Here is a 1,103,024-nt window from a genome sequence, read left to right as displayed (position 1 = left end):
GTGTGTGTGTGTGTCTTCTCTTCTTCTTTCTTCTCAGGGGGAAAGGAGGTTATTTGAGGACCTTTTGCATATAGGGGAAGACTTGGCGGCAAGGTCCGTGTTTTGGACTAGAAAAAAAAAAAAAAAAAAACCCTGGGGAAGCGTGGGGTGGAGCCCAGGGAAAACGATGAGTCATGGAAATGTGGTCAGGAACAGTGCACTGTCATCCAGTCCATCTCAGCTCCCCCTTGGGAATCTAGTCCTGATTCCCCTCCTGTTGGATTTGGGCCAGGACTGTTTTCTCTGGATCTCATTTTCTTCACTGGTCCAATAAGGAATTGAATGGCATGACCCTACAGACCTCTTCCCAATTTGAGGATTCTATTATTAATTTACGTGATAAAGTCTAACTTCTCTGCAGTTCTTATTGTTTGAAATAAATCTCTGCTTATGTAGACAAATTTCCTCTATTTTAAAGCACAAGCAGAAAAATGTTTAGTAACCACTAACCTTTTTAATATAAAGCTCTGTTATTGAACTTCAAACTTGTTTCAGTGAATCAGTGTGAGTTTAGGACCTCTCTTGGGCTCGGTCCTCTGGCGAGGGCTGCTGAAGATATGAGATGTATGAAGTAACTCCTGCCCCCAAAGAGTTTGCAGGTCAGTGCAGAGCACACACAAATACGCATGAAGCAATGAGTAAATGGGACAGCACGGGAGATGGTGGCAAATTGTGAGGGGTCCTTGAGGGGAGGAATCTTAGACAGATCTTGGAGGAGACAGAATGATACTGAGCTTTGAAAAATATCTACAGAAGGGTACAGGCAGGGAATAGACTAAACAAAGAAAAGGAAGTTATTTATAATTCACAGGATGTATCCAAGCAGGGAAAAGGGCAGAGGGGATGGAGCAATAGCAAGGGCATGGCTTAGACCATGGAGAAGCAGTCACGGAACAAGGCAGTGGAAAATGTGAGAACAATGCAGAATCAAAAGAAGGGCCTTAAAGGCCAGAAAAATTTAAAATGTATACTGTATCTATCTATCCATTAGAGCTATGCTAGCTTTTGAACATAGTCTTTAATCATACTGTACTCTTACATTGAGTTAGGCATTTTAATGTAATATTTTCATTCATTTCATAACGCTTCATAAACTTATTAAATACCTAAAGTATCTCAACAGCCTAGGACTACCTAAATTTGAATCTCTGCCTTACTATGTGCTACTTGGGGCGGATCTTGGACAAGTTTTTATCCTCTCTATGACTCAGTTTCCTCATCTGTAAAATTAGAATAGTAATAAAATTTTCATTAAAATTATATGCATTAAGGTACCAGTAGTGTCTAGAACAATATCTGGCAAAGGGTTAGCACTCAATAAATGTTACTACATAAGTAGATTTACCATAATTTATTGAATCATTATCCAGTTTTAGGAACTTACATTATTTCCAGTCTTTCACTATCAAAAGAGACATCACTGCACACATCTTTGTGCAAAAAGCTTTTTTGTTAGAGTTAGGTACTTCTTTAGAAGAAAAATTCCCAGAATTGGAATTAACAGAGTCAAAGGGTGTGAATATTTGAAGATGCTTGTTACATATTGCCAAAGTAGCTCCCCAATGGACTGTACATCCTTGCCTGCCTGAGATAGTGTCTTCCTTAAAAAGAAACAGAAAAGTCCCCAATTTGATAGAGGGAATTAGTATATCAGTGACATCAGTTTTATTTGTAGTCCCTTAATTATTAGTGAAAACCAACATCCTCCTATCTTTATAAACAAACAACATTTTCACTTTTGTGAATTATCTTTCAGGATTTTTGGTTATGTATCTGTTGAGGTCTTGATCACTTTAACACTGCTTCCTCTTGGCATTATGTATTCAGTTTGTAGTTTGTACTTGGATGATATTTAACAGGCACTGATACATTCCTCCATAGTTGTCCTCATGTCATTTAATCCATATGTGTTTCCTTTTCGGTATAACAAGAACAGTATCTCATAATTCCTTAGCATCCATTTCTGACAATTCTTAGTACCTGAAGCAATGCTCTGTACACAGTAGGTATTAAATAAATACCTGATGAGCCACCAGAAGAATGCCATTTTTCTTCACCACTTTAATCAACAGTTTTCTAGAATTTTCAATTCAGATTTATATAATACATATATTTGCAATGTTCAGCACATGACTCTCAACTATACTCACATACTCTTATTAGTGAAAATTTCAAACTTAGACTTCATTATTGAAGATTGGTCAAGGAAGAATAGTGTTGATTGATAAATCTCAACAGTATAATCAGACAGTCTTTACCCAGGGATCCACTTCCTCAATCCAAAATCTGAACTCCATTTTTCAACAAGATCTCAGGCCTGAAAAAGGGGAGAAAAGGGAATGCACTCTTTTCCCTTCATACTTTTTGGCCATGGAAGGTATGATGGATAGCAGAGGAGTAATGAAGTGTATATTCGCCTGGATAGTCTGACGTCAGCAAGGAAAGCAGAGTGGCCTATATTTCATGAAGCAAAACGGTTGACAAGGGCCAAACTGCAAGCTCTCAGCACTCAGGTCATTTAATTAGCATTTGTTATTTTTATACATTGGTAGTTATGGATGTCAATGGTGTTTTAATATCCCAGAATGGTCATAGCACCAGTATACTCACTCCCACTAATATTTCATGGCTCATGGATCATTTCTAAATCAAGAGCCTGGCTGGTAATATATTTTAACACTTTCCATAACAGAGCTAGAAGGAAGCAAAAAAATGATACTCTCTCCTGAGTACACAACATACTCTCTCCCACTTAGTTTATGATAACCAACATTATTTTTCATTTATTTTTATGAGATTTATAGGGCGTATTTTCTCCAGAGAATTCTGTTCAGAATTACAAGTAGTTAGGTGATTTGCTTGCATGCTGTTAATTTTTACTTACTGTGTTAAAGTTTTAACATACTTTAGACTCAGGGACTGATGCATCATACTCCTCTGAAAGACCCAAACCAAATATTAAGCCTCTCTGTGAATTCTTTATTTTATAACCAACACCTTCTTAAAAGCAGAATTAATATAAATCCAGCTCTCTTCCCCCACCCTATCATATTGTTACTTGATATGTAACAACAAAATATAATAAAGGGAGCTTAGTTTATATTAATTCTCCCTGTTGTGTTGAAGACACCTCTTTAGTGGTCTGCTCAACTCCCTTACTGCAGTAACCCACATTTTAGAGAGCATCAGATCACAGAGTAAGATGGCAAAGCCACTTTTTACATTGTATCCCACCCCTATCTACTGCTAATTGGCTCAAAGGTAGCTACCTGACATGTTAGAGCAAGCAGAATCTTTCCTAAAACCTTGAAATTAAGACCAGGGGCATGGAGGTTCCTTTTTGGCTCTTAGCTAGGATCAAGTGGACAGATAGAAGAGAAGAGGGAAAAGGCTATGAAAGATGAGGAGGTAGAAGACTGAAGAATGGAAAGGAGAGATTCAGAAATCCAGTAAGAAATTCAACTGTGATTGATACAGAGTAAAAAAGTGGCATGAGATGGCTCCCTCTCTGTACCCACAGGTATCAGAGGGACACAGGTGCTGTGTGTCTAGGAAGCAGCAGCAGGCAGGTAGGGAGGAGCAGAATCCAAGGTGAAGAGCGGTATAATGGCTCTCCAGATCTTGTCTCCAGTCTCCTCTCTAGTCCCAGTTATGTTCTTTTCTGCTTGTAATAAATGCCCTGTTTTAAACTTAGATCAGATTATTGAATTGCTTTCCAACACTTTTGACTACAGCATCCCAATATTATAATTATAAATGTCTCCCTAGTTGGACTATGAGTTTCTTAAGGGAAGGGACTCTACTTTATCCATCTTTATTATATCCTAAAATATTCAAAGGAGTGCCTGGCAATAGTATGTGCTCAACTAATATTGGTTAAAAATGTTGAATCACTGAATCATTCAACACACACCCAGGAATAACACACGAAAAAGACCCATTGTGAATATTTTGAGATAAATTTAGCAAGTATTTTAACAATTGCCACTTCAGCTTGGGAGTTAGTATATGCCACCCACCTTTGAATGAGATAGAGACTAGATAATTTCAGATTATTTCAAAGTTTCTTTCTGGCAAAAACGGAAATAATGAGCCACAGCATCACAGTTTTTACTTTTCTCAAAATGTTCCAGTCTAGTGTAAAATATTTTGAACCTAAATATAATTTTTTTAAAGTAAGACCTTAAAATTTTCCAATTCATAATAGGTAGATAGCTATTCATTTATTCTACAAACATATGCTGAGCCCCTTATTCTAGGTACTATGTCAGGTGCCAAACTGGAAAGGAAAGAGTCTAAGAAAGAGTCTCTCATCTTGAATATGTCTAGGGGGAAATATAGTTATCAAAATACATAATTGTAATATTTGACAAGGTTCTAGAGTGAAGGTCTCTATAAAACACAATGTAAAGTAGGACCCACTTGGGGGAAGAATAGAGAAGCCCTCCCAAAGGAAGTAATTTCTGAACAAGATACTAGATGATAAATAGTAATTAGCACATTACAACCAAAATGATTTATATTAAGTTGTACAATGTAGAATATAAAATAGAAAGTGTTGGGAGGTTGTTTGGGTCACATTGTGAAGGTCCTTTTAGAAGCTATACCTAGGAGTTCAGATGTTGTCAATGAAAAAATATATTGAGGGTATAACACTATCACACATGTATTTAAGTAATTATTTAATAGATACCATTACTGAGAATTTAATAAGTGCCACATACTGTAGTAAATATTTTATAGATGTAATACTATGAATCTACAGGGAGGAATATAACTTTTGTAGTACTCTAAATGGTGTTATGTGAAATTATATGTATAACAAGAATATATTAGCTATTCCGCAAATGTTACTTCCCTTTTCCTTGATATTAGCCTTAGAACCAATCCACTAAATAGCACGCTCCTTGAGAGTGAGCGCTATGTTTTAGCTTTCTTGGAACTGAAAGTACACAGTAGGAGAGTAATAAAAGTTGTGATGAATAAATTGATTAACAAAATACACAATCGCTAGTGAGTGTGGGAGGCACATTGGAGGATGATCTTTAGAGTCAGAAAATTATCACATCTGACTTAAAGCCCTCTCTTGTATCTTCTGCAATAATCCTTTATTCCTCTCCAAAAGACACTGCCATCTGCCATCATGATAACAGCAATAAAGAATAAAAGAAGGGCAACTTTTATGTGTCATCAGTGACCTTAGCCATGACAGTGACCACTCTAGCAGTATTCCCTCATTCATAGGAGTCTACTTACCAGGGTGGTGGGAAAATTTGATAGTGTGAAATGTAAGGTATGGTATCAATGAAAACAACAATACGAAATGGTAAAGACTGAGTTAAAATAGACAGAATCATAATTAACCCAGGGCCTTGAGTGATACAAAAATAGGAGAAGGAAATGATCAGGAGAAAACAACATTATAGGCATTTCCCAAAACCTCCACTACCCGTCTCTTTTCCTTCCTCCCCAACCACAGGATTTTAGCAGTTCAGACTCCATCTTCAGGGATGAGATTTAACTAATATAAATATTTCTACAAAATGCATAGAGTAGTGCCTTTTGGGGGAAAAGTCAAGATTAAAATAGCACAGCTGTTGCACCTCTTCAACCCAACCATCCTCAATCAATACATAGGACTTACAGATGACCACTGGCTGTGGGCAGAAAGTATTCTCTCCCCATAGGTCTGGCATATTGGGCCAGGTGTACCAGAGGAGGAAAGAGTCATCTTCTTTAGAAACAGCTAAAATAGGTACTTGCCAGAGACAGGGCACCAGGTTGCAAGGCCCGTTGGCCTCTGAAATATTTTAAGAATGGATAGAAAAATGTGTTTATAAATGTGACACTGGCATAACTTTCAAAAGAATCTAGAAGACCACACTGAGGTTAAACAGAAGACTGAGGAACTGTTTGATAAAGGCAACAGTACTCTCTGCTCATCCTTGAAACCAGAAGATTTAGATTCCAGGTCCAGAGCCACCACTTACTTACCAGGTGTCCCTAGGCAAGTCACTTAGGGTTTCCAGGGCTCTGTTATCTCTTATGTAAAATAAAGGTGTTGGAGTGGAAGTTAGGTGTTGGAATAAGGGACAGGAGTGGACTCTGGCTAAATTAAGTTTAAAATAAATGTATTAGGAGGATTTGGGTTGCTTACAGAATTGAATTGAAGGAAGGCCCAGATAACAAGGCCAGGAAAGAACAGAGACTAGAGATGCTCTGGGGACCTCAGGAGCAGGAAATCCTGCAAAGCCTAACCAAGATGACCATGCCAGAGAGAATGAGTGTCAACTTTTCTCTTCTTTTTTTTTTTCAGTCTTTTTATCACTTTATACAAAGTCTAGAGGGAGAGAGCCCACTGACCTGGTTTCTGACTCTGCCTGTCTATTGGCAAAAGAAGTGCCCAGTAAATCCAATTTACATGTGATGCGGGAAGGATTATTCCCCAAAATGAAGTATGGCTGAAGCCGAAGGACGATAGGATGGTCTCCAAGTTGCTGAAAATCCATGTGTCTGGTTCAGTGGGCATTAGATACCTATAGAGCAGTAATATCCTGGGATTTCATTTAAATTTTGTTAGACTATAAAAGAATATTGATACATAAATGGAAGTAATTGACAACAAAAGGGAGATACATACTTAAAGGAAAATGGTGGCTTTTCCAAAGAGTCTGATTTAGAAAGTCTTGGATGGGCCTATGAATGCGTACTTTCAGAATGTTCCCAAGGGAGTTCTGACACCAGGTTAGATTTGAGAGTTACCACTCTCCTTCCAATGTATTTAGCTGGAAACTACACACATACACACACACACACACACACACACACACACACACACACAAACACACACACACACACACACACACACACACACACACACACACATTTTCCCTTCCAAGGGTGCTTTCACATATTATCTAATGACAGCCAGATGTAAGAGCCATATAGCCTAACATCACGGTTCCCTAACCTCCTTTACCTTGTACTCTAGCCTGGAGGGCAAGAGAGCACGATATTACACAGTACAGTTTAGCCCAAGCAAAAGCAGCAAATACTCTCCCACTCTCCTTTATTAGAAACACTCAATTTAGCAATCCTCCTCCCTCCTGCTGTGCTCACTGCTCCTTCTCCCCACCTCATACGCCATATGCTTTTAATCATGCCCCCACGGTTTCTCTTCCTGCAATGTCCCGGGCAAATTAAACTTGAAAAACAGAAATCTGAGAACTTGGAGCAAACATGGAAACTCGTGACAATGGTGGGAATCAGCAACCAGGCTGAATTCTCTAGCCTACAGGCAAGGAGATTGTTTTGGCCCTTAACATAACTAAACCCATAGTATACAGACTTCCCATGAGAGGGTTTAATTGTACTTTTTGTGACTTTCCTTAAAGATTTTCTTCATGGGCTTCCGAAAGTTCATTCTAAAAGGTCCTCTTAGAACCTTACTCAAAATTTCACAATTTTATTTTTATATTTTTTTCCCTGAAGTTCCATTTAACTTTATTTTAGTGCGGGGGGCGGGGGGGTCTATGAAATCTCTGACACTGCCCCCAGAATATTGAGTGATATAATCATGTGTATTTTTCTAGTGAGAACACACTGTAACTTGCATGAGATTTTCACAAAGATGTATGCACTTCAAAAAAACACAAAATCCACTCATCTTAAAAGCTATATATGCATTAATGACTAAAGTGTTTAAATCTGTAGGTCAGAGAAATCTGCTGCAATTCCTTTCTTTATCACTTCCGAGATGAGACCCCAGTCAAGTTACTTCTAAATCAATGTGCACAGTCATTCGGCAATAAGAACATCTGCTGCATCACATTGTCTTACAAATTAGATGAATTAAAAATACAAGTGATCACACAGCACCTGCTACTCCATAAATATTGGATTTTAATATTATTAATATTATACATTATTATTATTACTGGCAGATGCAGAATCTGAAAGCCACATTTGTCCAATACCATCAGGTGTTCACAAAGAAGAACATAAAGGCAGGTTTTTCTATTTCCAGGAAAATTCACCAATGGGAACAGACTCCTAATTATTTTAGATTTATCTGGATCCTCTGGCCCAAGAAGGGGAAAACCTTAATATATTAGAATCATGTTTGCAACATGGCAATTATCAAATCTGACAGGCTTTGCTTCTGTTAAGGATGAATTCAACTAAAAATCTAACGAATGAAATTCACAGCTTCACAGCTTCACAAAGATTCATGGGACCTTGGGAGTCATTAATACCAAGCATTTCATTCCTGGGTAGAAAACTGAGGTTGAAATTGGTCAGACAACTAAGACACAACAGAAGTCAATTTGAAAGTAAGCCAAGCGGCCAGTTTATTGTGGGCTAAATGTTAATTCTATGTCCTGATAACATTGCCTAAAATTATACCTGAGAATCATAAGAATTGGATCTTAATTTTGGGCTATAATATACATACTAAATGTTTATTCTCAGAGTTTTTAGCAAGCACCAATTAGGTGTAAAGCATTGTAAGCATCAGGGAATTTAGCAGTGAGTAAAACAGATCAGATCTTTGACCTTAAAGAGCTTACATTCTAGAAAAGAAGATATTACAAATTGATGGCTTAATTACAATTGTGCTTAACAACTGCATGGGTCTAAACACACCTGCCTCACACACAGGGCTAGCATGATCACAGAGTGAACAAGTGCCTGTTGGGCACATAATAGAGTGAGCGATTCACATTGTATCATCATATCAGCTTCCCCATTCCCTACATTGTCTGCCAGTTACCACTTTGTGTGTGAAATACAAGTCAAGAAATTTCATCTCACAAAGTGCATTGGGTTTTGACTCCAGTTTGGTGGAGGTCACCATGATTTTTATTTTTTTCATGGACACCACTGAAACACTTTCACGTTTTAGAATACTTTAGTGGTCTTCTCCAGGTTTTACTCATTTTTTTCCCCCAGTTCTGAGAAAACCTTTGACAGGTAAAATCATGAGCAACTTAAAATGAAATAGCTTTTCAAAAAATTTAAACACAAAAAGGTGTTTCTTTTTCTTCAACATTTAAAGAGGTGGGGCATAGAGCGATGTTCTGGGGGGTTCTTTTCTTCATGCTGACCTAAAAGGCCAGGATTCTGTGAAGTCAAATTGTATCCTCACTGTATCTCTAGCAGCCAGGTTGAAGCCCAGCCATCCCTGGATCTACTCACCTTTCACCATCTCCCAGCCTCTCCTTTTTTCTCTCTGCTCCACACTGACACCACATATTCTTCCAATTCTTCTTTTGTGAAATTCCTGCCCCATGCAAGCCCCCGAGTTATCTCCCTATTATTGAAGAATCAAGTTGAACTTCTACTGACTTTCTAATCCCAGATCTGCCTTGGACTCACTGTGTGGCCTTGGGCAAGCTCCTAATTATTCTAAGCTTATTTTTTATGCATGTAAAAGGGGCAAATACCAACAGAGGGTGATGGCAGGATTAAGTGAAATGCCATGGATTAGCACCCAAGGCCACATTCGATAAGTTTTCAAAAATGTTCTGTCCCTTTTCTTAATCTAACAGGAAACCTAGCCTATGACTGGGGTTTTCTGAAGGTGTTTTGTGGAGCCCTAGCTTTCTGCAGAGGGGCCTCAGGATTATCATGGCCAGTGAGAAGAGAGACAGCCAGCCAGCCAGTCAGATACTGAACCTGCAGCCCTGCTCTATCTACAGCAACTTCTTTTACATCTGCTCTGTGTACTGGGATTCTGAAAGCATTTTGTTTCAAAAAATTATTTTAGATCAGAATGAGTTGAAAAGTGGGAATGTTAGCCAACTGTAAATTTAGAAGGAAGAGTCCACAAAAGACTTCCCTCACTTCTGACACCAACTGCAAGTTCATTGGGTTTTCAAAATCACCCTCAGGTACAATAATTCACTAGGACTCAGAACACACTGAAAGAAATTATATTCACAGTTATACTTTGTTACCGATAGAGGACAAACATTGACATCAGCCAAGGCAATAGGCACATAGCAGATAGGGCAGAGTCCAGAAGGGTGTCGAACATGTAGCCTAAGGTTTTCCTCTTCCTGTGGAGTCAGAGATGTGTTATTCTTTTGGTCTCACTGTGTGACAGTACTCCCAGAGAACTGCCATCTAGAGTAGCTTACTCGAGCCTTGGTGTTCAGAGTTTTCACTGGGACTTCACCATACAGTCATGATTGACTATGCACATGGACCTGATCTGAGTCTCCAGGCCTTGTGAAAGTGGACTAATATTGTGTGACCTAAAACCCATGCCCTAAATATATTATTACCATCTGGTATGGACAACTACCCCCCGTAAATCACTTTGTTAGATTATCTAGTATGATCTAAGGCCCTCAGGCAAAGACACTTCTATCAGGCATGACAGTTCATATGCCTAGAGCAAGCCCCCCCAAACTACGGCCTGCGGGCCGCATGCGGCCTCCTGAGGCCATTTATCTGGCCCCCCCGCCGCACTTCAGGAAGGGGCACCTCTTTCATTGGTGGTCAGTGAGAGGAGCACAGTATGTGGCGGCCCTCCAATGGTCTGAGGGACAGTGAACTGGCCCCCTGTGTAGAAAGTTTGGGGATGCCTGGCCTAGAGATTACCTTCCAGAAGCCAAGGACAAACATCAGAACTATCTTTGAGTCAGGTTAAATTCTTTACTATACAAAGAGCTACTCTCCATGCACCCTATCTACTCTAGCTGTCTGTCAAGAGCTGCCCCACCTTGATTTTTTTATTCATTCCCCACCCAGAATTCTCTATCACCTTCATTCTGTTTACCCCCAGATCAAGGCCTATCTCAAGTCATACCACTGCCATCAGAGCCCTCCTTGACTGCACTGGTCCATATTGACCCTTCACTTTTTTTATTTCCAGTGATGTATTTTATCTGTGTACTTTCTAACACTTCAGTTACATAAACATTTATTATTTGTGCAGTGTTCTGAAAAAAAGGGAGAGACATAAATGACCAACATATTGATGTCTGATTTAAGAAAGGTTCACATCTAGTAGGACAGGAAGGTTATTTTCATTCAGTTATTTAATAAATATTTATTGAATAACTATTCTGCACCAGGACCTAAACTAGTTTAACTAGTTTAGGAGACTGAGATCAGCTCCATGTGTATAGTCAATTATGACTGTGTGAAGAAGCCCCAGTAAAAACTCTGGACACCAAGGCTTGAGGACGTTACTCTAGATGGCAGTACTATGTGAGTATTGTCACAGTGAAACCAAAAGAATAACACATCTCTGACTCCACAGGAAGGGGAAAACTTCAAACTTCAAACTAGCTTAACTAGTATAGGTCCTGGCGCAGAGTTGATATTCAATAAATATTTATTAAACAAGTGAATGAAACCTAAACACAAGAATATATAGTTATCTATAATTACAAACAGAAAAAAATATAAGAACCAATGAGAGAAGATGAAAATGACAAAATCTGATTCTTGTGGGTCTTGGTATCCCATTATTACTCAAATGGTGAAACATTTACCCTAAGATGATTTTTAAAGTTAGTAGTTTTGTATTTATTTTAATGAAACTCTTATAACAACATTATGTGACCAGTATAATAAAACCTGTGATTTCAGTTATTATTGCTTAAAACAAGGCAAATTATAAAAAAATAAGTAATTTTTGAGTATTTAACAATGACTATGACCATATTGCAGCTGAATCATAGATAACCTGCAGCTATGGCTAAAGCCATGTAATCAGGAATAGGATAGTTGAACTTTAGGAATTACTACATTGGTAAAGGGAATGACATGCTTGGATGTGGTTTTTAGGGAACTCTCCAAGGAACTGCCATGAAAAAACAGATCAGGTTGGGATAAGCCAGCAGCTACGGAGACCAGTAAAGATGCTATTGGAACAGCTCTGGTCAGAAATGAGTAAGATAGAAATAGAGCAGAGGAGTGGGATTGGAGAGGAGGAGGTTGATTTTTAACAGTCTTTAGGACTTTGAAGATAGACCAGAAGTAGGGATTAAGAAAGGGAAAAATCTAGGATGACACCTGGGTTTCTAGCTTGTGTAACTCAAAAGATTATGGTGGTGATGAAGACAGGAAACATGAAAAGAGAAACAGGTTTGGAGGGGGAATCAACTGAGTTTTTTAACAAGGTAACAGGAGTCTTCACTATATTTAAATGCATGAACCTATCTCATTGTTTCATATATATAAATTATATCTCTTCAAATAAAATGTAATCAAAAAAATAATTGTATTGTGGTATCCTTTTTTCATCAAAAATAAGAAATGATATTCATTTTTTGCATTTCCCAGGACATGTTTGGTGGAAGAGCATCATATTTTATAGAAAGGCTTTTAGAGTCTCATTCCCAATTAGCTGTATGATCTAGACAAAGTTGCTTAACCTCTCTAAATTTCAGTTTCCACATCTCCAAAATGGGATAAGAACATTAATACCTGCTGCCACATTTTAAAGAGCTGCACAGGTTTTAGTTGGGGATGGGAGGTGGTCTTGTGTCAAGGATTTTTTCTTGCATTGGTTTGAATCTCATCAAAATATCAGTAGTGAGAAACTATCTGTGAAGAGGCCTTGTTCAGTAATCACATGTATAATATTTTTCTTCCAATATAACTTTCGAAGAACAAAGCTTTCTGAAGACTGTGTCTAGACATCAAAAGGAAATAGGTATTTTCCTATCTAACCCCACGTTTTCTTCATCCTTGAGAAAAATAAGACTCCACACCTGAAATTCACTTTCATGGTCAAGAGATCTTTTTTCCTTTCTTCTCCCTCACCCATTTGCCTGTTTTCTCAGGCTATACCCAAGCCTGGTTGTGATGTGTATTGCATATTTTAATGCATAACTTCTGGGTAGTTCTCTAATGTACAAAAAGGTTAGGCTCTTCAAGTGCAAAATGAAATCCACCAGGCTACAACTTAAACAGTGTGTTTCCAATGTGGGGAAAATGTCAATAACAGGCTTCCCAGAGCTTCCACAAGAAAACAAGGGAAAGCTGTGACGACACAGAGAAAAGAGCTAGAAGGTTTCAAATACCTCAGTGCCAAAGAACACAAGTGATTTCTAGTTTCCAGGTAAGTTGCACTGGAATTCTTCCACCTGACCCTCCAGATCTATGACCCATCCTCCTCCATCTGACCTTGGTAGATGATATTAACAGGCTCACTCACCCTCTGGCTTCCTTTTGGGTCCAGCCAATGGGAACCTGAGCAGGAGATTGGAGGGAAAGAGAAGATTACTATGTTTTTTTATTCTTTTAGCTTTCTTTCTGGGGAGTCAGGGAGCATGGAGAGAGCAGTCAAAGGGGCTGAATATCCTATCAGCTGCTTTTTCTAAAACATTCTTCACTACCAATTTCTATTAATCATTCTCTCCCCTTTCCTCTTCAGGTGTAGGGTGGTAATTGTGCTTTCTGTGTCCTGCTATTAAGTAGTAAGTAGTATTTCCTGGGGCAAAGCCCTCATTCCTCATCTTTCTTTGCTGTATCCTTTGGTCACTTACCCACTTCAGCTACCTTTCCTCTGTAGGTAACTCCCAAATCTTTGTCTCTAGCCAGAAATTATCTTTCTTAATGTATTCACCATTCCTTTATTACTCAACAAACAATTTTGAGTATCTACTGTGTATTAGGTTTTCTTTAACACACGGGTAAATAACAACGCCAACCTGAATCATGGCTCACATTTATGTAGTGTTTTTATATGGCAGACACTGTTCACAGGCTTCACATATGTAACTCATTTAATTCTCATATAACACTGTAAGTTAGGGTTATTGTACTTCCTATTTAAAGGTAAATAAACAAGCACAGAAAAATTCAGCAATCGCTAGAAGCCACACAGCTAGTAGGCAGTAGGGCTAGCATTTGAACACAGATATCCTGGCTCTAGAATGCAAGCTCCTGAACCATTATGTTATATGGCCAGTGTCACACTGCTGAGGTAGTCCCCATCTATCTCATGCCAGAAACCATGGTTTTAAACCTTGTATGAGGTATATTCACAGTGTATCAGAATCTAGAAACTCTTACTTCCTTTTACAGCTGACTAGAGGCAAAAATATCTGAATTAAGCTTAAACGTAAGCGTTTGTATGAATGGCTTTTTTTCTAAAGTCACTGGTAATAAGTATTACTAATCTGGATCAAACCTAGTCTCTAAATCTCAGAAAATAGTATCTGGTCTGAGAAATCAGACGTCAAGACAGAGAGGTATGACATAATGAATTCACCTCTCTACACCCTGGAAGGCAATTTGCACAATGTCTAAAAGGCTGTAAATATGTGCACATTGTCTGATGTGGCAATTCAATTCTAGAAATATAGTCTGAAGAAATAATCTGAGAAATGTACAAATATCATTAAAAAAACATTTTCATCTGGAACATGAATTATAAGAATGTCAAACTTGAAATAACTGAAATGTGTAGCAAGAGGAAACTTCATATTCATAGAATGTATATTAAACAGTGACGAAAAATGAATATGTGTATATGTTCACAGAGAAAATGCTCACAAATTATTTTTTTAAGTAGCTTAAAAAGAGTACATAGAGTGTAATAACATTTTTTGTTTAAAGAATTACACATACGTGTAAGATAATTTTAAGAATCTGGAAGCATATATACCATGTTGTTCTCTCCACATTGTAGAGTTGTGGATGGGTAATTTTTATACTCTTTATTTTTATTGCTACTTCCAACGTTACCTCAATTAACAATTCTTTTGTTAAAAAGTCACTAGTTTCTTTAATAAAAGGCATATTAAATTTTCTTCCACAGAAGCCAAATCAGAAGTGGGTACTTTAGTATTTACTTGCTAGAATACAATTTTTTTCTAAGAGTCATGATTCTGCAGTCAAATACAAATCTATTTATTGTAAATTTACAGCCACCAATTTCATGATAGATCTCTTTTCTATTTAAATTGTCCGAGTCTAATTTACAGGTAACTCTCCTTGCCTTTTTCCTTGAATAAATGAAAACAATGGGAATACAGATCTGTCCTGCTATTTGCTGGATAGATGATCTCAGAAGGAGTTACTTCATCTTTCTCATCTCAAGTTAGTTTCCTTATATGTGGGGATAAAAAATAATAAATAATTCAAATAAATTTAATGAGAGTTTAATAAGCTGAATGGAAGAGGTAGTCTGTAAATTTAAAGTGTTACGTAAATGTTAATCAGGGACAGGTGATAGTATTTTGTCTGTTTTTCTCTGTCACTAACTAATTGTGAGACCTTGAGCAAGTCACTTAACCTCAATGTTTGTCAAGTTCTTCATCTTTAAAACGAAGAAATGAATGGCTCTGGAGACTTCTTGTTTTTGACTCTGTCATTCTATTATTTTGTGACTCTACTGGGCTGTTTGTGGGTCATGACAGATGCTTGCAGAGCCCTGGAAAATGATATAAAAATTTAAATCATTGAGTTTGGCAGAAAACATAGGGCTGCCTTCAGTGCTGATGTAGTGATGGGTAGGATGGCTTTAAAAGAAATGCTCAGTCCTGGTTCCTCTGAATCATTTTCTCCCCAAGTGAGGACAAAGATGAAGAGTGAAGAGATGCTGCAGCAACTGTATACGTGGATACTGACCCAGAGTAGACTCCCAAGGAGCCTATTGGAGAAAGTCACGCCCAGAGGACAAACCCTGTCCCCCTGGAGGCCTATTGCTGCCTTCCCAAAATGCTCTGGCTGACTCTCCTGCACTGCCTGTCTTGGAAAGCCCTGTGATAAAACTGAGTGGTAATGACTCTTTAAATGTATTTATGGTAGCAAAAAAAAGTGCGTGTGAACACTGAGCAGAAGAATGCTCCTGACCAGAGAAATGTGTTACTTATAGAAAATAACTTCTGGAAAAAACATGTCATTTTTCTCTCAGTGAAAGGTACAAAAATCTTCAGAAAAACAGAATATCAGAAGCACAAAGGTACTTAATGATCAGTTGATTCAGCTCAGTCTTCTATAAAGGTGGAAACTGAGTCCAAGTAGGAAGAGAAGGGAAGAATAGGGAGATGAGTTACTCAATACCTACTGTTTTCCATTGTGGGGAACGGTCTAATTTTTATTCTCTCTCTCTCTCTCTTTCTCTCTCTCTCTCTCTCTCTCACACACACACACACACACACACACACACCTGACATATATGCACTCATACACACACATACACATACATACATATATACACATATATAATAGACACATATTATATATAGTATACTTGTGGGTATAATGCTGAGATATATAAATAGAGCTCATACCAACTCATAAAATGAATATAATACATTCTCCATTTCTTTAATAAGAAAGCAGAGTTTAAGCTAGACTGAATGACTTCTCAAGGTCACAAATATAATTAGTAGAAGAGCTTGGGTCTTTTGTCCTTGACAATCAGAATCAGAGGAAAGAAAAACTTTTTTCCTTTTTTTTTTTTTTTTCCAACTTAGAACATCCGGCCCAGGGATGAGTAAGCAGACACTAAGGTACTTTTTTAACTTCCTAAAGATATAACAACTTGGATGCCTCTAAGTATCAAGCCAGTTATTCCTTTATAGTCTTGCTTTCTATCCTGGCCACTGGCAAAGTGGCATTATTATCCTATGAGTCATCATGCTAATAAATATCTAATTTGAAGATAACCCCTTCTTCACTTTGCAGCATGATTTAACCCTCCCTCCTCTTCATCTTTTTCCATTCCCAGCACCAGTCTCTCGTGTCTAAAAACAAAATGTCACTGAAGCCAGTTTCATGAAATGAGGAGAGGATGATAAGATCCTAAAATATTTCAAAACCATGACTTTAGAGAGGAACTTTTGGAGCTGTTTGAAATGACTTACAGAGTGAGTGCCTTTGATAACAGAAGGGATACAGGAAAGAGTATGTTCAAGTACATACTAGAGTTTGCAAAGAGACTGTCTTCTGAAAATTACTGGTAGTGGTCAAGGAGTGATATGGAAGGGAAGTGGTCAGGTAAGAAGTCTACATTTTTTCAGTTCTTCTTCCAAGCTCCTGAAGCAATTTATGCCTTGGTTTGTGATTGCATTTATTTCCCTGCCTTTTGGCTGTTTCTTTCATAACTGTATCTTCAGGGGCAAAGATTATTGATTAAAAAGATAATACTCAGGGACTAGCCCAGAGCTTGGCACAGAGAATATTTTTGCAAATATTTGCTTACTGGAAGCATAAGGTTCACAGAAGTAGAAGTTCAGTGAGGTTGTTGAATGCTTTTTATCTGCATAGCATTTTGTCCTTCTCTCTCCAACTCTACAATAATTCTTCCCACTTTGAAAACTTCAAGTGGATATAACCCTCATGCACAATGACTCCAGTGATGAGCTTCTGAACGAGGCCTAACCTGCAAGAGCTTGCTCCTACTAGGCTTCCCAGGTCAGGTAAATGTGTGATTCACATCAGACCAATCAGGGCTTTCCCCTAACATTCTGCCAGCATACTTGGGAAAGTTTTTTTTTTTTTTTTTTTTCTTTTTCTGATTGCATATGCTGTAAAGACCAAGTAACTTGGAACCATCATGGGGCCTTTTGCTAATGAGAGAGGGACAGACAGAGAAAGAGGAATATGTTACATGAACATTCAAAGGCTAACAGAGTTGAGAGGGAAAACCTTAGTGCCACTATAAACACCTGAATCCAGCTTTTACATGGATCTTACTTTTTTGTCTTTCCAGATACAATAACCAATAAATTATCTTACCATTTTAATTGGTGTTCTTTCACAATCAATCAAAAGAGACATTGCCAAGACAATAAAGCGTGTGACTTCTCACAGTCCCTTTCCAAAGTTTAGATTCTTTCATCCCATTAATGGAAAGGATGAGCTACTGGCTGATAAAAATGCAACCTAAAGTACCAACCAGGGGTTTCATGGGTCATCTATATTAAAGAAAAGTTTATACTAATAAGAGGTGTTTTTTTTTTCTGTTTTTTCTGTTTTTTTTTCTTTTTTTAAACACAGTCTGGCCCTCTTGTCCAGGCTGGAGTGCAGTAGAGCAATCATAACTCACTGTAACCTCCATCTCCCAGGCTCAAGTGATCCTCCTACCTCAGTCTCCCAGGTAGCTGAAACTACAGGTGCATGCCAACATACCCAGTTAATTTTTGTGCTTTTTGTCAATGTTGCCCAGGCTGGTCTTGAACTCCTGGTTTCAAGCAATCTACCTGCCTCAGCCTCCCAAAGTGTAGGGAGCCATTATGCTCAACTTTAATGAGAATTTTCTAGGCAGGCCTGTGAAGACAGTCTCAACAAAAGCACTATTTTCTTCCAAAATTTTGAGTTCTGGCACATCTATTCAATCTCTCACCTGTTTGCCTTGTTACTGTTTCCTAGAACAGTCCATGTATAATTGAATGATTATTAGGAGTGGACTGAGAAACCCTGGGCTTTATCATCTACTGTGCAGTACCTCACTGCAACCTTGAATAAAGTCACTTTAATCTTTCCATGTCTCATATTCCTTGTTGCTAACAAAGAAATAATAATAGCTATTTCATGGACGGTCATAGGCGTTAAATGAAATTAATTACCTACAAATACGGAGGCCTGAGGTCAGACATAAAATATCATTTGTGTTTTTTCACTCTAGCAACTGAATTATGCAAAAAATATTTACTGAATGCATACTGTGAGCCTACTATGCTATTTTAGTTTATTAAAAAATATTCAATGCACATTGACATCTTCAGGTGGACAAAAAAGGGAGGTTCAATGACATTTTCTGGTAAAACTTCATCAAACAGTCTTCATTAGTTAATCTTGACTCACTTTTCATATAATTACAAGACAGATGGGCATCAGCTCCTGCCTTTCTAAGTAACGTAATTCCCTCCAAATCTCTTCCCACTCTGGAGCCGTTTACCTTTGTGAAATTCTGATGGCTGAATCCTCACACTTATTATTCTGATCAGCCCATCAAAGGTTTTCATTTATATCTCTACTCTTTAGAATATAGAGGAAATTTATATATTTTTTTCTCTGTCACAGTGATTTTTCTCACATCCTTCTCAAATATTCCTACCATAGGTCTTTGAACCTAAGGTCCATAGTATGTCTTTTCCACAGCTCAGCTGGGATTTTGTTAATCATTATTGTTGGCTTATTAGAAAACAATGACAATATTCTTGCTGTCATAATTAAGTTATCAATATGATTGTTATTCTTTTTTCAGGGTCTACTTTAGATACTAAAGTCATGATCAAACCAAGGCTGCTCCTGCCCTTGTGATATTTACTTACCAATGGGGAAGAAATAAAACAAATAAATATATAGTAATATAATGTATAACAATATATCAGGCATTAGTAAGCTTCAGGAAGGAAAATAAAGCAGGATTAAAAAGTTAACACTGGCCGGGCGCGGTGGCTCATGCCTGTAATCCCAGCACTTTGGGAGGCCGAGGCGGGTGGATCACGAGGTTAAGAGATCAAGACCATCCTGGTCAACATGGTGAAACCCCGTCTCTACTAAAAATACAAAAAATTAGCTGGGCATGGTGGCGTGTGCCTGTAGTCCCAGCTACTCAGGAGGCTGAGGCAGGAGAATTGCCTGAACCCAGGAGGTGGAGGTTGCGGTGAGCCAAGATTGCGCCATTGCACTCCAGCCTGGGTAACAAGAGTGAAACTCCGTCTCAAAAAAAAAAAAAAAAGTTAACACTTTACATAGAGTGGTCATGGAAGGCATCATTAAAGAGGTGGTTTATGCAGAGACCTAAATGAAGTGAAGTGAGAAGCCACATGATTATCTGGAGAGGAACATTCCAGGTGAAGAAAATAGCCACTGACATGATTGAGGACCAGCAAGAAGGTCATTAAGATTGAAGTGGAGCAAACAAGGGAAGAGTGATAAGAAACAGCATATATGTCTGGTTTTAATGTAATTGTCCATTTATATATCTGTTTGCCACACACAACTCTAAACTCATACTAAGCAGGGCAGCACCTTCTGCATCTACATTTCCAGTGTCCAGCATAATACCAACAAAGAGTGGAGATGCTAAAATGCTCATTAAATATTTATAATAAATGATACAGGCATGATTTAATTATTGGGAACTCTGTAAGTGATTGTCAGATTTGGAACCAAATAATACATTCTAGTTAGGCCAGATGTGACATGTTTTAAACACAGAAACAATGTTGCATGGATAATAAATAGCGAGTCTTGTGTTTTGGTGTCTTTTCGTCAAATTTCATCACTCGTGAAAAGCATTGAGGTGTTACAGAACTGCTAGTGAGCATATTTTTGTTTGTGATTCCTAATTAATTTAATGTGCTAAATGTGCTAAGAATGTTATCTTATGACCTCTGTGACTGAGAAATGTCAAATACAAAAGAAAACAGCGATGAAGGGTTAGGAAGTGAGTGAAGCTAATCCATTGTTGAAAAACAAACATGGTAATTACACCAGTGACATCTTTGGCACTGAAATGACCAAATAAATTATTACTTGCCTAATTATCTTGTTTTAACCAGATATTGCACAAAGATATTTTTCTAGACATCCTAAGGAATAATCTTTTATATTTTTAGACATTTTGAAGTTTTCAGCAATATTATAGTTAAATCTCAAAGTATCCTTCATGTTAAACACTCAGAAAGGTGATATCACAGGACTAAAGTCACAGGTGTCAGGGAAGAACTTCAACTCGTCTTATAATTCCCAATCTAGCATTCTTTCCACTTAAGAAGGATTCGCCCACTGATAAGAATTGAAGAATCATTTAGACTACAGCAAATAGGGAATTAAAACTTCTAAAAGTGGCTAAGTATAGTTTTTAAAAAAATGTCTGGGACAGGCAATTTTAAGTAGGAAACAGTCTTAATTTTATAATCACATTGAACTAGCCATGAAATATATAAACATATATTGCATGCAAAATATAACAATTTACCTTTATTCAGGATCTCAACAAAACAGAATAAAGGCCATTTATTTATTTTAGTTCATTTTGAGGACATTTTAATTTTTTTATCTAGGCTAGACTTTTATGAATTTGCATGATTCCTAAAAAAGAAGTTGTTGAAGGCTCTCTTTATGTAATATACATAATTTAAACCCCTATAATTATCAGACTATAGGAAAGAAATCATCATACAATGGAAATATACTCTTAGGACCACAGGTAAAATTTTTCTTCAATCTAACATCCCTTCTTTTTACTAAGAATGTCTTTTCTACTCTTGATATTATTTATGTTGATCACTTGTTATTGTTTGTTAGATATTAAATGTCCAAAAATACAATGTAAACACAATGCAAATTAACTACATATAAAGATACACATCTTGTGAGAGATTTACAGCTCTATGAAGTATGTTAAATTTTCATTGCAGAACTTCTCAGATCTTCCCACAGTCATTCACTGACTCAGGAGAATATGGTAAAATTAGTTCAGCTAATTAATACAGAAGAAAAATCAGCAAGGATGATGAGATATGCATTTCAAAGTAGAAAATGTTTAATACCAAGGGATAAGAGCAGTCTTATAGAAAATTAGTGCCAATACAGAATAGTTTTGCAAAAGTGGCCCTCTTCATTATCATGTTATAAAAGTCAAATGTAAACTAAAGTTTCTAACATTGTATTGTCATACGATTATGCTGAAAAAAGTTGCAAAATGAAATCAATCCTCAATATGCCCTTTGTCCTAATACTGAGCACATAGTTACAGTAATAATTTAAGCATTATTAAATGTGAGATAAATTGTTTTCAAGCTTTAAAATTGTAGAAAACATACAGTGGCTACTTCATGATTCCTTTATAAATCACCTCCAAAGCAAAAAAGGAACAAAAAACAAGAACACAAAATCCTTCTTCACCAAAACTACAGCAACTAGAATGTAAATAGTCTATATATGTAAACTACACATGCAGAATTCTACATACGTAGAATGTAAACACAGGAAAGAATGATAATTGAAAATTACAGGGTATGGAAATACAATGAATGAGGATATCCATAGTTTTAGATCTCAAACAAACCCAGAAAAGGTTATTTATCCAAAGTATGTGTCACATCTAGGGAAACAAAACTCATCAGGACAAAAGGTAAGTGGTAAGGAAAGTATACAGGTTGTAGTATGAGCTTCCATAAATCAGTTTACGCATGAAATCTAGATTCTTGGACAGCATGACAAAATGTAAAATATATGGAAAACAATCTGTCAGTGAGGCACAGAAAAGAGATACATTCTATATTATCAACAGTACTAGAGTACAAATTTAAGGCTAAGAAAATTCATTCATTCTTGTCATCCAGACTAGAACTTTTGTTGCTCCGTCACATTAATCACCTGAAAAACTCTCCTATTTAAAGACTGTATACTATAGAGCTATCGTCTATATGCTACATGAGAAAAGGAGACAAAGAATAGGATTTTTGTAGCAGAAGAAAATTGTAACAATATGTATCACTATGAATTTTTTTTTTCTTTTTTTTTTGATGGAGTCTCGCTCTGTTACCAGGTTGGAGTGCAGTGACACAATCTCAGCTCACTGCAACCCCAGCCTCCTGGGTTCAAACACTTCCTCCTGCTTCAGCCTCCCAACTAGCAGAGACTACAGGCATGCACCACCATGCCCAGTTAATTTCTGTACTTTCAGTAGAGACGAGGTTTCACCATGTTGGCCAGGATGGTCTCGATCTCCTGACCTCGTGATCCACCCACCTCAGCCTCCCAAAGTGCTGGGATTACAGGCGTGAGCCACTGTGCTCCACCCACTATAAATTTTTACAACATAATATAGCAACAACTTTTATAAAACAGGAGCACAAAGGAGATCTAAAAGAGCTCAGGAATCTATAAAATGTAAACAGAAGATAAAGCGTTAGTATAAATAGCGCAGAAAAGAAGTGAAAGAAAAATTAAAGTCAAACTGGGCCAACAGGAAGTTTCTATGAATTCCAAAAAACAGAAAAATGTAAAGATAATATTTCCTAATCAAAGTATCAAAAAAGAAAGGAAGCAAAGGATGTAAGGAGGGAAAAAGAGAAGGAGGCAAGGAAGGAGGGAGGAAAGGAGAGAAGGAAGGAGGGAAGGAGAGAAGGAGGGAGGGAAACTATAAATGACAAAAAGAAAATAACAAAATCTACCTCCAGGAAATTCTAAACTTCTCTCGAATAAGTATTAGGTGAAAGAAGAAATTAAAAGTAAAGCTGAAAATCATTTTTTAAATAACCATAATTTATAGTCTACATTTATGAAATATACCTAAAAAATGCTCAAAGAAAAAATCAGTCTTAAAAACTTATGTCAATAAAAAGAAAGAATAAATAAATCATCAGAAAATAATCATTATTTAATAATAATGAGTAATATACAATAAAGTACAATAAAATAAAATACAATAAAATAAAACTAATAAGAGTAAAAACATAATTATTTTCATAAATGTGGAAAAGATGGGTTCATATAATTTAACAGCCACTCTTGAATATAACTCTTAATACAATAGGAATAGGACTTAGAGCCAGCATCATAATTAAGGGGGTAACAATGGGACTAGTTCCATAAAGTGAAAAGCTAATTGAGAATGTCTTTATCATCATTAGTCTTTAACACTCTGTGGAATAATTAACAAATGCAATTAGGAAAAAGAGTATATAAACATTTAAAATATGGAGTAAAATTATTATTTGTACACATAAAAAATGATTTTATAGGAAATCCAGAGCATAGATAAGAAACTATTACAAATTTAAAATGACTTAGTATGTCATCTATATATAAAATTTATATACAGAAAATAATGAGCTTAATATATGCCAATGAAACCATTAGATGAAAATATATCCATTAGTCAACAACACAAATTTCAAACTTAAGAAAACTCATGTTGATCAACATGAATACAACTTAAAAATGCTAATCATTGGCTCAGAAGTAGTAGACAAAAACATGAAAAGGTTTGTCATGATCTTGGATGAAAAATTCAAAATCACATACTTCAGTTGTGCTTTAATCAACAAATGTAGTCTATTTTTAATTTTTAAAAAAGCAGCAGATGTATTTGGGAAATAGAAAGTAGAAAAATATTATTATTTTATAGATAATAAACAATAATCCAGTATTTTTTAAATAAATGAAGAATGCTAAAAAGAATAATTGTGTCAGATATAAGACATGTTATAGAGCTGCAATAATTATAAAATGTGCTATATTCAGTGAAAAGATCATTTCTGGCTCTTGTCTTAAAGTCAGCAGAGCCAATGATTATTGAGGAACTGGGTCACTTTCTTCCAACAATTATTTACTAAGCAGTAGTAAGCCCTATATCAGGCCATGTCAAGCACTAAGAGATAAGAGTTTTATGATATATTCTTAGGTCACCTGTCCTCACAAAGCCTATTACCTATCTGTCTCTTTCAAACCTTTTGTCGCTGCTGTTTTGTTATTTGTTTGTTTTTAAGAGACAGGGTCTCACCCTGTCACCCAGGCTGGAGTGTAGTGGAGGTTGAGTGCACTGCAGCCTCAATCTCTTAGGCTCAGGCAATCCTCCTGGCTCAGCCTCCCAAGTAGCTAGAACTCTGGGCATGCTTCATCATGCCTGACTAATTTATTTTGATTTTTTATAAAGACAACGTCTCATTATATTGCCCAGGTTGGTCACAAGATCCTGGCCTCAAGCAATCCTCCCACTTTGGGCTCCCCAAATGCTTCAGTTTTAGGAATAAGCCGCTGTGCCTAGCCCTTTTATGGGTTTTATAAAGCTGAAAAAGTCAATTACCGATTTTCTTAGCCTCTCATTGTAGGGGTAGCCATGAGTCATCATTAGGGGAAGTACAATGGGATGTTCATGATAAGACATTTCTTTCCCAAATAAGAAAATGGTGAATGAGGAGAAAGGCTATCACCGCCATTGCAGTCCTCTTGCTTTCTGATTTTGAATGCAGTCATGACTTCTGGATTTGTTGCAGCCATCTTGAGAGCATGAGTGATAACACTATGGTAGAAAAGCTCAAGAAAGGTAGACCAGAAGGATAAAGAATTGTCCATATCCTTGTTAATATTGTCAAATAATTGAACCAAACCAGCAGCTAGCTACCTCCAAACTCATGTTAAAAGAGAAAAATACTCCTATTTAGTTAAGCTACTGCTAGTAGGGAATCCTGTTATTTGAAGTGAAATGCATTGCTAATTGAAAAGATGAATGTAAAAAGCATTAAAAACTGGGCAGATATGGTTCCAGCTTTTACAGAGTTTAGCATAGTATAAGGAACATTAAAATACAACATTAAAAATTGATTCCAATTTTGTTACTAACCCTTGTTTAGGCTTTGTCTCTCACTGTCCATTGTTTAGAAATCATTTTTTCTACCAGTTTGTTTTGACTCATACAAACTCCATGAGTTAGCCTGAATGATATGTGTGTGTGTGTGTGTGTGTGTGTGTGTGTGTGTGTGTATTTATGTGTATGTCTACATATGTACATATATATATGCACTACTGTCATGGAACATTAAATTGAAAGAATAAGCAGGGAGTAAAGTGGATGTCTGTGTCCCTGGTGAAAATGGCATGGAGAAGATTGTGTGTCTTAGGTTCTAATGGATGAATTTCAGTTCAGTAGTTAGTGGATAGCTAGAGAATTCGCCACTGAATTTTCTGGAGGAAAAGACAGGGGCCGCCTTACATTTCATGTCTTCATTAAAATGGCATGAGTGAGTAGTTCTAACTTCAAGCTGGTTTTCCTTCACACAGGACCTGAGGCTCTGACTAAGAAGCTATGGTTTCTTGACTCTCACTGGACAAAAGGTTTTGCCCCCAGGAACACAAGTACACTCACACATATGGGCAAAGCCAACCAGAATTCTCCATTGAAAAGTTTCCTCGCCATTCTTTGTCATGTTTATTAATTATCCTTTCATCAGTTGGAAGACAGTGGGCCCCCTGGATCGCCAAGCTGGCTGAGGTAGGCACCACATTCATCACCGGACAACTGGTGGAGGCTGACATAATGTATACAGATCCAATTCCAGACAGAGATAACCTTCCGTGGCAAATGCTCACAGCCGTATGGTTTCCCAGACACCTAGTGCCTAAAAGACAGGTTGACCTTTTCAAGTTTAGCTTATCAAGATACACGTTCACCTCACCAGGAAAAAAAAAAAAAGGAACTTTCTGCCTATGAGTTCAACACAAGAGGTTTCTGCCTTACCTGTGGATACACCACCCATCTTCAGATTTTTAGTATGAAGTAGAGCCAACAAGATACTACCTTGTATATATAGCTCAAAATTTAATTCACTCACTTGCTAAAGCACATATAAAATGTGATCATATATTTGAAAAACCATTGATAAACACTAAAATAATATATCTATATATGATATGAATATTAGGAGTCCTAATAGAAAACAGTGATGGTGTTATGTCCTTGTTCAAAAAACATAAAAGCCCCCTATTTCCTACACAATTAAGTTTTTAACTTCTAATCATTAAGAGAGAATGGTTATTCCCTTTCTCATGGCCTCTATAAAAAATATGGGGGTTCTTCAAGTCTACTTTCCAAAGGACAGCCATACTGAAGGCACATTTGCTGTCCTTCTCTAGTAAAGTGATTAATATAATTGGTGAAAACCATAACCAGAAAGCAAAGCCACCCCACTGATCAGCTGGCAACAGATCCCGGAACCCAAGGGGAGATTTCTGCTTTTCTGCTCCAGCTTCATCTCCTACAAACAGATGGAGGGAAATCTGGGTCATGTGGCCTCAAGATATAGGCTTCACTCTTTTCTATCTGTTTTCAGAAAGTCCTATCTAAAAGTGGTCCCTTGCCCCATCTGGCTCTTCAACCCAGAAACTTGAAAGTAAAAAGGGTGAGTAGGTGGAAATCAAGCACCAACCTACACTAAGGCCCCAACATCCTCAGGGCCCTCCGAAGTCCCTGCCCATGTTTCTAGCCCCATCTGTCCCACATCTCCATGGGTTTTCAATGCTGTGATCATGCTGCATTAGTCAACATCCCCAAGTCGTGCCTCTTCTTTCCTTCCCAGTGCCGTCATTTATGACGTTTCTTCGACTTAGAATTCTCCTCCTTCTATTTCTGCTTTTTGAGACTATGCGATTCACAATCCTGGTTGCACATTAGACTCACCTGTCAAATTTTGAAAAATGCAGTTTCAGAGCCTGTCCCCAGAGATTATGATTCAATAGGATCAGAGTGGGACCCAGGCATGGGAAAGGGGTGTGTGTGTGTGTGTGTGTGTGTGTGTGTGTGTGTGTGTTTTAGTAAAGCTCTCCAGATTGTTTTAAGGTGGAGCTATACTTGAAAACCACTGATCTGTCTTCCCTCAAGTCCTACTTCCTCTAGAAGGCCTTTCCAAAAATGTTTTTAGCCAAAAAAAAGTAACATCACTTATTACAGGTATTAAATGTTGACATTTATTGACATATTCCATGCGACAGGCACTGTGTTCAGGGTTATTCACATAGGCAAGCTCTTTTAAAGGCAGGTATTAGTGTAGTCAATGAGAGCTGGGATCCAGATATCATGGTTTGTTTCTTAGATCTTCCACTTACTAGTCATATGACATTGGGTAAGTTATTTAACCTCTCTGTGCCTCAGTTTCTTCACTTGTAAGTGAGAAAAATAATAGTTTCCATCTCATAGGGATGTTATGAAGATTAAATGAGTTAGTATTTACACAGGGCTTAGAAAAGAACATGGCATGAAGTAAACTACCATATAAGGGTCTGTTGAAGAAATATATTTCATTATTTAAAGTTCACAAGAATTCTATAATACTGAGGTTATTATATCAATTTTATAGCTAGAGAAATTGAGGCAGTCTTATTTAGAATCTGTGCTTCTTAACCACAGTTAGGCTACTCCACACATAATGAATAGGAAGAGTTTCAGGCCAGGGACTGAAAAAGAAAAAAAAAAAAAGCATAGGGAAAGGAACAGAGAAATAAAAGCAGAAAGCACAAATGGGAGAGAAGAAGCAGAAAACCTAAGATAAAAATTAGGGGAATGCATTATCAGTTTACTGGTTAAAGTCTCAAGAAATGAAAGGGAAGAGTGGGAATGCCCAGGTTTCCACCAAAAGTGATGCATGGGTTACAATGGTATGATGAACTGACTTGGATCTTTCGTTCTCCAAAAGTTCTGTAACAGTGCAGGGTTACAATTACTAGGGGACTCTGTTGTTTTCAATAACAATTTGGGGAGAATACAAATATTCACCCCATAGCAGAAGGGAAAGGTTGTGCTTTACATAGTCTTTCCCAGAGCCACTTGAGGGAAAGAGCCCTGAAAGCATTGTGCAGGAGTGTGTCAGAAAGGAGCCTGAAATCCCATGTCTGATTAGGACATCCAGTCAGTGTCTAGTTTTGCTAATTAGTTCCTGAGCTATTGAGATAAAGTAAAGAGCACAGGGAGATGGTATAGTGATCTAATCTGGAAGATAGTCCCAAGATTCCAGGAGGCACAAAAAGTATGTCTCATCTTTGCACCAGGGTCTCTCAAAGGGTAGATGTTAGGCTGGAGATGCAAGCTTGCTTGAGGCTATTACCTTGTGGAGTAAAGAGAACATTCATCAAAGGACTGTGCCCTGAGGCCACCAGCTGGAGGTTACCAGAAGACCAAGTGGAACTTCCCAAGTGGCCATTAGATTTCCATAGAAAGATGGTCATGCACAGTGGCTCACATGGGTCACTCCTATAATCCCAGCACTTTGGGAGGCCGATGCAGGCAGATCACTTGAGGTCTGGATTTTGAGACCAGCCTGACTAACACGCTGAAACCCTGTCTCTACTAAAAATACACAAATTAGCCAGGTGTGGTGGTATGTGCCTACAATCCCAGATACTTGAGAGGCTGAGGCAGGAGAATCGGTTGAACTGGGGGAGGTGGAGGTTTCAGTGAGCCAAGATTGCATCAGTCAGCCAAGACTGAGCCATGCTAGCCTGGACAACAGAGCAAGAATCCATCTCAAAAGAAAATAAAGAGCATTTAGTACTCAATAAACAGAGACTATAAAGCCTATAAAGTAGACACTATTCATATTTTTAACCAATACCCAGATAGTTCAATAACTTCAGCCAGCTCATGCAGTCACCCAGAGACAGTCAGTGCTAAACACGTCTTCTGATTCCTCATTTAGTGCTAACTTGTTTCATTCCTACTCTTCAAGTTGCTTTGTCTCCAGTTTGGAGCTACAGAAAGAATTTGGTAATTCACATTATTGCAGCAGAGTTCTAGAGCAGGTAGTTGGACAAGCAGAGCTGCGTCCGCTATCTAGAAACACTCTCCTCAAAGCTAATTATAGGCTGTTGAGTATCTGGTCATAGCTACACCTCTCCATCACGCTGCATTACAAAATACAGCAGTGTGGCTTACTTTCCTTTCAACACCAGCCACCATGAGCTAAGTGGCAGTAAAGAATAGGCTCCCCTCATGGCCACTGCTGTGAAAATGCCAGCAGCAGGTGCAGCTGGGATGGAGCTTATCAGGAAAAGGCAATGTGACCAGAAGTTGAACTTCAGTTCCAGACTGATTATGTATAATATAATTTCTGTGTTGAAAAATAAGGGAAACCTTTATCATATTACATTACGCCCAAAACCATGGCTGCCTTCTGAGCCAGAGACCCATAGAGAAAGCAGAAGCAGGATTTCCTCAGGCACCTAAGTATACCATTAGCCATGCATTGTTAAAATACCTGCAAGTCATCTTCTAGACTTCAGGAGGGTAGGAAAAAGGGGCCAAAGATGAGGGTGTGAGCCATCTGAGTATTTCCATTTCTATCACTTATATTATCTTTGAGAAAACTTTGTAAACCAAAGCTATGTGGGAGGCTTAAGTAATCTGAAGTTGGAGGAAGATGCTGTTCCTGCTGCCACTGCTACCACTGTACACCAGGCCCACAAATTTTACTGAATAGTGGACACCGTCACTGGCACCACTACTGCCGTGACTGGATATTGAATATCACTTCTACCATTGCCACTGCGGAATAAATTCTAAACTGCTGCTGCTTCGCTGTAGAATCTGGTTGGTCAAGGTTTAGTCACATATCCTGGTCCCCAGGTGATTACCAGATTTAGGATATACAAATACAAAATGCACAGTTAAAAATTTCAGATAACAATAAAATTTTTTCAGTGTATTTCCCATGTAATATTTGAAATATACTGAAAAACTGTTGTTTATTTGAAATTCACATGTAACTGAGTGTCCTTAATGTATCTGACAATCCTACCCCGAGGGACCAGCAGAAAGGAAAAGTGAGTGTCTGGCTTTTGATGTCTGGCACATAGGATGGTAACCCCAGACTTCCACAAAGATGCACACGATGATGAATATTCCAAATATAGAAAAGAGTTTATTATGTTCTGCTGCCAATGATAGGTATATCTACTCTTTAAAGTCAAATTAATGTCATCCCTTGTCATAAGCAATATAAAAGAAGACAGTTATTCTAACTTCTCGGGGACACATTTTTAAGCCAAACACCTAGAGGATAGGATGAAGCAGGCAGAAAGCCACGTTCACGTTTGCTTCTCATGAAAACCTGCTGTTTTGCAGATGGGTAAGTACAAGGCATTGGATATTTTACATATTTTTTAATGTCCAAGCCTGGGCTTCATCCAGGGATAAAAACGTGCAGAGGGCACAGATGTAACTGGCTACAACTGCATCTGTGAACTCGACTGGGCTGTAGGGTTTTCTCAGCCATAGACCTTTTAAGGAATTTCATAGACAGAGAGCATGGATGCCTTGAGTAGAGGCTGTACCTCAGGCTTTGATGAGACAGTTTCAGTAAGCACCACATATCCATAGTGCTTCAGCAGGCCCAGAAGAAGCATGGCCCTAAGGAACCCTGTTCCAGTTTTGTGAGACAGGTGCTTCCACTAGACCCCAGGACTGTTGTCTGTGCCTGTGCTGCTGGATAGGAGCTATGCCTGGGAAGGGCCACGAGCCCCTCTGATATATAGCCCAAATAAAGGGGAGGCATTATTGTCCTTGAAAGGCACCGTCTTCCAGATAACCAGAACTATGTGTCCCACACCTGTGGGGCTTTGTTCTCAGCAGAGCGTTAGATGCTGTCCAGCCTTGGAATGCAGTTGCTCCATGCAACCAGTACCAGGTGGGAAAAGGAATCCTCACTGGGCCTCTCTCCCAGGTCACCACAGACTTCAAAGTCTCCCCAGGGCAATCGAATCATTCATCTCTGTCTTTTACACATCCCCTCCATCAATCTTTTCCAAACAGAAAAAAGAAAAATGACGTTTTCAAAGTGTTGCCCCTTCCTACCTGACACTTTGTCTAGACAGTTTCCAAAAGAGCCTCTTTTTAGAGCCTTCTTTTTTGTGCTAGATAGGGAAAGGAAAAATGTTTTCTAAAAGCCTCACTGTGATTTTATAAAAATGTTGAAGATCATTCTATTTAATAATATCCTCCCTACCCCATCCCCAACACACACACTCAGACACTCATAGATAGTAAATCATTTGTTAGTTTACTTGTATTCACAAATATTTGTTAGGTATGTTTATCAAGAAGTGCCAAGTACTATGCTAAGCATGAGTGACATAAAGATGAAAAAGATGAAGTGATCTTGGCCTGCACAGAGTTTTCTTCTTTATATACCCCACAGAAATAAGTATAAAGCTTTACATATAGTTCTTTTCAATTAAACTAGTATTTAATGAGTAATTTGAATTCATCAAGAGAATAAAGTCACCATGATAATTAAGTCTTACTAAGAAGATAGATGCCTCTCTCTCCTTCCTTCCTTCTTCCCTCCCTCTCTTCCTTCCTTCCTCCCTCTCTCTTCCTTCCTTCCTTCCTTCATTCCCTCCTCCATCCTTCCCTTCCTCCTTCCCTCCCTTCCTTCCAATACATATTTGTGAAATGTTCACATTGTGTCAGGTGCTGTGCTGGAGGCTGGGTATCCAAGAAAGAACAAACTCTCAGAGGAGTTGCTCCTGTAATCATAATTACAACCTAGTGGGGTAATACACATTAAAAGATCATCTCCAAAATGAAATTATAACTGCAAACTGTGGTAAATTATGATCATCTCTGTTGACTGAATGAATAAAGGCTACTATGAAAATATTCAACAGAGGAGACTGGTAAAGCCCACAGGGCTGGAGAGCTTAGATTTAATTTGGCATATGGCAGTATTATGGCCAAGTAAGGACGAAGAGGGAAGTGGGGAGAGCCTATCATACACCAGGCACTGTGCTACAGATCGACAAATATTGTTTCAGCTTTTTAAGGTATTCATTATTATCTGCATTTCATGAGCAAAGAAACTAAGAGTCAGATATTTGAAGTAATTTGTTCACCGTCAAAAGTAGTGGTAGAGCTTAGATCTGAAATCAGAACTGCTTGACTTCAGAATCTACATTATTTTCATCACACCACATTCCCTCTCCCTATAATTACTAGGATGCCACTTTCCAGCAAATAGGCAAAACAGTAAACATGACAGTCTCACGTCCTAGCAGCCTATGCTTTGCTCACTTGGCTCCACTTTGGCCTTTGTGTTCTTTAAACATGTTCCCATCTCAGGGCCTTGTACTTGTCTGTATGTTTTTGTAGCTCTGTCCCTCGCTTACTCAGCTGTTTGCTCAGCAGTGACCTCCTTAGAGAGGCCTTATCTGACCATATTCATGAAAATAGTGCCTGTCACTCTGTTTCCTCTCCTTTATTTTCCTTTATACCACTTATCACTATAGGACAATGTATTTGATATTCGTTTGTTGGTTGTCACTTCCCCGTAAAATGTAAGCTCTAAGTAAGTTAGGGAATATATAAAGCAGGGTCTTGGCAAAAGATGAACTCTACTACGACGGTTTAACGGAAAGTATTTAAAAAGAAAGGTGGACACTTTACAGTGGTATTCAGGCAGATTTAAAGAAAACAAAGAAAAATGTTGAGACATCTATAAGTGTGGGGGGAAAAATGGAAACTATTACCATCCCTAGGCTTAGTGGAGGGATAAGGGGAGGAAATGCTGTTCCTGAAATCAGTTATTTCTGGAGCATAAAGGAGAGGCTGGCCAACAGCAGCTGTGGTCATAGAGGAGATAGCCAATGCTGGGGCATCTCTGAGCAGAGAGAAACCCCAGGCAAAATCTCCCATCTCTCGCCACTCCACCCTTGTCTCTTTTGCATTTTCTATATCATTGGCTAAACCCAACTGGAATCCAGTCAGTGAGGTTACACATGTGCCCTCTACAGTCATCCGACTCCCAAGCACACAGTGGGAAGAGAAGGTAGAGAATAAATCTGAGACTAGAAGCAAATAGGGAATAATCATATATAAAGACTTCATTTGTTTCATTTGCTTCATTTTCCCAACATCTAGAACATTGCCTCCCATACTTTGAATGATCAATAATGTATGAATTTTTTAAAAAATGCCCTGTGAATGAGAAAGATGGACATCAGAACACCCAGGAGCAACACAGGTTTGGTTCAATGAGCATTTCTAACCAGGTGATGGTTGTGAGCATGGAATGGAAAACCATACCTGAAAGCTGCTTCTAAAAAGTGACTAGATTTCAGTTTGTTCAGTGTAAAACACTTCTGTAAAGTCTAAAGGTCATATAAATTGTGAAACACAGATCACACCCACAAATGTGAGAGAACGCCTTCTGCATGCAATATAAACCAACATCCACCCATTCAGTTGGTCTGAGCTGGTGTCCAGGTAGAAAGGAGAAGAAAGGGGGGAATGCTGGGAAGATGGCCGCCTAAGAACAGCTCAGGACTTCAGCTCCCAGTGAAAGTGCAGAGGGTGAGTGAACGCCGCATTTACAGACGAACTCTTATTGCCCACAGACCAGGAGATACCCAGGCAGAGGGGTCGCCAGTGTCGCAGTCCCAGCCGGTGTGGCTGTTTTGGCCCCTGTGGGGCTGATTCCGCCCGCGCGGCGGCTGTGACCACTCCCTGTTGCTGCAGTTCTCCGTACAAAAACCACTGGTCTGGGAGCCCTCTTAGCTGACAAGCAGAGCCCTGAGACGGCAGAGTGGGCCATTCATCTGAAATAGCGAGTCAGGCCAGGAGATTCCTAGGCAGAAAATCCACCAGGAGCCGGCGCCGCAGTCCGAGCCGACTCCGTGAGTCGCAGTACGGGAGATCCCGGCGCCTTTTCAACAAGCGACCGGAACTCGGGGTCGTTCAACTTAAAAGAAAAGACTCGGAGTCAGGGAGCCAGGTGATCAGGCTCGGTTGGTCCCAGCCTTCCACCCCCAACAACAACGAAAACAAAAACAGTAATTGGAAACCCTCTGGGTTGAGCCCTTCAAACCAAGCACAGCTGAACCTGGATGGCCCGGCTCGGTGGGGGAGGGGCTTCCGCCATTACTGAGACTCTCCACCGCTACGGAGGCAGGCTGCCGTTGCCGAGGCAACCTCCCACAACAGAGAGAGTCCCTCATAACAGAGGCGGGGCCACCGTTGCCGAGACAGTTCTAACTACGCCCATATAAAAAGGACTACAGGGAAGAGCTCAGGGCAGCTGGGCGGAGCCCACAGCAGCTCAGCAAAGCCCCTGCGGGCAGGCAGTGGCTAGGCGTGCTGCTAGCTGGGCGGGTCAGACCTGAAAGAAAAATCAAAAAAAGGCAGTAGTGCAACGGAAACTCATAAAGCTCCAACTCCCTGGGACAGAGACAGACAACAGGTGGATAAACCCACAAAAATGGGAAGAAACCAGCGTAAAAAGGATGAAAACTCCCGAAACCAGAACACCTCTCCTCCTAAAAGGGATCACAACTCCTCACCAGCAAGGGAACCAGACTGGATGGAGAAGGAGAGTGATGAAATGACAGAATCAGACTTCAGAAGGTGGGTAGTAAGAAACTACAGCGAGCTAAAAGAACATGTTCTAACCGCACGCAAAGAAAATAGGAACCTTGAAAAAAGATTGGACGAACTGCTGACGAGAATGGACAGCATAGAGAGGAGTATAAGTGAATTGATGGAGCTGAAAAACGCAACGCGAGAACTTCGTAAAGCATGCACAAGCTTCAACAGCCGAATTGACCAAGCAGAAGAAAGGATATCAGAGGTCGAAGATCAACTCAATGAAATAAAAAGAGAAGGCAAGAACAGAGAAAAAAGCGCAAAAAGGAATGAACAAAATCTTCAAGAAATGTGGGACTATGTGAAAAGACCTAATCTACGTCTGATAGGTGTACCTGAATTTGATGAAGAGAATGAATCCAAGCTGGAAAATACTCTTCAGGATATTATCCAGGAAAACTTCCCCAACCTAGAAAGGCAGACCAATATTCAAATCCAGGAAATACAGAGAACACCACAAAGATATTCCGCAAGAAGAGCAACCCCAAGACACATAATCGTCAGATTCACCAAGGTTGAAATGAAAGAGAAAATGCTAAGGGCAGCCAGAGAGAAAGGTCGGGTTACCCACAAAGGGAAGCCCATTAGACTCACAGCAGATCTCTCAGCAGAAACCCTACAAGCCAGAAGAGATTGGGGGCCAATATTCAACATCCTTAAAGAAAAGAACTTTCAACCCAGAATCTCCTATCCAGCCAAACTAAGCTTCATAAGCGAAGGAAAAATAAAATCCTTTGTGAACAAGCAAGCACTCAGAGATTTCATCACCACCAAACCTGCTCTACAAGAACTCCTGAAAGAGGCTCTACACTTATAAAGGAACAACCAGTACCAGGCACTCCAAAAACACACCAAATGGTAAAAGAGCATCGACACAATCAAGAATCTGCATCAACTAACCAAAAAAACAGGCAGGTAGCATCAAAATGACAGTATCAAAATCACACATAACAATACTATCCCTAAATGTCAATGGACTAAATGCCCCAATCAAAAGACACAGACTGGCAAACTGGATAAAAATTCAAAACCCATCAGTGTGCTGTATCCAGGAAACCCATCTTACATGCAAGGATACACAAAGGCTCAAAATAAAGGGATGGAGGAAGATCTACCAAGCAAATGGAGAGCAAAAAAAGGCAGGAGTTGCAACTCTCATCTCTGATAAAATAGACTTTAAAGCAACAAAGATCAAAAGAGACAAAGACGGACATTACATAATGGTAAAAGGATCACTGCAACAAGAAGAGCTAACGATCCTAAATATATACGCACCCAATACAGGAGCACCCAGATACATAAGGCAAGTTCTCAATGACCTACAAAGAGACTTAGACTCCCACACAATAATAGTGGGAGACTTTAACACCCCACTGTCAATATTAGACAGATCATCCAGACAGAAAATCAACAAGGATATCCAGGACCTGAACTCAGACCTGGAACAAGCAAACCTAATAGACATTTACAGAACTCTCCACCCCAAATCCACAGAATATACATCCTTCTCAGCACCACATCACACCTACTCTAAAATTGACCACATAATTGGCAGTAAATCACTCCTGAGCAAATGAAAAAGAACAGAAATCATAACAAACAGTCTCTCAGACCACAGTGCAATCGAGTTAGAACTCAGAATGCAGAAACGAACTCAGAATCACACAGCTTCATGGAAACTGAACAACTTGCTCTTGAATGTTGACTGGATAAACAATGAAATGAAGGCAGAAATAAAGATGTTCTTAGAAACCAATGAGAACGAAGACACAACATACCAGAATCTCTGGGACACATTTAAAGCAGTCTCTAGAGGAAAATATATAGCAATGAGTGCCCACATGAGAAGAAAGGAGAGGTCGAAAATTGACACCCTATCATCAAAATTGAAAGAGCTAGAGGAGCAAGATCAAAAAAACTCAAAACCTAGCAGAAGACAGGAAATATCTAAGATCAGAGCAGAACTGAAGGAAATAGAGACACAAAAAACTCTTCAAAAAATCAATAAATCCAGGAGCTGGTTTTTTGAAAAGATCAACAAAATAGACAGACCACTAGCCAGATTAATAAAAAAGAGAGAATAACCAAATTGATGCAATAAAAAACGATAAAGGGGATATCACCACAGATTCCACAGAAATCCAAACCATCATCAGAGATTATTACAAACAACTCTATGCACATAAATTAGTAAACCTGGAAGAAATTGATAAATTCCTGGACACCTGCACCCTCCCAAGCCTAAACCTGGAAGAAGCCGAAACCCTGAATAGACCAATAACATGGTCTGAAGTCGAGGCAGCAATAAAGAGCCTACCACCCAAAAAAAGCCCAGGTCCAGATGGGTTCACAGCTGAATTCTACCAGACATACAAAGAGGAGCTGATACCATTCCTTCTGAAACTATTCCAGACAATCCAAAAAGAGGGAATCCTTCCCAAATCATTTTACGAGACAAACATCATCCTGATACCAAAACCCGGCAGAGACTCAACAAGAAAAGAAAATTTCAGGCCAATATCCATGATGAACATAGATGCAAAAATCTTCAATAAAATACTGACAAACCGATTGCAACAGCATATCAAAAAGCTCATCCACCATGATCAAGTAGGATTCATCCCGGGGATGCAAAGCTGGTTCAACATACGCAAGTCCATAAACGTAATTCACCACATAAACAGAACCAAAGACAAAAACCACATGATTATCTCAATTGACGCAGAGAAGGCTTTTGACAAAATTCAACAACCCTTTATGCTAAAAACCCTCAATAAACTAGGTATTGACGGAACGTATCTCAAAACAATAAAAGCTATTTACGACAAACCAACAGCCAATATCATACTGAATGGGCAAAAAATGGAAGCATTCCCTTTGAAATCTGGCACTAGACAAGGATGCCCTCTCTCACCACTCCTATTCAATGTAGTACTGGAAGTTCTAGCCAGAGCAATCAGGCAAGAAAAAGAAATAAAGGGTATCCAAATTGGAAAGGAGGAAATCAAATTGTCTCTATTTGCAGATGACATGATTGTATATCTGGAAGACCCCATCATCTCAGCCCAAAATCTCCTGAAACTGATAAACAACTTCAGCAAAGTCTCAGGATACAAAATCAACGTGCAAAAATCACAAGCATTCCTGTACACCAGTAATAGACTTCAAGAGAGCCAAATCAAGAACGAACTGCCATTCACAATTGCTACAAAGAGAATAAAGTACCTAGGAATACAACTAACAAGGAACGTAAAGGACCTCTTCAAGGAGAACTACAAGCCATTGCTCAATGAAATAAGAGAGGATACAAACAGATGGAGAAACATTCCATGTTCATGGTTAGGAAGAATCAACATTGTGAAAATGGCCATACTGCCCAAAGTAATTTACAGATTCAACGCTATTCCCATCAAGCTACCAATGACCTTCTTCACAGAACTGGAAAAAAACACCTTAAACTTCATATGGAACCAAAAGAGAGCCCGCATAGCCAAGTCAACGCTAAGCAAAAAGAACAAAGCAGGAGGCATCACACTACCGGACTTCAAACTATACTACAAGGCTACAGTAATCAAAACAGCATGGTACTGGTACCGAAACAGAGATATAGACCAATGGAACAGAACAGAGGCCTCACAGGAAAAACAACATACCCACAACCATCTGATCTTCGACAAACCTGACAAAAACAAGCAATGGGGAAAGGACTCCCTGTTTAATAAATGGTGTTGGGAAAACTGGCTAGCCATGTGCAGAAAGCAGAAACAGGACCCCTTCCTGACACCTTACACCAAAATTAACTCCAGATGGATTAAAGACTTAAACATCAGACCTAACACCATAAAAACCTTAGAGGAAAATCTAGGCAAAACCATTCAGGACATAGGTGTAGGCAAGGACTTCATGACCAAAACGCCAAAAGCAATGGCAATGAAAGCCAAAATAGACAAATGGGACCTAATCAAACTCCACAGCTTCTGCACGGCAAAAGAAACAGTCAGTAGAGTGAATCGGCAACCAACAGAATGGGAAAAAATTTTTGCAGCCTACCCATCTGACAAGGGGCTGATATCCAGAATTTACAAAGAACTAAAGCAGATCTACAAGAAAAAAACAAACAAGCCCATTCAAAAATGGGCAAAGGACATGAACAGGTACTTTACAAAAGAAGACATACAGGAGGCCAATAAACATATGAAAAAATGCTCATCATCACTGGTCATCAGAGAAATGCAAATCAAAACCACATTAAGATACCATCTCACACCAGTTAGAATGGCGATCATTAAAAAATCGGGAAACAACAGATGCTGGAGAGGATGTAGAGAAATAGGAACACTTCTACACTGTTGCTGGGAATGTAAATTAGTTCAACCATTGTGGAAGACAGTGTGGCGATTCCTCAAGGACCTAAAAATAGAAATCCCATTTGACCCAGCAATCCCATTACTGGGTATATATCCAAAGGATTATAAATCATTCTACTACAAGGACACGTGCACACGAATGTTCATTGCAGCACTGTTTACAATAGCAAAGACCTGGAACCAACCCAAATGCCCAACGATGATAGACTGGATAGGGAAAATGTGGTACATATACACCATGGAATATTACGCAGCCATCAAAAAGGATGAGTTCACGTCCTTTGTAGGGACATGGATGAACCTGGAAACCATCATTCTCAGCAAACTGACACAAGAGCAGAAAATCAAACACCGTATATTCTCACTCATAGGCGGGTGCTGAACAATGAGAACACAAGGACACAGGGAGGGGAGCACTACACACTGGGGTCCGTTGGGGGGAAATGGGGGAGGGGCGGGGGGTAGGGAAGTGGGAAGAGATAGCATGGGGAGAAATGACAGATACAGGTGAGGGGACGGAAGGCAGCAAACCACACTGCCATGTGTGTACCTATGCAACAATCTTGCATGTTCATCACATGTACCCCGAAACCTAAAATGCAATAAAATAAAATTAAATTAAAAAAAAAAAAAAAAAAAGAAAGGAGAAGACAGGAGTTGAGGTTAAGTGATCACGCTGGCTGGTATCTAAGCTGTGGATCATCAAGATGCAAGCAATAGAAATGCACTTAAATGTGCTAAATAACAAAAACAAGAATATATCGTGAGGACACAGGGCTATCTAAAGGGACCTAAAGAAGGGAGATATAGGCGGGACTACTGTAATTACTCTTTTCACCTGTATAAGACTAGTTGGTCTGTCAGTCTTTCAGCAAATATTCTGAACTCTTACTGTGTGCCAGGCACTGGGTTAGATTCTGAGGTAAATACAACAAAGAGTCTCATCTCTGCTTGCCTGGTCATATTTAAATATTCTCATATTCTCTTATTCTCTCTCTCTCTCTCTCTGTTTCTCTTTCTCTCTCTATTTCCCTCTCTCTTCCTGTCTCACTCCCCCACTCACTCTCTCATTGGCTTTACTTGGTTTTGTGCACAGCCTAAACTAGCAACTCTCATCCCTGACATGTCTTTACTGACTTTTGAAGACTAGTGCCTGCATAAATATGAAGTTTCTGTGTTTCGATTTTAAGTTCCAAACAGAGAAAATCTAAGGAGCTAACTGGGGGTTCCTATGATCCATTCAAACCATCAAGCAGACCAGTGGTGATTCTCACCCATTCAGCACAGATAACAGAAGCCTACTCAGTGAAGGGAACATGAGCAGCCTCTCCAAGAGAGAACTGAAGAGAGGAGACATTATTGGTACAATGGGACATTTCTTCTTCATCTCCACCCATTCAGTCTTCCCATAATTTCTTCATTTGTACACACCATGGAAAATGTGTAAGGACAGGATTTGAAAGAGGATATGGGAGGGTGCGTAGGTGAATAATATATTCTGGCTCTGGTTATGGATGCCCTGTGAGTGGAATGCACACCCTCTGAGGATTTACTCTTCCAGCTTGTTTGTAGAATGTCCAAGCATAACTCATCAGATGACCTATCTACCCATAGACTCTGCCCTCGGGGTCTGTCACCGACAATAAACAGCATGATCCGTGACAAAATATGAAAAAAGAGAAGGCATTTGTGCCTCTGATTTAGTTCTGACTAAATGAGCAACTACAGTGAAGACATGCAGATCAAGTGGAAATTCCTGACATTAGTCCATACTAATGAAAACGTCTATGGTATAATGAAAGATAAAAAAAAAAAATTCTTGTAAAATGTAAAGCCCATAGAAAGAGGAGGTGATTCACACTAACCCAAGCATAAAGCAGTTTGGAATCTGAGTCATGTGATACTCAATGAATTATCAATTCTTGCCAGTGGCAATAGTGGTAATGTTCAGAACATTTAAAATATTAACTTTAATTCATTTATGCCTTGCCTTGAAAAAGCTGGAGAGAGACAGAAATTCAGAGACCATCAGAATCACATGTTACTGTGTCCATTTTACTGTTTTAGTCCATTCAGGCTGCTACAACAAAGTACCAAAAACTAGGTAGTTTATAAACAACAGAAATTTACTTCTCTGTTCTGGAGTGTAGGAAGTACAAGATCAAGATGCCAGCAAATTCAGTGTCTGGTGAGGGCTGTTCTCTTGTTCATATATGGTACCATTTCACTGTGTCCTCACCTGGTAAAGCATGTGAACAAGCCCCATTGGGCCTCTTTCATAAGGGGATTGACCCCATTCTCGTGGGATGAAAAGAGCCCTCATAACCTAATCACCTCCCAAAGGCCTTAGCTCCTAATATCATCTCCTTGGTGATTAGGTTTCAACATATGAATTTTGTAAGGACATAAATACTCAGGCCATAGTATCCACATAAAAAATTGCTCCCAAGATGCCCCTAAGTGTGATAGTGTCACTATGATAGGTGTTGTCAAGATTAGAGGAGTTAGAGCCATGGATAAACAGAATGGTCCATATGTTTCTTCATCTCTGAAAAGACGCTTAACACAAACAAGAAGTGTACGATGCCACTAGAATCAAAGGGCTCCATGTGGTACTGAAAGGGCAAGAGTGGCCCACCTGTTCCACCCCCAATCAGCCTGACCAGGAGAACCTTCAAGAGCTTCCAGAAGGCAGTGGACACAAATATGTTTTATATGAGTTCCGAAGACTCACAGAACCAGTAGCAACCTTAGCCTTATCACCAACAGCTCCTTCATTTTATAGGTGAGAGAAATCTGGACTAAGAGTGGTAAAAGCATATCACCCAAGGTTATAGGTAGTCACAGGTCTGCCATGAGAACTGAACTGAGCATATGTCTTCTGCTATGCAGAATTCTGGGATGACCTTCAATGATTCTCATCTTTGTATAATCTGCTTCCCTTTTGGTGTGGGTGGCACCTGTAAAAATGATGAGATATCACTCTCATGATTATGTTATATTTTGTGGCAAAGAGATATTATCCTGGGTGATCCTGATCTAATTAAAAGCTGGCTTCTGGCTAGTGGCAGAAAATAAAGTCAGAGAGATGAGCTGTAGCTGGCCTGGAAGAAAGCATCTACTTTGTGAACTCCCTGTGGGGACCATGTGGCAAGGAGCTGCCAGTGGCCTCCAGTAGTTGAGGGAAGTCCTTGGGTGACAGCTAATAGGAAAATAGGAACCTCAGTCCTACAGCTGTAAGCAAATGAATATTTCTAGCCAAACAAGTTAGATTGGAAGAGGACTCAAGCTCCAGATGAGAACTAAAGCCCCAGCCAACACTTTGATATCAGACTGCTGAGATATTAAGCAGAAAATCCAGCCATGTTGTGTTTGAACTTCTGATCTGCAGGAATTCAAAGATAATAAATGGGTTATGTTTTAAACTGCTAAGTTTGTGCCAATTTGTTATCCAGCAAAAGTAAACTAATATACTCCCAAATGAATTTATCTAGGCAGGACTCTTTTGATTTCAAAGAACTGAAGCTTTATCAAACCAGCTTGAGTAGAATAGAAAATGGGAGGAGAGATAATTATTGTAAAGGCAGAAACTGCATGAAATCCAAGGACAAAAACAGAATAAAAAACTGAATACTAAAAAATAAAAATAAAAATAAAAAACAACTTAAAAAAAAGTAAGCCTGAATTCTTGCAAAACTCTTAAAACTGAGTTAGTCACCTCATCTACCCACCTCACTGTGAACCCCATGTTCCAGACACATGAACTATTCAGTATTTAAACTACTTCCCTGCCACTATGCCAGGGTAACAAATACATTTTCTCTTGATGCCTAGTTCATTTGACTGGCCATAGCTGTCTGTAGTGCTGCTCTGAGGAAGATTATGAGATTGATGTTTGGGATCAGCAAGAATGATGAATTAGGATAGCAGGTAGTGTCTGTGTAAGCAAGGGAGTGGCTAATAGCCTGTGCCCATCTATTTGCCAACCCAGTGGTCTGTCACTTTTTATTCTGTCTCTTCGGCTTGAAATTTCTCTTCCCTGCTAGCCCAAATTCTACTAATCATTCAAGGCTTCTCCAAGAAGCCAATCCTGATCACTCCTCACTCTGCTCATCCACAGTTAGAATTATTTTCTCCCTCTTCCTGGTCCCAGAGTACTTATAGAAAGTATTTAAAGAAAGTACTTGAAGGAAAGTGTTTTAAATAAAAATACCTCAATTTTCAAATGTAATACTGAGTCCTAACTCCCAGTACCCCAGGATGTGATCTTATTTGGGAAATTGGGTCATTGCAGATATCATTAGTTAAGACAAAGTAACACTGGAATAGGGTAGATCATTCATCCAATATGACTGTTGTCCTTACTAGTAAAGAAGGGACAGAGACAAGGCAACCTTAAGGACTGATGACCAAGGAAAGACAGGGACAGAGATTGCAGTCGTGCTGTTGCAAGCCAACCAGAAGCTGGAAGAGGCAAGGAGGGATCCTCCTCTGGAAGCTCCAGAGGAAGCTTAATGCTGCTAACACCTTAATTTGAGACTTCTATCCTTGAACTCTGATAAAATAAATGTCTCTCATTTTAAGCCACCCAGTGTGTGGTACTCTGTTATCGCAAGCCTTAAAAGCTGACACAGATACCCTATTAGGTTTTTTGTAAATTTCTATATCTTTTATTAGAGTCTAAGCTCCCTGAACACAAAGTCTGTATTGTATTCACCTTATTTTCTTACATGATAGATATTTTCAGTAAATTTGAGACACGTGGAAGGATTTATTAACACATATGTTGATTCAGAAATATATATTGAGCATCTATTATGTGTCAGATACAACTCTAGGCCCTTGGACATACAGCAGGGTATAAAATCAATTTTTAAGATCCTGAATTCAAGAAGCTTTTCAATGAATGAATTAAAGACCAAGTGATGGATAATGAACAACTATTACATCTTCCAATCTGGCCAGGCTTGGTTCGGGTATCTGAAGTAAGCTAAATTTGCAGAATGAGTTTAATAGTCTAATGCATTCAGCTTCTAAGGTTAATGCAATGGCTCTTAACAGGGGCAATTTTCATCCCCAGGGAATTTTTAACATTGTCTGGAGACATTTTTGATTATTACAACCAGGAGAGAGGGCTACTGGCATCTAGCAAGTAGAGACCAGGGTTGCTGCTAAACATCCTATAATGCACAGGACAGACCGCACAGCAAACACACACACACAAAAATTGCTGAAGTTGAGAAACATTGAATTAGAGTATACAGGTAAACCTGGGAATAGGTAGGAAAGTGAATGAATCTGTATCATCTCCCATCAGCTAAGCACTGTGCTGAGATAGTTAAATATATCAATGTACTTCATCTCATTTTATAGATGAAGAAACCAAGCCTCAAAGTTAAATAACTTTCCCAAGACTGAACATTTAGTAAGTGTTAATGCCAACATTAACCCAGGTCTGACTCCCAATGTTCCTCCACATCACAGCTCCTTTGTTCAGTACAACTTCCCTGACTTGAAATTGAATTGAAGTTGAACCCCAGGCGTGAGGACATTGAATTCCAATCAATAGACATAAAGGAGACTCCTGGGGCCATTGTTATACCGCCAGGCCTTCAGGAGTGCTCTGCAGGGACTATGGGTATCATGGAGTAGACAGCCCCATCTGGGGATCAGCCCAAAGCGGGGGTGGGGAGATTGAAGAGCTGACCCAACCCTTAATTCCTGAGCCAGATAGAAACATAGGTAATGAAAGGTTATTCTCTAGTAATACAGGAGTTCCATAAACTAATGAGGACAATTGGGAAGTGGGAACAGGAGAGAAACATCTCAAATGAAATAACGAGAATATAAAAACTACAGCAAATAGAAAAAGATAGAGATGAGAAATATCTGAAAAGGGGGGGCTAAAACAGTTTCTTTATTTGCCATTCAGCTGATATTTATGAAGTGCCTACTTTTTGCTAAGTAATACCCAAACACTGGATTGTACACTGGTGAACAAGTAGATGTGGCTACCCGTTACCATGAATTACAGTCTGATGGAACACATCAAAACAATCCCATTAAAGGGGTGTATGTGTGTGTATATGCACATAGATTTAGTCTCAATTACATTTAGTGGCAGTTTGGAGAATCAAGTGGCTAATTATGTAACCTTGAGTTTCCATGTTTTCTCAAATTATGCATCCTCTGTCAGCCTCTTTACATGCTTTCTTCAAGGCTAACAGCATAATGATGATAATGATCTTCTTTCTTGTGTTCAAAAAGATTGCTCGGCAGCCTCTGATGAGACTTAAGCAGTAGGAGACAAAAGGAAAAAGATGACTGGGTTTGGAGAGGCACATTAGAGGAAATTAGCTGGGAGGATTAAAGCTCTTCAGAAACAGAAAGGCTCTTTCTAGAGTGACCTAGTTGAAATGATTTAAATATATATCATATTTGGCACTCTAATAACTTAAAATCCTATTTTTCTTGTTGTTGTTACCATCTTCATATTCCCCTCCCACAGAGAGCTTCACAACAGTCAGTTCTAAAACAAGGGGCTACAGTAAATTACAGATTTTTCTGGGGAGGTCTCTGATAAATCTTTGAAGCAGGTAAATTCTATCTCCAGGGTTCATTCATGCCCAATGCCTAGAAGAGTTCTAGCCCATAGCAATTACTCAATAAATATTTGCTGAATAAAGGAATGCTCTTTTCTTTCAAGACAACCTCCCATCCTTGCAAGGTACTCAGTACTTTCTCTTTCTTTGATGACTGTGGGGGTCACTCTTGTAGTTCCTGATACCAATCATCCATTTACATATTTGATGAGTACTTACTGTGTATCAGACATTGTGCTACCAGACACTTTGAGACAGAAGTACGATTATAGTTACTGCTGTTATTGGGTTATTTATCATTATCACTATCACCTAGGAAATGATATGCACTCCTCAATGGAAAACATGCATTTTTTAAAAGTTAATATATTTTAGCAAGAGATTGTTTCTCTATTATTCTATCAACCCCTTTACCTCTGCTTCTTACTAGAAAGTTCCAAGGAAGCAAGAAACTTGCCTCTTTCATTTACAGCTGTGTCATCACTGTGTGAACACAGTCTGGCATATAGCAGCTGTTCAATAATTACATATTGACAGAAAAAACAAATGAGTAAATTTGTAAATGCATAGAAAGGATTTTGGAAGAATATGGTGAGCAGGGAGCTTGGTAGATAGAAGGAAGAGAATATATCTCTTTACTTAATACACTTTTATATTTTTAAATATTCCATAAAAAGCCTATGTTATTTGTATTTTTAATAAATAATAAGGTTTTGTAAAGATTTTAATAGCAAAATTAGATCAGTTTATACAAAATTATAACTCAACTTTCTGCAGTTGAATTAAAGTCCTACTATATGAAGCAAACTGCCCTCAACAAAAATCATAGGATAAAAATATTGGGTACACAAATAAGAAATAACAGAAAATGAGCAAGAAAGAACTCAGATTGGATTTAGTCATTGCTATGGTCTGAGTGTTTGTGTGTCCCCCAGATTTATATGTTGATATCTGAACTCCCAAACTGAAGGTATTAGAAGGTGGGCCTTTTCTGAAATGATTAGTTCATAAGAGTGAAGTCCTCATGAATACAATTAGTGCCCTTTATAAAAGAGGCCTCAAAGACTTGCCTTGTCCCTTGCACCATGTGACAACAAAGTGAGAAGACGCAATCTATGAGCCAGAGGTTAAGCCCTCCCCAGGGACTGGTGGCACCTTGATCTTGGACTTTCCAGCCTTCCAAACTGTGAGCAATAAATTTCTGTTGTTCATAAGCCACCCAGTCTAAGATATCTTCTTAACCCAAACATACTAAGATAGTCATCATCAACTAACAATTTTGTCATTTTTAGAAATTCTTGTTTAAACCTTCTAGATGAGTGGTTCCTCCTGAACTGCTATACAGAAGCTTCTAGAACAAGAAGATGGTTAAAATATGACTGTCTTTTAAAGGCTTAATTTCATCTGAGTGACATATTACACACATACATACATGTAGACATTATACATATACATTACATTAGATTCATAAGTTATAAAGGTATGTAAGGCATATCTTTCCTGTTCCCAAGAAGGAGCTGCCCCCAAGAAAGAGCTTAAGGTTTGATGGATAAGACAGATAAGATGGATAAGAACTGTGATACAATGTGCCAACATCTGAACAAATTGTTCTTGATAGGAGTTTGCTCATTAAAGAAGTTAGGAGAGAACTAGGGGAGAAATACATGTCTGGTAGTTCTTGATGAATAATCAATCTTTCTTGTAGCAGCAACCAATGCTCTTGAACTTTTGATAGAAAAAATTCACTGCAAACCTAATATATGTTTAGCAGGGATGAGAGAGTATTATAAAGTGATAGTTGAAACAGTATTTCACTTCCACAAGCCCTGCTTGTTTGAATCATACGTAATTATCTAATGAGAAGAAATACATAACAAAGGCTAATAACTACCTTGATGACTACTTGTTTCAAGATGGTATGTTAATTTTTGCCCCAAACCCTAGCCCTTTACCTATAAAATAAATACTATAAGATATTGAATAGGTAGAGTGTGGAAGAATAAAATGTTTGTTTTTCCCAAATTATATCACATGGATAAGTGGTCATGCTGCTGCTTAGAATAATAATTATCAATGAGAAAAGCATCTTGCCAACACCTCTGACATTTTGTGTCTCATTATATAGAACTACTTGCAATTCTGCAAACACATACGTATGACTTAAGATTTCCACTCCCTTCCCACTCACATTAAAACTCTACTTAGAAATCACCTTCTCTCTGACTTCCCCAACTTGCCAAAAGTCTATCTCTCATTCTTTTCTTTGAATTAATTCTTTTCCTGTTATGTTCTTCTCTTATAATACCTATCTCACAATAGTGTAGTTTCTGGTTGACATGGTTCTCCTTTCCTACCACCCTACAGCTCCTTGAGAACAGACAGTATCACGGCTCATTCAACCTTACCTTTTCAGTATCTAGCACAGGTGTCCCCAAACTATGGCCCGCAGGCCACATGTGGCCCCCCTGAGGCCATTTATCCAACCCCCTGCCGCACTTCAGGAAGGGGCACCTCTTTCATTGGTGGTCAGTGAGAGGAGCACAGTATGTGGTGGCCCTCCAATGGTCTGAGGGACAGTGAATTGGCTCCCTGTGTAAAAAGTTTGGGGATGCCTGATCTAGCACCTTGTCTGGGACAATGGTGGTATGAAGTCTGGAAAACAGAAATTCTTGAGCCAGAATAATCAGGCAATGTTTGTTTAAACAAAAGGGGCAGAATTCATCTTTTCTCCAACCATCCTAAATATCAAATTCTTATACATAAAATTCAAATGTACTAAGCCATTGTGTTTTAAACCTAATTATCAACCTCTCTGCTATGGTTTGAATGTATCCTCCTAAAAGCATTTGTTGAAAACATAATTCCCCATTTAACAGTGCTAGAAGGTGGGGCCTGGTAGGAGATATTTAGGTCATGAAGTTCTCCACTCTCATGAATAGATTAATGCTGATTATAAGAGCGCTTGAGGCTGACAGTTCAAGACCCTTTACGCTTATCTATGTGTTCTTGCCCTCTTTTGCCCTTTCTTTGACCTTCTTCCATGGGACAACACAACAAGAAGACCCTCATCAGATGCTGGTGTCTCAGTCTTGGACTTCTCATTCTCCAGAACTACAATCGAGTGAATTTCTGTTAATCATAAATTATCCAGTCTCAGGCATTCTGTTACAGTAGCACAAATGGACTAAGTCATGCTCATACACTCAAAACTGACAAATATATTTTTATTTCTGCAGTTCTGATCTCAATGAATGATACCACCACCCACAGTTACCAAATCAGAAAATAAGACATCATATGAAGTAGACATCTATTGTTTTATCTATCCACTAGCTCTTCACTTTCATTCTGATGAACCATGCCATGAACTCTGTTTGAAGGAGCTGTCCCTGGCCAACTCTTAGCCCAAGTGCTTTGGAATAACACAGTCTCTAGGGGAGGTGCACAAACCTTATCAAAATCAGGCATATTCATTTCACTAGTCACAGTGATTGGCTCCAAGAAGGACAGTGATCTAACTTAGACATGTCCATAAGGCTCAGTTCTATGACTGTTACTTGACCCATTGGAGAAGTAGAATCTCTCTTTCCTGAGGCTGAGTGCTGAGATAATGTCAGGCTGAGACTACTAGAGGCATCACACTGAGCCTGAGAATAAAGCCTGGAGAAAAAAGTGGACAGATGGTCCCTGAGAACAACACTTGACACCTTAATGAAGTTACACCTGAAGATTGTTTAGTTCCTTGACTCTAAACATTTCCTATTTGCTTAAGCAGGCTTGGGCTGGGTTTTCTGTTATTTGTAATAGAAATTTACATCATTATGGCCTCTCCCTCTCCTATCCAATCAATCACTAAATGGAGTCCATTGTACCCATTTAATATCTCCTGAATCTGTCTCTTTTACAAGTATATAGTGCCACATCCACTGGCAAGAGATGCTTGCTATCGACATTGCTTGCTGAATTTTAGCCTCAACTTTCTGCTCTTGTTTTTCACTCTCTCCAAGCCAATCTCTATGCTACAACCAACATGATTTTTCTAAAATGCATGACATGATCATATGACTATGCTGAAACCACCATCTACATTAGACTTTCTCTTACTCTTTCAGTCTATGGGGGTCTTTCTTTCTGTCCTGTCAACCGCCATCCTTTGCTATTGTGTGCAGGCCACTTTTCTACAAACAACTCCAGCAGCTGCGTGACTTTTGCCTCAACCTTCTGCCCTGGTCTTGCCCTTCTCTAATCCAGTCTCTACATTGCACCCTGTATTAATTTTCTAAAATATGTAATAGGGTAATATTATTGTCTTTCCTAAAAATTCTTCTGTATCTCCCCATTGCCTATAGTATAATATCTGAAACTTATACTACATGGAAGGTCTATGCTTACTTCCCTAGCTTTATTGCTAAATACTCCCCTCACCTGTACCCTTCTCTTCAGCCATACTAAACTACAATCAATTCCCTTAATGCATTGACCGGTCTTACCTCCTGACTTTTGTTCATTCAGTTTCCTTGTTTTGTAAATATTTCTCTACTGCTTCCCTTTTCCCCAGCCAACTCCACCTAGCATTTCCTACTTGTTATTAAAACAAGTGGTCAGACACTGATCTCAAGACAATGCTTAGACATTAGTGTATCTGGAAGCCTTTCCTATTGCACTTTACCCAAGTCTTGGTGAGACATACTCCTCCTGGGTAGTACACAATAATCTTGTGCATACTTCTCTTGCAGCACTGAATTACAATTGCCTGGCTTAATTTGTCTGTTTTCTGCCTATATAAAAATCCCAAGAAAGTAGGAATCGTGTCCTATTCAGTGTCATATTCTCAGCATCTGACACAGAGCTTGGCACAAAATCAATGCCTAATAAATATCTGTTGACTGCATGGTTAAGTGTACAGTAACTTGAAAAAAATATTCTACCCTAAAGTTGATAAATATTGTCTCCTAAAGATGGGAGTCAACCTTAACTGCTGCCTCCCTCAGAGCTGAGAACAGGTCTCATTGCAGCAGAGGGAAAAAATAAGCAGGAACAGATGATGCGGCATATGCAGCTCCTTGCTCTTTTCCTGCAGCAAGAATCCACTTTCGCTTTCAGGTAGGCCCAGGCTGCTGTGCAGTCTATTCCAATGGCCTCCTCGGGGAGCCTAGAGGAAAGACGACTTGGCACTGAGTGAATGAACTGCGTTCTGATGAGAAAGGGGGGGATTTTCCACCATAGTATCAGTCCAGCAGACTGCTAAGCGGCTGCATTTGTTGGGTGATGGGGAGGAGGAAGGAAGACTAATAGACCAACCACGGCCAGTGGTGCAATGCAGCTTCCAGGAAAGAGAAAACAGTGAATTTTCCTTGGCCACATACCACACTACAAGAAGAGAAGGGAGGTGGAGAGAAGGGGCCTTTTGGACACTGATCTCGTCCCAGATCTGGGTAACTCCATCCTTTCCTTGAAAGTCTGTCTGAAGAGTGCCCTTTGCTGCATGCCTTCCCTAAACCCATCACCTCAATTAAACCTTCCCTAACTCTCCAACTTACAGCAGTCTCTCTGACTCTCCTACCAACCACCATACCACTTACTGACCAAACATCCATTGGAACTAGGTACTGACCACTTTGCCACAAACTGCTATGGCTGAGTTGCCATGCATTTTCTTATTTAACAATAGAAGCCAGCCTTCGCTTTCCTCCCCAACCAGATTGGAAGGTCAGGGACTACATTGTGTACTTCTGTATATGTCCTTTATCATTTTGTGGCATTAAGCACAGCGCTGTTTGTGATTAAGATATCAAGAATCAGGGCCAGGCATGGTGGCTCCTGCCTGTAAACTCAGTGCTTTGGGAGGCTGTGGTGGATGAATTGCTTAAGGTAAGGCATTAGAGACCAGCCTGGGCAACATAGTGAGACCCAAAAAAACCTTTTTAAATCACTGGGTGTGGGGCCACACACCTGTATTCCTATTTACTCAGGAGCCTCACGTAGGAGGCCCTCTGGAGTCCAGAAGTTCAAGGCTACAGGGAACTGTGATCATGCCACTGCATTCCAGAAGGGGTCACGGAGAGAGATCTTGTCTCAAAAAAAAAAAAAAAAAAAATTGAGAATCAATCAACAGATGACTAAGTAGATTAAGTCTGGTTTACTCATTCATGGAAAGGCTCACTGTAAAGGAATCTACTAAATAGACACAGACAAGGCTTTCTACAGGAATCAACTTCTCCTGACCCGAAAACCCCAGAGTATCAGTGGCAGATCTTCATTTTACCCTCAACCAAATGACATTTGATAGACAGGATCAGGTGCTGGAAAATATGAGCTTCCATGGATCCTGTATCATATGCTATCTATCTACAGTTAGTTCATAATCTGCAATGCTATCCCCAGAGCTCCTAGGGTTATGTTAGTACTGCCACTAGTCCCTATTTGGTTTAAATGGGATCGAGATGTATGCTACTTAAGTAGTAGTGAAATGTCTGTTGTTTCAGAGAAAGAATTTGTCCTCTGCGCATTTGACAAGTACAAGTGCAACCCCTTTCCTGTGATATGGGAATCAATGTAGAATATTCACAGCTACTATCACATTCGAGGAAACATACTGTTAAGTCCTTAGGGCTTCAAGGACAATCAAGATATGTCTCCACTCTCAAAAGAGATTGCAGTCTAGAACTTGTGTTCAGCAAAGGGTCAGTTCACCAAACAATAGGAGTTCAGCAAAGGGAATGAACATATGAAAGGAAAAGGAACATGGGTTGAGCACGAGTGTAACCATGGGATTTAGTCAGTGAAAGAGGTCAGTTAGTGTGAGGTCATTCTAGCCTAAGGAAACTGAGAAAGCCAAGTATAAAGGCAGGAATGTGCCACACTGTTCAAGAAACAGTATGAAAATCAATCATTTGCAAAACAGATAAGCAAATTGATGGTTATCACATAACAAGACTCACAATAGCAGTCTCTTTAACAAAATGTGAAACCTATTACAACAGTTGTTTTAGAGGGTTGTTGGAAATCTAAAGTTGTTTTAGAGAATTATTGGAAATCTGCACTGTATCTTTAAGGTTTTGCAGTATGAAGCTGCTTGTGAGACTGCATTCATTGCTGAGACCTGGAACAGTGCTTCTCGAATCTTAATACAAATATGAGTCATCCGGGGATTGCATTAACATGCAAATTCTGATTCAATAGATAAGGGGGGTAGGCCCTGAAATTCTGTATTTCTACCTAGTTCCTAACTAACATGAATGCTACAGGCCCATGAACCACAATTTTAGCAGCAAAGTGCTAGAACATCTTTCACTTTGTTGAAGTAACTCCTATCTATCATTAAACATCTTAGATGATAGAATCCTTGGAAGAAAAGATCATATGTTGTAAAACGTATAAAAGAATAACTGTAATCAACTTTATTCCCTATACATGTTCAAACAGGGGCTGCTCCCCATCAAATGTGTATTTCAATAGAACAACAATGTAGGACAGGCATCCCCAAACTACAGCCCGTGGGCCGCATGCGACCCCCTGAGGCCATTTATCAGCCCCCCAACTCCCCGCCGCACTTCAGGAAGGGGCACCTCTTTCACTGGTGGTCAGTGAGAGGAGCACAGTATGTGGCGGCCCTCCAACGGTCTGAGGGACAGTGAACTGGCCCCCTGTGTAAAAAATTTGGGGACGCCTGATGTAGGACTTTTAAGGCCTATCACAAGGGTCAGCAATGTACTGCCTATGAGCTAAATCCAGGCTTCCATCTGCTTTTTAAATAAAGCTTTATTGGAATATAGTTACATGCATTCATTTACAAATTGTCTATGGTTACCTTTATGCTACAATGTCAGAGTTAATTCATTGCCACAGAGACCATATGGTCATCAAAATCTAAATTAGCTGCTCTGTGGCCCTTTTCCTGTAAAGTTTGCTGACTCCCGGTCCCGTAAGATTGAGGACATGATTTCTGAATGTCTTACTAGCTATGAACTTACACACTCAGCTACCCTTTAAGCTTTCTGACCTCAAATCCAAATGTCTAGGATGGTGCTTACAAAAAATGCAAAGTCCCCCCAAATTATCTTGTTCAGAAAATCCCCACATCATCTGGCTGGTCAGAGAGATGGTAGGAGATATGAACCAAGAGGGTTCATATAAAACTCTTGGCAATTGCAAAACACTTTCAGCACATTTATATCCTTGGGTATGACCTGTGAAAGAATGGTGTGCTGGTTCAGGAGTAAATTCAAGCAAAGACAATGTTAAGCTGCAGGTATATGGTTGTTTTCACCCATCCTGGAACCCAGATCAGATGTTGTGGTCTGATCCATCTTGCTTGATAAAAAGCCAATCCTTTTGAGAATCCTTGTTTCAGTTTCTATTCTAATCTTGCCATAGAATTATGAGAGCTTCAAAAACACAGGAAGTAAATCTCTGCTAACTTCCTGGGGAATTTAAACCATCCCAGAAAAGAGGCATTTTTCCTGGATACTCTTCCCACCTGTTCCATTCGCCTGGATTCATCAATCATGAAGCTCAAAAGGAAATTAGGAAGGATGCATGTGAAGGAGGGGCAGGGACAATAGTAGGTGTCCTTAAGAGTTTGGCATAAGGAAAGTGAGGCCTTCTGAGAATTAAACTATAATATCAACAGAAATGAATCATACTAATAATATGAGAAGTCATGTTAAAGATTGCACTTCTAGGCCTGTAAGACTTGATGTTCATCCAAATGAGATTATTAGCACATTTAAAAGAAGACAGGGGGATATGCCTGGCAACAGAAAAACTGCTCAGCAAGAGAATCCTGGAGTGGAGAGGAGGATGTGAGGAGTTAACATTTGTGGTACTTTTCTTCACCCAAACCAGAAGAGAGGATGCTCAGGACTTATCTCTTTTGAGGATTTCTTCCTTCCTTTCTCCCTAATCTCTCACTTCTCTCCCCTCTTCAAACCTTCTCTTTCCCTTTCACCCATCCCCCTTTCTCCAGCACCCCCCTTCTCTCTCTCATCTTCCCTTTTTCCTTTCCACAAATATGCATATGCTATACATTCAGCATTAGGCCCTGTGCTGTAGAGTCTGGGGATGTAATGTGGAAAAAAAGTGGGCATGATCTTCACTCTCAGCAAGCTCAGAAATCTAGTGGAGGGGGCAGGCATTAGGCAAATAATGGCACATAGAAATGTGCAATTTCTTTAAGTAATGCCCGTGGTAAATGCTATAAAGCAGTAGCACAATGCAACCTTGGGGTCTTTGCACCTGCTATGTCTTCTATCTAGAACCTGCTTTTCCTAGATACTAGTAAGGCTATCTGCCTACTTTCTTTAGGTCTCGGTTCAAACATCGTTTATCAGTGGAACCTTCCCTGAGAACCCTGAATGTAAAACAGCAACTTCCTCCTTCCTCACCTCTTGTGTGCCATTTACATTTTCTCTATCATATTTACTATTTTCAGATATTACATATATGTATGTCTCACATTTTCTTTTAGTGGTGGTTCTTTTTTGTATGGCTCTGTTCATGAAAGGAGGGAAAGTTAGCTTCATGAGAACATGGGCTTTGCTCTGTTATATTCCTGGGATCCATAGCAGACACAGATACATGTTTATTAAAAATATGAATAAAAAATATATATCATCTGAAAGTGTTACTACAGTTTGTTAAAAGAGTAATAGGAGTTTACTAGGATCAGGAAGAGGAAAGCCATAGTAGGAAGAGAGGAGCAGGTAAGACCTTGAAGACTAAACAATGGAGCTAGAGGGACGATGAGGCAAAATCATGTCAGACTTTATGACATGAGTTTAATAACAAGTTATTTTTTCCACTTTTATTTTAAGAGCAGTTCAAAGCCATGGAAGGTCTTAAACAGAGATGACATGTTCAGATTTTCATTTTTAAAATGTCACCCTGGCTACTGATTGGATGGTAGATCAGAGTGATCAGAAAAATGCCATAAAGCATTTGAATTCCGCAGCAAACTCCCCTTCTCTGATTCCATGCTCACTAAACTCATCTCTGATTCAAATTTGGCTTTCTGGAATTTGACAGAGAGAGATCATGACATGTGCTTTCGAATGTACATGAGGGGATACGTGAGTCAATATAAAGCAGTAAATGCATATTCTGTGTTTCCTGTCAGTCTCTTCAAACTCAGGTTCTCTGAGACCCTCCTGTGAGATAGATCCTGCCTAAAGCAGTAAAGCTGAGGGTCAGTCCTTAGGTGTGATCCATAAGCCTAAATGAAATGTCCATTCTGCACGCCTCAGCAGCACCACAGCTGACCTGCCCTGACAAATCCCCAAACTCAAACCTTGCTGTCCACTTAAGTCTTTGGGCTACTAAGCAGAAAATCACTGTTTAATTCTGAAGGGGCCTTTGTAGACTTACATGAAGTTACAAGCCAGTGCAAAACCCAGCTTAACTGGTGGCTGATCTCAAAGAAGGAGCAGTTATGCACAAGGAAATGCCATGGTTCGACAACTCTGATTTTTGGGGGAGCAACTCCAAATGAACATCCATAAAGATCATTATTTAAAGTGATGACAAGGTAATAAATAAGGTATTTGGTTGAAAGCAAATAAAACTAATTACTGAGGTTCTTCACAAATCATTTGGAAAGAAATTTGCCTGCTGAAAATGTGAAATGCAGCCAGTGAATCAACCACACCCATGAAAGGACTTAAAGGGACTTGCAAACAATGAAGTGCAAATGAAACTTCTAAAAAGCCAACAGCTTGTTCCCTTAATGCAACCCCACTCCACAGGGTTTTTTCTACCCAGACATCTGAAGAGCCTAGCCATCACACAGCTTCCAAGATGCCCCCATATCCATTCCAAATATCACTCTAAAACCAAATTTTTCCAGGTTGGCAGTATAACCACATGGTATTCTACACACACAAAAAAATAAAACAACATTATTTCCACATGTCATCCTTTACATTTACTTTTGTAGGCTTTTTGTTTGTTTGTTTGTGTTTTGGCACCTAGTTTCTAAAGAAAAAAGTCACTTCCTCCAGGATTCGCTGTTAAAAGACATTAATTCTAATCCCAGCTTTGCTACTAACTAGCTATGAGACCTTGGACAGGATCTGAGCTATAGTACATGACATTTATTTGTTTTTTCATTCAATAGCCTTTTATACTTTACATAATGCCAGGCCCCATACTATGTTCTTAAGAAATAAAGGTGCACAAGAGAAATCCTCTTCTAAGACATTCCAAGTTCCTTGGGGACAAGAACAGCATTGCAACAACAGCAACATGCTGTTGCAGAAATATGCAGAGAGTATTAAGTGGGCTTAGGGGACAATGCAGCTCTGCCCAAGGGAAGCTGGAAATGCATCCAAGAGGAAGTGGCAGCTGAATTAAGATTTGAAAGAAGAGTTGGAGTTCACCAGGGAAATGGGGCAGGCCTCCTCCTCCGGAGATGGAGGATATTCCAAAGACACAGCAAGAGCAATGGCTTTGAGGTAAGAAAACAAATGTTTTGTTGAAGGAAATTGCAAATCTTCAGGAGAACCAAGGCTGTTATGAGTTGTGCAGAGTGAGAATGAACATAAGATATGAGATAGGACATTGTGCCTTATACTGCCAGGCCTCTGACCCTATCCACTTAGTACTCGCTATTCCCATTCATGCTGACTACTCTTTCTGCCTGCACCAGTGAATCTTTTCCAGAGCACTTTTGATGATCTCAGCAGCATGTTCTTCCTATTCACAGGGTGGACTGAAGTACTGAAGTGTTAAAACCATACACCAATGATGGATGGTAGTTGGTTGATAAATACACAACAAGCTCAGCCTCTGAGACAGTGTCCTGTAATTCCCAGTGTGCTCATAAGTACACATAATTAGCTTTCTTCCCTTCCCTGTTTCACTTCTCCACTTGCTTAACATTGTTTCCTGGGATAACTCCCTGATACGGTTTGGCTGTGTCCGCACCCACATCTCATCTTGAATTGTAGTTCCCATTATCCCCATGTGTCATGGGAGGGACCCAGTGGGAGGTAATGGAATCATGGCAGGGGTTACCCTCATGCTGTTATCATGATAGCAAGGGAGTTCTCACAAGATCTGATGGTTTTACAAGGGGCTTTTTCCCTTGTGCTTGGCAATTCTCCTTCCTGCCACCATGTGAAGGATGTGTTTGCTTCCACTTTCACCGTGATTGTAAGTTTCCTGAGGCCTCCCTAGCCATGCTAAAGCATGAGTCAGTTAAACCTTTCTCCTTTATAAATTATCCAGTCGTGGGTATGCCTTCAATAGCAGTGTGAAAATGCACTAATAATACACTCTCCAAATAAATAAATAACTTGCACTGAAATATTTGTCTTACTTTGGGTTTCCCTTAAAGATTTCAGTGCAAGTAACTTATTTGGCATGCGTACAGCACGTGCTGCATCACAATTACTAAGATGTTCCTCTCCTGAGGGTTGGGATGAAATGCATGTAGAAAGCTTAGGCATTAGCTCTAGGGTTTTAAAGACATGAATGCAATATTAAGCATGAAAATGGTGAAGTTGTTTGTCTTGTTTTAAGGGCAATAGAAAACTTGAAAGTACAATGACAGATCAGGCAACTATCAACTCAGGGCATAACGTGAAAGGTGGAGAGGCTCCATGGCAGAATGAAAAGAGACTTAATTTCCTGCAGCTTGAAGGCAGACTATGGATGATGATAACACCCAAAATCTGACTGTAAAAATGACAGAGTTTAAAAGGAGCTAAATTCACAGCTCTGGCAAGATGCTTATAAGAGAGTTCAGGTCCTAAAGGGAATGAGTGAGTTCCTGAGAACAGGAGTAAGAATATTTGGTGAATCTGCTTGAGAACATTCAAACCTCAAATTACCCTCACCCGTCTGGGCTAACAGAAGAGGCTGCTTCCACATGGATAAAGAACATCCCTCCACGGCCTAGAAAGCATGCAAAGCTCTTCGTCTGAGATAGACTGATTGTAAGATAATTTTGACTTCTTCAAAGTCTTCTCTTATCTTCCCCCATCACTTTGAGAACAGTGAAAAATACATTTGACATAATTAGAAGATTTATTATTAATTAACTTTTATCATATGTATGCCTCTCATTGTCTACAGTTAAAAACTCATACTTTTAAGCATTTTATGTGAACTGACTAAATCTTAAAATAGATTTCATTATAAAGATTTATGCCCCTGTGTTTTATTTATTTAGTAAAGGTAGAAAAAGGAAAAAAATACACACAGTCTTAGTAAGTATATTTTTCAAATAAGATAGTACAATTATGTCAAATACATAGAATCTGCAATCACTACAGAAAATACTTTTGGATAGCAGTAACTCTAGACATATAGGATATCTACAACCAAGTCACAGCATCACAGCATCGCCCAAGCAGAGAATTACTGAAATGGGAAGGGAACAAAATGGCAACTATGATCCTTGAGCCACAGGGATCTAAGGTGACTGCTAATACACCATGCATGTGCCAAAGGCAAGGCAGATGGGCAGTTAACAAGAATAAAGCTTAACTCATATAGCAAAAATATAAAAACAAAAATATGACTCTCAAAACTCAACAATAACTTTCAAAACAAACCAATAAAACAATGTACAAAACATTTGAACAGATGCTTTGCCAAAGAAGATACCCAGATGGCAAATAAGCACCTGAAAAGATGATCAACATCATTAGTTATTAGGAAATGCAAATTAAAACCACACAGAGATACCACTGTACACTTACGAAAATAGCTAAAATTAAAAAGACTGACCATACAAAATGCTGGAGAGAATGTGATGGAACTGGAACAGCCATAGAACAACCATTTTAGGAAAAACACTGGTAATTTTTTAAAAAGTGAAGATGCACCTTTATGTCATGCATCCATATACTCCTAGGTGCATATAAAGAGGAAAGAAAGTATACTTCCATACAAAGACTTGTATATGCATTTTTAAAGCAGCTTTATTCATGAAAGCCAAAAACTGGAAACAATCTATATGTTCATCAACAGGCAAATGGATAAACAAGCATGGTATATCCTTATAGTGAAATACACTTAGCAATGAAAAGGAATACATTATAAGTACACACAACATTGATGACTTCCGAAACTATTACATTGGGTAAAAGAAATGAGGCTATGTCTACCCTCACACAAACAGCAGAATTGCTATTGCTTACTACAAAAGCAGTAACTCCCCAAACTCAGTGTTCCTCAACCATGTTGCAAACCCACTGTGTGTGCAGCATCTACTCAGGCCTCTCTACATCATTTCCACATGACTTTGAAAAGTGGTAATGCCAAGGATAGAGGCTATACATGGACCCAACAGCATCATGCCCCACTCACCAAGGCTAATGTAGTAATCCCCACTGTCAAATATTTAACTTGTTGGCTAACACCAACCAGCCATTTGTTGGTAAGTCAATGATATCAGTTTCCCCTCTAAAAGGGTAGTGATTCATCCTGAAATTGATAACATATTCTGGTTAGGAATTTTCCTTCTCTGTCTGTAATATCTTAGCATCACTATTTGATGGTACAGAGAATGTCTATTTACTAAGATCCCATATAATATCACCTCAGACAAATGGCTCACTTTAAGACAAAGGAGATGTGAAATGGGCATGTGATAATGATATTAACTTTTTCTACCAATACTGCTTTATCTAGAAGCTGCTGGCCTGATAGAATGTTGGAACAGCCTCTAGAGATGTAGTTAATATACCAGCTTAGGGATTAACCTTGCAAATTTGATGTACTGCTCTTCAAGATATGGCATATGGTTCTAAACAATGGTCATTGTGTGGTGCTTTGTTTCCACCAGAATACCAGAATCTTGAACTCATGGGTGAAACCTCTACTTCCAGTGATCTACAAAGGGAATTTGTGCCTCTCATTTCCACAACTTCAGGGTCTACTGGTCTTCATGGGGAAGCACTTTTGCCAGCAGACAGTAAAGGTCCTTCTAACCCTAAAGGTATACCTCCTGCCTGATCATTTGGGGCTTTCCATTGACAGGAACAACTGGAAGCTTCCATATTGTCAGCAGTAACTAACCCTAGGAAGTATGAGAAGATTACTGCTACAGAGTTGGAGTAGTAGAGATAATGTATGGAACTTAGGGGATTCATTGGGGCACTTCTTGGTATTTCCAGACAGTTGATGAACATGAAGCATTAATTCCAGAAGCCAGAGAATGACTAGGGCCAGTAATAAGAAAGTTGACCCTCTGAGGGATGAAGATCTGGACTATTGAATAGGGCAAGCAACCTAGAGAAGCAGAAGTTTTGACTGAGAATGAGGGAAATCTAGATGGATGGTAGAGGAAGGCAATGGTAAGTATCAATAGTAGCTTCAGGACCATCCACAGCAGTGGGTACTGTAGCTTATGCCACTAAACTTCTTTTTATTTTTTCTTCCAATAAATTGTAATCATCCACTATAATGAAGAACCGGTAAGGGAACAGAATAAACTTAATATGTGGCACTAGTAGATATCAAAGCGGAAAGGAAGAGTCCACCTGGTGGGCTAGCAGATATCAGAAGAAAAAGGAAGCAATTCTAACTGGCCTCCTGGGAGCCCCCTCAGCATTGAGCACAATTGCCTGGCAGCCGGAAGCTTCTCATTGATCAAATTTATGTTGTCTTCCTTCCCCTCCTTCTCTCACTTTCCCACTAGAGGAATGCAAAAGGCTATATGAGGAAAGTCGAGCTGGATGACTTCCACATTCACTTTTATTCTAAAGTTCTATACATTGAAGACCAAATCTGAGACTCAACTCCATTGAGATTCTCCCCCTCATGAGCCCCATATCAAATTGAGCATATCTCAGTTCTTCTGCTTCTTAGTACTGGCAGTCTGGATGACAATTTTATTTCAGATTTACTTTACTTTCCAGTTGCTTAGAAGTCCCAGGGTGGTCTCCCCAACTAGATGCCTCCTCAATCCATATCATCTAAATTAGTAAGTTCCCAAGTATTTTATCCTCAAAGTAATAATAATAACTTCACCCAAGTACTCACAATAATCTTGTGAAGTAGGTTGTATTATTATTGTTCCTATTCTGTAGAAGCATGAACTAAGACTTGGGGATATTACATTATTTCCCCAAGGGCACTCGGCTCATAAGTGGAAGCATCAGGCTTTGAACTCGGACACTCTGTCTTCTTAACTATTATCCTCTAACACTTCTCAAGAACTATTTTTAATCATGTTTTTCCTTAATGAAAACCTTTTTGTTGAAACATTTGTCTATATAAACTAATTAGATGTGAATTACCAAATTTTATTAGATAATAATGAGGCCGGACGCGGTGGCTCAAGCCTGTAATCCCAGCACTTTGGGAGGCTGAGGCAGGTGGATCACGAGGTCAAGAGATCGAGACCATCCTGGTCAACATGGTGAAACCCTGTTTCTACTAAAAATACAAAACATTAGCTGGGCATGGTGGTGCGTGCCTGTAATCCCAGCTACTCAGGAGGCTGAGGCAGGAGAATTGCCTGAACCCAGGAGGCGGAGGTTGCGGTAAGCCGAGATCACGCCATTGCACTCCAGCCTGGGTAACAAGAACAAAACTCCATCTCAAAAAAAAAAAAAAAGAATTTATTTTCTTTTTTAATTAGCCAAAGACGTATGGAATTTCCAACCATGAACTTGAACAAGCTAGTATAATAACTAGAATATAATCGCTATAAAAGCTATTTGTTGAATGAATGAATGAATGAATGAGCTTAGCTTATATAAATTCAGCAAAAGTTAAATACATTTGACATTTAAGTTAGCCTCTGCAGTTTGGAAGGGGGTCTTTTTGTGTTAAATTATCCCAGATATAATATAAAAAACAAATTCAACAAACGTCATTGTCACCTGCTGGACTCTAAGTGGTCTAAGGATTCCAAATGATTCCTCATCTGCTGAACTCTTTCTAGAAGGGTTTGGAGAATAAGTGTTTGTTGTTTTGTTTTGTTTTTCAATCTTTTTTTCTATTGGAAAGCCTGAAGACTCTTTCTTTGCCTCCCAAAAAAATGCTTATTCTTCAGGAATCAGTTTTGAGCTATAGTGGTAAGGAATAGAGCACTCAATCTCATTTGGACTACTCCTGACATACTGATTTCTCTGTTTTCACAGTTGTCCCCATATGTCACAGTTATAATTATCACTGAAAAATACAAATCAGATCCTAGCACTCTCCTACACAAAACCCTCATTGGGCTGCCAATGTTTATGTTAAATTAAATCTCAACTCCTTACGATGGCCTATAAGACTCTATAAGACCTATTTTCCAAGAAAAATACTATATGTTTCTTTTTTCCCCCCTTGGAAAACTGAACAATCCCCAGAAAATCCATGAAATTTGGTGGATCTTCCTACAGAAATGCATTGTTCACCATTCAATCATCTGATAGTAGTTCACCAATCCATTCTTAGACACGGAACTTTCAATTGGTCTCTTGGTGCCTCAACCTTGAGTGTGAACTGACAGCTAAGGACAAGTGGGTATTTTGGGAAACTTCTAACCTGAAAGAAAAAGACTCAAACAGGCAAACAAACAAAAACAAATTCATACTTAATAGTCTCACAATTAAGAAAGCATAAAGAAAATTTTTTGCATCCAAATAAGAAGAGGATGCCATGAAAATAACAAAACAAGTAGTGAAGAAGAAATCACTCCTGGTAATTTAAAGTAGCCAAATAAAACACTCAATAAGAGGTTTAGAAGATGGCATCAAGGAAGTCTCTAGGAAAGTACACAAAGGACAAACAGAACATAGGAAAGAGGAAAGAAAAACAGGAAAGGAGAAACAGAGGGTCAAACAGAAAGTTTAATATCTCTCTAGTGTGGGTAGCAGGGAGACTCAAAAAATAGAGAAGTAATAAATTTATCAGGAAGGGATACAGCAAAATTTCCCAGAACTGAAAAGGAAATCTCCAGAAAGAAATGGAATGAGAACCATAAAAGAGGTAAATCTTGATTTAATTCAACACGGGCAATTAATAACTAATGTCTAAAGTTAACAAGCCAAGAAATAGCTGTCTAAGCATGTTGTTTAGAAACTTGGAGGTAAATACCCAAATCAATAGGTATGAGGGTTGAAATGAATCCCTCTGAGAAGAGAATCTGGAGGATAAGATAGAATAGGAAAGAGTAAGGGAGTGCTATTTATATACACATATAAAAAATTATATGTACTCTTTGGTATCTTAAAATATGCACATGTATTACTTTGACTAAAATATAAAAATAAAGCTACAGTATATAAACTATGTAATAAATGTTTTTATTCCAAGGCATGATTTTTGTCCTGGGAATTTTGGCCTTTTGCTAGCACCTTTCAGGAATACTTTCCTTATGGTATTGTTTTCGAACTGATGTGCTTAATGTAATTTGTGATATCATGCTGATGTGAGTTTTATGGAAGTGATCTGAGGCCCATGCTTTGGGATACTGGTCTATTCCAAAGGATTCCCTGTAATTGTATGCATTACGGCTCAGCTAGGGGTACTGCAGGGCAATTTGAGGAAAAAACAAAACCAAAAACAAAATAGTTAAGTGTGATTTTGGTCTTTTTCTTTGTCCTGTATCTTCCCTGTCAGTTGTGGAATTCATTGTGATATCAGAAGTGCTGGCTGAGTATTCAGACCCCTGGATACTCTCATTTCTCCTATCTATTCCCTATAGATATGGCTCACAGAATCCAACACCGTGATTTGCCCAGTATTAATAACTCAGAAGGTACCTAATAAATAGGAAAAGAAAGAAGAGACCAGGAGAATGGGTTGTTAAAAAGTCATATGCAGGACACAACCAAGTTTTTTTATACCTGAAATGCTGCACAATGAACAATAATTCATTAGTTGGTGGTTGGCTCTACACATGAAAAATAATTTGTTTTGACTTTTATAATAAAAGACCTTCAATCTATAGTGATTGTGCATCTAAGCCAATGGCCAGCACAAGATGTAGAAAGAAAAAAAAATCATAAGCATTGACTAATGCTCATAAGTACTTTAAAGTCTCTTCTGGGATACAAAATTGACACACATGAAACAAGTATGTGCGTAGCTACTACGTGATGTCATTTGGGCAGGAGTACAGAAGAACTCATTGCCTCTCAAACAGACCAGAAATTCTTACTTGAGTAATAAAACATGTATGCTACCTATATTGAAGCACTTTTCATGTATCCTTTTATATACTATGCATTACTGCTTTGTAAGTAATTGTTATTACTGTCTCCAATATTAAGATAGACTTGGAGGAATTAACTACGTCTGATTCACACAGCCAGGGTGGCGATGGAATTTTAACTGATTTCAGACTTAGGTCGGTTTGCCTATTGTTCTATAAAGAGCAGATAACACAGAGAGAGAGATGCAGAAGAGAGGGGAAGCCATAGTAAGTGAGAAAAAAGAATTGGAGCTGAAATGGGTGCAGGAGGATACACTGCCCCGTCAGTACTGAAAAAGAGCTGACTGGGAGGAAGCCGGTACTCAGACATTTGCAAGCTTTGGAGCCAGACAGAGTGAGATATACATTACAGCTCTATATGTTACTAACAGTACTAAAGAGCAGAAAAGGTCCCCAGCCTTTGTTTCCTCTCCTCTTCTATAAAATGGGATAACTGCTCCTAAAGTTTGTTGTGAGATTTCAATGATACAACTTCTGCTTTTTTTTTATTGCATTTTAGGTTTTGGGGTACATGTGAAGAACATGCAAGATTGTTGCATAGGTACACACATGGCAGTGTGATTTGCTGTCTTCCGTCCCCTTGCCTGTATCTGTCATTTCTCCCCATGCTATCTCTTCCCACCTCCCCACCCCACCGTCTCTCCCCCATTTCCCCCCAATGGACCCCAGTGTGTAGTGCTCCCCTCCCTGTGTCCATGTGTTCTCATTGTTCAACACCCGCCTATGAGTGAGAATATGTGGTGTTTGATTTTCTGCTCTTGTGTCAGTTTGCTGAGAATGATGGTTTCCAGGTTCATCCATGTCCCTACCAACTTCTGCTTTTAAAGAGAATCTCTCATAAATTCTTGTTTCTCTCTCTCTTTTTTTTTTTTTTTCTGATTGGAGCAGAGCATGACTGATGATGGAAAATAGTGGTTGATTGTTGGTCACAAACACCTGGCCTAATCTTATCAGTCAAAACAATCACCTGTACAAAAGCAGGGCTGTACATTCTTCACTGGATTTTGACAGGTTCGTCGGTTGTTTTATTTTGACCAGCTCAAGTCAGTCCAAACAGTTTGTGCAGTTCTAGGAAACAAGCTGAGTTTGGCCTGTGCATTTTGGCATCCTGAACCACAGGATCATGGGGGGGAGGGGGAGAGGAGGGAGGATGGAAAAGTACCCAGCAGTGCCTCCTGAATCCAACTTCCTGCTGGCGAAATCCACCTCTCGCTGACTCTGAGTCACCAACAGCATGCCTTCCCTCCCCTGCGGCCCATCCGCCCATTAGGCCCGGCAGCTCCCCTCCTATGCTGACTTCCCTCGCTCGCTCCCACACGTGTGCTCAAGGTGGAGGCAACCCTAATGAGGAATCACGAGGCAGCTGCTGTGGCAGGCGTTTCTTCCTCAGCCAGCTAAAGGAGGCCTGCAGCAGCCTTGCCTGCAGGGCCTGCTGGCCCACTGCCTTGCAGGTCACCCCTCAAACCCAGGCTCCCCTCACTCCTGTATCCTGGAGCCCTCCCCTAGGATGGGGAACCATAGGAATATTAGGTTGGGCTCATAAACCCCAAGGGCACCAATACAGTCTCAGTGATGAGGGGAAACCCTTAGACACTTGCTCTTGGGACTCTTCTCATGTATTAACGCAGTGGGAGACCTGAATGCAGTGTGATATGATGAGCATCAGGAAGATGTTCACTGCAAACTCTTCTTGAAGCTACTGTCCCTCAGCCTGATATCAACGTTCTCTATAATCTTTCTTTTCAGTCTATTTTCCAAAATGGCTCTCTGCTCTAGCACAGGGTTTGTTATGAACTTGACTAATCTATCCTAAGGCTGCCCTGCAGCACTTGATAGAAACACAAGACTACAAGATTCTGATTCAGTAGACTGGGGTGGGGCTCAGGGATTCTGTGTATAAGACAGACCTCAGATGATTCTCCTGATTCAGCAATATGGGGAGACGGCACTGGCCTGGTGGTTTCCAGTGTTCTGGATGGGCAGTCCTAAGGCTCGGCTGAGGTGCCCCAATGATCACTTTAGAAGACAGTAGTAGTTGAAGCAAGGGGAGCTCAGAATCTCAAAAACCCTCCCTGTCATGGGTTAAACTGACAGGTTGAATCAAAATATATGTTGAGTTTTAACCCCAGGTTGCTGTGAATGCAATGTTATTTGGAAACAGGGTTATTGCAGATGTTACTTGTCAAGATTAGGTCATTCAGAATTAGAGTGTACCCTAAATTCAATATGACTGGTGTCCTAATAACAGGAGGAAGTAGGAAGTTTGGATGCAGATATACACACAGACACAACAAAGAAGGCCATGTGAAGACGGAGCAGAGATTGAAATCATGTTGCCACAAGCTGAGGAGCACCAAGAATTATTGGCAGCCACCAGAGACTGGGATAAGTGAGGAAAGGTTCTCTCTAGAGCCTTCAGAGGGAACATGGACCAATTAACACCTTGATTTCATACTATGAGAGGGTAAATTTCTGTTGTCTGAAGCCACCAAGTTTGCGGTAATTTCTTATGATGGCCCTAGGACATTAATACATTCCTTCTGGTTGTCTTCTATCACACACACACACACACACACACACACACACACACATACACACAAACACACACACACACACACAAACACACACACACAGATGCACATTTACCCCTCACACATGCCCTTTAATTAGAGCAGTTTGTTATTTTTATTTATGTTTTATTTTGGAGTTCAGCATAACCTTTCACTTGGCAATGGAAAAAAAAGGAGTTTTATTACTAACCAAAATTTGAAATCTATCACTTTGGCCAAACTGAACCATGATCTATCCCCCAGGCATAGTCTGAAGTTTTCTGATGCTATATTTGTACTCACAACATTCTGTACATCTGGGCACTTATACCTACTTTTTTCCTGTTAAAGTATCATCTAACCATGAAGCTCAGCTTCAACATGATCTCCTTCATTAAGTCATTCCTAGTATCCCTTCAATTACGTGTGACTTCTTTGGCTTTTGAATTCCAACTAAATTTTGGATCTTCTCTCAGAGTATTTATCTTTTTCAACATTGTACTCTAGCCACATGGGAAATGTCTTGGTCTCCATCTTGACTGCATCTTGGATTCCGTGTTTTATCCATTTTGTATCCCGTTTCACACTCTAACCCAGTGCTTTCTAGAGTATCTTTCACAGTGCAACTGTTATTCAGTGATCATTTAATCAATACAAGCTGATGGGAAAATTTCACAAAAGGCCTTATTCATTTGGATTATTTATGCTGTGTAGATTATAATCACGATAAAATAAAATTTTATCAATGTTGCTTAACAAGACACTAATTTCAAATTCCCAAACACCTACTTTCTTCAAAATATCCCTAGCCCTCAAAGTTTCCCTAGGCCATATTCTTTGCTAAGAGATCACTCGTTTTATATTACTTTAAAAATGGCATAAATATTTGATTTCATCCTAATAATCCAGGACAATGGGTTCTTACCACAGAAATCATGTAAGTAATAAAAAATATTAATCCAAAAAATGATAAGATTGAATTTGATATCTTCATTATGGTTTGATATACACTAAACTCAGCTTTCTTAGTCCATTTTCATACTGCTATAAAAAATACTTGAAACTGAGTACTTTATAAAGGAAAGAGGTTTGACTGACTCAGTTCTACATGGCTGGGAAGACCTCAGGAAACTTACAATCATGCCAGAAGGTGAAGGGGAAGCAAGGCAAGTCTTACATGGTGGCAGGAGAGAGAGAGAGGGTACAGGGGAAATGCCACTTTACAACCATCAGATCTTGTGAGAACTCCCTCAGAAGATCTGAGAACTCCCTCATTATCATGAGAGGATCATGGGGGAAACTCCCATGATCCAATCACCTCCCAACAGGTCCCTCCTTCAACACATGGGGATTGCAATTCTAGATGAGATTTGGGTGGGGACTCAGAGCCAAACCATTTCATCAGCCAACCAAAATACAGCTTACTAGAGTTTTCAATCTGATATATTTGCTTCTCATGTTTAGGAGATAAGAGTCTGATGATCATAAAAGATACTCTCTTAGGGTTCTTAGGTTAGTTTAGAAACAGAATATGTTTCTATCTGCAGTCATCTCAATCTGTTTCAGGTTTAATGGCCACCTTTAATGTTCCTGGAATGTTACAAAGCAGGGCCCTTATCTTAATCATCTTTAAGATATCCACACTCATCGTGAAACCTGCTATACTCCAATTGCTCAATAAAAATCTATTGAATGGATAAAGGAGCCTTATTAATCCAAAGAAATCTTGCAGCATAGCAAGATTTTCAAGCATCCATTAGAAAGGCAGAAAATGAAATTTGGACATTTGTGAAACAAGATAAACAATTAAACAAATAATCAGAAAATATAACTTTCCAGAATTCCCCAAGCTTCAGACATCTGATTATTTCAGATTTTCTGTTACCTGAAGATAAAGAAGGAAACTCCAAAAGGCCTCCCTATGTGGAGAACACTGTTTTACACCAGCATGCTACATAAAGAAAAAGAGGTCTATTCTGGTCAGTTGGCTGACAGCACTATTTTTCAGGTATCAACAATATTCTCTATTTAGTCATCAAATGATCCCCATCAGGTTACCACGTCCTGGTGCTATTCTATTTTCATGAGTGTTCTTTCGTCACCAACACATTTTCATCCTTCTTAATATTTCCAATGGCATCACTTCACTCCACTAACGTAAAAAAACAAGCAATCTAAAAATTACCCTCTGCTGTTTCCCACTCATCCACAGAGAGTGAAGTTGCCATTTATGGACACTTGCTGTTGCCATGTTTTTCAGAAAGTTTGCCATTCCACAAGCTGTTTTTAGCCCCCATACCCACGACACTTCTACAGGCATTTAGTATTTCTTTATCTGATGCCTTTCCAAGGCAATACCTCCGCCTCCTCATTGAATCATGCGGGCTGTCTCTTAATCAAATGATATTTTTTGAAGTGTTTCCTCACTGGAACCCACAAGGTTGTTTCTCATATTTTCCCCCACACCTGCTTTGTATACTAACCTAGGGAGAACTACTTACGTGGTTTATTGTCCTTTTTGGAACAGAAATACGATATTTGTCATTTTCCTGTTCTCCACAATCTGGCCCAACAGTTGAGAGTGTCTAAAAATATCAACTAATACTTCGTTATTTTCTTGCTCTCCAGAAAATAATATATTTTCTCTGTTTGTATCTGGTGTTCTATAAAAGCTTGGCCAGATTCAAAACTCTGTGGTGCAGTAAAAACAGCTTGAACATTAGCAGCAGAAAGATGAATTTAAATTCTGTTGATCAGAGATGTGACGCTGAATACAAACACATATAAACCTCAATTTTCTTGTCCACAAAATGGGGATACAAAGATTTAAATTGCAAAGTTGGGTGAGTTAAATGAGATCATTGGTCTGTAGTTCACATAACTAACACACTGCTTGACACAAATGAAGGAACCAACAGTGTCTCCAAATATAGCAATGTCGTAACTGTGACAAGATGGTGGAGCAGGTAACTGTGCAGAGGATGGCTGTTCACCACCTATCATATCTTAGTGTTAAGATAAAAAGGAATTGTTAGCTTAAGGTTAGAAATGGAATTCTTAAGAGGAAGTAATTTTTGTTTAAGAAAAAAAATCTTGATAAATCTCTTAAAAAGTAGCAGTTGAAACCTAACATACAATGGCAGAAAGCAATAAAAACATAGCTTAACTACTGAGCAAGATGAAGGAACTGAAATTTAGGGATGCGAGAAAGCAGAGAACTTAAAAGAAAAAAAGAGAAAAATGAAAAGAGCAGAGCATCATGGTGAGAGATTAGAGTCTAAGTTAGCCAATGTGGTCAGGGGAATTTTTAAAGGAGGAAAATGGGAACTGTCCAATAATCAACTTTAAGCTACTGACTGTTTTAATGATAAATAATCCCCCTCCACATCCTCAAAGTCTAATTCTTATACAAAGTTCTGGAAGAACGTTTCATCACTTGGGTTTTGTCCTATAGTGGTTACGGATATCAAGCAGTGAAGATAGAATTCTCCTTCTGAAGTAACACTACAGGGAGAACATGTGTGAGGTGCTGAAATAATCCATTTTTATGTACAATAACTTGGATTTGGAGAGAACCATGAGAGTATGAGCTCCTGGAAGATTGCAGAAAACTTAGAGGAAGTAAGAGTCTTTCCATAGAACAGAAGGGGGCTCCGGCACTGTTATCTAGACCAGAGCTGACTAACTTTTCTCCCAAAGTGCTGGAATTACAGGCATGAGCCACTAGGCCTGGCTGGCAAACTTTTCTTCTAAAGGGCTAGCTGTTAAATCACACAGATTTGTGGGACATATAATCTCTGTTGCAACTACTCAACTCTGCATTGTAGCAGGAAAGCAGCCATAGACAATGTGTAAACAATGGAGTGTGACTGTGTATCAATAAAATTTTATTTACAAAGACAAGTGCTTGGCTGGATTTGGTCCATGGACAGTAGTTTGTCATCTGCTGATCTTGACCAGGGTTCAGCAAACTGCCTTCCAAAGACCAAGTGTGGTCCTCTGCCTATTTATGGCCGTGAGCTACAAAATGTATTTTATTTTAAAAATGATTACATTAAAATGGTTACATAAATACCTATATAATATCTACTATTTTTCTTCTTGTACTGAAAAGCAAAAAATATTTACCATCTGGCCCTTTAAGAAAAAGGTTATGCTATGGATTGAATGATTGTATCACCCCAAAATTAATACATTGAAATCCTAACTCCCAATGTCATTGTATTAGGAGGTGGGGCCTTTGAGAGGTAATTAGCTCATAATAGCAAACCCTCATCATGAGATTAATGCCATTGCTGAGGAAGAGACCCTAGATCTTGCTTCCTCTCTCTGTTCTTCACCATATAAGGATGTGAGAAGATAGCCATTTGCAAACCAGAAGGAGTGTCCTCACTAGACACTGGATTCACCATTGCCTTGATCTAGAGACTTATGAGCTTCTAGAACTATGAGAAATATATTTATGTTGTTTTTATCTGTGGTATGGGTATAGTTTGGGCATAGTGTCATCAACTAAGGCAATTTGCCAATCCCTGTTCTTAACCAAAAGGGCTAGTTCATACGTGTATTAGTCTGTTTTCAAACTGCTATAAAGAACCTCCTGAGACTGGGTAATTTATAAACGAAAGAGGTTTAATTGACTCACAGTTCAGCATGACTGAGGGAGCCTCAGGAAACTCATAATCTTGGCTGAAAGCGAAGGGGAAGCAAGGTACCTTCTTCACAAGGCAGCGGGAAGAAGTGCCAAGGGAAGGGGGAAGAGCCTCTTATAAAACCATCAGATCTCTTGAGAACTACTCACTATCACAAGAACACCATAGGTGATACAACCCCCATGATTCAATTACCTCCACCTGGTCTCTCCCATGACACATGGGAATTATAGAGACTATGGGGATTACAATTAAGATAAGATTTTGGGTGGAGACACAGCCAAACCATATCAACACTTGAGTTCCATGTACCTTAGACAAGAATTTCTGTCCCTTTCGTTAAGATCTAAAGTTGACATCTGAAGGAAAACATGAAGAAAAATTTCTTGTTAACTCTTAAATATTCCCCCAAAAGCCATCTCTGCATATCAATCAAAGAGGCCAGTACATACACAGTTACAAAAGCACATAACCTGGAAGTCTTCATTTACTGTCTCTAGGGCCCTCACTTAAGGATCCACAAAGACATGTCAGTTCTCTTTTGAAAATATCTACCCTGATCCGAGTTACTAAAATTATCATTGATGTTATCCTAGTCCATGCTATCATCCACCTTTCACCCAGGTAATTACCATAGCCTCCTTCCTAACTATTATCTTCCTACATTTCCTCCCACTCCTCCCACCATCTAGTCCATAGTAGAAGTTGGAGAGATTTTTTTATTATTTAAGTTCCTTGTTACCCCTTTATATAACATCCTCCAATAGTTCCCCTATTTCATTTAGAATGAAAATCTAAACTCTTGACCATGGCCTGCAATGTACTGGAAGATCTGTCCCCTACGTGCCTCCCAAATATCAAATGATGTGATTTGAGGCCACTTCACTTGGTTCTTGTCTCCTTTACCTTCTCTCAATCTCTAAGACTTGGCCAAGCATTTTTTCAAAACAAGATCTTTGGCCTTTGCTTTTGCTTCTGCCTGAAATAATTTTCTTCTGGCTTTCCACATGGATGACATATTTTCATCATTCAGTTCTCAAATATCAACTTACCAGAGAAGACTGTCATCTCTCTCTGAGGTTGATCCCCTACCCCATTATTCTGCATCCCACACCTTGCTTAATCTCATACAATGAATTTACATCATTAGTAAGCTCCATGTATACGACGCATTGCACAGTGCTCAGCACTCATTAGTAAGCACTCATAAATATGTGCCGAGAAAATGACAGAATGCAACAAAGTTCATATTAATAATCACAAAACAACCCAACATTTTATTGCAATTTGGCTATCCATGAAACCTTTTCAGATCCATTAACTCACTTAATCTTCATGGAACTCCGTGAGGTAATTATTTTATGATTACTTTATAGATAAGGATAATGAAGCTCTCAGAGGTTGAGTAAATTTTATGAGATCACACAACAATTGAGGGAAGAATCCAGGCATGAGAAACATATTTCTCTTACTGTAAATTTGCTGCTCTTTCCAAGACAACCATGTAAATATCTACTAAGAGTCAAGTACACTAACATGTTGTGGCTTCAGATGTGGTTCTTTGCAGTTACCATTTTGCAAAGCCTAAGGGGTGAGACTCCTCAGGGACCCTCAGGGATGCAAATCCTAGTAGGAGAGTGTGAAAGTAACTAAATGCAGTATATTTTGTCAAGAGAGAAAGAACTTCTGGGTTTAGGATTATTAGGAAAAGTATGTTTGTTAAGGTTGCCATACCACAAACTAGGTGGCATGAAAAGCCAAAAACTTATTCTCTCACAGCTCTGGAAGCCAAATGTTTGAAGTCAGGTGTCAGTAGGGCCATTTTCCTTTTAAGACTCTGGGTGGAGTCCTTCTTTGTCTCTTCCTAGCTTCTGGTAGTGCCCATGAATCCCTGGCCTTCCGTGGCTTGCAACTGTATTACACTGATCTCTGCTTCTGTTTCGTGCAGTGTTCTATATTTCTATGTTTCTCTTTTTCCTTCTTATAAAGACACCAATCATATTCAATTAGAGACCATTCTAATCAAATATGACCTCATTTTAACCTGATTACATCTGTAAAGGTCCTATTTCCAAATAAGATCACATTCAAGGTACCAGAGATTAGGACTGTATCTTATATTTTTTGGGAACACAATTTAACCTGTAACAGAAAGCCTTACAGGGGAAAGAATAAAGACAACATTTTGAAGTCAATCATTCTTAAAGTAGCATAAAAGATAATTTTATTAGTTAGATTTCTGCTAGGATAAAGCTGCATAGTAAACAACCCTAAAATCTCAGTGACATACAAGAAACGTTTTCTTGCTAATGAGGCTGAAGGCTGGCCAGGGTAGCTTTTCCCCAAGTGTCAGGTCAGGTTCCAGCCTTTTTTAAGTATCTCATTATAGGACCAGGGGTCCTGTCCTCACAGTGGATGGCCAAAGTGCAAGAAAACAAGCAATCCAGGCAAGCACACCTAAAGCCTTTACCTGCAACACCTCTGCTAATGTTCCACTGACCAAAGAAATTCACCTGACTTAGCCCAACATCCAATGGAGCCAGGAAGGATATTCTATCCACGCTAATGAGAGGCATAAAAAGGAATGAAGAATTGAGAAAGATTATCCAATATTTTACAAGGTTTATTACCGAATATTTATTCAGTGGGGCTCTGATACTTTTCAAGGAGCTCAGACATAGAGACTGGGACTGGGACTTTCTTCTCCAAGACCTCATGAAGGTCATACATATGGAGATGTTTATTTATACTGTGTAACAATTGCATGTATCAGATATTAATAAAAAAAATCTCCTAGGAATTTAGGTATCATGAAGAACTCTGTAGAATTAATGGGAAACTAGTTTTTCCAGGTATTCATGATATGTGTTTTTTGTTTTCACAAATGAAAAACATGGGCTCTGCTTGTGTAATATACAAGGAGGTTATTATAGTGACAATGATCCAAGAAGTTAAAATGAAGAGAAAGATATCTTATGTGAGGCCATTGGGAAGAGAACCAGCCAAAGAAATAAGAGCCAGTCAAAGCACTTATAGGAGTATCAAGAGTCAGAGCTGAGTGAAAATTATAAAAGAACCAAGTTTAAAACAGGGCATGAGGTCAAGTGGAGACCAGTCAGGAAGAGTAAGGGGAGTCCTGGAAGTTCCAAAAATATCTATCTCTCTAGCATCTTTGGCTTCCCTCAGTGACTGGCATGTGTGTGGCCTATTGGCACATCAAATAAGGTGAAATATAGATGCAGGGTACATGTGTTCCATCTGAATACCCAAACTGCAGAGTGACATGCAAAATTATTTTTGTTTTGCTACAATAACCTACTCCACTCAGGGAAAAAATATACTATTGAAAGATATTGACAGCATAGAGCTGAAGTGAGGGAAATGCCCTATCAGTACGAAGTGAGGCAAAGGAGCCTGAAATGGTTTACTGAAGGCTTTGTATTTAAATAAATAGAAAGTTGTTATGTCCTTATATTGACAGAGGTGCTTCCTAGAGCCAAATGAGTGGAAACCTCTAGGTTTTCTAGGAATATTTTCAGATGAATCAGGAGAATAAACGTTCTTGAAATTGTGGCATCTTAGAAATGCTGAAGGTCCTGAAGATTTTTTAGTCGTGGGGACCCACAAATATTTAAAGTGTTTTCTGATAGACTGTTCCATATGCTGCCAATGAGATATGAGAACTAGGAAGCTTCCTGTAAAGCTTAAAATGTGGAGGGGCAGGCAAGGTGGGGCTCAGGAAGATAACCTAGTCTGGGTTTCATGTTCAAAACTTTTGGCATTATGTCTATATGAAGTTTTGTGTTTAATTGTTGTATTATCTTCTTAGTGTTTTCTCTGTATATGTCGAAAAATTAACACAAACATTACAAATGTAAGATAATCCTGGCTTGGCATTAAAAAAAATACTTTATGAACCTAAAACAGAGAAATTACTCAGATCGCTCTCAACCTGTAAGACGTTTTGGTTCCCTGCCACTTACATCATTTGAAAGGGAAAGGGCATCTATCTAAGGATGTGGGAATTTATGTACTGGACATAGTATTGTACTAGATGTCTAAGACTCCATTCAACATTGGCATTCTTTAATTCTAACGTATCTCGCCCGTACTATTCTTGTCTGTAAAGGTGGTTGAGAAATTCTTAGCATTTCTTAATGTGGAGTCTGAAACAACATTATCTATCCCTGGAATGCTCCTTGTTCTCTCCCCATCTCCAACCCCACAACCTCCACTCCCCAACACCCCAGTAAAGCTCAGTAAGGCATACTCCTTCTGGTTTTAATTGGAATGTTAGTTCCTCACAGTAAACTAATTTATCAGTTTAGGTTAAGATTTCTATTGACACACAGCTACCTCAATTAAACTCCTTGAGGGGCTGGAATCATTTATCATTTTGCCAATATCTAGCACAAAGCATGGTGCCCTGTGAACAGCAGAGGCTCAACAAATAGTTATTATGTACATAAATGAATTATTTGGAATATTAATTGATGTCAAATGAGAAATGCTGAATTAACTATTTTTAACAGGTTTCTTTATTACGATTTTCAGATTCTTTAATATGTGAAAGACTATAAAAAGGTAATTCAAAGGAGATATATTATATTTGCTTAATTCTAAGATATGCTTTTTAAAATATTTTTTACGGTTTTCAAATTCTATGCTTTTTATAATATAGTGCTTTATAAGTTTATTTATCTACAGCTCCACTAAAACCTGTTATTAACTCTTAATAATTACTTCCTACAATTAGTGGTATCATAAAATGAAGGAAATCCATTAATGTACAGTGCTTCTCAAATGTGGTTGATTGTGGAAATTTTCTTAGGTGGCGTCTCGCTCTGTCACCAGGCTGAAGTGCAGTGGTGTGATCTCGGCTCACTGCAATCTCTGCCTCCTGGGTTTGAGTGATTCTCCTGCCTAAGCCTCCCAAGTAGCTGGGATTTCAGGCGCATGCCACCACACCCAGCTAATTTTTTTGTATATATAGTAGAGATGGGTTCACCATGTTGATTGTGGAATATTTTTTAAAGAGCTTCTGGGACTAGTGTTCTCTGCTATACATTTTAGGAAACACTGGAATAGAACACCACTTCCAAATTTACTAACCTTTGAGTCTATTGGCCAGAATCGGGAAGCAATATGCTATACATGGAAAGAACAACAAATTATAGCTGCTGAGACTTGAATATTTCTCAGCCTGTTTAGTAACTCCAAACAAGTCATTAAAGCTCTCTGAATTATGAGTATTTTACCAATAATAGAGGGACAATGATATCTTCCCTGCTTACCTCATAGGACTATTATTAGAGGCTAACAGGAAAGTAAAATGTAGAGAGGTCAGATTCTGGTTAAAGATATTAGAATGAACAAAGAGTTTATATTCCCCTCTTCCCAAAAATACACTGAAATGACAGTAAAGTGATCTTTTTAAAAGGGCTAAGCTCACAAATATAAGAAAAGGAAGAGGAGAATACAGCAACATTTTGGAAGCTGGAAGGCAGATGGATGAGTGATAACTGATTCAACAGATCCTAAAATACTGAAACCTAAAGAGGAAAACAGATAAGTAACTTAATTTGCACTCCTCAGCCCCAGAATATAATCATAGGAATGAAAGTCTTTGAGAAGGCAAGAAAGAGAAATCCAGAGCAAAAACAGGATGTAAAGGTCTTCCCACTTGAGGAGAAACATAGAGGAGGACATCACCCCTCCCAAAAGAAGAGAGAGAAAGTATGAAGAACAAACGTTCCAGAACTGACATATGTTTCCTCATTGAAAGTTCCTACTGGGTGTCCAATGCAATGAATAAAAGAGAGCTACCACCATGATACATCATCATAAAAATTCAGAATTCAGAAGATGAAGATAACTGAAAAGCTTTCTGGGGTGGAGATGAGGAGACAGAATCAGAATGGAATTAAACTTCTCAATAGCAACAACTAAGCTGAGAGTTTGCCTCATATGTTTTACCATACTGATAACAGATTTACATTTATACAAACAAAGGGTTTGGTAATAAATTAGTGGTTGGTATATAGAAAGCAAATCAAAGAAAACCAATAGAATTATTTATCCTGGAAAAGAAAAAAATTTTGAAAGAAATGAAATGTAACTATAGAACACCACATCATTCACCTGCAAAAATGTGTTCACAAAATTGATAGCATAAGCACTGAACATAAATATAACCATGCATTTTTACATAACTATATTCAAATAAGGTTTTCTTATTTTTCCCTTGATTATGAAGTTCAGGCAGAGCTTAGTTGAGTCCTCTGCTCGGCATCTTACAAGTTGCCATCAAAGTGCCAGCTGGGCTGCATTCTCATCTGGTGGCTTAACTGGGGAAGAAGCCACTTTCAAGCTCATTCATATGTTGACACAATGTATTTGTGTTGACTACAGGACTCAGAGTAGCTTTTTCTTCAAAGCTAGGAAGAGACTTTGAAGATGAAGAGATGAATTTACTATTAAGATGAAATCTTATGCAATGTAACATAACCAAGGGAATAACATCTCCTCACCTTTGTCATAGTCTATTGATTAGAAGCAAGCCCAAACTCAAAGGGAAGGGATTAAACAAGAAGTTAAGTGCCAAGAGATGGAGATCATTGGGGCTGCCTTAAAGGATAAAATGCCAAACACTATATAAAGGGCAAACTTTTCTTTTTCTGATACCCCATAGTCACAGGGTCTGGTAGAATTAGAGATTTGAATAGAATCTTAGCTGTTCCATTAAAAAAAAATCTTCAGTAAATTTACAGAGTTGTGTAACCATTCTCAAAACCCAATTTTAGAACATTTTGATCATATCAAAGAGACCCCTCATGCCCATTTACAGTTAATTTCTGTTCTCATCCTCAGCCTCAGTCAACTAATGTGTTTTCTGTCTCTATAGGTTTTTCCAAGCTCTTACATTTTTTGACACCAAAATGAGCCAGTCCTTCTCCACCCATTTCCTTTTTCTGCTCTAAGTTGCAAGAGGCTAACTCCTGCTGCCTGTATTCTTGAGGTTCCTATATCAACAGCTTCTCAAGCAGCTCTTGAGGTTCTTCCATAAGTCTCCAACTGGCAATTGACAAGCCCACTGGAGTTTCACCTTTCCTCAAAGAGCCTTGATTCCTAGCCTCCAAGAACATAGCCTCCTCCCTTTCTGGCCCTGGGGGTAATGGTATGCTGGAGTTGGCTCTTGCTGACTCATGAAAATCAATTGTGAAGTATTTGGGAATTTTGCAAGCCTGTTGTTAAACCATTGGTAGCTTAAAATTGCATACAGTAAGAGCCTTTATATCATGAAAAACACTACAATCAGGATATTTTTGTTTTAGTTTTCAAAAAGCCGGTTTATTAGTACACCACTACTTGGCTTCCACCATTAGCTGATTTCTGGATTATCATGAAAAACACTACAATCAGGATATTTTTGTTTTAGTTTTCAAAAAGCCGGTTTATTAGTACACCACTACTTGGCTTCCACCATTAGCTGATTTCTGGATTATCTCCTGTTGTATTCAGCCTTCAAGATGTCTCCCAAATATCTTTGTATCATAATATTCACACCCTTATGTAGTCCCTCCCTCCCATAATAATTAGGGCTGAGCTGTGTAACCTTTAGATTATTGCAGAAATAATTATATCTGACTACCAAGGCTAGGTCACAAACAGCATAATGGCTTTTGCCTTACTCTCACTTGAGTCACTCTTTTGGAGAAGTTAGCTGCTATGTTATGAGTAGACTCAAGCAGCCCTGTGGAGAGGTCCACGTAGGAAGAAAATGGGGCCTCCAGCAACAAGTCATTTAATTGAACCAGCTTGAAAGTAGATCCTTCAGTCATGTTCAGCTTTCAAATAACCACAGTTCAGATTGGCATCTTGACTGTAATCTAATGACAGACTCTGAGATAGCAGCAAACAGCAAAGCTGTCCTTGGACCTGACCCACAAAAACTCTATGAGACAATGATTATTATCGCTAAAGCCATAAAGTTTTAGTGTAAATCATTATGCAACAACAGATACCTAATGCAGATTTCCATACAAAGAATGATGTGCTACCATAACATAAGCCTAAATTACGAAAGTGGCTTTGAAAATGGACAGTAGATGGCAGCTGGAGAGAATCTGAGAAAAACGTCAGTGAAATCCTGAAGCATCTTTAAGGGTCTACTAGTAGAATACTCTGTGAAGGCTACAGGTGAGGGCTTAATAGCAGAGTAAAGAAACTATTACTGGAATCTGGCGAAGGAGATCCTTGTTATGTAATGTCAGGAAGTTTAGAAGCACTGACCCGTTTGATTGTATAAGAAATGGAAAATACATCTAAAGACGAAGTCAAAGATGTGACTTCAGAAAGAGTCAAGCCAGTGCCTCAAAGAACCTTCCGTCAACTAACAGTTTCTAAGCAGCTGAAGGTTGTTGACCCTTAGCAGTCTCAGCAGCAGCCCAAGGAAGAGAAAGCCTCATCTTAAAGACATTCATGGATATACCTTGTGTCTTCTAATACCTTAGACATAATTAACAAAAGGAGATCTTTGCTTCTTGGTCCTTTAACAGTGCTTACATCAATCCTGACTCAGTGCATTGGCCTAGAGGCTTTGCAATCTCTGAGAGATCTTCATCTCAAAGATAACTGAACATTGTATGCCCTAAGTGACTTCAGTGGGCATCTGGCCCAGAACAAGTCACTGTACCATAAACGGAAAATTTCTTCTCAAATATGCTTTTGGAAATGTGTTTTTAGCTTGTTATATAATCTAAATTCACTTGCAGACGAGCTTCACTTCAACCATTGGCCATTCTTCCCTCAATGGTCCCATTTCCACATTAAAGGGGATGGACCCAGCTAGTATGGCAAAAGGGTTCATTCCTGACTACCGTATTTTTTTATGCACAAGCACAAACTGACATCCACAATGTTCCCAGAAATGACAAGAATAATGAGATAAAGAGGGAGTGTCAGAGAGACTGCAGATTAGGGGTTCTTGAAAATTTAAAAATAAACTGCTTTCACCCACATCCCCAATGTCCCTCCCATACACTAGGAGTCCTTGAAAGAATAAATCAGCTTTGATCTAAGAAGAATAAAGCAATTCAGGGCAGTATGAATTTTAGTGGATTGAGGGAGACATTTTCAGCAAATGTACAGCGAGAGTAGGGAGGCATTGTTTTGTCACAGCAAATCATTACAAAGAATAGAAAGTGTGCCTCAAACACCAAGATAGAAGGCTACTGCATGCAGGGTCAGTAAATTACCTAAACTGAGTATCTACGTAGAACAGATGTCCAAACCTATTACTTCATTAAAATAGCAGCTTGACCGCCAGGTCTCTCTTTTAGAGAGTTAAATAAAAATGTTCCGTGTGACTAACATAGCTTCTCTGAAAAGAGGATATCTTGTCCACAGGATACAGAGTTTCATAGACAAGAAATAATTTATAATTTTATAAATAAATTATGCAGAGATTTAAGTTGCCCAAAGATAGGCTAAAATAAGTGTAGAGGTCCACAGGTAGCTCATAGAACAAAGGCCATAGTGTAAGACCATGAAAGTGGACACCCCTGGGCTGCTCAGATCATTTTCACAGTCATAAATAACGAATAATAGACATTTGGGAAAGCTTCTTTATGATACAAGCTTGTAAATTTTCTACAGACAGTGATAAGAGTCATAGTTAAGACTTAACTGAATGCTTCAATGAACTAAGATCAGGTACAAATCCATTAATTTTCACAACCACACAGTGAACTAAATGTTATAAGGATTCCCAGTTTATATATAGGAAGAAACTTAGATGTTAAATAGCCAAACATCACATGGCTAGTATTATAAATGGCTAAGCCAAGTAAAGAACTTAAGCGCATGCTCTTAACCACACCAGACAGGAACTTAAACAAAAGTAAACATTGAGTCATTAAAAATAAAAATATGAAGCCATTTCTATAAATAATAATTAGGGCTGTGGTTTGAGAAGGCAGAAACCAGTATGAAGTACAAGGAAGATAAGCACTCTATAGCTTTTGTAACTGTTGGAGGCAAGTTTTAGTTAAGTTCACTGTGTAACTATAAACATTCATTTATTTATACACTGTTTGTTTGCCCTCATAAATCCTGTGTTCAAAACTATGCCAGGCATAAGCATCTTTATATCCAAAACGGATAAAGTAAGTACTGCTTAACTATTACAGTAAAGATTATGCTGCCCCGAGAGGGCAAAACCAAGAAGGCAGCTACTCCTTGCAGGATGCTGTTTCCACAAAGTTTAGTTTTGTCTCAGAATGTGAAAAGCAGCGCAATCTAATCTGGTGTGACTGAAACAAAGTACTTAGTGCTCTAAGTTCATTTAACTGAATGTGCTTGGACCACTTACATGAAGCATCCTATTCTATTTTTACTGATTATTTCCACTAGTGGCACTTGCTAAAGTTAAGCAGGAAATCTAAAAAAGTCTAAGTAAATTCCAAAATGATCTGGTTTTTGAGCTAACTTCAAAATTCATGACTCTATGATTCTAAGTTGTTGCTTCTCTAAAGAAACCTTCCAAACAAGTGAGACTGTACTTTTAAATGTACCTGTCACAGTCTTCAAAATGTACTTCTGTTTATACCTTCCCTGACCTTGAAGATCACACCATTTCCTCTTACAATTGAATGGACAGGAGAGCAATACACGTTCTCAAAGAATCACTCTCAAGAGTTCCTTTTACTTCCCAGATCTAACTGCGAGTGACTGGACAATTTGGAAAGTACCTGAAATAACAGTTGAGCATTTTGGAGAAAATTCTGCCATGTGGAAAAGAATCAAACTGCGAAAATGATTTCTATCCTATCCATTCTGTTTAAGAAAAAAACAAAACAAAAAGGATTTGGGGGTGACCTTGATCTGATAGAATGGTGTGAATATTTATTCTTTGGGGGGAGTAATATTGAATGCAGATTCTAGTGAACTATTAAACTTTCAAATGGGACACCCAGAGACTTAATAGACACAGGAATGAAGGTTTCAATTCATTTTCTGTAACATACTACAGACATGCTAATGCAAAACTTACACAAAACCAAACATCTAATTCTTTTATTCTTTTTTCATAATATGCAACCATTGTTTGGTTGCATATTATGTCTCAAGTATTAAGCTAGGTACTAATAGCAATGACAGCCATGAGCTAGTGAACTCTTTAAAGGTAAAAACTATAACTGACATTATTTTGTATTCCAGGTGTCTAATACATTGCTCTGAAATGTTTAATGAAATAAATGAAATAGATAAAAACTTTTCTAAGTTTTAAAACATCTGGTTATAATATTTTTATTATACACCAGATGGTATGTAATAAACACAAGATGGATGTAGCTTCTTTTACAGATAGGTCTTAATTGGACCTTGAATCCTTTGACACAAGAAAGGAGAATCTAAAAACGACAAGATTGGCCTCAGCAAGGTGCAAACCTCAAGACATATTAAGATGGATCAAATTCTCTTTTATCTTACTTAAAACATAAATGCTTAAAAGAATGTGGCCTTAGGAGATTGACAGTAAGATATGAAAGTCTAGCTTAAGCAGTTGACTCTTGGCAATTCGAGATGCCAAGGCAGGGATATTGCCTGAGCTCAGAAGTTCAAGGCCAGTCTGGGCATCATGGTGAAACCCTGTCTCTACTAAAATACAAAAAATTATCTGGGCATGTGGTTCACATTTGTAGTCCCAGCTACTTGGGAGGCTGAGGCACAAGAATTGCTTGAACCTGGAAGGTGGAGGCTGCAGTAAGCCAAGATCATACCATTGCACTCCAGGCCTTGTGTCAGAGTGAGACTGTCTAAAAAAAAAAAAAAAAAAAAGACAAAGAATTTGACTCTTGGGAGGACAGGTAGGATAAGCCCAGTCCTGTATTGCCTCCTTTTTATGCTCGGGCTCCCATAGGGGGCCCAGATATCAGAGAAACCACTAAAGGAGCCAGAGTACAGCCAAGGAAACCCTGCCCAGATATAAGGAGATATGGTAGCTATTATGTGTGAATATTCTATGGACATAGAGAAGAAAAATCAAACGTTTGTAATTTTTTAAAGTGGGGAGGGGTAAGGGTGAGCAATTGAAAGAGGTAAAAGGTCTCAACCACAACATTTCTCTGAAATGTGGATTTTTCTTGTGGTGGGGGGGGGTGTTGTAAAGCTTTATTGCAAAACTACTCATTATTGTAAACTACAATGCAATTTTCTCTTTATCAGGTTGAGTCCTAAAGGGATACAGAATTGAATATACACTGTGGGATTACTCATTAAGACATAGGAAATCTGAATTATATGGCATCTTTGCCTTGACTGTATTTATTTCTATATTTAAGATTTACACTCCATTGAACCCAAAATGACTGAAAGCAGTGTACTGGTTAATATACAATGCAACTTAACGAAAAACAGGATCCCATTCACCAAGAGCAATTTCAAGGCAAAGATGTTCCTATGTACTTAAGTGAATAGATTGGGCAGACATTCCATTACATTTCACAAAATTAGTTCTAAACAGTCTAATACATTTAATAAAAATGGGGAAAAAAACATGAAGTCATAGAAGTCTTATTTCCTATCATAAAGAACTTAAATCTAGGTGCAGTCAAAACTTACCTTAGATTTATAATCAAGAAAGAACTTATTTATCCTAGCAAAAAGGATGCTGTTTAACAACAGCATTATGGGTGCTATCTTTAGCCCACGTTCTGCAAAAAAATAGAGAAAGGCTATTTTAAGCAGATAATTTTAATATCAAATCTTTACAAAATCATAGAGTATCATAAACTAAAAGTCACCTAGGAAACTTCTACAGAATAATCTAAATAATATAGTTCAAATAATTTGCTTGACTTAATACAGGAATAGAATATAAAGTCTCCAGTTCCACAGATAAATGACATGTTTATTTAAATGTCAGCTGTCTTTGGAGAGCATTTGGCTGACGCTAAATTTATGATCAGATGCCCTAGTAATTGCCAATAGCATAAACAGTCTATGTTGCTAATTAATGACAATGGTAATTAACAAGTGTAGAGCTTTTTTCAGTTTATCAAGCATTTTTTATATCCATTATCAGGCTGTATTTTTATTGTAACCCTGAAAGACAGGTCTTAGCATTGGTTTTCTTTTAGGGACAAAACAAATAAAGGCTCAGAATTGCTAAGGAGCAGACCAAGATGGTGCATGCAGTAAGGAATATTTAGAACTCAAACTCATGTTTCCTGACATAAAATTTTATGTCCCTTCTACTAAATATTTTTTTGTCGCTTCTAGTTAAATATCAACCCAAAGTAAAATTCTCTCATGGAAGGGGCAGCTTTGGTTTGGGGACCAATAAAAGTTTTATTTCGGCAATCTTTAGTCAACAACGTGAAGGAAGATGGGAAGAGGAAGGAAGGGTGACCTGAATATATGATTTTCTTATGAATATACAGGCTGGATCCTGGCTTCGGTGGCTATTATAAGAAAGAAAATTGGCCACTTCGTGACCATTTATACTAATCATTAAGAAGCCAGGGTTTGACATCATAGAATACATACCAAAATATTTTCTCAAAATGCCTAAAGGAGACTTAGAAACTATTCTTTTTTCCTTAAAAAATTTCATCATGACTTTCATACTTCTCTAATGTTTTTTATTGCCATCAAAATATCCCTTCCCGGCACAATTACTAGAAAGTCCTCTTGGGATAGACATAATTTCCTAACTCTCTTCCATTGGGTGGGGACAAGAAGGTTCTGCCAGGTGAGGAAGTCTCCACTCAGGGTCACTAATCTAATTCTGCCCAGGAAACTGTTGGTATTTATTCAACAGACTTTCAGAGCTAGAAGGGCAATTAGGGATTCCATAACTTGGCTACAGAAAACAATATACTGATTGCCTTCTAATTTGCCTTTTTGGCCTAAATTTACACATTCCTCATTTTATTCATTCACTCATGTATGCTGCTATTGTTGATAGGATGAGTTAACTACAAAAGGCAGCAAAAAATATGTGATTATTGAAGAAACAGCAGCTACTGTTAAACTGCTCTTTAAAGCCTATCCTTATGTAAATAACAAAACCATTTTACAAGTGTCAAAGAACTTAGTCTTTTGAGGAGAGAAGCTTCATGCTGGACATATTAAGCCTATATATTCCAATATTATAAGTGCCAGGGACTTTGGATTGATTTATCCCTGGGCACAGTGGCTCACACTTGTAATCCCAGTCCTCTAGGAGGCTGAGGTGAAAGGATCACTTATTAAGGCCAGGTGTTCAAGACCTGCCTGAGCAACACAGTGAGCTCTTATCTCTAGAAAAAAAAATCAGTAAGTTTAAAATATGTATTTTATATATATTTAAGTATGTATAAATTTATGAATATATGTTTTATATAAATAACAATTTTAATAAATAATTTATATAAATACATATAAAGAAATTTTACATAGATAGATATAGGTATACCCCTAAAAGAAAGAAGGAAATAAATTCTGCTGAGCAGTCCAGGGAATAAATAGCAAAATATATAAATAGGTAAATAAATAAATGGATGATTTATGCATGTTAAATAATGTTGTAATTTCTGAATTAAAGGCCATTCTATAGACAAACTAAATTTTTTTTGATGAGGCAAATAGTAGAATGAGAAAGTCAAATGACCTAAGAAAATTTATTAAAATTTTCCCCAATAGAATGCCATAGTCCTTGTGTATTTCTGAGGAACTTTAAATAAAGTCATTTAGGATGACTGAGGTTTTCTAGGTGCAAGCCAGTGATGTTAATATTATTTTCCCACAGGTTGATGGTAGTGTGCAACCTGAGGCATATGACTTAGGTATTTACCTGAAAGAGAAAGCACTTGATTATCTTGATATCAGACAGTGCCTTAACAATAGGTTAGAAAGAGACTGCATTAGAAGACACCACTGTAATATTTACAGAACAATCATTTGTCAATCCAATAAATAACCTATTGAATGGATGGCCATAATGGAGGAGGACCAATGTTAAGTGCTAGGGATACAGCAGTAAATCAGAGGAGCTATTTGACTTCACTGAGCCTATGGTCTAGAAAGAAAGAGAGATATAAATGAATCAAAGAGAAATTATATATTTAGAATTGCTCTGGGTATTTTAATCAAAAATCAGAAAGGGGGTATTAGGAGATAGGACTCGGAAGCATAAGGCAGGTGGTCTGGGGAATTGAGCGGTCAAAACAGGCTTCCTAAGTTCCTTTTAAGGAAAGGCCTAAAACAGTGAGTAGGCATTAACTCAGTAAAGACTACAGGGACATGTGTGTGCGTGCCCATGTATGTCAGGGCATGCCTCATCGAGAGGAGGAGTTGAGTGTTCTAGAAAGAGGGGATAGAAATCTTTAATGGCACAATGGAAAAAAGAGAGAAGATTTATGGGGCTGGAGTAGTAATTTGGTATCTGAGGGGAGAGAAGGTGGAGAACAGAATATAGACAGGTTCTTGCCAGCCTTACAGACTGTTGTAAGAGTAATGAGTATCAACCTAAAAGCAGGAATAAACTTTTGAAGTAGGAAAGTGGCTGGGAATGCTCTGAACCCCTCTGTGGTGACTGAGCAACCCCAAGCTTCTGGAAGAATTGGCAAAACCCAAGCTACCTGGAATAAGAAGAAATTGTTGTTGATTTTTAACCTGTAAATTCTCTTAGAATTTGGTTTCCCTGAAATGAGTTATTTGCTTTGTGATGTTTGTTTCTTACTGTATCAATTATATTTGAGAAAATGAAGGATAATGTGAAATGTTGAGATGTAACTTGTCTTTGGCTCTGCTGAGCTGCAACTTGTAAGTTTGGCCCTATTGAACTGTTCTGGTAAAAACAGGAACTCTGTGAAAGGGACTAACCACATAACTTGACTGCCGGAGAGAGATGACAGTGCCTAATGGGCTTCTCGTTGCAGAGGGCCTATAAATGGACGTGTAATGGAGAGGCTTATTACCTAGATTCCTTTCCCAGGAAAGGCATATTGATTAGGGTCCTGGAAAGGGAATACAACCCTTATGGAGAGCCTATAAACGGATGCGTGAGGGGCGTCTGTCTCTGTGGTTGATAAGGATGTAAAAGTCTTTCTTCATCCACTGCTCCTCCAGGCCTGCATGGAGGCCCCTCCTCTTGAAGATTTTGTGGTCAGGCTGGTTGTCCTGTTTCAGATCTTGTTCCCCCTGTAGCTGTGAGCCCAATATGTTCTTGCTGATAATCATAAGTTTATGTTTAACCTACAATCTTGCTAAGGTGTATGATTTGTATGCTGACACACAGAAAGTTATTTTTACATTGTTCTGCTTTTATAATACCACGTTGTGATTTCTGTGCACCAGTTTTTGCAAATGTGTATTCTTTTTGTATGATTATCACAGAAACTTTGCGTAACTTCGCTCCTCCTCCACTATTGAAGGAGCATAATAAAAAAACTGAGGTTTTCAGGGGAATGTCAGACAACCACGGAGCAGCATTATGTGGTGTCTCCCCTGGGCCCAGCTTTAAGGAAAACTTTTTCCTTGTCTCTCTTTCTTTTTCACCAAGCACTCCATCACTTTGAGAGATCTTAAACCAACGTCGATGTATTGGGAGCTGGTCTCGCCAATAGAAAGTCATGTCATCCAATTTGTATTTTTTTTAATTACTCTAGCTGCAGACTGGATTGAGGAAAGCAACAGTGAATGCAGGGAGACTAGTTGGAGGCTATTGCTGGAACCTATAAAAGATTACAGTTTGGACTGAAGATGTGGTAGTGTAGATGGAGAAAAGTGGATGGACTGTACAGCACGTGGAAACGGATCGTATATGAAGGTGGAAGACTTGTAGGTTTTACACTAGTGGCTCTTTGGAGGCAGATGCCATTACTCAGTTGGGAAACCCACCAAGAGATATTCAGGGCCTACAACAAGTCTTGAAACTAAATTACACACACACACACACACACACACACACACACACACACACACGTAAATTATAACTCTGTCAAAGTTATAGGAGGATTGTATATAAAAACAAGCTATACTGAAATATAAAAGTATATCAATACATCGAATTTAAGAGTACTTCAACTAATATTTATGAGCAATTTGCTTTCTAAAGTGCTGTTCTAATATGAATATTGGTTAAATTTTCCTAGCACACTTTAGAATACTCTCATAATAAAAAAAAAAGAAAAAAGAAGAAGAAGAAAGAGCTTTTAAACCTATATCTCAGATATTGGCTTTTCAGATAAAAGAGACTTGATCTTGCCCATATTCAACAGGAACGGGAGATATAATGTGAGAAAGTTCAAGCGGGTTTGTCCCAGTGAATATTTTTAACTATCTCATTCCTCTCAGGAATATAGATCCTAAAGACCTTCCACCATTGAATGTAGCATTTAAATTTTAAAACAATGTCACATTAGTAGGTAGTTATTTGACAAAATAACTAGGATCTGGTAAATGGATGTGAGTTGGGGAAGGCTTCTAGGTTTTGATCATGAGTAAAACAACAGTAAAAATTGTAAAAATGACAGCAACTTTATAGAAATTTTACAGTTTCCAGAACACATCTTCATAATCTCATTTGATTACAGTTGGTATATTTCTCACAGGGAAAACATGATGATAAGCTAAAATCCTACAAAATGCACTGAATTTTAGAGCTAAATAACTTGTGTGCCCCCTTAAAGCTTGAGAAAAAAAAAAGTAAGATGAAGATAATTTAAAGACGTTCTGCTTGACGCAGTGGAAAGCAAACTTTGCCAAACCAAGAAACACTTTTTTCCCCAAGAAATAGCCCAAGCCAACATTTATTTAAAAGATTGAAATAGATTAAAAGATGACACATCTACAGTGACTTATTAAGGGAAACCCAGGATTTCGAGGGCACAGTCCCTAACATTTATGGTGGATACCAAGGAAGATTAAAAACCTACTCTCCCACAACACAGCTGTTTATGCCTCTGTCATCAATAGTTTAGGCTGGATGGACAAAAGGTCTGCTCTAAATTGGCAAGCCTTATGTTCTTATGATGTGTGTTTCATCACTGTGTTCTAGAAGAAGAAAGACCATCACCACCAACCAACATCCTCTCATTCTGGTGTCATCTAAAAATACCTGCAGACAGTATTACCCTGCGATTACCTCACACGCCTGCCCATCAGCCATAGCCACCTCCTACCTCCCGCTCACTAATAGCACAGTCCTGTATCACCTCCTACTCAGCCAAGCAACACTACTGTAGCTGCTTTAGATACACTCATATCTATATATATAGTCTCATATATAAATATATATTCAGACATATACTCATGTGCACACAAAAATGCTTTTACAAAAGAAAAAGGGAAAGCTAGTTATGTGAAAGTAGCTGCACTTTGGAAAGTTAGTGTGATATGCCATTTGGAAAATAGTTCCTGTTCCGTCTGGGTGTTCACCCAAATGCCTACAGAAAAGCATTTAATCATCTCAGACATGAGCAGTATTTGGTTTATTAGCTCCCGACTCTTGAGCAACTGGAGCCCCCATTTTCTAAGTCTATCAGCCCTTCTATTTCCCTCTTTTAATATTATAACATTATAAACGTAATATATATAATATTGTAGTAGAAGTTTTGAACCAGTCTGGAGCATTTTCTATTTTAAGAATGTATTTATGGATATTGTACTCATCATTTGAGAAATATAGATTCGACTGCTACCTGTTTGTACTGTTTTTTCTTTATTATTATTATTTAGTAAATTACTGAGGTAATGCTGTATCATTTTGGGACAGAAATTAGTGAGATGGGAAGGAATCAAGAGCAGGTACAGGGGAAGGGAAGCAGAAACAGGACTGGGAGAGATTTGTCTCTGATAGCAACAGCAAGCAAAACCTCTATTAGCATAATGAGAGCAACCATGGCTTACTGCAGGGAGCAGGGAGCCTGTGACTCTCAGCTCAGCTGCACCTAGCAACAAGCCCAAATGTGCACCACGGAGTAGCACCTAGGGCTATGAGCAGGAACTGAGATCACAGCCAGGGAAGCACTTTGAGGGTGAAAATGGCATCAGCCTGCAGGGGAACGTCTCCATGATGGTCCCATCATATAATTGATAGTGATCATTTGTATAATGGTGATTGAGCAGACAATAGAATGGGCACTGTGCAGACAGGACTAGGCTAGTTGCCAGAAAACCCAGGACTCAAATCCTGACTCGGAAGCTAACTTTCTCCGTGACTTTGAGCAAATCTCTTCAAATAGCTGAGCCTTAGTTTTTCCCATCTGAGCAATAGCTACCTCTCCCACTTGCCCAACAAAGTTATTGTAAATATTTAATTAGAATTGTACCCGAAATGCTCTAAAAAGTATAGCACAGGATATGGCTGTACATTTATGACTGAAAGACTCTCTGTGAATCCTAAAAGACTCTGTATTAGTCCATTCTCATGCTGCCTGGGACTAGATAATTTACAAAGGAAAGAGATTTAATTTACTCATAGTTCAGCATGACTCGGGAAGCCTCAGGAAACGTACAATCACGGCAGAAGGGGAAGTAAAGACATCCTTCACCTGGTGGCAGGAAGAAGCACTGAGTGAAGAGGGGCGGGGAGGGAAAGCCCTTATAAAAGCATCAGATCTTGCGAGAACTTACTCATTCTACCGAGAACAGCGTGGGGGAACTGCCCCCATAATCTAATCACCTCCTACAAGGTTCCTTCCATTACACGTGAGGATTATGGGAACTACAATTCTAGAGGAGACTTGGGTGGGGGCACAGCCAAACCATATCCAACTCCATCTAGATACCATCCACATCCCAGACTAAAATAAGTATCTTCCACTGCCTGCAGCTTTTCTCAGTTAGTGACACCATGTTACTACAATGTAAGCTCCACAGGGACAGGTATTTGGAACAATGCCAGGCATACAGGGGGTCCTCAATCAATATGCATTGTATGAATAAATGACTCAACTAAATTGCCCAAATAAGGGCATGTTATTGGTGATGTTTTCTTGGTTTTCATTCTGACACATCTAATAAACACCTCCAGGTGGCTATAACACCTGGCTTCCTCAGTGACACACAGTGTTGTGCTAATAAATGCTTAACAATTGGCTCTCAGGGAAATATTTCTGGCATTTGCCACTTTTCTTGGTGTATATTCCCACTGTGGCTGATTTCAAGCTACCACCATGATTACATTTGGAGTTGGGAAGAGACGCCCCCCATCGACGCGCGTGGGCTGGTGTGAGTCAGCTCCAGCTCACCACAGCCTCCGCTGCTCTCATCCTAGTTAAGACGCTCACCTCTATCAGCTTGGCTTGACTCCTGGATGTTCCTCATTATACCCACCATCCACACAGCCATCAGCATGGTCTTTCAAACACAAGCACTTGATTATGTTTTTTTCCTATTTAAAAATCCTCTGGCTAACATAATAAATCTCAATACATAGTATGACAGACAAGGCGCTTCCCAGTCTGAAGGTAGTTTACTGAGCCTCTTCACTCCCAACCTGGGTGCTAGCCACGCTGAGCACAGTTCCCACATTTTTATATCTCTCTGATTTTCATCATGCTGTTCTCACTTCTAGGAAAGGTACCTCCCTTTCCTCTCCACCTGATAGACCACCTACCTATTCTACAGGCCCAAACGAAGGAGGGCTTCCACATCAAACTTTCTCTAATCATTGCAAGTACTTCCTCTTTACCCCTCACTTACCAGCCCCAGGTAGAATGAACTTCTCCCTTGCTTGCATCTCCACATCTTTGTATTCCTACTTCAATGATAATAAGTATCAACTTGTATTATAGTTACTTGCTTATTTCTCTCTCCCTTCTGCTGTTCTATAGCAGGACCTGGTCCTTTATGAACACTCAGCAGGTATTGAAGCACTTGGTTGAGGTCCTTCAACACTTGGTGACTCTAAGTTCTCTATAGTTCAGCATCATCAAGTCCACCTGGGAACTTTTTCGAATGCAGTGTCTCAGGCCTCACCCAGACCTACTAAGGCAGAATTTGCATTTTTAAAAGATGACTTTACATACAAAGTTCTAGCTCAAAGAAAAATAACTAGGGCCAATTATTGATGAACTTGACAACTAGGCAAAGATATTAGTGTCTTTGGGAAATAGAAATCAATTAACAGTCCTTGAAGTGAAGAAATATAGCAAGAATAATACCAATTGACAATCAATCTCTCAGCTTGGTGAAATGATTTAAAACGATAATGTTAGAGCAGTGGTTCTCAACTGAGGGCAATTTAATTCCTCCTCCACCCACCAGAAACTATTTGGCGATGTCCGGAGACATTGGTGGTTGTTACAACTGAGGAAATGCCCCTGGAATCTAGTAGCCAGAGGCCATGGATGTTGCTAAACATCCTAAGATGCGCTGAACAGCCCTTCACAATGAAGACTCATCCAGCCCAAAATGTTAATAGTGCAGAGGTTGAAAAATGTGGCACAGAAGAAGGAAAAACAGGAAGCTGACGAAATAATGCAGACATATAATTATGAACCAAGGCCAGTGTCAGGGAAGTGCTCGGTCAGCTCAAAGGAGGTAAAAGAATTAGAGTTGCTTCAAATAAATTGGCAGAATTTAATGACAAAGGGTGAAAGAGAGGAATCAGAAAATGGCTCCTAGTTTTTTTCCTTTGGATAAAAGCAAGAATGGCAGCCACACTGGCAATAATAGGAACAGCTGTCATTTCTCTTTTGGACAGAAAGAGAGGTATTGAAGCAAGATGCAGGAAGAACTAGGCAAATCAGAAGGATCCTTATTTTACTACACTTATTTACTGAGCACCTACTATATTACCGAGCTGTGCGCTTTAATTCACGTGACCATATTTAATCCTCCTACAACAACCCTTAAAGTCAATATTGATAGCATGTTCCTACTGAAGCAACTGAGGCTCAGAGAAGTTACTTAACTTGCTACGTAAAGAATTAGGCCTCAAATCCACAACTTCTGACTCAATATACTCTCCTCTCTGACAGACATAGCAATAGAATTCTATCAATTGCTCCTGATTAATTATGGTACGGCTGCCTATATGAATAGGCATTCAGAGGAATGTCTGCACTCATCAGCAATGACCATAATCATTAATTAGACATGCCTGTCACGGAGCAGGAAGGAGGCACAGTGGCACGTCTACTACATGTTTTGGGTACTCATTCTGTACTATGAGCATTCAGAGTCAGAGATGGTAGACTCACTTTTTCACTCATTTGAAGGACCAGTCAGAAGTGTTTTGAATTAAAATTATTACAATTCTAACAAGAAGTGAAACTTTTCCCTTTCATGTAAGATCACTGAATCTATATCCTATTTCTTCTTAGAAACCAATAAAAATGTACTAAAAAATGGTGGCATTGAATCCATATTATTAATGTCAATTAATATTAACATTACTAATATTAAAAAATTATTGTCATTGAGCATCCTCAAGGTTCGAGTTGTCTTTTTTGTAAAAATAAAATAAAAATTATTCTCAGCTTATTTCAAAACTGTAGTGATAAAGTGATATTAAGCTGGTGCAGAATTGATTGCGGTTTTCCCAATGAAAGTAATGGCAAAATGGCAATCACTTTTGCACTGAGGTAGTATTACTTTATGGGAACATAAATACAGTTGAAAGGAACAAAAAATTCAGCAAAAAAATACAACCTAAAACGCTCATTTTTCTGGGACTGACTTTATACTAATTAAATTTAACAAGCATTTATTGAGTACTACCGGGAGTCACTATTCTATGTGCTAATGCTATAAACTGAATTAAAAACAGCCCTGATTTCAACAATTGTGAAACCCATCTAAATCAGTATAAAGGAAGGAGAAGGTTAAAGTCATTTTCCTTGCCCTAACACACTTAAACCTCAGTTCCCTGCCTGACAGTCCCTACTGAAAGTTCAGGACCAAACAAAAATGATACCTCCTTTCTGTATCTTTCGTTGATTTTTCCAGACAGAATTAGTTTTTCCCTCATCTGGGTCTCACAACACAGAATACATTGCTCTGTATAATACACTCTGCATGTTAAATATGTTAATTTTTTATTGACATGTTTATATCTTTCCTAGGACATCATTTTGTTGAAATCAGGGCTGTTTTTCATTGAGTTTATAGCATTAGCACATAGAATAGTGACTCCCAGTGGTACTCAATAAATGCTTGTTACATTTAATTAGCATAAAGTCAGTCCCAGAAAATGAGTGTTTTAGGTTGTATTTTTTTGCTGAATCTTTCACTCCTTTCAACTGTATTTCATCTTTCTAAGCTGTTTGTGTTGATGAACACTGTTAAAATGGTTTGACAAAGTATAAAAGAGATGAATATCTGTGTTTTTAAACTTAGAATAATGTTCTCTAGGTTCATCCACATAGTAGAATGTACCAGTATTTCATTCTTTTTTATAGCTGAGCAATATACCATTGCATGGCTATATCAAACTTTGTTTATTCAATTATCTGTTTATGGACATTTAGGTCATTTCCAGCTTTTCCCTATTGTGAATAGAGGTGCTATGAATATGTACACTTTTTTTTGTTTGAACACGTGATTCCACTTGTGTGAAATAGTCAGTATAGGCAAATCACAGAGACATAAAGCAGGTCAGTGGTCCAGGGCCTGGGGATAGGGGAAGGGAGAAATGGGGAGTGACTATTTGATGGGTATGGAGGTTCTATTTGGGATGACAAATAAGTTCTGGAATAGACAGCGATGTTACTTGTACCACATCATTAATGCCACTGATGTGACCCTTTAAACTTACTAAAATGGTAAGTTTAATGTTATATATATTTTACCACAATAAAAATATTTTTAAATGATTGATAGGTAGAAAGATAACATAATTGGGCCAGGAGTGAGATTCTTTTGTACATAAGAAACATTCCATCTGCTGCTCTGCAATTCGTCCAAGTTTGCATTCAGAAACTGAGATGCTGTTGCCAATGCGGATCAAACCCTCATCTATTGCTGCAAGTGGTGTCAATGCAACCATCTTTTATAGTAATTTTATAATATATGTCAGCACACATAACAATGTTCATGCCATTTAAACTTGGAATACTTCTAGGGATTTATTTTAAGGAAATATTTCACAAGAACTACATAGCTATGTGCATAAAAACATTTGTTACAAATATGTCTATATTAATTAAATGTTGAGAGGAAATCTTTGCCAACAATATAGAGAACTGTTATTTAACACATGCAATATTAACATAATAAAATACATATGGAAACTATTTAAAGATTTAATGTTAGGTGAAAAGAAGGGAATACTAAGTTTTAACTCAGTATGAATATGACTTATTTAAAATGTATGCAGGTATTGATTGACATTAGAGAGTTGTATATTGAAATGAAAAGTGTAATAGGTGTAATAGGACTTTTTTTCTTTTAAAAATTTCTTTCCTATTCACTCATTCAAAAGTTACTCATTCATTCCAAAAAGCAGTTTTGAGCAGCTAAAGTATGCCAGACACCGTGCTAGGAGTTTTGGCCACCAAGATCTGCTCTCATCATGTTTCCATTCTAACACGGAAGACTGAAGCAAATAATTACAAAAGTAATTATTTAATTGCAATTGTGACAAGTGGTGAGACGGAGATGTACAATGAGTCTTAAGAATATGGACATGTTTTATTTGAAGTCTCTGTTGGGTATTCAGTGGAAATGTCTAGTAATGGTTGAATGTAAATATCTAGAGGTGAGAAGAGAGATTAGGATTATCAACATAATTGTGGGAGTTATTAGCCTTTTGATGGTAATTTAAGCCACAGCAATTGCCACAACTGCCTAGAGAGGAATCACAGACTAAGAAGATAAGAAGGTTTAGGAATAAGAGTAGGAGGAGTTCCAATAAACAGAAGCAGTTTCACGTAGTTGTCAAAACAGGGACGCTGTAATTATATTTCCTAAGTTCAGATCCCCAACTCTGAGAGTTATATAACTCTCTTGGGTCTCCATTTGCTTATCTGTAAAGCTTGGATGACTTCTCATGGGCTGTTAGGAGGATTTGCTGAGACAGTGTCTATAGGGTGCTTCTACAGGTACCTAATACATATCAAATGCTACATAAGTGTTGGCTAGGTGAAAGTCAGATATCAGATGAGAATAACACAAAGGACCCTAGAAGAGAACAGGCAAGGTAGCAGGAGGAAAATAAGAGGAGAGTAACGCAAAAAGGAAGTGGATAAGAGTGCCAAATGTTGTTGAGCTTTTACATAGAATGAGGGCTGAAACATCTAACTTTCATTATGTTACAGAGATGCTGGTGGAGCAGAGGACATGAGACCAAGACTTGTGTGGGATAAGAAAGGGACAAAAGTAATAATATTGTCATGATGTTATAATTTTTTAGAGGAGAGAGCAAGGAAAACCCCACAGGCAGCATCTTAGAGTGCCACTGTGGCCTCCACCCCAACCCCACAGAGGCTCCCATAGCATGGGAGAAATTACTCTTCAGCATGTTCTATGAGATCACAACCTTTTTTTCCCTGCCACCAGACCCAAATGTAAAGCCTTAAATATTTCCAATATTGTCTTTAAAGGCCAGCCCCTTAATTGCTGTCCTGACTCTTCCCTGAAGCCCTTACCAATTCCCTTTATTAGTGTCCAACTGATTGAGTTACAGAGGAGCTGGCCAGATTTATCATCACAATTGCTCTCGCTGTAATCACATTTGGACCCAAATCTGACTAGAGTGAAAGTGTGAGTCTTGAGACCCTTTTGCTAATATTGAGGAGTGCTTTGGGCATTTCAAGTTTGAAAAAGAAATGCTAACTGTTGACTGCCAAAAAGTACAAGAGGCTCCAAACTGGACAGTGACTGTAATGGTTTCAGCAATGGGAAGCATCCAGGACAATGACACTTGGGCCAAAAAGGCTGCTCAAGTGCCCTAGGATGGGCGGCTATATAGGGAGAGTCAGAAACTAGGAACAGGCAATTCTGGGTCTATGGGTAGGACCTGAGGGTCTAGCATCACCATCAACAGGGCAGGGGATGACAGGGAATGAAACACTCCCAGATCTGATTAATTAGAAGACTGTAGCAAAGATGGAGTCCAACAAGACCCTGAGAAACAAAGTCTGATTCAAAGTCTTTTAAAAAATGCAATGAAATGGAATGAAAAGGAAAGGCAGGGAAAAGAAGAAAAGGAGGAAAAGGAGAGAAGGGGAAGGAAAGGGAAGAAAGAAGAGAAAGAGAAAAGAAGAGAGATGGGGAAGGAAGAGCTGAAGCTAAAAAGGGCTTAGACTGATTGGTAGCTTGAGCAGCAGAGTTCTGTTTGTTTATTACTTAACCCATTTCCTCCTCTGTAAAATAGGGGTGATGTTAATCACTACTTCAGAGGATTGCCATGGAAGAATTAATTAACGTAGGAAAAGTACATGGCCCATAGCAGTTGCTCATCAGATGTTGGTTTTCTGCCTTCCTCAATGACAAGTATAGCTCCAGAAGCTGCCTGGGGATTCTAATGTTGCTATTTTTATTGAGGCAAAAATACCTGTTGGGTCTACCCAAAAAGCCAAAATTTTAGTCTCAGAAAATCATTAACCCAGATAAACAATTGGCTCTCCTGGCTTCAAAAAGACTAATGATCTTGACTCTTTACCCCGACAGCACTTTAGTCTTCTCAGCTAAGACTCCTCACCTCCACTCTCAGTTCCATTGTACCAAAGGCTGGGGACTGGGGACAATTCTACCCCTACTTAAAGCCATCTTAATCTCTGGATAAGTAGCTTAGAAGTTCAATGTTGAGTCATCCTACTGATGACCACGCTTTAATCCTGCATCCAGTGCTCATCAACTGTATCCTGATTTTGCTCCTCTTAGCTTTTGTTTTAGATGGTCTTCAATGAGCCAGAAGTTGTATTAATTTTCTCAACACCCATACTTTCTTCTTAGAGAAACATAGAGCCCACAGCCATGGACTCCTGATGTTCATACCATGTCACCTCTCTTGATCATGGTTACTTGGACCAGAGGTAAACACTTGCCCAAGACCGACTACTCATATTTCCTCTTCTATGCTTTTGGTATCTGGACACCAAAGGGTTATGACACTTTGAAGAAACCCAAGCAGAAAGGTCATGGAGAGCAGAGACTGCCAACTGTAAAAGGTATGAACCACTTGCTATAAGTGAGTGAATAAGAACAATAAGTTTAAGAAAAAGGGATAAAAACAGTCTCAAGAGAAGAAAAGGTGAGTTCCCATGTGCGTCCAGAAACAAAGCAAGGATAGAAGAGAGATGGCTGTTGGTTTTCTGGGTGTCTCACTGAGGCTTGGCTATAATTCCAGCATTTTATTTATGGGCAATTTTCCTATAACTATGCAATGCACTTCCTTATTCTTAAGTTATGTGTGTTTATTTCTTTTTTCTGCTTTCCAGCAAACATGCCCAAGACACAAGGGGAAGAGTTCTACATTTGAATTAGTGTCTTGAGGTAGAGTGTCTCCTATCAGACTATCTTAACTCACCCTCCATCTACCTGTAACAGTGTCTGTCCGAAGACAGCCTCTGCCCTCCAGCTGAGATACTTGCATTTTTCCCCAGACCTTTTTGACAGAAACTGCATACTTTCTAGATTTACTACTATTGTTTGCTGTTTCAGTCTGTCTCCAACAAGGCTATGGATGACATTGGATCATATTTTTAAATAAAATGGAAACTTCTGAGAGTTTTCAGGATATGGAAATAAATGATATACAAACACACACACACACATGAACATACACACACATACTGTGGTTTTTCTGTTAAGGGAGAAATTTTGAGAATTGGAAGAGTGACTTTTTTTCTCATTCTAGCTCTGCTGCATCCAAAATAATGTGATCTTGGACAATCACAACCTAGCAAAAATAACAGCCTCTTAATCCTAAAAATCAGGGATAATATCACCCATCCCATAACATTACTCTAAGGATTAAATGAAAAAATGAATATAAAAGTATTTCTATAAACTATTCAGTGCTACACAAAAATGAAGAACCATGATTTCCTTTACAGAAAATAAACTTTAAAGGCCTGTACTAAAAGAAGCATCTCAATTTGTAATGCTAGTGAACTTAGAAGCTTACATTTGAGAATCCTTTTGTAGATACTTTAAGGGTACCACATTTACTTTGCAAACAGCAGAGACAACCTTCCCTCCCCTCCCAAAAAAATGGATATATTCTATGAACATACCATCCACTATTCTGCTGTGTAGGCAGAGATGAAGAAGGAGGGAAACTGCTTTTGTGCTGGTATACCATATTCCTGCACTATACAGATTATATAAAATATGTATAAAGCATCATTAGATAGTGATTTCTATGATCTGTTTATTCATTCACACATTCATTCAATGAGGATATTTTTAGGGGCTTAATGTGAGCTCAGTACCATCATAGGCATAACAAGAGTAAAGAAGGAAATTATCCAGTTCTAGCCCTCAGTGAGCTTTTGCTCAAATTCAGAAAACAAGACAAATTGGCTTTAATTCAGTACTCATTCATGTACTAGTCACTAGTTCATTCAATCATTCAATCAAATGACGTTCGTTAAGATTACAGTGTGTGCTAAGCTAGGAACAAACTGATTCAGCTAAAGTGATTTTTGAAGAGGGTCCCAGTCCCTATTCTTAAGCAGCCAATAATCCTTCCAGGGACACAGGTAAAGAAATCTTTTTTTTTTTTTTTCTTTTCTCCTCTGCTTCTTCCTTTCTTCTTTCCTTCCTTCTCTCTCTCTCCTTCCCCTACCCCGCCTCCTTCTTTATCTTTCTTCCTTTATCTTTTGGCTCCAGTCACTATTTATAGAGCTTCTACTATTCAACAAGCACCAGGCTCTGTGTTAGTAATCAGCAAGACAGACAAAGGCAAGTATAGGCTGTGGTGGCCAGCCTCCAAAACGGCCTCCTGGTAGTCACACCCTTGTGTAGTCCCTCCCAGACTGAGTAGGAATAATCTGTGGAGCAAATAGTATATTGTGGAGACAATGATTTGCATCACTTCTATCTTGCTATCTTGAATCACTCATTCCAGGGGAAACCAGCTGCTGCTTCATGAGAACACTCAAGTAGCCCTAAGGATGCAGCCATGTAGCTAAGATGGATGAACTTAGGCCTTCATCCAACAACCAGCAGTAATTGTCTGTGTATGTGAGTAAGATCTACTGGAAGCAGATCTTTCAGACCCAGTGAAACCTTTAGAAAAATGCAGCCCCAGCTGATACCTTCACTGCAATCTCATGCAAGACTCTGAGCCAGATACACAGAAAGGCAGGCATGACATACAAACTTGTATACAAGTACAAATAAGTAGACACATTATGAGAAATGTCATTGAAGATAGCAAGGTAGTGTACATACACAAGTGGGTCACCCAACCTGGTGTTGCCAAATTGGAGACTGTTTCTTGGAGTTAAAAAAAAAAGTTAGTCAAGGAGTCTGACTAGTCCACGTAAAGGCAAAGAGTTGTGAGGAAACTTGGAGGAATCCAGTTTATGCAAGTGATCAACATTGTTGAAAGCAAAGAAAATGTGACTGTCCTCCAGTCATTAGCCAATAAAATCCACACCTTATGATTTGGAGTTGAGATATTCAAAACAAACTTTAAGAATGGCTCCTGTACCTGTAACCAGATTAAGAGTAGGAACATAGATCGAGAAATACTCATAGGATATTCCCACAGGATGAGTAAGGCAGTAGTAGTAACAGGTCAGTGTCCATCCACGCCTTGTCTCTCAGAGTGGTGAGGGGAGGAGGCTGTCAGGCAAATGCAAGTACCCTGTCCACCTCAAAGATGTATCCTAGTAGTTCACATGGATGAAGTTGGCTATCTGAGCTTGAAGTATAAAGCATATGAGAATTATATACTTATTTCCCCTCCTCTGATACTGCACTTACAAAAGGACGATGTGTTTCTATGGTCTATCTAGATTCAGTTGAGAGTTGTAGAGCTCATTGTAACTTAGTAAATTGGCATTCTGGCTTCATAAATCAGGTCATTGTGAGTGTGGGCAGGAATAGCATTGAGATCAGATTTCTGGACCTGCAAGGATGTAGACCAAACTATGCCCTCCTTAGGCACCTGATTGGGTAGAGAGCTGGTCTTTCTTTAAATACATTCTCACTTCATCAGCATACCCTACTTGCTTTTCCAAGCATGTTGGCAAAGAGCATATACTCTGGAGCCAAGACTACTTGGATTTAAATCTAAGTTGTGTAAAATTGGGCAAGTTACTTAATCCTCTTTGCCTCAGTTTGTAAGCCACTTTGTGCCTTGTGTGTAAAATGGTAATTACAGTAGTATAGGCCTCAGAGGGTTGTTCCAAAGATTGAATAAGTTCATAACATCTGTAAAGAGCTAATACACTACCTGATTCCTTCATTATTATTATTTTTCTATCCACACTGCCTACAGTGGAAATTCCGGTAACTGCAAATAATTCAGTTCACTTATACAGTAACAAATAGGGAAAGTAGGAGACAAAAAATGAGAGGCCACATGATGGAGGGCTCAAAACTCGGACTTAGATTCTAAGAGAAATTAGGACCATTGAAAGATGATACACTAAGAATTAATAATAACTGCACCCCCTAGAAAGGTCAATGTTGTAGCAGGTAGAGGATAATTTAGAAGGGGTGAAAAATTAGAGGCAGGGAAACCAATCAGAGATTGTAGCAAAGTCCTAAGAAATGACAATGGGAATCGAAAAAAAAAATGGTACAGGTTAGAAAACCATCTATAAAGTAGTATAAATAGGACATGGTAATCAATTAGAAATGGGGCTGAGGATAGCACTATGGCCAAGCTGAGACCATCTGCCAGTTACTTATTCACTTTGTGCCTCAGTTTACTCATCTCTAAAATAAGTACATAGCTCACAGCATTGTGTATTAAAGTTTAATTAAAATGTAGAGTGTGAATTATAAGGATGCAGATCCCATGAGGTTTTTATGATAAAGGCCTTAGAACAGTGTCTGGCACATGGTATGTGCTACAGGAACAAGTTGTACTTAGGATGCTTCTTCATTTACTGGTTTACTTGGGTGAGTGGATGGGTGGTAATGTGAATAACTGAAATAGGGAAAGAAAGAATAGGAGCAGGAGTTTCAAGATGAGTTTGGGGTGTTTGAGCTTCCCAGGTACATAGTTTGAACGTGTGTGTGTGTGTGTGTGTGTGTGTGTCTATGTGTGTGTCTGTGTCTGTGTATCTGTGTATGCACACAGGCTCACACATGCTTAATCACTCATGTAACACACTGTGACAAATTTTCGCATATATCATCTTATTTACAGAAGAGATAGCTATTACTGAAATTGCAATTACTCTCTTCATTTCATAGACAAATAAGTTAAGACTTTGACAAAGCAATACAGCATCAACCTCATAAGGTTGTTATAATGAGAGTATACATAAGATACTTGCACAATGGCCTGGCATGTCATAAGAACTCAAAAATGTTCATTATTAACACTGTTAGTGCAGTTGTGCTGTTGCTATTGTGATTTCTCAGGGTTAGAGATCTGTCAAATCACACAGCTGGGATTCAAACCCAGGACGGACCAACCGCAAAGCAAATGCTCCTAATCACTATTAGTAAGACTGTGACCATGCAGATGTCTAGGGACTAGGTAGTATAAAGAATACCCACAGACTCTGCCCTCAAAGACCTTACAGTCTTACAGTTCAGCTGGATGACCTGATTGAAAAGAAAAGAACGTAGTGTGGGATGAAGACTGCCCAGACTAGAACAATGAACTATTTTAAAATTCAACTGGGTGAGGAGAGTTGGGAGAGTACCCCAGGCAGGAGAATCCGAGTGAGCAGAGTCTCAGAAGTGTGGACAAATGGAAGGAAAAACACAGATAATATGGAAAAGCCATACTAGAAAGTGTCAGTTTCCCAAACACAGATTTGCAGAAAGGTTGAGTGCGAATCTAACCATTCCAACTCTGAAATGCTTACAATTAAGCCCAGGCATTGCCTCTAGGTTTGATTTGGAATGCAACCTTAGTTGTCAAAAGGAAAGCAGCCAGAGCTGTGTTTGCTTGATGCTGCCTGCAGGAGTTACACTCGTAAGAAATCGTGGGAGGTGCACATGGGACTCCCCACCCACTGGGGTTGATAATCTGCGCTAATTGTACACATCTCCAAAGCCTCCCGTGTGAGAAGGAAAAAATAAAAATGTTCTCTTAACATTTTTGAAGTTCATAAATGTGGCAAATGTTCAATAACTATATTTAACTCCTGTTGCATATTCCTTCGCTCTTAAAATATGTTAAACCAACAATTTCATGCACTTGACAGTAAAAGCATACTTTCCTGCTCTTTCCTCTTACCTATCCAGATGACCACACATGTCCACCACAGCTGTGGAGGGTTAGCTCAAGATTTGTTCTTACCAAAGTTGTCCCTTCCTTTGCTTAGCATTTTACATTTGTGTTTGGTGTTGGACTCCAGTGAGGTCCTGGGCAGCTAGCAGGGAGATGGAAGAACTGGATGAAAGGGTGCAGAGTGTCTAGCATCCACAAGGCAGAAACCCAAAGGTAAACAGAGCAGAATCTGCTGCCCGTTTGTTTGCTCTCCATGTACCTATATATCTATCGCTCTAGGTTCTTGCTTCTCAGAGTACTATCCTTGGACTAGATTCCCTCATCAACACGTAGGTGCTTGATAGAAATGCAGATTCTCAGCCTTCCCCTGCCAGACCTACTGAATCAAAATCTTCTCCTTTCCTTTCTTTTAATAGTTTTAACCTTTATTTTAGATTCAGGGGGTACATGTGCAGATGTGTCTGGGTATATTGCAGAATGCTCAGGTTTAGATTATAATTGATCCCATCACTCAGAGACTGAGCATAGTACCCAAAAGTGAATTTTTCAGTGCTTGCCCCCATTTCTGCCTCCTCCCTTCTAGCAGCCCGTGTGTATTGTTCTTATCTTTATATCATGAGTAATCAGTGTTCAGCTCCCACCTATGAGTAAGAAGATGCAGTATTTGGTTTTCTGTTCCTGCATTAATTCACTTAGGATAATGGCCTCCTGCTGTGTCCATGTTATTGCAAAGGACATAATTTTGTTCTTTTTTATGGCTGCATAGTATTCCATGTTGTACATGTACCATATTTTTTTTTATCCAATCCACCATTGATGGGCACTTAGGTTGATTCTATGTGTTTGCTATTGTAAATAGTGCTGAGATGAGCATATGAGTGCACGTGTCTTTTTAGTAGAATGATTTATTTTCTTTTGGAATATATACTCAATAATGGGATTTCTGGGTCAAAATGGTAGTTCTGTTTTAAGTCTTTGAGAAATCTCTAGACTGCTTTTCACAGTGGATGAACTAATTTACATTCCCACCAACGGGGTATAGACTCTCCCTTTTCTTCGCAGCCTCAGCATCTGCTGTTTTTTTAACTTCGTAGTAATAGCCATTCTGACTGGTGTGAGATAGTATCTCATTGTAGCTTTGATTTGCATTTCCCTGATGATTAGTAATGTGGAACATTTTTTCACATATTTTTTGGCTGCTTGTATGTCTTCTTTTGAGTCGTGTCTGTTCATGTCTTTTGCTTACTCTTTAATAGGTGTCTTTCTTTCTTTCTCTCTCTTTTTGCATGTTTAATTAAGTTCCTCATAAAATCTTCACTTTAAAAAGATGTCCAGATCATCCTAACGCATATTAAAATTTTAGAACCACTATGTTAATATAGACTTATCACCCCACATTACAATGGTTTGTTTCCTTGTTTGCCTCTCCTTGCTCTGTGAGTTCCTTCAAGGAGGAACTGTGTCCCGTGTGCCCAGTAGCCCAGCACCTAGCTCAGTGCTCAGTAAATAGAAATCAAATAGCTGCCACTTACATGCTTATTATCTGCCAAGTGCTATATATACACTGTTATCATTTAACCTTTGCAACTATCCTTTGAGAAGATCACTGTTGAATTCATTTTGCAGATAACAAGGCTCCGAGACAGTAACTCACCTGAAGTCATACAAATAGCAACAGAATTGTTGTTCAAATTCAGCTATATCAGATGCCACAAGATGTGCTCTTTCTTGATCACTATTGTATATTACACTACTTCCATAGTAGACGTTCAATAGATGTTTATGGAATTAAGCAGACTTTGCACAGTAATGACTGAGCCTTTCCTTTGCTTCTTTCTGTCATGAAGTAAAAGGGCAAGGGCTACAGTTTTAATCTGCCATGCAATTTCCACCGTGCAGAGGCATAATGTCTGCGTTCACGGAAATGGCCTGTAACTATACTAGGAATTCCGCATCCCCCACCCCTCTTCTCTTGGAAGATCTGCAAGTGTTAGTAAGCCCTGCAGACAAGCAATCCTGTCAGGCAGAAGGCAGCCCAGAGCCCTTAAATAAAACATTCTCGCAGCCTTCCGCGGAGAGCATGGAGACAAATACCGCGGATGTGAAAGGTGTCGCTGGGATTACCAATGACGTGCTAATGGCTGCTCAGGCAATCTCCGAGCCTCCTGCGCTCTGAGTCACCCGCTCCCTTTGGAGCCTGCGCTCACGTCATTAAGGGACTGAGAGCTATTCACAGATCACTGACTAATGGCAAGCTTGAGCCCGGCCTGCACTCCCCCGACCAGCCTTCTCCAAAGGACTAAGGTCATGGACAGGAGGCCCTGGAGCTTTTTATCACGGCCGCAATGAAGACAGAGGGAAAAGACAAAGTCTTCTGCCTTCCTTCTCTCCATTCTGCTAGCTGTACTTTTGCAAATGAGGAACTTTCCTCTTGTTCCAGAATGTGTTGGAAACTCTTTGCAGGGAACAAGCAGAATCCTGCGCAGGGCGGTTTACTTTTGGCAGTTTATTATTATTCTAAAAAAAACTTTCTGATGTTATTTTAATTCCACAGGCATTTCATTACTAATCGGCCCCGGGGCTTTCAGTTTCTAGAGTACATACACATATTGTCTTCTTTGGATTATTTGTGTGACTGCTTGCTTGAATTTATTGTAATCTTATTTGTCTGTTTGGAACTGCCATAATGGGAGCATCTAAAAGACTAGAAAATAATAAATGTAAAAATTTCTTTCAGACACTGTGTCTTTTTTTTTTCCCTAGCCTGCCTAAATCCTTTGAAATAAAACATCACTTGGTTTTCCTGCCAGGCATTTCTCCCTGAAATAAAGTCACAGGTCTGCTTTGGTCACTCTGTCAATATCTTTGACAAATATTTCCAAATTAACTTTTAGGGAGTCACAACTTGGCAAGTCTAAAAAGCACTATATTTAGCTGCAATTTTGGAATGATCTGGGAAAGAAAACCGAATCTGAAAAAGCACGATGTGGTTGAGCATTTTGTGGAACAGGTAACAACCACAGAATTATTTTTTTCCTAAATAAACCATGGTCTGCTTGGTGGCCACATCTATTCTTTTCCAAAAACAATCCAATTACTTACACAAGTTTGAATTTTTCAAGATTAACCCCAGGCTTTATCCTGGAAGATAATTTTCTTGATTGGTAGAAAATAAAGCTATTCATAGCAAACTGGTTGGAGATACATCTTAGCTCATTTTGCTTTCCATGCTAATATCAAAACATGAAGTTTAAGCATTTGGTGAGTGAAGAAAATACTGCACACTGGAATCATTAAGATCAGTCATCAAAACGATAAAGGAACAATTTTTTTCCAGAATGCTAGAGCTCTGATACCGAGTTTGAAAGTACATTTCTCAGCATGAATTGCATTGTTCAGTCAAAGAATGACCACAGAGCAAAAAAATGCAACATGTTTCTCATTTCTGTGAAAAGTCAGGTTTAATATAGACACATTTCCCTTAGATGTGGTCCACAGAATATCTTCTTTGGGAGATACCATTTGGAGAAAGCATGACTTATCTTTTTGAACAAATAAAATTTTGATTTATAAAGGAGATTTTACAAAGGCGTACTGGGATCAACATTAGCTGTGATCATGAAAATAATCAGACTATTTAAGGCATTGGGCAAATCTGGTGTACTGAAGAGGCACAGGACATTTCTTATTGCTTATATGCATCTCATACTTTGGTTTTTGATTTTGTTTGAAAAATGCAAACATGTATACATCTAAATTGTAAATTTTAATTGCTTCTGAGTTACATATGACTATTACAGAAGGTGACCACAATTTATCTTCCATTTTGTTTTCCCAGGAATTGATGAATCCTGCTAATAAAGCCTTGTTAATAGGCAGATTCGGACACCTGAATAGGTGTCACCTTGAGGACTATATGCAAGTGATTGAAGGGAAGATGAGAAAGCAATATTGCACAATTCATTGACTGACAATAACCAATGAATTTCAAGAGGTTCCTTGAAAATCCACTAAGATGGTGGGAAAATGAAATATCAACAAAGTTATCTTAACATGTGACACCAAGGCACTGCTAGCAGGACCCCAGGGTGCTTGTCCTCTGTAAAAATCTGAGAGAGAAATCACTACGGAACACTTGCAATAGGCAGACACTGTTCTAAACGTTTGTTTGTTTGTTTGTTTGTTTGTTTGTTTGTTTGTTTGTTTGTTTTGAGATGGAGTTTTGCTCTTGTTGCCCAAGCTGGAATGCAGTGGCATGATCTCAGCTCACTGCAACCTCCGCCTCCCAGGTTCAAGCAATTCTCCTGCCTCAGCCTCCCAAGTAGCTGAGATTACAGGCATGTGCCACGACGCCCAGCTAATTTTTTGTATTTTTAATAGAGACAGGGTTTTTCCATGTTGGTCAGGCTGATCTCCAACTCCCAACCTTAGGTGATCCACCTGTCTCGGCCTCCCAAAGTGCCAGAATTACAGGCGTGAGCCACCACATCCAGCCCACTGGTCTAAACTCTTATCCACATCACCTTATCCAGTCCTTACAATAACTTTGTGAGGCAGGAATTATTATTCCCACGTTACTTATTAACCTACTTTGAGTAATGTGTGCATGTATGTATGTGTGTGTATCTAAATGGATAATGGGAGGTTGTTTATAGAACTTTTTGGAAAGACCTTGTCCTGCAACCCAGCCTTTTGCAAGTGCTTGTCTTAAAAAAAAGAAATGTTTTACAGTAGTTGCCTAATTTTTAACAGATTTAAATACATTAGCTCAGGAGAGGAATTTTCTTGCTGCTTAACAGAAAAAAAAAAAAAAAAAAAAAAAAAAACCTGAAACTTACCTTCAGTCTATTTTATTGTTTATTATTGTTTACAATACTTTCTATATTTTTATATATATTCTTTTAAATATGGAAGAGGAAGTATCTGGGTAAAGGAACATGCTTGTAGCTAGCCAGAGGCCTAAATAAATAAATACTAGATGGGGAAAAAAACTGAGGCCTCAATTGGTAAGAAAGACCTGGGTTCTATGTAAACTCTGCCACTTATATCTGAGTAATCCTGGTGGAGGTTATTAACCTCTCTGAGTAACAGTCTCCTCATCCATAAAACACACAAAGACATCATACATATTCATGGATTAGTTATGAGGATTGAGAAAAAGGTGTATTTTTAAAACCTGGCATCATGCTGCTGCTTGACAAATGTCAATTCTCTTTCCTCCTGCATGAGTTTTTTTTTTTTTTTTAACTTTGTTTTTACCCAGTGACTGACAGAAGTCACAGGATCAGACCTAAGAGATAGCTTTCAAAGAAACTCTGACAGATTCATGTCCAACTATGCCCATGCTGAGTTTTAAGACAAAATTCATCCCTAACAGAGCAGAGTCTTAGAAATACAGAGATTCATAGTATACATTCTAATTCCTAAAGACCTTATGACAGTATCTTGAACTTTACATACCCAAGTTGTTTTAGCTGTCTTGACAACATTTTGGATAATAAATAATTGGAAATAAGCTTGTCAAAGACTCAACTCCACCACATGGGCTGGGAAGATTGACTATCTTTTTTATGATATTGTTGTCACTATTGTTAATATAGCTAAAGTTAACTTGGCAATAAAAGAGAAAAATATGCCTTAAAATTAATTTATCCTCACAACCAAAAATTTATGAGAAACCATACATGGCCTAAAGAGAAAGTCTTACATTTCCAATGATAGAGATACTGTCATAGGTCTTTCAGCCATTGGTTCTTCATTGTTTAATTCCACAATGAAGATTGATACTTTTGGCCAAAGCAAGAGTATTTATTTGCCTCTTTAATATACTGGGAACTCCATCATTATTGGCTTTTAGGGTGTTCATGCTCATTGGTTAAACAAAAAGGCTGTGAAGATAAAGTATGAATCACTCCATTTCCCAAGCAATATCATGAGCTGCTAAAATGGAATTGTTCACCCATTCTTCCATTCAATAATTTAAGAAATAATAAGTACTTAATATGTTCCAGGCATTCTGCTATGGACTCTAAGAAAATCAGAAAGACCCTCAGTGAGCTCACATTCTAGAGCAATTCTCTAAATTAGAATTTCTCAAAAGTTTTGCTATAGACATTTGGGGCTGAATGACTGTACTGTCGGTGTGTCCTGTACACTGCCAATGCCAGAAGCATCCCTGGTCTCTACCCACTAGTGCTAGTGGCACCTCCCTTCCCAGTTTTGACAACAAAAAATTTCTCCAGATATCAACAATATCCCTTAGGAGAGATTTGGGAACAAAATGGCCTCGGTTGAGAACCAGTGGTCCAGACCTACATAACAATGAGTAAAATAAGTAACTGCAGTCAGTGGAAGCTCCCTGTACTATTCTTGGTCTAGGCCACCAAAATTCAAAAATGGATCCTAGGCTATTTTTGGTTTCCAGAAAAGTTGATGACACTAACTCCGTAACAGAACTCAGATGAAGTGCTCTCTCTCTCTCTCTCTCTCTCTCTCTCTCACACACACACACACACACACACACACAGAGAGAGAGAGAGAGAGAAATTTGAGCCTTTCCCATGCAACCTATTATTTTTCAAAAAAAAAATTAGTATTACATAGTCAATTGCCTAGGAGGCTTTAATATCTACCAGATCCAATAATGAATACAGTTTAGGCATCATTGTTGCCTACAGCATGGCTTTTGTAGGAGGCATCACAGAACAGCAGGTATACTGTGATCACTGGAGAAACTGTTTTATTCACTCGTACAATTCTATAATGATCTAATACATATCTCTTACTGGATTCAAGAAGTTTTACACGACGTAAAATATGTTATTAGTCACCGGAAACAAAAACAAACTAAAACAAAACAAAAGATAAACGGCCTTGAGAAAATTCCTTCATCATTTAGAATCATTTAAATTTGAGATATACCATGTATAACAACTGGTAGTTGTATTTGGAGTGCTGAGTTAGGAAAAATTCTAAGATCCCACGTGTTGGTGGGAAAGAGTGTCAAGTTTGGTGAGTGATGTCTACTCTATCCACTGAATGCAGAAATAGAAGTGCATGTGTCTGGTATTTGCCATCCTTGATCCAGATACCGTTTTCAGTCGTGGTTCCTGTATTGGTCTGTTTACATGCTGCTGATAAAGAAATAACAGAGTCTGGGCAATTGATAAAGAAAAAGAGGTATAATGAACTCACACTTCCATGTGGCTGGGGAGGCCTCACAATCATGGTAGAAAGCAAAAGGCACCATCTTACAAGAGAGAATGAGAGATCCAAGTGAAAAGGGAAACTTACAAAATCTTCAGATCTCTTGAGACTTATTCACTACCATGAGAAGAGTATTGGGGAAATTGCCCTCACGATTCAATTATCACACACCAGGTCCCTCCCACAACACGTGGGAATTATGGGAAGCTACAATTCAGAGATTTGGGTGGGAATACAGCCAAACCGTATCAGTGCCCATTATTTACATGGACTGGATAACTCCATGAAAGAAGTCTATGAATGGACTTGTTATATTCATTTCTGTCCAGCTCTTCAGTACTATAAATGTGATCTGACTTGTTTCTATTCAACAATTTGTAGGACTATGTTTTTTCTAATATGTTATATGAGGAACAAATAAAAACTAAAGTTCAAATGTATACACAAAACCATTTTGAATCCTGATTAATTTTATATCTCAAGAAAATGATTAGGAGTAACATAAGGCTTCTCTCAGGATATATTGATTGCTTTTTCATTTTTTGTTTTATAAACAGGTTTAATCTGGGGTCATGGATACATTCCATCAATATGAATTCTAGGTTCTTCTAGGTTAACAGTATTTTATTAAAGTCTGTATATTACCTTTTAATTTATTCATTTAGCAAATGTTTATCTAAGGCCATCAATATACAGGTAAGATGCCAGATAATAATTGAGTCAGACATAAACCCTTCCCTTAAGGATCTTAAAATTTAGCAGAAGATGTAACAAATCTGCATAACCAATTATAAAGTTACAAAAGGTGAAATTACAAATGCCATTGCAGAAAATTAAAAAAAAAAAAAAAAAAGACAATTGCAGGAAGACCCAAGAGATAGAGATTTCTTTCCAAGTTGGAAGTCAATAAGGAGATTGCCTTGAGTGGGCCTTGAAGTATTGGTGGAATAACAGGCATGCTAGGAAACAAAGAAGGCACTAGTGAAAGCACAGAATGAGAAACTTTTGGGATGTAGATAGAAAATAGCAAGCAGTTCTGTATGAATAGAAAGCAGTAAAAAAACGAAGTAGCCAGAAATAAATTTGGAAAGACAGTCTAAAATCAAAGTAGAGATGATCTATTAACAGATGAAATTCCAATTATATTTAATAAAGATTTGGGTCATAACCTCCTTTTTAATTTATGGTTCATGAATATGATTCAATTGTTAGAATGGGCTGCTTGCCCACTTACCAAAGGAAACAAGCAGCATCCCTTATGCTAATGATAGTTTTATTTTAATTTTTTTTTTTATTTTTGAGACTGAGTTTTGCTCTTGTTTCCCAGGCTAGAGTGCAATGGCGCAGTCTCAGTTCACTGCAAACTCTGCCTCCAGGGTTCAAGTGATTCTCCTGCCTCAGCCTCCTGAGTAGCTGGGATTACAGGCATGTGCCAAGTTTTATTTTTTATAAACTGGGAGGGGCCTTTAAAAAAGAAGAGATTCTTTGGCTAGTTACTGGAAACTCCTTTTAAACAACAGTAGAAATCATTTTATTTGGCATTCATTATTTCATATTTAAGTGCAGAGTTAAATGTTAAGTTGAAGAGTTGTATACACAGGAAGGTTTTTCAACTATTGGGGGGACATTTGCAGTCTGTTCTTGAAAAATGTTGGAGCCTTTAAGACAAAAGTGTACTCTAACTGGTATTCTTCAGGGAATAAACAGGTGATTCTATGACTCAGACAACTAAAAGATAATAGTGGAAATAACTAGTATGATTGAGAGCCTACTATGTGGAGATGTTCTATAAAGTCCTATTTGATTATTCATTCTGCAAATGTTAATGAAGCATCTATGATGTAGAGGATGTGGTGCTATGCACTGGAGATAGAGTCAGCAAAGGCAGACAGGTTTCTACTTCCACAGAGCGCAGAGTCCCCTAGAAGAATTAATGAAATGACCACTGTAATAATATATACACTTGTCCCCTCTTTTCCAAGGAGGATAAGTTCCAAAAACCCCGGCAGAGACCTGAAATAATAGATAGAAGCAAATCATACACACACACACATATTTATATATAGAGATATTATTTTTTTCCTGTTTTCCTATTTCCTATTTTTTCCCTGGATACATACATATCTGTGTCAAAGTTTAATTTAAAGATTAGGCACCATAAGAGACTAATAACTGTAACCAATAATGAAATTATTATTGCTAAAGCATTATTAAGTAAAATAAGAGTAACTTGAACAAGAAGGTCTGCAGTATTACAACCAGCTGATCTGATAACCCAGATGCCTATGAGGAGACTCCTGTGCAGGGAGCATAGATAGCATGGGTATGCTGGACGAAAAGAGGGCTCTCATCCTGAGCAGGGTGAAGTGGGATGGTGTGAGATTTCATCATGCTGTGAAGAACAGCGGGCAATTTAAAGCTTATGAATTGTTTATTTCTGGCAATTTTTTATTTAATATTTTCAAAATGTGGTTCGCCGTGGATAACTGAGACCGCAGAAAGTGAAACCGCAGATAAGCAGGGGAGTACCTTAATTACAAATGGATAACAGAGTTCTAAAGGGGTAACAAGGTACTGAGAAAACACATTAAAAATGAAACTGACACAGGCTGTGAGATAAAGGTTGAATCATGCAGGTCCCTAAATGAAAATGGGGTGGGCGGAGGCAAAAGCATTCGATCAAAGGGAACACAAAAGCTCTGAGGCAGTAGGGAGCATGGTGTGTTTGAAGAATGCAAAGAAAGCCAATGAGTTGGAAAGCAGAAAGAGAGGGGTGGGGAGAGAATGAATGATGAGACAAGTGCATTAGCTAAGGTGGGACAAGGTATACATTTGCGTACATACCTATGATCAAAGAGAAAATATTGAAAGGTTTGAAGTTGTGAGTTTAGAAGGAAATGTGATCATATTTTCACTGTGAGAATGTTATTTTCGCTGCAATATGAAAATGAAGAGAAAGAAGGCCAAGGTACAGGAATGAATCCTTTTGTGAAGGCTATTACAATATTCTAGGCAAGAGCTGAGAATCTGTACTAACAAGGGTATAGGAGACCCAAAGAGAAAAGACAGAAAGAGGTAGGTGGCTCTGACAGATATGTAGGTGGCAGCACCGGCAGAATCTAGGGATGGGGAAGACAGAGAAGGTGAGAGAAGTGTTCAGATGTGGTATAGGTTCTAGAATACAAAATTGGATTGATGGTAGTTCCAGTCATTGCCTAAGACACAAGAAACAGTGGAATGGATCTAATTTCACAGGAAAAGAACAATTATCTCCTCAGAGTCCCCTCTGATATAATGCAGTTGTTAAGGCCATTTTACAGGTGAAGGAACTGAGAATTAAATGAGGGAAATCTCCTTAGTCATTTATAAATGACAAAGTGAGAATTGGAGCATAGGTCTATATGACTTTAAAGCCTGTATCCTTGAGGTTTTATTTTCTTTTCCTTTTATTTCTTTTCTTTTTCTTCTTAGATTAAAATAGTGAGTTCTGGTTTAAGGTGCAGAACTCTGGGAACTCAACCAATTACTTGTCTAAATTCTTGAGCAGACAAAAACTCCCTTTAGAAAAAAACGTGTGTATGTATGTGTGGGCAGTTGGGGTGGGGGGTGTCTTTCCCATCCCTGGATTTACTTCTATGTGAAAGAAGAATAACTTGCCACTGTTTTTTACTCATATATAATGTTGCAATAACTGCCATTTTGCATAACTGTTTATTCCTATTTAGGATTTTATATAGGTGCCATATCACAGTCGACTTCTGATTGAATATTCTGGTGTGTTCTCGAAAGACTGGCAATCTTTATTATATCACTGCCGCTTGTCAAGGGGAAGGCTGTCTTTTTACATTAAACATGCAGTCAATAGGATAAACCAACATTAGTAGTAAAATTGTAACGCCAACTACCTATTAGCATTATTATAAGAACTAAATGACTCAAAAAGTGAAGCAGTACCTGACACATAGTAAGTACTCAATAAACACTAGATATTATTCATAGTTATTTACAGGATCTGTGTCCTGCTCACTTCTAGCTTGTGTCTTTGTTGAAATTATCTCCCCTCCCAGAATTGCTTCATTTTTCTCCATCAATCCAAGCTCATCTCTACATTTAAAGCTTAGTGTAGGGCTCACTACTTCAGAATGAAAGCCCTGCCAAAAAAATTTTTTTTTGATGGGGAGAGGAAATTATTAATCCATTTGATAAATACATTTCTATCCCTGTTCTAGGTACTGAGTGCGTCAGTCAACAAAACAAAGTTCTTGATGTCGCAGATTTTACTTACATTTTAGTGAGGAAAGACAGTCACTAGACCAATAAACATGTAAATACATAACATGCCATTTGCCATGCACGGTAAATGCTAGTTAAAAATTAAACAAAGTAAGATCTCACTGTTATTTAACATTTAAGTAGACAACCAAATGAAGCAACAGAGTAAGAATAGAAGAGAAAAGGATGATGGAGTGCACTTTGTCTGTTCAAGGAAGATCAAGGTAGTTGATGTGATTAAAGTAATATGAAAGAGAAGAAAAGACTGGAAATGAGGTCAAGGATTCAGGGAGAGCCAGATGGTATGCCAGGGAAGGACATTAAAAGTTATTCTGGGTAAGATGGGAAGCTGCTGGAGTATATAAAGAAAGAAGTGATATGATGTGACTTGGGTTCCGCATTTAAAACAAAATCACTCTGGCTGCTGTGTGGATAATAGACGGTAGCTCAAGGTAAGAGTTAGACAAGGGGTCCATTCCAGGGAAGACATGGTTTTGCATTATTCCAGGGTGATGGCACTGGGAGGAGTGAGAAATGACCAGATCCTGGAATATCTATCCAGCGGATGTGACTTGTTAATAGGTGAGATGTAGGGTGTGAAAGAAAAATATCATGCATGACACCAAGGTTTTGGATCTGAGAAGCTGAAAAAATGGAGCAGCCATTTACTGAGGCGAAAAAGATTGAGAGAGCTGCAAGTTTGGGAAGAAAAAAGACAAATCCAGTCTGGACACATTTGGATGGAGTTGGCTATTAGAAATGGATGTGGAGATGATGGCAGCTGGATAGACATGACAAGAGTTCAGGGGAGAAGTCAGGGCTAAAAGTATAAATTGGAGCATCATCCTTTCAGACATGGCATTTATAGCCAAGGGACTGAATGAGATCACCTAAAATGAACATGGGTCAGGAAGGAATTCCAAGGGCTGGGTCCTGGGGCACATCAGCATGCAGAACTGGGAAGAGAAGGGGCAAAGGAGACTGAAGTAGGAACAGAACTGAGAGAGTGGTGTCCCAGAGAACATGTTTCAAGGAGGAGGGAGCAATTATTTAGCAAATGCTGGTGATGATTAAAAAAAAAATGAAAAGTTTTAGCAAAGTGTCTCAAATTTTGTCATTTTTCTATCTTATTTTTTCACCAGTTTTTAAAGAACCTGTCTCAAATTTTACATCCAGCAGGCAATGGGCCAGATTTTACCCACAAGTATATTTTGTTTGGCCACCACAGACTTTGTTTTTAAAAATTGAATTTGACCTGAAGTTTCCTTTTTCAGTTGTGTCTCTGCCAGGTTTTGATATCAGGATGCTGTTGGTTTCATAAAATGAGTTAGGGAGGATTCCCTCTTTTTGTATTGTGTGGAACAGTTTCAGAAGGAATGATACCAGCTCCTCTTTGTATGTCTGGTAGAATTTGGCTGTCTAGACCTGGACTTTTTATGTTTGGTAGGTTATTAATTGCTGCCTCAACTTCAGACCTTGTTATTGGTTTATTCAGAGATTCAACTTCTTCCTGGTTTAGTCTTGGGAGGGTGTAACTGTCCAGGAATTTGTTCATTTCTTCTAGATTTACTGGTTTATGTGCATAGAGGTGTTTGTAGTCTTCTCTGATGGTAGTTCATATGTCTGTGGAATTGGTGGTGATATCCCCTTTATCATTTTTTATTGCATCTATTCGATTCTTCTCTCTTTTCTTTTTATTAGTCTGGCTAGTGGTCTGTCTATTTTGTTGATCTTTTCAAAAAAACAAGCTCCTGGATTTATTGATTTTTTGAAGAGTTTTTTGGGTCCCTATCTCCTTCAGTTCTGCTCTGATCTTAGTTGTTTCTTGCCTTCTGCTAGCTTTTGAATTTGTTTGATCTTGCTCCTCTAGCTCTTTCAATTTTTTCAATAGGGTGTCGATTTTAGATCTTTCCTCACTTCTCATATGGGCATTTAGTGCTATAAGTTTCCCTCTAGACACTGCTCTAAATGTGTCCCAGAGATTCTGGTACATTGTGTCTTCATTCTCATTGTTTTTGAAGAACATCTTTATTTCTGCCTGCATTTCATTGTTTATCCAGTCGTCATTCAGGAAGAAAACTTCAGGCCAATTTCCATAATGAACATTGATGCAAAAATCTTTAATAAAATACTGGCAAACCAAATGCAACAGCACATTAAAAAGCTTATCCACCATGATCAAGTGGGCTTCATCCTGGGCATGCAAGGCTGGTTCAACATACACAAATCTATAAATGTAATTCATCACATAAACAGAACCAAAGACAAATATCACATGTTCATCTCAATAGATGCAGAGAAGGCCTTCAACAAAATTCAACAACATTTATGCTAAAAACTCTTAACAAACTAGGTATCGATAGAACTTATATCAAAATAATAAAAGCTATTTACAACAAACCCACAGCCGATATCATAATGAATGTGCAAAAACTGGAAGCATTCCCTTTGAAAACTGGCACCAGACAAGGGTGCCCTCTCTCACAATTCCTATTCAACATAGTATTGGAAGTTCTAGCCAGAACAATCAGGAAAGAAACAGAAATAAACGGCATTCAATTAGAAAAAGAGGAAGTCAAATTGTCTCTATTTGCAGATGACATGATTATATATTTAGAAGACCCCATCATCTCAGCCCCAAATCTCCTTCAGATGATAAGCAATTTCAGCATTCTCAGGATACAAAATCAGTGTGCAAAAATCACAAGCATTACTATACACCAATAACAGACTTAAAGAGAGCCAAATCATGAGCAAACTCCCATTCACAATTGCTATAAAGAGAGTAAAATACCTAGGAATACAACTAACAAGGGACGTTAAGGACCTCTTCCAGAAGAACTACAAACCACTGCTCAAGGAAATAAGGGAGGACACAATCAGACATAAAAACATTCCATGCTTATGGTTAAAACAATCAATATCATGGAACTGGCCATACTGCCCAAAGTAATTTATAGATTCAATGCTATCCCCATAAAGCTACCATGGACCTTCTTCACAGAACTGGAAAAAAACACCTTAAACGTCATATAAAAAAAAAATGCCTGGATAGCCAAGACAACCCTGAGCAAAAAGAACAAAGCTGGAGGCATCATGCTTCCTGACTTTATACCACAAAACTACAGTAATCAAAACAGCATGATACTTGTACCAAAACAGAGATAGAGACCAATGGAACAGAACAGAGGTCTCGGAATTAACACCACACATCTACAACCATCTGATCTTTGATGAACCTGACAAAAATAAGCAGTGGGGAAAGGATTCCCTGTTTAATAAATGATATTGGGAAAACTGGCTAGCCATGTGCAGAAAGCAGGAACTGCACCCCTTTCTTACACCTTACACAGAAATTAACTCCAGACGGATTAAATATTTAAACATAAGACCTAACACCATAAAACCCTAGAAGAAAACCTAGGCAACACCATTCAGGACATAGGCATAGGCAAGGACTTCATGGCTAAAACATCAAAAGCAATGGAAACAAAAGCCAAAATAGACAAATGGGATCTAATTAAACTTAAGAGCTTCCGCACAGCAAAAGAAACAATCAATAGAGTGAACCAGCCACCAGCAGAATGGGAAAAAATTTTTGCCTTCTAACCATCTGACAAAGGGCTGATATCCAGAATCTACAGAGAACTAAAGCAATTTACAAGAAAAGCAAACAACCTCATCAAAAAGTGGGTGAAGGATATGAACAGAAACTTTTCAAAAGAAGACATTTATGCAGCCAACAAACATATGAAAAAATGCTTATCATCACTGGTCATTAGAGAAATGCAAATCAAAACCATATTGAGATACCATCTCATGCCAGTTAGAATGGCGATCATTAACAAATCTGAAGACAACAGATGCTGGAGAGGATGTGGAGAAATAGGAATGCTTTTATACTGTTGGTAGGAGTGTAAATTAGTTCAACTTTTGTGGAAGACAGTGTGGAGATTCCTCAAGGATCTAGAAATAGAAATGCCATTTGACCCAGCAATCCCATTACTGGGTATATATCCAAAGGATTATAAATTGTTCTATTATAAAGACACATGCACACATATGTTCATTGCAACACTGTTTCCAATAGCAAAGACCTGGAACCAACCCAAATGCCCATCAGTGATAGACTGGATAGAGAAAATGTGGCACATATATGCCTTGGAATACTATGGAGCCACAAAAAACAATGAGTTCATGTCCTTTGCAGGGACATGGATGGGGCTGGAAACCATCATTCTCAGCAAACTGACACAAGAACAGAAAACCAAACACCACATGTTCTTGGAGGCAGCAAACCACCAAGGCATGTGTTTACCTATGCAGCAAGCCTGCAAGTTCTGCACATGTACCCCAGAACTTAGAGTATAATTTAAAAAAATTGAATTTGAAAGACTATATGTTGGTCATGTGCTCTGCAGCTGACCAAAGGCCTCTTTGTTTTGTTTAAAATATGTATATATTCTTGAGTCTAGTGGGCATTTATGATCATAATATCAAACACACACATGCAACAACAATGCAGTTATTATTGTACTTAAACTTCTCTCCTCAGTCATAATGTAAGAAATTCAAAGGCAGATCCTTTGGAATTTCCCATTATATCTGATTCTGTGTGTATGTCAGGGAGTATTATAACCCCCACATCCACCTGCCCCTGCACTCCCCAAGGATATCCCATGCCTTAATCTCAGAATATGTCATCACCTTACTTGGCAAAAGCAACTTTGCAGATGTGATGAAGGTTAATCACTTGAACTTAAAATAGGGATTTATCCTGGATTATCTGGGTAGACCCGATATAACCCCATGAGCACCTAAAAGCAGAAGAGAGACATTAGAGAGATTCAGAGAATGAGAAGAATTTGCTCTTGCTGGCTTGAAGATAGAGAAGGCCACATGTCAAGGAAATGGGGAGCTGAGACCAACAACCACAATGAACTGAATTCTGCCAACAACCTGAATGAACTTGGCAGCAGATTCTTCCCTCAGAGCTTCAGAAAGGAAAGCAGCTCTGCTAACACTTTGATTTTAGCCTTTGAGACCCTGAGCAGAGAACCCAGACATAGTACACTGGACTTCTGACCTATATATCTGTGGAATAATAAATGAACATTATTTACGCCACTAAATGTAAGGTATAGTAATTTGCTACCTAGCAAAAGATAACTAATGTAGTTAGTGTCCTTAATAAAGTATCAATATTGAATTATATCTGTGGTTATCACAAGTCTATCTTTTCCCAGAAAAACTCCTTAGATTACAAATTTGCATCATTTAAATTCAGAGCTCTTATCTGTACCGTCTTATTGTCTGTCTTACCTATTTAGTTTTTGTTATTTAATTTTTCATGTGCATGTTTTATGACTTCTATTGAACACTAAGAGCTGCTTGAAGGCAAGGACTGGGTCTTCCATCCTCAAAATTAACTTCTGAAAATCTGATTTCATCAGATCAATGCAGTATTCAAACTATTGTATGGCTTTCAAATGCCATTAGCACAAATAGCATTTTCTGGGCATGGTCAACACAGGTACAGAGCATGATTTGGCCCCTCCCACCTCCATATTATAGTTTCATAAGACATCATGGCACCCTCTTGCTGGAGTTCCAGCCGCAGAGGCGTCATCGCAGTCTCTGAATGGCCATGCTCACTCATGTCAACTAAATGGTCACCACTTCCTGAGAGAAGCATTTCCTGGCCTCTTTTACTAGGTCAAAAAAATCTTTTTATAGTGTATTAATTCATTTTGTGTTGCTATAAAGAAATGTCAGAGGCTGAGAAATTTAGAAAGGAAAGAGGTTTATTTGGCCCATGGTTCTGCAGACTGTACAAGCATGGCACTAGTATCAGCTTGGTTTCTGGTCAGAACCGCAGGAAAGTTTTACCATGGCAGAAAGCAAAGGGAAGCAGGTGTGTAACATGATGAGAGAGGAGGCAAAAGAGAAAGGGGGAGGTCGCACACTCAATTTAACTATTAGCTATCATGTGAACTCATGGAGGAGAACTCATTCATTGCTGAGAGGACAGCACCAAGCTATTCAAGAGGGTTCTGCCCCCATGTCCCAAACACCTAGCACTAGGCCTACCTTCAACATTGGGAGTCACATTTCAATATAAAGTTTGGAAGAGACACACTTCTAAACCATATGATATAGTGATCACTCCTTCCTTATTATGGTTGCAATTTAATGCTCATCTATGGCAATCTAACCCATATTGTATTACTTCTTTATAAACTTCAAGGTGTCAGAGACCATTTCCATTTTTTCTTTCTAGTCCATTCTCAATACGTAACAGGGTGCCTGGCATATAATAGTTTAAAACAAAAACAAAAACAAAAACAAAAAAACAGATAAACGCTTATGTAACTGTCATAGGCAGAATAATATCTTCCCTCAGGATATCCACATCCTTATTCCTGGAACCAGTGAATATGTCAGATTACATGGCAAAGTGGAATTACGTTTGCAAATGCAATTAAGGTTGCTTATCAGTCAATCTTTAAGAAGATTATCCTGGATTATCTGGATGGCTTCATATAATCACAAGGGTCTTCACATGTGAAAGAGCCGGGTAGAAGAGAAGAGTCAGTCAGGAAAATATGAGGAGGAAGAGTCATGAACAGAGATGCAATGTTGCTGGCTTTGAAGATGAAAGAAAGGGGACATGAGCCAAGGAATGAAGCAGCTTCCAGAAGCTGGAAAGACAAGGAGATGGATTCTCCCCTAGAGCCTCCAGAACCAACACAGCCCTGCAAATGCCTTGACTTTATTCCAGTAAAATCTGTAAAGAATTTCTAACCTACATAACTATAAGATAATTAATTTGTGTTATTTAAGCTTCCAAGTTTGTGGTAACTTGTTATAGCAGCAAGAGGAAACTAATGGAGTAACCTACACCAGTGCTTTAGCTTCTTGATTAACTTCAGCTCAAACAACGTTCCCGGAGCAAAACCGAATTGTAACAGTGTCATGCATTGTGACAAAATATACATAATTTAGAGCTAGAAAGAAACTTTAAAAAATAGCAAGCACCTCTAACTTCTCTCCCCCATTACAGATAAAAGCAAAGTGAAGCTCAAAGATGTAAAATAACTAGCAAAAATGTACATATCTAGCTAGTGAGAAAGCTTCAGAGAGACCACCTGTGTCGTAAGACAGTGAGAGAAAAAAAATAGTGAGAAGAGTTAGGGAAACAGCTTTGGATAATCTGTTCTACGTATGGTGATCATGAGGAGTAACAAGTAGTACAGCATTTTTCTGCCTTGCAGATTAAAAAGCTAGGAGGTCTCTACCCAATTTTTAAAAAGAATACTAAATAAAAAATACAATAACAAATAACAGATTGGCTGCAAGAGGAGAGAAAGTACTCTTTGAGTAGGATTTGTCACATGGGATTAGTAACTGTCTCATTATCTGTCGCTTGAGTTTTAAAAAATTGCTCACATTGTATAAATAGATTCCTTTACTCTTTGGAACAAAAATTATGTGTATTTAGGTTGTAAAATGAAATACTGGCAAGCCAGAGAGCTAGCTACTACATTAACAAATATCAGTGGTTTCTTTTGTGTCATAATATAGTAGGTCATTGGTTCATGTCACTAGTGTGACTTGCTTTTTACAACAGAATTTGTTTTAAATTGTACTGTTTGAAGCCTAAATACATGTCTCCTGGTATCTACTAAATCTGGAGCATTTTAAGTAGAAATGAGTGCAAAGCATCATCCTGCTCTGTGAATGAGGTAAAAGAATAATGAACACAGAAATAATTTGCACATCAGTGGCCTTTGATGTCAGCAATGGACTTTAGTTGGAAATAGTCATGAGAAAGAAAAAGCACTGAGTCTTCCAAACAGTACCCCTTCTAAATGAAGACAACCAGTCATTATGTGTGGAATATGAATATTGTAGTCTTGGTTTTTCTGTTAAATTATTAGCTTTTTTTAAATCTGTGATAAACTTTGATGAAAAGTTTCTCAGGTTAATAATAATCCTGTCATAACACAGGTATTTTGCAAGTCTCATTAATGTTAGTAAAACCAGTTCTGGTTAATAGAAAGTGCTAGGCAAGTGCAAATGGTTATTAAAGAGACTGTGTACAAATTAGAGAAAAATGACTAATAGTAACATATTGTTCTGGGATGTCCTCCCCCAAGCAATGCAAAAAAAAAAAATCAGTCAACTAGTCAGCCAGCCTTTATTTAGTACCTAATCTGTTCTCAAAAGTATCCAAGCCTAGGGATGCAAAAGAAGCAGGTGGCCACCACATTAACAAGAACAACAAATTCTGATGGCTAATGTTTATTGAGAACTCACTATCTGCCAGAAAATTTTACCTGGATTAGTCACAATCTTCATACCAACTCTGCAACATGTAAATTTCCATTCCCATTTACAAATGAAGAGTCATGGGGAAGTTGTAAAGAAGTTAAGAGTCTTACCAAAGGCTACATAACCAGTATATATAGAGTCCAGATTCCAAAGCAGATCTTTTTTCCACTCTGTCATCTTTCTTTGGAAACAGTACAGCATACTGCCAAGAGTCATAGAAGTGGGAAAATTATCAGAAGGCAAGCTGTACGCAAATACTTTCACTGTTGGTCCCATCAGCAAACATATATGCTATCTTTAGAAACCAGAGCATAGTGGTAAAATGCTCAGACTTTGGACAAAGATTGCCCAGGTTCAATCCCAGTTCTTCCACTTAGGAAAGTTGATTGATGTGACTCAGATTTTTATCTCTACTACCACCCTCATAAGGTTGTTAGGAGTAATCTCATATATGGCACCAGCTTCCTTAGAGGGTTTCAATGTGGAAACACATACACAGCACTTAGAACAGAACCTGGCCCGAAACTGACACCACGTGAATATTAGATATTCATGAATATCTAATATTCGTGTGAATCAAAGCATGAGAGGGCACAACTGGCAAGGGTTTTGATAGGCAGCATTGGATGAATAAAGCAGAAAAAGAATGAAAAGATTGATAAATCTGTTCTTCTGCTGGGCATTCATTGAGTGTGAGTCTAGAAACCAATGGGATAAATTATTAGATCTACCCTCAAGAAGCTTCTCAAATCTTCAGGCATTTATCATGCAAGCTAGACTAGGACAAGAGAATTTGGGGTTTGGTCTCAGTTGAATCAGTCACACCCAAAAATCAATGCTATGCTTATTCTTTACCTTCAGCCTACAGCCTGATTACCCCCTCCACTCTTCCTCACCTCTTTCTAGAACATCCAGCTCTCTTCATCTATTCATATCTTCTAGTCAATCAAAATTGCCACCTTGAAAATTATAAAATACTTTCCAGTTCATGTACAGAAGTGTTTTCTGGTTGTCTCCCAACCCAACTTTCTCACACACAACAGGTTTAAAGGATCTAGTTTTCTAAATACATACTACTGTTTTCTCTCACATGCCTTCTGTTATCGGGGCTCTTATTTTTCCATATTGTTCTTTTGTCATATAATAACTACTCCTTTCAGACCCAGCTCAAACAGAACTCCTATGCAAAGCCATCTATTATCTGTTCAAGGCAATCTCTCATTCTGCTGTACTACTTCTAGCTTATATTTATATCTATGATTCCCTTATCAAGGTATAGAGAAGCTGATGTTGATTTCATCTTACTTCTAACACCTTAAACATGAAGACTATCCCTGGTATCTGGCATTATCATAGCTCTTCAGGCCATTCAATTAATTTCAACTGCACTCATATTCTATGCCATAAAATTTAGCCCTTGGCTTTGCATAAACCCCTTGATGGTATTATTGCAGGGCCAAGACTCATTGCTTGAGCAAAATGATAATCAGTAAATCAACAAATAATTGATGGAGTCATTTCCATCTTTCTGACTCTGTTCTCTAAAGCATAAAAGATTCTCCTAAAACTTAGTATCTAATTGGAGGAGAAGAATACTGATTTAGATGTAGGTGACTAAATTCTTAATCATAAATCTCTTTTATATGTTTTTTTCATCTCCTGATACATCATCCATAGTGATAGTGCTTGGGAGATAAGCCCTAAGAAGCTGATTTATGTTTTATGTCCTCCAGTTGGCATCATTGGAAATAAAATTTTTCCATGCTTAGAAACCAGTATTACAGGATGGCATGCATATGCACAGATGGGTGAGCAACTATCAGCAAAGGAAGACTTTAGGGAGCCATTAACAAAACAGGATTAATTCTGAATAGAAAAAGGAAATTACCCTAAAGGGTAAGTATAAAAAAGCAGCATGAGTGTTCCTTATATGAAATGAGAACATTTTATAAAAGGATTTAGGGAGTATAAAATCCAATCTTATATTTTGCAATCATCCTTTCTCTTTGATAATGATAGGAATATTATCTACAACCATTATTTAGCTCGTTCATACAGAATTTCCTGGAAAACAGGGACAGAAGACACCTGAGCAAAAGTATACAAGTTTATGACTTATTCAGCCTTGAAGAAATTTTGAAGTATTTTCTGCCACATGGGAGTCTAGAAAATCTTTCTCTGATTTCTTCTCTGGCTCTCAAGAGAGCAAGACAGTTTGCTAATGGAAAGCTATGTTCTGCTCTTTGAAAACTATATGATCCATGGCAAACTACAGGGTAGAACTTCTAGAGGATCAATAGTGGCCTTCATCCTCAACTCAAGATTAAATTAAAATGTGATGGATATCAACAGGCAATTTTTTAATTCATTGGTTTATTCAACAATTATTGAGCATTTCCTAAATGCAAGGCAGTCTGCCTTCAATTTCTTCAAGGCCGAATAAGGAATAGACTTGTATGCTATGAATAAGAGGTGGAAAACTTACACGATAAATAATACTAGTTAACTACTGAGGGCTAAGAGCTTCACATGAATTATGTTAAATCTTGTGACACTCCTTAAGGTGTTAGTATTCGCCTCATTTTACAGGTAAAGGAACTAAATCTTAGAAAGACTGAATACATTTTCCAGTGTCTTGTTACTCACAAAGGGGCAAATTTAGGGTTCAAATCCAGGGATATCATATTACAGAAATAAGAAGTTTTATAGAAAAATGACATTGAATTGGGCTTTGAAGTATAAACAAGTGCATTAGTCAAATTATGCTATCATGTGCTATGGTAATAAACAATCCCCAAATCTCAGCAACAGTTTCTTTTTCCCTCCTGTATTACATGTCCTTTGTGGTTCAGCTGCACATCTCTTTTATTCTGCAACTAACTTGACAGAATATGACCTATGTGGAACACACATGTCTGATGGCAGAGGAAAAAGAATAATGACAGAACCATGTAATACTTCATAAACCTGCTGCTTGGAAGTGACTTAAGTAACTTTTGTTCACATTTCATCAGTCAAAGCAATTTACAGGTCAGGTTTGCTGTCACTGGAGTATGGAAGTAAAATTCTCTTATGGGGAGAGATAGCAGTCCTTGGGAAATCTATTACAGCAAGGCTTAGACAAATGGAAATGAGGAAGAACATTCTAAATAGGGGAAATAACTTGACTCCAATCACCATAAAAATTAACCATTTATGCATTTATGGGAAATGGAATTTCAAGTCAACATGTAACATTATTTAAGAGGTTCAGAAAATGGTTTGGAAATATTTGTAGGCTGATCTGGCACAGTTTCTTTAAGAGGGAGGCAGCTGAATGAAAGGGGAATAGGAAAGAGGGACTGACTCTGGCTTGCAGAAGAATAGAAAATTTCTCTTCTCCTACTGTGTGCCTAAATGTCTGGCAATAATATCTATACAATTTAGACAGTGACACCAAACACCACCATCTAGTTTCTGATCTACTCTCATGACTTTGAGCTGGGCTGGGCATTGAAGGCCACCTATCTATGCTCACAGCCCTCAGGTCTGAGTAAATTGGCCACTCACTGTCCACAGCATTGAAGTAAGAAAGGCAATTCTTCTATTAACACCCTTTTTTCTCTAAAGCAACCTACACAGCTGAAGTGATTTTTCCTTGGAGAGCAACTGAGCCCCTGAAGGGCTGAGATTGCCATAAGGTTACTTTCTGAGTTTGATCCTGGGATCAAGAATAAAACACGGCTGTTTTCTCTAATTTTACAGTGAGCTTTCATTTCCAAGGAGACTTAATCTAAGCTGTCTACACAATGCCAAAATATCCTGTGAATATAGTGGAAATGCTAGGGATATAGATGGTTGGTTTTGACATCAGGTAAATCTGTGTTATCTACCTGGTGACTGATGACCTGGAATGAACTTCAACTCATCTTACCATGTTAACAACTCCTTTAACAAAATCAAGACCATCTCGCTTAGAGCTTTTCAAATCTCCTACGGTAGCTTAGGGATATTTGAACACATTAGAAACCAAAAAAGCATAGAGTTTGTCATTAGAAATCACCTGGCCTCTTGGAGTGTTCACAGTCTTATTTGAAAGCAGCAAAATTAAGGCTTAAGGCTAGGTAACCTGGGTACCATTTTTATCCCTTTTGGTTATGTGAGAGAGAAGACCCCAAAATGTATGCTGCTTTGAGAAAGGTTAGCTAAAAATAAGCTCTCCAGAATCTCTGAGTGATCAGGCAAAAGCAGAAACCATTTCATATAAACATCTAAAAAGAAGAAAGCAATATTAGGGAGAAAACCGAGTGCTTAGGACATTGGAATGTCCATACCCTCTTCTTTGATCTGAGAGGAATTGTTTTGGATAAATGACAATTATTAAAGACCACTGGGGGAAACTTTTTCCAAATCTAAGACTTCCTTCTAGCTTACCAAACAAGCAAAGTGTTTGCCAAAAAAAAAAAAAAAAAAAAAAAAAAAAAAAAGAAAAAAATGGCCTTTTCGTCTGATGAGGCCCTTTGAGCCTTACTCACAGAACACTGTTCAAATCACAGAATTTTTAGAAGTGTAGTTGAACTAGAAATTCTATACCCTTAGCTTGAAGCAACCTTGTAAATACGATTTCAAAGCATCTTCAAGGTAGGTTTCTCAGTGAGTTCCAAGTCAGTGGATTTCAAACATCATTCCCTGTGTCCCTGGATGGGGAGAGAAGGAAAAGCAGGATTATCAGAATCTGTTGTGTCTCTCCATCTCTCCCATCAGAGTGTACTGCTTTTATATGCAGTATTATATATTGAACTTCCACGAACTATTTCTCTTGAATAATGAACTCTTGTGCTTTGGGGAAAACAAAACAAAACAAAAAACTTTGAGAACCACTGCACCCAGCAGGAGAGATTAAAGAGAAATCTTAGCATGGCAACAGGGTCCATTGCCCCTGAGCTCCACCAGGCCTTTCAGGAGCTGGGAGGGTAGGAGAGTGGTAAAATAATCCTCAGGAACAAAGGCAGCAGAGAGAAGGAAAGAAAGCAAATTCACCACCATGTTACTCTTGCTGCATTCAAGCAGCCTCTGGCAGCAGCTTAGAAGGGTCCTGTTCTTTGCTAAACATTGCAGGTACCCAGCTGGGCTTGTCGTACCCACTTAATAGCAGCACTTTAAGAAAGTGTTGTCATTTTCTTGTCGTACTCATTTCTCTACCCTCTATTATCTTTTCAAAATCATATTACAAAATATTATGAGCTTCCTGTATCAGACACTCTGGGTCTTAGTCACTCAATTATTAAAATTGTATGATTTTTTAAATTGCCATTATGTGTGGGCTGTCTATACCAAAGCGACAAAGCAATTGAGTTAACCCAAATGGTGCTATGATTGCAGGATCAGAACATAGAAAATTATAGCGTTGGAGAGAAAAAAAAACACAGCTATTTCACATCAGTGCCAATAAAATCCTGGGAAACTCACCATGACACCATTATGTTAGACAGAGCAGAGCAAATGCTCCCAATGTATTACCATGCGGAGTCATAGAAAAACAAAAGTATTTATGGTTGTTAGTTTTATACCAAGTTCCTCTATAGTAAACGAGGCCCTCTGGTAATGTGATGTGCTCCATGTGACATAACAAGGGCAATTCTGACCTGCTGTCAGCCGTTTCTCATTTTACCTGTGCCTGTCACCACAGTCTGCATATGCCTGCTGACAGAGCTGCCTCTCTCAATGGAGAACTGAGGGCAGAGCTCCACACAGCCTAGGCTGTGCAAGAGTCTTCCACGGGCCATGCCCTATGACATCCGTTCTCTGGGCCTGATGAGCTACTGACAAAGCCAACTTGAAAAGGAGGTGGACTTTACAGGTGTTGCCCCAGGCTGACTGTTTTTCAAGAAGCCAAGCAACAACTCCATTACCTATCATTCTGCAGATAATGGTTAGTATATGATCTGAAGAATGAGAGCAAGGGTCCCGGCTCCCTTGCTCCTCCAATATAGACATTCGTGCTGGGCTCATCTAACTTCAACTTGCACATTTAGCCTAAACCCAAACTACGGAGCCAGTCATGTTGCTTGTCAGAGAGGATGATCTACAACAGGTCAGTCTAGGAACTTAACCACCAAAAGGGGTACATGGGATATAAAATTGGAGAAAGTCTAGGCACAGCGGCTCATGCCTGTAATCCCAACACTTCAGGAGGTCAAGGAGGGTGGATTGCTTGAGCTCAAGAGTTTGAGACCAGTCTGAAAAACACGGTGAAATCCTGTCTCTACAAAAATACAGAAAATAGCTGGGCAGGCTGGCATGTGCCTGCAGTCTTAGCTACTCAAGAGGCTAAGGGAGGATTACTTGAGCTCAAAAGATGGCAGCTGCAGTGAATGAAATCATGCCATTGTACTTCAGTCTGGGCAACACAGCAAGATGCTGACTCAAAAAATAAATGAATACATACATACATATGGAGAGAGATGTCACAATAACCACAACAATAAGATCTGATAAAAACTCTGGTGATATGGTTTAGATTTGTGTCCCCACCCAAATCTCATGTCAAATTGTAATACCAAATGTTGGAGGAGGGGCCTGGTAGGAGGTGATTAGATCACAGGGGTGGACTTTCTCCTTGTTATTATTGTGATAGTGAGTTCTCACAAGATCTGGTTGTTTAAAAGTATGTAGCACCTCCCTCTTCTCTCTCTTCCTTTTCAGGCCATATAATCTGTGCCTGCTTCCTCTTCACCTTCTACCATGATTGTAAATTTCCTGAGACCTCCCCAGCCATGCTTCCTGTACAGCCTGTGGAACCATGAGCCAGTTAAACCTCTTCTCTTTATAAATTACCCAGCCCCAGGTAGTTCTTTATAGCAATGCAAGAATGGACTAATACATCTGAAGTCCATGCTCATCCAAAGGACACAGCATAATGCAACCCAAGTTACCCTTTCTAAGACAAACATAATACTAGCTTTGTCAGATATTTTTAAAAAGTCAGACACAGAGATTCTTAAGTGAAATGAGATTTAAGTTGCCAATGCTTTCTGTTTTCAAAAGCAAAACATGTTTGTTCATGACATTAATTTCCTACTGCTGCTGTAACAAATGATCACAAAATTAGTAGTTTAAAACAACAGAAATACGTTGTCTTAAAAGTCTATAGGTCAGAAATCCAAATTTTACTCCTGGGACTAAATCAAACTGTTGGCAGGGCTGTGATCCTTCTAGAGGCTCTAGGAAACAATTGGGTTTTTGTTTGTTTGTTTTGTTTTGTTTTGTTTTGTTTGTTTGTTTGTTTTCCAATTTCTAGGGGCTATGTTCCTTGGCTAATGGCCAATTCTCTCATCTTCAAATCTAGCAGCAAAGCATCTTCTAATCTCTGACTCTGACACTCTGGCTTCTGTCTTACAAGGACCCTTGTGATAATAATGGGTCCAACTGGATAATCTAAAATAATCTTCACATCTCAAAATCTTCAACTTAATCACATATGCAAAGTTCCTTTTGCCATGTAAGGTAACAAATTCACCAGTTTGGGGATTAGGGTGTGGACATCTTGGGAAGCCATTGTTCTGCCTGCCACACCACCATTTTGCAATGTTCTAGAAACTTTAAATAGCTCAGAGGCTTGCCCTCAAGTCAGCCTTGAGCTGGTTCTCTTGCCTTTCTCATTCAATAACTAGATTCTAGTACCCCCAATCATGTCTTTATTCTCTGCTCCCAACCTCCTTAACAACATTGCCTGGCTTTAAAAGTTCTACAGTGATCATCTTAATCCATAGTGAAGGGTTGAGCTCACATTGGTTAACTGGTTCTCAGACTTCAAACTCTTAGTACTAAACTTGTCCACACTCCCTGGATTATCTCCAGAACCTGTCTTCTCCTCCCTCTAGTAAATAAATCCCTGTCCTAGGAATTGTAGCTTTGTGTTTTTGCATTCTGAAGTCAGTTATTCTCATCTTCAAAGCTTTGAAATTACAAATATTTTGTGAAGGAGTATACCTTTTTATTTTGCAGACACTCATTCAATATCATTTGAGAGCTAGAATAGAACCTAATATGGATGCCTGGGCTTCAGAAGGTGCCATGAAGATGGAAAAATGGGGTACTCAGAGAGCTGCTCCAAAGATACAGATTTTACTGCCTTTATCATATTGACTGGTTGGGCCGAGATTTTTGACTCCACTTTTCAGAAAGTGTTGAAACAATAGATTCCTAGGCACATATATATCTCTTCAAAACTAATGCGGAATCTTACTTGACCTCCCTGCTAATAGCAAAATCCTAGTTTACTCTCAGGAAAATGGAGAAATGCAGAAGCTAAGCAAAGACCTGCTTCCTGCAAGGGCAGAGAAAAGAGAGTAAACATTGCTCATGTGAAGTTTGATTTTCCCTTCCTAGTGGTAAAGAGTTTACTAAAAATTGAAGCCCAAGGCCATGGTGTTTAATTTAAGAGTTCTGGATTTCCAGAGTGATTGAGGCCACAGCAGAACTTAACTTCGCCTAGGGATGGACAGCATCCTGCCTTCCCAGTCAGAGCAGGAGACTGGATCCTAAGCAGAAGCAGGTGCCATACCATGCTCTCACTCCCTCTGCGATCCTTCCTTTCCTCTCTTTCCTAAATTTTTTCCTTGGGAACTTCCTCCTGTCCACCTGTGGTGTAGGAGAGCCTAACTGACAGGGGACATTTGTATTTTTATCATCTCCATTTGAACATTGGTTTTGTTAGGTGGCCTTTGACCTGCAGCCTGTCCCTCAAAACATAGCTGTGCTTTCTTGGAAGAACCTGTGGGACCCCATGAATAACCTTTATCTCATTCAGCCTATGTTTACAAATAGCAAAGACTATACACAGACATCATAGAATGCTGGGCTCTGTGCTGCATGGGCCCCAAAGACCTGTTTGGCTGCATTGCTTTACTTAACTGTCAATTTTTTCAAAATCAAGGCATTCCACAATAAAATTCAGACAACCAGGCTCTCTTAAAGCCATCAAAATATCTGGCTTATCTGTGCAGTTTCACAGAGCACATCTACTCTTTAAACAGGTGTACCTCCTCTAGTTTAGCCCAGCAACCTGACTACCCCAGTAGACATCTGAGTTTGTAACCCATGTGGTATCATGTAATAAATAAATGTATGGAATCTGGTAGGCCTACAACTGATTCTTGATTCTGTACGTAACAGCTTAGGCTATTCTTGACTCTGCATGTAACAGCTTAGGCTTCTGAAGGCACTACTAAAGCCACTGGTAAGGGATCAAAGTCCATTTCCACACAATAGGAGACTCTAAATTCTTTTACTGCATCTGAATATTCTTGCAATGAGGATTTCTAAAGACAAGCCGGCCATCAATTGGTTCTTTGAGATCATTTTGTTGTCCTCAGATTGGTGATCTGAAATGACTTCTATTTCCAATTATACTTATTATATCTGGCCCCCATCCAGTGCTCCATGCTGTGGCACCGTGAATGGGCTGTTGCTTTTTCTGTTTAATACTTGCAAACTCATAGCACGGCCAAGATGATCATTTAGTGGTGAAGGATACAATAACAGGGCCAGGTCACCTCACCCACACCACTCCTGGTGTCAGCTTCCTAGGGTATGGATTCCATTTCAGACACGGCATCTGCTCAATATCACTTTCAATACCGTCCTAAGATTCAGGAGAAACATTTCAGTGCCAGATAGATATTTAAAATTTGAAAAATAAATGTTCTAAAGAGACTGTTCATTGGGCCATTTTATTTTCAGGATGCACAGGAAACGTTTGTCTTACCAATTTGAAATAAATGTAATTGACCTTTTAAACACAGAATCTGAGAGATTTAGAGAAAAGAGAGAGAAACAGTTCAGCCTAATCTTATTAGAATGAATAACAATGGTGACTCTTCCATAAGACCTTCAGCTAATAAAAGCAGAATGTCCTTTCTAATGGTTGTTAAAAGACTGGATATATAGATATATGAAGATAGAAGAATTAGTAGCAGGACTCCAGTTACCATATCCCAGAGAGAGACCATGAGAGGAGCATGACATTGCTAGGCAACGCTGTGCAGTTAAACAAGTTCTCACTGGCTCAGTGTGGTGTAGTAGATAGGAAGCAGGATTCAAGAAAAGCCCAGGGAAAAAAGAATGACATTGCTTATTTTAACAGGATAGGAATGGAAGGAACAAAGGCAGATATACAAGTTAGTCACAGCCAAATTTTCCAGGATATGAATGTGATTTCTAGAAAAAAAAAGAATTCTAGAAAATTTTAAATATTTATTTCATTAAATTAAAGATGAGTTTTTAAAAATAGGATTAGAGGTACTATCCAGGCATTATGCTTTATATATATTACATTATGGTAAAAGTAGTCATACTATTTTAAAGATAAGGAATGAAGTTCAGAGAGGTAGGTTCAAGTACCCAGCATTCTATACTAGAAACTGAAGAAGCCAGGATTTGAATACACTCCTGTGTGATGCTGGAGCTCATGCTATTTCCATTATTCCATCCTGGGGTTTGTTTTTTTTTTATTGAAAAATAACTCCTTAACTTTCCTGAGTCTTCAGTTGAGGTTTCCAACAAAGCCACATCTTTTTTTCAGGAAAATACATTGGTGCAAATAGCCAGTTATTTATTTATTCAATCATTCAACAAATGCTACCTCTTTTCTCCGAGCACTGTTCTAAACAAGGAGCTACAGTGGTTTTTTTAAAAAAAAGAGTTCTCTTCTCTCTTGGGTTCAAGTGGGATTTGGAGAGACTAGTAATAAATGAGTGAAAAATAGACTATAATATTTTAGGTGGAGATGAGTGCCATAAAGAAAAATACAGCATGGTAGGGGAATAGGGTGGAGTAGGTTAGACAGATATACACAGACTGCCTCTCTAAGACATTATCAACCTACATGCTTGTCTAAGGAAGACTGTTTGTCTTACAAGTTTGTTTGTTTGCTTATTTTTGCTATTACTCTGTAGTATTTATGTATGTATTTATTTATTCATTTGCTTGATTTTTACTTCTACTTCAAGGAATTATAGCAATGTGCTTCTTTTCTAATTTCTTGACTTTGTTCTGCAAATGCATTACCCTTCCCAAATGAGTATGCTGAAAGTAGGACTTTAAGTTCTTTGAGAGGACCTGCCTCACTTTAATCACTGCCTCCTAACTGGTGCTCAGCTTCCATTCTTACCAATGCACTTTTGTTCTGCACACAGTAATCGTGGTATTTAAGACATACAAATCAAATCACCACATTCACAGCATTCTTCCACATGAAGCCCTCCAATATACCCCACAGAACTTAGAAAATCTGCTCTCCTAAATTTGGTGCCATGATCTAGCTTCCACTACCTCTCTAGGCTCATCTTGTACTTTTCTCCAGGTCTTCTATCCTATTATTAGGCACTGTTAGATTAGGAGTCTTATTGTAACAAAATATAAATGAGTTCATGTCTAAATTGGTTATCTTAAACATCTTTCTAAGCTATTTTTCTTACTCTTCTAGCAAAAAAAAAAAAAATCCTAGGGAATAAAATTGGAATTAAGCATTCTACTTCTCTACCCTTACTTCTTACCTCCCTCCTATCACATAACATTCTTGCCACCCAAACTAACATGTAATATATGAACTATTCACACCTCCCAATTCCCCCTTCATTCTTTTATTTCTGCCTCTTAAACGGTTACCAACTTTCTGCCTCTCCCATTTCTAATTACCTGTGTCTTATGTAATTTAGAAATATATCTGGCTCAGCTATTACTTCCTCCAATAAAATCTTCTTTGATTATCTCAAAGGAACAGAAGCTCTCCCCATCTCTCACATGTTACATCTCACTTTCCAATCTGTATTGTAATTTTCTATATTTGTCTTGGTAGCTACTGTGCTAAGTAACCCATAATTTCAGTGTCTTAATGAGATAAAGATTTATCTGTGGCTCATATCATAATTCGGTGTGACTCAGTGGGGATCAGGCTGTGGGAAGGAGACTCAGGTTTCCCTCTTATTTAGGGAAGGTTGCCCTATCCAGGTTGCCCCTCAATCAAGTGGCTGTGCCATCTCCTTGGACTCCTCCAAAGGACCCTCTGAATCTGATTAGTAGCAAGAACCAAGGGCATAGAGAGGACTACCCACTCAGCAACCTTGGCCTAAGAGTGACACACATTTCTTCCTTCTTTCTGTTCATGAGAAGTGGACACATGTCCTTACCTCAGGAAGAGTGAGCTAGGAGGATAAACCAGCAGTACACTCAGAAGAAGACAAAATGTGTTTGGTGAGTACCTATCCAGTCTCTGCCACTGTCCTAACTATAGACTTCACCAAAATAACCCCAAATCCATCATATTGTCTTGAATATAAAAGGAAATATATTTTATATTTACCCCCAAAATGAAAGGATTACTATGGTGAGAGGACCCTTGTGGTGAACTTTTCATTTTCTGTTCTCTAGTCCTGCTTCTCTTAGCCTCAGATTTCCTATCCTTCCATGTGGAGAAAGTTTGATTTTTAGTTTTTTATTTAAGTATGACCTTCTAGTATGAGCAATAGAGTCAGCACCATATGCAGATATTCCCTGAGATCTCTTTCTCCTTGTCCTCTGCTATGGTGCCTGAAATGTATATATTAAAGTCAGTCACTTAGTTATGGTAGCTAGAACCAACATCACACAGATCATATTTATGTGAGTTACTAGGAACATAATAAAATTGAAAATTAATAACAAATGATTTTCATATAAAAGATAAAATATCACTAACTTCTTCTTTGGTAAAGGAAAAAATCATGAAGGATATTTTAAAACCATTGGAGCAGAACTCAATAAAATTACTATATGCAAAAACTTATGAAATGTAGCTAGAGCAGTACATAGAAGAAAATGTATTTCTGAATACATTAATCAGGAAACAAGAAATATAACAGAAAGAAAACCAGGATATTGAAAGAGACAATCCATGATAATGATGAGGGTAACAGTAAGTGAAAAAGGTTACATAATCAACATGTGTGAATGTCCCATAAATCAAGTGAACAGCATAGAAAGTAGCTGGGTGGGAACCATCTTACTCAGAAGGTCTACCTGCCAAGTTAAAGTGTCCTCCAGCAAGAGACTGTGGGTGTATTTTGAAAAGCACAGCTGGGGAGAACCGGATTATATCATAGCATAACAAATATCCCCAACTAAGAACTAGTGCAGTGAGAAGAACCTTGTACAGCTTCTGAAGACCATAAATAAGCAATTGAGAAAGAAGAAATAAGTATAAAAATAACAGATTTTTTTAGCATCATAAAAAACTATAAACCATTCAACAACCATAATGAATTGTGTTTTTAAAAATCTAGATGAAATTAATACATTTTTTGAAAAACATACAAAAAGTCAAAATAAGCATAAAAAGAAATAGAACCCATAAATACACCAAATCATTCAAAAAATATGATAATAATTTTAAAACTTTCTTCTCTGCCAACCCTCTCACTACTACCTAAGACATTTTAGACCTGGATAGTTGCATGGGGTGGGTGTAGCAAACATTACAAAAACAGATAACCACCATCTATTCAAGTTGCTCAGAAAATGTAAAAGCAATAAAAGTTAGCTAACTCATTTTAAAAGCCAGTATCATCTCGATATTAAAACTAGATAAGTTCATGGTAAGGACAAAAATTTAAGCCAATTTTGCTTATAAAATAGATACCAAAAAATCCTGGGAAAACTAACCAAATTTAATAGCACGCTTAAAAAAATTATGACAAGATTTATTTTAGAAAGTCCAGGATGGCTCAGCAGTGAACAATGTAATTTACTACATTAGCACTACAGAAAACAGTTCATATGGTCACTTCAAGAGATGCAGAAAAAGTGCTTGATAAAATTAATACATTTTACTTTTTAAAAAATTCTTAGAAACAAGAAATAAAGAAACCGTTCATTTGATTTAAACAATAATAAGGATAATAATAGCCTACCAAAAGCCTAGGGCTAAACCATATTGGTAAATTTTTCCATTTATATTTTTTGAGGTTAGAAAGAAGAAAAGAATGTGTGCTATCATTTCAGTTGTCTGACATGATACCAGAGGTCCTGACCAGCACAATAAGATGACAGGAAGAGAGAGAGAGAGAACAGAGAAACCAAGATAGAGATGTAAGGAGAAAGAGAGAGAAAGAGAAACATATTGGAAAGGAAGACACAATGTTGTTACTATTTTTTATTTATTTTCATTTTTATGTATTCATTTTTTAGAGACAGGACTTTACTCTGTCACCTAGGCTGGAGTGCAGTGCCGTGATCTCGGCTCACTGCAACCTCCACCTCCCCGGTTTAAATGATTCTCCTGCCTCGGCCTCCTGAATAGCTGGGATTACAGACATGTACCACCATGCTCGGTGGCTAATTTTTGTATTTTTAGTAGACACAGGGTTTCATCATGTTGGCCAGGCTGGTCTGGAATTCCTGATTTGCCCACTTTTGCCTCCCAAGGTGCTGGGATTATAGGCTTAAGCCACCTCACCTGACCTTGTGAGTCACCACACCTGGGCTGCTTTATAAAAACATAACAAATGGTACATTTCCATGAGAGGCGGAGAGACAAAATCCATAGCAAACTATTAGAATTCATAAGATTTGACCAAAGGAGCCAAAGACAAGATCAATTCCCCAAATATCAGTAACATGTGTCTTATCAGTCATAACTAGCAAATAACATGGCAATGAAAAAACAAACACGTATAGGAATTAATCTAATAAAAGTGACCAAGACCTTTATAGAGAAAAAATTTAAAATGTTTTAAAATGACTCATCTCTTTCCCCATAAAACTTGAATAAACAAAGAAATATACTTCTCTCTTGGAGGAGATAACAGTACTTTAACGTTGTTAACTTTAAACCACATGACTATATAATTTCAATATAGTTCCAATGTAAACAACACTAAGAACTTCAACAAGTTTATCCTAAAAATTTTTAATAAAAAGTAAACATTCATTAATAAACCAATATTTAATGTCATAGTAATCAATAGTGTGGTTGTGATACAGAATCAACAAGTAGATCAATGGAGCATGGTAAAAAACTTAGAAACAGATTCATTTGTATGAGACCCTATCCTATGGTAGAGATGGCATCAAAGATCACTGGTTGATACATGAATTGTTTAAATAATGATGTTAATAAAAAATGTTATATTTTCAACTTCAACTTCAAATGTTATATTTTCAACTTTCAACTATAAATGGATTAAATACCTAAATGGGCAAGGTAAAATTATAAAATGATAAAAATTGAGGTAGAAAATTATTTTTGGTCCTTTGAGGATAAGAAAAACTTTCTTTAAAAGACTCAAAAATCAAAGGTTGTTAGAAGAAAAATTAATGAATTCACATAAAAATGGAAGATACCAGTTTAATGAACATCAGTGTTGAAGTTAACAGATGAGTGGCAGACTAGGACAAGGTATTTGCAATATCAAAATCTGATAAGAATTTAACATCTAAAACATACAAAGAATTCCATAGTTATTTGTATATTTCCAAAAAATTGACCAAAAACACAATGCTTAAATGGTCATAATTTAAACTTGTACAGTTCGTATGTGATTCAGAGTTAAGTGGTCACTCAATCTCTATAGCACTCAGAAGAATCCTAAATAAAGCAATAATTATATACCAATTTATACCCACAAGATTGAAAACATTTGGAGAGATGGATATGTAAAGTGTTGTTGAGAATGTTGCAAATCGGAAAAATTACTGATCTGCTAATGGAAGGCTAAACTGGTATATCCACTATGAAGAATAATGTGTACAGTCTAGCATTCCAGTTCCTGAGTACATAAGCCAAAGAAAACTGCACAATGGTTCACAAAAGATCATGTCCAAATGGGATAGCAAATATGATCCTATTCTACATCTAGAGTGAGGAAACAATTTTTTTTTTTTTTTTGATAGAGTTTTGCTCTTGTTACCCAGGCTGGAGTGCAATGGCGCAATCTCGGCTCACCACAACCTCCTCCTCCTGGGTTCAGGCAATTCTCCTGCCTCAGCCTCCTGAAACTGACATTTTTTAATGGTCCTAATGACCATCATTATTTACCTTTGTGAACTACAGCCACAAATACTGGGTTCATTCTTCTTTCTACAAACTAAATACTTTCAAATCTTCTTCAGAGGGAGGAACTTAAAAGTCTTGTCTCATCATGACATCAGTTCTTTTCACAATAGGACAGGGTTTGCCGCAGTAACAAGCATTTCCCAAATCTTATTGACTTCTATTAGCAAAGGTTTATTTATTGTGTATACTACTTGCACAACACTGTGTGGCAGGGTGATTTTGATCATAGGAATCACCTTGACCTCAGGACTCAGGATAACAGAGCAGGAATTATCTGGAACATTGTTGGTTCCAGATGAAAAGCCATCTGCAGATGCAAAGACAAAGTACATGCTACACATGCCTCCACCTGGAAGTGACATATGTCTCTTCTGCTGATTTTTCATCAACCAAATAACTCATGTGACCAAGTCTAAGTCCAACATAGCAGAAAAATATTGACCTCCTTAAGAAGGGTCAATTAATACTGATGAACAGTGATAGTCTACCTTAGTGGATAATCACTGTGGCATTGTTTGTAGTAGTAAAGAGTTAAAGTTATCCCATGTGTCTACCAAGAAGAGGAACAAATAGGTCGGGCGCGGTGGCTCAAGCCTGTAATCCCAGCACTTCGGGAGGCAGAGGTGGGTGGATCACGAGGTCAAGAGATTGAGACCATCCTGGTCAACATGGTGAAACCCCGTCTCTACTAAAAATACTAAAAATTAGCTGGGCATGGTGGTGCGTGCCTGTAATCCCAGCTACTCAGGAGGTTGAGGCAGGAGAATTGCCTGAACCCAGGAGGCGGAGGTTGCGGTGAGCCGAGATCGCGCCATTGCACTCCAGCCTGGGTAACGAGCGAAACTCCGTCTCAAAAAAAAAAAAAAAAAAAAAAAAAAGAGGAGGAACAAATAAACAACATGTGATGTATACACCTGTTGTTTTATATAGGCCATAGAAGTAATGATGCATTTTCATATGTCAGCAAAAAAATACCTAAATTCAAATATAAGGAAGAAATAATCAGAAATTAAATTTATAACAATACATGTCTTGTGTTTAAAGAATTCACTAAGACATATCTTTCAAAGACAAAAACACAGTAGTTCCCTTTATTCATTGTTTTATTTCCTGCAGTCTGTTACCCACGGTCTACCTGGAACTGAAAATATTAAATGGAAAATTCCGGAAATAATAAGTTTTAAATTGTGTGCCATTCTGAGTAGCATGTTGAAATCTTGCCTTGTCTCACCTGGATGTGAATCATCCCTTTGCCCAGCATGTCCACATTGTATGGGCTACCCACTCATTGGTCACTGAGTAGTCATCTTGGTTATTACAACAGAAAAACACTATAGATATATATGGCTTGGTACTATCCATGGTTTCGAGCATACACTGGGGGGTCTTGGAAGTTATCCCCTTCAGATAATGGGGCATTACTGTATATCCAAATAAATACATGGAACATTCTGTCTCAAAAAAAACCCATGCCTTTCCAATGATTGATTATAGTGTTCTATGTACTGAATATAATCAACTTAATTTTGTTCAACAGGTGTTTATATACAAAGACTTCTAGGTCTCCTTTTAAGTAAAAATATATTATTTGAGAGAGATGGTTTAAGATATTTTAGTATTTAATATCTCACACATATACCACATATGTGTATCCTCCACAATAAATTATTAGATACGTCCTTGGCTTCATCAGATTGAGGAAATGAGACATTGGGCAATGTATGTTTTTTATAGGGGAGAGGAATGTCATGAAAATGTCTGGCACAGGACAGGTGTTTAATAAAGTAGTGTTCGTTTTTGTACAAATAGTGTTTTGCTGTGTATACGTTATCTTATTTAATCATCATAGTAAACTAGAGGATTTTAATTGCAATCTCGTATATGAAGAATGAATAAAGAGAGGGAGATGGTGAGTTGTTCCAGGTGTGCACTGACAGTATGAAGTCAAGTGGTAATAGAAATTCTTACCTTGTGAATTCTTGTTTAGTTTTCATTTGCCTCTTAACACTCAATCTGACACAAGAAAAAAGAATTCTTTGCATTGAAGGAGAATGTGGTTTGAGTCTAGTATCACAAGAGCTTCTAAATAGCCCTCAATCCTCTTTCCAAACTAATGTAGTTAGAAAGGCATACATACAACTTCCAGAACTTTTCTTTTCTATGCTCTGTTAAATATTGCCTGGAAGTACAATTTATCCCACACAAACAGACAGTAAAGGCAACATGTGTAAGTAGCTCACATAGTTCAAATACGGCCACACCCTAATAGGGGGAAAAAAGGCATATACTGCAGACTGTTCAAAGTCATGCTACCAAACTTTTTCAATACACAAAAAGGTTTTTTAAAAAACAGAAAATAAATACTTTTAAGGCAACGACAACAAAATGCTAAGCTAATCAGCTCACACAATGTACTATATAGGATGGCATATAATTTGCAAGGAGTAAAAGACAAAAGATACATATTGTCAAGCTGGGACCAAAGAAAAATGTGGTGTTTATTGGAGCATGAGAAAGCCTTGAAATATAAATATGTAAGAGAGTAAGGTCAGGGCAGTAAACAAATTCAGCTGAAAAGAAACAAAAAAAAAAAAACTATAGGTTCACTTTCATCCCTTGAAATGTGCTGCCCAAATCTCTAGTATTTAACATTAAAAAAGTTTTGAAACCACTCTTCTAGATCAGAGGTTACAGAACTATGGATCATGGCTTGTCTTATAAGGTCTGAAAGCTGAGAAAGTACTTTGTATTTTTTAAGAGTTGTAAGGAAGAAGATGGAGGAGAAGGAAAAGAAAAAGTGACAGACACAATAGGAGGCTCACAGTGATAAAACATTTAGCACCTGACCCTCTACTGAAAAAGGATGCTGACCTCTGTTCAAAAATCAATGAACGAGTTGGCATGCTCCTTCGTTGGCAAGGAAAAGATAAGAACCCTCTCCCCAACAAGAAGACTAACACAGTTGTATAGTATCATTTACCTAAAAAGCAGGACTCAACAACCTATAGCAAACTAATTAGGGTCTACGGGGGCACAGTTACACCCACCTGTTTACATGGTGTCAGTGGCTGCCTGTGAGGTGTAACAGCAGAGTTGAGTAGGCTAAAGTATTTACAATTTGTCCATTTAATATAAAGTTTTCTTGTTCTACTATAAAGGACAAGTGGAAAACTTGCAGCTTATTATGTGATGGCCCTTTTAATACTAGTAGATGGTTACAGCTCAGAACTGAGAGACCTTTAAGCTTTTCCTAAAAGTGTTTTTGTCCATGATGGCTATACTTCTTTTAATGGTTTTGTGCTTCTAACTAATCCTGTTCCTTGCTCCATTATGTTACTCTATTCTTTGATATTAGAAATACAATTAAGTGTGAAGCCACAATCTTTGTTGACAGACACCAGGCTTGTTGATCACATGATTGGTAAAATTCAGTCAGACTTAGATATGTCTACAAGGCAATAATCAATTAAGATTCTTTAGCTGAAGCATCATGTGAATAAGACTTGCATTGAATAATTTCACTGCGGATAGACTGGCATGAGCACATTGAGAAAGGTACTATAAGAAATATATGTATATATATATATATATACATACATACATACATACATATATATATACAAACACACACATACACACATATACATAAATACAATACAGTCATGTTTTCTGCATGGATTTTGTTGAAGACAGTGTTATTTATATCACAATATCACATCACTGAATGTCTCCTTAAAGGGGTTTTAATCAAGACACTTGAGAAAAAATGTATTAGAATTTTGTACTTGCAATGCTTTTTTTGTGTGCCCAGTTGTATACACGGCAACTGATTGTTCTAGGTATCTATGTATCACCTCAGCTCTAAATTAATCATTGACTGTTCTGCAAAAGATGTACCTAGGCTTTTAAATGTTGCCTTTGCTTACCATTGTTAAGCTTTGTCTGTAGTAGGCATTGGAGGGGCATTGTGGGAAGAACGATTTTGCTTTGTAGCTCCTGGTTTGGGTTTTCTATTCCTGGTAGGGCTGCCTTGACTATGCCCTTCTCATCCATGTGAGCAGGTTTGCTTCCTGCAGGGGACCCCATCACTAAGAAAGGAAAAGAAGTGGATTTCTTCAAGGACGCTGACAGGAAAATAATTAGCAAGGAATAAAGTAAACCCTATTTTGTGGTATTGTTCTTCCCTGTAAGATACACTCTGGTTACAACAAAGGAGCCAGCTCTCAAAGCAACGCTTATTCTTTTACCTTTCTTGCTGTTGGCTCTTGGGGAAAGGACGTGCCAAGCAACCTTTTAAGTCGCCAAATTCAACAGCAGCATAGTTGTAAGATCTGAACCCTGTGCCTGAGAGAAGACATCAGGAGATTGGGGCAGCTCTGCATACTTCTACCTCTAAGTCATAAATTTAAAACCAAGCACAAACTCATAATCAAGAACAAGGATATAAATCTCATCATTTTTAAATAGTAAAAACGGGAAATACTTTAAATGTTTAACTCAAGTTAGCCAAATAAATCATGGTATCTCCCCACTAGACACTGGCATACCATCACTAAGAAGGAAATCACGAAGGAATATTGAAAGACATGAAGAAATGAACTTTACATATTATTAGGTTAAAACAAAAGCTTTTATATACATGTTTATACCCATAGACATACACATGTACTCACACCATGCATACACACATAAATAGAAAATATGTGGATGATTCTTTTCTCTGGATTATGAGTGATTTATAATCACTTGTGCTTTTCTGGAGAAGTTTTCAAGTTCTATATAGTAAATTTGAATTACTTCCATAATAAGAAAAATAAAAACAGATGCTGGAGAGGATGTGGAGAAATAGGAACACTATTACACTGTTAGTGGGAATGTAAATTAATTCAACCATTGTGGAAGACAGTGTGGCGATTCCTCAAGGACCTAAAAATAGAAATCCCATTTGACCCAGCAATCCCATTACTGGGTATATAGCCAAAGGATTATAAATCATTCTACTACAAGGACACGTGCACATGAATGTTCATTGCAGCACTGTTTACGATAGCAAAGACCTGGAACCAACCCAAATGCCCAACGATGATAGACTGGATAGGGAAAATGTGGTACATATACACCATGGAATATTACGCAGCCATCAAAAACGTTGAGTTCACGTCCTTTGTAGGGACGTGGATGAACCTGGAAACCATCATTCTCAGCAAACTGACACAAGAGCAGAAAATCAAACACCGCATATTCTCACTCATAGGCGGGTGTTGAACAATGAGAACACATGGACACAGGGAGGGGAGCACTACACACTGGGGTCCGTTGCGGGGAAAAGGGGGAGGGACGGGGGTGGGGAGGTGGGAAGAGATAGCATAGGGAGAAATGACAGATACAGGTGAGGGGACGGAAGGCAGCAAACCACACTGCCATGTGTGTACCTATGCAACAATCTTGCATGTTCTTCACATGTACCCCAAAACCTAAAATGCAATAAAAAAAAAGAAAAAAAAAAGAAAAATTATCATCATTTTTAAGGCACAGAAATAATTGAATTCTAACAAAATTTTCAAATTCAGGGACAAACACAATCCCTGATATAGCTATGGAATAAAAATGGTCCCTTGCTTTGCTTTCTTGGTATTCACTTCTTAAAATATACACCTTGATCAAGATTGGTTGCTGATCTCATTAACATAAGGAACAGAAAGTAATCCGCCAAAAGCCAACGGTTTAATCAATTAGGTGGAGTTAACTGGGAGAAAGACATGCAATAATATATTTGACATGGGCTACAGGAGCAAAATAAATAACGTTTTCTAAAAGAGCTTCATCTCCATGGAGGCAGTGCTCCATTTACCTAATGTGGTATTTTCATCTATAAAAGAATGAAAATAGCCATAGAAATGGGTAAATGAATGCTAATATACATAGAGAGCATATGAAAATACTTAGATTGTTCATAATATAAATTGGTTTATTGGTGTTAAAAAGATACGCAGGATTCTCTGTCTCTATTTGTTATTTGATTATCTGTTTACCTAGAAACTAATATTGTGCAATACTGGAACAAAGCTAACCATTTCAATTATTACTAAATTTTGATTTAATAAAAACTAATTTAATTGTGAAATAGTATTACTAGTACTACTATCATTTTCAAGTGTTCACAATATGTCAGTTATTTTAATAAGCATTTAATCAATACCATCTAACTTAGTGTACTCAACTTTACTGTGAGGTAAGCATTATTATTTACAGAAGAGGAAACAAGATCAGAGAGATTCAGTGACTTGCAGAAAGTCACCCAGTAAGTATCTGAAGCAATATTCTAATAAAGATATTCTTGATTCACAAATATGTTCTCCTTCATTGTTCTAAACTTCTGGTTTTCACATGGTTCATTGGTTTGGGGTGGTCTTGAAGATACTCGAACTAGGCACATGAGTTTCTTAAGTTCAAGGATATGAGGATGATTGGCAGAAATGAGTTATCAAGGATTTTATCACAATTAGTTGAAACAATAAAAGCATGACAAAAAGGAAAAGATAGTGTAGAAAATATAATCAGATTCTCATCTTGTTTTCTAGGTCCATGAGACCTGGGATGGATGGTGGGTTCTGTCATCCTTTTGGAGTCTAGCAGTGATGGCACAGGATTATATAATAATCCATTGCTTTATAATATCACAAGTTTCCTGAAGAGATAGCTTCAGATAATCCTTTTCTATTTAAAGAAGAGTGAATACCACAGTTGAATGAAAACTACAAATGTGGTTTAGAAACCAGCAATTTCAGTTTTGAATTTGCCATTTAGTATGTAAAACAGGGAAATAAATAAACAGCTTTAAAAAACTACAATTATAGAACTAGTTCTATAAGTTGCTTAAACCCCCTTAGATTTCATATTCCTTCCCTGTCAAGAAGCAGTATGTATATCTATTTTATCTACGTTACAGAGTTTTTATGAGAGACATAATAAGTTTTAAAACATCGTAGAGTATATTAAACAATTTTTGTTAGAAATAATTTCTTCAGTTGGGGTCAATTTTTAAAATAACTTTTATTTGAGTTTTTTGTTGATTATTACAAAAATAATATATCTTCATGGTCCAAACTATGAAAGTTACAGGAAAAAAAAAGTCTCTTATTTAGTGGTATTCTAGAACTGCCTTGTAGTGGTTTCTGAGAGTCAATTGTGTGCATGTCTTTTGAACGATGTGGTCAGTGATTTTACATTGGTAGCTTTAAATCAACCATGATGATATTATTTACACCATGGAAATTGGCAAGTATCACCAAGCAGGGCTTTCTTTTTTGGAAACAGTTGTTATACATTTGTCAGCACACACCTGCCCATAATTTCAGAGCTTTGTCAATTTGGTAATTTAAATCAGATTGCTAACCTTTTAATAAGTCAAAAATTGAAGAAAAATTAAAATAACTAGACAGTCTGCATTCGTCATTCTCCAACAGAGAAGATAGAATCTGAATAAATGAGAAAACATGTTTTATAAGTCTTTACCACAAAGGCCTGCATTGTTTTATGTCTTTTGCATTATTTGGGCATGTAATAGGTTATACGACACTTACGGTTCCCATCCCTTCTTTTTCCTAAAGAATTTTAACCACCAAATGCCAACAGTCATAAATGTTTAGAGGCTTTGCCTGTGCTTATGTTGTTTCATTAATGTCTCCTTCTTAATGAGAGCATTTCTGATCTTTGCATAGATGGCCAAAAAGTAGAGTTATTGGCCTTCCTCCTAGACATTCGAGTTCCTCTTCAGCTTCCAAATTATGTACAGTTCCAAGACACTACTTTGGTGGCAAATAGGACCAGGAGTAGCTGCCCCAGCTTGCCTTATATCCCATTTTATGGAACTATTTTCTGCTGTCATCACCCTTGAACATCAGAAACTAATTTTTTATGGATTTCAGAAGTTCAAAGAGGACATTTGAAACAGAAGACTTATTTTCTCCATACTTACCATGTTCAGTCAATACACACAAAAATTTTAAATGACATTTTGTCCACCAGAGGGCGCTCATATTGTTCCAAGTATAGAGCTAAGGATATGGCAATTTGAGGAGCTGGAGAAGTGAAAGAACCCCCAGGACTTAATCAAGTCTTCACTAAATGCCAAACAGAGCAATACAAATCAATTTTTTATTTCATTTTATTTCCTCTCCTCCCACACTCTTACCTTCCCACCCACCGCTAAACACACCAATAAAATCTGGACAAGTATATTCATCAATTCACGAAAGAAGCAGGGGAAAAGGGGAGAGATCAGGGTGAATTTCTGTGTTCCACATTTTCAAAGTACTGGCTTCACAAAAGGGCACATTTTTCTGTAAAACGTGGGAGTATGGAGAGTATGGAAGAATAACAAGAAATCGATTTTCATAAAGTTACATCCTTTGTGTTTTAAGATGATACATCTCAAGTTGTTTTCCAGTATGAAGCTGATGAACTGCGTGCTTCAGATGACAGAGCTTCTGCCCTTCTCCTGGAACCTGACACTTCTTAAGCACTAGAAAAACCAGAGGCTGCCACAAGGCTGCGGTCTAGTGTGTTGACAGCCTCAGCCACAAGTTATTCCGACTTCTCACAAAAGCAAAATAAACTTGTGATTTCTGAGACATGTTGTATACCTCATTAGTGGTTTCAACTAAGTGCTGTTTATTGATCTTAATGTCTTTCTCTTCACAACACAAGCAGATTTCCACCTATGTCTTCATCTTTCCTTAATATTTTAGGATTACAAACCCACTCCATTCATGGATCCTAGTAATTGCTAAATTTAAGCCATTAGATCTGAGGTAAGGATTCTACCTCATTCCAGTTATATTACTATTATATGTCAAACATTTGCCTCATGCCATTTTGTTTCTTTACAGGGGCGTTTTTGTTCATACATTTCAAAATTAGATTAAAAGATGCATTACAGTGTTTCTGCTTCAGAATGGCTCACCAATTAAGTCTCAATATTTTCTCTATTTTAAAGAGGGTTCAGTTAAGCCAACATAAAGTGATCTGAAATCTAGCTTTCAATATTTAGTATCTATGTAATACAAACACATGTACCACAAGTACTACACTAAAGGAAGGAAAAAATACAATTTAAGGTTTTTGTCCATTTGGAAAATCATGGCAAAGTAGTGATCAGAGAATGACTAATAAACATTCATAAGCCTGATCTTTACAGCATGGCCCAAAGTGCCAAGTACTGCAAAGCTTTGAAAAAATTGGACCGTTGGCACTGCCAAGACCAAAAGCAAAATTGGCCTGCCTTCCCCAATTCACATCTGGGTTCAGTTTGTTCTCAGTAAGAAGAGCTTAACCAATCATGCTGACTTAGTCTTGGTTCAGATGGGAAAGCAGCAATGTTATATGAAATAGGTGACTGTTCCTTTAAGTCCTTCCCTGAGGGAGAAATGCTGTTTTATTATGTTTGGACAGTCCTTACATAATTGCTTAGTATTAGGGAGTCGGCTGGTTTGTTGCTGAATGGTGCCTATTGGGCTTAGATGGTCCCTTTTTGAAGTATGCAGATTACTGGTTGGAAGCCTTCAAAAATAAAATACATTATTACAAGAGCTTTGAACTGGGTAAGATTAAGCTGAAAAGAATTAACTTTCTTTTCAAGACATTAGATAAGATACAGAAAGATTTCATAATTCAGGTTTAACATGGGAAATACAGTTGATATAAAAGTTATTTAATATCGGTAGAGATTGAGAAATAGGTACAAAATTAAGAAAAATGTAAAATAATCATCTTCCCATGGGTGCTACAGTTGGCAATTACTTTGACAGTCAGAATTTTGGGGTATATCAACTTCAAGTTTGAAAAGATTTATTCCAGACAAGGAATTACAAAATAATGCCAGACCTGGAATTATCATAAGACACAGTGTCACTTCACCAATGAGATGAAAATGCTAAGTCAGTCTCTATTAAACAATAGTAATGATAGTAAGAAAATAGTAGCTTATTTCATATCTGTTGCCTTGTTTTTAATCCTCCCAGTCCTAGTTAGCACCTACTCCTTTTGTCAGATCTCCATTCAATTATCATTTCCCTGGGGAAACCTTCAAATATCTCCTTGATTAGGTCAAACCCCTCTATGATATGCTTTCAAAGCACCATGTCTCCTTCCTCTAGGAGACAGTCAAGTTGCAATTTTGCACTTATTTTTATAGTTCTTTGATAAATACCTGTCTTCTCACTGTATTAATGCTCCACAAGGATACTGACTGTGGTTGGTTTTGAAATCCACTGAGTCACCAGCATCTAGTACAGTGCCTGGCATGCAGGGGGTACTCAATGCCTATTTGTTTATTAAATTATGAATGAATAATTAAGTGAGGCAATGATAAAATTAATGTCACATTACAAAGTAGCTAACAAACTCAGAAAAGCCAGTTAGCTAACTCAAGATAACAGAGCCACTTAGTAATAAGGTGGGTGGATTCAACTCTGTGCTACTTTCTTTACCCAAAGTGTCTTAAAAGAAAAACTATGAGCCAAAACATAATGTATTATGTAATCAAAGTATTTCTTGATACTTCCACAGACCATCAGCCATATTCTGGGTGAATAGCTATTTGCAAAGCTGGATTAAACATCATTCAACCAAGTGAAAATGTCTCCTCAGAAAATAGGTAGGTATATTTTAAAAGAGCTGAGAAAATTTTATTTTATTTTTTAAAAATCTGCATCTGCTTAAACATTTCCTAAAAATAGTAAATTCATTAAACAAAAAACAAGGGAATGTCTTTCAAATGAATAGATGATATCTTGAGACCAGTGATATCTTAGACTTGGGTGGGAAGGCCACACACCTTTAACCTAATCTGCATTTCCAGAGCTCTGTCTAAATGAGTCACTGTTACTCAAAACCTCTTTAGATTTCATCTATTATGGTTCACAGTCTTGAAGTGGGACTTTTTAAAGGATCAAAAATTTTCAGTATTCTCTTACTGTTTGCCAACTGTCCAGTTATTTCTGGATTTAGCTTTATTTTTCCAGTAACTTCTTGGTAAAAGGTGGAAATGAAAACCAATTTATAATTATTCTGAATCTTCCCAGCTGTATCCCCCAGAAAATAATTTATCAACCCCAAGACCACTGACATGTTAGATAGGATAATTAAGTGTTTTAGGGGTGTATCCTGTGCCTTGTGGGATGTTTATCAGCCTCCCTGGCCTCTACCCACTCTGTGCTTATAGCACCACCCCACCTTAGTCATGACTAACAAAAATGTCTCCATACATTGTCATATGTGTTCTGGGATACAAAATCACCCTTCAATTAATAAGTGAAACCACAGGCTCAGTAAGCCCATTTCCTGCCTTCAAGTTATCATAGCCAATAACTTTACCAAATATTTGGTCAAATTCATAGCATGGGCCTCCATTTATCCAACCGTTAATAGTTTTCTGGACGCCTAACATATTACCAATAGGTCAGTGTCACCTATTTTAAATGTTTGTTATATGTAGATAGTACCTCGCTTTGAGTTTATGTTGAATCATAACTTCAGAATTAGTTTCTACATAAGTTATAGCAATTCTAGCTTCACAATGAGCAAGTATCAGCATCAGAGTGGCTACCAACATAAATTTATTTTCCACATGTAATAGTCCAATGCTGGTGTTTGGTAGGTGATTTCTGTGTGGTGTTTCAGAGAACCAATCTGTTTCCAATGTGTGGTTTTGCCATTTTTAACACATAGATTCAAGGGCCATCATGTTCATATGTTTCAAGTCAAAGCAAAAAGAACACAGAATATTGTGTAAGGGAGAATTTTATAGGCTAGACTGTGAAATGGCATATATTATTTTTGCTCACATTTTATTGACTATAATTCAATTATATTGCCATATGCAACTGAAAATGTATTTGCATTTGGGATGGAAATACAGATTACTTATGTGCCCAAGAGCACAAGGGAATAGCTCTCAGTGCTTGCTATTTTAACAGTTATATCCTCTCATTGTACCCTATCCTTTTTTTCATGCCACTTATTGCAATTACAATAAAGTAATTATTTAAACAACTATTGGTTTATTATCCTTCTGGCCTCTAAATCAGTATACTCCATAAATGCAAGAACCACATCCATTGTATTCAAAGTTGTATCCCTAGCAAAGTTGCTAATTTTCTGAACCTAGCAAAGATCTTGATATTATTATTTTTGCAAATGTGTTGAATAAATAAATAAAAAATGTAAAAGTGGATGAATAAATAATAATTTGGTTCTTGATCTAGACCTAGTCTAGCAAACCCTTACAATAGCAAGTTATTCTTTGACAGACACATATCTAAGGATTATTCAACAAGAGATAATGACCAACTACCATTACAGAAGAGTGTGGACTATCCTAGTGAGAAAGGGTGAGGATGGTGGAAAGCAAGCAAAAAATAAAATTCAATGTGGTAGCCTAGGACTTTCCTCCTGATCTCATGACTCATGTTTACTCTGCTGAATTGGAGGACTGGCAACTGGTTCTGTCTTTCTAACCAATTATGAAGAAATGAGAGGGTCATGTAGTCTCCACAGCTCAGTTTTACCTAATTGTGTTGGTTCCTGAGGCTCCTTCTGCCTTCTTGTGATGGTGGATTTTATGTGTCAACTTGATTGGGCCATAGTGTCAGATATGTGGCACCCAGATACATTATTCTGGGATTTTTCTGTGAGGGTGTTTTTGGATGAGACTAGTATTTACATTGGTGGACTTTGAATAAAGTAAGTTACCCTCTGTGATGCTGGTGGGTTTCCTCCAATCAGCTGAAGGCATGGAGAGAACAAAAGACTAACCTCCCCCAGGCAAGAGGAAATGCTGCAGAAAGCAGCCTTTGGACTTGAACTATAGAGTCAGCTCTTTTTTTGGGTCTCCACCCAGCTGAGCCATTTTGCAGATTTTGCACTTGCCAGCATCCACAATTATGCCAGCCAATTCCTTCAAATAAATCTATTTCTATATACTGTGTACACACATCCTATCAGTTTGGTCTTTCTGGATTATCCTGACTAATAACGCTGCTCATATACACATATCAGTTTTAGACTTCACTCTAAATAGATATATTGACCTTATATTTTACACGAATACCTATTTTCAGTCTTCATAGAGCTGCATTCTTGACTAAGATGAAAAGAAGTCTTTAAATCTGTAAGAATTAAATTATATTTATGTATTCCCATACTTATTTATTTCACTAGGTTTTCAGCCTTACAAAGGCAAATACTGTATTATACCTTTTTCTGCAATTCTAGCATCTAGCCCATACTAGAAGATTTTAAAAATATGTATTGAATTAAATAAACGAATGAATGACTTAATACTTCCATGCAAAAATATAGGACTTCATCCCAAACCATTCCTCTCATAGCACAAAACAAGGGAAGTCCTGGTACAATCTCCAAATCATCACCTTTATCCACTTTTCCATGTTATTAATGGCATTCAGTATATTGCAGTTGTATAGAAGTCTTTCACTGTGTCCTCCCAGGGACAAGCTCAGCCAGTCACATACACAGGATCTGGGTTTATTTTACTGCAGCAATGCTGTGAAGAGCCAAATGGCAAAGCACAGTTTACCCACATAGGATGACCTGAGTTTAAGGTCTAGCTTTACCACTTACTAATCATGCAAGCTTCCTCAGCTGTAAAATAGGGATAATAATAATACCTACATCGTGATGTTGTAGTGTGAATGAAATAAAATTATGAATTTAAAACATCTACTAAAATGCCTGGCCATAGCAAGAATAAAACATGCATTAAGCCGGGCGCGGTGGCTCAAGCCTGTAATCCTAGCACTTTGGGAGGCCGAGGCGGGTGGATCACGAGGTCGAGAGATCGAGACCATCCTGGTCAACATGGTGAAACCCCGTCTCTACTAAAAGTGCAAAAAGTTAGCTGGGCATGGTGGCACGTGCCTGTAATCCCAGCTACTCAGGAGGCTGAGGCAGGAGCATTGCCTGAACCCAGGAGGCGGAGGTTGCGGTGAGCCGAGATCGCGCCATTGCACTCCAGCCTGGGTAACAAGGGCGAAACTCTGTCTCAAAAAAAAAAAAAAAAAAAAAAAAAAAAAAAAAAAAAAAAAAAAAAAAAAACATGCATTAACTATAAATAGTGATTATTCTATCCTAAAGAGGTCCCAAGGTTAAAGTCAACACTCCAAACTGACTTTAATTAAAGAGAAGTTAAGAATAAACACCGCATTGTAATGGCATGTCAGAAGAAGGCTGAGGAACTTCAAAAATTAGAAACCAAGTAAAATAGGCAAATAGAACATGGTCTAAAAGAGATCCAGAAATAGGGCATTATTGTCTGAGGGTCCTGATGCTTATATCTAGGGTACCCTTATTTGAGCAAGTCTATCTAAAAAGACCACAGTTAGATAGCCTGCCACAGTGCTCTAATCACTTCTAATAGGTAATTGGGAAGGCAGCACCCAGAGTCTAACATCCCCCAGATCCTCCTGTTCATATTAAGGCCCCGAGCTTTTCTATTTTGTGTGCTTTCAGTTTCAGATCGAATTTTTAATGACACAACGTTCATTTTACTGCCTCATTACTACACACCTGTATTAGTCAGAGTCCCAACAGAAAACAGATGGTACACTCAAATTGGAAAAATTAAGGCAAGTTTAATAAAAGGATTCCTGCCAGAGTTGTGGACAACATATAAGAAAACTACAAGGAACAGTGCACTACCCCAAGGTGAGTAACAGAGTATCAGTTCCAGGCCTGAAGAGGCAAGGTAAGGGAATGAGGGGGAACCTGGAGAGACAGCAAGAGTGGGGCAAAGAAGGATACTGACAAGCTATGACCTATATTTGAGAGAAACTCCCAGACTAGAACACGGAAGGAACCAGGATAATACCCTAACCCCACTCTGCTTTCTCCTACCTGTCTTCTAGCAAAGGCTTAAGCAAAGACAACAAGAAGCGGAGAGCACGAGGGAGCCCGAGATCAGCTCTGGAGTTTACAGCAGGAAGGGGAAAAACAGAAAGTGAATCTGGAGATGCCACAAACATCAAACATCCAGCATATGGCCTCACCTTCCTAAACCTCTGGCACTGCCCCAGGAGGGAATAACTTTGTGAGATTTCTCCAAGATAAAGCCTACAGTCTCTCTTCTCTAATAGCCTCATCTACCTCTCAAATATATACACCCAATTCTTTCCCATCAAGGAGAGATCCTTCTGCAGCTGGTATAGTGCTCTTTCGGCTTTTCTTTTCCAAATTGCCTTGTTTACTCACAGAAATAGTGCATCAGACACTATTTCTATAGAGGGCCCATCCCTTCGGGCCTTCGGACAGGCCCTGACATACCAGAACTGGCTGCATATATCCATGCCTGGACCTCCATGACACAATAAAACACAGTAAGATCTACTTGGCACTAAATAGGAGCTGATTAGAATGGAATCCTCCATTGATGACTTAGCCACATCAGGATTATACAGGACCTTAGGTTGTAATTCTGAATGTCAATAGTCATTATACAAAACTGTATAAAATATGGTTCTGGGTTTTTTAAAGGAGTTGATTTCTTGCATCCCGGAACATGCATCACTGCATATTCCATGTTAATAGTTCCTGAAGTTTTTGTTTGTTTGTTTGTTTGTTTTGTTTTATTTATTTATTTTTTTTTTTTGTTAAAGGAAGTTTGATAGTTTTGTAAACCAGCCTTGAAATTCTTAGTTCTTAAAACTGGCCAAGGCCCAAAATTGAAAAAGAAAACTGTTTTAATAAATCAGAATCCAGCAGCATCAGAAATCTTGAAAGAGGTTGGAAAACATTTTCAGACTGGTTTTACAACTTCTGTTATCCTAGTTAATTGATATAACCAACCAAATTTACTTTAACTTGGCTTTGAAAACTTTTGAAATTCATCTTCCTAAATGAATACAGTTCTAAACTCAATGGAGAATGGTGTATTTTCCTGCCCACTATTAAACTCACCTGAAATTTTATAGCATGCTAGAAATTCTAGTCAAATCTGAAGAATCACTTTGAAGCCATTAATTACCAGATAATCCTTAAACCAGAGAAAAGACTCATACTTACAGATGAATAAAAGAACTCACAGGGTGGCCTAACAGTAAGTTATTTTCTTGGGGCCTTCTTGAAGGTAATATCTCTTGGGTGGCAAGGCTGGCACCAGACAAAGCGATGAAGCTGTTTTCATTGCATGGGTTCCAGATGCTTTTGTTGTTTCTGTTAGGCTCCCAAGGCAGCCTCATCCAAGTCTTCTTGATTACCCAGTTCCCTTCCAGTTTAAATATTCCTAGGCCCCTGATTCTTTTTTGTTTGTTTATTTTTTAATGAGCTCTCGCTCTGTGGCCCAGGCTGGAATGCAGTGGTCTGATTACTTGATCACAGCTCAGTGCAGCCTCGACCTCCCCAGGCTCAGGTGATCCTCCCACTTCAGCCTCCTGAGTAGTGGGAATACAGGTACGCACCACTACTCCAGGCTCATTTCTCTTATTTGTGGAGATGAGGTCTCACCATGTTGCCCAGGCTGGTCATTAATACCTGGGCTCAAGCAATCTACCCACCTCAGCTTCCCAAATCCTGCTAGGATTACAGGCGTGACCTACCGCATCGGGCCAGGAAGACTTCTTTATGTTGCTGAGTAAAAACGTTTAAATACTTCCTATATTCCTTCCCCAATGACATGCTAAAAACTACTGCTTTTACTACAGTGTGTAGCTTTAAGGAGAATCAGTCGTGTTGGAAAAGGCCTGGAAAAACAATCAGGGGGCTTGGGTTCTTGTTCGTCCCCTATCACTAAAACCTACTATGACCTTGACAGTGTCACTTTACTTCTTTGGCCTCAGTTTCCTCTTCTATAACAAGAAGGTGGTTGAATTATGTCAGTAATTCTATGCTATTTTTTTTAGCCTTTGTGCAAATAGAATCTTACATGGAAGCTCAATATGTGAAGCAGGAAAAAGCAGAGCTGTCCTAGCTTGAAAGTGATTTCTACCAACCCTGTGCACTTGACCATCACACTTCTCAGTATCTTTTTTTTTTTTTTTTTTTTTTTTTGAGATGGAGTCTTGCTCCGTCACCAAGCTGGAGTGCAGTGGAACAATCTTGGCTCACTGCAACCTCCTCCTTACAGGTTCAGGTGATTTTCCTGAACTACTTGCCTTCCGAGTAGCTGGGACCACAGGTGCACACCACCATGCCCAGCTAATTTTTGTATTTTTAGTAGAGACAGAGTTTCACCATGTTGCCCAGGATGGTCTCAATCTCCTGACCTGGTGATCTGCTTGCCTTGGCCTCCCAAAGTGCTGGGATTACAGGTATGAGCCATGGTGCCCAGCCCCAGTATCTCTTAAGTTTATTCCCCTTTCACAGTAGGACTTTTGATCCATGCATGTGGCTCATGATCTCTGAGGTTCTTCTTTAAAAAGCAGAACTCTGGATCCAACTCCAAAATCTGCTAAATCAGCCTGTCTAGAGGTAGGGCTCAGGAACGTGCAGCTAAACAAGCATCTCAGGTGAATCTCATCCACATGAAAGTTTGAGCACAGCAAAGCAATTTGAAAAAGAACTGGGTCAGATATTTCTGAAGTCCATCTCTACTCTAAAATTCAACAGTGGTTTTCAATATTTAAGATTTAGAAAAATCCTTTAATATCTGATAAAAGCAATGACTCTCCTCTCTGAGAAATATGCAAACAAATATGCATACACATTCACAGATACCTATATGAAATTGTTCTAGGATTTCAGCAAGTTGATGTACCCAGTTGTGTATCTGTCTGATGTCCATCCATGGACACCCCGTGGCCTCATAGTTAAAACCCTTAAAATATTCAAGACTTAAGAGTGATATTTCAGGGTGAGTGTGGTGATTCACAGGAGCCATTCTGGGGGGCTTCTGATTTTGCAATAAGCCAAAGGTTGCCTCTAACTTAGGACCTCTAACTCAATTTTTTAATTGTTCAGAATAATTGGTATGTCCTTTTTGTTTGTTTTTCTTAATTACCAGGATAGTGTTACCCTGAATTTTTCTTAAATATTTACCTCACCATGGGTATGAGGATGACATGGCTAACCCCTAGGCAAATAGCTGACACTTTCTGAAGACCCTGGCTATAAAGGCTGGTCAGTTCCCAAACTTTTTCAGTTCTCAAGTTATGCTGATAGACATTCCTGCCCATGGAACAAGAGGGTCATGTCTTTTAACAGGAATGATGCAGCCACCTCACTGCTGGAAATCCAGACATTCTCTTCAGAGGATCCAGGAGTGAGCTTGGAGCTGGTTTTCAACATGCTAAACAATAAAACTGTGTGGTGGCACCAGGCACCCCTATTAAGGGCTGCTCCATAAATATTCATGAACCATGATAACAACCAGGATAGTTCCTTTCCAAAAGTCTTTCTTTTTCACAGTGCCACCCAGATGTGTCATGTGGAGGGGGAACTCCAGCATCCAATGGAAGTGAAGTCCTGTACTGCCTGGATAATTTCCGTATGCTTTTTTTAAACCTTTCTCCTGCAATCTGAGTGATTTTGGCTTTCATTTTGCTATTGCCCCCTGCCAGCAGTAGCTCCTCTCCAAGTCAGCTCCCCACCTCTATCCTCCCCATCAATGGGGAACCACTTAACTACATGAACATTAATTTGAAGTTCGCTTTTCATACCAGCACTAATAGGAGAAGAGGAATGTGTTTCTGTTTGTAAGTTTTCCATGTGGGTTAAGTAAAGACTGTTTGCTCTAGTTTGAATCTTGGAAGAAAAAGGAAAAACAAGGCCCATGCCTCATCTTGTCCTTTGAAGGTGGGCAGAAGAGCCATTGTTCCCAGTGCAGCTGAAATTTGCGAGCTGAGAAACCACTGGAGCCTCCTCTGAGGTTTCTGAAAAATTCCCCACACATATCATTGTCAGTAACCGTGGCGGGCTGTTTTGTTTTGCCTTTCATTACTTATTTATTGCCAAAGTAAATGGCAGTAACAGTTGAGAATAGAAAGAGTGGCAAGGAGGAGTGAAATACAGGAATAAGGCATTGATATAAAGAAGAGAAGTTGCTGAAAAGGGAAAGGGGTCCCTTCTCCCAGAGCTCAAAATGTGTTTCATCATCCAGCAAGGCTGGACAGAAAGCAGTTATTTTTAAAGGTAAACAGGTAAGAAGTGAATCAGTGAGTCATCTAGAGTTTCAGGGTGGATGCCCACCCGCCTCACAAAGAAAAGATTGCCTTTTAATTCGGTATAGGTGAAACAGCGCCCAGAACAATGGAAAGAAATATATTTGAAAGTAACAATTAGGACCTATGATATTGAAGACAAAGCTACATAGCTTTAAAAAAAAGGCCTACCTTGGAATCCTCGTGGAAGATGGCCACCTAAGAACAGCTCAGGACTTCAGCTCCCAGTGAAAGTGCAGAGGGTGAGTGGACGCTGCATTTCCAGACGAATTTTTATTGCCCACAGACCAGGAGATACCCAGGCAGAGGGGTCGCCAGCACCGCAGTCCCGGCTGGTGTGGCTGTTTTGGCCCCCGCGGGGCTGATTCGGCCAGCGCGGCTGCTGTGACCACGCCCTGTTGCGGCGGTTCTCTGTACAAAAGCCACAGGTCTGGGAGCCCTCTTAGCTGGCGAGCAGAGCCCTGAGATAACAGAGTTGCCCATTCATCTGAAATAGCGAGTCAGGCCAGGAGATTCCTAGGCAAAAAATCCGCCGGGAGCCGGCGCCCCTGTTTGAGCCGACTCAGTGAGTCTCAGCTCTGGAGATCTCAGCACCTTTTCAACAAGCAACTGGAACGCGGGGTCGTTCAACTTAAAAGACTCTGAGTCAGGGAGCCAGGTGATCAGGCTCGGTTGGTCCCAGCCCCCCACCCCCAACAACAACGAAAACAAAAACAGTAATTGGAAACCCTCTGGGTTGAGCCCTTCAAACCAAGCACAGCTGAACCCGGGAGGTCCGGCTCGGTGGGGGAGGGCCGTCCGCCATTACTGAGACTCTCCACCACTACGGAGGCATGCCGCCGTCGCCGAGGCAACCTGACACAACAGCGAGAGTCCGCCATAACAGAGGCGGGGCCACCGTTGCCAAGACAGTTCTAACTAGGCCCATATAAACAGGACTGCAGGGAAGAGCACAGGGCACCTGGGCGGAGCCCACAGCAGCTCAGCAAAGCCTCTGCAGGCAGGCAGTGGCTAGGCTTGCTGCTAGCTGGGCGGGTCAGACCTGAAAGAAAAATCAAAAAAGGCAGTAGCGCAACGGAAACTCATAAAGTGCCAACTCCCCGAGACAGAGCACCTGGGAACAAAAAGTACTTTATGAGTTCAGCTGCAGCAGACCTAAACGTACTTGCCCAGCAGCTCTGAATGAACAACTGAGCCCACAGCTCAGGACTTAAGCCCCAATAAAAGATAGACTGTATCCTCAAGTAGCTCCCTGACCCCCATAGATCCAAAGAATCGCCTCATAAAGGAGAGAACGGACTGACAGTAGGCGAGCATCCTTCTGGGACAAAGATAGCGGAAGAGGAAACTGGCAGCAACCCTTACTGTTCTGCAGCTGCTGCAGGTGATCTCCAGGCAAGCAGGGCCCGGAGAGGACCTCAGTAGTCCTACAGCAGAGGGGCCAGACTGTTAGAAGGAAAGCTTAAAAAAAAAAAAAAAGAAGTAACTTCAGCATCCATGAACTAGAAGCTCACTCAGAGACCCAATCTGAAAGACAGTAACTACAAAGACAACAGGTGGATAAACCCACAAAAATGGGAAGAAACCAGCGCAAAAAGGATGAAAACTCCTGAAACCAGAACACCTCTCCTTCTAAAACGGATCACAACAACTCACCAGCAAGGGAACCAGACCGGACGGAGAAGGAGGGTGATGAAATGACAGAATCAGACTTCAGAAGGTAGTAAGAAACTACAGTGAGCTAAAAGAACATGTTCTAACCCAATGCAAAGAAACTAGGAACCTTGAAAAAAGATTGGATGAAATGCTAATAAGAATGGATAGCATAGAGAGGAATATAAGTGAATTGATGGAGCTGAAAAACACAACACGAGAACTTCGTGAAGCATGCACAAGCTTCAACAGCCGAATTGACCAAGCAGAAGAAAGGATATCAGAGGTCGAAGATCAACTCAATGAAATAAAAAGAGAAGGCAAGAACAGAGAAAAAAGCACAAAAAGGAATGAACAAAATCTTCAAGAAATGTGGGACTATGTGGAAAGACCTAATCTATGTTTGATAGGTGTACCCGAATGTGATGAAGAGAATGAATCCAAGCTTGAAAATACTCTTCAGGATATTATCCAGGAAAACTTCCCCAACCTAGCAAGGCAGGCCAATATTCAAATGCAGGAAATACAGAGAACACCACAAAGATATTCCTCCAGAAGAGCAACGCCAAGGCACATAATCGTCAGATTCACCAGGGTTGAAATGAAAGAGAAAATGCTAAGGGCAGCCAGAGAGAAAGGTCGGGTTACCCACAAAAGGAAGCCCATTAGACTCACAGCAGATCTCTCAGCAGAAACCCTAGAAGCCAGAAGAGATTGGGGGCCAATAGTGAACATCCTTAAATGAAAGAACTTTCAACCCAGAATCTCCTATCCAGCCAAACTAAGCTTCATAAGTGAAGGAAAAATAAAATCCTTTGTGAAAGAGCAAGCACTCAGAGATTTCATCACCACCAAACCTGCTCTACAAGAACTCCTGAAAGAGGCTCTACACATAGAAAGGAACAACCAGTACCAGCCACTCCAAAAACACAGCAAATGGTAAAAGAGCATCAACACAATCAAGAAGCTGCATCAACTAACCAACAAAACAGCCAGGTAGCATCAAAATGACAGCATCAAATTCACACATAACAATACTATCCCTAAATTTAAATGGACTAAATGCCCCAATCAAAAGACACAGACTGGCAAATTGGATAAAAAGCCAAAACCCATCAGTGTGCTGTATCCAGGAAACCCATCTTACATGCAAGGATACACAAAGGCTCAAAATAAAGGGATGGAGGAAGATCTACCAAGCAAACGGAGAGCAAAAAAAAGCAGGAGTTGCAATTCTCATCTCTGATAAAATAGACTTTAAAGCAACAAAGATCAAAAGAGACAAAGAAGGACATTACGTAATGGTAAAAGGATCACTGCAACAAGAAGAGCTAACGATCCTAAATTTATATACACCCAATACAGGAGCACCCAGATACATAAGGCAAATTCTTAATGACTTACAAAGAGACTTAGACTCCCACATAATAATAGTGGGAGACTTTAACACCCCATTGTCAATATTAGACAGATCAACCAGACAGAAAATCAACAAGGATATCCAGGACCTGAACTCAGACCTGGAACAAGCAAACCTAATAGACATTTACAGAACTCTCCACGCCAAATCCACAGAATATACATTCTTCTCAGCACCACATCACACCTACTCTAAAATTGACCAAATAATTGGCAATAAATCACTCCTCAGCAAATGCAAAAGAACGGAAATCATAACAAACAGTCTCTCAGACCACAGTGCAATCGAGTTAGAACTCAGAATGCAGAAACTAACTCAGAACCGCACAGCTTCATGGAAACTGAACAACTTGCTCTTGAATGTTGACTGGATAAACAATGAAATGAAGGCAGAAATAAAGATGTTCTTCGAAACCAATGAGAATGAAGACACAACATATCAGAATCTCTGGGACACATTTAAAGCAGTCTCTAGAGGAAAATATATAGCAATGAGTGCCCACATGAGAAGAAAGGAGAGATCTAAAATTGACACCCTATCATCAAAATTGAAAGAGCTAGAGGAGCAAGATCAAAAAAACTCAAAACCTAGCAGAAGACAGGAAATAACTAAGATCAGAGCAGAACTGAAGGAAATAGAGACACAAAAAAACTCTTCAAAAAATCAATAAATCCAGGAGCTGGTTTTTTGAAAAGATCAACAAAATAGACAGACCACTAGTCAGATTAATAAAAAAAGAAAAGAGAGAATAACCAAATTGATGCAATAAAAAATGATAAAGGGGATATCACCACAGATTCCACAGAAATCCAAAGCATCATCAGAGATTATTACAAACAACTCTATGCACATAAACTAGTAAACCTGGAAGAAATGGATAAATTCCTGGACACCTGCATCCTCCCAAGCCTAAACTTGGAAGAAGCCGAAACCCTGAATAGACCAATAACATGGTCTGAAGTCGAGGCAGCAATAAAGAGCCTACCACCCAAAAAACGCCCAGGTCCAGATGGGTTCACAGCTGAATTCTACCAGACATACAAAGAGGAGCTGATACCATTCCTTCTGAAACTATTCCAGACAATCCAAAAAGAGGGAATCCTTCCCAAATCATTTTATGAGACAAACATCATCCTGATACCAAAACCCGGCAGAGACTCAACAAGAAAAGAAAATTCCAGGCTAATATCCATGATGAATATAGATGCAAAAATCTTCAATAAAATACTGGCAAACCGATTGCAACAGCATATCAAAAAGCTCATCCACCATGATCAAGTAGGATTCATCCTGGGAATGCAAGGCTGGTTCAACATACGCAAGTCCATAAACGTAATTCACCACATAAACAGAACCAAAGACAAAAACCACATGATTATCTCAATTGATGCAGAGAAGGCCTTTGACAAAATTCAACAGCCCTTTATGCTAAAAACCCTCAATAAACTAGGTATTGATGGAACGTATCTCAAAACAATAAAAGCTATTTACGACAAACCAACAGCCAATATCATACTGAATGGGCAAAAAATGGAAGCATTCCCTTTGAAATCTGGCACTAGACAAGGATGCCCTCTCTCACCACTCCTATTCAATATAGTACTGGAAGTTCTAGCCAGAGCAATCAGGCAAGAAAAAGAAATAAAGGGTATCCAAATTGGAAAGGAGGAAATCAAATTGTCTCTATTTGCAGATGATGTGATTGTATATCTAGAAGACCCCATCATCTCAGCCCAAATTCTCGTGAAACTGATAAGCAACTTCAGCAAAGTCTCAGGATATAAAATCAACGTGCAAAAATCACAAGCATTCCTATACACCAGTAATAGACTTAAAGAGAGCCAAATCAAGAACGAACTGCCATTCACAATTGCTACAAAGAGAATAAAGTACCTAGGAATACAACTAACAAGGAACATAAAGGACCTCTTCAAGGAGAACTACAAGCCATTGCTCAATGAAATAAGAGAAGACACAAACAGATGGAGAAACATTCCATGTTCATGGTTAGGAAGAATCAACATCATGAAAATGGCCATACTGCCCAAAGTAATTTACAGATTCAACGCTATTCCCATCAAGCTACCAATGACCTTCTTCACAGAACTGGAAAAAAACACCTTAAAATTCATATGGAACCAAAAGAGAGCTCGCATAGCCAAGTCAATTCTAAGCAAAAAGAACAAAGCAGGAGGCATCACACTACCGGACTTCAAACTATACTACAAGGCTACAGTAATCAAAACAGCATGGTACTGGTATCAAAACAGAGATATAGACCAATGGAACAGAACAGAGGCCTCAGGGGAAATATAACATACCCACAACCATCTGATCTTCGACAAACCTGACAAAAACAAGCAATGGGGAAAGGATTCCCTGTTTAATAAATAGTGTTGTGAAAACTGGCTAGCCATGTGCAGAAAGCAGAAACAGGACCCCTTCCTGACACCTTACACCAAAATTAACTCCAGATGGATTAAAGACTTAAACATCAGACCTTAACACCATAAAAACCCTAGAAGAAAATCTAGGCAAAAGCATTCAGGACATAGGTGTAGGCAAGGACTTCAAGACCAAAACGCCAAAAGCAATGGCAACAAAAGCCAAAATAGACAAATGGGACCTAATCAAACTTCATAGCTTCTGCACGGCAAAAGAACCAGTCAGTAGAGTGAATCAGCAACCAACAGAATGGGAAAAAAATTTTGCAGTCTACCCATCTGACAAGGGGCTGATATCCAGAATCTACAAAGAACTAAAACAGATCTACAAGAAAAAAACAAACAAGCCCATTCAAAAATGGGTGAAGGATATGAACAGATACTTTACAAAAGAAGACATACAGGAGGCCAAAAAACATATGAAAAAATGCTCATCATCACTGGTCATTAGAGAAATGCAAATCAAAACCACATTGAGATACCATCTCACACCAGTTAGAATGGCGATCATTAAAAAATCGGGAAACAACAGATGCTGGAGAGGATGTGGACAAATAGGAACACTTTTACACTGTTGGTGGGAATGTAAATTAATTCAACCATTGTGGAAGACAGTGTGGTGATTCCTCAAGGACCTAAAAATAGAAATCCCATTTGACCCAGCAATCCCATTACTGGGTATATATCCAAAGGATTATAAATCATTCTACTATAAGGACACGTGCACACGAATGTTCATTGCAGCACTGTTTACAATAGCAAAGACCTGGAACCAAACCAAATGCCCAACGATGATAGACTGGATAGGGAAAATGTGGTACATACACACCATGGAATATTACGCAGCCATCAAAAACGATGAGTTCACGTCTTTTGTAGGGACATGGATGAACCTGGAAACCATCATTCTCAGCAAACTTACACAAAAGCAAAAAATCAAACACCACATCTTCTCACTCATAGGCGGGTGTTGAACAATGAGAACACATGAACACAGGGAGGGGAGCACTACACACTGGGTGGGGTCGATTGGAGGGAAACAGGGGAGGAACGGAGGGGTGGGGAGGTAGGAAGAGATAGTATGGGGAGAAATGACAGATACAGGCGAGGGGACAGAAGGCAGAAAACCACACTGCCATGTGTGAACCTATGCAACAATCTTGCATGTTCTTCACATGTACCCCAAAACCTAAAATGCAATAAAAAAATAATATATATATATACATATATATATATACATATATATATATACATATATATATACATATACATATATATATATATATATATATATATATATATATATATATAAATGATTAAGGAAAAAAAAAGCCTACCTTTCAAAGTCCCAAGAAATAAAACACCCTTGGAATGATTCCCTTTCAGCTGTTCAACTGCCAAACTAAGGATGCCGCCATTGATTGGGGGGGTTTTGGAGATTCTAATTTCAAGCTTGGCTTATTTTTTTAGCAATATGCAGCATTTTTCATGCCTCTCGTTACAATGTAGTTTTCATAACAAGTCAGCAGAACATTCTATTCTGAATGCCCTGAGTATGTCCCATTTGCAAAGAAAGGGCAACAGGGAGATGAAATGTTTCAATGTCCCCATCACTGAAAGGATAGAATCTGAGGTCTTCAACATGGTCTAATGGATCTCTGTCATCTGAATCCTTGCTTATTGTTCCAGCTTCAAGTTCTAATATTTTTCCCCTTGAACTTTATGGTCCAGCAATTTCAGAAACTTTAACTTCCTCCAAATCACTGCACTGCTTTAGACGTCTGTAGGCATTCCTATGACATCCTATCTCCCTGGGCAACCCTCCCTGATGCCTACTCTTCTCTCCACCTAATCCTACTTAGCTATCAAGACATAACTCAGGTGTCATCACATCTAGGAAGTTATTCTTAACAACCTAAACCAGTCCCTCACAGAGGATTAGGCACCTGGGCATGGCATCTCACAAAAGAATTACCATATTTATTGAAACTATTTCTGTGCTTAGCTCCTCCACTAAATCATATGTTTCTCAAAGGCATCTTATTTTCTCAGTATCCCCACTGCCAAGGAAAAAGTAGGCACTTAATTGAATTTAATCGAATAAAGAAAGGATAGTATGGAGTAGAGGGAAAAGCACTGAATTTAAATTACAAAGACCTGATAGGCAAGTATACCATGACGCCACAGCTCACCAGGTGAGGCTAGTTTTATTGCTGACAACTTCAATCTTCTTTCATTGCCAGCACATTCTTTGGTGAGCTTCATGGCATGCCCCGTGTAACCTGGATCTCCATGCCCACTGATCTCCAATTCTGACAGTCTCTGTCCCAAGTCTTGTAAGTGGAAGAAAATCATTCTCCAATCCTCCCCCCTACCACTACTTACCTGGTAATAGCCAAAAGCTAACATCTAGGGCAGCACTGAACCAAGAACCAGACCCGCTTTCACAACCAGCCCATCATTCACTCCATAGTCATTCTAGATGACTGTCTTGAATTTGAATTTTCTATAACAAGCATGAAATAAATGTACATATGCAGTTTCACTTACATGATCGAGTCTTTACCTCTTTGTAATAACCCAATATGTCATTCAAAACATAGGCTACACTTGATAAATATGAACTAATTAAGTATAACTTCTGTGATTCCTTTGAGATATGAGTAGATGTTTTGTGACAGAAACACATAGTTATCTATCAAGATATATGTCTCACCCTTTCTGATGTTGAGATATTTCTGAGAAGAGGCTTAGCTACAGACTGACTTAGCTAGAGACTTTCCAGCATTTTCCATCTATTGTGGCTATGTGTTCTTATTAATGAAATGAAAACAGAGGAAATGTTTGTCTTGCCTGATCCAAGGCTCTGAAGAAGTAGTTGTAACTTCTTGATGCACTTTGATTCCTGCTGCTTCCACGCAGATGAAAAATGGGCCCTATAGCAAGCATTTACAAACTTTTTCTAGGTAATAAATATTTCATGCTTTATTCCCATATGCTTTCTGTCATAACTGCTCAACAATGCCTTTATGGCATGAAGTAGGCATGGCAATACATAAACAAGCATTTGGAACTGTGTTTTAATAAAGTTTTATTTACAAAAAAGAGGTGAAGGGCCATATGTAGCCCATAGGCTATAAGTTACCAACTCGTGCCTTAGGGGATAGCAGACCATGAGATAGAAGAAGGCTGAGTTCTTGAATCCTTCTTGGAGTAAAATCAACAACACAGACCAGGATCACCTGTCTTTTTTTTTTTTCCATGTATATAATAAGAAAATTCTACTCTATTAGGCCACTGAAATTTTGGTACTTATTTACTAACACATAATACTAGTATAAGGTTTATAAATTGAGAAGTAAATATGTAAAGTTAAAAGAGCCACCAAGATAAGCTTAAAGCAGACTCACATGATTTAGTTATCCCACTTAACAGCTCCCTGACCTATGCTGGCTCCTAGAATCATTTATTCTTTCTCATGCTTTTCCTCCTTAGCTACTTTCCTGTCCCCTCTCATAGTTTATTAGGCTGTCAAATTAAAAAGTGGTAAAGGTGATATATTTTATTCCATAGGCCTGTTTTGAAACTGTACTAGCCATAGTTAATGTATATAGATATCATTATTTCTTTAAATTTAGGAGTAAGATGCCATAGATAACCTGGTAAAGAAAAATAGTCACCACATGCTATTCACAAATGCATTGCTATCCTTTATGTCCAAAGCTGTGTGGAGATCTGTGGGCACAGTAAAAGATCTAGCCCCATCTTTTGCATTAATGTCCATCAGATGTTCTTAAAGCAATGCAGCTTGAACCCAGTGTGCCTCAGAGTGTAGTAAAATTCTCATTCAACTTCTAATTACAACGTTATCTCAGCCTAGGCATCAAACAGGTGTCCACAGTTTGGTGGTGGCAAAGTGGGTGGGGCTGGGATATAGAGGGTGGCCAACACTTCAGCAAGGAACAAGTTTAAGGGGCAGGCACACTCTGAACTCATAAGCATTCCTGTCACCTGACAACTAAAGAATTGCAGGTGCAGGAGTGGATTTCTTAGCATGCTTTTAGATGCAAGTAACAGCAAATCAAAAAAGCTAGTTTGTGTGAAAAAAGCTATTTGTGTGAAAAAAGCTAGTATGAAATGTAGAAATAGTTCATTCAGGAATCTGGCACCATTTCCTTATCATTCTCTTTTCTCTATCCTCCTATATGTGACATTTATATCTTCAAGTGACTTTTCTTGTGACTGCAGCAGCCTTCGATCTTATAAACAGCATATCGTATCAATCAAGGTAAGGGATAGGTTCTAACCTTTCTCCAATCATAGATAAAATAGTCCCAGGTTCTGATTAGACTAACTTGGTCAGGTAGATGGCATATATTGATTGGCTTATACCTATGGTTTCTGCCCATCCCTGACATAATTACTATGCCAAAGGGGATGAAAGAATGCTGATTGGCTTTTGCTAATTAGGGTTCATCCAATCTGCATACTATTCTTGTAATGAGGGAGGGGTGGAATGGATCTGGGAAGATAATTACAATGTCTGCCACACTAAGTGAAGGTCAAAACATTGTGTGCCTTCCCTCAAGTTTCTCCAAGATCCTCATGCTACTCTACCAAATCACCAGCATCCCTGCTTTGCTGCTTTGTAAGAAATCATCCCCATTTTGCTGCTGAGGGAACTGAGAATCAGAGTTAACTCAGCCTTCTAAGATGCTGCAGCTGGTGAGTGGTATAGCAAGGGCATAAGCACAGCTCCACCAGACTCAGACTCATGTTCTTATGCCTTACCCTATGGCTCCCTCATAAAAATTAAACCAAAGTTAGAGGATGGCCTGCACATTACGAGAAGTCCCAGTCATATGCAAGCCCTATCTGAACAGTGGGTTCTTTTTTGCTCTCTGACATGCAATGTTTACTGCAAGTATAGAATCTACAGTTTGAGTCTGGAAGAAAATGCCCAGTAAGTCTTTGTTATCATTTCAGTGTCTAAGTACAATTGACCCTTGAAAAACAATAGTTTGAACTGTACAAGTCCACTTACATGCAAATTTTCTTCCTCCTCTGCCACCCCTGAGAAAGCAGGACCAATCCCTCCTCTTTCTTTTCCTCCTCAGCCTACTCAACATGAAGACAAGAACAAAGACCTTATGATGATCCACTTCTACTTAATACATAATAAACACATTTGCTCTTCCTTATAATTCTGTTATTCATGTATTATTTTATCTAGTTTACATTATTGTAAAAATACAGTATATATAGTACATGTAACATAAAACATGTTAATAAACTATTTATGTTATCAGTAATAATTCAGGTCAACAGTGGACTATTAGTAGTTAAGTTCTGGGGAGTCAAAGTTAAACATGGATTTTCTACTACACAGTGGGTCAGCACCCCCAACCTTGTGTTGCTCAAGGGTCAATGATACCATTCTTGCGTTTAATAGAGAATGTGTGTATAGGAGTGTGTGCACGTGTGTATAGTTTATTTCCCAGTACTTTTAAAATATTAATAACAGGTGGACTTCCTGGATTCTTTGTAATTGTAAGGAAAAAAAAAATCTTCAGAAGCCTATCATACATCACTAGCCTTTCTTCAGAAGCCCTCTGGTGTGTCTCATAAAATCATCCCAAGGTTGTAACATGCACTGGCCTCAGCCTCTCCAACTTGTCATTTCCAAATTAGTGCCCAGAAAGACCCACATCTAACACAGGCTTAGTACTTGAGGGAGGCTGAGATTATGTACCTGAAACCTTCTCCGGTTTTTAATTGTATCATCCGCAATGATCTGGGCAGGAGTATGGTATGTTTAGAGTATGCAAGTACAGATTAAGGCTAAATATAAGATGTGAGAGTGAGATAATCCCAAATTGGCTACTCAGTTTGCATACTTAACATGATTTTGGGCAGGTCATCAACCTCTCTAAACCTCCATTTCTCTTACCTGTAAAACCGGATTAATAATAATAAAATACACTTCATGTGATAATCATAATGTCTGACACATAGCATTCAAAACTGTTCACCAATACTACCATTATCATAAATATTAATATTTATTTTATTACTTTAATGAGTATTAATCAGAACTGGCATTTTACTCAAATGACCAAATTCACTCCATTTTCTCACTGTTGGACATTAGCTACATATAATTTCCATCTGCTTAATATACTGCCTTTGGGAATCTAATCTTTAATTTAGATAAAGGTCTATTTTCCTTTTTTATATAAAAGGAAAATAAACAAACAGATGCAAAACATATTTTTTAATATCTTGGCTATTTACTTTCTGATTTATGGTATCTGGTGCTATGCTTAAAGTTTTTATTCCATTTCTTTTTTTGTTAGCTAAAGTAGCAGATCTTCTTATAATTTCCTTTAGTAATTTCTTCCGATACTTATCAAGTCCAAGCAACTAAGACACAGGCCCTGTAAGCAAAATGTCATCTCTACACAGTCAATACACCCAGGTTTCAATGGGCTTAACCTGAAGCTCTGGCCTGCACAGCACCTCGGTGTTATATCCCAAGGGCCTCGGAGCTAATGAAACATGTTGCAATCCTAATATCTACTTAAGCAAATTGAATGTGGCCATCCAGGAAAATTACTCCGTTGTCATAGTAACTCTTTTACTACTTAGTTCAAGAAGAATAGAAAAAAAATAAAACATGGCAGCCAACTGTACAACCTAAAATAAAGTTGTGGGAGGTACAAAGCAGAGACAAGTAAGGGATTTAATTCAATATGGAGGAAAACACCTGAAATGCAATGAGCTCCCCATAACACACTCTCTCTTAGCATGCATAGACATAAGGTTGGGCGTGTCTAAGCAAGAAACTCACAGAATGTGAAACATGGACGAGCTCTTAGGAGATCTCATTTGAGCCTTTCATTTTACAAATAAAGAAACAGAATCTCAGAGAGGTAAAACAACTTAAACAAGTTCACACACCCAGTTTTCAGCCCATACCGAAGCAGAAACAAGGTCTCCTGCTTTTCTGCCCAGGAATCTTCCATCTTATCATTCGATGTCTGGGATGTAAAAGCAAAAAGCTGCATCCAAAGGACAATTTGGAGTCTGCTTTTTAAAATTATTATTATAATAGGATTGACTCAGTGTGGCAAGAGGAAAGTAGGTTAATCTTAAACCTATTCCAAGACTGGGCAGTTATTTAAAAAGTTAGAAAGACCTCCCTCATCGTACATTAATTACACATTGACTTTGTGCTATGCACTATGCTGGCTTCCTGAGATCAAAGATGATTTGGTCAGAATAGTTAGGACACTCACAGTTCTTTCAAAAATAGAATACCTTATGTTTACACTGAAAGCCAAGAGTTTGAAAATCTCCAGCTCCAAGGGATTTATTCTCTATTTCACAAACCTTAGAACATATGGCAAAGTTATGGTACTAACAAGCAGCAGCTGCAGCCTGATTTTAACTCTATGATGCTTTCAATATCAAGAAAGCGTAGAAATTGCAAACCTGTGCCAGAGAGGCCTTTTAACATTATCATCGATGAAAAGAGGAACACTAGTAAAAAAAGGAGGCCCAGGAAATTTAGACAGTAAAAATCATGGTCTAGAAACATGAAAACTGGATCTCGTATGCACAATATTTATAAGTCTGTAGTTTAACATTAGTATGCCATGCCTAATGCCAACCCATTTGGTTTTCCAAACCAGGATCAGGTACTTCGGTCTTATCCCAAAATGCGTTGCAAGAATTAAGAGAGAGCCTGTTAGTTTGTGGCTATGAAGAGAAGTGACTAAGGGACAAAAAAAATCCCATAGAGACGTGGAAACATCAGTTTATGTAAAGTGAAAATATGCTCCTGCCTGGTACTTGGGTATAGATTTTGTTTCTCTAATTAGACTATCAATGGGCACAAAATTGGTGCCAATAAATCTTCTTTGGGTGGATGGATAAGTAGGCAGTTGGATAAGAACAGAATTATAGTTAAAAGTGATGGTGTCTCATAAATTCTAAAAGAGGATGACAGATGAATACATTCATGCAGTCATTCATTCACCTACTGAAAAGTATTTGTTGGGCAGCTATTATGTAACAGATTCTGCTCTAGATGTTAGTTACAACAATAAAATTGACATAGTCCTGTCCCTCATATAAATTCCAGTAGACTGTACGTTCTACTGAGGAAGGAGAAAAAAAACTGACCAAAAAAAAATCTGTGTGGTAATAAATGCTATGGAAAAAAATAAGGAAAGAGGAGGGACTGGATGATGAGGTTAGAGGCAGGTCCCTGGGCAGAAAATAAGTTTGAAGTGTTTTAAAAGGAGAAGAACAAGCATTTCACAACTGTAGTAGAGGACAGGGGGGAAATGATGTTAGGACTTAGGCAGATACAAGAGTATGTGTCCCTTTAGGGGACATCATGAAGATTTGAGATATTTTATAATGGGCTGGGAAATCACTGGGAGGTTTCGAGATGGTAAGTTGGGTGACCGGATTTACCTTGTAAAGTATCACTCCAATTTCTTTATGAAGAATAGAATGAGAAGAACTGGAATGGGGTGAAGGGGAAAGGTGGTGAAGAGTTTATGATAATCCAGGAAAGGTGTGATGGTCTAAGGGACTTGAGAAGTAGCAGTTTATGGGACAAGAAGTGGTCAGAGAAGACAATAACAGGACCAACTGATTAGATATGAAGAAAAAAATAATTTTAGGATTGCTTCTAGGATTGGGAACTCAGCATATCTGAAAAAATTATTGTCCCATTTCTGCGATGAGAAAGAGTAAGAGAGATTTTTTGAAAATGAAAATCTAGATTCTGTACTAGAAGCATTAAGTTTAAGAAGTCTGTTAAATCGAAGAAGAGAAGTTATGGAGATGGTTAGATATATGTCTGGAGCTCAGGGAAGTGTTAAGGTCTAAAGTGATAATATACTTTGGATTTTTGTCACTGCCCAAACCTCAGGTTGAATTATAATCCCCTGCATTGGAGGAGGGGCCTGGTGGGAGGTGACTGGATTACAGGGGTGGATTTTTCCCTTGCTGTTCTTGTGATAGTGAGTAAGTTTTCAGGATATCTGGTTGTTTAAAAGTGTGTAGCATCAACCCTTCCCTCTCTCTTTCTCCTTCTCCAGCCATGTAAAATGTGCCTGCTTCCCCTTAGCCTTCCATCATGATTCTAAGTTTCCTGAGACCTCCCAGTCATGCTTCCTATACCATCTGCAGAACTTTGAATCAATTAGGCCTCAGGTAGCTCTTTATAGTAATGTGAGAATGGACTAATTCAAGTGGTAGGGTCTAATTAAAGTAGAAATTTAGAAGTCAGCAATGACTGTGCTGACTGATTGGTAATGGCTGCTGAAACATTGTATTAAGAAGACTGAGGGTTAAGCACAGTGGTTCAGGCCTGTAATCCCAGCACTTTGGGAGGCTGAGGTGGGCGGATCACTTGAGGTCAGGAGTTTGAGACCAGCCTGGCCAACATAGTGAAACCTTGTCTCTACTAAAAATACAAAAATTAGCCAGGTGTGGTAGTGCATGCCTGTAGTCTCAGCCGCTTGGGAGGCTGGGGTGGGATGGGAGAATCACTTGAGCCCAGGAGGCAGGGATTGCAGTGAGCCAGGATTGCACTACTGTACTCCATCCTGGGCAACAGAGTGAGACTCTATCTCAAAAAAAAAAAAGAGAGAGAGAGATTGAGATTAGTTAGCAATTCAGGTACCAATAAACCCCATGATTTTGGCACTTTGAGCACAGCATAAAGGATACAGGTCACAGTTACAACTAGGAAGTCATACAGAATACATAACCTCAAGTAAGGTGTTTTATATGATAAGCTATATCCTAAGACTAAAGTTTGGGTGAGGCATAAATATTGAAAGAGAAATCTTTTATAGAATAGAATATATATAATAATAGCTGCCACTCTTTGAGTGCTTATTTTGTGCCATTTACATTATGATTTCATTTAATCTTTTTAATCAGTTTGAAAAATAGGTATTATTTTAAAAGTTTGTTTTCCAAGAAATAAAATGAAGATTTCAGCAACCAAGTTCATAAGGTTGACACTGAAATGACACTGAAATTCAAAATCAGGTTTGTCTAACTTCAAGTCCATGATAATTCTGTTACATCATAGGAAATATCAAAATAGAGAGTAAATCATAATAAAGACTGGGCTGATATGGTGAGTAGAAACAACTTCAAATCAAAAGCAATGAGGCCTCCCAGGGAGAAAGACCTATGTCATTTGGATAACAGAGGCAAGGGGAGAGTACATGCTGATTACTCATTTTCATTTGTTTATTCCATTAATATAATAAGCTCCAAAAGGCAGTGAGGAAGGAAGCTAGACCAAGACTGAGTTTATTATTTAGACGGGCTTGGGTATGAGGAAGCAAGGTGAGGGCTGTCACAAACTTACAGAGCGAGAAGGTTCTACCAGAGTGAAAGAAAATCATTTCCTTAACTATACCTTTCCTTTACAGCTGGGAACTTGCAAAGGGTTAGGCAAAAAAATGTCTCTCCAAGGAAACCCTAAGAGCATACAAACACTCAATTCACTGTCATTACAGTCAGTCAACTTTTCATAGGCCAGGAACCTACAATAGTTTACAGATCATCCCAGCTGAGTTACAGATCCAACCAACCAGTGAAATTCAGGACGAAAGATACTAAACTGATTGTCCAACATGTACCAGCAACTACCAGTGATTTCCAGATGAATAAGACATTCCTGCTACCCTAATAGAGTTTATTATTCTGCAAAGAAATGATGTAATACACATGCACACACACATACACATACAATTACCAAGAGGCAGAATATAAATGTCTTCAGAGAGCTATGAAAAAATGTTCTCAGAAAAACTAAAAACATCCTGTTGAGGATTGGAAAATGGTTTATGGATTCAATTATTTGTTTATTTTAGTTGGAGGGGGGGATAACTAGCTAGATAGAGCTGACCAGAAAGAACATTTCAGGTAAAGAAAAGCAGTGGGAAACTATGGCCCATGTTTACACATCAGTAAATCTTCCTGCTTTAAATGCTTAGAAGATGGTCTAGAAGTACTTCCACCTGCTACTTGATGAGTTTCCAGCCTCAAAAGTTTGATGGTGAGTACTTTGGAGGTGGCAAACCTATTTGAGAATTTGATGAAAGTAATAGATCTTCACTCATGAAAAATATACCCAAATCTCTAGGTTAAAAAACACATACACATACACACTCTGAGTTACACTCTTTCCTAGTTTCTTCAGAAGTTCTAGTTATCACCTTTCCAGGAAAAGCCATGTCCAGCCAGCTTCCCACCAGGCCCAGTCCTGGCTCTTTATACCAGAAGCCAGTGCAACCAGCTTTAACTGAGACTGGGAATGGCCCTACCATTTGTTCAGTTGTAATTAATGCATGTCAAACCACAGGGCTGCTTAGTCTGGTGTTGAAGCACGAACTGAACTAAAGGGCACTGAGCCACTGCCTCCTCAGCAAGGCTCCCCAGTGAATAATGACAGCTCGATACTAGCCAGAGAAATAAAGAATTAGTGCATGTTACGTGGCAGCAGCTTGCAAAGGAAAATTGCTCTGTGGTTATTTAAACATTCGAATGAGTTCAAAATCAAAATATGTGCACACAACCATGTCCCTAACATATATGCATCACGATGGTAATTGTTTGAATTCAGTAATTCAGCTTTTGCCCCACTGGCTCTGCTGCTGTAGCCATGGGTTTTACCTAATAATCTGAGTAGTTTTTTTTCAGTTTACTTGTTTCCCAGCAAGCCAGTCAAACTCTAGCAGAAGACTTAGTTAAGAGATTGCAAACCATTGGCCTTGTTTGACCCATAGGTTTATTTTATTTAGCCCATATATATATATTTAAAAAAACTTGGATATTCTTTAACATTTTGAAATGAGGAGATTATGCATGAAAATCCAGATTTCTAATGGATTTTTAAAACTTCTGGAGATCTGGCAATAATGGGCTCATTGAACATGTTTCTTCATGGCAACAATTATCTTAAAATAAATTACAACTGCTCCTTTTAGGAATAGCATGGGCTTTGTAGTTTGCCACAGCCCTACCAGCTCAAGTTGTATTATATTCAACATGTTTGATGCATTTATATTACATGCCTGGCCCGCAAACCATTCAAGTGTGCTTTTTTCTTTCTTTTTCCCCTTCCTTCCTTCCTTCTTTCCTTCCCTCCTTCCTTCCTCCCTCCCTCTTCCTTCCTTCTTTCCCTCCCTCCCTCCTTCCTTTCTTCCTTCCTTCCTTTCCTTCCCTCCCTCCCTCCCTCTTTCTTGCTCTCTCTCTCTCTTTCTCTCTCTCTCTCTCTCTCTCTCTCTCTCTCTCTCTCTCTCTCTCTTTCCTTCCTTCTTTCCAGAGTTTCACTCTTGTCACCCAGACTGGAGTGCAATGGCACAGTCTTGGCTCACTGCAACCTCTGCATCCTGGATTCAAACAATTCTCTTACCTCAGCCTCCTGAATAGCTGGGATTACAGGCACCCAGCACCATGCCTGGCTAATTGTTTGTATTTTTTAATAGAGATGGTGGTGTTTTACCATGTTGGCCAGGCTGTTCTCAAACTTCTGACCTCAGGTGATCCACCGTCCTTGGACTCCCAAAGTGCTGGGATTACAGGCGTGAGCCACTGCACCCAGCCTAAGTTTGCAATTTTTAATCTAGTTAATATATCATAAATTATCGGGGCACTATAATGTGATATTTAGGAATATGAGCTACAGAATCTGGCCTACCTAGGTTTGAATCTTTATCATCAGCTAGCTAGGTAAAATGAGTTACTTAATTTCCATAATCCTCAATTTTCTCACCAGTAAAATGCTGATAATAGTATCTATCTTACATGGTTTCTGAGTAAGAATAAAGTTAGCTTTGTTTAGTACAACATTCATTACGTCCTTACCTGGATATAGTGGTCAAAGTATATTGATTTACCTTTCACTAATAATTAGCATTTCTCCCTGGGGAAGAATCATACTTTTACACCCTACTGAAGTCAGGCTTAGTCATATGACTAGTATGGGCAAATAAAACGTGATCAGAAGTGAGGTGTGTCACTTCCACGGGAGTCATTAAAGGCAGTTTGTACTTCACTAATGCTCGACACTACTGCAGCTGATACTGCTTCAGTGATCCATCTAATGCCTGGGTCCTGGGAGAAGTTCATGGACAATGTGGACGAGGGCCCCTAGCTAACTCCTGGCAGACATGGAGAGCGAGTGAGAAATAAACCATTTTTACTTGAACCCATTGAAATTTCACAGTTACCATTGCAGCATAACCTGACCTGTTTTGACTGATATTATAGTGGTAGTTATTATTTCATCAGCATTATTATAATTATGACTACTGTTCAAAGTAATTGTCCTTGCCAAATCCTACTTTCTTTTATTTCCAGAGATCCTAGCAAAGAGAACAGAAGACCCATAAGTTCTGTTCTTTCTCTCGTCCCCTAATACCATCATGTAACTTGAACCTACCTTGTAGGTATCCATTTTCTCACAGCCCTCAACATCCCAGTGGATACAAGCCTTCAGATAAAGGGAAAAAAAATATTTCTTTTTACACTAAGACTGCTTCTCCCTTATCAATGTGCAGTGAACCAAAATTGTATTCATATCTTATAAAAACATGCAAAGAAAATGCCATTTTTTTCCACTTTTTGTCTCATCTTTCTCCAACGCTGCCACCTTTTTGAATAGTAGGAGAAAATTATCTTTAGTTGAATCCAGGAAATTTAGCCTGATTCAGTAATGTAAACCTGAAGGTGGCAAACTAGGACCTAAAAACCAACCATGGGTTTGTGTGTGTAAAGTTTCATTAAACCATAGTCACCTGCTCATTTACATATTATTTATGGCTTCTTCCATGCTACAAGGGTAGAATTGAATAGTTGCAGTAGAGTCTATACAGCTCACAAAGCCAAAAATATTTGCTCTCTAGCTCTTTGTAGCAAAGGTTTGCTGGTCCCTGATTAAAAACCTTTTCTTTAGTAAATCACCAGTCTCTTTTGGATAAAATTCTTAGTCTTTAAAAATTCTCCCTCCTCATTTAACACCTCTCCAAGGAGATAGCTGGATATAAGAAGGTGTATGGTTTCTACGCCCTTTTAGTAAAAGAAGAGACCAGATTCTTGAGTGCACATGGTGTCCTCTGGATTCTTGCTCATATCTACTGTACAGTGGTTGATATGGATTGCTCCCTGGACTAATGACCACTGACATGAGACTGGTCTTATTCCTGAGAGTTCTGCTGACATTCCAGGCTGCAGTTGGCAGCTGGCAAAACTCATGGCTCTTCTCGATCTTGCCTGTCATAATCTGGTATCTTCCCTGGTGATGTGACTGCAGATGATGCTGAAAGCTTCACCGAAAGCCAGGTGTAACTTCCTTGCAGGCCTCAACTGCAGAACCAATTTTATTTAATGCCAGGAGTCTTTTCTGGCAAACTCCCCAGATAAAATCTCAAGTAACCTCTGCACCTGTCCCAAGGGCATATGATAAATTCTTCATGGGAGATAAGGGTGGTTCCAAAGGGCTACACTCAGGCTTTCCTTCCACTTAGCCATACTGGAATGCCACATTTCGCATTGGGTAGGTTACCTATAAGGAAATTATCTTCTAGAGTCCTAAGCAGAAAAGAGGGAGCTGAAATCTCTCCTTAGTGTTTTCTTTAAACCAAACATTCTTCCTCTTAGTGTTTTCTTTAAACCAAACATTCTTCCTCTCTCTGATATTCAATTCTAACAGTGGGAGAGTAAGGCACATAGCTGACCATCTACTGTTTCCACCCCAAATGTCTCTAGCTGGTATGAGTATTACCACTCTGCTCTTTCTATTTAGGATATCTATTACTAAAATTGCATAATCAAACCTGCTAGTCAAGGCTCTTAATATATTAAAAGGCAGATAGTGGGAATATGCGAATAAAAGGTATTTAGTATATTATATTTAGTATATTGGTTCCTCTTAACAAACTTGAGCTTGAAGAACATAATATTGTTGCAGCTTTGAAAAATCCTAATTGGGGTGTCAGGACCTAAATGTTATCTTTCTTTTCATTCTGACTGAAACATGATAGATACAGCAGTTGGGCTTACTGAGGAAAAAAGTCATATACACTGAAAAGCAAAAGAGAAGAACACATTAAAAGTATTCAAGGCCAGGTGCAGTAGCTCATGCCTATAATCCCAACACTTGAGGGGCCAAGGCAAGTGAATCACTTGAGGTCAGGAGTTCAAGACCAGCCTAGCCAACATGGTGAAACCCCCTCTCTATTAAAACTATAAAAATTAGCCAGGCTTTTTGGTGCATGACTGTAGTCCCAGCAACTTGGGAGGCTGAGGCAGGAGAATTGCTTGAACCAGAGTTGCAGTGAGCCAAGATCATGCCACTGCATTCCAGCCTGGGTGGCAGAGCAAGATTCTGTCTCAAAAAAAAATGTATTCAAAAAATATTGCTCACATTGCATATGCACAGGATCAAACTCATTGGAAGAGACTAGAATACATGAGAAGTTTATTATGAAAACCCTACTGCCAATGCAGAGGGACCACCTTCAAGCCTGTTCTTAATCAAGGTTGTTGGATCCACCTCAATAGATATGGAACAGGCATTTCACAAAGTGAGATTTTCATTCATGTAAATGGGTATTTTTTGTCTAGGGTCTCCTCCCACTTTGAAATGAAGTGGTTGGATTGGAAGCTGATTGAGGTCACTCTCATGTCTGAAACCAACATCAGAATGAGGCAATGCAACACAGTAGTAAGAGGACAGTCCCCAGGTTGCACAGCCCTGGATTTGAATCCTGAGCCTGCCATTTAGTCATTGTGTGTATCCATTCATGGCCACTACAGGAGTTTCTATATCACGGACCTCTGTTCAGAATCAAGACCTCATCTCAGTATTTGATTAGTTCCTCCCATCCAGACCACATTGGTTTACATTATGGTAAAAAATAGCCATTCCAACTACCCTCCCTTTAAACAAACAACAAAAAATTATTACTTTTAACTAAAAGGACAATTGCTCTACTCAGAATACCACATGCATCAGCAAAGTTAGATTCCAGTTTGGCAGGCTGTCAGAATCTCATTGAACACACCTCTCTTCTTATTTTTTCTTATATGACTATTGGAAGTCTAGCCCATCCCTGGGTTTGAGCTACATGAGAAACTTGGATACTGAAATTTCTGAGAGTCCCCTGTACTTATAGTTCCTGACCTCTGAAATGCCCAACAGTGTCTTTCTTTGTGATCATTTTATGATTTCTCCAGACTGAGAGGCCATAACTCAAAATGATATCTGGTCACTTACTCAGCAGTCACTCTAAGAAATATTTTTTTTAAGTACTGACAAGTTGGGAAGAGATGATTAAGTCACACAACTTCAAGCCATGGAAAGAATCTCAGATTGGCTACAATTTTGATTGGTATTAGTTCTTGGCACAAAAATTGAAATGACCAGTATCATCTAGGAATAAAGAGAACTAATGGAACAAAATGTTTGTTTTGTAGCTTTTGCTCAAGCACTCCTAATATATTTCTTTAGGTTAGAAACCATGTCATTAGCATAGTTACAAAGGACTTCTTATTCTTAGAGAAAAAGCAGGATGGAAGTGTCATACCTAGAGGTTATGACAATTATTGTATGAGTATGAGTGCATGTATGTACACACACACTAAATGTTTGAAACACCCCTCAAGCACTATTACCATTTGTGATCTTGGGCACACTCTACCTAAAGAACAGGTTGAGGAGAACATCAGTTACAGTAGGCAAAGGTCCAAGGGACAGGTCCGCTTGAGACTAGCAGACCCCTGAGATAGGTATGAACCTGAGGCAAGGCAAAAAAAGCCAGAGGTAGACAATGAAAGACCTGTCATAACTAGATCTCATTTACTCCTCACACCAAACCTATAAGACAGGAATAGACGAGTTCAATAACTTTCCCGTAATCATATAGCAGAGTTAAGATGTATAATAGAACCAAGTAGTCAAACTCTAGACCCTGCTTTTCTACTACTCTGAATATTCTCTTTCCCCTCCTAGAATCTGGGATACAAAATTATAACAGAAGGAATAAGAAGTAGGAAAGACCAGAAAAAAGTTGAGAAATATACCAAAAACTTTAAGGCAAGACAGACCATGAACAGGTATTAATGAGCATCCTTTGCTTGTAGGGACCTTACCATACCATGAAGAATCTGAAATGCACTAATAATTGGATGATAGATATTTCATAGATCATTAATCTAGGAACTATTACCTTTAATCAAAGGACATTGGGAAGTAGGCAGTGCTTACATAAAGGGATGAATCTCTAAATGGACAAATAAATAATTCAGAAAATGCTATTGAGCTTCTCCATTAGATCCCTGAGTATAATAATTTAGGGTAAAAAATTAGTAAGTAGTTTTCTCTTGCTACAGTCTGAATGTGCCCCAAAATTCATGTGTTGACATGTACTCCCCATTGTGGTGGTGTTAAGAGATGGGGACTTTGGGGGAGTGATTAAGTCATGACAGCTATGCTTTCCTGAATGAGTTAATATCTACCCCTCTTTTTTTGAAACAGAGTCTCACTCTATTGTCCAGGCTGGAGTTCAGTGGCAACCTCCGCCTCCCAGGTTCAAGTGATTCTCATGCCTCAGCCTCCCAAGTAGCTGGAATTAAAGTCATGCACCACTAGACCTGGCTAATTTTTATATTTTTAGTAGAGAAAGGGTTTTTCCATGTTGGCCAGGCTGGTCTTGAACTCCTGACCTCAAGTGATCCTCCTGCCTCAGCCTCCCAAAGTGCTGGGATTACAGGTGTGAGCCACTGCATCTAACCTTAATACCCTTATAAAAGGTTTCAGAGAGAGTTTGCCTCTCTTGCTCTTCTGCCATGTGAGGACATGTTGTCTGTCCCCTTTGGAGGATACAACAATAAGATGCCATCTTGGAAGCAGACACCAGGCCCTCTTTAGACACAAAGCCTGCCAGTGACTTGGTCATGGACTTCCCAGCCTCTAGAAATGTGAGAAATAAATTTCTGTGGTTTATTAGTTATGCAGTCTGTGGTATTTTGTTACAGCAGCACAGAGTAAGATACCCCTGCATTCAGAAGACTTATAAGCCACAAGACACATATAACCACAGACAAAGCATCTGAATTTATTTTTTTCTTTGAAAAGGAAAATATAGAAGATTATTTAAAGTGTGTAGAATGTCTTTATTCCCCATTTTAGAGTACCGATGGAAATTAAGCTCCTTTTGCCTCAACACATAATCTTATATTACAGTTTCCATGTAGATTGAGAATTTATGTTGTGGTACCATGTCATTAGATATAAGAATCTTTGTGCATGAAACAAACACTAATATTTGCAAGCATTGGAGCCAACAGGAGAATATTTCTTGCAGATACAAAGCTAAAGAAAAAGTGAGCATCATTTCACTCTATTCCATGACAATTTGTCCTTTCTCTAAACTCTGAAACATGATTTAGCCCCTTGTCATAGTGCCTGCTGACTATTCCCCAGTTGTTAAGTTAGTCTCCTTTATCCTAAACCAGGTTACAAGATCCTGAAGGGCATATTGGGTCTTCAGCTTCCTTTGTACTAGTCTCAATGTCCAGCTCCATGCCAAACCTGAATGTGGTGCCTGGCACTGGCTCCCTCGAGTTGACATAAAGAAAAAGAATCTGTCAAGAAAGAGAAGGGGAAGGTTCAAAAGTATTTGGCTAGGAAAGGTTGGGATAGGTTTTGCAGTTTTAATGATACAGCCTGATATCTTGCAAAGACCTGAATTTTCTGAGAATACCATACAGATTGCATACATCACAGACAAAGTTAAAGGCTGCCTAGAGTTAGGGGACTGGCTGAGCTTCAAGTTTATACTTATGTAGTTATTTACTGGCACACACAGAGTCTACTGGCTTTCCCTTAGTGCTGTTTTTCTGTAGAAACTATTAACCTAGAAAGGAAACAAACCAAGAAATTGAAATATTCACTAAGTCCCACAGATCCCCAGCAGGGTAGTGATCATGTGTCTATAAAACTCTCTGGTGGCCCCAAATGGCAGCAGCAGCCACAACCTCTGTCCTTGCAAAACCTGTAAACTTTATGGAGGTTGAAATAGCCTTTAAGATGTTCACCTGTGCTTCCCTCTGTCTTTCACTCACTCATTGACATGGTTTGGCTGTATCCCCACCCAAATCTCATCTGGAATTGTAATTAATCCCCAGGTGTCAAGGGCGGGCCACATGGAGGTAATTGAATCATGGGGATGGTTCCCACATACTGTTCTCATGGTATTGAGTAAGTCTTATGAAATCTGATGGTTTTAAAAAGGGGAGTTCCCCTGTACAATCTTTCTTGCCTGCCACTATGTAAGACATGACTTTGCTTTTCATTTGCCTTCTGCCATGATTGTGAGGCCTCCCCAGCTACGTGGAACTGTGAGTCCATTAAACCTCTTTCTTCTATAAATTACCCAGTCTCAGGCACATCTTTATTAGCAGTGTGAGAACATATTTGATTATGCCACATGACTAGATAATGCTAACAAAAAGTTTGAAACTGACCCCAAAACATTGAGGATATCTGAGGAATTCGGTTAGCCATAAAGAAAGACAAGCAGAGTCCAAAGGAAAGAATGTGCTGCTGTATTTGGGTTCAATTCTCAACATGGATCTTTTCATCCCTAAATGTATTTTTCCTTTTCTCTGAACTTTCCAGCATAGTCTCTTCTTTAGGCCTGGATTTTTCCTGAGTTTTTTTCTAACTAAAACAGCTGAGATTCTGGTTTGAGGTCCTCACTTGGCTTTCAGAAAGATGGCTTATCTGGGTTTAAATGTTATTAGAAAAGACTATGGGTCTTTTAGCTTTTCTTCCCGCCTCACTTTTTTCCCATGGATTTGTTTGGAACATGTCTGAAATTTCAAAGTTATAAGAATAACTGAAACATATAAGCAAACATAAACTTTCAAGCCCTGACTTGGCAAGAGGAAGTACATTATAATTCCTCACAACTGGATAGGAAAGTCCAGCATGATGTGAAGGAGGGGCCGAGGTGGTAGTGGCCACCCCCGCTTACAAGCATGCTCAGAAATTTTAATAGGGGAGAGCTTGCCCTTTTCTTTCTCTTTCCCTTTTTGTCACCCTCTGGCCCATCCTCCAGCCCTTCTAAGCTGCCAAAAGATTCTCAAAGACCTTTCATGAGTTGTTGCCTCCTTTGCATCAGCTCATCCCTCTGCCTGTATGTTCACCTCCCTCAGAGCCTAAGCACAAGTTACCACATGGCTTTACAACAACTGATACTTGGCTATCTCTATGGTTTATCTTTCCTACAAGCCTCTGATGTTCATGAGGTTGGACAATGTCATTTCACTTTGAATCTCTGAAATTTAACACAATAACTGATGTAAGAGATGCACAATAGAGATCTGATGAATAAACTTAAAATAATAACCCATATTAGTTCAGCACTGACTCTGTGCCAAGTACTGCATGAAGTGTTTTATACGTACGAATTTGTTTAGTTATCACAAAACCTTGTGAAGCAAGAACTATTATTTTCTCTGTGTTGGTCTTTCCCCATGCTGCTAATAAAGATATACCTGATACTGGGTAATTTATAAAGGAAAGAGGCTTAATTGACTCACAGTTCCACATGGCTGGGGAGGCCTCACAATCACTGAAGGTGAATGAGGAGCAAAGTCACATCTTACACGGTGCCAGGAAAGAGGGTATGTGCAGGGGAACTGCCCTTATAAAACCATCAGATCTCACGAGACTTACTACCAGGAGAACAGAATGGGAAAGACCCACTGCCATGATTCAATTACCTCCCACTGGGTCCCTCGCATGAAACATGGGGATTATGGGAGCTACAACTGAAGATGAGATTTGGGTGGGGACATGGCAAAACCGTATCATTCTCCATCTCAATACCATTTCTATGTTTCAGTTTCCTCATTTGTAAAATGGGAATGACAATAGAACCAATGGAGAAGATAACTCTGAAGGAGTTATCTTCTGAGATAAGAAGATAAAGCACATAGAGGTAAAGAGACTTGCTCAAGACACACAGTAAGGGCTTGAGGCAGGATTTCAACTTAGGTCATCTGACCTCAGAGCCTACACTCCTACTCACCACCCTACAATGAATGGGAGTAGAGTCGTAGAACCAAAAGAAAGATTGAAAAGTATATTGTCCAGTGATTTTGAAACTTTCTTAGCAGTCAGATCTTTCTTTCCTGGGAAAAGTCTTTAACAGCTCTAGAGGTAATACAAATGACAGTGGATAATTAAACTGGGTTGGTGGTGGAGAGATCGACCCCTGTTGCATGGCCTTCTCCCCCTGCTCCATGGGTACCTCTGATGCATCTCAATGAATGTGGAGAACTGAGTTTGAACATTACTGCTCTAGCCCAGGTCCTTTCAATTAAAAAATGAGACCTGTTTTATCCTAATTTGCTTGCTAAATGTTATGTATTTGCTAAATATACTAAATCATTCATCCAAGGACACTGTGTAGTAGGTGGCAGAAACCGGGTCTTCTGACTCCAAGGCCAGTGTTCTTTCCACTGTATTATGCCAATGTAATTGATTCCCGATCCTAGTTTCACGCCAATGAGGCTGTTCTAGTTCTCTCATATTCCAAAACATGTAGCAAAATTCTCAAAGCAAAAGCAGTCATTTATTTTAGAACATTTATTGCCATATTTTTGTTGTTGATGAGCAGAGAATGGGACAAACTTATAAAATCAAATTATAACAAGATAATGTCACTGCTAAGATATTGCAAATCTAAAAATGTTGAAGTCCAGAGTAATATTCAACCATGCAAACTAAACCCATACATTCAGATTCTGACCTTGAACAACTAATCCTTAGAAAATCCACAATCTATTAGTTTTATGCAGTTGTATTTGGAGGGAACAGCAAGTGAATTGATGTTTTTCAAAACAAGGTAATGAAAGCCCAGTGTTTACTGTACTAACACAGGCTCCTCTCTGCCCAGAATTTTCAGAATTTTAATAATAACCAGCGTCAATGTTTAATTTAAAGCTAGAGCACACTGGTTAAGAAACTGCTAAAAATAGCCTGCTTCATATTGATGGCTTTGGCTTTGTTGACTCATAAAATGTCAGGGTTGGAGAAAAATAACTAACGGAAGCTTCAGCTATGATTGTACCTTTAATTATTGATGCTCCATTCTTAGTCTTCAGGCCCAACAGCTATGATGAGACATGACAGAACAGAGGGCATATGATGAACTAAGCATGGGGAGGCTCACTCCTGATTCTGTCCGCAAGACTCCCAAACTCAACAATAAAAACCCTGGGGTCCAAGACCAGCTGATTTCCTGGCCTTCCTTCACATTGGATAAGAAAAAGGAGAGCAATGGGTATGATTTGTCAGATCTGGAAAGTAGAGGAGAAGGAAGAGATGCCTTTGTCCTGAGCACTGCCACACATGAAGGTCTGTGCTTGAGAATTTACAACATTTATTTTCAAACAAATTCCTCTTGTTTATAACAAAGACTCCAGAATCACCCAGATACTAAAGATCTACCACTGCTGACATGGGACCCTGATGGGATTAAAAATCAGGATAACTGAGTTCTATTCTTGGTTTTGCTTTACACAAACTATGTACATCTGAGCTACTCAACCTTATAGTATGCCTACTTCATTATGTACCTGAAAAATGCTTACTGACCTTCGACTATCATTTCCTGAGGCTAGACACAATGCTAGGTGCTTTACATACGTTAAATTATTTCAATCTGTACTTACATAAGGTACTGGCATTTTGTGATCTTTTTCTCCAGATAATGCTAGTCAACTCTACAAATGCTGTACTTGCACTCATAAAGTGAGAAGTTGGAATTGATTTCTGAAAATTACAAATAGCGACATGACATAGGCTTTCCAGGAGGTATCAACATGCAGGCGAATCACGAATTGCTCATGACAATAGGAATAAGTCAGCATTCAAGGTTGTATATATGTGTGTGTGTGCCTCCAGTTGCCTTTTCTAAAATTTACCAATGTCTGAAATTTCCACACAGCAAGAATATGAAGTCAAAGGAAACCTATGCACTCACCACCCCCTACGGGATCTGATTCAATGGTTTTCAGCTTTGAGGTACAGCAGGCAGATAGAAACTTTGGACATTCCAACAGCAGTAAAAGAAGCACTTGCCCACAAGATGTGCCTGTCAGCTCTGCTAGTCTAACAGCCCAAACCCAGACCCTCCATGGGGCAGGAAGACACCATAAACTGCTTCACTGTGCTTCTAAAAAGCTAGAATGGAGAGGGTGGTTCTCAACTACAGATCTTAGACCAGCCCCAGAAATGTTTTCATGTAATACCAGTGTCAGCTGCACATAGAATTGCTTCTCTGAGAGCAAAAACTCTTGTTTTAAACTAGCCAAGCTTTCGTGCTCTGATATATTTGTTGCCGTCATCATCCCACTCAATTAACTTGACAGCTTATTTGTCCCAGGCTCCTAAAGGCCTGTACCGTATACAATGAAAAGGGGGTATGGGAAGTTTTAATAGCTAATAATGATATGAGGTGCTAAGTGCCATGTGAACACAGAAGAAAGGAAACTAAGGTAGATTCTAGGGGAAAGGGAGTTCAGGAAGTTTCCCACATAGGGTTGCCAAATTTAAAAAATTAAAATAGAAGACATCCAGTTAAATTTGAATTTCAATAACATAATAAATACTTTTCTTTAGTATAACTTTGAGGCCAAAATGGGACATATTTATACTTTAAAAGATATTTGTTGTCTATCTGAAATTCACACTTAACTGATGTTCTGTATTATATCTGGTAATCTTTCTAGAGGAGGTTACTTGGCTATGTCTTACTTTGAGAAAAGGTTGGAGATGTTTTACCCATGGATTTGATTTCATTAAGGATGAGTCAGAAGTATTCTGACTATACACAGGAGTGACCTGCCATGTTCTGCCCCTCTATTGTTGCAACTGCTGGTGCTGAATCCCATCCCTTTTTATCAGCAGAGTCAATAGCCCAGGTAACTTAGCATCACCAGTTTTGATATTGGCTCTACCTAGAACATGCACTTGGCATGACCAGTAAAAGCTTTGTGGGATATAGGAAAGAGTGATGGTCCTAGTTACTACCTGGATTCTTTTTCTCTAATTTTTGTGCTCAAGCTCCTACCCTGACCCTCAGTTTCAATAAGAGGGCTCCTTCTAGAATCAAGAATGAAATGGGCATTCAATAAGCATTAAATATTTAATTTAGCAATATGAATAATGGACTAGTGGGTCAAAGCTAGACTCCAGCTTTGTATTCTTATGTAACTTCTTCCATCCATGTCCTGATAAAATTAGAGGGTCCAAATAGATAGCTAATCTGTTTTCCCAGTCCCTTTTAAGGTAAGTCTCAGCTGTCTTCCCTATGTGCATATCCAGGGCCAGTCCTATATATTAAAAAGTACAAAAAGCTCTTCAATTTCCCTTTTAGGGATGCCAAGATTTAATGTGTAAAGATAATATTGAGCAATAACTCATTGGGAAATTACTTTTGCTAAACTTAGACAGTGTTTTTATTTCATAATTCAACATAAAATCCTTCCAAATTTCTAATCCTGGGACCAGTTTCAAATCCTTGGAGTGTCTCTATCTTTGTACAGTGCCCCAAATAATCAGCCAAACCTTTTGACAAAAATTGTCTATTTATGCATAGGCTTGTCATGAATGGTGCCTTTTTAGCCTAGCTATTTTAAAAGGCTGACATTTTTCTCCAACAGATAAGGGCTATCTTTTCTCCTTTATTTTTCTTCAATGTTTCTCTTCTATATATATATATATATATATATATATATATATATTGCAGTTAATAGGCAAATTAAGACTGAGGTTTTCCTCTCAAAATGTATTCAATTAAATTAGTGGTGCTCGACCCTAACTGCACATTAAGAATCACCTGGGGAGCTTTAAAAATGAGAGGCCAGAATCTCACCCTAGATAAATTAAATCAAAATCCCAGGGGGAGAGGAGACCCTGCTTTGCCAGTGATTTTAATTTGCAGCCAAAATTATGATCTACTGAATTAAGCCACCAAATGTGTTTCCATGGCATTGGAGCTTTATATTATTCTTGCAAAATATGTAAGGCCAACAGTGGGTCATCCAGTCTGCAAGCATTATTAAGAGATGTATTTGGGGGAAAAATCAAAGTAGAAATGAATCTGAGGGTCTACAGCCACAGGGAACATTTAGCAATCATGATTACTGGGTGCCAATGAAAGTTCAACTGAGCGGCCTCTTGGAGTTTAGGATGGGGACAATTCTACCACCACCCTGGCAATGCCAGGTGAGAATTTAAGAGACGTTAACATCTCTTCCCATGGACCAGATTGCAGAAGCCCTTTCAAAAATCTTTCTCAGCCATGACACCTCAACTACTGAAAAGATAAGTAAAGTTATTCAAGGAAACTGATCTTTCTTGCTCCTTATCCATTGCAACTTCCTTCTGCTTCCTCCCCTTCCTCCCCCTCCTTCTATTCCTCTTCTACCCCTACCACTAGCGCCACTGCAAATGCTTCTGAAGGGAGACCATGCAATGATGCAGGAAGAGGCAGGAACAGGGTCAGCTGCACAGGGTGACCAGTAAAAAGAAGTTTACTTTTCTTTCTTCACATGGTCTAACTCTGGGGACACTTACAGAATTAGCATTTACTGAACACTTACAGTGTGCCAGCTTGAATTTCTCTTTATTTTCTTCATCTAATTCTTGCTGCAGTTCTTTGCAGAGTGACCAATATTATTCTCACTTTATAATTGATGAACCTGAGGCTTAGAGAAGTAAAATAACATATCTAAGGTAACATACTTAGTAGAAGAGCCAAGGTGCACCTCAATTGTTGCCTTTGCCTTTCCCATGATCAGCTTCTCCAAAAAATGAGTGGAAAATGATCTCTCTCTCTCTCTCTCTCTCTCTCTCTCTCTCTCTCTCTCTCGGCTTCCACAGCACTCAGTCTCAGTCTGCCTAAGGCACATGGCTTGTTTGGTTTCATATTGTGATAGGTTTTAGACTCTCTCCTATGGATTTATACTCTTTGAAGGTAGTAACTACATCCTGTTTTTATGTGTCCCCCATTATGCCAGCACTGTATTTGGTTGACATGTCCAGTCGATAACAGGTGAATGCTGAGTGGATTTGGGTGTGAAGGAGTGCATCCTTCAAAGGCTGACAATTTTATTTAACAAATCATGCTCTGAGGTACCAAGGAAGCTTTTGAATAAAGAATCGGAGATCTGGAAGTTCTTATTTCAGAATCACAAGTTCAATTAATCAAAGATATCCACTGGGTGTGAGAGGGCTGGGGCACCAAACATGTGACCTGTGCTGGACTGAGTTCAAAGGCTTTCGAGAGGATATTATACCAGCAGCTGTCCAAAGCAAGAAGAGGTAGGAGCATCAGTCCAGAAATGGTGATTAGGTTTTATCTCACACATCTCATCCATTGAATTGACAGTGATTGCTTGAAGAGCTCTACTGAGAGACTGCACTAAGGCTCAGGATGGGTAAGGTAAAAGAAGAGAGGGTTGTAGCTATGACACATAGTTGCTACTTCTAAGCTTATTCACATTAACATCTCTTAGTGAAGGTCTGCTTGGCATTTGATTCACCACCAAGATCTAAGATCCAGAGGATTAGAGCTGGGATTCAGAAGCAAGAGATGGAATAAAGAGGAAGTAGGAACAGCAGGTCTAGGAATATTCACCAAAAAAAAAGTATTGGGGGGTCAGAATTATTTAGAATTAGTTGAAGTATCTGACTGATTTAAAGGACCAGAAACAGAAGAGACAGGAACTATTTGATATGAATTACAGTTACGTCATAATACAAAATCCAGCCAAGCTGGGCAGAGCACAGCTACATCTTGAATTTGCACATTCCAGAGACCATCTCAGAACTGAGAATTCAACTCTTCACTAGGATAAGCAATGTAGTGTCAATGATGACATAATGAAATTAGTCCAGTTAACTTTAGTGGCTGGTAAATAGATTAGATCCTGTGGAGCACTAAGCTGATATTCATTTAAATTAATTCCAGATGAGAAAGTAGAAGTGACAGGAAACAGCACACAAGACTCTTATTACAAAACTGAGTTGTGTTATTCTTTAGAAACACAGAAATAGTTTTAAATACATATAAGAATAGAAAAAGTCAGAAACATTATTGAAAGAATTTGTTACTTCTTGGTTTGAGATCACAATACCGTAAGTTAGCTCACAATGTGTGCTTAATTTTAAATTTCTATTCTCAAAGCCAAAATTTTAAAATAGAGTAATTTTGCTTTAATTAGTCTTGTTACCACAAAATGTTTTCAGCTTGTTCCAGCAGGGAAATACAATTCATTTCAAAAATATGAATGAATGAAATAAGCATATTTTCATTGCTGAGTTGGAAACCGTTGTGTAAATACACAATAAGTATGAATCTACTAGTCAAAGTAGAAACCTAATTTATAAAATTTCTTATTGTCCTGTCCTCAGTGTAGACACTAGCTAGAGTTCTGATGCTAGCTACGATTCTCTACTGTATCCAAAGAAGTAACAAAATTTGACTTTTTGTGATACAAATAAAAATGTTTTGGCCTGGCACAGTGGCTCATGTCTGTAATGCCTGCACTTTGGGAGGCCAAGGTGAGTGGATCATGAGACCAGGAGTTCAAGGCCAGCCTGACCAACATGGTGAAACCCCATTTCTATTAAAAATACAAAAATTAGCCAAGGATGGTGATGTGCACCTGTAATCCGAACTACCCAGGAGGCTGAGGCAGGAGAATGACTTAAACCCAGGAGGCAGAGGTTACAGTGAGCCGAGACTGCACCATTGCACTCCAGCCTGGGTGACAGAGTGAGACTCTCTCAGACAAAAAAAAAAAAAAAAAAAAAAAAAGTTTTTCTGTTTTGTGGTTCCATGCATTTAGTAAATACTTGCTCCTTCTTACTTTTAAACCATGGATTCATGAAAGCATTTCCAGTACTTCATGCAATTCAACTTTGCAGTGCCACAGATGGCCAAGGAAAGGACCTAATGTCTGAGAGAAGGAGTAGAAGACAAGACGGAGAGAGGAAAAATGGGTGGATGGTGATGAGGCAGTAGATTGGACTAGATTCTGTATCTACATCTGTGGTCCTGTCTACCTTCTGAGCAATTGTTTGTTTGTACAGTTTAAAATAAAACTTTTAAAAAGTTTAAAATAACCTTTTATATAGAAAAATGAGACTGTTTATTGTAGGAGAAATGTAATAGAAATATAGGAAGGCAATGAAAAACTGTGATCATATACCTATATACCATTATTGAACAACTTAAGTATATTACTTTCTGGACTTTGAATATCTAATACATATAGTATGTACAATAAATCATAGTACATATCCTAACTTGTAACCTGTTTTTTTATTTAAAATATACCATAAGTATCTTTCTATGTAAACAATTACTTAATATGTCAGGTTCTTTATGTCTAGATATTATTTCATTGTATTACTGAACCATAAATAACTGTGATATTACTAGCTTTTAGTTATTTCAATTTTCACTAATATAAAAAGTGGGATAGATGTCCTCATAGCAAAATACTTGTACAGATGCATGATTCTCTTAGAATGCATTTCTGAAAATAGTTGTGCTTGTTTCAGAAGGCATGTGCCTTTTGAAGATTTTTGAAACATGATACCAAATTGCCCCCAAAAAAGTCTGTGCAAATAAATGTAATGAGATTTCACTGCAATCTCACCAAAACTGAATATTTTAATGTCTTTAAAAAAAATTTTGCCAATCTAATGAAGAGAAAATGGCCCTGTATTTTTTTTTCTTTATTTGCATTTTATGTGTACCTTTTTAAAGGTCGGTTTGCAGATCTATTCTTAGTTTTCATGCCTGCCTGTCCACACCCAGCACTGAAAACAACGTGGTCATGGCTGACCTCACCTGGTGCTTTCTTTTTTGCCTTTTCTAATGGAAGAACTGATTCTTCCTGACAAGGTGAACAGTGCCCACATGCATTTTTCCAGGCTGAATAGATAAAGAAAGATATCTTATCAGCTACAATGTCCTGGCATGGCAAAATGACACTCTGAAGACACATTAGGAAGAAGACAGTCAAGAAGGTAAAAGTCCTTTCTGTCAGACAGACTCCCAGCTTGAATTTATTGCCACAGACAATGAGAGGTTACTTCAGGGCAACCACATAGATGGCCTAAAGGGCAGATGGCCACCACTGCCACTAGAGAGGTACGGGCTTCATTAACAATCCTGGCAGTGTCAGCCTAAAAAGAAACATTGAAAGGCTCATTCTCATTGGCACAGACAGGAGAAAATCATAGAAGTCCACTCAGAATCCCCAGGGCCTGCCAGTTTCTAGAAATGGACAGAACATTTGCCGTAACCAAACATCTAAGAGAGGCAGAGGGGAAAAAAAAAAAAGAAAGAAAGAAAAAAATAATTCTTTTTTTCTGTGTCCAGCTGGGAAAGATTAACACAGGACCCTGATGCAAGAGGTCTCACTTGGTCCCCAGGACTAATAAGGGCTCCCACAGACTTTCCCGTCCCATCCTCCATGAGTGAAGTGGCCTTCACAGCTTCTGAATTTGAACGTGGCTTCCCCATCTATATTCTAGATTTGCAGTCAGGGACAAGTTTATTACCACCTCTAAGTGTTAACTTTGTCATCTAGCAACTAAAATTGATAGTCCCCTTCTCATAGTGCTAGCTATGGACTAAACTGTATCTCCCCAAAATTCATGTGTTGAAGCCCTACTCCCAGAGTGTCTACATTTGGAGGCAGGGCTTTTAGGGGACATTTAAGGTTAAATGAATTCATAAGGTTAAATGAATTCATTGGTAGGATTAAGTGTGGCCTTATGAAAAGAAGAGGAAGAGCAATCTCTCTCTACATGCACATACATGGAAGAAAGGCCATCTGAGGACATAGCAAGAAAGCAGCCATGTCCAAGCCAGAAAGAGAGCCTTCCCTGGGAACTGAATCAGCCTGCACTGTGATCTTGGACTTTCCAGCCTCCAGAACTATGAGAAATAAGTATCTGTGGTTTAAGCCACCCAGTATGTATTTTGTTACGGCAACCTGAGATGATTAAGACAGTGTCGTGAGAGGCAAATTCAATGAACTTTCATATAGGAAATACCTATCACATGCGACGTTCTCAATAATGTTTAGTTTATCTTTTCTACTTTCTATTCTCTCTCCGTAACCTGCTCACCCAGATATTTGCCCAGCATGTAGCTGAGTTTCCAGCAATATGATTTATTCTGTCCCTGCCTCTTCTCTCTCTGCCCCCGACTTTAATAATGTTTCCATCCTCATCCTGGTAACTAGTGTGAATTTCTGAATGTTCCCTCTTCTTGGCTATTTGGTCTTTATGTCCTTAATGCTGAGTCGCACTTGATCTTGACTAATGAATTTGTCATTAGTAAGAAAAGACTTTCAGTACCTTAGAACTGTGACTTAGAACAGTGCTTGGTACGTAGTGAACCTTGTAAATGTTGTTGTTGTCATTATTATTATCCAGCATCCTGACATTATAATTAAACTATTTTTCTTTTTCTTTCTTGCATTCAATAAGGTTAGACACAGTTAGTCATACTTTCCTTCAAATGAAAGCTGAAACAAGAATGCCCATGCCAGCTATGGCTCTGTGGTGTGTGTGTGTGTGTGTGTGTGTGTGTGTGTGTGTGTGTGTCTGTGTGTGTGTGTGTGTTGTAGGGGAGGGCAGAGGAAAACTTCATTTTGGATTGTGGGATACCACAGATGAGGAAAAACTTGATTACCAGGAATCCAGCATCATAGTGAGGAAGAATCTGTAAATAATTCAAGAATAATTTCTCTCCAGGACTCAGTTTAGGCCTGTACCTGTCTGGAGGAGATAGAGAAGCCATCAAATACACCTGACTCATGAGCAAGCACAGCTGTAAGCTGAGGCATGTGACCAACAGCAATGGAAGGTAGCCCCTTAAACTCTGGTGTGGGACAGACAGTCTGTTTAGAAACCCTTTGCCAATTATCTTCAGGAAATCCCAGTTGATGTCCTGGAGTCAGGCCTCACCTTCTGTGTCTCTCAAAGCTCGACTCAAAATGATTGCATTTCCAATAAGGACAGGTGAAAAAAAAGGGAATGAGTTGGCAGGAGCCAGCCTAGAGGTTGTCAAGATTATTATAAGAGGACCTAGGATGTTTTGAAACCAAGGGAGATAGATTGATGATGCTGGGGAGATAGAGCTAGGATGCAGAGCCAAAAGGAGATCCCCCAAAGGAATGTTAGATTAGACGGCCTATATAGTCAATGAAGAAAAGAAGGGGCAAGGCAACAAAGGAAACGGAAATCCCAAGCAATAGCATACCACAGGCAGTCCAGGCTTCAAAGCCATGTAGGCTGGGCACCCAATGGAGCATTTCTTCTCCACAGTACTCATCGGGTATCATCAGAGCAGTGTGGCCCAATGGTTGGGAGAGTTGGCTCTGAAATTGGACTGCCTGCGTTCATATTCTGGTCCTCTAATTTAGAGCTGTGCCATTTTGGACAAATTACTCAACTTCTGTGCCTTGATTTCTGTGTAATAAAAGTAAGCTAAAAATAGTAAAGACCTAACAGGATTGCCTGTGAGAACTGAACAAGGAATAAAAGTAAAGAACTCAGAATAATTCCAGATTTAGAGCAAGTACTTAATATGTGCTTTGGTGTTATTACTAATATCATCACCATCACTGTTATTATATGATTATTGCTTTGTTCCATATGCATATGCATCCTTTAGCTCCTAATATGGAGGAATAATTCATTAAAAACAAGATGTAGAATCTTGTTCTTACTCAAGTTGTCAGCCCTATTATCTCACTATTTCTAAATATATATCAACATGCCATTTTGATACAGCTTATAAAAATAATAAATACCAATTGTTTAATAACTACTTTCCACTAGTTACTAGGTGTATACATTATTTTACCATATTAATCTTCATAATAAACCTAAAAAGAAACACTATTAGCACTTCCTCTAGAGCATGGTTTCAGCACCCTAGAACTGTGAAAACTATCTTAGAAAACTACCAGTTGCAGTCCAAATCCAGCCCACTGCCTGTTTTTATAAGTAACATTTTATTAGCACACAGCCATACAATTTATTGACATATTGCCTATGGCTATGCCCATGCTACAATGGCAGAGTTGATTAGCTGGGACATAGACTACATGGTCCACAAAGCCAAAAATATTTACTATCTGGAATTTCACAGAAAAAGTTTGCAGATCCCTCCTCTAAAGAGATGAAGACATTGAGACTCAAAAATAAACCCAGTGTCCAGGATCATGCAGTTAGCTGCAGAGAAAGCAAAGATTCAAATCCAAGTCTCCCTGACTTCCAGCTCAGGCTCTCAATCAGTATTATAAGCCTCCAAAGTTATTGGTCTTAATGTCGAGGCCAAAGGAAGTCTCTGAGGTTCAATGAAACAAGCAGATGGAGCCATGAACATCAATTAGTCGTCTAAATATCCGACATCAGGCCCATGAGTCACCAGTTTTTCCCACCATTGCCACCCACCCGATATGCTGGCTGTCTCCTGCCGTCTTGTCAAATGCCAGGCAACATGTAGTGAGCTCAAAGTGCATACTTCCCATTATGCCCAATGTATTGCTGCAGCACATCTCTCTTTTTTGTGTTAAACCAGGAAAAGAAATTCCTATTAGTGCTTTGTTTCTATATTTAAAAAATATAGTTCCTGGTTTGGGACTGGTTAGCAGTATTTTTTCACGCTCACTTGAGTATGGCTATGTGGGGGTAGGAAGAAGGGAAGAAGGAGGAGAGAGGCTTACCTGGATTGTGTCCCAGAGCGGGCCCTCTTATCCAATTGTCTGGGAGAATGTCTTAGTTTGGAGTTGGGGCTGAGACAGCAGCATGCTATATTGATGAGAGCTCTGAATCATAGTTCAAACAGTGTTACTTGAAGTTTGGTGTGCCCACAAATTACCTGGAGAACTTGTTACTGCAGATTCCTGGGTTTCATCCTGAGAGATGCTGACTCTGCAGGTAGGGCCCCAAAATTTGCATTTCTAGCAAGCTCCCAGGTGATGTTGAGCCACACTCTCCATGTAGCCCTGAGCCAGACAAACTGGCTCTGGTCAGTGGCACATTATCTATTAACCAAGTCACTAGAACATCTGGGCTTTACCATCCTCATCTGATAAGTGGAGCTAATAAGCTAATACACAATGGAAGAGGAAACTGTAAATAAAGAATTTGTTTTAAGATTTACTAATAATGAAAATTAGGATTTCCTGAGCAACTACTCAGGAAGTGCCAAGTACTGTGCTAGGCACTTGACATCACACACCACCTGTGACCTTCAGAAGAACCCTACCAGGAAGATACAACCCCCATTCAACAGACAAGGACTCAGAGGCTCCTAAGAGGTATCTTGCCTAAGATCTACAGCTAGGAAGTAAAAGAACTACAATTCCAGATTTGAATGTTACCAAAGTATGCTGTTCAATCCCAAATAGGCATAATGAGTTGGCTAGAAATTGCTTAAGTGGTAACTCCTATCCAATATGCAGGAAAAGGCTGGGGCTCCTGATTAGGAGTAGTAGTCACAGCCTCCAGCCATTAGAGAAGTGAAGACAGCTTCCCCACTTGCCCTTTGCTGATGATGCTATTTGATAGAGTGCTTGAGACAGTGATTATCCACTCTTGAAAGCAATCATTTTATTCTTCATCCTTTAATGGCCTGCAGCAGGGGTGCCTAGGGCTGAGAGAGCTTGCGGCCAAGGGTTGAAAAAAAAAAGTTCAAAATCCAAGGAGCTCAAATGAACACCTCTTGAGAAAACATATCTCAGAATTAAACATTTAATGCAGGGTTTTCATTTTGTAACAGCAATGGACTGTGGAAACAAGTGCCAAAAATCAGGAGGAAACTTGCAGCGACCCTTGTCAATAACAGAAAATTATTTGTTGCTTCCCGAAGTGGTATTTGAGCTCAGCGGGCTGCACTTAAGATGTGACTGGATAATAGCTGTGTGACACACCCCTCTACTGGAGCTGTCACACAGGCAGTGCTGAGCAGCCTGAGCTGCGGCTTTGAAGAAGCTCCCTCCACTGCCAGCCTTTTGCTCATGTTCCTCTGGACCAGGAAGGGAAGTGATCCTGTTGCCCGCTTCAGTGGCTTGGGGGAATATTAGGCCTAGGTGCCAAGGAAAGCTACCTCTCCCATTGAATGTGTGGGAAATCAGAGAGCAAAAGTCAGCTGAAGTCACCGAACCCAGAGATGGAGAGTGAATCTCTTTGCAGGGACCTTGAGTGTGCCCCAACAACTGAAACAATTGGGAAATGACTCCCTCGACAGTCTCCTACTGCCTTTTTTTGTATTCATGGAAAACTTACACATAAAGTCCCTGCAGAGGGACAAGAAGGTGTATTTGTAACAAATTACCCCAGTTCAGTGGCTTAAAACACTTCTATCATCCTGTAGTTCTGGAGTCGGAGGTCCAAAATGGGTTTCACTGGATTAACATCAAAGTGTCAGTAAGACTGCATTCCTTCTGGAGCAATTTTCCACATGGATATGAGTAATGAGATTAAATCAATTTTTCTAAAGTTCAAAGGGGGAGGCAACTTCAGTGATATCAGGGTTACAATGATATCGATAATGTGACATTTCCTCCCCAGAACCATCTGTTTATTAGTGCATTTCTTAGTCACCTGTTTTCAAGTAGATTGAAATCATGAAAACAAAGTATTTCTAGTACTAGAAAATAATACCTTATTCCTTCTCTCTCTTCTTCCTGCCTACACGTTATCTTCTTGCTCTGGTAAACACTGCCCTCCCCATATGCTACAACTCCTTATTTGTCCCATTACAGGGACAAGGCTTCAAAGATCTCCTCAGGAGTGAAGATCTACGCAGCAGGGAACTAGGAGTGTGCAAATTGAATCCAGTGTCATTTCCTTCTTTCTGTAACTGTTGCAAGGTGAAAAGCCTTACTACCAAGAAAGCATATCCAAAGTCTCTCTACATAGCCTTCAAATTAGAATTACGAATAGGTTACAGATTGGAATTCTAAAACCTTAATATCTCAAAAGAGGAATGAAGTTGTGAAACAATAATACATGATTGCAAAGCCTTACCCCTGACTGTAGTTCTCTTATTCATTCTGCTTGCCAAGATTAAGAGCCAGGAGCAGTGCTAAAACCAAAGGACTACCTGAAGTAGTGAGCTGGAGCCAGCTTGCACTGCTTATAAGAGCTGTCACTACATTTCCAGGTATTAGCTGATTGTTAAACACAGACATTAATAAAAAATTTTATTATATAGATTTATAGTTTGACAAGAAAAATTAAAAACAATATCAATAAGTACTCATCAATAAATACATGCTCTTAAGGTTATTTATATCTATTGTATCTGTCAGATGAAAATACCACATAATGCTACATACAAAGCACATCCCTTTCCAATTTTGCATTCAGTCACATTGTGTTGCTAGCTTAAAATCAGTCACAGTGGGAGTATTTACAACATGGAAATTAGCAAATCCTACAAACCGGTGTTTGCTGTATTGCTTTGTTGAGTATATAGACTTAAGAATAAGACTGAGAAAATGTTAACAATGCAGATTATACTCTAAAAATATGCCACATCTATAACTGTATGAGGAAATAATCTTCCAGTATTTTGAAATTTTTGTCCAATTCAGCAAATAAGCTACGCACAGCACTGACAAATGAGTAAAATTCTAGCATGTTTTCATTTTTTCACTTTCATCTAAAAAGTTAATATAGATGAAAATACCAAGCAATGTTCATGTTGGAACTACACTCGTTCATCAATAGCAATAGGTCGGGTAAGGATAAAAGTGTTCAGCAAAAATCAACAAAAGCACTTCGTCAGATTTAGTCAACTTAGTGTCACTTACAATAAAGAGTATTGCATATTCTATTATGTGTAGTGCACATACTTTATGTTAGTAAAATGTTTAATAAACTTATAATCACGTATATGTTTATATCCAAATATATACACACTTTTTTGGCAGAGCTGATCATTAAACACTTATTACCACATCACTGGTTATGTTCTTCAGAAAGAGGAACTTGCCAAGTAAGACTAGTTACAAATAAGAGAGAGAATACTCTAAAGCCATATCATTTATCACTACTTGAAGCTGATGAAGATGGACCTCAAGATAGGAAATAGATTAGAGGCAAACTGGATGGAATCTATATCAGGATTACTACAAAACCTTTTGTATGCAAAGTAGGCAAAGTTCAAGAATATAAGAGTATCACTTTGATTAAAATCTTCTCAGGGCCCAAATAAGAGGGCTCTTCAAAGAGACAACTGTTATTTAAAAAAAAAAAAAAAAAAGCCACTGGAAACCATAGAAAGATCTCTTAGTTTTTAGCCCTCAAATTGTCACTTCCCAGTTTGGATTCAGTGACTTTTACATTACTCTTTTGGGTATCTGTCCTTCTTCTTCAACTTGTCCTACAGAACATTTGGAGACTGAAAGTTTCACAAGGGCAGGGATTTTATCTATCTTATTTATTATGTTAACACTAGCATCCGACATAATCATGACATATAGTAGGCACTCAATAAATATTTAAAGAATCAATAGACAAAACAAAATAGCAACAACCCTTTCCTTTATTCTTAGTTCAACTGATCATTGTTAGAATTTTGTAACAACATTACAAAAACACACACACACAAAGAGAAATAAGTAAAAAATCTAGAGTTTTCAAAGTACAAGTTTACATTCTTATAGTAGTAGTAAGAATGCCTGCTAAGCACAGCTCTCTGTTCTGTTTTCATATTCAGTCTGCACCTTAACCATGTGGCCTCCCTCCCTTGGCAGGTGCCATGTTGTTTTCTGCTTCCCAGGAGCTAATGGAATTTAAGCCTTTTACAAGTCAAAAAAAATCAAATCCAAAACTCATTTCTGTTCCAAGTCACCTATGGCTCCTTGAACCTTCCCATTTGTAAAATAGCAATGATAGCATATTGATCTTTCTTCAAGTTGCCACTGTTGCTTACTGCTTCATGTTTTTTTGTGTTTCTGGAGAAAGGGGAGAGGAATTAATGCCAAGTGGTTACCCTGAGCATCCAGAAGCAAAGCAAGCCAAATAATGCAAGAGATGTTCCCAGGCATCCCAAGCATCAAAAGGGAATACCAAACCTGCTGGCACATTTGAGATATAAAACAATTGGAGATAAAGAGGCTCTGAAGGAAGGTAGGCACTGCAATTTAGTGGATACAAAAAATACAAACAGGAACCACACAAGAGAGGTGAGAATCACCATGATTGAGGCCACAGACTCACCTAGTATTTGTCTTCTTTTGACTATTATCTGAGTGATACAGTGATAAATTGTTTAATTTAAAGGCATGAGGTCATGGTCAACACAGACTCTCAATCACCATCTCTGGGAGTGGTCTTTAGATTGATAGCTTTAGGATATAAACAGAGATTGAATTCATAAAAACAATATTGTCAATATTTTTACTAAGATAAGAGGATATCTACTCCTTCACATGATATCTCCTTAGGATTTACAGCTTATTTAATGACTAGAGGGTCCAGATTCTTCCAGATAGGTCTAGTCTTTATCTGACTGAAGTTTCAAGATCATTGGTTTAGGCCTAAAATAACAAAATAAAATGTAAAATAAAGTTTTATAGCTGGGATGTAAGAGAATTTGGCCATGCTAATAGATAGGTAAAGGATAAAACAACTTTATAAAGAGAACTTAGGACCTGGTAGTAGTATGTGGCCAGCAGAGACCACCAACATGTAAGAACCACACCTCTTAGAATCAATTCCCAGGAGATGCGTTCTAAAATGGAAAGTAAAATTAAAGGCTAGCAGCAGCTTGAGGTTAATCCTCAAAAAATTCCATACAGAAAAATTTTCAATTAAAAAACAAACAAATATTGAAGAAGAATTCAAGGATAATAAATGGCTCAAGATGAACACTAAAAACAATGGAGGGGCTGGGCAAGTTGATAACGGCCTCAAGATTGACACTACACAATTATTTTAAATGAAATGAGTATTCTTATAAAATAAAGTACCCAATCTTTGGGTCTTTAAATAGAGAGTGTGTAGATTTTTTCCAGGGATGATATAAGGGAAATCCTTATATTGGATGTGGTAGGAAATGAGGAATGCTATTTTATGTTAGTTGCAAGACAGAGTCACATTCAGGCTAATTCATGTTTGCTGTAAGGATAATTGTGGCAATGCAGAAAAAAATTGCCATATATTCAAGAATAGAAATTGCAATATACCAGCACTTTGGGAGGTAAGGCAGGTGGATCACCCGAGGTCAGAAGTTTAAGACTAGCCTGGCCAACATGGCAAAACCCTGTCTCTATTAATATATATATATATATATATATATACACACACACACACACACACACACACACACACACATGCACACACACACACACACACACACAATTAGCCAGGCATGGTAGTGCACACCTGTAGTCCCAGCTACTTGGGAGATTGAGGCAGGAGAATTGTTGGAATGCAAGAGGCAGAGATTGCAGTGAGCCAAGATCATGCCATTGCACTCCATCCTGGGAGAGATGCCATCTCAAAAAAAAAAAAAAGAAAGAAAAGAAAAGAAATTGCAATATGACCATACCTAAAGAAACTGGAACAAAAAGTTACTCTGTATTTCTTGACGCTCTAGACCTCAACAGCACAAGTCTCAGGATTTCAGTCACAGGCAGACTCCCAATAACGAGGTTAAGCACTACGCTACCCTCTCTTCCTGTTTCTCTTTCTGTCTCTTGCTTCTCCTGTTACTACTTGACTTCTTTTTCAACCCCATTCTCAGTTTATTGGTCATTTCTGCTGTTTCATAGTTTTAAATTACTCATAACTTTGCTCACTCATGTCTGTTATAGCCCTTCTCTGTGATCCCACTGCTCACAATATGATTTGTTCTACAATGCCAGGAAGTGCAGTACAGAAAGGTAACTGATTACCCCATAAGAATCATTAGTTGAGCTTTTAGCACTAAACTACATCATAGATCACTGGTTAGCTTAAGGTGTGCCTGAAGTCAGATCCTCACATCTGATGCCAACATGTGACCAGGGTAGGAACCTGGGTCCTGTGGTAAACAACACAGCATTCCAGGGCTTGCCCTTCTATTTGCTCTGTAGGCAATATAGTTTCTCTTAGGAAAGAACAGGGACATTTTGGTTAGCCTGTTTAGAACAGTAAGGAGTAAAATGGAATAAATAAGCCTCTAAGGTCTGTCTCATCGCTCAGTATATAATTCAGACAAATGGAGATTGGCATGCAAGGAAGACGAATACAAATAACCTCACAGCCAAGCTCAGAAAGGAAACTCATCAACAATATAAAATAAGAATTCTGGTGGTCTTGTTAGAGTCACCAATGTTGCCTTATCTACCATCTGGGTCATTTCAACAACAACTCAACACTCAGAAAAATGAGGTTTTACCCATGAGTGATAGAAAGCATTCCCTCTTCCCAGGGACCAAAATAAAGAGGCAATAATCAAACCCAGCAGCCTGATATTTCTGTCTGGTTAATATCTCAGACAGTGTTAAGAGGGGGACAATGGGCTGGGCTTGGCACATGCTCTCATGCTGAGACTGCAAGCCAGGAATATTTTTCCTAGAAAGCACCCAGTGGGGAGCCTCTGTGAGAGAGTGAAATATAAATTATTCATTTTCTGCTCTTTGTCTACTACCCCCAGCAAGCCTGGTTCTGCAGAGGCAAACAGAGGTCAGATGAAGGTATTATGACAGGGTGCTGTGCACTAAGCTCAGCTGAAGATCACTGTTTTCCAAAAAGTCTGCATGCCACAGAGGACTACAGGCAGCCTAGGTAGTAGCAGGAGGAGAGGACAGTCACTGCTGTGATTGAGAGGCAGGACCCCAAATTTGCCATGGCTTAGCCACTTGTTGGATAGGCAAATTCTTCAATTCTGTGGAATTCGGTTTTATTAAATGTAAAAAGAGGGTAACTGCAGGTGAGCTGGAAGATTGGTTTTGGAAAAGCACATGATTAAGGCTGCAATTCCCTTCTGACCAGTCAGGTTCCCTAGCTCAGGGGAATGCTGTAAGTAGAAGAAAATCTTAACTAGAGAACTGCAACCTTGGGAGCCCAGAAAGGTAACACTCTTAACAGAACATAACACTAGAGGCAGTAAAGAAATTTACTCTTGAAGTGTGACCACAGCCTGTAGAAGATCTGGACCACCAATGGCAAGACTGCACTAGGGTATCAGGATGTGTCAAAGCACGGAAACCATTTTCAGCAGTCACACCATGAGGCCATGACGAGACAAATCATTTTTCTAGTTTTCTATTTTCCTGAAGTTTAGAAATAGGACTGGAATCTTTGGATTAGGTAAGTAGAAATACTGGATAATATATGGAGGAATATCTCAGAATAATCCAGTGATACCTGAATATTAAAAAAGAAAAAGAAGTGACTTCACACTACCAAGTTTGTTAAGAGGATCAGGCAAGTTTCATTTGATCATTTAGAGCAGGTGTCCTCAAACTTTTTACACAGGGGGCCAGTTCACTGTCCCTCAGACCGTTGGAGGGCTGCCACATACTGCGCTCCTCTCACTGACCACCAATGAAAGAGGTATCCCTTCCTGAAGTGCATCAGGGGGACGGATAAGTGGCCTCAGGGGGCCACATGTGGCCCGCGGACTGTAGTTTGGGGATGCCTGATTTAGAGAATCAATATGAATTACCAACATGAACCCTGGCTGTGAGCTTAGCTTCATGGCTTCTGCCCATTGTGAGAACCTCAGTCCCTAATAAGGCCTCTAGCCTTCTAGAGCTTCTTTCTAGCTGGTTTACCTTTCCTCTACACCTTCCAAGGCCTTTGTTCAAATCAACTCTTGCCTAGGTGAATAGAACTGCTTAAATGACCCGTAGTGTTTTGCTAACCCAGATCCAGTTCAAATAATCATCTCTGGCTATCAAAACAATCTGATTAAATAAGAGAGAAAGAAGATAGAGGACCTCTGCTTCTTAGTCACCTTTATCACCAGCAAGTCAGGTTGCCTTTATGGCCTCCATGTATTAAGTACAGGGCATTTATCCTGACACCCTGGAAGGTCAATGATCGAGTGCCACCTGAGCATGAGAGTTTAAAATACTATCAATAAGACAACAACTCACCCTCACTTGGTTTATGTAGAGTCCACCCTTCTTATCTGATCAAATCCCACATATAGGGAATTTTTGTGTTAACAGCATTTTCAAACCCAATATGGACTTTTGTCACAAAAACATGATGTTTGTCTAAACTTTTGCACCATCCGCTCTTCTCTGGGTGCAGGGCCTTATCAGACTACATCATCCTTGAATACCTACAGATTAGACCAGGAGTCTTTTCATAGTTTCACTTCTTAGTAACCTGCAATCTACTTTAAGACTGTCAGGCTGTTTGTGAATATTCTTCCAAAAAAGCTGGATTTTGCTGCTTGGGTCACCTTCAGCTATTTTTAGGAGCTTACTTTCCCTTCAACGCATATGTATCCAAATTCATGAATATCTACTTATTTCTATAGCATTTTGAGGGAGCTCGCTCATATTTTTGAACAATAGTCTTGGTGACCTGTTTTACAGAGAGATTAAGTTATCATTAATTCTTGGATTAAAGAAAGGAGAATGATCATTAGACACCTTAAATTAGTGTATATTTATTACAAGGGGGAGGATGGCATGAGAAAAATGGGATAAATATTTATAATATTTTCTGTTATATAAATATATTGATTATTTATTAAATATTTATAATAAATACTATTATTAAGGATATACTTGTAAATATTTGTTTATTATAAATATTTGTATTTATACTTGCATATACTTACACATCTGTAAGTATGCATATACATGTGTATTTGCCTGCATCTCTCCATGTGCAAGATGAGGCAATATCTGCCTTGGTGCTCACTGCTACTGGGAGAGTAGATAGAGAAACAACTGACATACTCTGGAGTCTTTCATAGAAGTAGAGTAGAAGCACTGAAGAGGAAATACCAATTCTGCCCTGGGGTATGGGAACAGGGAAAAGGAAACGGTGTGACATAAAAACTTCAGGTGAGGTGGTGCAAAGAAATTGAGCCCTGAAGAAAACATAGGTTCTCACTAAGCAGACAGAGATGAAAGGCAAACACCCTGCAAGTTAGGGTCTGCAGGTGGTCTTCAGCATTAGATGAGTGTGGGGGTCAGGCCAAATAGAAAGATAAGGTTGGTGAAGCAAATGCAAAATTGTGGAGAAGCTTGAACAGCATTCTTTATCTCCCATGGAGAAGTTTGGATTCTATGCTTGGGACATCCTGAGTCCCAATTCTGATTCCGCAGTTACTGCTCCAAAAATTGCACAGTGAGAGAGCTCTTCTGAGCTCTCAAGAGAAAAGAGTCATGACTTCTCGTAACACGAATGTGTCCACATCCAGCAAGAATGTGGGAGCCAAGCATGGCCACACATCTGCGATTATTGATCTCTGCAGCTCAGACAGCTTAGATATGTAATAAATATGCCTTGATTGGGGGACAAAAAAGATGTCATTAGATATGCTCATTCTAGAAACATGAAGCTGTAATTAGCCAGGATTCGTTTTATGTGTAAGACCTATGACCCTGCAATTTAAACTGTATTCTCTCAAGTGATTAATTTTATCACACTTGTTGGTGGCATACCACCATTTTCCAGTCACTCCTGGGAATACTGAAATTCAGCACCAATATTCTCTCCAGAAAAGTCTATTAAAATATTAAATGAAATAAAATTCCCAGGTAATCCATACTTTAAACAATACTGTCTGTGCTACACATAGCCATGAGTATTGAAGAACCACCTCAGCTACTGAATGTCAATCACATCACTCATCCACTAGCACTACATGCTTTCCAGCAGGAATTTTAGACTAAGTGCTCTTTCCTAATTTAGTCTCAGGAGATCCTTGGTAGCTGGCCTGACTCCTTTATCCATTTATTCCTATAAAGTACCAGTCTCTGTGATCTTCCAAATAAACAGACCTAGACCTAGTCCTCTTGGAACTCCAATTCTAAAGGGAAAAGCAAACATTCAAACAAGAAATTACATTTTCTATTGAGTGCTCAGTCTCCAGAATTCTCTGAGATTCATGTCAGGAACAGCTTCACAAAGAATTTCTTGTTTATTGTTTTTCTTTCAACCACATGAGAACTTACTTCATTTTGTTGGCGGTTGCCATGATTTTTGTTTTCTCTCCTATTTAATATCTGCAATACCCTCTTGGCTTTTTAACCTTGGAAGTGACATCCAATCTCTCCTTGAGATTATTTCCCCAGCTAGTCTTCCAAAAGCCTTTCTCTGTGTAATTTTTATTATTATCATTACAGGGCTGATATAGATTGATATCAAGTCCAATCCACATATTCTTTTCTTCTTGTTCTTAGCCCTGTTGGACTAGATGTTTGTCTCCTATGCCTCTGGGATTCTGTCTTTTGAATTTCCTCATGGAATCCACTTTAGAAGTACCCCCAGATAACTTCTCTAGCCATGTACTACCTCAGCTGTAGTGGTAGCTGACCCTGGAATAGCTGACCCAGCATGCTCCTTGAAATCCAACACCAAGGTGGCCTTCCTGAACCCCTAAAAGATAGGGATTCAGATTGGGTAAAGTACAGCTTTATTCAGAGATTGTTGACTACTTTATTAAGTGCTTTGGAAGCAAATAAGCCCCCAAACTAGTTTCTATCAGTGGTGAACTTCCAGGCATATTTGGCTCTAGTTTCAAATATTCAAAGTAAATAGGAGAGCAAAGATGTATAACAATTCTGTTATCAAGTTCTAGTTAACAACTCCATGTGTTAATTATGGCGACTATTTCTTTTATTCACTGTCTCAATTTAAATGGCTTTACTTTCCCTGGAGAACTTGTACTTCAAAAAGACCATATTTTCTCAAAGTTTCTATTGCAAACCTGTGACTAGCAGGAATCCCAGCTGGACGTTTTAGTCTTTTTCAACATCTTAGACTCTTTCACCAGATTTGATCTGCCTCTCCTGAGCTCAACCTTGCGTCATTCAGAAAAATCATTCAAATAGCTTTCACCTCAAAGTGGTTCATTGAGAGAGTTTTTTCCCCCACAGAGAATGATGTCTGCTCTGATTAGCATAGAATCCAGCCAGTTCTTTTTCTATGATCAAGGACATTTTTTTTTCAACTGTACCAGGAGATTTATAATCTACCAGCTGGAAACATTTTTTTTCTAAAAACAACAATGTTAAAATCTACAGAGGTGGGGTTGTAAAGAAATATCTAGCACACCCTCAGAGAAGCTTGCATTATATCTAGACCTTGATTCAGAATGTGTTATGTTCTGTTCCAGAGATGACAAAAGATTAAGCAGAAAAGCAACCTTGCATGATGGGGGAGCTGGAAGGCCATAACCCCCACATAAAGAGAGGGCTACAATTGGAAGCATACAAATCACAGAAGTTCTTTCAACCACTTGTGTCTAAATCTTGCCTCGCAACTCAGAGTAATGATCAGTTATTCTATTGATTCAGATCACAAAAAGGAACTGGACTTTTCCTGAGAAGAAAAATGGAAAAAAGAAAATTTGTAGCAGCCTGTGTTTAAAGATGTCCCACAATAAACCACACCTTTCAATATCCATGCATTCCAAGGTCTTTTCCCCTTGAATCAAGGTTGGGATTTTGATTTGCTTGAAACCAGTAAAATACAGTGCAAAGAATGCTGTATGTCTTAAGAGGCTGGGTCAGAAGTCTTACAGTTTCCACTGTGGTCATTGGTGTGCTTACTCTGGAGGAAATCAGCCTCATTTAACAAGTCTGACTTAGGAGAAAACAAGTCACCAACCTGTGAGAAAAGACCCAACTAGGATGCCAAGCCTAGTTGGGTCTTCTGATGGCTCTAGCCCCAGGTGACTCTGTAACACATGAAAAGAATCAAGTGAGAACAATTCAGTTGAGCTGACGGAATCCACAGAAATATCAGAGATAAGAAGGAGTTGTTTTAAGCCACTAAAATTAGCATGGGGAGAATGAGGTGATGGGGCAGGGGGATTGTGGTTACACCAAAGTAGAGAATAAGAAGAAATTATCTTAAAATGAAGGATGCTGACTCCCAATGTTATATCACATCAGCCCCGCATTATACAGGAATTTTTCATGGAAAATGTCAAAAACAAACATGTATGGTCTTAAGTAACAAAAAGGAAATTTACTGGTTCAAGTAGCTGGAGTTGTGCTGGAGTTAAACAAAAGTGCTTATATTAGCTAGGATACCACTTCAGTTTCCAAAAATTAAAAGTGGCTTAAATAATGAGCCCATTTCTCTTTCACATATAAGTTCAAGGAAGAGAACACTGCTCTTCCTTGAAGACATCAGGAATCCAGAATTCATTTATCTTATTGCTTTGCCATTATTAATGTAATACAAAGGTTCTATCTCTAAGGTTAAGATGGCTGCCACAGCTCTGTTCATCACAGTCACATCCCTTTAAGTAGGAGGGGGTGAGAGGAAAAAGAAGGATGAGTTTCTTCTCTTTAAGGGCAGGACATAAAAGTCACACATATAACTTCTGCTCATATTCAGTTCACTATAACTCAGTCACTTTGCCACACCTAGCTGCAAGAGGGTCAGGTGAACATAGCCTTTACTGATGGTCTTGGGCCCAACTAAAACTCCTATTCCTATGCAAAAAGATTTCTGGGAAACAACTAGCAATCTCCAATACATGCAGTCACCAGTATAAGGGGGTAAGAGGACTGCAAATGTATTGATGAAATTCTTATGATTCTAAAATTTTTAACAATACAAAGATTATTTTTCCCCTGATCATTATTACCAATGGCATTGCTAGCACTAACTACCCTCCATTTCTCTAATAAGAGAATCTACGTTGTGATTCTGAGTTTTTTTCTTTTCTTGCTTTTGTTGTTTTTTTTTCTTTTTAGACATTTTAATTAAAAAGTAGAGTTTAACAGGTAAGTTAGAATATAATCATGAATATATTCATGAGCCTGACATTTAAAATTAGTAATTGCTCATATGTTTTAATAAAGGCTACAGACCTTTTCTCTTTTTTTAGAAAGCAAAATGTTATGTATAAATTGAAAACCCCTACATTACATCCTCCTGTCCTATTTCCCTCTTACTCTCTAATTGAATTTCATTTCATGAACTTTGTGTGTATCAATGCACATCATCATACTTCCCTAATAATAATAGGAATAATAGCAAACATAGTGTTTATTATGTGCAGACATTCTTGTAACAGTGCTGCAAATATTAACTCAATAAATCTTTATAATAGTAAAGAGTTAGTTATCATTATTATACCAATTGTACAGATGAAGAATCTGAAACACAGAGAGGTTAAATAACTTTCTCAAGGGCACACACCAGTAGTGGTGGAGTCAACATTCAAATCCATGCCTCCTGACTCCAGATCAAGTGCATGGTGACTACAGTTAATAATAATATATTGTATACTTGAAATTTACTAAGAGAAATGTGAAGTGTTCTTACCACATGACCAAAAAAAAAGACTACTCTGTGTGGAGATGGAATTGATACGTTAAATAACTTTATTGTGATAATGACTTCACAGTCTACACATATATAAAAGCATTATATTGTATACCTTACATATATATAATTCTTGTCCATCATAACTGGGGAAAAAAGGGTCAATCAATAGTGACACAAATTTGGTGTAAGTATTAAGTTAAAAGCTAGAGACTCCAAGATGGAAGCCAGTTACTTATTAGAAACTGACCCAACCAAATAACTTCTAAAATATTGTTGCCCAAAAGTTGTGTCACGTGACACTAAAAGTGCAAGATCATGTGTGCATGCACACACACACACACACACACACACACACACAACTAAATAAATCATTAAACCCATGAATAAATTTGGAAAAAGATGTTTACTACATCATTCTTTTAAAATCTTTTAAGAGGCCCTGGAGCTTTTGAAAAGGTTACATTATGTGTACAAACTGGAAAAAATTAAAATCAATTCTTAGTCCAATTTTCAGTCTATGGCCCCCAAATTGGTCTTGTCTCTATGATGTAAAATAGAGCTCCAGCTGTGACTGCCGGCTGGGATTCAATCTTTCACTCAACCATGAAGCATTTATTGATCAAAAGACATTAAGATACAAAGATAAATAGGTGAGGTGGAGCCTTGGAATTATATATAAATTGTGTGCTAAGACCATGGCCTGTATGAATGCCCCTGTCATAAAGCTCCCTTTGCTAACTTTGGGACTCAAGGAGTTATTTGCAAAGGTTCATAATAATCCTCTCTCACACTCCAAGAAACCTATACTATGGACACTTAGAGAAATTCAAGTGCTTTGGCAATTTACGACTGTATATATTGTTAGATAATACTATTTTGCATAGAACTGTCAGTTCTTCACAGATTTATGAACAATCCCTGGTGTCTTAAAAAGACATACACTAAACTAAAACAATATTATATCAAAATGTAGTTGATAAACTAGTTAAATTAGGTGGCCTGGCATGTTTTGCTGTCCCAAATTTGCATGCTTGTAACTTCTCTGGGGGCTGAAGCTGTTTTTTCATGAATGCACTGCCATCTCTTCATTTCTCCTCAACGTGTTTTTATCCCTCGTGCTCTTTCCTGGGAGTTACCCTCAACCTCTGAGGGAAATATCTCAATTATAAAATTTGTGACTAGAAAAAAATCCTAATAAAACACATAGTTTAATATGCTTTTTTTGCAGACTAAGAAATTAAGATGAAAGAAGGCCAGGGGCTTATCTGAACTTCCCAGAGCCAATCAGAGTCAGGGGCAGGACTGGAAAAGAAGGCACTTGGGGTGTGTCACCATTAAGATGCACAAGGGTGTCAGCAGCATTGGAATGACATGGCTGAGATGTGGTTTAAGCTTTATGCTTAGATTGTCATCTTCAAGTATTTGAGGGGTGGTTCATGTACAATCTCCAAGCTAGACAGTCCAGCAGCAAAATAACCATTTCCTAGATCTTGATGTATTTAGAATGGTGAAGTATACTAAATAAACATATTTTGGAAGGGGAGTTAATATCTCTGGTTTCTTCTCCTCCTTGGCCATGCTGCTAAAATATCCCCTATGGCTCTATATCTTATTATCCTCTTTGTTTCCTTCATTGTGCATATTGCACTCAAAAAAAATTAATTTATTTACTTGTTTATTGTCTTTCTTCTTCATCACTCTCCGTTGGAACAGTTCTAATTTATCTTCTTCAAAATTGTGTGTCTGGTGCCTACATTTGGTATAGAGAAGACACTCAGTACCTGAGTGGGTGAAGCCAAATCCAAGTGGCAAACGGGAGGGAAGAGGACCAGATCGCTACAGAGCCCTCTGTGGTTTCTGTAGGAGAGAATGGCGAGCACTGTCTTGAGGAGGACTTCCTGACAATGCGCAAATACCTAAGGGAGTGTGAGCAGTTGATGATAAGTTAGACAGCAGTAGCTGCACTGGAGGGAGACTAGATACACAGAGTGGAGTAGGAGGCAGTTTGGAGCCTCTTGTTGAAGGCCTGGGAGCTGAACTCTTCCTGAGTTAGCTGGGTGGGTGTTGCCTATGGAGGTGTTATGCAGCTTGATCTTTGTTTAGTCTGAGAATAAAAAAGTTACTGAAACACTAAAATCCTTTTCTCAAATCTTTCTGTTATGACTACCCGGGTCCCCTCATTCCCTACCTGCTCTATCCCTGCCATTATAAGAAGCCACCATGAATAGAGGGAGAAGTCTAGATCGTTAATATGAGTCCAGTCACATTTCAGCAATTCTGCAGGGCCTCCTCCAGCAGATGCCCTCTGCAGCAACTGAAATAACCAATGATAATGTGCTAATGATCATTTAGAAACTGTATCTAGGGAGATCCCTAAAGGCAGCATATCAGAATCTGGGAAACAGATATTGTAGGCCAGGCCACCAGAATTCATGTGCTCTTTTCCCTAAAAGGACTTCAGGTTTAAAACAAACAAACAAAAGAAACCTCCCTAAAGCAGAAAGTATGTGTGCTGTGGTAGTTTTCTGAACTCCCTCCTCCCCAGCAGACTAAAGGCTCCACATGTGTTGCCCAGACAAAAGCTCATTACGTTAGTATCCAAACCATGGAGCCTAGATGCTTCTGTTTTGACCACCTCCAGTGGCATGCATTCCCACACCAGCCCTCCTAAAAGGATAAACTAGCTTGCGGCAGATTAGAGGAGCAACAATTTGCAAATAGCTGAGGGTAAATGAGACCCTGGGGTTGCTGCAAATATGCAGACAATGAGGCGCCACATGATGTACCATAGAGGCAGCCGCAGCACCTTAGCTGGATGGAAGGAGTGAGGCTGGGGTTGACACTGGCTTTGGATCACAGAATTACATAGTTACTGGAGACAAGGCTTTCTTGCCTGTGAGAACTGTGCTAACGCTTCCCATGCATCTTGTGGAATGGCCTAGCTGTGTTGTGGCCATGGTCTCTTGTTAACCGATGCCTGATGGGCTGGGCCCTAATATTCAACTTAATAGATCAATTTTCTCCACTCAAGGAACCCATCCTGCTTTCAAACTCTTTATTAAATGAATTTCTTTTTTTGCACGTTTATCTTATGAAACGTTCTGGTGGAAACCTATTATATATCTGCCAGGTTACCTTCTTTTAAAAGCAGTCTTCCAATTTGACCATTTGTCAATGACCATTTGTCACCTGATTCTTGGAGAAACTCCCATGTCCAATCTTGCCTTCTGACACTACTCACAGTTAATTGATTCAGGTGTAGATATCTAACCCCAACTGGTGTTTGGTCAACAACGTTGTTGGCCCGGCTGTTCCTGAGACCCTGCCAAATTCATATTCTTCAGTTACTTAAGATCCCCATCCCCTTCAATTAAAGATAGGTCAAGCTCAGTTTCTGTCCCATGCAATAAAAAGTTTTAATTAATACAGGAGAGAAGGGGAAGAAAGAATTAACATATACCTACCATATAGATATAATCAATGAGTAAAGATGTTTGAAAACAGTGATTCTCAACTGGGAGCTATTTTGCCCTCTTAGAAGACATTTGGCAATGCCTGGAAATATTTATTTTTGGTTACAAGCATGGAGAGTGGGTGATACTGGCTTGTAGTTGCTGCCAAACATCCTACAATGCACAGGAGAGCCTCCACAACAAAGAATTATCCAGCCCAAAATGTCAATAGGAGAATCTTGCTGTAGTACAGGATAAATCAGGAAAGAAACAGATGAGTAGTGAGTCAAGAAAGGCAGAAAAATGATCTGAGGCATCTGGGGCTGGGGGATAGAGGCAAAACCCCTCCTTGCTAGGTTTCTGATTTGGCAACCATTAGATAGTGGCTCCATTAACTAAAAAGAAAAGCTAGGATGCAAAGCAGGTTTGGGTTTTAGACTTAGAGATATTGAGTATGAGAGGCTTCTAAGTTATGCAAGTGGAGATGTCTCAGAAGCACTTAGTTTACAGGTGTGGAAGTCAGAAGGGAGCCTAGGCAAGAAAAATTGATTTGGAGGTCATCAGGATATGGAAGTTGATTGAAGATATAAAGGTAATAATATTGTTCAGGAAAAATGTGCAAAATAAAAGGTGAAGACATAGGACCCCGTAAAGAGCAGCAACATTGAAAGGACAAGAAGGATAACAGGAGCAAGGAGACTGAGAAATAATGAATGAAAAAAGAAAAAAAACCCAAGAGAGTGTGGTAGCAAGAAAGTAAAAGAAAGTACTTTTCAAAGGGATGTGGTTATTACCATTGAAAGATTCAGATAAGGAAAGAGCAAATGGGTGACTTCTCGTAAGAAAATGCCAATGGGAAATTGGCAAGCATGAGCTCCTTGTGTCAAGAGGAGGCTTAGGGTAATGGTGAAGGTAGGAGCCAGATCATATTAAAAAGATGAGTAGGCAGAAGAGAAGGAACTAGAAAGAGTGAGTGTGACCAGATCTTCCAAGAAGCTTGTATGTGATTAGAAGGAAGAATAAGGGGCATCTCTTTTATGTTAGATCATGAAATTAAATCCAAGACATTTTTCTTGAGCTTCAAATCCAGCAGGAAACAGCACCTGTCTACAGAGGCATAAAACAAAGAGACATCTGAGCCAGGTAGACTGGGGTTTAGAGGAAATAGTTCTCGATGATCAGAGCCTTTAGGGGAAGGCTAAAAGAGGTAGTAGAACTTCATCTGTTCCCCAAAGAAGGAGTAGAACTTAGAAGCATGGACTTCCTCCTAAGAGGAAGAATGCAGATAAAAGCACAGGCATACAACAGCATTTGAGGAACAGAAAATAGTCTATTTTGGCTGGAGCAAAAAGGTAGACTTAGAAAGGATTCATGTATCTGTTTCACAGTTTTCAAAAGGTTCCCTGGAGAGCTTTAGGGTTTCTACAGAGACAACCACAAGTGAATTTTCTAGATTAGAGATGGTAAACTATGACTCTTGGGTCAAATTCAGCCTGCCAGACATTTTTGCAAATCACATTTTACTGGAACACCACCACACTCATTTATTTACATACTCTCTGTGACTACTTTCCACACTGCTCTGGGCAAGTTGAATAGTTGAAACAGAGACTGTATAGCCCACAAAGCCAAAAATATTTACTATCTGGCATTTTTCAGAAAAAGTTTTCCAGCCCCTGTACTAGGTAATGGAAGCCTTCCCATTCATATGATATTATCTTTGTTAGCTATTTTCACCATTATTGGTAGAAACTTTTGTAGAATGCATTAGAAGGCCTTATGTAGACACATGATGATAGTGCTACACGAACTAAGGCTTTCTGCATCTTACCACAAATGAAGTGAAATAAACACTTTATATTCTTTCCTTTCTTCTAAGGTAAAATGTAATCTAACATGATTTAACTTTGCTGAGATGATGCCAGCATTGTTGTAAAGTTAAATCATCACCCTAGGTCATAGCGTAGGAATGACTGCAGGAAAGCTCCCTATGCCCACTCATCGCTAGCTTTACTTTGTTTCCGACAAGAAGAAGGATTACACTTGCCTTCAGTCTGACAGGGTTGTGTTTAGTTCTACCCAGTGGTAGAAGTACACGTTACTTTTCCCTTGCCATGACATTCACTGATAAACATGTTGAGAATCAGGTGTCACATATGCAGTAGTGTAAATTAATGAGCTTCTTTGTGGGGTTTAGCAACCCACAGGACCCACTGAGACCAGAAGTAGTCTTTGCATAAGAAGCCATCTTTTGTGGTACTAAGTCCCCGGGATTTTGGTATTGCTTGTTACTGCAGTATAACTTATCCTATCCTGATACATACGATGTCCTTGTGGAGTCTTCATCTCCCTAAGAATGCTTTACTCATGCTATGCATTTTTGAAACCATGTATCTTAGAGCCCTTCAATCTTTGAAACTTTGTATTTTCTCTTTCTTTAATATTGGGTTATCATTTTAAGCAGTTACCAGCATGTCCCCAATTCAAATTCATTTATAATTTGCTGCCCCTAGTCTTCTATAAGCTAAGTAAGCAGTTACTTATATTATAGTCATTTCTAAAGTAAAATTGTTTTCTCTGAGAGAAGATCGTGAGGGGATTTCTTGTGACTAAAATGTTTAGTAGTATAGGTTCTGTGGTATCCATTTTGACATGCAGAGGCCCTTTTGACTTTATTTCTTGTTTTAGGTGGTATTTTAAATAAGAGAAGCTCTTGACCAGTACTTTTTGGATAATACATATATTGATTACCATATGTTCGAAAAAACTACATGGAATTTTTCTGGAAATTTTCAGACTTATTTGCAGGTAGATGTGATTTATATGTTTTTTTAAACTATGTTTACATATCTGTGATACAGCTTCACCCTATATATATGTCTAGCTTTTCATAATAGACTTGTCACCCTCCTCTAACACCTATCTCAGTTACAGGTTTTATTATCCATGTATTCATCTAGGGCAGAATTCTGTCATTTTCTTGGACTCTCCCCTGGTCATTCCCCCAGCAGACAATGGGCCATGAAGCCTTGTTGATTCTGCCTCTACAATATGTTTCAAAAGTCTCAGCTTACATACATGACCCTTCATAAATTGGCACTTTCTTACTTATAATGGACATTTGTCATTTTCCTTGCCAATAACTGTTCCTAACTATTTGGGTAATAGCAACCAAGTTTAATTTGGGAACCCTAACTTTCTCCCATTGTAACAGCTTGATAGGACTCTCTATGAAGGGACTTTGTTTGCTGTAAGCCAAGAGGTGTCCAAGTTGGACACCTCTTCAGATACTGTCCCACTGGTGTTTAAAGGAACTCATTGAACAAGATTCATCCCATTAGGCTGCCTAAAGAGACCACAATCAGTTTCTCAGGCCCCACTTTCTGTCTTTATTGAATCCTGGCTCTTCAGTGTTTCCTGTAATTCTGAGTAGCACCAAGTGCTTACAATAAATATGTATGTGTGTGCGCGTGTGTGTACTTGCAGATGTGTGTGTATTTTATCAGTTTCTGTTGCTTGTAACCAGAGAATTCTGATACACTACCTTCCAGTCTCCTCACAGTCCGCTTTTTCTCACACCTCCTAGATTCTAGGACCATAAGAAGCTGAACAGTTTCCATAGCATGCCATATACTTCTATTCTTCTTGCATTTGCTCATACTGTTCCTTATTTCCATACACCCTTTCTTCATTTCTGGAAAATTCGAATTCATTATCAAGGTGTTAGCTCAGATATGGAAGTATTTCTATGTTAAACCCTTCTCTGGCCCTAACAAGTAAAATTAAGCATCCTTGGCTTTATGTACTCATAGCACTGTATACATCTTTCTGACTTAACAACATGGTATCATGACTAGTGAGTCACATGTTCAATGCTTCCAGGAAATGCTGAAATCCTCAAGGGCACCCAGGAAAAGTTCAACAAATACTTGTTGAATTGAATGAACTGAATCACATCTATAGAGAATAAAGATTTTTTTCTCAAAAGATGGATCTCATTTTATTTATTTATTTATGTTTTAAAATTTCCAATCCTGTATAGCTTTAAAAAATTGTTTCTATTATACTTAACAAAAATGTATTGTACTTGGATGATGGACACCTTGAATACCCTGACTTGATAACTACATAATATATACATGTAACAAATCTTCTCTTGTACTCCATAAACTTACACAAAAAAGGAAAATTGCATATCATTAATGCTTTATAGAGTTTAGAATTAATACTTGATGAGAAGTAGAAATCAAAAATAGTAGCCCCCATCTCTTTTTTCTGTAATTCTCTGCCTCTTCTTTTTCCACTGACACATCATATTTCAGTACCATTTTTTGTTTCCTTCCAAACTCCCTTGGCCTCTATCTTTTCAGAAATATGCAATGACCCATTATGCAATGAGCTACATTGTATAACAGACAGGATTTCCCTCCTTTCTTGAGACCATGCAGAAGAAGAAAAAACCTGAAATCCTTAATAAAGTTGCTAATGTGAATAAAAGACAAGGATGCAATTTCTTAGGAAGTTCTGGAGATGGATACAGTTTGGTTCCTCCTGATAAATCACTGGTGGGTTATTCAATAAAAACAAAATGTAAATAAGAAAATGCAGAGAGGTTCTATCTACTTTCCTGAGAAAATTGATACAAAATCCCACTTGTCAATTGCTCAAAGGAATCAACTGTAATCAGGGAAGAAAAATGCTAATCAAAGCAAGGGAGAAAAAAAATGGTATTGGATTTATCTTTGTCTTATGTAATGATGCCAATCCTATCTCACCTGATGCCCTTGATCAGAGGTTTAATAAATATTTCTTTGGTATTATCTGTCACCATTCTTGAAAACAAAAGGAAACTAGTCTTCCTCACTTTACTTGAATCTCTACATCTTAGCCCCTCTGCCTATGAAACAAATTCTAAATTCCTCACCTTGGTGCACAAAGTACATAATGATTTTATCTTGTCCCAACCTACCGCCTCTTTCTCCACCATTCTTCTCCGTAAGATTATTACTGCGAAATTTTCCAAGTTATCCAAACACTTTTTTGTTCCTCCTACTTTAGAGGACCCTCTTACTTTAGAGGAACCTGCCGTACCTCTTAACTAGGAAACCTACTCCTCTTTGTCTACCAGGAAAATCCTCTCCAGCCTTGTTTACTCATTTCAAATATTTAGCCCCTCACTCTTCTGAGCCCCCACAGTGTTGTAAACACATCTCCATGTCATGTGTAATTTATCTTTGTTCTACTTCTCTCTACTATACTCTAAGCTCCTTGAGAGCAGGGAATGTATACCAGTCACAGTTCCCAACATATAGTAGATATTCCAGTATTTATTAGATAGTGATTACTCACTTCCAAAATAAAGCCACAGAAGGTTGTTGCTGAGGGCGAAGTAAATGTCTGGTTAGTTATAACATATATATTTTTCCTTTCTTTTCATAGTGTTAAAGGAAGCCAAAAGTTAAGTCTTGTAATACAGATCATCCAGTTCTGTGCTAGGCCCAATTTGGATACCTCCTGGCTTGGGGAGAACACAGTCCCTTGATAGAATCCTATCAAGCTGTAACAATAGAGGAAAGTTAGATTTTTCAAATCAAGTTTGCTTGCAATTACCCAAATAGGTAGAAACAGATATTAGTAAGAAAACTGACCAATGTCCATCACAAGTAAGATGGTCCCAATTTATAAAGAATTGTGGATATAGAGATACAGTTTCACATTTGAAAACTCACAGTCTAGTAAGGGAGAAGCCTCCAATTGGTAAATGCTACAAAATAATAATAAAATATGGTTTTAGTAATAAACAATGTAACCTATTTAAATAAAATAATAAAAACGTGTTTATTTAAACCTTTCTTATTATGGGAAAATAAATTTGCTATCTCCAAAGTCCACTAAAAACACTTCAAAGACAAATAAATAAGTGGGCCTCACAGTACTAGAGAGAATTGCATTTGTCTTCACCATGCCAGTAAGCAATCATGGTATCTAGAAATTAACACCAATAGAAGCCACAGGAAATTTTTCTGCATACACATAAGAGCGTATAAATCGCTGATGCATAAAACTATTGTGGACACCAACAATAAATGACAAGGGACAAACATACACTTATCTCCAACTGGTTCTGTTTAAGGGGAAAAGAAGAAAAATGAGGTCAATGATTTCACTCAAAAAGCTATTCTAGGTTAAGCCTTTCTAGCATGAGCATAGATAGAAATTGGTTTTTTCAGCCCAGATTCCAACAGCTTTAAAGAGCTTTTCTCTTTAGGGTAACATTCATTTAAGGGATCTTTCAACCTATACAATTTCCCAACTCCTAAAATTGATCATAGGAGTAACTTGATTCCAAAAGAAGAAAGCATTTCAGCAATGATGGTGGGATAATAAATAAGGAATTGCTACACATTATTTTACTGGACCTGAAATTAAAAGGTACAATGGCACTATGAAAAAGGTATAGGTTTTAGAAAGACACAGTTTCAGCTCCTGATACTGTTTCTTCCTGGCTGTCATATTTTTGCCTGTGGGACTTTGTATAATATTTAAATCCATTGGGCATCAGTTTATCTTCATCTATGGAATTTTGATAGGCAAATCCCACTCCAGAGAGGTTTATGAAGACTGAAAACGATATTATAAGAGATGTAGCCGAGTAAACAGCATGTAGTTACAAATCAAGTAATATATATACATATATATACACATACATATATATATACATATATATGTATGTGTATATATGTATATATATATATATGTATGTGTATATATATGTGTATATATATATATGCACTTTATAAAAGTGTACTAATTACTCAAATAATTTGCTTACTGAATTACCATTTTGGACAGGAAATACCAAAATATATGGAAGACATTTCCATTGCTCCTGATATTAGGATATAAGGACACAGTGGAAGAAAAAGTCAAACATGAAGACCCAAGGTAGAGACCAAGGCAGAAAAGGACAGACTGAGGATAAAGACAGGAGCATTTCAATAGTGCTGGATCATTGGGAGGAGGTACATAAACATATCAGGTTGATTAAAAATATCACAGTCTTAGGGAGAACAAAAAGTTACTGCATAAAAGAATAAATTTCTGAACATTTCAGTTGAACTTTCATTCTACCAGTGGACATTCTTCCTTTCTTCAACAATAACCTCCAAATGTCCTGCAACTACAGTGGTTTAAGAAAAAGAGAAATATTTTTATCTAGCCATGGATGATCACACAAATGGATGGAAATACCCTCTGGATAGATGAAGGTTATGTGTTGTTCTGAATAGCATCAAATACAGGTAGTATAGGCAACCACCTTGCGGACCCAAGTGGAAGAGTAGTCCAAGATTTCCACAGGTTGACACGTGTTTCTGCTGTTAAGATCCTGGACAGGTGAAAAACAGCAGTTTCATGAAGTCAGCACATCACATGATGAACTCCTCTATAATTTTGACTTGAAAGAGATTCAGAATTCTCTCTCTGAGCAGTGGTGTTAAGAGCGCCAGGCTTCGGAGGAAGAAAAGACTAGGTTCAAATCTTTCCTAAGCTACTTAGAAGCTGTAAAATATTGGGCAAGTTATGCATATCTAAGTCCCAGTTAAATGAGGAGAATAACTACCTAACAGAGTTATGATAGAGGTTAATAACATAATTATATAAAGTATATATCACAACCCCCTAGTACTTAGAAAATAACAAATGGTAACTGTGATTTTACGTGGAGGAAAAAAGAATAGAGAAACATGGGCATTTGTCCATTTCTGCATTCTGTACTAAATCCTACAGAATCCTATAGAAAACTGAAGACGAGGCTCCACGAAAATGCACCAGTCACAGTATATACCAACAAAGCCCAAAGATATATTTTCTGCAGAGGCTACCAGAGAATATTGGACTGGTGAACTTTTTCTGGGCACATCCTTGAAAATCACCCCATCTTCTCATGAAAGATAAGATACACTCAGGGGTGGTGATGTCCTTCTGCCTCTAGAGGGTGAGGTCTTGCCAGCTGTGGGATGCCCTGAGGGGAAGCTTTGCAACATTTCTATATTCCCAACTACAACACGCTAGAACTCTGGCATAATTGACATACATAGTCACAAAAATTGTCAGTTAAAAATGACATTAGGTCAGAGTATGAATCCATATCCTGCTACCAGCTCACCTCACTTCATTGTCATCAGATTATGTTATGATGATTGGGCATATTTCTTCCCTATCTCTTGGCAATTACACAACAAGGTCCAGTCTGTAAGTGTGTACAGTGAGTGATGTCCTCCTTATAGCACCTAAGAAGGGCAGAGTACCCTGATTACCCTGATGATGTCCCGATGACCTCAGCTCTGCAGGTGGCTGTGGCAGTTGATTCCTACAGGAAATCCAGAAAATAAGAACGCTAGACATGGGGGAATCAGAGCTCTTTTGAGCCATGTGAGTTTTGAATGAAGTCATGTAGCATCTAAAAGCCTAAGTTAATTCAATTAAAGGGGGGTAGAAATTTTTGCCCTATCAACCTTTCAGACTGCTTGAGTGGGTCAAAATATAAATAGTTAAATTTTATGCTAGTTCTGTATGAATTATAAAGTGTTTAAGGATTATAACAATATAAATAGGCCCGGCACGGTGGCTCACACCTGTAATCCCAACACTTTGGAAGGCCAAGGCAGGTGGATCATGAGGTCGGGAGATCAAGACCATCCTGGACAACATGGTGAAACACCATCTCTACTAAAATAAAAAAGTTAGCCGGTAGTGGTGGTATGCGCCTGTAATCCCATCTAATCAGGAGGCTGAGGCAGAGGAATCACTTGAACCTGGAAGGCAGTGGTTGCAGTGAGCCAAGATCCGCCACTACGCTCCAGCCTGGAGACAGAGTAAGACTTTGTCTCAAATAATAATAATAATATAACAATATTGTCACAATCTTCTCATAGGTGCTTAAAGATGTCTTAAAGGATTTTTTTAAAAACAACAACAAGAACATACCATGCTGCATTCAAGTAGGAGGATTAGACAAACATAAGGATGAAATCTATTTATTTAAGTCTTCTCTAAACACTGTATCAAACCTGTTGGCATGTTGGGCTTACATGGGAGGCATTTATTTCTGAAGGGGTAATATTTTGTCCCTAGAAAGTTTCTATCAGAATGATACATTGTTTTATTCAAAGAAACTCAGGAGTTGAGGCCATATATATGATTTCATGACTTCTAAATCTCCCACTGATCTTAGTTGGACATCACATGCTATTTGCATTTTATTAGATTGTATTATATTAGGTTACATTAAAAGTAATGGCAAAATACACAATTACTTTTGCATCAACCTAATTATCAATACTTATGTAAAATTCAGGAGGCAACATAGCATCAGAGATACTTATCATATTTTCAGTTGCCCAGCATCTGAAGTCACTTTCTATGCTGGAGCTACTGTTATGATAACTGCAATTTATTTAAAAATCTTTCAGCCCATATTATATAACATATCTGTGTCTCACTAAGAATAAGCAAATATGTAATAATTTAGTTTGACTAGCATATTATCAAGAACACAGCCTAGTAGTGGTCAGTTCATATTAGGAATAACTCTGTGTTTCTGTTACTTGTGTCTTGATCAACAATAGGTGTACCATTCATTATTACACAGAATGTCAGAAATGGTGAAATTAATGACATTAATTGTTTGGGGAAATTAAAGGTGGCTCAAAAAGATAGTTAAAATCATTTAGAGACAATCTCCACTGTTGCATGTACACAGTCTAAAGAAATAGAATCCTATGGGGGTCCCAGCCAACTCCCTTAGAAATAGACTCTTAGGGCCGGCGGTGGTGGCTCATGCCTGTAATCCCAGCACTTTGGGAAGCCAAGTGGGAGGCTCCTGAGGTCAGGAGTTTAAGACCAGCCTGACTAACATGGTGAAACCCCCATCTCTACTAAAAATACAAAAATTAGCTGAGCATGGTGGTACACACCTATAATCCCAGCTACTCAGGAGACTAAGACAGGAGAATCACTTGAACCCAGGAGGTGGAGGTTGCAGTGAGCCAAGATCATGCCATTACACTCCAGACTATGCAACACAGAGAGATTCCATCTCAAAAAAAAAATAAATAATAAATAAATAAAATAAAATAAAAAATAGACTCTTAGGATTAATTCCTGAACAACTGTTTTCCAACCATTAGCTTGGGAACTTCTAGTCATCTGAGGCCAACTGAGGCACAGAATCCTGCCTCTGTTAACTATCTGCCTATCTGCCTATCTGAACTACTCTGTCCTATCTGCCTCAAGTGAACTTTTTCATATGGGATGTAGTCAGAGCACGAAAAAAGGTAAGAGAACTGGATTTCATCGAGCTTACAGAGCAGGTTGTGGGAACTATCTTGCGCCTTTTTGATAATGAAACTTTGTCTAATAAGTATTAGTATGCATTGCAGAATTTGGTCAGAGGTTTAGTCTCCTTATAACCTAGTTGTCATATTGTGGGGATTAGCTAAACCTCAGCCACTTCAAAGCATATCTACCAAAACGACCCATGAGCTAGGTAAGTCCGAATTAGGTTACATCCATTTTTAATACCCACCTTCTCAGCTCCCTTCCCACAAGTAAAGTTGGAAATACCTTGGTTGCTTTTGAGCTAGAATTAGCTGGTCAAAAGCACATGACTTTGAGCCATGGCAAGTGAAACAAAATGAACAAACAAACAAAAACAAGACGGGTTTTGAGAGAATTCTTACAGGTTTTGGCAGTGGCAGCAGTGGTAGCAACAACCAGTTTCTGAGACAATGGTGATATCTCTTGCAGCCCAATTTCGGTTTCTTAGGAGATGGAACTGTAAATTGAAGCATCTAGTGCTAAGGGGTTGTGTCATTTTTACTTTCAAATGAGTGCAGATGAGTAATTTTGCCTCTGGTTCTGGCAACAAAATGCCTGAACGTGGCTTACCAATCTTACCAGATAGTCTCATACGTGCAATATCCTTTCAATGAATTCCTTCCATACTTAAATCATCCAGAGCCAGTCATTTTTCTTCCTGCAACTTAGAACCCAAAAATGTTGACTGATACAAAAAAAAAATTAGTACCAAAAATAGTTGCAGTAACATTATCTAGTGTTCCAAGTATTTATTGCTGTGCAATAAATCAACTCAAATTCAATGGCATAAAACAACCACCATTTCATTATGCTCACAGATTCTGTGGGTCAGGAATTCAGATAGGGCACAGCAAAGATGGTTTGTCTCTGCTCCAGAGTATCTGGGGCTTCATTTGGGAAAAATCACATGGCTCAGACTTAATCAGATCTTGAAGGTGAGAATCATCTGGAGGCTTCTTCACCCACAAATCTGGTGCTTAGGTTGGGATAACTCAAAGGCTAAGATTAGTTGGGACTGCCTACCAGATTACATATATGTAGTCTTTTTATGTGGCTTGAGCTTCTTAAAATATGAGGGCTGTGGTCAAGTGCAGTGGCTCATGCCTATAATCCCAGCAGTTTGGGAGCCAAGGCAGGCAGATCACGAGGTCAGGAGTTCGAGACCAGTCTGGCCAATACAGTGAAAACTCCATCTCTACCAAAAAATACAAAAATTAGCCAGGTTTGGTGACATGCATCTGTAGTCCCAGCTACTTGGGAGTCTGAGGCAGGAGAATCACTGGAACCTGGGAGTCAGAGGCTGCAATGAGCAGAGATTGTGCCACTGCACTCCAGCCTGGGCAACAGAGCAAGACTCCATCTAAACAAAAACAAAAAACATGGGAGCTGTGATACAAGAATTAGCATCCTGATCAAAACTTCTGTCAAGAGACCAAAAGAGAAATTAAAGTGCTGCTTCTCACCAAGCAGGAGAAATCATGCAGTAGCAGCGATACATGGCGCCCCCTGCCTGCAATCTCAGTGCTTTGGGAGTCGGAAATGGAAGGATCACTTGAAATCGGGAGTTTGAAACTAGCCTGGGCAACATAGTGAGATCTTATCTCTACAAAAAAAAATTTCTTAAAATATTAGCCAGGCATTATGACATGCAGCTGTAGTCCCAGCTCCTCAGGAGGCTGAGATTGGAGGAAAACTTGAGCCCAGAAGTTTGGGGCTATAGTGAGCTATGACCACATCACTGCACTCCAGCCTGCATGATAGAGTGAGACTTTGTCTTTAAAAAAATAAATAAATAAACATGCACTAACACCATGGCTAATTCACCTAGTTTCACAGGGAGAGGGGCAGACTAACAGCCGGTCACACTGCAAAAGGGATGTGTTAGAATATTAGATATTTTTACAACTGTCTCTGGAAAATACGTGCCACACTGGAAGTGGGTAAAATCTATTATTGGTTCTCTGGCCTGAATAGGGCTGAATAAAATTTTTAATTTTATTCAGGTTTTCACAGACACAATACACAGGGATAAAATGAACTTAATGCATTGTCTATGGTTCTGTGGAATTAATTTTCCATTGAAAGGAAGATTTCGCAGAGCAAATTGCTATAGTCATGGAACAACACAAAAGGCAAAAAACACTTAAGGATGTTGAGATGAAATGGCTACTTCTTAAAGACTGATAAATTGATACCATGGGCTAAAATAATCTCTATCTTGCTGCTTCACTGAAAAAAAAAGAAAAAAGCTGATCCCATTTGTTATTGAATGATGTATATAGTCAGTTGAGTCCATTACCCTGCCAGTACTCTTGCATGAATTAGAACACTGACCAGGAAGTGATGCATGATGAAAATGTGAATGGATACACATGGGAGGATTCAGGGGACTCAAGAGTACCTCGGATCTCCAATTCCCACCAAACCACTATTTCCTGAACAAATGCCACCTCTTATGTTTCTTAAGCCAGTCTCTGCCTCATTTTAAGGCATTTTAATGACACCACCTGAGTTACTTTGCAAGGGATAGGCAATCTTCCTCATCCTCTACTCCAACCCCCTATTCATCCCTTGTGCTTTCCAAACATTTAGAGTCATATCTCAATGTGCTCCAGTGAAGGAAATTACAAAATCAAACTCAAGAGAAGAAAGTTTATACAACAAGATGATTTCCATATATGGCGAGTTTATGCGAGTGAAAATATGAGAATATATGGAAGAAGAAGGATAAATGATAATTCTTGTTCAGTTGGAATATGTTGATATAAGTACATTTACCAAATACTATAGGGTAAGTATGTTAACTCCAATAACCAAGAGAGGTTCTAAGTATTGGTTTGGTGAGTAGTCTAAAACCTGGAACTTCATCAGTGGCCCATGCTAAATGATTTAGGATGGCTTAAATTTCTGGTATAATATAGAGAAAGTAATCCTAAAATATAGGAGACTGAAACATTGAAATGGATATTTTCTATGTGACTCATACACGAAACCCTAAATATGTCTCCCAAGAGGCCTCAGAAGAACTTTTATTAACAAGACCATTAAGAAACACACTGATGAGAAGCACACCAGTGCAGCTAAAAAATCCTTTTGCAGCTGTTTTCTATAAGCCAGAGATGTTGTTGGGAGATACTTCAGTGGAAATGGACTCCTAATTCCAAGATCCTGAGGGTTGCAGATGTCAAGGGGCCATTAAAAGTTAGAGTCAGTTTTTATGTGGTCACCATATCACAAAAGCTGGAGGATTAACTGGAATGACTTACAGAAATATTTGGTATTGACTAATTGATCAGGGGTCCCTGGCTCTGAAATAGAAATAAACAACTTCTACTTAAGTGATATAACAAAACAATTCCAAGTCCATCAATCAGAAGATTTACTTGGGGCATCACAATAGAGTAAGATCCCTTCATCAAATTCTCAATTTACTACTCCAGAAACACTGAATGAAGAAAATGCCAGATAGTCTCAATAAAGGACCCTATAGTATGATTTAAATTATGTACTGAAGTGTGACTCTTCTTCCTATACCTTCCCATGGGATCTGTACCCATTAAAGTTGCAATGCAGAAAGTAAAACAAACAAGCTACAGACAGATCTTCAGGAGTGGTCTGACATTGGATCTGTGTTAACACTAATCCTTGAATCCCAGAGTTGACTGTAGTACTTATACATAGTGGAAGTTAATGATGGTGAAGTTATTAATGGAATTTTGATCAAAAAATCATCCTCATGAATAAGCATAGAGAGAGATCCAAAAGTCATCTTGTGGTTATTTTCCTAGTTCTTGATTATGTAGTTAGAATTGATGTCTGCTATCAGAATCCTCACAGAAATATATGGTAGAAAGGCCCAGTAGAAACACATGCTCTACTGAAAAAAAAAGTAAATGTAAAGTAACACCACATCCCTGAAGGAATCTTACAGATTAGTGCTATCATCAAATATGGAGGAATAAAGATTTTTTTTAACACATTCTCATCTAACTCAAGTGTCTGGAAAAGCAGAAAAGAAGTGAAACTTAAAGACTGATAGGAGATTAAGAAAAAGGTATCAGCTATTACTTCTATTTGCTATTTCTTTCTGAAGTGTAGCCCTCTTTATTAAAGCAAATGTATTTGGCTTTTGGAACCTGGTAACTACAGTCCAGCTGGATGTCATTTATGGAAGGTGGCAGGCAGAGCCAGAGGACACTATTCTCTATAAGTTTACCGACTGAGTAGGAAAAAAGTTAGACCTGGTTTACAGAAGTTGCTGCACACACAATATTCTGGCAGCAGTTGTAGTGCTTTGCCATGGCACTGTAAAGGAGTAGAGTAGGGAAATTTTGGTATTAAAAAGAAAGAAACATCTCATTGTTCACTCTGAGGAGGTGTGGCATGATGTAGGGATCCATACTGTATCATGGGCAGGGGTCAGTAGGTAGGCCAGGCGGAAAATGGCTTCTAAGGAGCAAGATTAGAGAATCTGTGACAATGTGATTTAGTGAAGAGTTGATGAATGGACTTTTCAGAGTGGGCCACAAGTATAATATTTGTGTTTCACATGAACTTTTGTCAAAAAGCTGCACTACAGAATCAGCTCTTGATAAACAAATGGGTAACACAAACAGCTTTGTGGATGTCATTTGTTCTTCTCTCCCAAAAACTCCAGAGGTTACTCAAAGTGCTCAGCAATAAAGTACTCATGGGACAGTGATAGAAGCAATGCATAGGCTCAACAATATGGACTATCCCTTGCTGTTTGGCCTGGATCCTGTAGCAGGGACAAAATCTGAATCTCTAACATGGTGTCATAACCCTAGATCCCAGTGAGTGCCTGGGTTACATAAAGATAACGTGATTTTCTTTTTCCTTTCTAAAATAAGCATGTCTTCCAGATTTGCTTTTCCTTTCTACCTTATGTCTGCAAACATCACAACCATGTGATCTTACTTAATGTTCTATACCCTATTATGTATCACATATGACATTGTTTCTCACAAAGTAAGCTGCTTTATGTATATAAATTAAGATACTGTTGCCCTTGAATTTTATTGTTCTCATCAAAATCACCCAAAAGCAATTGATTTTACAAAATCAAAGAATGGAAAACTGCAGACCACTTATAACATCAGCTGGAAGAAAAACACCTTGTGAGTTTGGGGTGCTATGCTAAAAAATGTAGTAATTGATATGGGGCAGTAACCAGAATATAAAGTTTCAGGCTGAAGACGGGTGCTGGAACTAAGGTGTGAAAGTAGAAAGGCGCCTCTCCCTGTTATTTCAAACAGATCTCTCACAAAATGTTTGCTTTCTCTCCCCTTGACTTTGGACACTACTTGCTTAAAGTTTTCTGTTTTCAAAGGTGGAATATGTCTACCAGGGTCCCCCAAAATGCTTCCACTCAGCCAGAAGTTAAGACAGCTAAGTAGTTATTCCAGGCTCTTCATTATACCAACTAACCACTAACAGGCTCATAGGCTTACAGGACTGGCTGAAGCCACTGATCTATTACCTACATTATGGGGATAGATGGGAGTTTGGAAGAACAAACAAATCAACCAAAACCAAGAGCTCTCCTGGGCTACATACTATCACTGTAATATAAGCCAATAACTTGCTGGAAGGCTGTCACAACCCATCACCATCAGGGAGTTCAGTCCCTCCAGAATGAAGTGATCTTGGCTAACCTCATTAGCAAAAGCTGCATAATAGGGTTAGCCGTAGAGGATAGCCATCAGAAACACCAACTAACGTGCATGTTCTAAGGCAGAAATAAGAAATATAAGCTAGCCATATTTCCTTATTTACCATGCCAAATCCATTCACTAATATACATACACACTGTAGTTTCTTTTTCAAATTAATTTTCCTTTCCTTTTCTCTCCTGTTAATCTCCAATTGATGCTGGCAATGTAAGTGAAAATACCCATTCCTTAGACACGGTGGTAGTCTGGGACATGATTTTGGTTCTCCATTCTTCCCATAAGTTTTTTGAGCTGAAGTATAATCCCAGTGCATTTCCTTTTGGCTTGAATGAGCATAAATGAGTACTATAGCTTACAACTAAGAACACTGCCTGATACCTATGGTGCAGTAGAAAGACATTTGGAGTCAAACATAGCTGAACTGGAATCCCAAGCCATTCATTTACTAAACTTGGATAAGTCACTTAACCTCTTTGAGTCTTGGTTTTTAATCTGTACAATGGTAATGAGAGTCCTCACCTCACAAAGATTGTATAGATTAAATTAGTGCAATAAAACTACTGAATAGGTAGTTGGCTTCTAGAAGGTGTTTAATACATTACAGTTGCCTTTATCTATAGAACAACAGTTCTTTACCTTTCAGGATTACTAACACCTTTGAAAATCTAATGAAAATATTGAGTTTCTGATAAAAAAATATAATGTGCATATACATATCCACACAACTTCTGGCTTATCATTTCAAAAGTTTACTAGATCCACTAATGTCCAATAAGGAGCCCAAAACCAAAACCCGATTAATAACGCTTGCTACAGGTGATCACTTATGACTTATACATACTGTATTTTCACTTTGAGTGTTAAATACCTACTTTAATTCAACTCTTCTGCTACTACTGTCAACACTCAATAGCTTTTACTTTTATAAAGAATACTTACAAAAGGTTTTCACATTCATTATATCACAAAAGTCCTGTGAGATCAGTATTATTATCACGTTGTACAGATTAGAAGAAGATTTATTTTATATTTCCTCATTGTAAACAAGCATCATGAGGATATAGACCACACTGTTTTAGTCACCATTGTTTCTTCAACACTTTATACCTTGCCTGGAACATGGTAGGTCCTCAATATGTTTGAAATAAATGGAAACAAATATGTTAAAGGGAGTCTTATTTCTTGAATAAGACTCCATAATTTCATGTTAAATCAGGGTAAAGCTAAAATTCTATTAGACTTTCTCTAGCCAAACAATTTGGTAAGTTGTTTGGTGGATGGATAGGTTGATAGATGGATGAATAAATAAATACCTTATTTCTAAAAAGTTGAACCCTAAATTCAAACAAAAATTTCCATTTCTTTTATTGATTACTGCCCAAAATATAGCAACTTAAAACAACCATTTTATTTTGCTCTCCATATCATGGGTCAAAGCCTTGGGAAAGGCTCAACTAGGTGGTTTATTGCTAAACCATGTGACATCAGTGGAGGGAAACGGGACTGGAAGATCATTTTCATGCTGCATTTTTCATTCACTTCCCTGTGCCTTGGCAGAAACAGCTGGAAAGCTGGTCTAGGCTGAGTTCCTCTCCCTCTTCATTCTGTGTCAGAGTCTTTCCACATTGCCCCTCTAGAAAGGTAGTCAGACTTCTTACACAGCAGCTCACGGCTCCAAAATGAGAAGCAAAACCTTCAGTTCACTTAAGAGCTATGTCTAGAACTGAAGTATCATTTCCACTGTATTTAATAGGTCAAAGTAGTCACAGGCTAACCTGTGACTCGAGGAGTGGAAAAACAGATCCCATTTCTTTATGAGAAGAGTATTAAAGAATGTGCAGTGCAGCCATTGTTAATCTGCTATGGTTTCCTTAACCAAGACAGAAGGTTCATAAACATTGAACTGTGGAGCTGCTCTTGTTGCCATCCTCAGTCAGACTTTCCTCATGGAATAACTTTCATTTCCCAAATATCAGTAAATAATTCTATAAAACCTTAGATTAAAATTAAATGAAGCTTGAATGCATATCTGAATTAATTTCCATGCTTCAGTGAGCATGTCTCAGGGGTAGCATAGGAGTGTCTGTGTTCTAGTTATTTAAGGTAATTCAAACTTCTCCAAATCTGGTGGGATCAAACAACCCAAAAAATTTACTCTACAGTAAAGTGTCATTACAAATCAACCCTGCACTATCCACCTCCTGGGCATGCAAAAAATTTAGCACTGCCACTTTCAGGATATTTTAGCATCTCAACAAGGAGTATGGCTAAGTAAGAGCTAAAATAGCGCAATGATCCCAGAAACCACATAGAAGAAAGAAAATACAAATAGCACAAACAAGCACAGGGCATCTCAGACAATCCCAAAGAGAAATGAAGTTTATTATCAACACTAGTTTCTGGAGGCTGCATATTTTAAGGCATTTTACTTCAGAAGGTTTTGGTCACCCCAACCCTCCCAAATGCAAATCATTTCCGTGGGCACAAAAACTATTTTCTCATTGTGTCATGACCTTAACCTCTACCTGTAACAAGCATAATAAATATTATACATTTATTTTCAATAACCCTGGGCTTTTGCCATCTATTAACTGATCCAGAAAAAAAGTGGTACTGGGAACTGGCTGGTTTTGTCAACTGCAAGTATGCACTTGGATCATTTTGGGCCACAGGGACTTTCAGAAGAAGGGATGCACATACTGAGGAAGAAAATATTCTATAAAAGCAATATCTGCCATAATGTAGGTAGATTTAGAGACAAAGCAGAGAAAAGAAAAAGCAAGATGAGATTGGTGGAAACTATCAGTGTTAATCCCAGAGCAGACAGCTGGGAGAACTGCTTGGTGTGTGATGGGGCATGATGGTCCCGGCCCATACATGGCAATCTCTCATTCCTGAAACATCGACTAGAATGCAAGACCTATAAGAAGTAAGATCTTGATCCTTTGTTCACTCGTGTATCCTAGAAACTTAGAATAATGCCTGGCACATAATGAGCACTCAATAAATATTTGTTAATTCTTACAAACAAAGCTTACGAAGATTGGCTGAAAAGAATTCAAGAGGCTAACTGAAGGCGGCTGTAGTCACCAGAGATCAATTCCTGCAGCAGGATCCCTGCCCGAGGCATAGAGAACAGAACAAAGATACCAAAAAATACTGGGAAAATCTCAGCGTCTATACCCAACAGGTACAGTATAAGAGGGTCTTTATCATGTTAAATGGAGTGACTAGCCAGAGATGAGAAGAGAGAACTCATGCAGAAACCCTATTCTGTGATGAAAGTGGGGATGAGAAAAGAGAGTAGTTAGGAGGCTGCTACAACCCTGTTATCACTTGAACACTCAGATCCCAAACCTGATGAGCAGAAAGGGGCATGGGAACAGAGTGGAGGGGGGCTATGATCCCAGGTGTGATCTGTGACACAAATTCCAAGGTTTACTATACTTAAAGGATAGGAGCTATGTGATGAACGTTACTATTTGCCTCCTTTTTCTCTGGGTTGTCTCAGAATACTGGGCACTATGCCCCAGTCCACTTCAAGAGGTGGGCTTGAATAGAGAAACTGATGTGGCCATCCTAAAGTAAGGCATTCACAGTCTCCCTTCTCCAGAGATATTCTGAATCTGAACAATTTTTCAGCACTACAGTACATAATAGCCATTCTCTAAAGTTTTGAATGCATCAAGAAGAACTGATTTGAAAAATTACCCATGGTAAGTTTTGCATCTGAAGACTCATGATGTAAAACAAGAGAAAAAACAAAATCTCAAAACCAAGGTAGACCAGAAAATAATGAGTTTCAGCCATGGGTTTCTGTGGCACACAAAAAAGAAAAATCCATTAAACTGTGCAAAAAAATGAGGTCAAGGTTCCTGTTTCGTTATTCAGTGTTTTATTACCAGGAGTGCCCGCAGTGATGAATTAGTAACAAATGAAGAAATCTGGTCTTACACATAGAAGATACATCTTAATGCTATCAGAAGCCCTGTTCATTGAGTGGTTTATGGGTAATGGATGTTGTGCTCCCTTTAGGACATCTATTGCTTCCTGGAAATATGTCTGCATGCCTGGTCTCCTGACTCTTTGCCAATCTGTTGTTTCTCTGCTGCCTATCATAACCTCATCTCATGAGAGAATTACATTCAATTGGGCCCCAAATTAAGAAGAGAAACATTAAACAGCCTAGGATGCTTACTTAATCAAGGAAGACAACAACATTAAAGAGAACATATGGTAATACACATACATTAAAAAGAAGTCTAAGAAAATATTCAAACATTAAAGAGGTGAGTGGTGGAATTATGGGTGTTTTTTAAATAATCTCTTTTGTGCTCTTTTTATATTTTCCACAAATAATGTATATTATTTTTATACTCAGAAAACATCATCAAATTTTAATATATATGATCCTATTTTAATTTTTATGGATTGTGTATGTATATGTGTGTAAGTATTCTTGTATTTATATAGAAAATATCTGGAATTGCATACACAAAAATTATAAATAGTGATTCAGTTTGGGGAATGTGATTCAGGGTATGGAAGAAGAAAGGAGATGAAATTTTCCTTTTCTTTAAGTCACCTATGTTTGAATTTGTACTTTACAATAAACATTCATTATTTTATAATAGAAAAGAAAAAATAAATGACTATAAAAATGTTCTAATGTGTCCCATTGTAGTCAGGTCCATGGAAAATTAATCCATTGCTAAAATGAAATGAGTTATTGCTATGACGATGTGTAGTTATTCATATAATGATACATTGTTGTTAGTACACAGGTAACAATACTTTACCTTTGTATGTGTAAGGTTCTTTTTTTCTTTAGCCTAACCTAAAGAAAAGAAACCTGAGGGAGAGTGATAAAATACAATTCTCTATACAAAATGAAGGGCTCATGCCTCACAGACAGCCCTTCCAGAAAACAGGATGAGAAAAACGTGTAAGATCTGCTCCTTGAGGAAGTTAGGGAGCAGCAGAGAAAACTTCACACAGCAGAGGCGAGAGCACCAGTGTGGAAGCTACACACAGAATAACTTTCCCTGGAGGGCTTTAAAAATAGACTGGCACATCTATAAGAGTAGAAATGTGCATTTCTGCTGAAGTCCAAGCATATAGCCTTGGTGACCCCTCAAGGTCCCTGCCAGTCCACTGATGTGAGCTTACACCCGTGACTCAGGCACAAGGGCTCCACCCCACGCTACAGCCTTCGCTCCCCACATTCACTAGCTGCTTTATGTCCAGTGGTTATAGATGCTCCACGCATCCTGCTCTATCTAGAATTCTTGAGTCCAGCTCAATCTGGACAGAGAGTCTAAATGCAATGTCTTGCAAGAGACATGTTATTCAAAAGCACGTTTAAAACATAAGCTCTGCAAAGCCCAAATTAAGGGACATAATATAAAATAACAGGCCAGGCCAGGCATGGTGGCTCAAGCCTATAATCCCAGCACTTTGGGAGCCAAGGCGGGAAGATTGCTTGAGCCCAGGAATTTGAGATCAGCCTGGGCAACATGGCAAAACCTCATCTCTACAAAAAATATAAAATATTAACCAGGTATGGTGGCACATGCCAGTAGTTCTAGCTACTTGAGAGGCTGAAGTGGGAGGATCGCTTGAGCCCAGGAGGTTGAGGCTGCAGTGAGTCACGATCATGCCTCTGCACTTCAGCCTGGGTGGCAGAGCAAGACTCTGTCTCAAAAAAATAGTAAAATATAAATAACTGGTTTATAATCTTCAAAAATGTCAATATGTGAAATCAAGAAAAGACGAGACATATTCCTGTTTAAAGGATACTAAAGGGACACGGAAACTAAATACATTGCACAATCCTAGACTGGATTAAAAAATGTAATAGAAGGCATTATTGAGACAATTAATAAAATTAGAATGTGGCCTGTAGATTAAAGTGTATCAATGTCCAGTTTCCTGAATTTGATGATTATATTGTGTTTACATAGGAGAAAATCTTTCTTCTTAAAAAAGACACGAAAGCATTAAGTAGTAAATACACACACATACACACACAGAGTTGAGACAACTATGACAAAATGTTTAAAATTGGTTAATCTGAAAAAGGGTCTACAGAAGTTCTTTGTACTATTCTTACAAGTTTTCTGTACATTAGAAATTATTTCAAAGTAAAGAGCTTTTAAAAGTAGACATTAATGTTGGTATGCTGATTTATGTGTGTTGCTCCAGGATTCTTGCCTTCTCATCTGTTCCTCATCACTAGGAATAGCATTCATCTTAGCCAGCCTCGGACTCCTGCTTTCCACTTCATCCTCATCTCTGGAGGCATCATAGTTCTGCCCCTCAGCTTGTCTCCCCTGTTTGCCTCTTCCCCTCTTTAACCCCATCCCCACTCAGCATCAGGACTCCAGCCACCTCTTCAGTCCCAGTCCTCATACAGGAAGCCCCACTGAGGCTGTTCACATCTTGACATGACACTGTCTACCTTGCACTGAACAAAGCAAAATAAACAACTCTCTTATATTCACAGGAGTTCAGAAAGCCACCGGAGAAACGGCTTTCTTGCAGTTTATTTCCATGTAAGCTAGGGTGAGAATCTAAACCTAGGACAGGAGATTACTTTGCAAGGGAGAATAGAAACTAATATTTATGAGAGCCACCCTCATGCTAAGTGATTTATGAACATTATCTCACTTAATCTTTGCAACATTTCTTTTTTTTTTTTTTTTTTTTTTTTTTTTTTTTGAGACAGAGTTTCGCTCTTGTTACCCAGGCTGGAGTGCAATGGCGCGATCTTGGCTCACCGCAACCTCCGCCTCCTGGCCTCCTGGGTTCAAGCAGTTCTCCTGCCTCAGCCTCCTGAGTAGCTGGCATTACAGGCACGCGCCGCCATGCCCAGCTAATTTTTTTTTTTGTATTTTTAGTAGAGACGGGGTTTCACCATGTTGACCAGGATGGTCTCGATCTCTTGACCTCGTGATCCACCCGCCTCGGCCTCCCAAAGTGCTGGGATTACAGGCTTGAGTCACCGCGCCCGGCCATCTTTGCAACATTTCTGCAAGGCAGTTTTTATTAACCTTACTGCATAGATGAAAACATGGAGGCTCAAAAATCGTAATTGGCTTGCTCAAATTCATGGCTACTAAAGTGATTAAGCCATTAATCAAACCCATGTCTTTCTGTTTCCAAACCTCAGCAACTTTACTATGTGGCATCCCAATTCTGTGAGCATACAGTTGAATAGTACTATCTGCACTGGCATATAATTAATAATGGCAAATGGATTCTAAACTAATTTATGTAATATATTTTATTAAATTCCAATAAATATAAGCCATGTTGGATTAATCGTTAATACTTTCTATAAAGTTGTAAATAAAATTAAATTTATTTAGAAAAAAATACATGATTTTTGTTGTTAGTACTACTAGTGGGAGTATACAATGATCAATTCCATTTTTAAAGCAACTTGACGTGTGTAGCTATAGCCTCCAAATGTCTATATATTTTAACTCAGAAATACCTGTCTATGACATGAAAAATTGAAATGACATGAAATTGAGTGAAAAAAAGCAAAATGTAAAATTAAATATAAAGAATAACTGTAGCTTTGGAGAAACCTTTAACATTTTAAAAGATTGTGTCTACCTCCTGCATGGAGAATAAATCACAGGGTGGTAGGCCAACCACTTGTAAAACTACTACATTAGTCCAGAGGAACAATGATGAAGGTGGATTGGACTCAAACGTTAGTGTGGGAATCACTAAGAATCTGTCAGATTCTCTACATACTCTGAAGTGGAGAGGACAGGATTTCCTAAAGGATTTGTCACACGTTATAAAAGAAAGAGTGGAGTCAAGGATGCCAGCGTATCTTTTGGCCTAAGCAACTAGAGAGGCCATTTTCTGAGATGAGAACCCTAAGGAGGAGCAGGTTTATGGTGAGAACATCAAAGCTTAGATTTGGAACGTGTTGCATTAGAGGTTCTGGTCAGTTAGACAATCATGCGAGAATGGGAGGAAGCTCTTGGATATAGTACTCAAGTTCAAGGGAGAGATGAGAGTTACGAGTGTAAACTTAGGTACTGTCTACTAGGAGACGGCACTGAAAGCTATCTGACTTGATGATATCACTATGAAGTGTATACAGATAGGGAACAAAAGAGGACCAAATGCTGAACCTGTTCAATTAGTAGTAGGAAGATAGGGAGAACTCAGCAAAGGACACAGAGAAGTAGCAGCTAGGAGGGTGGAATCATGAGAAAAGGCTGTGCCAAGCCAAGGTATGGGATTACAAAGGAAATGATCAGTGACCTCAAAAGATGGCTGCTAGGTTAAGCAGTGATTGATTGTCAAGTGGTGGGACTTGAGTATTTTTTGTTAATTCCACTTTCCTAATAAAAATAAAAACAGCAATTCCCTGGAGTAAGAAAGGCAGGATAGAGAAAGAAAAATGGTGTCAGGGTGGTGGCAATGTTCTATATCTTGAATAGGGTATGGTTTACACAGGTGTGAACACTTTTCAAAATTCATCAAACTTTACACTCACTTATAATCAGTGCATTTCACTGTATGCAAATTATAGCTGAATAAAAATAAAAATAAATTCTATTTTTCACATTTCTGCATTTTCCAATATTACTATAATGAACATTCATTACTTTTATAATAAAAAAACAAACATTTAGGAATGGAGGTTGGATTACTGCATATGTCAAACTTCTTTGAATTGTAAAGGTAAGAATTAGCAGGATATTATGTTTTCCCTCAACCAAAAACCAATGTAAATAATATTTGAATAGTGTATATAATGAAAACTTTGCCATGGATTTCCCAGGAGAAACTCACCTCTGCAAGTGAAAAGCCAATTCTTACAGATAAACCAGGAAACATCCACTTCACAGGTCAAGGTTGGACAGTTCAGGCAATGAGTGATTTTTGCATTTTGCAATACAAAGCAATATAAAGAACACTGAAATCAGCACTGGAAGATAATATCAGAATGTAGCTTTGTGTTCTTGAAAAAGTCAGCTAAATTCTGTGTATAGGTTTCTCCAAAATGGCAATAATATTGTTTATCATATGTCACTCGCAGTCTTGATATAATTCCATGAGCTAATTATCAGGAAAAAAAAAACTATTTAGAAACCATAAAGAGTTTCACAAGTGCAAGGCCTCAGAAATAATTCAATATGAGGGCATAGGCAGTTCCATTTATCTCCTTCACCCTTTAGGAAATGTGCCCTTTGAAGGTAGACATCAAAACCTCCTTCCTTCCTGGAAAAATAGCCCAGAGCAAATTCCCAAATAACTCTAAATCTGAAATATCATCTTGCTATAGTCAGTGCATTTTGGAGTGCAATCAGAAATTTGTAACTTGAGGAACTGTCCAATGACTCTCCAGTCTTCTTTTTCTATACCTCTTCCCCTTTCTCAAACCCATGAGAACAAGAGCCTCATATCTTTCTCAGTTAAGTTAGTTGAAAAGAAAATTTTAATTTATCTAAAAGGCATATCAACTTCCATATGTCCAAAATTGAAATCTCTTCTTCCTACTCCCAACCTGTAAAACCTACTTCTTTTCCTATGTAAAGAGCAATGTGAAACATTTCTATCATCTCCATATGTGATGTTTAAAAGCTAGATGGTAATTCGTATTTTGTAGAATGAAAAACTGGACCAAGAAATCAGAGAAAAGACCAGAATGATCATCTGGGTTGACTGGAAGGGTCCCAATAGCAAGCTAAAATGGCATGAAATTTATCTTAGAAAAATAAATGCCACTGAAGGTTTTCCTTTTTTTTTTTTTTTATAGTAAGTGGTATTTTAGCACGATTAGGTTGGATTTGGCAGGCAAAATGAATACAAATGGAATCAAGTGATAGGAGAGACCCCAAATGAAAATCTAGTGATATGGTTTAGGAAACTGAAGTAAGGTCATAAGGACAGTGAGAACAGAACTGAAATAAGAAAATCAGAAATAGGAAACAGTTGTGAAGAAAATAAAAATACAATTTAGGATGTGATGAGTTTAAGGTGACAGTAGGATCCCAACAGAAACCTCAGGCAGGTACAACTGAAAATTCAAGAGTAGGAAACAGAAGAGAAGTACTAGCGTGGCTTCAAATATAATCACTTTGAAAAGAATATTCCATTCGATGTTGTCATAGAGGGTTTGTGTCTTTGCCTTTCTCAAAAAAGTATGATTATTATTTAATAACATACTTAACCTAATATATCAGAAATACACTCTGGTATGTGAACAATGTTGTTAAAAATTTAGAGATTTTGTATGTTTTTCATACTGTTCAAAAAAAATTTTGGTAATGTACCACATTATCATATAAACCCTGTAATTACAAAAAAAGTAGTATCATCATTAAAAGCCAACCAGAAACACCCCCCGCCAGCTTGTTTCTACAGTCTTCAAAATCCAATGTGAGTTTTATACTTAATAGCACATCTCAGTTTGGGCTAGCCATATTTCAAGTGCTCAATGGCCACCTATAGGTAGTGGCTATGGACTGGACAGTGAAATTCTTGATGGAACATTTCCTCCCCTCACTGTTTAGCATTAATGGCAGAGGGCTGGAAGGAAAAGAAAAATTGATTATCAAGACAGAAGATTTTTCAACAAGGCATGTAAAAGTATGTTTGTATGTGTACCTATGTGTGTGTTTGCATTTACGTGTGCATGTATAATGACATTTATCAACCTTTCATTGTGTTCCAGGCAATGAATTGAGTACTTTAGACAGATAAGCATCTGAAATAGTTGAAATAAGTCTATAGAGTAAGTGCTATAAATATTATTCCCATTTTATAAATTTAAAAATAGTCTCAATAAGGTTAATCAGCTTTTTCTAATTATGCAGCAATTAGGTGACTTTGAGAAACATACCCAGACTTTTTAAACAAAGCAAGTCTGAATCCAGAATCTTTGCATTTAATTTATATAAAGATGTATGAGATTTATTTTACATTTTTTTCTGACAAAAATTCCACTCAGTATTTTTTTCTTTTGTGGCAAAAAGTTAAATGCTATCGATATGACTAATTAATAATTCATGGTAAGCAATTTTTATATTATTAAATAACATTCAAAGTAATAATTGTAATTATTGTGCATTTGATATCATATAGATGTACAACCATTTACTTAACCATTTCTCCTCGAGGTCTTAGTTCCCTCCATATTTAGTAACACAAATATCTTTTTCACTGGTTTAATTGGGCATGCAAAAAGATACAATAAAATATAGTTGAAAACAACATTGATTATTTCCCCAGTCATGGCTTTCTCTGGGGACCACCAATACAGCCATACTCCCTCCTGCCTGACACCAATTGCCACAGTCAGGGTCTTAGCCCAGGTAGCTAAGAGACTTGGCAAAAGCCTCTGTGTCTACCCAACACAGGCACAGCTAACAAATAAAAAGCCCTAGGAGCAGCCCTGAAGACAGTTAAGCCAACTAAATGCCAAAATTGATGCCAAATCAGAACATTCTCTTGTATCTGTCAACTCCACAGGTGAGCAATGAACCTACATGCTCTGCTAACATGTGGCAAGTTTCCAGACCCAAGGCATCTCCTCCAATTGAGAACCAATTAGGCTGAAAGTACTTAACAATTAAAAGCCTCCTCTCAGTATGTCCACAGTCCTATAAAATTCCAACAGATAATTGCAGTAGGAGTAAAAGACATCAAACTTAACAAGGCTTATAAAACACATCTCCAGTGACTCAAAGCTATGTGATGTTAGTAGGATTATTTAGAACTCACAGAGTACCTTTTTTTCTCCACCCTCCATTGATCCCACCCACAGGGATAATGAGGGAAGACAAATATAGAACTCTAAGTGAAACTGCACCATCAAGTCCAAGTTTAGGTACATGATAAGACATAATACTCAATAGATGAAATTTGGTTATTCTAAATTTCATGGACTGCTTGATTTGGAAACAGAATTTTCTTGAGATCTCATGGACCACATTGTTCCATGGTAACCCCTTCTTTTCTGCTGTCTTCATCCTGGGTACATGCTCAGCATAGTGAGCATTTATTATTCTTTTGCTAGCAGGAAGGTTAGTGGAAAGATTCTCAGAAATATATAACACACAATGGGCACCCTCCTGGGATTTTTCTAGGAAAGAAGTAGCCTTAACAAAATTGTCAACCTCTACACGTATCCTAGTCCCTTTAGGGCTTCAATTGTTCCCTCTATGGATTCTAAAATTGTTACAAGTTATGGCAAAAGAGAAAATGCTCATCTAAGACTGAACAAAAATCCAGAGATCTTTAGCAAAAGGTAACAACTACTTTTCTTACTCCGCTGGGTCTTATGAGACATCCATCACAGCACTTACAGCACTCTTTTTTTTTTTTTTGCAATCTTCAAACACACACACACACAGACACACACACACACACACACACAGACACACACACACACACACACACACACACACACACACACAATTAATGTTTTTTAAAGTGTGGTCTGGCCAGGAATGGTGGCTCATACCTATAATCCCAGTACTTTGGGAAGCTGAGGTGGGCAGATCACCCGATATCAGGAGTTTGAGACTAGCCTGGCCAACATGGTGAAACACCGTCTCTACTAAAATACAAAAATTAGCCGGGCATGGCGGCATGTGCCTGTAATCCCTCAGAAAGCTGAGGCAGGAGAATGCTTGAACCTGGGAGGCAGAGGTTACAGTGAGCTGAGTTCGTGCCACTGCACTCCAGCCTGGGTGACAGAGCAAGACTCCTTCTCCAAAAATAAAAATTTAAAAATTTTAGAAGTGTGATCTATGGACCACCAATATCAGAATCTTGGGACTGAGGTGGCTGATAAAATTCAGTTGCCTGGGACTCAGCCCCAGGTCAAGTGAACTTGAATGTTCAGAGGATGGGAAGTGGGATTCAGTCAGATGATTAAAGTCTGACAACCACTTCAATGAACCCTAAATCTCTCAAGCACAGGGAATATGTCCCAGCAAGAAATAAAATATTTGGGACCAAAGTAAGGCTTTTATGATCTACCAGATAACCCCATGTAGGACACAGACACTGGTCGTTTCTGCCTAGAAGGACAAGCCCAGTCCTACGTGGCCTGAAAAGACTCCAACAGCCCATATCCCTTGTTATAAACTCTGAAATAGTTCACTTTATAAACGAAGCTCCTGGAGAGAATAGTGCACAATTTCTCTTTCTCACTACCTGGGAAAAGGTCTTTGAGCAAGAATGAAAACAAGGATAATAATAGAATTGAGTTCCTGGGCTGTTCTAAGGAATTACCATTAAAATCAATCATGAAATAATTTTCTAACATAAAGTGTAACTTCTTAAAATAGGAATAAGTCTGGATTTGTTTTTCCCCTACTTTGTTTATTAATTCATTTAGTTATTTGGTGATTCAATTTTTATTCAGTAAGTATTTATTGAGCACCTACCATGTACCAGGCACTGAACTAACAGCTAAGGATAAACAGAATAGATAAAGTCCCTGCCTTTGTTTGGTAGAAATTCAGTTCATTTATTTATGCATTCATTCATTTATTCATTCAAGAAATGTAACTAAACACACCATTTGGAAGAAACTGGGCTGGGCATTGTGAAGAATGTTTAGACAAATGACATGTAAACCGTATCCTTAAGCAGTTTTCACTCTAACTGGGGTGTCAGAGACCCAGCTGGAAATGATTTATTCTAGTATTAGGCAAAAAAAAAAAAAAATGACTAAGTACAAGATGAGATTGCTTCTGACTCAGGTTGACTGAAAAGGAAAGATTTAAGCAAAGCTATAAATTGAGGCAAATGTTGACATTCAGGTATGAAAAGAGCATTCATCTGCTGAAATCACAAGGGCAAAAGCAAGTATGCCCATGTAGTATTTGAGAAAGTAAAACAAGATGAGTGCTGTATATGGTGTGTTTAAAAACTGGGGAGAAAAACATCTGACCAATTGAAGGATACCTGGCTAAAAATTTGGTCTATGTTGCATCCTGATATGTGCATCTTCCTTTTCCATTTATTTATTCAATTATTTATGCAAAATATATATTAAGCACCTAATATTTGTCAGGCATAATACTAAGTGAGTGTATTAGGGTTCTCTAGAGGGACAGAACTAATAGGATATATGTATATATGAAAGAGAGTTTATTAAGGAGAATCAACTCCCACGATCACAAGGTGAACTCCCAGGATAGGCCATCTGCAAGATGAGGCAAGGAAACCAGCAGTGGCTCAGTCTGAGTCCCCAAAACTGAAAAGTAGGGAAGCTGATAGTGTAGCCCTCAGTCTGTGCTAAAGCCCTGAAAGCCCCTGGCAAACCACTGGTTTAAGTCTAGGAGTCCAAAAGCTGAAGAATTTGGAGTCTGATGTTAAAGGGCAGGAAGCATCCAGCATGGGAGAAAGATGGACTAGAAGACGCTGTAAGTCAGCTTCACCCCATTTCTTCCGCCTGCTTTATTCTAACCATGCTGGCAGCTGATTAGATGGTGCCCACCCACATTGAGGGTGGGTCGGCCTCTCTCAGTTCACTGACACAAATGTTAATCTTTTTGGCAGTACCCCCACAGATACACCCAGGAACAATACTTTCTATCATTCAATCCAATCAAGTTGACACTCAGTATTAACCATCTCACTGAGCACGTATAAAAGAGATCTCTGATCTCTATCCTTGAAAACCTAGGAAACAAGAGAGAAATAGTGAGCGCATGGCATATGTGCTACCTTTGCTATCTCCCTTGCCCATGGCCAAAATCACGAATTAACAGAGGAGCCTTTTCAGCTGAGCCTATATACAGCCTTGCAACATTTAAAAGCAGTATTCTGTGCAAGTATTTCCAAAAAAAAAAAAAAAAAAGAATTCAATGTTAGACATATAGGGAGGAGGGTTGAAATTTTCCAACCAAGGAGACCCTGGATTAGCCAGGTGCCAGTGGATCTGCCAGCTGACCACAGAAACATGAACACTGATGCATTTAGCTTAGCTCAGATCTGCAAAATCTTCTATAAATCCATAGACTTTTAAGAAATAATATACAGTTGTTATTTTAAGCCACTAAGTTTTGGAGTGGTTTATGATGCACAATAGCAAATTGATAAAGAACTTGGTATTGCACTTCTGTTCTAACTAAAACTTAAAAGATGTGACATTGGCTTTGGGTCAGAGTAGCTGGCAGAAGCTAGAATAATGGTGAGGAAGCTGTTAAAGGAGACTGGAGAAATGGTGAACCTGACCTTCTTCACAAAACTGGAAAAAAACACCTTAAACTTCATATGGAACCAAAAAATAGCCCACAAAGCCAAGACAATCCTAACAAAAAGAACAAAGCTGGAGGCATCATGCTACCTGACTTCAAACTATACTACAGGGCTACAGTAATCAAAACAGCATGGTACTGGTACCAAAACAGAGATATAGACCAATGGAACAGAACAGAGACCTTGAAAGTAACGTCACACATCTATAACCATCTGATCTTTGACAAACCTGGCAAAAAAAAGTAATAGGGAAAGGATTCCCTGTTTAACAAATGATGTTGAGAACACTGGCAGTCAGGTGCAGACAGCTGAAACTGACCCCTTCCTTAGACCTTACACTAAAATTAACTCAAGATGGATTAAAGACTTAAACATAAGACCTATCCCATAAAAACCCTAGAAGAAAACGTAGGCAATACCATTCAGGACATAGGCATAGGAAAGGAATTCACGACTAAAACATCAAAAGCAATGGCAACAAAAGCCAAAATAGACAAATGGGATCTAATTAAACTTAAGAGCTTCTGTACAGCAAAAGAAACTATTGTTAGAGTGAACTGGCAACCAACAGAATGGGAAAAAATTTTGCAAGCTACCCATCTGAAAAGGGCTAATATCCAGAATCTACAAATAACTAAAACAGATTTACAAGAAAAAAACAAACAACCCCATTCAAAAGTGGGCAAAGGATATGAACAGGCACTTTTCAAAAGAAGACATATATGAGGCCAACAAATATATGAAAAAACGCTCATCATCACTGGTCATTAGAGCAAAAAAAAAAAAAAAACACATTGAGATGCCATCTTATGCCAGATCACCATTCTTAGAATGGTGATCATTAAAAAATCTGGAGACAGATGCTGGAAAGGTTGTGGAGAAAAAGAAATGCTTTTACACTGTTGGTGGGAGTGTAAATTAGTTAAACCATTGTGGAAGACAGTGTGGTGATTCCTCAAGGACCTAGAAATAGAAATTCCATTTGACCCAGCAATTCCATTACTGGGTATATACCTAAAGGATTATAAATTTTTCTGTTATAAAGACACATGTACACATATGTTCATTGTGGCACTGTTTACAATAGCAAAGACAGGGAACCAACACAAATGCCCATCAATGACAGACTGGACAAGGAAAATGTGGCACATATACACAATGGAATATTAAGCAGTCATAAAAAACGATGAGTTCATGTCCTTTATAGGGACATGGATGAATCTGGAAACCATCATTCTTAGCAAACTGACACAAGAACAGAACATCAAACATCACATGTTCTCACTCATAGCCAGGTGTTGAACAATGAGAACACATGGACACAGGGAGGGGAGCTTCACACACTGGGGTCTGTTGTGGGGGTGAGGGGAGGGACAGCAGAGAGTGGGGGATTGGAGAGGGATTACATGGGGAGAAATGCCACATATAGCTGAAGTGGGTATGGAGCAGCAAATCACATTGCCATGTATGTCTATGCAACAATCCTGCATGATCTGCACATGTACCCCAGAACCTAAAGTACAAAAAAAAAAAAAAAAATTCAGGAAAAGCCTAATAGAACTTCTCTACTATTCAAAAGAGCTTAGAAGAATATTAAGTTGTGAGTTTTTAATTTTTTTTTTTTTTTTGAGATGGAGTTTCGCTCTTGTTACCCAGGCTGGAGTGCAATGGCGTGATCTAGGCTCACCCCAACCTCCGCCTCCTGGGTTCAGGCAATTCTCCTGCCTCAGCCTCCTCAGGTCTCCTGAGTAGCTGGGATTACAGGCACGGGCCACCATGCCCAGCTAATTTTTTGTATTTTTAGTAGAGACGGGGTTTCACCATGTTGACCAGGATGGTCTCGATCTCTAGACCTCGTGATCCACCCGCCTTGGCCTCCCAAAGTGCTGGGATTACAGGCGTGAGCCATCGTGCCCGGCAAGTTGTGAGATTTATCTCATGGAGTAGAATCCAACCATATTCATGGGAATTCACAATGTTTTAATTCAGCTAGATTGGCAAATTTTGCCAGCCCAGAGGAAGAAAGAATTGTGACTCTATAGAGGTGTCTCACACTTGTAGAAAGACATCTTTGCCCCTAATTTTCTATATGCTGGAAGCAGGAATATTTCCAACATTCTCTTCTGAAGTGGGAAAGAAAAATGGAAGAGATGTTCCAAGAACCATAGAGAACAATAAACTGAGGAGTCTTCCCAGAGAGCAGAACAAATCAAAGAACATTTCCCATCTCCAGAGTAGGGTAAATGGGAAACATCTGCCCGGAAAGAGTTCAGAGTTTCCATGAACCAGTTACTGCTGTGTATTTTCTATTCCTTCCCTTTCTAAATAAGAATACTTACATAGGTTATTCTACCCTCATTTCATCACTCTATGTTGAGTATGTTTAGAGCAAATGCTTTTTTTCTACTACGTAACTTTTTGAATCAAGAGGAGCATGTAATGAACTTGATATAGATTACAATGTCCTGGACTTCAAGCAGGATGCTGCAACTTGAGATTTTGGAGGGTCCTGGGATGTGAGGAGTATATTTCACATGGGGCAGCATGTTATAATGGTGCCCAGAAGGCAGACTATGGTAGATTGAGTGGATTAGGGGACCCAGGTTTTCATAACTGCTATATCTTTCCCTTTTGGTACCACTGTCACACTCTACCTGTAAGCTTAACCAGGGGACTTGTTTTGATGAGTGAGAAAAACTTGACAACAGCAGAGGCTTGAAAATTTGCTCGTGATTTCTGCCTTCCCTCTTTGATTCCTGCCCCTGCCTGCTGAAGAGACACATAGAAGAGAGACAAGTTGTTCTAGCTGAACCTATACTAGATTCAACCATCCCCCGTCAACTTGCCAGCTGACTGCAGATGCCCAAGCTGGAAAAATGAGCTGAGTCCATCCTAGATTATAAGAATCTTTCAGCCAGCCAGTACCTACAAGAAATAATGACCACTAAGGTTATGTTACACAGCAAGAGCAAACTGATACAGACAGCATGTGTGATGAAATCCATTTACTATGTCAGTAGTAAAGTTCCTTTTAAAGAAGTTTGAGGCAAATTTGAAAGATACTCCCTCATTAATAGATTCATCTTTTTAGTGCTAGTCATAAAATCTCAGCTAGATAGACATCTCTATATTTACAAACAGATAAAAAGAATAGCAGAGAGGCAATTACCAATATGAGAATTCAAGTCAATGTCTGAATCATTGAAAACAGCCTTAGTCAGAAATGTGATTATGCCATCTGCCTTAGTCCATTCTCACACTGATAATAAAGACATAACTGGGGCCAGGTGTGGTGGTTCACACCTGTAATCCCAGCACTTTGTGGGGGCTGAGGCAGGTGGATCATGAGGTCAAGAGGTCAAGACCATCCTGGCCAACATGGTGAAATCCTGTCTCTACTAGAAATACAAAAATTAACTAGGCATGTTGGTGCACACCTGTAGTCCCAGCTACTCGAGAGTTTGAGGCAGAAGAATTGCATGAACCTAGACTCAGAGGTTGCACTGAGCCGAGATCGTGCCACTGCACTCCAGCCTAGTGACAGAGCAAGACTCCATCTCAAAGAAAAAGAAAAAAAAAGCATAACTAAGACTAGTAATTTATAAAGGAAGGAAGTTTAATTGACTCACAGTTCAGCATGTCTGGGCAGGCCTCAGGAAACTTACAGTCATGGTGGAAGAGGAAGCAAGCATGTCCTTCTTCATGTGATGGCAGGAAGGAGAAGAATGAAAGCCAAGCAAAGGGGGAAACCCCTTATAAAACCATCAGCTCTTGTGAGAATTTATTCACTGTCACAAGAACAGGATGGGAAAAACTGCTCCCATGACTCAATTATCTCTACCTAGCCCCTCCCCATGATGTGGAGATTATGGAAACTATAATTCAAGATGAGATTTGGTGGGGACACAACCAAAGTATATCACCATCATAGACCAGTTCAGCCTCTTGAATGCAGAATGATGCCAAGGAGACCATCCTTTACTTAGGAAGGAGTCTACTTTAATTACATTTAGTCATTTGATAATGTCTCAGTTAAAAAACTATACTTTAGATGAATGGAGGGTTTCTCAGTGGTATGGAAAAAGAGAGGATTGATCTATGAGATGTATCAAGGACAATCCAACTAGTTATAGGGACTAGTTGCAGAAGGATAAATGCAAAAAAGGAGGCATCAAAGGTCATCACAACTTAGTCATTAATCTACTTAAAAACCTTCAATAGCTCCATGGATATTTATGTGATGTCTTTACTAAAATCTAAACTCCATGAAGAACCAAATAATTAAAAATCATCATCATCACTATAATGAAAGCTAACATTTATTGACTATGTATGCATGTTACATGTCAGGCAGTGCACTAAGAAATTTGCCTTCCTTGTCTTGTTTACTTTTTACTATATCCTTGGAAAATAGGAATTGATATTATTCCCATTTGACACATGAGAAACTAGAGTCTAGGGAACTTGAAGTGGCTTGCCCATGGTCAGCCAGCTAAAACACAATGGAGTCGAGTCAGGGTTCAGAGGACTTCCTCTGTCTTGAAAGCATTTATTCCTAAACATTATCCTATTCTTCCTCTCTTAATGGTATACCTGCTAGCTCCCCAATGCCAGCTCGGGTTTGTCATGGTGTATACAATACATATTTGTTGAGTTAATGAATGAAGAAGTGAGAAGAAAGAAAACAAATAAAAGGGTAAAATGACAACAAATGAGTAAGAGAATAATAGTACCAAAAAACCCTGAAAGAAGTACAGCAAAGAGAAGGCAAGAAAACTTTGAATTTTATTATGCCAATAACAGAATGACAATTCCTCCATGTGTTCAGGAAGAAATTAGGAAGATGACATTTACGAAAGAAATTAAGTGAACATAGGTTTTTGGCACATTTGATGTAAAAGAAAATGTGTTACCTATACAGATAAGAATGACCTTTGTATATCTGGAGGCAAAAGGCAAAAGACAAAAAAAAATTGCAGAAAGAAAGAGGTCACCAAAATGAACCAGTGCTTTGGGAGTTTGCTGCTAAGAAAAAATGCTTCACTAGGTTATGGTCAAGCAAGTCCATGCTGTAAAGCATTCTTTCCAGGGCACAACTGCTTCCATATTACCGCCCCTAATTAACAAGAACAGCTGAGAATTCATTGATTATGTCCCTACATGTACTATTAACTCTGCCAGACCCTTGAAAATGGAATTCATAATTTAAGCTTCATGGAAACACTCTGAGTTCAATATTATTATTTCCATTTTACAGGTGAAGTTGAGTGAGAGAAAGATCCTTCTGCTAGAAATGGTGGAGAGGTACAAACTTAGATCTGTCTAACATTAAAACTCTTGCTCATTTTTCTATATCAGGCAAACAGAACTGCCAGACCACTGACTGTGAAAGAGAGAATTCACCCCTCTTGCATTCAGTGGACAATACTGAAGAAGAAACTTCTCTTTCTTCTAATACATTTTTTCAAGAAGAGAAAAAAATAATAAACATGAATGCTCATTTTCAATCATGTGTATGTAAATAGACTCAGTTGAATGATTACAGCAATAATTATTGATTCCTTTACTTAATCTCTTAAAAAGAAAGATATATACCCAACTTTCATTGAGCTACCATAATATCATGAAGACAATATAAAACAGTTAAAACAGCAGCAAGTTGCCCTTTCTTTTCCATCTTGGTATCTTTATTCTTTTCCATCCTCAATAACTATCTATAACATTTTTGTCCATGTCAGAATATAGGTTTGACTAAGAATTTGATCAGCCCCATTATAATGACTTGCATGGCACACAAGGTATTCTCCATGAGATAGAGTCCATGTCACAGAAGATTTTGCAGTGGAAAGTTAGAGTCTTTTCATCACCTTAGTTACATACTCTGGTGTTACTGGAAGGATTCGTCCATTCCTAATAGGGTCTGGGAGAGTTAAGAATCCTATGATGGGTACCAGGTGGAGACACAGTTTGCTTGTTGTCCAATTAGCTGTTAGTCTGCCTCTTTCCTGGAGTGTCAGTATAGATTCCACCAAACAAAAGCATTATCTTTCCCCTGTCTAATTCCTGTTTACTCTTTAAAGTTTTAGAAGCAGGTACTTTTTTTTTTTAACCAATATTTCAAGGTACTTCTGACTTTCAATCTTTAATTGTCATCTAAGGACATGTGTTATCTCCCCCAAGACATTGTCATTTCTTGTAAGCAGAGAAGCCCTAAACAGGAGTTTGGGTGATGGTAAAATAAAACTGAGAAGAGAGACCCAGACTGAGAAACTTATTACACAAAATAGGGTAGGATAAGTAACAGGAGGCTGACCCAGCTATACTCTAGATGAGTCATCAGAGCTTGGTAACCATACAGGAGAGAGATAGCAGTCCAGTCAGAGAGGCAGTATAATAGGGGGTTAAGTCAGGCAGGGAGACCACGGAGATGAACCTTCCAGATAAAGGTAATATGAATATGTGGTCAGCACCAGAGAACTAGCATGGCTCCAGCAGGGTCTGGGCTTTTGGAATAAGACTCCAGTCTTCAGATTGTAGGAAGGGGATCTGCTGGCAACAGATGCAGGCTCCAGGAGTATGAGAGTCCTGGAAAAGAAATAAAGACAGGAGAGAACAAGACAGAAATGCTAGAAGTGATTTAAGCTTAGGAGTTTGGACAAGTTGGACTAGGTCATGGAAAATATGCCATATCAGTAGTCAGAATGATGGTTTTTAGCCCCTATGCCAGATTTAGAGCAAAGTGTCTCCCAGAGTACATGTTAGTGTTAGTTCTCAGCTTGTCTCAGGGAGCCATTTATGAGGTTTAGAGAAATTAAGCCAGTCCCTGAAATGACTTGTAGATTACATATTTTTCAATTCCACCATGGGTTTACATCTAGAGCTCTATATGAAGAAGACAATTATCACATAGAACTAAGTGTATTATATGTGCTAAACACTAGTCTACGTGCTTGACATGAGTTATCTCATTTAACGACATCCTAAGATTGTACATACAATCATCCACCAAGTAACATTTTGGTCGACAATAGACCACAGATGACAGTGGTCCCAAAATACCATAATATTGTATGTGTACTGTACCTTTTCTATTTCTAGCTATGTGTAGATACAAGGATACTTACAATTGTGTTATAATTGCTTACAGTATTCAGTACAGTAACCTGCTATATAGGTTTATGGCTTAGGAGCAACAGGCTATAGTATATAGCCTGAGTGTGTAGTAGGCTATACCACCTAGGTTTGTGTTAGTACACTCTATAATGTTTATACAAAGATGAGATTACCTAATGACACATTTCTAGAAATGTATCCCTGTTATTAAACAATTAATAATAGTACTATTATTACTACTTAATAGAAAGAAAGCCAAGGCCCAAACAGATGAAATAAATTGCCCAAAAGCTGAAAACACTCCCTCTGAAAACCAGCACAAGACAAGGATGCCCTCTCTTACCAATCCTATTCAATGTCATATTGAAAGTTTAGCCAGGGCAATCAGACAAGAGAAAGAAATAAATGTATTGGAATAGGAAGAGAGGAAGTCAAACTATCTTTGTTTGCAGATGACATGATCATATATCTAGAAAATCCCATCATCTCAACCCAAAAGCTTCTTAAGCCAGTAAACAACTTCACTAAAGTCTCAGGATATAAAAAATCTGGAGGCAACAGATGTTGGAGAGGATGTGGAGAAATAGGAACACTTTTACACTGTTGGTGGGAGTGTAAATTAGTTCAACCATTGTGGAAGATGGTGTGGTGATTCCTCAAGGACCTCAAAATAGAAATTCCATTTGACACAGCAATCCCATTACTGGGTATATATGCAAAGGATTGTAAATCCTTCTATTATAAGGACATATGCACACATATGTTCACTGTGGCACTGTTTACAACAGCAAAGACTTAGAACCAACACAAATGCCCATCAATAATAGACTGGACAAGGAAAATGTGGCACATATACACCATGGAATACTATGCAGCCATAAAAAACGATGAGTTCATGTGCTTTGCAGGGACATGAATGAATCTGGAAACCATCATTCTCAGTAAACTGATACAAGAACAGAAAACCAAACACCACATGTTCCAGGACATGAATGAATCTGGAAACCATCATTCTCAGCAAACTGATACAAAAACAGAAAACCAAACACCACATGTTCTCATTCACAGCAGGGTGTTGAACAATGAGAACACATAGACACAGGGAGGGGAGCATATACACTGAGGTCTGTTGGTGGGGGCTAAGGGAGGAACAGCATGGGGTGGGGATGTTGGGGAGGGATACCATGGGGAAAAATGCTAGATATAAGTGAAGGGGGGGATGGAGACAGCAAACCACATTGCCATGTGTGTACCTATGCGACAATCCTGCATGATCTGCACATGTACCCCAGAACCTAAAGTACAATAAAAAAAAAATTCTAAAAAACAAAAGAAAAGAAAATCAGTGTGCAAAAATCGCTAGCATTCCTATATGCAAACCGAAAGCCAAATCATAAATGAACTCCCATTCACAATTGCTACAAAAAAGAATAAAATATCTAGGAATATAGCTAACAAGGGAAGGGAAGTACCTCTCAAGAAGAACTACAAACCACTGCTCAGAGAAATCAGAGAGGATAGGAACAAATGGAAAAACATTCCATGCTCATGGATAAGAAGAATCAATATTGTTACAATGCTTATAGTGCCCAAAGTGATTTATAGATTCAATGCTGTTCCCATGAAACAGCCATTGAAATTCTTCAGAGAATTAGAAAAAAACCTATTTAAAAATTCTTATGGAACCAAGAAAGAGCCCAGATAGCCAAGACAATCCTAAGCAAAAAGTACCAAGCTGGAGGCATCACACTACCTGATTTCAAACTACAAGGCTACAGTAACCAGACAGCATGGTATTGGTTCAAGAACAAACACATAGACCAATGGAACAGAATAGAGAATCCAGAAATAACACCACACACCTATAACCATCTGATTTTTGACAATCTGACAAAGCAAACAATGGGAAAATAATTCCCTATTAAATAAATGGTGCTGGAAGAACTGGCTGGCCACATGAAGAAAACTGAAATTGGACTACTTCCTTATACCATATACAAATGTCAACTCAAGATGGATTAAAGACTTAAATGTGAAACTGAAAACTATAAAAGCCCTGGAAGAAAATCTAGGCAATACCATCCAGGACATAGGCATTGGTCAAAGACTTCATGACGAGAACGTCTAAAGCAATTGCAACAAAAGCAAAAACTGAAAAATGGGATCTAATTAAAGAGCTTCTGCTCAGTTAAAAAAAAAAAAAAGAAAAAAAAAGTATCGTCAGAGTGGACAGAATGGAAAAAAAAAATTTGCAATGTATCCATCTGACACAGGTCCAATATCCAGCATCTACAAGGAACTTAAACACATTTACAAGAAAAAAAAAAATAAACAATGCCATTAAAAAGTGGGGAAAGGACATGAACAGACACTTCTCAACAGAGGACATACATGTGGCCAATCAGCATATGAATAAAAGCTCAATATTGATCATTAGAGAAATGCAAATCAAAACCACAATGAGATACCATCTTATGCCAATCAGACTGGCTATTACTAAAAAGTCACAAAAACAGATGCTGGCAAAGTTATAGAGAAAAAAGAATGCTTTTACACTGTCAATAGAAATATAAATTAGTTCAACCATTATGGAAGACAGTGTGGCGATTCTTCAAAGACATAGAGGCAGAAATACCATTCAACCCAGCAATCACATTACTGGATATATACTGAAAGGAATATGAATCATTCTATTATAAAGATACATGCAGCATTATTCACAATAGCAAAGACATAGAATCAAACTAAACACCCATCAATGATAGACTGAATAAAGAAAATGTGGTACATATATACCATGGAATACTAGGCAACCATAAGAAGGAACAAGATCATGTTCTTTGCAGGGATATGGATGGAGCTGGAAGCCATTATCCTCAGCAAACTAACACAGAGACAGAAAACCAAATACCTCGTGTTCTCACTTATAAGTGGGAGCTGAACTATGAGAACACATGGAAATGTTAGGGGGAATAACACACACTGGGGCCTGTCAGAGGGCAGGTGGGGAGGAGGGAGAACATCCGGAAGAATAGCGAGTGCTGGGCTGGATACCTAGGTGATGGGGTGATCTGTGCAGTAAACCACCATGGCACACATTTACCTGTGTAACAAAGCTGCACATCCTGCACATGCACCCCTGAACTTAAAATTTAAAAAAACAAATAAATTGCCCAAAGTCATGCATTGAGCAGATAGTGAAGCTGGAATACAGATTAAAATCGCTACTCAACAAAAGCCAATCTTTAAGATATATTGCCAATGTTAGTCATACAATTTTACACAACAAATATCTGCTGAAGTCTTATGTGGCAGACTCTGTGCTAGCCATTAGTGTCTCGACAACAAAAAATATATATAGGTACTGTCTATGCTTTTAAGGAGTTTAAAGTATAAGGCACATACAGATGCATTAAAGGTAGAAATACTTACTACAGAGCTGTGATGGGAGGCTAGAGGGTGCTAGGCACAGGAACTAATACTCCACGAAGGTGAGGCCTCTTAGGTGAAGTGATGAATGATTAGAGGTCAAGGGATGGAGAGGAAGGGGAAAGAACAACTTGCTCAAAGCTCCAAAGGCAAAAAGAAGCATAATTCTTTCAAGCTAGTGAAAGATACTCTGCATGACAGGATTGTACAGTATATAAAAGGATGAGAGAAATCAAACAAGAGATGTCACTAGAGAAGTGGACAGAGGCCTGATTCTGATTATGCGGGCCAAGGGAGGTGACATTCAGGAGTCTGGATTCACCTTGAGGGAAAAACTAGGAAAGTATTTAAAGAGGACAGTAACAGGATCAGATGTGTATTTTGGAAAAATTACTTTGACTTCTGTGTGGAAAGAATAAATAAAAGAATGGGTGAATAGATGGAGGGATGGATTGATGGACAGAAAACCAATTCTTGCTCTTACTACTTTGTGAAACAGATTTAAGTAGGTTTGATTGTTCCTACAGCCCATCTGCCTCTCAGTATTCTGATAGGAACTAGAGCACAGAAGATATCACCAGGGAGGCCTTAAGTCTACCAGCAGGAAAATGATCTTATTAAAAACAATGAGTGGTTTTCACTTAACAGTGGGTTATTTCCATGCTCTATATGGACTCTTATGCTCCCATCCCAGCAAGAAACTTGCTACAGTTCCAACAAGTCATCGGCAACCAATCACTGCTATTACAGTAACTGTAAAATATGTTTTCTGCATTTCCCACATCCCTGTAGTGGTACTACAGGTTGTAGCTCAATGCAGAGAAAAAGGAGCACAGAGAAGGTCTGGAATGTCTGATGTCATACCAGCCATGCACAAAGTTTTGGCCTTATGTGATGAATCATACCTTCCACATTTGTCATTGGAAAAACTGAAAGAGGGCACATCTCTTCTGTGTGTAGCCTAATGGTTTTCTCCCAACACTAAACAAGCCCATTTAAAGCACAGGTTGGCAGGGGTCACCTTCCTCACCATCACACATGTTCTAACAATCCAGGTGCTCCTAGAATATAAAAGTTCTGTGACAAGAACCAAACAGCTTTGAAGAGCCTATGCTAATGCTTTTCCAAAGGGATTATGTGTAGACAACTCTAATTGTTGCATTGAATCTGTGCCCTTCTTTGCTTCCCTCCTCCCTGCCTTTGTCTTTTTTATGAACTTGCCTTCTCTACCCTTTTACCTCAGGTTATTCTCCATGCAGAAAACTCAGTGGGAGAGAGGGGCCTGTAATAGTGACTCACCTTAAGCACCAGCAGACAAAGCAAAAGGTGGTGATTTTAGATCTGTTTTGCAAGAACATGTGCAGCCTAGAAACAGAAAGGGCAAATGTTCAGAAAAAAGAAAACAAGCAATACGCTAGACAGTTTTTCTGTAAGATCAAGACACTTTCCTGTAAGATCAAGTTGAGACATTTTTACTTATTAGCAAGACTAGTTTAAGAAAATTTTTAAGTCATTACGTCTACAAAAATGACCCAATATTAACATCATACCAAAATGACAGATGGAGGTGTCAGTAGGGAGAACATATTGAACAGTATAAAGGGCTCTAAAAATGCAACACATGGTGGCTAGGTTTTGCTTTCTTGGATTTTTTTTTTTTTTAATTTCATGAGTATATAGTAGGTGTATATGTTTATGGAGTATACGGTACATTTTGATACAGGCATGCAATGTGTAATAATCACATCAGGGTAAATGAGGTATGCATCACCTCACACATTTATCTTTTGTGTTACAAACCATTCAATTATACTTTTAGTTATATTAAAATGTACAGTTAAATTATTATTGACTATAGTCACTCTGTTGTGCTATCAAAGACTAGATCTTACTTATTCTTTCTATTTTTTGGCCACTTTAACTATCCCCACTAACCCCCATTCCCCTGCTACCTTTCCCAGCCTTTGGTAACCACCCTCTACTCTCTATCCATGGGTTCAATTGTTTTAATTCTTAGCCCCCCAAAATAGGTGAGAACATGTGAAGTTTGTCTTTCTGTTCTTGGATTATTTCACTTAACATAATGACCTTCAGTTCCATCCATATTGTGGCAAATGACAGGATCTCATTATTTTCTAAGGTTGAATAGTACTCCATTGTGGAAACGTACTGTAATTTTTTTATTCATTCATCTGTTGATGGTTGCTTACAAATCTTGGCTATTGTGAGTAGTGCTGCAATAAACATGGGAGTTCATGTATCTCTTCATTGAGTATATTGATTTTCTTTTTTTGGGGGGCATCTGCCTAGCATTGGGTTGATGGATCCAATGATAGCTCTGGTTTTTGAGGACCCTCCAAACTGTTCTTCATAGTGGTTGTACTAATTTACATTTCATCAACTGTGTATAAGGGTTCTCTTTCCTCTACATTCTTGAAAGCATGTGTTACTGACTGTCTTTTGGATAAAAGTTATTTTAACTAAGATGAATTGAGATGTCATTATCACTTTTATTTGCATTTCTCTGATAATAAGTGAGGTTGAACATTTTTATATACCTGTTTGTCATTTGTATGTCTTCTTTTCAGAAATGTGTATTCATATGTTCTGCCTATTTTAAACATTGGATTATTGAGCTTTTTTTCTTATAGAGTTTGTCTGAGCTCCTTATATGCTTCATTTATTAACCCATTGTCAGATGGGTAGTTGCAAATATTTTCTCCCAATCTATGGACTGTTTTCTTCACTTTGTTGATTGTTTCCTTTGCTATGAAGAAATGTTTTAGCTTGATATAATCCCATTTGTCCATTTTTGCTTTGGTTGCCTGCCTGTGCTTGTGGGGTATTACTCAAGAAATCTTCGCCTAGTCCAATGTCTCAAAGAGTTTCTCCAATGTTTTCTATTAGCAGTTTCATAATTTGTGGTCTTAGATTTAAGTTTTTAATCCATTTTGATTTTATTTTGCATATGGCAAGGGATAGAGGTTTAATTTGATTCTTCTGCATATAAATATCCTGTTTTCATAGCATCATGTATTGAACAGACTATCCTTTTCCCAATGTATGTTCTTGGCACCTCTGTGGAAAATGAGTTTATTGTAGATGTATGTATGGATTTGTCTCTGAGTTCTCTATTTTCCCAACATATGTTCTTGGCACCTTTGTGGAAAATGAGTTTACTTTAGATGTATGTATGGATTTGTCTCTGAGTTCTCTGTATTCTGTTCCTTTCATTGGTCTATGTATCTGTGTTTATACCAGTAACATGGTGTTTTTCATAATATAGCTCTGTAGTGTAATTTGAAGTGATACAACATAACTCCTCCAGTTTTGTTCTTTTTGCTCAAGATGGTTTTGGATATTTGGGTCTTTTGTAGTTTCACATAAATTTTAGAATTCATTTTTCTATTTCTGTGAAGAGCATCATTGGTTTTGGATATCTGGGTCTTTTGTACTTCCACATAAATTTTAGAATTCATTTTTCTTTTTCTGTGAAGAATGTCATTGGTTTTTTGATAGAGATTGCATTGAGTCTATATATTGCTTTGGGTGGTATTGACATTTTAACAATATTGATTCTTTGAATCCATGAACATGTAATAGCTTCCACTTTTTGTTTCCTCTTCCATTTCTTTTATCAATGTTTTACAGTTTTCGTTGTAGAAATATTTCATTTCTTTTGTTAAATGAATTCTTAGTTATTTAAATTTTTTAAATTTATTTATTTTACTTTAGGTGCATACTATATCTGGCATTTCTCCCCATGTTATCTCTCCCCATACTCCCTTCCCTCCCCACCCCCTGCTGTCTCTCCCCTACCCCCCACCCCAACTGCTACCAGTGTATGATGCTCTTCTCCTTGAGTCCATGTGTTCTCGTTGTTCAACACCCACCTATGAATGAGAACATACAGTGTTTGGCTTTCTGTTCTTGTGTCAGCTTGCTGAGAATGATGGTTTCCAGATTCATTCATGTCCCTGCAAAGGACACGAACTCATCATTTTTTGTGGCTGCATAGTATTCCATGGTGTATATGTGCTACATTTTCCTTGTCCAGTCTACCAACAATGAGCATTTGGGTTGGTTCCAGGTCTTTGCTATTGTACACAGTGCTGAAATGAACATATATGTTCACATGTCTTTATAGTAGAATGATTTATCATTCTTTGGGTATATACCCAGTAATGGGATTGCTGGGTCAAATGAAATTTCTATTTCTAGGTCCTTGAGAAATTGTCACACTGTCTTCCACATTGGTTGAACTAATTTACACTCCCACCAACTGTGTAAGAGTGTTGTCTCCAGATTTTTTCATGATGGCCATTCTAACTGGTGTGAGATAATAATCTCATACAAGAAATAACTAAATTTTAATTTTATATATAGCTATTGTAAATGAAATTACTTTATTGATTTCTTTTTCAGATTGTTTGCTGTTGGCATATAAAAATGCTACTGATTTTTGTATGTTGCTTTTGTATCCTGCAACTTTACTGAATGTGTTTATTAGTAATAGTAGTTTTTTGGTTGCATCTATGGGGTATTCAAAATATAAGATCATATCATCTGCAAACAAGGATAACTGGATTTCTTCCTTTCCAATTTGGATGCCCTTTATTTATTTCTCTTGTCTGATTGTTCTAGCTAGGGTTTCCAGTACTACATTGAATAATAGTAGTAAAAGTGAGCATCCTTGTCATAGTCAAGATCTTAGGGGAGTTTCTGTTTTTTCCCATTTGTTATGATACTAGTTGTGGGTGTGTTATATATGGTTTATATTATGACTATACCTTTTTTAGGGGTTTTATCATGCAGGGATGTTGAATTTTTTCAAATGCTTTTTCAGCATCAATTGAAATGATCATACGGTTTTTGTCCTCCATTCTGTTGATATGCCATATGACATTGATACATTTGCATATGTTGAATGATCTTTGCATCCCTAAGATAAATCCCACTTGGTCATGATGAATGATCTTTTGGATGTGTTGTTGAATTCAGTTTGCTTGTATTTTGTTGATGATTTTTGCATTAATGTTCATCAGAGATATTGACCGGTACTTTTTTTTTTTTTTTTTTTTTTTTTTGATGTGTCTTTGGTTTTGGTAGCACGGTAATACTGGCCTCATAGAATGAGTTTGGAAGTATTGCTTTCACCTCTATTTTTCATAATAGTTTGAGTAGGATTGATATTAGTTCTTCTTTAAATGTTCGGTAAAATTCATCAGTGAAGCTATCAAGACCTAGGCATTTTTTTGCTGGGAGATTTTCTATTATGGTCTTGATCTTATTACTTGCTGTTGCTCTGTTCTGGTGTTGTATTTCTTCATGGTTCAATCTTGGTAGGCTGTGTGTATCCAGGAATTTATTCATTTCTTCTGGTTTTCCAATTTATTCACATGTAATTACTCAAGTAGTCTCTAACTTGGCTACTAATTTGAATTTCTGCAGTATAGGCTGAATGTCTCCTTTTTCATCTTTGATTTTTTGGGGGTCTTCTCTCTTGTTTTCTTAGCTAATCTGGCTAAAAGAGTGTCCATTTTATCTTTTTCAGAAAAAAAAACAACTTTTAGTTTTGTTTATCTTTTCTATTGTTTTCTTCACTTCAATTTCATTTATTTCTGCTCTGATCATTGTTATTTCTTCTACTAACTTTAGATGTAGTTTGCTCTTGCTTTTCTGGTTCTTTAGGGTGTATTTCTGGGTTATTTATTTGAAGTTTTCTTCTTTTTTGATGGAGGCAATTATAAACTTCACTGTTAGTCCTGCTTTTGCTGTATCCCACAGGTTTTGGTATGTTTTGTTTCCATAATGATTTGTTTTGAAAAAGTTTTAAATTTTCTTATTAATCTCTTCATTGACCTACTGGGTTATTCAGGAACATATCATTTAATGTCCATGTATTTGTATAGTGTCCAAAATTCCTCATTATTGATTTCTAGTTTTATTCCATTGTGGTCAGAGAAGATACTTGATATTATTTCAGTATTTTTGAATGTTTTAAGACTTGTTTTGTGGAATAACATATGGTCCATCCTTGAGAATTATCCATGTGCTAAGGAAAGAAATGTGTATTCTGCAGTCATTGGATAAAATGTTCTATAAATAACTATTAGATCATTTGGTCTATAGTGTATATTAAGTCCAATGTTTCTTTGTTGATTTTCTGTCTGGAAGATCTGTCCAATGCTGAAAGTAGGGTGATGAAGTGTCTAGTTATTACTGTATTGGGGATATATCTCTCTCATTAGCTATAATGGTATTTGTTTTATATATCTGGGTGTTCCAGTGTTGGGTGCATATATATTTTAAATTGTTATATCCACTTTGTGTTCTATCACTTTATTGTACTTGAATATTAATATGTGTCTCTAGGTTTGGAATGTTCTCGGTTATTATCTCTTTAAATAAACTTTCTACCTTTCTCTTTCTCTACCTCCTCTTTAAGGCCAATAACTCTTAGATTTGCCCTTTTTAGGGTATATTTTCTAGATCTTGTAGATGGGCTTCATTCCCTTTTATTCTTTTTTCCTTGTCTCCTCTGACTGTGTATTTTCAAAGAGCCTGTCTTCATGCTAATTCTCTCCTCTGTTCGATCAATTCTGCTATTAAGAGACTTTGATGCAGCATGTCAATTGCATTTTCAAATTCCAGAATTTTTGCTTGATTTCTTTGAATTATTTCAATTTTTTGTTAGAGTTATCTGGTAATATTCTGAATTTCTTCTCTGTGGGGTTTCTTTGAGTTTCCTCAATATAGCTATTTTGAATTATCTGTCTGAAAGTTCACATATCTCTGTCTCTCCAGGATTGGCCTCTCACACCTTAGTTAGTTTGTTTGGTGAGGTCATGTTTTCCTGGTTGATCTTGATGCTTGTGGATGTTTGTTGGTGTCTGGGCATTGAAGAGTTATGTATTTATGGTAGTCTTCACAGTCTGGACTTGGGTGTTGTGATCTATGTTTTTGGTCACTGCAGCCATATCTGCATTAGGGGGCACCCTAAACTCAGTAGCACTGTGGTTCTTGCAGACTTGTAGAGGAAAATCTTTGGTGGTCTTGGACAAAATCTGGAAGAATTTTATAGATTACCAGGCAGAGACCCTTGTCTCTTTTCTTAATTTTTCCCAAACAGTCTCTCTCTTCTCTCTCTCTCTCTCTCTCTCTCTCTCTCTCTCTCTCTCCTTCTCTTTCTGTCTCTCTTCTTCCCTCTCTGTGCTGAGCTGTGTGGAGCTGTTGGAGAGATGACATAGGTACTCCTGTGGTCACCACCATTCTCAGACCTGAAGCTGGTATAGCACTGGGTCTTGCCAAAGCTTGGTGTAATCACCACCTGGCTACTGCCTATGTTCACTCAAGACTCTAGGGCTCCTACAGTCAGCAGGTGGTAAAGCCAGCCAGTCTTGTGTCCTACCCTTCAGGGCAGTGGTCTCTCCTCTGGCCCAGGCCATGTCCAGAAATGTCCCCCAAGAGCCAAGGCCTGGAATTGGTAACCTGAAGAGCCCACTTGGTACTCTACCCCACTGTGACCAAGCTGGTAGCTAAGCTGCAACACAGAGTCTTCCTTAGTCTCCTCTCTTCTTCTGTCAAGCAGAAGCAGTCTCTTCTTGTAGCCACCACAGCTGTGACTATGCTAGGTCACACCTGAAGCCAGCACATCTCAGTCTCACCCAAGGCCCATGGTATGTACTCCCTAGTAACCACTGCTGATTATTCAGGGCCCAAGGGCTCTTTAGTCAACAAGTGATGAATCCTGCCAGAACTAGGTTCTTCCCTTCATGGCAGCATATCCCCTTCTGGCCCAGGGTATATCTAGAAATGTTGTCCTGGACCACGAGCCTGGAAAGGGGGCCTCATGACTCTGCGTGGTCCCCTGTCCTACTGTGACTGAGTGAGTATCCAAGTTGTAAGACAAGGTCCTCTTTACTCTTCCCTCTCTTCTTCTCACATGGAAGGAAGGGGTATCTTTTGAAGCTGTGAGCTATACTGCCTTAGGTTCAGAGAGGTGTGATACAAGCAATTCTTTAGCTGCCTTGACTGGTGTCTCACTAGGTCACATGTCCCCACAAGTCCATTGACTCTAAGCAAAGCAGAGCATTAGGATTTGCCTAGGAGTTGCAGGCTTTTGGGCCTAAAATGCCTTTCAGTTTATTTAGAACCCCAAAGCACTTTAGCCCATAGTGGCAAGGCTCGCTGAAACTTAAGTTCTGACCACTGGGATGGGCGATTTCCCTCTGACTAGGGCTGGTCTGAGTGTTCTTTCCATAGTCTTGGCTCAGATCTGCAGCACTGAGTTCCAATGCAAAGTTCCACATTTACTGCACTTTCCCTGCCCTAATTGCCACAGATTCTTTCTCTGCACCATGTAGCCACTGCAAAAAGATGGGGGAGGGGTGGTGTTGATAATTCAAGACTGTCTTTTCTACCCTTTTCAAATGCCTCTTTCAGCAATATAAAATGAAAACCAAGTACTGTGATTGCTCACCTGATTTTCCATGCTTATGAAGGTGCTACTTTGTATAGACAGTTGTTAAATTTGGTGTTCCTGCAGAGAGGACAATTCAGCCATCTTGCTCTGCCTCTTATGCCCCATCTAACTATGGCATCCACCTCTAGTCAATATTCTATCATCCATCTTCAAAATAGACCCACTGAAAAGAACCACTTCACCTGCATGAAACTAAGTAATCCAGCAATCCAATTTTACTGAGACATAAAGAAAGAAAGTAAAATGGGCCACTGATCAGGCAAAGGTGCTATAATAAAGCTAGTGCACTTTTCTCACAGGAACGCTCTTGGAGGTAACAGTTGGAGTCAATTTGCTTGTATTTTAGGCACAAGTTTAACGAGCGTGATTGTCTGGTTTCCCAGTTCAAGGAATCCCAGAGGCAGCAGGTCATCAGAGAGACACACACTGGCAGTATCAAAGAGTGACAGCTGGCAGTATCAAAGACTGACAGCTGGCAGCCTGAGAGTTGATGAAGAGGACAGAAAAACTCTGAAAAGTTGATACCAGAACTCCAAACCGGATCCCCCACAGGTTCAAACACAGAGCCCTGCACTCAATAGGCTCTATTAAAGCCCGTTAGAATAATTTATGATTGAGTCATCAAGACAAGATCAAATTAGAATGTTCTATTTAATAAACCAGAGAAGTATATATATATATTTTCAAAGATGTTCACCAAAAATAGTTTAGATGAACCTATTTTTATACATATGAACTTTGTTACCAGAACAACTCATTTCCTTAATGTTCCAGATAGAGAGTTGACATTTGACTGTACACTGGTCATGTTCCAATTTTAATCCTAAGCCACCTGCCCCTCAATGGCCAGGGAGCCACATGCAGGAAACACAAAGGCATTATGCTAATACTAGCCTAAGTTTAACGAAGTTAGGTAGGTAAATCTGCCACCCCCTTCAAGAAAAATTACACACTGCCAATCCAACCTCAAATATAAACTCCAGAGTTATCTATGCTACCACCTGCTGCTAATCATATGTAACATATGTTAGCATGTGTGCTGACCAATTTTAAATGAGTTTCAGCAGACTGCTTAAGAAGACATTCTTCTAATCTAACAATCTGAACTGTTCGTGATTCGATTTATCTTTGAATCCTTTGAAGCAGCTCCTCAAGAAATCAAATAATTTTCATCCAATATTACTGAACTCTTGAACCTGGAAGACAAAGACAATAGATGGGAACCTAGAATATGGAGCAAAGACTACCATAAGTGATATTTTATTTTGCATAATTCTGCAAATACTAACAATGGAAAAATTAGTGTCACCAACATCAGAGCAAACTTGAGATAAGAATTCTGCTGAAAAGAACGCTTTTTATGCCTTTTACATATGTCTAAGACATAGTCCTGCCTCCAGAGATGGTATGTGAAACACCCCTGTTCTCTCTCATAACCACGGAAGATATTAAAAGTCAAGAAAAGTGTTTTTTCTGAGTCCAGACATAGTCTCATAATCCTTTACAACAGAGGGCTCCAAATAGCTGTGATTAATAAACTCGTAGTGGTGGTTTTATTACAGATGGCCTGGATGGGGGAAGTAAAGCAATAGTATCCAAGTGGTTTATCTTTTTATCTCAATAAATGATTCTTTCCAAAGATGTTACAGAGGTTTGGGTTTCCTGTGATCACACATTTCCATCTACATCTAATGTATCTTCCTAAGTAATAGAAGCTGTAAAGACCAAACTGCATTTGCAGCTAACTTTCCACCCTGTTTCAGGTTCCACCAAAAGACAATGTCCTTGCAGGAAGGTATTGGAACTCCTGGTAAACACAGGGTTGGAGGAGTTTGTTTCTCCTGAGGCAGCTGGTGGCAAAGTTCTACAGTCCAGTCCCTGGTATCAAAGTTACAAAAGAGCAAAATAGCTGTGGCAGCCAGATTTATTTTTAACAAGTTCCTTATGGTGCTTGGGCAATTCACTGGACTGCATTATTTCTGATTGAGGCAATTCACAGTATATCTGGTTTTACTCTTAGATACAGGCAAGAGGGGCTAAATTTCTGAACCCAAAATGGTAGAGGTTCCTCACAGATTTTACCTTTTACATGGAGTGAGGAGTATATGAGACTAAGGAGACATACTTAATTAGAGCTCTAGCCCCAGAGGATGCCCTGGGAAACATGGACCCATATTCTTTACCCAAATGGCCCTAAGCTTGCTTCCAGGGTCTGTATGAATCTCCCTCCTGAGACCATTCTTTTGAGATGTCCCAGTCCACCAGTGTGGGCACCTTTGGGTCTGACAGTGACCACAGGGCAACTTGTTGCCAAGGGTATGACAGAGCTTGGACATGTGGGCTATAGTGTTCACATACATGCACACAAGGGGCTTATAGGACAGAATGAGCCAGAGGTGGACAGAGAAGGGCTGGGAACCTGGGTTGGGAGCTGAGGCTATACTTTCTCCAAGGCACTGTGCTTTGGTGAGAAACCCAGAGAAGTCTATTGTAAAGTCAATCTTAACTTTCCACATCATTTCAGAGGTACATTTCTTAAAGGAGAATAGTAAGTATTTTATTTAACAGTTTGAAGATTAGATTTAACTTTTAAGTATTTAGACATATGTTATGTGGGTTTCTACTTGTACTTTTATCCCAGGCCCCACAAATGTTAGAAATAAGACTGCTTCGTTCTTTCTTCCCCCTATAAATTCTGTGAGCTACCTTGTACCCAATAATAAAAGCCCTTTCTGCCTAAGCTACCTAAGATGGATTCTGTTTTCTTACACCAAGAATCCTGGCCGTTACAGCTGCCTAGAAGTTTAGAAGGAGATGCTATTGTCCTTTTCTTATACTTAAGTCTATATCAGCTCAAGGAACTGACATAGACTTCATCAGATCAACTCTTCCAGTATCAGCTATAGCTTCTATTTGTTGTGAGTGACTCTTGTCATTCCCTATGCTCTGTACTGTAGTAGAAAGAGTACTGAAGGTTAAATGAGTGTGTGGGTTGGAGACCTAGCGATGCACTCACCAGCTGTGCCACTTTGAACAAGTCATTTTTAAACTCTCTGCAACTATTTTCTCACCTGAGGATTGAATAAGATAATGTGTATACATATTCTTCGTTGAAAAGCAATGAGCAAATGTAACATTTCCATTTCTAATGTTGGAACTAAGAAAATAGCTAATAATAGCTGGATTCATAGGTATATTCCCTGCAGTGTGTTCTCAGATACCTTTTCTTTTATTTCCTTCAGAAACCTCTGCTCCAGCTACTTCTGCCTAAATAACCAATTCTGCTGTCCTAACTATGACTCCATTAGAAAATATTTCTAGAAAGTCATTCAGATGTTTCCATTCGCCAATTCCATTTTAGCACTGCAAGTTCTAACTCTGTATACTACAGAAAACCATTTCTTCCTTGCTCACTATTTAAAGTCTTCAAGAAGTTGTTAAGTATTATTATGTCATATTCACCCTACTCTGAGATTTAATCATATACTTCATCCACTTCAAAACATATTCATTTTCTGGAGTGCCCAGTGACGTGATCCACAATAGCAGAGATAAAGATTCAAGCATTTAAGTTCCTCTTGGATTTTCTTGATTTTCTGAATCTTAAGGAATCTTCTGTAGTTAGTCCTACAGCAATGTAAGCTTCAAATAGCTTTCACAACATAATGTATTTTCTTCTCATTATGTTTTTCAGATTGAGAATCTACTACAACAGTAGTCTATGCAAGCAGGAAAATGAGCTTTCTGTGGCTTATAATCTTGGAAATTTTGATGGCATCCTTCGATTAAATGCCTAAGCATCTATGATGATATCAACAAAACTGCATTAGATAATTTTTATCTTCAAAAGATTTGTCTAGTTTCCAGTTTTCTTCACCAGATAGTTCTGTGAAGTTCTCATAAACAAAAAGTAAATGATTGAACAAAAAATTGAAACTGTAGAACCATTTGAAAAACATGGCATCAAATAGATGAAACTACATAGATCCTGTAAGAAAATGCATTAAACTTTGAAACAATGTTGCCATAGGTGCTGCATTATTGAAACAATAATGCCAAGAGTGCCATTGGGTGTGCTGGCTCTATTCCTTGCCCCTCTTCAGATCAGCTCTTTATCATAGTGGGGGTCAGAGCCCTGTGCTCTATATTTCCCAGAATCCCAGATAAGCTGTCTTCTAATTGAGTTTTTAAAAGGGAGGCACTGGCAGGAGACTAAACAGGTTGAGAGAGAGAAGTTAGGGTATATCCCTTTCTGCTGGCTTGCATTAAGTACATTCTCAGAAGTTGCTTTCCCTGTATGTTTCCCGCTCCTTGCTTTTATTGCTTGGTGAGTTTGTCTGAGCTCCAGGTTCCATCAGATAACCCCTGCTCCTGAACAGTAACACTGCTTACATCTTTTAACTTTCTAGCACAGAATTGTGGATTCTGATGTTTAATTTTGGTTTTCCTTAACACTCCCTCTTTGACCCTTACCAACTTCATCACATGTATAATAATTTCTCTGAATTAAATTCACTCTGTTGAAAAGTCTTAAAGTGATTTCCACTTTCTTGGTTAGACTGATTGATAATATAATGCCTTGAACTTTGAAACAATGCATATAACCATTAGTGCACAAATAGAAATGTTAAGAAACTCTGAACTACATATATGGAACATAAATTGTAGAAAATCTGCCACAGCAAGAAGACTAGAGGGACCACAGAAAATAATAAGAATCTAGAGATTTGAGTGTCTTTTTTTTTTCTTTCTTTCTTCTTTCCAGGTGAAACAATATCTAAGTGAGTATTGAGTGCACCGACAGTCACTAGCCTATTTTAAATTCTGATCTTAGGCCACTAAGTTTATTGTCTAGTATGAGCCACATTGAGATGTTCATTAGAACAGCTCAGAAACATTGCTTCCTATTCCTTCAAATCCATCTGACCAACCATTTCTCTTCCATAAAAATGACTACTTCTATAGTCAGGAGAAAAGGGGCAGTACGAATGCTCAGCAATTCAGAAATCATGAGTATTAGAATATAAGACCCATTTCATCCTTTTACTTCAATAAGAGTGTTTTCTATGTGGAGAAACCACTGTGTAGATTTGCATATACATTATTTTGTTTTACCCATAAAAATTATGTCCTGCAGGAAATGAATATAAATCTTTTTTTTAAGTGGAAATGTGTCTTTCCAAAATCAGTTTATAAAACATCTTAGTCTAAAAGCTTAGTTTGTAAAGAGGAATTTTAAACAATTTTGGGGAAAGACTACTATCACTTTCAGGGAGGCTAAAATTAAATGAGGAAGAATGGTAATTAGGAGGCAAAAGAAGAAAAACTACTAAATATCTGTTTTGATGAAATAGATATAATGGCTAATTGAGCCCATATACAAATAAGTTTCCTATTCCAGTTTGAGACAAAGATGGAAAACCACTTATTTAGTAGTATTTTTTGTCTTAAAAGGAAAACATATTTCTTACAAAAAAAAACTTTTAATCATATTGTGCATTGAAGTTTACAAATGATATTAGGGGATATATTATATCTTATGCATATAGATACATAGATACTTATAGATAGTATAATGGTTACTATAGTGAAGCCTATTAACATATCTAACATTTCACATAGTTATAAGAGCCATTGTATATGTGACAAGAGCCGTTAAAATTTATTCATTTAATAAGATATCTAAAGCAAGACAATGTTTAACTTTAGTCCTCATGTTGTACTTTAGCTCTCCAGACTTGTTCATTCTATGTATCTGCTATTGCATATTCTTTAACCTAAATCTCCCCTTTTCTTCTCCCCTGACCTCCATCCCTGGTACCAATGTTTCATTCTCTGTCTCTGTGCTTCTAAGCTCTCTTTTTAATATATTTTACATATGAGTAAAATCGTGCAATATTTTTCTTTCTGAGTTTGGTTTATTTCACTTAGTGCAACGCCTTCCACATCCAGCCATACTGTGGCAAATGTCAGAATCTCCTTTTTTAAGGCTGAATAACCTTCCATTATTCCATATATATCCCACTAATATGGAAAGTGATATATGTATCACCTTAATTATATATCACCATAACAGAAAATGTGAGCTCTTGCTATATAAATAAAATATAGAAAACATTTTATTTTCTTTATCTATTCATTTATCCTAGGCATTCATTTCCATATTTTGACCATTGTAAATAATGCTGCAATAATCATGGGCATGCAGACATCCTTATGATGTGGTAATTTCATCTCCTTTGGGTATATACCCAGAAGAGAGACTGCTGGGTCATAAGGTAGTTTTACTTTTAATTTCTTCGGAAAACTCTACAGTTTTCCAAAATGACTATACCAATCTACATTACTACCAGCAATATACTACAGGTCCCCTTTCTCCATACCTTCACTAACATTTCTTACCCCTAATCTTTTTGAAAATAGACACCCTTACAGGCGTGAGATGATATCTCATAATTGTTTCAATCTGCATCTTCCTCGTTATTAATGCTATAGAGTACCTTTTCATATACCTGCTGGTCATCTTTATGTCTTCTTTAGGGAAATGTCTGTTCAAGTCCTTTGGCCATTTTAAAATCAGGTTATTTCTTTTCCTGCAATTCAGTTGTAAGAGTTCTTTATAAATTTCAGATATTAACCCCTCATCAGATAAGTGGTTTGCAATTATTATTTCCCAGTTCAGAAAGTTGCCTTTTCATCTTGTTGAGTGTTGTGTCTGCTGTGCAGATTTTTAGTTTAATGTAGTCCCATTATTTATTTACATATTTATTTGGTAGCCTGAGCTTTTGGTGTGATATTTTAAAAGAATCATTGTCAAGGCCAAAGTCAAGGAGCTTTCCTCCTATGTTCTCTTCTATTATTTTTCTATTTTCTATTTATTTCTGTTCTGATTTTTGTTATTTCCTTCCCTCTGCTAACTTTGGGTTAAGTTTGCTTTTATTTTTCTAGCTCCTCTATAATGAGGTATAACATAAGGCTATTTATTTGAGACCTTTCTTCTTTTATAATGTAGGAATATATGGCTATAAACTTCCCTCTTAGAACTGCTTTTGCTGCATCCCATAGATTTGGGTATGTTGTGTTTCTATTGTCATCTGTCTTAACATATTTTAAAATTTGCCTTTTGGTTCTTGCTTTGATTCATTGGTTGTTGAGGAACATGTTGCTTTATTTCCACATATTTGTGAATTTTCCAATATTTCTGCTGTTATTAATTTCTAGTTCATAACATTGTAATCAGAAGCCATATTAGATATGATTTAAATCTTCTTAAAATCAAAATAGTTTCATGGCCTAACATATGATATATCCTGGAGAATGTTTCATAGGTAATAAAAGAGAATATATATTCTGCTGCTGTTGGATGAAATATTCTATAGGTTTGTTAGGTCCATTTGGTTTTAAGTGTAATTCAAGTCCAGTATTTCCTTGTTAATTTTGTGTCATTGTTGAAAGTGGTGTGGTAAAGTTTTCTTAAAAAATACTTACAAATATAAAGAAAAAATTAGCTTGTTCAGATATACATACCTTAACATTTTAAGGTATTTACTTCAAGATTTGCTATATATGTATACATGTGTGTTGTTTGTGCATGTGTTTGACAACCATATATTTATTACAAAATTGAAATGATACTCTCAATATAATGTTGTATATTACATATGCCACTAAAATATTACATGGGCTTTTCCACATCATTAAGTAGTCTTTGTGGCTACTTAATGTGATTTTGATAGCTCTATGACACTTTACTGTATTATCATTTATTTATCCATTTCCCTATTATTAAATACTATGTTTTTCCCAATTTTTATTAATTATTGTTTTATAATTAATACATTTAAAAATTGCTCTTATACATGATTATTTCCTTATACTAACTTATGAAGTGGAAATGGTGGAGTGAAGGTTGTGAATAAAGTTAAGCTGACATGATATTAACTCCATATAATAGAGAAAAGCTTGAAACAGAAATAGACGTGGTTTTAGCTAGCATGATTTTCTTCTTGTTGTTTTTAATTTAATGTAAATATAGTTTACATTCTGGAATTAATGTGCAGGACATGCAGGTTTGTTACTTAGGTAAACGTGTGCCATGGTGGTGTACTGTACCTATCAACCCATCACTGAAGTGTTAAGCCCTGCATGCATTGGCTACTTATCATGATATTTCGTCCTCAGCCCCCTGCACTGACAGGCCCCAGTGTGTATTGTTGCCCTACCTGTCCGTATGTTCTCATCGTTTAGCTCCCACTTATAAGTGAGAATATGTGGTGTTTGGTTTTCTGTTCCTGCATTAGTTTGCTGAAAATAATGGCTTCTAGCTCCATCCATGTCCCTGCAAAGAACACAATCTCATTCCTTCTTCTGGCTGCATAGTATTCCATGGTATGTAAATGCCCCATTTTCTTTTTCTAGCCAATCATTGATGGGCATTTGGGTGATTCAACATCTTTGCTATTATAAATAGTGCTGCAATGAACATATCCATGCATTTATCTTTATAAGAGAATGATTTATATTCCTTTGGGTATATATCCAGTAATGGGATTGCTGGATCAAATGATTATTTCTGGTTCTAGGTCTTTAAGAAATCACCACACTGTCTTCCACAGTGGTAGAACTAATTTACATTCTCACCAACAGTGTAAAAGCATTCCTATTTCTGCACAGCCTCACCAGCATCTGTTGTTTCTTTACTTTTTAATAATTGCCATTCTGACTGGTGTGGGTATCTCATTGTGGTTTTTATTTTCATTTCTCTATTGATTAGTGATGCTGTGCTTTTATTCATATTCTTGTTGGCCACATAAATGTCTCCTTTTGATAAGTTTCTGTTCATGTCCTTTGCCTGCTTTTTAGAGGGGTTGCTTTTTTTTTCTTTAAAATTAGTTTAATTTCCTTATAGATGCTGGCTATTAGACCTTTTTCAGAAGGATACATTTCAACAGTTTTCTCCCATTCCACAGGCTATCCATCTATTCTGATGATAGTTTCTTTTGCTCTGCAATTAGATCCTATTTGTCCATTTTTGCTTTTGTTGCAAATGCTTTTGACATTTTCATCATGAAATCTGCCCATCCCTATGTCTTGAATACTATTGCCTAGATTTTCTTCCAGGGTTTTTATAGTTTTGGGTTCTACATTTAAGTATTTAATCCATCTTGAGTTAAATTTTGTAACAGTTGTAAGGAATGAGTTCAGTTTCCCTGATGAACACTGATGCAAAAATCCTCAATAAAATATTGGCAAACTTAATCCAGAAGCACATCAAAAGCTTATCCACCACAATCAAGGTGGCTTCATCCCCAGGATGCAAGGCTGGTTCAACATATGCAAATTAATAAATATAATTCATCATATAAACAGAATTAAAGACAAAAAACACCTGATTATTTCAATAGATACAGAAAATGACTTTGATAAAATTCAACATTCCTTCATGTTAAAAACTCTCATAAATTAGGTATGGATGGGACATATCTCAAAATAATAAGAGCCATTTATGACAAACCCGCAGCCAATATCATACTGAATGCGCAAAAACTGGAACCATTCTCCTTGAAAACTAGCACAAGACAAGGATATCCTCTCTCACCACTCCTATTCAACATAGTATTGGAAGTTCTGGCCAGGGCAATGTGGCAAGAGAAAGAAATAAAGAGTATTCAAATAGGAAGAGAGGAAATCAGACTGTTTCTGTTTGCAGATGGCATGATCCTCTATCTATTACATCTCAGCCCAAAAGCTTCTTAAGCTGAAAAGCAACTTCAGCAAAGTCGCAGGTTACAAAATCAATGTGCAAAAATCACAAGCATTCCTTCATATCAACAATAGGCAAGCAGAGAGCCAAATCATGAATGAAACATCCATTTACAAATGCTACAAAGACAATAAAATATCTAGAAATACCGCTAACAAGGAAAATGAAGAATCTCTTCAAAAAGAACTACAAACCACTGCTCAAGGAAATGAGAGGACACAAACAAATGGAAAACACTGTGAAAAATGGCCATTCCACCCAAAGTAATTTATAGATTCAATGCTATTCCTATTAAACTACCATTGACATTCTTCACAGAATTAGAAAAAAAAAAACTATTTTAAAATTCATATGGACCAAAATAGAGCCTGGATAGCCAAGACAATCCTAAGCAAAAAGACAAAGCAGGACGTACTGTGCTACCTGACTCTAAACTATACTACAAGGCTACATTAATTAAAACAGCATGGTTCTGGTACAAAAACAGACACATTAACCAATATAACAGAATAAAGATCTCAAAAATAAAACTGCACACTTACAATCACCTGAACTTTCTTCAAAAACCCTGACAAAAGCTAGCATAGTTTTCATAATTGAATTTGAGAGGTAGGTGTGCCAAAGCATTAATTAAAATAGTGGTTATATATTTCCAACAATCATTTGAAATGGGAGTTTAAACTAAAGACTAGTAAAACTACAGCAGTTCTTCATAACATGTGCTGCAAAATACTCATCATGTGAGATTTTCATAGGTGTTAACACTTCAAATGTGCTCTAAGGTATAGTGATTTTGGGAAATACAAATTTAGAGTCAAACAGAATTTTTGCTATTGCATTTTACTGCAGGTCTTACCAGAGCCCTTAATGTTCTTATATGCTTTTAAACACACCAAAAGGAGAATATTACGTGGAACACTTTCCATATTTATTTGGCCACAAAAACATCTGTACACTAAGCACTTTGAGAAAAAAGTGTTCTGTGGAACAGCAGATTGAGCAAAATTACTCTGAATGGAATTGAGAAAAAGTAAATTGTAGTTAAGACCAAATGGGAAAACCATGTCAAAATAAGTTAGATCAACTTTAATGGTCACACAGGCAAGCATTGCCTGTCTTGAAATCTTGCTTTTAATTTCAATTCCCTATTTATCTCTTTAAAAACAGTGATTGAGCTATACTCTTGTTAGTGCATGGCTCTAAATAAAAGTAATATTTGGCAGATTGTGAACTTAATCTCATCATGGCATGCTTTTGCGGAGAGCACATAATACAGTGAAAAAGTCCTGAAATAGGAGTTAGAACAAAGTGGCCAGCTTTGCCACCAGGTAGTTTTGTGAGCTTAGAACATTAACCCAAGCTCTATGAGCTTTTGTTGGTACACCACAGATGTACAACCAATGTTTGTTCAATGAATGATTTAAACTAGATGTTCAGAAACTTTTAAATCATTCTTATTTTGTATCATTTATGGACTTGAAGAAGATCTAACCAGTTTTTCTATGATTGGTCTTACAAATACTAAGCTCTGATGTAATCATAATCTCTAACATTCACAGTACTTTTAATAATGATGCTATTAAGAGGAAGACAGATCATTATTCAACTTCTTATTAACAATACAAAAATAAATGTGTCTCTTTCCTGTCTTTTGCCTGGGCAGACATTTGTGCTCCAAGGATCAGGGGTCTTGCTCATCTACATTTTCTACATTATCTCTGCAGTGCTAAATTGGCCTATGATTTCTTTGTCTTCTACAATACAGGTGTTTAAGCTGGGGTTACTAAGCCTCAAAGGGTCTATTATGGTCTGAATGTTTGTGTTCCCTCAAAATGTGTATGTCGAAACCTAATCACCAATGTGATGGTGCTGGGGGTGGGGGCCACTGGGAGATGACCAGGCCATGAGAGCTCCACCCTAACAAATGGGATGAATGCCCTTATAAAATCGTCCCCAGAGAGCTGTCTTGCTCCTCCCACCATATGAGGATACAGTAAGAAGGTGCCATCTATAAACCAGGAAGTAAGCCCTAACCCGACACCAAATCTGCTGGATCCTTGATCTTGGATTTCCCAGCCTCTAGAACTGTGAGTAATACATATATGTTATTTATAAATGATCCAATTTATGGTATATTTTGTTATAGTAGTAACAACTATTTACGGTAATTTTTTGTTACAGTAGACAAAATGAAGTATGGCAGGATTCTTGGACCCCATGGAATTGTGTGTAACAATTACTTTTTAGGTGGGCACATTTACTTTTTTGGAGAGAGACTCCATAGCTTTAAATAAATTTCCAAAAGATATCTTCAATCCCTCAAAAAGTTAAAAAAATTATTGTGTATAGGTTTTATTTTCAGGTTTTTTTTTTTCCTGTAGACATTCTCTGTGGTCATGTTTTCTAAAATTTTTGAACAGTACATGAAGAACAAAACAAGTTGTAAACTAAAGCTTATGTTTAACCCAGTGGTCTAAGTTATTGCTACAGTAATTTACCCATCATCAGAATGTATAGGAGCAGAAAGCATAGGATATAAAAACAGCATGGTTTAAAAAAATGAAGCTATTTAGAGGCATTTTTTACTCCTCTTTGCTTCCCCAAGCTTCTGCCCCTGTATAAGGAAAAATAAAATTGCAAGAAAAAATGTCCTAATGATATGTTATAAAAACAGCTATGCCATTATTGGCAAAAAATAAGATAACAACATTACCCCATTTCTTAGTCATGTTCCTGAAGTCCTTAAAAAGAAGCATTTCTACGAAATGGTCCTGTGTCATCAGAGTATCTATGACGTCGTTCATTGTGTGTGGTTTTTATGAGATTTCTGGGAAAACCTATTCATGGGATAATTGGGCAATCGTTTGCCTAATTCTGATTAATTTTGGTCGTATATTATTTCCTATATGCTCCTGAGTTCCAAGACCCAAGTTATTAACCCCTATTCTAGATTCAAATCCCACATATACATACACCTCTGAACATCGTGTGACACTGATGATAAAATGTGGATGACAATGATAGCTAACACTGATTTAGTATTGAGTATGTGCCTCACAGAAAGCTTTTGTGGTCATTACTATTATTAACAAGTTTACAGACAAGGAAACTAAATTGTAGAAAAGTTAGGTAACTTATCCTGCAGCATAGAGCTAGCAAGTGTCCAAAGCAGGACTCAAACTCAGTCATATTCCAGCACTGATCATGCTATTTGGCCCAAATGGGTAGTGTCAGACTTGAATTGAATTAAAGAACACCCAAGCTGGTGTCTACTGGAGGATCCACCAGAGAATTGCTTGGCATGTCTGGAAAACCCCCCACACATCTGCTGTCAGAAATGTCAAATGAATGAAAGTAGAGATCTTACAGTAACATTTAAATTGACTCCTGAACAATGAATAGAAGATGGATAAACAATAAGCAAGAATGTTCCAGACAGACACAATGATTTCTTTTCCTTTGGGTGGATGGTACTGGAAGCTACTCTGTTTCTGGTGAAATAATTGAGAAACAGAAAGTCAAATATTACATCTTTCACTTATAAGTGGGAGCTAAATAATGTGTACCTAAAGGCATAGGGAATGGAATTACAGACATTGGAGACTCAGGAGGCTGAGAAAGTGGGAGTGGGTGAGGGATAAGAAATTGCTTATAGGGTACAATGTGCACAATTAGGCTATGGCTACACTAAAAGCCTAGACATCACTATGCAATATATCCATGCAACAAAACTGCATTTGTATCCCCTAAGTCTAAAGATTAGACTACAAATTAAAATTTTAAAAAGTTAAAAATGTTAAAATTTAAAAAAGAAGTTAAGCATTTAAATACAGCTCTTGCTTCTGGACCCTTGCATCTGGCCACTGCCTCTGGAAGTGACAGATGCAAGGGTCCAGAAGCAAGAGCCAAAGTTGGGAAATTCCAAGTGATGAGTGTAAGGCCTGCTGCCTCACAGAGGGTTAAAACGGACACATCCATCTCTCTCCATGTCTAGTAACTGCATCATCACCCAAGCCCGTTATCTGGCCTTGCCTCACGGCTTTCCCACACCCGCCACTGCATACCAGACCCAAGCCCACATTCAGCACTAAACTATGCATTCAACACCCAGCCCACTGTTGATAAACCCTGCAAGAAAATTTTTTTTAGAAGCCCCATCAAACCCTGCCCAGTAGCAGTCTGCTCTGTATGCCCGGGGAAAGCCTGCCTACCCATAACCACTAGCTCCAAGCATTTCCTGCTTCTTAATAGCCAATAAAATTACCTTCCCTTTGTTTCCCCAACAGTCAATCAAGGCCCAAAGTCCCACCTGCCTACCCTTACCCATTAGCTCCAAGCACTTCCTGCTTCCTAACAGCCAAAAAAATTGCCTTTGCTTTGTTTCCCCAATAGCCAATTAATCGCCTTCCACCCCAATAAAACCTCATGACCTAAGCAGCTGGGCGCAACTTCTATGGCCCCTTTCTGGACCACAGAACCTCGCCCAGGATCTGAATAAATTGGCTTCTCATTTTCTCATACTTGCCTCAGTTTCCATCGGCAATAAACCTTAGTCCCACATATTGTCCTGTAGCCTATTGGCCAAACAGTTTAACCCCACAGTCAAGGGGTGGAAGCCTTGCCTACAAGCCCTAAAAGCAACAACACAATTAACCAAAAAACCCTAAAACTTACCTTAGGCTAGTCCATTTCAGTGTTCTCACTTCATCGGCTAACTGACCTTCTCTCACACAAATCTCTCACTCACCTAGGATCCTCTTGTCTACAAAAGTTTCATCTACTCTTTATTAAAAATCCTTCCGTCAGCCTCCATCCTACGTCTTCACTCAGCCCGGCTACTCTGCTTCCTCTTCTGCTTCACTCTCCCTCCCCAGCCTATTCCTGTCCTAAACCCCTAAATACACTTACTAAACCTCAGGAGGGCTTAACTAATCTTCCTCCCAATAATGGTCAGCCTCTCCCTAGCTTCCTCTCTACCAGCCGTAAGAGTAAAACGTAGCACGCGAAGTTACAGCGTCACTTCAGCCCCTCAACTGGAAGACAAACTCTGAGTAGCCATTAAAACATCAGCCACCTCTCTAGCATTCCTCCAACAACAAATCACGTCACTGGCTCAGGTAACTCTCCAAAACTGGCGGGCCCCAAACCTGTTAACAGCAAATAAAAGGAGGTACCTACAGGAACAATGTTGTTATTACATTAATAAAAACCAGTCTAGGGGAGGAGAATGTCAACACTATCTATCGTCTTCAAGAAGACCTCCAAAGACAAAGCGTACCAGCCTCTTCTCTTAACTGGTGACAGTCCCCCATACTTACCTGGCTAACTCTTATCATCACTCCCAATATCGTAATTTGTCTTTTGCTAATGCTAGCCCCTTTCTTTCTCAGGTTTTTACAAGCTCACATAAGAGAAATTTCCAGAGTAGCTGTAAATCAAATGCTGCTTCACCCCTAAAACTGACTCACAACCGAGGCACCAGCCAACAGACCCCCCCTCCCACTCCGCCCCTGTTCAGCAGGAAGTAACCAGAAAGAAGTGGCGTCCTATATCATGAAAAAGGTCAGAATGTAAGGCCAGCTGCCTCACAATGAGTGTCACTAGAGTAGAGTTCAAGGTAGGAGTGGTAGTGAGAAATGACAATACACAAGTAGTAAGCAGGGTGTAGATCCAGAAGGACACTGGGTGACATTTAAAGATTTAAACTTTATCCTGAAGTCAGAGAAGCAATGGCGACTATAAATTGGATAGGAAGTAGTGATTAGACTTACTTTGGCTACAGAGCAGAGAAGAAATGAGAGAGAGCCAAGGCTGAATGATAGCAAGGGATCAGGTGGGAGGCTGTTTCAGCAATCCAGGCTATGGAAAGGAAATGCACTGGAAAGATATTTAGGAGGCAGAATCCACAGGTTGGATTGACTTGTTGCCACTGATGAGGGAAAGGAAGGAAACAGAATGACATTTCAGGTTCTGGCTTAGTTGGCTATTGTTTAATGGTGACATTCCCTAACACGGAGACCTGAGTAATAGAAACAAATCTGTTCACAACTTTTTCGACCTATCTAGAATATTTCATAAAAGTTCTAGAAACTACCAAAACACTCTTGAGTAAGTTTTAGAAGGCTTTATGCACATGAACAGAATGCTTGCTTCAGGTGAGAGTTTTTATATGTCTTTTACATTTGCTGACAAGAAAAAAAAATAAGTCACTAAGTATATTTCTAAAAGTATGTTTTTATAGCTTAAAATTATTTTTTCAGAGATCATGAATTACCATGAAAGTAAAATAAAGTTGTTGCAGCGTGACTTATCTGAGCTATCTTTGAAGTATCTTGCTATCGAAGTAATTTGGCCTGAAGAGCTTACGAATTACAAAGAAATAGTGGTTCTTTTTAGTCACTCTGAACTAGCCAAATGAGGGTTGAGTGTTTATCAAAGCCAAATAAGTGCTTCCCTCTAAGTTCAGCAAGGGCCAGGTGTAGGTCTGCTGTGCACTCTGAAGGCATTCAGTTATTTATCCCTGTGTGTGGACTTGTATAGGCTTCACTGGTATTGCTGCTTACAATCCTCATTGAAAAGAAGAAAGATTGGAAAAGTTAAATACATGAGATAGAAATCATTAAAACAATTACTCACTAAAAGTGCAGAGATAAAAACAGTATGGTCAGTAAAAGGGAAAAACATAAATCACACAAATATGAGGACCAGAAAGTTCTCTAAATTTGAAAAAATTAAAATGATGAAACAAATTCTGAGTAATAATTACTAAAAAATAGATTAAGGGATTATTTCTTAATGGAAGTCTATGGGTAAAGTCCCCTCCAGATGATTGATTACCCCAGGCAGGTATTTGTGGACAGTAGCCATAGGCAGCTGATTCTTCTTTCAGGCAAGTCATAATGATTCCAGTAAAGATAATCAATTCCCTAACTTAGGCATTTTATTAAATTGAAGCCGCAAACATGGCAGTCTCACATCCACTGAAATCAGTAGATTTTAGTCAAAATTAAAATGATAACATTTGCCACTGGCATGTCATTTATTTTAGGGAGAATTATGTCAAGTACAAATCTATCTTTTGCTCTAATGAAAACTTGCTGGCTATTTTTAAAACAGAGATTGGTAATGACTTCTTCTTGACAGCTGTTCACATGCACTAATTTTTGTTCACCACATAGACTTAATGTCCTTGTTCAATGGAAATCTTGTGATTAACAAGACAAGTAAGTCACTGCTCTTCAGTGTTTTCAGTTCCCTTCAATGCAATGGTGTTTGAGGCTGGTTACAGGAGAAACGCTTGTTTTTCCAGTTGCAGTCTTCTGAAAACACATTGTTGTGGTTAAGACGCATTACAAGACCCATCTAAATTTAGCAAACATTTTCATTCCTTGACCAAGCCCACCCACAATAGTGGATGGAACTTTGTTTTTAGCCACATTCATCTGGGTAATGTAAACCCTTCAGGTTCTGCATAGCCCACTGAGCAAGAAAGCTGAATGCAGAAATGTCAGGAAAATATGTAACCTTTGGACCTAAAGAGGGGTGAGAGATAGGGGTTAACTCAGACTCCACTGACAAATTAAAGTTGGTTTTAAACTGTTTCTCAACTTATCCACATCAGATCTCCTTTGTTTGCTCAGAAAGCAGCTGGAAGAATGACTAATTAGGGGAAACCAGCTTGATGTTTATCTTGAGGTGCTGGACTCAGCAATCCCTATGGTTCCCATCTGAGTGGGAGGTCAGTCCAAGGTGTCATATCTCCCCTCTCTGTTAATAACTTTCAGTGCAGTCATGCTTTCTTAAAGGTTTAAAAAATGTGAAAGCTTAAAGTGGAGCTTGAGTGACTGAAGTTGAATGGAAGCTGCCTTGTTTGGTATATGGCTGCCACAGAGAGAAAAAAAGAGAAAATACGCTTTAAAAATGCTACACATAGTAGATGATCAGTAAATGATGGCTGAATAAATAAACTGTAACCATCGAAATAAAAGGCCAAATCTGTCATTCCAAATCCAATCTGTATGGTGAGATTTCTCTTTCTTTACTGCTTAAATGCAGGGAAGAATGTAAGGAGGGGGAGAAAAAAGGGTGATCTAAGATTAGACAAATCCAGCCAATTGCAATAATTTCTGTAAAAGTTCATAAAAGTATTACATATTATGTTGTGGTATATAGACATTTATTTTATGGCTTCAGGTATTCCCTTGCTAAATAGTTCGAGGAACATAACAATCTGTAATTCTGATCATGTTAACCCAAGAAAAGTTTAGAAAAAGACTCTGGGGTTGTTTTTTTTTCCTCGTATATTTGTTTGAGTTCTTTGTAGATTCTGGATATTAGCCCTTTGCCAGATGGGTAGCTTGCAAAGTAATTTTCCCATTCTGTTGGTTGCTGGTTCACCCTAATGATTGTTTCTTTTGCTATGCAGAAGCTCTAAAGTTTAATTAGATCCCATTTGTCTATTTTGGCTTATGTTGCCATTGCTTTTGGTGTTTCAGCCGTGAAGTCCTTGCCTATGCCTATGACCTGAATGGTAAATTAGTTCAACCATTGTGGAAGACAGTGTGGCCATTCCTCAAGGATCTAGAAATAGAAATACTATTTGACCCAGCAATCCCATTACTGGGTATATACCCAAAGGATTATAAATCATTCTATTATAAAGACACATGCACATGTATGTTCACTGTGGCACTGTTTATAATACTAACCTAAATTCCCATCAAGGATAGACTGAATAAAGAAAATGTGGCACATATAGACCATGGAATACTATACAGCCATAAAAAAGGATGAGGTCATGTCCTTTGCAGGGACATAGATGAAGCTGGAAACCATCATTCTCAGCAAACTGACACAAGAACAGAAAACCAAACACCACATGTTCTCACTCGTAAGTGGGTGTTGAACAATGAAAACACATGGACAAAGGGAGGAGAACATCACACACTGGGGTCTGTCAGAGAGTGGGTGGCTAGGGGAGGGATAGCAGGGAGTGGGAAGATTGGGGAAGGATAACATTAGGAGAAATACCTAATGTAGGTGACGGGAGGATGGATGCAGCAAACCACCATGGCATGTGTGTACCTATGTAACAATCTTGCAAGATCTACACATGTATCCCAGAATTTAAAGTAAAATAAAAAAAGAAAATTAAGAAGACTTTGTGAATGAATTATACCTAACTTGAATTTATGTATCCAAATATTTGTGCAAATTATACATAAAAATTTTTTAAATTTTATTTTTGGCATTTCATTATCAATAAGGAGATGCATTTTGATGGTAGATTAGAAAGCTTTTATACCTTAACATGGAATTTATGTTAAGAAAGAAAGGTATGTAACAAAGTAAATGTGTATTAACCACTTGTGTGTGTATAAGGTGTTTATATGTCTCTACTGTACTGTAGAATTAGAGGTTATAACAATTAGCTAATATTCTAATATATGTACTATAAAGATAAATGATTGTTTAAAACCCCTATTGAAAATTAGACACATTGATTGTTCTGTCTTGTCTGTCCCAGGAGCTCCTAGGTGACTCTAACACAGTCCCCAGTATCCTGTGACCTGCTGGCACTGGGAAATCCCTAGGGAGGACGTTGGAACATCTGGAGACTGGAAAATGGCAACATAAAGGGAGACTCTACCCAGCTTTGAATCTAGGCAATCCTGTTGGAAACAAAAGCAAGTGCTGCCCTCTCCCAGAGAAGTTGATTGTAATCCAGACATTATGCTTAATTTGAACGACCCTTTGCAGCACAAGAATATTCAAGTGTTGGGTGCATATTGATTTCCACTGGAAATTTATTGTATGACTCTTATTATAAGCAGATATGGGACTTGGCAGACCCAGAAGGTAGAGGTCAATATTAGACAGATCAACAAGACAGAAAATCAAGAAGGAAATCCAAGATTTCAATGCAGATCTGGACCAAGCGAACTTAATAGACATTTACAGAACTCTCAACCCCAAATCCACAGAATATACATTCTTCTCAGCACCACATCGTACTTACTCTAAAGTCATCCATATAATTGGAAGTAAATCACTCCTCAGCAAATGCAAAAGAACAGAAATCATAATGAATGGTCTCTCAGACCACAGAGCAATCAAATTAGACCTCAGGATTAAGAAACTAACACGCAGTATTATTTTGCCATCCCTATTCCTTAACACAGTGCTTGACTCCAAGGAAGTGCTCAAGAAAAGTTTGCTGACTGGCACTCGCCTGAAAATCCGAATCTAGTCTCTTGTGCTTTACCTAACACCAAACACAAAAGATAAAAAACCCTGAGTCCCCAAATTCTGAAAGCAGAATCAGGTCCCTTCTGAAGCAGAAGGGAATTGTGGGCAACGGATAAATGTCAGGTGATGGCAGAGAATTCTGCATATACAATAAACTTGAGGAAGAAACTGTCCAAAAATTGATTTTATTAAATTTTATTGTAATTATGACTGATTAGTAAGGATTCACTCATCATTACTGCAGATTTCAAAAACTGTTGTGTACAGTAGGGAGAAATCATTCACTGTGGAATCTTAAATATGATTGTTTTGAATGAATGGTTTAATTAATTAAGCTTATACTTAATAAGTGTATATTATGTATCAGACATCATGGTGTGTATACAAAGATAAGTGACACATGACTGTTTCATAGCCCAGGAGAGAGACCAGCACAAACTACCAATTACAGAAAAGGAATTAAAGAATGGTAAGGATTTTGTTGAAAAAGCCATAGGAGCCACTTTCAGTAGAGAGCAGCAATAATGTCTTTAAAAAGATGAAGAATCATTAGTATCTTTATGTGCACAACTCTTTTTCAGTGGAGAATCTTGTCATGAGATGAATCTAGTATCTTCAGTGCATGAGGACCTGAAAGTAGAGGAAGATTTGAACTGAAAGTATCCGTGAAACAATTTAAGAAATTTTTAGTATTGAGAACTTTCATTCTCTGCCATCTCCAAGACCACATACCTTTTTTATAAATTGCATACCCCCATCTTGTGAGCCAGAGCATGTGAGTGAAATAACAAGAAGAGGACAGAAAAGAAAATCAGGCCAAATACGACTGAATATGACTGTTAGAGCTGTGCAAATTGAATGATGCCGAAGTTCACACACATTCCTCAGCATTTGTATTGTGAATGAAAGCTTTTCTAACTCTTCCTGCTCCTTCTTAATGTCCTTTATGGAGATATTTTTCTTTGTTAACCATCTGTTAATTAACAGAAATGAATTCTTATGTCATAGAGCCTGTGACAACGAAACATAATTGCTCAAGATTGTTCCTTCCTTCCCTTACTGTCTTCTCTTCTCCCCCTCTGTCTGCCCTGTCACTTCTTTCATTAATCTTTGGGTATAACATTACACACAAAAATTATAAGGCATAAACCCTACTCACAGGATGCTCAGCCTAATGGAAAAGTCAGATACATTTAAAACTACACACATACACAGACACACACATACACACACATACATACATATTTAAAAAGCAAGATAGGATAATGGATGGAGGAGAAGCGGTTGCACTGTTTGGGAGATAATTTCAAGGAAGGCTTCCCAGAGGAATCACACCTAAGAAATAAAGAATAATGTGGCTGTAGACAACCTTCAGGATGACTTCCTTCTGGTGTTCACATCCTTGTATAGTCTCTTCCTATGGTGAACCAAGCCATCTAAGTGACCAAAAGAGTACTGCAGAAGTAATGGTATGTGATTTCCAAGGGTAGATCATAAAAGGCATTATAGCTTCTGCCTTGGTGTTGGCAAGATCACTTGTTCTGAGAAAAGGCAGCCTCCATGCTGTGAAAACTGTCAAGTAACCCTATGGATAGGCCCAGGTGGAGAGGCTGCCTGCCAACAGCCAGCCTCAGTTTGCCAGCCAAGGGTCATGTTATCATTTTGGAGATAGATCCTCCAGCCAGCTAAGCCTTCAGATAGCTCCAGCTGGCATCTAACATCAACTCCAAGCCAGAAATGCCTAACTGAGCCACTTTCAAATTCTTGACCTATAGACACCTGAACGATAATAAATGATTATCATTTCTTTAAACTACTAAGTTTGGGAGTAATTTGCTATTCAGTATTTTCATTTTTAAAGGCTAAACAATAATTCATTGTATGTATATACCACATTTTCTTTATCCATTTATTCATAAATGGACATTTAAGTTACTTCCACCTCTTGTAACTTTTTTGAATAATGCTGCAATGAGCAAGAGTATGTAAATACTTCTACAAGATACTGTTTTGAATTCCTTTAAATATATATTCAAAAGTAAGATTGAAGGATCATATCGCAATTTTATTTTTAATTTTTTGAGAAACTTCCAGGCTGTTTTCCATAATGGCTGCACCACTTTACATTCCCACAAAAAGTGCACAGGCATTCCAATTTCTCGACATCTTTGCTAACAATGCTGGGTTTTTTCTGTTTTGTTTTTTGTTTTGTTTTGTTTTTTCAGTTGTCATTCTAATGATTGTGAAGTGATATCTTATCATGATTTTGATTTGTATCTCCCTAATGAATAGTGATGTTGAACATATTTTCATAAGCCTGTTAGCCATTTGTTTATCTTCTTTAGAGAAATATCTATTCAGGTACTTGCCCAGTTTATAATTGGTTATTTGTTTTTTTGTTGTTGTTGAGTTGTAGATCTTTATATATTCTGGATATTAATCCCTTTTCAAATAATGTGATTTGCAAATATTTTCTTCCATTACATAGTTTGCCTTTTCCCTCTGTTGTTTCCTTTGATGCACAAAAGTTTTTAAGTTTCATGTAGTACCATTTGTCTGCTTTTGCTTTTGTTGCTTTTACTTGTGGTGTCATATCCAGTAAGTCACTGCCAAATCAAATATCATGAAGCTTTCCCCTATATTTTCTTCTGGCACAGTTTCACATCTTATGTCAAATCTTTACTCTCATTTCCCATGTCATTTGTTGAAGAGACTGTCCTTTCTGCATTATATAGCCTTGGCACCCTTGTTGAAGATCATTTGACCACATACCAGAGGGTCTATTTCTGGGCTTTCTGTTCTGTTCCATGAGTCTATATGTCTGTCTTTATGCCAATTCTACACTGTTTTAATTACTTGAGCCTTATAACTTGTTTTGAGATCAGGAGTGTGAGGCCTCCAGCTTTTTCTTTCTCAAAATTGCTTTGGCTTTTCAGGGTATTTGTGATTCCATATGAATTTTAGAATATTTTTATTTCTTCGAAAAGTGTCATTGTGATTTTGATAGAGATTGCATTGAATCCGTAGAATACTTTGGGTAGTAATGACATTTTTAACAATATTTTCTTGTAATCCATGAACACAGAATATCTTTACATTTGTTTCTTTTGTTATTTCTTTCAGCAATGTTTTATAGTTTTTAGTGTAAAATATTTTACTTCCTTGGTTAAATTTATTCCTAAGTGTTTTATTCTTTTAATGGTATTATAAGTGGGATTATTTTCTTATTTTTTTTTTTTGCCTTGTTCCATGTATAGAAATGCACTTGATTTTGTGTGTTGATTCTGTATCATGCAACTTTCTTGAATTCATTGATTAATTCTAACAGGTTTTTCTTGTGTGGAATCTTTAGTATTTTCTACCTACAAGATTACACCATTTGTAAATAGAGATAATTTCACTTCTTCCTTTTCAACTCTGATATATTTTATTTATTTTTCTTGGTTAATTGCTCTGACTAAGACTTCCAGTACTATACTGAATAAAAGTGGTGAGAGTGAGCATCTTTGCCTTATTCCTGATTGTAGAGAAAAAGATCATTAGAGAAAAAGATGTTAGTTTTTCACCACTATTATGTTAGCTATGAGAAGTTTATATACGGCACTTACTATGTTGAAGTAATTTTCTTCTATTCCTAGTTTGTCAAGTATTGTTTATCACAAAAGAGTGTTGAGTTTCCTCAAATGCTTTTTCTGTGTCAATTGAAATGATCACATAAGTTTTGTCCTCCATTCTGTTGCTGCAATATATTGCACTGACTGACTTTCATTTGTTGAACCATACCTGCATGGCAGGACTAAATCCCAGTTGGTTATAGTGTAGAATACTTTTAAAGTATTTGCTAGTATTTTGTTGAGGAAATTTGTCCCAATATTCCTCAGGGTTATTGATATGTAGTTTTCTTTTCTTGTAGCATCTATGTCTGATTTTGGTATCAGAGTAACCAAAAAATGAGTTTGGAAGCATTCCCTCCTCTTCAGTTTTTTGAAAGAATTTCAGAAGGACTGGTGTTAATTTTTCTTTAAATGTTTTCTAGAATTCTCCAGTAAAGTCATCTTGTCCTGGGCTTTTCTTTGTTGGGAGATTTTTGAATTACTGATTCAATCTCCCTACTAGTTATAGGTCTGTTCAGGATTTTTACTTTTTTATAATTCTCTTTTGGTAGTTTGTATGGTTCCATAAATATATCCATTTCTTCCAGGTCATCCAATTTTTTGATGTATAATTATTCATAGTATTATATCAGGATCATTTTTAAAAAATTTCAGTGGCATTAGTTGTGATATCTCCTCTTTCATTTCTGATGTTTGTTATTTGATCTTTTGACTAGCAAAGGGTATGTCAATTTTGTTGCTCTTTTCAAAAAACCACACTTAGTTTCTTTGATTTTTATCTCTTGTTTTTATATTATCTATTTTATTTATTTCTACTCTAATATTTATTAGTTCATTTCTTCTGCTAACTTTGGGTTTATTTTGTTCTTTTTCTATTTCTCTGAGGAATATAGTTAAGTTGTTGATTTAAGATCTTTCTCTTTTTTAACATAGGTTTTTATTACTATAGCCTTCCAAAGCTCTTAGTACTGCATTTGCTGCATCCTATAAATTTGGGTATGCTGTGTTTTACTTTTTATTTTTATCAAGATATTTTTGAATTCCCTTGTTATGCCTTCTTTGACCCATTGATTCTTCAACAGTGTTCTTAATTTTCCTGTACTTGTAAATTTCATGACTTACTTCTGCTCTTCATTTTTAGTATTATTTCACTATAGTTGGAAAAGGTATTTGGCATTAATTCAATCTTCTTAAATTTGTTAGGACTGATTTTGTGATCTAACATGTAATCTATTTTGGAGAATGTTCTGTGTGTATTAGGGAAGAATGTATATTGTGTTGCTATTGGGTGCAGTGTTACATATGTGTCTATTAGGTACAATTGGTCTATAATGTTATCCAGATCTTGTCTCCTTCTTAAGCATCTGTCTGGTTGTTCTATCCACAATTGACAATAGAGTATCCTAATATTAATGCATTACCATTTATTTCTCCCTTCAATTCTGTCAATATTTGCTTATATGTTTGGGTGCTCTGATGTTAGATATGTCTGTATTTATCATTGTTATATCTTCTTGGTGAATTGATTTTATATCATTATATAATGTTTTGTCTCATGCAACAATTTTAAACTTAAAGTCTATTTTTTTCTGATGTAAATATGATCACCTTGTTCTCTTAATTACCATTGTCATGGAATATCATTTTTCATCCTTTTGCCAATGTTTATAATGAGTCTCTTGTATACAGTTCATAGTTGCATTTTGTTTCTGTTTTTATCCATTCAGTTTGGGGTATTTAATTTATTTATATTTAAAGTAATTACTGATAGGGAAAGATTTTAAACTGCCATCTTAAACTGCTTTTTGTATAACTTGTTATTTTGTCATTCTTTACCCCCTTACTGCCTTCCTTTGTTTTGCTGATTTTTTGCAGAGACATGCTTGATTTCTTTCTCCTTTTCTGTGTATATCTTCTATAGGTATTTACTTTGTGGTTACCATGGAGATCATATAAAATATTTTATAGTTATAATAATCTATTTAAAACTGGTAACAAATTCAATCAAATACAAAACTCTAGTCATTTATTTCCCCCATAATTTAAAAAATTGTTTTGTATCCATTAACATAATTTTACAGTTATGGGTATTTGTTATGCTTTTATCTTTTAAATTCTATGCCAAAATCAAAAGTGATTTATGAGACTTCTGGTTCCAAAAGGGCACCGTAGAAGTACTGACCTTATTTTGTATTCCCTCACACACACAGAGAAAATTAAAAACAAAAATGTATTGTCAAGATTATCATCACCTAGAAAAAAATGAATATATTAAAATGACCATACTGCCCAAAAAAATATACAGATGCTATTTCTATCAAACTACCAATAACATTCTTTGCAGAATTAGAAATAATTATTTTAAAATTCATATAGAACTTCATACAGAACAAAAAGATCCAAAGAGCTAAGACAATTCTAAGCAAAAAGAAAAAAGATGGAGGCACCATGTTACTCAACTTAAAACTATACTACAAGGCTACAGTAATGAAAACAGCATGGTAGTAGTACAAAAACAAACACATAGACTAATGGAATAAAATAAAGAGCTCGGAAATAAGGCTGCATACCTACAATCATTTAATCTTTGACAAAGCTGAAAAAAACAAGCATGAATAAAAGACTCCTTAGTCAACAAATGGTGCTAGGATAACTAGCTAGCCAAATACAGAAGGTTGAAACTGGATCCCTTCTTACACCATATAGAAAACCATCTCAAGATGCATTAAAACCTTAAATGTAAAACCCAAAACAATACAACTCTGAAAGACAATCTAGGCATACCATTAAGGACATAGGAATGGGCAAAGATTTCATGACCAAAATGTCAAAAGCAATTGCAACAAAAGCAAAAATTGACAAATTGGCTCTAATTAAACTAAAGAGCTTCTCCACAGCAGAAGAAACTATCAACAAATAGTTTGTTCTTCAAATAATATATAATACCTCTAAATTAATTTAATCAAAGAAGTGAAAGTTCTATACAAGGTTAACTATAATGACTCATGAAAGAAATTGAGGAAGACACAATGAAATGGAAAGATATTCCATGTTAATGAATTACAAAAATTAATACAGAATCAATGCAATATCTTTCAAAATATCAATGTCATTCACAGAAATAGAAGAAAACTTTCCTAAAAAGTATATGGAACCACAAAAGAGCACATATAGCCAAAGCAATATACTGATCAAAAAATAACAAAGCTGGAGACATCATGTTACTTGACTTCCACATATGCTACAAAGCTATGGTAAACAAATAAGCATGGTACTAGAATAAATACAGACACATAGACCAATGGAATGGAATAGGTAATCCAGATATAAATTCATAAATTTACGCCAACTTATTTTTCACAGAGCTTCTATAAAAAAGTCAGAAAATAATGCTGATGAAGATGTGGAGAAAGGGGAACACTAGTACATCATTGATGGATATGTAAATTAACATAGTCACTATGGAAAACTGAAGTTTTCTCAAAAAAAAAAATAGAACTACTGTATGATACAGCAATTCTACTACTGGATATATATCTCAAAGAAAAGAAATCAACGTATCAAAGAGATATCTGTACTCCCACATTTATTGCAGCACTATTCATAGTAGCCAAAATATAAAATCAAACTAAGTGTCCATCACTAGATTAATAAAGTAAACATGATATATAGATGTCATAGAATATTATTTAGCCATAAAAAATGAAATACTGTCATTTGCAGCAGTGTAAATGGGATCGGCAGGAATTATGCTAGATAAAATAAGCCAAGCAGAGAAAGACATATATTGCATGTTTTCACTCATATGTGAGAGTTAAGTGGATCGCCTGAAAGCTTTAGTATAGATTGGCGGATACCAAAGGCCAGGAAAGATAGGGGAGATGGGGGAAATGAAGTGTGGTTGATTAATGGGTAGAAACATACAGTTTTATAAACAAGACCTAGTGTTTGATAGATCAGTACAGTAACTACAGTTTATAATAACTTATTCTACATTTTAAAATAGCTAGAAGAAAATAATTCAGATGTTTCTAGCATGCAGACAAATATTTAAGGCAACAAATATCCCAATTTCACTGATTTGATCTTTATAAATTAGATGAACCTATTAAATTGTTAACATGTACCTCTAACGTATACATACCTATTATGAATTAATAAGGGAATAAAATTTTCAAAAGTGATTTATGCACTACCATTATTGTATTACAGGATTCTGTATTTTTTTTTATATATTTACCTTTTCCAGAGATTTTTATTTTTCTCTTATATCTTGATGTTGCTGTCTCACATCTTTCTTTTAACTTTAAGGACTCTAACACTTCTTGCAAGACAGGTCTAGTTTTCATGAACTTCATCAGCTTTTGTTTATCTAGGAAGATAACAAAAGACGGTATTTCTCCTTCATTTTTGAAGAATACTTTTGCCAGTTATAGTATTCTTGTTTGGCAGTTTGGTTTTTTTCAGCACCTTGATTATATAACCCCATTCCCTAATGTTTCGGCTGAGAAATCTAATAATAATTTATGGAGTTTCCTTTTATATGAAAGTCAGTTTTCTCTTTCTGTTTTCAAAATTCTCATTGTCTTTGCCTTTGGACAGTTTGATTATAATGTATCTTGTGGACCTCTTTAGACTGCATATTTGGGAAGCTTACAACCACTATTTCCTCATATAAGCTCACTATTCTCTCTTTTCTCAATGTATAAGTTTTGTTTGTTTATTTGTTTGAGACGGAGTTTCACTTTTGTTACCCAGGCTGGAGTGCAATGGCGCAATCTCCGCTCACCGCAACCTCCACCTCTTGAGTTCAGAAAATTCTCCTGCCTCAGCCTACTGAGTAGCTGGGATTACAGGCACGCGCCACCACGCCCAGCTAATTTTCTGTATTTTTAGTAGAGACGGGGTTTCACCATGTTGACCAGGATGGTCTCGATCTCTTCACCTCGTGATCCACCCGCCTCGGCCTCCCAAAGTGCTGGGATTACAGGCATGAGCCACCGTGCCCGGCCCTCAATGTATAAGTTTTATATTGCAATACTGGACCACTTGATAGTGTCCCACAAGTCCCTTTGCTTTTTCTCCTTTCTGCTTTTTTTTTTTTTTTTTTTTTTTTTTTTTTTTTTTTTTTTTTTTTTTTGTGTGTGTGTGTGTGTGTGTGTGTGTGCTTTTGGCTTAATAATTTCAAAGTAACTGTCTTTGAGTTTGCTGATTCTTTCTTCTACTTGATTAAGTTTTCTGTTGGACCTCACGAGTGAATTTTTAAATTCCGTTATTGTATCCTTTAGCTTCAGAATTTCTGTTTGCTTCTATAGTTTCTATCTCTTGATTAATATTCTCATTTTGTTAATGCATCATTTTCATGATTTTGTTTGGCTGCCTATATGCATTCTTATACAGCTCATAGAGGTTCCTTAAGATATTATTTTACATTGCTTTTAAAGAATTCATATACCTTTGTTTCTTTTTGAGCAGTTTCTAGAGATTCATTTTGTTCCTTTGATTGAGCCATGTTTTCCCGTTTCTTCATATGCTTTGTTGTGGTTGTTGTTGTTGTTGTTGTTGTTGTTGCTGCTGCTGCTGCTGCTGCTGGGATTTGGGCATTCGAAAACAGACACCTCTCTCATTCTTTATAGACTGTTTTTGTACAGAGGAAGATACCAATCAGCCTGGCTAGAGATGCTAGATTCCTCTCAACCATTTTCAGGAATGTATTTTCTCTGAGCTTGTGCATTTACTTTCCTAATTAGAGAGGTTTTCTGGTTTCTTTTTTAGACGCCCATATCTTTTTTTCCCATGGTATCTGTCTGTGTACTGCAGGTTTGTGAAATGTAGCAAAAAGCTGCCTAGCTCTCCTTTATTTTTTCCTCAGTGGCTCTCAGACATCTAAAGTATGCCAGTTCCCTGTCAACACTCTTGAGTCAGATGAGACAGAAACCAGTCCCTCAGGCAGCCCCTAAAAAGCTGAAACATTGGACTACATTTCAGTCTTCTCTTTCCTGAGACAGAAGCCACAATTTGGACATTCTTTTTTTCCTGATTACACTAAGCACTTAGCTGTGCTCGCTTGGAAGAAAGGGTTATCATGGGTGAAATGCAATGGCTTTTATTATCCATTTAAATGCAGCTATTCTTGGCTTTATGCTTGCTTGGGGTACTGTGACTTCTTAACTGATTTCTGGAGTTCTCATAAAGAACTTTTGGACTATATATTGTTGTCAGGGTCTGTGGGGAGAAATGAGGGCTGGGGCATTTTATTCTGCCATCTTGCTCTGACATAGAGCTTTTAGATAAACTCTATTTAAATATGGGTTGGCAGAGCATGCTGTGCCAATTTAGCCCCACCTTCATTCCTCCTCTTGTCTTATATATATAGCCTCAAATGATATAGAATTTTCTTACAGGCTCTTACAGACATATTATAGCCATGTTTTTTAGTCTTTTAAAATGCAATATCAACTATTTGCAGGAAGCCCTACTAGGTGGGCTCCTCTCTTTTTATGGGTGAAGGGACTCACTGCTTCATGAATGAGCTATTCTATTGATGGCAGTTATAGTCTTCAGAAAATAAATTTTTATTTTTTCTTCTTTATTGAGCTGTAATCTACTTTCTTTATAGTTTCTACTCATTGCTCCTAGTTCTACCCTTAGTAGAAATGAGAATCAAGCTTATTTGAGATTTTATTTTTATTTTTAATTACACAAGGCAGTCTTCTATGGATGGCTATAATACCTCACCATACCCTGGTCTGCTTCTGTATTAATATCCATAAACTCTTCTGCCATATGGATTCAAGGCCTTCTCTCCATTCTTTTGCCCTCCACTGAGTCAAATTTGTTCCTGTTCTTAAAAAAATATATATTTTTTTACAAAGGAATCCCTGAACTAAACCCAAGATTCCAGATGATGTGTGACTAGTGCAAAGTGGAAAGGAACAATTACTGCCTGAAATTAACTCATTGTACTCCTGATGATGGGATCTTTACTTATTTTTTATTATTTTTAAGCAGTTTGTTCAAGTTAAGCTTCTGCTTTTTAAAAAAAAATCCCTAATATATTTTTTCACACACAATTATGCCAGTTCAAGTCTTCCTCATCCTATACTTATAAAAGAAGTACCACAATTTTCAAATCCAGAGTCCTAAATGAGGAATGTAATTAACATAGAAAGCAGGAGGTTTAAAGAAAAAAAGAGAAGATTCAAAAAAGTATAATTGGGTATGACAAAGATGACATTTCAGCCAATCCCACAGAAATACAAAGGATCTTCATAGACTATTATAAACACCTCTAGGCACAAAAATTAGAAAATCTAGAGGAAATGGATGCATTTCTAGAAACACAACCTCCTAAGATTGAATCAGGAAGAAACTGAAAACCTGAACAGGCCTATAGGAAGTTTGGAAATTGAATCAGTAATTTAAAAACCTACCAATCAGAAAGAGCCCTGAACCAGATGGATTTACAGCTGAATTCTACCAGATGTACAAAAAACTGATACTAATCCTATTGAAACTGTTCCAAAAAATCAAGGAAGAGGAGTTCCTCTCTAACTCGTTTTATGAAACCAGCATCTTCTTGATACCACCAGTTGGCAGAGACACAATGAAAAAAGAAAATGTAAGGCCAATATTCCTGATGAAAATAGATGTAAAAATCCTCAACAAAATACTAGCAAGCTAAATCCAGTAGCACATCAAAAAGCTAATTCACCATGATCAAATAGGCTTTATTTCTGGGACACAAACTTGGTTCAATAGATACAAATCCATAAATGTGATTCAGCACAAAAAGCTCATTAAAAACAGAAACCATAAGATCATCTCAATAGATACAGGAAAAGCCTTTTTAAAAATCTAACTTTCCTTCATGATCAAAACCTTCAACAGATTAGGCACTGAAGGAACATACTTCAAAATAATAAGAGCCATCTATGACAAAGTCCAACATCACACTGACTGAGCAAAATCTGGAAACATTCTCCTTGAGAAGTGGAACAAGACAAAGATGCCTACTCTTACCACTCCTATTCAACATAGTACTGGAAGTCCTAGCCAGGGGAATCAGGCAAAGGAAAGAAATAAAAGGCATCTGAGGAGGAATAGATGAAGCCAAAATATCCCTCTTTGCTGATGGTATGATTCTATACCTAGAAAACCCTAAAGACTCTGCTAAAAGCCTCCTGGACCTGATAAATGAATTGAGTAAACTTTCAGGATACAAAATCAATGTACCAAAATCAGTAGCATTTTTATACACCAATAGTGTTCTGAGACCCAAATCAAGAAAACAATCCCCTTTATAATAGCTAAGAGGAAAATGGAATCCATCAAGGAATCCATCTAACGAAGGAAGTAAAAACCTCTACAAGGAGAACTGCAAAACACTTCTGAAAGAAAGAAGTGACAAATATAAACAGAAAAATATTTCATGCTCATGGATTGAAAGAATCAATATAATTAAAATGGCCACACTGTCTAAAGCAATTTACAGATTCAGCACTATTTCTATCAAAATACCAATGTCATTTTTCACAGATTAGAAAAATCAACTATAAGTTTATTTATAACCAAAATGGAGCCCAAATAGCCAAAACAATTGTAAGCAAAAAGAACAAAGCTGGAGACATCACATTGTCCGACTGCAAGCTATATTAGAAGCCTAGGGTAATCAAAACAGTATGGTCCAGACACAAAAACAGGCACATAGACCAGTGGAGAGAATAGAGAACCCAGAAGTAAACTCACAGACCTACAACCATCTGATCTTTGACAAAATCAACAAAAATAAGCAATGGGGAAAGGACTTACTATTCAATAAATGGTACTGGGATAACTTGCTAGACATATGCAGAAGAAGAAAACTGGACTTCTACCTCTGACTATATGAAAATTAATTCAAAATGGATTCAAGCATTAAATCTAAACCCTCACACTATGAAAGTCATAGAAGAAAACCTAGGAAATATAGTTCTCGACATTGGCTTTGGCAAAGAATTTATGTCTAAGTTTCCAAAAGCAATTGCAACAAAAACAAAAGTTGACAAATGGAACCAAATTAAACTACAGAGCTTCTGTACAGCAATAGAAATTACCAACAGAGTAAACAGACAACCTAGAGAATAGGAGAAAATATTTGCAAACTATGGATCTGGCAAAGATCTAATATCCACAATCTACAAAAAACTTAAAGCGACAAGGTAAAAACAAACAATCAAATTACAAACTGGGCAAAGAACATGAACAGACATTTCTCAAAAGAAGACATACAAGTAAAGGCCAGGCATGGTGACTCATACCTGCAATCCCAGCACTTTGAGAAGCTGAGGCACACAGATCATGAGGTCAAGAGTTTGAGACCAACCTGGCCAACATGGTGAAGTCCCGTCTCTACTAACGATACAAAAAATTAGCCAGCACGGTGGCACACACCCAGCTACTCAGGAAGCTGAGGCAGGAGGATCACTTGAACCTAGGAGATGGAGGTTGCAGTGAGCCAAGATTGTGCCATTGCACCCCAGCCTGGGAGACAGGGCAAGACTCTGTCTCAAAAAAAAAAAAAAAAAAAAAAAAAAAAAGAAAAGAAAACACATACAAGTGGCCAACAAATATATGAAAAAATGCTCAATGTCACTAGTCATCAGAGAGATGCAAATAAGATTACAATTAGATACTATCTCACATTGGTTAGAATGGCAATTATTAAAAAGTGAAACAACAATAGATGTTGGTGAGGCTGCAAAGAAAAGGGAAAGTTTATATTCCATTGGTGAGTATGCAAACTAGTTCAGCCACTGCAGAAAGCAGTTGGAAAATCTCTCAAAAAGAACTTAAAAATAAAACCTTTGTTCATGTGTGAGTATATATATCCAAAGGAACATAATTCATTCTATCATAAAGACACATGCACCCCTATGTTTGTTGCAGCACTATACACAATAGCAAGGACATGGAGTCAACCTACGTGACTATCAACAGTGGACTGGATAAAGCAAATGTGGTATATATACATCATGGAATACTATGCAGCCATAAAAAAGAACAAAATCATGCCCCTTGTGCAATATAGATAAAGCTAGAGATCATTATAAAATATGCATAAAGCTGGAGACCATTCATTATTCTAAGTGATCTAAAGCAAAAATGGAGAGTCAAATACCATAATTTTTCATTTATAAATGGGAGCTAAACATTGAATACACATGATCATAAAGATGGGAACAATAGACACTGGGGTCCACCAGGCAGGGGAGAAAGGGAGTGGGGCCTGAGCTGAAGAACCACCTGTTAGGCACTATGCTTATGGCCTGGGTGATGGGATAATTAGGACTCAAAGCCTCAGTGTCACACAATTTACCCATGTAACAAACCTCCATGTGTACCTGTTAATCTATAGTAAAAGTTGACATTTTAAAGAAGAAAGTAAGTCTAATGTTTCAGTGATACCAACTGTACTATGATATGTAATCTTCCTAATATACCTTTCCTTCTACTTTTTCCTTGCGTTTTTCTTAATATCACAATCAGGACTGTTGGTTTAATTGCTATTGTGTAATTATTTGTCTAATGCTATTTCTACTTGGCTGTAACTTTCATAAGGAAAGAAATTATATTTTGTTTCCTGATAAAATTGGCGTTTAGGATAGTTCCTTACTATTACTGATGGCCAATATGTATTTAGTAAATAAATGATAATGCTCCCTCCATTTTTCTTTGAAGGCCATCCAAGGTGTTTGGGTCTTCTAGGAAGCTGACACTGAGATGAAGTTATGAGAATAAGTAGTTTATTGGGGGGATATGCATGTAAAATATAAGAAACATAAGAAAGAAGTAGAATTGCACAGGGAGAGCTTCTGATAGTAAGGCCAGTCTTTCAAAGCCTTGTCACACCCAGTGAGGAGCTCTAGAGGGAATACCACTCATTAGAGGAGTCCTGTGTTCAAAGGGAATGTCTAGGTTCCAGAACCCTAAATTCTTGAAAGCCATGAATGTGGTTTGATAGTCTTTACTGATACAAAATAATTATTAAATAAATAGCAGTTCTATAGGACTTTTATACCCTTCCCCCTACCCAGAAAGGAATTATGTGATTATAGGGAGAAATTTCAGGTAGGATATTTATTAGAACTCCTCATTTTGAGGTAACAGAAACCAAATATAGCTGGAGTAAGAATAAAAGGTAGAAGGAGATATTTTCTAAGGATAAAGAGATGCTTTACACATCCTGAAAGAAACATGAAATCAGGCTTCCTAGATTCTACAGATCCTCTGGAACCCAGAATAAATGGACCATTGGAGATGAGATAGAAATGAATGTTATAGTGCCTGTATTCCTGGAGATTTTTTTTATACTTTAAGTTCTGGGGTACATGTGCAGATCCTGCAGGATTGTTACAGAGGCATACACATGCCATGGTGGTTTGCTGCTTCCATACCCCCATCACCTACATTAGGTGTTTCTCCTAATGTTATTCCTCCCCAATCTCCCCATCCCCAAGAGCTTCTGCACAGCAAAAGAAACAATCATTAGAGTGAACTGGCAACCAACAGAATGGGAAAAAATTTTGCAAGCTACCCATCTGACAAAGGGCTAATATCCAGAATCTACAAAGAACTAAAAGAAATTTACAAGAAAAAAACAAGCCCATCAAAAAGTGGGTGAAGGATATGAACAGGCACTTTTCAAAGAAGACATTTATGCAGCCAACAAACATATGAAAAAATGCTCATCATCACTGGTCATTAGAGAAGTCCAATTCAAAACCATGATGAGCTGCTACCATCTCATGCCAGTTAGAATGGCAATCATTAAAACATCTGGACACAACAGATGCTGGAGAGGATGTGGAGAAATAGGAATACTTTTACACTGTTGGTGGGAGTGTAAATTAGTTCAACCATTGTGGAAGACAGTGTAGCCATTACTCAAGGATCTATAAATAGAAATACTATTTGACCCAGCAGTCCCATTACTGGGTATATACCCAAAGGATTATAAATCTTTCTGTTATAAAGACAAATGCATGTGTATGTTCATTGTGTCACTGTTTACAATAGCAAAGACTTGGAACCAACCCAAATGCTCATCAAGGATAGACTGGATAAAGAAAATGTGGCACATATAGACCATGGAATACTATAAAGCCATAAAAAGGATGAGTTCATGTCCTTTGCAGGGACATGGATGAAGCTGGAAACTATCATTCTCAGCAAACTGACACAAGAACAGAAAATCAAACACCACATGTTCTCACTCATAAGTGGGTGTTGAACAATGAAAACACAGGGACAAAGGGAGGAGAACATCACACACTGAGGTCTGTCAGGGGTGGGTGGCTAGGGTAGGGATAGCAGGGGGTGAGGTGATTGGGGAGGGATAACATTAGGAGAAATACCTAATGTAGGTGACAGGGGGATGGATGCAGCAAACCACCATGGCATATGTATATCTATGTAACAATCCTGGAGATTTTAAAGAAGCCTAATCATGTGGTTTAGTTACTCCCTTAAAGGCAAAACGTTCTCTTAAGGCCCCTTCCAGCTCAAAACCATAATAAGATATCATCTTGCACCAGTCTGAATGGCTATCACTAAAAAGTCAAAAAATAACAGATGTTGGCAAGGCTGTGGAGAAAAGGGAACAATTATATACTGTTGGTGGGAATTTAAATAAGTTCGGTCACCATGAAAAGCAGTTTGTAGACTTCTCAAAAAATTAAAATTACAACTACTATTCAACTTAGCAATCCCATGACTAGGTATATAACCAAAAGAAAATAAATCGTTCTACCAAAAAATATATATGCACTCATATGTTCGTTACAGCACTATTTAGACATGGCATTAACCTAGGTGTCAATCAATGGTATATTGGATGAAGAAAGTATGCTACATATACACCATGAAGTACTATGTAGCCATTTAAAAAATGATATTTTGTCATTTGCAGCAACATGGGTATGGCTGGAGACCATTATCCTAAGCTAATTAATGTAAAAACAGAGAACCAAATGCCACATGTTCTCACTTATAACTGAGAGGTAAACATTGGGTACACCTGGGCATAAAGTTGGGAACAAAGACACTAGGAACTACTAGAGTAGGGAGAGGGTGAAGAGGGCAAGGGCTGAAAAACCACCTATTGGGTACTGTGCTCACTACTTGGGTGACAGCATCATTCATAACCCAAACCTTAGCTTGCTGCAATATACCTGTCACAAACCTACACGTGTACCCTCTGAATCTAAAATAAAACTTGAAAAAAAAAGCAATAAAAAATTTTTATGCATATAGATTTAAAACTAAAATTCACTCCATGACCCTAACAAATACTTCAGCTTTGTGGGTCTTGGTGTCTATAGTTTGTTTATTCTTTCACATGTTCATTCATTGTTTCATTTAACAAACATATCTTGAATGTCTTTACTGTGTGAGATTCCATGCTAGGTTTTGGAGGGACAGAAGTAAATCACACAGTCTCTCCCCTTAAGACATTCATACATTGTGAAGATGATCACAGAAAAAATTACAATAGACTGAAAAGTACTACAATGAAACTATACGGTGGTAGTGAGGAAGTTCAGAGGACCTGGTAGCAAAGAGCAACGGGAAGGTTTCAAAATCCTAACCTCTGGGATTCTGGGTAGAAGTGTTCTGCCATCTACCTCAGATCCAAAGTACTATATTCATCAGGGGATACTTCTTCTCTGAAGTGTTAATTTTTCATGTTATATTTTCTGCTTCAGGGAAAGTTAAAAATGTGGTGTATTTGGTTTTCAATGGATTCAATAACAAATTATTGAAAACTTAATGGCTTAAAAACCACACCCTTTATTCCCTTGCAGTTTCAGTAGGTCAGAAGTCCAGCATAGCATGGCTGGATTCTCTACTTAGGGTACCACAGGAGTAAAATCAAGGTGTCAGCCAGGGCTGTGGTTCTCAGCCTCTCCAGGGCCAGAATTCTCTTTGAGGCTCATTGGCTGTTGACAGAATTTAGTTCCTGTGTTGTAGAATTGAAGTCTCTATGTCTGTGAAACATGGTTTCCTTCATCTTCAAGCTAAAAACAGCAGATAGAATGCTTCTCGTGTTTTTAATATCACAGATTTCCTGCTCTGCTGTAAAAGAATCATTCAATCTCTCTATCTTAATGTCCACTGATTAGTGACCTTATTTAAACCTGAAAAGTCTCTTTTCCCACATAATGTTAACATTTGCATGAGTGTAACATGAGATAGAGAAAAGGTCATGGGGGCCCAAATTCTGCCTATAACACTTGACATACTAACATTGTTCTTCTCTCTTTGCTCTTTCATTTTTGAATCACCACAGAAAACGATCAGGGTCCTGGAGAGAGGAGATACTAACCCCAAGGCAATGCTGAAAGAAATGAAGATTTCTCTGCATTAGACAAGAAAATTAAAGCCACTTACACCCAATTTATAGTTTGCTTTTATTAAAGTTTCCCTCCATGTATTTGGGTAGTCAGTTGAAGGTATAGGTTGGGGACTGAGATGGTTGACATTTATTGAGCACTTACCATGAGTCAGGCACCTCAAATCATGTGATTCTTAGAATACGCTTATAAAGTAGGATTATCACTGTGGTTATTTGACCATTAAAACAATGAAGATCCAAAGAGTTTACATGGCTTGTTCAAGATTGTAAGCTAGGACAGAAAACTTTGGGATATAAACTGAAGTCTACTTGGCTTGAGAGCCAAAGTTTCTGACCACTACCCAGTGCTGTCTCCTGGTAATCAGAAAGGAACATTTTTTATGTGAAAACTAGGAGAAAAAGAAAGAAGACGAAAGGGAGAGGAGAAGGAAATATTTATGTGTCAAACATATTCACGAGTACTATCTCATTGGATCTTCAGAAATGTTCTATTTGGTAATATCTTCTCCATTTATTGAGGAGAAAATTGATACTCAGTAAGGTTAAGTACTTTTGCCAAGATCTTGGAATTTGTAAGTGGTAAAGCCAAAGAACTGTGTGCAAACCCAAAGTCTACTGTCCTTCCAGTCTACTCTACCAGCTTAACAAGTGACACCCCTCTTCCAAAGTAAAAAGCAAATGTTCTGCCTACCAAGAGGAGGAAATAAAATGCAAAGAAGCATTCTGTATAATAAGCATTCTATACTGAGCCAGGATGTTAATAGCAACTGTGAGGTTCTGGATACGCCTATGGAGTCAGGCACAAGTGTGCAGCTAAATGTGCCCAGTCTCCTCAAGAAATGAGTACTGAGGCCAGCACACCTGGGCCTGTGTCAGCTAGGGCCATGCCAGGTAATGCCTCTTCTTCCCAGGAGCACATCCTGGTTCAGCCAGGATGCCATATGTGTCTCCGATTAATTTGAAGATGAAAAATTATGGCTTGAAGATGTTTTAGCTCCAAATACCAAGAAATGATGGTATTAACCTGTGAAATAATTTCAGCTTCTCCTATGAAATAACATAACTCAAATGGTGCTTTTGGTTCCAGGCCTCTGGTTTGGCATGGTTCATCTGGTCTGAAAATGTTCTGCCAAATGAGAATTCATGCCACTGCCTTGACAGGAGTCACCTTTGGGGTCAGAAAATGGCAGGCTATTGTCTGCTCCAGTTAGAGATCCTGGCTTGCCTTTCTTTCTAAACAAACCCTGGCCTTTGGAACCTTTCCTGCAGAGAGTTTTCTTTTGCCTTCACTTTGTGCCTCCATATGAATATGCTTGAACAATTTTTTCTCCCATGTCTCTTAAACTTGTTCACTATTTTGAAGTGTTCAATCTAACCTTCCCATAGACTTGTATACAGAGAAGGCTCATGTCATTCATTTGACAAATATTGAGTGTCTACTGCATGCCAGGAACTATGCTAGCTACCTTGAGTACTATGTAAACAAGATCAATGAAGTTTTTATCTCAAAGATCTTGAAATCCAGTGAGAGGAGACAGGAAATAGTGAAGCAAATACATAAATGGACAAAATAATTAGATTGTAAAAAAAATGCTTAGAGAGATATAAGCCAAGTTATGAGATACCAAATATCCAGCAAAGGCAACTTTAGGTAAAAGGCCAGGAAAGACCTCTCTGAGAGGGTAACATTTGAGCTGAGAGACAAAAGGGAACGAAGAGCTGAAGTCACAAAATTATATGTTCCCTAGTAGCCTAGTGGTTAGCATAAAAAATTACATGTAGAGATACAACACATGCAACAGCCCTGAGGTGGGAAACAACTTTGTGCATTTGAGCAAGTTCCAGGAGGATAATGAACAAAGAAACAAGATGGTATAAGATAAAGTTGGAAAGGTATGGGGACTCCAAATCATCCGAAGTCCTGTAGCAATGATATATATTATTTTAGTCAATCCTTGCACAAACTTGGTAAGTACAGTTGTCCCTTGGTACCCCTGGGAGACTGGTTCCAGGACAGCAGCCCCCTCTCCTGGCAAATACCAAAATCCAACAATGCCAAAATCTCTTATATTAAATAATGTAGTACTGTATATAACTTATGCACATCTTCCTTTATGCTTTAACTCTCTAGATTACTTATAATGCCTAGTACAATGCAAATGCTATGGTTAATCGTTAAACTATATTGTTTTTAATTTGTATATTTTATACTTTTTTCCCCAAATATTTTCAATCTGTGATTGGTAAAACACACAGATAAGGAATTCACGGATACACAGGGTCAATTGTATTAATATGTCTTTTCTTTCAATGAAGAGACAGAGGTGTAGGGAATTTAACCAATGCAATAATGAATTTTCTCCAAAGACCAAGAAGACCTGGGGTGTTGCAGAACTACTATCATCCTACAAAAATTTCCAAATTGACATTCTTTAAATAAAATTTTTCTCCAGGCTCTTGGATTGACTGGGCCTAGAAACACCCCAACATTTGTTGAAAAGTATGAAATTTTGCAGTCTTTCAAAAGAGACACCTTTAGAACAGTGACCTAAGGATAAGTTTATATGATTTCTTCTCCCTAAAGGTGGTCACTTAAAACAGTTAATACAAGTTGGGACAAAGGGAGAAGGTGCCATTGGGTCTGTCTTTGTGTAGTGGCAGGCAAGTACTTCAGGAGTGACCCAGGATCATGTGGACACTTTGTGCTTTGTGGGAGTGCTTTTGTGAATCCTTCAGAATTCTCCTGTTGGGACCTTTCTCACTCCCAGAGATGCACTCTTCACCTGCTCTCTCATTATTTCTCTGTTAAGGGAAAGGTCCTCTCAGTCACCTATGTACTGATGATTTTTAAAAACTGCTCAGCCTCAGTATCCCACCCATTTCTAGTTCCATGTCTCTTACTCCCTTCCACAGTGATTCTCTACACATTTTTGTTGGCAACATACTTTGACATAACTCTAAAGACACACGAAGGGATTAAAAGATCAATACTGATTTTAAAATAAGTTTTATAAGTTGAAAAAAGAAATTTACCCAATTAAAACACCACTCACTTATTTCCCTTAAGTTTTATGTCACTATGTGAGTAGAAGTAGTCACTGCCCTGACCTCTCTTGCTTCTGTTGTTGAATGAGCTGAACTAAGTAGGATACAATAAAGTCAGGGCTTTTTCAACTTCTGCTGGCCTCAAGCTATTCTGCCAGATCTCTATTCTCTGTCCTCTCAGACCAATTTGATAGCTTTTCTGGCCATATCTGAATAATAGCAGAATAAAATTATTTTGACATATTAAAAATAAATCTAAAACAAAATCCAATCTCTCATCCAATTTTAGGTTCCTCTCTTTCTTAGTATGCCATGACCCAATAATTTTACAGATTAGCAGTTAAAAAGTTGACAAAGCTCAATTCTTCACTGTTCCAACATGCTATTCTCCATCTTCTTCCCTCCCCTCACTGTGTTACTCTTAGTAACACCAGGTTGGGACAGTGAAAAAAGATGGAGAGGCAAAGAGGAGAAAGGTTTCATCCATGGAAAGTGCTGCGGTTATCCAGTACCAGTGTGCTCTGTGGCTATTTTCTGCTCTATGGGATTGTTTTTGTGGGTCCTTCAGAGTTCTGCTAGGACCCATCCTAGCCCCAGAGATGCACTGTTAACCTACTCTCTCAGTATTTCCCTCTCAGCTCCTGCTCCAATGGTACATTCCATAGTCTCATTTCTTTGCTGCCTTTTGGCAAGTCCTGAGATATGTCTACCTTCTCTCTCCAAATAGGAGGTTCTTCTCAGCCATTGCCTTTAACCACAACTCCAAGATAGGAAAAAGTCTCATGTGACATCTTATTGACTTAAATACTTAAGAGGATAATATTTCTTGCATCCCAGTTAAGTCCCCCATTTTTACACAAGTATTATACCTTTTACTCCATCTTTCCCTCATTCAGTGGCTACCTGCTGTCTATCATGTTGTAGGCACTCTTGTTTTGACACTTTCTCTAACAGACATAATCATGTAAGCCTCTGTTAGAGCTAAATAAATTTTACACATTAATCCAGGTCTGGTAGCATACTCTTTGAAGTTTTGATACACTCCTGCCTTCCTGTACATTTCCACTTGGATATCTCTTATCATTTCAAAATTAATATTTTCAAAGTAAAATAACATTCTTCTCTTCAAAATGGCTTCTTGTCAATAGGTAAGATATTCTTGCAGGCACTTATGATCAAAAACTTGGGGTCAACTTTGTGAGCCTTTTGCTATCTGTTGAGCCCAGTTGGTCATCACCCCCTTTCATACTTCTGGGGATTTTCTCCTTTAGGCCTCACATTACCTTACTCGGAATCTGCAGAGTCAGGTAACGTGAGGCCTAAAGGAGAGGCTAGAGTAAGGCTGCAGTAATCTTTTAATGAGCTCCGGAATATGGGATTTTCTTCCTCTAAGCCAGACTGAATATAGCTGACAAATCTTGCTTAAATCCTACTTTCGTAGTGATGTTCTAATTTTACTGCTCAAAAGCCTCTCTGTTTCCCTACTGATGCCTGAGAAAATTTGTAGACTCTTACCTATCTCTTAACACTTTAACCTTTTTTCTTGCTTTTCCATACCGTGCAACTGATATTATAAACTAGAACATTGTTCTATGAATACATATTTTGATGTGACCATTTTGATTCTGGGACATTATATTGTAAACATTAAGCCATTGAACTGTTAGTTTTTGCTGTTGCCTGTATGCTCAATTATCTATCCTCCCTCAATGAGCTTCACCTCATCTTGACCTTAATACATCCTGAATATATCCATGACCCCTGGAGCGGGGGTGAAGATTGGGGTGAGGGAAAGGAAGGGCTGAGGTACTGGGAAAAATCAGACTCTGAGAAAGAATAGAGCTCAAAGGCAGGGAAAGGAGCAGAAATAAGGTGAAACTTAGGGATGGGAAAAGGAAGGGGGATGTATATAACATTTTGTGGTTGAAAAATGTTTTACATTTGACTCAGTATGTAAAAATGTCTGCACTAAATTTTATTCATTCCCTCCTGGACACATAAAGTTTACGATACTTCTAAGCCTTTGCTGTTCCTTGAGTGCCCTCTATTTGTGTACAGGTCCACAAATATTTACTGAGTGTCTCCCCCTGTCATAGTAGTTACAGTGATAGAGGTGAGTAAAACATGAGGGAAAATCCTTTCCTGAAGGATCTCACAGGCTAGCGGGTAGACAGGTTGGTTATTAGGTTTAATATGAAAAATGGCTTCGAATTGTGGGAGCACCAAAGTGACACAGCCATGTTGGTGGCTGATTTCATCGGTTACTCATTTTTCCCTAAGCACTCCCTCCTCCCGGTAGAAAGGTCAGACAGAATTTTCTTACCTATGCTGTGAAGAGGTGCAGGTTAGGCCTTGGGACATCTCCAAAAGAGTTTAGATTCTCCAGCTCAACCTGCACAGAAAGGAAGTAGATTTAAAGTAAACAGACTAGTAAGTTATATTACATGGAATTACAATACCTATACTATATACACTTGCCTCACAATTTTATTTCTACAGTGCCAGTTTTCATCCTTGAAACTATGACACCTTATTGGGGGAAATCAAGGCAGAGAGGGTAAATGATTTGCTTCATGGTTTCAGACAAAGTAAACCTCCTAGCTAAGTTTATAAAACTTAAACAGTCTCTTGCAAGCTTTGGCTTTAGAGCCTTCCTAGCTATGAGCTTTCTTATTTAAGACCTGTCAATACTGCCTATGATTCAGTTGTAAATTTCCTGCCACACCTTATTTCATCATTACTGGTGAATGTTGTTGTTGTCGTAGTTAAACTGCCTTAAGTTTACACTTAATTTATACTCAATGCAAAGACGTATGTATCATACTACGGCACAGGAAGCAAACTGTTCGGACTCATGGAGTTGGATATTCCCTTTCACTTAGATAGTATGCCAAGGTTTATAAAGAACTTTCTTAAAGTATTGACTTCTAAATGAGGTAGATAATTGTATAGAGATGTGGGGCAGACGGCTAAAAAGAAAATTCCAGATGTTCATGCTGCTTGTTTATGTTGATAAATAATTGTTTCTAAATTCATAGCTTTGGGTCGGGTGCAGTGGCTCATGCCTATAAACCTAGTACTTTGGAAGGCCAAGAAGGGCAGATTGGACTGCTAAGTTAAGGAGTTCAAGACCAGCCTGGGCAATATGGCAAAACCGCATTTCTACTAAAAATACCAAAATTAGTCGGGCATGGTGGTACATGCCTGTAGTCCCAGCTACTCAGGAGGCTGATGCAGAATAACTTGAACCCAGGAAGTCAAGGCCGCAGTGAGCTGAGATTGCACCACTTCACTCCAGTCTGGTGACAGAGCAAGACTGTTTCAAAAAATATTTATTTTTTAATTTAAAAAAATTCATAGCTTTAAGCAGTCTATTGCAAATTCCATTTGATTTACAAGTAAAGTAGATCCTGCTGCTATTGCCCTGCTCTCTGGGAGAAAGTAATGGAGCTCATTCTACTTTCCCACTGGATAAACTTCTCAAGTCCAGATAGTATATGGGAGAGTGAGAGCCTTGTTCTGAAAAGCTGCTTGGTAACCAGTGACCTAACATAAATATATTTTAATTGTTAAGGTAAAGAATGTCTGTGTGAGAGTTTGTCATTTCTGCTCCACAAAATTCAAATGTTTAAGTGTAATTTATTTTCCCAAATATAGCATAAGCTCTTGGGGACAGATATTTTGTCTTCTAGTGCTTAGCCAATGAATACCTATTGATTGATTGATAGCATCAATTTTTGAATTATATTTATCCCTTTTCACAATGTGCTAACTGCAGTACAAAATTATTTCTCTATTTGGGGTCAGGTGTTTGACCATAAAAAGACAAGAAGTCAAAAACAAGTAGAGAAAATGAAGGAGTATATTAAAATTTAGAAAGACCAGGCTCTTATCCAAAAGTCCTCAACCCAAAGTAATTTTGTTTATAACTTGATTTTTCCATTAGAGGAAAAATTGTTTTAGTTTACTTGGATTGATTCAGTAGTTAACATGTTTAAATTGTAGAGACTGGGTGGCCTTTTTGTTTTGTTAATGCCAGATGTAATTTTGTAATAAAACAATTTTTCTTTATTTAAAAACCACATTCAAATTGTGAAATAGGAATTCTACTCTCTTTGCTCTTCTTTTTTCTTATTTCCTTCAATTCCTCTAAAATTATCCTCTTGCAAATCAATGGATTTGTGAACTCTGACCATCATCCATTAGGAAGCAACAAGAATTTGTGGCCCAGATTTGTAAATAATCCCATGGATCAGATTATGGTGGCCATCTCTTTTTTGATACAGGGACTATTTCTTATTTATCTACAGGTCCTAGAGCACATAGCACATACAAGGTATATAAATAGTGCTTAAAAGAAAAGTATATCTGGAAAGAGTAGAGAGAAAAGGCCAGAGCTTTTATGTAATAGCTTGTCTAATACTGGTGACCATTTCCACTGTAGCAACAGAAATATTTTTAACAGAAAGATAAAAAGTCTGCAAGACGTCCATGAAATAAGCTGTTGTGCCCAACTCCCATAATTTATGCAGCACCTTCTGTGAGATTCTATACTCCTTATATCAGTGTTACCATTTGTAATCTTATTTATTTTATTTTACTGTTTTTTTTGAGATGGAGTTTCGCTCTTGTTACCCAGGCTGGAGTGCAATGGCGCGATCTTGGCTCACCGCAACCTCCGCCTCCTGGGTTCAGACAATTCTCCTGCCTCAGCCTCCTGAGTAGCTGGGATTACAGGCCCGTGCCACCATGCCCAGCTAATTTTTTGTATTTTCAGTAGAGACTGGGTTTCATCATGTTGACCAGGATGGTCTCGATCTCTTGACCTCGTGATCCACCCGCCTTGGCCTCCCAAAGTGCTGGGATTACAGGCTTGAGCCACCGCGCCCGGCCTTAATTTTTTTATTAATTCTTTTTTCCTGAAAATACTTACAAAGGAAGCAAAAGCAATTCTGATACAAATCAGAAGATCAGTTGCCCACAAAAGATGGAGATTGACCAGGACTTTCTGGGGAGATGAAAATGTTCTAAATCTCCATGTGGTAAATATATTTGTTAAACTCATTGAATTACATGTCTAAGAACTGGTAAGATTAAAGAATTTATTTTTTTTCTGCAAATAAGAATATATTTAAGGTAAACAAATAGATCAAGTAACTAAATAGATCTAATAAATAGATCAAGTAACTAAATATACTCAAAATTAAAGCAAATAGTGTTATTAAATTCTAGATACTACTCCTTATAGAAGGCTATAAACCTGATATCTGCTTTCTTTTAAAACAAATTACTAAGAAATTAAAAAAGAATAAAGACATGTTAGTAATTTTATACATATGTATACATAGATATATACACACATATACATATGTGTGTGTGTCTGTGTGTATGTGTGTGTGTGTATACATATATATATATATATATATATACACATATTTTTTTTTCCCCTAGATGGAATCTTGCCCTGTCACCTAGGCTGGAGTACAGTGGCATGATCTCAGCCCACTGCAACCTCTGCCTCCCAGGTTCAAGCAATTCACCTGCCTCGGCCTCCCAAGTAACTGGGATTACAGGTGTGTAACACCATACCCAGCTAATTTTTGTATTTTCAGTAGAGATGAAGTTTCACCATGTTAGCCAGGACAGTCTTGAACTCTTGACCTCGTGATCCACCCGCCTCAGCCTCCCAAAGTGCTGGGATTACAGGTGTGAGCCACTGCATCCAGCATAGTTTTATATCTTCTTCCCTTTCCTTTATTTAGACAATATATTAGTACCCTGCCTTCTATTGTCAAACAGCCATATGTGAGGTCAGAAAACACAGGCTTCCCAGGTAAGGAAGGCAGACCTGTGCAGAGGAGGCTAATCTGAACACAGGGCAAATCCATCTGCCAGGGGTGTGGTGGCCCAGCACTACTAGAAGATTGGCCATACTCAGGGAGATTGAGCAGATAATAAATATATTGTGAATAATGAGAGCAAGGGTTTTCACTATTGGAAAGTTACAATTAAGGAAAAGATAAAGCAATAATAAACTTAGCCAATATCAGATTAAAATTGAAGGTACCAGAGTGAGCTATTAGTTTTAGTTGTATATGTAAATAGAAATACATATGTGGTTCCTAGCTATCTGCTGAAAGAGCCTAAGAGCAGAGGTATTCCAGTAGTAATAATGACCTAATGCTCATGTCTTTGTTTGAAATACAAAAATGAACAAAAGCTCCTTGAAGAAATGACTGAATCCAAGGCTGAGTCTGAGAAAGAATGTGATGAGCCTGGAACACCTTTCTTTTTTTAAAAATATATATTTTATTCCATTTTAGGTTCTGGGGTACATGTGAAGAACATGCAGGATTATTGCACAGGTACATACATGGCAATATGGTTTGCTGCCTCCATCCTCATCACCTATATCTGGCATTTCTCCCCATGTTATCACTCCCCAGTTCCCTAACCCCCACTGTCCCTCCCTAGTCCTCCTCTACAGACCTGAGTATGTGATGCTCCCTTCCCTGTGCCCATGTGTTCTCATTGTTCAACACCAGCCTATGAGTGAGAACATGCAGTGTTTTCCTGTTCTTGTGTCAATTTGCTGAGAATGATGGTTTCCAGGTTTATGCATGTCCCTACAAAAAACATGAATTCATTGTTTTTTATGGCTGCATAGTATTCCATGGTGTGTATGTGCCACATTTTCCCTGTCCAGTCTATCAATGATGGGCATTTGGGTTGGTTCCAAGTATTTGCTATTATAAACAGTGCTGCAATGAATATACATGTGCATGTGTCTTTACAATAAGTAAGGAAATACTCAAAGAATGATGACATATTAAAATAACACAGAAGTAAACTTGAAGGAACTGGCTCCCAGTGGCCAAAGTACAATTGCAGCATTAAAATAATACTAAAATAACAAATTATAACCCATTGAATAACCTAGTACCCCATTGATAAAAATAAATAAATGGCTAAATAAATGGATAGGCCAGGTGCAGTGGTGGCTCATGCCTGTAATTCCAGCACTTTAGGAGGCTGAGGAGGCAGTATTATTTGAGTCCAGAAGTTCGAGACCAGCCTGGGAAACATAGTGAGACTCTGATCTCTACAAAAAAATAAAGTAACTAGCCAGGCATGGTGACATGCACCTGTAGGCCCCGCTACTCAGGAGGCTGAGGTGAGATCACTTGACTCTAGGAGGTTTAGGCTGCAATAAGCCATGACTGTACCACTTCACTTCAGCCTTAGTGACAGGGTGAGACCCTTTCTCACAATAAGAAATTAAATAAATGGGTAAAGAGTAAGCTCTTCCTTACAGTAGAAAGCTTACAATTAAACGTGGAAGGAATATTGTCTAAAAAGTTTACCATTTGGCAATAAACGTAATAATAATTAACCCAAACAAGAAACTTCAATAGATACTAAGGCTAGTAGGTCAAAATGAGGTAAGGAAAGAGATTTTTACATAGTCCCAAAGTATCTCCATTGAAAATATTTGCTAATTACAAAGGAAAAAAAGAAGTAGAGAAACTTGGTGGATCTAATCTTAATCAAGTGATTGAAACAAACACCATCAGTAATGGGACACATAGATATCATGTGCAATCAGATAGGATGGTAATGAAAATAAAATAGTAAGAGTGACAGACCGATCAAAAATGCACAACCTAGGTCTAGTCATAAGGAACCACTGGCAAACTCAAATTGAAGGATATATTGAAAAACAACTGGTTGATCTTCAAAATTGCTGAAGTATGGGTGCAAAAAGAGGACACTGTCTAAATTCTGCTTAGAGATGTTAGGAAAGGCTTACTAAAGGAGATAACTTAGATATAGTCTTATAAAATGAAGCCGTTGTCATATAAATTAGAGAGGAAGTCATTCTAGGCATACATGACAGCATTTGCAAAGGTGTGGAATTCTGGGGATCATAGTGAGTTGGATGCCTATAAAGCACAGGAAGCTGGTAGCTGCAGCTAGGGAGATGGGCTGAGGCCAAATTATGAAGGATCACTCTGTATTTTTCCTAGTAAAATGAGTACACAAAAATTGAGTGATTAATTCTGGAGGCGTTGGAAAAGACATTAGAGTTGATGGGTTAGTCCAGGTCCTCTGAAAAGCAGATGCCAAGTCTGGGTTGAATACAGAAGGAGTTTATTAAGAGAAATGCATGCATGAAAGAAAATATGGTAGGAGGTGGAGAGGGCAGGGAGAGCCATGAGATTGTAAAGTAAGTATGACCCCAAGTGAAGCTGAGAGGTAAAGATGTTCAGCAAAACCATTCGTGAATCCTCCAGACAAAGGAAATGACAAAGTAGTCCCCTTCTCTCCCAGGATTCAGGCTGCCTTACGATTCCTACCTCACTTTGTAGTTGGTAGGAGCTAGCCTATGGTAGGCATAGCCTCAGTGGGAACACAAGACTGGGCTTCAAAGTGCAGCAGCAGGGACCCTTGGTCCATTATGCTCCCTGTAATAGAAGGACAACAATGCACATTCTCATTACCACCACGTATTTTAGAAGAAGAGGTGAAGGTAATTCTAGGGAGATGTGTGAAGGATTTTAAATGCAAGTATTTGGTATTTCACCTTTGTTCTTAAGTATCAATTTCCTCTTAGTTACAAGAGTCATGGACATTTTTTAGTTGAGCTGTGACCACATCTGTCAATCTGTGGTTAGTAAACATGGATATCTAATCTGGGAGAGTCTATCATTTTGCTTTGCCTTAATGTGGTTAGTCTTCTGTTTTTAGTCTCTGGTGTACCTGTGGAGGCTATCCTCAATATTACGTAATTGTCTTTTCCCTGGAGTCACTTGATGTGTTATGGAACACAAGTTGTTGTACAGTGAACACACGCTGGTTAGTAACTATATATGCCTCTAATAAAAATAGGAAAATAAATTCGACTTCTATTTAGTAGAAAGACACATTTCTTCTTAAATATTGTTATTGGAGAAAATTGGTAGTAAGAAACAGCAAAAGTATTTTTGATTTTGAAAAGGTTGGGAATAATTAAAATCAACTAATTTTGTTGAGATTCTGATGAGTTTGAAAGGACTATAAATCCATAACAAAATTTCAAGTTGCTTTAGCTTATTCTTAATGGAAAGTTTTCTAAACCCCATTAAAGAAAGGAAACGATCTTTCTAGATTCATTTTATTAGGTTTGGAGTATCTTCTTTCTTTATCAAGTACCTAAAAAGTCCTCCAAATTCCATAAGAAACACCTATATGACTCATTGCATTTTTGGTGAGTGATGAAATTAACAGTATTTTAAAAATATTTAAAAGTCTTTAACTATTTAAATATTGTAGCCAGTATTTTTAAAATCTTATTTACATTTATTAACTGCTAGCAGTGGGAACTTTTTTAACTCTGAGAAACAGATTCAAGATACCCAGTGTAGATTCAGAAAAACTTAACAACGTGCCCTTTCCTCAAAGGATAATGTATCTGTTCCAAATTGTGCTATTTAAAAACACAACAGAGCATTTAATTGGGTAAAAAAACTGGTGCCTAAATTTTAGAACATTTTTTCATTCAATGGTAAGAAAATTGTTATTTTAAAAATGAGATATGTACAGGAGGTAGCTTAACTGAGGAATCACGCTAAAGATACGTCTTTAAAATAGCTGCTACATGAATGATAGCTTTGACATTTGGTCTTCAAGACTATTCTGTTACATGCTCCACTATACGTGAATAGTGCAGCAATATTTTTTGTGTGATGTAGGTGGTGAAGAACTTCTATGTTTTAGAAAATAATCATTTAATGGCTTTCATTATAAATGTCATTCCTGGCCTCAAATATGCTGTGGTTACTTGTTCCTGGTCAGGAATGCATTGATTTGCTCAGAATAGACACTTACCTTTTGAAGAGCAATCCTGGTGTGGTCAGTCTGACACAATTTTTATAGGACGTTGCTATGAATTTGCTTGATTTTGGATGTGGGTACAAAGGCCTGTTTTGGTCATTTTATTTTAAAGGCTCTCTTGCAGGTACACCAAATCCATTGATCCTTCAGAGAAAAGCAATGAAAAGATGCAGCTTCGTCATGGGTCAAGGTTGCTGCATTGCATCTTATTCCACATGTGATGCAGCAAAGTATTATACTCCTTTTTCTTCAAGTTAGAATTGTATTTCCCAAAATTACATATGACAGACCTGAGTTAGAAAAGATCAACTAGGCCGGGAGCGGTGGCTCCTGCCTGTAATACCAGAACTTTGGGAGGCCAAGGTGGGTGACACCTGAGGTCAGGAGTTTGAGACCAGCCTGGCCAAAATAGTGGAACCCTGTCTCTATGACAAATACAAAAAATTAGCCAGCGTGGTGATGTGTGCCTGTAGTCTCAGCTACTTAGGAGGCTGAGACACAAGAATCGCTTGAACCCAGGAGGTGGAGATTGTAGTGAGCCAAGATTGCACCACTGCACTCCAGCCTGAGTGAGTGACAGAGTGAGACTCTGTCTCAATCAAAAAAAAAAAAAAAAAAAAAAAAATAAACTATTTATTCACTTATTGCTAGATACTTATTGTGGCAGAGAGGATTTTTTAAAAAGGTGTAAAATGGAGTATTTCTTTCAGAAAGCCATATATAACAGCAGTGATTGAGTTCTTAAAATGTAGTCCAAATTGAGATACGCTGTAAGTGTAAAATAAAAACTGCATATTAAAGCCTTAAACAAAAAAGAATATGAAACATTCCATTTTTATGTTAATTACCTGCTGAAAAAATTTTGAATATATTAGTTTCAATGGACTATACTATTAAAATTAGTTTCACCTGTTTCATTTTCCTTTTCTCAATGTGGCTCCTCCAACATATAAAATTACGATGTGGCTAAAATTTGTGGCCTGCATTGCATTTATATTGGACAGCACTAGTCTAGAATATTCACTCTATTGAAATCCTTAGACATCACTTAATCTCTTCCATTCTTTGTGCCTAGCACAAAATTTCTGTGAGGGTCCAGCTTAGCTTTGCAAGGACAATGGTCATGTTAATTGATGACAAAATTGAGATCCTCTAAGACAGTGTATAGAGCTGGAAGCACTCAGGTCTGAAACAACCAGATGAGGTTAAAAGGTAGAAACCTTAGCCTTTGCCCTTTGATATATCACTGGGACACGTGGAAAATGTAACTTGAATTGAGAGATGTTTCTGTAGTACAAAAACTACTGGACTGGAGCCTGTGAGAGACCTGAAGAATTTTCATAAACCTCTTGATATTATAAACAAAATTAGTGTGCAGGTGCTGTTTTTGTTAGTGAGCCTGTAATTTTAATTAGTTTTTTCAAAGGTTCAGGAACCATGGCTTCAAAAAGAATACTAATTCTAGGAAGGTATGGCTCATTCAGACAGGTTATTATCTCATAATTACTGGTATGTAGTCATCCATGTCTGTGAATATTAGTATTCTTAATAATGTGAACATGTGCATTCATATGTCATGGAGATCTAAATGGTGTTTGGTCATCCTACAGACAGCATTTTGAGAATGTCTCATAGAAGTCAAAGAGCATGGCGATTGGTGAACAATAACAGTAAGTGTGATGCAAGTAGACTATCAATGGCATTACAAGGAAAGGCCACCTGGCTTAATTATGTCCCAGGAAACTAAGCTATTGATGATTCAGTAAAAAAACAAAACAAAACAAAACAAAAAACAACAAAAAAAAAAACACTCTTTTAGTTCTCACCCTAAACAAATGTTATAAACCCAGTTCTCTTTGGAAGAAAACCTCATTCATTTCTTTATTTTTTTTGGGCTATCAGAGCACTTTCCTTCTATTACAGAATATTCCCTGTTTATATTCTACCTTTCAAAATTGACATATCTGTCTCACTCTGTACTAAAAAGAGTTCTTCAAGAACAAGAAGCACTTTTCTTTACTCTATTGCCCCCAACGTCTTGCAAATAGATACTCAATAGATGTTGAGTAAAACAATAAGTTAATGGTTGTTGCCTGATTTCTATACATTTCAAAATAAAAGACAACCTATGAACAAATACAACTTTAAAGATTAGAATTTTGAGGGGGCTAAATAAAAGGGTAGAGCTGTACAGAGTTTTAGTCAAACCAACTAGATTTAGCATTTGACCCTGTTCAATGTTCAAAAATCAAACTGATCTGAAGAAAGATTGCATGCAGGACTGCAGCTGTGATACACTTCTCCCAGTCCCAAACTGTGCTGAGTCATTCACCACAGTTCTTTTGTGAGAGACGGAAACAAACTTTTGAGTTAGAGAAATATAAGCAGTCGTAGATCTGGGAATCATCAGGAAATATTTGATACTTTAAAGAACTGACTGAAAGTTAAACAGGTTAATGTAACATTTCAAAGAGATTTTGAAATCCAGTATCTTTCTCCAGCAGTTGATGTTTACTCTCTGGTTGTAAGGCAAATGCTTAATTTCTTCAAAGGAAAAAAAGATAGATTCTAGAATAACTAGATAGGTTCAACATTCACAATAAAATTTTGTTTTTGTTTTTTCTCTTCTTCCTGACCCTTCCCCATCCCATGAAAAAATACTAGGTATGTATGTATACAATGGAAATGAAGAAAACATCTGGCTGGCATTTAAACATGGTTTTCTTCATCATCAAAGGGGTTTGTATGAAAACAATAATTTTACAGTCAGAAGTACATTGTCATATAAAAGACAAAAGCAGAATCATAAGGAATATACATCAATTCAGGAAGAAGACATATTCTTTTTCTTACCAAATCAGCACTGTATAAAAATGTAAGATGTTTGCCGTGATTAAGTGAAAGTTGTATGAGTCAAATCATCTCTTTCAGAAGCACATTATCAAATGTTGGTTAGTAACGCTAATAATGACAAAGATATGTCATAGAGCATATTGCATTACTTACAGACTAGGATGTACATTGTTCAATTGTGCCTACAAAACAATTTTGCAAAGTTTTATTAAGATCCTGAAAAATCCTATTTAGGTGAATCAGTTACCAAGTAAAGTTGAAGAACATACTTTAACTTAACATTCAGAAGAAAGAAGGCTTAAAATTTATCTATTCTAAACTTGTTATTGATTTGGTTATAAATAACAGAAATCCAACCTGAATGGATTCCATTTTTTTAAAAAGGGGGAGAGAGGACAGAGAAATTACATGGCTTGTAAAACCCAAGAATGGGGCCAGGTGTGGTGGCTCATGCCTGTCGTTATAGCACTTTTGGATGCCTAGGTGGGAGGATCATGTGACCCCAGGAAATTAAGACCAGCCTGGGCAACAGAGAGAAACCCTGTCCCTACAAAAAATTATTAAAAAATTTACCCCAGCCTGGTGGTACACACCTGTGGTCCCAGTTACTTGGAAGGCTGAGATGGGAGGACCACTTGAACCTGAGAGGTTAAGGCTGCAGTGAGCTATGATTATATCACTGCACTCCAGCCTGGGTGATAGTGCAAGACCCAGAAAGAGAGAAAGAAAGAAAGAGAGAGAAAGAAGAGAGAGGAGGGAAGGAAGGAAGGAAGGAAGGAAGGAAGGAAGGAAGGAAGGAAGGAAGGAAGGAAGGACGGAAAGAAACCATGAATGGGTACAAAACTAAATCATGGGCAGGGTATAGATACACCTGGACTTCTGAACAACTGGGATCAAGAATGTGAATGCTCCCAAGAAGAGCTCTCCAACTCCTGTCTTTTTATTTTCCTTCTGCAAGTTATCACTCTTTTTTACATGGTGAAAATGAGGCCCTGAGAGTTTTTAAGTTTTACATCTTTCAGACTTTGAAGTGGGCCCAATAAATCCCCTTTTCTCATTAAATTTTTTTAAAAATAGGAAAGATCTAGGTTGGTTCAGTCACCTCTAGACAGATTAGCCTAGTTTACTTCATAGACCACCCCTGGACCAATTAAATGCGGTAAGAATGGAACAAGGAATTCGGGGTGATGGTGCAGTGACAGAGGGTGGTCATGGAATGACATGGAAGATTGCAAAATGGCCACACAGAGAAGAATCAGCTCCACAAATGGTTCTGACCTGTCCAATACAAACTCCATTATTTTATAGGTAAGTAAGTAGTGATGTGTTGTTTTAGCCTATTTGACAAACAAGTACAATTGGGACTAAAACAAAAATAAAAAAGATACTACTTTGTGCATGCCCTATTTAACTCTTGCATATATAAATATTCATGTTTAATACAATCACCTTATAAAATAGGTATTAATATCCCCATTTTTCAGATGAATAAACTGAGGTTTAGAGATAAATGTATACACAAGACTGATTCCAAAATTTGTGCTCTTTCAAAATAATACTGATACATTGTTTTTGTAAAATGGATATATGTTCATTATAAACATTTTAACATAGAAAACCATTTTCAAAGAATGACTAAACATATCAAATATCTACACCTAGAATTAAACATTACAACAAAAAATCTTTTATGTATCACTAAGGATAGACGAGTAATAGAAAAACACTTTTTTTAAAGCTTATACTTTAAGTTTTAGGATACATGTGCAGAACATGAAGGTGTGTTACATAGGTATACATGTGTCATAGTGGTTTGCTGCACCCATCAACCTGTCATCTACATTAGGTATTTCTCCTAATGTGAACCCTCCCCCTAACCCCCCACCGCCCAACAGGCCCCACTGTGTGATGTTCTTCTTCCTGTGAAGATGTGTTCTCATTGTTCAACTCCCACTTATGAGTGAGAACACGTGGTGTTTGGTTTTTGGCTCCTGTGTTAGTTTGCTGAGAATGATGGTTTCCAGCTTCATCCATGTTCCTGCAAAGGACATGAACTCATCCTTTTTTATGGCTGCATAGTATTCCATGGTGTATATGTGCCACATTTTCTTTATACAGTCTATCAATGCTGGACATGTGGTTTGGTTCCAAATCTTTGCTATTGTGAACAATGCTGCAATATGTGTGCATGTTTCTTTGTAGTAGAAATGATTTATAATTCTTTGGGTATATATCTAGTAATGGGATTGCTGTGTCAAATGGTATTTCTATTTCTAGATCCTTGAGGAATTGCCATGCTGTCTTTCACAATGGTGGAACTGATTTACACTTCCACCAACAGTGTAAAAGTATTCCTATTTCTCCACATCCTCTCTAGCATCTGTTGTAGCCTGACTTTTTGGTGATTGCCATTCTAACCGGCATGAGATGGTATCTCATTGTGGTTTTGATTTGCATTTCTCTAATGACCAGTGATGATGAACTTTTTTTCATGTTTGTTGACCCCATAAATGTCTTTTTGAGATGTGTTTGTTCATATCCTTAATTCACTTTTTGATTTTTTTTTTTTGTAAATTTTTGTAAGTTCCTTGTAGATTCTGGATATTATCCCTTTGTCAGATGGATAGACTGCAAAATTTTTCTCCCATTTGTTAGTTGCCTGTTCACTCTGATGACAGTTTCTTTTAGAAAAGCAAAAAATTTTATAGAAAGGTCACATTGGACTTTGTAGCTTATTTTTAAATACAAGCATAACATTTGATTTTATTTGAATTTAACTGAAATTAGAGTAGAGGATTACTGAATCTAGATTTTTAGTACAAAAATGCCTTAATGTTACAAAAATTATACAATGTACAAAAATGTTGGAATCATTTTTAAAATAATGATTCACATTTTGACAGGACTGACTCCTTGCTTCTTGAAACTAAGTTAGTGTACTTACTTACTTCTCTATCTCCTGACCCTTCAGTTTCATAATTTCAGTGAGTTGTTAGTTTTATATTTTCAGACTTATGTTTGTATTGTTTTGGAACTGCAATTCTCATGATTGTTTACTCTTTGTCCTGTTTACATGGATTCTGATCTTGTCACAGTTCCTTTTAGCTGACAACTTCTCCCTTACTGATTTTTTGTTTTTCATATCTTGATTTGCTGGATTTTATCATCAAATAGCATCTCCCTTTCTCCTCCTCATGGCTCATGTCAGTTATATTCCTTGAGAATGCCTCTTGCCTTTCAACTCACAGGGCTTTTTTTTTCTTCCATTTTGATTTCCAGCAGGTTTTACCATGCTGTTCCTTGGAAATTTGGGAGCTCCTTGGAGCTGTAGCTTGATGTCTTTCATCAGTTTTAGGAAATTCTGCCATTTTCTCTCCAAATATGGCTTCTACTACATTGTTGCTGTTGATTTTGTTCATCTCTCTTTTTGGAATTCCAATTACACCTAAGTTATATTTCTCATCGTAACTCTTACGTCTTATGTACTTTTTTTTTGCATTATATTTCTCATTATGCTTTATTCTAGATAGTTCCTTCTGAAATATCTTTTAGTTGACAATTTTTAGTTCTGTCTAATTTGCGTTAAACCAAACCATTGCATTCTTAAAGTTGAGTACTATACTTCTAAGTTCTAGAATTTTTGTTTTATTCTTTATAGTTTTCAGTTTTTAATTTTTTCTGAACATATTTACAGTATTGTGTGTGTGAATCCCTCATGGGTATCTTTTTTATTATATGCATTCTTCCTATTTTAAAAATCACGTCTTCATGACTGGTCATTTTTTGATTTAGTGATAGACACTAAATATAGACAATTACAGAAGTGATTTTAGAACTATAACTTTTTCCCCCAAAGAAAATTTTAAGTTGCTTTTGAAAGGCACATAGGGACTCTAGCATCTAGTATCAGTTTAATCCAACTTCAAGAGTTAAAATAATTTAAAACTGAGCTCCAGTTCCTTCAAGGTCCAGTTTGGTTTCAAGTTTGCATGTACTTCCCAAAAGACTAACAAAAGTTCCTCTTCGTTTCTCAGCTGCCTTTTCTGAAACTCACAATTGGCAGCTACAAATTCTGAGCTAAACTCTGGGTTTTTTCCTACTCCAAGATCTTTTTTATTAGCTCTCTGATGCTTTCACCTAGACTTCTTATAAAAAACATTTTGTTAGCCGGGCATGGTGGTACATGCCTGTAATCCCAGCTACTTGGGAGGCTGAGGCAGCAGAATCACTTGAACCCAGGAGATGGAAGTTGCAGTAAGCTGAGATTCTGCCATTGTACTCCAGCCTAGGCAACAAGAGCAAAACTTCATCTACAAAAAAAAAAAAAAAAAAACTTCTGCACAGCAAAAGAAACAATGAACAAAGTGAAGAGACAATCCACAGACAGGGAGAAAATATTTGCAAACTACTCATTTGATAAGGGATGAATAACCCGAATAATATATAAGGAGCTCAAATAATTCAGGAAAAAATATAATAATCCAATTTTTAAATGGGCAAAAGATCAGAATAGACATTTCTCAAAAGAAAACATGCAAATGGCAAACAGGTATATGAAAAGGTGTTCAACATCAATGATCATTGGAGAAATGCAAATCAAAACTACCATGAGACATTATCTCATATTGGATAAAATAGCTTTTATCGAAAAGTTAGGCAATAACAAATGCTAGTGAGGATGTGCAGAAAAGGGAGCCCTCATACACTATTGGCAAGAATGTAAATTGTGCCACCACTATGGAGAATAGTTTGAGGTTCCTCAAAAAACTAAAACTAGAGCTACCATATGATTCAGCAATCCCACTCCTAGGTATATACCCAAAAGAAAGGCAATGAGTATATCAAAGAGATATCTGTCTCATGTTTACTGCAGCACTATTCACAATAGCCAATATTTGGAAGCAACCTAAGTGTCCATGAACAGATGAATGGATAAAGAAAATGTGGTACATATACACAGTGGAGTCCTATTCAGCCATAAAAAAAGGATGAGATCTTGTCATTTGCAACAACATGGGTGGAACTGGAGGTCATTATGTTAAGTGAAATAAACCAGGTACAGAAAGAAAAAAAAAAAACAAAAAACCAAAACCAAACCAAAACAAAAAAAAACATTTTGTCCAGGGCTTCTAGTTGTTGTAAATGGGCTGGTTAATCCAAATTATCTTGTCATTATCAAAGCTGGAGTCCTGGTTTGTAATCTGATGTCAATTTTAACATCTTAATTCTTGCTGGTTTAATAACTACACTACAATAAAAAGTTTATTTTATTTAAATCTAGGAAAATTCCAATCTCTGTTTCTTCCATTATTGTCTTGATATCTCTCATTGATAATCATGGAGGGATTTCACAGTTACCCTTACTACATGCACATTCCTAGAACTAACTACCTTGTAAACAATTTGCATGAATAATGGTCTGGCTATAGAATAGAGAGAGAATGATTCAGTGAAAAAATCAGTGTTAGAGAGATGAAATGATTTTGGAGGATGCAATGGAAAAAATATTTTTATGGAAGGATAAACACTATCAAATCTTGTAGAGAGATCAGGTAGCTAAAGATGGTGATTAGGGTGTTGGGCCTGGTAACTAAAAGCCAACACTATTAAAGAGAACATTTCTATAAAGAATACCCTAGAATAAATAATAGATGAGGAGTTGGATGCAGCATAGATTGTTTAAGAAATCAAGTTATGAAAGAAAACAGAAAATAGGTGGTATTTTGGTAAGAAAAAGTCAAGGAGAGATTTAGTAGTTAGTTTGATTTTAGCAGGGGCCTTTTTGAAAATATTTGCAGACTGAGGGAAAGACACCAGCAAAGAAAGTCTTAAAGACTGCAGGCGCAAGTAAAATTGACTGAATCAAGTCTTGGTGAAGACAGAAGAAAAAAAAAAAGGAGCAAAGATAAACTTTCTGCTGAAACACAGGAGTACAAAGTAGGGATAAAGGAAGAGATTTATAAATGCCCAGATGAAGCCTAAGGGGGTGGGAATTAGAGAAATGCAGTTCTCATAACTTTTATTTCTGTGGTCTGTAAAAGGAAAGATCAGTTTAAGTACATTCATGCATTGCTTAATGATAGGAAATAAATTCTGAGAAATGTGTTATTAGGCAATTATCATTGTGTGAAGTGTACTTATGAAAACCCAGATAGTATAGTCTTCCACATACCTAGGCTAAATGGTATATAGCCTATACAAACCTGTACAGCATGTTACTGTATTGATAATGTAGGCAACTGTAATACATGGTATTTGTGTATCTAAACATATTGAAGATATAGTAAAAATACTAAAAATACTGCATAAAAGATTTTTTTTAAAGGTACACCTGTATAGTGCACTTACGACAAATAGTGTTTGTATGACTAGAAGTTGCTCTGAGTCAGAAAGTTGTTAGTGAATGTGAAGATCTAGAACATTACTACACACTACTGTAGACTTTATAAACACTGTATACTTACTTAGATTACACTAAATATATAAAAAATATTTTTCTGGCTGGGTATGGCGACTTGTACCTGTAGTCCTAGCACTCTGGGAGGCTGAGGTGGGAACATTGCTTGATTTTTGATTAGGGTATTGGGTCTCATAACTGCTTTACATGCATGTCTCAGTCCATTTTTATTTCTACAAAATTTTTACTTCTATAAAACTCAGGAGTTCAAGACTGCAATAAGCTATGATTCCATGACTGCACACTAGCCTGGGCATCACAGCAAGACTCTGTCTCTTAAAAAAAAATAAATTAAATTAAAACATAAAAAATGTTATTTCTTCAATAATAAACTCAGCTTACTGTAAGTTTTTTTCAACTTATAAACTTTTTTTACTCTTTTGTAATAATACTGAGCTTAAAACCCAAAATAGCCTTCCTGTATAATTTTTTGTATTAATTTTTTAAATTTACTTGTAAAACTTTTTAGTTAAAAACTAAGCCACAAATGAACACATTAGCCTAGACCAGGCGTCCCCAAACTTTTTACACAGGGGGCCAGTTCACTGTCCCTCAGACCATTGGAGGGCTGCCACATACTGTGCTCCTCTCACTGACCACCAATGAAAGAGGTGCCGCTTCCTGAAGTGCGGTGGGGGGCCGGGTAAATGGCCTCAGGGGGCTGCATGCGGCCCACGGGCCATAGTTTGGGGATGCCTGGCCTAGACCTACACAGGGTCAGGTCACATGAATAATGGTCCAGAGACAGTAATCAATATTACTATCTTCTACCTCCGCATCTTATCCCACTGGAAGGTCATTAGGGGTAATAATGTTCACAGAACTGTCATCTCCTAAATGCCTTCTTCTGGATGACCTCCTGAAGGACCTGCCTGAGGCTGTTTTACAGTAACTTAAAAAAAAAAAACAAGTAAAAGGAGTACACTCTAAAATAATGATAAAATACAATAAATTCATAAAAAAGAAACATAGTTACTTGTCACCAAATATTATGTATTGTACTGACTGGGAGTGCCGGTTAGTCTTCCACAAACCTAGGCTAAATGGTACATAGCCTAAATATACCATTTATATATGGTATATAAGCTAAATGTGATGAACACAGCAGCTTCATCACAAACATGTGACTATTACATTGCCTGTGACATTACAATGATTAAGATGTCACAAGGTGATAGGAATTTTTCAGCCCATTATAATTTCATGGGGCCACCACTGTAATTTCATGGGTCTATCATTGACTGAAATGTTAAGGTGCATGAGTGGAGTCCACCTATCTTTCACCAGTTGTTTTCCCTTTACGACCTGCAACACACACTTTTATTGTACCTTTTTATTGTCCTCTTCTCACTGGCTTTAGAGTGCAGAATTAGAAAACTTTTTCATAGTCCTGAAACAATCTTCCATCTAATATCTCACAAATTTCTCATTTCCTTTTCCCCCTCAATAAGCATTTTGGAGAATCTGACTATTAAGACTCTGTAGGTTGGGCACTTACTGATATGAAGGTGTAGGAGGACAAATACTTTCTCTTACCTTAATGAATGCCAAATAACTTCAGCAATTGGTTCCTTTTATCCCATCTTTTCTTATAAATGGAAACTTCACAAGAGCAGTGGCTGTGTTTTATATACCCTGTCAAGGTGTAGCAAATATTGCGAGTGTTTAATAAATAATAAATGGGAATGAAATCCCCAAATAATAAAACAGACTATAACCCTATCAATTGCTGCTAGTGATGCAGAGGCTGCACTTAAAACTACCAAAGAAAAAGACCAAGGAAAAGAACAAAAGACAACCTTAACCATAATGCCCAGAAATGTAAGTTACATTTTGGTAAATATTTTCCAGCAAAATAGCAGCACTATGTACTCAGTATTTACAATGTGCCCAAAATTGTGCTGACTGCTTTACATGCAAGTCTCAGTCCATTTTTATTTCTGCAAAGAATATCTGAGGCTGGGTAATTTATAAAGAAAAGAGGCTTATTTTGCTTATGGTTTTGTAGGCTGTACAAGAGCATGGCACTATCAGTTGCTGGTGAGGGCTTTGGGCTGGATCCTCTTATGGCTGAAGGCAAAGGGGAGATGGTGTGTAATCACACAGCAAGAGAGGAAGTGAGAGAGAAGAGGAAGGTGCAAGGCTTTTTTAACAACCAGCTCTCTGGCACCAGGCTCTTTTTAACAACCAGCTCTCTGGGAACTGATACAGCAAAAACAATGGTTACTATGGGGATGGCACCAAGCCATTTATGTAGGATTCTCTCTCATGACTACAACATCTTTTTATTAGGTCCCACCTCTAACACTGGAGGTTAAATTTCAATATGAGATTTGCAGGGGTCAAATAAATCATCTCCAAAATATAGCAGTGCATTATCTCATTTAATTCTTACTTTCAGTTCCTAAACATTTATCTTCTATTTGATTCACAGAAACCTGAGAAAGTACCAATAATATTCACATCTTAAAATGAAATAAATGAGAATTCAATAGATTAAATAGGATGCCCAAGTTTGTACATTCAGCTATTATATGCAGACTAGAATTCAAACCCTGTTTTCAGAGTCACCAGCCAATAACGTTATTCACAATGCTATACGGTCTTCTCCTCAACTTAGCACCTATATGACTTGAATAATAATACTTTTCCTTGTAAAATTATGAGGAATCATACCATTTGATGGTTTAGTAATACAAATCCTCATTTGTGCAAGGCAGGCAAGTATTATTGGCCAAAGTATAAAGATGGGGTTTAATGAACAATAGTTATTCAAGAATCAGAAATGAAGCATGTCCTCTTGTTTGATTTCAGCTTTGTATTCAACATTTGACCAATGATATATTTAATAGGACAACTGCAAATGGTAGAAAACTTGCTCAGTATTTAAAGTAACATCACTAAAGACACAATATCCTGCTTTGCATATTAAAATATTAATTTATTTTAACTTTGTTGCCTAATAATTTGGTCCGATTATAAGAGAAGGAAGTGAAGTGGTCAAAAAGTCAGTGAAAAATTTTATGATAGACATTATGAACTATGACCATTGTATATTGCACAACTCTGCATTTTAAATTTTTTCAAAAATTCATGCTGTAACTAGACTCAAGAAAATAATTTATAGGTAAACTTTCTCTTAGCATTCACACAGATCATCCTGTGTTACCAAACATTACTTGGAGATAGCAGCTATAAACAGATAAAATTTGAGAAAATAATACAAAAATAGTTACGTTTGTTATACAACCCAGCCTCTTTAGAATACAGTGTTAATTTTTACAAACCATGCTTCAATCAACATCAAACATATGGTATTGTGGTTATGAGAAAAATATATCTTTGACCAGGATTTCAAATTTATATATATCAAGCACCTCACAAAATTCTTTGTTTAAATGCTTGTCCCTTTCTGTTACAGAATGCTGCTACACAAAAAAATATCAATTAGAATACGAAGCAATCATGAAAACCAAATAGAAAAATAGTTGCAGTAAAATTAATAGTGTGGAATTTTAACCAGAAGCAATTCTTAGTGTTTATCTGTTAAAAAGATTTAACATGAAAGGCTTAGTTTATCATGGTATGTGCCAAAATTACCTAATATTTCTTTTTCCAGAGATAATTAATGTCACCTCAAAATCACATACCAATGTGAACAGAGGAGAAGGGATGGTATATAAAAAGAGGAAGAGTAGTGAGAAAGGTATATTTTTAAAATTTCTTCCTAAATAGCTTCTAATATATCCTTGAATGAATATATACATATATTTTTCTCCTTTTTTAAGCCATTAAATCTCATTAAGAACTGTCTTATAGTTTTTGAATAAGAGATTTCAAATGAAAGTAATATTATTTTTTTAAAAGCCTGCAGTACAGACTCATTATTATCTCTGCTTATTTGAAAACAAAATTTAGAAACAAAAATTTTAAAAACCTCTGATATGTAATACTCTGCGAAGACTAAAGAAAACATAATTTTCAAATATTTGCAAGTGAATTTTAAGAAATACTAGTTCATTTCAAAAACCTAATTAGGCATACTATATTCTCTTATAAACTACTGGTTGTTGCACAACAAATAGTTCGCTATAAATGAATTTAAGCACAAATCATGTATCATACACTACATGAAATAGAAAAGACATATAGATATGATTAGTGTCTTTCAAGTACACCCCTAGATACCTGAAAGAACATAGCAACTAATACACCATTTTAAAAATAAATAAAAATAGATATTATCTAAAAATTCTAGTTACTAAATTTTATTTCTGAATAAACTAAAAACTGTAGAACTGATGTACTACACAATGACATTGATACTATGCTAAAATGATTCATAGAAGGCAGTCAAGACAGAGATTCAGAAATATTTTATTAGAAAAGTAATGCACATTCTTTGTAACATCAGCTTTTATTTCTGTGTACTATATGAACTTCCTAAAACCATTCTCCAAAGTCAATCATTTAAAACTCATTCATGTATTTTATGATGCATCCTACAACAAAGACTAAAAAGCAGACAATAATGACTATAAAACACAGCCTAATTACAGCAAAATTAATCTATTTTTACATGAAAACATTTTGAAACCGATTTTGCGTTTATCGAAGAATTTTTCTCATGCATATTACCCAAGAGTTTTTTCTGTCAGAGTATTAGTTTCTTAGGATTGCTATAACAAATTACCACAAACTGGGTTCCTTAAAACTGCAGAAATACATTTTCTCACTGTTCTGGAGGCCAGAAGTACAAAATCATGTTAGCAGGGTTGGCAACTGCTGGAACTCTGAGGGAGATTCTATTCTACGCTTTTTCCTATCTTGTGATGGCTGCCACGGTGTATCACTCCAATCTCTGCCTCCAGCTCCATGTGGCATTCTCCTGTGTCTCTATCTTCTTTCTCTCTCTCTTTTTTAAAAAAATTATTATTCATTTATTTATTTATTTTTTGTTTCTTTGGTTTGAGACAGCCTCATTCTGTTGTTCAGACTGGAGTGCAGTGGAGCGATCTTGGCTCACTGCAACCTCCACCTCCCGGGTTCCAGTCTCCTGGGTAGCTAAGATTACAGGCACACAGCCACCATGCCTGGTAATTTCTGTATTTTTAGTAGAGATGGGTTTTCAACATGCTGGTAAGGATGTTCTTGAACTCCTGGGCCTCAAGTGACTCACCCAGCTTGGCCTCCCAAAGTGCTGGGATTACAGGCGTTAGCCACCACGACTGCCCTAACTTCTCCTATGAGGAACACCAGTCATATTGGATTAAGGGTCTGCCCTGCTGCAGCATAACCTCATCTTAGCTACTTACAACCACAATCACAGTATTTCCAAATAAGGTCACATTCTGAGGCTCTAAGAAGTACATGAATTTTGGGGGAACACTGTTCAACCCAGTGCATTCAGTTTCTATTTAACATAAAAAAATAAGTCCTATACTATACAGGATGAAAAAATGCCTTATGAAATAGGCAAATGATTGTCGAATATACAAATGTGATCTTTCATTTTCCAATCACGTACAAGAATAATAGTTTTTTGGGAATATGTTTCATTAACAAATATGTGTTACATCCAAAAAAAAAAAAAATTATACATTGTTCAGGTAGGATTCAGGGACTTAACCTAGGTGCATTCTCTAGTTTCTATTTCAAGCATATTGTTCTCCAGAATTTTTTTTCTAATTCTGATTTCCTTGTAGGATTATTTAGATTTAAATAAAACCTTTACAATAGAAGCAGTAAACAAGCTTGGTTACTAAAGTTAAATATTACAAGGTAGATAAAATAAGACTGAGGTAAATTCATGTACTTAATTCTTATGTATTTTGTCCATACAGTTATGTCGATACTTCATTCACTTGGATTCACCAACTTAAAATTTGTAATCATAATGGAGAATCTTTTATCTGTATTTGAAAAAAGTTTACTGAGCAAATTAATAGTATAAATATGATTTCAAGGTTAACTAATTTAGGTAATATTTATTTATATGTACTGTTAATCAACATGTCCCCTTCTTTATTCCATGTACCCTTTGACTAATTATCTCCAACTCATCCTTCAGGTCACAATTCAAGTATCATGTTTTCATACCTGGTTTCTGACAACAGATAAAATACTTACTAAATGGTCTTACAGTACCATTTATGATTTGTTTGTAGTATTTACCACAGTGTCCATTTTATATTGACTTTTGTGATTATAACTAACATAATTTTCCTATACTAAACTCTATAGGACATGTACTGTGGGCCATGTATATTGTACTTACCTTTGCTTTTCTAAACAAGTTCAGTACTTGCTGAATAACTGAATAAATTAGAAGTACATATTACATATAAGAAGTGGACATGTGAATTATGAACCAGTTTCATCAATTTGTTAAAGAATCTTCTACCAAGTACTCTTTTCCTGAATAAACTTTTACACATATTACAGTTACCATATCTTTGTAACAACATTAAGGGAGCACCGATTTTACTATATTAAATAGTTAGTTTTCTATTGCAAATAGACTTGGTTGAATTACTTTGATTAGCTCAAATGAAAAATAAAAGATTTTAATAAGAGACTTTATTACTTACTAAAGGCATTGGGAGCTATTATTAAAATACAATTGACATGAAATACAAATTTTGTGAAATAATTCTCTGTAAGGATTTATATTTTTACTTTGGAGTATATGAACAAAATGACCCATATCATACTGAAAAATCCCTTTAAAATAATAAACTATAATTTGAAAAATAAAATTTTAGCAGTATAACATATTTAAACTAATATTAAAAAATTTTAAATTTGTAAAAAGCCTACATTTGAGAAAGCTATAATAATTATTCACAAGTAGGGACATTAAAATTCATTCCATAATCATCATTATTTGAGCCAGAGAAAGATTGTTGCAAATTGGAATATCTAAATTCAAAATTTAGGACATGCAGGTATGATTATGTATCTTTGACAGCTTGAGTTTACATATTTAGATAAACACAAAATAGTATTATTTTTTAAAAAATTTCCTGGCCAGAGGAAGGATTGCATTTCAAGTGTCCAATATGATGCAAAGATTAACACGTTTCCAGTTTTGAGATGCTGCTGCTCCCTGAGTAGAAGTTTCTCTGTCATGCTAGTATTTCCTACAGTTTCTTTTCGAGAAAAAAAAAAAAAAAGCTAAACACATCAATTTTCAGACTGTCCCACACTTAAACCTTTATCAAGATATTCAGGAACATAACAAGAGTAAAGATTAGAGAAATTGCGAAAAAAAATTGAAGAATAAGATGATGGTAACTTATAATTTGATAGCTGCTCTAAGCTTGGCTGAGCGCCCTCTGGGGTTATCTTGTATATCCTGAGATTGTGGACTAAGTACCTTCTTGTGTAGCAATTCCCACATTAAAGGAGCTCTTCTCATAGAGACTTCCATGTTTTCGTGATCTGAACCCAATTGCGATGCTTTCATCACTTGCTGTCTAACACTTAGGTTAAACCTTTCTGTCATGCTTATTCCAAGCAAAAATCTTTTGACGATGCGATCCTCTAGTGAATGGAAGGAGAGGGCAACGAGACGACCACCAGGTCTCAGAAACTTCTGAGCTGTCTTCAGTCCTGTGTGGAGTTCATTGAGCTCATTGTTTACAAATATGCGAAGAGCCTGGAAAGTCTTGGTGGCAATATGAGTAGATCGCTGTAGCAAGTCTTTTCGTGCATAAATGGCAGAGGGAGGAAATGCACCTAGGAATGGATTTTGTCAAGATAGAAAAAGAAGACCAGTAACATTAATATTTTTCACTGTAAATCTAAAGAGTTGTGTGGTTGTATGTATATTTAGTGAACTAAGTTTTCTTAGAAAATTGTGGTGGCATTTCATTCATACTTCCCCCTCTCATTTCCAAGCATTCTTCTAAGGTTTAAAACTATGTGGCAAAAAATCCTTTCATAACTCAAAAGGATAACTGAAGTTGAACAATGAACACAGAAAGAGAAATGTGGAAACATATTTACAGCAATAATAAGAAAATCCTTCTCAAATTTGGTGAAAAACATTAACTCATAGATGCTCAATGAACCACAAATACAGTAAACAAAAAAGGCAGCACATAGGCACAACATAAAACTACTATAACCAAAGATAACAACAACAACAAAAAAATCATGCCAACAGAAAAGAAAATTCATCATATAAAGAGGAACAAAAACATTATTAACAGCTAATTTTTTATGAGAACAATGGAGGCCAGAAGATAATGGAATAATATAAACAGTGATGAGAAGAGAACTCTGTTTACCAAGAAGACTAAGTATAATAAGATATTTTTCTAAAAATAAAGGTTTAAAGATATTTTAAAGAAAAAAATAGTGAGATAATCCACTGCTAACAGGTCTGCACTCAAGAAATTGAAAGAAAAATACTTCATGCCGAAATAAAATGATACCAGGTGATCATTTGGATAGACAGATGGGAATGAAGTGATAAGGTCATAGCTATAAAACATTTTTGAAATAAATTAAAGACTTATATAAATGGAAAACTACTGTATGTTCAACGATTAGAAGATGGCAATACTACCCAAAGCCCAAACTGACCTAAGATTCAATGTAATCCCTATCAGAATTCCAGCTGACTTCTTTGTACAAATTAATAAGCTGATTTTAAAATTCATACAGAATTGCAAGGCACCCAGAACAGCCCAAATAATCTTGAAAAAAAAAAATAAAGCAGCAGGACTTATATTTATGAATTTCAAAGCTTCTTACAAAGCAATGATAAGACAGTGTGGTACTGGCATAGCAAAAGACATAGAGAACAAAAGAAGGTAATTGAGAGTCAAGAAATAAAACCATACATATTCAGTCAATTAATTTTTGACAAGAGTGCCAAGATTGTTCAATTGGGAAAAGTCTTTTGAACAAATGATGCTGAGACAATTGAATAGCCACATGTAAAAGAATGTAATTAGACTCTTATATCACATACAAAAGCAAACTCAAAATGGATCAAAGACCTAACTGTAAAAATATAAACTATAAAAGTCTTAGAATAAAATATAAAGTTAAATCTTCCTGACTTTGAATTTTACAAAAGATTCTTAGATATGACATCAAAATTGTAAATAACAAAAGAAAAAAATAGATAAATTGGACTTCATCAAAATTAAAAACCTTTCTCATTCAAAGAACGCCATCAATAAATGAAAGACAACTCAGAGAATGGGAAAAAATTTGCAAATCATGTCTAGTAAGGAACATATATCTGGCATATATAAAATAAGTAAACTGCAGAATACATGTATATTATTTATATATTTTAAAACATGCATATCAAAACATATATGTCCCATCTACTTTAATAACTGAGATAAGCAAAAATTCCTAATTTTTAAATAAACCAATAAATATAATTTTCCTTAAGTTTATAACCACTGGCATACAAAGATATTAAAGTATAATGTCCAATGGATTTATACAATTATTTTTTTATTTAGAACCATGTTACTGAAGAGTATTATACCATAGAGAAATAGTGTCTCTAGTACAGATTTGTTCTTAATGAAGATCTCAGAAAATAACTGCAGTCTTGGCATTTGAATCTCCTTACTATGCTTCTTAAAGAAAAGTTAATTATACAAGGCTAGCACCTTAGTTCACATTTCAGTAATCTAAACACCTAGTAGTAAAGTTCAGACACAGCAGATTAATCTTCTTTGGGAACTAGATCAGAGAAGAGAAATAATATCTTACATATAACAGAGAACTGAGAACCTGGTGGTTTAAAGTAAACCAAATCAGTGTGATGGTTCTCTCTTTCCTCCACAAAAATTACTTTGCCAAAAGTCTAAAGAATGTTAGACGCCATGTGTTTTATCTTCTAACAACCAGGTCTCTCAGAAACATGAGGTCAACATCAAAACTGAAGACGAAGGTCAGCTTCTTACCATTTGCTATTCCATTCCTTCATTTTCCAGATAAAGAGTTTGGGTCACTGGGAAACATGTTTCAAAGTATTCTAAGAATCTGAACAAACATGCAACTATTTATATTTTGGAGCCTGGATTTAGAGGAAGCGTCAGAAAGGTTGCATTCTTGAAGACCTTGCATGATTCAAATATTGCATAATTCAAAACGAAATTTTCTCAAAGAAGAAATGTAATATAAAATACATTTTAATGTACATATATTTTCATACAAAATAGGAAGTAAACATTCATGGAGCACACAGATCAAAAAGTACTGTAAGATAGTTCTGCTTTAATAGTTTAAAAAAATTTTTTTCTTAGCATTATCTCTAATATTTTGCAGAAATTAAAAGCATGGTTCAACATTATAACTGCTTAACTTTCTTGACATTTTAATGCAGAACTTCTTAATTCATAAAATAGAAAGGCAGAAAGCTTAATAAATGTTGTATAATATTGTCAGTGAATGTGTTTTAAATTAATGAAAATGGAATATTTCATAACAAAAATAAAAAATAATGAAATAATGTCTGAAATTACAGAAGTTCTAATATAAACAACAGCACTGGCTAATTTGACATTAAAGTTTGTTAGACATTTTGACTTACTAGCTAAAATAGCACCTTCCTGTGGCAGAAGGATGGACATAATTTATAATTCATTTAGTTAGCTAGCTGTGAAACTATGAGATTCCTAATTCCTTTCATTTGACAAAATCAATTTTCATTTCAAAGCATTCGCCCAAAGTGAGATTTTATTAGTATTCTGTATTATAGAATTTCAAGTTTACATAAATCATATTCACATTAAGTATAACCCCCAGTATATATGAATCTGCAGTGACAAATTATAACCACTGCAATCAGACAAGGTTTTCTTTGTAAGATCAATTTGGCCTTGCCAATATCACAAAGTCATGGAGAACAGACATTAAGAGTTTCAGCTATATATGGGAGTAGATGGTCTTAAAGATAAAAGGGGAACTTAATCTATGAAGCTTTCCTTCTGGGTCCTTTTTACTCTTGTTTGTAGAATTCTGATGTGGATTACGTCTGATGGATTTCCTGGAAGAGATTTCTAGATGTGGTCCTGTCAACCTCATTAAGTCCCATCGTTAGGGACCAAGAGATGACAAAAGGTCTGTTTTGAGCAATATGTTTTGTGGAACTTTCTGGTACTTTTCCGGGGATCAAAGGCATATATCTTTCCTTATTTTAGATAGGTTAAACTTCCAGGACTATCTTTCCTTTATACTGGTAACTCATGTCTGTAATTTTTTCAAAGCAGATTGTGTAAAATGAAATTAAAATAAACAAAAGAATATAAAATAGCATGTGATGCTGGGCACAATGGCTCATGCTTGTAGTCCCAGCACTTGGAAGGCTGAGGCAGGCAGATCTCTTGAGCCCAGGAGTTTAAGACCAACCCAAACAACATGGGAAACCCTGTCTCTACAAAGAAAGAAAAAAAAAAAAAAAAAACTACAAAATTTAGCCAGGCACAGTAGTGCATGCTTGTAGTCCCAGCTACTCCAGAGGTTGAGGCAGAAGGATCATCTGAGTCTGGGGAGGTCAAGACTGCAGTGAGCCATGATTGCACCACTGCACTCTAGCCTGAGCGACAGAGAGACTCCATCTCAAACAACAATAATAATAATAATAAAATAGAATGGCATGAAATAATGGAAATTAAAACATCAACTGGCAATGGGATACATGGATAAGAAAAAAATCAACCACGAAGGATTAGGAAAGATCTTTGAATTATTAAGTTTAAAGACAATTAATGTCCTGTGCTTCTGAGGAAGCAAAAATAGGTTTTCTAGTGGCAGTCACTGGTCAGAGAGCAAGGAACAGAGTCATCTTAGGTATGCACAAACCAGGTAAGAAGAGCTGGCTCCTAATTTTATCAGGAAAACAGATTTAAAAAACTAACTGATTCAATGCCTACTCATATGCTGGACTCTGAATTATGCCACAGGGAGAAAAATATTAATAAGACAGAAAAACGGTCCCTGACCTTGAGGAGCTCACTGTTTTGCAATTCTTCTTCACCTCCTTTACATCTCCCATATACCGTTATTAGAAATAGAAACTGGTCCTTCTGCTTTTTCATCTCCTGAGTTTCAGCAGTCTAGTATGGCTAATTCATTTGAGTAAGGAATAGAGTAGGTAAGATGAAAAATCACAATTTGTGTCATTAGGTTTGATGATGAGAGAAAAATCTCCTTTTTGTGTGTTATAGTCCATGAAATGAACTAGTTAACATAGTACCAATGTATATAGGAAGAGGTGTGCTTACCCCTAGCATAGCACTTATATACTCTTCTGTAATTACTAGTTTACTTGTCTGTCTCACTTGACTCTGATCTCCTCGTGGACAGGAACCATTTCGTGTTCCCTCTTATATCCCTAGTACTTGACAGAGAAGCTTGTGATTCTTAACTCTGACTGTACATCACAGTCACCTGTGCTGCTTTTGACAAAAATGCCTGGTTCCACTTCAGACCTACTGAATCAGTTTCAGGGGTTTATTACTCACAAGACCTATGTCTCCCTTGGCCTACAGGGTGGAGTTTAAGGAACATGGCTGTGATTTGGTCAAAGACAGGCCGAGGTAGGATGTTTACAACCTGCGTGACTTGGTGAATTCAGAGCACAGGCATATAACGCCACTTGTTATCACAGCCAACATGTTACAGCTACATGGGAAGGCCATCACTTGGCTCTATGCTACTATTGTCTGTGAAAGGTATAATTACCCTGCTGACACTGTGCAGGCACAGGTGCCCAGAGAAAAAGAGAGAAAGTCGGAGCTGTCCATCTTTGTAGACGGACAGACGAGAGCCAGGACACAGCTCAGCTCGCTTGTGCCCAGAGAGAGAAAGAGTTAAGCTGCTGATCCTGAAACCAAGGGAGAGTCGACCACGAAACTGCAGGCATGGGGGGAGCCACAGAGCCTGAGCAAACAGCTAAAATAAAAGCAAACAGTGTAGAGAGCTATCTTAAGAAAGCTGTTGATGAGAGCTGCTGCTAAATAAAATCATCTTTCACCTGCCTATGACCCCCTGAGTGTTTTCTGCTCATCCACCCACTCCATTTGGACCTCAACATGACATTTGGTATACTCATGAACCTGACAGGGTAAGTCTATAAAAAGCATAATATTCAGTCATATCAGTAAGTGACTAAATGAGCAGCATCATAATTTTAGTCACAGCAGACATTATGAAAAGACTTTTGAAATGTCATGATATAGGTCCAGTCCTCTATGCTACTTTTTGGCTAAATGTGATTGTGGGAACCAAAGTATGATTTTGTTAGGGCAAGTGAACTATCAAATTTGCCAGCAATTTCATTGTTTCAATACAACTGATTGCATGCACTTAATGATACCTTATAATGATTGAGAACATGCTTAACTAATCAATTATTTGCACATGCAACAAAGCACCTGCAAATAATTTTAACCTCAGAAACTCCAAGATAGGAAGCCTTTATTATCTGAAGTAGGGGAAATGTTCAAGGTAAACTTTATTTTTGCATATTGCTTTTGGAGAATAAAATGAGACATGAGAATATAACTGTAAAAGGTAGCCTTTTACAGTTGTTTTTATATTGGAAAAATGAATGCTTAAAAAATTATATAAAATATATAAAATATAATTTATAAAATTATACTTTAAAAAGTCCTCAAGAACTTCAGTGATTTAAGTTCAAGTTTTCTCCCCAAGGATTAATGTACAATATTAAGATGTTATGTAAACTTTTTTTTAACTTAACATCTATAAAATCCTAAACCACAAATTTTCTCATTTCTTCAAAACAGCAGAACTTTTTTCCTCCTTATACTTTAAAATAGAAAAATTTATTAGTAAAACTGACTACAAAATGAAATTAAAGGCTAATGTACATTTAATGGCAAGACGTTGTCATGTTAAGTACACTTTCAAAAGTGAGTGTATACTAAAACCAGTATGGGAACAAGTTCTAATTTCAATACAATTTTGAAACACTATTTGGCACTTACCTCTCTAATAGTAATGCTGGGAAAATTCATGACATAAAGGACTGACTTTAGCTGTGAAAGAAAATTGTTCAAGAGTTCTGCCTTATTAGAGGCACTCCATTCTCACATTCTAGATCAGGTGTTTTGATGGTGGTGTATTTTAAGACTCTTGACAGTTTAATATCCTTTCTGTTTTCCTTGTCTCACATCAGCAAATTTTGATCCCTCGATATCTGGGATATATCCAGAACTCCACCATTTTGTACGAGCTCTACCACTAGGACCCTAGTCCAAGCCATCATCATCTTTTCCACATGCTCACCAGAGTGATCCTTTTAAATACAAAAATTAATCATGTCAGCACCTCCTACATCCCCTGACCTTGCTCTTAATTAAACCTTGGCATGGTCTTGCCTAAGTCCTTTGACCTATACTTAGAAGATCTGCCTTTGGGCTGGGCATGGTGGCTCACTTCTGTAATCCCAGCACTTCAGGAGGCTGACGTGGGTGGATCACCTGAGGTCAGGAGCTCAAGACCAGCTTGGCCAAGATGGCAAAACCCCATCTCTACTAAAAATACAAAGATTAGCTGGGGGTGGTGGTGGTGGGGGGTGCCTGTAATCCCAACTACTCAGGAGGCTGAGGCAGGAGAATCAGTTGAACCTAGGAGGCAGAGGTTGCAGTGAGCTGAGATCACATCATTGCATTCCAGCCTGGACAAGAGTGAAACTCCATCTCAAAAAAAAGATCTGCCCTCATACTTACTCTCTACTTCATTCAACTATCTTTTCAAACCTCACATAATTCAAAGGCAGTCTCTAACTATGCTTATGAAAAACAACACCATGTTACTAGTCCCCTTACCTTGGTTTAATTTTCTTCATAACACCTTATCAAAAACAAATATTTATTTGTTTACCATCTGTCTCCCTCCATTAGAATATAGACTCAGGAAAAATAGAGCCTGTACTCACTGCTGTGAAACCTTTGCACCAAGAAGAGTTGGTGGACTGAAAGACTGATTACATTTGTACTTTCAAGTTATTAACAGAGTCATTGTTAAAAAAAGAAAAAGTCAAAGGAAGTATTATCATTTGTGTATGTAGTCAATAGTTAATGTTACTACTCTTTAAATTCTGCCTCTAGGGGCAACCGAGAGGTATACTTCCTTTTTTTCTTCATACACCCGTATGAAAAAATATATATATATGTATATGTGCATATATATACACATATATTTATGAGAATCATCTGAAAAATAATCTACAACTTAGTTAACTTATCCTTAAAAAATAATTTCAGTTGTAGAAATGCATTATAATTCATTTGCTCATTTAACAAATGTTTTTAGTGTCAAGTACCAGCCAACTGGAAACACAATGGTAAATAAGATAGAAGTGGTCTCTGGGGGGAGCTCACATTGCCCTGCAGTAGGAACATTTAGGATGGTTTTTATTTTTTCCATCACAAAAAATGTTGCAGTAAACATGCAAACTGCACATTTAAAAGTTCTCCACTGCAGAAAAACTCTACAAAGTAAAATGACAGTCATAGTCTGGGAAAAATATTTCCAACTGTATGTGAATCTTGTATGTCTGTAGAATTGGAGTTGTTAGGTCAAAGGGTATTTATGCCCACTTAAATTTGGATCAATATTTCTAAATATACTCTCTAAATAGATTATACCAATTTACTTCCATCAATAGTATATGAGCGAGTTCATCTCCTTACATCCTTACCAGTACTAGAAAGTATCACTCTTTAACCCTGACTAGTTTGATAGAAGGTAAATCTTAGCTTACTGCTGTTTTAATTTTCATTTCTTCGGTAATTAGTAGGGTTGGACATCTTTTAAAATATGTTAGTTATTTGATTCCAGTCAGAAATTGCTTGAAAAAATCCTTTGTCCATTTTATTGATATGATGTTGGTCTTTGCTTTATTGATTTGGAAGAACTGTTTATAAAATAAGGGTGTTAACCCTTTGTAAACTATTTATATAGTTGAACATTTTTTTCCTGAACTGTGAATGCCTTTTAATTTTGTAGAGTTTCTGCCATACAAAAAATAAACATTTTATACAGACTTTGTTTTTTAGGTAGTTTTAGGTTTTATTAAATTTAGGAAGGCTTTTCCCACTATAAGATTACAGATATAGTCAACTCTATTTTTCGATGTATTTCTGGTTTTCTTACATTGAAATATTTAATAAACACTAAAGTTGTTTTTTAGTATATGAGGTTGGAATCTAACTATTTTTTTAAAAAATGAGACAGTCAACTATCCTATTTATTAAACAGTACATTCTCTTCCTACTCATTTGAAGTACTTTCTTGATCATATACTACATTTCTATATACAGACTAATCTGCTTCTGGGTTCTCAATTGTGTTCCATTGATGCATTTATTCTATTTTTTTTGCAAATGCCAGATTAATTTAATTATTGATTATTAAATTTTTGCCAGTAAGTTTTGCTATCATGTGGGGAAACTTTCTCCCCATTGTCTTCCCCCCAGTGCACGATTATACTTCTTTTCAAAATTATCTTGGGTATTCTAATGTATTTATTGCTCCAAATTAAATTTAGAATCATAGTATATAAAAATAAAAATTTTGATTGGAATTATAGTAAATGTGTTAATTATCATAATATTGAAGCAAGGCATCCAGGGAACATAGTATTCCCATTAATATTTTATATATCTGTTATTAAAGTTTAATAGCTGTCTTCACCTAAGTCATGGTCATGTTACCTGCAAGCACTATGTTTATGTATATACATTTTAATCACTCCTATGAAAAAGCATAAGAAATGGCAATACTTCTATTAAAAAACATTGTGTAATGAAAATGTCATTGACCTTCAGAGAAAGGGCTCTAAGTTCAATTTTCAGATCATTCATTTTTTTATGGCTATTTATGTGGGGTAAAACATTTCACTTCTGAGTTTCTCCATTATAGGATGAACTAATAACACTTCTCACAGGATTACTGGGAAAATCATGTTTAAAAATGTTCAGAGCATTTAGTGCATACTTGGCATAAAGTAGTTATTTTATGAATGGCATAACACAGCTATTTACTCTTCTCAGTTTTAATTTGCAGTAGGTAGGAAGGGGTTTTGATATGTTAATTTAAAGGTTCTGCCAAGCTTATTCTACTTTCAGCCTGGACTAATGGAAAGTGGACAAGATAAAGGCTGCTAAAAATCCCTGAAGCATCTGAGTAATGCTTATTCAAGTTAGGTATTAGACTAAAAGATTTCAGCATCCAAAATGAAGTATAAAATATTTCTAATGTATAAATTTATAGAACATTCTCAAATTTACAACGTAGTACTTAGGTTTTAAAAGTATAAAGACTTAGAACGACATAAGTATGAAAACTCTTTTTTTAAAAAAGTTAGTGTTGGCCGGGCGCGGTGGCTCAAGCCTGTAATCCCAGCACTTTGGGAGGCCGAGGCGGGTGGATCACGAGGTCAAGAGATCGAGACCATCCTGGTCAACATGGTGAAACCCCGTCTCTACTAAAAATACAAAACATTAGCTGGGCATGGTGGCGCGTGCCTGTAATCCCAGCTACTCGGGAGGCTGAGGCAGGAGAATTGCCTGAACCCAGGAGGCAGAGGTTGCGGTGAGTGAGATCGCGCCATTGCACTCCAGCCTGGGTAACAAGAGCGAAACTCCGTCTCAAAAAAAAAAAAAAAAAAAAAAAAGTTAGTGTTTACCCTATTTAGTAACTGATGCTAAGAATTTTAAGAGAGCAAATTTCATCAACTTAAACCTTCCAGGTTGTATTTAAACCACCTAGCCAGAAGAATTATTTTCTATAATTAAACTTCCAGATTTCTCTTGCCACCTAAGTTCTATACAACTTGCATTTGGGCATTTTAAGAATGGACTTTTGTTTTTTCTCTATTCTTTTCTTCTGTGCCTAGTTTTCATGGAGCACCTTTCTTTTTTTCGGCAGGGGGAGGGGAGAACACAGGGTCTCACTATCACCCAAGCTGAAATGCAATGGCATGATCATAGCTCACACTGCAGCCTTGAACCCTGGGCTCAAGTGATTCTCCCATCTTAACCCCTTGAGTAGCTGGGACTATACATGAGCATCACCACACCCAGCTAATTGTAATTGTTTTTTGTAGAGACAGGGTCTCACTATGTTGCCTAGGCTGGTCTTGAACCCCTGAGTTCAAGCGCTATTCTTTCTACCGTGGCTGCCCAAAGTGCTGTGATCATAGGCATGAGCCACCATGCCTAGCCTTACTTTTTAAGCATGGCTCTACAAGGCTAAAATATACTGGAGTCATTTTAAACCACGCCCTTTGTTTTCACAGCTCAAACAAACAAGCAAAATCCCACCGAGTTTATTTAGTCTGCCTATCAACTGAATTGAATCTGAGGTTACTAGAAATTATATGAACTAAAAAATATGTATTACCCACAATGCACTAAACACTGGGGATTAAAACATTTCTGAATACATAGTCCTTGCTCTCATGAAATTCAAACCTAATGAAAAGAATGACATGTAAATATTGTGATAAGTGCTATAAAGAAGAATTGTACATGCTATTATGAGAGTGAAGAGGAAAGGCAGAAGAACATTGACTCCATCTTGCACAGCATTTTCCAAACTTCAATGCCCAACCAAACACCAGTGTGTCTGTTGTCAAGTACGTTTGGGAAATGCAGCATGTTATACTCCTTTTTCCAGGATTCACAATGCCCATTAATACTGTAAAGCTCTTAAAATAACTATATAACTTTGTTTACCCAGAATATACCAACTTTTTGATAAGAAACTGTTTTAATTTTAATAACCATTCCAGAGTATTTATTTTCTGGATAACACACTTGGGAAAATACTGGAAGTAGACTGTTTTAATCATGTTCCATATATTTAATTCTTATAAAAATTTTGAGAGGTAAGAAATAGATATTCTAATTTTCTAATTTTCATTCAAAGGTGCCAACCTAAGGGGTTAAATGTATCTTCTCAAGTTCACAGGGATTGTAAGTAGTCTTGTTTAGATAGTTCATCTCAGATACGTTCTAGGAAGTCCAGATCAGTATGAGTTTTCTCTAAAAAAAAAAAAAAACCTTTATTTATTTTATAATATATATTTATATTTTTTTCAGTGTTCTAAAAATGATGTTGAGCTTTGTGTTTATGGGTACTCAAAACAAAGCAACAATTTTAAGATGATATGTTCACCAAGCCATCTCATCTTTTTCCTTATTAGCATTTGCGGAAGTTAAGATGAGATAACCGGGATTAGAGTGATTTCTAGAAGCTCTAATTCCATGTCTGCTGTTTTATACAAGGATCTCATTTTCTGGGAGAAAATGAGTGTGGAATCTTTAAACCTGAATAGCCTTTTACTGAGAGATGTTTTAATGGCAGCCAAATCACTTTGCATCGAGTTGCAAGAGTTTGACTTTCTCTCCACATTCCCTTGGGGAGATGTGTATTGTCAGGCCTAAAGACAGCGCATCTGGTGAAGGCGGCAACTACCCTCCTCTCTTATCCTGGGAACCGTAATGAATACCTTTGGCTTTTGTCCTTTTTGTTCTATTGAAAATAACATTGTTAGCTCAGGTTATTTACTGTACATTTGTCTCTTTTTCATCTGCTGTTTTGATAGTGGGTTTAAAAAAGAATCAGTTGCTACTGCTGCCATTGTCAAAATTTATGGGCAGGTACTGATTACACGTGTTTGATTAAGAATCTACACTCATCCAATGCAGTACATATGGGCTTTTCTTGACTCACTAGGAAGGGAGCCTTTTACAGTTGTTTTTATATTTGAAAAATTAATGCTTCTTATTCTCCAGTTAAGCAAGATGAAAAGAACAAACTTGTATACAAGTTTGTATAAAAGGCTGAGATAGCTAAAACCTTAGGAAATTAAGCCCAGCTTCTTAAATTTTGTTTTACTTAAAGCTTCTTAAGAAATGTTGATAGAGAAGACTAAATTTTAAAATACATTTGTTATATATTTCTTATAAATACAGTATTTTAGCAATGAAAGAACAGTGCTTCTTGTTCTCATTTCTGTGTTTCTGCACTTACTGTTCCATCAGCCTAGAATGTCTCCCTCTTCTTGTACTTTACATTACTTAATACTCAATAATGTGCTGTCTTCTCCAGGTAGTTTTGTACTTTTTTATACGTATATGTGTGTGTGTGTATGTATATATATATATATATAAATCAAATTATTTACCACTCTGTACTACTTGTCTACCAACTTCCACTCGGCTGTGAAAGGTCCAGAGGCCTTTTCTTATTTTCCTTTATTTCCCCAATCCTAGGTTTAAGGTCTGGTGGCAAAGAAAAAGTCCTCTCAATAAGAGATATCCTTCCAGTCCCAGACAAAGATCAACATGTATCATAAACAATATTCTGAATACAGAAATTCATGAACTCCCTAAAATCTTCTTAAGATTTTGCATGTATACGCAATTTTATGTGGAGATGCAGTACTGCTTCCATCAAATTCTTACATGAACTAGCAACACACAGTAGGTAAATTTCTGGTAAAAGCAAATGGTAGTTAGCTACTTAGCTCAGTTTTTAGCTTGCAACTTACCACTTTAAATGATATCATCCCCAAAAGCTTATGTATTTGTTTAGTTTTGTTTTTCTTTACCTCCAGGAATATTCTACCACTTAGCATCATTGGAAGCACTGATTGAGAACCCCGTTTCATGTATGCTATCAGAAGTTGGGAACTCTATCAGTGATTTCAGTTTTCTTATGACTCACAAAGGATTTCACATAAAGTAAGAGAAAATCTTGCTTAGTGACAATCTGCACTACATATAATAATAGAACACAATTTGAATGTGAAATCAGTAAGTTATATTTCATTCATAAAAAGTACCATGCTTCTGGCTAGATAAACGGTTTGAAGTCCCAGAGAGAAATTGTAATTTTTAGTTCTGGGATACCCTTACACTTTTTAAAATTTAATACATTCACGTGTTTAAATGTATTGAGATTTTTAAGCTTGTGAATGAAATTAGCAACGTGCTGTGGCTGTCAGTGTGATGCATTGCAATTCCCTGAGTGGTAGGGTTTAAAAATTAATTCAGCTCTTGCACCTGTTTGCCAGCATTCAGCTGCTGAATTTCCATCACATTTAATAAGTCTTGGTGACGCAACTCGTGTCCTTTTGCCTGGGCTCCTTTAATATAGTGTTAAATTCTCACCCATCTGAAATTCAAGTAATATTACAAATTTCAAACTGTTAATTAAAATCTGTGAACTTCCATGGTTCTGGATAAAATTGGCTTTACTCAGTGAGGTTCCTTTTAAACTTCTTCACAGTCTCATCTAATCCCCAACTCCTACCAGGTTAAGTCTGATGACAACATGATCTCACTATGGGTGGTTGAGATTTACAAATCCTCATACAATGGGAGGGAGAAAATAAAGTTATAAGCTTGAACAAAAAGGCAATGAGGAACATTAACTGCTGAAACGAAATAAGAAACATGGCCCAGAATTAAGGAAAGAACTGAAATTTTTCATACACTATTTTTCAATAAAACAAATTCTATACTACTGTATTAGTCCATTTTCACACTATTGATAAAGACATACCTGAGTCTGGGCAACTTACAAAAGAAAGGGATTTAACTGGACTTACAGTTCCACATGGCTGAGGAAGCCTCACAATTATGGCAGAAGGCAAGGAGAAGCAACTCATGTCATATGTGGATTGCAGCAGGCAACGGAGAGCTTGTTCAGGGCAACTCTCATTTTTTAAAACCATCAGATCTCATGAGATCCATTCACTATCAGAACAGCAAGGGAAAGACCTGCCCCCAAATTCAGTCATCTCACACAAGGTCCCTCCCACAACACATGGGAATTACGTGAGTTATAAGATGAAATTTGCGTGGGGACACAGGGCCAAACCATATCATTCTGCCCTGGCCCCTCCCAAATTTCCTATCTTCACATTTCAAAACCAATCATGCCTTCCCAACAGTCCCCCAAAGTCTTAACTTATTTCAGCATTAACTTAAAAGTCCACAGTCCAATGTCTCATCTGAGACAAAGCAAGTAAGTCCCTTCTGCCTATGAGTCTGTAAATCAAAAGCAAATTACTTTCCAGATACAACGGGAGTATAGGTAATGGGTAAATACAGTGATTCCAAATGGAAGAAATTGGCCAAAACAAAGGTGCTATAGGTCCTGTGAAAGTTCAAAATCCAGCAGGGCAGTCAAATATTAAAGTTCCAAAATGATCTCCTTTGAATCCACATCTCACATCTAAGTCATGCTGATGCAAAAGATGGATTCCCATGGTCTTCGGCAGCTCCACTCTTTGCAGGGTGTAGCTACCTCCTGGCTGCTTTCACAGGCTAGTGTTGAGCATCTGCTGCTGTTCCAGGTATATGGTGCAAGCTGTTGGCGGATCTACCATTCTGGGGTCTGGAGGATGGTGGCCATCTTCTCACAGCTCCACTAGGTGGTGCCTCAGCGGGAACTCTATGTGGAGGCTCCCATCCCACATTTCTCTACCACACTGCTCTAGCAGAGGTTCTCCATGAGAGCCCTGTCCCTGCAGCAAATGTCTGCCTGGGCATCCAGGTGTTTCCATACATCTTCTGAAATCATGACAGAGGTTTCCAAATCCCAATTCTTGACTTCTGTGCAACCACAGGCTCAACACAATGTGGAAGCTGCCAAGGCTTGGGGCTTCCACCTCTGAACCAACAGCCTGAGCTGTAACTTGGCCCCTTTTACCCATGGCTGGAGTGACTGGAATGCAGAGTACCAAGTCCCTAGTCTGCACAGAGCAGAGGGACCTTGGGCCTGGCCCATGAAACCATCTTTTCCTCTTAGGCCTCTGGGCCAGAGATAGAAGGGGTGCCGTGAAGACCTCTGACAAGCCCTGGAGATATTTTCCCTATTGTCTTGAGGAAAAACATTTGGCCTCTCAATAGTTATGCAAATTTGTGTAGTCAGCTTGAATTTCTCCTCAGAAAATGGGATTTCCTTTTCCATCCCATTGTCAGGATGCAAATTTTCCAAACTTTTATGCTCTTCTTCCCTTATAAAACGGAATGTCTTTAACAGCATCCAAGCTACATTTTGAATGCTTTCCTGCTTAGAAATTTCTTCCCCCAGATACCCTAAATCATCTCTCTCACATTTGAAGTTCCACATATATCTAGGGCAGGGGCAAAATGCCACCAGTCTCCTTGCTAAAACATAATAAGTGTGACCTTTGTTCCAGTTCCCAACAGGATCCTCATTTCCAGTTGAGACCATGTCAGCCTGGACTTCATTGACCATATAACTATCAGCTCTTTGGGCAATGCCAATCAACAAAGCTCTAGGAAGTTCCAAACTTTCCCACATTTTCCTGTCTTCTTCTGAGCTCTCCAAACTGTTCCAATCTCTGTCTGTTACCCAGTTCCAAAGTAACTTTCACATTTGCGGTTATCTTTTTGGCAACGCCTCATTCCCAGTACTAATTTACTGTATTAGTCTGTTTTCATGCTGCTCATAAAGACATACCCTAGACTGGGCAAATTACAGAAGAAAGAGGTTTAATTGGACTTACAGTTGCATGTGGTCAGAGAAGCCTCACAATCATGGTGGAAGGCAAGGAGAAGCAAGTCACATCTTACCGGGATTGCAGCAGGCAAAAAGAGAGTATATGCAGGGCAACTTCCATTTTTCAAAACCATCAGATCTCGTGTGACTCAAACACTAACAAGAGAGCAGCACAGGAAACAAAGGCAACCATAATTCAATCATATCCCACTGGTTTCCCTCCCACAACGCATGGGAATTATGGGAGCTACAAGATGAGATCTGAGTGGGGACACAAAGCCAAACCATAAAAACTACCCATGTCTTAATTTGCTCAGCATAGATGGAATAGCTCTAATTGAATCATGATTCCTTTTACCTATTTAGGTGGTCACCATTACATTTAATTATTGGAGCTTTAAGGAGTGATTGAAGCCTATTTGCCAGATGCTGTGAACACAAGGCGGAAGTCTAAGCAGGAGTTTCTAGCACATTTGAGACTCGATACAAGACAATTTATTTGAAACCTTTATGCATATTCTACAGGGCATGCAGTATTGCTCCCAGAGTTGGGCCATTTGCACTTCCCATTGTTGGAAGATGGTAAAACACAGGTGATTAACAGTGCTTCTCTTTTTCTTGATGTCAGCACATACTCATAATCAATCCTTGAACTCAAAAGTTGCCTGCCTTCCTGCAGCATACTTACCAGCAACAGAACACTTCTCAACTGTATTACAAATGCTCTTCAAAAACTATTTATCTCTCCTACTGACATATAAGCTTCCAGAAGGTAGAGGTCATGTGTTTTCATCATTTTTCTCCTAACAGGCTTGTTGAAAGATCAATAGACTATCGGACTGAATTGAAGATTACATATAAAATTCTCCAATGTTCAATAGCATATGAATTTTAATTAAATCATAAATTATAAATATCATTTTCACTCATATTCAAATTCAATACTGAACTTCCTCCTCCAGCTTTTATTTTCCTACCTGCTCTGTCCCACTAAATTGCTCTAGAAATAGTGACAAGTAAAGGCTTTTGGTTTCTAAAAGGACATGTATACATTTTGAAAAGCATGTTTCAAGGGCTAAAGGTATGTGTGCTATTAATCTCACTTAAAGAATTTAGCTTAGAAAATATCCTCCTTCCAAAAAATCCCTTAAATATGACCAAATTATTTATTATATGGCTTTTAATAATAACTCCCACTTTGGGGCCAACTATTTAATGATTAAGTAAATAAATAAATTATGGTATCTCTTACTGATATCTAGCATACTGGCATAACATTTAAGTAACATAATAAAATAGTAAGTAAAAATATCCAAAATTATACACTTCTAATCATTCCAACACAAGAAATGTGAGAATAAATAAGAAGATAAAAGTAACATGCAAAAGCATATTTATGTTAAAGTAGTAGAATAATATTACAGGTTTTTCAGGTTTTTAAAAAAAAATTTCCTAACAATTTTGTATGATATATAAACAAAGATACTTTTATAATAGAAAAATAAAGATCCTGTGCTTTATAATCTTGAATTTTAATTATCAAATCATGAATTCATTAATCATCAATAATAATTTATGATCTTGATGAAAGCATGATCTTTATGATTATGAATTCAGGATCCCAGTAATCAAGAGTTTTAATTATTTTGCATGTGTTTGTGATGTATCAACAATTAGATAAGGTAAATTCTTTGTATTGTTTTTCTTTTGTCAAGTACCTATCACATGCCCAGAACTAGGATAGGTAGTTTTAAAAGGTAATTTCTAATCATTACAATAATCTTATAAATTAGAAACCATTATCCTATTTTAGAGAGGTTTAGAATAGTTATGTCATTTGTTCAAGTTCACACAGCCAGTAAATGGTAGAGATGAAATCTGAACCTAGGTTTTTTTATGACTCCAAAACTAATTTATTTTTCTATTACTCAGTGATATAATAGAAAGCAGAGACATGAACTTCGACTAATAATATAAGAGTGAAGGTGCTTAAAAAAAAAAAGTCCTATGGTTGGAATGTGTTCCCCAAAGCTCATGTGTTAAAACTTAATGCCCAATGCAACAGTACTGAGAGATGAAACCTTTAAGAGATGATCAGGTCATAAGGCTCTATCCTCATGAATGCTACTATCTTGGGAGTGGGTTAGGTCTTAAAGGAGTGAACTCCTGACAAAAGGATGAGTTTCCTTATCCTTTCTGCCATGAGATTGGACATAGCAAGAAGGCATTCACTAGATGCTGCTCTTTGATTTTGGACTTCTGAGCCCCCAGAACCATGAGACAAATAAATTTCTGTTTACTATAAATTACCCAGGTATACTGCTATAGCAGCACAAAATTGACTAAGCCAACAAGAAAAAAGAACAAAGCAATAAAGCAATGCAGCACATTGGCTTGGTAGTTTGATGGAAAAGTCCATTTTTCATCAAAGGAGTACAGAGATGAAGTCAACAACTTTTAGTTCCTACATGGTAGATTATTATTACCAGCTTCAACTTTTGAGATGGATAGCTGAAGCCCACAGGGCTATACACTAATGTTTTACAGGAGACTATGCATAACTGTCAACATTTTTTTCCTTTTCTTAGGAAGCAAACATAGTAGCTTCAATATCATTATATATATGCTGTCTCTAAAACAGTTTAACGAATAATAACTTGACAACAGAAATCTCCATTCAACAATCACAACTTAAATTATAATTAATGATTAACCACCTTCTCTTGTCAAATTCCAAGCTTACAGCTTATTGTGTGAGGTCTAACATGTCACTTGTCTAATGAGCTGCTGGTGTATTTCAAATAAGTTGGCAGCCCAACCTAAGGGTTCATTAATGTGATGATAAAATAGCAGTTGGGAATAACAATTTCAGCATAAAAGGAATACTTTCCTCTGTCTTAGTTTTCTTACATTACTTCCTAAGCTTTAGGTTCCCAGCCCCTTGACTGCCACTGATATCTCTGACTGCTGACATCTTAATCATCTCTTGAAAGAGCAATGTAGCTGCTACTGGTATAGGAAGTCTTTCCTGAAGAATCCATTAACGAAATTTGTATGACACTGTCCAATTCACTCATTCAATTACCCACTAACTCACTCATTCTTATGTGTTCATTCAACAGATGTCAAAAATAAACAGATATTGGGACAGACACGATGCTGGCTCACATCTGTAATCCCAGCACTTTGGGAGGCCAAGACAGGCAGATCATGAGGACAGAAGGTTGAGACCATTCTGGCTAACATGGTAAAATTCTGTCTCTACCAAAAATACAAAAAATTAGCCAGGTGTGGTGGTGCACACCTGTAGTCCCAGATACTCAGGAGGCTGAGGCAGGAGAATTGCTTAAACCTGGGAGGTGGAGGTTGCAGTGAGTCGAAATTGCACTACTGCACTGCAGCCTGGGCAACAGAGCAAGACTCCATCTCTTATAAATAAACAAACAAACAAACAGACAGGTATCTCTAGACATCTAAAATACGTTGTCTAATTTAGTTATCTAAGAATCATTTGATGTAGCTATTATTACCCATATTTTACAGATAAAGAAATAGATTCAAAGAAGATAAATTTACAAGGCTAGTAAATTACAGAGTCAGCGCAAATCTATGTGACTCAGTAATTCTTGCTTTTTCTAGGGCAGTCTATTGATCCCTTTAACACATGATCTAAAAGATGTAAAGTATTCAACTAAATTACATATGACTGCTCTATCCTTGAAGAGCTCACACAGTTTATAAGGTAGACAAAATATAATGAAGCAAATGCTAATCAGGCATATGAAAGCATAATGAAAAAGTAAGCAAATTCAGGAGGATGGCAAGAAGGAAATGTTCAGAGCAGGATCTAAAGTAATAATGTATGAACTGAATCTTGAAAGTGAGTATGAATTTCTTTTTTGTAGTTTCGGGGTAAAGGAGGACTGTGGAGTTAAAGAAGAGGTGAGAAAGGACATATCCTGTGGAGGAAGATCATACATAAAAGGATAGAAGTGAGAAGGTAGAAAATTAGTTTTGGAACCTGAATGATGAGCAATTTGATGTTGACATAGGTTGCTGTGTAGGGAAAAGCATGGTGGAGAAATTTGGGTAAAAAGACAGGCAGAAGCCAGATCACAAAGGGTTTTACTTTCCAAGTTAAGGAGTTTATTCTACAGATTTTATTCTACAGATTATAGGAATCTGATGAAAGATATTAAGGAGACATATGATATTAGAAGATTTGTATTTTACAAATATAACTCTGAAAGAATACTTTATAGATGTAACTCTGGTATAGCTGAAAGGAATTTAGGCTGGCGGGAGTTGGGAGAGACAGAAAGGACAGAATCTATTTGGAAGACTAGGATAATTTTGGCAAAAGAAAGTAAAGACTTAAAGCAAAGGAAAGACAGTAGAAATGCAGAGAAAAAAAGAATTTAAGACATATTTAGAAGGAAGTATGGAAAAGTATTAGTGAAGAACCAAGATTGAAATCTCCAAAAAACACCAACATTTAAAGAACAACAAGAAGAAATAAGTACAATCGGAGAAGTGGGAAGGAAAGAAACAGGAGAGTATCACAGAAATAAAGGGAAGGGTGGTTAAAAAATGAGATAAAGGAAGTGGTAAACTATTTGGCATCATATTAAAATTATTTGTCTAGATGATCATATTAAAATTATTTGTCTAGATTATCCCAGTAGAGTTCAGACTCCTTATGAACATAAGAGAAAAATATATATGTGTGTATGTATATATGGTGATGGTTAAATCTTCTGTGTAAACTGGGTTAAGGAATCCCAAGATAGGTGATAAAACATTATTTCTGGGTGTGTCTGTGAAAGTGTATCCAGAAGAGATTAGCATTTGAATCAACAGACTGAGTAAAGATCTGCCCTCAGACTTGACCCATTGTAGATGGGTATCATCCAATCCCTTGAAAGCCTGGATGAAAAAAAGGCAGAGGAGGGCAAACTTGTTCTGTCTTCTGTAGTTGGGATAGTTGGGACATCCATTTTCTCTGACCCTGGGACATACATCTTCTCCTGCCCTGGGACATCAAAGTTCCTGGTTCATGGGCCCTCAAACTCCAGAACTTAAAACAGTGCCTGCTGCTCCCAACCCTCTTCTCAGGCTTTCAGCCTCAACTGAATCACACCACTGGCTTTTCTGGTTCCTAACTTGGAATTTGCATATTGTGGTACTTCTTGGCCTCCGTATTTGCATGAGCCAATTCTTGCAATAAATCCACCCTCATATATCTATTTTTATACCATTGGTTCTGTTTCTCTGGAAAACCCTGAGGAATACATATAGCATATACTTTTTTTTGAAGAAACATACACCACATATATGTGTGTGTATGTGTATATATATATTTTAATTTTGCTAAAAGGAAAGTAGAAAAAGGTAAATCATCTGAAGAAAAAAATTATAAAAATGTTAAAATAAAAAATAATGGAAATAGAACAATGAGAAACTTACACAAAACATAAAATAGTTAAAATGAATGAAGCAATGTCTAAGAGATGAGAAGAAAATATTAGTGATGGCATAAGATACAAGAAGGCAACAATGCCATTGTTTACAATAATAGTTTTTGTTGTTCTTTTTTTTTTCTTTGCCTTAAAAACTCTCCTGAATTTGTCACTTGGTTACTTATTCTTCTAGTCCTTGCCTAAAAGCCACTTCTTCAGGGAGGTCTTCCTAGGACCCTTGACTAGGCTAGGTATTCCTATTGTACTCTCTCATTTACCCTGTACTTTTTGATCATGACATTTATACAACTGATAATTAAATATTTATTTGAATGATGATTTGAATATTTATTGCCTGTTTCTCTCACTGAGAAAGAGAAAGATTAAATAACTTTCCAAAGTCACAAGACCATTAAGTAGCAAAACAAAGATTTAAATGCAGGTCTTTCTGATTAGTATAAAGCCTGCCATGCCACATTGCCAAGAGGAAGATAAAAGATAAACTGCTGTTCTAGTTTAAATCAAAGATCATGTCCAACTTGGGAAATAATGGATGGAATCTCTCTTTATCTGTCTCTCTCTCACCGTCACACACACACACAAGCAACAGCAGCACTTAAGCGAGGTCTTAAAGATGAAAATATTTGTAACTGGTGGAGATGTATAGAGATTTTTTTTTTCCAGGTGGAAGATATGTCACAATCAAAGATAGAAGAAATATAATGTAAGACATGTTTAGGGGAAAAGGAAAGAACAGTCAGGCCAGAATGTAGGAGAATAGTAAGACAAAATATGAAAAAAGAATAGCTCAGACTAAAAAATGGGCCTTCAAAAATCAAGCTCAGGAGTCTGGGATCAAATGCATCTGTAACTGGAGTCATTGGAAGTTTTCAGCAATTAAATGATGTGATTAGTAAAGCTGAAATATCTTAGGGAATTGGTTGGATATTAAGGAATGGTGTAAAGCTCACTCAAATTAAGATTCTGAACAATTATTAAAAGGAGGTATAGGAATCACAGAAATCCAACTGCAGAAAATATTACTAGGCCTTCAGGGAATTGAGAAGCAATCAGACAAGCATTCTTTCATGCCTTTGTTTTGTTATATATTCATGGGTGTGTGTGTGTGTGTGTGTGTGTGTGTGCGCGCATGTGTGTGTGTGCACACATCTCTGAACATTTCCTCCATTTTGTAGACATTCATTCTTTCCTCAAACTAATTTCTTCATACTGCTCTTGGTTCCCAGTTTTCCTAACTCTGACTTTCACCTTGCTTTGGATTGACAATTAGGCAAATCTGTCCCCAAATCTATATTTCCAATACCATCTAATTGTACTTTCTGAGTTTTCTGGCTCACATTTTAAGAGAAGTATCTAATTTACATGACTCTCCAATTAGTTGCTTCTTAAGTAAACTGGTATAAACATAGGCGCCTAGGTTTCTTTATCAGGTATCAGGAGTTGATGAGGGTCTATGAAATTCAATGGGAAGAAGATATGGGTTGGGTAGAAACTCCAAAATATGTGTAATGCAGATGGATGTGAGTGGAAAAAGCGAACGTGGGTAGGCCTCTAAGAAGTCTATTGTAATAGTCTAAATAACAGATAAACAATGGTAGTGGTGGATATGGACAAGAGATGACTTAATTAAGAGCCACAATCAGGACAGGAGTTGATCAAATAAAAAATTGTGTGTGGGGGGGCACAGAAAAAAAAATGATTCAGGAATATCTCTGAGGTTTCCATCCCAGAGACTAGGATCATGCTGTTGTAGCATCATAAAACACAGGAGATTGAATGGTCTAAAAATACACTTTCTCCTTACAAGAAAGGAAATAAATGAGAATCTGAGAAAAAGTTATTTGCCTTGAATAATAGTCAATTATTGGCAAAAGAGGAATCAGACTCAGGGAAACTGGACTTGGCCAGAGGATGGTGATAAAAATCTGGACCATGAGTTGTGGGGTGTGCTCCAAGACCCCCAAAGCAATTGAAACTCAATGGGAATAATTAAAAATGCAAAGTGAAAGGTACCTATGTTAGTAAAGCAAAGATAAAAGGTAATAGCAGTAGACAGTAAATAGTAAGAGACCAAGTAGAAGTTCGTCATGACTAGAGTGAGTCACAGTTGGGCAGGTATAGAACAAGTGAAAAACAAACAAGGACCAAGAACCAAGAACAGTTTAAAGAGGAGGTTTATCAGTCAACAGTGGTGGGGTGAGTCAAGAGTGAGATTTGTGATGAGTCAAAAACGAGATATGTATATCAGCCAGGTAGTTGGCAGCAACCAAATGGAAGCCAGATATTACTGTAAGGACAACAAAGTCAAGAAGAGAAGATGATTTTGATGGAGAATATACTGAAGATTTCAACACTGTACATTTTGAGACTGAAGTATTGACATGAAATTTTGACAGATATACAGAGCAGACCACTACAAATGAGGGAGTACAGCTTGGAAATATAAGTCTGAGCCACAGCCATCTATCTATGTATCTATCGATCTACCTATGATCAAACTATCAATTGACTGATTGATCAAATGGCTATCCATCTTGCCATTCATGTATACATGTCTATCTATCTATCTATCTATCTATCTATCTATCTATCTATCTATCTGTCAATCAGTCATCTATCTTATCTATCTTTCTATCTGATGAACCTGCTAAGGGAGACACTTTAGTGATGAAGAGGTTTCGATGCAAACGTTATTATGCTTTGGTGATATTACAGAATAACTGTCATTTAAAAAGCCCTTTCAATAAAAGATTACTAAAAAAGACATAAATTATAGGGTCCATGTGGTTAATATAAGATAGCTGAATTATTTTAAAGGAGAATAAGAAACTTATAACCAGTTATAGCTAATTTCGAGAACTCTCCCTTCTTTGAAGCACTACTTAAAAAATTACAGCTCTGGGAGGTGTCTATTCTATAAGAGGTACTGTCTTAAGTAGTGCTTAATCTTTGGTTACCATGCTATTATCATGTAAATCCATCATCCCTATGATTTTAAGGAGCCATTTTAAATGGAGCAGGTAAAAAACCTGCCAAACAAGGAAACTACAGAACAAGTTAGATTCTTTAACACAGAGTGCATGAATTCCAGGCAGGGGTTGGGGGACATGAAGGGAGGAAAAGAGGGAGGTAAACAGGAGCAGTAGACAAAATAAGCAGAAACTGAAATCCATAGTAAAAGCATATATAAGATGTCTTCTATGAGGCTGCAAAATAAGTCTAGTTGCTAAATAGAGCAGTACCCAGAACAATCTTCATGCTGCCCCACAGTCTCTCAGAGACCAGGCAGGAGCTGAGATAGCTATCTTTCTTATTAACATGTGTAGCTTTAATAATAACCTTCTCATTATTCTTCCCTTCTCATTATCATGTGTAGCTTATAATCATCCTTTATTACTTAAGTTTGCCTAAATACAACTTTGACTTCTACAACCTAAAGAAGCCTAACATGATACTTTTTGCTTGGCTAAATATGTAGCTGAATATGTAGAAAGGAAGGGAAGAAAAGCAGAAATAAGCATTAAACCCAAAGGGGGTGTTTATATGAAAACCATCTGAAGATGTGCTGACTATATTTGCATATGCATATACACAAACACACACATAAAATCAGCAGATGAAATAAGCAGAAAGTACTAGACTTAAGAGAACATAAATATGAAATAATAATGTATTTATTATGTTTTAAATGAAGTGAGATTTGAAATAATCAATAGAGACTATAACTAAAGAATAAAATGAATACTTTTAAAAATAGAAATTTTAGGCCGGGTGCGGTGGCTCACGCCTGTAATCCCAGCACTTTGTGAGGTCGAGGTGGGCAGATCATGAAGTCAAGAGATCGAGACTACCAAAAATACAAAAATTAGCTGGGTGTAGTGGCGTGGGCCTGTAGTCCCAGCTACTTGGGAGGCTGAGGCAGGAGAACTGCTTGAACCCCGGAGGCGGAGGTTGCAGTGAGCCAAGATCGCGCCACTGCACTCCAGCCTGGCACCTGGCGATGAAGCAAGACCGTGTCTCAAAAAAAAAAAAATATAGAAATTTTAGGAGTGACTGGTGAATTAAAGAATTTAACAAATGGGTTAAACAGCTGATTAGATATATCTTAAGTGTGAACAAGTAAAGTATCTTACCTAGATTATAACACAGAGTTAGAAGGATGTAGGAAATACAAGAAACGTGTTGCACAGGAGTAGGGACAATGGGAGGGGAAAAATATGGTTAGAAATAAAGTCTGACATTTTCAGGAATATAGAAATGGTAAATAAGCTCATTCTGTTTCAGGCAAGACCAATAAAAACAAAATCACAACCAAACACATCACAGTTAAATACGAATGACAGGGAAATTTTAAAGGTAACCAGAGAAACAGAATGAATAACTATAAAATAATGACAAGCAGACTTTTCATTAGTCATAATAGATGTCAAAAGATAATGAAATAATATCTTCAAAGTACCAAATGAAAATAATCACAAACCTATCAATTCTACCCAACTAAGCATCATTCAAAAGTGAGAACAAAATAAAGATACAGTTAGACAAATGTAGCAACATACTCTCATAATTTGTCTAACTCTGTCTTTATCTCCATGGGAAATATCTTAAAATATGTACTTGGATAGGATGAAAATCAATCCCAGAAATTAAAGGGATTCATGAAAACATTATAAAAGCTAAGAAATCAGTAAACATATACCTATAGCCAAATAAATACTATGAAGTCTGCTAACTAGGAAATACCATTTTTTTTTTGTTAATTCTTAGAAGGTAAAGTATTTGTCTTCATCTTTATGTGCCTTTATCAGTGCCTAGCACAAAGGAGACTCAGAATAAATACCTGATGGTTAAATGGAGACATAATGTGTATATAAAATAGGTATTTCTAGGTCAAATTTACTACTTTGCTAATGAGAAAACTGAAATTACAGAAGACTAACTGTATTTTATGACATACTGAGCCCAATTTACTGTTTAAGAGAACAGGAAAGATATTACAAGTGCAAAGACAATTTTTACATTTTCTCTTACTTTTGTAGGTGAAGTCTACCCAATAGTAAGTGCCTATATGCTGAAGAAACTTGTTGATTAAAAGGTCTTCTTTACTACTTGTCCCTAGTTGAGCCCATTGTGTAAACATCAAAACTATAAAAAAATGGCCATTCATTTATTCATTAGAGAAATATTGATCGAGCATCTATTTTAAGACAAATAGTATACCAAGTTTTGATGATGCAGTAATGAAGAAAACACATCTAATACTTTCTCTCATATAGTCTGTAGTCCAATTGATAAGGAAGTCATTAAATAGATAATTATGTATTAGGAGAGGTAGGAAGTCAGCAAATATTTCTTGTTGCTTACTGTGTGCTACGTGCTATTACACACAAAAAATGTAAAGAGAGGTGATCTATTCTACAATTTATAATACAATAGAAGTGATTCTAAGCAATATACAGTCATGAAGATTACAGTGATAAAATCAATTAAAATGTTTGGGAAATGATGAAACTGCTAATATTTTTGATAAAAGTGAAGAGTTACAAGAAAGATAAAAATATATTAAAAGTTAACATAAATTCCCATTTTAAAAATTCTAAGAAACACATTTTCTAGATATTCTGTAATTTTTCAAATTCAACCACAAAGCAAAAGATGCAATGTATAATAATTTGGAAGTATTATTCTTAATTTTTAGTAACAAAGTTTAAACATCAAAACTACTCTTTCTTCCATTATTCCCTCCTAGCCTTAAAAATGTAATCTTTCATTTCTGTCAATCCATTAAAATTAGGAATTCTCTTTGACATTCTTTTATGATAACTTAAACATTTTAAACTCTAAAAGGGAAAGCATATGCTTGTCTTCAAAGAACATTCTGAAACACACACAAAATATAATAGCTTGATGTGTGACACTACTACTTTAAGGAGTAGAGCTGCATATTGTTGATTCTCTCAATATTTTCAGGTGAAGTAAAGAGAACATGTTATTGTACCTACCACCTAGACAAGCTCTGAATCCATGTAAATATAAAAACAAGATAGTAGTACAATTAACATGTAAGAGTGCCTGACCTAAATTCTCAAATAAATATCTACCATCAAATTCTTAAGGTTTTTGAATAACTAGTTAAAGGAACAAATAATCTCCTTCTTTATTAGACAATAAAAAGGAGGAAAAGATGGCCTGGCTAGTTATATGTATATCTTCACAGAATTAATATCAATGTAAAAACTGCTAATGTGTCAAACATACAATGCCAGCAGGTTACTTTAATTTTCACTTGCAGAAGTACACAAAGTATAAAATAATAAGAAAAGGAGTAATGAGGTAACAGGATGAATTTTTCTTTCTCTTTTTCTCTAGAAGCAGTTTGAAATTCAGCCAGAATCAGGCAGATCTTCGGTACAGGGTTGTACTAAATTGCTGTCCCAAAAATCTGATCCAGCTCAAGGTCATTTAGGAAAAGGGATTCCAAGATAATGAGGAATTCCAGGAATTTGGAATTCTATTTGGTCCTAGAATCAGACTTTGAATTGCCTGCCTTCTACTCATCTCAGCCCCCTGAAATCCCACCTACTTCTTCATTTATTTGTTCATTCATCTTTTCCTGTCAGCAATTAATGAGTTTCTTTTAGTTGCCAGAAACTCTTCCATAAATAGGCATCTTTTGCCCCTAAAAGGCCTAACTCAAAGATCTCCTTGTCTATAACTTCTACTCAACCCCTCTCCTCATTAAGTTTAACTTCTCACTTCATCAAAATAAATTTCTCCTTTTTCTGGGTTCTCATACATTTTTGTTCATGACTCCATTATGTATAGTATTTATCAAATGACATAAAGTGCTGAGAGTATGTGATATCTTGAAGACTGAGATGTCAGCATTCTCCAGCAACACTGTTATACCTTAATCATAAGAAAGGGATCTAGATCTGTGTTATAATTAAGAACACAGAGTGTAAAATGAGATTACTAGCTTCTAATCCCAGCTCTAGTTGATAAGAAAGTAACCTAACCTTTTAATATTTCACTTACCTCATCTGTAACATGGGGATAAAACCAGTACCACCCTTATGGGTTGCTGTGAGGATTAAGTGAGTTAATACATGAAAACGATTTCACATAGTACCTAGCATTTGTTCAGTACGTATTAACTAGCATTATTATTTATCATTATTATTATCATTAAATTAGGGTTAGGCCACAGTCAGTTGGGATTGGAACATTCCCTGTTCCCCATTTGGTGCTACAAACTGAGAATAGCTAGATTCTTTCAGGAAAAAATATTTAGGTTTTCTTTCTTTTTTCCACATTCCATTTCCTTGTGAGTTGGAGTTCATATACCAAATGTCTTTTGAAAGGCTTACTTATTAAAATAAGAAATAAAACATAAGTTTACTTACGAAATGTCATTTGATAATTTAGTTAGCATGTCAATATATACACAGTTTGTAATAGACTGAATTCAAGAAATTTGAAACAGAGTAAGTTTAATTATTATAGCAGTGGCAATGACAACTATGACATATTGGCAAGCCATCCAAATTCAACTGTAGGTTTGACCATGCCATTTTCCATCAGAGTGACAACTGAACACTCTAATACTTTTACTTTCATTTCTTGATCATGGTGATGCTAGTATAAAAAGTACATTTTGAGAAAAATGAAGGAAGCAACATGTAGGTTATTAAACAATAAACAAATTATCTTGATCAGGAATAAGTTTATGTTTCAACTAAAATGATGGTAATGACTATTTCTTAATAAATTTTATTATTATTATTTTTTGAGACAGTTTTACTCTGTCACCCCGGCTGGAGTGCAGTGGCGTGATCTCAGCTCACTGTAATCTCTAACTCCTGGGTTCAAGTGATTCTCATTCCTCAGCCTCCTGAGTAGCTAGGATTGCAAGCATGTGTCACCACACCTGGCAAATTTTTGTATTTTTAGTAGAGTTGGGGTTTCACCATGTTACCCAGGCTGTTCTTGAACTCCTGGACTCAAGTGATCTGCTTTCTTTGGCCTCCCAAAGTGCTCGGAGTATAGAGTGAGCCACCATGCTGAGCATAAATTTTATTTTTATCATTATATTTTATTTTGAAGGTTCTCTGAATTAACAAAATGATGCTGAAAAAAAAAAAGATGATGGTTTCAGATACAAGTTGAGGCATGAGCCGTCAATGCTACTGTGGAAGGATATACATTACCTGTCCCAGTGCAGAAAAAGATGATGATTCTTCTCATTCCTAAAAGTCACCTAACTCCTAAGGGAAGAACATCTTGGAATGAAGTGATCAAACTATCACAAATCTCACTGTTTGGATATGAACAGGAAAATATAATTGGAAATGGAAGTCCATACTTAAGAGTTTCAACTACTACATTCCTTTACTCTCTGAATCACTTTAGTTATGAATACAGAGGAGAGAAAAAAATGCTTACAAGTATATTTGCACTTTAAATTTCACAGAGAACATTCCTATATACCATCTCATTTATTGGTTATAGCAAGATTAGTTATTCCTATTCTCCAGATGAGAAAATGAGGGTTAGAGAAGGTAAGTGAACTTACTGAAGTTCACAGAACAAATAAGAGGCACAACCAGACACAAAACTTGAGAATTTTTAATTCCACATCCTGGAGAGTCTCACCTATTCCTCAAGCTGCTTTAATTTATATGGAAGACTTTGATGCTCAGGTTGTCTCCTTCTTCAACGTGAAGGAAAAGTAGAGTTTATCCTCAGTAACACCTAAGAACTTATATATTTTTTCCCTTGAATTTTCAATTTTACTTTGGCTAAGAATGTATGTATCTTTTTATTGATTTATTTGTTCAACAAGCATTCATTAAGCTCTGGCCATGTACACACTTCATGAGTCAAAGTAAAGGTTACACATAAGTTTCAGGAAAGGAATACATCTATGCCTTTAACCAACAGGAATCACAAATACCTAAGAAGTTTCCCTCCCTCCTTTCTGTCATTCACATAATTATATTAGAAGCCTTCTGTCACTTTTTGATTGTTTAGAGATCAATTATCTATTTTATCAATTATTTTATTTTTATTTAATCTAAATCCCTATGATCTGAAAAGTGATGGGCATACTTCTTTGATTTTTAACATGAGCTCTGACACTACAAGTGAATTTCAACATTGGTTTAAGCAAAACATAATTAGCACAGTTTTGTTTACTAAAGAAAATAATGATTATTATAATTATTATTTGTCTCCATTTTAAGATGAGGTCTGGAATTATTCGAGTTCACACAAACAGCAAGTTGTAGAATGAGGACTTGAACAAAGATGTTTTCATTAAACTAGTTAGCATTTAAGTGGTAATTTCCTTGATGCAACCAGAGAATGAAAAAAGCACTACAGTATGAAAAAGCTCAGATATAAAATATGGGCAGCCAGCCTCATGAGGAAAATACCCAGATTTCTTTATTCAAAGGAATGTCTAGCATCCGTCTTATTTTTAAGACTATGCAAATCAAATATACATCAATTCTGCCAAATCCAGACCACAGCCATTTTTTCAAAATTAAGTGCATAAATTTTCTTTCTCCTGAAGAGCTTGAGAGTTTTCATATGTGTCATTCATCAATATGAAAGGTTTTTAATTAATAAAAATATTCTATCAAAGCATTATTCTTCTTCACAGCATTCCTAAAGAACAAGATAGGAATCTATATCATTTCAACTTACAAAGATGAATAAAGTACTAGAGGGCAATGTAGTTTCTGAACTTACCTGCATATGTTAGCGTTAATGTGGGGGATATATTAGTTGTTTTCATGCTGCTGATAAAGACATACCCAAGCCTGGGAAATTTTCAAAAGGAAGAGGTTTAACTGGACTTACAATTCTACATAGCTGTGGAGGCTTCACAATCATTGGAGAAGGCAAGGAAGAGCAAGTCACGTCTTATGTGAATGGCAGCGGGCAAGGAGAGCTTGTATAGGTCTCAGATCTCATGAGACCCATTCATTATCATGAGAACAACATGGGAAAGACCTGTCCCCATGATTCAGTCATCTCCCCGTGGGTCCCTACCACAACACATGGGAATTATGGGAGCTCCAAGAAGAAATTTGGGTGAAGATACAGAGCCAAACCATATAAGAGGACATTTGCTTCTTATGACCTACAAGACTGAACATCAATTTTTAAAATTAATTTTGAAGTTATTTTACTGAATCCAAACATTCTAAAAGCAGAACTTTTCTGTCTAAATGTGCATTTTGTTAACTATATAAATTTACATTGAAAAAGTATTGCCAGGAGCAGTTGCTTATACCTGTAACCCCAGCTACCCAGGAGGCTGAGTCAGGAGGACAGCTTGAGGCTCACAGATCACTGCAGCCTTGAACTATGACTGCAGCACTGCACTCCAGCCTAGGCCACAGAAGGAGACCCTGTCACTTAAAAACAAGTTTTTTGATTAAAAAAAATCTAAGAAATGTATTTACTAAATACCTTTCAAGGGTCAAACATAAGGCTAAACGCTGGGACACAGTAATTAGTACAAAAGTGAAGATAGTGCTTATAATCTTGGTGCTTATATTCTAGAACAATGCTGTCCAATAAAGATACAATGTGATTCATGTTATTTAAAATTTTTCTATAGCCATTATTTAAAAAGCAAAATATTAATTTAATACCATATTTGACCCAATATATCTAAAATATTACCACTTAAACATGTAATGAGGATAAAATTATTTTTGTAATATTATTTTTTTTTCAAATTAAGTCTTCAAATCTGGTGCGTATTTCAGATTCATGGCACCTCTTAATTCGAAGTAGCTACATTTCAAGTGCTTTATAGCCACATGTGGCTGTTGACAATGGTGCTGCACAATATAAATCTAAGGGAATATTTAAATAGTAGGCAGGCAATAAGATATAGCATAAGAAGTGCCAGACAAGAGAATGCAGTACGATGGCAGCACATAGGAGAGCATCTCAACTAATGTGAGTAGGGTTGGAAAAAACTTTGTGAGGAAGTGACATTTCAACTAAGCTCTAAAGGATGAGCTGAAATTAGCCAGAGAAAAGGAAAGGGGTAGGGCAGGGAGATGAGAGAATAGGAAGGTCAATATTCCAGGCAGAAGGACATCCAAGGCCTGCAGGTGAATGACTATGGTGTACTGGAAAGACTACAAGAACTTCAATATGGCTGGAACAAAGACTATTATGTGGAAAGGGGAAGATGAAAAGACAGGTAGGAGCCAATTCATGAAGGAAGTTGCAAACCATTTAAAGGAGTTTGGCCTTTACTCCATTTAAAGGAGTTTGTCCTTTATTCTAAGAAATCTTTCCTTTTTAAAGCCTCTAGAACTGTATTATATTTATGGAACTGGCAACTTCAGACTGAAATGTGTTTGTCTTCACTGGAATACAATGGGGAGTAAGAGACATGAAGATGAAGAGGCTAAAGCTGGATGACCATTTATTAGAGGTGATGAAGAATCTAGTTTGGGATTAGATGAGTCCCTTAGGCCATTTTCAACTCTTAGATTTTAGAACTCTTAACTCTTTAGCTAGAACATTAGAATAAACATTATGCTTAATAAAATGTGGATGTTATTTATAAATTGTTTTTGGAGGGAACACTGTATATAACACTGCAAATGTGTTAAATATTTATATTAAGATTCATGGCTGGTAGTTCTGAATAGTATATGTATGAACATTTGTGGTAATAAGAACAGTGAAATCCTACAGGTTGTTTTTGGAATTCTCTTGTAAGTTACTTATAAATTACTGCTTTGATAATTTGCAAAGTAATTCACAATGCTTGTAAGTGCTCTGTTCTAACTTGGAGCCTTGATCTGTCTTTTAGAACTCCCATGATGTGGAAGAGTACTGGAACTGTAGTTATCAATACTAGCAAAAGGCACTAAACTTTATATTTTACAATTTACAGCTTAATCATCTGACTTACAGGATCCCAGTGAGTGTGTGATTCCAAGTGCATTGTTTTTCCTTGTCCTACTGAATTATTAGCTTTTGGAAATCAAAGAAAGCAATTTATATTTCCATTAATATGGATTTTAATATGTGTCAAGAACTGTGCTGCATATTTCCTAGAGTGCTTGATAGTTTTGAACATATTTAGTATGAATTTATCAGAATCAGAAAACACATTTAAATATAGTCACTGCATTTTATATCTTGCCAAAATACATGTTTGTTAAACAAACATATTGCTTAGGAATTGTACTGGGTTTATAGAGTCCCCCACAATTCATGTCTACCCGGAACCTATAAATGTGATCTGACCTGGAAATAAGGTCTTTGGAGATATAATCAAGTTATGATGAGGATACACTAGATTAAGTGTGGGCCCTAAATCCAACATGACTGGTATCCTTATAAAAAGAGGGAAATCTGGGCACAAAGACAGATGCCCAGGGAGAACACCAAGTGACTATGGAGGCAGAAACAGTGATACATCTACAAGCCAAGGAACACCAAGGATTGCTGGCAACTGCCAGATGCTAGGAATAGTAAGGAAGGATTTTCCCCAAGATCCCGCTAACATCTTAATTTCAGACTTCAAGTCTCCAAAACTGTAAAAGAATAGATTTCTGCTGTTTTAAGACACCAAGTTTGTAGTACTTAGTAACAGCAGCCCTAGGAAACCTGTGCCTTACCAATTGCATCTCATATTTCCTTTATATAGCAGCTCTTGATTTATTGGACTTGACAGATTTAACCCTTTTCTCTGTTAAACAAACTGTGTGAGGGTAGGATTCTATTCTTTGGATTCTCTGGTATTTCTATACAGTTCTAGTCCCATCAAAAGAGCTGTGCACTTCCAGCCTAGAATGTTCACTGTTGGAAACTTTGGAAACCCCTGTTAAAGGTGAATCACTTAAAAAATTCAATCTGATTAGGTATGAGTGAGGCAATTATAAAAGACTAAAATGAGATCATGAAAATCTAGAAAAAATTCTCATTCAGATTGCTATGCCAAGCCTTTAAAGTCTTACTTATTTTACTAAAACTCTAACCAGAACTTGTAGGACTTATGTCATGGGTGTGGTTTATTAAGACTGACTTTGTGAAGTTGCAATTAAAACCCAAGCACGCACACACACACATATTTGTCTAGGTTCTATAATTCTCTGCTTTTATCAAATTTTCTATTGACCATATTATCATAACTCTTGATTATAATAAATAAGAAAGAGAATTTTCACTGTAAGAAGTTATTACATGATGTTTTTATTTAGTTCCCGGACTGTATAATCTATTATTCTATAAACTATATACATAGAGATTATATCTGATTCGCTCCAACTTTACCTTTAGTGTTTACGATAGTACCAAGTATAGAGCAGCTTCTCTCAAACTATTTTTTAAACAAATGAGCACAAAATGAAAACACATTTTTGATTTTCACTTTTTCAAAAAATCATATTAATAAGTTTTATTATTATAGACTGATATTTAAGACATAAAAATAGCCTCATTCCAGATAACTCGATGTTTTAATGGTATTTACTAAAATGAAGTTTTATTTACCATATATGAATATTCTCACTTTTACTGTATCATTTCTTATAGCTCAATGTGCTTTCATATCATAATCTTTCTGAAAGTACTTAAATTGATCCTATTGTACACCTTCACATAATTTCTACTTAATGCCACAGTGTTATTTCTCCAAGTTTACAAAGTAGGATGCACAGACAGAAAAAATTCATGAGCTTCCAAATTCTAGACCACTATTAACCCTGTCATTAATTAGGCTGTAACCCTGAGCAAACTATTGATCCTCCTTGAGCCTCAGTTTCCTTAGTAATCAGATGAGGTTTTCTGACTGGACAATTTCTAGGATGCTCTCTAGCCCCAGGCCCTCATTTTCAGCACCAATTTTAGATTTGTTTATGAATAAAAAATATAACTTCTCACTGCTTTTGTTTCCAATATGGGAGAGAGAAAATAACACACATAAAGAATTACAGAAAGGATACTGTGGAGATGTGTTACTGAGTACGGAGTAGGAAGAAGAAAAGGAACACCAGACAGAGGGTGACTTTAATGTCAACATGCTTGGAAAAGCTCTTTTTTGAGGAGAAAAAAATGAAATTTTTTTGTTCATATAACCACAAGAATTCTCCTCCTAAACTTGCCCAAAGAAATCTCAATGGTAAATTTGAAGGCCCCTGAGGTATGCGGCTTAAAAAATTAAAGGCTAGTCAACTCTTTATATTTTATTATAATAACTAAGTAGGATATAATCTTATTTAATTATGTAATAAAATAATTGCTATGATCTCTAAATCCTACTGATCTAAATGAATTTATAATTAAGTTTTACTCCCTAAACTATGAATAATATTAAGAGGCAGCTAATAGTTTCTTTTTATCAGTTACACAAATATTCCTTTTTAAAAAACTTCTTTACTTAAGTAATTTAATAGGAAGCATTAAAAAATGCCTAACACATTTGGTAAATAAAAATGATATAGGGCTTCAGATGGTCCAACAAGATGAAGAATTTACCATTGGAATTCTGTTAAACTGCAAGAGTTATAGTTTTACCTTGGAAAACTTTCATCATGGAACACAGCTGTGAAACAACTTTGGTTTCAAACAGAAAGGCCATAATAAAGCACCTCCTAGCTAGAGTTAGGTTCAAGAGGTTTATGGTGGTGAATAGCAGAATAGCAGAAAAGATAAAATGTTTCAATAAGCCCCTCGGGCTGATTTAGTTAGCATTCACAAAGTGGAATAACCTATACATCACATACCCTTTGTTAGCTGGTTGTTTAGAATAGAAATATGAGTCACCGGATTTTATTTTAGCATTTGGGCAATGCAATTCTCCTTTTGCCCAAAATATTAAAATGCAGAAATGTGAAACTAAGAGAAATAATGTCAGATCTTATACAGGGTGCTTATCAACCATTGTGATGGATCAAGAAATCCTTTGGCGTATCATTCCATGTTTCACCTTGGTAGGCACAAATCATACATTATCTTATGTTAAAAAAAATCTTCCATTACACAAATTATCAAACTACAGTACATTTTTAAAAACTTTTTATGTGAGGGAGAGGTTTTGAAGGGGAGAAGCTTGCAAAGGCAAAAGAAAACTGACACTAGAAAAGGATAGGTAAGATTCTAACAAGCGTGATTTCAAGTACAAATGAATCCCTCTGGGAGTTTGGGGGATTAACGCACACATACATGTGCATGCATGCACACACACAAGCACACACACCATGAAAATATACTTTTTTTCTCTTAGACACTGTTGACAATTAATGAGGCTACCTGCAACGATGCTGGCAAGCTGCTGGGTTCTGGTAATGGGGTAGATGCTGCGTGCCTGAACAATTGCTGAAGCGATTTTCTTGGCATGCTTCTCCTCCCCATACGCTCTTAGGATAGATGCAAGTGCCTGTTGATCTAAAGCATTCACAACATCAGCAGCAGTGGGCATGTCAGGGTACCTACGCACAAGAAGAGCCAATTAGTTCACTGACGTCAGTTTTCATTGACAAGAGGTGAAACTTCAGAGTACTGAGATATAAAGTCAGACATATACACATAGACGAGGTTTTAAAGTCAGAGACTGAAACCTTAAACACAAGAAATAGACTTTCCATTTCAAATACTCATCATTATGGCAATGGTGATGGTTTGTAATATTCATCAAGGTCAAGGCAGCAGGAAGTTAAAATATACTAACCTTTAACTTTCATTCAAAAAGAAATGTTTACTGTTCCTGTATATTTTTCTCAAACTAAAATAACGAAAAATGTTTAGATTTAAGTTGTTCAAAATTTAAATTGCTGCTTGAATGTTTTTTTCAGTATAGAAGATACGAGGTATGCCGATGATATTTAAACGAGTCTAAATCTGAAGAACTTGACTAAATCTGAGGCTGTAAAACAATTGATTACTTGTGTAGACACAAATTGAACTTAGAAAATCTATACAAAAAGATACTGCCAGTCAGTTTCCTTCATAAAATTCAAAACAATCTTAATGGCAATAATGCATATTATTCAAATGTTTAACAATATTTGCTCATTCCTTCATAACAAAGATCACCATATGGTAAAACCTGGTAATCAAGAAGCAGTATTGATCAAGTCTAGATAATAATTTTAGGGGGAGGAGGAATAAAAAATACAAACCTGTGGTCAAATAAAATAAATTATAGTCAGAAATGGCAGTCAGACCATTCGTGTTTACTTTAGAGAAATAGGCCAAATAATTCTAAGTGATAAGCCAACTGTGACCTTACATATCAGAAAAATAGCTTTGCTAATGGTACAGTTACTTCTCTTATAGTTAATATGTTGGATTGATTGTTGGTAACACATTGTGAGTATTTACAAGTAATAAGAATATGGTAGCTTGAAGACCTGAGGGTTCAACCAGAGTGGGGTTGCCAAGAGACACCTGAAATTCTCCTTAAAAATACTAAAATATACATTGTTAACATGCCTAGTGCCTCCAGGAGAAAATCTTTTTGCTGTCCTTGGCTTGTCCCCAGATTTGTCATCTCTTTCATCTCTCTTGATGTCTCTTTGTCTCTCTTTTTTGTCCAAACCTTGCTTTTCAGATCTTACAATAATTGTTTTTATGTAGGTCTGCCACTAAACCCACAGAACAATGAATATCTTTTAAAGTAGCCCTGTTTCTATATCAGCAGACTTTGCTTCTTCAGTTTTCAGGATGAAAATCTGGTCTTTGGAGTTCAATTGATCTGAATTAGAATCCTGGCCTGGCTACTCACATTGAGTACAATCTTTTACCTATTAGAGCCCCAATTTTTAACCTATGAAATGAAAGTAAGAATTCTTAACTCACAGAATGGTTTGGACAATTATTGGTATACATATTGTAAAACAGAAATATAATGCCTGGAACGTAAGAGATGCTCAATGCATGCCATTGCCCTTTAGATCTTCCTCATTCATAAATTTGCAAGGCATAATTTGCGGTTTAAACAGCAAAATCTCTGCTAAACCTGACCTATTTGTGAATTCAACTGCTCAAACCACTGAGCATTTGAATTCACTCTGTTAAAGATGTGAAATTTAGAAATTTATACATAGGATACAGTCCAGCTTTACCAAGAGAATTTTATGATGAGTATGGATGTACTTAGCAGTTTTTAATGATACTTTTCTATCTTTAAATAAGAAAATTTAAAAGCATTTTGTTCAACACACATAATTGTACTCTGAATGAATAATTGGACAATACACATAATTTTCTCTTACTCTTATATTAGCAGTGATTGATGGCATAGTTTCCATAGTGCTACACTGGAAAGTTACAACACTGTAAGGTTTGGCAGGCTGCTACGCAGCTTGAGAATAGGCATTCATATGGTCAAGGAGTCAAGATCCAAGAGCTGCCCTCCAACTAACAGGTTAATAGATTTGATCTTGTCAGTCCTCCAGAGTTCACTGACTTACAGTGACTAAACGAAGAAAATATAAACACAAGTGATAATTTATTACCTTCTAGTGAAAACTATAACTATTAACAGAACTAGACTCTCAAATTCCTGAAGCTGTGGACTTCTTTCCATGGCTTCCACATGAGAAGGCTTACTGTAATATGACAGCTGCTGTTGAAATTGGGATCAGCACAGAATAAATTATGTTTTAAGACTCTACTGTCAAATGGTGACTGGTTAAGGAAGTCACTTGCATTTGTCTTCATCACAGGGATACTCTCACCCTTCAGGAACTAACAGGCCATATTTTTCGACCAGGATTAGCCAAAACAAACATATACCACTTGGATAAGCATTGCACATATTTGCATCTATGACTTTTCTTTTTCAATGAATTCATGTGAATCAACTCCCCCTTTTCAAACGTCACATACTTTCGTCAGATATGTTGAAATTTTTGATTAAGTTACAGTCTATACCATCTACCTGAAAGCCATTAAACATTTTAAGATAGATTTACACAACTCATCGATTAGGTATTGATTTAAGAGTTTAATTCTTAGTGTCAATGTTATTTTCAAGTTCTTGGGAAAACCTCAGGGACCCTGATTCACAAACTATAATTTGCTGATAAGTCTTTAAATTAACAATATGGGATTTACTACTAGTAACTAGAAGTTTTGTTCACTGTATTTCAGAAACTGACTTGATGTTTTATTACCTCTGCAGAACCACCTCCATCTCCACACATGAGAATATATTTGAACTTTATTATTAGTTACTTGTTTTTAAATGCTTTTTATTATTTTCTTTTATAATTATATCCTTCATTCTGTGAATGCCAACATGTGCAAAAGAAGGTAAAACACTTGGGAATGACACGGTCCCAACAAATATAGGTCATGTGCCAAGTTAACAGGTCATATCACAACATAGGAAAAAACGCTATATGTGAATAATTACCACAAAACAAAGCAGTTTGTGATGGGGCATGATATGAGAGAGAAAAGCACAGTTAAGTTTTACAAGTACAGGCTGTCCATTCCCTAGGTCAGTATTGAGAATAGACACAGATCCTAATCTAAGCTTTTAACATTAATTTGGACAATTAATACAAAGAAATTGTTCGCTGGGCATGTCACGTCTGTTAATCCCAGCACTTTGGGAGGCCAAGGCAAGCAAATCACATGAGGTCAGAAGTTTGAGACCAGCCTGGGCAACATGACAAAACCCCATCTCTACTGAAAATACAAAAATAATTAGCCAAGCATGGTGGTGAATGTCTGTAATCCCAGCTACTCAGGAAGCTGAAGCATGCGAATTATTTAAACCCAGGAGGAGGAGGCTGCAGTGAGCCAGGATGATGCCACTGCACTCCAGCCTGGGGGAGGGAGGGAGGGAGCGAGGGAGGGAAGGGAGAGAGCGAGGGAGGGAAGGGAGGGAGGGAGGTAGGGACGGAGGGAGGGAGGGAGTGAGGGAGTGAGGGAGTGAGGAAGGAAGGAATTATTTCTATACTTTCCTAGAATATGATTGTCTTTGTGTTATTTAATATATTTGAATAATGGAAAATAAATTATAGTATTCCCAGGAAGAGGAGGTTAAAAGATATCCTATGTATACGACTATGTTTGATATAGTACCATAAATTGCAGTTTCTCTGGAGAAGGTTCAAACAAAATGATTGTACAAGACAGGACAAAACACTTGCTGACCTCTAAGATCTTGCCTTTTTTTTTTTTTTTTTTTTGGTATTCTAAAAGAGGATGCATTAAATATATATAGTTCTTTTAGCTTCTCAAAGAGACATAGTTGGGCAGGCATAAAAATGGAACCATTGTTTCAGTATCATGATATTTATTGATACCGGTTAACACTCTAAAACCTATATTGTGTAAGTAAAAAAGAAAATCAGAGTGAAAGTTATCCTCGTTATCCTCTTCACTATTTTATGTAAAGGTAGTAATTGTTTTTCTTTAAACATCCCAAATCCAGAGAAATACTGATGTGTATAATGAGTATCGAACAAACTGATTTATTATGTATTGGTAGTGTTAGGTCTAGGCATGTGATGGAAATTTTGTAGTCTTAAAAAAATTAAATTCAGAGCATTTGTGACAAATTGATTTCTTGTTAGAAGAAGTGCTTTATCAATACTCACCTGTCACCATCCATCCTCATGTCCAAGGGGCCGTCTTTCCGAAGGGAAAAACCTCTTTCAGAAGTATCAAGTTGCATGGAGGAACATCCAAGATCCATAAGAACTCCATCAAAAGTCCCTGGCTGCACTTCAGCTTTCATTAACAAGGTTTCTGCCTGGCTGAACCGGCCCAGCATAGCTCGGATTTGTTTACTGTGGGTAAACCCAGGAGATAGTGAAAACACTTCTGTTATATTAAAGTCTTTCTAAAGTCTATGATCAATGGAAGACAGCACATTCTATTATTGTATGATTTAACCAATATATATTTACCGAGTGTTTGGTGTTGTATAAAGACATGGATATGCAAAATATACATCTTGAGTTTCAAACACCTGAGCTGGTTTAATGTAATTTTATTGCTGCTGATAAACACTATTTATTGTATATCTTTGTGAAGGGATACAATATACTCATAAGTTAGAAAAATTCTTTTGTCAAACCAGGTCTTTCAAATCTTCTTTAAAAATTCTTAAATCTATGGGTAGAGAAAGAAGCATATGTCATTCTATCAAAAGAATAATGAGTATGTCAATTTAAATACAATAACTAATAAAATAGAAATCATAAAAAAGATGTCATATATGTTCAGTCCAGTCATTTTAGCTTTCTCCATGTTTTTTCTATAATTTAGAATAGGGTATGTAGCTATAAACTCAAGGAATGAAACCATGACTAAAATAAATGCCTTCTTGCAGAAGCAATGTATTATCTCTCAGCAGGGATTCTGAAGTGAATGGAGCATTCAGAACCAGCAGACAGGCAGGAGTTGGGATCACCTTGTAGCTATACTAATGCTTCTTCCTACACAAAGTAAGATGCTGCCTTCAGGGTTCTTCAGAAGCCTTAAGGCAACTAGCATGCATTTTGGAAAGTGAATGAGAAGAGAAAATTGGGCAATACTCTCAAGACATCATTCCCTCTGTTTAAAGGTGGGTAGAGTGAGTTTGGATTTCAGCAGTGTTAGAGAATTTACATTTACAATGTTTACTTATACATTACATTGTTTTAAGATGAACTTCACAGTTCATTAGTAACTTTTTAATAAAATTCCAATGGAGAAAGTAATTGAATATCTGCTATGGGTCAAGCATTGATATTGGGAGTATACATAAAAATTAATAAAGCATGACTTTCTGTGCTTTGAGCTGAGAGGAAAAGATATATAAACAGTTTACAAAATAATCTGATGGGTGCCACTAACGGAATGATGAACAAATTGCCCTGTTTTTATTTGGAGAATAAAAATACTAATACTAGCATTGGAAACACAGAAATAACAGAATCTTACTACTGAAAGGCAACTCACAAGTCATTTATTACTATTACATAACTAATATTTGTATTTTTCCCCAATCCAACATCACTGCTGGGTGAGTGGACAGAAACATGGAGACTATATAGATATAGTCACTGTTTTAACTACCTCCTGTATACACCGTTGGTGAGAGGGGGATTCCAATTCTAAGGTTGTTGAGATGGCCAAACAGGATTTCATCTGGCCCAACACTGGCCAGATGAAACAAAAGGTTTTTTAAATTTATTTTTTATTTTATTTAACTTTTAAGTTCAGGGGCACACATGCAGGTTTGTTATGTAGGTAAACTTGTGTCATGGGTGTTTGTTGTACATATTATTTCATCAACCAGTTATTAACTCTAGTATCCATTAGCTATTTTTCCTGATCCTCTCCTTCCCCCTACCCTCCCCACTCTGGTAGGCCCCAGTGTGTGTTGTTCCCCTCTATGTGTCCATGTGTGCTCATCATTTAGTTCTCACTTAAAAGCACGAGCATATGGTATTTGGTTTTCTGTTCCTGCATTAGTTTGCTAAGAATAATGGCCTGCAGCTCCATTCATATTCCTGCAAAGGACATGTTCTCATTCTTTTTTATAGCTGTGTAGTATTGCATGGCGTATATATAGCACATTTCTTTATCCAGTCTACCACTGATGGGCCTTTAGGTTGACTCCATGTTTTTGCTATTATGAATGAACATATGTGTGCATGTGTCTTTATAATACAACAACTTATACTTCTTTGGGTATATACCCAGTGATGGGATTGTCGAGTTGAATGGTATTTCTGTCTTTGGGTCTTTGAGGAATCATTACACTGTCTTCCACAATGGCTGAACTAATTTACACTTCTACCAACAGTGTATAAGCATTCCTTTTTCTCTGCAACCTCATCAGCATCTGTTATTCTTTGCCTTTTTAATAGTAGCCATTTTGAATGGTGTGAGGTAGTACCTCATTTTGGTTTTGATTTGTATTTCTCTAATGATTAGTGATACTGAGCTTTTCTTTCATATGTTTAATGGCTGCATGCAAGTCTTCTGAGTCTAAAGTTTATTAATCACCTATATTCCCCTCCCAGCCAAAGGGAAGAAGACATTACTTGCCAGGCAGGGTCACATGGGGGTTACACTCAGCAAGAGAGTAGACAACCAGGGGCTGTGAGAAGTAGATTTTAAGAGATTGGGGTACTCCTGGGTTCCTAGAAGGATGTGATTGGCTTGTTTGGATAATTCCTTGAGCTGGCAGAAACTGAAACTGCTAAGGAGGGATAAGCAGAAATTAGGCTTGATCCCTTTGATAAAAAGGGATTGTTTGGCTAGGTAACCTCATCTGCAAGAATATAGTGGGGAGAGGAATTTGTGGCTAGGCTATTTGAGAAAAAAAATAATTTATATATATATATATATGTATTATGTTAAAAATATAAATCATAGCTCCTTCCACACCACCACAATGGTGCACATGCATGTGATCTCAAAAGCTGATGCTCTCAAGAGCATCAACAATGCCGGAAAGAGAGGCAAACGCCAGGTTCTTATAAGGCCGAGCTCCAGAGTTATTGTCCGGTTTCTCACAGTGATGATGAAGCATGGTTACATTGGCGAATTTGAAATCACTGACAATCACAGAATTGGGAAAATTGTTGTGAACCTCACAGGCAGGCTAAACAAGTGTGGAGTGATCAGCCCCAGATCTGATGTGCAACTCAAAGATCTAGAAAAATGACAGAATAATCTGCTTCCATCCTGCCAGTTTGGTTTCATTGTACTGACAGTCTCAGCTGATATCATGGGCCATGAAGAAGCAAGAAGAAAACACACAGGGGGAAAATTCTGAGATTCTTTCTCTAGAGATGTAATACATATTTACAAATAAAAGGCCTCAGGAACACACACACACATACAATATATATATGTTATATATATATATCATCAAACTTGATATATATATATATCATCAAACTTGCGTGTGTGTGTGTGCATGTATATATATACAAGTTTTATATATATGTTGTGTATATATATATATATCAAACTTGATTATATATATATATATAGATATAGATATAGATATAGATATAGATATAAACATCAAATAGTACCTAAGATATTATGTCAGGATTCTCCAGAGAAACAGAACCAGTTATATGTATATACACACACACAAACACACACCATATACATATAGTGCCATATACATATATATATATATCCTCATTCTTCCTTTTACATATGTACATGTATACAGTCATATATTTTTTTTTTCCCAAGAAGTTAAGGAACTCGTAACAACTGGGCCTTAATTTGGGGTCTTAAATCATAGTCCTTAGCTCACATTTGAATGTTCTCAGTAATAGGAACTCACTACTGTTTTGTTAAACAGTTCTTTTTTAGTAGATAGCTATTTTATCACTATTTCTATAACTTTTGTCCCTAGTATTCCCCTATGTTAAGCAAGTTGAAAACCCAGTCCCCAGAGCAGCCTTTCATACATGTACTGTTAGCTACTCTAAGAGATATTTGTTGGCTACCTTAAGTTGCCAATCTGTCAATTCCAAAAGCAACTCAAAATTGCAATCACATATTTTGGGAGAGACTGATCATATCCATGATAGTTTATTGTCAACTTGGCACTACAGTGCCCAATTATTAAATCAAACACTAACTTATCATGTGTTGCTGGGAAGGTATTTTGTAGATATGTGTAATATCTACAATCACCTGACTTTAATTAAAAGCTATTATTCTTAATAATGTAGATGTGCAGCCAGACATGGTGGCTCACGCCTGTAACCCCAGCATGTTGGGAGGCTGAGGTGGGCGAATCACCTGAGGTCATGAGTTTGAGAACAGCGTGGCCAACATGGTGAAACCCTATCTCTACTAAAAATACAAAAAAAAAAATAGCCATCCGTGGTAGCAGTCACCTGTAATCCCAGCTACTCAGGAGGCTGAGGCAGAAGAAACGCTTAAACCTGGGAGGCAGAGGTTGCAGTGAGCTGAGATCGCACCATTGAACTCCAGCCTGGACAATGAGTGAAACTCCATCTCAAAATACATACATACATACATACGTACATACATATATAAATACATACATACATAATGTAGACATGCCTCATCCAATCAGTTGAAACACCTGAAGTTTCCTAGAGGAAGAAAAAATTCTGCCTCAAGTCTGCAACATCAGCTTCTACCAGATAGTTTCTAGCTTCCTGGCCTGTCCTATGGATTTCAAATATGTCAGACCCCACAATCAGATGAGTTGACTCCTTGAAATGAATTTCTTTATGTAATAAGATATCATACACACACACACACACACACACACACACACACACATACATATATATTTTATATGTAAATAAATATATGTATATAAATGTATATATACATACATGTATATAAATGTATATAAATATATATATATATATACACACACACACACATACATGTATTTATCTACTTCCTATTGGTTCTGTTTCTCCTAGTAGCCTGATAGATATATCTCTGGTCAAGAGGTAGATTTTTGATTAGCTACAGTACTTTGTGAACATTATCCCTATGGTCTATTATAATAGGTTCAGAAATTGGTACAAGTCACAACTCTGGCCAGTGAGATACAAGAGATACTTCCTGGGGTCGGCGGGGGGTTAGGTGGGGAAGAAGATTCTTCTTTTTTCCATTGAGCTACCGGGGAAAAAAAGTTTTTCTAACACTTGCTTGATATGAAAGAAGCAGCACATAGCTCTGATTACTGCTAGAAACCAGCAGCTAAATTGTCCCAAGGAAGGAGAAGGTGGCACCCAGTTTTGGCCAGCATTGCTGAAAGCAAAGTAGAGAGAAAGATTAACCAGGCCACTGAATTGTGCCTCATCTAAAATACAATGTACTCCTGAAGTTTTAAGAACCTAGAAATTATCTTTGTTATTTAAAACAGTTTGATGTGTTATCATTTTACTTGTAATTGAAAATATGCTAACTACTATACCTCGCATGTTCTTTAAGTCTTCTTTACTCCAAACAGGGTTGTACAATCTTTTGATTTCCCTAGGTCACTGGAAGAAGAATTGTCTTGAGTCATACATACAATACACTAAAACTAAGGATAACTATTGAGCTTAAAAAAAAAAAAAATCACACACACACAAAAAAATCTCATAATGTTTTAAGAAAGCTTATAAATTTGTGTTGGCCCACATTAAAGTTGTCCTGGGCAACATGTAGACCCTGGGCTACAGGTTGAACAAGCCTGCTTTAAACCATGTGTGTTAGTCCATTCTCATACTGCTATTAAGAACTGCTCGAGACTCGGTAATTTATATAGGAAAGAGAATTAGTTGACTCACAGTTCTGCACTGCTGTGGAGGTCTCGTGATTGTAAGGAAACTTATAATCATGATGGAAGGCAAAGGGAAAGCGGACACCTTCTTCACAGGATGGGAGGATGGAGAGTGTAAGCAGGGGAAATGCCAGACGCTTGTAAAACCATCAGATCTTGTGAGAGCTCACTCACTATCACGAGAACAGCATGGGGGAAACCGCCTACCAGATTGGATTCCTTAACCTGGTTCTGCCCTTGCCAAATGGAGATTATGGAGATTACAATTTGAGCTGACGTTTGGGTGGGAACACAGAGCCAAACCATATCACCATGTATATCTTGTTTAGCCATTCTCCATATAAAAAAATCTTCTCCATGCTGTCTACTCTTTTCTGAATGTGTTCCAGTCTACCTGTGTCCCTAGATCTGAATTCCATAATGATCAGCAAGAATAAAATAAATTCTTGCTTCCCTTGTTCTAGTTATATTAATAGAGCTCAAGGTGAAATTAGTTTTAGAATTCACTTCACACTGTTGACTTATACTGCCTAAATCCCTTTAGTCTTTCTCATGTACATTGCAGCTAAGCCTATTTCCTCCATATTATACTTGGGCAGTTTTGCTAATTTTTTAAAATTTAAGTACAAGTTTTGTCTTAATGCATTTTCTCCAGTCCTTTTAGGATTCAGGGATTCTCTTTAACTACAGAAATCTTCTTCATATTGCAGCAAAAGCCTATAACAAATCACTACTGTCCAGTCTTAATTCCTTAGACACTGTACTTGTTATCCTCCTTAAAGCTAATGTACTTGTAAAATAAACATAAGATCTTATAGAGGATGTTTGCACTCTTGGATGTCCTCATGCTTAACTGTTTAACAGAAATATTCATATAGTTTTATAACTCACTATAAGTAAATAATGAAGAGGTAATAATCATTGTGGTACAAAACTCAGCATTATAATGTACAAGTACGAAAGTATGAAAAAAATCATGAGGCATCACCACAAAATAAATGTGTTTAAGACAGAGTTTTCTGATGCTACATCAGTTATGTGTTTCTAGAACTGTTCTCAGAATAAAGGACACATCCATGAAGCTTGCTAACCAATTGTTGAAAACTCAGCCATAACTTCAGACTCTGCTCATTAATTCATATATGCAATCACGTTGAGGCTAATTTTCCAAGATAGGCAGATTACATGCCCACTTTTCTCTCGCTCGCTCCCCTTTCATTTCTCTCTTCTTTCCTTTACTTTTCTTCCATTCTTCCTTTCTCTTTCAAACTTTGATTTTCAGTCTTTTTGCAGGTACATTTTACAAGTGTTACAAGTAACAAAAGTATCATTCTATGTTCTCCAGGATGTAAGTAGAATGTTGCTTGTGCTGCAGAACATTTGCTAAATGAGAAAGGTTTCTCAATTCAACCGCAATAAAAGTCAAGGGATGCAGCAATAGAATGCAAACAATACCTTGGCTGTAGGCAGCCATTTCTGAGGTTGTCTGGCTGTAATAAGAATTGTTAATACTGACACTGGCAAGTCATTTGCACTTGTAGTACAAGTTATGAATCTATTTTGCTACAAATGACTAAGGTGCTCTGGCATATTTCTGAGGCTAGTGATATAAGAATAGCTACCACTTACTGGGTACTTATTAGAATTTAACATGGAACTTCATCATTCTTATAATGACATACAGTCTAATAAGAGGAACAAATTGCTCCACAAATTATAAAAGTCAATCTACTCACAAGGTTGGGCATCCTGTAGTTAATAAGTGCTCATCCATCTTGGTTACAGAAATCCAAAATTCCCATGGATTCTCTGATGTTTGATATAAAAGGATGCTTTTTGCAGTCCAGGAATAGGTAATTTTGTTTCACAGATAGAAGACTTGTTTGTGTAGAATCAGATAAAACAAAAAACAAAAACAAAACTAGGCTCCTGCATAAAGCAATTAAAAAATATATAATCTGATCACAAATTTTCAAGAAAAACTTTGAATTGGGAACTAACTTTCTGAAAGAGCACAGCAAGAAAAACATCTATTATGTTTATCCTCTATCACACTCTTCCAGCCTAACCAATAGTATTAAATAAAGGCTTTAAGTCATTGCATATCTTTAATGAATACTACCATAATATACAAACACATGTAGAATGCAGACATACACAACTGACAAAAACATAAAAATTGTCCATGAAAATGATTAATAGTGATGGTCATGATTCTTTCTGGTTAAATTTGTTGCTTAGTATTTACTTTTTTGTAGCTATTGTAAGTGGGACTGCCTTCTTGATTTCTTTTTTCAGTTAGGTCACTACTGGTGTATAAAAACACTACTGACTTTTGTATGCCAATTTTGTATTCTGAAACTCTACTGAATTCATTTATTAAATCTAAAAATTTCTGGTTGAGTCTTTAGCTTGTTCCAGATATAAGATAATATGATCAACAAAGAGGAACAATTTGAGTTCCTTTCTTTCCATTTGGATGACTTATTTCTTTCTCTTGCCTGCTTATTCTGGGTAGTACTTAGAGTACTATGTTGAATGGCAATGGTGAATGTGAGCATCTTTGTCTTGTACCAGTTCTTACAGGAAAGACTTTCAACTTCTCTTTATTCAGTATGATGTTAACTGCAGGTGTGTAATATATGGCACTTAGTATTTTAAGTTAGGTTCTTTGTATGCCTAGATTTTTGAGTTGTTTTTTTTTTTTTATCATGAAGGGATGTTGAATTTTACTAAATGTTTCTGTGTCTATTGAAATTAACACATGGCTTTTGTACGTCATTTTGTTGATGTGATATATTATGCTTATTGATTAGTGTATACTGAATCATTCTTGCATCCCGAGTATGAATCTCACTTGATTGTGGTAAATCTTTTTCATGTGTTTTGCATTATTTGCTAGTATTTTGTTAAGGATTTTTGCCCTTATGCTAATCAGGGCTACTGGTCTACAGACTTTTTTCTTGGTATCTTTGTCTGGTTTTGATATCAAGGTGATTCTGATCTTGTAGGATTAGTTAAGGAGAATTATCTCCTCTTTAATTTTTTGGAATAGTTTCAGGGAAATTCATACTAGCACTTCTTTGCATTGGCAGAATTCAGCTAGGAATCCATACAGTCCTGGGCTTTTCTTTTGTTGAGAAACATTTTATTACTGATTCAACCTTGCTACACATTACTGGTCCGTTCAGGATGTCTATTTCTTCCTTGCTCAAACTCAGTTTGTAGGTTTCCCAGAATTTATCCATTTTTTTTTCTAGGTTTTCTAGTTTGCAGGCATAAAGTTGTTCATAACAGTCTCTAATAATCTTTTTTTTATTTTTTATTTGTATTATATGTTGTAATATCTCCTTTTTCATTTGTGGTTTTGTTTATTTGGGTCTTTTTCTCTTGGTTAGTCTAGCTAGTGCTTACCAATTTTATCTTTTTGAAGAACCAACTTTTTGTTTCATTAATCCTTTTTAATTTTTTAGTCTCTTATTTAGCTTTACTCTGATCTTCATTATATATTTTCTTCTGCTATTCAGGGGTTTGGTATGTGCTTGCTTTTCTAGTTTCTTGAGGTGCATTAGTAGATTGTCAATTTGTAATCTTTCTAGTTGTTTGATGTAAGCCATGTATTGCTAGAAACTTCCCCTTTGGTATGAAGTGTTTACATTTTTATTTGCTTTAAGAAAATTTTTGATTTTCATCTTAATTTCTTTATTAATCGAATGGTCATTCAGGAGCATGTTGTTCAATTTCCATGTATTTGTATAGTTTCCAAAGTTCCTCTTCATATTGATTTCTAGATTTATTGTGGTCCAAGAAGACACATGATATAATGTTAGTTTTTCAAAAATGTGTTGAGACTTGTTTTGTGTCCTAGCATATGGTCTATCCTAAAAAAAAAAAAAAATGCTCCATTTGTTGATAATAAGAAGATATACTCTGCAGTTGTTGGACAGAATGTTCTGTAAATGTCTGTTTCGTCCATTTGGTCTAAAGCCCAGTTTAAATCTAGTGTTTCTTTGGGTTTCTATCTAGATTATATGCCTAATGTTGAAGGGGGGCTGTTGAAATCCTTCACTACAATTGTATGACAGTCTTTCTCTTTAGATCTGGTAATACTTATTTTTATTAATCTTGATGTGCCAGTGTTAGGTGCATAAATATTTAGAATTCTTACACCGTTTTGATGGACTGGTCCCTTTATTAATATACGATGACCTTTTTGATTATTTATTTTTTACTGTTATAGACTTAAAGTTTTAGTTGATGAATAGCTACTTCTCTTCATTTTTGGTTTCCATTGTTTGGAATATATTTTCATCCCTCTGCTTTTAGTTTATATATTTCTTTCTTTTTCTTTTTTAAACTTTAATTTTAGCTTCGGTGGTACATATGCAGGATTGTTATATAGGTAAACTCATGTACAGGTGTTTGTTGTATAGATTATTTTGTCACCCAGGTACTAAGATTAGTACATAACGATTATTTTTTCTGCTCCTTTTTCTGCTACCACCATCCACCCTCGAGTAGGACCAAGTGTCTTTTGTTCCTTTGGTCTTCATGAGTTTTCATCAAACACCCACTTACAAGTGAGAACATTCAGTATATTTCTTTACTGGTTTCTTGTAAGCAACATATAGTTGGTTCATTTTAAAATCATTCAGTCATTCTGTATCTTTTAAATGGAGAATTTAATCTCTCTGTGTACAAGGTTATTATTGATATATGAGGCTTTGTTCTTGTCACATTGTTAATTATGTTCTGCTTGTGTTATATGCTTTTTGATTATTTTTTATTACTATTTGTTGTTCCAGTTTGGTGGATATCTATAGTCGTATCATTTGAATCCTTCCTCTTCTGTGTCAGTGCTTTACTAGTTGAATTTTACACATTCATGTTTTCATAATGGTAGATGTTGTCTTTTCCCATCCAGGATTAGGACTCTCAAGCACTTCTTGTAGGGCTGGTCTAGTGGTAACAAATTCACTCAGCATTTGCTTATCTGAGAAAGACTATTTCTCCTTCACTTATGATGGCTCACTTTGCTGGAGTTAAGATCGTTGGCTGAGTTTTCTTTTTCTTTCAGCACTTTGATGATATATCCCATTCTTTTCTGGTCTGTAAGGTTTCTAATGAGAAATCTAGTGTCAGTCTGATGAAGCTTCCTTTATTGGTGACTAGACACTTTTACTGCTTTTAGGATTCCTTCTTTATCTTTAGACAGTCTGAATAATGTGCTGTGAAGAACTTTTTATTTTTTATCTTCCTGGGGATCACTGAGCCTCCTGTATCTAAATGTCTAAATCCCATGCTAGACTGGGTACATTTTCAGATATTATTTCATTAAATAGATTTTCTAATCCTTTCATTTTTTTTTTCTTTGCTCTATGGGATACCAGTAATTGTATTATTCAGTTGCTGTATGTTGTAACTAATGCCACAAAGCCTTGGCTCATTTATTTCTTTTTTCTTTTTTAAATCTGATTGGATTATTTCAAAAAAGCTTTCTTCATCTGCTGAGATTCTCTCTTCTGCTTGAGCTACTCTATTTTAAAGTTTTCAAATGTATTTTGTATTTACTTCAATGAAATCTTCAGTCCAAAATTTCTACTTGCTTCTTTAAAAAAAAAATAAGTATCTTTGGTAAATGTCTCATTCATATCATGAATTGTTGTTCTGATTTTTTTTTTTGTATTGTTTCTCAGAATTCTCTTGTATCCCACTGAGCTTCTTCCAAATTCATATTTTAAATTCTTTATCTGGGATTTAAAATATTTCTTTTTGATTAAGATCTACTGTTGGTGAATTATTAGTTTTCTTTGCAGTTATCAAATTTATTTGCTTTTACATATTTTCTGTGTCCTTATGTTGCTATCTGCACATCTCATGTATCAGTCACTTTTTCCTATTTTTTAATATATTAGGTTTGTGCAAAAGTTCTGTGGTTTTTATCATTGCTTTTAAATGGTAAAAACTGCAACTACTTTTGCACCAACCAAAAACTTTCATAGGGAAGGATTTTTTTCTAAAGATATATCTATGGTGTTGGTAGGGTAGGGTACTTTAGCTTTGATTCTGGTTATATGTAGTAGTATAGACTCTGATTTCCTCAGTGGGTTAGGGTGCAGTTATTAGTGGAGGCAGTGGTTAGGTTGTGCTGGGCTGGGTACTGGGGTTCCAGGTGGGCCAGTCTTCAGGCTCTAGTGGTGGCTGCAATGAGCTGGGTGTGCTTATCCTTGTGCCCCAGTGCAGTTTATACTGGCACTGGTGTTGGCTGTTACTGGTGAGCTGATTCTTGGGCCTACATGTGGCTTGCCTGGATGGGTAGCAGCAGCAAAAGACCAAGTGGGAGGGCAGGTTCTTTGGCCCTTGGACAGCAGGCATGACATGGGCCATGGCTGTAGCAGTGGTAGAACAATTCTCTGGGTCCCACATGGTGTGTGTTGATGTTGGCAATGTCTCCAATGGGCTGGGTGGGCTAATCTCCAGGCCTGCAGGTGATGCTTCCAGGTAGGTGCCAGTTGAGGTAGTAGGACCTAGCTTGCATCCCAGCCCTGGATGCAGGTGTTGCAAGCCAGACAATGACTAAGTCTCAGCAGCAACTTGTGCCCCTTTCACCTCTCAGTCTCATTTCCAATGGTGTTCACCAGTAGCTGCACCCAGCTTGCTTCTCTCTTCTTAGCCTTGGCTGCAGCAGTGCTCTCAGCTTGCTTCCCAGTTTTAGCAGCAACAGCCTGAGTTACCTTAATGCTTCACATCTAACACTTCTGGGTTCCAGGACAGCATGTAGTCTGCCAAAGGACAGGTTTAAAAATGGCACCTTTCTATAGCTACGTAGGTCTCAGAAAGACCATAGGACCCAGCATTAGCTCCCTCCTTGGAGCAATTCTGTTCCATGGTCTCTTGGCAGCTCCCTGTGTTTCAGGGACTGGGAGGTTCAAGGGGATCTCCTGTGCCCTGGATTCCATGATTCGAGGATGGAGATGTGAGTTGCAGGATGTTTCTCACTTACCCTTTCCCCATGTTGGGAAGTTATCTGGCTCCCAGTCAATCTCATACAAGCAGGCTGCATTTCTTCTCTTTCCTTGCTTTTGGTGTTTCCTGTCATTTTTCTGTTGAATTCCTGAGTTCTCCCTTGATTAACGTATTCAAAGTATGCTTGTTTATACACTATTTCAATTCTTCTAAGTGGAGGAGGCAGGTATGAAATGCTTCCAGTCAGCCATCTTGAAGACTCTCAATAGAGCTTACTGATGATCCATTTACCACTCCTTTGATGCTACTTTGTCATGCTACTTATCTTCCATGTATCCATTCTGCTGCCTCTGCAACTAGTACATAAATCTCTTAAGGGTACTGTGGACCATGTCATATACTTTTAGTATATCTTTAGCACTAAAAAGATTTTAAGTGTTCAACAAGTACTTTGTAATGATCATGACGATGATAATTTTGAGAGGCATCAAAAATTTTCTGAATTTCCAAGTTTTGGTCTTTTTCCCACCATACTTAGATGTGATCAAAGTGCTAAGGAAAAGACATAAGCAACTGGATATGCATAATAGTTGCTTTGGGGGGACAAATATAGTTATGCATTATGTATCTCATAACTGTTACAAGAATATAGTCTTAGAAATTTATCTTTCACATTTCTAAGTTATGAGAAGCTTTCTAAGATACCTTGTAACTACAATCAATCAGTTTCACAGAGTGTGTGTGTGTATTTTACTTTGAAAGATGGCATTACAATCACAATACCATTTAAACAAAATTAATCTTTTGAGTATTCTTTTTTTCCTGCTAGTATATTTTTTCCAGGAAAAAAATACATTTTATTTTATATGTAGAAAAGTTTATTTTATGTATAATCTTGTTTTCTCTGGGTAACAATTATCAGACAGTATTTGCAAAATGGCCTTTAAACTGTTTCTATGATTTGTAATATGGTTGGCTCCTATATATTGGAACCTTGCTACCTTCATACCATCTTCTTATTCAGTTTTCCAGAAACCTTACTGTGATAAGAATAAGGAGTGTCCATCTTTCTGAGGCATCACTTTCTAATGCTCATATCTTGTAAAGTGGTTTAGGTAAATTCAACCTCTAAATAATCACTATGCATACAAACTACCAAAATACTCCATTGGTTCTATCAGTTATTCAGGAAGTTCTATCACAACTTAAATACTAATAGCATTGAGTGTTTGACACTGTTGAAGCAGGGTGTTTGGGTGACAGCCTGAATCCTAGTGTGAAGGGGCTGGATGATTTCAACCAGTGGTCTCTAAATAAGAGTGAACAATACAATCATCTGGAGAATGCTTATAAATTATGGATGTTTCACTACTGATCCAAAGAGTCAACGTTAATACAGCAAGCTATATTTTGGGGATTTTCCTGTGGCATTCTCATTCATCTCCTTTTAAGGTTAGGTACACCAAAAAGAAAAAGAGGTTTTGGCATGTCTATCAGGACCATCAGGGAACAGCATACTTTTGAGGCTGATGACAGTTTTCATAAAGTATGCACAATAAACACGAAGTAAATGAGTAATAAAAAATTAAATGCTAACTATTAAGGTAAAGGATAACAGTTGTTACGTAAAGCAAGGGATAGCAGCTGCTAGAAACACTGAGCCTTAGAAAGTATGTATGTGTGTCATCCACCTTCCAGACAGAAGAGAGAAAATGCACTTATTGGCAGTAAACAATAAGGTCACTGACACAGAAGAAATGGTGTAATGGCACTAATTTGCCTTCATGCATCAGCTTGGCGCTGACTCAAGTGTACACATCTGAAATGACTAAATCGTACCCTAGTATACATTGACGGATGGTAAAATGGCACTTTAAATTCAATTTAAATAAAGAAAAAACTAAACTACATACAACCAAGTATCTAAAAATGAAAGGAAGATCTATAATGGAAGTCAGCAGTGCTATTCAAATAAGGAAACCATATATTAGGTCAAAATTATAGCTCATGTAGTCTGGGGTTTGAATTTTAAAATTAATGTACATTTTTATTCTACTCTGTATATGTATTCATTTTAATATAAAATATGTTTAATTTACTTGTTAACAAGTCAAACTGATGCGCCAAGAAGACATACCATGTCTTTCCTTAGCCTTGAATACTCATTGGCAATGCTGCTGAAAAGTGCTAGAATACTGAAATGCATTCAGAGAAGGAACAGAAACTATAACAAAACATTTCTCCTGTTGGTAGTTCCCATTAGCTTCAAAACTGTCTTGTTATTACATAATATATGGAGACATAAAATATGGAGAATATTATGGCAAATAGCTAATGGTTTTAGTCTAAGGAAAGGAAAATGTACCCTTTTACATCTCTAAAAAAAGTTAATTAAAACTTAAAATTGGTAGTATGAGTTTTATTGGATTTTCATTTCTTTTTTTAAGTTCAGTGAGAGTAAGAAAAATTCATTCCTTCTCTAAAGGAATGGGTGTGCAAATTAATTGGGTGTGCTTCAGAAGAAAATTTCCTTTAGTCACACCATATTGTAGTAACCTCTCTCTGAAAGGGTTTTCTGTGCCTTCCAGTTGCTGAGTTTTATTCCTGTGAATAATGCATATTATTTCTCATTTTAAAAGAATATGCAAGTGTATATTAGTACAAACTAATCTCCCCAACCAAGCATTAGCTTAGTTTATGTAGATCTTAACTGTTATTATTTTGCAAAAGAGTGACTGGTGTTTAGACTGAAACCTGCAAATGCAATGCAAGAATAATCCTTAGGACCCGAATTTTGGTTGAGTTAATGTTACCTAATACAGCATTACTTGGTCTGCAAGATTTCACATTCTATATTACTAGAATACACATCATGAAATATTTTTAGATGTAGTCCACTGTACTGAAATGTGTATCTTTAGCCTATTTATTAACAGTGTTCAAATAATTAGATTTTAGGTAGTTGACTACTGTGACAAGTAGGTTTTATTATTCAATTATTGTTAAGTTTAGGTACAAAATATAATTTCAGCCACTCAATATATTTATATGACACTTAATTATTCAAAAATCTGAAAATTAACTGTGGCTCTAGGTTCACAAAAATAGTACCAATTGTTGGCCATGGTAGATTTAACCAACTTTTAACAATTTCTCTTAATTCAAACCCTACATTACCTTGCAGAAAAGAGGGTCTGCTGATAATAGTGCACATATAAAAATGATTTTATCTAGGAACACATTTCCTCACAGGGAATCCCTCAGGAATATTCCACATAATTCAAACTATATATGAATACCATTAGAAAATGAAAAGAATAAATCATCTGTATTTTAAGTTTGACTTTGGAAATAATATTCTAAATAAAAATAGATGCTTTTGAGATCTTGAAGAAAATCAGTCTGCTGCAGACATTTTCTGAATACTTCTATGTGTCAGGTACTACATTAGATAATGAGGTAACAAAGTAAAACACAGTCCCTATTCTCACACAGCTCACAGCAAACATACTAGTATACAACTTTATGATTCACAGACTATTTTAAATGAGATGATCATATTTTGACCTGTATCATAATCCTATAAATTATATAATGTAAACATTTTGTTGTTATAGAAACTTTGGCTTAGAGAATATATTTCTTATCTATCTTTCTATTAGGTTACTTAGCAATAAGGGATAGAATAAGTGCTCAGTAAATATTTGATGATGATGGATTTTAAAAGTTGCTCAAGGTCACAAAGCTAGTAGTGGTAAAGCTAAGAATTAAACTCAGATCAAGTTAATTTCAAGACCATAAAGTCAAAGTATTAATATAGATAGCTTTAAGAGGTTAATTCAGGGCATGTGTTTGCATTCCCCTCTGTGATTAACCTGAGTCAAGAACTTCTTAATACAGTAATTTATTCTTATTATTATACTTTAAGTTCTGGGATACATGTGCAGAATGTGAAGGGTTTGTTACATAGGTATACATGTGCTATGGTGGTTTGCTGCACCCATCAACCTGTCATCTACATTAGGTATTTCTCCTAATCATATCCCTCCTCTAGCCCTCCAACCCCAAACAGGCCCCAGGGTGTGATGTTCCCCTCCCTGTGTTATCATTGCTCAACTCCCACTTATAAGTGAGAAAATGTGGTGTTTGGTTTTCTGTTCATATGTTAGTTTGCTGAGAATGATAGTTTCAGCTTCATCCATGTCCCTGCAAAGGACATGAACTCATCCTTTATATGGCTGCATAGTAGTCCATGATATATATATGTGCCATATTTTTTTTATCCAGTCTATTATTGATGGGCATTTGGGTTGGTTCCAAGTCTTTGCTATTGCAAATAGTGCTGCAATAAACATACGTGTGCATGTATCTTTAGAGAATAGTTTATAATCCTTTAGGTATATACCCAGTAATGAGATTGCTGGGCCAAATGGTATTTCTGGTTCTAGATCCTTGAGGAATGGCCATACTGTCTTCCACAATGGTTGAACTAATTTACACTCCTACCAACAGTGTAAAAATGTTCCTGTTTCTCCACATCCTCTCCAGCATTTATTGTTTCCTGACTTTTTAATGATGGCCATTCTAACTGGTGTGAGATGGTATCACATTGTGGTTTTGATTTGCATTTCTCTAATGGCCAGTGACAATGAGCTTTTTTTCGTGTGTTTCTTGGTCACATAAATGTCTTCTTTTGAGAAGTGTCTGTTCATATCCTTCACCCACTTTTTGATGGGGTTGTTTGTTTCTTGTAAATTTGTTTAAGCTCCTTGTAGAGTCTGGATTTTATCCCTTTGTCAGATGAATAGATTGTAAAAATTTTCTCACATTCTATAAGTTGTCTGCTCACTCTGATGACAGTTTCTTTTTTTGTATGCAGAAGCTCTTAAGTTTAATTAGATCCCGTTTTTCAATTTTGGCTTTTAATATAGTAATTCTTGACCTATGTATTTATTCTTTTAAAAGATAGAATGGCATGCCAGGAGAAAAAGTCTATTGATTGATTTAGTTTTAGCATCCAAACTTGGGAGGGTGGTAGAATAGAGTGGGAAATAAAAAGTTTAGGCCACTGGCAGGTATTATAAGACAGCAGTCACCTGTCTGATGACAAACTTTATTGTGTTCTCGAGTATATCAATATTAACCAAATGTCAATCTTAAATTAGAATTAACCAGATTAGCTTCATGTCAGCATAACTAAGTTTCCTAGAGGGACCATATATCTTAAGTTAAAAAAGAGCAACAACAAAATCGGAAATAACATGAATTACACAAGTATTTAAATGAATTCATTCACACTTGGGGTCAATTATTTGGGTTAATTTGTGTTAAAATGAACCTTACAATAAATATTTACTGTAAGGTTTTTTGCAGGATTGCTAGGTAGGGTGTCAAAATGTCCAAAAATGCTGTATGACCAGACATATCTTTCCTGCAGTTGGGCCTGTTCAATAACTACAAAATGCCAGGTCTATTCTTAAAAGATTTCTAAAATACCAGGAAGCTCACATTCAGTGATTTTTGAATAATAATAGCTAACATTTGTTGAATGCTTACAATGTGACAGGCATTGTTTTAAGCATATTCCTTGTATTAATGCATATACTTTTCAGATACATGTATGAAGTATGTAATATTATATTCCCCTATCTACAGAGGGAGAAACTGAGGCAGAAAAGTAAAGTGACTTCTTGAAAGTTACACAGCTAGTAAATAGTAGAGCTGTGATTCTAACCCAGGTAGTACTATTCTAAAGCCTGTACTATTAAGCACTGTGCCATTGCTACCTCTGTAGACAAGGAGAATTACCAAGTCAAATACTACAAATGATTGATAGCTACCATTTGAGTTATTACTATGTGCCAGTTAAGGGCTTCCTGCTCATTTCATTGAATCCTTATGAAAAGAAAACTCTTTGAGGTAGTGATAACTACACCTACTTTATACATCAGATGACAGACTCAGAATGTTGAAATAATCTGTCTATTGTCACAGGTAGTGGAAGGCGGGAATTCTAACCCTGGTTGTTCTGTTTCAATGCCTCTATTCTTGATCACTGCACAAGACTACAATGATCTGTAAGAAATATACTACTTTTGGTGTTGTTGGAACTCATTCTACATATTTTACACCTCAAAAGACATTTCACAGGTTTCGGGAGAAAAAGGTAGAGCTGGAAAAGGTTATAACATGCTGCAGGAATTGCTAATATGGAATTCTTCTATCAAATTTATGTATAATTTGAATAAGCTAATTTAGCTATTCCACAATGTATACATATTTCAAACCAATATGTTGTACATGATAAATATATGCAATTTTTATCAATTAAAAATAAATAATATGTTCCAATATAAAAAATGCAGATATGGGAAATAATTATCAGATGTCTTATTTCAAAAATTAGATCTAAATCTGAATTTTCCAAAGAAAAATAATCAATTCAACGATATGTGAGGATTACTAAGTAGATAATTCCTAACAATAACACTAGTAATAATTATTGAATTTCAGGTGTGACACAGGAATTTGAGAGAATTAACATTCTCTCATTATATACAGGCATCTCCTAAGCTGACAGAAGTTAGTTATTCCATAAACACAAGTTTAGCAATCTTTTTATACAGGGTTTGAAGAACAACTAGGTTACTAAATAAAAATCTAAAATCTTTTACACTGCCTAATTCCAAATGGTAGTCCCATCAGATCCAATTTAAAAAATACACTGGCAGAGATCAGCATGTAAGCTGGCACTAGGCTGTCTCAGGAGTCAAGGGACTTTAACTCCATGCATGGATGCACAGTGCATATTTTAATATTTTCAGGGGAAAAAAGAGTCAAAGCTAAGCAGGAGAAAAGCCTGTCTTTAACTGATTAAGTGTGTACAAAATAGTATTGCCCTTATGAATTCCAAAGAATCTACTGCTGATAGTAAACAAATGTTAAGGGGCCCTTTTAAAATAATAACAACAGCACTAACACCAAACACCCATGGTAGTACTATGTAGCTAATCAACATCCACATTCATAGCAGTAACAACTACATGCAGTTAATTCATTTCCATAAAATAATAGGTATGAAAATAAGAAAAATAAAACTATGACACTCAGCTTTTGAGAAGAAACTGTTTAAAAAGCTAGATATGTGTAATACTAAAAGAAAAATACATGTATATAAACATATATTTAAATATATTACACATTTTAAGAATATAAAGTATATGCATGTTACATATACACACATGCAGATATATTTGTGAGAGAGATATATATATATGTGTGTGTGTATATATATATATATATATATATATATATAATTGCTTAGTTCTGGAGGGAGAGAAGTGTAATTGGTCAAAATCAGTCATAAAATTTTAACCATGTTTCTGCAAAAAACAGCAGTGCCAAAGGGTAATGCATCGCTAATGGTTTCCAGTAGAATAAATAGCTACTCTGACGTCAAAACTTTGTTACACTCCAATAACTGGCTCACTTGGGGTTTCAGGTACAGCAAGTTATATGTCAGTTTTAAATAAAGTTATAAAAATAGAAAGTCTAGTGAACCATATTGTCGCTATGCAACCTGATACAATATGATTTATATCCAATAAAATGTAACAGAAGTGATAGATTATAACAAAATAGTATCTGGTGGTTAAGGGTGCCCAGCTTTCTAAATTTCAAATGAAAAATGCCATATTTTACTCACTCTTGTTCTAAAGCAGCATACAACTGAGTTATCCACTGTTAGCATGAGTGTCGAATTAGGAATATTTACATATCCCAAGACAAAGTGATTCTTACATCGCTAAATTTTCCTTGGTAGATATAATATCCCAACCTGGGACATGAGATGGTAAGAAAAGGTAAGTCTACAGAATGCAAAAGATGGTTTATGTTAGTTCATGTAAGAATATCCATCATTTTTCAGAAAGGGTATTTCTCAAATAAACATATAAATTTACAATCAAAACACAGCAATTGTACTACCTTATCCTACAACTAGACTTGAAACTGTCAAGTTGAAAAAGCCCTGAAAGATGTGCTCCAGTCATGTAGTATATATAATATTGAAAACATACTAATTGACACAGTCAATGTTATTTTAAAGACAGTACAAATTAGATCTTATCCAGCTTGAACAATTCATCAAACAGAATGTACACTCAGAATGAAAATGGATTCTCTATACCAGTGTCTTGGTATGGACTACAAAGAAGTTATATTTGTGTAGATGAACCAGGAAAAAAACTAGCATTTCATCATCAATACTTACTTAAATAATATCAAAACAAGGTTGTTTTTTAATATTTAAGTTACTGATAAAGACAGCAATTTCTATGCAAGAAAATATTTAAATTCTAGTATTATAAAGTTATTCTATACTAAAACAGAAAATATTTTATTCTCATATGTAAACATTTATATAAGTGTTTATGAAATAACATAAATTCACCCATATACAAGCATTATTCTATTCTCTTGTTTTCACATACTTTGTATAAGGAAGGCAAGGAGCAGGCTATGTATAAGTGTAAAACTTAGTTCCACTTTTACCAGATGTTGACTTCAGCCAAGTTAGGTAACCTTTATAAGTCATATTGTTTCACTGGTGTTTGTAGAGAAGACAATGAAATGAAATAATATTTGAAGTTTGTAGAAGAGAGCCCATCACAGGCAATATTCTAGGCATTGTTCCAGGCTACAAAACAGGGTTCTACCCTCATGAAGCTGACATTCTAATGAGAATAGGAGATAGTAAACACTATAAATAAGTGAATCATACAGTTTAATAAGTGATAAGTAATATCAAAAAATAAAATGTAACAAAGTGAAGAAAAGTGAGATCAGTAGTGCTGGAATTATTATTTTAATAAGGTGATAAGGTAGGCCTTATTGAGAAGGTAATATCTCAGCAAAGACTGAGAAAAAAAGAACATTTGAGGTAGAGAAAAACAGCTAGTGCACCAGCCTTAATTCAGAGGCACGCCTGGTAATTCTGAGGAGTTGAACAATGAAGCCAGAATAACCAAAGTGAAAAAGGGGCAAAGAAGTAGGAAGAGGCTAGATACTGTAGGGCCCTAGAAACCACTGTATATTCTTCTCTTTTCTTTTTTCCTCTTTCTTTCTTTTACTCCCCACCCTCATCTCTCGCTCTGTCTTTTCTCTCTCTCTTTTTGAGACAGTTTCACTCTTGTTGCCTAATCTAGAGTGCAATGGCATGATCTCAGCTCACTGCAACCTCTGCCTCCTGGGTTCAAGTGATTCTCCTGCCCCAGCCTCCTGAGTATCTGGGACTACAGGCGCATGCCACCATACCCAGCTAATTTTTCTATTTTCAGTAGAGACAAGGTTTCACCATGTTGGCCAGGATAGTCTTGATCTTCTGACCACCATGGCTAATTTTTGTATTTTTAGTAGAGATGGGATTTCACAGTGTTGGCCAGGCTGGTCTCGAACTCCTGACCTGAAGTCATCTGCCCACCTCATTCTCCCAAAGTGCTGGGTTTACAGGTGTGAGCCACTGTGCCCGGCCAATTCTTCATTCTTTGTAAAACAGTTACCACTACAGAGTTTTGAATAAAGGAGTGGCATAATCTGACATGTTTTGAAAAGATCATTAATAGCTGCCATGTTGGAAATAGTTTAAGGAGATACAATTTTCTGGATAAGAGACTGCTGCACTGATCCAGGTAAGGATGGTAGATGAGACTAGGGTGGTACCAGTAGAGATGATGCAGTCTATGTCCTAATAATATATTTTGAAGTTAGAGGAAATAAGATTTCTGATGGACTGGATTAGACTGAGAGAGAAAAAGAGAAATCAAGAATGACTATGAGGATTTTGGGTTGGGCAATGGAAAATCTGAGAAGAGTGGAAAATAAGTAAAACAGGTTTCAGTTGAAGATCAAGTGTTCAGTTTTAGTCACATTAAAATTAAGATCTCTTTAGATATTCAATATCTATCAAATATGGAGATGTTAAGAATATATTTGGGTATATAGGTGTGGAGTTCAAAAGAAAAGATTTGTATGAAGATAGTGCTTGAAGTCATTAAACTTAATGACTTCACTAAACATTAAACAGGATTTTATATTAAGACTGTGAATCTAGATAGGAAAGGAGAGAGATCCAGGAAATCCAAATATTACTGCTGAGGAAGAAATGCTGATGAAATTATGATTGACATGGTATATGTATGTTTTAATATATTAATTATAAAAATAATAATATTCACTAAGATGCTCACCCAGATACTACTGTAGTTAGAACTTTCATGCATGTGTGTCTACTAGACTCCATATAAAAGATTACCAGTTTCATTGGATAGCTGAGACCTTGTGGATTTAGGAAAAGAGACAAGGAGAAAAGGCAGAAGTGTGATGGGAATGAGGATAAAGCCTCCCTATGATACATTAAACAGGATTTGCTTCTAAACATAATTTATACATTTTAAAATATATGTGTTGTTTTATCCTTGTTTTCTGTGGTATCAGCCATCTTTGGCAATTTGCATTTATACACTCCCATCACACCACAGAATCATTTCACAAAGTCTCTGATTTGCTCATTCCATATTTTATAGTTGTCTTGGCCACTGTTGATTACATAGAATTGTATCTATGTAATGAATAAATTATAACTATTATTGATATGAAGCAATATTATAAGTTCTTAGATGAATAAGATAAATTCTTTCCTCACATATATATCATTTATGCATGATCATATCTTTATAGTCAACATTTACAACTTAAATATTATAAAAGATCTCTTTGATCATATAGTTGAAGTAACTCTTCATTATATAGATAAGGAGAGAAATTCAGACAGGAATGGTAATTTGTCCAAGCTCAAATTGTTAATTTGTGGAAGAACCAACTATATTCAGAAATGAGGTCTGCAGTACTATTACAAAGGGCTGTGAAGAAGGTGCAAAAAGGAATATAGTAAGGAAACTGCATTCTAGGGCACTATAATGTTTTACATATTTATCCTCTAATACCCAGGGGAAAATCTTGATACACAGTGATTTTTCTTGGCTTCGGTATCACAGGATTCCTGTAGCACAACTGATCCTTAACCTGATCAATAAATAGGTGATATGTAACTACAGAATCTGGGCAGACAGTGGAGTAAGGCTCTTTAACAAAAACAAAAAGAAAACAAAACAAACATTTTAAGGTAGGATTCTCATTTTACTTTGATTTTTGAGTAATGATTACTTTTTAAAAAACAGACAACTACTGATTCTATTGCTTTAATTTCCAAAGCACAGAAAATTCTCATTATAATCAACAGGGGAAATAGTAAAATATCAATAAGGATTATCGAATGTAAAGTATTAATTCAGGTAAAGAATAAAAGTGAATTGCAATATGAACGGTAACATAAATAAAAATTGGTCATGATGATTTTATCCAAAATATTATACTGGAGAATTAAGATAAACAAAATGCTTTTATATTTTTTAAAGAGTTCTCTTTCCACAATATGAATCACAAGATTTGAATGGGGATTATGGTGGTAGAGAGTCAGCAAGCTGTGTGACAGGCATGAAACTTTGTAGGTCTAAATTTTTAAGTTCTATGTGGTTAAAAGGCTGAGAATATAATTCAAGTGTACAAAGTTAAATGCCACATGTGTAGCATTGTGCTGAGTCCTATGGACGATACACAGGAGACATATTGCAATCATCTTGGAGGATAATAAGTTCTGTGAATAACATCACACACTAGGGCCTGTCGGCGGGTGTGGGAGCTAGGGGAGAGCTAGCAGGGGATGGTGAGGACTGGGTAGGGATAACATTAGGAGAAACAACTAATATAGATGATGGGGGGAAGGATACAGCAAACCACCAAGGCATGTGTATACCTATGTAACAAACCTGCAAGTTCTGTACATATACTCCAGTATAATAAATAAAAATAAACATAAGTTCTGTTCATAGAACTTATATATGACAGAAAGAACAATATATGACAGAATACAACCATATATTTAATGTGTAAAGAAAACAGAAAGAATGAAGGAAAAAGAAAGATAAAAACAAAGTCACATAACAGAGATATTCACATATACAAAAAGAGGCTATATTAAAAATTATTGTTTTCATTAAATCTGATAGAGCACCTTCAAAATTATGACTCTGAACAATTACGCAATTCAAAAAAGGTCCATGAAAAATGTTGCACATCTATTAAGGTCCAGAAACTGGGCAAGACATTATGGATGGACAGATCTTTCTTTCTAATGGAAAGAAATGCAATTACAATAGAGAATGATTAATTATATAATAATGTTTCATATAATCTGCTTTACCAGCAAGGAAATTAAAATTCCAAGGATTCAAAGTTCAAGGAATCCTCAGATGTTATATTCCGATCAAGAAACTATGTGAAATACACCATTTTGTTTATGGATTCCCGATGATAAAAGACACATGTCATATTATTACCACACCTGCTTCCCATATCTATGACAGGTCTTCCTTCGAAGCCCACAAACCTTAAAAAAGACCCAAGTACAGTAACTACCAACCAACAGATCTTAACTCAAACTATAGTCTACTTGCCATTCCTGCCCTGTGGCCTATGGTTATGGCTTAATCAAAGTAAATTATAGATTATTTTGGTAATATCTGGGTAAGAAGTGAGCCTGCCAGCACATCTGTGATTCCTCAAGGCTCCAGTTGCAAAACATGTGTTCTCATAATCCTAGAGCCCCCACAGTCTTCCCTATTTCAAAAGAAACCATGCTATTTTGCTTAGAAGAGGTTTTCTGTGTCTACAATACTTTTAGTTTCTCTTCAAATGCATTTATCTGCTCAACTGTAGAGAGACTGGGGGTAGTAGCTCTTTTCTGTCTTTAGTTTGCCCTGGGAATGAATCAGTCAACAAATAGTTGTTGACCACTTACTATATCCCAGAAAACAGGGAAGAAAAAAATAAGACAACAGACTTATTTCCCATGATGGCTGTAATTCTAGTGGGAGGAAAGAGGTAATTAAGTATTTAAAGACATAAATAAATAGGATAATTTCAGGTAATGATAACCATTATAGAGAACATAAAATATGGTAAATTGAGGAGAATGATGGTGGAGGAATTGAGAAAAGGGGCCATTTCACCTGCAGCATGAAGAAAAAGTCTTTAGCTATAGACTGAAATGTTTGAGCCTGAATGACCAGAAAGTGACATCTATGAAACAGGGAAGAATGTTCTATGCAAAAGGAATAGCAAGAGCTAAGTGCCTGATATGGAAATGAAACTGTTATGTTCTTAGTACAGAAGGGACACTATGTTTGGAACACTGTGAACAAGAAGCTGCTTAGAGAAAGATGAGGTTGAAGAGATAGGCAAAGCCCAATTGAGACAGACAGAAAAATTAGAAGACTTTTGCAGTGAGCCAGGCTATAGATGATGGTAGTTGTACTAAATTTACAGCATTAGGGATGGTGGAAAGTGGCTGTATAAGGAGCATATTTTAAAGTACTCAAGAAGCATTGGTGAGGAAGAAGAGTCAAGAAGGACTTGTTGGGGAACTGGAGCAAAATGGCAGAATAGGAGGCTCTACTGATGTTCCCCCATTGCAAGACCACCAATTTAACTATCTACACAAGAAAAACACCTTCATAAGAACCAAATGTCAGGTGAGTACTCAAAGTACCTGGTGTTAACTTCATATCACTGAAAGAGGTAGTAATAACAGTCTTGAATCATTGATACCAACCCTCCCAACTCCCCAGCAATGGAGGTGTGGTATAGCGAGTGTTTCTATGCTGAGGGGAGAAAAAATGTGTAGCATTTATGAGGCATCGAAATCAGTGCTGCCCTTTTATAGTAGAAGTGAAACTGCACCAAACTCAGCTGACATCTGCGATGGAGAGACCATTTAACCAGCTATAGTCAGATCAGAACTTGAGTACCTTTGCACAAGTCTCAGCACCGAGGACTACAGTGCTTTGGGCCCCTAAATGAACTTGAAAAGCAGTCTATACCACAAGGACTGCAACTCCCAGGCATGTCCTAGTGCTGAACTGGGCCCAGAATCACTGGACTTGGGGGTACATGATGTACTCAGACACAGGCTGGAGTGGCTAAGGGATGATGCTGGCATAGGGATGATACAGCTCATAGCTTCCTTCTGCTTGAGGAGAGGGCAGGAAGAATAGGAAAGACTCTGTCTAGCATCTTAAATACAAGTTCAACCACAGCAAAATAGGGTACTACTGGTCAGTCATGGAGGTCAGCCTCCCAGGCTCTAGCTCCTGGATGACATTTTTAGATATACTGTAAGCCAGAAGGGAACTGGCTGCTTTGAAGGTAAAAACCCAGTCATGGTGGGACTCATCACCCCTGTTAACTGGAGAGCCATTGGTCCCTGAATAACAAGCAGTGATACCCAGGTACTATGTTGAGGGCCCTGGGTAAAATTGTGCGACTTTCTGGCATGCAGCGTATTCCTAGCTGTGTTGACTATAGGGCTCGACTCCTGCTGCTTGAGGAAAATAGACATAAAAGTGGACTTTGTCTTGCACCTTAGGTACAAGCTTAGCCACAGGAGGGTAGAAAACCAAGTAGGCTCTTAAGGTCCCATATGCTAGGATTTGGCTCTTAACAGCATTCCTAGATCAGCTCTGGGCCAAAGGGGAGTCCACTGCCCTAAAGGGTGAGTCCTAAGCCAGGCAGCATTTACCACAATCTAACAAAAGAGCTTTGTGCCTTAAGGGAACATCAGCCGTAATCTGCCAGTATTCCCTATGGGCCCATGGTTGTGGTGGCCATGGAGTGAGACTCCTCTGACTTTGGAAAGGGGAGAAAAGAGTAGGAAGGACCAAGTGGTTTGAGTGCCATCTCAGCCAACAGTACACTAAAACACCAGGCAGACTTCAAAGATTTTTTACTATAGTCCCTGGCTGCTAGATAGCACCTCTAGATCAACCCAGAGGAAACTCATTGCCCTGAAGAGAACACAGGCCTGGGTAGCTTTGCCACCTGCTAACTTTAGAGCCTTGGGGCCTGGAGCAAACAGACGCAGTAGAAAGGGATTAGTTATAGTAGGCCTTAGGCAACACCCAGTACTGTGCTGGCTTAAGGTCTGACCCAGCATTGTCATACTGGTGGTGGCAACAGTGATTCTTTTATCACGCCACGCCCAGCTCCAGGTAGCTTAGAACAGAGAGAGATACCCCATTTGTTTAGAAGAAAGTAAAGGAAGAGAGTGAAAGTCTCTACCTAATAATCCAGAGAACTTTTCTGAGCCTTGCGCAGGACCATCAAGGTAATACCTCTGCAAGCCTGCAAAAACCACCGTTTTACTGGGCATGGGGTGTCTCTTTAAGCAGATATACCTTAGATGACAACTTCCGAGTCCTTTCAAATGTCTGAAAAGCCTTCCCAAGAAAGATGGTCACAAACAAGCACAGACTGTGAAAACTATAATAAACACATAACTCTTCAATGGTCAAACACGGAAGAACATCTACAAGTATCAAGATGATCCAGGAAAACATGACCTCACCAAATAAAGTAAACAAAGCACCAGGGAACAATCCTGAAAAATTAGAAATATGTGACCTTTCAGACAGAGAATTCAAAATAGCTATGTTAAGGAAACTCAAAGAAATTCAAGATAACACAGAGAAGGAATTCAGAATTCGATCAAATAAATTTAACAAACAGATTGAAATAATTAAAAAGAATCAGAAATTCTGAAGCTGAAAAATACAACTGGCATACTGAAGAATGCATCAGAGTCTTTTAATAGCAAAAGGATCAAGCAGAAGAAAGAATTAGTGGGCTTGAAGACAGGCTATTTGCAAATACACAGAGGAAACAAAATAAAAAAAATAATTAAAAACCATGAGGCATGCCTACAGAACCTAGAAAATAGCCCCAACAGACAAATCTAAGAGTTACTGGTCTGAAAGGGAACGTAGAGAGAGACAGGGATAGAAAGTTTATTTAGAGGAATAATAACAGATAACTTCCCAAATCTAGGGGAAGATATCAATTTTCAAGTATAAGAAAGTTATAGAACACCAAACAGATTTAACCCAAAAAAGACTACCTTAAGCCATTTAATCATGAGACTCTCAAAGGATAAAGATTTAAAAAACGATGCTAAAAGCCACAAAGGAAAAGAAGCAAGTAACATACAATAGAGCTCCAGTAGGACTAGCAGCAGACTTTTCAGTCAAAATCTTACAAGCCAGGCAAGAGTGGCAGGATAGATTTAAAACACTGAAGGAAAAAAAAAAAAAAAAACCTTTTATACTAGAATAGTATATTCAATAAAAATATCCTTCATACATGAAAAAAGGCTTTCTCAGAAAAAGAAAAGCCAAAGGATTTCATGAACATCAGGCATGTCCAACAAGAAAAACCCGAGGGAGTACTTCAATGACAAAGAAAAAAATAAACTAGAGAAAATTTGGAAACTATAAAATACATGAAAACTACACAACATACTCCTAAATGGCCAGTGGGCCAATGAAGAAATTAAGGAAACTGAAAAATTCTTGAAACAAATCATAATGGAAACACAACATACCAAAACCTATGGGATAAAACCAAAGAGATACTAAGAGGGAATTTTACAGCTGTAAATACCTACATCAAAAAGAGGAAAAAACTTCAAATAACCTAATGATGAATTTTAAAGAACTAGAAAAGCATCAACAAACCAAATCCAAAATTAGTGTAAGAAAATAAATAATAAAGATCATGGTAGGAATAAATGAAATTGAAATTAAGAAAACAATATAAAAGATCAATGAAACAAAAAGTTGGTTTCTTGAAAAGTTACATAAATAGAAAAATGTTCAGCCAGAGTAACTAAACAAACAGAGAAGATTCATGTAAATCAGAAATAAAAAAGGAGACAGTATAATTCATACAACAGAAGTCCAAAGTGTCATTAGTGGCTACTATGAACAACCATATGCCAAAAAATTGACAAACCTAGAAGAAATGGATAAATTCCTGGATACATATAACCTACCAGGAATAAATCCAAAACCTGAAAAGACCAATAACAAGTAATAAGATTGAAGCCATAATAAAGAAGTCTCCCAATAAAGAAAAAGCCTAAGACTCTATCAAGGGCTTCACGGCTGAATTCTACCAAACATTTAAGGAAGAACTAATGCAAATTCTACTAAAACTATTCTAAACAAGAGGATAAGGGAATACTTTCAAACTCACCATACAAGGCCAGTAGTACCCTAATACCAAAACAAGAAAAAGACACATGTAAAAACTGCAGGCCAATATGTCTGATAAATATTAATGTAAAAACCGGTAATAAAATACTAGCAAACTGAATTTAACAGTACATTAAAAAGATCATTCATTATGACCAAATGGGATTTATCCCTGAGATTTAAGAATGATTCAACATATGAAAATCAATCAATGTGACACATCATATCAACAGAATCAAGGACAAAAGCCAAATGATGATTTCAATTGATTCTGAAAAGCATTTGATAAAATTCAACATCCCTTCATATAAAAATCCTTAAAAAACTGGGTAGAAAGGAATATATCTCAACATAATAAAAGCCATATATGACAGACCCACAACTAACATCATACTGAATGGGGCAAAGCTGAAAGCCTTTTCTCTAAGAGCTAGAAAACAACAAGAATGACTACTTTAACCATAGTTATTAAACACAGTATTGGAAGTCCTAGCTAGAGCAGTGAAACAGGAGAAAGAAACAAAGAGCATCCAAATTAGAAACAAGTCAAATTATCTTTGTTTGCAGATGATATGATCTTATATTAAGAAAATCCTATTAGCTGGGCATGGTGGCGCGTGCCTGTAATCCCAGCTACTCAGGAGGCTGAGGCAGGAGAATTGCCTGAACCCAGGAGGCGGAGGTTGCGGTGAGCCGAGATCGCGCCATTGCACTCCAGCCTGGGCAACAAGAGCGAAACTCCGTCTCAAAAAATAAATAAATAAATAAAATAAAATAAAATACATTTAACAAACAAAAAAAAAAAAAAAAAAAAAAAAAGAAAATCCTAAAGGTTCCACCCAAAAAACTATTAGTACTGATAAACATATTAAGTAAAGTTGCAGGATACAAAATCAACACAAAAAAACCATTAGCATTTCTATATGTAAACAGAAAACAATCTGAACAAGAAATTAATAAAGTAATCCAGTTAACAACAGCTGTAAATAAAATTAAATAGCAATTAATTTAACTAAAGAAGTGAAAGATCTCTATAATTAAAATTGTAAAACAGTGATGAAAGAAATTGAAGAGGACACACAAAAAATGAAAAGATATACCATGTTCATGGAATGGAAGAATCAATATTGTTAAAATGTCCATAGTACCCAAAGCAATCTACAGATTCAATGCAATCCCTGCCAAAATATCAAAGACATTCTTCACAGAAATAGAAAAAAAAATTCTAAGATGTATATAGACCCACAAATGTCCTAGAAGAGCCAAAGCTATTCTGAATAAAAAGAACAAAACTGAAGGAATCACCCTTACCTCACTTCAAATTACATTACAGAGATACAGTAACCAAAACATCCTCAACACAGACACACAAGCCAATGGAAAAGAGAATCCAGAAACAAATCTATACATCAACAGTGAATTCATTTTACACAAAGTTTCCAAGAACAATATTGGGGAAAGGAGAGTCTTCAATAAATGGTGCTAGAAAACTGTATATCCATTTGTGGAATAATGAAACTAGACCCCTGTCTTTTGCTATATACAAAAATCAAATTAAAATGAATTAAACACTTAAATCTAAGAACTAAAACTATGAAGCTAATAAAAGAAAACATTTGGGAAACTCTCCAAGACACTGAACTGGACAAAGATTTCTTGAGTAATACCTAACAGGCAAAGGCAACCGAAGCAAAAAATGGACAAATGAGATCACATCAAGTTAAAAAGCTTCTGCACAGCAAAGAATACAAGCAGTAAAGTGAAGAGACACCCACAGAATGGGAGAAAATATTTCATAAACTACCCACCTGATAAGGGATTAAGAACCAGAATATATAAGGAGCTCAAACAACTTAGGGGGGGGGAAATTGAATAATCCAATATAAAAAGTGAGCATATGATTCAAATAGTCATTTCACAAATGAAGACATACAAATAGCAAAGTGATATATGAAAAGATGCTCAACATCAGTGATCATCAGAGAAACACAAATCAAAACTACAATGAAATTTCATCTCTCTCCAGTTGAAAAGCTTTATGTCCAAAAGACAGGTAATAATAAATGCTGGTGAGGATGTAAGAAAAGAAAACTCTCATACACTGTTGGTGAGAATGTAAAGTAGTACAATCACTACAGAGAACAGTTTCGAGGTTCCTCAAAAAACTAAAAATAGAGCTACCACATAATCCAGCAATCTTACTGTTGTGTATATATCCAAAAGAAAGGAAAATATTGAAGAGATTATCTGCACTCCCATGTTTGTTGCAGCACTGTTCACAATAGCCAAGATTTGGAAACAACCAAGTGTCCATCAACAAATAAATAGATTTTAAAAAAAGAAGTCATATATAATAGAGTACTATTTAGCCGTAAAAAAGAATGGATGAGTTTGTGTCATTTGCAATAGCATGAATGGAACTGGAAGTCATTCTATTAACTGAAATAAGCCAGGAACAGCACAAGTTCTCACTTATTGTGGAATCCAAAATTCAAAACAATTGAACTCATGGAGATACAGAGTAGAAGGATGGTTACCAGAGACTGAAAAGGGCAGCTGGTAGAGTGGGGAGGAAGGGTGGGAGGTGGGGGTGGCAGTTGGGGCCATGAGAAGATGGTTAAAGAAAAAAAATAGAAAGAATAGATAAGACGTATGTGACAGCAAAACAGGGTGACTATAGTCGGAGTGTAATTGGATTGATTTTAATTCAAAGAATAAATGCTTGAGGAGATAGATACCCCATTCTCCATGATGTGCTTATTTCACGTTTCACATCTCATGTACCTCAGAAATATATACACCTACTATGTATCCACAAAAATTAAAGAAACAGACAAAAGAATGACTTGTTGCTCTCTTGGTGTAAGCAATTGGGTGCCAATTACTGAAATAGGAAATAGAGGATGGAGGTAAAAAGGAAAATATCTTTTGGGTTTCAGCCTACTGAGTAGCAATTTCAACTAGCTAATTAAGACTAAAATTGAGTGGAGCTTAAAGGAAAAGTTAGGGCTAGGGATATAAATTATAAAGATATCATTTAAGAGATGACCTCAGAAGCCATGGATCATATTGCACAGAAGTGAAGACAGTGAAAAAGGGCAAGGACAAAGGCTGGAGGCACTCCAAAATTAGAAGTCTGTTAGAGGAGGAGGAGACCAAGAGGTAGAGTTAATGAGGAAAACCAGTGACTCTGAAGTTATAGAAGACCAGAGAAATCATTGTAGCTAGAAGGAAAATGTAGTTATTTCAGTAAAGTAGTGAGGATGAAAACTCAATGGAGTAATTTAAGGAGTGGAGAGAAAGTAAAAAACTGAAGGGAGTGGAGGTGGAAAACTTTATTAAGGAGTATTTTGTAAAGTGGAAGAAAAAATAAGGCCAAGCTGCAAAGGAATGTGGGATCCAGAGAGCATTTTTAGAGTTGTGATATTTAAAATGATAGTTTACTGATGAGGATGCTCCCATAAAGAGGGAGAGATTGATGATGCAGACAGGGAAATATTCTAGAAGCAAAGTTCACTAGAAAGGACAAAGACTATAGGATTTAGTGCTTAAGTGAAGATATTTTCATTAAAAAAGAGATACTTCATTACAACTAAAGGGAAGACATAGTAAACATGTACAGATACAGGTAGGATGGTGGAGCTAATGGCAGAAATATAAGACAGTTAATACTTTATTGCATCTCTTTTATCTGTGAACTAGATAGGTAGCTGAGAAAAAAAATAAGGTAAGGGAGTTAGAAACTTAAAGAAAGTCAAGTATAAAATGCTTATCTAGGAGAATGGAAATGGGAATTTAGTGGCAGTACTAAATGTTCTTTGAAATTTGTGATGCCCTACCTGTTAGCTGAAATTGCAATTCCTCCCCACTCCTCCCACCAACACTTGCTATTCCCTTTCCCTCCTTTACATTCTCCTTAGCACTTGTTGATAACTTAACATATATTTTATATTTCATTCATCGTCTGTCTCCTACTTGAGTATGTGCCCTATGGAGGCAAAGACTTTTTTGTTGTTGTTCACTAACATACCTTCACATTCAGAGCATGCCTTGCATATGGTGCCATCAGTTGAACAAATGAATTTATAGAAACAAAGTTGAAGTTAGTCCAGCCAGTATAATTACAAGGTTTTCTTTAGTAACGTTCAGCTGAATGTACACATTATGGAGTTAGTTGGGTTTAGCAAAATGTGACAGTCTGCCAAGCAATTTAACAGAGGAAGAAAAAGAAAGGAAGTTAAGGGTATTTACACAGTGTCTCACCATGGCAGAATGAAAAAAAATTATAGTCGTTGGACACTGACTAGAGGTGGGAGGTCCCAAGGGGCTGAAGGATAGCGGACATATTTTTTTAAGGGATCAAGTAGTACAGGAAATGATTATCAGAGTGTGAAATATTAGAGATCCAGATTGTAATCATGTGAGTAGATGGGTAGGGTAGAACAGAAGAATTGTAGAGTTATGGAAGCCAAGGAACCAAGAGACTAGTGTGTTGAATAGAATAGATTGCTTAGCAATATAATGCTAACGTTGATTCCTAGAGCATTTGATACTACCTAGTATATGTGACAAATAGGGCTTTGTGAGATATTATGAGAAAAGTTTTATTCATTCTGGATGGCATGGAAATCCCGGAGGCCTGTATTAACGACTCATTTGCATGAAAAAACTGATGACCTAGCCAAATTTCCTGATAGAAGCGTTTAGGAATTTGGAGTTCGTTAAAGAATTGTTCAACCTAAAGTTAGCAGCTTTCTTAATTATAAAATTTACTGCTGAGAAGTTTATTTGTAAAGTTTGAAGTAAAACTCTCACCAAAAATAGCATGTTCTTGCTTAGCAAAAAGAGGCTGGACCAAAAAAGGATTCTTCTCATTCACTCCTTTGCTTGAGAATATAAGATTTGGTGGAGTAGAAGAGTAATATGATAAGAAAAGGGAGTAATTTTGCCATCTCTTCAAATTTGCTTCAAATATTCATCTAGTTAGTAGGAATACCAGAGATCTACACTACTGAGAAACAAGAAGGTTAGAAAGTCACAGAACCTTAAAAAAGAAAACAAGATATATTTCAAAGTTGACTGAAGGAAAGCTTTGTTTAAAAGGATGAAAGAAAAATTGAGATCTGATAGTGTTGATTTAAAATTCATCCTTTCCCCAAAATATCTGCAGAAATCCCTGAAATGCTTCTCTTACACCCCCAAACCACAAATAATACAAGGAAAATAGGAAAGAAAAGAGCTGAAATTGACAAGGTGGTTGACCTGATATATTTTATTAGTGATGCAGAATGCTACCAACAATTCAAAGTTCATTAATAACAAAAGAGAAGATGCTTTTTCTGGCAGGTAAAAAACAGAACTGAAGATGACTTTCTGAACAAAGAAAACCAGCTAAAAAGATGATGCTTTGGTCTTTGAATCAATAATTAATTTTGCTGAATCAGCCAGGTATACTGCCTCTAGAATGTTACATAGGCTACTCTGTGCCTACTTTTCTGAGAAAGAAGCAAATAATGTAGGAAAAAGATCATTTAAAAAAAAAGGAGAGTAACTTCTAAAACAACTCCTACACAAACAGACATTTTTCAAAAGAAGACACACATGTTGCCAAAAGCATATGAAAAAATTCTCAACATCACTAAATTTCACTGTATTAGAGGAATACAAATCAAAACCATAATTTGATGCCATCTCACACCAGGCTATTTTTAAAAAGTACAAAAATAGCAGATTAAGGCAGTAGAGAAAAGGAAATGCTTAGGTACTGCTGCTGGGAATGTAAATTAGTTCGGCCATTATGGAAAACAGTTTGGTGATCTCTCAAAGAACTTAAAACAGAACTAGCATTCAACACAGCAATTCCATTACTGGGTATATACTCAAAGGAAAATAAATCATTCTACCATAAAGATATTTGTATATGTATGTTCATTACAGCACTATTCACAATAGCAAAGACATGAAATCAACCTAAATGCCCATCAATAGTACAATGGATAAAGAGAATGTGGTACATATAGACCATGGAATACTATGCAGTCATAAAAAAGAATGAGACAGTGTCTTTTGCAGCAACATGGATGAAGCTGGAAGTCATTATCCTAAGCAAACTAACTCAGGGAGAGAAAACCAAATACCTCACGTTCTTACTTTTAAGTGGGAGCTAAAAGCTGAGTACACATGAACACAAGGAAACAACAGACACTGGAGCCTACTTGAAGTTGGAGGGTGGGAAGAGGTTATGGAGAAAAATCTACCTATCAGGTGCTATGCTTATTACCTGGGGGATGAAATAATCTATATACCAAACCCCTATGACACTCAATTTGCCTATATAATAAATCTGCATACATACTTCTGAACTTAAAAGTTAAAAAAAAAATCTCCTTAATGTAGTAGTAAATTAGTACAAGATCACACAACATTATCTGTGTAATAGGGCAAGGGAACTAAATTATATAATATAATATACATAATAACATGTATTGACTCTTTAGTCATGTAAAGACATGACTTATCCATTAATGAATACTTAATGAACCTCCTTTAAAATACAATAAAATACAAAATTTAAGAAGCATAAACCTTCCCACACAAAAACTAAAACCCAATTTAGCAATTAATATATTTACATATTATAATAGAGTGTCAAGTGGAGTAAATGGAGTATACAGAAGGATATTTCAATTTTTAGCTAAGTACCTAATGAAATAAGGTAAAAGTAGCAATAATCATCTTCATTATCTTATCCTAATTATTTTCATTTGTTGAACGTGTACTATGTGTAAGGGGTAAAACTCTTAGCTAAGTACTTTGTAAGTGTCTCTGTCAAATCTTAGAAAATGTTTATGAAGATATATACTACTGTAATCCTCATTTTTAGATGCAAAAGCTCAAGTTTGCAAAGAGTAAATAAATTACCTAAGGTTTCCTCATACGTCCCTGTGAGGGAGTCAGTCTAACTCCCAAGTCCACGCTTAATTCTTGACTAGTACCTCATATTGTCTCACTTATCTAGTTCAATATTTCTTAAAAAGAATGGTCCCTTTTCTGGCAGAAGATAGCTTCATAGAATGGTGAGTTTAATACAGTGCAACTAAAGAAAGAAAAAAAGATAAAAGAACAAGGAAAGGGTGAAGACAGAGCAGTCTGAAAAAAAAAGATTATCAAATTATTATTTGTGTTCAAGATTAATTTAGAAGTATTGAGTTTTGTGGGAAAGGAGAACGGCATGTTGGAAGATAAATTATTTAACCTTGATACTTAATCTTAGCGACTCTTTTTTTTCCTAATAATAAAATAGGAGAAATAAAAATACTTATCATAAAAGTTTATTGTAAAGATTAATTGAAATAAACTGTAAACCCTGTTAAAAATAACTTTCATTTCATGGAATATAAAAGAAGCAAAGTAAATAGGAATTTTCCCTAATTTTTTTATATACCCATAAAATGACAAAATAAAGATATATGCACATTCTCTAAAAAAATTATAGTTTAGCATAAGTGGTTTTAAAGGTACATGGATGTTATATTTTTACTTACAAGGCTACTAAAATGTACTGAAATTACAGGAGCAGGTGGATCTTTCACTTCAGGCAAAATGGAAAAACAGAGAGCAGAGTTATCCTCTTGTCTGAATCAACTAAAAAACTATCAATCAAGGGATTTCAGATACTGGATGACAAGCACGGCAGAATGGTGATCATTGATAGAAGGGAAATCAATTAGGTAAGCCAAAAATTACCCCAACTTTCCTTGCTGGGAAGTTACAGGCAGAAATGCAAGTAAAGGAAGTTCTGATGGAGCTTCCTGGTGTCCCTGAGGTGAGTATGAAGTGGATACATGTGAAGGTCTCTTTGTCCATGGGGCAGAATATTGGATAGGAGGCAACTATGCGTAGAAAGAGGTGAGTATGAAGTGTTCTCATTGTTCATGGGGCAGATCTCATTGTTCATGGAGCAGAATACTGGATAGGAGGCAACTATGCAAAGAGAGGAAAGACAGGAACCATACCATGAATGGCTTTCAACCTATTACAAAGGATTTTGCATTTCATCCTGAAAAGTATGAGAAATCACTGAAGGTTTTTAAACAGCGGATGGTAAGATTTATAGAATAAACCAATAGTGTTTTTTCCCCCAAATACTCTTATTGCTATCTTCTACTAAATACAAATTACCAAGAATTTGAAAGAAGCCATTATCAAGCTCAATGATATATTTTGACAAGTTAAAAACTTTAAAAAATCATATTATAGCTGCTCTATTTTGATTTATTTTAAACAGCAATTGTTGGTTAAAATAAACTGCTCAACAACTTTCCCTTGATTATCTGTATGCTTGATTCTAAACCCACAGGTGACTTGTTAGTAAATAATTTGAATGTAAGACATAATGCAAAAAATCTTGTAAAGCCTTATTAATTGTTAACTCATTTTGCCTTTAAACTACCTGCTGTACCTCTAAAAGTTGATTATGGGACAAAGACATCAGCAACCCAATAAGGAGAGAATGAGTTTTTTGTTCCATATTTGTAACATGGTACTTTTTTATTTTTTATTTTTTTTGAGACAGAGTTTCGCTCTTGTTACCCAGGCTGGAGTGCAATGGCGCAATCTTGGCTCACTGCAACGTTCGCCTCCTGGGTTCAGGCAATTCTCCTGCCTCAGCCTCCTGGGTAGCTGGGATTACAGGCACGTGCCACCATGCCCAGCTAATTTTTTATATTTTTAGTAGAGACGGGGTTTCACTATGTTGACCAGGATGGTCTCGATCTCTTGACTTAGTGATCTACCCACCTCGGCTTCCCAAAGTGCTGGGATTACAGGCGTGAGCCACCGCGCCTGGTGTAACATGGTACTTTTATTCCCCACAAGATTCAAATTATCAATCAATCTTAAGTGTTCTTAGGTTTTGAACTTACATAAAGCTTGATTTTTGGGTCAAATTATGAAAGATGCAAATTGACATTTATGACATTAAAGTATGAACTCATTTCATAAACCAGTGAAAGATAGGCATAAATGCAGCCATTTTTCAGAAAGATTCCTTTTCATGAACAAAATCTGTGACCTAAGGAATTATGAAAATCAGTCACAAAACCAAAGTAAAACTATGTTATTATAAATTGTCTAACTGTGGCAGTATCTACAATTTCAAATATGTAGAACTTTTTAATTCATTAATTCAATTTTCATTAACTTTGCCTCCTGAGAAATTACAGAAATAAATTTATATGTATGAATTTTCCATCAAGGTATATCTGAATATAAAAATTAATGAGATAATATACATTCTTTATTTATACTATTTGAAATCATTGTGCATTTACAGCACATCTCAATTCAAATACCAACATTTCATCAGAAATACTTGATACAGTATTTAGAAATATTATAATATTCCAGTTAGTATACAGCATATAGAACTACAGTATTCTAATATACAGTATACTAATACAGTATTTAGAAATATTTAGTATAGCATCTAGATTTCATAAAATTTACAGTTGAAAGAGGCAATTTATATGCTCAAGTTGTTCAAAAATGCTTAAAAGCTTTCCATATACTTAAACCAAGTATTTTATATTTAAATTAAAATTTAGAATTTAGTTCCTCAGTCATATGAGCCACATGTCAGGTGCTTAACTAGCTGCCACATGTGGCTAGTTGCTACTATATTGGACAGGCAGTTCTTAAATATGGTAATCCTTACTCATAGACATTACCCATGTATATCACTAATGTATCTTAGTAGGAGATACGAGCATAAAGTACTGTTTGGTATCCCATACCAATCCCATAAAAGCCCCAAGTCAGTTTTTTCTTGTTGTCATAGTAATAGCAATATAGCAGCTAGAACTGCAATTCTATTGATCATTTACTTTGGAGATAATAGGTAACTTATATAGCACTTATTATCTGCTAGGCACTTTTCTAATTATTTAACGTTTATTGGCTTGGTTAATTCTCCTGACAATGTTATGATGTACAAAACCTGCTGGTTCACTGTACTCTTAATGTCTCAGTAATATTTTTGTATCACCCCCAAACCAAAATAAATATCTAAGAGTTCCTTGTATTATGTAGTTAGGACCTAATAAGTACATATGTCTTAACAATTTGGAGCAGTCACTTGAAATACATACTAAATAAAAGGAGAAGTACTTTTTTATTGACACATAATAGATGTACATATTTCCAAAATACATATATTTTAATACATTCATATAATGTGTAAGATGAAATTAGGATACCAATTTCCTTAAATATCTTTTCTTTATGGTAGGAACATTGAAATTATTTTCCTCTAGCTACTTTGAAATGTACAATAGATTACTGTTAACTATAGTCACTCTATTGCTTCAAACATTGTCTTATTTCTTCTATCTAGCTGTATATTTGTATCCATTAATCAACCTCTCTTCATCTCCACCTCACGAGAAATATTATTATTATATTCTTAAATAATCAAAATTCCCTACTGATGTGGTTTGGCTCTCTGTGCCCCCACCCAAATCTCATGTCAAATTGTAATCCCCATATGTCAGGGAAGGGGCCTAGAGGGAGGTGACTGAATCAGGGCTATGGATTTCCCCCTTGCTGTTCTCATGATAGTGAGTTCTCATAGAGATCTGGTTGTTTGAAACTGTGTAACACTTCCCTCTTTATTGTCTCTTCCTCCTGCTGGCCATGTGAAGACACGCTTGCTTACCCTTCACCTTCCACCATGATTGTAAACTTCCCGAGGCATCCCCAGCCATGCTACCCATATGGCCTATGGCACTGTGAGTCAATGAAACCTCTTTTCTTCATAAATTACCCAGTCTTAGGTACTTGTTATATTAATAGCAATGTGAGAATGGATGAGTATCCTTACCAAAGGTATATATATGTCTGTTAGACATTGCACAAAATTTCCGATTTTGAAAATCAGGTTGAATATTATCACCTTATATACTGTTCTACATTTATTTTCGTGTAATACACTTTTTTTCATGATCACTAAAAAATCAAGCTTTGTAAAGATATGACACCACTGAAGGAAATAATACATGATCTAACACTGAAACCACTAACCACCTTGAACTAGTAGTTTGACTATGTATAGGGGGTTTTGGGTATCACTGTTTCTCTTGAAAATTTCAAATATCCTTTTATGGCCACAGGAATTTGCTTAGCTTTCTTCGTGAACAGTTTTGGAAGTGACACGGTAGATAATTATTCTCATCATTTACAAATGAGGAAACAAGCATAGAGATTAAGCAATTTTCCCAGTCACACAGTGAGTTAGGGTAGAACTGGATTTTGAATACAAGTTGTATAGCCCCATTGTCTGTAATTTTTAACATTTACATTTTTTATTTCCAAAAAATACAGCCCAAAGTATGAGAAACAAATCAATTAAGAAGGCATATCATTCCCTGCCTCAGCAAACATCAATTCAGGTCCTAGATCTACCTGTCTTCAGATCCATCTTCTACCCTTTCCCTGCTCTGCTTTGTATTTCAGGGGATTAAACTCTGCAGGCTATATAAACAAAAATTTTTATCAGCATCAGCCAATAGAAGACATTACCAAAATATTAGAAGAAAAGAGAAAGAGAAAAGCCAGGATACCTCTACTAATTCCTCTCAGTTCATTTTCCATAGTTTCAGCCCCAGCCAGGTGATCCAGGTCCTTGAGCTGTATGTAGTCCATCCAGCCCATAAATGTAGTGGCTTCTGACTGTGCCTCCCTGTTTGACTTCTCAGCTATTCAATCGCTGCATACAATCCACTCACTGAAAGAGTATCCCTTTGTCCTAGAATATTCCTGACACTTGCTAATACTTTTCCCAACAAGTATAAGATTTGGATGATCAATGCAGTAGTTCTCAAACCTGTATACATATCAAAATAACCTGCAGGAGTTTTTTTAAAATGCAGATTCCTAAGCCATACCAAAAACAAACTGAACTGGAAAATCAGGAGTTAGAGCCTAGGAATTTATATTGACCGGAGAGACTGGGGGCAACCAACATAAATTTTAAAAACCCAAACAAGCAAACAAAAAAACAAACCAATCTTATATAGCTGAAATTGGAACTACTTAAATCCCACAGAATATACAAAATGATTGTTAAATTAACTCTTACGTGCATGGAATCATGTTAAAATTCAAGCAGAATTTTTACAGTCAGGACAAAAACTATAATAAGTGTTTCTTTTAAGATTAAAGAATAACAATTAAATGGATACTCTTGCATACAGTCACCAGGCAAAGAAAAAGAAAATGATCTCATATTCTGCAATGTGATTTCCTTGTCGAACATCAAGATGAAACCAAGATCTAGAATTCTGCACAAATAATTCCTTTACTTTTTAGCTTTATGTTCGGATTTTTTTTCAATCTATGAATAAATCTTCAAATAATATTATTAGGTTGCCTGTTTTCAAACTTAAAAAAAAAATAACATGTTTTGAACTATCTGTCCCAGTAATTTCTAGCCAATTAATTCAAATAGCTAAGGCCTCAGTCATCACAGAGCAGAAATGAAATATCCCTCATTGTGTCCTGCCCAAATTTCTGACCCACAACATCATTAATATAACAAAATAGTTGTTTTTTACCACTGTTTTGTGGTAGTTTGTTATGTAGCCAAAGATAACTAAAACAAGGTTTTATTGAAAAGTTCATACTTTTTCTTTGAATATGACATTTTCCTGGGGAATACTCATGAGGAAACACATTCCCTCAAACATATGTATTGAATTACATTAGGATCTGCATAGTTGAGTTTTCAATGATCAGTAAAATTGATGATTTGTCATGTACTTTATACAATGCTATCATATTGTATCTGGAAAGCCTGGGATGCTATTCTTAACTTAAAATTAACTTTAATACTAACATCTTGCTTAGGTATTTGAATGCTGTAACACTGGCAAAGAAAGAAAAATATAATAGTTTTCCTCTCAAAAAAGCAGCTGAAATGACAATAGTGATGATACATATCATTTTATTAAATCAGATAGAAAGATAAAAGGGTCTTCAGCCACAAGGAATACAGGGAAGTAAAAACATGTTGTTGTTTGTTCATTTTATTTTTTTTAGTATTCTATCCATTTGCCTACTTTAATTTCACCAAATATCACACTGCATAAACCTCTATTGCTAAGAGAAAAGATATGACCAAAAGAAGTCATGAGACCAATTCTAATTTTACCAATATTTCCACAGCTGACTTCATACTCTGCTTGGAATAGTGCTGCTGGGAGACTGCTACACTTACATCAATGACAGCAACAAGTTTCCATATTATTTTAAGCTCCTCTTTGGCATTTATCTTCAAAATCAGCTAAAAGTCCCTCCAGAATGCCAGTTTTTAAACATACTATTTTTACTTCCACATTATTTTTTATACTCCAATTATCAAGCAGAATTATATTTTTATCTCAATAAGGAGATTATAAAAACACATAGGGTCTGTTCTGGCTAGAAAGTTTAATCTCTATTGGCACCTTTCAAAAGAACACTCACTCAATGATGGCTACTTATGTCATCAACATTATTAAAACAGTATGATGTCTGGAAGACAATGTAAGAAATTTAGTCTCTGCCACTAACCAACTCTTGAAGAAGGTTTGGCTAGATCTGTGAGATTTAGTTATCTGCACACTTAGCACACCCTTCCCTCTTACTGCAATGAGAAAAACATTCCTCCAGGGTTCATGGAGAATGTTTTGAAAATCACTAGTCAGACCGGCTTTAAGGTCCTCTTTCCTAATTCTTCAAACTGTTGTTATCATTTAAAATTAAAATAGATATAGAAACCCAAGTAAGTAAAAACTAGAGTTGCGCCCATAAAACAAAGGAAAGACACTGATGAAAGTGAAAAGCAGTAATATGATAAACTCAGAATAAAAGAAACTACCATATGACTTTATAATCAGATACAATTATTTTCTTACTTTAAGAAAGATGAGCATTTTTATATTCTAGGAGTCATGTTCTCTAAATTATCATTAACTCAAGTTTACTATTTAGAATTTGCCCTTTAGTTCGCTGTCTCCTTCCATAATTTTTGCATATTAACCAGGCATTTGGGCTTTTCTGATTTAATTTGAGAAACAAACTTTAAGCACTGAGGATATAGTGCACTGGAAAATAAGATATTTTTGTCTTTGAGGAGCTCATCTTTCAGAGTAGAAATGGAGCATGAGAGGAAATCAATAAACCTAAATATAGTAACAGAAGAATTTTAACATGAATGCTTAATAACGATGGACAAATAAGTATATGCTAATAACATGCAAACATATGTATAGTTCTTCTATACAAATAACAAAAAGCTGATTCTGACATTCTCAAAATTTTAGTCCACATTATAATCTTAAACAGAGACTTTTATTTATAATATTTTAATGGACCCCTGTTTCTAGCTTCCCTGCTTTTGCCCTAGGCTCCTTGAGAGTGTACTCAACATAGCAGTCAGAATAATGCTTTCAAAACATGTCAGACAATGTCACTCATTCCTCTGCTCAAAACTCTGCAATGATTTCCCATTTCACTTAGAATAAAAGCCAGTGTTCATTCAATGGCCTAAAAAGCTCTTGTATGATCAGTCATCTGAGCATTACCACCCTCCCCTATTCCCATTAGCCTTCTGACATCATCTTTTTCTCTTACCACTCTTCTTGCTCATTATATGCTCCCCATATGGGCATCCTTGCTTTTCCTTGAAAACACCAGACACATGTGGTATAACTTTCAGGTCTTTATCTTACTCCGGCTTTTCCTTTGCCTGAATGCTATCTTCTCAGATTTATCCCCATTCTAACTACTTACCTCTTACAAGCCTTTGCCAATATGTCTTATTCTTGAGACTCTATTTATCCTAAGAAAAACTGTAACTAGCTTTATCCACAACCCCATCTTCCCAATAACCCTTTGCTTTCCTCTGGTTGTTTTTCATAGCAAGTATCACTTTCTTACATATTAGACAATTTACCTACTCTGCTTATTATAGGATCTGCCCTGCTAGAAGTTAACTTCCATAGCGGCAGGGTTCTTTTTATTCACTGATTTATCCCAAGCACTGAGAAAAGTGCCTGGCATATTGTAAGTGTTCAATAAATATATGCTGAATAAATGAGCAAATGACCTTTTTCCTAGAATAAAAGAGTACTTCAAGAAAATACTGAGTATATCATTATTTTGAGAAATATATAAGCTCTTTAAAAATACAGCTTTTATTTTCTGACAATCAAATCTTCTTAAATAAGTACATTTTGCTTTTTAAAAAAAGTTTGAAAGATGTCAGACAATTAAAAGGGTTGCCCATTATTCAATTTTTTTATCCATATTTCTCTAATTATTCAAAAGACTTGGCTATCCCCTATGCCTTTCCTCTATCATCTATGTTTCCTATCTTTTAAATCCTCCTAACATCTGATAAGAAGCTGATTAAGACTGAGTCAAGCTACATGTTGAGAAACCTAGGACAAGTTAAAAGACTGCCAATATATCAATGTAGATCAATCATTTAAAAGGTGATGTGTATTTTAGAGGAACAAGCACTAAGCCTGAGGGATAAATTTAAGATTTTAATCCTAGTAGAACAAGTTATTTGTTGTATGACAGGATCTCTGCTACTTCATCTCAAAAACTGTTAAAGAAATCCTAATCCACATTTAATCCTAATATTCTATACAGTCAATGTGATGAAATGAAATAAATGAATGTGAATGCACATTAGAGATTGTTAAGTTTTGGTGAAATGTTGAGCTATTGTTATTCACAGTCTAATCTATATAAAAGACACCTATATTAAAATCCTTTATTATTCAGAAATCTTTGTAGATTATATAACTTTGTTACTTAAAGTACATTCTTCTCATTTAACAAATATTTACGAACAAAGTATAGCTGATTTTTACATGATAATTAACATTGAATGAATGAATGAATGTGTTAATGCATGAATTTACTTAGTTTTAATGAAACTGAAGTAGCTCATGAAAAGTTAAGTATTACAGGGCAACTTTATTTAAAGAATATTTGCAACTGCATCATTTATAATGCAGTAGATCAGAGGCATCTCTTCTATTTTACTTGCTATGTTTGTTACTGGATTGATCCCTTTGCTCCTTCAACAAATATTTATTGATACCCTATTACGGCCAGCAACTGTTATAGGTATTAGATCTATATCAGTAAGGGAAACATGTTTCTACTGTCATGATAGTTATATAGTAGTTGGGGTAAATAGACAATAAACTAGTAGTTATTATTTATAACAAATCTGTACTATGCCAAAGGGCAATAATGTTGTAGATAAAATATAAAGCAAGGGTAAAGGAATTACAAAATACTGGTGTTAAGGCATAAATTTGATACTTTACACAGAAAAGTCTGAACAGAAGACATTTGAGCAGAGACCTGAAAGAAATGAAAGATTATGTGCCACAGAATTTCTGGGAAGTGGAGATGGCTTAGAAGTGCAAACATGCTAGGAGTACTTAAAGAACAAGAAGGCAGCTGGGAAGCTGGTGGGGCTGGAATGGAATAAAAATAACAGGGGTCCAGCCAGACCCAGTGGCTCATGCCTGTAGTCGCAGTACTTTGGGAGGCTGAGGCAGGCAGATAACAAGGTCAAGAGATCAAGACCATCCTGGCCAACATGATGAAACCCCATCTCTACTAAAAATAGAAAAATTAGTTAGGCATGGTGGTGGGCACCTGTAGTCCCAGCTACTTGGGAGGCTGAGGCAGAAGAATTGCTTGAACCTGGGAGGTGGAGGTTGCAGTGAGCTGAGACTGTGCCACTGCACTCTAGCCTGGTGACAGAGCAAGACTCTATCACAACAACAACAACAACAACAACAACAACAAAACAGGGTGTACATAGCAAAGAAAAAACATGATCTAATTTGTTTTTTAAAAAGATAACTTGCCCTGTTGTTGAGACTATAGAAGTATTTTAATGGCAGAAGCTGGGAGATAAGTCAAAAGACAAAATTCTAGTTAGGAGATGATGGTGGCCTGGACCATGGTGGTAATGCTAAAGTAATAGGTAGGGGTCAGATTTCATATACACCTTGAAGGTAGAGTTAATGAGATTTCCAACAGAAGTGTACTGGCATATAAAAAGGCTAAGTTTTTTTTTTTTTTTTTTTTTTTTTTTTTGATTAAAATAATTTTATTTGGCCTGAGCAAATAGAAAAGCTAGAATTGCCTTTAACAGATGGGTTGGACTCAGGGCAATGCAGGTTGTAAGGAGATCAAACGTTTTGTTTAAACTTATTAGATCTGAGATTTTTAATAGCCAACTAGTGGAAATGCTAACTAAGCAGTGTGATGGATAAGACCGAAGATAAAAAAACCTGGAGTCATCACTGTGTAGATAGTTACATAGATAGTGAGGCTAGGTAAAATTATGAAGGAATGGGTGTAAATAGAAAAGAGGCCTGTAGAATGAGCGTTGAAGAAGAACAAGTATTAGGAGGAAAGGAGAAAGGACACGTGAAGAGTCTGAGAAGGAACAGTACAGACGGGAGAAAAAAAGAATCCATATAAAATCATTTGAAGGAATAGGAAGTAGTCAACTATGGCACATGGCTTATGTGTTTATCTAAGTTGAGAAATGAGAACTAATCACTGAATTTGGCATTGTGGATATCACTGGGGTCTTTGACAAGAAGAGTTTTGGTAGAGTTGTGGGGTGGGCAGTTGAAAGCCTTATCTGGAGGAGTCTAACTTAAGAAAGAATAGAGGGGGAGGAATTCAAAACAGTGAATATAGACAACGGATGGCATACTACAAAGGAGAAGTATTCCTCACCACTCTAATTGTACTTGGATGTTAGCTGAGTGACTGACTCCAAATTAATAAGCAGGAGAAACAACTGCTATGGTAACAATAATTAGCATTTTATTTAAATAATTATTATTTTATCACTTATGCCTTACTCACCATAAGGAAGATGAGGTGACTGAGGCTTAGAGTAACTTGCCCAATGTCAGAGAGTTGAGGGAAGACTGAAAGTAATCCTGTATTCCAGAGAGACTTTTATCATTTAAGTTAAAAAAAAAAATAGCCACAGTATATATATGAGTATCTGGATGCCACACAAGGGAAAAAAAAAGCCTCCTGGTTTACATAAACAAAGAAATGCAGTCATGTATACAAGCAAAATTACTTTAAACATATCTTTTCCTATTCTGTCTTATAACTATCCTGATTACTTCCAAAGCAGTCTACTAGTATTACTATTCGAAGCTGTAGTCTTCTTTTAATTATTATATATGTTATTAAGCAGCACATTGTGTCTTAAAAACTGGGTAAAAAGGAGAGCTCCTGATTTATAGTGTACTCCATTTTTGACATTTACATTCACTGCATTTGAGAATATAAATGTACATTTTAAGTCACTCAAAATAAAACTGTATTCATGAAATTACATGTGATTCCTTAATGTGATGAGATTGTTAAGGGCAAAAATAAATAAATAAATAAATAAATAAATAAATAAATAAATAAAGGCTAATTTTGTTCTCCACTTCAATTCCCCACAAACAGGTAGATAATTTTTTGAAACTCCAAGCTTAGACAAGCGCTTATTCTATTTTTCCTCATGATGTGTATGCTGCTATATTAATAAGAGAAAAAAATGGGTCAAGCCCTGTTAGATATTCAGAGTGTGGGTGGAAATCCTTTGACGAGCTTTCTGGGGATGCCTATAACATGGGAGTAGCTATTGAGATTCCAGGAGAAAAAGATAAAATTCTGTCAGTAGCAGTATCTCTTACAAATAAACCCTTTCACACCCACTAAAAAGGAGGTTAGAAGGGTGCCTGAAAACTAGCAATTAACCAATATCATTGCAAAATTTTAGTGTAGAGAATCCTACGCTGAGCCTACATGCTGCCCACAATATGTTCCTTTTAATATACTTGCTGATATGAAACATGCTCCAAGACACAAAAGAAATAAAAGTGTTAATATGAAAAGTACTTTTTAAATTATTTCATGAATCTAAATATCTTTATTATATAACAACTTAATATTATATAGTATATCTTTTTTCTTTCAAAAAATGATTAATTTTATGTATGTCAAATATGAATTTTTCAGATTCAGTGAAAACAAACTAGCATTATTCAAAAATAAAGTTTACTTATAATATAGAGTATCTAAATATCTTTTTCTAGTGGTAATATATATAATTCCCATATAGATTCCTTTGGCACAGGACTGCAAGTGGAAATAGTAGTGAAAACTAGTTTCTCCATAGTAAAAGCCAGTAGTAAAGATTTTGACCTCATTGGAAGATAGATATGGCATATCTAATCAGGGTTTATCACTTAACATTCTACATATTTACTGAGAAAGTGAATCTGCAGTTTACTCCGCAATCCTCTCTAGAACTTATATCTAGACTTATAATGTATTTTAAAGAATAGTCTAGATATTTTTTAAGGTTCTATTTATAATGTACAATGCAAATTAAGATAAACTCAGCCCATTATATCTAATTTCTATTTTATACATTTGATATAGAAAATGAAAAATTATCATCCATTCATTTATTAATCTAACCGTCCATTCATTATGATATTGAGTATATCCTATGTGCCAGTAACTATAGAAAATTTTGAAAGTACAAAGTCTGTTAAGACATAGCAATACTTCAAGGAGCATATAATATATAGAAATAAACCAACAGAATGATGAAAAGCTTGGATAAAGGTGGTACAGGGTGTGCTGAGGAACAGGAGAGAAAAATTTAAATCAAATTGGAAGTATCTGGGTGATTTTACAGAGAAAATAGTGCTAAGTCTTGAAACACAAGTGGGGTGAATAACACTAGGTAAATAAACAGCACATAGACATGGAGAGTGATATGGCACAACATTGTGAGTTAATGTACAAATAGTTTAGATTTCAAGGAGGGTATGAGAAAAGACTGTTGTAAAGTCATAAGAGATGAATTTAGAGAAAACAAAGGTCATATCCTCGATGGCCTCCTGGGGTAAGCAGAAAAGTTTAACTTTATTCTGAAAGTGATGCATCATTGAAAAACTGTAAGAATTTTACCATAGGAAAAAAAGCCCGTTTTTATAAAAGTATTCTTCGAATAGCTTACTTAAATTGATCAATGATACCTTAATCCATGATATCTTATTATTTTATATTTTATTTCTCCTATGAAATGTCCATAATATATCCTATATAATAAGTACTCTTCCTTCTTGTAATTATTTGTTGAAATGGTATTTCATTTAAATAACATAGTTATTCCATGCTATAAAGGCAGGGCATATTACCTTGGTATTTATTATTTTTGGGTCCTGACACTTATTTTAAATAAATACTTGTTAATTATCTGTCTTTCCTGAGAAAGTAAGAAGGCATTATGTGGAGCTTTTATCCAGCTGTAATACCAGAATATGGTTTAATATCTGCCCCAAAACAGTATCTTAAATTGAATTAAATGAGCAACAATGCTAACACAGAAAATAAGAATATATATTCTCCAAATAATTTAAGTTTGAATTTAGAATATGTTTGGTAATTTTCCTTCCAGGATATTTACTTACTTGATCTCACAGAAGTTTACTTGTCTATCTATTAGATAATGAGCTCTGTCTTGTGGCACACAGGCCTTATTTTGAGCTTCTGAGCATTCCCCATGCCAAGTCTATTTCCCCATACACAGCAGGCACTAAAATGTACATTGAATTGTGCATTAAATTTAGACTGTATTCTCTCAGAAAAAAATAGAAAGAAAATACTAAAGTAGATAATCCAATCCAGCAGCTGTTTGTCTCAGTTTTACTTTAAATATCAAGCAAAAATGGGGGTGTAGAGAACAGGAGGATTATACATGTAATTATAGCAAACTCATTTTGATTTAATTAGTTGATGACTTAGAGAAAATACAACTATTGTTTTCATTCTTTTAATAACTCAGGAGCCCAAACATAAAGGGTTCTACTAAAATTTTCTCATATGTAATAAAATCTGTCTCTAAATATGTATTATTTACCCAAGATAAAATGAAGTCTTTCTAGGTATAGTCATTCTTGTACTGAACAAGCTGCTATTCTTATCCTGTACCATATGGATATGTTCAAATGACGTAGGCAATAAAAATGGATTATCTCAAGTTTGTGAAGAGGTAATTCATTTTCTCATAGTTATCATAATATAAATATCATTTGCATTTCAAATATTCACATTGACTTCCATGAATCAGTTTTGAAACTTTTAAGCCAAATATTCTAAGAATAAATATATAACAGTATTTAGGAATGGATGCAGAGGTGTTAATCATAATATATTGGTCTATAGTTAAATTTGTATTTGTCTAAGACAAAAAAAAGACTTTATTTAAAATAAACACAGATTCTGTCTCCTTATGTCAGTAATGAGCTAATTAATCAACAATGAATTTAAATGTACAGGTAATGAAAGTGACTCAGGAATTAGCCTTGCAGAATTTTCAGGCTTCAGAACAAGAAATGGCTAAAAATTAAACCTTGCAAAACCTTCCACCTTCTTTACTGAGAGAAAAGTAGATTCCAGAAAGCCAGCCGCATATAAATACAAAAGGAGAGAGTCAAAGAATAGAAGACACATAAGAAAAAACTTCTGATTGATTCATGACATTAGTATGATATTAGTGATTTTTATCTAAAGCCAAAAAGTGATGGAAAAATCAAAATCATAAAAAGTAAGTCTGGGGGTTAAAGTAAGATAATAATACAGCTCAATACAGCAGTGTCTGTAATTGTGACAGGCTGTCTCAGTCCATTCAGGGTGCTATAACAAAACATCTTAGACTGGGTAATTTATTGAAACAGAAATTTATTTCTCATAGTTCAAGAGGTTGGGAAGTCCAAGATCAAAATGCCAGCAGATTTAGTGTCTGGTGAAGGCATGTTCCCTGCTTAAAAGGGAGCCTCTTGCTGTATCCTCACATGGCAGAAGGACAAAGCAGCTCCCTACAATCTTTTATAAGAACATTAATTTCATTCCTGAGGATACAACGGTCATAACTTAATCACTTCCCCAAATACCTCACTTCTTAACAATATTAGGTTCCAGCACAGGAATTTGGGGGAGACACCAATATTCAAACCATTGCACAGGTACAGCATTCAGTATTTACACTGATAAGGGAAGAAAGTTTATAACAAAAGGCAGATGCCATGGTACTTTACAAGGTGAAGGAAGTTGAATGCAGTGTTCCAGGCCTCAACTGATAAAACAATTCTATCTGTGCATGTTAAGGAACTAAGCAGGTAAAGATAGAAAATAATTGCCAATCATCATCTTGGTGTATGCCAGTGAAACTTTCCAAGCTCTTAGCACAATGACAATAATAATTAGTATAACTATGTATTAACTCACATAATAACTATAATAAAGTAACTATAGCTAACATTTATTAAACAATTTTATGATAAACAATCTAATTGCATAAAATTATGTAATCTTCATAACAGCCCATGAGGTAAGTATTAATAGTACCTCATTTTAAAGGTATAAAAATACAGACTTAGAAAGATTAAGTCATTGATCTAAAAATCTCATAGCTAGAAAGAGGTAGAATGAAGACTCTAAATCAAGGCTGTTTGATTCTAAAATCTAGACTACTTTCTCACATATGTGGGGATGGACATTTGAAATAAGCCAGATCCAGATGAGTTCAAAGAGGGAGGAACCAGCTAGAAATAAAGAAGTTTCAGGTATCTTTTAAGTTTCTGGCACAAATTAAAAATTAAAAAATAGCATATCCAAGCAGGGATATGACATGTGTGAGACATAGTTTGCCTTCAATGAACATTTAATATACAACAATACTTAATTTATCTTCACGTGATGTACTATGATATTCTTATTCCATTCCATTAAATTCTGATCAGGACCCAATAAATGATTTCATGACTCATTAATAAGATACTCTACACAGTGGTCTAAGCCTAATTCTGTCATTTCTACGAAGCATGTACTATTATTATCTCCATTTTTAAAGATGAGAAAACTGAGTAGCAGAGTGGTTAAGTAACTTACGTATTTATGGAATAAACATATATGGCTCAAGCCATGGGACTATGTTTAGTAGACCAAAGTCAAGTTTTACCTCCTCAAACAAACAGCCTCAGCTTACAAGGCTAACATCTTCTAGGCAAAAGTTATATTGAATAATATTCAATGGGATAAAATACAATATCCTGTTGTAGTTATGTTTGTGTTACCAAAAACAATTAACAGGTAATAGAACATCATCAATAGTTCAAAATGGTCGAGTTAATTTTTCTAAGTTCTCTTTTTTCATACTTGTTTATATTTGTGTAAATTCTTTCACTTTGATAGTACATGACAGAACACACCTCCCATGGTTAGTAAGATTAATTAACGGTGTCTCACATCTAATCTTAGAAGTCTAAATTTTAGGTAGATAGGGCTTTTTACTCTTTTACATGATTTTACACTGGCCTTGGAGTCAAAATGCCGGGGTTTCAGTTTTGACTCTGTTCAACAATGTGACTAAATTGCTTCTTGAAGAATATTGTAGTGGGGTGGAAAGAATACAAGCAGCAAACCTGATGCTATGAGTTCTAGACTTGTCATTGCTCTGGCTTCCTGTGTAAATTTGACCAAAAATTACACATGGTGGCTTAAAAGAAAAAGAAGGAAAATTATAAACTTCAAGTGCTAGAAAACAAGACTACACAACTTAGTGAGATCATGTGGGTAGTTTAGAATAGATTATATTATATGGATAGATATTTTTGGAACTCCCTAATTATATTACTATGTTAGCTGGCTTCCCTCTTTTTGCTTCACAGTAATATAATTTGTTTGTTTAATCTTTTCTGAAAACAAATCAATGAAAGTTCAAATAGTATAAATCACTAAAAATAGTCCCCAAAAATCTGGCAGAATACAGAAAACCTACCTCTTCTTACCAAATGTAAGTCTGAACCTTGATTCAAGGCAGTGGAGCCAGTTAGGAAAAAGGTTAAGAATGTTACATTCACACCCATTGCCACAGAGACACAAGAGAGCACCAGAAGGAACCTGTTCCTTGATAAGTATACTCAGTTCACAAATAAAACATATAAATGAAATGATAAGAGAAGATATAAAAAGGATTTAGCAGAAAACAGAAAGTCAACAAACTAAATAAGATTATAACTTCTAATAACTCAGTTAAAACTTGAATAATATTAACAGTAAAAACCATAAACAATACTATAGAAAATAAAATCCTTAACCCAGAGAATAATCTCAAAGAGATTTCGCAGAATACTGCAGTAAAGTGAAAATAGCTGGAAACACTAAGAAAATAAATAAAAGACATGCAGGACAGATAAGATACATCTAACCAACAAATAATAAGGGCTTATAAGGTAGAAAATAGAAATAAGGGTAGAGAGAATATTGAAACAAGAAGTCATCTTTGCAGAGGAAAGGCCAGATCCACAGGACAAAAACTCTTCATGTAGTACATAGAAAATTAACTAAAAGTGAGCAATCAGTAATATTTCTAAGTAAAATTTATAAATATCAAAAATTTTCAAAGAACTATATCTAATAAGCATCCAGCCTGGGATTGAAAAGAACAAGTGAGAAATAGATTTTCAAGGAACAGAAAAAAAAAAAAAAAAAAAAAAAAAAAACTAGGTTGACCTCAGACCTCCACAGCACAAAAACCAGAAGAAAATGAGTGGTAGCTATAAAATTTCCCAAATTCTATACTCTATCAATTTATTGCCAGGTGAGAAGGCATGAGACACACTGTTTCCTCAGGTAAACAAAAGCTTAGATGTATCCTTTCTGCATATTTATAGAAAAACTAAATAAAGATATCATCCATTTACTGAGACATGAACCCACATAATGAACTCAAAATGAGACTGAAAATATTATAAAAAGGCTAGTAGGCTCATTGAAATAAATTATAATAACCTAAGTGTAAAGAATTATTTTAGATATACAGCCAAAAATGCAAATGCTAACCAATAGTTATCAGAAGAGTAGACATTCGTATCTAAAACCCAATATAGTATTTAAGATGCCTAGAAGTAGGGTAGCAGCAGAAGAAAAAATACAAATAAAGGAGTATTACTTTGTCAACTTACATGACGGTGGATAATCAATAAATATTATTTTATTCTGCATACTTAAGAAGTGTTTAAATACTTATCTTAAAAAGTACTAAATTAAAAAATGAGTAAATTAAAAAAATAAAAGGCATGTCACTAAATCACTAGTAAAAAGGTAAAACCAAATATATATAATGAACACAAGAAATTATAAAAGTACAATAAAACACAAAAATAAAAAATACAAAATGTGTATCCTGATATAATTGCCCTTTTATATGAAAAACACACTCAGATTTGTTTATGAAAAATACATCAGGTATTTGCTGTTAATTAAATTATCAACAATATGATTATAGATAATATATAAGAATTAGGGTTCTAATAAGTTATAACTATATGATAAAAATACTCTAAAACCAATAAAATCATGTGTTTTAAAATAATTTAATGAAACAGGAATTTACTGATAATATATACGTAGAATCCATTTAGTAAATTTAGCAAAATATATATACATATGGCATATATGAACATATCTGCATTGATAACCAAAGTAATTAGAAGGAAATATTCCAACTGTTTACACTGGTATTAGGACTATGAATTATTTTAATATTTTTATCAATATTTTCCCATATTTTATAATTTTAATTTAGAAAAAAAAATGACTATGAAACACAAAATACTAGAACAACTGGAAGAATACATCTGTCTTCTGGATTGGGATACAAAATAAAGATGTCAATTCTTTACTACAAATTATGCATTTAATACAATTAATTTAAATGAATTTGAAACTTTGCCAGGATATTTTAACATTTAGATGTACAAAAAGTGAAAGTGTCCTTAATAGTTCAAATAAGAAGTAGTACATATAATGAAATACTGACAATTAGAAAGATGAAATACATAAAACCACTAACGCTGATTACCTTAAAGTGGTAGAATCATGGGGGAGTTTATATTTTTCTATTATATATTTACCCCAGTAAGCATAGCTACTTTTATAAAATGTTGAAAAGAACAGGTCATTATATTTTTTGAATCTGCTTAAAATAATAGTAAAATGATGTAATGATTTTCATTTTCTTTATACATACATATATTCTCTAACCTTAGTATACACAGTGTGTATTATTTCTAAATTCAGAAGATAAAAAACTTTGATTTTTAAAATTGTCTTCCAACATCCATCTTCCACTACGTTAAAAAGTCAACCAACACCTCACTGCTCCAATTTAAATGTGTTTCCTCTTATACAGTCAGTCTTCAGAGGAAATAGGGAAAACTTTCAGTCTTCAAACAACAGGTGATCTGACATGTCATCTTTTCTGAAAGAGCTAAAACGGGTTAGCCTAAAACTCAGCCTTCCCATGAATTCTCAGTTTTCTGTAAAAATGTTAGTTTCTATTTCTGACTCAGTTTTGACAGAGTAAAGGACATGGGATTTTTAAAGAGAAACTTAACTCTACTTTTAGAGTAACAGCAAAATAAATAAAAGAAAAAAAAATTTATATATTTCTTCAAAAGATACATTAAAATGACAACATGCTTCATTGTGTGCTCTACTACAGGTTGTAATTACATAAATATTTTAAAGAAGATATGCAATCTATCTTATCTATTCATCCTTTCAACCAACTATCCATCTATCCATATCTATCCATTATTCCCAGAAATAATCCCAAACCCAAATTTGTGTTTTTCTTTCTCATGCATACTTTATTACTATATATGTGGATATTAATAAATTATATATATACCATTACTCTGCATTTTCTATTTTGCATATATATGCAGAGATGTAATCATACAATCTCCAGGTTTTGCTTAATCATTGTTTTCCCTTTCCCTGAACCTCCCTCCATTGTTAATCCTGTCTTTCTCAAGTTCTCCAGGATTACATACACAAGCAATGTATATGTAATTTTTTTATGCATATAAAACTCACAGGAAGTGCAAAAAAATGTTTCCATAGGTATTATTTTACTTGGATGGAATAGGTTCTAAGTAGATTATGTATTTTTTATATTAAAAGATGTCCACCCAAAATAGATGAAGATATCTTTTTCTGCATATCCTCGCTAGCAAAATTACGTTTTCCCATGTATTATACCATTATTATTTTGATTGCCCTCATTATTGCTACTGAATTGGAGCATCTTTTCATAGTTTAATCATTTATGAATCACCCTTCTATATATTTTGTCTTCTCTCTAGTTTTGTAAGAACACTTCTTACATATCAATCTTTTTCCTATCTTCTATATTGCTAACATTTATTTTACAAATTAGCTGTTAGAAATTACCAAACTCAGCCGGGCGCGGTGGCTCAAGCCTGCAATCCCAGCACTTTGGGAGGCTGAGGTGGGTGGATCACGAGGTCGAGAGATCGAGACCATCCTGGTCAACATGGTGAAACCCCGTCTCTACTGAAAATACAAAAAATTAGCTGGGCATGGTGGCGCTTGCCTGTAATCCCAGCTACTCAGGAGGCTGAGGCAGGAGAATTGCTTGAACCCAGGAGGCGGAGGTTGCGGTGAGCTGAGATCACGCCATTGCACTCCAGCCTGGGTAACAAGAGCGAAACTCCGTCTCAAAAAAAAAAAAAAAAGAAAAAGAAATTACCAAACTCTTCTTGCCATGTTTTTAAAAATTATATAATCATATTTTATAGATTTATGATTTCTAGTCTTAAGAAGTGTCCCACCCCTAGATTGTGGATGTAACCTCTCCAATTTTCTCATAGAACTTGTATTTTCAAATTTTCACATATTTCTGCACCATCTAGAAGTTATTTTTAAATCAAAATTTTTAAATGGGTTTATTTTATTTTCTTCAAGTCTTACAGGCACTGTAACAGCATCATTTATTTAATAATCCACCATTTTCTCAATGAATTAAAATAATTTATCCAACTAAATTCCTTTGTTTAGCAGACTCAATTTTTAGATTCTTTTCTCCATTAATCTACTTGCCCATTCTTGTATCAATGTTTTATCGATTCATGACAATGATTTTATAGTATAATTTGACATCTGGTAAGGCAGGTTTCCTCCATTTTTTAATTCAAAAAACATCTTGTCACTTTTTTGCCCCATATAAACTAAGGATCACATCACCCAAATTTAAAAAACAATATACACATACAATACATGCATATATGAATTTTTGGAGCATTAACTCTTTTTATTTATATTATTTCTCATCTGTCTATCCATCCTGCAACCATCCGTCCATCGATCCATCCATCCATCCAACTTGAGACAGGATCTTGCTCTGCTGCCAAGGTTGGAGTGCAATGGCTAACTACAGCTCACTGCAATTCAACTTCCCTAGTACCACCACAGCCTCCTGAGTACCTGGGACGGCAGGTGCACACCACCATTTCTCTGCAAGAAATGGTGTCTTGCTAGGTTGCCAGGACCAGTCTCTAACTCCTGGGCTCAAGAGATCCTCCTGCCTTGGCCTCACAAAGTGACGGGGTTACAGACATAAACTTCTTCACTCCACCCTCTTTTTATAATATTAATTATCTCTACCTCAAAACAAGTATGTCTTCCCTTTTGTTCAAATCTTCTTGTGTGCCTTTCAAAAAGATTATAGTTTTCTTTCATTTGGAAATGTGCTTTTTGTTAAATTTATTACTAAATATATAATTTTAGCTGCTTTTGTGTACAGCCTATTTTTCCCCATTTCCCCTTCTAGGTACTATTGGGGGCTGAGAAAACAATACCCTCAAATGAAGGACTAGGAAGCAGCCTTAGAAGCAAAGTTACCTTCTGATCACCTCTTTACCTCCTGTCTCTCATTCTCCTCAGAGGCAAGATACTAGAATCCCTCTTCCCCAAGTTGGGTCATAGAAACCAGTACCCCTTTTCTCCAAAGCCAACTTCAAAGCCTAAAATATTACTCTAACCTACCCCATTCTTTCTGTAGTAGATGGCCATAATGAAATTAAGACACTCATTCCACAGGAGTCCTACCTTCATACCCAGGAGAAAAGAATGCTGCATACAGAGCCTTATTGAGTCCCCCCAACTCAGTCAGTTGATCAAATAAATTTGCTATTCTTTTCGCTTGTCAACCTCTCTTTGTTACAGGGGTATCAACTGTGACCCTTATGTTGGAAAAGAAAGAAATTACTTCCTTTTTGTCCCTAGAGTTCTTCTGTTCTGAATAGAGTTTAAAATTTTTATCTAACCATCTTATCATCTTATTAATTTTTAAGCATTTTGAGTTTTGAACTCTTCAGTAAATCATTATAAGAAGAATATTCTAACCTTTCATTAGCCTTTATCAGACCTTGAAAAAATGTAGATAAATAATATTTATAGAAATTAAATCCTATTTACATCCTAATTTTGTCTTAAATAGTTATAGTACTTCACATTTTAGGAAAATAATTACTGCTTGTCCTTGATTGAGAATATTTTACATTTAGTTAGTTTCCTTATATTTAACAGAAATTTTAATAAGAATAGCCAGCTGATCTTGTCATGCTTATCAATCTATCATTGATTAAGGCCTGACATGGAATGGAATGTCCTGTTTTCATGAAATAAACTTCATTAGGTCATAGGTATTACTGTTTTAATTAAGTGACAGGTGAATTAGATATATCAGTATTTCCTTTTCAATTTTTGTATTTCTATACTTCAGCAAACGTAGACTTTTTTCCATTTTATACTGTCTCTACCAAGATATGGTATTAGGCCAAGCATGGTGGCTCCTATCTATAATCCCTAGTCCTTTGGGAGGTCGAGGTGGGATGATCACTTGAGCTCAGGAGTTCAAGACCAGACTGAGCAACACAGGAAAACCTTATCTCTACTAAAAATGAAAAATTAACCAGGTGCATACCTGTTGTCCGAACTTGAGAAGCTAAGGCAGAACGGTCACTTGAGCCCAGGAAATAGAGGCTGCAGTGAGCTATGATGGCATCACTGCACTCCAGCCTGGGCAATAAATAGAGTGAGAGCTTGTCTCCAAAAAAAAAAAAAAAAAAAAAAAAAAGATGGATATTAAAATTATGCTAGATTCATAATATTAACTGAAATAACTTTCCAAATTTACCATGGTCAGAATTAGTGTAATAGGCACTGCTTTTTTTTTTTTTTTTTTTTTTTCTACAATTAGATAACTGCAAATTCATCTGGTCAGGTGGCTTTTTTTCTATAGACTTCAGTTATCTTCTAATTTCCATTATGATAATGACATTCAAATTTTATAAATATTAATCAAATTTTATATTTTGTTAGGATATCAATATCAATCATTTTATCTAGGTTTTATAAGTTACCAGAGTTGCAGTTGTATAATCTTATGATGAACTTATGTGTGTCTATGGTTAGTCTTCTCTCTCAATCTTATTCACACATTTTAGATCTAGTAATCAGGCTCAAAAGTGACTTCGCTATTTTCAAAGAATGATCTCTTGGGATTTGTTTATCCTTTCTATTTTTTTTTCTTTTTTTGTTTATAGTTTCCTTGATTCTAGCTTTTATCTGTATTAATTCCTTCTTCTTTGCTTACTCTGATTTGTTTTCTTGTTCTTTTCTAATTTATTATGTTCGACAAAGAAATCATTTTGTCAACGAAGTAAAAAAGTCTCAAGATTTAAGCCAAGGCAGTAATATTTAATACAATGAGATTATGAGACTAGGGAGTAGAATGTATGTCCCAGGTCTCTTCCAATAAAGTCGCTTATGCTTTTTAGCAAATCACTTCATCTATCTGGCTAATAGTTTCCACATCTATAAACTGAAAAGAATATATAGTCTGATAGTTCCTGTTAAGTAAAAAAAAAAAAAATTACACATGATAATATTTGTAAACTTTCAGCTCCATTTGAGAAAGTGGGGTGTTTAAAGGAGTAAGAGACATTGAAACAACTGAATTAGGAATCATTGCCTTAAGAAACAACAATATCTTAGGAAAATTCTATTTTTCTATGACAGCAAAATATGACTGGCCCTCCTGATCTGTGTATTCCACGTCAATTGATTCAACAAACTGAAGATCAGAAAATATAAGCACATCTATATTGAACATGTACGAAACTTTTTTACTTGTCATTATTCCCTAAACAATAAAGTATAACAACTGTTTAAACAGCATTTGCTTTGTATTAGATAAGTAATTTAAAGAAGATTTAAAGTATATGGGAGGATGTGTGTAGGTTATGTGCAAATACTATACCATTTTATATAAGGGACTTGAGCAAACATGAATTTTGGTATCCACTTCTCCTCAGGTACAAAGGAACTGTACCTGTTGTATAAAAAAAACTGTTGTATAAAAGAGGCCTATACTTTATGAATGTTCACATCATAATCCAGTGAACTCATACAATGTTTCACAAATGTGAATGCTCTCATAAAACTTCTTCTTAAAGAAGGTGCATCTAAGTTACACTGGAGAAGACAGACTGAGTTAAAATATTAAAAATTAGTACCATGTCATTAAACTACATCTTCATATTATTCTTGGAAGAAATGAAATAATCTAGGGTCAAATGGTAGGTTTCAGGGGCTCCATAACTCCTGTGATCTTGCAAATAAAAGCATATGTGTATATATTTACAGTTTTATGGGAAGAGGTATATGGGGAGAGTCTAACATTCATTAGATTTGCAGAGAGTTTGGGACCTGAAAAAGGATGTAAGTACTATTCTAGATGATGAATTGAACTTTCTATTCTTAGTGACTGATTAAAGTTTTCCACTGCCATACTTTTTTTTTTTTTTTTTTTGAGACGGAGTTTCGCTCTTGTTACCCAGGCTGGAGTGCAATGGCGCGATCTCGGCTCACCGCAACCTCCACCTCCTGGGTTCAGGCAATTCTCCTGCCTCAGCCTCCTGAGTAGCTGGGATTACAGGCACGCGTCACCATGCCCAGCTAATTTTTTTTTTGTATTTTTAGTAGAGATGGGGTTTCACCATGTTGACCAGGTTGGTCTCGATCTATCGACCTTGTGATCCACCCGCCTTGGCCTCCCAAAGTGCTGGGATTACAGGCTTCAGCCACCGTGCCCGGCCATACTTTTGGAACTTTCACCAGAGACCATTTTGTTGTTGAACAGCTACAACTAGTGAAAACTCTAGTTCACATCAAGTTAAAATTACCTCTAAAATTCCCATCTATTTTCTTGATTTCAGTCTCTGATAAAGAACAGAATAAAACCACTTCCCATTTCTGAAAACAGTCCTTTATGTATTTGAAGAGAGCCATCTTAGCTCCAAGAAGTGGTTCTCTTATGGGATGATGCCTTTATAAAACATATCAGGTTAACTCTACTCCCTAATTCAAAATGTTTCTTTAAAGGCAGATGATTTCACTACTCATTCAGATAATATTTTATATTTTGAAAAAGTTCTTTAGTTATAGCTGACTTTTTCTGATAGAAGAAGATAGAATCACTCTAGATTTACTTGTGAATTTCAGAAAATTCAAAGGAATCAATTATATTATGTTAATGTATATGTTCCCATGAGTTCTACAGAATTCTCACATACATATTTACTTTGCTAAATTCTAAGAAATGAACTCATAAAAATATTTAAAAATTATTTTTTGGCCACGAGTTATTGTCAAAATATTATTTGTAGATGGATTCCAACCATTTTCAATCTTGTAGGTGGAAGTCATTTTTGTATTTCTTTATACGGATTCAGAAGGGATAATTGGAAAATAGCATTACTTTAAATGGTACTAAAATCATCATTTACATTAATTCTTTTTGGGGAAAAAAAGAGAAAATATTTAATGGAGTAACATATAGCCCATGCAAAGCAGAGCAAATTCCAAGGTGGTAAATCAAGCTCTGTAAAACTCAGAACCAAAATTTAATAAATATACAAGGGTATTACTTACGGATACAACTCTGAAAGATGTTCAGCTAATGCATAAGCAGTCGGGTCTCTGTCCAAGGCATACAGAACAATATCTGACTCCTTCTGTAGAATGGCTTTTGTGTGTCCTCCCGAACCAAATGTCATATCTAGAAAAATCTAGCCAACACAGAAAAAGAAAATTACAACTTAGCATAAACAAAACTTATTCTTAACAACTATCTCAATTTCTAGAAGCACACATTGATTTTCAGAGTTGACAGTAAATAGGAAAATAATTACAATCGTTTTTCCTATAATTGAATTTGTTATATATGAGATCTGGCTCAATTATGAGTGATCAGTCCAAAAGCACTGATCAGAGCATCAGTAAAATAGCCTCTGACACAGACTGGCTAATTCAAGACAAATTTATATGTCTCTCTATAAGGTGAAACTGGTCACACTGTTGTGCTCCCAGCTCTTTAACATGTCCAACACCCAGCTGGTAATAACATTTTTAATAATTTTCATTTGGAGATGGCTTACAATTGGTATGGTTCATTTTATCTCAATTTCTATTAATGCTTTAAATGAAAATTAATGATAAAAAGAGAAAGATAGAGAAATAGAACAAACATCCTTAACAATAAATATGCACAGGACAAATCAGATAAAATCTAAAAAACTAACAAACTTACAGATTATATCTGTAAAAACAAAATAACAAATACGAACTGGAAAAAAAAGCTTTTCAAGTCAAAACACCTAGGGTAAATTCTAGGTTTGACAGTAAGTAGCTATGTCTTTGGGATAGTTACTCAAAGTCACAAAATTCCAGTGTCTTTAGCACTTACAAAGAAAATGAAGAAGAAAAGAATACCATCACTACTTGCCTAATTGATAAGCTAACATGTCATTTCTCATGTAAATCAAAACACTTTTGAGAGTAAAACATTTGCCAGTAGTAATTTTTCCAGGAAACAGGATAGAGTGTACTTGAGTACATATCACTCAATACTTGGCTCATTCCAGATATAGAGTACAGTTAATTGAATCTGAATTTACTTCTTGGCTATATTATTTGGCCATACTCTAAAGAGAATAGTCAGGTCACAGTTGAGCAAGAAACCAGACCTGGACCATAAGAAACATATGTGTGTACAAGTTAGTTGATTGTGCAAGACAAGACATTCTCCATGTATTCCCTCAAAGTTATGCTCGTAGTTTAATGGGCCCTTTCAGTAAACTTCACTGGTGTTATGCAAATAAAAACAATTACTCTAATAATATTGACTACAGTGACAAATAATATAAATCTATTGCCTTGACTTAAAAAATATCTAAACATACAGTTTTCTTACAGTTCATGTGTAAGGTACATAAGAAGGAAATTTGTGTCATGGATTTGAATATGTCCTTGCTCTGAATGTTTCCACTTATTTCAGAGAGTGGTCAGAAACTGGGCATGCAATTATGCTTTGATTTTTTGGCTCCTATCTACCATGCTGAGTCCCATACTCTGATAAAGTCCTAATAAAAGCCTGCTATTGAAAGAATAACATGGAGGAAATCTGATCAAAATTGGAGGATGGACATAAAATATAAAAAGATACAAATGTGGTAAAAAGGTACAAGCATTGCTTTTTAACACAAATGTTTCAGTGTAACAACTTTGAACTTCTATCACTGTCAGCACAAAAGGTATGGCAAAATATATTTTTCACTATTTTTAAACAGTATCTTTTTATTTTTAGAAACACTTAAATCTCAAGATCATAATTTCCTTTGCTAATCACTTATTTTATAAGTCTACAAATCGTTAAAAATCTTCCAATAGGCTGGGCGCAGTGGCTCACACCTGTAATCCCAGCACTTTGGGAGACTGAGATGGGCAGATCACGAGGTCAGGAGTTCCAGACCAGCCTGACCAACATGGTGAAACCCTGTCTCTACTAAAAATACAAAAATTAGCCAGGCGTGGTGATGCACGCCTGTAATCCCAGCTACTGAGGAGACTGAGGCAGGAAAATCGCTTGAACTCAGGTGGTGGAGGTTGCAGTGAGCCAAGATCAAACCACTGAAATCCAGCTTGGGTGACAGAACAAGACTCTTGTCTCAAATTAAATAAATAAATAAATAATCTTCCACTATACATTACATCTGTTTAAAACTTTTGAGAAGTTCAACATAATTTAACCAAATAATATTTTTCCCAAGCAAAATCATAAACTACTTCCTTGTCATGGGATCAATACCAAGCCTTGCAATAACTGGACTTAAACTAAAAGTATATTAAATAAAACAAGTTAGATATGATTACCCTTATCCCAGGTCAAGAAAGTACCAATCAATATTTAAAGGAAAATCAGCATCATTAGCAATAGTCTGAAAAATGTGAGTGATTATAATTTACATATTTATTTTTTAATATATCATAATTATGCCCTTGAAGATGTACTGACAATCAAGAAAGTTTCCACAGGGTGGAAAATATATAATTACCAGTCATGCGTAACACAGAGAGCAAAAAAGTGCAGACAAATGGAATTTATGAAATTAGAAGTGAAACCCACCATAAGTCCTGAGTTAATACATGATTGGAGCCATCAACTCTCATTTTTACAATTGTAATATTCATTGTTCATCACATGTAATAGTGATACTTTGGCCTCATGAGCCACCTAGCACTACAATTGAAAAGGGAGCCAATTGGTTTTTCCCTTCCTCTAGGTCACTAATATAAGACTACAGTTTAAAATCTGTACGAGTTGCAAATAAAATAAGGCAACTGGTCAATTTTTGTGGTTAACAAAGAAATGCACAAGAACAAATAAATCTGAATGTTTCAAAGTAACTCTTCTATGGATCTCATATATATACACATATATATTTCAAATGTATACTTTGTGCTCCAAACATATATGGAATTCCTTCTTTGAAATTATCTGACACATCTTGAAAAACCCTCACATTTGATACTAAGTTTATTCTGGTTATGTCACTGACTACCTATATAACCCTAAACAAATTACTTGAATTCGTTAGGCTTCAATTGTTTCATCTAAGAAGAAATGGGAATAAAAGATACCCCTGTTTATCTCACAAAGATTTATAAAGATTACCTACGTCATCATTGCAATCACGAAGGATGTGTCATTAGATGTTACATATACATCTTACAAATTAAGATTGCACTAAACTAGTAAGTGGCAAATGCAGGAATTGAATAGAGATTAATCTGGGCCTAAAACATGTTTTCTTTCACCCACCACTCTGTGTCTTCATTAAGACATGAAGTCTATATCTGCATACTGCTTTATGGTTTACAAAGCATTGATGTTTTCCTACGTGGTCTAACAAACACTCTGTGAGGAAATTAGACAACTGGCATTATATCCATTTTCACACACACACGCGCGCACACAAAGGGAAACTCAGGTGCAGAGAGAAAATGTCATATTACTAGTAAGTGAGGGGAAACGAAGTCCAAACCAGGTCTCGCCAACACTAAATTCTCTATTCTTTCTGAAAGAAGAGAAAGAGGAAGAAAAGGCGAAAGTGAAAGAAAGAACAAAAAATGTAAGACATAATTGGGGTTCAGAATCAAAGTGAGAGTGATTTAAAGTAAACACACACACACACACACACACACACACACAAACCAGTGTTTGAGGAAAAAAGATTCCTGATTTCTACAATCCCCTGACTTTACCTCCAATTTAATAGGGCAGCATCAGTGGAAAACAGTAGGCTAAGTCAGGGGTCCCCAAACTACGGCCCACGGGCCGCATGCGGCCCCCTGAGGCCATTTATCTGGCCCCTGTGCACTTCAGGAAGGGGTACCTCTTTCATTGGTGGTCAGTGAGAGGAGCACAGTATGTGGCGGCGTCACAAAGTGTCGCTCATGTGCAGTACTACTTCCGGTGACACGGGACACACGCGTCACGGCTCCGGAAGCGCTTCATATGATGCACATCCAGTCTGCGGCTGCGGCGTCCCACATCACCGGAAGCAGTGTGAAATAACAGCAGAAGTAGGAAGAAAGGCAAAGCACTATAACCATTACTTCACAGTACAATGGCCCACAGACTCCCACAAATGTACAACAACATAATGGCCCCTATAACCTCCCTTTGCCCAAAAGTCTCCCCCCACATTACTACACACCATGTTTCCCTATTATAAGACCCTGTCTTATATTAATTTTACCCCCAAAAGATGGGGGCTGTCTGATTTTTAGGAGGTGTCTTATAATAGGGGAAACATGCAGCGGTGGGCTTCCCACAGAAGAGGCCCACCGCTGCTGCAGATGTCCAGGATGCTGTATACACAGTGTCACAGGCTGATCACCGCCATCCCTGTATACAGCACTGGAGGCGGTGCTGGGCCTGTGACACCGTATACCACTGTCCGGGATAGTGGAAGCAGCAGCGCTGGCTGTAAAGGTGTTACATCTTGCATAGTCCGGCCCTCCAACGGTCTGAGGGACAGTGAACTGGCCCCCTATGTAAAAAGTTTGGGGACCCCTGGGTTAAGTAATGTGATATAAATAAAGGAGCTCAGCCTCCCAAGGTAACTCTGTTAAAGTAATGATGTTCATTTGTGCAATTGAGTCTAGCAACATTGTTCAATATATAAGACTGATTACCATAGGACAACATAGAGTAGTTTTCATTCTTCAAAATATAAGACTCATTCATCACTAAAGGACCACATAAAGTAGAATTATAATTCAGCTCAAGAGGTCCAACTTTTTAGATAATTATTTTGTGTATGGTTTGCTATAAATGTCCACCTATTATCTGTAACAGTTACTGATAAGACTGATTTATTGACAGGTTACAGATTCCAATTTGATTCTGAAATTTAAAAAATTAAAATCATAGACTCATAGGTGGTTAAAGCAATCAGGACCCATGGAAATAGCGCACATTTAATTCATTTATTGTACATACTGTTCCACCTTTCTAAAGAATACATAGCCCTATACTTTCATACCACTCGAATTTGGTACCTTTTAAGATACTCATCTCAGACTCCTCTCTGAAAACGAAGATTGACAAAAATCAAGGCATTTACCCAGGATCATCTTGCAAAGACTAGATAATTAAATTATTATTTTTTTGATCCAATCATTCTAATCATTGAAATTTTCACACTGGAACAACACTGTTGAAATTGAACATGAAAACATCTTTAGCCATAAACAAGGGCAGATCTTGTAATTTCATTTTCCTAATGTTGATTAGTCATTTTCAATCTGTGCAAGATTTTTAGTAGTAGGTTCCCATCTTAATTTGGAAACAATATGGCCTGACTTTAATTTAAAATTTCTTCCTATGAATATTTCTGGCATTTGCTAATTTTGAATTTTTAGAATTAAAGGGTTTTTGAAAAAATTTTAGTTAAACTGCACCTATTTGCAACTAGTTGCATTTTGGACTACTGAAAGGTGCCAAGCACATGCTTAACTGTATGATTTTTTTTTCAGGAGGTCATTAAAAATGCTGGGCATTAATTAAGCATCTGTGTATTTACTGAGCATTCAGTATAAAGGAGATGTAACAGGTAGAAATTACATTATAGGCTTCCAGTCTGGTGAGGGTCTTTAGACATGCAAACAAACAGCTATAAGACTAATTTTAAAAAAAATCAGCAATATAAGAAAGATATACATAACATTCCACAAGGAGTCAAAAACCAGAAATATATTCCAGTTTGTAGCAAGATAGACTAAACTGGAGGAGGTTACAATTCAATTGATCTTTGAATGCTAGGCAGAACTCGGAGTTCACCTTATCTTCTCACTCATATTCTTCAAATCCAATTGATTACCAAATCCTGTTAATATGGTATCAGACTCTGAATATTTCCATCCCTGCTTTAATTTAGGTCCATATATTCCCATGCTTTGCTATTGAAATATGCCCCAAATTGATACCCATTCCTCTAATCTCACTTCTAATTTTTCCTTGCTACACAGTTAACAGGCTATCCTTTCTAATGCAAAATTTCAGCATGGCACGTCTGCATTTAAACGACCTCAATTGCTCTCCAAAGCTACAGGATAGAGTCTAAACTTTTAGGCATAATAGTAATATTCTTCATATTCTAGCCTTTGCATTTCTTTTGAATATCATCTCTGTCCTCAAAAATGAATTTAACAGCATATTTTCTAGACATACAGAGTATGTGGAATTGTCAAACATGCCAGTCTGTCTCATATCTTCTCCCCTTTTCACCTTGTTCCATCTTTGTCAAATTTTATTCTCAAACAATTATGACAGTCCTAATATATCCACAGCATTGTTCTAAAAACTAGAAATACATCAGTAGGCCAAAATAGATATAGTCTCTAATTTCATATAGATCTCAGTCTGCTGGTTTCTTGATATCTTTATTATACTGTCCTTGCTTTCTAGAATCCATCACTAGAAGGTGCCCTAGTCCCCAGTGCCAAATATAATACATGGCACATAGAATATAATCAACAATAACTGCTGAATAAATAAATAAAAACAAACAGTTAAATGCTAGTGAAGGTATAGATATAGAAATATAATGTGTTTTGTAAAAAGAGAGAATCTTTGACTGGAATCCAGGATTTACTGAAAAAAAGAGGGTGAAAAGGAAAAAAAGGGAGAAAAGAGAAGCAGAAACCCAGTTAACAATCTTCATGTATGAGTGAGATACTGTGTTATTTCTTGTGAGAATTAAGACGTATCCCTGTCTTATTCCTTATAGTGGCTCTATAAGACAGATAAAATAGAAAATAGTATCAAAGAAATGGTGGGAAGTCAAATTGTCACAAATCCTAATAGGCAAGATTGAGCAATTTGCATCATCCTGGCAAAATAATAAACAGCTTAAAAATATACTTTTTAAAATTTTACTTTAAGTTTCGGGATACGTGTGTAGAATGTGCAGGTTTGTTACATAGGTATACATGTGCCATGTTTGCTGCACCTACTGACACATCCTCAAAGTTCCCTCCCCTTGTCCCCCATCCCCCTACAGGCCATGGTGTGGACTGTGCCCCTCCCTGTGTCCACGTGTTCTCATTGTTCGACTCCAACGTATGAGTGAGAACACATCATGTTTCGTTTTCTGTTCCTGTGTTAGTCTTCTGAGAACAATGGTTTCTAGCTTCATCCATGTTCCTGTGAAGGACATTGTCTCATTCCTTTTTATGGCTGTGTAGTAGTCCATGGTGTATATGTGCCATATGTTCTTTATGCAGTATATCACTGATGGCCATTTGGGTTGGTTCCACAAATTTGCTATTGTAAATAGTAAGGCAATAAACATACGTTTGCATGTGTCTTTACAGTAGAATGATTTATATTGATTTTGGTATATACCCCGTAATAGGATTGCTGGGTCAGATGGTCTTTCTGGTTCGACAACATTGAGAAATCGCCTTACTATCTTCCACAATGAACTAATTTACATTCCCACCAACAGTATAAACATGTTCCTATTTCTCAATAGCCTCACAACATCCATTGTTTATTGACTTTTTAATAATTGCCATTCTGACTAGCATGAGATAGTATCTCATTGTGATTTTGATTTGAATCTCTCTAATGATGGGTGATGTCGAGCTTTTTTTTCATGTTTGTTGGCATATAAATGTCTTCATTTGAGAAGTAACTGTTAATATTCTTCACCCACATTTTGAATCTATAAGTTCCTTGTAAATTCTGGATATAAGAGCTTCTACACAGCAAGAGAAACTATTATCAGAGTGAACAGGCAACCTACAGAATGGGAGAACATTTTTGAAATCTACCCATCTGACAATGGGATAACATCCAGAATCTACAAGGAACTTAAGCAAATTTACAAGAAAAAAACAAACAACCCCATCAAAAAATGGGCAAAGGATAAGAACAGACACTTATCAAAAGAAGACATCTATGTAGACAACAAACATCTGAAAAAAGGCTCATCATCACCGGTCATTAGAGAAACACAAATAAAACCCACAAAGAGACACCATCTCATGCCAGTTAAAATGTTGATCATTAAAAAGTTAGGAAACAACAGATGATGGAGAAGATGTGGAGAAATAGGAACACTTTTATACTGTTGGTAGGAGTATAAATTAGTTCAACCATTTTGGAAGACACTATGGCGATTCCTCAAGAATCTAAAACCAGAAATACCATTTGACCCAGCAATCCCTTTACTGGGTATATAACCAAAGGATTAAAATCATTCTACTATAAAGACACATGCACACATATGTTTATTGTGGCACTATTCACAATCACAGACTTGGAAACAACCCAAATACCCATCATGATATAGTGGATAAAGAAAAGGTGGCACATATACACCATGGAATAACACCATGCAGCCATAAAAATGAATGAGTTCATGTCCTTTGCAGAAACATGGATGAAGCTGGAAACTATCATTCTCAGCAAACTAACACAGGAGCAGAAAACCAAACACCACATGTTCTCACTCATAAGTGGGAGTTGAACAATGAAAACGCATGGACAGAGGGAGGGGAACATAACACACTGGGGCCTGTCAGGGGTTGAGGGACTAGGGAAGGGATGGCGTTTGGAGAAATACCTAATGTAGATGACAGGTTGATGGGTGCAGCAAACCACCATGGCACATGTGTACCTAGGTAACAAACCTGCATGTTCTGCACATGTATCCCAGAACTTAAAAGTATAATTTGAAAAAGAAGCTCTTTAGTTCAATTAGATCTCATTAGGCAATTCCAACTTTTGTTGCAATTGCTTTTGCTATTTTTGTCATGAAGTATTTAACCATGCCTATGTCCTGAATGGTATTGCCTAAGTTTTCTTCCAGGGTTTTTACAATTTTGGGTTTTACATTTAAGTCTTGAATCCACCTTGAGTTAATTTGTGTATAAGGTGTAAGGAAGGGGTCCAGTTTCAGTTTTCTGCATATGGCTAGCCAGTTTTCCCAGTACCATTTATTGACTAGGAGATCCTTTCCCCATTGCTTGCTTTTGTCAGGTTTGTGGAAGAACAGATGGTTGTAGATGTGTGATGTTATTACTGAGGTCTCTGTTCTGTTCCATTCTCTATGCCTGTTTTGGGACAGTACCATGCTGTTTTGGTTACTGTAACCTTGTAGAACAGTTTGAAATCAGGTAGAGTGATGCCTCAAGCTTTGTTTTTTTGGCTTAGGATTATCAAGGCTATATGGGGTCTTCTTAGATTCCATATAAAATTTAAAGTAGTTTTTTTTTTCTAATTCTGTGAAGAATATCAATGGTAGTTTGGTAAGAATAGTATTCAATCCATAAATTACTTTGGGCAGTATGGCCATTTTCATGATCCTGATTCTTCCAATCCATGAGGATGGAATGTTTTTTCATTTGTTTGTATCCTCTCTTAATCCCTTGAGCAGTGGTTTGTTAATTCTTGAAGACGTGTTTCTAATAGACACAATAAAAATTTATAATGAAGATATCACAACTGACCCCACAGAAATACAAACTACCATCAGAGAATACTATAAACACCTCCATGCAAATGAACTAGAAAATCTAGAAGAAATGGACAAACTCCTGGATACACTCACCTTCCCAAGACTAACCCAGGAAGGAGTTGAATCCCTAAATAGACCAATAACAAGTTCTGAACTTGAGGAAGTAATTAATAGCCTACCAATTACAAGTAGCCCATGACCAGATGGATTCACAGCCGAACTCTACCAGAGGTATAAAGAAGAGCTAGTGTCACTCCTTCTAAAACTATTGTAAACAATTGAAAAGGTGGGACTCCTCCTAACTCATTTCATGAAGGCAGCATCATCCTGATACCAAAACTGGGCAGAGACACAACTGAAAAAGAAAACTTCAGCCAATATCCCTGATGAACATCAATGCAAAAATCCTCAATAAAATACTGACAAACCATATCCAGCAGCAGATCAAAAAAACTTGTGCTGATCAAATTGGCTTCATCCCTGGATGCAGGGCTGGTTCAACATATGGAAATTAATAAACATAATCTATCACATAAACAGAACCAAAGACAAAAACCACAGATTATCTCAACAGATGTAGAAAAGTCCTTTGATAAAATTAAATATCCCTTCATGTTAAAAACTCTCAATAAACTATGTATTGATGGAACATATCTCAAAATAATAACAGCTATTTATGACAAACCCACAGCAAACATCATATTGAATGGGCAAAAGCTATAAGCATTCCTTTTGAAAACTGGTATAAGAAAACAAAACAAGGATGCCTTCTCTCACCACTCCTATTCAACACAGTATTGGATATTCTCGCCAGGGCAATCAGGCAAGAGAAAGGAAGAGACAGTATTCAAAAAGGAAGAGACGAAGTCAATTTGTCTCTGTTTGCAGAAGAAATGATTTTATGTTTAGAAAATCCCATTATCCCAGCACCAAAACTTCTTAAACTGAAGCAACTTCAGAAAAGTCTAAGGATACAAAATCAATGTGCAAAAATCATAAGCATTCCTTTACACCAATAATAGACAAGCAGACAGCCAAATCATGAATGAATTCTATTCACAATCACTACAATAAGAATAAAATATCTAGGAATATAGCTAAAAATAATTTTTTAGGGACAAAAAAATTTAACTGCCTACAGTATTAAATGGCTGGGAGGATTTGAGAAAGAAAGTCCTAGTTATATTTTTAAAAGTTCATTCTAATCAAAAACATTGATTCATGTAAAAAAAATTAAATTACCTTCACTATACATACAATTAATGGAACTCAGCCTTACCAATACTGCACCTCCAAACAAGGTCAACCTGGCACATATTTGCAACAGAGGCATGCCTCTTTGACATAATTAGTGAGGTAAATGTTAAGTATGAGCTAATATGACAAGTTTATTTGGATATTAAAAAAATGACTAAAAAGAGTGATCTGCTTTATAAAGCCCCTGAAATGTTTGTAATTGCTAAGGCAAGCTCTTGTTCTACCACTGTGTGCTGAATCACTCAAGACTGTATCACCCGCTTTTCTTAGGATTTACAAGTTTTCTGTCTAACATGTGACAACAAGACATCTGTCATATGTGATACATTTGTAGACCTGAAATAAATTAGAACATGCTACTTGTGAACATTTAAGTGCAACCTTACACTTAGCTAATGTTTTTTAACAAACATTTGTCCTGCCAAACCCCATGATTTATTATTGTCTTGTGAAGCTCTGTAAGTATCTGTCTGCTAACACCAACTTTGTTTTATTGTTAACTATTATATAGGCTTATTCAAAAGGGAAGAAAACTCTCAGAAGCATATAAAAGTTTCACCACAAACAAAACAATTAATACATTGTAATAAATTTATATCTTCTCCCATTTTATTAGAAGTATTGGTGTTACTACGATGACTCATTCTACCAAAATTCTGCAAATGTTTCCTCTTGTAGGTTAAATCCTTTTCTATTCACAAAATCTTTACTTGTCATAAAAGTAAAACTTATTTTTCTCTTATTTTAAAGTATGTCCTTCAATTTTATTAAATAATTGGAGTATTTATCATTCTTTGTGATAAGTAGCTTTCAATCTTATGTGTAACATAAGATTAAATAAGATGTATTTAATCATAAGGCCAAGTCACATAAAATAGAACTGTCACTTAATCTGTTTGTAAATTAAAAGGTTTAATTAACACAAGTAGCTAATTTCGAAAATCAAATTTCACAGGGGTCTTTGTCCAAGAGAGTGCTAATCTGTCAGCATCCTTTTTTAAAAAGAAAAATAGTTTTTATTTATATTATCAAGAAATTCACATAACCCATATTAGACAAACACCACTGAACATAAGCAACAACTAAGAATGTTAGAGAGGTACTTTCTTTCAAGAATTGTTAAATATGTAGATTGTTTATAGTATTTGGGAAAACAGTGTGAAAAGAATGAAATACTGCGTTCTTTAATCAATGTGTTCAGCAAATGATCTTTTCAAAAAAATTTTTTTGGCACAAATCATTTACTGATGGCAGGTTCGACACGGTTCTAACATTAAGTTCTTCTCATAAGCATTAATTAAATTAAATGACAGTAAGATTTTCTGACTTGGATCAAAGTGATATTAATTTTACACAAATCAAAATAATTAATTTTATACAAATCTAAGCAGATCAATACATACAAGTATGTATGTGTACATATGTAAGCATGTACATGAACATGCAAATGCATGTATAATTACATATATGCACATATCATGCACATTACCGGGAAAAATAGAATCTTCCACATTCCTGAAAATATTTAAATATATGATTCAGGTAGCACAAATTTCAGACTTAGAACAGGGTACATTATACTACCAAGAAATCCTTGTTAGGCAAGTTACTTAACTTCTCTGTGCCTCAGTTTTCTCATGTGTTAATAGAAATAAATATACCATCCTAGTGCACATCACCAGGTAATTGAGATATGCAAGTATGACAATATACATGAAGGAAATCTGAAAAAAAGTAGTGTAATATAAACAAATAATATTATTAAATGGATTTAATCAAGAAAATAAACATTCACAAAGGCCTAAATTCCACAAAATGTTATGCATCATCCTTAAGTAATTTAGCAATACCAAAGATATCTTATGGCTTCTGAATTTGAATAAACAGTAACAGAACCTTTAGTTGGTAGATGATCTTTTAAAAAGGAGACTTCAGATAATATATTTCCAGCAAGACAAATTTCAAAGAACTTAAAATTCAATAAAAATTCCCACTGTATATCTGAAATAAAATAAAATTAGCCCAACTGCTGCATTTCTTAAAAATAAGAGAACATCCGGCCGGGCGCGGTGGCTCAAGCCTATAATCCCAGCACTTTGGGAGGCGGAGGCGGGTGGATCACAAGGTCAAGAGATCGAGACCATCCTGGTCAACATGGTGAAACCCGTCTCTACTAAAAATACAAAAAAAATAGCTGGGCATGGTGGTGCGTGCCTGTAATCCCAGCTACTCAGGAGGCTGAGGCAGGAGAATTGCCTGAACCCAGGAGGCGGAGGTTGCGGTGAGCCGAGATCGCGCCATTGCACTCCAGCCTGGGTAACAAGAGCGAAACTCCGTCAAAAAAAAAAAAAAAAAAAGAGAACATCTTTGAATCAACTTTCATTCAAGCCCAAATTGAAAAAACAGCTTAATAGATGATCTTCTAAATCCTCTTTAAAAACATATTTTAAAAATGTAAATATTATTACTTCTCTTTCTCAGACACTAATACTTCAAAAGTCTTTAGTATTGCTCTTTAAAATTTTATCACACCACTAATCATAGTTTGGAATTAGTAAACAACTGCATGGAGAGACAATGAATTGAACAATAGGGCAATTGAACTATATTAGTACTCTGACTTATTACTAGAAACAGGCATCTGAAAAATCTCAATTTTTTTTACTGACCAGTAAGACTTTATACAACTTTCAAATGGTCAGTTGACTTAAATGAAGTAATATTCATATGAAGATCAAATTACTTTGACAGTAAAATTGTTTATTCTTATGTCATAGTCTTCTCCTTTAAAAAAGTCTTTCTTAAGAGAAAGTCAAACTATTTCTGTTTGCCAATCATATGACCTTATATATATCCTTCAAAAGACCCCTAGATTTGATAAATTAATTCAGTAAAGTCACAGGTTACAAAAGCAATGTATACACATCAGTAGCACTGCTATACACCAACAAGCTAAGAATTAAATCAAGAACTCAGTCCTTTCTATAACAGCTATGAAAAAACAAAAGAAAGAAACTTAAGAATATACTTAACCAAGGAAGTGAAATACCTCTGCAAGGCAAACCACAAAACACTACTGAATGAAATCAAAGACGACACAAACAAATGGAAATACATCCTACCTTCACGGACTGATAGAATCAATATCACAAACATGACCATATTGCCAAAAGTAACCTATATATTAAATGGAATTGCTATAAAAATACTAATGTTATTCATCATAGATTGGAAAAAACAATCCTAAAATTCACATGGAACCAATAAAAAACCTGAATAGGCAAAGCAACCCTAAACGAAAAGAACATATCTGGAAGCAACACGTTACCTGAATTTCAATTAGATTATAAAGCTACAGTAACCAAAACAGCAAGATACTGGTGTAAAAGTAGAAACAACGGCCAATGGAACAGAATAGAGGACCGAGATGTCAAGCCAAGTACTTACAACCAACTGATCTTCAACTAAGCAGAAAAAATAAATAAAATGGGAAGAGGGACACTCTTTCTAGAAATGGTGTTAGGAAAATTGGATAGCCACATGTAGAAAAATAAAACTGGACCCCTATTTCATTGCAAATCAAATCAAAACAGATTAAATACTTAAATCTAAAATCTGAAACCACAAACGTTCTACAAAATACCTAAGAAAAATTGCTCTGGACATCAGCCTAGGCAAAGAGTTTAAAACAAAGAATCCAAAAGCAAATGATGAGACCTAACTAAACTAAAATGCTTCTGTACAGCAAAAGAAAATATCATCAGAGTAAACAGACAACCTACAGAATGAGAGAAAATATGTGCAAATTATGCATCCAACAAAGGACTAACATCTAGAATCTATAGAGAACTCAAACAAATCAGAAAAAAAAAAACTCATTAAAAAGCAAGCAAATATCATAGATTATTTCTGGAAAGAAGATATAAAAATGGCCAACAAACATATGAAAAAATGCTCAACATGACTAATCTTCAGGCAAATGCAAATATTATAAAGTGAAAAAACAATAGATGCTAGTGTAGATGTAGGGAAAAAGGGAAAACTTACACACTGATGGTGAGAATTTAAATTAGTACAACCTCTATGGAAAACAGTATAGAGATTTCTCAAATAGTTGAAAGTAGATCTACCATTCAATTCAGCAATCCTACTACTGGGTACCTACCTAAAGAAAAAGAAATCACTGTATCAAAAAGATATCCCAATAAAAGGATACTTACATGCATAAATTTATTGCAGTATAATTCTCAATTGCAAAGATACGGAATCAACCTAAATGCTCATCAACCACTGAGTGAATAAAGAAAATGTGGTGTATATATACCACAGAATACTACTCAACAATGAAAAATGAAGAAAATGTGTCTTTTGAAGCAACTTGGATGGAACTGGAGACCATTATTCTAAGTGAAGTAACTTCAGAATGGAAACCAAATACTCCATGTTCTCCTTTATAAAAGGAGCTAAACTATGGGTACATAAAGGCAGACAGAGTGTTATAATGAACACTGGAAACTCAGAAGAGGGAGGTTAGGAGGGGGCGAGGGTTAAAAAACAACCTATTGGGACACAAGGCACACTACCCAGGTGATGGGTACACTAAACTCTGAGACTTCACCACTATACAATTCATCCATTTTCAGCAAGTAGCTGAAAACTACTTGCACCACTAAAGCTAGTGAAATAAATTATTTAAACTTTCTTTCTGACAGTGGTCAAAAAATTAAAAAATAAAATAATCTTTTATTTTTAATTTTTCAACAAAGATATATATTTCCTTATTTAAAAATGTATTTGTCTTCTATGAAGTTGAACTCATCTACATATGTCATCATGCTTGCTCATAGTTCTGTTACCTTGATAGTTTCAACCACAGAATGAAAAAAAGTAGCCAGGGGTGGTGTCTCACACTTGTAATCCCAGCACTTTGGGAGGTTGAGCCAAGTGAATCACCTGAGGGCAGGAGTTCAAGACCAACATGACCAACATGGTGAAACCCTGTCTCTACTAAAAACACAAAAAATTAGCCAGGCATGGTGGTGGGTACCTGTAATCCAAGCTAGTTGAAAGGCTGTGGCAGGAAAATCACTTGAAACCAGGAGGTGGGAATTGCAGTCAGCAGAGATCGCACCACTGCACAACAGCTTGGGCAAAGATGAAACTCCACATTGATAAAAAAGAAAATAAAGTCAAACATAAAAGCAAGTAAAGTAATTGAAGAGGCCCTGTGTAGTAAGTTTAAGGACAGAATTATTTTGGATACTGGGAGAAAGAATCAAATAAAACACAAAAGGACTGCAAACAGGTGTTGTGGGCAGCCTTGAATGAAATACATAACTCTGACTAGTAAAAAAGATTCAGGTAGGAAACCATGTTATAACAGAAACATACAAAGAATACATTAGGGATAGCTGATGTGTAGCATTTAAATGTCAAACTAAAGAGTTTGGACTTTAATTTACAGCCAATAGCCTTTAGATATCCTGTGCCAAGGCAAGTGACATAATTTGAAATAAATGAAACACAAAATCTTGAGCATGGGATATACATTTAGAGCAATTTTTTATATTGTATTTCTTTTTTCTCAGAGCATCCTGAAAACAGCTAATGATGATTTTTAGTATGTAGAGATAAACCTTTGGAGATGCTAATCTGTTGAGATCACAGATTACATGGGCTAAATGCCACATTGAAAAGACACAGACTGGCAAATTGGATAAAGAGTCAAGACCCATTGGTGTGCTGTTTTCAGGAGACCCATCTCTTGTGCAAAAGCACAAATAGGCTCAAAATAAAGGGATGGAGGAAGATTTACCAAGCAAATGGAGAGAGAGAGAAAAAAAAAGCAGGGGTTGCAATCCTAGTGTCTGGTAAAACACACTTTAAACCAACAAAGATCAAAACAGACAAAGAAGGGCATTACATAATCATAAAGGGATCTATGCAAAAAGAAGAGCTAATTATTCTAATTATATACGCACCTAATACAGGAGCACCTAGATACACAAAACAAGTTCTTAATGACCTACAAAGAAACTTAGATTCCCACACAATAATAGTGGGAGACTAACACTTCACAGAAAATTAACAAGAATATCCAGGACTTGAACTCAAATCTAGACCAAGCAGACCTAACAGACATTTACAGAATCTCCCATCCCAAATCCACAGAATAAACATTCTTCTCAGCACCAGATTACACTTACTCTAAAATTGACCACATAATTGGAAATAAATCACTCCTCAGCAAATGCAAAAGAATGGAAATCATAAAACAAACAGTGTCTGAGACCACATTGCAATCTAATTAGAACTCAGGATTCAGAAACCCATGAAAAACTGCACAACTACATGAAAAGTGAACAACCTGCTTCTGAATAACTACTGGATACATAATGAAATGAAGGTAGAAATAAATATGTTCTATAAAACCAATGAGAATGAAAAGACAACACACCAGAATCTGTGGAACACATTTAAAGCAGTGTCCAGAGGGAAATTTATAGCACTAAATACCCATATGAGAAGCAAGAAAAGATCTAAAATCGACACCCTAACATCATGACTAAAAGAACTAGAGAAGCAAGATGAAACAAATTCAAAAGCTAACAGAAGACAAGAAATAACTAACATCAGAACAGAACTAAAGGGGATAGAGACACACAAAAAAAAATCCTCAAAAATTTAATAAATCCAGAAGCTGGTTTTTTAAAAAGATCAACAAAATAGATAGACTACTAGTCAGAATAATAAAGAAGAAAAGAGATAATTGAATGGATGCAATAAAAAATAATAAAGAGGATTTCACCACTGATTCCACAGAAATACAAACTAAAATCAGAGATTACTACTAATAACTCTATGCGTATATCAGTAAATCTAGAAGAAATGCATAAATTCCTGGACACTTACAACCTTCCAAGACTAAACCATGAAGAAGCTGAATCCCTGAATAGACCAATAAGAAGGTCTGAAGTTAAGGCAGCAATTAATAGTCTACCAACCAAAAAAGTCTAGAACCAGATGGGTTCACAGCAGAATTCTACCAGAGATACAAAGAGGAGCTGGTACCATTCCTTCTGAAATTATTCCAAACAATTCAAAAAGAGAGAATCCTCGCTAACTCATTTTATGAGACCAACACAATGCTGATTCCAAAACCTGGCAGAGATGCAACTGAAAAGGAAAAGTTCAGGCCAATATCCATGATGAACACTGATGCAAAAATCCTCAACAAAATACTGGCAAACCAAATCCAACAGTACATCAAAAAGCTTACCCATCAGGATGAAGTCAGTTTCACCCTGGGGATGCAAGCCTGGTTCAACATATGCAAATCTATAAATGTAATCCATGACATAAACAGAATCAAAGACAAAAACCACATGATTATCTCAACAGATGAGGAGAAAGCCTTCAGCAAAATTCAACAAAGCTTTATGCTAAAAACTCTCAACTAGGTATCGATGGAAAGTATCTCACAATAATAAAAGCTATTTATGACAAAATCACAGCCAATATCAAATTGAATGGGCAAAAACTGGAAACATTTCCTTTGAAAGCTGGCACAAGACAAGGAAGCCCTCTCTTACCACTCCTATTCAACACAGTATTGGCAGTTCTGGCCAGGGCAATTAGGAAAGAAAAAGAAACAAAGGATATTCAATTAGGAAAAGAGGAAGTCAAATTGTCTCTATTTGCAGATGACATGATTGTATATTTAGAAGACCCCATTGTTTCAGCCCAAAATCTCCTTAAGCTGATAAGCAACTTCAGCAAAGTCTCAGGATGCAAAATCATGTGCAAAACCCACAAACATTCCTATACACCAATAACAGACAAACAGAGAACCAAATCATAAGTGAACTTCCATTTACAATTTCTACAAAGAGAATAAAATATCTAGGAATCAATTAAGAAGGGATGTGAAGGACCTCTTCAAGGAGAACTACAAACAACTACTCAAGGAAATAATAGTGCATACATACAGATGGAAAAACATTCCATGTTCATGGTTAGAAATAATCAATACTTAGAAAATGGTCATACTGACAAAAGCAATTTCTATATTCAATGCTATCCCCATAAAGCTACCACTGACTTTCTTTAAAGAATTGGAAAAACCACCTTAAACTTCGTATGGAACCATAGGGCCCGCATAGCCAAGACAATCCTAAGAAAAAAAGAAGTTGGAGGCATCACGATACATGACTTCAAACTACACTACAAGGCTACAGTAATCAAAACAGCATGATAGTGGTACAAAAACAGATATATAAACAAATTGAGCAGAATAGAGCCCTCGGAAGTAATGTCACACATCTACAACCATCTGATCTTTGATAAACCTGACAAAAACAAGCAATGGGGAAAGGATTATCTCTTTAATAAATGGTGTTGGGAAAACTGGCTAGCCATATGCAGAAAGCTGAAACTGGACCCCTTCCTTACACATTACAGAAAAATTTACTCTAGATGGATTAAAGACTTAAATGTAAGACCTAAAACAATAAAAACCCTAGAAGAACACCTGGGCAATACAATTCAGGACATAGGTATAGGCTAGAACTTCATGACTAAGACACCAAAAGCAATGGGAACAAAAGCCAAAATACACAAATGAGATCTAATTAAACTTAAGAGGTTCTGCACAGCAAAAGAAACTATTATTAGAGCAAACCAGCAACCAACAGAATGGGAAAAAAATTTGGCAATACGCCCATCTGACAATGGGCTAATAACCAGAATCTACAAAGAACTTAAACAAATTTACAAGAAAGAAACAAAAAACCCCATCAAAAAGTGGGCAGAGGATATTAACAGACACTTTTCAAAAGAAGACATTTATGCAGCTAACAAACATATGAAAAAAAAGCTCATCGTCATTGGTCATTAGAAAAATGCAAATCAAAATCACACTGAGATACCATCTCATCCCAGTTAGAATGGTGATCATTAAAAAATCAGGAGACACAGATGCTGGAGAAGATGTGGAGAAATAGGAATGCTTTTACACTGTTGGTGGGAGTATAAATTAGTTTAATCATTGTAGAAAACAGTGTGCTAATTCCTCAAGGATCTAGAACCAAAAATACCATTTGACCCAGCAATCCCATTAGTAGGTATATAACCAAAAGATTAAAAATCATTTTAGTATAAAGGTACCTGCACACAAATGTTTACTGAGGCACTGTTCACAATAGCAAAGACTTGGAATCAACCCAAATGCCCATCAATAATAGACTGGATAAAGAAAATGTGGCACATATGCACCATGGAATACTAAGCAGCCACAGAAAAGGATGAGGTCATGTCCTTTGCAGGGACATGGATGAAGCTGGAAACCATCATTCTCAGCAAACTAACATAAGAACAGAAAACCAAACAACGCATGTTCTCACTTGCGAGAGTTAAACAATGAGAACACATTTTCACAGGAAGGGCAACATCACACACACTAGGGCCTGTTTGGGGGGTGGGTAGATAGGGGAGGTATAGCATTAGGAGAAATACCTGATGTAGATGATGGGTTGATGGATGCAGCAAACCACCATGGCACGTGTATACCTATGTAACAAACCTGCACATTCTGCACATGTATCCCAGATAAGGGATACATTAATAAGGTATACTATTAAAAAAAAAAAATTAGAAAGATGCAACCCTTAAAAGGTAGATTTCTTTCATTTATATAAAGCATAAATCTCAGATCTTTTATTTTAATCTCTTCATTTCAGAATTTTTCTAAATCTTCCAATTTTAGTTGATTATTGAATTCTCAAGATCATCCCAAGGTATAAAAAGCCATAACAACACGGAGAAAGAAAAGGTAATTTAATTACCTCGATACCCAAATCTGGTATTATAAAAAAATGTACACAAAATTCAAATTATATAGAGTTTATATTTGCTTTGAAATTGCAAACAAAATTTTAAGTAAAAGTATTGTCATCATCAATATTAAAATTCTACAGGAAAGTGCAAAATCATTCATGACACTTCTATTCTAAAAAACAATTTATAAATTCAGGGATAACTTTAAAATATAAGCCTTATAATAATCATATGAAAAATATATCACTTGCCTTCTCCCTTCTGTCAAGCAAAGTTATCAGTAGGCTTGGTGTTATAACTTCATTATACAGTATAAAAGAAACCTAGGATAACACTCATTAGTGCCAGTCTACATATATTACTTTGGTTGAACAAGTTGTAAGTAAAGCAAATGAGCTAAGTACGTAAAATATTGCCTTACTTCACTAATAAAAATGTTTTTTAAAGTTCACTTAATTTTGTTAATATTTTAATTAGTACTAATTTATAATCCTATGTACACATTGTCTCCTTCATCTATCATTATCATTTACCTATGTTTTGATACACTTCTAATTCAGTAGACAATTATTAAACACTTCACATATAAGCATCATACTAAGCTCTTTAATAATACATCTACATGACTTCAGGCAAGTCATTTTATCTTGCCTGAGGGTAAAATTTCTATCTTAATTTTCTCAATGATAATGCTAGAAGTTTCAAAAAGACAATCTCTTCACACTCAAATAATTTGTAATTCTAAATAAATTCTAAAATAAGATAAAAACATGTCTAAATATGACTTAAGAAATGTCTTCTTTGTACTTTTAATAGACTTATGTAGTCTTGAAATAACTCATTTAACTTGACACTCTGTCAAGTAAATTGGAAAGTTACAGAGAGTAGATAATGAAAAAATTAACAGATGTTTAAATTGATTCTGCTGAGAATTTCTGAAAATAATAGTTGACCTTTACTCATTATTTATGAAAATATAAATTCTCTTTGTTATTGTTAGTCACAGAAAAAACAGGTTCATATGAGGAAAGAATTTATCTATATTCTAAATGCAAAAAGACACTATACATTTCCCCTCTCTAAATAAATGGCGAGAGTCACACACAAGAGAAGAACTATTAAGAGAAATTAGAAGCCGAATATTTTTCTTTACTAGAATTGATCTTAAAACTGTTACTAATAAACAGCACTAAATCAACTTTTGAACAACTATTGATCAAGAAAAAGTTAAAGTAGTCAATCAAGTATAATCAACAGCAGATCAACAGCATTAACTCAAAATACAGAGCACAGTATGGAACTCTAGCAGGAGTGCTAAAAAAAAGAAGTTATAAATCAAAAGCATTGAAATATATATAAAATCTGTTTCAGTGAATTTTATAGTAGTGGCTTCATAACTAAGTACTGTCACAATGAAAAACACAACTGATTGTGATAAATGTGCTTCCTTCATTTTGTTGACATTACCATTACAATGTTATTTGAACAAACCATAAAATACTCTTGTATGGCATTCTAGTGGAATTTAATAAAATGTGAGATTGACTGTATTGGCTAACTAATCACCACAGGAAATCACCAAATGGACATGATTCGCTTATGAAAGCTTGCTCTTATAACTATTCACCAGTGGTACATTTCAACTGATAAAGTTATTTGCAGAGTCAAGAAGGTTTTAAACTTCTTGGGTCATTTACTATCACTTGTTCCATGGTTAACTGAGACTCTGATAAATTCAGATTTGCTTGCATTTGTCAAAGTAGGTATTCAAAGAAATGCTACGTGGAGTTTACAAACAAAACTACATTATTCCAATTAGTGCTTTAGTTAAAATCCTTGGCAGTATTTCATGATGTCTTTCTTTAAAAATATTTGATATTGACTTTAGTCATAATCCTATAATTATCTATTATGACATTCTATAGACTTTGTTTCCTTCTTTGGAAAATAAAAAATAAAACACACAGGATAGAATGTCATTACATTCTACACAAAAAACTCATTTTGTAGTTTCAGTTAGTAGTGACTTTGCAGCAATTTTTATATGCCCAAATTTCAAAATACTATGTTAAAGAAATGAATCTTGGAATTGTGAATCAACACCATTTAATATTTCTTGTGGGCTTCTGAAGGAAATGAAAATTCAGCGATATATTTATTGGCACAGTATTTCAGTCAGTTTATAATATCATGTTTTTGCTTTATTGCAAGTTCAAGTGTGTTCTAAAAAATAAAACAATAAAAAAATAAGCTACTTATGCATTGAACAAATCATGGTAAATGATGTTTTACAAATGTAAACATTAAAAATGAGTGAGGATGAATGGATTACTAAAGGCTTACGTATTTTTATACCACCATTTAAATAAACAATCACAATTTCCTTTAGGAAACAAACACTGTTAAGTTACATATAAAGGAGCTTGTAATGGCATTTTCTAGCAGAAGATGAGAACAGAAGAATTGGGATCTATACTTATACCATTTACATTGGCTTTGGGAAAATTAGAATTAAAAACTATAAAATATTTTACAAATATTGATAATACAGAGAATCCTGTGATATAGGTTGGCTATACTTGCTGTTCTTAGAACTTTCTCTCATTCCAACGAGATTTTCAAACTCAGTCACTTCCCTGAAACATCTTACAAAATCAGCAGTGACTTCTATTTAGACAAAATTCAGTTCTTATCTTACTTGACCATGGCATTTATTATAGTGGATAATTTGTTCCCTGAATTACTGTCATCCTTGGCCATAGCTTTAAACAGTTCCTAAGACCTAATCTTTCATTTGTTCCTTAGATCCCCCCAAACTCAAAGATTCCATGTTTAACATATCTCTACTATGCATCTAAAACTTAAGATGGCTAAAACAGAACTCATGATTCCACTATATATTTATACAAATAAATGCTCACATGTATTTAATATATATATTTATATATTAATTGTGTATATTTATATATTAATTATATCTCCCCAAATGGATCAGAAAATCCACGAAAACATGGACATTTTCTTGTTAATTGTTACATCCTCAGAGCTCCAAACAGTACCTGAAACATTGTTAAAGCTCTAAAAATATTTACTAAGTGAATAAATAAATCACCTACAGAATTAGAATAATACATTTTGCCTTTGCCTGGGACTTTAAAATAAAAAATAAAACTATTTTAAACCTAAAACCATCAAAGGGTAATAATTGATCCATTATGTTACTTCTAAGTGGATTAAAGAACAATCAATATATTTCTTTTGTTTCATATCAGAGTCAAGTTGATCCTGAATTATAAATAATAATAAAATTGATGATAGCTACTAATTCACAGTTATTATATACTAGTTACTTTGAAGATGATTTGTATATATTTAGTCTATTCTAAAAGATAACTTTTATTAACCACCCAAATAGTAATAATAATTCATAAGCACAGGCACAGAAACCAAGGTTCAAGATCAAGCAATTTGCCTAAGCTTTTAAGGAAGCAGGGCTGGGATCTGAACCCAAATCAGTCTAGTTGAAAACTCAATGTTGTTTTAAAAACAAAATCTGTACTCTAGCTGCCTTTCTTTTTAATTTAAAAAGATTCGAATTTAAAATGGGATTCAATTTAATCTAGAAAACAATCAGTGAGCAGCTAATTGTCTAACATACCACATTATATTAAACAAATATGGAAAAGTTATGATCCCTGTATGGAGCTTATATATAATTTAAGGGACCACTACTGTAGATTCACTTCAAAAATTAGAAAATAAGACTCTACATAAAACAGTAACTTTATACTTTCTAAAAATGCAATATCCCTTTCCTTATATACGTTGAAATTCAACACATGTAAAATGTGGATTAGGTAGGACTCATAATTAAAAATAAACTTTCAATATATTTCCTTTACTCAGGGACTGTCTATCATACCATTCTCAATGGTCTGGTATTTTCCTGGGATACATGTAATAACAAATAGCTTTCACAGAACACACATGCTCCTTGAGGCCTACTCTGTAGAGAATATAAAATATCCTGTATTTTTAATTCCTAACCTAGTATCTATTATTTAACATTTTCCTTTCCCATGAGAATATATGGTCATATCTACAAGTTATTAAGTGATATATTAACACAGTATTAACTTGAATCAATGGTAATATTTAAAACTTTAAAATATTGCAATATGTAGTAATAATATATAATGCTTTTTGAGAATTATAAGTACTGTAATAAGTATTTAAATGTGTTATCTTTAGTATTAGCAAAAAATTACTTAAAATTGATTATGACTCATTAATAACCCTGTATACATATGTATAGAGACCGTATGTTTTATACCAGATTATTCATTTCTCTGGACATAAATACTTTTCTTTATTATTTATCTTGCCTTCTGATTATTTTCTAGCTCCACAGGATAAAGAGGAAGTAGGAGAGAAAACAAATTGACACCAATCAACATTATTACCTCCCAATGGCTATTGTCAGAGTTGAGAAGTAGAAAACTAAACCAAGCAAAAACGTGAAAGATTTAATGTGAATGTAAATTTCATTTATTCATGTTTTTACCTTCTTTACCAACAATAACTTAAAAAAAAAAAAAAAAACTGAGGACACTTACTAGCAGTTGTCAGAGTTCTTTTTTCTTACTTAAGTCCTAGAGTCTACCAGTAGAAGGCTTAAAAAATTTTAAGTACCAGTACCAGAGGACTGGGGAAACTGGTATTCCAATACACTATTTTTTTCATTTGTATTTCTTATAAAAATCACCTTGTTCCCACCTGACTTTTTATCACCTCAGAAGACAAGACAATTAATAAACTGCATAGTAATTCTTTAGTAGGGAAGAGAAATACAAAGAAAGTGTTTCCACCGTTTGTTAAATATGTTTCTAATAAATATAGCATCCTTATATGACAGATGTATCAGGCCCTTCTTAGTTCTAGTCCTTATTTAAAGATAGTTCTCACTGACTAGACCAAACAAGTCAAAAGGAAAGAAAAAGCAGACAACTAATCACAGTTTTAGATTACTTTTTAAAAAGTAATAAATAAAAACAGACTTCATATTTTAGACAGTTCTAGGTTCACAACAAAATTGGCCAGATTATGTTTAATTCGTTTTTGCTGAATCCATATTTATACAAAGATTAAGGTGGCAGTAGTGAAAACAGAGAGAAAACATTTTAAAATATTTGTTATATAAAATTATAAAAACACATCTATTTGAAAAGGATGCATAGGAGTCAAGGGTTTATTTGCTCATTCATTCACTCAAAAACAAAACATAATTTGTACTCTTACAGAACATTACAGTACTATCTTCTACCATAGTACTCAGACAAGACATTACAGATTCCTAGTTTAATAACTGAGTAGGATTATAACTTTATTAACTGAAAGGTGGAAGATATGGGTGAAGAGATAATAAAGATCCCAACATTAGACCATTTAAGTTTCTCAGGGTTACTTAAGCTCATCATTCATCAAGTATATACAAATTAATACCAATGAGATATCACACATCAGAAAGGGTGACATTAAAAACACTGACAATGCTAAGTAGTATTGCATACGTGAAAGAACTGGAACTCTCATATGCTGCTGCCGATATAAATGTAAAGAGATTCAATCACTTCATAATACTGCTTGGCTGTATCTCCTAACGTGACTCAATAATTCTACTGTTAGCTATATACCCCTGGAAAATGAGTGCCTATGATCACCCAAAAATTACCCATGAGAATATTCATATTAGTTTTATTCAGAATAAACAAAACTAGAAAATATCCACAAGTCCATCAACAGGAGAATGGACAAATAAATTGCTGTATAGCCATATGATAGATCACTGCAATTTAAAAAAAAGAATGAACTACTAATCCTATCAACAATATCGATGACTATCACAAACGTGTTGAATGCAGGAAGCCAGCCATAAATTAGTTTATGATTTCATGTAAATGTAAATGAAATTCAAAAACAAGGAAAAGAAAGTGACAGAGTAAGAAAAGTAGTTGCCTTTGAGATAGTCTTTCTGAATGAGAGATGTTATCTTCATTTGGGTAGTAATTATAAGTGGGTATTCATTTGTAAAAATTCATAGAATGGTATACTTAATATGTCTGTATTTTTAAATATGCATTCTAGACTTCACTTAATAAAAATGTTATAGGAAAAATAAAGCATAATTAAAAATTAATAGAGAGTAAATACAGTATGTATTTAAGCCATACAAATGGGGGAAAAACATAAGATTACAGAATTCAACCCACATTGAACAGTGATGATATTAAATGCAACTGAAGTCAAAACTCCAATTAAAACATTTCCAGATTAGATTCAAAATACATACACAAACCAATGTGTGCATGCTGGCGTGTGCATTCTCTCCCTCTCTCTCTATTTAAATCAGAGAGGGAAAAGGTTTTCTTTTATCATAAATTAGGTAAAAATAACAGATTACAGATAGTATAAAAAAAAAAAACAAAGTATAAGAAGAAAATACAAGTGAATATCAATCATTATAGTTTTGGAGTACAGAAAGTCTACCCTAGTCTGAAAACAATTTGTACTTCTTCTGACATCATCAAATAGGTTCATAAAATGAGAATTTCTGAAACATACACAAATACAAAATCGATAAGGAAAATTTACACATGAATCTTTTTAAACTGGGTGAAATATTTGCAATGAATATGATTAGAAAGTATTCATGTTAAGATTTTGTTCAAAACAATAAAGAAATTAACACCTGATGGCCGGGTGCAGTGGCTCACATCTGTAATTCCAGCACTTTGGGAGGCCAAGGCAGGTGGATCACCTGAGGTCAAGAGTTCCAGACCAGACTGGCCAAGAGGGTGAAACCCTGTCTCTACTAAAAATAGAAAAAATTAGCTGGGCGTGGTTGCAGGCACCTGTAATCCCAGCTACTTGGAAGGCTGAGGCAGGGAGAATCGCTTGAACCCAGAAGGAGGAGGTTGCAGTGAGCTGAGATTTTGCCATTGCATTCCAGACTGGGCAACAGAGCAAGATCCATCAAAAAAAAAAAAAAAAAAAAAAAAAAAAAGATTAACACTTGAACTTTCAAAAATGGGACTATTAAAAAGTAACACATACAGACAAATGATTAAATGTTACACTTCACATATATTAAGGGAATGCAAATTAAACCATAAAAATAGTGTTCTTGACCAAAAAAAAGAGTGTTAATATGTGGTCTTGTAGGGAAAGAGTAATGATAATACTGCTAATAGAATGCCAACTGGCAGATATTTTCTGTAGGGCAATTTAGTAATATACATCAAACACTATAAAATATGCATTACCTTTGGTGCACCCAAATCATTAATCCCAGTGAAATAATTATATGAGTTAAAAATTTTCATTGCAACATTACAAATAACACCCAAAATGGAGACAAAGTAAATTTCTAACAGCAGTGAATTATTAAAATAACTGATATATTTTTATGGCAGAGTATTCTCCAGTAAATAGGCTTTATTTATTTATGTTTACTAATATAAAAATGTTAATGATATATTACCACCTAAAAGAATGCTGGTTTATAAACAGTGAATGTGTATATGTGTATGGGTATTCATAATGGCATATTCCTGAACAGACAACCATGCAGCCTGTAAACTTCTCAGTAGAATTTCTGGCCAAGCAAATGATAACTGAAGCAAATCAGGCAACCACTCATCAAATCACTTCTAACTTCTATGAAAAGTAAAAAGAAGGTAACTTGGATTAAATATTCCTGCTTTTCCTGAGATCAAAAGTACTTAAGTCCTAAATCAGCAATGTAATAATATAATAAGACAAATAGTCTTTGATTATACTTATGTCTTTAATTTCTTCCCATACCCTTCCAATAAACTCATGAAGAATTATTATCTATCCATCCACTCAGCTATCTGAAGTAACTGAACTATTAATCTCTCTTCAGGATTTCACATTAAATGCTCCTTTTCAGGACTCAAAAAAACTCTAGGCGTTCTAACTTCCAATAGATTCCAACACTTTTGTGATATCAGATGAGGAAACCAAGGCCAAGAGAATCATGATAATTAATAAATTAAATATAGAAATTATTCAACATCAAATACGTTCCTAATTTGTTTCATCATGTAAGTGAGTAATATAACTTTCCAATCCCCAGAGTTCTGTATTCTGATTTTCACAATAAAAATCACTTTTTCTTACCTAATCCATATAAATTAAAGGTTGGGCCTACATTGCCATATTTCATATTAAATACAGCTTTTTACATGCATCGAAAACATTTTAATTGGAGTCTTCACACGAGTTAAAACACTTGTCTCAAATGAAACATCTGCTTTGCCAGCAAATGTTTCAAATTTGAAGGCATTTGTTTCAATAATCTTCGAAGAAACCAGCATTTTTCTTGATTTAAGGCCAAGTACTTTTTAAAATTTAACTCTACTAAGTCTTTTCAATCAGAAGCCTTATTCACTGGTGGAAATTTGTATTCACAATAAAATGTCAGATGCTAATTCCTTCTTTACAAGACATATATTGCATTTTACTATTTTAACACAAAGTTTATGTAAAGCATTTTCACACTTCAAATATATATTCTTTCACATACTGTCAGTATTATTTATAAAATAATTTACCAAATAAATTAACAAAGTAAAAGATTAAGAAATTACTACAATGGGAATTCAGCTTTTGTTTATATAGAATTGTCCTTCTGGTATATCCATCTAAGAATTACTACATTTATAAAAGAAAGGAAAAAAAGTTTATCAACTTATGCCTTCTCAATTTTTAAAATGTTATTGAAAGGTTTCGACTTTTGATGTCTATTGTCCAACTATTTCACTCTGACAAGAGTAACAGGCAGTACTTATCGAGTGTGTATTTTGTGCCAGTTTTCTAAGTTATTTCAAATGAATGTTTTATTTTTCACAAGAACCATACACAGTAGTATCATAACTCCATTTACATGCAAGGCAACTGAATCTCACAGAGCTAAGGTCAATTGCTAAGGTCCGATGGGTAATAACTGGCAGAATTAGGCAAGTGCATTTGGCTACAAAGACCACATATAATACTGTCTCCTGAGATTGCATACCATTTGAAGCAATATTACACAATCAAAAAAATTAATAGTGTAGAAGAGTGAATGGTAATGACAGCAAATACTTATTAGGTACCAGGTGATATTCTAAACATTTCCCAATATTAACTGATTTAACCCTATTATACTCCTATACTAATTTTACAGATGAGGAAACTGGTACACAGAGGAGTAAAGTAACATGCTCAGGGGCATAGCTAGTAAAAATTGTAAGGCAAGGATTCTGACTCAGACACGTTGGTTCCAGAGTCAAGCTTTTAATAACTACATTAAAGAAAAAGACATTTAAAACTTTTGCTAGGTACAACAAAATACAAACAGTATGACTGAAATTCTGTAAGAAAAGAAAAACCATATAAACACAAAAAGCACCTTAGAAAGATACAAGCCAAGAGATTAACAGTGTTTATCCTCAACAGCAGAAATTACACAAGAAATTCTTTTGTCTTCTCTATCTATATTTTTTAAATTCTCTAATATTAATATTTTTTGAAATACCAAAATACAAATTTTAATTCTTTTTAAAAAAAATCTATGATTTCCTTCCACCACTGCCATTATTCCGGCCTTCATTACTTTATATTCATTAACTGATCTCATGTTCAGTCTTTTTCCTCTTCTTAAACTCCTAATATTAAATTGACCACCCTATAGCAAAATTTATAACTTTATTATAGTATCACCTCATCTAAAAAATTATATGCCTATAAAAATATACATATAAATATTTGTTTGCACGTTTATTTTCTATCTCTTACACCAATATATGAGATTGTTGAGGGCAAGAATTTGTCTTGTGCATCAAGAGCAGAGCAGAATTACAGTGATCTAAGAAAATGACAGTAGTGGTCAAGATTAGGGCAATAGCAGAAGAACAAGAGCTAAATATATTTTAGACAATTCTGGATATAAGTTCAACACGGATTGGTGATTTAATAGGGGAAGGCATAAGAAAGAAGTCTCAAAGTGATACTCAGATTTTTGACTTTGGCAAATTATGTGCTCATACCATTTACTGAGACCTGAGGAGATGCAGGATTGAGAAAGTTAATAAGTTGTTTTGGAAATTTTTAACTGATGCCTGTAAGAATTACAAAGAAAATCTTCAATACATAGGAAGATGTATGGTTTTATGGTTCAAAATAGAGATCTGAAAAAAATATTTGTCTGGAATTAATATTTAAGTCCCTACTTCATTCTGTATATTTCATAACAAATTTGAAATAGTGATGTATATTACAGTAAATTCCAAATAGGGTCAGTATTTAAAGGTAAAAAAAACCCAACAACAATGCAGTATTAGATAAACCTTGGTTATAATAAAATGTAGTGGAAAAACACTGCTAACTATGATTCAAAATCTAGAAGCAATAAAACAAAGCAATCCTCCTTAAGTATAAATAAGTATCCATGAGTCTACACTGATATAAATAAAAGAATGAACAAATAAATAAATGAAAAAGCAGAGACAAATTGCCTGTGTAGAAAAATTCCACATAAATTATGTAAATACTCCATCCCCCAACAAAGGCAGCATAACTCCCTACTCAAGTATGTACTGTGCTTAATGACTTCCTCCCAAAGGGTACAGCATGGTAAAAGAAAAAAATAAGTAATTTCACAAAGGAGAAATTTGTAAACACAGCCAGGTGATGAAGATCAACACCAGCAAAGATAAATCATATTTATAGTACAGACCTTTGACCTGATGTAATGAAAATGGCAATTTACCTCTGTAGTCTCCCTCCCCAAAACCCATAACTTAAGTTAACCATGAGAAAAACACCAAGCTAACTCAATAGAGAGGCATTCTACAGAATACCTAGTTGTATATATCTCAAAACTGTCAAGGTCTTCAAAAACAAAGTCTGAGAAACTGTCATAGCCAAGAGGAACTTAAAGAGACATGACAACTAAATGTAGTGTGATATCCTGAATGTGATCCTGGAACAGGAGAAGAATATTAGGTGAAACCTAAGGAAATATGAGTAAAGCACAGACTTTAATGACTGTGTGTCAATATTGGTTTATTAATTATAACAAATACTAATGTAAGATGTTAAATAATAGCAGAAAATGAGTATAGGTTATATTGTGTCTTAGTATTCTTGGGTTGCTATAACAAAATACCATAAACTGGGTGGTTTATAAGCAACAGAAATCTATTTCTCACAGTTAGGGAGGCTGTGAAATCTAAGATCAAGACATCAGCAGATTTGATGACTGGTGAAGGATCGTTTCCTGGTTCACAGATAGTTCCTTCTTGCTGTATCATCACGTGATATAAGACACAAACAAGCTCTTTACGAATTCTTTTAAAGGATACTATTTCCCTTTATGATTGCTTCACCCTCATGACCTAATTACCTCTTCAAATGTTCCAGCTCTTAATACCATCACACTGGAGATCAGAATTTCAACATATGAATTTGTTGGAAACACAAATATTCAGATCATAACATAAGGGAACTCTGTAGTATCTTTACAAGTTTTCTTTAATTCCCAAACTGTTCAAAAAAACCAAATATATATTTTTAAATGTCTCTTTTTTAAGAAAATAAATACCAAAAAATAGTTAAAATATGCTAAAAATATTTTTATGAGTTACTGTCAAACCTCTTTATAAGAGTTTCATAAGGCTTTAAGATTCTTCATATTCAAATCAACTGTCTCAGTCACTCATTAACTTCTAGTCTCCTTTGCTCATAGTTCTGTATGCTATTTTCTGTTTATTCATTTTTGAGAAATACACATAGGCCTGATATTCGAAAATCAGAACACAAAAACTCTGCTCAGCTCACTCACAGGCTACTAGTACCTAACTCAGTGTCTGAGACAATGAATAAACTGATTCAACCTTTCTTTGTATCTGTCTCTTTATCTCAAAAATAAGGATTTACTAGGCACTGGGCGACTGTGAGGACACAGTGTAAAACAGAATGTAAAGGCAGTTAGTACAGTGCTAAAACAAGGTATAATAAATGGAAGCTAGTAGGAACAGAGTAAGGTAGAATACAGGAACGAAGTAAAGAAAATTAGCAATCTCTACAGCAATAAAAAAGTAAAAAATTAATACTATGTGAGCTTTAATGATCAAATTAGTAACCTGAGCTACAGGTGCTGTGATGCTTTTGAAAGGAAGTTGCCCTATCTTAAATAAAAACATATTCACCCTATTAAGGAAATTTAATTCAGTAAACTAATCATCCCCAGAATAATACAAGCCACTAGAAAACAGGAAAAAGGGAACTGATCTATTCATCCTCTCTTTATAGTAGATCAGCTCCAGTTCATTTAAATGGACTTTATGCTAAAATTGTGCTAAAATTTGTGAAGCCATATTTTGTCTTGTTTTGAAAGAAATCACATATTCCTCAATCAGAAATATTAATTTCTCTGATTATGGTAGAAGTAAATGTAAGAAAACATGGCCAGGTATAGTGCCTAATACCTGTAATCCCAACACTTTGGAAGGCTGGGGCAGGAGAATTCCTTGAGCCCAAAAGTTTGAGGCCAGCCTAGGCAACATAGTGGAAACACATCTCTTCAAAAAAAGTGTTTTAAATAAATTAAGCTGGGTATGGTGGCATGTGCCTGTAGTCCCAGCTACTCAGGAGGCTGAAGCAGAAGTATGGCCTGAGCCCAAGGGATTGAGGTTGTGGTGAGCCACAATTGTGTCACTGCACTCAAGTCTGGGTGACAGAGAAATACCCTGTCCCTTAAAAAAAGATTAGAAAACAAATGAGAGATAGAGAGAGAGAAAAACAAAGATTTGAAAGTTTCTTAAAATGTATAAATACTCAAATTAGGAAAGTATCAAAGAAGTAAATATTCAAGAATATGAGGTTTTCTGTTACGAACCCTAAAACATCACTATATTTAGCATTGCTGAAATGATGCTAATTTGCTAATGATAAAAATGTGTTAAAACATTACGTACGGACACCAAAATGTTTAGAAAACTGTTCATTTTCATTACTGAAAACTGAGATTAAAATAAAGTCAGAATTAACCTACAATTAAGACAAATTGTTTTATCTCACTGTCCAGTTATGTTTTGTAAAAATTACCTAAGAAATTTGGCAAACCTTTTCATATATATGCTCTCTTGTGAGGCTCACTACAACCTAATGTGATGGGTAATATTGCCTCTATCATGGAAATAAGAAAACAAAGGCTCTAAAAAGCCAGGCCACTTACCTAGTGTTGCACTACAAGTCACAAAGAGTTAAGACTGATCTGAGGTTACATGATCTCAAGTTCAGTGGTCTTTGCATGACATTTCAACTACATTCATTATTTCTTTATTTGTCCTCTCACTTTAAAATTAATATGCACTCCCAAAACTCCACTTAAGCTTTATTAAGAAATTTTTAAATGGTATAAATTTCCAAGAACAAAGATGAGCGGTGTCAACAAGTGCTCAAAGATGAAACAGAACATAGTGGAAATCTACTAGTCCAAGCAAGCCAAAGTGGGGGCTAGCTTCTCCAGAAGGCAGAAGAGATGGGATAGAAAAAGCAGGAATGGTTGGAATTCTGCATGAGGAATAGTTTTGTCAGAGGTGTTTAAACTACAGCAACTCCATCTTGAATAGGGGTTGGGTAAAATAAGGCTGAGACCTAGGAGGTTAGTCTTTCTAGGTCACAAGATGAGACAGGAGGTCAGCACAAGACACAGGTCACAAAGACCTTGCTGATACAACAGTTTGCAATAAAGGAGCTAGCCAAAACTGACCAAAACCAAGATAGCAGTGAAAATGACCTCTGGTCCTACTCATTGCTCATTATAACTAATAATGCATTTGAACACTAAAAGACACTCTCACTAGCACCATGATAATTTACAAATGCCATGGCAACATCAGTTAGTTACACTATATGGTCTAAAAAGGAGAGAAACCCTCAGCTCTGGGGACTGCCCCACTCTTTACCAGAAAACTCATGAATTATCCACCCCTAGTTTAGCATGTACTCAAGAAATAACTATAAGTATTATCAGTCAAGCAGCCCAAGCTGCTGCTCTGCCTACGGAGTAGCCATTCTTTTATTCCTCTATTTCTTAATGAACTTGTTTTCACTCTATGCACTTGCCCCAAATTATTTTTGCACATGGTCCAAGAACTCTCTCTTGGGGTCTGGATTGAGACCCCTTTCCAGTAACAGTTTCACCCCAACCCCTTCCTCTCCTCATGCCTTCTAAGAGACAAGAAATTCATTTTCTGAAAAAGTCAACCAGGAAAACCTAGGTTCTAGGTTACCAGGCACAGGAGAGGTCAGAGAAAATGAAATAAAAGCAATTGAGTGCAAGTCCCCATCTTGTGCTCTGGGACCACAGGGACCTTGTTTGACTTGGTTCTGAGCAGCCTACTGCTACCTTCTGATAAGAGATTAGAGAATTCTCTGGAAAATCTGATCAGTGGAAGAGAAAAGACATACAGGCACTAAAATTTAGATTCTCAAAAACAAAGTAACCAGCTGTCAGCCTAGTTATTCAGTGGAGAAGCCCAACAGGTCCCACATACTACCCCCACACCAGAGCAGCCATACTCAACCACCCACTCAGCCAAGGTTAATCAGAGTAGAAGAAAATCATTAGTAAATAAGCAAATACAAATTCTGCTTGTGTTCAGGCTATAGGAAAAATTTTCAAAATCACTTTATTTAAAACAACAATACTCTGCTGCAAAAGTAAGATAATAGAATTATTACCTAGTAAGAGTCTGCACTGGGTTTTGAAAACCGAGTGTTTGTAAAAACAAACAAACAAAAAAAAACAAAAAATGCTTATATTAACTTTGATTTATTTATATTATTCACATAGCTATAGATTTATGATTAATGTAGTTATCTAATGTTTCAAAATGCTGATAAATAGCTTAAGAAACAGGAGTGTTTACTATGTGTTTCTTACATTAAAAACAAGTTTTAGTTAAAAACATAGTGTTCATCATTCAAAAAAATGACTAAGTAATTTCAAAACAAAACCAAAATCACCTCCTGTGATTCCACAGCCAATAATTTTGGTATAATATCTATCATCTAGATCAACATTTCAATGTTTGTATTTTTCTATATCGAATTGCCTTTAACTCCTATTTTTAAAATAATGTGTATTATAGAAACATGAAACTAGCAAAAATCTTCAAATTATAATATCAGTTTTAAATCCAAAGCTTTCAAAGATTTGAAAAACCAAGATAAAAAAAATATCTAGGGAATCTTTATTCTGTGAAGTCGTCAAAGTACTTATAAAATAACAGCCGCAACTCCTGAATTGTTTGACCACTAATATCCATATCTAGTTTCCTGAATTCAGAATTCAGATTTCTCTGTCAAATTTATTCCCCCCTCACAACAGTAATGATGATTGCTTTATCTAACTTCTTACCACCAGTTACCTATATTATTACAGAAACATTATAATCAATATTCTCTTTCAGTCTCTCTTCATTTTGGTCTACCCTCCACTTTACCTTGTGAAACATCATCTTAGCAAAACAAATACGGGCATGTGTCTCTTCTATTTCAAAAACTTCAGTGATTTCCTGTTAACAGGTTAAAGTCCAGATTCCCTACTGTGGCCAGGCCCAAAGGTCATTCCAATCTGGTCCTGACCTACCTCTAGTCCTGTGCTTCTGTCTTTTGTCTTATACTCTGGCTTCTCTGCATTGCCTCTGTTTTTGGTGTCAGCATTTTCCCACCTGCTGTTTTATCTGCTGCAATGTCTTCTCCACATAAATTTTAAAATGGTGTGATAAATGCCATTTTATGGTGTAGAATACACTAACATTCCACAAATATGTTATATAATATATAATTCAGGTACATGAGACTATGGGTATTATTTGTAATACAGTTTGTGTTTTTCTGTATTTTAAAATTTCTCCTTAACAAAAAGCATCACTTAAACTACTGATTCTGTTTGCTCTAAAAGAACAAGAGTGAACACAAGATTATGTTCATTGCTTACCCTACTGGATATGATCTATTTAACAAAGATTTCTGATCTTTATAATTTTTTTTTATTTTTCAATTGCAGCAATTGCTTACTTGCTAATGAAATTAGTTTACATATGCTTGTCTATCATTCTACACTGGACTGTGAGCTCCCTCAAGGATGAGAATGGGGATGACATTTTCTTATTTTTTCTGTTAAATATCCATGCTTAAACATGGAAGTGTTCAGTAAATATGGACAAAGAGAAAGAATGCTAAATAAAAGATGAAAGGGAAGAAAACCAGAGGAAAACAAAGAAAAAGAAAGTAAAAAACTGATGTCAGTATAGGAATCTTTCCCCAAACGTGTATTAAAAATAATGAATTCCAGGTTTTAAATAATCTTCATTTTGATCTTCTAACTTTAACTCTGAAAAAAAATGGACTGGTGCATTCCTGTCTTTTAGAATATAAAAAGGTTTTATAAAATCAATGCTGACCAATTTTTGTCCACTGTTTCAAAAACTAAATATTAAACCAAGGAAAGAACCTCAATAAAAAAGTTAACTAACGCCAAATAAAAGAAAATCTAATAGCAGATAAATTTGGTAAGGTGTTGAAATAATATCTGAGAAAGATTATAGGATTTTGTCATTACAGTATAAATTTATATATTTTTTCATATCTAGTATCAAAATACTCTCCATATACAGGTGAATCTCTTATTGCGGGATTCTGTGATAGGAAGTGTTACTCCATCTCATCTTATGTACACTGAAGAGACTAGATGATCTCTTAGGCTCTCATTCCTTAGCATCAAATGACTTATACTTACATAATTAGATGTTCCCAGCTGGAATATTGAATCCTGGAGCACTGTTAAAACTCAGGCACAGTTAAAAAATTATCCTCATGAAGATGAAAGTGCAGTGGTGATATCAGTGTTGAGAATTCAGCACCAACAAGATTGAGAATCCAGCAGAGCAGAACCAGTGACAGATGCCCAAGGTGGACTATTTGGTGGCATGACCCTGGTTGTGTGGTTCTCCCATGTTCCTGCTTCCTCTGAAAGCTACTCAACCTACTTCAATAAATTCCTTTTCTGCATATGATAGCCATAGTCAGTTTCTTGCTTGCAGCCAAGAGTTCCAACTCATAGACCCACAAAATATACCCACTTCAACTCCCACTGTAATAGCCTCATTCATTTGTTTAATAAGCAAAGATCACTCAAAGTTCCTGGAAGCTCCATTATTTAATGACTGTGTCTATCAATACTAAACTTCCTAATTCAGAAAGACAAAAGAACAAAATAATAATAAATGCAATCAAAATGTTAGGTCAGAAGTGCTGGGTACAGAAAAAAATAGATGAACTATACATTTTCAGTTTCAGGTTTTGTTTTATTTTGTTTTGTTTTTGAGACAGAGTCTCACTCTGTCACCCAGGCTGGAGTGCAGTGGCACAATCTCAGCTCACTGAAGCTACCACCTCCCAGTTTCAAGCGATTCTCTTGCCTCAGCCTCCAAAGTAGCTGGGACTACAGGTGCGCACCACTATACCTGGCTGACTTTTGCATTTTTAGTAGAGACTGGTTTCATTATGTTGGTCAGGCTGGTCTTGAATATCTAACCTCAAGTCATCCACCCTCCTCGGCCTCCTAAAGTGCTGAGAATTATAGGTGTGAGCCACCAGGCATAGCCAGTTTCAGTAATTTTTTTTATTGTGAAGTCCCAGCCCAAGATTTCAGAACCACTTAAAAGTAATTTAATAAAACATCACAAATGAATCCTGAACCAGAAACTAAGTTCTCTAGAATTGAGAATTTAAACTATACATTATAGCTCATACTATGAAAAATGAGGATGATGACCATGAAGAAGGCTACAAAGATATAAAATGTGCTAGGAAATTTGTCTTCTGTACCTCATTTTACTTTTACCAAGACATGTCTTGTGTACTTATATTGCTTTCCAAACTAACAAAATGAAACCATAAATTCACATTATCTTTGAAAACACAGAAACTAACCCTACATCATATTCAAGCACTAACTGCAGAGAATTAATCAGCATAAAGACTAGTGTTTGTACAAGGAGAAAAAAGAGGAAGAAACTGTTGAGTTTACAATACAATCTCCATCAAAATTCCAGTGTCATTTTTCACAGAAATAAAAAATACAATCCTTAAATTCTTATTTAAGTTACCAAAGACCATGAATAGCCAAAGCAATCTTGAACAAAAATAACAAAGCTGGAAGAATCACATTCCCTCATTTCAAAATATATTATAAAGCCATTGTAATAAAAACAGTATGATACTGGCAATAAAAACAGACACATCAACCAATGGAACAGAATGGAAAGCCCAGAAATAAATCCACACAGTTAAGGCCAACTGATTTTATACAAAGGTGCCAAGATCACACAAAGGGGAAAAGACAGTCTCTTTAACGAGGGGTGTTGGAAAAACTGGTTATCTTCATACAGAAGAATAAAACTGATCTTTATTTGAGACTATATGCAAAAATCAACTCAAAAACTGAAGACTTAAATGTACTATCAGAAAATACAAAATCTATTAGAAGAAAACATATGGGAAAACCTCCATGACACTGAAACAAGCAAATTTTTTAATAAAACATTTAAGCATAGGCAATAAAAGCAAAAATAGACAAATGGTATTGCCTCAAACTAAAATGTTTCTACACAGCAAAGGAAATAAATAGTTGAAAAGAAACAACCCAGAGTTACAGAAACTATTTGCAAACCATACATCTAATGAGAAATTAACATCTGGCTGGGCGCAGTGGCTCAAGCCTGTAATCCCAGCACTTTGGGAGGCTGAGGCAGGTGGATCATGAGGTCAAGAGATCAAGACCATCCTGGTCAACAAGGTGAAACCCAATCTCTACTAAAAATACAAAAAGTTAGCTAGGCATGGTGATGCGTGCCTGTAATCCCAGCTACTCAGGAGGCTGAGACAGGAGAATTGCCTGAACCTAGGAGGTGGAGGTTGCGGTGAGCCAAGATCGCGCCATTGCACTCCAGCCTGGGTAACAAGAGCGAAATTCTGTCTCAAAAAAAAAAGAGGTTAACATCTAAAATACGTAAGAAACTCAAAAGCAAGAAAATCAATTAAACAATGGACAAACAGGTATTTCTCAAATATATATACATATATTTGACTAACAGTTCCAAGAAAAAATGTTCCATATCACTAATCATTAGAGAAATGCAAATTAAAACTACAGTGAGATGTCACCTTATAACTGTTAGAATAGCTATTAAGAAAAAGATGAAAAGTAACAAGTGTTTTTGAGGATGTGGAAACAGTAATTCTTGTCCTTTGTTGGTGGGAAGGTAAATTAATAAAACCATTATGAAAAACCATATGGATTCCTTAAAAAACTAAAAGTAAACTACTGCATGGCCTAGCAATCCACTTCTAGATGAGACAAGATAATTGAAATCAATATATCAAAGAGATATCTGTTCTCCCATGTTGACTGCAGCATTAGTCACAATAGCCAAGACATGGAATCAACCTAAATGTCTACCAATGGATAAATGCATAAAGAAAATGTAGTACAGGCCGGGCGCGGTGGCTCAAGCCTGTAATCCCAGAACTTTGGGAGGCCGAGGCGGGTGGATCACAAGGTCAAGAGATCGAGACCATCCTGGTCAACATGGTGAAACCCCGTCTCTACTGAAAATAGAAACAATTAGCCAATTAGCTGGGCATGGTGGTGCATGCCTGTAGTCCCTGCTACTCAGGAGGCTGAGGCAGAAGAATTGCCTGAACCCAGGAGGTGGAGGTTGCGGTGAGCCGAGATCACGCCATTGCACTCCAGCCTGGGTAACAAGAGCGAAACTCCGTCTCAAAAAAAAAAAAAAAAAGAAAGAAAGAAAATGTAGTACATATATATAACGGAAAATTATTCAGCCTTTTAAAAACAAGAAAATTCTGTCATTTGTAACAACATGGGATGAACCTGGAGGACATCATGCTAAGTGAAATTAACCAGATACTGCATTATTCCATTTATACGTAGAATCTAAAACAGTGCAACTCACAGAGTTAGGGAGTAGAACAGTGGTTACCAGAGGCTCAGGGAGGAGGGAAGAAATGGAGAGATGTTGCTCCAAGGGCACAAAGTTTCCGTAAGACAGGAGTAATAAGTCTCTGAGAACTATTGCATAGCAGGATGACTAAGTTATTAATAATGTATATTTCAAAATAGCTAAGAGAGTTAATTTCAATTGTATCATCATAAAAAATAAGTGAGGTGACAGACATGTTAACTGGCTTGATTTAATTATTCCATATTGTACATATGCAGGAAAACATTACATTGTATTCCATAAGTATAAATTATTATAACTGGTTAATTAGAAATAACACTTTTTAAAAAATTGAGATAATTATAAACTAATTTTCGAAAGTGAAAGAAAATCATGTATGGCTCAATATGGGGGAATAACTACAAATTATGGCACAATGTCAGTTTCACCCTCTTTCAAGCAGAAACATACATATTCCTTTAAATAAATACATTCTACAGTATTAACAGTGAATTAAAACAGTGGTCATAAGGCACTCATAGACCCTGAAACTGAAGGCAATTGTGGCTCAGTATTTCTTGTTTTATGACATCCCAGAATGATCACATTATGATAACATCACTTCCTAATGTGTATTTTTGTTTAAGTAGTCATTTTGTTCACAGATAAGCAGTTGTGTGTGTGAGCTCCTGCACATGTTTGTGTTTGTGTGTGTAATAAGTTAAATATCAAAATAAAGTAACAAAAATTAGCGATTTTGTTTTGGCAATAATCAATCACCAAAGGTAATTAATGTTCATATTTAAAGAGCTATACATGTGATATTTTAATGTATACATTTTCTTCTAAATTACAATTACCTCTAAAATTCATATGTAACTTAAAAAAATAAATGTAATCCCATTAATTACAAAGTGAAAAAAAATTTTTTTGGATTGGTTCTTAAAAAATACAAACAGAATCTCTCCAAAAGAGACATAAATTATAATTTAGAAAATGTATTAAAATTATAACTTTCTAATACAAGAGGGGACATATGTTCAGTTGTGGCAAGTTTTCCAATTTAGGTTCCTACTTTAGTGAACAAGAAAAAAGCTTCCAGGCTACAGAAAGGAAAAAAAAAAAAAAAAGGACATTAAAAAATTAGCAACAATAAAAACAGCTCACTAAATTTCGGGTATAAGCTAGTTGGGGGCTATTGATTCTGGTGGAAAATTAAAAAGATAATATTTTTTTGCCTAAGTCACTGAAGATGAGGAAATACATTTAATTCTGTAATCTCCATAGAAATACACATACACACACACACACACACACACACACACACACACACACACAGAGAGAGAGAGAGAGAGAGACAGAGAGAGAGATAGAGAGAAGAGAAGAGAAGAGAAGACAGATCAGTAAGAAGAAGTATCTTATTAGAAAGATCTATACAAAATTAAATAACCAAGTAACAGCATGGGGAGACAGTGACAAGAAGAAAAATTTGGAACAGATTTTAAATGACAGCAAAAGCAGTGCTGCTGTAGAATGAAGTTCTGGCAACAGGTGCAGAAAGATGAGCACATGGGAAAAAGACCATGAAGCCTGACAGAATTCTAGGAATAAAATAATAATATTTAGAATTTATGCCATACTTTTTTCTTGAAGCATTTTACACACATCAACTAATTAATCATCAAAACACCCACATGAATATTTCTCCACTCATTATCACACCAAAGAATGAGTTGCTTCTTGACTACATATTACAAATCAAACTTTAAATTTTTTCACTTTTCATATTAAACTTTCCAGCAATATCTGTCTTTTCATCTAGAACTAATTTAATCATTGCATTTGGAATTTTCTACAGATTCTATTGCTCCAAACAAATCAAAATTAGATTGCTTATTTCTGATGGATTCCCTTTGAGAACACAGGATTCATTAAAACAACTTATACCATGTTTGCTTAAGCTAAAAATACTATCTATTTGATAAAATACAGATGGTCCGCAATTTATGATGGTTTAACTTAAATATTTTTAACTTTACTATGGTGTGAAAGTTAGATGCATTCAGTCAGAACCATACTTTACATACCCAAACCTTCTGTTTTTTACTTCCACACTGAATTCAATAAATTACATGAGATAATCAACACTTATATTATTACAAAATAATTTATTTTATTTATGTATTATAAAATAAGCTTTGTTCGATGACTCTGTCCAACTGTAGGCTAATATGAGAGTCCAGAGCACATATAAGGTAGGCTAGGTTAAACTATGATGTTCAGTAGGTTAGGTATATGCAGTACATTTTTTACTTATATCTTCAACTTATGATGGTTTTATGAGAATATAACCCTAACATCAGTCAAGGAGCATTTGTATATTAAAGTTCAGAATAGCTAATGGACAAATACAAAGCATATTGAAAATTTCTAGAAAGTCTCATGAAAACACATGCTTAGGTCTTTTTCTTGGGCTTTGCAGTATTATTGAATAACCATTTCCCAAAAAGTTACTAATCATCAAATCTAGGGGCCTTTTCTAAACTGCTCTGAAGCTTGTAATACTACCTACCATACTCTCATTCTTAGCCTTTCAAGACAATGTAAACACTAATTTACTCTTTCACCTAACAGCTATTTGCTTCTTGTTACAGTTGCCTCCAAAATTAATGAGCTCCTCAAGAGTCCTTCCTTTGGAAGAAGGCTCTAGCGGGCGTAACCAAACTACGGCCTGTGGGCCGTATGTGGCCCTCTGAGGCCATTTATCCGGCCCTCCACAGCACTTCAGGAAGGGGCACCTCTTTCCTTGGTAGTCAGTGAGAGGAGCGCAGTATGTGGCGGCCCTCCAATGGTCTGAGGGATAGTGAACTGGCCCTCTGTGTGAAAAGTTTGGGGATGCCTGTTCTAGAGCCAGGCTGTCTGAACCTGTATCCAAACTCTACAACTTGCAGCTGTCTGAACTACAGCATCCTCTCGGTGAGTCAGCTGTTTCACCTGCAAGGAGATGCTATTAATTTCAGTACTTATTTTACAGAGTAGTTGAGAGAAAAATGTGAAAAAATACATGTCAAAAAGAGGAACAGTGTCTGTTACATAATAAACATCAACAAATGTTAGTAGTTATGATGTTAAATTTTATTATCCTCTTTATTTGCAATATCATCTAATCTAATGGCTTCAATAATTCCTGCTCTGTAAGTGACTCTGAAAACTAAATCTTGTTGACATAACTTTATCTGAAATTGTAATTCTCATTTTCAACCACCTATTGAGTATTTCCATCACACTACCTTGTCAACAGCACAAATTCAAAAGATCCCAGACTCAACTCACCATCCCAAAATTATCACTCCTCTTATGTTCCTTTTTTCTACATGTAAAATTTCAAAATACAAGTCATATTTTAATTATTACAGCACCATTTGTGACAACCTGGACAATTATTATATTACAATTAAAATAAGGCCCAACTCATTTTCTCCAATTTCACAGGATATAATTTGTCTTCTCGTGTTCTTCTTTCTTTGGCTAAAATTCTTTTCCTTTTGCCTAAATCAGAAACTAATAAATGTGACCTGTTCTTACTTATTCTAACATCACTTTTTATTCTAGTGTCCATTTGGACATCAGTTCTTTCAATTTAGTAGCCTTTTTGTAAGAAATTACTTACGATCTTCCTACTTTTCTTAACTCCAAACATCCATAGATGTGAACAGGCCAAGGCAGGTGGATCACTTGAGGACAGGAGTTCGAGCCAGACTGACCAACATGGTGAAATCCAATCTCTACTAAATATATGAAAATTAGCCAAGGTGGTGGCCTACACCTGTAATCCCAGCTACTTGGGAGGCTAAGTGAGGAGAATCACCTGAACCTGGGAGGAAGAAGTTGCAGTGAGCCGAGATTGCACCCCTGCACTTCAGACTGGGCAAGAGAGTAAGACACAGTCTCAGAAAACAACAAAAAAAAAAAAAAAAAGAAAGAAAGGAAAAAAAGGAAGGTGCAAACATCTGACTATATCACTGTTGTCTTTCATTTGTGTACTATAATACTTAATGCGATTTACTTTGGTTTTATTCAATTATAGCTAATATATTGATATTTTACTGTATCTGACTATATTTTCAAGATAAGGGGGTGGCTACAAAATATTTATTATAAAAAAAGAATGTTGGGTCTGATATGATTGAGAATCAATAAACTAAACAAAGAGCTACATAAATAAGTTATATTGTCTTGCTAGGCTTATTAAAGGGAGGAAAATTTTACTATCGGTTTATTTTATTATTATGGTTGTGTAGTACATTTATGTAGAAGAATTGGAGCAATGGTAATTGTTACCATTATCTTTAAGATTTTCAAAAACCTATGCTATTATTCCAAAATCTCACTCACATACTGATATCACAGGACCAAGTTCTTTGGCAAATTCAAGTATACCAAGTCCAATGTATTACAATGTTTTTAAAAAGTAACCATGTTTTTTTTTTTTTTTCCTAAAGCAGCCAGGGTCACAAAAATAAATTAATTAATTAAGTAGATCAATATTTAACCATGAACTTGTATTTATAAAGAATATAAAGGAAATCATTCTGGAAGAAATTAAGCTCTACCAAAATACTAATTCTGAAATTTAAGCCAGGTGTTTAGTTGTGGAATCCTATTGTCTTACATAAATAATTCTGAAAGTAGTATAATAACCTAGTATTAAGAGTAGGATCATGTCATCAATTCCTTCTTGATTATTTCCCAACAATAGGCTTGTATTAGGGTTCTCTAGAGGGACAGAACTAATGGAATTCGTGTGTGTGTGTGTGTGCATGTGTGCCTGTGTGTATACACACACACACACACACACACACACACACAAGTTTATTAAGTATTAACTCACACAACCACAAGGTCCCACAATAGGCCTTGCTCCTCCTGCAGGCTGAGGAGCAAGGAGACCCAGTCCGAGTTCCAAAACTGAAGAACATGGGAGTCCAATGTTCAAGGGCAGGAAGCACCCAGCACAGGACAAAGATGTAGGCTGAGAGGCTAGGCCAATCTCTCTTTTCACATTTTTCTGCCTGCTTTTTTATTCTAGCCATGCTGGCAGCTGATGAGACTATGCCCCCTGAGATTGAGAGTGGGGTCTGCCTTTCTCAGCCCACTAACTCAAATGTTAATCTCCTTTGGCAACACCCTCACAGACACACCTAGGATCAATAATTTGTACCCTTCAATCCAATCAGGTTGACACTCAGTGTTCACCAACACAAGTCCACCCCTTGTCAACTTGAACACATACACATCTCCTGAAATCATACATAATCTTCAAATAAAGACAATAATGTCATAATTATGTCTAACATAATACAAGTATCCTCATACAACCAAAATCACACCAATCCTCAACCTAAATACTATTACATAAAGTTAACAATACTTAAATGCTGATGTGAAGTCAATAATTCTTAAGTCACATGATAAAGAAGAAGGGAAATAAAATGAAGATTTTTTTCTTAGTTCAAGTGTATCCATGCCCAAACATGTTTTTAATAAAAGGAGGAGAAAAGACTCATGACAATTACATTCCTCATTTCTGCAGCTGGTAACATGGTCATTCATAGCTGGTATTAATGACTACCTTCTTCTAATACCCATTCTGGATTCCCTTTGCCTTCAGCAAGCACCTCAGCAAGTTGTGTGTGTCTGTGTTTTTTTTTTCCTGGTGGAGTGATTCAAACATTCATTCATGAAGGGTCTGGATCATTTGTAGTCCTGCCAACTGCTGTAGTTTCCATTGACCTTTATCACAGGGTATGGCAATACTAAGAGATACCCTAATGGATCTCCTGTATTCCACACATACTCTTCCTTATTTCCATTGCAGTGTAACAGGCTAATTTCATCTTGATAGTCCAGGTCAGTCACCCCAGTAAACACTGTAACTACCTTCTTAACCTGTTCACTTAAAGGTAGGAGGAGTCCAAAGTGTCCAGGTAGCAATCTTAAGTTCCAGTTTAATTGAATCATTGTTGTGTCTCCTGGTGGCAGCATTCTTACCTCTAGAACCAAGACCTCTCTGCCAGCAGAACGTAATGTCGCAGGAACAGGAAGCAAAAATCTTGCTAGGGGATCACTAAGGGTGATGGTAAGTGGTGTCACTTCCACCCCTTGATTCCTGGACCTGTGTATCCTGGCTATGGGAGAAATAGTACCATTGCGGGTAACCCTGTGGGGCCCTACAGCCCTACATACCATATATTAGACACTGATTCAGAGCATACACGGCCTTCTGGAGAACTCTGCCCCAGCCCTGCAAAGGATTGTCACCTAGTTAGCATTGTAATTGTGATTTCAAAAGGCCATTCCCCTATTCTATCAATCCAGCTGCTTCAAGAGACCACATGAGCATGAGCCCACTACCGCACTTTTTTTTTTTTTTTTTTTGAGGCGGAGTTTCGCTCTTGTTACCCAGGCTGGAGTGCAATGGCGTGATCTCGGCTCACCGCAACCTCCGCCTCCTGGGTTCAGGCAATTCTCCTGACTCAGCCTCCCGAGTAGCTGGGATTACAGGCACGCGCCACCATGCCCAGCTAATTTTTTTGTATTTTTAGTAGAGACGGGGTTTCACCTTGTTGACCAGGATGGTCTCGATCTCTTGACCCTGTGATCCACCCGCCTCAGCCTCCCAAAGTGCTGGGATTACAGGCATGAGCCACCACACCCAGCCCACTTCTTAAGCTGTAAAGTGAGTGCCTCGGTCAGAGGCAATGCTGTATGTATCCATGACAATGGATAAGGCATTCTGTAAGTCCATGTATGGTAGTCTTGGCAGAAGCACTGCATACAGGATAGGCAAACCCATGTCCAGAATAAGTGTCTGTTCCAGTGAGGACAAACCTCTGCCTGTTCCATGATAGAAGAGGTCCAATATAATCAACCTTCTACCAGGTAGCTGGATAATCACACCAAGGAATGGTGCCATATCGAGGTCTCAGTGTTGGTCTCTGTTGCTGGCAAACTGGGCATCAGCAGTGGGTGTAGACAGGTCAGTCTTGGTGAGTAGAAGTCCATGTTGCTGAGCCCATACATAACCTCAATCCCTGCCATCATGGCCATTTTGTTCATGGGCCCATTGGGCAACGACAGGGGTGGGCTGGGGAAAGTGGCTGATGGTATCAACAGAACAGTCACCCTATCTACTTGATTATTAAAATCCTCCTCTGCTGATCACCCTTTGGTGAGCACTCACATGACACACAAATATCTTCAGTATTCGACCCCTTAGAGGGATCCATCCACATCCCTCTTCCCCAAAGTTCTTCGTCACCAATTTTCCAATCATGCTTCTTCCAAGTCCCGGACCATCCAGCCAACCACTGGCTACAGCCCGTGAATCAGTATATAATTGCACGTTTGGCTATTACTCCTTCCATTCAAACTACACAACCAGGTGCACTGTGCACAATCAGATGCAGTGCTTGAAATTCTGCCCACTGGGAAGATTTCCCTTTACCGTCGTCCTTCAGGGATGTCCTAGAAAGGTGTTGTAATGCTGCAGCTGTCCACTTTCCAATGGTGCCTGCATATCATGCAGAACTATCTGTGAACCAGGCCCTACTCTTTTCTCCTTCTGTTTACTGATCATAGGGAACTCCCCAGGAGGCCATCAGTGCAGGCTGGGGGAGAGAAGGCTGGGTGGCAAAAGTGGGGACCATAGGCATTTGAGCCATTCCCTCATGTAACTTACTTGTGCCTTCAGGACCTGCTTGAGCCTGATCACGTATATACCACTTCCATTTGATGATGGAATGCTACTGTGCACAATCCACTTTATGGCAAGATGAGTCAGAAAGCATCCAGTTCATGATAGGCAGTCCAGGTCACATAGTGACTTGATGACCCATAGTCAAATGTTCAGTTTCCACTAAAGCCCAGTAACAGGCCAAGAGCTAACTCTCAAAAGGGGAGTAGTTATCTGCAGAAGATAGGAGGGCCTTGCTCCAAAATCCTAGAGGCCTCCTCTGTGATTCACCTGCGGAGGCCTGCCAAAGGTTCCAAACAGCATCCCTATCTGCCACTGACACCTTAAGCATCATTGGATCTGCTGGGTCACTTTGCACAGCAGCCTGGACCTGTTGCAGAGCCTTCTCTTGTTCTGGACCCCACTCAAAACTGGCAGCCTTTCCCATCACTCAATAAATGGGCCAGGGTAACACACCCAAAAGAGGAATGCGTTGCCTCTGAAATGCAAATAGGCGCACAAGCCATTGTGCCTCTTTTTTGAATGTAGGAGAGGCCAAATACAGCAACTTATCCTTCACCTTAGAAGGAGTATCTCAATAGGTCCCACACCACTGGACCCATAGAAATTTTACTGAGGTAGAAGGGTCCCTGAATTTTAGTTGAATTTATTTCCCATCTTCTGGCATGCAAATGCCTCACCAGTAAGACCAGTGTGTTTGCTACTTCTTACTCACTGGATCCAATCAGCGTAATGTCATCAATATAATGGAAGAGTGTGATATCTTGTGGAAGTGAAAAGCAATCAAGGTCTCCCTGAATAAAATTATGACACAAAGCCAGAGAGTTGATAAACCCCTGAGGTAGGACAGTAAATGATATTGCTGGCCTTCCTAGCTGAAAGCAAATTGCTTCCAGTGGGCCTTATGAATAGGAATGAAAAGAGGCTGGGCGTGGTAGCTCACGCCTGTAATCCAAGCACTGTGGAGGCCAAGGCGGGTGGATCACCTGAGGTCAGGAGCTCAAGAGCAGCCTGACCAACATGGTGAATCCCCATCTTTAAAAAAAAAAAAAGAAAAGAAAAGAAAAGAAAGCATTTGCCAAGTCAGTGGTTACATCCCAGGTACCAGATGTGTTAATTTGCTCAAGCAATGAAACCACAGCTGGCACAGCAGCTGCAACTGGAGTCACCATTTGGTTAAGCTTACAATAATCCACCGTCATTAACCACAATCTAACTGTCTTCTGCACAGGCCAAATGGGAGGGCTTAATGGGGATGTCGTGAGAATTACCACTCCTGTGTCTTTCAAGATCTTGATGGTGGCACAAATCTCCGCAATCCTTCCAGGGATATAATATTGTTTTTTACCTACTATTTTTCTAGGTAGAGCAGCACTACTGTCTTCCCTTTGGCCTTTCCCATCATATTAGCCCTCACCTGACCAGTCAGGGAGCCAATGTGGGGGTTCTGCCAGCTGCTAATTATGTCTATGCCAATTATGCATTCTGGCACTGGAGAAATGATCACAGGATGAGTCCAGGGACCCAATGGACCCACTGTAAGTCAGATCTGAGCTAAAATCCCATCAATTATCTGATCTCTGTAAGTCTCTACTTATGGAGGATGACAATGACATTTTGGATCCACTGGAATCAACATCAGCTCAGAGCCCGTGTCCAACAGACCCCAAAATGACTGATCATTTCCTTTTCCCCAGTGCAGAGTTACCCTGGTAAAAGACCAGAGGTTTCCTTGGGGAAGGATGGGATAAAGATTAAAGGCATAAATTCACAGTATTGTAGTTGGGTCCTTAAGGGGACCTGGCCTCCCCTTCATTCAAGGAGTTCTGCATCTGTAAACTGGCTCAAGTCTGGAAATTGATTGAATGACCATGATTCTGTTTTTATAATTCAAATTAGTCTTTTGTCCATTTGACCTAGAAGTTTTCCACTTGTATAAATTAAGAATGCAGTAGGTTTCCTGTCAATTTCACTTCTAAGAACATCATGAATTATCAACCAATACCAAAGCTCTACACGAGTCAGACTATTCTGATTTCTACTTTGCCCCTGCTGTCCATTATGGTAGCTACATTCACCTTACCTTTGACAGGTGAGGGCCGCCACTTGGCCCCTGCCACCTCAGGATCCAATTATTCCCATTGTATTTAAATTTTGTAGTTGAGTTAATGTGGTTCCCACTGTTAGATCTCATATACAGAGAAGAGCAATTACAGGGCTCTTCAAAGATGCAGGTGCTGCCCTCACAAATCTATTTCACAAGGCATTGGTCAAGGGTATAGTTTCTGAACCTTCCCAGCTGGGATGAGTAGGTCTAAAGTGACTAATCCATTCCCCATCCCAATCTCCTAAACCTTTGGATGCTTTCCTCTACATTAAACCAAGGGAGATCAGGCATTTCCAGCTTGCTCACAGTAGGCCATCTTTCAATCTATATTTCAGCTAACCAAGCAAATTAAACTATTAGAACTTTTTTAACTCCCCAAGCTACCACATTAAATGCAGAGTCCCTATTTAGTGGGCCCAAATTAATAAATTCAGTCTGATCCAACTTTATGTTCCTTCCACCATTATCCCACATCTTTAATATCCATTCCCAGGCCTGTTCTCCTGATTTCTGTTTACATAAATTAGAAAATTCAAGCAGTTCTTTTTGTGCATCATACACCTCCTTATGGGTCACACTCTCAACCTCATCTCTAGGCGCCTGGACTTCAGTCTAGTTACAGGTCTAGAAGCTGACAGAGGTGTTAGGGGTGGCTCCTAAGAATCGACATTATCTTGCCTGGCAACAACCTCAGGGGAGGCCACCACTGTTGTCTCAGACAGCTCAGCGTTTATTTCCTGAGACAAAGTTAGAAAGGCTGATGGCAGTATGGGTTGGGGATGTTGCCACTACTGGAGATGGGGAAACTGTTTCTTCTGGCAAAAAAAATGGTTCATTAGAGTTTACAAACTCAGAGTCCCCAGCAGGACCCACACATCTCCATTCCAAGTTGCAGGGTCCCATTCTTTTCCAGTCAATGCCCTCATTTTAACAGTAGACACCTGACAAGGCTGTGCATGCACCCATCTTTCAATGCAGGTCAGCTCCCACATGATGAGCTTGTGTCCGGTTTTCTACAATTTCAGCTCTTTCTCTATGGGAGATAAGACTCTCACACAGGGCAGTCATATTGAGACTCAATATCTGCTTCTGAAGCTGGGAGACAGAATTCCTGAGTTCATCATTTTCTTTCATCACTTTGTCCACTGAACTTAGGAGCAACCAGGTTCTTTATTATTATTATTATTATTATTATTATTATTATGCTTTAAGTCCTGGGGTACATATGTAGAGACTTCAAGTTTGTTACATAGGTATATACGTGCCATGGTGGTTTGCTGCATCCATCACCCCATCATCTACATTAGGTATTTCACGTAATGCTATTCCTCCCCTAGCTCCCCTCCCCCGATATCCCTCCCCTACCCTCTGAACCCTGCAACAGGCCCTCGTGTGTGATGTTTCCCTCCCTGTGTCCATGTGTTCTCATTGTTCAACACCCCTTTATGAGTGAGAACATGCAGCAACCAACGAGTTTCATTATGTTCCTTGGTTTTCCACATATGGTCAAAGGTATCATGTATAGAGTCACTAACTCCTTGCCTCTCACGAGTGATGAATCAGGAGTATCAAATGCATTTATTTTGCATAACTCTCTAAACAGTTCATGCCAAGGACTATGAGTGTTCTCCATACTATTGAAGTAAAGTCAATAGTTCTAATCATATTAAGCAGCCAACTTCAAAAACCCCAAAAACCAATGAAAAAACTCCATCCTTAATATTCTGTTCTTCTAGAACCACTCCTGGTAGCAAAATCTATATGACTTAGCATTCTCTAGAGGGATAGAACTAATGGGAAAAATATATATATATATATATATATAAATATTATATATATAATATACATATGTTATATAAATATATAATATATATAAATATATCATATAATACATATATATAATAATATAATATATAAATATATTATATTATATATATAAATATAAATATATATATATATTTTTTCCCCCCACACAATCACAAGGTCCCACAATAGACCATCTGGAGGCTGAGGGGGAAGGAGAGCCAGACCAAGTTTCAAAACTGAAGAACTTGGAGGCTGATGTTCAAGGGCAGAAAGTATGCAGCACAGGAGAAAGATGTAGGCTTGGAGGTTAGGCCAGTCACTCTTTTCACATTTTTCTGCCTGCTTTTTTGTTCTAACCATGGTGGCAGCTGATGAGATTCTGCCCACACAGATTAAGGTTAAGTCGGCCTCCTCCAGCCCACTGACTCAAATGTTAATCTCTTTTGGCAACACCCTCACCAATACACCCAGCATCAATACTCTGTATCCTTCAATCCAGTCAGGTTGACAGTATTAGCCATCACACAGCCTGCAAGTAAGAATCAAAATACCTTTCACAAATACAAAAATAAAGAGTTTATGATATTTGGAATAAGAGTTAAATACCACTTATCTTATATCTATCACTGACTAAACAACCATGTTTTCAGAAACAATTTAAAGTGTCTGTTTTGCAATCTTTTGCTGTCAAGGATATTTTTTCTGTGCCTTTATTTGTATTTCAAGGCCATTATCTTCTGATCGGAGCCACTGGATTTGTTGGTAAAGTTACCAAAGTATAAAATAATTGCCTGTACTCTCATTTGTAAGTTTTTCAGTTAATATACATAATCTTATAACACAGAAATGAAACAAATTTGTCTACAGGCAAATTTGAAAGCTCATAAAAATTATAACTTTTTGGAGTTTGTACCACCTAAAAAATAAATCTTGTACGCGTGTTTGGTTATCTTATTCCCTTTCCTTTCTCCCTGGGAATAAAGCCACTGGTAATTTTTAACACTTCAAAAGAAAAGAATTGACTTAAAACAGCTACAAAGTAATGACATAAATGTTTATGGGCAAAGATATTTGAAAACGTCATTTTTAAAGGCTTCAGAGATTCTATTGTATTGAATATCTACAGTCAGGAACAATTATGGCATTCTGAACCAAATATATACTTTCTTAATACACTGATATCTATTAATGTTGAAGTCTCAAAAACATGAAATGCATTTATATCATGAATAGAAAGATGAATGTCTAACCATTTGAGTTGTTTTAAAAATAGAAAATGTCCCAAATTATATATGCCTCAATAGGGATTTCAGGTCCTCAATTCCTACTGTTTTCTCAACTGGGTACCCTTCAGGATCATGTCTTCTGTAAAGGAAAAGGGATGAATGAGATTTTTTATTAAGTGACTTCCAAATCTAATTTCTCATCCTAGGGTATATTTTAGGCTCTAAAGCAGGCATCCCCAAACTTTTTACACAGTGGGCCAGTTTACTGTCCCTCAGACCGTTGGAGGGCCACCACATACTGTGCTCCTCTCACTGACCACCAATGAAAGAGGTGCCCCTTCCTGAAGTGTGGCGGGGGGCTGGGTAAATGGCCTCAGGGGGCCGCATGCAGCCCGTGGGCTGTAGTTTGGGGACGCCTGCTCTAAAGTATAAAGAATAGTAACAAATTAGACACACATGGGAATATACAAAACTTTCCAAGCAAAATATTACTGTTAAAGAAGAAATTTACATTTATTCAGTCTTCAACTTCAGTTGTATTAGTTTCTGCTAAGTCACGTTTACCACACAAAGTAAGGATCATGCTACTAATTATTATATTTACTCTCAAATGGCATGTAAGTAATCTTACAGAGACAGCCTGCTTCCTAATATAATCCTTATAAGATTCTTAGTAAACAACAAAAAAAACCCTTAAAAAATAATTAATATTAGCTACCATTTATTTAATGCTTACTAAGAAGGAAACATTGTCTTAAGATCATTACCAAATACATCATCTCATTAATGCAGTCCTATGGGAGTTACTATCCTCATTATACTTAAGGAAATTGAGGCACAGAAAAAGCCAGAATTTGAACTCACACAGTCTTTATCCAAGACCTATCCTCTTGTCTTCTTCCCTGCATTGCCCTTTCTTCCTTGGCCTTCACTCAAACCTCCAGATCCTATATGCAGTGTGTTCTCCCTTCCCTCTCCCTCTCATCTCTGCTAAGAGGATCCATAGGCCGTTAATTCAAACAGAGCACTCCAGAAATCTGGCAGAGGTGGGAAGGAAAAGACAGTTAACTCTAATAAAGTTAAAAGTAAAGAGAGAAAGGATGCATTACTCAGCCTGTAAAGTAATAAGCTCCATGTTCCTGAACAGATCAAGAATCGGCTCTAAAGGCAATTTAGTTGGAATAAAGGTAGCGTTTCCTAAGGTTGATTGCACGTGTAGAGCAACATACTTAGATTAATAATAGGAATCATAACATTTTAGAGCTAGAAAACATTTAAATCATCTACTTCAATCCCATTCTCTCTGAAGATGCTGAAACTTAGAAAAGTTAGTCATTGTTTCCTCAAGGGCTAACAAAACCAGTTAAAGAACCAATGTCATATTCCTATTGGACAGCAATACAATCTAAAAATCATTATGAATGAGGATTTATTGGCTATAATACAATCCAAAACCAAAGAAAAACTTTAACAAAACAAAGGAATGAGATAAAAATAAGGAGGGACTAGTTTTCTAAAAAATGCTGCAAACATGTAGAGATCACCTTACCTTTAACCTGCTTTCTTAATTCTCTTTTCCTTGTATTCTCAATCCTGATCCTGCCAAAATTTAATCCCATTAGGAGAAACTTCTATCTTTTGTAGCTTCTCAATGGCTCTTCCTTCCACAAAGAGCTGGATAAAACTTGCCCAGTTTTATCTCACAATTACTTTAAGTCTTATGCTAAAATCATCCCATATTGAGAATGACACAAATTCAAATATATAAATTAGAGAGACATTACTTTGTGAGAGAGAACTGAGAGAAATAAAGACTCTGTGTGTAAGAGGGATTTAAGGGCAGTTGCATTATTAACTACATACTACACAGTCAGGCATTATAATTGGCATTTTGAGGGGTTATGTCTTAAAATCAGCACAATTGTTGTATGAGAGAATTCTTATTATCCTATTTTATAGGTAAAACTAATAAAACTTAAAAAGCCAACCAACTTGTTCAAAGTGACACAGTACTAAATCACAGGCCTCTGACATTAGAAATTTATTTATTCAAGTACTTTTTTGATATCAAAATTATATATTTTTCATACACTTATTCTATAAGCTGTGAAATGTCTATTTTATTCTATTAAAATAAGTTCTAGAACTAGAAGATAAACTAGAGTACATATCCTCATAACTAGAGCTTATTTATACCCTTATACAATATTAATAAACAAAGCCCAAAGATATAAAGTGACTTGCCAAAGATAACACAACCCATTAATAGCAAGGCAGAAACTACAAATTGTTAAGATTTGCCAAGAACATACTATCCTATAAGAGAGGTATACTATCCACATTGCACAAATGAGATTATGAAAGCAATGAGAAATCAAGTGGCTTCTCCAAGGTCCTAAAGCAAGTAACAAGAAAGAAAAAGAACACAGATTTGTCCTCAAGCAGTCTGGCTCCACAGCCTGTGTTGTTAACCACTATACTAGACTCTGCCCTTGAATCACAAATTGTACCTCCTAATTCTCCTTCCAGCTCCTCTGAAATTAAAATAAACTTTGCACTTAAGAGTTACACATGAATGAATTAATAACAGAAAAATTAGGTAAGCACCCACTTTAAAAATTCAAACAGCTACATTATTTCAATTGATATTTAGAAATTTACATTAAAATGTAAATGAGTCAATTTATAGAGATTAACAGAGGCTCAAATTTTAGACAGAACCTTTCCCAAAACTACTGATTTCTGCACTTAGCTCATCCTTCTAACTCTACCACATAGATATTTGTAAAATGAGCCTAACGATTAGATCCTCTATCCCGAATCTGGACAATTTAGAATGCTAAATTGGGACCTTAATTGTTTCTGTTTCATGAGTCAGTGAGTATAATATTTCATCTGTTGGATTTTCTAAATGCCAATTCCATCATGTTCTGAGCACACTCTTTGCCCACTCAGTAGACTGGGTCACTGAAACAAAACTTAAGTATAACAGTAAAATGAAATTTTCTAATTCTCTATTTTCTCTTACAAGCAACCAACAGACTAATATTTTCATGGGCTCATCTATCTATGTATCTCAATCTCTCTTTTATCTCTTCACTCTCTCTCCATTTAACTAATCCCAACCGCATGAATCACACATTAGAATATAGTCAGTCCTCTGTATTCATGGGTTCCCCAACCATGGATTCAATTAACCAAGGATCAAAAATATTCAGAAAGAAACATTTCAGAACGTTTCCAAAAGCAAAACTTGAATTTGCCAGCATGGAGAGTACTATGTTGAATCCAATGGAATAATGAGATGGAGAGGCATTGTATTAGATATTATAAGTAATCTAGAGCTGATTTGAAGCGGGGATGTGTGTAGTTATATCAGAGGTATTTGAACCAGAGTGACTCCATCTTGAATAGGAGCTGGGTAAAATAAGTCTGAGACACAGGAGATTATGCTCTATAAGTTACAGGTTGAGATAGGAGGTTGGCACAAGATAAAGTCACAAAGACCCTGGTGATAAAACAGGGTGCTAAAAGAAGCTGGCCCAAAACCCACCAAAACCAAGGTGGATGAAAGTGACCTCTGGTCCTCCTCACTGCGTAATATATGCTAATTATCATGCATTTGCATGTTAAAAGACACTCCCACCTGCACCAAGACAGTTTGTAAATGCCATGGCAACATCAGGAAGTTACCCTATATGGTCTAAAAAGGGGAGGAACCCTCAGTTCTGGGAATTGCCCACCCTTTTCCCCAAAAACTCATGAATAATTTACCCTTGTTTAGGATATAATCAAGAAATAAAAATAAAAATACCCAACCCACAGCCCTAAGGGCCACTCTGCCTATGGAATAGCCATTCTTTTATTCTGTTACTTTTCCAATAAACTTGCTTTCGAATTCTTTCCTGTGCAAGATCTATGAACTCTCTCTTGGAGTCTGGATTAGTATCCCCTTCTTGTAGCAGTTATATACAAATACAAAACCATTTTATAAAAGGGACTTGAGTATCTTTGGGTTTTGGTATCCAAGGGGGTCCTGGAACCAATCCCCCATGGACACCAAGAAATGGCTATATTTTACATTTTCAAAATAATTTTCCAATGTACAAAAAAAAAAAAAAAAAGGCCCTCAAAGACTGTGAATTAAAATAAGAAATGTTTTATATCTTTTTTCCCTTTTGCCCTGTCAAATTATATTTAAAAAACAAAATTTAGTTACCATCATATGGCTATCACTAAATATATAAACAAATTCCTTACATCAAAATTGACTGAAAAGAAAAAATTTATATCCTAAACCCTACTTCCTACTTGCCATCCATTTGGAAATGAGAAATTAATCAACATAAGAAACATTATAAGAGACCTTAGTAGATAATTTAAGAGAGTACCTTAGGTCTAGTGCTTGTGAGGTTAGCAGTGTAGCACATTTTTTTAAAAAGGCACTCATAGACTTTGAGGGCATCTAAAACTAATTATATCACTTCCTAGCTCCATGATCTTGAGCAATGCATCTCATTCCTCCAAATCTCAGTTCACCTGTCTAAAATATACATAAAGTAGCAGGTGTGGTCCAGGAGATAGAAGGAGAAGTCTAAAAGTCTTGGAAAATAAAAGTAGAAACACAAGATCCACTAACTAGTGTTACTTAGTATAAATAAACCAGACACTCATGCTAGGAATTGATCTTCTTATTTCAGAGGCAAATAAATATATCTGATTATTAAAATCTGAAGGAGGAAGGTGGGATCAATGATAGTGGGGATAAAAATTAAGGAATTTTTGAGGGGAACATTCCAGAAATCAACATATCTTAAAGAACAGCTATAAGAGCTATAAGCCTACTTAAGATTCTAAACCTTGTTGGGTGGAGACACCAGAAATTTACAAGATACAAAAGAAGGGACAGTAATGGAACAAACAGTTATTGAATGAGGCACTGTGCTAAAGGCTAGAAATATATAAAGTAGGATATTAAAGAGGAAAAGGTCAAGTTAAGAGACAATTACAATGTAATAACCCAATCCTGGAAGAAAGAGAAAACAGGGTAGTAAACAGTGCAATAAATGCCTTCACAGAAAAAAAGAAGGAACAGATGCATGTGCAAAGTCAGAGACCTGAAAAGAAAATTATGTGACTCAAATGGGTGTCAAGTAGGACATGCTGGCAGAAAGGGAGGTTGAAGAAGTAAAATGGGCCTAGTGGTAAAGGAACTTTGTACATTTTGCCAGGAATTTGCAGACCATTACACTAGAAAGTGATATGATCAGATCTAAAGTTAGACCCATATAACAGCAAATTAAAAGATATATTGAAAGTAAGTGGCCAATTAAGAGGTTCTTGCAGTCAGCATGTTAAGAGATGAACAGGTAGGGATGTGATATTTTAAAGGGAGAGGGGTGAATATTAAGCAGTCAAGTATGCTAACAGAGTTTTAAATCTAAATACCAACCAAAACAAGCAAATCAAATATCGTATAATATCTAGAGTTATAACTTTTTTTTAAATTGAGATCCAAATACTTCTTTTGAATATCAGATCCAAATATTATCATGTGAAAACAAACAATCCGTCCCAATGAAAACCTTTCATCCACAAAAAGCACATCTCAAACAGGGAAATCTTTTCTTATTATCTTTTTTTTTTTTTTTTTTTTTTTTTTGGTCACTGTTGTCTCTGAACAGACGGGAATTTCCTCCTCTTAATCTTAACTGAGCAGAAACTTCAAATTGGAAGTACTTTTTGGCATGGGTTTACAAAGGGTGCTTAAATCTATTCCAACAACATGGTGTGGGAGTATTTGAGCACAGGCTGGAACAGTTTCAGGTTCATCACTATCTCCTGAGAATACCTTTGATAAATAAAGAGTCAGAGAAAAGTAAAGCTAAAGTCTCAACTCTTGAATAGGCAGCAATGACTTTCTTGGTTTTCACATTCCAACCCTAATAAGCTAGATTTCTAAACTGATAACTAGAAGGTGATGGCAACATAGCTCTGTCCTTTAGAATCAAACTACATAAGTTTTAGGGGTTTTGGTTGTTTTTGTTGTTGTTGTTGTTGTTTTAAATCTACCACACAGGGGATATGTGTATAAAGGAGATTGATTTTTTGTTTTTTAAGATCACCCCTTTTTAAAAATTAGTACAGATATTTTTAAAGCACCTTTTCCAATTCAATATTCTCACCTTCTCTCCTTTTAATTTTCTTCTCATTGTCTCCTTCCTCTTTATATTCAAAATAATAAATAAGTTAGTGTGTTTGTTTCAGGAAGAGGTGTTAGTGAAGCAGTATCAGTCCAATTCCTTTGTTCCCTCAGTATCTCTCACACAAATCCACCTCAATTTCATGGCCTAAGTAGACAGCAACAAGAAGAAAGAATATAGAAAGCAGAAAACAGAAAACAAAAGAACCAATGAAATAAAAAGCTAAAGGAAAAAAGATTAGTACTATACTAATGCAGTATAACTAATGAATTGAAAGTTATCTTGGAAATCTTCTAGTCCCACTTTGTTGATAGGAAGACATAAAAGAGCACTGTAGGAGATTGGAGGGCTAGGGTACTGTGGAGAAGAACTGATTAAACCTTTCAAACATAATCCAACCAGGATTTTAGGACTGCCTGTCCAAGATAGTTTCTATATTTGAAATTCAAAGAAGCTACACTGGCCCTGGGTTTGCGGAGAATGTATATTAATCAAATATTACTCAATTTCTTTTTCCAAATTCCTCAGTTGTCTCAATGAGTGTGTCCAATTGCAAAGCATCTCAGAGATGTTTTCTTGCCCCAGAATTGTCTTTATTGACTCTCAGTTTGAGAAATGCAAATATATTTTAAATAAAATTTAAGTACTGTTTTGTTATAGTACTTTTTTACATAGGCCTGTTTTATAGAAAAAATAATTTTTCTATAAGAAGCAGATGAATTCTGAAGTCATTTGCCAGTTTGGTTTGGACAATCCATCAGAAACACTGCAATGAGATAAAAGATCATGATCCTACTTTCATGTTCTCTTAAGAGATCCTCAAGTACTCCTTGCCTATCCCTAAAGAATCATATATTTTAAATCTAATAATTACCTAATCCAAACTCATTATTTTCTCCATGAAGGCACCACAGCTTAGAAGTTACAGTAATCAGCAAAGTAACACAGAGTTGGGATAAGAACCGAGGTCTCTTGATTTCCAGTCTAAAAAATGTAAGTGGCAAGAATGACCCTGGTGTGGTATATCCGACACAGGTATAGTTTGGCTACATTAGAGCAGATTTGGTAGTTCAAAACCCACTATTCACCACATACTTCAGCTACAGCCATCATCCAGTATTTTTGTCATTATATTATCATCTCTATATTTGCCAAGTACTGTTTGTTAAACACTTTATGAACATCTAATGTAATCATTAGAAAAATCCTATTACATAGGTTCTTCAAAGTAGAAAGGGTTAAAAAAGAAAAAAAAAAATCAGAAAATGAATTGAAATCCAGAAGATGTGATGATAAAGTACTGAGCTTCTACTTGAAATAATTACAGTTTTTAGGGTAACTACATTGTAGAATAGGAAAAATGAAGTATATTCCCTTTCTCAAAAGCTGCCTTAGCCTAGCAGTGTCTTAGTCTGGCAATCAAACTACTACACACTGTGGTACCAATCCACATTTCTATTCTCATTTCCCATACCCTTTAATGAAGCATTAATATGCTATGAATGCAACAAGTTATGAATTAATGAGTTTTTCCTCACTGAGATCAGTGTTTAAAAATACAGAATACAGGGCCAGGTGCGGTGGCTCACGCCTGTAATTTCAGCACTTTGGGAGGCTGAGATGGGTAGATCACGAGGTCAAGAGATCGAGACCATTCTGGTCAACATGGTGAAACCTCGTCTCTACTAAAAATACAAAAAATTAGCTTGGCATGGTGGCGCGTGCCTGTAATCCCAGCTACTCAGGAGGCTGAGGCAAGAGAGTTGCCTGAACCCAGGAGGCGGAGGTTGCGGTGAGCCGAGATCGCGCCGTTACACTCCAGCCTGGGTAACAAGACCGAAATTCCGTCTAAAAAAAAAAAAAAAAAAAAAAAAAAAAAAAAAAAAAATACAGAATATATAATGTCTAAGATAGTTACCACAGTGATAGGAAGAAAACAAACTTAAGAATACTAGTTGACAGGACTGACCACCACAAGCACAGACCATGACTACAAACAACACAGGTAAGAAAGAATTTTGAAAGAGTTGAAATAAAATCAGTTTATCTCAATCCCTTGGTGACTTAAATGTGATAAATTACTTTGACAATCAGAGAGATTCTAAAACAGATGCTCATTTAGCTTAGGTATAAAAAGCCAAAAACTTAGACAAGTTCTCTTATAAAGTGTAAAATGTAGGGCTAGAGAAGCAAAATTATAAAAATGTATAATATAATTGGAAATAAGCATGACCCAATACTACAGAATTAAATAATGCTGACAGAACATAGAATTCTTATATGCTAGTATGCACTGAAAATCTCCAAGAGATTTTGCTGTGTTTTTAAAACACATTTGATGGCAGAATTTTTCAAAGATTATCTCATCAGAACTTAGGGATAATGAACAAAAAAATCAATAGATTACTTTTGTTCTTAAACTTTCCTGAGTAATAAAGATCATATACTGTATTCTATTAAAGACCAACTATATACTGTACTCTATCAAATCTAAGATCATACTGATTATGAGGTGCAGCATTAATTGTGCATACCATGAAGAAAACGTCCTGCCAATTAAATTAAAACATGTCGTCAATTATAAAATGTGTCTCAATTTCAATCAGTAACTTCAAAAGTAATATTTCAGGGGAATGACTAAAGGATGTATAATCCATTTACTGCCCTAAAGATTGTCTACTTTGTAGCTGGATCAAATGCTTTTCCTGAATTTTCCTTTAGCATGATGCCTGAATCTGGCACTAGACAGCATACTAAAATGCTGTTGTAGATTGCCTTAGGTGTTTATTACACAGATATTCTTGAGGTTTCAAGATCCACATTTGATCATAGGTAAATAATTCCCAGCTCAGACATACTGGGGAGGATTTAGAAAAATAATATAAGTAAAGTGCCTGAAACCTATTGGGTATTTAATATGTGAGTTATCTTCTCTTCTCATTGTATTCAGTAATCCATTCTAGCATTTTATCATCTTGCCAGAACATACTTGCTCTCTTCAGCCAAAATACCTTCCTGGTCTTGATTTCCTTTTATTTACCCTTCTGTAGACATGAAGAACACCTAATCAATTCCTCCTTGCAAAATTATTTATATAAATGAAATACTTTCTTTCAAATACTTTATTTTAAACAAGTATGAACCAAATGAAGAAAGAGACTTTTAAAAATGCCTTTTTTAATGAATTTATTAAGATAAAATTGATGCAATGTAAAGGAATGTAGGCAAGCCACTTAATTTGTTTTTTATTAGGTAAAATGTGATGTTTAATTGGATAGTGGGCTATTATTGAACAAATCAATATACTATTATTTATGAACTAGTTTATGTGGACCATGAAAGACTTTTCTATAGGCTGATAAATTAGCAGGATAAAAATAAAAGACTGTATTAAATATTTTTTAAGAGAAAAAAGGCACTAAGCAAGTAAGAAATTAAACACAATGGCGCAAGGTTCATAACAATATTCTATAAAACAAAATTAACATGGTAACTATAGGTCTATTCAACAGATTTTTTTAAAAATCTATAAAGCAAACCAAAAATCTAAATACCAAAGAACAATTAATCAAGTTGCCAAAAGACAAAATACTTTAGTGGGATGTCAATCAGTAACACTGAGCTGACAACTGTGCCTTAATTAATTTTGAAACTGTTTCCAATTAGTTAGTATAGAACACTAGAGGCTTCATGCTGCCTATGACTCAGTGCACTGACTCATCTACCAAAACTTTTATTACACAAGAAATATCCAAGCACTCACCAGGATGCAAGATCAAAAGGAAAGAGAGTTCACCAACCTTCTTAGTTAAAACCTTGTGATAAATTTAGATGACCGGAAGGATATGGAACAAGTTTCCAGAAAGGTTTAACAGTCAGAAACAGCTTGGAAAGTTTGATTTGTTAACAAAACAATATAATATGTTATTTTAAAATCAGTCTTAAAAACATACCTATAAAATATGCTAGTTGTTTTTTAAACCATATAGAGGATATAAATAATATAGCCAACATTGAAGTGTTCAATAAACTTCACCTAGCCATATTTAAATATCTCATATTTCCTAACTCATTAAAATTGCAGTGGAAACAAAATTCAGACTTCAAGGAAATCCTAAAATCATTATATATCTCTCCAATGGAAACTTTCTTACATTTTTAGATTGAGCTTATGGTGTGATTTTCTAGACTAAATCTAAAGCCTTAAACGATTCTTCAAAAAAATTACAAAACATAATATGAAAAAAAGAACAATAACTTTTTATATGGTTTACCTAACTCAGTTTATTAAATCACAGAGTAATAATATAAGCAATTATATAAATAGGTTTTTTTAAATTTTTAAATAGTTTCGAAATGCTATTGGATTGGGAGAATGCGTAAAGGACCACAGAAAAGAGGAACAAAAGACCACTCCTTGCAGGGAAAACAAAAAAGACCCTTTATTCAGAAAATAGAACGTATAATATGAGGTGTTCCATGGGCCACAATCCGTCCTAACATCCTGGAGAGTCTAGAAATGCAGTGAGAGAAGTCAAGGTTAGTACCAAGTCAGTTCCCAAACAAATTACCAATAAGAGATCCATTATGTTATAGATGTCTACAAGTAAGTTTTTCATGCCATATAACTTTAAAAAATTCTGAGATGACTTACAAAGGTAAATTAACACAGAAAATAAAAGAGTAAAGAAATGGAAAAAGAAAAAAGATGAAGGTAGTAATAAAGACAAGAGGAATTTTAAAAGTATAATTAGCTAGCCATTTGGGGCCACAGACTTTCACCCTAAAACCATGGTCTGATTTGTCTGGAACCTGGAGGAGGAGGCTCCAGTGCTGGTGAACATGGCTGTGACTTATCTGAAGCCTAGATTGGCCAAATTTAGATACTAAGCCAAAGTTGAGCCAGCTTCTTCAACTTCTACTGAGAACCTGACAGCTATTCAGAGCCTGAAAAAGAAATCGTCAACAGTGTTCACACTGTTAGATTCTAACAGGTTACAGTTAAGGAAGTTGTGCTGAATGGTTCAGTGGCCACTGAGATATAAATGTGGTTTTATATTGAAGCAATCATAAGTAAGCATAGCATCACTGCCTATAATGTTTGACAACCAATCTTTAACATGTGATTACATTCGATTTACTATTTGAGTGTTCTTGGATCATGTGTGATCAGAATGCTAACTGAATAAAATCTGTCCAAAAAAAAGTATAATCAGTGGTATTACTGTTACTCAAAGAAAGGATATAAAATGTTTACATCCTTTATAAGCAGGCCACAAAATTTACCAATGAGTTTCCTAAAAGCCACTGCAAAGAGAGAAACATATTCACTATATCCACCAAAAATTACACACACACAGATATATACATCTAAACCCTGGTCGTTCAAAATAAGCCTTCCTGCTACTGCACTTTGAAAAAAAAAAAAAAAATCCTATTAGTCCTTACAAACTGATAAGACAGTAAACTACCACTTCCTCCTCCATCTCTGGAGTAAATACAATAATGAGTTTCAAAGTTGCATTACTTTTAATATTCCTCTATATAAGCTATGGAATAATGGTGAAACATGAGTAAGAGTAATTCTAAGATTGTGAAAATTATATGGTTCAAGTATACTACAGTCCTTCATAAATTTTATTTCCCCCAAACTTTTTATAGGTATTAGGTGACAGGTCAAAGTCTTAACCTGATATAAGAAACTGGAGTACAGCTATTTTATGTTGTTTGTCAAAGAGCAGATCTATATATTCTGACAGTAAGTTAAGTAGAAAATACTGACAAACACATATGAAATGTAATGAGCCAAATGAGAATACCTACCTGAATCAGTTAAACAAATACTTATTGCAATCCACTACATAAAAGATAACACTTACTGGGGTTAAGATGATTAACTTGTCTCTCATCCTCCCAGAAGTTAGAATCTATTGGGGACTACACGAAATTAAATAAATAATTACAATGATAAGGACCATAATAAGCAATGAGTGACTGCTGGAGAAGAACCTAATCTGGAAATGAAATGTCAAAAAAGGCTTTTCAAAGAAACAAATGCCTAAGTTGTGGCCTAAAGCAAGAGTTAGCTCAGAAGTTCCAGTCAGATGTCAACAGAGATCCGGATCAGGCTCCTCTATGTTCATCCTCCCCCTAGTCATTAAATGATGGAACTACTCAAGGATCAAGATACCTTTTCTCAAGGAAAAATTGATCTAGGCTCATTGCTTTAGTTTTTACTTACATGCTGATCATGCAGTTACATGACAAAAATCATTAGTGCATCTCTGTTCCCATAAGTGTTCCCTGACTTTCCTCTTCCTAGGGCATCAAAGGAACATCTAGCTTTGTGCTACCAGCTTCCCTCTCTACCATCCACTACAAGGAAGGTCCTTGGTTGGCAAAATAGGAACAGTTCTATCAATGTAAATAATACAGAGCAAAGTACAATGGATGAAGAATGAATAAGAATAACTGCTAGCCTGGATGAGAGTAGAGGGGTAGCTTCTTCAGTAGCCTTTGAAAAAAGAATGGAAAACCAGCTGCATTTGATGAAAACAGAAGATGAGAAAGGAAACAAGAGCAATACTAGAGAGTACTGCTGGGAATTAAGAGTCCCTTCACGGTTTTGAGAAATTCATAAAGGACTTGCATGATTTTTAAATAACTGTTGTTTTAATAGACTGTGTTCTTTTGACTAGAAGACTCCTAAAGGACTTTATCACAAAGGTTATGACTTAATAAGAATTAAATCTGGCAAACATTTGTCTCATGCTCAGACATTTCCTCTGAGCTCCAAAACAGTATCTCTGACTCTTGAAACTCTATTCTCGCTGTCTGAAAATCATCTAAATATGTCCAAAACAAAATATATTATCTTCTATTAAAAATAATAGGGTCCTTGTTCATTCTACGCCACCTTAACAGTTCCCTCTCTCCACTTCCCAAATCTAGCTCTTCACCACATTCTGTTTATTTTATATTCAAAACCTCTTACATCTGCCCACCTCTCTCCATTTAAACTGTTAACACTCTATCTAAACTATCACCATCTCTTTCAATAAATACAATTGCTTTCTAACTGGTCTCCTTTCATCTACTCTTGCACAACCCACTCCCAGCCTACCACTTTTAATCTATTTTCCACAAGGCAATCTCAATGTTCTTTACAAAATATCTGTCTAATCTGGTTAGCTCACATCCTCTGCTCAAAATGAACTTAATGAATTTTCAATGAATTCCTACAGTTTTAAAAATAAAGACCAATATTCTTAATATGGTCTAAGGCCTAGCATTTTCTGTTCTCCCTAAATTCATCTTTTTCCATACATCTTTGCTGTCTACACTTAGCCACACTGGGCTTTTGCTTTAAATAAAAATTATAGAAGGCTACTGTTTTGGACTAAGCTCCGGCTCTAGGCTCCAAGAAACTAGCATAAAAATCAAAATCAAAGCATTAAAGTTTCCAGTCACCAAACCAAAACTAAGTTATTTGACTTTCCAATAAATCAGCAGAGAAAAATAATAGCCAAATTTCCAAAATTTGCCAGTTTCAGTCAGCATGATAATAAAGTTCCTTCTTCCTTTAACACCCAAAAATAAGTAAACTTAAGTAACCTGACATTAAGTTATTTTTTTTATTGTGCTGTTTAACTGTTCTTGCCTTACTAGAAAAGTAACTTTGAAGTGACCAATCCATTTTTTGTTAACTGTTCTTGCCTTACTAGAAAAGTAACTTTGAAGTGACCAATCCATTTTTTGTTCTTTCTCTTTTCTTTGGCCCTTTTCTATCTATGAAACCAATATCTTCTGGTCCGCTCATGGTAACACTCATTCTATTTCACAGAATGAAGTGTTGTCCAATTCTAGAATCACAAATAAAGCCAATTAACATCTTTAAATTAGTTTTCATTTTGTCTTCTGACATTTGTTTTCTCAAAAGTGTCCTGCTTTTAACCATAACAGTAAAACTCCCTTTGCAAAGATTATGACTGAGAGAAATCTAACATAGCTGACTTCATTTCACTTTCAACCTCATAAGCTGCCTGTGTTTATTCCTCTGTGTAGGCCAAGACAACTATAAGAAGAATTTAGTTTATAGTTTAAAGCAACAATATTAATAGTCCCTGCCTAAAATTAATGCTTCTCTTTGATCAGGATGGAAACTGCCATTATGAAAATAAAGGCCACGAGATTAGAATTACGGGAAAGGCCTGAATTCTGTTAAGCTATAAGCATAGTTAAGCAATAACGACCCTTTTTCCCTAGCTTGCTTACTATTCAGGAGTCATGTAGCTGGAGGTCATGAGATTTTTTTTTCCTTCTTTTTTTTTTTTTTTTTTTAATGCAGGGTTTCACTGTGTGAACTAGCCTGGAGTACAGTGATGCAATCTCAGTTAACTTTAGCCCTGACCTCCTGGGTCAAGAGATTCTCAAGCTTCAGCCTCCTGAGTAGCTGGAACTACAGGTGTATGCCACCATGCCAGAATAATTTTTTTTTTTTTAATTTTTTTGTAGAGATGAACTTCAGGCCTCCCTCTCCCTGTGCAGACTAGTTGACTAAATGACAAAAACACTGTTTGTATCCTCTGTAAAGCCTGGATTAATGAAAAAAAGGATTTCTGAGGCTAGTCTGAGGCTGTAGCCACTCTGGTATGCTTTTTGTGTCTTTCTGTTTGGTTCCATGATAAGGAGAAATATCTTGGATAGAATGCAAGCCTAGGAACCTATAAGCCTGCTGCTGTTCAAGCCAGCCAGCAAACTGGGCAGTAACAAACTTTGCTGCAGGTTTCCATATTGTTTTACATCCTTGGGAGCTTGAACTTGTAACCACATGACAGTACTTTCTTCTAGCCTCTCCCATTTTAAAATGGAAACCTGTGTTCAATCTTGGCATATGGAATGAGTACTTTCAAGTTAATATCTTGTGACTTTTATTATTTGCTGATTCTCTTCCCCTTCGTGAACAATTTCTAGCTTCCTTTCTTAAATCTTTCTCTGAGCCACCTTTAAAGATTCTAGGTTTTGTAGCAACTGGTAACTACCTCTTTGAAAATACATTGTACACTAGCAGTTAAGTCACAACCCTAATTGAGGTTTATTGGTTTCATCTGTGAGGTTATTTTTGGTAATGTTCAAGCGCTAGAAATATTGGCCACTTGGCATGGCTGAAGTAGAATACTAAGAGATTTGAAAGGATTTTCTTGCCAGGTACAGTGGCTCACACCTGTAATCTTTGCACTTTGGGAGGCCAAAGTGGCCAGATCACCTGAGGTTGGGAGTTCAAGACCAGTCTTATAAACATGGAGAAACCACATCTCTACTAAAAATACAAAATTAGCTGGGTATGGTGGCACATGCCTGTAATCCCAGCTGCTCAGGAGGCTGAGGCAGGAGAATCACTTGAACCCGAGAGGCAGAGGTTGCAGTGAGCCGAGATAGTGCCACTGCACGGCAGCCTAGGCAACAAGAGTGAAACCTCCATCTCAAAAATTTTTTTAAAAAGAAGAATTGCCTTAAAGAGCACTCAGCTTAATTAAAAGTGGATATCCAAGCTATAGGTATATTTAAAAAGCTTTTATGTTTTACTCTTCATGTATCTTGTTTTTCTGGAACAAGGGTTTTTTTCTCAGTCAAATGAATTATTTTTCTCCATTTTGTCTTCCCACTCTTAATGCATGCATGAGAGGCCCAAAGATAACTTTTGATAGCCCGAGACACCTGGGGAGAGACAGAGAAGGCACCACAATCCATCCCCACAATGGGGGGGAAAAATCTGTTTTCTACATGAAACTCCAGGAATTAATGGTTTATAGATACCTCTCAAAATCTGTTTTTGTCTTCTAGCTATACCTGTTTATTGGGCCCTAGAAACTGCATGCTTTCCTAGCCTGCTCTTAAAAGGCACCACCCAGAGGCCAATAATCTGACTAGGAGATTGGAAAATTAAAAATCTTACAATTAATGGATCTTGTTCTATCTGTAAAAATAAGTGCTTAGATCAAATATTTTATGAAGGAAAAATAAAAGCTATAATGCCTGTTAGTTCAAGTGATTTTAATCACATTAATAAAAACAGTTTTGAAGTTAACTGGTAAAATACAAATGTCTTCAAAATGTAAATATGTGATCTAAATTATGCAGGTCAGATAATATGTTTGCTAAACGTCTGAAGGTTATAAACTGCTTCTTTGGCTTTTGAGAAGTGTTCAACCTGCCTGCTTTACAATTTGATAAAGCTTGAGGACAAATGGAATTAACCATGTCCTTATGCTGGAAAGAGTCAGACTTTATCTTCACTTAGTACATAATAAAAACAACTTACCAGGCTTTACACTAAAATTAAAAATTGCTAACAGTTACTATTATAACATGTAATTGAGATTACTGAAATAGATTCACCTGCAGGGTGTGTAAGGAAAGTAAAATGTTTTTTAAGTAAAAGTTTATAAGAAGACATGGGAACATAAATTTTGACTAGGGTTAGAGGATTGTTTTGAATTAGATAAGATAAAGCTGAAGGTTTAAACAAACAATGGGAGGTTTGTAAAAATTGATCTTGCAAAAGAAAGTCTATATGAGAACATATTGATTAACTTCAAAAAGGTATTATACAGTCTTTTCATAAATTTAGCATTGAAATAAAAGCACAACAAGGTTTTCTTAAGGCACCCATAGGTTATTTAACAAAAATTTGTAAAGGGTTACAAAAGTTTACAAAAATCTCACCTCATGGTCATACTGGCTGAGATTGGACAGAATTTATCTATAAGGTTCCAGTAAAAAAAAATTAGGATTGACAATAATAGTAGACTAATGTAAGGGTGAAATTTGAAATTTGGCTTTTGCTCTCTTTTTTTTTTTTTTTTTTGAGACGGAGTTTCACTCTTGTTACCCAGGCTGGAGTGCAATGGCGCGATCTCGGCTCACCGCAACCTCCGCCTCCTGGGTTCACGTGGTTCTCCTGCCTCAGCCTCCTGAGTAGCTGGGATTACAGGCACGCACCACCATGCCCAGCTAATTTTTTGTATTTTTAGTAGAGACAGGGTTTCACCATGTTGACCAGGATGGTCTCGATCTCTTGACCTCGTGATCCACCCGCCTCTGCCTCCCAAAGTGCTGGGATTACAGGCGTGAGCCACCGCGACCGGCTCGACTTTTGCTCTCTTTGCTGAGAGCTTTCCTTTTTGCCTAATAAATTCTCTGCTCACTCTTTGATGTCCATGTGGCTATTTCTTCCTGGTCATGAGACAAAAACCTGGACCTTGCTGAGCTAAGGAGCAAAACAAAAATCTTGAATCAACAACAGGGCCAGTTCACATGTTGTGCCACAGCACTTCAGCTTAGGCAACAGAGTGAGACTCCGTCTCAAAAAAAAAAATGATTTGAAGATTTTTTTCCCCAAGTTTTATGTTTAAAAAAGTAAAAAAAATCAATGTCAAAGAATGAGTGTGCTTTTCTTCTGCAATAAATCAATAGATAAAATGTTAAGAAAATTGGGAGAAAAATCTAAATAATTTCAAATATTCAGGATAACCACTTATTCATGCACATGTTGACCTAAAGTCTACTGAGTTGCTGTGTAAATGAATAGCATATAAAAGATCCCTCAAGTGTTGGACAGAGGAATATGTTTGTAAGCTAAAATTGGGAATATGTTACTACAACATGTTTCTTTCTCCATTATGTACTATGAGAACTTTCTCCATTATGTCCTACGTGGACAAGTTGAGAAATCCAGCAATAAAAGGCCCATGTAAGTAAAAAAGTAAAAAATTGTTTTCAAAAAAAAGGATCCCCGACTTCTGAGCCATGAGAATAAATTAACATAACAAAGAGGAAAACCATCAGGCTAATTGATACAGTTTAGTCAACTTAATGTATTTGTACTCTCCTAAAACATCATTAGTACCACTTTAGATTACAGACTAAACAATTTATTTGATGGTCAGAATATCCCAAATCACCTAAGACTAATTAAATAATAAAGTCTTACCTACTAAATCTGAATGATCAGAAAACTCATTTTATATAATTTAGTTTCCCTTCTCACAATTTTACAGCAAATCCTCTATCCCTGAATTCAACAAAGGGAAAAACAGTGATTGCATAGTTTCTGCTCACTTTTCAACTTTTATGTAAAACATTGCAAAATAAAACCACAGCAAAGGATTCACATAAAATGTCCATTGTAAAAATTTAAGTTTCTATCACTAGCATTGAAATTGTTTTGAAGGAAAACTATGTAAACTACAACATGTCTAATTTTTAAGAAGCTTGAAAATAAATATATATAGTATATATACATAATTTGTCAATTTTTAGCAAATAACACATTTACAAAACTATACTCCTTGGATGTCTTTCTCATATAAATTCTACTTTCAATTTCTAGTATTATATTGATTTAAGCTAAATTATTACTTATATGATTATTTTAAACATTCTTATAGAATATGAATGTAGTATATAGTAACTAACAGCAACATGCATTCATCTAGATATTATACTGTTATTTCTGATTGTTTTTCTATACTTAATTTATTTTTCACCCAACCTATATAACATCATTAATACATAAATATGGAAGCAAAGTTTCTGTCTTGGCTAAAATGGTTGCCATAAGAAAATACCCACAGAGCATTCAATGGAAATTTACATACAAGAAAATCCTTCCTTTACAAGCATAATTCATAAACAGCTATGAAAAGATATAAGTAAGAAATCAAGTGACTATTGCCTGACACTTAATTTACCAGTCTCTGAATGGTGATAAGCAAACTAATAGGTTGAATATTAGCCCAAGGCAATGAAGCTATAAACACATGAAAAGAAACAGCAAATTTCAAATAATGTACCAAAGATGAATAATATCATAGTTAACAAGCTGGCAAACTTTTAACTGTCTGCATAATTTATTTAGTATACTTTTATGTAAATAAAAATTTACATAAGGTTTTTACACAGAAAAATTTATATAATTTTACATAGATTAGTAGTGATAATAGTATTAATTTAATTAATTGGTTCTATGTGGTAATGCTTATTCTACATAAAACAATAGCAATAAAATGCTTATTTCAAATAAATTAGGTTCATGTTACAGATACAAGTTTCTAAATTAAATAATGTGTATATAGTGGATCAGCAATTGAGTATTTTGGAACTTGAATAAAATATTATTAACAATAGCAAGGAAAGAGTTAAGAATAAATATTTAAAAAATAATCCAAGTATCAAAAGTATCATAAATAATTTACCTTTTACTCCAGCTTCATGGTGCCAGGAAACAATCTTTTTCTTCAAGTCCTAGGTCCTCACCAGATACTGGATCTGCTGGCACCTTGATCTCAGACACTCCTTCTCCAGAATTATGAGAAATAAATGGCCATTTTTTTAAGTAACCCAGTCTATAGTCATTTGTTATAGCAGCCTGAACTAACACAGTATTTAACAAATGTCAGCTTTGTCCTATGTTTTTACCTCTAAATCTCTCTCAAATCTGCCCATTCTTCTCCAACGTCTCAACTATTACCACACATTATCTTTTGTCTGGACAAAAGCCTCATAATTAATTTGGACCAATCCATCCTGCATAAGTGTGGACAGAATTATCTTTTTAAAAAGCAGACTTAATCATCTCTTACCTCCACCTGCCTCTCCAGCCTCATCTTGCACCATCTCCCTCTCTGCATTTTCAGCGCACTCACTCAGTGGCTTGCTTACATTCTTACCAAGCTCCTTCCCAGCACAGAACCTTTGTGCATGTTCTCTTTTCTCTTTGAAATGTTCTTTACCCTCCTCGTAACCTATTTAATTGTCTAGATTCTTTGGCCTTATTATTTCCCCTCAAGAAAACTTCACCAGTTTAAATTCTCCTGTTGAGAGATCTCAGAGCACTATACACTCTCATAGCAGTGGAAATTTCATATTCACTTGCATAATTACTTGATAAATGCCCATTTCAATCACAAAATTGTAAGCTCCTTACGGGCTAAGACCAGGTCTAATTTTGTTCTATATTGCATATCCAGTACTAAATGTATTGCACCTGATATATAGCAGAAACTTAATATATATTTACTGAATTGATGAGATAATGGTCTCATTTTCTAAAATGAAACTTAACAGCTAAAACTGAAACTTAACAGCTCACTGCCATTTCATTTCTCCCTATCCTTTTTCTCTTCACCCAATCATTGCCACATCTAACTTCTTAATGTCTCTTTTACTAGGACCTTTCTTTTCATTCCTCCATTCAATATTTATTTCAAAAAATATTGATGGGATATCTTCTACATGTCAAATGCTCTTAGCATGGAGGATATGATGGTAAAAATCAGGAAAAAAAAAATCCAACCTTTCATGCTAGTGTGCCATGGAGGAAGTAGGGAAGAGAGTTGGGAGAGGAAGGGACAGACAGTTAAGAAACAAAAGAGAATGGTATAAATAGCATAATATTGATAAGTGCTAAGGAAAAAAAGAAGCAAGGAAGGAGGATATCAAACATTTGAAGATGGTAGTTGAAATTTCAGACGGTGGGGCCAAGGAAGGCATCCCTGAAAAAGTATCATCTGAATAATGACCAGAGTGAGAGAATCAGCCATGAATATATCTGAGGGATGAATACTCAAGGTTTTCTTAAGTAATGTGCTACCTACTTTCACCAAGAAAACTCCATCAATTTGCTTAGATTGAATGTATTGGAAAATTTAGTTAAGAAGACTCAATTGCTCAAAGTGAGCATACTAAGATATAAGCACTAGCTGAAAAGAAATGAAGCCATCCAAAAATACATAGCCATGTGAGGATTTAGAGAAAGAAGAAATTAAGTCACTTAGAATTCCACTGTTGTATAGAATATGGAAACAACAAATATTCTAAGTAACTACCTTCAGTTGATCAAGAACAGTTTGATTAAAAGGTATATAAGGTAAGTTTACATTTTGGGAAAATAAGATATTAGAATATTTTTTATCCAAAAAAGAAGTTAAAAAAACAGATACAGCAATTTAAGTTGTATCTGGAATACACAATCATCCTAACTCAAAATCGAATGTGTTCAACACTGGTTTATAGTTACCTCATTTAACTAATAAATTATTCTAATTCCCTTTATCACAGAAGTACAGTGAAAGATGTGAGAGAACTGTAACATTGTGGTTTTGGTTTTTTTCCCACATGTAATCATAAAATCAAATGGGTAAAATCAGTTAGCTTAGTTCCAAAATTCAGAACAGAATACACTGAAATCAAAAACAAAACAAAATTTCAGAGATTTAGATGGATACTTGTTTATACAATTGCAAAAGACTCAGATATAATATCATCAGCACAATCAAACCAGAATAGCATCAATCTATACACAGATTTCAAAGGAAATGGAGAATTTGACACTATACTACTTCTTACTCCTGGCTTTTCAGAAGGCATACTTACCTTAAACAAAACTGACTATTATATCCCTGATATAAATTGCTCAAAGAAGTTTTAAAACCTACTCTGGAGAAATCTTGAAATAAAGTATTTATTTTATATGCTATCAATCATGCCTTTAATCTCCTCAGGGGAAAGCTTAATAACTTTAGAAAAATCTTGGATGGTTTCTATTACTAACATGATGTTACAAAAATAAGTATAAAAACAAGAAAACATTATAAAACATTCCTCTCTCACAGTTATCTCAATTCTCTGAAAAATCTGTCTGTATTTAAATTCTAAAACAGGCCCTCGCAAGAGAAGTTACTTACATGTTCATTCATAAAAGTAGTTCACTATTTTGGTAGTTTTAAATTGGAGAAATATCAAGTGTTTCTACTAAAAAATGTTGGTTTCATCTGTACTACCCAAAGAAGAAACTATCTTGGCAATGATATTCTATACTGGTAGAAAAATTAAAGTATTCATATAAACATCATAAAGGTTATTTAAAATAAGGGGGTGGAAAACTGAAGTCAGTTTTACTTCTTTCATATTTCTGCCACAAAGTTAAGAGTAATATTAAAGCCATAGAGAAGAGACTAATGGTAGCTCAGTGCTAGAGAAAACAGGGAAAATATATAGAGAAGACAGAAATTCATGGAGTTTGTTTTCCTTTTTAATATTAACACACTGTTCCTTCAAGTCATCCTCTTAGTCTTTTATTTCCCTCAACACCGCCATTTCTCTCCATCTTCATTTCTAAGCTTCAATCACTTAATGGCTCTAGTTGGTTTACCCCATATCTTTTCTTTGAGCAATTTGTCTTCTGATACTGTCATTATAAACATAAGGTTTCCTTGCAAGAGTCAGAGATCAATCTGGGATCAAGCTCTGAAAAATTCAGTGAGCTAGCCAACTAGATGTGTCTGGACTTCTCTGCAGAGGGTTATGAAGACAAGAACAGCATAATGTGCTCCAAATGACTGAGCACGGGCATAGTCACAAGTGCTCCTCAGGAGGCTAGTGATCTATTCTCCAGTGACATTAGGCCAAATAGCTGTCCTAAGGGATTAAGGGGCCTGATACAAGCTCTGTAGATATTTTAGGGTGTCCACTAGAACGTAAAAACACTTATGATTAAGGAAAAGAAGCATACTGTGTAACTTGATTATTAGCTAGACACATTCAAGTCCAAACACTCATTTGTTACAATATGGTTCCAGTAAAATATGTGCATTGGAGACATTTCCTATCATTTCCATATTCCAAAGCACAGTCAATAATACACAAAAGTGCTTCACAAACAGTAAAATCGTATACAACTCTATGTTGTTGTTATTAATAATATTCTTCCCAGTGTATACTGTCTTCAAGTGAAAAATTCTCCATCTTTATGAATACATTAAATATCCATAGTTTACTTCTTTTGCTTGCCAGAAAGAAAAATATATGCAACAAAAGAAAGATTTCAGTTTTATCTTGAAATTTAATTATATAGTAAACTATTACAGATGACACAGGCCAAACAAACAGAACAAAGATAAAAAATATATGCCTAAATTAGCATAGAATTTGATATAATGACTTCTCGAACACTGAAGAACAAGGCAAATAGTTTATATAGAACAAGAAAAATAAGTAGCTATAAAAAAAAAAGCACATATTTTCTAAAGCAATATAAGAAAAATAAAATATTTAAATGCATATTATCTCCTGGTAAATGGTATTTGTTTCACCCAAAGGGGACAACTATTAGTAACTGACCACAAAGAAAAAAAGAGAGCTTACAGAACATTATAAGATGAGTCACCGTAAGGCCCTGCAACTTGGTTTATTATAAAATAACATTTTAAGTATGTCACTTACACCTCAGCTCAGTAGTTTGTTATATGAGGAAAAGGTAGTGGAAGAAGAATAAAATAAAATGTGAGAAGTCACAAGGTCAAGGTATACTTCGTACTACTCTTCAGCAAACAACATGTGACTTAAGAGGAACAATGGGAAAAGACACAGTCACTATGCCTGGCCTCTTGCAGTAACTATGATTAGACTATTGATCAGGGACTAATGCTGACCTAAATAGAGAGTAACCAGTACCCAGGATGACTCATGTGTGTGTGCTTTATGAACAGAAAAACCTCACTCATTTCTTCTTTTTCTTTCTATGAGCTTCTCATATATAATAAAACCTGTTTTCTTCCTGGGTCATCTCTATTTACTGAAGCAGAAGAATGGCTCTTAAGTAAATACAAAATTCAGATTCAGTATATATGTCTGACTTTTAAACATGAGAGCATAACATTTTTATCAACTGTGAAGCCATAATTTTTTTATTCGTTTTAAAAACTGTTGGTCCAAATTGTTTTATGACCAACAGTTTTTAAAATTAATTTCTAATTACCTTGGAAGTTGATTTTTTTTAATTGTAATTTTTATATTTCAGTAGCAAAAAATTAGCTTTGGACCATGACAAAGACCAGTTAGAAGAAAGATAATTTAAAGCCATTGGATAGGAAAAAGAATTGAATAAGTTGTTGGTCTTAATTATTTGATGTCCTCTAGTAATAATTTGCTTCACAATTCAAATAAAAAGAATTATACAGTGATAAAAATGCATTAATTCAGTGGTAGAAAAATAAGCATATTTTCATGAATGCTGAATTTACTAAAAAAGATGTCATACAGTCAATATACCTGGAATTATTGAAGATTTGAATATAAAAACCTAATTATACACATTTAGTTACTTATACTTACACATTAAATGTATATATGCACACCTATATACATATACATATTAACAATATTTTAAATGGTAACCCATCACTATGGAAAAATAAGCATAAAAATGTTTTCATTTTAGTTATGAATAATGTATTTACTTCTAAAACTCTAAAAAACTGTTAAAGAGACTAAGTAATACTTCAGGCATAACTATCTCATTTACCTAAAAGACTATATCTATATCTTTATCTATATATCTATATATAGTTATAGATATATATACACACACACATATATATATAGATATAGATAGATATGTATATATATCTTGGTTATCTCTTCAAATCTTTATATATATATATATATATATATATATATATATGAAGATCCATATCCTTTAAATCTTTTTCTATAGATAATATATATACCTTTAGCTATATATATTTGTATCATATATATATATATCTAGATATATATAAAGATTTGAAAGAGGTAACCAAGAAAACTCATTTCTGCATCAGTTTTTCACATTTTTTATAACATGATTTAATAAAAATCATGTTTTAAAAAATATAATCCATAAACATTCTCATTAAAAGAAAATAAGCTAACTTTACCTATGGGATTCATCTTCCTATTCCTCATACCAAGACTTTCTAAGAGGAATTTCTAAACTTGATACTTTGAGTGAATAAGATGGAGTTAATACACATTAGAGTTTTTTAAAAAACTATACTTTTTATAACTAAAAATATTATATAAAATTATTTATTGATCAAATATAAGAATCCAACATTTAATTGTTGACTAGTCATTTTGCATTTACTTTGACTCCCTAAAAGATTTTAAATAACTTAACAACAATATTCAAAATGTTCATCACATTGCCAGGCAGTACAGGTTACCTATAAATGCTACAATTATCTCAAATAACAGATAAACTAAATATGCCACTCTTTAAATACTGCATATAATAAACATCAAGCAAATCATAAAATCTAATGCTAATGAGATTTTTAAATATATAAAGACATGCTTTAAAGTTTTCATTTAAAAAATCTTCAATATAGAACCTTCAAAGGTAAAATAGTAAAGCAACAATATTCATTTTGCTTGTTAATATATCATTACAAAACAATTGTATATTTCTAAAAACAATAAAGTGATATGAAAAATAAACTGTTTTCTTCAAGAAGGCAATTTGCTTCTAAAATGTTGTATTAAACTGTTAATAATATATTGTTACTCTCAAGTTATGTTATAAACCATTACTAGCTATATTGGAGAGCTCATGTTAAGAATATTTTGAAACCTTCTTAAGCTATATTAAAAGTGTCTTTCTAAATCTATTACACAAATGAAGAAACAAACTGTTGTATAGCACAAGGCCAAAAGACAGCACTACCCTCAGGTCCCAGTGCATAAATAAGGAAGTCAATTAAGTTAAATCAACTGATAACACTAATAAATCATCAATTCAACTACAGTTGAAATATTTCTTGCCCTCCCACTAAGAGCCAGGCACCATACTGGCCCTAGAGAAACAAAAAAGAAAAAGGCCTTGTCTTTATTCTTAGTAAGCTTCCAATCTAGCAGCAATGAAGAAATAATTATAATACAATGTAATGCACTCCACAATTTTTAAAAGGACGAGGTTCAATATAGTTAGAATGAGTAAGATTATTTGAAAGCACAACAGGGTAACAGTCAAGAATAATTTGTTGTACATTTTTAAATAACTAAAAGAATATAATTGGGATATTTGTAGCACAAAGAAATGATAAAGCTTGAGATGATAGATGACCCATTTACTGACCTGATTGTCACACACTGAATGCCTGTGTTGAGAGAGCTCATGTGCCCATAAATATATACACCTGCTATGTACTCATAAAAATTTTTTAAAAAGGAAAAAGAAGAAAAAAAAGGACAAAGTTCTGAAGACCTGAAGAGAAAAGAGAGTGAATAACTTTGCAGAGAAACTTGAAGAAGGATAAGTTGATAAACCCAGATGCTGAAATATGAATAAGATGTTCTCAGACCAACAAGTCACAGCGAAAAGATCAAGTATAAGGGCACAGATGCATCACATACTATAAAGTGTATGGAAAACTGCACTGTGATTGATATACAATCCAAGAGGAGGGAAACAGAAGTTGAAGAAATAGGCAGAAACTAAATCTACATTCAGTGACATCAGGAATATGTATACCATGGACATTTGCAAATACTAAAATCAGGGTTTTTTGTATTTTAACTACATCCTACCTCCTACCCAAGGGACTCAGGTGTTAAATCTTTACCAGCACAACACTGGCAGTGTCACACTTAAGAAGATATTTTAATACAAAGGCCACTTAATACGCTCCATGCTTTTTAAAACCATTCTCCAAACAAAGCTAGAATGCAATGGAAAATAAAATTTGCTTCAAAGAAACCTATATTTTAAAAAAATAAGAGAAGGAAAACACAACATCAACAGTACATCCCATCTGAAATTTTAAGTTATTTCTTAAAAAGTAAAAAGAAGTATCTCCCTCTAGGTGCTATGCCATTGGTACTGTCCCTTAGAAAAGTTTCTCTTTAACAATTTGGGGTCAAACAAAATAAACGCCTGTCATCAGCCGTCAATATTTAAAGACAGAAAACACATAGTTTTAGTATTTTTCTCTGATGTCTCATTTCCATTAAAGATTACAAAAATTTTTAAATAAAACAAGTAAAATACTGCTACAAATCTTCAGAAAATTCCATTGTACAGAGCATAATGCATTTAATAAAGAAAATTATCAAAGTTGGTACTGCAACAATTATAGAAAATCTAACAATTATAAAAAGTAATACTAAATGTTATAACTTAAAAATAGGTAAAATACTTACTTTGAAACATTTATAAACCAAACCCAGCAACCTTAGCCTATTCGACATCATAGTCTATTTTGCTTCAGTTTAAGAGCCAGCTTATTTTCTCAGCCTTTGTATCTGTTTTCTCACCAGTTTCTCCAGTTACTTGATCCGACCTGGCCTGCCAAACTGACACTGAAATGATATAAAAGTCTTGAGCCAGAGAAGCTACCTCACTAGAATACCCAAGGGATATTCCTTTTATTGGTGTCTCACATCTGTCTTCTAGTCTACTTTGACTTTTATTCATTCAATTAAAACATCATTACAAAGCAACCATGTGGCAGGCCTTATGCTAGGCACTAGAGATATAATGGTAAACAAGACAAACATGTCCATGGCTTCATGGATGGCAATTTACTAAGAGAGATGTCCACTGAAGAAATAATCTCATAAAAATTATAATTATGACTTATTACAGTTGCTAAGAAGAAAAGTACATGATATATAATTGGGATACTTGTCGTCTGTGGAGGCTCATGAAAAATTCCCCAAAAAAAGTAAAATCTGACTCCAGGCCTGAAGTCAGATCCCCTGATGGGGATGAGGAAAGTTCTAGAAAGAGGAAACGGTACTTTTTCAGTTTAGACATGTTGGTTCCACCTTTGCTTTCCCCTTGCATTTTTCTCTTGAATTTCTTTTTTAATCTAGCTACCAACTCTGACTCTTCCTATCCCCATAATAACAGCTAATGTTTTTTGAGCTCAAATACTTGGAAGATATCATTCTAAACAATTTATGTATATTAACTCATCTAATCCTCACAGTAACCAGAAGTGAAATAGGTTCTATTTCCTCATTTTACAGATGAGGAATCTGAGGCGCAACCATGGTAAGTTAGTTGACCAAAACTGCAGAGCTACCTGTACTAGCGGAATACTTGTACCCTTGTAACAATACTCAGAGAAGCCCCAAGGCACCAAACTAAATTAGCATTACTACTGGTGCAAGAATACCAGGTTTCCTATATTCTCCAAACTGCTACCATCTTAAACTAAGTAGGATTTAGTTATTTAGAAAATTATACTTTTTTACTCCAGTTTTCAGAAATCAAGAATAAAAAGTTGATCCATTAGCCCAGACTAAAATATTTCAAGGAAAAAAAAATGTTTTTAGAATAATACATTTTGACAAAAAGTTATTGACCTATAATATGAAATAATGCAAACTAGGCAAGGAGAAATAATTTCCTTAATTCCTTCTTAAAGATTAAAATTTTAAATATCTTCTAAGAGAAGATATTTTTCTCATAACTAAAACTAGTAAATATTTTAAGTGTATTTGAAAAACTAATTTGTAGTAAACTATATATGTAATAAACTAGCTATGATGCTGAAGAAATTCCCAAAATCACTATTTTCTTTAGGTGAGCACCTTTCATGTATTAAAGAAAAAAGAACTACAAAATGCCCTGGGCCTCACTTTAAATGCATTCAGATATTTTTTAATACTGTTATATCAAAAGTTTCATCTGTAAATTCACCATTGAAGGTGATGTGGAAAAAGGTAATAGTAAGTAAGTGATTGATACAAGTGAGTGTATGACTCATAGTTTGCAAAGGAAAATGATTTTTGGGAAAAGGCTCGGGAAGAAGAAAAGCAAATAATGGATTATGGATGAAATGAAGACCTTTCCTGTCTAAGGACTGTCACCAGTTCTTTATTCCTTGAAGATTAAGGGAATGGTGAATAAAGCTGTCTACCAGACAGCAGAAAAGGTAAGAAATAACATTGTCTCGAAGTGTACCTCACAAGAAAGTTTTCAGAAATAACATTGATAAAATTAAACTTTCTATAAAAGTTTACTAGAAAACCCAACTCAAATCAGAACAAGGAAAATATCAAAATAAACCAACATTACATTTGTCAGGTACTTGCACAGAATGAAACAGCAGTGTAGGTCAAGTTGTAGAATCATCTAATTTTATTCCACTTGGTTTGAGGAAAAAGTTGGATACTATACTGATTTGCTAAAAGATGTAGCACAGTTTGTTTCTGTTTGCTTTTCTAGTCAGTGGGTTAGTACAAAATAAGCATTTGGTTTCGTTACTAGGGTTCAATAAATTAATACAACGTACTTTGGTATTTAGTTTCAGAAGTCAAGTTCAAGCTGCTGAATTCAGTTCCAATTTTTACTAACTGCCCTACCCTTTCATACACACACACACACACACACACACACACACACACACACACGTATATATATACATGCATATATACATATTTAAGTATATATATATACACACATACATATATATACATACACACATATATGTAGGCATATGTGCATATATAGGTGTATATATGTATTTGTAGGTGTATATGTGTATACATCCATATGTACATTTATGTATGTATATATACAAACACACTAAAATATATCATACATATTTCAATATACTTTTTTTAAAATTCATAGTTATGTATGGATTTTAATTTTTATCCCCGCTTTATGGATCTTTTCAAAAACAACAAGAGAATTTCATTTTGATGAAGTCATATTGAACATGAAATTTTATCCAATTTAATATTTTAATTTACATTTTCATGCATATTTGGAGATTTGGAGTCCCACTACATGACAGCATTGAGCTAAATACTTTGTACACATAAACTTATTTAAGAATACTGGGTATAGCTGGGTGCAGAGGTTCACACCCGCAGGATCAGCTACTCAGAAGGCTGAGACAGGAAGGATCACCTAAACCCAGGAGTTTCAGACTGCAGTGAATTATGATCACACCACTGTACTTCAGCCTCAGTGAGAGAGACAGATTCTCTCTCTAGAACAACTAAAATTTTAAAAATTTTTAAAAAGAATGCTACTTTTTTTTGTTATATGTATAATGCCTGAGGAAAAGATAACAATATTTTTATGAAGCAACCCATATCATATCACCGATGGATTTTTTATGAACAGCATCCAGCCACGGTAGTACACCTTATGCATATAGCTTAAATTTAGCTCATGAAAACTGTCTAATCCAACATGAAAGTATCAGAAAAAAGAAAAGCTGGGTGTGTGCACACATGCACATGCTTCCTAGACAAGAACTTCAAACCCAAGCAATCCAGTTCCAGAATCTTTGCTCTTAACCATTACGCTATATGTTGGAAAAAAGAAGAAAGGTGTGACATAAAAGTAACTGATTTAGATAAAAACAGTAGCTTCTAGAATAAGGGATCACATTTCTGAAGTCAGTACATTAAGAAATATAAGAATGACATTATCTTTAAAAATTGAAGACAATTGGCCGGACGCAGTAGCTCAAGCCTGTAATCCCAGCACTTTGGGAGGCGGAGGCGGGTGGATCACGAGGTCAAGAGATCGAGACCATCCTGGTCAACATGGTGAAACCCCGTCTCTACTAAAAATACAAAAAATTGGCTGGGCATGGTGGCACGTGCCTGTAATCCCAGCTACTCAGGAGGTTGAGGCAGGAGAATTGCCTGAACCCAGGAGGCAGAGGTTGCGGTGAGCCAAGATCGCGCCATTGCACTCCAGCCTGGATAACAAGAGTGAAACTCCGTCTCAAAAAAAAAAAAAAAAAATTGAAGACAATTTACAATACTTTCTTCTCTTGTGAATATACATCTCAGAAAGTTTCTAGCTTTTTCTTTTTGAATATTATATCACTTTACATTTTTAAAGAGATCACACTTTATCTAATTTAATTAGATCTTATCTAATTTAATCTAAATTAAATATTTAAATTATGATCTAAGGTCATAGTCTAAGATCCTATTCAGTCCTGTAATCCTCTCTGTCAGTAAAGAGAAAAAGACTTATGTTAAGAAATTGGCTTAGGAAATTGTGGAGCACTGATATATTCAAAATCAGCAGAGTTGTGTGTGTATACATGCATATATATATAAATATCTGTGTGTGTGTGTGTGTGTGTGTGTGTGTATGTATGTATGTATGCATGCTAGGGTATATGTGTGTATATATATGTATACACACACACACACACCCCTGTATATATATATATATATATATATATATATACACATACACACACAAGATTTACCCTTGAACACCACAGGTTTGAACTCTGAAAGTCCATTTATTTGTGGATTTTCTTCAGCCTCTGCCACTCCTGCAACAGCAAGACCAATCCCTCCTCCTCTTCCTCAGTCTATTCAACAAGAAGACAAGGATGAAGACTTTCATGATGACCTACTTCCACTTAATAAATAGTAAATATATTTTATCTTATGATTGTAATACATTTTGTTTTCTCTAGCTTACTTTATTGTGAGAATACAGTATATAATATAAACAGCATATAAAATATGCTGTTTATAGCTGGACGCAGTGGCTAATGCCTGTAATCCCAGCACTTTGGGAGGCTGAGGCAGCCAGATCACTTGAGGTCAGGAGTTCAAGACCAGCCTGACCAACATAGAGAAACCCCATCTCTACTAAAAATACAAAATTAGCCAGGTGTGGTGGTGCATGCCTGTAATCCCAGATACTCCAGAGACTGATGCAGAACAATTACTTGAACCCAGGAGGTGGAGGCTGCAGTGAGCCAAGATGGCGCCACTACACTCTAGTCTGGGCAACAAGAGAGAAACTCTGTCTTAAAAAAAATATGTGTTTATATTTTCGGTGAGGTTTCTGTTCAACAGTAGGTTATTAGCAATTTTTTGGAGAGTCAAAAGTTATATATGGGTTTTCAACTGTGTAGGGGTTAACACCCCAAATTCCCACATTGTTCAAGGGTCAACTGTCTGTTGGTTTTGTTTCTCTGGAGAACTCTAGTACTTCAGGGTAGTTGAAAATTAAGGCTTAGAAAACAGGGAACAGGAATTCTTATTCATATCTTTGTCTCCAGTCATTCCTGAAAGAATTATAAAATAAAATTCTGAAGAAGCTCTGCTGAATTCAGTTTTCATACACTAACCACTCAGTCAGTATAATGTTATTTTTCTTTTAAAACTGTTATTTGACAAAACTAATCAACTCTGAGGAACAGTCACAGCCTCAAAAAGTTAAACATAGAGGAATTCCACTCCTAGATATATATACCCAAGAAAACTGAAAACATATGTCCATACCAAAACTTACAAGGCCAGGCCTGGTGGCTCATACCTGTAATTCCAGCACTTTGGGAGGCCAAGGCAGGAGGACCACCTGAGGTCAGGAGTTCAAGACCAGCCTGGCCAACATGGTGAAACCCCATCTCAACTAAAAATACAAAAATTAGCTGGGCATGGTGGCATGCGCCTGTTGTCTCAGCTACTCGGGAGGCTCGGCAGGAGAATCAGTTGAACCAGGGACGCAGAGGTTGCAGTGAGACAAGATCATGCCACTACACTCCAGCCTGGGTGACAGAGCAAGAGTCTACCTCAAAAAAAAAAAAAGGAAAAAGAAAAAGAAAAAAAGGAAAGAAAAGAAAACTTGTATAAGAATATCCATAGTAGAATTACTTACAATAGCCACAAAATAAAAACAATATAAATGCCCATTAATTAGTAAATGGATAAACAAAATGTGGCATATCCATACAATGCAATGATTTGGCAATACAAAAAAACCAAGTACATATACATGCAATACCATGGAAGAACCTTGAAAATATGCTGAGTAAAAGAAGGCAAATAAAAAAGAGGACGTATCTATGATTCAATTTAAATAAAATGTCTAGAATAAGCAAATCCACAGAGACAAAAAAACAGATGAGTGGTTGTCAGGGGTTGGGTGAAGGATGTCACTGGGGTGTGAACACTAATGGGTATGGGGTTTCCTACTAGAGTGACAAACACATTCCTCAATTAAATAGTGGTCATAAGCTTATGAATACAAATTCTCCTCAACTTACAAGGGGGTTATGTCCTGACAAACCCTTCATTAGTTGAAAATACCATGAGTCAAAAATGAATTTAGATACTTAACCTATCAAACATCATAGCTTAGCCCAACCTACCTTAAACATGCTCAGAACACTTACCCTACAGTTAGGCAAAATCATCTAACTCAAAGCCTATTTTATAATAAAGTTATTGACTATCTCATGTAATTTGTATGAATATTGTAATGAAAGTGAAAAACAGCATGGTGGTATGGTACTCAAAAGTACAATTTCTACTAAATGTGTATCACTTTCACATCAACCATCAAAATTTGGGGTTTATCTGTATACTAAAAAGGCCACTGAATTGTATATCTTGAAATAATGAATGCGAAGTTTATCTCAACAAAAAAAGTGTTAAAAAATTAAAAATCAACTCACCTGTCCTTTTTGCGGTGACAAACAATGAACAACTTCATCCACCATTACTGGAATATGTAATTTAACCATAGTTTCAAAATTTCTGTCTTGAGATTTGTATAACTCCTGGGCTTGAGTTTGATCTGTTTGCTCATGGGCTTCATATACTTTATAGTTTTCTTCTGTAGTATGTATTCTTTTTGGCCAAATAGCTAAATTAGGTATGCCAGATTCCAACCAACATGAAAGATATTCTTTATACATTCTACAAAAATATGGATACCGAAGCATTCTGTAGGTCAACAAATCTAGAAAAAAAAAAATTTTTAATGATTGGATTTTTTAAAAGAATGTTCTAATACTTGGGGAAAATCAAATTAATATGCAATATTTAGTGCATCAAAAAAATGAAAACTCATCATTTGAACATCTTAAGTAAAGATGACTAACCCTTCTTATACAATATATACAAAGCAAGGAACATAAGAGGACCCAGAGACATAATTTAAACATTAAAAAATAGATTAGGACAACATTTTTATAAAATATACTTCTTTGAATTTTAATTAAGGCTAAAAAGTAGATTCAGTGAATTAAAATTGTTTATTTGAAAAGTAATCAGAATGACTGAATGGATTATAAGTATCATATTTTAGGTTTAGAAGGTCTTTTATTTTAAGCTCCTCTACTTGTCTTTCTCATAATGCTAAATTCTCATGATCAGAGACTATCCCTGGAAAAAGACTATGCATGCACATCAAAAAAAAAAAAAAGATAATCAGTCTATGAAAATCTTGCAGAATCATCATATTCTCTGATGAGATCTTCTCACCATACCCTGCATCAGTGGAGTGTATATCAGTTTAAACTATAACTGTATAAACACTCAACTGAGCATACTTTGGTATTTCATATCAACGTTTAATTATCTGTCCCCTGCTCCAAAAAAAAACAAATAATCCATACAGTCCTTGGATTTACCATACGTGCTCCTTTTCTTCAGCAATCCATAACTCTTTAAAATGCAGAAGAAAAAATGTATTTATGTAAATATATTAACAGGAGACCTTTTGAAAACATCGTGCATTTTACACCCAGTTAGTTTCAAGCAGTTTTTGATACTACCATAGTAAATACCCAGTTAACATTATTCTTTCCTCACTGGTTATTCGTTATTTAAGAATAAGACCCACACCTTTGTGTACAGAAAATAAGATGCACATTAGTGATTAATAATTGTTTCTCTGAAGAAAACGAATGAATTAATTCCAGACTCCACAGAATTAGCATTGCTATCAATTCTCACTTTGGGAAATTTCACCTATCTGACTGACCTCAACAAAAACCGTATGTTCTCAAAATACTACAAGAAGCATATTCCCACTTAAATATATCTCTCTTTCCTTTTGCAATAAAAAAAATTAAAAACATTGAAAAGCTGATCACATGTAATAAAACAGAAAGAAAAACAAATATAACATCAACAAGATGTTACCTTGAGAATACTGTTAACTTTATCAAAGCTGTAATCTACCAAATTACATGGTCAATGTGACACCGAAAAAAATGTGTGAGAAAAAAATGAGTGATCTAAGTAGATTTTTCTATGCTTGGCAGCAACAAAATAGCCAAATTATTAATTATGCCTAAAGTTTCTGGAAACTTATAAAAGTAAGCTGAACTACCCTCTGACTTACTGTTTCTAACAGTTTACAAAATAATAGCTAACATTTATTTAGCACTTACTAAGCACCACTTACTATTATAACCACACTACATGCACTACCTCATTGAATCCTTACCACAACTCTTGAAATATTATTGTTCCCATTTGATAGATGAGAAAAACAGATTAGTAATTTGCCAAAAGCCACATAGCTAGAGAGCTGTAAAGCTAAAAGTGTAACACAGTCTATCCCCAGAGCCTGAACTAAATCTCCATGCTATAAACATAGTCCACTGGAACTATTTAATGCATTTATGTAATTTAACAATACTTCAATTACATTTACTATATATTTGCAATATCTCGTAAATTCGATCCATTTTATTAGGGAATCGACATCCTATGGCTTGGGTCTGCTCCACTTAAAAATAACAGTATGCTGCAGAGTTCCCAGTAAATGAACATATAATGCATAGGCCTAAAAAGTGAAATCTGGAATATTTAAACAACCTATGCTGTATGTCTAGATTTTGACAATTAAAAAGTAGTATCATCAATTCTAAAATAGGAATAACAACCATACAGAAAAAAGAGTAACAGAAAAAAAAAAAAAAACTATCACTTGCATTTAATTTTTTTCTACTGCATTCAGCTTCTATGTGTTTATTCAACTATGGTCAAGCCACAGAGCCTGAATATTTTATTATGAACTAATTGGCTGCCGATTTGGGTCAACCTGGAGAAAGGGTGACAAACAGTTCGTTTTCCTTTTGTTGCCTTCAATACCTCCCCCCAAAATGGAAGGGAATTATCTTCTTCTCTTTTGGAGCCCAGTTTCCTACCAGACAACTCAGAGCTCTCCTGAAGTCTTCCAGGAGTCAGCCACCCTAAATGATTTAAAATTAAGTTCCCTCTGGTTATAGGAAGGAGGCAAGGAGTCAGGAAAGCTCTCTCCGTGCTGTCCTAGCTGAGTCATTTAACTTTTCTTTACAAGCAAAGTTCACTTTTGTCTGTTGAGAGCACAAAATTGGCCAGGTTACCGTTTTAATTGTGAAAACACACAGCTGAGTAATGCCCATGAAGCCTACTCCCTCAAGGGCGCTAACAATTATAATCATCGCAGTCAGCTTTCTCTCGCAGGGAAATCTTGTTAGAAAACGTAATGTTTAAGGACAAAACCGCGACGTGGAAGCTGGCATACGAACGCTGAGAAAGTGAAAGAGGTTCTCAGGAAAGAGAAAAATACACTCTTTTGCCTAAGAATTACCCTCTTATGAGAAAAAACTACTCGGAAACTTCCAAACTCAGGTTGAAGGCGTGTTGAAGAGAGCGGACACAGGGGCTTATACATCCTTTGCTCCGGGCGAATCCAGCGACCCCTGGGAGGACTCCCAAATGTTTTGTGGTTTCCAAAAAGAGTTCCCGGGACTCGGTCACCTTCTCCTCACCTGAGGCACGAAGACTTCTTAGTTGGCCTCCAACTTGGGCCAGTGACTACCACTACGGTGCTGGCGAACCTGAATTTGTCGCACGTCTAGGTCGTAACCCTGGGGGAAACTTGCAAGGACGGACAGCTTGGGTCCACGTCCGCCCCAGCAACTGACGACCGTCCGCCTTTGGTTCCGCTGCTTCCAGCCTCCGCTGCCAAAAGTCCTGTTGGCGCTGGGATTTCCAAACGACTTCCCTGGGGGAAATAAATAAGACCTCACTATTGCCATGTTTAAACTCACTTTTACTTTTTTCATTTTTTTTATTTTCATTTTTTGGTCTGAAACAACTTTCAATCTAACTTTTAATTTATCCTTATCTCTTCGGTTTACAATGAATGTATATCAAATTTGTGTTCTCATAAAACTGCAGTTTTGTTTTTTTTTTTTTAACTAAAAGTGGGAATTTCTGTCTCATTAGCTCTGTTTAGAAATTACAAGTTGCAAGGCGGCACAGTGGTGGCATTGATTGTAATGTCAAAATCTCTCTGCTTGAACCAAATATGCAATTCCTTTAAAATACAGACCTCATCATCTGAACACTGCTAAATGGCAAGTGTGTAACACTGAATTTGAAATCTAAAGTACTTGGATTAGGTGTGAAAACATCTGTGGCACTAATAAACCTTATACAATCTGGGCATCAAAAAAGACAAAATTTAAAACACTTCTATTCTTCACCAATGATCCATGCAATTTTACAAACAACTGGCAAAATACACATGTTTTCAAACTGGATTAAGATAGTCTCTTAATGTCACTTAATCCAGAAAGTATTGCAGAGACAAATGACTCAATTCTGAATTTCCTTGCCTGTATAGTTCAAGACAAACTTTTGTGTCAGTGATTTTCTGAAAACTTCAGTTTTCTCTCAGAAAAATGAAGATAACAGTATCTACATCTCATGGGCTGTTTTGAGAATTAAATGAGAGACCGTATGTAAAGTGACTAATAAAATACCTGGGAAGTCATAAGGTAAAGTATTATGCAATGAGTGCTTATTGGAAATAAAATAAAGGCATCTTGATTTTATTACCAATCCCAGCAGCACACAAATAACCATTTCATTAGCTAAGATATACATAATACAGCCAAATATAAGTAGTAGCTTTATTGATCCTCTGCCTAGTGATCAGAAACAATCATATGGCATGCATCATATAAAATACACAATATTCCCGATTTTCCTCAACAGGAAATAGATGTCCATAATATGGCGGTTTCCATATATTGTTGCACTTATAATATTCTGCATGGGTATGAGTCATCCTATTTATAAAGTGATATTGAATCAACAGAATATAAGCTCCAAGAGGAAAGAGTTTGATTCTACTGTATACTACTGTGTGTCTAAAATCTGAATAAATATTGAATGGATACAAAAACGGAAATATATAGAACAACAATGAAATTCAGATACTATCATTAAAAATAACCTGCCAAATAACGATGTTATTTTAGCAAACATACTTCCCATTTGTTCCAGTTATTTTCTCTCTTCTCAAAGTGTATGTTCTGAAATAATACCTACAACCTGGGACTTAAAAAAAAAATCACTTCACCTAATAACAAACCAAGCCAAAATCTATAAATAAATTTATTTTGCTATGGCATCATTAGAGAATGTAAAAAGCAACCAGAAAGCATAAGTTTCACAGTCAGTACTAATGGGAGTAAGCTTGGAAGTCCTGAGAAATGAAGCCTGAGGCCTCAACCCGAAAGATCTCCAATTAATTCAGCTAAAGAGACCCCACATTTTGGCCCAGAGGAATGTGTCTGGAAGAAACAGGTCCCTACAACTTCTTGGAGGCCTCGCTACTCCGAGAAAAGAAAAGAAACACCCAGAACCCATTAATCCACACCCAAACTCCACCTCTCCCCCTAGCACAGGGCATAGGCCAACCCCTGCCCGCACCAGTCTCACTCACACCCTGAACTCTGGGACCAGGCCCTGCACCCGCCGGTCCAGAGGTGGCCTGATGATCTCAGGTGGCTGCCTCCCACCAGCAGTTCCGGCCTAGCCCCGCCCACCTTGGCCACCGCCTCCGGAAACGGCCGCGCGCGTTGCCATGGTGACAAGCAAGCGAGGCCGCTTCCCCTGCGCCGCGAAGCTGAGCTTCTCCGCGCCCAGCTGCCGCGAACCGTGACAGCGTCCGACGTGATGACATCACAAGGGCGGCAGCCAATGAAACGAGGCGCTGAGGAAGCTGGCTTGGGTTTGAATATTGTGGTTGAGTCTGAAGCGCAGGGAGGCGGACATTTAAGTGGTTGCGGGAACCTCGCCTGGGCCTGAGGTGAGTGAGGGGCACGGGACGGTAAAACCGGTCTCTGGGACACTCCTTTTCATGACCTGTTTCATTGGTAACAGAGGTCCTGCCGCTTCAGGTCTAGAAGACCAGGTGGGTTTCTTGACAGACAGGAAAGGGTTGCGGTGTGGGGGATCAGGGTCCCTGAGGACAAAGTGAAGGGAAAAAGGGATCGAGAACTGCTAAGAGCGCAGCTCTGCTTGACCGTAACCCTCGACTGCTCAGCTGGAAGGGCAGGGATCTCCTTCCTTAAATTCTGAGAGGAAGTCGTCAGTTTTAAAGGGTATCTTGGCCCCTTTCCCAGACCTTAGCAGAGAACTTTAACTGTTCAGCATCTTGCAGTGTGAACTTTTTTTCCGGGACTCCAAATTCGAAGTGTTTTGTTTCATACGCACACGTAAGCGCACCCCTGGGCTTACCTTTCAAACGAGGAGCTTTTGTTCATCATCGTATAAAACTTTTGTCTTAGGAGCTTCAACTGTTAGCTTTGCACTGGTTCGCCCGGGAACGCCTCCCGAGCCCCAGTTGTAGGTAGCATTATAAGACCCGCTCTGACTGTCTAACGGGAGTGCCGAGGATCAGATGAGATGCGGAAGAGATACTGCTTGGCAAATTGTAAACACTTGAGAATCCATCCTGTAGCCTGTTCTTGGTTTCTGCAGGACTTTTTTTTTTTCCTTAGGAGCTCATTAGTCGCTCATTTACAGAGAAACCAAGACTGCTGTTTACTATATATGAGAAGAGATGATTTGACCAGAACGGACTAATTTTGTGGTATAACATATAGTTTAACTATGGAATAATTAGAAATTTAGGCACGCTACAGATTTTAATTGTGTCATTCCACCGTATCCAGCCTCCTGTTTTGTTTTTGGAAGGTTTTTGTGAACTTTGGTACTAGAGGATGTGAGATCCAATGACTAGATAATGCTTCTTTATTAAGTTCATATTATTTTGTAAGAACTGTCTATTTCAGTAAACAAAGATCATCTACAAAGCACAATCACAAAGAAAAAAACTTTAAAGATTATCTGCCTTTAATAGTAGTAATTAATCTCTTCTATTATTATTTATTTATTCATTTATTTGAGATTAAGTCTCACTCTGTGGCCCAGGCTGGAGGGCAGTTGGCGTGATCACAACTCACTGCAACTTCCACCTCCTGGGTTCAAGCATGCCTCAGCCTCCCTAGCAGCAGGGATTACAGGTATTTTGCCACCACACTCGCCTAATTTTTTTATCTTTGGTAGAGATGGGTTTCACTGTGTTGGCCAGGCTGGTCTCGAACTCCTGACCTCAAGCCATTCACCCGCTTCACCCTCCTAAAGTGCAGGAATTTCAGGCGTGAGGCATGACACCTGGCCCTTCCTTTTCTATTATTGAAAAGTATTTACAAATGCATAACATTTTTATATTAAAAGTGCATCTTGTCTCATCATAGAAATACCCCAAATCAATTAAGGGATACAATAAAAGTGACTTTTTGCTGACAACTGTGAAAACTAAAAAAAAGAAAAAATAACTCAGCTGTCAGTGCTGGCCTTCCCTCCAGTTGAACTTTTTATTCTTCCCTGATGGTTGTAAGTTAGTGGGAGTAGTGCCTCCAAGACTGATGCTATTTCAGAGAAAGCTTTGAGATAGATGAAGACTGGATAGGTTTTAATAATAATGGATATTATTAAAATGGAAATAATACTAGAACCTACCTTACGTGACTATTATAGGATTGAATGCAATGATGAATATCAAGTGTTTACCATAATGCCTTACACATAGAGTTTACATACTCAAGTAATAATGCTGAGTATCGTCTTCAATCCCATACCGTGTTAGTTGCATCTGAATCTAATTCAGGTTCGAATTTGTATTTAATAAATCATTACTGTCACTTTCCTTATGTATCATTGTTTGAAAGCATTCTCTTCTGATTCCAGTAGAACCTAGTTGTTAAGAACATGGACTTTGGATTTGTACCCATTAAGGAATTTGTGTTTTATTCTTCTGGTGAGAAGTCATTGGAGACTTTAGAGCAGGTGAATGCCATGTGATGCATAACATGATCTGAATGCTTTTGATGAAGGTGTCAGTGAATACAATGAATTAAATAAAATTTGTTATAGTACTTTCATAAAATTAGGGGTGAATCTTTAACCTAATTGACTTATGTTTGACATCTGGTTCCCCACTTGTTAACGTCATCTTGGAAAAGTTACTTATCCTAAGGCTAAGTTTTTGTTTTTGTAAAATGGAAATAATACTAGAACCTACGTTATGTGATTATTATAGGATTGAATGCAATGATGAATGTCAAGTGTTTACCATAATGCCTTACACATAGAGTGTACATACTCAAGTGATAAGCATTGTTTTTCATTATTAATAATTATCACCATATCAACCTAATCTAAGCATTGTCATATAAAAGCATACTTACTGAGCATAGCTACTGTGTGATATCTGACAAATACAGAGAAATCATAATCAGCTTTAACATTCATTCAAGAGCTTCTGTGCCAGGCCCTGAGGTTTCTGTCAAAAGTAAGCAAATATAAGAGAGTAGTACCAGAAACTGACTTTTTGGAGAAATGGAGAGATTTTTTTTTTTTTTTTTTTTTTTTTGAGACGGAGTTTCGCTCTTGTTACCCAGGCTGGAGTGCAATGGCGCGATCTCGGCTCACTGCAACCTCCGCCTCCTGGGCTCAGGCAATTCTCCTGCCTCAGCCTCCTGAGTAGCTGGGATTACAGGCACGTGCCACCATGCCCAGCTAATTTTTTGTATCTGGGGTTTCACCATGTTGACCAGGATGGTCTCGATCTCTCGACCTCGTGATCCACCCGCCTCAGCCTCCCAAAGTGCTGGGATTACAGGCTTGAGCCACCGCGCCCGGCTGAAATGGAGAGATTTTTATCAAAGGGTATACTTTAAGTTATAAGATAAATAAGTCCTTGGCATTTAATGTACAGCATGAATGGCGATAGATGTATTAATTGCGGTAATCATTACATAGAGTATAAGAATATGAGATCATCATATTGTACATCTTGATTATATACAATCTTTGCAATTAAATATTTTTAAATTTCCAAAATAAGCAATATATATATTTTTAACTTCTATAAGAAAATTTCTGAGGGTTATATATTTGCATCAGCGAGAGTAGTGATTAAGTACTTGACCTTTAGATTCAGTCTGTCTGAGTTCATATCTTATATCATGTGCTTCCTCAGTTGTGTGACTTTAGCCAGTTAATTTCTCTGTACTATACTTTCTCTCAATAAAATAGGAGTGACAGTACAGTATTTATGTCATAGGGTTGTTATGAGGATTTAATTAGAGTATGTCAATTGTTTAGCACATTTCTATTTGTGGGATACCAGCTCAATAGAAAATATAACTTATTGTTACCAAATGAACTGCTGTGATTAAGGTTAATTCTAGTAGCAGATATTGTTGTTGTTTGTCTGTTTTGAAATAAAAATACCTAGACCTTGTTTAAAATTTAAACAGTACAAAAGAGCATGAAATAGAAAATAAGCCTGTCTCTAACTCAAACCTTCCTATTTCCCTTCCATGGGGAAAGTGGTATTATCAATTTCTTGTGTACCCTTCTGGGAATGACCACACATACACACATAAATCTTCAAAAAATACAAATGATAACATTCTATAAGTCTAGCAAATCTGTATTAGTTTATTCATTCATTTATCCAACAAGTATATTGGGTCCTAAACATTTGACGAGCAGTGTTCTGGGTGCTGGGGTGCAGATGAACTTCATGCTCTCTCAGTGCTTACATTCTAGAAGGAAAACAAGCAATAAATATGTAACCAGATAATATATACTTTCCAGTTAGTACTAAATTTAAGGAAAAAAATAAACCTGGTAAGGGATTAGAGAGGCAAAGGCAGGGTGACACTTGTATAGATTCTTTAGGGAAAGCCTCTGTAAAGTGGTATTTGAACAGAGACTGGAATAATGAAGTGAGGGATTACAATTTGCAAGCATCTGGAGGTAGAACCTGCCAATAAGCAAAAATGCAAAAGCCAGGAGGCCAAAACAAGAGTGAAGTCTTTTAGGAATGCTAAGAAAGTCATTGCAGCTAAAGCAGAATAATTAAGTGGGGAGACAACAGTAGAAGGCATTGTCAGAGAGATAGGGCCATATGTGGAATTTACAGGCTATGGTAAGGAGTTCATATTTTATTCTTAGGGTGAGAAGTCATTGGATAGTTTAGAGCAGGTAAATGACATTCAATACATGATCTGAATGCTTTTCAAGAAATATCAGTGCATACAATCAATGAATTAAATAAAAGTTATTATTGTACTTACATATAATTAGGGGTCAATCTTTAATCTGGGATGAGCACTAGCTGTATATGTTATAAGTTAAAGATTGACGGCTGGGCACAGTGACTCGCGCCTGTAATCCTACCATTTTGGGAGGCCGAGGTGGGCGGATCTCCTGGGGTCAGGAGTTCAAGACCAGCCTGACCAACATAGAAAAACCCCATCTCTACTAAAAATACCAAAACTTAGCTGGACGTGGTGGTGCATGCCTGTAATGCCAGCTACTTGGGTGGCTTAGGCAGGAGAATTGCTCGAACCCAGGCGGTGGAGGTTGCGGTTAGCCAAGATCACACCATTGCACTCCAGTCTGGGCAACATGCTTGAAACTCTGTCTTAAAAAAAAAGAAAGATTGACCTGTTCACCTTTGTTTATTACCATGCAAGTATTGAGGAGAAATAGATTTTAATACCTCATTAAACATTACAGAGGCATGAGCTGTTCTACATAAATGAATCTTCCAGAAAATTGAATATTAGCCTTGGTAAGAAAGAATTTTAACCACACTCAATGATGAAAATAAAACATGATCTTCCCATTTCTTTAATTTTCTAAAGAAGAAATTGGGAACATTATTTCTTTCTTTTTTCTTTTTGATTCCTCAGGGTTCTCATTGTGATTGCATGTTATTGTCAACTGTTGTACTCTAATATATTATTTCTCTTGGAGATATACATTTTCTGTTTCCCTCCACTCTAAATGAGTAAATTGCTTTTTGGATTCTGTGAGTACTTTTGATAGTTTATTAATTCATTCATTGGTATATTTGAAAATTTACTATATACTAGACTCTCTACGAAAGACTAGAGATATAAAGTAAAAGCCCCATTAGCTGTAATTTCTTATCATTCTCGTGTACCCTTTTCTAATCATTCATAATAATCATAAAATTTAAGAGCTGGAAAAAGACCATACGTATCATATCATCTAACCCTTGCATTTTATACATTAGCAAGTGAAGACCCTTCCTTAGCCCCTTCATTCTTCTTTCTTGGTTACCCTACTCTCCCTAGACTAGACGAATATTTTTCTTCAGGTTGAGTGTCAATTATATAAAATGCTTGGGACCAGAAGTGTTTTTGAATTTTTGAGGTTTTTTTTTTTTTTTCGAGATTTCTGCATTATTACTTACTGGTTGAGCATATCTAATCTGAAAATCCAAAATGCTCTCAGGAGCATTTCCTTTTGAGTGTCATGTTGGTGCTCAAGAAGTTTTAGATTTTGGATTTTCAGATTTGGAATGCTCAACCTGATTATAATGAACAATGATGTTAGAAGCATTTGTCTTTCATGTGGTAGTTCAACCAATGAAATTCTACCAGTTTGCTCTTTTGATTCTGTTCAACAAATACCACTTAGGAGTAGATATGGCAAAATTGATCAGAGATTGTATTACTATCTTTGGAACAGTTGTCTGAAAAGAATTTGTGAATCCACACGTTCTTGTACAGATAACAATATTTAGGCTTTTCTTTTGCTGCTTCATATTAAACATTGTTAAGGAATTTACTCACTGTGTGCCTTATTCAGAAGCAACTAAATGCTCATTTCTTTTAGTCAGCCATCCTAGAAAACAAAGAAGGCACTACGTAATAATACAGGAACAATCTTATTAATTTCTGCAAATGTAAGTACATTTGAACACAGATTAATTTTTACATTTTTGATGATTCTGTTGACCTTAGGCATTTTTATTAAGAAAATTCTATTCACTTATTTGTTTTTAAAAGGTAGATAAATACATGCTACTTTAAAAATTAACATCTATCTCTTTATTAAAATATGCAGCTAGTTGTGAAACAAAGTTATATTTGATATTATACTTAAACTCTGTTGACTGAAAGAGTCAAACTGTAAATTATATGAAGAGATTTATTCTGAACCAAATATGAGTGACCATGGTCCATGACACAGTCCTCAGGAGGTTCTGAGAGCATGTGCCCAATGTGGTTAGGGTACAGCTTGGTTTTATATATCTTAGAGATGCATGAGACATCAGTTAAATACATTTAAGAAATACATTGGTTTGGTTCAGAAAGGTGGGACAATTCAAAGTGGGGGCTTTCAGGCTATATGTAAATGTAAACATTTTCTGGTTGACAGTTGGTTGAGTTTGTCTCAAGACCTGCAATTGATAGAAAGGAATGTTCAGGTTAAAGATAAAGGATTGTGGAGACCAAGTTTTATTTTGCAGAAGAAGCTCTCAGCAAACTTCAGAGAGAGAGCAGATTGTAAAATGTTTCTCCTCAGAGGTCAATGGGTGCCTGGCTTTTAGTTGATCATCTACTGGATCTGCAAAGAAAGGAGGAAAACAAAGAGGAAAGGGGATGCTCTATAGAATGTGGATTCTTCCCACAAGATACTTTGTAGGGCAATTTCAAGGTGTGGCAAGGAAATATATTTTGTGGGTTAAATATATATATATATATATATATATATATATTTTGTCTCATAATGTTATGCCAGAGTCAGATTGAAAAGCAAACCACAATATTCAGGGTCAAATAAAATGCATCTGGTGAGAATCCATGGTTTGTAGGGCATGACTCCCCAGACCCTTTAGGCAGGAATTTAGGCAAAATAAAAAATCAGAGCTTAATCCTCTTCCTTTTAGGTAATTGTCCAAATTTCTCCCTGGAATGTTACCTAAATAATCCCCCCATTATAGTTAATCTTTTCCTTATAGTACTCGTCACAGGTATACCTTTACATGTTTGTGTCAATATTTATTAATATCTGTTTTCCTTACTGCTCTGTAAATAATATAGCAAGCACTTGTAGTTCATACTCTGTACCAAGTATTATTCTAAGTGCTGAAATCTTACCACTCTGAGTGGTAGATACTGTTGTTAGTCTTTCTTTACAGATGGGGAAACTGAGCCACAAGGAGGTTAAGTAACTTACTGTCACAGTCAGTAAGTTATAGAGCAGGGATTTTAACCCAGGCTGCCAGACTTCTGCATGTAATAGTTGTAGTGAATTAATTAACTAATTAGGGAGGGATATCCTCCAGCCTTGAGATTCAAAGGTTTATTTTGAAATAATCATTTAGTATTTCATGTTTACTTTATTAACCCTTTTATTTATGTATAATTTATCATTTAAAAATAGTATATCTGTTAAAGTTAAAATATTGTTGAATGTTTCTTAAAGTTTTTAGAAATGTATATAAGAGATAGTTTTTGGTATCACAAGGAATATAGGGCCTTTAATAGACAAGGGAGAGAAATGCTAAACATCCTCTAATAAACAAGGCAGCTCTAAACAAGGAAGAATTGTCCTACTCAAAGTGCTAGTCATGAGCCCATTGAAATAAAACTCAAAGATGAGCTCAGTCTCTTTGGGTGGAAGAAGCAGGAGTGGGCAGATAAGAAGAGAATTGATATTTATCAAATATGTTAATACTTACTTCTTTTAGCCTTTGCAACAATCCTATGAGGTAATATCTCTCTTATACAAATAGAAACCTGAGACTCATGGGGTTAAGTAATTTGTCCAAGGTCATAAAAGTGAGGTGTAGGTGCTTTGTGAGAGTTTGCTAGACCGAAGCTCAGGGATGTAGAACAGAGTAATAATTCACCTGGGACCTGACTGTTAGAATCCAAATGACCATCCCTTCCTTTTCAGTGTTCTATTTTTGGCTAAAGACAAAGTCTTAAAAAGGCAAAGATATGTCTAGCATCTGCTGCTTTTAGATTCCTTTGGCCTTATTTGAATTCTGTCCAAAATTATATGGTTAAGTGTTTTTGTGACACATTTTAGCTTTAGCATTGCTCTTATTTCTCCCATTTAAAACAAACAAACAAACAAAAAAAACATCTTTTGACCCCCCTCACCCCACCGCTTTTCCTCTCACTCACACCATTTTTTCCTTTCTTTGGAATAGCCCTTTCCATATCCCTTGTCTCTGAGTCTTCTCCCTTCAAGATTTTTTTCCCACCACTGCCCCAAAATTGCTTTTCTCAATGGCCTCTGTGTTACTAAATCCGATGGTTAATTCTCAGTGAGTACTTGCCCTATTAGCAGTATTTTTTAAGTTGGAGTCTTGCTCTGTCACTAAGACTGGAGTGCAGTAACACTGTCTCAGCTCACCGCAACCTCCACCTCTTGGGTTCAAGCAATTCTCCTGCCTCAGCCTCCCTCCAAAGTAGCTGTGACTACAGATGCATGCCACCATGCCCAGCTAATTTTTTGTATTTTTAGTAGATACAGTGTTTCACCATATTGGCTGCTCTCGAACTGATCTTGAACTCCTAACCTCGTGATCTACCCACCTCAGCCTCCCAAAGTGCTAGGATTATAGGTGTGAGCTACCACACCTGGCCAGCAGTATTTGACATAATAGATCACCGTTTCCTCCTTGATTTAGGATTTCCCACAAGTTTTTAAAGCTTAATACTGCATTAAGACTGAGAACAGTCTTTATTTTCTTATTTTCTTAGCTTCTACCTGCCCTGACATTTCCACCTGGATGTCTGTCAAAACTCTGAGACTTAAGCTATCCAAAACTGAACTCCTGATCTGACCCTGCTTCAGCCTCAGTTATTTCCATCTCAGTTGGTGACTACTTTATTCTTCTGATACTCAAGGCAGAAACCTTGGAGTTATTCTTCAATCCTGTCTCTCTCTTTCACTCCACATCTACATATCAGTAAATTCTGTCACCTTTACCCTCAGAATAAATCCAAAATCTGACCACTTATCACCTCTTTTGCCACTACCCTATTCGGAGATGACAGTCATCTCTTGTCTACATTACTTCAATGGGCTAATCTGTTACATTATATACATAACAGTGAGGGTGATCAGCTTATGTCACTCCTGTGCTCAAAACGACTTCCAATGGTTATTTGTCTTAGAGTATGAGCCAAAGTTCTTTTAATGGTCTCCATTTCTCATTTCATGTCTTAATACACTCTCCTTTGCTCACTCCATTCTAGCCAGCATATAAAGCACCACTTTAGCATCTTTCTCTCTGTGGGGAAATGCTTCCTACAACGTCTGTATGACTAACGCCCTCACCTCCTTCAAGTCCTTACTCGAATGTTGTTTTGGGTGGGTTTATTCTTTTTTGTCTTTTAATTTATAAATGACAAAAAAAAATTGTGTAAGTTTATAGGGTACAATGTAATGTTTTGATACATGTATACATAGTGGAATGAGCATATCACGCTAATTAACGTATCCATCGCCTCACCTACCATTTCTTTGTTGTGAGAACATTTAAAATGTACCCCTAGCAATTAACCATGGTCACCTTGCTATGCAATGGATCACCAAAACTATTCCTCCTGTGTAACTGAAACTTTGTGCCCTTTGACCAACATTTCCGCTTTTCCCACCTCCCCCACCCTCCACCCTCCTCAGCTTCTGGTAACCATTACTCTACTTGTCTGAGTTCAGATTTTTAGATTTTACATATAAGTGAGATCATGTGATATTTGTCTTTTTGTGCCTGCTTTATTTTACTTAGCATAACATCCTCTAGATTCATCCATGTTGTCACAACTGACGGAATTTTATTCTTTTTTAAGGCCGAATGGTATTCCATTAAGTGCATATACCACATTTTTTCAATCTATTCATCTGTTGATGGGCACTTAGATTGTTTATGTATCTTAGGCATTGTGAATAATCTTATAGTACACATGGCAGGGCAAACATGTCTTCAACATACTGATTTTAATTCCTTTGGCTATATACTCAGTCGTGGGATTGTAGTATCGTCCTAAGTCTCTCACCTCCTTTTGGTCCTTACTCAGATCTTGTTGTTTTGGGGTGTTTGTTTTGTTTTGCAATTTTTTGGTTTTGGGGGTCTTTAGATTCTAGATTATTTTCTTTATAGTTGAGACTTCCAAATTATTGATCTTTGTTACTTTCCTTTTCCTTTTCACGTATGAAGCAGTCATAAAGTCAGACCATAATTTTTAAAGCTGCTATCACTGGTTCCTTAAACTTGCATATAATTAGAAAGCAGAGACTAGAATCTATACTCAGAGACTAAGGTCTCTGAATACACCAAGGAGTCTGTGCCATCTCAGTCACCTTTAGACCTGAGCTAGCTAATTGAATGCCCACTTGGAACTATTTTTAACCCTAGAGGCCTTTGAGGTGCAGGTAGAGACCAGGCTGTATGTATCACTTTCCACTGCCAAGGGGCTTGCAGCCAAGATCACTTTTACTAAAAATAGTTCATGAGCCAAGGCTCTCCAATCATACCTTGATATGGTTCTGAGAGATCCTTTTCTATCCATTCCCAGGACCTAAGCTAAAATGGTGCTGGAGGGCTTGTGAAAATCAAATCTGGTTTTTAGCGTGGCATATCTGTGATTATATATGGTTCAGCTATAGTATTTGAGTTTAAGCCAAGTATCTTACTAATATTTCAAATAAAGAGATTTTTATCATAGTTTTGTGTATCTATATGCCATTTAATTGCTTAAGGTAGTTAAGTGCATATGTGTGTGTATTTATATATACGTGTATTTTCCCCCATTGTTTACCAAGTGAGTGAAACGGAATCATTAACGTCTTTTTTGAATGAATACTACTTGCCAGTTATTTTGCATGAAGTAAAACTGATATTAGAACTTTATTTTCTTTTTTAATTTCAGAGAAGTATTCAAGCATTTATACAAATAGGAATCAAGATAATCAACAATGTCTGTCACTGAGGAAGACCTGTGCCACCATATGAAAGTAGTAGTTCGTGTACGTCCTGAAAACACAAAAGAAAAAGCAGCTGGATTTCATAAAGTGGTTCATGTTGTGGATAAACATATCCTAGTGTTTGATCCCAAACAAGAAGAAGTCAGTTTTTTCCATGGAAAGAAAACTACAAATCAAAATGTTACGAAGAGACAAAATAAAGATCTTAAATTTGTATTTGACGCTGTTTTTGATGAAACTTCAACTCAGTCAGAAGTTTTTGAACACACTACTAAGCCAGTTCTTCATAGTTTTTTGAATGGATATAATTGCACAGGTATTTGTTTCAATTTGAGATTTAATTTCTCTATCTGCTTTCACTTTACATTAGGAGGGACATCTACTTGACCCTTCTAAATATAATCAAATTTAAGGCACTTGTATGCTAAAAATTCTTAAGAAATTCAATAGGTTTGAACTGTAAATATAGACCTTCTTTGAAAGTTAGTTATCATAAATAACTTATTTATCATTTGTGAACCTTTCTCTTCCAGGATTTTACGATAGCCCCTATAGACGGTGTGTCCTTTCAGTTTCCCATGTTATTAAACCACATGCTTATTGCAATTAACATCAGTTTTCTCATAATTTGTATTTATAACTTTTCCTACAGCTTACCTAAATAATTATCTATCCCTGGAGAGTAGTCAGACATTTCTGAACATTTGACAGTTTCTTTACAGCAGTTTTTCTTCATGGTACATTGAAATAAAAGTGTTCAAGTTGGTGAAGAATAGGAGGAAATTGAGGATCAAATTACCTGGGTGATGAAAAAAATCTGTATACAAAACCCCACAGCATGCAATTTACCCATGTAACAAACATGCACTTTACCCCCAAATGTAAAATGAAAAATGGAAAAGCGGATAAAAGTGTTAAGATCTTATGTTAACTTAGTATCTCATGCTATTTAGCCCATCATTAGCCTGAGAAGCATCTTTAGTACTTTTTTGGCCTTTCAAGAAAGCCATGTTGATTTCCAAAAGAAAAAGAAAGAAAGAAAGAGAGAAATACCCAAAATGGCCAGTTATTCAGTACTTATCAGGCACTAAACACCATTATTTATATCTAATTTTTGTAATTAATAGTATTTATGACATTTTCCCCAAGACAGCTCACAACTATAACATGTTTCACTGTCTTTCCCTGATTCATTTTAGTTTTGTCATGGAAGACATACCCTCTTGGTCAAATAAGAATGGAGTGTAGTTTATTGACTGGTACTGCTGTGATTTCCATTTTTAAGAAGATACTCTTTCTCATTCATAAAACTTCATGTCTCTAGAGATTTTGAAAATTTGTCCTAACTCAAAGAAAAAACCAGGAGTTCTATCAAACTACTATTAAATTTTTTATTTCTTTTTGTCTTTCTTTATATTCTTACCCAGCTCTCTTAAAGCTTACTTATATACCAGCTTAAATAAAATAGAACAAAGTAAAATATATAGTATGTTAATTCATTATACTGAAAAGTATTTTTGTGGTTTGTTAACATTTGGTTTAGCAGACAGATTGAATTTATAAAAATATTATCAACCAGTAATAATATAACTTACTGCCTTAACTGATTATTGTATTTGGTATTTACCGTATGTAATTCCCAGAGTGGATTTTTTTTTTTTTTTTTTTTTTTGACAGAGTCTTGCTCTGTTGCTCAGGCTTGAGTGCACTGGTGCAATCACAGCTCACTGCAGCCTCAACCTGCTGGGCTTCAGCTTAAGCGATCTTCCCATCTCTGCCTCCTAAGTAGCTGGGCTATAGGCATGAGCTACTACCCTCAGCTAATTTTTTGAAATTTTTTGTGGACACTAGGTCTCACTATGTTGCCCAGGCTGGACTCAAGCAGTACTCCCACTTTAGCTGTCCAAACTACTGGGATTGTAGGGATGAGCCATGGAGCCTGGCCCATAGAGTAGATTTTTTTTTTTTAATACGTTTGAAGAAACAAATGATTTTCTTGTACTGAACAGAATCTTAGAAACAAATTAATCTGCCTTAAACAATAATTTAAAAAGGAATTTTATAAATGGCATCTATCTGATAATATTTAAGTAACTGCTTTGTGGCAAGTGATTTGCTAGGCACCAAGGATACATGGCCTCTGCCTTTGTGGCACACAAGGTTGGAAATATGGTGTGATACATGGCCAGAAGAGAGGAATGTGGATACACAGCATATACTGAGAGCTGAAGTGAAAGAGTAGATGTGTCTGCCTAGAACAATGAGGGAAGGCAGAGAAAAATGATATTTGTGCTGAGCATTTTAGAAACAGAAGTATTTCAGCTGGATCAAGTAAAGGGACTTCTTAGAACAAAGGCAGCAGAGTAGAAAGGAGCAGAAAATGCTGAGAATATTGAATAATTAAGTATCCCTAGATCACAGCAAGGAAGAAGTAGGCTGGTGAAATAAGCAGGTACCCTCTGAATGCTTTATAATGTTCCAAAGTGAGGAATTTGAACTTTCTTATGTAAACCTGGAACAATTAAGAAGGTTTAACGTATTCAGATTTCTTTTTCGTAAAGATGACTATAAATTCCAAAGGATAAAGAAGATGGAAGATAAAGACTAATCAGTAGGGATATTTTAAGATTGCTTTCAAAGAGTCGTTGTTGGAGTGTGGGGCTGGGAGTAGTGATACTATTCATCAGAATAAAGAATATAAGAATAAGAGCAGATTTGTGGTAAAAATTCCCAGGTTTTGAGGATATGACTAAATAATTTTGGATTTATAGGGTTTAAAGATACTGTTCATGATATCCGGATGAGACTGTCCACTAGATATTAGGTAAAATAGTGTTACCTTTTATAACAAAGAGTTTTGATTCCTTTTCTTAAAAACTCAGTACTTGCTTATGGTGCCACTGGCGCTGGGAAGACCCATACCATGCTAGGATCAGCTGATGAACCTGGAGTGATGTATCTAACAATGTTACACCTTTATAAATGCATGGATGAGATTAAAGAAGAGAAAATATGTAGTACTGCAGTTTCGTATCTGGAGGTAAGTTGGCAATTTAATCAATAGTTTTGAGAAATCATTGACATGGTTCATTGAAATGATCTTATTATATGAGTTTTCCCATGAATACATAAAATTATTGAAATTCCTTGTCTTGAATATTTGTTATGCATCTTTTTCTGTTGTTTCTTTTTTTTTTAATTTTGGCAAAATTTCAGACTTACAGAGAAGTTTCAAGAATAACACAAAGAACTCCAGAAACCCTTCACATAGATAAACCACATGTTAACATGTTACTGCATTTGCTTTCTCTGTGTGTGTATACATTTCTTTCTTTCAGAGCTAAGTTGCAGACTACTAAAAACAGAATTTTTTTTTAAGTAGTTGCTAAATAGGTACCCAAATCAGGAAATTAGCAATGATACAATATAGTTATCTATAGATCTTCGTGAGTTTTTGCTAGTTATTTCATTAATATTCTTTATTGTGAAATAAAATTTCATTCGGTTTTTAAATATCTCTTTACTCCCCTTAATCTGTAATTTTTATATGTTTGTTTGCCTTTTATGACACTGCCATAAAAATCCTCATTTTGGATTTGTCATGATTAGATACAGATTATGCACTGACAGTAACACAAGCAAAGTGATGTTGACTTCTTACTTCATCCTAAAAGGCTTACATGGTTGATTAGTTCTTACACTGGAATGTTAATGTTAACTTTCATGAGTTTTATTATGCTGATATCTGTAGGGTTTCTCCACTTCGAAGATACTGTTTACCATTTATAATCAGTAAGTACTATGTATGTAGACAATGTAAGTATCCGTAACTACTCAAATTTTCATCTATCGATTATTAGCATCCACTGTTGATTGGTGACTGAATCAATTACTATTACGATGGTGGTAGGTGATGGTAATTTTTAAATTCCATCATTTCTTGTACATTTATTTATTGGCTTTCTACTATAGGAAGAGTTTTTCCCTTATTATATCAGACTCATGCATTTTTATTTTATTCAGTAGTATAATCTCTTTCTGTAATCATTTTTTGTATGTTCAAATTGTGCAAGATTTGGCCAGTTGAGGCTTCTTCATGTTTTCTCTTGTGTCCTTTTGAAATACCCCACCATTTTTCTTTGAGGCCTTCTCCTCTCTTAATATTCAACAAATGGTAAGTGGCAGACACTCTTAACTTTGCATTCAGTTAGCGTTTTAGAAATGAGTACAGAAACATAAAATTCCTGATTTCACTGCCTCTTCATTTCTGGTGCCAGAAAATTTCTCTTACTAACATCTTAGAGTTTGGTCCCTACTAAGAGTTTCTTCCAAAGATTGATTAAAATCATATATGTTATGAAAATTTCTTCATTAGAACTTATAGATAAAAGAGAAGCAAAACTCATTTTTTTAGTTAATTATGAAAATAATTGTTCTGAACTCAATTAGAAAAAGAGAGTGGCAATATTCATTATTTTTACCTTAGATCCTTTTTTTAACTGGGAGAATTTTGAAGTTTGGTTATTTTCACAATTTTTATTTTTTCTTTTAATCTGCTTTCATATAATTAATAATAAGCAGTGTATAATATGGTTTTTCACTCAAGCTGTGCACCAGAATTGCCTATAGAACTTTTTAAAAATAGATATGCCTAGGCCTTACACTTTGGATATTTTAACTTAGTAGGCCTGGGGTGTGGCTGAGGTATCTGTATTTTTTGAATGCTCCCAGGTGAGTCTCATGCATAGACCATCTTAAGGGCAATTATTCTAATTGTTGATTTGGTATGATTGAAGTGGGTAAGGGGAAGCAATAGAAAAGTGACTGCTGCTCATTGAAAATATATAATTAAAAAAAGTTTCTTCATATTATCATTGTATTACTTTTAAGGGTCTATTACATTCTAATGTCTATCATTCATTTTAGAGAATCAGCAATGAATTATCACTATGAGCTACTTACTAGAACATAGAAATAACAATTTTTTAGAGACTAAATTTTGTAATTTTTTTTCTTAAATCTTTGAGTAATAGTTATCATTTGGTTAGCAAGTAATAAACTTTGTACATTTAATAAATTGATAAAATCAGGTCACTATTACTACAGAGAAATGTGTTTTACTTATAAAAATTACTTTTTAAAAGGTGGCCAGAAATACAAAATACACGTGTGTATTCTGTATGATGAAGTAGAGTGAAACTGTCTAGACTTCCGTTCCTACTCTGCTAATACCTTTATGACCATGGAGAAATCATTTAACCTCTCAGAGCCTTAGTTCCCTCATCATTCAAATGGAGCTTCTTTTGAAATTTATTATTAATAATTATATGTCAAAATTAATATAATTGAAGGATTATTTAAACAAATACCACCTGTCCTTGAGTGTGGGTTTTCTGTACCATTTAAGCTCTAAAATTTAAAAAGTTTGGACCACTTGGACATTATGAAATAATAAATATCTCTACAGTAAAAACCGTGCCATCTCCATGCAACCTGCATTTCCGTTTCCCAGATTTTCCCCAGACTGTGTATTCCACATATTTCCTGGAAATAAGAAAATGCACTTAAGATATCTTATTTATCTCTGTTTCACCATAGTCATCAAGGCAGGAATTATGAGTGAGGATATGACTCCAACTTTTAAGTTTCAATTTCAAACCTAGGTAATCAAACTCTTCAATTTTCTGGGATGGTAGACAATTAATGGCAACATGAGATAGAAAGTATGAGGTGAATAAAAGTGAGCTGCTCCTTGTCTTTAGGATAAAAATTCTAATAACCTTAAATCAGCAATGTATGTGTGATGTAATCACTATTTTTTTTTTTTTTTTACATCAATATTAAAGCAGTTCTTTTTATTTTAAGGTATATAATGAACAGATTCGTGACCTCTTAGCAAATTCAGGACCACTTGCTGTCCGGGAAGATACTCAAAAAGGGGTAGTCGTTCATGGGCTTACTTTGCACCAGGTGTGTATATAAACATCTTTTTCCCTGTTAGAATACCGAATATGATTATTATGCCATTTTCACTAGCCATGCACTTACTTCCATCCTGTTTGAGAAAAAACAACTAATAAAGTGCAGATTTTAAATGATTAGGTTATATCTTTAGTCTAATTTTGTTTTCTTTTAAAATACTAAATGAACTTTTTAAAAACATTTCTAAAATTTTATTTTTAAATTTTAATCTACTTATGTATAGGTGTGTATTTATTAATTTTGTGACCAGGCTATGAGACCGGCTAATTTTTTTATTTTTGGTAGAGTGGAATTTCACCATGCTGTTCAGGCTGATCTCAAACTCCTGGGCTCAAGCAATTCTGCCCACCTCGGCCTCCCAATGAGTGAGATTTTCTTTCAAAAATCTGCTTGAACATTTAATGACGTATTCTGTTTAATACAGAGACTAGACTCTGTTCCTGAAAGACTAGATTTTATCTTTTAATCTTCATATAACACACACAATGCTAAGCAGATGAGACAAAATCAGTGTTTAATAGGATTGAATTTATAGAAAACATTTTTTTTTTAATTTTTAATTTTTATTGTACTTCAGGTTCTAGGGTACATGAGCAGATCATGCAGGATTGTTGCATAGGTACATATATGGCAATGTGGTTTGCTGCCTCCATCACACCATTACCTATATCTGGCATTTCTCCCCATGTTATCCCACCCATACCTCCCTATCCCCCACTGTCCCTTCCCTAGTCTCCCCGAATAGACCCTAGTGTGTGATGCTCCCCTCCCTGTGTCCATGTGTTCTCATTGTTCAACACCCACCCATGAGTGAGAACATGCTGTGTTTGAGTTCCTGTTCTTCTGTCAGTTTGCTGAGAATGATGGCTTCCAGATTCATCCCTGTTCCTACAAAGGACACAAACTCATTGTTTATGGCTACATAGTATTCCATGGTGTAGATGTGTCACATTTTCCTTGTCTAGTCTATCATCGATGGGCATTTGGGTTGGTTCCAGGTCTTTGCTATTATAAACAGTGCCACAATGAACATACCTGTGCATGTAGCTTTATGATAGAACAATTTATAATCCTTTGGATATACACCCAGTAATGGGATTGCTGAGTCAAATGGAATTTCTATTTCTAGGTCCTTGAGGACTAGAAACCACTGTCTTCCACAATGGTTGAACTAATTTACACTCCCACCAACAGTGTAAAATTGTTCCTATTTCTCCACATCCTCTCCAGCATCTGTTGTCTCCAGATTTTTTGATGATTGCCATTCTAACTGGCGTGAGGTGGTATCTCAATGTGGTTTTGATTTGCATTTCTCTAATGACCAGTGATAATGAGCATTTATTCATGTGTTTGTTGGCCTCATATGTCTTCTTTTGAAAAGTGTCCGTTTATGTTGTTTGCCCACTTTTGAATGGGTTTGTATGTTTTTTTTCTTTTAGATCTGTTTTAGTTCTTTGTAGATTCTGGATATTAGCCCTTTGTGAGATGGCGGTAGATTGCAAAAATTTTTTTCCATTCTGTTGACTGCCAGTTCAGTCTAATGATTGTTTCTTTTGCTGTACAGAAGCTCTGGAGTTTAATTAGATCCCATTTGTCTGTTTTGGCTTTTGTTGCCAGTGCTTTTGGTGTTTTAGTCATGAAGTCCTTTCCTATGCCTACGTCCTGAATGGTTTCGCTTGGTTTTCTTCTAGGGTTTTTATGGAAACATTTTCTTTTACCTTTAAATCTTTTTGTTTTTTGAAATTTTATTGAAAAATTTAAAGATAATTTGATTTTTAATTTTTTCTTCTACTTAAATATCTCCAGCCCAAATCCTCAGAAGAAATTTTACATTTATTGGATAATGGAAACAAAAACAGGACACAACATCCTACTGATATGAATGCTGCATCTTCTCGTTCTCATGCTGTTTTCCAAGTAAGAGGCCACTACACTATCTCTCTTAAAATTGAATTTAAAATAAATGAAACTAAAGTCATGAATGGTCATTTTCATACATGTGAAAAAAATCTGTCTGTATACTTCACTTGCCAGTACTTTCTTTACTTTGTATCTTTTAGAAGTTTCTGTCACCAAGAATATTTATAACTCAGATGTTTAAATCAAAAATACAAAATTTCTTCCTTTGTAAACATATAGGATGGTAAAGTTGTAGTAATAAAAATTGTCTTGTTTTTGATGAAAATATTTAATCTTTCCAATAGATAATCTTATATTCACAGTAAAATTTATTTCTATATTTCTAGACTTATATAACTAATAATTTGGGAAAATACTGATTCATCTTTAAAAGATCTCGCCATAAAGACCATGTAAATAGTTGCATTCCTTAAGGAAGTATGATTCAATTTGCACAGTACTTCTTAGTTTTACAATTGCAGAAAGAGCTAATGCATAAGTTAGTAGCTATTATTTCTTATAGGTTCTAGTCCTTTTAATATCCAAATGATAATATAAAGCTTCTTTCAGTATTAGGCTATCTGAGATTCATCTTATAAGAAAGAAATTGTTATAAAGAATTCATATTAAAGGCAATCAAACCATTCATAGTCTACAAAAATTTCATTAATCTTTTTTGTTCTTACCACTAACTCTCTGGCTATTAATAGTCTTGAGAGAAATGTTTCTCTGTGACACTGAGATGTCTCTGAAATAATCTTACATCCTGCTTTAGAAAAAAATTTAATAAATAGGTTTTATAATGAAGTAATACCTTGCCTTCCTCATCTTTTGTTTGCCACCTAATGTAGTTCAGATAATTCTTCCAGAGTAGCTCTAAATATTTGAATAAATTATGCTTTGCTACGTGGTTGAAAATAACAAGTAGACTTTACTGTATAGTCCTGTGCTGCATAATGACATTTTAGTCAACAACAGTTCACATATACAACAGTGGTCCCATAAGATTACAACGGAGGTGAAAAATTTCTATCCATCTAGTGATGTCATGCTCATCATAATGTGGTGGTGCAACTTACCACTCAAATGTTTGTGGCGATGTTGGCATAAACAAACCTTCACCACCAGTCATATGAAAATATAGTACATACTATACATACGGAATATAGTACAGAATACAGTACAGAAATTATGTACAATACATGACTTGTTAATAAATGACTGTGTTATTCATTAATGTATTTACCTTTTATTGTTATTTTAGAATGTGCTGCCTGTACTTATTACCCCAAAAGCAGTCTACTACATTCTGTTTACCAAGTCTGTTGATTTTATCATTTTCTGTTATGTTTGATTTATGATATTTTCACAATGAGGATATCAACTAACAGTGCATTTCACAGAACATAGCTTTGCTGTTAAGTGATGCAAGACTGTACTACCTTTTTTGTATATAATATTTTCTTAATTAGAAGGACATACACAAGTTTGGGGGATTAGAATAAATTTACTCTTCAATTTGGATCAAGATTCAAATTCACCTTGTCTTTAGTGGCAGTCTCCGGATACATGCAAGGCATTCTGACTAGTTCCTTTGTTTTTTTCTTAACATTATTTCTATAGAATTTGTGTCCCTAACTATCATCTCTGATAATTCCATGTTCTGGTTCAAGGGGTACCAGAATATAAATGGAACTTTTGATCTTCTGTCAGGTCAGGAGTTATTTTTCCTCTGGTACACATATAGGAAGTCTTTACATTTTTATATTTTTCTCAACTTTAGTGATTACTTCTAGTGCTCTTAAATATCGATTAGATTTTAACTTGTTCAGTTAGTTTTTAAAATGAAAATAATTTTGATTTTGTGCTCTTTTAAAAATAAAGTATATGTTTCTCTTTTAATTTTATTAAATCTTATCCTCATTTTTTTTAATTTTGTAATTTCAAAAAGATTTACTTGCGACAACAAGACAAAACAGCAGCTATCAATCAAAATGTTCGTATTGCCAAGATGTCACTCATTGACCTGGCAGGATCTGAGCGAGCAAGTACTACCGGTGCTAAGGGAACCCGATTTATAGAAGGCACAAATATTAATAGATCACTTTTAGCTCTTGGAAATGTCATCAATGCCTTAGCAGATTCAAAGGTAGGAATTATATGTTTATTTGTTAAATAGTTTGAAATATTCAAACGTATAAGAAAGGTACTATTTAATGTAATTTTGTTTTAAAGTCTGTTATATATCACATTTCAAGAGTATATCAGTAATGTTCATATATAGATCAAAGATCTCAGAAAACCTAGTGTATTAAATAAAACTGATTATTATTTCTTTTTTAATTTCCAATTTTATAATCAGAATTGGTTAAATGGAAAGTAATGAATACCAGATTGAAAGTTAATATTTTATAGTACATTCTTATCACTTATTTTGAACTTGGTTTTTAAAGTGTGATCATTTAATGATCACTACACAGCAAGCATGCTAATTAAATTGGCATGAAGACAAAATAACCATATTTTAGAAAAGCTAAATTCTCTTGTTTAGTATTTTATATACCATAAATGGGGTTAAATATTAAAGAGTGTTGATTTTTTTTTTTTTTTAAAGAAGGGTTTAAGTTACAAAATGTCATGAAATCACTTAATAAGATAATGTTTACTAGATGCTTTGGGGCATATTTAAAAATAGTTTACATGTACCACATGCCAGAAGTGCTTACCTAAACTCATCATCCTTGGTCATTAGAGAAATGCAAATCAAAACCACAATTAGATACCATCTCATGCCAGTTAGAATGGCAATCATTAAAAAGTCAGAAACAACAGATGCTGGAGAGGATGTGGAGAAATAGGAACACTTTTACACTGTTGGTGGGAGTATAAATTAGTTCAACCATTGTGGTAGACAGTGTGGTGATTCCTCAAGGATCTAGAACCAGAAATATCATTTGACTGAGCAGTCTCATTACTGGCTATATACCTAAAGGATTACAAATTATTCTACTATAAAGACACATGCACATGTAGGTTTATTGTGGCACTGTTCACAATAGCAGACTTGGGACCAACCCAAATGCCCATCGATGATAGACTAGATAAAGAATATGTGGCACATATCCATCATGGAATACATGCAACCATAAAAAAGGATGAATTCATGTCTTTTGCAGTAATGTGGATGAGGTTGGAAGCCATCATTCTCAGCAAACTAACACAGGAACAGAAAACCAAACACTGCATGTTCTGACTCATAAGTGGGAGTTGAACAGTGAGAGCACATGGGCACAGAGACAGGAATATCACACCCTGTCAGGGGGTGGGGAGATAGGGATTTCTCCTAATGCTATCCCTTCCCTAATGTAGGTGACAGTTGATGGGTGCAGCAAACCACCATGGCACATGTATACCTATGTTTCCAACCAGCACGTTCTGCACATGTATCCCAGAACTTAAAGTATAAAATAAAATAAAATAAAAAGCTTTGGCTTGTTAAACTGTTCAAAATATTACCTTTTGATTTGGAATAAAGTGTATTAAAATAATTGCAGCACTTTTTTTTTAAGGCAAATTACTAAAATCACGTGAAGATTGCAAAAGCAAGATAGATGTCTTTTATAGTCTAAGTTAAAATCTCAAACATGTAAGCAGATAGCACAGTATAGAGTCTGAGTTTATGAACTTAAGCCATTCGTAAGATTTTTGCCATGTAAACTAATCCTTAATTTTTTAATAATGACTCCCATGGAGTCATTTGTGAGTCACTGTTTCATGTATGTCTCAGACATGAAAAATCATTTAAAATAGCACCAGCAGTGCACATTTTACACTGTTTGAGAAAGACTGCTATGGTGGAAAGCATATTGCTACTGAGAATTGGGGGACCTAGTACCTATTTCTAGCTCTGTGAACTCCCAGCTGTGTGTCCTGAGGCAAATCATTTCACTTTATGCTTAGCTTCAATTTCCTCTTCTGCAATATGAAAGATACACATTGGATAACATTAGGTTGCTTTTAGCTTGAAGTTGTAAAGAATCTTTCATTATATAAAAGTTGTCATTTCTGGAAAATTTGTTACTTCAAAACCAGAAACAAAACTTAACAGAATTTGTTACTTTTGCTTTTTTTTTTTTTTTTTTTTTTTTTTTAGGTAAAAGAAAGTCTTGAACTATTAGGTTTTTTTTAGGACTCTATAGTGATTTCAGAAGAAATGTCTGTAACACTGTAATTATAATTTATTTTATATCTATATTAGATGGTTTTTTATGGAGAGAATTAACTCTTAAGCTATGTGGCATTCTTGTTATTCCTCTAGTGTATTTGTATAGGACATCTGTTTACTTCTATGTTTTAATTTTTTTCAATGAGTGGAAATATTTTTAAATTGACATTTTCAAATAGTTTCAGATTCACAGAAAAATTACTAAGATGATACAAAAAGATTCTGTTAAATATGCTTCACACCCGATTTTCCCTATTGTTAATTTTTTACGTTAATATGGTACGTGTATCACAACGAACCATTATTTATGTATAATTTTATTTTGAACTAAAGTTCATACTTATTCAGATGGAAATATTTTTAAATATGGTATTTATTTTATATATTCACTGAATAATCCTATAAGATTCATTGTCTTAGGAATCAATCACCAATTATTTTAAGCCTGGACAAAACTGGATAGTGCTTAAGTTCTTATAGTGAAGTGCTAAAGTGGTAGCTGGTTTGCATTTAAATGTGAAAAATGACATAAGAACTCTTTTTTTGTACTTTCAGAGAAAGAATCAGCATATCCCTTACAGAAATAGTAAGCTTACTCGCTTGTTAAAGGATTCTCTTGGAGGAAACTGTCAAACTATAATGATAGCTGCTGTTAGTCCTTCCTCTGTATTCTATGATGACACGTATAACACTCTTAAGTATGCTAACCGTGCAAAGGACATAAAATCTTCTGTAAGTCTGTTTACTCTGCCTTTGTTGTTGAGATATTGGCTGCATATGATTTTTATAAGTATCATGAAAATATTAATTAGGATTATGTTTCTACATAATGAGTTAGACAGCTCAGGGTTAGAATAGTCTTTGCTAACCTGGTTAATTGAACATTAATTTAGACAGTTAAATCATAAAGCATCTTGATTTATATATATATCTCTCTCTCTCAAATATAGAACCCAAACTTTCTACCTGAAAAATCTTGGATATGTTAGTTAATCTTTCCAGGCCCATTATTTCATCTGTAAAATAGGTATAAAGCATATTTTTTTAAAAAAGTCATTTTCTACATAATTTATATCCACATTCATGATGTTGATATACCAATCTCTGTATGTCTCCAGAACCATAATAATAATAATTGTTTGTGTAAGTATTTTTGCCAAAGATATGGTGTACTTAAAAGCATATGTGTCAAAACATGTATGTTTAAAATTTATAATATATCAGGCTTGAAAAAACCTAGAGTTAGAATGTTGTGATGATTCCTCCTCTTCTCCCTTTTCCCCCTCTGCCACTCTCCTTAAGTGTCTGAAGATGAACATGTTATGGTCATCTTGAGAAAAATGTTCCCAGGCTCTTTATATAATTAATTGTAAAAGGTCATACTATATGGGTATACAGAAAAGTTTGTCACACATGATTTTCATGTAGTCCTTACACTAACCTCTTGAGAAATAAATTCTTAACTCCATTTTACAGATGAGAAATCCAAATATCAAACAGTTAGAATTCTAAGTCAGGTTAAGTGAGAAGTAAGCAAAGTCTCAATATCAAGTATTTGGATTTATATGTTTAATATTCTCTCTACTACATCATAAGTGTCAAAGGGCCCATAGTATGATAAAAATGTTAAAATATAGTAAGAACTCAGTGAAAACTAAAAGTAGGGAATTTTATTATATTGTGAGTACATGCTCATAAGTACCTTTTCTCAAGATAATTTCTTTATAATTTCATTTACATTATTAATGTGCTGAGACGATCCTCTTGTCATAGATTTTAAGCATAAGCATAATTGTCACAAATTCTGAATTCATGGAACTCAATGAAAATATAATGTCATTTTATTCATATATTTATCTATGTGATTATTATCTCTCTATAAACAAACATAATTTCTATCTTTCAACAGTTGAAGAGCAATATTCTTAATGTAAATAATCATGTAACTCAATATGTAAAGATCTGTAATGAGCAGAAAGCAGAGGTATGTCTGTTTACATTTTTATGCTAGTCTTTTTCAATTCTTCATTTATAGAATTTTATAATTTAATTGTCCAAAAATTTAACATATTTTTCTATTAAAATTAAAATCTGGTTAATTCAATTAGTTTTTAACAGCTAAAATTTGACTGTGGCTATGTAAATGACTTCTTTTATCTTTTAACTGGTGTTTTCTCTCTAATAGATTTTATTGTTAAAAGAAAAACTAAAAGCCTATGAACAACAGAAAGCCTTTGCTAATGAAAATGACAAAGCACGGTTAATGATTTCAAACCCTCAGGAAAAAGAAACTGAAAGGTAAACATTATATTAAGATCTAATATTGAGGAATTTATTGTTTTAAAATTTAGTTAAGTATTTTATCTTAATTATCATTTGTTATGTCTTTTATATGTACATACATATGTATGTTTTACATATAATTATATACACACACTTACATACATACATACAGGCTTGACTCAAGAGATATTGCAGATTCCGTCCTTCAGACCACTGCAATAAAGTAAATATCGCAATAAAATGAGTCATGCAAATGTTTTGGCTTTTCCAGTGCATATAAAAATTATGTTTGCACTACACTATAGTCTGTTAAGTGTGCAGTAGCATTATGTCTGAAAAGATAATGACCATGCTTTAACTTTAAACAATGCTTTATTGCTAAAAAATGCTAACGATATCTGAAACTTCAGCAAGTCATAATCTTTTTGCTGGTGGAGGTCTTCCCTCAATGTTTATGGCTGCTGACTAGTAAGAGTAATGGTTGCTACAAGTTGGAGTGGCTGTGACAATTTCTAAAAATAAAGGCAACAATGAAGTTTGCTGCATAGATTGACTCATCCTTTCATGAAAGTTTTCTCTGCAGTATGTGATGCTCTTTGGTAGCATTTGCCCACAATAGAACTTTTAAAATTTGAGACAGTCCTCATAAACCCTGCCACTGCTCTATCAGCTACATTTATGTGATATTCTAAATCATTTGTTATCATTTTGACATTGATAGCATCTTTATAAGGAATAGGTGGTAAACTTTCTCAAGAAACCACTTTCTTTGGTTATCCATAGAAGCAACTCTTCATTTCTTCAGGTTTAGTCATGAGATGGCAGCAATTCAGTCACGTCTTCACTTTTAGTTTTAATTCTCTTGCATGCCCACCACATCTGCAGTTATTTTCTTGACTGAAATCTTGAACCTGTCATAGTTATCCATGAGGGTTGGAATTAACTTCCTCCAAATTCCTATTAATGTTGATATTTTGATCTCCTTCCACATATCACAAATGTTCTTAATGACATCTACAATGGCAAATTCTTTTTAGAAGCTTTTCAATTTATTGTGCCTAGAATCATCAGAGAAGTAATTATCTATGGCAGCTATAGCCCTACAAAATGTGTTTCCTAAGCAAGAAGACACAAAGTCAATATTGCATGATCCATGAGCTGCAGACTGGGTGTTGAGCTAGCAGACATGAAAACAACATTAATCTTCTCATACATCTCCATCAGAACTCCTGAATGACCAGATGTATTGTCAGTGAGCATTAGTGTTTTGAAAGGAATCTTTTTTTTCTGAGCAATAGGTCTCAACAGTGGGCTTAAAATATTCAGTAAACAGATGTGCTGTCCTCTAGGCTTTGTTGTTCCATTTGTAGAGCACAAACAGAGTTAGATTTAGCATATTTCTTAAAGGCCCTAGATGACAAATGAGCATTGGTTTCAACTTAAAGTCACCAGTTGCAAAAAGCCCCTGACAAGAGAGTTAAGCCATTCTTTAAAGCTTTGAAAGTAGGTATTTACTTCTCTTTAGATATGAAGGGTCCTAGATGGCGTGTTCATCCAATAAAAGGCTGTTTTGTCTACCTTGAAAATCTGTTGTTTAGTGTAGCCACCTTCATCAGTGATCTTAGCTAAATTTTCTGGATAACTTGCTGCAGCTTCTACATCAGCACTTGCTGCTTCACCTAGACTTTTATATTCTAGAGAAGGCCTTAAGCCTAGTGAGCCAACACCTGCTGGTTTCAGAATTTTCCTCTGCAACTTACTCTCTTCTCTCAGCCTTTGCAGAATTGAAGAGATTTAGAAGGCTTGCTCTGGATTAGACTTTGACTTAAAGGAAAGTTATGGCTAATTTAATCTATCCAGACCATTGAAACTTTTTCCATATCAGCAATAAGGCTGTTTCACTTTCTTATAATGTGTGTTAACTGGAATAGCACTTGCAATTTCCTTCAAGAATTTTTCCTTTGCATTCACACCGTGGCTAAATGTTTTGTGCAAGAGACCTAGCTTTTAGCCTATCTTGGCTTTCTACATGCCTTCCTTGTAGGCTTAATCGTTTCTATCTTTTGATTTAAAATGAGAGACATGTAATCTTCCTTTCCCTTGAATACTTAGAGGCCATTTTAGGGTTATTAATTTGCCCAATTTAAGTATGTTTCAGAGAATAGGGAGGGCTGAGGAGAGGGAGAGAGCGACAGAAACAACGAGTCAAATGGAGCAGTCAGAGCACACACAACACTTGATTACGTTCACGATACTATAGTCTGTACTTCAGTATACTGTATATAGTTCACTATATCAATCAATTTCTATCAACTTTTCTATCAACATTTATATCAGTCTCAATTGGTTTAATATATGTTATATATGTATATAAATCTGTAGTATTCACTATACTGTAAGTTCACTATACTATAAATCATTATATTATAGTTTATATAGACACAATTTGTGACACTCAATTACAGTAGTAATATCAAAGATCACAGGTCACAAATCACCATTATGGATATGTAATAATGAAAAAGTTTAAAATATTTCGAGAATTGCCAAAATGCAACACTGGAAGCTCATGCTGTAGGAAAAAATGATGCTTATAGACTTGCTTGCAGCAAGATTGCCACAAACCTTCAATTTATTTAAAAAATATATATAGTGTCTGCAAAGCACAGTAAAACAAGGTATGCCTGTATATATATATATATATATATATATATATATATACATTTTTTTTTTTTCTCAAATGAATTCAGGAAGTCAATGATTTCTCTATGTTACACACTTTGTAGATCAAGTAATATTAGTTTTTATTTTACAGATATTAAGGAGAACCAGAACTTAGGTAGAAGATAGTAGAGACAAAGCCGCATATGTCACCTATAGAATTACTTTTAGTGATGCTCATGTTGTTCTTTTCTGACATCATCATTATTTGTATATTTCATGTAAATCTACTCTATTCATTTTATTAACTCTCTATAGCTCTACTAGTCTACTTATGAGCCTAAACGGTTAATTATTTAAATGAACATTTTTCAGTGATATAAACTGATACAGAATTGTTTTTTTAAATATTTTATTGCACTTTAGGTTCTGGGGTACATGTGCAGATCATGCAGGATTATTGCATAAGTACATACATGGCAATGTGGTTTGCTGCCTCCATCCTCCCGCCTATATCTGGCCTTTCTCCCCAGGTTATCCCTCCCCAACCTCCCTACCTCCTGCTGTCCCTTCCCGATTCCCTCCCAACAGACCCCAGTGTGTGATACTCCCCTCCCTGTGTCCATGTGTTCTCATTGTTCAATGCCCATCTGTGAGTGAGAACGTGCTGTGTTTGATTTTCTGTTCTTCTGTCAGTTAGCTGAGAATGACGGTTTCCAGATTCATCCATATACCTACAAAGGACGTGAACTCATCATTTTTTTTTAAGGATATATATATATATTTTTTTTTATTGCATTTTTGATTGTGGGGTACATGTGCAAAACATGCAGGTTTGTTGCATAGGTACATACATGGTAATGTGGTTTGCTGCCTTCATCCCCCCCATCACCTATATCTAGCATTCCTCCTCATGCTATCACTCCCCAACCTCTCTACCCCCCAGTGTCACTCCCCATTCCCTGCCAACAGACCTCAGTGTGTGATGCTCCCCTCCCTGTAACAATGAGTTCTCATTGTTCAACACCCACCTATGAGTGAGAACATGTGGTGTTTGATTTTCTGTTACTGTGTCAGTTTGCTGAGAATGATGGTTTCCAGATTCATCTCTGTCCCTACAAAGGACACAAGCTCATTGTTTTTTTATGGCTGCATAGTATTCCATGGTGTAGATGTGCCACACTTTCTTGTCCAGTGTGTCATCAGTGGGCATTTGGGTTGGTTCCAGGTCTTTGCTATTGTAAACAGTGCCTCAATGTACATATGTGTGCATGTGTCTTTATAAAAGAATGATTTATAATCGATTGGATATATATACCCAGTAATGGGATTCCTGGGTCAAATAGAATTTCTATTTCTAGGTCCTTGATGAATTGCCGCACTGTCTTCTACAATGGTTGAATGAATTTGCACTACTACCAACAGTGTAAAAGTGTTCCTATTTCTCCACATCCTCTCCAGCATCTGTGGTTGCCTGATTTTTTGTTGATTGCCATTCTAACTGGCATGAGATGGTATCTCAATGTGGTTTTAATTTGCATTTCTCTAATGACTAGTGATGATGAGCATTTTTTCATATGTTTCTTGGCCTCATATATGTCTTCTTTTGAAAAGTGTCTGTTCATATCCTTTGCACACTTTTGAATGGGGTTGTTTTTTTCGGTTTTAGTTCCTTGTAGATTCTGGAGATTACCCTTTGTGAGATAGGGGTAGATTGCAAAAATTGTTTCTCATTCTGTTGGTTGCTGGTTCACTCTAATGACTGTACCTTTTGCTGTGCAGAAGCTCTTAAGTTTAATTAGATCCCATTTGTCTATTTTGGCTTTTGTTGCCAATGCTTTTGGTGTTTTATTTATGAAGTCCTTGCCCATGCCTATCTCCTAAATAGTTTTGCCTAGGTTTTCTTCTGGGGTTTTTATGGTATTAGGCACTATGTTTAAGTATTTAATCCATCTGGTGTTAATTTTAGTGTAAAGTGTCAGGAAGAGATCCAGTTTCTGCTTTCTGCACACTGCTAGCCAGTTTTCCCAAAACCATTTATTAAACAGGGAATCCTTTCCCCATAGCTTGTTTTTCTCAGGTTTGTCAAAGATCAAATGGTTGTAGATGTGTGGCATTGCCTTCAAGGGCTTTGTTCTGTTCAATTGGTCTATATCTCTGTTTTGGTACCAGAACCATACTGTTTTGATTACTGTAGCTTTGTAGTATAGTTTGAAGTCAGATAGCATGATGCCTCCAGCTTTGTTTTTTTTTCTTAGCATTGTCTTGGCTATGCAGACTCTCTTTTGGATCCATATGAAGTTTAAGGTGTTTTTTTTCCAGTTCTGTGAAGAAGGTCATAGGTAGCTTGATGGGGATAGCGTTGAATCTATAAATTACTTTGGGCAGTATGGCCATTTTCACAGTATTGAATCTTCCTAACCAATGAGCATGTAATGTTTTTTCATCTGTTTGTGTCCTCTCTTATTTCTTTGAGCAGTGATTTGTAGTTCTCCTTGAAGAAGTCTTTACATCCTTTGTTAGTTGTATTCCTAGGTATTTTATTCTCTTTGCAGCAATTGTGAATGGCAGTTTGTTCTTGATTTGGCTCTCTTTAAGTCTGTTATTGGTGTATAGGAAAGTTTGTAAGGTTTGCACATTGATTTTGTATCCTGAGACTTTGCTGACGTTGCTTATTAGTTTCAGGAGATTTTGGGCTGAGACAATGGGGTATTCTAAATATACAATCATGTCGTCTGCAAATAGAGACAATTTGCCTTCCTCCTTTCCTAATTAAACACCCTTTATTTCTTTTTCTTGCCTAATTGCTCTGGGTAGAACTTCCAGTACTATATTGAATAGCAGTGGTGAAAGAGGGCATCCTCGTCTAGTGCCAGATTCCAAAGGGAATGCTTCCAATTTTTGCCCATTCAATATGATATTGGCTGTGGGTTTGTCATAAGTAGCTTTTATTATTTTGAGACACGTTCCATCGATACCTAGTTTATTGAGAGTTTTTTAGCATAAAGGGCTGTGAATTTTGTCGAAGGCCTTCTCTGCATCTATTGATATAATTATGTGGTTTTGTCTTTGGTTCTGTTTATGTGGTGAGTTACGTTTATAGACTTGTGTATGTTGAACCAGCCTTGCATCCCCGGGATGAAGCCTACTTGATGGTGATGGATAAGGTTTTTGATGTGCCATTGCAGTTGGTTTGCCAGTATTTTATTGAAGATTTTTGCATAAATGATCATCCTGGATATTGGCCTAAAGTTTTCTTTTTTTGTTGAGTCTCTGCCAGGTTTTGGTATCAGGATGATGTTGGTCTCATAAAACAATTTGGGAAGGATTCCCTCTTTTTGGATTGTTTGGAATAGTTTCAGAAGGAGTGGTACCAGCTGCTCTTTCTATGTCTGGTAGAATTTGGCTGTGAACCCATCTGGACCTGGGCTTTTTTTGGTGTTTAGGCTATTAATTGCTGCCTCAACTTGAGCCCTTGTTATTGGTCTATTCAAGGTTTCAACTTCATCCTGGTTTAGGCTTGGGATAGGTGCAAATGTCCAGGAATTTATCCATTTCTTCCAGGTTTACTGGTTTATGTGCATAGAGTTGTTTATAGTAATCTCTGTTGGTTGTTTGTATTTCTGTGGAATAGGTGGTGATATCCCCTTTATCATTTTTTATTGCATCTATTTGATTCCTCTCTGTTTTCTTTTTGTTAATCTGGCTAGTGGTCTATTTTGTAGATCTTTCCAAAAATCCAGCTCTTGGATTTATTCATTTTTTTTAAAAGGGCTTTTTGTGTCTCTGTCTCCTTCAGTTCTGCTCTGATCTTAGTTGTTTCTTGTCTTCAGCTAGGTTTTGAGTTTTTTTGATCTTGCTCCTCTAGCTCTTTGAATTTTTATGATAGGGTATGGATTATAGTTTCTTGCTTCTCATGTGGGCATTTATTGCTATAAATTTTCCTCTAGACAGTGCTTTAAGTGTGTCCCAGAGATTTTGGTACATTGTATATTTGTTCTCATTGGTTTCAAAGATCTTTATTTCTGCCTTAATTTCATTGTTTATCCAGTCAATATTCAAGAGCCCGTTTTTCAGTTTCCATAAAGTTGTGCAGTTCTTTGTTAGTTTCTTAATCCTGAATTCTAATTTGATTGCACTGTCTGAGAGACTGTTATGATTTCCATTCTTTTGCATTTGCTGAGGAGTGATTTACTTCCAATTTTGTGGTCAATTTTAGAATAGGTGTGATGTGGTGCTGAGAAGAATGTATATTCTGTGGATTTGGGGTGGAGAGTTCTATAAATGTATATTAGGTTTGCTTGGTCCAAATCTGAGTTCAAGTCCTGGATATCCTTGTTAATATTTTGTCTTGTTGATCTGTTGAATATTGACAGTGGAGTGTTAAAGTATCCCACTATTATTGTATGGGAGGCTAAGTCTCTTTATAGGTTTTTATAAACTTTCTTTATGTATCTGGGTGCTCCTGCTTTGGGTGTGTATATATTTAGGATTGTTAGCTTTTCTTGTTGCATTGATCCTTTTACCATTATGTAATCCCCTTCTTTGTCTCTTTTGATCTTTGTTGGTTTAAAGTTTATTTTATCAGAGACTAGGATTGCAACTCCTGCCTTTTTTTGCTCTCCTTTTGCTTGGTAAATCTTCCTCCATCCTTTATTTTGAGCCTATGTGTATCCTTGCACATGAGGTTGGTTTCCTGATACAGCACACAGATGAATTTTGCCTTTTTGTCCAGTTTTCCAGTCTGTGTCTTTTGATTGGGACATTTACCCCATTTACATTTAAGGGTAATATTGTTATGTGTGAATTTGATCCTACCATTTTGATGCTAGCTGCTTGTTTTGCTCATTTGTTGACGCAGTTTCTTCATTGTGTCAGTGCGCCATTTGGTACTTTTTTGGAGTGGCTGGTTGTTCCTTTCTATGTTTAGTGCTTCTTTCAGGAGCTCTTGTAAGGCAGGCCTGGTGCTGATGAAATCTCTGAGCAATTGCTTGGGATTTTATTTCTCCTTCACTTCTGAAGCTTAGTTTGGCCGGATATGAAATTCTAGGTTGAAAGTTCTTTTCTTTAAGGATGTTGAATATTGGCCCCCAGTCTATTCTGGCTTGTAGGGTTTCTCCTGAGAGATCCACTGTGAGTCTGATGGACTTCCCTTTGTGTGTGACCCAACCTTTCTTTCCAGCTGTCCATAGCATTTTTTCCTTCATTTCAACCCTGGTGAATCTGATGATTATGTGTCTTGGGATTGCTCTTCTTGAGGAACATCTTTGTAGTGTTCTCCATATTTCCTGGACTTGAATGTTGGCCTGCCTTGCTAGGTTGGGAAAGTTCTGGAAAATGTCCTGAAGACTGTTTTCCAGCTTGGATTCATTCTCTCTGTTGCATTCAGGTACACTTGTCAAATGTAGATTAGGTCTTTTCACATAATCCGATATTTCTTGGAGGCTTTGTTCATTTCTTTTCTCTCTCTTTTCTCTATTCTTGCCTTCTCATTTTATTTCATTGAGTAGATCTTCAATCTCTGATATCCCTTCTTCTGCTTGGTTGTTTTGGATATTGAAACTTGAATATGCTCTGTGAAGTTCTCGTGCTGTGTTTTTCAGCTCCTTCAGGTCATTTATATTCTTCTCTAAGCTGTTCATTCTCGTTAGCATTTCATCAAACCTTTTTTCAAGGTTCTTTGTTTCTTTGTATTGGCTTAGAATATGTTCTTTCTGCTCAGAGAAGTTTGTTATTACCCACCTTCTGAAGCCTGTTTCTGTCAATTCATTAGACTGATTCTCCATCCAGCTTTGTTCTCTTGCTGGTGAGGAGTTGTGATCCCTTGGAGGATGAGAGGATTTCTTGTTTTGGGTGTTTTCATCCTTTTTGCACTGGTTTCTTTCCATCTTTGTGGATTTATCTACCTGTGATCTTTGTAGTTGGTGACTTTTGAATGGGGTCTCTGAGTGGACGTCCTTTTTGTTGATGTTGAATTTCTTTTTGTTTTTTAGTTTTCCTTCTAACAGTCAGGGCCCTCTGCTGCAGGACTGCTGCAGGTCCACTGCAGACCCTACTTGCTTGGGGATCACCTGTGGCAGCTACAGAACAGTAAGGGTTGCTGCTAGTTTCTTCTTCTGTTATCTTTGTCCCAGAAGGATACCTGCCAGATGTCAGCCTGAGCTCTCCTTTATGCGGTTTCTCTTTGGATATAAGGGAGTCAGGGAGCTGCTTGAGTAGACAGTCTGTCCCTTATAGGAGCTCAAATGCTGAGCTGGGCACTCCATTGTTCCATTCAGAGCTGCTGAGCAGGTACAGTTAATTCTGCTGCAGTGGAACTCATAACTACCTTTTTTCCCAGGTGCTCTGTCCTTGGGAAGGTGGGGCTTTATTTATAAGTTTCTGATGTGCTGCTGCCTTTTATCCGAGATGCCCTGCCCAGCAAGGAGGTAGTGTAGTCACAATCTGCCAGCAGGGGCGTTGCTGAGCTGCCATGGGCTCTGCCCAGGTGCTTTGTGAACTTTCCTGTGGTTTTGTCCACAGAGGTATAGTTAGAACTGCCTCAGTAATGGCGGTCTGCCTTGGTAATGGCGGACTGCCTCAGTAGTGATGGACTGCCGCGGTAATGGCAGACACCCTTCCCCCGACAGTGCTGGACTGTCCAGGGCGTCCAGCTGCACTTGCTGCCAAACTCTCAATCCAGACCATTTCAGATTACTGGTCTTTGTGGGGATGGGAACCACCAAGCCAGATCATCTGGCTCCCTGTTTCAGCCCCCCTTTTCTCAGATAAATGAGCGGCTCTGTATCCCAGGCATTCCAGGCACCAGTTCAAACAGCCATCCAGATTTGTGTGTTTCTTTGCAGAGGCCCACTTTGCCACCTTTAACAGCTGTGCTGGAAACTCATGGCACTTTTCAGCCTGGGAATCTCCTGGTCTGTGGGCAGTAAAAACTAATTTGGAAATGTGGTGATCACTCACCCTCTGTGTTGTTCTCGCTGGGAACTGCACTCCAGAACTGTTCCTATTTGGCCATCTTGGATCTGCCCTTCCTATACAAAATTTTGATAGGTTCTTTCTAAGCTTCTTAGTAAAGTTTTAAAAAGAAAGCAGTTAATAGTATAGAATGCAAAAGTACTTTTTCCTCAAGCATATAAGACAGTTGTCTAAATTGGCCCATTGAGACACTGGATCAAGATGTTAATCTTGAGTACTTCTAGAAAGACAATAAGGAATTGCTATATTAAACAAGTTTGGAAATTACTCCTTAAGGAATCTAGGCTTTGAGAAAACATATAGTAAAGGAATGTGTTCAAGTCTGATTAAAGTTGAGTAAAGTTAAACTTATTTGACATTCTTCAGAGCCAATTATCTGTTATCAGTATGAGAAACCAACTACACCTTAAACCAGTGGTTATTCACACTATTTGGAGCTCTAGAATTTGTAGAAAGTATCTCAGTATCTATAAGGAAAACAAGATTATAGTCAAAAGTGACTTTCACACCTGATTCAGCTGTAACTTTTTAAAATTGCATTTGTGTGTTGAAGTTTTACTTAAAATATTCCTAACTTGTAAAAAAAAAAAAAAATTTGTTCTGCCTTAATTGACCCCACATGCTAAGAAAACTACTTGTAGTTTATTTATATTTTTATATATTATGGTTCTTTTTTTTTTTTCTTTTTTTCTTTTTTTTTTTTTTCTTTTTTTTTGAGATGGAGTTTTGCTCTTGTTACCCAGGCTGGAGTGCAATGGCTCGATCTCGGCTCACCGCAACCTCCGCCTCCTGGGTTCAAGCAATTCTCCTGCCTCAGCCTCCTGACTAGCTGGGATTACAGGCAAGCACCACCATGCCCAGCTACTTTTTTGTGTTTTTAGTAGAGACAGGGTTTCACCATGTTGACCAGGATGGTCTCGATCTCTCGACCTTGTGATCCACCCGCCTCGGCCTCCCAAAGTGCTGGGATTACAGGCTTGAGCCACCGCGCCCGGCTATTATGGTTCTTAATTATTTTTAGAGCCATATTAATTTCATCTTACCAATACAACTCTTTCAAATAGTGTTAAGGCAGGTATTGTTTTCTTACCTTCAGATAAAGGCAAGAATCCGTCACATCTTTCATGTCTTAATTCTTGTTTTACCATATTATGCTACTTTGCAAACATTGTAAGAAGTACTAACAACAAATATTTCTATCAATCTCAATCAGTTTTCATATAGCTTAAGGTTGACCTCTAATTATAATGCAAGAGCTCTTTTTACATTGGAGATTTTCTAGTATGTTTAAGTTATTTTCTGTTAATAACCCTTAACAATTTATTTTAAGATAAAATTGTTATAGTGTATTAGTCTTATGATGCTTTTTTATTATTTCTTATCCGTTTTACAGTACTGTTGAAGAAATAAGTAAAAATGATTTCTGGTTTTTCATCTCATCAAAGAAAACTTTTAACTCTGATATGGTATTATTAGTTGTTATTATTTCATTTTCTTAGTTAAACATGGGAGTGGTCCTCATGTAACCGGATAACTATTAGAATTCACCAGCTTCTCAAATTTGGAGTAATTGATTCCATAGAATTCCTTAGCAGTACTTAACCAAGTCTACTACACCAATTAAAACCTTATAGATTAGTAAACATTTCTTGAGTTGATGGCTTTAAGTCATTGAACCTTTCTGGTAAGGCCCTCCTTTCAGGAGGGAAGGGCCTGAGCTATGAAATAAGCATGTATTTGGATGTTTTTTATATTTCAACCTTTTGACCAACAATAAAAACTTTGATTTTAATTCTGGCCATGTGTTAAATAACTTACTTGTCTTTATGAAGAAGGTAATGATAAAGATTATGTACTCAATAACCTTTGTCATTTTCCCTAAAAATAACTGTCTTTTGAAATAAATGTGTGAAATATCTTTTATTGTATCAATCATATTGTTACATGGTACTTTTTAATGCCATGAATTTTCATGGTGTCTTTTGTTATAAAAAACTTAAATAACATTTTTATGAAGTTTAAATAGACAAAAGGAAGAATCTACAGCATTTTCTGTCTATCAAAGCTATTTGGAAAGATAATTCTCAAATCATAAAAAATAGTGTTCTTTTATAAAGAGTAACTATACAACTTTACATATGACTATGTCAAGAAAATTGTGGAGTTTATTATGTATTACCTAAAAATATTGGTGGAGATATTGAATGTTTGCTTAGAACTCTTTCAGTTTTAAAATGATAGGGTTTTTTTTTTTTGTTAAGCAGCTTTCTAGAAACCTTCAGTACCAATTCCCTTCCTTCCATCCTAATCAGTGAACACCAACAACTAAAATAAGTCTAGACCACAAAATTGACAAATATTTAACTTTGTCCTTGAATAAAAAGTTATAGAAAAACTAAGAGATTATCTTTAGATATAACCTAAAGATAACTTATCAATTCATTTACTGGCATTACTGTTGGTGTAATATAATACAATGAAATAACAATGTCTGTATATATTTCTTATGAAATATTTATCAGCTTGATAAAACTGCAGTAAAGTCAGTGTTTTGTGGCTTATATTCATTCCCAATAGGGTTTCATTAAGAACTACTGACGTAAATTGGCATTACCACCAATCCTTATAAGTATATCTAAAATTCTGGCCAGTTTGGAACATTTATTTTTAATTGTATATACTTTCTTTTGCTTTATTTTAAATTCTTCACAGTTAATTTTTTTGAAGTTTTTGCTTGATATGAATGTTTATACTGTTACTGTAGCTTCGAGTTGATCTATGACTTAAAAGCACGAATATGTTTTTAAAAAATTGAAATACTGCTGTGACCAGTGTTCTACTGACCCAAAAGGATGCAGGATTGCAGTATCCAGCTAGAGGTTTCATGAAATTTAGTCAGCTTGAAGTGTGTGGGCATTTGGAACTCTGAATCAAAATCATCTTTGATATTCTAGACGTATATTGCCCTTAAGAGGAAACAAACTGCAGCAGCTTTTCTAGGTTTACCACATTATAAACTTGGATGTTTTGAGTCCTCGCAGTGTTAGCTGATTCTTAGCCAGGCTGTAGGGGGTACCTAACCGTATGGTCTGTTTTCACTATAACAAATTCTGAAGCTAAAAACTGGCTCTGTCACTTTCCCTAGGGGGCCATGGAGGCACCATATGATTATGCTTCCTACTGCTTATTCCTTCACAGTGAGCCAACACCAAAACATAATGCTGTGTTGCTAATAGGGCCTTTTGAATTCGGATTGTGCATGCCTGGGTTATCATCCCTTTCCGTCAAACAAAAATTATTTTGTTTTTGCTAAGCAGTTGGATTATGTATGGATGTAAGCATAGACAAAACACAATATGTTAGCAATACTGACACCTTATGATACCCATATCTTTCAGTAACCTGATCTTCCTTGGGTGAAAAAGAGAGAAACCTAATGTAGTAGAAGTAAAGTTAATAACTTTTTCTAAACATTTTTTGGAATAGGATACAGTCATTTTTACCTATTTGCTATTTATCACTGAGTGTAGTTCTGTGAATTACATATATTCCTTTGTTTATGCATTTCCTTTAAATAATCTTTGCACGACTTATTATAATTTTAGTGAGACTCTATAATGTTTTAATTTTGGTAGGTTTCAAGAAATCCTCAACTGCTTGTTCCAGAATCGAGAAGAAATTAGACAAGAATATCTGAAGTTGGAAATGTTACTTAAAGAAAATGAACTTAAATCATTCTACCAACAACAGTGCCATAAACAAATAGAAATGATGTGTTCTGAAGACAAAGTAGAAAAGGTAATTAGCAATTATAAATTTTAAAACATGCAAAAACATAGGGGCTTTTTTTTTTTCAGACGGAGTCTCTCGCTCTGTTACCCAGGCTGTAGTGCAACCTCAGCTCACTGCAACCTCTGCCTCCCAGATTCAGGCAATTCTTCTGCCTCAGCATCCCAAGTAGCTGGAATTACAGGCGTGCAATTTAGTAGAGGGGTTTCACCATCTCTACTAAGTGTTTTGTATTTTTAGTACAGATGAGGTTTTGCCATGTTGGCCAGGCTGGTCTCAAACTCTTGACCTCAGGTAATCCACACTCCGCCTTCCAAAGTGCTGGGATTACAGGCATGAGCTACTGTGCCAGTCCTGGTGGTGGTGGAGGGTGAGTGGAGGTGTGTCTAACTCTAGAAATTTGATAGTCAAGGCTACTTACCCATTCTCCACAAACATCAGGAAATGCTGGAGGAAATATAGCAAGCATTTTTTTAAATGCATAGTTAAGTGTTCAAGAAAGGTTTTTTTTTTTTTTTTTTTTTTTTTTTTTTTTTTTTTCTGAAAGAGAGTTTTGCTCTCTCTCATTCTGGGGTGCAGTGGCACCATCTTGGCTCACTGCAACCTCCACCCCCAGGGTTCAAGCAATTCCCCTGCCTCAGCCTCTGGAGAGTAGCTGAGAGTACAGGCATGCACCACCACCCCGGCTAGTTTAAATTTTTAGTAAAGACGAGGTTTCTGGGCCGGGCGCAGTGGCTGACGCCTATAACCCCAGCACTTTGGGAGGCCGAGCTGGGTGGATCACTAGGTCAAGAGATCGAGACCATCCTAGTCAACATGGCGAAACCCCATCTCTACTAAAAATACAAAAGTTAACTGGGCATGGTTGCGCAGCCTGTAGTCCCAGCTACTCGGGAGGCTGAGGTAGGAGAATTGCTTGAACCCAGGAGGCAGAAGTTGTGGTGAGCCGAGATCGCGTCACCGCACTCCAGTTTGGGTAATAGGAGCGAAACTCCGTCTCAAAAAAAAAAGAAAAAAGAAAGAAAGAAAAGAAAAAAAGACGAGGTTTTTCCATGTTGGTCAGGTTTGTCTCAAACTCCTGACCTCAAGTGATCCGCCCGCCTCAGCTTCCCAAAGTCCTGGGATTACAGGCGTGAGCCACCACGCCCCGCCTTCAAGAAAGAAATTTTAATTCCCAAATGTCAGTAACAAAAAGGAAACAAACAAAAACTACAGAATCTCATGTACAACTGGTTTTTTTTCTGGGCATTTTATGGAACTTTAACATGAAGTTTACCCACTCAGGGACAGCCAGTTACTAAAGGCAGAGCAATAGAAGCAGTTTATCCACATGCAGGCAGTAGCTTACGACTTAGACCAACAGATTGTTGTTGTCAGAAAAGAATTGTTATCACTGAAATTGTTAGATGTGTGAGTGCAGGGGCCTAATTAAAAGCACACCAAACAATCAGTTTACTATTTTTTTTTTAATATGATAGTATACTGCCCTCTCCCCTCCATACACAGACTACTCCCACTATTCTACCTTTGATGTACATCACTACTTAGGGAAGAGACTCAAAGGAGACAGTGAGTTAGAAATGAGAGCTTCTATATAAAGCCTGAAATTTCAGAGGTCTGTATCTTTTATACTAGGGGTACACCAGGAAAAAAAATATCTTGCCAACCATCACAGTTGGCAAGGATGGTTGCTTTTCTTATCCCAAGTGACCATGCTTGGGCTAAGAAAAAGAAAGTCATTTGAACACTACCATTACAGGCGTGCTTTTTACAATGATTGAGGTTTAAATTATTATAACTCATATATTTTGTCTAGAAAAGCCCTTAAGTTGGTAAATTAATATGCACAATGTTATCAAACTAATGATACCACTAGAAAACCTGGCCGAAGCAATGGAAAAATTAGCCTCTTAAGAGAAATAGATTCTCAACTCTAGCCACTAATGAACTCACCATCCAAAATTACAGTACACTACAAAAAAAGACATCCAAGTATGAGGTAAAAACCTGAAAGTTCCGGAAATTAAAGATTTATTCATTAAAATTAAAAACTCACTTTATTGATACAATATTAGAAAATGTTAAAGCACTTTACATTTATTAACTTTTTTAATTCTCAGAAAACCCCATGAAATATTTAGTAATATCATCCTAATCGTCATAATGAAGAAACCAAAAGACAAGTCATTTTGTCCAAGATGACACAGCTCATAGGTGCTGAGTTCTGATTTGTTCAGTAACATACTGATTCTAGAGCCTGTCCTCTTATGTTTGTGCTTTTTTACGTGAACTGGGAGACAGATTTGAGAAAATTATACCAAATGCAGGATAAAGAGAACACATGTGGACAAGATGGTGTTATATGAAGGATTACGACATGTAAGAAGAAGAAAAGTCATACATTCATCTAATAGGCATCTCAGAAGGAAATATTTAGTGATAAATATGCAAAAATTTATGGTTGAGAATTATCTAGAACTAATAAGATGTAAATTCAAAAAGCATGAGTTCTAAGCAGTATGAAATGTATACCTAAACGTATGAAACTACAGAGCACCAAAGATCAGAAAAATAAATATTTTGAAAATAGTGACAATTATTCTCCCCAGTTTTGATATTCATTGATGATTAATTTGTATTTTTATGTAATTACATAGACATATGATATTTATATACTACTTATTAAAAAGCTTTATCTTATAAATAACTACCCAGTCCTCTCAAACTACCACCCCAAACATGTTTTCTTCTTTTTCTACTTTCACAGAAGTAATAATTACATAGAAAAATTTTGAATTTCTTAATGTCCAGAAGCTGTCAAATTTTGAAGAATGCTTTTCAAACTAGCACTTCAGTATATCATTGGATTAATTTATCAGTTTGTTGTCATGAACTCCTTTCATATGGTTGCTAAATAGATTTCTGAAATAGTGTCATGTTATGTATTTTGTATCAAATTTTTACGATAATTTTCTTTTCTTTATTTTTTATGTTTATTTTATTTTAGTTTTGGAGATGAAGTCTCACTCCACAGCTCACACAATCCCCCTACTACTTAAGACTCCCAAGTAGCTGAGACTACAGGTGTACACCAGCATGCCCAGTTTATTTCAGTTATTAGTACTTCTTGTATTACATAGTAATCTTCAGTGTGTAATAATTCTTCTCAGTTTTATGTAGATGTCCATTAAATAAGTGTCAATTATTTGAATGTGCAATTATCTGATTTACTTTTTGACAAAAGGCAAGAGATATAGTCATAGGAAATTGATACTGACTTCACATCTCAACTTTTAACGAAACTCTTATTGAACACTTGTTTATCTGTAAAACCTTGTGCTTGACACAATGAAGGTAAAGAAAAGTGTTTGCCCTTTAATTATTTACATGCTAGTTGAAGCAATAAAAATAATAAAAATGACAAGGTACTATATGATTGTCATGTAAATACTAATAATAAAAATAGCTGATATTATTGAACACTATTTGCCAGACATTTTTCAAAGTTCTTTGCATGGATTAATTCATTTAATATTTATAACAAACCTATGAGATAGATCTAATATTGTCATCATTTGGGAGGAATGGAGGCACTGAGAACTCAAGTAGGTTGTCTGGAGTTACTTACTCATTAAAGTGGCTGAACAAATATTAAACCACAGCTTTGTGGTTTCAGAGCCTGCACTCTTAATCACTCTGCTATACTCTAAGTACTATAAATGCTATAGCTATTAAGAAAAGAAAACAGTGACTTCTTACTGTTTTTAAGAAAAGCTTTCTGGTGGAAAGATGAGATTTGTACTGGGCCTTGCATATGAATACCAATGGGAGAAAAACAAATAGGACCAGTATATTGTAGATTAGATATCAGTTTGACCAGAGCAGGTCACATTTGTTGGACAGTATGTATAGAAGTGCATAACTGTACTCAAAACTTCCTGCCAATTTCTACTTCGTTATCCACTGCAAATTTCACTGATCCGTGACCATACCTTCTCTTGAAATCTGAAAATAGTCAGAACCACAATGAATAGACTGGAGTTGGCACATGATGTTAGACATATTTGCCATATTAGGAATTATTAACAATAGACTGGAAAGATAGGTTATTGGTACTACAGATTGTGGAACTGTTGGTTGCTAGGAATGTAAAATCTATTTTTTTGGCCAAAATGCTGTCTTTCAAGCAAAGGAGTGGCATTATCAGAACTTAGAGTTCTATTTTTTAAATATTTGAATATTATTATTTAGTATAATTAATGAGCTTGGACTATGTATACAAACTAATTTAGATAATTGCTCTTTTACTCTCTTAATTCCTTCGTTGAATTTTGAATGTGGTTATTTAGAAAGATTAAGACATAGAGTAACGGGATGAGTTTGACTGGTTTTATTTTTGGTTTTTGTTGTTGCTGTTGTTTTCATCTTTATTCTTCTCCATAGCAGCCTAGACTTTTTTCAACCAAAGTGCCTTTTCTGATCTCTTACTTGTGGTCATTTTGATCCTCAGGTTTCCAATTATTATAGCTATTCTTATGAGACTAGTTAAGTAGCGGAGTTATAAACTCTTAAGTTATTGTTTATAGTTAAGCCACTGGAAAACATAGGAAGACATCTAGAGGTTGATTTGTTTTTACACAGAAGTGTCAAACTGTAGTCTGAGTCAACTGCTTTTCTAAGGCAACAAATTTTATGTTTTGGATTCTCTCCAAAAGAGGTTTGTTTCCAGAAGTGCTGAAAGAATCTCATAACATTGATTCAGCTATAAATAGTTCTGGAGTATAGACTTTGAAATTACTAATAAAAGGAAGCTCCTGGGTAATTTTATGGCCCCATAAAAATAATCTGTAAAATTATTTTTAATGTAAAAATACAAGTTTACCATATTAGCAATTATTATACACAAAGGAGTAGTAACACCTAAAATTGTAGATATGTTTGTTTTCTTGTAAGACTTTTGTAGTGTGCTGGGGATTTTGTTAATGAAATATGTAAAGCTCTTTTAAAATTAATGGGAAACATTTCACTCTAATGTCAGGGTTTAACATGCATATTTTAGAATGTATTCCCAAACACTTACTTGCCGTTTTAGAGCAGTGGTTCAGTAGGAGTACCCTGATGGAAAATGTCCCCTGAGAACCATCATAGAGGATACATTTGATGGACATTAGAAGTAAAAAGTCATAGACAGACTTTTTGAGGTTTCTGCTTAGGATTTTCTGATATTAGATGTTGCTGCTATCAGACCCATATGCCCTGGTTTCTAAGGTCCCTACCATTGTAAATACTAAAGCAAAATAAAGATGATTTAATTAGCTGCCTACCTTCAGATAGGTGTAATATTTTTGTCTTCAGTTTTCAGATAAAGTGATTAAAGACCCACTAAGATCAGTTCGCCTAAATTTTTACACCTGCTGAATAGCAGAAAAACATCAGTAGGTCACATCTCCCACCTTCTGTTATAGCAGTAGCTCTGAATGTCAAGTTTCAGGACCCCTTTCCATTTTTAAAAATTATTTAGGACTTCAAAGAGCTTTTGTTTATATGTCTTTCCTCTACCAAGATTGCTATATTAGAAATTAAAAGTGAGATTTACAAAAATATATTTATGTATTCATTTTAAAATAATTGACAAATAATATTAAATAACAATAATTAAAATAATTTTTAAAAATTATGTGTGATTACATAAATAATTTTATTTTCTCAAACAAAAATAGTGAAAATAGAAGAGTGGCATTGTTTTACATGTTTGCAAATTTCTTTAATGCCTGGGTTTTCATATCAGTTGTATTCTCACAACTGCTGGTTTGTTATTCTGTTGTAATGTTACACATCATTTAGCTTCTAGAAAACCATTAAAAATGATTTTAATGGCTTTAACCTTGTGAACTCTCTGAAAGGATCTCAGGAATCCTTAGGAGTCCCTGTACCACACTAGGGTAACCTTTGCATAATAACATTCTTTTTTTAGTTTTTGTTGACAGAGTCTCACTTTGTTGCCCAGGCTAGAGTGCAGTGGCACAATCATGCAATCATGGTTCGCTACACTGCAGCCTCTACCTCCTGGACTCAAGTGATGTTCCCACATCAGCCCCTCCACCCCACCAAGTGGCACATGCCACCACACCTGCCTAAATTGATTTTTAAATTTTTGTGTGGAGACGGTCTCTCTATGTTGTCCAGGGTGGTCTTGCAATTCTGGGCTCAAGCAATCCTCTCACCTCAGCTAGAATTACTGCCATGAGCCACCATGCCCAGCCTGCATTATAGCATTCTGTCACAATTCTCTCCGTAGTGCTGTGGCCAATTTGATGGGTTACATTTTGTTTTGTTTTCTCCTCTTGACTATCCAGGTTTTTGTTTCTTTGAGACGCTTATTTAGTTTTCGTTATTGTCTTACCTTGACAAAGAGGGATTGTGATATTATAATTAACCAGAGAAGCCTTAAAAAAGAGTTAGGAACCTTGGTGAGAATGACCGTGCCTATCAACTATTTTTCCCTGATCTATGACTCTAGCCTGAAATGGAATCTGCTTCTGTCTGACTCTTGCATTTTCCTTGAAGGGAAGGGAAGTAAAATTTTATGAATATCTAGGGTTTGGTTGTGACTTCGAGGTAGCCACCTTTGCCTGATCTTAAATCATTTATAAGCTCATATCCTCTATCCAAATGAAGATAATCATATTTTTCTGTTATATGCCCAAGTCTCAATAGTATAGCTTTTGTAAAAGTTAAGAAATGTTTATCTCCCAAAGAGGGTGAGTTCTTTGACCAAATTCAAATCTAGTTTCTGTTCCTTTTTTTCATTTCCTTCTCCCAGAACCAGCTGCAAGTGCTTATTCTAACTTTTTGGGATCCATCAGTTCAGATCTACCCATCCTATCTGATAATTATTGACTTTAGTGTCTATGGGCAAATACCCCCAGAGAGGTCAAGATGTTCTGGTTCATGATTTTCATAAGAGTGTGTAAGACCCTTAGGGTAAGAAATCAAAGATTAGTTTTAATCACACTTTATGCCTAGGTAAAACACCAAAAATATCTAGAATATTCATTATGGGTCCTGAACAACCTACGGACAAGATCAGATACTGATAAGCACTCTGATGTAAGCTCTTTTTTCTCTCATTTATATTAGCCAATTTGAGGCCTTATAGGCAAGCACAGAGCAATATAACACTTTATTTCTTCACATCAAAGACAAGAGCAGGATATGTATCTGCTTTGATTTTGAGTAGGGAAATCATGGAATGTATCTGACCTTGTATGAACTTTCCAGATGCAACATAGTGAAGGGACTGTACTTTAATGCCAAAAAAAAACTAATAGCCTTTGATTTGGTCAGTGTATGTCTTAAAGCCACAAACTCTCAACCTGTAATTTTATAAAAATGACTCACAACTCAATTTCCTATTTTCCTGCAAGTAGTAGTATTCTCAGATTTCAACAGGGAAATAGAAATAGCTTTAAATACAAAATATAGCCAACTTAATTTACCACAATAGTATACATAAGAAAATACCAGTTTACCAATATCAGATATATCAAATATTATAAAAATTAGGTTAACTCTTAAATGAATCATGTTTCAGGCCACCGGAAAACGAGATCATAGACTTGCAATGTTGAAAACTCGTCGCTGCTACCTGGAGAAAAGGAGGGAGGAGGAATTGAAGCAATTTAATGAGAATACTAATTGGCTCCATCGTGTCGAAAAAGAAATGGGACACTTAGGTCCAAATGGTCATATTTCAAAGGTACAGATATCTCTGTGTGTTCAGATTTAAGTCATAAGAACCGAGCTCCTAAAATGCGTTCTTTCTTATTGAGTAAATATCTTTCATAAGACTATTATTGCCTATCTCTGAGATTTTTTTTTTTTTTTTTTTTTTTTTTTTTTTTTAGGTGGAGTTTCGCTCTTGTTACCCAGGCTGGAGTGCAATGGCGCGATCTCAGCTCAACACAACCTCCGCCTCCTGGGTTCAAGCAATTCTCCTGCCTCAGCCTCCTGAGTAGCTGGGATTACAGGCACGCGCCACCATGCCCAGCTAATTTTTGTATTTTTAGTAGAGACGGGGTTTCACCATGTTGACCAGGATGGTCTCGATCTCTTAACCTCGTGATCCACCCGCCTCGGCCTCCCAAAGTGCTGGGATTACAGGCTTGAGCCACCGCGCCTGACCGAGATTTGTTTTTAAACATTGTTATTTCTAAGTGATTACATCCTTTTATAAGGTAGCTTTTAAGTTAAACTAAATAATTCTATTTTAAACTGTACTTGAGGATTCATTAGATACGTAATTTGTTTGAAATCTTGATATGTAACGCAAAAATAGTTTAAATGAGGTCAACCTTTGGTGTATTATGGCTAAAGAAAGTTGATTTGAAAGGATTTGTGTGTGTGTATGTGTGTGTATAACTGATGATATTGCACCTTAGAATGGCAAAAAGTTTTATTTTTAAAGTGTAGTGATGGATAATGACAGTATCACATTAGAATTGTGTTCTGCTACAAGGTTACAGCAGTCTAACTTTAGTGCCTTAACTAGTTTGGGCTGTCTTTTGTTCTCTTAACAATAAGTTTGGAAGTATGCAGTTCATTCCTAATGCAGATCTTTAAATGTCATTATTGTGCTTGTCATTTCATGATTGTAGTGTTACTATTTCATATCTCATCTTAAGTTTACACACCTAAGCCAGAAGAGGGAAGAAAGGAGGAGAGATGTCTATATCAGGAGAGCAAAGATATTTCAAAAATTCCTAACAGACTAATGTGTTGGCCAGAAATATGTCACAGGGCTATCTGTAGATACTGCAGAAGAGACTCTTAAAAGATTACTTCCCTTTTCTTTGCATAATTACTCTGAACAATATTGGAGTGCTATCTCTTTTTTTTCTTTTTTTTTTTTTTTAACTTTAAGTTCTGGGATGCATATGCAGAACGTGCAGGTATGTTACATAGGTATACATGTGCCATTGGTGGTTTGCTGCACCTGTCAACCCATTATCTAGGTTTTAAGCCCCACATGCATTAGGTATTTGTCCTAATGCTGTCCCTCCCCTTGCCTCCGACCCCTGACAGGCCCCAGTGTATGATGTTCCTCTCCCTGTGTCCATGTGTTCTCACTGTTCAACTCCCACTTATGAGCGAGAACATTCAGTGTTTGGTTTTCTATTCCTGTGTTAGTTTGCTGAGAATGATGACTTTCAAACTTCATCCATGTCCCTGCAAAGGACATGAACTCTTCTTTTTTATGGCTGCATAGTATTGCAAGGTATATATGTGCCACTTTTTCTTTATCCAATCTATCACTGATGGGCATTTGGGTTGGTTCCAAGTCTTTGCTATTGTAAATAGTGCTGCTGTAAACATGTGTGTGCATTTGTCTTTATAGTAGAATGATTTATAATCCTTTAGGTATATACCCAGTAATGGGATTGGAGCTCCTAATAAAAAAGAAGAAGAAAGTGAATATAGGCTAAGCAACTAGGAGCAAGTGCTATGAAGTAACTAATTTTCACCCAAATACTTAATACTTTAAAAGGAAACTTCTTTTCAGTCTTTTTCTAAAAGGTAGAATAGCTAAAGTCTCTACTTTGGTGATGCTCTTCTGAAATTCTGCAACTATGTATCAGATAATTGATATGGAAACTTCTAAAATCTCTGAATTCTTAGAAAGGCACCAGACAGAAAATACAGGTGAAAATAAATATTAAATATAAAATATTTAGCAACAAATGCCAGAGATCTTTAGTATTCAAATTTACTAATTGTTTTTATAATTCAGAGACATTAGTTAATGCCTTATGACTAGGGAATGGATTCTCTGATGGGCCAGCAGTGGCTGTAAATGATTATTCTTTTAATATGAAAGCTCAGGCATGACTGGATAGGAAAGACTAGCAGTAGTAGTTAATGATGACACTTCAATGTAGTGAAAAGAGCAAGCAGCAGATATCCTGTTTCCTAAGAAGGAAGCCAAAGACAATAGTTCCTTAGTATGGAACCTTATTGAGCCAACAATTTATTCTATACCTCAGAATATTTTGATAATATTTTGATAAAAGCATACCAGCCAGTTAGTTAAGTAGATTAGGACATTAAATATAGTATATAGCACATTCTAGTCTATACTATAGTACTAGTATATACTATATATATATTAGTAGTATATATATGTATATATAGTGACATATGCTAGTATATATATATACTATACATAAATATATACTAGTATATACTACATATACTTTATATATACTAGTACATACATGATAGTATATATATGTGTATATATATACATACATATATATACACATCCATATATACACACATATATATACATATATACACACACATATATACACACATATATACATATATACACATATTTATATGCACATATACACTATACTATATATAGTATATATATATATATATATATACAGTATATACTAGTATATTTTTTGTAGGGATATACTACTGCTACTATGCATATATACTATATATGCATACTAGTATATAGCCCATTTTGCAATAATATAACTTATACAGACTGTATAACTTAGTCTGTAAGGCACTTTAAAATATTCCCTGCAAAAGAATGTAAACATTGGAAAGAGGACAGACTTTGGAGTTGGAGTGTTTGGTAATTTTGGTATTTAGTAGTTGTTCTGAATATCAGCCAACTCTAACACTAATTATATGACTTTAGACAGTTCATTTAACATTAATGTCTTAATTTGTCATCTATAAATATATTTAAGACATTAGGAACTTAAGTGGAGTGCTATATTCAAAGCCAAGCAACACTTAACAAAAAAAAAATGGATTATAAATAATAGTTTAATAATTTTCTAAGCAACAATAACAGAGACATCAATAGCCAAGCAAGTTGTACAAAGAATTAGAGTACACAGTTAACAACAGAGTTAACCCCATCATATAATGCATTTTGAATTTCTCTTCCAGAATAGTGATACTGACCTTTTTGGGGGTCAGAGATGCTTTTGAGAATCTGATCAAAGCTATGTAGATTTTCTCCCAGATGGGAGATTGGGGAGGTCACATTCATACAATTTTCTGTATTTTCTAAGTCATTGGGTTTTCTGAAGCCCTTCCATTGACACAAGATTAAGAATATCTACTTGAGAAGGAAAATATAGCACACTTTTTAAAAAATGTTGTATACATCTTAAGATGATATATAATGACTCAAAACCAATAAGCAAAAAAGACAAGATTTATTAATAAACTATAATATGAGTTGGCTAGGATCAGAGGAGGTAACTTCTGAAATTCCATATAAAGCCATAGGGGCTTATCGTAGAATGCAGCAGTCTCTATTAGAGTACCTGTAGGAATACTGAAATGTAGTTATGTTGTTGGTAAAATCATTTCAAAGAGAACATCTGATAACCTTGACCAAATGAATGTTTCTCATTTAAAGCACAAGAGTTGATTCTCTTGGATTGGTAACAGGTGTGGAATGTTGACAGTACTTTTGGTTTATTCCACTTATTATTTAATTGTTTATTTGGAGACTGTTTTATCTAAAGCAGTCATATTCTCAAGATTATCATTTTCTAAACTACATAAAACTCTTAAGTCTTTTGGTTAGTGTTAAACTTTGACCTTATTTAAAAATAACTACTGAAGCTTCTTCCATTTTTTTTGTTGTTGTTGTTACCTACAGCTATGATAGTCTCAGATTATTTAGCCCTTCTAGTGAGAAAAAATTTTCTCATCAAGAGTCTGAAACAATTTTTTGTTTGTAATAAAAATATAAAATTTACCATCTTAACCATGTTTAGATATACATTTCAGTGGCATTAAGTATATTCATTAAACATTTTAAAGATGTATGTATATATAGTTTTAAATGGTACTACTAGAGTATTTTCACCTCTCAAGGTCCTAACTTAATTTATATTATGCTTTTATTATATGTTTTTTTCATGTAATCAACATTCTAACTACAGAAGTACTTAAGAACTTATGAAGTATTGAGGTAAAAAAGTCAACTATAGAAATTTACCGATTTACCTTTTCTATCCCACATTACCGTAAGCTTCCAATTTTGAAAATAGTATATTGTTTCTGATATCATTATTATTGCTATATTGTGTTTGCTTTTTTGTCTACTTAGTAGTGTTTATTAAGTTAATATTATTTGCATTATTTTCAATAAATGTAAACTTTTTCAGTATGGCCAAATCTAATTTTTTTTAGCAGTCTGTCTTCTAGAATTCTCTTATGAAGAACTTTTGTATACCTGAATGTGAATCTAGTTATAAGCCATTATTTTTTTTACATCAGCAAATTGAGACATAACTAGGTAAGGGGGCTTATCCAAGGTCACACAACTCTGGACAAAAACTCAGAACTTCTGACTTACAAATTGGTGCTGTTTTCTCTATAGTCTCCTTCATTACTTACTCATTGATATTCTGAATTTATCCACCTCTCATTATGCCCCTCTACTACTATCCTAATTCAGACTCCTCTGCCTCATTGTGGGATTGCTTCAGTTGGTCTTTCTGCTTTCATTCATGTTCTACTGCAATTCATTCTCTCCACTGAAACCAAAGCAAGTTTTTAAAAGGTAAAACTGATCGTATTGTTCTTTACTGCCTTCTTTCTAGAATGAATTCTCCGTTGTGATTTAGTAGGCCTAGCATGGTCTGGCACCTGAATACTTCTTAAGGTTTATATATCACCTTTTATTATACTCTGTACTTCAGCCATTACTAGCCTACTTACAGTTCTCAAAATAAACCACGTTCTTCCAATCTGATTTAGTCATTAGTATGTCAAGAAAAGATTCAAATTGTAAACGTGGTTTTTCAAAGTTAAAAGGCTGGCCAAAGACCCATTATTGACTAATATAATTATATAATCAAGTCTTGTCTCTTTAAAAGAATGACTCAAGAAGATAAAGGAATAAGGTTATCAGAGGATGTATATAAAGGAGGGATTTTTTTTTCAAGGACAAAAGATACAATATGTGGCAAACTTGTTCACACTATTATCATCATTCAGTTTTCTTACTATTAATAGAAAGAACTGAAGGGATCATCTGATCAAGCTCTTAAATTTTTTTCTAGTAAACCGATCTCCATAAAGGGCATGTATTTGGCTTACAGTGACATTTGTTTCAAGGCTAAGGCCGTCTCTAAAATCACATGACTCTAACCATACCATCTTGATTATCTCTGTAAAGATAATTTTTTTCTGAAACATTTACTATATTTCTTGAAGTATATTAAATTATATAAATAACTCCTAATTTTAATATATCCAGACAAATAGGATGGGTGACATGTTTCTGTCATGGTCTCAATAACTAGCTTTGGAAGTATTTTTTTAAAAGGGAAAAAACTTTAACATTTTAGAAAATCATTGGTCAACTGCAGATTGGAAAGAAGTTTTATTAAAATTGATTTAATCTTAATATTCTTTAAAAGAATCTGAAGAGTATTTTGCATTGTTTTCACTAGCTAAAGCTAAGATGGATTATAAGAATTGTCCCTACGAGAAAGTTTCCAGACATAGCTCCCCTGCATGTAGAGTTCCTGTCTTAGCCATTCAGAATATCCAAAGAATTTTTTTTCATTATATTTACTGAAATTTTTTCAATAAAGTTTCTGAGAATGTTACTAAGTTATCACCATTCATACTTTGTTGTAATCCCTTTGCTGATATTTTCTGTAGATAAGATTAGTAGGTTTAGGGAAAGACAAGTAACTTCAGGTGGTAGATTAGAGGACACCTGGCCCTAGGCAGATGAGGTTTAGGAAAATGGAGCCTACAAAACACATTTTCACACTTTTGCCTAAGATGAAGCTTATATCAAGAGTGGGCATCAAGTGTTGTCTCTTTAAAAGAAGAAAGATTCAAGAAGATAAAGAAGATTATCAGGGGATGTATATAAAGGATTTTTTTCTTTTTTTCTTTTTTTTGGAAACAGAGTCTTACTCTATCACCCAGGCTAGAGTGCAGTGGCATGATCTTGGCTCATTGCAACCTCTGCTGCCCAGGTTCAAGCAGTTCTCCTTCCTCAGCCTCCTGAGTAGCTGGGATTACAGGTGCCTGCCACCGTGTCCGGCTAATTTTCGTATTTTTAGTAGAGACAGGGCTTCACCATCTTGGCCAGGCTGGTCCTGAATTTCGGACCTCATGATCTACCCACCTTGGCTTCCTAAAGTGCTGGGATTACAGATGTGAGCCACCGCTCCCAGCCAGCATATTTTTCTTTTAAAGGAAAACAGATGGAATATTTGGCAAACATGTTTACACTATTGTGATGATTTAATTTTCCAACTGGAAAGGACTGAAGAGATAATCTGATCCAGCTCTTAAATTTTAGTCAAGTAAACTGATCTCCATAAAGGCTGTATATTCATCTTATGGTAACATTTGTTTCAAGGCCTTAAAAGCCCATCTCTAAAATCACATGACTCATAGACCAGTGCTCTAACCATTATCATCTTTTTTACCTGCAAAAAAAGAAATTTTTATTGCACACAACTTCAGACTCTGTACACTGGCACTTTAACACTGAACTAACCTGACTCAATCCCTGTCCTGGTGGTAAGCTATATGTTCTGGTATGAACAGAGAAACTATAAATAAATAAATATATCAATGAAATTGTTACTGATCAATGCAATCAATGCTATAACAATATTGAGGGGTGAAGAGTGTCCATCTAAATATAATGCTCAAGGAAAACCTTTCTAAGGGAGTGACATTTAAGCAAAAACTGGTCATTTTTATGTATTTTCGCAACATTGTGAACAAGTTGTATAGACCAAGAAGCTGTCACAACACTAAAATTTCTTCTGAATTCCTAACATTCAGTTTCTGAGGAAACATGAAAACTTAACTTGCTTGTAAATTATAGACCACCTACCCAGAACTCATTTTCAAATTGTTTCTAAACATATTATTTAATATCTAAAAAGAATTAAAACTATTGGCAACAATATAAAATGAGTTTTATTAAATCTGATTTAATTTTAATATTCTTAGAGCAATCTGAAGTACATTTTGTATTGTTTACCCTAGGAACTCAAGAAAGATCTTCATTGTCACCATTTGCATCTCCAGAACAAAGATTTGAAAGCACAAATTAGACATATGATAGATCTAGCTTCTCTTCAGGAACAGCAACACAGGCAGACTGAGGCGTGAGTATATAGATTTACCTATTTTCGAGTTTTAACACTATATCTGAAGCACAGAACTTTAATTTTCCATTGCCAGAAAGTTGATTTTATGTGTTACAGGATACATTATTTTTGTGTCGGCCTGAATCAGAAAACGTTAAGAGAGTTCTTTTCTTTCAATAAACTTTGTATAGTGCTTTATAAATTTGTTTTTCTTTAAAAGTATGCTGTGTTGTTTTTACCTAATATATGCAATATAATACAAAATTGCCTTTTATTTCTTTCTTTATTTATTTGAGACAGAGTTTCGCTCTTGTTGCCCAGGCTGGAATGCAATGGCTCGATCTTGGCTCACTGCAACCTCTGCCTTGCTGGTTCAAGCAATTCTCCTGCCTCAGCCTCCTGAGTAGCTGGGATTACAGGAATGTGCCACCATACCCACCTAATTTAGTATTTTTAGTAGAGATGGGATTTCTCCATGTTGGTCAGGCTCGTCTCAAACTCCCGACCTCAGTTGATCTGCCCACCTCAGCCTCCCAAAGTGCTGGGATTACAGGCATAAGCCACCGCGCCTGGCCACAAAATTTCATAAATACCTATACATTGAAAAAAAATCTGCCTTCTACATCATCGACTCCTTAAGCATCACTTTGATGCTCCATACAAATGGGAAATTTACTTCTCTAAGGGCTTTCTGCTGCTCTAAGAATCTTTTAGGGTTCTACTAATATGCTCAAATAACTGAAAATTAATTATCTTGATTTAGAGGAAATCATATTAGAATAGCTTTTTTAAAAAAAGAAAAATGAAAAACTTTGAGAGATAATCTTATGTGGATAGAAGCTCAAACTAATCTCCTTAAACTCTCTGTGTCTGTACCTAGAGTAGATACTAAATATTCATTTAGTAACACTCAAACCACTTAAAAGAGCTGAAGTCACCAAGAACGTTAATTTATTTTAACCATACTACATTTGCTATATCAGACTCTAGATGAATACACTATCTTAAGGTAAACATTTACCTTTAAATGGGGGAAATAAGACTAACTCAGTGATTGAGAAAATTGGTGAACCAGAGCATCACAGAGGCAATGTGGCATAGAAGAAAGAGGATGACTTTTGGAATCAATCTTGAATTCTATGTTATATGAGCAATATAACCTTACATTGATTATTTAGCTTTGCTAAGACGTAGTTTTCTTATATAAAAACAGATTATAAGTCCGGGTGCGGTGGCTCACGCCTGTAATCCCAGCACTTTGGGAGGCCAAGGCAGGTAGATCATGAGGTCAAGAGATGGAAGCCATCCTGGTCAACATGGTGAAACCCCATCTCTACTAAAAATACAAAAAATTAGCTGGGCATGGTGGCACGTGCCTTAATCCCAGCTACTCAGGAGGCTGAGGCAGGAGAATTGCCTGAACCCAGGAGGCGGAGGTTGCGGTGAGCTGAGATCACGCCATTGCACTCCAGCCTGGGCAACAAGAGCGAAACTCCGTCTCAAAAAAAAAAAAAAGATTATAATACATTTCATATAAAAATTTTGAATAGATTATAATATATTTCATATAAAGGTTTTGAAACGATTAAATAAACATAAAAATAAGTAACATGATATAATTCCTGTGTTGTAGGTCTCTAGGACCACTTTCAGTTTCAGTGATTCATTAGGAGGACTCACAAGATTTATCATATAGTTGTATGGTTAGCTGTGCTTTATTTCAGCAAGAGGATGCAAAACAAAAATTGGCAAAGAGAAAAGACACAGGACAAAGTTTACAGAAACCCAGACACAAGGTTTCAAGAGTATTCTTCCAGTGGAATCACACAGAATGTGCACAATCCCTCCAGCAAAAAGCTGTGGCAGTGCATGTGAAATGTTGTCTGCTTTGGAAGCTCTTTGGAGATCCATGTCCCAGGTTTTTATTAGGAGCCAGTTGCATAGGCACTTTCTGCCGAGGATGTACCAAAATTCCAGACTTTTCAAAAGGAAAGAAAATGTTTTGGCATAAACCACATTGTTTGTGCAGTTTAAGCACAGTAAGCCACTCTTGTCGTATGAGTACTGGAAATGATGGGAACCCTCGTCAAATCCGTATTTTAAAACACCAGCCAGGTGTCAACCTTACAACCAAGCCTTTCTTAGCAATGTCAGACCTACTGTGATAACTTTTCTGCATAGTACCTGATAGTGTAAATGCTAAATAAGTAATTGTTTTATTGACTTTGATTAATAACTTTTTCTTGTACTTGTTACCTACTTGACTTAAATGCAGTGCTCTCCAGCAACCCCCACCAAAAGGAAAGAGGTCACAATTTGTTGTGCTGCTATTGAAATATTTAAGACTTGTAGGTGATAAGGTGGTATTTCCTTGTGTATAAAAATTAATGCCTGATTAGTCTTTTTCCACTGCTATATCCATACTTCTAATGGTTTTCTTCTCCTCGATGTTATGAGTCAACTGGAACATCATCTATTGATAGCCTCAGGATTCCAGGACTGAATCATTTCAAGATCATTGATGTTGTTAGGCGTCTTCCTTCACAGAAAAGTTAGGAACCACTGATTGAGTATATAAATTTAAAACTGTTTAGCTGTGACATTTCCTCAGTGAACATTTACACAGAGGTCTGATACACAAAAAAATTACATTCAGTGCTGTGCTAATTGTTGCTAATAAAGGACATTTTTAGTTAGAGCCATGAATCCAGTGCCCTAACCATTATTTATACTCCCCAACCTTATCCACAACTTTTCTCCTTAAAATCCCTTTAAGTGCCATTCCAAAAGCCATTTCTTTAGGTCATTTAACTTAAAGGAGAGGTAGGTTTTATTCTTTTGTTATGTGTTTGTGTATGTTTTAATATTATATGCCTAAAATATGTCTCATCATTTGACATAGTAATTTTTCATTTCAATTTGGTGATAATTAGTAACATCTGTGGTTTAGAAATGACATTATGTTTTGCAAAAAGCATTTATGTACATTTAATTCATTTAGCCAGGTGCAGTGGCTTATCCCTGTAATCCCAACAATTTGGGAGGTGGAGGCAAGAGGATCTCATGTGGCTAGGTGTTTGAGGCCAACCTAAGCAATATAGCAAGACCCCATCTCTACCAAACAATAAAAAAATTAGGTGTGGTAGTACACATCTTGGGTCCTAGCTGCTTGGGAGCCTGAGGTGGGAGGATCAAGTGAGCCCAGGAGTTCAAGGCTACAATGAGATGATCATGCCACTGCACTCCAGCCTGGACCACAGAGTGAAACCCTGTCTCTAAAAGACAAATAAACAAATATACTAAATTCATTTAGTCGTCAAAGCAATCTTCTATTATAGATAGTGGCTATTTATTTGTCCCCCACATTATAGAGGTCATGTAGAAGCAAGTGAAGACTAATTGAGACTCAAACCTGGTTCATACATGGAAAATTATTTTAATGATACGCTAATACTTCAGGTGTTACATAAAAGAACTAAAAGTATTTAAAATGAAATGTAATATTTATCTCTTCTTTCTTGTCATCTTCTGTGTGTAGAGTATTGAATGCTTTACTTCCAGCCCTAAGAAAACAATATTGCACATTAAAAGAAGCTGGCCTATCAAATGCTACTTTTGAGTCTGACTTCAAAGAAATTGAACATTTGGTAGAGAGGAAAAAAGTGGTAGTTTGGGCTGACCAAACTACTGAACAACCAAACCAAAACGATCTACCAGGGATTTCTGTTCTTATGACCTTTCCGCAACTTGGACCAGTTCAGCCTATTTCTTGTTGTAAGTATAACTTTTGATTTAAGTAAATAGTAACATTATTTATAAAGAGAACCTTTGTATATCAGTCTAAAGAACAGTTAATTTTTAATAGGTTTGGCTATTTTATGAAAATTAATGGGAAATTTAGCTTTATAGTCATTTCAATTAACCAGTATCTTCCAAATATCTAGAGCATGTATGCATTGATGTTCTAAATAACTCTAGCAGTAAAATTCATTTTACCCTCCTTTCTTTTCTTTTCTTTTTTTTTTTTTTTTTTTTTTTTCTGAGACAGGGTCTCACTCTATCACCCAAACTGGAGTGTAATGGCACAATCAAAGCTCGCTGCAGCTTCCACCTCCTGGGCTCTAGCAATCCTCCCACTTCACACTTCAGCCCCACAAGTAGCTGGGACTTGAAGGCATGCACTACCATGCCTGTCTTTTTTTTTTTTTTTTTGTAGAAACAAAGTCTCACTATGCTGCCCAGGCTGTCCTCAAACTCCTGGGCTCAAGCAGTTCTCTGCCTTGGCCTCCCAAATTGCTGAGATTATAGGCATGAGCCACAGTGCCTGACTCATTTTACCTGTTTTTGATGGAATAATTTTGCTTCCCATCCTTCTTTAAAATGTAACTTCTATTAAGGTCAGGAAATTGTAATTAATCATATCATATTCTATAATAATAATCTGTTCCTAAAGTCAACTAACTGTGTAGTTTACTATTTTTCTATTGACAAATCACTTGATACTTCTCTTTTTTATGTAAACAAAGCTAACATATATATAATCTTAGTTTAGAAAAAAGGTCAGACAATGTAGAAGAACATAAGAAGTAGAGTGCCATCTTAAACTCTTCCCAGAACCTTAATTTTATGCCCTATCTCAGAGATTAAATGCTATTAAGAATTTATCTTTGCAGTGAGTGTGTAATACAAATGTATTTGTATCACATAAAGTTTTCTGTTAAGTTTCACATGAATGCTAGCACATTATTCATAGTGGTCTGCAACTTTTTTGTTTAGTTTATTGTACTTATTGGTTTTACTTGTTTAGTTTATTATCAATATTTTAAGGCACATACATAAAGAATCTACCTCATATTTTTATTCTTTTTGAGAATCGAGAGAATAAATGTACCATAATTTAATTAACCTTTTTTTCTATTAGTGGACAGTACAATCAGAGAACATATCTGTGTATTCATATTTGTGCATGCATAACAGATTCTTAGAAGCTGATTTGCCAGGTTAAAGAACATACAATATTTTTTTCAATGTATCATGTTAAACTGCTTTTCAAAATTTCTTTTCCTATACTTAGTGCACATGAGAGTACCTGTTTCATCTTTACCTAAACCAAAAATAGTTAAAACAGCAATAATCATAATGCATAGTCTTTTAAAATTTTTGACTCTCAGATTACAGATAAGGCCAATTCATACCCTGTGATGTATCCTTTGCTCATTTGCACTAGTGAAGATTTTTGTTTATTTGTTAGGAGTTTGAGGTTTTTCTTTTTTTTTTTTTTTTTGCTTGGATTTTACTTGACACTTTGTATCTGATAACGCTTTGTTCATTTGGTGCTGCTTTATTTTTTTATATATGTTGAGCAATAATTGATCAATTTATTGTACTTTTAACTTTCATATAGTCAAATCTGCCTATATTTTCCATCATGGGGAATTTCTTGGGTATCTGGTGCTTGTTAGCCCTTCATTCCCCACTACAGTCCATTTTTCTTATGTGAGCTAAATGTGTGCTGGGTCATTTGGCTCCAATGTGTCCCAGCACACATTTGGCCCACTTGAGACAGAGTGTAGTTGGGAGTAAAGGGCTAAAAAATAAGACCTTAATCACAGAGAATAATAATCTGTTGAAGTCCGATTTTATGTTAAATCTTGTTCCTCTGAATACAATCTGACTTCTGGCCTACTGAAATATTTCTTCAGTCTTTGAGTTTTAATAGTTTTACTATATTGTGCCTAGTTGACTTTATTTTTCCTTCTCTTAAGTGGGTTCATGACTTTCTGAAGTTATATCTGCATTATCTTTCATTTATTTTGGAAAATTCTTAACCATTATCTCTTCACTTATTGCTTTTACCAATTTTGCTCTCTCCTCTATTTCTGGGACATCAATTATATTGCATGGCACTTTCTAATTGTATTGTCTATGCCTTTTACACTTTTGCTTTTAATGTTTTTTTCTCTCCCTGGATAATTTTGTTTCTCACGTTCTGCAGTTTACTTAGGTAATCTAGAGATTATTAAAGAATATGGGAGGATTGTATAGGTTATGTGCAAATGCTATATTATTTTATATATAAAGGATATGAGCATCCATGAGTATGGTCATGCAACCTATCCCTCTCAGCTGAGAGATGACTACAATTTAAAGTCTGTGTCTGAGAATTCCAAAGTCTTTATATACAGATTTTTTTGCATGTGGTCTTATTTCCCCATATATGTACTAATTTTTTTGTGCCAATCAGGCATTTGCAAAATTGTTTGTAGAATATTTTGATGTATCTGATCATGATATTAAATATCTCAGAGAATATTTACAATTGCTTCTTCCAGACTCAAGGTAGCATTAGCAATTCAAAATCACCTCAGTCTTATTTCAAAAACTGAGATAATTTGATATTAAACTGTAGTTTCTTGAGGGCCTGTCTATTTCTGATTTGCCCTCTACAGTATAGCTACCTGTTCAGAGTCCCAACTCAAAGCAAGGAAGACTTAGAAAGACCCTAAATTCCAGTTCCAGAAACCTATTCACACAAAGCTCTTTAACGCTGTTGCTATGCTTTTCTGCCAGCTCCTCTAGCATAAGCAAACAACCTCAAGGGAAAATTAGCTGAAGTTGCAGAAATTACCTTCCTGAGCCTCAAGTTTCCTCCTGATACTCACCTATAATTTTTCAGCATCTTATTAATAATCTAGCACCTTCAAACATTTTTTTTATATTTTGTCCAGACTTTTCATTGCCTTCAGAAGGAAGATTGGTCTCGATTATCTCCATCTTCATTATTAGCAGAAGTTCCCTATATTACACTTTTACATTAAGAAGATAGGGAAGTTGGATAGATTCTCTTAAAATATATATATTTTGTATACACACATATAGTCTTTCTCTTTTAATAAAGTATTAGACTTGACCTAGTTGCAATCTCTGGAAAGCAAAACTTAAGATTTTTTTCTGATTCTCTCATACCTTTTAGGCACGATTCTTTTTTTATAATGTACTCAAGATGTTAAAGAGGAAATAGGATTTTAACACCAAGATTGAGAAATACTGACCACCTGCTATATGATGCTCATTATTCCTTATTTAAAAATCCGTATTTCATATACAGTATAATTGCATAGACTACACTTGTCAACAATAAAACAAAAGAATTTACTTGACTCTTAATTCCTTTTCATATATTTTTGAAGGAAAGACTTGAAGCCATGTTATATTTTATAATTACGTGTTTTCTTTTGAAAACATATTAGAAAATGGGTTTTGTTTTTATAATATTTTGTTCTCTGTTGGTTACTTTACTATTTCATTCAAATGATTTTAGAGATTATTTATTTATTATTATGTCTTATCCATTCCATGAATTATGTATGTTGTATACATGATGAATAGTGTCAAAGAGGAATAATAGGAATGGTGTTTATAAGTGAGTTCAAGTGCTTTGCAGACCTTTAAGAGTATTTACTAGATTAACTACTTTCTTTTTACTTAAATACACACACATGGGGTGCTTTTAAGAACCTGGGCCAGGCACAGCAGCTCACGCCTACAATCCCAGTATTTTGGGAGACTGAGGCAGGCCAATCACTTGAGCCAGGGGTTCAAGACCAGCCTGAGCAGCATGGCAAAATCCTATCTCTACAAAAAATCCAAAACTTAGCTGGGCATAGTGGCCTATGTCTGTAATCCTAGCTACTTGGGCGGCTGAACTGGGAGCATCACTTGAGCCTGGAAAGTTGAGGCTACAGTGAGCCAAGATTGCACCATTGCACTCCAGCCTAGGCAACAAAGCCAGACTCTGTCTTAAAAAAATAATAATAATAAATGAGATTAACTATAATGAATATAGCCTATACTCTATTGTTGGGCATTTGGCTTATTTAATAAATTTTCACTATTATTGCGCATAGTTTTTTAGTAAGCAAATATGTATATTTATCTTTGTGCTCATATCTGATTATCCCTACAATAAATTCTAAGCAGTAAAATTTCTGGCTCAAGATAAATTCACATTATACAAAATTTGCAATATATATTGCCAAGTAACTCCCGTCATTCAAGTGATTTTAACCCACATCAAGCAGTATAAAAGAACGAGCTTTTTTTTTAGCTTCACCAGCTTTTGATGTTAAAATATTTTTAATTTCTACTTTTAGTAAATCAATTATAAACATGTGCATAAGCACAAATAATACCATGAGTACCATGTGCCAACTCCTAACTTTAAAACTTATCAGTTTATGTCTAGTCTTGAGAACCCACCTGCTTTCCTCTATCCCAGCTCTTACACTAGATTATTTTGAAGTAGATCTCAGACAGCATATCATTTCTTCCATTTATATCGTGTGTATTAAAGAAAAATGTCATCAAATATCTAATGTGTTCAAATTTTCCCCATTATCTCATAAATTGTTTGTTTCTATGATTTGTTTCCATTAAGATCCAAACAAGGTTCATACCTGTGCAGTCTTTTTTAATCTGGGACACTCCCTCTTTTGTCTTTGCTCATTTTTAGGTTGGTGCAGAAGTAATTGCAATTTTTACTATTGAAAGGCAATGCTTGTTGATACTTTGCCAATAATCATAAATATTACCTTTTTCCCATTTTCATTACTGACATAGTTGAGTGTGTTTTTTTAAGAGTCTTTTTTCAGTGAATTGCCTAGCCATCATTTGAACATTTTTCTAATATTGTCATCTTTTGTAACAATTGTTACTTTTTTACAAGAGCTAAAGTGTAAGGTTTTTTTTTCATTCATTCAACAGTGTTTTACTTATAGCAGTATTTCAGGCACTTGTCTGATGATAGGGATCAAAGTATGAAACACACTTCACCACCCTCAAGGAGCTCACTTCTAGTAGAGAAAGACAATAATATGGTAAGTAAAATAATGCTAGAAGGTAGTACATGCTATAAAAAAGAAATAAAGGGAGTTTAGGAGTGTGGCCAGGGAGGAGATATTGGTATTTTCAATAGCAGGATCAGGGAGGATCTCACTTAAAAAACTTGAAGAGGTCACAGGATTAGCTATATGAATATCTGGGAGAAGAAACTTTTTTAGGTAGAGGGACACAATCACAGTGCAAAATCCCTAAGGCACAAATTTAACCTGACATATTCAAAGGCTGTTGAGGATATATAACTAGTACAAAGAAAAAGACAATGAAAATATATAATGAGATCGGAGAGATAAAGGGAAGGACGGTAGATCTAATTAGTCTAAAAAACTAAATTAAGTCCTTATAGTAACCTGTAAGTCCTTACAGCCTTGTAGGTTACTATAAGGACTTAATTAGTCTTTTACTGTGCAGGGAGCCATGGCATGGTCTGAGCAGCAATGTAACATATTTCAATTGTGCTTTTAAAAGATCTCCCTAACTGCTGTGTTGAGAATAGATTATACTATGGCAAGGGCTGAAACAAGAGAAAGTTACTGGAATAACCCAAGCAAAAGATGGTGGTGATTCAGACCAGGTTAATAGCAGTGGATTTGGTGAGAAGTGGTCCGATTCTAAAATGTTTTGAAGGTAGAGCCAGCAAGATTTCCAAGAAAATTAGTTTTAGAATAGGAGAGAAAGAAAGACCTAAGATTGACTCTAAAATTTTTGAACTTAGCTTCTGAAAGAATTGAGTCACCTTCAGAGAGATAAGGAAGACTTCAAATGAAGCAGGTTTACAGGATGGAGGTTGTAGAAAATTAGGGGTTCTGTTCTAGCCATATTAAATTTGCCTAAGATATATCCAAGTGGAGACATGTAGGCAGTTAAGAATCTGAAGTTCAGGAGAGAAGTCAAAGCTAAAATACAAATTTGAGAGTTGTTAGCATTTAGATGATATTTAAAGCCATTGGACAGGATGAAATCACTAAGGGATATTAACTTTTTTCTGTAACATATATGGTATAACTATACCCTTCAAGTTTTACCACTTACTCTTGCTTTTGTTTGAGGTTTCCTTGTTAATGCTGAAAGTTAAAACTTTTATGTAGTAAAATAGCTTTCTCTCTCTATTTCAGTGCCTTTGGGATCTTTCCTCAAATGGCTTTTCCATTCAAAAGTTTTTAATTATCCCTTCCACTTTCTCCTAACTTATGTTAGTGTTAAATGATAGGCAAGAATCGAACTTTATTTTTTCCAAGGAGACTAGCATTCTTATATAGATATACTGAAAATTCATTCCGACGGCACCTGTGTTTTTTGTACAGTAAATAGTCATATGTAATTCTGTTTACTGAATTTCTACTCTCTTATTTTGCCTGTTTGTCTGTCTTAGGGCCAGTAGCTGTTATTTTAATACGTGATACTTTATAGTATCTTTTATATGTAGCATGCTAGCCCTTCTTCATTATTCTTGGTCTGGAAAGCATTCTTTGCTTTGTCTAGGAAATCAATGTCAAAATAATTTCTAGTTTCAAGGAAATAAATTTTTTTTAATTCATAAATTAACTTCACATATTTCCAATATCAAATCTTTTTTCTCTAGAATCATTTGTCTCTCTGTATTCTTATCTTTTTATATGTTCCTCAGCAAAGTTTCAGAGTTTTCTTTATAAGTGTTTTATACGTTTGACTGAAGAGATCCCTATATGCAATATTTGTATTTTTGTGACATGGACTACTTTTTACTTGTCTTAAACTAATAAGCCTAAATTCTTACTCAGAAAAAAATGAATTTTGTAAATTTTATTAATTTTAATTATTTGCCAATAAACTAGACTTGATTTTTGGATAGATATTTGACTTGAGATCTTTACCTCCAAACTACAAGTGTATTGACTAAGAGTGAAATATGTACCTATTTTGGAGTCTGGAAAACAGATAGCACACGCACTGAGTGTAGTGCAAGACTGGGGTGCTAACAGAAAGATTTATTTATGGAACTGATAAAATTTCTGACATTAAATGAAAAGTCAAGATTTCTTCATTATCCATCTGGAAACTCACATTTGGTCGTATTTCTGTCTGTAACCTTTACTTTTTTAAAATTTTGCACCCAATGTCAGTGATTTTATCTTAAAAGTACAATAAAAAATACTAAGAGAACCAGTCTCTTATATACAGATATTCTGATTGAATATAGAGTTCATGCATAAGTTTAAGTTCTCCTAAAATTACTTGAATACAAGGAAATTTCATTTAAAAGTTAGGAAATGTCTATACTAATTTCTCATATAGCAAATATAAAGCAGCAAAATGTTAATAAACCAAATTTTCCATATTTTTCCATTTGGCAATAATATTTAATCATTAAACAATGGAAATTATGCTTTTAGCCCAAAATACATTTTGTTTGACTCATCATTCCCATGTGCATAAGACAGTATTTGGTTATTCATCTATAACTGCAAATATTACTGTGAATTAAAAGGTTCTTTTTATTCTCTTCTTTTCCATCTTTGGTAAAGTGTAAATACTGGGTAAATGAGACTGAGAGAGAAACATGATATCTACTATTTCCCACAGAGAAATATCAAAAGTTTATTGATTGATTTATTATTCAAAGTGCTGGATTAATTTAAAGGACTACAATAGTTGCCTGATACATAGGGAACTGTTGTTAACTATACATCCCTAACCACGATAGTGTCTCATAAGTGTATTATAAAATATTTATTAGTGTGGTTAATTTAGTGGTACCTTATATTAGTTTGGTTAATTTAATGGTACCTTACCTTATAAGATAAGGTTTCATATCTTATAAATAGTTAAAATTCATTTACCTGTATCATTTGCAACTATGAATTCCATGAGTCATAAGGCTGTTAAAAAGAATCCAGATTTATGATGAGTACACTAATTGTATCAATTATTTGTAGCCCAGAAGTGTTTATTGCAATGCATATATTAATATTTGATTTCACTTTAGAACTTTTCCAACTAATTTTGATTTAGCATAGTTTCCTAGAATATCTCCTCACTTACATATTAACAGGAGTGCTTGCAAAAGAAGAATCCTTGCCATCATTTTGTACCATGCCTCAATTAGATCTAATCCCATTCATCAATGTCTCCCTGTTGTGAACCCTACTTTGCAGCCTGTGACTCATGTTTGCTAAATACTGCATTCTGCCTTTACAATAAAATACAGCTCTGTATATCTTTTAACATTTGCAGTCTTAAGCTTTTGATAAATTAATTCCTCTGGGTAAAATCATTTGGAACACATGACATGGCACATCAAGATGTGATGATCCCAAAAGACCTGGGATTTTTAACCCATTAGTGATAAATTATCTGGTCTCTTTATTTTATTTAAAGGAACCATCTGTGAAATATTTCAAAAGCTGAAATATATAGAGCCCCCTCTACTTAAGAAGCCACATGAATTACCATTTAGTAGTTGTGTTTTAGATATGTAAAACAAAGAGAGAAAAAAGTGTTTCTTAATTTTCTTTAAAATATTTTTAGAAAAATTGGTATAAGAAATTAATAATATAATGACATCTAAACTATTTTTAATTTCTCTTGTCTCTTTCCACTGCAGTCTACACTTTGCACTGCCACTAAAAGGATCTTCCTAATAAAGTGTAGACATCTTAGAAGAGCCTTCAAAGGCTTTTTCAGTCCAGTGTCAAGCTGTAGGCATACTTTTGTCCAGCACCTGGTATCCCAACTTTCAAATAACATGATTTCTGTTTCTTGCCTCTGCAGTTTCCAAGCTTTCCCATCAATTTCAAATGCTGTTTTCTCTCCCTCCATCCCACTTCTTGGCCTAAATCTTTCTCCACAATGAGAGTCCAATTCAGATATTTCCTTCTTCATGAAACCTTACCTTTAATGGATCATCTTTCCTTTACCTGCATATATTCCTTTGTATTCCCATAGCTTTTAAGTTTCTTACTCCTTTCACTAGTGTTTTAACTTTGTTACTATCTTAGCAATAAACATTTGTTTTTTAATTTGGAAAAAAGTAAAGCCAAAAGAAACAAGACATACTTTATTAACCTATATTAGTATTTAGTTTTAATAGCCTACCGGACTTTTTTTCTAAGCATACATGTGTGGTTCGCTTTTTTAAAACAAAAATGATGGAATCTATTATACATGTAGTTGGTGGCCAGCTTGTTTTTCACTGAACTACTTGCTGTAGATGCATTTTCCTATCAATAAATATGAATTTAAGTCATTTTTAATAGCTGCATATTATATTGACCCAATCTCCTGATAATTAATATTTAGGTTGTTTTTACTTTGTTATAAGCAGCACCCCATTAAATGTCTGTGCATGTGTATTTATTTTGCAACTTGCCAATTATTTCCTAATTAAGGCCCTAGAAGAATAGCTAAATGAAAGAGTATGTACATTTTGAAAGCATTTGATGTGCATTGTCTGATTCCCTACCCCTAGAACTATTATAACTGTAGCCTAATACGTAAGTGGGTAATGAAGGTGAAGGTGAACATTTTTTCATGTGCTTTTGTCTAGTTATGATTTTTTTCTGAATTACCTTTTCCTTTGCCTTATTTTTGTCTTATCTATTTTACTTTGTAAGAATCATTTCTCTCAGAGACAGACCAACCAACCTATATACACATATATACATAGACATGCATACAGACGTACACATACATGAGCTCTAAATTCTTTGCCAAATGTGTTACATGTATTTTTTTTTCTCTCTGATTCATGATGGGTTTTTAACCCAATTTTAGGTTATGAAGATATCCATATTTTATCTGCTTACTTTCTCTTTTCAGTAGTAATAGGAGATAGCATTTGATTTTGGGAGAAATGAAGTAGTATGTTGCCTCCTATTCAGATTTTTAAGTCTATGAAGGAAGTTTTATTTTTTTAAGTCTCCATTACGTTAATTATATATGTTATTACTCTGTATTGCTTGCATTACTTTTTACCTGACTTTCCCCTGGAAAATAAGAAACAAGACTCCAGCTCTGGCAACAATAAATATAATTGCTATAATGACTTTAAGCATGTCATTTTCTTGCTGTGAGCAACAAATTATAAAATTATGAAGTTTAACTGACTACTAAAGCCATCTAGTACTAAATCCTGGTTGTGCATATAAGATGATCCCCATTGTAACTTCCCTGGTGGCCAGTAGATAGGACTACTCTTTTAAAGTAGAGATTCAGTGAAAACTAGATATAGATTGCCAAACGATATAATTCCCATGACATGGAAATGTTGTAGTGAAAACAGCTAAGGACTTACCTTTCTTAAGCCTTTCAGTTTTTGCTACTAGGAAACATTGGTGTAAGTTTATTTATTTATTTATTTTTTAATAGTAATGATGCAGTAAAACCAAGCATTTGGTTTAAAATTATTTGGATGTGAGTTGTCATTAGCAATTAACTGTTTTAAGGGCATTTCCAACATTTCTTTAAACTATCCTTAGGAAGATAGATATAAAATTACTGGAGATTTTTCTGTTTTCAGTTGGAATATATGCTGGATGATTATATGTAACAAACTTACAGTATTTACAATATTTGTTTGGTTTTGGTTTTCTTTGTTTGTTTGATTGATTTTGAGACAAAGTTTGGCTCATGTTGCCCAGGCTGGAGCGTGATGGTGCCATCTCTGCTCACTGCAACCTTTGCCTTCTGGATTCAAGGGATTTTCCTGCCTCAGGCCCCCAAGTAGCTGGGATTTCAGGTGCCACCACCACCCCCCGGCTAATTTTTTTGTATTTTTAGTAGAGGTGGAGTTTCACCATGTTGACCAGGCTGGTCTTGAACTTTTGACCTCAGATGATCCACCTGCCTCAGCCTCCCAAAGTGCTGGGATTACAGACGTGAGCCACTGTGCCCAGCCAATATTTGCAGTATTTTGAGCTACTAGTGTGCTATACTGCTGTTTCTTGATTCATCTGTGTTTAGATGTTATAACTTCTAATCATGAGAGATGAAGAATTAACTCACAACACCACCATATTAGATATTCTCTGGTTTTGCTAATGTATTTTAGCAGGATCAGGTAAGAAGTGACATGTATATGTTATATAAAATATATATATACACAATTTTTAATGTCACATACTCATACGTGAATATGTGTAATGTAATTTTAGGGCCTACTTAAGGAAATTTTTTATAATTAAATAAATAAAATATTATTAAAAACATCTGTTAGAAGTAAGAATAGGCCAGATGAGATGGCTTATGCCTGTAATCCCAGTACTTTGGGAGGCCAAGGTGGGCGGATCACCTAAGGTCAGGAGTTCGAGACCAGCCTGACCAACATGTGGAAACCCTAACTCTACTGAAAATACAAAAAAATTAGTTGGGCGTGGTGGTGTATACCGTAATCTCAGCTACTCAAGAGGCTGAGGCAGGAGAGTTCACTTGAACTCGGGAAGCAGAGGTTGCGGTGAGCCAAGATCTCACCATTGCACTCCAATCTGGACAACAAGAGTAAAACTTGTCTCAAAAAAAAAAGAAGTAAGAATACATTGACTTTTTTAAAGACTAATTTTAGGGAAATAGACATGAAGCATCTCTTTTATATATTTATTTGTTTTTCTGGTTTCTCCTGGAAACATTTTAGAGTCCTCAGCCAAATCTGTGAGATAGACTTCCTGGATAATTGAAATATTTGGAAGATGCAAATACTGAAGTCGACTAGATTATGCTTATAGGTAGACTTAACTACCTTAACAAGCAACACCACCGATATGTACATTTGTAGATGTTTCTCTTGAGGTATAGGCAGTCAATTTGTCAAACCTTTTTTCAAGTCTTAGGTACTTCTTCATCAGATTCTCCTATGTTATGTTAAAATCAAAATGCCCAATTTGTTGCTTTTATTATGTTGCCATTCATCAATTATATCTCTTAAAATTCTACACATTTGAGAGATAGTGACAGGTGAATATTCAACTTGACTTTTTTAACCACTTAACCAGTCACCAAATATTTATCTATAATTTTTATAGCCACTTAGCAAACATAATTTAGTTTGTCGTGCAAATTAATTATGTTTTCATTATGATTTCACTGTTTTTGTTTTGATTTTTAGCTGTGGTTTCATGAATAGCATATTTAATACTCCGCAATACTGTACAAGTACACAAATGTTAATATACTTTTGTTGTAATCCATGTAACATTGTTTTAGAATCTGGGCTATTAATGATGAAAATATTTGTATTCCTTCTCCATCTAATCCATAATTTCAGTGCATGCATTTACAGTTAATTTCAAAAGTGGTTTTAATTCTTAAAAGTCTTTTGAGAGGCTTCTAAAACTTGGCAGTCTCAACAAAATGTTTTTGTCTAACTTCCTTTTTAAGTCTGTCTTTAGACTTACAGTAAACAAACTTTTTGAAGCGGGAATCTCTAGCCATAATGCAGGAACAGATGAACAGAACACTCACCACTTTATCCTGAAACACACATTTTCAGTTTTTTATAAGATGCCTTAAAGCATCGTATAAATGTTTTAAAATGTTTTCTAACAATTAATGAGTAAGTATTACAAAAGCTAGGATTGAACTCATTGGTTCTGCTTTATAGTTATCTCCAGAAAACTAGTCAATCTGGGGGAAACTACAAATGTCAGTACCTATGTCTTTTTTATTTTTATGTTTCATTTACAAAGAACTTTTTGATTTTCCATTTAGGGGGTATATGGGCCTGGCTACCAGTATTATAGAGAAGTAGGAGAAAAATCAGCATACATTTATTATTAAGAAATTACTTAATGCACCTACTGTCAGCTGTGCATATTGGCCTCAGTCTACAGCCTATCCAGAGAGTAAAACCTCATGTCTTTTAATGCAGTAATAAAGGAGCAGTCACCTGGCAATGTAGGTGATGGTAATTGGGTAAGGGAGACCTCGGAATCCAGTTTTCTTATACAGAATTCCAAGAATTTTTCTGTTTTAACTCTAGTCTGTGCTTTCAGAGACAACCTCATGCCTTCAGTTCCTGAAATATTCAGAGCTTTGAAAGAGCTGATTTTTTATTGGCTTCCTACCCACTACCCCAAACATTATTCCCCCTCTTTTGTCATTTATTATTTTATAGGGGAGGATTATATTTAGTAGATAAGCTAAAGTATAAAAAGGAAAATAAAATAATTTATTATTTTCCCAGTGAGCTATAAACCTGAATTAATATTTTGATGAATTGGGATATATTTCCTTCTCTGTTTTCTGTTACTATTCCGCCCTTTTTTGCTCAAGGGGGTTGTATGCTTTGATTTGTTTTTGGTTGTTTTTGTTTTGCTTTGTCAAAATTGGGATCATATCTTATACTACTTCATTAATGAACATTTTTTTCATATCATCAAATAATCTATAAAATGTAGTTTTAAGTATCAGTATAATTGTGAATGTCATTGTTCATTTAGTTATTTAGTCATTGCCTAAGTGATTTAATTACCTCTGTAGTAGAGGCTTAGTGTTTTCTGGTGGTGAAGAACTTGGCATCTGGATTAGCAAAACTTCTGAGTTTGTATGCCTGCTCTATCTTTTCTTTATATTTTCTTTTTATGGATCCCGTGAGTTTTTTTGTTTGCTTATTATAATTATGCTTTTACTTATAAAATTAAGGGGAAAAAATATATTTCTGTCCACCGTTCCACCAGCCTAAGGAATGTAGAGAAGGAACCAGAGCCACAGGTAGTCTCGCCTAGAAATCTGCCTCTTTGCCCAGAAGTGTTTCATCCATGTGTGGTATAGCCACCAGTGATGGGAGCAAGCCCAATAATATTGGGTACTTTTCAGTATTGTTATTTTCTGCACTGAAGCTACTGAGCCAGGACTGACTTTTAGAGCCTCTTAGTACTACTTTCAGTGTTCAAGATGTTGGCATTTTACTATATTGCATAGCCATATCTCACTCATTCTCCCCCACTCCCACCTACTCCATCATCCCTGGTCCTAATTTAAGGGACATCACTGATTTCTGCCAGTGTCAGTTACCTAACTCCCTGGGATAGCACTGAAGGGTGAAGTACAGGGACTACTATAAGTCATTCTTCTCCATGCCTTTCTTTAAGAGTCTTAGCTATAGAATATTCTTCAGAAAATCCTATAGTGTTCTGGCATTCAGATGATATTGTTTTCCCATTACCAACATTTGGTCAAATTTACCCCCCCCCCTTTTTTTTTTAATGATGTGACCATTTTAAAGGGAATCTGAATGGGAGCTACATACCTATATTAAGGTTATCACTTGGATTCAATTTGTCTGTTGCAGTTAACCTTCAGATGCCTTCTTGTACTATGGATATTTCTCAAGTGTGCCAGCCAAGTACGGTTTCTAGTAAGAAATTCTTCAAGCATCACCATCTTTTTAAATTCCTTCCCTTTCAAAAAAAAAGATTCTAATATGTATATTATTTTATAAAACTCATTCATTACAAGTTTACATTTTACATTTTCAAGCTTCATTAAACATGGATCAAAATACATTGATTCTCTTTTAAAAATTGAATGCTATATTAAAATATTAGAAGCCAAGCAGTTAGGCCTTGTATCTGAAAACATGGTGTGTTTATGTCTGAAACTGTTTATAAACCTGTTTTAATTGTTTGGGAGTGTCTAGAGGTGAATATGCAGAGAAAGTAGGGTGCCTAACCTAAAGAGAGATGCCATTTTTAACATCATTCTACCAACTTAAATCTTACCCATTCATTGCCCTTGGTACAACTTCGTAGGAGCCAAAGTTGATTTTTAGTACTGTCTCTATCTGCTACTCTTGTTCTAAGATCATTTCCTACTTATCCTGACTCCTTTTCTTTCCTTTCCCCTACCTCAGCATAATAATAACAATCATCATCTCTGAATAAGAAATCACAGCCTCAAACCTCAAAGAGTTTCTGCTGCCTCAAGTGTCTATCAGCATCCAAGCTAGAAAGGGAAAAATGTAGATTCCAAGACTCCTACTATTACATGGATCAGAACTCCTGAATAGAGGACAGGACCCCAAGCCTGATAAGTGGGGTTAGAGGGAAGGGGATGTCAAAAAAAAAGAATGCCAAATTTGAGGGAATAACATGCATAAATGGTTCATGGTTTTATGGAACATTGTCAATTTCTCATAATTTACTTACGTAGAATTAATATATACTACTTTCTGTGAACTCTTTATTATAAGGCAGCTAATTAGATACATAGATATCATTAAATATGTTATGGGTTTACTTTACCTGATTTTTATATGATTATTTGACTGTAATACCCTTCTCTAATCTCTCCATCACTGCTCTTACTACTCTTATCCAAGCTGTCATTTCTTGCCTGTAGCAATAGCCTTGTTACCAATTTTTCTGTTTTCTCTCTTGACTATTCTTGACACAGCAAGCAAATTATTCCTTTTAAACATCAATCAGATCACATCATATCCATACCTGAAACTCTCCACAGATATCTTTCTTTGCCCTTGGAATAAATCAAAACCCTTATCTCGTCCATAAATCCTAACATAAGTTGCCCCTTTTGATCTCTCTAGCCTCTTCTCATTCCACCTGTCGCTCTAACTCACAGCACTTCAATCAAACTAGCCTCTTTTCCTCAAGCTCAACAAATTCATTGTTGCCTTGCTATTTTTTCTTTGCATATGCTATTTTTTCTGCCTTTTTCCCCAGATCTTCATAGAACTGGCTCCTTTCATAGCCATTCAAGTCTCAGATCATGTATCCCATCCTTAGAATTGCCTTTCTAGCCATCATAGTTAAAACATCCTTTCTACTTCCCATCACTACCTATTCCATTTCTCTGTTTTATTGTCTTTGCAATTAATTTATCACCCAAATTTTATTTGTTTATTGTCATTTTCCTTCTCCCCTCAAAAATGTAAATTCTTAACTGTCTTGTTTGCCGCTGTACCTAGCATGGCATAGTAGGTACTAAGGTAGAAGGACAGTTAATTCTTTTTATGAAGTACATCTTCTCTTAGATTGTTGCTTTTGTACCACAGCTGACTACAACTTTTTTTCATAAATAAAATATACACTGATCCTGGATTTAAAATAGTCATAGCGATTTTTTTCTTTTAAATTTTTTGACATTATGCTTATTGTTATTATTTGGACATAAATTCCAACAAGTCCTATTCACTTATATCCCATGGGTCATAATCATTCAGGGTAATAGAAATGCAGCACACTTATAATATGTTGAGGAGTTAAAGTCCCAAGAGATGTTGTGGAAATAGCAAAATTACTCAGAAACCATAATATACATTGCTACCCACTGCCTCTTGTATTCAAGTATATGGTACACTGGGCTAGTTCCTTAGATAGGCCCTGGAGAGATTTCTTCCCACGTGGCTGCCAGTCTTCCCTAATCTAGTTTGCAAGAGTGTGCCTTATAACAATGCATTTTTAATTTCCTATTCCCTTCTGTGTAGCACCCATGTTGCCAGGGTATTTTATTGACTATCATCATCTATATGGTCTCTTGTTCTGCAAGGCACAGCCTTCAACTTTGTGATTCATTTTCTCATTTTATGGGGCATTTCTAAAGGAATTATAATCTGACTCCAAGTTTCTTTTTTATCACTTCTACTCTGTAAGCACAAGAATTATGGAATCTTGTTAGGTGGCATTTTCCCAAGCTGAATCGGGAGACTACAACTGTCCCATGCTTACTCTTCTGGAAAGTTACTGTACATCCTTTTCCTCTAATGGAAAAGTACAACAGATCCCTTTTATAGACATAGACCTAACATATCTAATAGTTCTTATAGCCTGTTAAACTCTGTGATCCCCTAACTCAAGATTCTCCACTTGCCATACCTACATAAAGTTCCTTATTACCTAGCTTAGCTAAAGGAGAATAATTATGTATTATGTAATTGTATTTATATATTCTAAAAATGTTATAAGTAAAATTTAGTTGTTTTTATTCTTTTAGTTTTCATTAAATGGGGTCATTATCCTTTTATGTTTATAGTTACAGAAGATTGACTTAAATTTTTATTTAAACCTTTAAATTTTGTTTTTGCTCTGGTTAGCTCCTGAAGCTTTGTTAGCAACTAATCAGCCTAAGTAGTTCTGAATTGATCATCAGCCTTCTGGTCTTTTATTTTATCTGAACTTAATAGTTGAGAAGATGAAAAGAACTCTTTAGATTTATATCATATACATGCTGTGTGTCTGTAGCATCTCTTCTTCTGGGCCCAGTAAAACGAGTGTATGTAAATCCACATTGACTACCATATCTTCATGCTACTTCTTCAGCTTATCATATTCTGCCAGGAGAGCAGAATTACAGCTAAAGATACATCATTGTGATATCACTATTCCTTTTACTGACAAATTGTTAGTCAGTCTGATCATACTAAATTTGATGTCTGGTGTATGTTTAGATTATCCCAGAGGACAGGTAGATATTTCTTCAGTGTTCTATGGGAAGACTGTGATTTTTATCACTCTTTACTTGCAGTAGGAAAAATGTGCTCCACCATCATGGGAATTTGCCCAGTTGCCACTCTCAGAGATTATACCCTATAAGTATGTATTTTTAAAAATTGTGATTCTGTATAATGCTTGTCCCTTAAGAGTTTACGTTCCATTGTGTTTTAAAGTTTAAAATGTTATTATAAACTCTGCATTTGTAAATAACATATATACCTGTTTCAATAATACTTGTGGTTTATATTAATCATCAGCCTTGACAAATTAGGTATCTGATAAACTGAAAGTGAGGCATTGTATGAAATATATTGTTTTAGAGATAACAGTAAGTTAGTTACTCATTATTGGGAAGTAAATTACAACTTTTACTGAAAAAGTTGTATTAATGCCCACACTGCTTAGTGAGTTGGCCAAGGTCACTCGGTGAGCTGTTGGTAGAGCCAGAAATAGAATCCAAGTCTCCTGACTCCCAATTCAGTCCTCTACCCTCCATGTAGTTTTCTATCCTCTATACCCCTGCTGCCTCTCGTGGGAAAAGAAGTTAATCTTCCAGCTATAAATAGCCACCAAATTGGTGGTAGCAGCACAGTGGAGAAAAGTAACTGTCTTTACACTGTAGTATTAGTATAAAAATATCTGGTAGTGGAAAATTTGACAAATGTCATGTTAAAGGGAGTGGAAAATTATTTTAAGATCTGGATCTTATTTATCTCATTCTCAGAAAAGTAAAATTCCTTAATAGAACAGGGATCATATTTTTCTTCTGTTTTTAAATTTTATTTCCTAGAGGGTAATTATCAACCTAGCCATAGCAGAGCATATTGTCAAGTAATATAATAAGAATAATACATGTACTGTTGCTGATTGCTTTAAGTGTATTTTCTAACTTGGTTGAAAGTTTGAATTGCTTTATTGAAATTAGTAACACTTATCTTATTCTGCTTTCAATGTTCTTTAAGTTAGTATTATGTAGTAAAGTAAATATAACATCAACTGGGAATTTTACTTCATGATCAGACAGCATGAATGGAAATACACATTATAGTTTCTTCCATTGACTCCAAAAAAGATATTTTGTGTCAGACACCATGAAGTTCACCAGAATGAAGTAGGTAGAGAAAAGTTAATTGAAAAATATAAGATAATCACACTGAAGTTGATCAACTGTATTGTTACATATGCCATTTATTATTTTGGACATTAATAAAAGGTGTTTACCAGATGTTTTGTTTTTAAATGTTAAGCATTAAATACTAAATCTAATATTGTAAACAATTTCTTTCTTAATTTTGGAGCAAGGACCATGAATTCCCCAACTAAAAATATTAGCATATTTTGTTTCTATTTAAAGATTACTACAAAGTCTTTAATCAGAAGGATGCCATAAACAAAATTATGTTTTAACTATAAGCATAAGAAAGAATTGATAGAGATTGGGAAATGCAAGGTAAAAGGAAAAAAAAAACAAAAATCTATTAATTTGGAACCCAAGTGACAGAGAAGGTAATGATAAAAGTGTAATTAGAAATATGAGAAACTGTGGAACAAAACAACTAGAGGGTCAAGTACAGCTCCTTAGGGAAATATGTACATTTACTGGATGGAAGAAGAAGAGAATAACACAGATATTTGGAATAGTAAAGATATAATTTTGAAAAGCTACAGAAGTTATTAGATACAGCTAAGAAAGATTAGCAGACTTGGTGACCTCTTGACATTTAGGAGATTGACTTCTACAGAGTGATGAGGGTAAAAGTACTCTGAACTCTGAGTTATTTCATTTATCTTTAGTATTAAATCTCATTTTTGCAAACCTATGAATTAAGTATTATGTAGGAGACAAATCAGTTAACTAGACTGCTTAACTGACTACAGTTTTCTCTCAGTATCCTGAGGATAAGTAAGTTGATTCCAGGAACCCATCCAGATACCAAAATCTATGAATGCTCAAGTCCCTTACATAGAATGGCATAGTATATAGGCTACACATATCCTTCTGTGTACTTTAAATCATTTCTAGATTACTTATAATACCTAATCCAATACAAATACCATAAAATGGTTGTTATACTATATATTTTTATTTTTTTGGTTTGCGTTCTGAATATTTTCAGTGTGCAGTTGGTTGAATCCACAAATGCAGAATACGCAGCTACCGAGGGTTAACTCTGTATACCTGACACTTAACAAAAACAATCCTTTCATTCACTCAGAATTTTACTGGTTGTTTCCATTCTTGTTAATTTAGACTAGACTTCCACTCAATTAGTAATAAACTGATCACTGACACCCAAACCCGAACATCACCCAATATACTCATATAACAAACCTATACATGTACCCTGGAATCTAAAAAGCAAGACAAAAGTAATAAACCAATAACATTTTACGATGGAACAAGTGTTTAAAAAACAATATTAAAAGTTTAATACTATTTTCATCTTAAACTCAAATCAAACATAAAAGCTAGAAATTATGAATTTAGTTGGAATTGATTGGAAATTTGTTCCCTAATTACCCAATATCTCAAGAAAGTTAAGCCTATAAATTAATATTGACATTAGCAATGTATTTATTTTATGTTATAGAATTTCTTTGTAATGAGTTTATCAACTTTATTTAAAAGTTTTTAGTAGTTAACAATCTTTTCCTTTCCAACTTATGTTTTTCAGAGTTTTATCAATTGGCATAAAAATACATTATTAGGGTTTGTTAGTTTTAAAACTAATGGAGTTATTTTTTAAAAACTATTTAGGAAACATTATTGAGTGTCTTTTTTATTTTTTATTTTTTGAACAGGCACATCTTCAAGTGAATCCAGTCTGCTTAAGATTCCTCCACAAAAAAGAACTCGGAGAAAACTAATGCCATCTCCCTTGAAAGGACAGCATACTCTAAAATCTCCATCATCTGAAAGTGTGCAGCTCAATGATTCTCTTTGCAAAGAACTTCAGCCTATTGTGTATACACCAGAAGACTGTAGAAAAACTTTTCAAAATCCATCTACAGTAACTTTAATAAAACCATCATCATTTACTACAAGTTTTCAGGCTATCAGCTCAAACGTAAACAGTGAAAATTCTCTGAAGATGTGTGAAGTAGCTATCCCTCATAACACAATAGAAGAATGTGGGCAGGAGGTCTTGGACTCTACATTTACTATATGTGAAGACACCAAGAGCTTGAAGTGCAAATTACCTGAACAAGAATCACTACTAAATGACAACAAAAACATTTTACAACGGTAAAAAAAAAAATTTGCCAATTCCTTTTTTTTTAATGTAGACTTTCAACTATTAGTTGAGATTATTTCATAAACCACGTGTGCTATTTTGATTATAAAAGTCTGTTTTACTTTCATTAAATTTTAATTATGTTTCTCTCTGAATATTAACTCACTAACACAATATTTTAAAGTCTTAAATTTAATATCTTAATTCAATTGACCATCATTAGGAGAGACCTTAAGATATATTTAGTTTGTTCTCTTACCCTGAAATTGGATTATAAAAGCTGTCATTAGAGGATTATTATGTTTATTATTTATTAATATTTTCACTGAAGGAAATTCCACACTTTCTATTAAAAACTCATCTTACTCTGAAATAGTCATACCGTTAAAGAATTATTGAATGTATGTCATCCAAGCAAACATATCCTTCTCACTTTATCTATATAATCATGCCCAATCTAAATATGGAAAGAAAAATACCCTCACTATTCTATGCCACTGGGAATGAAGAAATCTCTTGATAGCAACTTTACGTATATTAAAAAGAGAAAAGAAAACTGCAGTCAAGCAAGAAAATCTTTATTGTATAGCAGAATGTTTTTCTTTATATATTAATACCAAATAGTTTTCTAATTATGGAAATGTTTGCTTCCTTTTTTCTTCATAGTTTAAATCAAAATTACTGTATTTTATTTGTCACTTTAACATACAGGCTTGACCCTTCTTCATTCTCATCTCAGCATTCTATGCCTATACGAAGCATGGTGCCATCCTACATGGCAATGACTACTGCTGCCAAAAGGAAACGGAAATTAGCAAGGTATGATTAAACATAAACTGGATGGTTTCTATAGTTATGTAAGATCATCTTTATATGTTGTTTTCTATTGCTTTTTTATTTTTTGTAATTAGACTCAATTCATATTTAAGCATACTTAGGATAAATTTGCTCTGAATGGGGTACTGGATTTATATCATCAAAGGGAGATTTTGAAAAACTCAAGTATTTCACTTGATATTTATATAAAGTATTTCATATTTTTGAGTTTTACAAATAAGTTTTCTAGCTTTCAAAAACTACTTAATTTTAACTTTTCTGGGGTGACAATTTTTACTTTTTTGGTCATTATCCTTTCTAAACATTACCAAATTTCTTCCATCTTAGAATTGTGTTATTTTAATGGATTATGATATATGATTAATATATAATGAAGGAAGAGACTTTACTTCTGCCTAAGACAATTTAGCTTGTATCAGACCAAGTTGCTCATCAAGAACAATTATAAGGAGTACATAAAATAGAACCAACAGCTGCTTGAAGGCAATGGAGAACAACCATGGTAGCCAGGACTGAGAGCCTAAGATCCCAGTGAAAAGAAAACATGCTATATTGACAACCAGACTTTCTCTGCCTCTTTTTTTTAATTTAGCATTTACCAATTTATGACATAAGGCATAGAGGCCAAACAGAAAATGGAAACTTAGAGCTATCAACAGTGTTACTGAGCTAGGGAAACAAAATTGTTCTGTGCAGTTTTTATCCTCAAAGCATTTGCCAGGTTCTCAGCTTTGTGGAATGCAAGGCTAAGACACCAAGCTGAAAGTAGCTGCTAGGAAGCTAAAGTATTAAGCAGAGTTTTGACATTCTTATGAGGCTTTCACAGAAAAATTGGAGTTCAGGGACTACCATAAAGAAGAGGCCCTGTTAAACACCTCAGGATTTTGAGTTCCCTGAAGGGTGTTTCAACTAGGAGTAGGGCAAACTAGAAATAGGCCAGTTCTTGGAAGTCTGAAACAGACCTTAGACCAACTCAATTCTTGATTGGATCAAGGTGATTTATCTTTGTTCTGCTTGCCACAGGAAAATTAAATTATCTCTGGAAGAATATACCATCTGGAACCTCTATAGTTTTTTTTTTTATATCAATGTTTCACACTTAAACAAAAATTACAAAGTATGCCAGGAGACAGGACCAAATGACTAAAATTTAAGAGGAAAAATATATCATAGGAGCAGTGATTCATATGTGAGGCAGATACTGGGATTATCAAATAGGAATTTAAAATTTTAACTGTAATAATTTCAACAAATATATACTTTCCTAAAGAACCAGATTCTCTTAAAATTAATCAAATGGGTATTCTAGAACTGAAAATATAGAATTTGCTGAGATGAAGAACTCGATAAATCAATTCAGCAGATTAGGTACAGCAGAAGAGAATACTAGTGAACTGAAAGATAGATTTGTTTTTAATTTTTAATTTTTAATTTTTGTAGGTGCATAGTAGGTGCATGTATTATGGGGTGCATGAGATATTTTGATACAAGCATAAAATGTGTAATAATCACATCAGTGTAAATGTAGTATCTGTCACCTCAAAGATTTATCCTTTGTGTTATAAGCAATCTAATTATACTCTTAGTTATTTTTTAAATGTACAATACATTATTGTTGACTCTAGTCACCCTGTTGTGCTATCAAATACTAGATATTATTCATTAGATTGCTTAAATAACCATCTCCCCAGTCTCCCGAAACCATCACAGTAACCATCCTCCCCAGTCTCCCGAAAAACCCTTTCCAGCCTCTGGTAACTATCATTCTACTCTCTATCTCCATGAGTTCAATTTATTTAATTTTTGACTTCCCCAAAATGAGCAAGAAGATGCCTAGTTTGTCTTTCTGTACGTGGCTTATTTCACTTAACATAATTACCACCAGTTCCATCCATGTTGTTGCAAATGACCAGGTCTCATTTTTGTTTCACAGCTGAATAGTACTTAATTGTGTATACATACCGTATTTTCTTTATTCATCTGTTGATGGGTACTTAGGTTGCTTCTAAATCTTGGCTATTGTGAATAGTGCTGCAATAAACATGGTAGTTCAGTTATCTCTTCATTATACTGATTTTGTTTCATTTTCGTATATAGCTACCAGGTGGATTACTGGATCGTATGGTAGCTCTATTTTTAGGGTTTTTTGTTTGTTTGTTTGTTTTGCATTTTAGGTTTTGGGGTACATGTGAAGAACATGCAAGATTGCTGCATAGGTACACACATGGCAGCGTGATTTGCTGCCTTCCTCCCCTTCACCTATATCTGGCATTTCTCCTCATGCTATCTCTCCTCAACTCCCCACTCCCCACTGTCCCTCTCCTATTTCTCCCAACAGACCCCAGTGTGTGATGCTCCCCTCCCTGTGTCCATGTGTTCTTCTCGTTCAACACCTGCCTATGAGTGAGAACATGTGGTGTTTGATTTTCTGTTTTAGTTTTTTGAGGAATCTTTAAACTTCTTTTTGGTGGTACCAGTTTATATCCCCATGAACAGTATAAATGTGTTCCCTTTTCTCCACATCCTTGCCAGTGTTTGCTATTGCCTATCTTTTGGATAAAAGCCATTTAACTGGGGTGAGCTGATATCTCATTATAGTTTTGATTTGCATCTTTCTGATGATCAGTGATGTTGAGTTCCTTTTCATATGCCTATTTGGCATTTGTATGTCTTCTTTTGAGAAATGTCTATTCTTTTGCCCATTTTTTAAATCAGATCATTAGATTTTTTTCCTAGAGTTATTTGAGCTCCTTATGTATTATGGTTATTAATCCCTTGTCAGACAGATAGTTTACAGATATTTTCTCTCATTCTGTAGATTGTCTCTTCACTTTATCAGTTGTTTCCTTTGCCTTACAAAAGCTTTTTAACTTGATGTCATCCCATTTATCCATTTTTGCTTTGGTTGCTTGTATGGGGTATTACTCAAGAAATCTGTGTCCAGTCCAGTGTCCTGGAGAGTCTCCCCAGTGTTTTCTTTTAGTAGTTTCATAGTTTGAGATCTTAGATTTAAGTTTTTATCCATTTTGATTTGATTTCTATATAGGGCAAGAGATAGGGGTCTAGCTTTATTCTTCTGCATATGGATAAACACTTCTCCCAGCACCATTTATTAAAGAAACTATCTTTTCCCCAAGGTATGTTCTTGGCAACTTTGTGAAAAAATGAGTTTATTGTAAATGTGTGGATTTATTTTGGGGCTCTCTATTTTGATAACAAAACAGCTTTGTAGTGTAATTTGAAGTCAGGTAATGTGATTCCTCCAGTTTTGTTCATTTTTCTCAGGATAGCTTTGGCTATTCTGGGTCCTTGATGGTTCCATATAAATTTTAGGATTGTTTTTCTATTTCTGTGAAGAATGTCATTGGGATTTTGATAAGGATTGCACTGATTCTGTAGACCACTGTGAGTAGTATGGACATTTTAACAATATTGATTCTCTCAATCTGTGAACGTGGAATCTATTTTGTTTTGTATCCTCTTCAATTTTTTACATCAATGTTTTATAGTTTTCATTATAGAAATCTTTTATTTCTTTGGTTAATGCCTAGTTATTTTATTTTTAGCTTTGTAAAAGGATTTTTTTTTTCAAATTATTTCACTATATATAAAAATGCTACTAATTTTTGTATGTTGATTTTGTATTCCGCAACTCTACTGAATTTGTTTCTATTCTCATAGTTTTTTGGTGGAGTCTTAGGTTTTTCCAAAAATATAATAAGATCATGTCATCTGCAAACAAGGATAATTTACCTTCTTCCTTTCCAATTTGGATGCTCTTTTTTTCTTTCTCTTGTCTGATTGCTCTACCTAGGACTTCCAGTACTATGTTAAATAATACTGGTGAAAGTGGGCATCCTTGTCATGTTCCACATCTTAGAGAAAAGGATTTCAGATTTTCTGCATTCAGGATAGTACTAGCTGTGGGTCTGTCACATACGGCTTTTATTGTGTTGAGATATGCTCCTTCTATGCGCAGTTTTTGAGTTTTTATCATAAAGGGATGCTGAATTGTATTAAATGCTTTTTTACAATCAACTGAAGTGATTGTATGATTTTTGTTCTTCATTCTATTGATATGATGTATCACATTGGTTAATTTGTATATGTTGAACCATCTTACATCCCTGGGATAAATCCCACTTGGTTGTGATGAATGATCTCTTGGATTTGCTACTTGATTCAGTTTGCTAGTATTTTGTTCAGGATTTTTGCATGTGTTCCTCAGGGATATTGGCCTGGAGTTTTCTTATTTTGATGTCTCCTTGTCTGGTTTTGGTATCAGAGTAATACTGGCCTAATATAAGGATTTTGGAATTATTCCTTCCTCCTCTCTTGTCCAGAATAGTTTGAGTAGGATTGGTATTGGTTCGTCTTTAAATGTTTGGTAAAAATCAGCAGCCGTCAAGTTCTGAGCTTTTCTTTGCTGGGAGACTTGTTATTTACGACTTTAATTTTGTTACTTGTTATTTATCAGTTCATATTTTGGGATTTTTTTCTGAAAGATAGACTGATAGGAAAATATTCAAACTGATGTGCAGAAGGATAAAAAGATGGAAAATATGGAAAGAAGTGGAAGAGACATGGAACACACTTTTTAAAAGTCTACAATTTTTGTATTTTGTGTCTCAGAAGGGAATGAGAGAAAGAATAGGGAAAAATAATATTTCAGATGATGGCTAATAATTTTCCAAAACTAACAAAAGACATTAAACCACAGATTTGAGAAGCACTGCAAACCACAAGCAGGATTAATAGAGAAACATGCCTAGGTATATAGTAGTAAAACAACTAAAAACTAAAGATAAGGGAAAATCTTAAATATACTGAGTTATATGACTTGAAGTTCATGATACATTCTTTATGTCCTATAAATTGAATGCAATGACAAAATATACTGAATAAATATAAAATGGATCTGACTTCCTCTACCTCTTTTTCTTTGCTATGTGATTATGGGGAGAAACGTTTATAGATGACCTTAAAATGACTTTTTAAATGTATTTTCCATTAGGAACTTGTTATCATTTAAGCAGCAAGAAACAAATTTACAAATAGCCTACTTATTTGTCCTTAATAGAGTATCTTCTCATAAGTGAATTTATTATGTCTTTATCCCTCCTAAAAAAGTATAGCAGAGCCTTGGAATGTGTAAATTTAAAATTTATGGATTTTCCCTAAATGTCTCTATCTATGACATTTAAAATTTTATATTTGCTGAGGTAAAAATTTGAGTTGTACAGTTAGTCTGGTTTGTATACAGAAGTAAGTCACTTTATGAGTCAACTGAGCTAACCACAGTCATTTGTTTCATCTACTTTTATCACTAATTTACACAGTGTCAGTTTTATAATTTGTTCCATTATTAATTTTAGTGAGTTTTCTTGTCCTTCACTGGTAGTATGTTGTGTTTACTAAGATATGGCAAACATTTATAGAAAAGAATAATTTTTTAATGTGAACTTAGCTCTTATCAAATCATATGGTTTTTCACGAAATGTCCAGGTATATGAATTGTGTATTTGGAGTGATTTTAGACAAGTTAAAGGACTTCCACATGAACAACAAATATTGTGAAATAATATTGAAGGACATGTAAAGAAAGTAACTTGATTTCTTATAGCCTATTAATTGTTCTATTACATTCCCTCTGGTACCAGTAATCAGATCCTGCCATTAACTAAGGTTAAAAGAGATTAATGCTAGAAATGTACATAATTGCTTTTTTTTAATCTTCCTTTTTCCCAATTAAAGTTACATAAGCTTCAGAGTAATAAACTGTGGTATTTTCCATTTAGCAGCTTTATATGCTTACTTTGTTGTATATATATTCTAATATAATTTTAAAAATAAAGAAGGGGAAGCTGTATACATAAGTATTTTTTTTATTTTGTATAAAATACTTTTAGAGTTTAAAAGCACTGGATATTCCAAAACCTACCCAACAGATTTTTTTAAATAATTAAGAATATTCTATTTTTAATCTTAACAATTTATTTAATGTTTCTGTAGCAGACTGTTTTACTAAATGGATTAGCCTATCAAATATATAAATATAATACATACATAATGTTTGCTTTTACTTCTCAATTATATTCATCAAAGTTTTGGATTGTTTATATCATGTTTATTTGGTTGATTGGTTTTTTTGTTTGTTCCACAATTTTCTAAGCACCAAAAACTGTTTCATTCTTGCCATACATTTTTATTTTGTTTTGAAAGATGTCTAATTATTTCAACTAGAAATTTTTTCAGACAAAAGAGTATGAGAGGTATTATTTTTATTGAGCAGAAACAGTCTACCTATGTAAGGGAACAAAAGGTTAATTCTTAACTTTATTAATAGTTTTGGAAATATATTTGACACACAACTGGAAATGTCTTTGGATTTCTCATAGTCTTTAACATAATTTGAATTTGCAGTCATACCATTTTTAAGTCTTTGTAGTTTATGACCTACAACATAAATGTTAAACATTTGATCCATGGACTATTTTATCTAAATTGAAAAAAGGTTTGGGTATATTCAACTTACATATAAATATACAACTTAATAGGGTTGGGTTTGATTTCTAGAAATATGAGTTCTAATCAAATAGCTTTATTCAAAAGCCTAATTTTTAAGTAAGAACATGCTATGAGTAAAAAGCAGGGTCCTGGAACTAACCAAAGTGAATAATCACACCATAAAATAATAAAGACAACTTTGAGATAAATTTAAGACACAATGTTTTATCAAAAGTAATAACACTGATCTTTATATTTGAAAAAATAAAATCTCCAAATGACCAATAAAGAATTTCTGCCTTGGACAGCTGATATAAGCAAATAAAAAGGGTATGTAATATTCAAAACAGAATCATAGTAATTTATTTATCACCATTTAGGAAGTGGGGACTACTGTAGTTGATATATTGTTTGTACATACAAGTTTGTGATTATATCTTCTTAAATTGTGCTTTTTTTATTACTTCCACTGAGTAGTCACCCCCCCCCATTCAAGTTTTGCTGTTATTTCAGTTACCCACAGTCAAAGGCAGTTCAAAAATAGGTGATTATAGTACAATAAGACATTTTAAGAGAGAGAACAACCACATTCACATAATCTTAATATAATTGCTCTTTTTTTTTTTTTTTTTTTTTTTTTTTTGACGAGTTTCGCTCTTGTTACCCAGGCTGGAGTGCAATGGCACGATCTCGGCTCACCGCAACCTCCGCCTCCTGGGTTCAGGCAATTCTCCTGCCTCAGCCTCCTGAGTAGCTGGGATTACAGGCACGAGCCACCATGCCCAGCTAATTTTTTGTATTTTTAGTAGAGACGGGGTTTCACCATGCTGACCAGGATGGTCTCGGTCTCTCGACCTCGTGATCCACCCGCCTCGGCCTCCCAAAATGCTGGGATTACAGGCTTGAGCCACCGCGCCCGGCCTGCTCTATTTTATTATTAGTTATTGTTAATCTCTTACTGTGCCTAATTTATAAATTAAACTTTATCATGGGTATGTGAAGGAGAGTACATAGTATATTTCGGGTTTGGTACTACCCTTGGTTGCAGGCATCCACTGGCAATCTTAGAAGATATCCCCCCCCATGGATAAGGGTGATTACTATATAGTATCTTTATTATTAGCCAGAATTTCCCTGAAGTTCGCTATTTGAATCAGTGCTGAAGGATGTTCATTTCCACCCAACCCGCAATCCTGCCTGTTAAAAATTGATCCTCTTTAGGACTAGGAAGGATAGCAGTTTTTCAAGGTCCAGGTCAAACTCATTGCATCCACAAAATTTCCCATTTTTCTTTCTTACTCTACACTCAGGAATCTATAACTCTTTGTATTATGAAAACTTTGGCACTATATTTTTACTTTACCTTGCATTATTTCATGTATTTGTCTTATTTTTTTCTCACTCCACTGTATGTCCATAGTAAAAAATTTTAGGACAGGGATATGTGTGCCTTATTTATTTGTATATCCTGTAACACAAGGCCATAATAGGTGTTTACTAATATGTCAACTGAAATTGAGTTGGAAATGTCAACCATTAGCAGTATAAGACTGATTAAATTTTTGAAGCTAGAGCAAATGGAAACAGGTCATTCTTTTTATTTCATTTTCTGTGATTGTAATAATTAGAGATTTTTATTCTGTTACTCTGCTTTCATTTTAAAACAAGGTTTTTCAAACAATCTCACATTTTTATGTCTTTCGAATTAGAGTTCTTGGTCCAAATTTGTAACATGAACTTAGATTTTTTTTTTACCTCTTGTAACTATGTGCTACTGATCTCTACATTTTGAATAATAGTGCTTGCTTATCTGCCAGCAGAGCACCCTGGAATATTCTGCTGCAGAATTCTGTAGCATACACCTATAATCATAACATTCAATTTGAATAAATATATTAAATATTCATTTTAAAATCACAGACCACTAAATTTCTCTGTGGGCCAAAAATATATTTAGTACCTCTACTTCTGTGAGATTTCACAACTGTTGAATGTGGAATATGAGTTTGAATTTTGAGGTATAAAACAATGCTTAACTAAATTAAAATTTTTTCCCCTCAAGCTCTACATCAGACACTTCGTTAACTGCACACATAAATTCTGGATTTGCCAAACGTGTTCGACAAGAGAATTCAAGTGATAAGCACTTACAAGAAAACAGACCAACAATGGGTATGTGTCAGCTTTTAATTTGATATTTAATGGCATGACTATGTTGACAATCATACAGTACTTTATGTTTTTTATTGTGTTTTCATAAGAATCTCTTTTTATCTATCGCCTTTATTATGTGGTAGAACAAGTATGATTATCCATGTTATAGATAAGGAAACTTTAAAACACAAAATGTAAAGCATTTACCCAGAATCACACAGATATTATATTGGTGGAGCCAAACTCAGAACCAGATCTTCCAACTCTGCATTCTGTTCCCTTTTAGTTATCCCTACTGCCTCAGAATAATTGAAAACATTGGCTAAATGTATTATTTAATGTTACTAATTAAGTATATTTTACAGATACACTATACCCACTTTAAATTTTTCTCTTAGTGTAATATTTTAAATAATTTGGCCTCTAACTCATTGTGTAACTAACTACTACAGGGGTTCCAGTCTGTATCTAGTTACAATCACATTGTAACTCCCACTGGCTGTTGGAAAAGATACTGATGAATCTTTCCCATTAGTATGAAAGATACTACAGTCCATCAACTGCATATGGGAGTGACATGAGTTCATGGTAACAAAACCACTTAAGTTAAACTAGAGCTATATTATGCCAGCCAGTATATAGGCCCCAATGTCTAGATATCTATCTCTGTGACACTACAGATCCTAAGACTTCATTCAGAAACTTTATTTACTAAGCATTTAACATGTCCTTTGATGAATACAAAGATCAATAAGACCTAGTTTGATTGTTCTCTTTAGGAACTTATAGCAGATGCAATTTAAAGGTGCTTGATGATATAATGTTTCTAAGAATAACATGAAAGCTATTGTTACTTTTTTTCTATCAATGCCCTTTGATTAGAGTAATATAAAATTTTTCAGTAACTTTGTCAAGCTGTATTGGTAAATGCTGCTTCCTTTAGTAGCTAGTGTTTACCTTAACTTCAGTGGAAATAATCCTCATGCAAATTGAAACATCGGATAGTAAGGTACTAAAGTATAAAATTTACCTTGATTATTTGGTTTGACATGTTGTATTTAATAATGCCTAACAACGTGTATCTGTAGTTAGTGTAGATGTGTACTGCCCCATTGATCTTCTGAAAAAGTTCTTCACGAATCATAATTCTATAGCCAAATAATAAATTTATAAAAACTCTCAAATCATAGAAATTGGGTTTTTCTAATATGCTTATTATCTGAAGATACAAATGCATCATATATTTCATGTATAAAGAGATGTGAGTAAAAATATCTACTACGGGGGGAAAAAAGTGGGAGATGATACTAAATCACAGTGCTTGCCAAAGAAGAAAAGAGAGCTAACCCAAGTTTAAAAGATGACATGTTGTTAAGGATAATGGAACACTTAGAAAGAGGTATTAGTTTATAAGGAAAGATAATATTTAATATACATTATAATATTCAAGTGAAAATGCCCAAATGCACATCAGAAAAAAGTGAGAATTGAGACTGCCTTCCTTAGAATGTATTCAACCAAGTGTTCTAACTAACAGTGTACGAATAAAGAAACACAGGATAATCACTAGGGACAAAGGCAACACCTGTTAACTGAGCAGCGAGAGAAATAAGAAATAGTCTTAAGTGAATATGTGACTCTAAAGCTAAAACCTAATATGACCAAGAAAGTGGATAAGCAATTAAACTGATGCTGAAAAAAGTCAGTGGCACCCTGTTGTAACAAAACTTTGTTGAACAAAGAACGATGGTGAAAGCTAATGAAGAACCAGAAGAATGCGCATAAATAGAACACATTTGAGAGATTGCAGTAAAGGATAAAAGAGCTATAGGATTAAGAGCAGCCCTGTGGGAAGTATTAGATGCAAATGATAATTTTAAATCGGAAAAATATGGAACTTTAAATCTCTGGGGAAATAAACCAAGGAATGGGGAAAAAAATGGTGATACAACTAAGAAAGGGAAGAAATGCTTGTAGAATTTGTCGTTTATTAGTCAGAAGGAAAGAAAGTGAACATACTAGTTAATTTAACTACTTCACCTGAAGTCTGTGTGTGTGTATGTGCATGCACTCACTGAAACTTCACTTTGCAATATGAATTTGAAAAGCTTTTAAACCAAAGATATTAATGTCTCTTTGTTGTCATTATGTTTTAAATTATGTTAATTAACAACTATGAATTTTGAGAATAAATTTTCCTTCTTGTGGCTGTAATTTTGAAAAGTGGAATGATGAAAACTTTTTGAATGATGCTTTTACCATATTTATGTGTCTTTTTATTTCTTCTCTAGAACATAAAAGAAACATCTGTAAAATAGATCGAAGCATGATTAGAAAATTTGGAAGAAACATTTCTAAAGGAAATCTAAGATAAATCACTTCAAAACCAAGCAAAATGAAGTTGATCAAATCTGTTATCAAAGTTTATCTGTACCCTTTCAAAAATATTAAAATCTTTGAAAGAAGACCCATCTTAAAGCTAAGTTTACTCAAATACTTTCAGCAAGCAGAAAAATAAAGCTCTTTGTTTTCTTCTTTTGTATTCTAAACAAATATAAAATTTCAAAAGAAAAGTTTGTCTTTTAAGTGTTTTAAATATTTGTTGCCTTTTAAAATCCCTGAGTGTAAGTTAGCATGGTGGCAGCCTAGCTTTACTATGCTACAACAAGTTGACTAGGACATTTTAGTAAACAGTAGTGAGTTAAATTATCTTTATTATTTTTTGAAATAAGAATTTAGAAGTGGTAAAATTATGGCCCAAGATGTATTTGGTCCTCTATTATGTTTTTATACGTATTATTTTTGTCATATATATGACTTTCCTTTTCAAAAATACTTTAATGTACAAGTATAGATATAGGTGCCCATAAAATCATTATAAATATTATTTAAGTTATCACAAGTAAAAATATTGTTCATTGCTACTTGAATATTAAAGATGTAGATTTTAAAGTCTTTCATTTTCTTGTCTCATTATTACCCCTTACATAGTCTAAACCAGTGATCCCCAAACTTTTTGGCATCAGGGACCAGTTTTGTGGAAGACAAAACCATGGACCAAGGTGGGGAAGGTTTCAGGATGATTCAAGCATATTACATTTATTGTGCACTTTATTTCTATTCTTATTGCATTCTATGTTACATATATAAAGAAATAATTATATAACTCACCATAATGTAGAATCAGTGGGAGCCCTGAGCTTGTTTTCTTGCAACTAGGCAGTCCTATCTTGGGGTAACAGGAGACAGTCACAGATCATCAGGTATTACATTCTCATAGGGAGTGCACAACCTAGATCCCTTGCATGCACAGTTTGCAGTAGGGGTCCCACTCCTATGAGAAACTAATGCCCTGCTGATCTGATAGGTGGCAGAGCTCAGGTGGTAATACCAGTGATGGGGGCGCTCACCTACCACTCGCCTCCTGCTGTGTGGCCTGGTTTCTAAGAGGCCATGGTTGTGGACCTGCTCTAAATTATTATTTTATAGAAAATGTGAATTTTGTAGATTTGTATTTCAAAAAGGATCCAGATATGTGTCACCAGAGCCAAATCTGAAAATGATCCATAGGCTTCTTCATGAGAAAAGATGTTTTAATCATTCTTGCTGCTATAGGAAGCACATGGAGCTGCAACTTAATTATACAACCTTGTTTACTTGCCTTGCCTATCCTGTTTGTTTGCTGAATGTAACAAATATTTGGCCAAATGCACTTTTAATTTTATGCAGCACAGGAACCTTCACACCAAAGCAAGCAAGCTGAAACATTCTAAGCCTTTCAGCTAATCCAGTTTTTCCATTTAAAATCTGGTTGGAGAGTGAGAATAATCTTTGTAGTCTCTTTCAGCTCTGACACTGGTGATTCCATATTCATAGAGCATATTCAGGATCTGTCATACAGAAAACTACCATACACACATTTTCTTTTGGTCCCTTTGTCATTTAACTTTTGGCTCTGTTGCCTGTTTAACAGTCACTCTCACCTCTATTCCTTTCCATTTTAGGTGAAAGAAATCTTTTTACCAGATACTGATGAGTGGCTGCCGTAATTAATAAGTGACTATACCTCATGATCCTCCTCCTACTACAAGGTATAAGCATGATTTTCTTATATGCCATTTGTATCAGGTAGAGGTTTAGGCTTCTATAAATTAATAAAAGGGCCTTTGTCATATAACTAGATTAAGGTGAAGTTGGGGGAATAAACCATAATGAACGTGGAAAAAGAAAGCTATTAACTGTGTGAATTAAACTAAAACAAGAATGCTATTTGATAAGTCAATGTGAACCATTTTTAAGTGAGCTTTATGTAAAAAGTAGATCAATCATAAGTGAATATATAGCAGTGAATTTTCACAAAGTGAACATGCCCATGTAATCTGCACTCAAATTGTGAAATAGAAAATTATCAATACCTCGGAAGACACCCTTACATCTTCTCCCAGTCACCACATCCCTCAATGGTAACAGCTATCCTAACTTCTAACATTACGGCTTGATTTTTTTTTTTTTTTTTTTTTTTTTTTTTTGAGACAGAGTCTTGTTTTGTTACCATGCGCCAGGCTGGAGTACAGTGGCGCAATCTAGGCTCACTGCAATCTCCGCCTCCTGGGTTCGAGCAATGCTCCTGCCTCAGCCTCCCTAGTAGCTGGGACTACAGGTGCACGCCACCACCCCCAGCTAGTTTTTGTTTTTGTTTTTGTTTTAGTAGAGATGGGGTTTCACCATGTTGGCCAGGATGGTCTCAATCTCTTGACCTCTTGATCCACCCACCTCGGTCTCCCAAAGTGCTGGGATTACAGGCATGAGCCATTGCGCCCAGCTTGATTTTTAATTGATTATTTTTTAAAAATTAATACATGTACTTTTAAATGGTAAATAATTGTACATTTATGGGGTACAGTGTGATATGTTGATACATGTATACAATATGCAATGATCAAGTCAGGACTTTAGCATATCCATCACCTCAAACCTTTACCTTTGTGTTGGTAACATCATAGATATATTTTAACTAAAATAACTAATTTTTATTTTAAAAATGTGTTGTTCTGAAAAATTAAACAGAACGGTATGAAGTAAATGTACTTCCTCCTCACCTCCTACCAATGTCATTTTTCCCAGGTGTAACTACTGTTAATATTAGATTGGTTTAAAAGTAATTGCGGTTTTTGCCATTGAAAGTAATAAATGTCTTTTGCCTAGACATTTATTTTAGTTCTATATATATTTTTTCCTCCTATATTCTTGGGGATTTTTAATGAAAATAGGATCATACTTTTTATATTGTTTTACACTTTTCATTTTTATTCACTTTTAAAACCATCATGGACATATTTGTAAAATTTTTAAGTGTAAATTTTATAAATAATGCTATGATAATTTTTATATTATAAATCAGTAGATCAAGAGAAACATAGATGACAGTCTCTTCTGAGCTACACTGTTCAGCATTTCTGAGATTACTTTGGAGTAGTCACTGTTATTTCTACATCATGATGTGTTAAGTATATTCCACAAAACACAGCTTACTTGGGATTCCCTGCCAAAGAAAGGGTTCTGGGTCAAAGAAGAATGGAAAATGCAGCATACTGGGAGACTGATGGTGCACATTGACAATGTAAACCCCTGAGGTCTCTTAACCAAGAATCTTGTTTTACTTAACCCAGTAATTTTCAAATTTCTTTAAAATGCTGAAGTTTTTAAAAATTCTGTGAGAATACTATAATGAATCTTCATTATTATAACACTGAATCCAGTTTTTAAATTTTGTCCAGGGTATTCTTTTCCTAATTTTTTTTCCTTTGGTGGAGTATTTTAAAGCATCATTTAGTCACTGCATACTTGCTTATGAATCTAAAAAATGTAGTATATAGTATCTAAGTCCTTTCATTAAAGAACTAGTGCTATCCCTAAGAACATACTTGGAACAACAGTGTTCTAAATTAATAATGGCTATAAAATTAACAGAAATTAGAAAGTTATGATGGTAGAGCTTTAATGGAATATATTCAAGAGTCTTTTTGTTTACCAGATTGAAATAATCACTTTTAATACATTAATGGTAATTCTACCAATCTTTCTCATTCACTTTCATTAAGACCTAAGTAAAACAAATTTTGGTTTTTGTAGAGTAACATTTTTACAAATAAGATTATATTATGCTTTCCTACTTTTTAAAGTTGGTTGAAGAACATGTTCTTACATTCCTGGATGATATATTTGACTTTGCTTACATGCCAAAGGTAGGTAGAGTACACACCAAGTGCCATGAACAACACCATTGCTATAACATGGCATATGTGTTCGCAAAACTCAAATTGCTAAGCAAAGTTGTGCAATGAAATCACAAGGTTTATAGGGAAAATGAGGTTAGTGGCAAACACTTGAAAGGTTTGTTACCAGTGCATTAAAAGAAAGGAAACTAATAAAAATAGTGGCCCAGTTTTACATGTTAAATGTTTAAGAAATACTTAAGTACTATGATAAATATGGCACTTTGCCTTGAGAAGGGAAGTTTGCTTGGAAGTTGACGTGGAAGTATTGTAGCTTGTGAGTTACTAGAAAGTGATGGAAGGAGGGTGATCTGAATTCAGACAGGAGTTTGTAATCCTAGATGTGGACAGCTGTGGCCCACTGTCCTGAGATATGTCTGATGTAGCTGGGTTTCACTGAGTGCAGTTTTCTTTTCACCTGGTGTTTCATCCAGATGAAAGATTGTGAAACCAGGTACAAAACTAACATTAGGCTCAAATGGTTCCCTAATGTGTCAATGCCATAGGAGCAAATTTGCACTTTCAAAACAGTTACAGCAGTACTGACTAGATATATATATATGTATGTGTATATATATATGTATGTATATATATATATACACACACACATATAGCAAAACTGTACATATATATGTATATATATATATGAATAGTCAGTTCTGCTATACATATATACGTGTATAATCACTTGTGCTATATATATATATATATATATGTATACATATACATATATATGTATACATAATTTACTGTTAAACTGAAGAGGGATTCATAACAACTGCATTTTGTTTTATATTATGCTTTGACTTTCATATTTAAATAACTTGGAAATATCTACAGTAACTAATCAATAAGAGCTTGCTTTGGTGTTAATGGAGTTGCAAATTCTGGAATCAGGATAGTCTGACCTTGCTTTGAGACCAACTTCCAACCACAAGCCTTATAAAGTGTTCCCTTATTTGTAAGGAGCCCTCAGTCCTCATTTCTTAATGAACACATAATAAGTCATAGTTTTTTGAGCTCTTTTCATATGATCAATGTTTTAAATGCATTTTTCACTTACTGCTCAGCTTTTAAAGTAGATGTTACATTTCATGTTGAATGTGATAAATATGTATAAATTTTATCAATTAAATACACTTTTTAAAAAAGTAAATGTTACAGATCTACAACTTATTCAATTCCAAAACTCCACAGATTTTTAAAATCAGGTTTTGTATAATTTTTGTCTGTAGAACCTGACTTCTGCTAATATGAGTCTATTAACCGTCTTTACCCTGCTTAGTACAAACATTCAGAGGCTTTGCTGCAGAAATGTTAATGCTCAATTATAGATTATTAGCCCAGACCCTACTGGGGGTGAGGGTGTTATATATAAATACAGTATATACATTATATTGCATTTCTAAAACAAAAAACTGAATTCCAAAACACATAGCTATGAGGATTTTGGATGATTTATAAATAACATTTACTTTTCTGACTGAAAAAGGAGAAGATGCATGGAAAAATTAAGTAATTTGCCAAAAATTCCACAACTGTACAGTAGCAGAATCGGGATTTTTGAACTAAAGTTGGTGTAAAATGCCTCTATCTACAGTGTGGCTAACACTGCATATGGTTTAAACAAAATACATCTCTACTACAGAAAACAAATTTGAGTCACCTGTTCACTTGTAACTGATAATTAGCTTTAATATGTGGATGAAGTTTGGTAAATTATATCCAGATTTGAGATTTATTCAATGCATTTCATAATTATGAGCAAACTATATCTAGCTCACATTGTTTATATTAAAAAAAAAAAAATAGACTGGATGCAATGGTTCATGCCTGTAATCCCAGCCCTTTGGGAGGCCAAGGTGGGCGGATAACTTGAGATCAGGAGTTAAAGACCAGCCTGGCCAACATGGTGAAACCTCATCTCTACTAAAAATATAAAAATTAGCCAGGCATGGTGGCAGGCACCTGTAATCCCAACTACTTGGGAGGATGAGGCAGGAGAATCGCTTGTACCCGGGAGGCAGAGGTTGCAGTGAACTGAGATTGCACCACTGTACTCCAACCTGGGCAACCCAGCAAGACTCCATCTCAGACAATTAAAAAATTAAAACAAAATATTGTTACTAGTACATGTAGAAAAGTCATTAGTATCACTGAAGGCATTCACAAATCCTATGGACTGTTTTTTCAAGAATGTTGTTTATTTTACAACCAAAATATCACACATAATGCTTTTTGCATATTCACAACTTGCTCATAAGTTGTTAACCACTAAAGGTAAGATATGTTACAAAATCAGTGGTTTACATCCTGAATTCTTTTTGTGTTAAGACTCCATATTCAAAGTCTGAAGGCACAACTGGGACATTAAGACAAAATATAAATCTATGTTTCAGGAATTAGCACAGGGCAATTGTTTTTGAAATGTATCTGCAGAGTACTAAGCTTATCCCCTCCTCTGACTTCCCCCAAAAGGTAGTAATTGACAGATAGTCCATACTTCTCTGAGTGAACATCATCTTACAAATCACTCAAGCTTTGCAAACGTTAAGTTCTACTAACAGCCACTATAGGGATTAGTCCCTCAAGTTAAGACCTGTTGGGGAAAGTTAGTTTTGAGATATTTCTGTCATTTATATGTATATACAGATGTTCCTCAGGTTGTGTCCTGATAAACCCATAATAAACTGAAAACATTGTGAGTCAAAAATGCATTTAACATACCTAACTTATCAAACATAGCTTACTTAGCCTAGCCTACCTTAAATATGCTCAGAACACTTATATTAGCCTACAGTTGAGCAAAATTATCTGACACAAAGGCTATTTTATAATAAAGTACTGAACATCTCATGTAATGTATTTAATACTGTACTAAAAGTGAAAAGCAGAATAGTTGTACTGGTTCTCTCATGATGCTGAGCAGCAGCAGCAGGCCATAGCTCCCAGTCAGCCACATAGTTCAACTTAATGAGACTTTGAATTTACAATGTGTTTATCAGGACATAACCTCATTAAAAGTAAAGGAGTACCTGTATGTGTGTGCCCAAGTGAGATATAAGACAAAATTTTCCAGAAGTCATAATTTAAAATATATATATATGCATTCTTATGCTTTGAACTAGATGGAAGTTGAAGGGTATATGTTTGGTATAATCAAGAAGAGTAGAAACATGAGAGGAAAATAGTTCAATGATCAGGACTTTGGACACAAATACTATGTCTTCGGCCTTATTTCTCATCCCTGCAGAATAATCTTCCCCTTTGTAAGCCAATTCTCAAATATGAAATGCTGGAAATCCTTTCTAATACCACCACCCTTGGCACACATCCCTTTCCCATTATCTCCTTCAGTGTGATTATTTCAGAATCACTGCAAGTCTTTTTAAAAATTTTTAACCCCTGTTGTTCTTCCCAATAACAATGGTTAATGTAGATTCTTCCACCACAGTTTTTTGTTTGTTTGTTTGTTTGAGATGAAGCCTTGCTCTATTGCCCAGGCTGGAGTACAGTGGAGTGATCTCCATTCATCGCAACCTCCTCATCCTGAGTTCAAGGAATTCTCCTGCCTCAGCCTCCCTAGTAGCTGGGGCTATGGGCACGTGCCACCAGGCCTGGCTAAATTTTTTGTGTTTTTAGTAGAGATGGTGTTTCACCATGTTAGCTGGGATGGTCTCAATCTCCTGACCTCATGATCCGCCCACCTCAGCCTCCCAAAGTGCTGGGATTACAGGTGTGAGCCACCATGCCTTGCCCACAGTTCTTAATAAAAAATGCTACTTCGCAGTTTTCTATTTTTCCAACTGCTCTGCTCCCCTGAATTCTTCATATCAAGTTAAAAATATTAATCTAAAATTAAGTCTGAAAGATCAAACTATTTTATTAGTCTTCAGTTATCTTTGCTTCTACACTTTGAAGAGAATCTTCTCACTCAATGTACATCCCTGGCAAACAGCAACCTCTTTCCTATCTTGTGCTACAGAGCATTACCTAAAATGTCCCCATCTACCACTGAGCTTAATAATCATCACAGGGGTTTTGGGCCTATATATATGGTAATTTCTAAGTTTGAATGCATACATGGGTATTTTTAATTATTAGATCAATGTTAGAGAGCCTGTACTTATTTTCTAAAACTTTAACCTGTTTCAACTACTAATCACTTTACATATAAAATCTTAGTTTTCTATATAATTTAAAGACTGGTGAATTTCTGATTTCTTGTACCATCTTCACTTAAAATGCAATGTTGAGATTCATTTTGCCACTCATCCTAGAACTATGTTTCTTTTAGGCTTTTGGTTAATTACTAAATTTTGTTCAGTCTTTCTAGTCTTTTCTTTCCAAAAGTAAGTAACATTTAAACCTGTAAATATTCTTTGTTGTATTATAGTAATATTTAAATGTTTTACAAGTTAGAATATCAAATATTTGTTCATATCTACATAGTTGTCACTGTGATATTTTAGTAGTACAGTAGAGATCTACTATTTTGCCAGGTCCATGTAACCTGAATTTGATTAAAACATCTCACTTCTTTGAGAAACCACTCCTTTCCTCAGTGAGGTCACAATGGAGCTATCCCTGTTTGCACACAGACACACACTCTTTCACACACACACACTCTCTCTCTCATACACACACACAGCCCTGTTTTTCCCCACAGCACATTAAGGCCCATCATTGTATTTGGTCTTACTGACAAAAGTGATTGGTTCCAAGAGGACTGATCCAAAATTTTGTCTTCCCTAAGATTGTAGGAGACTTTGTGTCCCAAGTTACAAGGTATAAGAATCATGTAAGCCTTAATCTCTGGCATCTTCTCCAGCTTCATGGACCCTTTTGATTGGCTTTATTTTTCAATCAGCTTAATGTCCTTTAAATTTATCCAGGTTGGTGCATATATCAGTACTTCACTCCATTTTATTGCTTAACAATATTCTACCATGTGAATGTACCACAATTTGTTTAACCATTTACCTACTGAAGGACATTTTGGTTGTTTCTATTTTGGGGCTATTACAAATTAAATTGTTATAAACTTTCATGTACAGGTCTTCTGTGTTGAGCCACTTTTATTTTCTGTCAATTGCAACCAAAAGTTTTAAATAATTCAAGCAGAAAAATGAAAAGGTAGTGTAAGGAATAAAAATTTTCTTCATCTTTGTATATTCATTCATTTAGCCATGAAATAGTAACATTTCTTCTCTTTCTCTGAGAAGAAATAGAGAAACTTATTTCTTTACTTTCTTATTCACTCTTCCCAAAAAAAGAAATGATTTATCTAATCTGGGATTGTAAAATACCATCATCCATTGTTCCACATTACTCTGTTGGGTTGAGTTAAACTATAGAGCATAACTACGCTATTTCATGTGTGGCCAATCCTCTTGCTCCATTCTCTCAACTCTCTGCCTTCCTGTGGCCTTTGTTCTTCCAGTTTTTACTTACATGCAGTAAATAGCCAGTGTCCGTACACAAGCCCAGAGCCCCACTGTCCTTTTAACATTTCCATTTTTGCTCATATGTGTTCAAAGCACATTGGGTAGGTCATGTTTCTTCATGGGGCTGGCTTGATAAGAACCAAGATTTAAACTTAGGGAAGAAGTAGTAGAAAGCCCTATATTTTGTTAGTACTCCCATCCTAGATCTTATTTATGTTTATTTCTCAGTTGGTTTTGATTCCAGAAAAGATATGTAATAGATTAGTTTTTCCCAAGCTTTCCAACATAAAATGCTTACATATACTATATGACCTTTCAAAGATATGCCACATTTAAGTTCTATTTGTATAAATTTAAGGGGCACAACTACAGTTTTGTTACATAAACATATTGTGCAATAGTAATATCCGGGCTTTTTGTGTAACCATCACCCAAATAATGTACCCTGTTCCCATTAAGTAATTTCCCACCCCTCATTCCTCTCCCTCATCCCACCCTCTGAGTCTTCATTATTTATCCTTTCTAGCTCTGTACCCACATGTACACATTATTAGCTCCCACTTACAAGCAAAAACATGCAGTATTTGACTTCCTGTTTCTGACTTGTTTCACATAAGATAATGGCCTCCAGTTTCATCCATGTTGCTACAAAAGACAATTTCATTGTTTCTTATGGCTTTTGTAAGAATTTTATTACTTTATGGCTTTTTGTATTTCATTGTGTATGGAATGTCTAAAGGACAAATACAGACAATATATATGTACACACAATAGAATACAAAAAGTAAATGTGATATATATAAATATGATATACATATATCACATTACTTATATATATATCACATTTTATATATCACATTTAATTTTATACAGTCATCTATTGATAGACACTTAGACTGATTCCATATCTTTGCTATTGTGAGTAGTCTGAAAAACATATGAGTGCAGGTATCCTTTTTATTAAATGATTTCTTTGTGTAGATACCCAGTACTGGGATTTCTGGGTCAAATGATAATTCTGCTTTGCGTTCTCTGAGAAATCTCCATACTGTTTTCCATAAAGGTTGTACTAATTTGCTTTCCCAACAACAGTATATAAATGTTCTCTTTCACCACATACTTGCCAACATCTGTTGTTGTTTTACTTTTTAATAATGGCCATTCTAACTGGTCTAAGATGATATCTCATTGTGGTTTTAATTTACATGTATCTTATTAGTGATATTGATCATTTTTTCATATACGTGTTGGCCATTTGTATGTCTTCTTTTGAAAAATGTCTGTTTGGCTGGGCACAGTGGCTCATGCCTGTAATCTCAGCATTTTGGGAGGTTGAGGCAGATGAATCATCAAAGATCTGGAGTTTGAGACCAGCCTGGCCAACATGGTGAAACCCTGTCTCTACTAAAAATACAAAAATTAGTTGGGCTTGGTGGCACGTGCCTGTAATCCCAGCTACTCTGGAGTCTGAGTCAGGAGAATAGCTTGAACCCAGGAGGCGGAAGTTGCTGTGAGCCAACATCACTCTATTGTGCTCCAGCCTGAGTGACCAGAGGGAAATTCTGTCTCAAAAAAGAAAAAAAAAAAAAAAAAAAATGGAAAAGAAAAAGAAAGAAAGAAAGATGTCTATTCATATCCTTTGCCCACCTTTTAATGAGTTTCGTTTGTTTTTAGTTGTTTGAGTTTCTTTTAAGTTCTGGATTTTAGTACCCTGTCAGTTGCGTAGTTTGCAAATATTTTCTGCCATTCTGCAGGTTGTCTTTTTATTTTGTGGACTATTTCTTTTGCTGTGCATATTTAAATTACTTTGCTAATGAAACTGAAATTTCGTTTTTATTGTATTAGAGTGATTGCTTGAAGTCTAATCTGTTCATATTCACTCCCTCCCCCACATAGGTATAGATATACATAGGTATATCTTAAAATTTTCCGAATTTCTTAAGTCATTATGCACAAATGATTCGTAACTACATTATTCAATTCTACTGACTCCATCAACTAAGTACCTGTCCTCAAGTTTTCATTCCAGCCCAAACTATCTTTATTATAATGATTAATACTGCCATATTTTACATTTTACACTACTATAACATACTTTTTTTACATTACTGTTTTTTACTTATGTATCTTATAAAAATCTACCAATTTTCCCTCATAACTATTCTTCCCTCTTTTCCTAAGAAGCTTTTTTTTTTTTAATTTTAAAAAGAAACAGCCAAAAATTGGTATCAATAAAGGTTGTATTTCCCTGCCTGGCCATCACTGGCACATGAGCAACAAAGCCAGGAGGAAATAGAAGGTATCAAAAAGAGATATACATGGTAGAAAAAAGTAGAACATCTATCGTAATTACAGCAACACAGGCCTATGTATCTTGACCATCCTTCATGTGGACTTTTTAAAAATCAGTGTTTAACTCCAACTTAATGCTTCCACTAAATACATGTGTTGGCCTTTAATTTGATAAAGCCCCCTTATACTTGCCCTCTAAAGAATAAATCATTCAAGCAGTTTGGTACTTACACTGCTGAAGGCTAAAAGTCCATGATCCTAAATACTGCTTTCAAAGCCTGTAATTAGAGAGTCTTCCCTTTTGGCTATCTTGCCTGCTTTAAAGCAGTGAACAACCCTAATTGGCTCTTTGTAGTACCCAGCCAGCCAAAGGTACTCCCTTAAATACTTTAAATACTTTGATGGTCTCGAAAAAATGTTCCATTGCTGTCTTTCCTTTCACGGGATGCTTTAAGGGACAAACCTTGAGAACTATTGAACTAAATAAATTCTGTACAGGTGAACTTAGCACTTCTTTTTAACCAACACAATACGTTTTGATTCCTATGACAATTATTTTTCTATGGAGGCTGCTTCCTCATGCCTGTAAGTTTAATTTGGCAGCTGGTATTATGTAATGAACTTTGATTTTATTTAATAATCTTCATATCTCCCTAGATAACTCATTCTGCCTCCCAAATAAAGAAATTATGGATAAAAATTTGTGATATTTAACATCTTTTGTAGATATTGGGTAGGTCTCATTATCTTTTTCCCACTATTGGAATTTAATTTTTAACCAAGAGGGGTGGAAAGTGATTGCTGTCAGAATTAGTTGGAACGCTTTTCAAAGTTCTCCATCTGTCTGTAGTTCAGCATCATTGCTCATAGACCCAAGATGATACAGTTGATTGCATAGAAATGACATTTCCAGGTGAAATCCATTTATAAAAGTAAACTAATCTCCTCTCTTGACCTTAATGACCATTAGAGATCCCCTTAGCAATCAAAAATAAGCTGAAAAAGAGATGAATGCAATTATTCATTCATTTCACATGTGCCAGATATGAAAATTTTCTAGTTTTTTCCCACAATTCATTTAATGCTCATTTAGAAATGCACACCCAAAAGAACTTGATATTTAATTTTTTTATAAACTGTAAACACATCACAGTGGTATTTGGATATCTTACAGACTTTGTCTGTAAACAGAACTTGCTTCAAGGCATATTCCAGACACCAGCGGGTACAAAATTTTAGATACTTAACAAGTTCTTCAAATGAATGCCAATAATTTGTAACATTTTGATTGGAAAAGCACATTTAATACAATGAATGTTATATATGTTTAGTCTTAGTGACCACAATAAGGGCTATCTACAAAAAACATTTGCAACATAAATTCTGAATTATAGGAAGCATCTTGAAACATATCTATACCTAAAACATATTTAAATGAAAATTAAATATTCTACATCCTATCATATTAACTAATGTGAGATGGAATGTAACATAATACTGCACAGTTTAGCATTACTCAGCCATGAAAGTAGCTTAGATTTGAAATAATTTTCAATTGGAAGTGGCATTAGAAAGAAAAGTGGTAGAGTTGGGAAACGAGAGAAAACCTGTTTCCAAATAATTAATTCTTCATATTATTATATTGCTGAAGCCAGTTGCTGCTTTAGTTACACACCTGTAGCAAAATGAACCTTTTATATGAAAACATGTCTATTTATGAAAGGGTCAGTTAGCCTCTTCATAGTTGTACATTAAGAAATATTCATACTGGTAAAAATTGCAAATGAAAGGAAATCATTGATGCAAAGATGAAACTACTTATACCTTAGAAGAAAACGAAATGCTGAGTAGAAACACACTTCATTGTAAATATTCATGAGACAATCACAGACTTTGAAAACTTATATTTTTACTATAAAATTAATTTACATACAAAGAGTTTGGAAATGTCATCTATGTTTATTTTACTTAACTAAAATCAGAACCAATAGCCCAGTAGGTTTATACAACCATAAATGATGGGCAGAAACAAGCTTATTTGTAGATAAGCTTGAATTTCCTGACAGTGAACCAATCTCTTCTTACTGTGTGAAAAACAGTAGAGAAGGTATTTCCCTTAGAAAGAATAAACCAGCAATGTCATATTCCATTGCATTTTGGTTGTGTGATGTTCATGACAACAAGACTAATAAAGTCTACAAAATCTATGTGTCACATTTGTTTACCCTTATACCCGAGCACCTAACACAGTACCTGGTCCTATATTTGCCTGTGTTCAAGAAATGCAATGGGAGACCCTAATATGATTCATATTGGCATTTGCCAGAAAGAAGCAAATTGCTTAATTTAGGGAACACAATTCGAATGCTGTACAAATAGCACAGTGAATTTATATTGTTTTCACAGTAACTGTAAAAGTGACATATTTCTTATAATTATCTTTTAAAATATGTTCTGACTCCTCCAGAGTGACCTAGGTCGTATGTTCTGTATCTCTCAGGTAGTGAGTGAGTCATATAATATGAGAGGTATATGCTACTTTCCCTTTGTGTGGGCAGAGGGATATGTGGTTATGCCATTCTTGGCAAGGCTCTCATTTTAGGCCTAAACATTGAGTTGTTTTGTTTTGTTTTAAATTATAACTTTTGTCAAGATTTTTTAAAATCACATCTTAAGTTATTGACTTTTCTGTAATGTCAACATTATGAAATAATTACTTAGAGTTAGAGTTATAACTGTAATTGTGTACATAGTATTTTTAGCTAAAAGTAAAGAATTTCTTTCTTTTGCTAAATTAAAATTCATGTAACATATCCAGTAGGCAGCTTTTATTAGTCCTGTGTAAATTTACCCTGTCAATATATTTAAAAGTTTAAGTTTTGTATTAATATAAAAGAAAGGAAAAATAATCACACTTTATATGTAAATTAAAGGTTTTATTAATATTATAAATGGAAATTGGGTGGAATTACTGTTAGCTCTAATTGGCCTGAATAATCTCATTTAGAATTGTGGAATTGGGTGTTCTGGTCATTTTAATTGGAATTTAACAGTTTTAAAGAAGGGTTTTTTCTTTGTTGTTTTTTTTGTTGTTTTTTTTTAAAGCCTGTTTGATTTTGGCCTCTCTGTGAAACGAGAACTCCTTGTTTATCTCTATTCTAAATACTCAACACTTCACTATACTCTCAAAACTTTGCTGTGATACCATATGTGTGGAAGTTTTGCTCTTATTAACCAATTCTTCAACTCTCTGGGCGCTGAGTGTCCTACAGTTCAATTATGACATTGACTTCCTGAAGTTAGTGTACATCCTACTGACTAAAGGCTGAGTTTTACAAGACTGCTTCCCATTTCATATACCAATTGCAAGTAAAGGTCCCCAGGTTACCCACACATCTGTTCAACTTGGCAACAAATTGAGGTTCTCAAGACCCCTCTTTAGGTTTGATAATTTGCTATCAAGACTTACATGACTCAGAGAAGCACTTTAATTATGTTTAAAGCTTCAATCTAAATAACAAACAGAAGATCTCTAAAAGAAAATTACATACATTCAGAAACAGACCAATGCAATGGGAATATGTGTGCTATAATGAACTATGTATATATCCAAGGAGGTAAATGAAGACAAAAGTTTAAAAACAATTGAAGAAAATTATATAATTGTTTTGAGATAATTATCCTTGACCAAAAGGATCAATAAGAAGGGTGATGCTAGTCAGAAATTAGATATGCAGTTGTTGGGCAAATGTTCTCTCTGAAGTATCAAAAAATAGATTTTGATGGCCTTTGTGCAAGTTTGCAGTTTTGGCAGTCATTGGTGATTGTTTTGGTTGTCAAGCATTTATGCATAATAACCCCTTCTTTATAACCTTCCTGGCTCTATTTGTCAGGATTTTTTTTAACACAAGTCACTCCATTTTGACCTGACAATGTTCACATTTCTGCCTTTTGATCAATATCTTTCTCCAAAAGCATCACTGATCAGTCATCTGTAGTTAGGTTTTTATTGTCCCTTGAGGCCAGGATGGACCTATTGTAGTTTGTTAGTCTAGTCCCAGAGTGGAGGGAGTGATTGATAGCTTGGAGTCAGTTTCAAAACCCTTTTAGCCACATTTGAGCAACATGAAAGGTTTGAAGGGAGTAGTCCTGAGGCTAAGTCTACCTAGAGTCCACTAATAAGTTCAATTTTGTCTGTTTCATATTATTTTGCTATCAATTTCCAAGTGCTGACCCAGCATTATTTTATTAAGGGTTGTGCTTCTGCAAAAATTTAAGTAGTAACAAACGTAAAGTCTAAAAAGGAAGAATACAAAGTAAAATTAATAGTAATGTGTCAATCTCAGTTTGCATAATGTTTTTGATCCAAAAACCTCTGCTTAAAGGCATCCAATTGAATAAATCAAATTACTGTTACCTTGACAAGTAGAAAAGGTAGATACTGAGAAGGGTGAGAGTTTTATTACAATATATAGTCTTGTTTTGGTGTCTTGGAAAAAGTTGTCTACAGCATGAAAACATCAATTTCTCATCCAACTTGTAGTTTAAATGTCTCTAGTATGATATCAGGCAGTTTAGGGAACTTTCTGTATGGTCCCTACATCAGACACAAGACTTGTTCCTTAAAATTCACCTAGTATTAGGTTATTGGGCTTTAGGAACACCGCAGTTGCTAATTTTTTAAATAATTTCATGAAAAAAGTGTTAATGGAGGAATATAGGAGAATTAAGGATCTAGTCTCGTTTACAGGTAGATTAAAAACACTTGAAAACAATACATAGAGTTACAATCTAATAACAGACGTATTATAGTCTTTCTTAAAAACGTTACTTTTTCTCTACACAGATCACATAGGATCTCAGATTTTAAAACTTTTTAAGGTTAGGAACCCAAACTAATGCAGATTTTAAACTTTAGCTACAGTCTTAAAGTTCCTGAGCCTACACAGAAGTGACAATTTTTATTTACTTACTGAAAGGCTGGGAACCCTTGAACCCAGGCATTCTATGCACATGCTCAAATACATTTTAAGCAAAGCTTTGGTAATATAACCAGTTGTATCCTGCCATAAAGAGAGAGCAGATTATTATTGGACGTGCAAATAACCATGTTGACACAAGAATACACACAAATAGTTTTCAAATTTCACAATAATCAGGTAGGCATATAAATCAAATGTTTCTTTCTTTGTTTACAAAAGTATACTTTACAAAATTGCTATAAACTATAGATAGCTTACTAAAGAAAACTTTCTTAAATATGAAAAACAATGTGTTTAAGTAAGGACCAACAGTGTTTCAATTAAAAGTCATAAAACATCAGTTATTCACTCTCATGTAATTATTTTTATTCTGCTTGAGCATGATTAGCAGTTTTATGAACCCATCAGTTTCTTCATTAGAGTTTTGAAAAAATTTAACTCAGTCCACCGATCTTAAAGTTACTAGAAAAGTATATTTTAGAGTACTTTTTAGAGTCTTTTCCAGGAACTTGATTGCAAATGCCTTTGGAGAAGAATTTAAAGCATTAACTGTGGATAACAAAAGTTTAGAATAGCCATGGTTGAAAATCTGATGGAAATTTATTATAATCAGTAATTGACAAAAAAATTACTTTTTTATGGCATAAAATGTCATATCCAGAATATGACTGAAGACATAGTTGATTACTAAAACTTTTATAAAATTTTGGAACATACCCATAAATGTAACTGAAGGAAGATCCAGCATCACTTATCATTTGACAATGTTTCCCATACAATTTACCAAATAAGCCTAATAATTTAATGTCTCTACAAGATGAGAAATACATTCTTAGATGCTCTACAGGAGCTCAAGTGGATAATCTCAAAGCTAATCCTAGGTCAAAAATAATTAATTTAGAATGTTTATCTTGGGGCAGCCTGTCAAAGATATCAAAATATTCAAAATATTTTATTAAAGTGAGAGTACATGTCACTATGAAATAATAGTCATTTATTTAACCAGGATAATAATAACAAGACTTCAAAAGCAGTACAGAAAGGCACATGGATATAGAAACCTTAAGCCCAGTTCATTATTTCTAAGTAATCAATAACCTAATAAGTATAACAATAAATAATGTAATTTCCTAATTATACTGATAAAATGTAAATATTTTTTATTCCAATTATAAAATATAGTTTAAAAAAACTCCTTTTGTGTAATTTCTCCTTTTGGAAAGCCTATTTAGATAAACTGAAAGTCAAAACTGATGAAAGAGGTACTTGAATTTAATCAGACACAGGAAGAGTATGTCCAATTATATGATTGCTAATTATAGGCAACTTGGTCACACACAAAACCCATTTTTTCCAAAGTATCCTTCATAAACTTACTGTGACTTGCTGAAACATCTGACAACATGTTTAGACTTTCTCTTTGTCCTGTATTTCCTTTTACTTAAATAATCAGTCATTTACTTTAGGACAAAAATTTATCACACAAGATTCTTTCTCATTCAAAATTATTTCTTTTTTAACCTTCCTTACCAAAAATACATTTTCATGCCTATAACTTTCTTCACGTCTTTTCCTTCTATTTTTTCCTTTCTTTTTATTTCATTCATAAATCTATATTTTTAAACAACCTTTAAATAACCTCTGAAGTAGGTGAAATTATTTTTTATCAAAGTATATACATTTTTATGCTTTTCTTTTAATTTTTTCGTCATCATAAACATCTTATTTTGGTACATTTATATACAGAATTATATATATAATAATTATTTACAACTCTCAGTAACCTTAATTTTTAGCAAGCAGTTTTGAACCATCATGGATCAGTATCTGATAGATGAAAACCATTTTACAGTTTTTAGAAAACTGTTTTCTCACAACCTAATTGTTACCTGTATTAATACACCCAGTGATGTGGTATATTTAATCTTTTTATAAAATTTTAAAAATTCAAGAACAAACATATTATTATTAGTAATATATTTGAGTTTTTATCTTGTTTGGAAATTACCCAGCAATTTAATCGATCACTTAATATAACATAATTAAAGGTCTTAAATTACATGAAAAGTTTATTTATAAATATTTGCCTCATTTACATTTACTTGCTTTATTTTTAAGTATTATAACTAGATTACTTATGAAACCTAAGATATTAGACAAGGTTATTCAACATTTCAAGTTCCTTTTCTCTTCATCATTTTTGTACCCTGTGAATATCAAGTGTTTACCCGATTTAAAAAAATACGGAGATTTTCTGATAACTCAGAAGATACATCTGTTCTTGTTAAGCCAACAATATTAAATTATCCTTATCAAATAATTATACAAAGATTATTCAGTGTTCAACTAAATTTATAGTTTTATAACCTTTGTATCAGACACTAAAAGGAGACAAATATAAAATTGTCTGATGAGTAAAACCAAGCAAAAATGTATTCTGACAATTTTGAAGATATTTATTTTTATTTTACCAACAATATAAAAACCAGCTTTTTAAAGAATTACTCAAGTCGTGTGAACAAAAAGGAATTTGGTTTGGTTACTATATAGTTTATGTAAGCTCTAATGCATTTAAGCCAATCTGAATAGAATTTCTTAAGGGATTTCTCGTTTACTATAGCAGTTTTTACCAGGTAGTCAAAACATACAGTTTAATACATGTATGTGTACATAAATACCTAAACACATGTACACATCCAAAAACATTATTGCTTTTATTTTAAAATATTAGTCTAGACACAGTACAACATACAGACTCACCTATTTATAAAAGACTTTTAGATACAAATTATATTTCTGTTAACATGGCATATTAGTCCATTTTCATGTTGCTGATAAAGACATACCCAAGACTGGGAAGAAAAAGAGGTTTAATGGACTCTCAGTTCCACATGGCTGAGGAGGAAGTCAAGGAGGAGCAAGTTATTTTTTACATGGATTGTGGCAAACAAAAAGAGAGCTTATGCAGGGAAATTCTCACTTATAAAACCATCAGATCTCATGAGGCTTATTCACTATCATAAGAACAGCATGGCAAGGGCCCACCCCCAAGATTCAATTATCTCCCACCAGGTCCCTCCTACAGTGTGGGAATTGTGAGAGGTACAATTCAACATAAGAATTGGGTGGGGCCACAACCAAACCATGTCATTCCACCCTTGGCTCCTCCCAAATCTCATGTCATTATATTTCAAAAACAATCACACCTTCCCAACTGTCTCCCAAAGTCTTAACTCATTTCAGCATTAACTCAAAAATCTACAGTACAATGTCTGCCTCCTCTGAGACAAATCAAGTCCCCTCTGCCTATGAACCTGTAAAATCAAAAGCAAGTTAGTTACTTCCCAGATACAATGAGGTGTAGGCCTTGAGTAAATACAGCCATTCCAAATGGAGAAATTGGCCCAACAAAAGAGTTACAGGCCCCATGCAAGTCTGAAATCAAGCAGGGGAGTCAAATCTTAAAGCTCCAAAATGGTCTCCTTTGATTCCATGTGTCACATCCAGGTATGCTGTGCAAGCAGTTGGATCCCATGGTCTCGGACAGCTTTGCCCCTGTGGCTTTTTGGGGCACAGCCTTCCTCTTGGCTGTTTTCATGAGCTGGCATTGAATGTCTGTTGCTTTTCCAGGCAAATGGTGCAAGCTGTCAGTGGATCTACCATTCTGGAGTCTTGAGGACATTGGCCCTCTTTTCACAGCTCTCAGTAGGGACTCTGTGTGGCGGCTCCAACCCCACAGTTCCCTTCTATACTGCCCTAGCAGCAATTCTCCATGAGAGTCCCACTCCTGCAGAAAACTTCTGCCTGGGAATCCAAGCTTTTCCATATATCCTCTGAAATCTGGGTGGAGGTTCCCAAATCTCAATTCTTGCCTTCCAGGCACCTGCAGACTCAACACCACATCAAAGCTGCCCAGGCTTGGGGCTTGCACTCTCTGTAGCAACAGTCCAAGCTTTTTCTTGGCTCCTTTTAGCCATGTCTGGGGCAGCTGTGATGCAGGGCACCAAGACCCTACTAGGCTGCACAGAGAAGAGGGGCCCTGAGCCTGGCCCACAAAACCATTTTGTTCTTCTAGGCCTCTTGGCCTGTAATGGGAGGGGCTGTTGCAAAGGTCTCTGAAAGACCCTGGAGACATTTTCCCCATTGTCTTGGTGATTAACACTTGGCTCCTCATTACTTATGCAGATTTCTGCAGTTGGCTTGAATTTTTCCTCAGAAAATGGGTTTCTCTTTTTTATCACATTGTCAGGTTGCAAATTTTCTGAAATTTTATGCTGTTTCCCTTTTAAAACAGAATGCTTTTAACAGCACCCAAGTCACATCTTGAATGTTTTGCTGCCTAGAAATTTCTTCTGCTGGATACCCTAAATCATCTCCCTCCAGTTCAAAGTTTCCCAAATCTCTAGGACTGGGGCAAAATGTCTCCAGTCTTTTTTCTAAAACATAGCAAGAGTCACCTTTACTCCAGTTCCCAACAAGTTTCTCATCTCCATCTGAGACCACCTCAGCCTGGATTTTGTTGTCTCATTATTAACATTTTGATCAAACCCATTCATCAAAGTCTCCAGGAAGTTCCAAACTTTCCACATTTTCCTATATTCTGAGCCCTCCAAACTGTTCCAACCCCTTGTTGTTACCCAGTTCCAAAGTTGCTTCCACATTATCTACAGCAGCACCACACCCTAGGTACCAATTGTCTGTATTAGTCCATTTTCACATTGCTGATAAAGACATACAGAAGACTGGGAAGAAAAAGAGAAGTTTAATGGACTCACAGTTCTACATGGCTGGGAAGGCCTCACAATTATTGACATAAGGCAAGGAGGAGCAAGTCATGTCTTAGATGGATGGTGACAGGGAAAGGGAGAACTTGTGTAGGGAAACTCCCTCTTATAAAGCCATTAGATCTTGTGAGACATATTTACTATTACAAGAACAGCACAGTAAAGACCCACCCCCAAGATTTAACTATCTCCCACTCTGTCCCTCCCACAACATGTGGGAACTGTGCGAGCTACAACTCAAGATGAGATTTGGGTGGGGACACAGCCAAACCATATCACATGACTAACCTTTATTTACCCCAATAGGTAATTTAATGAAGGATATGGAACAAAACTGGGCAAAGCAGTTTCCATTGTGGTTTGGTTTTGAAAGACTTTTTTTTCCATTTCAAATGAGTGAAGGTTTTGGTTTTCAGTATTTACATTTTAGCTAGGACTGGTTGAATTGTATACGGAAAACAAAATATCTAAATAGCCATAACTTTTAGTCACAGATCTATTTTTTGTTGGCCAGTTGGATTTGCTTAACTAGTCAATGCAGATGGAGAAGTATTTTAGCAGAGCTGTTTTTTGGTTTGGTTTTCTTTATGGCTGCTGTGTGCCAGACAAAGCAATTTTTATGATAGATAGAAACACCTTATATTATTGCTATGAGCTCAAGATTTTGACCTGTTTGATCATCTGTGATCTTAACTTCTATAAGCACTTATCTAGTTACTTTTTTTTGTGCTATCAATCCTTCAATTAGCTGTTCTGTCATCCTAAGCAATTGTTAGGCAAACCTGACAGGTTTATTTAAATTTACATTTTAAAAAGGTGTCTAGATTGTTGTTTGTAATAGAGCTGTTTTAATTTGTAAGACATTAATTTGAAAGCCCTTTAAGACTGTTTAAAAATCTTGGCTGAAAATCCATAAGTAGAAGTTTTATCTCAACACCAGTACAAAAGTTAGCAGATTCATAGTAGGCAGAAAAATAAAATAGGGAGATAGAGAATGCTAGGAAGGCTCTACACATTAATTCTGTAATTGCAGGGGATTTTTAGAGAGGTTGAATAATGACCAATTAGCCTAGAGTTTTTCTTGATGTAATTTGCCCATCAGTTTAAAAATGTGCATGAGAACAGGCCATAATTTGTAGTCAGCTAGAGTCCCACAAACCCTTGACATGCCTTAATGTTTGAGAATTCCATTCTATTTCTCATTAATCTCTTAAAAGCAAAGACAATTTTATAAAGCATTTTTGACCAGGGTTTTAGACGGTAGTGGCTGTGGCAGTGACTTTTAATTAGCCATCCTCCATTCATCATTTAGAATATTTATTTTTGCTTTTGGAAATTTTGAAATAAGCAAGGGAAAAGAACCAAATCATTTACAGATACACATAACCAACCCAAAATAAAGCAAATGCTAAATCAGGCACACAGAACTAAAAGTAAATTCACTAGGAAAGACACTCCTCAAAGATAGAATGTAAATTATGTGACTCCAGAGTACTCAAACCAGAATAATACTTGTCCTTATACTCTAAAGGACTTGCCAGATAAGATAAAAAGTATTTTATTATCACAGGAAATATGCAAGTTTCTTCATTTTAGTTGGCTTATAACCAAAAAAAAAAAAAAAAAAAAAAAAAAAAAAAAAAAAGGAGCTTCTACCAAAAAGAGGAAAGCTTGGCCTGACTTAGAACAGCAGGAAAGGTGAGTTGTGGAAGCAGAAAGCTGAAAGGGCTCAAATGAATACACATCAGTCCCAAATATTAACAGTTCCTTTTGATAGTAATCATTTTCAGATCCCATTCTGACACCATTTAGGTCAACCTAAAAAAACAGAGGCTCTCTAAAAGAAAATTATCTTTATTTGGAAATATGGCATTGCAATGAGAATACATGTGCCATAGTAAATCATGTGCACATTCGGGGAGGTTAAAAAAAAAAAAGGCAAAGGAGTTCAAAGAAAAAATGAGCAAGATTACACAGCTGTTTTGAGATAATTATCCTTGGCTATAAGGATTAATAAAAAGAGGGATAACAGTCTGAATTTAGACAGTCAATTGCTAGAAATATGAAACATGTCCTTGCAGAAGTGTTTTTTGTGTAAGGTTGTTATGGCCTTTATGCAAGGTTGTGTTTTTTGCAATCTCTGTGATAGTTTTGTTATCAGGTATTTATGCATGTGAATCCTCTTCATAGCCTTCCCTGGCTCTATTTTTCAGGTTATTTTTAATAATAGTGAATCCATTTTGAATATGATAACTTTCACAATGTGTTTATCTAAAAGGATACAACTCAGAAACACCCAAATAGGCAGTGGTATGGGGAAGGCAAGTGGAGCTCCAAGGTACTCTTCGGGTATACCACCCTCCCAACACAACCACCTGTCCACCAACTAGAAGCTCTCCAAACTTCATTCTCTTGAGTTTTTATGGAAGCTTCATTATGTAGGCATAATTAATTAAAGCATTGGCCACTGCTTTGTCAATCTCTAGGCTTAAGTCAATCTCTTGGCTCTTAAGTCAATCTCTTGGCTCATTGGTGCTTAAGTCAATCTCTAGGCTCTCTCCCTTCCCTTTTAATTACATGGTTGAGACCCCTGACAACCAACGTTTATCCTGTGATTATCTAGGGGCTTTCCAGAATTCACCTCAGTAATATAGCCCAGGTGTGGTTGAAAATAGCTTCTTATGAATAACAAAAGATGCTCCATTTTACCATTCTCTTATCACTTAGGAAATCCCAAGGGTTTTAGGGGCTCTGGGACAAAATCAGTACAGACACCAAATATGTATTTCTTATTACAATATCACAGACCCTAATTGTTGAAAGTTGATGTTAGAACCTGAGTAAAATAAATACCATGAGTTTCTTTCCATCTCACCTAACCTTCCATGCAGGCTGGAATCTCTTCTGTGGTTTTCCTACCTCTTTCTGAAAATTTTAATGTATAGGAAACTAATGTCTTTGCAAGATAACACACTCCAATAATGAAATATAATACTTGTTAGAGTTCTAATTTCTGTTAAATCCAAATCTGGCCCACTGAGACTTTGGTCCATTGGTTATAGTTTTGTTCTTAAAAGCAATGAAAAGTACATGTCTTGCCCCCAATTTAACACTTATGCCTAACATAAAATCTGCCATGCAGTACTATCAATGATTGTTACATAAAAATTATAGGAGGTCATTGTTTTGGACTCAGCTCCTGCATAGGCTCCAACAAACCAGATTAAAACTAAAAATGAACTCACCTATGCTGAAGTACTACTTCACCAAACCTGAACTAAGTTGTTTTGTGACCTAGTAATTAGAAGAGAGAAATAACAATTTCCCAAACAGACCATTTTAAATATTTAATCAGAATAATAATGAAGTTTCCTCTGCTTTAATCCTTACTCACAAAAAAGGTAGCGTAAAGTAACCTGATATTACTTAATCAGTTATTTTCTATTCTTCCGTCTAAAAGTAACTGATAGACTCTGTTCTTTGTTTCTGTTTACTTCAGCCCTTCTCTGTCTATAAAGCTATACTCTTCCACTCAGCTCATTGGAACACTTATTCTGTTTTATGAAATGAAGTGTCCAATTCTAGAATTACAAATAAAGCCGATAGAGGTATTTAAATTAAATTTGTTGTGGTTTTGTCTTTTGACACATTCTTAAAGGGCTTGATTATGTCATTGGGAATGACCCAGTTTCCTAATGTTAGCATTTCTTATATTGGTCAGAAATGCCTTCAGCTGCAAGGAAAAGCATACCCAAATATAATTGCTTAAGAAGCGAGGACCTGCTCACATAACTAGAAATCTAGAGATAGGCCATTGTTAATGTTTGCTCAACAGTTCAGTGATGCTCAGGGATATTTTCTCTGCAATTCTCTAGGTCTTTATGATCATTTCCTTTGTTTTAGGCAGGAAGAAAAAGAAAGTGCTACATCTTTTATTTCTCATGAAAGCAAATGTTTCCCCTGACATCCTAAAACCAGACTGCGTGGCTTATTTACCATTATGTTCCCAGCCCTTAATAGAATGTGGCACCTATTATGTGAGTGCTAAATGTTATAAAGTTAATAAATAAATCAATGGTTGTCTTACATCAACACAATCATATGAGCAAAACTCTGGACTTGAAGATACGGTTAAAGGAAAGATAAATATGAAATTAAAATGCAAAGCAATCAAAAAGCTCTCACTTTAAAGGAAAAGGAAAACAACCATAAGGAAGCAAGGTAGACTTATTTATTTATTTGTTATTTCTTGCTTACTAGTAATTTAAAATTGACAAAGGGAGCTCCAATGGCATATGTTTAATGATTATTATTTTCAAATAAAATAATAATAGAAAACATAAAATGAGTGATCAGTAAGTTGGTGTTGTAGAGGCTTTCCTGGCAAAATCTCAAAACACCAATGCTAAAAGTAAAATGACAAAAGTTTTAGGGAAGAAAAAAAGCTTGAAAGCTTGCTAGATGTAGAAAAATCTCAGACTTTATCCCAGATTTTCTGAATCAAAATCTGTATTTTAGCAAGATTCCCAGGTGATTTGGAATGTAGACGTCCTTTCATTTATTCCTCTCTTCACCTTCAATTTCTCTTAATCACATTATTATGTAATAAGTATTCTATTCTTTTACATAATCCTATTGAAGACTCCAAATATTATTATTATTATTTTGTACATGTCATTAATATAGAACTAAGTAATATGGTTTGGTCTGAGATGAGGGAAATGTGTACCGTACATCAGAGTTTCTCGAACTTGACACTATTAACATTTTGGGCCCCTGTTCTTTGCTGTGGAGGGCTGTCTTGAGCGCTGCAGGATGTTTAGCAGCATTCCAGGCCTCTACTCACTAGATGTCAGTAGCAATCTCACTCCAGTTGTAAAAACCAAAGGTGTTCTCAGACATTACCAAATTTTCCCAGGAGACAATATAGTCCCTGATTGAGATACAGTGCTCTACATTAAAACTTTGCTATTTGATAAAGAATCTTCCAAGCAGTGTTTCTAAATTTCTTTCTATATCTTCCTTTACTCTTCAGTTTATAACCAGCTGCTACTGTTTACTGTATGTTATGTTATTTTATAATATGTCCAAGATATTTTGGGTTCATTTCCAGACCACTGCAATAAAGCAAATATTGCAATAAAGCCATCATATGAATTTTTTGTTTCCCAGTGAATATAAAAGTTGTGTTTATACTCTCCTATTAGTCTGTTAAGTGTGCAGTAGCATTATGTCTAAAAAGAGTGGGCATGTCTTAATTTTAAAATATTTTATTGCTGGTAGCTGGCAAGATGGTCAAATAGGGACAACTCCAGTCTGTAGGTCCCAGCAAGATCAACACAGAAGGCGGGTGATATCTCCATTTCCACCTGAGGTAACTGGCTTATCTGATTGGAACTGGTTAGACAGTGAATGCAGCCCATGGAGGGCAAGCCAAAGCATGGTGGGGAACCACCTCACCCAGGAAGTGTGAGAGGTTGGGGAACTATGTCCCCTAGCCAGTGGAAGCTCTGAGGGACTGTGCCATGAGCAATGGTGCATTACAGTCCAGATACTATGCTTTTCCCATGGTCTTCGCAACCTGCAGACCAGGAGATTTCTTTGGTTCGTTATGACACCAGGGTCCAGGGTTTCAAGCACAAAACTCGGCGGCCATTTGGGCAGACACCGAGCTAGCTGCAGAGGTTTTTTTCATACCCTACTGCTGCCTGGAAGGCCAATGAGACAGAACTGACATTCCCCTGGAAAGGGAACTGAAGCCAGGAAGCCAAGTGGTCTCGCTCAGTGGATCCTGCCCCCAGGGAGCCCAGCAAGCTAAGATCCACTGGCATGTAATTCTCACTGCAAGCACAGCAGTCTGAAGTAGATGTGGGATGCTTGAGCTTGGTGAGGCAAGGGGCATCTGCCATTACTGAGGCTTGAGTAGGCAGTTTCCCCTCACAGTGTAAACAAAGCCACCTGAAGTTCAGACTCGCCACTGTAGCCAGACTGCCTCTCTAGATTCTTCTTCTCTGGGCAGGGCATCTCTGAAAGAAAGGCAGCAGCCCCAATTAGGGGCTTATAGATAAAACTCTCATCTCCCTGGGACAAAGCACCTGGAGGAAGGGGTGGCTGTGGACACAGCTTCAGCAGACTTAAATGTCACTGCCTGCTGGCTCTGAAGAGTGCAGTGGATCTTCCAGCATAGCACTCAAGCTCTGCTAAGGGACAGACTGCCTCCTCAAGTAGGTTCCTGACCCCCTGTGCCTCCTGACTGGGAGATACCTCCTAGCAGAAGTTGACAGACAACTCACAGAGAAAGAGAGCTCCGGCTGGCATCTGGTGGGTGTCCCTCTGGGACAAAGCTTCCAGAGGGAGGAACAAGCAGCAATCTTTGCTGTTCTGCAGCCTCTGCTGTTGATACCCAGGTAAACAGGGTCTGGAGTAGATCTCCAGCAAACTCCAGCAGACCTACAGCAAAAGGGCCTGACTGTTAGAAGGAAAACTAACAAACAGAAAGGAATACCATCAACATCAACAAAAAGGACATCTACACAGAAACCCCATCTGAAGGTCACCAATATCAAAGACAAAAAAAAAAAAAAAAAAAAAAAAAAAAAAAAACCTAGCACAAAAAGACTGAAAATTCCAAAAACCAGAATGCCTCTTTTCCTCCAGAGGATTACAACCCCTTGCCAGCAAGTGAACAAAACTGGACAGAGAATGAGTTTGATAAGTTGACAGAAGTAGACTTTAGAAGGTGGATAATAACAAACTCCTCCAAGCTAGAGGAGCATGTTCTAACCCAATGCAAGAAAGCTAAATAGCTTGAAAAAAAGGTTAGAGGAATTGCTAACTAGAATAACAATTTAAGAGAAGAACATAAATGACCTGATGGAGCTGAACACACAGCATGAGAATATCATGAAGCATACACAAGTATCAATAGCTGAATCTATCAAGCAGAAGAAAAGATATCAGTGATTGGAGATCAACTTAGTGAAATAAAGCATGAAGACAAGATTAGACAAAAAAGAATGAAAAGGAATAAACAAAGCCTGTAAGAAATATGGGGCTTTGTGAAAAGACCAAATCTATGTTTGATCAGTATACCTGAAAGTGACGGGGAGAATGAAACCAAGTTGGAAAACACTCTTCAGGATATTAACCAGGAAAACTTCCACAACCTAGCAAGACAGGCCAACATTCAAATTCAAGATATACAGAGAACACCACAAAGATACTCCTCAAGAAGAGCAACCCCAGGACATATAATCTTCAGATTCACCAAGGTTGAAATGAAGGAAAGAATGTTAAGGGCAGCCACAAAGAAAGATCGGGTTACCCACAGAGGGAAGCCCATCAGACTCAGAGCAGATCTCTTGGCAGAAACCCTACAAGCCAGAAGAGAGGGCCAATATTCAACATTCTTAAAGAAAAGAATTTTCAACCCAGAATTTCATATCCAGTCAAACTTCATAAGTGCAGGAGAAATAAAATCCTTTACAGACAAGCAAATGCTGAGAGATTTTGTCACCACCACGGCTGCCTTACAAGAGCTCCTGAAGGAAGCACTAAACATGGAAAGGAAAACTGATACCAGCCACTGCAAAAACATACCAAATTGTAAAGACCATCGACACTATGAAAAAAACTGTGTCAATTAATGAGCAAAATAACCGGCTAGCATCATAATGATAGGATCAAATTCATACATAACAGTATTAATCTTAAATGTAAATGGGCTAAGTATCCCACTTAAAAGACAGACTGGCAACCTGAATAAAGAGTCAAGCTCTGACAGTGTGCTGTATTCAGGAGACCCATCTCACATGCAAAGACACATATAGACTCAAAATAAAGGGATGGATGAATATTTACCAAGCAAATGGAAAGCAAACAAAAGCAGGCGTTGCAATCCTAGTCTCTGCTAAAACAGACTTTAAACCAAACAAAGATCAAAAGCAACAAAGAAGGGCATAACATAATGGTAAAAGGATCAATGCCACAAGAAGAGGTAACTTTCCTAAATATATATGCACCCAATACAGGAGCACCCAAACTCATATGGCAAGTTCTTAGAAACCTACAAAGAAATTAGGCCCCCACACAATAATAATAGGAGACTTTAACACCCCACTGTCAATATTAGACAGATCAATGAGACAGAAAATTAACAAGGATATTCAGCACTTGAACTCAGATCTGGACCAAGCAGACATAATAGACATCAATAGAACTCTCCACCCCAAATCAACAGAATACGCATTCTTCTCAGCACCACATCGCACTTATTCAAAAATTGGCCACGGATGTAAAACTCCTCAGCAAATGCAAAAGAGTGGAAATTATAACAAACAGTCTCTCAGACCGCAGTGCAGTCAAATTAGAACTCAGGATTAAGAAACTCACTCAAAACTACACAACTCTGTGGAAACTGCACAAACTGCTCCTGAGTGACTACTGGGTAGATAATGAAATTAAGGCAGAAATAAATAAGATCTTCGAAACCAATGAGAACAAAGAACACAAAGTACCAGAATCTCTGGGACACAGCTAAGGCATTCTTTAGAGGGAAATTTATAGCACTAAATGCCCACAGGAGAAAACAGGAAAGATCTAAAATCCACACCCTAACATCACAATTAAAAGAACTAGAGAAGCAATAACAAACAAATTCAAAAGCTAGCAGAAGACAAGAAATAGCTAAGATCAGAGCAGAACTGAAGGAGATAGAGACATGAAAAACCCTTCAAAAAAGTAGTGAATCCAGGAACTGGTTTTTTGCAAAGATCAACAAAATAGACCAGTAGCCAAATTATTAAAGAAGGAAAGAGAGAGGAATCAAATAGACACAATAAAAAGTGGTGAAGGGGATATCACCACTGATCCCACAGAACTACAAACTACCGTCAGAGAATATTATAAACACCTCTATGCAAAGAAACTAGAAAATCTAGAAGAAATGAATAAATTTCTGCAAACATACACCCTCCCAAGTCTAAATCAGGAAGAAGTTGAGTCCCTGGCTCTACCAATAACAAGTTCTAAAATTGAGGCAGTAATTAATAGCCTACAAACCAAAGAAAGCACAGAACCAGACAGATCCACAGCCGATTTATACCAGAGGAACAAAGAGGACCTGGTACCATCCTTTCTGAAACCATTCCAAACAATAGAAAAAGAGGGACTTCTCTCTAACTCATTTTATGAGGCCAACATCATCCTGATACCAAAACCTGGCAGAGAAAACAAACAAACAAACAAAAAATTTCAGGCCAATATCCCTAATGAACCTCAGTGCAAAAATCCTCCACAAAATACTGGCAAATTGAATCCAGCAGCACATCAAAAAGCTCATCCACCACAATCAAGTTAGTTTCATACCTGGGATACAAGGCTGGTTCAACATACACAAATCAATAAACATAATCCATCACATAAACAGAGCCAATGACATGATTATCTTAATAGATGCAGAAAATGCCTTCGATAAAATTTCACACCTTTTCATGCTAAAAACTCTCAATAAACTAAGTATTGATGGAACATATCTCAAAATAATAAGAGCTATTTAGGACACACCCACAGCCAATATCATACTGAATAAGCACTAGCTGGAAGCATTCCCTTTGAAAACTGGCAAAAGACAAGGATGCCCTCTCTCACCACTCCTATTTAACATAGTATTGGAAGTTTTGGCCTGTGCAATCAGGCAAGAGAAAGAAATAAATGGTATTTAAATAGTAAGAGAGGAAGTCAAATTGTCTCTGTTTGCAGATGACATGGTTGTATATTTAGAAAACCCCATCTTCTCAGCCCACAATCTCCTTAAGCTGATAAGCAACTTCAGCAAATTCTCAAAATCAAAACTCACAATTCCTATACACCAATAATAGAGAGCCAATTTATGAGTGAACTCCCATTCACAATTGCTACAAAGAGATGTGAAGGACCTCTTCAAGGAGAACTACAAACCACTGCTCAAGGAAATAAGAGAGGACACAAACAAATGGAATAACATTTCATGCTGAAGAATAGGAAGAATCAATATCATGAAAATGGCCATACTGCCCAAAGTAATTTAATGGATTCAATGCTATCCCGTCAAGCTACCATTGACTTTCTTCACAGAATTAGAAAAACTTCTTTACATTTCATATGGAACCAAAAAAGAGCCAGTATAGCCAAGACAATCCTAAGCAAAAATAAAGTTGGAGGCATCATGCTACCTGACTTCAAACTATACTACAAGGTGACAGTAACCAAAACAGCACGGTACTGGTACTAAAACAGATATATAGACCAATGGAACTGAACAGAGGCCTCAGAAATAATGCCACACATCTACAACCATCTGATCTTTGACACACCTGACAAAAACAAGCAATGGAGAAAGGATTCTCTATTTAATAAATGGTGTTGGGGGAAATGGCTAGCCATATACAGAAAACTGAAACTGGACCCCTTCCTTACACCTTATAGAAAAATTAACTCAAGATGGATTAAAGACTTAAATGTAAGATCTAAAACCATAAAACACTCTAGAAAAAAACCCAGGCAATACCATTCAGGACATAGGAATAAGCAAAAGCTTCATGACTAAAACACCAAAAGCAATGGCAACAAAAATCAAAATTGACAAATGGAATCTAATTTAACCCCAGAGCTTTTGCACAGCAAAAGAAACTATCATCAGAGTAAACAGGTAATCTATAGAGTGGGAGAAAATTTTTGCAATCTGTTCATCTAACAAAGGGCTAATAAGAATCTACAAGAACTTAAACAAATTTACAAGAAAAAATCAAACAACCCCATCAAAAAGTGGACAAAGGATATGAACAGACACTTTTCAAAAGAAGACATCTATGCAGCCAACAAACAAATGATAAAAAGCTCATCATCTCTGGTCATTAGAGAAATGCAAATCAAAGATGCAGTGAGACACCATTTACACCAGTTAGAATGGCCATCATTAAAAAGTCAGGAAACAACAGATGCTGGAGAAGATGTGGAAAAATAGGAATGCTTTTACACTGTTGGTGGGAGTGTAAATTAGTTCAACCATTGTGGAAAACAGTATGGTGATTCCTCAAGGATCTAGAACCAGAAATACCTTTTGACCCAGCAATCCCATCACTGGGTATATATCTAAAGGATTATAAATTGTTCTACTTTAAAGACACATACACACATATGTTTATTGCAGCACTGTTCACAACAGCAAAGACCTAGAACCCAAATGCCCATCAATGACAGATTGGATAAAGCATACACACCATGGAATACTATGGAGCCATAAAAAAGGATAAGTCCATATTCTTTGCAGGGACGTGGATGAAGCTGGAAACCATCATTCTCAGCAAACTAACACAAGAACAGAAAACCAAACACCACATGTTCTCATTCATAAGTGGGAGTTGAATAATGAGAACACATTTTCACAGGAAGAGGAACATCACACACCAGGGCCTGTCAGAGTGTAGGGGGCCAGGGGAGGGATAGTATTAGGGGAAGTACCTAATGTAGATGACGGGTTGATGGGTGCAGCAAACCACCATGGCATGTGTATACCTGTGTAACAAACCTGCATGTTCTGCACATGTATTCCAGAACTTAAAGTATATATTTAAAAATACCCTATTGCTAAAAAATGCTACCAATTATCTGAGCCTTCAGCAAGTTGTAGTCTTTTTGCCGGTGAAGGCTCTTGCTTCAATATTGATGGCTGCTCACGGATTAGGGTGGTAGTTACTAAAGGTTGGTGTGGCTGTGGCAATTTCTTAAAATAAGATAGCAATGAAATTTGTCACACAAATTGACTCTTCCTTGCATGGAAGAGTTCTCTGCAGCATGTACTACTGTTTGATTGCATTTTACCCACTGTAGAACTTTCCAAATTTGAGGCAATCTTCTCAAACTCTGCTGCTGCTCTATAAGCTATGTTTCTATCATATTCTAAATTCCTTGTTATCATTTCAACAATGTTAACAACATCTTTACAAGGATTAGATAGTGAACTTTCTCAAGAAACAACTTTCTTTGTTCATCCGTAAGAAGCAGCTCTTAATTTGTTCAAGTTTGATCGTGAGATCATGGCAATTCGTCACATCTTCAGGCTCCACTTCTAATTTTAATTCTCTTGCATGTCCACTACATCTACAATTACTTTGTCCAGTGAAGTCTTGAACCCCTCATGGTCACCCATGAAGGTTGGAATCAACTTCCTTAAAACTCCAATTAGTGTTGATATTTTTACCTCCTCCCAACAATTACCAGTGTTCTTAATGGCATCTAGAATGCTAAATTCTTTCCAAAGATTTTTTCAATTTACTTTGCCCATATCCATCAGATGAATCACCATTTATGGCAGCTGTAGCCTTGTAAAATGTACTTCTTACATAAGGAGACTTGATAGTTGAAATTACTCCATGATTCATGGCCTGCAGACTGCATGTTGTGTAAACAGACATGAAAACATTAATCCCTTTGTACATCTCCATTAGCAATCTTTGGTGATGAGGTGCATTGTCAATAAGCAGTAGTATTTTGAAAGGAATCTTTTTTTCTGAGCAGTAGGTCACAGCAGTGGACTTAAAATACTTGGTAAACTATGCTATAAACAGATACACTGTCATCTAGGCTTTGCTATTCCATCTATAGAGCACCGGCAGAGTAGACTTAGCATAATTCTTAAGAACTCAAGGATTTTTGGAATTAGCATCAGCTTCAACTTTAAACTCACCAGATGCATTAGCCCCTAATGGGACAGTCAGCCTGTCCTTTGAAACTTTGGAACCAGGCATTGATTTCTCTGCAGCTATGAAAACTGGCATCTACTTCCAATAGAAGGGTGTTTTGTCACCACTGAAAAATCTGTTGTTTGGCATAGCCACCTTTATTAATGATCTTAATTATCTCTTCTGCATAACTTACTGTAGCTTCTCCATCAGCACTTGCTGCTTCACCTGGAACTTATATGTTCCAGAGAAGTCTTTCATTAAACTTTATTAATCAACCTCTCCTACTTTCAGACTTTTCTTCTGCAGCTTGCTCACTTATCTCCCAGCCTTCACAGAATAGAAATTTAGGACTTGCTCTGGATTAGGCCTTTGCTTAAGGCAGTGTTGTGGCTGGTTTGATCTTCTATCCAAACCACTAAAACTTTCTCTATGTGAGCAGTAAGGCTGTATTGCTTTTTTATGATTCATTTGTTCACTAGAGTAGTATTTTTAATTTTCTTCAATAACTTGCCTTTGCATTCACAACTTGGTTAACTGGCACACAAAGCCTATCAGCTTTCAACATGCCTTCTTTGGTAAGCTTAATCATTTCTAGCTCTTGATTTAAAATTAGAGATGTGCAACTCTTCCTTTCACTTGAACACTTAAAAATGAGGTGACTTTAGGGTTATTAATTGGCCTAATTTCAATATTGTTGTGTCTCAGGGAATAGAGAGACCTGAGGAGAGAGAGAGAGAGATCAGGAAAGAGCTGATCAGTAGAGCAGTTAGAACACAAACATTTAAAATTAAATTCACCATCTTATATGGGTGAGGTTCATTGTGCCCCCAAAACAATTCTGATAGTAACATGAAAGATCACTGATTTATTTTTTTTCCAGGCATCCATTGGTAGACACTTAGGTTGTTTCTATACCTTCGCTATTGAGAGTCTCGTTATCTTTATTCATATAATTAAGATAATAACTGTAGTGATTTTAATGGGTTGTCTTCGATCAAGTTAGAGTAAGTATGGATTGAGTACACAATGCACTAATACAGCACCTGATATATAGTCAACATTGAATAAATGTACTCTACCATCATTGAGGAAGTGATGGTAACCAATCCTTTATCTGGGACAGTCTATGTATTCCTTAAGAATCTCTTACACTAGTCACATGTGTGGCATGGGTGCTGGGGTGTCTGCTGTTTCTTTTAGGACCTTTCTATTGAGTTTAAGGCTTTGCTGATGCATTTGCCCAAAAGTTTGTACTTTTTGCATCCTTGATTTTGTACATTTAAGTTTGTACATCCTTAATTTCTAGGGCTTTATTCACTGATGTATAGTCTACAAAACCTAGATTTCTTCCATCTTGCTCTGCAAAGTGCTGGCCATGCATCATGCTGTAGCTTTCTCTAAGAAAATACTCTTTCCTTCATGAGCCTTGGCAATTGTGGGGTAGGAGAGTAGAAAGGAAGAAGGGTGCAGTTGTGGGAAATGTTGAAAAGAACGTCTAAATTCCTCTGGCAATAAAAACCACTTCCAGCACAGAGTCCAAATTAGAAACAGATCTTTCAATGCACAAAAATAAAGGTGCTGAGATAGATAACTTGTGGACCAGTCCACACACCTGGCCCCCTTAGATGTGCTCAGAAGTGGTTTACAGGTGTTTATTTTGTGCTTTTTACTTATATATCATTTTAATTCTCTGAGAAGAGGAGTATATGCCCACCAGTGCAGCCTGGGAAGGTTACATGGGAGCACTGGATAATCACAAAAGTGGAAAATGTTAGCTAGAAATATGAAAGATTAGGCTCAATCTTGATTAGCTCCAGGAGATGCCTTGCTACTGTAAACACAATCCAGAATCCTCAAGTTGACCTTACCATCTTCTATTTGCCTTCTTCCTCCTTAAACCTGATATAGCTTGATGTAACTATATTAACAGCTGGATGTGAGTTAAGAAAAAGTGTAATTTTTATGAGGACAGAGTCATGTCTCAGTTATCTCTGTATCCCCAGGGACAACCCTGTGTCAGGAACATTATTGCTGCTGCTTAATTCAGAAACAATGGTATTGTTGAACTTGGTTTACTACAAATGATTTGATCCATGATTAATCCATGTTTATAGAACAGTATCAATACATGCTTTGTCCCCCCCAACACACCTAATGGTGAAGAAAAAAATGAAATATTTCTAAAAATACTACTAGACAGTGTCAAGATATTTATTGGGAGCTTAGGCAACTTCTGTCGCTTCTCTGTTGAAGCTGTTCCATTCTTACCATACTGTATGATGTAGTGAGGATTAATATTAAAGAGATCTCATGATTATCTCTTTAAAAAATCATTTTCAATTTAATCTGTAACATAAACATGAATTCACTGGCCCTAGCCCCTGTGAAGGAAAGTTCATTGTGATATTTTTTTCTGTTACGAATGTTTTTATCAAACCTCGCTGTAGTCATAGTTACTGGGAGATATTTAGTGCCTGGCTGTGTGCATAGCTCTAAAAGAAATGTGGTGACAATCATTTGAGGGCAGATATTGGATCCCACTTGTTATTAACCTTCCTCCATTTTGAGGCTAATCTCTCCACCTGGGCTCTGGTCCCCTCTCCTTCTGCCTGCCCCCTGAAACTTAGTCCAGTAGTCATGCTTTTTCCAACACTTAACTCTATTCTCCTTCTGAGGCTCCTTTTTCACAAGTTAATTCTTTAGTTCAAGACACTTCAATGAAATACCTGCCATATGCCTGACACAATGTTGGATGCTGGGACAAATGCAAGGAATGTTAAGACATGGTCTTGACCTCAAATTCTAGAAGTTCACAGGAGGTTGACAGGCAAACAAAATAACGAAATACATATGCACGGTAACAGAGGTATCAAAAAGTTGCCATGGGAGTAAATACAGTCAGGTGTCTCATCTAAAGCAATTACAGTCCTCCATTCTTCCTTTCATTGTAAAGCTTCTTAAGGTAATGTTAGACCATATGTATTAATGTCTTACTATGTGTTGAATACTATGCTTGGTGCTTTTACCTACATTACTTTTTAATCCCCACAACAAATCCAGAGCTAAGTTGTATAATTATCCTCACTCTACAAATGAGAGAACAGAAGCAGAGAGAGGTTCTGTAGACCTGCTTTAGATCACACAGATACTAAATAGTATCTACCTGGATTGAGTAAGATGCTTTCACTTGCAAGTAACAACAACAAAATCCTTCAAGCTGGATTAAATAATCAAGGGAATTTATTTGTTTATATAAATGAAAGAAGTAGGATGAGCTTCAGGCAAGGGTTGGTGTAGCAGCTCAGTGATGTAACCATAGTCCCAAGTTATTTTTGTGTCTTTTGCCTTCTTTGAAATCTTATTAATTTCAACCTTACGTTGATGCAGCTTGTGGTAGTGAAATGGCTGCTGGAGTCTGTATCACATTCTGCTTCTTATCTGGAAGAGAGAAGTCTCTTCTCCCACCATAAAACAAAGATTCTGGGCTTCCGTTTGATGCTGTCACTTCTACACCTGAACTAATATAGAAACACTACCTCAAGGAGAATGGAATGCTGAGAGATAATCCTCATTGCCTCCTTTCCCAGAGTTCCTGGGAGAATTGGATGAGATGATGTATGTCAGTACTTAGCATAGTGCTAGCATATAGAACTGCTTGTAGAGTTTACCTATTGCTATTATTATTATTAACTACAGTTATGTGCTGCATAACAACTTTTTGGTTCACAACAGACAGCATATATGACAGTAGTCTCAAAAGATTTTAATACTGCAATTTTACTGTCCCTTTTCAATGTTTGCTATGTTTAGATACACAAATACTCACCAATATGTTATAACTGTCCATAGTATTCAGGACAGTAAGATGCTGTTGAGATTTGTAGCCTAGGAGCAGTAAGCTATACCATATAGCATAGGTGTGTAGTAGGCTGTACCATCTAGGTTTGTGTAAGTACACTCCATGATGTTTGCACAATGACAAAATTGCCCATTGAAGCATTTCTCAGCACATATTCCCATTGTTAAGTAACACATGAGTATACTTTTTATATATGCTTGTATTCAACATTCATTCACTGAACCAGCATTTACTGTGTACCTTTGATGTTGTAGTCACTATTCCAAGAACACCACAGTGAACAAAACAAAATTCATGCTTTTTTGGAGCTGACATTCCAATAGAAGGTCAATGAGTAAATAAACCACATATTAAAAAATAGAAATTGAATATGTACAATGAAGAAGAATAGGAAAGGGTGTGAGGGTTCAAGTGACATGAAAGAGTGTACTTTTATAGATAGTGATCAGAAAGTGACATTTGAGCAGAAGCATGAATGAAATGAATCTGTGAACCATGTGTGAGTGTGAATGCAGAACATTCCCAGAAAAAGGAACAACAAATGCCTTTAACCCCTTTGTTGTCTGTAGCTTTCAGGGTTCCAGGATAATGCAAGGATCATAGAAAATTTCTGCAGTGTTTTCAACACCAAGGTGAACACTTACAGCAAAATGCCTGGAAGCCACACATTTCATGAGTCTTAAAACCCACTGACTCTAATATCTGCCAGGGTTGAGAAATAATAATATACCTTCCACTTTTTTCCCCTCTTAACTTTGCAGACTAGTGCTTTGCTATAATGTGTTAGTCCCGTGCTAGCAAGGTTTCTGGTGAATGTAGTTTTCAGTCTTGCAACCGCTTCATTAAATGAGATAGATTCATGGAGGGAAAAATGGAGCTGAGTTGTCAAAGACATTTATAGGCATGTTTATGAATGCTATTTTTGTCATTTTATATATGGATTTTAGAGGGGTAAATGGAGACTATACCCCTTACACTTCTTGCATAAATACCATTTTTCTCAGCTAAGCTTTTGGTGGGAACTAGATTGCAGTCAACTTAATGTTAAACTCTGGCATGTGCCTGTGACCTGGAATTTTGGGTGTGTTTGAAGGCTCCTCCATTTTTAGTTCTATTCATGAGAATGATAAAGGCCAGGATCTATGATAAAAACTAAAATGCTGAGCCAGTGACCTCAGGTGTTGGGCCATTCCATTGCCATACCTAAGGCATGCCAGAGAGTTGGAGTAACACTGATTCTATGTAAGCAGTTGCCAAATGTCAGGAGTTAGTCTTACAGGATTATAGGATTATAAGGGACTGTAAACAATTTTCCGGTGTGTGGAAGTAGTAAAGCCTGTGAGATGAGCTTGTAGGTGATGACAACAGATAGATCAGGGTTTATGTGTGCACTTGACTCTAGTATGTATTCAGAAGATAGAAGATGGCACTCTCTGAAATTGTGATAATATAAGAATGATGTCTATAGAAGTTTATTCTGCTTATTTTGCCTGATTGTAGTTTCCTGTTGTTCTCTGACTTAAAATTCTGATCTTTCATTTAACATCAGTCAGGTAAGATTGATTGTTCTTAAATAGGATTGGTTGTTTTGCGCTGGACTTTTGAGCAGCTTTACTTAGTCTATGCCATTGAAATTAAGGGTCCTGAGGTTAAAATATGTTTGGTGTTTATAATCTTATTGTATAAATTTTTCAATGACCAGTGGAAATTTCTTTGCAGATCTTTTAATAATTGCTTCCATATTTCATAGCCATTGCTTCCAAAAGCAGAAGACTGGATTCTAAACATATTTAAAAAAAAAAATTCTGGAAGGGCAACACTTGGTCATTTGCCACCAAGAAAAGCAAATCATACAATATGCTGTCGTCAGCTGCCTGACAAAACGCAAGGCGCAGTTCAAACGTGCCTTCTTGCTGAAGACTTTTCCATCTGTTTAGGCCAATACTAACTCTCTATTCATATGACTGATGATGCTCATGATTACAATAATAATGGCAATAGTTGACATACGTTGGCACAGATGGTCAGATTCTATTATTGCACCTATATTTGCAATTATCTTTTGATTTACTTTTTCCCACTAGAAGAGAACTCTGCAAATACAGAATTAAAGGCCTATTATTTTTTAAATGGCCTGCACCAAAATGGTTTCTAGCACAAAGTAGACATTCCATTCATGGTAAATACATGATGAATAAATGAATGAATAAAGTCTGAGTTCCAGTGATAAACATGAGGTTTCTTCCACTTAGATTGGAGACATGAATATGTTTAAAATTCCTTTATAAGGGAAATGGTATCTGCTGATCTCTGCTCATTGACCCAGATGTGGCCTCTGGACTTCTCATCAATCTTGTTACCTGATATCCTTTAGTCAGTGGGCTCTTGAGGAGAGAGAAATGGGCAAAGACCCTCAAGTAAATGAGTAAAAAGTAGAGTGGGATACTATTATGGGACTAAATCCTAAAGAATTGGCAAGTATCAGTTGCTTAAGTGGAGAAATAATTGTGACTTCAAATCTGAGGAGTATCACTGCAAAAGAGAAGGTAATGTTTGGGATTCCCTTCACTGGTCCCAAGGTCCTTTCCAATCTATTTTCTCATTTGTACTAAGACAGAAATAATCTGCCCTGTGAAATAGAGAAGAGGTGATTTTACAAAGAGTTATAATAAGGACAGTAACTCAGCTGGAGGAAAGAAAAAGAAAAGGCAGCAGCACAAGAATTGGAAGACAGGAGTTCTAATTCTGGCTGCATCCATTTGTAGCTGGTTATCCTGGATAATTTTTATATGCTGTATAAGCCTTATTTTTCTCATCTGTAATATAAACCTAGATTCCTATCATACTGTTATCATTAGGACTAAATGAGACAGTAAACACACAAACACACACCCCTTTTAAATGATACAGTTCTATATAAATGTAAAAATGTTTTTTTCAGGAAACGGGTGTTAACAATTAAGCCAGGCAAAATTTTTGTAATCAGCCTATGTCTCTATACAAATCAGAAAAAAAGTCAGATTTAAACCTACCTAAATGTATGCACTTTGTATAAATGTCAGTCCACAGGCTCAGGAGCACAAAAGCTCACCTTCCCTACAGCTAAACTTAATGCGTATGTAGAGCTCTTCATTCTCTTTTGTGACTGGAAACTTAATTTTGATCAATTTAAGGTAAATCAGCCAGTTCAGTGGTCGTGTCTGTGTTTCTGAAGGTGCTTATGGGATATTAGCATCAGAGGTGGTTCCTGGTCCTCAGCCATCACTTGTCCCTTATAGCACCCACTAAGCCATGTGCAACCCATCTTCTTGCCTCCTCCTGACTTTACTATAGTGGTTCCCTTCTGAAATCTTTTTATAGGAAAAGCCCTGCTGATAAGCACCCTTATTCCTCTGGATGATGGAGCCTGTGTGGGAGCATTTCCCACTGGCTGGTCCAATACAGGCAGATCATGAGATTTACTTTTTTATTTTTTTATTTTTTATTGTACTTTAGGTTCTGGGGTACATGTGCAGATCATGCAGGATATTGCATAGGTACACACATGGCAATGTGGTTTGCTGCCGCTATCCCCCCATCACCTACATCTGGCATTTCTCCTCATGTTACCCCTCCTGGACCTCCCATGCCCCTGCTGACCCTTCCCTGGCACCCCCAACAGATCCCAGTGTGTGATACTCCCCTCCCTGTGTCCCTGTGTTCTCATTGTTCAACACCCACCTATGAGTGAGAACATGTGGTGCTTGATTCTCTCTCTTCCTGTGTCAGTTTGCTGAGAATGATGGTTTCCAGATTCATCCATGTCCCTACAAAGGACATGAACTCATCATTTTTTATGGCTGCATGGTATTCCATGGTGTACATGTGCCACATTTTCCCTGTCCAGTCTATCATCGATGAGCATTTGGGTTGGTTCCAGGTCTTTGCTACTGTAAACAGTGCCACAATGAACATATGTGTGCATGTGTCTTTATAATAGAATGATTTATAATCATTTGGGTATATACCAAGTAATGGGATTGCTGAGTCAAATGAAATTTCTATTTCTAGGTCTTTGAGGAAGCACCATACTGTCTTCCACAATGGTTGAACTAGTTTACACTCCCACCAATAGTGTAAAAGTGTTCCTATATCTCCACATCGTCTCCAGCATCTGTTGTCTTCAGATTTTTTAATGATTGCCATTCTAACTGGCGTGAGGGGATATCACATGGTTTTGATTTGAATTTCTCATTTTATTTCATTAAGTTGATCTTCAATCTCTGATATCCTTTCTTCTGCTTGGTCGATTCAGCTATTGAAACTGGTATATGCTTCGCAAAGTTCTGCGTTTTTCAGTTCCATCAAGTCGTTTATATTCTTCTCTAAGCTGTTTATTCTAGTTAGCATCTCATCTAACCTTTTTTCTAGGTTCTTAGTTTCTTTGCATTGGGTTAGAACATGTTCTTTTAGCTCAGAGAAGTTTGTTATCATCCACCTTCTAAAGCCTGTTTCTGTCAGTTCTTCAGATTCATACTTCATCCATCTTGTGATCCTAGGAGGAGGAGAGGCATTCTGGTTTTTGGTGTTTTCATCCTTTTTGCCTTTTTGCACTGGTTTCTTCCCATCTTAGTGGCTTTATCTACCTGTGGTCTTTGTAGTTGGTTTCAGATGGGGTCTCTGAGTGGATGTCCTTTTTGTTGATGATGACGTTATTTCTTTCTGTTTCTTAGTTTTCCTTCTAACAGGCCCCTCTGCTGCAGGAGTGCTAGAGGTCCACTCCAGACCCTGCTGGCCTGAGGATCACCCACAGGGGCTGCAGGACAATAAGGGTTGCTGCCAGTTTCTTCTTCTTTTATCTTCATCCCAGAAGGGTACCTGCCTGATGTTGGCCTAAGCTCTCCTTTATGAGGTGTCTCTTTGGGCATATAGGGGTTGGGTAGCTGCTTTAAGAGACAGTCTGACCCCTATAGGAACTCAAGTGCTGTGCTAGGAGCTCTGTTGTTCCATGCAGAAATGCTAGGCTGGTACTTTTAAGTATGCTGCAGTGGAACACATAACCGCCTCTTTTCCCAGGTGCTCTGTCCTAGGAAGGTCAGCTTTATTTATAAGTTCCTGTCATGCTGCTGCCTTTTTTCATAGATGCCCTGCCCCGCACGGAGTAGTCTAGTCACAGTCTGCCAGCAGAGGTGTTGCTGAGCTGCCACAGGCTCTGCCCAGCTGCTATGTGAACTACCTCCATAGTGGCAGACTGCCTCAGTAGTCGTGGTCACCCTTACCCCACTGAGCTGGACCATCCTTGGTCCAGCTGCACTTGCTGGGAAACTCTCAATCCAGAGCCCTTCAGGTTGCTTGTTTTGTGGGGGTGGTACCCACCAAGCCAGATCGCCTGTCTCCCTGTCTCTGCCCACTCCCTTTCAGTTGAATGGGCAGCTCTGTCTCCCAGGCATTCCAGGCGCCAGTTGAAATGGCTGCCAGATTTGTGTGAGTTTCTGTGTGCCAAGCCAGCACCAGCTGAAACTGCCATGCTGAAAACTTGTGGTGCTTTTCAGCCTGGGAATCTCCTGGTCTGTGGGCAGTGAAAATTTGTTTGGAAATGCAGTGGACATTCACCCTCTGCATTGTTCTTGCTGGGAGCTGCACTCCAGAGCTGTTCCTATTTGGCCTTCTTGGATCATCCTCAGATTTATTTTATCTAGAAGAGAACCAAGGCAACATTTAAAACAAGCCACTGAAATATCTGCTCCTCCAAGCACCTTAGAGAAGATCTGGTAAAGAATCACCCTGGTTCTGTCAAAGTGACCTGGAGACAAAGTAGACCTGATGATCCCCTGATTCTAGTCCACTAATCCTTTTAAGCGATCATATAGTGTGTGAGCTGTCATCTGAGAGAAGCTCAAGAAGTATGCTAGTCATCAGAGTGCAAGGAGGCAGTTATTTCATAAATTATATGCTAGTGTTTTATTCCAGCCTTTTATTTAAACAACAACAACTTGAGTTTCTTGAGAATAATATTTATATTATTGGTTTGAGTAGTCTTAAATCCTTTGTAGCATGTGGTGGGGCTATAAACATACAAACAAATATGTATATGAATTTGTGCTCAGAACACAATCTGAATTCTTACAATGGAATTCAGCATAATAAATCAATTAAATTCAACAAACTTTTACTTAGTGTGTGTGTTCATAGTGATGTCTTATACTAGTTTCCAGATCTAAACAAAATAAAAGACACTGATTTGGCCCCAAAATGCTCATAGCATGGTGTGTAAGTATACCATCCATATACCTTTTCTGGCCAGGAATGGGGCTTAGGGCACAGTGTGCAGTAATACAAAAGAGAATCAAAACTACCATGGAATAAGGACTAATGAGGCACCAATCATTTTATCCTCACAACATGTCCATATGGAAGGTACAAGCACATTGTTCCCAGGTTCACCCCAAAAGAGATCAAAGCAAACCCTCCATTTAAAAAAGCTAAATATAAACTTTTATTACATCCCAGTGCAAGATGTTTCTAATACAATCTATTTCCTTCAAAGATGGAGTAGAGAATGAGGGATGGGGTTTGGACCACATATTTTTATTTTTATATTTTATTTCAGATTGGAAAATTTGTATTTCATTGTCAAATCAATTGAGAACACATTTGTTACTCAGCATTGCTTGAAATAATAACTATAATGTTCAAAGTTTCAATTAAAGACATAAACTTCTTTCAAGCTCAAAATTAAAACAAAAACACAAATATAAACTATATTTTATGTTCTGTTAATATTTAGCTGTGTGGCCATAGATGAGTATTTTTTCTTTGTGAGGCTGTTTTCTCATCTGGCAAATGAGGAAATTGATGCAGATTATCTTCAAGTTTCCTTCATGTGATTTAATGTAACTATTTATGTCATACTTGTAAATAGTTGGTGATGATGGTGGTTACTGTACCCCACAGCTGAATGCTGCAATGATTATTGGTAGGATTGTTAGGCTTTGTTTCTCAAGGGGATAATCGGATTGGGAAAAGAATAAGAATGCAGTTGCAGTCCATCCTTGTGAAAAGGGTACCAGTGTGCACTCAAAGCCAAGTCTTGAAAATAATACCAAATGCTGTATTGGATAACAGCCATGCCAGGCATATAGATTTATCTGATTCAATCATGGTAAGAAGCTTCCAAAAGAGTTTTCTTTAGTGCTGAAACAAAACAACTATTTGGAAAAGTCAAATGATTTGCCCAAGGTGACATGTCTAGTAATTCACAGACATTCACACTAGAAATTCACACTCAAAAGATGTTCAAAAGGGGCTGCTTTGATAGGTCACACTAGGGCTGACGGGGTCCTGGGCTCCTATAACTAATCCTGAAATTCTCTAGGAGACAAGGGTTATCAATACCCTCACCTGTGGCCTCTCTAAGAACAAGCTTGCATATTGGTGTTATGCCACATCCCCTTTTCCTAACAGAAGAGACTCACATAGTGGCAGTACAGAGCCTGATGGCATGGATTCGCTGGCCCATGCAGAGGTTTCAACATTTGTGCCAATATTTAAAAATTAAGAGATTACATATGAAGATACATTTTTCCAGTTTCTTTTCAGAAATTTAAGCATCTAAAAATACAGAGCTTAAATTCTCAATTGCCAACAATGAACTGGAGCCAGTGCTGCTCTCTGCCTACACTGCACTTTTGCATGAATTATAAAAAGTTGACCCACTCGGCTGAAGGAGGCCAGTGGGGTCACAGCTTGGTGAGAAGAGAGCAAGCTGAATTTCACTTTCTCTTTTGACTCCATAGCGAATGCCCTCATGCACAGTTGCCCATGGCAGTTCTAGCCAAGTGGCTCTTTCTGCAGATGGGGCATACGCTCTTTAGTTTGATACAATCCCTAACATTCCCTTAATCCTCCCTAGCACTGAGACCCAGTACCAATTAAATTATTAAAAATCTATGGACTTTCAGCATTCTATACTTGGCCCACTTCACTCATTTCTCTTATTTCTTGGCCCCTGTAGGTCTTTTCATTTGCAATCCTTGCTTCAGTGAGTCATGGAAGAAGGATAGCATGGTGGCTTTCATATATATTTGCAAGAATTCTCAAAAGAGAATGGCAAACAGGCAAGAGTAGGCTAGAGCTATCAATCTTGAGGGCAGTTGATCCCAACCATTTAAATATTTCCACAGATAAACTTGAGTTCCTCCATTCCATGGGCCTACTTCTTCCAGCAACCAACTCTCCTCTTGAGGTGTGTCTGAGCCTCAGGAACTACTGCTGGAGGTGGCTCACCTGCTCCCACCATTAGCTTTGCCCAAACTCACAGCTCAGCCACCATGAATTTAAATCCTCACCTTCTCTTAAATGCCCTGAGCATTCCCTTTACTGCCCTTTCCTTATTTCTCATGGAGCACTGACACACAAATCAATGTCAAAACTGCCACATTTGATCATTCCAACTGGACACAGCCCTCTTCTCAATTAAGGAAGCAAACCCATTGCTCAGTTAAGCTCCCTGTTATGGGCTAAATTTTGTCCACCCCCCAAAAAAATATATTGAAGTCCTAACCTTCTGACCCTCAGAAGGTGACCTTGTTGGGAAATAGGGTAATTACAAATATAAATATCAATATGAGGTGGTACTGGGGTAGGGTGGGCCCTTAATCCAATATGAATGGTGTCCTTATTATAAGAAGAAGAGAGACACAGACAGACATGAGGAGAACCATGTGGTGACAGAGGCAGAGGTTGGCATGATCTATCTACAAGCCAAAGAATACCAAGGATTACTGGCAACAGCCAGAAGCTGGGGCAGGGACATGGAACAGGTTCTTTCTCAGTGCCATCAGAGGAAATCAACCCTCCCCAAACCTTGATTTTGGACTCCTAACCAAAACTATGAGAGAATAAATTTCCATTGTCTTAAGCCATCCAGTTCATGGTAATTTGTTATACTGGCTGTAGGAAACAAACAAGCTTCAGTTAATAAAAATCAATGTAAGTCTGGCAGCCCAGGCCTGGACTATTAAAACAGTACAGCTGGAATTTATTTCAAAAGGACAAAGCCCAATAGGTGACCCCTTGGCTTTGGCCTGCTTATGATAGCTTGAGTGAACTGAGCCAATTGGAGACTGCAAAGTTTTCCTTCTGTGTCTTAAATGTGAGAAGTCTCATGATTTTCCCTAACTTGCTATCTGGCTTGCTACTATTTCCTTTCTCCCTATCTCCTGATAACTCCGCTGGTAGTGTGTTGACAGCAATGTTTCCCTGCCTGGATTCTCTGACTCACTTATTTTCAATAACACTCTCTTCCTCCAATAATCAATACCCTGACCAAAGTGATGGTGTAGTTAGGTTATTAAGCAAAGTAGCTATGGCAGTAGAAATGAGATGCAGCTTTGTTTCCAATGTATTTTGCTTTTGGTCCTATTTATCTGGATAATGTTCTGCAAACGCAGCCTCTAAAACCTGACTAACAAGAAAACTGAGAATACAGAGCTGTTGTTATTGAACAAGGAAGCCAAGAAAAGGTGGAGAAGGAGATCTCACAGGAAAAGGAGGATCATTTTGGGTAAATCACATCCCCTCTCTGAACTTCAGGTGTCTTGAAGTGAAGAGTAGAACAGATACTATCTTTTCTGAATCTCTGTGCTAGAGTTCTATGACTCCATTGTTTTACAATGTCAATATCTAAAAAATAAGAATATGCAATAGCCTCAGGCTTCACATTTGCTCCTTTTCAGGGCCAGGTTCATTAAGGACATAACTGTCTTTGGATGACGGCTTTTGTAATCCTTGAGGCACACTATGGACATTGACTTACCATGCCTGTCTACCAGAGTTACAAAGAAGCCACAGATAGCTTTGTCACCAGAAAATGGAAGCACAAGTACTTCAGATAACAGCAATTAAAGGATGAATGCAGAGAAAATCTATTAAGAAATTCAAATCAAGTAGGCTTCATCTCGAGGATGCAAAGCTCGTTGAACATACACAAGTCTATAAACAGAATTCACCACATAAACAGAACCAAAGAAAAAAACCCACAGGATCATCTCAACAGATGCAGAGAATGCCTTCGACAGAATTCAACAGCCCTTTAAAAACTCTCAATAAACTAGGTATCAATGGAACGTATGTCAAAAAAATAAAAGCTATATATGACAAACCCACAGCCAATATCATACTGAATGGGCAAAAACTGGAAGCATTACCTTTGGAATCTAGCACTAGACAAGGATGCCCTCTCTCACCACTCCTATTCAATACAGTATTGGAAGTTCTAGCCAGAGCAATCAGGAAAGAAAAAGAAATAAAGGGTATTCAATTAGGAAAGGAGGAAGTTAAATTGTCTCTATTTGCAGATGACATGATTGTATATTTAGAAGACCCTATCATCTCAGCCCCAAATCTCCTGAAACTGATAAGCAACTTCAGCAGAGTCTCAGGATAAAAAATCAATGTGCAGAAATCACAAGCATTCCTAGTCACCAATAACAGACTTAAAGAGAGCCAAATCAAGAACAAACTGCCATTCACAATTGCCTCAAAGAGAATAAAATACCTAGGAATACAACTAACAAAGGATGTAAAGGACCTCTTCAAGGAGAACTACAAACCACTGCTCAACGAAATAAGAGAGGACACAAATGGAGAAACATTTCATGCTTATGGTTAGGAAGAATCAATATCGTCAAAATGGCCATGCTGCCCAAAGTAACTTATAGATTCAATGCTATCCCCATCAAGCTACCAATGACCTTCATCACAGAACTGGAAAAAACCACCTTAAACTTCATATGGAACCAAAAGAGAGCCTGCATAGCCAGACAATCCTAAGCAAAAGGAACAAAGCCAGTGGCATCACACTACTTGACTTCAAACTCTACTACAAGGTTACAGTAATCAAAACAGCATGGCACTGGTGCCAAAACAGAGATATAGACCAATGGAACAGAACAGAGGCCCTGGAGGCAACGCCAGACATCTGCACACATCTGATCTTTGACAAACCTGACAAAAACAAGCAATGGGGAAAGAATTCCTTGTTCAATAAATGGTGTTGAGAAAACTGTCTAGCCATGTGCAGAAAGCAGAAACTGGACCCCTTCCTGACACCTTACACTAAAATTAACTCCAGATGGAGTAAAGACTTAAACATAAGACCTAACACCATTAAAACCCTAGAAGAAAACCTAGGCAAAACCATTCAGCACATAGGCATCAGCAAGGACTTCATAACTAAAATGTGAAAAGCATGGGCAACAAAAGCCAAAATAGACAAATGGGATCTAATTAAACTCCAAAGCTTCTGCACAGCAAAAGAAACAATCATTAGAGTGAACCAGCCACCAATAGAATGGGAAAAAAATGTTTGCAATCTACCCATGTGACAAAGGACTTACATCCAAAATCTACAAAGAACTAAAACAGATTTATAAGAAAAAGCCACACAAACCCATCCAAAAGTGGGTGAAGAATATGAACAGACACTTTTCAAACGAAGACATATATGAGGCCAACAAGCATATGAAAAAATGCTCATCATCACTGTCATTAGAGAAATGCAAATCAAAACTACCTTGAGATATGATCTCAGGCCAGTTAGAATGGCAATCATTAAGAAATCTGGAGACAACAGATACTGGAGAGGATGTGGAGAAATAGGAACACTTTTACACTGTTGGTGGGAGTTTAAGTTGGCTCAACCATTGTGGAAGACAGTGTGGCAATTCCTCAAGGACCTAGAAATAGAAATTCCATTTAACCTAGCAATCCCATTACTGAGTATATATCCAAAGGATTATCAGTTGTTCTATTATAAGGACACATGCACATGTATGTTCAATGCAGGACTGTTTACAATAGCAAAGACTTGGAACCAACCCAAATGCCCATCGATGATAGGCTGGACAGGGAAAATGTGGCACATATACACCATGGAATACTATGCAGCCATAAAAAAACAATGAGTTTGTGTCCTTTGTAGGGACATGGATGAACCTGGAAACCATCATTCTTAGCAAACTGACACAGGAAGACAGAATCAAGCACCACATGTTCTCACTCATAGGTGGGTGTTGAACAATGAGAACACATGGGCACAGGGAGGGCAGCATCACACACTGAGGTCTGTTGGGGGAGACTAGGGGAGTAACAGTTGGGGGTAGAGAGTTGGGGAAGGATAACATGGGGAGAAATGCCAGATATAGGTGATGGGGATGGAGGCAGCAAAACACATTGCCATTTATGTACCTATGCAACAATCCTGCATGTTTTTTACATGTACCCCAGAACCTAAAATGCAGATATATATAAAGAAATTCAAATGCAGATTTCAATGTTCACTCCTTTTCATTCTTCCTTCCCCTCTCTCTCTTGCTCTCTATTTTGCTCTTTTTCTTTCCCCCACCTTGTTTCTCTCTCTCTCCTTTTTTTGTGCACAGTTTCTCAGTAAAATACATCTTATTAGATTTTATAACAAACTTATGAAATGCAGATATACAAAAAGGAAAAATAAGAAACATGCATAATTCTACTGAAAAACAAATACTACTAAAAGTTTAGTATATAAACTTTTGAATATTTCTCACTGCCCTTGCATGAGTGTCTGTGTAAATATAATCTCCAACTTTGCAGAGAAGTACAAGAATTGTTGCTAACTTTAATAAACTTCCAGAAGATTTCAAGAGCAACTTCTCTGCCATTAGAATATACGCAGAAAGTCAATAAAATATTTTAATCCATTCCAAGAGCCCCACATTTATTGGGTCTATGAGAAAGAAGGTTATAGCATTCGTGTTTTTATAAGAAGAGTAGATGGCCATTTGGGGACAAGTCATGTGTCATCTAGAATAACCACAATAGGTGGAAAAATGCCTCAGATTCTGCTGTAAGACTAAGAGCCACAGGAGCTTTTAGTTCCATCACTGGTTGAACATTTATTGGACATCAATTTCATATACAATCTTATGGTCTGCACTGGGAAATGGCAAAAAAGTTTAAGAAATTATCTCTCACCCAAAATGTATGTGTAAATTTCTTAAAAATTCAGTTTTAGAACTCATTTTTTAAACTAAAATCTTATACTAAAAATAATATATTAAATAGATCAAAGCAGACTCTTATGGAAGATGCAGAGATAGATGGGCCTAGGGACCCATTCATCCATTTTCCTCAAGTACCACGTAAGATCCCCACATGCTCTAAAGTGAAAACCAATTGCTGCAGGAGATAAATGACAACATTTACATTCAAGGTTTGTGAACATAAGTGTGGTTGGTCATGGTAAAGAAACCACAGTTAATACAGTCCTTCTGCGTGCGGGGTGCTCGTTCTGGAGCTTTGCCTCTATCAATTAACTTAATCCTCACAACATTTTCAATCTGTGTGTATAATGAATCTAGGTTTGAAAATACAAAAATGACTTGTTCAATATATCTCATAGCTATATTTAGCAGGACTGAGTTTCAGAGGCAAGTCTAACTGACTCCAACATTCATGACAGCTCTTACACCTAAATAGAATGCAAGATTTGAATAAATATACACACACACACGCAAGCATGTGCATGCATACATGCACACACAGGATATACATAATTAATTGTGAAATGAGGTTAACAGTCAGGTTTGATGTGTCTTGATTAGTAAGGGGAAGCATTTACATAGAAATTCTGGGTGTAGTCATTCAAGTATAACATAAAAGGGAATGGATTGCCTGGTAGATCACGATGAATGAATCAAGATAGAGATTTGTGGATATATTACACAAACTGTGTGTGAGAATGGATGAAGATGGGCAGAGGATTGAAATATTTATTGTTAGAATATCTGCCTGGAGGAAGAAGGACTTGATTTAGAGTTAAAATAATGCTTGGTAGCTTCAAAGGATCTTCTCCCAAATATTTATTAACTACTGTGTTGTTTTAACATATGTCCACAAATTCTTTGATACTCCTCCCTCCAGGTGGTGGAAATTAATATTCCTTCCCTTGAGAAGCTAAACTTAGTGTCATGCTTCTCTGAACAAAGTATGTGGAAGGAAACATAGTAACGAACTGACAGACACCATCTTAACCAAGAGATCAAGGTTAACATCACCAGCAAGGAGTCGTATTGATACTATGCTCAATGATGCTATGAGAAAGGCATTTGCCTAGGTGGCATTCTTCTCTCTCAATCCATAACTTCATCCTAAACATGAGAACACCGGTCATGTTACTTCTAGATTAAAGTACATTGCACAAAATACCTGACCACTACTTTTCAAAAGGGTCAAAGTTACGAGAGACAAGAAAAGACCAAGACACTGTCCAGACTGGGGAGACTAAGGAGACATAGTGATCGATACAATGTGATATTCTGGAACAGGACATTAGTAGAAAAACTGGAGAAATATTAATAAAGTAGTTTAGTTGATAGTATTGATCTATGGCTATTTTCTTAGTTTTTTGTTACAGATGGATTTGTATTTTAAAGATAAAACAAAGGTGCTTCTTAGAATTACTGACGTGGGGCATAACAAATTTCCCTATACCTAGGTACCTAGGGATCTAGTTTGGGTGTCTCAATTCTATGTTCTTAGTTTTGATTAATGTAAGACGTTAATATTAGAAGGAAGCTGAGTGCAGGATACATAAGAATAATCTTTGTAAATGTTCTATAAATTAAAAATTATTTTACAATAAGAAGCTTAGCTCTCTCTCTCTTTTTTTTTTTTTCAAATGATACTTGAAATATGAATGAGTGCAGAGGAGTTAGAGAATCCTTCCAGTTGGGGGAATAGCATACATAAAGGCACAGAGGCTGAAAAGTATGAGATGAGTTTCAAGGATGGGTACATTTACTTGGTTTAAAAGCAGCCTCGGAACCAAGTATGTATAAGGATTTAGCCAACCTAAATCCTAAAAGATGCTCTAGGGGCAGATTGCAAAACATCCTGTGATTAAGATTGAGAATTTTGACAAAAAATATTATCTAAACCCCATGCACTTTTAAAAGTATTTGTGGTCACTAAACTAATAACAAAAAGGGGACAGAACCCACAAATGAAGCAGTAGAATGAATGTTACAAGATATGGGTAGTAAGTTCAACACCATAACAGGGCACTGAATTAAGCTTTTCTGACACTTAAAGCATAAAAGAAGTAGATTGTATTGTTGCCATTTCCTGATCAAAAAAAAAAAAAATGCTAAGTCATTCTTTTGCAGAAGCAAAGAAAATTCTTTACTATTTCTTTTAAGGTAGGAAAAATCATTAGTGACCAGACAAGGAAGTTTTCAACATTGTGAAAGACATGAAGAGCCTGTTCAGATAGATGATCCTTGCAAAGGTCTTTGCAAAACTGCTTCATGTTTACAATCAAATTGTAATTCATTGAAGTCATTCCTGCAACATCTGAGATAATGTAAACCAACTGGTTTGTTTTATGACTACCTAAATTGATTCTGAGAAAATTGCCCTGAAGAATTGAAAAGAATAAATAGTTAAAGCATCACTTTTTATCACACCTGTCTTACTAAAGAGCTTACAATGATTCTCCATTACCTGCAGGTTTGTAACTAAATATTCCATAGTAGAAAATTTGTACCTCTAAGACTTGTAGAGTGTTCCTTCATAAACTATTTGTAGCATTTGTCTTAGGTTTACATATTACTGACATTAATGGCAAGCACCTTCATCCATTTCTGCTACTATAACAAAATATCTTAGACTGGGTCATGTATATATCATTCAAATTTATATCACTCAGTTCTGGAGTCTGAGAAGTCCAGGATCAAGGCACTGCTAGATTTGGTGTCTGGTAAGGGCTTGCTCTATGCTTCCAAGATAGTGTCTTGTTTCTGCATCCTGAAGAAAGGGATGAACATTGTGTCCTCACATGGCAGAAGTGGCCAAAAAAGCCACTTTTGTGCCTTTTGTAAGGCACTAATCCCATTCATGAGGGCAGAACTTGCATGACTTAATTATCTCCTAAAGGCCCTACCTCTTATTCCCATTGCACTGGAAACTAAGTTTCAACATGAATTTTGGAGGGACAGAAACATCCAAACCATAGCAACAAGTATCTAGAGGATGTGTTAAAGACGGCATGGAAAGAGGCTTGGTTGAATGGGACTGAGAAAGGTGTACATGCCATAGAGATGATGTGTGATGTTACTGGGGTGTTCCTAGCACCAGGTGATATATGTTTGCCTGGGAAAGTAATGGCAGGACTAAAAATGATGGTAGACATTATAGAACTTCCTTCATTTATTAAAAATAAATACATTTGTTGAGAACCTCCCATTGCCCTGAATTCTTAGGATACGTCAATAAACAAAATACATAAAGACAGACTGCTCTGTGATACTTACAGTGAATGGAAATAGCAAACAGATGAATAGGTAAGTGTTGTAGTGTGTCACTTGGAAATGATAAGTGCTATGGAAAAAGAAAAAAAAAAACAGAGGAAGGTAAAGGAAATTGGAAGTGAAGTGGGGATAGGTTGCAATTTTAAATAGGTGTTCAGGGAAGCCTTGCTAAATGAAATTTAAACAATGTTTAAAGGAAATGAGGCAGTTAGTCACGTAGATATATAAGAAAAGGTTCTCATCAGAGGGACAAGCTAGGGCTGAGGTGCAGCCAGGAGTTGAGAGCTGCAGGAGAAAAGTAGGAGACAATATCAGGGAGATGACGTGGGATCTGTGGGCCAGTGTAGGAGCTTTGGCTTTAGTCTGAGGCTAACACGTAGTCACAAGAAGGGTCTGAATAGAGGACTTGATTTGGCTTAGGTGTTAAAGGTTTCTGACGGGGGGATGGGAGGATGTAGGAAGAGCAGTTTATGAAAGAAGACCCACAGAGCCATGGAATCAAACAAGGTCAAGTGCCAAGGACTGCTTATGAATAATCTCACTGAGCTGGCCCAAGAAACTTGTCAAAACATCAAGCTGCCCAGGGAAAGGCTCTTTCCTAGTTGTCCCAGTTGCGTGTTTCTTAGGCTGGTAAGTTGGACTAGAGGTCAATTCCTGGGTGTCCTGGTGATCATGGAGCTGGCTGACTTCCTCACTCACTCAGATTTTAGTCCTGTGGTCATATGTGGCTGCCATATTTTCTTTTTCTTTGAAGATGTGAAGAGCCTTTAAAATCTCATGTATGGCTTTTTTTTTTTTTTTTTTTTTTTTTCAGGGCAGAGACATTCATAGAGGACTCCATCCCTGAAAAAGGCTCTATTCCTTTGTCCCTTGGAACCTTGGAGTTCATTCCCAGTCTAGGTAATGAGAACAGTCAAGTCTTTATTTGGACAAGGCCTGTCTGTTTCCTAGATTTTTTTAAACTGATTCTAACACAATTATGCTGGGGAGATGCATGTGTTTTTAACAATTAAAGAGGAGTTAAGGAGGTCGGAACTAGCTCACCTCCAGACAGATCTTTAGAGAAGTGCTGCCCAATAGCAATATGCAAGCCATATATGTAACTTTAAATTGTCTAGTAGTCACATTTCAAAATGTAAAAAGAAACAGTACAATTAGCTTTATTTATTTATTTTGGACCAGGGTCTCACTCTGTCACCCAGACTAGAATGCATTGCTGCAATCATAGATCACTGCAGCCTTGATCACCTTGGCTCAAGCTATCCTCCTGCCTCAGCCTCGTTAGTAGCTAGGACCACAGGTGCACACCACCACACCCAGCTAATTTTTTAACTGTTTGTAGAGACAGGGTCTAACTACGTTGCCCAGACTGGTCTTGTCCACCTGGCCTCAAGCAATCCTCCCACCTCAGCCTCCCAAAGCATTGGGATTACAGGAATGAACCACCACACTTGGTTAATTTTAATAATATATTTTATTCAATTCAATAGGTCTAAACTATTTTTTCAATATGAAAAACTATCAATATAAAACTATTAAGAAGATATTATCTAAATTTTTTTCAGGCTACGTCTTCAAAATCTGGTATGTATTTTATACCTCCAAGCACCTTTCAGTTTACCCTGGCCCCATTTCAAGTGCTCAGCAGGCACAGATGGCTAGTGGCTATTGTACTGGATAGCACAGCCTGAGAGCTACAGATCCCAAGATGCTTGTGTTTCTTTAAGTTAACCAGCTTTGCACAACTGTTTTGTGCAGCAAGTGACTAATCATTTAAAACTTTGTGAAACTGGAATTTGGTATCACATGGTAGATGAGAAGCAGAGACACCTTGATGAAATCCTGTTCTCCATTGCAAGTTATCTTCTACTCTCCACACTAAGAACATATATAAATGAGAAAGAACTTTGTAAACAGAGAAGTGTTTTGCCCAAGTTTATTACTATTATTAAACTGCTGGCTCTATCTTTAGAGCTCTGTCTTTGGCTGTCCCAGCCAGTATGTATTTGAAGAGTGAAAAGGCACTCAAAGAGCAGAAAGTCTGCCTATGATAAGAGTGGGTGACTCACTCCAGGGGTTTAGCCTCAGGAAGGTGGGACACTCTAACATGGGGTAAACAGATCTTTATGTGAACCAGGTTTTCTCTACTTGCTATTGTCAGGGTAATTTATGACTAAGGTTTGGTGTGTTTTTCACCAAGGCAATTTATTTCCGGCCCCTGTCAAGGGTCTCCATATTGCCTGTCAATGATTACTGGTCCTGGCAGGGGGAAGTCTTTCCAGCAAACACAGCCAGCAGAGTGACAATTCGGGCTTCAGCAGATGCTTGCACTAGGTGGGCTGCATGCTGTGGGGTGCAGAAAAAGCAGGTGAGAGGTATTTCCATACCACATACAGCATTCTTTTTACTTCCTCCAACAGTCAAATTCAGGCTATTGAACCAATTCAGGACAAAGTGCTAAAATTGCCAAGCAGGCTAAATCAATAACAAGGATGTTGAGGGCAATAGAAGAACGGATTAAGGAAATATACAGGTATTTTACTGGACTGCAAGCATCTTGAGGATTGGATCTGTTTTGATACCTCCCCCTCCACCGGTGTTGAGTGAATAAATTATGTAACGAATACATTGTATTATTCTTTGGCTCAAGACAGCAATCGACTCAAATGCTATACCTTTCACAAAGTCAAGTTATAGAATTCCGAAGACTGTATAATTGGACTAGATGACCTTTAAAGTCTTTACTGAGACTATGATTCCGTAATTTGACAGGAAATGTGCTAATGAGTATCAAATGTCTTAGGCCTGAAAAATGCAAGCTTTGATTGAATTTCGGGTTAGCTATTAAGAATAATACTAGTTCATTTTTTCTTGGCCCACTCTAGTCCAAGATCTGGGCCCAAACTAGTGTGGATATGAGACTGTACTGAGTGAGGAGGATCTTCTGTGATTTGGGTTGGTGAATAAGCACTGGATGATGAAGTCCATGATATCAGGCACTGGCCCTGAATTTTTGTGTCTTGGGCAATAACTTCACCTTTGTAGGACCTAGTGTTTATAACTGGACTGGATGATCTGTCAAATCCCACAGGCTCTGACTTTTTAAATGTGTTTAAGTAGAGAAGCTGCCCAGGACTACAACTTTGCCCACGCATTTTGACACATACCTTTAGATTCCATAATTCCCCAGGTATCATATGGGATGCTTTTTGCTATCTCCAGCTTCTCAGCTCAGTATAAATGTGAAGAATGATTCATATTGGCACAGTGAAGGTCATCAAATTCCAGGAAGTCCTGGACATTCTGGGAAGCTCAGGAGAGGACCCATTTATTTGAAAAGTGAAGAGTTGACAGGCTCAGGGGCAGACATTCCCAAAGGAGAGTAGGGGAATAATTTTTCTCTAAGCAGTCTCTCCTCACCTAATCCACCACAGAGCTAGAGTAGGGTTTTTTTTGGTTTTTTGTTTTTTTTGTTTTTTGTTTTTTTCAAAAAAACCAAAGTCAGATCTAGTCATTCTCTAATTCACAAACCCTAAATGGCCTCTCAACACCTGCAAAATGAAGTATAAACACCTTCATAAGGGATTTCAGGCTGTCACCATCTGACTCCAACCCATAATTCCAACCTCATATCATGTTACATCCTTCCGTGTATGCTGGGTGATGTCTCAGTCCACTGGACATCTCATCATTCCTTAAATTAAATGTGTACTTTTCCCCTACATGTGTGTTTTTGACTGCAATGCCCTTCCTTGCCTTTATGGGTCTGCTGAAATCTTTCTCATTCTTTGGCCCATTTTAATAACTCCCCTGATGTCTACAGTCTACCTAGTACATCTGACCCTTATAACATACCACTTACATTCTATTATTGCTCTAACTTAACTGTGCCTTTGATTAGAGTTCATTGTATAAATATCTGTTCCCTCCTCTTCTGCAGCTTCATTATATGAGAGCTCTGATGACACAGATTATATCTCAGTAATTTTTGTTTTTCCCACAGTTCTTATTATATGGTCTTGATCATGGTAGGCATTCAGGTAGTATCTGTTGGATAAGGGAATGGGGAGCTGACTTGTGTCTCTTACTTGAGCTAGCTTTCCATCTGACATTGGTGAGATAGGATTTGTGATAAATGCTAAACTGATTAAACAATTGGAGCCATTTGGAAGAAGGTCTTTGTGAGAGAAATAACACTGGAGTAAGATTCAGAAGACTCGTGTTTGGATGCTGGCTGGGGAAGCAATGTACCCAGTTGATGGGGCAGAGAGCGTAGGTAGTCCCCTAGTATGTGTACTCCCTTTCTGTCTTGGTAATAAAACACTCACGTTTTAGCTGGGTTCATGACTACCCAGCTGAAGACGACATTGCTTAGCCACTCTTTACACCAGGTATTAAAGAAAATGTGAATGGAAGACATGAGCAACATTGGAAGTGTGCCCTTAAAACACAGGAATGCCCTTCACTTCCTTTCCTCCCTGCTCTTCCCACATGTGGGAACGCAGAATTAGAAGGTGTGGGAAATCATATTTGACCATGAGGATGAGGGCAACTTCCTAGGGTTTGATGGAATCATGCATTTCACTTTCAGTCTTTTCTATCTTAGTGTCTTGGCAATCTTATCCTTCCAGTTGCTTAGGCTTAAAAACCTTAGGGTTTACCCTTGGTTCTTCATTTTCCTGAAGAAAGGTGTCTGATCCAGCAAATCCCACTGACTCTACCTAGAAATCAATCCAAAACCTACCCACTTCTCACCACTTCTATTGGTCCCAACCACTATTACCTTTTGCCTGGATTACTGCAATAGCTTTTTATGACCTCACTGCTTTCACCTCTGCATTCCTATCAGTATTTTTTTCAATAGAGAAGCCAGAGTGATTCTTTTAAAACCCTAAGTCAAATAAATTTGTACCCCCTCTCACCCCTTTTCAAATTCTCCAAAGGCTTCCCACCTCACTCAGGGATGAGAGTTCTAACAGAGGCCTACAAAGTCCTGCACGGTCTATTCTCATTACCTCTGACTTCATCTACTACTTTCCACTCACAAATGTGCTCCAGCTGCTAAATAGCTAACTCCTTGCTTATCCTTGTAAATTTAGCACACTAGCTCTTGGGCCTTTGCATTGATAGTTCCCTCTTGCTGCTTCTAGTCTAATGAAGGAGCCAAACAATAAACAGAATACCCATATGTATATCAACATCTATGTTATATATTTATATGTTTTGTATTCATTCATATTTATTATGTAGAATTTATTTCCTAAATGTGTATAGTGTAAGAAATGGGGGCAGGTGCTATAGAGAATAAACTAGGGAAGGAGGACAGAGAGTGCTGGGGATTTGCAGTTTCAAATAGGAGCCATCAGAGAAGCCTTTACTCATAAAGCGAAATTTGCATGATGACCTGACAAAAAAGAGGAGGCAAGCTGAGAGTTCTTGGAAAATTACATATTTTGTTTGCCAGTCAATATGGGCTAAACTGTGCTGTGGCAACAAACATCTTATGGCTTTAAATGTCAGAGGTTTATTTCTTGTTCAAATTATATGTCCATTCTACTTCATCAGGGAGCTTTGTTTGTTGTTGTCCTCACCCAGGTACAAAAGTTCTACTGCTTGGAATGTCGTAGGTTACAGAGGTAGAGGATAGAGAGGGCTGGGGAGTCTCATACTGGCAATTAAATGTTCCAGCCTGAAAATGACACACATCATTTCTGTCTACACCCATCAACCAGAAGACGTCACATGGCCCTGCCTAACTTCAAGGTGGCAGGGAAGTATAATCCTCCCAAGTACTTGAAAGGGGGAGGAAAACAGGATGCAGACAAACAATAGAAAATCCTACAACATTTAATAATCTGCTTTCTCCACATAATATCACAAAAAAATCTTTCTAAGATCATCAGTGTACATATATCATCAATTAAAACATCTTTTATTAAGGGAAATTTCAAATACAGGATACAGACGCAAAACAGGATACCACGATGAACCCACAGGTATCCCTCGCCCCTCAACTCACCACTGTTTCTAAGCACTGAAACAGTTGGCATTGTACAAACAAGCTTTATTTATCCAATCACCAGCATTAGACATTTAAATATTGCCAAATTTTTGTCAGTATAAATTATACTTCCCTGGACATTCTTACTCATAATTTCTTCATCACTGTGTGATTATTTCTGTATAATAAAACCTGTTGCCCTTCTAATCACAACTTCCCAGACTCATCTTGCTTTCTACCAAGTGACTTCCTGAGTCACTCAGTGCTTATTCCCCTAGCAGGGTACAGTCCCAGGATAAAGGAAATGGCAGGGCAGCAAGTCATGCCCAAGCAATGTATTTTTCTGTCTTCAACAATGCTCTACACCAATATATAGTATAAGAAAAATATGATTGATTAATACATAACTTATCAGACTGAATTAGAAGATGATTTGTTCTTTAATTAGAAAAAAAATTTTAATCACCAAATGCTCTACTTGCTAACATAAACTTACTACAATGAGTACTTAGAGTGAGGACAACCTTGCAGTTTGATAGAAAGACATAGACCCTGGTGTCAAGCACAAGCTCCGCTATCTATAAGCTGTGAGACCGCAGTCAAGTTACTTGGCTTCTACAAGCCTCTATTTTTCCCTATATGTGTAGTGGCGATTCTAACTCAGAGATTTTTTGTGACAAGTCAATAACATGGTGTTTGTAAAGTATCTATTACTGGGGTTGGCAAATGGTAGATGCACAATATGGTGGTGTATGGTGAGTGCAAAGAAGAGAATAAATATTTTTTATTCTCTTTTTTATTTTCAGGATATACTCGAGGCATGAGCACTGCAGTAATTTTGAATGAAGGTGTTCACATTATAGTTCTTAGTAAGTACATGTCTTCCAGAGGACACGTTCGACAATTGTTAAAATTAGTTCAAAATTAGTGTTTTTCCATGGCATCAACATTTGGAAAATTCTTTCAGGTAAGCCTTTTATTTGGAAAATCCCCATTCCCTCATTTGCAGGAGCTAAGTGCTATTTACCCCAGGACCCAACACCTTTCAATATGTTATTTTCAATGTTAATAAATGATTTCGTTCATTTCCTGTTTTCCTCTGCTCACCAACTTGCCAGCAGCGGTCACAAGCCAGCCTTAAAATAACTGCAGTGGTAAACAACTGATTCAAATTATTAGTAGGATATCTGTAATTGTGTTACACAGTCAACCCCACTGGAAATAGGCAGACATGGCTCCAAGCATGCAGCTGGGCAATTTTGTGAATGCAAGTGAAGAATAGTTTAAGAGGGCTTGGAAAGAAGTTTGTCATAAAACCTTAAAAGATGCACTCAATCAAAACGTTTTTTTCTCCTTTCTTCTTCTCTTCAAAAAAATAAACAAATAAATGATGTTGGTTGCACAACCTTGTAAATACACTAAAAACTACTGAATTGTATACTTTTTTTAAAAGTTAATTTTAGGGTATGCGAATTACATCACAATTTCTTTTAAAAGGATTTAGCCTTTTGGGAACTGATGCCAGAAAAAGAGACTTCTCCTTCTTCTCTTTGTCCTGTCACTCTCCTCCCCTCAGGTAACACACAGCACCAAGTGAGGTTAATTCTGTTAAATTGATCAGCGTTAGTGCTTACCCAGAACAGTTTAACCTCAAAAAGTAAGGCCGTTACCCTTTTTTTAAAATAGCTGTGATGCTGCTGAGCCATCATCGGGGGTTGTGACTTGCTACTTTCTTCCAAATGCCTCTCTCTACCTGTGACTTTCTGTCTCCATTATCACAAAAAAGATGTATTCAAGTTTGTTAAAACAGAAGGCTCTGTCTTGCTCTGGTCTGTCCCCCAGAACGCCTGGCCCACATCTGGTCCACAGTAGGAGTTAATAAGTATACTTGGGTTGAACAGATGCCAGAGGAGCAAGTGTTTTCCCTCCCTAAATTATTTTTTCAAGACCATGCTTATATTTTTAGTAGTTTTCCTCATTTGGGGCTTCTTTACTCCCATTGCCAAACTCTTCTTTATATTTCTCACTGTACCTAGTGGAGAGACCAGCCCTCAGAGAGAGTTCAGTAAATATTTGTTGAATGAACAAAAGGTACAAAAGGTTTTCTGCAAAAGATATAAGAGGCTAAGCTTTATATGTTGTATGAGAAAAAGAAAGACAGAGACGTGGAGGGGAGAGATGAAAGGCATGCCTTTGTGCACAGACATGCAGATATGCACTTGCATATGTGATTTTAAAGGTGCTCCCCCACCAAATGGGATGCTAGATCCACACTTACACACTAAGATGTGTACTCATTACTCATAGCTTTGTCATGTTGAAGCTTAATTAAGAAAACTCAAAGCATTATTCAAATCTGGTTTCTGAACAGTGATTTTGATGACTTGCGTTGTGTTTTTTTCATCATTATTGCTTTAAGATACACATAAACCTTTTTTCCTTCTCCAGTTTTTGTCCATGCTGGTGAAATGTGATACTTTTCATATTCTTGGGTTCTTTTGGAATCCAGACTTTTCACTTCCTCCACATCTGCTATGAAACCAAATATTGATTAATGTGACCTGTAAACCTAACCACTTAAGAGAAGCCAATGACCAGTTTCTATTCCTGGATTTTAAAGAAATTTCTACCATTTTTTCTAGTATCTGCCTTCATGTGTCTTTTTCAGTCCATGAACAGATTAAAGGAAAATTTAGTAAAGTTCTCAGCTCCATCTGAGGATTAAATTCCAAGCCTTTTGACTAACATTAACCTAGACCATTTTACTAACTTCCGGATAAAAATGTTTCTAACCTTGCCTTTTTTGTCCTATAAAAAATTACAATGTGATGAAAATATACAAAACCTAACCATCTCCAAAAGGAAGTTCTTATTTCTTTGAAAGACTTGTAAGTATGACAAACAATAATTAGCAATAAAACAAGGCCATCAGTCAGTGATTCCACAAGAAGAAAATATACTTAAGGAAAAAGAAATTGTAAGTCTAAAGGGTCTGATATTCTGACTTGGACTAGCGAAAACAATGCTTGCTAAAGACTTGGAGAGTGACTCTTCAGTGATAGGATTACTTTGTCCCAAACAGAGTAGGCTATACAAAGAGGCTCAGCATTAGAAAATTCCAGAAGGAGCTATTTACATAGAATACAATGAGACCCCAGACATTGTAGTTGAGCAATGAGATTGGAATGTATGCATATAAATGAGCAGAGGTCTTCCTCAAAGTAGTCAACTCTGTAAACAGCATACTTAATCCAAAACATCATCTTGTTCAAAACTTTGGAATTACCTTAACGTCTATGTTACATTCTTTGGAATGCCCTAAAAGCTGCAAATAATCCTTCAGTAATGGATTTGACATTTGTAAATTTAAAAAATGTTCAGGTACCAAATCTCATCTAAAGAGTACAACCTAAGAAAATATCATTTTGGGGGTTAAAAAAAAAGAGAAAAAATTCTGAGGTGTTTGGAATAATTTTTCTGTGTGATTCCAGTGACTATGAAAGCTTTTCCAGAGAAGATAGAAGAAGGCTGGGAGCAAAGGAAACCTCAATAGAAATAGCACGTGGCTTCCCAATCTAATTTTGAAGGTAACAATGTTAATTTGAAATATTTTATATATTTTTCCAATTTTTATTTTATTAGTACCACATGCAAAATCTAGTTTGAGTGCTAGTGTTGGGACCTTCCAGGCGTAAAAAATGGGAAGTCTTCCCAGGGGTAAAAAATGGGAAGCATGTGCTTTAAGGAGACTGCTTCTGACAATGTATAAATTAAGAGGTTGTTCTGGAGATTTCAGATGACAATGTAGATGGAGAATTTTCTTGGAAACGTCTCTGTCTTAAGGCAAAGTACTTGATCCCCTCCCCCAATTCATTTTGGGCTCATCAATACTAAAAATCTACATTCAATATCACCATTTGGCAGAAGGGGTGTCTAGGGGGAACAATTATGAGTTAACATGATTCCTAGAAAGCTGTATTTTCGCACTTCACCTGTTGATTATAGATAATAATTCTACACAAGATTTCCAATGGTGGACAAAAATAATCAATGGACATCGTTCTCTTGATCCTTTTGGTTTGATAATGAATCCAAGTATTAATTAAGGTGAACATGCTGGACTTTGCTGAAAAGCAGGAAAGCACCCTTGATTTTAGAGGGGAAAGCCACAAACTCTGTGGGAAAGTAAATAAAATCAGTCATTACCTGCAGCATTATTTCTTCTACCAACAGAGAAGCTCCCCTGTTTCCTAGTTTGCTTCTTTTGGAAACAAAATTTGTTAAGATTAGTGAGGCCAGGGTGAGTTGTATGGGATATATGTGTTCTGTCTGTCTTGTTTTGGCCTACTATTGTCATGTAACTCACAGGATCATAGGAGGCAGTGTTGAGTGACCCCTTTAATGTCTAGACAGATATTCATAATGAAATAGATGTCTGGCTCTTGAAGCTAACTTCTTAGTCTGGAGGTATTTTGGTTTACAAAGGCCCAAATAAGAATGGATAACATTGTCTTGGGTGAAGCCACAGAGACGAAGAGGAAAAATGAGCAGGGTATGTGGAGGGGGAAGGAGATCTCCTGTTGAAAGTTAAAGTGTTGTCACCTAAGGCAGAATACTGACTATAATAAGAATCCTGTGTGTTAAAATCATATCGACCTAGAAAACTTATTCTTTAAGTTCAACTTTCCCAGACATCCAAATAACCCGCCTTGATCTTCTTAATGCCCCAAAGTAATTGCAAGTTTTCTCAACAGCTCGTTTTCTTTTGGCATTCTTAGAACCCTCAATTTTTGCAGAAGCTAGAGCAAGCCTCTGGGGCTTCATGTTACACAGCTTCCATGACCATTTTATGCATTTCTTTATAAGGAAAGCCAGTTGGGTGCTTGCTTTTTTCCTATTCACTCCCATCCCTGCCTTTTGCCAATTTTCCATACTGTAGAATAACATTTGAAAGGCTTTTCTCATGACTACTTCTGTCTTTTAATGAAAGTGCATCATCCGTTGCTTGGGCAAATTTAATGACTCTGCTTTACCCACAAATGAGGGTGTAACAGATTAAATAAAGTTAAAATAGAGTGAGCAGAGATGGTAGGACTTTGTAAAAACTCTTGTCATTTTTTTTTTCCTTTTGAAGCCTTACAGTCATCTACCTGCCAGGTGGAACTTATTTTGATAATATAGCACAGATGTACCTTGTTGTACTCAACAGATGAATTCCTGAAAAGCTGCATTTGATAGAATTTTATAAATTGAATTACATTTTCCTGTAGACTTGCATTATAGTAACAGAAGCCATTATCCACATTTGACTGATTTTCAATTGGCAGAGGCCTCCAACACTTGAGCTTCAAGTTTCTCAGCCAAATCTCTGTGTCAAACAGTTAATGATCTGGAAATAATAAGCACTTATGTGAGCTAGGGGAGCACTATACTTAAAGGAAATTTGATTGTATTCCTCTGAAAGTAAAGAATCTCTATTGCATGGTATGAATTTTCACTCACGGAATCCTAGGATATCAGGAACGTTAGAGATGATGCAGACTAAACCTCTCTTTTTGCAGATGAGGGAAGTGAGACCCTGAGTGTTTATTTTTCGGTGGCAGCAGGTAACAATATAATATTAAAAAATAATATTCATGTTGAGGTTGACAGGCTTGAATTCAAATGTTCCCTTCCAACTGTACTAGCTGTTTGGCTTTGGGCAGGTTATCACAGCTTTCTGAGCCCAGTTTTCTCATCTTTAAGACAAGGACATTATGACCTACCTCTTAGGGGTTTTGTAAGAATTAAATGAGATAATGTTTATAAAGTGATGTAATACACTGCCTAGAATATAATAAGGGTTTAATGAATGTTTGTCATCTCTTCTCCCCATTTTATCTTCTTTGGGTTTTTTAAATATGCATTTCTTTTCAAATTACAAACATAATAATGCTTGTAGTTGAAGTTTAAAGAAGATCAAAGACTACAGAATAAAAAGCAACTTGTCCCTATTTGTTTGCCCATAGCCCCTGCCCCTTTCCCCAAACCAGTTTCTAAAGGAAAGTACTGTTGATGGTTTGTTGTTGTTGTTGTTGTTGTTTTGAGAATCCTGGTTCAGGAAAGTCCAGGAACCATATACCAGGAACACTATCCCCAAATGTTATTTGTGTATATTTGTGAAGTTGCCACTTTTCCTCCAGAGCTCAGCATGTGTTTATCAAAGTGTGAGGCTGGCAGCCAATAATATTCAGAGCAGGCCAGAGTTCTGGAGTTGGCCCTCTGTCTGTCAGCCATAATTTTTATGCCAGTGTAAACCTTTGCTTACTTGCTTTGGCCTGACCATCTCAAAATGACAAGCCCATCAGTAATGTGGGGAAATATAGAATGCAGCTCGCCTTAAATGTCAGTGGTGTGTGTTGGCCTGATGTGGATCCAACGCAATTGCCCTTTATAATTTGTTGTGTTAACAGGTAGAGACGATAAAGGGAACGGTTGGGGGCCACCTGAAGAAAGACCGGCCCACTGAGGCAGTGAAGAGGACTTGCTCCTATGCAGGAAGGAGGGGAGGCTAGGGGGCGAAGCTGGTGCCTTTCCTTTTCGGGTGGTGCTGTGATTCCACAAAACTGCCTTGATCTCCCTTCCATTCCCCTCCTCCACTCCCTCAGGTTTACCTCAGGGCCGTCCCATACCGTTTGTGTGTTACTTAACATCATCTGTCAGATAATCATAGTGTATTTAAATAATTAACCTAATTGTGGGTAATTGTGTGTCGGCACTGTGTAATTATAAAACCTAGCCTCCAACACTGTGGCACAGTATGTAGGCAAAGAGACACCATACATGCAAAGCAGCCACTTGGTGCTTCTTCCCATTCAGGAATTTTTCTCTTTTCAAGGTGCCAGAAAAGAAAAACAGACCTCTTTGTAAACCCATTATCTAGAAAACAAGGCTCTTGACAAACATGTTTGCAGAAAAACAAGGGGTTTGTAAAGAGTCTTGTGTGTTGGCACTGAAAGTCAAAACATGCAGGGGGAATGCTGTGTTGTTGCTGGAACTGGCAAAGGTTTTCTTTCATACAATGAGCAACAAGGGGGTGAAATTGTGATCTTGCAGCAGATTCTCTCATCCTGAGCAGTCCTATCGAGGGTGGCTTTGAACCCAGGTCTTGTATATGCTGGTATTTATATAAACTCATTAGCATGGATTTGGATGTGGGATGGTTCTTCCTCTCCCACATCATCTCTGGTCTCAGCCTGACTGCAAATGCTTCATACTGGTCATAATGGCAAACACATGTCGAGTGTTTAAATTCTACCAGGCCAGGCACTGTGCTGACCATTGACATGAAATAGCTCATTGAACCCTCTATCTTTTTTTAAATTTACTTTTTGATATTAATTTTTTTTGTAGAGACAGAGTCTTGCTATGTTGCCCAGGCTGGTCTCAAACGCCTGGCCTCAAGAGATCCTCCTGCCTCAGGCTCCCAACATGCTGGAATTACAGATGTGAGCCACGCGCCTGGCAAGAACCTTCTATCTTACACCACTCTTGTGGGGTGAGTACTGCATTTCTCCCCATTTTATAGATGAGAAAGCTGAGGCTTCAAAGGTTAGGCAAGTATACCAAAGTACTACAGCCAATGAGTAGCTCCACAGCAATTTGAACCCACATTTCTTGAGGGTTGCGTGAACCCAGAGCCCTTGTTCATGCAATTCCTTTGGGTTGAAGGATTATCCATTAGTGCATATTTATTTTAATATTTACTATTGGCTGGGCACAGCGGCTCACATCTGTAATCCCAGCACTTTGGGAGGCTGAGGCAGGTAGATCACCTGAGGTCAGGAGTTCGTGACCACCCTGGCCAACATGGTAAAACTCCGTCTCTATGAAAAATACAAAAATTAGCCAGGTATGGTGGCAGGCACCTGTAATCCCAGCTACCTGGGGGAGGCTGCAGCATGATAATCACTTGAACCCAGGAGGTGGAAGTTTCAGTGAGCCAAGATAGCACCACTGCATTCCAGCCTGGGAGACAGAGCGAGACTCTGTCTCGAAAGGAAAAAAGAAATTCACTATCGTGTTTACTTTCACTGGCTGCTTTCAGGGTTGAGGTGGAAATTAAGTAAAGACTGGTGTGAGTTGGGGCATGGGGCACAGCTAAAAGGACATAAGGGTGCTGGGGACACTGGGGAAAAACCCGAGGAAAGGATGCCGATAAAGTGTTGAAGGAGAAGGTAATGAGAGATGAAGAAAATCAGGTGTGTCAGCACCCAGACTTAGTCTTATACGTGCTAGAGAGAGCCACAGACTTCAGCAGAAAGTCATCTTCCCTGAGCCAGCACTCTTTTCTGTCCATACCAACTTTTAGAAAAGTCCTGGTACCCCCCTCAACAGATTGTCAGAAGATATAGGTTGAATGAATGAAAATCTTGGGTGATCGATAATACACCCACATGCCTACGGAATCCTAGTGCTTATGAAAATGAATAATTTTGATATTAAAATTTTTTGTAGAGATAAGAGTCTTGCTATGTTGCCCAGGCTGGTCTCAAACTCCTGGCCTCAAGTGAGCCTCCTGCCTCAGGCTCCCAACGTGTTGGAATTACAGATGTGAGCCACCGCACCTGGCCATCTGTAAGAACCCTCTATCTTACACCAACCTTGTGGGGTGGGTTCTGCATTTATCCAGATTAAAAGCAGATTAAAAACCAATACGAAAACAAACAGCACAGAAATGACAAATGCTAATAGGGATAATGTTGCAGCGAATGTGTTTGTAACTCCCCAAACTCACAAAACTAGTGAGTAGCAGAACTGTTAATAACACCTGGGTTTCCCAACTTTCTGTCCAGTATTTTTTCCATTACAGCTGATACATAATCTTATTAAATGTGGACTTCTTGCATCCATAACTACAGATTTATTGACTTTGAGCCATTGTCTTCAATTTATAATAAAGAAACTAAGGCCCAGAGAGAAAAAGGGGCCTGGCCATGATTATAACACAGCAGATAGGCCGGGCGCGGTGGCTCAAGCCTGTAATCCCAGCACTTTGGGAGGCTGAGGCGGGTGGATCACGAGGTCAAGAGGTCGAGACCATCCTGGTCAACATAGTGAAACCCCGTCTCTACTAAAAATACAAAAAGTTAGCTGGGCATGGTGGCACGTGCCTGTAATCCCAGCTACTCAGGAGGCTGAGGCAGGAGAATTGCCTGAACCCAGGGGGCGGAGGTTGCGGTGAGCCGAGATCGCGCCATTGCACTCCAGCCTGGGTAACAGGAGCGAAACTCAGTCTCAAAAAAAAAAAATAATAATAATAATAATAATAATAATACAGCAGATAACTGGCACAGCCCGGTCTCCTGGCTAGGACTACTTTTACCAATCCACAGGGCCTCATATATACCCAGAAAGTACCCTGGCTTTGTGGGCAGCCAAAACACTGTGAAAGTACATTGAATTGTTCTCCTACCTGGAAATTAGGACACATTTTAAAATATAACTTGGGAAGTAAAACATTGTTATGCCAAAACTTGCATTTAAAGATGGTTCCCCCATAGCACCAGAGAATGTTAGATCTGGAAAGGCTGTTAGAGAACAAAGGATCTACCACCCACATGTTAAAGATGAGAAACTGAGGCCCAGAGGAATTAATCTGCAATATTAGTGTAATTTGCATTATATTAATATCTCATCAGTGTCATTTGAAAACCAGGGAACAGCAGAAGCCTAGTAGACAAAAGCAAGTTCTTGGTCCTTGTAATGAGCAATTCTTTCCCACTCACAAATGCCCTTTTGCTTGGAGTACTTATAGCACAGATAAAATGAGGTTTCATAAAGGGACACCAGCAGGAGTAAATGATGCCCATTATCATTATTCCTACATGAAGGAAGAAAGACTTGGTCTTTATAGAGTATGCTCTTGAATGCTTGAGGGAAAGGATTCATACCAGGAAGGGAAAGCCTTGAGCTAAACTTCAAAAAGATAATCAGGGAAGAGGCAAGTTTGTGGACAGTGCTCCTGCAAGCTCTCTTAACCATATCACAGACAATGGGAAGCCTTCAGTGGTGACACCCAGGCTGGAAACTCAGAAGCCTACAGAACAGCAGGAACGTAAAAGAAGACAATGAAGAGTGTCTCATCTCATCATCAGATCCAGGGATTTTAGCAGTATTGGCATGAATTTTTTTTTCAAGAGAAGCTGGACAGTTAATTTTTAAAAATTAAAAATTAAATAAATGTATATACACACACATATATGTGTGTGTGTGTATATATATATATATATATATATATATATATATATATATATATATATATTAATGCAGTGTATGTAGGACAAAATCCAAAAACAAAATTCCATATCTGAGGTCAGAGTTGACTGCTGGCCTGCCTCCATGTAACCTCAGTTTTGAAACTTAGCTGATCTGGCTAATCAGATCAGAGGTTGAGTCCTGGGTAGCTAAGGTAGGGCCAAAGAGCAAGGTGTGTGTGAGGTTCGTTTGGAGTCTCTGCAGAGAGTCAGATTGTTTTGAAGATCCAATTCCTCTTTCCCACCAGGAAGAAAATGCAATATATAGGTGATAGTCAGTGTGTTTTATAGAAAGAGAACTGGCTTGGGAGACAGGTGTTCCATTCCTGGTGCCTTGTTTTTTGTTTAGTGACTGTATTAGTCCGTTTTCATACTGCTATAAAAAAAACTTCCTGAGACTAGGTAATTTATAAAGGAAAGAGACATAATTTTCTCACAGCTCAGCATGACTGGGAGGCCTCAGGAAACTTAGAATTATGGCAGAAGGTGAAGAGGAAGCAAGGCATCTTCTTCACAAGGCAGCAGGAAGGAGAAGTGCTGAGCAGAGTGGGAAGAGCCCCTTGTAAAACCAACAGATCTCATGAGAACTCACTCGCTATCATGGAAACAGCATGAGGGAAACTGCCCGAATTATCCAATTACCTCCACTTGCTCTCTCCCTTTACCCATGGAGATTATGGGGGTTATAATTCAAGATGAGGTTTTGGTGGAGACACAAAGCCTAACCCTATCAGTGTTTTTGGGAGAATCATTTTTCTGTTTGACCCTGTGGTCTATAAATTAAGGCCCCTCTCCCTGCATTAACTACCTCACAGGTTTATTGGTGATCAAGTAAGACAATGCTGTAAAAGTATTTTATAATCTGTAACATGCTATACAAATAAGGAGTCTTAAAAATAATAGTACGTGACTTCAATGTGTTCTCTCATTCTAAAATAAAGTCAAAATGATGTTTATTTTATTCTAAAACTTAGAGCAATCAGGTATTATTAGTAATATCAAAAGGGATTATATTAAAGTTAATATTAAGATGTTAACATCTAGTCTAAGGCTTTATTGAACCTTTCAAACTTTTAGATGAAGTTTTAGATAAAGAAGTATCAAACTTAAGTGAAAGTACTTTCAATGAATAAAATAACTTTGCTCTCCTGACAATGCTGGAAAAGAATGGGGAATATATTCAATCTTCATAGAGAGATAAAAAAAAGAACACAGTTAAAGAGATATTTTGCACTGATCATATGAAGGAATCCATTTAGGATTGGTCTGTACCACATAAGTTTATTTTGTTTTAAATTAACAAAAGAAGGAAATAACTTTGCCTACCAAGTTCTTAGATTCCATTTCCCAAGCTGTAGCAATCAGTGTCCCAATATAAAACAGATGGTCACTCAAATGAGGCTATTTCAGGAGGACTTAGTGAAAGGATTATTACAAAGGTGTTGGCAAGAATAAGGAAAACCAACAAGAAACAGTGAAACACCTTGGTTCTATTAACAGCCTAAGGATTCAGAGTCATTACCATCCATATGTCCAAAGGAACAGAAATGGGGTAGTTACTGGAACCCAGAAAAAAAACTGTAACTCCAAGAGACAGTCATCTGATAAGAGCCATCATGGCTTTGGTAAAGAAACATGGCCACTGCTAAGTCATGATCTGATAAGATATGAACTGGAGAGATGATTACTCTGGCCTCTCTCTTCTCTCTTCCACCCTACCTCGCCTAGTCTCCTGTGGTTATCTCTATTGGCCAGATCCAACTGGAAGCCAGTGTACAGGGCACCCTGATGATACAGTTCATGAACATCAGCATCTCTGACCACAGCAGGGTGGAGAAGGATAGAGTGTGGCTCTGGAGGGACAAATGTGGGATACCCAGTGTAGAGGATCCATAAGTTGTTGATACCAGATGTGCTGAGGAGGTAATTTACAATCTTGGGTTTTGAATAAGCAGCATGCATTTCTCAGTTTTAACATTCAGTATCTATTAGGCATGGAAATTTTTTTCATCTAAGAAATTTTTAGGTAGAACCCATCTCTTAAATGGGTTAGAGTTTTTAATTCTCCAATTATGATTTTCCCATCTTGAAGAAGTCATTGGCCCTTCTGCTTGTCTTCTGCATAATAGGATACAAATATCTACCCAACAGGATTGTTGTAAGGACTAAACCAAATAGTACACTGGAAATAATTCAGCACAGTGCCTGGATCAAATGCTAGAGAGAGAAAATATTAGATCCAAAACTTCCTTGAGTTCAGACAAGATTAGGTTTTCAGAAGGAGCCTAAGATTTTAGTATTTGAATTTCTCCCGTAGACAGAATGGGCTGATGTAATTGATTGATATTTCTAGGGTAAAAAGTCTTTCTAGGTTCTAGAGTCTGGAGATCTGTTTAGGCTCATTCTATATTGTTTTATTATCATTCTTTAGAACCAATAGAGTGTTTACTTTAGATATTCACCTCAATTTTTTTCTAGCCAAGAGCTGAAAGAAAAATAGAGTGAATCTTTATTTTCCCCAATAGGATATAAGCTTCCCAAGGGCACAGACTTTGTCTTATGTTCTACCACATCTCCAGCTTCTAGCTCAAAATTGACAATACGTATGGATTGCTTTATAGTGAATGAATAAAAACTTTAAAAAATATGTTGAGAAATCAAGACATCTCTGTGAACCACAGCAATTTTCCAAAAATACATGTTAATTTTTCGTTCACTTTCTGGGCGTTTAAGGAACTAGAGAATAGTTTTCAAAGATATTGGGTTTTTCTGAAATTGTATCCAAAACTTTGACCTTGACTCTTATCACTGAAGAGCACAACATTCAGGAATCATTCTAAGGCCTCCAGTGAAGCCATTCCACAGACCTCATTGTTACAACATAATTGTGAGGCTTAGGTAGAAGTCCTTCCAGGGTTTTCTGGGGACTGGGGTTCTAACTCACTATAAGAGATGCTTGTGGATCTGGGAGGCAGAGACTTAGGCCTTACATCTAGGAGCCATGGCTCCACAGGGGAGGAGAGCTGAGCACTGTTCAATGTGTGAGAATGCCAGTGTCTCTATTGGCTCTAGCCCTAGGGATGTGTCTAGCTTTATGGTTGAGCCATTCTTCTTTCCAGGCGCCCAAACTCTCTCTTTTATGTTGTTATGTTTTAAGGGTTACCAAAGATCAAATTCTGTGTTTCATCTGAATTTATTGGTAAGTTAAAAACTTATTATTGTTTTTAGTCTAGTCTATGATGAAAACAGTGATTGGATTCAGGTAGATGGATTTGGTTACCTACTCATCAAATTACAGGTATTGATTGCAAGTTACTACACCTTAGCATCTGATACCCTTAAGATGTTTAAATAGGCACTATCTCATTTCTTCAGGGGGTTAGCATTCCATAGCAAATGTATTTTCTAACTAGTTGCTTCCAGATAAACAGCACTGGAAGCATATTTCATGAGGGTCTACTAAAGCACATTCTTTCCATACAGCATTCTGTTTCTTTCCCATAAACTCTTTTCATAGTATTTGGTGAAGAGTATTATAAATACCTAAGTGTGATGCTAGTTCACCTTGTGGGTTAGATAATTCCCTTTATCTACATACAAATTTCCAGCTTATTCCCTTCCCTGAAATCTGTACAGGTAGTTTGAACTCAGCATGTCAATAATTGGACTCTTCGCTTTTCCCATTTCAATAAATGAAAAATCTGCTCTTCCATTTGTCCATGTTGGAAACCTTGGGGTCATATTTGACTCTTTTCTTTCCTTCACAGCCATATTCAATTCCATAGCAAATTCTCTCAGCTTTTGCTTCAGAATATATCCAGAATCTGCCCACTCATCACTACTACTGCTACTACACTAGGCTAAATGTGATTACTTCTTACCTAGGATAGCCTCCAAATGAATCTCTTTGCTTTCATTCTTGAGCACCCCTGACTCTATTCTCAACAGAGTGACCAGGGTCATCCTTCTAAAACCTAAATCAGATCATGCCACTCTTTGCTCAAAATCCTCTACCAGCTTTCTCCACTTCCCTTTGATTTAAAGGAAAATCCTTAGAAGGGAAGAAAGTATCATCTGTCTCCTTCTCTCATCTTTTAGCTCATTTATGCCTGAGGTTGCAGTTTTTTTGAATTTTTGCAATGAGACCTTGGCAATGACCTTGAGAAGTAGGCTATAAATAACTCCCACATGCTTCATGGTCCAATAATGGGAAACTAGGCATAAATGGGCTATTAGACATCTTCTTCTTTCTTCATTAATTATACCTCTCTTGCCACATTTTTCTCCCTACAGTTCTGTGAACATTCCAAGGATGATTCTGCCTCAAGGCTTTCTACTCTTGCTTTTTCCTTTGGCCTTCCTTATTCCAAATATATTCCTTTATTATTAAAAAGACTTACTATGATAGAGCCCTTATCTAGCCATTCTTACAGTCCCTATGCTACTTACCCTACTCTATTTTTATCCCTGGCACTTAACAGCACTTGATGCAATCAATCTGTCTCCTTCATTAGATTGTCAGCTCCATGCAGGCAAGAACTTTGTTTTGTTCACTAGCTCTGGTATACAGTGAGTGCTCAGTAAAGATTTCAAGAAAAAAGAGAATGATTGGAAACACTAAAATTATTCTGTGTAGACTACTTCCTGAACCTCTTAATGAAGTTGCCAAGTTAAAATTAGAGAAATTGCTAAGAAAGTACATTCGTATCCATCTATCCATACAGTGACAATGATGAAATGACTGAAGGAATGTTGGAAAGACAACTAAAAGTCCTTAGGTTAAAATAAAACTAGAAGGAGCACATATATGGCATGAATGAGTGAACGAATCAACAATGTACAACTTACTATCAACTGGTTTATTGAATGACTGTTTCTTTCAAATGAGGAATATCTATGATGTTTTAAATCCCTCAGTGGTGACAAAAGATCCTCTTTTTCTTCCCCACTCAACCATTCATCCTCCAAAAGAATATTCTCTTTTACCCCCCAGCTTATGTTTCTGCTCCTTAAGCTGCCTAACACTCATACTTCCCTTTCTACCTCACTTCTATTCATAGGAGCTGAGGCCTCCTATATGAAGTCTGAGCTTAGACATCATTTCCTGGGTCCTTACGAAGATGGACCATCCTGTTCTCTTCCTGGTAAGGTGGAGCTGGCACCAACTTAGCCAATAAGTTGTGACCAGAAGTGACATGTGTCACCTCCAGGCTATTGCATTTCATTGGTAATTTAAGACACCCCTAAGCTATATTACCTCTATCATTGCTGGTTACTCCATTAGTGTGGGTTCCTTGACAAACTGCAGGGGACCTGTAGCATGGGAAGAAACAAGCCTACATTGTTTTAAGCCACTGATGTTTGGGGATGGTTTTTGCCCATAGCATAGTCTGGCCTTTTTTGACTGAGTCACAGGGCTGGTGCTCATCCTGTGTCCCTCCACAACATTGTGGACTTTTCCAATTCTTTATATTTACAACCTATTTACTGACCAGGCATGCATTACGTCTGTCATAGTCACCATTATATTCTCAGTAGTTGGAACAAAATATGCTCAATAAGTATTCATTGAGTTGACTTTTATAGTTTTTCCTAAACAACTCTCAGGGTTTGAGCTTATAAAGAAGTAGCAATACTTTGACATTCATAGGTAATTCAAAACTTCACTTTGATCCTTTACTTGAACTCATTCTTCACACATCCTATTTACCAAAACCAAATTGACCAGAATTTGTTCGTCTTCTCTCCTCTCCAAGCCACTTCTAGCTTTGGGGAAAAAAATGACAGTCCCAGTACTGAAGGAACGACCTAGAGGGAAAGACTGATATCTACTAGTACTGTTTAGAAAGAGGTGAATGACCATAGACAGGCTCCAGAAGTAATAGGCAGAGCATGGACTTTGCAGGAAAGTCCTCCTCGTTTGAAGACTTAGGAAGAATAAATATTACACTTGGCCTATATCATTCAGTAAAATCTCAGCATCTTCTCAAGAAACAAAAGAAGCAAAAACGAAGTGGAGAAATTAGCTGCCAGCTCATCTGAGGAACAGCATCATTAATAACCTCTAGGAGATGCACAAATGAGATGGCTCATTTGATGAAGCTTGGTTTATAAAACCAGAGATGACAAATGGAAGGATTGGGACAGATTAATTACCCAAAATGTGTCCTTTCCTTTCTTCTCTTTCCTTCCTTTCTTCATTAAGTCGACAAATATGTACTAAACAGATACTGTGATAGACACTTGGTATACAGAGAGGAAATAATCCACAATTTAGTAAGGGAGACAAACAGGAAGCATCACATCAGGTTTGATAAGAGCAATTAAGTGGAAACTACCGAAAATGAAGCCGCATAGGAAGTGTCCCTAACTATACCTAATGGGTCTTGGCTTTCCCTGAGTGTTCTGTGTAGGAAAGCATTTTCATCGTGATCTTCACACCTATACAGTTCCACTGACCTGGATGTTCACATGTCAAACTCTTTTCCTTTTCACTTGGTGTTCTCTCTGCCCGTTGTCTTCTCTTTGCACATCCCTGTTCATTTCTTTATCATAAACAATCTAAATTTTACTCATTTGTTTATTTATTAATTGTTTCCCAGTCTTGAGCTTACGGTCCTGAGGGCAGGAAGCATGCCAATTTTGGTCACTCTCACAGTTCTGGTGCCTGAAATAGACCCTGAGAGCTAAAAAGTCCTCAGTAAACAGGTGCTGTGACTGACTATAGAAATGAATGAATGATCAGCTCAAACTAGACCAGAAACAGGAGTCTGTTTAGATGGACATGAATCTAGTTAATGAAGGTCAGGTAAAGCAGGTAAGGGTGGACTGTAGCCCAGGCATGGCAAAGGTTCCCAGATTCCAGGAGGGCCAATAGTAGGGAATAGGGGTCCAGGCAAAGATGAGAGAGAGAAAAAAATCTGAGACAGAATGCTAAGCAATGAATGATCCAGACCTCGCCAGAAAGCTGAGTTCATAGGTCCAGGTACCCAGTAGCAAGAACGAGCTGACTAGAACCGAAAGCCTTCTTTCTATTGCCTGAGTTCATCTAAAGCACACAAGCTGAAGCTGGCAGGCCCCCTGGAGTGTGATGCCTGACAAGCCTGGAGCAAAGAACTGAGCATGCAGCCACATTTACTCTCAACACCTCTGGATTCTTAGGCAAAACACCAACAGACTCAGCTGGGCCAACTGTAGCTGGCTTTTTGCTGTACTAGAATGGCAAGAAGGGATGATGCTGTGATTTATGTCTGTGTATATAAAAGGCAAACAAATTTTTGCAAGAACACTGATCTTGGATTTAATCCTAGCTCCACTACTTACTTGCTAGATAACTTAGGAAAATTTACTCTGATTCTCTGAGCCTTAGTTTGTTCATTTGTAACATGGGGTTATTAATGCCCAGCTCTCTCAGTTTTTGTAGGGAGAAAAGAGACAATGATATAACCCACTTAGTATAGTGCCTTACCCGTGGCAAGCACTCAACAAATGGTAGCTATGTAAGATGAAAGTATACTTATATAAGGGAAGGTGATCATTTGATTGTTTATAGTGGGGATGCCTAACCCAATCCACACCCTTGTTTAGGATTCACATTCTGTGTAGTCTTCTCCCTGAATAAGGGTTTGCCTTATGACTTTAATCAGTAGAATGCAGAAGTGACACTGTGCCAATTCTGAACCAACGCCCTAAGAACTGACAGTTTCTACTTTCGGGACCCCAGGACCACCACATAAGAAGTCCAGCTACCCTATTGAAGAGATCAAATAGAGACTCCATGTGGGAAAGGATAGGCCTACCTGATTTAGAGTCCCAGCTAAGCTCAGTCTTCCATCTGTCCCTGCCAAAGTAGCTGGTATGGAAATGAGTTATCTTGGATATTCTGGATGATTTCAGTCCCAGTTACCTTTTGATTTCAACAGCATGAGCAGCCTAAAACAAGACAGTAGATGAACTGCCTTTCTCAACCTAGTAGACATATAGGTGGGAGAGATAATAAAATAGTTGCTGTTTTAAACTGTTAAGTTTTGGGTTGGTCTGTTTTGGTTCTCTGTAATAGGTAAGCAAGACACTGAGGTACCTATGATTTAATTATCAGAAAGTGGTTATCTCTTGACTTCTTGCCTGACCTACAGCTAAGGCAGGGTGCTTTATGGGGACATGTTCCATGTTGGATCCATGCTGGCCAACTGTATTAGCAGGCCTGATTAATGAGTCAAAGTCTCCACATGGTCTGCAAACTCGAACACAGAACAAATTGAGCTAGTTGCCTCTCCACATTCAGTAGGTGGTGCTTCAACAAAATGGGTTTCAGCTGAAGTTTGCAGCTTCTGCTTTCAGCCTGAAAAGTAATCCTGTGATGCTATCCCAAGTGGGATGTGAGAAACAGAAGAGGGGTTAGGGGGATGTCACAGATTGCTCCTGTCTAGCAACTGGTCAGTTAACCTGAGACTAAGGGACCCTGTGGAGATGAAAACTAAGTTGTAAACTAGGACCATCCGGCCGATATTAGATTTCAGCCCGCAGACAGTAGGGTGAGTGTTACTGGAGTTCAGCCCTTTCTGAATGGCTTCAGAAGCCCATGTTGCTGAAAAGATAGTCAGGGAGCTATTATATTCATTGGGCAGCAATTAGACTAAAAGTGCCATGGAACCAGACATCCATAGTTTGCTCCTGTTGCGGCAGGTTTAATTTCATCAGGCGTCACAGGGTCGCTCAGAGAAAGGATGGAGGGAGGGTGGTGCCTGTAGCAGGGATGGGAGAGAAGTCGGAAGGCTCCCCTGTCAGCCCTCTTTCTCTTTTTCAGTTTTCCTTTCTTGTCCCCTGAAACCTCCCCTTTCAATAGATGTCCCCACCAGCCCCGATACTGCCCAGCACAGTAGTTGTCAGCCAATGAGACAAGCTGGACAAGTAGAGACAGACTGATAGACAGGTTCTATACATGGCTAGGTGTCAGGTTCAAGAGGGCTAAACTCCGAAGTAAGAAAAGGTACCTTCAATAATTATGGGTGGGTCAGAGAACCAGTCACATATAGCTTGATGATTTAAAATGTTTATCTGCCATCCACCATCATCCATTCAAGTCCTACTTCTGTAGGCTTCTTCAGCTGTGTGGCTTCAGGTGAGTTATTTAACTTCTCTGGGTTTCTGTTTCTTATATGTCTGATGGAACTGATAGTAATAGTACCATCTTAATGGAATTACTATTGAGAGAATTAAATGAGACAGCCCACAGTCCGGGTGAGGTGGCTTATACCTGCAGTCTCAGGAGTTTGGGAGGCTGATGCCTGAAGATCATGTGAGCCCAGGAGCTTGAGATTAGCCTGGGAAACATAGCGAGACCCCGTCTCTACAAAATTATAAATAAATCATGAGATAGTCCACATTAAGCACAAGCACAGGGCCTGCAAACAGTAGGTGGCCAATAGATGGTCGTAGTTTTTGGTAGCTGTAAAAATAGTACCAACTGCCCTCATTCTGCTACCCCCCAGGGAAAATCCTAGTCATATTAATAAACTTAAGAGGACGTCCCTGGCCTTCATTGCCCTGGAAAGAATTCATCATTTCCTTCTCCATGCCTTGGATTTGTCTGTTACTGTACTTCTCACCCTGCCATGTAATGGTTTCTTGGTAGCACTTACCATGTGTTAGAGATTGTTCTAAATAATTTGTATTTATTAAGTTATTTAATTCTTACAACCATAACACATAAGGTCAAAACTAATATTATCTCTTCCATTTTATAGATTAAGCAACTAAGGCACAGAGACGTTAAGACATTTGCTCAAGGTCACACAGTAAAGGTCAGAGCAGGGATTCCACTGAGGCTGTCTGACTCCAGAGCCTCTAGCATTTGCATTTCTTCATGTTCATTTTCCCTATTAGACTGAGGGCGAGCATGATCTTAACTCATTTTTGTGCTATCAGTGTTTAATGCTGTACCTGATCAAGAAATGGCATTGCATAAAGGTTTGTTGAATTTAGTGGCATTTAGTGTGAACTGAGGAGCATCTTTAGAACTTACTTCAGTGCAGCCTAGGGCTTGAAATTCAGCTGCGAGACGTTAATGTTGATTTTCCTAAAAGTTCTTTATTTATTTTACTAACCCCACATCTTGACAAGAAGGAAGAGTATGAGTCCTCTCACTTAATGCATAAATTAAAGGATGAAAACTAAATGAATCCATTACTTAAGTAGCTCCAAGGGGATCAATTCTGACAGAGTTTATGCGATAATGGAAGTAATGCCCCAGAACATAGGAGGGGATCAGTGAAGCCAGTTCTTCCTCTTCTTCTTCTGCAGGCTGTCCTCTTCTCAGAGCCCACTGCACAGATAGCTGCTTTGCACACACAAATAGAACCTTCAAGTCTCAGCTCAGGGGTTTCTGTAAGTATGTGTTGAACAGAGAAATGATCTGGCTCTGGAACCCAACTCTGCCACTTTTAAGCTAGGAACTTTGGGAGAGTTCACTGGCAAATGTGATGGGTCCCTATCCTGGGGGGATTTAAGTCTACTAGGGCTCTGAGTTTGTTTATAAGATGGGGTGATAATGCCTACTTCCTAAGGCCATTGGGAAGATTGAGTGCTATAATATGAATGAAATATATTTGCATGTGGTACTTTCTATGTGCTTGTTATCACTGATACAAAGAACATCTGGCAGATCTGGGTCTCAACAGAGCCTCACTTGGGAATTACATGCGAGCCACATAATCTCCCTGTGCCTCAGTTTTCTCATCTGCAAAATCAATATGATGATCTCCAATATTTTTTCTTCATAAGATGGCTGTAATGATTGACAGGTTGCATATATGAATGTAAAAGGCAGAGTATGACGCAAATAAAAAAGAAATTCGCTGAATGCTTCAAAGAGTTCAGCTTGACTGTTTTTACTTTGAGCAGGTACATTTCTGTATTTGCAGCACTCATTTTCCTGGCTTGAGGGCAAATTAATAGGATGACAAACTGACTTCTGGAGTAGTTGAGGCTGTAATACTCAAGGCTGCATGAAGGAGCACCCAGAAAGGATTCTAACAAGGCAAGTTTCCTTCCTTTAGTTCCAGAATTCTCCCTGGTGGAGGTGGGGATGGGTTAGAGGAAAGAATGATGCCTGAAGGGATCTTAGAAGTTGCTGGGCATTATGAATGCACTAGCAGAGGCCTGGAGAATTGAGGTGACTTGCCCAAGGTCACAAGCAAGTTAGAGGCAGAGCCAGGAACTTTTTTGTGTGCACTGTGTTCTCCCCTAGAACCAGCACCCATTTTATTATTATTATTTTTTTTTAATTTTTTGGAGATGGAGTTTTACTCTGTCTCCCAGGGTAGACAGCAGTGGCATGATCTCAGCTCACTGCAACCTCCGCCTCCCAGGTTCAAGCAATTCTCATGCCTCAGCTTCCTGAGTAGCTGGGATTACAAGCACCTGCCACCATGCCTAGCTAATTTTTCTATTTTTAGTAGAGACAGGGTTTCACTATGTTGGCCAGGCTAGTCTTGAACTCCTGACCTCAAGTGATCCTCCCAACTTGGCCTCCCAAAGTGCTGGGATTATAGGCATGAGCCACTGTGCCCAGAGCCCATTTTAAAAATGAACAACTCGTGTAGGGTTCGGGGATGAGTGAGATGGAGTCTGCATCTGGACTGTGAAATGCCCTGGTGATGTTATGCTATGGGGTGTGGTAATGGGCAGTATCCCAAAGAAAGCAAATGTGGACCTTGACAGATAAACTTGGATTCAGGTGAAGAAATTTCAAATCTTCCTAAGGCAGCTGAAAAGAAATGCTAATTATTACAGCTAATAATCACGAGACTTTACTATATACTAGGCACACTTTTAAGCATTTTTACCTATATAATGCCCATAACAATACTCTGAGAATGGATACTATTACCTTCATTTTACAGGGAAGTAAACCGAGGCACAGAGCAATTAAGTAACTTGTTCAATGTCACACATCGCTAACATAGAATGATGATTTGAACTCTGGGCATAACCTTCATGTTATGCGGCTTTCAATTGCCCTCCCATCTACCCCGACCATACTTTGAGAAAGAAAAATAGCACAGGGATTGGCATCAGGAAGACTTATCAGATCTAGTAACCTCTTTACCTTCACCATAAAAGAGGAAATTGTGCCTTCCTCACAAAGTTATTTTGTAGAGATAAGAAGTGTGATGTACTTCACATACAGCCTGGTGAGCTGGAACAAAGCACTATCTAGTGACTCCTGCCCTGCTCTTTGAATGTTTCTCTTACTGTTTGGGACCAGGATTTTGCATGGAAAAACAAATAACTAAACTTTTCCATGGGACACAAGATTCAACCATATACCAACTTGTTTTTCAAGTAGAAAAAAAATATGGCCCAAATTCTCCCTCATTTACCTCCTTCTCAGGAAATATTTGAAAACATATTGTTGGGACAATCAATTTTATATTTCCAGTTTTCTTTTCAGACCTAAGGACCTTCATTACAATACAAAATTTGACTGCAAAACAAAACATAATGTATATCACAGTGGTTCTCAAGGGAGGCAATTCTGTACCCTGAGGGCATTTTGGAAATTTGTGGGGATGTTTTGGTTGTCAAATTACTGGAGAAGGCACTATTGGCATTTAATGTGGGCTGGGACCAGGTATTCTAAGTGAATTTTAATATGTGGGCCGTGTATGAGGAATTGTTCCCTGTCCTGTAGGACTTTTGAACATCCCATTAAGCCATCCGATAGGTAAATCAATCAAACAATCTACTTAGAGTTATGTGAGTTTAAAATTGACCTGAATTTTACATCTTAACATAGGGTGTACACTGAATTTTCCAGCAAGGCCACTACCATGTAAATAAAAAATACTTCTTTATTTGATGTAGAACTTTACCAAGAGTAGTTCACCCTTTAAGAAAAGTCATGTCATTGATAGCAACACCTTTCAGGGTATTTGAGTTATCAGTACCACACCTTCTTATCAGTCTTCAGTAGATATTCTACTGTAGTGGGAGCTAAGCGTTTACATATTGAGTTAGATATTAATTTATTTTAAATTATTTTATTTTTATTTCTGTTACAATTAAGGTTATATAAGTATTTTTTGAAATTTTATTGGTAGGTAGCATACATTATCTATGATGTTCATTTTAGGATATAAAGGAAATGTTAAGAAATATTGTTTATAGAAAGGAATCACTCTGTCTGATATGCTTGGAATGCTCTGATGTAGTGAAGCTAGTTGTGGGCTCCTGTTTTCTGTAGCAAAACACTACAAATTAAGACTGTGCCTATTAAAAATTGAAATCCTTCAACTTGGCTGAAGTTTACTACTAATTTCTAAGAAAAAAGAATGTTCTGATGAAATGAATGGTATAGTATTTCCTTCGATGAGATTTTTAGGACTCTAGTTCCAAATGAATGGATAATTATAGCCAAGGAGAATATAAGACAATTCCATAGTAAAATTACTTTGGGAAATGGCTGGAAAAAATAAGCTAAACAGGGTTCTTTGCTTCAGGACTTCTCAGAGCCTTTAATATGAATATACTGATCTGCAGTATATTTCTACAAGTGGACAATCAGCATGGTATGTTCATTTGACCAAGGAATATTTATAATTATAGTATATTCATTTTTTGGTTTTTGCTTTTGTTTTGAGACAAAGTTTTATTCTTGTTGCCCAGGCTAGAATGCAATGGTATGATCTCAGCTCGCTGCAACCTCTGCCTCCTGGGTTCAAGCGAATTCTCCTGCCTCAGCCTCCTGAGTAGCTGGGATTACAGGCATGCACCACCATGTCTTCCTAATTTTGCATTTTTTAGTAGAGACAGGGTTTCTCCATGTTGGTCAGACTGGTCTCAAACTCCTGACATCAGGTGATACACCTGCCTTGGTCTCCCAAAGTTCTGGGATTACAGGCATGCACCACCATGCCCAGCCTGACATATTCTTTAAAAAGCAAAGTTCCTAAAGGACTTTAACACATCTTTGTTTTAAAGCTAACAGGTATTGCTAATTACCAGTGGATCTTTATCTTGAGGAAATTATGTATAACAGTGTCTTCATAATGATACAGTTCTACAAATGCAAAGTGTTATATAAAGAGAGCCTGTGGTGAACATGGGCTATTTTTGTCTGGCCAGCACTCTTTCGTTTTCTTCTGGTAACTGTGTCCAGTCCCCATGTCTTTGCTTTAGAGAGTTGCATCTTCCTCTCTTCTACCTGCGATTCTGATGGGACTTTGTGACAGGCACATGACCCTAGTCTGACCAGTTGTGGTTCCCACCCCTTTGGCTATAGAGGTAGGTCTAGATTTTGATATATATCCAATGTGGGCCATCATTCTCTGGGATGTTTTTCATACTAAAATTGAGTAGAAGAAAATCCCTCCACCTAAGCCACAATACTTCAGGATGGAAGGTTGAAACTACCAGTGAATGGACTTCCCACCATGGGGAAAATGCCTTCTTCAATAAGTGAAAGTCTTGGCAGCACTGGCCTGGTTGCTGTGAGTTGGTCACTCAAGCCAGTGTGATCTTCACAAGCCCCTCTAAGAGTCAAGCACTTTATTCTTAAAATGGTACAAGATATCTGGTCTGCTTATCCCTCAGATTGTTGGAGGGTACAAATAAGACCCATCCTAATTTGGCCCCAGAATATACTGTAATATCTGTTTTGCCAGTAAAGCAAGTCTGTTTTGAGCATTTATTTGTCAAAGTCACATATGCAGATTTGTTTCGTTGAAGCCAGTCTGTTGGAGTCACTGAATTTGTGTGTCAGAATGGATTACTTCCATCCAAGCTAAGGTAGGACTTACACTGCCAAGATACAAAGAAGAAGACTAGACTTGGTTTTCAAACTAGTATGGTCTCAAAATCACTTCCATCTATACTCCTCTAGAGAAAAAGATATGAGTTCTCAAAAATAAAATCTAAATTCTGACAAACCTTTTTAATAAGAATTTGTAGATCAGTCAAATTCCAAAATCCTTGGTACCTAAGATTATGTTTTGCGTTTTTGTTGTTGTTGTTTGCTTGCTTGCTTTTGAGATGGAGTCTTGCTGTGTCACCCAGGCTGGAGTGCAGTAGGGTGATCTTGGCTTACTGCAAACTCTGCCTCCCAGGTTCAAGTGATTCTCTTGCCTCAGCCTCCCAAGTAGCTGGGATTATAGGTGCCGGCCACCACACCTGGCTATTTTTCTTTTCTTTTTTTTTTTTTTTTTGTATTTTTAGTAGAGACGGGGTTTCACCATGTTGGCCAGGCTTGTTTCTAACTCCTGACCTCAGGTGATCCTCCCTGGCTTGGCCTCCCAAAGTGATGGGATTACAGGCATGATCCACTGCACCTGGCCAGTATTGTAATGCACTCCCCAAATGATATTTGTGATTGCTGAATTTTTAGGCCCACCATATTAAGGAAAAGAGCACCAGCAATAAATTGAGAGACCTGATGTCTATTTATAAGGAACCAGTTAATTAAGAGTACACAAAAAGTTTGAAGTCAAACTCGAGTGTATAGTTCATAAAATTATGTGATATATTATTAAGAAAAAATAACCTTGCAGAACAGTATGTATAACACACTCCCATTAAAAGTATGTTGGCATAATTATGCACAGCAACAAAAATTATGTGTGGTATAAGCACAGAAAGAAATTGGAGGGCTCTACACCTAAGAGTAGCAATTATGCAGAGTGCTTACAAGGCACTATCATTTTATATATGTCTATGGTGCTTGATTGTTTATGGTGAGACTGTTACACATATCATCATGAGACATTTATAAAACGTCTATCATCTGTCTATCCATCTGTCTACTTACCTATCTACCTACTTACCTACTTACATATTGCTTCATCCATCCATCTCTGTGAAGGAACACCAGTTTGGGTTTCAGATTTAAGTCCTATTTGGGTTCTCAACTAATAGGGTTACAGGACAGCAATGTGATGATTAAGAACTTGCTCTCTAGATTAAGATAGACTTTGGTTCCAGACCTGAATTCATTACTTATATTGGTGATGTGACTTAATTTCCCTTATTTCACCTGGTGTTTGTTTTCTCATTTGCAAAGGAGGATAAAAATACCTACCTCACCTTCCAAAAACTTATAACCCCAGTCCAATCATAGAGAAGATCAGACAAATTCCAATAAAGTGGCATCCTAAAAAAATACTAATTGGAGCTCTTCAAAACTGTCAAGGTTATCAAAAACAAGGCAAGTCTGAGGAATTGCCACAGAAGAACTTAGGGAAACCTGACAACTAAGTGTAGTGGCAACCTGGATGGGATCCTGAGTTAGAAAAAGGACATTAGGTAAAAGCTAAGGAAATCATCTGAAGGAAGCACGAACTTTAGTTAATGTAACAATAGTGGTTCATATATTATAACAAACATACCACACCACTGTAAACTATTAATAATAAGATAAACTGGTTATGGAGTATATGGAAACTTTCTGCGCTATCTTCTAAATTTCTCTGTAAATATAAAACTGTTTATAAACATAAAAAAGACAATTTCCTAGAATTTCCATGTGGCTTAATCAATACAAATGCTAAAAATTAGTACCTTGAAGGCACAGAGTGGGGGCCTAATAAGCAGTAGTGATTAGTATTATAATCTCATGTCTCTGTGTTTCTCATTTCCCATCTCTAGCCCATGGGGATTGGACTCAACACACTGTAAGATCTCTTCCAGCTGGAAGATTCTGGGCCTCTGTGGCTTAAATTCCTCAGGCATATTTGCTGAATGTGAGTCACGTTCACCATCCTTCCGACTTCTGTGGCTTTGTCTCAGTGACGCCGTACCTTGCTATTTACTTTCTTCATTCTCTCTCGCTGTATTAGGCACTTATGATCATTCAGCAGTTTCTTTTGTGAAATGATTGAGACACAGAATGACTAGCCACACACATTCCCCCCAAAACCGGTGGAGTTTCCAACTGGATCCAGATTCTGACGTCAGAGGGGATTCTACTGTCCCTATTGCAAGCTTCTGTGTAACTATGACTGTGATAAGAAAGGCCCCAGAGGGGAGAGAGAGAGAGAAAGAGAGAGAGAGAGAGAGATCACATCCCATCCCATAGGCTCTCTTGGAACCTAACTGTTTGCAGGGCCCCATCAGCTCTATCCAAGCAGAGAAATTATCCTAAGCTGAAATGTGCATGCTCTTCTGTGTGGCCCCAGAATGACTTGAGTCTACTGAATGGAATTTCATACATGTGTTGGGTGAGGTGATTTATTATAGGAGGTAATGGAAATTAATTTCACTTTGAACACTGGGGCACCAGAAAATGCCTAAGTGCTGAGCCATTTTCTTTAAGTAGGCTATAAAGCTGCTACTTGCTTCTGGCTGGGCAGCGAAGTGGCGATGACCACTTGTAAAACAATGAGCTGGAATAGGAAGTTAATGGGCCCTGGCTATCGTGGGGCAGCCTGCAGTGCTCATCCTACCAGCCCCTGCTGTCGCAGGACTCAGTCTTCCTGGCGCCACAGATAACAGAGATGCTGGAGCAGTATGTGTATGCTAAAGCAGAGCCAAAGAAGGGAAAAAGGAAACATTCCTGGGGAGCCAAAGACCATGAGTATTTGGCTGACAGGGGTGGTCCTGTCCCTAGAAGTTCCCTAACTAGGAAGCAGAATGGCTCACAGCTATAAATGGACCTGAGGAGATCCTGTTTTCTAAAATGGCCTCAGTTAAGGCTCTCACTGCTTAATTTGAGATAGAGAGTATTTTCCAAGACAGCTTCTGGGTTCCAAGGCTTGCCATCATGGTCTTCTGATGTAAAGTTTTATAAAGGCATTTCAGTCACTATTGAAGGGCACAAAATTCAGGGACCATTCTAAGGTCTCCAACCATTCCACAGACCTTGAGGTTATACCACATTTATAAGTTTATGTGGAAGATCCTTCAGGGAGAAGATCCTTCTAGGAGACGGAGCTCCTCTTGTAATTCATACAAAAGCCAAACATGCTCACTATATTTAAGGAGCTATCGCTGTGTAACGTCTGGAAAACAGGAACTTGAAGGTTCATGTCAGTAGCCCTAAAAATTATCTTGAGCAGTTTAAAGCCTTTGAAAGATCAAAATTAGCTGCCATAGGCTTCTTCTGGGAAGGGTAATGGAAACTTCCCAATGCTGTAGCTCAGTGGGTAAGACTTCACCATTTTACAGTGGCAGCCTGAGTTCAGTTCCTGGCTTACAGAATGAGTCCTTTCTGATTTGATATCTGTTTGACTTTTACCATTTGATGATTCTCTTCCCCTCCAAGAACGATCTTGAATTTTTCTTTCTCTGAGCACAGAAATATTGGTTATTTGGCCTGGCTAAAGTTGGATAATAAGAAACTTAAAAGGACTTTTTTAAAAAGTGCTATGGTTAAAAGTCAGATTAATTAAAAGTATATATTCAGGCTCTAACAGTCTGGGACTCTGTGGAAAAAACAGGAGGTTCTATAGACACCGTTTTGGGAAAAAAATCTCTGTTTTCCTCATGAAGCCTCAGAAATCCAAGGCCTTCTTCTATTTTGCATTGTGTTATCTGATGTTTTTTTTACTTCTGGGGGTGTCAGAAATTACTTCGCATTATGAGAGAGCTTTGGTGTGTAATAACTAGGTCGGAAACATACTCTGGGGGACAGCTAACAGCAGTTATGGAGGATTCTCAACTTTTCACATGTTTGGATCAGAGAAGCATGTTCTTGGCTACTTAGGAACATGGAGATGTCCCCAACCCTCACTGAGAGATAAGACTCCCATGAAGAAGGGCTGATTCTCTCTTTTTGAGATCCAAGGTCTGATGTAAAAATGGAACCCCTAATTGGGGGAATCTGTTTTGCCTTCCATCTGTGCCTCCTTATTGGGTTGTAGAAACTGCATGCTTTCCTGGCTCTATTCCTCCTAGGGCTCCATCCGGAAGCCAGTAATTCAATTAAGAAACTGGCAAATGAAAAATCTTACAACTACTAGATCTCCTTCTGTCTTTGTATTGTTTATATATGAAAGAGCTTTGATTGGCTTAAAAATAATAAGTGCTTAAATCACATATTTTGTCAGAAAAATAAAAACTGTTACACTTTTTAGTTCATGTGACTTAAATAATCTTTGGGAAAGAAAAAGTTTTATATGCAAGGAGTGAAAGGACAGTGAAATGTGTTTTTAGGAAAAGAGTAAAAGAAATCATAGGAATATGGATTTTTTTTTTTTTGCCTAGTTGAAAGGGTTAAAGGGTTAATTTAAAGCTTTAAATTAAAAAAAATAAAGCTGAAGGTTTAAGCAAGTTGTAGAAGGTTTGTAAAAAATTAATTGTAAAAGAAATTCTGTCTGTGGATATATTGGCTAAAGTTAAAGGGGTATTATTCAGTTATTCCATTAATTGAAAATTGGAATAAAAGTAAAACAGATTTTTAGCACTGATCTCTTTAACAAAAACTTGTAACAAATTATAAAAGGCTTATGAAGAAGAACATTAAAATTGGGTAGATATGTCTATGAGGTTTTATTAAGCCTAGGGTTTAACATTAATAGTATACTAACGTAAAAATAACATTTGGCTTATTTGGTGTAAAAGTCATACAGGGAGCACTATCAAATATAAAATGGTGTTTGGCTAGGCTTTATTTGTATAAATGTGTTATTGGTATGTGTTCCAAAATTATAAGAAATTCCTATAATTCTAATATGATTTAGCATATACTATTAATAGTTAACAATTGTTATGTAAAATCTTTTTAACTTTTTGCTTAAAATATTGCTGATCCTTTGTTTTTCAGAGTCAAGAAAACTTTTATTTTTAGTTATTTACAGCTTGTAGCAATTGAATAAAGTATACTCCTGTAAACAAAATTTGGAGCATTTGTATTTCTCTCTACCTGATTTCTCCAGAATTTCAAAACTAGTTGTGAGTATTCTTAACTTATGGAAATATAGTTACTCACATAAGTACAATAAGAATCTGTTTTCATTTGTAACAGGACACAATTGGAGAAGGTGATTATTGCACCAAGGCTTTGACTGGAATGGAGTGCTTCCCTTTAAGGAATCAAACTTGACTTGTAGAGCCAATAAAAGCCCCTTGGGAAGACAGAACTCATACCTTGTCTACACAATCCCTGTGCAGTGTTCCGGGTCTGGTAAGTAAAGAATGTCACTTTCTAACGGGCCCAGGAGCCACAAATTATCTTTAATTTACCCAAGAGGAGAGGAATTTACCCAACTTGTATAGTTATTTGAGGGTGCAAACCCATGGCTGGGCTTCACTTTTTAAAAAAGTCTTATCTGAGATTCTTTATGGAACAAAGTTCAATCAAAACCAATTAAAATAAGCCTGTGTGGCAAATAATTATTCTTACTGTGCTTTATACAAATAATCAGGTCCAGTATAATAAAACAAATTGGTCTTACCATGATTTGTCTTTAATAAAAATGGAAGACTAAAGAGAGAAAATTATGTTCCAAAAACTATGGTACGCCTGTTGTTAGATTCCAGTCTCAGTGGTTTTTTAGTTATTCTCTGCAATTTAGACTATCCCTGCTTATTTTTGTGAAACAACCAGTAATCTCTGGCTGCTCCGCAGAAGTAACAAGAGGGTTGGGTGATGTACAAATCTAAACCAATATTCTAATTCTGGGCTCATATTGGAATAAGCTAGTGACCCTGTATCAACTTGGTTCCAACAGTTGCCCAGTTCATGGAAGACCTTCTAATTTTGTTCACTTGGGATAATTTTACTTATTTTGCTTTACTGTTGTACAATATATTGTGGTTGCACATTTTGTGTAGGAATGCAGAATATACTTATGAAATGTTTTCTTAAGTTAAATACTTATTACTCTTCCAGATATTACCTTTTGTTGGAACTTAGTTATGAATGGCCCTCACCATACTGATGTTTTCTGACTGAGATGCTCTCTACCCTGAATACAAGAGACCCTAATAGTTAGGTAGGGATATCATTGCCCTTATTCAGCATGAAGAAGTTACAGAAGATAGAACTTTGTCCCTCTGAAACCCTTAGGATTAAGGGGGTTCTCCTATAAAAGGAAGAGGGGAGATATCAGAGGTGTTTAAACCAGAGCACCTCCATCTTGAATAAGAGCTGAGTAAAATAAGGCTAAGATCTACTGAGGTGCATTCCCAAATGGTTAGGAATTCTTTTATATATATATATATATAATTGCACTTTAGGTTCTGGGGTACATATGCAAAACATGCAGGACTGTTGCATAGACACATACATGGCAATGTGATTTGCTGCCTCCATCCCCCTATCACCTATATCTGGTATTTGTCCCCATATTATCCCTCCACAACCTCCCTACCCCCCGCTATCCCTTCCCTATTCCCTGCCACAGACCCCAGTGTGTAATGCTCCCCTCCCTGTGTCCATGTGTTCTCATTTTTCAATACCTGCCTATGAGTGAGAACATGTGGTGTTTTATTTTCTGTTCTTGTGTCAGTTTACTGAAAATGATGGTTTCCAGATTCACCCATGTCCCTACAAAGGACACAAACTCATTGTTTGTTGTGGCTGCATAGTACTCCGTGGTGTAAATCTTCCTCTATCTCTTTATTTTGAGCCTATGTGTGTCCTTGCATGTGAGATGGGTTTCCTGATACAGCACACTGATGGGTTTTGACTTTTTATCCAATTTACCAGTCTGTGTCTTTTGATTGGGGAATTTAGTCCGTTTACATTTAAGGTTAATATTGTTATGTGTGAATTTGATCCTGCCATTTTGATGCTAGCTGGATGTTTTTCCCATTTGTTGACACAGTTACTTCATTTTGTTGATGCTCTTTACCATTTGGTACATTTTTGGAGTGGTTGGTACTGGTTGTTCCTTTCTATGTTTAGTGCTTCTTTCAGGAGCTCTTGTAAGACAGGCCTGGTGCTGATGAAATCTCTCAGTAATTGCTTGTTCATAAAGGATTTTATTTCTCCTTCACTTATGAAGCTTAGTTTGGTTGGATATGAAATTCTAGGTTGAAAGTTCTTTTCTTTAAGGATGTGAATATTGGTCCCCACTCTCTTCTGGCTTGCAGGGTTTCTCCTGAGAGATCCATTGTGAGTCTGATGGGCTTCCCTTTGTGGGTAACCCAACCTTTCTCTCTGGCTGCCCATAACATTTTTTCCTTCATTTCAACCCTGGTGAATCTGATGATTATGTGCCTTGGGGTTGCTCTTCTTGAGGAATATCTTTGTGGTGTTCTCTGTATTTCCTTGACTTGAATATTGGCCTGCCTTTTTAGATTGGGGAGGTTATCCTGGATAATGTCCTGAAGACTGTTTTCCAGCTTGGATTCATTCTCTCCATCACATTCAGGTACACCTATCAAACATAGATTAGGTCTTTTCACATAATCCCATATTTCTTGGAGGCTTTGTTCATTTCTTTTCACTCTTTTTTCTCTAATCTTGCCTTCTTGTTTTATTTCATTGAGTTGATCTTCAATCTCTGATATCCTTTCTTCTGCTTGTTCGATTCAGCTATTGAAACTTGTGTATGCTTTGCAAAGTTCTTGTGTTGTGTTTTTCAGCTTCTTTAGGTCATTTATAGTCTTCTCTAAGCTGTTTATTTTCATTAGCATTTCATCAAACCTTTTTTCAAGGTCATAGTTTCTTGGCATTGGGTTAGAACATGTTCTTTTAGCTCAGAGAAGTTTGTTATTACCCACCTTCTGAAGCCCCTTTCTGTCAATTCATCAGACTGATTCTCTATCCAGCCTTGTTCCCTTGCTGTTAAGGAGTTGTGATCCCTTGTAGGAGGGGAGATGTTCTGGTTTTGGTGTTTTAATCCTTTTTGCACTGGTTTCTTCCCATCTTTGTGGATTTATCTACCTGTGGTCTTTATAGTTGGTGACTTTTGGATGGGGTCTCTGAGTGGATGTCCTTTTTGTTGATGATGAAGTTATTTCTTTCTGTTTCTTCGTTTTCCGTCTAACAGTCAGGCCCCACTGCTGCAGGACTGCTGCAGGTCCACTCTAGACCCTACTTGCCTGGTAATCACCTGTGATGGCTGCAGAATTGTAAGGGTTTCTGCAAGTTTCTTCTTCTGTTATCTTTGTCCCAGAAGGATACCTGCCAGATGTCAGCATGAGCTCTTTTTTATGGGGTGTCTTTGTGGATATACGGAGGTCAGTGAGCTGCTTGAGGAGACAGTCTGTGCCTTACAGGAATTCTAGTGCTGAGCTGTGAGCTCCATTGTTCCATTCAGAGCTGCTGGGCAGGTACATTTAAGTCTGCTGCAGTAGAACTCATAACTGCCTTTTTTTCCCAGGTGCTCTCTCCTGGGAAGGTCGGGCTTTATCTATAAGTTCCTGACCTGTTGCTGCCTTTTTTCAGAGATGCCCTGCCCAGGAAGGAGGTAGCCTAGTCACAGTCTGCCAGCAGAGGCATTGTTGAGCTGCCGTGGGCTCTGCCCAGCTGCTGTGTGAACTTCCTTGCGGTTTTGATTATAGAGGTATAGTAAGAACTGTCTCGGTAATGACGATCTGCCTCAGTAACTGTGGACTGCCTTGGTAATGGCGGAAGCCCTTCCCCACACTGAGCTGGACCATCCTGGATCCAGCTGAGCTTGCTGCAAAACTCTCAATCCAGAGCATTTCAGATTTCTGGTCTTTGTGGGGATGGGACCCACCAAGCCAGATCACCTGGCTCCCTATTTAAGCTCCTCTTTTTTCAGTTGAATGGGCGACTCTGTCACCCAGGTGTTCCAGGCACCAAATGAAACAGCCACCCAGATTTGTGTGAGATTTTGTGCGGAGACCCGCTGCGCTAGCTGAAACAGCCCTGCTGGAAACTCATGACACTTTTCAGCCCAGGAGTCTCCTGGACTGTGGGCAGTAATAGCTCATTTGCAAATGCAGTGATCACTCACCCTCTGTGTTGTTCTCTCTGGGGACTGCACTCCAGAGCTCTTCCTATTTGGCCATCTTGGATCCCTCATCGCCCGATGGTTAGGCCTTCTAAGTCACAGGATGAGATAGGAGTTTGGCACAAGAGACAGGTTATTAAGACCTTGCTGTTAAAACAGGTGGCAGTTAAGAAGCTGGCTAAAACCCACCAAAAGCAAAATGGCATTGAGAGTGACCTCTGGTCATCCTCACTGCTACACACGCACCAGTGCCATAACAGTTTACAAATGCCATGGCAACATCAGGGAGTTACCCTCTATGATCTAAAAAGGAGAGACATGAATAATCCACCCCTTGTTTAGCATACAGTCAATAAATAACCATAAAAATGGGCAATCAGCAGCCCAGAGGGCTGCTCTGCCCATGAAATAGCCATTCTTTTATTTTTTTTTTTACTTCCCTGATAAACTTGCCTTCACTTTATAATTCACCTCAAATTCTTTCTTGTGTGAGATCTAGGAACCCTCTCTTGGGGTCTGGATCACAACCCCTTTCTGGTAACGATCATGACTGCCTTTTTGCATTTTTTTATGTATGATCTTTCTCTTTCAGCCATTCTACATCAACTTTTGTTTTTCTCTGAGTTATACTTTTCATTGTCTATTTTTTTATTTGTAAAAGGAAACAAAAAATATGTATAATCATAAACTGCCTCAAATCCTTTAGGGAATGATACAAGGCATAAAATTGTACAAATGAAAGTGCATTTTTGGTCTATTTGTAATTACATCGCATGAAAACAGCTGACCAGATTTTCACTAAATTTGGAGACTCCATTGTGATCACTAGACCTCAAATAGAAGCACTGTACTTGTTTTACATGGAATTTACTTCAGAGGGTCATAAGGAGAACTTCAAAGAAATGGGCAGTTATCCTCCTAAGGAGTTAAAACAGAGGTGCATGAACCTGAATTATTAACTGACTATAAATGATGTACCATGGATATTAAGATGCCATGGTCAGAGGTAACAAACTTTAATTTCAAATTTAAGTCCCAGATTGAAAATCAGAAGTACAAGACCCTTCAAATGGCTGCTTCTCCCACAGGCAATTCTCTATAATAAGCATGAGGGTAAATAGCAGGGATTAATCATTTTAATGAAAATTAAATTCCTAATGATCTATTTCAGAAATCTAGGAAAGCCAACTGGTAAAAAATAAAATAAAATAAATATTTTGGCAACTTTAAAGATACAATGAACACTTACAAAAAAAATGGACCATGTAGGGTAAGAAGTTTATATACCCTAAATGCAAGGCAGAGACAGATGAGTGAAACTAATGGAGCTTAAGCTTCAGGCTCGTTTGCTTTAGTCCCTTCCAAGTCTCTGGGGAGAGCTCTAGGAATGTGTTTATGTAGTCATACGCCTTGTTAATTTGCAATATTTTACACTCATCTGCACTCTGTCAAGACCACTCTGTCCCCGTCCAAAGTTTCTGTTCCCACACTTTGCTGCATGTCAGGTATTACTGGCAACTGATACAGCTTTAGGCCTTCCACGGACCATAAGAGCAAATTGAACTGGGGGCACAATGAACTTGAGATTGATAGTGGATCTTCATGTGGTTTGCAGTCACTTACCTACACGGCTGAGTTACAGTTAACTATCCTGGTCTAGAGATAGCTTCCAGGAATAACCCTACTGCCTTCTGTACTGACTCATATGGTGTGGTAAAATGAAGGCATAGGGCCTGAGGCCATATCGTGACATAAATGTTTCCTGTAGCACTCAGCATCAGCAGTATGTGGGGAGTGGTGGAGAAACAAGATTTAGAATCCATAGAGCCAGGAGCTGATCTGTATAAAAACCTTCCAAATTTAACAACTTGATTAAGTTTTATGTAAATTTGACAGTTCTAAAAATTTACATGATGATAACTAAAATGAATTGCAAAACTGAAGGAAACTTGCCTAAACTATCAATATTGTTAAAATATTTATATTAGCTGTTCTCCAGAAAAACCATATCTAACCTTAACAATGGGGTGAAGCCACTGGTAGAAATTTTAGTGCCCCTTACCCTGCATAGTAGAGGAAGACTGGAAGAGCCCAGACTTGGAGGAACCAGGCTCTCAAGTGTCTCTGAGAGGCCCTAGGGAATGCTGCAGCAGCAAAGGAAAAGAGACTAGAAAGTATTTTGTAAAAGTGGACTCTGTATTTGGGAACTGGACTTTTTGAAAAGTGAGGGCCTGGGAGTGTCCTGACTCCAACTTACCATGTGAACATTTGAGGATGAAAAGTTTAGCATGTAGCTTTCTGGTAGAGAAGAATAAGAAAAATGTGACACCTTGGGTGGAGGGAGAAGGAGGCACTGTACTTTCTTTCTAACATCCTCTGTATTCTGGGATAAAAGGATTCTCCCAGCAGTAAGACATGGGCACCTCTACTTCTTTAGCAGAAAATGATATGTAAACCGAGGAAGGGAAAGACTATGTTTCCCAGGCATATTTAGATCTATAATTATTTGAGGTCATGAACCCACTTGTGAAAATAAATGGCCAGTGGTTCTTCCTTAACATAATTGGGTTAAGAAAAGAAGGAAGCTTCTGGTAGAACTGCTCTTCCAGCTTAAAGCTGCATTTGGAGCTGTCAAGATACTGAGAGCCAGCCCTCTCTGGCTGCTTTTGCCAGAAGGTAACTATATTAGTCAGGGTTCTCCAGAGACACAGTACCAATTTTACATATGCATATATATAGAAATATATATAGATATAGATATATAAATATCTATCTATGTAGAGAGAGAGATTTGTATATTTATTTATTATAAGGTATTGGCTCATGTGATAATGGAGACAGAAGTTTTATGATCTGCTGTGTGCAAGCTGGAAAGCCAGGGCAGCCAATGATTTTGTTCAAAGGCCTGAGAGCCACAGAGCCAATGGTGTAGATTCCAGACTGAATGTGAAGGCCTGAGAACCAGGAGTATAGAGGGCAGGAGAAGATGGATGTCCTTGCTCAAGCAGTCAAAGTTAATTCAACCTTCCTCCATCTTTTTATCCTATCCAGTCCCTCGGTGGATTGAATGACAGATGGCCACTCACATTGGGGAGGGTAATCTGATCTACCCAGTTCACCTCTTCAAATGTTAATCTCTTCTGGAAACACCTCACAGACACACCCACAAATAATGTTTAGCCAGCTATCTGGGGAACCAATGGCCCAGCTGAGTTGATATCAAATTAATCATAATAGTAATCCAGCTGGCAGGCCTCTTCCCTCTTTGCATTGGAAGCTGAGGAATGCTCAGAAGGACCTTTCTGGTCTTCTTAGTCCAAAAAGATTTCCATTCTGGAATTTCTGGGCAGGAGTTCCAATCATAGATCTTCATCTCAGAGGTCACCTGTGGCTTTCAGAAATAAAGGCATGTACAAAATGATTAGCTTTGGAGCCAGGCAGCATGGTGGGGGATCCGGGTCTGCTAATTTCTTAGCAGAGTTATTAACTTCCCTGAACCACATTTTGCTCATCCGAAAGTTGCAGAATTCTTATGAAGGTAGTGCTTGGCACTTAAAAGCATTTCAACATTTGTTGGTTCTGCATTGCCTCATCTACATCTCCCTCTTCACTTTTCTTTTATCCTAGATACTTAGACTCTTCAAAATGTACCTTCACCCAGTTTCATAATTTGAATTTTAAAAATGGTGGCTGAGCCTCCCTGATGGTTTGGATTTATGTCTCCACCCAAATCTCATGTTGAAATGTAATCCCCAAGCTGGAGATGGGCCCTGGTGGGGGTGATTGGATCAGCAGGTGGTTTCTCATGGTTTAACACCATTGCCCCTTGGTGCTATCATTGCAATAATGAGTAAGATCTCGTTATTTAAAAGTGTATGGCAACTCCTCCCTCGCTCTCTTCCTCCTATTCCAGCCATGTGAAGTGCTGGCTTCCCTTTGCCTTCCACCATGATTGTAAGTTTCCTGAGACCTCCCCAGAAGCCAAGCAGATGCCAGCATCACACTTCCTGTACAGCCAGTGGAACTGTGAGCCAATTAAACATTTTCTCTTTATAAATTACTCAGTCTCAGGTATTTCTTCATGGCAGTGCGAGAGCAGACTAATATACTGGCCTTTGGTATAAGTGGCCTGTTTTGTGTCTTGCTTATTTAGAATTATCACTAGAGATCGTGCTTTATTAGGAAAAGAAATGAGCTATATATATCATATAGCTCAAATTTGAATAATGTATGGACCTATTTTAAAGGAAAATTTATCTCATGAACTTCCAGTGTTGACAAATTGCTTTTGGTAGCATGTTATTTAAATAAGTACAACATGAAACTAAACATAAACTCCATATGCTTCTATTTCTCAATGATGTATAAATAGAAAACCAATTTGTTTAAATATAAGCAAACTATAAAAGTAGTAAAATATAAATCAACACTAACATTAATATGACAAATTAAGTTATTTTGCTGAAACTAAATGGCCACCATTTATCTTGTAGTGTATGCTTACAGTACTATGTGCCATGTAATTAGTGCATTCTCTCACCACTTTTTTTCTACTACGAGTACTATTAATCCTTTGTATGATGTGCTATGGTAGTGTTTAGCCTTCACATGGTACATAATGATTAAAGTACATATTAAGTCTGCATACCTTTGTTACTAGCTGGCTATAATTAAATTAGTTCTATTTAATAACACTACCAAACATTTGTATAGTACTTATTATGAGCCAAGAATTGCTTCAATGTATTAATTTATTTTATCCTTGCAAGTTCTATAAATAAGATACTTTTATCCTTGCAAGTTCTATAAATAAGATACTTTAATTTCTTTATTTTACAGATGAGGAAATGGAGGCATAGAAAGACAAAGTAATTTGTCCAAAGTCACATGTATAGTAAATTGCTGACTTGGAATTCCAAACCAGGTGAACTAAATTCTACATTCTTTTTCTTAGCATATAATATTCTCTCAAATAGCCTGCAACATAAACACAGAGTGAACATGAACATTTAAAATATGTACTTAAAAATATGCGGTAGTATTGTTATAAGTACTCCATGATCATGGAAATCATCTAGAATATGTCATATTACTTTTACTTAAGAATGCTATAGAAATAAACATTGTTTCTAATTTCCATACAGAACTCATGGAATCCTGAGAATATATCCATAGGAGTTTGCAGAACCCAGTGTAAAAAAAAAAGAAAAGAAAAGAAAAGATAAAAGAAAGCAAACCACTGAAACAAATTCACCTATAAATAATGATCTTTAGCACTGCTCAGGAAAACTAAATCTCTAACTGTAACAGCACCTCCTCTTAATCTGATTCACTTTCTTAACTTCTTTTTATTTGAGAAAGCAGAATGTACTGGGTTTCTTGTTTCAAGTGGTCTCAAGCTAAGAATGGATGACAATTTAACAGAGATATTATAGCAAGGATTTATGCATTGGCAGGAAAGTTACCCTAAATAATTTCTAAAGTATCTCCATCTATGAGAAGCCATGATTTTATAAAAGCATGATGGGCCCTAGGGCTGGAAAGAGAAAACAAAGAAGTGAAATAAGCAGAAACTCGTTGCTCAGAAAATTGACAATGCGTAGTTGATCCTCAGACCTTCTGAGCTGCAGACAACAGGGTCTCAGAGGAAAGGCCCTGCAGAGCTGGTCCTCAGACTTCTGAGGAAGAGACTCCACTTATCTGTTGTTGGTACCTCTGTTGGGGCAGCACAAGGCTAGTCTGGAATTACCAACAGAAGCTGGGTTTATCTAAAAAAATTCAGATTTGGTTTAACATTTGAAAATCAATCAAATTTAGTCAACACATTAGCAAACTAAAGGAAAGAAGCCATTTTATTATCTCAATAGATGTTTTAAAAAAGCATTCAACAATATCACCTATTTGAATAACAACACCTATTTGAATAAATAAAAAATATTAGGCTAACATCAAAATTAATATTGAAATAGTAAATTATTTCACATTCACAGCAGGAGTGAAGCAAGGTTGTTCTCACCATTACTGTTCAACACTGTACTGGAAGCCTTAGCCTGTTAAATAAGAAAAGAAAAAGAAATAAAATGGACACAGATTGGGGGAAAAAGTAGTAAAACAAAATTGCCTTTATTCACAGACAACATGATTGTGTGCATAGAAAATCTTAAAAATCTACAACAGAACTACTTAATGAGGATTTTAACAAGGTCTATATAAAATAATGTCAATATATGAAATTCAACTATAATTCTATATACTAACAAAAAATATTGGGCAATACAGATTTTAGATGATATCTATAACAGTATCAACAAATATTAAATGCTTCTGGATAAATTTAACAAAATATATAGAAGATGTGTACAATGAAAACAAAAACACATTGCTGAGAAATTAAAGACTTAAATAATTGGAGAAAAAGCACGTGTTTATGCATTTGAATAATTCATTATTATTAAAATGCTCATTCTCCCCAAATTAAATCATAGATTTAACATAATTCTAATCAAAATCCTAGCAAGTTTTTGGGAAATGCATAAGCTGATATTGAAATGCATATGAAAATGTAAAAGAGCTAGGATAGCAAAAGCAATTTTGAAACAAAAGAGCAAAATTGGACCTGACGTCTTACTTAATTACTGTAAAGCAACAGTAATCAAGACAGTGTGGTACTGACATAAGGATAGACATATAGAACAATGTAACAATAGAATTCAGAAATAAAACAACACAAATATGGTGACTACATTGTTGACAAAGGTGCCAAGGGACTTTTCAGTGGGAAAAGTCTTTATGACTAATGATGCTGAAACAATTGAATAGCCACACACATATGTCAAGAGAAACCAATGGTGAAAGAGCCTTTACCTCACACCAAACACAAAAAATAACTTCAAAATCATCATAGATCTAAATGTAAAAACTGAAACTATGAAACTTTTAGAAGAAAACATAGGAGAAAATGTTTTCAACTTTGAAATTTCAAAGAATGCAAAAACAATGATTTTGAATGGAAAAATTAATAAATATGGATATTATTAAAAGTAAAACCTTCTGCTCAACCAAAAATCCAAAATCAGCAAGAGGAAAAGGGAAGACATAGCTGAGAAAAAAAAAGTTGATACATATATCAGACAAGAGTCTTATATTCAGAATATATAAAGAATATTGATAACTCAATGATAAGTAACCCAATTAAAAGTGAGCAAAATATTTGACCAGACATTTATCCAAAGAATATTCACAGATAGTTAGTAAGCACATGAAGAGATGTTCAACATCATTAGTCATCAGGGAACACTGAAATTCAAACCACAGTGAGAGACTACTATAAACCCATCTGAATGGGTAAAATGTTTAAAAACCCATAATATAAGGGTTAGCAAGGATGTAGACCAACTATCATTCATTATTGTTATAATGAAAGTAAACTGGTAAGTTCGTGATTTAAGAACATAACAATTCGTGGATAAGTAAAATACTTTGAAAAAAGTTTGGTAGGTTTTTTTCTTTTTTCTTTTTTAACAAATTAAGAAATACACTTACCATATAATCTAGGAGCAATTCTACTCCTAGATACTCAAGAGAAGTAAAAACAGATATCCATACAAAGACTTTTACACTAATGATCATAGCGGCTTTACTTATAGATGAAACCTGTAAATAAACTAAATGTCCATCAACAGGTAAATGAATAAACAAATTGTGGTTATTTAAATAATGGAATGCAATTCAGTAATAAAAAAGGAACAAACCATATATGCATAACATGGATTACTCTCAGAAAACATTATGCTGGCCAGGCACAGTGGCTCACACCTGTAATCCCAGCACTTTCAGAAGCCAAGGCAGGTGGATCACTTGAGCCCAGGTGTTCAAGACCAGCCTGGGCAACCCAGGAGTTCAAGACCAGCCTTGGCAACATGGTGAAACCCCATCTCTACAAAAGATAAAAAATTTAAAAATTATGTTGAGCAAGAGAAATTTGGCACAAAGGAGTGTATATTGTATGATGCTACTCATATGCAACTTTAGAACTGGCAAAATTAATCTCTTGTAACAGAAAACAGGTCAGTTTTTGCCTATAAACAGGGAGTATGGGTTGACTGCAAAGAGACATAAAAGAACTTTTTGGATTGCAAGAATTGTTTTATATTCTTCCTGTGTGTGTATCTGTGTCCTAATCACTTCTTCTTATAAGGACAACAGGCATACGGGATTAAGGCCCACCCTAATGACCTTATTTTATCCTAATTATATCTATAAAGGCCTTATCTCCAAATACAGTCACATTTTGAGGTACTAGGGTAAGGACTTCAACATATGAATTTTGAGGAGACACAATTCAGTTCATAACATTTATACAACCCAAAATGTATTTGTATATAATAAATTTATAGAGACCATATCCCTGACTGAGATATCACAAGAGTCTCAAATAATTATTGGTCAAAAAGCTATTTCAGAACAGTCATGGTGGCTCACACCTATAATCCCAGCAATTTGGGAAGCCAAGGTGAGAGGATCACTTGAGTTCAGGAATTTGAGACCAGCCTTGGAAACATAGTGAGACTCCTTCTCTCCATAACATTTAAAAAATTATCCAGGTATGGTGGCATGCACCTATAGTCCTAGCAACTTGGGAGGCTGAGGCAGGAGGCTCACTTGATCTCAAGAGGTTGAGGCTGCAGTGACCATGATTATGCCACTCCAGTCCAGCCCAGACAGAAGGAGCTCCTCTCTCAAACAAACAAGCAAAAAAACCTTGCCTCCATGCTGTGGATCTTAGCTTAAATTTTAAAAATTGAAAAGAGAGAGTTGGGGGGCTGGGTTTGGGGGAGAGATGGGCAAGAAGTTTGCTTGAATGGCAAACTTTCAAATGAATTTATCAAGAGATAAAAAAAATCTTTGCTTGTTTATTTGTGTCAAGAATTTGGGTACCATATTATTTAGATTTTGAGAGTTTAAGAGTAGTGTTTCTATTATTACCCTATTGCAAGGGAAGATTTGGAGAGCACGCCTTTCTGAACTGCAGCTTTCTCAAGTCTTTAAGGCTGATACTGCTGAAGTTATGCCTGCTTGAAGTATTTTTTTTTTCCCAAAAGGAACTAAAAGGTTACACTTATATTTCATGGCATAAATAGAACTTTTCAAAAAGGTGTTTCTTGTTCAAGAGAAATAATATAAAGATAAAAAAAAACATTTCAGATGTCAAATGAGAAACCCAATGAGTTGATTTCCTGTGACAACATTCCCATGGAGGGAAGAAGGATGACATCTGAGAAAAAAAATATGGGGCATAGCAGTATAAAGAAAATCTCTCTTTTATTGGTAGTCTCTTTGGAAATGGTATACATAAATTCACCCTCTTAGAAGAATTGTTTGGGCTGAGCGATTACCTTTACAGCAAAGGTTAAGTAATAGTGAACTCTACCTTTAGAATGAAATCATTAACAAAATCCTCTCCAAACTCTGAAATATGCTATTTAAGACCAATTAAGATTTCTCAGCCAGTGACATTAATCCTCTAATACCTTTGAAAGAGCATTAGCAAACATGCCTGTGTATGTGGGGATATTCAATGCTTCCCAATAGCATTGGAAAGTAGAGAAAAATCAGTCCATTCCGAGACACAGCAAGGTTACAGGAGACACCTTCACACCCACTCCCACCATAAATCCTGAAGTCCCAATACAGCTCACTAGGAAGCATAATAATAACCTACTAGGCTTTGTGACAGAGAAAAGACATAGGGTGCATGGATAGCGAGGTGCCTGTGAGTGTCTGTACTCACCTGGTGGGAATTTCCATGCTTGGAAGAACACAACATTAAATAGCAAATAAAAAATCCCATGACAGATTGAGATGGGGAACAAAAGACAGAAAAAAAGACTCATAGTACATTGTGTGATTTTTTTTTTTAATAGAGTTTCTCTCTTTCACCCAGGCTAAAGTGCAGTGGTTCGATCTTGGCTCACTGCAACCTCTGCCTCCCAGGCTTCAGTGATCCTCCTGCCTCAGCCTCCTGAGTATCTGGGATTACAGGCACATGCCACCACACCCAGCTAATTTTTGTATTTTTTCGTAGGGATGGGTTTGCCTTGTTGCCCAGGCTGGTCTCATACTCCTGGGCTCAAGAAATTAGCCTGCGTTGGCCTCCCAAAGTGCTGGGATTATAAGTGTGAGCCACCATACCCAGGCAGTTTAATACATTTAACAATGCTTTTTTTCCTGCTTCTTGTACAAGGAGCCTATATTTTCATTTTGCACTGAGATCCTCAAGTTACACAGCCATTCTTGTATATTTCCCTTCAGAAGCCAAGGTGATAAGTACCTTTCAGAGAACAACCTGAATTCCCTGGCTGACAGGCAAGCCCACCTGGTGGTCCTGTGACTTCTCTCTGAGGTGGACCCTGCCTCTGAATCCAGCTCCTTACCCAACCTCCTACACCTGTATGACTTTCTGTATTTCTCCTCTACATCTTCACTGCATGCCTGGCTCTAACCCATTCCCATTTACTGTCACTCTGGTTTGTTCAGTAGGTTCACATTTGTCTTTTAATCTGGAAGCTCACCATTCTCCTTTCTCTTCAGACATTTGTAAAACATTTGGTATAATGGAAAGGGCATGATACTTAGAATCACGACATCCTCAATTTAATCCTGGCTCTGTTATTCACTAGACTTGTGAACTTGGGTGATTTGTTTCACCTTCTTGAGCCTCAGTTTTCTGATCTGTAAAATGGGAAGATAAATCTTGATCTCCAGTTCCTCGATTACCCAGCCAGGTGGGGTATCTAGAATTAAATCCTGGTATCTTTGCAAATCAAGTCAGTACTTCTGTATCTGCTTTACTAGACATGATCCAAGGCTTTGTCACCATGTTCAGAAAATATAGGTCAGAAAATATATCTGAGCTTCCCATTCTCTCTTCAAATTCTCTTACTCCTAACCAGTCTCCTAGTCTGCATCCCGGGGTCAGCATGTAGAGGCTCTCACTCTGTATATTCCTACCCAAATGACCCATGGTTAGGACAGTCTGGTAGCACTGATTTTGGTTTGTCCCCAAGACATCTCTCCTTAGATGGCCATTCAGTTCAAAGAAGTAGAAGAGGCAGCAAGCAAATGATGTTTCCCCTGGATCCATCTCTCTCATCCTAAATTCTTGCCTAGCTTGGATTCCCAAGACCCTGCCAGGAACTCAGACCCCAAGCCTCCTCTTTTCATGAAGAGACACTCAACATCATTGCTGTGTTTTCCTTGTGCACTTTCTATCCAACCTCCTTTTAACCTTTGGCCTGTTTAGACAAAAGACGTGATGTTTAATTACATCATCATCTTCATCTTTGTAACAGTAAAAATTTTGAAACACGTATTTCACCAGAAGACATATCCAAGAAGCACTCTCTCCTAATGAGCTCAGCACTGGAGATGGTGGAGGCATCTTTCTCCTCCCCTGGGGAGAAGAGCCCAGAGCCAGCAGGCTGTACCCGTGGTTTTATAGGTGGGGAACCACAGGCATCAAGATGCTGAGTGAAGCTCCTGGAGATCAGAGAGATTTTGTGAATGAGGTTCTCAAAAATAGGCTGGCTTAATTCTCTCATGGTTTTACAATGGAGGAGATTTATGTCTTGGCTTTTCCTGTCAGAAGCCTCCAAGTCATAATATGATGATGGGTCTAATCCCCAGGGATTTGGGTGTGAAGACAAAATGGTTTTGGCCGCCCTCCTCCCAACTCATGTCTCTGCTTTACAGCAAAGGCAGTGTTCTCAAGTCAGGCAGGATTCGGAAATGAGATGTGCACCTGGTTGCAAAACCAGCTAGGGGAAATCCGCCTGATTATGGGTTTTAAGAAATGACCTTCCTGTGGTTCTGGCTTTCAGCTGAAAAAAAAAAACCCACAAATTCATGGGTCAAGATTATTTGTGGTCTTTTGACTGTATTCAATAAGATGATCCTTGGAAAGAATAATCACAATCTTCACTTTTATTGCCTCACACAAGGCCTGTCACATTGTAGGTACTCACTCAAGAAATCCGAGTTCAAAGAATGAATCTGTTCAGTGTGGTCAGAGAGACAAGACAGAGAGACACTTGCAGTGAGGAATAAAGGGCCCTGCCAGGGACTGAAGAATCCAAGAGTATTCAGCTACTTGGAAACTTTTCTTATCTACTTTATCCACCTATTCTGCCATCAAGGCTGTGTCCCCTCCTTTCCATCTACATTACCACTTTTTTAACTAAGGCCCAAATAATCCCTAGCCTGGGCCATTGTAACATCTATTCATCTCTTTGTTTCCAGCACTGACAAGCATCTTCTTCCATTCCTATGCTCCCTTCAAACTGCCACAAAAGTCATGCTTCTGAAATGTAAGGTTAATCCTTATTCTCATCTGATTGCAACTTTTCAGTGACTTCCTATTTCCCAATACAGTGTTCTTAGTCTTTTAGTGTAACACCCAGCTCCTCATATGCCCTGCTTTTTAAAATCTCAATCCTGCCAAAGTTTGAATATGCTTCATAGTGAGATCTCTTCTCTCCTTTCTCTGAAGTGGCAGATCACCAATGCCCTGAAGACAGAGAACCTTGTGTGTCAAAAAGAGTTTGTTTATCTTTATGTTTGCTAATGTGCATTAGTAAAACAGTAGGAATTTGAGATATCAAAAATACTTTGAAAAAATATACTGCCTGATCTCGTTTGGCTCTGTGTCCCCACAGAAATCTCACGCTGAATCGTGATCCTGAGTGTTGGAGTGGGGCCTGGTGGGAGGTGATTTGATCGTGGGGACAGTTTCTTAGGGTTTAGCACCATACCCCTAGTGCTGTCTCATGATAGAATTCTCGTGAGATCTGGTTGTTTGAAAGTGTGTAGCACCTGGCTGGGCACAGTGACTTGTGCCTGTAATTCCAGCACTTTGTAAAGCTGAGGCAGGCAGATCACACACGGTCAGGAGTTTGAGACCAGCTTGGCCAACATGGTGAAACCTCGTCTCTACTAAAAATACAAAAAAAAAATTAGCCAGGTATGGTGACAGGTGCCAATAGTCTCAGCTACTTGGGGGGCTGAGGCAGGAGAATCATTGAACTCAGGAGTCAGAGGTTGCAGTAAGCCGATATTGCACCATTGCACTCCAGCCTGGGCAACAAGAGGAAGACTCCAACTCAAAAAAAAAAAAGGAAGAAAAAGAAAGTGTGTAGCACCTCTCCCTTGGCTCTCTCCTGCTCTGCTATGTAAAAGTGCTTGCTTCCCCTTTGTCCTTCCACCATGATTGTAAGTTTCCTGAGGCATCCCAGTCATGCTTCCTGTATAGCCTGCAGAACTGGAAATCAATTAAATGCCTTTTCTTCATAAATTACCCAGTCTCAGAAAGTTCTTTATAGCTGTGTGAGAACAGACTAACACACTGCCCAAACAGTGACTCTGTTATTTCCTTGTAGGCATACATCATGGTGAAGTATAGCTACTGGAAGGTAGAATTCACACATTGCATATAAGGTTTTTCATAATCTGGTCCCTGTTGACCTCTCTCACTCCTTGCCAGCTTATTCCATCCCTTGTGTCCTCATCAACTTCTTGTGCTAGTCACTGTGAACTGCTAGCAATTTGTTCATTCACCATGCTGTTTCTTGATCTAATACCTTTGCACATGTTATTTTCTCTATAAGAGGCAACGTTAACTGCATGTTTGCAATGTACTAAACTCTATTTTTGTTTTACATATTTTAAAGTTTTGACCCTCAGAACAACTCTAAGTTACAATTGCTAATATTATTATAAAAATTGAAACTGAGGCTCAAAGAGTTTAAATAACTTGTCTAGTCTGTGAAGTCAATGGTGATAGAGCCAGAAATTGGGTATTCCAAGATTGCATGTATTTAATCACTGTACTGTAGCTGTCTCTCCTATGGCTTCCTGGTAAATTCCTATTCATTCTTCAATACTTAATGTTAGCACCACCTCCTCCATGAATTCTTTCCTGGGCTCTTGTGATAGAGTTGAATATTTGCTCTCTTGCACTCCACTGAACTCTAGACTTGACCACTGGCATAGCTGTCTACAGAATGGAAGGGAATTATTGGTCCCACCCCTCCACCCATGCACCCATGGGGATTTCACCTGTGCCTCTCCGGTACCTAGGCTGTACATCAAAGTTGCTCAATAAAGTTTTGTTGAATGGAATTTCACATCCTTCACATATGAATCATTTCCTTTTTTAGCCTCAGCTTTGTGAATCAGCTCTGCCTCCCAGTTAGACTCAGCATCCCTCTTCCGGAATGTGTTTTTAGCTTTAGCAAACACAAAAGCATCTTTACAGGAATGGAAGAAATATTGAGGTTCAACTCTAGTTAGATCAGCAACATACAGGTGGACAGCTGAATTGCTGAGGCCAGCTTTACCCAGCTTCATGGAATACATTCCATTTTTTCATGACATACGTGTGTTGTTTGATATATGGCTCTACTCCACCAATAAGCTGTTCCTGTTCTGAGTTTATGCATTCTTGTTCCATTATCTATTGCTACAAAACAAAACAAACTATCAAAACAAGCTATCCTCAACCTTACTAATTTCTCTTGCTCATGAATCTGCAGTTGAGGCCAGGCTCGGCAGGGATGATTCATCTTGCTCTACCTGATGCCTGGAGTATCATTTTGAGAGAATGACTGAGAGTGGGAGTGTTTGGGAGCTGCCAGGCTAATCTCTCCTCGTGTAGTCTCAGGACCTTGCCGTGTCATCCCTTCACGTGCACTTTCTAGCTTCATGGCCTCAGGGTGGTTAGACTTCTTACAAGGAACTTGGCTTCCCTAGAGGGAGTCCTCGATGTGGTAATTTAGAAACCAAGAACAACAGGAGATCCAAACAATAGCAGAAGACCTGAAACACAGAAGAATGGACACACCATAAGCCCAGATAAGAAGCGTTTAAGGACCACTCCTCAAAGCTTTGTGTTGATCTGAGGGATCTTCTCATCTCGAGCAAAACAATAAGGGCTGACATGTATTAAGTACTTGTTACATATTATTTTCTCTTTTAAGAGGTTTAAATCTATTCATGTATTTCATCCTCCTAATGGAAAACTGAGGCCTTAGGAGGTTAAATGACATGTCCAAGGCCACATAGCTAGCAAGTAGCAGAGCTAGAATTCCAGCTCTGACAATTCACTTCCATTGCTAGTGTGCCGAAGTCCCATTCCATACACATCGCCAGCTCTAAAATCTAGGGCTTTTTTTTTTTTTTTTTTTTTTGGTCTAGTTTCTGGGCAGATGTGTGTGGAGGTAGAACATCTTCTCAGTCTTTGAATCAGCTCTAAGCCTCTTAGTTGTTAGCTTAAACAGAGATTTTTAAATTACATTTATCAGGAACAAGTATATACACTCCCAGATGACACTAATGGGCAGCCAGGGTAGAGGATAACTGGGCTAAACTGCTGGGATGCCACATTCCAAAAGTTAGCCCAGGTTTTAATTTGATTTGACTATGACACCGAGGACCTTAAGTTAGGTCCTGGTTTACTGAGTGGATGAGAGAATGCAGTAAGTGCCATATGAGTGAATGAGTCTATCTCCCCATTCTGCCTGCATCAGTTCATCTCTGTGCAACACCTTCTTCAGAGGCAGGAAGCCTCATGATAACAGGAACTGTGCCTGGCTTGTTCTCTGCTTTATACCCAGCATCTTGCAATGTTCCTGGCATATTGCAGACTTTGAATAAAGCGGTGTTAAAGTAATGGGCTGATGAATCACAAGCACTTATCTATAAGGGTCTACAAGGCAGAAAAAGCAAGGACTTTGGAGTCAGGAAGACCCAGGTCATAATCTCAGTCTTACCTTCTAAGAGAATTGCAGCTTATATGGCAGTGATGTTCTTAAGTGCAGTAGATAAAAATAACACATAATCAGAATCACCTTTGAAAGTCTTTATAAAGGTGCCTCCACTAACACAGCCAGTGTGCCTCCCAGAAACAGATCTCCATTTCTCCAATCAAGCGCCAGATCAACATGTCCTAAGAAAAATATTTACCTTTAAGCTTTGCAGCTTGTCCAGGTGCTGCCTCTCTCGGCAGCATACAGGAAAGGAGATCGCCATCCCCACCCTCCCCCAACATCAATGTTATAGCTCCCTGAGTGCAATGGTGAGCACAATTAATGGCCCACACCACTTGCATTTTTATGTATATGTCATTTTATGATACATATTTTATATTAATATATAATTTTAATGTAACAGGTACTTATTATTTTAAAAATTATTTTATTTTGTTTTATTTGCATTCGTACAAGTTAAATGCTCATATAAAGCCCCAGTTTGCTTCTTTGTTGAGCAATTTGACTGCTCCAGTCTGTCAACAAGGAAGGAGTAGGGGGAAAGGGAATCATACAAAAGATCAAAGAAACCAGCATGACACAAGAGAGCAGAGACAGGCTTTGTACAGTACACAGTCTCCTTTCTGACTTGCTCCAACAAAATCCCTCTGGGAATTCTACCCTGTCCTCTCCATTTAATTAACCAAATGCTCTGGCAGTGTTAATATGTATCAGGCACTATTCTAAGCACTTTATAAATAATGTCTCCCATGAGCACATTACTCTCATTGTACAGAGGAGGAGACTGAGGCATAGAGAGGTGAAGCCATTTGTCCAAGGTCATTAACCAGTAGAGAGCAAAGTTGGGGTTTGGGTTCAAGCCCAGAAGTTATGGCTGCAGTCCCTGCTATTAACTGCTGCTCTAAGCCACCTCCCCTCTTCCTTCTGGCAGTTTCCTGGACACTCAGCATCTGTCATAAGCACCACTGCACTGGCCTCTATTCTGGTCTCCTAACTTCAGTCTCGACACCCCCAATCCATCCTTCAAACCGCCATTCTTCACAGTGTTTAATGACTCTCTGAAGTGGGGGCTCTGAACATGGAACCTCCCTGTCTTACCTGTAGTAGCATTTGCTTGACAGGATTTCTCCGAACTCACCATCAAGGTTGTAAGACGAACTTTTCCAGGAAATGTTGTATACTCTTCTCCTTCTCAGGGTGAGAGCCCCCTTAGTATGTTAAAGGTGTGAAGGAGTCTGAGAGTAAAGCGCTCACCTTAGCTCAACCCAGCGCTTCTCAAATTTACTGGCGTGCCGGCTTTGTTCATGCAGTGGCTCCTCACATCTTCCACGGTGAGTGCTTTACAGAACAGGTCTTGGGAAAAGTTGTCCTGCAGGATCAAGTCTAACCTCGTATTTTGTCAAGCAATGTCTTCCTTATGGCCTGGCCTGATGTGCCCTTCCCTCTCTCCCTTGCTGCCTCACTAATTACCCTTATTTGAACTTGCCATCTCATTTCTTTCCTCTGTGCCTTTGTGTCTGCTATTTTCTCTCATTGGAATGCCCCTCCTTTCTCTCCTGGTCAACTCCTAATCATTTTTAAAACCACTTCCAATATTCCTTCCTCTCTGTGGCCTTTGCTGCTCAGCTTCTTTTCCTCCACTTCGAGGTGGGATCCCTTCTCCCTCTTTTGCTCCCCATAGCACTTTATTCACACCACTGTTTCTTTTAAAGCTGTCATGTTTTCTATCACTTTATATCATTTTCTTTTATCTATTATACTACTATTCTTTTAAAGCTATAATTGACTGTATATTATGCATCAAGCTCTGTATTAAGCATCTTATGTAAATTTTCTCATTTATGCCTTATCAAAACCTTATGAAATAGATGTTGTTCTTATTATTTGCATTTTTTTTTTTTTTGAGACAGCGTGTTACTCTCTTACCAGGGCTGGAGTGCAGTGATGAGATCTTGACTCACTGCAACCTCTGCCACCCCGGCTTAAACAATGCTGCTACCTCAGCCTCCTGAGTAGCTGGAACTGCCACACCTGGGTAATTTTTTTTTTTTTTTTTTTTTTTTTTTTTTTTAGCGACAGGGTTTTATCATATTGCCCAGGCTGGTATTGAACTCCTGAGCTTAAGCAATCTGCTCACCTCAGCCTCCTAAAGTGCTGGGATTACAGGTGTAAACCACTGCACCCGGGTATTATTTACATTTTAGAGAAAAAAGTCTGAGGTGTAGAGAAGTTATAAACCTAAGATTACTCAGCTCCTCGGTAGTTGGAGCCAGGATTTGAACCCAGGTATTCTTGGGAACTCATTATATTCATGTTAATTCTACAGGTCTGTCTTCCTTTCTAAAATGTAATGATTTCAATGTGGACCCTTCTTATCATTTCTGTACCCTTAGCTGCTAGCACAGGATCTCTAGGAAGAATGTAATAACTACCTGTGTTCAGTAAATGAACTATTACATACATGGATGGAATGACTAGATATATTTCCAGACGATGAAAATGAGGACTCTTTAGCCTTAACCGTTCTTTCCCCCTGACTTCTAACCCATCAAGTGAGACCTTTCCTTCTGCCATGTAACCTCTGATAGCACGGAAAAAAATAATAACCTGCAGAATCTTGGCTCCACAGTTCTCATCAGAAATAGTATGAGCTCTGGATCTCATACATTTTGCTGAGACTCATGTTTTACAGTTAGTATCTACCAAGTGCTCCCAAAATGCCAGGCACTGTTCTAAGTGTTTTACATGCATATTCATCACAAAAACCTGAAGTAGGTGCCATTATTACTGCCCCCCCAACCCCTGCCAATCTTACAGATGAGGAAACTGAAGTACAGAGAGATGAAGAAACCTATCCTAGCTCCCACAGCCAAGGAGCAGTACAGCCAGAATTCCAAGCCAGACAATCTTGATCCAGAGCCCACACTCCCACTCCACATTCAGGATCACGTCCCCAGCAGACCATTCAAATAGAAAAATCATAATCGCTATTCCAGAGAGTAAGAAAAATGGGGCTTCTGTTTTGTTTTGGAATTTGAGTGACCAGTTATCTGATGTTCTCAACAAACCTGTTGCTGGCTTAACTTCATTTCCCCAGAAATCTCATTGAGGTGAGTGCCCTGACTAACATCTCTTTTCATTTCTCTCTTTTCCCCACTCCCTTCCCAATCCCACAAAGGCATATCAACGTATGCCTTTAATAACTTGAGAGATTCACTTAAAAAAATAGAATTCAGACTTTACAAGCAAACTCATTTTGATAGAGGTGGGGGTGAGGGAGGAAATATGCCTCTGTATGCAGAGAGATTATGTTGGAAGGATAGAAGCAGGAGCCACATCAGGTGAACTGAAGACTCCTGAGCCGGAATGAGCCTGTAGCCAATTGGATAATAATTGTATCATTTATTACCTTATTGTCTAAATCATGTCTTTGGAATTTCCTGACTCTTAATCCAAGAAATCTCCTCTCAGTGCTCAGGTGGTAAATTATTTATCTGCCTTTCTTCCTCTTTCATTAACCTTGTCTCCCTATGGGAATGCAGCAGTTACTAGCAAGTTGCCCCAGACAGAGCATGGTGGAGCAAAGCCAGGAGAGGTTAACCCCAAGTCCTGCCAGGAATTTCAAGCCATTGCAATAAATTCCAGGAAGGCAGTGCTGAAGGGTATCTCAGGGCCCAGCTTTCAGAAACGGAATGTGTAGATTCAGATCCTACCTCTGCCCCTTACAAACTATGGGTGCTTGAATAAATTATTTCATCTCACTTTGACTCAGTTTCCTCATCTGTAAAATCAAGATAATAGTATCCACCTCATAAGGCTGTGAAGATTTTATGCTTTATGCATTTATAACATTTAGAAGGAAGGTTCAGTTTTGTTGTTGTCATTTTGATTGCTGTTGGTAGATGAGTAGTTGTTGGCAAGAGGGGATGGTTGAAAGGGAAGAAACTGATTGAAAGTCTTCCATTTATTTTCATTGACTCTCCTTGGTTTTACTCTTTCAAACATTTCTTGGTCAGTGTCTGGCCTACTGCTAAGAATTTCAAAAGAAATAAGACAATAAATAAATGAACGAATAGCCAGATGATAGATAGATAAGGCTGCCCTATCACCCAGAAGCTTAAGTCCTCCTTGAGAAGTTGGATACAATAACAGGAAACTTCCATAAAATGTGTTATCTGCTTAGATAGACAAATGTAAAGCATTTAGGGAGACCTGATTAAGAGGAGAACATTGAGTTTCAAACTATAACAAGGATGAGTAAGATTGAATGGTGAATTGAGATAGGAATGGGATTCAGTGCGAGACCACAGCATGACCATAGCATGGGGCAGTAAAACAGGCCACCTGTCAGTGAGGCATAGAAGCTATGAGGTTTTGCCACATCACAGCAGAAAGCTTAGGGGATGAGGAAGGTAAGTAGGTAAGTTATGGATGGCATGCCAAGTATCCTTGGATTTTACCTTGGTTTTTCAATGAAAATATACTCTACTTCTTAATGGAAGAGTGATAAGAATGCATTTTAGAGCAGTATGTGGAATAGAAGTTACACTTGCAAACATCTTTGGAAAAATAAAATCCACATGGCACAAGAAGGATACCCCCAACAAATGTTTTCAGATATACAGTAGTCCTCCCTTATCTGTGGTTTTGCTTTACATGGTTTCAGTTACTTGCAGTCAACCACATTCCAAAAATATTACATGCAATAAAATATTTTTAAAAAGACAGACCACATTCATATAACTTGTATTACAATATGTTAATAGTAATTGTTGTCAAGCTTTTAGTATCCCTAATTTATAAATTAAACTTTATCATAGGTAGAATGTATAGGAAGAAAATATAGTATTATAGGGTTTGGTAGTATGATTTCCAGCATTCACTGGAATTCTTGTAAGAATCCCCCATGGACAAGGGAGTACTGCTGCACTCCTATTAAGGATATTTGCTCTGAGTGGCCCTGGTGTTTCAGACAGGCAGAGGAACCTTGAGATCACACTGAAAGAGAATCCATACTTCTGAGTGCTATTTCATGCAAGGAAGAGCACTAGAGTAGGAGACCAGAGACTTGAGTTTGAGCCTAGCTCTTCTACTTATCAGAGGAATGGTCTTGGGCTTGTTGTTGCTTTCTAGACCTCAGTTTTCTTTTCTGCACATTGAAGACATTAAAAAAACACTTCCAATTTTTTATGGCAATTTCAATAAGATACTATAAGGGGCTTCACCACAACCTATCCAGCCTCCTTAATTCTTCTGCTGACTGACTCTTCTTGTGGAGGTAGCATGACCATAAAAGGCCTTGGATTACCTAGCACGGTCTTGGATCAAGCCGCTAGTTTTAGCACAATTGTGAATAGCACCCCCCTTTACTCTTAATAGTGTTGCAATTTAGATAATTTATATATGATCTATAAGTCAGATCATATATAATTTATATATGATAATTTATTATATAATCGCTATCATGACAGGACATATAGCTTCTTCTTAAGGAGAGAGTTACTGGCTATCTTTCATCTTTATGTGTTAACATTTGGCTTATTTTGTGGCTAAAGCTTCATTAGGTCTGAGAGCTTATTCTCAGTCTAGACTCTTCTGATTGTAAGCAACAGAATTCAATTTAAAATAGCTTAAGTCCAAAATAGAGTGTACTGGATAGGTTCTAATGTATCTTGCAGAAGCTAAGGACAGCCAAACATCTGGGGACCTAGAGCAGAAAACCTTAGTGTTATCAGATGCTCAAGAGGTACTATCTTTAGGTCTCTGCAGTTTGTGTCATTTTCTTTCTTTCTTTCCAGACTGGTTTTCTCTGTATCTCCAAATACATCATGGTCAGAAGATGGCTGCCTATGGCTACCATTTGCTTTCCTCAGGTAGAGTCATGCCCACAGACTAACTTATTACCTATGACTCCTAGTTTCAAATTCCTTGGAGAGAAAATGTGATTAATCTACCCTAGTCCAAGTTGTTAGGAGTAGAGTGAAGGACAAACGAGGCACTTGAGGGCCCATCCAGTGGGTGTAGAGGATACTCTTATAGAAAGTGGTTGCGTCAGCCCATGTCCTCCAAGAAGCAGATGTGAAGACAAGATAAAAGTAGACAAAATATGTTCACGGAAATGCCTATGAAATAGAATGTTAAAGGGAGCCAGTGGATTGCTTTAGCTGTAAATCTGACCCCAAGTTAAGGAAGGAGGGAAGGTAGGAGGAAGAAAGGAAGGAAGGAAGGAAGGAAGGAAGGAAGAAAGGAAGGAATAAAGGGAGGAAAGCTGGAAGCATCTTAGACTAGCTCTAAGTTCCAATGAGAATTCAGCAAGGTCATTAGAGAATCCTTAAGCCAAGGTTGGTCATCAGAGGATCCATGTCTCCTAGGAAGAGGTCTGCTTTAGTACCCCTGGTAGACTCAGTCATTGACTGGAAGTAGCCACTGGGAGGAGTGCCTTGGAGCAAACATGGCAATGAACTTCAGAGCTCAGCAGTTTAGGCCCTCAGTTGATTACACTCTCATACATGAACATTTGAGAGGCACATTCCCATAGCCACAACAGCCTCATTTTGGTCTTATTCAGAGACCAAAAGGTGTCTGAGTAGCTGGTTCCCCAAAATGACTTGAGTTATTCAAAGCTCAGATAGGAATTTCTATTCTAGTCCAAAGGAGAAAGCAGAGAAAATAATACTAAGTAGAGAAATGAGACTGAAAACTGGAATGGGGATACTCTAAGATCACTCATGCTTTCTTTCAACAAATGTCTACTGACTACATGCTATGTACAGACAACGTTCCAGGTTCTAGAAATACAGTGGTAAATAAGGCAGTGAGTCTGCCTGTAGTCTTTGAAGGGCTTATAGACCCGTGAGGCAATGATGAGATTCTGTGATAAGTTTTATTAAAGGGATAAATACAAAATGCTAAGGTTGCACAGAGGATGGATACTTAACCTTGTTGAGTATTGGGCTGTTCAGGAAGGCAGGTTGGGACCTCAATACTGTCTAGCCTAATTCTATCCTCATGCTACATCTGAGCAAACAAAAACCCAGGTTGGTAAAGTGCCTTGATCAAGGTCAGGCCTTCTGTTCATTATTGAGGGATGGGTTTGAGAACTCAGGGTTCTTGAATTTCACTTTATTTCTAGGCTCTGTGCCTGATGGCAACTTAATTATTGCTGGTCCTAGGTAAGCATCCATTGCTCCCAGAAGAGCCAGGGGTTGTTATTATTTGCTTTGAACCTATTAACAGCAAGACCAAAAACATGGATGATTAAAAAATCAAGTTGATGATGCTGCCTTTTAGAACTCTTTGAGGGTTTCTGAACAATCAGGAAACTTTAGCCCATATTTTCAGAATATGCTGTCAGGGAAGGTCATCTGAATCATATCCATCAAATGTTGGGGATGACTCATTGTCAAACAAATCTCACTTTAAAAAAACTTGTCTTTATAAATACACAAGAAGAAATCACTTCTGTTGTTTTTGAGAGGGTTCTTCATTTCCTCTGCCTTCCCTCTGGCCCCCACCCTGAGCCCCTCAAACAAAAGTTCCTGCAGAAGAGGTGCACACTCCCTAAGCCACCAATAAATGGCCTGACTGGCTTTGGGTGCCCAGCATCCCCCAGAGCAGCTGCCCTCCCCTCATTTTGTTCTTCTCTGGCCCTATTGGGGCTGACTCACACTGAAGCCTGAAGGCTTTGCCACTTCAGGGTTATGGCCTGTGGGGAAGGGAAAGAGCTGCTTGCTGCCGCCAGTGGGTAATTTAAGATATGCATGCAGCCCAATAAGAGGCTGTTACTCAGAAAAGGCTTCCAGGCAATTTACGCCAAAGAGTGAAAGTTCCCAAAGAGAAGCCTGAGGCTGTATTTCCCTGTATTTCCCTTTATTGGGTCGTCAGTGGTAAGGGGTCTTCTCATGTCCTGAGCACCTTTTCTCCCAGTTTCTTCTTCTGGATGGGTTCCTTATCTAAACTCCTCCTTGATAGAAGAAGATGTTTACAAGCACAGCCCAATCTACTCATTCTCCTGCCTTTAAACAAGCTTTATTTAATTTTGCCAGAAGTAAAACCCACACACTAAGTTTCTCAAGGAGCTGCAGCAGGTCGAATTATGGCACCTCTTTGGCATATAACGTTAGAACAACAGAAAGCATAAATAAACCAACCCCATCCATTTGACTAGAATTAGCAAATCCCTTCCCCCACAAATCCAACTTTTAAAAAAATTATGTATCCTTGTAGAAGATACAGAAACAAAAGATGGCTAAAAGAAAAGTCTGTCATTCTTCCCACACTCCCCTCACCTCCAAGATTTTTACTGCAAACATTTGGTGTACATCCTCTCATTCTTTTTTGCCAGGTCCAAATATATACACATAAATACACATACCTGCTTTTTTTCAATTATTCTGGGGCATATTTTCATGTTAATATAGTTTTACAGAATAATTTTTAATGGCTACAGAATATTTTATTATTTAGATGTACCATGACTGATCAACATTCTATTGAATATTTAGGTTGTTTTCTATTTTCAGAAAAACCCCTTTTATCTTCACCCCAAGTCTCTCCTACCACCATAGAAATTTACTTTAACAAAATGGAAACATGTTGGCTACTTCTCTCAAAATCACTAGTTCTCAAGGAGGGCTAATTCTACTCTCCAGGGGACATTTAGCAATGACTGCAGACATTTTTGGTTGTAAAAACTAGGGGACTGCTACTATCTTCTTTGAATAAAGACTAGAGATGCTGCTAAACATTCTACAATGCTCAGAACAGCTTCCCACAACTGAGAACTATCCAGTCCAAAATGTCAGTCATGCTGAGGTTGAGAGACTCTGCTCTAAATATTGATCTAATTGTTGTTATAAACTCAAGTGAGCTGTCCATCAGAAGATCTCCCCACTGGTCCCCTTTCTCAGAGTTCCTTGTTGCCACTTTTTCACTTCCATTCATCAAATACATAGAACACTGTGCTGGACACAGAGTGATAAAAATTTAATTCCTTCCATGCACTGAATCACACCTTGTGTTGCAAAAGCTCTTTTCCCAGATCAGTAAAAACTGTGCTTTTCCTTGTCCATGTTGCTCTTAGCAACCAAGCTCTCAGTCTTTATTCAATTACTCAGTCTGTAGTCACATGCTGTTGAGTTACAGGATCCCTCTTACAGCCATACCATTCTCTTTTCTGGCCTCACAGAGAATTTCAAGGACTTCACTTTACTTACTGGTTACTCCATTCCCCATGTTGGTCTTCATTTACTCCTTTTCCCCTCTACAAGGCTGTATAATTTCCCCCCTCCATTCCACCTATGAAGCTATCAATGGTCACATGCATCCTTGATACCTCCCCTTCTTCTAAGAATTCAGAATCTATTCTCCTGTCATAGGCTAATCCTTCCACAGACTTTTTATGTAGCACCCCTTTATGCCTCCTTTAGTCACTGCCACCATGCTACAATGTGGCACACTGCAGCATCCTCAAGGGGCCTCTACTAGAGCAAAGCTCAACTTTCTTTCCCTGTCCATGATGCACTGTGTTTTGTCAACTTGGCTAAGGCTGGAAGCCATGTTTCTCAGGACACTCTTCCCTGTATGGCTGGGTCATTGATTGCCAGTAGAGGAACTGGTGTGAAATTTGGAGGGCAAAGGTGAAACAGAAGACATTGTTTTCAGAAGGTCATCACAGTTAGACATGATGACAAAGGAACAGATGCAGAAGTGCTAAATGGGTGCCAGCTTGTTCTTGCTTGCCTCCACTTTGGGTCTAGCTCGTCTTCATGACTGCTAGCCCTGCTGACCAATAACTGCCCCAAGTCCACCAGCAGACCCACAGAGGCAGCAGCTCCGCAGAGCCAACAGCTACCCCAGAAGCAGCAGTTTCCACAGAACTCCCTATGAGCTCCCATTCTGTGGTCCCACTTAAGCAGCCAGACCTGCTTCTTGTATTTTCCTGCAAGTTCCAAGTGGCCACCTGCACCAGGTCTTTAGGTAATCTGTTTAATGACTGTTTGAGCCTCCAACTCCCTCTCTCCAGACCACTTCCCCAGCCCCTTTCACATTTGTATAGAAACCAATTTCTATAATGAATGTCTAATTTCTATATTACTTATAGTAGCTGCATTTCCCTGAGTGAACCCTGTCTTACGTACTTTAACTGATCGTCTTATTCAAAGAACTGCATTGAGCCTTACCATGGTTAATTCATGCCAAGATAATGAAGCTTTAATTGCAGATACAGTCATATTCCCACCTCCTGGCCCTAGGTCACCTGAGATAATCCACCTCAAAAGCAAATGACCTTGCACAAGTTTCTTAACCTCATTGGTTTTAATTTCATTACCTGTAAAATGAGAATAATAGCACCTCCCTCAAAGGTTTGTTGTGAACATTAGAACAATGCCTAGCTTATAGTGAGTACTATGAAATTACTCGCTATCATGATTATTATTAACGTTATTATTATATGTTTTCAAATGACGCTGCTCTTTCATGTCTCCTGACATTGCTGTAGCTTGGGCTTTCAGTATTTTTAACTATTGCAAAGCCTCCTAACTGATTTTAACTCCAGTTTTACCTCCACAGTGTTGCCAGAGCAAGCTTCCCAAGATCAATATTTTCTGTACAAAACTCTTCAATGGCTATCTATGATCTAAAGAATAAAGTATACAGTCCTTTGCTTGCCTTATAGAACTCTGCATGTTCCACCCCAATCTCTCTACCCTTATCTCCTCCATGTATAATTTATGCGTGGTTTGTCGACAATGTTCTGGGTCTTTATTAAAGACATCTCCTCTTACAGCATCCCCTAACTTTTCACTAACAGACTCCAATTTGGAGTTTGGTTCAACAACCTCCCCTCTAAAAAACTTTCTTTAAAACCTCAATCCATTCCCCAGGCCTATCACAGCCACCCCTTCGTGTTCTTAGACCTTTAGAGTATAGTTTTAATAGTAATGATCTGTTTACTTATCTCTCCCACATTAGACTTTGAGCTCCTCCAGGGAAATGACAGTGTCTCATTGATTCCTAGATACCCCAGTGCCAACCCAACACCTTAATAAATGTCTGATGAATGAACAAATGATTGAATGAAAACCCTTTGGAAATTCAGATATTGCTATTCAACTCTAAGAGTGAAGACTGAGACTTAGCAGGGTAAGTTCCCTTTATAATAATGCTTGGTGGAATTTTTTCAACACCATGTAAGAGCAGGAGGATTTTGTCTTGTTTTCTACTTGCATTATCCAGCTTTAGCATTTCCCAATTGTCAGTATTTGCGTGAGCTATGTTCACAGGAAATTCTCTGGAAATGCCCCCATGTAACCCCAAAGGCAATCTGCCTTCTACAGCAAAATCCACAGGGCTATTTATTATGTGCTTATTTGTTTCCATGAGTAATATAACATTGACAACTGAGATTGGGACATTTCCAAAAATCAAAAACCTGCTGTGGATTGAGGCTTCCAGAGATCAGCTCAGAAATTAGTTCCCTTTTCCTACTTCTAGGCCCAACCCTCCACTCCTAGTTATACTTGCCAAGCACTTGTCGAGTTTGTTACCTAATTATGGTCCTGCTCCATCTCTCAGGCCCCCTGAAGACTAAGTCTCAGGCAGAGTAAGCATGACCAGCCTTCTTCCTAGTCATTTCAGGGTAATAGTGTAAAGGCCTGGAGGATGAGTGGAAGGGCCTAGAAAGCATAATTTGCAAACCCCATGGTGCCTCTCATTTGAAATATTCTGTTTCTAGAAGGTTCTTGCTAATAGTACAGAAATGTATTCCCTGGAGATGGTGGATTCTTTCAAGGGAAAGAGACGGAATAGTATCTTCAAAAGAAATGAAACTTGCAAACTGTTTTAAGGGATGAAGCGTGGAGAAAGATCCTGGCATGGAGGAGGTGGCAGGATAGACAGGCGGGTGTAAATTGTGAGTAGGATCAGAAGTAGTTGGTATGAGAACTGGGAATTAGAAGACAATTTTCTTTCCTTTTTTTAATTCACATATTTTTTACAAGTTTCTTTAGCTTTTTTTTTTTTTTTCAATTATTTTTAGTTCCAGGGTACATGTGCAGGATGTGCAGGTTTTGTTGCATAGGTAAATGTGTGCCACGGTGATTTGCTGCACCTATCAACCCATCACCTAGGTATTAAGCCCATCATGCATCAGCTATTTTTCCTGATGCCTTACCTCCCCACTTCCTCCTCTACCCTACTGACAGGCCCTAATGTGTGTTGTTCCCCTCCCTGTGTCCATGTGTTCACACTGTTCGGTTCCCACTTATAAGTGAGAACACACGGTGTTTGATTTTCTGTTCCTTCGTTAGTTTGCTGAGAATAATGGCTTCCAGCTCCATCCATGTCCCTGCAAAGGACATGATCTCATTCTTTTTTATGGTTATATAGTATTCCATGGTATATATGTACCACATTTTCTTTTTCCAATCTATCATTGATGGGCATTTGGGTTGATTCCATATCTTTGTCATTGCAAATAGTGCTGCAATGAACATACATATGCATTTGTCTTTATAATAGAATAATTTATATTCCTGTGGGTATATACCCAGTAATGAGATTGCTGGGTCAAATGGTATTTCTGGTTCTAGGTCTTTAAGGAATCGCCACACTGTCTTCCACAGTGGTTGAACTAATTTACATTCCCACCAGCAGTGTAAAAGTGTTCCTATTTCTCCGCAGCCTCGCCATCATCTGCTGTTTCTTGTTGTTTTAGTAATCACCATTTTAAGTGATATGAGATGTTATCTCATTATTATGGTTTTGATTTGCATTTCTCTAGTGATCAGTGATGTTGAACTTTTTTCCATATGTTTGTTGGCTGCATAAATTAGAAGACCATTTCAATATTAAATGACTTTAGTGCCTACATAGTAAATGCAGATGACCACAGACTCCATTGAGCCTACTGTTGCTTCCAGGTGAGGAGTGATTGTATTAATAATAACAGTTAACATTTTGGGAGCTGATATGTGTCAGGCATTATACATATAAGCGTTATCTCATTCAGTGCTCATTACAACTTTATACAGTGGGATTATGATTATTTCCATTTTAAAGATGAGGACATTTAAGTAAAGAGAGGTCAGGGAACTTGCCCCAAGTCAGTTAGCCAGACAGCAGGTAGAGCCAAGTTGTAAACCCGGGGCATCAGATTCCTAATTCAACAGCTTTCAACTGCTGCACTCTACTGTAAATGAATTCTGGAGTCCAGTTATGAAATAGTGCTCTCTCCCTTTAGCAGCAGCCAGCAAATCTTTGCCTCCTCAAGTAAGGTTATAAGAAGAGCACAGGTTCTCTCCAGGTTTCGGTCCTGCTCACTCTGTGTTTGCTGGCTTTCTGAATTTTTGAACCCTGCCTCAACCTCTTTCCACTTCTCCTGCATAGTAGGGGGCCCAACTTGTCCCATTTTGCTCAGTTTTAGCATTGAAATCCCTGGTTGCAGAAAACCACTCTGTTCGGGGCAAACCGGAAGAATTGGTCACCCTACTTCATTTCAATCCCTTACCCTTCCTTGTATTTAATTGTATCTGATTTCTTATCCTCTGACTTGCCCATGTGTTTGGCAAAACTTAGTTCTACCTACACTGCCCACTTTGAAAGTAATGTATTCCAAAATTTTACACAGAAAATGTCAAACTTTCTTAATATTCCTATAAATATATTTACAAGATGATTATGACCTCCCCAACATATATGTGTGTGTGTATCCATACTTTTTTATATATAGCTATAGCTCCTATGCATATGCCTTGTGGTTTTCTTTTTTTCTTAGTTAGCATTCTTTCCCATTATGCCCACAGACACATATGTATTTAAATGTGTCATATTACAACTTATTGATGTTTCAATTTGCTTAACCTGTTGAGTGTTTAGGCACTACTATTGTGCTATTCTCTCATGGGGAAGTGGGAAGAGTACTGGCCCTAGAGGAAGAAGATCTGGGGATTAATGTCAGTTTTGCTCCTTACTAACTCCGTCCATTTTCTCATGAGAGCAGATGGTGATAGTATTTTCCCTGTTGAACTCCCTGGGGTGTTAAGCTCAAATAGCATTGTGAGTATGAAAGCTCTGGGTCAACTCTAAGTCACTACTGAAAAAGATATTATTATCATAAAAGGTTCCACTGTGGAACAAAATCAAAAAGGAGAAAATAAACATCAAGCTTGATATGGTTTGGCTCTGTGTCTCCACCCAAATCTCACCTTGAATCATAATAATCCCCACAAGCCAAGGGCAGGACCAGGTGGAGATAATTGAATCATGGAGCCCGTTCCCCCAACGTTGTTCTCATTGTAATGAGTGAGTTCTCGTGAGATCGATGGTTTTATAAGGGGCTTTCCCCTTCATTTGGCACTCATCCTCTCTCCTGCCACCCTGTGAAGAGGTGCCTTCTGCTATGAATATAATTTTCCTGAGGCCTCCCCAGCCATGTGGAACTGTGAGTCAGTTAAACCTCTTTTCTTTATAAATTACCCAGTGTCAGATATTTCTTCATAGCAGTGTGAGAACGGACTAATGCAAAGCTTGTTACTGAAGGAAAAACATAATACTGTGGCATGAACCCTTCCCAACATTTTTTTCTATGTCTATAGAGATATATATTAATTTATAACAACTCAGTACACTTGCTTTGCATTTTGCTATTTCTTACTTACACTATTGTGAATGTCTTTGTATTTGATGCTAATAAAATGCTAACTTAACATTATAATGAATAATGACTACATATAATTCTGAAGTTGAAAGTAGCATGATTTATTGTAACAATATTATAATTTGGAACATTTAGATTATTTTAATATTATTCATGCTAGAATGAATACTTTAAATTATATTCTTAATTATTTCCTTAGGATACATTCCTAAAAGTGGAATTTTGAGGTTAAAAGTTAAAGTACATTATATAAATCATGGCTTTTGGTAAATGTCAAATTTCCCTTCAAGAAATATTGTAACAATATATATACACACTAGGGGTTCATTTCTCCATACTCTAGGCAACATTAGATATTAACATTTGAGTTTGTTTGGTTTTTGCTTGTAACTTTGGTAGGGCAAACGTGTCATTCTTGTTATTGATTTAATATCAGTGCTCTTTTCATTGAAGGAAGGAGACTTCCTATTTTGGTTTTCATTTCTCTAATGGAGAGATATATACTATCAAAAGACCTAAAACTATCTCTTTTCATTTTGTTTTACTATACTTATTTGAAAGATATACATTTTATGTTCCTCTTTCCAGTGGTTATCTTAAACATTTTACTATACCAATTCAAATATACATTTTTAATGTGTCAAATAAATACATTTCTACATCCCCCTGACAAGCTCAGGATTTTCGTTTACTTTTACATTCCTGTGATTTCTCTGCCCTCATCCCCTAGCTCAGCTGTTTGTTTTCTACCTATGGCTATTAAGTCTTTATAGTTCATTAGGCTAACTGAAATTCTTCTAGTCCACGATAAAAGCTAAGCTGGGGAGAGGACAGGAGAGACCATGCACTATGCAAATTATCTCTATGGAGGCAACTTAAGCAAAATAAAGAAGACTTTATTATCTCATCCTCTCATATATCCAAAGGTAGGAAGAAAGTCAGACATCTATAGGGAATGGAACCAAGAAATCAAAAACAGTTGAGAACTCAGCATGCACTTCTCATCTCCCATCCCCTCTTCTTTTAGTACATCAATGTTTTTCTGTAACTTTTCTCTGTTATTCAGTCTTACAATGCAGAAATCTCCCTTGAGATTCATGGGAATGACTAGAGTGAGACTGGAATTTCTTTATCCTACTTCCAAATTTCCAGAAAAGTGACTATAATTGACCTAGTTTGAGTCAGGTGATAACTCCCAGACAAATTGGCTACAACTGAGGGTGAGATTGCCTGGCAAAAATTTGGCTTCCTATCTCTGTGGAGTATGGTCATTTCCCAGAGAAAGATCCTACCCAGTGAATACCCACCACAGAGTGAAACTCCCAGAAAACAAAAGCATTAAAGCATTAGAGTAAGAACCTTGGTGTGTGAATGAGATATAGAGGTCAACAAGCACAATGATTCTTGCTTGAGTAACTTTTTTCAAAGTACACCTGTTTAGGCTGTACCTGGATCTACTGAGCCAGAATGTATGGGGCAAAGAAGAGGGTATATAATTCCAGGTGAATAAATTTAGGCCCATGGAAGGAAAATAATTTGCCTTGGGTCACTCAGCAATTATAGATGCAACTGGGGTTAGAACCCAGGACTTTCTAACAAAGATCTATCTGTGTCAACTGTGCTAAGCCCATGCATGCAAGAGCCAAGGACTGGAAGAGGTAGAGGCCTGGGAAGTTCACATATGTTCTTGCAAGAGGGAAATGAAGTTGGAAAAATGCAAATGTTTCGGGGATACAAAACTGCTCCAGGAAGGAGATAAATTTTCCTATATTTTATTATGAAAATGTTCTAAGCTTTAGTGTCTTTGTTGATTCTGTACAGTTGCTCTCTGGGCTCAAACCAGTCAGCCTTGACCCAGAAAGTAGAAAAGTATGGAATTCTGGCAACCTTCATAGAAGCATAAATTCTATCACTGTGGTTGGCGCTGGAGACTGTGGTTATTGGAGTGATTTTAGAAGTTATTTTCTTTCACTCTCCAGTATCTTTATACTACCCATCTATCAAACAATCTGTTCAGTTTTTTGAAATTAGACCTTAAGTACATAGAATTAAATTAATCATAATTCATGGTTCTCAAGTCACTCTTGTAATTGGCCCAAGTGTGGTCTTCTTTTATTTCTTACCTTGTCAATTTTTTAACAATATATGAATTCACCACCCAACACTGACACCAGGAACTTTGCAAAAACTTGCATATACTCATGCATTCCTTCTTCCTTCTCCCCACCCCTTTCCACTTGACATAGTTACCAACCTAAAATCTGTGTTTGTCATTCCTTTGCTTTTCGATGTGGTTTTATCTCATCTATATTTTTTCCTAATAAGCGTTTTTTTAAAATTTAGTTATTTTTAACTTTATAAAAGGGTTATAATCTCTGGACTTACTATTTTTACTTAAAATCATATTGCTAAAGGGGAAAAGGGTAACTTCACAGTGGAGAAGTCTGGCAGATACCATTTTAATCAAGGGATCAAAGTGAACCTCATCAGTAATGGGACAAATCAAATTTATGTGCTTGATAGGATGCAATGAAAAGAACACAGCATCGCTTCTGGGATATCCTTGCCAAAAATACATAACCTGAAGCTAATCACAAGACTCATCAGACCAGTGTCCCACATTGAGTGACAGTCTATGAAATAACTTTTGTGTAATCTTCAAAAAATGTAAAGGTCATGAAAGTCAAAGAAAAATTGAAGAACTTCTCCAAATGAAGGAGACAAAAAGGACATAACAAGCAAATGCAAGGTGAATTCTGAACCTTGGAACAACTGACAAAATTTAAATGAAGTTTGAGAATTACATAGTGGTTGAATATTAAAGCAGTTTCCTGATTTTGATGGTTGTATTGTGGTTATGTAAGATAATGCCCTTCTATGTAGAAAATATATCCTAAAGTATACATGGCTGATGGAACAGCAGATTGGCAACTTATTCTCAAATGGTTTAGAGAAAAAAGTCATTTGAACTGTACTTGTAACATTTCTGTAAGTTTGAGATGGTTTCAAAGTAAAAAAAAAAACAAAACATAAAAAGTATATTGCTAAGATTCATCCAATTTTTTAAAAATTCCTGTAGTTAATATATTTCGACTGCCAAGTAATTTTATTAGAGTTCACTCATTCGCTCACTGATGGATTTTGAGTTTTTTTCATTTTTTTCTATTGTGGCCAGTCCGTCTGTCAATGTTACTCTATGTGTCCTGGCATGGATCTGAGAAAGTTTATCTTAGGTATTGCTAGGTCATAGGACATATTAGTTTCCTATGGCTGCTGTAACAAACACAAACATAGTGGCTTAATGTAACAAAAATTTGTTCCTTTATAATTCTGGAGGTCAGAAGTCAGAAATGAGTTTTACAGAGCTAAAATCAGTGTGTTGGCAGGGCTGGTTGGTTCTGTTGATTCTAGATGAATGAATCAACAGAATATCTATTTATTTGCCTTTTTCAGTGTCTAGAGGCTGCCTGTGTTCCTTGGCTTGTGGTCCCTTCCTTGATCTTCAAAGTGCATCAGTCCAATCCCTGCTTCCATCATCACATTATCATCTCCTGTCACTCTGACTCCCTTGCATCTCTCTTATAAGGTCTGCTGTGATTATATCAAGCCAACCCAGCTAGTTCAAGATTATCCCTAATATGGACAAGCCTTTTTTGCCATATAAAATAACATTCACAGGCTTTGTCAATCAGGATATAGACACATTTTAGAGGCTATTATTCAGTTTACTACACAAGGTATATGAATATTTAAATCTATTTGAAATTCTACCATTAAGAATCATTTTCTTTGACTTGTTAAGTGCCTACTTTTAAATGACAAGTACCCTGGAAAAGAGAGAAATGATAATCCACTACATATGTAAAATATTGGAAGCATCTCAAAGATATCCCTCATGCTCACTGTTTCCTTTACTCCTCATGATTCTATCTGCAGTGAATAGGGCAGGCACCATTAGTGTGAACCATAGAAGTTGCTGATATTAGATTATCTTTGACCTGCAAAAATAGGATTTTCATATTTTCTAACCTAATATTATATCCCCATTTTATAGAGGAGGAAATGCCCTGAGAGTTTAGGTGACTGTCTTCGGGTTATGCAACTAGTTAACATCAGAGCAAATCTTCAGTCAAGGCCTCTTGACTCCCCAAATCAATGCCTCTTCTACAAGGTCATGTGGAAAAAAAGCTTATTGGTGTGACTATTATCACTAAGTGACCTTTATGGTAAACTGTGGTAAAATACTGATTAACTAAGATATGGGGAGTAGAAAGGGAAGGAGATTATCATGAAAAATCTGAGAAGAATTGAAGAATTATCAATAGCTCTAAGTCAGATTTAAAGAAATTCCACTGTAAACTTCTATGATTTGAGATGGGAAGGGCTAGTGGATTAAAAATGAGGCAGAATAAGGTAGAAATCTATATCCTGTTCCTATTCAACTAGAGCAGTAACTCCCAATTTTCTGAAGCCCTTTAAGGAAATGAGCTCATTTCAGTTTCCTATTGCACCTTCGCCAGGGTTCACACACACCTAGACAAGCAAAGTTTGAATACGAGTGCACTGACAAATTGACCTAACATTTGTCAGGGTCTAAAAAAGAAATACAGGTTCTGCTGATATAGGAAGGCAGGTTAGCCAAGATCATGAAAGTTTAGGGGATGAGAATGTATAGTGTCAAAAAGACCAGTGTATGTGCTGTAGAAGACACAGTATCTGGCACATGACAAGATGGAAATTTGGGACAGAATAGGAGGGTATTTCCTATTGCTGCCGGCTAGGAAGCTCTGCTGCAGAAAACCCTGGACTTCCATCATATGGGCCAGGACCTAGACTCTGCCCAACCTCAGTAGGTCATTTTCTCTCTCTGGTCATCTGTTTTCTCATCCTCGGCATCAGACGATTTAATGGTTTGATCTTTTAACAATCTTCCAGTTTAGATATTCTGCAAGTGCTTCTATATAATGCAGAATGGGATCAAAGTGACCCAATTCTTCCAAGGGCAAAAGGGGAGCCTTCCTTCTCCCTTTCTTATAGGGTCTCTGACTGCTCTGTGGAAATGTCCTTTCCCCTCCTAGGACACATATTATTTAGAGTACAGGGGATGCACCAAGTCAAGTAGAATTTCCCAAAGTGGTCCCATAGAGCAGTAGTCCCAAAAGACTTCCTTCAAAAAACGTTTATATTATAGCAGAAAATATCCCATTTATAATAGCAACAAAAGATGAAATATATAGAAATAAATTTAATAAGAAATATGTGAGATCTATAAGCTAAAACGTTTAAAACTCTTGAGGGAGTCAAAAAATTTTTGAATAAATTGAAATAGTATCTTTTATTGTGGGAAAGAAGCCAAAACCTCAAAAAGATGTCGATTCTCAGTAGGCAATATATAAGAAAAAAATAATCCCATTAATATACCAACTGTATTTTTTGGAAATAGATAAGCTAGTTTTAAAATTCATTTGGAAAAATAAACAAAAATGTACATCCAGGAAAAGTCAGAAAAAGAAGAATGACAAGGGGACAAAGCCTATCAGATTCTAAAGCATACTATAAAGCTTTAACAATTAAAACAATATGCTACTGATGAATGGAAAATGATCCACATAATAATTAAATTTAAAAATAGATCTAAATATGCATAGGAACATAATAAATAATTAAATTGGTGATATCTCAAATCATTGGAGACAAGATGAGTTATTCAACAATTGTTGCTAGCACAACAGGGTGATCATGTGGGTTGGGGGAGGATGTATAAACCACACCTTGTTCTAGTATAAATTTCAAAGTAATCAACTACTTAAATGTAAAAATGTAAACAAAAGTACTAAAAAAATGGTGAATTATTTTATAACTTCGAATTGGAAAAAGATTTCTAACTATAATTTTTAAAATTTGAAAGCCTAAAATAATTAAATTTGATTACATTTAAAATTATATATGGCAAAAATACCATAATCAAAGATAAAAGGCAAAGAACAAATTGGGAAAAATATTTTTCAACACATATAACCAAGGTCTAATTTCTATAACACATAAAGAGTTCTTACAAATCAATAAAAGAAAACCAAGAACTCAATGGAAGAAGGACACAGCTCATACAGAGTTCAAAGAAAAAGGATATACAAATGACTTTAAATATATGAAAGAATGTTCAATCTCACTCGCAATAAGAAAAAATGCAAATTATGGCTACACTGAAGAAAACATTCTTCATCTACCATTTGGCAAAGCTGAAAAAATTTTATATGGGACTCATACACTTCATATATATTTGTATCTTAAAGTGTCAGTATTTTTGCTGTGTTGTCCCATTCTTTTCAAGATGGTAAAGTCATGCACCTTGGAGTCAAACAGACATGAGTTTAAATTCTGATAGTGCTGCTTACCAGCTTGTCATTTTGGATAAATGACATTACTTCTTTAAGCCTCAGTTTTTTTTTTTTCATCTAAAGAGTGTATGAGACAGTTTTATGTGTCTGTTTTGGACAGCAAAAATACTGACAGGTGCTTCCACTTTCTATTTGCCAGGTGTTCCACATGCATGGTTATCTCAATTCATCCTCAAAACCACACATTGAGATGAATATCTTTCCCCCCTTTTCACAGATTAGGAAACAGCCCCAGAAGGGCCCAAGGTAAGTGGCAGAATCAGGATTTTCAAAGTCAGGTTGAATGTCTACACTGTTTCCACTACGTAGCACAGTCTTTCACAATGTCTGAGAGGAGGTGCCTGTGCTGTTCAAGCTTTCTTTTTCCTTCTTTTCTGCTATTCTCTTCCCTTTACCCTCAAGGTCTGTCTAAAATTCCACCCCCTTCCAGGTCACCCTTGTTCGAAGTAATGTCTTTTGCTCTTCCAACAATGAAGATATACACTACTTATGACCCACTTTTTGATTCCTCATCTACAGCCCATCTACCATAGCCAGGTACATCTATTTGAAGCTTTGACTGTGTATACCTTTTCTCTAGTGTATGCCTCTTTTACATCCATCAGCTTGTAGACTTTTCATTTCTATATTCTCTATCCTTGGGGCTTCTCTGGTGCCTTGCACATTCTGGTCAAACTAAAACTGTTTAGCTCCTCCTCATCTTACGTATTGAACTGTAGGTGGGAGGACCTGGAACCTCCCCAGCTGCCTGGCTCAGGAGCTCTTGGTCCTCCTCCATCGTCTCTGCTTTTTTTTTGCCTGGAGGCCCACAGTGACAGATACCCTCACTTGTTCTCTGCCTCACAGGATTCACGGCTCAGACATACCCAGTAATAAATAACAACTTAAATGATTGTGTCTGGTAGCTAATTGACTGTGTAACATAGGCTACCAGCCTCTGGGGCAGCACAGTGTGCCGCTTGTAATTAATCACCCTCATCCTTGCCTGACTACCTGGCTATGTCGAATCACAGAACAATTAGGCATTTTCTGAGTGGGTTTCCCTGCCCAGGTTGGGAAATGGAAAACATCCTATTAATACAGCTTTCTGTAAGTTCTTAGAACCCTATTGATTCTATGAGAAGTCAATGCTGTGCTGGCACTGTGTTAAATGCTGTAGGACTTGGCAATATGAGGAAAAAATAATCTGTGCCCTCCTGGACATAACTAAGTTGGAAATATAAGACAAAATTCTAGTAAGAATAATTTTCCACATGTCATATGGTAAGTACAGATACATTCCTATGAGATAGAAGGTGCATTCTGACTAAGAAATGGGGGCGTTAGAAACATGAAGCACAGAATCGTAATATAGTACAGTGATTCATGTTAGGTTCATCCATGAGAACAGTTCAAAGATATAGATTCCCACCTCTACCCAATACCTACTAAATCAGAATCTCTGAAGGGGCAAAAATAATAGTAATAATCTCTATCTAGGTGTCTGAGAAATCCTATGCCAAATATGTTTAGTGCAGCTACCCAACCCACATTTATGCTCTAAAAACTTTGGCTCAGTCCTAGAAGGGTGGATTGCTACCGCTCTCTGAGCCACGTAACCCCTCCATCACAGCCTGCCCTTGCCATAGCTTATTATACTAGGGGCGTGTACCAAACTGAAGCTGAGTCTCTTTGGTGTTGAAAATCAGAAGTTCTGATTGATCAGCTGAGTGTGCTGGGTTTAGAAGGTGAATTGTATTCTGAGTCTAAGGGAGCCATTTGAAAGCTGTACACAATAAGAAAGAAAGAGAAATTACTTCTATCCTTGAAAACCCTTTGGTCTCCAGTCCCTGTCCTTTGTGTGATACGTATACTTTTTGCAGTAAGTTTTACAAGAATCTTTATTTTCTTATAGGATGCCTCCATTAGTTAAATATGCTTGTGTGAATTTCAACCTTTTCTCATAGATAATATAGTTTATAGGAGAGTGACCTTCTCAAAACAGAAGAAATTTTAGAGGCCAGCTATTCCAACCTCCCACTTAAGGCAGGATCTGTCCTCTCCACTTGACACAAGGTGAAATTGCTTATCACTATGTTTAGCAAAGTAGATGCTCAGAAAAGCCCCTGGGCCTTACACCTTCTGAGGTAGGAAAAAATGATAACTCTAATTTGGATGCTTTGACTGCTAGAAACTGCTTGTTATTGGGCCTAAATATCCTGTCCTATAAATTTGTGTCATTGGATCTTCTCTGTGAAACCAAACAGACTAATTCCATCCTCCTTTCCTCATAATAATAAACAAATTTTTAAAACAGTTTTCTGTTTTTCCTTCCCATCTTTTCTTCCTCAAGGTAAGTATCTTGGCTTACTCAAGATATTTACTGTTCTTTCAATGATCTCTACTCCAGACCCTTCATCATTCTATTTCCCCCAAAATTGGTTACTCCAATTTGTCAATGTTCTAACATTAAAGTATGATGTCCAGAATGAGACAAGGATTCCCAGGGATGTCATCATCCCTGTTTCTATTGTAGTCTCGGGAGGCAAGATAAATTTGCAGTTCAAATGGGGTGTAGCAGTTTAGTCTCCTTTCCTTTGACAATAATCCTCTGAGGTAGGTCTTACTCTTGTTCAATTTTACAGATCGAGGGAAAATAAATACTGGAGCAGTTATTTGTCTTGTCTAAAGTCATACAGCTACAAAGTGATAGAGCCAGGTTTTTAGGAGCTAAATTGTGCCCCCATCCTTCGTCATAATTCATGTTAAAGTCCTAACCTCAGAACCTTGGAGAATGTGGTTGTATTTGGATACAGGGACTTTAAGTAATTAAAGCAAAATTAGGTCATTAGTGTGGGCCCTAATCCAATACGACTGGTGTTCTTATAGCAAGAATAAATTTAGACGTAGACATACACAGACAGAAGATCTCATTAAGGCAGAGGGAGAAACCACTCAGCTAAAAGCCAAGAAAAGAGTCCTCAGAAGAAACCAACCCTGCCAATATCTTGATCTTGATCTTGAATTTCTAGTCTCAAGAACTATAAGGAAGTCAGTGTCTGCTGTTTAAGCCATCCAGTCTATATACCCTGTATGGCAGCCCTAGAAGACTAATACACAAGTATTAAAACTCATCCTTAGGTTTCAACTGCCATGTGTTCTCCCCTTTACTACAGTATATTCTTCTTCTGCCCATGTTTTCTTCCTAGTCTAGCCTCATCTGAGGGCATGTTGAAGACATTACAAAGGCTCAGCTGCAAACTATCATGAGTGAGGTCTCCCACTGTTATAGAAATGAAAGCCTCAGAGTAATGACAAAGATGGAGCCCTTTGATTCAGGTCCAGGCATCCAGACATAGAACAAGTCCAGATGGGACAAAGGAGAGTGAGCTGCATCTCAGGCTTGGGGACCATTTCAAGTCTTCCCATGGAACATGTGCTCAGGCAGAGCTGTAGCACCAAGAAGGGTACCATCTCTAATATTTTTCTCAACAACAACAACAACAACAACAAAAGTTTATTTGCAACAAACCCAGTCGCACCATTTAAATACATTTAAATATAGCAAATGAGTGGGAAGGAGTCATACTGCAAGTATTGTTTATTTCAAGACATAGTTCCATGTCTCCCAAACACAACAAGCCCATCTCCCTTAGAGACCCATGTCCAAATCTGAAATGAACACATGAAACAATCAAACCCAGAATAAAGACAGCTCCAGGCCTTGACTTGTTTTGCCCTCATCCCATAGTCCTTCCTTTACAGCTCTCTACTCCCCTGCACTCCCAATCAGGCCAACTCCTAGCCTCTGAGCCACCAGAAAGCTTTTTTTGAGGGGTAATTAACAGGGGTTTAAGTATCACCTAATGAAAATACTTGGAACTTTATTGTTCAGAGTATTGTTTGGCTCTGTGTTCACACTCAGATCTCACCTTGAATTGTAATAATCCCCATGTGTCAAGGGCAGGACCAGGTGGAGACAGTTGAATCCTATGGGTGGTTTCCCCCATACTGTTCTCATGATAGGGAGTTATCATGAGATCTGATGGTTTTATACGGGCTTCCGCCTTCACTTGGTTCTCGTTCTCCTTCCTGCCACCATGGGTTTGCTTCCGCTTCCACCATGAGTATAAGTTTCCTGAGGTCACCCCAGCCATGCTGAACTGTGAGTCAATTAAACCTCTTTCCTTTATAAATTACCCAGTCTTGGTTATGTCTTTATTAACAGCATGAGAATGGACAAATCTCATAAAATATCTAGATCATGAACATTAGAAACAGGCAGACTTCTATTACTCATTAGGTGTAGAGGCATTACTGTGACATGCGTAAGAGTGTCGGCTTTGGAGTTAAGCTATTTGCATCTGCCCCTTGGCACTACCACTTAATATAATTGCTTGTTTGTTTGGGGCCTTCATTTATAAAATGAAAGGTTTTCATTTGTAAAATAGAGGAAATACTTATCTTGCAGGGTTGTTGTTAGGATTAAGTGAATAATGCACATATATGACACTGCCTAGCACATAAGGTTTTTTTTGTTTTGTTTTGTTTTTTGTTGTTGTTTTGAGACAGAGTTTTGCTCTGTCCCCCAGGCTGGAGTGCAGTGGCTCCATCTCTTCTCACTGCAACCTCCCCCTTCTGGGTTCAAGCAATTCTCCTGCCTCAGCCTCCTGAGTGGCTGGGATTACAGGTGCCTACCACCAAACTCGGCTGGTTTTTATATTCTTAGTAAAGACAAGGTTTCACCATGTTGGTCAGGCTGGTCTTGAACTCTTGAACTTGTGATCTGCCCACCTCAGCCTTCCAAAGTGCTGGGATTACAGGAGGGAGCCACCACACCCAGCTAGCACATAATTTTAACTTAGACACTGATATTATATTCACTATGTGCCAGAGAGTGTTGTAAGCCCTGTACAGGTTAACTCACTTACTTCTCGTATCTACTCTATGATGTAGGTGCAATTGTTATCTCTACTTTCCAGGTGAATAAAATGAATCATGAAAATGTTAAGTGATTTACTAAAGGTAAATGACAGAGTTGAGATACAAACCCTGAGGTCTTGGTTCAAGTTGATTCTAAATCACGACACTGTGCAGCACTAAGTCTTTCTTCTTCTTCTTCTTCTTCTTATTATTATTATTATTATTATTATTATTAGGGGTGTAACCTTGAGCAAGTCCTTTGGTCTCTGTAAACCTCAATTTTTCTCACCTGTAAATTAGAGATAGCACCAATATATGTCGTGAGGAGATAATGCATGAGAACAGTATAGCACAATATGCCAAATAAACAGTAGTGTTCAAAAGATGTGTGTGTGTGTCTCTCTCTCTCCCCTCTAGATCTTCTTAAACTTCTTTCTATGGTTAGAAGAACATCTCCAGCCTGAGGAGGCAGATACTGATCCAGCAGAAAGGCTGATTTAGCTCCAGTTTTTCAGTACTATCCCGAGGTTGTTTAATCTGCTCTTCAGACCTTAGAACACCTTGCGTCAACTTCAGGGCATTTTAAATATTACCCCTCCTCTCTCCAAAACTGGAATGGCCCCAAGGATGAACTTTGGCAGAAAGACTTTTCTAGTTCTAAAGGGTGTGTCTGTCCATTTACTGCATTTCTGTTTAGATGAGAAACTTCTGAAATGATTGGAATGCTCCTTATAAACATTCTTTTTTTATTTTTATTTTTATTTTTTTATTTTACTTATTTTTTTATTGCATTTTAGGTTTTGGGGTACATGTGAAGAACATGCAAGATTGTTGCATAGGTACACACATGGCAGTGTGGTTTTCCGCCTTCCGTCCCCTCGCCTGTATCTGTCCTTTCTCCCCATGCTATCTCTTCCCACCTCCCCACCCTCCATCCCTCCCCCATTTCCCCCCAACGGACCCCTGTATGTAGTGCTCCCCTCCCTGTGTCCATGTGTTCTCATTGTTCAACACCCGCCTATGACTGAGAACATATGGTATTTGATTTTCTGCTCTTGTGTCAGTTTGCTGAGAATCATGGTTTCCAGGTTCATCAATGTCCCTACAAAGGATGTGAACTCCTCGTTTTTGATGGCTGCGTAATATTCCATGGTGTGTATGTACCACATTTTCTCTATCCAGTCTATCATTGATGGGCATTTGGGTTGGTTCCGGGTCTTTGCTATTGTAAACAGTGCTGCAATGAACATTCGTGTGCATGTGTCCTTATAGTAGAATGATTTATAATCCTTTGGATATATACCCAGTAATGGGATTGCTGGGTCAAATGGGATTTCTATTTTTAGGTCATTGAGGAATCACCACACTGTCTTCCACAATGGTTGAATTAATTTACACTCCCACCAACAGTGTAAAAGTGTTCCTATTTGTCCACATCCTCTCCAGCATCTGTTGTTTCCAGATTTTTTAATGATTGCCATTCTAACTGGTGTGAGATGGTATCTCAATGTGGTTTTGATTTGCATTTCTCTAATGACCAATGATGATGAGCATTTTTTCATATGTTTGTTGGCCTCCTGTATGTCTTCTTTTGTAAAGTATCTGTTCATATCCTTTGCCCATTTTTGAATGGGCTTGTTTGTTTTTTCTTGTAGATCTGTTTTAGTTCTTGGTAAATTCTGGATATCAGCTCCTTGTCAGATGGGTAGACTGCAAAAATTTTTTCCCATTCTGTTGGTTGCCGATTCACTCTACTGACTGTTTCTTTTGCCGTGCAGAAGCTGTGGAGTTTGATTGCGTCCCATTTGTCTATTTTGGCTTTTGTTGCCATTGCTTTTGGCGTTTTGATCATGAAGCCCTTGCCTACGTCTATGTCCTGAATGGTTTTGCCTAGATTTTCTTCTAGGGTTTTTATGGTGTTAGGTCTGATGTTTAAGTCTTTAATCCATCTGGAGTTAATTTTGGTGTAAGGTGTCAGGAAGGGGTCCTGTTTCTGCTTTCTGCACATGGCTAGCCAGTTTTCCCAACACCATTTATTAAACAGGGAATCCTTTCCCCATTGCTTGTTTTTGTCAGGTTTGTCGAAGATCAGATGGTTGTGGGTATGTTGTATTCCCTCTGAGGCCTCTGTTCTGTTCCATTGGTCTATAGCTCTGTTTTGTTACCAGTACCATGCTGTTTTGATTACTGTAACCTTGTAGTATAGTTTGAAGTCCGGTAGTGTGATGCCTCCTGCTTTGTTCTTTCTGCTTAGAATTGACTTGGCTATGCGGGCTCTCTTTTGGTTCCATATGAAGTTTAAGGTGTTTCTTTCCAGTTCTGTGAAGAAGGTCATTGGTAGCTTGATGGGAATAGCGTTGAATTTGTAAATTACTTTGGGTAGTATGGCCATTTTCATGATGTTGATTCTTCCTAACCATGAACATGGAATGTTTCTCCATCTGTTTCTGTCCTCTCTTATTTCGTTGAGCAGTGGCTTGTAGTTCTCCTTGAAGAGGTCCTTTACATTCCTTGTTAGTTGTATTCCTAGGTATTTTATTCTCTTTGTAGCAATTGTAAATGGCAGTTCATTCTTGATTTGGCTCTCTTTAAGTCTGTTACTGGTGTATAGAAATGCTTGTGATTTTTGCACGTTGATTTTGTATCCTGAGACTTTGCTGAAGTTGTTTATCAGTTTCAGGAGATTTTGGGCTAAGATGATGGGGTCTTCTAGATATACAGTCATGTCATCTGCAAATAGAGACAATTTGATTTCCTCCTTTCCAATTTGAATACCCTTTATTTCTTTCTCTTGCCTGATTGCTCTGGCTAGAACTTCCAGTACTATATTGAATAGGAGTGGTGAGAGAGGGCATCCTTGTCTAGTGCCAGATTTCAAAGGGAATACTTCCAGTTTTTGCCCATTCACTATGATATTGTCTGTTGGTTTGTCGTAAATAGCTTTTATTATTTTGAGATACGTTCCATCAATACCTAGTTTATTGAGGGTTTTTAGCATAAAGTGCTGTTGAATTTTGTCAAAGGCCTTCTCTGCATCAATTGAGATAATCATGTGGTTTTTGTCTTTAGTTCTGTTTATGTGGTGAATTACGTTTATGGATTTGCGTACGTTGAACCAGCCTTGCATCCCTGGGATGAATCCTACTTGATCATGGTGGATGAGCTTTTTGATATGCTGTTGCAGTCAGTTTGCCAGTATTTTATTGAAGATTTTTGCATCTATGTTCATCATGGATATTGGCCAGGAATTTTCTTTTCTTGTTGAGTCTCTGCCGGGTTTTGGTATCAGGATGATGTTTGTCTCATAAAATGATTTGGGAAGGATTCCCTCTTTTTGGATTGTCTGGAATAGTTTCAGAAGGAATGGTATCAGCTCCTCTTTGTATGTCTGGTAGAATTCAGCTGTGAACCCATCTGGACCTGGGCTTTTTTGGGGTAGTAGGCTCTTTATTGCTGCCTCAACTTCAGACCTTGTTACTGGTCTATTCAGGGTTTCGGCTTCTTCCAGGTTTAGGCTTGGGAGGATGCAGGTGTCCAGGAATTTATCCATTTCTTCCAGGTTTACTAGTTTATGTGCATAGAGTTGTTTGTAATAATCTCTGATGATGGTTTGGATTTCTGTGGAATCTGTGGTGATATCCCCTTTATCATTTTTTATTGCATCAATTTGGTTATTCTCTCTTTTCTTTTTTATTAATCTGGCTAGTGGTCTGTCTATTTTGTTGATCTTTTCAAAAAACCAGCTCCTGGATTTATTGATTTTTTTAAAGAGTTTTTTGTGTCTCTATTTCCTTCAGTTCTGCTCTGACCTTAGTTATTTCCTGTATTCTGCTAGGTTTTGAGGTTTTTTTTATCTTGCTCCTCTAGCTCTTTCAATTTTGATGATAGGGTGTCAATTTTAGATCTCTCCTTTCTTCTCATGTGGGCACTCATTGCTATATATTTTCCTCTAGAGACTGCTTTAAATGTGTCCCAGAGATTCTGGTATGTTGTGTCTTCGTTCTCATTGGTTTCGAAGAACATCTTTATTTCTGCCTTCATTTCATTGTTTATCCAGTCAACATTCAAGAGCAAGTTGTTCAGTTTCCATGAAGCTGTGCAGTTCTGAGTTAGTTTCTGCATTCTGAGTTCTAACTCTTTTGCACTGTGGTCTGAGAGACTGTTTGTTATGATTTCCGTTCTTTTGCATTTGCTGAGGAGTGATTTATTGCCAATTATGTGGTCAATTTTAGAGTAGGTATGATGTGGTGCTAGAGAAGAATGTATATTCTGTGGATTTGGGGTGGAGAGTTCTGTAAATGTCTATTAGGTTTGCTTGTTCCAGGTCTGAGTTCAGGTCCTGGATATCCTTGTTGATTTTCTGTCTGGTTGATCTGTCTAATATTGACAATGGGGTGTTAAAGTCTCCCACTATTATTGTGTGGGAGTCTAAGTCTCTTTGTAAGCCATTAAGAACTTGCCTTATGTATCTGGGTGCTCCTGCATTGGGCGCATATATATTTAGGATCATTAACTCTTCTTGTTGCAGTGATCCTTTTACCATTATGTAATGTCCTTCTTTGTCTCTTTTGATCTTTGTTGCTTTAAAGTCTATTTTATCAGAGATGAGAATTGCAACTCCTGCTTTTTTTTTTTTTTTTTTTTTTTTTCTCTCCATTTGCTTGGTAGATCTTCCTCCATCCCTTTATTTTGAGCCTTTGTGTATCCTTGCATGTAAGATGGGTTTCCTGGATACAGCACACTGATGGGTTTTGGCTTTTTATCCAATTTGCCAGTCTGTGTCTTTTGATTGGGGCATTTAGTCCATTGACATTTAGGGATAGTATTGTTATGTGTGAATTTGATACTGTCATTTTGATGCTACCTGGCTGTTTTGTTGGTTAGTTGATGCAGATTCTTGATTGTGTTGATGCTCTTTTACCATTTGGTATGTTTTTGGAGTGGCTGGTACTGGTTGTTCCTTTACATGTGTAGAGCCTCTTTCAGGAGTTCTTGTAGAGCAGGTTCGGTGGTGATGAAATCTCTGAGTACTTGCTTGTTCACAAAGGATTTTATTTTTCCTTCACTTATGAAGCTTAGTTTGGCTGGATAGGAGATTCTGGGTTGAAAGTTCTTTTCTTTAAGGATGTTAAATATTGGCCCCCAATCTCTTCTGGCTTGTAGGATTTCTGCTGAGAGATCTGCTGTGAGTCTAATGGGCTTCCCTTTGTGGATAACCCGACCTTTCTCTCTGGCTGCCCTTAGCATTTTCTCTTTCAGTTCAACCCTGGTGAATCTGACGATTATGTGCCTTGGGGTTGCTCTTCTTGAGGAATATCTCTGTGGTGTTCTCTGTATTTCCTGTATTTGAATATTGGACTGCCTTGCTAGGTTGGGGAAGTTTTCCTGGATAATATCCTGAAGAGTATTTTCCAGCTTGGATTCATTCTCTTCATCACATTCAGGTATACCTATCAAACGTAGATTAGGTCTTTTCACATAGTCCCACATTTCCTGAAGATTTTGTTCATTCCTTTTTGTGCTTTTTTCCTGTTCTTGCGTTCTCTTTTTATTTCATTGAGTTGATCTTCGGCCTCTGATATCCTTTCTTCTGCTTGGTCAATTCTGCTGTTGAAGCTTGTGCATGCTTCACGAAGTTCTCGTGTTGTGTTTTTCAGCTCCATCAATTCACCTATATTCCTCTCTATGCTATCCATTCTCGTTAGCATGTCATCCAATTTTTTTTCAATGTTCCTAGTTTCTTTGCGTTGAGTTAGGACGTGTTCTTTTAGCTCACTGTAGTTTCTTACTACCCACCTGCTGAAGTCTGATTCTGTCATTTCATCACCCTCCTGCTCCTTCCGGTCTGGTTCCCTTGCTGGTGAGAAGTTGTGATCCCTTTTAGGAGGAGAGGTGTTCTGGTTTCAGGAGTTTTCATCCTTTTTGCGCTGGTTTCTTCCCGTTTTTGTGGGTTTATCCACCTGTTGTCTTTGTAGTTACTATCTTTCAGATTGGGTCTCTGAGTGAGCTTCTAGTTCGTGGATGCTGAAGTTACTTCTTTTTTATTTTTATTTTTTTTAAGCGTCCTTCTAACAGTCTGGCCCCTCTGCTGTAGGACTGCTGAGGTCCTCTCCAGGCCCTGCTTGCCTGGGGGTCACCTGCAGCAGCTGCAGAACAGTAAGGGTTGCTACCAGTTTCCTCTTCCTCTATCTTTGTCCCAGAAGGATGCTCACCAACTCTCAGTCCGTTCTCTCCTTTATGAGGTGAGTCTTTGGATCTATGGGGGTCAGGGAGCTACTTGAGGAGACAGTCTATCTTTTATTGGGGCTTAAGTCCTGAGCTGTGAGCTCCGTTGTTCATTCAGAGCTGCTGGGCAGGTACGTTTAGGTCTGCTGCAGCTGTATTCATAAAGCACTTTTTGTTCCCAGGTGCTCTGTCCCAGGGAGTTGGGGCTTTATGAGTTTCCGTTGCGCTACTGCGTTTTTTGATTTTTCTTTAAAGTCTGCCCCACCCAGCAAGCAGCACGCCTAGCCACTGTCTGCCTGCAGAGGCTTTGCTGAGCTGCTGTGGGCTCCGCCCAGCTGCCCTGTGCTCTTCCCTGCAGTCCTGTTTATATGGGCCTAGTTAGAACTGTCTCGGCAATGGTGGCCCCGCCTCTGTTATGGCGGACTCTCTCTGTTGTGGCAGGTTGCCTCGGCAACGGCGGGTTGCCTTGGCTACAGCGGCCTGCCTCCGTAGTGGTGGAGAGTCTCAGTAATGGCGGACGCTCCTCCCCCACTAACCAGGACCGTCCCGGGTTCAGCTGTCCTTGCTTTGAAACACTCAACCTAGAGGGTTTCCAATTACTGTTTTTGTTTTCCTTGTGGTGGGGGTGGGGGGTGGGAACAACGGAGCCTGATCACCTGGCTCCCTGACTCAGAGTCTTTTCTTTTAAGTTGAACGACCCTGCGTTCCAGTTGCTTGTTGAAAAGGCGCCGGGATCTCCCGTGCTGCGACTCACTGAGTCAGCTCAAACAGCGGCGCAGGCTCCTGGAGAATTTTTTGCCTAGGAATCTCCTGGCCTGGCTCGCTATTTCAGATGAATGGGCAATCTGCCGTCTCAGGGCTCCGATCGCCAGCTAAGAGGGCTCCCAGACCAGTGGCTTTTGTACGGAGAACCACCGCAGCAGGGCGTGGTCAAAGCAGCTGCGAGGGCCAAATCAGCCCCGCGGGGGCTAAAACAGCCACACCGGCTGGGACTGCGGCGCTGGTGACCCCTCTGCCTGGGTATCTCCTGGTCTGTGAGCAATAAAAATTTGTCTGGAAATGCGGCATCCAATCACCCTCTGCATTTTTACTGGGAGCTGATGTCCTGAGCTGTTCTTAGGTGGCCATCTTCCCAGCATTTCCCCCTTATAAACATTCTTAATTCTTACTTGTTTGCTCAAATTTTTTATGCCTTGGCCACACCCAAATCTTTCAAAGTGTTTTTAAAGTTGGCAATTTACAAAAGATCCTAGATTCATTTGTTGCCACTTTTATGATTGTCCAGGCTTTGATAAAAAGTTTAGAGGTGAAAACAATGTGCTAGTCATATAATTTTTTCCTGATTTTGCTACTGTAACCTGGACAGAGAGAAGGCTAGCTGCAGATTTGGAGTATAGCTGTGTCAGACATACAGATGTACTTAGAATCATGTTTCCTCATTTCCCTTCCCACCTACTCCCTCCAGGCAATTGACAGTAGGAAGACCAGGATTCTAGTTCCCTCATTACCCTAACAAGTTCAGTGATCAATTAAATCAGGAGTCAGCAAACTTTTTCTATAAAGGGCCAGAGAGTAAATTTTTTTAGAGTTCAAGGTCTGTATGACTTTTGTCTCAACTACTCAACTCTGCCCTTGTAGCTAGAGCAGCTACATAACACGTAAACAAGTAGGCATTTGGTGTGTTCTAATCAAACTTTCTTTGCAAAAGCATGTGGCAGGCTGGACTTAGCTGGCAGGCCATAGTTAGGTGACACCTCATTTAAATCATAGTGAAAAGCAGCTTCATTGCAGAAAGTTTAGGAAAAAAAAACAGAAATAAATAGTAAGAAGAAATAGGCAGTTTATTGTAGCCGTCAAATACAAGGACTCTGGAGGCAGCCTGCCTGGATTAGGGTTGTGGGACCTCAAGCAAGTAAATACCAGCTTCTTTATCTGTACAATAGGAATAATTACAGTATATTCTTCATATAGTTAATGGGAGAATAAAATGAAATTATGCAGGTAAGAACTGGCAACCTAGTCTCTTAGTCAATTCAGCTGTATAAGAAGATATAGATTGGTGGCTTAAACAAGAAATATTTATTTTTCATAGTTCTGGAGACAGGCAGATCTGGTGTCTCATAAGGGCTCACCTCCTGGTTTGTAGACAGCCATCTTCTGGTTGTAATCTCACATGTCCGAGAGAGAGAGAGGAAGCAAACTCTCTTCTATCTCTTCTAGTAGGGTATTCATCCTATTATGAAGGCTCCGCCCTCATGGCCTAACCACCTTTCAAAGGCCCTACCTCCTAATCCCATCACATATGGGGTTAGGATTTCAGCATATGAATTTTCATGGGGCTGCTTAGGAGTGGAATGGGCACAAATATATCTTCATAACACCTAATAAGCACTCTGTACTTGTTAGCTGTGACAGAGAGAGGCAGCAGGGCATTGTGGGTGAATGTAGCCTCAGAGGCCAGAAAGCCTGCATTTGCAGCCCAATTCTGGCTGGCATTTACTAACTGCGTGACTGTGGGCAATTGCTTAACCTCTCCGTGTCTTAGCATCCTCTGAAGCAGCAGTCCCCGTCTTATGGGGGTGTTATGTTAGATGAATGAATACATGCAAACTGCTTAGAACAGTACCTGACATTTTGTGATTATTTCAGATGATACTTTCAAAATTATCATCATTATTACTAATAATAAGTCAATATCATATGCCCTGACATGATCACTATTAACACTTTGGACCCTTTCTTTTCAGTCATTTCATGTGGTTGTGACCACACTACTGATATATACATAATTTATTTTTATTTGACATTTTATGTGATTACATACCCACTTTATTAAAAACCTTGTGTTAAGAGACCATATTGTTTGCCCTGTAACAGGCTATGGAGTGTGCAACAATTTCCTTAATCTTTGCCCTTGTCCTGGACATGTTGTAGTTTCCAGTTATTATTTGAAATAATATTGCTATAAATATCTGTGGGCACATAGCTATTTGGACATTTTTTGATTCCCTCCTTAGGACAATTTCTCCAAAGTGGAATTACTAGGGCAAAAGAGTAGGCATATTTTAAGTTGCTACATATGAGTGCTCAGATTACTTCCTGTCTTTATTCATTGTGTGCTGCTATAACAGACTGTATCAGTCTGAGTAATTTATAAAGAACAGCACGTGTATATGTGCATGAGAGAAAGCAAGAAGAAAGAAAGAAAAGAAAAAAAAAGAAAGAGAAGGAAAGAAAGAAAGAAAAAGAGGAGGCTGAATTTATCCTTTTATCAGGGACCCACTTCCTCAATAAATGCATTAACCCATTTATTAGGGAAGAGCCTTCCTAAAGGTCGCACTTCCCAACACTGTTGCATTGGAGATTAAGTTTCCAACACATGAACTTTTGGGGGACACATTAAAATCATAGCACCTTCCAACGTGAGTGTACCCATTTATGGTACTTCCATCACATTCCCATTCACCAGATGTTAATTTCCTCCTCTGTCAGGTGAGGCTAATAAAGCCAGGTTGAGGCTAATAAAGCCAGCTTGATCTTCTTTATACAGTTGTTGTAAAAATCAATATGTATGTAGACATGCTTTGGAAACTACCATGTGATATAGTACTGTAGTCATTTCTCTTGGATAAAAGCATCTGATTAGGCCAAGTGGCATCCAGAGGTAGGGATGTTGTACTAAATGTGACCCTCCTCCAAGCAGCCCTAAGCCCACCTGTGGTGTAAACAGCCAACACATCTAATTCAATTAAGATTATAAGTACATTATGGTCCTGACCAGCCTTTTACACTAACCACAGTAAGCAATCATTGTCATGATTTCATGACTTTAAGTAACTGCTATCTTAATTTGGGTTTTGCAAAGAAGATCACTGTTCACTGGTGATGTGAAGCCCTTTCTGGAATAAGAAATAAACACATAGTGGCCTATGAACAAGCACCTTCTTCATTTCCATATGTGTCAGTGGCTATGAGTTTTCTTACTTTATGTGTCAATATATAAATTCCCTACAAGCCAGCCAAGGTATCATGAAACAAGCACTGAACACTGAACACAGAGACCTGTGCTTAAATCCTAGGAATGACTTATTTCTTTGACCTTAGGCAAATCACTTCTCTTGTCTGAGCTTTATTTTCATGACATTTAAAATTAAGATACCAGTACTAATCTTACTAACATTTTGGAATTTGAAGGAGGCTTAAGTAAGATTATATATGTGAAAGCACAAATTAAAAATCCAGCCAGTTGCCACATAGTAGGTGTTCCCTAAAGGAAATAAAAATACAAGTCTGTCAAAACACCTAGTACATTGCATGTCACTTAGCAGCTGATCAAAACTATTTGTCAACTCTGTTTCTGGAATAACCATTTGTTTATTGATCCAAGACTTTTGTTACTTGGCAACTTTTCCAGAAAATATTTCTGGAGCCTTTTTCAAACTCCCACCTTAGATAGAATTGACCTGATTGAGTGGAGGCACCACTATTTTTTAAGCAATTTAGGTTGTTTTCCAATTTGTGGATGGGGGTAGTCTTGTAATAAATAATGTCATGATAAAATATTTTTGCATAAAGCTTTCTCCACATTCAGGAATTTATCCACGACCCCACCCCTCATCATTTAGGGCAGATTTCCCAAAGTAGAATCACTGGGTTAATGGGTGTACTGTTAAAGCTTTAGTTATATTCTCGAATTGCTTTCCAGAAAGTTTATACTAATTTTCACTTCTATGTCAGTTGTATGCCTTAAATTTTACCTAACCCTAGTACCACCAACACGATGTCATGCTTTTCGTACATGTGTTTAGAGTTTTAAGTTGGGAGCTCATGGGGCCAGATTTGTTGACATGAATAAAAAGGGAGAAAGGAAAGAAGGAAAAAGGAAGGAAATAAGGAAAGAGAAGAGAAAGAAATAGAGACAGAGAGTAAAAAAAAAGAGAGAGAGAGAGAGAGAGAAGAATATATAGACAAAGAAGACCATGCAGGACCAGATAAATGAAGCATGGAGAGGAAAGAGTTTCTGGTTTTAGCTGCCAGCACTAATTAAAGCCTCCTATGGAGCACTTTTCCTCGAAGAGAGGAAGGGCAGCATGTCACATACTATAAGGTGCATATACATGAGTAAATAAATTGCCAACCAATACATTTTTAAAGGGAGCCCATTATGCTTATTTATTGAAGCTTTCAAGTGTTACGTCGGATCCTGCAATGAGGTAAATTATTAAGCATCTCTGTATCTACTCTGGAAAATGTCATGGCTGCTTCTTTTGAGCCTTATTTCTATTTCCACTCTGAGTCCTTCTTTTGGGGCACTGGAATAATTCTTTGTAATATGCATCACTCCAGCACCTCTTAAGAAAATGTCAGAGAGCACCCACTCCCAGTTTTTGCAAAACTCTAGTAGACAGAAATTCTCTGTGACTGATTTTTATGGATGTTAAAAATCAAAGTAATGTTTATAATATTTATTTTTCTCTGACCCCTTCTCCTTTCTCCAAGTTCACCTGATTTCTACCACTTTTTCTTAATTTTGCCCCAAAGAAACGTGTTTGTTTGTTGTTTTCTTGCAGAAACTAGAAATTGGAAATAGTTGACCTGGGGTTTGAATGCAACTGGAGTTGTCAGTCATTTGACTGCCTCCAAAACCTGCAGAGATTTTACTTTCAAAGTAAAGACAAAAATAACTATACAACTCAGTCAAATGAAAGCAAATGCAGAGGCTAGTAAATTAGAAAAGAGTTCCAATCCTATTTTTGTGATTTATCTAGCTCATTGATTTCAGTGAATTCAAGCTTCTTTTCCAATTCTATCACCCTCAGCTCCTCTGCATGGAACCAGGTGGGGAGAGAGTGAACCTCAAAGCCATGCAAAGGGCTTCTTAACCTGGCTTGTCCAGTTTGGAACAGGTTGTCTGTGGACAAAGGATTCAACTCAACCTCAATTTTCTTAAATGCAAAAAGGGAATATAGCAGTACTTATTAGATTGTTATGAGGTTGAACTAAAAATAAGGTATACATGTCAAATCCCAGCATAGTTCCTCATTTTTTCTTATGGCTCACACTTTCTCCATATATAATTCTATTTATTTTTCGAGATACAGTTTAAATACCACCTTTCAAATGACCCACCTCTGATATATTATATATGCCATCAGTCACACACACATCTCGTATGGCTTATCATTCTTACTGCCTGAGGTTCTTTGAGACAGCCTTCGAACCCAACCCTTTTTATTTTTAATCCAGAGTGATGGGCATGTAGGTCCATCCTAATAAATCAGTATTTTTAGCCTAACCAACTCATTTAGCAGGGCAACAGTACTTAAGAATGGAAATGGCAAAGCAGTCAGAAGCTCTTGTTGGGAGGCAGATTCCGATTTTATAAAACATGAGACCTGGCATTTCATTTTCTCTTCCTGTGTGAGATCTTTCTGGTGGGTCTAGGCCTTATTCCCTCAACTAGAGTATAAATTGTTGAGGGCAGACAGTAAGTCATACGCTTCCTTGCTTCTCTTCTTCATATCTGGCATAGCATTTGCAATAGATTTATTGAGAGCATTCCAACTGAATTTTTAGAGTTGGCAGGAATGTCAGGGGAAAAAGTACTTATTAAGCAAGGGGACAAACTTGGATGCAATGTATGGGATTTATTTGGGAAGACAATCACAGTACTTACCGTAATATGAAAGCAACCCCAGAAAAACTCTTCCACAGGAACATTACATTGCTTTTCCTTCATGTCCTCATCCAGCAAATGCAAAGTGAGAGCCTGCTACTATACAGGTCTCTGTTCTCAAAAAACTTACATCCAAATTGAGGAAATAAGTTTCTAAACCCATAAAAATGATCCTGGCAGCAGTCCCTAGATTAATGAAAATGAGATGCCAACTCCCATGCTTGATAAATGATATGACTCATCTCAGATTAGGTTGGATTCTCATTAACTGGTCACAAATCTGTGTCCCTCATTTATCTAGGAGCTATTCAAGGGCAAGAGCCATGCATTAATCATCTTTCTATTCCAATGTGTAGAACAGTGCTCAACATTCATTCATTCATTCATTCACTCAATGCATTTTTAATGAGCATCTACTATGTGCAGGTCATAGTAGGTGTTCCTCTTGTCTCAAATCTTTGAATACTCTTGTCCTTCTAAAGTACATCAAAATCTACCTCAAAGTAATGTCATCCATGCAGTTTAGCTAAATAACACACTTTTTAAAAGCTCTTACTATGTGCTAGGCTTTGGAAAACAGAAAATCAGATAGACACAATTCTTGCTCTCCAAAGGCTCTCGGTCTAGCCTGAAAAGACAGATTATTCTGAACAAATACATTTCCTGAGGGACACCTGCATCTATGCATTTATATCTAATTGCCTCCCCTTTCCTCTCCCATTACCTGTTTCTTTCTTATAGCTTTCTCTGCTACGTGACTCATCTCAGTTTGTGCCCCTCCTAGGCCTTCCAATCTGACCTACCTCCTGAGCACAACCCAGCTTCACACACAGGCTCCTGGCTCTGGCTCACTGTTGGTCTGTAAATTATAAATCATCTTTGGGGTAATACAAGTCAGTTCACCTTGGTTCTGGAGACCACCCCCACTCATTTACCTTCAGGGTATATCCCCCAAGGCTGCCTAGGAATTAGTACACAGCAGCAGACACTCATTTTTGTATTTGCTAAATGAAGGCATGAATGAAGAGGCAACATAACTTTTCTTTCAGTGAAAAGGTTTGCCAGGGGTCAACCTTCATGTTATGATAAGTGTAAGTGCTGCAATTGTCTTCCTGGCAATGGAGCCTTTCTAGCACTCATGGTCGAGGGGGAGGAGTGCTTTAAAAACCATTTTTAATTAGGCAATTATGACAATTAAATATTTGAGACTCGGGGTTCCTAATCCTTATTTGATTTCCACTTTAATTTCCTAATAATGCACATCTCTGTTCTCATTGTAATCTTTCCCTTTGAATCTGTGTGGGATTCATTTGCTTCAGATAATTGCTTCTCTATAAGGCTCTCTCTTGTCACGTTCACAATGATCTAATATTAAGTGGGGGTGGGGGCATACACTATTTACTGTCATGAGAAAAATTTTTAGAAGAGTGGTGAATACCAGCGTTCTCATTATATTCCATTGGAGACAATGAAATAAAGAGGTGACAAGAGGAAAGCAGCTCGGACAGTTCTGATAAGAAATTACGTCAGCGTGTTTCCTCTTTGTCAGGGTTCCTGAACTCAAGATAGAACCAGAAGGGACCCAGAAGAGGACATACAACAGCAGATACTTACTGAGTGCCTACTAAGTGTCAAACCCTGTGCTCGACATTTTAGCAACACAGCTCATTGGGTTGTGATCATGAGAGAGGTAGCTGTTGTTTTCCTTATTCTAAAGACAAGGCTCCAAGAGTACATTCATTGTCCAGTTTAAATCATAAGCAAATTAGTGACCAGGCTGTAATCTAGGTGCTCCTGAGCCCGTAGTCTATGTCCTTTTCACCCCGTTGTGCTACCTCCACTGATCTTGACTTCAGAAACTATGTGACCTTGAACAAGTTATTTAACCCCTCTGAGCCTCAGTTTCTTCATCTGTAAAATGGGGGATGGAGGAACCTTCTCTGTGAGAATAAAACACTGTATGTAAAATCCTTGGCACTAGGTACACAATAGCTTTATAATTCAAACAGCTGTTATCATCCTTTATCAGAACAGGAGCTTGCAGCTCCATAGGCAACTGAATGTGGGTATCAACATGATATGACTGAAAGTAGGTATCAACATGATATGACTATTGAGACTTAGTGTAGGCATCTGTAGGGCTGGGGCCTCAGACCAGGCAGCAAGTAGTGTCCTTGCCCCTCACACTGTGCAGACCCCAGGTGGCACTCAACATGTGCTCTCTATGTTTGCTTTCTGGCTTAGGCTGGGAAGTAGAGGCAGGACCTCACCCTCTGCTGAAACTGGCAGGAGTCAGCCAGGGTGCTGTCTGGCACCCAGCAGAAAAACCTGGAGTCTCAGATAGGTCACTAAGCAGGGACTCCAGTAAGGGGGGTGGGGTGACACCAGAATTTAGGAATCTGGGTATTAAAGCTCTAGACTTCCAGGAAAGGTTTGGTTATAAGAGCAAGGCCCTAATTCTGAACATATTTGACCAATTCTGACTGGCCATCCCTTGTATTCCAAAAGATACGGGGCTAGGAGCTGAGAACGCAGTAGTAAACAAGATAGAATTACTGCCCTCAGACAGCTCCAGGACTAAGACGCAGGAGAGTCAGGCACATTAACAAATTTCTGTAATACAACATGACAAACAACTCTCATCGAAACATATATATATATATCAAAAGCCTCGGGAAGAACAAGAGAGAGAAGTTGCTGGAATCACCAGCAATTAGTTGGTAGACTAGGACATTAAAGTCAGACTGATGAGTAGCCAAGTCACCAAACACTGGAGCTTTTTAAAATCGCCCCTCCCTTCTTCCGCTGGAAATAGTCCCACAGAAAGAGACTCAAAGCCCAAAGCTGGAGGGATGAGAGTTATGGGAAGGCAGCTAGTCTTGGCAGGTAATTCTCTGTCCCCCACACCCTTCTCTGATATTGTTTCTACAAATACCCTCACACCTACTTGGCTGCATCCTTTCCTCTTGCAAATACCATGGCAGACAGAAAGGCTTTGATCTCCACAGAGCTCTCAATGCCCATTGTGACTGGAACACAAAATATTTACCAAGTCGCCAGGTTGATGGCTCCATGTCAGGTCTTGCTCAGATCAAATATGAGATGTTGGCTTTGTAAATCACCATGCGTAGCACCAAGAATGGACAAGAAGCTTCCACCACATCAAAGGTGCTTCCTGCCTCTGTAAATCATGTGTGTTTTCTGTAGTACAGGATGTGATGGTAGCAATGAACACATACATAAACAGATGCGTGTGTTCACATATTTCATAGGCACACAACCATGCCTTTGGGGCCACAGGCAAACACTTTCACCCATGTATTCATTATTTCAGATGCACACCCTCACATGCACACATATCAGCAAACAGTCACAGCAACCCCAGTTGCTGTTGAGGCATTTGGCCCGTGTGGCAGATGGAAATCCATCCTAATCTCAGCAGCCATCTTCACTCAAATACCGTGTTCAGTGCAACCATAAAAGCACAGCAAGCTCATTATGATGCTATTACCTGCATTTGTACAGAGATGGTGTGATTAGCCCATCCACAGAGGCAGTGGAGCCCGTCTGCCTGCCTGTTGTAGCCCACCCAACACATCCTTAGAGGAAATGGGCAGCACGGTGTCTCCACACCTGAGGTAAATCAGTCCCTGGCTGCCTTCCTGTTTTGACATCTGAACTCCACTAATAAATCTGGGCCCTTGGGACAAGAGCCTTAAAAACTCAGTGCCAGGACTCTTGAGTTGTCTTTCCTTTGTCCCCACCTTGCTTTGTGGTCTTAAAGGGCCACTTCCCATCTCAGCATTGCCTGATCTGTAAAACGAAAATGTTTTTCTAGATTCAAAACTGTCTATTCATCAAAAACTACCAAGAGAACTTAAAACATGTAGATTATTTGGTTCCAGACCTCAAGAATCCAAATTTCCCTGGGTAGGACCCGGGAATGTGTATTTCACAAGTTCCCAAAGATATGCCAAATAAATATCTGTGTGCCAGGGTTGGGAACACAGTATTAAATGTTTCTAAAGCTTCTTTTTGCATGCCTTTCTGATTCTTTAAATGTAGCCCATTCAATACCAAGTACTTCCCACTAACATAGGAATATTTATGTGGCAGTATTCTAGAGATATTCTATATTAGTCATCTATTGCTGTGTAACAAATGATCCCAAAGCTTAGTGGTTTGAAACTACAGTAAACACTTATTATCTCTCATAGTTTCTCTGGGTTAGGAATTTGAGAGTGGCTTGGGTGGGCAGTTCTGGCTCAAGGACTGTTATGAAGTTGCAATGAAGATGTGGACTGCAGGCATCTGAAGGCTTGACTAGGGCTAGAGAATTTACTTTCAGTGTGGCTCGCTCACATAGCTGGCAAGTTAGTGCTGGCTCTTGGCAGAAATCCTTAGCTTCTCTCCACAAAGGCCTCTCTACAGCACGCTTGAGTATTCTTGCAATGTGGCCACTGACTTCCCCCATAACAAATTATCTCAGAGATGAAGATGAAAGTGATGATGCCTTTTATGGTCGAAATCTTAAAAGTCAGGCCCTCTTCCCCTGTAATAATCTATCGGTCACACATTTCATCCCTGATTCAATGTGGGAAAAGACTACACAAAAGTGTGTGAATACCAGGAGGTGAGGATCACTGGGGGCCATTATGTGAAGTTTTGTGAAGGCCAAGCCTTGGATAGAGGACATGCAGATATCAGTGCACTAAAGGCACCAACAAGATGAGACTGAGGCAAGCTACCCATGCTGTTTCCTGAGCTCTGAAAATTCTCATCTTTCACTAGTCTGCTTAGGAGATCACAGATAAACCCCTAAACTGTGTTTATCAGCCTTCCGATTTACATACACATCCAAGAGGACAGGGCCTTTCATCTACAAACACAGACATTACTGGGGTGAGTGAGAAGTTCATTCCATACCCTCTCATAGGCATCAACACTGGACCTGAGATACTGTCCCAGCTATCCTTAGCAGAGAGAGAAACCAAATACAGTCTCTATTTCTCCTATTATTTTGGCAGTCTTTTGCTCACCCCTAATCTTATCTACAGATTTTGCCCTGGATCCATTATGCACAATACTTGATTTAACTTTTATATTAACCTTGACAGCTTGATATCTGTATCCCCGTTTATGAACAAAGAAACTGAAACTCAGAGAGAGCAAGTGACTTTACAAAGTCACACAGCCTTTCAGAGTAGAACTTCAGGCAGCTTGGTTGCAAGCAACAGGCAAAAGGGACTTTGTCTAAAACAGGCTTTCGGCTGCCTCAACATCAGCAGACCACCCATTCAGCATCTGACAGGAGCACTGATGTCTCCCCAGCAGGGAGGTCCACCCAGAAGTCTCTCCAGCATAATGGGTCATAGGTGAGTAAGGGGTTTAGAGTTCCTCTAAGGCAACGAGACCTCCCCACATAGGCCAGCCTCAGACCTGGTGGCTGGAAGGTCCTCAATTGCCCAGCTTTGAGGGGCCAGGGCAGAGGTCAAGCTCCCTTGTAACCAGAGAGCCCTGCTCTGCTGGGGCCACGCGTGTCAATGTGCTAATGTTTCATGATTGCGACTCAGTCTCTCACTTCCACACAACCTCCCAGAGCAATCATTGCAAAGCGATACCTGCCGGCTGCCCTCTGATTATTTTACAGCCCTCCCCGGCTCCAGCTGCACCAGCATCTCCTCTCTGGTTTCCTTTGCCTCCCTGTTCCTAGCAGGTGGGGAGGGGGGTTAGCACAGAGGGGTAGGAAAGGGGAAAGAAATTACTATCTTTTTCCTGTTACCCCCTAACCACTCCAGCCTGGGCTCCCTCAGGGAGGGATGTCTGAGCAGCAGCAGCTCTGCTGGGAAAAGATGGCTGGCATCTCCCCAGAACCTATGCTGTTCCAGGCATTGTGCTGGGTACTTTATATATATGATATGCCAAGTCCCAACAGCAGCCCTGGAAAATGGGGGAACTTTTCAGCTGCTGGTTGCTGACCACATGCTCTGGAAAGGAGGAGGACCCAGGGTGGCAGAATGGAAAGAGCCTCTGGATACCACTGTTGTCCAGGGATCTCATTTTTCAGTGGTGGCTGGGAGCCTCCTCTCCCAAAGTCAGATAGATTTATAGCTACACAGGCTAAGAAGCCAGCTTTTCCTTCCTCCAGTTTCAGGTCTTTCCAATACCCCAGGCCGTCTGTCATCATCCCTGTCATTAGAATCATATCTGTGAAGAACGATGAGAAAAGCTGAGGCAAGCACTAGCACCTGGATAAATGTATGAAAAATTGATTCGAACATATATTAGAAAAATCAACTGGTATATCAAACCTGTGGTTATAATTTGTAATGCAGGGTGAGGCAAGATACATTAAAATAAAAAAATATTAAAAATGGGTTGTTTGAAAGAAAAATATTAAATTATGAGGCTAACATATGAGAACATATCAAAAAAAAATCATAAAAATAGCAAAGAGATCACCGAAGTTAGGAAAGTGCCCGGTCAGGGCATGGGATGCAAGCCGCATCATTTGTGTTCAAATTCCAACTGTTTACCAGCTGCCTGATTGGGGGAAAGTCTAACCTCCATTTCGAAGTCTATAAAATGAGAACAAAAGCAGAATCATTGTGAGACACAGATTTTGTAAGGTGTGTCAGGCCCCACAGACTTGCTCTCCCTTCAGGAGTGTACTAAGAAGGGAGGGCCAAGCTGAGGTAGGCACTCAGGGTCCAGCCTGCAGTGGGTCTGGAAGGCCAAGCTTGCACCTGGTGTAACACGAGCTGTGGGAGCCAAAGGAGTGGCCCTGACTCTGGTCCTGAGCTGGGTTGACCTGGTTGTCATCGACCTCTTGGAAATGAATCAGGCAGTGTGCACTGGACATCGCAGGCTGGGTCCCAGAAAGCCAGCAAGCAGGCTGTGGCCCTCATACATAGAGAGAAGACCAGGGTCTTTACTGTGGTCCGGAGGCCAGGGAAAGGATTCAGCCGAGAGGTAGGGTGGAGAAGGCGGCAATGGGGCAGCAGGTAGAGGTAGAAATCTATATGGGCAGGTGAGGCAGGGATACCAAAAGCCCAGCCAGATCTTGGAAAAGAAGGCACTGCTGGCAGCCCGTGCCTTGGACAAGAGTAGAGGATGCAGTGTACTGCTGAAGAGCAGGAGCTCTGCCGTCTGGATGCAACCCTAGTCCACCTTTTCTGAGCATTCACTTCTTTACTTATAGTATGGGTGTGATAATTATACCTACTTTGTAGGATTGTTGTAAGGGTTAAATGAGGTGATGCATGTGAAACACTCACTAGGCATGTGATAAGTATTTCACAAGTGTCATCTTTGCTAGGTACCTAGCACAGTACCTGGAAAATAGGAGACATTTAGGAAATTTCATTTAACAAGTGAACTTTTTACCATTGACCACATCCAGCCACAACCTTGTTTAAGTAGAAATGCTCATTGTGCTTCAGTTTAACATCAGAGAAGAGAAGAAAACTGTCCAGGCTGGCCAGGCGCGGTGGCTCATGCCTGTAATCCCAGCGCTTTGGGAGGCTGAGGCGGAGGGAATCACAAGGTTAGAAGATCGAGACCATCCTGGCTAACACGGTGAAACCTTGTGTCTACTAAAAATACAAAAATTTAGCCTGGTGTGGTGGTGTGTGCCTGTAGTCCCAGCTACTTGGGAGGCTGAAGCAGGAGAATCACTTGAACCTGGGAGGGAGAGGTTGCAGTAAGCCAAGATCACACCACTGCACTCCAGCCTGGGCGACAGAGCAAGAACAGTGTCTTAAAAAAAAAGAGAGAGAGAGAGAGAGAGAGAGAGAGAGAAACTGTTCAGGCTGACCTAGAGTGTGAGACAAAATGCACCTGCCTCCCCCAACCATAGCTTGTCTGGGATGCCTCCCAGATGGTCTGACATCCAACATTTCCAGGATCACAGGCTCTTGGAGAGGGACAGAAGGCTTCATACTGTTGGTGAACCACTTGTGATGCAGATGGACCACATAGAGGCCAGGGACTTGCTGGAAGTCAGGAGCAGAGCAAGGAGTAGAACCTAGATCACTCATTCCCAGCCAGAACTCTTTCTCTGATGCCAGATGGTCTTCCTTCCAGGTGTCATTTGCTCCAGAAAGTTGGGTCAAGTCCTGAATATCTCCCTCCAGCAGCCATGGCCAGCTGAAGTCCCTCCCTCCCTGGATCCTTCTAGGAGCCTTGTTTGTTTTCTGATTTTGAATAATAGACACCCTATTCAGAGACCTCAGAGGGTTTAAGGAGGAGAGAAAGTGTTTTGCAAACGGAAAATACCAATCCAGGCCCAGCAGGAAGCAAGTGCTTGCTGCTAGTCCTTATTCTGTGGGGAAGGAGAGAAGAGAGAAGTTCTGGGAGCAAACCTGCAGGAAAGAGGCTTGTTTGAGGCTCGGCAGGTCCTGTGGCTGGCAGAAACCTGACTGGGGAGGGGAGGCGTTGGGGAGGGAAATGCCTTAGCAATAAGGTAAGAAAGTATGACAATAGGTTGTGATATTTGATGTAATAATACACATAGATATATTGGTCTTCATCCACAGATCCTGGCACAAAGCTCAAAAACCCTTGTAAATAGGGGTGCTAGGAGTATCTTTTATTCTAATATTTGGTCTTTGACCTTGGTTCTTGACCCAAAGCTCCTAAATCCCTTGGAATTTCCTGAGTGATAGGAGCTTCTGACCCAGAGCTCCTAAATCCCTTGGAATTTCCTGGGTGATAGGAAGAGCTTTTGCTCTAATGAGGCTACACTAGGAAGGCTCCTGGATAAGGGCTGGTCACCAGAAAATCCAAACCATGATTAGAAGCTGGAACTCAGCCCCACCTCTCATCCTCCAGGAAGAAGAGAGGAGTTGAGTTAATCATCAATGGCCAACGATTTAACCAATCATGCCTAGAAATACAACTTTCACTAAAACCCAGAAGGACAGGTTTCAGAGACCTTCTGGGTTAGTAGAAGGTGGAGGTTCTGGGAAGTGGCATGTGGAAGCTACGTGTCCCTTCTCCCATACATTTACCTATGCCTTTCCTCCATCTGGTTGTTCCCAAGCTGGTTCTTTTACAATAAATAAGTAATGCAAGAAAAGTGTTTATCTGAGTTCTAAGAACCATTCTAGCAAATGATCAGCCTGAGAAGGAGGTCATGGCAACCTCTAATTTATAGTCCATCAGTCAGAAATACAGGTGACAATGTGGACTTGCAACTGGCATCTGAAGCAGGGACAATCTTATAGGACTGACCCCTTAACATGTGGAATCTGATGGTATCTTCAGATACATAGTGTCAGGATTCAGTTGCAGGACATTGTTGGTGTCCACAGAGAATTAGAGAACTGCTGATGTGGGTTAAAAAAAATAATTAAAAAAAAAAAAACCCTACACATTTGGTCACAGAATTGCACTGTCACAGAATTGAGAGTGCAAGTACAGAGTAAAAATGTTTGTTTGTACAAACAGAAGTTTTTGCATTTTAATGTCTATGAAGATTCCTCAGCACCACTCCTCGTAATAACTTGGTCTAGAGTGGACCATGAATTTGCATTGTTATCAGGCACCCCCTATTAATTCAGATCACTGAACTCTGCAGATCACTCCTGAAGAAACACAAGCATTTGAAACCTGGGTCTGACTTTGGTACTCATCAGCCATATCATCTTAGGCATAATCTTTCTGAGATTTAATCTCTCTGAGCCTAAAATTTCTTATCTGTAAAATTAGTCTATCAGTAATACATTGTTAGGAGGGCTGTTGTAAAGATACATTAAATACTGTAATGTGTCACTTAACAAAGGGGATATGTTCTGAGACATTTATCTTTAGGTAATTTTGTCTCTGTGTGAACATCATAGAGTATACTCACACAATCCTAAATGGTATAGCCTGCTACACACCCAGGCTATATGGCATAGCCTATTGTTCACAGACTACAAACATGTACAGCTTTTCCTGTACTGTAAGCAACCATAACACAATGGTGTCCGTGCATCTAAACATATCTCGCCATAGAAAACAATACAGTATTGTAAACTTATGGAGCCACTGCCTTGCATGCAGCCCATTTTTGACTGAAACCTTATTATGTAGCACAGGACTATAGCAAACTTGAAGGTCTTAGCACTGAGACTAACATGTTAGAGATCCTCACATGTGATATTTATTAATGTAACAAGTAAGAATTTTGTTTTCTAGAAATTTTCCAGGAGAATCACTCATAAATTGTCAAAGCAAGAAAAGAACTAAATTTCCTGGAGCTTCTATGTCTTCTGTGGGGTTTGTGCAAGGAACAGAAAACCCAAAGCTGCCTAATCCCTTAATAGCCATAGGAGGTTTATCTCCAGATGCCACTTCTGGGAGGATGGCATAAGTGTTGAGGAGTGTATGAACAGGGAAAGAGAGAAGCACTTCAACAGTTTGGGGGTATGAATAAATTAAGGAAGAGAGACAAAAGGATTTTTAAAAGTCTGTGTGATTTATGAAAGGCATCCCATTTAATGTTTTTTGAAAGCAGTGAAAATTCCGTGAAGCATTTGCCTTGTTTCCTTCGTTTGGTTGTGGATCTACTGGAGAGTTCTGCTTTGAAGCTTCTTAGACAAAGTACTTCTGAAAGCCTGTCCATGAGCTCCACAGAAACCCTGGCAGAGATGGCCTAGGCTTAGCTCAAGCACTTCCTCCAAATATATGAAGGGTTTTTATACAGTATCTACTGTGTAGGAGTTTTTGCCAATCTTTCAGGCCAATCTCGAGGAAAATAACACGGATTAAGCTGCAACAGTAGAACAGTGAGCTCAAGACACAATTCGGTGTAAAGGTTAAACAGACCATTCTGGAGACAGATCCTTGGCATTTCTATCCATTCTCTGCCACTCACTAATCATATGACCTTGTGAAAGTTTCTTCATCTCTCTTTACCTCAGTTATCTCATCTGTAAAATAGCATAATATTAGCGCCTACCTCATAGTATTGCTGTGATGATTAAATGAGTCGATGTCTCTATGGTACTTAGAACAGCACCCAAAACACAGTAAGCATTATATTAGTGTTAGCTATTAATTTAATTGATTGCCCAGGTGAGAAAAACAGGAGACAAACCATCAGTGGAGGTCACCATTTATGAATACTCTGCTGATCTCCAAGAAATCAAGGGAATAGGGTTTGACAAGCTGTTGTCCACATGCCTGAGCACGAAACTAAAATTTATTGGTGCATCATGGCCAGAGAGAGACCTGCATAACCACAGCTTTATGTGCACAGTTTAGGGAATGGGGTATTTGCATTTTGTGCATATTGTGCCTATGTTTATCTCCTATTTCATTTCTTTAAATCAAGCTAATGATCTGTTAATGGTGTCATGCTCTAATCAGGAAGCCAGGAAAAACCAGTTAGGAGCCCCCAGGCTCAGTTTTTGCTCTTGGTCTCACTCCACATTCTGTTCCTATTCCACAAATGATTTTTTTTTTTTTTTTTTGAGATGGAGTCTTGCTCTGTCACCCATGCTGGAGTGCAGAGGCATGATCACTACAACCTCCACCTCCCTGGCTCAAGCAATTCTCCTGCCTCAGCCTCCCAAGTAGCTGGGGTTACAGGCACACGCCACCATGCCAGGCTAATTTTTATATTTTTAGTAGAGATGGGGTTTCACCATGTTGGCCAGGATGGTCTCCAACTCTTGACCTCAAGTGATCTGTCCGCTTTGGCCTCCCAAAGTGCTGAAATTACAGGCATGAGCCACTGCGCCCAGCCTCCACCTGATTTTTTATTGTTTGCTTTCTCTTGTTTCCAGCCCTGCTCTCTCCTCTTAGAATGCAGCCTCTATCATTCAGACCCACCCAAAGGAATCAGCTTTTGCTCACTCAACATTTCCTCCTATCCCTGGCTTCATTGATTAGCATGCCCTCTTAGTCCCTGAGCATCAAAGTTCGTCTCTGTCTACACAGTCCCCCTAAGTGGAGATCAAAGGTTCACTACCACCTTCCTCACCCCCATATCAAGTAATGAAATAAAATGAGAACCACTTTGGAAAGCTGCCTGCTCCCTGATGGAGATGTCCACTTGCCTTAAAACTCTAGGTTGGGCCAGATGTGCTCTAGTAGCTCCAGGGTTTAGTGGAATCCACTCCCAGACATCATCCCCGTTGCCTGGCATTGAGACTTTCCTACATGGCTTCCACTCCAAAAGAGCCAGCCAGACGCCCCATGAAGACAGTCCACAAACTGCAGTGCCTGCCTTCTGGGGCTCAGGTTCAGGGATTTGTGATCCTAGCAGTCTTCATGCCAAGTGGTCTTGGACAAGCCACAGAAGCTCTTGGCACCTAACATTCCCCCAGGTGGTCAGTTCTCATAGCTTGGCTGCTGTTGCGAAAGGGAATTGCCAAAACTGGTGTCTCCCATAAATGCCTCTTTGAGGCAAACACCTGGCATAACAGGATTGTGAAGGGCATCTTGGTTCATTCCAGGGTTGGGTGGAATCCAAGGCCTCATTAACTCTTTTTTAGGTGAACTTGCAGATGCTGGAAACATCCTCTAATTTAACCAGGGCTGACATCTAGCCACAGCCGCCCCAGACAGGTGTTTCCTCCTCCTCCTCTAGCTTTGGCTTTGCAATCAGCTCTAGAGGACTCAGAAGTGGTTTCCTTTAGCAGTACTATTTGTAGGAGCCGGGAGGGAGTAGAAAAGTTGCTAACAAGCAGTCCACCTGGCTACATTCCAAATCCAGGAACTCCAAAAGGTAAAACTGAAAGGGGCAGGTTGTTTTCTCTCTTACAGAAAGCAAATACTGTAGCTAGGGCCTGTTCTCCATGGCAGTTACAACCTGTTTGACATTTGAGTTAGTGGTGCTGAAAAGAGGAAAATCCACCCTCCAGGAAGGAATGCTGTTTCTGTGGCTAATTGACTGGATGACACCTCCCTCCCTTGTTCCCTCCCTCCCGGCCCGCCAGGCAGCCTAGCTGGGTTATTTGCCACGGATGATGGCCTCAGCGATTTTTTTCACCAGGCCAGAGGAATGCTAGGCTGCCAATTCTGCAGTGTGTTTGCTTTGGTTTACCGGAGCCATTCTCCAGCTCACAGTAGACACATTTGTTCCCCATCAAAAGGTTGTCTAATTGCAGAACTGGGATCATCTGAAGTAGGCTTTTCAGGAAATGCCAGTCCCAAACTGGTGCTTGAGAATTTGCAAAAGAAAGTTACGGCAAGGCCGTTCTTGAGGCTGTCTTGTCCCCTTTTTTGTGGGGGACATAAAACCAGAGGATTTGTTGGCCCAAGAGACAAGCTACCATGCAAGCCTGTCTTCTGCCCATGGAGGCATCAGCTCATTCTCCCCGCCTCTGGCTGTAACCCCCCACTGATTAGAAGGCCCAGCGGAAATTCCAGTAAAAAGGTAAGTTCCCTAGCTTCTCAAACTTCGCCTACATTCAAATTACCTGAGAAGATCTTATTAAAGTGCAGATTCCAATCGGTAGTTCTGGGGTAGGGCCTGAGATTCTGCATTTCTAACAACCTCCTAGGTGCTGCAGAGGCTGCTGGGTCTCAGACCACACTCTCTGAGGAACCAGGGTCTAGAGCAGTTTTCAAAATCTACCCTATCATTGCAGACACTTGGGCCCTCCTCCAAGATTCTAATTTAATTAGTCTGGAATTAAGCCAGAGGAAAGTTTTTGTTTTAAATCTCTTCAGTATATAGTAGGGAGACACTCATATACTATAAGTTTAAATATACTTAAACTATTTCTGGAACGATACACAAGAAATTGTAACAGCTGTTGTTCCAGGTAAAAGAAACTGGGAAGACTAGTGTGATTATTCACTGTATACCATTCTGAACTGCTTGCATTTTTTTAAACAAGTGCATATGTTACTATTTCAAAAGTATTAAAACAAAGAAGAAAAGAACTCTCTAGGCAGTCTCTACAATCACCAGGTATTAAGGGCTGAATTGTGTGTTCCCCTCAGCCCCCAAAATGTGTGTGTTAAAGTCCTAACCCACAGGTACCTCAGAATGAGGCTGTATTTGGAGATAGGGCCCCTAAAGAGGTAACCAAGGTTAAAATGGCTTCTATGGATGGGCCTTAATCTAATCTAACTGTGTCTTTAGAAGAAGAGGCAATTAAGGTACAGACGTTCACAGAGTAAAGACCATAGGGGGAAAAAAGTGGTGGGGAGAAGATGACAAACGAAAGAGAAATCTCAGAATGAAACCTACCAATACCTTGATCTTGTTCTTCTAGCCTCCAGAACTGTAAGGACACAAACTTTTGTTGTTTAAGCTACCCAATCAGTTGTGGCATCTCTAAAAAGCTAATATACTGTTTCACCATTAGTGATTTGGTAGAGGAAGCAATTGACCAGTAATAGTCAAAAGACTAAATTTGCTCAGCCATCGACTTGGCGTGAGGTCCTGGGCAGGTCTCTTCTGCTTCTGGTCCTCAGTTTCTTCACATGTCAAGGAAATGAAATTACCTACATGAACCCTAGGATTCCTTCATATTCACAAGGGCAGATTCTGTAATTATGTAAGAGAAGCCAGATAAGGGCAGCATTGTTACATATCAGTGATCATCTGTTATAGTCCAATGAGCTTCCAAATTTTTAAAGTATGTATCCACTTTTAAACATAAACTGTTATGCAAAAGTCCATCATATAAATAATGTTATTGAAATGGAGCTACTCTGGCTGAAGCAGCTAATGTTCAAATTTGCCTTTGCTTTTGTGGTGGACTCTGCCTCACTTCTCCTGAACCATCAGGGATCCTTGGCTAATAGTCTGAGAACAACTTATCTGGTCTCATCCTGTAATATTCCAGGCATGGAAACTAAGCTCAGTAATGTTGAATAACTCAGCTCAGAGTCATCCAGTGAGTCAGTGCGAAAGCTGGGCTCTATTCCTGACCGTCTGGCTCATTAATCTTTTCTCTGTATTTTGTGAGGCATTAATAATAATTTGGTATTGCTAATAGCAAACTATAGCTTCTATTTTTTTTCCTGTAAAATGCACTCAATATTATTTGTATGAGAGGCAATATTTTACCAGAGGAGCCAATTATATTCACCCCAGGTATAGACACAGGTGAGGTTGTATACACCAAGAATAGCAAAGCTTACCCATATTAAAATTCCTCTTTCTCTTCTGAAACTCAGCAGGCTACCCTAACTTTTAAGGCTAACCTTCATCAGCATCATGTGACAATGCTGAGATAGACTAAAGTGGGGAGAAAGAGGCAGCAGGCCAGATAAAAATGCTCAAATAGATTTGAAAGAAGGAAAATTAACCAAAATATATCACAAAAAACAAAGAGACCTTCAAGAAAGAAATCACATAATACGGCCTCTGTGATTCTCGGCTCCAGCATCCACTTTCATGCCTTGTTTCCTTTAAGAAAACCTAATTTTCCTCCAAGCTGTCTCCCGATTGACTTTCACTTGATATGGTTACTTGATAGCACCGATCAGTCAATCCTTCCATATGGTTAAAATTAAACCACCAATCCATGCTCATTTTCCCCCTTATGCTTGCTAATTCCTTGTGAAGATTATCCTTCCAGCTAAATTACCCTCATTCCTTTATCATCACATCCATATTTCCCCTGGAGATTGTAAGGGTTCTCAGGGAATGGGAGGCTTGTTTGTTGGAGCACTTCCTCTGTCTTGATGTCCTGCACACTTCTGTATCTTTCCCAGATTAGGCGACAGCATGGCCTCGGGTAGGGGTTTTGCATTCAGTGACCTCTTAAATTTCCTATAACCTAGGGACTGGTTATGTGAGACCTTTGCTATCATGAGGGTCTTACTCTCAGAATTCTTCACTTCTCCCCTCATCTCTGAAGCTTAAAGCAAGACAAATAGTCTTCTGTGTCATCCTGACCCTGAAGGCCAATGCCCTGAAATTATTTCCTTTCCACGGTCACGGATTTTGATTCCTAATACCTCACTGCAGTTGTCCTGAAAGAATCTGATCTGGTGCTGCAGTCTAGCTTTCATTTTTAGAATAAGAGCTTGTCATACACTAAAATTATCAAGCAAGATTCCAATATAGGTACAGGAATAAGTTACCCAGTACTTTCTGATGTCTAACCCAATGCCTTGCCTAATGACAGTTGTATTAGTCGGTTTTCACATTGCTGATGAAGACTTACTGGAGACTGAGAAATTTTTAAAGGAAAAGAGGTTTAATGTACTCACAGTTCTACATGGCTGGGGGAGGCCTCAGAATCGTGGTGGAAGGCAAAAGGAACATCTAACATGGCAACAGACAAGAGAAAACTTGTGCAGGGAAAACTCCCCTTAAAAAACCATCAGATCTTCTGACTTATTCACTATCACAAGAACAGCACAGGGAACACCCACCCCCCTGATTCAATTACCTTCTACTGGATCCCTCCCATAATAAGATGAGATTTGGGTGGGGACACAGCCAAACCATTCAACAGTTTTACCAACCAAAATGACTAGCTTTTTAATGGAAAACACACAGTTTATGAACTTTCAGGCTTAGCTTGAGTCCTACAAGGTCCTTGACCCTAAATAGTCACAGTAGACACAGTGCTCCTGAATCCCCAGGTAGAGTGAGCTTTGGGCCCTAATGAGTGTAGATTTTGAGCACTAGTTTCAATTTTCTGTTCTCAGGGTTGTTTTCCATTCAGGCAAAACATCCATTGGCATCAACAGGAGCAATCCCATTATTTTTGTTCCTTTTATGACTCTTGTTGTTGTTTCTTTCTGCCCAACTTGGCTGCACACAAGCCCAGTCCCACACAGTACAAGCAAAGATAGGATTCCTGCCCCAAGGGTTCAGCAACCTCATATTTTCCTCTCTGCTGCCTCTATTTTTGTTCCACTGTACCAGGAGTTCTGCAGCCTTGGCGGTCCTAAAACACTTTACTGTGTTTTGTTTTGTAGGAAAGGCTTGTGTTTTATGGCTGTGGGTTATAAAAGGCTTTATTCCCCCCCACCCCACTCAACTGCTTCTCCCGGGAAATTTGATGGGTGTGACCATTACCGATGAGCCCTGCTGGGAAAGTCCAAGCCATGGTCAGCTTTCAGCCTGAGCCATGACTCTTTCTTTTTTGGCCATGGCCTGGTCCTAATTTTGTCCCTTTCTGGCTGGTTTTGTTTATTGGCATTAATGTTTCATATTAAAATTTAATATTTAACTTTTGCTTTCAATATTTAATGTTCTGCACTGCATCTTACATTTGGACATCTCCCTTCTGGGAGCGGTCAGCTGCACTGCATGATGCAAGAGCTAATCCCTTTGACTTCCAGTAAAATGACCCCACCCCCTTTCTTTCATTGTTCACCATCACTCTACATTCAAATCCATCATGGTAACTACCTGGAGAACACTCCTTTCTCCCATGCATTCATTCAACACATATTTATTGAATGCCAACTGTGTGTCAGATAGTATAAAAGGTGCTGCTAGGGATGCCCCAAAAGGAATAAAACCCAAGTCTTACCTTGAGGTAGTCAGAGAGAGAGTATCAAATAGTTGAGGTGACTAGTGTTAAACTGAACTTTGTAGGAGCATATAGGAGGGACAGACTAGCTCCATCTCAAAAACCGGGGAAGGTTTTTCTGGAAGAGAAGTCATCTGAAATGGGTCTTGGAAGCAGCAGCAGAACTTATCAAATTGGATAGGGGAAGGAAGGGCATTCTATACACAACAGGCAAAGTCATCAACATATAAAAGCATAATGAATAATGATGATTAATAATGATGGTGATGCATTTGTGGAATGGTGAAGAAATTAATTATGACTGGAACCTGGGCTGTGTATGTGGGAGAAGCAAACAGCATGCAAGATGAACCTGGTGACACAGTTTGGTACTCAATTATGAAAGACTTTGTAAACCATAATAAATTGTTTGAGCCTAATCATTTCTCTTGTAAACCTGTGATAGAGTTTCTCAGCAAGTGAGAGTTCTGGGAAATGTCTCTTGCAAAATACTGTTGGGAAATGCCCTTTACCAGGGAGACAATCTGGGTCCAGGGCATAGAAAACATATTTAGCTGCTTCTAGGTGGGATAAAGAAAACTATTACTTAAGATATCTGCCTTTGAGGAATTTAAACTACAGTTGGAAAAATAAGGCAAATACCAAGAACCAATGAGAGAACTGTTGAGTATTTAACCTAATGCCTAATTGTGTGGCAAGAATATGAGTTTCTATGGAGTCAGAGTGGAGACCTTTATAGATCATCTTTCCTTTGGGGCCTAAATGCCTGGATCTTCCCCACTTGATTAAATTCACCTTCAAAGATCATTGGCTCATTGACCAGAGAGGGAGTTCTAGGACCTCAGGGAGGTATGAGCAAATGGAGAAGAATGAAAATAAACAAGCTGAGAGATCAAAATTAGAGTTTGGTAACTTGAAGGAACCAAACAGTGAGCAAACAAAGAAGTGGACAAGTGAATGGGATGAAACAATTCAAGACAATTTGTGAATTCTGGTTGTCTGCTGAGGTATTTTCAGTATGCCTCACTGAGCTGATGACAAAAATCTTTCTGTAAAAATTTCAATGAAATTATCTTTGTTTTTGCTAATTATAAAAGTAATAACCTTTGTCCAGAAAAGTTTTAAATTAAAAACACATAGAGTAGAAACTGGAATCCTCTCTTACCCCAACTTTGGACAACCACTGTCAAATCATATGCACTTTGTTTATATGTATAAATACATATTATCCAAAGGGCTGACTGTAGAAGACTTTGTGAAGAAATGACACTATCGCACTGGGTCTGGGGTTGACTGAAGGATTGGTAATTCTAGCATGGTCAGGCATGGGTAAGAGTATGTGCTGGCACTAGAAGTCAGGAGCAGAGTTCAGCAGACTTCCATATTGGCAAATTGAAGACCAGGTTGGTATCTGAAGCTGAGGCAGGGATGGAGCCTGAAATAAGCAAAACCCACAACTTCAGTCAAGAAACCACTATGAAGAGCATCAGAGGGTGAGCTCCACTTGGAGAAAGCATCTGTCTCCACACAAGGGGCTTCTCAGACAGACTGCCACTGAGGGGCTTCAACATAGTTGGAAGTTAAGCAGGGTTTTTTAGAAACATGGAGTTAAGCAGGGTTGTTTAGAAAGATGATGGATTTAGAGACTAAGACTAAGGTCTGCCTCTTAGTTTTGCTGCCTTTCAGCTCCCTGACTCGAGATATTTATGCCACTGAGCCTCCTTTACCTCTTGTTATAGATGTGGATGACCAAAATAACACCTGCCCTACCAAAGTCTCAGAGCAGCAGTGGGAATCACGTGACACAGTCATTCACTCAGCAAGTGTGTGTGGAGTGCCCATGACATGCCAGGCCCTCTTCCAGCAGCCAGAGATAGAGTGGAATTCTAAGTAGGTAAGAGTGTTTTGTGCACTGCAAATTACTGATTTAACCTGAACTGCTGTGTCCCGGGCTTAAGAGTGTTTCTGTGTTCTGCTGAGTAACTTGCTGCACCTGAACTGTGAGTAAATTGGTATATAAGATCTTATTGGGTCTTTGAGTGGACAGGAGCTGAGTACACAGAAAGGAGAGAGAAGGATTTCTGATAAGTTGGCCAAATGGATGTAACCATGAGCATCAACAGAAAATAAAAATAAAAAATAGAAAAATACTGGCTTTGAATAGGGTGTGCCATCTCTTCACAGAATCACTTCAGCAGTTTACCCAGGTACCTGCTCTTCATCTTCTCATAGGAGACTAGGATCCCTGCACACGAGGTTGGATTTCCCATAACAGCTGATATATTAGATGTCCAGGTGCTCTGAGCAGTGTGGCGCTGCAGGAAGGAAGCCATGCAGATTCAGGAAAGAATGCACTACTACCCAGGGCACTGTGCCAATCTCAGTGCCCTTTTCTCCAGATCTATTGGACAGACTGATTTTACGTTGACTTACAATCTTGACTAATTTTAAGCTGTGGAGGTTTCTGGATGGAGGTCAAGGATAGGTAAGATGGTTTTGAAGAGTCATTCCCAGAGCTAGAAAAGGAAGGAAGTTGGGGGAAATCTAACACTGAGTAAGCAACAGCTAAGGTACCGTTAATTTACATGTTATTCCATTCACTCACTCCTGTTATCTGATAATAATAGCTAGTATTTTTGAATGATTATTATGTGCCAAGCATTAGGCTTAGCTTTTTACATGCATTACCATCTGGAATTCTTTCAACCACCCTCATTCATTCCACAAATATTTATTGGGCCTTTACTATCCAAGTCAAGTACTATTACTGTCTCCATTTGACAGACAAGAAAACTAGAGTTCAGAGGAGTTAGTTTTTCCAGGTTTGCTTAACTATTTAGTCACAGAGGTAGGACTCAAATACACATAGACTATCTATGCATACAACTTTTATCCATCATACTAGCTAATATATTATGTTTCTGGCATATGTCAGTGTGCCAAAACATTAGCCATCACATTTTGTTAGCATCCTTATTTGACAGATTATGCAGTTAAGGCCCAAATAGGGGATACAACTAGAAACTGGCTGAGATGGGATTTGAACCCAGGTCTCCGTGGGTCAGCTCTTTTTGTTATACAATATTGCCTTCTCTAGGCTAGAGCATACCCAACACCACCACCAATTCAGGAATCTTTTCCTTTTTTCATTTATTCCCTCAGTACACCTGTAGATGTAGCCATAGCCTCTCGTGTACAATTACAAACATAGTGGCCAATAATAGTCAAGGAGGCCTGCCCTCTGTGCCAGCCTTATCCTTCTCACTCACAGTGTATCTTTCTTCACACCCCTTTCTCCCAGACTTGCACTTGGTTCTCACTAGCGGAAGCACTCGGCATGCATTGAGGCCACACCGATTTTGCTGTCCCCAGTGGAGACGGAGGCTGATATATGACTGGCCCTGACTTGCTTACCAGCCTGCAGCTAGTCCTCAGGCCAAGCGATACCTGTGTCCAGCGGGTTTCCTCTTCACTCTTCCTCTGTCTCCAAACTACTCCCTCTTATTCACCCTGCACCCCCACTCCAGTCTTTCCCAGTGCGTTTGCTGTTGTGAGGCTGGCCCACAAAGAAAAGCAGGAAAGATGCCTCGAGGTGAATTGACCCCACAGGTCATACCACCAGCCTGGCTCCACTGTGAGCCAAGCCAGCCTACTGCAGGGCAGCGGACACTCTGAGGTTCTGAATTCCCTCTGGATTATTCATGAGTGCACACCATCCCTTCTAACAGTCACAAGTAAATTCCAGATCGAATTTTTCTCTTCCCCTGAAAAGGACCCTATCAGTATCGCCAGGGTCAGGCAGATTCTCCATCTAGCCTTTCTTACCTAGGTAGGGGGTACTTGAAGGCCACTTGGAACTTACCAGCCCTGATTAGGTTACCGCCTACTCATTGCATCTTGTTGAGTGACATCCAGTGGTGGGAGGTGGGGCTCACATAATTACCTAATGGTTTGGGGCAACTCTAAAGTAGTTTTTGTGCTTTTCTATCCTATTCCATTGCTGTATAGCCCACCCTGCACGCAGCCCCTGGCCCTTCAATCTTTCATGCCACATTCATCTTCCTTAAATGTCTTTGCAGGCATCACCCCACACCTAATGCCTTGGTAACTCTGCGTTGCCTCCAGGTTTATCCCAGTACACTGATGTATTCCAATCCCAATCAGGTATCAGATATGTCTCTAGTAATTTATGCTTAAAATAGTAAGAATAGCCACGTTTGAAATAATTAAATCATTTAAATTAATTAGGACAAAGTTAGGGTCATTCCTATTGCCTCATGCTTACATAATTGCATTTTGATTTTATTCCTTATCCCACTTTTTTTAAACCAAAAATCTGTGTGTACTTACTGTATACAATTTGGTGAGTTTGGAGATAGAATCACCTCTAATACCATTGCCACAATCAAGGTAATAAACATATCCATCATACATTTTAATGTACCATCATATCACATATCCTAGCCATGTGAGCCTAGGAAAAGGATGAAGCCTTGGTTTCCTCATTTCCCAAATGAAGATTAAAAGGGTATTCAACTTATGAAATTAATTTATTGAATAAATATTTATTAAACTTCTACTATGTGCCAGGCACTGCTGCTTATACCTTTTTGAATAATTGTACCCGTTGCAGTGAACAAAACAAACATCTCTGGATTCATAGAGCTGTCTCCCAATATATTTCAGTGAAGACTAAATGGGATAATGAGAGCTAATGCTTGCTGAGGGCTCAGCACAAAGCCTGGAAAGTGGTAATACGTCAGTGAGTGTTGTACATGCTTAATCCTTAAAATAATCTAGTGAAGTAAGTGCTATAGTTATGCTTATTTTAAAGTTGAGTCCAAACGGAGAACAACAGTTTAAATAATTTGTCCAAGTTCAACACCTAGCAAATGGCAAACAGGATTTGAATCCAGGCAACGACTATGTGCACTTTGCTGCATCTGGATCTGTATCTTAGCTTAAAACACCTAGCATAACACCTGCCACATGATAAGTATTTAGTCAAAGCTATTATTCTCAGGCTCATTTTCATTATTATGTCTCAAACTCAGAGAAGTGCTTATAACTCACTTAATCTGTTGCTTATATTCTTTTGCATAATCGTGCCAATTGCCCATTATGGTAATGCAAATGCCCTATGCTACTATTTGTTTACTTTCATGCAAAGTATTGTTTTTCATCAAACTCTAGGTGCACAGTGAGAATGTACTGTGCATATGAGTGTCTTCCGTCACACTTGTTACAGTAGGGGAGAGAAAAAAAACTGCTTCAAATAAAGTCTTAAAAAGGAACCTGCCTTTCAAGGTCACAGTGAAGAATTGTGATAGAGTGGAAAAAGCATGAGTTTTGGCATTTAAAAAATTGATGTTCAATTTTCCAGCTCTGCCACTTATTAGCTGTGTGTGCTTCTGTAAATGGCTTACCTTCTCTGAGCCTTCTTCTCCTGTTCTATAGAATCACAGGGTTGCCTCAGGTTATCACTCTGATCCTTTCTGGCCCTCAAGTGTGTGATTTGAGGTGTAAGTACAGAGTCTCATAAAGCTTTGCCATAATCCAGTTTTCCTGAGACAAGTTGTTATAGAAAGTCTATTTGGCTATGGGAAAAGAACATTCCGTGACAACAGCTCTGAACTCCATTACTAATAGAAAACCGGTAATGAACATTGACATTTTCAGATACCATAAAAATAGTTGATCATGGATTTGCCTTTAAAATGTAAGAATTTAACCACATACTTTGTGTATTAGTGTTTGAAGTTATTTTCAAGTGGAAGGTGTATACTTAGGATCGTTCTTTTCCATAGACCCCTGCCCAAGATCCAACACATTGAGAAGAGAATGAAAAGAGGTAAAATGTATTTTTCCTCAAAGTAGAATTGAGGTTCAAATACATGATGGAACTTTAAGACTTTTTTCCTTTGAGTTATAGGTAAATAAATGAGTCTTTTCAAATAGAAAGACATCATTATCTTAGAACTTTTGAGAGGGAAAGAGAGTGTGGGATTATTTGGCCACAACCTGTTCCTTTTGCAGATGATGAAGTTCAGCCTCAGTAAACCTCATCCATAAAAGAAAGCTAGTAATAGTAACTGCTGTGAGGATTAAGTGAGGTATGCTTCTGAACTACTTGGCACAATACTTGGCATGAAATTAGTGCTCAATCAATTATAGCATCTATTTATTATAATTTCTCCTTCATGCTTCATACTTGCTTAAAGCCACATAGGTTGCCTTGATATAGTCAAATAAGAAGCTAGGACTCCTCAAACTCAGACCAGTGCTCTTTTCAAAATATCATTGACTCAGCAAACATTTATTATCTGCTAAGTTCTATGTACTTTTATAAGTACTGGGCGTACAGCAGTGAGAAAAACAGATCAACAAAAATATCCTGCCTCATGAAGTGTAAAATGTAATAGGGGAAGGTAGATAGTAAACAACATAAATATGTGTAATGTTTAAGACGAGGAAAGAAAAAGAAGAAACAGTATGAAGTTTTTGGCAAGCGAGAATGCAATTTTAAACAGGATGGTCAGGAAAGACAGGAGGTAAAGAAAGAAGCAGTATGGATTTCTAGAGGAAAAGCATTGCAGACAAAGGGAACATCAGGCGTAAATATCTTGGCCGGGTACAGTGGCTCACCTGTGTAATCTCAGCACTTTGGGAGGCTGAGGCAGGAGGATTGCTTGAGCCCAGGAATTTGAGATCAGCCTGGGCAATGCCAAAAGATCCTGTCTATATAAAGACTAGAAACCATGCATGCCTGTAGTCCCAGCTTCTTGGGAGGCTGAGGCTTGAGAATTGCTTGAGCCTGGGAGGTTGAGGCTGCAGTAAACCATGACTGTGGCACTGCACTCCAGCCTCGATAACAGAGCAATACCCTGTCTGTTAAAATAAAAAAAAAATAAAAAATAAAATAAAATAAAATAAAAACTTAAATAAATATCTTGAGGCAGGTGTGGACTACCAATATGAGGACCATGAAGAAGGCCAGGGAGGCTAGAGGTGGGTGAGCAGCTGTGTGGTAGGAGGATGTGCACTGTAAATGTGCAGGACTTTGCAGACCATATCAGCACTTTTCCTTTTATTCCTGAAGATCTAGGAAGCCATGGAAGGGTTTGAGCAGAAGAGTCACTGAAGGAGACAGACTTGATGAAACTGCTTCTAAACCAGAATTCCTGGGTTCCTTGGGTTGGCAAACAATATTAAAGAATATGAGATTGACGAGGGAGAGTGGGAAATAAGAGAATATGAGACTGAGATCATATGTGTTCTGCAAAGCCTGAAATATTTATTATCTGGCCTTTTTCAGGCCAGATAATCTAGTCTGATCTGACCAGGCTACAGGAAGGAAGGAAGGAAGGGGGGAAGGGAGGAAGGGAGGAAGGGAGGAAGGGAGGGAGAGAGGGAGGGAAAAAAGGAAGACAGACAGGCAGGTGGGCAGCCTCTAGAAGCCAGAAAAGGCAAAAATTAAATAAAATGGATTTTCACCCAGAGCCTCCAGAAAGACCATGGCTCTGCTGCCATCCTGATTTTAGGCCTGTAAGACCAATTTCAGATATCCAGTCTTCAGAACTGTAAGATAGATTTTGTTTTTGTAAGCCACTAAGTTTGTAGTAATTTGTTACAGCAGCAACCAGAAACTAATATCATAGCCTGGTTCTTTTCTTTTTTAATTCTTCTTGATCTTTGCCATCAGTTTTTTTGTTTATGAATAGTCATTATCTTCTTTCTTATATTTAAAACATTTTTATTTTTCATTATATAATACCAAAATACATCTAAAAATGAAAACATATGTGAAAAGTGAAAACATAACACATACAAAGGAAATTTCTTGTGATCACTCCCTCCTACACATCCTTCCCCCAAGTAATCACAGTTGTCATTTTGGTGATCTTTCCAGACCATTTTCTATATTATTTCATTCCTAGATAAAATGCACACCCATTCAATAATTAACTCTTTCAGCAAATATTTGTTGTGTCACTAATATATGCAAAGCACTGTTTTAGATGATGGAGACATACCCTAAAGCCCTGCCTTCATGGAACTTACGTGCATAAAAAAGATACACTAGATGAGGAAGATCCTGCAACAGAAAACAAGGGGTTTGAGCAAGGAATGTGTCAAATCAGTACTGTCCATTATGGTAGCCACTGGACACATGTGGCTATGAAACACTTGAAATGTGCTTAGACCTCACTGAAGTGTGTTGTAAGTGTATATACCTACTGGGAAATATCTGATTAATTTTTATATTGATTACATATTGCAATGATAATATTGTGGATATATTAATGGGTTGTAGAAAAGATATTATTAAAATGAATTTCACATGCTTCTTTTTACTTTTACTAATGTAACTGTCAGAACACTTAAACTGACACATGTGGCTCACATTATGGTTCTGCTGGGCAGCGCTGTAGTACATGTTTTGTAAAGCGCACTCTGGCAGATGGTGAACAGACAGCAGGAAGCAAGAGCAGATGTGTGGGGACATGCATTGGAGGCTCTTGCAGTTGCTCATATGGCGCCAGGTGAGGGAAAAGGTTGGAGGAAGCCCCAGAGAAGTCTATTCGATAAACTTTGCCCTCCAGTTCTTGAAAAATTTGAGACAGAAAAGAAACACAAGTCCCAAAACTGAAAAATGGTGCTAAATGACGTGATCTATTGCTCTATTTGAATGTCAGAAATGCATGAAAGACAATAGACTCTAAGTTTCTTCTCTCTCCTAATCCTATCAGAATTTCAGTCGAGGTAGGAGAGGAAGGAATCTAGTCTAGAACTTCTTAATACATTTTCTTGATCATTAGTTAGAGCCCAGAAATTAGAGGCATTGAGCAGCTCGAACCCTTTCTTCACTTTGATTGGGCCCATCCAAGGTAAATTCCTTAACAAGGCTGGGCTCTCCATCAAATTTAGGCCCTCCTCCACCTATAATGCCCTTGAAAAGAAAGGAGTTCCAACATTCATGACCCTGATCCATGAAAATCTGGGGCTCCTGACTGCAACAGATTTTTAGCCACCATCATCCCAGACCCAGGCAATCTCCAGGCTCTTTCAGGGGCCATGTGCAAAGCCTATACTCACAACTCTTCACCGCCTATGTCGATGATTCCATGACCGAAGAACCAGTTCTCCCTGCCTCTTAAAACAATACAAACTTGCTATACTGTGAAATTCACAACAAACATTTGCAAAGATCAAATTTTTATAATAACCCTCTGAAGTGGGCAGAGAAAGAAGAAAGAAAGAAGGCATTGAAGGAATGACTTTTTTTTTTTTTTTTTTTCCTTTTTTTTTTTTTAATTGCATTTTAGGTTTTGGGGTACATGTGATGAACATGCAAGATTGTTGCATAGGTACACACATGGCAGTGTGCTTTGCTGCCTTCCATCCCCTCACCTGTATCTGTCATTTCTCCCCATGCTATCTCTTCCCACCTCCCCACCCCCCGCCCCTCCCCCATTCCCCCCAACAGACCCCCGTGTGTAGTGCTCCCCTCCCTGTGTCCATGTGTTCTCATTGTTCAACACTTTTACACTGTTGGTGGGAATGTAAATTAATTCAACCATTGTGGAAGACAGTGTGGCGATTCCTCAAGGACCTAAAAATAGAAATCCCATTTGACCCAGCAATCCCATTACTGGGTATATATCCAAAGGATTATAAATCATTCTACTACAAGGACACGTGCACACGAATGTTCATTGCAGCACTGTTTACAATAGCAAAGACCTGGAACCAACCCAAATGCCCAACGATGATAGACTGGATAGGGAAAATGTGGTACATATACACCATGGAATATTATGCAGCCATCAAAAACGATGAGTTCACGTCCTTTATAGGGACATGGATGAACCTGGAAACCATCATTCTCAGCAAACTGACACAAGAGCAGAAAATCAAACACCGTATATTCTCGCTCATAGGAATGACTTTTTTAAGCCTTCGGTATTTGCCAGAACATTTCGGATCTGATTTGGCAGTAGATTATTAAAGTAGTCATCTACAATTCTCCTATTGATTTTTCTATGATACAATCACCAACTTCCTTGCACTGGGACACCTGGGCAGGTAGTGGATCTCTAGCACAAACACACACAGCCTCCTGGTGTTGGATATGCAAATCCATCCCAGCTCCTCTGGTCTCTCTCTTAGTTTCTATTCTTTAAGAAAGTAAAGAGACTTTAAACCATAACCCTCCAATGAAGAAATTGCATATAAAGTTAACTATATGGGCTTTATTTAAGAAAGGAATAGGCCTTTGAGCCCCAGATGGGAGATGTGAAACTGCTGTTCCCTTTGTAGTCTCAGTTCCCTCTGTCCTTCAATGGTGTGGATGCCTTGCCTTGCTGAGTTTTATTCTAACCAAGCCATATATTTTTCATACCTGGTTGTCTTTATTATGTGCTACTGCACATTGCCAAATACATTATACATTTAGAAAGACGTATACATACATATGCAGGGTTGTTCACGGCAAACTATGTGCATTGTTTTACATCAATTATTTAAGGATTTTTTTGAGAACACTTTTGACCACATGCAATTTTGCCTTAGGTGTTAACTTTGGAATCCAGCTTGATATAAAATGCAGTGCCACTAACTTTTCTCTAATATTCCCGAGTCCTGAAACAGGCCTAGGTATACAGCAAGAAACTGCATGATGAGTACCATGCCAGTTGGAACACAAAATCTTCAGAGCTCTCCTAATGCCAGTGCCCTCTGGCCTTATAGGTCAATCAGACCTTTGCCTGGTTCTCATTCAGGTGGGCCTGAGAAACCTACTATTTCCCTTTTAGTATATCTGAATTCTGGGGTAAATAGAATAAATCATCTAAAACAGGGTCAAAGAGGACCAAAGCAATGAATGTTCTTTTGATACACTTGGAAAATGAATTGATCCCCTATCTCCAGAGGAAAAACACATGATGTTTTCCATCTGGCAAGGCTGTGGAAGAATAATGTTGTGGAAACAAGAGCCTATTCACTGAAGCCATTGTGGCACAGTCCTGCAGCTGGGAGTGGTGAGTTTACATCACCCCAGCCACTTACAAAAACTGAAATGTGGAGTTCTGTTTACTGGCAAGTGTTTTCAAACTCCCTCCTCCTTGTCCCTTTGAGTAACTTTTGTCTAATACATGGCTAAATGTCATTATGTTATCTCAAAGTTAGAAGGGCAGTCAGAGATCCTGTGGCCCTCAGACTACACAGTGTTTGATAAGGAGCTAACCCCCTCCCCGGGTCTTCACTGTGATGCTTTGGGCTACATGTAACATTATACCCTGACTTAGAACTAAATGTTAGAGGAAATTGCCTCCTACAGCCAGGAGCAGGAGATGAGTCTTAGGCATGGTACAACAGCAATTCCACGATGTCATTAAAGATCCTTCTTCCTCCCACTTCTCTGCTCTGCAGCAGCTTCTTTCTAGGGCTGATTCCCCTTTAGTCACAAAATGTTTGTGTAGTTTCAGGTGCCATAGCCAGGATCCAGAGGTGGGAGAGGAATGGTTTCTTCTCATGCTTCTTAAAAAGAAAAATATTTTCTCAAGCCCCTTACCAATCCCCAGCAGAGCTCTCTCCTCATCTCTTTGACAAGAACTAAGTTATGTGCGCACTACAAAAATCCATTGCTGCTGGGGGAAGTGGGACCCCCATGACTGGTTTGACTAGTCTGAATCCAGTTGAGCTGGGAGTCGGGGCAAGTGCCATTGAAGCATATAGCTTGTGGAGGGGAGAATGGATCTCTGGGTAAGGGAAGAGGGAGGAGATTTTCTATCAGTTAGAAAAAAAGAGAAGAAATTAACTTTTGAGTAGACAACAATATTTTCTATATTCACCCACTTGTAGAACACAGATGGTAGGATAGCCAAGTATATAAGATTGTCATTACAAACATAAACAGAGGTTTATGTCACTTGATATTGAAATTATGAAGATTCTTTATTTGACTTTTTAATCCCACTTCTCTCACTCTTGGATCTCAAATTATAGGCTTTCATAACCACTGTTATTATTATTTAAAATCATTGAGCACTTAATATGTGCCAGGCACTATGCAAACTTCCTCTCATGAAATTCTTCTTTAATTTCTTACAATAGCTATATAAAATACATGCCATTATCCTCATTTTACAGTCAGGCAAACTAAGGATATGAAAGATAACTAACTTGCTCAAATTTGCACAATTAGTAAAGTGGAAGAGCCAGGCCTGGAATCAGGTTATTAAAATTCCAAGTGAATAATCATTCCTTCAGTAGATGAATCTCCATGCTAGGTGCCGGGGATAGTGGTAAACCAAACGGACACAGTTCTTGTCTTTATGGAAGCTACAATCTAGTGGAAGAGAAAATAGGAAACAAATACATTACACAAATGGTACAAAATTTTGGTAGGTATTACAAAAGAAAAAGAGTGAAGGAGTAAAGGAAGGCCCTTGTTTATATATACTGTGTTGATCAGAAAAGTTCTTTCTGGAAGGTGACTTTATGCTGGATCCTAAGTGGTAAAAGCCATATGAAAAGAGAGATGGAAACATTCCAGTGAAAGGATCTGAGGTGGAAAAATGTTGGCACATAGAACACACTGACCAAAACCAGTGTGATTGAGCAAAAGGAGAACAGGGAGAGTAGTGCAGGGAAAAGGAGAGGGAGGCAGGGGCAGGTCATTTGTGCTTTCTATGTGCCTTAAGAATCTCGGATTTTATTCTAGATGCATTCTGAAACTACTGAGGAGTTTAAACCAAAAAACTAAAGTGATTAGGCTCGCATCTTAAAACTTGATCACTCAAACTACTCTTTTGAGAATAGATGACTTGGAGAAAAATATGTGAAGAGTTTTGTTGGGAGGATATTGTAGGCACCAGGAAAGCAGTAATGGTAAGTGATCATGGAAATAGAAAAAGGTGGATTCAAGAGATGTGCTGCAGATAGAAGTGACAGGGATTAGATGGGCTCACATACAATAATAAGGGGAAGAGAGGAGCTAAAGACAATTCATAACTTTGGAGCCTAAACTGGGTGCCAAAAAAGGGGGTCGCTGAGCTCAAATGAGAGATCAAAATTTAGTTTGAGACATGTTAAGTTTGAAAAGTAACATGTCAGGTAGGTCATTGCATATATTATCTGGAGCTGAGAAGTTTGCTAGAGATGTGTTTGAGCATAGTTGGCATATAGATGGTATTTAAAGCCTTGAAAGGAAAGACTATATTGGTGATATTTAGAATACTAGTATCAAAGGAGGTTGGAGTAGGTAGAGAGCTGGGAGGAAAACTAGAAGAGTGAGACATTAACCAAGTCAAATACAGCAGTGTTTCAGGAACAGAGTGCCCAGTTACACTGCTTGCCACTGAAGGATCAAGTATAAAGCTTCAGTTTATGTATGGAAAGAACCCACCCATTAGCCAACATTCTAAATTTAAAATGACCCACACCAAGGCACATCCTTATAAAATTCCATTACTTTGCAGACTAAATACAATCTTCAGAAGTGGTGAGAGTGAGATAATGGGAACAAGCCACAGACAAAGAGTTCAGGATAGCATAAGACTTCTCTAGAGTAATAAAAGCTAAAATGCAAATATACTATGTCTTCAAAATTCCAAGAGAAAATTATTTATAACATAGAATTATAGTCAAGTAAAATTGGAAGAAAAATCTATTTAGACATGCAAGATTTCAAAGATTTCCCATATGTCCTTTTTCAGGAAGCTACTAAAGGATGCTGTCCTGCAGAATGAGGGTATAATCAAAGAATTTAAAAAATAGGATAAACAAGGCCGGGTGCGGTGTCTCAAGCCTGTAATCCCAGCAATTTGGGAGGCTGAGGCGGGTGGATCACGAGGTCAAGAGATCGAGACCATCCTGGTCAACATGGTGAAACCCCGTCTCTACTAAAAATACTAAAAATTAGCTGGGCATGGTGGCGTGTGCCTGTAATCCCAGCTACTCAGGAGGCTGAGGCAGGAGAATTGCCGGAACCCAGGAGGCGGAGGTTGCGGTGAGCCGAGATCGCGCCATTGCACTCCAGCCTGGGCAACAAGAGCGAAACTCCGTCTCAAAAAAAATAATAATAATAAGATAAACAAAAAAAGAAAGTGAAGGAAATTCAGAGAAGTGATAAGAGAAGTTCCAGAATGACATCTCTGTAGCAGCATTAGAGGACATTCATTCTCCACTGCAGTAGTAGAATTGAGGGCTCCAGGAGAAATGTCTCATGGGGAAAATACAGTTGGTAAACTATTTAATATGACTTACATATTAAGCGGAGTTTTAGAAAGCAAATTTGAGACTGAATGAATAACAGGCACGCAGAGAATAACACAAATGGAAAAAATATGTTCATTCCAGTGTTTAAGGGTAACTTTAATAAAAGATAAAGCCTACTGTCATATAAATATAAAATAAAGATGTACCAAAGATTTTGTTAATTCATCACTTTAGAAAGGAACTAATAAAAATTGTACAACAGTACAAGGGGCGAGTTCAAAGAGTAGAAGCACAGATAGGAAACAAGGACTTCTGAAATCAATTTACAAATAGAAGCAAAATGGTCTATTCAGGAAACAATAATCAATTGAAGTCCTATTAGTTTCTATTGCTGTGTAACAAATTTCATAGCTTAAAACAATACATGTTTATAATCTCACAGTTCTGTAGGTCAGAAGTCTAGGTGGGCTCAGTTGAGTTCTCTGTTTAGCACCTCTTGAGGTCAAGATCAAGGTGTCAATCTGGTTGGGCTCTATCTGAAGGCTCTGGGGAAGAATCAGCTTCTAGGTGCATCCACGTTGCTGATTGAATTCAGTTCCATGTGAGTATAGATCTAAGGACACCGTTTTCCTTGTTTGTTGCTCACTGAGATTGCTGTCAACTCCTAGAAACCCCTCTCTGGCCCTTGCACACACCCGCTTCATCTTCAAAGCCAGCAACTGCCTGTCAAATACTTCTGGTGCTTGAATCTCTCTGATTTCCTCTTCTGCCACCAGCTGGAGAAAACCCTGTACTTTAAAGGGCTCATGTGATTAAGGCTTATGTGACTAGATTAGACCCACTGGGATAATCTCCCTTTTGCCTTATAATATAACAAAATCACAGGAATGATATCTTTACAAGTTCTGCCCACACTCAAGGGGAAGAGATTATCCTAAGATGTGGGTCACTGGGAGGTCATCTTAGAATTCTGCCTACCCCAGCATTCCACCATACACAATCAATTCACATTTCAATGGATAATAATAACTTGCATTCATAGTGGTTTTCTATAACTTATAGAATTGTTAAATAGGTTAAAGAGAAAAAAAAGGAAAAGACAGCCTGTATGGGTGAGCCTCTAATTCTTATTTTGTCTATTTGAAAGTTTTTCATAATTTTTTGACATTTGTTATGCAAGAAAAGAAACATAATCTATAACAGACCACATGGCTCACCTTTGATCAACATTTAGGTAACCACTGAATATCTATGTAACCAAAACTTGGGGTGTAGCTATATGTAGAGAATGAAGATGAAGGATCTAAGATGGTGGGGGCAGGCTGGTGGGGCAAAAGTAAAAATCTTTCCCTTTCATAGTAGTCAACAGGTAATACCTAAACTGAAAAAATAGAATTAGGAAATAAAGTGAAGAACATATTATTTGGGGATATGGAGAAATAGCTTTAAGACTTGCATCTAAAAAGTGGAAATGGGAGCAGTGAGTGGTAGGCAGAGGACTGCTGTATTTTGCATGTAGACAATGCATAGTAAAGCCTGGAAACGAAAAAGCAGAGACAGTGAGGATGATGTTTCACCTACCTTGTACTTTACCTATGTTTCTGACATTTCCATTCAGAGTTTAAGGGATCTCTATTATCATGGCTGGGAAATCCCAAGCCATGAGTAGAATTATCAGTTGGTTAGGAATACAACTACTACAGTTGTCCTTATTTCAGACGAGATGCAATAATGTATCTTCTTTGCATTTTCAGTGAGCCTCTTGAGGATGGCACTCATGAAAAAGAAAAGGGGGAGCTGACAATGAAGGGGATAGAAACTCACATTTATCACACAACTATACATTGGCCATTTTATGATGATAGCTCATTTAATGCTATTAGCAATCCTGTGAGGTAGAAAATATTGTCATCATTTTACAGAGGAAGAATCTGAGGTTGAGAAAAGTGAATAATTAATAACATGAACAACAATATTAGTTAACATTTATTAAGTACTTACTAAGTGCCAGGTACTGCACTAATCATCTTGGATTACAAGGATTATTTCAAATCATCCCTAAAAGAACCTCTGAGATGGGTACTAGTTCCCACTGGACAGAGGAGAAAATTAGATCTCAGAAAGCTTACAGTGGGTCACATAGCTGAGAGCATCAGATGGTCCTCACGTTTCACTTTTCATGTGAGACACAGGACAAGGTCTCTTTCTGCTATGCAAATGAGCCTCCCTTAAGAGTGGGGAAAACAATCTGTCTAATACTACCATATATGGCCTCTCCATTCCATTTCTAGCTACATGTCTTGGCCTCAATGACTACTTGTTAGTTGGTTTTGCAGAATAATCAAGGAGCTGCAAAGACTAGGCATAGTCTCCATAGGGACATTTATTGTTTTCCTCCTCCTGGAATTCCTACTGCTTTCTCCTAGTAATAACACCCTGATTTCCAGTTAGAGACACATTCTTCTTCCATTAAGGAGGGTGGTGCATAACCTAGGCTTTTCCAGTCAAAACTTTCTAACCTTCTGGCTATAATAATTGATTCAGAAATGGTCACCGTGACCAGGGAAACATTGAGAATAAGATGCTGTCTTTCTGCTGGTCTTAAAAACGTCACTGGATGTGGTTGGAACCAAGCCTGGGAATTTGGGGCCCAGAATATGAAGAAAACTGCCTGAGAATAAAAACCTGTCTTGAGAAAAGCAGAGGCACGAAGACTAAGTTCTTAAGGTATAGTTGAAGTATCTGGTTTCAGTTTTGTCTAATGATTCCATTGATGAACTTTCTTCTACCATTTGGGATGGTTATTTGTTCCCCAGTCATAATCTAGGAAGCTCCTTGAGTTTGGGATTACCAAGGAATATGAGGGAATGGGAGAAGGAAACTAAATAGATCAAGGCAGGAAAACTGTGGATTGGTAGGAAGAGAAAGGAAACCCTAAGGTGTGCTTATGTGGTGGCTTTCCAGAGTCATCACTGAATTTTTTCCTTTTTTCAGCCATATTTATTGCATGGAGGTTTCCCAACAAACTGAAAATAGGATTACCATGTGATTTAGCAATTCCACTTCTGGATATATATTCAAAGGATTTAGAATCAGTGCGTTGAAGAAATATCTGCATTTCTATGTACATTTAGGCATTATTCACAATAGCCAGGTTATAGAATCAAACTAATTATCTATCAACTAATGAATGGATAAAGAAAATATGGCATATATACATAAAGAAATACTTCTCAGCCTTAAAAAAAAAAAATTCTATCATTTGCAACAACAGGGATGGATCTGAAGAACATTATGCTAAGCCAGGCAAGGGGGTCAAATAATGCATGTTCTCACTTATGCAGGAAATCTAAAACAATCAAATTCCCAGTAGCAGGGTAGAATGGTGGTACCAGCATCTGGGCACATGGGGAGAAAGGGGAGATGTTGGTCAAAGGGTTCAAAGTGTCAGTTAGATAGGAGAAACAAAGAATAAGCATTTCAAGTGATGGATATGTTTATTAGCTTAATTCAGTCATTTCACATTGTATACATATAACATCACTTTGTACCTTACACCTATATACAATTATCATTTGTCAATATAGAGTAGAGAAATTTTTTTATGGTGAAAAGATATACATATATTTAGAATGAGCCAGCTGGACTCAGTTTAGATGATCCCAATTTTGTTGGCAACATCCAAAGCATTGTAATCAGGAGCCAGTCGAACGTACGTTTTCTTCTCTCCATCAGGCCGAATCAGGGTGCTGACGTTGGCCACATCAATGTCATAGAGCTTCTTCACAGCCTTTTTGATCTGGTACTTGTTGGCTTTAACATCCACAATGAACATAAATGTGTTGTTGTCTTCTATCTTCTTCATGGCAGACTCAGTGGTCAGCGGAAACTTGATGATAGCATAGTGGTCCAGTTTGTTTCTCCTGGGGGCGCTCTTCCGAGGTATTTGGGCTGCCTCCGCAGTTGCAGTGTCTTGGGCCGCCAGAAGGTGGATGACGGGCAGATCTTCTAGTTTTTTTTGTGGCTGTGGACACCTTTCAACACTGCTTTCCTGGCCTTTAAAGCCTTCACTTTGGCTTCGTCTTTAGGAGGGGCAGGAGCTTCCTTCTCTGCTTTTGGGCCATCTTGTGAAAAGGGTCCAAGAAATTTTTTTAAATTAAAATTTGCCTTTCTAACAAGTCCTTAAGTAAGACTGCTGCTACTGCTCAAGGAGCCATGTTTTGAAATCCACTGTGCTAGAGTAGGAGTAATCAACAGCATAGAGCAATATGGGACTGGTCCCCACCCACCCAGTTCTTTGCTTCCAAACCTAAACAACCACAGTGATAAACTAGTGTGGTTATTGGCAGATCACCCAGGGATGGAACCACCAAGTGGGGAAGCTGGCTTGGGGAAAATCTCACCATCACTGATTGGGGAAAATCTCACCATCGCTGATGGGAAGAAATTTAATATCTGTTTGAAATGAAATCAGTCTGAGTCTTGCTTCTCTATATATCAAGAGGGAGCAAAAAGCTAGTAACCTGGAAAAACTGTGCATAGAAAGTATACATGAAAAATACATATCTATATATATATACGTATACATATGTGTACATGTGAATTGATTCTTTGGTATCACCAGAAACAAACTCTTAATAACCAAAATTCTTTTTGTTTTTATGGTAGTCTTTCCTGAAGAATTTGAAGGTTACTGACAGAATCCGTTAATCTTTCAAAACCTCTAAGGGATTTCTGAGTGTTGCTTGATTTGTCTTTCCAATTTTTTTTTAAACAACACACTATACAGATACTAGGTTTTTCTCCTCAGTTCCATAAGACAGAACATTTTTTACCATGTCTCCTACATTGTATGTTTCCTGTTGCTTTCAAATGAACCAGCTTGAAAGCCTACAAATCATATTTTGCAGATCCCAATGTAAATATTTATTTCAGATTTTCTTCCATGAATTGAAATTTGATTTCTTCACATTTCTAATTCTCATTTCCACATAATTCTGCCTACTGAATGCATACTAAAAATGCATTTTACAAAAGCTTCTTTTTAAGAGTTAAAAAATCTTGATGTCCATTAAACATCTATCTTTGTAGACTAAGAAGAGAGTGAACATTTATCAGAAGCTTCCAACTTCATCGTCTTTGGAAAAGTTGGAACTATAATATTTCAAAACTCAAGAGTGTTGAGTGTGGACAGACAATAAAAAGACCCAGGACCCAAGAGTTGGCAAGAGAATAAAATCTATGCAACAGAGCAATTCCTTATGGCAAGTTGTAAAAATAATACAATGGATCAAATGCTTTGTACCACAGGGTTTTTTCACACCCTCCAGGGAAATTGCCAAAATTACTTAAAAATATGGTAAATCGAAGTTGGTTATATCCATCGCCTTCACAAACATTTATCTCACCGCTTCTAATCTCACACAGATGTGGCAAGACTGTCAAAGATCGGGTTTGACACATTTGGACCTACTTAAAAAGAAAGCTGAATTTAGAAATTTTTTTGAATTTCTGCCACCTACTGGCAACTGGAAGTGATAGAATTGAGCACTGGGTAATCACACTTCCTGGTGGAGGCTGGTTGTGGTCCTCATCTGGGGGATAGCTAATTAACACATGCATTCACTGGTCTTTAGCACATGTAGCTGATTTAGCGAGAAAACTGTGGATTAAGTTATTTGGAGGCTAGTTTCCAGGCCCTGGAGCAACTCTAACCATCCCTGCCTGGTAAACCTGATTACAAAGTGAACTTAGCATTTTGGGAATCCCTACCTTGTTGATGTGAATCATATGGCTTCAGTGTTGTTGAGAGCTGGTGCTCAGATGGTCCTGTTGTTTGTATACATGTTGCATAAACTTCTCTGGCAAGATCAGTGTGTTCCTAGGTGTAATTCTAGATGGCAGATAGTGTGTCTTTGTGGACTGTGCAAAATGAATCTGAATATTGGTTTGTGTGGCATCTGGAATACATTCTGGAAAGTTCTTATGGGGACAATGTGTAATGATTTGGAATTGCCACCCTGGTGCACACAGCCAGGATAGCGGGGAAGATCTTTCAGCTTGAATTATTAACTAGTTTCTGGTGCTAATTTTGACAGCCTAAACCTAAACTCGGTTCTTGGATAATCTCTCCAAATCCATCCTTTAACAAAATAACCTACAGCAGCATCATCTTTGTCTTAACCTTGTAACTCCGCTGGTTCTGTTTTGTCATTTCTTGGTGTGCCGAACTTCACTTCAAAGGGTTCATTTCGTTCCAAGGGGCAACCAGAGAGGGATCAAAGACTTTATTTAATTTTGCCAAGGCCAGACTGGAGAGTTTATTACGCTGGGTCAATCTCTCTTTGAAGATTGCTATCTGTGGGTGTGAAACCTGAGTCCCATGAAAGACAGATGAGAAAAGCTTTGGGGCAGCCACCAGACAAGGAGGTGTCATTTATACCAAGATTGGAAAGCAACGTCAGAGACGCTGGAGAAGATCAAAAAGTTGAAGGTGCGTTGGACATATGGCAAAGAGTAGCGACCATCTGGAAAAGTGGATATTGGAATGGGGCAGGCAGCAATCAAAGGAGAGCTGAAATTAAAGAAAAAAAAAGGAATGAAATAAAAGAAAAGAGAGAAAAGAAAGAACAAAGACAGAGAAAGAAGAAGGAAGGAAGGGAGGAAGAGAGGAAGGGAGGGAGGGAGGGAGGTAAAGAACGAATTAAAGGCCAGGAAAAACATTGAGTGATAGACCAGTAAGCATGTTGAAAAATAAAGGCTGTTATAGTGACAGACCCAGCTCTAGGGTCCAGCCATACTCAGTTTCTTTTACTTCTGCAAACGTGGTATGCTCTCTGGTTTCTATGCCTTCATGCATGCCCTTCTCCCAGCTGGAATACTGTTCTGTTCCTGACCTCTCTGCATTTTCTTTTCACTGAACCAACTCCTCCAACTTACTGTTGAGATGTCAGCTTAAGTCTTTCTTTCTCTGGACAGTTCAGGAAAGTCCCCTTTAGACCTGAGTTACTCTAGCTCTCATGGTAGAGTGCTTACTTCCTTTATCATAGGATTTTTCATACTTTCTCTTATTGTTTAACACCTTTCTTTCCTGAGACCCCTATGCTCAATGTCAGCAGGACCTTGTCTGCCTTGTTCTCCTCACCACTACAACCTCAGCACCCAGCATACCTGTAGTGTGGTAGGCTGTTACTTCTCATTTCTGGAATAAATAAATAAATAAAAACAGCTCGAGGGGACCAGCCAAGAAATTCCTTGTGAAAGAGCATTCTATCAATTTGCCATTTCTGGAACAAGTTCCTTTTCATTGAGTGAGCAGAGATGAAGACTGACACTATCTTGACACCTCCCATTTTGTAACTGCAGTAGAACACTAGGTCAAAGCCACTGGTGATTTTAACAAATCACAACTGCCCTCTCTTCCTTCCAGCTGGAACAGGGCTATTCCTTCAAATAAGTCACTTTGCTGTCTTCTTTGAATATGTTTGGAAATGTATGGCATCAAATCTTATCATGTACTAATCAGATTAGATAACCATGGTTTCAGTCATCTTCTCCAAAAAATATATTCTATTTTCAAGTGAAATCTCTCCTTAGAGCCCCAACAAAGTGATGAGATATTTTGCTAGTATAGCTTTATATTTAAAATTTAGATCAGATCATTTACGACTTTTAAAGTCAACAAGAGGAAGGCAAATTGAGGCACTGGTGTTTTGCTGTGTGTTAATGTTGATATGGGACAGTTTTGAGTGTGTATTCTTTTATAAGTTGCAGTTTTTAATATAGTTCAGAGTGTATTTAAAATTAAATATATATATCAAATTTTGGGGAACCTCTGTAGTACAGATTTGAAAAACACCTCTAAGCGAGACACAATTCTAAATGCTTTGCCTATGTCAATTCTTCTACTCTCCAGAACAACCCCATTAAGCACATACGAGTACCCTGACTTTATAGATAAGGACACCGAGGCACAGAGAGGCTAATTAATTTACTAACTCACAGCTGGTAAGTGGTATAACAAGGATTCAAATGCAAAAGTCTGACTCCATTTATTCATTCTTTTAACTAATATTTAATGAGTATCTACTATGTGCCGTGCACTGTTCTGGGTTATAGGCACACAGCAATGAACAAAACATAAAAATCCCTGCCCATGGAGCTTCCTGTTCCAGTGGAGCTGCATTCCAGCATCATCATTCTTACTCACTGCTGCACTCCTTCTCTCACTGGTTGCTGTCAGCTCTATGGGAGAAGGACAGGGTGATATGAGGGTGAGTGTCAGGAAGAGACAATTAGGCTGAGCTTAGGAAGGTGAGTAGAAGTTGGCAAAGAAGGCAGGGTCGGGAGGCCCTCGCCAGCACAGGAAGCAGAGGGGAAATGTGAGCTCGGTGGCATCCTCAGCATCATACTAGCCTCCTTCTTGTTGTCCTAACCCAGAACATGGGTCAAAACCTTTGGTGGAATGGACTGCTGGGGAGCTTTGTATTTGACAAAGATTAATCCAACAGGCCCCAATTTCTTTCCTCTTCATTGTCCTTGCTGCTGCCCACCTTTGTCCCTAGCCTTGCCTCCTACCTCCTGCTGGCTCTACTTTGATGTCCAATGAAATCAGTTTCCCCAACTCTTGGTCTTCCTGCTTCCTTCCCCAGCTCCCACCCCAAGTCCTATCCCACATACTCTCCACACAAGTAGTATGCAACTCTCTGCATGCTCACCCAGGTGTTCTTGAATTAGATGTGACTTTACTCATTCCAGGAACATTTACTGAGTGGCAGTAATAATGTGCCAGGCACTGATTCAAGTGCTGGGTACTGTGGGAGGCTGAAAAATGGCTCCCCCAAATATATCCATGTGCTAACCCCTGGAATCTATAAATGTTACCTTACCTGGCAAAAAGAAGACTAGAGATGTAATTAAGTTAAGGATGCTGAGATGGAGAGATTGTCTTAGTTTCTCTGGGTGGGCCTTAAATGCAATGATATGTATCCTTATCAGAGAGAGACAGAGGGAGAGATTTGACACACATGGAGGAGAAGGAAAGGAGAAGGCAGAGCAGAGAGACAACTGAAGATCCTGGTTCTCCAGCCTTGAAGCCTGGAGAGTGACATAGCCACAAGCCAAGGATTTCTGGAAGCCCTCAGAAACCAGAAGAGGCAACGTATAGATTCTGCCTTAGAGCCTCAGGAGAGAGTGTGGCTCTGGCTGTCACCTTGATTTTAAATCCAATAATATGGATTTGGAATTCTGGCCTCTAGAACTGTGAGAGAATAATTTTCTGTTGTTTAAAACCTCCAGTTTGTGGTCATTTGCTACAGCAGTGTTAGGACACTAAACCCTTTCTCTGGGTTTGTCCGGAATTCCCAAGGTATTCTGATTGGATCCCACGGCATTCTATGTTTTCGCTGCTCTACAACTTACCACATTGTATATTAGCTGCATGTTTCTGCATTCTCTATAGACCAGGAACTCCTTGAAGGCAGAGACTGCATCTCATTTATCTTTATATATCCCCAGCATTTATTTCACATAGTTTTTTGCATATAACAAATGCTCAATATGTTTTTGTTACATGAGGCCAGGCACTGTGGCTCATACCTGTAATCCCAGCATTTTGGGAGGCCAAAAAGGGAAGATCACTTGAGACCAGGAGTTTGAGACCAGCCTCGCCAACATGACGAAAACCTGTCTCTACTAAAAATACAAAAATTAGCCAGGCGTCATGATACACACCTGATACTCAGGAGGCTGAGGCAGAGAATCACTTGAACCTGGGAGGTGGAGGCTAAAGTGAACCGAGATCACATCACTGCCCTCAGCCTGGGTCACAGAGCGAGACACCATTAAAAAAAAAAGTTGTTACGTGAATAAACTATGATGAGGGATTTTACTGTTATTTCATTTTTAAGTGTTAAATCATTTTCTTTTCAGGTAGACTATGGGAAACCAAGGTGCATTGCTCCTAGGTGAAGGAGGGCAGGTTTGATCTCTCATGATTAGTGTGGCTACCTGGATACTCATTGAAATAGAACACCTTGAGCAATTAATGATGTCTGTCATAGATGTGATCATAGGAAGGGGAGATCTATGTACACCTACTTTGCCAACGCTGACACAGTTTTTGTCCATAAAATAAGGGTTTTTATATCTAGACGTAAGACAAGTGACATTGCTACCCTGCAGAATCTTAGAACTGACATTTGGCATTTATAACTTATCCATGATAACAGTGTCTTTTCATAATCTTGGTTCCTGCCATGAAAACTGACCAGTGTATGTCCTTCTTTCATCCAACATTCTCAACATCAGACACTGTTCTGGGTGCTAGACTATACAGTCCCTATCTTCAAAAAGTTTAAAGACTAATAGTGAAAACATGTTTTTTTAGATGAATCCAGGTCAGTAGTGTGAGATGGGCTATAGTGGTGGTCTGTGAATGGTCTAGTGTGGCTATGGTGGAGTGAGTGTCTTAGGAGAGAGGGAAGAGAAAAACCTTCAGGCTAAGACCCTGGATTAAACTTGGAAACAGACTCTTGAGGCACTGACTAAAGGGAGGGGGAGAATTTGCCCAATGTAGATCAAGAGGAAGTGTGTGACTCAGTGGCTCTCCACCTTTAGCTCTGGGTCCCAAAGGAGGCCTGAGCTGTCTGGCTGATTTTGCAGTGAGCCTGGTAAAGAGTTAGCATTTTGGTCACTCCCTGTCCCCTGAGCAGCGCTCCGGAAGCAGGATCAATAGGGAAACATCGTCAGCCGCTAAAGGATGCAATAAATCTTTTCAACCCTGAACACAACAGAACAGGACTGGCTGAGGCTCTGGGAGGGGCTAAGGCAAAGTTTGGAGCTCCATTCTAATGAGCACTTTCTGGTACTGAAAACTGTGCTGTTGGAGAAAGACAGCAGGGAGATGGTGTCAGTGATTTTCTATTTTCTATAGGCTATGGGGTGGAAACAAATGACTTCACAGCTACAAAAATGCCCAGTTTTTCAGCAGGTATTTGCCAAGAGCATAATGTGCATATATCAAGGTGCTGGGTGCCTCCACAAAGGTAAATGCAACCCACCCACTCACCACACAGACACAGTAATGTGGCGAAGAGGACGTGGGCTATGGAGCAAAAACGATCCGTGGTGAACTCTAGCCTGCATTTCAAAAGCTGTATGACCTTAGGCAAGTTCCATCATTGTTCTGAGCTTCAGTTTCCTCTATCGGTAAAATGAGCATAATATTACTACCTATATTACTGAGTGCATATTAGCATATAGAAACTTAGCCATAGAATAAAATTAATGTTAATTATACCTAACTTTTGCAGGAGAGCTAAGGCTTGCCCTGGAGGCTAAGATCCAAAATCCTAGCTTTGTCTGAGAGACTTTCTTAAAGGCTGAGAGTTGATCCACTTATGGTAAAAGTGGAGAGCAGTAGTGTGATTAATATCTGCTACACTTCATTCATTTATTCAGCAGACATTTACTGAATTCCTAGAGGGAGCCAGGCATACTGCTAGGTCCTGGAGGTACAGAGATGATCAAGTATTTCCAGCTGTATCTTAAATTCTGTGACAGCAAGGATCATTTCTATATGGTTCATTGTTGTAACTCTAACACCCTGTATAGCTAAACAGAAGCAAGTTAGTAGTTGTTATTTCTCTTTTATTTGTTGATATGTAATATTTTACATATTTATGAGATATTTTGTTATATCTATAGAATGTTTAATGATCCAGGATATCTGGGGTGTTCATCACCCTGAGTATTTATCAATTCTATGTATTGAGAACATTTCAAGTTCTATCTTCTAGCTACTTTGAAATGTAGAATACATTGTTTGAATTTTTTTTTTTTTTTGAGATAGAGTCTTGCTATGTTGCCCAGGCTGAAGTGTAGTAGCACTATCTTGGCTCACTGCAACCTACCAAGTTCAAGCAATTCTCTTGCCTTAGCCTCCCAAGTAACTAGGATTACAGGTGCATGCCACCATACCTGGCTAAACTTTGTATTTTTAGTAGAGACAGGGTTTTACCATCTTGGCCAGGTTAGTCTTCAACTCCTAACCTCATGATCCACCCACTTTGGCCTCCCAAAATGCCGGGATTACAGGCATGAGCCACTACACCTGGCTGAAAAATTATATCTTAATGAGAAAAGATATTTAAGAATTATTTTTTAATTCAAAAAAGCATTAATAAAAATAGTATCTATCAAAAACTATGCATGTCCAAATTTGGCTGAATACTGTCAGATAGCTCTCCTGAACTACTGTGCTATCAGCACTCCCTACCAGCAGTGGATCATCCTATGTCCCTCATCTTCACCTGTACTTGGCACTATGCAGCTTTCTAATCACCACCAGTATAAAATGAATGAAGTGACAACTCATTTGCTTCGATTCTTTTTTTTTTTTTTTTTGAGACAGAGTTTCACTCTTGTTACCCAGGCTGGAGTGCAATGGTGCGATCTCGGCTCACTGCAACCTCCGCCTCCTGGGTTCAGGCAATTCTCCTGCCTCAGCCTCCCAAGTAGCTGGGACTACAGGCATGTGCCACCATGCCCAGCTAATTTTTTGTATTTTTAGTAGAGACGGGGTTTCACCATGTTGACCAGAAGGGTCTCGATCTCTTGACCTTGTGATCCACCCACTTCGGCCTCCCAAAGTGCTGGGATTACAAGCGTGAGCCACCACTCCCGGCCCCACTTTTTATAATTATTAATATATGTGAGCAAAACTTCAAATACTGATATCTTGGGTTTTCTTTCCCAGAAATTGCCTGTTCATGTCCTTTGCCCAATCTGCTCCTGGGTATACATTCCAAATAGATTCTCAAACATGAACATAAAGAATAGTGCCCAAGGGTAGTCATTGCTGTCATTGTAGTGGCAGGGAGCTGGAAACAGCATAGAAATCCTTCCTTCAGAGAGTTAAGTGGTAAAGGTGGCGATTCATATCCTGAGGTACTGTGCAGCAGTTCTAAGAGATAAACTAGATGTATGGGTAGTGCATAGATGATTCTTAAAAACATAGAGAGGTATGCTAAAAGAAACAATATCATTCATATGTAAGTTAGACTTCCGTGCATATAAAACACTTGTGTGTGTTGAGTATGTGTATATTTTTTAAAGACTATGTTAAACACATTAGAGTAATTAATGGAAGCAGGGAGTGTTGGCAGGGGATAGGAATAAAGAAAGGGAACCAAAAAGAATAAAGAAGTAAATAAATAAGAGAAAAGATCTTGCATAGTACAGTGATGACAATATGTCAAGAATTGAGAAGTAAAAGAAATTCAATCCTGTGTACCTGAGGTCTGAAAATAATAAAAGAGTTGTTAACCATAAATATGATAATTTATTGCTTTATATTTGTATGGTTCTTTTTTAATCTTTCAAAGCATTTTATAACTATTTTATTTGATGGTGAAAGTAAAGAAGACATCCTTCTCCCCAATGTAGATAGAGAGAAGGAAAAGTAGGGAAGACATCCTTCTCCATAGTATAGATAGAGAGAAGAAAATCAGACTTTGATTTTTCCAGGGAAGACTCTATGACCCAGGAGCTTCCCCTGAGAACCTGTCTTCTTTCTGCTACAGTGGATTGGTCAGCTGCTGTCACCAGGTTCCCTGAAGGCTAGTGAAATTTGAATAAGGCCCTTCATTTATCTTTCTTCATGTTCCTTCCTGCCGGATAAAAATGCATGTGCTTTAGTGGGCTTCCCACTTTCCTACTACATCTCAGCTATTAACGCTGTTCACACATAGGGCTCCCATTGACCCTGGCTCTCTCCCTAATTGAACCTGAGGACTAAAACATCCTTTACAATAAGCACTTCTTTGCAACAGACAGATTTCCTGGACCCATAAAACAGCTTTTAGAAAAGGCGAGCCGTATTTAAGGAAGACATTAATATAGTGCCACAAAATGAGGTTTGCTGACATATGACTCTCTGAATAATTTACTTTAAATAAATTAACACTAGAATTTACATTTACCTTTGAAAGTCCAATTTACTGGAGACACTGAGGATGTGTTCCCTAGAGAATGGAAAAAATGAAAAACACCAGCTTTTGTTTGACTGCTTTGCTAAGAACCATAATGGTAAAATGACTTATTTTTCTGAAGAAATTGCCCTCTCATCAACATTTAGACCCATCTATTAAAGGGGAACCCTATTTCCCCACCAAATCTTTTATTGCCAACAAGGTGAATTTAGCACCCGGTTGGTATGGAGTAAAAAAAAAAACTGGGGACAGTATGGAGAAAAAAAATCCAGTATACTTGTAAAATTAAGAATCATCACCATAATAAAATAGTCAGAAATTACTGCTGAATTATTTGCATGTAATATCTCATTTAATTCTTGTAAAAACTTGACAAAGTTGGATCTCATATTAACACCTTTTGACAGATGAGGAAACTATGATTTAAATACTTTGCTCACAATCACATAGCTAGTAACTTAGTAACTTGTGGACATAGTATTCAAATGTAAGGAGTCTTAATTCAGAGTCTACACTTAGACTTTTAAATGATTATCCAATTATCAATAATTATTAACAGTAATGTAAGTAGTCATCAAATTTAAATGATCATTATGAAAATTGGAAAAGGCAGAAAAAGAATAAACAGAAAAAAAGACACCCATCCTCTTAAAATCTACGGTTAATTGTTACCCAGGACCCTCAGGGTTAATTATTTTGGCATACTCTCTTGTTATAAGAAGACTTGTTTTCTGTTTTTCAGAGACTGAGAACATTTCTCTGTGCTTTGGGGTCAAGGGTGAGTAAGGAGTATCTTTATAGAGCAGAAAGGTAAAGCAGCAACCTTTTGGCCTGTGAACATGAGGACATGAATGTATCTGTCCTTTCCAACTGGCTTTCAATCAGCAAGGCTGATGAGCATAGCAGGATGCCTGGGCACATGTGGCTCTAGCATATGGAGATGCAGTGCTTCCGTGAGCCTGGGAGTGACGTCTCCTCCTCATTACTCAGGGGCATGGAACAGACCTGGCCAGCATGAGAACAGGGACAAGGAAGCTGCCCAAATCCCTGGCCTAGAAGTGGTGCCTGTGGTCAGCAGATTTGCCCTCAGTGGCTTCTGTCCCCCAGCTAGTCCTTTGTAAGCCATGACAGGGGAGTACGTATCTGACACCATTGATATTCACACATATATGATCCAACAGCACAACATTAGGATGGGGAGCTTGGGCTTTGGAATCAGAGTTGGGCTCCAATTCTGGCTTTGCCAAATTAGAGCTACGTGAATCATGGCAGGGTATTCAACCTCCTAAATTTCAGTATTGTCAACTATAAAGTTAGACAGTAGAGTGCGACAGTTAAGCATCTGGGCACCAGAATAAGACTGTATTTCCGAGTCCTGGCTCCATTACTTACCAGCTGGGTGACCGTGGGAAAACAATTTAACTTGTGTCTCCATTTATTTCATGTATGAAAATTAAATAGGAATAATGACAATACCTACTGCACAGGTGAAGATGAAATGAGATAGTATATGTAAAGTTCCTGGTACAAATACTCAGAAAATATTAGTTGTTTTTATTATTATTGAAATGAGGTGATTATAGTACATGCCTTATAATATTGTTGTGAGAATTCTTCAAGTAATATAAATGAAACACTTTAGAAAATGTATTCTGTTGGAATTATAGTTGCTTAGGTCAAACACCTTGAAGTCATTCTTAATTCCATTTTTTTCCCTCCAAAAATTATTCTGCCAGCGAATATTGCCAGCTGTACCATAAACAAATTTCCATAATCCAACCATTTCTCGTCTCCTCCCCTGCTATGCCCTAGTCCAAACCACCATCGTTCTCACCTGGATTATTTCCATTATAGCCTCCTAACTGGTTTTCTGGCTTCTGTCCTTGCCCCTATACAGTATATTTCCAGTAGAGCAATCTTTAATTGAAGTTGTTTTTAGTTTTTTTATCATTTAAATTTTTAACTTTTTATTTTGGAATACCGACTTTTAGAAAAATTCCAAAAATACTACAGAGAGCTCACATATACCCTTCACCCAGCTTTCCCACAAATTACATACTACACTGCAATGATCAAAACCAGCACACTGACAAACATAGACGCAAAACTATTAACTGGAGTTCTTATTCAAAGTTCGCTATTTCCCCCATGTTGTGTGTGTGTGTTTCTGGTCCTAGATGCAAGCTGGGATCTTATGTTATGTTAAATTTTCACTCTTTAGTCCACCAGTCTGTGAACATTTCTCAGTTTTTTCTTGCCTTGAATACTCTTTTGATGATTATTGGTTAGTTATTTTGTAGAACACCCATCAATTTGGGTGTGTCTGTTCCCCCATGATGAAATCGAGGTTATGCATTTTTACCAAGCACAGAGGTAGTGCTTTTGGTGCCTTATCTGCAGGATATGTGATGTTGTCTTATTGGGATGTTGGCCTTGATCACTGGATTTAAAGTGGCACTTACCAGGTTTCCTCACTATAACATTACAGTTTTTTTCCTTTGTCACTGGTTCAATTTTGGAAGGACTTCTTTGAAACTGAGGTAACATTCTATTCTGTTTAAGTTTTTACCTTCCAATTTTAGTATTCATTGGTGGATCTTACCTGCAGCAATTATAACTGTGATGTTCCAACTGTAATTTTGTATTTTTTCTTCATTCTTTACATTACTAATTTGAATTCTTCTGTAAGGAAGAACTATCCTTTCTCCCCTATTTATTTATTCAATTGTGTATTTGTATCACTATGCTTATTTTATTCTCTGGATGTAATCAGATTTATTTATTTTGTACCTTAAACTTTCCTAGAGTTGATCTTCAAGTTGACTTTTATCTTTTTGCAACATGTCCTCATCTTTTTAGGGGACATTTGGGGCACACTTTCCTTATTTCTGGCACAACAAGATATTATATGATAGTCTTATATTTTTCCTGCCCCAGTCCTGGAAACAACTTCTCTAAAAAGCCTTTGTTTATTCCATTGAAATATGGTCCTGCAGTCCAAATCATCCAAGCCAAGATGGTGCTAGATATGCTTGTTAGTAAGAGGGTGTGATTGTATCTAAGCCCTGTCAGTGGAGAGAACTAGGAATCAGATGTATGTACACTAACCCATACACAGCAGCTTTTAGAATATAAGTCAGCTCAAGTCATTCCTCTGATCAGAATCCACCTCTGACTTCTCACTCATCCTGCACAACGGCTTACAAGACCATCCCTACCTGATCTTGGCCCGTCTTCTTCTCTGACCCTGTTTTCTTCTATTTTCACCTCACTCTAGCCACATTGTTTTCTTTGTTGTTCCTCCAGTGCCAGGCATGTTCCCATCTCAGGGACTTTCCTCTAATTCTCCCTCACGGCAACTCTCCTCACCTAAATGGCTTACTCTCTTAATTTAGGGCTCTCCTTAGATCTGCTATGAGGGATAACCTTCCTTAACAACCCAATATAAAATGACAACTTATCCTCTCTCCATCCCTATAGTTCCTATACTCCTACCTTGCTTAAATTTTTATCCTTCGTTTACCAACATCTAGCATATTATAGTTTCACAGCTTCACAGGATCTGTCTCTCTGTTAGAACATAAGTTCTGTCCTGTCAATCCTACATTCCTCATAACCTAGAAGAGTGCCTGTCACACAGCAATAAATATTTGTTGAATGAATGAATGATTAAATGGTCAAGAGTATGAGCTTTAGAATTAGAAAAAAATCTGTGTACCAAGTCCCAACTACAGTACAAAAACTAGCTATGGGAAACTGGATGAGTTTTGTTGGTGCTCTCCTGTCAGTTTTATCATCTGGACAAAATAAAATTTAAATCATAAAGGCTTGTTGTGAGAGTTGAATAAGATAATGTGAAGTGATCTTTATTGAATGAATGACTGTTAAGTGCTTGTCAAATAATATACTCAGTAAATGGTAGCTATTAACATCATCGCCATGATGATCAGCTTTTAATGAATCCAGAAGTGGGTTCACTGTAGACTCTCCCCAACCCCTTCTGGGGAGCCATGTTGGCAAGGTGTTCTCTTCCAATCGAGGGGCTTCAGAGGCAAGTCCTTGGTCTCACCTCCTGCAGCTGTCTCAGAGAGCATTTTTCCAGAGGGCCTGGGACCACTGGGGCATTCTCCAGAGCCCTCAGGCATGTTTTAATGTGCTGGCCTGTATGAGAAAACTCAAAAGGTGTAATTAATTTATTTAGCAGAAATACAAAACAGGCTCCTTCTAGTTACATCTGGAGGGAACAAGCAGGGAACAAAGAAGAGGCCCAAGGTTTGCCAGGATGACACTAGGTTCCCACAAAGAACGGCTCCATGTGACCCTCCCCCAGGTGGATTAGGTTGGGTTGGGGGACCCTAACCTCACCCCCAATGCCACTCCATGCACTAATTCCCAGCCAGTCCTTCAGGGTCTCTGATAGCAGCTGAGAACTAGGAGAGGTTTGGAGTTTCCTTGTATTACCTGGGTTAGGAGTTCTCCAGGACACCCTCCAGACAGGTTTTCATCCTGGCTTCCCTATGGGCTTTGGTTTGCTTCGCTCTCTCCTGATGCTGACACAAGGAGAGTGTTTCCATTCACCAAATTCTCTCTCACAGTTTCCCAGTCTAATGCTGAAACTTGTGTGTAGAGTCTGTCACAGCAGCTGTGTGCCAGGAGACAGGCCAAGACACCTGGAGGAGGCCTCCCAGCCATCCAGGAAGTAAGAACACTGGCTCCTTGCCATGCAGTGTTGATCCTACTCATTGCAGCCTTAGAAATGTGTGGCATGAACCCTGGGTGGTATCTGGTCCCTGAGCTTGAATGAGGGGCCATATGATACAGGTACATAGGACCCAAAGAGTAATTTTTATTAAAGAGTTTCTAAAAGATTTAAGGCAGGAGAGGAGACTGGAGGGAGTGTGTGGCTGATTTCCTAAAGCAGCAATCCAGTGGTAGAAAGGGTTGTAAGACGACATGAGATGCCCAAGCATTCCCTTCCTACTAGGCCACTTGGTTAGCAGTAATAGTACCTAACTTGAATAAATCATTATGAGGATGAAATGAGATTAATGTATAAGAAATCTCTTTATAAAGTATTATATGAATGCAAAATACCTTCACTACCACCTCCCCATCTCCAATATATTCTAATCTGTCTGTTCTCTATTGCATCTCTCTCTGCCTCTCTGAACATACACACACTCACTCATCCCATTTTTCCAGTTAGGTTGTAAAATGGGCTGTTCTGAGAATTGAGAACCCAGAAATAAAGCCAACTACATAGAGCCAACTGATCTTTGACAAAGCATACAGAAACATAAATTGGGGAATGGACACCCTATTTAATAAATGGTGCTGAGAAAACTGGCAAACCACATGCAGAAGAATGAAACTGGATTCCTGTCTCTCACTTTACATAAAAATCAACTCAAGATGGATCAAAGACTTAAATATAATACCTGAAACTATAAAAATTCTAGAAGGCAATGTTGAAAAAACTCTTCTAAACATCAGCCTAGGCAAAGAATTCATTACTAAGACCCCAAAAGCAAATACAACAAAAACAAAAATAAATAAATGAGGCCTAATTAAACTAAAAGCTTCTGCACAGCAAAAGAAATAATTGACAGAGTAAACAGACAACCCACAGAATGGGAGAAATTATTTGCAAACTGTGCATCTGACAAAGGACTAGTATCCAGGATCTATAAGGAACTCAAAAAAATCAGTAAGAAAAAAACAAATAATCCTATTAAAAAGTGGGCAGAGGACATGACAATTCTCAAAAGAAGATACACAAAAGGCAAAAAAAAAAATGTGATAAATGCTCAACATCACTAATCATCAAGGAAATGCAAATTAAAACCACAAAGAGATACCCCGTTATTCCTGCAAGAATGACCATCATTAAAAAGTCAAAAAACAGTAGATGCTGGCATGGATATGGGGAAAAGTGAACACTTATACACCGCTGGTGGAAATGGAAATTAGTACAGCCTCTATGAAAAACAGTATGGATGATTTTTAAAGAGCTAAAAGTAGATCTACCATTTGATCCAACAATTCCACTACTGGGCATCTATCTGCCCAAAGGAAAAGAAGTCATGATGTGAAAAAGATACTTGCACACATAGATTTATAGTGGCACAATTGATAGTTGCAAAGATGTGGAAGCAACCTCAGTGCCCACTGACTGGTAAGTGGATAAAGAAAATGTGATATATGTACATGATGGAATATTACTCAGCCATTAAAAGTAACAAAATAATGTCTTTTACAACAACTTAGATGGAGCTGGAGGCCATTATTCTATGTGAAGTAACACAGAAATGGAAAACCAAAACAGTATGTTCTCACTTATAAATGGGAGCTAAGCTATGAGTATGCAGATGCATACAGAGTGATGTAATGGACTTTACAGACTCAGAAGGGGCAGGGCTAGAGATAAACCACACACACACACACACACACACACACACACACACACACACACAGAGTACAATGTAGACTACTCAGGTGACAGGTGCACTAAAATCTCAGAATTCACCACTATATAATTCATCCATGTAACAAGAAACTGCTTGTAGCCCAAAAGCTATTGAAATTAAAAAAAATTTTAAATGGACTGCTCTAAAGGATTCATCTATTCAAGATTAGTGGTGATGGTTAAACATGTGGGCTTGGCACTGGACTCTGGTTCAAAGCACAGCTTTGCTGAATTCCAGCTGAGGGACTCCTGATACATTACTTAATCTCATTGTGCCTCAGTTTCCTCATCTTAAAATGCTGATGGCAATGATAATAGCCCCTGGCTTCACTAAGAAGTTGTGATTTTTGAACCATGTTTGTACCTATAAATACTCAATGAATATGAGCACCAATTTTCTCATATACAAATAAGTGATTTTCAAAAAACAGAAATGTAATCACGTTTACTTTAGGCTAAAACTACACTGTATGAATCTGAATCTTTCTGTTTTGGTTCCTAAGCTATCCTAAGGTCTTAGAGATCCCCAATTAACATTATAAACATAAATCATCATTGTGTGAGATGGAGAAAGAGCTGATTATTTGAGCTCTTATATTGTATGGATTCTGGCTGCCTGAGATAAACCTTTTGGGTCACACTCAGTGATTTTAATCTGAAGCTGAAAGGGCCAAATAAGAACAATATTATTGCTAAACTGAAGTCACCAGACAGTCCCTCCTTTGAATGTCTGAGGCTGACATTCAAAAATCTTCTCATTATTTGTGATGTGACCTCTTATGTGGCTGGAAGCCTTTTTTCAAAAAACAGAATTCCATTGGTACACAGCATTTCCCAATGCCAGTTACATGAAACACTTGTTTCTCGAGATGTTAACAGATGTTGCATGAAAAACAGGCCCATGTTGCAGGTTTAACTACAGGACTTCTCGGGCCTTTAACATGCTAATTCATGCTATGAATTTCAAGATTGGACTCCATCCAAGTTGCCTCAAAACATGCCTCAAACATTCTTGACCCCAAACATTTCTATTGTGGAGCTTATAGGGCCTTGATAAATATTAGGGAAGAATATGGGTTTGGCAAACACAACTGGAAAAGTAGTCTCAGCTCCATGACTTACTACTGCCATAGGAGTTTGTAAGTCAAAATATTTCATTTCTCCTGGCCTCAGTTCTCTCACCTATAAAACTGTGATAAAGTACATACTTCCTGATTTGTTACATAGATAAACCATATTTTGTAAAGCAAAATGATGTGTATATGTATGAGCCGAGGATAAAAATTAACGCTGATATTTCTTGCCAATAGGATCTGCAGGTAACAAGTTTCTTCCAACTCTCCAAATCTGTTCTGTCTTATGTGGTGATCGCCGACCATGTGTGCATGTGTGGCTACTAAGTGCTTGAAATGTGGCTAGTTTGTAAACCTAAAATACATGCCAAATTTTGAAGACCTAGTTTAAAGTACACACACACACACACACACACACACACATACACACACCAATTCTTTTACACTGATTACATGTTCAAATGATAATATTTGGTTACAGTGAATTAAGTAAAATATCAAAATTAGTTGTACCTGTTTCCTTTTACTTTTAAAAATAAGTACACTTCTAAATAATTTTAAATCATATAGTGGCTTGCGTTTGTGGGGTCACGTTACATTTTTATATTGTAGAGCAATGTCCAAATCGTCGAATGGGGCTTAGAATTGTTCCACTTTCTATCCTTGTTACCACCTCTTAACTCACTATCCAACAGCTGCATAGAGCCACTGACTGCTTTCTAGGCTGCTCAAGTAGTTCTTTGAGGGCCAAGCAGGCCTGAGTGAGTTTCCAGGATGTGGCCAGCATGGTCTTTCCTGTCACTTAAATGCTCAGTTGGGTTTAGAAAGAGTTAATGAATTTTCCTAAGAAGATGAACAAGCTATTAATGATAGAGATAGATTTTAAAGTCAAGTTGGTAGAAAGCATGATTTGGTCTAAAATCCACTGTTTTGGTGTGGACTTAATATCAGAACAGCTCCACACTTTATCAGCACCTCACAGACAGGCCAGCACTGCCAATTTAATCACCAATTAAGAGTACCTGTGTCAACTGGATCTTTTCGAAGGGCTATTGCAGAGGTGAGTTAAGCAGATCTTTGGCCTCAGGGGCTTCAAATAGGATTTGCTTTAAAACAAAGAGTTTCTGGGTCCACTAATGTTAACCCATCTAAGAGGATCAGGCTTCAAGGTGTACTAAGTACCTGAATATAGTCCAGGTCATTAGACAGAGTGGGTGATGTGGGAATAGCCAAGATGAGGGCCGAGGAAGGAAGAAAGAATTCCTCCAGGACTTTGACTGTGTCTGCTTAAAGACACGTATCACTGTCTGCCTCTATATTTGTATGTGTGAGTACAAGTGATATGTAGAACATAGCACTGAGAAAGTTTCCAATGAAGACTCATACTCGTATCTGATTCATCTTTGTGTTATCATCTAATAATACGGAACCTTAAACTTGAATTTTCTATAAATATGTAAGGAAGTAAGTGAGAAAAAGAGGAAGGTAGGAATGGAAGGAAAGAAGAAAGAAAGGAAAGGAGAGAGGGAAGGAAGGAGAGGGGGAAATAAAAAGAGTAAGGAAAGAAGAACCAAGACACACATTATGTTAGAAAATATTAGTCTGAGAGCTCCAGATAGTCCCCCAGGCTACTTCAGGCTCCCTGAGCTTCTCAATTAAAATTAACCATTAAATTTCTGGAGTTGCTCTTATACCAAGCAATCTCCTTAGTATTTCCTCAAAGGAGGTCATCCATGTTGGATTTGTAAACATCAAATAAATCTTCTTTTAAATTGTGCTACACACACACACACACACACACACACTCACACCAGCTTCTCACCATCATAGCATTAAGCTTTGGTTTTTATTTCAACTCAAAAAATTACAATTTTTTTTTTCATATTTTTACCTAATCTCCTTCCACAAAGACCTGAGAAGATTTACCAAAATAATACCTATAATAAAATAGCATACCTATCAAATGAGAATCAGACTTTGGGAAACTAGAAATAGAAAAGGTATGCCAGGTAGACATCAACATGTGAGCTAAACAGTGTGTCACCTGGGGACTGGACTGGAGCCTTAGATTTGAGTCTTAGGTCATGTTCTGACTACAGAACTATTTCTGGAAGCCTTTTCTTTACTAGGCATGGAGGCCTTTAAGCTTCCTTAAGACAATTCCCTTTTCTTCCCCGGACAGCCCCAAAGGACAGACTGGTCTCCCAGTACTACTGGTACTACACTGCAGTGGACAAAGACAGGAGGAGGGGCAGGAGACAGCAGGAGCAGCAATTAAGAAATACCGATTACTGCCTTAATTGAGCTGAGGGGAAGCGTGGGACAGCCAGCAGTGTGGTTTGCGCCAGCATCCTTCCAATAAGCAGTGTCTGTGTGGGGAGGAAGTCTGGGCCTTCCCCTCATCCATTCTCAGCATTCCCATCAGAAGTCCCGGAAGCACAAGCCCAGAGCTGTTGGCAGGGCCAGGCTTGTGTGGGTAGATGGTGTTCTCTGCTACTTACTCCCTGCCAGTCTTGCCTTTTCCTACCAAAGCCCAGGCCTGAGCACGTCTCCTCTTTCCTGTAAGGCCAGTGGCATTCTGGTTGGCAGTGTTTCCTAAGGAACCCATGGCACTGTTGGGGGCCTAATTAGGGCCTTTAAGCACAGTGGCCATGTAGGTGGGTGAAGGTGTCCAGAATTGCTCACGGCAGCTGGCTGCAGCTGCCCCCAGGATCCCCACCACAGCGGCCCCAGCTCTGCTCTCCCAGCCTACATTCCTGTTAAGAGGGGTCTAAGCCCTAGCCCACTGCCTGGTTAGAGATGATGTTGCTATTTTTAACAACTATTCCTCCCTAATGAGCTTATATGTCCCTGTTGCCACTCAGAGCCTACGCCATGTAGGCACTAGGCAGGGTGTGTGTCCGTAGCAGCTGGCTCAGCGCAGAGGCCCTCAGCAGCCTCATTATCACAATTCCCAGAACCCAAGCAGCTCTTTGTCTAGGAGCTTGTAACTGTTAGTGGCTTGAGGCTGATTCATATCTTCCTTGCCTAGATGGGAATGGCGCAGGCCCCAGAAAAGCATTTATCTGGCTCCATATATGTCAGGTACTAGGCACTGGAGAAACTGAGAACTTGTTTTCAAATATCTCACACTTGGGGTAGGTAGCTGAGAGGAAGACTGTATAGATACCCACAGTTATGATCTAACGTAATTCATGCTGTCAAGCATGTAACACACCCAGTCTAGAATAAGACAAGTATAACCCAGAGGTCATGGTTGGGAGTTCTTCTTGTTCATTGAGATACAGGTAAGATTAGTCCAAAACTCCCCATTCCATGGCCCCATAGAATTCCAAGACCTGCCCTGGATTTCTGCAGATACATGGAGGACTTACATCATCATTGTCACCTCTGGGCTCCTGTATCCATTCGAGATGTCTATATTTTACAACATGGACTCAGTGACAAATTCAGATATCTTCCTAGAATTTTACACTGAAATGAACACACAGGCATACCTCAGAAATATTGTGGGTCTAGTTTCAACTCATTTAAATAAAGCAAATATTGCAACAATGTGAGTCACATGAATGTGTTGGCTTCCCAGTGCATGTAAAAGTTATGTTTATACTATACCATAGTCCATCAAGCCTGTAATAGCATCATGTCTAAGAAGGCAATGTACACACCTTAATGTAAACATACTTTTTTTAAAAAAAAAGGTATCATCTGAACCTTCAGCAAGTTATAATCTTTTTGCTATTGAAGTCACTTGCCTCGGTGTTGATGGCTGCTGATTTGCCACATTAATTGACTTTTTCTTTAAAAAAGATTTCTCTGTAGTGTGCCATACTGTTTGATAGCATTTTACCCACAGTAGAATTTATTTCAAAATAGGAGGCAATCCTCTCAACCTCTGCCACTGGTTTATCAATTATATTTATATGATATTCTAAATTGTTTGTTTTCATTTCAACAGTTATAATAGCATCATCACCAGGAGTAGATTTCATCTGAAGAAACCACTTTCTTTGCTCATCCATAAGAAGCAACTCTTCATTTGTTCAAGTGTGATCATGTGATAGCAATTCAGTGGCATCTTCAGACTCCACTTCTCATTCTGTCCTCTTACTATTTATAGCACCTCTGAATTTACTTCCTCCACTAAAATCTTGAATCCCTCAAAGTCACCCATGAGGGTTGAAATCAACTTTTTCCAAACTCTTGTTAATGCTGATACTTTAACCTCCTCCCACAAATCACAAATGTTCATAATGGCATCTAGAATGGTGAATCCTTTACAGGCAATTTTTATTTTACTTTGCTTAAATCCATCTAGGGAATCACTATGTACGGCAGCTATAGCCTTACAAAATGTATTTCTTAAATAATAAGACTTGAAAGTGCAAATTACTCCTTGATGCAGAATGCAAAGTGGATGTTGTGTTAGCAGGCATGAAAACATGATTAATCTCCCTGCACATCTCTGTCAGAGCCCTTGGGTGACCAGTGCATCATCAATGAGCAGTGATTTTTTGAAATGCATCTTTTTTTCCCCAAAGCAATGGTTCTAACAGTTTAAAATATTCAGTAAACCATGCTGAAATGCAGGCTTTCTTGTTCTATGATTAGAGCACAGGCAGGGTATATTTAGCATAATTCTTAAGGGCCTGAGGATTTTAAGATGGTAAATGAGCATTGATTGGCTCCAACTTAAAGTCACCAGCTTTATTAATCCCTAACAAGAGAACAGCCCCTACCTTGAAGCTTTAAAATCAACCATTGACTTCTCCTCTCTAACTATGAAAATACCAGATGGCATCTTTCTCCAATAAAAGGCTGTTTTGTCAACATTGAAAATCTGTCGTTTAGTATCACCAATGATCACCAATGATCACCAATTATATTAGCTAGATCTGGATAACTTTCTGGAGCTTCTCCATCAGGACTTGCTACATCACTTTGTACTTTTATGTTATTAAGATAGCTTCTTTCCTTAAATCTCATGAACCAAGCTCTGCTAACTTCAAACTTTTCTTCTGTAGCTTCCTCACCTTTTTCATCCTTTGTAGAAATGAAGGGAGTTAGGGCCTTGTACTGAATTAGGCTTTGGCTTAAGAGAGTGTTCTTCTATCCAGGCCACTAAAACTTTCTCCATAGGCTGTTTTACTTTCCTATGATTCATATGTTTACTGGAGTAGCACTTTTAATTAACTTCAAGGACTTTTGCTTTGAATTCATGACTTGGCTAACTGTTTAATTCAAGAGATGTTTCAACAATCCACTTCTCTGACTCCTTTCATCTATCTGAGGCTCTCATCTCCCTACTGTCTCTCAACCTTTGAGAAACAGAACCAAAATAAGATGTAATTTATATTATTATATCTTGAAAATAAACCTTAACTATGCTATATTATTTTATTACAAAGCCTCCTGTTGCCTCCTATGCTCTCAGTACCTAACATTTCTGTTGAAGTTTTCGAAATATTTTCTCAGAGACAGGTCCCTCCCTAAGGTGAATTCTATGTTTACTATTTAGGTAGTAATATTTTCATTTTATTACATTTGTTAAGGTGCCCTTCTACAAGGCTGATAGCTTGCTAATTCTCCTACTATGCCCTAGAATTCATTGCTTTAACAAATATTTTTGGGGCTATTGACTCATAGACTGAGTAAGAAGAATCAGCATTTAACAAGACAAAAAAAAAAAAAAAGATTGCTGTCCTCATGAAGCTAACACTCTATTGAGGGAAGACAGAAAAGAAGTAAACTAATTATTGATTTTGAAAACACTAAATGGTAGTAAGTATCATGAAGAAAATGAAGAAGATAAATGTGTTTGAAAATTTCTAGTTGAGACTCCCTAGATGTGGTGATCAGGTAAGTCTTCTGTGAAAAGGTAGCATGTGAGCTGAACCCTTAATGACTCAGAAAAGCCAAACATGTACAAGTCCAGAGAGACTGCAGATCATGGAAAGGGAGGAGCAAGTGCAAAGGTTTTCAGGGGGAAACAGAGGAGAGAGCCACAGTGAGTAAAGGGGAAAATGGTAAAACCTGAGGCCAGAAAGGAAGACAGAGGGCTGGTCCCACAGATATTATAGGCCAAGTGTAATAGGAAGGCTTTGAAGAATTTTAAGCAAAGGAATGAAATGATCTAACTTCTTTATTTATTTAGCATTTTTGTTTGTTTGTTTTTGAGATGGAGTCTTGCTCTGTTGTTCAGGCTGGAGTGCTGTGGCACGATCTCTGCTCACTGCAACTTCCACCTCCCGGGTTCGAGCAATTCTCCTGCCTCTGCCTCCTGAGTAACTGGGATTACAGGCATGTGCCACCACATCCACTAATTTTTGTATTTTTAGTAGAGATGGGTTTTCACTATGTTGACCAAACTGGTCTCAAACTCTTGAACTCAGGTGATCCACCCTCCTCAGCTTCCCAAAGTGCTGGGATTGCAGGCGTGAGCCACCATGCCCAGCCTAATTTATCTATTTAAAATATTACTCTGACTACAGGTTGGGGAATTTACATTGGATGGATGGACCAAGAGTGGAAGCAAAGAACCAGGTAGGAGGCTATTACTATTGTCCAGGCAAGAGATGATTGTGGTTTTGACCAGGTTGAAAATGAGATGAGGATAGGAAGACAGATTTGGGGTAAGTTTTAGAGACAGAATTGAGTTTTTGCTATTAGTGGGTTGTGGAGGATGGTCAGCTAGGTCTACCCAAATCACAAATATTTTATTTCAACATCTGGAAGTGATGTTACACATTTAATGAAGGAAACGTGAATGCAATTTACTGAGCAGGTAAACAAGCATAATATTACACAGAGAAAGCTAAAAGTACTACAATATGGCTCTGGAATTAGCTTCTAATAGCTCCTTCTTAGGAATCACTTAAAGATATTATGTGACTTTTTTCTTTTGTTTGTGTTTTCTGGTTTCTACTAAAATATAAGCTCCTTGAGGGCCAGGACTTCTATGTTTTAGTCAGTAACGTATGTCCAGCATCTAGTATAGGCTGCCTAGCACAAGAAGGTGTTCAACTACTATTTCTTTATTGCCTTTCTTACTCGGTATCATTCTGTATTCTCCATGTCACAGACCAATAACATGACACTAATATTACTACTAATAATAAGAATATTTACCAAATGCTTTCTACGTACCAAGCATTATTGTTAGCTCTTTGCATTTATTAAACCTTGTGAAATAAGTGCTACTATTTTATTGATTTTAAATATGAAGAAACTGAGGCACAGAATGATGAAGTAACTTGCCCAATATGGGTCTGCCAGAATGTGGTAGAGATGGGATCTTATTCTAGATCCTCTGGCTTGCATCTACTACACTAGACATTCCACTTCTTCCTCAGCACTTTTAATACAAATTACAGGACATTCTTAGTTTCTTGGGTGCCATAGTTCAAAGTATCAGCTCCATAAAGTATGGGGTATTGATTCTTAATGAGGCTCACTGTTGGGGTTGTTTTTTTAATGAATTCTTTCTGTCTCAGTTCCCTGTTAGCCCTTTTCTGTTCTTCTCTAGTGGGATGGAGATTTTTTCCATCTCTAAGTCTTGGCAGGACTCAAAACTTCCAGATTGAGGTTGAGCTTGACAAAAATCTCCTGATTGTGCAGGAAAATAGCCAATTGGAGACTTCTTATGCATTTCTCTCAAGCATCCTCTTGGGCCCCAGCTATGTGGGGTTTTACTCTGGAACCACATCAGAACCACGAGCCCAGGTCACAACTGCTCAGAGGGTCAACAGCAATCCAGGACTGAGGAGTTAGCAATGAAAGATGTAGGGAGAAAGAGATGGAAGCTGGGCCTTCGGGAATGCAGAGGGAAGCACTGGTCCCTTCCTCTCAGTTCCAGATGTCACCAATCCCTGTTTGCTTTTTATCTGTTTCATGAGCGAAGAGGGATGTGTTAAAGAAGGTCTTTCTTCTTCGAGGATGTAGTAAAGGCCTGGAACTAGTTGCTGAGTAGTGAGTATTAATAACTAAAGCATGGGACACATTAAGCACGTTGCCTGACGCATAATAAATGTTCAATAATTGTTAGCAATTATTGTTATTGTTAATATTTGTTAGAGTGTCATGTTAAAATTACATATTACATTTTTAAGTATAAGTGAGCACCATCTGTGATAGATAAAACTCGGCCTCAAAACAGGGTTTAGACCTAGTTCCTGTGGAAAACCTGTCGTCCTGGGAGCTGATTCTGCCGTCCATGATAGGGGCTTGCTCTTGGATCGCAGTCACAGGCTTCACAAGAAATGTTTTCTCACTCCATGTTTAGAATCATAATTTTATAAGATTGCAGCTGACATTAGAAGTCATTCCTGTCTGAGTTAGGTACCCTCTGATGTTCTCACAGAGCACCTTGTACTTACACCTGCTCTATCACTCACCTTACGAGGGTAGAATTGACGTGTTAGTTAGCAGTATCCCCCACTTGACTGTCAGTTCTTTGAGATCCGGGACTGCATATTGTTTACTATTACACATGGGTATTATACCTGGCCCATTTCAGGAGCTGAAAAAGTATTGACTTAGTAAATAAATATATGAATGCCAGCCACCACTTATCTAGAAACTAAATTTCTCCACAAAACAACCTTAATTTGTAGCCATGCAGCTGTTTCTGGAATCCTCCAGAAACAGGGAAATCATCATTTCCTTGCTGCTAGAAAGTTCTTTTTGTTTAATCAATGCCAAACCTACTACAGCTTCTACCCATTGGCACCCATAGTCTGATGTAGCCAAATAAGCTGCATTCCATTCTATTATCAGCTCCTCAAATACTTGAAACTGCTCGTCTCCTCCACTGGGCCTTCCCACATGTTTCTCTTTCTATCAAGGAGGCTTTGTCACCACTTTTGGCTTCACAAAAGTCTATTCCACTTTTATGTTCTAACTTTAATGTCACTTTTCTAGCAACCTCATATGAACCATGTTCTCAATATTATTCTCTTTCATAGTCTTTTGTTCATTTCCCTCTCTGTACTTCTCACAATTTATAATTATTTATGTATCAGTCAGGAAAGAAATCCAATACAAACTAACTTAATCCATAGAAAGAAATCTGTTGCCCTACCTAACCTGAAAGCCATGTCTAGATCCAGAGGATAGCTTGCAAATCCAGGACTCTTTCTCTTTTCATCTCCTAAATTCTGCCCTGTTCTATGTTGCCATCATTTATTTTTAAGCAGATTTTTTTTCCCATAAGATGGCAAAAATGATCACTGTCTCTTCTAGTCTTATTTCTCTTTATAGACCAAGATTTCTGGAAAAGAGTGCAATTATCTCCCCAGTGACTTAGGCAAAAACCTCTGGGCATGAACTAAGTGGCATATCTTAGATCATATGGCCATGGTCAAATCATTAAAGCAGAGGCCACAGATGGACCAGCTCTGGACCACCCGGTCGTTTGGGGCTCAGTGGATGAATAAGGAAATTTGTGAGACCAGAACTTTAGGAAACCATGTGTTCCTTTATAAAAAGTAATGGATCATTTCTCAGAGGAAGAGATCCTGGGAAAGCACAAAATATGGGGTTTTATAACAACCCCCATTTGCTGTTGTTCCTATTAAATACACGTCTTCCCCTCAACTAACAGATTAAATGAGATAATAAAAGTAGATTCTTCCATATGAGAGTTAAGGTAAAAAGAGTAAGACCTGCTAATGTGCTCTCCCCAGAGGTACTTTCAGATTATGACAACTCCCTTTCGCTGTTGTTCTTATTAAATACACATCTTCCCCTCAACTAACAGAAGATTAAATGAGATAATAAAAGTACTTTGTAGATTCCTCCATATGAGAGTTAAGGTAAAAAGAGTAAGACCTGCTAATGGGCTCTCCCTAGAGGTACTTTCAGATTTGGTCCTCTGAAAATCAGAGGTTGAAGATTCTTTACACTGAGCTCAAATTTAGTACCTCTGGAAAGCTTTCCAAACGCTTTTCTGGTGTTAGCATTGTATTTTTCAAGATCCCACTGCCTACTGCAGATTCTCAACACTGACTCAATGATCTGAAAGAAAGGACTATGCTCACTTCTGCAACAGGCAGCACCATGGAGAGACTGGGAAGCCCATGACACAGATCGGCAGGGATACCACTCCACATCTACTGCTTCGTAGTCTGGTTCTTTGCTTTAACCTTCTCTCTACTACAAATGATGCTAATCCATGTAATGAAAGAATGAAAGGCCTGCAAATCTTAAGACATCTGATTTCTTTCCTGGTATTAAAATAAAAATCCTAATGTAGGAGAGATTCACCTTCCAATCAACAATGTTGATTAAATATATTCAAGTCTCTTAACACCTCACAAAAGCTTTCCTAACTTGATTAAAACATCTCTTATCACTCTGTTAAAGATTCTGGTTCAGCCTAGGTGAAATACTTGCAGTTCCTCAAACTTATCTTCTCTATCTCTGTTCTTTCTGGGTTTTTGTGTTCCCTCTGCTGTCCCTTTTTCCCTCACTATCTCTTCTTTTGTTCTGTAGCTCATTTCTTCCCTTTCTCTCACTATCTCTTCTTTTTTCTGTAGCTCATTTCTTCCAGGAAGTCTTCCTTGGTCATCACCACAAAGGACAGATTATATGCCCTCCAATGTACTGCCTGTACCTACCGTCTTGTCAATGAGGGCAGGATCCCTGTCTGTCTATATTTTTCATTTCTCAGTTTTCAATACAAAAAGTGTATGGCATATAGTAGGTATTCAGGTATTATTTTTCCAATAAGTGAGCTCCCAACTCCAGATAACAAGAAGATACATCTATTTTGAAACGAAATTTGAGGCACAACCCACTCTCTGTCCCTCTATCAATCTGGGTCTTTTCAGCGTCATGTAAAAGTCATCATTTTCCACCCACACACATGGAATTTGAACAGTGACTTACGACATTTAGAACGGATTTAGAGATCTTGGTGATTATTTGGATGGATTTGTATCATGTTGCAGTCCCTATAGCATGTCAAGCCTTTGATCAATATACAGAGTAGATGTGGGATGACATACTGACAGGAGCTAGCAATGGATTCAGAGCATCCTTTCCTAGGTCCCAAGACACATATGGCCTTTTCTATACTACTTTGGCCACATTCTTGAGTGCTCATGTTCTCTATAATCAGGGCCATGACTTTTTCAGGGATGTTGACAAATACAAACTCACCAGGGAAATTCTAATCATCCCTAAGCTAGCTGGAGCTTTCTAACCGTGACTCGTAACCTTAATAAGTATAAGTAGATACCATCTGTCCATCCACCTCCGCAGGGCTGCACTAGCCCCTTCTTTATCTGTTCAATCTGGGAGAGTTGCCAACTTCCTGTTAGGGGCCTTTCTTAAAGCAAGGAGAGGGCCTCATGTTTCTCACTAGGTCCAGGTCTTGTCCTTCAAATGAATGAAAAAGCAACAATGTGTCTGACTAATTTGAGGGTACTTTACAATCTATCCTCTTTTCCAGGAATTCAAAGATTTACACTTTTGGAATCATTCCCTTGGATTATGGTGTCATCCTACCCAAAGATCCCTGAAAATTTGCTCATCAAATAGGACTCTTTTACTTTCAAGTGATTGAAAACCCAAATCACACTGCCTTGAGACAAAATGGAAATACATTGATTCATATCACTGAAAAGACTGGGGGTAGTGCTGGCTTCAGACAGAGTTGATTTAAAGGACCAAACAATGTTTTCAGGAACCAGTTTTTCTTTCTGCATCTCTTCCTTTGGGTGCTCTCTGTTAACTTCCTCTCAGCCTGCCCCCTTGGGAGACTCTAGCAGCAACTGGCTTCTGTTCCTCCCAGTTCCACATGCAGCAGCAGTAAGAAGACATCTTAGCTCTTGTGCTCAAGCAAAAGTGGCATAATTGGCCCTGATTGGAGATAAATGTCTCGACTTGGGTCACGTGCCTATCCCTAAATAAATCATTGTGATTGGGGAAATAAGACACCCCATTGGGCTAAGCCTGAGGTCGTATACCAAAGGGCAGAGTTAGCACCACAAATGTGCATGGATTGGAAGTTTAGACTAATTGTTCCTCAAAGGAAATTCAGAATGCTACTTCTAGAAATAAAGTAAAATAAAATAAAATAGATACTGTAAAGCAAAAAATAGCAAAATTCTACCACAAAATGAACCCATGCATCAAAAACCTTAAAAATGTTTATTCTCTCCCTGCCACATATTCTCTCATACAATCATATATATGTACACATACACAAATGTATATATGTCAATGTCAGATGTGCAAAGATTTATGCTCAAAGACACATAGAAGATCATTGCAACATTATCTAAACAAGAGGGAGTTGATTACCTGTATTAGGAGAAAATATAATAATGAATTGCTAAAATGGTATTTCTTAAGAACATTTCATGGCATAAAAGTGATCAAAATATAAGAAGAGTCAAATTAAATGAATATATATATATATATATATATATATATAGTACGTGTAAATTATATTTTAGAAACATTTGTAAAAATACGGAAGTAAAGAGCAAAATGTTAGCAATGATTATCTTTGTTTTTAGGGTTTTTCTCTTTATATTTTCTTAATTTCTTTACAATCAGAAAAAATAAGTTAGTTCATTTTTTAAGGTAAAGCAACCATGTTACCTGGAGTTGTACAGTCACATTGCTCAGATTACCAACACCAAGCAGGACTTTGAGGTCAGATAAATTTTGTCATCAAAATTTAGAGAACATTTCCAGGAATATTTATTATATGGAGATCTTCCCTGAAAGAACATACAGAAAAATATTATGGAACAGTCTCTCAACTTCATTTTAAATAAAAGAGGACTGTTTAGGGAGGGTATGTTAGCCTATAGCTGCCTGAGTTAATGCTGGTGTGGGATAACTCAGATGTTACCTGGCAGAATTGATAACAAAGGAGACAGAAATTCAACCGAGGTTTACTGCTTATTATGATTATGAACCCATAATTATTATGAATATGAGCCCATAATTTTAAATGGTGAATATTGTTGTAAACAAGCTTTTTAAAAGTCATTTTAATATGCAACAGAATAAGTGCTACCATTGTGGAAATTATAGACATACACATATGAAAACATCAAAGATCCTAATATAAAAACGGGTCCTTGCATGCTAACATAAAACATCCAGCAACCTGTTATATGAGGATTCAGTAAATGCTATATCACGAACAAAACATGCAGAAATGCAAATGATATTCTCTAAAAATGAACTTTTTGAGTTTTAAATGCAAAAGGGATTCAAAAATTAGTTCTAGTGAAAACAAAAGTGTTGATGTCAAAGATACTTTATAAAAGTATACAATACTTTATAAAAAGATACAATATAAAACTATTGACCACTATTCACAAGTATTTACAATAAAGTAAACAATATACAATTGGATAACATTCTGAGTACTACAAAGTTGTTTTTCCTGGCTTTTGCTGAACCAGTAAAGTAAAATCTGAAAAGAGTGAGCCTTCATATAAGGAATGAGTTGAGTTTTAAAAAAAGGAAAAAACACTCAGGTCAATAGGTTAGATTACAAAAGGTTGTTCCCACATTTATGGCAGCAGGTCCTAAACTGCCAACATCTCTAACCATCTGGTTAGGTTTCTATGAGCCAAATCTTAGATATTCCATGAATCATGACCTTTTAGTCAATGTAGCAACAGGCATTTCAACATTTTGTTAAGGAATTGCCTGCTAGAGAATTTTTTAAATGTTCATTTAATTAGTTTTGTTTAGCTAATTAAAATGCACTGGGATTGGTCTAGTTTCTTCATCTTGATGAAGAAACCTCCTGTGATGGCAGTGCTGAAATTGTTCTTTTTAGGGATTTTGCAAACAAACCACCACATTTATAGATAGAGATGTTTTAAAATTATCCAATTTAAATTGTCTTATTAATTAGAATCACTTATTTCACTTGAAATACATGGGTTCAGGAAAATTTTCAATGTAACTTGAAGTGATTGTCTCCTATTTTGCTCAGAATAATGACATCTCAGAAACATGGGTTTACCTGTGATTTTTTGTTTTGGTGAATGTTTAAAAAATTTACATTTGCATTTTATATTTTTATTTGTTTATCTGACAGTGAATCTGATGACAGCAAATCAAAGAAAAATAAAAACCCTAGAATGGTCCTTAGGCTTATGAGAATGCAAGTTTTGATTAAGTAATAATGACTATGAACATTTTCTCCCAACATTTAGAAAGCTGTTCTCTGATGGAGAGGCAATAATATACCAGGTATCAAATGTTCTTTTCTGATAAAGGAAGCAACTACGGAAAGCTTTTATCTATTTGTTCAAAGTAACCAGTGCTACAGATGCAAAAAAAAAAAAAAAAAAACAGCAACTCTTCCAACACTACTTTCAAAATGATCATTTCATTAGAATGTAGTTACTTTGTCACACTAGTAAATCAAACACCAAGACCCAAATTATATATATATATATATATATATATATATATATGTATTTATGTACATATATGTATATGTATTTATGTATGTGTGTACATATATACATATGAGAATGCATACATATATACACACACACACACATATATATAAACAATGTGAACAATTATTGAGCTTCATCTTCTGGACAAGAATGACAAGTTAATCTCTCTTCATAAAAAGCAATTACAATTTGAGAACACTTTATATTTGCCTCTTTTGAGGCCAGCACCAAGTCTGCCTCATCTGAATCTTTTCATTTCATGAGAAACATCAATTCCCCACTGCCGTCTGTGGCACCAATTATTCTTTCAGGATCAAGACCTCTGCCAAATCCTCTTGGTTTGTCAGCAGCGTCTCTTTTCTTCTTTGATTTGCTGTCATCAGATTCACTGTCAGATAAAGATTTTCTTTTTATACCATTTTTTTCTTTGCCAGCTTTTTGAGAATTAAGAAATGCTTCAATCAACTCTGGACAACATAAATTTTCTTCAGGTTCCCAAGTGTTGTCAGCAGCGGTAAATCCCTTCCACTTCAGAAAATATTCCGCTTTCCCATTCACTACACGTTGATCTAGTACTTTTTCCACCACAAATTATTCAGGCTCTGCCTCTTCAATTTTTTCATTCTTTCCATTCTGTTTGCTTCCCATTTTTTGCCATGTAGTTTTATTGGAGGCTATTTTTTTATTGCAGACTTGAAAAGATGTTATTCACTGCCTCCGAGCTGCTTTGGGTCACAGGTCTGCAGTGTCTCAGGCCCTGCGCCACTCCAGCTCCAGACACATCCCAGGAGGGAGCCTGGGAGGTGCATGTGGGGCGGCATGGGGGAGGGGTGGCGCCACCCCGGCCGGGAGGCCCAGGGTCGGGTTGCTGATATCAAAGATATTTTTGAAGAGTTTGAGCAAGAGTGTTTTGTGATCTATGAGAAAGAAGAACATACTTTTAAACTGATATATTTTATACATAATTTATCATATGCAACTATAACTACTTAATTAGAAACAATATGCAGGCACTTAATTATTTCATCTATATAACTAAAAGTTTATCCCTCACATTGGCAAACAAAACTTGCTTTTTGACTTTCTCAATGGGAGAGTAGGGAATGATTTCATATTAGGGCACTCATATTCATGCATGTATGACAAATATAAAAAGACTCAAGAAAACTTCTGATTTTTGTCATGATTACTATTTTAATTCCATTTTGAAATATCAAATATCAAAATATTTCAAAGTTTATGGGAGTATGTTTGTCTCTGATTCTGCTAGTGCACTGTGTGTATGCTTGACCTACTTGTCATCTAGATCACCTTGGGTCTGTTGTCCAAATATTATCCAGTAGCTGAAATCTAGGAGGGATAGGGTCATGTAGTACCAAAGCAACCACATAGCCTTGTCCCTTTAAGGGTCTGGGACAGATGCTCATCCCCTCTATCACTCTCTGTAAGGATTAGAATCCCTTTATCCCTGTTTTTGCTCTCCTGTCTATTCAGGAATTATAATAATAGCAAAAATCTCATTAACCCTCTAATTAGTGTCCTAGTACAAACATTTGGTGGCTTAAAACAACCAGAATTTTTTTTCTGATAGTTCTGGAATCCAAAAGTCTGAAATCAAGATATCAGCAGAGTTAGTTCCTTCTGAAAGCTTTGAGGGAAAATCCATTCCATGCATCTCCTAGACTCTTACAACTGCAGATAATCCTTGGCATTTCTTGGCTGGAAGGCGCATGGCTTCACTTTTTGCCTTTATCTTCACATGGACTTCTCCCTTGTGTATCTACATTTCAAGGACCCACCCTAAATCCAGGATGATGTCATGATCATTGTTAATTTAATTGCATTAAATTAAGAACCTACAAGATTCTTTTTCTAAGATCATCTTCACAAGTTCTACGTGTTAGCACTTGGACACATTTTGAGGACCACCATCCAACCCACTGTACCTCCCTTATTTCCTAGATAGTAAGTTACTATTCTTCGGTAATGATAGTTTTGAAAACAACACCCAGAAAGCTACATTTCTACAGCACTCGACTGCTGGGGCAGGCACCTTTTTGATTCATTATGGAAGTCTAGGCAGTTCCTGGATAAGATAGGTAAAAAAAAGAGCCAGAATGGGATTTTACCCAGATCTTTTAACATTGTTCTTAGTCTACACTGGGGTTAGATGGAGGGCATGGAAATGAGCCGCTGAAAAGGTGGATTTAACTTAAAAATAAAACCACAGGCCTGGATTGGATGCCCCTTCCCTGTACTTTTCTTATAATTTACTGGTATTCTTCACAAGACAGAGGTCTGGGGGCGCAGAGGCTGTCTTGCTCACCATTATATCCCTGACACAGGCCTAATATAAGTAGACACTCCATAAATATTTGTTAAATGGAAGAGCAAATGAGTGAAAGAAAGGAAACTTCTTTAACACATTGGACCATGTATCTGAGACTTCGCCTTCACATGGGATCCTATCTGCTTAGTCCACACTTCCTCTCACTTGAAGCTCTAGATACTCAAGTTTTGAACACTCCCCAAGAGATTGGCTGTCTGTAAGACTGGGGCACCCAACTCTCAATTTTTCTCTCTCTCTTTTTTTTAAATATGCCTTTCATAAAACAAGAATTAAAGTGGGGCTAAGTCAAGAAGTCACCTCATTAATGAAGTCCTAGATTCGCATATAGATACAAAGAAGAGTCAAACATGAAGTACCTTTAGAAAACTCCTAACATAAATAAACAATTTTATTAAGAAAGCTGTCCTGGGGAGTGTGTGTGTGTGTGTGTGTGTGTGTGTGTGTGTGTGTGTGTGATGCGGGGTGTATTCCTGAATAATACCAAAACTGAAAGGCCATAAGAGAGATGTATTTTCTAGAAAATCAAATTTGAAGTTCAGGTCCCAGGAGATAGGATCAAAGTTCTATGATGGATAACCTGGACTCCCATGGGATTACGGCATAGGCGCCGAAAAGGTACAGTTAAGGAAATCACCCATTCCCATCTTCCTTCACTGACCCTACTATGAACATCTTACTCTTCAATCTCACTGGCCTCCCTCCCTCTTCTGGGACCCATTCCTGCATGGCATTGACATGCCTTTGCTATTAATTAATGTAACAATTAATACCTGAGCAGTTATTGGATAAGACAGTAAACTTATCCATCCTTCCTAGAAGTGCTTAAAATACCCCAAAACCTAAAATGCAATTAAAAAAAAAATTGATCAGATAGATCAATGAAGGCCTCATAGCCTTCCAGCTGCAGGAAAATCATTCCTTGTCATTCCTCTGAGTAGTAGTGGGGGTAAGGGTGAGAAATACATTTTCTAAACCATCTGGGCAGACATAGACTCTGCCAGTTTGTAGGATAGGGGCAGATATGGACTCTGTCTACCAATTTGTAGGGCCAGCATTGATAAATTGAGAAACAATATTTTCTCTTTCTCTTCTATTTTCTTTCTCTATCCTTCCTTCTATGTCTACATCAACAGTCACTAGTTTCTACTATGCTTGTTCATGACATTTTATTCTATAAATACTTCCTGCTTAGTCTAAAAATGATTAGACAAATCAAACATGACTTACTTTTCTGGCTAATCTCATCTGGACTCATTCCAAACTGAGCAATTAAAAAATGGCACCCAAATTTTATCTCAGTTGTCTTCTTCCTATAACTAGTATAATTCTGGGCAGAAAGGAGGTTCTCAATTTAGTCTTAATATATTGTAAGAAATTAGATTGACTGGCTCTTAGATAAAGAATGAGTTTAATTTAAGTAAATTAAAATTAGAGCAAAAAACATATTAGTTGAAGAAGGATGGTTCTAGGCTTAATTCGGAACTACAAAATAGTCTGTCCCTTTGGGGCTAATTATATAAATTGATTTTCTCATCTGTAAAATGTAGGTGTTAATAAGTAACTCACAGAGTTGTGGCAGGTCTTCAAAGAAAAAAAATATGGGGCCGGGTCTAGTGGCTCATGCTTGTAATCCTAGCACATTGGGAGGCCAAGGCAGTCAAATCATAAATCAGGAGTTCAAGACCATCCTGGCCAACATGGTGAAACCTCATATCTACTAAAAATACAAAAATTAGCCGGGCATGGTGGCGCACACCTGTAGTCCCAGCTACTTGGGAAGCTGAGGCAGGAGAATTGCTAGAACTTGGGAGGCAGAGGTTGCAGTGAGCCGTGCCACTGCATTCCAGCCTGGGTGACAGAGCAAGACTTTGTTTCAAAAAAAAAGGAAAATGCCTGGCACATAAAAACTATCTATTAAATATAAGATCTCCTTTCTCCTAAGCCCTAAAAGTGTTCTGATATTGAGTAAGAGGTGTTTTTTTTCCTATAATCAATGTTACATCTAGACATATTTACTCCAAATTTCAACACAGCTGTATTCAGACCTAGACTTGTTTAAAATACTGTAAAAGGAGCTTATATGATTTTCAACATGGGCTTGTGCTATACAAATAAGACTTGGGATTTGACTGTATATAAATTATATCTAAAAATTTTTTTTCTACTCTCTCACCTCCCAAAATAGTGGGATCATGCTTCTATTCTCTAGAAGTCCTTCTGACATCCTATCTGAGCCTCCAGCTGCAGATATGCTCCAGCTGGGAAAGGTGAAGACAAGGTGCTTAAATGTTTATGTATTACATTTCCTCAATTATAAATTCACATTTTCTCATTTTAGTATTTCCAGAGAAGCAGCTTATATTCAATGTACATTTGATACAGTGTTTCTTGTCTCTACTGCAGCCTTAAGCCACTCACCTCTCTATTCTCGGAAAGTTGCTCTGAAATTAACAGTGTATCTCTGCAATTTGTAACACATCTTGGAAACAACTTGCATTTGCCCTCAAGGAGCCAATGAGATCTGCTACCTGAATGTAGATAATGTAAGGATAGATAGTAATGAATACATTTTAGGCGTTTTCTAGATGCCAGGAACTGTTCTAAGGTATTATATATATGAATTCATTTAAGGCTCAGGACAAAATCCATTGTGAGATCATTAACCCTCTATTATAGATAGGGAAAGTGAGACTCAGAAAAATTAAGGAGCTTCTACAAATTCAAAGTGTGTAAGTAGATCCTTTGTAACTTGGTGAAACCCCATCGCTACAAAAACAAAACAAAGCAAATAAACAAAAATTAGTCAGGCATGGTGGTACCTGCCTGTAGTCCCAGCTACCTCAGGAGGCCGAGGCAAGAGAATCACTTGAGCCTGGGAAGCAAGGCTACAGTGAGCCAAGATCATGCCACTGCACTCCAGCCTGTAGGACAGAATCTCAAACAAAATGAAAACGGAGACAAAAAGCCAAAGTGTGTAAGTGGGAGAGCTGGGCTTTGAATTCAGGCACTCTGGCCCCAGAGGCAATGCCCTTCATTAACACATCTTACCGCCTCTCTAAATGAGATAATGTCAATAACAGGAAAATTTAAGTGTGTTTATCAAAGCCTGTCAACCAAAAGTTCTAAATTCTAAGGCCCATCCCCAACCATGTGAATGGATCCCTGCTCTCATCCAAGGGCATTCCAAAGTTAACCCGAAAAACTTGTTGAGGCCATATTGGGAAAGGGGGCATCAAACCTGCCTCATTATACCCTCTTCCCTTTTGGAATTTAGGAAAAGCCAACCAGCATTAACATCAACACAGACCTTAAGTCTGATAAGAAGTATTTAGAATCTCTTCTCTCCGAAGCCTGCTACTTGGAGGTTTCATCTACATGATAAAACCTTGGTCTTCACAACTCCTTATCTTAACCCATGCATCCCTTTTTATTGAAAATAACACTTTCAACCAATTGCCAATCAGAAACATTTTAAGTCTAACTATGACCTAAAAGTCCCCACACACTTTGAGTTGTCTCACCCTTCCAGATCAAATCAATGTAAATCTTACATGTATTTTCATTGATGTCTTATGTCTCTGTAAGATGTATAAAACTAAGTTGTGACTCAACACCTTGGACACATGTCCTTAGGATATCTCGAGGACTATGTCATGAGTCATTGGTCACTCATAGTTGGCTCAGAATTAATCTTTCCAAATCTTTTACAAAGTTTATCTGTTTTTATCAATAAGCCCACTGAGTGCACTGAGAACAAGGGGGCAGCATGTCATCACTCTGACACTTGGGGGTGGATTGTCTTGGAATACACACACATGAAACCTAAACATGAAAAATATGGGGCTTCAGGAAGCCCCTTTAGTATCACTGTATAACTCTACTGTGGCTCGGTCAAGAGAGGCCCTGTTGGCTGGGTGCAGTGGCTCACACCTGTAATCCCAGAACTTTGGGAGCCCAAGGTGGGTGGATCACAAGGTCAGGAGATCAAGACCATCCTGGCCAACGTGGTGAAACCCCATCTCTACTAAAAATACAAAAAATTAGCCAGGCATGGTGGCAGGTGCCTGTAGTCCCAGCTACTCATGAGGCTGAGGCAGGAGAATTGCTTGAACCTGGGAGGCGGAGGTTGCGGTGAGCCGAGATTGTGCCACTGCACTCCAGCCTGGCCAGCAGAGTGAGACACTGTCTGAAAAAAAAAAAAAAAGAAAAAAAAGAAAAGAAAAGAAAGGCCCTGTGGAGGATTCAATTCATGGACTAGTCACATCACTGGAAAGGGACCTTGGGGGCCACCTCTGAGTTAAAAGGGGTGTGTGTGTGTGTGTGTGTGTGTGTGTGTGTGTGTGTGTAGAGCACATAGAACTCAGTTGGCTTCAGCCACCACCTCCCACCACCGCTAGCAGAAGCCAGTCACATCCCAATCTGACTTCAACCAGAGAGGCTCCATTTTTAGTTGACCTGCTCTTATCAAACTCAGCAAAGACTTTCATCCTGTTAAGCAAATTCTCAGTCCTCTCCTTAACTTGTCTTTCAGCCCATGCCTCCATCCTTAACCATCCCAGCTAGGAGTGGCCATGTTTGGAGCTCTCATAGCTATTTCTTACAGCACTGTGGTACTTACCTCAATTACCAGCTCTGTGTATATGTGTCTTATCAGTAAGAATCCCCCACTAGACCCTAAATTACTCCTGAAGGGCAGGGATACCATTCACCTCTCTACCCCAAAGCCTGGCACTCAACTGCTGCTCAAATGCTCAATGATAGTGGTTGGACACCTGGCATATTAGTCCCTTTTCACATTGCTATAAAGAACTACCAGAGACTGAGCAGTTTATGAAGAAAAGAGGTTTAATTTACTCACAGTTCTGCAGGTTGAACAGGAAGTGTGGCTGGGTGGCCTCAGGAAACTTACAATCATGGTGGAAGGCAAAGGGGAAGCAAGCACATCTTACCATGGCAGAGAAGGAGAGACAGAACAAAGGGGGAAGTGCCACACACATTCAAACAACCAGATCTCATGAGAACTCACTCACTTTCATGAGAACTCACTGATTTTCATGAGAACAGCAAATCCATCCCCATGATGAAGTTACCTCCTACCAGGCCCCTCCTCCAACACTGAAGATCATAATTCAACGTAAGATTTGGGTGGGGACACAGATCCAAACTATATCGTTCTGTCCCTCCCAAATCTCATGTCATTCTTACATTTCAAAATACAACCATGCCCTTCCAACAGTCCCTCAAAGTCTTAATTCATTCCAGCATTAACCCAAGTCCATAGTCTCATCTGAGACAAGGCAAGTGTCTTCTGCCTATGATCCTGTAAAATCAAAATCAAGTTAGTTAATTCCAATATTTAATGGGGGTGCAGGCATTGGGTAAATGCTGCCATTTCAAAAGGAAGAAATTGGCTAAAACAAAGTAGATACAGGCCCCATGCTAGTCCGAAACCCTGCAGGGCAGTCAGTAAATCTTAAAGCTCCAAAATAATCTCCTTTGACTCCATGTCTCACATCCAGGACATGCTGATGCAAGGAGTAGGACCCCAGGGCCTTGGGCATCTCTACCCCTGTGGTTCTGCAGGGTACAGTGCCTGTGGCTGCTCTCACCAGCTGCTGTTGAGTGCCAGTAGCTTTTCCGAAAGCACAGTGAAATCTGTCAGTGGTTCTACAATTCTGGGATCTGGAGGATGGTAACCCACTTCTCACAGATCCACTAGGAATTGTCCCAGAGGAACTGAAGAAAGCAGGCATGTCTTACCATGGCAGAGCAGGAGAGAGTAAAGAGGGACATGCTAAACATTTTTTTTTTCTTTTAGACAGAGCCTTGCTCTGTTGCCAGGCTGGTGTGCAGTAGTGTCATCTCAGCTCACCAACCTCTCCCTCCTGGGTTCAAGTAATTCTCTTATCTCAGCCTCCTGAATAGCTGTGACTACAGGCATGCACCATCATGCCAGCTAACTTTTGGATTTTTAGAGAGATGGAGTTTCACCATGTTGGCCAGGATGGTCTCAATCTCCTGACCTTGTGATCCACTTGCCTTGGCCTCCCAAAGTGCTAGTATTACAGGCATGAACCAGCATGCCCAGCTTGTGCTACACACTTTTAATCAACCAGATCTCATGGAGAACTTACTCTCATGAGAACAGCAAGAGGGAAATACACCCCCAAGATCCAATCACCTCCCATCAGGCCTCTCCTCCAACACTGAAGATTATAATTCAACATGAGGTTTGGGTGGCGACACCAAGTCAAACCATATCACCTGAGTTCTCATCACCCTCTGCCAGTAAACCTTAGGCAAGTCACTGGACTTCTATGCCTCAGTTTCTCCATCTGTCAGGTGAGTAGAAACAGTGTCTAGTATATATTAGGTACCCTACAAATACTTTTAGATAAATAAACTAATAAATAACTGAGTGACTGTAAATACATATCTATTTCTACCTGCTTACAAACTGAAGATTAAGTAGGCTACTGTGATCAAAGTACTGCCAGGGAATGAATAACCAGGCAGTAAGCATCAAGTATTTTAAAATTTTCAAAGAATGTAGTAGGCATGACCAAGATGCCTACCAGAATGGCTATTGCAGTATTCTAATATGACTCCCAGTGAGCTCCATCTCCTTGTATTCATACTTTTGTGAATCTGGGATGAACTGTGTGATTAATAGAATATTGCAGAAGTTACAGTGTGTGATGTGTGACTGCCAAGGCTAAGTTAAAAAAAAAAATCATAGTCACCTCTACCTTGGGTTTTGCATTGCTTCTTCCGGGGGAAAAGCATCCACCATGTCAGGAGAAGACTCAGCTCTGTGGCAAGGCCTAGAAGAAGAGAAACTAAGACCTCCCACCAACATCCAGCACCAGCTTTCCAGCCACATGCGGGAACCACCTTAGAAGTAGATCCTGCAGCCTCCATCAGGTCTCAGGGCAACTGCAGCCCCAGCTGACATCTTGAGTGTCACCTGATGAGAGACCCAAAGGAAGAAGCATGCACCTAAACTGCTCCTCAACTTTTGACCCACAGAAACTGTGAAACAGAATACATTTTAATTGCTGTTTTAAGCCACTGTCATGCAACAATAGATAACTATTACAAAGAAAAAAAAAAAAACACAGCCAACCCCCAAATGTTAAGAATGTGAAATGAAGCACAGAGAAGTTTTAATATTTGGTAGTCTATTTTACCCGTCAGAGAATCTTCAGTATAAGAGAAATCATCCAGGTCAGCTGTTGGACACAGGTGCCCCAGGAAGCTTCACAGTGGGTACAACAACTTCAATCGGAGGTGGAGAACCCTGGCTGAGCTGGGAGAATATGCTCTGGGCATGCACTTTCTGCCTCTGTTGCCTCTCCCACAAGTCCCCAGTGGAGAATAATAACCTCACAAAGTGATCCAAAGAAATAGAGGATACAGTGCCAGCCCCTCAGAAAGCTGAGCCAAACTTCTTGCATTGGACACAGGGCTGAGATAGTCCATACAGCAACTTAATGAAAATAAAGGAAAGGTACCCCTTCCTCCCTGCAGCTGTAGCCCCACTCCAGGGCACTGGCACAAAGAACAAAATATGGCCTTGGTTTCACTCCCTGTGGCCCTCCTGGTTGGCATCCTTCTCCAGGGCACAGCCAGCCCCTAGAATGATTATATTGATTGATGGGTGCACCAGATTTTGACGTTTTATCCCCAAGTCCTTCTCCCCTACTCCACCACCTCCTACAGAGATACTGGGTGATCCACAGACAGCTCCCAGACCCTGTGTCAGTACTTGGAGAAGGCTGGAGGCACATTCTGCCCACACTCGAAGCAGAGTAGGCACTGCAAAGCAGAGCACACAGCCTCGTGCTGCCTGGGACTATGCCAGATGTGTGAGCCCTGGCTCAGAGGGGCAGCCTTTATTTTTAGTAGGTAATCTGCCCTTGTTTTGTTCCTTTAAGCGAAGCCCCTCCCTTGTCTAAATAGCCCATGTAATTAGTACCTCTCTAGCTCTAATTCCCTCCCTAACTGCCTGTAATTATCATCCAGCTGACCTTTGTTCCCTTGTTGACTCCTGATCCCCGAATACCACTCTGCCTTCTTGCTGTCCCCTCCCTTCAGACTCAAGGACCTATTGTATACAGTACAGTATTTGTTTTTTTCTCCCCCCAGGGAATCTTTGGAATCCCCACTTCTCTACTGTTTGAAACACCTCTTCCTAAAAACAAGTCTCATTTTAAGAACATTACTTTAAACTACTCTCTCCTCTCTAGCCTTACCGGCTTTTTAGAAATCATGTTTCAAGCCAAGAGAACTCCTTTCATAGGAGAGAAAATGGAGGCATAAAGTAACTCAGGGAGTTGCTTATTATTGTGCAGCTAGTTACTGATGGAGAGAGACCACATTCCGAGGTAAAAGCTATTTGCACTTGACACTGTAGCCTGTCGGTTCCCTGCTTCTCCCAGTTGGAGAAGTCGAACTTGAACTGCCTCAGTGATCCCAGTTGCTGACCTGTACTCACTCTCTTAACACCAGTCATGCCACTTACACTTGTTTCTAATCTCAACTTTGAGTTTTCTGAATTTGAGGAGTGCTTTTACCCTCTTACTTGCCCGAAGATACTATATAATAGTAGTAAAATATATCATTTTCTGACCAACTGTCATGCATCAGGTATCATTCTGAGGTCTTACACAGAGCATTTCATTATAGCCTCCCCTCAGCTCTTTGAAGCATTATTATTTCCATCCCCTCTTCATACTCAGAGTCTTTACTCCAGCTATTGCTATTGCTTCTCCATATCTGCATTTTCAGCTTTTCTCACTCTAATGGGTTATGCCCATCAGCACACAAATGTGACTATCTCTCATCGTCAAAAAGTGACCTTTTGACATACATCCCTCCGGTGATGATCTATTATTCTCTTTCCACTTACAGGAAAATTTCTCATAAAAAGTTGTCTGTATTTTGTATACCAATTTCTCCCCTTCATTTTCCACTGAAACCATTCCAATCAGTCTTTTCTGCTTACCACCCTTTTGTCAAGGTCACCAATGGCCCCCATGTGGCTAAAGCCAATGGTCAATTCTTACTCTTCATCTTATGTATCAGCATAATTGGACACAGTTGACCTCTCCCTCCTTTTTGACACATTCCCAGACTTCCAGGCTTTCAAAACATCACACTCTCTTGCTGCTTCTCCTACCTCTGCGGTCATTCATTTTTAACATCTTGTGCTGAATCCTCCTCCTCTTCCTAGCTCGAGATTTAGATCTCAGTTTTCTCTTTCTATCAATGCTGACTCCCCAGGTCACCCCAAGTCTCATGGTTTTATATATCACCCACATGTAGATAACTACCAAATTTTTGTTTCCAGCTTTGACCTTACCTTCGAACGTCTATGATGTGCCCCCTCCCACTTCACCTTTTGCCATAAGTAAAAGCTCCCTGAGACCTCCCCGGAAGCCTTCCAGATGCTGGTGCCTTCCTTGTATAGCCTGCAGAACTGTGAGCCAATTAAACTTCTTTTCCTTATAAATTATCCAGTCTCAGGTATTTCTTTATAGCAATGCGCGAACAGCCTGGTCAGCATTCCTTTCTGAGTGTATCTACAATCCGATTATTTTTCAGACGGATTGATACCTTTACTATCCTGGTCTAAGAAGCCACCACTGTTGCCTCTATCATTAAATAGAATCCTAACTGCTCTCCCTCCTTTTCCTTGTCACCATCTCACATGGTTTGTATACCACAGGACAGCCAGACCATGACAGCCCTCTGCTTTAAACCCTTTAATCATTCCATCTCACTCAAAGTGAATTCCAAAGTTCTCATCAAGTCCTGCACAGCCCTGTATGACCAGCTCTTCAGTATCCCTCTGAGCTCACCTCGTATTACTCTCTCCTCTGCTCAGTCTGCTCCAGCCAAATTTTTTCCTTGACCTACCGAGCAAGTTTGGTCTCAGGACCTTTAAATTTAACATTTTCTCTGCTTGCTTGTATGTATTTTCCACCACATATCTATATGGTTTTCTCTCTTGCTTCATTTAGGTCATGGCTTTAAAATTACCTTATTCTGGACTTCTTTGGCCACTGTGACAGACATTTGGTAGACCCTCATGACGCCCACCTTCTAGTGTCCACACCTTTGTCTAATCCTTCCTGTAGAGTGTGGGTGGGACCTATGACGTGCCTGTAGAAAACAGAATATGGCAAGGTGGTGGGACAGCACTCTTATGATTATATTACATTAAATAAGACTCCATCTTGCTAACAGACTCGCTTCAGAGTCTCACTCACTTGCTGGCTTTGAAGAAATAAGCACCTATGGCAGGAAGTCCGTGGCAAACAGCTAAGGGCAGCTTCTAGGAGTTTGAAGGGGACCTCTAACCAGATCAGCAAGAAACTAGAAGTCTCAGCCCTACAGCAGTAAGTAAATAAATTTTACCAAAACTAAGAATGACTTTAGAAATGAATTATTCCAGCCGGGAGTGGTGGCTCACGCCTGTAATCTTAGCACTTTGGGAGGCTGAGGTGGGTGGATCACCTGAGGTCAGGAGTTCAAGACCAGTCTGGCCACCATGGTGAAACCCCATCTTCAAAAAAAAAGAAAGAAAAAGAAAAAGAAAAGAATGAATTATTCCTCAGAGGGGCCTCCAGATGAAAACACAGCTGGGCTGATATCTTCATTGCAAGCTTACAAGACTCTAAGTAATGGACTCATCTAAGTCATGTGTGGATCTTTACCCATAGAATCTGTGACAAAATAAGTGTATGTTTTTTAAGCCATCAAGTTTGTGCTAATTTGTTGTGCAGCAACAGATGACAAATACAACCATCCTATGAAAACCTCCTTCTCCATCATCTCTATTCTCTTTTCTTGTTTTTTTTTTTTATATTTACCTCCATCTTATACTGAAAAAATTTTTACTTGTATATTGGCTTATCATCTTTCTCCTTCACTAAAATCCAAAAGGATTCATAACTAAATCTGCAACCTTAATGTCTGGTTTATAACATAAATTCAATAAGCATTTTTAAATGAATGTGTGTATGAAAGAATGATTTTCCATTTTAACAGTAGCTACAGTTTTATGTGTACCGTAGCTCAATGCTTCTGTGGTAAATGACCCAAGCATTTTTCCTAATACATCATAGACCAGTTCTTTTGTAAAGTGCAGTTGAAACAAATTACTACAAAAATAAAATAAAATGAAGCCAATTTTAAAATTATTAGATTCAACAGACATAAAATTACTGTCAAATTGTGATACCAATTTCTAAATGCTTACTTTCAATTTCTCTATTTATCTAATTGCAGATCTGTAATGATCCTTGGACAGGCACTGGTCCAGGGAAAATACTTCGTCACTACTGAGCAAATAGCCAATGCTTTGACCAAACCTTCTTAGATGGTTTTTGCCATTTTCATGTGTTCTTTCTCTTAACTTGGTTGTGCTCTTCCTTCAAAAGCCTGTACCCATGACTGTTCTGAGATTACTGGAACTCAGTTCCCCTGCGCAGACTGGGATGAGGCAAAATCAAGAAATCTCATATGATATCAGACTGAAGCCACATTTTCTGAAACTTTGCCTGAAGTTATAGACTTGCTAGGCTACTTCTCCCTTCCTGTTCAGCCTCTCCCTTTCCTTTATTGTTTCTCCTGGGAATACTTCATTAATAAATCACTTGCACACAATTCTCATCTCAGGGTCTAGCAGACCTATGACAGGCATTCCACTATTACACAATGACTATAATGTGACAAGTCTCTCATTGACCATTTATAGATGGTGTAACTAATGTACCAGCATGAAAAACATTTCAAATTTGTCATATTATGTATACTTTACTTTAAAATGCATCAGCATAAACATGGTGACAAGTACGTAGGTAATTAGCCAACTAGGAGTGGTCAATTAAACAAATGAAGTGCCCTAAAGAGAATTCATAGTCTAGAATTGGTCAGTTTGCATTTGAAGGGACCAAATCAATAGTACTAGAAAGGTAACAGTGGAGAATTTTTTAATTAGCATGAGAAGTGTTAGAAATAATTTGTCACTGGTGAAATGAGTGTTGTTTAAAATGTATATTTAGCTAATACAGTCAGCCCTACTTATGCATGAATTCTGCACCTATGTATTCAAACAGCTACAGATTGAAAATATTTTTTTTAAGTGGATGTTTGTTTCTGTACTAAACATGTACAGACTTTTTTTCTTGCCACTATTTCCTGAACAACATAGTATAACAATGATGGACATAGCATTTACATTGTTTCATGTGCTGTAAATAATCTGGAGACTAAACTGTATAGAAGGATGTATATAGATTATATGCAAATACCACATCATTTTATAAAAAGACTTGAGTATCCATGGACTTTGGTATCCTTGGAAAGTCCTGGAACCAATCCCCCATGGATACCAAAGGGTAAGTGTGTCATAGTTGTGTATAGGCATCTCTGTTTGTGAATGAGTGTGATATAAGAATTGGCAAGCACATCTTGCTATTCAAAAAGCAGAGTATAAGAGATGGTTGTTGGAGTCCACTAAGGGTAGCACATGTTTTCACCTGAGTCATTTTATCAGCCTTGTATCTTGCATGTAGACTTTTTGGAGATCCAATAGCCTTCATTTGTTTTATCTTCCTTCTCTTCCTTTCAGTCTAAACTGGAAGTATTACTGTTGCTATAACATTCTCAAAAATCTTGTATATTTCCCTTATATCACACAGGAATTTATGCTATTAGGCCAGAGGGCCCTCCACAGATACTCCTTGAATAATCACATTTTCAGTCTCCTTAGCCATTACAAAAATTTGTCTTGTCCCACCCTTGGCCTTTTCTCCAGAGTGCTCTTACCTAAGAGTAAATCTCCTAATTTTAGCATCTTTTGTAATCTGAATAGACTGAGAATTTTTTAAAGCAACAAATCCTGGTTCATTTTTGCCTAACAATTCTTTATCAAGTATCTCTTTCTTCTCATGTTACACTATAAGCACCAAGAAGAAATCAGATCACACATTCAACACTGCTTAGAAATCCCCTCAGGTAAATATCCAAGTTTATTGCCTACAAATTCTGCTTTTCACACAATAGTAGCACACAATTTAGTGAAATTTTCTACCACTGTACAATAAGAATCACCTTTTTTTCCACCTTCCAATATCTGTTCCTCTTTTTCTTCTCAGCTTACACCAGAAGTACCTTTAATGTTCATATTTCTATAAACTTTTTAAAAATGATGATACATTTATCCTCTAAGATGATATAGGCTTTCTCTGCCATGTGCCTCATTTCCTTCTCAATTCTCACCAGAAATGATGTTAATATCCATATTTATACTCCGTTTAAGGAAATTTGGGCTTTTTCCAGCATGTACCTTATTCAACTCCAAAGGCACTTCCATATGTTTAGGTATTTGTTAAGGCAGCCCCTCCTTCCCAGTGCCATAATCTATATTAGTTTCCTAGTCTGCTCTAACACAATACCACACACTGGATGGCTTCAAACAACAGAAATTTATTCCATAATATTTCTGGAAGCCAAAAGTCAAAACACAGGATCACTGGGACAAAATTAAAATGTCTACAGGGCCACACTCTCACTCTGGTGGCTAAAGGGAAGAGTCTGTTCCTCGCCTCTTCGAGCTTCTCATGGTTGCCCCCATTTTTTGACTAGAGACCTCATCATTTTAATCTTTGCCTCAATCTTCATGTCACCTTCTCTTTGCTATGTGTGTCTTCTCTTCCTCTGGTTGTCTCCCATAAAGAGAGTAGTGATTGTATTTAGGGCCCACCTGGGTGATGCAAAATAATCTTCCCATCTCAAGATTCTTAATTTAACCACACCTTCAAAGACTGTTTTTCCTCTTAAGGTAACATTTACAGGTTCCAGAACATCTGTTTAGGACCTGATATCTTCAGAGGGTTTTTATTCAGGCTAGTACCCTCACAGAGGTCAAATAATTAGTCTTAGATTTTGCCTGGATTTTTGCAGTTTCCTCTTAACTTGTCACCACACATCAACTACAATAATTCTTTTAAATCATAAGCCAGAGTGTGTCACTCCTCTGCTATCTCACTTGAGGTAAAATCCGAAGTTTTTGTAATGGCCTGCTGCTTTCTCTGATTCCAAGTTCATGTTCTTTAATTAGGGTCCTATTTCACTTTTAAAACCTTTTAAATGGGTGGATGGGGTGACTGTATCTGCTATTGTGGAATCCAGAGCAGAGCCACTCCCTAAAGAAATATCCCAGCTTTCTGCACTTTACTGGAAATGAATGGAGAGGAGCTCCCCATATTGCTGCAAGGGACTCTGGGAAGGAGGGAAGTGAAGGTGGTGGGAAGATGGCCATAAACTAAAAACCTGGAAGTGCTTATCTCTCCTGCAAGGTTATATAGTATTATTATTTTCTCCCCTCTGCTTTTCTGTAGCTTCCAAGGTTTCTGTGATGAATATGTATTAGATCTGAAATAGAAAAAAATATGTATTATTTGAGGGGAAAGGTACTAAATAACCATGTAATAAATAACACAAAGAGTGGAACTATATTGTTTTCTCCTATTTTACCCCACACGTCTTCAATATTGACCTCCTTTATAATGCCTATTGCTTTTTGTTGTTTCAGTCAAGTTTTTTTCCCTTATGGCTGGCTTTAAGATTTCCAGGATCTAACACATAGTAATTATCACTATTGAAAGAATGAATTAATGTGTTAGTCGATCAATGATTTGGGTTTCAAACCAGATGCAAAGTGCATGACTGAGAATGTCCCTACCTGAAATGGGCTCAACCTTGATCTTGGTGCCCTATACACTATACTTTCTCATAGCTGACTCTATTCACAGTAGTTTAGGGAAAGGATTTTGGGAGAAAATCTGGCTTTCTAGAATTATAAATACGGTTTCACTCAAGTGGCCTCTATTTGGTTGCTGACTGGAGTCTTTCCATCCATCCTCTGTGGAAATTGGTAATACTGGAGTGGAACTCTACTGAATGGGTTGCACCCTTCCCCATCAGCTCTATTCTCTGCCCTGAGAAACTCGGGAGGTCCTGGTCTAGATGTCATCAATGAGAACCACACTCTGGTGCCCATAGAGGGAGACCCAGCATGAGCTTGGCTCTTGACTCTGGATCTCTGAGATGATGAGGTCAGCCTGATTGTTGTAAGAGCTTAGTTTAATTTACCTAAACTCATCCCTAGAATAAAGAGTTTCTAATCATTAAAGGAGCCCCTATGACCTTTGCTTCCTCCCAATACAGATCCCTGATAATTACTCCAAAAATTGCTACAAGATGGGTTTAATTGAGAGGCAGTTGGCCAAGGGGTCACTTTTCTGTCTTCATGTCCTAACTGTTTAGCATCAAAACTATTTTAGATGGACTAGGTGAGAGAAAATGGGTAAAAGCCATAAGAATTAATGCATTAGTCTGTCACTGATCTAAACCTAGATTCCTTTTAGCTTTTATATATATCCTCCAACATCTACGAAATCAGGAGGAATGAAACAAGAGGGAGAACTGGCACCCACCATGCACAAAACATTTTACATGCATAATTATACTTATTTCCATTGATTGGGCATCTGTTACATGTAGGTATTTGGACATACATATATTCTTTAAACCTTCCAAATCTTAATGAAGCAGATAATACTAGCCCCATTTATTCATTAAACACTGTTTACAATAGCAAAGACCTGGAACCAACCCAAGTGCCCAACGATGATAGACTGGATAGGGAAATTGTGGTACATATACACCATGGAATATTACGCAGCCATCAAAAATGATGAGTTCACGTCCTTTGTAGGGACATGGATGAACCTGTAAACCATCATTCTCAGCAAACTGACACAAGAGCAGAAAATCAAACACCGCATATTCTCACTCATAGGTGGGTGTTGAACAATGAGAACACATGGACACAGGGAGGGGAGCACTACACACTGGGGTCCATTGGGGGGAAATGGGGGAGGGACAGGGGGTGGGGAGGTGGGAAGAGATAGCATGGGGAGAAATGACAGATACAGACGAGGGGACGGAAGGCAGAAAACCACACTGCCATGTGTGTACCTATGCAACAATCTTGCATGTTCTTCACATGTACTCCAAAACCTAAAATGAAATAAAAAATATAGATATATATATTTAAAAAAAAAAGACATAAAGGGCCAAAGATTGACTTACTGTGGCTAAGATTGTTCATTGCAGCCCAATATCTGCCCTCCTTTTCCTTCTCAGTAATAGAACTCCCACTTTTTAACAAGACAAATGGCTGGCCAGAATAATGACTACATTTCTCACCTTCCCTTGTAGGTGTGTGTATGCATATGACCAAGTTCTGACCAATGAGATATAAACAACATAAGTATGCTCTACTTTTGGATAATGTTTTTATATGGAGGAAAGCAATTCCATTTTCTTCTTCTCCTGCCTTACTGCTGACTGGGATGTTGCTTGTGATGACTGGAGCTAGAAAAATCAATTTGCACTTTGAAATGGAAGTCACATGTGAAAATGGTAGAATAGCAACAAGATAGATGGGATTAGTGTCCCCGATGAGTATGAGCTAATATACTAGTCCTAGATTGCATCCCCTTACATGAGAGAGAAATAAATCTTTATTTTTGTTTAGGCAATGGTTATTTGGACATTATCCTGAATCACAGGCCCGAGATCCCATAGCTAGGAAGAGACAGAGCATGTATCTCAACCCAGGTATGATTCCAGACCTCCTGATTTCTCCAGTCTGTTCTGCTACCTCCTGGGAACTCTGGGTGTTTGATAGTAATAGTGAGAAACATGACTGGTTGGGCACCAGGAACATAGCTTCTCCTTGAGACTAAGCCATTGCTTTGCTTTTTCCCATGTTGATTAGGGGGAGAGGCAAACAACCAACCAACCAGTAATATAACAGAATCCACATTTCCAAATCTAGTGCTCTTACCCAGGTTGCCAACCATGAAGCCACCAGCCCAAAGGACTTGTGAGTAAGTGGCAGAACCCAGATCAGAAGTTTAGTTTCCTGATTTTCAGTCTCACATTCTTTCCACCACACAAAGCTGCTTTAGTGGTGTCTGGGCCAAATTGGAGAATGTATTATCTTCTGTCATCTCCAAGGAAAACACAAAGAGATCATGAACAGACTAGAGAGAAAGTAAGAAGGCAAACATCACTGTCTGATTTCTCAAGGGCAAGGATTGCGTGTTATTTATTTAGTCATCCTCAAGGCCTCATACAAGACACAGCATATACATAGCATTTAATGTAAGACTTTGGGGAGAAAAAAAAAGGGAGATGGGTTAAAAAGCTGAAATTAATTACCCAAACTTACTTGAGTCTATTGTCTGCCACAGCATGTGGGTGGCAACAGCAATAGCTCTGATTAGGCTCTAAGCAATACATTTTATTGGGCCAGAAACCAAGGCTAGGGATTTAATAAAACATCTAAATTGACATATTGATTTCTCTTGATTAGGCTTCTTGCTTTCAGGCTGTTCTCCCAGGCAAAGCAATCCTGAGAGAGCACCATCCAGATCTCACTTGTGTCCCTTGCTGACTACTTGACATGTTAGCCATAGAGCCCAGGACAGTTAGGGTTGATGTCTGCTGAGTCAAGCAGTGTATACTGAGCATGGCCCAATGACAGAGGGACAGCAAAGCAATTAAATACCAACTTACTTTCCTGTCTCCTGGCTGAGCTACTCTGCATTGATCTTGGTGAGGGTACTTAACCCATCTGCAGCTCAGTTTGCTTCATCTGCAGAATGGGACATTAAATAGCACTTGCCTCATAAGAGATGTTGAAAAGATTTAATGTATGTAAACCACTTAGTACAGTGTGTGCTCTATAATAACTACTCAATAAATATGAACCACCACTGTCATCATTATATCATTATCAGCAGCAACAGCAACATTATCATCATCATCATCATCATCATCATCACAGAGTCTGTTGAATTTTATTGTTCAAGGAAGGACAAATTAACTTCAGAGTCTTTCCCTGTGGGTTCTCCTTATCCATTACCTATGAGCTTACAATTGAGACACCATGAATGCCCAGACACTTGAAATGATGCAAGATTATGCCCACTTAAAAATATCACATCTTACCAACATGTCAGATATTCTAATACTTTTACTTCCTTTTGCAATTTACAATTTGTCTCTTCATCCAGCTTACACTGCTCTTCATCATTAAGTAAATCCTTACTTCTGCCCCTTTTTTCTTATCATACTTTTTCTGTTTCTCGAAGATCTTGCCATTTCCTGTGGAATTTGCCACCATATTCTCTCACACTATTCTTCCATCGACTCCTAAAATCTGAACCTTCTGGTTTCTCACTCACCACTTCCTTGAGGTTAACTCATTCTTAATGACTCAGCTCAAAAAGCACTTCTTCTAAGAAACCTTTTCCTTACCCTCTAAATCTGAGCTAGTATGTCTGACATTTTAAGTTGCCAACCCAACAAGCATTTCCAAGCCTCTCTTCTTCTCAGAGCACCTGTCACTCTAAAGAATGAAAAAGCCAGATACCCGCTTTCCTGGCTTGTTTTTCAGTTGGAGTAATCATGTGACCTAACTCAGGTATAGAAAATTTGCAGGGAAATCTCCTGGGAGTATTTTATGGAAAGATTTTGCTTCCTGATCTTAGCAGAGAACATGGAAGGAGCAATATATTTTGTCATTCTGCCCCATATTCTGCCATTGAAAGTGATCACGTGAGGATACTCAGAACTGCAACAATTGACTTGTGACCATGACAAGACCTACAGAATAGCCAAGACATAGATCCATGAACCTGTAGAGCATGGAACTATGGTATCAACCCTGGGTGCACCTATGAGTACTTTCAGAACTTTTGTTAAGTAAATGATAAATTTCTTATGATTTAAGCCACAGCTAATTAATTTTCCTATTACTTGTAACAGAGCATGTCTTAATTGACTTAGCCACCTACCTAATAGCATCCCCTCATCTGTGGCCAAAGGCACCAGATCAAGACTTTCAATTTCCAGGTCAAGCTGTATTTAACAAGCTTTGTGCCCTGAGTTGGGCTGTATTACTCCCCTAATTAGAATAAGAATTAGAAAAGACTTCCTTTCCAATTCTCATAAAAGCACCATATAGGCTAATGGAGACACAGTATACCCTTTCATCAGTTGTTCCTATAACACTACCCTATGTGCCTCATCATAGCCCCGATCTCCACAGTTATGGCTGATTTCTTTTCTGAATTCCTGACAAGAATAAGTTTCTTCAAGACAAGAAACATCTCTGATTCATCCTACACCCTCAAAGCTTAGCAAAGCGCCTCGCATGGAATAGAGCTAATAATATTTTTAGACTAACTTGAATTCAGGTGACAAATTAATTTTTGGTTGGACTGTGTTCTTATTTTTAGCTTAGGAAATGTGATCCCATATTTAGTTTAGGAAATCTGAGGATAAGGGCCCAGAGACAGATCATGCAGAGCCTGTTCAGGTCTCTCTTGTTACACAGAGTACATCTTGGTGGTGGCAGGAGCATGTGCAACTCAGTAGCAAAAACTTGACTTCAGGCCCCATTATAACATACCACGCTTCTTTCATTTATTCACCAAAAATGTTTTGAGTGCCTACTACATGCCAAGTGTGTGCCTTCCATCCTCAATCCATCCAGTTTTAGACCTCTCCACCCTATCCCATTGAAGAAATGATGTCTTTGACTTATCTTGAGCATTTAATAGAGAATCCATCCTCTAAACCTCTTATTTATGTGATTCTTCTCCTGGAAGTATTTGCATTTTTCAAAGAAGCCCAAGAGAAAGAAGCCCAATGCAGTTACAAGTTCAAATGCCTGCAGAGACCAAAATACAAATAAGTGTAATGCAATAGAGAGTAATGGAAACTGGGTGATTGGAGATCTCCCATCCCCAATAAGGTTCAGCCAATGATTGATGGATAGGAGAAGACACCATGTAGCCAAATCTTCTGATATTTCAAGAAAAGTCAAAACTCTATAGTTTGTATGAAAATCCTCAATGATAGGTGCTGGTCACTAATTCAAACTTTTAAATAGCTACCTTATTAGCCCGGCAAACTATATCCATAGTCCAGACCTACTCTGTGGCCCACCATTTAAGATCTCTGACTTAAAAGGATAAGTGGAGGGGTTTCTCATGATCCTGTGGTTCGGATTGGGAAAGATCTTGAATAAAGCATGAGTACAAACAGGGGTATGGTAGAGAAGGACGAAAAAACAAAGGTTTGCTTGAGGTCAGGCAAGAACATCATGGTGGCGTGTGAAGGCAACTAGCTCCTGCTGAACACTGGATATTGAGCTGCTCCCTCATAGAAATAGTCTTGCTTTGATCTTCACATCACCCTCAAAGTGAATGTGATCTCTCCATTGGGCAGTTGTGTAAGTAGAGAGCCTAGGACTACAACTCAAGTCTCCTGACTTTCAGTTCAGGCTCTTTCTAATTGATACCGTTGACCTTGCAGTTAACATCTTCCATTCTTTCCTCCATCCCTCCTTTTGTTCTAATTTACTCTTCTCTAAACCTATGTAAGGTGATTCATCTCCATGAGGTTTAACTTGAGATAGCAGTTTTCTCATCCATGAACTTGGCATATGATTGTTGTGCCTGGACATGGTATGCACTTAATAAATATTAGCTTCCTTCATTATTATTATTATTTTCTTTACTTTTTTATTTTTCAAAGAAAGTTTTTTTTTTGTTGTTGTTGTTGTTTTTTTTTTTTTTAGAAAAATTATTTTTCTCTGCTGCTGATTCTATTCCTGGGAAAGAGTATACTTTCTGGGTCTTCCCCATTTGGAAATGATTTATAGGTAATGTTGCCAAGATTCCCAACAGAAAAAAAAAGAAGGGAGGAATGGAGGGAGAGAGGGAGGGAGAAAGGGAGAGAGGGAAGAAGGAAGGAAGGGAGGGAGGGAGGAAATGTCCATTTCCAAAGCAGAATGAGAAAGAAAATATTCGTTTCCAATGCAGAATGTAGTTTCCAGGAGAGTGCCAAGTTCTTGTGCTCACATCTCTCTTTCTAACAGCCTGGGGTGTTATGCAAGAGCCAGAAATGACCCTGAGAGCTTAATAGAAGCAAACGGTAGTGATGCCTTCCTCTGTGGAAGCCCATTCTCATGCAGTGAGACCCAGGCTAGAAGAATAGTATCAAAAATGATACATTTTGCTTTGGGAAATAATTCCACTACATGTTTATTTTAAAATTCACCACGGGGTCCCCCTAGTGTATTTGAAATACAATTTTATTTTCAGAATTTAATTAAAAATATGTAATTCTAGAGCCAGGATGAATTGCTGAGATAAACTTCTTCACTTTATGGATGAGGGGAAATGAGTCCCAGAAAGAAGAAACTAGCCCCTATGTAATACAGACAGATGTGGCAAAGTCAGAAATAAATTTCTTGTTATTTCTTTTCTTGGTGGGGGGTTGTTGTTATAAAGATATTGAGCCAAAGTACTAGAGTTTTGGGATGGGAAGGAATCATACCTATCAGCTAATAATGAAAGCAACAGTAATAGCTTCTCTTGGGCACTCACCATTGCCAGATACTGTGTGCTGGGTGCTGGAGAGACCACAGGGAATAATTCAGATACAATGTCTTCTCTTATGGAGTGTACAGTCTGTCTTCATATTACAGAAACACACCCAGCACGATGGATGATTTGCCTGAGGTCACTCAGTCTGTTATCAAGGGACATCAGAACTAGTATCCAGGTTTCCAAACGTCCAGTCCTGAGATTTTTGCAGTATACTATGCTGTCTCCTAGGAGTCTAGGATGTACTTGTTAAGTTAAAGAAGAAACACAGGTGTATCCTACCTAGAAATTAAGGGACCCAGAATTATGAGATCCACTTCACTGGGCCCAAACATTTTACGATAACAACACTGGTTAAGTGAATATTGATGCCATTCAAATCTCAGCTCCTAAGTCACCATTTCAGACACAAATGATTCCTGACAATGCAGTAGACATCTTCACTGATCACCCAGACAAATAGCTTCCTCTTTGCACTTCCAGTCACCCATCAGCACATATTGCTTTATTCCTTTCTTAATACCTTTCATTATAGATATTGACATATATATTGACCTATTTATATACTTATTTCATGTTACAGAAATGCCTGTAAGCAGAACTCTGTGTACCTTGTGTAGTATTATAACCTAGCAGCTAAACAGTGCCTGGCTCATAGTGGGTGTTCTATAAATATTTACGGGGTGAATGAGTAAATGATGGTTCTTTATTTCAGCCATTGGATTTATGCTGGCTGCTGTGTCAGAGCCACCCTGTTACTCAGCACTCTATCCCTTAGCAGCGTCTCCTAGTTGAGAGCCAGTATCAAACCCAGAGGTGGAAAGAGTTGGGTGGGAATATTCTTAACATAAATGTTCACTGCCTGTCAACCTTCCTGCTGAATCCAGCAACCTGTTTCCATTTCAGTATAGTTCTGAGTTTTGTTTGTTTGTCTGTTTAAGACTACATCTGTAGAACTGAGGAGTGTTAGAGTGGTTTCCATATTAGCCAGTTCCTTTCCCCACTCTTGCCAGTTTACATGGAGCGACAGTAGTTATTGTGTAGCATAGGTACATTATGGCTCTGAAGTCAATTCTTGGATGTCACCCATTCTGCATTGTTTCCGCTTGTTGCTCCAACAGAATGATTCTCTCAGGAGAAAAACTAGGATTTTCAATAAAAGCACAACACTGTAAAAACTGTTTTAAGGGAAAGTCATTTTTTATGAGCTATGCTAACTGCCAAACTGCTGAATACACTCCATTGTTTTTTCAATACTTTGTCCCTTCCTGGTGTAACTGCCGTGTGGGGAGCCTGTTGTGCCTCTTCGGATCCTGCAGCCTCAGCATAGACCTTGTGGCTAGGAGATGCTTAATTCATGTTGGCAGAACTTGAGAAAATAAGCATGTTTTCCTATTTACACCTGGTAAAAGATGGCAGCTGCCCGTATTTGCTGTCCTAGCCTAATCTCTTCAACTTGGACTTAACAAAGAAGTCAATTCATTGTACTTGCATCTTGGAAATTATTGTTTTATCAAAATTTACTCTTTTTATATCCCATTCATCCATGAGATTTTTTAAAACTCCATCCTATATGCAATGTAAAAACAAATCTTTAAGTGACACAAAAATCATGCTTTATATCAACAGTTTTCAATAGAAGCAATCCCGCCCCTGTGGCAATGTTTTGGAAAGTTGTGGAGACATTTTTTATTGTTATAATGCCTTGAGAAAGCAATATCAGCATTTATTAAACAAAGGTCAGGAATTCCAGGTAATTTTAATGTTCCACTCATTATTCATATACGTGAAAAAGAACCCTGTTTGTCTGAACCTAATATCCAATTCCATTTTGCATATATAAAAATTCTTTTATTTTTGAGGTTTTCATATACACTAAATGTTCCAGGAACACAATTTCCATGTAAATCAAAAGTAGTTTGTAATTAAAAAAAAATAACTCTACTAAAAGTTGTTCACCATTTTTAAAAATTACATGATGGAAGGTGACATCACTCATGGAATTTAAGAATAACACCTGTGTCTGTCTGTATGTATTACATTCCCAGAGATTCTTTGTGTCACTGCAAGTTTCTGACTTTTGCATAATGTCTTCTAGCATGCTTACATACTAGCAATCCCATAGTAAAATATGTATCATGTTATCATTTACTTTTCTTTTAATTAGTCTTTTCCTCACACTTAAAACATTACAATTGATTTTTCTGAAGCTGTGAGTATAGGCAGATTTTCATTTCAGAATAGGAAAAGTTACATTACAAAATATTTATTACAAGAAGGGCATGTTGAGTGTTATTGGTTGAGGCTAAATACCTTACAGAAACTTTTTTGTATATCCCAGATCCTCTACTTAAATAGTTGGAGCTACCAGGATGAACAACAAAAATGTCTGTCTTCATTGTGCTTACAGTCTAGTGGTGAAGATAGACAGTTGGCTATAATTGTTCCAGTGAAGATCGCTTGGTTCTGTTTGTGGTATCAGGAAGGAAGATGCAGGTGCAATGGGAACAGATTACAGAGGGGCCTAATTTGGTCTGTAAAGTTGGTGGTTTCTTTTAAGAAATGGTGGTTTCTGCTGAGTCCTAAAAGATACAAGATGCCTGGAAGGACACAGGTGGGATAGAGCTTTCCAGGCTAACAGGACAACAAGTGTGAAAACCTGGAGGTATTCAAGAAGCAGAGAGAAAGCTGGTGTGACTCAAACATACAGAATTAGTGAGGGAAAGTGTGATGTGAGAAGAAACAGCACATGTGCTATGTTAACCAGAGGCCTTGAAGTTGTTTAAAAAATTGAAACAACTAGAAACCTCTGGAAGATTTGGAAGATAATGTTCCAAATTTGAAAGATGACCTGTTCAGCTTTGTGTTTTAGAACAATCACTCTGAATGTGGAGTGGAGAATCAATCAGAAGTAGGCAAGAGGGGTTGGTCAGTTGGTACTGGAGCATGGTGGAAAGAAATGGTTGGCTTTGAAATCCATTTGGGAGATAAAATCCATGGAATTTTGTGACTGATTAGATATGAAAGTGGGGGAGAGGTAGTTGCCAAAAATGTTTCCTGGATTTGGTTGTGAGCCACTGCATGGGGTACTAATCAATGAAATGGCAAACACAGGCTGAGCCAGTAGAGCTAGTGAGTTACATAGTGACCACATTTACCTTCACAGCAGGACTTCAGATGAGAAAAAAATGAAGTTCAGAGAAATTAAATGACTCCTTAATTTCACCATTAAGGATAACACTTATAGGGAAGTGTTAGATAAGATGGGAAGTTCAGACTTCCTGATTACAAAGTCCCAAGTTCTTTTTCTACACCAAATTTGTTGCATTATGTTTCCTGTCTTCCAAGAAGTTATCGTCACTGATAACATTGGGACATAGGTACCAAAGACATGTCTACAAATGTCCACCAAGCTATACCTCAAATGACAAATTTGTTAGATGTCATCGTTCAATACCTCAAGACCTCACAAGGCTGAGAACACAGCTGGCTGGAATGATCAGGGAGGGCTTCACCAAGAAGCTGGCTCAGGAGATGTGTGATGAAGGAGGAGCAAAATTTTAATAAGTGAGAAGGCCATCTACGTAGACGGTAATCTCATGTGGAAAAAAAGACACCATGGGAAGCAATGGCTTCAAGTATAGATGAAAGCTATTTGCCATCTTTGAGTCCCTAGAACTTGGTAGGTGCTCAATAAATGTTTATTGAACAGATACTGAGTTCAGAGCTATTTACAACTATCAGCAAAAATCATTTTTAAAAAGTACAGATTAGCCTCTTAGAATGACTTCACAAAAAATGCTTTCAAGAAACAAGCATTCCAAGTTGGGTATGATGGTTCATGCCTATAATCCCAACACTTTGGAAGGCCAAGATGGGAGGATTGCTTGAGGCCAGGAGCTCAAGACCAGCTTGGGAAACATGGTGAGACCTGCCCCTCTCCATGTCTAAAAAGAAAAAATTAAATTGAAAAGAAGGAAAAAATCCACAAAAATTTCTTAACTCACCCATTGTTTTTCCAGATTCTTTGTTCTTTATCAAAGCATCACTATTGACCTATCCCTTTCCTGAGCCCACTGATGTTCCAGCCACCTGTTCCCTGTTGGATTGTCTTCCTCTTCCTTTTGAATGCACTTCTGAAGTAACCCAGCTCTATTTTATAGCTTAAATGTTTGTTCTTTACAATCCCAGCCATTCTTTCCCCCTAGTTTATGTTCTCAGTGACTCATTTAAAATTTTGCCTAATTGGATAAATGAACATTTATGCTTCTGAGAAAATGGTGTAGGATGGTGAGACCATTTGCTCACTAGAGAATTTTGATCTATACAGATCCATTTTTCTCAATCTAGTGGCAATAACATTTGAAGCTGCCCCTTTTCTCAGCTCTTTTCACAATTTTGACCACTACTGTTTTACGTATAAGAGGACACAAATTACTAAAAGGATCAGAAAAAGGAATGGAATGTCTAGTTAATTTGGTATTCTAGTTATCTTAGGAGAAATTCCAAATATAATTCATTTTCTAAAAGATGTTTAAGCTTTTTAAAAATAAAATATTGAGTCTTGCTTTCTACTTTAACAATAACATACAGCTATCCCAATTGAATCTTAAAAACTCAGATGATTGAGCATTTCTCAGAAACCTGAGTTATTCTTTTGAATGTCAGTGCACCTTGCCCAAGGAGATGACTTAAGTGTGTTTTCACCCTAGGACTTAGCTTTAGATGCCTTCCGTGATCAGTTAGCAATGTTTCTCACTAAATCTCCAATGTCTGCCTGATTTTTTGCCTCCTATGAGAGAAAAATCTTCCCACAACTTGAAATTTCTGTAGTCTGCTTTTTAATTTTCATATTCATAATTGGATTCCTGGTTTAAGGAGTTAATATTGGAGTTAATAAATATCAGTCCATGAACTCTTATCCTAAATACCATAGTGGATATTCTTACCATCTACATTATTCCCAATCTAAAGATGGTGCCAGTCCAAATTGGCACCTGTTGTTCTTGTTACAAATATAGATTTTCATATATGTATCCTGCCTACAAGATTGTCTTGCAACAAAAAGGCAACTTGGAAGCATTTAATGTAAATTCTGGCAATGCCAGCATAGCTGGTAGCAAAAGCAATAGTTTCACTGCTGTTCTTCAGCTAAGATAATAGAGCAGAAGAATCTAGAGATCTACTGTGAAATCTAAGCTCTACCATGAACTAAGGTGACCTTGGGCAAATCACCTTGATTTTCTTTGAATCACTTCTCGTGTCTATAAAATAAGGGGGTTGGATTAGATCACTTTTAAGGCCTTTGCTTGCTAGCAGATTCTAAATCTGAACTGCCTTATTCCTAATTTGGGGGACAATTTCTCATTGCCTCTTTCATTTCAGCACTATCATCAAAGGCACCCTATATAAAGACTGATAGTATTTTGTTGTTATTTTTTTCCATGCTTTAGCACTATTAAGTGGGGTGATTCATAGGGCTGAGTTCCAGCTGGGGGTTCAGAAGCTATTCATTTCTAAGGGGGGAGGGGCTCTGAGACTGTGAGGGAGGAAGAAAAACAAGGAGCATTAGTCTGCCACTCCCATCTGGTTGCCTCCTCTTCTGATTCCCATGAAACACACAACAGGCAAAAATAAGACCCTCTGAGCAAAAAAGGCCCCCATCCCCAAGGTTCCAGACCTTCCTGAAAAATAAGGACCTTTACCCCCAGGAAGTCAAGTGGCACGTTAATAAAGGGTTCTTTGGAGAAATATTTAAGTGGTATTTATCATGTTGTTTGCTATTGGGTGCATATTGCAAATCCTTTTACTGGCACTCTACTAATGAACTTGTGCCGTATTTACCCTGCAGGAGTCACTTTGCAATGACTGTCTCCTAATGTTTACTTAAAATAGTTTTTCTGATTATAATAATAATACATATTTAATGTGGAAAAACAAGAAAAGTTTAAAACAAGTTTTAAAAAATTATCCACGATGTCACCATCAAGCATTTTGGTGTATTTTATTAGTTTTATTTCATATGCATAATCGTAACCCAGACATTGGCTGTTTCTTCTTACTCTTTTTGAGCCTGAAATAGGCTACACAAAAACTTTCTGTGGTTTTCAGAACTCTTCTAAGTAAGAGAAAACTCATCTCCAACTGGTATAGCAGAAAATAAAATTTATTGGATCACTAGGAAATTTCAGTATAATAACCTAAATATCCATCCACAGGAGAAGGAATAAATACACGATAGTATATACATACAAAGAAATGTTATAAAGCAGAGAAAATGAGAGAATTAAAACTATACATTGGAATATAAACAATTTTACAAATATAACATTGAATAAAATAGAGCAAATTGTAAAATAATACGTATACTCTAACATCATTGTACATATAATTATTTAAGGATACATACAAATGTAGCTCTAGAATACATATATATCTAAAAACAGGCAAAAGGGAGATTGGAAGAAATAAACCCCAGTTTGAAAAGGCAGGGACATGATTGTGATTAGTAAGAAGTGAAAAGAATGCTTTAACCATGTTAATGATATTTTATATCTTATTTGGGTGGTGAGGCACATCTAAGCTTTTTTATACTAATTCTATACATTTTTTAAAATCTGAATTATTTCATAGTATATTTTTAAGAACCATCGCCCTCTCTGGCACACATACATCACATTCCAAAAAATGTTTAGTGATAATGCTAGCATCTGGTATGGCTGTATCTCTGTCTCAGTTTATCTCTCAGCTCCATCTTCCCCCAGGTTAACTCCATTTATAAGTAAGCTCTCTTCTTGTGGTGGTAAGAGGGATAACAAAAAGTTTTAGGTTGACATCCTCACAATTCTGGCTGATAAACTCATATTTTCCCCCTCAAAAATCTAGGGGAGGTGGCGGGGGAAAGAGAGAGAAAGAGAGAGAGAGAGAGAGAGAGAGAGAGAGAGAGAGAATACCACTCTTTCAACAGTCTCAGGAAAAACAGCATGGTTCCATTTCATGGGATTCCATGACCATCCTTGAACTGATCACCTTGAGGGAGAGACATATGATGTTTTCATTAGTCTGGCCTGAGTCACTGTACTCATCCTTGGATTTGGGGGTGAGGAGGTGGGTCAGTAACACCAAAACCATGTGGACTTGGAGGGAAGGATGGGAGGTTGCCCAGAAGAAAACCAAGGTGTTTTTAGCAGAAGATGAAATAGATTCTGGATGGGCATAAACAACAGATGTCCACTCTAATTAGTGAAAAACAGATAATTTACTGAAGATACCTTAAGGGATGTGGAAGAGAGGATGTACAACAAAAAGCCTACAGCAAACAACTTGACAACACCACTTAAACATTTTGCCAAAGCCCCATTCTCACTGTGCTGCCTCTTACCCAACCACCATCTCCCAGATGTCCTTCCTCCCTCTCTCCTGTGTGACACAGTAGACTTCCTAGCTGCCCTGTCACAAACATGGAAAACAATGCTGTGGTACCCACAGATGTGCATATTTTCTCTATCTTCTGCTCAGCAAATCCTGCAATCAACAGAACATACCTCTTTAGAAAGCAGAAGAGTTTAGGGATTATGGTTTATTACTTGAGTATACTCTTGGGGGTCTTATACCCATCCAAGCAACTTATCGAAGCACAGCTTCTAAATGTCTGCAATGTTTTAACCCAGAGAAATATTCATACCGGCTGGCAAAATGATACTTTTTCCCCTATTGTCACCTATATTCTTATTTACAGAATAGAGATCATTTTGTGCTTCTGTGCTCTGCTTTTGCATTTTTCTCATCATTAATTATTCCACTAAAATTTTATTTTTGTAACAGTTATTTAATGTAAACTGAATATATCACAATTTTTAAGGCAATCATCTATTGTTGGGTAGTTAGGATGTTTCCATTTGCTCTCATAAGTAATGTTGACATTAACATATGTTCTTAATAGTTATGCTTTTCTCTGAGTGTTGCCTTAGGATCTACTCCATGAATTGAAATTTCTTAGCCAATGAGGTGTAAACATTTTTATAGCTTTTGATATAGTTTGCCAAATAGCTCTTCAGAAATACTATAACCACGTACCTTACCTTAGCAGTATATGAGAATGGAATAAAGTCATTCTTATGTCTGAGCATTTCTTTCTGTGCTCTTTCATGCAATACCTCTTGGGCTCTGAAAAAACCATAAAGAGTCGTTGTAAAGCAAGGATGGTGACATGGTACTTTTCCTGCTGTATTAAGTGTTAAACCCTTCCAGGGTAAAACATAGCATACATATAGTAATTATGCTCTTCTTTGCCTTTTTTTTTCTTTTCGTCCACCCAGTTTCTCAACCCATTCTCATAAATTAATCTTTATTCCCCTTTTTCCTTGCCAATCCCATATTTAATTTTGAATCTACTCCAATCACTTCTACTTCCAGTATATATCCTGAATTTGCATGCTTTTCTTTATCTCCTTGGTTACCATGTTAGGTCAAGCCACCATCAGCTCTAGACTAGAATATGAAGATAGCCTCCTAACTGATTTCTAGTCTATTCTCCAAGTAGCAGCCAAAGTGATCATTCAAAACGTAAAGCAATGAAGGCATCCCTCTGCTGAACAGTCTTGAATAGTTCAGAATAGCTGTAACTCTGTTACGTCTCCAGCCTCATCCACATCACCTTCCTTTACTCCAAAGGCTTCAACCACACTGGCTCCTTTCTGCTCTGAAAGCTCTTTAATGTCTTACACCTTAAGGCCTTTGACTCCCTAGATCTTTGCATGGCTAGTTTCTTCATGCCGTTTAGATCTCAGCACAAATATTCCCTCCACAGTCAGTCTTCTCTGGTATTCCAATCTTGTCTTGTCTCCTCCCGGCACTTCCTTAGCACTTCACCCTGTTTTATTTTCTTCAATGCACTTATTTAGTGAATCCTAATCTTTTGGTTGTTGTTTACTTATTTATTGCTTGTATCACCCATGGAAAGTACATAAGGGCCGGGGATTTTTATCTGTCAGGTTCACCACTGTATCCCAAAGCCTTGAATAATGCCAGGCACATAATAGATATTTGTTAAATACAAGGCTTCCTCCATCCCTTCCTTGTTTCCTTCTTGCCTTCATCTTTCCTTCCTTTTTCCCAACTGCCACTGTTTTGATTCAGACCTTTATTGTCTGTTATCTAGAATTTTAAAAATTCTTACAACTTGTGGAACCCTCTCTCACCTTTTCTGCACTGTACTGCCAGAAGTGCTATTCTGAAACACATCTCAACATGATGCTTTATAACTTACGAAAGAAAGAATAGCTATCTTAGCATGATTTTTCAAGGCCCTCTGCACTTTAATCCAACTTAACTTCTCTATCTTTTTTTCCCAAGGACTACAATTCCCATTCCCTACCCTAACACACAAACACTCACACCAGATTACTCATGATTCCTAAAGTTCTTCCCCCTCCTGGCCTCCCTAACTTTTCTCATGCTGTTCCGTTAAGATGACCATTCCCTACCCACCAAAATGCTGCTCATTTCTCAAGGTCTTTCTCAAATACAGCCTCTTCCAAGAAAATTGTGTTGCATCTTTGAGCCAAAATGAATAGCTTCTCTGTAAGACAGGAATGATGAAGATATTCCAAATTAATTGGTGCCTGCTTCCTGAGGAGGATTTGAGAATTCTAAGGCTGCACTCGGGTTATGGGAGAAGAAGTCCTGTGATCAATTAATCATGTCTGTTTTGAGCTTTGGAGTAGGAGTTGTGGTATACATATTTACTATTCTTGTTCAAAGAATTTGCATTGTAAAATATCATACTTCACCTTGGGCATGTTTCTTTCATGCTTTATATAATATTTATTGATTCACATTCTTCCTTTGCCTTTGGATTGTCAGAAACTTAAGTTTAGTCTGCATGATACAGACCAAATATGTTCTTACTGGATTTGGTCTTTTTCTTAATGATCTTCCAGTATGGACCAAGGGAGACAATGGAGCTGGAAAACAGGTAATGAATGAAGAGTTGTAGGGAATTGGCTGAAATGTAATTCTATCCCCTGACTCTTGGCTGAACAGATGATGGTGAAAGTGTGGTTTTCTTGAAAAACAAAAAACAAAAAAAAACACACAAAAAAACACAGAGACTTTGAAATCAGATATATCATGATTCAAATACCAGGTTTGCCACCTCTTAGCTGCCTGAACTTTGGCAAACTCCTTAATCTCTCCAAACCTTAGTTTCCTTAACTGAAGTAAGAACTACCATATCCATCTCACAGGATACTCTGAAGATTAAGAGAAAGTGTATAAATCAACAAGCCTGTTGTGCAGGACCTCACTGGCTCTTAATAGGTGTTGGATCCCTTCTCTTCTCATTGGTTACATGAGTGTTTGATGGCTCTTTGACCTAATGTGGAGAAGCCTGCAGTATCTAAAAAGAGAGAGAAAGAAAACATGCTGATCAAATCCCCAGGCACAGAAGATGCCCAGCACAGACCCAAATGAGGATCCAGAGCTTAGACCTTCTGAGACAGGATTTGGCAATAAAGGATTATGTTTCTCTGAGTTCTGCTTCCATCCCACCAGCACCCTTTTCTTTGCTCCCCCACTTCTCTTTTCATGAAATAACTAGGCTATAAAGCGACATCAGCACATTCAATACCTCAAGGAAATTCCCCACCTGCCCATGAGCAAGACTCACTTGAGGCTCTGGACAGCCAGGGAGGAAGGGAGGCAGTAAAAATAGCACACATGCCAATCTATTTCCTGAGTGCTCTCCTCTGGAGCTTGCGTTACCTGTGAATTAGTCATAACTCTGTCACACTTAACTTTCTGATCATAAGAATAAAGCCATTTCAATTTCCCATCTCTCTGTTGGACTTCTAATTTAAAATACATGCACACACATCCCCCCTACAAAAAAAAGTCTGCTCTTGAATCAGATGTTCTTATGTCTCCCATGCTTCAAACACAGGCCCTCCCTTGCCCCCACCACTCATGCATTTGCTCAAGAGAGAGGCCAAGAAAATAGGCAGCTGTTAGCGCTGATTAGCATGTATAGTTAACTCTAATTCTTCAAATAGTATTCCCAATGGCTTGCTGCATCACTGAAAACTGGGGCATGAAATGTAAGTTACAGAAGGACCTCAGGGAGCCTTCATTTTACAGATGGGAATACTAAGGTCTGCAATAACAAAGATTTTCCCCAGGTGAGACAGAAAGGCAACAACAGAGTAGATTTCTAGTCCAGCATTTTTCTATTATCCCATATGCAAAATCACATAGACATTCAATATATTTCCCATTTTCACCTCACACTACTTGGGAAAGGAAAATGAGTTGTTAATTACATGTTACATACGGCTAACATTTACTGAGCACTTGCTAGAGCACCAATTACTTTAGGTGTGTTATTTTATTTGGTCATCTCTAGAACACAGGTGGCTTAGTTATTATCTCTATTTTATAGCTGAGAGAGTGGAAGATTAGAAAGGGTGGATAACTTGCCAAGGGTTCTGTAGCTGTAAGGATAAAGTAGGATTTAAAACAAAAAAGTTTAATTTCAGGGACCTAGCACTAACCACTACTACCTGATCCTGCTTCCTTACTAAAAGACCTTTCCTAGTGGCTTAACCTTCAGGATCTTCAGACATCTAGTAGAAACCAAATTGGTGCAATGGAAAATGCACAGGGCTGGAGGTCAAGGTCAGTGAATAAGCTAAGTCAATGCAACTGGTGCATTGCCAAGGGATGTGGGGAGGTGAGAGGCTCACCTAGGCTCTGTACTGCTAGCATTGGAAACAGTGGGAAGCACAGGCTTATGCCATTGCCCTGCACCTGTTTCATTGTCTGATCTGCAAGAACAGACAGCTGACTACTAGAGCAGGGCTCAATCAGTTGCAGGGTTTCTGTGGTCTTCAAGGATAGCTGCTATGGCTGTGCCCAGGGCTATGAAAACTTCATTACCCAGGATGCTGAGACACCCGTTTTTTGTTTTTGTTTTTGTTTTTTTCTTTTAATCTGGGTATTCTCTCTAAGGAAAGAAATATTTTATTCCTCTCACCCTTTCTCCACTCTGCCAGTGGACCTCATCCTTGCTTTGAACTATTTCCCCTGCTTTTATTAGAAAAGAAAGAAGTTCTTCTGGATCAATATATAAAAAAAAAAAAAAAAACAGAGTTCTGCTTTGGCCTTGACTGTACAGACCAGTTTTGCTGGTTTAACCACTGATCAGGGAGTCTACAATTTAATTTCATTCTGTCATTTATTTCTCTCTCCATTCTACCACTTCTTCTCTCTGGCCCTGCTCCCCATCTTCCTGAAGCAGCTGGATTGTTAAAACAGTAGAATGGCCAATCAATCCTAAGATTGCCACCTGGACACTTTGGGCTCCTACCTTTTGGTGAACAAGCTAAGAAGGGAGTTATAATGTTGGCTGTGGTTATTGACTTGCACTATCAAGATGAAATCAGTCTAATACTCACAGTTGAGATAAGGAGGAGAATGTGTGAAATACAGGAGATCCCTTGGGGAGTCTTAGTATTACCATGCCCTGTGATTAAGGTCAATGGGAAGCTACAACAGTCTAATCCAGGCAGGACTACAAATGACCCAGACCCTTCAGGAATGAAGGTTTGGATCACTCCACCAGGAAAAATCCATGGCCTGCTGAGGTGCTTTCTGAAGGCAAAGGGAATACAGAATGAATAGTAGAAGAAGGTAGTCATCAATAGAAGCTAAGACCACATGATCAGCTGCAGAAATGAGGATAGTAATTATCATGAGTATTTCCTCCTTCTTTGTTAAAAACATGTTTGTGCATGTATACACTTGTATGAAGAAAAAGATATTTATTTTACTTCCTTTTTCCTTTATCATGTGACATAAGATTTTTTGACTTCCTATCAGCATTTACGTGTTGTTAACTTTGTGTAATAGCATTTGGATTGGGGAGTGGTGTGTTTCCAGTTGTATGAAGGATAGTTGTATTATGTTAGGCATAATTATGACCTTATCATTGTCTTTATTTGGATATTATGTACAATCTCAAGAGATGTGTATAGATTCAAGTTGACAAGGTTGTTGTCGTAATTCAAGTTATTATGGTTGTTACTGAATGTCAATTTGATTAGATTGAAGGATGCAAAGTATTGATCCCAGGTGTCTGTAAGGGTGTTGCCAAAGGAGATTAACATTTGAGTCAGTGGGTTGGAAAAGGCAGACCCACCTTAATCTGGCTGGTCACAATCTAATCAGCTGCCTTCATGGCCAGAATAAAAAGCAGGCAGAAGAACATGAAAAGACTAGACTGGCTTACCCTCCCAGCCTACATCTTTCTCCCGTGCTGGATGCTTCCTGCTCTCAACATGATCTCAAGTTCTTCAGCTTTGTGAATCAGACTGGCTTCCTTGCTCCTGAGCTTGCAGACCCTATTGTGGGACCTTGTGATTGTGTGAGTTAATACTCCTTAATAAACTCATACATATATATATATATATATATATATATATATATATATATATATTACACACACACACACACACACACACACACACACATATATATATATCCCCTACTAGTTGTGTCTCTCCAGAGAACCCTAACCTCTAGAGAACCCTAACACAGGCCCTTACCTTTTCTATTTGTTAACAGGTAAGTGTGGGCTCTAATGAAGCTGCATTTACTGTAGACATGCCTGGCTATCATAGGCCGCCTTCCTCAGGCTCTGGGTTTTGATAGAGTAGGCACCATCATGGAGGCAGCAATCCAGACATTGTTCTGGTGTAAGGAAAGGACTAGTGGAGAAGGGTGAAACTGTCAGGGAGCAACCCTCAGGAAAGATGCCAAAGAGGAGACGGGTCACAGAAGACCATGGAGAACATATAAGGGCAGATTTTGTCATAAAATGTTTTTTCTTTGCTAAATTTCAGGGAAGGTGCAAACAGGGCTTGAGTACTTGGATTATTAGCCCCACCTATTTCCTGACATCTTACATTCTCAGAACAACCAAGAATTCTCAGTGTTGTCAACTTCTTCATTGACAGCACTGAGAAGAATGAGGAGGAAATGTCAAGGCCTGCTTTGCTAGAGACAGGTAGTTTTGAATTCTGAAAACCACACAGACACACACACATTTGTCTTTAATGGTGCTTCAGTAGGAATTTTGCCTAATAGTTCTGTAGCCTAATATGGCCTCTAGAAAACTTCCTGGAGCAGTGGAAATGCAATTCCTATCATGAGGTTAAGGAAGCAGGTTTATTCACCAAATAAGGATTCGAAACTACCTAGACAAGCTCAAACAGATGGCAGGAAGGAAAGGTAGCAGAGATAAACATCAAGTCCAGCATTTGGATCCAAAAGTTAAATTTCTCACCATACAGAATCCTTGCAGCAGATCCCAGGAAACAGGCTCCAAGGTGGACAACAGCCAGCAGTTCCACACACCAGCTTGGGCTGAGCTAATGGAAGAATGTTTGTGTTTGTGAATCAGGCTGGCACGAAAGTGTTCAAGAGTAGAATCCTCTGCTGTATGGAAGACTAAAGTTAGATTCTCAGATATGTACTCACACATATTATCTACAAAGGCAGCCCAGAGTGTAGTGGAAAGGAGTTAGACAGATCTAGATTCAAAGCCAAGTCCAACTTACTACCTTGGAGAACTTGGGCAAACTACTTCTGAGCCTCTGTTCTTGAGCTGGCCCCAAATATGCTTCCCTTGCCTGGTTGTTGTAAGTAATAAAGATAATGTATGGCCACACTTCTCAGATTAGGTTGGCAAATTCCTAGGAGTATTTGGCAGTATGATTGGGAGTATGGGAGGCCATGGCATAAACACAAGGCATGTTCCCAGTGTTTCTATTTTACTCAATGGCAAATCATTTACAACCTATTTTTACATTAAGCCAAACAGGGAGCTATTACTGAGTAGAAAGAAAAATCTGATGCCATTTTTAAAGCTCAAATGGTATAGCAGGCAGCTTCTGCATGGTCTATGCCCTTCGTTTCTTAGAAATACACATTCCCTTTCTCTGTCTTCAGGGTATGTCAGCAGAAAATTGAGAAGTTTTGGTGTGCATCCAACACCTCACATGGGGTTTAGTACATAGTAAATGTTCAATAATTAGTAAGTGTCTCTATTTGGAATTTGTGAGATGTGATCATCCCACTAGCTCTGCACTGGTCAGACCACATGTGTGTGTAGTGTTATGTCCAGTGACAAGCCTCCCTTTAAAAAAAAAGAGACAGAAACAAACTAAAGTGTGTCTAGACTAAAAGGTAATATAGTAAGTGGTCTGAAAACTACACTATCTGAGGAATGATTCTAGTAATTGTCTCTGAGGTGTTCTTTAGCTTGGAGAAGAGAGGAGAAACAAAAGAGATTCTTCCAATATTTGAAGAGCTAACAGGAGGAAGGCAGAAGAAACATTCTGAATAAGCAGACCACCAACCAAGGTGAAATAAATAAGGGGAAAGATTAAACATCTGTAAAAAGAAACACTTTTTAACATTGAAACTCTCTGGCAGTGGGAAGCATATTATAATGCTTAAGAACTCAGGCTCTGGAGTCAGACCACTGGGTTCAAATTGTGACTTTGACCTGTAATAACTCTATGATTTCAGGCAAGTTAAATCTCTTTGGCTCAGTTTCCTCACCTGTAAAATGATGATAATAATAAGACATTCAACATAGGATTGTGGCAAAGATGAATTAAAATATGTAAAGTGTCTAGAATAGCACCTAATACATAGTTATTGCTTAATACCTTACTTCATGCAGACATTGACTGGTGTTACACATTTGGAAGTCATCAGGGTATGGGGGTACTTTGAGCCAGGGATGTTAGAATGCATTCAGCTGCAAGTAACCAAAAATCCAACTAACAATAGCTTAATGTATTAGTAAAGCCATGTAATGATCTTGTCTAGTTGGAATCATGGAGTTAGTTGGTTCTGAGGTTAGTCCAGAGTTCAACGATGTCATCATGGACCCAGGTGCCTTCTGTTTTTTATTCCGCTATTTTCTGCATGTTGACTTTTTACCCCCAGGCTCATTGCCTCATGGTCTCAAGATGGCTGCCACAGCCCAAGCTCCATGCCCTCACCCAGCCAGGTTCAAGGAAAGAAGCTTTCAAGGTCAATATTAAGCAGGGAAAATATATTTTTGCTTTGTGAGATTCTTTCTGATCATATGAAAAAATAATTCTTCTTAGAAGACCTCTAGCAAATCACTAGTGAAGGAAACTGTGATTGATACTCCTTCTTAGACCCACCATGATGTTACCTCAGATCTGAGGTAGGAATCTGCCTTCTCTAAAATCGACAGATCTCTATTCCTAAGAGCTGAACAAAATTTAGCTGTCACTTGTCACATTTAGGCAACATATTTAAGGGTCTAGGAGAAAGAAAATAGACAGCGCAAGAAAATGAGAAAGCATATCATGAAAGTTGGAGGAAAAGGAGGGGAAAGTGTCAAGGAAATGATAAAAAGAAGAAAGTTTTAAGGAGCAGAGAAAGGTCACCACACTCAAATGTTTCAGGATTGGAACTGAGAGGGTCAACTGAATTGGCAATTGATAAACTGAAGAAGTGCAGTTTCCGTGAGGTGGTAGGACAGTAGGAGCCAGGGAGAACAATCATAAAAAGCTGAATGAAGTGAGGGAGTATGACAGGGAGCAGAGATAACTCTTGGTTGCTTGACTGTGAAGGAAAGCTAGAGTGATGGGAGCTAGAAGGGAACACAGGGTCAAGAGAAAGGTAATTTTTAAGACAAAAGAATCTTGCAGTGAATTTATAGTCTATAGAGATAGAGGCAAAATAAAGGAAGATATTACAGAGTTAGAAAATTGGAAAAAAAAGGGGGATGAAGATAGGACATTTAGGAAATGATAGAGTCAAGACCAAGGGCAATAGTCAGCTCTTGATAAGAATAATGACATCTTTACCTCTGAGATGTCACAGTGAGAAGGTGTCATAGAATTAGGAGAAAGGAGAAAGGACAGGCATGGAAACAAACAAATTGTATTTTAGGTTTACGGAAGATACTCAATGAAAGGCATGGGGAAAGTGCATAGCTCAAAAGAGCTTTCCATAAACAGAAAATCCAGTTGTTCCCTGCTCTGGACACGGAGGCAATAAGGATAAGGTCAAACTTCCCTATCTTTCTCAGGAGGCTTTAACATCAGTCCCTTAGATTCTAAATGAAAAATGGCCATTATAGCACTAGCCAGGAATACAGCAGAACTGTTTCTCCAGAAGAGGACTCTTTGCCCAGAAAGGCATTTCCTCCCATTCAGTATCAAGGGAAGAGCCCAACACTCCTCTGCTTCCCATTAAACCTTTGGCATTGCATCTAGTGGGGAGCTTCTGGAGCCCTCACCATTGACAAGTGTTCTAAGTGATAGCTTCATTGTTTCTGGTAGGTCAAGCCTCATGAGCCTTTCAATTAAAAGAGATCATTTTTCTTCCGATTCCCATACATGTTTTAGGGAAAATGCCCAGTCCATTGGAGTCAATACTGGCTCAACTTTCTCAGAAGAGATGCCTTCAGCCCAGTGTTCCTGTAAAACAGCCATAACTCAGATAAAATGCTCTTAACAGGGACCCTAAAATGAACCATTTACAGAACTGGAATCAACATGCAGTTGAAAACCAGTTTTGTTGAAAATTAATATTTACATGTTGGCTTGAATGTCCTTTAGGATGGGAGGATTTTCAGGCTATAATTTTCATCCCTTTGAAATACAGTGAATTTAAAGTGAATTAAAATACAAATGTTGTCTGGGTGATAGAGTCACAGTGATAATGATAACTTTTATTTAAGATTATGTTTTATAACATTTAGATTATTTTGCCATATATTTCATCCCTCCAGCAACCCCGGGAAATAGCTGGTCACTTTCTTTCTTTCAAAGACAAGCAAATGAAGACTGAGAGAAGTTAATAAGATTCTCCCAAAATCCCAGAGTTAAGTGTCAGAATAAGGATCTGAACATAGCATTCTTACTTATTCCTAAGAGCTCCAGTTTCCTCATCTTTGAAAACTGAAGTTATGGTGATAGATGCCTCACAAATAAAGACATATTATAATGAAGCACTTTAAAGTGACCTCTTTAGTAGATTGTTGTTAGGGAAAATGTTGGAATAAGTAAAACAGAAAATTGTTGAGAAATTTTAGCAGGGAGCCAGTAGGGATCCATGTGTAGAAAGCACATGGGTCAAATTTCTTGTTTGCAAGGTATATAAACTGGCTAAGTGAAGCAGTGAAGAAAATGTTGGGCTGGGCATTGAGTGGTTCCCAGACTCAGTGGAGAGGCTGCAAAGCGTGGTTTGAGCAAGGGGCAGGAGCTGAGGGAAGCTAAGTAGTCATGTCCACAGCCAAGGGTGCATCACAGAAAGTCTGTCTAGACATTGGACACAGCCTCTGCCCACTACTGGCCCTTGGATGCCTGATCTCAATCACCCAATTGAATTCCCAATATCAGTTGATTAGATGTACAATCAGGTTGGGAATATCTAATTGTCCACCACGTCTACACACCAGCTTCCAGAGGCAAACAAAACAAGTATCTATGGAGCCTCTTCCTCTTTCATAGACTTACACAGAGCAAATTCACCAAATATGGAAAGGTGCTTCAGGTTCTGGGCAGTAAACAGAATGGGAAGTCCTTGTGGCAGGTGATCTTATTAACTTGTATGTTCTTTATAATCTTTTCTTTTTCTATAGAATTCTTTTAGCATTTCCTTATCTCTAGCTGGTGGGTTTCTCAGATTGGAATATATTCATGTCCTGACATGGAAATCCCATTCTCATGTCTGTACTTTAGGCAATTCTTCTCTTTCTGAAAATACCCCATATTTGATTCACAATTCTGCAACTCTCCAAATCCTATTTACTGAGAACGAAGAGCCTGGAATGTTAATGGAATATTGTTGAATGTAGGTCTATCCCCTTCCAAGAACCTTCCATAATTGATCTAGTCCTCACCAATATCCCAGTTCCCCCTCCCTCAAAACAAGGCAAGGCACATCATCTAGTTCACAGAGCTAATGACTTGGCCACCTAGGTTGCTGGTTCATTAATCAATTGATGGACATGGTAATATGGAGAGATGACCAAGAATCAAGTTCTGGTATACTGTCAGCTTGATGTACTTCCATGGGCAAATCACCATTATTTTAAGCTGCCACATTTTAAGAAACAGGATAGATTAGACTTGTGTTTTCCAACTTAGGTTTGATTAGAATCACCTGAGGGTGGGGGATGCAATAAATTTAAATTTCCAGGTTCTAACATAAACCTTCTAAACAAGGATCTTTTTTGCTTTGTTTTATTTTTTTAGTTTTGCTTTTAGCTCACCAAATTATTCCGATAATAAGCCAGGTTTGGGACTCCCAAACTGAAAGATTTCTTGGGCCTCTGAACTTTAGGTAGTGGTTAAATAGTAGTGACCAGCAGTTAAGGATTCCATCTCTGGGGTCAGAAAGCATCTGATTCTGATTCTGGCTGTGTAACTCTGGCTCTGAAACTACTCAACATCTCTAAGCATTTGTTTCCTCATTTCAAAACTGGGAATGCACCTACCCCATGAGATTTTTGCAACAATTAAATAAGATAAAGCATTGGTTGCTCTGGGCCCGGTGTCTGGCCCATGAACAATACCCACTAATTTTAAGTGTATTATTATGAGGACAAAGAGAGGAGAGCTAACGCATCCGGCTGGTGAGCGTGTGTTGGGGGAGGCTCAAGGAAAGCTGGTGGAAACATGACTTTCTTTTTTTCTGTTTTTGTACTTGATTTAACTGTATAAAAATATAACCGATGAACTTAAAATGTTCAGGATGTTGGCGTTTTTCCCCCTTTTTTTGGCTGCAGCTTCTCAGAAGATGCGTTCCCAATGAGGAACCATCTCAGCGGCCCTAACCAGTAACTGACTCGCTGCTGTGTCTTGGCTCAGGTCTGAATGTGGTCCATAGTAAGCTGCTTTGCCTTAGTGACTCAGCATAGTAGGCCCTTTTTAATTTCTCTCTCATTCCCCAGCCAAGAAACTCTCCCACCTCTCTCTGCCGTATGCTACTGAGATTGCATTTTGTACCATCTACTGGGAGATAACACAGTTAAATTGATGCTAGAAACCTTATAAGGATATAAACACTTCTTTGCAGAATGGACGTCATAATAGCAAATCAAGGGCGAGTGCCAATAATAGATTTCCTTGGGTTTCTTTTTTTCCCCTGCACATTCTTCATGGCTTTTTGTGGGGGACTGAAATGACATGGCAGCCTTGAAATAGTCCAGGGAGTCAGACTGAGGAAGGAGTCTTGAACAGGCAGGCAAACCAAATACAGCCCACACCTTCTCAGCCCAAACTTGTCTCTTGGGCCTTTTTTCGTGGCCCTTAGTTAGAGCAGCAGAAAGATGTCTTTGGTGTCGGGCAGCTCTGCCTGATCTGGGACAAGCTACCTACTTGAGCCTCCTGTTGCTTGTCTTTATGATAAGTGAGAGTGTCATGATAAAATAAGGCAATATTTTAAGGCTACCTGAACACAGTAGTACCGAACACTCAGAATGTGTTAGCCCCTTCTGTGTTCTTTCTGTCCTAAAGATGCCCCAAGCTTGCAGAATCAGTACATTTCAAATGTGCGGCTACCACAAAGAAGAGATTCTAGATTGTTCCAACAGGAACAAATTCACTTCCCCCCAGAGAGTCTTGAGATAGGCTCTATGGTGTAGTAAAAAAGATACTTGGCTCAGAGTCAGACTCAAACTCTAGTCCTGTTTTGTAACTTACCATCTTTTTGTCCTTGAACATATTATTCAGAGTTTCTACATTTGCTGAGGACTTCCTATGTGCCAAACACTGTACCGAATGCTTAACATGACTTATTTTACTTAATCTTGCAATGATCCATATAAAGTCGAAATTACTATCCTCACTGTACAGAAAACGGAACTGAAGAGCAGAGAAATATGTTAACTTGCAGAAGGTCACATCAACAATAGAGGGTGAAGCTCCCATTGGAACCCAGTTCTGCCAAACCCTGTAGACCATGTTACTAATCACCATGGCACCTGGCTCCCACTTGCTATTTCTGAGTTCATTTTCCCCATCTGAAAAGAAAAGGGATAATAATCCATGCCTACCTTCCAGGATTTATAGAGAGGAGCATATGAAACCATGGATCAAAGGGGCTTTATACATTAAAAGAACACTTTAATGTAAAAAAATTTGACTTATTATCACAAGAGCTGTAATGATTTCTTTGGTCCCTAGAAAACAATCCTTATCCCAAGAGAAATCAGAACTGTAAGGCTGATGGTTCTTGCCTGTACCCAGCAATATGAGACTGAGAACAAGGTGGCTTTTGCAGATACACGATTGTATATTGAGTAGGGTAGAGTACACACTAAATCTGTGTTTATACTTGGGAAACCACGCTGTGCTTAAATTAGCATTTGAAGAATAAAAGCTTCTCTGAGATAGGCTGCCCTTCTAAGCAACACAGACTAACATTTCTATCACTACAGACAACAATATTTTGAAAGCAGTTGCTGGATGCCTTGAATTCATCCTAAAACCTCATCCACTCTTCTCCAGTCACACCTCCCAACCTCACACCCCTAGTAGCCAGCATCCATCTTAAACGGAAGCTCTTTTCCAACATATGTGGCCCAAATAAGGTATAAATAATAAGGGCCATCACAGATATTTTTCAAGATCTTCTAGTTTATTCAATGGTGTGTTACACAGAAGTCCACAACGTTAGTCACAAAAGCGGCCCAGAGGGGTTTAATTAATCAGAGATACCCAAAGCATCATCACACTGGCAAAGAAATCAATTTTCCAAATTCAGGAAATCTACAGAAATAGCATCCAACCTTGGCCCTGAGCTTTGTCCTAATTTACTAAGGTCACTTCTCCTACTGCCTAGTGACCCCAAAATTCCACCTGGCTGCTTTTTGGGCTTTGCACAGATCAACATTTGCTCTGGGGAGTCATCCTTGCGTGGCCTTTTTTTTCCCCAGACACACCCACGTGCATACTAACACACACACACGCACTCGCACGCACACACACACACACATACACACCCTGTGCACTCCACAAATTCCCATGGCAACCAAAGAAGGGGAAAAAATCAAAAGACAGTGCAGAAACTGCAGAAGAACTCTCTCAGTTTCCTGATTCTTCCCAGATCTAGATCTTTCTCAGCCCTTAGATTTCTGTAGGTCTGAAAGCATTCTAGACATTTAATTGACAGATGAAGGGTGATTTATTTGAGTTGAGAATAATTAACCAAATAATTGAAGCTCACAGTGAATAACTAAGAGAAATGCTCATTTTAAAGCAGCCATGTGGCCACCAGAGTAAACAGAAGCCACTTCTGAGTTTCGATCCAAAGATCACCTTTGCCCAATAAAATAGTATAGATGTGAGAAGCAAAAAAAGAAGAGAGAAAATGAAGGGAAATATAAATATTAAGTATTTTTCTCACTTCCTGAATAGCTATTATTGGAGCTGAATAAATAAAGTACACCCATACAATGGAAAATTGTGCAGTCTGTAAAGAATGAGAGTTCTGGGTACTGACAGGGGAAAAATGGGTAAGATACACTGTTATGAAAAAAGGATTTCAGAGCCACACTATTGTATTAGTCCACTTCAGTAAAAATAATTTTATGTAGAAAAAGCATGCTTTTACTTATATTAGCAAACACATATAGAAAAAGTGTTGAAAGCATATAAACTAAATGACTTTCAGTGGTTATATCTGTGGAATAAGATTATGGAGAAGTCATTTGTTTTTGTAAACTTTCTTTCTTAAGAGTGAGAAACTTCTACCTTTATAATTATAAAAAAGGTAAAGCCAAGTAAAAGTGTCTTCTTCTGATCTATGGGAACCGATAGCATTGAAATTTGGAGGACCCCTGTAATGACATCTACAATATTATGCACTGGGGCCTTCATCTGCCTGTGCAAGCAGATATATCTGGAAACCCAGACATGCCATATTCTAGCCACATCTCCTTTCTTCTATTTTTGAAAAACCAAAAAAACCACAGTGACTTATGTTCATCATTTCTAGTCTAGCACTGGCCAAGTGGGTGGGTGGCAGAGTTCCAGAACCTGATAGATGACAAGACTTTGGATGGCCAAAATATTAAAGACCTATCCTTCGTCTTCTCATTTTGTGGTATTTTTCTCCCCTTTTGTGCTGGCAAAACACATGTATAGAGTTGTAATAATGAGTCATCCGTCATCAGGCTGTAACATTGCCAAGGACCAGTCCTTCTGTCCAGAATGGACTCTGGACCCTTCTCAAAAGAAAACGGCATCTGAGACATATGAGATATTTTGACTGAGAAGAAATGTGAGGGGGAACACTTGATCTGAGGTTTTTGTTAACCCAATTTCTTGGCACAACTTCTGATTAAAGAATGAAAGCCTCCCTCTTCTTTGGATAGCCAAGAAGCTATTTAAATGTTTAAAGAAATTACTTAAATGGATTTAAAATATGACAACAAGGAGCCACGTTGCGTGTTAAAATCTTTTGTTGTGAACACCTTTTGGTGAATCTACAAAAAACACAAGAACCCCCTTTCTCTGAACTCCACTGTATCTACTTTGGGCTGCCATGTTTGTTCCCTTTGACTGTCACACAGCCTCCTGACCAAGTTTTATAGATGATGGGCACCTGACCCACCAGGAACAATCAGATTTTCCTAGGAATTTGTCATGGGAATTCAGATTCAGCAAGTTAGTTTTTGAGGCTAGGGTGAACAAATACAAAACTCAAGAGCTGTAGGCACATCATGTACAGCAACTGGCAAAGTAAGCCAATCTTCAGAAAGGATGAGAACAGAGCAGATGCCCAGAGAGATGAGCTATCACAGTAAGGGCCCCAGACATAAATAGACACACTGCCTGGCTATGTCTTAGTCCAGAGTTCTTTAAGAGCTCCCTCCCCTGCCATGTATCCCTAAGATACAGTCCCCATTTTGCTTATACCTGTTTAAGCAGGCTTTTCTTACTAGAAACCAAAAGAATCTTGACTATGGCAAAATGTGACAAAACTGTGATATCTGAATAAATTCTGTGCATCAAGGTAGATATCTCCAGGGACTAAACACTTAATATTGCTCTTCATAAAGCCAATTTGAAACTTCTCTCTGAGAATGGCTTTCAAAATCATTATCTGGGCCTATCCCATTATTAATTATTATTATATGATTTATTACTACAGTTATTGGATATTCACTCTGTCATGCCCTGCAGTGAGAACTTTACCTGCACTATCTTACTAATTTCCACAGTCACCAGAGAGGTAGGTTCTATTATTATCATCCCCATCTTACAGGTGACAAAACTGAGACTTGGTGATGTAGAGCAACTTGCCAAGGCCATACAGTGAGTCATAGCAACCACATTCAGAATCTAGGTCTGTGTGGCTTAGGCCATGAACTATAAATCTCTATGCTGATCTGCCTTACATCTTTTTTTACTGAAAGTTGTCATTATAGGCTTAATTGATTAGAATAGATATGAACCAACATGACACCTTAGACGATGCATGTGATGTTAAAAAATCATACCCATACTCTGTTCTCACTCATAAGTGGGAGTTGAACAATGAGAACACATGGACACAGGGAGGGGAACATCATACATCAGGGCCTGTCAGGGGTTGGGGGGGACAATGGGCGGGAGAGCATTAGGACAAATACCTAATGTATGTGGGGCTTAAAACCTAGATGACGGGTTGATGGGTGCAGCAAACCACTATGACACATGTATACCTATGTAACAAACCTGCATGTTCTGTAAATGTTTCCCAGAACTTAAAGTATAGTAAAAAGAAAAACCATAACCATGCTCCAAGGTCTGAGATTTGCTACCACTGGTACAAGTCAAAATAATGTGCCAATGGTGTAGCCACTGTAGGAAACAGTATGGCAGCCCCTCAAAAATTAAACATAGAATCATCATATGATTTATCAGTTTGCCTTTTGGTTATATATACAAAAGAGTTGAAAACAGAGACTTGAACAGAGATTTGTATACTGGCGTTTAAGCAGAATTTTTCACAATAATCAAAAGATGGAAACAACTCATATGTCCGTCAATGGATGAATGGAGAAGCACAATGTGGTACTTACCTACAATGGAATATAAGAAAAATAAAGATTCTAACACGTGCCACAATATGGATGAACCTTGAGGACCAACTGCCAAGCAAAATAAAAGGACAAATATTGTATTATCCCACTTATATAAGGTATCTAGAGTAGTCAAATTCATAGAGACAGAACATAGAATGGTGGTTGCCAGGGGCTGTGGAGAGGGGTAAATGGAAAGTTATTGCCTAATGGGTTCAGGATTTCAGTTTGGGAAACTTTTTAAGTTCTGGAGGTAGATGGTGGTAATGGTTGTACAACAATGGGAATGTACTTAATGCTACTGAACTATATACCTTAAAATGGTAAATTTGATGCTGTGTCTATTACCACAATAAAAAAAATGTACCATACACTTTGGCCAATATTGGAGCTTCAAGATAATAGTGTTGAACAATATTCATTCAATTCAATTCCAAGGCTGTTCATTTAGTGTCTATTGTGTGTTAGGCCCACTAGAGGTTATTCAAAGAAGTGCGGAGTCAATGAGACCTGTGTAATTCTCAAGAAGCTCACGCTGTAGAGAAATCTCAGACAGTACACAAACACAAGACACTGCATGATTAAAACCATAAATAAGAAACAAATGAACACCTTAGAGGATTGAGAAATCAAGGAAAACATTATTGTAGATTTGACATTTGAGGTGAGCTTTTGGGTACTGGTAGCATTGCATTAGGAAAAGAGCATGCTAAGCAGAGAGAATATGGGTTAAGGCTGTGAGCCAGTTTGAGGAATAGCAAGCACAAGATGCAATAAAAATCAGAGCAGAAAAGATAACATTGAACATTTATTTGAAAGTTATGATCTGCCAGGCACGGCATTTTACACGTATCCCATTTAATCATCACAATAGTCTTAGATAATATTATAGAAGACACTGGTTGCCTTCCCAACAGCTTATTTTTCTCCTCCTCCCTTGCCACCAAGCCCTGATTCAGTTTTGTCTATTCTCCCTAGACAGACCTGTCCTGTCCTGGTAGAAGAGAACCTCCTCAGTTCCAGGAGATGTCTTTATTCATGAAAATCTGTAGTAGTAATTCCAGTCCTGCTGGCTTAGATTGTTTGAGCTAAGGGCAGGTTGAGATTTGACCAAAAAAGAAATTATCCCCGTCCCACTTAAATGTCAGCCATAGGACATGTGGAAAGGCTTTACTCCCTGATTTAAAAAAACAAAAACTTCACAAAAAGAATGACCCCTCTTTCTGCCTTTGGGTGCATCTGTTTAAGAATGTGAAGCCTGCAGCTGCAGTAGCCTTCTTAGGACCATAATCATATGACTCTAAAGATGAAACTAACTCGCTAAAGATGAGAGTAGAGAAAGGTGAAGGGAAGCCGCTGACTTTAAGCCTCAGAGTTAATCAACCCTGAAACCACTTTCCTCTCTATTTCTTCTTATTTAATGTTATATATGTATAAAAATTTAAGCCACTTTAAGTTGGTTCTTCTATTAATTGCAGGCAAAATTTTACATATGAGTTTCCAAGTACGTAGGGGATACATTGCCTATACGTTAATGGTCAATGTATCTGCATTAGAAGAATACTGAGCAGGGGTGCGGGTGGGGACAGGAGTTAGAACAGTAACTTGGAACCTCAAAAAACAGGGAGAAGAGGGTAGGGGCAAATTGGTGGGTGAAGGGGGACAATTCTCTGACTATGTGAGCAGTTCAGGAATGCAGAGCATCAGTTGCATTATATTAGACTCACACCTCAGTTATCTACACCCTGGGGGAGGGAAAGTGACGGTGCTTCCGTGGTGACTCAGCCCTTCCCCTCAAAAACGCAAGGAAACATCAAGTGTGTCCTTGTAGGCAACCTTCCCTCTGCCACGGCTGTGTTTACATAGGGCAGTGCTTGGAAGGCCTCGCTCTTCCTTTATGCTTGACTTGTCCCAATGTCCCCCACCTCCTCAACTTGCATGGTGTGGGGGACCAAATGTCATGCTAACCCTCTCCCTCTGCCTCACACACATTTCCAAGCCTTCGAAGCAGCCACCAAGGTGGAATGACCTCCCTCACCAGTATTTTTACCACCTATTGAGGAAAGACTAAAATTGTCTTATATAAAAATATAGCTCCTTGTGCTGGGGGAGGATAGACAAAGGTTTTAACACGAGGCAGCCAAGGGAGTCAAATAAACTTCTATTTGCATTCCAGCTCAGAGGCCATGAGCTGCATGACCTTGGGCAAGTCACTTGACTTTCCTGAAAGTCAGCGTTACTGTCTGAGGAATGTGAGTAACATCACCTGTTCTGTTTACATCAAGGAGCTAATGTGAGGATTTTTTTTAAAGAAGATAATCACTCCTAAATACAGCTGTTGTGCCATCCAGGGAACTGGACTTTGGCTAGGATTAAACAAAAATATTCATGTGGGTCAGAGGGGAAAAGGCCAGAAACAAGAATTTAGTACACCCAAGCTGAGTGGATCCCTGAAAGGAATCTGAGAAAATAGAAGGGCACATACTCCCCAGAAAAGGAGAGGGTATATCTAATTCGCTGAATTTCTCCTGCAAGGCCTGGGCTGAGCATTATCTCATTCAACTCTTCCATCAGCAATGTGAGAAGGGCATTTTCATCTCCATTTTATAAATGAGAAAAGTCATACCAAGAAAGCAAAGGTACCAGTTGAAGATTGATTCTGGCCTCCTCACAACTCAGATTATGGGGTGTTTTGTTTTGTTTTTTTTTTTTCTGGAAGGTTTGAAAGTTTCTTAAGCCCCTTTTGGCTCCTTAAGCAGAATGAAAGAGAACATGACCTTGGAAAGTAATATCTTAGCATTATGAGAATTTTTGTACCTATGGTGGTAGCCCTATTCTAAGCAGCGGGTTCTAGAGCGTAAGTAGAAATAGTGCTAAAAGTGACTGAAATGTAGATGTTCTATAAATAGTGATGAATGATGAATAAAAGAAACCCACATTACAGTTCAAGCAGCTTTCTAACTGCCTAGCCTTGGACACATTATTGAAAAGATACAAGCTTCATTTCAACTGGAAAATGAGAGTTGATTTTTGTCTCCCTTATGTCTGTCTAATGGGGTCTGGGTTATACCCATAGGGTGCGAACAATCAATTTTGAGGGGTAAGTCAGGACCACAGGTGGAAAATGGAACAATCACTGGGTGTATCAGGAGATCTTGAGTCCTCAGTCTTCTCATTTGCAAAATGGAAGATTATATATACTAATCCTTGGTTTTATTTTTTTGTTGTTGTTCTTAGGCAGCAGCTGAAAGGCATTGCTATCTGGAATCTGACATGGAGCCCCAAACCGTTAGGTGAGTAAGGGTGCTGCACTGATGCAAGCAGCACAGGAATACAGAGCTCTTCCAATGGGACCAAAGCCATGTTGCCTCTCCATCTCTCCTACCAAGGCCACTTTGTAAGATATGGTACCCCATGATCTCTGTGCCGTGTCTCAGACTTGGTTTCTTTGCTAAGGAAAGATAGATTTCCTGGGCACTTCCAATGATCCTTTCTGTGTGCTTTCCATACCTTAACTCCCTATCCTCACAACAACCCTATGCAATAGGTATTATTATTAACCCTTTTATACAGAAGAAACTGAGGCACAAAGAGCTTGATTAACACACCCAAGAAAGACGACTTCTTACAATGAGTGCCTCCTTCCAGAATGACATGAGATTTCAGATCCTCAGTAATACCTAGTCTCCTAACCCAAAGAGAACTAAAATCAAGCAGAAAATAGCATCTTGATTTTGAAGGCAACGTCAGTTACAGGTGAAATGTTGTTTTTCAGAAAAGCTTTTCCATATTAGTCCTTTTTGAGAGCTAAGCAGAGTTGGTTACATGGCCTTAGTGTCTGGGTAGCAAAGGGAGATGTCTAGAAAAATTCATGAAGTCACATGCTCATGACATCAAATGTGTCAGAACTCTGCCATGTGGACTGATACAAAGGATCTACGTGCACGAACAGAGCCACTCTTTAAGCATTTGGGGGGGAAATGGCTTTTCTTGTGGCTCTAATGAGTGTGGACGTGTCAGAAGCCTGGACCATACCCTTGTCTTAATGTGTGAGCTTGGATAAATGAGTGTCTGTGTGCCTCCCAGAAGTGGTGAGAAAAGAAACAAAGCTGTTACTGCACAAATGAACAGCCCAAGTTTTTGTTAATGATATGCAATACACAGAGACTTACTTAGAAATACATGTTCCAAGCATAAGGATTCTGCTCTCGGGAAGTAGCCCAGTGTCTTTCCATTATACTCTGAGGACAGCATTTTTGTGGCAGAAAATATGACTGATTGTTCATTCTGGTGTTATTCTTCAGCTACCTACCATGTGCCAAGCATTTGTTCAAATCTCACTCAATATTCACTGAGGCTTTCAGGAGTACTTTCTTAACCAAGATATGTTTGTTGAATGCTTATCATATGGCAGATATAGTGAGAATCTTTCCCTGCTTCCTTCTTTTATCCAGTCAAAAACTATTTGTTGAGTTCCTATTACAAGTTCAACTTCTAAGTGTTCATTCCATAGAGATTTATTAGGTGTACTATGTGGTAGGTATTGCACATTAGGGCTGGAGACACACATGATTCAGACAGTGGTCTCCTTTTCTGATAACTCAAAGCACATTGTCCTTGCTTTCTGTAAGTCCACTTGTCCCATGGTCAATAGCCACCTCAAAGCAAAACTTTGACAGTAATATTAATACCTTGGATTCTTGGGAAATCCTCCATGCCTAAATACATATCTGTAAAGCTATCAACTTTAAGCAGAAATTAATACAACTCTGATTTTGTCTATATTAGAGACTAAAGGCATATTTGTCTCATGAATGCTTGCCTCCCTATTATAAAGGAACTAAAAAATGAGAAATGGATTGATGTTGCTATAAAAACCTAAATAGAGAAAGGAATAAGGAAGAATTGGAAAGGCCAGTTGATGTAATTTCTCCATCAATATTCATGGTTAAATTGACCAGATTGCTGTAGCATAATTTTAAGAGTTTGCTGTTTGGGGTTTAGTCTGTATGTGTTCAGGATGTGCAATTCCAAGAACAGCTGTGACTCGACTTCAGAAGTATATATATTTATATATTTCCATCATCGACTTCTCCATCACCATCAAATGTCAGTTCTCTTCCATGAAGGCAGTGGGGCCCATGTGATTTGCTGAGCCCATAATTATTCATTCTTCCTGATGTCCAAGCCAGGCTTTTGACAGCCCACATCCAAAGTCCACAAAGCTGCTGTTTCCGAGATAGAAAAAGATGAGGCTCATCAAGGTCAGCTAGAGCTAGTATCTCTGAGTTGAAGCCACCAGAATGAAAGAGCATCTACTTCCCCTTTTGAGGATACCCTTGATGTCAAGACCCACCATTCATCATTTCCAAATGTGGAAACTTGGCATTTGTTTCAGAAAATGCCAAATGTGTTTTCCTTGCATATCTGCTGGCACATCAGTGATCTGTCCTTAGTTAGATCTCTTTGAAAAAAGGAAAGACGCAAGCAAGCAAGCAGATCTTTCTGTCTCTTTCTTGCTAGATGATCTTGGATAACTTACTTAACTGTCTGAGCCTCAATAAATGTATATAAACAACAGAAGCATTGATACTAAACAGAATTACTGTGATGATTAAATATAGCATCTAGCACAATAGGTAACAATACAATTACAAATACTATTATTAATACTATTTATTGGGTGCTTATAATGTGACATTTGGCAATACATGCTAGTCCTTTCCTGTCTGAACTATGTTACCTTTCTAAAATGTAACATTCTTATCTGTACAAGCCTAATTATATTTTACGTGTTTGTCTTATTGCAGTGGTTTTCAACCTTGAGCATGCATCAGAATTTCCTGGAGAGCTTCTTAAAACATCAATTGCTGGGTCCCAGTCCTAGTGTTTTTGATTAAGTATTAACAGGTCCAAGTTAGAAACTGAGAATTTGCACTTGTAACAATTTCACAGTTGTTTCTGATGCTAATGGTCCAGGGCTACACTTTGAGAACCCCTACTCTAAGCATTAAATTCCTTGAGCATATTTAACACACATTTATCGAGTGCCTACTATGTACTAGGAACTGTTTTAAGTATGAAAGAAAAAGCAGTGAACAAGACAAATCCCCTGCCTTCATGAAGCTTACATTCTAGTGGTGGTGATAGACAATAAGTAAATCTGTAAATAAACAATAACATTTCAGATTATGCTAAGTTCTTTGAAGAAAACAAAGCAGGTTAAGGGAATAGTGAGTGACAGTCTCACTGAGAAAGATTATTTTGGATTTGGCAGTAGTTAGGCAAGGCATCTCTGAGGAGGTAATATCTGATCAAAATGATAAAAAGAGAAGATGTTTGATTTCAGGGAAGAGCACTCCAAGAGGAAAGAACAAGTGCAAAGATCCCTAGGGGGGAAAAACACATAGTTTGACTTGCATTGTTTGAAGAACATTCCAGCTACAGAGTAGAACAGGAATGGAAGCAGGTGGTAAGTTAGGTGACTGCCGAGGTCTTGGAGGTGAGGGATGATGAAGGTGTGACCTCAGGTAGTGGCAGAGAAGGTGCTGAGCAGTGATCAGATTTACATCGTACTTTAAAAGTCAAGTTGACAGGAGTTGCTGTTGGGTTGGAGGTAAGGCGAGGGAAAGAAGATCAAGAATGGGTCCTGGGATTTTAGGCCTGACTTAGTAAACTAAGATAATATCTAAGAAAGCATTTGGTACATAATAAGGGTTCAATACTCATCTATGTATTTTGGAATTTGAAAATTTTCAGTTTAGAAATTCTAATGATGCTCCAAATGATCACACAACCCATGCCCTGCACAACTCCAGGGGGTACTATTATATAGACTGTGATATGAATGGAGTTATGTAAAGAGGTTCTCTTAGGAAAGGTTTGACTTTCGCAACTCTCTGACTCTGTGTCAATATTATCTTTAGATTTCTTTTCATCTTTCTTCAGCCAAATATCACTCCAATAAACTGAGTTGAACATTTATCATGAAAGCCACTGTGCCAGAGCCTGAGCATGTGTCAGTAATTTGGGAGTATTTTAGAACTCAAAGACTTACATTTGGAGTAGAGCTTATACCAAGAAAGAGAGTCATCATGTCATCAGTGATCAATATTAACGTTGAAGGCTTCTTTCTTGGCATTTCCCCAAGATTCCTTGCCCAAGAATATTGGGCCAGTTGCACCCCCTTGATTATGGGGGTAGCATTAGAATGCTCGTGATATGTAACCTAGTCAATTACCACCAGCCTGGATGCCCACCCCCTCTTGAGTAGAGCTGGCAAGCTTGACACTGCACCAGCAGAGATAGAGATGCATGCATTCTGTGGGAGCAATCACGTCTGGACCCTAGATCTCTCCAAATATCATCAAGAAAGAAATATGACTCATGGAAATTCAGTTGTATTTTTTAAGAAGTTTATTCTTGTTGATTATAGCTTAGGAGATTCAGTTTGTGTTTTTCATGCATCAAAATTATAAAGAAAGCAAGTTTGTCACCACCAGCTTCCTTAGCCCACGTTGCTCTCTGTGCCTGCTTATTGAATTTACTCTTGGATGCCCACATGGGCATCTGCATCAGTTCCCCATTCCTCTGCCCCCGATATTACCCAGTTGCCCATGCTCCAGATCTGAATTTAGCAACTGCATCAGCAGTTATTCATTCAGAAAGTATTATAGATCATTGTAATACATATAGTGTTTCACACAGCACCCGCACTGGGTACTGCTCTAGGCTATAAAAAACAGTATTTATTGAGTCCTTATTATTTGTCAGGCAATGTGCCAACTGCTTTCAGTAAATTATCTCATTTAATCCTCATGGTAATCCTATAGTTTTAGTACTATTATTATCTCCATGTATAAATGAGGAACCTGGGAAGAGGTGAAATAATGCCTAAGAATACCCAGGAAGCTTAAGCTTACAGCAGGATGGGATACAAACCCAGACCTTTCTGATTCACAGCCCATGCTCTATTTTTTTTTTTTTTTTTTTTTTTTTTTTGAGACAGAGTCTCACTCTGTCACCCAGGCTGAAGTGCAGTGTCATGATCTTGGCTCACTACAACCTTCACCTCCCGGGTTAAAGCGATTCTTCTGTCTCAGCCTCCTAGCTAGGACTACAGGTGCATACTACCATACCTGGCTAATTTTTTGTATCTTTAGTAGATACAGGGTTTCACCATATTGACCAGGCTGGTCTCGAACTCCTGACCTTGTGATCCACCCACCTCAGCCTCCCAAAGTGCTGGGATTACAGGCATGAACCACTGCGCCTGGCCAAACCCATGCTCTTAAACATTACCATGCTGCCTTGCAAGACAGGAGCGAACTAACATTTGTGAAGCATCTATCATATGCCATGCCCTTTACAAATACCATCTCACTTGATCCCCGCAGTACCTCTTCAAGATGGATATTATTACCACATATATGGAAACAACAGTCTTAGAAAGGTTAAGAATCTTACATGAGATGCACAATGACTTTACCACTGACTGAGCCAGGATATAAAACCAGGTTTCCTGGATGTCAATGCCCATGGGCTTTCCATAGCACCAAACAGCCAAACTTCATAGCTTCATCACGGAGCTGTGGTTTCTGAGGGTTTCTCTGAAGGTTGGGTAGGATTTCAACAGGTGGAGATAGAGGGACTGTCTCTGAATACAAATAACAGCATGAGTAGGCAGGGCACAGTGTCTCACGCCTGTAATCTCAGTGCTCTGGGAGGCCAAGGCCAGTGGATCACCTGAGGTTAGGAGTTTGAGACCAACCTAGCCAACTTGATGAAACCCCATTTCTACTAAAAATAGAAAAATTATCCAGGCATGGTGGCATGCTCCTGTAATCCCAGCTACTTGGGAGGCTGAGGCATGCAAATTACTTGAACTCAGGAGAAGAAGGTTTCAGTAAGCTAAGATTATGCCACTGCACCCCAGCCTGGGTGACAGAGGGAGACTTCATTTCAAAAAACAAACAAATAACAGCATGAGTAGACACAGCAGCCAAAACATGAATCCCTTTGCTAGGATACAGAAGGGACTCTTTCTTGGGCACGTAGGAACAATCAATAGTCTTATTTCTCAGGAGTGCTAAACCAAGGAGGGAACATCCTCACTTTCTCTACCTCTATACATCTTGTCTCCCCTCACCCTTTGAAATCTTTCAGTGACTTTTGATGGTACAGTGCTTGCATGATGTGTTTCCTGTCTGCTTCTCTTTCTTCATTGAATTTGTTTACTCACTCTACTCCAGCCCCACGGACTTCCTTCTCATCTTCCTTTTATCTTTTGCCCTGTAGGGCCTCTTGCATTTGTTCTTTGCTGTGCCAGTAACTTCCTTTTTCCTCATCTTCCCATGACAGGGCTTAGCTCAAACATCACGTCTTCTGAGAGGCCTTCTCTGACCATGTGTCACTATGATATGTCATTATGACTTTCTGCTTAAGTGTTTCTTGAATTAAGAGGTCCATACATTCTTGCTCATGTTTGCAATTTAAGAGAAAAAAAAATACAGTTGTCTGTTATAGGCCTTTCCCCAAAGTTGGCTTATCTGCTGATAGATCAGTTCTGCCCAAGTACTGAAATCAGCATTCAGCTGAATCTTCAGACACTTTCAAAGCAGCTTCTTGATATGTGAAGTGTGAAACTGAGAGCAATTTTGATGAAAATCAAAAATCAAGTAACAAATCCCATTAGAGGAAAGTGATTTTAAGAGTTCAGGCTATAAAATCTTGTCTTAACAGATCAGAAAGACGAAAGAACTCTGCCCCTTAACCTAGAATATTTGTCCTGCTGACCTGAAATCATAGCCAAACATCCCAGTGGTTTGGAACAGCCCCCAGCACTCCCGTAAGGACAGAATTCATGAATCCCTTTGCTAAGATACAGAAGGGTCTCTTTCCTGCATGTGGTTCACACTGCAACACACTCTAGCATTCTCTGGACCTGAATTCTTTCACTTATTACAAACCTCTTCCTTATTTTGGGATTACAGTGGGTAGGGGGACATTTTCTAGTCAAAAAACAAACAAACAAAAAAACACACACACACAGAGAGAGAGAGAGAGAGAGAGAGAGAGAGAGAGAGAGATTACTATTGGCCAAAGGACATCCCCAATTTCTCAAGGTTATATTATTTTTCTTTGAAATGCAATACAATATCAAGCCTCTTTCATTTGAAAGTGATTGAGACCCAACTAAAAATGACCTCAGCAAAAAAAAAAAAAAAAAAAAAAAAAAAAAAAAAAAAAAAATTATTGACTTGTATAATTCAGAGGTGCACAAATATTTTGGCTCCAAAATCCCTTTACACTCTTAAAAATTACTGATGATCCCCCAAAGACTTTTTGTCTGTATGGGTTATATTGATCAATATTTACCATATTAGAAATTCATACTGATAATAATTTCTAAATACTTACTTATCGTTTAAAAATAACAACTATACACCCACTATATGCTTCTAGAATAGCATATCTTATTTTTAAAGTAGGTATGTATTCCAAAATAAAAATATATCATCAGAAGAATGCTATCATTTTACTTTTTTATAAATCTCTTTAATGTCTAGCTTAATAGAAGACATCTACATTCTTCTATCTGCCACATTCCATCAACTGCTCTGTCACATACAACTTAGCCCGTAAAGTTCCACTGTACACTCATGAGGGGATGACAGTGAAAAATACAAATAACATCTTATTATTGTTAAAATAATTTTAACCTTTTAAACACTTAAGAGACTCTCAGGGATCCCCAGGGTTTCTCAGACAACATCCTTTAGTTCATGCTAGTGTGAAATGATCAGAGACAAATCTGGGTTCAGGCATAACTGAATCCAAGGGCTTAGGAGATATGATCAAGCATCTGTCTGTATCTTTTGGCTTTGCTTTGCTCTGAGTTGGCTTTGTTCCCAGGCCGATTCTCTCCCATCAGCAGCAAACATGGCCATTCACAGCCCAGGCTTACATCTGAATAAATTAGTAAACCTATGATAAATACCACCTCTTTTCTAGGAGTGACAACCCAAGCCCTAAGTCTGACTCTCTTTGGACCAGCTTGAGTCATGTCCATCTCCTCTAAGCACAATGTCGCAATGGACAGGGAATAGGACATGCTAAGTGACCACATCTGGATTCATGCCTGACCTTGAGCTGAGGAAATGAGTTTAGTATCCTTTGAACCACATGCACAAAGAGAGATGGCTTTCCAAAAAAACAAGCAAAAAAACAAAAAAAAAAACAGTTTTATCATTATAAAAAGGGAGATGAGCTTGGAGTAGTGGCTCACACCTGTAATCACAGCACTTTGGGAGGCCAAGGTGGGAGGATTGCTTGAGCCCATGAGTTTAAGACCAGTCTATGAAAGTGAGACCCCTGTCTCTACAAACTAAAAATTTAAAAATTAGCCAGGTTTAGTAGCATGCACCTGTAGTCCTAGCAACTGGGAGGCTGATATTGGGGAATTCCTTTAGTCCAGGAGTTCAAGGAGGCTACAATGAGGAGGTTGCAAATATGCCACTGCACTGTAGCTTGGGAACAGCCTGAACAACAGAGGGAGAGTCTCAAAAAAAAGGAGATGAAAATAAGTGGTCAATTGCACTATTTGTTTCTAAGATGCTAAGCTACCATAATGAGAAGAAAGGTACATGTATCTTCCCTCTTCCCTTTACTCATTCAGCCCATAGTGAGTTCTTGCTCTATACAAGTCCCTGTGCTGGGCACTAATGATAATCAAAAAACTAATAACATAGCTAATGTTCATGGAGCACTTCCTATGTGCTAGGTACTTTTGTAGGCACTCTGCAGGTATTAACTCACTTAATCCTCACAACCTCTGACACATACTGTTTCAGTCCCTAGGGACACAGTAATGAATAAGGCAATGCCTATCTCTGGAGGGGCTCACAGTATTTGGGGCAAGTTATTGATCTCCAAAACAGGGAGAGAAGCCTCACTAGAGTGAGAAGAACAAAGAGGCTGAGGATACCTGGAGAAAGAAGGGATTAACTCTGGCAGAGTTTGGGGAGGATTCAGGGCAGAATAAAAAGTATATGGAATAACATCGGGGCTTGAAGATAAGTTCTGGAAATTGAGAATTCAGTGTCACTGAAGGGGAAATCAAACAAAACTCTTATTTATTTATTTATTTATTTATTTATTTTTGAGATAGGGTCTGGCTCCATCACCCAGGCTGGAGTGCAGTGGCATGATCATGGTTCACTGCAGCCTCTACCTTCTGGGCTTAAGCTATCCTCCTGGCTCAGCCTCCCCACTAGCTAGGACTACAGGCACATGCCACCTTGGCTGGCTAATTTTTTAATATTTTGTAGAGATAAAGTCTTGCCTCTTGCCCAGGCTGATCTCAAATTCCTGGCCTCAAGCAATCATCCTACCTCTGCCTACCAAAGTGCTGGGATTACAGGCATGAGCCGTGATGCCCAGCATCTTTTCTGTCTTAATCTGCTTCATGAACCATGTCAAACATTTGGCATACATTATCTCAGTTAATTTTCCCCATTTCATATTATTAGCCTACAGAGCAGAAAAGTGAAAATTCAAATAGCAGAGCTAGTAAGAAAGTGAGCCAAAATTGAATGCAGGTCTTTCTGAAAAGTGCGGTATATATGAAGAGAGTATGGGCAACCAGGATGGGAGGAAAGATTGTAAAGAGGCTGGGGAAACAGTGTTCCCTTTACACGACTATTGGAGAAAGATGAAGCTTCTATATATACAGTAACAGGATTTGCCAAACCAGAGAGATACAGTTATATATAGTTATATAGCTTGACAAAGGATTTTTGAAAAGTTTGTGAATTTACTTATACCTTTAAACGTTCTAAAAATGAATTTCCATTTAGGGAAGCATTTAACACAATGCCGACATAGAAAAATATAAAATTACATGAAATTCTAACTCTACTGGAAAATCTGGGATCTGCCTAGAGCAAACACATCGATATGCTAGTTTCCTCTCAATTAAGCCTGGGAAATGTGATTGACTGGGACTCTATGCTTACAAAAAGATTCTTTCCCCCTTATTCAATTCAGCAAAGACATAGACATGGGTAGTATGCAGGTGTGGTGATTAACAACAAGAGTGGTTGTCTCCAGAAATTAAACTCAGAAGTAGTAAAGAGATAATATCTTAAAATTTTTGAACTAAATCCACCTTGAAAATATCACGCCTCTCTACTCTGGTCTATAATGATTTGTATAGAACATATGTTTAATTCTAATTGCAATATGGATCCAACATAAAAATCCAATGTATCTTTCCAATGTATTGACCTGATAATAAAGACATTAATAGATGGCTACAAAGTAACCACGAACGATAGACTGGATAGGGAAAATGTGGTGCATATACACCATGGAATATTATGCAGCCATCAAAAACGATGAGTTCGTGTCCTTTGTAGGGACATGGATGAACCTGGAAACCATCAGTCTCAGCAAACTGACACAAAAGCAGAAAATCAAACACTGCATGTTCTCACTCATAGGCAGGTGTTGAACAATTAGAACACATGGACACAGGGAGGGGAGCACTACACACTGGGGTCCGTTGGGGGGAAATGGGGGAGGGACGGGGGGGTGGGAAGGTGGGACGAGATAGCATAGGGAGAAATGACAGATACAGGTGAGGGGAAGGAAGGCAGCAAACCACACTGCCACGTGTGTACCTATGCAACAATCTTGCATGTTCTTCACATGTACCCCAAAACCTAAAATGCAATAAAAAATAAAAAAGACATTAATAGATGGCTACGAAGTAACCACAAATGGCTAAAATAAAGCATCTCTGAGAAAGAATGGTCCAGAAGACAGAGGAATAAGACCCCAAGAGGTGGCCTCATTTATCAAATACTAGGCTAAATTTGGACTTTATCCTAAAAGCAACAGCAAGTCCCTGAGCAATTTTAAGAAGCATAGTATGTGTTTTGACCATGGAGATCAAGGGTACCATGAGAGTACATGGTTAACATTTCCAAACCAAGTGAGGAGATCAGGGAAGGCCACACAGAGCAATTGACATTGAGGTTGGGAACCAAAGGAATAGAAGAGCTAATGGACGAAGAAGAGGATGATATCATCCTAGGCAGAGAAAATGTAAGAGATACACATTCAAGGAACTGAACAAAGTTCAGAAATGGCTGAAGCATGACTGAGGAGCTGAGGGAGAGGGATGCAACCAGAGAAGTAAGCAGTGCACAGATCGTACTTCCTGCTGCTTTGGAAGTAGTTTTCAGAGTTTAGACCTTAAAACAAAACAAAACAAAACAAAACAAAAACTATGTTTAAAAGAAGGATGATTCTGGCTACAGTCTGGAAAAGGGCTGAAAGCCTCTGGATGTGGTCCCTATGACAAGAAATACATATTTCTGTGGAATATCTTACCTCTGCATAAACTTACATAGCTGGAAAAAAATCTTTTGCCCACTGATTTTTCTTGGTTGAAAAAGTAGAACTTGGGATTAAAATAACAGGAGTCTCTCAAAGCTTGCAAAGAAAGAAACATGATTATTTGTGCTTGGAAGATTTAACTGTATGATCCATGCAAGTTGGATAAGAGCAGAGTTGGAGAAAGTTAGCTAAAATTAAAAGGAGTCTGGCCGGAGGATGCATTTGTCTAGATGCAAAAACCTATCTAAAAAGAGAACTGATTGTCCCTGTGACCACAGACAAAGGGTATAACCAAGGGAAATATTGGTGGTGTGATTCTACATACTATCCAGGAGGGAAGGTCTTGCCCAGTGGACTCTGAATAATATGGCACCACTGCAAAATCATTCCTATAGTGGAGACAAATGCTTCAGACCAATGATCTCAACCCTGATGACCAACAGAAACACACATAGTTTTTAAGAGGAAATAAATACAAATGCCTTGCCCTAATCTTAGGTCTGAAATGGATCCCAAGCTTCTGAAAATTTCATAAACACCAGTAGTCCTGGAGACATAGCCAGAGCAGAGAACCACCACTGTGCCTAATATTGGAATATATTGGAATAAATTTAATCTTTTTGTATAGAGTCTATAATCATGCTACAATCTTCTGCTTACAATTTGGTTTCACCTAAAGGTCTTCATATAGAGAAAGAATGTGCTGATTCCTGCTACACAGTTATTCCAGGGCAAATGATAATTACATTTCTTTTTTAAAATTGATCAACTGATATTGGCAATTTATATAGTAATCTTGATATGTCCAGTTAATATAAATCTGACCTTGACAGAATAATACTTCTCTCTGTGTAATGACAAATCAGGTTTCAAAGTCTTGAAGCTCAAATTTTGGACCATCTAACTTCACCAAGGTAAAGTCATCATCTGAAGTTTTGTAGGGGTTAGCTAGCAGAAGTTACTGATTTTGTATTAACCTTACACAAATGCTTTATTTCCCCCCAGAAATTATCAAACAATGATATTTTAAACTCAAGCACAAATAGTCGTAGTTTAGAAGTGAGAATCCAGGTACTGGGACATTGAACACATTCCTTAATGAGTCCCTTGGTTATACTTAAACTATAAGCCCCACTTTCCTTAAAAATATTGTTTTCATCATCAAGGGAAAATGTTCCCTGCAGTGTATTAAGCTGTGCTAGGGTGAGAGGGAAAATATTAGAATTTAAAAGTGGAAATGAATGTAAAAGATGCATCATAAACTTCACAGACACAGCAGCAGGTACTAAAAGAGGTCTTTATTTTTATTAAAATATTAAACGACTATTCAATTGAGTAAGCTCAGCTTCAGTGGGTATTGTTCTGGCTTTGTAACAGCAGTCGCTACCCTTTTTCAAATGTAAATCGAGGGTATCTTTTGTCATCAAGAAAAGTTACAAGAAACAATAGAGAATGGAAGAAATGTCATAAAAGCAAATGGAAGAAAGCACAGAGGTGGATAATTCAGTTGCAACATCCTTGAAAACATGCCAAAAAATCTTTATCTACTAAGGGAGCTGCAGTGGGGAATGAGAAATCTCTTACCCCAGAAAGGAAGGCATCTTGTTTTCCTGCAGAGCTGGCAATGGGCCAGAGTAGCCATCCAGAGGAAAATGGAAGAATAGAATTTGCTAGAAGGAGGCCCAGGTGAAAGCAAAGAGACTTGTGAGTGAAAGGGAAGAAAACAATTGCTTGCTATTTTCCACTATCTTCTAAGGAAGGACAGTGCTAGATCCAGGCTGGGTACCTGCAGGTGCTTAGGATTTCCATAGGAGACACCCCCAGAAGATAAAAGAAAAGCTGACACCTCTGTACTGGCTCAGACAGCAAAAAGAAGTTGGCCTCTTTACATTCCAGCAATGTGTGCATCCTTTCCACAGAGTCCAGGTCTAAGTTGAAAAGAATGATCACCCCACAGCACCAATTTGTATGTGACCTCCATTTAACCTGGGGTTAGAAATATAGAAATAAAGTAAGGGAGAGGACATTGCATTTTTTGGCTCAAAATGCATCTCTCTGGGCTCACAATACAAATAGTGAATGAGTGGTCATGCAAACAGATCTGGGAATTAGAAAGCCCTGACTTTGAATACCAGGTCTGCTGCTTACTGGTTGTATGGTCTTGTACACATTACTTAACCTCTCTGGGTTTTCATTGCCTCATCTATTAAATCAGAAAATAGTATCTTTTCCATGGAGTTGTTATAAAAGTTAAATATGGTGTCTGATATAGGGTTTGGCATAGAGCATCCTAACCAGGAATGAAATGGTAGTAGGAAAAGAAAACATTTTGAACTGTGATTTACTGTCTTCCCCACTCCACCTCCACCACTTCCACCTCAACTCCCCATTTCATTTCTTCATGTAGACTCTGTGACCCTTTTCTCAGCCCTGGCAGATGCAATAAATTCCCCTTTGCCTTAAAGAAGGTTGTGAGCATGGAACCAAGGAAGAAAGTAACTGTTTGGCTCTTGAGTTTCAAGAACTGTGATCTAAGTGTTTCTCAAAAAAACAAAAAACAAAAAATTGTAAGAATAAATGATTAAGTTTTATTTTCTTTCTCCAGAACAAGTAAAGATTCCAGGACTGATAAGAGAGAAAGACTATTGAGACAGACAGGAATTGAACAGAATAGGGAGAGATGGCTGACATTGGCCAAAGTACCCTTTGTTGTCAGCCCAAAGTAGCTGCCAGCAGAGAACTGTCTCAGTCCCCACATATGGTTTCCTTTCCATTCCTGAGACCCCTGTGCATCACCTGACTTGAGCAGCTATAGTAGCTTTCTTCTCATCAGCTAGTGAGGTTCACCCAATGACAGTAGCCAACCTGTCATCCAAGGATCACCCAATGATTATCTGAAAGTGATCTCCATTTATTCCCTCAAGACTTTGTTCAGAACTATCCAACCCACTCTGCAATTCCCCTCAGTGACCAGAAAACTCATTGGCCCAGGAAACTTAGATGGGTGATAGTGGTTCAAACAGAAGTCCTTCATATCTAGCCAAGATGTTATTTGATGGAACTAGATGAAAAACTACCACTGAACAAGGACAATGTGGCACTCCTGCACTTTCTGTAACAACTATTGTCATTTTAATTTATACTCATAGAATCCCCAGACAAATTCTGACCATCCTCTATTAGGAATTTAATCTCAAGAAGCAAAATATATCTACTCAGTATTCTACGATTGTAGGAAAACCCACTAGCTAATAAATAAACAAATATGTGGTCTACCTTCTGACTCCTTGAGCCATACAGTTGGAAATAAAAAGGCTCATTTCCACAGCAGCAAAATAACCAATTACTGTCCTAAGCCATGCCTAAAATGTCAATGAGTCTTTAAAGGATCCTGAAGCTTACCTTTGCCCCTCTACTTAGCAAGCCTCCTATAATGGCTTCTTCACCATTCAAAGTGGCTGGAGAACTGTCCATAGATTAAGAAAAGGAAATCCAGCTGGGCACAGTTGCTCATGCCTGTAATCCCAGTGCTTTAGGAGGCCAAGGTGGGCAGATCACTTGAAGTCAGGAGTTCAAAACTAGCCTGGCCAACATGATGAAATCCCATCTCTACTAAAAATACAAAAATTAACTGGGTGTGGTGGCACATGCCTGTAGTCCCAGCTACCTGGGAGGCTGAGGAATGAGAATCGCTTGACCCCAAAAAGGCAGAGGTTGCAGTGAGCCGAGATCATGCCACTGCACTCCAGCCTGGATGACAGAATGAGAACCGCCCCCCTCAAAAAAAAAAAGGAAAATCCATTATCACTAAACTTTAAAAAGTTACACAGAGCCAAGTACAGTGGCTCCTGCCTGTAATCTCAGCAGGAGGCTGAGGTGGGCAGATCACCTGAGATCAGGAGTTTGAGACCAGCCTGGCCCACAGGGAGAAACCCCATCTCTACTAACAATAAAAAAATTAGCTGGACATGGTGGCACATGCCTGTAATCCCAGCTACTTGGGAGGCTGAGGCACAAGAATTACTTGAACCCAGGAGGCGGAGCTTGCAGTGAGCTGAGACTGTGCCACTTCACTCCAGCCTGGGCAACAGAGCCAGACCTTGTCTGAAAAAAAAAAAAATTAGGCAGAAGAAGAGGGTCAAGGAGGGCTCAAGAATTTTCTGCGGAGACATGTAAAATAATTTTGAAAATTTCCAACTTGCCCGTGAGAGTTCAGGTAGCATCTGATGCTCCTGGGTTTTGCTACACATAAAACACTGGACATGTGAACAAGTCAGAAAGAGCAAGTAGATATTCAGTGAAACAAAGCAAATAATAAGGTGTGAGTTTTCCGTGCAGAATGTGCTCTAAGAATAATGTTGGGTAAAGAAAGCAGTTGTGAAGAATGCCTGTGAAATAAAAAAAATCATCAAGCAGTTTTGCTTGACTTTTATCTTCCTTCCCTCGATGGGCATTATAAAGAGAGTCTACAGGGCAAATTTTGGAACAGGATGTATCTGAAGCCTTACTAAATGAACTCCAGTATTTATGACACTAATATAGTACAGAAAATGTTGAAACTCTGTAACACATTGTACATTAAAATCTTGACCCTCCTCTTTCCTTAACCAGTATCATACTGTATCACTGCTTCTTTTCCCACTTTTTCTTCACTCTGTTTTCAACTGATTGTAAAAAGAATTTCAGCTACATTTTAGAGAAAATAAGAATGCCAATAACCAATAGAGTGTGAGCATCATAAAGCCAGTAGCCAGAGCTCTCTTGTTTACTACTCTATCCACAGCACCAAACCCAGTGTCTGGTTCATAGTCAGTCTCTATCCATTTATTCACTCATTCATTCATTCATTTATCCATTCATCAGTCACTCTGCAAGTATTTATGGAGTACCAACTAGACACAAGATACTGTTCCAAGAGATTGATACACAACAGGAACAAAAGAGATGAAGTCCCTGCCTTCACAGGGCTTGCAGTCTGATAGAGTGATTCAAACAATAAGCAAATATATAAAATGTCAATCATTGACAAACACTTTAGAAGAAAATAAAGCAGAATACTATTCTAGGAAATGCCAAGGGGTGAGGGGCAAGAGGAGAGGACAGACAGTGGGGATAAGGTGCATTTGAGGTAGTCAAAGAAGACTTCTCTGACAAAGTGATCTTTAACCAAAAATCTGAGAGAGTAAGAAAATGAGTTCCTTTCTTTGCCTGCTGGAGACAATGTAGTTGTCAGAAGCACGTCTCCAGCAGGCAAAGAAAGGAACTCATAAGTACTGAAGAGGGACATGATTAAAGAATTGTAAGACAGTCAGTGTGGTTGGAACAAAGTGAGCAGTGGTGGGAGTGGAAGGAGATACAGTCAGAGAAGTAGTGGGACCCTTGAGGCGGAGGAAAATAATGCAGAGCCTCACAGATCCTATAAGAACCAAGCTGTAATTACTGTAAGAATGCCAACTTTGTGCCAAATGAAATTAGAAGCCCCTGGAGAGTTTGAACAGAGGAGCCACTTGACCTGATTTCTGTTCAGAAATGATTTCTCTGTGTGGTGTGCTTCAAGATACTGTAGACACACTACCGAAAATGGGCCAGGGTGGGAGCAACAAGGCTGACGGAAAGCTGATGAAATAACTCAGGCAAAAGGTAATAGCCAGCACGGCAGCTCACACTTGCAATCCTAGCACTGAAAGGCTGAGGTGGGTGGACCACTTGAGGCCAGGAATTCAAGACCAGCCTGGGCAACATGGTGAGACCCATCTCTACTAAAAATAAGAAATTATCCAGGCATGGTGACACATGCCTGTAACCCCAGCTATTTGGGAAGCTGAGGCACAAGGATTGCTTAAACCCGGGAAGCAGAGGTTGCAGTGAGCTGAGATCGTGCCTCTGCACTCCAGCCTGGGTGATAGAGTAAGACACTGTCTCAAAAAGAAGAAAAAAGAAAAGAGAAAAAGAAAGAAAGGTAATGTTAGTGTGGACCAAGAGTGTATGGGAGAGTGGTAGAAAGTTGTTAGGTTCTGGTAACATTTCAAGGATAAAGGGCTGGCAGGATTTGTTGATGGACTGGAAATGGGGTATGAGAGGAAGGAAGGAACCAGGATGACACCAAGTCACTACCAAGGTCAACAACTGATCACGAAAAAAAAAAAAAAAAAAAAAACAAAACTGAGCACAGAATTCCCTTAAAAGAAAAATTGAGCTAGAATACAACGAGGCTCAAAATTGTCTTCTTAATAGTACATATGCCTATTTTGTTTTTTTGACAAACACCATACCAAAGGCCCTTTTGCTGATTCAGTATTTCTCTTTACATTTTTTGGATACCCATTGCCCTTCAAAAAAATTTTTAGAGGTTCTAAGGAAAGTCTTTGTTAAATTGAAATGCCTCACTTTAAAAAATATTTTTCTATGATTTGTTTACCTATTAAGGATGAGATGTTCTTTAAAAAGCTGATCTAAAGGAAAATCAGATTTCTTTCCATTAAAGTAGAAGAGGAAAATGAATATTACTTTTTCCCATGTCAAGTGGAGGGGAGATGAGATTCATATAGCAATTTTAGTTTCCATATTCTTTCCATTCATTCTCAGTGGATGCTTTATTTAGCTTTTTTTACTTTGAATTGTTTTTCTTCGAAAAACCACTCCTTTTTACTTGTCCTACTTCATCTCATATTCCAGTAAAGGCAAATGATATTGAACTCCATTTCCCTTCTTAGATGTGTGGTACACAAAGAAAATTCAATGCACAGTTGATCTCAGCAAACAGACCAATCAAAGGATGATGACTTGCTTTCAAAATAGTTTTTTGCTTGTCAAAAGAAGGTCTTAATAGGATTTATTTAAATAATTTTTATCTGCTGGGCATTGATGCTACAATAAATTGTTGAGAACTTGATTCAGCATATAGTAAATACTTAAGGAATATCTATTTTTGTGGATGATTATAATTTTCTTGATACCCTAAGTATTTGTGTGTATATCTGTCCCTCCCCTAGAGTCAGGATACAAATGGATTTTATTGTTTGTTCCTATTCAGATTGATTAGAAACAGCTGATCAGAGCATTGAGTTTAAAAAGATTTTGATACTGAATCTAGGTTCAGACAAAAAGAGTACCATGATCAATTGGAAATGTCTGATGTGGGAGCAAGAAGGGAGCATGCCTGCACATGTGCTTTCCAACTGTACTAGCAGCAACTATCTTCAGGGAATGGTCTTTGAGTCACTCAGAGCATAGGACAATGTATGGCATGTGTGAACACAGTGTATATTCATTGAGTTCAATTAAATAAAAGGATGGTGACTTTCAAGACTATTTTCAATAAGGCAAATGGCTTCCTTATATATATTTGATACTTTTGTCACTCAGTCAACACACTTATTTAGCATCTACTAGTCAGAAGTCCTTCTATAAAGGCATTGTCAGATACCTTCCCTCTCTCCTTAAAAGGATCAAAGTGTGCACACACACACACACACACACACACACACACACACACCCCTCTCATTCATAAATCCTTGATAACAGAGATTTCAGTTTTGCCTTGGTTGGCCTGTAAGATCTAGGTGCCTCTTGGATTCTGCCTACAGTTACCTACCCTAAGTTCATGATCATCCATGAGTATTTCTGCTTGTCCCACTTTGTTAGAGTCATAACAGTAGGCAAATGAAAGATCAGTGAACAGGTCTGGCCTAGAAGTTGTGTAAATACCATATGATAGCTCTGCCTTCAGTCTCCTAAATTAAGGGAAAAGTATTAACAGTTTTTTAACTAATAAATTACATCATAATCACTGAAGAAGTATATAATCCAAAGGCTTTCTAACCATCAATAAAATGATCACAAGATTAGGAGATTTTTCACTAACTGTAATAATAATAATGCACTTAAGGTCATAATGGGAAGCTCCCTGTCTTGAGTGACATGGCTGAGCAATGCATAAAACTCTGGCACAAGGTCAATAATCACATGGGAAATCTTTCAAGGGGCACATTGTATGCTTTGTGTGCCCACTTGAGTACTTTCTCAACTTCAAACAAATATACTGTTATGGAGCTGGGTTGCCTGGAGGGGCTTCTGTGAGTCTGTACATACGCCAAAATTCTAAGCAAAATTTGGAAAGTGCATATGTTTTTTAGAAAAGAGATTCCAGAAGTCCAAAAATAGTTAAGAAACCCTTCTACAGGAACTTTACTTTCTAATTCATGACCATACCCTTCATCCTTTCTTTTCCTTTCCTTCTTACCCCATTTTTATTTATTTTAACTCCAGATATAATTTATGAAATTGTTAGTTTTTTCCAAGATATATACTATCCATGTCAAGAAGGAGCAAAGTAAGAGGGTCATATTGGTAAAGCAAGTTTTTTAACACCTGTATTTGGCCAAAGGAAATACTCAGTAAACATTTGGTGATGGAAGGAATGAACTATCTATTAAAAACAGCAGGGCCATTCAGCTGTTAAACAAACCTCAGGTTTGGGTTTGATTTGCTGTTATTGTGTTCACAAACTGGCTTTTTTAAGAGTTACAGATGAAGGAAGGAACTCATTTTAATTCTGAATTTAAATATTACAATAGATAGCAATTAGCACAGACATCAAAGGAGTGAAAAAAATTTCATCATTATGAGGAAAAGGATGTTATTATAACCAAAGTAAAATTATCAGACGCAAGCCTATTATAGCAGCTTCTAATAAAATAAAGCCCAGTAAAATGGGTTAAATTACCTCCCTAATATTAAACAAATGATTTTACAGAGCTTTCTTGCTGTAACTGAGTGTGAGGGCAAGTCATGGCACATTAGTGCTTCTGTTGCTGCATTCCATGACAAAGACAGAAAATAAACAAATAAATGTCATTGTGATCCCACCAGTATTTATGGAGCTGCCTCACTTTCTAATACCTTTCACATATGTTCTCATTCCTTTATTAGATTGAAAGTTGTATCAAGTCAGGTTGGGGATGTTTGAGTCTCCAGTGTACAGCCCACTGGGATCTATATTTATTCTACTGACTAGATAATACATGTGGCCCTTGAAAATTTTTAGAGCCAAGATGGTGTATCTATGAGAAAGAGTATTTGAATTTTCATCTCATTTGATTCCCCTCCTATTGACACTGGGATCAATCACTGTAATGGAGTTTCATACTATTGAAAGTAACTGTCTTTAGCACTGGAGGACAAATTATAAGGTCCTAAACTAGTTGGAGACAGTATGTAGGAACAGCCTTTCATCCAAGGGAATTACCTGTAATTATACAATGCCTTAACTGTTAAAAATTATTGAACTTCAGCAAAAGTACATAACCCTTTAGAAGAAAGAACAAAACAGCTTACAAATGAGGTGACATCTCTGTTTAAAGGCCAAGGACAGCAGGGCAAAATAATTTGGGATGGGAAGCGAAGCTTACCTTACTCAACTGAAGAGTTCAGGGGAACTCGAAGTTGTCAGAATGCAATTATCCCTGCTGAAATTTGGTCAGGCCAACATCTGACACTTCCAAGGAATACCAAAGGTCTTTTTAATGAACATGAGGCCTCTAGATTGGATTTCATCTCAATTCAAGGTATAAAACCTGCACTCTGAGAATACAGAGTGTGGAGATGTTAATTAGTTCACTACTGTCAGGTTCACAATTGCCCTCCTAGAGATTAATAGATCTAATGCCTTCATTTCACAGAAGGAAACTGAGATCTGGAAAACATCATGCAATAAAGAAATGAGTTAGTAACTTTGCTTTTGTGCACCCTTTTATGTTCCTAAGTCCACACATTTCTCAATTCAACAACTACTTATTGGTTCCTGGATTGCAACAGGCCCCTTGCTGGAATCTTGTAGAGAGATGAAGGATACCTGGTTTCTGCTTTCTGAAAGTTGCTACTCTGGGTGGAGGGATTGATATGGACACAAGCAATTTTTCAGAAGGCAGAATGTGCAGTGAGCTAAAGAGCACTTACAGGGCCATGGGAATATGCCAGAGGGAAAGAGTCCCTCTCTGGAGGAATGCGGGAGAGATCCCTGGGGGAGGTCTGTCTTTCTGTGTTTCCAAAACCCCACCACAGCTTCCTTCTGGGTTTTTCCTCTTGGTCAGGGTCTCTGCTCTGCCATTTCTGAGATCTAAATCTTATTCAAAATTTAAGATAGGTCTCAAATTCGTTCTTTTGAAATTTGCTGAATTTTCGCTTGGCAGTAGGGATGGATCCAGGTTTTGTGAGAACTTAAGTACATACAATTTGGGGGACCCTGTTTAAGAAAAGAATACACTGTTACAGATACAACCTTAGGTCCAAACACAAATCTTGCAAATAATTACTTAGAATAAGAAAATCCCAGCACTTTGGGAGGCCGAGGCAGGTGGATCATGAGGTCAAGAGATTGAGACCATCCTGGTCAACATGGTGAAACCCCGTCTCTACAAAAAATACAAAAAATTAGCTGGACATGGTGGCGTGTGCCTATATGCCTGTAATCACAGCTACTCAGGAGGCTGAGGCAGGAGAATTGCCTGAACCCAGGAGAAGGAGGCTGTGGTGAGCCAAGATCGCGCCATTGCACTCCAGCCTGGGTAACAAGAGTGAAACTCCGTCTCAAAAAAAAAAAAAAAAAAAAAAAAAAAAAAAAAAAAAAGAAAAGAGGCCAAATGTAGTGGGTCATACCTGTAATCCCAACACTTTAGGAGGCCTAGGTGGGAGTATCACTTGAACCTAGGAATTCGAGATTAGCCTGGGCAACATGGTGAGACCCCATCTCTACAAAAAAATTGTTTAAAAAAACCCACAAAATTAGCTAGGTGGTGGTGGTGTGTGCCAGTAGTCCCAGATCCTTAGGAGGCTGAGGTGGGAAGATCACTTGAGCCTGGGAGGTTGAAACTGCAGTGAGCCGTGATCGAGCCACTGCACTCCAACCTGGGTGACAAAGCTAGAGCCAGTCTCAAAAATAAAAAAATAAAAAATAAAAAAGGAAAGAAATCACAAAAAATTGTTGTAACCTTAGAGGTTACATCTCTTTCTTCTTAAGTCTCTGTCAATCTGCAAGAAATGCTTACACAGAAATAGTTCCTGATTGCTACCTGGCTTCCATCCCTCCACCCTATCCCCAACACTCTGCAGCTCCTGGAAACTCCTGTCTTTCCAGGAGTTTGTGCAAGTGAGATGTTTCATTAGCTTCACAGTAAATCTACCTTTCTTTGGGCAGATGACTGGCTCAAGGTCACATAGTCAGTAAAGTGGTCAAGAGAGGACTGGAACTAGGGTTGCTTGAGAGAAATTAGTATGAACTTTGGATCACATAGAGCTGGGTCCAATCCTGGCCCAGGCACTAACTAGCTGCGTGACTTTGAAAGTTACACTTTCTCAGTTTCACTTTCTTTCTCTCTTACATAGGAATGATAATAATAACCTCATCGTATGGGCACAGTGGCTCACACCTGTAATCCCAGCACTTCAGGAGGCCACTATGGGTGGATCACCTGAGCTTAGGAGTTCGAGCCCAGCCTGGCCAACATGACAAAGCCCCATCTCTAGTAAAAATACAAAAATTAGCCAGTGTGGTGCCAGATGCCTGTAATCCCAGCTACTTGGGAGGCTGAGGCAGGAGAATCACTTGAACCTGGGAGGCAGAGGCTGCAGCGAGCTGAGATCATGCCATTGCACTCCAGCCTGGGCAGCAAGAACGAAACTCCGTCTCTAAATAAATAAATAAATAAATAAGCTCATAGGGCTGCAAAGTACCTGAATTGCCTACTACTACTCCTGACGTGAAATAGTGTTCAAGAAATTGTTAACTGTCACAAAGATTACTTCTTTTTCCCAGTAAGTATCTCTTCTTTCTTGATAATAGAATTTATAAATGTACTAGGCACATGGATGTCAAGTTCACATTTCTCGCTCTCTGTAGGAGTTAGATTTAGCCTTGTGACTAAGTTTTGGACAACAGTGTATAATAAGAGCAACTTGTCCAACTTACAAGAAGTGTCCTTAAAGCAATAGGGTGCATCCTTCACAATCAGTCTTCTTCCCTGATGGTGAAGAAGCAGTAGCCATGTTATCCCATGAGATGACATGAAGAATAAGACTACATACAGCAGCAGACAGAAGACAGATAGAGCCTGGGTCCCTGGCACTATAGAACATCATATGACTCCAGACCTACTTGTAATTTACATGGAAGTCAAATTTCTAGCACATTTAATCCACTGTTATTTTAGATCTGGAACCACTTGTAGCCAAAACTAGTTCTAAAATGTATTAAATCATATGCTTTTTTCACTTTGCTATGCCAGTTTGTAATGTTTTTGCCTGTGTTAACCTTGCCAGGTATATCTGGAAATTTAAAGGATATTGAGTCCTTAAACTGAAATGCCATAACTTGAAAAAGCCAGTGGTGAGATTTGGGCCCTATGGCAGACCAAGGAGAGTGGCTTGTTTGAAAGGGCCATTCCATCCAACCCCACTGGCAGTTATAGGCAAGATGACCTGGTTTCATCATAATTAGCAGCAGCAGCGGTAGCATTACTATTGCAGTAACAGTGGTTACCGTTTACCGGATGCTATCTGGCTAGCAATAAAATATCTAATTAACACATTAAGTTCTCACAAAACTCTACATAGCAGGTGTGATTATCCCTATTTTACAGATAAGGAAAGTGAGACTCAGAGATGTCAAATGACTAGTCTGAAGAAAACAAGTGACTTACTAATGCAAGAGGTTACCTGAAACCAAATCTCAGTCCAAACCCCCAACCCCTTCATAATGGCACCTTACTTTCTCCATGGGCACAAAATAAGACCTGGTAAGAATGAGCCTATATAGAATTAATATAATCATAAATGTCTAGTAAATCAGTTCAGAAATGTTTATTATATCATCGTAACAAGCTAACAAGTATTGTAACAAAACTTAGTGGCTTACTCAACAATATTATATCTGATGATTAAGAATTCTGGCAGGTCTTGGCTAGGCAATTCATTTCACATGACATTGGCTGTCACTTAGTGACCTTCAGCTGGTGGCTGGTCTGGTCTGGAGTGTCCAAGTGAGTTGTACTCACATGCCCAGCATCTCAGCAGGGCAAACTGGAAGGCTGGGCTCAGTTGGGCCTTTCACTCTCTCCATGTAGTCTCATGACTACTTCACATGGCATCTCCAAAAGAGGAGTTGAATTTTTTACATGGTGGTCCAGAGGTCTAAGAACAGGTGTTCCATGACAGAGGAAGAGGAGGTGAAGAGTCTCCTAAGGCTTAGAACCAGGAAACTAGAAGTGTAACATCTCCCTTTTTCTATTGATCAAAGCAGTCACTGAGCCACCCGAAAGTAGTGGAGGGGCACATAGACCCCACCTCTTGTTGAAAGAACTATCAAAGAATTTGCAGTCAACTTCAGTCTATCCCAGTACTAAGCCTGTTGAAGGAAGTTTCACAGAAATAGGAAGGCAGCAATTGGCCATTTGAAACCTGTATTTGTTTGCTATACCTGCCAAAACAAAAGGCCACACACTGGATGTTTTCAATAACAGAAACCCATTTTCTCACAGTTCTGGAGGCTGGAAGTCTAAGATTAAGGTGTCAAACAGGTTGTTTTTTTTCTGAGGCTTCTCTCCTCAGCTTGCAGATGGATGTCCTCTTGCTGTGTCTTCACATGGTCTTTCCTCTGTGCATGTGCAACCCTGGGGTCTCCCTCTTCTTATAAAAAATTACACACATTGGATTGGAGCTCCACCCTAATGCCTCATGTTAAATTAATCATCTCTTTAAAGACCCAGCTCCAAACAGGGTTACTTTCTGAGGTACTGAAGGTTGGGACTTCAACATATGGATTTAGAGAGGAAACAATTCAACTCATAACAAATGTCAAATCTAAGGCCATTATATCAGTGGAAAAACTGAGGCCCAGAGAAAGAAAATGGCTTGCCAAGGTGACACAATACAACTCATAACACAGCATGAATGCTCTTTCTCTCGCAGCCCCCTTCCAACACATCAGATGATTCCAAGAGATGTCCTGTCTTACAGGAGGTAGGAAACAGAGTACAGAGACAGGGGACACCAAGAAAGGCTCAGCATTAGGGCCAGAGATTTCTCTTTTTCTCTTGAAATTTCAGGCTTCTCTCAGTTATCTTTATTCCAAGTCACGGGGTTCACAGGCTTCTCAACAGCCCCAGATTTCTGGCCGGTCTTCCTTCCTCCATTTCTTGGCTGACATTTCTGGTGTTCAGGTCACTATTTAGATTCTGAATCACAGCAATATTGGAGAATATGATGTCCTTGTTTCTGCCTTAACAGATCTGTCAAGACTTTGGGAACATCTCCACAGTGATTTGCATACTCAGACCCATTCTGAGACTCTGAGTCATCGCATTAGTGCCCCCTAATTTGCAGTGTACACCCCACCTTTGATTTGCAGCTCTTAGATTTCAAGAATAACCTGCACCTTAGAAGCGAATTGGCCTGTTCTGTCGAGGCCTCTTCGAGGATACATCTGCTACCTTCTAAGACGGAGGTGGGGGAAGAGGAGGCTCCAGAAGTGGTTTAAGCCTCCCTAGAACATAGGGCAATTGGTGATCACCATTCTTCTTCAGTCTCTCCTTGCATAGCAACCTATGCTGCTACACTGGATAAAGTTAGAAAACACGTCTTCCCAGAGATTAAAAAAGGAGCAGTTTAATTCTAACTCATATTGGAAAATTATAGTAAGTTTCTATTATATAGCAGTCAAGGTGTTGGGAGAGGGAAAAGCAGTATAGTTAAGTGAGACTGGCTTGCCCCAATACTCTAACATGCACAAACTGCAACAAAAGCAAAAATGTACGTATTCAGAAAGGAAGAAGGCAAGTGGGGGTAAATGTAGTCCAGTGCTTAAAAGCATATACTTTAGACCTGAAAATCCTGAATTTTAATTCCTCCCCTACTACTTACAAGCTGTGTGACTATGGGAAAGTTGCTCAACCACCTAAAGTTAGTTAGCCAACTTTCCTACATTTTGAGGAAGTTTGGGTCAACCACCTAAAGCAGTGGACCTAGAGCAATTCCCCTCAAAGTTTGTCCGAGTAAAAAGACACAAAGCTGAAAACCAATTTTAACAGAAGACAGGAGTACTAAGCTAACTTATAGAATAACTGGTATTTTCCAGATAGCTCACAGGGAATTTTCAGAAAGCATAAATGCTCCAGTACCATACAGATAAAATCCACATGATTATCAACTCTATGAACTTTATATTCCCCTGCTATAAAATTATGGGTGGTCCAGGATGTTCTGCAAGTCCTTTCATCTCTGTGCTTCAGGGATCAAATGAAGATGTTGGGGTATCAGATGTGAAGTCATGGACAATGCTTTTCTACCAACTGAAAAGAGAATCAGGCCAGGCACAGTGGCTCATGCCTGTAATCCCAGCACTGTGTGAACTTAAGGCAGGCAGATCATTTGAGTCCCAGAGTTTGAGACCAGCCTGGGCAACATGGCAGAACCCTGTCTCTACAAAAAATACAAAAATGATCCAGGTGTGGTTACATGCAACTGTGTTCCCAGCTACTCGGGAGGCTGAGGTGGAAAATCACTGGAGCTTAGGAGGCAGAAGTTGCAGTGAGCCAGGATGGAGCCACTGAATTTCAGCCTGGGTGAGAGAGCAAGACCCTGTCTCTAGAAATAAATAAATAAAAATAAAAAGAGAATGTTTTCCAGGATTGATGAAGAGAAAAAAGTAATTTAGAGGGAAAATCCTGCATATTAAAACTATTTACATTTCTTTGCTGAATGGATGGACAAAATGCCATTTTGGGATAAAGAGGAAGCAGAAATGTGATGTGTTACAGAAGCAGAGCCTTTGAGCTTGGGGAATGTCGGTAAAGTTTACCATATGCCTGAGTGCAGGGCTTCTATAGGATTAATAATTGCCTGTTTGACAATGTTCTCATTGAACAGAGATAAGATCCCCCCTGCCTCCTCATTTTCTCTCTCTCACTTATTTCCTGATCCCAATCTAGTGTTTATCCCTCCTTTTGCAAGCAGTGGAGCTCTGCCAGTAGGAACACTGCTAACTGAGGGCCTTTAGAAAAGCTAGAACCATTCTTCTGGCCTTCATTTTTTGCCAGAATCCTTCTACTCTTGTTTCCATAAGGCACTCTTGTCTCATCCTATTACTTCCACTACTTTTAGAATGATATCACCTCAGTGAGGTACCATCTTTTCTCTCCTTACAAAAGAAAACAGACCTAGTTTCTTTAACCTTTCAGCAGAAGCAAATTCCCCAAATCCCTCTGTCATTCTGGTTGCCTTCTGCTATGCTTTCTCTAGTTCCAAAATATCCTATTTATAGAAAGAAACCCAGAATGAGCTCAGGACTCAGAATATGACCTAACCAATCCTCTTTACATGACTAGAATAATTTTCCCTGACTTTTCCATTTTGCAATGTACCCAACATATTCCAAACAGATTCTCTCCTTTTTTCACTCCAATAGGTACAAAATGATAAATGTTCAAACTATAGCCAGTGTTACTGATAATAAGAGGTTGATGTCCAGTGTGCTTAAGAACTTTCTAGAATTAATGGGTTCAGGAGCAAATTAGAGTTTGCCGTTTGTGTAACACTAGAGTTAAAAGAGCAGATCTCTTCCTTGAATTATTTTTTGTTACATAGCATTCACTTCAGTTACTAAAGAGATTAGCTTGTTTCCATTGAAGCCATAATGTAAATGAAACCATAGGCTGGGGCAGCAAATTTTAGTATTTTGCTGTGGAAAAAATATAGCACAACCTCATATCACCTGGGAATTTGTTGAAAATGCCAAATGTTGATGCTGACCCTAGACTTAGAATCTGCCTTCAAAAGAGTTGCCGAGGAGATTCATGTGCACATTAAATTATAAGAAGCATAGTTTAACATCTGTAAAAGTTTCCCTCCAGATGTTCTAAGCAGATTAGATGTCAAGCATACCTTGGTAGGCGCCATCATGATGTAAACTCGGCTCCTTTTACTAGTTTTCAATTGCTTTTTCATGATCCTAAGTTTTGTGACTCCTTGGAGTTTTTATTTCTCATTTTTTTGAATTCCTAATATGAACTTACATTTAGTTAAGTACATCTTGCAAGTTCTGACCTGACATGCTCTTGACCCATCTTAATCTCCTGTCAAGTTTTCATATTAACAACGTCACTTCTCTCTTACTTGCTACCCATACTTCCTCTTATTCATCTCTTGTCTGTAAGATGGTGTAGAAAGAATCATTCAGTTCTTCGTCAGTATTCCATGTGGTCTTGTTTCAGCCTCATTATAGGGTTGTCTGGTTTTCTGAAATTGAGTTAAGTCATGCCCAGATCTTCTGTCTCATGCTTGCTTGTCAGGATTAGGAATGCACAGAGGTTATTGCAAACTAAATCATGACTTTCACAAGGCTTTCTCTTGCTTGCTTCTTTTTGAAGTTCTAATTGTTTATAACTAAACTAGGTTTGATAGATTGAAGATTCTTTGAGTTCTTTTTCAGTAGGAGCTAAACATCAGGTTCTTGGCAATCATTGCCCATTCTTGTTTTCAGAAGGCTTTCCAAGTTGTGTGTCGTGATTCTTTGCTTCTCTTGCTATTACCTGTGGAGAACCATTAGAGATCAGAAAGTGACTGAGAGAGCCAATCTTTCTTCCTACCTGGTCAAAATCACTTCTTATATCATAAACAGAAGTCTTTTGCTACCTGTTTTTTGTTTTCTTAGGCTCCAAGATAGCAATTATGTCACCATCGGGAGCTTCTCTGTGACTACTCTTCTTCATTGATTATAACAAGTGATCCTGAGGTAATGAAGGGGAAGGCATTGTTGACCTCTCAGCTATTATTAACCAAGCACTCTTCACCTCTCAGAATCTGAGAAGCTTTAGGTAGGGAATTGTTGAAATGTGGAACACTAGTCTCATCAGAGTGCCTGGCACAGAATAATTACTGAAGAGAAGGAAAAGTAGGAGGACAAAGGAAGGATGGAAATAATCTATCCAACACCAGATGAGATGCAGACCCTGGAAATTAACTACAACCAAATAGATTTGGAAAGAATAGTTGGGAGAAGAGAATGGAAGTACTATCTCATCTTTGTTTTCCTTGATATGTAGTAAGGAATACACAAACCATCCTATACAAGTGAGTTACTGAATTTCCTTTTAGAAATAAAGACAGTAGACTCTGTCTTAAGAGGTACTCTAATTATTTCTTCGTTGTCTAAGAAAAAGGAGTTCTCTTTCATTCCTGGCTTTGTTACCCATCTCCCACCAATTCCAAGACTTGACACATTTACTTAGTGATGTTCTTGTGCCTCCTAATATTGATGAGCCTTGTGTTAATTATTGAACTTATCTTCATAAAGATGTGAGCAAAGTATAAGCTTTGTAACTATGGTATAGGGAGTAAACTGAATATTGAACAGCTCATCCAAAAGGAGCACAACACCCATATTTTGAAAGCACAAATCCTTCCCTCTAGGTTGTATTAATACATTTTACTTTAAGTTTGGTTGTGTTGTTAGGTAGTGATCTTTAAGGAACAAGATCTGTTCACTATTCAGTCTGAAATGTTCTTACCATTACTAAATATGAATGGGGTCAAATGAACCTAGAGAAGTATGATATTCATATCACAACTGATTGGGGTTGCATGAAAAAATAAGATAACCTCAGAAATAAATGCTACTGAGTTTAAAATTGTGGCAGATACAGTGCTTGGCCATCTATCTTAACAAATGCAATGATTGCAACCTTTACTTATATTAGACAATGAATTTCTGCAGATGGAAAAAAAGAAAATACGTAGGTGAGTGGATGGAGAGTTGGAGAGTTGATAGTGCACCAAGAGAAGAGAATTGTCTATCAGATCACTGAGAAATCCAGAGCGCGAATAGGTATACATAGACACATGGCATCGTGTCTTCACCACTCTCCCGAGCTCCCTATATCAACCCTCATTATTTAGCAACTCTTGTCCATCAGTTTGATCCCTGAGTTGGAGATTTTAGTAATGGCTACAAAAAATAAGGGCAATGGTAAAATATATTTCTTGGGAAATATCTTCAGTACAATCATGTGTTTGAATAATTTCAAATGAATCAGTCATTCATGTTCTGAGTCCTCAGGCACCTACACCAACAATTCAGGATATCTCACTATAAGATATAATTTCCAGAATAAAGATCCATCAGAGGAGTAGCTGATAGTCTTTATACAGACCACAAACTGTTGACAAAAGAGTCAGAAAAATATATCACATTGATGGCAATGGGGAATAATATGTTCATATACAGTGGTCATCTCCTTATGTCTTCTCAAGATTCCAGATCTGTGCTAGTCATTGAATTTGTCAATAGGCAAGGAAAGTCATTAATAGCATTATGGATTATATTCTCAAAAAACCAGTTTTGCTCACAAAACCTGTACCCCAAGACCTCTGAGAATGGTATGTACCAGCTGTCCCAGTCTTAGGGCAGCATCTGCTGGCTAATTCATGGATGGACAAAAAGTGGCAGTTTGTGGGCAATATGAGCAGTCCTTTCGGTTGGCGACAACTGTTGTGTTGATGACCGTAAGGGTGTCTGAAATCCTTTAATGATGACCTATCTCAGGTCTCCAGGAGCCTGGCAAGTCTAGAAGTATTCCTAATGAGAACCAGGCAGCATTTGTATACAGATACCTTATTTGGAGTCTGAGATAAGCAGGTTTGACTTTGGAAACATCTCTAGAGAGGCATGAGCTCAACACTGGACTTACTGCTAATAATAGTAACCCAGTACCAATGGGGGCTCCAATGAACAGAGGTCCATGCACATAATTGAGAAGTAAAGCTTATTTTCCATAAGGAAGGCATTTCTGGGATGGGAGGGGGAGGAACCTGAAGCAGCCATTGAATGCTAGTGTTCTGTTGCTTCTAATCATCCTATCGTGTAAGTGAGATTTTTATACATCAGCAAGCAAGAATGATATTCAAATAAAGCACTTTTGATTGGAATAAAGAAACTGGAAATTGGAAAGGGCTGGGTGGTCTGAAACTTAAGAGCTGTCCACCATCTTCTGCAGCATCGCTGTACCTCATCCCTGCAGTCAATAGCGCCACGGCCAGGGCCTGTGACGCCGTTTGGTGGGCTCCCCTTGGTGGGAACTCAGAGGAGTAAAATCATGGTGTCAGTGCGAAAACGACGAAACCTGAAATGCGTCTGGGGACTTCCCAGGGCAGTAGCGCTCCTCAGAGCGACGGACATCTCCATAACAACTGGTCTACATTCATCCTCAGTTCCTCTGCTCGGCTGTGCTAGCCAGGGCTGGGGGTAGGCAAAGGGCAGCTTCCGTGGAAAGATACCTTGCGTTAGCGCCTCCCTAGGCTGGGGGGGGGACGTTGCCAAAGCTCGAGTTATTGCCTATTTCCCGAGATTTCCGGAGTCGTCCCCACGTCTCCTGCGGAGAGCGGCGCCCCTCCCCCACCCGCTCCCGCCTCCCCCTCTATTTGACACTCCAGGGGGGTGGTTTGTTTTGTTGTGCTTTTTTTCCTCTTCTCAAAGTTCATCCTTTCGCCTCCAAGTTACTTTCCGCCAACACGTGACCTCTCCGCTTCCCAGCCTGCGCAGCCACTGGTGGGGAAGCGCGAGCGCGCTAACCGCGGGGCTTCCTGGGAGAGCCCCCTCCGAGGCTCGCCACCCCAGCCCCGGCTCCCGCCGCGCTCACCCCGGCACCCCGGCGGCGGGACAGCCCCCGCAGGATGCGGAAGCGACTCCGGGGAAGCAGCAGCGAGCGGCCGCGGAGCGCCCTACCTGCCGCCTCCCCTCCCCTCCCTGCCTTGGCCCGCGGCTCCGCTCTCCGCGGCTCGCCTTCCGACCTAGCTGCGCACCGGGGCTGTTAATTCACATTTGGGAAGCCATAACCCATTAGAGCAAACGCAGTCATAACTTCATTCAACTCAGCCGCTCGAGAGCTCGGCTTACACAGGTTCCTGTGGGCAACTAGTGGCTCGCCTTGGTGCCTCTCGCCTAGTCATCAGTCCCTAAGAGGAAAAGGGAAAGTTGCTGGGCTGATGCGCGCTTCGACGCATGCAGTTGTTCCCAAAGACAAGTCACTTACTCGCCCCCCTCCCCCTCAGCCCCCATTTGATCATCACTCACGACCTCCTCGGCTGGAGACCCTTAGTCATGATGGGGGAGGGGAGGGGCACGAACTTTTCTAAGAAGTTTCCTTTTTTTTTTTACCCAGGGAGTCACAGTGAGTCGGTCACGTAAACAGTGCGGTTAGTCGTCGCCGTTGCCGCCACCCACCCCCTCCCTGCTGCGCTTTTCTGGTATTATTATTAAAGCGGTAGCCTGCTGGCGCTGGTAAGCAACAAGTTCCTCAGCGGTCTTCCCGCCCTAGGCTGACCAGGCGAAGGTTTTCTTACCTGGCGACAGGGAAATCTCCCGACCCGAATTCAGCTTCTCCGGAACCCCAGGTGTGACCTGGGCAGTGGGCAAGGGAGCGGTGTGCAGGCTGGGTTTTTGTTTTTGTTTTTTACGGGGGTACCCTGAAACTCCTCACTTTCTCTGGGAACTTTCTGTGCCAGGACCTAGTGACGGGCGGTTAGAAGGCAGCCCTAGGAAACACGCGCTACATAGCAGGGCAGTTGGGCAATCATTGGTAACCTCGCTCATTCATTAGAATCACGTAAGAACTCAAAAGGAAGCGTGTCTTTCGGAGTGAGGGCGTTCGCGTAAATCTATAGGTTTTTCGACATCGATGCCAGTTGCTTTGTCTTCTGTAGTCGCCAAGGTGGTTGAGAGTTTAAGCTTGCGGATATTGCAAAGGGTTATTAGATTCATAAGTCACACCAAGTGGTGGGCGATCCACTGAGCAAAGCCGAACTTCTCACATGATGACTTCAAACAAGACACATTACCTTCCAGCATCTGTTGGGGAGACGAGATTTTAAGACACTTGAGTCTCCAGGACAGCAAAGGCACAATGGTGAGTAGCAATAAACCCTGCATTATAATTGAAAAATCTTGACATGTTGCTTAACAACGGGCATATCACGGCTCTTCTTAGCACTTCACAAGCCAAAGAACAGCAGCTACTCAGGCCAGGGGAATCGGGTTTTTACACAGTGCAACTTTAATTGGAATCATTTGAGATTTAACACAGCTATGTGGAACTGCGTGGAACAAACTTGGAGCTAGAGGGGGGGTGTGTGTGTTATATTGGCTGTTCAACGCTGATGCTTATGTTTCAACCGTCTTGCATTCCATTCTTTTTCTTTATGTGTATGGTGTATGATCATATTCTATGATTTGTATGTGGGTATGTAATTGACATTTGCAAGGAGGTTAATTTCCATCTAAAAACAATAATGCTGTTAAAGGTTGGAGTTAGGCGGTGGAGTGGGGGTAAGGGTGGGGTAGAAACTGGGAGTTTAGGTGTAGATGGGAGGGTGTGTTGGGGGAGATAAATAAGTCAGAAGTGTATATCACCGGTAATGAAACGGGTAATCCTCTCGTAGACGAAAAGGTTCTCATCAACATGTGATCAACTATTAACAGGATGGTTTTGGCAAAGCCATCCGCACGTGACAAAACGTAAGGAAGTGGAAGAAACCGTCTAGAGCAATATCAAGTATCACTTAATTAGAGATTTTTAAGCCTTTTCCTCCTGCTGTGCCGGGTGTGTAATCGGGACGATCGGAGGCCATTCAGCACCTTGGACAGAGCCAACGGATTTGTCCGAGGTGGCGGTACCCCAGGTAGTCTTGGCCCCGTTGTAAAGCCAACCCCGTGTCGCCCTTAAAAAGCGTCTTTTCGGAGGAGGTTCGGCTCACACTGAGATCGGGGCTGGAGAGAGAGTCAGATTTTGGAGCGGAGCGTTTGGAAAGCGAGCCCCAGTTTGGTCCCCTCATTGAGCTCGCTGAAGTTGGCTTCCTAGCGGTGTAGGCTGGAATAGACTCTTGGCAAGCTGCGGGTTGGTATACTGGGTTAACTTTGGGAAATGCAAGTGTTTATCTCCAGGATCTAGCCATCGGGGTGGTGTAAGCCGCAAAGAAGGTAAGCACCGGGGCGGGGACTCCCTGCATCCCCAATTATTGAGCTATTTTGATACTCTATCTTCCGGAGAGGACGCGTGGTGGAGGGGAGGAGGTAGAGGGGGAGCAAGAGAGGGGGTTGTTTCTTGGTATTTGCCCAGTTTGAATTGCCCTAGGTGAGAACCCTGGGGCAAAGCGAGAAGGAAGAGAGAGACAGAGAGAGAGAGAGAGAGAGAGAGAGAGAGAGAGAAACTCAGTCTTCCTGCGGATATAATGAGTTTAGTTAACTTGGACCTGCAAATGTCTGATTCAAATGTAAGATTTATCTCTTTTTATCCCCTTCACCTCCCTCTTTTCCGTTCTCTTTGCTGGTGTGTGTGTGTGTGTGTGTGTGTGTGTGTCTATGTGTCTGTGTGTGTGTGTACAGTAGATTCATTACTAATTATGAAGCTTTTGCACAACATTCGATTTCCTAAAATTGGACTTTGTAGCATTTAGAATCCGGCCGTGGAGGTGGTGTGCGGTGGGGAAAAAGGAGGTGGAGGTTGGGAAGAGGGAAGGAGGTAAAGCTAAACCTCCACAAAATGAATCAAGGTAATTTCAGCTCTTCTAGTGAGAAGGATTCATTCTCTCTGTATCCCTCCCTCCCTCTCTTTCCCCCTCCCTCCCTCCTTCCCGCCCCCCTTCTTCCACCCCGCCCCCTCCTCCAGCCTCCATCCCTCCCTCATTCTATCTCTTCCTCTCCGTCGCCCTCGCTGGATGTTTCTTTCTGTCTTTTTTTTCCCCTTTCTGTCCTCCCTTCCCGCGAGTTTCGGGCGCTGGCTTAGAGGGCTCCCGCTTTCTCAAGGAAGGGGAGCTGCCGAGACCGCGCTCTGCTCCTCAGCTGGGCCGGATGCCTCACTGAGCCCAGGTCCGAGTCAGTCGGGGTAACTCAGGGAAACAGGGGCCTCCGCCTGGGAGTAGAAGGTCCTTTCGCGAACGAAGAGCCAGGGAGCGGGCCGGGCAAGGGGGCCTGGGAGGCTGGAGGCAGTGGAGAAGAAAACTCGTAGCTCCGTGCGGCGGCTGGATAGAGCCACCAATCAGCTGGGCGCGCAGACAGCCCTGCCCGGGCGAGGTTGCGTCCAGAGGCACCGGTGGAGAGCGGCCGGCTGGTCGCGGAGCCGCCGCCGCCACCCGGGTGGGCCGGGGGACTGGAGGAGGGTGGATGTCGGGGGCTTTGCGGGTGAGACAGAAGCGGCGCGGAGCCGCCCAGTCCTGTGTTCTACCTCTCCCGCCCCCGCCTGCACCCCCGGGGGACCGCGAACTGCCGGAGCGCGCGTCTGCGTTGTCCTCTTGCCATTCTTCGGGGAGCTCAGGGACTTACGCGCCCCTGGGCGGGGGCCAACAGCTTCTCCACCTGCTATAACCCTCACCCCCACCCGCTTCTCAGGTCCTTTGTTCCGGCCACAGAGCCTTGCCCGGCGGCAGTTTTCGCCCCAGGGCTTGGTCGTTCTGGACTCCTCCCCGGATCAGCTCTTCTTAATTAAAAGGCAAGAGCTTGGGGTAGGGGTGAGGGGAACGTAGGGAAAAACCTATTTCCGAAACTCAAGACTCGACTGTTTTAACGAACGAAAGAAAGAATCCCAACTCTGCGCAGGTGGATTCATAGGCGACGCGAGGATATTGTGGAAATTTAGAAGGAAAAAATAAAAAACAGGCGCTAGGATCGGATGACGGTGATTGGCTGCTCGGCACACAAAGGGAGCGTAGGGCAGGGTTTACGGTGCAAGCCTGCAGCGAATGGGGCACAGATTGTTCCGAGATCCAGTCGTTTTCTCAGTCAGATCTACGCGCAGGGAGGAGAGGGGAGGGGCGCGCAGGGGAGCGTGGCGGGAGGGGCTGGGCTTGGGGGCGGGGGGATTTCTGATCAGTCTGATGCAATTCCAAGCGTGCTGCAAAGGAACTCCAAGGCGCCCGCATCACCATCGCCACCCACCCTTCCCAGATGGTGCTGTTTTAAATACGGATCTGCAGGGCCGAACGCAGAACTGGGAGATTTATTGCAAAATCCCGGGAAGGGGGGGCGGGGGGGAACGGGGAATGGAGGAGCAGAATTTAAAGGTGCAATGTTTGCTTTTTCCAATCAAGCGGCAACCGGTCGGAATTATTATTATTTTTCTTTCTGTCTGCTTGTCTCTGGATTCTAATTCACCAAGAAAGAGGTGTAAATATTGTGACATTTTGAGGCAGCTTGATGGATGGGAAAAAATTATCTGTCACTCTAAATTGCAGAGTTCCCTCTCCCCGCGCCATCCCTTGCTAGCGAATACTCGCTGCTGCCTAATACAGTTGCTAGGGCTTCAAATGAATGCATCGTTAAGGGAATATTATCCTTTTAGTTTACTTACCAATTTATCTGACAGTTGAACCGAGAAAATTGTAGATTTCATGTCTCTGGGAGGAAAAATGCTTAACAGTCTTAAGTCTTGTAACCTTGAGTTCTTTAATAACTTAATTCTCAAAAGTGTCACGTCATCCTTTACACACACACACATACACACACACTCGACTTGTAAGGTGACATGGTTTCACCTAAACTGTTGTGGAAATGAATGTCACTTTAAGAATAGTGCACCTGATATTCACTGTTTATGTGTATTTACAAAGGGCTCTTCAGCTTGAAGGCAAGACATTTCAATTGTCCTGTTTGGAATCGGTCAGAAGACTGGAAGGTGACTGAGAGAAAGGGAAGAAAGAGGAAAGAGAGAGAATTTTAACCTAGCTGCTATTAAATTAACAGTAACCTAGCCTACTTTTATACCCCCTGATCTGGCATATTAATATTTCTGTATGTGAGATTCCAGCTTGGTCTATCTCCCCCAATGGAGTATAGCAGTATTGATTCAGATGAGAATATGTGTGTCCTGCCAGTAGCTTTTTCAGTGTCATTGATAGTAAGACCTACAACACAGCAATTTTTGGAGGATAGAAGAGAATGTCTGTAAGGGCTTTGCATACTAGGAAGCAGACACTCCATAAATGGGAGGTATCATTATGACATTTGCATATACATTTTCCTTTGACTGAACCAGAGTATTAGTTATTTTAAAACATAATCTAATTTATATGCCCAAGGTAGTAAGTGGGGATTTTAAAAGCAAGTGATTAGTTGGCTTATAAAATATTATTTTTCAATTGTCTATTAATGTACATTCGAAAGAAGGCTTTTTAAAGATCTGAAATCAACATATATAAGCGTCCACTTTCATTTGTCAGACTCTTTCCCCATCAAATCTCTGATCTAATTTCTTAATAAGAAGAGAAGCTGGTAAATTTAGTTTCTTTCCTTTTCCTGGCCTGTCCTCTAGGGGAAGCTTTAGTAAGAAACAGCATTCCAAAACCAGGCACTGAGAGAGAGAAGGCAAGGGACTGGACGACCACAAAATAGATCATCAGCCACCAACGCCAACAAACAGAAATGAGGAAAAACCAGCATGAAAGTATGACTTACGAAGGGTTTTTATTTTTTAATTCTGTGATTTTGGGACCAGGTTCAAACTTGCTCAAATAACATTCACTCAATCATATTGCTTACAATCTGTCAGTTAAAATGAGGTCTAACTGAGCATATTTTTTATTAAATATACTTCTATCAAAGGCCAGTAAAGCTACTCTTTGATTTTAATTAGGACAAGCTAGTCTAACCACTTAAATAACTCTAATGAATATGAACTGATACCATCAGATTTAAAAGCTCTGCTGAAAACTAAATTTGTTCTGAAAAGCACTGACTTGCCAGAAAAATATCTATTTTTGCAGCTTTCTTTTCACTCTATGGATAATTTAATGAGTTGCTTATTTTAATTTTACAACTGCTACCTCAGAAGTATCTCAAATTATCTTTCTTTGGCTGGTGTCTTTCTCTGCTGATCTGCTACTGCTGTGTGTGTGTGTGTGTGTGCGCGCGCGTGTGCGCGCCTGCGTGTGTGTGTGTGTGTGTGTGTGTGTATGGGCGTGTGTGTCTCTGTGTGTGTTTTCTGCTGGGAATTTAACAAGCAGTGAGTCTCTTAAATTTACATGCCATAATCTATGTCAAGAACATTGCGTAGTACTTAACAATAAAAATAAACATTAGCATCTAGTGAAAGCTTACCACCATTGAGTGCTATGGAAATACAGGTCTTAAGGGGAGAAAGATTAAATTTTTTAACAATAAAGAAAGTTTCTCCCCTTTTTGGCTTAAAGGTGATTTTAATTTCAAAAATATGGCATCTTTCTTCTTTTAGTTTGGAATGTAGAGCTGCTACTTTAACAAGTGTCTTTTGAGAACGATACACATGTTTCATAAAGATTTAATACCCCTAAAACACTATGGTGCAGAGATGGAACTATGAATTTTTGATCCCTGCCTCTACTCTCATTTGGCAATTTTTGGAGTGTTCATTCTGAGTTTTTAAAAACAGGTGGACATTTTTTTCTTTTTTCGTTCCAACATTATAAAAGAGTCCTACAAGAAATTGTTCTGCTGTAGTAGAGACTTCATTTGTATTTTCTAGTAATAACATTTTAGATTCATATAGTACTTTGACTGTTCTTTGCAGGTTTCATTTGATTTCCTTATCAGTCATATAAGGTAGTAATCACTGATTGCTTTTTACAAATGAGAAAAGTAAGGTGCAGAATTATCTAACACTACACTGCCAGTAAGATGTAAAGACTAACTCAGAATCTTTCTTCAAATTTTAAGAAAATTTGCATTTATTCCTCTCTAGACCATATTGCCTTAAACCCCACTAAGGTACCAGAGGGAGCCGTAGACATTATTTTCTCCTATTTTGATTTATTTAATTAAATTAAAAGCATGGTCTACAAATAGTTTTCAAAATGTTCAGGCCTAATGGAAAGTTTTAACTAGGCTTCCTAAGACAGTCTTTCCCTCTCCCTCAGTGAGAAACTCAAAGAAAGCAGGAATCTTCCTGCAATTGACACACCATCTAAGTCATAGCTGCTAATTCACCATAAAACAAACACAGAGAACAAGGAGCCAAAGCCAAGATGTACATTACTTTTACTCGTGAGTCATAGATTCTGTGGTCTGGGAACGTTCTCAGAGGTCACTTAGCCCAGCCCATATCTGATGGATGAATTCATGCTGGCTTGTTTTCTTTCGACCCTCTGGAATTTCATCCCAGTCTTGGACACCTGGGTACTTGTTTATCTTGGTAGATATTCTGATGCTTATGTGGATCATTAGCTTGTCTGGCCATTTCCCATTTTGCCCAAAAGGTCTACTTTTTATAGAGAATCTAGCATTCATAATTTTATTTTGTAAGTATTAATTGGCAACACATTACTTGACATTATGTGCCAGGAACTGCGTTATAATCTGAAGATTCAAGAATAAGCAAGACTGAATGGTTCATATCTTAGTGGATCTTGTTTGTAGCCTAGAGACAAAGACTGGTATCTTTATTTGCTCCAGTCCTTAGAAGGGAACAGACCTCATAAGATTCCTTTTTTCAAGAGAATACAGTGAATAAGATTAAAATCCTGAGTTCAGGCTTTACCACCAGCTGTTTGTCAGTAGCTAAAAAAGTCAATCAGTCATTCTTGATCTCTGCTTCCTCACACATGAAACAAAGGAGATGTTCTAAGAATAAACTCTAAATTCCATTTCTGTTCCAAGTTTGAGTGAAACTATTTCTTGGATCAAAGGTTAGGGTAACTTAGGCCTTACTTTGTGGGGGAAAGTAAAGCCTAAGTTACCGTAACCTTTGATGATTTACAATTTGGTGTACCACAAATTTTTAACCTGTTAAGTATATCATGAAAAATATCAAAGCAACATATTTCAATCCAGAATAGAAGGAATCTGAGTGTTGAACCTGTTGGTTTATGGAATGATGGCTAGGAAAGTTTTAATTTAGAGAACGATCTCAAATTTCTGCAGATTGTTTTTAAAAGCAGGTGGTGCAATGAAAGACCTGCTATCAAATTTGCTGTTTATTTTCTTTGTGCAAGCGGAAGTTCTAATTTTTCAGGTCATTTCCTTTTAAAATCAAAGATATTCCAACCTAAAATTGCATGGGTCTCATGAATAATGCATTATATACACATGATAATAGATAATTAGGTGGACCAACCAAAAGAAACATGAAAGGGAGCAGGTGCCCAAGGATTGCAGAAGGTGTGTGGGCATTTTGACATCCAGGAAATGCTATAGATCTGTCCTTAGCTAACTCAGCCTGGTGGAGATAATTAAGAAAAAAATTGTGGGTGTAGAAAGACTGCAAGCCATTCCCTAGGATTGGCTAGATTGCTGCAGTAGTTCAAAAACAATTGGCACAGCCACCCACACTAGACATGATTGCCCTTTGATGAGGCAGCTATTGACTTTTATAAAGATGCCATATTTAAAATAACTTCTGATGCACTGGGGATAACAGACATCATTCTTGAATTCTATTTTAGACAAATGGCAAAATATATTCCAAAGTATTAATTTTAAAATAAAAATTCTTTTTTAAGTCTTGTTTCTACTAACCAGTAGTGTAGTAACATGTGACCCCTGGATTTAACAATTCAGCCTAAGCTGGGAGAAAGTTGTAGCTTGTATGAGCCATTTTGACCCACTGTAGGCATTTTCTGGACCACTACCGGAAGTAACATATACTTGTCAAAGTTTTTAACCTCTCAGTGAATGTGAAATGCACTCCAAAATCTTCACACCCTGGGAAAGGTGATCCAACAATTTTCCTAAACAGCGGCAGAGCATGCTCTGAGATCTTTGTTCCCAGAGTGCATGCTATAATGTTATGCTATTAGAAATTTCCTTGGAGCACCTTGCTCATCAATACCAAAAGGAGTTAGAATTTATTTATCTCCAGCTTCAAGGAAATAGTCAACCACCTCCTGCCTCTAAGTAATAAGACTACTGTGAGAAAAAAATATATATACAAATTAGTTGATTGCAGAAAGGTGCCACAAACATCCAAAGCCTTTGGGATAGGACATTGCAGGGTGAGTGAATAGAAAAAAAGAAAAGGAATATGGAGAAAATTGAGAAATAAAAAGGAAAAGGAAGATGGAGCTCTAATTATACAGGGGCTTTTGAATTGACTGTTCTCTACCTTCCGTGCTCATCGTTATTCTGGCTGCTTTAGTAGGAACCAATGATTTCTTCTGCTTTCACTTTCCTTCTCTGCTAAGGACCTCTTCCTTGCCAATAACTTCCATAATCAGTATTTAAAAATTTCTCTGATGCCCAGCGCAGTGGCTAACGCCTATAATCCCAGCACTCTGGGAGGCCGAGGCAAGCGGATCACTTGAGGGCAGGAGTTCGAGACTAGCCCAGCCAACATAATGAAACCCATCTCTACTAAAAGTACAAAAAAAAAAAAAAAAAAGCCAGGCATGGTGGCAGGTGCCTCTAATCTCAGCTACTTGGGAGGCTGAGGGAGGAGAATCGCTTGAACCCTGGAGGTGGAGGTTATAGTGAGCCAAGATCATGCCATTGCACTCCAGCCTGGACAACAAGAGCTAAACTCCCTCTCAAAAAAAAAAAAAAAAAAAAAAATATTCCTCTGCTATTATTATCCTTTACTGTGTGTTCGATTAACATGGAGTTTGTAACAATTTTTGTGCTATGGACTCTACCCTCTTGGCAGTCTGGTAAATCCTATGTAAACCCTTCTTATAAAAATTTCTAAATGGGGCTGGGCACGGTGGCTCATGCCTGTAATCTCAGCACTTTGGGAAGCCAAGGTGGGCAGATCATTTGAGGTCAGGCCAACATGGCAAAACCCTGTCACTACCAAAACAAAAAATTAGCTAGGTGTGATGGCACGTATCTGTAATCCCAGCTACTTGGAAGTCTGAGGCATGAGAATCACTTGAACCTGGGAGGTGGAGGTTGTAGTGAGCCGAGATCAGCCACTGCACTCCAGTCTGGGCAACACAGTAAGACTTTGTCTAAATAAATAAATAAATAAATAAATAAAAACAAGTCTAATTGAATGAAATAAAAGTGTAAAATTACAAAGGAAGCCAATGACATTGATGTACAGTTATAAAAACATTTAAAATAACATATTGTGTGATATAGTAATACCTATGCTTTTTAATGCATTAAAAATGATCTAACCACAAGGTAAATATTATAATTTTGAAGTAATAAGTATCAGTATTTTGAAATATCTATAAAACTGACATATGATATGAAGGTGTCTGTGATATATACCAGTGAGAAAGCCTGCAAATACTACTGTGTAATATTTCCCATACATATTTGACAACAGAACACTTGAGAAGCACTTATTAACACAGTATAGATTCAGAAATGTTAATTTAGTCAATGTTAACATTAGCCATGGGGTTTCCTTCCCGGCAAAAGGAAACTGGCATTGGGAGAAAACTTTTAAAATTCACATTTGCCATTAGACAAGCTGCCAAGTGGGGAAAGGACCAAAGGCTGAGAAGGCGAGGGTGTGGTAAACACGTTTCTATTGACTGAACTCGCTAATACTCCAATGTTTATCCCAAGTATCACCAGCACAATCCTATTACCCTAGCAATCCATCACTCCATTGAAAAAGATACAAAGTTCAGATTCTGGTGATTAACTCAGCATTGCTTAAGATACCTGTTCTGACCTCACTAACTCAGCAGAAACTCTTCCTGTTTGTCATTACTGCACCATGGGAAAGTATGTGCAAATTGTAATGATGTGAGGTGACATTTATTTTGCATTCATCCAGTGCTGTTATTTGTTTTGTATTTGGAATATGTTGCTTAACCTTCAAAGTAACTCTCAGATTAAGAAAACTAGAGCTTGGAGAATTTAAGTAACTTGACTAAACTAACACAGAAAATCTGAAATGGAGAAACTAAACTCCAAACCTAAAGTTTTCTGGTTCCAAAGTCCATTGTAAAGTGGTGCCTCCCTGTCTCCTAGCTACCACCCAGATTTAATCTGGATCTCCCATTATCAGATGGTTTACATACAGGTTTTCTTACAAGATCTTGACTGCAACTCTTTGAGATGGCATGAGTCTCAAAATTCATTGTCAGGAGTGCTACTTTAGAATCATTTTGATCTTTGCTAACTGATGAGAGACTTTCAGATAGCTAATTGTCACCTATCCTTTTCGAAGCCCAGTTTTCATAATCATAAAACAAAAAGTGTTAAAGTGTTTTGTGAGGATCAAATGTGTGAATAATAAAATCTAACTTTGTTGAGCTCACTATGGTGAGCATTCTGCATTTCCGTAGTTCACTGAATCCTCACAACAATCCTTCTAGGCAAAGATTATTATTTTTATATTAAAGGTAAGAAAACTGAGGTATCTGTAATTAATTAACTATCTTAAATTAGCAGAGCCAGTAAGTGGCAAAGCTGGGTTCAAATGTAGGTCTGTCTAATGCCAAAGTCCTTTTTTAAAATCACCAAACGAATCTGAAAATCACTATTCAATCTTAGCTGTTATTATTATAATTATCATCACACTTAAAACACTATCAAAATACAAAATTATCTAGACATAAGTATATAGTCACTGAAGAGATTAGAATCTGAAACATTTCACCTGCATGTTCTTCCTTCCACTTACTTTAGTTTATTAACCCAATGGATGATGTCTGACTCCTTTCTTAACTTGTTTAGGGCAGTTCCAAGTTAGTTGACTTCTGAGAGTTATTGAGTAAGAAACGTTATAAATTGTTTGGATTAGGATTTGGTATGTTTAGAAGCTATTTCATAAGTTTGCTTTTTCAAACTGTTACTGGCTATAATACTGCAGATGCTGTGATGAGGAACACCCTCTCTAAAGACACACAGTGGATGACAAACCTCCAAAGCTAACATGTTGTTTACAGATATGGAGAAGAGGATGGACAAGCACGGTCTGAAACGTAATTACAAGGCTTACAGTCCCTGTTGGGGACTAACATGTTTATTGGCTTTCCTTGTGCAATTCAATGTTCTTCCTTTAAAGGATCCACTCCAAACTTGGGACTTTCCTGAAAATAGCATCTCATTTGGGATCATGCCAGGAATTGGTGTGTGGGTCCTTTGTGTCTTTGCACCAACTCAGAACTCCAGATACTAGATCTGGAGACTAAGCTGGGATACAGTCTGGAAACGGGAGTCATATATCTACTTGGGCTTCTTCCTGCTATATTTATTTCATCCATCTTCCTCCTAGAAAGCAGCTCCTAGAAAGATGTGGTTTTAAATGAGGGATTGGATGCATGCTGGTATGTCTCAGATAGCACAAGTCGGTGGTCTTTGCAGAGTTGCCAAAGGCATATAAGTAATCAAAGAAGCGGAAATTCATGGAGAGACTTCATCCCACTTCTACTCTGATTTATTCAGGGAAGGACACCATGAACACATAATGGATTTGATATGTCCCAGAGTTCCGAAAACAGCCTAGCAAAAAGGGATGATCCTAAAGGACATTTTGATATGTGAAAAAGTCCACCTAAAGCTTTGTCAGAGATAACTAAAGAATATGATGGCTGGAAGGCTATACATCCTTACCTTGGCTCAAAGTTCTAATTTTAGGGGAAATAATTGCATGAATTCCAAGTTTAGTTTACCAAACGATACACAGTTCCTGAAAGGAGTTCAAATTTAGATAGAAAAAGTACCTTACAAATGATCTAGTTCACTGATTCCCCTTGTGCATTGAAATTACCTATATTATTTCTTCTCTCTGAGTTAAGGTCTGAATGAGTTGCCGGGTTTAGCAAGCTCAGTTTGTAGCCCACTGACCTCATTTTCTTGATTAGGCAACTGAGGTGCACAGTGGTTGATCTTTCAATTTATTCAATAAACAATTATATGGTATTTTTTTATGGTATCTATCTGAACAATCTCGGGCTAGTGAAGTCACTTGCCCAGGTCACATGGGCAGACACTGACACAGCTTGAATTAGGACCCAAGTCTTTTGACTACTATCTGGGCCTTCAAATCTTAATCATAGGACAAAGATATTTCTCCTATTTTCTAACAGTCCCATCAAAAGGAAACAAAGGACAGTCTGCGCAAGATTTTAATTACCTTAATGTTCAAAATAAAATGAAAAACAGATTACTAAAACATAAGCATAACAACACTTAAATATGGTTCTAATAAGATATTATTGATTTCAAAATGGTAGGACAAAACTAATTATACTTTAAACTTCTTAAATATCCTATAGTTACTTTATGACTATTGAGACACTAGCTAAGTTTCCAAAATTGGATTTCTAGCCATATAATCCCTCACCTCCCACATATACCACCCCCCATTCCTAGGTCATAACTACTGCCCAAGCAGCAAAAATAATTTCCCTGAGTACATACACAGCAGTGGCTACCAACCAAACAAACGATTATGGGGGCTGGAATTTAAATTCATGGCTGTACTTTCACCAGTTCATTCCCCATTTCACCCTATCTCGCTGTCTTCAACTTTTATGAAACATTATGTTTGTCCTATTCATCTGTGTCAGCATCACCCTTTCCTACCTACTAGGCTTACCACTTCTTGGTGCCTTTCACTGGCTAAGGTTTCAGAAGTACCTGCTTACAGCAAACACTGTAGTCGTCTCTTTTTGGTTACAAAGTCCCCAGACAATTTCTCAAGGTAATATTATGAAGAAGAAGTATATGTTCTCTTCTGCTACCCCATTTCTTTTTAGAGTGCTGACTTTATTCTATATCTCATCTGGCTTAATGTCTTATTGGGCCAATTGGATTGATTTTACAATCACGATAGAATATCTCCTAAACAGACAACCATGGATCATGGGAACAATATTTCCGCTGACCCCATGATTTGGTCACATTGGGTTGTAAGGCCGTAGTGGAGATATACTTGATGAGTTTATGAAGACTTGATTCTAGGTATTGTGTAGGTTGGCTTAGTTCTCTTTTACTGAATTCAACTTAGTTGCATTCATTTGATTCTAACTAGATTTTGAGTGCAGACAAAATGAAAAGAAATGGTTCAATTTAGGTGAAAGTTAAAGCTCCAGAAGTAGTGCAGTATTTCATAAACCTTACCTTTGAGAGAAATTGTATCAGCATATAATAAGCACCTGAGAATATGAAAGCACAATCCCAGTTTAAATGTTAAAGGTCTACAACTTGGGATATTAAATGGAGTACAGAAAAGCCACTGGTTCTTAAACAATTTTACTGAGGGGAAAAACAGTGAAAGCTAAGTGTTCTATTCAAGAACTGTTTCTTTTGAAAATAATGCTTCATTTAAAAGCTAAGGACAGGAGATCTAGCTTTGTTATGAAGGCTCATCTTTTTATTAAACAATCACTTCTGTCTCCCAGTTGTAAGGGGAGAATTTGTCAATCTGATTGAATCTTTCCTTTAGTTTTTCCCAACAGCTGTGTTCAGATAACTCACGACTCCTGTGTTTCCTGAGCCCAGGATAATTTCACACACATGTCTGGTTTGGGGCTCCACATTTTCAGAAGAATATAGAGACCTTGGAGGAGATCCAGGGTAGACCAAGGGAAATGATTAATGGGTTGAAAGTTGCAGTTTATGAAGAAAGGTTGTGAGATCTGATCTTTTGCTATGAGAAAAGTCTGAGTGGTGACTTAATAACACAAGGAGGTTAGTAAGCAGCTGTTCTCCATCTTCACTAAGGTTGAATGAAATGAAATAAGATATAAATTGCAACAGGAACAAAAACGCATTACAAATGGGAACTTCCAAGCACTAGCATTGCTGGATTCTAGATAGCTCCCCAGAAGAAGGATGTATAGTCTACTTCCCTGGTCTGCAATGATAGGCCTATAAATAGTGAAGAAAATGAGGTAATCTCTTAAGATCCCTTCTGGACCTATCGTTTATAGGTCTATTATATATAGAAAATTTATTTGCCTCAAGCAAAAATTGTCTCATTTCCTCCCTCCCACCCTATCCACTCCTTATCTTTATCTATCTTTTGTAAAACACTGCCAACCAAAATAACTGGGACTGATCAACTGTGGTGGGCCCTCCCTAACCTCTAAGTGCCACTCCAGCTTTGGGAGCAAGTTTCTTGTCCATCACTACCACCCCCTGGCCACTAGGGGCATGTTTACCATCATCTTTTTACACACCAAACCTATGGCAAGTGAAAACAAAACAAAATAAAACTTCCTATGCTTAACAAATTCACAAGTGTATTAAAATACAACTCTTATGTCCTAGAATATGAGCATGTAAAGGGCTGAAATGTATTCTATGCATCTGCCTATTATCGGCCCATAGAATAGGCTCTTTAATCAACTAAATGACTGTAACTATGAAGTAAAGGGAAAATAAGTTGAGAAAGTCAGGAGTTTCAGATGTTTCCATATGCTTCTGTATGCCAGACAAATCTAAAGCCTAACCCATTCTTCATACATGTGCTACTGAGGATTTCATTCTCACCATGCCTGCGCTATCTGGAGGTAGAAAGAGAGCCAGTTGCACATCCTGCCCAAGTCTTTGGCCAAAAAAAACAATAAAGACAGGTGCTGTGTAGATTCATGTATCAGAATCACATGAAAGTAGGCCAAATTCTCAGTGTGTGTTTTTAAAATAAGACTTCAGGAAGTTCGGTGATTTTTTTTTTCTAAATTATCTGTTTGCATAAGATAATTTTTCATGAAGAATATAAAAAATTTTATATTTTATATAAAATATTTTTTCATGAAGAATATAAAATTTGATTGTAGGAAATCTCTCACTTCAATCATCACACAGCCTAAATAGGTGAGTCTCAAAAATAAGCTAATCTTCATCTTACATCTGATTCAGTGTCCTGAAACCCTTTGGTTTAAATTTGTTAATTCTTCTCATGGCTTTTCTCATAGCAAAACCAGCTAATAACATAGCTATTATTACTTGTCAGCTGTAACTTATATCCACACTCTCACATCCCTTTTGACCATGCTTATAGAAATATTGTAAGTAAACCAAATGTATTCTTCATTATTAATTTTTAAATGTTCTCAGCAAAAATCTGGTAACGTGTAGGCTACAAGTTGATGATTTTCATATGTTTGGGGGTTTAGTCTCAAAGCTTCATATGGGTTTCTACGCTGTTTTTCTTGATCCAACTAAATATTATTCCCAGATGGGATCAGTTTTTTACCCTCTTGTTCTACTCTCCTAGTCCTGGCACTTCTAAAAGTTTCTTACTGTGGTTCCTTTCTTTTGTCTGCCACTAATGGCTATGCCTGGTTACATAACTCCTGTAACAGGTGTTGACCAATCTGAACACATTTGAGTATGGTATAGAGCTATTCTTATGGTTCATAAAAAAACTTAGAGAGAATATACCATCTGATGAATAGGGAAATTACTTCTCCCTTAAGGTTTTTCTCAGGACAGGCCTTATACAAGAATTTCAAGGATTGTGAGTGACACGGTTTAACATTGGGCTGGGCCTTTGAAATTATCCAGCATGAATTTGAAGACAACTCTGCAACTCTGCTCAGCAGCAGAGTTTTCTGTTTACTTAGTATTTCCCCATGCCAATTAGTGAAATTTTCAGCAGTTTTTTAGGTCAACTCATTTGATACTAGACTAGACAACTTTTTTTTATTTTGCAAGGAAGACTGAAGGTAGGAGTAACTAGGAAGCTAAAATAAACACAATTAAATATAAAATGCTTATAGTGATAGAATTGACCTCAGCCAATTAAAATTATTAATAGAAAAAATATGTCAATGTCAAATCTGAGCCTACTACCTCTGTTCCCACTTGGGTAATGAGGATTAGTTTATATTTCCTGACAAGAATAGATGGGAATTCACATTTCTTCCTGACCTTTGTCCCTGCTGAAACATTGAGTTAGGATCATATTAGAACATAACCAATAAGAAATATTCAGATGAATTCACAATTAAGTTTTAAGCCCCACAAAACTGAAATAAGTAGCATCTTCTTTTCAAGCTGTGAAACTTTCCCTCATTTTAGTAATAAAGAAAATGTTCAGATTATAAATTTGGAAACTTTGTTCCTAACATATCAATCATGTCAGAGACCAATCTTTAAGAAGAACAAGAAACGTATGCTGTATGTTCTCAGCATCAACCTTGACCACAATGGGAAATATTTTGTAAAACTTTGATTTTAGACCTCCAAAATTATCTCTATATGCTACTTGAATTAAGCAAGTAAAAAATAACATTTAGAATTCCATGTAAGGCACTGGTACAACGTTTGTTTACCTTGGCATCATTGTTTTTGAATGTAAGATGTAATTTAAGGCAAATAAGTCTGGTCACATATAGTTTGGTAATGCTATAATCACAAATCAGAAAGTTTGGAAATGCTCAGAAGTGTTAAGAGGTAGATTCATCATGGTTATCTGAATTGGCATTTGATCTTCTTTTCTTTCTAAATACCCCTGACATTTCTGACTCCTCTGTCTTTTCCTCAGTAAAACTGCACCACACACTGGAAAGCAAAGATACACACATTTATTTATATAATGTCAAGGGAGAGTAGGAATAAGAAGATTGGCCATAGACCCACCCAATCAGAGTCTGGGAAATGAGAACACTTGTTCCTTCAGCAGAAATGCTGACGTGCCAATGTGAATTTAGCAGGAAAAAGATTTGCCATAACTTCTAAGTGAGCAGCATTCAGAATGCTAGCTTAGATTCCTGGTATTAACTTGCCAGGTGTTTTTCAGAAAGAAAATAAATTACTATTGAGCTTAAAAATCTGAGGGTAGAACTCATTTTTCATTTTTAACCAAATGTAAAGCATCAGTTTAAAGTTAACATAAAGTTTTAAAACAAAAAGTTTGGAGTAGGGTTCCTCCAGTCCTTTATAATGTAGTACAAGTATGTTTTTTAATTTATAAAACTAGCCATTTAAATTGTATTATACTACTGAAAGACACTGTGTATGCATTCAGCTTACAACCTGGGAACCAACGCAGAGGGTTTCTGGGGTAACAGTACCCAGCTTCATACGCTCTGTCCTTTATTGCTTTCTGGTTAGTCTGCGTATTTCACATACATTAAATATTCCACAATGAACTCCACCATCTGTGCTGTAGGGTAGTTTGTATTGGTCATGTGCTCTGTCAAGTTGACAGAGGTGCAAAGCTAAATGTGTGACACTCGAAGAATATGCATATATTTGAATAATTTGACTATTTAGTCCAACAATTTGCAAAGGCGCTCTGAATGATCACACATTCTGATAACACTTCCAAGGAACCGATAGCTTCACTTAGGAGGTGGGGAGATGGAAGCAGGGTTATTTCTAGCAGGAATTCTTAAGTTCACTGAAGTCTTGTCCCTGGTACTTCACTGCGTGAACGTGGGTAAATTATTTCCTGGCAGAGTATCGGATTCTTCTTTTATAAAATGGGTAAATAATTTCTTTTAACTAGTCTTTAGAAGTTCTAAAATAGCTAATATTAGAGAATTCACTTTGTTAACTGTAAACCCCTAGGTAAATTCAACTGAGTATGTAATAATATTATATATTCAGTTCAACAGTACATTCTTGGTAACCACAAGAGGGTCCATGAAAGGAAACTGTTTATAAATCTTTCCCTTTAGCAAAATTAATGTTGGAGTCTTTAGGGAAATTCCTACAGCAGCGAGTCTCCACAATTATTAGGTCAATCGCCTTTGAGATTACAGAAAAATGCACATACACAGAAAGCTGCCTGCAGAATTTGGGTGTGGGCTTGGTGGGAGATTCCTCTGATAGTCAGTGTTGTACCCACAAGAGAGTGTTTCTCAAAGTGTGACTTCAGATTGTCTGCACCCGAATTGCTGGTGGTATTTATTAAAATTCTAATTCCTGGACCCTGCCCCACCCCTACTAAATCACAATTTCAGAAGGAGGAACCTTCATTTTTAACACTCACTCAGGTGATTTTTATGAGTTAAGTACGGTGCTGCTGTCTTGTTCTTTATTCTAAATTTTAAGGTCTGCACAAATTGGTTGAACTAATGAGAAGAAAATTCAGCTTAAAGCAGGAACATAGGTAGACGGTTGACAGAGTTCATCAAATGGCTAATTGAAAATGTCCTCTGGACCCCAGCTATATAAGTTCTCTCGAAGGGTCTTGACTACAGGCAAATGAGAACCCGAAAAGCTATTTGCTCTTTTGCTGCTGGCAGTGGTAGGGGTGAAGGGGAGGGGAGGATTAACGGAGCCGGTTCTGCCCCCACCCTCGAATCCCCTACCCCGACTCTGATTAAAGCAGAAGACTTTATCTTTACTGCTCTGGTTCGTTATTAAAAGGGTTAGCTTATATGTGTGTGTTTGCTGGGGCTGGAAGTGAAAACATCTGCAAAAGCATGCAATGCCCTGGAACGGAACTCTTCTAATAAAAGATGTATCATTTTAAATGCGCTGAATTTTGATTCTGGTAATTCGTGCACTAGAGTGTCTATTTCGAGGCAGCGGAGGTATCATATGACAGCGCACGTCAAGGCACCGTGGAGCCCTCTCGTGGACTCCCACCCACTTTCCCATTCACCGCGGAGAGGGCTGCTCGCGCTGCCGCTCCCCCCGGCGAGCTAGCATGAAATCTCCCTGCCTCTGCCGAGATCAAATGGAGCTCCTCGCTGATGGGGTGCGAGTATTACCTCCGCCATGCAATTTCCACTATCAATAATTTAACTTCTTTGCTGCAGAACAGAAGGAGTACATACCGGGCACCAAAGACTCGCGCCCCCTCCCCTCTTTAATTAAGCGAAGGGAACGTGAAAAAATAATAGAGTCTGGGAGTTTGGGGGCCGAAGTCTTTCCCAGAGCAGCTGCCTTGATGGTTACTTTGACAAGTAGTGACTGAAAAGGTGGGTTTGTTTTCTTTCTCTTTCCGTTTTTCTGTTTGGTCTGCTAGAAAGCGTGTGGCTTTAGCGAGGGCTGTCATTGCCTGGGCTTCCTGGCTGGAACAAGTAACTTGGTGTAACGTTATCTGGGGGCGTTCATCAATAAAAAATGCCGTTATTATCTTGATTGAATTCCTATTAGGCAAACTCCAGAGAGGTCAGTGCGCGAACTCTTTAAGCCGGCGTGTTGAAGGCAGCGGAGTAAACCAAGAGCCCCCATGCTCTGTGCGATTTCATTGTGTGCTCGCGGTCGCAAGCTCCGTGGTGCGGGAAGGTGCGGGAAGGTGTGTCTGTGGCCCGGGAAACGCACGCCCTCTCCCAGAGAACTTGGGTGCTGGGATGCGGAGGAAGGGGAGAGTTGAAGGCCAGGGGAGTGAGACCTCGGGGCGTCCGATTCTCACTCGCTCCCTCCCACCCCAGCGCGCACAGCCCGGGTTTCCGCAGGGGGCGCGGGACGCGGGGTTCCCTGGGTCTGGGGCTGCAACACCCCTCGAAGCCTCGGGCGTCCCGCCCAAGGCGCCCCGGGAGGGCACAGGGCTCGCGGGACGATGTCGCGGGACCCCAGGGAAGGATGGGGGGTACAGGGCCCGGGGAAACGGGAAGTCCCGGGCGCCCCTCGGTCCCCCGGGGGCTGAGCCTGGGCGAGGAAAAGGCGCGGCGTTCCCTTTAAGCGTCCGCCCCGAACGGGTATCGGTAGCGCGGGCGAGACGGGGGAGGGGGGCGGGGGGGCGGCGCCGTCTGACCAATGGAAGCTCAACCGAAGAGCTAAATAATGTCTGACCCGGGCGCAAGGCGCAGCCTGGAGCTCCGGGTCCCCGCCGCCGCCGCAGCGCCGGGGAACACCCGCCGGCTCGCCGTCCCGCGCACCCCGTCGCTCCTCGGGCTCCCGGGCCGGACCGAGGAGCCAGCCCGGTGCGCCCCCCACCTCCTGCTTGGGGGGCTTTGATGAGATATTGAATGCAGCTGCCACCGCTGCTGTGGGGCCGGCGGGGAGCAGCACCGCGACGGGGACCGGGGCTGGGCGCTGGAGCCAGAATCGGAACCACGATGTGACTCCGCCGCCGGGGACCCGTGAGCTTTGTGTGGACCCCGAGGTAGGCGAGCGCCGGGCGTGGGTCTTGGCGCGGGAGCCGCCCGTCTGCGGGAGAAAGTTGACTGGGGACCCCTAAAGTTGTGGGACGAGGCCAGGCTCCTTCTTACTCCCCTCTGGGAGAAGAGAGGATTTGGAGTTGCTCCTAGGGAGCTTTCTCCCAAATCCCACGACCCAGAGGGTCAACCGGCAGCACCTGGGGAAAAGGGACCCGGGGAAGCCACGAAGTAGAGGACATAGGGCCAGGAGGAGACCCAAAGCTGCGTGGTGGGAGCAAAGACGGCGCCCCAAGTATCCCCCGCAGCCCTACCCCAGCCCAGGAGGGGTCGAGAGACACTTGGGGACCCAGAGCTGTCGGGGTCCCTGACTCAGGAGGGTGCTGGGGCTGGGCTACGAATCATTCCAGGGGTAGGGTGGTCCCCGCGCCGATTTGTGGGGGTAGTGGGGAGGGAAGCTTGCGCCCTCAGCCCGCACCCCGTCCCGGGGCTGCACACGGTTACCTGCTCCCCAGGAGTTGAGTCTGAAGTGGACTTACAAATCCGAAGCCTACGTAGCTTGGAAAAGTTGGGAGGCGGAATTCCTACCGCTGAGACCTAGAAGGGTCTGCGAGACTCCGGGGCCGGCCGAACCCACGCCTCTCCCCATCTTGCACCCCTCTTCTGAAGCGCCCTCCAGGGAAGTCAGAGTTTTGACTTTCGGGGAGTGGGTGGATGTCAGTGGGGGATTCCTAACTCGGGTTAGTCTCTGGGGATGTGAGTGAGTGAGTTGCGCCTGGAAAGAAATAGCTGAGGATTAGGGGCTCTGTGCCTGACGGGCAAGAAGGGGAGATTACAGACTAGGGGCGTCCCTAAGGAAGAAGTCTCGGGGCTGCGGGGTGAACTGGAGGATGTAGTGTTTGTGTGTTGGGGGTGGAGCGGGGATGAGGGACCGAGGTGGAGGGGAGGCGAGGAGGAGGAGGGGACCCGGAGAGCGAAGCTAGGGAAGGTAGAGGGTGCCCTCTGCTGGCCATGCTGCCAAGAGCCGCTGCAGGGGGCGGGAGGCTGGGGGTGGGGAAGTGGGAAGGGAAGGTTTTGCGGGATCCCTTAGAGAGCTGGTAGGAGGGACTTGTTGAATGGTGCTGCCGACTCCAGCTCGGTGGGGCGTGCGACTCGTCGTCAGTGAATTTTGACTCGCCGTTCCCGTTTGGCTCATTTGCAAAAGTTTTCCTCGCGCTGGGGGAGCTTTGATAAGCCTCGACTGGTGGTGTGTTAGGGTTTCTGGAATCTTATTTTAAGGTCCACTAGGTATCTTGCACTTACTTCTCAATGTCAGTTGCAACCAAAGAACATTTTCCGACAAGCATGCAGGAATGTTCTTGGCCAGAAGCGAAGAAAAGCATATTTCTGAGTTTATTAATCTTCCTAGTACAGTTATCTTTTAAACCAAAGTAATACGTAATTGCGAACGTTGATTTTCTAACTGCATATAAAAGGTGATATGCTATGAAATGAGACCCCTCCCTACTGTCTCAACTTCCTGCAAAAACTCTCTCCCCTCTTCATTATTATCGAAAAACCTATTTTTATATGAGTTTGTTGTAAGGTCAAAAGCCATTTTGGTCTTACAATTTGATATGTCTTTTTTACATTTTAATTTATTGAGGCATAATTACAGATTTAATTTGAACGTGTGTGCCTTCAGTGCTTACCTCATGCAACGTAATTTTTAGGTTGGAGATTTCTGATGTTATGACATGTAGCACTTCAAGGCATTACACATAATAGGTAATATAGCATGTTGAAATTATACTACAAAGTTTTGACCTTGGAAACGGCACCTTTTAAAAACAATTACTAAACTCCTGTTCCTGTTCCCTGGTTTTGCAGATGCCTTGCTTAAGACTTTTTTTTCCCCCCCTTTTCTTTTTGGTAAATTTATCTCTGGGCTAGCAGGAGAGGTAAGAGAAAGGAAAGAGACACTTGTCGAAATGTAACCATAACCTTTACTGGAATTTAAAACACGTTGGTCACCATTACTGGAATTCCAGGGCCATAAAGTCGTTGTCTTTTATTTTTCCTTCTACTTCATTTTGTAAAATGTGATAAATGTTGGTAAATATAGACCAGTAAGTATTCTGACACAAAAAGCATTATGTATGTGGAGCTATTTTATTACAGAACATTTTCTATTTATAAATGATATAAGCAGAAAGAAATGATTTCCAGATAAACAAGGCTTACGTACATGTTTTGAGGCTTTAGAACATTGCAGACACACTTAGACATTACATTTTTTTAAAGCAAAATAATAAATTTTCACATACCTTTGAAGTCTTTCATAGCCCATTCAGAGCTAAGTTAGTAGCTGGAAGTTTTGTTTATTTTAAGGTGATATTTTAAAGCCATTTAAGATGTATAGTAGGTCAACATTGGTGTATCCAGAAAATAAAGCATTTAGGAAATCTGTTTCAGAGTGTATTCTCAATGTGTGTAACTTTTACTTGCAAACCAAAGGAACCAAGAAAGTCATCATTTGCCTAAAATGCAGTCATCACCTCAAATGATTCATTTACACTATGTGAGTTAATTGCCTTAATCTCCTAAATGGCGAAAGAGGGAATTAAGGTCCTGTGGTATTTCTTGTTCATTTTGACTCACAAGGAGGGGGAAATCCTGTACAAAAAGCAAATTTCTAAAATCCTGGCTCAAAGTCCTTGGGTTTGCTTTTTAAAAGGGGCACCATGAGAATTAAGCTGTTCTCTTCTTTGTGAAATCTTTAAGAGTATCAGCTTTTCAATAGTCAAAATGTGGATGATTGATAATCTCATTTCTTTCTCATGGTTTGTAGTTCAGCACAGCGTGAGCTGGGCACGCCCACCTGATAGTATAGCAAAGAACTTGTCTACATTCTTTTTACATTCATCTTCTAAAACCTGTAGCTAGCGCGCGCTCTCTCTCTTTGTGTGTGTGTGTGTTTGTGTGTGTGTGTGTGTGTGTGTGTGTGAGAGAGAGAGAGAGAGAGAGAGAGAGAGAGAGAGAGAGAGAGAGAGAAACTGTGAACTGTGAGATATAACAGCCAGCAGCTTTGGGTCTCAATCATAGATTTAATCTTTAAAAAAGTGAAGATTTACAGATTGGAAAGGTCATGTTCAAGTAGTTTATTAACATTTTGAGATGTAGGAAATTAATATTGGAGTAGAGAAGAAAAATTTCAGACTTCTTGAATAAAAACAGCATAGAGAGTGGATGATAGCTAAACTCTGAATATCTTATGAGAAGAAAGGCACTCCCATTTCAGGTGCCCATAATATGGATTTGATTTTAGTGATTAAAACGTTAATTTTCAACTTGTATCTCTCTGTGTGCAAGAGTTGAATTTGTGTAAGGGGGCTCGCCTATGCAACAAAAGTGAATATGTCCCTTTTATAAGGTAATTGCTAACTTGTCACAACTTGTTTTCAAACAATTGTTATAGAGCACTCAGTTTCCACTAATTGCAAAATTGCTGCTTAATTGAAGGACTCTCAGCCATCTAGTACAGCCATTCAGCCACTGGCAGGCTCTGTGATCTCAAGCTGTGAACTGCATTTTAAAGTGGAATCATGGAGAGAATTCTGTGGAATTCTAGGTTTTAAGTGCTGGCTGTTGTTCAATGGAAGAAGAAATCATTTGAACAAGAATCACATCAAATAGTGTTGTGATAAATTTTCTTTATTAGGATGAATAACATGCACAGATGGGCTTCAAAAGTGAATGAGCAAACTTATTGGTTACACTCTGCATCCATTTACTCTATTTAGTATGGAGTAATGTTAAGCAATAAATGATGTTGGCAAATGAAATCCATATGTCATTTGCACGTGGGATTTAAACCTAGGAAACATAGCGTGTCTTTGGCTTAGTCCTGTGTGTCCTAAAAGTCCTCTTAAACTTCTTCTTAAGGCATAGAATTATTTAATCCTAAATAATTTTATACTTAAATGCATCACTGGATTTCCAGAGTATGTACACTAAAAAGACTTAGAAAGGTCATGGACCTAATTATTGAGTATATGGAATCATTATTGATGGCAGATGCAAAACAATGGAGCTCACTAATGTACTGACATTGAAAACCTTTTGCAGGGGCGGAAATCGGGAGTGGTAAATGGGTGTGTTCTCTAAGTGGGACAGGAAGGTATTCTCTTTTCTGTAGAAAAATATGAGTGTCTGGTCAGATAAGTGTGGAAGCTTTCATTTAAGTATTTAAGTTCAAGTACAAGCTCTGGGGCACATGTGTTCTTGGTGAGACAAATCTGATCAAATAAACTGGATGTTAAGAAGTGGCTCATTGCCCTGATGTCTCATTTATAGATTGATGTTTGAAGATGGATTGCATTAGGTGGGTTAGGGGGCTGGGTATGGGACAGGAGAACGATTGGAGGGAAGAAAAGTAAATTTACAAGCTTTAGTGACAGCCATAATAGAGTAAAAGTTTATTTCCAGAGAGCCTAGAGAGTAACGAATGTTATATAGTTTTCCCCAAAGGTTCACTTGAAAGAACTTTTCATTGGTTGTCATGGTAGTAATGTCCTGATTTTGAAATCTCCCAGAACCTAGTAGCTCTTAAACATGCTTTCATCTTGGTTCCTTTGGTCTGACGGGAACTTTATGATGACCCTCTGTGTTTTTGACATGCCTCTGCATTTTTGGAGAGAGGAGGTCAGGCAAGGGAGGATTTCTTAAATCTAAGACACAATATAGTAAGGAAACATAAAATTATACGATAAAATCACTGAACTTCAAATTGGCTTATTGAAATAAAATCTAGAAGGCAACCTATCATTTAATTAAAACTAGCTTATATATATTAAAACTTATATAATGGGAATTCAAAGAAAATAAACGGGCAGTTTCAAGTAATTTAAGCAACTCACCAAAAATTGAAGTAATAGTGCCACCTAGAGAACAAAATCACCAGCTTTACCAGTCAAATGGCTTATTTCCATATGAACCATTTTTCTAATGCTACAGTTGCTAGGATTTCCTTGTTACCATATTCAGATCTGGTGAGTGTGTATGGGGGTGGGGATGCATGTGGAATTACAGATGAAATTTTAAAACAAGCAGATCCACAGTTTGATGTTCTAAATCCTTTTAACGTTGTAGTGGCCAAATGTAGAATAGCATGTCAGGAATCAAGGGCTGGCTTTTTTTTTTTTTTTTAAACATTTATTATTTTCAGGGATATGTACCAGAGCATTGAGTACAAAGGTTCTTATTTTATTCAGTTGCCACAGGTAATTCATTACAGTTTCTGAGATACAATGACACCAAATAATTTGAGCAGAGACCTTTAAGAATGTTTTTGATCTACAATCCACTTTTAACTTTAATGATTTCAGAAGATGTAAGAATAAGTAAAGTCATATATATAGCAAGATTTTTAACACCAAAAAAAAAAGAAGAAAAGGATTGCCTCAATCTTAGAAGAGATGAAGATATACATCCGAGCCAGCACCAAAAAAAGAAAAAAAAAGTAATGGAACCAGGACCCAATAATCACAAATTGACTTAAAATTCTTGGATGAAAAAATCTATCTTTAGTTCATTTTTGCATATGGCCACAACAGCATCCAAAACAGTTCTGGTGGCAGGGGAGGTACTTTGATAAATGCTGCTGAATGCACTGATAGATTGATTAATAGCTGCTTCAGATTATCACTAGTGATGCATACAGAAACTTCATAGAAAATGGTTTATTTGTTTTGCTGAAAGAAAGGCAGAAATTGGAGGAAAAGGTTGAATACTATTTTTGCCCACTACCTATTATAAAAGTCATTTAGTTGGCTTAGTTCTACAATTTCTTATGTGTAATTTGATTCACTCAGGAAATTGTGAATATATGAAATGTTAAAGTTGATTTAGACAGCAACTATAAACTTGTGGATTTTCTTGTAAATGTCTTCAAATTTTTAAATGCCAGTGGAGATGCCAGCTACTGTGCTTCAGGGAGTAGAATATAGTATATCTTAAATTTGTGCCAATTTCTGGTAAGCAGAGAAAAAAAATTGCATGATAACCAAAGAAACTCATATTGTCTGTACTTTGTGTCATTCATGGAAGCAATCAGGTGCAGAAAACCTAAAAAAAAATTACTAAAAGGTGCGTGTGTGTGTGTGTGTGTGTGTGTGTGTGTGTGTGTGTACTTACATCGAGAGAGGAGAGAGAGAGAGAGAGAGAGAGAGAGAGAGAAAGGAAGCTTATTAAATAAAATTTTTGCCATGGGATTTAGTCTAATTAGCCTTGGTTTTGGAGTTGCTATCATCAGTAGTTCCATTTTCTGATTCTTTCTTTCTGCCTTCATGTGCCTTTGAAAACTGAAACTATGCCCAAATCGAAACAAGTTTTTCTGTCTTTTCACATGTTCACTTATTTCTTGAATGTGTTTTTAAACACAGACAAATTTCTTGTACATGATGTAGAATCTGAAGGTCGAGAAATCTGCAGTCATTTTGCTGGAGAGAGATGCTTGGCGGAGTCCCAGGCCACGTTCCTAGGCCAAACTCTCGAAGGTATTCTCTCTTACGCAACATTGGGAAAATACATCCAGCACCGACATGTTGGCTGATAGTGTGTCTGAAGGCACAGACGATATGCTTATCATGTGAAACATAAAGGCAGCAGATACTGCAGACATTCTGTTGAATGATAGAATCTGGATCATTTACATTTACTTAAATGTACAATAATATGATTAAGTTCAAAAAATCAATTTAGGAGAGAATAAAGGGTTGGGGAGCACAGTTTTAGGGGATGACTTACCAGCAGATTGTGGAAAGAAAACCTGCATATTTTAAATCAACTGCAAGTTCAGTATACACCAGTGGTGTAACAAGAGGCTGTCATCATAGCTACTCATTTTGGGCAGCACTGCTAGAAATATAATACTGAAATGGAGAAGCTAGTAATTATTCACTTTTTAAACAGACTATGTCTAGAATATTCAGTTCAAAGAAATGAAATAAGTTGCTTTAGGTACATCACTGATAAACTAGTGTCCATTCAGATCACTGTGACCAGATGCCCAGGGAACCTGCGTATGAGCAATGGCTGAGGGGACTTGGGATGAATGAATCAGGGACATGAAAACTTAGGCTGGAATGGAAAATGGTTTTTGAATGTTGGGTTGAGAAGAATTCTAAAACTGTGCAGGCTTAGTAAGAAATATGTTCAGGTTGCTAATGCCTACTGTGTCTGGGACATTAGAGTGTCAGCATGGGTGATGGATTTTTTACATCCTTATTTTGAGTATGTGCTTCACAAATTTGAAGAACTGTCATAGGTATGATTTGTGTTGCCTCAGAGAGCAGTTCTAGGACCAATGACATAAATTTAGATACTCTGCATGGTAGCTAGAAGAACTTTCTGTTCAGTTTAATTAAGCAAATATTGAATGCCCACTGCATACAGAGCACTTTATTAGAGAAATATGTAATAAAGAAAAAAAGAGGTCTAGTGTGGTAGCTCATGCCTGTAATTCCGGCACTCTGGGAGGCTCAGGTGGGAGGATCACTTGAGCCCAGGAGATCATTACCTGTCTGGGCAACATAGCAAGACCTCATCTCTGCAAAAGACAAAAAAATTTAGCCAAGCCTGGTGACAGGCACCTGTAGTCCCAGCTACTTGGGAGGCTGAGGCATAGGATTGTTTGAGCCCAGGAGGTCGTGGCTGCAGTGAGCTGTGATTATGCTACTGCTCCTCATCCTGGGTGACAGAGTGAGACCCCATTGGAGGGAAGGAAGGAAAGGAACGAAGAAAGGTAAGCAGGCTGAAACTATTTTAGAAATGAAACTAAAATGGGAGGTTGGAGTTAGATATTCTCTGAAGTACCTTTGTATTTGTTTTTTCTAATGCATTGGCCATAAGTATACTCCTTATTTATAGTTCATAAACAATCCTAATAGTAACAGTTGTCTATTTCTGCCTTTGAATCCTCTACTTGATGCATTTAGCATCACGAATCGAGTATCAGAAATCCCTCCCATTTCTTTGCAAAACTCTGTATTTTACTTGTCCTTATTTATATACAGATTCTTAAAAGTGGTTATTTTTCCTTTGGGTTAGACAGAACAGAATGTCTGGGAAAAAAAGAGTTCTTGGCAAATTCAGAAGCTTCTAAATTGCTTAAGAAGTTATCTTTTGACATTAGAGTTCAGTAGCTGAACTAAGAAAATGTCTCACTGTTCACCTTCACCTTTTAGAAACTAGAAAATCTTCAGATATTCCAGTTTTCCAGTTTCTCTTTTTAAATGTAAACTAAAATAAATGAAATCCTCCCCCAACTCCCTCAGACCTCAGCATGGATACAGTTACTTTTTGTTCTTTAATAACTTATTTGTAACTTATTTTGCCCTTTTTTAGAACAGTTAGAGAGTAAGCAACGTGGACATGTCATAAAATGCAAGTTAGACCATAAGATGAGCAGCCCACTCCAAGTATTAATGAGTATTTATTCTTTGCAATCTCTCATACTGCTTTTAGTATTAATAGTGTCAGTCAGCAGTTTAATATTTTTATCTCCTATAGGATATCACGTATTTTATAGTTTGTATGTGTTCTTGCATGTATGTTTTCTTCTGTTTCATAGTAAAGTAACAATGTTACCTGCAGGAAATCCTTCTTTTATTAATTCATTTGTTAATTCACCATGCATTAATTGAGTGCCAGTGAATGCCAGGCACTGGGCTAGTGGATTTCTTTTCCCTGTATTGATTCATATATCTTCAAGTGCTACTTGATAAGGCTCTCCATTGATTCTCCCATAAAAGGCTTTTATTACCTATTTACATACTCCCTTCCAGAGAGGACAGGTCCAAAAGTAAAATCTTGAGCAAATTCTGAGTTATTTCAGAACTCTTGCCCCCAAACTATATTTTTAATTATTGACTGGTAGCCTTTTGGAAGAACTTACCTCTCTCTCTCTTTTTTTTTTTTTTAATTGCATTTTAGGTTTTCGTGTACATTTGAAGAACATGCAAGATAGTTGCATAGGTACACACATGGCAGTGTGATTTGCTGTCTTACTCCCCTTCACCTATATCTGGCATTTCTCCCCATGCTCTCTCTCCCCAACTCCCCACCCCCTACTGTCCCTCCCCTATTTCCCCCCAACAGACCCCAGTGTGTAGTGCTCCCCTCCCTGTGTCCATGCGTTCTCATTGTTCCACACCCGCCTATGAGTGAGAACATATGGTATTTGATTTTCTGCTCTTGTGTCGGTTTGCTGAGAATGATGGTTTCCAAGTTCATCCATGTCCCTACAAAGGACATGAACTCATCATTTTTGATGGCTGCATAATATTCCATGGTGTATATGTGCCACATTTTCCCTGTCCAGTCTATCATTGATGGGCATTTGGGTTGGTTCCGGGTCTTTGCTATTGTAATCAGTGCTGCAGTGAACATTCGTGTGCATGTGTCCTTATAGTAGAATGATTTATAATCCTTTGGATATATACCCAGTAATGGGATTGCTGGGTCAAATGGAATTTCTATTTCTAGGTCCTTAAGGAGTCGCCACACTGTCTTCCATAATGGTTGAACTCCCACCAACAGTGTAAAGGTGTTCCTATTTCCCCATATCCTCTCCAGCATCTGTTGTCTCTAGATTTTTTTAATGATTGCCATTGAACTGGTGTGAGATGGTATCTCAATATGGTTTTGATTTGCATTTCTCTAATGACCAATGATGATAAGCATTTTTTCATATGTTTGTTGGCCTCCTGTATGTCTTCATTTGTACAGTGTCTGTTCATATCCTTCACCCACTTTTGAATGGGCTTGTTTGTTTTTTTCTTGTAAATCTGTTTTAGTTCTTTGTAAATTCTGGATATCAGCCCTTTGTCAGATGGGTAGACTGCAAAATTTTTTTCCCATTCTGTTGGTTGCCGATTCACTCTATTGACTGTTTCTTTTGTCGTGCAGAAGCTGTGGAGTTTGATTAGGTCCCATTTGTCTATTTTGGCTTTTGTTGCCAATGCTTTTGGTGTTTTGGTCATCAAGTCCTTGCCGACACCTATGTCCTGGATGGTTTTGCCTAGATTTTCTTCTAGGGTTTTTATGGTGTTAGGTCTTATGTTTAAGTCTTTAATCCATCTGGAGTTAATTTTAGTGTAAGGTCTCAGGAAGGAATCCAGTTTCTGCTTTCTGAACATGGCTAGCCAGTTTTCCCAATACCATTTATTAAACAGGAAATCCTTTCCCCATTGCTTGTTTTTGTCAGGTTCGTCAAAGATTGGATGGTTGTAAATACATTGCGTTGCCTCCAAGGCCTCTGTTCTGTTCCATTGGTCTATATATCTGTTTTGGTACCAGTACCGTGCTGTTTTGATTACTGTAGCCTTGCAGTATAGTTTGAAGTCCGGTAGTGTGATGCCTCCAGCTTTGTTCTTTTTGCTTAGAATTGACTTGGCTATGCAGGCTCTCTTTTGGTTCCATATGAAGTTTAAGGTGTTTTTTTTCCAGTTTCTTCAAGAAGGTCATTGGTAGTTTGATGGGTATAGCATTGAATCTGTAAATTACTTTGGGCACTATGGCCATTTTCACGATATTGATTCTTCCTAACCATGAACATGGAATGTTTCTCCATCTGTTTGTGTCCTCTCTTATTTCATTGAGCAGTAGCTTGCAGTTCTCCTTGAAGAGGTCCTTGATGTTACTTGTTAGTTGTATTCCTAGGTATTTTATGCTCTTTGTAGCAATTGTGAATGGCAGTTCATTCTTGATTTGGCTCTCTTTAAGTCTGTTATTGGTGTATAGGAATGCTTGTGATTTTTGCACATTGATTTTGTATTCTGAGACTTTGCTGAAGTTGCTTATCAGTTTCAGGAGATTTTGGGCTGAGACAATGAGGTCTTCTAGATATACAATCGTGTCATCTGCAAATAGAGACAATTTGACTTCCTCCTTTCCTATTTGAATACCCTCTATTTCTTTTTCTTGCCTGATTGCTCTGGCTAGAACTTCCAGTACTATATTGAATAGGAGTGGTGAGAGAGGACATCCTTGTCTAGTGCCAGATTTCAAAGGAAATGCTTCCAGTTTTTGCCCATTCAGTATGATATTGGCTGTTGGTTTGTCATAAATAGCTTTTATTATTTTGAGACACGTTCTGTTAATACCTAGTTTATTGAGGGTTTTTATCATAAAGGGCTGTTGGATTTTGTCAAAGGCCTTCTCCGCATCAATTGAGATAATCGTGGTTTTTGTCTTTGGTTCTGTTTATGTGGTGGATTACGTTTATAGACCTGTGTATGTTGAACCAGCCTTGCATCCCTGGGATGAAGCCTACTTGATCATGGTGGATACACTTTTTGATGAGCTGTTGCAATTGGCTTGCCAGTATTTTATTGAAGATTTTTGTGTCTGTATTCATCATGGATATTGGCCTGAAGTTTTCTTTTCTTGTTGAGTCTTTGCCGGGTTTTGGTATCAGGATGATGTTGGTCTCATAAAATGATTTCTGAAGGATTCCCTCTTTTTGGATTATTTGGAATAGTTTCAGAAGGAATGGTACCAGCTCCTCTTTGTATGTCTGGTAGAATTTGGCTGTGAACCCATCTGGACCTGGGCTTTTTTTGGGTGGTAGGCTCTTAATTGCTGCCTCAACTTCAGACCTTGTTATTGGTCTATTCAGGGTTTCAGCTTCTCCCTGGTTTAGGCTTGGGAGGAGGCAAGTGTCCAGGAATTTATCCATTTCTTCCAGGTTTACTAGTTTATGTGCATTGAGTTGTTTGTAATAATCTCTGATGATGGTTTGTATTTCTGTGGAATCTGTGGTGATATCCCCTTTATCGTTTTTTATTGCATCAATTTGGTTATTCTCTCTTTTCTTTTTTGTTAATCTGGCTAGTGGTCTATTTTGTTGATCTTTTTGAAAAACCAGCTCCTGAATTTATTGATTTTTTGGAAGGGTTTTTTTTGTGTCTCTATCTCCTTCAGTTCTGCTCTGATTTTAATTACTTCTTGTCTTCAGCTAGGTTTTGAGTTTTTTTTTTATCTTGCTTCTCTAGCTCTTTCAATTTTGATGATAGGGTGTCGATTTTCAATCTTTCCTTGCTTCTCATGTGCACTTACTGCTATATATTTTCCTCTAGAGACTGCTTTAAATGTGTCCCAGAGATTCTGATATGTTGTGTTTTCATTCTCGTTGGTTTCAGAGAATATCTTTATTTCTGCCTTAATTTCATTGTTTATCCAGTCAACATTCAAGAGCCAGTTGTTCAGTTTCCATGAAGCTGTGAGGTTCTGAGTTAGTTTCTGCATTCTGAGTTCTAACTTGATTGCACTGTGGTCTGAGAGACTGTTTGTTATGATTTCCATTCTTTTGCATTTGCTGAGGAGTGATTTGCTTCCAATTACGTGGTCAGTTTTAGAGTAGGTATGATGTGGTGCTGAGAAGAATGTATATTCTGTGGATTTGGGGTGGAGAGTTCTGTAAATGTCTGTTAGGTTTGCTTGTTCCAGGTGTGACTTCAAGTCCTGGATATCCTTGTTAATTTTCTGCCTGGTTGATCTGTCCAATATTGACAATGGGGTGTTAAAGTCTCCCACTATTATTGTGTGGGCGTCTAAGTCTCTTTGTAAGTCATTAAGAACTTGCCTTATGTATGGGGTGCTCCTGTATTGCGTGCATATATATTTAGGATTGTTAGCTTTTCTTGTTGCATTGATCCTTTTACCATTATGTAATGTCCTTCTTTGTCTCGTTTGATCTTTCTTGCTTTAAAGTCTATTTTGTCACAGACGAGAATTGTAACTCCTGCTTTTTTTTTTTTTTTTGCTCTCCATTTGCGTGGTAAATTTTCCTCCACCCCTTTATTGAGCCTCTGTGTATCCTTCCATGTGAGATTGGTTTCCTGGACACAGCACACCGATGGGTTTTGGCTTTTTATCCAATTTGCCAGTCTGTGTCTTTTGATTAGGGCATTTAGTCCATTTACATTTAGGGTTAATATTGTTATGTGTGAATTTGATACTGCCATTTTGATACTAGCTGGCTGTTTTGCACGTTAGTTGATGCAGATTCTTGATTTTGTTGATGCTCTTTACCATTTGGTATTGTTTTTGGAGTGGCTGGTACTAGTTGTTCCTTTATATGTGTAGAGCGTCTTTCAGGAGCTTTTGTAAAGCAGGTCTGGTGGTGATGAAATCTCCGAGTACTTGCTTGTTCACAAAAGATTTTATTTTGTCTTTACTTATGAAGCTTAGTTTGGCTGGATATGAGATTCTGGGTTGAAAGTTCTTTTCTTCAAGGATGTTGAATCTTGGCCCCACTCTCTTCTGGCTTGTAGGGTTTCTGCTGAGAGATCTGCTGTGAGTCTGATGGGCTTCCCTTTGTGGGTAACCTGACCTTTCTCTCTGGCTGCCCTTAGCATTTTCTCCTTCATTTCAACCCTGGTGAATCTGATGATTATGTGCCTTGGGGTTGCTCTTCTTGAGGAATATCTTTGTGATTTTCTCTGTATTTCCTGGACTTGAATATTGGCCTGCCTTGCTGGATTGGGGAAGTTTTCCTGGATAATATCCTGAAGCATATTTTCCAGCTTGGATTCATTCTCTTCATCACATTCAGGTACGCCTATCAAACGTAGATTAGGTCTTTTCACAAAGTCCCACATTTCTTGGAGACTTTGTTCATTCCTTTTTGCCCTTTTTTCTCTATTCTTACCTTCTCGTTTTATTTCATTGAGTTGATCTTTGACCTCTGATATCCTTTCTTCTGCTTGGTCAATTCTGCTGTTGAAGCTTGTGCATGCTTCACAAAGTTCTTGTGTTGTGTTTTTCAGCTCCATCAATTCACTTATATTCCTCTCTATGTTGTCCATTCTCATTAGCATTTCGTCAAATCTTTTTTTCAAGGTTCTTAGTTTCTTTGCATTGGGTTAGAACATGTTCTTTTAGCTCACAGAAGTTTCTTATTACCCACCTTCTGAAGTCTGATTCTGTCATTTCATCACACTCATTCTCCATCCAGCCTTGTTCCCTTGCTGGTGAGGAGTTGTGATCCCTTGTAGGAGGAGAGGTGTTCTGGTTTCAGGTGTTTTCATCCTTTTTGTGCTGGTTTCTTCTCATCTGTGGATTTATCCGCCTGTTGTCTTTGTAATTGCTGACTTTCAGATTGGGTCTCTGGGTGAACTTTCTGTTTGTGGATGATGAAGTTATTTCTGTTTCTTAGTTTTCCTTCTAACAGTCTGGCCCCTCTGCTGTGGGACTGCTGAGGTCCACTCCAGGCCCTGCTTGCCTGGGGATCACCTGCAGCAGCTGCAGAACTGTTAGGGTTGCTACCAGTTTCTTCTTCTGCTATCTTTGTCCCAGAAGGATACCCGCCATGGAGTTTCTCGGTAATGTCAGTCTGTTCTCTCCTTTATGAGGTGACTCTTTAAAGAGTCAGGGAGCTGCTTGAGGAGACAGTCTGTCCTTGATTGGAGTTCAAGTGCTGAGCTGTAAGCTCCATTGTTCATTCAGAGATGCTGGGCAGGTACGTTTAGGTCTGCTGCAGCAGAACTCACAAACTCCCTTTTTTTTCCCCCCCAGGTGCTTTGTCCCAGGGGGTTAGGTCTTTATGAGTTTCCGTTGTGCTGCTGCCTTTTTTTTTTTTTTTTCAGGGCTGCCCTGCCCAGTGAGGAGGCAGCCTAGTCACTGTCTGCCTGCAGAGGCTTTGCTGAGCTGCTGTGGGCTCTGCCCAGCTGCTGTGTGATCTTCCCTGAAGTCCTGTTTATATGGGTGTAGTTAGAACTGCCTCAGCAATGGTGGCCCACCTCTGTAATGGCAGACTCTCTCTGTAATGGCAGGTTGCCTAGGCAACGGCGGGCTGCCTCAGCAATGGCAGACTACCTCCGTAGTGGTGAAGTGTCTCGGTAATCATGGGCGCCCCTCCCCCACAGAGCTGGACCATCTAGGGTTCAGCTGTGCTTGCTGTGAAAAACTCTCAACCCAGAGCGTTTTGAATTGCTGTTTTTGTTTGTGTGTGTGTGGGAGTGGGTCCAGCCGAGCCTAATCACCTGACTCCCTGACTCAGTCTTTTTTTTTTTTTTTTTTTTTTTAAGTTGAATGGTTGACTCTCTCCTGGGTGTTCCAGTTGTCTGTTGAAAGGGCACCAGGATCTGTGTGATTTCCCATGCAGCGACTCACTGCACCAGCTGAAACAGCAGTGCTGAGATTCGTGACAGTTTTTTGCCCAGGAATCTCCTGGCCTGGCTCCCTGTTTCAGTTCCTTTTTAAATCAGATGAATGGGCGATCTTCCTTCCCAGGTCTCCAACCACCAGCTAAAAGGGCACCTGGACCAGTGTATTTTGTATGGAGAACCCCCTCGCCAGGGTGCCGTCAAAGCAGCCACACCATGCTGTCCAAAACAGCCGTGTTGGCGACCTGTGGGGCTCCCCCGCCTGGGAACCTCCTGGTCTGTGGGCAATAAAAATCTGTCTGGGAATGCAGTGTCCACTCACCCTCTGCACTTTCACTGGGAGCTGCAATCCTGAGCTGTTCCTAGTCAGCCATCTTGGGTCACCTCTCTTTTTTAAAGATTGAATTTTAAAAAAACCTCTCTGATTTTCAGGTGTCACTTTGTGTTTAAATTGAGACAATCAAAATGCTTGTTAGATGTTGCCTTAAAGCATTTTGCTGTCTGAGAATATGTCATGAAGAACTATTTTTAACAATGACTCTATAGCAGAAGATACAGTAGAAGGAAACTTCTGAATTAAAGATGTTATTTGATTCTTTGATTTTATGATGGATTTTTTTCTTACATACAAGGATATGCATGGGTCTTTTAGTATTCAGGAATGTGTTCTTCACTTGACAGTATTTATGAATTGTGTTTCCCCTAAAAAAAAAAATTAAATTGTGAGAATTCTTCCATTTACTAGAAGTTGGTTAATGCTTACGCCAAATAAGGAAAAGAAGGCAGAAAAATCAGTTTAGTGAATACTATTTTGCCTTTAAATATAGTAATTTAGTAATGGTATCTCTTTGGGGTTTACTAGAAACCACTTTTTAATCCAGTAGGTTTCCTTTCATTGTGAAGTCAGGAGGTGATTTTGCTCAAATGTGTGGTATAGGAATCTGTATGTGGTGTTCAAGGATCATGTTAAATATGCTGATATAATTGGATCACAATTTGGCATCATTAACTCAGAATTATTTAAACTCTTGCTATAGAACATGGAAGCAAACTTGTGTGTTTTTTTTGTGTGTGACTATTAAAAAAAAAAAAAAATCCCAGGATAAGGAAGTGGGAATAGGTCCCATTTTCCTTCTAAAACCAAACCTACAGCCATGTTCCTAGCCTTCTCTTTCATTTCCAAGCAGGACAGACAGGCAAATGACCACAGTGCTGCCCATTTCTGTGCATACTCGCTTACACTGAGAGTTGTATTCACCTGCTTGTTGAGAGTATTCACAAATGGTAACCTGATAGATACTTCTTTAAAAATGTGATTTTTTTTTGCATTGTATAATGTCTAGAAATAATGATGTATAAATGTTTGAATATTAATACAGGATGGCCTTATCCTAAATATTTTATTAATCATTAAAATGTGGTATCATTAATATAATTTTAAAGTGCTTTTCCTAAAATACTGGATTATTTTTCTGGTTTTCACATCCCTGACAATGACTTTCTTAAATTTGATAGCCAGGAACAGAAAACCAAACACTGCATGTTCTCACTCATAAGTGGGAGCCCAACAGTGGGAACTCATGGACACACAGAGGGGAATCACACACACCAGGGCCTGGTGGGGGATGGGAGAAGAAGAGAGTGCGTTAGGACAAAGAGATAAATAGCTAATAATTCATGCAGGCCTTAATATCTAGGTGACAGATTGATAGGTGCAGCAAACCACCATGGCACACATTTACCTATGTAACAAACTTGCACCTTCTCCACATGTATCCCAGAACTTAAAGTAAAATAAAATAAAATAAACTTGGTAGCATCTGTCATTCCAGTGCCTCTAATCGTTCTTCAGATGGTCTCATATAAAAACCTAAGTGAACCCTCACTGTCACTGTTCCATGAGGAGTTAGTTAGGAAAACTTGATCTAGTGCAGCACCCCAGTAGGCATTGGCACTGAGACCAAAATTCAGTTGGTTTGTTCTTACTAAAATTCCTATGTGATTTCACTTGTCAAATAGACAAGATTGCACACCTCAATAATCATCTTGTCCAAATGTGTAGTATTCCCTACATTAAACAATGCATTCACATATCTCATTCCATTTGATCCTACAAATAACCCCATAAAAAAGATTGGGCAGACATTATTTCTTTAGAACAAAGGAGGAAATTGGAGTTTTGAGAAGCTAAATAGCAATCCAAAATGCACGGCTATAGAACCAGAGCAAGGATGATAGCCCAGTGACTTCACCTAACCCAGTCCACTTACCACCACTCTGGCTGTCTATAACTGTAACTGGCAGTATTCAAGTAAGAAACCATATCTTGCCCTTGTTGTATTAATGTGAAACCTGGAGCAAGGGCAGGCTGAAATTATCAACCTGGCCTACTATCCACTTTTCTCTCCAGCAGAGACTGGCACCCTTCTGTGTGCCAAGGAATAAAGTGTTAATGGGAAGATTTAAAATGTTTATTCTGACGAGTTTTTAAATTTAAAAAAGAAAAAACTCTTAGCGGGAAAAATGAATATATGACTTTTAATGCATTGTTTCTTGAGCAACTTAGTTATAATTTTACTTAAACCTGAGAATCTTGCTAAGTGAATTATTAGAAATACTAAGTGGCTGATAAAATGGCTGAATAGGAACAGCTCCAGTCTGCAGCTCCCAGCAAGATCAATTCAGAAGGCAGGTGATTTCTGCATTTCCAACTGAAGTACCTGGCTCATCTCACTGGCATTGGTTAGAGAGCGGGTGCAGCCCATGGAGGGTGAGGTGGGGTGGGGTGACACCTCACCTGGGAAGCACAAGGGACTGGGGAATTCTACCCCTTAGCCAGGGGAAGCCCTGAAGGATTGTGCCTTGAGGGGCTGTGCATTCTGGCCCAGATACTATGCATTTCCCACAGTTTTCACAACCCATAGACCAGGAGATTCCCTTGGGTGCCTACGCCACCAGGACCCTGGGTTTCAAGCACAAAACTGGGCGGCCGTTTGGGCAGACACCAATTTAGCAGCAGGAGTTTTTTTTTTCATACCCCACTGGTGCCTGGAACACCAGTGAGACAAAACCGTTCACTACCCCTGGAAAGGGGGTTGAAGCCAGGGAGCTGGGTGGTCTAGGTCAGCAGATCCCACCCCCATGGAGCCCAGCAAGGTAAGATCCACTGGCTTGAAATTCTCACTGCCAGCACAGCAGTCTGAAGTCAACCTAGGATGCTTGAGTTTGGTGAGGGGAGGGACGTCCACCATTACTGAGGCTTGAGTAGGCGGTTTTCCCCTCACCATGTAAACAAAGCCACCTGGAAGTTTGAACTGGGCGGAGCACATCATAGCTTTCCAAAACCACTGTAGCCAGACTGCCTCTGTAGATTCCCCTTCTCTGGGCAGGACATCTCTGAAAGAAAGGCAGTAGCCCCCATCAGATGCTTATACAGTAGGTAAAACTCCTATCTCCCAGGGACAGAGCACTTGGGGGAAGTGGCAGCTGTGGGCACAGCATCAGCAGACTTAAATGTTCCTACTAGCCAGCTCTGAAGAGAGCAGTGGATCTCCCAGCACAGCACCCAAGCTCTTCTAAGGGACGGACTGCCTTCTCAAGTGGGTCCCTGACCCCCATGCCTCCTGACTGGGAGACAGCTCCCAGCAGGGTTTGACAGATACCTCAAACAGGAGAGTTCTGGCTGGTGGGTGCCCCTCTGGGATGAAGCTTCCCAAGGAAGGAACAGGCAGCCATCTTTGCTCTTCTGTAGCCTCTGCTGGTGATACCCAGGCAAACAAGTTCTGGAGTGGATCTCCAGCAAGCTCCAGCAGACCTGCAGCAGAGGGGCCCAACTACCAGAAGGAAAACTAACAAAAAGAAAGGAATAGTGTAAACATCAACAAAAAGGACATACACACAAAAACCCCATCCGAAGGTCACCTACATCAAAGACCAAAAATAGATAAATCCATGAAGGTGAGGAAAATGCAGGACAAAGAGGCTGAAAATTCCAAAAACAAAAACACCTCTTCTTCTCCAAAGGATCACAACTCCTTGCCAGCAAGGGAACAAAACTGGATGGAGAGAATGAGTTTGATGAATTGACAGAAGTAGGCTTCAGGAGGTGGGTAATAACAAACTCCTCCAAGCTAAAGGAGCATGTTCTAACTCAATGCAAGGAAGCTAAGAACCTTGAAAAAAGGTTAGACGAATTGCTAACTAGAATAACCAGTTTATGGAAGAACGTGAATTGCCTGATGGGGCTGAAAAACAGCACAAGAACGCCGGGCGCAGTGGCTCACGCCTGTAATCCCAGCACTTTGGGAGGCCGAGGCGGGTGGATCACGAGGTCAAGAGATTGAGACCATCCTGGTCATCCTGGTGAAACCCCGTCTCTACTAAAAATACAAAAAGTTAGCTGGGCATGGTGGCGCATGCCTGTAATCCCAGCTACTCAGGGGGCTGAGGCAGGAGAATTGCTTGAACCCAGGAGACGGAGGTTGCGGTGAGCCGAGATCGCGCCATTGCACTCCAGCCTGGGTAACAAGAGCAAAACTCCGTCTCAAAAAAAAAAAAAAAAACAAACCACACAGCACAAGAACTTTATGAAGCATACACAAGAATCAATAGCCAAATCGATTAAGTGGAAGAAAGGATATCAGAGATTGGAGATCAACTTAATGAAATAAAGTATGAAGACAAGATTAGAGAAAAAAGAATGAAAAGGAAAGACCAAAGCTTCAAAGAAATGTGAGTCTATGTGAAAAGACCGAATCTATGTTTGACTGGGGTACCTGAAAGTGATGGGGAGAATGGGACCAAGTTGGAAAACACTCTTCAGGATATTATGCAGGAGAACTTCCCCAACCTAGCAAGACAGGCCAATATTCAAATTCAGGAAATACAGAGAACACCACAAAGATACTCCTCGAGAAGAGCAACCCCAAGACACATAATCGTCAGAGTCACCAAGGTTGAAATAAAGGAAAAAATGTTAAGGGTAGCCAGAGAGAAAGGTCAGGTTACCCACAAAGGGAAGCCCATCAGACTCACAGCATATCTCTTTAGAAACCCTACAACCCAGAAGAGAGTGGGGCCAATATTAAACATTCTTAAAGAATTTTCAACGCAGAATTTCATATCCAGCCAAACTAAGCTTCATAAATTCAGGAGAAATAAAATCCTTTACAGACAAGCAAATGCTGAGAGATTTTATCACCACCAGACCTCCCTTACAAGAGCACCTGAAGGAAGCACTAAAGATGGAAAGGAGAAACTGGTACCAGCCACTGCAAGAACATACCAAATTCTAAAGACCATTGACAGTACGAAGAACCTGCATCAACTAACAAGCAAAATAACCAGCTAGCATCATAATGACAGGACCAAATTCACACAAAACAATATTAACCTTAAGTGTAAACAGGCTAAGTGTCCCAATTAAAAGACACAGACTGGCTAATTGGATAGTCAAGACCCATTGATATGCTGTATTCAGGAGACCCATCTCACGTGAAAAGACAAACATAGGTTCAAAATAAAGGGATGGAGGAATATTTACCAAGAAAATGGAAAGTAAAAAAAAAAAAAGCAGGGGTTGCAATCCTAGTCTCTGATAAAATAGACTTTAAACCAACAAAGATCAAAAAAGACAAAGAAGAGCTCTACATAATGGTGAAGGGATCAATGCAACAAGAAGAGCTAACTATCCTAAATATATATATGCACCCAATACAGGAGCCACCCAGATTCATGAAGCAAGTTCTTAGTTCTTAGAGACCTATAAAGAGACTTAGACTCCCACACAATAAAAGTGGGAGATTTTAACACCCGACTGTCAATATTAGACCAATCAACTAGACAGAAAATTTATAAGGATATTCAGGACTTGGACTCAGATCTAGACCAAGCAGACCTAATAGACATGTACAGAATTCTCCACCCCAAACCAACAGAATATACATTCTTCTCAGCACCATATCACACATTCAAAAATTGATCACATAATTGGAACTAAAACACTCCTCAACAAATGCAAAAGAATGGAAATCATAACAAACAGTCTCTGAGACCACAGTGCAATCAAATTGGAACTCAGCATTAAGAAACTCATTCAGAACCACACAACTACACGGAAACTGAACAAACTGCTCCTGAATGACTACTGGGTAAATAACAAAACTAAGGCAGAAATAAATAAGTTCTTTGAAACCAATGAGAACAAAGACACTACATACCAGAATCTCTGGGACACAGCTAAAACGGTGTTATTTTATTTTGTTTATTTTTATTATACTTTTTGTTCTGAGGTATGTGTGCAGAATGTGAAGATTTGTTACATAGGTGTACACATGCCATGGTGGTTTGCTGCATCCATCGCCCCATCATCTACATTAGATATTTCTCCTAATGCTATCCCTCCCCTATCTGCCAACCGTTTGCTAGCTCCCCATCCCCTGACAGGCACTGGTATGTGATGCTTCCCTCCCTGCGTCCATGTGTTCTCATTGTTCAACACCCACTTATGAGTGAGAACATGCTGTGTTTGGTTTTCTATTCTTGTGTTAGTTTGCTGAGAATGATGGTTGCCAGCTGTATCTATGTCCCTGCAAAGGACATAAACTCATCGTTTTTATGGCTGCATAGTATTCCATGGCATATATGTGCCACATTTTCTTTATCTACTCTATCATTGATGAGCATTTGGATTGGTTCCAAGTCTTTGCTATTGTGGACAGTGCCACAATAAACATATATGTGCAAGTGTCTTTGTAATAGAATGATTTATAATCCTTTGGGCATATCCCAGTAATGGAATTGCTTTCTGGTTCCAGATCCTTGAGGAATCACCACACTGTTTTCCACAATGGTTGAACTAATTTACACTCCCACCAACAGTGTAAAAGCATTCCTGTTTCTCCACATCCTCTCCAGCATCTGTTGTCTCCTGATTTTTGAATGATCGCCATTCTGCTTGGGGGGAGATGCTATCTCAATGTGGTTTTGACTTGCATTTCTCTGATGACCACTGATGATGAGCTTTTTTTCATGTTTGTTGGCTGCATAAATGTCTTCTTTTGAGAAGTGTCTGTTCATATCCTTTGCCCACTTTTTGATGGGGTTTTTTTTTCTTATAAATTTGTTTAAGTTCTTTATTAATTCTAGATATATGCCCTTTGTCTTATGGGTAGATTGCAAAAATATTGTCTCATTCTGTTGGTTGCTGGTTCACTCTAATGATAGTTTCTTTGGCTGTGCAGAACCTCTTTAGTTTAATTAGATCCCACTTGTCTATTTTGGCTTTCATTGCCTTCAAAATGGCAGGATCAAATTCGCTAAAGCAGTGTTTAGAGGAAAATTTATAGCACTAAATGCCCAGGGAATAAATCAGGAAATATCTAAACTCAACACTCATTACATCATAATTAAAAGAACTAGAGAAGCAAGAGCAAACAAATTCAAAAGCTAGCAGAAGACAAGAAATAACTAAGATCAGAGCAGAGCTGAAGGAAATAGAGACATGAAAAACACTTCAAAAAAATCAGTGAATCCAGGAGCTGTTTTTTGAAAAGATTAACAAGCAGATATACTGCTAGCCAGACTAATAAAGAAGAACAGAGAGAAGAATCAAATAGACACAATAAAAATTGATAAAGGGGATATCACCACTGATCTCACAGAAATACAAATTATCATCGGAGAATACTATAAAAACCTCTATGCAAATAAACTAGAAAATCTAGAAGAAATGGATAAATTTCTGGACACATACACCCTCCCAAGACTAAACCAGGAAGAAGTCAAATTCCTGAATAGACCAATAACAGGTTCTGAAATTGAGGCAGTAATTAACAGCCTACCAACTAAAAAAGCCTAGGACCAGATGGATTCAAAGCTGAATTCTACTGGAGGTACAAAGAGGAGACGGTACCATTCCTTCTGAAATTATTTCAAACAATAGAAAAAGAGGGACCCCTCCCTAACTCATTTTATGAGGCCAGCATCATCCTGATACCAAAACCTGGCAGAGACACAACAAAAAAAGAAAATTTGAGGCCAGTATCCCTGATGAACATCGATTTGAAAATCCTCAATAAAATACTGGTAAACTGCATCCAGCAGCACATCAAAAAGCTTACTCGCCATGATGAAGTCAGCTTCATCCCTGGGATGCAAGGCTGGTTCAACATATACCATCAGTCAATGTAATCCATCACATAAACAGAACCAATGACAAAAACCACATGATTATTTCAATAGATGCAGAAAGGGCCTTCGATAAAATTCAACACCCCTCCATGCTAAAAAATTCTCAATAAACTAGGTATTGATGGAACATATCTCAAAATAAGAGCTATTCATGACAAATCCACAGTCAGTGTCATACTGAATGGGGAAAAGCTGGAAGCATTCCCTTTGAAAACTGGCACAAGACAAGGATGCCCTTTCTCACTATTCCTGTTCAACACAGTACTGGAATTTCTGGCGAGGGCAATCAGGCAACAGAAAGAAATAAAGGGTATTCAAATAGAAAGAGAGAAGTCAAATTGTCTCTGTTTGCAGATGACATATTGTATATTTAGAAAACCCAATCATCTCAGCACACAGCCTCCTTCAGCTAATAAGCAATTTCAGCAAAGTCTCAGGACACAAAATCAATGTGCAAAAATCACAAGCATTACTATATACCAATAATAGACAAAAAGAAAGCCAAATAATGAGTGAATCCCATTCACAATTGCTACAAAGAGAATAAAATACCTAGGAATACAACTTGTAAGGGAGGTGAAGGACTTCTTCAGGGAGAACTATGAACCACTGCTCAGGAAAATAAGAGAGGACACAACAAATGGAAAAACATTCCATTTTCATGCTTAGGAAGAATCAATGTTGTGAAAATGGCAATACTGCCAAAAGTAATTTATAGATCCAGTGCTATCCCCATCAAGCTACCATTAACTTTCTTCACTGAATTAGAAAAGACATATGGAACCAAAAATGAGCCTGTATATCCAAGACAATCCTAAGCAAAAAGAACAAAGCTGGAGGCATCATGCTACCTGACTTCAAACTATACTACAAGGTTATAGTAACCAAAACAGCATGGTACTTGTACCAAAACAGACAATGGAACAGAACAGAGGCCTCAGAAATAATGCCACACACCTACAACCATCTGATCTTTGACAAACCTGACAAAAACAAGCAATGGGGAAAGGATTCCCTATTTAATAAGTGATGTTGGGAAAACTGGCTAGCCATATGCAGAAAACTGAAAATGGACCCCTTCCTTACACCTTATACAAAAATTAACTCCAGATGGACTAAAGACTTAAACATGCTGGGTGGTGGCTCATGCCTGTAATCTCAGCACTTTGGGAGGCGGAGGCAGGCGGATCACCTGAGGTCAGAAGTTCGAGACCAGTCTGACCAATATGGTGAAACCCCGTCTTTAAAAGAAAAATAATAATAATAATAAGAAGAAGACTTAAACATAAAACCTAAAACTATAGAAACCCTAGGTGAAAATCTGGGCACTACCATTCAGGACACAGGCATGGGCAAAGACTTCATGACTCAAACACCGAAAGCAATGGTAACGAAAGCCAAAATTGACAAATGGAATCTAATTAAACTAGAGAGTTTCCGCACAGCAAAGAAACTATCATCAGAGTGAACAGGCAACCTATAGAATGGGAAAATATTTTTGCCATCTATCCACCTGACAAAGGGCTAATATCTAGAATCTATAAGGAACTTAAATTTATGAACTTAAACAACCCCATCAAAAAGTGGGCAAAGAATATTAACAGACACTTCTCAAAAGGAAACATTTATGTGGCAAAAAAAAAAAAACATGAAAAAAAGCTCATCATCAGTGGTCATCAGAGAAATGCAAATCAAAACCACAATGAGATACCATCTCACCCCAGTTAGAATGGCCATCATTAAAAAGTCAGGAAACAACAGATGCTGGAGAGGATGTGGAGAAACAGGAATGCTTTTACGCTGTTGGTGGGAGTATAAATTCAACCATTGTGGAAGACTAGCAGTTCCTCAAGGATCTAGAACCAGAAATGCCATTTGACCCAGCATTTCCATTACTGGGTATGTACCCAAAGGATTATAAATCATTCTACTATAAAGACACGTGCACACATATGTTTACTGCAGCACCATTCACAATAGCAAAGATTTGGAACTAATCCAAATGCCCATCAATGATAGACTGGATAATGAAAATGTGGCACATATACACCATGGAATACTATGTAGCCATAAAAAAGGATTTTATGTCTTTAACAGGGACGTGGATAAAGCTGGGAACCATCATTCTCAGCAAACTAACACAGGAACAGAAAAACAAACACCACATGTTTTCACTCATAAGTGGGAATTGAACAATGAGAACACATGGACACAGGGAGGGGAACATCACATACCGGGGCCTGTTGTGCAGTGAGAGGCCAGGGGAGGGATAACATTAGGAGAAATACTTAATATAGATTACAGGTTGATGAGTGTAGCAAACCACCATGGCACATGTATACCTATGTGAAAAACCTGCATGTTCTGCACATGTATCCGAGAACTAAAAGTATAATAATGAAAAAAAGAAATACTAATAAAATAGAACACAGCATAAAGCAGTGATTCTCAAACACATTGAGTATCAGCATTACCATTGAATATTTAAAATACATATACATATGAGATCTTAGTCTCTAAGATTTGTAGGTTTGGGATTGGGTCCCTAGGCCTGTGTTAAGTTTAGAAACTTCTACACGTGGTTTGGATGTATAGGAAAGTTTAAGAATTCCTGAACTAAAAGTCAAATAAACTGAATATCCTGTGATTTAGAGAGACTTATCATTTATTTCACTATCCAAGTACTTGCAGTAGAGCGTGGCTAGAAGGGATTTACAGCCTTGTAAATAATCAGAAATTCAGACATTTTGAGATGGGAGAACTGCTGAAGATTTTATTCTGACTTGAAAGAAATTTTCTAATTAGTAATTTCCGGGTGAGAGCAAGGACATGGAACAATATTCCTAAGCCTGAGGATGATCGAGTTTGACTCCAGGCCTAACACTTACTAGGTCTATGACCTTGGGCGAGTAATTTAAATTCTCTGTATCTCAGCCTCTCAACAGGGTATTGGTAGGGATTAAATGTGTTGGTACGTGTAAAGTGCTTAGAACGGTGCTTGGCATAGTAAATGCTGAATGAACTTCAGCCACTGTTTTCATTATTAGCACTTTCCAGCTCCCAAAAAAGATACTTTTTTATGACTTATATCAAGACAATAAAAAGTTTAATCAGCATGTTTCATACCTAAATATGCTTCACTTTATAGCAAAGTTTACAAGACTAAAACTCTTCTGTTGTAATTCTGAGTCTCACTTGTTTATTCATGATTTTTTTCTGCTCTTTATTCATCTTAATTCTACTCATTCTTCAAGACCCAGCTGCAATTCTACTGCCTCTAGAAAGATTCTTCCCGTAATAATAAACCTGCCCTATCTGAGTTCCTAGGTGGTCTGTACCTCACATTTTGGTAATTCATTGTATAAGCAATTATATAACAAATCATTATTGTGTGTCTTCACTGTATCAGCTTCTAGGCTGGAAGCTGTGGATATGATATTTTTGTCTAAAAAAATGTTCTAGAATGGCCTACTCAGGACAGTCTGTTGACTTTAAAAACATATTTCCTGAATAGAAACTTCATCAGGCAGCCCCAGCCTGTTAACTGCAATCCTGGACCTGATGATCAAGTTTGACTTGAGACTCACCACTTACTAGCTCTGTGATACTGGGCAAGGTACTTGAATTCTCTGTGCATAGATAGAACAATGTTGAGGGAAACCCTTTCCCCCATCGTTGTGTTTCCACATGGGAACTTGCTTCCTAATATGTAACACTTTCAGGGGACTATTCTAGGCCCTTTTCTTATCCCCATTACTTGTTCTTTCTGTGAAAAGAGGAGAGGTTAATCTGATTGATGAAACCCTTAGATCTGTCATCTTCTGGACTGTGTAGCCTGTGGACCAAAGCAATGGACCACTTGCACTGAAATTGAGGCTGATCCTGAATTTTGATTCTTATTTGGCAACTTGTTTGTATTCTGTTCCCAATTCAGAATCCCAGTATTGTTCTTATCAGCTAAGAAGTCACTCTGACTAGGAAATCAATTCTAGGTAGGTATCCATAAATGGGTTATGATTTCTAACTTATTTGCCCCAGAGGCTCACCAGTGTGGAACTCTTCATGAGTGCTTTGTCTTGCTTCATGAGCTATACATGCTAAGGGGTTGGCAGATTATATAATCTTTTGATCTACAAAATATGATCTTAATTGAAGAAAAACTTGGGCCAAAGCCTTTTCTCCTCTGCCACCTTCCTCCCCCTTTTCATTCTCTTTTTTGTGAATGATCTTTGTGCATGCCAGTTACAGCATGTACCACATTGCACTGTATTGTTGGTTTATGGGTCTAACCCACCTTTAACACCACAGTCCCCAAGGGCAAAAATTCAGTATCATTCATTTTGGTGTCCTCAGTGCCTGTTCTCAGAGAATGCCTATTATATGAACAAATAGTGCAGAAGTAAATTATAGAAGACTAGATCACACTCATCCAAACTGCAAGTTTGACAAGTTGACATCCAAAAGAAAGGCTCTCCTAAATAACCTCACCACAGAAATTTGGGTGACCTTTGCAGCTCTGGAGGAAGCAGAGACAAAAATGAAACCTAAAAATTATTTGTGGATTGTTAAGAATTTTTTCTCATGGAGTAAACAAGGTCTATAGCTGGGTTCTTTTCATATGAGGGAATGACAGAAACACAGCTGGTTCTAACTTTCAGCTTCAACTGAGTGACTAGAGCTCTGCTGGTGAAACAGGAACTTGTATTTCTGCCCCTGACATGCACCTTGGAGGTGTCAGGTCATTGTCCCTGTGTTCACATAAATACTTTCTTAAGTATTGTTTTTGATCTTGTGAGCCTCTAACTAAATGATTAACCATGCAAAGTTGGCCATTTGGGGTAATATTGAAGCTTTTCCCTTGAGGACTATTGACAGGTGGGAATGTGCCCACCTCCATGGGTCTCTGGTTTTCTTGTCATATTTAAACTCAATGACAGTTTAAACTTGGGGTAATCACTTAACTTATCTATTGAGTTACCAAGTTAGTTATTCCCACTTTGCATGAAGCAACCTTGAAAATGATTTTCCTAAAGCAAAGTACATCCAGACTCAGTACCTTCTTAAGAACCTTTGCTGAATGAATAAATGAATAATTCACAAAAATATGACATACTTTTAATTCTTACTCAGAGGCAGTTTAAGCCTCTTGCATAAGAGTAGGCCCCAACTTAAGATAACATAGGATAGTAAGCCTGCTAGAGAAATTTCTGTACGGAAACATGGTCTGCTATGAAGCTAGAAGTGAGAGGACATTATATCTGACCCAAAGAGGCTTCAGGGCTCCTGAGCATATGGCCTGAAGTCAAGGTCCCCTGTTTCACTAAGAGGCAGTCCAGGAGTGCATGACACCTATCAGACTACTGAGACCCAGATGAAACTAGGTGCTTTGCACAGAGGCCTTACCTAATCAAAATACTTCTTTCTTTTTCTGAGTTCCAAATAACTAGTTTCCGAACCCAGTGTCTGGATAGCGGTGCCAAACGGGAGTACCTTCACTGAACTTCCTCATGAGGTTATTTCTATCCTTTTGGAATGTTTCATTTCAGGAGGGTGAGGAAGGGAACTTTTGAATTTGTGTACTTAGTTTAATGTTGTGGTGCAGCTTTGACCATCCGTTTAATCAGGGATCTGTTTTCCATATGACTATGCATGTGGAAATGAGAAGTTTTTCGAGTGTGTTTTTTTCCACTTTAAAGGGTGGTTTTTCATTTAGTCTCTACATTCGGGGTAAAAGGTCCTCTAGGAAGCCTTTTCAAAGTATTTGAAGTTTGTATCTGATTTTGGAGGTGAATTGGAGGCCTATCTGTATATGACAGACACATGTTTCCAACAACTACACATTCACAAGGACTGAGAGCCATCCCTCTGTGTCCATCATTCAACACTGATCTCACATTCATCTTCAGTATCTTTACAGTTTGCTCCCAGATATATCTCCCTAGTTTCCCTTAGTAGGTTTTACAGAATTTGCAGTATATTCAGTGGCAGATGACCACATGTAGAGTCATTTAACCGCATCTTCCATTGCAACGCAGTCTGCTCTTGTTTTCTGTTTTTGTTTAGATTCTATCTTTTCAAACATTTCATTCCTCGGCACTATCTTAGTATCTCAGATGCTTTTGAGACTTGGTCCTATTCCCCTCCTATGTTTGGCCATGGTCACCCCCTCAGGGTTGTGTCGTATCTCACAGCTGCTGTGTAGAAATGACCTTTACAGTTTATAAAGCTCTTTTTCCGTATGTTGACAATCCCTGTTATGATACTGTGAGTTAGGCAAGGTGGGTATATGTGTCGTCCTGGTGTCACAGTGGTGAGGCAACATGGTTTTTGAATTTGTGCACCCATGAATTTGTCTAATTTGTTGGTAAAAAAAATGGTTACGTATCAGCTGTTTCATAGGGTCAGCTTAATATAAAGTGGGAGTTAGGCAGGACCAGAACTCAGGTCTTCAGCCCCCAAGTCCCAGGGACTGTTCTTCAAACCCAATTATCCCACTTTGAATCAGTTTCTTCTAGGGAAATATCTCCAGAACTGAGATGGCACCCACTGGATTTCCTAATTGTCGTCACTACCCGGAAAACAAGCAAAAGAACTGGTGTAAATCTCTGGTTTTAGTGATTGGTGGAGATTTGGTGATTTGGTGGAGATTGTTTTGTGCTAAAAGTAAAGCCACTAGGTTAAATGGTTTTTTAAAATGGATTATTCTTAATTATTGGATAGTTACTTTACATTATTCAAAAATCAAAATAAAATTTAAAAGGAGTTTAGATTGAGAAGTCTTGCCACACTTGTACCTTGCTCACCCCAGTATTCCCCAATACATACCATCTATTAGGTGATCATTTGTATCAGTTTCTTGTACACCCTTGATAGTGTGTTTTATATAAATACAGGTAAATATGAATATGTACTATTATTTTTCCTCATCTTTAAAACAAAAGATAGTAGCCATGTATACACTATTCTATACCTTTTTTTTTTAAATCACTTACTAATATATTCCTGAGAGCTTTCCACTTTAGTATATGGGGAAATAACTTTGCAGTTGCAAGGATTCTAAGTATGTGCTATAGTTTATCTACTTTTCTGCAGTTGGAAATTGGAGCTATTTCAAGTATGTTTTGCATTTTATACTGTGTTGCAATTAATAGCCTTTTATGTACATCATTTTGTACATATGCACCTATATCTGTCATTTATTCCCTGAAGTGGAATTGATGGTTCAGCAGGAAAAATCATTGATAATTTTGATAGATATTGCCTAATTGCCCTGCAAAGGGCTTGAATTGTTTGTACTCCCACCATTAGTGTATCAGAATACCTATTTCTCCATATCCTCATGAAGAGACATAGGAGGTGAACAGTCTTTTACCTCATCTGTAGTTTGCAATGGGAACACTCCACAGTTCAAGAGCTGGCGCAGGTATCAGATTAGTTCCAGTGGAAACAGTGCCTCACCATGACCATGGACTTGCACCAGCTCTAGTGACACACATGGAATGGACTCATGTTGCCACTTGCAGAATTTCCTATAGCAGAAAGTTGAACATGCATTCATTATTCACCTAACTAGCAATGCTGGATCTGAAGAGCAAAACAGTGTTTTTTAGAACCAAAAGGTAAATAAATAAATAGTTTCACCACAACACACTGTCTATCAGGCTTTCAGTGCTCTTGTCTCAGCTATAAACAATTTCAGGGACTGAGTTCAAGAGATGTATCCCAAATCACAGGGATGTCTTGCTAAGTAAGCTTGAAACTTTCATAATCAAGGGATGTTTTTTTGAGGAATGATTTTGCATTTCCCCCAACATTTGTAAGTAAATAATTAGTACTTGATAAGATAAATTTAAACTGCCAAAGTACAGTATAAACATTGAACTATGATGCAATATTGCTAGATTTCTTCCTTAAAGTTGCCAAGTAGTTTCCTGCATTGGGCAAATAGGGGATCATATAAAAACACCATGATTTATAGCCCAGATAACATCTTCACATTTTGAGAAGCACATATTCCAGGTCATCCTCACATAACTCCTTACCATTCTCATTAAAAAGGTTGATTCTCAGTTTTATTTTTCTCTAAGGACAGAAAAAAAAATCCCCTTCATTTCCACTGCATAGAAAAGTGTGGTAAATGGAGCTGGGCACAGTGGTTATTCAATTTAAACGGACATTTGTTTTTTTATAGAATTTTGACAGGGCCACTTTACAGGGGAAAGCCACTCCTCTTCCCCTTTATAGAACAGTTGCACCTGGACAGTTGCATTGATGACTGTATCGGGTCTACACAAGAGGTCATTCTGGGCATAAGAATGGACTGACAAAACCTAGCCAACACACCATTGACAAATACACATTTTCTTTTGTTAATAAGACCTGTGAAGCCTTTCACAACAGGCATTTCCAGTTTTGTTCTCAGGCTCCTTGCAGCTGCTCTTCTAAAATCTCCTATCTTCCCAGAGCTGGCAATGACCAGAAGCAAGGTGTTCTGTCTTTTGTGCCATCATCATCTAACTTGCCACGTTTGGGATGTCAGCCCAGGTATCAGTTTTGTATCAACTCAGTATGGCTTGTGGGTCTGGTTGCCTTTGTTATTCATGCCGAGGGCCACTGGGCATCAGTTTCCTGTGAGAGAACCCATTCCATGACCCTCCTTCTTTTGGCTGTACAGTCTGTGAATGTCTGATGCTCTATCCATGCCAGACTACCTGTTCTGCTGTCTCTGTGGTCTGAACTACTCCTTGATAATCAATTTGAGATTATCTTGCTCTACCTTTCAAGTCACATCTCAGCCCCTCAGCCACATTCCTGAAGAACATGACAAATGGATGGGTCACAAGTCACGTAGCATAGGGTGTCAGACCACCAGGTTTTGAAAGGATTCTGTCTGGGTGCCAAAAAGAAAGATTTTGTGTCACCATGATTTTTTTTAATGGCATGTTGACACTTAGGCCTTAATTGAAAGCATTCTTACTCAAGTAGGGTTGACAGAGGAGTATTTGGTAGTTGTGGTTGCTGGTCTGAAAAGCATGTGGCTCTGTTTCAATACTCAAAAAGATCTTCTCAGGGGAAAAAGTTCTGACATCTCAAACAAATGACCTTCATGCATAGTTTTGACACGATGCCCTATTAAGTATATGTGTATGGTCGGTACCTTGTGGTAATAATTCAACACAGGGAACAGAGTGGCAACAAAGAAACATTAGGGTTATATTTAACCTCTGTGGAATTAGTGTGTAAACAAACTGCTTATCAGAAATGATCATATGGGGTTTTGTTTAAATAAATAAGAAACTGGTACACAGGGTCTGCGGGATTATCTCTGCCAAGCAGACCACCCTCACATTATAAGACACCACATCCATGTCTGACCCCATATGGAAAGAGGCATAGCAAGCCAGCACCGGTTCATATTCCCTGTCCACCACATAATGGGTTTGTGATCTTAGGGAATCCACTGCAACACTCGGAAACTCTCAGCTTCCTCAGCTATAAACGGTGGATAATCAAATGATCTACCTCACCATTAATAAATGTTAGCTACTTTTTAATGAAGTTTAATACAAAGAGAAACATTTTATTTTTCCAGCTGCCCAGAGCATCTTCCAAAATCCTATCACCAACAAATACTATATTGTATTTATTATAGCAACTGTGTATAAATGGAGTCCCAGTCCTATGCTTAGATGAAATATGTTGGCATTTGAGTTTGCATGTCTTCTGTAGGAATCAGTGTTTAGTGAATAGGGGTGGAGACAAACAGATGTTCTCACAGTCCTGTTATTCACAGTACCACCAAGTTGAATGTTTCCATAAAGGTGCATTCTAATGGCTTAAATGATGAGGATATTTTCTGGCCAGCCATATGGATCTTTTGTCATCTAAGATGTTAATATTTTCCTTATATTTTATAGTAGTTCTGGAGGACAGCCAGTTTCTTGAATAGGGTCCACATGGCTCATTATGCACAGGGCCTGGAAACTGCCTTACGCATGCTGTTAAGATGAACAGTGACACTTCAGAAGAGCTGGGAGCTGGGGTAGAGCAGTGGCTAGAAGAACATATTCAATTATTTTTCCACTTGCATTAAGCTACAAGTAATGAGCACTTTCCTGTGCTTTACAGTAAGTAATTAAAAGAAATTACAGAGTTGGATACAAAAATAACCCGAAGGACAACTGGATGTGTGGAGACACCAGTTTTCTCCATGAGCGCACAAGGTTAATCCTTGTTACTGCTCAGAATGCTGAGTTTCTACAGAAAGGGTTGCAGGTCCACACATGTTTTAGCGTCTACCCACACACTTCTGTATGGCATGACTGTGCATCCCAGAGGAAGGGCTGTGCTGTGTGCCTCTGCCTTTCAGTGGAATTTAACAAACCGATCCCCGAAAATGGTTTCATAAAGGTGAGTAACAGAGCTAATAGCCTTCTCTCACTAATTTTATCTTTCCCCCAAGATTTCTTGATAATAATTTGAAAAGGAGTGTTATTCTTTGATCTCTAGAGGCAGCTTACCTTTCCAGTTTCTTCCCTCACCTGTTTTCACCTTTCTTGCTTTTTTAAATGTAATGTTCTATGTATTTCAGAAGATAGGATCTAACCTACTGAGGTCCCTTCATCAGGTGATAATTATTCATCTCATTTTCATTTTGGTGCCCTGAATTAATGACATTGAAGCCTGGCAGTTTGATCCTAAGATGGGTTTAATTATGTACAGATACTCTTTCTATAATGGAAATTGCTCCGATAACTAATTAACCACAAGAATACACTGACTGTGGAAAATTTCAGGAGCACCGTCTGTGGAAAAACTGGGAAGGGCATGCTGTCACCACAGCTCTGGGGTCTATTAAAAGTGTGGTTATGCAGCACTGGTGTCTATTGGGGCGTTGGCTCTCAACTGTCAAACTTCCCATAGCATTTCATGTCAGAGAGTCAAGATGTCCAGCAATACTCTGAAAGCAACCTGTTGATTAAAGTTGTTAATTCTGAAGAAAGTGATTGAAATAAGACAAATGGGTCTTAACTTTCTTTCTCTTTCTCTCTTTTGTAAAAAAATTGTGATTGTTCTGGCATGTTCCCAATCCTTACGTAATGCCAACATCTTTTCTTAAAGGGGGATTCCCTTTATCCTTGGGTCTGACAGTTATTGCCTCTTTTCCCCTTAGGGACAATGAATGCAGTTGCATCAGACTTGCTTTCTTTTCTTTTCTTTCTTTTCTTTCTTTTTTTTTTTTTTTTTTGGTACAGAACATGCTTATTTTTGGATTCAGGGACTTGAAAGACAAAGCCCCACCTGGCTTTCACAACATCTCCTGTTAGTAGGTGTGCCTTGTGTGTAATTTAAAGGAGGCAGTCCCTTAGCTATGTTTACACTCTACTTTTCAATGTGGGGCTGAAGGTGCAATCAACCAAACTTGAGATGCTACCTGGGAAAACAGGGTTCTGTGTCATCTCAGCCTCACCCATTTACAAATGATTTAACAGCACTATTAGGGTTCCTAGTGCGAGTCATTTGCATTTGGACTCGTGAACTTGGTGACTTCTTGTTGTACGGAAACAATCTTTGCAGTCTTGTGAAAAAAGCCTAAACAATGGACCAGTCTCCAGTTCTACTTGGCAAAGCTGCCCCCATCAAATCCCTCTCTAATGTTCAGCTTAAAACATTTCACTTTTCTCTGGAACTCTAACTTTTTTTCCTTTTTTAAAAAACCATTTTAAGTACTTCAGTCTTGAACTAAATGATCCCAAATATTGGACACCAGCTAAGAAATTGAATTACCTTCTGGGAACCTTATTGAAGAAGAGAGATATTGTTTGGAGAGGGGGGTTTTGATGCTTGATACTTAATTTACTGTTTTAAGATTTCATTGTTGTTGCTGCTGCTTTATTTTCTAAGTTTCGTTTCTTTAAATTTCATGGTATTTGGTAGGAGAGATCTGGATCTGTTGGTTTCAGGACAAGTCTAGAAATAAGAAATCTGCCTTGAGTGGGTGAGTTGGTTCGCTCTGTTGCTATTTCATCATTTAGGACCAAAAGAACTCACAAGGACAAGAGATATCTGGCTAAAAGTAATACTAGTGTGACTGGACATCTACTACCTGCCATAATTGGTCATATCATTTCATTATGAGGCTGACTGAGTGATATTAGGCTATGTTCAGGGATCAGAGAGGCTAATTATGCTTATATTGCCTTGTAGCATTGTGGTAAAAATTAATGATTATGTAGATGTCCACATTTAGGTCATCAATACTCTAAAAGTTCTCATTGAACCAATCATGTTTATAAGTAGCTTGTACTTTCTAACATAATAACAATAGTGGAAAAATTAGTTGACATAAAAAGAGTGCAGATTTTACTTAATACCATTACAAAAGCAAAGGCATTTTTCCACATAAATGTCCCCATAAAACAAATGGAACCAAAGAGCAAAGATGACACGTAACCCCATGACATGCTAAGAAAGTATCATAATACTTAAGTTGGCTTTAACGTGTTATTTCCTTACCCTAAGCAGCTTTTCTCTTTATCATTTAGTCTAGTGCTTCTAAACTTTGATAAGTAAAGAAGTTATTACACTAAATAAATCTTACTGAAATGCAGGATCTGATTGAGTGGGGTAGGTGGAATGAAGGAGGAGAAGTTGAGATTCTGCATTTCTTAGAAGCTTCTACATTATGTGAAAATGGCTAACCCATCTCAAGACTGAGAAGTAAGGTTTCACTTAATTTCAGCCTGTGGAAGTTTATCCCATATGTACTTTTCTAAAACTCTAATCTCAGGCCCCATGAGTTTCTCCTTTAGTTGAAATATTTTTAGGAATAAATTTGAATTGCATTAATATACAATTTATAAGTGTAACACAAAAAATTACTTGAAGTTTGAGACTTTAGGTTGAATAAAATCAATTTCATACTTGAAAATTTTCTATAAATTCAAAAGTCTATACATTTAAGTACAATTTAAATGCCTAAGTTACAATGACATTTTTTTTTTTTAGCTATGCACCACATCCAGAGTCATCATCCCTATACAGGAAAATTTTTCTCACATGATTTCACGGTAAATTCATTAAATATGATGCTTACTTGGTAATGTCTCCAGGTTCTTTATTACGGAGTGGGTCACTGAAACTTCATGGAACAAACTGGAAATTATCTTCTTAATTAATGTTACTGTCTACCATGTATGGGAATTTGGTAAATATTATATGGGTTTCGATAACATAGTAGATAGAATGTTGTTAAATACAAACTTTAGTGAATTGTAACAGATCCCACCTGAAATTCTAAAGAAAATAGAATCCTATTATCATCTATAATCTCATTTTTTTGGTTAATTATCATCTATAATTTCTTTTTTAAAAATATATATTTTATTGCATTTTAGGTTTTGGGGTACATGTGAAGAACATGCAGGATTGTTGCATAGGTACATACATGGCAATGTGGTTTGCTGCCTTCCTCCCCATCACCTACATCTGGCATTTCTCCCCATATTATCCCTCTCCAAGTCCTCACCCCCGCTGTCCCTCCCCTAGTTCCCCTGCCACAGACCTCCGTGTATGATACTCCCCTCCCTGTGTCCATGTGTTCTCATTGTTCAACAGCTGCCTATGAGTGAGAACATGTGGTGTTTGATTTTCTGTTCTTGTGTCAGTTTGCTGAGAATGATGGTTTTCAGGTTCATCTATGTCCCTACCAAGGACATGAACTCATCATTTTTTATGGCTGCTTAGTATTCTATGTTATATATGTGCCACATTTTCCCTGTTGAGTCTATCATTGATGCGCATTTGGGTTGGTTCCAAGTCTTTGCTAAACAATACTGCAATGAACATTCATGTGCATGTGTCCTTATAATAGATCGATTTATAATCCTTTGGATATATATCCAGTAATAGATTGCTGGGTCAAATGGACTTTCTAGGTCCTTGAGGAAAGGCCACACTGTCTTCCACAATGGTTGAACTAATTTATACTCCCACCAACACTGTAAAATATTCCTATTTCTCCACCTCCTCTCCAGCTTCTGTTGTCTCCAGATTTTTTAATCATCATCATTCTAACTGGCGTGAGGTGGTATCTCAATGTAGTTTTGATTTGCATTTCTCTAATGACCAATGTGATTAGCATTTTTCATATGTTTATTGGCCTCGTATATGTCTTCTTTTGAAAAGTGTTCATATCCTTCACCCACTTTTGAATGGGTTTGTTTTTTTCTTGTAAATCTGTTTTAGTTCTTTGTAGATTCTGGATATTAGACCGTTGTCGGATGGGTAGATTGCAAAATTTTTTTCCCATTCTGTTGGTTGCCGGTTTGCTCTAAAGATTGTTTCTTTTGCTGTAAAGAAGCTCTGGAGTTTAATTAGATCCCATTTGCCTATTTTGGCTTTTGTTGCCAATGCTTTTGGTGTTTTAGTCATGAAGTCCTTGCCTATGTCTATGTCCTGAATGGTTTTACCTAGGTTTTCTTCTAGGGTTTTCATGGTGTTAAGTTTTATGTTTAAGTCTTTAATCCATCTGGAGTTGATTTTAGTATAAGGTGTCAGGAAGGGGTTCAGTTTCTGCTTTCTGCACATGGCTAGCCAGTTTTCCCAACACCATTTATTAAACAGGGAATCCTTTCTCCATAGCTTGTTTTTGTCAGGTTGGTCAAAGATCAGATGGTTGTAGATGTGTGGCATTGCCTCTGAGGCCTCTGTTCTGTTCCATTGGTCTATATCTCTGTTTTGGTACCAGTACCATGCTGTTTTGATTATTGTAGCCTTGTAGTATAGTTTGAAGTCAGGTAGTGTGATGCCTCCAGCTTTGTTCTTTTTGCCTAGAATTGACTTGGCTATGCAGGCTCTCTTTTGGTTCCATATGAAGTTTAAGGTGTTTTTTTCCAGTTCTGTGAAGAAGGTCATTGGTAGCTTGATGGGGATAGTGTTGAATCTATAAATTACTTTGGGCAGTGTGGCCATTTTCATGATATTGATTCTTCCTAACCATGAGCATGGAATGTTTCTCTGTGTCTTCTCTTATTTCATTGAGCAGTGGTTTGTAGTTCTCCTTGGAAAGGTCCTTTACTTCCTTTGTTAGTTGTATTCCTAGGTATTTTATTCTCTTTGTAGCAACTGTGAATGGCAGTTCGTTCTTGATTTGGCTCTCTTTAAGTCTGTTATTGGTATATAGGAATGCTTGTGATTTTTGCACATTGATTTTGTATCCTGAGACTTTGCTGAAGTTGCTTATCAATTTCAGGAGATTTAGGGCTAGGACAGTGGGGTCTTCTAAATATACAATCATGTCGTCTACAAATAGAGACAATTTGACTTCCTCCTTTCCTAATTGAATACCCTTTATTTCTTTCACTTGCCTGATTGCTCTGGCTAGAACTTCCAATACTGTATTGAATAGGAGTGGTGAGAGAGGGCATCCCTGTCTAGTGCCAGATTTCAAAGGGAATGCTTCCAGTTTTTGCCTATTCAGTATATTTATTGGCTGTGGGTTTGTCCTAAATAGCTTTCATTATTTTGAGATACATTCCGTCAATACCTAGTTTATTGGGAGTTTTTAGCATAAAGGGCTGTTGAATTTTGTCAAAGGCCTTCTCTACATCTATTGAGAAAATCATGTGGTTTTTGTCTTTGGTTCTGTTAATGTGGTGAATTATGTTTATAGACTTGCGTATGTTGAACCAGCCTTGTATCCATGGGATGAAGCCTACTTGATCGTGATGGATAAGGTTTTTCATATGCTGTTGCAATCAGTTTGCCACTATTTTATTGAAGATTTTTGCATCTATGTTGATCATGGATATTAGTGAATAGCCCCATCCTCCCTTGACCTCAGCGGCGGAGTCTTTGAAGCACTTTCTTCCCTTCTATTCTTAAGTACTGGATGCATCTGACTGCCCAGAGAGGGCACTGCCTTTCCCCCAGGGTCACGCAGCAATGAAGGGAGACAGATGCAGGAGAGGGGACCTAGATGGGCAGGAAGCCCTGCACCATCTCCTTGGAGTCCTGAAGGGCCCGGGCCTTAGCCACATGAGAGAACTGAAAGAAAGGAGAGAGGGTTGTGGGGCCTGCAGGACATGCAGAGAAAAGTTCATTCTGCAAGCAGGGAGGTGGGTCCCGAGCCCCAGCATCCTGAGCTGCAGGCACAGCCAAGCAGAGGCAGTATGCTACAGAGAGTCCGCCAGGTGGGTTCCCCCAGCCTCTCCCCCAAAGTCCTGCTGAGTCATTAGAGACTGGTGTCTCCGTGGCAGCTGCGGTGTACAAGCCAGCACCCAGCATTCTTGGGCAGTGTTGGTGGCTGCAGCAGGCCCCAGCGTTCAGATGGATCGGTGGCACACGGGCACCCACCTGCTCCTCGCTGCTGGGCCGGTATCCCAAAGCTTCCACACCAGCAGTGCCAGCCCCACCACCAGGAGCAAGGCGGCCAGGGTGGAGAAGACCACAATGATAGCAGTGACGGCCACCTGAGACAGGGCGCCATTGGAGCTGGAACTGGGGCTGATGGGTGCAGGCAAAACAGTGCTACTCTCATTTGCAGAACGGGTCGATATTCAGCCCCACACTCAGCCCCAGCGGGCCAGCAGGAGCAGCAGGCCCAACGCCAAAAGTAGCCCCAGGCCAGGGTTCGCCATGGGCTGGGTGGCGGGTTGGCAGCACCGAGTAAGGGGCTTCTCGCACACGCCCCTCCTACCGCATCTCTGGCTGGGGGCACCTGCGACGGGGCTCCTGGCCGGGGCGTCTTTGACCTAGCTCAGGTTCCTGCTCTGTGTCCCTCCCCTTGAACCCTCGGTCCGTTGGTCGGGCTTTTGGTCCAATCCCACCGGCTACTGAAGAGGTTAAATTTTTACATGGAATGTCAACTGCCATTTGGGTCCCATAAATGAAAAACTATTGTTTTAAAAAAATAATCTTTAAAAGTATTTTCAGATGACCTCATTTGCTATGCAAGTGACTTGAGTGTGCTTGATGCTAAGAATTCTTTGTTATAGCCTGGAGATGTGCTTTGAAGGCAGTGTTGCTCTGTGACAAGGAAGCAGCATATGAGGGCAAGTTTCGATGTGACTGTGAGTTCTGGGTGGCTCTGGCTTTCAGGGAGCCTTCACTGGTTACAGCAAAACGGTTGTTTTCTTAGGGCAATAGTGTCTCTGTCACCCAGGCTGGAGTTCAGTGGCATGATCAATCAGTTACTGTAGCCTCAACTTCTTAGTGTCAAGTAATCCTCCCACCTCAGCCTCTCAAGTAGCTGGTACTATAGGTGTGCACCACCATGCCTACTTTTTTAATTTTTAAGTTTTTGCAGAGACATGGTCTCACTTTGCTGCACAGGCTGGTCTCTAATTCCTGGGCTCTAGTGATCCTCCTACCTCAGCCTCCCAAAGTGTTGGGGTTACAAGTGTGAGCCACTGCACCTGGCCCTTGGTAAACTTCTTGGCAATGCATTATTTTATTCCCTAACTGGAAGTAACTTCTTTCTCTTGATAGAAGCACTAAGTGCCTGGGGTTAGGAGGCCAGATAGGACACTCTCTACCCAGTTCTGGCCTTTGTGCCAGGCATTTTTTATCCTTCATTCCAAAATTCATGACTTAATTTCAATTTACTTTTAGACTTACTGCTCTTCGTTTAATTGCACCTTCCTAAATACTATACAAATATTTCTAGCACAAAGAGAGTTGAGTACCTAGTTTGTGCATGGTACTGTGCAAATTGTTCTAGGTGGTAATTCAGAGGAGAATGCCCAATGTCAGTCCTTATCCTTTGCTCCTTATCAAGCAAAAACAAATGTGTTTGTAACATAGGCATTAAAATTTACTCTTGAAGAAAGGTAGAACACCTGCCAATACAAAAAAAATCCTTGTTTTTCAGATATGGGGAGCAGGGGTGTAGTGGGAAGTAAAGAGGATCAGAGCTTTGGTGCTTTCTAACAAAGAGGCATGTAAACTTATCTGTCAAATTAGTGATTCTGGAAATCATGCTTGTTTTTTCTTATGGTAGTTATGTGTAAATATCACTTCTGGTATGAACTAAGAGTCAGCAATTTATCTGACACTTAGTTTAATTGATGTCTGCAAGTATCAGTCAACACCATGGACATACCAGGGGCTCAGAGCATACTGTGGTATGAAGGACTGTGTTTTGTAGGACATGTATTTGGATGTTCTTGGACATAAGCTACATTATGGCTAAAAACTATATTTTTAAAGGTACCTTCAAAACTTTGGAATATCTGCATTTTCAGATATCATTTACTAAAATATTTATTAATTTCACTTGAATGGCCATCTGGATAAGTAGGTGAGTATCTGTAATGACCATTACTTTTTTTCCATTTTATTTATGGATTTCAGTGGCTATTTTCTTTAAGTTCTGTCTGCGTGGTTTTTATTGAGATGGTGTTTTCTTGTTTGTTTGCTGAGTCTTCTTGGCTAAGCAATACATACGTGATGGGAAAATAATGTGGAAGTAATACAAGAGGAATGGAACAAACCAGTCCCTGTAGTTTAAGGCCTACTTTCCTTTGGAATCTGGGGATCTGAACCTGTTCTATCAGGGGAGCCACAGTGAGCAAATGAGTTGATTAAAAAGTCTGGTCCCCTCTCCTCCTGTACCAAATGGGGATAATTATAGTTACCTGTACCTCTAGAGTCCTCTGAGTCTTAATTAATTAATATTTGCAAAGTGTTCGGAGATATTTGAATTAACAGTACTGAGCAGTGTAATCAAAATTCATTGTAATTATAATTGGAATCAGTTTGTAGTTCCACCTTTCCTTTGTTTTTCTCTATCTTGTCCTTTCTGCCAACCCAGACAACTACTCAGCTCCGAACACTCCACCACTTTTGTTTTTGCAACTCACTTCAGCTTATACGTAAATAAATGAATGGATTAATTAATTTATTAAATATAGTCAGGCCTTTAATCCCACATTTAAGTAACTACTTAATATTTATTTTTAAAACTCCATAGGCACTAAGAGTCAGTCAATTTCTTTCTTTCTTCTAGTCTATCGTGTTTTTCAGGGTCTTCCTTCACATGATGATAAACTTATCTTCCTGCAGCATTCCCATGCTCAGAAACTCTTTCTGGCTCTTTGGTGCCTTTAATGGCAACATCTAAACTCTTTGGCATTCCCCCAGAGGCTTTCAAAATCCGGCAATCATTCAATCCTGTTTTTCACTGTTCCCATTCAGCACTCTTCTCCCTAGACATTTACTCTATGCCTTCCCACCTTCCTGCCATTCATCAAGCTGCCATGCACCAACTGTAGGGTACATTCAAACTCTTTGCAATCTTTTTTTTTTTTTTCCTTTGAGACAGAGTCTCTCTGTCACCCAAGGCTGGAGTGCAGTCACATGATCATGGCTCACTGTAGCCTCAACTTCCTGGACTCAAGTGATCCTCCCACCTCAGCCTCTCTAGTAGCTGGGACCTCATGTGTGCACCACCACATCTGACTACTTCTTTTAAGTTTTTGTAGAGACCTGGTCTCACTATGTTGCCCAGGCTGATCTTGAATTCCTGGACTCAAGTGATCCTCCTGCCTCGGCCTCCCAAAGTATTGGGATTACAAGTGTGAGCTACTGCACCTGGCCCTTTGCAAACTTCTTGACAATGCATTCCTTTATTCCCTAACTGGAAGTAACTTCTTTCTCTTTAAAGAATTTTATCTGTACCTTTTCTGGGTCATTTGTACCTTTATATTTCAGTTACATGTTATATATGTCCTACCTCCCTCCTAGACTATAAGACTGGAAAGTAGCTTCATGTGTGATGAATGAATGAACAAAAAGGAAGTCTAACATATGGATGTAGTGAACTGGATGCAAATTAAATATTTTAAAATATTGATTTGCAAGATTTCATTAAGGCCAACTCTTAATAGGTTTGCATCATATATGTTAGGAACTAAATATTAATAACTTCTTCAGCATTACCATTATCTCTATAGACTGTCTAAAATGAGTAGCCATATCTTTAAACTGTGTTTTCTGTGATTACACACTCACAGGTAAAACCCAAAGGGGACAAACAAGACTTTGCTTTTTTTTAATTATTATTACATATGCCTGAATTATCTGTACTGTTGTTTGTTTTCCCAGCTTTGGCCATAGAAATTTAGTTTTAACATGCTAAAATTTTTCCAATGCTTTCTCTTAGAAAAAGACCACCTTGTCTGAAATTTCATCCACTGAAGTAATCAAGCCTTAAAGCTGAAGCGTCTTGGTCATGATTAATCCAATCCTACGAAGTAGTATCTTAATGGCGCTAACTTTAGAAAGTTGGGCTCCAGGACACACATAGCTGCAGAAACTGTGTCCACATTTTGTAAGCTCCTTCATTGTCATAGCCACTCTCTTCTCTTTGGTTGAAATTGTAAAACTGGAAGCACATCCTGATAGTAAAATCTTGGTTGAGGAGACAGGTAACCTATTAGCTTTATGGCATTTAACAGTTTACCTAACCTCTCTGAAGCATAATTGCCTCATCTACGTAATGGGGATAATAATACCCATCCTGTCTCCTTGTAAAAATCAAATTAGATGATGCCTGTGAATGTTCTGTAGTCTCTTAGACAAATCCAAGTTATGACTACAGCAAGAGTAAAACAGCATGTTGTCATGGACATTCTTTCAGTGGAATGTCTAAGACTTGTGAGTCATGCTTAAAGCTAAACTTGATATCTACTTCATTCATTTTCTTTTTAGTTCTATGTACTGTATTGAATTTCCTGAGAGTGGGGCTAAGAAGGCCTTCCTAGCATTTTATAGATGTGGTTGAATTAATGGTTGTAAGCCTTAAAGCAGAATTAGACAACATCAATGAATTTATTAAGTGTAAAATAAATATATAATCTACTTAGCAATATTGCACAGCCTCTTATGTGTGATAAAGACTCATCTGAAAGCTGAAAATGAAGAATTGTCCTTGAAGCTCTTATTTACTCTTTTATGATTTCCCAGTACAGTATATAAGGTTACTTATTGAAAGCTTAGCAGAATAAGAAACAGGAAGTTAAAAGGCTGAAAACTACAAATTTTGCTATTATTGTTGTTATTACTATTACTGACTACTTCCCAAGTCTCTTATTGATCTGTTAGAGCTACACAGGAAATAGTAGGACAGTTAGTGTGTGGTAGTATTATTTGCTTTTTAATTATTCAAGTAAAGTTTTACCCCATTAGAGGAACTCAAGAAGTTGCTCGTGGCTGATAACTGCCATCTGTCAAATTCCTTAGAGCAGGGGTCCCTAACCCCCAGGCCATGGGCTGTTACCAGTCAGTGGCCTGTTAAGAAGCAGGCTGCACAGTAGGAAGTGAGTGGCGGGTGAGCAAGCATTGCTATCTGAGCTGTCTCCTTTCAGATCAGCAGCGGCATTCGATTCTCATAGGAGCATGAGCCCTATTGTGAACTGCACATGCAAGGGATCTAGGTTATGTGCTCCTTATGAGAGTCCAAATCCTTATGAGAATGTAACCGATAATCTATGGTGGAACAGTTTTATACCGAAACCATCCCCCCTGCTGCTCCCAGACCATGGAAACATTGTCTTCCACAAAACTAGCTCCTGGTGCCAAAAAGTTTGGGACCGCTGCCTTAGAGTTTATAATTTGGGGCTAGCACAGCCTGTATTTACCTAAGAATTTCAATGAGTTCACTGATCTTTCCAAATGAAAAGACTTCTTATGAAAATTATATCCAAACTGTCTTTTCTCTTAGCTTAATAAGCCCATCAGTAAGTTTTTACTGAGTGCTGCTATTACATTTTTCTGTGTTAAGCATTATGGGGTCTCAGATATGATCCATTTCCTCAAAGAACTTACCTTCCAGATGAAGGCTGACCAGAATGAGCAAATATGGTTAACAATTAACAAGTGAATAGGCCAGCCTGGCCAACATGGTGAAAACCCATCTCTACTAAAAATACAAAAATTATCCGGACATGGTGGCAGGTACCTGTAATCCTAGCTACTTGGGTGGTTGAGGCAGGAGAATTGCTTGAACCTGGGAGGCGGATGTTGCAGTTAGCCAAGATTGTGCCACTGCACTCCAACCTGGGTGACACAGCAAGACTCCATTTTGGCAACACAAAACAAGTGAGAAGGGAATCAAGTACTACGTAAGATGTAATGTGGAATTTTAGGGAAGGAAGGCAGTGTGTGCTGGAGTAATTAGAGAAGGGGACATGCGTGATTTGATGCTTCAACTGGATCATGAAGGATAAGCAAGATTTAAGCAGTGAGCGAGAGGGAAAGAGAAGAGTTTGCCAGAGGAATGGAACAAGTCAGGAGACAGTAACGTGTTTGGAGCTCCAAGGACTCTGACCTGATCAGAGCAGAAGTGACGAAGCATTGAGTAATATGAGAAAGTTAGTTAGGAAGGGTGAGGGCAGATTTTGGAGGGTGTTGAATATCAGATAGAAGACATTAGATTTGAGCAGGTAGAACGCAAAAGCCATTGCAAGCTTTTGTGTCAGAGAATAATACTATGAGAGTGGTTAGTCAGGAAGAGGTCATCAGAGTTGAATGGAGCAGAAAGAGTGTCTGATACAGCATAGGGACATTGTGGTCACAAAAGGAGGTGGTGAGGGCTGAGCCAAGATGGTGGCAGTGGGATAGATAAAAAGGGATGGCCAGGAGAAATATTTTAAAGGAAAAATTAACAGGATATCTTCACTGACTGGATTGGAAGGCTATACAGGAAATATATTGTCAAACTTGATTCCAGGATTTCTGTCCTATGCCTGGGTTGTCCATAATACCAGGAAACCATTGTTAGAAACAGAAAAGATAGAAGATACCACTGTTCTGACAAAAAGTATTGAGTTTGGTGTTACATCCACTTGACTTCAAGGCCTTATGAGTGAGTAGGCAGTTAGATTTGCAGAAGTGCCAGTCAGAGAGCAGGGCTTGCAATGAGGGATTGGACTTTTTCACCATTTTGTTAGTTCCTAATTCTATGCAGATGCTCAGCTTGAGGAATGCCCATGTTTGGTTTCCTCACATGCCCATATTTCCTCTAAAATATTTGCTTGTGGATCTGAGAAAACAACATATAAAGCATTATTTTTCTGATAAAACAGTTATTAATAGAAAGATAAGACCAGTGAAAGGCAGAGTCAAGTAGAAGCCAAGTATCATTCAAGGACTCATTACTGTAGTGGTGATAACAATTTTCCAGCAGCTTAAGATGCCTCAGTACTTTGGGCCATTTTTAGTTAGTGTGGGCACTTAGTAAATGGATATTAAATTAACTATAGTTCATTAATCTTTTTTTTTTTTTTTTTGAGACAGAGTTTCACGCTTGTCACCCAGGCTGCATTTTTGCTTTCTTAGTGGTATACAAAATGTTATGTTTCACAATGGTGGTATCTTAGATTTGATTAAATATGGTATTAAAAGATAGCTGATCACAGAAAGTCTCTACCAGTGTGACATAGTTGGCTAAAGTATTCCAAATTTGCAACCTTTCATTAACCTAAATAAGAAGTACCTCTTGGGTTGTTTTTATTTGGACTGGGAATATTAGGCAAAAGCTTTTTCATTCATTGGTGTGAGTACTGTCTGCCAGAAATAGAAACCCCCATGGAGGATCTATGTCTTTGATGGTGCAGGACTCACAACATTCACAAAGATTTAGTTATTAGCAGAATAGACATCTGTATTTTATTCAAACCAATTTCCACTTCCTAATCTGAGACCATTGTGTAATCTAAGCAGTTCTAAGCATGTTTGCTATTCACACAAAGGGAGAATCTAAAAGAAATTAAACAAGGATGGTAATAAAATCTCTTAGTAGTTGAAAATGTTCTTTCTTACAAAAGTGTAGAACATTTGCTTTTCAATATCAGAGTTTTCAGAAATTTCTACATTCTGACTTATTGACTGGAGGTAGGTTGCCTTTGCATTCAATAAAATTTTATGGGCAGAAACATAGTTCCTTTTCCTATTTACTTGAATAACATGATGGCCATTGCATGTATGTGGTGTCTTTGTGTAAGTCCATGCCTCAGAACTGAGGAGGAATAAAATTAGTGTCAGGGCTGGGGATGCTACTCTTTGCTGCTGGAGGGACACAATGCTTCAGGTAAGTGGTTCTGAAGTCCTTAACCACCTGACGGTAACCTTGGGTTGGTCTATAGGTACGTTTTCGTTTTGCTTGTTCATCCATTTTAATTGGCTTCCTAGAGCATGCTTATAGATGTAGAGCCAAATTTAGAGTAGAGCAACCCTCTGGCAAACAGGAAAAGATTAATTTTGTGGTATGCTTTTAAGGGACTTCCCAGGAAACTTCAAAAGCAGAAAAAGAAGCACTAGCTGCCTATTCCAAAATGTGTAAAATACTACTCAGTTTTTTAAAATTAGGATAAACTCGCGCACACGCGCATGCACACACACACACACACACACACACACACACACACACGACCACATCTCCAGTAAAAGGAAAAGTTGAGCATTCTTAACTAGATGTGTGCATTAGCCAGAAAAGGCCAAGGGGTGAAGGGTTTTAGAGAATTTGAGGAGGAGATAAAGTGGAGTCTACATATGGGAGGCATTTGAAATTGACTTAAATGCCTTCTTAATGCTGACTTTTTCAGTTTTCTCTTTAGCAGACACATTGTTTTCATGATATCAGCCCCAGGCAAAGGCACATCATTAAAATGAACATGTTGAAAATGATTTCTGTTTAGAAATAAGCAAAACATTTTCAGTTGTGACCACCCAGGTGTAGAAGAAAGAACAGTGGAATTGGGAGCCCTGAGTTCTAACATAAACTTTCTTCATAACATGAGGCAAGTCGTCCAAAGGCAAGCCTTGGGTTTCCTTATCTGTAAAACAGGATGGCTCATGAAATTATCTTTGTTCTTTGCTATAATAGAGTATCTCTGTGGGAAGAGGGGAAAAAAGTCCATTTAAAGGCTCCTTATAGCTCCCAACTGCTGTTTTATTGTGCTATTCATGCCTAGACATCACATAGCTAGAAAGGGCCATCAGACCCCTCAGGCCACTGCTGTTCCTGTCACACATTCCTGCAAAGGACCATGTAGCTAACTTGAAAAAAAATTACTATTACACTTGCAATTGTTGCTTAGTAACGTTTCTGATTTTGTGTTTCTTGTGACAGCATGAGCAGAGATCATTAAAAATTAAGCTTACAAAGCTGCTGAAGTGGGAGGAAGGAGGAGAACTTGAAGCCACAATTTTTACACTTGCTTAGAAGCCATCTAATCTCAGGTTTATATGCTAGATCTTGGGGGAAACACTGCACATCTCTGGTTTATATTATACCACATACAGCACACTACTGACATTGATTTGTGTCTGGTGCAGCTGGAGTTTATCACCAAGACATAAAAAAAAACCTTGACCCTGCAGAATAGCCTGGAATTACAATCAGATGGGCCACATGGCATCCTGTTGAAAGAAAGCCCTAACCAGTTTTCTGTCTTGTTTCTGCTTTCTCCCTATAGTTCCACCAGGTGAGAAGAGTGATGACCATCCTTTTCCTTACTATGGTTATTTCATACTTCGGTTGCATGAAGGCTGCCCCCATGAAAGAAGCAAACGTCCGAGGACAAGGTGGCTTGGCCTACCCAGGTGTGCGGACCCACGGGACTCTGGAGAGCGTGAATGGGCCCAAGGCAGGTTCAAGAGGCCTGACGTCGTCGTTGGCCGACACTTTCGAACATGTGATAGAAGAGCTGTTGGATGAGGACCAGAAAGTTCGGCCCCATGAAGAAAACAATAAGGACGCAGACTTGTACACGTCCAGGGTGATGCTCAGTAGTCAAGTGCCTTTGGAGCCTCCTCTTCTCTTTCTGCTGGAGGAATACAAAAATTACCTGGATGCTGCAAACATGTCCATGAGGGTCCGGCGCCACTCTGACCCTGCCCGCCGAGGGGAGCTGAGTGTGTGTGACAGTATTAGTGAGTGGGTAACAGCGGCAGACAAAAAGACTGCAGTGGACATGTCGGGCGGGACGGTCACAGTCCTTGAAAAGGTCCCTGTATCGAAAGGCCAACTGAAGCAATACTTCTACGAGACCAAGTGCAATCCCATGGGTTACACAAAAGAAGGCTGCAGGGGCATAGACAAAAGGCATTGGAACTCCCAGTGCCGAACTACCCAGTCGTACGTGCGGGCCCTTACCATGGATAGCAAAAAGAGAATTGGCTGGCGATTCATAAGGATAGACACTTCTTGTGTATGTACATTGACCATTAAAAGGGGAAGATAGTGGATTTATGTTGTATAGATTATATTGAGACAAAAATTATCTATTTGTATATATACATAACAGGGTAAATTATTCAGTTAAGAAAAAAATAATTTTATGAACTGCATGTATAAATGAAGTTTATACAGTACAGTGGTTCTACAATCTATTTATTGGACATGTCCACGACCAGAAGGGAAACAGTCATTTGCGCACAACTTTAAAAAAGTCTGCATTACATTCCTTGATAATGTTGTGGTTTGTTGCCGTTGCCAAGAATTGAAAACATAAAAAGTTTAAAAAAATAATAAATTGCATGCTGCTTTAATTGTGAATTGATAATAAACTGTCCTCTTTCAGAAAACAGACAAAACACACACCACACACACACACACACACACACACACATACACACACCAAAAAATTGAACCAAAACATTCCGTTTACATTTTAGACAGTAAGTATCTTCGTTCTTGTTAGTACTATATCATCTGTTTTACTGCTTTTAACTTCTGATAGCGTTGGAATTAAAACAATGTCAAGGTGCTGTTGTCATTGCTTTACTGGCTTAGGGGATGGGGGATGGGAGGGGTATATTTTTGTTTGTTTTGTGTTTTTTTTTGTTTGTTTGTTTGTTTTGTTTTTAAGTTCCCACAGGGAGTAGGGATGGGGAAAGAATTCCTTCAATATGTATTCTGGTTGATAAAATATACATTTGTATGTTGTGAAGATGTTTGCAATATCAATCAGATGACTGGAAAGTGAATAAAAATTAAGGAAACTGAACAAAAACAATGCTCACACTCCACATCCCATGATGCACCTCCCAGGCCCCCGCTCATTCTTTGGGCGTTGGTCAGAGTAAGCTGCTTTTGATGGAAGGACCTATGTTTGCTCAGAGCACATTCTTTCCCTCCCTCCCCCTCTGGTCTCCTCTTTGTTTTGTTTTAAAGAAGAAAAATCAGTTGCACGCTCTGAAATATTTTACCACTGCTGTAAACAAGTGAACACATTGTGTTACATCATAACACTCATATAAGCATGGAGAATAGTGATTTTTTTTTTTTAGAAAAGAAAACAAAAAATAACCCCAAAATGAAGATTATTTTTTATAAGGGGTAAACATTTGGGCAAATCATGGTAAAGCTTAAAAAAACTCATGGTTAAGGCTTAACAATGTCTTGCAAATACCTTGCAAGCAAAAGGGAGAGCCCTGTATGAACCCAGAAACACCTAGATCAGAACAGGAATCCACATTGCCAGTGACATGAGACTGAACAGCCATATGGAGGCTATGTGGAGCTGACATAGCATTTACCGGCAGTGCAGGAGGAATTTCTGAGTGGCCATCCCAAGGCCTAGGTGGAGGTGGGGCATGGTATTTGAGACATTCCAAAAGGAAGGCCTCTGAAGGACCCTTCAGAGGTGGCTCTGGAATGACATTTGTCAAGCTGCTTGGACCTCGTGCTTTAAGTGCCTACATTATCTAACTGTGCTCAAGAGGTTCTCAACTGGAGGACCACACTCAAACCGACTTATGCCCTCCATCCCACCTCTGGATAATTTTGCATAAAATTGGATTAGCCTGGAACAGGTTGGAAGCCAAATGTGGCATTTGTGATCATGACTGATGCAATGAGATAGAAGATGTTTGCTACATGAACACTTATTGCTTTGAAATTAGACTTGAGGAAACCAGGGTTTATCTTTTGAGGACTTTTGATAAGGGGAAAGGGAACAGGAAAAGAAACCCCAAACTCAGGCTGAATGATCAAGGGGATCCATAGGAAATCTTGTCCAGAGACAAGATTTCGGGAAGGCGTCTGGACATTCAGAACATCAAGACTTGAAGGTGCCTTGCTCAATGGAAGAGGGCAGGACAGAGCTGACAAAATTTTGCTCCCCAGTGAAGGCCACAGCAACCCTTCTGCCCATCCTGTCTGTTCATGGAGAGGGTCCCTTCCTCACCTCTGCCATGTTGGGTTAGAAGTCAAGTTGGGAGCCTGGAATAGTGGTTCTTGGAAAAATGGACCCCCAGTGAAAACTAGTGCTCTAAGCCCATTCAACCCATTTCACACCTGAAAATGTTACTGATTACCACTTGGACCAGTGTCCTTGAGTATCAGAAAGCCCCAAGCAATTGCTGCATCTTTGTAGGGTGAGGGATAAGCAAAAGAGGATGTTCAGTACGATCCAGGAATGAAGATACTATCAGCAAAGAATTTCAATTTGTTCAGTCTTTCATTTAGAGCTAGCCTGTCTTTCACAGTACCATCTGAATACCTGTCTTTGAAAGAAGAAAGACTATGTAGCATAGGTTTGTTTTGTGTTGTTTGAAAATATTATCTTTGTAATTATTTTTCATATGTAAGGAATGCTTGGAATATCTGCTGTATGTTAACTTTATGTAGCTTCCTTCTGAGGGACAAATTTAAAACAAACAAACAAAAAGTCCTCATCACAGTCTTAAAGAATTGCAAGGGCCAGATCTGTTAAGTGGTTTCATGGGAGACACATCCAACAATTGTGTGGTCAGTGGCTCTCTTACCCAATAAGATACATCACAGTCACATGCTTGGTGGATTATGATGTTGACCTAAGATTTATTCTGTTAAAATCTCTCTCTGTTGCTGTTTGTTCTTGTTTTGTTTTGTTTTGTTTTAAAGTCTTGCTGTGGTCTCTTGTGGCAGAAGTGTTTCATGCATGGCAGCAGGCCTGTTGCTTTTTTATGGTGATTCCCATTGAAAATGTAAGTAAATGTCTGTGGCCTTGTTCTCTCTATGGTAAAGATATTATTCACCATGTAAAACAAAAAAATATTTATTGTATTTTAGTATATTTATATAATTATGTTATTGAAAAAATTGGCATTAAAACTTAACCGCATCAGAAGCCTATTGTAAATACAAGTTCTATTTAAGTGTACTAATTAACATATAATATATGTTTTAAATATAGAATTTTTAATGTTTTTAAATATATTTTCAAAGTACATAAAATCTGGGGGTTCTGGGTTTTTTTCTCTTTACTGTAAAACAAACATGAAAACATGTTTTATTATAAATATGTGTGTTCCTTGCTTTAAGACTAATCTGACTAGTTTTAGCAACTAAACAGCCCTCCAGAGAGGATACTTATTTGAAAGCCTGGGAGGCCAATCCTGCAGTCTGTGAACTTCTGAGGAGTTATAGGATTCAGTCTGTCTTCCATGGTGGAAGATGGGAGTGTCATTTTCTCGGACACTTGGAAGTTTTACCCCTTTGAAGTGATATACTTTCATCATATACCAAACCATGTAACCTAGCAACATCAGGATCCACGAATCACGGCTGGCTGGCTCTATTTGATTATAAAATAACTGTTAAAAAAAAATCAAAGTAGGTTTACCTAGGGACAATGAGAATAAATTGGCCCAAATTTAGAAAGTCAACTACTGAAAAAAAAAAAAAAAAAAAAAAAGGAAATTCAATATTTGGAGACAGGTCACATACCCTGGGTTTGGAAATGGTGCCATTTGCAGTATGTATTTGTATCCATAGCACTGATTTAATTTTTGTATGTGGAGCACACAGATTTTATATCATAGTACCCACAATCTAACAGATTGCTAAGATTTCTAAAAGGATTTGCCTCTGTGATGGCTGCCAAGCCGCTGGGTAATTTAGTTAAAGTGTTTAAAGTTATCACTAAATCTTAGGGAAATAAATGGAAGGATTTTAAATCAGAGAAAGGGCCATTAAGGAAAAAAAGCATCTGTTCTTACTCTTCAGCCTCCCCATTTGAACACTGACAATCCATCCCATAATGTGGTGAACTATATCTGTGCAATGTATCATTTCTATTTCTAAACATACACACATGGTTTCCTCTTGTATTGTCTTATAAATAAGGATCAGGAAAGTCATAACAAACATTGACTTGTGCTGTGTATATGGAAAAACAGATTGAATGAGATGAATTACTGTATCCTAATCTGTCCAGTGAACTTGAAAAGTACTCTAAACTCTAAGAGAAACCCTTGCCTGCCAGTCATGACAGCCCAGCCATGGATTAGAACTTCGATGAACTTCAGGCTTGACCAATTTTTATAGTCAGAGGACTAAAATATTTTTTAAATGGTTGAGTAAAAAAAGTAAAAATTAAACATGACATCCAAATTACTTGAACTTAAAGGGGTTTGGTAAACATGACTGAAAGTTTTCATTAGATGATGAGGTTGGAGAAAAAACAAAATAGAGACATATCTACTAAATTATCCAACTTGGAGTTAATAGGAGTAACCAATGTGTACTGTATTCATTGAGTAAACAGTTAAACTTGTTTAATTATTAAGATGCCTGGCAATAACTCAGATCATTACTTTGATCTGTTGTTTTTTTTCACCATACTGATAAGCCTCTGTGGTTATTAGCTGTGTCTATGAAGTCCTTATGAGCTGTACTAATTCTGTGAATAATAAGATAGTTCTGAATGAGAATCTGAAATAAGTCTTAGAATGGATTAGGTTAAATTGTTCCTCATTCATTTAAGTGGTTTCTAGATCTGGATAAAATGTCAAACACTTTTTGAACTGCAACAAATGGCTTCAGGCATTGCCTCAGTTCAGCCAGCACTCCCAGTAGTGTTAAGGTTTACGCTTAATGTAAAACATACATGTCTCCACCATGTTCTAAGATCAAGCCTGGTCTATAAGTTAAAGTGGAAATGGCTGCATATTTTGATAAGCCATTGTTAAGTAAAGACTAGGATAAGAAACAACGTATGTATACATAAATTTAGGAAGATGAGGTCTTTAGCTTAGAAAAAGTCATCACCGATTTGATCCAACCTCACAATGTTGGCCAGCAAAATGAGTGTTTGATGGAACATGGGCCATCCTTTTAGCTGTGGGTTTTTTAACTTGCTTTAAAGGTTGGTTGCTTGCTTGCTTAGTTTGGGGACAAGTGGGGGTAATGGTTGGGAATCTGACTTTCGTTGGTTACATTGAACTAACTGGTGGTTGGTGAACTCCCCAACTAAGAGCTGAACTTAGCAACTAGAGTGGGTAAGGCCACTCCAACTTAGCCCACGTTTATAGACATTCCTTCTAATAAACACCCTGCCTGCATGTCCTTCCCCAGTCTTGTGAGTATCATCATCTATTCTCTAAATTCTGGCCACCATTTGAATTATTTTTAGGGGAAAAAAACCACCAAACTTCTTGCTTTTTAATATGTAAATAGATGCAGTAAATTACTTGAAGACTATGTTTAAATAGTAACAGAAAAAATAATGTGATCTTACACATTATAATCATTGAGAAGACCCATTTCTGTGACGTTCTGTAGGATTTCTGTAGGCCTTTACCTCACTCCCACCTCCTAATTATTGACAAGGCAGAGACCACCAGATTAGGAGCTCCCCACCCTGGCACTTGCTTTTCTAACAACAATCCTGTGTGTTTGGTAACGTCAGTAGCAGGGAGTAAAAAGCTGTCCTTCCAATTAAACCTCACCACACAAACAATAAACAAGACCTTTGCATTCATTATATATTTAAGTATGAGCTGCTAATTTATATCTGGCGAAACAAAAGTCCTTTCCTTTAGAAAAATCAGCCTATCTGTCCTGTAAAAAAACCTCACACACAATTTTGTAGTTAATGACAGGACTTGTCTTAAGCCTGTAAATGACGAAAAAGTATTAGTTGAAATCCACTTGAGGTGTATGTTCTGCATTTAGAAAGGACATAAAGATGCTTCTGCAGCTCTGCCCGTTGATATTGTATTCTATTTCAAATTGTTCCTTAGAAACCAGGGGCTGGCTGCATAGAATGGCTGGACCCAGGGGAAATGTTTTTGTCTAGCTTAAGTGCTCACAATTTGAAAAAAATCCATATCTAGGACTGCAGTACACATTTAAATTTATTTAGTCAAGCCGCATTCTCCATTGAGCCCTAACATTTAAAAAATAGTTGCTAAACTGGAATTTGGTGCATATCAGGAAGGAAAGAGGGGAAAGACATACAATAGAAACCTTATCCAGCAGAGACCTTCTCCAACAGATACCAAGCAGCGCTTACTTGGAGATAACAGTACCCATACTCTCCTCCAGTTAGACTAATGCAATGATCTCAAAGTGTGGTCTGCGACCAGCATCTGCGTCTCTGGGAACTTGTTACAAATGCACACTCTCAGTGCCCATCCTAGACTTACTAAATAAGCAGCTCTAGGGGTAGAGCACAGCACTGAGTTTTAACAACCCCTCTAGGTGATTCTGTGCCCACTCAAATTTGAGGAATATTGGACTAAGGGGATTAAACAGCCTTTCACGTGTTTTAGATAACAGGAAGAGAGCACGACCCAATAATTTGGAACTGTGAAATCTGATCCTAGTCATGCCACTACCTCTTTCCTTGGCCCTGAAAACATCAAACCATCCATGTTTGCATTTCCTCAACAACACAAGAGTGAAGGGTGCTTGCAGGTGGAGCAATGCTTAGTGTTGTAAGAGAAGAGAGCATTGATGGTTTGAAAGCAAGCATGCAAATGTGAGCCAGGAAAGCTCAGTGCCATCCACAGTCAATAATTTTTTTTTCTTTCCTTTCAAAGCAACAGCAGTAGTGGATTCAGGACCCAGAGCATGTAGTCGTTTGTAACACATTTGGAACGACTGTGAGAAATGAGAAGCAACACGCAGCAAATTAATAAGGAAAAGATTATTCCATCTGGGGAGCTGGGCTCTGCACATGACAACATAGCCCATTCTCTGTGAAATAGCATTTTATTGGTCACAAATTAAATCAGCATCCTGAATTAATCAGCTATTAGCACCCAGCTGAAGAATTCTAGGTGCACACCTCCAGAATGACCAGACTATAAATACAAAGGGCTTCCCCAGACTTTGTGGCAAAGCTTTTTCACATTTTAAGAACTGGTTTCTGGAAATGAGCACCTGAACATAGCTATTCCCATCCTCATCCCATCTCTGTGTGTATGTGTATGTGTGTGTGTACCCTCTTGCATATTTTACACTGCAAACTGCATTAGAAGATTTTTCTGTTCCTGGGATGGAGGAGAGGATGTCCAAATGTATTACCCATCCATTAGGCAATACATAAGGCTTAATTCTAACAAGCTACCGCGAGAGCCAGGTATCTTGGTAGCCAGGTATCTCACTAGCTTGGCCAACCCTTTCCAGTATGTGAGCATCCACATGCCCTCATCTGTCAGAGGAAGAGGCTGAACTTGGGTCATCTCCCAAGAGGATAGTCTTGGAGGTAAATTTCAGTTTTAAGACTACAAGTTCATTCTTTCTACTTCTTTGTTTGCTATAAAGAGATTAAAGAGGTCTCTGAAGCACTTAAAGGCTGGGAAGCAGCCTGAGATAATTCACTGTGCATCTCCTGCCTCCCTCCATAGTTGGTGTCCTTATTTCTTGGCACCTGCAACAAGATTAAAAGCAGGAGGCACCTTGGGTTAGCATGGGGGTTGGGGAGGATGTGACCCAAGGAAGGTTTCTACTTCATATGCAACTATAAAAATATCACCACCTATTTGACAAGCAGGCAGAAAATACCTTGGGGAAAGTGCCCAAATATTCTTCAAGGTGCAAACTTTCTACCAGGTTCTAACCTTACTTTCAAAGCCAGGCAATGTATTTACCTTTGTTTTATGTCACTCATTCATACTGTATTACATGGTACCTGGCAAGGAGAGATTCCGTGTGCTCTGCTGAGTTGCAGAGTCAGGAAACTGCATGAAACTGCTGGATTAGCATCCTGTAGAGTCACTGTTTATGGAACTCTCTGGATGAAATGGGTTTGCACCTCTGTTCTTTGGGGCTTTATAAATTCACCAAGGATGTTCAGCTCCCAGCCTGCTTCACCACCACCCTTGAGCACTCTGAATAGCTCATCCTCTTGAGAGGATGGCCTTGAGGACAAGAGTATCTCATAACAAATCACAGCAACACCACATTCAGCAGCGGATTTCTTCAGAGCAACAGCAGATTCTTCAGTATCATAGAGAGGTCATTCTGAGTGGCATTTTGCCCAGCTTAGGAGACAAACCTCACTGGCATACCAGGGTATGAAATTCCTCATTTTAGCAATTCAACTTTGGTTTATTCCTGGCCCAGACTCCTTTGTGCTTAAATCTCTGAGAAATCTGTTTTTGTTCAATTCACCTCTGCTCCCACTTCATGCCATGCTTCCCTTCCTGATGACCTCAGAGCTCTGCTTCCTCTGGGATCCAATGTCTCACCTCTCAGAGGGCACATAATATACTAAAGAGTAGAGACTGAATCCCAACTCTGCTACAAGAGTTGTGTGACTATAGTCAAGTCACTTAACTGCTCTGTGTCTCAGTTTCCTCACCTGCAAAGGACAGGTAAAAATACTTCCATTTTCCTCATGGGATTTTGTGAGAATTAAATAAGGTAATATATACAAAGCACTTAGGAAAGTTATGGACCCATGGGAAAGCCTCAGAAAGTGTTTACAAACTCTTGGTAGTCACTCTGCTGACTGTTGATAAGCGGGGCTCATCTAGTACATACTTCAGAGGCTCTTTTCTCATATTCAGACTCCTGGAAGAGATCCCATCTCATCTGTGCCATTGGCATCCAGGGTCACTTTGTCTTTTCTGGAAGACTCAGAGAGACAACTCTTGTTTACCCACTAGCAATACTACTTGGCAGTTAAGCTGTGGCCACTGCATACACCCAGGCAAATGGAAGAGATATACTACAATAAAGGGTGTTTTTCTAGACTATACATTCCAAACAAAGCCCATTATCTTTAAGTGTCTTTTCAGCTGAATGGCAATGACTGAAGCCAAGGTGAAATGGATGAACTCATGTAGTCTGAAAGAAACAAGGGCCCATCAGGAAAATCCTACGTCAACCTCTGCCCCATGTCCTTGACATACATTTAACCCATTGCACAATTATAGTGACACAGGCAGTGTTCAAGGCATCTTATGCAGATTTTCTCACTGTACAACAATCCATATTTCAGTATTCCCATTTTAGAGATGAAGAAACTAAGGCACAGAGAATTCCGTTAAGTTGGCAAAGGCTACAATACTCATGAGTAGCAGGGCAGCCTGGATCTGGAGCCACTCTTAACCACTGCAAAATTTAAAAGTGCAAAAGGAATTGAGAACATACAGAAGGAAAAAAAAAAGGTGAGGGAGTGGGTTGGGGAAATAGCTAGTTACATGTCCCAGGCATTTGGCTTCCCTCAAAAAGGGAGATCACTAGTGGTGCTTAGAATTTTTAGCTTTCAAGAGAGCACTGGATTGCTCATTTAAGGGTTAACATGCAAATAGGCTCGCATTGCATGGAGGACTTTGCAAAAGTGGATGCAATCCTGCTCTGAAAAACTTGAAGATAGGGTTTCTACAGCTTCATGCCAGCTGTTTCCAATTCTTTGATATGAGGTAGTTGTCACCCCTTTAACCTCATGACCAGTCTGAAGAGCTTCCTGTAAATTGCTGGGATTGGGCAGATAGAGTGTTGTGGAACCACTTGCAAAATTCAGGAATGCTCAATCCTCCCTAGGTCAATACTTTATAGTTATTTTGTGTTTGGGACTGGTGGAGAAGAGAAGGGACAATGACTCAGGACTGCTGGGTCTGCAATAGCCCTGGCCACCGGCACCAGCCTTCTCTCTCCGATTTCCTCCATGTGTGACAGACATCACTCCTAAGTCCTTGCTGTGCCTCAGCCTCAGAAGTCACCTCAAGGTCATGCTCCACTGCCAATTGAATTGACTTGAACCGAAAGATGAACTCAGTTTGCTATCTTGGCTTCCTGAGTTTCTTAAGAACAGATTCCATTGGTGATGGGGTAGATCAGGTAGTAAAGTCAAGGTGCTGAGGACTGGAGGTGCTCTCGGGTTGAGCAGAAGCTAGATGCGAAAGGGTGATATGAATGTTATAAAATGAATGTAGAGAGTTCTATCCATGGGCTTCAGACAGATGATCCATATGCAAAGAAGCCCAGTAAAGGGTAAGATTACCCTAGGAATTGGTTGAACACAAGGATAAGTGTGTGGCAATAGGCAATACTATTATGTCCCTATTTTGTACCAGATGCCACGCTAAATGCTTTGCATGCTATCTAAAATACTCATCAATCATAAGACAGGTGTAATTTGAGAGCCAAAGAAACTGACAACACAGTAGCCTAAATAACTTGCCCAAGGTCACAATAAATGATATAGTCAGATTTAAAGCCACATCTATATAATCCAAAGGCCTCAAATTTTAACCACCAGACCAGTGGCTCTCAATCCTGATGTGTACATTTTAATCACATAGGGAATTTTAAATATATATTTATGCCCAGACAAGTTAAATCAGGATCTCTGAGAGTGGGGCCCAGGTATCTGTATTTCTTAAAGATCTTTCCAGTGATTTTCTTGACCAACCAGGGTAGAAATGCTGCCCCAGATTCTTCTTCCTCCAGGTAAATAGGAGTTAGAGGTATCAGAGATTTCTGCCCATGGGACTCAGAGCTCTAACCTGGTCTCAAACTTGGATGTGGGATTCTAATGACTGGGAATTAACCAGACAGGACCCTAGTTCTATAGGAAATTGAATATAAGTAGGATCCTAGCCGCAGAAACAAGAAAAATGATTTTAGATTGTAAAATCAACATTCAGAGTCAGAATGGACCCAACAGAAAGCTTAATCTAACACCGAGTTCCTGAATGAAGCTCCTTAAATTTGTTTAGATTCTCTGTGATCAAAAACAGGAAAGGCGCTAAGAGCTGCAGGAAGGCTGAGTCTACAGATGAGGATCAACTGACCAGGTGGTGAGGAAAACAGAGCTCTGTAGGCTTCTCGCAGGCAGGTCATCACCTATCCCACCTCCAAGCAACCTGCTCTGAGCCAGCAACATGTTTCCACACATTTCACACTGCTTGGCTCATTCTGCTGGACTCCAAACGGCTTTATTACATTGAAGCAAAGAGAAGAAAAACAATCTATGTTGACTGTTCGGAGTGTTTTCCCTGTTTTGAGAAGTGGCTGTTAGATTCATGTTTGGCTTTATCATCTGCATCTTCTAATATTTTTATCTCCTCCCCATCCCTACCTCAAACTGCCAAGCAGTGAGTCCTGATTGACAGTAGGAAAAAAAGCATCTCCGAGACTCACAGCCCCTTCCTGGAGGGCTTGTTTTAGAAGCAATACAGGACATGCCCAGCTTAGCCAGGCCACGGGGCTAATCAAATTTGGCAGATGCTCTGCGTCAGCAGGCACCAGGGTGCTAATGCCCCGGGTCAGCTGGTGAGAGGGTAAGTAGGCAAATTCCTGGCTTCTTCCCCATGTTTTCAGAACAGGAATCTGAGTCCCAGTAATCACTAGCCTATGGGACCAGAGGCTATTTTAGACCTCCTTTTATCCAATGGAAAGTTAGGGGTGGTGTCATCTGAAACTGCCAAGGAGCATCCAGTTTCACCCTTATCCAGGACATGTCCCTAGAGGAAATGGAAGCAATGTCAAGGAGACCAAAACGTGGGTGTCAGAACTTCCTTTGTTTTTATTTCTGTGCCGTTTGTTTTCATCCATTCCTTTCACTTTCAGCTCACCTTTCCACTACTCTGGTTCAGGTTTTCATTGTATCTCGCCTAGGCTATCACAGCAGCCTTCAAACCATCTCTCTATCTCCAATTTGTAACCCCCACCCACTTCTAATCTATCCTCCCATGATAGCAGAATGATCTCTCTGAAGGTTCAATGAAAATAAGGAATGTGAAAACACTTTGTAATCCATTACACAAATAGCAACACCCACCTATAACAAATGGACCAATGTGGCAGGAGAGACAGAAATGCAGTCTTTACTCACTGTTGACTATGCAGGTGTAAAGGCCAGTGTGTTGCAAGGAATGAAATAGACAGACTGAGAGGAATGTGTTTAGGAAATAATGATCTAAGTTGGCACACAGTATTGGAACCCTCAAACAAGTCCTCAAAAAGGCTTTCAAGGTGGCCTTTTCTGCTTGGTAATTGTATGTCACTGTGATAAACCTGATAAGAGATGTAAGATGTAGATCTAATTATGCCCATTTTTCAAGGAACTGAGAGACGCAGTAATTTGCAGAAGATCACTCAGTGAGAAATTCAAAGAACATATACTTTTCAAGAGTGCCATACTGATATAGATACCTTAATGTGGATGGATAGATGGATGGATGGATGAATAGAGCATATGATTTCCCTCCCTCTAACATGTAAAAGGGCTCTCCATTGCTGACAGACCACAAGTCAGCAATATTAGCATTATGGTCTTATAGGATGTAGTTTTATTTTCCTGCTTTAATGCCCTCACCCTACTTCTCCCTATTCCCTAAATGTAACTTACACTCTACCTCCTCTGTACCTTTGCACATTTCCTGTCTCCCTCTCTGACTATAAAATCCCTATCCAACCATAACCCATAATAGGGCTGCCAGAAAAAACATCAAACCAAATTAAAAATTGTTTAATATAAGTAAGTGCTAGCCAAGACAATCCTAAGCAAAAAGAACAAAGTAGGAGGCATCACACTGCCAGACTTCAAACTATACTACAAGGCTACAGTAATCAAAACAGCATGGTACTGGTACCAAAACAGAGACATAGACCTATGGAACAGAACAGAGGCCCCAGAAGCCACACTACACATCTGCTACCAGCTGATCTTTGACAAACCTGACAGAAACAAGCAATGGGGAAAGGATTCCCTGTTTAATAAATGGTGTTGGGAAAACTGGCTAGCAATGTGCAGAAAGCAGAAACTGGACCCCTACCTGTCACCTTATACTAAAATTAACTCCAGATAGATTAAAGATTTAAACATAAAACCTAACACCATAAAACCACTAGAAGAAAACACAGGCAAAACCATCCAGGACATAGGCATAGGCAAGGACTTCATGGCTAAAACACCAAAAGCAAGGGCAACAAAAGCCAAGATAGACAAATGGGATCTAATTAAAATTCAGAGCTTTTGTACAGCAAAAGAAATAATCATTAGAGCGAACCAGCAACCAACAGAATGGGAAAAAATTTTTGCAATCTACCCATCTGACAAACGGCTCATATCCAGAATCTACAGAGAACTAAAACAGATATACAAGGAAAAAAAACAAACAACCCCATTCAAAAGCGGGCAAAGGATATGAACAGATACTTTTCCAAAGAAGACATATATGAGACCAACAAACATATAAAAAAATGCTCATCATCACTGGTCATTAGGGAAATGCAAATCAAAACCACATTGAGATACCACCTCACGCCAGTTAGAATGGCAATCGTTAAAAAATCTGGAGACAACAGATGCTGGAGAGGATGTGGAGAAATAGGAACACTCTTACACAGTTGGTGGGAGTGTAAGTTAGTGCAACCATTGTGGAAGACAGTGTGGTGATTTCTCAAGGATCTAGAAATAGAAATTCCATTTGACTCAGCAATCCCATTACTGGGTATATACACAAAGAACTATAAATCGTTCTACTATAAAGAAACATACACACATATGTTCATTGCAGCCCTGAGTACAATAGCAAAGACCTGGAACCAACCCAAATGCCCATCAGTGATAGACTGGACAAGAAAATGTGGTACATATACACCATGGGATACTATGCAGCCATAAAAAATGATGAGTTCGTGTCCTTTGTAGGCACTTGGATGAATCTGGAAACCATCAGTCTCAGCAAACTGACACAAGACCAGAAAGCCAAACACTGCATGTTCTCACCCACCCATAGGTGGGTGTTGAACAATGAGAACAGGTGGACTCAGGGAGAGGAGCATCACACACTGGGGGCAGTTGGGGGCGGGGAGGGGAGAGACAGTGTGGGAGGTGGGGAGGTTGGGGAGGGATAACATGGGGAGAAATGCCAGATATAGTATGCACCTAAAGTAAAATTTAAAAAATAAAAATAAAAAGAGAATACTAAAAACCTTTGTGACAAAAATTTTTAAAACTTAAGTAAAATGAAAAATTCCTAGAAAAAACATAGGTATGCACAAATACTCCATTGAATGTATTTATAGTTAAAAAAAAGATTTGTATTCATTTACATTTACATTTCACTAGGTGTCCTGCAATTTTAATGGTAAAGTCTAGCAAACCCACACAGAAGGCAGCTGCCCCATGTGCACCCTCTGGTTTTTTTCTGACCATCTCAAGGTGGGATTCAGCACTTCTTGAATTTTTCATACAGAATTCACTCTTACTAAATAATGAGCAATGTGTATTTTATGGAATAATTCTTAATAATGTGAAAATGAGATTTACATGCCATAACTGACATTTTTAACAGTTCTTTTTAAAAATGGCCTTAAGGCTGGGCATGATGGCTCAGGCCTGTAACCTCAACACTTTGGCAGGCTGAGGCAAGAGGAATGCTTGAGACCTGAAGTTTGAGAACAGCCTGGGCAACATAGCAAGATCCTGTCTCTAAAAAAAAAAAAAAAAAAAATTTTTTTTAATAGCTGGGTGTGGTGGCACATGCCTGTAGTCCCAGTTACTCAGGGGGCTGAAGTGAGAGGGTCACTTGAGCCCAAGAGTTTGAGGTTGCAGTGAGCTATGATCATGCCATTATATTCCAGCCTGGGTGACAGATTGAGACACCATCTCTAAAAGTCACTAAGTGTCCTTTTGACCAACTCCCTGCATAGCATTTAGTGCTGATCACCTGCTCTTACTCTCTATTATGAAGAGAAACTTTCACTTTTCAAACCCAGGCACCAGTCCAAGCCTTGTTTTCATGGTAGACTTATCAAAGCAAATTTTCAATTAGGCAGGTTTCTCTTTACAAATGAATCTCTATGAATATAAAAAGGGTTTCTATATGTTTAGAATCTTCAAGGTCAAATGCATGAAGCCTTTAGCATTTCCTTGGGAAAGATCATTGCTCCCTTACTAGGCCACAGTTACTTGTATAAACGCTTCTAGAGCAGTGGACATTTTCATTTACCTATGTACCCACTGCAGTTCACCTAGCCATGTACCAGAAACCACTCACCAAGTATCTATTAAATTGAATGAATGCAGTGTAAGACCACATTATAAGTGTATTTAGCCCTAAGTGGCATAGCAGCACAAGGAATGGATCCCAGCAGTCAGGGAAAGCTACTTGATAGTCTAATTGAGTCATTCTCCATCCTAGTTGCACATTAGGCATCTGGGGAGTCTGAAAAAAAATCATGATCTGTAAACCCCATCCTGCATCAGGTAAATCAGAATCTCTGGGGGTGAAGCTCAGGCATCAATATTATTTTCAAAGCTCCCAAGTGATTTTACCAGGCAGGAAAGGTTGAAAATGATGGACGGTTGCAGGAGATTTAGACTAATATTCTTCTCTGGGTCTAATCCATGACAGAGGAGAGAGAACAAGATAATCAGAGGGAGAGATAACGGATTTCTTTTTGCTTTTTCCTGTTGTACATGTTTCGTAGTTTACACTGTTCTTTCACATGCATGCACACCTTGGCACATACCACCCCCGCTACATAGTCTGGACACAGCCTTGAGTTGTGTGCTTACTTTGTGATTGTGAAGAACTAAATGGCTACAGAAAAACTAAGTAAATATGCAATCTTGGTTTTGGCTATGTTGAGTATTGCTTTACCAGGTTCCCAACCCCACTTTCACTATTTTATGGTCTGATTTCACCAAGAATTCAATGGCTGTGGTACTTTCTGGGTGTGAAAGAATAAAGAACTCGTAAAGCGGAATTGGCCAGCTTTCCACACCCCTACCTTCACGGCGCACCAACCTGCACTGACATCCAGAGGAAAATCAAAGGAATTATTTCCTCCTGGTTTGGACACATTCTACTTGAAGCTCCTCTAGGCATTGTGAAGCAGACTTGCTTTCAGTATATGTGACTATAAAGAGATGAATTTTTGAACTGGAGACTTTGAAACTAAGGATGAGCATATACAGAATGAAAGCATGGGCCTGGGAGTCAGCGGATTGAAATCCCTGACCTTGTTCTGCACATCTCCAGCCATGTGAGTTAAGCAGGTCCCCTTTTACTTCTTTCAGCTTTGGTCTTCTCCTCTGCAAAAGGAGTTTCTTCACCCATTTGTACTGTTTTAATAGAATTGCTGAGACTGGGTGATTTATAAAGAATGGAAATTTATTTCTGACTGTTCTGGAGGCTGGGAGGTCCAAGATCAAGGTACCAGCAGGTTCAGTGGTCTGGTGAGGACTGCTTTCTGTTTACAAGATGGCACTTTGATGCTGCATTTTTTCAGGTGGGAGGACACTGTGTTCTCACATGGCAGAAGGGATAGGAGAAGGAAAAGGGGCCAAACTTTTTCCATCAAGCCCTTTTATAGTGGTATTAATCTGTTCACCCAAGCATCTCCCAAAAAGGACCCACCTCCCAACACTGTTGCACTGGGGATTCTTTTCAACACATGAATTTTTGAGGGACCATTTAGACTATAGCAAGGAAGATGCTGGATTTGAGGATCTTTAGGTTCCCTCCAGCTCTAAATACTTCATAGAGTCTAAGTCCTGCAATAGTACATGAGAAGTCTACTGAGACTCCCTAAAACCATTCTCAAGAAGGTAGAGTTCCCAGAGCCCCGACACATACTCAGATGATGCACTTAAACGAGCACTAGAAAGGAGCCAGAAAACAAGTCCAAGTCCCATTTCTGCCTTGAACTAGCTATCATGTTTTTGGAAAAGTCATGTTCCTTCTCTGAGCCTTTGTTGTCTCAGCTGTACGACGAATGTTAGAATAGATCATCTGTACTGTTCCTTTCAACTCTGCCATTCTAGGGATGTTGGATGTCCTAGTGGCTGAGGGTTCACGTTACAATAAATATTAAATTTAAACATAAAACAGCATTCAAAACATGACGAGAAATTGGAACTTAAAAAAATGAGAAAATACCTATCGTCTAAGAGAGAGGAGCGAACCAAACACAAATGCAAGTAGAAGGAAGGAAGGGAGAGGGGGAGAGAGGGAGGGAAATGATTCATGAATAAAATTTAAATTATAGATGTTTTATCCAATAAAGGAAAAATACTATAATTGCATTTTAACTTAAATATAAAAATTATATCACATTTTAGAAAGAATGCTTCAACCCTTCAAATGAACAAGTAGGTTTATAAAATCAACTCCTTTTTTTTCTGTAAACCTATGTGACTTTTCAGAAGAAAACTAACTAGGTCAATAAGCCCACGTTCCGCCAATTCTTACTGACAAATAATCATGTCTCAGAGTCTTAGGTCTTACTTTTTCCTTTAGTTCTTTCCCCATTTGTTTTTTTTTGTTTTGTTTTGTTTTTTGGTTTTTTTTGGTCCTCTGAGAAGCCATTTAAGGACCTTCAATTTTAGATAGACACTCTTTAGCTTGCTACTTGAAGCCCCTTGTGATCTGGTTTCACCTAAGGAAGGTTTCAGGCCTCAGCCTTCCCTGTTGTCCTGCGCATACCCCAGGGTCCACTTTGATTGAACCAACTACCTCCTGTCTTCCAGCTATACCTCACCCCTCTCTTCCCTGGTTTTTTGTTTGTCCTTTCTCACTCCCGCTTCTGCAAAAATAAATCCTTCAAGCCTCAAATTCCACTTCTTCCTTAAAGCTTCCTCTGATTTTCTAAGCTGGAAACAATTTCCCACAGGCCCTGTTGTGAAATCCCCATCCACATTATTTCTATTTCTCTAGTGGCACTTAGTGTTTTCAGTCCTGCAATAAGGCTTCTAGAATACGACCTTCTTGAGAGCAAGATTTGTATCTGAGGACAGCACCCAGAACAGTGTTTACAAGACCAGGCCTGGCTGTCCGACAGACCTGGGCTTGACTCTTGGCTCTGTTGCTGGTTGCAGGGTAACTGTAAGCAGGCTACTTGACCTCTGAACTTCATTTTACTCCTGCATAAAAGGTGGATGGTTCCTACTTCATAGGCTTAGAGTGAGACCCGGTGAGATAATAAATGTAAAATAACTGTTACTACAGCACTTACTATATGTCGGACCCTGTAAGCACCTGATATTTTTTTTCCACTATTATAATAACTTATTTATCTTGCATTTTACAGAAGTCCATGAACGATTTTTAAAAAGTACCTGCTTACCCCATATCTTGTTTCTCTGACAGTTGTTAAAGTAGGCAATGAGTGTGTCAACAGCTTGTGCATCAGCGTCTTGCAAGGATTTCAGATCAACCAACCACCGGCTAAAGAGCTTGGCAGCTTGTTTTTAATACAACAGTATATCCACTCTGATGGCAAACCTGTCCAGCCACATCTCCACAACACACTTTGCAAAATCAGTGATTAGCAAATTAGTTAGCTTTGGCACAGAGCTTGATATTTGTTAAATTCATAACTTCACAGAAACTATTAATATTAAGTAAGCCACACTTTATATATGAAGAACTTGACTCCCAAAGAGCTTAAGGGTCTTGCTCAAGATTAATCATCCAGCTGGTAAGCAGGTGGTCTGGCTCCATAGTCCATGGTCTTGTCCACTGGGCTATATTCATTCTATTCTCTGATTTTACACACACACACACACACACACACACACACACACACACACACACATATGGAGTCTCACTCTGTCACCCAGGCTGGAGTGCAGTGGTGAGAGCCTGGTTCATTGCAACCTCTGCCTTCCAGATTCAAGTAATTCTCATGCCTCTGCTTCCTGAGTAGCTGGGATTGCAGGCAGGCACCACCATGCCCACTTAATTTTTGCATTTTCAGTAGAGATAGGGTTTCACCATGTTGGCCAAGCTGGTCTCAAATGCCTGATCCCCAGTGATCCACCCCCCTTGGCCTCCCAAAGTGCTGGGATTACAAGCATGAGCCACTGTACCTGGCCTGATGGTTATTTATTTTCGTCTGTGAATAATTCACATTTAATTTTCTCATAGAACCTAGCACACCATTGAAATGAATTAGATGCTCAAGGAAAACTTATTTGAAGTGACTCGATATTTAATTTAGAGAAACTCACCTGGTGGTGGTGTAAGATTAGCCACTTGAATGACATGTTTGTAGGGAGCCAACAAATAACTGGTGAGCCAGAGATTCTTCTGGTTTCCTTCTTTGGGCTCATCTCTACAACCTCCTTAAGTGAGCCTAAGGAGTGATGCATTGATCTACCCTGGAAACAAAATATTTCATTTTAAAAATTGTTCTTTTTTCAAGGAAATGTCAATAATACTAAACACATCCAAATATTTCAGAGGATGAATAATGACAGAAAAAAGATTACTATTTTGCTGTGTGACCTTAGGCAAGTTATTTTGTGTCTCTTAGTCTCCTTGTCTGTACAATGGCAAGGCTAACCATAATGATCTTTAAGCTCCAATCTTTTGTGATTTCATGTTGTTTTGTTTCTTTATTCTTTTGATATCTCAAGACAGGCTTTAAGGCACACAGGACATAGAAATGTAGAAATTTGACTTATATAGGCTGTATTTGCACAATGCAAAGAACAAAACACAAATAAAAGCATTTTTGCTTATGGAGTTATTATTTTCACAACTATGCATTAATTTGCACAGTATTAGTGGTAATAACACCTCCTGTAAATTTAAAATACTTTTGCATTATATAGGGCTTTTAGAGATTTTTCAAAGCCTTTCACCCACATTGTTAAGAGGTCCCCAGACTGTTGAAAAATATCCCAACAAAAAATGAAAGACAGATGCCTGGAAAGCCTGAATGTTACCTGTACATCTAGCATTTATTAAACATCCATTATTTCTAAGTTCTATAAGAAACTTGAAAGACACTCAAGTTTCTTTCAAAACTAGACTCAAAACTCCTGCCACTTAAAAAGTAAGACAAGCAAACATATGCAGCTACAAATTAAGAGTATGAAAGTACTGTGCAAACAATGGGGCCTCTAAGCTGTTCTTCTCCATTCCTGCGTATAGGCTGAACTACTTGGGAAGTAATTTATAGTTGATATAATAGCCCTTCCCAAAAACTAAACGTTCTTGTAAGATGGATGAAAGGCTACCAGCCACCAAGTTAGAACGAGAGGGGCTGGAATTCTAGATATTACCAGCCATTATTCCAGAGGTCCTAAGACTTGCAACTTCCCCAATTACTCTTAAAGGTACCATCACTGTTGTGAACCTAAGAGGGGCCTTTTGAGATGTCCTTTCAGGTTTTTGGATTTCTACCCACTAGATGGCCCCACCTGGACCTGCCAACCAGTTCTGTGGCCCCCACCCAGGAGGTGACTCAGCATAAGGGAACAGCTTTGACTCCATATGATTTAATCCCTGAGCCGACCAATCAGCACTCCTGATTCATTGGTCCCCTACCCACCAAATTATCCTTAAAAACTCTGATCCCTGAGTTTTTGGGGAGACTTGAGTAATAATTAAATTCTGTTCTCCTGCCCAGCTGGCTCTGGGTGAATTATTCTTTCTCTATTACAATTCCCCTGTCTTGATAAATCAGCTCTGTCTAGGCAGTGGGCAAGGTGAACCCATTGGGAGGTTATAAATTTGGAGGCTTAGGGAAGATTGCCCTTGTGGCTACCTGCCTGTGGTTCACTAGCCCCATCTAGCAATGGTTTCAGAGGCCAGCCCAAGCAGCTGCCTAGCTCACTTAGACGAAGGGGGGGCTAACTCTGGTACTCTCTGTACTGATAGGGTACTGTTGACCCAATGTGCATGGACTTAATTGCAATATAGAAATCGTCCTGGGGAGATGTACCATAACTGTAGCCCTATCACAGGGTGTCTGTCTATAGCCCCATTGTGGAGTGTCTGGGTTGGTGAGTATCCTACGTGGTGCCAGTGTCTCCCTCCTTCTCCCAACTAGTTCTGTAGCCCCATGGTGGGGTGTCTGTAGCTACACTATGGGGTGTCTGTCATGCTTTGTCTCCTGGGGGCGGTCTCAGTTGGCTCTCCCTAACTAGTAGAAAGAGTCTTGATTTGAGAGACTTCTCCTCAATCAAGAAGATTTCACAAACAGAAAATAGGAGGATAGTCTGGAAGAGATACTCTGGAATTCTTGGTTAGGAATCCTGATGTGGAATGGATCTCTGAAGGAATTGCTGATTAAAGTCCAGCAGGCCTAACTCAAAGAACTCTCCTTATCTATCTGGTCACATTCTGTGAGTCCTGAAAGAAGTTTAACAGCCCTGGATTGGAGTGACTGCTCTTCATCTTGCCCAGAGATCACCCATTGAACTCCTGAATGGAGGTCACCATTTCCTACTTTGCATAGATCAAAGACAACAAGAACCAACGGGAAAAAGTTTGAGCCTTGCCAGGTCGATGTTGAGTACCAAACCAGGTGACCAGTGTCTGTTGCATTATGTGTATTTTGCTTCCACTGGGATGGAAAATGTTAATTTAGTTCCCCATGCAGCCTGTCAGGTAGCATCTTGCAAAATTGAGAAGCTTTTGCCTATGGTTCCATAAAACAGAAAAGGATGATTTTCTTTTGTAATGGGGCTTAGTCCCCCCACAGCTGTGGCACAGTGAACAGGGCCATCAAAAGCTGCTCCACTCTTTTGGAAGCTGCAGAGTAAGGGGACCCAGAAACCTGATATGATGGCAAAAAGGGTAAGTAGTCTTGCCGGAAAAGTGTCTTTTCTCTCTCTCTTTCTCTCTCTCTCTCTGCTATGTGTGTGTGTGTGGTGGGGGGAGTAGGGGGAGGCAGTGGTAAGCAATATGATAAATGTCACTGTGTGTCTTGTCTGCAAGAGTTTAATAGTAAAAAAAGGATTTGTGAGACTAGTCTTTGGCTGTAGCAAATCTGGTGCACTTTGTGCTAAGAATTTGACTTTCTGTAATGGAGAGAGGGGTGTCCAGATAGAACATGAGTTTAGGACCCCTATAAGCCTGTTTTTCAAGCCAACTCAGCAGGCTGGTTAATTATAAAATTTGCTGTGGGTCCCTGAAACCAATACCAGATGAAATTTCTGTCTTGTTTTGTGTCCTTAAGAGCCTAACCTTGTGACCATGTAAAGAAACTTTATCTTGGTCTCCACCATCCGGAGGACAGAAATTTTGGGGTTTATGTCACAGCCCTAATAATTCTCTTGAGCAGTTCAAAGTCTTTACAAGCTTGAAATCAGCAGCTCTAGACTTCTGGGAAGAGCAATAGAAACTGCTCAGTGCTGCGTAGCTCAGTAGCTAAGGCTTTATCTTTTGACAATGATGGCCTGGGTTCAATTCTTGGCTTCCAGAATGATTCCCTTCTGGTTTGTTATTTGTGGAACTTTGCCATTTATTGAGGTTTTTTTTTTTTTTTCCAACCCATAGATAGCTTCTGATTTCCTGTCTTGATTTTTTTTTCACTGAACTACCTTTGGGGATATTCTAAACCTTGTTTAAAAAAAAAAAAACAAACCAAAAACTGCTAACCATTTTTTAAAACATCTTATGTATCCATGGCTAAGTTATAACCTTAATTAAGACTTACTAATTTCATATGAGTGGTTTCCTGGGGTAGAATTCAAAGGCCAGAAATATTGGCTGTTTTAACTACAGTCTGGTAATAAGAGATGTAAAAGATATTTTTTTTAAACAAAATAGCTCTATGGTTAAAATTTGCTTAATTAAACATGAATATCCGAGCTATATATATTTAAAAGATCTTATCATTTTTCTCTTCGACTCTGCATTAGGTACTCTTTCTCTGTTGCAATTCCCCTGTCTTTATAAATTGGCTCTGTCTAGGCAGTGGGCAAGGTGAACCCATTGGGTGGTTACATTCCCAAAACATTCTAGGAACCAGGCTATAAGACAAAAAGTCATTCTAGAATTTTTCTGTCTTAACAAGAATTGAGAGAGGAAAAAGAAAGAAACCAATCAGGCAGGCAGTTAGGATGGGTAGTGGATTGAATTCTTTCAAACAAAAGAACAGCCTGCAAGCACAGATAAGGAAACTTGCACAGGGGGCCTTGCCTAAGACATGCCCACAGCTGCACAGATAAGAAAGGCTACACAGATGACTTTTCCAGACATGCCCACAGTGGAAAATTTCATCCCCTGACACATGTGTAATAAGGGAACAAAGCAATAGGGTAACTCAAGCTAAGGGCCCACATTCGCATTAGGGGGATGGGGGTGGAGCTACCAGAAATACATGACTTATGCAAATGACATGCCAGCCCTCATCAATTTCCTGTAAAAGCCTTTACATACAACTGTGAAAAACGGCAACCCTCTTCTGTGTCCCCTCTCTGCAGCAGAGAGCTTTCTTCTTTCACTTACTAAACTTTTACTCCAACCTCACCCTTCGTGTCCATACTCCTTAATTCTCTTGGTCTCAGGTGATAACCTCACATGGAGAGACAGCTACATTGTGGTGCATTGATGAGACAGTAAAAGACTCCTTTCCAAGTGTGTGGTTTCTTCCAGTTTTCAGAACATTTCACTTGCATTTCTTAATTTAATGCTTAGGACAGACCACCGCCAATAATAACAACTCTACATCTTAGTTTTTAGATAGGGAAACTATGATTCAGAATGATAAAAAGATTTGCCTTAGGTCAGACAATTAATACAAAGCTGATGCAAGATTCAAATACGAGTCTTCTGACTTCAAATCCTACTTTCTTGTCACTTTTTAAACTATTTATCTGAGATTGGCATTTCATGGCAATCAGAGGATGGGGTGAAGGGCTCTGGAGGTTTTGGTTACATTCAGGGAGCATTAGAAAGAACAAATGTGCTTAGATGAGGCAGGAAAGCCCAGATACATGAAGGAAAAGAATAATATGCCTAAGTTGCCTAGTTTAAAAGCATTTTTAATTAGAAAGCTATTTTTATCTTTACTTACAGATGAAGAAAATAAAACTCAGAATGATTATTCAAAAATCACATAGCTAGTGGCAGCCTCAAGGTGTGAAACCAGGTGTGTCTGTCTCTAAATAGAGTGATAGAAAGCATGCATTTTGGTGTGAGCTCTGCTCTTCACATAGATCTTGGTCCAGCCAGCCCACTAACCCTGGTGTCTTCGTGTGAAATGACACTAACAATAATAACCAATGGTAAGATCTTCTTGTATGTAATAGGTGAGATAATTCCTGTGATGTACTCAATACAGTATCTGTTACATCTTAGTAAATATTAGTTACTATGATTAATTGTTAGGTTTAGGTGCAGTGGCTCACATCTGTAATCCTAACACTTTGGGAGGCTGATGAGGGGAGATCACTTGCGGCCAAGAGTTTAAGACCAGCCTGGCCAACATGGCGAAACCCTGCCTGTACTAAAAATACAAAAATTAGTTGGAGTGGTAGTGTGCACCTGTGATCCCAGATAATATGGAGGCCGAGGCACAAGAATCGCTTGAACCCAGGAGGCAGAGGTTGCAGTGAGCTGAGCTCACACCACTGCACTCCAGCCTGGGCGACAGAGTGAGACCCTGTCTCAAAAAAGAAAAAGAAAACATTATTGTTAGACTGCACTGCTTCTCTTGAGTATCGCTCCTCTACTCCTCAATGCCTTTCCAGAAAGGACAAGTAAATGTGAGAAGATGGGGGGTAAAAAATGCTCAGGCAGAATGAATGTGTACATGACTGTCCAGCTCATTCTGATCTCTCTGGTCTATCTTTGATCCTTGGACACAGACTTGGTGGTTGGAACACAGTTGATCAAATCTAAGTGATCTAAACAGAAACAATCAGGTTCTTCCTCCTGAGAATTTAAATTTGGGACTAGAAAAATCTTGCATATTTCTGGAACTATTATATGTAAACCCGAAAACAATGGGATGGTCATATGCCACCTTGTTAACTGGGAGGCAAAGGTAGACAGTCTGCATAGAGAGAGAGAGAGGATGAAAGCAGTCGATAGAGGAAGGCAGGAACAAGAGAAAGTTCACTGCCTAAATCCCTTCTTCCCAAGACCTAGCCATAATCCTTTCCTTGGGTTTCACTTCCATTTCCTGCTTGTTGTTTTAGCTGGCTCCAGGAGTGCCACCTATTGCCGTGGTGGCTGTGGCCCTACAACCTTTTTACTCAGCTCTCATCATGCAAGAGTCCAAATTTCAAAATCTCTTTGAGTCATAGGCTTGCTTGTTCAGGAAAGAAGACAATGAAGCTGCGTACCCAAGCACTTAAGCCAACCTGTGACTGGATTGAGGCTGAATGATAAACTTATTTCAGATGATTTGGACTTTAAGGAAACAAAATTATATAAAATACTGCCACCTAAGATTTCAAGGGTTCCAGCCAGGCATAGTGGCTCCTGTCTGTAACCTCAGGACATTGGGAAGCCAAGGCAGGCAGACAGCTTGAGCCCAGGAGTTCAAGACCAGCCTAGGCAACATGTCAAAACCCTGTCTCTACAAAATATACAAAAAATGAGCCGCACATGGTGGCATGTGACTGTAGTCCCAGATACTCGTGAGGCTAAGGTGGGAAGATCACTTAATCCCAGGAGATTGAGGCTGCAGTGAGCCAAGAGTGTGCCACTTTACTCTGGCATGGGTGAGAGAGTGAGACCTTGTCTTTAAAAAAAAAACAAGAAACAAACAAACAAAAACAAAACAACAGATTTCAGGGATTCCAATTTGACTCCAAGACACTGAGCCATATCCATCACTTAGAGCCAGTCATGACTAATGCAGGCAAGATAGCAAGGGTTGCACAGGGGAGTAAAGAACCACCTGGGAGAAAACTCAGCCTAAGGGAAGAGGGTATTATAGTCTTGGTGCAAAAATAAAGCCTTAGTCATCAAAGGGGAGGCACAAACCCTAGCTCAGTATTGTATCTCCCAGCCCAGTTCCCCATAGCATCTCCTCTGAATCCCGTGGAGCAATACAAAGGTATGTATGGAGGCAGAGGGATGTTGTGACAAAAACCAATCAAGCTAAGACTCTCTAAGAGATGGCAATACTAGCAGTTTGGTAGCCATATGAAACATAGATCATGAGAAAGAAACATTCATTCTACCCACCACTGCAAGCAACCCATATGACCTTAACACCTCTTGGCTGTGGTGTCTAGTGGGAGACTGCAGTATCCAGCAAAAATAGTTCACCAGGGAGCTTTGACAGAACAAGGTAAAAGCCATGTAGAAACCCAGAGGACACAGTGTCTGTTACACAGACAGTAACCTCTGTGGGCTCTTGGAAATAATTGGGAAATTGAAGACTTTAAAAATAATACCAGAAGTACTGCAAGATCAATTAAGGGTGGTGGGAGGTGGGAACAGTTAAGCACAGGTTAGAAATGGCAATAACTCATGGGACATAAATGTGCACTTGGGCAACCACAAAGATTGAGACCAGATGACCTGAAAGAATTTAATAAGGCTGAAAACTCAGGCCAATGATGTGAAGTACAGATGGCTGCTGAATTGCCGAACTGAGAGTCATCGAACCTCTTTTCCCTTAATGCAAATGGTAACCTCGATGATACAAAGAAGTTTCTCCTATCCTATTTGAATATCGCGTACACATTCTCATTAGTGACTCAGGGAGCAGAGAGGATGCCAGCCAGCATCGAAGAAAAACAAGACGCCTCTTGAATTTTATTGGTATCAAGAATGGTCACCAGTATAGCATTAACTCTTTGATATCTGACAGGGCATCAGATACCCCAGGTATGCAGAAGTATGAGGGTATCCTTTTCATAAAAGGGAAGCAGATTCTTGGTGAGGCCACTGTGGCAAAGTGGGATTTTGTGGTCACACGACTTGGAATCAAAGAGGCCAAACCTCAAATTTTGGTTGTACCATTTACCAACGCCATGTGACTTTGAGCAGCTTAATTCACTTCTCTGATCTCCAATTACTCTTTCTGCAAAACTGGATGATATGTAAGGGACATAGTTACCTGAAGTAACTTTTACTTTTCCTGTTACTAACTGGGTTAGGTTGTAAGTCTTTTAACTCTATTGTTACTTTCTTTCCTGTTCCTTCTTTCAAAATTCAAATGCCCAGGGAACAAGACAGGAAACCTAAGGAAGTGTGGGGCCAGGTGGGGACTGGGGCACACAGGACCACACCTGCCCCACCTGAAGAGGTGTACTTAGATCCAGCCTACTCTTGCCCATAGAAATGCTAGCCCAGGATTATCAGGTGTGATTTTTCAAGGGAAGCCAGAAATCTGGAATTTCATGTGAAGTCTTATTATAAATGCTGCATCTGATTCAAATTTTTAACAAATATATTAAAAGGCAAATCCATAACAGGTTTCAATCAAGCCATGGCAGCTGGCATGCATCTTCTGGCTCTGTTTTGAGGAAGGAGATAACCATGAGATTCCAGCCTCTACCTCTCCTCACAAACCAGCTCAAACTTTCAAAGGCATTGCTGCCTCCCCTCAACAGAGAAGCTCATACTGAAGGAGAAGGGAAGACATGATTCAGGGATGGTTTCTGTGGCTCTCTAAGGGGGCTCCTCATTATCCACATTGGATCAAGGGCTACCATGTCCCACCTGCAGCTCTCAGAAGTCCCAGGGGATAACACCTTCCTAGCTCTCATGTTCCCACACTAGGGCTCAGGTGCTATGAGGCTGACATCCTCCCATACATGAGATTTCATGTTCTAGGATGTGTTCTAACCTCCTGATTCTCCTTTGAGTGGCCCCACTGCTCCAGGAAGAATTGGGCGATTGAGACACCCTTTAATACCCTTTATGCAAAGCCAAGGGATTGTATTTACAAAACTTGTTGGAGGACTGATTGATTTTGATATCATCTTTCAGGCTGCTGAGGCTCATATGAGAAACAAATTATCTTGAGAATCAGGTAAAGGAGGAAATGTCACTGGGAGAGACAACCACAAACAAATGCAGATGGAGGTCCCTCGAGAGAAACACTGGCAGCAGAGGAAGTCAACACATTCTAAGAAAGTCATGGCCTCGGTGGATTAAAAGGCTATCAAATTCCCAAAGAACATGATGATAGTTAAACTCTAGTCCAGCAGAGAGGGAGTGCTCTTCCAAGGATTTCTTCTTCAAAAATCAGACAGTTTTTAAATCTTCTATGGCTAGCATTGCAAGCAAAGTGAAAGGAGAAAACTCACACGTGTTAAACACCTACTGTATTCCATGTGTGATGATTTATATATATTCTTTAGCTATCAGACATGGCACAAGTTACTTATTCACACTGAAGCTCAATTTGCATCTGTAAAAATAAGAACCTATAGTACTTACCTTGTAGGCTAATTTTAGAAAATAAGACCAAGCATGGGAAAACCCTTGGTACCATGCCTGGAAATATTAAGTATTCAGTAGACCATTGCTGTCATTATCTTCTTACCTTAATAATTCCTCACAACAACCCAGGGGCATTATGTGTATTTCATGATGAAAAGTTAAATTCAGAGAACTTACTTATCCAAATTGCTTGCCCAAATTCTTCTAGCTATTAACTCAAAGAGCCTAGATTCAAATCTGGATTTGCTCTTTGTTTTTTAATTTTTGACAATTTTTCCCCTAGTTTAGTGATACTAGCAAGCCTGTGTTCTAAAACATTTTAACCAGAGTTATTTTTCTTTTCAAGCAAAATTAAATGAGCAATGTTCAATACTGGCCTAAACTCTCCCAAGCTTTGTGGTTCATTGTCAATGCCTTATTCTCCACCATCCCTAACAACTTCACCCAGCTGATACCCAGAGCCAGACCCTGCACCACCAGTGTCCTCTCTGCCATGGATCTTGGCTTTGGGGTGTCCATTCTAGGCCAGTTCACTGTCATCTAATGCAAGATAACTTCTCGGCTGGGTTTGCATCCCTGTGCTGGGTTCCCACTTCCCACTCTCTGGCTACTCCATTCCTCAACTGTGTCACATATATCCCATTTTGTTGGCTCCTCCATCCTGGCTTCTGCTTTAGTGTCTCTGTCTTGAACTTCCAACATGGCATAAAACTATTTCTTCTTTTTTTTCCCATTCCTAAGACCCACCAGTCTTCCCTGCTCATTCTTGATCAGGATGAGACTGATATCCTATGAAATGCAACAGAATCAGCTCCTGGAATTGTGTTAGCAGAATGACAGGAGTATGAGATCCACCACATGGCAGGGCGCCCCAGGAACCTGCTTTCTTCTTGAAGAGCAACTGAAAACTATTTCCAAATTATCCTTCATTTTGAGGTCTAAACCATATGTTTGTCAATTTTAATACTAGAGTCTAGCATTTAATTAATAATAGCTTGCTTTGTGAAAGAAAGGAAGATAAAGTGAAAAAAAATCTCAGTATTAAGACAGACAACCTGGTTTCAGAAATACAAAGAAGTGGTTTTCTCTCTCTCTCTCTCTCTCTCTCTCTCTCTCTCTGTGTGTGTGTGTGTGTGTGTGTGTGTGTGTGTGTGTGTGTGTGTGTGTTTTAAAGGAGCAGTATTGGCAATATGTGTGTTAGGATAAAGAAAGTGTATTATTACTACAGTTTGATGAAGTTTACATTTTACTCAGGGTGAATCTTAAAGGAAAGGGTTTATTTCTGAGTGAATGAAAGCAAAGTCTCTGTTATCATTCATTAATGGAATGGCAGGTTAGGTCCTGCAAGAATTGCAGAGGACACAGACCTGAGAAAGCCACAGAGATGGCTTCCTGGAGAACTCACTGTCCATAGTAGAAGATAAACTCACATATGGAAAATATCACCATAATGCGTTAAGAAGGGGCCTGAGCCCTTGACCCAGCCTGGAGTCTCAGAGATGCTTTCTTCAAGGCACTACCACTTGAAGTAGCTATTGAAGGATAACAAATATGATGACATTTACTGAAGACTTATTAAGTGGTAGGCACTGCCATAAGTGCTTTCCACCATTACCATTTGATCCTAACAACTGTTTAATGAGATGAGAATTATCACTATACCTATTTCCAGATGAGGAAACTGAGGCACAGAAAGCTTAAGTAACATGCCCAAAGTCACCCAGCTAGGAAGTAGCAGAGGCAGGACACAAACATAGGAAGTCTGAGGATTTGAAATTGATCAGAAAGGGACAGGAGTAAAGACAACATGAGCAAAGACACAGAAGAATAAAGCAACACTGATGTGAGTGGAACTGTGAGAGTTACACAGTAGACACTATGGCCATGCCCACCTCCCTTAGCTGGTTCCAGAAAATTCTTCTTGCACTCTTGACCTGAAAGCTTTTCTCTAAACTAAGGCAGGCTGCTCAGCCTTTGCATGGAAGGTTAGATGTGCTGGTAATTAGCACATTAGCACATTAGGGTGTGCTGATGGGATTTGATGTATAAACACCCCAGCTCCCCTGCTCTAAAGGCAGATAATTCTGAAACATGGGTTTTACATTGTTTCTCAACATTGCCCTTCGAGATTAAGCCCGTTGACAGCTGGCTTGATAACATACCTTAATAAGCCACCTCCCTTACTGGTCTTTCCTGTACTTTCCAAATATAAACATCTTAAACTTGAACCCTTGTCACTGTGTCAGCTTTTGGAGGAACACAAGCTAATACAAATGTACTGTACTGTTGCTAAAATATAAAGTAGGAAACTGAAGAGGCATAGCAAAGTCAGTAAAGCCCAAAGTCTGCCATCAATGCACAGACAGACACTCATTACCTGTCCAGGACTGTGTATGTTTATGAACACAGAGGACATATGATGCATGTATGATATCACTTCAGGGAGTCTTTAGCAGATCATCTGTCTGTCCCATCTCCACTTTACAAATGATCTACCTGAGACCTCGAGTGGGACATGATGTGTCCAGGGTCCCTAAGCTGGTTAGTTGTAAAGCTCAGATTAGTGGTTCCCTATACACTAATAGTGAGATTCCTATTCACTGAAGCAAACTAGAGAGATGTTTAGAATAATCTTTGCACCAACTCCAACAACTTTATCAAACTCATGAAAACTAAGATGTTGAGAAAGGCATTTTCAGGCTCTTTCTCTAAAACCAGCAGAGTTGGCCAGGGCCTGCAGTGCAGAGAAACAGAGAACTATGCTATGATTTGCAAATAAACCTGAGTATTGATTCACTAGTCACTTGGTCAACCTAGTCAGTTTACTTCCAGAAAGTGATGGTAGAAAAATAACAGAGATGTACATGTATGTGCACAATACACCATTGTGTAAAATAGCAAAACAATAGAAACCACCTTAGTACCCATCAGTAGTGCAGTACCCAATGTCACAAATAAAATAAGAGCCTTCCTAGGAAGGTACCCACACTAACCTATGTGGGAAAAAAAAGCAAGCTGTAACTGCATATATACATATAGTACAATCCCCTTTTTGCTTAAAAAAGAAAAGCTTGTGGGGTGGAGGCAGCAAATCACACTGCTATGTATGTATGAGATCTCAGCATATGTATGCAACAATCCTGCATGTTCTGCACATGTACCCCAGAACCTAAAGTGTAATAAAATATATATATTTAAAAAAAGAAAGAAAGAAGCTTATGCGTAGAGAGATTTTTGCTTTATAAGCATGAGAACATTATGGAAAGAGACTCACCAAACTGTGAACAGTTTGTGGTATAATTTTTGGAATATTAACTTGTGTTTGTCCTCCCAGTGTTTCTTCTCCTCCTCCCCTATAAGCAGATGGTCAGGCCTTTTTGTGGCCTCTTGCCACAAGGGAGATGTTTGTCACAGGGCCAGAAGCCAAAGTTGTCTGCAAGACACTTCCGATTCTGGTCTTGAATTTTATAAAATCTAAACCCATTGAGGAGAGTATGCTTGGTGTCCTGGAGGAACTGGAGAGAGAAGGGAAGGTGTTTGGAATGTACGTGCAATCCTAGTCTTAGTTCTGGAGCACTCTGAAGAGGAAGAAGACTGTAGGCAGGCTGGGCTAGGGAGATGGGAATTCCAAAGCCTCACCGAAGATTCTCCTGACTTTAAAAGCGGCAGCAAAGGAGCCAGAACCAGAAGAGACCATGTAGTCTGAGACCACAGATATCTCTGAAGTTAACATTGTAGACTAAGTTCAGTGGCTGAAGAGATCTCATTAGAGTTTGGTGGTATGTAAAACCTTGAGACCTTTGACTATCCGTGAGCGTGAGACTGAATTCCTAATTACTTAATAGGATAAAGAGAATTGCTACAGGCTCAGAATTAATTTTATGTAAAAAGTGCTATTTTTTTTTTGGCACATCTGAGTTTGTGGAATAAGATTCATATTTACTACAAGTAATGGAATTGGGATTCACAGGGGAGAATGTCACTTATCACATGAATGTGATTTTCTGATGGTAGGATTATGCATAGTTTCAGGTTTTCTGTTTTTTCCCACCTCCTTTCCCCTCAGTATTTTTTAAAATAACATGTGGCATTTTGTTTAATCATTTTTTGTGTTTCAAACAGGGTCTCACTCCTGTCCATGGAGGGTAGAGTGCAGTAATGCAATCTCAGCTCACTGTAGCCTTGGCTTCCTGAGCTCAGGTGATCTTCCCACCTCAGCCTCCCAAGTAGCTGGAACTCCAGGCATGTGCCACCATGTCTGGCTAAAATTTTGTATTTTAATTAAAGGCAGGGTCTCACCATACCCAGACTGGTCTCAAACTACTGGACCTACCCACCTCAGTATCCCAAAGTGCTAGAGTTACAGGCATGTGCCACCATGCCTAGCCTAATCACATTGTTTGTAATGTTCATTAAGATATCCCACCCTCTCAGTCTGGTGACAGCCTCTCAAGAGGGACAGAATCAGTTGCAAAAGTACCATTTCTGACCCTGAGACATGGATATTGTTTATTCATTTATATATCACCTGAAAAAGTCCACTCACTTAAACGGTCTGTGATGCTTGCATAAACAGAAATGCTTACCCTCCTGGGTCTTGAATTTCTGGTTCTCTGAGAGTCTTTTGAAATTCTCCTTTCTCAGAAAGGAGCCCTCTTTCTATTTCCCCTCAAAGTTGTGACTTGACCCTCACATCCCTTTATTCTCCAGGGCTCCTTGATGAGATTGTTTTAAAATTTCTTTGGAGGGCATCCCTTTTAGGAAGAGCAAATCCCTTTTGGGATGAATACAAAAGATAGAGGGTATGATGATAGCTGGGACAGCTGCACAGTCTGGAGTGGTCTCTGCTGTAGAGTACTACAGAAAAGATGACTCAGTGTTTAAAAAATGCAATAATTCTAAGCCCCCTGCATGGAAAAAATAAAAAGAAGGAGAGGCTCTTTTCTACACATCAGTTATTGGGTCCTACCAATTCATCCAGTCTTAGTACCCACTGCTCTCTAACACACAGTCTCCTGACTCTGAGGTTCTCTCTCTCCATTGCCCCTGTCAAAGGCACAGGTCCCGTCTCCTGGTCTTTGTAGAAGCTGCTTCCTCTTCCTGATGGACCACCTGCATTGTACTCCTCATAGACTATCCTATCTATCTCTCCATGATTCTACTTCCTCCTGGCGATAGTCACCTTCTCTGAATCCAGATGTTATATATACACATGTGTAGTCAAGAGGGAGAGGAGAGACAGAGAGAAAATAAGAGAGAGAGAGATTTTAGGGAATTGGCTTATTGGTTCAGTTATGGGGAACAGCCTGTCCAAAATCTGTAGAGCAAGCTGGTGGTCTGAAAATTCAGATGAGTTGATGTTCCAGTCAGCGTTGAGTCCACAATCTGCAGGTCAGGCCAAGCTGGAAATTCCACAGGGTTTCTATGCTGCAGTTTGAGGCCAATTTCTTTTTTTCTTCAGGAAACCTTACTCTTTGCTCCAAAGGCATTCAATTGATTGGACTAGGCCCACCCATAGTAGATAAAGTAATTGGCTATACCAAAAATTTACTTACTTAAATCAGTAACAGAGAAAAGAATGACATGATGAGCTCAGGCAGAGATGTATCAATTGAAAGTCTTTATATACTGCACAGTTCCTGTGACTGCGGACCTAACCATCCAGGGATAGAAAACGTGGATTTCTCATTCTTTCTGCTACAGCCTCTAGGATGCTTGAGTAGAAATGGCGTTTTTACTGAGGGTGAGTTCAACAAGGGGACAGGAAGCAGCCCTCTGCTAAGCCTGAGTTATCAACTATCATAAAGTGCCCGTAGGTGTTGATTGTTACAAGTTGTGACTGAAATGAAATTCATGATCTTTTCTGGATTTATTTAAGCCATGCTAAACATAATGGCTTAAATGGTTGGTCCAATGCTAATTTGACCAATGATTGGTCAAATAGTTGACTAAATGCTAACTGAGTCATCCTCTCTCCTCTCTGCACCCCTGCCTTGAGTAACAGACAGTTGACAGACACCACACACACACTCTGATATGAATGAATCTTTGCCACAATTAACTGAAGGCTGACCAATTAACTTAAACTCAGGTCTAAGGTATTAATCTTAGAATCTACCTTCATGGAAGCTCCTGAGGATCTGAGTCAGAGAAATGAAGGATGCCAAAAGAGGAAGCAAAAGGGACAAACGTGTCTGTCTCACAGCTTTGCCTCTACCAGTCTCTAGAGTTAACCACAATAAATAGCACTTAAAAAAGGGTCCCCACTGCAGTTGACAGTGACCACAAGACACAACCCTGCTCATAGATAGAATATCTCTGGAATGGTAGGATTGAAACATCTCTTGGCTGTTGTTGTTTTTTCCCTGAAACCTGTCATCTCTGAAAGGGATGGTATATATAATATTTTAATATTTAATATGAAACACACACAAGCAGTACTTCATCTGCCTGTATGCCTTCTATGTTCCTAGAAGTATATTTAGAATTTTAAACTGTTCCAACTATTAGACATTTTGCCAAATTTTAGTCATTGAGGAAGTTGTGTTTAAACATCTGTTGACTGCAGATGTTAAGCAGTGTGAAACAGTCTTTTAAGATGCCAAAATGCAATTAAAATCATATTTTTCCTAGTAACACATCACACTAATCAGTGAAAATTTAGAAAGATAAAACTCAATGAACAATGAATGGTAATACTTCTCTAAATAATCAGCTGTGGCTCATGGGAAGGGAGAATTAACTTTTAACTAAATTATGTTGAATCATCAATGCCAATTTTCTCAGCTCTTGAAAGTGTTCTCTTTTTTCCTTCAAGCCAGGCAATGGTCAGGTGGAGTAAAACATAGGGAAGAATGTCTTTTTGGTTCAAAGAATAAAAAAAAAAATTGGGTAACACACTTTCCTTACTTCTGGCTGGGGCACTGAACCAGAAGATGCCAGTGTTTAAAACACTAAAATGCCAGCTCTTTTCTTAAAGGCCAACATGTAGGTGATTGATTTCTGCCTGGACTGAGGATTCAGGAGAAGATGTGCGGAACACAGCCTGAACATGCCCCAACCTGGCTGACAAATTCCACCCCAAAGAGTGGAAGAAACACACCTACAACATAAGCAGAAAGTATTTTTCTTCCGTACTTTCTAGGACTTGAAGCTGCTTTGTTTTTTGGTTGCTGGGTGGGGAAGAAGGAACTATAATATAGCTTCCAGAAGAGAGAAGAGAGTTCTCTCTTGAGTGTGAATTTAGCAGTACCAAGAGGCCTCAAAATAGCTCTCTTTCCTGCTTGAAATTCTACTGTTAAGAGTTTTTCTTTAGGTTTAAAACCTTGAAAGCTCCATAATGCTCCTGAGTCAAACAATAAAGCCATTAGTAGTCAATGACTTTAATTTTTTTTTCATTTCAATTTTAGATCTAATTTTATCTGACTCCTAAAAACATGTTTTATATTTTCATGAGGACTTGGCCCATATGTGTAAACAGTTTAAACATCTTAATTTGTTGGCTGAACTAGCCCAAATTGTCAAATTTTTTTAGGCAAGAGTGGATTTCATCAAATTGGTTGACCCACCATTTCCTAAATTCATCATTGATTGATTATCTGTTATGTGCCAACTCCTGTACTAGTTCCTAGGGCTCAGAGGTGAAAATCCATAATCTCTGTTTCCAGGATTCTATCAGTATGATACGGACACAGGCATGTAAGCAGACATACCATAATGCAGTGGTAGTAGGGATACGCCTCTCTCATCTTGGCAGTGTATTGATGGCCATGTCCTCGAGTTCCCAAGTACATTGAAAAAGGTGTAATAAGGAGATGATAAATTAGCAAATAGTACTTATTTGAAGTTCTACTGTGTCTACTCCTGTGCCAGGTGTTTGGGTTGGGAATGGGTATTGGGTAAGAGGAGAATAGAAGTTAGAAAGGCAGAAAACACCAACTCAGTTGATACGATTAGGATGTTTGTCACCTCCAAATCTCATGTTGAAATGTAATCCCTAGTATTAGAGGTAGGGCCTAGTGAAAAGTATTGGATAAGGGGAGTGGATCCCTCATGAATGGCTTCATGCCATCCCCTCGGTGATGAGTGAGTTCTCGCTCTGTTAGTTTACACAAGATCTGGTTACTTAAAAGGGTGTGGCAACTCTCTCTTCTCCCTCTTAGTCCCTCTATTGTGTGTATAACATGTTGGCTTCTCTTCCCCTCTACCATGACTGTAAGCTTCCTGAAGTCCTCGCGAGAAGCAGAAACCAGCACAGTGCTTCATGTACAGCCTGCAGAACCATGAGCCAATTAAACTTCTTTCCTTTATAAAGTACACAGCTTCAGATACTTCTTTGCAGCAAAACAAAAACTGACTAACGTATCAGCCATTAAAGAGTTTACAATTTACTTAGAGGAAATAAGATGTAAGTGTAGGGAATTATTAGAAAGCAAGACAATCTACACATCTTTAAAGTATAAGCATCAAATTTTATGGACAAAGAGTATGATGTGGGTATTGAGAAAAGGACAAGTGTGATATAGGGTGGAACAGTCTCGGAAAAGTCCTCCCAAAGGATACAGATAAGAGAAAAAAATATGGAAGGATGTATATTGTAGAACTTACATTGGTAGAAGCAGAGGATCTAGGTCTTTTTTTTTTTTTTTTTTTGAGACTGAGTTTTTACTCTTGTTTCCCAGGCTGGAGTGCAATAGCATAATCTCTGCTCACTGCAACCTCCACCTCCCGGGTTCAAGAGATTCTCCTGCCTCAGCCTCCCAAGTAGCTGGGATTACAGGCACCCACCACCAGGCCTGGTTAATTTTTGTATTTTTAGTAGAGATGGGTTTCAACAGTTGGCCAGGCTAGTCTTGAAGTCCTGACCTCAGGTGATCCATCCACCTCGGCCTCCCAAAGTGCTGGGATTACAGGCATGAGCCACTGCACCTGGCCAGGCCTAGGTCTTCTAAGCAGCAGAGATGGCAGGGGTAAGTATACAGAACTGGGAGTAAAGGGATGTTACATGGGTATCATAGGAGTGAGTGCAGGGGACTTCACAATAAGAGACCAGCCAGTCTAAAGTTGAGTTTGTGTAGGATTTTTTACTCATCTATTATTGAGGGCCATGCGCTGAACTATATACTATGGATAAAGAACTAATAAATTCCTGCCATCTTGAAGTTTATAATCTAGTCCTAAAAAGAAACTTATCAGAGAGGTTTCTCTGAGCCTTAATGTGTTGGGGTCTAGGCCTTTTCATTTCATCCTTCAAATACTGTCTACTCAATGAAATTTTCGTGGCCTGTTCAGCCAAAATAATTTATAAAGGCCATAATAGCTGACATTATTAAGAGTCTCCTAGATCAGTGTACTGTACTAAGTACTTCGCATGTCTTATTCATAATAAATTAACACCTCATATTTTTCAATGTACCAGGCACCACGCTATGGTCTTCACAAAGATTACATAGTGTAATCTTTACACCAAGCTTTGCAAGGGTATCCTGCTATTATCCCCAATGTCTCTATGAGAAAACTGACACTCTGCAAGGTTAAATGATTTCCCCAAGCTTCTCTTTAACTTCATAGGGGAAGACGGAGGATGCTTAAGGGAGTGGGATGATCAACACTGTGTGCCTTCTGATGTGATACAATGTATAGCACATAGCACCACTTTTGAAGTACTGTATGCTTGCCAAAAGAAAAATTGAACATAAACTTCCAAGCTTATTGAAAATGGAGGGGACAGGAGTGGCGACTCATGTCTATAATCTCAGCACCTTGGGAAGCCAAGCAGGCAGATCACTCGAGACCAGGAGTTCAAGAACAGCCTAGCTAACATGGTGAAACCTCATCTCTACTAAAAATACAAAAATTGGCCGGGCATGAGTGGCTCATGCCTGTAATCCCAGCTACTCTGGAGGCTGAGACACAAGAATTGTTTGAGCCGGAGAGGTGGAGGCTGCAGTAAGCTGAGATCGCACCATTGCACTCCAGCCTGGGCAACAGAGCAAAAATCTATCTCAAAAAAGAAAAAAAATAGGCCAGGTGCAGTGGCTCACAGCTGTAATCCCAGCACTTTGGGAGGCCAAGGCAGGTAGATCACAAGGTCAAGAGATCGAGATCATCCTGGCCAACATGGTGAAACCCTGTCTCTACTAAAAATACAAAAGTTAGCTGGATGTGGTGGTGCATGCCTGCTATCTCAGCTACTCAGGAGGCTAAGGCAGGAGAATTGCTTGAACCCGGAAGGCAGAGGTTGCAGTGAGCCGAGAAAGCACCATTACACTCCACACTGGGCTACAAGAGTGAAACTCTGTCGATAAATGATGCCACAAAGAAGTAAATAGAAAAATTTAGAATTTTGGAGTGTAGGGACTGCAGGACAACTGACATAATTTCTTCAACATGTCAAAGATATGTGTGTTTCTGTGTGTTTATTCTATAAATATAATAAAAATATTTTTATATTTTCATATAAATGTATATTGTATATAACTGAAAATTTGTTTGGATTGTATTAATGTAAAGTTTATGGTTATGGTAATGGTTATGGTAATGTAAGGTAATGTTGGGCCTTGTTTAGTTCCTGAATTGAACAAACTAATTTTTAAAAAGATCTTTTTTTAATAAGTAGGAAAATTTGCATATAGACTGATTATTGGAGAATACCAAGGAAATATTCTCAGTTTATTTAGGTTTGATCATGGCACTGTAGTTACGGAAGAAAATGCTAATATTTTTTGCAGACATGTATGAATGTGTTGGGAAAGGACATCAAATCTGGGATTTGCTTAAAAATATTTAGCAACAATAATTACAACAGAAAAGAATAAGTAATGCAAACATGGCGAATGCTTGCTAATTGTTAAAGCTGGGTGATGACTATACAGATGATCACTGTATTTGTCTCTCAATCTTCCTGTGTTTGAAACTGTTTTAAATAAAGATCCATTTAAAATTCATGGCTTCAAAAAACCAATGAGGCTGAAAACACATTCTCTTATACCACTGAGCCCCGTTCTTTGCATATAGTAGGTACTTCATAGGTGCATTATGAGTTACTAGAATTGGAGCATGGAAAACAGCTACAGGATGAATGAAAATCACCGTGTTCTCCTAAACATATAATCACAGCAGTGTGAGTTCCAGACAGAAAACCTCTACTTTTTAAGTATGTTTATGCTGCATGTTGCTTTTTTTTGGTGGAATCTTCTCCTCTCTTTGCCTTCAAGGCTGCCTTTAATGTTAATCTTGATCAAAATTCACATAGATAAAATTTTTAATGTGAGGGAGAAGGGCCTTTACAGTGTGGTTCACCTAGTAAGTGTAACTTGCTTTACTATGGAGAGCTTTGAATACAGGCTGACATTGGCTTTGTCTCCAAAAACAGCAAACTGCAGCCACAACTTAAACACAGACATGATGAAATCAATGTTTCAAGGAGATCAGTTTCCAGCTTCTCTGCCCACCATACCTCCAAATCTGCCTTTCACAAAAGCATTTCTCTTGTACTAGGATATAGAACCACTCCTAAACCGTGACTGCAGAGGAATGAGGGCTCCCACAGGCTGAAAGACACTACCAGTACTGATCTATTGCTTTGAACATGGCCAGGCTATTTTTCCATATCAAATCCATGAGGGATAAAAAATGACGTCAGCAAACATTCTTCCGGAAACAGATTTATTAAACCAAATATGAAATTACTGGTACTTTTCCAAGGGGAAACAAGATAGAAAGCTCCTGCATATAGCCTGTTTATATTAAGATATTTGTGTCTCAATTCCAGAAGCTGGCAATTGAACTCCCAGAAATAAACTGGCACCAATTCCCATGAATGAAATGACTATGAATCATTTCATCTTTGAAAATTAAACAAAGATGTGACTTCACAGGTGATGAATTGGGTGGATATGCAATATTTCCACAAACACTCAGCCATAATACGTGCTCATATTAATGGTATGATTTGGAATCCTTTAAATATTTCTACATCTCAGTCTTATGAGAGAGAAGAAACCCAGCATGTCTGTTTAAACAAGCTTAGCAAATTATTTTTGTAGAAGTCTGTCTTTCAGTTTTTCCAATGAGGTGATGGTAGTTTCAAGGGCATAGAATGTCTCACATAGTTAGTACATTCTTTCAGAAACAAGTGTCTGCTTGTGAGTTGTCCCCTCACCTAACTGTGAAGTGAGGAGATGATCAGAATTAACCAACACTCTTTTTTTTTTCTTGTAGTGATGGAGTCTCACTATGTTGTCCAGGCTGGTCTCAAACTCCTGGCCTCAAGCAGTCCTTCCACCTCAGGCTCCCAATGTGCTGGGATTACAGGCATGAGCCACTGCACCTGGCTAACAGTCACTTCTTGACTCTCTCTTCTTTTACATATCCAGAAGCCCATTTATTCATCACTTTGAGCATATAAAGGATGCTATGACATACACTAATCATTAGCCACATGTGACTATGTAACCGTAAATTAATTAAATTTAATTTAAAATTCAGGTTCTCAGTGCACTAATCATATTTCAAGTGCTCAGTAGTCACATGTAGCTAGTGCTACCATATTGAACAGCAAGATTTAGAGCATTTTCGCTGCTCCAAAGAAAAGTGGGCTATTGACATAGTTCCCATTTCTTCATTTTTTGAAGTCAGAAGAGCAGTATTTGTCCTATATCTCCCATAGAAAGATATCATGGGATCAATAAGAATATAACTCGAATTAGTTTCTCTAAAACTCATTCTGAAACTCTGAAGCCTCGGTTTAAATAGTATAAAATTTAGACTCAATAAATTTTGAAATATTCAGTAAGAATGGCCAAACAGAAAATATTTTGGAGTCTACTTGAATAGCTAATTGGATTGTTGATATTTGGTATAAAATAGCATTTAATTAGAGCTCATTTGAAATGAACAGAATGCGTTATGTGCAGTATATGTTTGGAATACTGATTGAAAAAGGCCAGGCATGCTGAAGACATGTTCGTGTAATACTTATTATTTTTTATCCTGTGTTTTGTCCTTAAGGAAAAGAAGACTCGAACAGGACACAGTAGCAAATGGGAGTCTCTTCTTAAATGTTATGTGAATGACTCACTTGTTAGGCAAGTGAGATGATCAAGGACAGGAGGAGAAGACAGCAGAAGGGCTGGAAGTAAAGTCAACTTCCAAAGCTCTAGAGTTGATAGTTCACATCTATTTCCAGGAAGACTTTTAAATCTAATGATTTGAATTTAATGCTTTACCCAAAAATAAAACCAATGTTAGATTATGCAGCACCTGTTAGCCAGTGAAGATTAATGGAAAAAAAAGCACTATTGTGGAGAGAAAGTATCCACCATTATCTATTCAAAAAGAATGGAGCATCCACCAGTACTAATCATTGTGTTAGGTGCTTAGAATATGTTAGGAGAAATAAGCATTCAAGAGATAATAGGATGGATAATTAATTACAACTGAAATAAATACTGTAAAGGAAATGTAAAGGGTCCCATAAAAGCACATAACAGGAGGACCAAAGCTTTGAGAGTCAGAGGTTTTTCTAAGGAAATGACATTCAAGGAGATATCTAAAAGAGGAGTAGTGTTTATCTAGGTGAAGAGGTGGAGAAAGAGCATTTCAGGTGGAGGATATGTGTATGGAATTTCTGAAACAGGAAACTGCATTAAGCATTTGTTGTGTGGTAGGGCACAGCAAGCAAGAAAAAGGAGAATGTGACACAAGACTGGGAGGCAGGTGGACATCTGCTCATGCAGAACCTTAGAGACCACGATCAGTGAATAAACTAATGAATGGAACGTGCCTTGATATAAATATTGCTAGTTTGTGTTTTTATGAACAGTTATAATTCACAGAAAAAGACATAAGTATGCAGAAGTATATGGTATAGAATGTTACTTAGTTATCCAGATCTATGAAAAGAAAGATTTCCAGATGGAAAGAGACAGTGTTTTCAAAGTTGTGGAGGTAAGAAAGAATATGGTGTTTTCTAGAAATAGTAAGGGGAAGGACAAGAGAAAAAGTTAAATTGTGGATGAGGCCAGATTGTTGAAATCTTTAAATGACAGGATAGGGTGAATGGATTTCACCTGTTATGCAGCCAGGACTCAGACAACTTTCAGCAGAGAAGCGGCAAACTGACAACTGTATTTAGGATAATATATCACATGGTGGTGAATGGCTGGGGAGAGAAACATTTAAATGGATATGAGAGTTTGGGTTTGATGCTGTGGCCAAAAGCAAGTTACATTAGAGTCTTAAAGTGATCATAAAACCTTAATGAGGAAAATAATTCAGTAGGTAGGTGGAATAAAACTGTCGCAACAATGAAGTAAGGCAAAGTTAAGAGTGACAGTTGGGAGGGAGGGGGTACTAGCGGGTGGATATAAAAGCCAGTGAGAATGAGTGGCTTCCCAGCCTTCATTTTCCTCTTCCCCTACTAACAGCAGCCAAATTTCCCTTTGGAGACCTACCCACCCACTTCAGCTTCATGATAATTAGCATTGAGTAATAAATTTGGTATTTAGTAGTTAATTAGATATTTAGAAATTGCTTCAGGAATATACAGGTGAACCTACTTGGGCAAATAAGAAACAGGCATTTGCTCAGGTTTCTCTGGGAAAGAAGTTTCCTAGTGTTTTCCCAGCAGTTATCAGGGGCGATGGTCTTTCTCCCTCTGAAGCAGGCGTCCCCAGACTTTTTACACAGGAGGCCAGTTCACTGTCCCTCAGACCGTTGGAGGGCCGCCACATACTGTGCTCCTCTCACTGACCATCAATGAAAGAGGTGCCCCTTCCTGAAGTGTGGCGGGGGGGCGGGGGGGGCGGATAAATGGCCTCAGGGGGCCGCATGTGGCCCGAGGGCCGTAGTTTGGAGACTCTGCGAGTCTGAAGAGAGGAATGTAAGGATGTGGAGCCTGCAATAGCTGCAGCCTTTTATACAAGGATGAGGAAGCAGAATGCAAATGAGCCTATCAAAAGGGGCAGAGTAGAGCGAAAGGAATCACAGAGAGACTGTTTTAGTACTCTGATGACACTGAGAACCTCTGACTCAACCTCTGCACTCCACTTATAACTCAATACATTTCCTTTTTTTATACAGGTCACTTTGTGCAGAGTTTTCTGTAGCTTGACACCACTACAATATTAATGACACAGAGAGAACAGATGAAAATGAGTTAATCTTTAAAAATAGAAAACTGATGAGAAATTCTTGCCAGGCAGGATTAACTTTGTCCCAACTATTTGATAATATGAGAATTGGCTTTATAATCAAAAGTAGAAGGAAAAAATCAAATGAAAAATATTATCATCTATAAGTGATAAAGCAGCACATGGTTAAAACCAAAGATCTCATGTCTAGCCATGTGGTACTTGTTTTCCCCCCCGCCCTCCCCCAACCCACCAGAGTTGTTGCTTGCAATAAAGAACCATGACTGAAAAACGCTCCCTGAAAAACGAAATCCAAAAATTTAAAGAAGAATATTTTAAACCACTGGGAATTGCTGTTAACATTTAGGAATCTATCCTTCCAGCCATTTTTGTACATATGCACATTTATTTTTAAAAGAATGGGATCCTGATGCTTACCCTGTATTAAAATCTGAGGTTTTTTTCATAATAATTTATAATAGACATATTTTCATGTCAATCAATGAAGACTTATCTTCTCACTAGCAGTTTCACATTTATGTCTCTATAAAGAATATCTGCAGAGTGGTAAAAGGAAGGGGCTTTAAAAGCCAAAGTGCATTCTCGGGTATTGGCTCTGCCTCTTACCACTCAAATACTCTGTGGTTCCTCATTTCTGTTTTGCAGCTTAAATGAAAAGTTACCTCTACAGTCCTGAGCCAATTCCTGGCACAGGGAATGAGGGTGACCATCATTATTTTAAAAATTATTAATGTAAGATATTTCTACGGGGGACCAAAGTGAGGAGACATGGAAGATATGTATGAGGTATGGAGATACAATAGAATTGGGGCCTATCTACACAATACACAGTACATGACAGAAAAAGTCAATAAGAGAACAAGAAATAACAATAAATGACCATATTTTTTCATATAAAAATTATGTTACTAATTTGGGAGTCAAATAATTTTTACAGCACAATTAATATAAAATTTGAGTGATGAGATTATTTAAACAAATGAACCCGTATGCCCCCATTTGATTTCTTTCCACTTTCCACAAATTAAAATGAACAGAAACATGAGTGGAGTTTATGGTCTTTATGAAAAAGTGATTTTCTCTGTGTCCTTAGGCAAAATGCCTTCAATTGACACAGGCTCCATCTGTACTCCAGGCAAAACTGCACGTTCTTCCTTTTTTAAATGTGTGTTTTTAAAATACCATTTGGCACCTACCCTACAAAGCTTAAAAATTAGATTTTGGAAAAAAAAGTCACCCAAAATGTTGCCTCTCATATAGAGGCAAGCAAATTGGATTCATGTAAATGATCCTTAAGAAATGTCTTTAAGTCTGTATTCCAACAATTGCATTTTTTAAAATACACATTGATTTGCTTTTAAAATTTAGCCTACTAATTTTTTTCTCCTATATTAGAAAAGAAACTGCATTATGCAAGTGTGTCTTGCATTGAGAAACTTAGTAAATAAAAACTCTTATTTGCATCATAGAAAAATTAGGGAGTCAGTATTTACCCTTTAAGATGATTTTCAAAATTAATTCAGAGTAAAATCCCTTTAAGGAGAAAACTTGCCAGGGGAACTAAAAACATAATTTTAATTTAATACAACTTTTCTGAAACTCATCTACTATGTATAGTAACAAAACAGTGAACATGAAAAAGTTGATAATATATCTTCCATTATATTCCCAACAGTATATATATTTCTGTAAATATTTTGAGCTAAAGAGGGATGGAAGTATATCTAGCATGGACAGCCCTGGTGATTCAAGAGGCTGACCACATCCAGTGAAGACTGGTGAGACAGTAATAATAGGGCTCAGTCTTGCTTTGGAAGATTTTATACTTTGTATTAGTGTTCTTTTCCCTACCACATATTGAGTACTTACATTCTAAAACTTCCACTCTGTAAATTATTTAATAAATAGTGTTGCTATGTGTTTACCGGATGACTATGAAAAAATAAAGCAGGATCCCTACCATACATCTTACTATATCAAAATTAAGTCTGTATGGATCAAAGATGGGAATGTAAAAAACATTTGTTTCCAAACGCGCTGACCAAAAAAACAAACCAAGCCCCCCAAAACAACAACAACAACAAAACAAACCATACACTTCTATTTCATGAAAGCCTAGGTTTTTGGAGATTTTCTCATGGTTTAGAACATCTATAAGTATGAATAAAAATTTAAATATTTGTTTAATGCATGAATGAGCTTTAAGGAGATTAAAGAGAATTTCCAAAGCCCTTGAGGCCAGAATCAACAATAAGGAGAAATAATCTAGTATTAAATTCCTTAGTCCTGGTAGCAAAAGCCTTGGTTTCATTGGGGCAGACATGAAATGTGAGAAAATAAAGCAGAATGAGAAGGTAAAGCAGAAATTCTAGAATAAAGTTTCCCACAACCCAAAGGTTGACATCCTCATTAGATAATTAATGAACTTGCAATGAGAAGAAAGTCATGGCCTGGCTCAGACTTGAGACAGTTGGAGCTGGAAAAGAGGGAGTATGGGAGGAAGGATCTCTCCTCTCACCAAATCCTAACCATAGGCTCCCATTCACACTTGTTGGGAGAATAAAATTAACATGACTTGTACAACCTGCACTTCCCACCTCCCAAAAAAGGCCTCTAGTCAAGATTTAGATGGAAATGATAAAATGTAGTTACTGAACTAAATAAGATTATATTTAAATAATGACTAATATGAGGAAAAATAAAATTGTATTTTCCTACCTTATACCATATGTAAAATATCAATTCCTGATGGTTTGATGACCTCTGAGAAAGACAAACTTTTCAAAACTTTGGCAAAAAATAAAAAGGAAGTATATATTTTTAACCTTGATCTAGAAGAGAATTTCTTAAACAAGGTATAAAATGTGCAAACCAAAAAAAGAAAGGTTGATAGATTTGATAATTAAAATTAAGAGCTGTTCATAAAAAAATACATGAAAAATGGCAATCTCTACATGGAGACTATGATGAGCTTAGAAGGGAGCCTTCCAACGACTACCATAGAGCCCTTTCTTCAGGTCAATATGAGTCTCTTTACCTGTATTCTTCAGGTAGGGACATTAATTCGGTTATAATGCTACTATGCTCAGGCCATCTTATCTAAAATACTGTCATTAGAGTTGCTATAAATATAGTATATTTAAATTTCTGTGTAGCATTATATCGATCTCATTTAATTCTATGAGACAGTCTATGTGCTCTTTAACTCTAAAATATATCAGCATAGACAGTCGTTTGTGTGTGACAGTGTGTATGTATTTTAATCTACATCTTAGAGTAGTTAATTACCTTAGTTAATTGCCTTAATTAAAACGACCTGAAGGGTGGTCAATTAATAATCAAAGAATTCTCTATAAAAAAATAAATAAAAATAATCAAACAATTCTAATTAAGAAAGCAGTCTCCAAAAATGACTAGCTTTTGCTAGACCCTATTAGAATACAGTATTTCAGAAACAGTTCCTACAGAACTACTTCAGTTCTTTAGCTATCATGGTTTCTGGTCCACACCAAAGGTTTATTCATTAGCATAAAAATGTTAGAAATCATTTTTTGGTGGTGAAATAAACAGTGTTCCGGGCACTGCACTGTCTATAAATATCATACAGACACCCCCCACTTTACTGAAATAGCACAGTTGCTTCAAAAAAGAACCCCTAGATTTAGGATTCTGAAGACAGGACGGTGTTACCTAGAACCTACTAGAAATTTAAGCTGAATTCTACCTCTAAACATTGTCCGATTAAACAATAGAGAATTAAAGAGAGCTGGGATTTTGTCATATTTGCAGAATGGGTTAAAAGACTGTTTTGGGGTCTACCTATATGGCAGTTTGACAATCTGGCCTGAGTCCTGCTTTCACGGAAAATAGCATTTGGTAGAGAAATTTTGAGGAGGAAACTGATAGCTTTCTACCTGCAATGATTTACAGCATCTACCATCTACCTGCCAGCTACCAAAAAGAACCCAATCATAATCCTTGAAGGATCTAGTATTTGTGAATGAGCAAATTGGCTTAGGTCCATTTGCCACAAGTAGGATTATTATTATCCAATTTTAAAGAGGAGGTAAGATTTAGAGATGTTAAATCACTTCATCAAGTTTTCAAAATTAGTAAGTGGAGGAACTGAAATTTGAAAAGCAGATCTGTACAATTCTATAACTTAATCATTATACAATTATGAAACTGTGCCTCATTATTGGCCATCTGGCCATTTTTACACTTTAGCCCATGCAGGCAGAGATTGGCTCTCAATCCATGGGTGAATTATAAGCATACCCATTGCAAGGTTTACCACCCAAGAATACGCATTCATCCTATTAAACCTCCTGTCCACAACACTACTCCCTTGACTTTGGGCACATTTCTCTGGCACATTTTGGGGTGTACAGGTGGTTCTAGTGGACATGGAGGCCTTTTTTTTTTTTTTTTTTTTTTTTAGCTGTATTGCCTCAGGAAGGCAGATACAGGGCATCCTGAAATCCTCCTGCTTCCCTAAGACACTCTTCTCCAGAGGATTCTGAATGGAATCCTGCAGAGAGAAAACTGTAGGAAGGGGCCAAGTTGCTAATCTTATTAAAATAGTCCAATTGTTTGCACTCAGATGCTTGACAGCATATGAAGATGCACTGATCAGTTTACAGGCATGTAATCCAATCTAGATAATGTTCTGCCTAAAAAGGGACTGCTTATACCCACTCTGGCAACAGCCCAGGCTGGGAGCTTTCCGGTTAAAGCAGAAAGATGCCCAAGCCAGTAGACTCTGGGACTTCATCTCTGCTGGGTAGGGTACCTGGCTTCTCCCCACATTTTGCTATTCCATACACATGCATAGGCATGCCAGGATGGCATTGCCTTTCTGTTAATTCCAGCACTGCACATCTGACTTGTGTTCTACTCAGCCCTTTATCCTTCCTCGTCACCCATATAAATGGCCCCAAAGCTCCCTGACTGGTGCCTGATGCTGAGCAAAAGGATCCATTCACTTTGGGATTAATAATGTCTTAATCTGTTTGGCTCTCATAACAAAGTATCATAAACTGGGTAGCTTATAAGCAACAGAAATTTATTTCATACAGCTCTGGAGGCTGGGTGGTCCAAGATCAAGGCAGATTTGTTGGTATCTGGTGAGGGCCTGCCTTCTGGCTCATCAAGGGTGCCACCTTGCTGTGTTCTCCCATGGCAAAGGGGTGACCAGAGTTATTAGCACCTTATAAGAGCACTAATTAATTCATCATGAAGGCTCTATGCTCATGACCTAACCGGTTCCCCACAGCTCCACCTCCTAATACCATCACCTACGGGGTTAGGTTTCAACATATTAATTTTGAGGGGACACAAACATTCAGTCCATAGCAAACAACAATAAATAATAATACAATAATCATTTAGTAAATGTTTTCTCAGGAAGAAGCCTTTTTCCAACGGCAGCTGATGTGAGGCTGCAAAGACCAAGATCCTGTGATTCAATCTGGGACAACTCTGAGGGCCTTTCCCAGCAACAGAGCTCTCCATAGGACAACAAGGCCTGAGCTAGAACTACCTTGGAAGTCAGCTTCTCTCTTAGCACAATGCAGCCTTCTCCATTTCCTTATGGCTGTATTTCCCAAGAGCACTTTCTAATAAACCTTCTGCATGCAGCTCTCCATCTCAAAGTCTGTTTCCATAGAACTCGATCTAAGCTAGGACACATCTTTTCAAAGGACAGATCCATTGTGAACTTAGCAAGTAGGATCCCTCTGTGTATGACAGGGGCTCAGGGAGACATGGAGGCTCCAAGAGGTGGGATAGCTATGAGGCCGAGGCCCTGACAATTGGAAATGTTCATTAGTGAAACTATGCAGTATAATTTCATAGAAGATTATTCTATCTGGAGGCTAACAGATGGCTCTGAAGCCAAATTCGGGACTCTAATTCAACAGAGAGATTCTGCTGATGTCACCAGCACTTGAGCTGTGTGTTCCAGTGTGGGCTTTTTAAGGGTTTTGGTTGTCTTTTTTATTTTTTCTTTCCACAAACAGCCATAGAGACTCGAGAGTTAATTCAGCCTTGTAGTCACTCCAAGGCCATCTGTTGTTCAAATTAAAATACATATTTTTAACTTTAACCTTTCAATCTCTAAAGTTTTAAACCTTTGCAATAGAAACAGTCATTTTGCAACAGCTTCTCAGCTTCCTGATTCAGTGACATCAATGAAAGGGGAATGTCAGTTTTGGGAACGTCAGTAAGGAACATTGGCAGGGCTGACATTGGTAAAGGGACACGGAGAATCTACCAGGTTATTTTCTGTTCTGGCATGACATGGTAACTAACGTGCTATGCTTTCGTTTGTTGGAGTCAATCGAAACTGATTAGATTTAATGAAGGATAATTTAAGAATTCACATTGCTTCTGAGGCATAAATAAATTAAAAAAAAAAGGAGCTAGAAAAAATGCTGCAGAATTTAGGCTCCTTTGTTAGTTCTATTAATCTGCTGGCATACTCTAATGTGGAAGTCAAAAAAATGTAACCAAAATGCTAATTTCTTTTGAATGATATTTTTTTCCTATTTTAAAAGCCATACACATTCATTGTAAAAAATAAGGAAAATGTGGAAACTACAAAGATACTTACCCTGCTGTCTAGAGATTAATGCTTTTAACATCTTGGTGTATTACGTTCCTATTTACTTATTTGTTTTTATTATTTTAGAGGCAGAGTCTTGCTGTGTTGCCCAGGCAAGACTCAAATTCCTAGGCTCAAGCAATCCTCCCACCTCAGCATCTCAAGAAGCATGGACTACAGGCATATACCACCCTGACCGGCTGTGTTCCTGTTTTTAGAGGTGAATTTAAATATCACTTTCATGCAGAGATCGGGTCATTATAACCCATGCTGTGTTGTCCTTGATATTTGAATATGCGATTGCTAATCCCTAATTAAAAGGAGCATATGTTTTGAATCTGTTTGATCTTATTTCTTCTTACCAAAATGTATGATTTTTGTTCCATCCACTTTATCTGTGACAAATGAATAAATTTGCTAAAACTATTTTAAACTACAAATTAAAATGGTATATTACCCTTCTCAGTTCAAATCAATTCAACAACCCTTTTTAAATGATAGTTACTATATATTCTGCACTGTGCTAAGGAAAGTATAAGGATGGGGTTGCAACAAGGCGATACAACTGTGCAGACCACACAGTCCCAGACTCTAGAAGCTCATATTTCCTTATGAGCTTCATGCAACGAATATTGTTAAACATCTACTATGTGCTGGCAATATGGTTGTGCATTACAAGGACATGGTCACTACCTTCATGGGGCTTACCTTCTGATAGAGTAGATAAACAAAAAGTAAATGAGATTATTTCATATGGTATGTCTTAATCATCTTTTTTACTTTCTATATCTTATTACATTTTGACATCTGAAAAATCTTGTTGTCTAGAAAGAGACTTTCCTTGCAACACTAGCCTATTCTTAGAGATAGTTAAGAGCTCAGGATTGTACCTTTCATATGCCAAACAACCAATCCAGAGTCTATATCCCCAACTACCCCCTTTACCTAACTTTCACACACCAAGCTAATATTTTCCCTGCCCTAAATTATCCCAGAACCATGTACAAGGCAATTAGAGACCACCTCTACAGCCCAAAGCCCACTGAAATTATTAAAACTAGCCAATCCTAAAGTGTTTCTTCTGCCCTCTCTTAACTTTCCCATGGGATCCCTGATAAAGACTGTAGCCTAGACTCTCCCCTTTCCTGCTTCTGCCTCCTACCAAAACCTGGTGCTTTTTCTGTGGCCCTGTGTAGCATGGTATATCCCCTTCTCTTGGGAAATGTAAAGTAATAAGTCTTCTTCCAATGACACTGACCTCTCCGTGTTGTCACCTCTGTTAACTAAAATCACTGAGACACAGTGGTAATTACAATTGTCACTCCACATCCGTGCATTTCAAATGCATGGATTCAACCACCTGTGCATCAAAAATATTCGGGACAAAAGAGTTCCACAAAGTGCCAAAAAGGAAAACTTGAATTTGCCACATGCCAAGTACTACATTGAATTCAAGCAAATGACATCATGTGTAGGCATTGTATTACGTATCATAAGTAATCTAGACATGATGTAAAGTATACAGAAGATGTGTATATGTTATATGCAAATGCTGTGCTATTTTACATAAAGGACTTGAGCATCCTGGGGTTTTAGTATCCTCCAGGGATCTTAGGACAAATCTCTTACAGATACCAAGGAAAAACTGTACAGTGAAGGCAAAAAAAAAAAAAAAGTGGGGGGCAGGGGAGAATGTGTTACAGAGAAAAGCTGAGAGCTGCTGCTTCAGAGGAGTGATAAGAAAATGCTTCTCTAAGGAGATGGTATTTTGGCTGCGAGCTGTATGGTAGAAGGACAAGCCAAGCAAAGGATGTTCTAAGCAGAAGTAACAGCAAGTGCAAATATCCTGAGGCAAGACTAGCTTTGCTGGTTCAGTGAACAGGAAGGCCAGGTTGGCTGAAGCAGAGAGGGATGGAAAGAGATGGGAGAAGCAGATGGGGCAAAGTTCATGGAGGGCCTTGGAATAAAGCAAACCAGACACATATGCAAATAAGCATGATGATGCATTGTGAACCAGTACCTAGTATTTGCACTTCTTTCAAAGTCTTTGGGGATACAATACTGGTGCATCCAAAAGTTTAAATCTCTGATGCAATTCCAGGAACTGTGGCACAGCAAAATTGGTGACATTTTGGGTAGATGTATTTGATAGCATTCATTACACTGTACTCTGGCCTTTCTCCTACATTTCCTGTAAAGTGGGTTTTTGTAAATTGAAAGAAGACTGCTTTCATCCAGCAGTGCTGAGTGGAGTGATAAATGTTACACTGTGCATAATGTCAAAAACCTAGTGCAAGGTGCATATACCTTTGTGGTTTGTGGGTGGGGGTTGAGGGTGGTAATAAGTCAGGGGCAGGAAGAGGGTGGTTCTCCTTAATTAAGTTCTTTGCTGAAGCTCAGCTTACCAACTGTTGGGTTCAGAGCCTGCACATGATTCACGATTCACAAGCTGGGCCTGAATCTTGATAAGAATAAAAAGTAAGTGGCTTAGACCTGACAGCTTTTTAAGGTCAGATGCAAGAAGATGCATTCACCTTTTCAGTTTGGTGTCACATAATTGTGGTTTCATTTACCTGCCAAGTTGATAAGAATATTTAGTTTATAGGTCCATAAAACAGACTCCAGGTATCATAGAGAAAAGATATTTTAAAATCCCCCTTTTCTCATAATACAAACTATTTTCTTTTGAATAAAGCTTGGGCTGTAGATTTACTCAAATGAAAGGGAGTGAGTGGAGAATAGTTTATTAACGACAATAACACTAGCCAAGCTTTAAGCTTACGGCTGTACAACTTTATGCATTCATTGTTATTACAACCCTGTTCTGTAGCTGCTATTATTTTCCCCACTTAATAGATGAGGAAACTGGGCTCAGAGAGTTTAAGTGACTTAGGCCAAGGCCACACAGGGAGTGTGGACTCCGATGCCTAGTGGACCTTGCATTCAACCCAGGTCTGTTGGGCTTCAGCCTGCATTTCTCACTGTACAACACCATCTCCCAGGGTGCCATCTCACCATCTGCACAACCGGAGCAGGCCTACCCTACCTTTCATTGTTGTTGTCAAGAACAGGATACCAATGGTGGCTTAAGGAAGATTCTACAAATGGCGATTTTAAATTAAGAAAATTAAAGGAAACCACATACTGGGCTGTACCCTAACTCACAGGCCTCACCTCAATGGCAAAGTGAATGACTTTCCTAGTGCTGAATAGGAAAGACCGAGCATCCTGTGAACATGAACTCTAAAGCGCCTCCTGGTGAGTTCTCCTTTTCATGAAACTGGGTTTGAAATACACATTTCAAGGTAAAGGAGTTTTCCATTTAGTAGAGAAACTAGTACTTTTAAAATGCCTGTGCCAAGGCCTAGACCAATAATATCATATATTTTCTCTATAACACATTCTCTCTATAACATATTCTCTCAATAATATATTCTATACATAATTCCCCCAATATGTTCCCCTAAGACAACAGTATATCAAGTAAATGTTAATTTTGTGTATATTTTTATTTATTCCACACATATTTCAAAAAGGAGATGAGGCACCTTAAAATATGCAAACAATTTAGCAGTATATAAACAATTACAAATAAGTTTTGAACTAATGCAAAGAAAATAGGAAAATAAAGTGGAAACACCGAGAGGTTATGTTACTTGATATCTGTGCTTTAAAGCCCTTTCTCCTTTCTAGACTTCATGTGCATTATCCCATTTGATCCTTGACACAAGCTTATGAACTGGGAAGACTGGGTGTGACATTATTGATCCAATTTTACAGATAAGAGGACTGAGGTTCTAAGAACTTCAATGATCTTCTCAAGGTGACAAAACTAGTTAAAAAAAAAGGGGGGGTGCTAACCTCAGATACAAATTTTCCTAACTGCTAGCCCAGAGCTCAGTGAATTCTGATGCCCAATTCTCCAGGGTGGGAGCGATCTCAGGGAAAGTAGGAATGAATGCAAGTCAACAATGTCTAGGCACATTTGGTTCTTCTTTGGCCTGTCTTCCTGTCTTCAGGTGTCATTCAAAGCCCTCTTTGTGGTTTTGGTTTTTGGCTGCCCAGAAGTCTTTGCCAGAGCTGCTGCCCTCCTCCACTCCTCACCCAACCCCCATCAAGAGTTTCATTTGGAACTAACATAAACCACTTTTATATGGTTTGGCTATGTCCCCTCCCACATCTCATCATGAATTGTAATGGGAACTGTAATCTCCACGTGTTGAGGGAGGGAGGTGATTGGATCATGGAAGTGGTTTCCTCCATGCTGTTGTCATGATAGTGGGTGAGTTCTCACGAGATCTGATGGTTTTATAAGTGTTTGAAAGTCCCTCCTTTGTTCTTTTCTCTCCTGCCACCTTGTGAAGGAGGTGCCTGCTTCCCCTCCCAGCATGATTGTAGGTTTTCTGAGGCCTCCCAGCCATGCGGAGCTGAGAGTCAATTAAAACTCTTTCCTTATAAATTACCCAGCATTGGGTAGTATCTTTATAGCAGTATGAAAACAGAAATACATACTCCCATGTCATGAAAGGACTCCTACGTCATGAAAAGCACCCAATCCAGTATGCAAGTCCCTCAGTGCCAATTCTTGCCTAGGTGAGCACTAGCCAAACATGTACACTCAAGATTAGACATGTGGGCTGCGCTTGGTGGCTCATACCTGTAATCTCAGCATTTTGGGAGGCTGAGGTGGGAGGATTGCTTGGGGCCTGGAGTTTAAGACCTGCCTGGGCAATGTAGTGAGACCCCCTCCCCCATCTGTACAAAAATAAAATAAAATTAGCTAGGTAGCGCGTGGTGGCCCATGGCTGTGTTCCAGCTAATCAGGAGGCAAAATGGGAGGATCACTTGAACCCAGGTGTTTGAGGCTGCAGTGGGCTATAATTACATCACTGCATTCCAGCCTGAGCAATGGAACAAGACCCTGTCTCAAAAAAAAAAAAAAAAAAAAAAAAAACATTAGATATGATTGTTAAGGCAAATTACAAGCCAAAAGTGAGGATTATAGAGAAAGTTTTGCTCTCAATGAAACAAAGATTTTTCTAATAACAAGGCTGTCCCAAACCAGAGTGGCCTACTCAAGTGAGGGGAGGCATGAGTGGGTCTTGAGCTCCCATCCCTGCAGTGCCTCCAGCAGAGTCTTGATGCCTGTGTATTAGGGGCTGACAGTGCAGGGGGCACATGGGGAATCTGTGTTGATGTGCTACTATAGCCCCATCTCACTCCGCTCAGGCAACCATTTCAAAAGAGCCTTTTGGCATGAATGCCAATCAAGTATCACTGCACAAGGGAAAATTCTCCTGGCATGCTGGGTATAAGGTCAGAAAGACTTTGATGTTCCTTAGTTATACCGCAGAAGAAGCCATTATGCCCATACAACCCTACCTCCAGGCTCTGTTTATAGGTTCTTTCCAAAACTTCTCTTTTTATATTGCTGTTTAAATGTTTTTCCTTAAAATCACTGAACTGTATCTCCCTATTTTAAAGCTTAAGGGCATTTTTCAGCAGATTTGAATATGGGAAACTTTTTAGCATTAAGGCAGCCCTACATTTTAATCTACTCTGATCCCACAGTGGTTGTCTCCACCAAGAACAGCAGTTGAGGCTGGACTAGGAAGGAGGGAAAAATAAGAGCAATCTTTCAGCCTGTGTGCCTCCTCCTAAAGTGGCTCTTTTCAGCATCTTCAGTGTAATATATGCTGAAAGTACTGTTATTTAAATGATCATTAAAAAGATGCTGGGGAAAGAAGAGTCAATGCAGGATCCTAGAATATACAGATGAGATCACCAGAAAGATGGACACAGAGACACAATGTGTTCTGTGTTCCACATCACCCCCAGCCAAGGTGCAGGCATCCCCTACCTCCCCATCACATTCACCTCACCTACAGCTCAGAGCACAGTGTTACCTGTGCCACCGAACGCACATGTCAAACATCTCCTTTGTGCTAACATGTGCTGGACGCTGTCTTTAAGGAGCTTAGTGTCATACTGAAGATGAAAACTATGAATGTATTTAAGCTGCACACTGTTAATAAAATAATTAAAGGCAGTTTACAGTGAAAACAAGGGCATAAAAGTGGCTAATACAAAAATGGAAACCATAGATGAATAGATAAAACATGGAATATATATATATATATATATATATATATATATATATATATATCTCAAATATTATTCAGCCTTAAAAGGAAGAAGGTTCTGACACATGCTGCATGAGTATTGAGGACATTATCCTGAGTAAAATAAGCTAGACACAAAAGGGCAAATAATGTACAATTTATCTTAAAAGAGGTATTTAGCGTAGTCAAATTCATAGAGACAGAAACTGGAATGGTGGCTGCCATGGGCTTGGGAAAGAGGAGTATGAGGAGTTATTATTTAATGTTTTGGAGTTTTCTCTTGGACAGATAAAAAAGTTCTGCAGGTAGATAGTGGTTATGGTTGCACGACAATGTGACTGTACTTAATGTCACTAAACTGTATACCTAAAAATGGTTAAAAGGTCAATTATATGTTATATATATTTTACAACAATAAAAAATACACTGGACTGCAAAGGTTTAGTACAAAGAAATGAAAAATATCTAATTAATACTTTTTTCTGCATTGATTGCAAGTTGAAACAATAATATTTTAATGTGGTGGGTTAAATTAAACATATTATTCTTAAATTTTTTAATGCAAACAAACCATAGAGGAAGAATAATAAAAGCAAATAACTTCAAGGGGGCCAGCATGTGCACACATATGTGAAGTGACAAGCAGTGTTACAACAGGGGGTATGTTAGAGGCAACTGAGACTCTATGCCCAATCCTAATGCATTCGGGTTAAAGTTTTAAGAAACCCCACGTATTAGTCTGTTCTCATGCTGCTAATAAAGACATACCTAGCTAGATAACTTATAAAGGAAAGAGATTTCATGGACTTACAGTTCCACATGGCTGGGAAGGCCTGACAATCACGGTGGAAGACAAAGTCCAAGAGCAAAGGGACATCTTACATGGCAGCAGGCAAAAGAGCTTGTGCAAGGGAATGCCCCTCTATAAAACTATCAGAACTTCTGAGACTTAGTTACTACCCCGAGAACAGTATGGGGGAAAGCACCCCCATGATTTAACTATCCCCACCTGGCTCCACCCTCGACACATGGGGATTATTACAATTCGAGGTGAGATTTGAGTGAGGACACAGCCAAAGCATATCATCCCACTTAAACAAACAGCCTCAGTCTCAATGACCTAGAGGCAACAGTTATTGGCATCTGACATAGTATGTTACACATTTGCTAAGAGGGTGCAAGTTTGGCTTGATTTCTCTAGCAGCCAATGTAAAAAGAGAAATTTAGCCAGTTGCACAGTTCACAAGGTAGTAAGATAAAAACCAAGCAGTTATTCAGAAGCACGTGTGCTATTGATACTCAGATAAAAAAGAAGTATCTCCTGAGGGTCTTATAGAAAGAACACTGCAGTGTAGTGAACAACATCATTAGAGGATGGGACAAAGTCCCATGGAATTTTTTCTCACCCCCATCCCTCATTTGAGGCCCAATATTTCATAGAACAGTGTCACACAAAAAAAACAGTTCTGCCAGAGCCCAGTGGTCCAGTGGGAGACAAAGTAGTGCTGGACAAATGTTAGAGATGATGAGGAACATGAGTGCTATTGTCACTCAAAGGTGGGCAGACATCATGAGGGGCCATCTGCAAAGAAAGGCAGTGGGCTGAAGCTTTAGGAAAGGGAGGGTTTAGATTCTTGTCTGATCCATGATGGGTACACTGGAAGTAGTTGTTGTATAAATGACTGTGTAGATGTCAGTCCATTCAGGATCCCAAAACAAAACACCTTAGACTGGGCAATTTATAAACAACAGAAATTTATTTCTCACAGTTCTGGAGCCTGGGAATTCAAAGATCATGGTGCAGCAGATTCAGTGTCTGCTTCATGAACTATGCTTTCTACCTGTGTCCTCATGTGGCAGAAGGAACAAGGGAGTCCATTAAAGGCTGTTTTATAAGGGTACTAATCTCATCTATGAGCATGGAACCTGCATGATTTATTAACTTTCCAAAGACTCCACCTCTTATTACTATCACATTTGTTTTCTAGTTCTAACATATGAATTTAGAGAAGACACCAACAAGAAGACCTTAGCAGTAGAGAAAAAAAAAACCACAGGTATTTCAAGGCCTAAAGGATAAAACAGTATTTTGGAGGGCAATCTGGCTGAAGGATATCAGTCAGGATGTTAATAGCAAGTGACAAAAATATAACTTGACCTTGATTTTTTTTTAAATGGAAATGTATACCATTCAGGACATAGGCATGGGCAAAGACTTCATGACTAAAACAGCAAAAGCAATAGCAATAAAAGCCAAAATTAAGAAATGGGATCTAATTAAACTTAAGAGCTCTGCATAGCAAAAGAAACTATCATCGGAGTGAATAGGCAACCTACAGAATGGGAAAAATTTTTGCAATCTATCCATCAGACAAAGGGCTAATATATCCAGAATCTACAAAGAACTTAAACAAATTTACAAGGAAAAAAACAACCCCCATCAAAAAAGGGGGCAAAGGATATGAACAGATACTTCTCAAATGAATACATCTATGCAGCCAACAAACATGAAAAAATCTTCATCATCACTGGTCATTAGAGAAATGCAAATCAAAACTGTATTGAGATACCATCTCACCCCAGTTAGAATGGTAATCATTAAAAAGTCAGGAGAAACAACGGATGCTGGAGAGGAAGTAGAAAAATAGGAGTGCTTTTACACTGTTGATGGTAGTTCAACCATTGTGGAAGACAGTGTGGCGATTCCTCAAGGATCTATAACCAGAAATTCCATTTGATCCAGCAATCCCATTATTGGGTATATACCCAAAGGATTATAAATCATTCTACTATAAAGACACATGCACATGTATGTCTATTGCAGCACCATTCGCAATACCAAAGACTTGGAAGGAACCAACCCAAATGCCCATCAATAATAGACTGGATAAAGAAAATGTGGCACATCTACACCATGGAATACTATGTAGCCATAAAAAAAGATGAGTTTATGTACTTTGCAGGGACATGGATGAAGCTGGAAACCATCATTCTCAGCAAACTGACACAAGAACAGAAAACCAAACATCTCATGTTCTCACTCATAAGTGGGAATTGAACAATGAGACCACATGGACACAGGGAGGGGAACGTCACACACTGGGGCCTGTCAGGGGGTGGGGGTGTTAGGGGAGGAATAGCATTAGAAGAAATACCTAATGTAGACGACGGGTTGATGGATGCAGCAAACCATCATGGCACATGTATACCTATGTAACAAACCTATATGTTCTGCACATGTATCCCAGAACTTAAGTATAATAATTTTTAAAAGCAGAAAGCCAAAACCAAACAAAAAACCCAGAAATGTATTGGAAGCATATTGGAGTATCTCACATCATTAAAAGAATAAGTTGAAGATCAAATATGTTGAAGGCAGGGTAAAGGTGGGCCAACATGGTGGACATGGAGATGTGCTGCTCAGATCCCCTTTCACAGAACAATGTGTTTTCCCAGATGCTGGCCATGTGGTCAGCTGACAGCCTTCAGCTGTCATCTACTTCAGTTTTCCTCAGCTGCCAAGAGTTGTCTTGTCCAAGAACTTGCCCTTTCCTGGGTAGCCCATATCCAATTACTAATCATTGTGGAAGAATAAAGGCCGGGACATCTCAGCCCATGCAGAACAATTTCAATGTGCCATTTATGCTCAAGAATTCTCTGTGGAGTTGGCCTTGTCAGACTTGCATTGAGTTTAGTTTCTCCCTCTACTCAATCTTGCTTTCTCCTCCTCCTTTCCATAAGTGTCATCCCCTAATAAATATCCTGCACCCTGAATTCTATCTCAGGGACTGTTTGAGTAGAACCCAACCTTCAACAGCCTAAGAAATTAATTCAAATGCCAGCAGGATGCTCTTCTGTCTGTCATAGCTCATTATTTCTGGATCTTTGCTTCTGATTCTTTCACTCCAGATTGCTTCTCCAAACACTGGGAAATCTGATCATGAAGAGTTTATCTTACCATTAGCCACAGGGGAAAAAATGTTAGCCACAGAAATGATAAGATTGATATTGTTTGCTTTCTGATAAAAAACTGTTTTAAATCCCAGGAAAGGATAATAAAGAGCCCAGCTGGGGTCAGGTACCTACCCAAAAACAAACTCAAACCTGGATGTCAAGACATTACAATTTGCCAGGCTTGGTTCAAAACCTGTTTCTCAGGAATGGGATCATATAGTAACAAACATGGCAGCCGCACACACCCATGGGATTTTGGAGAGGATTGCTGGGCCAAACACACAGACACACACACACACACACACACACACACACACACACACACACAGTCTCTGTATTTTGGGAAGTACTAGCAGCTTCCTTTGAAAGATTAATTTAGGATTTTGTATGTCAGGTGTGCCAGTTAAAATATTTTTAGTTAATTGGTTTTCAAACAAATATTGGAACAAGATTCTTTTTCAGACAAAACTTACTCAAAACACCTACCTAATAGGCAGACAATAATGAAGCTGCTGATTTGAGAAGTGAGAGCCTCAGAATCCAATTTCTTATCTTTATCTAACTCCATTTCCCAGCAATCAATGAGCAACCTCATTCATTCATTCAACAAATAGTCATTGAACACTTCTTCTGCCTCCACAGCATGCTAAAGTTGAGTAAAAACAAACAACCTCTATTTCTGGAGCATACTATATATGGTCCTAGAACATAGTTTGAAACCCACTATTTTGAGTAATACTAGGGGGCAGGGGTTGGGAGAATGACAATAAAGGATTAAGATAGAAGAGTTATGTTTTAGATGTTGTCAACTTGATTTGGGGAATACTAGTCATGGTGATTAATTGGAAAACTATTGAAATAACCAAGACATGAAATGTGTGGTCCAAACTAGAGAAAAGGCAGAGGAAATGAAAAGGAAGAGTGCATACAAGAAATATAAGGTAAGAAAAATTGATGTGTCTTGGTGACAAACTCTTAATGGATCTGGCTAGTGTCTATTAATGTATAATATTAAAACAATCCCACATACATTTAGAGGCACTGAGTCTCCCCTCCTGCTTTTCCCACTCAATCAAATTTGCAATATATTTCAATCCACATCACTGCACTTACATATTAATCATTCATACATTCTTGACAGCCCATTTCAGTCCTATTCCTTCAGCACCCTGACCACTCACACATATTTCTTATGGTTCCAAGTACAACAGTCTCTCCTGGCTGATGGCAGCCCATGACATTCCTCATGTCCTCTTTGTATGTAACTATAATCAATATTAAATTCCTAAAAATTTACAGTTCAACTAACATCAAATACTCCTTTAACCAAGATATCATTCTCTGGCTTCTCAGGGACTTGTTTTATGTAATATCCCCCCCAAAAAAAACCATTTTAATTTCCCTTTACTTATTTTAAGTTCATGTATAGTTCAATGTGTGGTTACATGAGATAAAGTCTATTTTTCTGGCCTTGATAATGACTCAGTACTTTTGAAGCATCTTGGGCAGAAGATGCTTGCACAACTACCACCTTGTATATTCACTTTGCAATTTAGATTTTCTAAGAATTTTGCAAGATTATCTCTAGAAAGATCCTTCTGAATTATTGCTCCCCACTCACCTGTCACAATTGAGGGAATCTGAAGAGACTACATGCTGGACTTATAAGTTTCAGCCTTGTGTTTTTTTGCTACTAGATGATACAAGAAAAGGTAGGAGCACATATACTTTATGACAACTCACCACAAAGGAGCAGGGTAATTTTTAATTGGCTGCTGAAATCCTATTCACTGCCAAATCACTGGGGGCAAATATTTTAATTTAATTTCTGTGTCAGTGCCTTTTTCTTTGTGTATTGGAGTTTTGTGTGCATATTCCTAAGTATCTACCTAGGCTACAGGCTACTTGAACACAGAGACTGTGTACTGCATGTTCTAATACCTCATACACTACTGTATTGGGCACACAGATGGTAGGCCACATTTATTTATTCGTCTCGCAAAAATTTATTGAGTACTTACTATATACCAGGCACTGTTCTAGGTGCTCAGGTTACAAAAATAATTAAGGAAAACAAAGTCCCTACCCTCATGGGGCATACTCCATAACCAGAAAACTAGAAATTGAACAAAGATGATCTAGTAGAAATGACAATATTCAACAACTAAGAAGAAGAATGATGAGGTTTATAAAAGGGAAGTGCAAAGTCTGAAAGAACAACAGTCAAGAGGTTACCACCCCTCCCTCACTTATCTTCTAAACATCCCCCCTCCCTGCCTCACCCCTTTCTGGGTCCGTGAGTGAAACTGGCATCAGGGACACAAAGCATGAGTGTCACCATTCTGTGACTTCTGTGTCACTTGGGGCCCCTATTGGTTAACATAATTTGGTACCTCAGAGCAAGTGGTATTGGTGACTCAAGCACAAGACTGATAGTAGCTTCCAGCAGGGAACAACTGAGAGTGACAAACCTACATTCATTCATTCATTTATTCAGCACACATTTATTGAGCATTTATTCTGTGCCAGGTACTATGAGCAAAACAGTAACTGCCATCATTGGAATACTCATGTGCTGGGAAAGAGATGTTTTAAGCAAAGGATCATACAAGTAAATGCAAAATAAGTCCTACATGATGCTCTAGAGAGTTCAGAGTATATATAATGGAGTGATTTGACTTCTGTAATAAATTCAACACAAGTAACCCATGATCTTACAATCCCAAAGCTTGAACTCTGAATGTGTATGTCCCACTGAAAAGTCAGCAAGTGTATAATCGCCTCCAGGCCGTTTTCTTTCATACTCAGACAACTCTGATTGTTTTTATTAGACTTTAAATTCTGGAGTACATGTGCAGAACATACATGTTTGTTACACAGGTATACATGTGCCATGGTGGTTTGCTGCACCCATCAACCCGTCATCTACATTAGGTATTTCTCCTAATGTTATCTCTCCCTCCACCCCCACCCCCCAACAGGCCCTGGTGTGTGATATTCCTCTCCCTGTGTCCATGTGCTCTCATTGTTCAACTCCCACCTATGAGTGAGAACATGCAGTACAACTCAGATTGCTAAAAAGTTCTTCTGTGGAACCTGAGTTGGCATTCTACACAAAATAATTGTTCTAACCACAAGAATCACACACAAAAAGTTGACATAACTTTATTTTCAAATGTTAAAAAACAACTAGCGATACTTTCTTCCATCCCAACCCTGGATTTCAAACCTTCCATTCCATGGCATGCTTATAAGTTCCCATCCCATCTTTGTCACTTACCTTTGGACTTCTTGTATAGCCCAAAGGAAATGGAAAACACTGCGTATTGTTTTCATACTCATGGAAAACATTGCATATGGATCCCTATGTACTTTGCTACTATGCCCAGATGAAGTCTTGTAATCAATTTCAGCACAGCTCTCTAGCTCTGGTCAATCAATTAGTGTTAACAAAAGAGTGAAATCTTTTTGCTATCCAAGCTTAGCCATGTTCCTCTAAAAGTGGGACTAAATACCAGGCTCAAACACTGAGTTCTAATACTGAATCTAAGCTAACCATCATTGTAGCCTCATTCTGAAGATTTTAAAATTTATTGTCAATGCTTCCTTCCCTAGATGTTCCATTACCTGGCATGCTCTTGCAAATAATATGTGGAGTGGAGACATCCAGACAAATGAATTTATATCCTCTCTTCACTATTGACCACTTTCTATTTATTTAATACATACTGCTCATTATAACTGTAAAATGTAGCTAACAATGCCTACTTTGCAGAGTGGTTGTGAAGATCTGTGAGACAATATAAGTAGATTTACCAGATCCTTGATTCATTTTCTAGTGTATTTTCTTTCTTGACCACTTATGGTCTAGGGTAGTCTTTTCCTAGGTATAGATCAACCAAAAGACTCCACACAAAAAAAAATTTAAATTACTCCAGAAAAACTAAAAAAAAAAAAAAAGAAGAAGAAAGGATAAAAGAGAAATACTCTGTTCTTGGTTTAGGTAAGCCAACAGTATAAAGATGCCAGTTTTCTCACTGCTGAAAGAAATCATAGATTACACAAACAAATGGAAAAACATTCCAACTTCATGGATTGGAAGAATATTGATAAAATGGCCCTACAGCTCAAAGCAATCTGCAGATTCAACACTTATTCCTATCAAACTACTAATGTAATTTTTCATAGAATTAGAAAAAACTATTCTAAAAGTCATGTGGAATTATGAAAGAGCCCAAATAACCAAAGCAATCCTGAGCAAAAAAGAACAAAGCCAGAGGCATCACATTACCTGAGTTGAAACTATACTATAAGGCTACAGTAAGTAACCAAAGCAGCATTGTACTGGTACAAAAACAGATGCATAGACCAATGGAACAGAACAGAGAACCCAGAAATAAAGCTGCACACCTACAGCCATCTGATCTTCAACAAAATCAACAAAAATAAGCAATGGAGAAAGGACTTCCTATTCAATAAAATGTGCTGCTATAGCTAGCTAGCCATATGCAGAAGAATGAAACCAGACTGCTACCTTTCACCATTTATAAAAATTAACTCAAGATGAATTAAAGATTTAAATGTAAAACCTCAAACTCTAAGAATCCTAGAAGAAAACCTAGAAAACACCATTCTGGACATCAGCACTGTGGAAAGAATTTATGACCTAGTCTTCAAAAGCAATTACAACAAAAACAAAAACCGTTAAGTGTGACCTAATTAAACTAAAGAGCTTTGGCACAGCAAAAGAAACTATCAACAGAGTAAACAGACAACCTATATAATGGGAGAAAATAATCACAAACTATGTGTCCAACAAATGTTTAATATCCAGAATCTATAAGGAACCTAAAAACTCAATAAGCAAACAAACAAACAAAAAATCATTAAAAAGTGGGCAAAAGACATGGATACTACTCAAAAAAAAAAAAAAAAAAGACATACAAGTGGCCAACAAATATATAGGAAAATTCTCTGCATCAGTAATCATCAGATTTATGCAAATCAAAACCACAATGAGATACCATGTCATACCAATCAAAATGGCTATCATTGAAAAGTAAAAAAACAACAGATGCTGGCAGGGCTATGGAGAAAAGGGAATGCTTATACACTGTTAATGAGAATGTAAATTAGTTCAGCCACTGTGGAAAGCAGTTTGGAGATTTTTCTTTTTTTAATATGGAATCTTACTCTTTCCCTCAGGGTGGAGTGCTGTAGCATGGTCTTGGCTCATTACAACCTCCCAGGTTCAAGCAATTCTCCTGCCTCAGCCTCCTAAGTAGCTGGGATTACAGGCATGTGCCACCACACCCAGCTATTTTTTGTATTTTTAGTAGAGAGGGGGTTTTGCCATGTTGGCCAGGCTGGTCTGGAACTCCTGACCTCAAGTGATCTGCCTGCCTCAGCCTCCCAAAGTGCTGAAATTGTAGGTGTCAGCCACTGTGCCCAGCCGAGATTTTTCAAAAAACTTAAAATGGAACCACCCATCAACTCAGCAATGCCATTACTAGCTATGTATCTGAAAGAAAATAAATCGTTCTACCAAAAAGACACATGAACTTGTGTGTTCATTGCAACACTATTCATAATAGCAAAGACATGGAATCAATCTAGGTGCCCATCCACACTGAATTAGATAAAGAAAATATAGTACATATATACCATGGAATATTACACAGTCATAAACGGAATGAAATCTTGTCCTTTGCAGCCACATGGATACACTAGAAGCCATTATTTCCAGACAATTAATGCAGGAACAGAAAACAAAATACCACATTCTCACTTATAAGTGGGAGCAAAATACTGGATACGCATAGACATAAAGATGACACCATAAACACTGGAGGGGCTGGGGAACAAGTGGGGCAGGGGGTGAAAAGCTAACTGTTGGTACCCTGCTCACTATCTGGGTAATGGGATCATTCCAATCTTAAACCTCCACATCATGTAATATACTCATTTAACAAGCTGCACATGTACCCCCAAATCTAAAATAAAAGTTGATATTAATTTTTTAGATGTCAGTTTTCTATGTTAAATTTATAAATTTAGTATAATCCTCATATAAATACCAACAAATTACGCTGTAGGGTTAGACAAGTATATCAAAATTTATATAGAGAAATAAATGTAAAAATAGCTAAGAAACACTGAAAAAAACTACAAGAACTAGCCTTACTACATATTAAAATGAGTATAAAGCTTTCATAATTAAAATGTCTTGGTATTGGTACATGAATAGACAAATAAAGCAGTGAAATCTAATAGAAAGTCCTGAGCTAAATTAAAAAGTATGAGAACTTTGTATATAAAAAAGAAGACATCTCAAATCACTAGGGCAAAGATGGACACTTTTAAACAAATGGTCCTGGGTAGCCATTTGAAGAAAGATAAAATTTGATCCATCTCTCACATCATCCATATTAATAAACTTCAAATAAATTAAGGATCTAAATATTTAAAAATAAAACTGTAAAAGTTCTACAAGAAATTATGGGTAAACTCATTTCTAATCTCGGGATAGGGATAAGATTTCTAAGGATGACTCAAAATTCCAAGACAATAAAAAGCAATAAAAAATTTTTAAAAATCAGAGGCAATAAAAAACAAAATTGATAAACTTTGCTACTTGAAAATAAAAAATATTTTACATAACAAAAGCACCACAAAGAGGGTCAAAAAGCAACTGATAAAACTGAGAGAAAAGATTTACAACATATACTATAGACGAAGGACTAATAGTTTTAATACATGAAGAACTCTTAATAACTAAGGTACAAAAGACAGAAAACTCAATTTTAAAAAATAGGAAGACAGGTGTAATGGGTCATGCCTGTAATCCCAGCACTTTGGGAAGCCAAGGAAGGAGGATCACTTGAGCCCAGGAATTCAAGACCAGACTGGGCAAAATAGTGAGACCCCCCTCCACCTCTACCAAAAAAATAATAATGATAACAGAGAATGGTGGCATGTCCCTGTAGTTTTAGCCACTCGAGAAGCTAAGGCAAAAGGATTACTTGAACCCAGGAGTTGGAGGCTGCCATGAGCCATGATCACACCATTACGTTCCAGCCTGGGCAACAGAGAAACTCTGCCTCAAAAAAAAATTAAAATTAAAAAATATATATATAAATGGGAAAAGATATGAACAGGCAAGTCACAAAACCTGGACATTAAAAATAGCCTTCAGATATATGGGAAAATGCTCAAATTCTTTCATAATTAGAGAAATACAAATTAAAACAACACTAAGCATCATTTCTCACCAGACTAGCAAAAGTTTAAAAACTTGACAACATATTCTGTTGGTGATGGTGTGAGGAAAAAGTCATTTTTATGGGTTTTATGTACCAATTATATAAATGGCACAACCCTTCTGGAAATAAATTTGGCAATACCTAACAAAACTACATACATTTTTACCTTTCAACCCAGCAATCCCACTTCTAGGAATCTACCCTGAAGATATACTTTCAACAACACATTAATACATATATACAAGGTTAGTCATTGCAGCTTTGTTTGTAGCTGTACAATACTGGAAGTGACCCAAATGCCCATACATGGTAAAGTGGTTGAATAAACTATGGTACAGTCATACCATAGAATACTATGTAGTAGCAAAAAAGAATGAGGAAGATCTTTGTGAATAGGCATGGCATGATTTCCAGGACATACTGTTAAGTGAAAAAAGCAAGGCCCAAAAGAGTATCTGTAGGACATAAGAAGAAGATAGGAAATACAAAGGTGTCTACTCTTTTGTGCAAAAGATCTAAAAAGAAGGATAAATAGAAGCTAAATAGTGTGGTTACCTAAGGAAGCAAGCGAAAAAGAGAAGAAAAGAGGTGAGGATGGAAACAGTTTCAGGGATGAGGAGGGAGTCACACTTCCCCAAGTACATATTTTTGTATAGCTCTGACTCTTAGAACCACAGCAATGTTTCATAAACCCTTCACATATCTTCAAAATAAACAAAAACGTAAAATCAACCAGGACACAAGGAAAGGAGAACCCAGAAATGAGTAGAAACACTAACAAATGAACCTAATTGTATTACAAATGAATAACATTACCACACTGAAATGGATGGGTAAGAATAAGAATTAACCTAAGTATGGAAGATAGTGTCTTGATAGACTACTGTGTGTCTAAAAAAGTTTTTTTTGCCTAACTGTTCAGACACCAACTTAATCAGCTGATCAAGATAAACATCACTAGCAGTAAGACATGTTAATACCATTAGTGCTGGATAATGATACCATGAGAAAGATACAGGAGCACTTTTGTAGTGCTCTTGCCAAAAACGCATGGCCTCAATCTAATCATGAGAAAATATTCCAAATTAAATGACATTCTACAAATTAACTGACTGGTACTTATTAAAAGTGTGAACATCACCCAAAAAACAAACAAACAAACAAACAAAACACAAAAACAAGGAAAGACTGAGGAACTATTATAGACTGAAAGAAACTAAGGAGAGAAAACAAATATATGCAATCTGGGATCATTGTTAGCATCCTACTATGAAAAAACGGGCATTAATGGAAACAGTGATAAAATTCAAATAAGGTGTGTTGTTTAGCTGCCAATATTTTACCAATGTTAATATCCTGTTCCTGATCATTTTATTATGCTTATGTAAGATGCTAACTTTAAGGAACATAAGGAAAGGACTATAAGGAATTCTGTACTACTTTTGCAACTATTTCATAAGTCTAAAATTGGTTTAAAATTTAAAAAGTATTTTTAAAAGACTTCAATGGGAAGTAGACAGGGCCGTTGGGTCTTATGACATTGGGAACCCCCAGCAGAGCAGATATTCCAGTCCTTGAAAGTCTGTGGCCTATTGAGCCGTTCATATAAGAGCCCTAGAGCTCAGGAATTATTAATTATTATTATTATTATTATTGAGACAGAGTCTTGCTCTGTCGCCAGGCGCCAGGCTGGAGTGCAGTGGTGTGACCTCGGTTCACTGCAACCTCCGCCTCCCCGAGTTCAAGCAATTCTCCTGCCTCAGCCTCCCCAGTAGCTGGGACTACAGACGTGCGCCACCATACCCAGCTAATTTTTATATTTTAGTAGGGACGGGGTTTCACTGTTGGCCAGGATGGTCCCGATTTCTTGACCTCATGATCCACCCACCTTGGCCTCCCAAAGTGCTGGGATTACAGGCGTGAGCCACCACACCCGGCTGAGCTCAGGAATTATTTCAACCTCGCCGCTGGAGTTGAGGTAATGCTCTTCAACCCCATGGCCTGTGTCCTAAACTGGGCGGGGCAGGGGTGGGGGGATGGTTAATAATTTATGGTATATTTGTACACTGAAATGCCAAAGACCAACTAAAAATACAGTTGTAAACTATTTAATGATAATCCATATTATGTTTTCCATAAATTAAATAGGTTAATATAGATAAAGAGACTGAGGGAGAGAAAATCTGGAAAAATATTCTCCAAAATGTTAATAGTAGTTACCACTGATTGGTGGACATATATTCTTTGCTAAATTAAAACAAACAAACAAACAAAAAAAAAAACCACGTTATTTTTAAATTAAGCAGGGAAACTTCTGGTTTTAAAATGGTGAAGTAAAAAACATGTCTTCTCTATCTTCTCCAAAGTCACTCTGCAACAACCAGAAGGAAAGCAGAATAAAAGTTCTATCCTTGAGAAAACTAGGAAATGACCGTAAATCTGAACCATGCTATGTAAGGAAGGACTTGCGTAATGTAGAGTCTTCTGCCAAGAGCCCAGTGGGAAGGGCCCATTAAGTTGGCCAATGGGAAGACAAAACCAGGACCCACCAGAAAATGCAGAGCTCAGACAATCCTGCAGAGCACGTGTTCTTCTAAGAAGTGGGACAGCAACCACCAATTCTTGTCTGAACAATGGTGTTGGAATATGCAGGCTTAGAGGAGAAACTTCTTTGGTGCTTGTTTGGCACCTTAGAGAAGTAGGGAAACTGGGACTGAAACCAGAATCACACAGACATGACATTTCAACAGGAAGCAAGTTATTGAAGAGATGAGGCAGATAGAGGAAGATCCTGAACTCCAAGCTGGCACTTTAGGTAAGCAGTGAAAAAATAAAGGCAAAGCGATTCTCTTGCACACCCACATACTCACACTCACACAACTCTGTGTTATAAAAAGCTTTATTACCATATCAGTTAAGATGAAGTTCAGCTATGTAACAAAAAAAAACAAAAAACTTTAACATCATTATTTTTCTCTCATTTAAAAGAATTTCAAATGTTCTAAAATTGATTGTGATGATATCTGCACAACTCTGTGAACAAACTAAAAACCATTGGATTGTCCACTTTCAAGGGGTGAACTGTATATATAAGTTATATCTCAAAATACTATCTTTTGTTTTAAAAATTTCAGGAATAAGATTTGTATAGTGGCTTCATGGTATCATCAGGAAGCCAGGGTCCTAACTTTCTGCTCTGCTGCTCTCTGTACATGGCTTCTATCTTCAAGCACACCTATGGTTTTAAATGGCTTCTGGAGGTCTGGTCATTAAATCCATATTCTAGGCTGCAGAGATGAGGAAGAAGTCTCCATTCCCTTCCCACGTTTAAGGTGGTTACCCAAAAGCCAACTCAACAATTTTGCTTTATATATTTTTGGACAAAGATTAGTCACATGGCACAATCCCCTGCAAGAAAAATTGAGACATTTTAGGGCCATAGCTGGGCACACTGACAATGAATAGAACCTGTTTTCTGTTATTTTAGAAGGAAGAAATGAGTGCTGGAGGATGCAATTAGTTGTTTATGCCAGAACCATAAACCACAGAAAATTCTTTATAGCTCGGAATATAACCCTGTCCTATCTCCTGCAAATAGTCAGAAAGAACTTATCTCATTCAAAGATGTCATGATTAAAAAGAAACCAGTATACAGACTATGTAAAGATATCATAAGAAAAAAAGGAAGAAGGAAACAGAAAAAACAAATGGCAGATGAAGAAGGAACATTTGATTTAAAAAAAAAAATGTTGTCACCAGGCAGACAAAATTGTGATCAAGCATATTGTCATATATTTTAAGAATTTTTAACAATCTTAAAGCAAAGATACAAGAGCCAGGGAAAGAATGAATAGACGTTACTGAAAATACTATAAGATATACAGAATACAGGGCTAAAAAAGTAAGCAATAGAAATGCATATGAAAAAACGTAGAACTATACAAGCCCATCAAAGTTAAATGAAAATGTGGATAACTGGCATCTTTGCATTACAGGTATTCAAAACAACATTCAAAAATAACAAAAAAAAAGAATCAAATATACAGTGTGATAAGAAAAACTGACAGAGAATAAGTGACATTAAGAGATCGCCTAAAAATTGAGATTTCAGAGATGAAGGAAAAAGTCCTTAAAATCATGCAAAAAGACCAAGTCATTAATGTGAGTAATGGAAGTGTAGGTGGGAATCAAGTTGACTTCTGAATCTCCACAGCTTTATTTAACTTTAGAAGACAGAAGTGCAATGCCTACAAGTGGTAGTCCAGGTAGTTTAACTAGCTAACTAGTCAGAAAACTTAAAGTAAAGAACCAGATGGTAAACATTTTCAGCTTTGTGGCTTGTACAATCTCTGTCACAGCTACTCAATTCTGCTGTTGTGCCTGAAAGCAGCTGTGGACAACATATAAATCAATGGGCATGGTTGTATTCTAATAAAACTTTATAAAAACAGGCAGCTTACTGGATTTGGCCTTTGAAACATAATTTGCTGACCCCTGAGCTAAACTATCATTCAAGTATAAAGTGAAAAGAGAAATATTTTTGAAGTGTGATATCTTCAGGCATGTAATCCACATAATCCAAAATGTTAGATGATAAACTTTAGTGGACAAAAGATATACTGAAGCAGAATACTGGCAAGAAATAAAAAGCTAAAATATGCTGTACTACCTGGAGAACAGAAAAAGAGGCATACCTTCCGGCTCCTTTGGCAGCAAGTGCCTTAGAAGCCCCATGACGTGAAAGGATAATTCGAGAAACCAAGACATCTGTTGGAAGCCATAAAAATTGTGATCAGTTCTAAATAAAGAAGGTGATGTCACATTTGCAGAGCCCTTTTAAAAACATCTAGAGATTCACAGGGATATTTAGATTGTTAACCCACAGTGACAGCTAAGCAAGAGGGGCCTCAGTTTTCTCAGATGTGAAACACCAGGGTTGAATTAAATCAGAGATTCCTCAGTCCTGACTGCTCATGAGAATCACCTGAGGCATTTTTTTTTTAATGTCTATTCCTGGGTTTCATCCCAGACCAGTTAAATTAGAATTTCTGGAGATAGGAAAGGCAGTATTTTTTTAAAGCTCTCCAAATATTCAGATATGCAGCCAAGGGGGAAAATCACTGAATTAGATGGTTTGTGAGGTAATTATCAATTCAGATATTCTATAAATATATATGTATATAATGTATATATAAAGAATTATCCAAAACTTAAAAATTTAGACATTGCTACATAAAAGAGGCAAAACTACTTAGTCAATTTTGGATGCATGTTTCTATTACAGAACTTTGTGGTCCATACTGGTCTACGTCACAGGGGTTTCTAAAAAAAAAAAAAAAAAAAAAAAAAAAAAAAAAAAAAAAAAAAACCTAAAGACTTAATGTCATCCTCATATACATAAACTAGTAATTATTTGTGAATAAAGAAAAAAGTAGGTAACTCCTTTAGACAAGGTAATCAATTCCTTACTTTTAAAAAAGTGTCATGTCAAGTATTTGTAAAATGTCAAATGTTCTTTAGTTTTGAAAGTCTAAAATCTTTGGCATAGTGTTTGCTTTTAAAGAGCATTTCAATAAGACTGATCTCTAATCTACTTTCCGAATTGCTTATTTCCAGAAATTAGCAAACTCAAAAAGAGATTTCAACACATGAAGAAAAAACAAATGAATCTCAATACAGAAACAAAATATTTTCCTGAAAACCAGATAATCAGTGATGATTAGGGTGACAATAGTCCCAGTTTGCCCAGGGCAATCCTGATGTGCACCTTTTACTCCAGAGTAATTATTAATAGTGTTTCCTTTCACTCTCACACATTTTCTAATGTAGGTAAGAAATTATAGGGGAACTCTACTGTTGATGCTAACAGTAATAAACGGGTTGTATTTCTTCATTCAAGGAGATACAAGGACCCATGCTTGGAAATATGTTCACGATTAACAATGAGGCCGGGCGTAGTGGCTCACATCTGTAATCCCAGCACTTTGAGAGGCAGAGGTAAGTGGATCACCTGAGATTAAGAGTTCAAGACCAGCCCAGCCAACATGGCAAAACCCCATCTCTACTAAGTATACAAAAATTAGCCAGGTGTGGTGTGTGCCTGCAGTTCCAGCTACTTGGGAGGCTGAGGTAGGAGAATCACTTGAACCCGGGAGGCAGAGGTTGCAGTGAGCAGAGATTGTGTCGTTGTACTCCAGACTGGACAAAAGAGTGAGACTCCATCTCAAACACAGCAACAACAACAAAAACGTATCCTCACAAGAGGGAACCGAATCTTTACCAGCAGTGCCTAATTGGTAAACATTCTTAGTCTGTAGTGTGGGAGGTGGAGCTAAGTCATGTAGTAGAGTGAACAATTACTGTTTTCACAAAGGGATGTCGAGAGATATTTAAAGACAAATACTAGAAAGCCAGTTGGAATTGTTGGTAATGGGACCAGAAGAGTTTGTGTGGGAATCAGAAAGGACTTGCTAAGAAGTGGGAGGAAATCTGATCCAAAGACCAGGGTCCCAGTGACCAATTGTGAACAACAAGGGGAGGGAAAAGCCCCAGACAGGAGCCAGGGAGGGTCTGGTATAGAACAACTGTGCCAAGAAACTTCTGGCTGTTTTCTCCAGCTTATTATTGACCTAATCTAACCATAAGGATGTCTCTCAAAGCATTACATTTCTGGCATTTTGGTAATTTCTACAAAAAAATTTTAAATGAAGTTTATTCTGGCAAAGATTTTCTTAATTCAGACTTTTAATTAATTCAAACTGTTCAATTATTTTAAAAACATTTTTTTCAAGTCAGTAAGCCTGACTTTCAAAGAAAACTAATCAAATGGTTTTTGAAGATAATTATCCTTGACTAGTGTTATTTGATCTTTTAAGATTTTTGTGTGTTAGGTGGAAAATTAAAGTCTGCAGGGAACACAAAGATTAAGTGTCAGATTGGTCACATCAATCCTGCCCAGGGCAATGCTGATGTGCATAATCAGTCAATGGCAGGACAGATGTCACTGTCAGGTCTTCACATCCAAGAAGGAATGTGACAGCACTCTAAAAATGAGTTATAATACTTATTCATTCAATAAATGTTTGCTCAGCATCTATTATGTACATGGCAGCATGCTTACCTGGCAAATTTTGGGCATTTGTGAAAAATGTGATAAATGAACTATGACAGCAATAAATATTTATATAATGGTAATGAAAAGACACCTCATGGCATTCTTGATCTATTCATTCTGAGAATGGTTCATTACTTATGGCTCCTAAAGAAGGCATGGACTTAATCACTAAGTAATACATGACCCCTCAAAGGCAGAGAGCAACAGGTCGAGTTCTTGGCTTTCCATGTGCTGGGTTCAGATCCTCGAAAGTCTCAGCTTCATTTCTTATCCTAGGGTTTAATGAGCTATCCCTATTCCCTTCCAATAAATTATTCATTTACTTAAGTTAATTACAGTGGATTTATGTTTGTTGCAAATAAAGACCCTTAACTAACACAGATAACAAAAGTGAAATTGATATTTTAATATAAGAAAGTAACAATAAGGCTGGGTGCAGTGGCTCATGCCTGTAATCCCAGCATTTTGGGACGTCGAGGTGGGCGGATCACAAGGTCAAAAGATCGAAACCATCCTGGCCATGGTGAAACCCTGTCTCTACCAAAAACACAAAAATTAGTTGGGCGTAGTGGCACGTGCCTGTGGTCCCAGCTACTCAAGAGGCTGAGGCGGAAGAATCACTTGAACCCAGGAGGCAGAGATTGCAGTGAGCCAAGAATGCGCCACTGCACTCCAGCCTGGCGACAGAGCAAGACTCCTTCTCAAAAAGAAAAGAAAAGAGCAATAATTTATTATTAATATTTGATATAATTCCTGTGATGAATATGACAACTAGAGAGAATTTCTTCTGGAAAGGAATGGATTAAATATAAAACGAAGGGGGAAAGCCCAATGATACATAAGATATTATCTTAATGGGAATTCTTAAACTTGGCACTAGGAGCATAATGAAGACTATTTGGGTTAAGACAAAGTGAGAGAGAAACGAGTTAATCATTATAGAAGAATGCTACAGCCTATTCAATCAAATAAAAATTCTAGATAATAGATCCTTTCTAAAATATACTGGCATCCGTTTTCATAATGTCATATTTATACTCCTAAATTTACTTGAATACTTGAATTTGGACATTCATCCATGAACTTTTTTAAAAATTTAGGTTCTGGGATACCTGTGCAGGATGTGTAGATTTGTTACATAGGTAAACTTGTGCCATGGTGGTTTGCTGCACCTGTGAACCCACTACCTCGGTTTTAAGCCATCCATGAACTTTTGAAAAATGTTTCAGGCTATCACTGGGTGAAATTGGCTGTTGGTTGGCCAAAACAGCTTAATTTTAACAATGTAGCCACCATTGCCCTTAGTACAGTGTTTTTGCAATTATGAGTATCTATTATATCTCTGTAGTGATTTTCTAAAATATGAGTGAGGAATAAAAGGGTGAACATATTACTACTAATAATAAAGAATATATTTTTTCTAAACTTATTACAATAAAACCAAGATTGAGGTAATTAGTTGTGTCAAAAGTAGCACATCCCAGCCTGGACAACACAGTGAGACCCCATTTCTACAAAAAAATTAAAAATTAGCCTGTGGTGGTGGCACATGACTGTAGTCCCAGTTACTCTGGAAGCTGAGGTAGGAGGATCACTTGAACCAGGAGGTTAAGGCTGCAGTGAGCTGTGATAATATCACTGTACTCCAGCATAAATGACAGAGTGAAATCCTGTCTGAAAACAAACAAAAATAGCAGAGCCTTTGCCATTAATTGGGGTCAAGGTGCCAAACTGATGCTTAGTTATAAAGAAACAAACTAATATTTTTTAAAAGTATTAAAAAGTAGAACTTCATCAACTTTTATCTTTTCCTCCACTCTGTCATCTAGGATGGAGTACAGTAGTACAATCATAGCTTACTGCAGCTTCAACCTCCCAGGCTCAAGCCGTCCTCCCACCTCAGCCTACCAAGTAGCTGAGACTACAGGAATGCACCTCCATTCCCAGTTGCTTTAATTTTTGTAGAGATAGGGTCTTACTATGTTGTGCAGGCTGATCTCAAACTCCTGGGCTTAAGCAATCCTCCCATCTCAACCTCCCAAAGTGCTTGGATTACAGGTGTGAACCACTGTGTCCTGCCAACTTTTGTCTTCTCTAAAAGTTGTGGTGTAAAGATTCTTTGTTCTTCTGAAAACAGAGTCCTCCATTACAATGTCTAAGTCTACTATTCAATATGTGTGGATCTGATTTCCTGCAGAGTCTTGGGAACTTTCATGTACTAAATATAATAGACTGTTTCCATGACAAAACTGGCACAGAGGTAAGCTGTATGTTTATGGGAAACTCTCACAACATTTACTAGAAGCCTTTGCAGCTCAAAGTAAAGTAGTTAAAAACTGTTTTACTTACCTTACTGACAATATCATCTCTGAAATGATAGCAGATACAGGAAAGAGACTGCTATTTTTGGACCAACTTCTGTCTTACAAGGAAGAACTGAATGGTTACCATGTCATCTTGGAATTTGTAATAAGAAAGAAAATATAGGGCAGAGGCTGGCATGTGCTGAAGATGTTAAGAAAGCAGATGTCAAGAGCTTCAAAGGAAAGGAAGGAGTTACAGCACAGAGGGTAAAAGCTCAGAGTACAGACTCAAGAAACATATAGGTTGGAATCCTAGATGCAAGCCTTACTAGTTGTGTGACATTGAGCAAGATATTTAACCTCTTTAAATCTCAGAGTCCTCCTTTGTAAAGCAAGAACAGGAAAAAAAAAAAAGCACTAATTGCCTGGGAAAATCACTTAACCTCACTAAGCTTATTGTTTTCACTTGGAAAAATGAAGAAAGTAACAATATATACCACATAGGTTTTGGGGAGAATTAACTAAGAAAATGCACATAAAATACCTAGCACCAACTTTAACAAAAAGCAAGCATTTTTAAAGACACACACACACACATTTTATGGACTCTAAAATTCTTGAAAGAAGAAATTCATAAAAGAAACTAGTCTGGATAGCTCAGATTTAAAATAAATAGAAGGTGAAATAAAGGAGGATACAACTAATAACACCAAAGGCTATCATTGCTATTATTATCTTTTGAGAATAGAGTTTTTAAAAGCTAGTGCTCAGAAAGAAATGAAGTTGGCCAGGCACAATGGCTTACACCTGTAATCCCAGCACTTTGGGAGGCTGAGGCAGGTGTATTTCTGGAGTCCAGGAGTTCGAGACGAGCCTAGGTAACATGGCAAAACTCTGTCTCTACAAATAACATAAACATTAGCTGAACTTGGTGGTGTACGTCTGTAGTCCCAGCTACTAGGGAGGCTGAGGTGGAAAGATTGCTTGAGCCCTGGAGGTCAAGGCTGCAGTGAGCTGAGATCGCACCACTGCACTCCAGCCTGGGTGACAGAGTGAGACCCTGTCTCACAAGGAAAGAAGGAAAGAGAGAAAGAGAAAGAGACAAAGGGAGAGAAAAAAAGAAAGAAGAAAGAAAGAGTGAGAGAGAGAGAAAGAAAGAAAGAAAAAGAAAAAGGAAGGAAGAAAGGGAAAGAGAGAGGAGGAAGGAGAGAGAGGGCTTGGAAAGAAAAAGAAAAAGGTTATATTTCTCAAGACAAAATGATTTCCTCAGCGTTCAAGCACTTCTTGGCAACTTCTATGCAAAATTATCAGATGAAAAGAAGGTGAGGCTGCATAATTTCTATTTGAGGTCTACATTTTGTAGCAAGAATGGTCCTCAACTGGACATGGAAGAAGAAACCTGGCAGAGTGTACGTATCAACATGAGTATGTTAAAAGAGAGAAAGGGAAGACACAATTACTACTTTACATGGATTCAAGTCTCCAGATCTCTAGACTAGGTCGTATCTCAAGACTTTTTGCAGGATCATAAATGGAACTGTTTGGAATAAAAAGATGTGTTGGAACAATGAAGATCCGAAATTATTCTGACAAGCATATATAAAGAAAGAGATATGTTTATGTAAATAAATTGGCCATCTAGATTCGTCATGGATTTTATTGTGCTTTATAAAGCACACATAGTTTACTTTGATGCATTCTTATGTAGAATATTTAATTATTTAAGCCAAATAAGATGTTTCTAAAGTCAGTCAACCATTAGTAGTCATCACCCATTACAAAAATTTGCTCCATCATTCTTAGGATTGACAAGGAGGTCAGTGAAACTAATTCTTAATCATCCAACAAGGATTTGCGTACTTATTATGTGCCAAGTGAACTTGGAATATAAAAATGATCCCTTTTTTATATGGAGAGTACCCAACTATGTGAACAGGTTGGAGTTCAAAATACAGTGTGACATATTAGGATAGGTGCAAGAAAACTGCTGCAGGAACACAAGGATAAATTTGAGCTAAAAGATCAAAGAAAAAGAAAGGTTGTAGGTAGAGATGATACAAAAACATAACAAGTTACATGGCACCACAAATCAGAACGGACTTGGGTTTTATGTACTCAGTAAAGGAATAGTTACAGGTGCTAGCTGAAAGGAAGCCCTAGTTAGAGGGGAAGCCTCAAAAGATTAACAAAATTTCCATAAGTGTAGAGTGGCAGGTTGGGAGAGACTGTAATTTGAGGGAAGAAAAAAAACAAGTATTGCATAATATATAACCAAAGACTTCAAGTTTATTGATAGGCTGTCATGGCTGATCCATAAGATTTGCATAAAGATGTAGGAGATGTGGCTGAAAAAGGTTTTGAGGATCATTTGTAACTTTGAGTACCAGAATAAGAGTTTGAACTTAATTATATAATACTCACGATAATAGCTATGATTTATTGGGCATATTCTATGTGACTTAAACTTTACATGCATTATCTCATTTAATTCTCACAATAACCCTATGAGGAAGAGAAAATTATAATCTCTGCTTAACAAACTGAGGCTTAAAGATGTTTATTCACTGCCCACTTTCAAAAAGCTGGTTAAGTGTTAGAATTTAAGTTCAAATCCATAGCTCTCTAAATCAAAAACCTTCACAGCCAAAACGACAAAGTTACACCGACTGTGGATAAAGTCGGGAGCAATCAGAGTTTTTAAAGTCGGAGATATAATCAAAACTACATTTCTATAAGACAGAACATAGTGGACATAGGGGCAGCTGATTTCCTGGAGAAGTGAAAAATTTTAAATGACAAGACTAGTTAGAAAGTTATTAGTTCAGGTGACTGACATGAAGACATGAATGAGGGCCATAGTAATAGAGAAAGTGGCTAAAGACACTGAAAGGGGAGAATGAAGAGAACTTAATGTGTTAGTTTTCTATGCTGCATAACAAATTAATGCAAGTGTAGTCACTTAGAGCAACATACATTTGCTATGTCACAGTCTGTGGGTGGAGTCCAGATGTGTCTTAGCTAGGTCTCTGCTCAGGTCTCACAAGGCTTCAATAAAGGTGTCAGTTGGGTGCCGGGCGCGGTGGCTCAAGCCTGTAATCCCAGCACTTTGGGAGGCCAAAGCGGGTGGATCACGAGGTCAAGAGATCGACACCATCCTGGTCAACATGGTGAAACCCCGTCTCTCCTAAAAACACAAAAAAATTAGCTGGGCATGGTGGTTCGTGCCTGTAATCCCAGCTACTCAGGAGGCTGAGGCAGGAGAATTGCCTGAACCCAGGAGGCGGAGGGTGCGGTGAGCCGAGATCGCGCCATTGCACTCCAGCCTGGGCAACAAGAGCGAAACTCCGTCTCAAAAAAAAAAAAAAAAAAAAAAAGGTGTCAGTTGGGTTACACTCCTATCTGAAGCTTTGACTAGGGAAGAATCTGCTCCCAAGCTTAATGGGGTGGTTGGCAGAATTTCTCTCTCTCTCTCTCTCTCTCTCTCTCTCTCTCTCTCTCTCTCTGTGTGTGTGCGTGTGTGTGTGTATGTGGTTACATGACTGGCCTCCCCATTTTTCTTGGTACTTCCTGGCCAGAAACACCTCTTAGCTCCTAAAGGTCACTCTCATATTTTTACTCCATGCTCTTTCTTCTGATAACATTACAGTTTATTTCTTCAGAACCAGCAAGAGAACATCTGCCACTCCAAATATCTGCGCTCAGGAAAGGCTAAAGCTCTCTTTTAAAGGGCTTGTCTGACTAGGTCAGGCCACCCAGGATAATCCACTTTAAGTCAAAATCAAGTAACTAGGGACCTTAATTACATCTGTGAAATCCCTTTGCTTTTGCGATATAATGTAACCTAATCACTAGAGTGACATCCATAGGTCTCACCTACACTTAAAAGGAAGGAATTATATAGAAAATGCTACACCAGGTTTCATGAAACTGGAGACCATCTTAGAATTCTGTTTATACCACAGAATTCTAGTTTGATAGAAAGAGAAGACAAAAATAAGTTTTTAGCCTGAGAAATTTAGAGGATGGTGATATTAACTGAGATATGACACATAAGAGGAAAAGAGGTTTAATGAGAAAGATTATGAATCTTGCTTGTGAGTATTCATGATGCGGTAACAGTGACACAACCACTTATCCTAAACCAATTGCATCCTGTTGTTTCAACAGTACCTAATGTTTAATTAAATGGTGTGAAGAAGAGGGGTTTCTTATATCTGAAAGTGATTCTATCATAATGTACATAATTATTTTTAAATGTTACAAATGGCCATGAACTTGAGAAACAATTAGCAATAGACTGTTTTAGATTCACGTCTTCTTCCTTTAATCCAGCAACCAGTCAGAGATTTTTCTTAGTTGTTTTGATAAATGCTCCTTTCAAGCTCTGTTATTTCTGAGAAATAGCCAAACATCATTTTCCTCCAGGAATGTTTATTTTAAAATATACCCAGTAATAGTTGAATGAGTTGTTTGGCAAGTAGATAAATGAAATACCCAAAATAACCAAGCCAATATTAGGGTTAGTACTAATATAAATTAGAATAAATAATCTAAACTCTCATTTTAAACTATCTGAATTATCCCATGGCTTTTGGGTTAAGGCAGATCACACATTCCATGATACTTAAAGTAAAATGCAGAATGCTGTTATTGCTTGGAAAAGTGTAGAAAATAAACATTTACTGGGTGTCTTCCTAATGCCAAGCCTTATGCTAGAACTTTCACATATGCTATGCTATCTCATTTCATTCTAACAACTCTGGAATAAGTATAGTATTAGCCTCATGTTTTGTTTTTATTTTTTTTTTTAATAGATAAGGCAATTGAGGCTGAGAAGTTAAACATTTTACCCAAGCTAAGAAGCAGGAATGGCCCCGTTTCCAATCTAAATATTTCTTATTCTTTATACCTTATTCTTTCCACTATTATTCTGTCTTCAATTCTCAGATTAGTTATAGCTTCCTCTAAGAAGCCTTCTGTAATCACCCTCTGGGGCTTCCAAGACTATGCTAGATGTACATTCCCACCACCATGTTTTCCCATAGCAACCAATTAGTGTCAAAGTTAAGTGCTCAAGTTCTAGGACTGCACAAACAGGATTCAGATTCCACAGGCCAGGATTCAAATTTCAGCTTTACACTTGCTAAGTTTATGAACTTGCAAAATTGACCAAGCCTTTTTCAGTAAAACACGAATAAAATTAGTACCTTGCTCAAGGGATAGTTGAGAGAATGACCTAAGACATATACTCCTATTATTATTATCATTATCATCAGAAGATGTATTCTACTTATTACACTGGGTTGCAATTGCCTGTTTACTTTTCTGTATTCCATACTGGAATGTAAAATCATTCCTGGAACACAGGCTACAGTGTTGTTAGCTGTGATTTCCCCAGAGCCTAGCACAGTGCCTATCTGGCACATGGCAAGCACTTGAAAACCTCTGCTGAGGGAAGGAATTAAGGAAGGAAGGAAGGGAAGGTGGGTTGGAGGAAGACATGACACTTCCCATTAAATGAATGCTCTTGCATTTGCCTGGCATAGTCTCAATAAAGCCATGAGAATACCTGCAGATGAAAATAAACCATTACTTCCCTTGATTATATTTAAGGATCAGAAACCTTAGAAAGTGGAGTTTGTTACAACATCCTTAATGCCAAGTATGATCTAGAAATCCTAATTGTTAAATGGTGCCTGGAAAAGGACAAAGTCCAGGCAGGCTTTCAGTAAGTGAACATTCTCTTTCTATGAGAAATGAGTATCACCCTTACCCCCACAGCCTGAGAATAATGTGCTAAATGTGAATGACTTCCATATAACTTCAAAGCCACCCACAGGACAATCCCCATTCCCAGTCAACCCCTAACTCCAGAGCTGTTATGAAAAATGCCCAAGGCTCCCGTTTTTAATTTAATTTATCTCAGCTACACCAATTTCCACTTTCTTATCTTCAGCTTCTAGCAGGCTAGTGCCTGTTTTTATTCTTCTGGCGGAAAGAGCACATTTAGATTTAACTGTATATTATTTGTACCCATTTGAAGCCCTGCATACAGGGGAGAACAAAATATCCCAAAAAAGTATATTTAATTCATATAGGGTCAAGCAGTTTGGGCACTCATAGGCCATGATAATAAAAGAGGATTCTTCATATTTTTCACATTTCTTATAATATAGGCAAAGTCAAAATGCAAATTAGGCAGAAGTAACCACAGAGAAGAGAAATGAATATAAAGATGAAGAACCCTATCCATTTGTGATGCAAAAATCCATTATTAGGAACAAATCTTCTCTGACAGCCTTGTGGATGCTGCATAATTCAGAGAGCCCAACTGTACTTAGGAAGTGATGGTTAAATATTGAAAATCTGATTGGAAGATGGAGGTGGCTTCCTGCTCTTTCCTGTAATTGCCTTGTCTGATTTTTCTCATGAACAATGTATCACTGGAATTTTTGACTATGATGGAATGCACCTCCTGAGAGTTCTGCCCTGAAGGCTAGTACTCCAACTCCTCAGGAGCTATCGGATGGAGAACTTCATATATCTCCTCTGCACCTGTCATTCCTCTTCCCTTGTCAAGCCCCGCGGTGTTGTGTGGAACTATGAGCCTCTCCCCAGCCCATCTCCCTTCACCCTACCGCCTCTTGCACATTACGGCAGCCTAATGAGTTGGAGAGACAGAACCAGCCCAGGCTTCTTATTACAATCACATTCCATTTTCTTCAAATAAACCCTACTCAGAACAAAGTCTTCTGGGCACAGCCTTTGTTGTGGATGTTTAATCATAACATTTTGGTGGGACCCAGAATATCATGATGACTGCTTTCAAGTAATTTGTGATATACATGCTTAGCAGATGATGTAACCACATATTGCCGCTATGCTTTTTGCTCCATTGCTTCATGTGGCGTAGTTTTCTATGACAGTATACTCCACAAATGCAAACAGATATATTTCCCACGACCTTAACCTCAACAAATAGAGTTGTTTTATGTATTTTCTGGTTCACATTTTTGAGAGCTTCAAAATGCATTCTCCTAAGGTCTTTCAATACTTGTGCTTTTCACGCTTTTAACCATTTTAGATATTTCAGGAATGTGATAACATTAATGAGATATCAGAGCAAGAAAAATAACAAAAAGCATGTAGTCTCCAACTCCAAAAAGTTTATTTTAAACATGTGGGTTTCCTTTAAGCTTTACTTTCAATTAACTGACTAAAGTGATAGAAAAGAGCTTTTTGAAGTAAAAATATTACAAAAAACACCCAAGGGGAAAAAAAAGAATAAGGTGATTTGAAATATTGATGTGAAAATCTAGTAAAGAGAATTCATAACACATTTTGAGATTACTGGATAACAAAGTGGTATTTAACCTAAAAGAGTTAAAATGATTAAACAAAAAAAAAAAAAAACTCTATTAAAACCATCCCACTGCAAATGTTACAGCTATCTCAGTTAGCCATTTCTTGTTTCGTGCTTTTTTGTTTTCAAGTTTAAGGAGACAAAAAGTAATTGTGACTAGCTGGGATTGTCCCTTATTTGTGCCTGCCAATATAGGCATTTTTATAATGGATCCTTACCATGTGGTGTAGTGTAATCACACTGGCTTTGAAGTCAGACAGGCTTGAGACTAGAACATTTTAAAAAATTTGTTACAACTGAGCTCTTATTTTGAAATAGTTTTAGACTCACAAGAAATTCCATATATAGCACAGAGAATTTTCATGTACCCCTTACCTAGTTTTTCCTAATGATAATATCTTGCATAATTATAGAATGTTGTCAAAAGAAACTAACATTGGTACATACAATAATAATAACTGTAATACAATAGCACAATATGTTATTTGGATTTCACCAGATTGTGTGTGGATTTCTTTTGGGGGTATATGTGTATGTATATAATTCTATGATTGGTGTAACCATCACCAGTCAAGATACAGAACTGTTTTATAACCACCAAGAAACTTCCTTGAGTTACACCTTAATGATCATATCCTACTCCCAATCATAACTCCTGGCAATCATAGATCTATGCAGCATTATGATTTTGCCACATCAATAATATTATATAAATGGAATCATAAAATATGTAACCTTTAGAGACTGGCCTCTTTAACTCTGCATAGTTCTTTTAAGATCCATCCAAGTTGTTGCATGTACCAGTAGTTAATTTCATTTAATTGTTGAGCAGTATTCTATAGTATAGATGGCCCACAGTTTGTTTTTCTATTCATGTGTTGTACGATATTTGGGTTGTTTCCAGTTTTGACCAAAACAGTATAAAGCTGCTATAAACATTCATGTACAAGTTTCTGTGTGAACATAACTTTTCATTTCTCTAAGATGAACATAATTTTTCATTTCTCCAAAATGAACACTGATGAAAGAGATCGCTGTGTCCTATGGTGTATTTTATATTTATAGGAAACTGCCAAACTATTTTCCAAATTGGCTATGCCATTTAACATTCCTCCTCAGCACTTGGTACTATCAGTATTTTTTATTTTGGTTATTCTAATAGGTGTGTAATCATAGCATATATAGCTTTAATTTGTATTGTCCTAGAGGCTAGTGATATTGACTATTTTTTGTTATACTGACTTGCCACGAGCATATCATCTTTAGACAAGTGTATGTTCAAGTTTTTTGACCATATTCTAATCCAGTTGTTTGTTTTCTTACTACTGAATTCAGAGAGCTCTTTCTTTATTCTGGATATAAGTCCTTTATTAGATATGTAATTTGCAAGTATTTTCCCTCAGTCTGCAGCTTGCTTTTTCATCTTTGTAGCAGGTTATTTTGCAGAGCAGTAGACTGTAATTTTGATGAAGTTTAATTTACCAGTTTTGTTTCCTTATTAATGCAGGGCAGAGATGGAAGTCAGGGTTTCACACACAGGCTCCACCAGGGAGGGCAGGGTATTACTGCAGTACAGAGGTTCAGGGGTTGTTATGGACTGAATTGTATCCCCAAAAATTCATATGTTGAAGTCCTAACCTCCATTGTTATTCTATCTGAAGATAAGGTCTTGGGTAGGTAATTGAGGTTAAATGAGGTCATAAGGATGGGACCCTAATTCGATAACACTTGTGTCCTTATAAGAAGAGCAAGGGATATCAGACGACTCTCTTTCCTCTGTCCTCACATGAACAGAGGAAAGACAGAGTGAAGGCAGCTGCCTGGAAGCCGAAAAGGAAGGCAGCACCAGAAACCAACCCTGCCAGTACCTTGATCTTGGACTTCCAGCCTCCAGAACTGTGAGAAAATACATTTCTGTTAAGCCACTCACTCTGTAGTCTTTTGTTACGGCAACCAGAGCAGGCTAATGCAGGATTGAAAGTCAGAATTCCACCCATAGTCTTCAAAGCAGAAGAGCTCCCCCTCCTTATTGCAAGCAGCCTGGAAAAGAGGGTTCTGCCCACAGACTGTATTCCCTACAGTGCCTATTGAGGGGGAGGAGAGGGCATGTCTTGCTTGTGGTACTCATCTTGAGAGAAGGCAGGCATGGTTAAAGGATCTGACTTACTAGGTTATAATTTTCACAGTTCCTTGGATAAAGAGCCCAGGATTTTCTTTTTTCTTTTTCTTTTCTTTTTTTTCTTTCTTTTTTTTTTTTTTTTTCTGTGCCTGTTTTCAAGTTGTAGGCTTCTCCAGTGACAGTCAGGACAAATAAGAGGCAAGAGAAAAATCCAGGGAACTCACCTCCAGGCAATTCCTCAAGTTCCAAGGCCCCTAGCCGTCTACATTCTGTTCTCTGTTTTTCATCCTTAGACATTTTGTCCAGGGGTTTTTGTGTATGTGTGTGTGTGATTAGTGGGAGCAGTAAAATGATATGGTTTGACTTCATCTTGTACAGAATTGGAACCTACAACTGGTTAAAACAACCTAAAACTGAAAGCAACATTCTTCAAGTTTCTAGAAGTTACTTTGGGAGAGGCCATAGGATATATATATTGACCCAATCTGATATAGAAGAGGGTACCCTGGATTTGATAGAGTGAGTTCTTGTTTCAGTTTTTGTGTGACCTTGGGCAAATTACCTTGTTGTCCCACGTCTCAGTCTCTTCATTTGTCAAAGATAACTGGACTAGATCTGGATTAGTAAACAGGTTTCATCTCTTGGGCCAACAAAATACATTAGGAAAGCTTTATTGAGAAATACTGTATGACCATGATTAGGCTTAATGAGAAGGAACATTGTGTTTAATTAGCAATGTCTGCCTTGTGCATAAGATAAGATTATGGTAGCATACTTGCTTTGTTTTTATTTCTATACTAGGGGATCTCTAAGGACTTTTCCAGGTCTACAAATGTATGATCCTAATACAAGAACAAAATTAATTTGAATATATAGATATCCAAAATGAAGTCAAAAGAAATGAGAAATTATCTTATAAAAAGTGAAAATAACCATATTAGGAATACAGGAAGAAATACATGGAAAATAATTGTTATCTGGTCTTCCTGCCAGCCATGGGAAAAAGGAAAACCCATTGGTTATCTAACTCTCCTCCCTTCTTGTTGCTTCTTTTTTTCCTCCATTTCTACCTCCTGGTGTACTGATAAAATTTCGTATACTTTTTATTTGCCCTGTGAATTCAGAAGCTATGAAGAATATTGCTCTCATTTTAATAGTTATTCTTAAGTTTTAAAATTATAAAATATGGGCCGGGCACAGTGGCTCAAGCCTGTAATCCCAGCACTTTGGGAGGCCGAGGCGGGTGGATCATGAGGTCAAGAGATCGAGACCATCTTGGTCAACATGGTGAAACCCCGTCTATACTAAAAATACAAAAAAAATAGCTGGGCATGGTGGTGCATGCCTGTAATCTCAGCTACTTAGGAGGCTGAGGCAGGAGAATTGCCTGAACCCAGGAGGCGGAGGTTGCGGTGAGCCGAGATCGTGCCACTGCACTCCAGCCTGGGTAACAAGAGCAAAACTCCGTCTCAAAAAAATAAAATAAAATAAAATAAAATAAAATTATAAAATATGTATTAAAATAAGTTTTAAAATACATACTTTATAATTTTAAGACTATATCCTTTTTAAGTGTTTTTTTTCAAGGAGAGTATAAAGTCATTCAGCATCAATATTTCTATCTTCCTCTCAAACAGAACAAAGATATTAACACATTAAGTATCCAGTGAAGACTCACCTTATCTTCTATTATTGTGGTTGACAATTTGTTTCACATTTTTAATTGAAAAAATATCCACTTTTTTTTTAGTTACCATTCAACTTTTTTAAAATTTTTTTTATTTCCATAGGTTATTGGGGAACATGTGGGGTTTGGTTACATGAGTAACTTATTCAGTGGTAATTTGTGAGATTTTGGTGCACCCATCACCCCAGCAATATACACTGAACCCAATTTGTATTCTTTTATATCTCAGGCCTGTCTCACACTTCCCCTGAGTCTCTAAATTTTACTGTATCAATCTTATGCCTTTGCATCCTCATAAACTTAGCTCCCACTTATGAGTGAGAACATACATTGCTGCTTTTCCATTCCTAAGATGCATCGGTGTGCTGTACGCAGGAGACCCATCTCACATGGAAAGACACACATAGATTCAAAATAAAGGGATGGAGGAAGATTTACCAAGAAAAGCGAGATTTAAAAAAAAGAAAAAAAGAAAAAAAAAAGCAGGGGTTGCAATCCTAGTTTCTGATAAAAACAGACTTCAAACCAACAAAGATCAAAAGAGACAAAGAAGGGCACTACATAATGGTAAAAGGATCAATGCAACAAGAAGGGCTATCCTAAATATATATACACCCAATACAGGAGCACCCAGATATATAAAGCAAGTTCTTAATGACATACAAAAAGACTTAGATTCACACACAATAATAGTGGGAGACTTTAACACCCCACTGTCAATACTAGACAGATCAACAAGACAGAAAATTAATAAGGATATCCAGGACTTGAACTCAGATCTGGACCACGTGGACCTAGTAGACATCTACAGAACTCTCCACTTGCAATCCACAGAATATACATTCCTCTCAGCACCACATCACACTTATTCTAAAATTTACCACATAATTGGAAGTAAAATACTCCTCAGCAAATGCAAAAAAAAAGAAAAAAGAAATCATAGCCAACAGTCTCTCAGACCACAGTGCAATCAAATTAGATCTCAGGATTAAGAAACTCACTAAAAACCACACAACTACATGGAAACTGAACAACCTGCTCCTGAACGACTACTAGATAAATAATGAAATGAAGGCAGAAATAAAGATGTTCCTTAAAACCAATGAGAATGAAGACACAACGTACCAGAATCTCTGGAACACTTTTAAAGCAGTGTCTAGAGGGAAATTTATAGCAATAAATGCCTACAAGAGAAGCGAGGAAAGATCTAAAATTGACACCCTAATGCCACGATTAAAAGAACTACAGGAGCAAGATCAAACAAATTTAAAAGCTAGCAGAAGACAAGAAATAACTAAGATCAGAGCAGAACTTAAGGAGACAGAAACAAAAAGCCCTTCAAAAAAATGAATAAATCCAGGAGCTGGTTTTTTGAAAAGATTAACAAAATAGACCACTCTAGCCAGACTAATAAAGAAGAAAAGAGAGAAGAATCAAATAGATGCAATAAAAAATGATGAAGGGGACATCACCACTGATCCCACAGAAATACAAACTACAATCAGAGATTACTACCAATACCTCTATGCAAATAAACTAGTAAATCTAGAAGAAATTGATAAATTCCTGGACACTTACACCCTCCCAAGACTAAACCACGAAGAAGTTGAATCCCTGAATAGACCAATAACAAAGTCTGAAATTGAGACAGCAATTAATAGCCTACCAACCAAATAAAGTCTAGGACCAGATGGGTTCCCAGCCAAATTCTACCAGAGGTACAAAGAGGAGCTAGTACTATTTCTTCTGAAACTATTTCAAACAATACAAAAAAAAAAAAAAACTCATTTTATGGGTCTAACATCATCCTGATACCAAAACCTGGAAGAGACTGAACTAAAAAAGAAAATTTCAGGCCAATGTCTATAATAAACATAGATGCAAAAATCCTCAATAGGATACTACAAACTGAATCCAACAGCCCATCAAGAAGTTTGTCCATCATGATCAAGTTGGCTTCATCCCTGGGATGCAAGGCTGATTCAACATACACAAATCTATAAACATAATCCATCACATATACTGAACCAAAAACAAAAACCACATGATTATCTCAATAGAAGCAGAGAAGGCCTTCAACAAAATTCAACATCCCTTTATGCTAAAAACTCTCAATAAATTAGGTATTGATTGAATGTATCTCAAAATAATAAGAGGTATTTATGACAAACCTACAGCCAATATCATGCTGAAATGGGTTAAAACTGGAAGCATTCCCTTATTCCCTTAGAAAACTGGCACAAAACAAGGATACCTTCTCTTACCACTCCTTTTCAACATAGTATTGGAAATTCTGGCCAGGGCAATTGAGCAAGAGAAAGAAACAGAGTATTCAATTAGGAAAAGAGGAAGTCAAATTGTCTCTATATGCAGATGACATGATTGTATATTTAGAAGACCTCATCATCTCAGCCCAAAATCTCCTTAAGCTGATAAGCAACTTAAGCAAAGTCTCAGGATACAAAATCAATGTGCAAAAATCACAAGCATTCCTATACACCAATAACAGACAAACAGAGAGCCAAATCATGGGTGAATTCCCATTCACAATTGCTACAAAGAGAATAAACTACCTAGGAATACAACCAACAAGGGATGTGAAGGACCTCTTCAGGGAGAACTACAAACCACTGCTCAAGGAAATAAGAAAGGACACAAACAGATGGAAAAACATTCCATGCTCATGGTTAGGAAGAATCAATATTGTGAAAATGGCCATACTGCCAAAAGTAATTTATAGATGCAGTGCAATTCCCCATTAAGCTACCATTGAGTTTCTTCACAGAATTGGAAAAAAAACACCTTAAATTTCATATGGAATGAGAAAAGAGCCCGCATAGCCAAGACAATCCTAAGCAAAAGAACAAATCTGGAAGCATCATGCTACCTGACTTCAAACTATACTACAAGTCTGCAGTAATCAAAACAGCATGGTACTGGTACCAAAACAGAAATATAGACCAATGGAACAGAAAAGAGTCCTCAGAAATAATGCCACACGCCTACAACCATCTGATCTTTGACAAACCTGACAAAAACAAGCAATGGGAAAGGATTCCCTATTTAATAAATGGTACTGGGAAAACTGCCTAGCCATATGCAGAAAGCTAAAACTGGATCCCTTCCTTATACCTTATACAAAAATTAACCCCAGATGGATTAAAGATTTAAACATAAGACCTAACACCATAAAAACCCTAGAACAAAACCTAGGCAATACTATACAGAACATAGGCTAGGCATGGACTTCATGAGTACAATACCAAAAGCAATGGCAACAAAAGCCAAAATAGACAAATGGGATCTAATTAAACTAAAGAGCTTCTGCACAGCAAAAGAAACTATCATTAGAGTGAACCGGCAACCAACAGAATGGAAAAAAAGTTTTGTAATCTATCCATGTGACAAAGGGCTTACAATGGGAATCTACAAAGAACTTAAACAAATTTAAAAAAAAAAAAAAAAAAAAAAACCATCAAAAAGTGGGTGAGGGATTTGGACACTTTTCAAAAGAAGACATTTATGTACCCAACAAACATGAAAAAAAGGTCATCATCACTGGTCATTAGAGAAATGCAAATCAAAACCACATTCAGATATCATCTCACACCAGTTAGAATGGCAATCATTAAAAAACCTGGAGACAACAGATGCTGAAGAGGATGTAGAGAAACAGGAACACTTTTATACTGTTGGTGGGAGTGTAAATTAGTTCAACCATTGTGGAAGACAGTGTGGTGATTCTCCAAGGGTCTAGAAATAGAAATATCATTTGAACCAGCAATCCCATTACTGGGTATCTATCCAAAGGATTATAAATCATTCTGTTACAAAGACACATGCACACCTATGTTTACTGTGGCACTGTTCCCGCTAGCAAAGACTTGGAACCAACCCAAATGCCCATCAAAGATAGACTGGATAAAGAAAACGTGGCACATCTACACCATGGAATACTATGCAGCCAGAAAAAAGGATGAGTTCATGCCCTTTGCAGGAACAGGGATGAAGCTGGAAACCATAATTCTCAGCAAACTGACACAAGAACAGAAAACCAAACACCACATGTTCTCACATGGGTGTTGAACAATAAGAACACATGGACACAGGGAGGGGAACATCACACACCAGGGCCTATGAAGGAGTGGGGGACTCGGTGGGGGGATAGCATTAGGAGAAATACCTAATGTAGATGATGGGGTGATGGATGCAGCAAACTACCATGGCACATGTATACCTATATAACAAATCTGCACATGCTCTGCACATGTACCCCAAAACATCAAGTATAATCAATAAATTAAAAAAAAAAATAAGTCTCCAATCCCATCCAGCTTGCTGCAAATGCCATTAATTCATTCCTTTTTATAGCTGAGTAGTACCCTATCATATATATATATAATTCCATCATATATAGATTCCATCATACATAGATTTCATCATATATATATTCTATTATATATATGTTCCTTCATGTATATGTAAAACAGTTTATCCATTTTTTTTATTGCATTTTAGATTTTGGGGTACATGTGAAGAACATGCAAGATTGTTGCATAGGTACACACATGGCAGTGTGATTTGCTGCCTTCCTCCCCTTCACCTATATCTGGCATTTCTCCCCATGCTATCTCTCCCCACCTCCCTACCCCCCATCCCTCCCCCATTTCCCCCCAACAGACCCCAGTGTGTAGTGCTCCCCTTCCTGTGTCCATGTGATCTCATTGTTCAACACCCGCCTGTAAGTGAGAACTTGCAGTGTTTGATTTTCTGTTCTTGTGTCAGTTTGCTGAGAATGATGGTTTCCAGGTTCATCTATGTCCCTACAAAGGACACAAACTCATTGTTTTTTATGGCTGCATAATATTCCATGGTGTATATGTACTACATTTTCCCTATCCAGTCTATTATCGATGGGCATTTGGGTTGGTTCCAGGTCTTTGCTATTGTACATTTGTTGATTGATGGACATTTGGGTTGATTTTACATTTTTGCAATGCAAATTGTGCTGCTATGAACATGTGTGCAAGTATCTTTTTCATATAATGACTTCTTTTCCTTTGGATAGATACCCGGTAGTTATCCACTTAATTTTTAAGTTTCTCTACTTCGTTTTGTTTCTTATATCTCAGTCTTCCTACTTGAGTTCAATTTTCTTCTTGCTAAAGTACATCCTTTATAGTTCATTCAATAATAGTTTGTGAGTGGAAAAATCTCCTGAGTTTTGTATGTGAAAAAGCATTTTGTTTTACTAGCAGTGATCCCAAGTTAAGATTGGCAATCAAACTCACATAACACAATAGGACTTAATCTATCATTAAATTATTCAGATTTACAGAAGCATAGAAGTCAAGCAAAACAGCCTTATTACTACTTGGAAGTCCTAAAGCTATATGTATTCACAGGTTCTTGTACCTCCCCTTACCTACACAGGATGTATACAGAAAATGGGGAGGACTTCAACATATATATGGTTTCACTTAGCACAGAGAAGCCACTGCTTTAGTTTCCCACCTCTCTTATATATTGTTCCTATCATATAGGCCCAAAATTTGTATGCCCACATAGAATAATTTCAGTCCAGATATACTCTCTCTAATTAGGAATTTCACAGTGAACAAGACAGACAGTTAGCTCTTAGCATGCAGTATTCCACATTTATCTTTTTTTTTTTTCCCTCTGAGGTGGAGTTTCACTCTTGTTGCCCTGGCTGAAGTACAATGGTGCAATGTTGGCTCACTGCAACCTCTGCCTCCCAGGTTCAAGGGATTCTCCTGACTCGGCCTACTGAGTAGCTAGGATTACAGGTGCCCACCACCACGTCCAGCTATTTTTTATATTTTTAGTAGATACAGGGTTTTGTCATGTTGGCCAGGCTGGTCTGGAACTCCTGACCTCAGGTGATCCACCCACATCGGCCAGCCCAAGTGCTGGGATTACAGGCATGAGCCACTGTATCCTGCCTTCCATATTTATCTTAACTCTGTAAGCATCCAAGGAAATATGTTGTGAGAACTGATGTCTCCTTTCCAGGAAAGCCTTGTTATGCTTCGGTATCTGGCCGGATGCAACCTTTTATTCATAGATGGTTTTGCCAGGCATAGGATTCTAGGTTGACAGAGGCTTTCCCTCAGTGTAGATATTGCTCCATTGGATGGTTGCTGAGTGGAAGTCGACTGTCTGCCTTGTGATCATTCCTTTAAGAATCTGATTTTTCCTTCAAATAGTTTTTTGTTTGTTTTGTGTTTTATTGCAGTAAGAACACAGCATGAGATCTACTCTCCCAACAAATGTTTATGTGCAAACTATGGTACTGTCAACTATAGGCACAATGTTGTACACCTGATCTCTAGAACTTCTTATTCTTGCAAAACTAAAACTTGATAACATGTAATTATCTTCAAGCTTATTAAGATGCATCTAAGTATGATTTGTTTTCATCGATCCTTCTTAGAACCTGGATTACATTTTTCATCTGAGGACTTGTGTCTCCAACGCTGAAAAATGCATAGCCAATGTCTGTTCAACTGTTGCTACTTCACTCTCTTCTCTCTTCTGGAGCTTCTGCTATACCTAACTTTCACCTCCTGTATCCTCCTTCCCTTTCTCTGAACTGCTTTTTCATGATGTCTCAGGTCTCCTTTGTGATTTAAATTCTCTCTTTGCTTTTGCCTTTTTGAAAGTTTATGCCTTGTTATTTCTCAAATTTTTAATAAGCTATTTTTATATCTTCCTGTTATCATATCACTTTTGCAGGGTTTTGTTCTATATTTTCTTAGTCTTCATTATGAATGTTTTTCTTTTTTATCTTATTGCTGAAAGATTATAAATGTCTTATTATAAAGCATTTTTCAGATTGTATAATTATTTTCATTTCATCTGAGAAAGAAGTGATGTCAATAATTTATCTTTGTGGCTATTTTTAGCATTTTTTCTTCATTAATTATGGAATTTAATTTTTCAGGTTTGTCTTGGGTAAGAGGAAGCTTTGTCAATTATTTAGGCTTTTCTTCCTCCATCTCTTTCCTTCCTTTCTGGTAGGTTTTCAATGGCCTTCAGCCAACCCTGTTAGGATCTCAAATTAGAAATAAATCTTATATTGTTATATCAATGTTCCTGCCTCATTGGGATAATTGTGACATTATCACTCATTACTGAGCCAGAAGGCAGCTTGACAGAAGCTACAAAACTGTAGCTTCATCTTTACTTCCTTTCTTGATATTCTGGTAGTATTAGACAGCATTTTTTTGTGTTTTTTTTTAAGCTTCCTTTTATGGAGTGGTACTCCACCTCCAACCCTGATTTCAAACAATGATCCAATGTCTGGTTCCCACCTGTGTGGCACCTTTAGATCCTGTTACCCTGTGAGTGCTGAACTCCTAATCACCTCTGCCTGTGCTACAGCCCAGCAGACACTCATCTCCAGCTCTACTGCTTTGTGTTTCTGTTCCTTTCCGGTCAAAGTTACATTTATTTTGTTCCTTAAACTGTTAATATCTTTTAAATTTTCTCTTTTGTTATTTTATCTATAGTTACTATTACCCAAAGAAGAAGGGGGTAGCTCAGATGTTGAAAGTTTGTCTTGAACAGTACTATAATAGTTCTCATTACTCAATACAAGAAGTATGCTACTTCTTTAGAAACATTTTTATTTTCTCAAAGACAAATTGAGTAAGATAATACTTTGGGGGTTGTTCTTCAGAAGTAAGCATCTCTTTATCAATCTTGTACCAAATCAGAAAGCACATTACTTAAATGTTATTCAGTGATGACATTTCTAATGGAATTAGAGCTGTAGTCCAAACAAATTTTTAACTTGTAGTCCAAACTTAGAGACTGAATGATTAGCTCCAAATATCTCTCAAATATCACTCTTTTTAGCTGAGCTTCTTGGATAGTGCTGAATATCAGTCAGTCCAAGACTGAGCTCTTTAGAGGAAGTGAAGACATTGTGTTGATTGAAAAGAGATCCATATGCTTTGGGCATATGTTTTAGACTGTCAGGTGGCAAGGCTGACATTCCGTTATGAAAATTTAGGAGCCTGACTTGTATTCTCACCCCAGCAGAAGGCCTTCCCACCTCCCCAGTGAGCCATAACAGTGCCTGTGAAAAAGCTAAACTTTTTATTTTAAAAAAAAAGCTTCAAATCTCCTCAAAGTCTTGGTAGAAACCTCATTTGAGGGCTTCCATAGCATGGGAGGAATTTTCTAGGAACCAGAAGGAAGATACTGACAAGAGATCTTAGATCAGAAGGAGTAACAAAAGGAAAATCATGATCATGTGATCATGAGTTTCCTATTTAAATTGTTGCATATTCAACAAAGACCTTCTGTGTTCCCATCTCATCCTCTGTTCTGAGGATACTAAAATGATGGTCATTTGGCTCCTGTCCTTGAAGGATTAGATCAGAACAAGACAAGAGGCAGAGAGACAAGCCAGGAAATGACTAGTCATTATGAGACATAAAAAGACTAAAGCAGAAAGAATGTAGAAGATATAAGGATTTTTAAAATATATTTAAGAGACAGAATCCTGATAGATTGTAGAGTAAGGAAATAGGAAGAATTTGTAACTCCAGGATGACTTCCATATCTTTTGCTTGTATGACAGGATTGATTGGTGAGGCCATTTATTAGCACAAAGGACATGGGAGGAAGAAAAGGAAAGGAGGCAATAAGATAAAGCTTTCAGGTTTTAGGCAGACTGAACTTTAAGTGTTTTGGTAACATCCAGGTGGAGGAATTCAGTGGGAAGTTGGATATATGCTAGATTCTAGGACAGAAACTGTAAATTAGGACATTATCGGCATGTAAGGATATAGGATAAACAGAGACAGAACCCTAGAGGAAAGACTAAAAAGGAATTTCTCATTCCATCAAAATTTATCAGCTAAGTGAATAAAAATCAAAGAATTAGCATGTTAATATAATGAAGCCTCAGTATACCCACCTACTCTTCTTTACCTTTGTAGTACCTTGGAATTGGCCCAGCACATCTCAAGTACTGTACAAGAACCCAAGCAAACTGAGAAGTTGGATTTAGAGCTATATTCATTTCCTGAAATATACAACTACTAGCAGAAAGTTCAGCCTGACAGAGAAATCATAGAGTCTCATAGAGGTTCCTGCCTATAATATCAGAAGGCAATCCAAGTTCAAGTTAGCAGCATCTTCTATTGGTGGACAAAGACAAGGGACATGGCTCCAATACTGAAGTCCTCTAATTGCCTCACAGAGAATAGTCAGGCAGCAGCAGAGCCCTAGCAATTAGGCAAAAGTAGGAAAATAGAACTCTAGTGCTCTGGTGGGGTTAGAAGACCCAGACAGGAGTAGCAAGAACCCAGAAATAAAGAAGCAAATCCATTATCAGAACTGTAGTACCTAGAACCCAGAGGCTGAGTGTCAGAGAAGAGGCATGAAGCACCTGATCCACCATCGTGTTTTATCATTTCTACCTCCTCAATAGTTCCCAAATCCATCAGCTCTCTTCATTTTCACTGTTGTTCCTTTGGTTCAGGCCACCATCCCCTCCTCTCTGAATCACTGGAACAGCATTTTATCTGGTCTGTCTCCAGTTTTATTTTCACACCCTGAGTTCACTCTTGTCACTGCAGCTGGAGTGACCTTTGAAAAGTATAAATCTGATCATATCACCCATATTTCTTTGTAAAACAATTCCTTGAATGATTTTTATGGATTAGATAAAGAACTGACAATCTTTTTCTGTAAAAGTCCAGATAGTAAATATTTCTTACCTCGCAGGCCATATACCATCTCTGTCATAACCTCAACTCTGCCAGTGTAGCATAATAGCAGTCATAAACAATATATAAATAGGTGTAGCTGGGTTTCAGTGAAATTTTACTTATAAAAACAAGTGGATTTGGCCCCCGAGTTAGTTTGGTGACTCTTGGACTAGAGGAACAAAGGACTTCCTCTATTTCTGTTGGTCCATTTGTACTGAAATCCTAGGTAGCAAGGCCCTCAGAGAAGTTCCACTGTTGGGAGTAAGCAGCCCTTGTACAACTGGGGAGGCTAAAAGAGTGTAGTAAGAGCAAGTCTTTGCTTTCCACAAGCATATGTGCTGGTTCTCTTATATCAGCTGCAGCTGTGGATGTGGAAGCACAGAGATGATGGCTGGAGAAGAGGCCAATCTCAGGGAAGTGACAGAGTCACCCTCAAACTTCAGGAGGTTGTATCAGAGTTCCACTCCATGTAGAAAGCAAACTAGCTCAGCCTTTGGGCCCAACAGTAGCAGTGCTGACATGACCAATGGAAATGAACAAAGGTAACAAAGGGTTCAGAAGCGGTGGGAATGAAGAGAGGTAGTGATGGTTCGTGGAGGTGGGAATGAACAAAGATGGGCACAGAAGATCAGTGAACCACAAGGAGAACAGAGCATGGACAATGGTATGAAACTCAGAAAAGAGGAAAAGAGGAAGACAGACTCAGGTAGGAAGAGCCCAAGGGATCTATTCCGTTCCCATAGAAACACCCAGAAATAGCTGGATGATACTTTGAGTGGGGCGACGTTCAAGCCACAACTTATAGGGCAAAAGGGGCTGCAATGTTATTTGTTGTCACAGACTGATGAGGCAAGAGGCAGAGGGGTTATATGCATAATGGCTAAAAGCTCGCAGGAATTCAAGAGTGCACTGAAATGAATTTGAGTTTTAGTCATCATAACATTGATATTCATTTGGAAAATAGTAACAGTTGAAAATGCAGAACATGTTATTTATTCATACCAAGAATGGTATGCAACTAGGTTTATGTACGTATGGTAATTTTATGGCCTCCTCTCCCCACCTCACCTGAGGGGCTCAAAGGCTGGTACCATTTGATGTTAGCAAAGGTCCAAAGAAATGCATGTTGATCCTATTTAGGAAGAAAGCTGCTGGTGAGCGTGAAAAGCTCTAGCTAGAGAAGCAAAACGCTAGCCCTCAAAGCCTTCAGAATCTGGCCCCTGCTACGTGTTTAGCCTCATCTCCCACCAATGTCCATGTTGCTTTTCCTGCTTTTGCTCTACTGGTCTGCTTTGGGTTCCTGAGAATCACCATTCTCTCTCATTCCTCAGGGTCTTCCAAGTGCATTTCCTCTACTTGGAATACTATCTTCCCCACCCATACACCCTAACCTGTGCCTAATATATTTCTAGATATCCCGTAGATCAGACAGTTTTCTTTTTGATCTCAGTGGCCTTGTGGGATCGTAGGAAAAGGCCTGATCTGTAAGTTAAAAGAACTTGTTTCTACTCCTAGATCAGCTTCCACCTAGCTGTGTACCTTTGAGTTAGTTTACCTTCTCTGAAAATTAACTTGTCAGAAAAACAGAGCTAAAAATAACAACGGTACCCAATCCAAAGAGTAGTAAGAGAAGTATACAAGATAATGGGAAGGATTTTTAGTATAAGGCACTATATTTGGAAATCTCCACAAAGGCCTTTCTGTTGCTCAGCCTAGAGCCTCCTCTCAGCCTGTTCTTCACATTCTCATTTCCTCTTTACTGTAGGCACCAGAAATTGACCTTGCTTTCCTATCTTGCAGTAATTGTCATCACTCACTCAATCCCTTGAAATCACGTTGCTCAAGACTGGCTGCTCTCCCTGCCACGATCATATCTGATGACCCAAAGCACACATTATCTGACTGCTAATTACCACCAGGAAACAAAACCAAGCAAACTTGGTGTCGTTAATCCCAGCTTGAGCTTTGGAAATAGTTTATAGCTCTCTTCTTTATGATTTATTTTACAAAATAACTGACACACCCTTGGACTTCTGCCTTCTAGCTTTCTTCTCAAATATGAAACTCAACAAAACGTCCTTTTCCTTCTGACTCTGATGTTATCCAAATCCCTGAGAACTCTTCCACAAGAATGCTCCTCTTCCTAGACTAAGAATGTCACCCACTAAGAAAGGTTGTCTCCTTATCTTAGGTACAGTTTGTAATTTGGAAGCCTCCAGTTTAGTTGACTCCATGGACCCTCAGCCCATACACGGCCCAAGTGCTGCCATTCCCTGTGCCAATACACACACACACACAGACACACACACACACACACACACACACAGACACACACACACACACTCACACAGAGAGAGAGAGAGAGAGCGCGCACTAAATGAAGACAGTGCTCTTTCCAGCTGATTACACAGAGTTCTGTTCAATCCACCCCTTCAGCCAGCTTCATCAATCAAGAGCTGGCAAGTAAGATAAGGCCAATTATGCAAACACCACTGAGGTAGAACCTTTCTCCTAAAGTTCACTCTTAAGAGACTAAACTTTTATATAAAGGTTTTGCCAGAAATGCAAAGTACCCACAACCCTGTAATTTATATGTACTCTGGCTCCCTGCAGTGATATTCAGAAAATATTCATTAAATGGAACAATTCTGTTCTGGGTAAAAATTTACAGTCTGGAATGGTCCTTAAGAGGTGATTTGGTCCTTCCTCTGAAGCATTTGTGTACTTTATTTTCTGCAGTTGCTATTTAGGTGCTAGAAATCACGACTTTTGCAGCCACCACTGGTGGCTTATATAAATCTTTTTCCATCTTCTTCCTTGTTCTTAGAATCAGACTTCATTAGGGTATTTATAGGGTTTTCTTTGCTCTGTTTGTGTAGCATGCCCATTTTGGCTGGTTGGTGTTCATGCTCTATCCATTGTTCAATATTTTGAATATCACTCTCTAGTTGCTCATCCTCCATACAGCTGTGTGCTCAAGGGAAGTTCCTTCTTCTCGTTGCCAAGAGTGAACGGCAATTTGTCCAAGCCAGTCAAAGCGACTTTGTTCCCCTTGCCAGAAAAAGGGTTATAGCTCTGTCTTTTGCATATAGCATATAGCTCAACTTGGCCAATGATATGGGAGGGTAAGTCTAGTGAGAAAACTTCTAGAGTAAATGTCTTTCATCCTAAAACAGAAACCCAAGGGACTTCACAATAAAGTTAGCAGATTCAATGATTAAATACATGTATTTACCACTGGTTCCTCTCAAAACCCCACTAAAATAATTTATTTCCTTTAAGGCATAAATTTGTAAAAATGGGGAAAATGACAGGGGAGAGAAGACCAACAAAATTTTACGAAGTAGGAAGCATACAGACAAGCAGGAACTGACTTGCAGACCCAAGAAAGCTGTATGAGCTGAATGTAAGCCATCCGTGGAGAAAACTGAGAGGCAACTCAATTTCACAAGAGTGTACCAAAGACAGCCAAAATGTTGACTACAGCACATAGGAAAGATTGAACGGATCTGTAGCCCTGATGACATCACTAAGGCAGCCTAAAACTGTGCTGGGCTCCACGCTTCATGTTACGTGAGATAATAAATGTGCCTAGTTTACACTGCTTTCAGACGAGTTTTTTAATTCCTTGCAGCCTAAATCATCTAAGTGACACAGAGTCTCAAGTTCTTTAAGAAAAAGGGTGTGGGGTGCATGGTATGAGGTCTGGGAAGACATGAATTAAAGCAGCTCTCGTTGATCACATGAGCACTCTTGTTCATTTTCTCTCTCCTGCATCTATCCAGCCTCCACTTTCTAGTTATAATTTCCTTTGCTTGATCATATTACCTGCTACTTTTTCTCATTTTTTATTTTTAATATTTGTGGTACATATTTGGTTTATGGGGTATATAATGCATGTATTTATGGGGTATATGAGATATCTTTGATACAGGCATGTGATACATAATTACATCATGGAAAATGGAGTATCCATCCCCTCAACTATTTATCCTTTGTTTTACAAACAATCCAGTATACTCTTTTAGTTATAAATCTACAGTTATATTCTTATTTATAAATGTACAATTATTAACTACAGTCACCCTGTTATCAAATAGTAGGTCTTACGTCTATTTCGTGTGTGTGTGTGTGTGTGTGTGTGTATGTATGCTAATTTTTTAAGCAAATGGCTAGAGACAACTCCCCTGTATTTCATAGCTTCCTTTCAACTTCAGCTCCCATCATTAAAATGCATTTCCTTTAGAGTAAGTTATTGAAAAAGTAAGTAAGATAGATCCAATTTATTCTTTAATGCCAGGCTACATGGTGTCTCTGATCAGTTTTCTAACTGGTTTCCCTTCATTACAATTCCCATCCCTGGTCCAATTAGCACATGTTGTGGGGGAAAGAAAGGTGTATCAGGGTTGTGGTGATATAAAACTAGTTCCCTAGATTCACATTACTGGGGGTAGGAAGGCACCATTTCTTCTTAGAATAGGCTATAGAACAGACTGACTTAACCTCAAAGAACTGGTTGTTTTGTTGAAATATCAAAAAAAGAAAGGATATACAAACTTCTTTAATGGAGCATTCCTTCTATGTTACCTCACAGCAAAGGCATTTTAAAGCCTAAACCACAGCTTCCTGCTACAATCATTTTCTCTTGTGGCCTCACTAAAAAAGAGAGACAGCAACTTCCTACAACTTCATAATATCCATTCTGGAAATATCATACCCTTGGTTAGGCTCATCTCCAGGCAAAAGAATTCCATTTTTTTACATCATCATTTTAAGGACTAAGGAAGAAAATATCTCATCTATTACATTTATACAACTTTCTTCCACAGAATGAATGTATAGATTAGTTTCTGTTCAACAGTAATGAAAGGCATTATGCAACTACCAATGGCAATATTTTAAGTTATGGCATTTTTATTCACAGAGTATATACTGAATATAATTTAAGGATGCAAAATATTTGTCCTTGCATTGGTCACAAAATACAAAGTTCATTTCCCATAGGGGGCCAGAAATTTATGATGGATGACAGAATAATGTATTAATATACATATAGATAGATACACAGTACATTATAGAGAAATACACCTATATAGAATGAATGTGCCTTTAAGTGTGCATAAACTTTACAGTAGCTTAATGTGTATATATCTGTTTCTAGATAAAGCCAATGGGCCATGTGTATACTTATGTATACACACATATACACACACCGAGATTTAAGAGTGTGTGTGTGTGTGTGTGTGTGTGTATGCTGAGAGAGAAAGGGGAAGAACGTGGCATGTCTTTACAAACATAAAGACTTAATGTATACTACAGACACATTAACATTATAATATATCTTTAATCCATTTTTTTGAGACAGGGTCTCACTTTGTTGCCCAGGCTGGAGTGCAGTGGCGTGATCATAGCTCACTGCAGCCTCGACTTCCAGGCTCAAGCAATTGTCTCACCTCCCAGAAGCTGGGACTGTAGGCATGTACCACTATGAGAGGTTAACTTTTTGTATTTTTTGTAGAGTCAGGGTTTTGCCATATTGCTCAGGCTGGTCTCAAACTCCTCAAGTGTTCCATCTGTCTCAGCCTCCTAAAGTGCTGGGACTACAGACATAAGCCACCACTCCTGGCCTTTTAACACATATTTTAATGTGCCTTTAATTCTAACCCTATGGCAACCCAGCAAAAATATAAAATTAGCCTAGCAAGTAAGGCTTATTCAAGTATAGGAATTTTCTCATTAGTAGGCTATATGTCCAGTCTATGGTCACTAAAGCTCATGTTTCTTGAGTACTTGACAAATGCTAGAAATGGTGCTACAGGATTTTCATCTCATTTAAGGATGAACCAAGGAAGGTAGTCTCTACACAAACATGGTCAAATCTCCCTTTATGTTTTCCTCACATTTTGTCTTTCCTCTCCATCCAAGCTACCACTATCCCAGGCGGACCTGGTCACCTTATACCTGAGCTTAGCAATCTCTGTGTTTGTCTTCTTTTCTCCAGCATTTTCCTCTGCCACTTCCTCCTTTTTACAGTAAATGCTTTATGGGATCTCCTCCCATCAGCCCGTGAGTCTGGGAAGGCAGAAATTGTCTTCCTCCCTACGGTTCTCCCCAGTTCCATTACAAGAGATAGCACCCAGAGGGAAATCACTGGGAGAACATTAGTTGGGCAAACTTTAAATACAACCTTTCCCACTTTGTGTATTCTTGGATAAACTGTGGCAAGCTTCATCATCTGAAAAATGGCAAGGGTAAGTAAATGACCTCTTAACTCTATATGTCAACTTAACTGGGGTAAGAGATGCTCAGATAACCGGCAACACATTATTTATGGGTGCATCTCTGAGGGAGCTTCCATAAGAGATTAGCATCTGAATTGGTAGACTAGGTAAAGAAGACCACCCTCACCTATGTGGGTGAGCATTATCCATTCCATTGAGAGACCACATAAAACAAAAAGACAGAAACAAGAAGTTATCTCCTTCTTTAGTCGGGATATCCATCTTCTCCTGCCCTTGGACAGATATTGAAGCTCCCTGTTCTCAGGCCTTCAGACTCTAGGACTGACTAACATGAGCCAACATTCCCACCACCCACCCTAGTTCTCAAGCTTTTGGACTTAGACTGGGAGTTACAGCATCAGTTCTTTTGTTCTCAGGGCCCTGGACTTAAAATGAATTATACCACTGGCATTTATTGGTTCTCCAGCTAGCCTTCTGTATCTGTGGGTTCCAAATCTGTAGATTCAACCAATTGCAAACCAAAAATATTCAGGAAAAAATGGATAGTTGCATCTGTACTGAACATACACAGACTTTTGTCACATCATTATTCCATAAGCAATAGAGTATTACAGTGATTTACATAACATTTGCATTGTATTAGGCATTTTCAGTAATCTAGAGATGATTTAAAGTATATGGGAGGATTGTGTGGGTTATATGCAAATTCTACATAATTTCATATAAAGGACTTAAGCATCCTCAGATTTTTGTATCCACTAGGGGATCCTGGAACCTCACAGATAGCAAAGGAATGATTGCACACACGCGCGCACGCACACACACACACACACACCCCACGTATTATATATTGGTTCTGTTTCTCTGGAGAACACTAGCTAATACAGATTTTGGGACTGAGACTGGTTCCAGAGAAACAGCTTTTCAAAAGTGAGGGTTTCTTCTTCTAATTTGTTCTAGGGTTTCTGAAATTGGCTTTCTAATCTGACACAATTTAAAGATGATAATGACTCCCTTTCCAGTAGTAAAGAGACACAAATATTCTGTGGCACAAACTGTTTGTAGATATACACAAAATATCTGCATTGGATATTCCTCATCAACCACTTATAAGTTGCAAGGAGCTTAGTAACTCTGTACATGTTAGTTTTGAACACTTTTGGAAAACTAAGGAATATGACACTGAATCACTGGAAAAAAAAATAGTTTACAAAAAAAAAAAGACCTAAGGGATTCAAATTCCCACCTTAAGTGCTACATAAATTTATAGGTGTGCTTTGAGAGAGAGCATTATCTCCTCTAGTGCAGGGCTGAAACTGCTGAAAATCGAATGTAGGATTTCATCCTGTAATTGGCTGAATTACAGCACAAGTTAAACTCTCAGCCTCACAAGGTATATACTGCTAAAGTGAGGACACTGTGAAAGAACAGAATCTTTCGAGTTGGGATAGGGGTATGTGGGAAGATTCTAATAAAGCTGGGGACACTGAATCCCTTAATTGTAAGTATCTTATTTGCCAATGAAAGAAGTCTCCCCACCCTCAGTAGAGCTTAGCTCCCGCCTCCAGAGGAATTGGTCTCCTTAACCCCAGCAAAAGTGGCATCCCCAATATCAGCAGAAATGACCCACTACTCCCAGTATCAACAGCAGCCCCACCTCAAGTGGGAGTCATCTTATTCACAGTGGTCTGAGTCTTTTATCTCCATCTGAAGAGATTAGCCCGGCATCGCCTGAGGAACGGCCTTCTCTGAGGCAGTTGCCATGCAAGATGCTGCTGATTCTTCACAAGACCTGCCTCCAATACCCCTCTTTCCTTCTAGACAAATAACTAGACTCAAGTCCCAGCAGGCCCTTAAAGGGGAAGTACAGTGTGGCCCATGAGGAGGCATGCTATATTCCAAAAGAACTACCTAACCTTTCTAATTTATAGAAGCAGAAATCTAGGGAATATGTGTGGGAATTGATATTGAGGGTGTGGGATAATGAAGGAAGGAGCATAAAGTTGGATCAGATCGAATTAATTGATATGGGCCCACTAAGCAGAGATTCTGCATTTAATATTACAGCTTGGGAGTTAAGGCTCTAACAATTTATTTGATTGGTTATCTGAAACACAATCAAAAGATGGCCTATTGTGAGAAAATTGGAATTGTCGGCTCTCCCTAGGTTTAGTGTAGAGGAAGGGATTCACAGGCTTAGGGAGATTAGAAAGAGTGGATTTATAATTTATGACATATTCCCAACCACTAGATCTAGAAGACACACTTTTAGAATACTTAAAGAAATAAATTACTAAAGGAAGCCCCAGTATTCTTGAACTCTGTGATTACTCTTTGTAGGCCAGATCCTATAGTGGGAACCACAGCCACTTAATTGGAAAACCTAAATGCAATGGGAGTAATTGGATCCAGAGTGGTGAGGCCAAGTGGCAGCATTCCACTGCCAAAGGCAAGGTGGGCGTAGTTACTGTGTTGGGTGGCAGAGTCAAAGCAGCAATTAGAATATTCTGACTCACACAGATCTGTGGCGTGGGCTAGTTAATCATGGTGTTCCTAGAAGTGAAATAGATAGGAAGCCTATTAAATTTTTACTTGATCTGTATAAACAGAAAAGTTCTAGGTCACATGAAACAAAGTTTAACTCAAATAATAAAATCAGAGAGTCAGAGCCCCTCAATCAGTTTTCAGACTTGAGCCAGTTTATAGACCCAGAAGCCCTCAAATGAAAATTTATACTGTGAATCTTTCTCCCAGCCTTCTCCAAAAAAACCTACAGACTTTTAGCAGGATAACTGTGCACCAGGGGAAAAGATATCATCAGACTGTTGGGGGACTACTGAACACTGGATCTGAACTGACACTGATTCCAGGAAACCCAAAACATCACTGTAGCCCCTCATTCAGAGTAGGAGCTTATAGAGTTCAGGTGGTCAATGGAAGTTTCAGCTCAAGTTCATCTCATAATAGGTCTCAGAAGCCATCTGTAGTTATTTCCCAGTTCCAGAAGACATAATTGGAATGACATGCTTAGCCACTGACAGAATCCTCACTTTGGTTCCTTAACTTGTGGACTGGGGTCTATTATGATGAAGAAGGCCAAGGGGAAGCAGTTCTAGAATTGCCTCCACCTCAAACAATAGCAAATAAAAAGCATTATTGCATTCATGGAGGGAATGCAGAGATTAGTGCTACCATTAAGGTCCTGAAAGACGCAGAGGTGGTGATTTTCATCACATCCCCATTCAACACTCCTGTTTGGTCTATGCAGAGACAGATGGAGCTGGGAGAATGATAGTGGATTATTGTAAGCTTAGCCAAGTGACCACAGTTCCAGCTGCTGTACCAGATTTTGTTTCATTGCTTGAGCAAAGTAACATATCCCCTGGTACCTGGTATGTAGCTATGGCAGATGCCCTCTTCTCCATTTCTGTCAACAAGGCCCACCAGAAACAGTTTTCTTTCAGCTGGCAAGGCCAGCAGTACACCTTCATTTTCCTACCTCGGGGTTATATTAACTCTCCAGTTCTATGTCACAATTTAGACAATGTCAACTACACAGGGATCTTGATCACCTTCTCCTTCCACAAGACATCATACTGGTTCATTACATTGATGACATTATACTAATTGGACCTAGTGAGCAAAAAGTACAACTACCCTAGATATGATTGGTAATCATTTATGTGTTAGAGGGTGGTAAATAAATCCAACTAAAATTTAGGTGCAATCTACCTATCTCAGTTAAATTTCTAGGGGTCTATGGCGTGGGCATGTTGAGATAGCCCTTCTAAGTGGGAGGCTACGTTGTTGCCCCTGGCCTCTAACCAAAAAAAAAAAAAAAAAAAAGGCATAATGGCTAGAGGCCTATGTGGATTTTGGAGGCAATGAATTTCTTATTTAAGCATGTTATTCTGGTCCATTTACCTCTGACCAAAAAATTACTAGTTTTGAGTGGATCCCAGAACAGGAAAATGTTCTACAACAGATCCAGGAGGCTATGTAAGCTGCTCTTCCCCTTAGGCCATATGATCCAGTAGATCCTATGGTTCTTGAGGTGTCAACAGCAGATAGGGATGCTGTTTATATCTTTTTGTAAGCTCCCACAGGTGAATTGCAGTTTAAGGCTTCAGAATTTTAGAGCAAAGCTATGCCATCATCTGCAGGTAATGATTCTTCTTTTGACAGACAGCTCTGGGCCTGCTACTGGGCCTTAGTAGAAACTAAATGCTTAACCACAGATCACCAAGTTACTATATAATCTGAACTGTCCATCATGAACTGAGTGTTTAGCTGACCCATCAAATCATAACACTGGGCATGCACAGCAACAGTCTATCAACAAATGGAAGTGGTATATATATAATTGGGCCCAAGCAAACCCTGAAGGCACAAGGAAGTTACATAAAATGACCCATGGTTCTCATTCCTGCTACTGTCTTCTCTCGTCCAGTTGCACCCATGGCTCCATGGGGATATTCCTACAGTCAGCTGACAGAGGGAGTGAAGACTTGACTGGTTTACAGATGGTTCTGTGTGACATACAGGCAGTACCCAAGGGTGGACAGCTGTAGCACTATAACATCTCTCTGGGACATCTCTGAAAGGCTGTGTTGAAGGAATATTCTCCTAGCGGGAAGAACTTCAGGCAGTGCACCTGGTTGTGCACTTCCCTTAAAACAAAAAATGTCCACATATGTGACTATATACTGATTCAAAAACTATAGCCAATGGTTTGGCTCGATCGACGTTCAGGAACTTGGAAGAACATACTTAGAAAATAGGTGACAAGAAATTTGAGGAAGAGATATGTGGATAGATCTCTTTGAGCAAAACATATGAAGATATTTGTACCCCACAAGAATGCTCACCAAAAGGTGACTTTGGCCAAAAAGTATTTTAATAGTCAAGTGACTAGGATGACCTGTTCTGTGGATACTAATCAGCCTCTTTCCCTAGCCAACCCTGTCATCACACAGCGGGCTCATGAACAAAGTGGCCATGGTAGCAGGGATGGAGGTCATGAATGAACCTAGCAACATAGACTTCCACTCACCTAGGCTCACCTTGTTATGGCCAGGGCTGAGTGACTAATGTGTCAGCAGCAGGGACCAACACAGAGCCTCCAGTATGGCACCATTCTCCAGGGTGATTAGCCAGCTACCGCATGGCAGATTCATTACACTAAATTACTTCTGTCATGGAAGGAGCAGCATTTTGTCCTTACTGGAATAGACAACAGTGTATATGGACTTTCCTTCCCTGCATGAAAACTCTGCATATGTATTTTCCTTCCCTGAACACAAAACTACTGTCCATGTACTTACAAAATGCTTTATGCACCATCATGGTATTGTGCACGGCGTTACTTCTGATCACAGCAAAAGAACTGCAGCAATGGGCCCATACTCATGGAATTCACTGGTCTTACCTTGTTCCCTACCATCCCGAAGCAGCTATCTTGATAGAATGGTGGAATGGCCTTTTGAGACTCAGTTATAGCTCCAGCTAGGTGCAGCACTTGGGCAAGGTTCTCCATAAGGTTATATATACTTTGAATCAGCAACTAATATATGTTGCTGTTTCTCCCATAGCCAGGATCATAAGTCCAGGAATCAAGGGGTGAAAAATGGTTGTGGAAACATTTACTATTATCCCTAGAGACAACTGGCAAATTTTTTGCTTCTTGTTTCCATGATTTTATGCTCTATTGGCCTAGAGGTCATAAACCTAGAGGGAGGAATGTTTCCACCAGGAGATACAGCAATGATTCCATTGAACTGGAAGTTAAGACTGCCACCCAACCATGGTGGGGTCCTAATGCCTCTATGACAACAAGTAAAGAAGGGAGTTACAGTATTGTCTGGGTGGTTGTTCCAAACTACTACGGGGAAACTGAACTACTATTACACAATTGAGGTAAAGAAGATTATGTGTGGAATATAAATTTCTTAGGGAGTTTCTTAGTATTGCCATGTCCTCTGATTAAGGTTAATAGGAAACTACAACAATCCAGTCCAGGCAAAACTATGAAGGTCCCAGACCCTTCAAAAATAAAGGCATGGGTCACCTTTATCCTGTGGTAAAGAACCACAACCAGCTAAGGTGCTTGCTGAAAGCAATGGGAATACAGAATGGGTAGTAGAAGAAGGTCCTTATAAATACCAGCTACAACTATGTTACCAGTTACAGAAATGAGAATTGTAATTGTCCTGCATATATTCTCCTTCTGTTATAAATATATTTGTGTGTGTAAAGCAAATGTCTTTGCATTCTTCCCTATTCCCTTATCATAGTAACATAAGCTGTATTGACTTTACATCCATATTTAAGCATTATTAATTTTACATCATAGTTTTTGGTTTGTTTTTTGTTTTTTGTTTTTTTTTTTTTTTTTTTTTAGACAGAGTCTCACTCTTTCATCAGACTGGAGTGCAGTGGCATGATCTAGGCTCACTGCAACCTCCGACTCCCTGATTCAAGTGATTCTCCTGTCTCAGCCTCCCAAGCAGGTAAGATTACAGGTACGTGCCCCACACCCAGCTAATTTTTGTATTTTTAGTAGAGACTCAGTTTCACCATGTTGGCGAGGCTGGGCTCGAACTCCTGACCTTGTGATCCACCCACTTCAGTCTCCCAAAGTGCTGGGATTACAGATGTGAGGCACCACACCTGGCCCAATTTTACATCATAGTATTTAAGTTAAGGATTCCAGGAGAAGAGTAAACATCACTCAAGGATTTTACCTCCTCTTTGGGTTAAGGGATTAGTGAATTTTTGGTCCCATGTATGATGTTACATGGGATTTTGACCTTGATATTGTATTTATTTGGAGATTAAGTATGGTTTAAAGAGATATGCATAAGTGCCAAGTTGACAAGGGGTGAGTGAACTTGTGATGATTAATTTTTGGACTAAAGGATGCCAAGATAGTTGGTAAAACATTATTTCTGGGTGTGTCTGTGAGGGTGTTTCCAGAAGAGATTTGCATGTGAATTGATAGGGTAGGAATAATCACCTTCACTAATTGTTACCTCACAGGGTAAGAATAATCACCCTCCTTAGGGTCCCCAATCTGTTGAAGGCCTAAAAAGAACTAAAAGGTGGAGAAAGGATGAATTTGCCCTCTTCTTTAGCTGGGCTATCCATTTTCTCCTGCCCTTTGACATCAGAGCTTCTGGTTCTCAGGCCTTCAGACTCCAGAACTAGCATCAGCCACCTCACCCTGGTTCTTAGACCTTTGGACATGGACCAAATTGTACCACTGGCTTTTCGGTTCTCCAGTTTGCAGAGAGACCATCATGGATCTCCTGGGCTTCCATAATCACATGGACCAACTGGTTCCGATTTTCTGGAGAGCCCTGACTAATACAATCACCAGTGCTCATCTTCCGCAGTCAATTTTTCCCTTTCCATAGTTCAGCTAGTCTCC

At 37.7% G+C, this 1,103,024-nt stretch overlaps 3 protein-coding genes, 1 long non-coding RNA gene and 1 pseudogene across 18 annotated transcripts; 3 read left to right on the top strand and 2 right to left on the bottom strand.

Annotated features, from left to right (window-relative positions):
* Positions 1-128,810: 128,810 nt before the first annotated feature.
* METTL15 (methyltransferase 15, mitochondrial 12S rRNA N4-cytidine) lies at positions 128,811-529,504 on the bottom strand. Of its 13 annotated transcripts, XR_012518125.1 has the most exons (12): positions 529,317-529,399; positions 527,350-527,585; positions 524,257-524,543; positions 437,239-437,375; positions 374,412-374,603; positions 370,108-370,286; positions 327,314-327,412; positions 316,462-316,611; positions 314,952-315,059; positions 308,918-308,986; positions 258,344-258,409; positions 128,811-129,004 (listed from the first exon to the last, which is right to left on the bottom strand). XR_012518125.1 is itself a non-coding variant. In XM_074401272.1 (8 exons), the coding sequence occupies exons 3-8, from the start codon at positions 524,524-524,526 to the stop codon at positions 327,404-327,406; spliced, it is 1,149 nt and encodes a 382-aa protein (XP_074257373.1). In that variant the 5' UTR covers positions 524,527-524,543; positions 527,350-527,585; positions 529,317-529,399; the 3' UTR covers positions 327,320-327,403. The 13 variants fall into 13 exon arrangements, 7 of the variants coding, with proteins under 7 accessions (XP_074257373.1, XP_074257372.1, XP_010330060.1 ...); XR_012518126.1 differs by lacking the exon at positions 128,811-129,004 and having other exon boundaries at positions 221,982-258,409; positions 316,462-317,235; XR_012518124.1 differs by lacking the exon at positions 128,811-129,004 and having other exon boundaries at positions 221,982-258,409.
* KIF18A (kinesin family member 18A) lies at positions 529,501-620,821 on the top strand. The gene is made up of 17 exons (XM_010331687.3): positions 529,501-529,682; positions 540,658-541,028; positions 543,595-543,752; positions 546,578-546,682; positions 548,501-548,611; positions 550,545-550,742; positions 553,374-553,550; positions 554,728-554,802; positions 555,004-555,116; positions 568,373-568,535; positions 576,121-576,285; positions 583,599-583,720; positions 587,241-587,476; positions 607,825-608,269; positions 608,970-609,077; positions 617,665-617,774; positions 620,048-620,821. The coding sequence occupies exons 2-17, from the start codon at positions 540,704-540,706 to the stop codon at positions 620,128-620,130; spliced, it is 2,694 nt and encodes an 897-aa protein (XP_010329989.1). The 5' UTR covers positions 529,501-529,682; positions 540,658-540,703; the 3' UTR covers positions 620,131-620,821.
* Positions 620,822-837,044: 216,223 nt separating this feature from the next.
* Positions 837,045-837,593, bottom strand: LOC101039315 (chromobox protein homolog 3 pseudogene; annotated as a pseudogene).
* Positions 837,594-922,003: 84,410 nt separating this feature from the next.
* Positions 922,004-992,614, top strand: BDNF (brain derived neurotrophic factor). Of its 3 annotated transcripts, none has more exons than XM_003919940.4 (2): positions 922,004-922,292; positions 991,073-992,614. In XM_003919940.4, the coding sequence occupies exons 1-2, from the start codon at positions 922,290-922,292 to the stop codon at positions 991,838-991,840; spliced, it is 771 nt and encodes a 256-aa protein (XP_003919989.2). In that variant the 5' UTR covers positions 922,004-922,289; the 3' UTR covers positions 991,841-992,614. The 3 variants fall into 3 exon arrangements, with proteins under 3 accessions (XP_003919989.2, XP_074257376.1, XP_074257375.1); XM_074401275.1 differs by lacking the exon at positions 922,004-922,292 and adding an exon at positions 941,156-941,453; XM_074401274.1 differs by lacking the exon at positions 922,004-922,292 and adding an exon at positions 953,911-976,004.
* A 28,048-nt stretch (positions 992,615-1,020,662) lies between these two features.
* On the top strand, positions 1,020,663-1,027,301 carry LOC104650140 (uncharacterized). The gene is made up of 3 exons (XR_743846.3): positions 1,020,663-1,020,860; positions 1,026,742-1,026,815; positions 1,026,904-1,027,301. It is a non-coding gene; the product is annotated as an uncharacterized LOC104650140 (long non-coding RNA).
* Positions 1,027,302-1,103,024: the final 75,723 nt, after the last annotated feature.

Source organism: Saimiri boliviensis, chromosome 6 (assembly GCF_048565385.1).
Source record: "Saimiri boliviensis isolate mSaiBol1 chromosome 6, mSaiBol1.pri, whole genome shotgun sequence".
Taxonomy (NCBI): Eukaryota; Metazoa; Chordata; class Mammalia; order Primates; family Cebidae; genus Saimiri; species Saimiri boliviensis.
Note: the sequence above shows the minus strand (reverse complement) of the source record. Positions and strands in the feature narration are given on the sequence as shown.

Excerpts from the sequence above, each read along its gene's own strand:
- KIF18A (XM_010331687.3), top strand. The coding sequence starts at position 540,704 with ATGTCTGTCACTGAGGAAGACCTGTGCCACCATATGAAAGTAGTAGTT. Across the intron at positions 546,683-548,500 it reads ATGGGCTTACTTTGCACCAG|CCCAAATCCTCAGAAGAAAT; the intron begins GTGTGTATATAA and ends AAATATCTCCAG. Across the intron at positions 550,743-553,373 it reads ATGCCTTAGCAGATTCAAAG|AGAAAGAATCAGCATATCCC; the intron begins GTAGGAATTATA and ends TTGTACTTTCAG.
- METTL15 (XM_074401271.1), bottom strand. The coding sequence starts at position 524,526 with ATGCTTCGGTATCCATATTTTTGTAGAATGTATAAAGAATATCTTTCA. Across the intron at positions 437,376-524,256 it reads TGTCACCGCAAAAAGGACAG|ATTTTTCTAGATATGACATT; the intron begins GTGAGTTGATTT and ends TGTGTTGGCTAG. Across the intron at positions 370,287-374,411 it reads ATGAGGATGGATGGTGACAG|GTACCCTGACATGCCCACTG; the intron begins GTGAGTATTGAT and ends TCTTGTGCGTAG.
- BDNF (XM_074401274.1), top strand. The coding sequence starts at position 975,780 with ATGTGTGGAGACACCAGTTTTCTCCATGAGCGCACAAGGTTAATCCTT. Across the intron at positions 976,005-991,072 it reads CCGAAAATGGTTTCATAAAG|TTCCACCAGGTGAGAAGAGT; the intron begins GTGAGTAACAGA and ends TTCTCCCTATAG.